At 35.7% G+C, this 1,040,000-nt stretch overlaps 9 protein-coding genes, 3 long non-coding RNA genes and 2 other non-coding genes across 41 annotated transcripts in view; 11 read left to right on the top strand and 3 right to left on the bottom strand.

The window, feature by feature from the left end:
• stac (C2 and C2B_Munc13-like domain-containing protein staccato) overlaps positions 1–39,802 on the top strand; it is a 194,607-nt gene extending 154,805 nt beyond the window's left edge. For 9 of the 11 annotated variants that reach the window (XM_069821789.1, XM_069821787.1, XM_069821791.1 and 6 more), the window contains 22 exons: positions 17,388–17,552; positions 18,254–18,320; positions 19,703–19,814; positions 20,189–20,233; positions 21,130–21,289; positions 21,729–21,908; positions 23,422–23,481; positions 26,440–26,661; positions 28,297–28,418; positions 28,808–28,963; positions 29,171–29,308; positions 30,642–30,693; positions 30,788–30,945; positions 31,173–31,389; positions 31,814–31,888; positions 32,938–33,045; positions 33,211–33,426; positions 34,779–34,988; positions 35,350–35,662; positions 35,944–36,067; positions 37,265–37,461; positions 38,302–39,802. In XM_069821789.1, the coding sequence (XP_069677890.1) occupies positions 17,388–17,552; positions 18,254–18,320; positions 19,703–19,814; positions 20,189–20,233; positions 21,130–21,289; positions 21,729–21,908; positions 23,422–23,481; positions 26,440–26,661; positions 28,297–28,418; positions 28,808–28,963; positions 29,171–29,308; positions 30,642–30,693; positions 30,788–30,945; positions 31,173–31,389; positions 31,814–31,888; positions 32,938–33,045; positions 33,211–33,426; positions 34,779–34,988; positions 35,350–35,662; positions 35,944–36,067; positions 37,265–37,461; positions 38,302–38,393 (3,189 nt within the window). In that variant the 3' untranslated portion in view covers positions 38,394–39,802. Of the gene's footprint in view, positions 1–6,997; positions 7,324–17,387; positions 17,553–18,253; positions 18,321–19,702; positions 19,815–20,188; positions 20,234–21,129; positions 21,290–21,728; positions 21,909–23,421; positions 23,482–26,439; positions 26,662–28,296; positions 28,419–28,807; positions 28,964–29,170; positions 29,309–30,641; positions 30,694–30,787; positions 30,946–31,172; positions 31,390–31,813; positions 31,889–32,937; positions 33,046–33,210; positions 33,427–34,778; positions 34,989–35,349; positions 35,663–35,943; positions 36,068–37,264; positions 37,462–38,301 lie in introns of those variants that run through there. The other 2 variants (XM_069821797.1, XM_069821786.1) reach the window with 2 other exon arrangements.
• Positions 39,803–65,334: 25,532 nt separating this feature from the next.
• LOC138696606 (protein unc-13 homolog 4B-like) lies at positions 65,335–122,769 on the top strand. The gene is made up of 22 exons (XM_069821766.1): positions 65,335–65,546; positions 83,030–83,194; positions 85,156–85,222; positions 89,617–89,728; positions 90,604–90,648; positions 91,628–91,775; positions 92,088–92,267; positions 93,578–93,799; positions 95,699–95,817; positions 99,153–99,245; positions 102,284–102,424; positions 103,688–103,739; positions 107,817–107,971; positions 108,069–108,285; positions 109,066–109,140; positions 110,730–110,837; positions 112,271–112,486; positions 112,586–112,783; positions 114,779–115,091; positions 118,686–118,809; positions 121,564–121,760; positions 122,541–122,769. The coding sequence occupies exons 2-22, from the start codon at positions 83,030–83,032 to the stop codon at positions 122,660–122,662; spliced, it is 3,069 nt and encodes a 1,022-aa protein (XP_069677867.1). The 5' UTR covers positions 65,335–65,546; the 3' UTR covers positions 122,663–122,769.
• A 5,029-nt stretch (positions 122,770–127,798) lies between these two features.
• On the top strand, positions 127,799–163,600 carry LOC138696608 (short/branched chain specific acyl-CoA dehydrogenase, mitochondrial-like). 2 transcript variants are annotated; one of them, XM_069821773.1, is made up of 9 exons: positions 127,799–127,985; positions 141,629–141,785; positions 151,789–151,889; positions 152,976–153,182; positions 156,271–156,441; positions 160,133–160,258; positions 160,532–160,714; positions 162,834–162,969; positions 163,083–163,600. In XM_069821773.1, exons 1-9 carry the CDS (start codon positions 127,953–127,955, stop codon positions 163,259–163,261), a joined length of 1,293 nt encoding a protein of 430 aa, XP_069677874.1. In that variant the 5' UTR covers positions 127,799–127,952; the 3' UTR covers positions 163,262–163,600. The 2 variants fall into 2 exon arrangements, with proteins under 2 accessions (XP_069677874.1, XP_069677875.1); XM_069821774.1 differs by lacking the exon at positions 141,629–141,785 and having other exon boundaries at positions 127,861–127,985.
• Positions 163,601–164,662: 1,062 nt separating this feature from the next.
• On the top strand, positions 164,663–198,879 carry LOC138696609 (short/branched chain specific acyl-CoA dehydrogenase, mitochondrial-like). Of its 5 annotated transcripts, none has more exons than XM_069821776.1 (9): positions 175,762–175,917; positions 181,220–181,373; positions 187,417–187,517; positions 188,422–188,628; positions 189,238–189,408; positions 190,695–190,820; positions 194,152–194,334; positions 198,243–198,378; positions 198,543–198,879. In XM_069821776.1, exons 1-9 carry the CDS (start codon positions 175,885–175,887, stop codon positions 198,719–198,721), a joined length of 1,290 nt encoding a protein of 429 aa, XP_069677877.1. In that variant the 5' UTR covers positions 175,762–175,884; the 3' UTR covers positions 198,722–198,879. The 5 variants fall into 5 exon arrangements, with proteins under 5 accessions (XP_069677879.1, XP_069677877.1, XP_069677881.1 ...); XM_069821777.1 differs by having other exon boundaries at positions 175,826–175,921; XM_069821778.1 differs by lacking the exons at positions 175,762–175,917; positions 181,220–181,373 and adding an exon at positions 164,663–164,946.
• An 8,687-nt stretch (positions 198,880–207,566) lies between these two features.
• Positions 207,567–215,075, bottom strand: LOC138696612 (uncharacterized). Its single transcript, XR_011331428.1, has 2 exons — positions 214,899–215,075; positions 207,567–210,473 (listed from the first exon to the last, which is right to left on the bottom strand). It is a non-coding gene; the product is annotated as an uncharacterized lncRNA (long non-coding RNA).
• Positions 215,076–215,112: 37 nt separating this feature from the next.
• LOC138696611 (uncharacterized) lies at positions 215,113–218,203 on the top strand. 2 transcript variants are annotated; one of them, XR_011331427.1, is made up of 3 exons: positions 215,113–215,467; positions 216,175–216,281; positions 217,798–218,203. It is a non-coding gene; the product is annotated as an uncharacterized lncRNA (long non-coding RNA). The 2 variants fall into 2 exon arrangements; XR_011331426.1 differs by having other exon boundaries at positions 215,127–215,376.
• Positions 218,030–223,567, bottom strand: LOC138696610 (SRR1-like protein). Of its 3 annotated transcripts, XM_069821782.1 has the most exons (4): positions 223,481–223,499; positions 223,202–223,326; positions 222,324–222,453; positions 218,030–222,012 (listed from the first exon to the last, which is right to left on the bottom strand). In XM_069821782.1, exons 3-4 carry the CDS (start codon positions 222,449–222,451, stop codon positions 221,319–221,321), a joined length of 822 nt encoding a protein of 273 aa, XP_069677883.1. In that variant the 5' UTR covers positions 222,452–222,453; positions 223,202–223,326; positions 223,481–223,499; the 3' UTR covers positions 218,030–221,318. The 3 variants fall into 3 exon arrangements, with proteins under 3 accessions (XP_069677883.1, XP_069677882.1, XP_069677884.1); XM_069821781.1 differs by lacking the exon at positions 223,202–223,326 and having other exon boundaries at positions 223,481–223,567; XM_069821783.1 differs by lacking the exon at positions 223,481–223,499 and having other exon boundaries at positions 223,179–223,326.
• Positions 222,436–409,060, top strand: Nt5b (5' nucleotidase B). Of its 6 annotated transcripts, none has more exons than XM_069821770.1 (14): positions 222,436–223,159; positions 224,185–224,337; positions 226,790–226,948; positions 362,251–362,324; positions 386,554–386,671; positions 387,213–387,308; positions 390,537–390,683; positions 393,090–393,183; positions 395,694–395,876; positions 399,624–399,798; positions 402,027–402,249; positions 402,419–402,656; positions 405,138–405,266; positions 408,003–409,060. In XM_069821770.1, exons 2-14 carry the CDS (start codon positions 224,210–224,212, stop codon positions 408,132–408,134), a joined length of 1,896 nt encoding a protein of 631 aa, XP_069677871.1. In that variant the 5' UTR covers positions 222,436–223,159; positions 224,185–224,209; the 3' UTR covers positions 408,135–409,060. The 6 variants fall into 6 exon arrangements, with proteins under 6 accessions (XP_069677871.1, XP_069677870.1, XP_069677869.1 ...); XM_069821769.1 differs by lacking the exon at positions 222,436–223,159 and adding an exon at positions 223,499–223,621; XM_069821768.1 differs by lacking the exon at positions 222,436–223,159 and adding an exon at positions 223,575–223,700.
• A 1,592-nt stretch (positions 409,061–410,652) lies between these two features.
• Positions 410,653–435,299, bottom strand: LOC138696604 (protein FRA10AC1 homolog). 2 transcript variants are annotated; one of them, XM_069821762.1, is made up of 5 exons: positions 435,037–435,173; positions 417,786–417,945; positions 417,501–417,666; positions 416,102–416,261; positions 410,653–413,487 (listed from the first exon to the last, which is right to left on the bottom strand). In XM_069821762.1, the coding sequence occupies exons 2-5, from the start codon at positions 417,938–417,940 to the stop codon at positions 413,174–413,176; spliced, it is 795 nt and encodes a 264-aa protein (XP_069677863.1). In that variant the 5' UTR covers positions 417,941–417,945; positions 435,037–435,173; the 3' UTR covers positions 410,653–413,173. The 2 variants fall into 2 exon arrangements, with proteins under 2 accessions (XP_069677863.1, XP_069677862.1); XM_069821761.1 differs by lacking the exons at positions 410,653–413,487; positions 416,102–416,261; positions 417,501–417,666; positions 417,786–417,945 and adding exons at positions 429,039–430,245; positions 430,399–430,772; positions 432,633–432,773 and having other exon boundaries at positions 435,037–435,299.
• On the top strand, positions 412,873–443,033 carry LOC138696605 (protein DPCD). 2 transcript variants are annotated; one of them, XM_069821764.1, is made up of 4 exons: positions 412,873–412,893; positions 437,188–437,390; positions 440,552–440,788; positions 440,997–443,033. In XM_069821764.1, exons 2-4 carry the CDS (start codon positions 437,229–437,231, stop codon positions 441,099–441,101), a joined length of 504 nt encoding a protein of 167 aa, XP_069677865.1. In that variant the 5' UTR covers positions 412,873–412,893; positions 437,188–437,228; the 3' UTR covers positions 441,102–443,033. The 2 variants fall into 2 exon arrangements, with proteins under 2 accessions (XP_069677865.1, XP_069677864.1); XM_069821763.1 differs by lacking the exon at positions 412,873–412,893 and adding an exon at positions 435,325–435,462.
• Positions 443,034–445,715: 2,682 nt separating this feature from the next.
• On the top strand, positions 445,716–810,180 carry LOC138696603 (RNA/RNP complex-1-interacting phosphatase). 3 transcript variants are annotated; one of them, XM_069821760.1, is made up of 10 exons: positions 445,716–445,861; positions 458,115–458,190; positions 569,998–570,029; positions 613,085–613,172; positions 642,948–643,027; positions 733,057–733,103; positions 762,202–762,262; positions 767,379–767,425; positions 796,401–796,499; positions 809,797–810,180. In XM_069821760.1, the coding sequence occupies exons 1-10, from the start codon at positions 445,830–445,832 to the stop codon at positions 809,925–809,927; spliced, it is 693 nt and encodes a 230-aa protein (XP_069677861.1). In that variant the 5' UTR covers positions 445,716–445,829; the 3' UTR covers positions 809,928–810,180. The 3 variants fall into 3 exon arrangements, with proteins under 3 accessions (XP_069677861.1, XP_069677859.1, XP_069677860.1); XM_069821758.1 differs by lacking the exon at positions 809,797–810,180 and having other exon boundaries at positions 796,401–806,258; XM_069821759.1 differs by lacking the exons at positions 569,998–570,029; positions 809,797–810,180 and having other exon boundaries at positions 796,401–806,258.
• LOC138696602 (uncharacterized) lies at positions 614,733–618,479 on the top strand. The gene is made up of 3 exons (XR_011331425.1): positions 614,733–615,130; positions 615,254–615,348; positions 616,423–618,479. It is a non-coding gene; the product is annotated as an uncharacterized lncRNA (long non-coding RNA).
• Positions 713,883–713,955, top strand: TRNAT-CGU (transfer RNA threonine (anticodon CGU)). Its single transcript has one exon. It is a non-coding gene; the product is annotated as a tRNA-Thr (tRNA).
• On the top strand, positions 739,179–739,251 carry TRNAY-AUA (transfer RNA tyrosine (anticodon AUA)). Its single transcript has one exon. It is a non-coding gene; the product is annotated as a tRNA-Tyr (tRNA).
• Positions 810,181–1,040,000: the final 229,820 nt, after the last annotated feature.

The following is a 1,040,000-nucleotide window of genomic DNA, read 5'->3' as shown; positions in this document are numbered from 1 at the left end:
GGGGTTGGGCGAAGGGCTAACAACCCATCACCGTAAAAAAACAGCTTGTTACGAAACCTCGGAATGGGACTGATTCTCTGGCACGACCACAGCAAAGGAATAAGGTTATGAGATTTTGAACGGGTTACATTAACTGCTTCTCTATGCGGATGACGAGAATATGTTAGGACAAAATCCACAAACGATTAGGGAAAATACGGGAATTTTACTTGAAACAAGTAAAGAGATAGATTTGGAAGTAAATCCCGAAAAGACAAAGTATATGATTATGTCTCGTGACCAGAATATTGTACGAAATGGACCATACAAATTGGAGATTTATCCTTCGAAGAGGTGGAAAAATTCAAATACCTGGGAGCAACAGTAACAGATATAAATGATATTCGGGAGAAATTAAACACAGAATAAATATGGGAAATGCCTGTTATTATTCGATTGAGAAGTTTTTATCATCCAGTCTGCTGTAAAAAATCTGAAAGTTAGAATTTATGAAACAGTTATATTACCGGTTGTTCTTTATGGTTGTGAAACTTGGACTCTCACTTTGAGAGACGAACATAGGTTAAGGGTGTTGGAGAATAAGGTGCTTAGGAAAATATTTGGGGCTAAGAGGGATGAAGTTACAGGAGAATGAGAAAGTTACACAACACAGAACTGCACGCATTGCATTCTTCACCTGACATAGGTAATTAGGAACATTAAATCCAGACGTTTGAGATGGGCAGGGCATGTAGCACGTATGGGCGAATCCAGAAATGCATATAGAGTGTTAGTTGGGAGGCCAGAGGGAAAAAGACCTTTAGGGAGGCCGAGACGTAGATGGGAAGATAATATTAAAATGGATTTGAGGGAGGTGGGATATGATGGTAGAGACTGGATTGATCTTGCTCAGGATAGGGACCTATGGCGGGCTTATGTGAGGGCGGCAATGAACCTCCGGGTTCCTTAAAAGCCAGTAAGTAAGTATTATTATAATACAGCCACTTACGGAGCATATTCCCGAAGATATTTTGAGCAAAAGATGTCATATAAATATGGGTCCTATTTTCATATTTTCAGAGTTACACTAATTTGAAGTTGTTAAAAAATACCATTTTTCTTTAGTTTTAAGGGTAAAAGAATATTACAATTAGCGAATGTACTATTCAGAAGTATAACTTCTTTAATTGGCTAGTGTTCTGTCAACTGTTATGAAATGATGCTCTCGGAGTGGGCGTTATAAAATGGTCTTCATCATGAACGCGAGCTGTGAAACACTTGCGTCAGAGGAGCGATTGCAATTCCAATTAGCGGCTATCGGCGGTGTGGCATAAAGCAGGCGCCGTGTTCTCCGTACTTTATCAGATTTGTGTTAAAAATACGTTGTTACAAGACTGGATGGACTCCAGCATCGCACGTGGCTGCGAAACTAACTTGCTCCTCAGCAGTAAATAATTACGGGCGAGATGAGTGATGCCCAAAGAATCGCTCACTTCTCGGATCGTAACTTTGTGGAAATATGCGGGGTCTGGGCTCACGTGTTTGGACTTAAAGTAAACGATCCCAGGCATGCCAGGCCAGGAAATGGACGCATTCTTAGGTACTTGGCTTGACCATAGTTTTTTTCTTTACTTGGAGCTCCAGTGTAAAAAGATTCATTCACAGTGTTCTGCCCAAGGGCACGTTTTTCACTGCAAACCCAGCATTCCCCAGTCTTTCCTATTTTCTGTCTTTCTTTTAGTCGCCGCATATGATCCATTTATCTTAATGTCGTCTATCATCTAACATCATCTTCTGCCCCGAATTCATCATTTCTTCCAGTGCATCCTTCAGAAGGCAGTTTCTTCTTAGCCAGTGACCCAGCCAATTCCTTTTCCTCTTCCTGATCAATTTCAACATCATTCTTTTTTCACCCACTCTTTCCAACACAGTTTCGTTTCTTATTCTGTCTGTCCATTTAACACGCTCCAGCCTTTTCCATATACGTATATCCACATTTCAAATGCTTCTATTCGCTTATCTTCACTTCTCGTAATGTCCAGGTTTCTGCCCCGTACAATGCCACACTTCACACAAAGTACTTCACTAGTCTCTTTCGTAGTTCTTTCTCCAGATGATGTTCCTCTTTCTACTAAAAGCTTCCTTTGCCATTGCTATCCTCCTTTCGACTTCTTGGCGGCAGCTCATGTTACTGCTTATAGTATACCCCAAGTATTTGATTATTATTAACATTAATAATTACTTACTTTATAGAAAGTTACTATTTATAACAGATTTGTGTGTGTCCTCATGACTACGGATGGACTGTTGGGGGGGGGGGTAGACGGATATGTTTATCGTCCCCTTTAAAATGATGCGTCTGAAGTTAAGGAGTGCAATTTGAAATTAAGAAGTGGGTGTGATTGAGGTGAAGCGTGGAACAGAAAATTCCATGAGTAATGGTTTTGATATCTCCATTCGGAAATTAAATCGACGTGTTTTTCCTCAAAGTCGTGTCTCCTGCACATCTAAAATTATTCAAGCTGGGAAGTTCTGAAATGAACACACTTAATCCCTCACGTTAGGAAAAAAATTTTTCGGTATTAACAACCAGGAACAAAATTCCATCGCTTCAGCGCAAACTTATGTTCTGGAAGAAATGTATAGAGAAAATACCATATAAATGCTTCATAGGACTCGGTGATGTTTTGATACATACAGAAACTTGCCTCTCAGAAGCTGATGTTAATAACATTAGTCAACATTTAAATGGTTTCCAAGAATATTTTCGGAAATATTTTGCATCCACCACCGAACAAGATCTTCTTCTCCCATCAAGGTTTAGGTGATTTCACTTGTTCCGGTCAACAAGGTCGAGCCATTCTCACTGTGGATTATATGAAAGTATTTGTTTCGGGATTTTTCCTTCAGGCATTATTTCTATATGACTTAACCATCTGTTTCTGTATTGTTCTATTTTGTCATTTAGTGATGTAATCTGTAGTTCATTCCTTATATCTTCATTTCTAATTCTGTCTTGTCGTGTACATCCTTTCACGTATCTAAGAAATGTCATTTCATTAGCTTGAATTCTACTCACATTCCTTTTTATTCGTACCCAATTTTCGGATCCATATAATGCAGTAGGAAGAGCCATAACCTTACAGAATTTCATACCGAACAAGATAATTGGATAATAAACTATTTTAGAATTATAGAAAAACCGGTTGACATGTCCGGAAAAAATAAGAGAGTTTGCTAGATTTGATCTCAGACTGTACGGAGCTTCAGGGAACTTCCTCTTAATGAATTGTGGTGTAGACTTCGATAAAGGAATATTCGGATGTCTAAATGGGTGAAAGAACGCCTCCCGTTTCCAACTACATATCTGTGCGAAGTAGAATTTTAACAAAGTGTAGCAACAAAATCCAACATCGCCTGAATGTCATACCAGATGATAATCCATCGTTCCTCGATCGCCCCCAATTTTAAGAAAATTGGCGAGACGACGAAACAGCTCCATCCTTCGCATTAATAATTATTAATTAGGTAAGATTTTATTATCCGTGTAATTATTGACACTACACAAGAATTTTATAAGTTCTACTATAGATACTACATATAAACCTATTTATGAATTTATGTCTATACATCGTAACGTATTGTTGATGCTAAAATATGGACTATCAAGTTCATAAAACCACACAAAAAATATCGACAATTCTACTTGATAGTGTATCCAATTTCAAAGTGTGCTATTTAAACAGTAGAATGTGACGCAAGTTGTCATGCAACCAGTCTTACAATACATGAGTCATTTGAGGCTCTGTTAATTTTTTTCGAAGTCGAAACGGATCCGGAGCAAGAAAGTTTGGAAACCACAGACATAGGCAATTCAATGCAACATCTCTTTAGTATCAGATGATGTCACCACGTGTTCAGCTGGCTCGGTTTTGTTACAAAGTATCATTATTGAGATGAATCACGTTGGATTTTGCTGCTCATTTCCTTGTCCTTAACCGAGATGTATTCGACCTGGTAACAGACGAACAAACAATGCAATTTCTGTCTGATGGGATGGGCTTGCTGGAGTATTTTCTTCTCAAATTGCGGGTTCACAGCATTACCATCGGAATGATGATATTGCAAATAAACAAAATGATTAATATGAAATACAAATAGAAATTCCGTGTGGGTGAATTACATTTACCTCAGAGTACATAGGTCTACATGTAAACGTATACACTATACATATACTATACCTACAGTATCGCTATTAGAATAAAATGCAGTACAGTAGTGGCAAAAAAACTGGACCGACGGAATAATCAAAGTCCCCGAAATGAGCCACTGTGCGTGCCACGCTCGCATTCACAAGATAGCGAGTGATCTATTGAAATTGCTGCAGCTTCGACTGCTGACGTAGCCTATTTCGAAAGCCATTATAAAATAAGCTGGTAAAATTCATGTTCTGGGAATAATAAGTTAATTAAGTAGTAGAATATCGCTGCAATATAAAAGTATTGGGAATAAATTTGAATAAGGAACAAAAAAAAGTTTCCTTCCCAGGCAGGATTCGAACCACGAAAGTCTTAGTTACCAGTCTATCGTGCTGTCACTGTGAACAAGGCTCTGAAATCAGCTACAAGGGTCGGTCCGGTTTTTTGCCACTTCTGTACAGTGTGGCCCGCCGAAGTGGTGTACAACTAGAAAAATGGGTCACAGACCTGCCACATATCCGCAATATGCGGAACCCGAATCATGTAAAGTGAAATGGGTAGGCATTGGATACATACATACATAACATACATACATACATACATACATACATACATACATACATACATACATACATACATACATACATACATACATACATACATACATACATACATACATACATACATACATACATACATACATACATACATAGTTTATACATGAGAAGAACACTCGCATAGTTTTCACACCACAAACATTACTTAATGAATTAACAAGTTCAAATGAACTGTGTAGCGTAAGTCGAAAGAATAGAAAAGGCAGTGGAAATTCCATAGTAGGAAGTTATGTAAATTCCTGTCCGTTATTGCAACGAAAACATTACGGTACAAACCAAGTTATAGTGAAAGCTCGAAGGCAACAAACCATTCTTTTAATAGAGAAATTCTGGTAAAGCCCCGTAGGTGAAGGTTAATAACCATAATTATACATTTTCAGACTATGACCTTGTGCAATACTTCAAGTTCGAGGCCGTAAATATACTCAGAGAAAGGATAGAGTAGGGACATTCCCTACTCATTGAGACCTAGAAGCATGGTGCTTTACGCCAGACCAAATTATATAGAATGATTCACGAGGATTTACCGTCCCTTACGGAGCTTGTTTCCGAAGACATTGTGAGCAAAAAATGTCATATAAACATTATTTTGTCCTAATCTCAAAATTTTCAGAGTTACACTAATTTGAAGATATTTGTAAAATACCATTATTCTTTAGTTTTAAGGATAAAAGAATGTTACAAATAGAGAGTGAACTATTCAGGAGTATAATTTCTTTAATTAGCTAGTATTCTGAAGCTAAAAATGTGTTGTAAACTCCATAGTTGCTTCGTACAGATTTTTTTTTTTAATTTTTATTCACAAAGTTACATTTTTCTTACGCATTTATCACACAATTGTTACAAATCACGCCACTCTTGTAGATTCTTCAAGACTGTACATTAGGATACATAATTAAACTGTAAAGACTCAAGTTCCTAAAGTCGTATGATTTGTAACAATTTTTGTGATAAGTGCGTAAGAATAATGTAATTTTTAGTTTAAAATTTAAACACAAAATTTGTACAAAGCAATTAACAACACATTTTTAGCTTCAGAATATTAGCCAATTAAAGAAATGATACTTCTGAATAGTTCATTCTCTATTTGTAATATCCTTTTATCCTTAAAACTAAAGAAAAAATATATTTTACAAACAACTTCAAATTAGTGTAACTTTGAAAATATTGAGATTAGGACAAATGTTTAGGACATTTATTTTTTTGCTCAGAATGTCTTCGGAAATAAGCTTCGTTAAATGACGGTAAATCCTCGTGAATCACCCTGTATAATTTCAGATATAGGATAACAAGGAAAATATTTGTATTCAGAGACTGCGATCACGCGTGGGTTCGAGCCCCACTTGGACTGAATAGACTTACCTGGTTGGGTTTCTACACAAGTTATACTCAACTGCGAATCACAATCCACATACTGAAAATACGAATTTCTTGAGCTTATGTACAGCTATTTGTTTGTTGGTGTTGTTTTCTGGTGTTAAGGTCATTGTCCGATTCTGTTACATAATTAATAACAATAAATGCAATAGTATATAAGCTTATTTAATAGTCTACAGGTTTAAATGTTGATTAATCAAATACTTAAATCGTTTTGGCTCACCTCGCCGTTCAAAGCCCTGATTATTGGCCTAGGTCTTTACCTTCGACAGACAGTGCTTATCTCGGTGTTGTGGACCTATGCCAAATTTCTTCTTTCGTTGTAAGTGTGTGTCAAAGGTATTTAAAGTACAATTTATATACCTGGATTTTAGGAAACGTGTAACATATTGGTGTAGGCTGTGCAATATGTTGTGATTGTTAACAAATATACATATAACACTTGAACATGAAAAATAAGAAACGTCAAGAGCCAAATGGGTGAAAATAAACTTTCGCACGCAACCAAGTCAGGAATAGAATTTGGCAGGGCACGTCCAAAAGCATCACAGCCTAGCCGTTATCATCTGTGCCAAAAACATAATCAATGAATTTTTGTAAATATTTTTTAAGAGTTTAGTGACTTTGATCTGAGCGATGGGTCAGATTTCTGTGTATGAAGAGAATGTCTGAGTGGTATTTTATAATTAGAATTTTGAGCAATGGTTCTTTAAATACAGCAGTTATGATGTTGTAACCATTTTGTATATAGGATAGCATTAGCGCATGCTCGCTCAGGTCTGAGAGTATGTGTTGTGAAGTGTTGTATATCGGCAGATAGTTTGTCTGCCGCAGCCCAAGGTGGGATTTGTGATTTTTATTTCTGGGGGGCAGAAGGATGTTTGTGAACTCTGGTAGTGTGCTGAGAGGAGGTGTGCGAGATGGACCTAGTGACAGGAAGAGGTGCGAGTGTGCAGGATGCAGACCTGTTCGGTCACTAATAGGACCTGGCTGCTCGTGACGAACAGTTGATCGTTTGCATATTGACGTGTGGATGAAAAATGATGGCAGGGGGCGTAGGGACGTTGACAAGACCGAATCGGAATACGTTCCGAGGCGTCAAGAAGGACATGCTGCAGAGGCAGACAACGCTGTATCTGCAGAGTATGACAGTAAGTGACCCAGTGCAAATGGTGCTCTGTTCGTTGTGCTGTGCATTACACATGCGACCGTAGGGTTTTCTATATTGCTGTACCTTATTGTTTCTTCATCCAACGAATTACTACATACTTCTTCAATGTTATACAAAAATCGTATTACTTTTCCTTCTAAGTTAGTGTCCTAATCACAACGTACATTTATAATATAATTAAGTGTATTACGTATAAGTCAAGACATAGTTAAATGCAACAATATCTATAAAAATAGTTATTTACGTAACTAGGACAAAAAGTGGTACTTTGCAGGACGAGGCGTTAGCCGAGTTCGGAGTTTCGAAACAAGTGCGCGAAAATAATTTTCGTACTAGTTACGTACAATATTTTTGACACAACTACATGGAAATTATATGTGAACTAATTAATTTATTAATTTATCACAGTTGTATTCTTCACCACCGAGCTGGCTAGCGGCGTGGTAGAGGGCTGGCCTTGCATTCGGGAGATCCGGGGTTCGATCCCAGGGGCCGGCAATTCTAACTGAGGTTTTTCATGGTTTCCTCAGTTATTTCCAGGCAAATGCCGGGATTGTATCTCTTGAAAGTCCGGTCATGGACGGCGATTATTCCCTTAATCCTTTCATATGTGTGAGTGAATGATGTGTAATGTCTTAAATGTTTGTGTTGTATCGGAGATGGCCCTGGCATTGAGCTGATCACTCATCCGGGAGTCTCTCCATGTCCTTGTGTGGTCAAAAAAGTATGTATGTGATCCATAGATTAATTCCTCTCCCGACAGGTCGCGGCCCTGTAAGGCCCGGGTGACGTGGGTCGTGTAATAAGAACCTAAATGGGAGAGGTTAAACTAAGGGAAAGAAGAAGAAAAAGAAGTATTCTTCACCTGATATAATTAGGAACATTAAATCCAGACGTTTGAGATGGGCAGGTCATGTAGCACTTATGGGCGAATCAAGAAATGCATATAAAGTGTTAGTTGTGAGGCCGGATGGAAAAAGACCAGCCACCGGCGTAGCTCAATCGGCTAAGACGTTTGCCTGCCGATTCGGAGTTGCGCTCGGGCGTGGGTTCGATTCCCGCATGAGCTGATTACCTGGTTGAGTTTTTTCCGAGGTTTTCCCCAACCGTAAGGCAAATGTCAGGTAATCTATGACGAATCCTCGGCCTCGTCTCGCCACATATCTCGCTATCATCAGTTCCATCGACTCTAAATAATCTCGTAGTTGATATAGCGTAGTTGGTTATTTACCAAGTAGAAGAAGACAAAAAAGACCTTTGGGGAGGCCGAGACGTAGATGGGAGGATAATATTAAAATGGATTTGAGGGAGGTGGGATATGATTGTAGAGACTGGATTAATCTTGCTCAGGATAGGGACCGATGGCGGGGTTATGTGAGGGCGGCAATGAACCCCCGGGTTCCTTAAAAGCCATAAGTAAGTATTAATTATTCACAGACTGTTGAGATTTCTGTACGCTAGGAGTCACGGCTTTCTAATACTACATTGTCTTTATAGTACGTCTAATTATAACTATAACTGTAGGAACATTATGTTATAATGGACTGGTCGTGTTGACAAGTCAGACATACTTCCTGATCACCCCCGTAAAGAGACTGTAGCTGCCATAAGGATTGCCACAGGACACGACTGCCTGGCGGAATATTTATATAAACTGGGTCTGTTACCATCACCTCAGTGTGTCATTTGTAATGAGGAAAATTCTATTATGAATTGGGAACATTTAAATGTTTGTAAAAAAACTTGTAAATTTTAAATCCTCTATGGGAACTTTGTACTGGTCTGCCAGAAACCAAATTATGTTGAATCAATCTGGTTGAGCATTACATACATACATACATACATACACACACACACACATACATACATACATACATACATACATACATACATACATACATACATACATACATACATACATACATACATACATATTATGTTACTATGACAACTTTGCGGTATTCTTACGGAAAAATGAATCTAACAATGTTTTTATTCTACGCGTACAGCAAAGAACAACTTTCTAACCAATAACGTGTTGTGAAAACCAACAGTTTCCATGTAGGTGTGCCAAAATTATATAAATAGCATAATAATCAGATTGCAGTTAGCAAATAATCAGTTTCTTAATGTGTGAACCTAAAAAAGTCAGATTTAAAAAAAGCCAAGTTGTGGACCTAGATCGAAAGTTGTAAGACTACGAAGATAAAAAATATGTATTATTAAAGAAATAGGTCTCGAGAAATGCGTGATCTACAATAGCAAAATATAATCTTCTGAAGCCGAGATGTGTGAGAAACTCAACTTAACCTACCGTCGTACGTTTTCTCGACGTAGGCGTCGTAGGCCAATATCTTCATTCTTTTTTTTTTTTAGTAGTTTTTACATTTTTTGTACAATTACTGTAATACCTTGACTGGTTCAGAGTTTCTTAATATGTCAAGCTAGAAAAAGTTTGGTTTCGAAAAAGCCTGAGTGTGGACCTAGGCCAAAAGCTGTAAGCGCCGCGGAAATGAAAATGCGGAATGTGTATCATCACACAAAGACGTCATGAAAAGTGTAAACCACAGCAAAAAAAATCTTCTGAAGCCGAGAGTTGAGAGAGAACTCAACATAATCTGCTGCAGTACGCCTTTTTAACGTAGGGCTAATATACAGGGTACACTATCTTTATTATTTCTTATTTTTAGTAGTTTATTACTTTTTGTGCAATTACTATAAAGTCTCGACTGATTTCAGAGGAACATTTTCCTAGTATATTTTATAGGTAACGGTACCGATTATATGTTTTATATTAATCTTCAGTTCTTTTGCGGATATTTCTCGCTTACAGTTATCACTTGAGTATATTTCTTTGTATTTTACTAATTTCAACAAAGATATAGTATGTCTCTTTTAATTTGGAAAGAGTTGAAAACATTAAAAATCACTCTTCTACAAATTGTAGGAATTCAGAGTAGCAACTGTAATATATAATTGAAGAGTCCACTGCGAGAATGATGGATGTCACTTTTTTGTCGAAAATGAACTAAGACTGTCAATGCATAGCTTAAGACATATAGAATGTACATAGAGAGTTACATGGAATTAACACTGATAGTCATTGTCCAGTAATGGTCGGAAAATCACAGTTAAGCTTTGAGCGCTAAGCATGTCAAACTTTCAATCGATTCTCCTGCAAAATGTATTCCAAATGACATCCATCATTCTTGCAGTGGACTCTTCAATTATAGCTGTTTCAAACCCTGACTGAACGTAATACTCTCCATGCTCTGGCGTACTATTTTAGCTTCTTGTGACATTACTTGCATTAGTTGGACCATTTCGATTACGCTTACTTGACCCTGGCTTATTTACGTTCGGTCACACAACGTCGTCCTTGAAAATGCGACAATTTTCTGTTACACCTGTGAGAGGCAGGAAGTCTTGGCATGCACTGCACCGCATAATCTTTTGTAATCTGATTTCATTTTCATGGAATTCTAATTTTAAAATGTATTCATACTAAATTTGTAACCAATGATTTCTCTCGATTCCTTGTGTCGTTCTCGGTGTTCTGGTGGTTACCATACCACCGTTGGATTTGAGATTTATGGGTTCCGATAAGACCGAGGGCGTTGGAATTTTAAGGGCGATAAAATCCTTAGCATGGCTTCATTCGGAAGGGAAGTAAAGTCGTTGGTTCGTTATAGATTTACAGCATACAAAGAAACCTTGTTCGTGATGGAGGACTCCAAACAAAATGTCGCCCACGTTGAGCTCGGACGCTAAATAACGTCTATAGTTGAAAATGACAATAAATACTACTACTACTACTACTACTACTGTTGAAGCTGGATCTGCCCGTCTACATATACTTGACCGTGAGCTATTTATATTTCGTCACACTGCAGCACCGTCCTTGAGAATGTGACAATTTCTCGACACGTGTAGAATCAGTGCATTGCATTGAATAACATTTGAGTTTCATTAAAATTTTAGTTATTGTATCGTAGATTGCTTACATTCATTCTAAACTGTTCATAAGATATTGTATTACTCTCTATTCCTTGTTTAATTATTTAGATCGCCTACATATACTTAACTATGAATTATTTATCATTCCTCCCACAACAATGTCTGCTTTTGGACTGCGACAACTTATTGTAGACCTGTATGAATCACGTAGTCTAAATCCTGGTATATATTGCACTGACCCGAATCACGCAAGTGAAGCGACTAGGCATTACACACACACACACATAAACGTTTGCCTGCTGATGTTAATTTCAACAAACTTATAATTTACAATTCATGTTTTTTGTTTCAGCTAAGTATAATAATGATATAATAAGGTTCATTTTCAATCTTATAAGTTATCTATTTCGATAACATTAACACGTAATATTTTACGTGTTAAGTATGAATATAATATTTGTATTAATGTTTTCGCCTGGTATGGCATCTTCGGATACAGTTTTGGCAATATCTATTTTGTCATAATAGTTATGTACATTTATATATAGTTATATACGAAATTATAATTATGGTCATGTCAAATATGTTAAAATACATAAATTACATTCATAAATATTTAAATTAATATACCTAACGTTATTTACACAATAATTTTCACGAGTTTTATTGATATGTTATCTACAAACATTTAATGCTATCATCTTGTCTAATTTGTGAACTTACATATGAGGCGTGTAGTTGTAAAATCAGATGCATCACTTTTTTTTTAAGAAAATGAGTTAATGTTATATTTCATATCTTCATATGATTCCACAACTGCTATAGCACTCTTATACTCCAATGCCAGATACATCACATGGATTTGTATGATGAAAGAATAGTATTGGTTGCAAATTCTTGGTTTCTTGCAAACTTTTTTCCTTCATACTGAAAAATTATGTTTTAGTAATGTATCTGATTTTGCAACTAAACGTCTCATATAAGAACTACAATTTCTTTATTAATATTGTTAAAATTAAAAAAAATAATAATAATATAAAATTTTGTCATACCAGACGGAAACGTTAATGCAAATATTATATCGATACTTAACATGTAAAATATTACTTGTTAACGTAATCGAAATAGATGTCATAAGATTGAAAATAAACTTTATATTATATATCTAAACTTATAATTATTTGTTTTGTAAATGTCTTAATACTAACCCGTAACCAATCGTAGATCTCAATTTCTTGTTGAGGTTGGACCATTTCGTCTACTACAGGCTACTTACTACTTGACCGTGGATTATTTATGTGCCGTCTTACTGTGCATCGTCCTTGAGAATGTGTTACTTCTTGTAGGTCTACACCTGCATGGATCAGGTAGTTAGTCTAAATCTAGAAACGCAGTGCGCTGATTTTATTTTTACTGGAGGTTTAATTTACAGTATTCGTAGATAACTTAAAATACATTCACACTAAACCTCGGCCAGTTATTACAGTAGAACCTCTATTATCCGTGGTAATGAAGGGGATGAACTGAACGGTTGATCGAAAAATCGGATAATCCGTACCATAAAAGATTATGTAATTTCCTCCATGGTCTTGTATTTAACTCGCTAGGTAGTGGATCAGAAATTCACTAATTTAAGTCTGGTTGTCAACGACGGAATTTTAAGGGGCAAGGAAGCTCTTCCTAATGACTGTCTCAGGAAAGACAGTAATAAAGGAAGTCTCATGTTGTAGATTTACATACTTTTTATACTTTATCCGTGTTTTTTTTTATTAAATCGCGCAGTTGTAACTCCAATCTCATATTCTGATTTGAGATCAGCCATAGTTTCTATTTCTCAAACCATTCAATTATTTCCATTTTTTCGATATTTAGCACAACACGTTTTCTGTTAACACCCGCGGAAGACATTTTATATAGAAGTTATATTACAGAACGGCAATTCGAACAGTAGACAATGCTGTGTAGCGATAAGGCTTGTAATGACGCTCTCTAGCAAAAACATATGTAGTACCTACTAATATGATGTACAAAACAGTACTTCATATAAGTTATTTATTTCTAAAGAAAAAAAAAAAAGAGCGAGAAATAGACAGTCGGATAATCCGCCAATCGGTTAATAAGGTGACGGATAATCGGGATTCTACTGTACTAGAAATTTAGCTTCCTGTTAAAGATCAGTGACCTTATTTTATGTTGAGATAATAAAAACAAACGTTAATTATGTAAGTATTAATGTAATGGTAATTTTTTATGTTAAATGTTTTACAACATTATTCAGTTCGTACTTTTCTTTAAGATATTTAAAATTAATTGCTTTCTTTTTAAATTTTCTTTTATAATATATTAATGGGGGAATCTCGGTTCCAAGTTTCTGTTGAATAAACGTTAGCTATGTAATATATTTTTTGCATGATAGTATGTTTTCTCGTCATTACAGCAAATGGCCGCCACGATTGAAAGTTGATTTTACTAAATTTAGAGTTTCCAACCTAGATAAATATGTTCAAATATTACAGACAACTGCTCTAGAATTGTAATGAAAACCATTGCTTTCTATGTATGCTACAATCCTACAATGTATGCCAAATTCGTTCGCAAAAGACAGTGTTAATTAATATATTAATAGAGTCAGAAAGTATCGGAACTTCCTGTGGCAACGCCGTGCTCTATAGGCAACTACTCTGCCTTGTCCGTGTGGTATGTGACCTACTCTCCAGGCGTATAGACTCAGTGCGGCTGCTCATGAGAATGGGGAAGACTAACGTAGCCGGAAACAAATCCAAATACAGTGCACCTCTTAGCTTCGTTTAGTGAAGACGAGTAATACAGTGCAGCTTTCCGCTTCGTTCAGTGAAGACGAGTAATACAGTGCAGCTTTCCGCTTCGTTCAGTGAAGACGAGTAATACAGTGCAGCTTTCCGCTTCGTTTAGTGAAGACGTGTAATACAGTGCAGCTTTCAGCTTCGTTTAGTGAAGACGAGTAATACAGTGCAGCTTTCCGCTTCGTTTAGTGAAGACGTGTAATACAGTGCAGCTTTCCGCTTCGTTTAGTGAAGACGTGTAATACAGTGCAGCTTTCAGCTTCGTTTAGTGAAGACGAGTAATACAGTGCAGCTTTCCGCTTCGTTTAGTGAAGACGTGTAATACAGTGCAGCTTTCCGCTTCGTTTAGTGAAGACGTGTAATACAGTGCAGCTTTCCGCTTCGTTTAGTGAAGACGTGTAATACAGTGCAGCTTTCAGCTTCGTTTAGTGAAGACGAGTAATACAGTGCAGCTTTCCGCTTCGTTTAGTGAAGACGTGTAATACAGTGCAGCTTTCCGCTTCGTTTAGTGAAGACGTGTAATACAGTGGAGCTTTCCGCTTCGTTTAGTGAAGACGAGTAATACAGTGCAGCTTTCCGCTTCGTTTAGTGAAGACGTGTAATACAGAATACAGTGCAGCTTTCCGCTTCGTTTAGTGAAGACGTGTAATACAGTGCAGCTTTCCTCTTCGTTTAGTGAAGACGTGTAATACAGTGCAGCTTTCCTCTTCGTTTAGTGAAAATGAGTAATACAGTGCAGCTTTCCGCTTCGTTTAGTGAAGACGTGTAATACAGTGGAGCTTTCCGCTTCGTTTAGTGAAGACTTGTAGGTATATGTGGTAAAATGAGCTTGAAAGAGCAGTGAGGTAACATTACATTTTGTGTTAAACTCGGTAAAACATTTACTGAGACTTTGGCACTCATGCGCCAAGCGTATGGAGAAGAAGCAATGTCTCGGACCCGAGTGTATGAGTGGCACAAGCGCTTCACAAATGGCCATCTTTTAACGGATGACGATCCACGTTCAGGAATACATAGATCGGCAAGAACGGAAGAAATGATAGCTCGAGTTGCACAAGAAATCAGACGAGACTGCAGACAGTCAATAGATGATGTGGCTACTTTGTTAGGCATTTCGCATGGTTCTGTGCAGTCCATTCTGCACAATGATTTGAAAATACAACGTGTGTGTGTGTGTGTGTGTGTGTGTGTGTGTGTGTGTGTGTGTGTGTGTGTGTGTGTGTGTGTGAGCACGTTGTTCCAAGAAGCCTAAGAGATGAGCAGCGGGAAGAGCGGCAACTGGTTAGTGGAGACCTGATTGACTAGGATCCAACTCTCTTGCACAGAGTGATCACAGGTGACAGACATGGTGTTTCCTTTACGACCCGCAGCCAAAGCGGCAGTCTTCAACGTGGAAATCTCCCGGCTCACCACGGCAAAGAGTTTCCGTGCCGACCGATCAAATGGGAAAGTAATGCTTGAAGTGTTCTTCGGTATCCAGGGTCTCGTATATTTCGAATTTATTCCTGAGGATCGAACTGACAGTAAGGAGGCGTATGTTGCAATTCTTCGGCGTCTTTGTGATGCATTTCGACGAAGAAGACCCAACTTGTGGCAAGGACAGAATTGGGTTATCCATCATGACAATGTCTCAACACATCGGTCCTATTCTCCAATTCCGTGTTAATAAATAGAAAGCGCATTTCAGACTCTTTCGAACCACAGTATTTAAACGAATAACGTCCAACACAAAGAAGAAGAATTTGCATATGTTTGTGACATGACGAAGTTGAATGGCGATATTGTTCGTTATAGTAGGTCACTGCCGCTGACGTAATGGAATTCTAACCAACGCTCTTTTGTAAAGCAATGCAAACATTTATCTTGCAATCTGCAGAAGCATTCAGTGTTCAGTTCGTCCGTTATTTTGGTACAGTAACAGACAAGAATTTCTCCTTCCTTCACTTTTAAAAGAGTCATACCAGTTTTTGTGTCAATTTATATTATAATTACGAAAGTATGCGAATAGTTTGAATTGCTGGCACAGCATAAGCAAGAAAATATTCTTCTTAGGACAATTTAGTCTCTTGTAATTTATATTGAGTTTTTCTGCCATATGGCTCTATTGAAAATTAATATTAATTACGGTAATTGAAATTATGGTTGAGATTCTCATATCGAATGAATTTTAAACCACACTATCAGCCACTAGATTCATAAATATCTCGTTTACTTACATATTTACGTATATTATTTAAATCGGATGTAGATATCACTAGTGAGAAAATTTCACACGAGTCCTTTTTTTTTTTTTTTTTTTTTTTCGAAATTAACTAAACGATTTCTTGATTCACATTATGTCGAAAATGTATAATGTCAACATATTGATAAACTTGTTACTTCATTTACATGTTTAAATCATAGGGACAACAACACGTACATTGTGGGTATAAATTGAGTAATAAGACAAATCTATACATATTCACTATGACACTTACCTGTTCACATCACCTTCCAATAAATATTGAAAACGTCCACCTTCTGCATAAATGCAGGCCTTACATAGTCTCGTGGCTCTGCGAAGACGACCCCAAATTCTTGGCGTGTTTCGTATTATCTCACAATCTGCCACAATTCGATTTCGAAGAGTTTCCACATCAGCAACCTGAGTCCAATACACCAACGATTTTAAATGGCCCCACAAGAATAAATCTAGTAGATTTAAGTCAGGTATGCGTGGAGGCCAGGCAGCTGCTGGTTCACCTCTACCTATCCACCGACCAGGAAACCTTCCATTCAAGTAATTGCGGACACAGTGACTAAAATGTGCTGGAACACCATCGTGCATAAAATGTAACTTACTTGACGATGAATGATCAGTGAAATCAGGCATGTTGTTTCCAGAATGTATCTGAACACTCGCCCCGTGAGTTTGTTTGGAAGTACATGGGTCTAAATATCGTATTACTAAAAAAGAAACCTCCCAGATGTTGATGCTGAACCGCTGTTGGTGATGTGATTGAAGAATTGCACGTGGATTTTCATCTGAACAGTTAAGTGTCATAGACGGACTTTCAAAACTCGGAAACCAAACACTTTCGGTCTTACATTGATATAAATTAGTTTTATTATCTACATATAAGGACCTCAGTCCTGAAGTTATGCCATATATTTTTGACACCCCGTAGAACAAATTTTACATCACAAATCACCAACATTACCACCACTACCAACACCAACAATAACACCATTACTTAATTATTATGTATTATCGTTTGTTCAACAGATAGAAGAGTTATATTCGGAGATCCTGTATGAAATCCTACACATTGTTGGCTGTGATGCTAGTGATGAGGAACACCGTAATCCTCTGTTCTCCTATTTACAAGAGGCCTTCAAGTTGGATGATGAGAAGCACAATGAATTGCTGGAAACTGCAAGAGCAAAGGAGGTAAGGAATTAATGATTTTTTAATTGGTTATTTTACGATGCTTTATCAACTGCTGTGGTTATCTAGTGTCTGAATGAAATGAAGGTGATAATGACTGTGAAATGAGTCCAGGGTCCAGTGCCGAAAGATATCTAGCATTTGCTTTTAATGGGTTGAGGGAAAACCCTGGGAAAAACCTCAACCAGGTAACTTGTCTCAACCAGGATTTGAACCCGGACCCGCTCGTTTTACGGTCAGACATGCTAACGTTACTCCACAGCAGTTGCCGGAATTAATGTTAAGGAATATGAAATGTAGAACAAAATCTGACAGAAAGTGTTACATCTATAATAAAGCTCTGAATTACAATGTTTATATTGGATTTTATGAATGTGACTAACACATAAAAGTGAAATAAATAAAAAAGTGTAGACAGTAAAATTAATTACTCCAATTAGTGCTTCAGCTCTTTTCAGTCCAGAACTCGTACAACAAATTGAATGCGCTCTTAAGAGGGAAATAAACGTTATTACAAGAAAGCAACTTTTAATTTAATTAGAGATTTGTCTTCAGTTCTGCGTAACTTTAGTTTATATATATATATATATATATATATATATATATATATATATATATATATATATATAAATTTGAGTTAGAATATTAGAGATCACAACTACATAAATATAATTTGGTATGACAAAAAATTTGTTTTCTTACAGGCCCCAAACATTCTCCTGAACGTTGAGGTTATCGAAGCCAAAGATTTGAGACCAAAGGATGCTAATGGTAAGTTAAATATCAGTTTGAATTTATGATTAATTTTACAGGAAACGTATTAATGTGGATTTAAAATCGATAATAAACAACTACGTGTGAAATACATTAAGTATAGACCTACAAAGTCAATTAAATATTCAATTTAAATTATAAAATAGATTACCACACAAAACAATAGCTAAATCAAGTAGGTACCAGTACCAGTATAAAGAATAGTTGTAAACGAATTACTAATGAAATTTCTTAATTATATCCTAAGGAAAAAGTAAATTGTGGGACGACCAAAGAAGATCTCAACGGACTTCAGTGTCCAATATATGATGATGGTCATGGTGATGATTATCAGATGATAAACATGATAAAAATTGTCTGTTTTACAGCTTATAAACAGTATTTCAATGGTGTTCTGGTAAAGGGAGTAAATTCATTTTTTGTGCAAATAGAGTTTTGTTCCCCAGGGAATACACAAGATAAATTCTACAATTGGGTGTGCAAAAAACAAAAGAATACTAGTATTTGATGTATTTTATCTGTGTAGAGAATTGTTTGCAATAAGGGTTCGATGTTTAATTTTCATGTATCTCAAAATCCATTTTTATGACTTATTTCCCTTTACCCAAAAACCATCGATTTAATTTTGTTTAAATTTAATTAAATTGATATTCATCAAATGAATATCATTTTTAGCAATTCTGTAATTGTTGTTGGTTATTATCGTCACTTGTCAGCCATCATTGACTCACCACCACTATCCGCCATCAACACTTACTTCACACTCCTCATTACAAGCACTACTCACTATCACCTACACTTGAAGTTTGAGACCACATCACCTATTAGAACCACTTAATATTTTCCATGATCACTACTCAACACCATAATTCACTTACCTCCACCATCATCTACCATAATCAGTACTCAAGATCATAACCCACTTCCACCACAACTACCCATCACAACCATCCACTCATCACTATCATCCACCTCCCACTACCATAACCACCACTCACCACCATTATCCACCTTCCACTACCCACCACAACCATTCAATATCCACTATACCGACTCACCACAATCATCCACTTACAGTGCAATCTACCACAACCACCACTCACTCATTATCATTATCATCATCATCATCATCATCATCATCCATCTCCTACCTCTTATCATCCACCATTTCCATCCTCCATTATCACCCACTATAAACATTCTCCACCACCATCCAATACTGTTACCATCCTCTGGAAGATAATGATTTTGAGGTTCTCCAAATTCTGTTTCACGAAAAGACTAATACCCTTAAATGTTAAGTTTCCATTAGTTTATCAGTAAATTAATACATACTGAGTTGAGTCATATTTAATAAAAAAAAATATTTTCTTGCACAGGTTTAAGTGATCCATTCTGCACTCTGTTCCTTACCTCATCAGTTTCTCACCGCTACAACACTTCTGTCAAACAAGAAACGTTGACTCCAGTTTGGGAGGAACATTTCTCTTTGTGAGTACAAGAATACGACTTTACATCGTTAATTTTCAAATTTTACACTATTAGTACATTTAACTCAGTGCATGATACAAATGTAATTCATTGCAATCTCTGTTATTCTCAATCTATGACTAGTATATTGTAATCTCTGTTGTTCCCAATTTTTCGTATAATTTCAGTCTAGCTGTACATCACTGCAATCTGTTATTTAAAATTCATTGTAATTGTTATTCTTAATTAGTTTATATAATTTTCATCTATTAACTTTAAGATTTTTATATAACTTGAAGATTTTGACAATGTCAGAAACTTGAACTGTACTGTCGACAGCTAATAAATATTAATATTGATACAATATTAATAATATTATTTTTTTCTTTAAACAGGCCAGTGGAGAATCCTTCAGACGATATCCTTTGTATTGAAGTTTGGTGAGTATTGATACTACACATTATTTTATCTACGGTATTTCACAAATTGCGTAACATTACACATGGTACCGAATACCTTTCTGTATACAACTTAATTACCGTACTCGCAAAATTCAAATTATCCCTAAGTTACTCTTGAAATTAAACATAGTCGGATTAATTCAAAATCGTGTTAATTTAAATATCATAGTGCTACTGTAACTTGAAATACCACACTTTACGTATTGCGTCCATTTGAAGTGACATTATTGTGTTCACAAACATTAGTCCCTTTTACAAAATAACGCTTAAACCACATCCGAAATTCAATGGCCATCGTACTAGCACTCTTAAATACGTAATGAATTTTAAAAATATTTGTGCATGACTATTGAAACTATCATACCAATAATTTTCATACAACTTTCAGAAATGTCCTGTGTTTTCCAATTTCAAATTTTAAAACAGATTCAGGCAATTTTATTTTACTGCGGAATATTAGATGTTACCGGTAATGAATTTTGTGTTCTATTGAAATACTCTGGCATGAACTTTAGAACTTTGAATAAGTATGGTACCGGTACATCTTATAAATATTTTAGATTTACGAAACCTATTAATGTTGAAGGGTTTCAATAAAATTCTTAAAACCGAATTATTAAATTTTGGTTAATTACCAATACTGCTCTAGTTTTGTGAAATTGAGACAACTGAAAGCACAAACATCATTGCAAAAAAAAAAAAAAAATTAGAGTTTCTTGAAATGTATATTTCGGTTTAAATTCAATTTTCTTTTTCATTTTTATGCTACTAATATACCATGAATAATGAAAGTTAATAAAGACACAGTTATTAAGTATCATTTCATTTGACACCATTATAAATCACTTCTAAATAATTATTATCTTTTATTACAGGGATTTTGACCCCGCAGAAACGGTTAGAGAGAAAATGATGAAAATTGGAGAAGTAAAAGGCGTGAGGGGTCTCAGGAAGTTGATGAAAGAAATCGCCATTACAGCCTCCACAGGAAAACATGACAACGAATTGGTTGGAAGTGCTCAACTACCTCTGAAGGTCGGTAATAATTTTACGTCATTAAATAACTTTATTATTTTTTAACAGTTTCTTATTTATGAATAGACTTTGATTTGATACAATTTAAGAAATAACTGTATAATAAATGTTCAGGATGGTCTTTCGAGAAAAGGGACTATGGTGTAAAGAAAAATATACACCCATCTCCGTATTTTATACCAGTATTGATTGAAGATCATTAGAGTAGACCTACATATATTTAAGAAATAATAATAAAAAAACTTATGTGATCAATTCTTTCTAAAAAGTTAATCTCTTAGACATCATTAGAATGGTTTCTGAAGCTATAGAGATAGATGCATATCTATATACTGTAGCGTGAAAATTTAAAAAAAGGAAAAAATGAACAATATGATAAGCAATAAAAAATTAATTCATTTACACAATGTATTAAATGAATGTGTTTGCGTGGTTACAGAATATTCCGGCATCTGGCCAATTGCTTTGGTGTACATTAGAGAAGAAAGGCAAAGCAAAGAAACAAGGAGATGTGAAGATTCGGCTGAATTTCAGCTCGGAGAAAAATTCACAAGTTGCAGCTCAAGAGCACAGACACCTGATTCGTCTTATGTTACTGCACGAGCTCGAGCATTCAAAGGTTTGTTTGTTAAAATCGTTACACTGAACAAATATCAGTTCACATTGAATACCTAATAATATCTTCTTTGTATTCCATAATGTGTATACATGTGCTTCGTATACTTTTCTCTTTCAGTTTACTGTTTATTATCACACTTATTTTGTATTAAATGTATTTATATATGTCTCTGTTACGAAACGTCAATGGAATTTTTTTTTAAGTTTAAAAAATACTATTAACGAATGTAAACATTTTACCAATACCTTCACCTTAAGGGGTCATGTACACCATTGAAGGTCAAATTTTTTATTTTTTATTTTTAGTTTGTTAAAATATAACTAGTCCTTGTTTTATACATTTTTTAATGCAAAATGAAAATTTTTAGTCCATCGAGAAAAAAGTCAGAAAAAAATATTTTTTATTCGTGTAGGTATTGAAATGATAGAGGCCAATTTTGTGAAGACATTAATTGTGAATAAAATGAAGTATAAAAATATTTTTAAAAATTTGAAAATTACTTGAAATATTTGGGAAACTGTTTTTCCTAACGCAGAATGTACTTGTCAATTTAATGGCCCTTAAACCGTTAAAGGTAAATGTATTTTTAATTCTACAATTTGTTTAATAATGTAGAAGAATTGTGTAAACATTACACTAAATTTCAGACTGAAAGGAGTTCGGATTTGGAAGTAATAATTTTTTTGGAATATAAAGTACATATATGCTTTCATGTGTTAATTAACTAGTCAACAAGATAACCTAGTTAATTAACACGTATTCCGAAGTGATATAGTGTTAAAAGTTGTGTAATCAAGATGTATAATAAATATTAGAAAATTACTAAATTTAGACAGATCAATGGTGTACATAACCCCTTAACTCACAATTTTGTTTGTAACTATTTTCCTGATAACCATTTTAGTTCTGCTTTAACTTACAACTATGCACCTCAGTTATCTTTTGTATATTTATTTTCCTTCTCTGTAATCTAACTTGAAAAAAATTATGTAACATAGCATCTGTAAAATTACATAGAAAGGAATAGGAGAAAGGAAATTATTTCTCATACAAATGATATTGAAAGCAATATTCATACAATGAAAGAAATTATAGTCAATAACTGCCATATAGATATTGAAAGAAATAATTACCGGTATGTATTCATGCAGAGAACAGTGTTACGAAGAGTAATTATGCTAGTAGAGTAGCAGTACTTTTATATATACCGGTATTTCCTTAAAGTAAACAAGTTAAAAATTACATTAAAAATTTGTTGAAGTAAATGCTGGTAAATAATTACATACCGGAACGTATTACATTTCGAGATAGAAATAAATTAAACCGTTTTTCTTAGTTGAATGAAAAAGATTATATGTAACATAATTTTTGGGACACAAAAATACAGACTTCCACATATTTATATTTCTCAGTATTTAAAGTACTGTTACGTAATCAACATATTAACACATCTTAGTAAACTACAACAGATTTAAATGAAGTTGTTTTCTATTTTGTTTTCTTCATCTTTCAGGAAGATGATTTTAGTTTTGAAGAAACTGATGGCAAGATGTTTTCAAAATTCAAATTGGGAGTATGTAAATGTTCAATATGGATGTAATTGTTGTGTTGTCCATTGGGATTATACTGCATTTGGGGTTATACTGCATTTAGATTAACGCGGAATTATTTTGTTGGGATTGGGTGTTATTATTATTTTAATGTACCGTAATTTTACTTTGTTCCACACATATACAATGATTGTAATAAAATATAACATTTAATTACATATCAAATAAACGTTCAGCCCATACAAGAAACAACCTTTTTTTAAAATACAGGTGTAGAAACAAACTATTTGCACAATAATACATTTGCTGTAGTGTTTCTAGTTCTCCCTAGAAATAATTATAACAAGGTTAGTTAGGTCTATTTCATATATGGATGATAATCAAATCTTTTTCATTCTTGTATGCAAGAGGGCTATAAAATCTCTTGTTTGTATACCTACACTCTTTTAACACTACAAAATAATTACTGATTAACTGTTAAGTTATTTAAATTAATAAATAACGACTTTACTGTATTGACATTTTAAATAATGATGTTATTGTTTGACTAGTTTCTATGTTTTTTCATCATCTGCCGAATTCTAGTCAAATTCAGCAGATGATGAAAAAAAAATCGAAACTAGTCAGGTACAATAACTTAATTATTCAAATGTTAACACAGTAAAATCGTTATTTATTAATTTAAATAACTTAATCGTTAATCAGTGATAATCAAATATTTTAAGTTGCATGCTAGTTCCTCCTCTTTCCAAGCTATGCAATTCTTTTAAACTTTATTGCCTGCTTGAAACTTAAGTAGCTTCTTTATTAATAAAAATAATATGGATGCATTAAATCAAGTACCTACTCTAATTGATAATGAATATGATGCATACTTGACACTTGCTTTCAGAATAACAGCAATAATATGGAAGAAATAAAATTTGAGTTTAAAATTATGTGACTTATTTTAAATATTGTTTTTATTTTAAAAAATTTTACAACGAAGTATATATCCAGTTTACATGAATCATATTAATGCATTAATTTAAAAAAGAGAACTTTCAATTGTAAAACTTTAAAGTTTTTTTTTAAGAGCAGGTCTTTCACTGCAAACTCAGCATTAAAATTATACATATGAGAGAGAGAGAGAGAGAGAGAGAGAGAGAGAGAGAGAGAGAGAGAGAGAGAGATAAGAGGTTAATGCTGTCTTAACACAAAACAAAATTTACCGCATATTATGATACTAGTCTAAAGTTAAATTTCAAAATTTGTATGTTTTTTTTTTCTTTCCATATCAGTAGCTCATCATTATTGTAACACTTAGTTTCTTTCTAGTAGTGTAAGAAAATGTATACGAATTTACCCACGAGAATCAGTTGGAGTCCTTTCAAAGAATCTTGGGAAACATTTTAGAAAACCTTTTGCGATATAGTCTGCAAGTTCGGGCCCATCAGCATTATGATCTTTACAGTGCTTCTTTCATAATACTTATTCTGCCCTCACGTTTTAGATAAACGATAAAATGCAACACTAACAAAATAAAAGATACGATTGTAGCATTATGGGCTAATATTCATCTTCCTGGCTTGCTGAACAGTAAATTATTGCTGCTAATTGCAAGTTTGGCGAAAACATTTCTTGAAGAGTCAATGAAATAACATTTAGCATTCTGCCTTGATGAGGGGTAAATTACTGCTGCTGATTGCAAGTGTGGGGAAAACTTATTTTTTGAAGTAGTCAATGAAATAATACTGGTACAGTATTTAGCTTTCTGGCTTCCTGGCTTGATGAAGGGTATATTATTGCTGATGGTTGCAAGTGTGGTGAAGTATTTCTTGAAATATAAAATGAAATAATTTAGTTTTCTGGCTTGATGAAGGGTAAATTATTGCTGCTGATTGCAAATGTAGCAAAAACTTATTTCTTGAAGTATACTAGTCAGTGAAATAAGTTTTGCTTTCTCACTTGATGAAGGGTAAATTATTGCTTTTGGTTGCAAGTGTGGCAGAGACATAAAAAATTAAATAATTTAGTTCTCTGACTTGATGAAGGGTAAATTACTGCTGCTGATTGCAAATATAGCAACAACTTATTTCTTGAAGTACTAGTCAGTGAATTAAATTTTGTTTTCTGGCTTGATGAAGGGTAAATTATTGCTTTTTGTTGCAAGTGTAGTGGAGACATAGAAAATTAAATAATTTAGTTCTCTGGCTTGATGAAGGGTAAATTACTGCTGCTGATTGCAAATATAGCAAAAACTTATTTCTTGAAGTACTAGTCAGTGAATTAAATTTTGCTTTCTGGCTTGATGAAGGGTAAATTATTGCTTTTGGTTGCAAGTGTAGTGGAGACATAGAAAATTAAATAATTTAGTTCTCTGGCTTGATGAAGGGTAAATTATTGCTGCTAGATGCAAATGTAGCGAAAACTTATTTCTTGAACTAATCAACGAAATGATATTTAGCTTTCTGACTTGGTGACGGTCAAATTATATACTGCTGTTTGCATGTGTAGCGAAAACGTATTTCTAGAAGTAGCCAATGAAATAAATGTTAGCTTCTGACTTGATGAAGGGTAAATTATTGCTGGTTGTGACTGTGACGGAAATTATTTCTTCGAATAGTCAAAGATTAATCGAACACCTAAATAAATTTCTAACAATGCTTTTGCCTTTATTATCTTTCCAAATTTCATTTTTATTTTCAAATCAAACTTTTGCATAGTAGCACAACAAAAGCACTGCTTGTATCTTAATGCCTGAAAAATATGTCAGAATATGTAAATATATTGTAAATTATAAGAAGTACATTCCAGTACTTCTTATTATTGCATAAGTACCTATTTCAAGATGACCTATTGATTGATGATATTATTTTCAAATGAAAACATGTTCAATTGATGCACATATATGGGGGTAGATGTTTATTGTTACTGAGGAAACGTTGAATGTTGGGTACACTTAGGAAACATTTTTCACATGTCATTTGCTTTATCTCTAGGTTGAACATTACCAATGGAGTGGAAAGTTTTCCCATTCAGCAGAAACCATCATAACACAGCATATGGTTCAGTGTGGAATGACAGCAACAGCTGTAACATTAGCACAGTGGGTCGAGTTCATCAACGTCCATGTTGACCATCCCCTCAGCTTCATTGTTTTCTCACTCCTCCTTCAGAAACTAGTCAGACCTGTTCAGAATGGACACATCAGTGAAGATGAGGTAAAAGAAAAAATTGCTAAAGATTTTATTTATAAATATGAACGACAAATCTAAAAATAAAATAATAAAGACAATCAAAATTAGAAAATACACAAACTCGAAGTTCGAAGCAAATAGTAATTTAATGAGAACTAATAATACTGTGGGGAGCTCACGAGATCGACCCTGGTAGGAATGTGCAGTAATGCCAGTCCTACATGCAGGCAACACCCAGCGTAACGCCACTCTTGCTCGCAGAAAACGACATATCGTAATGTCACGCTACTAACTAAATTACATTGAAGGATGTGGGACTAACTACTAAAGATATTGATGAGGTTATTTTGATAGGAGGATCGACTCGGATTCCTAAGGTGCAGGAAGGAGTTGAACATTTTTTCAAAAGAAACCATCTAAAGGGGTTAATCCTGATGAAGTAGTTGCTGTTGGGGCAGCTAACTAACCAACGTGAAACATTCGATCAACTTTTAAAATATAAACTAACAGTTTCAACTTATACAACACACTGACACAGAACTAGTCTCAAATTATCTGATATTTTCAGCCACAGTATAAATTAAACATCATGTGGTGACAGTGATGTAATCTGTTTAGTGTCATAAGGGTCATAACTCATAACAACATATATTATCTCTGGTCAGTTATAGGAAGAGCGGTGTTGTATTCATCAATACTTCCCTGCACTGCACCTAATTAAAATACATCTTGTAGAGATTTTCTCATCAGCTCCCTACAATACACTTTCTCTTCAATATTTTAATTTATCGCTATATTATTATTATTATTATTATTATTATTATTATTATTATTATTATTATTATTATTATTGTTATTGTTATTGTTATTGTTATTGTTATTGTTATTGTTATTGTTGTTATTGTTATTTAAAACTTTTAGCTTTTTCATTTTGGTATGTTTATATAACTTCAGCTTGTTGTTTAGTCAACTCCCCAAATACAGGTTATACATATTACATACAATACGTATTTGAAAAAGAAAAATGATAAAAAAATGCTGTGCCATTATGTTGTGTATGACTGACTGAAATTTTTAAGTTTCATTTGAAGTACCGGTATAGATTCTTTTTAAAATAATGCCAAACAGTTAACAGATTCAAGTCCTGACAAAGGCGAAATGAATAATGACAAATGACACAGATTTACCAGACACTTTGTAACCCCAAGTCTACTATTCGTCCTCACTGATTTAGTGGATATTATATTATTTTTCTGTAACTTAATATTTTCTAACCAAAAGGAGCTACTTTAGAAGATAAGAACATTTAAGTTCATGAAACATATTATATTACTTTGTATTATACATTTTAACATGGCCTATAAAATACTTTTTTTTTTTTTTTTCAGACGGTTTATCAAACTTATAGATGAAAAATGTATGTCAATTTATAACGTATATCTTTAAAATATTGCAGAAATTAAAAAAAAAAATACTTTTTTACAAATTAATCGTCTTGAAAATGCACGAAAGGTACCATACTATTCAAAGAGATGTAGAAATTTCACTTATTTAATCCTCGTAGTTTCTACCTCGAAATAAAATTGTAAAATTAAAATTTTTCAAGATATGACATATCTGAGACCCTTCATAGCAAGCACGTAATTTTTTGTATTATAGGAGAAGTTATTCTGGGAAGCTGCGAAGAAGCTCTTACCTTCTTGTTTTAATGGTATTAGAAAAATTCGGAAGCTGACACATAGTGATAAGAATACATTACACCAACTTTCTTCAATTCTCAAGTGAGTATTATAAAGGAATATGTGCATGAACTTACTGTAGAATAATGTAAACTAGTTGAAAACATAATTTTGATGAAATTACTTTTCTCCCACTAATACAAAGGAAGTTATATTATATGAAACACTTATGGATAAACTTGACTATATGTAAAGCATTCATATCTACAGATTCTTTAATTATATATATATATATATATATATATATATATATATATATATGTATGTATTTACTTTTCATATTTAGTTCGCGTTTTCCATTTTATTTAACAGGCATCAAGTAATAAAATCAAAAGTTTCATTGTCTCATAATGTCAGCGATATTATAAATTTTTAAGTAACATTTTAATCACCTTTTTTTAAATATTACATTGGAATTAATTTGTTTTCAGTATTTTGTCACAACTGGCAACACTGCAGCCTCCTGAAGGTACGGATCTGTTTCCTACTTCAATATATGGCTGGTTACCAGAAAGCAATGAGAATGAAACGAATTGTGATATTCGTGGGACTTTGGATATTGCTGTATCTCAGGGAGCCGAAGACTGGTAAGAGAAAGATATGTATTTCTTGCATTGTAAAATGTAATTAGAAGAGTTTAAAATACTCGTTTATTGTTGAGAACATAGCAATTATAAACTTATACATCTTGATTACACAATTTTTAATACTATATCACTTCGGAAAAATTTAACACAAGAAAGACAAATACAGTAATACGTTTTCCGAAATTATAAACTGTTTTCATCACACAGGTTCGCCCATATCATGGAAAATAATAACACCAATGATTCTTCTGAAGAAGTAAGATTAAACAACCTTATTAAAGTAACACAGCTGGTACGAACAGATCTGCAGAAAGCAATTGAGTTCCACGATAAAATATTCCATCAGTAAGTATTGTAATAAAATACATAATTATTTCTCTTATATCAGAGTTTGAAACCAAAGGGCACATGCCAACGCAGATACAAAATGGAACAAAACATTCCCTGATAGAAATGCAAAAAACATTGAACATCATAACTTAAAATTGTGAATGATTGATAAAATGGCAAACTTACTAGTGTTAATTATATAAGCCCGTGTGGCTTACAGCTGTTTCGGCGTATACTGCACACCTTCATCAAAGCCTATTAGATTCTGGCGTCATCTACATGTCGCTGCCTGTTGTAGGGATGTGTTTGCGTGTTGAAAAGTGGAGTCAAATAGTGAGTGTGTTCTGAAATTGATCTGTGTGTTGAGAATTTGATTAGGGTGTGTTTTAGTGTGTCTGTATATTTTGTATTGTTCTAGTGTGTTGAGTTTTTGATTTTTGGGTTGTATGTGTAGGATTTCCATATCTGCATTTATGTTATTGTATGTATGGTTAACATTAGTTATACATATATTCGGCATATGTAGATGTAGCAGAGACAAAGTTAAATTGCAGGTTTGAGAGATAAATTTAAGGTCAAATTAATTGAATTATTATTAGTAAGAAATTCACATTTCTTCTAGAAAACATATTTGCTGCTGTCATTACACACTGTCTCCTGGGAGGAAGTTTAAATATCGAGAGAGCTTGATGCTTAAATAATACACGAGATAATTCTTGATTAAATGACAATGCATCTCAGCAACAATTTTCATTTGAGTAAAACAAACACAGTTAGGATATGATGAGTTTATGGTACTGATACTCATTTATAAAATTGTTCACTGAAAATGTAAGAGAAACGTTTATTTACAGATAATAAAATTTACCTTTTCCTTAAAATAATGTACGAAGACATAAAATTTGTAACCTTATACAAAATAAGCTATATTGAATTTAATTTTATGGTGGCAATGACAGTGGCAACGACAATATCTGAAAATGTAAATATTCACAAATTCATGTTTAAATAAATGTATGTGTGAGTAGATATGGGAATGCTTTTGATAGTGAGGGGAAATTCCCCTTCGTACGCTACCTTTACAAATTAAAACAATATTTATAAGAACAACATACTTACTTATGTACCAGTAGCCTATATTATTTTTACTATATTTTTGCAAAAAATATAGTCTATAATATTCCTTACTTAATAATGACAACCAATGTATTATTGTATTCCCATTTCTTAATATTCGGTACTGTAACAAAATTATTGTTACATTGCCTTCATATAAGAACTGTATCCTTATAACTATTTATCTAGATATCTATATAGTTTTGTTAAAACATTTACTTTTATTTTTTAGGTCTTTCAACTATCCTTATTCAAGAACGCTGTATAAATTGTACGAAACAAAAGTAAGTAATGATGTTTATTCTGTTACATAGTAAAATATTTAATCCATTAATATAAATATTTTTTCTTAACAAATTTACTCTCTTTTGCTTCCAGGTTGCAGAGATAGTTGAACCAGTTGTAACAGAAGTTTGTAAATCTCTGAAACCACTGAAGATCAATGATAGGTCAGCAGATGGCATTTGTGACGGTGATCCATTGTCGATGGGAACAACCCTTTTTGAGCTTTATCTTGTAGTTCAGAGGTTTGCAGTGTAAGTGAATTTTATACAGTCGGGTGTAATCGACATTTAAGATATTAAAATTATGAATTTTAATTCTTATTGACATGCATGTAGAATGGAGTGTGTACAAAGATATATACTGATACCATATGTTATATGTCTTGTGTCGTAGTAGATAATTTATTGATATTTTTGTATTATGTTACGACTTACTTACAGTATTTCATTCTATATTGTATGATAATGTTTATTTATAGGCTTGGAACTGGAGTATGTCCAGGAGATTCGGAAACTTTCCTTATAAGCAATTTCCACCTCTGGTTCCATCCTGGTGTGGCTCAATGGCTTGATATTGCTCTGTACAAAGCCCTCCAAAGGATAAAGAAAGCTGTTGAACTAGATCAACTTGTACCAGTGGACAGTAGTGTCAAATACAGCTCTTCTGCTGTTGATACACTTGCCATTTTCTACCAGGTAATACTAATAACCTCAAACTTTTCAATTTTTTCATAGATATGGACTACTAGAATGAGTAATATAGAAAGAAATTAAATTTATAACTTTTTTATATTTGTAAACATATATTAAGAAAATAAAGCTTACATTAGTACTTATGTATTATTCGGAATCATCATAGGTATGAATCTCTCATAATTAAACATACATTACTGCTATTACTTATTTATTTATTTTTTTACTTATTTAGGTACTTACTTACCAGTACTTATTTATTTATTTATTTATTTATTTATTTATTTATTTATTTATTTATTTATTTATCTATCTGTCTATTTACTCACTCACTCACTCACTCACTCACTCACTCACTCACTCATCCATTCGTTTATTTGTTTGTTTACGTATTTATGTAATGCATCAAAGATAATTCTTATTACAGATAAAGATATTTTGGAAGCAGCTTGCCTGGCCAGATGTCGAAGGTTCCTATACATTTGTTGCCAAGATCATTGATGTAAGTATTAACGAAAATTTTGCTATTTCTCAGATTTCTAAGTTATGTTCTGGCAGTTCACTTCATATTATTTAAAAAATAGTTCTTAACATTAAGTGTGACTGAATTTAATTATTTGTAACAATACCTTACTATTCCATTAAAATGCAAACAACAATGACGTTTAATTTCATTCGGAAAATACCTAGCAACACTTGGTATACTGGTACCTAATCAGTGCATGTCAAAATACTCTAAGAAGTACGTAGATACTGATGTTCTAGGAAGATTTCATTGTATACGAAGTTTTATTAGTTGTCTATTTGAATATTAGGAGATGATGAGGTTAATTATGATTGACACAAAATATTAGTTACAGAATAATTACAATAGTATTTATTATCCCAGAATATTAGAACATTAGTAGAAACAACATAGAGTAAACGAATACTACTAGTAATACTAGAAATTGGACACTAAAATTGTACGTTGTTTACAAAACTGCAAACAAACAAAAACAATATTACAGTCAACGTAAAGGAAATACTGGTACTTGAATAAATAACAAAACGTAACAAAATAATTGAAGGAATGAAAAAGTAAGTTCATGGACACACTGAAATATTTATTTTCATTTCGGATTTTGGTTGGATTTCATTATATATCTTTATTATGAATAATATTTCATTAAGCTGTTTAATTGTTGAAGTTTCTATAATTGTAGTAACATAACCAAAAACTTCATAAACGTATTCTTCCGAACTGGAGCATAGTAGCTGTGGCTTCTTCTGGTTCACAAAGATTGTCTAAGCAAAGATGGACATCAGCTTTAATTCTCCATTTTCCATGATCCTAAGAAAAATAATATGTTAAAATGTTTCATACAAGTTCTCTTGATGCAGAAACTGAAGCTTAAATCCATCAAGTTGAATGCTCAATTGACCCGAAAATGTGTTACCAAAACCATTCATATTTCAGTCCTGCTTCTATTCATGAGCACATCTTGCATTTAATACCGTATTTACACTAAATTGTAGTAATTTATAATCGTATTTTTTTTGTATTTACAGGATATCTGTCGATGTTCAGTCTTTTATGCAGATCGAATGAGTGAGAAAGTGGAAGGAATGGGAGAGAGTGAAAATGTATATGAGAAGAAATTTGAAGTAACAAATGAGGTAAGGATGGTAGATGTACATTGTGTCTGTAATAATTAATCAAAGAAAATTATTGCATGGTTTTTATTATTAGCCTACTATTTTTTTTTTAATCTTGTAACTATTTTCATCATATTTATGAACATACATTTTAACTTACACATTGCATATGTTTTCTTATTACAGTGGTGTTTAGCTATAAACAACATTGATTATGTGCAGCAGTCAATTCAACCTTTCGTTGGAGAACTGGGAATGGATGAAATTGTCACAGCACTTGCTAACTTCAGAAGTCAGACAGCAGCTGATCATTGCAAACAGACGTTACAACTAGTCATTGACAATTCTATTGATACTGTGGGCAACAAAATTTTAGAACTGCTTGAAAAAGTAGCTGAAAAGGTAAAAATATGTAAATAAAATATTGGCAGTAATATTTGTAGAATAACTGAAACCAATTTGTGGGAGGTGCAGAGTTCTTCAAAGTACTTAGGCTACATAACATTATAATCTTCATTGAGTAATTAAATACGTTATATTATGTAAAAATCTTCATAATTGGTTACGGAATGTGCTTTATGCCAAACTTAAGAAGAAGTTTTACTAAAATGGAGAGAAGCGTGGGCAGTGACTTGGAAATTATAATTCACTGATGTTTAATTTCAAGTTTATTCTTTCCAAAAGAAACTAGGTACCATATAACAAAGTATTGTTTTAAAACGTGTTTATTTAAAACTTCAAAATTATTTTCCAAAATAAGAAGCTGTCTTTATACATCTTGATTACACGACTTTTAGTACTATATCACTTCGGAATTTATACTACATTCTTTCACGTGTTAAAATTAGATTACCTTGTTGACTAGTTTCAGCCTATTGTAGGCTATCCTCAGAACTCGGTATATAGTATATATTTCGAAGTTATCTTTGTCATTGGAATCTGTATATAAGACAAAATAGTATTACGATTATACAAGATTTTAGGCTTTCACAGTTGGTTTCCACCATGTGTTAAGATTTAATATTTATTTTCGAAACTACGTAAGCCTACAGATCCCATTATCAGGAAAATATTGTCCAAGACCTGAAAATGCACGTTAAGCTTGGTTTGCCCAAACAACAGCCCAACAAAATTTGCAACCCTTCGAATGCTGAGCAATTTAGTCTGACAAAGGAACCTTCAAGTAGTAACAAAACGCTGAAGATATTAAATTTCAAGTCGCCCTGAGTGGCGCAGTTGGTATAGCGCTAGCCTTCTTTGCCCGAGGTTGCTGGGTTGATCCCGGCCCAGGTCGATGGCATATAAGTGTGCTTAAATGCGACAGGCTCATGTCACTAGATTTCAGTGGTATGTAAAAGAACTCCAGCAGGACAAAATTCCGGCACACCGTTGATGCTGACATAACCTCTGCAGTTGCGAGTGTCAAATAAACCATAATTTTTTTTATTAAATCTCAAGATAGAGTTAAAGACTCAGAAATAATAATTCTTGTAGTATAATAAGTCATTATTATCAGTAAATGAAAGTTAATTATATATTTGGTCTTCGTATTATTATGTAGATTTTGAAGTACCATATCAAGGTATTTCCTAAACATAGGAAACAATTTTATGAATTATTTGTAATTCTTCATTCTTGGCTACACTTATTTTAACACGTATATAATCGCTGATCAACGTTATTGAACAAGTAACAACTACTTCACCGTGTTAACTGTATTTTCAATTTTTAATACTAACGTTATATATTTGTAGATGGCGCCAGCAATCAACAGATTCTTGTTGCAAGGAGCAGAACTACTTAACCAGGAAAGCAATTCTGTAGATAGACTGATGAAATACCTTGATGACAACTTACTGACATTGCATTCGCATCTTAACACTGATAACTTCACTCGCATCCTTTCCATAATCTGGGAAAATCTCTCGCATACAATGTATGACTTGGTTGCAAGTAATCTAGAGGTAAGTGTGATTTGTATATCGTATGTGTAATAATTTCAAACTTTCATTCATATGGTTGTCCGAGGGCTCTTGGCAAAATTTGTTGCCCATTTATCAGCTACGTTGAATTTCAACATTGAATAACCTTTGCAGTTGAAAGCGTCGTTAAATAAAATACTATTTTTATTTCTTTATTTATCTGCCTGGTTGTCAATTATATTGGCGTTAGAATTGTTACTCATTGGAGGAAGGAATGATTCAGAAAAGAAAAAAAATAATTTGGGAGAATCTACAAAATTAAATAATAGAGTATTAAGATCTTTAAAAAAATGCCGCAAAATATAGCAATAATGAGAATACAATTATTTTCTTTTAATTCCAGAAACGAAGACCACCAAATTTCTTTTTGAATCTTCATGAAACATTAAAAATTCTTGTGGGCTTTTTTAAGCAAGGTGAAGACAGTAATGAAACAAATAATCCAGCTATCCTCAAGCAAATTGAACACTTGCTTGTGCTACATGGTATGGAGTCATGGGAACTAATACATCAGTATCATCTGGAGCGACTGGAAGAACAGAAGATGATGGATGGTGGCAATCTTGGCTTGCTCACAGTCAAATTGCAGTTTGTGGAAAATCTTCTAAGGATAGAAATATTAAACGCCAGAAACCTCCAGCCTATGGATACCAGCGGTAAGTAACACACATTCTCTACTAATTTGTGAGGTTTCTAACAGAAGTATGATTAGGTATGATTTGATATTTTCGCTGTGTACAAGATGGTACGAGATTTTGTACTTTTTGCACTTCGTTACGGAACCAGAAACTTCCAACTAGCCATGTTTCTCGACATGAAAATCTGATATAGTGGGAACATAAAATAATCCGTTAGTAGTTAGGGGCATAATCAGGCACCTAGTTAGAATAGTGATATAACTTATAATGTTATTATGTGAACACTTTTAAATTTACAGGTTCCTCTGATCCATACGTGAAAGTTCATCTGCTACCCGAAGAGAAGTTTACAACAGTAACGAAACCAAGAACAAAAACACACAAGAAAACACAGTTTCCATTGTTCGATGAAAAGTTCACGATGTAAGTGATGATGGTATTACAGTGTATTTTAAAATTAAATTGTAATATGGACTTAATATACGAGTAAAACTTTTATCTAAATCTGAAAGCCTTAAGGTATACATCGACTCTTAGGATAAAAATCCACATATTTTCCTTAATGTCTTTCAAACTTTGGTGACATGATTCTTGAGAGTAAACTAAGCAATTTATATAATTCAAACTTGAAAATCGAATTTGGGGGTCCAAAGAAATAAAAAATATTAATAACATTTTGGACTGACCTAACTACATTAGAAATGGACCTAGGGTAAATCTTCTTTCGCCAAAATGTTCCTCAACGTATGGAGAATGTTACATACTAAAATTATTTATTTATCTTGAACCATTTAAGAAATATGCCACATTATATAAACACTTTACATAAAAATATATGTATATTTATATATTTTTGGAAAAAAATAATTATAATCGATTGAAAACAATAATTTTAGTTTACAACATAGCCACATGTTTAAGCTTTAATTTGGTACCTCAATGAAGTCTTTTTCCCAATTGGAAGCCTACTTTTTGTCTGTCAGAAGGATAACATATGTCGGAAAATGTAAAATATGAGAAAACAGACACTGAAGAAGGCATAAGGTATAGAGTAAAATATGAGAAAACAGACATTGAAGAAGACATAAGGTATAAAAGGTATAGTATAATAGTATAAATGCGCACGAACGTGCATAAAGTTTTGGTCTATCATTCCTTGCTGTATTCATTTAGAGTCTTTGTCCTATAGTGGGATAATGTTATAAATGCCCAAATAATTACGAAATTATTGAGATAATGGGTACAATTTGTATATTTTTGAAAAGCAGAATAAATGAGGCAAAAATATTATTTACCAAAATTTTTTAAGAAATCTAACATTTTTAGAGTTGATGTATACCTGAAGGCACTGGAAGGAAGAAAATCCTACAACTTTTACGTCATAAAATTAAAGGAAAAGATATTCGAATGCTTAAAAAATATATGTAATTTTTAAGGTATACCGGTACGTAATTTACTGCATTATTGTTAACCTTCTGTGATCTGAAATCAATAATTGTGGGAAGAGTATTACCTACTAAGAAGACTGTCCTGAAATATTCTACTGTAGGCCTACTATTCTGCTAACTTATAATGGAATTAAACCATTAATTTAATATGTTAATTAATTTATATTTACAGTCATTTGACTCCAGAACAGCGACAATTGAAGGATGGATTACTAATGTTTATAGTCAAAGATCAAGACTTCCTAGGAATGAACGAATTTCTTGGAGAAGTTTTTGTATCATTTTCTGATATTCCAAAGACTGAAATGACTACTGGACTTGAACAAATGGAACAGGTTCATCTGAAACTCAACAGGCCAACAAATCTAGGTTAGTATTTGTGTATATTTGTCTAATTTTTCATCCTTGATGTAATAGACACTTTACTCTACTTTGTATAGTACTGCTACCCTAAAGTAAAAATTATTGTTATGAGTAATTTTCAAATTTAAAGATTTTTAATGTTTCAAAGTGAAATTAAACTTCCATATTACGCGATACAATTTCACATTCTAGGTTATAAGATCATCTTATTTAAGCCCGGAAAAATATCATTACTTGAGAGGAAAAGCGTAATTATTCCATTCCCATTTACATTTAATGTACCTACGGGTAGTTATGTTGGGTGGCCGGGTAGCTCAGTTGGTAGAGCAGCTGGCTACGGACTGGAAGGTCCGGGGTTCGATCCCAGGTGGTGACAGGATATTTTCTCGTTGCCAAACTTTCAGAACGGCCCCGAGGTTCACTCAGCCTCCTATAAAATTGAGTACCGGGTCTTTCCCGGGGGTAGAAGGCGGTCAGAGCGTGGTGCCGACCACACCACCTCATTCTAGTGCCGAGGTCATGGAAAGCGTGGGGCTCTACTTCCATGCCCCCGAAGTGCCTTCATGGCATGTTACGGGGATACCTTTACCTTTTTTTACCTTACGGGTAGTTATGTTAACATTCGAAAGAATTTGGGAGAAGATATAATAAATTTTGTTTGAAAAATTTCTAGGAAAAAACTGTTTAGACCTATCATGTTCCTACAACTTAATGAATAAACGTGTTAGTTCTATTTTATATAACTGCAATTCAGGATCAAATTTATTGTATTTATTTTCAGTAATTATTAATGCAACTCTATCACATGTATTTTATACTCATTGTTTTGTTTTTCTCTCATTACAGATTCTGAAGCATACAGAGCTCTAGAGAATCGGCAAGACAAATTGGCAAGAGATTTTATAAAGAAACAAAAACAAAAATTTCCTTCAAGTTAAATCTACTACTGCCATTTTCAAATGATTTCTTAATAACATATTTGTCAATTTTCCCAGTATTTATTTATTTTATAATTGTAAATAAATCCCCTGACGTTTGTAAGGGCTATTTGCATAGCTTGATATAGAAATGTAAAACAGTCAATTGTTGTTGCAAATAATTTTTGCAGGGTAGTAGAACTTTTCATAAGCAATTACAGGATATCCTGTGATTTAAAGTGTAAGTTTCCATTCATTCAATCGCAGCTACATATATTTTCTTACTGACTGATGCTTAGACTGCAAGTTACAAGTGAACTATTGTTATGATAGACTGAAATATTTACCGATAGGCTTAATGTTTCGATTTTCTGTCACATTAATTCATTAGTAGTTTATGAAGGTTAGTTTTCCATGTATTCACAGTTCTACAGGACATGACGATTTTCACATCATTTCAGAAAAAAAGTAAATATATTACATTATGTTGGAGATACAAACTTAGTGCAATAACCAAAAATAGAACATATTAAAGTCACAAATATTTGATATTGAAAGTTGAGAACCACGAAAGTATAATTATATTTTCTTACATTTAAAACATTGGCGCTATTATGAAATAGGTACTGTAAAATAAATAACTGGAAAAAAAAAATGAATACATAAGAGACAACATGACTGGTGAATAATTATACATCATGCAATATGGTATTTAATGTGTAAATTTCTGATGAGTTCAGCAACAGAGTGCTTGTGTTATACACTATAGGTTCGAAGAATCTATTCTGTATTTAATAAATGCAGTATCCATAATGGTAGGCTAATAATATCAATTTAGCATTGTTCCTAAAGTAAATATTTTGCCAACAACTGATTCTTCCAGATATAATCATTAACTTCACTGTTTTACTCATATTTAATATTAACGTATCTTGTACTTAATGATTTAATTTATTATTTATTATGTCTTGCTTCAATATACTTCTCAACTTTCCTATATTTTGTAAAAGACATTTCAAATGTCTGGTCAGAGCAGTTGGGTAAAATATTTTCAGTATTTTTTTTTTCTTTCGCCAATCCGCAATTTGTGATAATTTTAGGTAAAATACTCATCCAACATTCTCAGGTATTTGATACTCCATGTTGGTTTACTATTCATATTTTCCGCAAGAATTGCGTGTAATTAAATGCCTAACAAGCGAGGGGGCTGTATATAGTTGAAGTCGGGAGAATGCTTGTAAATATGTATACTGTATTACATTTTTAAACATTGAAAATGAAGAATTTTTATAATGGGAAATGTCAGCTGTTATCCCATTATTTTCTTATTGTTGTACATAGTGTGGTATACTAATTTTGTAATATTCTTTTGAAATATTCACCTGTATGAATGGTAGAGTTGAATGTTAATAAAAGAATTACATATATAATGTTATGGTATTATGTTCTTCATAGTGAAAACTAAAATAACCTCAAAATAATAATTGGAAGTTGCTCATCATCAAACAGAAGGACCATATGATTATTCAAAGTGAAGTTTACTGAGAACATGGTTGTTTCCCCCCCCCCCCCCCCCAGTGAAGCTCCTTCATCTTGGCCTACTGCGTTGCGTACATCAGTGGTCACAAAACTTCACAAAATTAATGACATAGTGTGAATACTACCCTCTCGACAAAGAGTAAAGGTTAGAAGTGGAGTTCATTCATCAGTGAACGAGTATGTAGTGGTGAATTGTGAACTCCATTTCTATCTTTATTGCTCATAACAGAGAAATAGTAACTAGAAGGTGATGGAATGAAAATCTGTTATTTGTTTCATCTGTATTTGCTTAATTTGTCGTTTTTCATTCATCTGTCTTTTATTGTCATGCTGGAACATACATCTTACCTCACTAGGCTTTCAAAATTAGGGGTAACCTCATAAGTGGCCACTGTTAATTGTGCCTGAAACCCGACATCTGTGAAGCGGTTCTTCATGATTTTAGTAACTTATGTTCAGTTTTGAAAAAAAAATGTTCACAAATGTAAGTAGACCCGAACATAGATCCAATTCTGGCTGCCTGAGAAGTGGGTATTGAGAGGGTCAATATTTTTAAAACGAACCTCTAAACCAGCGCAATTCTTACACTTGCTTTTACGAAGGTGTCGTCTTGGATTTCAGAAACTTCAAATTGTAAGTCTGATCTTATTTTCACTAGGCCTATAGCTAAAATAAAGAGAGCGAATGTTTCTCCTCTAATATCCATTGTTATCATAACAAATAATTATATTCTGTAGGATCGAAATCTTTACGTAGATTCTTCGCCCAACAGTGCATAATACTGTGGAATCCCAGCCACCAAGTCACTCAATTGAATGCACTCCTTGTATAATGGCAGTTGACTTAATATATGTCGAACTTGGAGTCAGGCCACAACGGGATTGAATTTCGGCGTAACTCCGTGATTAGAGCACTTGGTATGTAGAACCAAGGATCTGGGTTCGATCCCCGGTGCCGGAGCGAATTTTTCTTCTCTAATAACTATTGTTACCATAACAGATATATTCTGTAGAACCAAAATTTAATCTTCACGTAGATTCTTCGCCCAACATTGCATAATACTGTGGAATCCCGGTCACCAAGTCACTCAATTGAGTGCGCTCCTTGTATAATGGCAGTTGATTTAATATATTATGTCAACATATATGTCAAACTTGGAGTCACGCCACAAAGGGAAAAACACTAGAGGAGAGGGATTCGACCCGATGCTATGGATTGAGCTTCGGCGTAGCTCAGTGGTTAGGGCACTTGCTACGTAGAACCAAGGACCCGGGCTCGATCCCCGGAGCTGGAGCGAATTTTTCTCCTCTAATAACCATGCGTTATTCTGCGTTTAATTTCCTCCCGAGAGTCATATTTGTTACTGTTGCTTCAAGATATTTGAATTTTTCCACCTCTTCAAAGAATGAATTTTCAAATTTTATATTTTCATTTCGTATAATATTCTGGTTACGAGACATAATCATATACTTTGTCTTTTCGGGATTTACTTCCAAACCCATCTCTTTACTTGCTTCAAGTAAAATTCCCGTGTTTTCCCTAATACCTAGTTTGTTTACGAAACCCCAAAATAAGCCTGGGACTGATTATCTGGCACGACCACAGCAAAGGAATAATAATAATAATAATTATTATTATTTATTATTATATCATTATCATCACCATCATTATTATTATTATTATTATTATTATTATTATTATTATTATTATTATTATTATTATTATTATTATTATTATTATTATTATTGGAAAACGTCTGTACCCGACGCAATATGGCCATCTCAAATATTGAAAGACATGCCGAAGATTGAAAACTGATTCATTTGCTGAAAACGGTCGGACCTTACAGTACGACGGATATCACCATATTTCAAAAGTGAGGTAGAAGACCCGAAATTAATTTTAATCAGAATTAAATAGAACTCTTTCTTTGTTTCTCAATCTGCTTAATCTTTTCTTTTGTACATCTAATACACAACTGCGGATTCATTTGATTGTACACTAGACATCTCATAAATGCGGGTCTCTCTGGTTGAGACCGCCATGACGCAGAACGACCATAGAGACATCACATGACAATCGTAAGACAGCAGAAACACCAAGCCCGTGGTCGTGAGATAATTTCTTTCTTCATTTTTTATGTACACTTTTAACACTTACATATCACTTATTAAATTTCCAACTTCTTTACTGTGTTAATATTTAGGAATTTGCCTTAGCTGACTAGATTCGAAGTCTTGTTCTTCATTGTCCAAAGACAAGTCAGCTAAGGTAAATCCTAAATATTAACACAGTAAAGTTGGAAATTTAATCAGTAAAATTTCTTTCATTGCTCATATCGGAAATCAATTCTTGGACCGTTTGTGCGGGTGCATACGCTAACTACATAGCCATTGAATAATTTCGAGGGAAAAATTGTTCCGGAGCCGGGCATCGAACCCGGGACCTTTGGTTAAATGTACCAACGCTCTACCAACTACCCGGGAACTCTACCAGACACTGATCCAATCTTTCCCTCTATATCCACAGTGGGCTGACAACCGTCAAGCAACCAACATTGAGTGCACACTAACTCTATGTTACTTAAATTGTGGTATTCTGTTAACGAATAGTGACGTGTATTATGCAAATCAAGCTTTCAAATATAACTTCCCGTAAAGTTGATATGAGGGAAAAATTGTTCCAGGGCCGGGCTTGCTACATAGCCATTAGTATAACTCGTTGAATACAGTATATTAACAGATCTTATACGTAAGTTATGTGAGTGTATTAATACAACTGTGCCAAATTCTCGAACACAGTACGCCCACTGCAAGAAAAACTCATAAATTATGGCGCATTTAACTTCCTTGGAATACTCGCGCTGTGTTTACACAGAGTCCGGTTTGAAAGACGTGTAGGATGTCCTTCGTCTGCATGACACTGCAATTCAAGCTCTTATTTGCGAACAAGAGATCCGCAAACTCGTCCGCCTTCCAATTCCAAACTTATCTCTCTCCTCTGGTTGGGATGGGAGGGAGATATAAGGAGATGTAAGGTGGAAAGGAATTTGCAGCTCATAGTGGCAGCTGTAGTAGTAGTGTAGGAACGAAATGGAATAGGATAGGATGTATTGGAGATCTGGATGAGATGGGAAGTATAGGAACGAAATAGGATGGATGAAAAGTATAAGAACGAAATATGTTGGAGTAGGATGTATTGACATTGGATGGCATGGGTCGGAATTGAGGTGAGACGAGACAAGATACAATCTACAGGAGTGAAATAGGATGGGATGAGATGTGATGTGTTTGAAATAAATGAAGGTAAATGGAATCAAATGGAACAGAGTAAGATAGAATGAGATAAAAAATACGTCAAGATGAGGTGGATTGGGATGGGGTAGGATGTGTTGGGATTGAATAAAGTTGAATGGAATGGATCGAGATGGAATCAGATAGGACGGGTAGAATGGTAGGTGATACGATGGGAAGGAAGGTATAGTAAAGAAATATGTTGGTATAGGATGTATTAGTATTGAATAAAGTGGAATGGGATGAGGTAGAATGGTATTTGGACGGAGTTTCGCAATAAGAGACTAAGCGACAAAAACCTGTTTCGAGATATAGGCCATTGGAATAAATCTGCCTTTTTTATAAAACATTTTATGCAAGGAGTATTATAACATTTATACTATTTAAAAAATAGCACAAATAATACCAAAAAAGGCTAACCGATTTTTAATAAGAGATCAGCAGTTGAATTAATATTTCAAAGCCAAATAAATAAATGCATTTTATACAAAAAACGAATTTTTGCTTATAAATAGCAGAAAAATTCAGATATCACATTCTTGATTTTTTCCGAGTTGAATTAGCCTGCCGTCAACAGATTTGTGCAAATATCTATTTTTTTTTTCAATCCATTTTGAATCTTGCGTACACCACTTTTAACACTTGAATATAATTAATTGATGAACTAGTGGACTTACTCGTGTTAAATATGTAATATTTGTCCGGCTTACATCTGTTTCAGTGCTTCACGCACCATCATCAGAGCCTAGGCGTGAAGCACTGAAACAGATGTAAGCCGGACAAATATTACATATTTAACACGAGTAAGTCCACTAGTTCATCAATTAATTTTTTTTTTTCAAATTGTCGGTTGGTCTATTATTGCGTAACTCTGTCTATTTGATACGATGGCATAGGATGGAATGGTACTTGATACGATGGGATAAGATGGAATAGGATGGGATGAAAGGTATAGGGACGAAATATGTTGGGATTGGATAAAATGTGTTGGTATTAAATAAAGAGGAATAGGATGAGTCGGAATGATTAAGATGGGATGCAAGCTACATAGGTGGGATAGAATGAGATAGGATGGGATGAAATGTTATGTTTTATTTAACGACGCTCGCAACTGCAGAGGTTATATCAGCCTCGCCGGATGTGCCGGAATTTTGTCCCGCAGGAGTTCTTTTACATGCCAGTAAATCTACTGACATGAGCCTGTCGCATTTAAGCACACTTAAATGCCATCGACCTGGCCTGGGATCGAACCCGCAAACTTGGGCATAGAAGGCCAGCGCTATACCAACTTGCCAACCAGGTCGACTGATGGGATGAATTTTAAACGAATAACGTGGAATAGGATTGAATGAATTGGAACAGAATAAAATAGAGTGAAATAAAATACGTAAAGATTAGATTTATTGAGGTAGGAAAAGATGTATTGTGGTGAAATAAAATACAATAATATTTAAATCACACATATGGGTCAATTAAACAGTGTTCATGGATTAGATAAGAAACGTATAAAATATATATCACAGTTGTATGAACACTATTAAAATAAAGTAATTATTAAAATTAATAAAATTCAGACATGTTTCGGAGACTGCCTCTCCATCCTCAGTGACTTTACCACGACGGCTGGTTCAGGTGATCGACCGCGTTGTAGCGTGGCAATCTCCTTTAAGCCACGCTACAACGCGGTCAATCAATCACCTGAACCAGCCGTCGTGGTAAAGTCACTGAGGATGGAGAGGCAGTCTCCGAAACATGTCTGAATTTTATTAATTTTAATAATTACTTTATTTTAATAGTGTTCATACAATTGTGATATATACTTTGTACGTTTCTTATACAATAATATGTTATGGAATGTTAAGAAATGGAACACGTGTTGGAATGACAAGAGATATAGGATTGAATGAGATAGAACGGGGGTGGAATGAATTGAGTTGTGTTGTCTTGTATTTAGTTGGCTAAGTTGAGTTGCATTTGGTTTGGGATAGAGTAAGATGAGGGCCTTTCTTGTTCCTGGCGCAACCGAAGTGGTAACCAAAAGAATGAACTCGGATCAAAGAGTTGTTTACGTAATAACATAGACGTAGATGAACTCTGAACTCATCCATTGTTGTCCGTAAGGAAATACAGTAGGCCTATAGGCACCGTGCATGGGTCTCAAAATCGTACTGGTGGCGCCGCGCAGTGTCTCAATTCCTAATTAACTACAGGCTCGCAATCATTCACTAGTCATGTGTGATATAGAAATTATATGCGGCTTTCTGCTGTAAAAAAGTTGTAATATTAGTAAGAATGGGTTCATTGATTCATAGTGTTCTGCCCAAGGGCAGGTCTTTCACTGCAAACCCAGCAATCTCCAGACTCAGTGGAAAGTTCAGTACTGCTAGAGGAGTGTAAAAATGCAACTACAAAGTTCCTGAAATATCAGTGAAGTTGTTTGGCATTTAAATCAGATTTCAGACCATTGAATGAGGGTGAACAATCATATTACGTAAACATTGATATACTTATATTTGATGTCATGACGTGTGTAATATTTGTGTGTGTGTAATGTCTCTATAAATTACGTACGTATTTTAATGTGATTTAATTCTAAAAGTAGTCTTAATTACACTTCCTGAATAATGGGCGACTGCAAATTCTCTAAAACACAACACATATGAACAATATCAACATACTACTACCTCTGATTGAGGTTCTGGCTGATATGTACATCTGTTATCAGGCTGTACATCTCACTTGACAATATGTGTCAGAGGAAGAACAATATTGTTTGTATGCATATGAAGTCTGACTAGTGTAATTTGTAGCTAGTCGGCGATATATGCAATGGAAGGGAAAAGGAACTGGCCACTCTACCCCATGATATTCTGGCCTAGTTGCCTCATAAGTGGTGCCTTGTTGGTATCACTTATGAGGTTCAGACTTCTCTTTGGACAGTTGAATAAACAACAAGATCAACATGCGGAAGCAGTTCAATTGATGATTTGTGTAAAATGTTAAACTGTATATTTTAATTCGCTGAATGCACCTTTCAATATGAATTCGAACACTGGCAACGCTGTGAGTAGTTTTGACTACTTCAGCTGTTAATTTACCATCATGCAGATACGGTGGAGTAACAACAATGGTCCCTTTATCTGAGAGGTTTGTTATTATTCCGGGAAAACCTGACTTCATCACCACCTTCTAATAAAGTCAATAATACGCAATCAGTTGTTATGAATGTGTCACTCGATCTGCCTCGGTAGCATTTAGATTTCAAGGCCACCATCTGATCCACGTTGGGTGCTGTTCCACTTCTGAACAATTGTCACTCTACATTTTTCAATATTGCAGGCATTGTTTCCTGAATACTTTCTCTGCTAGGCCGAAACCCAAAATTACAGTAACCATTGTGGATGTCAACAACATTAAAGTGGCGGTAAAATAGGTACATCATAATTTTAATTGTACGATTAACTCCGAACATCACCCTCATAGCAGAATACGACAATCCAGTTTTCATTTTAATTGGAAAATATGAGTAGAAGATTTTCTTTACTAATCTTACTTTTGGACAGAATTTTTCGAAAGCTTTCGATGTGAAATTCACTAATAAAAATGGCAAAAATAATATGTATGGTCTACATCTTGGGGCGTTTCGACTATCTATGGTAGCTATTTTTGGGTTAAATGATAGAATTGGAAATATTTCTTATGATTCTACGGGTATGATTTTGTTTCAATTGGCAGCAATTTTAACAATATATTCGAAACCACAAATGTCACTCCCATTAAGTCTGGTAGTTCTGTCCCATATTTTATTGTAGAATAATTTCGGAAACCTTGCATTTCATTAAACATATCATCTGTTCCTGAACGCTTGTCATAACATTTCTTATGTGACTTCAGTTCGGCATGTAATGTAATCTTTTTAAAATGTTATGGTTTATTTAACGACTCTCGCAACTGCAGAGGTTATATCAGCGTCGCCGGATGTGCCGGAATTTTGTCCCGCAGGAGTTCTTTTACATGCCAGTAAATCTATTGACATGAGTCTGTCGCATTTAAGCACACTTAAATGCCATCGACCTGGCCCGGGTTCGAACCCGCAACCTTGGGCATAGAAGGCCAGCGCTATACCAACTCGCCAACCAGGTCGACTTGTAATCTTTTATAAAAATACTGGGAACGGTACGCTAGTTTTAGGGGTGTTCTGATCTCGTTCCCAATAAAATGAATACCGCAAATTCGTGCTGCGGGTGTTGGTTTCCAAGGTGAACCATCAGCACTTGAAATCAAGAATTAAATATCGATATGAATACATTTAAAAATAAGTATATTATCATTATTTATTGTTGCTAATATTATACATAATGTATATGTAAAGAACTCAGTAATTATGTACTTTTTGAAATTTAAATGATAAATTCCTGTTGTTGTTAACTTAATGGTTATTTATAAACATAATACTATATACATTCTATTTTTTATATCAGGCCTAGTATATAATAATACTATGATTACAAACAGTGTAGCCTTATTTATTTTCGTCTGCGTACTGCATAGATCCACAATTAGCGCCATTGCGCTTCAGTTTTCTGTTTTGGGAATGAATAAAAACAATAGGTGTGTTCCTATAAGCATTACTACACTCAAGAACACAGCAATTTGCGTTACCTTTCCGCTTTTTAGGATCATCCATATTTCTAATCATTTAACCTGAGATGTTAAGTATATTCATACGCTTCAAGCACAATTCTATCGCTGCTGTCCCGCAGTTAGTAACAACAGTCGCCACCAGAGGAGTTTGCACGGTGCCTATATGAACTGAATGCCGGTTCTGGGGAGTTGTTAGTTTGAAAAGAACATAATGCTTGTAATTAATAACTCAAAATTTCATTTTAATAAAAAATAAAAAATTATGAGAAAAGTTTCGGAAATGCCACATGAAAACATTCCATTAAAAGTTTGGACTATCGGTAAGTAATTTCTTTTGATGTGATCACAGATATACTGTATGTGATCTCTGGCATATTCTAACAAGTTAAACAGTCCTGATTGAAAATATTATTTTCTATTTGGGAAAAGAGTACGTTCGATTTTAAAAAGAGTTGGTACACAATCATGAAAACTGTGTGGAAGGATTGACCAGAAGAATTACTGATTCCGTAAAAACGAAAGCAACTTAGGACATATCATACGAACCCATTGATTTTGCACGTTTTTAACTATCGCTATTTTAAACACAACGCATATTACGCAGGAGAAAGATCCGCTCAAATATTTCCAGAACATTAATAGAAACATGTTCTTTATAAACCTATAGTAAAGTGTAAAAACTGCAAAGAATACTTAAAACATTTTACTCTGCGTTGATAGCGATAAGATTATCTTATGAAAGTAATTTGGATGTGTTCTGAAAATGGCATAGTATATTTGTATGGTATATTGGAATGTTGTCAATTGTTTATGATCCGTGCACTACAAATTGTCAGTAATTATGTTCCATTAGTGTTCAGTTTACTTCACATATCCACAGTTATGGAGTTATACTACTTTTTACTGTAGTTTTAAACAATTTGGCTTTATTTGAGCATATGTAAACAATTTAATGTTGTGGAATAATGAATAATAATGGTAATCGAAACCGTGCCCGAGCGCAACTCCGGACCAGCAGGCAAGCGCTTTAGTCGACTGAGCTACGCCAGTGGCTCTGCATTTGCTGATAGGCTTGTATGATTACCAGTAAATATTGAAGTTTTGCATTCAACTTCGTGTGATTGGAAGATTTAAATTCTGTCATGTTAAAAACCGCTCACTAAACTGCACAACTTCGCTGCAAACGTCAGCACGTTATGAAAATGCCACTTTACTATGCCTATTGCTGTAATGTAGTTTTGAAAGTCATCCATCCGCAGTTGCGGATATACTATGAGTTGTTTATGTGAACAGAGTATATTATAGACAGCAGACAACTAGTGAGATGATCTATATGCGTGCTGTAGCCTATACAATCTGAAATCTATGTTTTGATACGAACTTCCTATCTATAGTTACTATAGTCAGCGATGTATACAATGGAGGGGGGAAGGGGAACTGTTTACCCACTTTATTATCTCCTGGCTTATTTGCCTTATGAATGATGCCTTATTGGTGTCACTTCTGGTTCAAACTTGTCTTTGGACAGTTGACTGAACAACAATCCTTAAACCAGATATAGTGCATCTTAAGTAAAGGAATACGCTACCTTTATTGTCTTTGATTTTTCAATTGTTGGTGGACTGCCATTGCCTTTAGATGAGTTAATGTCTAGATGAGGAAGCGAGACCTGGTCAGAGGCGGCTCCTCAGGGCAGGCAGGGTAGGCTAAGCCTACCTCAACACATTTAGAAAAACCTAAAAGTGGATATTTATTAACTACCCCAACACATTTGGAAAACCTTATATAATTATATACTCTTGTAGGTGCTTAGAAATTCTTCAATTAACTATGAATGGGATTTTTTGAGGGTTAGTTGGACGTTGCTTACTACTGGCAGTTCGATTTATGCGACAAGAATACACTGGACAGATCACGATGCGTCAGAAGCAAGAGGAGTACTCCTCTTGGTCAGAAGGTAGGCAGAAGCGAAGTTAGCCGACCTTCCACGTAACTTCAAAGCTGGCCCTGGAGTAAGCATTAAAAGAGATCGCTATTCTAAATGCTTTCTTAGCGCATGCGTTCTATGCTTAAGCCAGCGTGCTAAAATTCTGCCTGCCCTAACGAGAACCCACGAGCATTATCGAACACCTACGATTTGCGAAATTTCTGTTTGAAAGTTTCACGAGTTGGAACGTAGATTGTTACGAGTAGTATAACAGTTTTTAAACAGTGTGTTTTAAAATATGTTTTTTTTAACAGTGTATTTTAGAAAATGTGATTTTTGCAAGTACGTACTGTATATTAATGTTACGTATATTTGGTGATTTATAGTTAATGTAAGTGATAACAATAATATTATATTATGACTGATATAATAAGTAAACTGTTACGTTGTCCGTTTTCGCGTCGTAATGACATTGAAAAGAGAAGTATTTTGGACAATGGACGACCCACTCCTGCATTAAACTCTATTGTTCATAAAGTCAGTGCTAAAGGTACAAGAAAATTTAATCCTTCATGGTATGAAACACTATGAAATGGAAATATAAAAATTGGAGGTTTATCTTTCGAACAGGTGGAAAAATTCAAATATCTTGGAGCAACAGTAACAAATATAAATGATACTCGGGAGGAAATTAAACACAGAATAAATATGGGAAATGCCTGTTATTATTCGATTGAGAAGCTTTTGTCATCTAGTCTGCTGTCAAAAAATCTGAAAGTTAGAATTTATAAAACAGTTATATTACCGGTTGTTCTGTATGGTAGTGAAACTTGGACTCTCACTTTGAGAGAGGAATATAGGTTAAGGGTGTTTGAGAATAAGGTAAAAAAGGTAAAGGTATCCCCGTAACATGCCATGAAGGCACTTGGGGGGCATGGAAGTAGAGCCCCATGCTTTCCATGACCTCGGCACTAGACTGAGGTGGTGTGGTCGGCACCACGCTGAGAGTAAGGTGCTTAGGAAAATATTTGGGGCTAAGAAGGATGAAGTTACAGGAGAATGGAGAAAGTTACACAACACAGAACTGAATGCATTGTATTCTTCACCTGACATAATTAGGAACATTAAATCCAGACGTTTGAGATGGGTAGGGCATGTAGCACGTATGGGCGAATCCAGTAATGCATATAGTGTGTTAGTTGGGAGGCCGGAGGAAAAAAGACATTTGGGGAGGTCGAGACGTAGATGGGAGAATAATATTAAAATGGATTTGAGGGAGGTGGGATATGATGATAGAGACTGGATTAACCTTGCACAGTGTAGAGACCGATGGCGGGCTTATGTGAGGGCGGCAATGAACCTGCGGATTCTTTAAAAGCTATTTGTAAGTAAGTAAGTATGGTATGAAACACATAAATGGCTAACAGCAAGTGAAGTTAAAGCTAGGCTGTAGGTGGTCACGTATGTTATTGTAATCAGGTACTTGGAATCAGATCATATTTGTAACTCGGTAAGTCTAAAGAGACTTGATAAGAATTTGAATCCAATTTCGGAAATGTTGTCTGAACAACAAGGGTTGCAAGACAACAGTATAACAATAAACTAGAAAAAAACCGACAAATTATGAGACGGCTCATTGATGTAGCAGTATTGTTATGTAAGCAAGAGTTAAGTTTTCGGGGGGCATGATGAAAGCGAGCTGTCATTGAATCGCGGGAATTACATAAAAATGTTCTGTAAATTTTGCCTACCCTGAACATTTGACTACGAGCCGCCACTGGACCTGGTATGTGAGCTGCGCGAGTGGGGGAAGAACGAGCTGCCAGAAAGAGAGATTGTTTCATGATGGTTAATATTATACGAATCTACCGACACGGAAGTTCATCTCAGAATTAAACCTAATTTCCCTCTCCATTCTTATCGTAATAATTAACTGGACAAAATATTTTACGCAATATTCCAAAGTATTATCCAGTATACAATGGCATTTTTAGAGCACAAGTATTTGGCGTAATAACACGCAGCTAAATTTTCCACGAGTTCTTTAAAGCACTAGAATGCATCACATTTCTTTCTGTCAAGTGATGTAGACCAGAAATCAAGTTTCTTTATAAATCCTTTGATTTTATCCCTGGCTGTTATTATGTCAACATCTTGCAAATTCGTACTATTCAAAGTGTTCGAAAATATCAGCAAATATCGACAAATACTATCTCGCTATCGTCAACTCTATCGACGCTAAATAACTATACTTGGGAAGGTCTATGTTGGCAGAGCTACCTGATGCCTTGGGAAGGGTCAGGGAGGGTGAGTTGAACTAATCCTGGGACACAGACACTTGTATAACAGTATTTCCTCTTTCTTTCCTCCCTCTCCCTCACCAAACCAGTCCATCTGGAGACGTTGTCAGTGGTGGATGTTATTACAACTGTGTGTTAACATTTTTCAGTGTAGTTTGAGAAGGTGCCTATAATCATTTTATAATTAAAATGTTAGAAGTATTGTGCTTTATATTAGGCCTACTTGTCCTAGTGTTTGTGATTCTTGGTGTAGGAACAAGAGGAAAGCCACTGCAGTCTGACGCCAGGGAAATAGCACAGTCTTATACATACAGTCGCGCAACTTCAACACTTTTTTTGCCAACATTCGCGACACTAGCGCCCAAGCGGCAGGCAAGGCACTGGTCATAGGGTTGATACAGCCAGCACGTGCTTTAAAGGGATGCGAGATGTTATAATAACGTTTTAATCATGCGTTGGAATAAAGGCAATGTGTGCAATGACGAAAATTGCAGTAACAACAAGTTTAAATCTCCGAATTTGTCGTTCTTCAGATTCCCTAAAGACCAAGAGAAAATCATAACTCAGTCATAACCAATAATCCACGTTATAGATAGCCTACGTATTGTGTTCTATAAAACATTTATTAGTTATCGGTTACCTATTTGTATGTCAGGAAGAATAGTTTAAATAAAAACAAAGTAAATACCTGTTACAGTATATTATTTTTTTGCAGAGATCATATGTGTAAATGTGTAACCATTCCGATTTTGGATAATATATCTACAGTTTTTAATGCAAGTAATTCCATAATTTTTGTATTCGTGTTTTTTTCTTTATATTTTTAAAAAGTTGAATGTTATATAGCATCAAGTAGGTATCATGGTATTAATTTTGCAAGAATTCATGGAGTATAGTAATCCTTTTGCAAAATATTCACTTCTTGAATAAATCCAGAACTATGTCGATAAATTTCTGATGTGTTAGTGTAGATTCATGTGGCAGACGTATTAAGTTCTCAAGAAATAAAAGAGCCTTTTTAAATTTAATATAAAAAGCAATCTTTTTCTGTAATAATTTGCATGACTGTTATTGGTGTTGATTTTACATTCCCAGTGATTATTTGAGCCGTTCAGTGCAGAAGTGGTGTAAGTCAAAAGCAGGTAATGAGGTTGAAAGTAAGAATTCTGTAAAATACAGCGCAAAGTAGCAATTAATATATCCTTCGTTCTATTCACCGACTATTAATAGTTTAAATACATTCAATATTACCTGCCACTTTGCGCTGTATTTTACAGAATGTTTACTTTAACCCCTAATTACCCATTTTTGACTTACATCACTTCTGCTCTGAAAATAAAATTAGGCCTACATTTTCTGAGTTAATTGAAGTTACAATTTTTTTAACAAAATTGTGTGTTCATTTATTTGTTCTCACCTACGTCATATTAACAGTAAGTGCATGTAAATTACGTATTATATAGGTAGGGTAAGTTAAACTTAGGCATTATGTGTGAAAACTGGAAATGTAATGTAAAATGCGGTAAACTTGCCATAAAAATTTAAACCATAACATCAGCGCTATTTGTGACTCAAAATAATAAAGGAAATACAGGTTCTTAAGAAATGGAAAAATAATGAACTTCATATTAATGTTTAAATCCTCCCCTTATCTTTATTTTCAAGTTTACCCCAATTTGCGGTATGCAAAATCGTTAATTTCTCAGGAAATAGGGAGAGGAGTTCACCACGCGATGCACCCTACGAGATATGCCCTACAATTCTGAAGCTACTAATTTTTACTCTTCTCACAGGAAATACAAAGTTCCAATGATTCATAAATATATTTAGGAATGAATGAATTAACCGACCACGCACGAACAATTATATTATTTCAAACCATGATACGTGATCAGAGCCATGATTCAGTTGTAAGGAGCAGAAAGAATTACATTTATTCCCAGCTAATGAAACTTGTATATTAGCTGCGTGTGAAATTCTTCCAGGATTCTAAAGTAGAATTAATAAGAACCATATACACTTATTGTATAGCATAAAAATATAAAATAAACTACGCAAAACCTGTTTTCTGATGTGTTATCATAAGTCGTGTGCACACTTTTAACTTGCCTGCCGCTAGAGGGCTACTGTCGCGCCAGCTGTCAAATGTTGGCATATTTTATACGTATGAGTTGCGTGACTGTATCTATTAGACTGTGGAAATAGTGTGCAAAGTACATAAGTTTTTCGTAGAGGAGTACGATGCCTTGAAAGTCGGAAATCCTACAATAAGCGTAGTCGAAGTAGCAAAGCGAACTGCTGTTGCGTGTGGAGTATCTGAACGCACTGTTTACCGTATCCTAAATGAAAAGAGAGAAGCAGATGAATCAGGAAGAAGAGTTTCAACTCCGGGCAAAAAGCGGCCGCAAAGAACGCCCACGAAAACCAATATAGACTCATTCACTGCTGCCGCCATCAAAAGGCAGATTTATTCTTTGTATAAGGCTGATTTCATTCCGAGTGTGGAAGATATTCGTGATGCTCTCGATAAGTCTGGCTTATTTTCTGGCAGTAAATGGTCGGTCCGGGAATTATTAAAAAAACTTAATTTCCGTTACGCTAAGAATAACTTCGGACGGAAGCTTCTGCTAGAGAAACCCGACATAATTGCTAAGCGATTCCATTTCTTAAGGAGGATGCGCGACTTAAGAATAACCGGCCGCCCTATCGTTTACCTAGACGAAACATGGATAAACATCAATCACACGAAGAGCAAAATTTGGATTTGTGAAGATGGTGACATCCCTCTGAACGTGCCCCTAGGAAAAGGAGGACGATTTATTATTGTGCATGCTGGATCTTCTTCTGGATTTATACCAGGAGCCTATCACAGTTTTAAGTCCAAATCTACCAACGATCCTCATGAGGAAATGAACGCCGTTAATTTCAAACATTGGTTCGAAAACAAACTCCTTCCGAACATTCCACAAAACAGCCTCTTACCATTCTGTACAGTTAAATAAAGCTCCCACTTCTGCATCTTCTAAATCAGACATGCAGTCTTGGTTACGTCAGAACAACATAGAGTACGACCCAAAGGCGACAAAAATCGTACTGTACGACATAATAAAATTGAAAAAGGAAAAAATGGTAAGGTACGAACTGGATACATTAGCTCAAAGTGAACCACACCGGCATACCGTAGTACGACTGCCACCATACCACTGCAATTTTAGTGCCATTGAGTTCATCTGGGCTCAAGTGAAAAATGATGTCGCTAAACACAATGTATCTTTCAAATCCAGTGAAGTTATAAAATTATTTGAAGAAGCGTTGTCCAAGGTTACGCCAGAGAATTGGAAAAATGCGTGTGAACATATTAAAAAGGAAGAGGATTTTTATTGGGAAAGGGATGGAATGATTAACAAGGCGGTGGATCGTTTCGTAATAAGTTTGGACTCTGATAGTGACGACGATGACGGTGACGACAACATGGAAGTAGAAGTAGAAGAATCCGCCACTGCACATACAAACAGTTTCATGGAGGGTGTCTGTCTCTTGCCACCATCCCCCCCGCAGAGTTCCGGTCAGCCACTGAGTGAGTGAGAGGTAAGAAATATATCTTTCTATGTCTAAATTTCTCTGCCAACTAAAGAATTCTATACTAGTTGATACTGCGTCGTTAAATAATCAAGTAAAACATGTTTCATTTGCAAGTGACTGTACTGCTCAGCGATAATGACCGCCGTTAAGTCTTAAATCATAACATATTAAATTTACAATGCACTGACTTCACTATGTTTAGAACAATCATTTCGTTAGTGCTTTCTGTTACACAATTATTTAAACCAATAGAATGAACAGGTTAGCAACTAAAAAGAGCAGAGAAACCATCACAAAAGAAAGAAGGCTAAATGCATATACCGGTATAGTATAGAAGAAATATTACTTTTAAGGGGAGGCAGAGGTGAAAAAAAAAAAAAAAAAAAAAAAAAAAAAAAAAAAAAAAAAAAAAAAAAAATTCCATTTTTATTATCTTTATTTTGATATTCCGATGTTAGTTTTTGATTTTGTTCCCTTTAAAAGTATGAAATTAAAACCAAGATAACTGTATTACTATATTATTCCCATAATAAACTAATACTTACCATTATTTATATACCTTCTCTGAACATATAAATAAAAAGAAATATTGAAAATGTCTTACAATATGGTGCATGGAGCATTTTATATCAAACGATATAAAGTTTTATAAAATCATTAATATTTACAGAACTATTGTACTTAGAAAGTTGAAACTTGGTACGTCCATTACTAATAACATACTTAGTATCCATGATCAATTTCAAACAAATCGGATAAATTTTGTGGATTTTGAAATATTCACCTCTGCGTCCCCTTAAGCTACATAATTCGTGAAGAAAGTTTCATGTTGAAATTCACTTCGATTTTAAATTAAATTATCTTGACCTATTTAAATTATTTAAGATGAATAAAGCACACTAAAGTAACAATTACTTTTGTCTACACTTAGTACGTTCAGTACGTAAGATAGCGTCGTGGCTGCAGCCCGAAGTCTGCATAAAAGTCGGACGGGAAATTGTGGTTGATGTACAGTCCTGTCCAAAACAAAATCTAAAATAAATTTTGTATTACACTCTTGGAGGAAAAATTGCTCCCTCACTCAGGCGCAAAAACATGTCACAATTTGAATTAAATTTCGCAAACGCAATCTGCTTGGATGGGAATCGTGTGCATTGTGACGGCTGTCATGATGTATGTGTAGATTTTAATGAAATTAGATACCTTCAGCGAATGGGGGCGTTTCATAACTCACTTTCATCGCTAGTGATTCATATTCGATCATCCCAAGGCCAATGTCATTAGATCTGAATAAAATAGCACGCTTGTGAGAATTCATAATATAATAACCTGGTAGATTACAGTAAAATTCATCACTCTTTCTTACACGTATGGTTAGTGACGAGAAACTGTACCTCTTTTATATGAGCGACATGTCACAACTTCCCCTTAAATCCAGCCAGCCAGCGTTCGGGGAATGCTATGGAATGACGACGAAATGGAAAAATGTTGACTTAGTTACAGGTTCTACCAAACTTTTAAGGACACCCATTCAAAAATGATGTTTCACTCCTTACTTTATGCTTATGTGGAACTCACTGATCTTTATACAAGGAAAATTGAAGTTTTTAATTTAAAGCTAATCTCTCTATCTTCCAAACTGTGGATAATATAACAATTTTTCTGTTATGAAAACTTTTTGAAAAATTACATTTTTTCTAGGAAAAAAAATAATTACTCCAAAATGACTGTACTTAGATCAATGAAAATGATCTTCTCAGTTTCTCGCAATCCCAGTAAGTTTTTCCTTCTGTCCCATTTCCACTTTTATAATAAATGTAACCATTTGATAATAACTTGTGCCTCTTTTTCAGCAGGTTATAATTGAAGGGTTCAGAGCCATAGTGGGCCAAGCGCCATTTATTAAAAACGGAGAAAGCAAGGGTTAAAGTTAAGTGAATGCCTTAGTTTAATGAAGATTGACATATCATTTAGTTTTAATGTGTATACTTTATATTACATGCTATATGTTTCCATTGAATTATGGTAATAACTTCATTTTAACCCTTGTTTTCTGCGGTTGGCCCACTATGGTTCTGAACCCTTCAATTGGATAGAGTTACGCAATAAGAGACCAAGCGCCAAAAATCTGTTTCGAGATATTGGCCATTGAAATAAATCTGTTTTTTATAAAACATTTTATGCAAGAAGTATTATAACATTCATACTATTACAAAAAATAGCACAAATAATATCAAAAAAGGCTAACCGATTTTTAATAAGAGACCAGCAGTTGAATTAATATTTAAAAGTAAAATAAACAAATGAATTTTATGCAATAAACGAATCTTTGCTTATAAATAGCAGCAAAATTCGGATGTCGCATTCTTGATTTTTTTCCGAGTCAGTTATGCATCCTTCTATCTTATTGTATTAGTGTTTAATCGTTTTCACTTATAGTTTTACCAAAATGTGAAACTATGTCAAGGTGAACAAAAAATATCGTCTCTTGTTGAAGTGGACCTAATTGTTCAAAAATATATAATATTTCAAATTTTCTGTTTTATTATAGTACATAATACAAATATTACAAATGTTAAAAAAATATTCAAAATTAATAATTTTATAGTAAAACTGTGGTCTGTTCAGTATGTGAGGATAGGTGTGAAGAGAGTGATACGTAACATTTTCCAGGCTGCTACGTTAAAGTATTGTTCGAAAATATACAAGGATATTTAAATGTTTCTCTTTTACTATAGTACATACTATTTGCTGATAACGAATGTAAAAAAATCGTTCAAAATTAAAAAAATTGTTTAGTGGTCACAAAATACCCTCCTGTTGGTACTGCATGTTACGTAAAATATCGTACTTTGGTATTGCTAGGATTAAAGCAACTAAATTAACACTCTATATAAGTACCTATACCAAGAATAGAACTTAAACTCATTGTTTACGATGAAGAATCTGTGGAGCGGAGAAAAATTCCCGCCGGCACACAGTGGTCTAAAATCCATATTTAGGAGGACAAATGGAGAAAAATGACATGTAAAAAAATGAAATTAAACCCTTAAATTATTTTTCCTATATAACTGAGTAACACTGAATTGATAATCTTAATCAGCGGAGGTGGCTGCATAGCGAGATAAGAAGCCGGTAACATGCCACATTTCGCCACCCAGCATTCTTACTCAGCAAGCGCCGCGAGTCTGCCGTTTTCCTTGTGCTGTAACTCTGTTGTAAGTGGTCGATTCCATTCATATTTGGTATCAACATGTCAAGTAGTTCTTTAGGTATGTAACACTGTTTGTTTGTGTTACATTTAATGCTATTATAGCATGTCAAATTAGTATGAATGGACACGGGACAAAATATAAATATAACCATTGATTGCAGACTTTGCTAAGATAGAGAAAAAAAAACCCCTTTGGTTCGTCCAAAAATGATTTTTTTTCACTTCCTCGACTATTTACCTCTACTTTAAATCTAGTCTTAAGGTGCGCAGATTTGCGGAAGTAATAATTTATGACCACTATTCTTTCGAGGTGCAGTAATGCAATTTTTCTCGGTTGCAGTTATTTCAATATCTGTGAACCGAGTCTGCTTCCGCAGTATAATTCAGGGAATTCAAGATGACAGCTTGTTAATTATATACCAAATAAGCTTTCCGAGTGTCCAAAAGGTGCAAAAGTACCTAAAATGTTACATTCCCCCCCCCCCCATAAGTTAATGTGTTATGGTTTATTTAACGACGCTCGCAACTGCAGAGGTTATATCAGCGTCGCCGGATGTGCCGGAATTTTGTCCCGCAGGAGTTCTTTTACATACCAGTAAATATAATGACATGAGCCTGTCGCATTTAAGCACACTTAAATGCCATCGACCTGGCCCGGGATCGAACCCGCAACCTTGGGCATAGAAGGCCAGCGCTATACCAACTCGCCAACCAGGTCGACCCCCCCCCCATAAGATTTCGTCTAAATGCATACCCCTGTAAGGGGCACTTCTGCTCATACCAACATAAACAGAGTTTGTACACAAAACAAATGTACTAAGTGTAACTACTGTATAAAATTTCATAAAAATCTGTTAGATAGGACAAAAGTTACTAATTTTGTCTAGTTGCGCCCCCCCCCTATAAGGGGTAGTTACACTTAGACCAACGTAACGAGAGCTTGTATACAAAACATACATGCTACCTGTAACTACTTTGTAAAATTTCATAAAAATCTGTTAAATAGGAGAAAAGTTACTAATTTTGTCTAATTGTGCCCCCTAAAAGGGGTAGTTCCCCTTATACGAACGTAATCAGAGCTTGTATACAAAACATATATGCTACTTGTAACTGCTCTGTAAAATTTCATAAAAATCTGTTAAACAGGAGAAAAGTTACTAATTTTGTCTAATTGCGCCCCCACTATAAGGGATGGTTCCCCTTATATCAACGTAACGAGAGCTTGTATACAAAACATATATGCTGCCTGTAACTGCTGTGTAAAATTTCATAAAAATCTGTTAAATATGAGAAAAGTTATTAATTTTGTCTAATTGCGCCCCCTATAAGGGGTAGTTCTCCTTATACGAACGTAATCAGAGCTTGTATACAAAAACATATATGCTACTTGTAACTGCTTTGTAAAATTTCATAAAAATCTGTCAGATAGGAGAAAAGTTTCTAATTTTGTCTAAATGCGCTCCCCTATAAGGGGTAGTTCCCCTCATACCAACGTAATCAGAGCTTGTATACAAAACATATATGCTACTTGTAACTGCTTTGTAAAATTTCATAAAAATCTGTCAGATAGGAGAAAAGTTTCTAATTTTGTCTAAATGCGCTCCCCTATAAGGGGTAGTTCCCCTTATACCAATGTAATGAGAGCTTGCATACAAAAACATATATGCTGCCTGTAACTGCTGTGTAAAATTTCATAAAAATCTGTTAAATATGAGAAAAGTTATTAATTTTGTCTAATTGCGCCCCCTATAAGGGGTAGTTCTCCTTATACGAACGTAATCAGAGCTTGTATACAAAACATATATGCTACTTGTAACTGCTTTGTAAAATTTCATAAAAATCTGTCAGATAGGAGAAAAGTTTCTAATTTTGTCTAAATGCGCTCCCCTATAAGGGGTAGTTCCCCTCATACCAACGTAATCAGAGCTTGTATACAAAACATATATGCTACTTGTAACTGCTTTGTAAAATTTCATAAAAATCTGTCAGATAGGAGAAAAGTTTCTAATTTTGTCTAAATGCGCTCCCCTATAAGGGGTAGTTCCCCTTATACCAATGTAATGAGAGCTTGCATACAAAACATATATGCTACCTGTAACTACTGTGTAAAATTTCATAAAAATCTGTTAGGTAGCTGAAAAGTTATTAATACGAGTATGTCCCTCTAAATTTGCATTCTAGACCACTGTGCGGCACCGGGATTCGAACCCAGGTTTTCAGCTCTACGTGCTGACGCTCTATCTACTAAGCAACGCCGGGTTCCAATTCCGATGTCGGATTGAATCCTCTCATATGATAACGCAGAATTCCTGCACGGAAATATTATATGTACTTCGGTACATCACAATAATATGATATTCGTATATTAATCACTTAGTGATTTAAGACGGCGCTCATTCCGTCGGATCCCGGCCACTTAGTCACTCGTAATGAGTGCATCTCTTACATAGTGTGCCACTGTCACACAGTGCATGAGGGTTGGCCACTGAAGGGAAACTAAGAGTTGAAGCTTAAACTGAGAGGATTCAATCCGTCATTGCAATTGGAATCCGGTGTAGCTTAGTGGATAGAGCGTCAGCACGTAGAGCTGAAAACCGGGTTCGAATCCCAGTGCCGGAGAGAATTTTTCTTTGCTCCGCTCCACCGATCCTTCATCATATAACGCAGAATTCCTGCCCGAAAATATCATATATGTACTTCTGTACATCGCAATAATACTCATTGTTTACATTGTGTATATATGCCAACTGAAAAGACCGATGGCATTTAGATGACACGTATTTTTCCACTATGACTTTTACGAGTTAACTTTCTCACAATACATTTCACACTTGTTTACAACATTTAATTTCTTTATCGTGTTATAAATTATAATCATGTTTCAGTTTATTTTCTTGAACATTCATTTACAAGTTACGAGGGAATGACTAAAAAAAAAAAAAAAAAAAAAAAAAAGAAGGTAAAACTTTCATTTTGCTTGTTGAACACTAAAAATCATATTTATAATCCCAAAAGTAAAACATTGTCGCGTTTGTGATTCAAGTCTTAGTGCGCTGTTCTACCACCTTTAGTGACCCGGGTTCGACGTTGCACAGGATTTTTCTCGAGGTACTCCCATTTTCCTCTATCGTTCCACCAACACCCTCCACCTCCCCTCATTTCATCTATCATTTGCGGTAGCAAAAATAGGCTGTGGTGAAGTCTTGGAAATAGTGCGGATTTCCGATGCTGATATGAAAAGGGCTTCGTGCCTCCGGGCCTCTGGTTTTTACGAGGCTACTCGACTGCGAATGTAATTTGACTCTATTAGAGACTAAGGAAGGATGGCCCACCTGTCAGTGTCTTATTCACGAATACCACCCAGGCCACCTGTCGATCATGAATATATAGGAATCAAAGTATGCTTAAGTGTAAGGACCTGTCCCTAATCGAGCCCCAGAAAACCCCAAACCAAGTCAAAACGTTTGATTTCAATTACAAATTATATCTTTTATAAATACCTGTAATTAATTATGCACAAATTCCCATGATATTGTAAGTTCTTCGTGGGTTGTAACTACTTACAATACACAGGGTGTTTCAGATTGCAATATACAAACTGGAAGGGGTAGTTGGGGAAGTCAAGGCAAATATTTTTATTCCAACAACGTAGGATCGGCGACTCTTCGTTACCCCGCTATGCGAAGATCAAATCATGTCAGTACAAAAGCTGTTAAGGAAAATATTAGACTGTTATTGCTTATAAAATTTACAAAAACTGTTCAAACTATGCTCAATTTATCAGAGTGATAGCGGCACTCTGTAGTTTGTATCACTTTCTCCAGCATCTCTGGAGCATTAAGGATTGATTGTGTTGTTGTCATGATCCTGTAATGGAATTCCTCCTCGCCGTTGACTGTCGTGGCGTAAATCAAATTGCCCATGTGGCACTACAAAAATTATCTGGTGATCTTGGTGGCCAAATGACTGCTTCAACATGTCCAATCCATCGGATTGGAAAAGTGGCATTCAGAAAATTGCGAACATTAATCTACCAATGCGCTGGATAACCATCTTATACTGTAGATACTATACGCGTCGTCTCACCGTCAAATGCACATCCTTAAGCAAGGGAGGGAGAATTTCCTGCAGAGAGTGGAGGTGTCATCATTCAGACGCTGTGGTAGGAAGATAGGACCAAGTCTGAAAAAGACACAAGTTTACTAACTGCCTGATGATTGCCACAGTGCCCAGCGCAAGTATTGGTTGCTCACTTTCAGGCATTATAACTTGGTCATCGCGTAGTGGGCTAACGATGCATCGTCGTCCCTGTGTTGCCTGACAAAAACTGTTTGTCTTGATCTATCCAATTATCCCTCCAAGTTCGTGTATTGAATTCTGAAACACGATGTATATTTTATAACTTTAAATTTATCGCAATATTAAATGGCGTTACTAATTTATGTTGACTAGATGGCTCACTTAGTGAAACAAGGAAGTGAGCGCTATAGACGCTAGTGAGTGGTAGGTGAGAGCACAGTATCACGTGGTCATACATTTGATTGCAGTACGACAGCACTTTGACATTGAACATGACGAGATCCATTGTTCCAAACATTTGAAGCATATCCTCCTGAGTCCTGAGACATTTGTTCTCTTATTTTTAAAGTTCAATATAATTCTACACTTCAAAAAATGTCATTGACATGAGGGAAAATGCTGAAAAAATTCTGCAGGTTACAGTTAGGGCACAAATGCAGGTAGTAAATTGTACTATACTTTGGGTCTCTGCAAATACATCTTATACTCGTATCATAATCATGTATGAAGTATGTTATAGTCTACTACACTCTCTTTAAATGTAATTTGTAAAATCGTAAAAGAGAAGTGTAATGAAACTACGAGACAGGAATTATATCAAAATCTCAACGAATTAAGAACATTAAGTAACTATAAGGACATTAAAACGTCATGGGAACAAGAAGAATATATCAGAATAAATAATAGGAAAGTGAGGATGAGCTTAGCTTGGTGGAGACTAGGAATATGGAAATTGAAAAACAGGAGGGGTATCATAGAGAAGGATATCTGCCCCCTTTGCGTCATGGGAGAAGACGCGTTCCATATATTATTAGAATATCAAGAAACAGGTAATACAAGGAAAAAGTGGATAAATAATAATTTTTTTAATATGAATAGATATGTAGCATACTAAGATAAGAGAGTGAAATAAATTGGGCAAATTTTTAATGATAGTGAAGATGAAATGGGAAGAGAAAGTTAAAAGTAATGGTGTATTAAATTGATCTTGTAGTGTCTATGTGTGTGTGTTTATTTTTTGTTTTTTGTTTTTTTTTTTTTTAATTGTGAGACTTGGCATAGGTGATTAAAATAATTGTAAAGTAAGGCAGATCTGGGGTAATATAGAATATTGTAACAGGTCTGTCTTACAGATATATGATGGATGAATAAATATATCCATATCATATCGTATCATATCATATCATATCATATCATATCATATCATATCATATCATATCATATATCATATCATATAATATCATATCATATCATATCATATCATATCATATCATATCATATCATATCATATCATATCATATATCATATCATATCATATCATATCATATCATATAATATCATATCATATCATATCATATCATATCATATCATATCATATCATATCATATCATATATCATATCATATCATATAATATCATATCATATCATATCATATCATATCATATCATATCATATCATATCATATCATATCATATATCATATCATATCATATCATATAATATCATATCATATCATATCATATCATATCATATCATATCATATCATATCATATCATATCATATCATATATCATATCATATCATATCATATCATATCATATAATATCATATCATATCATATCATACTCTCAGGACTCAAGAATCTCTACCGAACAGCGCAATAGATTGTAATAGGTTGCAGTGCTGGGCCATAGTGCCCCCTTTCGTAAATTCCATGCCAGTCTATTAGAAGCCTATACCGAAAATTACTCTTTTGGTATGAGAGATTCTAAAGAGTGTGTGAAAGTCATTATTATTATTATTATTATTATTATTATTATTATTATTATTATTATTATTATTATTATTATTATTTGTTCTCGATATTCTTTACCGGAACAAGACTACCGTCGCGCGGGGTGACTTTGTGCCAGGAGGGTACTTTGTGCCATTCGCGCATTTCATAAAAAAACGTAAGGAAGTAGTCTTTAAAACCTTGTCACGGTCTTAAAGAATACGTCCATACGTTTTTCGCGAATGGCACAAAGTCACCCTCATGGCACAAAGTCACCCCTCGCGACGGTATGTACTTCAAGGAATTCCTCACAGAATCAGCATTTTCTTCTTCTCAAGCTCCATGACTAATTCCATGGCCGAAAGTCTCAGTGAGTCGTTCTATTATATTTACGGACAAATATCTTGCTTCCTTCCTTGCGATTGTCAATGGCATATTTAGAATAGTTAGATGCAACCTCCCACCCCACCCTGCGTCGCCTTGTCCTTGGCATAAGGAAGAGGCCAGTTTGCGTAGTTCTGCTCGCAGTGCTGCTCTCAAACGTCAAGGAGCTGGTCAAACACTAGATCTGTGTGCTGGCCTTGCCGCAGCTTTCAGGTATGCGGTGAGTACAACAATTTATTGATAGACAGAAGTTTTAGATTGTTACAATAATAATATTGTTATCGTTATGTTTTATTTTTTTTTTTTTTTTTCACATTTTAATTCTTTGCTAAGATTTAACAATTTGCTCAGGTTAAGTAATAATTAGAGACCGAATTCTTATGTAATTACATATTGCATTCCTTTACTCGTAGACTACTGAAAATGACAAATGTCGGCGATTTGTGGTTCTGATATGGTTATAGTTCAGTTTCATTTTACATATTTTTACATATTCTTAGTAATATTACATATTTTACATATTATGCAAAGAATGTAACATTTTTATACATATCTAGGCAATTATTGAGTTTTTAATCTATTTATTAAATTCTTTTTATTTTTCAGAGTAAATTATTGAATTTATTTTTCATATATACTTGGACATATTACTCCGATTGGAGGGCTGCTTTTTGTTTGTTGTTTTGTTTGTTTTTGTTGTATTTTTTCTCTGTTTATTTCTATTATTGTATTTGTATTCCTGGTGTTGTGAAAGAGAAGGCCTGATGGCCTTAACTACACCAGAATAAATAAATAAATAAATAAATAAATAAATAAATAAATAAATAAATAAATAAATAAATAAATAAATAAATAAATAAATAAATAAATAAATAAATAAATAAATAAATAAGTAAATAAGAAAATAAATAGATAGATAAATAGATAAATAGTACACGATGCTGGTAAAGAGAGAGGGCCCGGAAACTGACGTCGTTATGTTTTGTTCACAACTATAGAAAATACTTTAATTTCTAAAGCTGGTTTAAGACAATAGTTCTTTTATAAATAAAAAAACATAAAACTAGGGATTCCAACTCTTTGTCTAAAACATAGTAGCCTAGTTCGGAGTGCCTTAACTCTATGCATTTGCACTAATGCTTTCTCAGAATCTGGGATGGTCAGGTGCGCCGGTCAGTTAACTTCGTTACAAATTGAAAGTAGGCTATTAGCGAGGGGTTTGGGTCGGGTGTTAGGAAAATCAAAATACCATTTTGTGTGTCAAAGAAAAATATTTTTCTAGGAAATCTTAAGGCAATAGAAAAAAAAGCATAAATTGTGGCAGAGACAAGTTGTATTTGCAAACTATACAATGAGGTGGAAATGGTAAGTCACTTTCCAGGCTATATCCTCTCACTTCAACTGTCAAGTTAAATTGTGACATTTTTGTGAATTTAATGATTAATAAATAGTGACTTTAAATTACATATTTTATTAATACTACATATTTAATTACATATTTCCCCGATATTTACTACATTTTTATGTACATATTTCGCACTTTCATATTACGTAAAAATCCGGAGCCTAGTAATAAATTCACAAAATTGCTTGCTGCACAAGAAACATAATGGAAACTGACATAAATTACTCTTGTGTTATATTCTGAGCGAAACAGAATGACTACTGAATGACAATCTATGAACCATCAGTACCATACTTCAAGGAGAAATACGATCTGAACTTAAAGGTTTAATGATAGGTACGAAGGGAACAATACCTGCAGGAAATTTGACCTCTCAACAAAATTCATTAACTCTATAGCTATTTCAGTCCTGAAAGGTTCTCTAACCATCTTGAAAAATCACTTATATTCGAAGTAAATCATTGCTAACCTTACTTACTTACTTACAAATGGCTTTTAAGGAACCCGAAGGTTCATTGCCGCCCTCACATAAGCCCGCCAGCGGTCCCTATCCTGTGCAAGATTAATCCAGTCTCTATCATCATACCCCACCTCCCTCAAATCCATTTTAATATTATCCTCCCATCTACGTCTCGGCCTCCCTAAAGGTCTTTTTCCCTCCGGTCTCCCAACTAACACTCTATATGCATTTCTGGATTCGCCCATACGTGCTACATGCCCTGCCCATCTCAAACGTCTCGATTTTATGTTCCTAATTATGTCAGGTGAAGAATACAATGCGTGCAGTTCTGTGTTGTGTAACTTTCTCCATTCTCCTGTAACTTCATCCCGCTTAGCCCCAAATATTTTCCTAAGCACCTTATTCTCAAACACCCTGAACCTATGTTCCTCTCTCAGAGTGAGAGTCGAAGTTTCACAACCATAAAGAACAACCGGTAATATAACTGTTTTATAAATTGTAACTTTCAGATTTTTGGACAGCAGACTGGATGATAAGAGCTTCTCATCCGAATAATAACACGCATTTCCCATATTTATTCTGCGTTTAATTTCCTCCCGAGTGTCATTTATATTTGTTACTGTTGCTCCAAGATATTTGAATTTTTCCACCTCTTCGAAGGATAAATCTCCAATTTTTATATTTCCATTTCGTACAATATTCTGGTCACGAGACATAATCATATACTTTGTCTTCGGGATTTACTTCCAAACCGATCGCTCTACTTGCTTCAAGTAAAATTTCCGTGTTTTCCCTAATCGTTTGTGTATTTTCTCCTAACATATTCACGTCATCCGCATAGACAAGAAGCTGATGTAACCCGTTCAATTCCAAACCCTGCCTGTTATCCTGAACTTTCCTAATGGCATATTCTAGAGCGAAGTTAAAAAGTAAAGATGATAGTGCATCTCCCTGCTTTAGCCCGCAGTGAATTGGAAAAGCATCAGATAGAAACTGACCTATACGGACTCTGCTGTATGTTTCACTAAGACACATTTTAATTAATCGAACTAGTTTCTTGGGAATACCAAATTCAATAAGAATATCATATAATACTTCCCTCTTAACCGAGTCATAAGCCTTTTTGAAATCTATGAATAACTGATGTACTGTACCCTTATACTCCCATTTTTTCTCCATTATCTGTCGAATACAAAAAATCTGATCAATAGTCTATCTATTACGCCGAAAACCGCACTGATGATCCCCAATAATTTCATCTACGTACGGAGTTAATCATTGCTAACCTTAGTCTACTTAATTATTACTATTCACTTTCTTTGGTAATCCATGTTCTTACCTTCTGATTATATTTCTTATGCCTTGTTCATAGATTTCTCTGTCGTATTGTACACTTTGTCTTTTGGCAGCCACTAGTTAGTGGACGTCGAATAAAGAATATTCTTAATAAAATTATTTCCAAGTTTTAACAACTTGTACGAGTAGAAATCCCTACTTTATAAGAAACAGGACTACATATATTTTCTAAATAAATATGAATGTTCCAAATATTACGGTTTCCTGGCTTTGACACAAATCAAAATATACAAAAATACTAGAAAGTAAACACTGCCGAAAAAGCACAGTAAGTAAGAGGGGGGAGGGAGGTGGAGTTGCGTGTTGGGTCATAATCTGTAACTGAGTTGCGCGAGAACATAGGTATCACAACATGAATTGCGCGTAAATAGAATGAAAATGTGCTTACGAATTATTGCGCGAAGTGGTTATGGACAAGCGAGCACTGAAAATGCAAACTTATGCAATTTCTCCTTCACATTTACTCTAAGTAGTGATTTATGCTTAGAGGCTAACTTAGAACTTCTAGGCTTAGGACTGGAAGATTCATAAACAAAATAAAAATGTTCAAGAAACTGGCGGTTTAAAAATTGCAATAAGTTTTACATGCATGAATTTAAAAACAATGTAAGGTTATCGTATAAGAAGATACAGAAGATAAGTAAAAACTGTACATAAATTTTAAAATGGTTGATGTGATAGGCAGCTCTTTTTATGGATTACATTCTGGTTATATTTCCATGTTTATAATCATTTAATGCTTCTGTCGAAATGTTTATTTTATTTTATAATTATTTTTTATGGTTTTTCTTGGGCCGATCAGAGGATAGACATAAACACAATATAAAAACACATACAGGCCTACGCCTATTTGCTGAGGAGAGAGATAAGTCTCCGCTAATTGCAGCCAGAGCCGCCGATTTGATGCAACAAACTTACTTGCTTGCTTACTTGTGGCTTTTAAGGAACCCGGAGGTTCATTGTCGCCCTCACATAAGCCCGCCATTGGTCCCTATCGCAACAAACACTACGAAATAATAATAATAATAATAATAATAATAATAATAATAATAATAATAATAATAATAATAATAATAATAAAATCCTCTGAATCAATGCAATATGGTTGTGAATGTTAAATAAAACACAATGCATCACCGTATTCTCTAATGAAAAATAGTTAATTCGATTTCTTAGTAGCCTACCTACAATACCTATATTTTACCGAAAGTAATACTTAAACTATTCAAAACTGTGATCATAAAATTTCCAGCTGTAGGCTACGTAGGCTACTTCTTCGCTTCTCGTGCCGCTGTTCCTAGAGGAAATAACTCGCTTCCTTTCATTAAATACTGTAATCACTCGTTTGTGTGTATACTCTTACATATGGTGAATATGTGCCTTGAATGGACAATACCGTAAATAACGTAAGTAAAGCAATTTCTAGTTGAATTCACCTTGAAACGGCGTATTTTATAACTAGAATGAAAGAAGTAGGTATAAGTCAAGAGGCGAGACCTGGTATGTGGACTGTGCAGAAAGAGAGTTTGTTTTATAATGGTTAGTATTATACGAATTACACGGAAGTTCATCTCAGACTAAAACCTGTCTTCCCACTCCATACCCATTAGTGATATGACCACGGTACATGATAAGGTCACAGAATAGGTCTTGTCTCCTCTACTGTACTTCCCTTTGATAAGAAAGCAACACTTTTACGTTGCTATAGGCCTACCTATACATTGTGGAAGGTGTTCAATGAGTTCTTGCTAGGAAAGAGTACCTACTTTGCATATGATGAATTTTGTTCCTTTGCGATTAGATTTTCCAGTAGGCATAATAATTATTTTACACGATAAATTATCTTTTAAACACGTTTATAAATGCCGTGTGACACAAAAGTCATTTGACAAATGGGAAATATTACTCTAATTGGAAATGCAGTTGAATACAGTGTATTCACTACCACAAATGTTCAAAATGTGCTTCAGTTACTTGAAAATAGTGCATCACTCGATCCTGACATTCTTCTGTCAAGTTTAAAAGTGTTGCAGGTGGGATGTGCTGGATAACATGGGTGATCCTTTGTTTCAAGTCATATATAGATGTAGACTCTATCTGAAAAACGTGCTGTTTCAAAAATCCTCATAGAAACCAAGGGGTGTTGAAGTCTGGTGACCGTGGAGGCCATGACTGAGGTCCACCTCGTCCAACCCAGTGCACACCGAACATCTCATTTAGTTTCTGGCAAACTGTTAGAGTATACTGTGCCGTGGCCCTACCTTGTTGAAGCCACATTCTTATCCGTTTGTTCAGTGGCAAATCATACAGAAATTCCATTACAGTGCTGTCCAGCAATTCCCCATTTGTGTCTTGGTTTGTATTTCCATCAAAGAAATATGGTCCCACAACCATATCACCTAGTATTCCACACCACACCGTAACTTTTGGAGCACCAGGGTTGTTAGCTCCACGCATCCATCTTGGGTTTCTGGACCAGTATCGTACATTTTGTGTATGAGCGTGCCCATCCAGAAAGAATGAGCATTCGCCACTGAAGAGAACATGCTGAAGGAAGAATCGATCAGTACGCGAACGCTGTGTGATCCAGTTGCAGTATGTTCGCCTCTTGAGTGGAGCCTCTTCTTGCATTGTGTATAAACGCTGTCATTTTTAGTGGTGAAAACGTTCACATTTCAATATTCTGCGTTCAGATTCTCTACTGATACCGCCTTCTCGAGCCACATAGCGCACTGGCAGTCATCGCAGTCACGTCTATTGAATGCTATCAGTCAGTAGCAGATATGGGACGACCAATTCGTTTCTTATCGAGTTCACTGAAAGTTGTTTTAAATTTATGCAATAATTTGGCTATAGGTATTTTGGTATGATGGTTTTGGAATGTGAAGATGACGACGATGAAACTCGTCTGCAACTTCTCTTGTTGTCCTGTGATTGTCCCCACAAAGCAGTACTAGCTCCACATCGACCACATCCACTCGCTGTTCAGGAGTCAACATCTCTTCAATTTTCAATGAATATCATTATCACCACTGAAAACAATAAACAATAAGATTATCTCCTTCAACTCTTACTCTACTCAAACTAATAACTCAATAGCTTCAAACAGTAAATGTATTCAACAGAATACTAACTGAAGCATTGTTGTTTACCGCACCAAGGCCTACTTCAATTCATATATTGTATTCATTTTACGTATTCCACAGAAACTAACTCAGGAGAATTCTAGCGGTGCAGAAGGGGAATATGTACTGCCAACCTAGCAGTACAATGAAAAAGGTCACTCAAATTATGGTTATCTTGGAGGGAACACGTCATTATGTTACTTTGTACATAATTACTCCAGTTTTACAACTAGTAAAGTTTCCCAATTGTCAACCGACTTCTATGTCACACAGTACATAGTTTTTAAAAGTCTTTAAGAGTTCTCACTTCCAACAAGTGTTTCCCATAATGTTTGTCACGTTCACCAGTTTTAAGACTATTTTAATAATTCAATTGTTAATTTCACTTTAAGTAATGGATGTTTGACAACGCTATTGTCGAAATTTTGTCGCGTGCCTCACCCAAAGATCTGAATACCTCGGACCCGGGGCGTAGAGCGTTTTGCAGAGAGAGTTGGCAGCAGGCAGAGTTTGTTTACATCTTTTCTCCGTAATCTGCTGTTAGGGCAGTGACCTCTTTGTTTTTAGTTCCTTCGCCACGTACGAGTGTCTTTAATTTGACACCATTGATACTTTTAATTACAGATCCTTGAATAGTTAATGTGCAAACGTAAAATAAGTTGCTAAATACAACATAAAATTGTCGTGAGTCGTAATGGTTACTTACCAAGGGCAGTCTCCTCGTGAAACAGGTATAATGTTGACATTGATTACATAAATGTACTAACTCTGAGGAGAAGGGGTGTTTCCACGCGTTGATAAATGCTACTGAATTGATTGTGATACTGCAATTATTTCTAGAAATAAATTTTATTTCCCACTAACTACAAAATAACTCAAACTGTCTCCAACAACAAAATTATCCAATTCAGAAGGAGTTAAACTTTTATACTTTTCGTACTTAATATGTAGGTATCCTTGCTGAAAATATGTGCATGAAGAAATCTTATGCCTATTGTAGTGTCAATGATGAAAGAAGAGAACTGTAATTACAATGGTGAAATGAGTCCGAGGTCCAACTAACCGTCCGAGCCAACAGTCACTCTACAGTGGTGGACCGCGAGTGTAGTTGGGGAATGTGCCTAGCTTGAGGTTAGCGCAATAGATTTCCGGTCTCACTGATAAAAAATCTTATAAAGACGTTTAAGTATTTTATACTTATACAAAGAATAGCTCGTTTATAAATCGTGTGTAATTTCCTTACCAATAGTCGCTACATATGTCGTGTATAACAGTATAACTGTTGCACAGCTACGTAATAGTTTCGTCATTACTTCATTATGAAAGGTAATACAATAACTGAGGTTCTCTATTGCATCCGTTAGTGCGCGCTAGTGTGCCACGCTAAGTATCGATAGTACAACTGGGCCTGATCGATTACCACGCCATATTTCGGTCAACGAGTACAGCTACAGCAATATTATTCTAATTATTCTGTGTTATTTGGTTTGTTCTTCGTAGTTACAAGGCAACCATCATTATAAAATAACAATCGATATGAACAACTGTTAGAGGGTGGCCATTTTTTCTCTATATACAACGCTTAAACAAGGGGTTTCGTGTATATAACTACTGCAAAGCGATTCCCATGTATAGTTACAGGCTGTTTATACAGGCTTATGCATGGTTTATTAGTAACGTTTTCTGTCCCAACTTTGCAGAAGTCTCGTATAAAAACTATAGGTCTACGCGGTTTATTAGTAAGATCATTAAGTTACAGTACTGGATCGTAGTGCCTCCCCCCTTCTCGAAATGCAATTCAGAAAATACCGGTGCTCGCTTCGTGACTTTTGTACCTCGAATTTCGACAGGCACAAAGCTGATATTCTCTTTTGCAAAGGTAACTACCATAAATGAATGACTAGCTGTGTTATCGACTTACGTCATCAGAATTCATCAACCATTGAATTCAGCAATCTTTGTAATTAGACAAAGAGCATAGCCTGAACCAAAGCCAATTCTAGTAGCGGTGTTTAATCGGGTTTTAGGGAACTAAATCACTATTTATTCCTAAAATATTTAATGACGTTTATAAACCAGATAGAACACATTTCCATCATCAAAACGGTTGTGGGATAAGATGTATTCGAGTGCTTCATTGTCTTAATATTCTCCTTTCAATATTGGATCATTATCGCCCTTCGACTGACTTGTAGATTGACTTGATACGAGTTTCATGACGACCCAGTACTTAAACCACTGCTCTAGTTCATTGTACTGACCTCCAGCAAGGCTGTTTCTCACCCACATCTCTCGACTGTGCTAAGATATGGAGGCAGCCCCTCCCTGGACCAGCTTCCTCCGCATGTTGACGACCGGTGATCGGATACTTGCTGATGAATGTAATGGAATAGAGAAATGTTGAAGAATAATGTCGATGGTCATATTTGGAAAACTAGAGAAGCTCTAACATAGTCATGAGGGAAAATGCCGCATTGAGTTCCCTCCCCTCTGTCCGTGTTTTATCTCCTTCCATCCGTTACCACGACTTACCTTTACTAGAGAAGCACTAGTATGTCATTCATAACTAGACTTCGTTGAATTGCCACACGCAGCATGCAATCAGGTTGCCGATGTACGGTAGTATAGAGGAGATGAACGACCGCCCGGTCTCGTAGTATAAGCAGTTCATGTTAAGAGTTGTGATCGGTCCAAATAGATAGAGCAGCTACAGCTAATATATATCTATGTAAGCACTTGTTTTTGCATTACTGTGGTTGGAATAGTCAAAGCTTAACATTTGTTCAGTGCAGACAAGAATTCAATCAAACATGCTACAATGAGAGTATTGCTGTTCCAAATAATTGCCCCTGGAATGCCCTTACCCTCGCAGCTAGTCCTGACCCGTTGGGGAACGTGGTTGGATGCTGTTAATTATTATGCAGAACATTACGGCAAAATAATGGAGGTAGTTGATGCATTGGATAGCACAGACAGTTCCGCTGTTGCAACTGTAAAATCATTGGCTTCTGAACAGCTATTGGAAGATATTCTGTTCATTGATTCTAATTTTAAAATCGTGTCCAAAAGCATCATCCTGTTAGAATCGTCTAAACTACAACTCTCAGAAGCCCTTAATATAGTGTATGAAGTATCACAAACCGTTATCCAAAATAACAATTCACTCATTTCAGAAAAAGTGAAATGTAAGTTGAGACACGTTATTGCAAAAAAATAATGCCTATTCACAACTTCGTATTGTAAATTATGTACCATCAGGTCACGACAAGACATCTGAAGTTGGTGTACTAAAAAGTAGTGACTTTCCGCTCTTGAAATATGTATTACATCGTGTGGTGTTGAACGTACATTTTCCCAATATAAAAACTTTTTAAGTGACCATCGGAGCAGGTTACTTTGCAGTCGCTCAAAATGTACGTAACCCTTCACTACAATGCACATATTCAAGGATGATGCGAGTATCTTACATTAAATTTTAAGAGTTAATATATCTCGCTATAAATAGTTGTGTATTTACATGTTTAGACGTTACCTACTTCGATGATCATTCATTATATTTCTTGAATGCAGGTTACAGGTTTTATTGTAACCGCAGTATACTGCTCAGTGTTTACATCAGAGGCATACTCCATCCGTTGCACGCCCCCTTCTCATATAGTCTATACCGCGTGCGCAGTAAACCTTGCGATTCTCGTGGCAATTCCACGAAGTCTATTCATAACATTTGAATGCGCATCAATAGTGGAGTCATGTTTCGTGATAGAGCAAAGAAATATGTTTTCAAACTCGAATGGGAACTAAAGTACTTCTGTGTCGCTCATAATGATGAGGTATTTTGTTTGCTCTGCTCGAAAGAGCAGTATTATGTCCTGTTTAATGTGTGACGACATTTTAATACTGTTCACGCAAAGTATTACAGCGAACATTGTTTTTCAAATGTATTTCAATTGTTATTTCATTTCATTTTTCACATTGTGGTTATCATATAGATTATATTGGCTGTCTAATTATATAACTTGTGTACTTTTTTTTTTACAAAATGTTTGTGATTTTAAGATATAACGAATTACGCATATTTAAAAGTATACTTTTTATATCCGTTTTGCATACGCCCAGTCTCAGAAAGTTACAAGAGTTAAAGGAAACTAGACATGAGTTCGCTTCAGTTTGTTTAGGAACAAACGCAATTCGAGTCAGTTATCTTATCTCTAAGCACATAGCCGAAATTTTGAAATGTTTATCGGAAGGAGAATTTATTAGACAATGTTTGATGATTGTCTTCGAACATCTTTGTCCAGGAAAAAAACTGAAGTATTTAAAACAGAAGAGTAAGCAATTAAAGATTTTAAGTCAGTCTGACGTTACAGATTAAACTAACAATTATACCACCAACTAATGTAATAAAAATTCAAATATAATTAAATGCAGAAAAATTAATTAAAATTACAAATACACGTAATAAACCATACCCTCCCAACTTTAATAATACACCAGCTAAAATTATTGAACCTGAAACTGGAGCTTCTACATGAGCCTTCAATAAGTATCTCTCGGCGAACTATCAGACAGAACTACGGAAATGGCTAAGGACGTTGAAGATTAGTAAAAAGTAAAATTGAGAAAGTTGATATGGTACTCTTTAGCTATCGAAAGCACTGATACAAAACACTACGCAATTAGCCATTTTTCTACGGGGTGTGGATTCTGAAATTATCATATTTGAAGATTTTCTTGATTTTGTATCTTTGAGAGGCAATACAAGGGGAAATGATACTTTCGAAGCTGTCTTTGAAGTTGTGATAAAGTATGAATTATCCTGGGAAAAATTGATTTCTATGGCCACAGATAGCGTCCCAGCAATGATAGGGAAACGTAATGGCTTCGTAGCTGTATTACGACGATTTTTAAAACTCATTAATGAATCATCAGATGGATTAGTTGCAATTCATTGCATAATACATACAGAGGCATTATGTGCCAAAGCAAGATGTTTAGATTGTAATGCAAATAGTCGTAAAATCCGCAACAATGAGTACCTATTATGTTTATGTTATTAATAAAATAGTATTATTTTCATGTTCTCTAATAAAAGAGTATTATTTTGGTTACATTTAATGAAATATAATATATTTATGTGTAGTTTTGCAGTACCTTATTGATTTCAGTATAATAGATAGAAATAGTTATAATCCAATCGCGTTCCGCCACTGGTGCCGTCTTGTGTGCAAACAGAAGTTCAAAGAAGGAAGTAAACGTATCGCTGCTGTTGAACAGTGGTGTGGGTTAATAAAATAAAAAGCAACTTCCTCTCCTATTCCCCATGCCTGCTCTAACACTAACTTCAACTATGTCCTTGTCCCCCACAAAGGACATTGTGCATAATTCACTGAAAGATTCCAAGCCTGACTGGGATTCGAATTCGGATCTTCTGCTTGATAGGCTGATGGTGTAGACACCGCAGAAGAATATTATCACAATTTGCTCACCTTATCAACGAAGCAATTATCAGGAGGAAAAAAGGTACGGTATTTTTTTTTTCACTCGGAAGAACGCGCTAGGCGGAGTATGTATGTTAAAACTTTTAAGAAATTCGCTATAGAAATTGTGGCTCTTGTGCAGAAAAACAATTGAAGTGATAAAATATATAGTAGAATTCCGCTAATCCAAAGTTTCAGATAATCCGAACCTAAATTCCGAAATGAAAAAAGTCCTCAAATTCCTAAACTTATGAGAAGTAAGGACAAAAAAAAAACGATAGGATATGTATTTGACAACAAAAAGTGATTTTCAAGCCTTTATAAGCGAAAAATCACTACTACCTAGCGAGATGGCTCAGTAGTAACACACTGGACTCGCATTTGGTAGGTCCCGATTTCAGTCTCCGGTTTTGACCAATCTGGCCGAGTTTTTTATTTCCATCGTTTTCCGGGACTGAATATAACAAATGTTCAGCTAATTAAAGGCGAGTGCTGTATTGGATCCCAATTACCACGAAATGACGGACACAGCAGAACAGTAAGTGAGGAGCCTAGTATCAAAGACGGACAAGAGCCATTTTTATTATTTGTCAGTTGAGCCATATATTTGTTTCATTATGTTTCATTCTAATAAAAGGTATGACAATTTTTGTGTGTCATATTTGTAACTTTATTAACAAAATAATTCAGGTCTCCACTTAAAAATATTAGTTTAAAGCACTTCAGAACATGCTTGAAAATGACATCGTCTATTTTTAAAATTAAGATTGACTTTTGTCCGTTTTTTTAAGAAACGAAGATGCAAGTGTCCATTTTTTTAAATTCATAACCAAGAATCAGGATATTCCTATGGAAGTTATAATTTTATTCTAAAACCAATATTTAACTGGAAAACTTGGAAAATTAAATTTAGGATGTTATTTCTATTCAATTCCTAAGTTCTTATTTTACTGTAATTCTGCACAGGTAACTTGAGATTCTTTTAAAGGGTCTTCAAAACAATCACATTCATTATGAGTGTCTACATTTGTATCAGGACCCTGGATTACAGTACTATACCACTGAAGAAAGGAGTTTTCCTTCCATTCATTTCCAAAGTGTTTATTTAATAACTTCTGAACATCCGCAAATTTTCTCCGGGTTTACTTTGACCCCTATTTTAATTGGTGAAGGATTAATTTACAATCGTTTTTCTTTAGCACGTTTCCATTGCTCAGGATTAAATTTGAGTTTTTTCTAGTCAATGTATTGCGCCTCATATTGAGCTCAAGCTGGTCTAAAATTCTTATATTTTAATAAAATTTCGATAGAAAACAATAAAACATCCAAACTCGTCAGAATATAAATCTTAACTGGTCGCCATGACAGTTTTAAGCCATTTCCAGCAATCTGACTGGCTGAAATGGTCATGTCCGCATTTGAAACAAACTATGCATGAAAATGTCCGATTATGAAAGTAACAGCGTTATACACCGTATCCCGCTTAGAGTGATCGAGAAAAAACTGCTAATTTAAAGTATAAATAATAGTTTTATAACATAACTTTTTGCATAACTTGATGTAAAAACTCTCCGAGTTTCGGAGAATGGTCAGAGCAACTCGATGTGTGCGCCTCGAGCTACCCTGAAGACATCCAAAAAGTACTCAACCTTCTGTCAAGTGTTCCATAACATTTGTGGGGTGATTAGAGCAGCTGCATTTATAATGCGTTGTCTCAGTTTTTCCAAAGTGTCAACTGTATCACGTTGGTACACAACACTTTTCACAAAGCTCCAGAGGAAGTTCAATGGGCGTCAAGTCGGTTGACCTAGGTGGCCAGGCAAGGGTTCTCCTCTTTCGATCAACCTATTGGGAAAGTTTGCATTCAAGAAGCCACTCACTGCTCAATAGTAATGGGGTGGAGCCCCATGTTGCTGAAAAACCGATTCTGGGAGGAGTTGATCAACAAAAGAAGTTCTGCAACATGTCCAGACACACATTACTTGTGACTGTCGCCACGATAAAAAAATAATGGTCCAATGACGGAATGTTCTACTGAAGACGCCAGGCTTGCTTCCACGATAAATGTTAGTACGCATGCGTATGAACATGCAACTGTCTTTAAACCATTGGTGCATAAACTTGGATAGTTTCTGCATCTTGTCAGATATAAATCAAAACAATATCTTCATCTGATTTTAAATGGTGAGCATTTATTTCTCGATCCCTCTAAGCGGGACACGGTGTATTTTAACGTTCACAAAAGCATATAAATATCGGTTTCTGAAAGAAACGGGCCACAGATTTGAAAAGAGCGCGACAAATACTATAAGGACCGATCCTTGATTAAATTTCGATAAAAATGGCGTCTTTGATACCAGGTCCTCAAGTCTTCCAAACAGTACTAATCTACAGACAAGGTCGCGATATGACCTAAGAGTTCAAGTGAGTGTGAATAGAAAAAATACAGCATCGATACTATATTTAAGAAACGAAATTACAGTAATCATAAAAAAGGGTTTATTGATATTTTAGGTAAAGTATCAGCCATCTTTGATTAGCTAGACATTAGCCTAGTTCATTACAAATGAATTGGTCATTGCTAGAAGGCCCTTTGTCCAAAAATGTTAGTTCTGAATAAATCCATCATAAAGGTATATTTGTGCTTTCTGGAAGCATAATTTTTATTTTGTTGTCATATGTAGTTTGTATAATATTATTAATTAAAAATTCAAATTTAAGGGCCTTTTAGCAGTGAACTTAAAATAATTTCACATTTGGTTAAAAATGGAGTACTGTAATAAAATACAGGATTGTAAATTAAATAAACTACCATTATTTCAAGTTAAAAGTATATTTCTCTTCTTAAAATATATTTTAATTACGTATTACAAAGTTTTAGGCCCTTGTTTTAAATCTAACTTGACGATTTCATTCTGTATTTTCTCTATGTTCTGCTAGTGGAGAATTTACAACTTTCACATAATAAGGTAACTGTTCATGGGGAATGTAGCATAGAATTTTCTTGTTATCCTGCATTTTGTCTGGGTTGATTGCAATCAATTCATCATAAGTAGGACGTTGGGGAAGGACTATGTTTTCAATTCCAGGTAGACAAAGAGCAAAGGTATGCCTAATACAACCATCAATGAACTTGGATGTTGAAACAATATGAGGAAGAGTGGCATTGTACATATATTCATAATAACTCGCAGGGGCGAATGACAACTTCGAACACCGAGGTACCTTTCTACCATAAGATTCTACAGAAAGACCTCTTTTGTAAAACATGGGCCACCAGTTAATGAGTGACTTTATTTTTGTGCATGCATAAATATTTTATATAGCCTATAAAGATTTTTGTGGCCTAAGGAAATAACATTTTTATGCAATATTCATTTACATCAGTGATTCAGTGTAAATATTCTGAACTTACCTACAATCCTCACCAGTTCGTCTTTCAGCCACCAATTCTCCAGAGTAAGTCACATGTTCAGTGCCTTTAACTTTGGCTTTCTTTAATATATTTCGTTTCCAACTGCAAGTATCACTACATCTCTTTTTGCTTTTCAAACTCTGTCTCCATTTTAATTAGCCGAAATTGCGTATAATATAATAATTTGTATTAAAACACAAATAAAGATCAGAGCAGAATAAACAGACCGCTTCAAACAATGAAGATAGGTGATAGTATAGTAAGTATAAAGGCTTGTCATCAGATGGAAACACCGCTAAATGAGAAGTTCACAGCTAGAAGACCCTCTATCCTGGAGTAAGGGCATTTTAGCATGACACGAAAAATGAAATGCTCAACTGTGCGTGTGTATGAAGGCTTGAGGAAAGTCCTTTTAGCACAGATTGTGTATTTATGTGTAAGGATGTTGAATCTGTAGTTAACTCATTTTTGCAAAAATACGGAGAAAGGGCCTTTTAGCAATGACCAATTCAAATATGAACTCCTTGATTTTACAAAACCACTCATTCTCTGACATAGTGATGTGAATTTGTATGATAATACGACATTATACCAGCGTCTTACGAACGGATAATCCGAAAATATTTTAAACCTATCAGTTCACGGTCCCAATTATTTAGGATTAGCGGAAGTCTACTATAATCAGAATTTTAAAACTATGAGAACTTCTGTCATTCAATAGGCCTACATCCATACTAATTTCCTTATTTAAGTGCCAGCTTTTATTGCCACGGTGATGTATTGCTGGTGAATAAACTTTATTATTAAACTTCGCTCTGTAGATAGCTTATGCTCTTCCATCCCGGTCTTTATTTCGATTCCCGGCGTGAGCGGATATTTTCTCTATTCCACGGAACTGTGTTTTTGTTCCTTATCTTGTACTTGTCCTGTGACTTCTCTGCAGTGGCCCTGCACCGTGTTGACCACACGATCAGGGAGACCTGCAATATTAAATACCTAGTATTGGTTCAAGATAATCTATAGCCTCTCTACACTACTGATTTAAAATTCCATAGATAAAAAAGAGAGAATAAAATTAAAAAAAAAAGTGAACTCATATATATATTTTTAATCATGAAAATGAATTACCGTAGAAGCAGTGGTGAAATTTCTCTTTGCCTGGTACACAGAAAGGAAACCGATATGTAACTTCTCTTCGGAATTTTTCACTTTCTGTTCTTAGAAATCTCACCACAAAGGATTTCCTTCGGTTAATCCTTAATATTGTGTCAGTGCGCGACCGGAACTTCCGTTTGCCGATTTAATTTATTTTATGTCCATTCATTTCATAAGTTATTTCGCTGAAAAAAAATTAGAGAGCCTGGAGTACTTTTTAAATAACTGGCTCGCAACTGCCGAGGTTATATCATCGTCGCCGGTGTGCCGGAATTTTGTCCCGCAGGAGTTCTTTCACATGCCAGTAAAACTACTGACATGAGTCTGTTGCATTTAAGCACACTTAAATGCCATCGACCTGGGCCGGGATCGAACCCGCAACCTCGGGCACAGAAGGCCAGCGCTATACCAACTGCGCCACCCAGGCGGACAGTTCTTTTTATTTAAAACAAAAATGGATATCATAAACTTGAGGCCTTTCTCGTTGCAAGTTAAATCGTTTCCCGAAACTTAGCTCTCTATCATATTAACAATGATATTTATTTTGTGGTTTATTTTATTGAAACTACAATAAAAAAACCATGTAAATGAAATAAATATCTATGTAGTCCAACTTTCATATTGTATACTGCATACACAAAGAGTATTTTGATCTTTATAAACTACACGTTTTTAGAAAATATGTACATATGATTACATTTGAAAAAAATAATAATAATAATAATAATAATAATAATAATAATAATAATAATAATAATGCCGCCACGGTGGTATAGTGGCTAGAGGACCTGGGTTCGATCCCCGGCGTATCCTCGTTTTATGACGTGTTGACAAGCCCGTGATCCAGGTACCACAGGAGTTTTCTCCGAGAGCTCTTGTTCTGCTGCGTCCCAACAATCTCCATCATCTCATTTCATCGCGAGTGTAGCGTAGACCAGCCTCCTATGGCGCACCCCAGGCAACGAATCTGTTCGTTTCATGTGGGTGAATGACGAACAATCAAATATCCGCTATTAGTAAAAATATGACTATATTATTATTATTATTATTATTATTATTATTATTATTATTATTATTATTATTATTATTATTATTATTATTGCAGTATTGTTACTTTGATACTACATACAACTTTGTTTAATGCTTCTAATTGTTGAGGTATAGTGGAAATGTCTTAATTGGCAGTTCCAAGTAAATTTTTTTCGACAAGATAACTGACAATAGCAGCTCAATATTATGTTGATTGTCAGTATACACTGTCACTAACATTGTATGATAATAATCTAAACTTAATTTGAATTTATTGGCAGATGTACGAGCTGTACTCTGAAATATTGTACCGAATACTCAACTCTGTTGGTTCTGACGCCATTGCCAAAGATGAACATGAGGGTTTGCTATACTATTTACAGGAAGCTTTCAGAATAGAAAATGATAAGCATATCTTGCTCTTGGAAAAGGCTAGGAAAAGGAAGGTATGTAAGTTACTGTATAATTGCTGTTACATATTGAAAAAACACATAGTTTTATTCAGTTTAGTACAATACTGTATATAGAAACTGAAGTGAAACATTCCAAAGTTGAATACAATGTCATTAAAAATAGAATAATATACATAACACAAGAATAAACTCTCGAAGCTAAAATTGAGGGACTGGGTGCAAGAAGGGCATTTTAAAGGATGTACCCTTTTTGAGTAAAACGCTTTATTGTGTTCTCTGATCTGTTATGCATATGATCACCAAGATTTGGTTCAATACTATGATCATAGAGGTCAGGAATACCCAAAATGTAAAGGCGTCCATAGATAACATTATTATGGTTTGAATTCTCAACATCAATTTTCTCAGAACTTGCATTTGAGCGAAGTGCCTTTCTTGCATCCAACCCCTCAATTGTAAAAGTTATCACTGAAGATATATAAATATCTTTATATTACAGTCTGTATAATGTAGAAAGCTACAGGGAATTCACAGAATTTCAGTGACTGCGTGAATACATATTTGCTTTATTGTTTTATATTTTGTTCTTATTTTTTATCATGGAGGATGTCGTTTTTTATTGTTTAGTATTTTTATCATGTATGTAGTCTTATGCTGCTTTAATGTTTGTGTCCATGAAGAAACAATACTAATTAAATTAATAAGTTACATGTTAAGTCAACTTCATTCTCATCAATAATAAATTTCCTCCATTTTCAGTTGATTCCCTTCTATCCGTTCAGTCATCGAAAAGGAAGAAATCACGTGACAGTTACTTAACGGGTCCCTTTTCCTTAAGTTATTTTAAACAGTTATATAATATCGTCGGTTTACAAGCAAAACACATTGTCAAAAGGCGTTTGAAAGTTCTTGACAAAACTGAATCCTCAAAATATGATTTTTATTACGTTGTTCCTGTTTATTATGTAGCCTATTTCATTTTCCAATTCTAAGTTTATTTACATACATTATGTACATTATATACGCCTTTTTCTGAGAAATAATATTTTTTACTTAATGTGTTTTGCTTGTAAACAGACGATATTATGTAGAAATGCAATATCCCGAACAGAAAATGTTTTCAGGATATAGCTGAAACAATCCAGTCACAACGCTTTACAAAGAGGCCAGTAGAAGCAAGTGAGGGAAACCGAGATGCGACGTAACCACTCGGACGGATCGTAAACGTTCGTTGCTTATTCACTTGCAAATCATGCAACACTCGACAGATGGCAGCACGCTTTGGCATGTGTAGCAACTAGCGAGGACCTCTTGAATTTGTTGTTAAGTTAAAAATGTTACATTTTCTCATCAATTATTGTACTTCTAACAAAGATGTATTTACGTAAAAAAATTTGTCAAAAATAATTTATCAGGAGTATCTCATTATGTTACGTTTTAGTTATTTTTTGTAACTTACTTTAATTTGATGCACCTCTCAGGGTTGACAGCTTCATTATATGGAAACGTGATGTGGGAACAGGAGAATTTTCTTTTATTACTGTTTCTAATAGGCTATTCTTCACTGTATCGCAAACTGTCTGTCGTTTTATGTATTTTCCCTTCACTACAGAATCAACAGTTGTCTTGTCCGATGTCTTTGCTGAAAACTTTTAGGCTAGGCTATATAGAGAAAATATTTGTTTTCATATCAGTTATGGTATATATCTAGTAGATATCATGGTGAATGGGGAGAGGAAATATGGTGCCCAGTTTTTTTATTGTTAAAAAATAACTGTTCTCTCTCAAATGCAGAAACCATATCTTGCATTTCAGTTAGCTCTTTAACATAATGGAACTTTTTGGAAAAAAATTGATAAGCTCCTAGAATTTGTTTTGTTAAGGGGATACATACGCCTCTGCAATCTCTCTGAATACGCCCCTGTCCCAATTCCTCATAATTATATATAATTATATTACTCATAATTAAATTACCGTACTTTCTCTGATTCTAGGCACCAAGTGTCGTCCTGAACATTAATGTTTTTGAAGCTAAGAATCTCAAGCCTTCTGACCCAAATGGTATGTTATACATGCATAATTATGTCTTACGATCCCTTACTGTTAACATATTTTGAACTACAGTACCATTTTTAATCTATGCAACAGCCTGCCAGCAGGCCCCGTTCGGGAAAAATCCAACACACATTTCTGTAACAAGACATCTTTATTTCATAGAGTCATCCATATATGACGCTCCCTTACACTGCAAGATCAGCGGCATTTTCTGTTATATACCTTGCCACCATTTCTATGGTGGTAGTAACTTTAGTTTCTAAAACCTGTTTAGTGATTAAAATGTTTATAAATAACTTAAAAATGAATACAAGTGAATCTTACCTGTATCACAAAAGACGTTCAAAATGTTTTCCTTCTGCTCAATACATTTATGACATCTCTGAAGATTATTCTAAAATACTCGACTAATATCTTCTTACGAAATATTCAGAATGACTTATCAGAGATTTTCTTCCACTTTTTGCATGATATAAAAGCTCGCTGTAATACTCTATACACCATTCTTAAACAATTAAAAGAAGCATAATAGCTTGCACTACATTATGCACTAATGAGTAATCTCTTCAGTAGCTCACAACAGACTGAGATGAACTGAATGCATGCAACAAACGCCCTTGAATTTCGCCGCGTACGACAGACGCACTGTGGGAAGTAACGTATCTGTACGTAGCGTGATGTCATATACGGCTGACTGTGTACCTCTAAGGAATATCGGCATACTGAGTGTTAAGTCATGTGCTCTTTATTATCAGATGAACAATGTTGTGTGTTAACTTCGGTGAGAAGAACTAAGTTGGTAAGTGTCTTAACATCAGTTGTTGGGTATGATCATGCCAAGAGTACTATAAGCCCTAGAATTATTATTTATGTACGATGTTATGTGCAAACTTAGTTATTGGTGATAAGTAGGAAACTAAGTTTGGACACAAACACATTACCTAGAGGCGGCTACAGGTTTAACGAATACTGACTATAGAATGATGTTAGCTGTTTACTTTGCTATGTACGTTCAGGTTCGTATGCAAAAGGAAAAACGTCGCATGAAGGGCGTCCTGTTCATTCGAAGTTTAATAGGCGCGGGTTTTGTATTGTTTGTTGCATTCTAGTAGGTTTTTTCGACTCAACATGTCTATTCTGTTTCAGAAGTAAACCTTTTGTAAAGAGTTCAGGTATGATTATAATCTAGTGAAGGTAGTGTGAAGATGTTTTAAGTCCATACCTGTGCAGTAACGGGTCTGGCCGCGAAACCAGGTGGCCCGGGTTCGATTCCCGGTCGGGGAAAGTTACCTGGTTGAGGTTTTTTTTCCGGGGTTTTCCCTCAACCCAAGATGAGCAAATGCTGGGTAACTTTCGGTGCTGGACCCCGGACTCATTTCAATTTCACCGGCATTATCACCTTCATCTCATTCAGACGCTAAATAACTTAAGCTGTTGATAAAGCGTCGTAAAATAACCTACTAAAAAAAAGATGTTTCAAAATGCCGTCAATATACAGTAATCTGCAACTTTGCCTGTGCTTGTAACAGAGTTCGGAGACGACTATTTTTCAGTCAAGAACGAAAATATATCATGATGTAAAATGTGTAAGTGAGATGTAAAAGTTAAAAAGTGTCGTGATTTATAGAACCATTGTGACTTTAAAAGACACATCGAACATCTAAAACTGAGTGAGTCGATTTCGGACCAGTCCACTTTTTATTATGACTTGTGTCTGATGCTGATATGTGCGAATATATTCCTTTCTATAAACTCTAGAATATACATTTTAAACACTTCATTGAAAAGTATATGTCTAGAAAATTGCCGACTCCAACAACCATACGTACACAATACTTACCCTTGTGTTATGAAATAACTTTAAATTTTATACGACCAGCTGTTGGTAACAATAAAATGGTTGAACTAAAACTGAAGAGAGTTCTTGAAAAAAAAATCCCTGCATATTCGGGACCCTGTGAAGTGCAAAATGAACTGAATAGTGAACAGGCACAAGATTAAACTTGCGAATTCTAAATAGGCAGTAGAGCAAGTGGAAAGCTTCATATACTTGGGGTGTACTATAAGCAGTAACAAGAGCTGCTGCCAAGAAGTCAAAAGGAGGATAGTAATGGCAAAGGAAGCTAAAAAAAGAAAAAAAAAGGAGCATCTTCTGCGGACCTCTGGAAAAATAACTAAGGAAGAGACTAGTGAAGTTCTTTGTGTTGAGTGTAGCATTGTATTGGGGCAGAAACATGGATATTACGACGAAGTGAAGGGAAGCTACTAAAACTCTTGAAATGCGGATAAGGAGAAGAATGGAGTGTGTGAAATGGACAGACAGAATAAGAAACGAAGCTTCGTTGGAATGAGTGGATGAGGAAAGAATGATGCTGAAACTTATCAGAAAGAGAAAAAGGAATTGGCTGCTTCACTGACTGAGAAGAAACTTCATACTGAAGCATGCACTGGAAGGAATGGTGAACGGGAGAATAGTTCAGTGTAGAAGATGATATCAAATAATAGACGATGTTAAGATATAGGCCTATGGATCATATACGGAGACTAAGAGGAAGGCAGAAAATAGGAAAGACTGGAGAATGCAAGGTTTGCAGTGAAAGACCTATTCCTGGGTAGAAATCTATGAATGAATGAATAGTTGTACATTGCAACAAAAATTAGTGACATTTAAAGGTCACTATTTTCTTTAAAGAAGAGAATGAGAGAAGTCACTTTCGTAAATGTATCTTGTTTAATTTTCTTTCGGTAGTTTATTTTACGACGCTCTAACAACATCTTAGGTTAGACTATTTAGCGTCCGAGTGAGATGAAGGTGATAATGCCGTGAAATGAGTCCGGGGTCCAGCACCGAAAGTTACCAAGCATTTGCTCATATTGAGTTGAGGGAAAACCCCGGAAAAAACTTCAACCAGGTAACTTGCCCCGACCGGGAAACGAACCCGGGCCACCTGGTTTCGCGGCCAGACGCGTTAACCGTTACTCCATAGGTGTGGACTAAATATGTCTTGTACCATATTTGTTTTTGTCGCTTGATTATACAGGGACATCATTTTATTTTTACTAACATTTTTAATATTAACCTGTCCATACCTTTAGAGAACCGGAAACACCGCTTGCTCCCCCCTCCAAGACTGGAGTTCGATGATACTGGCGTAAAACACAAGTCACTCTACTAGGTATAGGAAGGAAGAAAAGTAGTTCATCCATTTACGTAAACTAGGAAATATCGCGATTTTGAGTTTGATTATTTTCATTAGGTTTTTCTTTAATCAAAGTACAGTACTGTATTAAGAATAAGTGTTTTTACTCACGAAGTGAGTTATCCATGCGAACGTATTCATTATGCGGTGTATATTATACTGTCTACAGCACATTAGCGTACAATATAGAGAAAGAAATTAAATTGAAAAATAATCATAATATGAATATTTAAACACAATTTTGAAAACGGTGGCCGTTCATTTCGATACAGGCTTCAGTTCTTTTGTGCATATTATCGCACTATAGACTATTGCATCTAATTCCAATTGCCAGTTTCGTCCTTCGTACTAGTAACTCATGTTGAAATAATTCTGTACCTACTTCATAAAAGAGTACCTTGCGTACTATAAATTCAATCTTCACTTCTGCCCGACCCGCACAGATAAAATTACTCAGACATGCTATCTACTGTCCGTCCAAGTGGTTATGCCGCAGGATTGTAGAAAGGGAGGAAATCACGTGACAGTTAATTACTTAACGAGGTCCTTTTATTTAAGTTAAATTAAACAGCTGTATAATATTACGTAAACGCTCAATTCCTAAGAGAAATTAATGTTTTCAGAAAAGAGCTAAGACAGCCCAGCTTTTACAGAGGGGCGAGCAGAAGCGGGTGGGGGAAATCGGGATGCGACGTAGGCAAACGGACAGTACCTGTGCGAAAATATGATTTAATATTGAAAGCTCTTTCGTCACTGGAAAACGCGAACATATTTCTGGAACGTACTATACTCAGTAACTCAGTACTGCTTACTATCTGCGGTCTTGTCTCTGTGTGGAGTTGGAACTTCATTAGTAGAAGGGGTGGGAGTGAAGTACATTAAAAAACTCAGGTACAATAAAAATTGAAGTAAAAATAAAATGATGTCCCTGTATATTATGGAGCAATGCTTCGATGCAAGCATAGCAATGCTTTGTCATGTCCCTGGACTACCTTGAGTTGATGTAAACAACACGACTTGTAGTTAACTTCATAGATTAGGTGTCCGAACTACATCCTAGTGATAAGAAGAAGAATATTTTGCAATAAAACCACAAACTACTCCTTCCAGTTTGTTTATTGAAATCTGAAACATCCTGTATATATATTTACCAACAAGTGTAGCATATAGTTATGGATTGTTGTTTTCTGTTTGTTATAGGGCTTAGCGATCCCTTCTGTACAGTATACTTGACCAGCGATTCTGCACAATTTCACACAACATGTATAAAAACAGAAACTTTGAATCCAGTTTGGGAAGAAGATTTTACACTGTGAGTTCATTATTTTATTTCTATATGAGAGCCCTATATTTATGTTACCAGCCTTGCTAGCTCAGTTGGCAGAACATTGACTTAGAAGATTATTGCGGAAGTTCTGTTTTCTTCCATCATTCCATCGTCACTTTCCATTTAAATGAGCAGCCATTATCATCATTTCATTAGTACAGTGCAGTGAGGCGTGTTGCATTGTGACTGACGTACAAGCGACCTCGAGGCGCTGTACGCTTTTGAAGACGGATACATTATTGGAACCCAACCACAACTTTAAGACGTGCAGGCTGAATCAACAGATGACACCACACATCTGGGTCACCATATTTACAAACGCGCAACTGTTCTGACTTCAAGAATCATTTTCAGTATAGGAGTGGTCAGATTTGAAGAACTTGTGTTAGATTTGTGAATAAATATTGTCTGTTCAATAAAGGTTTATTTGTATGACTTGAATTTGTATACAGATCATGTATTTTGTCAAGACATTCGCGATATGCAGTACGGGAACATTTCTGTGGAGGGGGTAAGAGTAGAAGGGAAGGTCGGGCGTGTGTCTATAGAGTTGAAGGCAAAAATTAACCCATTCCCCTCATCCGATCTCGTGCGCAGCTCTGTTATAAGAGTGGGGAAGTGTCTTGACAAAATGCATGAGCTGTACGAGTTGCCAAACGTAAATTGTCTCTCTGTATGGAAAGATGTCACAAAACATCTTTTTTTTTTTTTTTTTTTAAATATAGTGATGTTGCATTTTTGTTATTTTCTTATAATGTTGCATGGTTACAAATGTCTAGCATGGCCACATTTCATTGTAAAATCCATAAAACTTCCGTTTACAAGAAATGAAATAACAGATATCCTTAATTCTCTTACAGACCTGTAAAAGATCCAGATAAAGATGTTCTCTGCCTCGAAGTCTGGTATGTTTACTGACAATATGTATTTTTCTATTAATTCAAGAAAAGATACCTATATTATTTTAGTAAAATTTAATATTTTTGTCAATTGTAAACAAAACTGTAAAATATTTCGCTGTAAGAAAAGTAACATGAATTGATAAATGTACTAAAGCGGGGCATGCGCGCCGCGCTCTAGGCGTGGCACTGCAAGCCGGAAGGTCGCGGATTCGAGTTCCCAATGGTGTTCTGGATTTTCTCCATTGATAAATTATCTTTTCGACTCACTGTGACCATGGAGTTAAAAAATATAAGTACAAGGGATAAAGACGGAAAGCACGCAGGTCTGACATCTCTACTTCTACTAATGCCGATTGTATAGAAAAGATTGGAAACTTAGCTTTCTGTTACCTTGTGGGTCTCCATGGTCTGTAATAGCGATACCTTTAGGCCCTACCTTTCTTATTAATCACTAAAATAAATCATAAACTTTGGAATAAAGTGACATATCTAATAATGTTTAGAAACAACCAACTTAAATTGGGACTTGCATGCTTAAATGTCTTATTATTAGGGCTCGGAAGTTGAAGACCTATAAATTGCCTAAAAAGACCTAAAGATATCCTTAAAAGGACCTAAAGACTCGTGGTGAATTGTAAAATTGGCAGTAAAAATGTAGTCGAAAGGAGCTGAAGTTGCAAAAAAGAAAGCCATTAAGACCTAAAAAAAAAAGAGGCTAAAAAGGACCAATAAGCCGAAAAAGACAAAACAGGACAAATAAAATCCACCATTTTCTGGCCTACAATGACCCAAAATGAACATATATTGTGTTGGGTCTCGTCTTCGGACACTCGGGGGGGGGGGGGAATCCTCAACTTCCGAGCCCTACTGATTACATTCCCTAAAATCGCCAGTTATGCATACTGTACATTATACTGTACCTACTTAACATCAGGACAGTAAAATTGTACCGGTAACACTGCTCGTTATTTTTCTAATTTAGGGATTTTGATGATGAAGAGACTACTAGAGAGAAGCTGAAAAAAATCAAAGAAGTAAAAGGGGTGAAAGGAATAAAAATATTCATGAGAGAAGTGATGTCTAGTACAAATGATAATGACTTGATTGGTAGCAGTCTTATACCTTTGAAGGTTAGTAGTCTATCTCGTTGGTAAAATGTTAATAAATAAACTATAAACATACAGAAAGTAAATGATTATTACTAGGGCTAGTCCTGCTATGTAGATGTTGTCCAAAATTATGACAAAAATATTATCTGCCATCATCTTTAGACCTATCATTTAATCGTTTGTAAAATATTGTGCTCCACTGCTGTATCTTTATTCCTTGAATGCAATTTTCATAACCATATTTAAACTTGTGTGTTTAATTATTATTATTATTATTATTATTATTATTATTATTATTATTATTATTATTATTAATAGTTTATTTTCATTTAGGACATTCCAGCAGTTGGAAAAACTTTGTGGTGCACCTTAGAAAAGAATGGGAAAATGAAGTCGCAAGGGAGTTTGAAAGTTCAGCTCTTCTTCAGTTCAGAAAATGATTCAAAAACAGTTTGTCAGCAGCATAGACAACTTCTGTATAATGTATTACTGCATGAAATTCTGACATCTAAGGTACGATACATTCTCAGGTTTTTAATTCTTAAGGTAACAAATGTAACAGATCCTTTAAGTGGACTTAATATAATTCTAATAATCCCATATGCTTCTTTCAGCGATAACAGACACCTAGAAGGATGATCAACAAGCCAATAACGTTAACGATGAAAAGAAGTCTATTTACAACCCATATATTCCTCACTTCAATGAGAGATACAAAATGAATATTAATACATGGGAAGTGAAAGGACTTCTTTTTGGCGCTAGGGGAACTTCATTCAAGTTAACCAAAACCATTCTCCATTCTCTTAAATTTTCTAATGAGGACATTAACAAAATTTGTCTAATGGTATTGTATTGAGAGATTCATTATCCATTTTACACAATCACTTGTATAATACTACGTATTTTTTTTTTCACTTCATGTCATTACTCTTCAATGTATTTCCATCTCATGTTTCTCCGAAATCAAATTGTACTTTATTTTTAAATTTATCATTGTTCTGTATTCTCTCCGCAATCATATTGTATTTTTCATTTAACCTCTGCTTTTTATTCTGGATCCTAGTGGTCAGCCGTAGATTTCAGCCAGATGTCCCAAATTGTGGAATTTGTTGTCGTTTTATGATATATTTTATTCTAGGATGGATTAAAATTCACTTATGTCTCATTTTTATTTCAGACTTAGTATCAGTAAAGCTCAGAAAATAGAGTAGAAAAAGTAGAGGGTGAATGGAAAAGATGTATTACTCGACCGAGGCCAGTGGAGTCCTGCGGCCCGGAGCGCAACTTGTACTTTTCCTGCGTCCGTATAGCGTCATCGGGATAGTTCACATTACGCCTGCGTCTCACTCGTCTCGGTCGAGTTATACCATTTTATATTGTCCGCCATGGTGGAGAGCTTGGCTTATAAGCCAGGGGGGTACCCTAAATGTATAATTTATATTGGACAAGCCCGTGGTCCAGGCAAAACAATAGTTACTCCGGGTACTTCAGTTCCTCTGTAACACCCCAACAATTATCCATAAGCATAATCATTCATTACCAGCGTAATGTGGGCCCACCACCTGTGATGCACTCTGGATAGTCTCTGACGAACTAAGTGGTCCACGAATCTCAACAATAGCGACATTCTATTAGCTCGTTCGCATAGTCGGGACGAATAACTACAGGTTAAAGATCTACCATTGTATAAAAAAGAATAATTTTTCTATTAGCCTACCTGTAAAAAATCAGCATAGATGTGAAACATAGACAAATTATCATTTTGTATGAAGATCAATTAAATCTTATAAAATTTTGCTATACTTTCATTTTCGTTATAGGAAGAGTCGCTGAAGTGGAATGGAAAATGGTCGAATTCTGCAGAAAGGATAATAACTGAACATCATGTCCAGTGTGGACTTCCTGCTCTGTGTGTCACATTGGCTGAGTGGATTGAGTACATCAACGTACATGTCTTGCACCCTCTCAGCTACAGTATTTTCCCACCTTTGTTAAAGAAGTTAGTTCAAGCTATTCAAGATGGTACTATGACAGAAGAAGAGGTGAGCAAGTTAACACAGAGTCTATTTAAGATGTAAGATGTACACACAAAAAATTACCAGTCTCTTGTAGAGTGAATTTGTCTAAATCCACCTTCGAGCAGCACCTGGTTCACACGACTAACAAAAGGATGTATATTTTGCACCTAATTCATACCTTGAATATATTTTTTTGTAACACTTCATCTATAACCAGACAGAAAAATCAATAAACGAAATAAAGGAAAAACAGAGCGGAATCTAGCATAAGAAATTCGTTCACGTGTGAACCTAAGCTCTTACGAAATCAACCGAAGTCTTCCGAAGGGGGTTTTGTGTATAGCAGTCGGTCAATTTTTTTTTTCTAAGATTATGCATAATTGCAATTGACAGTATATTCTTACACCTCATCTTGTTATGAGTGATATTAAATACTGTTATTTGAAAAACTGAATGTCTCCGTATTAAATACGGACACAAATCTATCCTTTAACGTCCTATATTTAAGACACTTCCAAGAAGATATAATATAATTTTATTCTTTCTGTAACTCTTAAAAAGGGTTCAATTATAATTTGAAAATAATAAAATTGGGCCCTTGTACAATACTACTATTTTATAAATAAAATTCCTCTTAAATACTTATTTTTAATATAAATTGAACACAAATCAAATTCGAAGCCATTACACTAAATAAATTCAAATAGATGAGACCACAAAGGGACCAGGTTAGTTCCGGATACGAGATTTTTCCGGATAATTGATTAAATACCGGTATATACAAAAAATTTCGTATTTCATGGTGCCAAATGTTGAAACTGCATCCATGTGAAGCCTATTTCTCTGTCATGTGCTCATAACTGAATAAACATAAAAACTGTGTGGATTTTTCTTATTAAAACACATCACACAACACAAATAACACACTAATTCTAGGTTAGAATATTCACTGAAAATTAAAGTTCATGCGAATTTATAATGTCGCAATACTGACAGTCCGAATATAACTAAATAAACATAAAAACTGTGTGGATTTTTCTTATTAAAACACATCACACGATACAAATAATACACTAATTTTAGGTTCGAATATTCACTGAAAACGAAAAGTCTTGCGAATTTCCTAACGTGGCAAATCTGAAGGCCCAGACTGTGGCAATGTGGAAGATTTGAACAGTCAAAAGTGTCGTTGTTTTGATATTGCCGGTTATTTGGGTGCCGGTTACGAGGGATTTTACTGTACTAAGAAAGCTGGAACTCCAAACTATAAAATGTACTTTGTAAGCTTATATTGTGAACTCACCGAGTTATATTAATGAAATAACAAACTGTAAATGATAGGGCCATCTTCTACAAATTTAAATATGGTGTTACAATAAGGTCCCAAAAACAATAATTGGGCTCTTCTTCTATCAACCGAGATATTTATTAGGCCTACGCGTTTTCTGTTGGAATTATAATTATGACTGGACCCTTTTTCTACTGAGCAGATGCGCCTTCTAAAGAAGTAAATAAGATGGGGGGGGGGGAAAAGTGATTTTTTAATTGCTACTTGGGCCCTTTTTTGAATAGGCGCTTCATTCACACACAGTAATTTTTAAATGTAACCTATATTATCTATGATTATATTAGTGCAAAACTTGTAAAAATGCTAGCCCTTGATTTTTTAAAACAAGTATATTTTCTTTTTATTTATTCTTCCCGTATTTCATTGTTAACTCTACTCAGTTTCTTGATTTCATTTGTCATAAATAGAAAAATAATCAGCAATTAAAAGTACAAAATACTGTGTGTGTTAATTCAGTGCAACTGACTAACTAGAGTAAATACAAATCAAATGTGACAGCATGACTGCAATTACTTGACAATACAGATTTGTAATAGCAGCAAGCACATACTAAATATTAAAAAAAATGTTTTCAGGAAATAGATTTCTGGGATGCTGCAAGGAAATTATTAGCATCGTGCATGAGCAGCATTCAAAGGTTGCAAATAGAAGCTCTGGAAAACAAGAACATTGATCAAACTTCTGCCATTCTAAGGTAAAGCTATGATAATTCAAATTGTCAAACTATACAAACTTTCTTGGCACTTATAAAATATATTCATTTTAGTTAGACGCTAAATAACTATCGCAATTGATAAGGCGTCGTAAAATAAACCAATTAAAATAGAGAATGACTTCATTTGGACAGCTTATGAATATTTGAATCCGTTATTTGAGAAACCACAAAAGTCCATTTTTAGTCAAAATGAGTTTATTGTGTTTCTGACATTAATAGATGTATTTGTACGCCTGTAGGAGAAAGTAGATGTGTCCGCCATATTTTAAGTGTTGATGTCATGATAGTATTTCTCTGAAGAGGGTGAAATCAAAAGATTTGATAAAGATATGTTTTCCTGGCCTAATCGTAACAAGAGAAGACGCACCTGAGGAGCTGTAGTGTGGGACTTCAATAAGATATAAGTGTTTTCACTTCAAAAATTTTAGAATTTTTCTTTTCGTTTTGTAATATGAAGGACAAAACATTACGTACTAAATTTTTACTTGAACAGCTTTTGTTCACATTAGCTTACATACAAAATAAATGCAAACTATTATAATTTTTGGAACAAATATTTAATTTGTTTGAGAAGCACACATGTCCACGAAGTTTAGAGCATCTTGGCGTTCTCAAAATGTAATTAAAGTTTGATTTAAAATACTTACTTACTTACTTACTTACTTACTTACTTACTTACTTACTTACTTACTTACTTACTTACTTACTTACTTACTTACTTACTTACTTACTTACTTACTTACTTACTGGCTTTTAAGGAACCCGGAGGTTCATTGCCGCCCTCACATAAGCCCACCATTGGTCCCTATCCTGAGCAAGATGAATCCAGTCTCTACCATCGTATCCCACCTCCCTCAAATCCATTTTATATTATCTTCCCATCTACGTCTCGGCCTCCCCAAAGGTCTTTTCCCCTCTGGCCTCCCAACTAACACTCTATATGCATTTCTGGATTCGCCCATACGTGCTACATGCCCTGCCCATCTCAAAGTCTGGATTTAATGTTCCTAATTATGTCAGGTGAAGGATACAATGCGTGCAGCTCTGCGTTGTGTAACTTTCTCCATTCTCCTGTAACTTCATCCCTCTTAGCCCCAAATATGTTCCTAAGAACCTTATTCTCAAAAACCCTCAATCTCTGTTCCTCTCTCAAAGTGAGTCCACGTTTCACAGCCATACAGAACAGCCGGTAATATAACTGTTTTATAAATTCTAACTTTCAGATTTTTTGACAGCAGACTAGACGAGAAAAGCTTCTCAACCGAATAATAACAGGCATTTCTCATATTTATTCTGCGTTTAATTTTCTCCCGAGTGTCATTTATATTTGTTACTGTTGCTCCAAGATATTTGAATTTAGAAATGTTGCAATTCATATGAAAAAGTCGCCCCAAAAAGTAAGAACGTACATCTAATATTTATAATCTGCAGAAAGATTTTTTTGCAGTTTTTTTTTTCAAACTTATAGCTAAGGACATGTGTAGTTTCTCAAATAACCAATTCATTTGTTTGCTGATTGATTTTCTTTAAAATGTCAGGAATTCTTAGTAAGTACGAATGACACAACTGAAAAGGCAAAGTTATAGGCCTACTTCACTGTAGCTAGCCTTTTAATTGACTCCACTGATAATGCTAGCGAAATGAGTCCAGGGTCCAGCTTCGAAATTTACCCAGCAAAGCTTTTAAGGAATGTCAGCTTTTTTTATTTTTGGCTAAAAGTTCATGCGGAACATAGCCTACAGAACTCTCAGAACGAGCCTTGAAACATTTAATGACGTTTCCCACGACTGACTTGTATGAGCAGGCATTTTCTGCTCTTTCGTGTATCAAAACTGTTAAAAGAAACCGAGTAAATGCGCCGACAGACATGAGATTAAAGATAACTAACATTGACCCTAAATATAAAGACATTTTAAGCACAAAAAACAGTCTCATTTTTCTAACAAGTGAAACTTATAAAAATACACTAGATTTCTTTTCCAGTACAAGAATAGGCCAGTTATACAAAAAAGTATTGAAAATAGAGTATTGTTTTGCTCTACTATTTTTAATATCAACTCTGCTCTAACATATCAATGAAGGGCTACTTTTTTCAGAATAGTATTATATTATTTACGTTTTGTTTAATTCAAGTATGCAGTCAATATTGATTCGATATTGGAAAATATAACAAATGTCACTACTGATATTCACTTAATATTAACCCAAAATATAACCCGCATATAATTCCATTGACAACTTTGAATGGGTTCGTGAAAATATTGATCTATGGAAAGGGAGTCCGCAGTGCTAATAAGTTTGAGAATCACTGTTCTAACGGAGTTGGTGGAAAATTTTTTACTATAAACACGTCAAAGCGTATGGTTCCACTAAGATGGTACTACATTGAATTTTGGAGGAAATAAATACCTTAAAACTACGCTTTTCCAAGGAGGAGGATCGGGAGTGAATGATCTACAACTTAGCCTGTGCGTTCGCCTGTTTTAACAATGCCAGATTTCTTTCTGCGGAAGAAGAAACTTGTGCACCAGATTCTATTAAATAGAATTGAAGAGTTTATCACAAAAATTGATGTTGTTTGGATCACAATAGTTGGCAACATAATCATTTGGAAGAAAATATATTACACCGCTACAGTCTTTGTATTGAAAATTGAAACGCGGAAGATTCATTTTTCAAGACTCTGCTTTAAAGTTAAGTTATCGGTTTCGGATGATTGTAATAGTGATTAATTTAACTTCAGAATTTAACTTCTTTTATGTAACTTTAATGTACAATTGGTAATATTGTGATTAACTTTAGTAATGAAATGTCTTCTACGCATGTTTAGACCTATTACTATAAAAATAATATTGTGATCTTCGAAATAATTTTATCTTTCATGTTTAACATAACTTTATGATTTGCGGAAGTCCAAAATACGATATTTTGTCTTTTCTGTTTAATGCAGAATTGTGTGATGGTGTGAGTGTACGCAAATTGTCAGAACCTTTTTCAAGAGCTAGAATTGTGTGTTACCAGAACTATTGAAAAACAATGGTTAATTTTTTTCTCGAATGTTAAAAAAACAGCTGTTACAGGATTATACTTGTGAAATAATTTTCTCAACCTCTTCTTATGACCAACATAATATGCTTCAGCATTTGAAGAAATAATGCTTTAATAACATACAATCTGTTGTAATATGTTTCAATAGCAAAATATATAAATACCATAACTTCTGTGTCAACATGTGTCAAAGTTAAGATCAGTTATTTATCCCGAATATTGCACATGCAGAATACGCATTTTATATAGTTCATTTTATTTTTCAGTATCTTGTCTGTGATAGCAGCATTGGATAGTGCAACCAATCACAATATTCATACAACAGTAATTGAAACCATATACAGTGGGACAAACGATTGGTCAGTACCTATTTATGTCTTATGTATTTCCTTTATTTTAACTAAATATAGTACGACAAACACTTCAACTAAGTTTGAACTTACATCTGTCTAGACAATTTATTTTCGAAGTGTACTCAAGTTAAGAACACTTTTTTTTTATTTTTATTTTTTTTTAGTTCTTGATCAAAATATACCCTTCGCATAATAAATACAGTATTGTTACATAGTGAAATTTAAATGAAAAATTGGAAACTACAAACTCTTTTTTATTAACACTACCGATAATTCGTTAAAATATGTGCTATGAATTTATCATAGACATTTCACAGAATGTGTTTCCAACTTGAAGTACCGATGTACAATTGACTAGCGAAGAGGAAAAACGTTGCAAGCGACATTTTATTTCCTGTTGCAATGTTTTAATATAAACACGTTGCACATACTCTCTTTTGTTTATAGATGAAAGCAGAACCTTCAATTTAGGCTTTAGAACCTAGGAGATTGTTGGAAAATGTTACAATGCTAAGCATCAAGTATTTCTTTTTCTGTTCTTGTAAAATTTTAATTTGGCGCTTGCAACGTTTTTCTGCTGAGCTATTCAATTATAAAATTATGTTTCAATGTTTAATAAAGTAGAATTATTGTGATAAATCTGATCCTTTAATTTTTCATAAAAAGAAAATAATGCAGTAGTAGGCCCTACACTTCCCGCCTGGGATCTGTAAGGATGAGTGACGTCACGCGGTGGGTAAAAACAGTACCACAGTCTAGTATATACAGTCGCGAAGTTCAATACGTAGTAAATATGCAAACATTAGATAGTTGCTCACCACTAGGATCGCTAATATCGCCTCATTACAGGCAATGCAAAATATTACCGTCACAGTCTATTGTTTCTAGCACCCTCAAAACTCAAGCTTCGTGACTGTATATAGTAGACTGTGACAGTACTATCACAGTCTAATACTTACAGTCACGCAACTCATACATATAAAATATGCCAACATTTGACAGCTGGCGCGACAGTAGCCCTCTAGCGGCAGGCAAGTTAAAAGTGTGCACACGACATATGATAACACATCAGAAAACGGGTTTTGCGTAATCTGTTTTATATTTTTATGCTATACAGTAAGTGTATATAATTCTTATTAATTTTAATTTAGAATCCTAGAAGAATTTCACACGCAGTTAATCTACAAGTTTCAGAAGCTGAGAATAAACGTAATTCTTTCTGCTGCTTACAACTGAATCATGGAACTGTTCACGTATCATGGTTTGAAATAATATAATTGTTCGTACGTGGATGGTTAATTAAATTCATTCCTGAATATATTTATGAATCATTAGAACTCTATATTTCCTGTGAGAAGAGTCAAAATTAGTAGCTTCAAAATTGTAGGGTACATTGCGTGGTGAACTCCTCTCCCTATTTCCTGAGAAATTAACTATTTTCCATACCGTAAATTGGGGTAAACTCGGCCGCTGAGGTAAACTTGAAAATAAAAAAGGGGAAGATTTAAACCTTAATATGACAGACATTGATCTATGAAGTTCATTATTTTTCATTTCTTAAGAACCTTTATTTCCTTTATTATTTTGAGTGACAAATAGTGCTGATATTATGGTTTAAATGTTTATGGCAAGCTCACCGCATTTTACATTACATTTCCAGTTTTCACACATAAGCTTAATTTTAACTTATCCTACCTATATAATACGTAATTTACATGCCCTTACTGTTAATATGACGTAGGTGAGAACAAATAAATGAACACACAATTTTGTTGAAAAAATTGTGACTTCAATTAACTCCGAAAATGTAGGCCTAATTTTATTTTCAGAGCAGAAGTGGTGTAAGTCAAAATGGGTAATGAGGGTTAAAGTAAACATTCTTTAAAATACAGCGCAAAGTAGCAGTTAATATTGAATTTATTTAAACTATTAGTAGTCAGTGAATAGCACGAAGGATATATTAATTGCTAATTTGCGCTGTATTTTACAGAATATTTACTTTAAATCTCATTACCTAATTTTGACTTACACCACTTCTGCTCTGAACAGCTCAAATAATCACCGGGAATGTAAAATCAACACCAATAACAGTCATACAAATTATTACAGAAAAGATTGCTTTTTATATTAAATTTAAAAAGGCTCTTGGAACTTAATACGTCTGCCACATGAATCTACACCAACACATCAGAAATCTATCGACACAGTCTGGATTTATTCAAGAAGTGAATATTTTGCAAAAGGATTACAATACTCCATGAATTCTTGAAAAATTAACACCATGATCCCTACTTGAATGCAATATAACGTTCAACTTTTGAAAAATATATAGAAAAAAAAAAACACGAATACAAAAAGTATGGAATTACTTGCATTAAAAATTGTAGATACATTATCCAAAATCGGAATGGTTACACATTTACACATATGATTTCTACAAAAAAATAATATACTGTAACAGGTATTTACTTTGTTTTTATTTAAACTCTCCTTCCTGACATACAAATAGGTAACTGATAACTAATAGATGTTTTATAGAACACAATACGTAGGGTACCTACAACGTGGATTATTGGTTATTCCTGAGTTATGATTTTCTCTTGGCCTTTAGGGAATCTGAAGAACGACAAATTCGGAGATTTAAACTTGTTACTGCAATTTCCGTTATTGCACACATTGCGTTTATTCCGATGCATGATTAAAACGTTATTATAACATCTCGCATCCCTTTAAAGCACGTGCTGGCTGAACGAGACTATGGCCAGTGCCTTGCCTGCCGCTTGGGCGCTAGTGTCGCGAATGTTGGCAGAAAAAGTGTTGAAGTTTCGTGACTGTATGTCTTAGACTGTGGTACTATAGTATGTGCTCGCGCATGCGCACTGTTTTACAGACGAAGCTAACGGCCGTTATGCTTTCAGATTCCAGGCGACTAGTGTAGGCCTACACGTGTCTAATGTTGCTTTCCATGTTCTAATAAAATTAGAAATTATAGACATTGTATAACAATGGAATGCTTTTCATTGATATTTTTCATTCTTTATTAGGTTTGAACATGCCATCGAGAGAACCAAAGTAAATGAATGTACTGACGAAGAGGAGAAATTGAACAACTTAGTAAATCTTACAGATCTTGTCATTTCAAGTCTGAGGAAGGCAGTCAGTAGCCATGACAAGTTATTTCAAGAGTTAGTATTTTGAAAATGAAAATCTGCAATGTCCTGTTAATGTTCTTTCTGTTGTTTCTATCGTCTCCTTGTCTGTTCTTTCATTAAATTTTTCTATGTTAAACTTGCAATAATCTGTCTGTACCTACATAACTACAGAAAAAATTAAAATAAACCTACTACAGTAGAACTTTTGTTATCGTCGTTAATTCGTCGGACAGAACTGCAACAGCTGTTATCGAAATGACAATAATAATAATAATAATAATAATAATAATAATAATAATAATAATAATAATAGAAGAGTTTAATGTCACGTTACAGTGGAAAATCGTTCCGAAAGAAAACTAACCACAAACTAATTAATATCTTCATTTTAGTTTGTACTATAACTTCGAACAAAATTGTGTTAAATAAGAAATATAATCCTTTATTTTAACTTAATAAAAATATTGAATCCATTACATTTTTCTTATAGAACTTTAACAGAAAAACTTAACACATGTTGTTAAATTCAGTGGAGCAAATTGCGTGTTTCTATGGCACACTGTTTGTAAGCTGACTTTGACATTGAAATGAACACCTGACACGCTCTCAGATGCCTACATAACAAGGTCAGTATAGCTACAGCTATGAATTATTCGGGCACGTGTCTGTATGCTCACAGTTGTGTAAATGTTAGTCATTCAAGAAAACTTGGGCTACCGATAGGCTATATGATCCGATAAAACTGGCGATTAGCAGAATTTCGATTATAATTCAATTTAATGAATTGAAATGCCAAATGGTGGTTAGTAGGTCTATCTATACTGATAAGATGATAGTCGAAGCTCTACTACTGTAGGCCTACTAAAAATACCTAGATAAATAAGTTGTAGCCTACCAGATAAGTGAAGTTTCACTTAGCGTGAACTGTTTGGGTAAGCGACTATCTGTATATAGGCACTCGAACTACTGTCCCGGTATTGCATGGATACAGGTGCTTACCTAATGTGACGTCACCACACGCCACTGTAAAAAAACACTCTGATAAGATAAATGAGTTGTACCAGCTTTCCCGTGGTACTCTGTAAGGCTTATAAAAACCTAAGGAAGGATTCGTACTGGAGTTTGCTTCTATTGCAATTCAATTAATAGAATTTCTCTTCAATTGCAATGGCTCTTAAATTTTTCTCCTAATAACAATTAACTACAAGAATGTGCCATCACAAAAATGACTTTAACAAAATATGTATTTTCGGTTTTCCTGTAGTGTTGTATAAATATTTTCATATCTGTTTTCAGGCATTTTCATTTTCCGTATGCAAAGGAATTATACAAAGTATACGAGTGTCAGGTAAGATTTTAATTATTATAAATACGTTTTAAAGTATTCTTTTTCTTCTTGATATACATCCTGAAACCAACTCTTAGGATTAGGCCTATACCGGTAATAACTTCTCTCTTTTATTTCAATAATCGATAGTAAAAACAATGGCCTTCATTTCGGGCATGCAAGACCTGAATTAAAAAGGAAATACAATCTTCGGATTTGCCGAGACCTGTTCCCATGTATGGAAGCGAAGCTTGGACCTTATGTAAATGTGATGAACACCGAATCACTGCCAACGAAATTAAGTTTTTAAGAAGAACTGCTGGCTATACTAGATTAGACAAGAAGAAAAATTAGGATATTTTGAAAGAATTAAATATTGACCCAATTTTAGAGAAAATAAAAAATTATAGACAGAAATGGAAATCTTGTATAGTACTCAGGATGCTTAGAACAAGGATATCACGCCAAGCATTACATTACCGCCCTTTAGGAACAAGATCTTTGGGCCGTCTGCTGAAACGATGGAGTGAGACCGTAACAGGCCACCAGGCTTAATACGTGATAGGAAGAAGAAGAAGAAGAAGAAGAAGAAGAAGAAGAAGAAGAAGAAGAAGAAGAAGAAGAAGAAAATCTTCGGAATATTGCGAGTTTTTATAGGCTACCATTATACATTAACAAAGGAGAAAAGTTCACGCTAAACTTCTGATTAATCCATCACTGATTTCATAATATGCTTCAAAGTAGTGATGTAACAACGCTCTCGATAAAGTATAGACTAGATACAGATACAGAGAACTTCAAACAAGACTTGACCCTCGTAACATCTGGCTCACCGCCCTTCACCAGTCACTGTTCTCTGGTTGACTGCATATTGACATTAAGGATAAAACTTAACGCATTTTGAGTTCTCGTAAAACACTTCGTTGCAACATAATTCTTGCGCCAACCGTCTTGAAGATATCAATCTGGCTTGCATATCGTCAAAATTTTCTGTAAGGGCTCGGTTTGCATATTGCCCTCTTTTCTTGAGTAAAATGACGCCCGTTTCACCGGCACTTCTTAAATAAGTCAAGAGCATAATGCTTAGACCAGGGCTGGGCACCGTGAGCGAATCCAAACTCTAAACAGGGAAGCTTAATATTCATCAGAGCGGTATCAACGCTGCACGGTGTTCGGCGGGGAAGGAAGGGGTTGAAGAGAAGTCATATGGCTCACCATGAAAGAGTAGAATCCGTTAGTGCCTAGCCCTGGCTTAGACGGTCGGGTAGCTTCCGAAAAACGTAGCCGAAATTTGTGCAAACAATTCATGTATGACTTTTTTGCTAAGAGATCTCCACAACGAAGATTCGTTGCTCAGTAGTGTAATTAGCCATGGTTATTTTTACGACCACGGCCTTTTGTTGTGAGAACAGTAACGAAACTGACCACTATTTGGTAATCTGAATTTAGTTGTCTTTCCGCAGGCTTCTTGCTCATCAATTCCCGACGATGAGCGAGCTAGCGATCACGTTGCCAGAGTCAAGTCTTGTTTGCCGCGGTCTGTATAATCAAGTATTTTTATGGGACATTAATTAATAATTGTTGATGAAGAGCTCTGAAACATCGCTGGATTCAGTTAACATTGAATTTTTGTACGAAAAATAATATTACAATAACTGAAAATAAAACCAATTGAGTTATTAAGACTTGATTTGTCATACTCTTAAATACTGGTTTATCACGTGATGAGCCGGTATAAAAGTATATTTTACGTTACGTATTTAGCATAGCATACATGTTTTTAATGTGCCTTATTTTTATACAATTGAAATTTTCTTCCTCCATTCATTTCTATTTTCCCAGTCACCATCCTGTAATCCTCTCACTTCCATCATGCCAATAACACCCGTCAGCCATGTTTTCTTAGCTCTTTCTCGTCGTTTCTTTCAAGTTTGGATCCAGTATAAACTCCTCTTTGACAGCCTATTTGTATCTTCCATTTTCACGTGGCCAAACTATAGAGGGGCAGAGGCCTGACGACCTTATCTCTACCAGGTTAAACAAATAAATACTGATACTATTGTACGAGTAATTGTTCAGTTTCCACAAACTGTAAAATATGTACATATAAAATATTTCAAATTACTTGCAAAATCCTGGTGTCAAAGCTCAGGTCTAGCACGAACAAGTTCAATCATTTGCTCCTCCATTTATTTATGGGTGAAGTGAAAGTAACTGAGATGAAGTTTTCGAGGTCGGTACTATGCGCGCTTATCTAGTTTACACTGGGCGAGTAGATATGGGTACAGTCAATGTCAAGGTTCCTGTAGTGCTCAACTGCTCAAAATCAAAAGCTGAAAATATTCTCAGCAAAGATTGAGGTGGTCATGTAGAGTGCGAATGAGCCTGGCATTCACCGCATTGTAAACAGTAAACACTCTCATTTACTTTCATTGTTTGCATTAATGTGAAAGAACCATTTGTTCAGTAATTTGAAATAATTTTACGTTACTCATATACTGTATTTATAAATCATAACTACAATGGAAGCTTGTTTAAAGAAATCTTTCTACAGATTCGCATAATTTTCGTAGAATAGTTACCTCTATTTATCATTAAATAATTTTGTAAATGGATGAAATCTATAATCAATTAACACACTGACTAAGCTAATAGAAATTAACTTTGCCCGTAAGTCTATAAAGTACGCATTTTAAAAATTAAGACTTTAAAACTATACGTACGTGTGTATGTCCACAAGTGTTTTTTAAACAATTTATTAAGTTTGCTCTTATTTTACAAATGTGTCTTAGGTTAAAGAGTTTTACAATAGACTTGCTTCTTATGTATAGACCTACATCTTACATTGAAAGAGTTTATACGCATAACAGATGATTAGGTAATTAATGGTGCTTAGTAATTAACAAGTCACACATTTATTCATTAATAGTTTTCCGCCTAAGGGCCACTGCAAACCCAGCATTCTCCAGTCTTTCCCATTTTCCGTCTTTCTCTTAGTCTTCACAAACGATCCATAAATGCTAATGTTGTCTATCATCTGATGTTTTCTTCTGTCTCGAACTTTTCTCCCGTTCACCATTCCTTCCCGTGCATCCTTCAGTAGGCAGTTTCTTCTTAGCCAGTGACCCAGACAATTTCTTTTCCTCTTTCTGATCAGTTTCAGCATTATTCTTTCTTCACCCACTCTTTCTAGCACAGCTTCATTTATTATCAATTAACAATGACAATATGGTACATAGTTCGTCCGAGTGGTTATGTCGCATCCGGGTTTTCCCCACTCATTTCTGCTGCCCCCTCTGTAAGAGCTAGTGGCTGGACTGTTAGGCTCTTTCCTGCAAATATTTGCTGAATGGAATTAGAAGTCTACGTAATATTGTACAACTATTTAAAACAATTTAAAGAAAGGGGCTCTGTTAAGTAACTACCGGTATCACATGATTTCCCCCTTTTTGATGATCTTGCGACATAACCACTTCGATGGTCAGTAATTTCCAATAAGTATTATGATTTGATATTTAGAGTTTTTCAAAGTCGGCTGAATGAATACATTTTAGGCTATATTGTTTTCATCCGAGCACCCTTTACTACTTTTGGCAATCTCTTAACAATAGTTATTGAGAATATGTGTGACTTGATGATGTGCTTCATTTGTGTCCTTGTTTATAACTTTTTTGCGCGATCATTTTTTTTTTGTTGTATTTACAGCTATTATTGCTAGACCTTGAAAGTTAGAATTCCCACAGAGAAACTTGTGGCTAAGGAAACCATTTCTCATAACATAAAATACTGAAATAGACTCATTACAGTGCACTTATTGTTACTTAGTTACCATTACAGTAAAGTTTTGCGAAGGCTTTGGAATAATATTGCTCTAAATTTTCAATGCAAAATATATTGAATTTTTCAATTTTAAAAATATAATCGTGCAAAAAATAGTGTACAATACACGTTTGTGAAGTGAATTACAAAATCGAGGAAAAGTTTGAAAAACGAGCAGAGCGATTTTTTTCTAACTTTTCCACGATTTTGTAAAAAGCACTTCCCAACCTTATATCGTAATATATACCGTACTAAAAAGAGTGCCTTATATGTTTCTAGCTCATTAATTTAGCTGAACCAATAGTGAAAGCTGCATGTAAGAATGTGAAACCAGTTACTTTTTGTGATGTGGAGGAAGAAACTTGTGAGAATGAGATTTTGGAAACTGGTGCATCATTATTCCAGTTGTACCTAAGTTTGCACCAACTATCAGGGTAAATAGTACATCAGTGATGATAATGATGATGAATTGATAGCGCCATTAGGCGCCATTGTTATAGGGGCATATTTTAAAGTTTGTGATGTTCACAGGTTTGGTAAAAGTTTATGTTCAGAAGATTCAGAAATATATCTTCCACAGAACTTCTATCAATGGTTCTACCCCGCAGCTTTGCAATGGATATACATTTCTTGTTTTAAATCTCAGTACGCAATAAATAAGGCCATTTATCTGGATCAGTTTACTTCTGTGGATGATTGTATTCAATACAGTTCTTCTGCAATTGACACGCTTCATATATTTGATCAGGTAATGAAATCCAACTTCAATATTCTCCTTTGAATTGATAATTTTCTGTCAAGATTCATATCAAATAATTAATACGAAATAATAATAATAATAATAATAATAATAATAATAATAATAATAAATGATGGGATATAAACCTAAATTATCATGCATGTCTTGTCAAAAAAAAAAACTGAAGATATTTACTTTCGTACAATTAAACGCTTTTTTCTTTTATTATTATATTATTATATTATTATTATATTTATTATTATATTATTATTATATTTATTATTATATTATTATATTTATTATTATTATTATTATTATTATTATTATTATTATTATTATTATTATTATTATTATTATTATTATTATTGCATTTGTTGTAAGTATTGCATTGTAACTGTAACATCCTGTAACAATGTTATGCTTAAACCTGAATGCAATGTTTGTTGCCTATGGTAGTCTACTCTAGTGTACAGAGTTCCTCTCTTAAGTTACATCATAATAATATTATTCTCAGTTATAATCTCTCTATTATTGTAATCTTCAAGATTTAACAAAATGTTTTGTTTTTTTTTTATATTCTTTATCTGTAAGGCAATCTGTAGTGGCAGAAAAATAATAAAACACTGTGATTTTCCAACTGTATTATCACACAACATAGTTTCCATGAGTGATGTAATTAACTTCATAATTTTTATCTTATCAGTAAATTCCGACAATTCCAGCCATTTATTTCACAAGTTAATTATCTACCGTTATATCTTAGATATGTTAATATTTCTGTTGTTTCAGATAAGAATATTTTGGAAACGTCTTGCGTGGCCAGATCATGAAGCTGCCTTCACTTTTGCTACAAATATAATTGACGTAAGACAAATGTTTCATACAAATACAATTTAGTATGATTAAATTCCTTAGATGAATGACTGTACTACATTGGACACCTGAAGGGGATAAATGTTCCTCTGGCAGGGGCAAATTAATACCGGTACCTTTTCAGCAGGGGACACCAGATTCTCTAGGGGGGACGATCTTTGGCATCCCCCCCACCCTTGAATTCGCACCCTGACTCTAGCTATCTGAAAATTATCTATAGTAATGTCACAAGAGGTCTGAGATTTATCTGGAAAATCTCAGACCTTGAGTGACATTTATCAGGACTATTTAAATGTAAATGATATATCCCTAAAGTTCGCTCACAAATTGTTAATAATTGTATATTTATGAGTACTTAACATATTCAGACATTGTGAAGTTGAAATATATGAATATCGATTAGGCTACTGCAATAAATAAATTGGATGTTATTGAGTAATGCCAATTGAGAAAAGCACAATACAGGTTTAACAATAGGTATGTTCCAGCATAGTTCAGAATCGATTCTGAACTGCCTACTCATGCGCAGTAGCTCAATGTGCGTTCCAACAAGACTTGAACTGATTCTGAACCGATACTGAACTCCCAGTTTCCTGTTGCAACATGCTTTAGAACTCGTTTGGAGTGAGTGAAATTGGTTCTTGATTAAGAGCAAGAACTGGGAGTTATCGACTGTTGATGGATGCGCAGATGGTTTAATCTGAAGTTATGGTTAGAATAAAAAAATTACCTCATTATGAGTGATTTGGAAGGTGATAGTGATATGTTTTACGAAGAATTAAATTTGGAAGATGAATATAATTTTAATATGAAAAGGAACTCCGAAGGCCGTGAAAGAAGAGTTCAAGAAACGTTCCAACAACGTAAAATCTCGAACTAGTTCTGACACCATGCACAACTGGCACATGCATGGAAAGAAGTTCGGTATTAGTTTGGAACGCATTCTGAATTGTTTGCTGGAACAAACCTATTGAATCTGATAAATCTGGTTGCAAAAATTATTGCAATGTATGATTGGGATTGGTTGGAATTCAAAATTTCATTACACTTCATTGCATTGGTCGAAAATGGAATGACGTCACATAAACGAAAATTATGTACATATTTTTATGCAGTGCTATTTTCCGTACAAAAATTCATAAATGAGCACCATTTGAACAAGTTTCATGTTTGCATAGGTTTTTAAAAATATTTTAAAATACCGGTACCAATAGGCCTATTCACAAATTTAACATCCCAATACTTTGAATTCCGTAAGTTGAAATTATAACATAATATATTGAAAATGTATGTATATATTTTTTATGGCTTTGAATTTAAAATTTCGCCATAATAGAATATTTTTATCACACTTAGAATACTTTACCAAGAGTCCGAGAGTAGTTCAGTGGATTCTCATATTGATGTAATAAGTTTGTAAATTGTAGGATTATCACTTTGTTATGATTGTGATTCATTAATAGGCTACACATACAACATGAAACATGGAATTGAGAATACTGTCTCTATAATTCATACTGATGTAAGATTTAATTATTTAAAATCATTTCATCTGACTGATAATTGTTAATTTCTTTTAGGACATCTGCCAGTGTGCAGCCTTTTATGCTGATAAAGTTATAGGAAAAGTAGAACGAATTTGTGAAAGTGAAAGCTTGCATAAAAGAAGATTTGAAGTAACGAAGGAGGTAAACAAGCAATCTAGAAGTTTAGTTTTATTATTTCAGTATTAAATTAAATTATAAAAATTTTGATTTTATTGTATTACGGTACCCTACTTCAGAGTTACGGTACATCTGACAATTAGTGATAGCCGTATTAAAACAATGCTTATAAAAACTTACATCGTATCGAAAATATTTTGATAAGTAACTCTTATGGGCTGAAGAAATCTCCATAACCAAGCGAAGTGGCTCAGTGATAAAATACTGGACTTGTATTCGAAAGATTCTGGGTTCAAAACATGGGACTGGCCAATCTTATCGAGGTTTTTAGTGGTTTCCTCAACCATAAAATAACTAGATTTCTAGTTACCGGTATTTAAAATGTACCGGTAAATGGCAGATTGGTGATTTCCACTGCAAAGATAAGATAATATTTCACAAGGTCTCTACTGATTGTATAAGGTAGACTGGCGATAATGGCAGTAATCCAATATATTAACAACAATGTAGGCCTACAGTTCCTTATAACCGACAATCGTGAAATAATCTCGAAGTTAGCTGCTGTAAATAAAACCTAAGATTAAAGAAAAAGTCTACACATTTCTTTCACTCTTCCAGCCGATCAACCCAGTACTATACTGTAATATTCTAAAAATATATTTCTTAACTCTGTTAAATAGTATGGAAAAAAAATCCATCACAATTACAACCTTTGTCTTGAAATTTATTATAATATGAATATGCATACCGGTATAACAAGTATAATGTCTTGCATAATGAAAATGAAAAGTTATAACCTTTTAATGGTACGTGCTTGTGAACATTTTGTACTCAAGTCCACACCTGTGGAGTAATGGTCAGCGCGTCTGGCCGCGAAACCAGGTGGCCCGGGTTTGAATCCCAGTCAGGGCAAGTTACCTGGTTGAGGTTTTTCCCGGGGTTTTCCCTCAACCCAATACGAGCAAATGCTGGGTAACTTTCGGTGCTGGACCCCGGACTCATTTCACCGGCATTATCACCTTCATTTCATTCAGACGCTAAATAACCTAGATGCTGATACAGCGTCGTAAAATAACCCAATACAATAAAATAAAAAAAAAATTGTACTCAAACCGAGATCTTCTGGGTTGTTGCTCAATATTGATGATATAAGAATTTAATAAAAAAGTATCTGAAGCCTTATATCTTCATATATTATTATAGTAATTTCAACTAATATAAAAGTAATGTCTACTATTTATTAATTTAATTACCATATAAGTTAATTTATAAAATCAAAAAAAAAATCTTGGCAAATTCTGTTGGAAAATGCTTCACGAGGTAGGATACTGCTAGTATTATTTTATAACATGTTACATTGCTTGTCGAATATATACTTCTAAAAAATCATTAATATTTTTGTATACTTTCAGTAGGGTATATTGTTTAATTAATATTAATTTCTTTTATAATCTTAGTGGTGTATTGCAATAAAGGATATTAACTACGTTCAAGAATCCATCAAGACAACTGTTCTTGAATTTGGATTAGAGGAACTTATCTCTTCTCTCGTTAGTGCTGGAAAATGTTCTTCTTCAGAAATATGTAAGCAAACAATGCACTTGATGCTTGAAAGTGGAATTAATATTGTCAGTAAGAAAGTACGAGAAATGCTGCAAAGAGCGTCTGAAAAGGTCAGTACATAAACAGTAATGCTACTTCACTTACGGTATTTGTGATGTTTAAATTATATTTTATATTTACCATTCAGATCTCCTATTCTTATATTTCAGATGATACCCACTATCAATAAATTGCTATTAGAAGTTGACAGTGGCAGCAGCACTGTGGATCAATTAATGGAATATCTGGATACTTCTCTCTGTACATTGAATTCACAGTTGAGCTCCGAAAATTTTGAATATATTTTGGCTATAATCTGGAAGAACGTCTCAAACTTGCTGTGTGTGTACATGGAGAGAAATATGAGGGTAAGCCTATACCAAACAAGTATGTTGTAGCAACTTCACTGGGTATAACAGCCATATAACATCCCCTCACTCCTCCGCTGTTCCCTCACTGAAATCACTCACCTAGATTTTTAATTCTATTTTTAGCTATTTTACTTGGCACGTAATTAGCACATTGATATGAGCACATCGTAACCAAATTTTGGCATGCAGATTAACGCTAAAACATGCTCTCGATTTTTCGAGTGAAAGAGAATAAGATTCTTTTTTTAGGGGGTTCAGTGAACCAATGAACACAAAGTACGAGCAGCCCCTGTTTGTCACATAGTTCAAAATTGATTCAACATCTTAAGGTTCTCACCTGTATATTTAAAGTACTGATATGAGTATTACGGAAGTTTTGGATATACCGGTAATTTAATTGTTACAGCTGTAAAAACGAAGTGCTTACTAATACACAAAATGGCATATACAGTAACTCATACGATCTAAGATGATAAGTTTTGCTACAATATCTTTCACAACATGTTGTTAGTATAATGCTGGCAGACTATGTTTAGCTCAAGAAAACCCAGTGTTCTGTTCTTAAGCCAGGTTGACACTGTAAAAGTGTATCGTACTTGGATCACAACTTAGACCAAGTGCACTTGTACCTATATTTACGAACCAATTCAACTGGGAAGTACCACTCACACTAAAAAAAAATATGAAATTTATCTAAAAAAATATAGGATTGCAATCCCTACTTGGGATTACCTTCACTGACTTTTTAACTTTTATTTCTTACACAAGATAAAGTGGTAGGTAAATGAAATGATAGATATGACAATATGCTTTCAAACTCCACTGTTTCGAAAAAATAATTATTATATGCATAATTATGCCCTCAATCGAAAACTGATATGAAAATTTTAGGGCTTGAAGATAACTTTTCAAATTTAGTGTAATTCCTGTCATTACGGGACCACGTATTAGGCGGGTATACTAATTTTGACTTATATATGCAGTATCTATTAGCATTTTTCTTTATTGAAATACATGATTCATGAAAGGTAATATAGTATTACTCCATTATGTAATTACTGTACTGTACGTCAAAGACATTTACAATATGTATTGTACTTAATTCTGTCGGAAAAAAAAGCCGTTTATAGTTGTTTGCCATGTGTGTGTTTTCCAAGTCCTCATGTTTACCACACTTCAGTTTCTGCGATTACATCCTCCTGACGTCGCAGCTTTAGTGATTGAGTCGCGATTTTTTTATTATCGTTCTTAATGTCGATGATGGGATTCCTAATGAATCAGAGTTGTTTCTGAGTAAGAATAATGTTCTCATAGTACTTTCGTAAGATTTCCAATTTTTCCCACACAGAAAGGGCTTTTCGTTTAACACTCATTGTAATCATATTCACAGACACTTCAATACACTAAAGGACAACAAACTGCCCAGCAAAAATTTCCAGAATTTTATTACGGCCGAGTGAGGAATGTTGTTTGAGAGAGAGGGTTAGCAAGAGGGAGAGGTATTGTAACTGTATGTAGGCTTTAACTATGCAGATAAGGAGTCGAATAAGAGAGCGTAACAAGAGGGTGGAGTATACTAAGGTACGGTATGAAGTATGAAGGCTTAAATGCGCAGGTAAAGGGTCGAATACCAATACTTTTCAGGTTAATAGACCAGTGAGTTCAAAGACCAAGGTGTTTCATTGCTGTTACGGTACATTGCTGAAAATTACATCGAAAATATTCCACAAAACAGCGTATTATGCGGGACTTGAGCGCAACAAACGGGGTATTTTATAAAGGCGTTATGTATGAAATGTGCAGGGACCGGACAAAAAAAGCGTATTACACGGGATAGCAAAATAAGCGGGCGCATCTTATCGAGGTTTTACTGCAGCAAAATTCTGAAAACTATAACATTTCGTAAAGTTTGAGTTATAATTCTTTGTTGATGTTTTGATATGTGACTTGACAATAGGATAATACCTCTACTGCAAAGATTATTTTTTCTAGGTCCAGAGAGAACCGTCGTTTTACAAGAAACAGCAAGAAATTCTGAACATCATAGTAGATTTCTTTATGCAGGGTAATGAGAGCATTGTTGCCTCTAATTTATCCCTTCTTAAGAAAATGGATCATATGCTGCATTTGCATGGAATGGAGACACAAGAGCTCATTCACCAGTATTACCTGGAGAAGCAAGAAGAACAGAAAGCAATGGAGACTGCACTCTATGGACTTCTCACTGTTAGACTACAATTTGCTGAGAATATGCTAAGGATAGAGATAATGAATGCAAGGAATCTTCAGCCCTTACATAATAAAGGTGATGTGTTGCCATAAATAGGTAACTTATAAGATGAAGCAGTTTAATTCTACTTTTCTATTCTTAACCCTAGATGGACCAAGCTTTTTTTTAATAACACACTGGACCAAGGGAGGGCTAATTAATGTCCACCATTATATTTTAGCTTTATGGTTGTATTTACAATTTTTGCGTAAGTATTATTTCTGTATTGAATGAATTAAGTAAGAAATAATGTATATTGAGAAACAAATATTTTTTATATCTTGAAAATTGTCAAATTAAATTAATTATTGAAAGTTAATGCTTGAACAAATTCTTATGCATTATTCACATCTTCATTCAGATTTATCCACCTCATTCACACACTCACAGCGTGTGTTGTCTTTTGACTGTGTTTTCCACACACATACATGTTGCATTTTCCACAAACAATGGTTGTTTTTCCTAATTTATTTAGTTTTTCACTTTTGGTGCAAAACTATTTGCTACATGTATGGCATCTCCGTTTCCCTAATGGCTGCTGCCAATTCTGCGTTGTTTTTGTGATTTTCTTCTTGAGGATGGCTTCCATTGACATAATGATATTATTCTGCAGTCCAATTAAATTTGCAGCACCATGTTCCACATTTGGTTTGATTAGTTGTAACCTCAGTTCCTGTAGATACAAGCGCCGCCTGTTTGTTTTCATTAGATCTCGAACCTGCCTTGTGTTCTTATCATCAAATCTGATGATAGAAGATCACGAAATCTGTTCCGACTCATGCTGGCTATGTATACTGACCTTCCAAGCTCTTGGGACCATAAGTCATGGTAATCTATGTTGTTGTAGTTATTTGCGCCCATCAAAATAAGAGTACCTATGAATGCGAGGGTTTCAGTTGGACTTGTTTCTTAGACACTCCTTCTCTCTGCTTCCTCGTTTGTGTGTTGCACAATTTTAGACGCAACTTCATCAGTAAACCCATCATTATCACCATTATCATAATCACAGTCCAGGTCTTCAATTTTATGAACTTCATCTTCAGTTTCACTAAGATACTCATCAAAAATATCATAACTTTCTTCCTCGTAATGTTCTAAAACTGCTTCCGTTTCACTTTCCATATTATATAATTATCTTCTCATATTTCTGAATCAGACCCATGGTCAGAGACAGAATAACATTGTTTATAAAATTAGTTTTCAATCCATACAGCAATTCCAACAATGTACGAGGCGCGTCCATAAAGTAACTTTCCCACTCGTCCCACAGGTAGCAAACATTATGTTGCGCGAAGTGACTGCGTGTACGTGATGGAGTACTGTCCTGGCATGGCGCATGCTCTAGCGGAACTTCCCGAGTGCTCTCAGTAGCTTCGTTTCATTGGTTGAAGATGGACGCTCCTATTCCAGCTCCCGCCGCATGTGAAGTGCGATCAGTGATAAATATTTGAATGCACAGGGCATAGCGCCGATTGAAATTGATCGTCAGCTGTGCCAGGTCTATGGGCCCAAGATCATGAGCAAGCAGATGGTGCGTTGCTCCACAAGGTCGTCTGTGATGATGGTTGGCCTCCCACTGCGCTCCTCGTCCTGCACATTTTGGCGTCCTGCTGAAAATTGTCTACAGCAGTGATGCACCATCTGCTTGCTCATGACCTGGCACAGATGACGATAAATTTCAATCGGCGCTATACCCTATGCATTCAAAACCTTATCACTGATCGCATTTCACACGCAGCGGGAGCTGGAATAGGAGCTTCCATCTTCAACTAATGAAACGAAGCTAATGAGAGCACTCGGGAAGTTCCACCAGAGCATGCGCCATGCCAGGACATTACTCTATCGCGTACACGCAGTCGCTTCCCGCAACATATGGTTTGCTAGCTGTGGGACGAGTGGGAATGTTACTTTATGGATGCGCCTCGTAATATAATGTTGGTTTCCAAATAAGTCCATTGTTACAACATATGTTTGGAGTTACGAATAATAAGTTCATTGTCGTAACATAGTCCCGCTCCGTGGCGTCGTGGTCTAAGGCATCCTGCCTAGGACTCGCATTACAGAATGCGCGCTACTTCGAGTTCTCATGGAGGAAGAAATTTTCTCATCAAATTTCGGCCAGTGTATGGACCGGTGCCCACCCAGCATCGCGATGCACTTGGGGAGCTACGATAAATAGCGAAAATCCGGTTCCTCAAACCAGCTATAACGGCTGAGGGGATTATCGTGCTAACCACAAGATACCTCCGTTCTGGTTGGATGATCGTCCACCTCTGCTTCGGCATGTGGACGTGAGGCTAGCAGCCAGCTGGTCGGTCTTTGCTCTTCATGGGCTGTAGTGGCATGAATTTACTTTTTTTTGTTGTAACATATATTTATAATTTCGAATAAAAAAAATTGTTACAAGTTGGGCCAAGGGAGGGTTATTTTGTGACCACTTCGAAATTTGGTCCACATAATTAGGTTTTCAACCAAAAAAACTTGATTTTTTTTATTGAATCATTAACTTTATACTATTTCTGACACAAAATGAGAACACCATGGTCTGAACATGTTCTATACTATAATAGCAATAGTTCTATAAAAGTGTGGACATAAATTGACCCTCCCTTGGTCCATCTAGGGTTAAACTTTTACTCTTGATATTCACTCTATTATAGAATTCATCCCTAGGTTCGATCCTATATTGAACTGCTTACTCCTCACATACTTTATCAAAGAACTTTGACCTGTCATGTCACAGAGGATATTCAACAATCACATTTGCTCACCACTAGGTTATTGAGATAAATCGTGGTTGACAGTAGTAAAATTGGAAGCAATTTCAATGTCAGATTTTTTAAACAAAATATAGTGTTAAACTTGAGCTTTACTAAAGCACACAACACCATACTAGCTAGTTAAGTTTTGAGTATGCACTATAACCAGAAACCGCCACTGAAAGAACTGTATACATGACTAGAAGAACATGAAGTTATTATCATGCAATAAAATTAAAATACTAACAATGTTCATATATTGTAGGTCATTGTTAGAAATACATATTTATGAAACTAGTCCAGCTTCTGGCAAAATGATATTTCAGTTATTTCAAGCTACTACAATGGCAGATTACTACTTCGTTGGCACAATACTGATTAATTTCTTCAATGTTTCAAGTTGTTATAATTGCACATCTTGATTACACAACTTTTAACACTATAACACTTCGGAAAACGTATTATTTGTCTTTCTTGTGTTAAATTTTATATTACATTCTGATGATGGCCAATAGCAGGCTGTAACATGTTAACAAGGCAATATAAAATTTAACACAAGAAAGACAAATAATAAGTACTGTACGTTTTCCGATGTTATCATTGCTTGTGCTGGTTCACTTTCGTGTTAATGTAGGACTTAATCTTTCTTGAATTGCATTTAGAATGTTCACAAATACAGAAGTTATTGAAATGACAATGCTATTGAAACATTGGAAATAAGATCACTGTTGTTACCTTTTCATACTTAATATAATATGTCTTCTAAAATAATGCTTTAAGTTCAGCTTTTCAGAAACGTCATTGTGAGATAAAGCATAGCAATCAATCTTAAATAAGAATAACAGAAACACGTTCTATATTTTATTTTCAGATTCCTGTAATCCATACGTAACAGTGAGTCTGCTGCCAGAAGAGAGATTTACTGGAACCAAAACGTTTGTGAGCAAAACTCATAAGAAAGTTTTGTATGCTTTATTCGAGGAAACATTTGTTGTGTAAGATTCAACATTTAAACAATTAAATTTATCCATATGATGATATTATTAATTATTTGATTCTACAGAATTCTCTGTTATGGTTTAATTTTTCTGTTTAAAAAATTATTGTTGTGAAAATTACCAGCAGTTTAAGTACATCCAAATCTTCGTAATACTCATATCAGTTCTTTAAATATACAGGTGAGAACCTTAAGATGCTGAACAAACTTTGAACTATGTGACAAACTGGGGTAGGGTGACCAGACGTCCTCTTTTGTCCGGACATGTCCTCCTTTTTAGGCCTTTGTCTGGGGTCCAGGCGGACTTTTAAAAAATCAAGAAATGTCCTCCTTTTCGTAACATGTATGCCTGATATTTTGAAATTATCTGATTTGACGCCTTTTTCAAGTAATTTTCCTGTAGATTGCAGCAGCATCGACGGAATATACTCTTTGCTAAGATCATAAATCACTTTGCTTACAAAGTAATATTAAATTCACATTTTGTGCGGCATTTTTTATGTATTTTGATAATAATTATATTTCCCTTAGCTTTAATATGTAGTTAACTGCAAAATCGTTTCATATTTTTCACTTTTATCATATGTAATGCTGTAATAAAATAGATATTGACATAATTTTAAGTATAATATAGACCTAAGCCTAAATCTAAGTAGATATTTTCTGTCCTCTTTAATAATGTAGTTCCCCTGTAAAATCATTATTATTAAGTTTTATCATAATTATTTTCTAATATTAATATACTTTAAGTATGATATAAACCTAAATCTGTACTGTAAATATTTTGTAATAAAATAGATATTGATGTAATTTATAATATAATATAGGTCTAAGCCTAAATTTAAGTACATATTTTCTGTCCTCTTTTTTCGAAAAATGTCCTCCTTCTTGAAGCTCTGTGTCCTCTTTTTTTATCGATGTGAATCTGGTCACCCTAACCAGGGGCTGCTCATACTATGTGTTCAATGATTCATATCAGTACAAATATGTTGTAGCGACTACATTTGAGGAAAAATAATGCACTGTCTCTTCAAATTTTTCTCTTTCTGGAAGATATCTCAGCAATATACATTCCATAGAACTAGTGAATGACTAACTCAGGCGCTGAGAGACACTAAGAAAGTCTGTTATGGAATAAGAACTGTCTTCTTCTAAAGTTGCCAAAAATTGCTTAATTGATGATAGAATAAATTTCTCTTTTCTTTTAACTTTGATAACAATATGGAAGACTTGACTGCAGTTACGGTACATCCTCGCATTCATGAAAAAAGGGGCAAAATTCATTACAGCAATGTGCAAGAACCATTAAACCATATTAATACTTAACACTGAAAATCTGGGAACATCAGAGACAAATATATTAAAACCATGGACATTTCAGTGACGAATTTTGTCCAGGGACAAAAAGCAAAATTCGAGGATTGTCCTCGAAAACGGGGAAATCTGGTAACCTTATTCTCCAGAGAGAATCATTGAAGTGTGAAGTAAAGTGAGATATTAGTGCTATCGTCGAGCACTGTTAGTTACTGTGTGCGGGTATTAGAGTCTGGGTGTTATGCAACTATACATGAACAGTTTTCTTAACAATTTATGGAGTAAAAGCAATAAAAAGCTACTTTCTTGCCAATTTAATGAAAGAAGGTGCAGAAACTACCCTCCTTCATTATCTACACATTTTGGCAACTATTACAGAAATTATCCATACTCGTATTTCTAGTTTAGAAATGATGGAAATATCCTGACAGATATTAAGTTTCAGTTCTTCCAAGATGTGTGGGTTTGTCTTGTGTACGATATTTTTTAATTCCTCTCAGAGATAAAAAAGTTGTAGGTGCTAGGTTGGGGGAGTCAAGAGAACCACAAACTCATACTATTACTTCTGTCTTTATCAAACGAACACTATCTTAATTTCTATCATCGAATCATTGACTGTATCAGCTGTGGCAGAGTCCTGTTGAAAAAGGCAAAATCGTGCTGTCTATTGGTTAATTCTAGAAAAAGAGAGAGAGAGCGCGAAATAGTATGTGTTAGCATCAATTGTAGTCTCATAAATAATTGGTCCTATGATTTTTTCACATCTCATTGCGCATTATAAGCAAATCTTCTCATTATGAAGGGACATTCTATATGAAGGAAATAGGTTTCGCAGAGCATCAATAACAGTATGAATTCATATATACTTAGAGATTGAATCAAGCTTTATCCGAGAAAAATGTTAAATGTGGATAATTTCTGCATAGTTATGTAAGTACCTACAAGATCACCTAGTTAAAGTTCATGTGCCACAGTGATTTTATACGGATTTAATTTTAACAATTTTGTAGCTTTTTGCACAGAGTCCCATTTGTTACGAAAGGTGCTGAATGGATTTTTTTGAGAATTTTCCAAGTAATGACCAATGTTATATAACCTGGGACTTTTACTTCTGGGAATCTTTTTTCAAATCGACTTTGAACTTGACAAGCCAATTGTGTTAACACATATGTATTAATCATAAGTAAATACAAGTTGTTCAGTAGAAAACATGTATTGAGCCATAATATGTTCTGCAAATAAATACTTAACTCCTAATAAATGAACCGTTTCAGTAGGCAGTCACTGGTTTACTGACACAACCTTGATTAAATGCCTGCAGGCAAGAACCAGTTGTGTTCAGCAATGCTACGTACTGGTTCACACTTCAATGGCTCACGTTATAAGCTTACGTCTATGAAAATTTAGATTTTCAACATTGTTTTTTTTTTTATTATAGAGAATTGTCGCCAAATCAAAAGAATCTTACAAATGGTCTAGTTATGTTCACAATCAAAGACCACTGTCTGCTAGCAACAGATAAAGTTCTTGCTGAAACCTATGCCCCCTTCAGTGACATCACTAAAACCGATCTGTCTGTGAGTCTGCAGAGCATGGAACAACTTCACTTAAAGCTGAATCGATCTAATGATGAAGGTAATTTTTGACAATAAAAACATATTAGGTATTACATATAACTTAAGACTCTTATGTTGGTTTCGTTATTGTTGTAGTATCAGAAAGGCGATAATAACTTTAATATTAAATTCTGTTTTCAAATGGGTTAGGCCTACTTTGCAAAATATGTAGGGCCCATATTTTTAAAGAGAATTTAGTATGATCTGTAAATAAACTATTTGAAGTTAAACTGGAAGCTATAATTCAATATTAATATTGTATAAAAGGTGGAATATCTTTTACTGCTGTGTTACGGTGAAAATATAGTTAACGTGAATTATGAGTAATTAAAAAATGTCCAATAAACACAGATTTTGTAATTAATAGTGCTTGTAACTACCGAAAGTGATATAAATTTGAGAAAATTTACAAATGAGAGGTAATGCATAACAAAGATTTAATTTATACTTTCTTCAGTCAGACTGGTATTATTAAATAAAATGGAGCATCGTTTCAAATTGTATTAAGTCCAATATAGAATTTTTTACACGAATGACGAAAAACTGAATTACTCGTAAACTGGACAAGTTTTCAAAACTCTACACAAAACCATTTTTAAGTACTGTTTCACAGTTTACAAATATGACGACTTGGAACCATCAGACTTCATAGCATGAAAGATAAAGAAGTAGAAAGTAACAACTTTAATTTCGTCCACTGTTGGACTTAATATGTTTTGAAACGATGCTCCTCGTCTTCTTCTGATATTTTGTTGTAGATAAGCTGCATTTCTTTAATAAGTTTTTTTTTTTTCCCCAGGCTCTGAGACATTTGAAACTCTGCAGAAACGTGATGATAAAGATTCACGTGATTTCGTCAAGAACAGAAGACGCATGTTTCCTGCTAGTGATTACCAAATTCAGCAAAGAACAAAGACTTGATACATTATCAATACCTACCTGAATATCTTGTACACTCATGAAAATAATAAAAACTGGCCGGCTTATAAACGTCTTCATGACGGCCATACAGTACAGCTGTACCAAAATTTTGAATCATAGTTACTGTCTTGATGATTCCACTTAGGCCTACCATTTTCCCTCCCACACCTTTAGAACGAATCTAAACCTGTTCTGTCATTATCTGTTTCTAATTTAGATAGTGATATAACTCACGAAACTTCCAAATACTGGTACACGAATTTAACAACAAATAAAATTCCAGGTGTACCGTACTGGTACCCCATTTGTTCACCATGCATACATAGGAAAAGGACATTGGCAAAGGCTTATTGCCGAAGTATGTCGTAGCTTAATGGTATGTTTGATTATGTACGAACAAAAGTTACAGTACCATGTTTGATTCACGCTCGTTGCTTATTATTTTTTTTTTATTATTTCTTTTTAATTTGTATTTTTACATGATAGTAATTTCATTCCACTACCTGTACCGTGTCTTAATATTTTTCCCACATTGTGTCGTATTAGTGTGAAAATTTACTAACCTAGCCAAAACTCGACACAGGGTGTATTATGAAATTCTACTTAATATTTGTCTATTTTTATTCTACTGACAACAATCACAATAAAGTACATTGTGAAGATGCAAGACTGTCTTCAGACTTTGCTACTTTTCTTCAGTACCGGTACGTAATTTGTGAAATATATGTACTATAATTCTTCATAAAGTAGTTTTAAAATATAAACCATAAAAATAATAAAACATCTGACTGTTTTCGAGAGAGAAGAAAAAAAGAGACCTAAGAATAATAAATGCACGATGGTAATAGCAAGAAGATATTTGTAGTACGGTATGTAAGTTATGGCATCTGTACGAAGTGTATAATGTGTTAAGTTATGATTCTATTTGTTTGTTTTGTAGTAGTACTTTTAATTTAAATTTTATTTTCGAATTTTCTTCATGTGTTCATTATCTTCTTTAACATTACAAGTTCATTTTATTTTGCTTTTAATTTATGACATACGAAATGTTTAAATTATGTTCTATAGTAAGAGAAATAATTATTAATGAAGAGCATGGAATATATTTTCTCTTCATATGAAGAGACATTCTGAAATTAGTCTCAGCTCACAACAAATTTTTCACTATGGTTCAGTTAAAGTGTATCGTAAGTGACTATCATCACATTAATATTGAAGAATTCTCGATTATATATCAAACTAGTGGTTGCACAGATCTGTAACTTCTCTCGGTGCCGAGATATTACTAAGAGAGTTCGTATGGCACAGATAATTTTATACGCAACTGTGGTGCCCTCGTGTGCATAACGAGGAGAGGTGGCGTCATTTGGCATGGTCACACAAGTTACATTGTTTTGTTAATGTCCTAACTACTGTACAACACATAAGTACCTATGAATGTTATTAAAATAGCAATAGAGTACGCAGAGTGCACATGTTTATCCATTACTTATATCGCATTAAGTCAATCTTATTCACATATTATACAATGTAGCTACTGTCCTTTAATTTCTATATAAATGTGCAATTTATTTTGGAATTCTTGCGACAGTGTCATATTATTGCATGCCTCATATTTAGACGGCAGCAAAAGAGTGCGTAGTTCTCTTCTATATATGATTTCAAATATTGGTTTGAATTGTTAATTTACGTTAAGTTATTTGTACTTAAATTTAAAACATTTTTCCTAGACTATAAATTTCTTACTGAATAGTTATTTGGTGAATACCTATATATAAACGAAGAAAAATTGAGGAATTACTGGTAGGAACTTTAGAATTGCTTGTACGACATCCATACAGAAAATAGCCAGACATTTTGAATATCTCAAGGACTGGTTACGAAGTCTTGACGTAATTTGACATTTACTCACCTGTGGGGCTACTCAGTCGGCAGAAAAACGTCATTGACTAATCTTGTGTGCTGTTACCACCTAGTATTCATAATGACCCAAATGGGTAGTAGATCAACAAATCTGAATCAAATTTTACTTTAAACTCGGACATTGGCCTACAGAACCTACTAAGCAAACTCTCAAGTTGATAGACGCAAGTGTTGGCTGTTGGGAACATGCAGGAGAAAATGCAGATATTTTTGGAAATTTAGGTGGCCACAGTGGCAGATGTCTTGATATTGGCTATTTGATAATCCATTTAAGCATCAATGGAAATATTTGGTAATTTGAACGTGGAATGCATTATGTCAACTTTTATTTCGGCACACCATATGGATTGCAAATAATTAGTTGTACAATGCAATCTTTTTAATTTTAACTCTGGGAAATTCAAATTAACCAGCATTTTTTTTAATTCATATAAATAAAATAATTATACATTCTTATATGTAATGAGTAATGAATGTGCAGTGTGATTTACCTCACCTGCTGCCATGCTTTGTCCATAACCACACAAAAATTAGGCTATTGATAGAAGAAAACACTTCGACCTTCTTTGATAGTGTTATACTTGTGTATACTTCAAGCTTCGACATTGTGAATGAAAAAGAGCTAGTAACACACTAACTTCTGTACATACAACAATTAAAATTTTCATAGATTTGTTCCCTTTCAACTGGTGGAAAAGGAGAGAGGCACGCATACACCATAAACAATAACTAGACATTCCACTCAGTGCTCTTACCTGCGGTTAGTCACTGGATAATGGTACGAAATCTATTAACAGTAGCAATGAAATTTTTCTGATTCACTACCTATCGAAGTTAAAAAAGAGAATTTGAATTCTTTGGATATAATTAACAACCAAGGGAGGTTACTGCAAAACACTTTCAAACTTCATTTAGAATTCCAGATTGGACACTATTTTCGTTGAAGTCAATGAAGCCCTGGTTTCGAGCATTGGTTTAAAAGGAATTTCAAGAGGAATAAATATTTTTTCGAATTATACAGTGTTGAATTGGCCAATCTCTGCTTAGTTTAAAATATTGTTAATCACTATTTAACAGTACCCAGTTTCTATCAATTTGCAGTTAAATTTGGAAAATTGTTATTGCAAATTTTACTATTCTTTACGCTGCATATCGAGCATAGAGATTGGCCATAAATATGGTAAAAGTAATCATAGTGAAACCTCAGGGGAATTAGCCACCATAACAAGTGTGTGTGAGATGAATCGGCAAACAGTTGTATTTACAGTGCTTTTGGTTTAGTTCGAGAAATATATTTTTTCTTTCGTTCCATACTTTGATTATACTCATATTAATACAATACTATTTATCATCATTTACACGTACTGTACATTCGACAGCCCGAATATTTTCTTCTTCCCCGCCTCTGCACCCCTATTCCAGGATCACAATTACATACTCGGGGTGTTGACTGTCCCATTGATTCTCGTCTTCAGATATTTGAGAGGATTTTCTAGGATGATTACATGAGTGAAGGAGAGATAAAATTGTGGTACCATTGTTTTAAATATGGCCAAATAGCCTTTGAAAGCAATCTATGTTCTGGAAGGCCTTCAACGAATCGAATACGCCACTCGAAAATATTAAATGTATACAAGCAGCAGTCAATTAAAATCTGTGATTGTCACTGTGAGAATTAGAAGAAAATCTGGAGATACCAAGGACTAGGTATTGTTGGAGTGATTTTGACAGAGTATCTTGACAAAATTAATTTTGCAGCTCCTATCACAAGAGCAAAAGGAATTTTGTGCTGACTTTGCACAGAAGTTGCTTGAAACTGCCAACAATAACCCAAATTTTCTTGAAACAGTTGTAACTATCGATGAGTCATGGGTCATGGGTATAGGGCTGTGACTTGGATTTACTATTCATCCGGCAAAAGGAGGACATGTCCTCTTTTTTCATCGTTTTATCTGCCCGCCAGGAATTTTAAAATACTATAAAATGCCGAGCATTTTTCATTTATAAACGCTGACTGAAAGATAAATTTACATTACTCATATCATGAATTAAAACAGTTGCATTTGTTGTTGGCTTGTTGGTTATGGTGATGCTTTTGTAAATTTATGCATACCATAGCAGGGAAGTTACTTGTAGTCTATGTGAGCACTGTTTTCTCAAAATATGTTTTGGCCTCATTGGCCTCATTGTACAACATCTCCAAAGTTTTAAACTAGAAACTAAAAACGAACGAATTTTATTGTTAATGTGTTGGTTGTCAGGTTGTCATGGAGAGTGTGATTTAAAAATTAACAGTTGTGAGTTAAGATAGTATATTACAATACAAGGTTGGGAAGTTTTTTTTTAATTTTTTTATTTACAATGTTGAGGAAAAGTTTGAAAAACGAACTGAACGAGAATTTCAATTACAGAGATTTTGTAATGTACCTCACAAACGTGTATTGTACATATTTTGCATGATCATATTTTTAAAATTGCAAATACAATATATTTGGCATTGAAAAGTCAGAGCAATATTATTCCAAAGCCTTCGCAAAACTGCACTGTATTCAAGGACACTTGCAGGATTGAATCTCAGTGGTAGCAAGATGGTTAGAAAATTATAGGAAATGGATGGACGAGAAGAGAGAAAATTGAACATGAAAAATAGCCAGTTCTGAAATCTAAATTACCTTGCGCACGCATTCATAGTTTAAAGCACTCATTTTTGTTGAACTGTTTACCGAGAGTTTGAGAAAACCTGTATCGTGCACGTAGAGAAAATTAAAAAAACCGCGTAAAAAAAATAAAAATCTCAGTGGTAGCAATTCAGATTTATATTATGAAGAATGGTTTCCGTAGCAATAAGTTTCTGTGTGGGAATTCTAACTTTCAAGGCCTAACAACAATATCTGTAAATCAACAAAAAACACGATCGCGCAAAAACTTTTAATTCAATGCTGTGAATAAAGGCATTGTTTAGGTTCCTATGAACGGTAAAATAAAGCTCAGTTTAGATACCAAGTAAATTACTCAGTTGCGTTAAAAAGTAATTATTCAATTGCAATGTTTTCCACGGAATTATCTTTATTTGAGCGCACTTTTTAATTGTATAACACAAATAGAAATAGAATACCTATATAACCGTTATGTATGGAACTTAAATGTTCCGCCACCTGTCGGTGTTTATGAAGGTTATAATATCGATATCTCGAAGACTGAAAAGCCTTGAAAAACAGACACCAGATACAAACAAGTTACGTAATTTATAAAGATTGTTCTCAAGGCTCACTGTCATCTGGAGGCTGTGCATAACGCGTTCGTTGTCGCAGTAGGGTACGTGCGTGATCCACGAAAACATTTTGACAGTTTTTTTCAATTATAAAAAATGCTGAAATCAAGAACTAGTTTACTTAAATGGGTATGTAAGTACTGTAATATTTATAGCATTCGAGAAACGATAGAATCGTAACAAGAAATACATTTTAAATTAGTTCTAAAATTGACAAGTGCGCAAAATGAAATATTATTGAAATTAAAACATTAAAATTATTGTCCGTACAAGCCTGTATAAATCCGAAAAATTTCTATATTGAGAATAATTTGCATGAAGTGGAAAATAATTGTACATTAATATCTTCCTGATAAATATGAAGTTTATTATGGGACTGTGGACCACCTGTTGCCAGCGTAGCACATGTTTTCCCACAGCTTACAGTTTGTTTACTCACATAACTGTGGTACTGATGAAATTTCATATTTAAGTAGATTAGAATTATTTAAAAGGTGACCTCGTGTATGTGCATGAACATTCAAGGAAAAGCCCATTCAGGCATAGATTGTAATCCTTCCGGCTCCATATTGTTCAGACCATCTCTTCTTTGGTCGACCCAGACATCTTCTGTCTTTAAGTTGGTGTTTTGGTATTATGACCAGTGCTGTCATGGAGGCCATATGGGACCATACAACGTATGGGAAACTACAATTTTTTAATGAATTGTATGGGGGGAAAAGAAAATTTTGTCTTTACTGCGCCATAAGGCATATGGGTGCCTAAGTTTTGTACGCTGAGATCAGTAGAGATCTTAGATCATCTCTTGCTGTTCCTAATGTATTTTGTTTGATGTTCATGAACAAAAATTGTCTACCTTTGCAGCACTGGAATCCAGAATTATATAAAATAATGGTTGAAAAACAAGAAGTGGTGCAAATATACACTCCAAGATTCATTGAGACAAGTGTGCATCTGCGGTGGGGTTACATGGTGTATTATTTAAATTAAATTATGGTTTATTTAACGACGCTCGCAACTGCCAAGGTTATATCAGCATCACCAGTGTGCCAGAATTTTGTCACGCAGGAATTCTTTTACATGCCAGTAAATCTACTGACATAAATCTGTCACAGTTAAGCACACTTAAATGCCATCGACCTGGGCCGGAATCGAACCCGCAACCTCGAGCATAGAAAGTCAGCGCTAAACCCACTGCACCACCGAGGCCGACTGTATTCTTTAAATCAAACTTGTTTTACAATTAAAATGTAAAGCAACACAATTTCTTTACTTCTTCTTTAATATAAAAAAAAATCATTAAATGACAGTCAGAGGGATAGAGAGTGGAGAGTAAAATATATTTCAAGGGAGAAAACAAGGGATGGGGGGTATGACTAAGAGAAAAATTACCATGACAGCACTGATTATGGGTATATGTTAGGTATTGTCATCTGTTATTCTGTCTATGTCTTTTCACAAATTTTTCTGTAGGCTATGCGTTAATGGTTTCATTTGATTCATATATTTCAAATTCATACTTGTAGATGTATGTTTTGTAGCCATTGCCCATTTTCTTATGTACAGTGAAACCTCTCCTTGCGGATGCCTCCAAGATACGGACACTCCTCATATACGGACATATTTTTATGTCCCAACTGAAATAATATAGAAATAATAATAAATTTAACTCTCGTTTACGGACACTCTCAGACACGAACACAGACAGCTGTTTCACAGTCCTAAAGTTTGCTTTACCTCCTGACTGCGGACAGAACTTGGATTTCAGGACCTAATGTGTTACAAAAATGGAAAATTTAGAGTTTGAGAACTGTACAGAAACTCCTCAACATGAAAGAAGGCGATAAGGGTCTCGTAGACTACCACTAGCCCAGCCGGCTACCCCTTGTTAGCTGGAAGTGGGTGGATAAACAAAGTTATAAAATTTAACCTGTCTGATGGGTACAAGGTTTCCGCGATCGTGAAATTGTATTCAACACATGATTAGGGTTAGTAGGATTATTCTTTTCACTTCAATCAGTTGTACTGTTTCGAGAGACATGGCACCTGAACGTAAAGGTTAAGTTCAAACTGTAAATTACAGTACTGCATAACTGTAGACCTAGAATAAAATTGCATGGCACAGTACTGTATTTTCCTTTTCCGGTCTTATCTACGGTAGTTCTAAGTTGCTAGACTGTATTTAGAATTAAACTACAGTAATACATTTCATTTAAAGTGTGAAAGGATACATAATGCATATTATAAATTTACAGTTAGATTGGAGAGCCTCCCTCCCAATAAAGGACACCTCCCAGATGCGGACAGATTGTTACGTCCCTTCGATGTCCATAAATGAGAGGTTTCACTGTATATGTAATGATACATACTGCCGTAGATTTAGGCTATATACGGTACTGTAGTTCTGTTACTGGTATTAAGTCTTTCCAAGCTTTCTGTTTTAATGTGTTGCAACGTTTCTGTTACATAAATTTGTTTATTTTTCCGTTTATGTACAGGCCTGCTAGAATTAGATACGAGATAATGCTAACTTGTTCTATGACAATGTTACTGGTATCTATAATTATTTTAGATCTAATTAATGGGATATGTTCTTTTTAAAGCCATATTCCCCTCCTTCCCCTCAGATATTTCCATTTAATTCTTTGGCCTTATTATTTAAACAGTGAAGCATTCTTTGCAAATCATCTTCATTTGTGGGCAGTAAAATCACATTATCTGCAAACATCATTGTTTCCACTACATTGATACCTCCACTCACTCTACTTTGCCAAATTCTAGCAACTTCACCTATTTCAACAAATTAAAAAGAGTAGTTGCTAGAGTACAACCTTGTCTCATGCCACAATAACCATAATACTGATTTTCTTTGATTGATTTTTATTTCTGTTCTAGCATACCTTTAATATTTATTAAATGTCGTGGTATACTTATATTTTTTAAAAGATGTCTTCTAAATTATGTTCCCTACATTGCCAATGCAGCTTCTTCCTTTTCTGAATTCTGTTTGCTGTACTAAGAGTACATACTACCTCCATTATGTTGTTTTTTTGCCTTATCTTGTAGGCAGAAGAAAGTACTGATAAGCTGAGTCCTCTGTAATTTTTTGGTTTTCTTCTGATTATTGACACTATTTTCTTCAGCACAATGAATAAAATAAATTTGTGAATATGAACTGATTTTATTCCAGAATATTTTTATATATTGTCCTAGTTCATCACACAAAAATCAGCATGGAAGAAGGAAGAATCATAATAGTGCTCTATGGCATAACAATAGATTCCAGAGAGCATAGAATTATACAATACCGGTACCAATACATACCTACCCATGGCCAGGTCTTTCATTGCAAATCCAGCATTCTCCAATCTTTCCTATTTTCTGACTTCCTCTTAGTCTCTGCATATGATCCATATACCTAACGAGCAAATCCTGGGTAACTTTCGGTGCTGGACCCCGGACTCATTTCACCGGCATTATCACCTTCATTTCATTCAGACGCTAAATAACCTAGAGGTTGTTAAAGCATCGTAAAATAACCCAATAAAATAAAATAAATCCATATATCTTAATGTCGTCTATCATCTGATATCTTCTGCTCCGAACTCTTCTCCCGTTCACCATTCCTTCCGGTGCATCCTTCAGTAGGCAGTTTCTTCTCAGCCAGTAACTCAACCAATTCCTTTAAATTCTCTTTCTGACAGTACCAATATTCATTCATTCATTCATTTATTGTTCTGCCCAAGGGCAGGTCTTTCACTGTAAACCCTGCTTTCTCCAGTCTTTCCTATTTTCTGCCTTCCTCTTTGTTTCCTCATATGATCCATATATCTTAATGTCGTCTAGCATCTGATATTTTCTTCTACCTCGAACTCTTCTCTCATTCACCATTCCTTCCAGTGCATCCTTCAGTAGGCAGTATATATATATATATATATATATATATATATATATATATACCTACACACACACACACACACACACACACACTCTCTCTCTCTCTCTCTCTCTCTTTTGTGTTTCCCCCCCCCTCTATAGTTACAACACCCTCACTTAATCTAATGACAAAGTAGGCCCTATATGGTAGATATTTTGTATATCCAGATCTATCATTTTAACACACTTACGTACCCTAGAATTTTGATGAGCATATCTACTGGCATTTCTACTCCAGCCAAATATTCCACCTTTCCTATAGGCCTATACCCTTTTGAGATAGCTTTCCTATGTAGGATATTTCACTGCAATATATTTTGTCCGATTATGGGAAACAGGATTGTCAACTAGCTTTCCTGCTCCTTGATTATCACTGAAAACTGAAATTTGTCCTAGAACTTTGAGACTTTTCACAAACACAATAGCCTTACTAGCCTCACATATTGCAATGTAGTCAGCTTCAGTGGAATTGAGTGCTATTGTAGCATGTTTTCGCGGAATTCAATTAATGGATCCATTACATGGTCAAAATGTATTCAGAGTAAGAGCAGCCATCAGTGACAGTCTCTCTTCTTTTTTTTTCTCTTACTTTGTTATTTAACGATGCTGTATCAACTATTGGGTTATTTAGCGTCGATAGGATTGGTGATAACGATGGTATTTGGCGAGATGAGAAATCGCCATAGATTACCTGAAATTTGCCTTACAGTTAGAGAAAACATCGAAACAAACCCAACCAGATAATGTCCAAGCGGGATTCGAACCCACGCCCAAACGCAACTCTGGATCAGCAGGCAAACCTGCTATTGTCTGAGCTACCCCAGTTGGCTTACACAGTGTCTGTGGCTTGCATCGACATATACATTCACTTTACCAGTTTTTTTGATGTGACATACAGAATAATGTTGTTCCTTTTAAATATCTTAGACACGTTTTACAGCAGAAAATGTATTTTAGACTTGTTAAACTCGCTTAAGTTGGTGGCTGGTCTTGTACAAACTAAAAGATACATTAGAGCATCAATTATTCTTGGTACTGGTAGTTTGAGTTTTTTGCACAATTAAATCTTCTCTCTCAAGTTTTAAGTTTGTTTCCATGGGAGATCCTAATGGGTTTACAGCCTTCCATATCAAATTTTGTCATTATTTCCTCAATATAATTAGACTAAATTCAGTTTATCGTATCTGCTTCCCTGGCCTCCCCTAATATTTTATCAGAATACGATATGGCAGTGTTTATTTCTAACTTCATTAAAATCATAGACAAGTTATAGCAAATGACGGTAACTTTTCCTTCTTCTTCTTTGGCTTTTCCTCCTTAGGAGGTTTCCGTTTTTAGTTTCCACAGCCTTCGGTTATTTCAGTTTCCTATTTGCAGTCCCTTCTCATCCATTACTTGAATATATTTTTTCCCATATTAAGGGAGGTCTACCTTTTCCCCTCTTTCCAGCGGGACATCTATACTCTGGCATTCTTTGGATGTATCCATACCATTGTAGTGCTCTATTGTCTAAAGTTTGGTAATCTATGAAGTAACGTCATTCTGTTCCAGATTATTTCATTTCCTTATTTGTCTTCTCTTGTATCTTGTAGGCATCTACTCATATAAGCTAGTCAATTTCTACTGTTGGAATTGTATTTCTTATTTTAGTTGTATTTGTCCACATTTTTGCCCCATATAAAACAATGCTTTCTATTATACTGTGAAAAATTCTTGTCTTAATTTCTAAACTAACATTGTTATTCCATATCAACTCACGTAATGTTTTTGTTGCTTTCTTTCTCACAGCTATTCTAGTTTCTATATCTGTATTACATGTACCTCTTGAAGTTAAGATGGAGCCCAACTATTTAAAAGTATTACATGCTCTTGTAGTTTCTGTTTCCAATTCTGTGCTAAATATTTCTGTTCTAACACATACATACAGTAGACCTATTCTGTTTTATATTACAAATAAAAAGTGAACTATTCAGAAGTATAATTTCTTTAATTGGTTAGTATTCTGAAGCAAAAAATGTGTTGTTAATTCCTTAGTTGCTTTGTACAGAATTTTTTCCTTCAGGTTTTCACTAAAAATTGCATTATTCTTACGAATTTATCACAACAAATGTTACAAATCACACAACTTTCAGCGACTTGATTCTTTACAGTTAAATTTTACATCCTAATGTACAGTTTTAAAGAGTTTACAACAGGCTGGAATGATTTAAATCATGATTTTAATCAAATTTTTTTGTGATAATAAGTGAATTATTTTTTAAATTATGTTTATTATTAATTTTTGAAGTGATAATTTACAGATACATCCCATATGTTAACAAGGACATTCTAATGCGTAAATAATTAAAATCAGTTTGCTTTCTTATAGTTGTCTAATCTTGTAGTCCATTGTTGTTCAAATTCAAACAGCTGCTTTTTTCTTTCCAGTTCGTTTTATGTCATTTTTTGAGTTTAGCATCTAGTAGTAACTAGCTATGCTAGTAACTTGCTAATCTAAAAGAAGAGTCACTTATTGAGTTTTGAGTTCATTTTGGCAAAGTTCCAATAAGTCCAGTACTAAATCAAAAAGAAAAATGTTATTCAATCTTATGACATTTTTCTTTTTGACTTTATTGAGTATAATGAGTTGTTCTCCTTGTAAAAGTGTAGCAAGAACGTTGCTGTTAACTTAAAATGAGTAATCCAGGCCGAAAACTTGATTCAGTTTGGAGATTCCCCCCCCCCCCCATTTCAAGTGGAAAAGGCATGAAAACTAAATGTAAATCATATGATTTAGTAATGCAGGGATTAGTTGCTATAATGAAGTTACATATTCAAAAATGTAACAGCATTAAAGATAAATAAAGAAAAAAATTAGGATTAGTCCTACTCCATTGGCTGACAATGAAGATAAAAATTTAAAGACAGATCCAGTAGTTCACGGTTGCACCTTCAGTATCAAAACAAGAGAGATCAATAGTTACGGATCATCTATCCACTGAGAGACCATCTCTGAAAATTAAGCGAAGTCAGCTTATTCACTTTGTCGTCTGAACAAGTGAAAAACAGAAAGAGTAGTGTTGCAAAATTCTGTTATGCTACAAAAAGTTCCTTCTGTTGCATTCAGCTTTAAGACAGAAAGACTGGTTCAGAAATATGTTGTAATGTATCTTATCCCAATTCAAATTATTGTTAAAACACAGCATGTAGATTGATTCTTCATTTTTCATCAAATAAATCTGATTTAAATAAAAAAAATCATTGTTTTTTCATTTTTTAAATAAAAATCGCGATTTTTTTACATCCTGGTTTACAAGAGTGGTGTTATTTGGAACAATTTGTTGCTCTTAGTACGTAAGATAAGTAATTAAGAAAAATGTAATTTTTGTAGTTAAAAATCGAAAAAAAAAATTCTGTACGAAGCAACTATGGAATTCATAACACATTTTTAGCTTCAGAACACTAGCCACTTAAAGAAATGATACTTCTGAATAGTTAACTCTCTATTTGTAATATTCTTTTACCCTTAAAACTAAAACTAAATACACTAACAAAGTTATTTTATAAACAACTTCAAATTAGTGTAACTCTGAAAATATTGAGAATATGACCCATGTTTACATGACTTTTTAGCTCAAAGTATCTTCGAAAACAAGTTCCATAAGTGGCAGTAACTCCTCTTGAATAAAGAAAAAAGATTACAGCTTTTCATTAATTCCCAAAACTAATATTTTAAATAAACTACTTTCTGATATTAAAAATATGTTATTAAGAAGGTTGTTCCAATAATTACATGTAATCCGTGGAAACCTGTTGCAATAAAGAATGTAGAGCCATAAACAGAATCTGCAATGGTGAAAGGTGCTTCTATATATTCATAATCTTGCAGGATGGTAAAATAAATACCTAACACAACTGTGAAAAATAGGCCTTGTAGTGCTTGATTATAATTATTTTCCCTCTGTGTGTGTGTGTGTGTGTGTGTGTGTGTGTGTGTGTGTGTGTGTGTTTTCTTTTTAAATCATTCCGCATGCTCCATTACTGAGTAATACTACATGCTATTAATAACACTTACATAACTTAAATCTTTACAATTCAACTTTCTCAAGTAAAATACACATCTTACACCAGTAAACTTTTACAGATAACATATTGTTACTTATATTTTAACCTTATTATTCTGTCATTGGAATAAGTTTATATCTCTTTTTCCTTGTATTATATGTATGATATTTACGACTTAAATCTGCTTACATTTTATTTCGACCACAATTATCTATGCTAACAGTACCAGTATGGTACTTACAATTATTTACAAAATCTCAATTCACACCCACACACTCACACAACTAGTATTGGCATAAACTATTTAAGTATTTACAATGCATCAAAGTCTGTTGTTGCGACAAACTGTGCAAACAATTTTTCATATTTGTGAACTAGTTCTTTCTTGCTTGGGAGCCATAAGCCACCATTTTGTCTTAGATCAGTCTTTAGTTTATCTCTTTGCAGTTGTACCTTGTTTCTCTCATATATTAGCACCTATGTGATGTGTGGTTTGTTCTTCTGCTCTGCAAGGACACCAAGGATTATTTATCGATGATTTTGAATCTGTGATAATCCAAAGTATCTTTGTGGAGCAGAAGAACAAACCACACAACACATATGAGTGCAATACACACGCGAGAGGGGGAGTGCGTGCGTGCGTGCGTGCGTGCATACTGCCTGCCTGCCTGTGTGTGTGTGTGTAAACTAATCCTAGTAGCTTTTCTGTCCTTTTACACCTGATTTAAGAAATCTGGTAATAGTTTGTTGATGTTATAGACATAATTATAATAGGCCTAACACGGTTCTAAATGTCCTTTATCAAAAGATAGCCCTTTCACTAGACCTCCCTTAAGTAAATTTAAATCTTTACAGTTTAATTTAGAAAATATGTAGAGCCAACAAGTCATATAAATAAGTAAATTTAAACCTTTACAATTTAAAGTACCTAAATAGGCTATATGATCTGAAATATTTATAGTTAAATCCAGCACTTGCTCTACAGTCATATTGATCAATGATATAGAGACCATTTCTGAGAAATCGTAATAACTCAGGTACCGGTATAACATCTATAGTTATCAAGGTTTCATCATACACTTTACAGCTCCTTTTATCAAATATTACAATATAACCTTTCTCAATGTCCGCTGAGTTAGCTCTGTGATAGCATGTGAGCCTCTGGGGAGAAGTATCCATTGTCGTCACAGCAATTTCATGCCATCAACAGCAATTAACTAATTATTGCTTTTATTTCTCACATAATTTTTATATTTCTTGAGAATTAGGCCTATTTGTATTTTTATTAGAGAGAAATTTTTAAATTAGATAATAAATCGGGAAAAACAAGGAAAAATATTAATATATGCATTTAAATATGCAGAAAAATATATATGTGCATTTAAAAGGGAAAACTCTTGAAATATGCATTTATGCAAAATAAAGTTGGCTTCAATCGAACATAAAAACCATGATCGGCAAAAATCCACTTTTACTTTTTCAATATGCCAAATCAGTAAAAATAATATGCAATTGCATAAAGTTCTGAGGTCTAATTATTACCATTTATTTTAGCAGCAGACCATTCAAGTCTGTGTATCATTACTTCAGTGCCACTCATACTTCTAAAAACTGTGTATTTTGAACCTAGTAGTCTATTCTCCAATTCACAATATGGTTTTCGATCAGGATTATCCACCCTTGATACATTTAATTATTTAGTGGAGTCTGTTGTTACTAGTTTTGAGAGGCATGATAGTACTATATCTACACTTTGTGACCTGTCCGAGGCTTTTAACTGTGTATCTCATGAAATCATTTGTTCCAAACTTTACTTCTAGGGAGTCAGAGCCAAAAAATTGGACTTAATTAGATCTTATCTAAATAATCATACTCAAATTACATGTATTAATGGGGAGCTTTCTAATGCGGTAAATGTTAATATTGGAGTTCCTCAAGGATCTGTTGTGGGTCCTCTACTGTTCCTTATTATGATAAAAGATCTATCTTTTAATATAAATTGTGACACAGTCCTTTTTTGCTAATGACACTTCCTTTTTGTCTACTACATATGACAGACATCATCTGTCTTTATTAATGGATTCCTATTTATGTGATGCTGAAGCCAACGAGTTGAAACTTAATAGAACTAAAACTCAGCAAAAACTATTTTCGTTAAATCGTGTTCCTGATGAAATGATTTCAGAAGTTAAACTTCTTGGTGTTACATTAGACTCAAAGCTTACTTGGGCAGGTCACATTGCATTTGTGTGTAAAAGGTTATCCCATATACTTTATGTCTTGTGTAAATTAAAAGCTCTTGTGTCTATATAGTACTTGTTTGAAACAAGCCTATTATGCATTTTTCCATAGTGTATTTCATTATGGTATTCATTTGTGGGGTAACAGTGCTAATGTTAACAGTGTTCTAATATTGCATAAAAAAGCATTACGAATTATTACTAATTTAACCTTCAATGCTCATTGTCGAACTTTATTTCGTAAATGCTAAAATTCTTACTGTAATTACCGGTAATCAATATATTTATGATAGTTTAGTCCATACTAAGATTAATTTAAATAGTCATGCTTCTCAATCCCAGCTTCATAAGTATTTTACTAGGAATAATCATTATATTGTAACACCTACAGTCAGTACATCACATATTCATTATATATGAGGTCTTGCCTATCTTACTGAATATTACACGACTACTATGAAGTAGCCAATGTGTATTATCACCATTTAATTCGAGAAAAATTCATTCCGGCACCGGGAAGTGCAGGTAGTAAGGCCGTGAAACATTACGAGAGGAGTTCGGCTGGCACTGTGGATAGAGCACTCAGCGTGTATAGAGCTGAGAGGACCCAGAACGAATTTTTCTCAAATTAAATGGTGATAATACACATTGGCTACTTCATAGTAGTCGTGTAATATTCAGTGAGGTAGGCGAGACCTCATATATAATGAATATGTGATGTATTAACTGTTAGCAGTTTTCACAAACTGATGTTGAATATGGCCATAAAGTCATTTAAATATGTGTTCCTGCATGCATGACTTACATTGTCTAAAGTGCAGGTAGTAAGGCCGTAAAACATTACGAGAGGAGTTCGGCCAGCACCGTGAATCGTGTCCTGGCATAGCTCAGTTGGAAAGAGCACTCAGCGCATAGAGCTGAGAGGTCCCGGGTTCGATTCCCAGTGCCGGAACGAATTTTTCTCGAATTAAATGGTGATAACCTACAGTCAGGTTGACAAAGACCAAGAAATGGTTCAATGTTATTTCTTTATCTATGTTTAATATATTGGCTAAGAATGCTTATTTAGATTCAAAGTTGTTTTAAAAAATGACTTGTAGATAATCCTCTTTATAATATTAATGAATTTTTTGACAACCATATAGACTTTGAATTTTAACATTTTAATCTAATTCTGTTTCTACTGACTACTGTCTATAATTACGTAATTGTAATTCTGACAAATAAACATGATTGATTGATTGATTGATTGATTGATTGATTGATTGATTGTGCATAGAGAAAAGAAACTTTGATTCTGAATGACCTTGTGAAATTCACTACGATTTGCAGTTTTCGTATTATATTGTATCTGCAGAATTGCATTTACTGACCTCAGTGATAATCTGTTCGTTTCCTCTGTCACTGAGCATTCATCAAAGAAAATAATCTTTCAACATTGGCATTATGCCCAGATACAGGGAAATAAAATTCTACAACTTTCAACAATTCTCAGTACTGCTCTACAGAAACACAGCTGTGATAAAAAAAATCCAGATTTTGTGTAGAAGCATCTTTAGAACCTTCCTTTCTGTTGTCCGATAGAAGAGATTTCAGTTTGATCACCTGGTCAAAAGAAGGCTCTCTTCAGTTTGCAAGATGTATTATCTAGCATCTACTTGAGTGTCATTTCGACTCAAACCCACAAATTATTGCAATTTTCGATATTTCTGTCCAAATGCATTCAAAATCGCGGACTTTCGTATTTTCGGCTCGGACCTTCTTTGTATGCTATAAAATCACGGACTGTTCGTGAATTCTGCGTCATATGGCAACACTACAGACATTACTATTATTGTTAGCATTGCCAAAACTATTTTTATTACTAACTACTGGCTCTCATGAATGATTTAACTTCCTTTTTGGACAGTCGGGATATTTGTGCCCTACCTCATTGCAGTCATAACAAATCATTACATTATCAGTCTTCTTTCTCCATGACTGCTTCTTGTTCACTTCTGAGACAGCAAAACAAACGAATTATGCTCTTGACCTTGTAGCCTACATCAAGTACTTTATTCAAGTAGAACAGCCTTGACATGATCAGGAGATGGTGCACTCTTCTTGTATTGTGTCATAAGTGTCTCGTAGCTTTGATAACACTTTTCATCAGAGCAAATGAGTCTATATTTTCCCCTATATCCTTCAGTTTTCTATTAATGAGAAGAATATTATTGAAATCTTCCATATATTATGTAAATTGAAATTTACGACTGTTGAAAAAATATCTAGTTGAGTTAAATATATGTGTCATACTTGATCTTTCATACACTGTTTGTAAGTTATACCACACCTCTTTTGAATTGGTGCAATTTGAGTGCCCAATTGTCTTTATCCTCATTGGCGTTTGTCACAGCTCCACGCCATTCCCAGTACTCCATAAGCCTTTTAACATTAGACTCCTTTCCATTGCAAATTTTCACGTAACTTTCCTGACACTTAAGTTTATCAGAAGTGGAAATGTATGTTGAAGACGCCATCATATTACAGTGGTGTTGCGTGACATTTTGACATAGGGATGCGATTTTTTAAATGATTAAAATACAGTAGTCTGCTTTCGTTATATGTGGGAGTTGCGTTCCTGGAAATAGCCGCTTATTGATGAACGTTTGAATTGAAATTTAATTTTCTTTATAACTTCCTCGTAGCATAAGTTATAAGGATATTTACCGAGCTGAAGCCTGGCCGTGTTTACATAAAACATGAAAGACGAAAGTGCATAGAACGAGACTGACTACACTGTTGATAATACAGTAAATCAAAATAAGCTTCGTAGTTTTCTTTTAGATTTAACATTTCTTCAGGAAGCGAATTTGCAAAGGTGGTAAATTGTGTATGATCAAGCACACTCAAAAGTTTCAATTTGGGATTTTCAGAAAAGTTTTGGATAATATCAGTTCTGATCCGATTTGAAAAATTTGGCCCAACAACTGGCATTTTTGTGTTCACTACTTCTGACTTAAGTAATAATATTGTCGATCAAAAATCATACAGACACAGTAGACAACATGGACAAAAATTCTTTGCTAGACAATGATAGTGACATTTCATTTCCTCCGATAAGTACAATGTAGTAAAAGTACGTTAAATTAATTTATCAAAAATATTGTTATTTTAAAAACTTATTTTTATAGTCATTTAAAGCTTTTTAAAAACGTTTTTAAGTTAATGTTGTACGACTGTTAATTTTTCATCAATTCTCTCAAGAGCAGAGCCCCTCTGTTTGAAAACGAGTACACATGATTTATTACTGCTAAAATTTTCGTAGTAATACCCTGTTAACTGTTTGCATTGCAACTAATCTAGTAAAAACTGGGGCGACAAAATATAAACTGCCTTGGGCGGCAGATCCCAATTAAAAACTTGGAATTTTTATCAGTTCTAAAATACTTATCAAAAGGTATCTATGTGGAAATACGAAGAAGTCAATAAAGTGAAGGAAATCAATTAAAATATATAATATAAGCATGTTAATAAAGATTACCAGTAATTCAAATTTACATGAAATTTCAGATACAAACAGGAAATGGGTACCTTAAACAAGAGAACTCGCATGTGTCGAAATGGGTACCGGTAGTTTGTCACCAACGCAGTTTTTCATCAACTTCTCCAAGAGCAGCATCATCGTTGATGGCATTCACAGACGAGGAAAACATGATGAAAGAAACTGGTATAAAATAGACATAAGATAAACTAGGATGTCATTATATCATGAAATTTAATAAATAGTATATAAATATTCGTATTGTTAAGTCCAAAGGAAATTCTGCTGGGAATTGCAAATGAATGTATCTAATACAGTGTGGACAGCTTTAAAGTCCCTAAACATTGCTAAGCTGGCCTGTAACCTAAGTAAGATGAATTTAGTGACATTCCTCTGTATGAAATCGTGATGCTCTTTCCAGCTGCAGTTACTTGTGAGTGAGATTTTATTGGAACAATCGTAAGTGAGATTTCATAAGAGAGTATAATAGTGTTGTGTAATGGTGAGGTAGATTCATTGTCAAGACGTACAGTCTTAGAAAAAAGCTTTGTCGCACAGATACTTTACAAGTCCCAGAAAGGAGGCAGTGCGCATGATCAGACATACAATGAAACAAAACTAATTTTATTATCTCAACTTGTTCTTCTCTTGTGAATAGGGTTTCCATATCAGTAACACAAAAATTTAGAACTTTTGACGTGAAAAGTCTACATACAGTATGCCTTTTCATACTTCCCATTGAGTATACTACAATAATAACTGATAATATTTGGGAAACCGTATTAATAGCACAACAGAATAATACTAAACTGGATTTATTTCTATCTATCTTCGTAGTGTATCCAGCTATTTGCTGACAACACGTGTTCCACTATGAATTTCCTCTTCTTACAAATGATTGGTAAAAAGCACGATGCTGGTTATAACATTTTACATTGAGATCAGCCATCATTGTTAGTGAAAAAGAGTGGGGCTGTAGTAGATGTTTTTACAGCTTATGTAGGTACCAGAATGCTGCAGAACTGCGCTTAGAACCAGTTTATATTCGACCGGCTGCAGATCAACCGGCGAGGTTGGACATTCGTTCGAATATCCGGCCGTGAAGCGGTTGCACCTGGCTAGACAGAACCACAGATATAGAGGACAGAATACCAAGCGAATTTCATAATACAGGAACTCTGATGACATTAACAATTGAAGGAAATTTACTTTTCCTAATTAAAAAAAGTGTTAGCTTGAAATTCTTAGGAAAATATTTGGGGCTAAGAGGGATGAAGTTACAGAAGAATGGAGAAAGCTACACAACGCAGAACTGCACGCATTGTAGTCTTCACGTGACATAATTAGGAACATTAAATCCAGACGTTTGAGATGGGCAGGGCATGTAGCACGTATGGGCAAATCCAGAAATGCATATAGAGTGTTAGTTCGGAGGCCGGAGGGAGAAAACCTTTGAGGAGGCCGAGACGTAAATGGGAGGATAATATTAAAATGGATTTGAGGGAAGTGAGATATGATGATAGAGAGTGGATTAATCTTGCACAGGATAGGGATCTATGGCGGGCTTATGTGGGGTTGGCAATGAACCTGCGGGTTCCTTAAAAGCCATAAGTAAGTAAGTTACTTTGAAATAGGATTATAATTGATTGTACACTTTGATACATTTATCGTCATAACTAATATATAAATCAACTAATGGACACCGGTAACAACAAAGGAAATAAGCGTAATGCATAGATGAAATCTGACATGTAAACAAATACAAGAATAAAATAAATGACAGTTACTTACAAAAGAGAAGAGCAAATATGTACACACTTACTATTGTAATGTTCATACTTTAAACTCAAAATGCATAGGTTACCTGTAAAAGAGTAGTTGTTAATATAGCCTATGTATTTAAATTATTCTAAGTGGATGTATTATTATTTCTCTATTAAATCGTTTTTAGGGAGATAAAAGGTTATTAACATAAATAAAAGCATTCTCAAATCTAATGCTTGTAGTTTCATGATGCATGCTTCAATCAATGAAGAGAGAGGACGAAATATCAATTGAAAGGTACACGATGAAAATCGCGTCCTTGCAACGGTTCTTGGAACTCCTGGATGGCTCAATATTATCTGTCTTTCATGATTTAGAGCCGTCCAACCAAGTGAAACTCGCACATTGGTTAAGGGGATACTCAACTATATTTTGGAACTTTTTTCCTATTTGACCAATCTTTTTCAAATTTGGAGAAAAAGTTTAATATACACATGGAAAGTAACATGCAAAATCTCAGCTCATTAGATCCAATACTTTTCAAATAAAAATATTTCAATTTTTAATCAATCATTAATTGAAATATCACTTTTACTTATCATTTTTTATTTTTTGGCTTTGTGCATTTGACTGTGACTTCTCAATGAATAGGGGAAGAATTCTGCGTATTGATTTAGTTCTGTCACGTAAATTAGAGTATAAATTTAATTTTTCATTTCTATGACACTTTTTCTACAATTTTTAAGTTGAGTGTCCCCTTAAACCGAACATTGGACTACTCTGCAAGATGCAAGAGCTTCGCATACTGTCTATAGCGCCAGGCTTTCAATAGTAATATGTCTTTTCTTATCTTTCGTAACCGGTTATGCAGGACTCTAGTAGGTACCTCTTGATTATTTATTAACTCAATCTAAAGGATTGAAGCTACCTCACCATCACTACGTGAGTACCTACGAGGGTTTATTAAGTATTGATAGATATAGAGGAAATGATCTCCTAGGCCTCGAATGCTCTAATACCATCAGAGTCGAAAAAAACAAGAGTTAGCCAAGGGAGGCTGGATTGGAAAGAGTAAAAGGAAAGAAAAGGGAGATTGATACTAGAAAAGAGAAAGGATCAGTCTCGGTCATAAGCCCACTAAGCTGACCTGTTCTATTTGGTGGGTAGCCCATCCTGTCAGTTCATTTTGCATAAGCAAAATGGTAACAGCTGCACCACGAGAAGGTAGGGATTGGACACTAGGTTATTGTTCAGGCCAGTTCCATAAATTCCTCAATATGGGCAATTAATGGGTCTCCTTCCTGTGTTTGACAATAACCCTTTTGCAGCCATGGATTTATTTCGTGCAGTTACAAATTGGAACACATTACATTTTACATTAATGTTTTGTGTACCAGTCGTACTTATTACTGAAACTGGCTCAGTTTTATTTTTGTTTACCTGGACTTAATTCCTGTGTAGAAAAGATTTTTTCCGTAATGGATAGCAATTGCACTGATGAAAGGAATTAGAGTGTAAAAGGAATAGGCTTAAAGTGATGTCTATAAAATCAATTTTAAAGAACATGATATGTGTTGCATTTCACGATTACCTCATGAATAGAGATGTTATATTAAAAAACTTCCCAAACTGAGAAGTATAGGGTGGACATTGTTAAAAAATGAATTATCAGGACTTTCTAGGCATTGATCAAATCAAAAGACTACGTTATTAAAGATCCTGTAGCAAAGCTAGTCAGAAAACATTTCAGCTTGGAATGACATAGAACCAAGAGTGAAGTGTTTGCTGGAAAGGGGGTGTAAAGTGGATGAGCCTCTGGCATTCAGGCAGTCACTGTTATATAAACAAATTTGTCTCTCAAGAACTGGAGCAAAATGACAGCTTCAATAATTCTTCTCTGAATTTATTAAAACTTGTAACAATTCTGAGCAATTCAGGACATTTGCAAGAAATTAAAATTCAGACAGGACATCTTTCTTGAAGCTATAGTCGCGACACTGTTATTCCCAGCGTGACTCCTCCTCCTTGCTTACGTCTTAGGAAGTGAAGGCTCTATAAAGTCTAGGAGGTAGTATTGTTCGCCATTTTTGTTCTTTTGTTGCCGAGCTACCAGACGAGGAATCTATTTGCCGCACTGTTAAACATTATCATGTCGTAGTTCCTATGATAATAAATCAAACCCACTGTAATTGAGCAAATAATTGAGCAGCAAATAACATCCTCGTGTGCTTTCTATGAACGCTAACGAAAGAGCCAAAATGGCGGGCGATTATATTAAGTATTTATCGAGCCTTAGGAAATGCATAACATCATCATCAGCGAATCATAAGACGCCCACGTTTAAATGTAGCCAACCTGCAACGTGATTGGCTGCCGGAAATAAGAGCGACAGGACTATAAAATTCAGGGCAATCCTGTTTTTTCAGGACACATGGCATCCCTAGTTGTGAACCAGGCTGCTCGTCCTCTGATCATGCGTACTGCCTCCTTTCTGGGACTTATAAATTATCTGTGCAACAAAACTTTTCTCTAAGACTGTACATCAAGTGCAGAAAGTTGTGTGACAAAACAAGACGACTATTTACACTTAAATTTCGTGGCAGCCCAGTTCTAACACGAAAAGCAATATTGAAATTAGTGAATCATCATAATACTTTTCACGAATTTGAAACCAAATGGTGGATTCGTTCTGGTCTTAGTTGTCCAGTAGTCGTTTCAATGATCGTCCCTGACATCTTGTTCCCCAAGGTTGGTAATTTTTCATTATTCTTAGGAGACAATCTCGTGACACCTGTTGGATGTGTTCAAGCCAGTTGTTTTTGTATTTTATCTAGCACTGATGTAACTTTTAGTTCATTTAAAATTTATTCATTAGTCTTATGATCTAGTTAGTGCATAAGTTTAATAAAACAGGTTCTGCAACTGTCTCGAAAAAAAAAAAAGATGTCTAAGCTGCCAGGAAATTTACTTCAAAATGCTTGCCTTGTTCTGCCACAACTCTCTATACTTGATGCATATCTTCGAGATGAATATATCACTATGTAATGAATACCAATATCTCACTATTGCACAACACTACTGCCCACTCTAATGAAATCCCACTCATAACTGTACAACACAACTGTCCTACTCCAACGAAATCTCATTCATGACTGACTTCAGGTGAAAAGGGTTACGTGATTGCATGGGGCTTGGGCCACAAACCGACTTTTAAACTGCTCAGTCTGTAGAATAAATCTCGAAAGTAAGGAATTGCTGTGGATTTCATTATACAGTATATACAGGGTGTAAGGGGTATAAGTGCCGTCCTTTTCAGTGTATTCGGGGATGGTCTACAGGATCAAAAAATGTTCATACAACATAGGGTCAAAATTTGATAGTTTTCCCAGAAAAAAATATTTCTTTATTTTATTTGCGTTATAATGCTTATATCGTTAATAAAATTACGAAAACAATATTACATCAGTAGGTATATCTAGCAAAGAATTAATATTAGTTTAAATAAATGTTTTTGTCTTCTATTACGTTTTCGTGAAAGTAAATAATATTGGATACTTAAATTTGTTAATATTTTGGCGTGAGAGACGTGGCAATATGTTCAACAAGATTCATGCAGCTGACTACTGTAGAGACTGAGTTCAAGCTCCCTGTCCATAAGTCTCCTGCCGAGCAGATGGCAGTTCAGTACAGGTATTCGATAAACAACTTGCAATCTCATTCACAGTTCAGGAATATCATGATACTCATATGTTATTAATTTATGGAAAAAGTCTTTGTAATTCAAGTGCAGCAAGAAGGATGTACCGTACCGTCAATGTTTTCAGCAAAGAAGGTTAGTTAATCAATAATCAGCGAACTTTTGTAGCAGTTTCTTAACGATTATTAGAAACTGTGATCTCTTATCCCGTTTCGAAAATCACACAACCAGAAAATTTCTTTTAAAATGATACTGCTTTACGGGAGTGGGAGAGATTGAAATTTTTCATTAGAAAAAAAGTTTGTATGATTGTGTACAGTAAACCATTATTGTTTTCTTTTTAGACGTACTGTACAATTTAAAAAAATGAGGCAATATTGTTAAATAAAATGGAAATTGACCATAATGTTCTATTAATGAGATTGAAAGTTTGTATTTGCTGCTCGTTTTATGTAAACAGTAGTTGTCCTGGTCCGCTCCAGTATTCAAACAGAGTATCTGTTTTGTACCTTTGCATACCAGCTTCAGCTGTACTGTGTACTTGTAAACCCCTTCTTCCCCATCCAGCAATGTTGTCTAAACTTTAATAATTAGTTAAATATTGCAATTAGAAAAAAATTGTGAGGACATTTTTTGCTCCTTATTACATGAATAATCATCAGTTAAAATAATGACACATACTCCTTACACCCTGTATAATACAAAGTAATGGAGAAGTATCAGTCCATAATTTAAATGTACTGTCCTTTATATCATCTTAAATTAAAAGCAAATACATTCATTTTATAAATCAGTAGGCTACTGTCTGAGACTAGAATTTGCGGTCCTGGTAATATGAGAAAATGAGTTGAAACAGCTACTCGTGTGCATGTTCGTGCGCGCGAAGGTAATTTTATAGTCCATCGCTCAAATTAGTGTAGTACTGTACCTGCCAAAAACATTTGTCCAGCAGCTTAGTAATACTTCGTTATTGTATAATAAATATCATCACTGGTGACTAAAATGTTAGCGAAATTATAGAAACATTAATTTAATACCTGTAACAGTGGAGTGAGTTCACACTGCTACCATCAGAAATTTTTTGCTGGGAATCGGAGCAAGAAACATTAGCAATTTTATGTTAAAAGCAATTACATTCATTCTATAATATTACCAACCTCCCAGAACCTATAAAAACGCCTCTTGCTACTTTAATTGTGATATGTTAAGAATAGGAAAGGAAGCAAAATAAAAGTTGTCCTTGTTTTGCCCTTGTTTCATAATATGAAACTTACATAATTAATAGATTCATTATCAGCCTGTCCTCTTATCAGTAAGTATTACAGGGTCATTCTTCAGTCAGTACAGTTGTGTAAACCCTAAGCCTATAGGTATACTTAATGGATTTATTATCAGCTTGTGCTGTTATCAATTAGTTAATTACAGGGTCATTTGAAGTGAGTGCAGTTGTGTAGCAATATTTAATTATTGCAACTCATGTTGTCTTGAATTGAATAATTCATGTTGATTAACACTGTTCACTGAATGATGAAATTACGTTGAACACATTAATTAATCCATTTTGAATCTTTCGTACACACTACTTTTAACACTTTAATGTAAATAATTAACTGGCGAACTTACTCGTGTTAATTATATAAGCATGTGCGGCTTACAGCTGTTTCGGTGCTACTTGACACCATCATCAGAGCCTTCTGGGTCTTGGCGTCATTTCGACATCTCATGTCATCTGAGAGGTGTCGAAATGACGCAAAGACCCAGAAGGCTCTGATGATGGTGTCAAGTAGCACCGAAACAGCTGTAAGCCGCACATGCTTATATAATTAACACGAGTAAGTCCGCCAGTTAATCAATTATTTACATTAATTAAATTTAGAAATTGAAAATTTGTAGTAGAGTCTATAGCATAGTAAGGGTTGCCAGGTCTCCCGTATTTTACCCACATTTTTGCCGGTCTTTTGTCTCACATACTGTATCTGATAATATTTTCTCCAGTAATTTATTTATTTAGCCTATCTATTTATTTATTTAAATGTTAAATATAAATAATGCTATGATGAAATGAAAGTTATTCTAATTACATATTTTTAAGTGTAATCTACAATGACAAATTCTCATTAATTTTCAACCTGTTTTGTTAAGGGAAATTTCGATTGTAAAAGTTTGTAAATGAATGCAAAACAAGTGCTAAGTATTAATAGTGCTTTGAGATTCATTTTAAATTACCTTTGTAAATAGTTATACTGTATATAACATGCTCCTAAACGTAAAACATGTCGATAATTTCTTGAAGGAACGATTTTAACAATTATTTCCAAAATATCCCGTATTTTTTGTTTAAAAATCTGGCAACACTAAGCAAGGTTATTTATTTAATGGTCGTTTTAAATTACACAGACTTAATATCGCTAAAGTTGAATTATAATAAGTCAATTCAATAAATGATACATTTATTAATACACAGAACTTACACATCAATGGCCCAGAATCAGACTGTTCCAAGTCCATTTTACATTTTTTTTTTTTTTTCAGGAGAGCTATTTTTAAGCTCCTGACATTTAAAGCTTCATGAAACAATTTGGAATAGCTTCATAGCAACCTTATGGAGAGGAATATTTACAATTTTGTTCGATTCATATATGGAGAAAAGAACTGGAACACAATGACACACAGATTTCTTTCTTATAAAAAGTTGGACTTAGAAGAGTCTGGTTCTCACCCATCGACATGTTCAGAAAATTCCAAGATAATAATTGATAACAAATTATATAAGAAAAATTCATATGTAACTATAGTGTTCCCATGAGGTTACAAAGAAGTAGTAGTTTTTTTACTTGGTTATTTAACGACGCTATATCAACCACTGGGTTATTTAGTGTTAATGGAATTGTGATAGTGAGATGGTATTTGACGACTTGAGGCCAATGTTTCACCATAGATTAGCTGACATTCGCCTTACAGTTGGGGAAAACATAGGAAAATACCCAACCAGGTAATTGGCTCAAGCAGGAATCGAACCCTTGCTCGAGTGCAACTCTGGATCAGCAGGCAAACGCGCTACTACCTGAGCTACGCTGGTGGATCCAAGTGGTAGTTACCTTAATACAACAGTTAATAATAAAATATCAGAAATCCCTGAAAAATCGCACTCTAACTCAGAGTCACTTTGTCACAAATCCCACAACATCTGTCGAGGATTAGCCTCCAACCTCTTAGATAAAGAGATAGTAGTGGCGGCTCTTGGACTGCAGACTTTCCAGTAATTATCAAGGAAATTAAACTAAAAACTTTTTATCAAGAAATTACCTTATTTTCTTTTTCCACAAACGCAAGGAATGGGTTAATTCTCATCTCTCATTGTACTTAATACCTCCTACTGGGACAGTTGTTTTCAAGGACTATTCCCAAAAAAACAGGAATGTCTGGTAACCCTATTCTCTAATGAAATATGGATTAATATTCTGGTGGCAACTCATCTGAAGCTAAATATACTTTGGTTTACAAAAGAAAACCTAAGGATAATAACATGTGTGTATTAAAGGACATCAGTAAAGACATTTCTCAAAATTTAGAAATGCTGAACTTGTAAGTACATTCTTTCCTTAATGATGTTTAGAACTAATCAGGACATTTATAAATTTAATACAAGGCACAAATTAGATCTCCATCTACCTCTGTTAATCTCAGGTGTTATAAGAAGGTGGAAGAAGGAGTTTACTATTCATAGATTTATGATCTTCAATGCATTGCTGAATGATCTTAAAGCTTAGAAGGGGCGAGAGAAAAAGTAAAGAACAGAATTAACAAGATATCTCCATACTCATACCTTCTACCCCAGATCACATATAGATTGCTCATTCCTATGTTAAAATCAGTTGCACTTTGAAGAGGACAACCGCCAGGATCACCACCCGTCCACTGTAAACGAACACGAGATGGCAGTACAGTCGCTAATGCAATTCAAATGGGAGTTATGACGTGACTCCTTATGTAACAACTAGATGGCAGTATAGTAAACCTGACAAAAGTTGTTACCGTCAAAACCCGTAACGCTGAGCAATCTGGGTATATAATGATCTGGGCTTCTACTCAACTGAAGAATTGTTTATGCTTATAAATTGAATTGTCCACACCTGTGGAGTAAGGGTCAGCGCGTCTGGCCGCAAAACCAGGTGGCCTGGGTTCGATTCCCGGTCGGGACAAGTTACCTGGTTGAGGTTTTTTCCGGGGTTTTCCCTCAACCCAATATGAGCAAATGCTGGGTAACTTTCGGTGCTGGACCCCGGATTCATTTCACCGGCATTATCACCTTCATCTCATTCAGACACTAAATAACCGAAGATGTTGATAAAGCATCATAAAATAACCTACTAAAAAAATAAATTGAATTAATATGCTTGGTACCTGGTATGTGTTGTGTATTTTTATATAACATTTGACTTGTTCCATATTTCAAAGCTATAATGCTAATGTAGTTAGTGGAATTTAAGAAGGACATGTCAGCAACTAAGGCTATTTGTACTTTTATCTAAAATTGTTTATAAAACATAAAACACAAACAATACAATAATCAGAATGAATGAATGAATGAATGAATGAATGAGTGAATGCTGCTGTAATATCTATGGAATAGAATAAATGAAATTGACAAAAAAAATTTAAGAATGTAGATTAAATTGACTAACTTGAGTAAAAAATTGCACATTGTAATATTTGATATATTTTCAGTTGCAAGATTCGCGACAGAGAAAATTGCTCCACTTGTGAAGAAAATGGATGACGAATCAAAGTTTGAGCCCAGTATAATAGAAGGACTTTTCCAAAACGGGGTTAGTGCATACTGCTTTTTAGTATAGTTTTGTTCGAATTTTGCTAACTAGAATGAAGTTTACACAGAAAACATACGTTTTCAAGAATACTGATGACGTGTTTTGGCATTATAACCAAAACACTGTCATTATATAAGGTTAATAATCTGTTGATATATCAGTTGAATTTTCATTCCGGTAAGTTAACTAAGTGCCTGTCTTTAAAATGGTATACAATTAAAATAATTCCTTCATATACAATGAATAACAAAAACTTGTTAGATTAGAGTATCTGACTTCTCTAATCAACATGTTAAAATTTATCACATTGAATTTTGAAGCCCTTATCTCAGAGTTCTTATAACTAGTACTGGTAATATAAACTTAACAGCTATTATCGGAATGTTTAAAAGAGTCAAAATTTTAAATGTAATGTAGAAAATAATTTCAAAGTTATTACGTGATTTTTGAACAACTTCGTTGCAAATTCGAAATTATCTAAGATATGTCATTTTTAATGTGTAATGCATGCCATTCATATATGCTTCATTTTTTTCCACTTATTTCTTTATATATTTTGTCATCTTTTTTCAGCCTTTGTTTCTTCCGTATACAGTAAAACGGAGTGACTTGATACACCTGGGGGGACTTGATACGTTTTGTAAGTTCATGTTTTGGAACCGAAACATCAACCTACAAAATGTATAAAGTCCCCCCAGCATGTCTAATCTCCCCGTTTTATATGCTGAGAGACTTATGTTTTGTAGGTTGATGTTTCGAAACGAAACATCAACCTACAAAACGTATCAAGTCACCCCCAAGTGTATCAAGTCACCCTGTTTTACGGTACTTCTTGTTTTCTTTCTTATGCTATGAATGGTAATAGCAATTTAAACATAAGGAGTATAAAAACGAAGGTTTCTTTATGTTTCATTTTCAAGAATTATATTCACTTAGTGCATATCCTTCAAGAATAACATTATTTCCGTTTATAGGTAGTTTATTTTCTAAACTGTTGTTAAAAAAGCTTATAAAGAAGAATGGGAAATGCAAAAAATATTGTAATTAATTCCTCCTCTCTTTTTCTTTATTTCTTATTTTTTGCAGATAATGGGAATTGATATTGAAACGGAATATGGAGGTTCTGGTTTATCTTTATTTTCAACAATTCTGGCAGTTGAGGAGATATCCAAAGTGGATGCATCACTGTCGATATTTCTTCATGTTCATAATACGCTTGTGAATTCCTTAATAAAGAAATTAGGTACTCCAGAACAGAAGAAGAAGTATTTACCTTTATTGACTCAGAGTGTGGTAAGCATTATTATTGTGTTCATGTAAGAAATAATGTTGCATGTATTTACATTCTGGGGACTGTGGGCGAGTAGAGTAATTTCTATTCTATCAAATTCAAATTAACTACAGTATGTTTGTGTTTGATATATAAATTTTGACATTTCATGTGCCTGCTGCATAACAGATTGATTCCTAGATTTTGAATATCAGCAAAGTCGTCCAATATTCCAATAATTTAATGAAATAGTTAGTATGTGGACCAGTGGACGAACAGTATGACAGTCTGCATTATTAAATTGATGCATGCTTTGTCAGTGTACGATTTACATGTTGGCAACAATCCGTTTATTTTATAACATTCGGAATGATACTTGCGTTTATAGTTTATTTTCTAGAACTGTTGATAAAAAAACACGTAAAATTTCATTTTTTGAATTGGATATAAAAACATTATTATTCATAATCGCAAAAACTATTCAAGACATTTGATTTTATTCATTCATTGTATGGTTAAAGTAGATGTAGGTGTGTTTATAATTTTGCATTAGTTCACTTTAAATAGCTATTTCTACTGTAATACATTTCTAATACATATTTTTATATTTAAGAAAATAAGTATTTAAAAGCAAGATAAATCTTTAAAAATTATTCCTGGTTTATAATGAGATTCTAAAGCATATTCTTTCCTTTCAAATAATTAGCAGTATGATTAATCAGACTGTGAACGGTTACATTGTAAGATAAAGTGCTACTGTAGAATATATTGAAAATGGTCGCAGTTATAAGGTCATTTAACGCCCACCCTCATTAAAACTCAAACTTAAGTGCTACTGTGGAAAGATACCAAATACAGAATTATGGCCACTAATCCTTGAAGAAATAGCAATAGCAACTGTTGTCTGCGTACATTGTCTTCTTTACTGGGGGTAATCAAATCTTAAACTGAAATCATAACGAAAAGTATAAATATTTCTGTATATAACAGTTCATTTCTCTTAGAAATCACTTTTCATTTGATTCGGACTAGTATATACTATTAACTATTTCATTTGTCAGTTTATTCTACATAATACATAAAATCACGAAAAAAAATCAGACTAATTGATTTGTAGTGAGTCGCATTGTGTATTGTTATTGATTTCAGACATTATAGGCTACCTATTTCATGTGCATGCTTTATAGCAAAGTTGACTCGTAGGTATGAATGTGAACACAATCCATCAGTAATTTGGGAAAAAATCACTGTACATACAAGCAGCTATCTTGCTCAAAATACGTTTTCGTTGTCAGAGATGAAAATAAATGTGTATTCCGTGAAAATTTTGAAATATATAGGTACAGAATGTCCCATACTGTAGGCTATAATGGGGAATTAATATGATGTGTATATTTTTCTTGTAACCTTGTTCATTGAAGGAGACACGAGTGCTGACTTCATTTCTTTAAGTGGCAACATGTACATTTTATTCAGTGAATCATTTAACTTCGTCAAGGGCTGTTCAAAAATGTATCACAATGTACCATTCTAATAAACAAAACATTGAGGGATTGGGGGGGTGGGGGTGCAAAAGAAATGGAACTTAATGTACGTACTTACTGCAAGTCTGAAATAAAATGACATATTCTAGCACTTTTGTACTTCTCCTAAAACAAAATATTTACGCAATCCCTTCTCAAAGTGGTGACCGTTGGAATTAATGCATAATTTCAATCTTTGGATGAATGATGGTTTACATCATTCTAGTGTTGACTGCTGAATGGATGTACAAGTATCAATGATACCACCTCTAAAATAAGGTCCAATAATGGTATTACAATGCTACACAAAAGTGACATTTTATTTCGCCTTGTATCATGTATGTACGCTATAAGTTCCATATTATTTTGCTCCCTTCAATGGAATGGTGCATTGTGATAAATTTTTAATAGGCCTTGAAGAGGTTAAATGATTCACTGAATGAAATGTAGGCCTATATTGGTGCCATTTCAAGAAATAAAGTCTTCAATGAACAAGGTTACAAGGAAGATACAACTTACCATAATATTAATTTCCCCATGTGTGTGTGTGTGTGTGTGTGTGTGCGCGTGCGTGCGTGCGTGCGCGTATATGATGTGTGATATTTTTATATTTTTTTTACTTGTTACACATGGCATCGGTAAAGCTACAATGTTGATGTAAGATCCATGCAATACAGTTAATGAAATGAGAAAGAAAAATTAGAAGTTTCGCATAATTCATATGCTAAATGCAATATGTTGTATTTTTATATATATATTTTTTACTTATTGCACATCAGCAAAGCTACAATGCTGGTGTAAGATCCTTGCAATACAATTAATGAAATGGAAAAGAAAAAAAATTAGAAGTTTTACATACAATAAACTGGGGTTACTTTGAACACAGAGGGAACTTTGAACATTTTTTTAGAAAATCATATTTAGGTTTCTACATGTTGCACATGTTATAGATGGAGGTAAATTATCATAAAATCATTCTCATACCAAATTTACCTCCATCTATAACAAGTGCAGCATGTAGAAACCTAAATAGAATTTTCTGAAAAAATGTTCAAAGTGTCCTCTGTGTTCAAAGTAACCCCAGTTTACGGTACCGGTAATTCATATGCTAAATGCAATATGTTGTATGTTTATATTTTTTTACTTGTCGCACATCAGCAAAGCTACAATGTTGATGTAAGATCCCTGAAATACAAATAATGAAATGAAAAATAAAAATGATAAGTTTTGTATAATTCATATACTAAATGCAATATGTTGTATTTGATATATGTATACTTGTTGCTCATTAGCAGAGCTACAATCCTGATGTGGTGATGTAGCATTCCTGCAATGCAACTAATGAAATGAAAAATAAACTTAGAAGCTTTGCATAATCCTTATGCTAAATGCAATATGTTGTATTTTTATATATATATTTTTTTACTTGTTGCACATTAGCAAAGCTACAATGCTGATGTAAGAGCACTGCAATACAATTAATGAAATGAAAAAGATAATTAGAAGCTTTGCATAATTCATATATGCGTCATATTGATATGTACAAACAAGCAAATACAAAAATTACAAAAATTTTGTTTAATTACAGGTCGGAAGTTTCGGTTTGACGGAGCCTCTCTCTGGTTCAGATGCATTTGGTTTGAAGACAGTTGCGAAGAAAGAAGGAAATGATTACGTTATAAATGGTTCAAAAATGTGGATATCAAATTCTGATATTGCTGGTATATTTCTTATTTTCGCCAATGTAAATCCTTCTGCAGTAAGTTGATAATCTTTCTTTTCTTATAAGTAGAAAGTAAAGTCATAGAAATTCCTTGACATTTTGGTCTAAGTATTACATGGATTAATAATATCATTAGCCCACACCTGTACAGTAATGGTTAGCGCGTATTACCGTGAAACCAGGTGGCCTGGGTTCGAATCCTGGTTGGGACAAGTTACCTGGTTGAGGTTTTTATCCGGAGTTTTCCCTCAATCCAATATGAGCAAATGCTGGGTAACTATCGGTGCTGGATTTTTTTTATTTTATTGGGTTATTTTACGACGCTGTATCAACATCTAGGTTATTTAGCGTCTGAATGAAATGAAGGTGATAATGCCGGTGAAATGAGTCCGGGGTCCAGCACCGAAAGTTACCCAGCATTTGCTCGTATTGGGTTGAGGGAAAACCCCGGAAAAAACCTCAACCAGGTAACTTGCCCCGACCGGGATTCGAACCCGGGCCACCTGGTTTCGCAGCCAGACGTGCTGACCGTTACTCCACAGGTGTGGACTCGGTGCTGGACCCTGGACTCATTTCACTGGCATTATTACCTTCATTCCATTCAGACGCTAATTAACCTGAGATGTTAATGCAGCGTCGTAAAATAACCCACTAAAAGATAATAATAATAATAATAATAATAATAATAATAATAATAATAATAATAATAATAATAATAATAATAATAAGAAGAAGAAGAAGAAGAAGAAGAAGAAGAAGAAGAAGAAGAAGAAGAAGAAGACTGCTAGATGGGGCCGAAACAGGTCTACAGAGGCCTAATTCGTGAAGGATGATGATGATGATGATAATAATAATAATAGTATCATTAAGAGACTCCAGTATGTCGTATTTCTACAGTGTTAAATTTGGTAGTTTTTTAGGTACTCTCAGTGTAAATATTAAATTTTATACGTCTTGGCTGAGTACAGTTACTGCAGTTTTTTTGTTAAAATACATAGTTTTATATTTCAAAAATATCTTCAATCTAATATTAAATTCACATTCACGTTACATCCATATTTCAGACAATCTGTACAAAGACATAAGTATCATAGCTTAATTATACAGTCATGCAATATCACATGTATCTAAGATGCCAATGTTCGACACCTGACACTACACTGGTGCACCCAGTGTTCAGCAAGATATGGGTTTTGCTGACAAACAGGACATGTGCTTGGTGTTTCTGAACTATTTGCTGAAAGACTTAAATTAAAGTATTTACTGCATGGAATATTAATTGTTTAGTAATGTCCCCGAGTAAAAGGAATGCGTATAGTGCTGTAAATACAAGCAGGAACAATAAAATATAAAATATCCAATCTATTGTTCTTCATATTCCCCAGAGACAGAGAGAATGAAGTGTTCGGCATACTCATAACTTGTACGCTATGTAATGTTTTATGAAAATGGGTATTAGTAAAGTATAATTTAAGAATACTGTATAGCCTACTGGAGCATTGGAATTGATGGAAAGAGACCAAGAGAAAGACCAAGAAGCTGATGGCTAGACCAGATTAAGGATGATGTCGAAAGAAGAGAAAAGAATGACATGAAGTAGATGGAAATCAACTGTGGAAGGATAGGGGAAAAATGAAGACTATCAAAAACTCGACTTCTCGAAAGAGAACACGAACTGGAAAAAGAAAAGAGAAGATATAGCCTACGGGAATACACATACAATCACGTTAATATTATTTGCAATTAACAGAGGTTGTTTCCCAATATTTGTCTATCTTATCTGTATTTTGTTATTTCTCTCAGGAGTAGAAAATGACATAAATCTTAAAAGATTAAAGTGTTTATTGTTGTGTAATAATTTCAAACTTTGCTCTCTTCATTTTGAAGAGTACATGAGTATGAATGAACAGGGGGGGGGGGAAGCTGGTATGGAGTGCTGTATCTACGTTATTTGGAAACTCCAGTGTATCAATCTCAATTGTCTCTAAAATAAAGTCTTTAAAGTAGATTATATTATAACAAGGAACAAAATTTCAGAACATTTTGAAAATGAAAATAGATCCGCAGTTTCTTATGTAATGCTTCAACACAAACTGATATTTTTTCAATGATGTGATGAGTGTATTAGAAAAATGATACCAAAATAAATCTGCAGAAATTTCTAGACCTCTTAGAAAATGCAGTGAACTGAAAATTTGCGGGAATCTATGTGATGATAGGTAAAGTATTGCTATATTACCAGGAAGAAGATTCAGCAGATAGGCTTAAAATTTGCTTTAGAGTAATGGTCAGCATTTCTGACTGCGAAACTAATGACTGTATTCTTCAGACAATGATGGACACCACGTCGAAACTAGTCAGCCAGGTAATTTTTATAATATTAACACAGTAAAGAAGTTTTAACGTAAATCAGATGTTGTATTGTATTTAACTTATTTACATTCCATGGTATTCGTACATCACCTCACAGCTAGAATATGGAACATGTCAAAAAAATCTTAGTAGTACCGTACTACAAAGTCCTAATTCATAGTCACAGTCTAGTTGAGATACAGTATATACAGAAAGGTTTTACAATATACTAGTACAACACAAGGAGTTAGTATCGATACTTCATACAAGACAGAAATATACTAAATAAAATCTACTAAAGAAACAAGACTATATTCACTAGAACACCTGTGAGATAATGTTTACAGGTGCAGTACTGGAAATACCATTTTCTCAGAACAATGCTGTTGTGACACAACACTTCTAACGATGAAAATTTTTGTGAATATTAGGTTGTATTCCATTTTCAAACTTGCGTATTAATATTTGATTCGGAATAACAGGAAGAATTCTAGGCATTTAAAATTTTTCCATTTAGGGTGTTAGATTTTATTAGAGAGCTTCCATGTTATATGTACAATTTTATTGTTTTTGTGCATTAGTAACATAATTAGTTATCTCTTCGATTTTTCTAATATATAGTTGTATAACTTAATAATTGATATTATTATTATATGGTTCTTCACAGGCAATAACTCTAATGTTAAAATATTTTTCCAACTTATCTACCGTTACCTTGACAATGTTAATATTAAAAATTTTGGATTAATTTTATGTAAAATTGTTGTAAGGATTTTAAATGAAATCGACAGTTACATACTGTTTATTCAGCGAGCAAAATGATAATGAGTTATCACTATTTGTCATCTACAAACCTATAGCTTCGATACAGACCATAACAGATCACTAGGTCTAATATGTGGGATGATGATGATGATGATGATGATGATGATGATGATGATGATGATGATGATGATGGACCCTACAGCTTGCAAGCCACTTGGAGTTCTAGGATAGCATTAGTTGTCAAACATTTCGCGATTATATAGGTCCAGTATCCCCGCACACACACACACACACACACACACACACACACACACACACACACACACACGCACGCACACACACTATATAGGAAGTTTCTAAATTTATTTCCAGACACTGGAAGTACTCTATAAACTGCATATTAGATTAAAGCTAAAGCATTTTAATAACAATGCTACCCCGTACAATAAATTGGGGAAAAATACGATTTTGAAAACAGGATTGGCGTACTGGAGTCTTGTAAGGTTGCAATATAACATTTCCTTTGTTAGTTGTATAATTCCGTTAGTATAGCTATGTATTTATAACATTTCTATGTATTCTAGTGATGACTTAATCTCTGTGCTTTTAGGGTTACAAAGGAATTACCTGCTTCATTGTAGAGCGGGATACTCCAGGTTTATCTGTCGCAAAGCCAGAAGACAAACTTGGAATTAAAGCATCTGGAACATGCATGATTCATTTAGACAATGTCAAGGTAAGCTACCATTTTTGTCGAGTTGTTTATGATTCTTGCAATGGAAAATTTTATTTGAATGAATTTCAAGTCAGTTTATGGAGCATCTCATCCTTAAATTACGATATGAGTTGAACAGAGCGAACTGTTTTCATATGCCAAGCAACAGCCATGTTATTTGTGTAAGAATGTTACAAATTTTTATGATATTCTGATCATAATATTACTTCAATTAGGAAATAGAATTCACTGTGTTTTCTTATAATAAGAAAGCATGTATTGCTTCTTTTCAAGGTTCCTGAACAGAATGTTCTTGGAGAAGTTGGCAAGGGTTACAAGTACGCAGCAGGCTTTCTGAATGAGAGTCGTATTGGAATTGGTGCTCAGATGGTTGGCATTGCTCAGGGCTGTTTTGATGCCACTATTCCCTACACAATGGAGAGAAAACAATTTGGGAAAAAAATATTTTCATTTCAGGTTTGTAATTATTGTACCTAAAGACCAGTATGTTGAAATGAATCAACGTGATAGTTGCGTTAAAAATAACTTTTTTATGTGTGGTTTCCCTGTAGGTGTAGCTCATTGCAAATGCTATCTGAAATTTCTATTTGTTTTTGGTGTAATAATAATGAAGATCTGGAACACATTCTTTTATATAGGTACTTCACATTCATAAATCCTAAAAGAAGGAAATTGAAGAATATCAATATCAGTTTCACGAGACTTAGCTCTGCAACACATACTGGCCACACCTCTTACTCCTGGCAGCAGACTTCTATAATGAATAATGATCAAAGCATCTCTCATTTATTAGAAATCTTAACTGAAAGCTACAGTGGACTAAGTTGTCAGTTGTCAGCATCCTGCTAGATTAAGAAAATTGATTTAATTAATATTTTTCACCACAATTTATTTCGTGAATTAACAGTATCACTTGAAAACAATAACATTATTTACTCCATATCTACACGTTTTCATTCTGAATGCTGTGGGCTTGTACATCTAACAAGGAAACATCACTCAATGTTAAGAAACCTTCCAAATAATTTATACATCATTCGGAAGAGCATCCTGAAAAATGATGAAATCTCTAATATTACATCCTGCGATGCATATATTATAAACGAGCTAGAGAGAGTTAAAGAGGCGGGACAGGGATGGGATTCTCCACCATTCAGTAGAAGTCTATTACGTGTGATTTGTTGAGTGCAATGATTGAATACGTATGAAGCAGTGTAGGTAGCGAGCAACTCTATGTTAAGCAAAGGTCTAAACAATTTATACATCAATTTGGAAATATGATTCTGGGACGTATTACATAGCCACCTGCTGTTATATTGTGAGCGTGTAGGTGAGTAGTTGGAGGAAAGAGGGAGGATTTTAAACACTTTAGATGCAATGAATGCGTCTATAATTCTCTAAACATAAAATCAAACACGCACTCACCAATAATCTGACAGTTCTTGCTTATTTCCCTTCAACAAATTTATTGTATCAGAACAGGTTGCCATACGTCCCGGTTTTCTGGGATTGTCACCGCTTTTGTGTCCACTGTCCCCGTGTCCTGATTCTTCTTCTTCTTCCTCCCCCCTATTATACCAATATCGCGGTGTTAGGGGACTGTCTCGAACCCACAAAACCTTTGATAATTTACTATTTCATTAGTAGAATTTCATACCTCCAATCAGTAAAATAGTGTTGAAAATTATTTACGAAAGTAATACGTCATTTTCGACATATGACAGTATTTTACTTGGATTGTGATACTATGTTATATTACTAACACTCGATCTCACATTCCACACAAAACCTGTTTCATTAAACCTAGTCACAAAATTTAGTATTGTTTTTTTGCTTGGAACTGGACAGCCATGTAATTTACGTCTAAAGTTTTTCTTTGTTCTGTCACACGATTTTTTTTTCTGTATGTAAGTTTTTAAAATGTGTACACGTTTACATGCACTGAATATGTAACCACTGCAAAAAACAACAGAACAACCTAGTAAACTGCACTTATTTTTAGCTGACTTACTGCATACTGTCAAAGACAGACTGCCCTAGTTAATTTCAGGGGACAGAGATTCACCAACCATGCAGCTTTAACATAGTGATCTCTCTTTTCCTAATACTCTCTCTCTCTCTCTCTCTCTCTCTCTCTCTCTCTCTCTCTCTCTCTCTTGGCATGTACACAGTAAGAGTTGATGCGTAAAGAATAACATAAATACCAATTAGGAGTGATAAAATAAACTAAACATTAGGGGATTCACCAGTCATGCAGATAAGGGGAGACAAATTCATATGAATAATCGAATCAGTATATAATATGTATTGGTTAGTCATAAAACAAGGATGTCCAATTTTGAAAACTTACTACATTTATTATTATAACATAGTATGTAAGTATTAATCGACAAAATGCTGTGAGTTCATGGATACAAGTAGTGGTGGTATTGGGGATGAAGGACCTGCTGCTGGTCGGCTGAAAAACACTGGCAATGTTTGCTGAAACTCACTCTATCTCGCGGTGATAAGAACATTTTAGTAAACTAATAAGTCTTCAGTAAATTGCATTTTAGGAAGCCAATTTTCATTTCAGGCCATGCAACATCAAATTGCTCAGGTAGCAACACAGATTGAATGCGCTCGTCTTTTGGTATACAACGCAGCTCGTCTGTTTGAAGCAGGACAGCCATATGTTAAACAAGCATCAATGGCAAAGTATTATGCTTCCGGTAAGTTCACCCATAGATTGCATAATGCATTGTCAAAAGATAACAGAAACTTGCATAAAAATATGTATCGATGTTCATATTACATTGAAATCATTTCTTTTTCTCTTTCCCAGAGATTGCAGGTACCACAACGGCTAAGTGCATTGATTGGATGGGAGGTGTTGGTTTCTCAAAAAATTTCCCCCAAGAGAAATTCTATAGAGATTGCAAGGTTGGAACAATTTATGAAGGAACAAGCAATATCCAGCTGAGTACTATTGCAAAACATATTGAAAAAGAATATGAAGGTTGAACACCACAAGCGTGTGTGTTCAAACATTCCCAGGAATATTTCAATAATTGATAAGTACAAAGAATTTGCACAGGTATAAGGATTTTATTTTTGTATGCTTTTTATATTGCGTAACATAACGCAAGCATAAAAATATATTCTTACATGCAGGTGCTTACAATAACACAATAAATCATTCCCAATTGCAGTATTTTTATATGCCTTTATGTTATGTAACGTGACTAAAAAATTATATTCTTATATGCAAATGTTGACGATCTTGTAAATCATTCCAAATCACAGTATTTTTATATGCTTTTTATATTCTATAATGCGACAATAAAATTATATTCTAACATACACATAATCTTATAATGCACTCTCAATGCTCTCAATCGCTTTAAAGTATTTCTTCAGAAGCTATGAAGCAGTGGCTCACTTGTCAAAAAAAATGTTATGTTTTATTTAACGACGTTCGCAACTGCAGAGGTTATATCAGCATCGCCAGGAGTTCTTTTACATGCCAGTAAATCTACTGACATGAGCCTGTCGCATTTAAGCACACTTAAATACCATCGACCTGGCCCGGGATCGAACCAGCAACCTTGGGCATAGAAGGCCAGCGCTATACCAACTCGCCAACCAGGTTTACCACTTGTCAAGGTAGCCTATGTATCTTTACAACTCTTATGCAGGGAAAGTAAGTACTAACACACAAAATCACTATTTAGAAGAATAACAATAATTCTTGGCATGACAGCCCATGAAGGACCAAGGCCGGCTGCTGGCCTCACATCCGCATGCTTCAGGAGAGGTGAACGATCATCCAGGTAGAACGAAGGTATCATGTGGTTAGCACGACGATCTCCCTAGCCATTGTAACTGGTTTTCAAAACCGGATTTCACTACTTATTACAGCTCCCCGAATTCAAGATGATGCTGACAAATTTCATGAGAAAATTCCTTAGCCATGAGGACTCGAAGTAGCACTCATTCCATAACATAAGTCCTATTATATTATACAATGAAACAATTTTTCAAATATAATGTGATTGAAACATAACTTTGCAAGGCTCATGAAGAAATTAAGCTATAATCAGAAACTTATCCCAACATTACCTTCGCATCTAGAGAAAATATAATAAATAAAATCTTTGACTGAAAATGTATTGGCACCATCCAAATACAGTACCTAGTTATTTCTTCGTTGATTACGAGTCCCATTCTCTTTGCAGCCTCTTCTATTGGGTCATCGAATTATCTTCTGATCAGAGTTGGGTTGAGGCAGGAACTGCCTCAGCAGATAAGACAATGCCTACGGCTGGATGGGGAAGTGGGCAGGTGGGATTAATTGATTTTGACCTAACTGTCATGCGACACATAATAGGCTTAATTATTCTTCCACATTACAATTCATATGTCCGCACAGAATCCGTTCGTGCTGTTAAGAGATCATTTCAAGAGAAATTCCTAGGTGAATTCGAGTTCCAAATCGTGATATGATTCATAAATTAGTTAATAAATTTCGGGAAATGGGAAATGTTCACGATAAGAAGCGAAGAAGGCGATGTACAATGCTCACAGAAGAAACTCGTCATGACATTGAACAACGCCTGGAAAATTCCTCTAAGAAATCTCCTAAGCAGATGCCAGAAATGTGTGGAAAATGGAGGCAGGCAGTTCCAGCATTTGCTTGAGTGGCATAGGTGAGTACATAACTTTCAAAGTGTATTAGAATTTAGACAGTCATTCTAGCATAACAAGTAACTGCTGAATTACAGACTTGTGTATTGACAAGGCAGCGGGTAGCAATAGTGTATCGGATGGCATAATCCCTGCCACAGCTCTGGCATATGATAATTGAATGACCTAGTAGTTTAATAAAATGCTTCACTAACAGCCCTTTCAGGTCATCCTATTATATATTGTATAGGCCTACTACATCATGTGTATAAGCCAAAAGTTTGGAGGCTTGTTGAATATTGTAGGTTACCTTGTGTGTGTATATCAGAGACTCTGGTAACTTTATTTCATTAGCAATATTAAAAAAGGAGGCATGATAAGGCGTCACAAATTTATCTGGTGGTTTTTAATCTTTACTCTACATTTAACATTCTTAAAAGTTGTTTAGATAAAACTTATCAATCAACTTCCTTGGAAATTCAAACTCTTTCGTTGTTTCGAACACCTGTTCATGTTCAGTGCTATCATATACAGCTTTAAAGTCAATAAATGGATGGTATGTACCTCTATTGATTTTATATTCAGTAATATCTGTCTCAAAACATTAAATCCAGACGTTTGAGATGGGCAGGGCATGTAGCACGTATGGGCGAATCCAGAAATGCATATAGAGTGTTAGTTGGGAGACCGGAGGGAAAAAGACCTTTAGGGAGGCCGAGACATAGATTTGAGGATAATATTAAAATGGATTTGAGGGAGGTGGGGTATGATGATAGAGACTGGATTAATCTTGCACAGGATAGGGACCGATGGCAGGCTTATGTGAGGGCGGCAATGAACCTTCGGGTTCCTTAAAAGCCATTTGTAAATAAGTAATATCTGTCTCAATGTATATATTTGGTCAGTAGTTGATTTTCCATCTTTGAATCAACATTGGTAATTTATTGTCATTTGTTAATTTATAAAATATACTTTCGCCATATATGGCAGTATAAGAGAAATCAGCCAGTGGCGATTCCTCCATGAAGAATATGAGGATGATCCTACAGTTTAATTTCGTGCCTTTGAGGATAGAAAACATTTTAATTACAGATTTTGATTTTTAATGCATCTCGATGTAATAATTTTCTTCAAACTTCCACTTTCTGTCGTGAATTGTCGTCACTGGACAGCTCAGCCTTTAGGAATGCTTTCCGAAGAATCATCCAAATATCTTACAGCAAACAGTTTTTTCTAGTGGTGAAGTCAGGGGACAGGGGAGGGTGCAGTGGGCGGGATATGACTTGATTTTAACTGCATTTGAGGATGTGACCGTGTATCCTAATACTATGACTCTTCTTTCTGGGTGGTGGAAACCCTGTCAGAGACTACAATATGAATTTTCAAGTATGTACCCTTGTAGCCTTCTTAAATGCAGTTCATTGGTCGTTTTAAAATAATAGAATAAACGAAATAATAAATAATTTAAAATGATATAATATAAAAAATAAAATAAATAAAAAACAAAATTACATAAAGATAAATAAAATAAGCTATAATAAGACACACAAAAATTAACAACTTTCAGATGACAGAACAGCCAAAAGAATATCTGAAGTTGTATTTGATCATATAAGAATTTAATTGTAGCAAGAAATTAATTGCACAAATGTACGACAGAGCATCGTTAAATACCAGGCAGTACAATGGCTTAGGAGCCTAGGTTAAGGCTAAGTGCCCCGAGAATTTGTTTACAGTGTGTTATACAAATAAATTAAATTTAGTGTTGCAAGTTTGTGTCAAAGGTATTAGGACATGCAAAATCTTTTTCAATACAGTCTCTGGTTTTGCATAATTATTTTCTTAATCATCCAAAAGACCTCATGTACTTGATAAATAACATTTAATCTTGCCAAAGACAAAGAATATGGAACAGTAATGTTTAAGGTGACATTAAAAATGTCTTACAAGAAACTAAAATTTACAGTAGATAATATTTCACATAATGAAAATTTGCAGTAAAATAAAAAAAAATTGATGAAAAAAATAGAATGAGAAAATTCAACTGTAATTTGAATTGAAATAAAAGTGTCGCCGTAAAATCTGCAGAGAACCCTTCAAAGCTATCATAGAAATTTCCTTAATTGTTGTTGGGACTCCAAATTTATGACATAATGACACGAATTGTTTTGTTATGGTCCCTCTAGCACAGCCGTAGCGAAAATGTGACTCGCGAGCACATTCTGGCTCGGAATGATAGCTATACATTTCTTTTGTTTCCTACCTCCCCCAACCCCCACTCTCTAACTCACTGGAGTCAAACTCCGTTCCATTTGTATTTGTCGCTAACCTGCGAGTGGCGTATCGTCGCAATGTCTCTCGAAACCATGTACCTCCACAAAAATGAAAGTTTCAAGTAGGATGGGAGGACGCATTTTTTTGCTGCCAATATGATGAGAATATTAAATGTATTACGAGGAAAGCGGTTGTATACCGTAAAACGACATTATACTACATGTTACTTATGAAACATTAAAAGGTTTTATTATTATTATTAGTATTATTATCATCATCATCATCATCATCTCTGTACATCAATCCTTTTTCAGCAGATGTACGAATAATGCGGTTAGATCTTCAACTTGAACTCACAGATTTACATCGTGATGTTACAATGAAAGCTAAATGTAAGGACTTGACAAATGTTGAACTTTTCAAATCTTTGCCAAAAAATAAATATCCGAAGCTTCGTTCTTTCGCTTGCTCTGTTGAAGCCATGTTCGCTACAACTTAAGTTTGTGAAAATGAAAATAGTAAAAACCTAATTTAGATCACGTCTCACAGACATATACCTTCGTGATCAACTATGACTAGCAGTAAGTGACATAATTCCTGATTTTGAAACTCTGTCGCAGAGACATTCTGAAGACAGTTAATTTTAGGTTGTGCTAATGTGTCCAATATTGTCTTGTTCATTTCTTTCTTCGTTACACGTACTAAACATTAGTTTGTAACCTTGTATTGTATAAAATTATATTTAAGTGCTTGACGTAAGAAAAGTAAAAAATCCGTTAATAAGTCGGACAGTTGCTTCACTTTCTCTTCGGGTGTCCGCCTCCCTCCATAGATGCTATGCACGTTGCAGGATACAAGTGGCTTGGAGCACGATCACATTTTCGCCACGGCTGCTCTAGCGCCCACCATTAAGCCAATGACTTCTATATCCCTGAGTTTATGTGATGTTTTGTAATAAGGGATAGTTGGTTCATAAATTGCCCTTTTCTCTAGATTAACCTCTTCGGGTTGATTCTGATGCATCTCGAATCTAATGGTCGGATCCAGAATATAACCTTTTGTCTCTCCAGGTTTAAATGTTATAATATCAATACGCCGGTGACTTCCGGTATCAGCTATTCCATGGACTTCCTCATAGGTAGTGTAGCTATTGGACTTAAGGCATGCTGCGATTACAGACCTGATCTTGTTACAAAGAGTTTCGCCAAATTGGCATGAACCCAAGACATGAGCCGTTTTTCTTCTGTGGCTCCAACTAGATGGCTGTACAATAATCGGCTTGTTGAAATGATCTTCAATAACAAGAAAGAATTAATTGAACTGTTCGATTATATTACCGAGAATGTTACGGCAGCTGGATTTAAGAATAATCTTGTTCTTAATTTTGGTTTCAACTTTCTGATGCAAGTGTTTCACCTAGTATTGCTGAAAGGGCATATCCTTATGGAATTTGCTGACGATTTCGACATCTTGTGAAATCAAGGACTTGAAGTCTAATGAATGCAATAAAAAGAGGTGGTAAAAAGCAAATTGCGTTCCTGACGATAAAACTGCATATACCATCGATTATACATAGAAATAATTGATAATTTCTTGGCCCATATTCAGAGAGATTCTCTGATATTCATCACTTGTAATATTTTGGTCTTTTAGAGTTCAACAAATTTCCAGAGTTCTCCATTGTTTTCCCCAGTAATCTTCTTAACAATCTCATGGAATTTCCTATTTTAATTACTTTGATCATCAGGGCCTTAAATCTGAACTTTCGTATAGTATTTACAGTTCACCTTCGTTCAAACTAAAGTCCGTAACAAACCTATACTTATGGTCACATAGTTACTAATGACTTCAGTGATACATAGCCTGAGTTAACAAAACTCTTAAACTTGTATTGACAATTCCTGCTTTTATCGCCGCGGCCTCATGCTTAACATGTCGTCATCATACCAATAACGTGCGGTGTGCTTTTAAAACATAATTTTGCCGACCGATTGTTGTTCTGTAGGTTTCACTCTAAACGTCACGCTGTCACGCTTCGATAAGAATAAGCACTAGTTTGTTATATTGTTAAATGGCTATTGCTATTATTATTATTATTATTATTATTATTATTATTATTATTATTATTATTATTATTATTATTATTTCATATACGAGTACGTTGACATTCGTTATAACTCGTTAATAATAATTTTTAATCACATACCTTTATGTTCGTCCTCAGCACAAGACATTGAAGCTCAGTTTTAGTCCACGTGGATTAGACAAGTAGGTGTCATTTAATAATGGAAACAGCTTATTGGTTGCAATATTGAAATTGAGGCGAGTGATTGGAGCGGCGACATAAGAAATTGAAAACAATAATTCAATTAAATTTCAAAAACCTGCCGAATGTTATGCACGAGGCCGCTCAAAGACCTGCCGAATGTTAACCGTGAGAGTGCGGCGATAATACAAGCACCTCAGCCGAAAGGAGCTTTTGTGCATTACAGTGCGTTAAGAAATTCGATGGCTCAGGATCGACTCAATGGACTAGCCTTAATTTCTATCGAAAATACATTCTTCAATGAGCTCAGAAGAAACCCCAACTTCCATAATAAAGTGATCGACATCTTCGCAACTAAGAAGAGGAGGAGAATCGAACTTCACTACAAATAATTTTCCAGTTCCAGAATGTGAGTCCAAGACTAACATACGGTAGGCCTACTTGTATTGATTTTGCATGCTCTATCATTATTGTTTTATTATTAATATTAGGCCTATTATTATTATTATTATTATTATTATTATTATTATTATTATTATTATTATTACTATTAATATTAGTTTCTGTCTTGGTCATCAGTCGTCAATTTCTTATCCTACATACAAAAAATATCACGAGTCGCCACTGAAATCAGCTTGTGAGAGAAAGAACCTTACTGTTTTCTATTGGTTGTAGATTGTATAAAAGTATCGTTATCACCACAGTTGCCAAAGTATAGTGTTATGAATTTTTATTCATAGCCTTGAGTAGATTGCCCAATATGTTTATATCGTAGGCCTATTCTAAAAAAACAAGAGCGTTGTTGTTCCGAATCCGTGTACAGGCCAGACACGTGACACTAAGAAATCAATTACATATAATTGATCTTATTCACTGGTCTTAGTCTTCTCTGTTGCCCTTCTGCACTACAAGAAGTTCTTAGCTCTATAAACAGCATACTCGCGCCACATTCAAGTGACCAAATGGTCTATGATTTGATTGCTGGAGTGGAAAATGGAAGAGATCTATCTTCCATCATGTTCTATTTTTTTGTTTTTTCATCATCATCATCAGTGACCCTGTACTGTGCTGACCACAGACCAGAAAGGCCAGCAATGTGAGCTTGTCTTCCCCTACACCACATTGGATTATAAAGTTGTATTATAAAGAGATGAAAAAAGGAAAGATAGAGTAAAACCCCAATAATCTGGACTTCGCTTAATACGGATAGCAAAACAATTTAATATAGCACATACGTGATAATTATGATGATGTTCCCAATGGACCTGACTCTGCATCACTCGAAATGCTTGCTGCAGAAATTGGTTTAAAATGCTTTATATTTTGTTTGGAAATTTTGCAGTATTTCCTTCACTAATAATCCAATAATCAGTCTCGAATATCTCATCACTAGTATCATGGAAAGTTCTCAGTAAATTACACTGTTTTATTTATATTAAGCATTTGCCGTCCAAATGTGTAATAAACGTGGATTTTGAATGCAACAAAAATGCTGAAAAAATATTAGAGAATATGAATTTCGAAATTCACAAGTGAAAACTGCACATTATCATCATCATCATCCTTACCTCTGATTGAGGTTCTGGCTGATGTGTACTTCTATTATCAGGCAGTACATCTCACTTGACGGTATATCTTAGAGCAGGCCTACAGAACTCGTAAGTAGGGGAAATATGACGTCAGCCACACTCCACTTCTATTGGGGATGATCGACTTCCGCGTAGAGTTATTTACCTTCTCTTGTTGTCAAAGGTCCATCAGTGGCTGCATGTAATTTTCAAAAAGGATTGTAATAAATTCATTGTTTTTATAATGCGTTATCTCGTTTCAAGGTTTACAATTATGCTAGATTTCCTGTCTGTAGTTTCTTTGAGATTTCTTTGCACCTAACCTGTTTTAGATTTTCGAAAACTTTCCTCCTATCATCATCTACGGAAACATAAATTTATAGCATTTAAGTAATGAACCTTCAAAGTCACTATTAATTTCAATTCAAAATGAATACGAGTTACGTCCTTAATTTTACAGTAAGCTTATATAAATAAATAATCAATATACAGTTCGTAATAATGAACTTACCCGAAAGTTTGTGCATTCCATAATTCTTATTATGGACTTTGTTGAAATGTGGTTTAATATTGAAATGACGAGTGGAAATAAATTGGATGGGACACAGTAAAGAAGCAATTCTTTCGTCTTCAACAACAAAATAATCATATTTCCATTTCCTTTGAAAGTAGTATTCCTTCACGGGTTTGGATTTTGCCATGTTCCACTTCTCTTTAAACTGCAGTACGCGTATTATTTATTTGTTTACTTATTTACTTATTTTCTTATTTACTTACTTATTTAGGCCTACTTATTTACTTATTCAGGCCTACTTATTTACTTATTTATTTATTTACTTATTTATTTATGTCGGAAAAACATGTATGTAACCGCATATTTATTATGTATTCACTCTGACGATGCCATGAAATCATTGTATTTCCTAAGGCTAATAAATATCTATCTATCTATTTATTTATTTACTTACTTTCTTACTTATTTACTTATGTATTTATTTATTTACTTACTTTCTTACTTATTTACTTATTTATTTATTTACTTACTTTCTTACTTATTTACTTATTTATTTATTTATTTACTTTCTTTCTTACTTATTTACTTATGTATTTATTTATTTGGCTAGAGTGCGTTACAGTGTTGAATGACAGCGCTGATATCCGGTCATATAGCTGTCACTCACTTATCAACATACAATTTATTTATCGGCCTATTACTAGTAAAACCAGTTAAGAACAGTAATATAATTTTGTAAAAACAGGAATTAAAACTTTATTGATGCACGAAAAATCATAATAAATTCTTCAAATAAAGTAATTGGTTTGTTGCCTGAAGCAACATTTCGGACTTATTTCATTTTAGTAGAATACAGAGCACGGAAAGACATGTCTGGGACTGTACTTAACTTATTTTACACAAAAAGTGGATTTAATCGGCTTCACTAATAGCCTAATAGAACGATATATACATAGGTAGACCTTCTTACATTATAAGCACGCATACACTTTAAAATTTATTTTACATGTCTTTTAATTTATTTATTTCCCTCATTCATTTTTCTCTTACTTTCTAAAGATATGTTCCTAAGGATTTTATTATCTGTTCATTTGTAATTCTTGATAGCGTATTGTATACCTGTCGCCGCGAATGAATGTTAATGCAGCCAAGCGTAACTAGAACGTCATGACCGCACTGGTAGAAAAGGTGGGTGCGGTAAGAAAGGGGAGTCTAGCAGTCTCTCTCAGGAGCTACAGTTCTGCAGGCCTGTCTTAGAGGAAGAACAATAATTATTGTTTACATCTGAAATTTGATTAGAGTAATATGTAGCTAGTGGGCGATGTATGCAATGGAGGGGAAAGGAACTGGCTATCCTACCCCATTATCTCCTGGCTTAGTTGCCTCATGAGTGGTGCCTTGTTGGTATCACTTCCGAGGTTCAGACCTGTCTTTGGACAGTTTACTAAACAACAACAACCATCATCCTGTTACCCTAGAACTTTCCAGAGGAGAGCGCCATATTAAAATAGAAAGTTTATTCATAATAAAATACTGAAAAGCTAAAAAACGTATTTTTCATTTTCGACCAAAATTTCACCGATATATTTATTGCCTCAAGTTTTCTATTCAACATAATATTGCTTGATGTACCGTAGTTGCATGATTTTACTGTATATTGAAAGTCGCATGTTCTGAAGTTCATCTAAAATACAAATACAGTTTATGATTGTGGTTTTGAATTTTGTTATGGAAAAGTAATATTTCTTCATTTCTTGTGTACGCTTTTAATTAGATGTATTGTGTTAGATTTTGTATGTTTTATATCATGTGGACTTGTGGCAGCTATATCTGTGACATAAGTCAGTTTTCACAAACCTTTTTTGATAATTTGGCAACTTACGGAACATCTGCTCGCTTGGAAAAAAAAATACATAAGTATTTCTCCCATTACAATAAGTCATACAGAAAAAAATCAAATCGACATAAACCAATGTAAGTCGTCAATAAATTATCAAAAATGGTTTGTGGAAACTGACTTATGTCACTTTTCTCAAGCACTGCAGATATGTTGTGTGGAAGTTTTGTTGGAACAGTGTGTTCTTCGCTGTTAAATGAGCGTAACCTCCGAAAATGTTGCAAATTTGTATGTAGGCCTATTATATGCTGTAAATTTCATGAAATTTAAGAAAATTATGAATATATTACATAACTCCAATATGGCCACTGTACAGCTTACAAAATCGTTCCCAACGTCATCAATGACCTCACGGCCAACCATCGATTGCAGGAAAGTACCTAGAATTCCATTGGCCTTCACCTAATTTATCTGGTACGAGCCACCACTGAGATGTCTAATATGGGGAAATGGGAGAACCACCGCTGCGACTTTATCTGCCACAAGGAGTGTCGCCTAGCATTTTTCAATGAAAATCCCAGGCCTGATGGGCGATCTGAAGTAGATGGCGATTAACTTGCCAACGGCCTATTCATTTAAAAAATGAATGTTTTATTTATCGCGAGTTCACACAAAGTACGAACCATATAGCATCACAACGAATAAACAGAGCTAAAATCACTATATTTTATATTAAACACTACGTGTGTTTAGATTTCATAGTCTAACTTATATTAGGAAACACACAGCTTAGAACTTTGTACACGATTGATGACCATAAAAGCAGGCAAGGAACCATTTCCTATTTACAAAGGGGACTGTTTCTTACCCGTAAATTCTGCTTGTGTTACTCTTCAGAGGCTAATAAACACAGTAATAAAGACAGCAGTATAGCTTCGAAAGGGTATCGTGCTGAGCAACAAGAATGAATTATACGCTATTGTGTGACTATGAAAACATTCACACTATCTAAAATGCAAATGCTATGTCAGTCTACTTCCGGATCGCTGCTTTTCAGAAAATTATATTCTAAAAGTTTCATTGGTACCATGCATCTTAAAAAAGCGTAGTATTCGTTAGCGTCGTTAATAAAGTAGAAAGCAATATTAAAATACAGTTACCGGTACATTCAGCGGCGTCATTTTAGTTTTTTCTTGAAGGGCAGCGAGGAATACTTTTAGAGTAGAGCTTTATATCGCGTTCATATTTCTCTGAAATTTTTTCTAAGCCACAAACTGGGTAAACTTGACCATAAAAGAGCTAAACCATGATATCAGATGTACTAAACATATTTCTAAAGTTCACTATTTATTTCTTCTCCAATTCTTAAGCATTTTCTTTTTTATTATTTCAAGTCACAAGGCTGATATCATGGCTTAATTTTTTTCTTTTGTTTTATAGTCAAGTTGACTCCACTTTACAGTACATTTCCAGTTTCCACACATAGGCACAGTTTTTCACTTCTTATCCTACTTGTAGGGCAGGTAATTTACACGCACTTGCTGTTAATATAACGCAGTTGGGAACAAATGAACACATAAAATTTAAATTTAATTTTAATTTCGATTATCATAACATAAAAAGTTGTACTTTTATTTACAATAGGTATTTTTTTTTATTTTTATTTATTTTCGTAGGTTATTTTACGACACTTTATCAACATCTTAGGTTATTTATCGTCTGAATAAGATGAAGGTGATAATGCCGGTGAAATGAGTCCGTGGTCCAACATCGAAAGTTACCCAGCATTTGCTCATATTGGGTTGAGATCAAACCCCGGAAAAAACCTCAACCAAGTAACTTGCCCCGATCGGAAAGCGAACCCGGGCCACCTGGTTTCGCGGCTAGACGCGCTAACCGTTACTCCACAGGTGTGGACTAAAATAGGTAAAAACCACCAATGTAGCAAAGGGTAACGCCATGCATGAATATATTCATCCATGGTAATGCTATGATTTCATTTAAACAAAGTCACTAATTAACTCGGCTTTCATTTTTAAGTGTTTATAAAAGTGGAATATTTTAATATTAAACGTAAAGTTTTCACATTTTTTTTTCTTTAGAGTACTACTCAGTTAATACTTTTTTTTATCTTAAAACCCGGGGCGCAATTGCCCTTCCTCCAAATGACGCCTCTGGTTATATTAGAATATGAAACATCTGACGTGAAATGGAAGCTAACGCAAGATAGAAAGATTCATAACGAGAGATAGGTCTAACATTGCCTCTTATTTGAGACATGTCTTGCTATACAACAAAGACGTTATATAGTATACAACAACAGTCAGTTATTACATTCTATTCGGCTACTTGAACACATGCAATTGGACTGCCCCCTACACGACACACGTGACTGCAGGCGCAGCGTACATGGTTTACAAGTCGAACTATAAGAGTCACGACAGTAAGTTTAGACGCTTTAGACTTCAGTCGTTCTAGCGCGTCTTTGGCGAAAACACAATCATGCTGCAATCAAGAACTAGTTTACTTAAGTGGGTATGTAAGTACAAAAATTATAAAAGTTATGTGTGAAATCGTAATCAGAAATAGGCCTATATTTTTAACGAGTTGAATAACTGTCAAATATGCGAAATCAAATCAGTACTAAAAATAAAACCTCTAAGTTACTGTTTGTTTTATACAAAAATATTAAATACTATGATATATTGCTTGTTTCATACAAACCTGTATAAATCTTAAATATTGTTGATAAAGAGAATAATTTACATACGTACTTACTAACAGAATAATCATAATATCTTCCTTGCAAACATGAAATTGTACTGTGGTAGTTAACCACGGGCTATCTCTGCCCAGCATAGCACAGTGTTTGCTCATTGATTACGGTTTCAAACAAATGTCACCTCTTACAATTTTGTTGTAGTCATTTTCTTCCTGTCGTGCATATCAATAACTGTGGCGTTGATGAAATTCATATTTAATTCGATTAGAATAATTTAAAATATGACTGCTTGTACATACTGTATGTGTAAGTACATGAATACATATTTAAGGTACTGTCATACGTCGTTCCTTTCGCTGCGCAACTTTTCTACTACAACTGTAAAAGCTGCCCGTCGTATACACACACAAGCCAAAAATAGCGTGCAACATATTACGTACTTACCTAGCTGCGATAGAAGTTCCGAACCTGTTCTGTGTGTTGATTCTTCAATATATTCTGTGGTTACGTTCGCGATAAGTTTGGAGATTCTGAAATGCGAGCAACAACTTACTTATCAGCTGCTTTAATTATAATACAGAAAACAAAATGTCAAAGTATAAAAATAAGAAGTTGTTGGGTCAAAGATCAAATAAAAAAATAAGTGTGGAATTATAAACAATCTCTTTCGAGAATTACGACGAAGGGGATTAATAACTTCTTTGCCTCAGCGATTATTTTTAACGGCTCTTTCCTGTATAGAATCTGTAGAGGGTGTGTAATTCATTTTAACATCGTCTTCTAACATTTGCATTGCAGTAACAATTTGTATTTTTATTTTTTGTTGCGGCGATGAACATTTCAGAATTTCACAAACACTCTCCAAGTTCAAGAAGGTTAATTGTCTATTTTTCTATGTAATCAGTACTCAAGGCTTTTATTATAAGCCCATCAGAAAACGTCAATAGAATTACTTAAATAATAACCAATAACACTATTCTCGTAAACAGTGTTAGCAACGTTCCTGTTTGAATTATGCTACAGAAAGTCCACCGCTGTGGAGTAACGCTAGAACGTCTGACTGTGAAACGAAGCGCTGGCCTTCTGTGCTCGAGGTTGCGGGATCTATCCCGGCCCAGGTCGATGGCATTTAAGTGTGCTTAAATGCGACAAGCTCATGTCAGTAGATTTAATAGCATGTAAAAGAACTCCTGCGGGACAAAATTCCGGCACACCGGCGACGCTGATATAACCTCGGCAGTTGCGAGCGTCGTTAAATAAACCTTAATTTCATTTAATTTAAACCATGAAACGAGCGAGCTCGGGTTCGAATTCTGTTGGGACAAGTTGGGGTTTTTCCGAGGTTTTCCCTCAACCAATTGAAGCAAAATTGATGGGTAACTTTCGGCGTTGAATCTCGGACTCATTTAGCCAACATTAATTCACATATAGCTAATCATCCATACCATAGCCTGGGTTGAGTTCACGGTGCGGTGTGCTGTATTTGTACAAGAATGCGGCCGTTCTGTTTCCATTCATTCACAGAATAGGAGTGGTAAGCACAATAAGCCTCAGACTGCAGTGTAAGCCTTGGGGTCCTTCTTCTGTAAAAGAAAAAAATGCTACTGCAAGATAATAAAAGGTATCTTCATATTTAATCTACGTTGTACAGACCCAGTAACAAAATTTGACCCACATGAATTTTCCAAGTTCCAGTTATAACATACTACGCATGCTCAGTGCTTACTTTACTGACATAAATCATGAAGCAAGTCAGTGTCTCTATATAATATATTGCGATTTTCGTAGAGTGACGTCTGCCACCATCGTCTTTTGTTTTTTTAACTTTCTTTTTGTTGAAATGCCTATAATAATAGCTACACATGCTATAATTATAACTTCGTTTGCTGTTATTGCGGATAATCAGCGAACGCGAATGTTCTCTGACCATTTGCTTGATGATTTGTATGTTGCTCCGAAGAGCGAACGAACAACGAAGTTTTGCTTCATCATTCGTTCGTTGTTCGTTCGCTACGTGTGTACGCACCTTAAAGCGATCAACGATTGTGATGTAACTATTGATAATGGATAAATTCTTAATAAAGAAGACTGTCCAAAATAAAACTGCAATGAACGGAAACAAAGATAAATTGGGTTGTAGTGGAGACAGTGAAACTAATAGGCCTAGCTCATGTTCATCATCGCTGCAAGGATCAACAAATAGTGAACAAAGCAGTGAAAGGAAAAAGTACCGGTACCAGTATTGACGTATGACTGTACCTTTTGTGGGTCTTACAAATGTTCCAACTTGTATTCCTGTTTTTACACATGCTACACAGTGCGTCTGTTTTATTATTATTATTATTATTATTATTATTATTATTATTATTATTATTATTATTATTATTATTATTACTTTTTCAGAATGGACCCCAAATAGAAGAATTATCGGTGAAATGTTGCGAGATAATATCGAGAAATATTCTTATTGTCAATAATGACAGTGTCTGAGTTGTCATTCCCAGAGTTAGGAATTTGGTACCAAAACTCTTAAGTTGTATGAGCTTGGACTATATCTCTAGTGCATGAAAAGTAATAGCGCATCTGTCCATGTCAGTGAACCAGAACGGCAAACATGTACAACTGGGTGGTAACCAAACATGTGCCTCAATCGTACACAGCCTTAAAACAAGAAAATAATAAACGAATAATTTTAAAAGAAACAATAATTTATAATTATGAACTTCGTAACTTCCAAACTAAAGTTATTTACTCATACATATAAAAATAACATAAAAAATATACACTTATGATTCTAGCCTCGCTATAACAAATAACAATGAACATTCTCATTTATCTAAAGAAATACTCCTTTCATGTTAAAAAAAAAACAATATTTGTACTCCGAAAATATTTGTTCTACGTGTCAAGAAATCTGAAATATGATACAGTATTTATTACTATCATCAGGTGAACAACTACTTTGTGAATCTAATAGTGTATCTCGTATGTGGCACATAATATTAAACCCACAAATATATTTCAAGAAAATTTTTCATTTCTATTGTAATGACAGCGAGAAAGTTCGTATCATAATTCTGATGTTGAATGAGCTTGGACTGTACACAACCGAATGCATAACAGCACGAGAAGTCAACATTTAACGAAGAATAATCCGGGAAAAAAATAAAGTATTACATACTCCTGTTTGCATAATTATTAAATATTATTTACTATCAGATGAGTTTACTTTTTCGGAATCATGTACAGGGACATCATTTTATTTTTACTTCAATTTTTATTGTACCTGAGTTTTTGAATGTACTTCACTCCCACCCCTTCTACTAGTAAACTTCCAACCGTTCACGACACAGAGCCGAAGGCGCGTAAGCAGTACTGAGTTAGGAGTATAGTACGTTTCAGAAATATGTTCGCGTTTTCCAGTGACGAAAGAGCTTTCAATATTGAATCATATTTTCGCACAGGTACTGTCGTCCGTTTGCCTACGTCGCATCCCGGTTTCCCCCACCTGCTTCTGTTCCTCCTCTGTAAAGTATAGTAGCTGGGCTGTCTTAGCTCTTTTCTGAAAACATTAATTTCTGTTAGGAATTGGACGTCTATGTAATATTATAAAAGTGTTTAAAATAACTTAAATAAAAGGGCCTCGTTAAGTAATTAACTGTCACGTGATTCACCCCCCCCTCTACGACCGTGCGACAAAACAACTTGAACGGACAGTAGATAGCATTTCTGAGTAATTTTATCTTTTCGGATCGGGCAGAAGTGAAGATTGAATTTACAGTACGTAAGGTACTCTTTTATAGAGTAGGTACAGAATTACTTCAACATGAGTTACTCGTACGAAGGACGAAACTGGTAATTGGAATTAGGTACAATAGTCTATAGTGTGATAATATGCACAAAAGAACTGAAGCCTGTATCGAAATGAACGGCCACCATTTTCAAAAATGTGTTTAAATATCCATATAATGATTATTTTTCAATTTAACTTCATTCTCTATATTGTACGCTAATGTGCTGTAGACAGCATAATATACACTGCATAATTAATACGTCCGAATGGATAGCTCAGTTCGTGAGTAAAGTGTTAATACTTTACTGTATTTTTATTAAACAAAAACCTAATGAAAATTATCAAACTCAAAATTGTGATATTTCCTAGTTTACATAATTGAACTACTTTTCTTCCCTCCTATACCTAGTAAAGTGATTTGTTTGTATATTACGCCAGTATCATCGAACTCCAGTCGTGGAAGGGGTAGCAAACGGTGTTTCCTCTTTCAATCGTTAATAGAAAGGTATAGCCAGGTTAATATTAAAAATGTTAGTAAAAATAAAATGATGTCCCTGTATAATATTAACATTACGTAAATAATACAATAATAACAGAACAGCTCACTTTGTTCAGAACTAAAATATTAATATAAAGTAACAATATTCTTCAAACTATTCACGACTCTACATAGATCCACAGAATGCCACTATGTGTTGTTTATGTGAACGTACTGTGTGTATCATATGTAGCGAGCGGGAGCCTTGCGAGGCGCTGATGACATCTATACTCCTCGCTGCACTCAACTGAAATCTACTGTTTTGGTACGAACTTCCTATCTAAGGTCATAACCTCCTGAGTCCTGAGACATTTGTTGTTTTATTTTTAAAATTTAATATAATTCTACGTTTAAAATAAAAAGTCACTGACATGAGGGAAAATGCTCAAAAAAATCTGCAGGTTACAGTTAGGGCACAAATGCAGGTATATTATACAATACTTCGAGTCTCTGCACATAATATCTTATATAAAAATCATGTATGAAGTACGTATAGTATAGTATACCATACAACTATACTCTCGAGACTCAGGAGGATTTACAATATTCAAGAATAGATGCTAGAAAATCTTTTCTAACTTTATAGGTACCATTTTCGGAAAAATTACTTAATTTTCATCCAATTCTAAACTTAAATTTTCGTCACCATTAAAATAAACACATCTTTTGGTAGCAGTCTACGTGGAAATACTGACAAATAAGTAAGCCAGAAGAAAATTAATTTAAAACTTCCAAATAACTACGTTACTGAAAATTATTAATTTTAATCGACTTCAATTTTCAGATACAAAAAGGAAGTGGATGTCTTAAACAAGAGAACTCATTTTTGTCAAACTGGGTAGTAGTATGTCACAAACGCAGTTTGTCATCAACTTCTCCAAGAATGTCAACGCCATTGTTGACATTCACAGAAGAGGAAAAAATGATGAAAGAAACCGGTATAAATTAGACGTATAATGATACATTAGTGTACCAGTAACTGATTGCTTCATGAATTAAATAAATTAGCATGTAAATAATTTATGTCCGGAGATAGGAAGTCTGCTGGGGAGCTAAATGATTGTGATAGAATCAAGCTCTGAAGTGGGGAACTGCTGTGGATTCTCGTATACTGTTGAAAGCAATTTCAAACTCCTACTAGTCCATAATTTAAAGGCTCCGGTTTAAAAAAAAAACACCTATTTATTGTATTAATTATTAAGAAAGTTGACACTGAGAGAGGAACAATGAATGTGCATTTACTGGCAGTCCTCTTCCAAGTTTAGTGATGAGAGACTAGCGGTCGCAGAAGTAATTTTTGACAAGTTGTAGAAGTAGACGATGGCGACGTACAGATTTCGGATTATGTCTGCCATGTTTGCGGTAGGGAGGAGGAGGGAAAGAGAGAAGTTCGCAGTGATTTTTAATGCTCCGTCGCCCACGAGTAAGATAAGCTGTTTGAAATTTACTGGCCATTCACCGGCAAAGTTATAATCCGAGATCTGAACTTAAAGCCAGCTGATATCAAGTGAAATATCACTTGAATTTGGTTTGCAATAAATAATTGTCGCCGTTTCATTAGAGTTCTCATTTTCAATTTGAAAATTTCTATATATTTCACGTCCCATTTCCCACTGTGCACCGATTTCTCACAAATTAATATAAAGATGTATTTCTTCGTTGTTTGATTATTCTTCCTGATATTCACCTGGCTGAATGTCTTTTACGAAATTTTCGTGTTTACGCAACACTGAAAACTGCGTTTACACGGTTCAATTTTTCATGCGAGTATGCGTGCAATGTGGGGAAAATATTGAAAAAAGCAAGTTGAAAACGCAAGTTCAATTAAGGTGCATGCAGATTTTGTATCAACATGATGCGTCGTGTCGAATGCCGTCTTCATTACGTTATATTAATTACCTAATATATATTAAATACAGATCCAATACTTAGGCCTACTTGATTCTCAAAAATTGTGATTGAACGCTCCATAGGCATTCGTATTTGCGATAATCTTCAATAAAGGTAATCGTCCTTGCTGCCTACTTCAATTTAAGAGGGCTGCCATCACCAATCAAAACAATTTTCAGTTTATTCACAGCCACCTAAAACAATCAGCTGCTCGCTACATGTTACTGTTGAACGAAATATGCACAAGATAACCATAGGCGATGAATAGCTTTGAATTGCCGCATGCACTATCACTTTTAGTGGAAAAAAGCATGCGCAATTGAATATGTCCTGTTCACTAATGTTTGCATTGCTTGAACGCTTGAAATTGAAAGAAAAGTTGAACCGTGTAGATGCAACTTTACAGTTAAGTATAGATGCTTCCACACGATTCAATTTTCCATGCATTTATGCACCGCAATCTGGGCAGAATATTGAAAGAATCCAGTTCAAACCAACGTTCAATTAAGATGCATGCAGATTTTGTGTCTACACGGTGCACAATGTTGAACGTCATCTTCGCTACATAGGCATATATATATATATATATATATATATATATATATATATATATATATATATATAACTTACTGCTTTTAAGGAACTCTGAGGTTCATTGCCACCCTCACGTAAGCCCACCATCTGTCCCTAACCTGGGCAAGATTAATCCAGCCTCTACCATCATATCCCACCTCCCTCAAATCCATTTTAATATTATCCTCCCATCTACGTCTCGGCCTCCCCAAAGGTCTAATTCTCTCCGGCCTCCTAACGAATACTGTATATGCATTTCTGGATTCGCCCATATGTGCTACATGCCCTGCCCATCTCAAACATCTGGATTTAATGTTCCTAATTATGTCAGGTGAAGAATACAATTCACACAGTTCTGCATTATGTAACTTTCTCCATTCTCCTCTAACTTCATCCCTCTTAGCCCCAAATATTTTCCTAAGCACGTTATTCTTAAACACTCTTAACCTCTGTTCCTCTCTCAAAGCGAGACGCATTTTTATTAATCGAACTAGTTTCTTGGGAATACCAAATTCAAGAAGAATATCATATAAAACTTCTCTCTTAACCGAGTCATATATCTTTTTGAAATTTATTAATAACTTATGTACTGTACCCTTATACTCCCATTTTTTCTCCCATATTTGTCGAATACAAAAAATCTTATCAATAGTCGATCTATTACACCTAAAACCACACTGATGATCCCCAATAATTTCATCTACATATGGAGTTTATCTTCTCAATAGAATATTGGACAAAATTTTGTACGTCAACAAAAGTGATATTCCTCGAAAGTTATTACAGTTAGTCTTGTCCCTGTTTTTAAAGACAGGTACAATTAAGGACTCCTTCCATTGTTCTGGTACAATTTCCTTTTCCCAAATAGCAAGTACAAGCTTATAAATTTCGCTAGATAATGCGCTTCCACCCTCTTCTATTAATTCTGTTGGAATTTGATCGATACCTGGAGACTTATACTTTTCTATTGCAATTTCGACTTCAGAAAGTGTGAGTTCGGGTATAAATGGCTCAGCAGTTTGTATTCGAATTTCGTCCCGATCATTTCTATTTGGCCTATGTACAGTTGTCATAAGAAAATGTGGCAGCTCTCTAGAAACAAATTCCCTTCTGGTATCTTCGATATAATTCGGAGACGGGCGATGTTACATGTTGTTGGACCACGTTGCCTGATACCTACAGTTATAAATTAAAGTATTATGTGTGTTGCTTTATGGCATAATGGTAGCGTTCCGTCCTGGTATTCGTGAAGTTCTGCGTTCGAGTACGACATCGTGCGTTTTATGTCTTTTTGTTTTGTTTTTAAGAAAGAGAGAAAATATACAGAATTGCTCCTGTCTCCTTTATGATTATTTTAGTAATTAACATCAGGTTCATTAATGTATTATACCATGACTTTATCATTTATTTTGACATCATGGCTGCAAATGGAAAGAAAAAAAAGCTTTATTCTCAACAAAAATATATTTCGTAGCATAAACAAAACAAACTTACTTGCGTCTGTCTTAGAACATTCAAACAATTAAGCGTTCATAAAACAAAACAAAGAGGCACGATTCAATATTTAGCAACGAATTAGAAAGAGAAAGATCTTTCTAACTCGTTGATATTTAGTCTATCTTCCCCATATCTCGATCACATCTTGCAGTTGAGTGGGCATGGAATCGACTATTATAGTCTTTGCAAATAGCGACTGTTGTATGTATGTATGTATGTATGTATGTATGTATGTATGTATGTATGTATGTATGTATGTATGTATGTATGTATGTATGTATGTATGTATGTATGTATGTATGTATTTTATTAGCCGTCAGAATACAAGGATTCATGGCATCGTCAGATAACAATTACATGTTAATACAATAGTATAATAGTAATGTAAACAAATACAATAGTAATGACAACAATTATAATTACAACATAATAATAATCACTTTCTAACATTGTATATTTTATTATAATGACAATCTTGGCAGTTTGCCTTATGACAAGCGTGCTTCTACCAGGTACATGAAGAGGAACGTAAGGAGCAGTAAACAGGGAAAACAACAGCAATCAATAACAGCATATAAAATAGAGATTGTTACATTTCCTGTTCAAGATTTAAATTTAGGTACTCGTTTATGCTCAGTGGCATGTGCTTCAACAGTATATTTTTTACCTATTTCTTGAAAGTTTTTTGGGTACACTTCCTGATATGTAAGGAGAGCTTGTTGTATAATTTACAACCATTATGAGATATACTGTTAAGACTTCTGGTAAGCCTGTGGTATTTTAAATGCATATTACTGGAAGTTCTAGTGTTGTAGTCGTGGTAGTCATGGTTCTCAGACACGACATTCCAGGCATCCTGGACATGTGTTCTGCCCATGGGCAGGTCTTTCACTGCAAACCCAGCATTCTCCAATCTTTCCTATTTTCTATCTTCCTCTTAGTCTCCGCATGTGATCCACATATCTTAATATCGTTTATTATTCTTCTCAACCAGTGACCCAATCAATTCCTTTTTCTCTTACTAATCAGTTTTAGCATCATTCTTTCTTCACCCACTTTTTCCAACACTACTTCATTTCTTATTCTGTCTGTCCACTTCACACGCTCCATTCTTCTCCACATACACAATTCAAATCCTTCTATTCGTTTCTCTTCATTTCGTCGTAATGTCCATGTTTCTTCCCATACAATGCCACACTCCACACAAAGCACTTCACTACTCTCTTCCTTAGTTCTTTTTCCTGAGGTCCGCAAAAGATGCTCCTTTTTCTATTAAAAGCTTCTTTTGCTCATGTTTGCAGTTTTTCTTGGGAAGGACAAATGTGGTAACTTCCCATTGCTTTCCGCACACTACTGTCTCTTTCGCATCTTATTAGATCCCAGGGGGCCCAAACGTGGAGATGAGGAGAGTGAATTTGACTAATTGGGCCCTCCGGACTTCACCGAAATTCACCCCAATGGTTAAATATTAGTTCTATCAGGATTTTTGATCCTATCAGAGACCGGGGAATCTCAATTAGCCTTTGTCTCCCTCATCCTGGACTAGCTTCTACAAATTATCAGAAAATCTTGGAGGGGGATTGGGCCAATTTTTTCGCAAATGTTTCTATACTTGTGCTCTCGTAGCTCAGTCGGAAGAACGTCGGAATTTTGAGGTCAACGTCTCAGGTTCAACTCTTCCTTTTCATTTTATTGTGGTTCAAGATAGTATAATGTAATAATACAAAAAGAAAAACTAATAGCAGTATTATGAAACTGGATTTTTCCAAACCTAATATTAAATTTATGTTATTTATATCGCTAAAGAACGATAACTGAATATAAATTATAACTTGAAAATTTATATCGAACGATAACAACATAAATAACTTGAATATTATTTATACATTTATACAGTATCACTAAAGATCATGTAACATCGCCATGACCCGAAGTGGACTTAGAAAATATTCGCTGTTCATGAGTGCAGCCACTTTTTTTTTTTTTTTTTTTTTTTTTTTTTTGACAACTGTACATTTAATAGTTGCCCATAATAGTTTTTCCATCTTTTCAGATTGGAATGAGAGTCTACAAGCTAGTCACCATTCTCGTCCTTAATCACATTTACCTTTGCCTGATATCCGTTCTTAAATTCCTTTATGCCCTTATACAGTATAAATCTATAATGTTTTTATTCTTACTATTTGTTTCTACCTCATTCAGTTTTTCCTTCAAGTAAACTCTCTATCTTTCTTTTTATTCCAAATGTACGACTTGCTTCCCATCTTTCATTGAAATAATTATCTCTATTCACCTCAACTGAATCCTGTAAGAATTTCAATTTAGTCATTTCCTTCTTTCTACTATCATGGAACAATCTCCATCAAACCATGGTTCCTTTTTCTTAGTTTCATAATAATCTATGCTTTGCTCAGCTGCAATTTTGATATTATCTCGGATATTTTTCCACATGTAATAACATCTAACTCTTACTCAACTTTTGCTAAAGCGGAAAATCTACTTGAAATTTCGCCCTGATAATGTTGCTTAGTTTCCTCGTCTTTTAATTTCGGAATATTGAATCTTCTAATATTAACTTGTCACACAAACATTAATAATAATAATAATAATAATAATAATAATAATAATAATAATAATAATAATAATAATAATAAAGTGTCCAGATTAATTATACTATAACAAAAATCTGAAGTCTCTCGTAAGAAATTTTTAAGCTGATATGCGACAATAGAGTAGTTTTGCCAACTTTAATTGTTAAAAAGAAATAATAAATATTTTGATACAGAGTTCAGTCTATTGTTCAGTACTTAAATAAAAAAGAATTCGCAGTTTTCTTCTCTCTTGGCTCTGTGTTTATTAATGATAGACTATTTTACAATTATTGTTTTCTTCTTACCATGTTTTCTAGCATAGTTATATACCTTTTTAAACATTTCATTTTAAAATTTATGAACGCAGATTAAGTTCTCTAACTTAAATACAAAATTAAATATTCAAATTTTTTTTTTTATTTATTTTCAGTTGCGAGATTAGCAGCAGAGAAAGTTTCTCCACTTGTGAAGAAAATGGATGAGGAATCAAAGTTTGACCCCAGTATAGTAGAAGCACTTTTTCAAAATGGGGTTAGTACGCAGATTTATAAAAAAATTTGTGTGGATCTTGCTAATTTGCAGGAAGTTTAAACGGAAAACATATTTTTTGTGACAGTGTTTCGGTTATGTTATAAGAATAATGATCGTTTCATTGATAGTTGAAGTTAACTACATGAACATGACCGTTTTATATAGAGAGTATATAAGTGAAATAATACCTCCATATAGGTACAGTGAATAAAACTTACTGTCAAATAACAAACATCCCTAATATACATGTTGCCGTAATTTGTCACATTAAATGAAGTCTGTCTGCCAGTAGCCTACAGAGTTTTTATAACTTGCAAAATAACCACAAGTTCATTTGCATACATTAGCGGAATATTTGAAAGATTTTAATGCTTAAGTAAAGTGCAATGTATATTTTCGAAGTTACTGTGTCATTTGTTACATAATGTATTTCGATCGAAATTTTTTAAGATATGCATTTTTAATGAGACTTTTTGTGTGCTGTACATTTTAATCGTTTCCTTCATTATTTTGTTTTGTTATCTTCTCTTTGACACTAAATAGATTATATTTCATAGTGAGTTTTAAAAGATCTGATTAAGTTCAGCATCATTCTTTATCGTCTGATTTTTTCCTTTTCCCCCTCTTTTTCTAGCTGTCCATCTTTTTCTGTGCTTGATAGTTTAAATATAAAGAGTAGCCTACTATCTAAAGGAGAGGTTGTTAAAAATTAAGTTTTGTTCTTAAGAATTTTATTCCAATAGTGTCTTTCTGTCTTTAAATTGTAAAGAGTAGTAGTAATATTTCAGTTTGTTTATAATTTATTTTCTAAAAGTGTTACTGTAAAACATACATCATAAACATAGTGAATGTGGAATGTATTGCAGTTAACGCCTTTTGGCTTTTTATTTCTTATTTTTTGCAGTTAATGGGAATTGATGTTGAAACGGAATATGGAGGTTCAGGTTTATCTTTCTTTTCAACAATTCTGGCAGTGGAAGAGATATCCAAAGTTGATGCATCTCTGGCGATATTTATTCACATTCAGAATACACTTGTAAATGCGTTAATAAGGAAATTAGGTACACCAGAACAGAAGCAGAAGTACTTACCTTTATTGACTCAAAGTGTGGTAAGCATTGTCTATTTGTTTATGTAAAAAATAATGTTGCGTATGTTGACATTCTTAAAATTGTGGACGATTTGAATAATTTCTTGAGTATTGTATCAAATTCATATCAACTACGGTACCGGTATCTTTATCTTTGACATATAAATTGTAATAGTACTTCATGTTCCTAATTCATCATAAATTTTAACCTCGGCTAAATCTATCAAAGAATTTAAGGAAAGAATCCATATATATAAGAGTGAAAGGACAGATGGAAGAACTAACAGACAATACTGGTATGCGAACAATCGACGATATTTACACCTACTTTGCCAATATGTATGAGTTACATACACGTTTTGCAACAATTCGTTTACTTTTTAGTCTTCAGATTTATATTTCCGTTTATAGCTTACTTACCGGTACCGTAATTGTTACCAGGATTAAAATTTCATGTTTATGTCCTGGATTGCACACAAAAATAAGTCATTCATAATAAAAAAACTTATGAAGAAAATAAATTACTTATAATTTTCAATTTATAATCTTGGTATGAATTACCTGTACTTTTTTTTCTTAACATGTAGAAGCAAGCAAAGACAAAAATTACTAAAGTTTGTTTAATTGCAGTGTGGAAGTTTCTGTTTATCGGAACCTCTCTCTGGTTCAGATGCATTTGCTTTGAAAACAGTTGCGAAGAAAGATGGAAGTGACTACGTTTTAAATGGCTCAAAAATGTGGATATCACATTCAGATCTTGCTGGATTGTTTACTGTTTTTGCCAATGCAAATCCTTCTGCAGTAAGTTGATTCAGTGTTTTATTTTTCATAAATGGAAAGTGATCTACCATTAAACTTCTTTGACAATTTTTTCTTACTATTATTTAGAATAGTTAATGTCATTAAGGAGTTAAGTATGCCCTTTCTCTACAATGTTAAATTTGGTAATTTTTTAGGATTTACTTTGTTCTCAGAAACTTTCTGTACAAATATTAAATTTTAAAATGTTTATTCGAGTATTTTTACTGTTTTTCTGTACGAGGAGATGTAATATTTTAAACTTTATATTAACTTTACATACTGGTATAGATATGTTTCATTCATAGTTCAAAAACGTTAATGTAGGATATAGCCTTCTGGGATGGGAAAAAGTAGGTATCAGTATACAGTTATGTAGCCTACCTATTAGGCTATTATTTATTATTATTATTATTATTATTATTATTATTATTATTATTATTATTATTACCATCATCATTATTAAAGTAAATATACGAAGTGAATATTAAGAATAAGAACTGATGATATGTACAGAACAATTAATAATACTGGTACTGTACAACAATTAATTACATTTTCTTAAGTGTTCAATTTGAAGTCTTTCAGCGTTTACACATTCCTGTAATGTAGTTTCTACACTCAGGCATACTTTGGTATAGAGTTCTTTATTGTCTGCAATTTCTTGGTATGCTTCTTTTAATGAGTCAAATCATGTCATCAACAGTGAGTGGTTTTCTTGAGAACACTTTATCCTTGACAACATCCCAAAAGAAAAGGTCCATTGCGGTGATGTCTGGTGATCGTGGTGGCCATCAACTGATGGGGAAATACTTAACTCATAAGAAGTTCTCTTTAATTTTTTGGAACTTTGAGTAAATGTCAAAGCAATACACTTTTCATTTGCAGGAGTAGTAAATATCTCTGCCTCTATTGTTCGTTTCCATATCTTTCTGGGTCTTCCTCTCTTTCTTTCTCCTTGCGAATTGCAATCCTACATAGTCTTTTCATCAACTTCTGGCTTTCTTAAAGTGTGGTCTATCCATTTCCACTTTCTGTGCTTGATTTGTTGTCTTATTTGAAGTTACTTAGTTCTTCTCTCCAGTTTCTCATTCGACATCACTTATGGCTATCTTAATATGTTCAATATTCGCCTTAGTTATCTACTTATGAAAGAAATGAGTCATGCCTACCACTATTGTATAGCAAATTTTTTATTATTTCCGCACATTTTTAAGCATAAGTATATCAGATTAAACATAAAATCTTTTTCATATTGTATGCTTAGTGATGATTTCATTGTTGTCTAGGGTTACAAGGGAATCACGTGCTTCATTGTAGAACGGGATAGCCCGGGTTTAAGTATCGGGAAGAAAGAAGAAAAACTTGGATTGAAAGCATCTGGAACATGCATGGTTCATTTCGATAATGTCAGGGTAAGCTATCATTTTTGTCAAGTTTTCATGATTTTTGCAGTGAAAAGTTTTATTTGAATGAACATTGAGTCTCTTTATGGGATATCTCGTCCTTAAATTACAGTATGTGTCAAGTATGTGCCTTGTTGCCATATACAGTCCGCTCATTTTAGGAAACTAGTTTCACTGTTCAACCGTATACTTCATTTTCCAATCGATTACTTAATACACAAGCAACAATCACACACACATTCCAGTACAATTCTTGGAAACAACTAACTGCTGGGATGTTTTGTAGAACTGGTTCCCCACCCTGCAGTTGGGAGAGCAGGAAGTTGGTCAGCGGCAGAATGATGTGAAGTTTCCTCGTAAAATGAGAGCACTGTACCAAATAACATACAGTTGACATGCATCTCACGATTTTTCTCACCAATACTTGGTGTGCATGCATACGCATGCAAGTTCTTTCAAATTAATTGCTGACGTTCTGCATTGAATAATTTAGCTTAACTATCAACTTAATATTTATTTATAACGTTTCATTAGATATGAGAATACCAAAATAATATTTTCCTTGATACACCGATAGTCAACTCTAGCTTTTTCAGGCAACAGTTTATAATACTTTTCGCCAAAAGGTCAGTATCAGTACTTAGAATGAGTTGTTGACATTTGACTTTTATTTATGTGGGTAATTGAAGGGGAAAGTGTATGGGCAGAATCTCCATACTATTTATGAACTGAAGGACAACATCAGGAATAGCATTCACACTATCAACCATGAGCAATTGGCACGTGTCTATATGAACCTATTAAAATGTGCACAGAAGTGTCTAGATGTCGGTGGAGGGCACTTTCAACATCTATTATGAAGGTTAGTACGGGACACTCGGTTATTAATTTTATTCCATTTCTTTGAAAAGAATTGTTTCAAAGGAAATGAGATGAGACAGTCCGGTTTTTATCTGCCCAACTCTGTATAATAACAAAGTTATATGTATGATATTAGAAATTATGTTTTTCTTAAAAAGAACTCCATATCGGTATTTAAATATTTTATTATATATTGGTATTAGGTAGATATGCCTGTATGTGAACTCTGTAATACGAGGCGCATCCAGAAAGTAAGTTTCTCGATTTTTTCCCCTTGAAAGTAAACGTAATTAGCCGTGTCAATTGCGCATGTGTAACAGATCTATGACGTATCAATCATATGCCAGCCGGACAGGTCCCGCCTGGTGCTAGTAGCATGGCAGCAGTGGTCCGAAATGGAAGCTCTTATTCCTTCTCCCGCCGCCTGCGAGGTTCGGTCAGTGATAAAGTTCTTTAATGCACAAAGCATTGCGCCAATTGAAATTCATCGGCAGCTCTGTCAGGTCTATGGGCCGAACATCATGAGTAAGCAGATGGTGCGTCGCTGGTGTAGGCAGTTTTCCGAAGGTCGTCAAAGTGTCCATGATGAAGAGCGCAGTGGGCGACCATCCCTCATCAATGATGATCGTGTTGAACTGGTGCGGCAGTGCATCATGGAGAACCGTTGCTTCACGATTACGGAGCTGAGCAGCCATTTTCCGCAGATATCGCGTTCCTTGTTGCATGAGATTGTCACTAAGCACCTGCTGTTCAAAAAAGTGTGTGCCAGGTGGGTGCCGAAAAACCTGACACCCGAACACAAAATGCAATGTTTAGGAGCAGCACTGACATTTCTGCAACGGTATCACGATGACGGCGCGGCGACGAGTTTCTCGACAGGATCGTCATGGGCGATGAGACTTAGATTTCGCACTTCACCCGGAAACCAAGCAGCAGTCAATGCATTGGCGGCATAGTGGATCTCCAGTCAGGACGAAATTCAAACAGATGCTGTCGGTACGGAAAGTGATGTGCACGGTGTTCTGGGACAGGAAGGGCATTCTGCTCATTGACTTCCTTCCAAGAGGTGAAACAGTGAACGCTGACCGTTACTGTGAAACACTGCGAAAATTGCGACGTGCCATTCAAAACAAGAGGCGTGGAATGCTTACTGCAGGTGTTGTGCTCCTCCATGACAATGCTCGTCCACATACGGCTCGGCGCACAGCAGCTGTTTTGACGGAATTTGGCTGGGAGTTGTTTCATTATTCACCCTACAGTCCTGATCTTGCTCCCAGCGATTTTCACGTTTTCTTGCACCTCAAGAAATTCCTGTCCTGAAATTTGGCAATGACGAAGAGCTGAAGACGTCTGTCACACGCTGGTTCCATTCACAGGCGGCAGAGTTCTACGACAGAGGGATACAAAAGTTGATCCCACGATACAAGTGTCTCAAATTCTGATGGTGGCTGTGTTGAAAAATAGCTGAAACATTGCTGTACCTGTTGCCAATAAATGTTTTCCTGAAAGTGTGTGTTCTTTTTTTTTTTTTTAAATAGGGAAACTTACTTTCTGGATGCGCCTCTCGCGTGCGTGCGTGTGTTTTTTTTTTCTTTTTTTTCTCTCCCCCCCCCCCCCCACAAACGCACAAGACTCCAACTCTATAAGACTTGCTAGATCTATTTTAACATACAGTAGTTAGGCATGGATCATCAGGAAGATGAATGAGAAGCATTTGATGGTGGTGGAGATGAGGTTCATGAGGAGAACTGCAGGTTGTTCTCTTTTCGAACATCGAAGGAATGTTGACATCATGAAAGACCTCAACATGGACCCAGTTGTCAACAATACTGTGAAAATTTGAAATCGCACATAGAACGTATGTCTCTAAGTAGAATATCTAAACAGATCCTGGCCTATGCTTCACGAGGTTACAGGAATTTGGGACATCCTATGAAGCTTTGGCATGAAACTGTAACAGATCCACAAGGGTGCCTGCACACGCACACCCACACGCACGCACGCACACACACATCACACATGCACAAACACAAACATACAAAAAAGAAAAAAGATTACATAACTTCTATATTTAGGTACCTATATTTAGCAATGTAGTGGTAGATAGGGATAACACTTACCAGCAATGCAAGGATAGAAAGAAGATGACAGTTAATTTAATTTAATTTACTGTAATTTAAGAATGAGATGCTCCATAGATATTGATGTTAGCAAGTGGGCAGAATCATTCGTTGACAAAATAAAAATTTAATTATTAAAAAATTGGTAGCATTCTCATTCAGAAGTTTAGTCTTTATTTCATAATATGTTTTGTTTTGCTATATTTGTTCCTTATATTTTTTAAAGAAAATTACAGATTTGTATGGTATTATGATCACTGATCATAATGTTACTTCATACATTAAACAAATATGTGATCATATTATATGCTCTTATAATAACAAAAACAGAGAGATCGAATGTGTTGCTTCTTTTCAAGGTTCCTGAACAGAATGTTCTCGGTGAAGTTGGCAAGGGTTACAAGTACGCAGCAGGCTTTCTGAATGAGAGTCGCATTGGAATTGGTGCTCAGATGATTGGCATTGCTCAGGGTTGCTTTGATGCCACTATTCCTTACACAATGGAAAGAAAACAATTTGGGAAAAGAGTATTTTCATTTCAGGTTTGTAATATTATTGTCCTTAAAATTATTGACATGAATTCATTTGTGAGTTTAAAATAACTTTTTAAATGTGTAGTTTTCCTTCAGTATAATTTATTGTAAATAAATTACCTTTCTTTGTATTCATATTCATCTTTATCTATGAAGTTTTTTTAATGTTCTGCTGCTTCCAGACCATGCCTAGTTTATTGTCAATAATGCATTAGGTACTACAAGACTGTCACTCACTTCTGATAAGGACAGATACAAGCTATTAAAGGAACCTTGGCAGCAAGGAAGACTTACAATTTCATGTTGAATCTTTCGTACACTACACACAAGATCGCGTCCTCATTCAGGAAACAGAAATACAACATAGCATACAGAACAGAAAACACACTACAAAGACATCTCAGCAACAAACAACACAAATAAATAAATACAACCACACAGGCATATACAAACTCACATGCAATAATTGCGACAGTTTCTACATTGGACAGACAGGCAGATCATTCCAAACTCGATACAAAGAACACATTAAAGCACTAACCAGAGGACACAATACATCTACATATGCCGAACACAGAACTAATGCTAACCACACATACAATAACATAAATACAGACATGGAAATTCTACACATACAGGCCAAAAACCAAAAACTCAACACACTAGAACAATATGAAATATACAGACACACTAAAACACACCCTAATCAAATTCTCAACACACAGATCAATTTCAGAACACACACACTATTTGACACAACTCTTCATCACACGAACGCACCCACACAACAGGCAGCAAAGTTGAGATAGCGCCGAGATCTAGTAGGCTCTGAGGATGGTGTCAAGTAACACTGAAACAGCTGTAAGCCACACATGCTTACATAATTAATACGAGTAAGATCGCCATTTAATCAATTATTTACAATTTCAATTTCAAGAATGATAATAATGGAAAAAGAACGTTCAAGGGGCAATGGCTAAATGAATATCTGTTTTCGATTTATTCCTTAACAATGAAAGGACCATTATGTCACCATGCCTGCTATTTAAACTCAGCAGTTCAAAAAAATATACGGAGTGAATCTGTCACTTGCTCCTGCACAAAATACGATTTCATGCTAAAATTAAACAATATAAATATTATGCAGTCCCCGTGGTATTCTAAGATAGTAATTTTGCACCGTTACTCTTTGTGGGCTTGGTACAATATCACGGAGGCTACGAATGTATCATTTAGTTATTGTGAAAAGTATGGATTTACCCTCCCCCCCTTCCGAAGGAAAGTCCTGTGGGAGTGACATAGTAATGCAAGTTTGAAAATCGAAGAGAAGGATACCAGTAAAACTGTCATTGTATTTTTCACCATGTTCTTTGTCCTTAAACCTGAGAACAAAGCAGTACCCAAACTCTATGATCAAGACTGCACACTAAACTTACTGCCTCGTTAAAAGTAGCCTACACAATCTACTTTTCCCCAAAATTAGATTAGATTAGTTTAGATTAGATCTTTATTAGCCTATAGAATTACAAGCATTCATAGCATCGTCAGTACCTTACACAAGAAAAATGACATAAGCTTAACATACAATATAATACAAATAAACTTAATTCTAAATAAGCTTCATATGCAAAATTACAATTACACTTAAATATACATTGAAAGTGAAAAACAGTATAGATTATACAAGGTACGTACCAGTAATGTATATTACAGTACAACTTAATACTAAATGATATGACAAAAAATCATTCTTAAATGTATAGGCTAAGCTCGATCTTCAGTCTTCATTGTTCCATCCAGCCTCTTCTCTGTTCAATTTTTCCTGTCTTGTCTTCAACTCTGGGTTACCTGGAACATAAAATTATCAAGGCAGTATCAAGGAGAGAATGTTAACTACTAAAATTTTTAATTTAGATATTCATTTATGCAAAATGGTATATGTGTTAATAAAATGTTCTTTACCTCTTTTTTTTTTTTTTTTTTTTTTTTTAATTTTCTTATGTTAAGTTCTTTGATTTTTTGTGGAAGTTTATTATATAAATTGCTACCTCTATGTGATATGCTGTTAAGACTTCTGGTAAGCCTATGGTAATTCAAGTGTATGTTTTGGCATGTTCTGGTGTTATACTCGTGACAGGCTGAATTTGTTTTAAGGGAATCTATGGCTGTGTTCAGCCGGGACACTGCTGCTGTAGCGCTGAAATAGCGACAGCACTGAACGCCTTGCTGGCAGACAGCGTTGAAATAGCGGCCGCCATTTTTCGTAGCTAAATTTTTTTCGCTGCAAGCCTGCTGCTAGCCAGCGAAAGTGGAGGGGGTAGACATCAACCAATGGTGCCGGAGTAGACAGAACAATGGCGTGTTTCTTTGTAAACACAGCGGACATTTTGCAGTCTGGTCATTCAGCCACTAACAGCTGCTGTAACTCAGCAAAAATGAATCGCTACCCCAGTGCTGTCCCAGCTGAACGCAGCCTATATTTTCGGAATATGTATGATAATCTATGTTTTGATGAATAAAGCACACTATTTCTAAAAAATATACGCAGAGTACAGCTAAGATTTTTAGTTCTCTGAAAATGTTTATACTTTCAGTCCGAATAGGAACTTGTTTAATGATTTTAAGTATTCTTTTCTGCAATTTGAGGATTTGCGTTAATTTTGGTGAAGATCCCAAGTAATAATGCTATATGATATACTGAATGAACATATCCAAAATAGACTGATATTAAAAGTTCCATGGGTGATATCTTCGCAAGGACTCGAAAGGAATGACATAAACGACTCAGTTTCTCAGTTAGATGTTGTATAATTATGCTTTTCTCATGTCAGACTGGAATCTACCCATATACCGGTACCTAAAAATTTAGTGCATTCTACTTCCTTAATTATGGTATTATTAAGTACTATGTGAATCTGGTTAGATGGATATTGATTAAATGATATATAGAGTTTTATTTATGTTTAATTTAAGCTTATTATTTGCTAGCCACTGTTCTAATTTTGTTGATGTTGCATTAATTTTTATTTGCAAGTTCTCTTCCTTATTATCACTCAGTAACTTACCGGTATTTGTTTGTGTCAATTGCAAATAAGACAGTTTTCCCTTCATTTATATTTAACAGGAGATCATTTATGTATAGAAGAAATAAGATTGGACCAAAAATTGAACCTTGAGGGACACCATGGTGCATAGGAACGGATTTTGATTGTACTGAGTCAATTTGTACAATCTGCTCCCTATTACTTAAATACGATATGAACCAGTTTCCTACTAATCCCCTTATGCCAAATTGATGTAATTTCCAGATTAGAATTTCGTGAATAACCATGTTAAATGCTTTGCTAAGGTCCAGGAAAAGTCCAACGGTTTGTTCTTTATTGTTTTTAGCATTGAGGATTGATTCCATAAACGATATTATAGCATTATTGATTCCTTTACCTTTTCTGAAATCAAACTGAGAATTTGACAGTATATTATTATATTCTAGGAATGAGACTAATCTGTTGTACATAACCTTTCCAAGGACTTTCAAGAATCCAGATAATAGGCATATAGTCTGTAGTTCTCAAAAAATCGATTTCATGAATTGAAAGTGCCACTCAAAAACAATATAATTGGTTGCAGCATAGTACACGTATTCCATTCTGAATGCTGAACATTTTTAAGTATCTGTTTATCTATTTAAGTTTGCTTTGTTAATGTAGTCTTACGGCCATCAAATTTGAAAAATCAATAAAACATACCTACGTTGAGTTCATTCAACATTTTGTCAGTATTGAAACACTGTTGTCATTGAAGGAATCTAGGAGCAGCAGAACAGTACATAAAATATCTAGTGTGATATTAAAATAAATTTTGTAATCTAATAACAATCTTCATTAAATAGGATTTTAAGAAGCAAATTTTAATTTCAGGCCATGCAACATCAAATTGCTCAGGTGGCAACACAGATTGAATGCGCTCGTCTTTTGGTGTACAACGCAGCACGTCTGTTTGAAGCAGGGCAGCCATTTACTAAACAAGCCTCAATGGCAAAGTATTATGCTGCTGGTAAGTTCACTCATGTGGTGCATATGTATTTTCAAAAGGCTGACAGAAAATAAATTTGTATAAAATATTATCTTATTGCTGCTGTTGGGTATGAAATTTTCATGAACTATAAATCTAATTTTTATTTTCACATTAACATTCAATTTATTTTTTTCTCCTTCCAGAGGTGGCTGGTACCACAACGGGTAGGTGCATTGATTGGATGGGAGGTGTTGGTTTCACAAGAGATTTCCCACAGGAAAAATTCTATAGAGATTGCAAGGTTGGAACAATTTATGAAGGATCAAACAATATCCAGTTGAATACAATTGGAAAATTTATTGAACAGGAATATACAGGTTGAATAACGCAAAAATGTATGTTCAAACACTCCCAGGAATACTGGTACTTAATTAACAAGAAAAACAATGAACACAGGTATAAGAATTTTACATACTGATATTTTTTTTATGGTTTTTATATTATGCAAGGCAATAATAAAAATGTATTCTTACATGAAAATGTTTACAATAATACCACAAATCACTCTCAATTTCCTCATTCACTTTAATATATCGGTATTTCTTCGTAAGCTGTGACACAGTGAATCATTTGTTGGAGTACCAGTACGTATTTTTACAATTCATATGCAGAGAAAATAAAATGCAAAATTGCTGTATTTAGTATCTCTCAGCAAATACTCGCATGCAGATGCGACTTTCCCTATTCAGTTTTGTAATCATATCCTGGCATTTGACTATCATAAAAAGATTCAGGGAAGAAACGCAATAATATTGTTCTTTTGGAACAAATGCAAGGATAAATTGCCAGTAACCACATTTTGCAGTAATCTTTTATTTCAAGTTAAGTGACACAACAACGGGGGTGGGGGTTAAAATTTATCCACCAAACAAACTGCGACAATCACACGAAACTATTTTTTTTTTGTCATACTGTAACCAATTGGTTTTCTTACTTTCATAGTTCGTTTATTCGCTATACTGGGTGTTCATTTCAAAGTGTGTCATGACGTCACTGTTGTGAGTCAGCGATTTGAAGCGAGTTTCAGCTTTTATGTCAGAGAAGTTGCCTATTAATCAAGACTTCAATGTGAACTTGAGAACGTGTACTGTATAACGTGAACGTTGTAGCAACAGATGGCGGTCTGTACGGTCTGTGTGCTACCATAACCTCTTTCGAACTGTGTTTTGCGTGGGAAAGTCGTACACAGGGTATTTGTTATAATCGTTGCATACGGCAACATTTCACAACACAAATCAAATGCTCCGTGTCCATGTTGACAGTCGAAGTTAATTCAACGAATACGTAAGTAATCGTCTTAACCCTCTCCCCATATCCCGATAGTAAGAAAAAAATTCACCTCAGTGCGTGTTTCCAAACAGTTCACATTCCTGGCACTACCGATGTTATTGTACGTTATCGGTAAGTATTCTTCTGAATGAACGCTGTACTTGCTAGGCAACTTCTCTGGCACATAGGTAATACACCTCTGCGGAAGTGTAGGAAAATTGAATTCTCTAGGCTCATCGGCTAGTCACATGACGGTATGCAGCGAACCATGACACACTTTGAACTGAACACGCAGTAGAAGAGTTTGTTTGTGGCATATGCATACGGGTACTTCTTATTCTATCGGAATGATAGGTAATCTACTAACATTTCGTTCAGTTATCTTTCTTCAGAACTATTTATTTACTTCAAGACATCACTGTTTTTGCTGACCCAGCCCATAATATGTCTTAAATCTTCCAACAGACCATCAAATAATACTAAAAACAAATGATCTTCACAAATCTCATGCTGTTAGGTATTGAGAGCTGTTAGAAAAATTGAATTTTGAATTCATTACATTATTTGGTTCTGGAATTTTCTGGATTGCTAATGTGATGATATCACTACTTGAAATACAGTCTGTCTTTGGCTTTTCTATGAGAGTGCTACATAAAAGTGGTAATGCATTTCAACAATAAGAATAGACTTTAATCTTGAAATCAAAAACACAAGTGGTGGATGGTCATAGAATTTGTCAGTACCCCGTAATTGCGAAAATAAACTCTCAGGAACGATTTGATTTAATTTAGCAGTCATATGTCCATCTTTTTTCATCTCGACATATGGACAGACCTCTCAAGGTTTCTGTGGAGATAAGAAAAGCGATTTGGAATGGGAGCAATTTAATTTTATTCACATCTCTTAAAAGAAGAACACAATTTTGATGGTTCTTCCAATATATTGTCCTGTTGCTCAGTGCACATACCATAAGCACTACTTATTCATTACGTTTTATGAACAGGTACCGGTACTTATTCGGAAATTTAAAACATCAAAATCATTATTTTATAATATTTTATGGTCTGTTCTACACTTTTCTTTGTTGGGTAAATGTGAAGAAAGCCATTTGAAACATTACCAGATAGTAGCTGTGCAGCTTTTCTGACATTTTGTCATTCACTTCCTGTCGCTAGAAGATGGCTCATTGTTAATTCATGGCAATACTCTAAGTCTGTATTTTTGTTATCTGAAATTAATTTTTCTAATACTGCTGACCTAACACTTTCTCCTGTTTACAAAACAAATCCACTGTCTAGTAAATTTAGCGATTCCTCATTAGTTTCAGTGTGTGTGATATATCACAGAAACTGCAGACGTTAAAGGATTTGTAATGTATGTCTGACCTATATTAATTCATAAGTCTTTCTGATTTTGAGGGCCCATGTCACTGACAAAGGCAAGTACCAGTACTTTAAAACCAGAGGCTTGTACAGCTGTCAAAAAAAAAAAAAAAGTGGCCGCACTTGTGAACAGTGAATATTTTCAAAGTCCACTTCGGGTCGCGGCGATGTTACACGATGCATGTGCTTGTACAAGCAGTTCCGGAACTATGAAAGTGTTCCATATCTGCGCCTCGTAGACCAGCGGTAGAGTGCTTGTTTAATGATTCAAAGGTTGTGGGTGGGTTCGGGCCTTCTTCAAGTTTTCATTTTATTTTTTAATCGTTCTTTAGCGATGTAGATGCTATTCAAATTATTATTTATATTCATTTATCGTTCTTTATGGATATCACGTTATTTATATTTTGTTATCGTTCTTTAGAGATATGAATAAGATTCAAGTCATCATTTGTATTCTGTTATCATTTTATAACGATATGAATAATAATTATTATTATTGTATCTCCAATGGGGGTTACCCCTATTTTACATATGTATGTTAGGGCTATAGTTTCATACACAAAAATGATGAGCATAAAGAGGAATGGAAAAGAAAATGAAATTAGCTTACGCGATGTAAACAAAACATAAACAATCCGTAAATTAGGCATTGCGATTGCAAAACAAATATCGGGTATCAATTTGAAACATACAAAAACATTAACAACACACATACGTAACACTTCTATAACACAAATATGCAGCTTTCCGTACCATACATCATAAATTAATACACAATAGTCACACAGACACAATCAAACTATAATTACGACATTGCGACGACATCAAGCATCCCATAACTGACTCACATACATAACAAATCAAGCATCCGTTACAACACATACACTTCAACATAGTAACCACACTTTTAAAAGTTACAAATTTGGCTCCAAGAAGAATAAATAGGGCACTGTTACTAATTATTATTCTTCTATAATTTCTTAAATACATCTGTAATAAATCTGTGAAATTCCGATATGAATAATATTCACGTTTTTTATATTGTTATCATTCTTTAGCGATATAAATAATATTCAAGTTATCATTTATATTCTGTTTTCCTTCATTAGCATTATAAAATAATATTCAAGTTATTTATATTGTTATTGTTCTTTCGCAATATACAGGCGTGGACAAATTATTAGACTAAATTAATTATATGTGCAACAAAGCTGTATTTATCGGCAGAAATAATGAACAAAAATGTATTTTGCACAGAAATAATGAACAGAAAATTAAGTCTGGAGGTTAGTAATATTTTGTGAACATTCCCTTATTCTTTAATAACACGTTGATTTTGTCAGGGATGCTGGAAACCAAAGTTTGACACTTTCTTTGAATATCAGCATCATTTAGCCAGATATCAGACAGTGCTTAAATGAGTCCATGTTTTGTTGTAAGCCTCTTTTTGTTCACTTTCTTCTTCAGTATAGATCACAGATTTTCAATTCCATTCATGTCCGGTCTTCTTGCAGGCCATGGAAGAACAGACTATTGAATTTCTTCTTCAGTATATAATTAAAACACCAGTAAAACCAACACAGCCAGATAAAATATAATTAACCATTGGAAAAATATACCGGAAGATGTAAACAATCGTATTTACAACAGTAGAGACTTTGTGAATTATACTGATAGATGATATGACGAATTATATTATGTTTCCAAGAAAAACGTTTTAGTCTAATAATTTGTCCACGTCTGTAAATAATCTGTAATTATTATAACACAAATAAAATCTTTCTTTGTAAAGTAGGTTATTTTATTTAGATAATTAAATAAGTATTATATAATATCTTATATTAATTAAACAAACCGATATTTATCATTTATATTCTGTTATCATTCTTTAGTGATACTGTATAAATAATATTCAAGTTATTTATATTGTAATCGTTCTTTAGTGATATAAATAACATAAATTTAATATTATGTTTGGAAAAATCCAGTTGCATAATACTGCTATTAGTTTTTCTTTTTGTATTATTACATTATACTATCTTGAATCACAATAAAATGAAAAGGAGTAACGGGGAATTGAACCTGAGATGTTGACATCTAAATTCCGACGTTCGTCCGCTGAGCTACGAGGGCAAAAGTGTGGAAACATTTTCGGAAAAATTGGCCCAATCACACTCCAAGATTTTCTGATGATTCGTAGAAGCTAGTCCAGGATGCGGGGGGCAAAGGCTAATTAGGATTTCCCGGTCTCTGATCGGGTCAAACATCCTGATAGAATTAATATTTAACCCTTGCCGTGACTTTCGGTGAAGTCCAGAGGGCCCAATTAGTCAAATCCACTCTCCTCATCTCCACGCTTGGGCCCCCTGGAATTTAATAAGATGCGAAAGAGATAGTGGTGTGCGGAAAGCAACGGGATGTTACCGCATTTAGGCCTATCCTTCCCAAGAAAAACTGCAAACATGAACAAATGAAGCTTTTAATAGAAGAAGAAGGATCTTCTGCGGACCTCTGGAAAAAGAACTAAGGAAGAGACTAGTGACGTGCTTTGTGTGGAGTGTGGCATTGTATGGGGAAGGAACATGGACATTACGACGAAATAAAGAGAAACGAATTGAAGCATTTGAAATGTGGATGTGGAGAAGAACGGTGCGTGTGAAGAGGACAGACAGAATAAGAAATAAAATTGTGTTTGAAAAAGTGAGTGAAGAAAGAATGATGCTGAAACTGATTAGAAAGAGAAAAAGGAATTGGTTGGGTCTCTGGTTGAAAAGAATAATAGACGACATTAGGATATGTGGATCATATGCGGAGACTGAGAGGAAGATAGAAAATAGGAAAGATTGGAGATTGCTGGGTTTGCAATGAAAGACCTGCCCATGGACAGAACACTTATGTATGTATGTTCAGAATGCCTGGAATATCGTGTCTAAGAACAGTCGCTATTTGCAAAGACTAGCCAATTCCATGCCCACTCGACTGCAAGATGATCGAGATAAGAGGAAGATAGACTAAATATTGAATTGTGGCTTTTTGTTTTGTTTTTGAACGCTTAATTAATGTTTTAAGGTCGACGCCAGTAAATTTGTTTTGTTTATGCCACGAAAGATATTTTTATTGAGAATAAAATCTTTTTTTCTTTCCATTTGCAGCCACAATATGATAAAGTCATGGCATAATATATTAATGAACCTGATGTAAATTACTAAAATAATCGTAAAAGAGAAAGGAGCCATTATGTATAGTTTGTCTCTCTCAAAACCAGAACAAAAAAGAACATAAAAAGCACGTGGTTGTAGTCGAACGCAGGACCTCTCGAATAAGAGGCCTGAACGCTACCATTACGCTATCGAATAACACACAGAGTACTTCAATTATAATTGTAGATATCAGGCAACGTGGTCCAACAACATGTAACATCGCCTGTCTCCGAATTGTAGCAAAGATATCCGAAGGGAACTTTGTTTCAGGAGAGCGGCCACTTTTTCTTTTGACAACTGTACAGAGATTATTATTTCTTCTAATAATGAAGGTGTGCTAGTACAATTGAAGATATAATAAATTGGCCCATAGAAATGGTCGCTTGTTGGATCATAACAAATGTCACTGTCTATTTTCATTTCTTCATAACACAACACCATATTTTTTTCAATTTTATTTAAGTGCATGCTTGGTCATTATTGTCGAAGCGGATATTCAATTGTCGATAGACGTCTACATAATGTACGTAGACTGGGTAAGGGGTAATTTAGAATATTTCTTACATATTCTGAAGCTCTTTTCGAAATTGAACGAAGTATCACAGCTACTGCGATAAAAATATACATGAGCTACGAGTTATGGTTTTACATTGGCATTCTGAAAAGAGTTGTTCATATTTAACAAGGAATAATTTAAATTGTATCTCGAAATGGACATCTGCTGAACACGTTCACTGAAAACCATGGTAATGACAGGTGTTGTCTAATAAGGCCAGCCCCATTTGCTTTGCCTGTTTTCTTTGTATTTCCCATGTTCTTCTATTACCCCTCGTTCTTCTTGCTTTGCCTGATTTCCTTGTATTTTCCTGTTCTCCTTGTATGCCTCTGTTCTTCTTATATTCCTCATATTCTCCTTGGCTTCTGCTTGTTCTTTTATTACCCATATTCTCATTGGCTTGCCCTTGTTATTCTTGTATTCTCTTATTCTCCTTGTACTCCCTTCGTTTTCCTTGTATTCCCCTTGTTTTCTTGCCTTCCCCTTGTTCTCCTTATATTCCCCGTTCTTCTTCTGTTCCCCTAGTTCTACTTGCGTTGAATGTTTTCCTTGTATTCTTCTTGCTTTGCCTGTTTTCCTTGTTAGTTCTCTGTTCTCCTTTTATGTCATTGTTCTTCTTGTATTCCTCATATTTCCCTTGTTCTTTTATTCCCCATATTCTCATTGTCTTCCCCTTGTTATCCTAGTATTATCTTATTCTCCTTGCATCCCCTTATTATGCTTGTACTCCCCTTGTTCTTGTATTTCCCGTTTTCCTATTCCCCTCATTCTTCTTGCTTTGCCTGTTTTCCTTATATTCCCCTTGCTTTGCCTGTGTTTTTTTATATTTCCCTGTTCTCCTTGGCTTTCCTGTTTATCCTTATATCACATTTATTCACTTGTGTTCCTCTTATTCTCCTCCTTATATTTCCCCTTTTCGTCTTCCCCCCCCCCCCCATTGTTTTCCATTCATGTATTTCCTTTTTTCTCCTTGTCTTCCCATTCTTATTTTTCACTTGTTCTTCTTGTATTCCTAGCATTCTCCTTGTTTTTATCTTATTCTTTATTCCCCTTGTCGTCCCATTGTTCTTGTATTCACCTTGTTCCCTTTGTCTTTTTCTTGTATTCCCCTCATTCTCCTTTCCATCGCGTGGTTCTCCATGTATTCCCCTTGTTATCCATTATTCCTCTTGCCCTCCTTTGTTCTCATTGCAATCACCTTGTATTTCCCTTGCCTTGACAGTAGTGCATACAATGCTTGACGACTCGTGCATCAACATGATCTTTGTAAGAAATCTGGATGACTTGTAATGCAGGCACTAAATATCATACTTCTCATATCATCGCCCTATTCTTGTCGTATATGATTCCATTGAATCTGACATTGCTGTGATTTGTCGCCCAATAAATGATGATTGCATACACAATAGTGATGCCTTCAGGGTCGACATTTTACTAGAATCATCTCACAACCAATTGGCTAGTCTCCTAAACTCAGCCTGACTATGGTTTTCTCCATATTACGCCTTCAGGATCAAGAGGATGTCTCGTCTTGTTGGACAACACCCTGACAATAAAAATGGAGTTGACAGCATAACTTACCTGAAAGCCATCGGACACAATTTGGGTGGAAATTTTGAAACATAAATCACACAATACTTTATACACTGTACCCGTAAACATTTACTTCTCAAATAAATTTTTGTTGTTATAATGCGACTTAATTCTTCTTCCATTTCTGTCAATTTTCATAAGGTACGAAAATATCAAGGTCACGTGTTGCTGTGAAAAATCCAAGGATAATCGAAATTACTATTCCAAATTCTGTTAATGATGTTTCTTACATACTATAAGTTCCAATTAAAATTATGTTAGTTGGATTCTTCAGTGCAATGTGAAACTTTAAAATGCATTTATTTCAAAACTTTGCATTTTGAGTGGTTTCCCTCTTGAACTGGTCCACCAATATGTGAGTTTGAAGATTAATATTTGCATAGGCTTTTCCTTCTCACTTTTGTTTACTATTTGCTATATTTTGGTTTTGTTTTGGGTAGGTAAAACAGTAGCAAAACTGCAAGTAACAAATACACTATAATTGTCTCTTAAAGTATTAAGAAAATCTAGTACTCTAATAACAAACTTCAATAAGTAGAACTAGGCCTGTAGAATTCTTATTTCAGACTATGAAACACCAAATTACCCATGTGGCAACACGAATTGAATATGTTCGTCTTTTGGTGTACAATCCTGCACGTCTATTTGAAGCAAGGCAATCATTTGTTAAACAAGCCTCAATGGTAAACTTTTAACCTGCTGGTAAGTTAACCATGCTGTGTACAGAAAGTAATAAAAAAAATAAATAGAAAACCCATTGTCCGTAAATATGGAATTTTTGATGTTGTATATGAAATGTATATGGAAGTTTCACTGGTCCCAAATGTGGAACACCTGGCAATCCTAATTCAATATAAAATTCTCATGAACTATAAAATAAATGTCATTATTCTTCTCATATTAACATTGAATTCTATATGTTCTTCCCAGAGGTAGCAGGTATAATGATGACTAGGTGCATTGGTTGGATGGGATATGTTGATTTCACAAAAGATTTCACTAAGATAAATTCTTCAGGGATTGGAAGGTTGGAACAATTTATGAAGGAGCAAACAATATGCAGCTGACTACAATAACTGCGAAGCATATTGAACAAGGATATATAGATTGAACACGAGCATGTGTTTAGTCACAGGAATAGCGAAATAAATTGACAAGTACAAACTATTTACACAAGTATAAACATTTTATTTTTATAAACTTTTTATATTAGGTTTGTTCCGGCAAGCAATTCAGAATGTATTCCGAACTAATACCAAACTTCTTTCAACGCATGCACCAATTGTGTACAGTGTCAGAACTAATTCAGGATTTTACATTGTTGGAACGTTTCTTGAACTCTTCTTTCACAGCCTTCGGAGTTTCTTCTCATATTAAAATTATATTCATCTTTCGAACTTAATTCTTCGTAAAATATATCACTATCTATCACCTTCCAAATCATTCATGATGGACTAATTTTTTATTTTAACCTGCCTAGTCTCGAAGCATTTTAACCATAACTTCAGATTAAACCATCTGCGCATGCGTAAGCAGTTCAGAATTGCCAGTTCCTGCTCTTAATCAAGAACCAATTTCATTCGTTCCAAAACAGTTCTAAAGCACTTTGGAACAGGGAACTGGGAGTTCAGTATCGGTTCGGAATCAGTTCAAGTTTTGTTGGAACACATATTGAGGTACAGCACATGAGCAGGCAGTTCAGAATCGATTCTGAACCGTGCTGGAATAAACCTATTATTTCATGCAACAAAAAAACATATTCTTACATGAAAATGTGTACAATAGTCCTATAAATCACACTCCATTTCCTCGATCACTTTTATATATTCCTTAACAAGCTGTGATGCAGTGGGTCTCTTGTCAGGGTATATATGTTTACAGCTCTTATGCAGGGAAAATAAATGATAACGAGCAAAATCACTGTTTGGAGTATTCCCCAGGAAATATTCACATACAGATGCAGCTTTCCATATATCAGTCTTCTCATCATATCCTGGCATCTTCTTGTCATCAAAAGGTTCAGAAAAGGACCACAGCTGTTCTGGTGCAACAAATGTACCAGTAAGTTGCCGGTGGCCACATTTTGCAGTAATATTCTGTTTTAGGTTAACTTCTGGTAAAGCATCAACATCATTTATCACCAATGTTACATTATCAGTCACTAACAACTGACTCAGTAGTTTTACCAAGTCATTGGAATCACACATAACTCTTTTCCCAGCTGGACTGTTATGTAAATATTCTAATAATAAAGCATAATTCAAACAAAGCTTCAGTCTGAGTTTCAAATCGTTATATGGCAGAATGTTTGTAATATTTATAGCATTGCCATTCTTATGATATTCAGTGAAAATTACATTCTCATCCTCGCAGAAACCTACCAACTGAACTATGTATGGACTAGGATTGAGTACCTTCAACATATTTAAACCATGTTTAAAATCATCAATAAAACTAGGATTGTTAAGTCTCGAGTATGCTAATGGAAAACCATTCCACACTGTTCTATATACAGCTTTCACTGCACCCATACCAATAAGTTCTTTTATTACAATAGATTTCAAATCTAAGCAAGTCAGCCATGGGTGACAAGAGACCATATCTTGCAGACGAAAATAGCCTGATGGACATTGTAAGTTTTCAGTAACATTGATTTGTTTAACAATCAGAACTGATATAGCTACTAATGACACTATGATGCATGCTAATATTGTCCAGATGTTCATGACTGCAACTGTCATTTAGGATCATGTGGTAACGAATTTCTTCTTGCCTTCTCTGACTATGGAGGTAACATAAATAGAATTCTGACAAGAATTTAATTTCTTCACAGGTCTTGCAAAGTTGTTCAGTCTCTTTATATTTACGAAATTATTTTATTTATAAATTAAACAATAGAAAATCTATAAGATCTTTTGTAACGTATTTGTGGCAACAAATGGTAATGATTTCGTATAATTCTCTGCTCGGTAAAGTTTATTATCCTATTATATGGATAGGTGCCCTTTCTTATCTTTAGGAGAGTTAATTCCGTTTTCTTAAATTTCATTGAAAATAATATTTTTTTTTATTGTAAATTATATTCGAAGATTATATTAGTAGGCTGAATTTTCATGGTTACCCAATGAAGGGCAGCTATCCTTTTATGGGATTTTCTCTTTCTATGGAAAAATAAATTAATCATACTAACAAAGAACTAAATGATTTAATACACAATCAAAATATAATAAATTTCATCAGGGCTATGAGGTTAAGTTGGTTTGGCCATGTTAAAAGAATGGAAGACCAGAGGCTAATGAAAGCTTTATATAAATGGAAACCCCTGGAAACTAGAGCAGCGGGTAGACCGAAAAGCCGCTGGGAAGATGATATTGTGAATGATTTGAGGAAGCTAAGAATCAAGGATTGGATGATGGTCGTACAGAATAGAAGTTTCTGGAAAAAAAATTGTTGAGAAGGCCAAGACATTCAATTTTGAAGTTGTAGTGCCTTGAGAGAGAGAGAGAGAGAGAGAAATATATTAATCATAGTATCGTTGAATAGTGTATCTTTATATATGAAGGAACTGTCAATCCTATGCTATTTTGTGTAAGAAAAATACAAAGAATATATCCTGAAGTGTCAGTTAAAAATTGCTTTGGTTGAGATTCAATAATTTTGGGAAATGTTACTGAATAGATATGAGACAAACCTGACGTTCAGATCCCCAATTAGTCCACAAATAGTTTTTTTACTGTTTGGAGTAGTGTGACAAATATAATAAAGGGAAATATCAGACTGAAAATTGTTTCCTTCATTCACCATGATAACCTGATAGTACTAATTCTTTCAATGTATAAATTCCAGTGTTATTAAATACAAGGTCACATACTAAAACTCTAAGTCTAAAAAAGTTCCTTCAAAACCAAATTACAATATGGTATTGTACAGTCTGCAAAGCTACGAAGTCTGTAGTGTGTTCTTTAATATAAAAGTTTCATAGCTGACTGAATATCTTCACTTATTTCAACTAATAGGCCTATAGATGAATGGAAATCTGATGCAACAGTTTCTTCTTTGTCCAAGAGCATTCCCCTGTAAATAAATTGAGATGAATTTAAAAGAAATTGGCAGTGAATTACTTTGCTCTATGTATTACAAAAAATGCGGTACCAGTATCTCTGATGCACAGTGCATCTAGAAACTACAGTAAGTTTGATCACGTTCAGTACCCGTATTTATGGTAGGCCCAGGGTGCGAATTAAGGGGATGAATAGAATCCTAGATAGAGAATACCGGTACCATACATAAAATTATTATTACCCTTATTCGATACAGCTCAGCGCTTGGTCAAACTGAGTTGCTTGTCTTGCATCTTGATATCCATGAGCAGGCTTAAGATAAGATGCGTAATTACGAAGTTATTGATTGTTGTCAGCTTGCAGGTGATGATAATACATAAATATTATTTTCTTTGCTTACTTTATACTGTACTTTATAAAGTATACTACTCGTATTAAAACAATTAGGTACCATATTTTGTGAGGGGGGGATAGAAGTTATCCCTGGCAGGGATGTTAATATGAATTTAGGAGAGGAGAATAACTTTCCGACAGGGTGAGAAATCCCCCCGTTAATTCGCACCCTAGGCAGGCCTAACTTATGAATTAAAAGGGTTAATTTTCGATACTGCTACTCACCACACGCAGTTGGAAAAATCTACTTAAATCATTGAAAATATCCTCAAAATTGTAGCACACTAATCTAAAAATACGTGAGCACTACAAAAGCTATAAACACACTCAACCCGCCCCCCGCCCCCCAAATATCTTCGTTTGTTACGATGAATTTCTCAGATATCTTCTCATGAAATCATCATGTAATCCAATAATACCACTGTTTTGTTGCACTACGTGGGAAAACACTTTTTTTTTTCGGTCCACAGTAAATCTATTGATGTACCTATCCACCAAGAAAGGTACTTACAAAACATACCAAAAGCTTGAACAAACCAAACCTAACCAGTTACTGATCCTCCCTAACGTTTATTTTTTCAGATATAGTATGTACAAATATTTGTAAAGTTATACGGCCGCAGTTAGGCCTATACCATCTCTTAGTTTAATTTCATCATGAAATAACACAACACAAGTCAAACTCCTGTGTGGTGCATAGCGAAAAAGATTTAATATTAACGGTACTTACTTACTGGCTTTTATGGAACCCGGAGGTTCATTGCCGCCCTCACATAAGCCCACCATTGGTCCCTATCCTGAGCAAGATTAATCCAGTCTCTATCATCATATTCCACCTCCCTCAAATCCATTTTATTATCTTCCCATCTACGTCTCGGCCTCCCCAAACGTCTTTTTCCCTCCGGCCTCCCAACTAACACTCTATATGCATTTCTGGATTCGCCCATATGTGCTACATACCCTGCCCATCTCAAATGTCTGGATTTAATGTTCCTAATTATGTCAGGTGAAGAATACAATGCGTGCAGTTCTGTGTTGTGTAACTTTCTCCATTCTCCTATAACTTCATTCCTCTTAGCCCCAAATATTTTCCTATGCACCTTATCCTCAAACACCCTGAACCTATGTTCCTCTCTCAAAGTGAGAGTCCAAGTTTCACAACCATATAGAAAAACCAGTAATATAACTGTTTTATAAATTCTAACTTTCAGATTTTTTGACAGCAGACTGGATGATAAAAGCTTCTCAACCGAATAATAACAGGCATTTCCCATATTTAATCTGTGTTTAATTTCCTCCCGAGTATCATTTATATTTGTTACTGGTGCTCCCAGATATTTGAACTTTTCCACCTCTTCAAAAGATAAATTTCCAATTGTTATATTTCCATTTCGTACAATATTCTGATCACGAGACATAATCATATACTTTGTCTTTTCGGGATTTACTTCCAAACCTATCTCTTTACTTGATTCAAGTAAAATTCCCGTGTTTTCCCTAATCGTTCGTGGATTTTCTTCTAATATATTCACGTCATCTGCATAGACAAGCAGCTATGTAACCCATTCAATTCCAAACCCTCTCTTTACTCTGGACTTTCCTAATGGCATACTCTAGAGCAAAGTTAAAAAGTAAAGGTGATACTGTATCTCCTTGCTTTAGCCCACAGTGAATTGGAAACGCATCTGACAGAAACTGACCTAGACGGACTTTGCCGTACATTTCACTGAGACACATTTTAATTAATCGAACTAGTTTCTTGGAAATACCAAATTCAATAAGAATATCATATAAAACTTCTCTCTTAACTGAGTCATATGCCTTTCTGAAATCTATGAATAACTGATGCACTGTACCCTTATACTCCCATTTTTTCTCCATTATCTGTTGAATACAAAATGTCTGATCAATAGTTGATCTATTACGCCTAAAACCACACTCTTGATCCCCAATAATTTCATCTACATATGGAGTTAATATTCTCAAAAGAATATTGGATAAAATTTTGTATGACGTCAACAAAAGTGATATTCCTCGAAAGTTACTACAGTTAGTCTTGTCCCCCTTTCTTAAAGATAGGTACGATTATGGACTCCTTTCATTGTTCTGGTACAATTTTCTTTTCCCAAATAGCAAGTACAAGCTTATAAATTTCGTTAGATAATGTGCTTCCACCCTCTTGTATTAATTCTGCTGGAATTTGGTCGATACCTGGAGACTTATAATTTTGGAGATTTTCTATCGCAATTTCGACTTCAGAAAGTGTGGGTTCAGGTATAAATGGCTCAGCAGTTTGTATTTCAATTTCGTCCCAATCATTTCTATTTGGGCTATGTATATTTAGTAGTTGCCCAAAATAGTTTTTCCATCTGTTCAGGATTGAATGAGAGTCTGCAAGCAAGTCACCATTCTCATCCTTGATCACGTTTACCCTTGCCTGATATCCATTCTTGAATTCCTTTATGCCCTTATATAAATCTCTAATATTTTTATTTTTACTATTTGTTTCTATCTCATTCAGTTTTTCCTTCAAGTAATCTCTCTTTTTAATCTTAAGTGTACAATATGCTTCCTGTCTTTTATTGAAATAATTGTCTCTATTTGCCTCAACTGGATCCTGTAAGAATTTCAATTTTGCCTGTTTCCTTCTTTCTACTACCATGCAACAATCTTCTTCAAACCACGGTTTCTTTTTCTTAGTTTCATAATAACCTATGCTCTGTTCAGCTGCAATTTTGATATTATCTCGGATATTTTCCCACACGCTATTAACATCTAACTCTTCCTCAACTTCGTCGGAACTTGCTAATATGGCAAACCTATTAGAAATTTCGACCTGATAATATTGCTTAATTTCCTCGTCCTTTAATTTCGGAATATTGAATCTTCTAATATTAACTTGTTGCTCTACTCGCTTGGCTACTGATAGTCTTTATCTTAGTTCTCCAATAAATAAATAATGGTCAGAATTACAGTCTGCCCTCCTGAAGGTTCTAATGTCTACTATACTAGTATGTCTTCTTTTATCTATAAAGATGTGATCTATCTGGTTATGTGTCAATCCATCTGGAGAAGTCCAAGTATATTTATGTATGTCCTTATGGGGAAATGTTGTACTTTCGACAATTAAAGTTTTTGATGTGGCAAAGTTGACTAACCTAATTCCATTATCATTACTAGTTATGTGTAGGCTCTCTTTTCCAATAGTCGGTTTAGAAATATCCTCCCGTCCTACTTTAGTATTGAAATCTCCCAATAAAATTTTCATGTGATATCTAGGTACCGGTAACTGATGAAAAGTCTGTTCCAATTCCTTATAGAAGCTATCCTTTATATGGCCGTCTTTAACGGTGTGATCATTAATGGGTAATTTTAACATTCTCGAAAAGACTGTGCTATGTTTGAGGACCTTAACGATTTAAGTACCGGTACATAATTATTTACTTTAACAGCACCGTGAATTTGCCATAGCCTACATATGGCATACATTAGTGGCAGCGTCTGCTTGTGGGGAATTTTGTTGGGCGAAACTAGCGCACAGAAAGTTCAGGTGATTGTATTGCATTTTTGGTCCAGGCAAAATACTCTCCTTTTACTTAAATACTACCGTGGCTCAATAGAGTATTGGTATAGCACTTTAAATGTTAAAACTTCATCTTAAAAAAAAAAACGATTCCATGATTTTCACATCCAGATTTACTTGAACTTTCATGCGCTAGTTTGACCTTTCGTTACACCGTGTTTTATCCTTCGCCGACGTGAATTTCCGCAAATATTGCGAGTTAAAGGTTAGGTTAGGTATGGGATAGGCAAGTAACAAGTGACAGAGGAATTTGTCGATGTAATGAGTTTTATAGTTAAATCGACCATATACATAATGATCGATTCTTCTGTTTTGTTTATGTATCCAAGGTATTAAGTATTAACTAAGTATGTAGCTATATTTTTTTTATGTCGAATAAAGCTAACTTTGGTTCTGTAAATTGCAACTTCATTACACTGTATATATATTTCCATATCACTGCAACCTTCTTACGTTACGTACCCAGTTCCTGTCATAATCAATTTTGAAATAGAGAACGTATAATGAAATAAAACTTTAATTGAATCGCACCGGACAAAAATGTTTATGCAGCTAGAATAGTGGGTTGACTTGTTCTAAAACGTGGAACATGAAATGAATCGGGCAAATTTCACATTGTGCCATTTAGCAGCAATTTTATTGTTGCTGTAAGTAATGGAATAAGATTGTATACTATTTACATTCATATTTATATGACAAGTTCATATAATTTGTGATCTATAATCAACTTTTGCTTTACATTGTAGTAACACCAATGAACAGTTGGTGAACCTGAATTACTAAACGTTGGTAGCTCTGCACGCGCGTAGCTGTTTTTTTTTTTAAACTGCAAGATTATTTCGGGAGTAATCGTCTGCACAGTGTTTCGTACCAAATCAATGAAATTAATGATTTGAAAATGATTTTCGATGAAGCAAGCTTAAATGTCTCTATAGTTAAGGTATGGATTCAAAATAGAACATAACACGTCATACTTATTTGTCAAATTCAAGGCTGATGGTATTGTAACTAACATTCGACAATTTAGGATGGTGAGTGGGCAGTTCGTTTAATATTTGTTTATGATAATCTGAAAAATATTATGTATAACATGGCTACAACAGTGCATATTGATACAGCGTCATTAAATAACCAAGTAAAAATTGCATTGATATTATGTAGGTAGCCTTCTTTGGTGTAGCTTTTCTGGAGAATAACTGACAGAAAGACCTAAGGTTAGGTGAAGGAATAGGTGATTAAGTGACATGATGCTGTGGACTGTGACAAGGTAGAGTGGATTCTACAGTGGGATGGGTGACAGAAGATAATGCAAGATTTTGTGCATGAATTTCATGACACAGTTTGTACCGTACATAAAACTTATGGCCTCAGTAGCAATACCCAATCGACTCGACTTTTCTCTGTAATAAATTTCGTGAATTAACAATGGCACTCAAAAAATAATGTATACCTGCATTTCGCATTCTGGAATACTTTTAATTTTCAGTGCATGTCCGACTATTCATTTTACTTTTTAGTCTTAATTGTGAATGTAGCGCTTGTCGCAGAATTTGAACTTATATTCAAGAATCAGTGAACTTAAACATTCTGCCCAGCAGTGATGCATTATTCCTGATTGTAGAATCTAGCAGCAGTACATAAAAACTTTCTATTATATCTCTTACAGCATTATAAAGATTTAGAAATGTCATAACCATCTTAAATAAAACGGATTTTAGAGTGTAAATTTTAATTTCAGGCCATACAACACTAAATTGTCCATGTGGCAACATAGATTGAATGCACTAGTCTTTTGGTGTACACTGCATGCAGCACGACTGTTTGAAACAGGACAGCACACTGCTGGTAAGTCCACCCGATTCAGTACACCATACATTTTCAATGAGATAACAGAAAATAATGTAAAATATTTACTGCTGCTGTGCCATGTAACACATTCTTACTTACTTACAAATGGCTTTTAAGGAACCCACAGGTTTATTGCTGCTTTCACATAAGCCCGCTATCGGTCCCTATCCTGTGCAAGATTAATCCACTCTCTATCATTATATCCCACCTCCCTCAAATCCATTTTAATATTATCTTCCCATCTACGTCTCGGCCTCCCCAAAGGTCTTTTTCCCTCTGGTCTCCCAACTAACACTCTATATGCATTTCTGGATTCGCCCATACATGTTACATGCCCTGCACATCTCAAACATCTGGATTTAATGTTCCTAATTATGTCAGGTGAAGAATACAATGCATGCAGTTCTGCATTATCTCGTAACTTCATCCCTTTTATCCCCAAATATTTTCTTAAGAACCTTATTCTTAAACACCCATAATCTCTGTTCCTCTCTCAAAGTGAGAGTCCAAGTTTCACAACCATACAGAACAACTAGTAATATATCTGTTTTATAAATTCTAACTTTCAGATTTTTTGACAGCAGACTAGATGACAAAAGCTTCTCAACCGAATAATAACAGGCATTTCCCATATTTATTTTGCGTTTAACATCCTCCCGAGTGTCATTTATATTTGTTACTGTTGCTCCAAGATATTTGAATTTTTCCACCTCTTCGAAGGATAAATCTCCAGATTTTATGTTTCCATTTCGAACAATATTCTGGTCACGAGCCATAATCATATACTTTGTCTTTCTGGGATTTACTTCCAAACCTATCTCTTTACTTTCTTCAAGTAAAATTTCCGTGTTTTCCCTAATCGTTTGTGGATTTTCTCCTAACATATTCACGTCATCCGCATAGACAAGAAACTGATGTAACCCGTTCAATTTCAAACCCTGTTATCCTGAACTTTCCTAATGGCATATTGTAGAGCAAAGTTAAAAAGTAGTGCATCTCCTTGCTTTAGCCTGCAGTCAATTGGAAAAGCATCAGATAGAAACTACCTATACAGACTTTGGTATAAGTTTCACTGAGACACATTTTAATTAATCGAACTAGTTTCTTGGGAATATCAAATTCATGCAAATCTAGTCTTTCAGGTGAAGCTTCCTGTAAAGCAGATTTGAATAATTTCAAGGGAAAAATTGTTCCAGGGCCGGGTATCGATCCCGGGACCTCTGGTTGAATGTACCAGCACTCTCCCAACTGAGCTACCCGGGAACTCCATCCGACACCGTCTCAATTTTTCCCTTTATATCCACACAACTCGCGTGGGCTGACGAAACGCCAGAGACCCACATTGAGTGCACACAAATTCTGTGTGACTTGGAATTGTGGTTTTCTGTTAACGTACACAGTGACGTATATATTATGCAAATCTACCAAATTCAATAAGAATTGAGTAAAATTCTCATGAAATGTCATTGTTATTTTTAGTTCATCATTGAATTCATTTTTTTTCTCTTCCCAGAGGTGGCAGGTACCACAATGGCTAAGTGCATTGATTGGATGGGAGGTGTTGGTCTCACAAGAGATTTTCACGAGGAGAAATTCTTTAGAGATTGCAGGTTTGGATAATCTACATCTCATTACATTAAAATTGTAATGCATATTGAACAAGAATATACACGTTGAACACCACAGACGTGTATTCAAATAGTCCCAGCAATATTGTACAGTAATAATAAAAAAATACAAAAAAATTTGAACAGATATAAGAATTTTATTTTCATATGGCTTTTATATTGTATAAGTTGATAATAAAAGATATTCTTACATGCAGATGTTTACAATAATCCTATAAATCACACTCAGTTTCCTCAATCATTTAATATACTCGTATTCCTGTGACACAATGCATCTGTTGTCAGGGTATGCACATGTTCTTAAAACATGCAGGGAAGAGGAGTAATGACATACAAAATCGCTGTTTGGCGTATCTCCAAGGAAATACAGATGTGGATTTTCATATATCACTTGAGGCTGTAGTTGCAAAATCAGATACATCACTTTGTTTTCGAAAATGAATTAATGTTATATTTCATATCTTCATATGATTCTACAACTGCTATAGCACTGTTATGCTCCAAAGCCAGATACATCACATGGATTTGTATGATGAAAGAATAGTATTGGTTGCAAATCCTTGGTTCCTTGCAAAGGTTTTTCCTTCATACTGAAAAATTATGTTTTAATGATGTACATGATTTTACAACTAAACGTCTCACTTATCTCATCATACTCTGGCATCTTAATATCATTAAAAGGTTCAAGGAAAGTTTTAATGAAAGAAATGTACTACTGATGGCCATATTTTGCACAATATTTTGTTTCAGATTAATTTCTGGTACTTAAAGCATCAACATCATTTATCACCAATCATATAATTACAATCTGTAACTAACAATTGACGCAATAGTTTCACAAAATCATTGGAGTCACACATACTCTCTTGTAGGTTGAATTATGTAAATATTCTAATAGTAATGCATATTTCAAACTTCAGTCTCAGTGACTTTTAACCATCATGAAGAAATTTTTTAAGATTTATAGCACTGCCGTTGTAATGATATTCAATAAAATATTACATTTTTATTCTCACAGAAATGTACTCACTGACCTTAGTATGGACTAGGATTGAGTATCTTCAACATATTTCAATCATGTTTAAAGATGTTTAAAAATAAAGGCCTAACTTAAGTCTGGATTATCCTAAAAAAAATACTATTTCACACTGCTCTATATACAATCTTCACTGCACCACCAATATCAGTGAGTTTTTATTGCAGTAGTATTTCAAATATTCCATGTGCGACATGAGTAGACTGCGGATTTATATGCACTATAAAGTAGTATTCCTACTTTTTATATATTTAAGTATGTTCTCATATGTGTCTGATATCAGGTATTTACCCATGGTGTGGGAAGGAATGCTATTATGTCCAACCACAAAAGCCTTTAAAGAAGACAAAAGAAATTTTAAGTCCAGCATCTCTTCATAACCGCTGTAACAGCAACTTGCATGTGTAACAGTGGCGGCTCCTGCGTATTTCTTAAGAGGAGGAAAGAAAGTAACAGGACGAAATGATACCTTCTTGAATGAAACATGCTACAAATTAGCATACATGTAAGACCAGGTAGTGTTGGGGTTGGCCTTCCCTTCTGTACAGCAATAATCTGTTCTTGTAAACTGAGTTTCCTAAATTTTCCAAATTATATAATATTTTCACTTCCATTGATTGTTGAATAATTGCACAAATTAACAATTACAAGGAAATTCACCTCGCAGGATTTTTCGAGCACACTACAGCATCACACGTGTTGGAAGAGACTATAGCTACTAACACATAATCGGAACCGCAGATGGGAAATAATGTGAGGAAAGAGAGAACACTGCACCCACCCACGTGGTCTGTGTTGCCAAATGTATATTTTAAAAGTTCAGTATCACATCCTTTTGAAGAATATCAGTTCTTGTAAAGTCATACTACCATTTTTGTTCAAAGTTCCCGGTGGCCAATTAATTTTTTGTTAAAAATAATGAAGTTTGGAGTACTACTTTCAATTTCAAATATATTTGTACAAAACTGATAAATTTGCTATTGCCCTGTCTAGTACACAATGAATGGAAGTGAATTTTAGGGATCAAAAAGATCTGCGATACTAACGTAGAACTACTTCCTCTTTGTTTTATATAAACTCGACTTAACTTTCAAATATCCTTGAAAGTTTCAAACCCTAAATAGTAGCTTATATAAAGTGCAATGAATAATATATTTGATTTATAATTACAAAAAAAAGTTTATATGGTGTCTTCCATAGCGTTGCGTTAAAACTGTTTTTATTATGCCTCCTCCTAGATGTGTTATAGTCTGGTTGAATGCAAGATCGTTAGATGGCAGCGTTAGCGAGCTTGCTGCACGACCAGTCGGTTTCTATTTCCCGCCCATGCGCTGATTCAGAGGAGGATCTCCTCCCTCTCCGTTCATCTACTTGCTTTAAAACTCTGCTTCTTTGTCTGGCCGCTAGTGCGCTGTTGTCTATGTGTGCTAACTGCAATAAAGGAGGAATGGATTGGCTTTCCTCCACACAAACAATCTCGCATCTTTTTAACAGTTTTCTAGCAGCACATGAGCGCGCATTGTTTAAAACTCGATCAACCAAGGTTTTGTTATAGCAGTGAACTTAAAAATTATCGAATCTTCCTTGAATTTGAAGGCACGTATTTTATTTGGTATTTACTTTCAAAAGAAGAAAAATGTGAGGAGGACGTTCCTCCCTTCCCTCCCCCGAGGAACCGCCACTGATGTGTAATATACCCTACGCTTGGTGTGCAGTTCAATGGGTGACTACTTGCCTCCTTTAGTTATTATTAGATGAAGACTGAAAGATTTAAACTTTGTAACACTCTGTCAACCACACCATACCACACCTATTCATATATACCAGATGTCATTTTTAACTTATAATATATATAAATCCTCAGTCTACCCATAGACATGAGGTCTTACTCTGCTAACCAAAATATCCAGATAAGACATTCTGGGTTTTGAATAACAATATTTACGTAACAGAACTGATATAACTACCATGCCACTAAGACACAAGCTAATATTGTCCAATTTTTCAGGACTGCAACCGAGGTCATTTTGGATCATGCGGTAACTTGAAACCTACCATATCAGCAGTTTCTTTCACAGATCGTTCGCCTTTTGCATGGTACTGATTATGGATTTCTTCATACCTTCTTTGACTACGAAGGTAACATAAATAGGTTTCTGATAAGAATTTCATTTCTTCACGAGCCTTACAAAGCTGTTGATCAGTCTCCTTATATTTGCGAAATTGTTTCATCACATAATTAAACAATAAAGAGTCTCTGAGATGCTTTTCAGAGCTAATGTAACGTATTTCAGATAACAGATGGTAAAGATTTCGTATAATTCCCTGCTGGGTAGCCATTTCTGAAGTTGTAGGTTATTATTATTAGACTTAAACTTTCAATGTTGAAATTAATTTTTGGCCTATAAATTCAGTATCGTCCTCACAGTATTTTGGTTCTTCGCACAAATCCCAAAAATTCTGTGGAACAGAGTTTAACTTCTTCTGTGGAAAAATATGAATAGCAGTATCGTTGAATATATCGTTATATCTGAAGCAATTATCAATCTCAAGCTCCTCTGTATAAGGAAAAATATTAAGTATATATCCTGCACTCTCAGTTAAAAATCGCTTTGGCTGAGATTCAATAATTCTGGAGAAACTGTTGCTGAATATTATACAATTCTGAAGTTCAGGTCCCCAATTAGTCCACAAGAAGTTGTTTATTAATTGTTTGGGGCAATGTGGTAAATATAATAAAGTAAAATGATGAGACTGAATTTTGTGTTTCCCTTCTTCGTTTATCGTGATAACCTGACAACCTAATTCTTTCAGTACATCAATTTCTGTGTCATTAAATATAGGGTCATATATTAAAACACTGGTCGAAAAATGTTCCTTCAATGCCAATAGAAGTGCAAATTGGTACCGAGATGTCACACTGTCTGCAAAGCTACCAAGTCCGTAACATATTATTTCCTTAATGTCTAAGTTCGTGAGTTCATTCAGTCCCTCACTTAATTTCACCAATACAGAAGAACAGAAATCTGATGCAACAGTTTCTTCTTTGGCCAAGAGCGTTCTCCTGTAAAGAAATTGAATGGATTTAAAAGAAACTGACCCAGTATATAGCCTCTCTCTCTCTCTCTCTCTCTCTATATATATATATATATATATGCTTTATGCACTAATTATGTAACTTATAGTAATAAGTATATAATAAAATGACAGCAAAATAACATTACCTTATTATAGTCTCCTTACTGATGCTACACAAATTGTTCTGCGAGCATTCATCTATAAACGCCTTCTTTTTATTTGTATATAGGCTTTATGCACTAATTATGTAACTTATAGTAATAAGTATATAATAAAATGACAGCAAAATAACATTACCTTATTATAGTCTCCTTACTGATACTACACAAATTGTTCTGCGAGCATTCATCTACAAACGCCTTCTTTTTATTTGTATTTCTTCCACCTCTTTTTCTTGTTTTCACAAGTTTGAAATCATCTGGCATTACTGTAAATAAAAATTATGTGTTTACAAATATTCCTTTACTTTTAAAAAATTTGACTTACTTTTTGTCATTCTTTTCCTGTTGGCTCAGAGGATGCACAGTACGTCTACAAGACTGCAGCCAAATTTAATCTCTTTCAGTATCTATAATGGTCCTACATTTACAATTTGGCGTAATTATTTACTTTAACGGGACCATGGGTTTCCTGGTACCAGTAGGTATTAGTGGTTGGGTCTGATCGTGGGGATCATGTTGTACTATATTTTACTCTCTGCCGACATGATTTCCGTAAATATTGCGGGTTAATGTTTAGGTTAGTGAAGGAGTTAAGGAAGTCACAGGAAACCGAAAACTGCGACAAGGCTAGTGTGGCCATGTGAGTTAGATCAGGGAATAGGTGACATGCCGCGGAATGTGATAGAGTTGAACTGGTCTAAAGGAGGGGGAACAACTAAGTGATATGAGGCCGAAGAATGTGACGAAGTTAGATGAGGGGATAATTGACAGTGGATTGTGACAAGGTTAGAGTGATTAGATGAAGGGATAGATAAGTTTGTGTCGCTGAAGTAAACAAATACTCAATTTGGAAACTGTCATAATTAAAGACTAATTTTAACAGTGTTCTCGACAATGTTAGTAATATATTATAATAAAGAAACATCTGCAGTTTTGCATGTGAATTGAGAATGTCTATAAGTTCCACGAACGGTAAGCATTTCCAACTTACCTCAGTTTTATTATTATACCTACCTAGTTACTACTGTCATCAATTTTGAAATAGATCATGAAGTTTCGGAGGAAATTAAGTTATATTTTGCATATCGTGAACAATCCAAATATATACGCAGTGAAATATTCATTTGTTTTACAGAGTGCTGTGAAATGAAACAAGCAAATCTGAATTGACCGTCAATAGGAATTAGTACATTTCTGACATTAATATTTATTACGAGCGTTAAAGAAAGATAAAAGTGGAATATAATACATTTCTATAAATATGTAAAATAATGTAATATATTTTTGGCTTACATTGTATAAATACCAGTAGACTGTGAAACTGAATTATCAAACGTTGGTAGCTCTGCATGCGCGTAGCCTTTGCTTTTTTGAAACTTCACATATTTTATTTTAGTAGTGTCGTCTGCCTGTGTGAGGTAGATGGTGGTTGAGGTATGTTGTATTAAAAAATATCAGTGAGTTAATTTACATACTTTGTGTCAAATAAGCTTCAATGTGTTTCACAGTTAAGGTATGGATTAATATACTTTATGAACTAAATATAGAATGTGCGGTATACAACTCCCCTAACCCCAAATCTCATTTGTCAAATCATGGTCAAATTCAAGGAAATTTTAATAATAGTTGAGTTTTTAGTAGGATGGTGTATGAAGACTATTCGTTTAATGGTTGTTTGTGATAATCTGCGAATAAATAAAACGTATAATCTTATTCACTATTTGGGACCTCTCACTTATGACACAGTTTCACACAATTCACATCGTTATACCATTAACCTGTATAGGTGTGTTTTCGCTTAGAATTTTAAAATTTGTGACAAAATATTGTTATGGTACTGTTAAGATATTCTTAAAAGGTATAGAAATTTGGGCGAAATTTGGAGCGCTACTGAACTTTGTTAGGCCTATTGTTAATAATAGGTTAATGAACACATCAGGTGTTACAAGGCCTAGTGAAGATACCGACTTGCATATGAGAAGACTGTTTATTTTTAGGTAATCCTAAATTAATGCAACAGTAATGGAGAACGACATATTTGACTTTTCTGAACGTGATGGGGTAATGCCGTTGTCACCAGGTTTTACTCCTTATCCTTCAGGCGATCATCCAGGAAGTGGAAGAAAATGGTACAGGAAGGCAGCACACAGGTAAGTTAATTTACCAGTATTAATTTTTTTAGAAAAAAACTGTAGCAAAATAGACACGTGTCCATTGTTCATTCTTTTTCCCAGCTGTCATATTTCACATTGAAAATTTTAGCACGAGACTTTAATTTGTAGGGTATCTACTATTTCTTATAAATAAACACTAGGCTAATTGTGAAAAGAACCAGGTAGAGAGTTAGTACATTTATGAATTGTGCTATTCCTTTTCACTGTATCTTAGTGGGCTACGAAGGGCGGCTGGTTATGCCTTTTACATCAGATGTGAAGGACGTAATTAGAGAAATAACTTTCTTCTTATTTTAATTGTACATAATTTTAATGATCCACCATAAACTGTGAGAAGTTGGGAAATTATGTTAATGACGTCTGATTAGTTAATTCTATCAAATTTATTGTTTAAAATGTTGGTATGGTTACTACAAAGAAGCCGTATGTGTATCATAGATGCTCAAAATCGTTATCAAGCCAGAGATTAAATGTCGCCTTGTGATAATAACGCGTGTCTGAGTAAAGAGGTGATTTTCTGACGACATGGCCATGGCGTTGATGATGGAAAGCATTGCACCGTTATGCAGTTAAGCACTTCCGTTTTTTGTGGACACAAAATCTGCACTCACTTATCTTAATTTAAATTAGGGTCTTGAAATGCTTTTCCTGTGCTAAGATGCTTGCTTTATATCGTTTAAAAATGTTTGTAACAACATTGCAAAGTTGTTCTGTGAAGTTTGACAATTTTTGTTAAGAATATTGTCTCTCAATTTATTTAGCATATAGGCCTACCTATGTGGATTGTTAGCATACCAGTACATCTTCTCTGGGACTGATTTCTGCCCCTTTGTCTTCAGTAAAACATGTCTACGTTTAGTTTTCTTTCTGTTCAGCAGTGATCACTTGACACAAAGTTTTGTCACTAATTTGAAAATCATGAACCTACTAGGTATTGGAGAATTTAGAAATGTTCTATGTTATCATTATTGACGTCTCAAATTTTGACGTTTATTAAAAATATCGTAGGGTATTTCGCAATTCAACCGAATACGTGTTGTCACAACAGGGTTGATGATGTTACCACAATCTAATATAATACAGTCACGAAGCAACTGAGAGTTCTAGGAGCAATAGAGTGTGCCAGTACTATTTCGGATTGTCTGTGATGAGGCGATAATAGCGATCCTAGTGACTAGCAACTAAAGTTCAACTGTCATTGGATGCATGTTCCCTACTTATTGAGCTTCGTGACTGTATGTACTAGACTGTGATGTTACTGAGCTACTGTGCGTGCACAGCTTGGCTTGCAAGCAGGAATGAAAGCTTGTTTGTATACATGAGTCACATGGTAACTGCGCAGTATGTCATTTTCTCTTTGCTCATCTTCTCGTGTCAGACACTTATGCCTATATATTTTTTTATGCACACGTTTTAAGAATTCAGTTATTTCAAAACATTAGATAAAGAGAATGAAGCAATGAGAAATATTAGAAATACATGAGAAGGAATTTGAAAGTGTTTAAACACAAGAGATGTTGTTTAGTTTCGTAGTTTCATTGAGCACATTTATTTTCATTTAGTTACAGCATTACAATTTCATGTGCTTATGAATCTGTGTGGACTTAACTGTTCCAAAATTATAAATCCATTCACATAGATGACCCGTTCTCAGTCGATATCAAATATACTGATAAGTTATGCTGGTGATCTTTAACTTGAACCATGTTATAGAAACATGTGATTCACACACACATAGAATGTGTACTGTGAGATAAATGAACGCTATTGAATGTGATATGGGTATTGTGAATAATGAAATTAAAATATTTATAGGCAAATGTTTTTCCATAGGAAAAGGCTTCTTGATCATGAATTTTTTGTTTATAATGCATAATCTTCCAATTCGATAGACACAGTGGTCTTCCAATTATTTATTCAATTTCTTTGTTAGATGGTTTTTACTGGTAGTGGGTAATGCTAATGTTGGAGCTCATATATGAAGAAATATTGAGTAAGGAAATTTTAAATTCGTATAAATACATAAATGTAGAGGAGTAATATTTTGACAGGTGTGCATAAGCATTTTAAGAGGGCGTGGAATAGTGCACACACTCATTAGAAGATTTCCGCACCCCAATAATTTTTTTAATGGGGGGAAATCAAGTAGCCTACGATTAATTAACAGATTAATAGCAATTATTTTCATATGAGATTCAATTATGTTTTACTTGTGAATGGTAATAGTAAAGATTTACACGAAACATGGACTATAATAACAAAAAGAGACAAAGAAAGAATAGATGTAGCTGAAATGCAATTTTTTAGAAACACTGAAGATTGCACTTTAAAATATAAAGTTCAAATTGAAAACGTAAGACTAAAATGAAATATTAATCCAATTAATGATAAAATCATGAATGACACAGATAAATTTTTGATCATATAGAACAAACGGAAGACAAAAGAATAGTAAAACAAGCCCTGAAACAGAAACGAGAAATAAGATGTTCGAGGAAATGATGACTGGATTGATGACTGAACAGGCTGCAAGCCTAAACTCCGAAGACGAAGATGAAGAAGAAGGAAAAGGAAAAGCAATTTGCAAGTTAGTGATTTGTTGTGTAGTTAGTCATAGAGAATGTATCGGTAGGCTGAAAACATTCGTTCATTGAAATTCTTGTATTGTCAAAATGTTTTAAATGCGCTAGAGGAGATTCTAAATTTAGGCGACAACAGTCATTATTGTACCCATAACTTAGTTATACTTCGATAAGAGTGAATATTATAGTGTGCGTTTCTTCGTGCGAGAGGGACATATAGATGCCTTTCTTTGCGTAATACTGTGTATAGCTTAATGTGCGTAATAGGCAGTTCCTTTCTTAGTTAGGTATCCTTATTGGACCCCCTATTGAACAGCTTCCCCCCCCCCATGTATGGAGGAGGGACCCGAAGACTTGCACTGCAGCCGGAGGCTTATTGTGCTTACTACTCCTATTTTGTGAATGATTGGGTAGCCGAACGGCCGCACTCTTGTACAAGTACAGCACGCTGCACTGTGAACTTAACCTGGCGTATGATATGGATGATGATGGTATGTGAATTAATGATGGCGAAATGTGTCCGAGGTCCAACCCCGAAAGTTACCTAGCAGTTCTGCTTCGATTGGTTGAGGGAAAACCTCGGAAAAACTCCAATCAGGTAACTTGTCCCAACCAGGATTTGAACCCGCGTCCGCTTCTGTTAAATGTTATGTTTTATTTAACGACGCTCGCAACTGCAGAGGTTATATCAGCGTCGCCGGATGTGCCGGAATTTTGTCCCGCAGGAGTTCTTTTACATGCCAGTAAATCTACTGACATGAGCCTGTCGCATTTAAGCACACTTAAATGCCACCGACCTGGATCGGGATCGAACCCGCAGCGCTATACCAACTCGCCAACCAGGTTGACCCGCTTCTGTTGAACAGTTACAGCGACGTCACTGAGAACGTAGAACATTTATTTATATTTGTAACGTTTTCATGAAGAATTCACATCGATTTGAATACGTTTACTGTATTGAAACTTTCATGAAAACGGAGATTCAAATTATGGGTCTCAAGGTCGATACACAGAAAGTGGGATCGGATCGTATTCAATATGTATTACCACAGTCTAGTATATACAGTCACGAAGCTCATTACGTAATAAATATGCATCCGTATGCTAACCACTAGGATCACTAATATCGCCTCATTACAGACAATGCGAAATAGTACCGGCACAGTCTGTTCCTAGCACCCTTACAACTGAAGCTTCGTAACTATATATACTAGACTGTGGTATTACTACGTTTTCATGGAGTATTCAAATCGATTTGAATACGTTTACCATACTGAATACTGTTTCTCCCGATTCCTGTTTTCATGCAATTTTCCATATGTATTGAAAACGATTTGAATAGGAAACTGAAGTTTCGAAAGTAGTTATGTTGGTTTACATGTCATCGACATGTTAGCGTGTTGGTCACTTTGTAGACCTTAGATATAAACAATGTTGAGTTTTCTTAATGAGACGCATGAAAACTTAATATTCTGGCTGTTATTGCTGTATAGAAATATGGCTTTTCGCTTTCAGAAAAATAACAAAATATTATGTGTTACAATACGCCTTTTCAACATACATCATTGCGCTCGCTGCTGTGAAACAGGCATATCAAACAAATGACAATCGTTCACGCGCTTAGCGTACCGGTATTGAGATCGTTTTGAATACGATATGCGTTTTCATCCGAATACGATCCGATTCCACTTTTTAGGTGTATCGGCTCAGTTCGTTTTGAATACCCGCCTTCTATACGGCAAACGTATTCAAATCGATTTGAATACTCCATGAAAACGTAGTATATGATAATGCGTATCGTATTCAAAACGATCTTAATATGCTAAGAACGTGAACGATCGTCCTTTGTTTGATGTGTCAGCTGTTTTACCAACAGCGAGCGCAATTATGTATGTTAAAAAGGCGTATTGTAACACATGATATTTTCTATTTTCCTGAAAGCCATTATTAGCATTCTTCATTAACAGCCAGAATATTGAGTTTTCATGCGCCTCATTAAGAAAACTCAATTTTGTTTATATACATACAGCCATAGCCAAGACCTACAGAGTGACCAATATGTTAACATGTCGATGACATGTTAACCAACATCATTATTTACTTTCGAAACTGCAGCTTCCTTATTCGAATAGTTTTCAATACGTATCGAAAATTGCATGAAAACAAGGATCAGGGGATCGTATTCAGTATGGTAAATGTATGAGGGGCAGTCAAATGAAAACGGGTCAGATGCCAAAAAGTGTAATAGAACATTTCGCTAAACTGGAGAATTTGCTACGGTAGCTTTGAACCGTGCCGTTAACGGTTACGACCAAATTTAACTAAATGCATAATGTCGCCAACATAAGGACATGACGTTGGTCTGTGGCGTCGTTAGAAGGAGAATTTTTTTTCTCCCTACCTCCTTCGCTTTGAACATTACTGTGAGATAGCACCACTGTTAGCGACAAGATGTATTTGTGTAAATATTGCTAGTAGATTACGTGGCTTAGATGAGGGACTCGCGATAGGAACAATTTTGCTGTGGCGCATGCGCGGACCTCTCATGTGGTAGCAACGTGATTCTTACTTGAATTTATTTTCGTATGTACATTCCAGATCAAATAAATAAGATCCCTTCTTTCTTTCTCCGGTTACACATCTTGCATATTATACGAAGTCCAAGTCCACGCATGTGTAGACAGCCAAAATGATCCTGTCGGTCATGGCTCTTATGATAGCTTTTGTTTCGTATATTGGTAAACAATAATGTGATGAAAGGTGTGAATAATTTCAGGGCCGCTAAAAGTTTTCTTTGTAAAAGACGAGGTATTTTCTCTAGACCACAAATAAAACGGCAACGCATCATGATTACGTACTTAACGCTTTGGTGAACATTAATCAAAAATTTACTTTCCTTCATTTGAACGATATTCCCTGAAGCACACCTTTCCTCCCCCCCCCCCCTTTATTTTGTTGAGGTAACCTACTTTAAGATCTTACTACATTTGCATTTTCATTTGGTGCATTCAAAACACCGCCGTTGTACTGCATAAACCTTGCACTTGACTAATGGGGTGAATTATTTAAGAATATAGTCACGAATTTTTACTACCACCATTTCGATTGTCTTTTGTTTGACAAGGCTCGGCACGGCCCGGTGACTAATGGCAAGCGAGCAACGTCGACTACTGACGTTGGTCTACCGTGCGTATTATCCAGTTCCGAACATATATTACCTCAGAAGTAATCTCCAATGCCTTTCTACAACTGTTTATACATTTATCCCACTGCGAGACAAGACGATCAATTCCATTCTTGAAAAAGCTTGTGGACTGTCTATCGAACTAGTTCTTTACCCAATCACACACGTCTTCGTCCGATGCAAAACGAAGTCCACGAATGTCTTTTTCCATCTCTCCAAAAATATGAAAATCGCATGAGGAGAGATCTAGGCTGAAGGGGGTGTTGAAGCGTTTCCTAATCAAATCTCTGAATCGTATTCGTATTCCTCACGGAGTTGGCAGTAAGAGGATGGGCATTATCATGGTGGATACGCCGTTCGATAGCATTCCAGGGCGTTTTGACTTAATGGCGCGTTTCGGTTTCTGTAAAGTTTCGTCATAACGCTGTGCATTAATTGTGGTCCCATGCTCGAGAAACCCAACAAGCAGAGGACTCCTAGAATCGAAGAAGAATGTCAACATGACTTTACCGGAACTTGTATGTATTGCTGTGGATTTTTTTTTCCACGTGTTTCCATTGTTGGCTCTGCCGTTTGCTCTCCGGTTCAGAATGGTGACAACATGATTCATCTCCAGTGGGGACAGAAATGCATATTTTTTCTCGTGGTATCGTTGCAAGTGACCCATTGAAGCAGCCATTGTTTGTTTTTTGTTTCTACGTCAACTGATGTGTAACCCATTGCGCACAAAATTTTCGGTAATGCAAGTGGTTCGTCGCAATGACGTGTACGGAACCGTGACTTATTCCCACCAAACGACGAAGTTTTTCCACAGTGATACATAGATTTCTCCGTACAAGACCATTAACCTCAGCAATAACAGCAGGAGTGATGGCACGATGAGCCTGTCCTGGGCGAGCATCGTCTTGCAGTGACACGCTTCCCTCTCGGAATCTCTTGTGTCATCCTAGTACACGGGAACATGACTGCTGTGTTCGCCATAAACAGCAGACATGCGATGATGGATTTCACGTCCTCCTACTCCTTCAGCAGTCAAAAATTGCAATACACCACGTGTTCTTATTTATCTGCCTTCATGCTGGATGAACACACGTATTTCTAACCTCACTTCCAGCACAGTAAACGAACGACTAGTGCAGGGCTGGGCATCGGGAGCGGAACCAATTCTCTAAACGGGGATGCTTAATATTCATCCGGAACTGAATCAACGCTGCGCGGTGTTCGGCGGGGAAGAAAGGGGTCGAAGAGAAATCATATGGCTCCCCGTGAGAGAGTAGAATCCGCTCTTGCTGTCCAGCCCTGGACTAGTGTGTAAGCAGAGGTTGTAACTGTGCTTTCGCAAGTCGGGGAGATGTCAGTTCAGCAATCAAATTCCAGTGGTACCAACTTGCCCGCCGTAAGATATACACATGGTGACCCGTTTTCATTTGACTGGCCCTCATATTTGTATACTCCATGAAAACGTACTTTTTCCGTGCATGTTTGCATATTTCGGTCTTTATTGGGAGTAAATTCATGCATAATGTTTTGAAGATTTTAGATTTAATATCACATAATATGTAGACTTTTAAATCGCATATTATGTCCTTTTTTTCTGGCTTTAGTGCACGTATTAACTTGCATAGGCCTAATAATGCCTAGTTGCTTCGTAGAATTTGGTATTTCCACGTTATTTGTCTATTGAGAAAAAAAATGAATTTTTTTTTGAAGAGGAATTCCCTGGGTGTCTAGAGTCTGGAAATTTGTATAAATGTGTGATTGTGAGTGTGCAGGGTTAATATTAATTAACCAATCAATATAAAAATACATCAGGACTGTCGCTGGGCAGTAACCTGAACACACGTTTCAGCGTCACATTGTTGACAAGTAACTCCATCTGTTAGCACAACCATAAAGCATCTAATAGATGCTATAGAGTTACCAACAGCGAAAAAAAAAATAAAATAAAATAAAAGAAAGCTACTATGGTTCCATGGCATCCGACCTGACAATACTTCGCACAGTCCTCCCTTTGTTACACTGGAATTTCCAACCCCTTACAAGCCAGAGGTCAAAATATTGAAATAAAGAAAGTCAGAAGCATCGTGCTTTTAAACTACAAAAAGAGATCTTGTATATAATGGACTGAGGGAAAGAAATTTCTAAAGACGGACGATGATGTAGTTCATTGTGATTGTTGCAATTAAGACATTTTGAGGCGCGCGATAGCAGCATAACGCTGCAAAGTCCGTAGGACGTGGGTTCGATTCTCGATGGGATCATGGAAATGCGGAAATGCAAAAGATTTACAATTCGGCCTCACTTTATCCCAAATTTTGTTACTTAAATATGTATTTATTACTTTTTGTGGTTTAGAAGGATCATTTTCTGTGTTCAAGAACGTGCTGTCAGATAAATACATGTGCTTAAGTGAAGAAAATTTTGAGAAATTAGTTGTATGTTGTTTCAAAATAAACTAAAAATGTAACATAACGTAGAACTTTATTTTGATAGTGCATATTATTACTGTTTTCCAAAAAAAACTGGACCGACCCTTGTAGCTGATTTCAGAGTCTTGTTCACAGTGACAGCACGATAGACCGGTAACTAAGACTTTCATGGTTCGAATCCTGCCTGAGAAGGAAACTTTTTTTGTTCCTTATTCAAATTTATTCACAATACTTTTCGATTGCAGCGATGTTTTACTACTTAATTAACTTATTATTCCCAGAACATGAATTTAACCAGCTTATTTTCTAATGGCTTTCGAAATGGGCTACGTCAGCAGTCGAAACTACAACAATTTCAATAGATTACTCGCTATCTTGTGAATGCGGGCGTGACATGCGCAGTGGCTCATTTCGGGGACTTTGATTATTCCGTCGGTCCGGTTTTTTTGCCACTACTGTACATGTTTTAAGAATTGATATTGCATGGAAATCCGGGCTCTAGCGATGAACTTGCCAAATTTTAAAACCAGTTTATTTCTACTAAAGAAGGGACAACAACTCTGCTATTTCATGCAGTGGCAGCCACATTTAGAATTTTTTTCCGTCTGAAAGACCATCACCCTTGGTTTGGTACAGAAGCAAGTACGGTAGCCACTAGACCATCGAAGACGACTTATAAGAAAAATTTGATGGTGTTTGGGTAAAGAGAGATGTCATAAAATGAGTTTTGAGATAAATGAAAATTAAACTTCTAACCTTCATTGCAAATAATTCTCTATTTAAATAAAACACATCAAATGCTAGTATTATTTTGTTTTTTTTTTTACCCAGCCACTTGTAGAATTTAACTTGGGTATTCACCAAGGGAACAAAATTCCATTTGCACAAAATATAGCTTAAACAATCCCCTTTACACCATCGAATTAGGGGTTTATTTACGAATATGCTGAGAATTAGAAATCAAGTTTTCAATAATCCAGACCAGTTTGCATTTCAAAGAGACGAGTTAATTATGTACAGTAGAATCCCTCTTATCCGGCACCAAAGGGACCAGGCTAGTTCCGGATACGAGATTTGCCGATATATACAAAAAAAAAAGTTCGTATTTCATGGTACCAACTGCAGCCATGTGACGCTTATTTTTCTATCACTTGCTCATAACTGAATAAACATAAAAACTGTGTGGATTTTCCTTATTAGAACACATCACACAACACAAGTAATACACTAATTTTAGGTTCGAATATTCACTGAAATTAAAGTTCGTGTGAGCTTCCTAATGTGGCCACACTGACGGCCCGAACATAACTAAATAAACATAAAAACTGTGTGGATTTTCTTTATTAAAACACAACACAAATAATACGCTAATTTTAGATTTGAATATTCACTGAAAACGAAAGTTCATGTGAACTTCCTAATGTGGCAACACTGACGGCCCGAAAATAATTAATTAAATATAAAAACTGTGCGGATTTTCTTTATTTAAAACACAACACAAATAATACATTAATTTTAGGTTCGAATATTCACTGAAAATGCAAGTTCGTGCGAACTTCCTAATATGGCAAAACTGACGGCCCAGACTGTGGCAATGTGGAAGATTTAAACTTTTTTTTTTTGGCTCAGTCAAAAGTGCCGTTGTTTTGGTATTGCTGGTTATCTTGATGCCGGTTACGAGGGATTTTACTGTAGTAGCATTTTTCTTTGCATCCCTATATTCACTGCATTAAATATACGTTAATGAGCTTCGCAGTCGCATTAAAACCCCAATTTTCATTGTCTGCGAATCACTGGAAAATTTTGTGTTGTTTTCTACTTTCATCTCTTCGAAAATGAACGCTTAGCATGAAGTCATTCAACCTGATCATTGTGTACAAAGCAGTGTGGCTATTGCAAAAGAGTAATGTGACATATGAACTCATTATCATTGCTTGCATATGAAAAAAACAATAATGGGAAATATAAATGTTATGTATTTATTGCACTGTTCATAATCGCGCAAACAAATATTTCATCTCTTTGCCACTGTTAACGAAAGTGATGCAATATGAAATTTATTGTACATTGTAACGTAAAATATGGAACAAACCTTGCAGCATTGATTTCAAGATGTGACGACAGCTTTCAAAAATGTAGACGTACGTATCAACTACCGTTATTTTTGTACAACAAGAAATATAAATTTGTTTTTCTCTCATAATAAGGCTCTGATATTTTAATTATTTGAGCTACAAACATTTCACATTGCAAATATAACGATTGGTAGGTCTATCTAAGGTACAGAGTGAGTACAAAGTCCCGTTATCCTCTATAAATACCTAAAATATACACACTATTTATGTAATTTCAGTTATAATGCAGACATACATCCACTTTACATTAACTGTGTGTCCCAAGTGTCAGTATGTCTCCCATCATTCTCCTCATTCAAAATAATATGTCGCCAGGTTCGGTGTGACATTCGCCTCAGCATTGCTGGTGTAATCTGTTGGAAAATACGTCGCATAACGTCCTTCAAATCATCATTGTTGTACCGTTCCTGTGAACCAATGCTCGTGATGAAACCCCATAGCACATTGTCACAAGTTGTGAGGTCAGGATTACGAGGTGGTCAGTCGAGAGGAGCTGATAAGATGGGTGATCCACTACCAATCCAGCGTCGTCGAAACCTGTGACAATGCGCTGTGAAGTTTCATCATGAGCATTGTTGCACAGAAACTATACGACACCATTGATGATTTGAAGGACGCTGTGCGACGTACTTTCCAGCAGGTTACACCAACAATGCTGAAGCGAATATCACACCGAACCTGGCGATGCATTATTTTGAGTGAGGAGAATGATGGGGGACATACTGACTCTTTGGACACTTAGGACACACAGTTAGTGTAAAGTGGATGTATGTCTGTATTATGGCCGGAATTACATAAATAGCGTGTGTATTTGAGGTATTTATATAGTGTAACAGAACTTCGGTAAGTGTAACAATTTTCGTAGGAGTAATTTTTAAAAATCAACATTCCAATTTAACTCACTATAGTACACGATATAACTCTTCACAGATACACATCATGCATAACGTGGCCCGTCGAAGTGGTGTGCAATTTGAAAATCGATCACAGTCCTGCCATCTATCCGCAGTATACGAAACCCGAATCACGCAAAGTGAAGTGGGTAGATACGCGCGCACCCACACACGCACGCACGCACACACACCAATTTAGAATTATGTAAATATTTATCTTCCATATGCAAACAAAAATAAATTAATAGGCTTTTCACGAACTTAAGGAAATACATGTGAAATTTTTACGTAAGTACTTGTGAAATTTTAGGTATTAATTTCGTACTGTAGAATGTGCAATAGGGTGAGAGCGCAGAGACGAATAATACACATTACACTACTCGTTCATATGTACTGCACTGCAGAATGTTTTAGCTACCGAACTAAATGTGCAGTTACAGTAGTTCAAATGGGACGTGAAGGATCAGAAACAACTGAGGGAAAAGAATTTTATTATAATTCGTTTTCTTAATTGGCGTAGAAGTTTAATGCAATATCCGAAATTGTTTAAAAATGAAAGTTACAAAGAAATGACATCACATTTCGCTTTGGAGCTACAGAATTTATTATCTGAAAATTCTCCAAGTCTAAACAGTGAGAAAATAATTTCTATTGTCCGAAGACATACTTGCATCATTCATGAGGCAACTAGACCAGATAATGAGATAGGATGGCCAATTCCTTTCCCCCTCGCACAATCAGATTTCAGATGAATACAAAGAATTGTTGGTCCTCTGACACTGATAATAGATGTAGTATGCTACGTATCAGCCAGCTTAGTCAGAACTGATTATTATTATTATTATTATTATTATTATTATTATTATTATTATTGTTATTCCATGTATTGTGGGTCCCTATCACCACGGCATGGCGCGTCCTCAGGTTGCGGATATGGAGGGTAGCTGCGAATATATTGAATAAGCAGTCGTGGACAGCCGATAAGGGGTGGTCCTTCAGCTTGGGGGTTGGGCGAAGGGCTAACAACCCATCACCGTAAAAACAGCTTGTTACGAATCCATACAATAAGCCTAGAATCTTGGTTGGGAGATCGGAGGGAAAAAGACCTTTGGGGAAGCTGAGACGTAGATGGGAGGATAATATTAAAATGGATTTGAGGGAGGTGGGATATGATGATAGAGAATGGATTAATCTTGCACAGGATAGAGACCGATGGCGGGCTTATGTGAGGGCGGCAATGAACCTGCGGGTTCCTTAAAAGCCATTTGTAAGTAAGTATTATTATTATTATTATTATTATTATTATTATTATTATTATTATTATTATTATTGGGTTACTAAACGATTATGATTTCATTAAGACATTTCTTTTCAAAAATACAGGTAGAGCGTAGTCTTATTTCCAGCCTGTTGACCGCCCTTTACACGTACTTACTCTTCCCTTGATTCAGTGGAACGTTTTAAGAGCTTAACGTTCCAAAAGTCGGGCTCCGTTCTTTGGGAATCGAAGTTGTCGTAGGCTAAATAACTAATAAATCGAACCCATAATTTTATATGTAACTCAAAAATAATAAAAAAAAATTTGCCATATAAAAACAAGTGGATTGTGTCGCTCTTTGGCCTCAAAAGTCCGTATCTCCCACGTGATATTGTGTAAACTGACGTCGTGACGGCGACCCGTATGTGGTGCTATGACCTATGATGAAATCGGAGCGTTACGACACAAAATCATCGCTGCTGTGGATGCAGTCGGCAGTCGTCGTGTGTTCAGCGAGAATGCCGGAATTCAGAGCCTCTGACGCCGAAGCAAAGGGCGTGAAGAAACGAGGGCTCGTGCCGCTCGTGGTTGCCGGTGGTGTCGGCCTGGGCCGCACGACCCCCAGCCCCAGAAGTCCGAGGAGGTTGCGATTTACTCCCGAATCGCCCATCTCCTTCGGACTCGGCTTGACGTTTCCTGTCGTGCCCCTAACACGTAACGATCGATCGGAAAACGATCTGGACAGTTTTGCTGAAGGAGTGACTTCGGTGGAACATGGCTGGATTGATGGTCGAGAACTATCACACAGGTATGCGAAATTAGAGATATGAAAGTAGTGGAAGCTGTTATGTAAAATTGCATACCAACGTAAAACCTACAATGCTCGCACGCGATTGACTATAATCCTAACAGCCTCTGTAGATGGACTAGGCCTATATGATTGTGGACAAAATAAAGTGGACAAACTGACCTGGAATGTCTCTGTAGAATGGTCATATCGACCATAAACGTGTACGTTGATGAGTGTCATATTATGTTAAATAATTTAGAAGGCCTGTACTTATATCAATGTTCGAATCTCTGATGAACGCTTTTATGAAGGTAGAATTTCGGGTGTACTTTTATCGAGCTGAAAATACTTCTAAAAATACCTTATTATTCTTTCATTGTACGGACCATTATTCTAATTATGGTGGAAAGTAAGAAAAGTACTGGAAAGTAGAAGATACATGAAAGTTGTTACAGCGTCCACTTGTACAACCCTGCTAGGCCTGAAATGGCCGCTCGTTTCTGAAGTACGGCTCCTCCCGCTCCTTCCCTCCCTCCACATGAACTCGTCCACGTTTTCAAGTTTTATTCAAAGATTTATTGTACTTTTGGCTTTTCTATAGCACGCGACACTGAAACTTCCAACTTGAATTTTGTAAGTCCTACAGTGTGGCAGGTTAGGTTAGTTTAGGCTTTTGGTATGCCTTGCATATAGGCTACTAAGTGAAGTGAAATATACGTTTCGCGTTCATTTTGAAGTGTTCTACGTCTTTATTTCGCGTGTTAAATCATTTTTAGGCTACCTACACCGATCAATTCTTTCTCATTTTTACATATTTTATGTTTTCAAGTCAATTGACGTCCTGTATGAATTCTTCACATTCCAAACTACATTCCATCTGAAAATTAGAATATTTTTCCCGCCTTTTTTGTCGAAAAACCTTCAGTGTTCCGTGCTATAAAGAATCCGTACTTTTTTTTATTCAGGGGAAATTATTCGTTTGTAATGCGATAAAGGGCGAAAGATCGCCTTGAATATACTGTATTTGTTGAAAATGAATAATATTTTTTTTCTCACACATAGCGCAAATTTCGTAAGTATTTATAGTAAAATGGTAGATAATTTTGATGCTAGGATGGTGTACGTGGAGTGTCTACAAAATATGACTTCAAAATTCTTTACTGAAGAAGAATGTTGGATATTATTTACTGGATAATTACTAACCTACATCACAGAATCGTCTGTCAGAACCAGTATTCAAATTCTGAACAAATTTAAACAAAAACTATAATATATTAGCTGTAGAAATTGATCTCTGAATTAGTTCACAGCACATCCTATCGCCTTTATAAGATTTTAAGGAACAGATTCATTTTACGTTGTTTATTCTGACATTAGGTTACTTCATGCAAGTTCTTCGTTTTAATGCTTTTCTGTATGAATTCTTGTATTTAAATTATAAGTTTTTGACCTATTTTTCATTATCGAAACAATAATTCAATTCTTCAGCAAGGTAATTCTTAATTATTTAGTTTCTGAAATGTCTTAACATCGAAGAAAAGATATGTTTACGAAAATAGGTTAAAGGTTGATAATATTGTGATACTAATAATATTATGATAGTACTTTTGGGAATTTTTTACAATTTTACTGAGCGAGAGAAGGACCGGTTTTGTGCAGAAACTTGTCCATGAAAATTCCCTTAATACGTTGATGCAAAAAACCGATCTTCCTCTCGCTCAGTAAAATTGTAAAAAATTCTCAAAAAGAACTATCATAATATTATTAGTATCACAATATTACCAACCTTTATCCTATAAAAAAAGTTTGATATATTGGTAATCACACATTCAATTTTAAACCCTCTGTTGAGAATTTATAAAACTTATGCAAGACCATTTTTAGTATTTGGAAGTGAAGCTTTGACTATAAAGAAATCGGAGCAGCATTGGCTCACAGCAGAGATGTGATGTATGAGAAAAACAGCAGGGTATTCACTTTTATATTGCAAAAAGAACTTGGACATCTTGGAAAAATTACATATCCAGCCAATTTTTGGAATATGTATATTCAGAACTACTGACTGACTTTAATGAAGCACTTGGACAGGATAGAAAGGACAGATAATGACAGGTTGTATCCAAACAGCTTCTATAGTGCTTTTGCTTACATAATGTTGGTCGATCGGACGGCGTGCGACCTGCACGAAGGCCCTGCAGCACGTGACAAACCGCCTTCCGCACGCTTGGCAGTCCAGTGTTCAGCGTCTCTGTAGGAATGACTTGTTGACATTAGATTGCGAGTTATTCTTCTAATTGGGTGAAATGTTTAGATTTAGGAGTGGTTTTTTGTTGCTGTTGCTATGTGGAACGATAATATTTTCTTGCAAATCGTCTTGTTTCCGCAATCACTCTTTTTCAGATAGTCTCTACCGTGAAAATCCTTTGCTCTAATGTAAATTTCTGTGGTGGCATCTGAGCAAGCTAATATAAACACTTCACTAACACAATCAGAAGAATAACACAAATCTAATGTCAGCACAACCACTCCTACAGAGAGAATTTGACTGCTGAGCGTGCGGGAGACAGTTTGCCGCGTGTTGCATGACCCTTGTGCCGGTCGCGCGCCACCTGGTCGAAGTACATTATGTAAGCGAACGCTGTGAATTATACACAATCAATCTAAAAGGAAGAGAAATTTGGGACGATCGAACTATGACCGATTGAGACAGTGCCAGGCCACGAGGCCTAAAATGAGAAAGGATGATGACTGATGAGTTTATGTTTTCCAACTAATTTTATTAGTGCCTTTTCTTCGGGTTTTAAATTATATCGCGTTTTTACTTGACATTTTATATCATGTTTAATAATTTTGTTCCCATCAAAAAAATTAAATTATGGTTTATTTAACGACGCTCGTAACTGCAGAGGTTATATCAGCGTCGCCGGTGTGCCGGAATTTTGTCCCACAAGAGTTCTTTTACATGCCAGTAAATCTACTGACATGAGCCTTTCGCATTTAAACACATTTTAATGCCATCGACCTGGGCCGGGATCGATCCCGCAATTTCGAGCATATAAGGTCAGCGCTATACCAACTACGCTACCGAGGCCGACCCCACCAAAAATAAATTATTCAATTTCAACTGCGCAATCAGACATTTTTGTAACATAAGTACATGAAAATCTCCTTTTCTAAGAAGCTTGTATGACTTTTTAAAATATTTTATTGGAGCTGACTTATCAGTTATTTCTTAAGCTATGTTAAGTTGTTTCAACAAAAGTATGACCTCTATTTATAATGTTATATCTATGAGCGTTATTTAAAACCTGTTACAAAACTTTGACTGATTTAGAAATTCTTGCTTGCTTCCATCTCCACGGAGAATGCGTAGTCTATTCTTAGTGCCAGATTTTATCTTTAACCAGCAACGTCCTCTGCATTTTTTGCCACTCTGCCAAATAAAGTTTTGACTCTTCCACTTTTCGCTGAAAAATTATAGTGTGTTTCTTCAACATCCATATAAAAGTGCATGTGTTGTAGGTGTAGGTGTCGTTTACTGTGTCTATACCTGCCATGTTTCCATAAATACCAAACTGTATTTTCAAGTTTACAACATGCAACGGTAACTGCGAGGAAATTTTATTATGCTGGCTGCTACAGCGGAACTTTGCTTTGTAGCCGTATTTCGGAGAATTAAGATCATTATTAGCTTACGTTGGAGGAAGGCGCGTCATTTTCGCTGTGTTCTATTTCTAGTAAAAGTAACAATCTGAGTTAAATGACATTATGGCACGAAGACAGAGAGAGAAGTCATCTTATTTCGATTATGCGTGCAACGCCGAGTAGAATCAACGATGATCTCGAAATGCAGCAGTATTAAAATATCTAATTTCATATTTTAAAATATGATTCATAGTCCACCGTTTGTATTATCTGTGCTTTTGGAACTGGCGGCTCAAGGTCAAGCAATGGACTGAATTTGTCACGTGTGCTTACCCCAATCCTGGACCATTCCCTCAACTAAAGTCAGCTGGGACAGCCGGAATTACCGGTGCTTCAGTTCACAATTTTCAGTTCAGTGACTCGTGCGTGGTTTGTACGTGACCTTGATCCGCCAGTTCGAAATGCACAGATAATAGTATAGTCCCGTCGCTCTTATTTCCGGCAGCCAATCACGTTGCAGGTCGGCTACATTTAAACGTGTGCGTCTTGTTATTCGCTGCTGATGACGTAATGCACTTCCCAAGGCTTGATAAATGCTTAATATAATCTCACGCCATTTTTATTCTTTCTTTGGCGTTCGCAGAAAGCACACGAGGACATTATTTGCCGCTCAATTATTTGCTCAATTACAGTGCGTTTGATTTATTATCATAGGAGCTACGACATGATAATGTTTAACGGTGCGGCAAATAGATTCATCGTCTGGTAGCTCGGCAACGAAAGAACAAAAATGGCTACAATAGAGCCTTCACTTTCTAAGGCGTAAGCAAAGAGGAGGAGTCACGCCAGAAATAACAGCGATTATAGTGTTCAGCATGCCTTACTGTTAAACTCGGAAGCGCGGAATCGAAATGTATTTAGGACAATTCATCAGGTTTGAGGGTTTTCCGAGGTTTTTTCTCAATCATTGTTCGAGCAAATACTAGGTAACTTTTAGTGTTTGGTCATTGAGCCCATTTCGCCGGCATCATCACCACCACCAGGTATGAAAAGTAACGAAAAACTGCCATGTCTATCATCTATTTCCCTGATACAGATTGGTAATTGCCGGAACACCAATACGATCGTTGCGGTCAGGCGCAGATTGGTAGTTGAGAGATCGCCAACGATCGTTGTGGTCAGGCACTTAAAACAAGAAGAAATATGTACGATCATATGTATTTTCATTTCTTTCCTGAGAGACAGACATAGCGGTACTACAAATTTTGTAAGTATTTCCCAGGGCTGCTTAAGTTTTTGAGTGCCCGTGCCTGCATATATACCGTAAGTGAATGGATTGGATGGTTGGATGGAAGCGTGGACGCATGGTTGACTATGCGGCCCGTGTTGAAGCAGAAATCGTAGACCCATATTACTATCACTTGGGTGGGTGTGTCCTTTATCCTGCGATTGCCCTTTGCTATCTACGCTGTAGTCTGACTTCTGCGTGGTGCTGACCCACGCTCAGGAAGGCCTGCATTTTGTATGCTTAATGTTGTTTAGTCAACTGTCCGAAGACAGGTTTGAACCAGAGAGCTGCAAAATAGCGCTTACAACCGGTTTAGATTCGACCAGTCGGAGCTACAACCGGCTAGGTTGAACATCAGACCGAATATTCGATTGTCGGGCGATTACGGCTGATGTATTGCAGACTAGACAGAACACCAGGCGCACTTAATCATACATGAAATTTGACATTTTTCGAGTGCACAACCAGAGTGACAATTGAAGGAAATTTACTTTGTTTTATTTAAAAAAAGTGTTTGCAAGTACCGGTACTCCTACAGTTGATTCGACACTATAACACATCATATATTTTCTTTATTATTTTGAACTTGCAGTAACTTCATAAATATCGTTTATATTTTTAACTTTTAGAGTTTTACTATTAAAAGTTGCTTATAGATATGTTAAACAATGGTATTGTTTTACACACAAGACGTGCATAAGCCATGTATATTTTTCTTACCAATAAACCTATATAGCTGGTGTTTACTATACCAGTGTTAAACAGTATACGTCATAACTTCGTCATCATTTTATTAGTACGTCACATATCGACTGAATCTCGTTCGATTTGTATAACCCGATAATCGATGTTACATAAGTGTCTACTGTTTATGTAAGATCACGGATGGTTTTAGAGCACAAATCTCACACAGAAAGAAATGGGAAGGAGGAAGAAAGTACGATCTTCAAATTGGGACAATACGGAAAACTCAAGTACCATATACAGTACTTTAATACGTCATTGTGTATATTAATAAACGTGTTTCATATTAGGTAGGCATTATATTAATAAGCCATGAGAATACTCAGCTAATATTTTACAATACCATAAATGTATAGGCCTATTTTAATCATAAGTAGGACGAGATATATGCGGTACTTATTCTTATTCTTAAGGACAAAAAGGAGATATTGTAAATTATTGTTCAGTCAACTGTCCGAAGACAGGTCTGAATCTCACAAGTGATACCAAGAAGGCACCACTTATAAGGCAACTAAGTCAGGAAATAATGGTGTAGGATGGCCAGTTCCTTTTCCCCTCCATTGCATACATCGCCGACTAGCTACATATTACACTAGTAGATTTTTTAGTATGTTATTTTACGACGCTTTATCAACATCTTTGGTTATTTAGTGTCTGAATGAGGTGAAGATGATAATGCCGGTGAAATGAGTCCGGGGTCAAGCACCGAAAGTTACCCAGTATTTGCTCATATTGGGTTGTGGGAAAACCCCGGAAAAAACCTGAACCAGGTAACTTGTCCCGACCGGGAATCGAACCCGGGCCACCTGGTACACTACTCGAACTTCAGATATAAATGTCTAAATAATGGTTACTGAAAAGGATAAGTTTTCTCTCATTGATTTATTGCAAATAGAAAGTTTGCTCTCCTTTATACTGAAGAAAACACCATTTAACCACTTATAATATTCAACTCCCAAATTTACTGTTATAAGCACTTAGATTTCCACTCGCGCCATAGCACTGCTTTCTTATATTAATGAAAACTTTATACTATTTTTTGACTTCTTTGGTGTAGCTTTGCAGAGAATTATAAAAAATGTTGATTCAAATTATCTGTGATATTATGTTTAATTGTTCAATTTAGAGACAAGTGCATTTAGTAACGAAAGTCAAGCGTGATTTAAACCATTCTCTACCCCAACAGAACAGGGAAGGATATATTTTAAAAAGGGCATGGCCCATTCATTTTCCCAAATTCGGACACAGAATATATAATATAGTAACTGTATTCATAGATCTAGGTCTACTTAAAATTAAGTTAATACTTCATTTCTTCCCCATGCGCTAAGACTTCGACGTGATATTAAAATTTGCAATTCAGAACTTATAGATCCACCTGCTTCAAATCTTATTTTACAGTGCAACAGTTCTTATATGTTGCTTGGTGAATCTACATTTAAATTTAAATGGATAAAAACAAGTTTTGTACGGCTTTATTTTCCTATTGCCACAATTATTTATACAATCATTGTCTTGAATGTCCTTTGTACTTATTAAACAATCGTTTAAATCTCCCATTTCGGTTGTAGAACTTCCTTTACAGGAGTTATTTAGCTCAGGTTTCGAAAAAAGTTAGGAAACAAACGATCAGCTGTCTACGGAGTTGGCCATCTTGTCCTTCTGTGCAAGGCTTATACTAGAATGATAGATTGTGTAACGATTATCACGTGTAATTGTACAACTCTTATATATAGAATAGCTTATACACTCTTTATTAGTTTCGTTTTACGTTCCAACGATGTATAAGTCCTGTATAACCTTTATACTGTACATAGTTTATTAGTAAAATGAAAATGTATGTTGTTATTCATATGTAATGCTTTTTAACTACTCTAAGTACATATGCATTATTATTTCATTAAGAAGTCAATTCTAAGAAGATAGAATGTCAGTTTTAAGAAAGAATATAAATCCAGATGGATGTAGTTTTACGCTGTAAGTTATTGATCTTGAAGATAGGTAATTGTAATATCTGGATGGCTCAGTGACGTGATCTATCTTTTATATCCAAAAGCCGCAGCCGTCCTCCCACAAAGAGAGCGAAACAAATCGAGCCCGGTAGACCGAATAATAAGGCAGTCCGCGTAGTGGAAGAGCTTTGCATACTGCCTACACCGCTAGGCGCTCAGTATCGTTGTAAATTAAAATAATTATTGAGAACCGGTTTTGCAGGACTCTAGTTTGAACCTCATAAGTAACACCAATAAGGCATCACTCATTAGGCAACTAGGCCAGGAGATAATGAGGTAAGGTGGCCAGTTCCTTTCCTCTTCCAATGCATACATCGCCGATTAGCTACATATTCCGCTAATCAGACTTCAGATGCATGCAAACAATTGTTCTTCCTCTGACACATATCGTCAAGTGAGATGTACTGCTTGATAATAGATATAAATATCAGCCAGAACCTCAAACAGAGGTATGTTTAATGTTAGGTTACTAGAATTTCTTCGGGAATATGTAAGGTCCACACAAGAACCATAGAGTCATTAAAGAAATAGCATAAAACTTAGTACTTTATGCTTATTACAAATGAATTCTCAAATCCTCGAAATGTTCACATTGTAGACTGTGATTTATTCGAGAATCGATAAGCAATGTGCCTTTAAGTGTATCAGTCTATTTTTAAACGCAGAAGATTTTATTGCTCATAAAATTCCGATATTGTTATTTCTAGTGCCACGTGATATCTGAATGCTGAAGTCGCAACTTCTTTATGGACTGTTAATTTTTTATAATATTATGTTTAAACAGTCGCCATTCCAGTAGGCCTACTTCCTTTCAAGAGACCTTCAACTACTTTACCAATTTATTAAATAAGTAACATAATTAAAGTGGTATTGTGAACATTTTCACGGCGCTGCAAAATCATATAACGAGCAACTTGCCGAAAAAATATGATTAAAATTATTGTAAATATTTATTCTCTATCAACATTGTTGTTGACATAAAACTCAGAAGGTTAGAGTGGCTGGGACACGTGGCCAGGATGGAGAACAATCGCACACCCAAAGCTCTACTAGATGCATTGCCAGTAGGAAGAAGGAAAGACGGACGACCTAAATTGAGATGGCTGGATGACGTTCAGGCTGACCTAACAGAAGTTGGAATTAGAAGATGGAGAACACGAGCATTAGACAGGCGTGATTGGTCGGATGTTCTGAGGAAGGCTAAAGCTAAACTATAAGGGCCGTAATGCTAATGATGATGATGATGATTTATTCTCATAATAAAAAGGGCCGTGATGCTAATTTTTGTTTGGAGAAACTCTGGAAAACATATCTAGAAAGTCTGTTAATTTTTTGCGATGGTGATTTGTAATATTTTGAAATTAGAAATTTAGTATTTTGAATTACTAACTTTACATTGTTCAACATTGATCAGTTTCAGATTTATTTATAGAAGCCTAGGTTTCGTGTTGCGGAATGCGCGCTGGTTCGAGTCCTCATGGGGAAGAATAATTCTCATAAAATTTCTGCCAGTATAAGGGATCAGTGCCCACCCAGCATCGTGATGAATTTGGAGAGCTACGACAGATAGCGAAATCCGGTACGGAAACCAGTTATAACGGCTCCCTCCTGGTTTTTTCGCCACTGATTGCACTGAGAACAGTGATCTTTACATGCTACCTGGAAACATAGTTGCGTTTACCCGAGGGTAATGCAATGCAGTAATGTTCTGCTGTACAGTATTTACTGTAATTGTAAAACGTGATTACTAAGTGATTTGTTCCAAAGAAAATAATTTGTTTTGACTACATTTTGTCATTTCAAAATAATACTGTTTTCCGCGTTTGGTAAATGACTTTCGAGTCACAAGTTAGAATACTATTGATATATAGGATATTTAAGGATTCCCATTTATTTCTTCGCCATCGCTTCCTTTCTGTTATCTCGCTTCTGGATAATCTCAACCTACTGTAGATGTCTTGTTCTCTTATGTTTAAGACTCTGCAACTTCGGTGAAATAATGTTTCGCTTCTCAACCTTCCTTTGTGAGCTTTAGCATAATCTGTGACGGATGCACTAAATTGCATAATTTATATCTAGGCCAATATAGGTTTGTTATAGAATATTTCTGAGTACTGGAACATTTAGTAAAACTATCTTGGACCGAATCCATTTTCAGTATGAATTCTGAAATAAAAGTGAGTTGACTTTGCCTGATGTTTTGAGAGATCCTGGTTTTTCTTAATGACTTTTGAGCGACTTCGCCAATTTTCTTTAAACTGGGCATGAAGGTCATGACGTCGTAAATCAGACCATGGGTGTGTTGTTTTTTCTTATTTGTTCGTTTTTTAGTACGAGCACTCTTACTTAACATGGCTGACACGTGGAGTTCTGAGCAGTTGCCAAAGTATTAACGATTGAGCATTGCATTTATCACACTTATGTAATGAGAGTTTGGGATTTACTTCCGTTTTCTTATGTAAAAGTCGACCCCTTCTGTATAAAAATAAATCAGTAGTTTCGTTTCTGGTATAGTTAGTGCTGACGCTAGATATAATTTGTGTTAATAATTTATGTTAAATAATATTGCTAAGGATTCCCTCTTTAGCGATCCTTTCAAAAGAACTGGTTGTGTATTCCACTATCAGTATTTGATAAAAATAAATGTGTACACATTTTATCTGCATTTTAGTGAAATTAAAATGTGGTAAATACTGTAACTTTATATCTTCATGCCTACCTAATAAGAAAATATTTGTTTTCGTATAACCACAACAAATTGTGTTCTGTGACTTGTGAAGACTTCAGGTTACTTCTTTTTTTAATTTTTCATTTTTATTTTTTGTTTTTGTTTTTAGAATATTGAGGATCGTTTTTCCAAAACTCACTTTCTGCAGAAATGAGCAAAATGGAATGTTGTGTGTATATACTTAAGAAAACAATACATATTTTGCTTTTGATGTGTATATCTACCAAATACTATCTAAAAATGAAGTGTTTAACATAAAATTTGCAAATTATTTTTTCCATACAATTTTCCAATCAGTTATTTGCTTCTCCTGAAAAATTATAATTTAGCATAAAAGGTGTTTTGGAAATCGGCCCTCAATTAGTAGATATATCTCCGTCATGAAGAGCCAGAATTTTGTTAATTTTTTATAGAAGTAATGTAGTTTTAATAACTACTGTCACTACGATTAAACGGTCTATCGGATTTCGAACACATCCAACTTATGTTTTATGAAATTATGATACATAAAATTGGTACCGACAGAAAGAAAAAAAACTAAGTTTCAGTACCTTATCTGAGAGATATACAATATGAGCCCCTCTGGTAACTCGGCACACATTAAACCTGTAGTCAAATTCATCCTAGGCACGTTGTAACATAGCACGATCGATTGATGCGATGGCTCGTGTGATGCGCGCTATAAGCTATGAGAAAATGCATGGATTCATCTTTTCCACTGAGCAATCAATGGAATTCAGTACCTTTAGTTACTACAGTAATGGCTCCTGGCGCAGCTGGAACAGGACATTCTTGGTTTTATCCTCCAACAGGACGGCCCACCTTCACATTTTCACAACGAAGTCAGAAGTGAGCTCAGTAATTAGAAACCATACAATTTCGCATTAATTAAAAAAATTGTGATAAAATATTTCGCTTTTTATCGCTAATTAGTTGTACGATTATAATAAAAATTTCATATAAATTGGAAAGCGATTTTTACGTGACAAAATAACGCTATATTACGTATTAGACGTCAAAACAATGGTGAAAAAAAATTTCATTGATGCTTGTCTTTTAGGAGCTACACTTCTTTCTTTATGTCGCACATACTCGTCATTTTTGAAACAATGTTTAGAGTTTAAATACTATGCCTCGTTTCTCCCATTCTGCCCGCACATTACAAAATTTACACATTAAAATACTAGTCTCGGATACATAAAGGCCCTCACTGGCAAATTATTTAGCTCTGGAATGAAGTGTAATTGTCGACATTCGACCCATATTTGCAACTGAATATTGAAAAAAGTTCCTAAAATAACATCTTATTATAACACCATCAAATAAAAGCGATCTTTCAGATGGACAACACCTTTTTTCCCTCTGCCAAGTGTGAATGACCGGGTTTGGAATTAGGGGTTTATAATCTCCTTTGAAATTTAATGTGTTTTTTTTTTTTTAATTCTAGCGTTCAGCATGTAAGAAGAGTGGATGTTTTGTTCACAAGTTAAAGATGTTTAAACGACGGATAAAAAAAGTAATGAAATGCAAATTTTTAATAAATTTCGCTTTTTTCGCGGAAATCATTTAATTAATTAATTAATTTAACTAGTGGGTACAAATTAAAATTATAAAACAAAAATGTTCCTAGCCAAAACACATCTATCGCGAAAATTCGCGAGAAAAATGTAATTTTCGCTATTACAGAGATATTTGTAGTGAAAAACAAGTTTCTTTTCAATCAACGATTTGTCTTTTTATCGCTAATGCGAAAATCTGTGGTCTCTATAATAACCGACTACCAGCTGAATCGGCCGTGCTGGTCGTAATGATCATGAACATCTTTGTTGGCCTCCATGTTTCCGAAACTGACTACCCCTGATTTTTCCATGTGAGGGTATGTTAAAAATAGAAACAGACCATGCTTGATTTACATAATGTGATTTTTGCTGTTTTCCTCACAATTCAAGTAAATAATGGGACAATAGACCAGTACAATTTTCATCCAATTTGTTTGTGTTTTTTTTTCTAAATTACGATAGCACACGGCCGACAGCTGCAATTGGATGTATCGTTAAATAAAAAATGAAGGAATTACCACAGACGTAAAATGTTTGAATAAGATATTTACTGAAAACTTTCTGCTTTAAAGTGTGAAACAATTTTGTATCGCTTTCGTTAAAGTATTAGTTGTGTGGTGCTTGACTGCAGTGATTCTCTGTAATTCCGTGCCTGGAATAGATTTCGTGATTTTGAATACTTTATCTTATTAGTACCAATCTTACTTCGCGGTCATACAGTTGAGCTGAGGAAATTACTGTTCCTCGCGTGCATTTTCACAATAAGCCGGCATGACATTATGCGCCGGTACGAAAATAGCCAGCTTACACCTTACTACGAAATGCCTGATTGATCCTAAGCATGCGTCTGGAAATGTTATTTCTGAGTGTGTTGAATCAAAGTAAATAAATCATTCTCGAGTGCTCTGGTTTGGGAAATATCCATAATATTAAGCAGGTCATGGACCTTCCAAATATAAAGTCAATTACTCATTTAAGGCTGTTAGAGAACCGGAGGTTCATTGCCGCCCTCACATAAGCCCGCCGACATACAATACATACATACATACATACATACATACACACACACACACATACATACATACATACATACATACATACATACATACATACATACATACATACATACATACATACATACATACATACATACATACGCCTAAGTGTTCTGCCCTTGGGCAGGTCTTTCACTGCGAACCCTGCATTTTCCAATCTTACCTATTTCCTGCCTTCCTCTTAGTCCCCGCATAAGATCCATATAGGCCTATCTTAATGTCGTCTATCATCCATATCTTCTTCTGTCCAGAACTCTTCTCCCGTTCACCATTCCTTTCAGTGCATCCTTCAGTAGGCAGTTTCTTCTCAGTCAGTGACCCAACCAATTCCTTTTTATCTTTCTGATTAGTTTCAGTATCATTCTTTCTTTACCCACTCTTTCCAACAAAATTTCATTTCTTACTCTGTCTGTCCACTTCATATGCTTCATTCTTCTCCATACCCACATTTAAAATGATTCTATTCGTTTCTCGTAATGTTCATGTTTCTGCTCCATACAATGCCACACTTCACACAAAGCACATCACTACTTTCTTCCTTAATTATTTTTTCGAGGTCCGCAAAAAACGTTCCCTTTTCTATTAAAAGCTTCCTTTGCCATTGCTATCCTCCTTTCGACTTCCTGGCTGCAGCTCATGTTACTGTATATAGCACATCCCAAGCATTTGAAGCTGTTCACTTGCTCTACTGCCTCATTTAGAATTCGCAAGTTTATCTTTTGTATTTTTCTTCTTATGACCATGATCTTCATCTTGTTTGTATTTATCTTCATTCCATACTGCTCACAGTTGTCATTTAACTCCAGTAGCATATCCCTTAGTAACATCTCCTCTTCTGCTAACAACGCCATATCATCAGCAAATGTTATGCACTTTATTCTTCTTCCTCCTACTTTTACTCCTCCAATGTTCTGAAAACAGTTCTTCACCAAATCCTCCAAGTAGATGTTGAACAGGGTAGATGATAAATGGCATCCTTGTCGTACTCCTCTCTCAATTTCACTTCCTTCAGACATTTCTTCTCCTATCCTGACTTTAACTCGTTTCATATATAGGTTACTGACAGCCTCCTATCTTTCCAATCCACACTTATTTTCTTAAGAATGTCCATCAGTTTGTTCCAATCCACTCTGTCAAACGTCTTTTCTAGATCCACAAATACTATATACACTTCTTTATTCTTCTCTAGGTATTTTTCGCCGATTGTTCGTAGTGGTCCAATTGTATCCCTTGTGCCTTTTCCATTTCTGAAGCCAAACTGCTCTTTTTCCAATTGTTCTTCCATCCTAGAATATAAACATCGATTCAATATTCGCAGGAGAATCTATATCGGTCCTTATCGTGAGCAAGATTAATCCAGTCTTTACCATCATATCCCACCTCCCTCAAATCCGTTTTAATATTATCCTCCCCAAAGATCTTTTTCCCACCGGCCTCCCAACCAACACTCTATATGCATTTCTGGATTCGCTCATACTGCTACATGCCATACCCTACGTCTGGATTTAATATTCCTAATTATGTCAGATGAAGAATACAATACGTGCAGTTCTGCGTTATGTAACTTCCTCCATTCTCCTGTAACTTCATCACTCTTAGCCCCAAATATTTTTAAACACCTTATTTTTCAACACCCTTAACCTCTGTTCCTCTCTCAAAGTGAGAGTTCAAGTTCCACATCCATACAGAACAGCCGGTAATATAACTGTCTTATAAATTCTGTCTTTCAGCTTTTTGAGAACAGACTGGATGACAAAAGCTTCTCAACCGAATAATAACAGGCACTTTCCATATTTATTCTGAGTTTGTTCCTCCCGAGTGTCATTTATATTTGTTACTATTGCTCCTAGATATTTGAATTTTTCCACCTCTTCAAAGGATAAATTTCCAATTTTTATATTTACATTTCGTACTATATTCTGGCCACATATAACCATATACTTTGTCTTTTCGGGATTTACTTCCAAACCTATCTCTTTACTTGCTTCAAGTAAAATTCCCGTGTTTCCCCTAATAGGTTGTGGATTTTCTCCTAACATATTGACGTCATCCGCATAGACAGGCAGCTGATGTAACCCGTTCAATTCCAAACCCTCTCTGTTATCCTGGACTTTCCTAACATATTCTAGAGCAAAGTTAAAAAGTAAGGGTGATAGTGCTTGCTTTAGCCGGCAATTCCTTGAAAGTTACTACAGTTAGTCTTTTCCTCCTTCCTAAAGATAGGTACAATTATGAACTCCTTTCATTGTTCTGCTCCAAATGCCTTATGTGTATCTGCAAGTTCAATATTTGTATACCGATGCATTTTAATACCATGATAGTAATATACGTTACAAGAGCGGTATGATGACGTTTTCATGTTCGAGGAAAAGATTGAAAAAGCGAAACGTAGTTGAGCTTTTTTAATTTCCGAGAACATGAAAACAAACATACCGCTCGTGTATCGTACATTATTTTGTGCGGAGTTCGTTTATTACATACCTGAAAGACGAATTTCTAATTAGTTGCAATGAAATCTCCATCTTGGTTTCTGTTTAATGACGGCAACTTTAGAAAACAAAAATATCTATACTCCAGCAGGCCGTGATATACGTCTGTCTTTTTTTCCCCCCAGTCTATAGATGCGAACTTAAAACAAACGGTAAGGTTATGTAATGATTTATTTTTTCATTTTAATATTTTAACAATATTATTTATATAACATATTGCAGTAATAACATCGGCATCTGGAGTCTTGTTGATTTTTTCACGGCTTCCTTAATGTTACTTGTATCAGGAATGCAATAGCTTTCGTGGAGTAGTAGACTTTACTTAATTTTTTCAAATATTTAAAAACAATAATTAACAGTGCAATTTAGGTGAAATTGCAGTGGTAAGTTTCCAATTTATAATTATTACTATGTTAAACGTCTCTAAAAATAATATGTTAAAAGCCTAAAGCAGTAAAATGAATGTCGCGCTTAAGCGGTAAGAAGAGGGAAATTGTTATGTGTGTTACGTTGGGAATACTGAATGTGGTATTTCACACTTACCGCGTATTGGTTCTGTGCGGAAAACAAGCAAATACGCACGATCTCGCACAAAATTAAATAAACAGATACAGACGATATTTTGTGACATAGAACAAGAAACTAACTTCAATTATTATATCCATGGTAACAAGAACGGCTGAATCATAAATACAACCATAATGGGAGTGATGAGCTCTGTGTTTTATAGGAAGCATTTCCGGATACTACTTTATTGAGAAAAATGTTTATTTTCATGTTCTCTATCGCATCAGAAAATTAGGAGTAGTTATTCTGGTACACTCTCTATATGTATAAATCATAAAAATGGCCAAATGGATAGAGCGAGTTTTGTGAGCACACTCTTCAATTTTAGGATAAACATACTTGTTTGTTAAGTGGATTGTGCTGCACCACAGTCTGTTTTTTTTATCGATTGTGGTGTAAAATCAAATGAACGAAATTGTAAGCAGTTGAAAGTTAACATAGATTGAAAGAGAAATTTGGAGGAAGTTTTGTTTGGAGATTATTAAGATAATGGATTTGAGGTAAGTTAGTAGTGGTGATGAATAACACGTAGAAGAACATTACCGGTAAAGGTAATAAATAAAGACATTTTCCGTATTCCAAAAGAGATTGGTATTCTGATGGTTCAATTCTTTTTTCAGATAATGAAGATAATGTGCGAATACACTTTTTTACTTCATGTTTTGTCAGAGATGTCCATTGCGCATATAGTATTTACATTAATATTTCGAAATTAATTTTTCGCAGAATCGCTATACTTTCTCTTCATAGTTTGTATAATAACAATAACGAAGTGAAAATCGTGATACAGTTTAAATAAAGTGGGTTTGAGAACCACCGTTGTGACTGGATAGTGTGTTCCCTTTCCAATCAAGTGATCCGTGGTTTGATTCCTGGCGTGGGCAGTGGAAGAGATTTGTGTTTCGTCCATGGGACTGGGTGTTTGTCCCTTGTAATGTGTTGTCTCAACGGTAGTCCTATCCGTGCTGACCACATCGCCAGAGAGGTCCATATTATGTGCCTGTCGAGTGTTGAACCACAGTCTAGTATATAGTCACGAAGCTCAATACATAGTAAATATGCATCCATAAATAGTTGCTAACCACTAGGATCGCTACTATCGTCTCATTACAGACAATGCGAAATAGTACCTGCACAGTGTATTGTTCCTAGTACCCTCACAATTCAAGCTTCGTGACTGTATATACTAGACTATGGTTGAACCACAGTCACGTATATTATAATATACCCTCCCCTACACCCCATTCGATTTTAAATCGGTAGGAAAGGGGAAGGTTAAACACAAGAAGAAAGAAAAAAAAAGACAGTTTGAAAAACATAAAAGTAGAATCAAAACTTTCTCATATTTTAAGTAATTTAATTGTTAATGTACCGTAGTAGTTTACCCTTAAGCTGCAATATAGCAGCTTCTATTCATGCATTGAGAATGGTTAAATCGTCTGAAGTGCTGAAATTAGAGCGATGGTAGAGTTTTTATTGCAGACTGAAACAAGATTACGTAGGCCTATATCTACCTATTGGGTGTGTTAGGAAGTGTACGATGTTGAAAGCTCTAATTTCACTAATGGACAACGTTTTCTCTGTACTACGATTCGTCTCCTAGCTTTTATGATATTGGGGTCTTACGGGCTTTGCTAATCGATAGAGGAAGGTGGCAAACTTTGAGTGGAAGCTACTATACAGGCAGGTAGAAGTAGGCTATAATATGAGACTGCTACACGATGGCTTTCATTGCTCTAAACACACTCATATCGTCAGCGAGAAAATCGTGGTGAGTTTATCAGTTGAAGGTCATGACTGTTGAAAGAACGTAAGCATGAGTTTAAAGGTCCCCCCATATGTTTATACCTGAACATTACGTAATCAAAGAGCTGAATCTATATAACGGTGTTTTTCCATCGTAGAAATCATATTACGTGGACTTTTAATTCTTAATTAGGGCTAGGTATTAAATTGCATCTGTTAACACACTCTGGTGTAGAATACCTAGAACGACATGTATGTATATGGAATTGGTTAAGTTTCATTTAGGGACATGAGATTTTTTTTAATAGATCGGATTTTTCCATCGGTGAATGTTTGCGACGTCACAAATTCTTCCATTAATGCAGAGTAAAGCGCGATGTTCAGGCAAATTTACTTAAATTAGGCAGGCAAGAAAGGCAATTGAAAGCGTGGAAAATGCATTATAAATTTTAAAAAGGCACATAAGGCAGGCAAAAGAAAATACATTTAAGAACGTGAAAAGGTAATGCAGGTTAAGGGGAGTCATCAAGACCCCCTCCCAAAAAAAAAATACTTTTTTGACACTTTATGAAAGTATGGTTCATTCTGCTTAATTAGGTGTTTGGTTTATTAAAATATTTGAATATTTACTATTTTAAGTGTATTTTTAAACATATATTGTATTTATGTTTTGGACGAAAAAAGTACCACTTTTCACAAAAAATTATTATATCAGGAACTAATTGTCTTAGAAGGCTGTGGTTTGGCTTGTTTTGTAGTAAAATTAATGCTTTATAAAGGCTGTGTTTGAAGATCTTGCCTATTCTGATTTATTAAAAAAAATGTTTGAGAGGAATAACTCAGAATACTAATCTAAGGGTAACACAGAAGGATTCGTTCTCTGTAGCTGTGTTCGGGGTTTGGTTCGATTCCCATTTGGGCACATTGCTTGAGTGAATTTTTTTTCCGAAAGGAATACAGTATCATAAAAGAGAATTAGGATATGAATTGTAAATCACTTAATTATGTATCATGTTCAGTCAATATTTCATTATATGTAAGCTTGTTAATGTGCATGGAAATGATTTTTATATTTAAGTATGACTATTATTGTTACTATTTTTGTCATTGTTCCATTGTGTATTTCACTTCTGGTAGTGTGGAAGAGAAGGCCTCATGGCCTTAACTCTATCAGAATGCAAATCTAGTCTTTCAGGTGAAGCTCCCTGTAAAGCAGATTTGAATAATTTCAAGGGAAAAATTGTTCCGGGGCCGGGTATCGATCCCAGGACCTCTGGTTGAACGTACCAGTGCTCTACCACTGACCTCCCTTGAAATTATTCAAATCTGCTTTACAGGGAGCTTCACCTGAAAGACTAGATTTGCATAATATATACGTTACTGTGTACGTTAACAGAAAACCACTATTCCAAGTCACACAGAGATTGTGTGCACTCGTTGTGGGTCTCTGGCGTTTCGTCAGCCCACGCGAGTTGTGTGGATATAAAGGGAAAAGTTGAGACGGTGTCGGGTGGAGTTCCCGGGTAGCTCAGTGGTAGAGCACTGGTACGTTCAACCAGAGGTCCCGGGATCGATACCCGGCCCCGGAACAATTTTTCCCTTGAAATTATTCTATCAGAATGAATAAATAAACAATTGAAGGTTTTTTTGGAAAGACAACTGTTGTTCAAAAACATAAATTTTCAGGAGAAACGAAAAACTGTCTGGTATGGGTGTTGTTGACAGTTCAAGTATGGAATTCATCATGCAGTTTCTTAAGGTGTCGTAGAAACTTGGGGAAACTGAAGAGTCTGAAGTACTACATTTATAACTTAAACTAACTCATAGAAATACATGTGTAAATGTTGGTAACTGTGGACAGTGGTTGTTTTAAGAAAAAAAAAAAAAACTCTGTTGTGGCTGAAGTGTGCCTCTTCTTTAATTTTATTTTTCTTTGTTATATCCTGTTTTTTCTCCGTTCGTTGCTTACGTTTCTTCCATGGGATTACTTCTGCACCCAAAGGTGACTCCATAACTAATACAACATTTCACGTGCTAAAGTATTTTTCTCTGAGGTAGTTTTTGCTGCGTACTGCCAATCTATTACAGTTTAAAATTGTATGGATAAATGTTTCAAGATGATATGAATGAGATATTCGCAAACACTACCATCGTGCTGGACAATGGCTATTTTCACAAAAGAAAACCTTTTGGTAAAAAAGGTATCCCCATATCCATAGAGCCCCATGCTTTCCATGACCTCGGCACTGGAATGAGGTGGTGTGGTCGGCACCACGCTCTGACAGCCTTTTACCCCCGGGAAAGACCAGGTACTCAATTTTATAGGAGGCTGATTGAACCTCGGGGCCGTTCTGAAAGTTTGCCAACGAGAAAAAATCCTGTCACCACCTGGGATCGAACCCCGGACCTTCTAGTCCGTAGCCAGCTGCTCTACCGACTGAGCTACCCGGCCGCCGAAAAGCTTTTGGACTATGGTTTTTTATGAAAACCACTGAAAACTTCCACTCCTATAACGTAGGACTACGGTGTTTTTTCACTAACAATTACATAGTTCAGTAGATAGCTAATACCATACGCTCACTACATGCTCAATATCTCAAATTTGCATTTTTTTTTGGGCTATGGTTCTTTAAAAAAGAAACTTCAATTCCAAGGGTTTCAGCAGTCTGAAAATACTTAGAGTACCACATTCCAACAGACGTTATCATTCCATTGAAAGAGCAGTGAAAGGTTTTATAATAATAATAATAATAATAATAATAATAATAATAATAATAATAATAATAATAATAATAATAATAATAATCCGTGGCACTACAGCCCGTGAAGGGCCTAGACCGACCAGCCGGCTGCTGACCTCACGCCCACATGCCGAAGCAGAGGTGGACGATCATCCAACCAGAATGGAGGTGCTACCTATCGTAACTCCCTAAGTGCATCACGATGCTGGGTGGGCGCCGGTCCCATACACTGGCCGAAATTTCATGAGAAAAATTTTTCCCCCATGAAGACCCGAACCAGCGTGCATTCCATAACGCGAGTCCTAGGCGAAGGGTTTAATAACACTTTCAATAATTATGTTATGAAGAAGTCGTGTTTCACACAGTTAAAAGGAAATGGAAGGTGAAATAATATAAGGGAAAAAAACTGTGCTTGATACTTTCTCCATGTAATTCCATCGATACGCTTGAGGAATTTCTTAAAACACCATTAATGAATGATGTGAAGCTGAAGTGTGTGGTGCAATCAAACTTTGGATAGAGTGAAAGATTTGTATTGTTCAGCAACATGGCGTGGGTTTTCATTGGCGCAAAGAGTAAATTAAATAAAACAAAAATAATATAAGCTTAGTTTTCGCCTATCTTTTCATTGTTTTGCTTGTAATATGAAAATAAGTCCACCGCTGTGGAGTAACGGTTAGCATTCCTGACCGTGAAACGAGTGTGCCCGGGTTCAAATCCTGGTTGGGATAAGTTACCTGGTTGAGGTTTTTTCCGAGGTTTTCCATCAACCCTTAAGAGCAAATGCTGGGAAACTTTCGGCGTTGGACCCTGGACTCATTTCGCTGACATTATCACCATCTCACTCGGACGCTAGATAACCATAGGAGTTGATAAAGCGTCGTAAAATAACCAATTGAAAATAAAGTTACATCAACATGTTCACGGACTGTCTGGCAGCTTGTTATGTATTGATGGGAGAAGACTTTGTTTGTGGTAGTTTGCTGAAGGATAGAAAAAGCGATTTGCCTGTATAAATATTAACCTTGAAACCGCGTACAAATCAAATGTCTTGGCCTCGAATCTTGTCCGTCTAGTCCTGTCTTGTTTTACGACGGCTTCTCACCGAAAAGAACGGAATGCGATGCCCTGCACATGTGACATGTATTGGACGGAGAACCTATGTGGCAGGTTAGAAGTTTTTTATGTAGTGTTTTAAGTCATATTAGTTTGATATGTTACTATACTTGATCACACAGTATTTAAAAATTACATGAGACTCTGTAGTTAACATTTTAAGTGTAGAACATATTTTTTAGTTTTAAAAATATAATTAAAATTGTGGGAGGAACGGAATGGCTGTAAGGGCTGAAGGGAATGCTATTTTGAAAAATGGAAAACTGTTATTTCTTTTTTGACATCTTAAAAAAAAAACATTATTTAAGCTGAAAGCAGGCATATTTAATCCATAAACAAAAGCTTTGCCTCCAAATCCCCAATGGGAGTCCGTGCCTATACCCTCTGGGGAGGGCGTGGTGGTGAACCACGGGTACTTTTCAGATGTCTTTCATTTTTAACTTTTGAAGTTGGACACACAGCACTAAACTGTTTTCTCACCCAGTTTCGTCCTACACTCGTATTTATATACAAAAGGGAGTAACAATGTTCATTAGGACTGGTGATGATTATGTATGTCGTGTCTTCATTAGTGCTTATAATTTTGATAGTTTTTTCTTCAAAATAACTCTCTTTTGTTTCCAGTGCACTTATATAATTATGTCTTCGTGTCGTCATTAGTGCTTATAATTTCGGTAATGTTTTTCAAAATGATTCCCCTTTGTTCCACTGCACTTTACTTTTTTGACATGGTGAATTGAAAGTTATAAGGGCTGTAAGAAGGATAAACAGTATATTACTTTTACTGGGGCAATATATTCAATTGGTGCATCTATCACCACCGCATTCTGAAATGTAATATGAATGAGCATATTTTGTGTATTAATATTCAAATCAGAAAAAAATTTGGAAACGTATACATTTTCATATATTACTTGTGAGGTTCAGACCTGTCTTCGCACAGTTGACTAACAACAACCATCTCTGATTGAGGTTCTATCATCCGACAGCACATCTCACTTGACGACATGTGCCAGAGAAGAACAATATTAGTGTACATCTGGAGTCTGATTAGTGTAACATGTAGCTAATCGGCGATGTATGCAATGGAGGGGAAAAGGAATTGGCCTCCCTACCCCAATTATCTCCTGGCTTAGTTGCTTTATAACTGGTGCTTTATTGGTGGTTTAGAATTCTGACAGTTGACTAAACATCATACATTTCCATTGTTTTCTGGTACTTAAGGATCTTTTTTTCCAAATTATGTAAAATTTTAATTACTTAATTAATTAATTTATTTATTTAATCTGGCATAGGCAGAGGTAAGGCCAGTAGGCCTTCTCTTTCGCCCAGCCAGACTCTAATTCCAATTGAATACAATTGGCAATACATATGTAATATATATATATATATATATATTACATATGTATTGCCAATTATATATATATATATATATATATATATATATATATATATTTATAAAATTACAACTGAATGCACTTAATGATATTAATAGTTGTATTAAATAAAAAGTTGAGTAACGTAAATGTTTCCGAATTTTTTATTTTGCATGTCATAGTACACTGAGTTTAATTCTCTCTGGAAGAGTATGCTAAATACAAGATGATTATCAACTCATTTAACAGCCCTCGTAGAATCTTATTACTTACTGGACCAAACTCTACTTAATGGTATAATGGTTTATTAGGATTCGTCTTACCGCTGTTTTACCAGATTTTTTAAAAATCTAATGGCGGGTACTTAACTTTGCGTCATTCATCCTGATGTCCTCCTCTTAGGGGTTTTGCACCATAACTATTTTTGTGCGAGATCGTGCGTATTTGCTTGTTTTCCGCACAGAACCAATACGCGGTAAGTGTGAAATACCACATTCAGTATTCCCAACGTAACACACATAACAATTTCCCTCTTCTTACCGCTTAAGCGCCACATTCATTTTACTGTTTTAGGCTTTTAACATATTATTTTTAGAGACGTTTAACATAGTAATAATTATAAATTGGAAACTTACCACTGCAATTTCACCTAAATTGCAATGTTAATTATTGTTTTTAAATATTTGCAAAAATTAAGTAAAGTCTACTACTCCACGAAACTTATTGCATTCCTGATACAAGTAACATTAAGGAAGCCGTGAAAAAATCAACAAGATTCCAGATGCTGGTGTTATTACTGCAATATGTTATATAAATAATATTGTTAAAATATTAAAATGAAAAATAAATCATTACATAACCTTACCGTTTGTTTTAAGTTCGCATTTATAGACTGGGAGAAAAAAAAGACAGACGTATATCACGGCCTGCTGGAGTATAGTAAACACAGAAAACATTTTATAGCAACAATGTTGAAGAAAGATATTTTGGTTTTCCGAAGTTGCCGTCATTAAACAGAAACCAACATGGAGATTTCATTGCAACTAATTAGAAATTCGTCTTTCAGGTATGTAATAAACGATCTTCGCACAAAATAATGTACGATACACGAGCGGTATGTTTGTTTTCATGTTCTCGGAAATTAAAAAAGCTCAACTACGTTTCGCTTTTTCAGTCTTTTCCTCGACCATGAAAACGTCAACATACCGCTCTTGTAACGTATATTACTATTATACATATTTTTGCTGCCGTAGCGTTTCCCACGGGGAATCGATCTATATAGCGCCGCATGGTGTTAAACAGTTTGGATAGCAGACGCTCAAGCCATTCGGCCAGCTATCAGAAAAGTTAACTTCATAAAATATTGTTCAAAATTTTACGATGTTGCCATACAAACATTTTAGGTTCCGCTTTTGATAAATCTATTACTTCATCTCATATGTTAAATTTGAATGTTTAGAAAATATTGTACTGGTTACAAGATTGAAGACTCCGGAAGATGTAAATCCTTCATTAGCAGGTCTGTACTGAATTCCATGAATAATTTTACTACTGGGATACAAAAGCGTGATGTTTGTACAAGGTAACTTTTTATTCTTTTACAGAAGGAAAAGGAACTGAAGACAGCGTGAAATAAAGAAGGCCATTGATCATTTAAAATGCCTCGAATTCCGGGAAATGTGTCGATGTTTGCTTTTCTCTGTTCTACACAAACACGTGGAACGTTAAGAATCTGGGTAATGATATTTGTGAGCTGTTGCACACTGTTTATTCTTCATGGGATTTAAAAATTAAAATCACATAGAAAGCTATTATGTTTCGTCATGATTCCTTTCATGCTATGCAGTCACTTGATTACATGCTGTAATCTACCAACAACAAGAGTAGGCCTACTTTCTAAGAATTCACAAATAGGTGGTGCAAAAAAATACAGATAAACAAGTGTATTTAATGTTATCATTCAGATTGCATGCTACTATTTCCTCTCTCGTAATTAATATTTATCTATTCCAAGTTGTGTGATTAACCTCCCTTTCTTAGAAGCGAGCTTCTGCATGAGCAGAATCACGTAATTGTAATAGAACGTAGAAGTATGACGTAGACACAGTACGCTAACCTTTAACCCTATAGAAAGGGAGCAAGATACTCATGGATTGCTGTGCTAAAGTTATGTGAAGAATTTTTCATTTTGACTTGTTTTCTTTTTGTGATTTATTGGATACAATGAAGTTTTTACATATAATTACGTATAAATTTCACATGTTGAGCAATGCATTAAATTATATTTGCTACTGCAGCGAATACAGCGTCATTAAATAAGGTGCAGAAAGCAAATTACGTGGGGTGTAACTTTAATAGTGGCAACACTGCTATAAAATCGAAACGAGATGGAGTTATAATTATTGTCACTTTTACCACATGTTAGCCTATTTCTGCCCTCCTCCCCCCTAAAAGGGCTCTTCCTTCCGACTTACAGCGCATGCGCTGTGGAGATTTGAAGTTGGTCTCCTGTTAGTTACAGCTCTAAGCGGTTGTGTTTCGTCATGTTTACAAAGCAGGAACAGCGATCTTGGCTGAATGCTAATGCACAGTATTTCCGTCATTTTTTTAGCATAATTTGAGACCAGCGTTGCGAAGAAAGCGCCCACATGTTTTGCAGAACCCTCCCATCATTTTGCAGGATAACGCAAGGGCGCACACGGCACAGCCTGTAGCTGATTTGTACTGTCGCTGGGGGTGGGAAGTGCTTTTCCATCCACCACATTCACCGGACTTAAGCCCCTGTGATTATGACTTAATCCCAAAGGTGAAGGAACCACTTCGTGAGGTTCGATTCCGGACTGTCCCCGATATTCTGCAGGCAGTAGGGCGGTCCATCAGAAACATCAACAGAACAGGCGCTGCTACAGCGATACTACGACTTTCACGTCGCTGGCAACGAGTTGTAGACAATGCTGGTTACTACATTGAAGGACTGTAGAAGTTTCACAGATGTATCACTTGTATATCTGTAATAAATAAATATTGTCATTATTAAAGTTAGAACCTGTGTATGTGAATCAGGACATAAAAACATACGAAGCCTAATTTTGGGGTGGGATCCTAAAAACATATATCCGCTATTTTGAACCTCTGAATAATAACTGTACGTTTCAATGTTAATTCATAATTTTATTTATTTTTTTTTAGTATTAATTTGTATTGTGGGTCCCTATCACCACGGCATAGCGCGTCCTCAGGTTGCGGATCGAGGAGACGGCTTGCAGATATGGAGGGTAGCTGTGAATATAATAAATAAGCAGTCGCGGACAGCCGATGAGAGGTGGTCCTCCAGCTTGGGGGTTGGGCGAAGGGCTAACAACCCATCACCGTAAAAAATAGCTTGTTACGAATCCTTCAAATAAGAATGGAGAAAGTTACACAACACAGAACTGCACACATTGTAATCTTCACCTGATATAATTAGGAACATTAAATCCAGACGTTTGAGATGGACAGGGCATGTAGCACGTATGGGCGAATCCAGAAATGCATATAGAGTGTTAGTTGGGAGGCCGGAGGGAAAAAGGCCTTTAGGGAGGCCGAGACGTAGATGGGAAGATAATATCAAAATGGATTTGAGGGAGGTGGGATATGATGATAGAGAATGGATTAATCTTGCTCAGGATAGGGGCCAATGGCGGGCTTATGTGAGGGCGGCAATGAACCTCCGGGTTCCTTAAAAGCCAGTAAGTAAGTAAGTAAGTAAGTAAGTAAGTAAGTAAGTATTAATTTATTTATTGAAAACCATGTTTATCTATCGCAAGAATCTAGTAAAGATAATCATTTTATTAGACGTATTTCAACTGAAGAAAAAGGCTTTACCTATGAAAATTTTTGCAAGTATTTAGTTCTATTACACCATTAAAAATATGAAATAATTACTCTGGATGATTGGTTAATTCATGGCAGTGTGTTTCCAGTATCATTCAAAACACAGTAGATCGTGGCTGGTATAAATGTAATAATGCACTCAGCGTGTTTTCAAACCGTGCAAAAAGTGTGCTGTGATGAATTGAATGTTTTAATAAACATCAACGTTTCCCCCCTTCCCCATTTCCTAATTAGTGTGTGAAGTTATTGGTTTGCATGCCGTATGTGTTTCAGCAAAGCTATGCTTTAAATTTAACATTACGCTGCAAACTTCTCGTTATTTCTAAACCTATGTATAACCTTTCAATTTCGGGTTCATATCCATGTTGGGACAAGCTGTTTGGTAGAAACCATTTCCGAGGGTTTTCCTGAACTTACTGAAGGACGAATGCCGATAGCTAGGCGATTAGTTTCATTCGCCGTTATTACCACCTTCACTTTGATTTTCTTTCTTACCTTCTTCATCTTTTTCTCTCAGAGTGGCGCCATGACCCGCCTTGAGGGCTAAACGCACTGGAACCTCCATGTTGGGGCTCAACCTGATAGGAGTTAATAGTCATCAAGCATAAAATCGTAAAACAAAGCATATTGAAAATATAAAATATTAGCAAACCTTGGGGAGGGGGAGGACGAAAAATGTGGAACTTTATCGCTCATACCTCAATGTTTTGTTCAATCATGAAAGAAGCACGCACTGAGGTACGTTTTGTTAGAGAGATCGTCCATTCTGCCAGGTGCACTGTATATTTTTAACGAGAATATGCACGTTAGCGGTTCCAGAAGTGTAGGCTTGAGTCTATTTTTAGAACGCGAAATGAGTGGAGTATGTAATTGCAGTCGACGAGAAAGGTTAAAGCCCACGACACTAAACTGTGTGGGTGGGGAAGAAGTTTGGAAACATAATCCGCACGTGACTTTGTTTGTGTATGAAAAAAATTTGTCTCTTTCCTACAAGAAGCCACATTTCTTACCACCTTTTTGTTGGTTAGAGAGTAGTTGTCATCCTCACAATGAAATCCTAGGTACGCGGATTCAAATCCAACCGAAAATAAGAGACTTTAAGGACAACTTGGAACTTCTTTCGAAAGGTGAGTCGAATCGAATCAAGTCAGGAGGATTAAGGGAGAGACTTCATGTAAAAGGTACAGTCTTAGGAAAAAGTTTTTTTTCGCACAGATACTTAAAGTCCCAGAAACAAGGTAGTGCGCATGATCGGAGGACGAGCGACCTGGTTCACAAGAGGACTACTGCCCGTTACTCAGGAGAAGACGAGCGGAAAGAATGTGACCTTCTTGACTATCGCTGCTGATTATTATAAACATCGCTGAGATAAGCATCCCAGTAGCCAAGTTATTACTGGTGCAGGAAACATGAGTAACAATGCGTATGGAAATTAAAGCTAAGTTGAACAGAAGGAGGCCTAATGTTTACGCTTACTGCAGTACGAATATTTCACGTGTTGTACGTTATCTGTTCACATCCCTTCCTCCTCAGTCCGTTCTCGTCTTCTCCTGAGTCACCGACAGTAGTTGAATTATTAAAATTAGTTTTGTTTCGTTGTATGTCAGATAATGCGCACTGCCTCCTTTGGGACTTATAAAGTATCTGTGCGACAATTTTTTTTTCTAAGACTGTACTAGAGCGAGCGTTCATGGGGCTCTCTTCCATATTAAAATTCAGTTCTACTAGTCGCAATCCTTACAAGCGCGTGGCCTGGAAATGTGATTATACACAAAACATAGTGTTCTTAACATGGAACGCACTTGGCCAGCCGATCGTCAAAGTCCCCTATTTAACAGTTTCTTGTCTATTTCCTACAAAAATTCGCTCCGGCGCCGGGGATCGAACCCGGGTCCTTGGTTCTACGTACCAAGCGCTCTGACCACTGAGCTACGCCGAATCCAATCCACAGTACAGTGTTAATTGCCAATATTACAGATATTATTCTGTAGGACAAATTAATAAATGTATAATATTCTCATAGCTGCAGTGTATATATTTGTACAGGTTACTGTGCACGTAACTGCGGAATCCCGGCCAAACAAGTCACTCAGCTGAGTGCGCTCCTAGTATAATGGCAGTTGACTTGGACATATACGTCAACATATATGCCTAACTTAGAGTCAGGCCACAAAGGGAAACATTGAAGGAGAGGGGTTCGGTCCGGATTGGATTCGGCGTAGCTCAGTGGTCAGAGCGCTTGGTACGTAGAACCAAGGACCCGGGTTCGATCCCCGGCGCCGGAGCGAATTTTTCTCCTCAAATATTAATTGTCAATATTACAGATATTATTCTGTAGGACAAATTAATAAATCTATAATATAGAAGAAGAAGTTGAAAATTACCGCAGATATCGAGACAATTGATATGAACGTGTTAAAAGTATGGGAAGGAGGGGATCATAGACTGGAATTGACATTTTCGGATCAAGAATAGAGCTTGCATTGATTTATAGTATGTAAAACTGTATTTATTTCAAATTGTACTAGTAACAGCTCTATAGCTGTAATACTTGCCTTAATATAACAAATTAAAAGTGTTTCATTCATTCATAGTATTCTGCCCAAGGGCAATATTTCACTGCAAAACCCAGCTTTCTTCAATCTTTTCTATTTTCTGTCTTCCTCTTAGTCTCCGCATATGATCCATATAATTATCTTAATGTCGTTATCATCTGATATCTTCTTCTGCCCCGAACTCTTTTCCCGTTCACGATTCCTTCCAGTGCATCCTTCAGTAAGCAGTTTCTTCTCAGTCAGTGACCCATCTAATTTATTTTTCTCTTCCTGATCAGTTTCAGCATCATTCTTCACACACTCGTTCCATCTCAGCGTCGTTTCTTATTCTGTCTGTCCATTTCGCACGCTCCAGTCTTTTCCATGTCCACGTTTCAAATGTTTCTAGTCGCTTCTCTTCACTTCGTCGTAATGTCCAACACACAACATTCCACTAGTTTCTTCCTTAGTTCTTTTTGTTAAAGGTCCGCAGAAGATGCTCATTTTTCTATTAAAAGCTTCCTTTTGCCATTGCTATCCTCCTTTTGACTACTGGTAGCAGCTTAAAGGTGTTATCAATCATTTATTTAACTTATACTGTATATAACGCATCACATTACGAAAAGACTATCATCACAGTCTAGTATATACAGTCACGAAGCTTGAGTTGTGAGGGTGCTAGGAACAATAGACTGTGCCGGTACTATTTCGCATTGTTTGTAATGAGGCGATATTAGCGATCCTAGTGGTTAGCAACTATCTATGGATGCATATTTACTACATATTGACCTTCGTGACTGTATATACTAAACTGTGCTATCATCCATATTCCAGGCGACATTCGAGCTCACGGCCATGTTTTACACACTAAGTCAAAATTGCGTTCAATATATCAAGGATTCTGAAGCTCTTTGAGTTGTAGGATGTTAAAGGTGATGTTTTTATGAGGAATTAAAATATTCATAAAGCCAATGACGTATGAAGTTTACATTCCGAATTTTAAATTTGACATCGCTAGCTAGAGTATGGACTTATACTGTTTGTTTGTACTCGTAAAATCTGTGAAAGAATGTTGGATGGTTCTTACACCATATATTCGTTTTGGTGATTTTGAAATACATTTGCATTGGAATATCAATACCTACGTCTTGGTGTATCTGGTTAAAGGACAGTGAGGAATAGGTCAAGAGTGGGTAGAGTTTACGCAAGATTCTGTTACAGGTTCCGAGTGCTTGATCAGGCCAAAAATCTAGCACGTGTCTCACGCAATCGCATGACTACATTTTAATTATTAACTTTTCGTGTTTAGTTATTAGCTTCTACTGTGGAAAACTTCTCCATCGTTAGAAGCCGAATGTTTTGCTGGAAAAATTATTATCAAAATCAATATGATATAGAAATCTCTGCTGCAAGGCTACTTAAAATTCAGGCAATTTAGTAAATAAAACGAACTGATTTCTAATAGGCATATATTTATAGTTTCGATAAATGTTGCAAGGAGACGGGAATTTGATAATGCTGTAATACATTTATTCCAATAAATAAATGACACATGCAGAATATTTCGGGTTTAATGTTTAGGAATTGAAGGGCATGTTCCTGTCTCACCGTGTCTACATTGGAAGAAACCTTCGTTGTTTATTTTAAAATATGAAATGATATGCTGTTACACAAAGAAGAGAATGAGCGTATAGGCTCTACGCGCGGCAAAAAAGTGAATCAATCCCACCGATCACCCCGAGAACAGCTTCGATTCAACAAGCAAACGCGCCAACCGTCTGAGCTACGCTGGTGGCTCAAAAATTAGTTATACAAATTTAGAAAATCATATAGAACCGGGCTGTTCAAAAGCGACTGTGGCGTAAAATAATAATAATAATAATAATAATAATAATAATAATAATAATAATAATAAAGTGGCTGCGAAACCAGGTGGCCCGGGTTCGATTCCCGGTTGGGGCAAGTTACCTGGTTGAAGTTTTTTCCGGGGTTTTCCCTCAACCCAATATGAGCAAACACTGGGTAACTTTCGGTGTTGGACCCCGGACTCATTTCACCGGCATTATCATCTTCATCTCATTCAGACGCTAAATAACCTTAGATGTTGATAAAGCGTCGTAAAATAACCTACTAAAATAAAATAAAGTAAACTGAGTAACATTTTGTTTAAAAAAGAAATTTCAACAGCAGAATGTGCAAATAATAATTGAACATTTTGATCTCCTTGATCTCATGAGAGAGAATAATTTACAATTATATTCCATTTAAGGGTTAGGTACAGCTTACAGCAGTAAAATGTTTGGAAATATTCAACATTTTTTCTCTTCATTACTGTATCTTGTATAATAATGAAAATTGGTATGTGTAAAACACTGTCCTTCTGCTATATGAAAAAATATATATATATATATTTTTACCATTAAAATATATATATATATATATATATATATATACGTTTTTTTTTTTTTTTTTCAAAATTCTGAATTGTGGCAGTGCACTGTGCAGTGATGAAGCTTTTCCCTCATAAATCATAAACTTCTTAACTTTTTCACGTTCTCTCTCTTTTATTTTATTGCTGAAACTCATGTTTACAATATCATGCTCTTTCAACTACATTCCTTAATAAATAATATTTATTTATTTTGTATTAGAAGAAAATACTGCTATTTGACCATTTTTAAAAAATCTATCTAAGGTAGAGAAGTGATCTTGCATCACATTGCAGATATGACATGCATAAATACACGCAAAACATTTCATCACAGAATGTTGGATAGTTTTGAGTATGTGGGAAACGCTTCATAATTGCACAGTGAACTGAATTAAAAAAAAAAAAATGTAAATAATTTTTTTAAATCGAAAAAATATTTTTTCATATATCAGAATGACATCGTTTTACATATACTAATTTTCATTATTGAACAAGATACAGTAATGGAGAAAAAATGTTAAATATTTCCAAAATTGTACTACTGTGAGCTGTACCTAACCCCTTAATAGTTTATTTATAATACGATTGTAAATTACACGATTTCCCTTCTGCAATAACAGTTTCTGCATTGAGCTTTTCTGCATTCTGACTTGCTCATATATGCAACAATGGTGTGGTTTTGTGTTTTATATAATACACCCCTGTTGCCTGGACCACTGTCTTGCCCAACAAAAATGATAAATTCAGAGTTGATCGGGAGTTGAACCGCCACGGTCATGTTTAATATAAGTGCCTACAAGCACGTTTTATAATGAAATTACTTTAAGTTTCAAAATGCCATTCGGTCATCCATTGCAGTTTATCCTATGAAAATTGTCTGTATGCTAATATAATAAAATTATCCAATGAAATAAATGTCACCGTCATAGCTCAGGCGGTAGACGCTTTTGCGTACTAATTCGCAGCTTTTGTCGGACGTGGATTCGTTTTCGAGCTGATTGCTTGTTTTTTTTTTTTCCTTCGAGGTTTCTCCAACTGCAAGGAAAATATAAGGTAATCCCATGGCGTATCCTCGGCCTCATCTGGCCAATTTCAGTATCTCCAATTTCATCAGTAGTTGATACATCGTAGTGAAATGACTGACTAAAATTGCATTTAAGCTTTTAAATAATTCTGTCATTTCACAGTGAGACGCAGGTACAAGTCGTTTTAGTCCGATTGTTTGCTAGTAACAATAGTTTTCTTTAGGATTGTAAGTTTTCTGTGATCGATTCTTTTGTACGGATTTCGAATATTTTGTAATAAGTTCGAAAAAACGTTGACTCTAGAAATAAAAATAGAATGTAAAAACAGCTACTCCTCTACTGTTACGTTCTTTATATTGTAAGCCTGTAGAGCAGCGTTTCTCTAACTATGGTCCGCGGACCACCTGTGGTCCTCGAGTTCTGTCCTTATGGTCCTTCAAAATACAGAAAAAATAAAGTTCAAACGAATTGCGTATCACAATATAGCTGAAAATCGTAGACTTTGGAAATTACACATGGCAATCGCCTTTCACTTTTTCTACTAATATGTTATGAAATTTCTTACGCTACCCATCTACCAACTTCCCACTCTACTCTCAACAACATAAGAGGGATTTAAAGCACTATGAACGTGGCATTTCTCGCCATCTTTTCCCTGCATATCTGGTGCCGAGGCTGTAACCCAGCCAGGGACCACCTGAATTCGTAACAGAGGACCAAAGTACCGAACCTTTTCATGTATTTATGACTTTTTTAATAGTTTTGCCGACACCCATCAAATGGGCACGTACTGTACGTCGTACACCAATAATAGAACGTGCCAAATTGCATCTTTACTTGTTGAAATTCGGGCATGTTTCTGCATTAATTTTTTATTTGTTTTTCCAGATGACAATATAAAATATTTTGACTCCGCCTATTTTAAAATCCGACAGGTTTACTTTTTACACTTGCGTGTTTCGCCTCTAAGTGCCGTTTCAATTTCGCGGGTTTCATACACTCGTTTAAAGCACTTCGTAACAAACAACGCACCGAGGTTTTGGTTCACTCTCATTGCCACACCAAGTAAATCCAAGCTTCAAATAACTCTTGTCATATTTACGAAAGTATTTTTTCTTTGAATAGCTACTAGTAGGACTAGATATTTCTTTAATGGCACTATAAGTAATATAATTCTTCACACATAGCTTCTGAACTGTTAGCACTGCCTAAATGAAGCGTATCATCATGTTGCTTTCTTTTCAAAGTCAGTCCGGATCAAAGTCAGTTTTCCATTATTTATAATGGGCACTATTTAACAGACATGGACAACTACTAGCGTGTACCAAATAAGAAGGATTTCAAACAACTAACTGCTAACAGGCAAGCGATAAATCAACAATACACAGAATTTGTTATAAGTTACTTGTGATTGGCTACAAAAATATAATTACAAAAGTTTATAATTAATTAATTAATTCTATTTTGAAATATAAGTATACTGGTATTAAAATATGCTACAAAAATGATAAATTTGTTTTCGAAGGGAACAAAAGTAAGGTGGTCCGCGGAACTATTCTGACTTAAAAAAGTGGTTCCCACTTCAAAAAAGTTTGAGAAACGCTGCTGTAGAGTATAATAATAAAATTGTTCGTTACAAGTTTTCCAGGAAAATGATGTTCACTTGTTAGTAGGCGTAGACCTCCACCGGTTGGTAAACACATTAAGGCTTGGCCCTGAAATTCTTCGTAACTGAATACCAACATTTTAGAAAATTAAAAGTTTACCATCATAGTAGGTAATCAACTGATCATTCAGATCTAGTCTGTTATCCTGTTGGTAGCATCCGTAAAAGATCAGAAACAGTGGCGGCTCGTGATAAAATATTACGTGTGCATTAATGGAAACAAGGTGTTCACGTGCTCTTGTGCTCTTATTGACGCACCGCCACTGATCCGAAACGTTGGAAATACGAAGTTAAAGTGCACGATATGGAATTGAGCTCTTCTTATATATTTAGTCGCCGTCAAATTTAAAAGCTCAAAACACTTGTCTTATTTCAAATCAATTAACTGTCAAACACCTTCAGTCTATGCTCGTACTTTCAAATTCTCTTATAGGGTACACGTAGATCAGTAGAGAGCTTGGCTTTACGAGGACTGGAACCAATTCCGGTCCGTACATTCAGGCACGATTTTGCCCATTGTGGGCCGTATATAGTGCTTTGATTGTCCAAGTTCTATAGGTGGCCTAGATGGCATTCGTGAATCCGAATCTGACAGGTGGGTCATCCTGCCTAAGCCCCTGATACAGCCAGATCCCATTTTGCGGACGAGTAGCATGATAAGCCCAAGTGTCAAGCCCTTCCAGTCATTGTTGGTAGAATGGTGGACCATCCTGTCTCAGCCCTGATAGAGCCAGGTCCCATCCGTACACTAGTAGCCTGATAAGCCCCAGACCCGGAGTTCCAAGTCCTTCCTATATCAGCATCGAAAACCATACTACCCCAAATACAGTCAGCTCTGGATATAGTGAACTCGGTTATAGTGAACTCGGTTATAGTGAATCTAAGTCTTTAGTCCCGACCCACATACATTAAAAAGTACATTAATATTTCCGTTTATAGTGAAACCTCACTTCGGTTATAGTGAACTTAAAACTAAAACTTTCCCGAGAAAATGTAATTTTAAAATGGCCAAAATGGTAATTTTCTCCTATAAACTTCCCAGAATATGATGAAAGAGTAATGGAACGGAGAAAAATTCTCTCCGGCGCTGGGATTTGAACCCGGGTTTTCAGCTCTACGTGCTGATGCTTTATCCACTAAGCCACACCGGATACAACCCCGGCGCCGAATAGAATCGTCTCAGATTAAGCTCCAACTCTTGGGTTCCCTCTAGTGGCCGCCCTCTGCACTACATCATAGATGTCTATGAACGAAGTCCACACATGTGCTGAGGTGCACTCGTTATGAGTGACTAGTTGGCCGGGATCCGACGGAATAAGCGCCGTCTTAAATCACAAAGTGATTTTACGCATATCATATATTATATTATTTTAATGTACCGAAGTACATATGATATTTCCATGCAGATATTCTGCGTCATCATACGATGAAAGAGTAATGGAACGGAGAAAAATTCTCTCCGGCGCTGGGATTTGAACCCGGGTTTTCAGCTCTACGTGCTGATGCTTTATCCACTAAGAATATGTTCAGAACAAAATCTCACACCTTCTACTCCTTAAGTAGTCTACATTGAAAGACAAAGGATTCGTTCGGCTTCCTAGACAGTTTGAAACATGTTAAAGAGAATAGTGTACGCAGTGAAGGATAAAGGAGGGATTAGTTCTGACCCCTTTAAAAGAGGTTATTAGAAAAATAGGAAGATAAAGTGTTTCCTTTTGTAAAAGGAAGTAGAGTGATCAACAAAGGGTAAAATACAAGAAGGATTACAGTACAATGGTCCTCAACCCTTCCTCCCGCATCTTTGTAAAAGTGAAACCGGGAAATTCCAAGGCCGAATACATAGTAGCATACCTCTAGTGGGAAGAGGTGCGAAATCGGTCGTGCCTACTACCTATGTGGCCAGAGGAGATTCAAGTTTCGAACTGTGGACATCAGGATTCGAAGCGTAAAGTGTTTTAAGTTGGAAGATAAAGAGAACATTAGTACTGATTTGGTGTATCCCAAACGGGCATTAATACTGTTTGTATAGCAACGTCAGTAGTATGAAAACAGACACTTCGGTTTTAGTGAATCTCGGATATGATATATGATATGATATGATATGATATGATATGATATGATATGATATGATATGATATGATATGATATGATATGATATATGATATGATATTATATATATATTTCTCAAAATCTTCGGTCCTACTGGCCCTTCAAATTTCTGTATTCGGGCCAGCATTCCCTTACTTGCACTATTTACAATTTTAAACAAGACGTATGTTGACCCTTGAAGCCTGTTCTTGCTATGTCTTTCATGTCCCTTCACTTTCACATGACCATCCTTTTACTTTATCCATTATTATTATACTTCCCTTCTCTTATTCTCAGTTCCCTTAAAAATAATTCCTCCCTCCATAACTAACTTAATACTTTAAATAACAATGCACATAACTTATTTAATATAAAAGACCTAACCCTTGTACCAAAGAAAATTAAGTTATTCCTCCTTTTCTCTTCTTCTAAGTATTTCACCTTCTTTTTTAATATATATTTTTTTTCCTTTTGTAGATCTTCCAATTTTTTGTTGATACTATCGATGGTCGCCTTTAAACTTGTGGTATCCATTCTCCACAGATCTTTCACCTCTCTTGTTACAGACTATGAAGCGGCTTCCGTATACTACAACTGCACTTTGCTAAGTTAGCAGGCTCGCGGTCAATCACGTCTTACTCGGTTGCTTGCTCATTGACAACTGAATCTCGGATATAGTGAAAGAAATATGCTGGTCCGCAGAGGTTCACTATAACCGAAGTTGACTGTACTTCACCCCAGCCTATGTTTACTATGCTGATGATAGATGAAATAAGTGAAGGTGGAGAGTGTTGGTAGAATGATAGAGGGAAAAGGGGGTTTCCAGAAAAAATTCTCTGCGAAGTCTGCTTTGTCGACCTGGCCGGGGATCGAACCCGGGCCGCCTGTATGGAAGACCAGCGTGCTAGCACGCGAGGCACAGATAGGATTAGAGCTTACTTTTGTGCTCAATGTGAACTGAATTTAGTTACTTCTCTGTGCTACACACCTGAAGAATTTGACTACGTATTGAGCTGTGACCTTTTAAGACCCTAAGGTTCATTAAATGACGCCTCAAAGTTCTGTCATTGGCTTGACCTTCATTTCCAGGAAGACCTTATGTACAGCTTCTTTATGTTACCACCATGTCATAGCAGAGCAATAGTTGATGAATAGCAATGCAGTTGAATGAGTCAATTATCTGCAGCACAAACAGAAAATACAATTCAGATAAGTTATCCCATGCCATCGGACTCTACACCAATAACCTATGTACGTCGTGTACGACATGATTAACCAAGTTCAGTTCCTGTATATGGTGTCGAGCGAAGTTTAAACAATTCGTTTCCTTTCTCTTGTTTGGTGCAAGTGAACCACTTTAATTTGGTTCATGTTCCCAGATATCCGATTAGCAGGTGACGAAACATCAAGTGTTCGTGGAATACTCGGAATTAACGCGCACGATTTCCATGCTGATGCATCCATAAAAGTTGGAGGGTGAGCTAAATAACTGTGCCAAGCCACCCGTTGCGCACATCAGATAGGTACACAGTCGTCACACCTGCATGCACGTTTGCCAACCGCCCCTATGTTTGTTTCAGGAAGACTGCATAAAGTGATTCTGCAGAATGATAATATCCGTCCATTACATTTATCAAAGAGCTCAGTTGGAAGGTTGTTACACATCCACCCTGTTCTCCTGATATTGCTTCATCAGATTGTCATCTTTTTCGCTCTCTTTCAATCTCCAGGGTATCTCCTTAAAAAGGAAACTGATTTTCAAAATTGAAAACCTGACTTTCTAAAGGAGCTAAGCACCAAAAGCGAGTTTCTGAAATATTGATGAAAAACACACTTCCAAATGCATGTTGAGATATCTTCAGTATCAGCTTTCGGCGTACGAATGATTACAGTTGAACAACAGTCTAGTATATACAGTCACGAAGCTTGAGTTGTGAGGGTGCTAGGAACAATAGACTGTGCCGGTACTATTTCGCATTATCTGTAATGAGGCGATAGTAGCGATCCTAATGGTTAGCAACTATCTATGGTTGCATGTTTCCTACATATTGAGCTTCGTGACTGTATATACTAGACTGTGGTTGAACTACGACGAGACCAATTAGTATGATATGCTCATACGAATGCACCTCCCTTAAATGAATACCTAAGGCTGGTCCACAATAAACCGGGAACGGAAACAACGAGAACGGAAAAATGGTTAAAACAGATATATTTAAAGTCTAGTTTTCAGGTAAAGGTCGTTGAGACGGTATCGGGTGGAGTTCCTGGGTAGCTCAGTCGGTAAAGCGCTGGTGCGTTCAACCAGAGGTCCCGGGATCGATACCCAGCCCTTGAACAATTTTTCCCTTGAAATTAAATGTGAGTATTCACAATTAACAAGAAACTTGCCAGAGTCCGGGAACGGGAATGTGAGAATTGTCTAAGTTTTAACTTTGCCGTTTTCGTTTCCGATCACAGATTCATTGTCATCAAAAAGCTATTTGTAGCAAGGAGACCGTGACATAATTTCTTGCTCATTCATTGCTTGTAACAATTCAGAAATTCAGTAGAATCACTTTCAATATATATGCTACCAGATCACCACGTGAATTCTTAAATATTCCGTGCCTTTATTTTATTTTATTTTATTTTATTGGGTTATTTTACGACGCTGTATCAACATCTAGTTTAAACGTCTGCCGGTGAAATGAGTCCGGGGTTCAGCACCGAAAGTTACCCAGCATTTGCTCGTAGTGGTTTGAGGGAAAATCCCGAAAAAAACCTCAACCAGGTAACTTGCCTCGACCAGGATTCGAACCCGGGCCACCTGGTTTCGCGGCCAGACGCGCTGACCATTACTCCACAGGTGTGAACTTTCCGTGCCTTACATTTCGGAGTTGGTTAACCTGTGTTTATGTTGACTGGCTTTACTCATGAGAGAATGTCATTGGTCAAGTATACACAGATAAAATCATAATGCGTAATATCGACTTCACGTATCATTATTGACATACATATCGATATGCATAGCTGTTTCCGTTCTCATTTTATTGTGAATAAAAAATATTTACGTTCACGTTCTTCGCTTCCCGTTTTCGTTCTGGTTCTCATTCCCGGTTTATTGTGGACTAGCCTTTAACTTACAAATAGCTTTTAAGGAACCCGAAGATTCATTGCCGCCCTCACATAAGCCCGTCATCTGAGTCATAATAATGCAGGAAGATATATTATTGATTAGTTTATTAATTTTATTTAAAATAAATAATTTTGATTAAATAAAAACGCTACGATTTTATGCATCAACTTGGTACTTTTTAGTCGTAACTGCCGATGCCATCCTTATAGCCACGTCTGTGGTTCAATTGTTACTGCAGGGGATTTTACGGGATTCTCTCGTTTTCCTGTATCATTTCACCAACATTTTGCACCTCCCCTCATTTCATCTATCATCAGCAATAGTACAAACAAATTGGGGTGGTTTTATGAAGATAGTAGGTATAGGTTTCCGCTGCTGATATAGAAAGGGCTTGGGGCTCGTAAAGCCAGCCAGCCATCCTCATGTAGAGAGCTCTGCTTATGCTAGACTTCTCGCCAGGACAAGAAGCTGCTGTATGTTCCAGGCTAGGGATTCCTGTCACTAAATTTCTCATACATTCGTTCCAGTGTGAGAGCTGGTGCACTCCCCGTTACCATATTGATGAGCGTATTCACAATACACTCGTCCAGCTAACTTTAACCTAAGTCATTGACCTCTGCTTTTGTATGCGAACTGAGTACAATCTGTTTCGTAAGTGTATCCAGCGCTATTGTCTCTATCTTTAGGTTAATGATGAGCCATTAACAGGTAGATAAATTTTGTTACATCATATATACGCTCTTAGTTTACACGTTGTCTGTGTTTTTACTTCCTCGTTAGAGAAAATAGCATTGTGTGCTGGGAATGAGGAAAAATATTGCTCTGTGTTTAGAAATCCACTGAACTGACTATCAATATGGCAAGAATTAAGACAAAAAAATATTTAAAAAAATCATCATTTTTCGTGAATAATTTAGTTCATCCCAGTGTTCACCGTCAGTTTCAGTTTTATTTTGAGTGCATGTCTTTATATGAATTACCGTATTTTATTAAATAAGAAATTTTCATCTACAGCAGGATCTTTATCTCTCATCCATTTAACAGAGTTTTCAACTACTGACCAATTTGATGATTCTTTTAGCAATATTCATGAAAATGTGGAAAAATTAATTTATCACATCAAGAAGCTAATATTCAACTGCAGCATTGTAGAATTATTTATTAAGTTTACATTCATCATTGCAGTGCTATAGTAAAATTGCACTATCTACCAAAAAGTAATTGGGCACTGTTTTTGCTCCTTTAGAACCTCGTGGTACCACCTCTTGTTGCTTGCTATAACAGCAGCTACCCTGTCAGGTATGCTCTCCACTAGTTTGTGAAGGATATCCACTGGAATGCGTCGCCATTCCTCTTGCAACATGGCACTTAGTTGGACAATGGAAGTTGGCCTCATGTTTCGGCGGCTACTGTGCAGTGGTATGCAGACAATAATGTTCATAGGTTGGACTGGCCTGCACAGAGTCCTGATCTCAATCCCATTGAGCACCTTTGGGACGAATTGGACCGGCGATTGAGGTCTCGGGAGATGCAGCCAACTTCCATTGTTCAACTGATTGCCATGTTGTAAAAGGAATGGCGACGCATTCCAGTGGATATCCTACACAAACTAGTGGAGAGCATGCCTGACAGGGTGGCTGCTGTTATAGCAACAAGAGGTGGTACCACGAGGTTCTAAAGGGGCAAAAACAGTGTCCAGTTACTTTTTGGTAGATAGTGTATAATGGATTTTATATATTGTAATAAAAAAACAATTTTCTAAACAAAAAAAAATCGGAATTAATTTTTGTGCACTCAAAACACGACAATTCCGATTAATCGAGATGTATTATCACCCTAACCACGCGGAACTCGCAGCTTTATCGCTCTTACGAAAGAAACCGTACGAAGAATTTGTGTCGTCCTTAAAAACAAAAATATATCGCCTTTGACCGTGTTAGTGTTTGAACTCACGAACCTCTGATCCAGTGATATGTATTATAATCACTCTACTACCAAGGATGATTTTTATCGGAGTTTTGTTATCTATCTCTGTTCCATATTCTTGGTTCTCCGTTCCTTAAAATGGTTATTCTGTTCTGTCTAAGCGTAAAGTTTAATGTTCGTTTTTATGACATGAAGTTCTGCAGGGAGGAGAGGAGGCAGGAAGTTGGAGCAGCTATGCTGCCTTAAATCTCGACATGAAAAAGAAGTTAATGAGTGTGACGTTCCAGCCGGGAAAGAACCGCGGTGCTTGCTTGACCACAGAGCCAGTCTGAATATTGTGGCAAAGAGGAAAATCCTTGGTTACTGCACGCGATCAAGCAGCTGATCAGTTTATTGAACATGATTTAGTTAAAAACTGTTTTGTATTTTGAGTTAAATGGCCCGCGCCGTAGCGTCGTGGTCTAAGGCTTCATGCATAGATTCGCATTACGAAATGAGCGCTGGTTCGAGTCCTGATGAAAATTCTGTCATTGTATGGAACCTGTGCCCTCCCAGCATCGTGATGAAGTTAAGTTGGGGAGGTACGATAGATAGCGAAATCCAGTTTCGCAAACAGCTGGGAGGATCATGCTGACTATACGTTACCCCGTACTGGTTGAATGATCGTTGACGTCTACTGAGCATGTGGACGTGAAGGTGATTCGCAGCCTTTGGTTATTTTATGACGCTTTATCAACTGTTATAGTTCTCTAGCGTCTGAATGATACGAAGGTAACAATGTCAGTGAAATGAGTCCGGGTATAGCGCCGAAAGTTAAACCTTGCACGAAAGATCTGAAAGCTTCGAGACCGTTGAGATTTAAACGGTAGATGATGGTTTCTTGTCAGGCGTATATTCCACTTGCAAAACATTTCTCTCTTTGTCAGTCAGTCGCTTGCTCGCTAAAATATGCGCTTGTATTACATTATGGAAGTATTCAGTTGTAGCATTTTTAAGTGTGTGTAATATTGCATATAAAATCGTTTATATAGAGTTAAAGTGCGTATATATATATATATATATATATATATATATATATATAAAATAGTATTGGTATTGTATTAAATTGCGTATGTAGATTATATAGAGTTATTTAAATCGTGTGTATATAGAGTTACAGTGCGCGTGTATATATATAATATAATATAATATAATATAATATAATATAATATATATAACATTACCAACATTGAACGTAAAGCACTAATGTTAATTTTTCAATAAATTGAACTGATTATCGTGGACAGTATTTAAAAATTGTCGATGAACAGATTAAAAAAAAACACACACACACACACAAACATACAGAGAGGGAGAGAGAGAGAGAGTCTAATATTAAGTTATTAAATAGTACAATGGAAATTGTGAAATTTTATTAACATTACTGCTTCTACTACGCTACTGCTAACACTACGACTACAGTTACGCCTACTATTAATACCGTTACCATTATCACGACAGTTATTACAGTAAAAGCCCAGTATAACGAAATCCTAAGGACCTCTGAAACTACTTCGTTATAGTGAAATTTTGTTATTTTTCTTAAGAAGACATTCTTGTTCACATACCTCTACTTACGTCGTAAATTCCGCATATTTTGCATGTACTTTTTAGAAAATATCCGTAAATAAAATGAAGAACTGAACTTCATTGCATTTGAAAAGGGAAAGTAGGGAGGAAAGTGATCGATTCCTTGAGGTGAAACGACGTAACTCTGAATACAGATAGATACGGAATTCTGTAATACTATGACTTGCATGCTGTTTGCGCATTTGGCTCTTATGTAGGTGACTAAAGCAGTATGTGTTCGTGCGAGATGTCACGGCACAATTTTCTGTTTCGAAAGGAACGTAGCTAGGTACTGGGATATTAACAATAACATTGTTAGAAAGTCGCACAGTGACTCTTTCTTTGCGCTTGTGCAATTTAATCATGAGCAATCTTTGATAATCTCCGTTATTTTCGAAGATAATGAGCTTTTCTCTCCGTTCATTGCATGTAAGCTGTGCATGAAGAATGGATTATGGTTTTGCTCGCTTCAATTTGTACAGACATCGCGCCACCCCAATCGCTTTTCACTTTCGACCACCTAGTAGGTCATAAACAATTTATTGTACCTTGTGCCTTTCCATTTCACGTAACGAACTTTAATGTTTTTATTAACAGGCGTTATTTTCACAGTTATGCGCCGTAGCGTCATGGTCTAAAGGCGTCATTCCTAGTCTTGCGTTACGGAATGAACTCTGGTTCGAGTTCTCACTGAGAAGAAACTTTCTCGCGAAATTTCAGCCAGTCAGTGTATGAGCCCGTTACTCACCCAGCATCGTGATGAATTTGGGGAGCTACAATAAGGTACCGAAATACGGTTACAGAAACCAGCTAAAACGGTTGGTGGGGGTTGTGCTAACCATACGATACCACCATACTGGGTGAAAGATCGTTCACCTCTGCTGAGGCATTTGGACGTGCGACCTTAGCCAGCCTTCTGTAGGCTGTCGCGTCCAGGATATAATTTTCACAGCACATTTCTTTATATATTTGTATTTCTTTTTCATGTTTTATTTCTGCAGTATTTACAGTGAAACCGGCAGGAAAAGGGAAACATTCTGTGTTCGTTATTCAGCCTTATTAGGTGATATTTTGATATAATGGAGTTCACGTAAAATTAGTTCCTAAAAAGCTAATATGGCCGTCGTTCCAATGTTGCCAATAGTTAAGAGATATCACCAAAAGCAAAATCGCAATGCTATGTGCGTAAATAATAATAATAATAATAATAATAATAATAATAATAATAATAATAATAAACCATTATAAATAATGAAGGTTGTAAAACCCATTTTTGTCATTTTTAAGTGATTGTCGAAACAAGTTGCATCTGTAAAGCCCGATAGCTCACAAAAGTCCTATGTTAAAATTCGAAGTGGAAGTAAACCCTAGTTAATGTATGCGATTACAGTTGTTACCAGCAGTATAGTATATGATTTGGTTAGAGAAAAATGATCCCCTTGAAAATTTTTCTGTGAATTTACAACCTTGGTTGTTCACACTCTTCAGTTTATTATTATTATTATTATTATTATTATTATTATTATTATTATTATTATTATTATTAGTTGATCGATTGATTTAATATTAAAGTGTATGTTGTTTGGCAATACAAAATTAATTGTTTTGATTAAACAGTTTATGATTCGTGAGATCTAACCTCAGAATTTATTTTCTTTGACCACATGAAATGACTAGCACGAACTCTGAAACCGATTACCATTTTAAAATGTATACTGTTTATCTATTAATAAAATTATTATTGTTCTGCAGTGAAGGAATCTCTAAAAATTCTAAGAAATCATCTCTACGCCTAAATAGACTGACCTCTTTCCTATGGCGACCTACTCACTTACGTAGGTTGGGTCCTGCAACTAATGCTGAATAGATGACTGCGATCACCTGATAACAAATAGATACTAGGAAGATTTGATGTTTCTTCTGGAATTAATGATGATTTGTTTGATCATTTTCAATTATTTATAAATTATTGTGTTATTTCTTTTTCTTTTCCTTTTTCATTATAATTGTTTACGTGCAATTTATTTTAAAACATTACAATTTTATGGTAAGCTTTGTCTTGTAGACAGCTTCCACCTGGATAAAGCTGAATAAATAAAAGATTATTCAAAATAAAATATTATTATTATTATTATTATTATTATTATTATTATTATTATTATTATTATGAGTTATTAATGTCGCTACAATTTCAACTAACACTCGTTAGTGAATTTCGTTTCAATAATGTTGGCAGCTTTTACAAGGGCAAACGATGCTGCCAGTACCGAAATTCGAATCATAGTTGGCAAAAGAATATTCACCCTAACAGCTAGAAAATCACTGAAATCCACTAGCATATGTAGTAGGCCTAACAGAAGGAAAATGGTTAGGTTTCACTCCTACGGTATAAAGGTAGGAGACCCAGACTATAATATAGAACATCCGAGGGTTCAAAATGAGATTGCGTGATATTTGTCTTACAGTTGGACAAAATCTCGGAAAATGCAACCTTCATGGATCCAAGAGGGACTAGAATCCTCTCCCGAGTACGAGGTCCCGTTCGCTAACTCCTAGACCACGCCGTTGGTTTCGTCTAGTTTCAGAAATCATTATCAAGAAGGTTGGCGAACGGAAAACATTTAACGATTGTCGGTCTTATTTCATGTTATCAATCTAGTAGTAATCTTTTGAATTCGTAAATTGATGGTTAGATTGTGGTTTGGATCCATCAACTAACAAGGAAACATTCTCATGGGGGCAGATAAAAAATTTATTTTTCTTTCCTCCACTATGCTAATAATGTCAAAACAAGTCCTTACACAAATTTTGTCCAGTCGAGCGCAATTACCAGGACCGCAAAATGTTTCCCTGGGGCCGTTTACAGAAAGAAAACACAGTTTCATTGAAGGATTTATTGCAACAGATACAGCAATTGTTGAACTGTTTTTCAACGTATTCTCCACCGGAATTGAGACATTTGTCATACCGTGGAATCAACTTTTGTATCCCTGTATAGCGCGGTTCGATACAACGCGGTGAAGAGTGTCTCCCGAGAAAAAAAATCACTGTTAGTGAAATTATTAATTTTAGATATTAATATTAGTCTGCGTTACAATTTATCACTAACCCTATTTCGAGTTGAGAGTGAATTCCGTACCATAGTTCTATCCTCCTATTACTGGAATTCCACAAGACTGTTTTTTTGATTCTGAATAGTTTTATTATAGACTAGCCGTACCCGTGCGCTCCGCTGTACCTGTTAGAAATAAATATAATGTAATTACATAATTAAAATAGGACGTTTGATCCAGGGAACATTCGTGTTTGATAGAAGGATAAATCGTTTAATACGTTACTTAATTTAAATTGTATTTAAATAATTAAAATGGGATCATTTTCGTCCAGAGAGCACTCATTTGATGTAATGACAATTCCTTTATGGTTCTTATTTGTTATTACATGCAACCATAGTTTAATGAATGTACAAAATAGCCTATTAAGTTTTCTGTGCATAAGAAGTTATTTTAATCTTACCTGTCCTCGATTCACTCAGAAGTTACTGTAATAAAATTATAGCATTGTGTCCATCTAGAGAAACTACACTTTCCAATGGTGAATTAATAATTAATTATACAAATCGGTTAATTTAACATCCGTTATTACTTCATACAAAGACAGAAACATTATCTGTAGGCTATCTTTCATAGCTTTCGATTGTTGCTGTCCAAGGCCCCTTATAGACGAAGTCATTTGTTTTTTAATTCATTACACGGCCTTAGATGGCAGTTATTTTAATTTTAAAACTCATTTATCTCATTAAATATCAGTCCTATCAAAATTTTTCAAGGAATAAAACTTATCGGCAATTATTTTTAAAGAAACTTTTGTTATGTAACATTTTTCACAAAAATCAATAATAAGCGAGATATTTCGATTTATTTAATTCAGGCCCCCTTATAACCCCCTTTTAAATAATGTATTTTTGAATGCCATATAGCCTAAAATCTAAGTTACAACGAACTTAATTTATATTCCAATTTTCATCGATATCCGTTCAGCCATTATCGCGTGAAAGGTAACAAACATACATACAGACAGACAGACAGACATACAAACAAAAATGTCAAAAAAGCGATTTTCGGTTTCAGGGTGGTTAATTATATATGTTAGGACCAATTATTTTTGGAAAATCGAAAATTACCAGAAAAATTTCGGCTACAGATTTATTATTAGTATAGATATTAATTTGTCCTACAGAATAATATCTGATATTGACAATTAATATTTGAGGAGAAAAATTCGCTGTCAATTAATATTTGAGGAGAAAAATTCGCTAATATTCTCATAGCTGCAGTGCATATATTTGTACAGATTACTGTGCACGTAACTGCGGAATCCCGGCCAAACAAGTCACTCAGCTGAGTGCGCTCCTAGTATAATGGCAGTTGACATTGGACATATACGTCAACATCTATGCCTAACTTGGAGTCAGGCCACAAAGGGAAACAATGAAGGAGAGGGGTTCAGTCCGGTGCTGTGGATTGAATTCGGCGTAGCTCAGTGGTTAGAGCGCTTGGTACGTAGAACCAAGGACCCGGGTTCGATCCTTGGCGCCGGAGCGAATTTTTCTCCTCAAATATTAACTGAATAGTTTTGTAAAATGCACTGAATTCATAACGTATTTAAAACCAGTTAAAGAGTTCACTCTGCAGCAGCCAATTTTTGCTGTTTTCTTAGAAATCCCTTTGACATAGGATTCTATTTTTAGGCTTGCGTCTCTAATCACTAGCAAACAACCGAAGGCAACAACCTTCACTGTCTTGTCCACTAGTGCGTGGTCTTAGTCATACAGCACATTTGCGTAGTATTGAATTTGAGTTCAGCACACGTGTCGTGATATCTCAGAAAAAAAATATATATATATATTTAGCGAATGACAAACTCAAATAACTGATCAAGACAAAGACAAATTCATCAGAAAAGAAGCAATTAAAGGGTAGATGAAAAAAGATATACTTATTGTTCTCCAACCAGGAGATTAACTGTGAAAGGAATGTGTTTACTATTCCGTCATCTATTGGAGCGAAATAGATAGGTAATATTACCGTTATAAGTCAGTTTAAAAAGATGCGCTCTCCTGCATATGTTATTTCCTATATGGAGGGATTAAAAGACCAGGAGATTAACCGTGATCTAATTTTGTAACTAGGGTAGTATAAGTATGTGTGTATCAGTGTTATCGTTTGTGGTTTGAGAGTTAGCCAATGCAGATGCGTGTACCCACGTGTGTGACTTTATGACATCTTATGACAACATTCATTCACTGCATTGCCCCGCTGCGTCTCATTCCCCTGAGATTTTCTCCTGCTTGAAGTACAGTATAAGTATTGTCATTCTACAGGTCATCCTTCTATAGGCCTATACCGCGGTTTAGGCTAACTGTAACGTGGGGGTGGGTGACGCAAGTTCTTAAGAACAGTGTTGCATGGGCTTCTCTGTACGTGATTTTGTTTATGATTTCTTAGCTTTAAATGCCACATTAAATAATTATACTGTACATTCTTTGTTGTGTTGTAGTACATGAATGGAACATTATTTCATGATATATCGATATTCCTTCTTTTTTTTTCTTTATCATCACAGAGTAGGCTATCTTATGAACGAGACGTAACTGATAACTCTTATATCTTATCAATAGTAAATTGTGGTTATGGGCGTTTTCAAAGATACCAGAACCTATTGAGAATCAAGGTCTTGCGAGTTTTGATATATGATAGGTAATAGGTAAATGGAAGTCACCGACCGAGTCACTGACTCGCTGGTCTTGTCAGTAGTTTTCCAGACAACCTGTGTGCTTGCGTCAGGTTGAATCATAGTTGGTCTGAAGGACAGCCGATTTCAGTTTCATTTGATCACATCAACCACGCTTTGGTCGTCGTTATTTGTAGCGTTGTAGGTTAGGCCTGTAACTAGGATTACCATTTTCGTTATTTGAATACTGTCGTTGAGATACGATATTATTAAGTTCAAAGCATTGCCTTTGATTCCTAATAAGTCTAATTTTTCAATTAAGATATCATGTTTCAGTGTATCAAATGCTTTTCTTATGTCCAGGAAAATACAAATACATTTGTTACGTTGATCAAATTTGATAGCTACCTTAAGAATGTTGGCAACTGGTCGATCTTACGAATGCCTTACATTTACAACTGTTATCTCTTCACAGTCTCTCGGAGTTGTTATACCAGAAACCTATAGGATCAATGACGCTAGGGGTAGGCGAGCAAGGGCGGCCGCCCAACCAAAAATTTCCCTGCCCGCCATTTCGGCCACCCTAAAAGAACACATTTTAATGTAGTCAAATTTAATCAGTCTTGTGCAAAATTCTAAGAGTAGCCTACTGTTTATTATTTCGAAGTCATGTAGCCTATTTATTAAAGATTCAACATACTCTTGATCCTGCTTTAATACTGCATACAATTATTATTGGTAGAACTTATTCCAGACACATCTGGCTTTAATTTAAGGGGACACTCAACTATATTTTGGAACTTTTTTCCTATTTGACCAATATTTTTCAAATTTGGAGAAAAAGTTTAATATACATATGGATAGTAACATGCAAAATCTCAGCTCATTAGATCCAATACTTTTCAAAATAAAAAAATATTTCAATTTTTAATCAATCATTAACTGAAATATCACTTTTAATTATCATTTTTTTATTTTTTGGCTTTGTGCATTTGACTGTGACTTCTCAATGAATAGGGGAAGAATTCTGCGTATTGATTAGTTCTGTCACGTAAATTAGTGTAGAAATTTAATTTTTCATTTCTATGACACTTGTTCTCCAATTTTTAAGTTGAGTGTCCCCTTAACGTTGTATTCCGTATATCTCTGCACGGGCTCGGGTGAAGCCCGCGGGTCTACATATTCGCTTATGCTTATTGAGTTCGGGCCGGGCTTACGCCTTAAAGGAAACAAATATTTTTTTTCGCGAATTATGTCCTGGTTAAAATATGATGCGAAGATTTTAATGCGCACACGATTATATGTCCACCCGACACCCAACCAGGGCAGTAGACCACCCGTATCGTGAGTTATTTTTTTGGTTTGACTTCGCATTTCGTAACGGCATTTATCCGGCCATGCAAGCATATCTGATACGCGAGTTACCGGCTGGAAAACAAGCTGAACATTCTGTACTGCTGCTCATTATGAAACAAAAATCTTAATTGTGTGCATGATACTATTAATCAATGCTATACGAAAGAAATACGCAAGAAGTTACTGATCGATAATGACGCAGTCTGCGCCTGTCATGCAAGCGTTTCTGATGAGCGTATTCCCGGCTAGGGGCCAAGTCGAACGTTCTGCACTGCTACTTTTAGTTTCTCATTCCAGATAATCGGGTAGTTTAAACTTCACACAATTTTTGTGTTCATAGGTTTGTGGGGTAACCTTGTTCGTTACAGATTTAAGAGGTACGGAAAGTCGTTGCCAGCAAAAGTCGGGATTGTGAGTTTAATATAGGTCATGGCCTCTTCGTCCTACATTCCTTGTTATTGGTTATACATACGCCATTTTACTGATGGTGAACAGTTTCGTAACAAAAAGATGGTAGACTATGGTCTGAAATACCGTATCTGTATCGATTCAGCATACGTACCGTAAAGTAAGATTAATGGCTGGTGAGCAAAGAATCTCATCATTTTGAATCATATCACATTAGCTATTCTTTAGTGATAAGACGTATCTGATATGTACAGCGTCGGAAAAAGAAGTTCAGAAATTGTTATTTTCTAATACAAGTCTCATACATTATGTATTGCATCTTTCTAATAATTTAATCGCAATATTTTGTGAAGTAGAAAGGTTTGCTGAAATAAAACATCTGGGGCCATATTCATAGACATTCTTAGCGCGGGGTTCCGGTGAATAATCAGCGAACTAACGTTTTTCGTATTCATAAACCAGTGTTATATATGATATGATATATGATGTTGATCTAAATGAGGGGTTGGATATATGATATGATATGATATGATATGATATGATATGATATGATATGATATATGATATGATATGATATGATATGATATGATATGATATGATATGATATGATATGATATGATATGATATGATATGATATGATATGATATGATATGATATGAATCCTATACAAGTAACAGTCGATAGCCGGGATTAATTTAGCACGCTCGTAGCTTGGGCTAGCAAAATATCTAATGAATAGCACTCCTGTAGTTTTAACTGCTCATAAGTGATTTTTTAAATGTTCAAGTGCACAATAAGAAACTGCGCTTGTTTTATGAAGAAAAAGTTGTAGTTGAAAAATAGGTTAAAATACAACTATGAATTTCAATATCCATTGAGAAATTAATATGGATGTATGAATACAAAGCATATCGATGACTAAGAAGTGATACTTCGTTTCTGTAAATTTGCAGGTGAATAAAAAAATGTTCTAAAAATTATTTTTTCTTAGAATATACGAACTTTTTGTATATGTTTCTGCTTTGAAAGATCTTTTACTTGGGGACAAAATATTAGTTAACTGCACAATTTTGTGAACATAATAATAATAATAATAATAATAATAATAATAATAATAATAATAATAATGGTGTAGGTTAGCTAAAGAAATGTTGTTTAACTATTTTTGTAGATACGAGGTATCACTTTTTAACTATCGATATACAATTTTATAACAATGTCAACTTAAAATTTCTGGACGTTTTATGCTTCTAAAATTGACTAAATTTCTTAATTGTTGGATTTCATTTTTAGTGTCTTCTGAAATCTCCGCCTTCACTTTTGGTTGCCAAATTAAGTTTCTCTTATGTTGAAAGACCCCACGAAAGTTTTTTAGTGTAATTCAGTGTTTTTGTAAAGTAATAAAAACTGAAATATAAAAAATCAGGTTTTTTTGTTAGTAGTCTGAAGTATATTTCCAACACTGTCCTTCCAAGATATTTTACCATACAAAATTTTTCATGATTTTGAACTTCATATTGGATTGCTTAAAGATTTAATTACGAAATACACTGTTGCTGTAACCTCCGGATATACTTTGAAATTTACTCACAGTAAGAGGTTCAAAAATTAATTTCAGGCAGCACACGGAAATACTCTTTAACAAAAATTATCTTTCCACAATAGATCCCTATTTATTATATATATATATATATATATATATATATATATATATATATTATAAGTAGGGATCTATTATATATATACTAGCGGAAAATTAGTTCCACGCAGTTCTCATTTTGAAATGCCACCATGTATAAGACGCGTGACTCCAGACACGGAAATTTGGATGCTCAGCCTATAGGTGAAACTTCGTGGAAATCTGTCGACAGAATCATTGACGCTATAATTGCGTCACGACTCTTCTGGAATGAAGAAAATGCTGCTCAGTCAGACGTAGCAGGAAGAATTTTGAGACTATAATAACAATTACAGCCTGAGATCTCTTCCATGAAACAATTATACTCAATACTTAACAGTAAATTAGCTACAAGTTAATAAAAATCAGAATAATTGTGTTTCACTAAAGCTACTTGTACACTTTTATCACCTCGTATTTCTTAGTTACAAGTGACTTTTTTTTTCGTCGTTCTGCTTCTCTTAAGTATTAGCATTAGTATTGTTTATTACTTAGGGAGCGGAACACGCCAGTTGGCCTAAATTCCATGAAAGGAAGACGACGACAATGTTTTATGGAGTATAGGCCTATAGTGAAATTAATTAAATTTACCGTGTAGTTAAAGATATAAATGATTTAATGAAAAGCAAACCTGGGATGTACACTACGTGTACAGAAACAGTGCACTATCAACCAAACGTAATAATTTAAGTACGCTAACTACACTGCCACATCCTTATGTTTCGATAAGATATATTTTAATGTATCCAGGGGCATAGCGTGCATGGATGCGGGTAATGTGTCGCATCCTCTGAATTTTTCTGAACAAAAAATATATGTTATCGTTATTTACCGGTACTTTATTTTGTATATATCGTGTTATACTTGTTACACATAATAATAATAATTATTATTTGAAGATTACATTCAAATTTTAAATTTCGCTGCTACAACAATAGGAATACATTACACAATGTGATAAAGCCGCGCGCCAGAGCCAATTTATAAACTGCGAGTTCTTACTCCCAAGAAATGTGACTGTATATCGCATAGGTAGGGCTATGTGAAAGCGAGGCAACGTTCAACTGCTGAATGGAAGAACGCCACTTATACCAGTGTGCAGAGGATGCATTTTGATGTAATTATTCACTTGTATCGAGGAAATAATACAGATAAACTCGAGATAAATCTCGGAAGTACTGCTACCGGCGATTAATGTAAGGGAACCCCCGTAAAGCATGTTTGTAACCGACGCTTCCTGGGGTTTGAGTCTGCCTGAGCATCGTAGCATTACCCGTTCAATTTTCTTTTACAAATACTTAAATGTACAGTTTTCAGCTAAACATTAGGGGTCAAGATTGACGCGGAATTGAATTTATCTTCGTAATATTCACGATAATCATAGTAACTACACTCACCGTCTGAGTTCAGCTTTAGCGTGGCGTACTTTCCAATCTCGCTTGGGACGTGAATGTTTGTTTCATTTCAATGTAACAAACTGTATTGTCTTAGTTGGAGGACCAGCATCATCTTGCCGACTACTCTCGTTATGAAGTTTCAATGTGTTCATTAGCGCGTCAAGTCTGCATATAAAGTTGAGATAAGCACTTCAACTTACTCAAGACCAGTGACGGCGACATTTTTTTTTTAATTTGTGGGTGGGAGTCAGGTTGGCAGAAAGAGATTAGGAAAAATATTACTACAGTAAAACCTTGCTAAAAGGTACCCTCTATAAAAAGGAAACCTGCACAAACGAAAAATAAATTTGGGAACGGAATCATTTCCTATGTAAAATAATACTTTAAAACGGAAAACTGCCTAACGCGAAAATGGGATCATTTTTTGGGCACCATTTAGTTAAAAAACCTGACTAAAGCGAATAATTTTAAGCGTAACTGTTCCTAAATTCTATCAAACCATTTTTAATTTTGCGATAATACTGTACGAAGCATGGTATAATTTTTTGTGTGACTGTACATACAATGATCTGGAAGACTTTCGCTATTCTTTGTCAGGCGTTGGGGGTGAAGCTTCTCTAACCATGTCACTATTCTGTGCTTATTGTCAAGGATCCGGGCAGGTTACTGACCTCGTGTACCATTACTTCTTCCAACCCTCTTGCATTTTCGTTCATTTATTCTCAGTTTTGTGCTAACAAGCCAATACAGTGATGAAGGACAGTGCGAGTAGAATAAAACTGTAAATAATTGTAGTGTAGTGTCAATTTAGTTTCGCATTTCCCTTTATTTATTCTGAGTTTTGTGTTAATATGCCAATACAGTGTTCAAAAGCAGTGCGAATAAAGTAAAACTGTGCGATTTAATAAAAAAGCTTAGATGATCAGTTCTATCATGGAAGAGGGCTTCATTCTTTTAATGGAGCAATGAAACGCCAAGGTCGTAAGGTCATACCGGTTTTAGACGATGCTACCTGCCATCCAAGAATTGATTTGTCTAAATTGAAGTTAATCTATTTTCCACAAAACACAACTTCAGTTTCACAACCTAGCGCAATTTACATTCTGAATTGATGCAGGACGCGAAGGAAATCTTACAACGCTCCCTTCAAAAAAAGTCGCGGCAATGTACTTTAAAAGAAATGGGGGGCCAAGAAACTAGGCGCAGAGAGAGAGAGAGAGAGAGAGAGAGGCTGCAATTACGTAAGTTAATAATTATGAAAATAAAATTCACTTCGCATGTACTGTATTAACTTTTATTTCAAATTATTTCTTCATTGTGTTCTTCCTACAGTGAGCACATTGCAGTAGTCTATTCTTAGTTTTGCCAAAACTCAATCCTTTGTACAACGAAAACATGCGAAAACGGAAAAAAATTCTGGAACGATCGCGTTTCGTTTTAGGGAGGTTATACTGTATATTAGGCTATAGATTAGTATAGTAGTATTAAGAAAAAAGTGTAAATAGGCTAAAGGTATAGAAGTTCTCATCGGGCGGAACATGGATAAACCATGAGCACTTCGGCCTAGATAGGCTTCTTGTGCACCAGTGATGTAATGTGTTGCGTGATCTCTGGTGGTAGTCTTCCATGTCTTACAGATCTACATGAATCGGCATATCCTTCTCTGGCAACCAAGAAGCTGGGGAGGAGTGGGCCGGTGCTTCTTAAGCAGATTTATCAGTTGTCTATAATCTACCATCTACTATCTGCTATCTATCAATCTTTGGAAAAACCGCGAGGAACATCTACAAATGGTACCCTTTTTTTTTTTTCAAACAGAGAAGATAATGAAAAGTGCACTGTAGAGAGTATTAGTGGAGTGACAAGATAAAAACGGGAGAACCCGGAGAAAAATCCTCGTAACCTAGACTTTGTCAACAACAAATACAAGTTCTTCATTCCCAAAATTTGAACTCGGATCCGCGCTCGTCGAAAGCCAGCGCTCTGCTAACTGAGCTACCAAGGTGAAAAAATAAGTGTATTTTAAAAATTATTGATGAAGTCAGCACGAATCGAAAATTCTTTGCAGCCTCTTCCTTGCTCTTACGATTTTGCACCCTCAAGCATTTATCAGTAGGGTAAAGTTGTCTAATTCCGTGATACTCCTAATTCCGTGATACGTTTTTTTCACTGAATGTCACGGGATTGCGTGTCTTGCTACGAAGTTCACCGATGTTTTAAAAGTGGGCGAAAGATGTAATCTTTCAAGAAAGATGTCTGGCGCTATGGTCGAACGGCAAAGCTTTGACTAACATTCAATTAAGGACAGTATCACGGGATAAGGGTATCACGGAAATAGGCAACTTTACCCTATATCAAGATAGCACGCCCATTGTTTCTAACTAGTACAACATTTAAATACCTCCAAGATTAGGCTGCCCACAAAGTATTACTCGTTCATATTTTGTTGACTATACTGGGAGATAAATAAGGTTGTGATTGACACTATGTGATTGATTTTTTTATTGGGTAATTTTACGACGCTGTATCAACATCTAGGTTATTTAGCGTCTGAATGAAATGAAGGTGATGGTGCCGGTGAAATGAGTCCGGGGTCCAGCACCGAAAGTTACCCAGCATTTGCTCGTATTGGGTTGAGGGAAAACCCCGGAAAAAACCTCAACCAGGTAACTTGCCCCGACCGGGATTCGAACCCGGGCCACCTGGTTTCGCAGCCAGACGCGCTGACCGTTACTCCACAGGTGTGGACTGTGTGGTCGAACTCATATGCAGAGGCTCGGCGTTATCTTCCTCAATCGCAATTCACGACCCAGGAGTGACGTGAGGGCTCATGAATTGTTATTGGGCAAGAGAACGTCGTACATGTGAATTCGCCCACGCAGTGTCAATCACAACCTTATTTATCTCCCAGTATAGTAACCTACCAACTCAGCGGTAACGAAATTGGCTAGCGATCTTATTTTGACTACTCGAGTATGGGTGGACTGATTACCTGTTTGGTTTATTCCGATTTTTCCCCAACTGTAAGGCGAATTTAGGTAATCTCATGGCGAATTCTAAGCTTTTTTTTCTAGCCAAAAAGCCATTTCACAATCATCGTTAAATAGCTTCGTAATCGATAGTGTTGTTATTTAGTCGATTTAGAAGAGTTATTTTATCTGGAAGCATGACATACGAGTAGAATGCCGAAATGTGTAGTTTTTTTTTCATTGTCCTCTATTATTGAATCAGAATTGCACTTCTTCACTCAGTTCTCTTTATTACTAGTCAAAGCAAGTACTTATAATAAAGAACATAATTTTGCGCACCATCCAGACACGGAATAAAAATAAACAAAATGATGTATGACGAAAATTTAACACAATAAAACATGAACATTGTTGATTTGTGCACAGTGATAGAAGAAATTGCTAAAATCGTATAGCCTACTAAACTTTCATTATTTACAGAGTAATGAGTAAATTTGGTTGGAAGTGTTCCGAAACGATTTGTATTTGTACATATTCCATATTTGCATAGTGTATCTGTGGGTGATAGCAGAATGTTGACACATCTTTTGACTCTGATGTATACATGGTCTCTAGCTCCTACTAGCTTCCCTCGCTCGTGCCTTCCCTCGCTTACCTAGAGACCAGAGATTGGGAGAGAACTTGCCGTAAATAATAACAAGTGTTTGCTTTCGACGTAGTGGTTAGCGTTATTGAGGTATAGAACATATCAGAACATCAGTAGTGACATTGATAACCTCTGATGTCAGTTCAAGAGTTCTGTGCAACTATTTATGACTCAAAGTAACACAGACGTTGCTGTACAGTCTTAGAAAAACGTTATGGCGCACAGATACTTTTAAGTCCCTCAAAGGAGACAGTGCGCATGATTGGACGTAAAACGAAACAAAACTAATTTTATTACCTCACTAGTCCTTCTCTTGTGAACCAGGTCGCTCGTCCTCTGATCATGCGCACTGCCTGCTTTCTGGGACTTAAAAGAATCTGTGCGACAAAACTTTTTTGTAAGACTGTACTTTCTCTGTTTCATATAATTTTGTTTTGCATATTGTGGAGTAGTGTTTCCAAACTGGCGTCTCCATTTTGCAGATTTCGAAAGTCTGTTGCTTCTGTGCCCTCTCATAAATTACTAAATTGAACATAAAATTGTCATAAGGTTTATTTTATTATTACTATTATTATTATTATTATTATTATTATTATTATTATTATTATTATTATTATTATTATTATTATAGAAGCTGTTCCGCTTGTTTCTTTTTACAAACTTTGAGAAGTGACCCATATCCTGTGGCGTATGTGGTCAGAAGCGTTCGTTTTTACGTCTGAACATTAAAGAATAACTCACATGTTTGCATAGTGGGATGCGGTTGTTATTTTTTAATTTTTATTAAGACCTCAATTTTAGCTTTTTATTTGTATTTTAATATGTATTGCATGTTTCAATACGGCTATTATTCATAACATTATAAATTGTATGGTTTAGAAAAGGTTTTGAAAATGGCGTCCATTCGGCTCGAATATATTGCAACGTCGTGTCCTTAATGTCGCTCTCGTTAAAAGATGTTTGGTTTCGTTTCGATGTTATCACAAGTATCAAAGATTGTTGCTTAAAGTTTATGTCATTCACATATACAGTATTTTGTAGATTAGACTTTTCTCCAAGTCTTAGAGAAAAGAGTTCATGTCTGGTGAATGTGGTGGCCAAGCAATAGTTTGTTTATTTAGCCTACTTATTTATTTGTTTGTTTATTTATTTATTTACAGTGCGTTACAATTTGAATGATAGCATTGACCACTGTCATTTAACTATCCCAAGCATTAGTTCTTTTTTATCTACCTTTCAGAGTAATGTGAATTCAGATGTGAACTTTTGAGGTAATGTAGTTTTGTATTACTGAAGTTTCCTCTGATATGGGTTCAATAGTAAAATTGTTCCATTTCACACCTATCACTCCCCAGAATTTGTAACAAAGGTACTCGAACATTTTGTAAGTCGCATAATGTTACCGGTACGTGTAGCATTGCATTGTATTGAGAGGATTCAATCCGTCATCGGAATTGGAATCCGGTGTGGCTTAGTGGATAGAGCGTCAGCACGTAGAGCTGAAAACCCAGGTTCGAATCCTGGTGCCGGAGAGAATTTTTCTCTCCGCTCCACCGATCCTTCATCATATGATAACGCAGAATTCCTGCACGGAAATATCATACATACTTCGGTACAACGCAATAATATGATATGCGTATATAATCACTTAGTGATTTAAGACGGCGCTCATTCCGTTGGATCCCGGCCACTTAGTCACTCGTAATGAGTGCACCTCTGCACATTAGTGTGTTGGACATTGTGCCACTGTCACACATCTGTGACACAGTGCATGAGGGTTGGCTACAAAAGGGAGACTAAGAGGTGGAGCTTAAACTGAGAGGATTCAATCCGGCATCGGAATTGGAATCCGGTGTGGCTTAGTGGATAGAGCATCAGCACGTAGAGCTGAAAACCTAGGTTCGAATCCCGGTGCCGGAGAGAATTTTCACCGATTCTTCATCACATGATAACGCAGAATTCCTGCTCGGAAATGTCATATTATGTACTTCGGTACATCGCAATAAATAGCATTGTAGGCCTACATACAAATCCTGGACCTGGTAATCAATTAAGTATTGAAAAAATATTTTCTGAGTGTGTTCTAGACAATTCAAGCCAGTGAATTTAGAGAAAAATAAAAGTTTTCCCTTGTAGGAATGAGCCAGTGGAAGTGATTGATTCAAATTGTCATATGCAGCTGGTCTGCGTTTCTCAGTAGCGTGGGATTCTGCAGTTGTGATTTAATTTAGATAAGCGTAATATTTAAGCATATTCATTCCGCTTGAATATATTAAAAGCATTTTTTGCTACGACCACGAGCTTGCTCCGGGCTGTCGCAGGCCAATTTAAAGTAATTTAAAACTTGTCTGTTTTCAGTCTGCGGATATAGTCGCACTTCTGTCAGCTGCACCTTTCAGAGTTCTGGCACTTTACTCCTGTACTTTTCCCTTCCAAATGAAATTCTAGTATGACAGCAGATGTACATTGTTTCGATCTATTTCTTTGTTTATTCGCGAAGAAAATCAAGAATGGAAACTTCAGAACAGTTCTTGAGAAAGAATGTGTTTTAGATTAAACATATATTGAATGCAATTTTATGTGGTGATCTGACAGTAAGCTACTGAATCTTAATAACTTAATGACCAAGGAAGTGGTCAGAATTGATTTTAAGCACAACCTCCGCAAGTATAATTGAAAAGGGGTCCACGGAATCAAGATTTGTTTTCATATGGTATTTCAATTAAGCGTAACTTTATCATATTCTCTGATTTGCATTCGTTTTATTTATTTATTTATTTATTTATTTATTTTTTGTTTATCTCAGACTCTTGAGACAGTTTAACAAGAATGCGATCACTCTTGACTTGCATGTTTTGCCTGTACAGGGTGTCTCAGTAAAAGCATGTAAAAATTGAACAAGACATAGGGAATGCTCTGCTAAATATTTTGACTTAAGGAACCTAAGGTCTAAGCCAGCTTAAGGAGATATGGGCTTAAACTTGTCTATCACTATTAAGTACTGTTTTCCGGATTATTTACAGCTAATTTTTACATGCATTTACTTACATTTAGTTTTAAATTTATTTACAGTTATTACTGTACAGTACCTTATCATCGACAAACCTCAGTTAACGTACCATTTTGTACCTCACACCAGTTGCTCAAAATGACGGCCACCAACCTCAATGCAAGGGCATACGAGATTCTGCCTCACACTTTCAAATGTCCCTGTATCCTTGGCGTGTTTCGAATCACATCAACTACAATAAGTTAAGCCAGACTTCGACATAAAGGTATTTACAGTTGAACCAGATTTCACAAAATTGGTAGCTGCAAGGCAATATTAACTAACCCATAACAACCTTATGCTTGCTTACTTACTTACTTGCTTACTTACTTTTACTTACTTACAAATGGCTTTTTTATGTTTGTTCAGCACAGGTGTGCTGTATTCAGGAGGAGGTAATTAATTACAACATAAGGGTGACAATATATTGCGCTGCCTTCCCTTCCTTTTGCTCAGACAGGCAGTTCATGTACTCTCTGAACCACGCATAGTCATTGTCAGTCGCATAGCTCACTGAGTCACTCATTTAACAGATTAGTCGCATACTTCATGACTTATGTCACATTTCATAGCTCATTTATCCACATTTGGTGACTCATCTGTCAAACACTTGGCGGCTCATCAGTCATGCATTTGGTATCTCACCTGTAATGCATTTGGTGACTCATTCGTCACACATTTGGTGACTCACCTGTCACATTTGGTGACGCATCTGTCAAACACTTAGTGTCTCATCAGTCACACATTGGTTTGATGTCCCATCTATAATGCACTTGGTGACTCATTGGTCACATTTGGTAACTCATCTGTCACACATTTGATGAATCATCTGGCACATATTTGGTGACTCATCTTTCACACACTTGGTGACTCATCGATCATACACTTGGTGATTCACTCAGTCACGCACTTAATGATTCAGTTATAAACTTCTTCATTCGATCAGTCGCGAACTTGATGACCCAGTTAAGCATTTAATCTCTCGCTCACTGTGTGACTCGTTCAGATAGTCGCACACTTGGTCACTCATCGTCACTCGTTTGGTCGCTCGATCGCTTTCTCTCTCACACACACGCACGAAAGTTTGATTCATTTGTTTATGTTAAATAGTTTCTCTGTTATTAAAATGCTTCGTACTTAGGAGTTACCAGTCATTCTGTTTCATTTTCAGATCTACATTTTTAATTCCAGTTTATTATTATTATTGATACATTTCCGGTATAGGGATTAATAATAATTGTCGACAATGTTCATTCCTCGTTTTGACGAAGTTTTTGTAAAATATACACCGGACATGACTCGTTTGCATAGGCAGGAAAAACTAGGTCATTGTTGCAGTCTTAATGGCATCCGTTTAGAGCTTTGCAGTTTCCGCTACGCCTACTCCATCCCCATATCTACGTCATTTTATGCAATTTGGTTTATTGCCTCAAGGGAATGAATGACAAAAAAATTGAAGTGAAGACACACTGTACTATGTTCACAAGAGTTTAGAGTCCACCTCGCACACGCCCAGAACCATTGAGCTATGCGGAATCGTTTGTGCAACAAAGTGTCATAATCAGGACTATCTTTATCTGCCATCTGGCATATCTCATGACTCTGCTTATCTCAATCGCGTCGCTTCCGGAATGTCGTAGTCTATGTTACAGTGAAGAATGATGTGGTATTCATTACACCTTTTTCCGGTTAGGATTGTGTTCACTCTTGCGTAATTCATATGCGATGATTGTCCAAGTCCAACAGGTGGCCTGGGTGGCATTCATGAATACGATCCTGACGGGGGTTTCATCCTGCTTCAGCCCTGATAGAGCCAGGTCAAATCCTCAGACGATTAATACCCGGATGATGGGTTGCAGGAACGCATTTATTACTTTGTTAGCCGCTGACGGACCAATAAGTTCGAAAGACGCGTTTAAAGAAACATCTTTAGTGTTATTGGTCCGTTAAAGGATTCCCTCCCTATAATAATATTTATTCCTCCTTTAGACAGCCATCTTACGTACATTTTGTTTATTGGCGAGTAGTTTACAGATATTTTGGTTCATCATAATGTTACCTGTATGAGATATTTTGTGTAATAGGCCTATATACATGCTATTAAACAATATTACATATGAATGGCTAAGAAGTGATCTCGTATCTGTAAATTTGCAGATGAATTAAGAAAAAAAAACTGTTTTAGAAATTATTATTTTCTCAAAATAGACAAACTTTTTATATATTTTTTGCTTTGCAGGATCTTCTATTCGAGAACAGAATATTAGTACACTGGTCAATTTTTGTTAACGAAATAATAATGTAGTAAATCTAAATAATAATAATAATAATAATAATAATAATAATAATAATAATAATAATAGTAATAATAATAATAATAATAATAATAATAATAATGTAGTTCCAAGGGGGAAAGGTACTGGCCACCCTACCGCATTATCTTCTGGCCTAGTTGCCTCATAAGTGGTGTTTTCGTGGTATCACTTGTGCGGTTGACTAAACAACAACAATGTAGTTCAACTAAATGACCATTTTTGTAGAAAAGAGGTATATCTTCTCAGCCATCGATATACGGTAATTTGATTACTTATTTATTTATTTATTTATTTATTTATTTATTTATTTATTTATTTACTTATATACAATATATATTCATTCATTCATTCATTCATTCATTCATGGAATAGCGAAGTTATTAGGTAATTAGCCCAAGCGAGAATCGAAACCACACCCGACTGCAGCTCCGGGTAAGCAGGCAAGCTCGCCTGCTGCCTGAGCTGACTTGTTAAAGCAGCGGTCATCAGAACACTGCACCCTCGGGCTAGCATCTCTTACCCGCGACAAGACACAGCCCTAGCGTGCAATCGTCGTATGCTGTCTCTCTATCCCTTGTGCACGACGGAACATATTTCCTTACCCTCCATGCACTCTACCCATTTCAGCGAGTGCTGATGACCACTGTGTTAAAGATTAAAGTTCAACACAGACTGAACATTTTTGGCCGACCATAATGTAGACTACAATACGGAGATGTCTAGAAAACTCAGTGACATTGTGATGAACAGATCGAGCAAATGATTCTTATCGGAAAAGCATGGTTTATCGTAGAAGATAAATGATAAATGACAAGCTGCTGTATCACTTGGAAGATAAATTTCGCCACATGCCCAAGCTTTGTGATTCCCCTGAATTTAAATTAAAAGTGCAATGTCACTCTGATAATGCGCAGTTTTGGCGAGTAGGCATTGTTTTCTAGCTAAGAATTGCTTTATTTATAGCATCAGAGCCAAGATACCTAACATCATGATTAATCTATTAGTCAGTAATCACAAGCATATGCCCTGTCTTGTAAGGATTTAGAGGAGCCAGGTGATGCTTACGCTTTCCGTTAATTGTGTTTATATTTCTGGCCTTACAAATTCTCGAAGCCTACTGATATCTTTGCTACACAACACTGGGAGAGTTACATAGCAGCCAGGCTGAAATTAGTCCACGCGCCTGCCTTTGATCTCTACAGCTGCTGTTTAAGTTGTTTATCCTTCCTGTTTCGCACTATGCATGTTTATATTTTGAAACAAGATACCTACTTAATAAACAGTAATAGGATATCTTGTACATTACCCCATCCCCCAGTTGATACTACACTTGGAAATGAAACTTTTTTATTTCAGTACTATCCATTGCCGGGTTTGTGAAGTTGTCCAAGGTGACTATAGTAGTGAATAGTCGGACCTCATTCATTATAATAAGAACTGAAGAAAAGTATTGATATCAGGATAGTAAATAATTTCTATACACATTGCTTACAAAATGCGTCGCGTTACGGGGTGTCTATACTGTTCTCCAACCAGGAGATCAACCGTGAAAGGAATGTGCTTACTATTGCGTCATCTATTGGAGCGAAGTAGACAGATAATATTATCGTTATAACCTCACTCAGTTTAAAAACCATGCGCTCTCCTGCATATGTTATTTCCTGTATGGTGGGATTAAAAGACCATGGGTGCTATTCATAGACATTTCGCAGCACGCGCTACGAGCGTACTAAGCTAGCCCCGGCTATCCACTGGTTACTAGTACAGAATTCAAATCATATCCTATCGCTAACACTGGTTTATGAATACGAAAAACGCTGATCATCCACCGGAAACCCGCGCTAAAAATGTCTATGAATACGGCCCCAGAAGATTGACAGTGATCTAATTTTGTAACTAGGGTAGTATAAATATGTGTGTATCAATGTTATTGTTTGTGCTGTGAGAGCTAGCCAATAGAGATACGAATACCCACGTGTGATACCTTATGACATCTTATGACATGAACATTCATTCACAGCATTACCCCGCTTCGTCTCATTCCGCAGAGACTTTCTCGTGGTTGGAGTACAGCACTGTCTGAAGAAGCAGAGAGTGTGAACCAGTGTTGCCAACTGGACGAAAATTCCGTCAAAACTGACGGAATTTCAACGTAGCGGACGGAAAAAGAATGGTTTTGACGAGTGACAGATTATCTGGTGGAATTTACGATTTGCATCGTCTTTTGACTTTTTTATTTTTAGATGATGTAATTTTAATTGTTTAATTTTTAGGGGATTTTACTTTTTCTTTGAACAGCCCTGCCTGTGCCGTACCATGTTGAAGAATCTCCTGTTTCAGATTTCCTCGTAATCAAGTCAAAGGTTGACGAATTATTATTTTAATCAAAATTGGTAAGCGAGTTGTGTTAAAACTTGCTTTTTATTTGTATATGGATATATTGAGTGAATCTTTTTTTTTTTTTGACGGATTCTGATGGATATCAGGTGTTAGACTGACGGAGATATACCTTATTTTATTTCAAGGAGTGCAGTTCGGTGTTCAAATAAGCCACCGAACTGCACTCCTTGAAATAAAATAAGGTATACAACTTATGTGTTGGCGACACTGGTGTGAACATCCGATCCGACTCTCCTCAATAGTAGACCTGCTTGAGTGACGTGAGGTTGCTTCAGAATGCTGAAACAAAAATCCAACGAAGAACAGATAATAGGAGGACTGAATTCAGAACACGGGGAAATTGTGTTTGACTTAATTGATAATGATGTTTTTCGTAAATTTAATATTTGTTCCGAGTCAATTAATTTGAAAAACAAGTAATCCTGTAAATGTAAATTCTATTATGATTTAATTCATACGGAGCGGACTGTACAAGCAGCCGCTACAGTAACTAGTCGTGCGTGCACACAAGCATTTTGTAAACACAGAGGTCTACGTACGATGCAGCGTAACCTATAACCAATATTTTTTTCAGTCCTAGTTATAATGAAATATTTGCGAGTGTCTACAGCTATTAAATACACTTCAGCAGAATTGATGGAAGATTAGATCCTTATCCCCATCCATTCAGTTGATTCTCGAAGATTTGCCATTTTACAGTCAACTTATAATGAATCTCTGGGCTAGGGACTCGGATGTTTGGTTCATTCATTATAACTGGTCTACGACGTTCACTTTAACCGAAATGTCTTTTCTTAACCTGAATTGAGGCTAGTGGTAACATACAAAATAAAATATCTAAAATAGAATTGATTTTATTGTTGTATAATCTGTTAATAAAAATAGATATGAAAAGGGATCATTTTTAGACTTTTCCATTAGCACTGAAATAATCAATTCTATTATATACAGTTGCCCATGTTCAATGTCGTCGATAATATTGTCCTATCTTGCAAATAAAACACTTTACGCTTGACATAATGTTAGCGGTGTATGTATTTTAACTAACTGTTGTTCGCAGCAGAGGAATTTAAAATTGGATCCTCAGTCACTGTCTCCAGTGGGTTGAAAACTGTTGTCTAGAAAAGATACAGGCATTTCCTCTCCAGATGTGGGAACTTTACCCTCCCATTAACCCTTGACTGAACATGCTCCCAAATTCCTGGAAAAGTTTTTGTCTGACACGCTTTGCAGAATCCACGTTTGAGAGTTCCTTCATTATCCGCAGGAGTCGAATGCACAACGACTTTAAGTATCCTCATAGAAGGAAGTGGAATGAGTTAAAGTCTGGTGACCGTGGAGGCCAAGCATGTGATCTTTATGATACGATGAACTGCGGCCTATATTCAGGCAGGAGATAGGAATTTTGAGCAGTGATAAGGGAATGTAAACAGAATGCATCATAATTCCAGAAAAAACACGTACCGGAGTGCACACTATGACCATATTTACAAGCCCTACTCAGAAACCAAGCATTTCCGGATCAATGTTGATGTAACCATTTTTCTTCTTTACATGTACGTATTATGAGGAATCCATACCTATAGTTTTGTCCAATTTTTTCGTTACACCATGTATATTAATCTACCTATCATTATTTGCGGAATTAATAGAAGCATTAATTTAAACCAGAACATAATACCACAGTCTAGTATATACAGTCACGAAGCTTGAGTTGTTGAGGGTACTAGGAACAATAGACTGTGCCGGTACTATTTCGCATTGTCTGTAATGAGGCGATAGTAGCGATCCTAGTGGTCAGCAACTATCAATGGATGCATATTTAGTATGTATTGAGCTTCGTGACAGTATATACTAGACTGTGATAATACTGACTACTGAAGTACAGTAGAATGTTGAAATGTTTCATTTCGATTTCAAGAAGTTGGTAGTTGGGATTGAAAGGGAAGAGCTACAATTTCTCGTGCATCCTTCCATGTCTGTGTGTGTGTGTGTGTGTGTGTTTGTTCATGTTAACTCCTTCCGGTACACATTAATCCTTTCTGTCCTTTGACGGCCTTTTAAACCTAATTTAGTCTTACTTCATGTAGTCTCTCTTCCCCATGATTTACTTGATTATATCTCTTCTTTCTTCCTTTTGAATAATAATTCATTGTAGTCGTACTTATTGATAATTTGCTCTTTTGCGATTACTATACACATCAGTACCAACATAATTGTAGTATTTAATTATAATCAATAAAATTGTATTTTTACAATTTGATCTTCTCTCGCTTTGTACAGTTTATCGTGTCTGCACTTGACATTGGTTGACCTATATAAAAAAAAATTGTTTCATTTCTCACTAATTTAGAATTAGTTCATTGTCACACGTGCTACGCTTCAGAATTATTTTATTATAAATATTATTTTGTACTATTTAATTATGCCCGTGCATCAGGACTGAAATCCCAGTTCTTGAGAGAAATGAGAAGTTGTTAGAAAAATTAAGCGACTTTTTTTTATATAGAGCAGTTTATTTCTCCAGCCGTGTACTCATCAGTTCTGATCGTTGCAACCTAATATATCATGGCACCAAATCCAGCGATCTGCATCAATACCTATTCCATTGGTCATATGACGCATTAGATATATAGTGGTAGAGAATCATGCTTTCTCAATTGCGTCACGAGGTGGATTCGTGCGTGGCAGCACGTTACAGAACTATGTATGTAGGCTATCTCACTACGCATTCCAAACAGAATTATTTGTCATTCGTTCTTAGTTATATATTCTTTATTGCGTCTCCACAAGAACAGAGGAAAAATAAATTCAAGAACAGTATAAAACAGGGAAATTTAAGTAAATTGAAACGTTATTTGGAATTTAAAATAGAGGGACCCAGTGAGGTAAGGGGATAAGCCATAAATTGGAATGTTGGAATGTTCTGCTATCTGGCCTCATAATTCCCAAATTTTACAAATGTGAATTATATCATTAAGAGAAAAAGAAAATTGACTATAGCATTAATGCAAGAGCTGTGATACAATGTCGCGAAACTATGAGGATCTGAGTGCGCGCAAGAAATGGCATAAGAAGCATCGATTTTCGAATATTCATATTTCATAAATGAAGGAAAAGCGAAACGAACTATCACCACGTTTCTTAACGAACGAAAATTAGTTTAAATATTCATAATCATCATCATCATCATCATAATCAATAACAGTCTTGGATTAGGCCTCCTGGCCTGTTCCGCTTCCAGAAGAAAGTTGATCTTTCCATCTCTTCCTTGGTCTTCCAATGTCTCATTTTCCATGAGGTGTATAGTCCAATAGTCTCTTGGGTAACCTATTGTTGGGCATTCTTAATACATGTTCATACCAGTTGTTGCGGTAAGATTCTATATTATCCGTAATGGCGGTGATATTCAATTCTGTTCTGATGTCAGCGTTCCTTTTATGGTCGTAAAGAGTATATCCTGCAAGAGGTCTTAGCAATCGCATTTCAGCAGCTTCTATTCTTCGAAGTTGTCCTTTCGTTAATGACCATGTCTCTGATCCATATAGGCCTAATAATGCCGGGACTGCCATAACTTTATAGACTTTCAAAATTGTTTCTGATCGAACTTTCTTTAATAGAGTTGATTTGATTGTCCTTAACAGTTGCTGAAATTTGGCAAGTTTAATATCTACGTCCCTGGAGTTTATATAAAAAAGATTGCAGCCAAGATAGTTGAATGTATTGACTTGTTCTATACAATTATTATTGATTGCAATTTTGGATCTTACATGATTCTTTCCTTGGAAGGCCATGATTCTGGTTTTATTTATAGAGATTTCCAAATTATATTTTTTTTCTATCTTGTATAGTGTGTGTATTGCTCTTTGTAAGTTGTCTTCAGAATTTGCTAAGATTATCTGATCATCTGCGTAAAGTGTTTAAATATTCATTTTCATTAAATTAAAGCACCATGACCGGGATGGTTTCCTTGTGAGTTAAAACAGGTTACCGTACTAAGATAGTCTAAATTATCACATATAAATATATTAATTCATCTAACACTTCCCATTTAAGTAGGCCGTTGTTATTTTGATGCTTAATGCATAAAGTTATTCTTTAATGCATGTCACCGTTTCTAGGAACAAGGAGAGATATTTTTATTTTCGATATTTTAATTTGTCGTTGCCGATGCCTTAGCGCTGAGAGTGACTTTTGTAATCTTTTATCCGCCCTCATTCCTAGCAACAGTAGCGTGAGTATTAGAATATAATTTTATACATTGATGATAGACGACATTAAGATATATGGATCAGATGAGGAAACAAAGAGGAAAGCAGAAAACAGGAAAGACCGGAGAAAGCTGGGTTTGCAGTGAAAGACCTGCCCTTGGGCAGAACACTAAATAAATGAAGTGAATATTAAATATTTAATATTAAATTCATTTATTATCGTAACGATTTATTAAACGTCGTATTGGATAAAATATTGCAAGTTACACGAGAGTAATCAGAATTCATGCATTCGTGGAAATTATCACGCTTGGCTTGCGCTTCGGGCGCTAAATATTCCACTCAATAAAATTTTACTTGTAGTATAAATTACTATTATTTACTACCATACAAAATACAATTTTGAGTATGAAAAGTCAGTCTTTTCTGAAACAAAATTACTTGCGAAAAAGTAACTTTTTTCATGGCTACCCTTTTATATTAGCCCATATGTCTATCATGTCACCACTTATGAAACATGTATGCAGTTCCGAAACATTTGAAATTTTAAGTTCCAGCACACCGTGATAGTCTATAACACCTAAAATCTGCTATAGCCCTTATTTCATAAATATATAACTAAAAAATATGAATTCTCTGCGTTTGTCTGAACCAAAATGTAAAACCAATGCAGCTTTTTATCATAGCATCAGTCAAATTAAATAAATTTTATTGTAATATAATTTTAACAACGAATCCTCTCCAAGTTAATAAAAAAAATAAAAACCTTGTATTGGATTTATAGTTTGGTTTTAAACATATTAAACACTTTTTAATCTGTATTCACTCTCAATTTTAATTTTATTTTTTGTTCGTATTAGAATCCCCTCCTGAGCACGAGTCTTACTCATTCAGGAGTGGGCCAGTTTATCGTACATTGTATTAACTTATATTCATTTCAAACTTTACTAGCAATAATAAATAAAAGATCTGGGGAGTTTTCGTGATGTGTGTGTTTTTATTTAATTTCTGAAATAATTTAATATTGAGTTACGCCACATAATTACTATTCTTTTTTATTTGCAGCGTATGATTTACTGAATACCACCGTTCCTAAAGGAGTAGGCCTGTTAACCCTCACATTTACGCGTAGTTACTCGTAAACCAACATTTGCAAGTACCTGCACTCTATGATCATGTGAGCAGCATGACATAAGATCACCGTTTAATACAGTATAGAAGAGACGAAGGAAAGGATGCAGTCGGTCTCTGTATGAGTGAGTGAGTGAAACCTCTACTTCCTTGCCGGGAATCGAACCAGGATACTGTAGTGGTAAAAACACTGCCCTTTGATAAAACACACACACATATACATATACATCGTACACAGTACACACATTGTGCTTCAGTAGCCCATGTCACCTGAATCAATGCCGCCTTTATTTCTGACTTACCGAAAAGGTTTTTCAACAGAATTCACATTACATCAAAGAAGGTATTGTAATAAATGAGACTCATTTTGTGTATGGTTAAAAACTTCTAAGGTATCAAGATAACCTTCAGCTTTTTAACGACACACTATAGTTTACATAGTTAACATTAAAGAGAATGCTGAGGAAACTGGAAATGCGTAATGCATCGTGTTGAAAGCTATAAAAATGCAGACTTCAAAGAAGACTTTCTTTTGTTAGGACATACTTTTACAATAACTTACATATTTAGTACAAGCCAACTCATTAGAGACCCCTAGAATTAAGACTCCCGCCTTACGAGACAATCGGCACTGAGTTGCAGTAGGGATGTCAGTCCTACGTTCTGACAATCTTTATTACCAAGAAAATAATTATTTCTATAAAGAGGCCGAGTGAACACCAGGCCTCGTCGGGAATCGAATCGGCTATCTTCCAACTTGCAACACGCCTCTACCGCGCGCACCTATTTTAGTACATGAGATATCAATGAAGAATGTCTTCAATGTAGTGAAAACGAAATTACTGCATTTGCAGTAACAAACTTTTTGTGGTGTTCCAGGATGTTTAGAAGCTCATAAAACCGTTTTTAAACGTCTTATTGCATTATTAAAACCTTATTCAAATATTAGTGTTGGAAATATGTAAGCTGTAGACTATCGTTTTAAAATGAAACTGAAGGTGACCTTGATCTTTTTAAGTGCTTAACCGCACAGGAAATTTGTCTGGCTCATTACGCGTACACTTTGTTGTAAAACGTTTTTAGTAAGCAAATATAAAGATATTTCAGGTGGAAAAGTTTATTAGATCATTCACTATATTAGTGACTTTCATGTTTTTTTTTCTTTTCCTAATGTTGACATTTGTTGGAACCTGAACATCTCTAATCTTTTCTTAATTCTGGCTGCCTGCTGATAACGGTGTAAGCTGGGTTAGACCCATTTGTTATTCCCTGTATTATTTATGCATGCTGTATATTTTGTAATGTAAATTTCAATGCTGTTACTAGATACTGTTTGAGTTATGTTGGCGGGGCCCCACTGTTTTTCTTTTTTGTCAATAAAATATTGTTGTTAACCTTGTGTTTGTATGTGCTGTTTCTACAGTAATTATTGTAAGCTTGGACGCCTCTATAGTTCGCCTCTTTAAAAAGCCACCCTTTAAGAAAACACATCAGTCTCTTGCACAGTATTTTTGTGGCTTCTGCAACTCGTTAGCTATCCACATTCATATCCTGATTCACGGGGGGTTGGGTCCAAATATATCTGCTCTCTAGTTGAAGCATTCCGTTTATCGACTACAGTGGGCTCCATTGTATGGCATATTTTGGCCAGACTTCCGTCGTACTTGAATGTGTCATTTGTTGGCCGTGAGTTCCGTATTTGACCGTCTCTGACGTAAAAGACATGCCAGTGCAAATATCTCTTCTTTGAAACCCGTGACCAACTGGCTAGCGGCTTTCCCTTTCACCATGGAGACCTGGTTCTATCCCTGCCTGGATCAAGGTGGGATTTGTGATGGACAAATTGGATGCTGAGGGGTTTTTCTAGGGGTTCATCTGTTTCCCCCTCATCATTATACCAACACTTTATAATCATCCTTTACTTAGTGACGTTCAAAGTCAGTCCACCAGAACAAATAAATGGCTAGAAGTATTTTTAAATAGGTTATTTTACGACGCTTTATCAACATCTTAAGTTATTTAGCGTCTGAATGAGATGAAGGTGATAAAGCCGGTGAAATGAGTCCGGGGTCCAGCACCGAAAGTTACCCAGCACGTGCTCATATTGGGTTGAGGGAAACCCCCGGAAAAAACCTCAACTAGGTAACTTGCCCCGACCGGTAATCGAACCCGGACCACCTGGTTTCGCGGCCAGTTGCGCTAGCCGTTACTCCACAATGACAATGACTAGAAAGATGAACAAGTTGTACTTGTATTTAATCAGGTCTATTAAAAATAATATCCTCTCTTTGTGGATTAAAGGGGAAGTTGAACAGTAGTGTCTTTGTGGATTATAGAGGAAGTTGAACAGTAGCATCTTTGTGGATTATAGGGGAAGTTGAACAGTAGGCCTAGTGTCTTTGTGGATTATAGGGGAAGTTGAACAATAGCATCTTTGTGGATTATATAAGTTGAACAGTAGCGTCTTTGTACAATGTATTGAGGCTCCCGAAAATGTTACATACTACATTTATTACTTGAAGTAATTTTCAAAACGTCTCTTGTCCACCTAATAACAAAAATGAGCTTGCTGTGTCCATGCATTCTTAGCTGTCCATAGCTACAACTGTCACGATTTGTCTTCAAAACACACTCTAAACCACTAAAATCTTGCGTTAAAAGTGACTATTGGAATCAAACTGACTCTTGTCCACAAGAAAATTGCGACAGAATATTAGTTTCAGCTTTGAAATCAAAGGCTCTGGTGCTTCGATTTGATTCTAAATGCGCCCAACCTCTTTGGTTTCATAATGTCTCTTGCGTAGCTGGTAATAAATTTTAGACTTAAAAACGTTTTTCGTTATTTGCCACAAAGTTATGGGAATGAACAACATTCGTTTTGAAAATAAGTCCTCACTTCTAAAGTGTTCGGAATTTATAAAATGTAATATTTAATTGTTATATCTGTTTCGACCAACCTACCCCATAATCTCCTAGCCTAGATGCCTCATAAGTGGTGCCTTGTTGGTATCACGTCTTATGAGGTTCAGATCTATCTTCGGACGGTATACTAAACAACAACATATCAGTTCTCTATTTTATTGTAATCACACAATATAGTGCGGAAGGAATTATACCAATTATTGCCTTCTGCATTATGTGAATGAAGGACATCACAGAACACCCAATCCCGTCTACGGAAGATTAATTTCTTCCATTGCCCATGCCGGGAATCGAATCACGGACCGGTGGGAAGCGCACACGCTATCCACGTTAGTCACAATGCCGGACATCCTGAAGGAAAATACTCTGAACTATCACGGTGTTCATATGGTTCGGAATATTTCGATAAATCTGTGCTGTGGTGATTTTTATTCAAAACGAGTCATTGATATTAATTTAACAAAGCTGGTGATCTAAAATGTAATCTGATCAAGTTGAACCTTCGTTGAACGGTATTTTATATTCATTACAGGTGAATGTGTGTTCAGACCTTGAGGATACCAGAAATATGAGACATTGTGTTGCCAGTATCCTGTTCAGCATAATTATATTCCTGTCCTCCTCCCTCCCTTCCACCCTGATGCTGGTCTCTTTTATAAATATTTACCCTGATAAATGATAATTTAACTAAGTTTGGTCGTTATCTTTTATTGACGTCACTTTCGTAGCAAGCTCCTATTTTGCTGGATGGCAGACATAGTCCGATACTCCAGATTTCATCGAAAACCATTCTAGATCAAGATTACCCCCACTTGCAGTACACCACCACATTATCCATCAAGGATAGCCCACAAACCGTGACTTGTCATTTCCCTAAAACCTGTTATTTTAGGATATCTCCGTAATAAATTTGGCCCTCTGCCACTGAGTTCTTTTTGCAACTCTCATGGAAGATACAGTCAATTCCTAGATGCGCGTTTGTAAACAAAATTCCTAGCACAGTTGCAGTTGTTCCACATCAACATCACAGTTCTTCGTACTACAATCCCCTCCCCCCTCCACTAACCTGGTCTCACTCCTTCCGCTATTTAGTTTCACGGCATCGGCTGTTGATTATTGCGTAAGTGCGGTGTGTAGTCGGAGGCGACAGTCCCATAATACACAGCAAACGCACACGGCAAGGCCAGCGAGTTGACTTTTCGTCAGCTGTGTGTCAGTGAGTTCTGTTCAGTAGTGGACCTTCTGCCAGCGGGATAGCTAGCAGGCTTCTGGTTCAAGTGCATAGCGCGAGTGAGTGGCAAACAGACAACAATAGACAGCGATGTTGATCAAGGATCTCGCCGAGATGGTGGCGATGAATGGACAGAACGGTGATGTGTTACGAGCTAACGCAGTAAATGAGTAAGTTTTCATGTCGTTCGTCAGATTTATTCGACCGTGAGCTTATGTCAAAGCAGTGTTCGATGTTTGAAATTTCGCTTATGAGATCGTCGACATTTTTAAAGTCCGTACATGTGTATAGCAATGTTTGAAGTCATTGATGGATTAAATATAATTGGCATATTTTTCAACAGACTTTTAATCTACTGTAGTCCAAGAGAATCTGTTTGGATTACGTTTGAATGTTGAAAGTTACCGGAGTACCAAACTGTCAAAATGCTTCGAATACATATAGGCTATGAAATTCGCCCAAAAACATTTTTGTTGTGTATAATAACCATATACAGTAAGTAGGAAACAGTGCTGACTGACATTAGTTTCAACTGTCACAGATTATAGCCTACCGTACTGCATTTCTTCGAAATTATATTTTGTCGGTAACTACTTAATCTCTAATAATTTTGTAACCTATTGTACGCATGTCAGTTGTTAAATACAACTATATTTTTATTTTAGGCCTAGTTTAAACAATTGTGCTGTCACTTGAAAGAATATGATTTTAAATGCTTACTCGTTTGCTAAAAAAATTATTACCTACCGAAATTGAAGGCTCATATCATAGTTCTTTTCATTAATTTAATCAGAGTTTCCAATTTTCAGCGGTTTTAGAAATCTATGTGACTGTGATCCGCAACTGGATATTGTAAATACTGTTTGGAGTTCTGTGTATTATTTTATGTAGTTGCCTGTACGACTTGTGTTTATACAGCGTATTACGTTGCTGTGTATACAAACTCGACATTACTGGGTATTCTCTTTATGGAGCATTACAGTACCGTGTGTGAAGTAAAACAAAGGTAGAACGTATTTATGTATTTGGCGGGTTTTGTATAGCACACGACACTGAAGGTTTTTTTTTGACGAAAAAAATGGAAAACATTTTCAGAGGGAAGATAATTTGGAATGGGAAGAATTCGTCTAGAACGTCAGGTGACTTGAAAACTTATTAGAAAATAGGTAAAAATAGAAAAGAATTGAACTGGGTAGATAACCTAAACGTGAAGTCATACATACCGTAAACAAAAGACGAACTGAGCGGCGATGCCAATTTCTCACCGGAATAAGGGTGGAAAGTAGTTGTGAATATGGTGGCCGGCGTAGAGGCTGAACCAGGCTTTTTGGTAGGCATGAAAATAGGAAGCGAGTTTTCGTTTCTTGTATCAGTGACAGGTTAGGTTTGGTTAAGGTTTTTGGTCCGCCTGGCATATACACATTTTGATCTGTGAGTATGGATAGATCTCCTTTGGGTAACGCAGTTATACAGAAATATTTTTGTTCTATGAATGATACAATTTGGATTTAGTGCTGTATAGTTTTTAATATTTAGTTATTGAAATGTATTTCAATTTATTGGAAAAGTAATTTCATTGAAAATTTTCAAGTTGTACTCAGCAGTCTCTCGATTACTATGCTTGTCGTCAAAACCGATCACGGATGATGGATTTAACGGGCGATAAAATTCTTCGCATGGCTTCCTCCGAGAGGTAAGTAAAGTCAAGAAGTCCGGTTTGTAAATTACGACAGGTTGAAGAATCCTGTCCCTGATACAGGGCTTCAGGCAACATTTCGTGACCATTTCTTTCCTCACGAGTTGAAATCGTAGTTAATCTACTACAACTACTATTATCCTGCTATGAATATATTAAGGAAATAGTGTGTTTTTTTAGGCATTTTGTTATTGACCAATTAAATTCGCTATCTATAGCTGTTATTGATTGTTGACCAATTCAAATTCGTAATCTGGACACATTATTGAACCCTCCTCGGGATTCGAGAATGGATATTCTTTAAGTTCTGTCGGTATGTGCGTGTCCGTGTACGTGTAGTCTGCCGTTCTTGCAGGATATCAAACCGTCACCAAACTATTTCCTGACGTCCAGAAAATTTGCGATCTAATCTCAAACTAGAGTGACGCATGCGCAGTTCTGCTTTACTTTTATTCACTGGACTGGCTACACACGTACTTTTTGCATTTATATTTTGTGTTTCAATTATTATTATTATTATTATTATTATTATTATTATTATTATTATTATATTATTTATATTTTATGTTATGTTTCCATGCTTATCTATATTGGTTATTAAAACATACTGTAAAATTTAATATAATCATTATACGAGATTAGTAACTATTTTACAGTATAACTCGCTGCAGAAACAAATCTTATGTCTTCTTAGTAATACGACGTTGCCGCTTCTTATGAAAGACTCACGTCAGTTTTGTATGCGCTTTACAAAGAATGAAATAAAACAGAAAGAAGTGACTCCCTGGGAGCAAGATCACTTGCACGTGTCCGCCCTACTCCCGGTGTTAAGCAAACACAGATGATTTTATAATAAAGATAGCTGTTGTTTATTGTAAGGGAGAGTTTTTAAGCTTGGCACATGTTGTAGGGTAAAGTTGCCTAATTCCCTGATACGTTTCTTTCACTGAATGTCACGGGGTTGGGTATCTTGCTAGGAAGTTCACCGATGTCTCAAAAGTAGGCGAAAGATACTCTCTTTCGAGAAAGATGTCTGGCGCTATGGTCGAACGGAAAAGCTTTGACTGACATTCAATTTTAAAAAAGTATCACGGGATTAAGGATATCACGGAAATAGACATCTTTACCCTACTTAACCTATGCCTATTTTCCTTTCTTGCGACGTAAGGATGGCTTTGCTTGTAGGGGTACTGTAAGATATCCCTCTGAATTGCAACGAAGACTGGAAGTAATTTATTGCAGTCGATCGAAAGGGTGGGGTTCTTTTCCCTAAAGTTTTGAAACACAAATCGGGTTCCAAACCTCGCACGGCCCGCGGTGGATATAAATTCCTTGCACGAGTGTGGGCAGGATAGATGGAGTTTAAACTAAGAAATCGATTGATGGTCCAGTTTAAGCCAGCCAAGGACTCCAGCCCACTCCCATGCATTGCGAAACCGTTGTGCTTGGGATCCATGAACTTACAACTTCAGTTTAATGAATGCATTGGGAAAAAATGTTAACGAGTCTTGGGGTATCGCGTAGGTATTGTCACCGAACCTTTGAATGGTAATGCATACGAGTTCAATATTATGGGTGGCGGACAAAAGAATTTTTCATTGTTGAAGAATGACAGCCGGAAACAGCGCGTATTGTCAACCCTTCGGCGATGTCATCTTGCTGAAGGCGACAGATAAAAAGGAAGCTCCTTACAAACCAGACGTACCTACAGTATATGCACACCGGTAGCCTATATAATTATTATGAGTGAGCTCACTTTGCTTTGAGTGGCGTGACTGCCCAAATAAAACTGAAGAGGATGGTACTTCAGACAGACGCTGTCAACATATCAATCACTTTCGTACTTCGACCTTCTGAGCTGAAACTTATTATCTCTCGTATTATAATGCACAGTTTTTGTTCTACAATAGTTGTTTCGCACGTAAAAAATGTCTTATTCTTCATTGAGTCGGAGTGATCATTTGCTTTTCTTTATGCTATTCTCAGACACTTGTGACACTAAACAGGGCTGTGCTGTGTACATTTAGGTCATGTTTGACGTACGTGTTAGCAACACAGTCATCTCTAGGGGAATAAATTTTCTCACGTGGAAACTAGTACAATCTATGTTGCCGTGATTTAGGTTACTTCCCGTTGGAGTTGCATTGCGGGACAATAAAATTACTTTTAAAGTATAAAAAAGAGGCATGACAGCCCATGAATAATTAAAAGATTCGCAGGTTCCTCTCACTTAGTTATTTGACACTATATCTGGCATAATCAAAGATTCATTAAAGATTCTACATCATTTATATTTTTCCCAGCAAAAATGAAATGAGATAAAAATAATTATGAAAATTATTTGAAGATAAATATAACATCCATTATTTAATTATATTATGGACGTTTTTTTTTTACATTTTATTGGATTTCAGGACTCCTGAGGTCATAGATGGTAATTTCGCTTATGTGAAATTTTAATTAATAAAAATATGTACATTAATAGTTCAAAATATGTCCCTTTTCGTTATTCATATTTCCATTCAGACAGTCTAGTCACCCTAAATGTCAACGATACGCTACTAAAATGTGTTTGAACATCGATCAGAATATAGTTTTAAGTAAGTTTAATTTTATTGCTATCCGTTTTGAAACGACTCTTCTTCCGGCTCCCAAACGTCAACGTTGCCTTTGTGATGTCCTTGATAAGCTTTCGAGGGTCGGACCCAGAACAGATCATGCTCTGGGACTCATAGCATCCCGTTATGCGCTATATATATATATATATATATATATATATATATATATATATATATATATAATATATTTTTCATAGTTTTCTGCCCAAGGGCAAGTTTTTCATTGCAAACCCAGCATTCTCCAATCTTTCCTATTTTCAGCATTCCTCTTAGTATCCGCATTTGATCCGTGTATCTTAATGTCGTCTATCATCTGATATTTTTTCTGTCCCCAACTCTAATCCCGTTCACCATTCCTTCCAGTGTATCCTTCAATAGGTAGTTTTTTTTGTCAGCCAGTGACCCAACTAATTCCTTTTTTCTCTTCCTGATCAGTTTGAGCATCATTCTTTCTTCACCCACTCTCTCAAACACAGCTTCATTTTTTATTCTGTCTGTCCATTTCACACGCTCCACCCTTCTCCATATCCACATTTCAAATGAGTCTAGTCGCTTCACTTCGTCGTAATGTCCATGTTTCTGCACCATATAATGCCACACTACACACAAAGCACTTCACTATTCTCTTCCTTAGTTATTTGTCCAGAGGTTCGCAGAAGATACTCCCTTTTCTATTAAAAGCTTCCTTTGCCATTGCTATCCTCCTTTTGACTTCCTGGCAGCAGCTCATGTTATTGATTATAGTACACCACAAGTATTTGAAGCTGCCCACATGCTCTTTTGGCTCATTTAGAATTCTCACATTTACCTTCTTTATTTTTCTTCCGATAACCATGGTCTTCGTCTTGTCTGCATGTATCTTCATCCCATATACTGTTCACAGCTGTCATTTAATTGCAGTAGCATGCCCCTTAGTATCGTCTCATCTTCTGTTAACAACGCCATATCATCAGCAAATATTATGCATTTTATTCTTCTTCCTCCTACTATTATCCCTCCCATGTTCTGAAAACAGTTTTATATCCCAAAGAACAAGAACCATATATATAGTATATTCGTGAATCCGACGCTGACAGGCTGGCCATTCTACCTCAGTCGTGACTGAGGCAGGTTTCATCTCCGGATAGAACCAGATAAACTCTAGATACTAGAGCCCCAAGCACTGAGAACTTACACCATCATCGAAAACCCTGAAAATTTCATCCCACTTAACTATTACAGATAATAGACGAAGCGGCGGAAGAAGCGGAGATTTAGTGGAATGAAAGAGGGAAGTGGGATTACCTCGAGAAAATCCCTCTGCATCGTATGCATTATCCATCCTAAATTCCATTAAGAACAGGTCTGGGATAGTACTCAGGTCGCTTAAATGCAGGGCCAATCCTGAGTCTCATATCTTTCCCAATAAGCTGTAGTCCCATTGATTCCTGGATGTCAATTTTTTTCTAAGTTAGCCTATTCTGAATTCGATGCAATTCATTTTATGATCCCTTTTGGCAGTCTTTATTTATGCGTTAAACGTGCCAGTAAGAAAGTAGTTGGCTTTCTTTATATGTTCGGTATTTTATTTGTATGCGAAGGATCCTGAGTGTGGTGACAGATAAAGCTATGACATTATGACTGAATAAAATGCTGAAAATATCCTTAACTTAGTCTTAAGTCGGTATGTGATTGTCACCATGTACTGTGGATTTATTTTATGGATTGGGAATGTTTCAATTACAGGAGAAGATGGTAGTGGTTATTTAACGATCTCTCTAAATGCAGAGGCAGTTTTTAGAGCTATGATCTTATTTGTAGGAAATAGCTAAATGGTGGATGTGAATGGCAAAGACGTTCGGACTAATCTTGAGTAAACTTTCTGGTATAACCGACTTTATGCCGCCGCCGGAGGTTGAAGTCCGTGTGGCTGGATCTGAGGAAGAGAGCTTTATGACGTAGTATGTCATTATCAGTTTCCAGTGACAGTTTTAGCGGGCGAGCTAGATATAAACATTTTATTTCTTCCTTTAAAAATAGAGATTTCCTTGAAATGAGTAAGCGAAAACGGAAACCACGCCTCAGTGAATTCTTACAGGTCAATAATATAATTGCTATCGCAGCCGAAGTGATAGTGTCTGCGGGCAAATACGTAACAACGTGCAAGACTTTGTAATATAAATAATTTTATTGCATTCACATTTTTTAGTTACGTTGCATTATTTTATATAATATGTAATGGTGCTGTTAGAAAGTTGTGTTTTTTATTTGGTAATTTAACGAAGCTATGTCAACTACTAGATTATGTACCATCGATGAGGATGGTCGTAGTGAGATGATAATTAGCGAGATGAGGCCGTTAGTTCGCCAGAGATTACCTGGTATTCGCCTTACGGTTGGGGAAAATCTCGGACAAAACCAACCAGATAATTGGCCCAAGCGGGAATCGAACCCACACCCGAACGCAACTCCGGATCAGCAGGCAAGGGCCTCAAACGACTGAGCTACGCCGGTGACTGAAAGTTGTGTTAACGAAATAATTATTTACACTATCAATTAATGGGAGGATGTCATAGCAATCATCTGGAAATACCTACGTTGTTGAAAGCTGTTGTTAGTCACTATTGCCTAATGGTAGCCTATTACTGTAATTCCTATCATATTACAAAATTATTGGCGTAAAGGATAATTGGAGATTCAAAATACACTGTTACCCACCGGCATAGCTCAGTCGGCTAAGGTGCTTGCCTGCCGATCCGAAGTTGCACTGAGGCGCGAGTTCGATTCCCGCTTGAGTTGATTACTTGGTTGGAGTTTTCCCGAGGCTTTCCACAAGCATAAGGCGAATGTCAGGTAATCTTTGGCGAATCCTCGGTCTGATCTTGCCAAATACCATCTCATTATCACCAATCTCATTTACCCTAAATAACCTAGTAGGCCTAATTGATACAGCGTCGTTAAATAAGCAACAAAAATACACTGTTGCCACAGAAATGGAGAAAGAATGCACTTTGGCCACGCTGGACGTGAATAGCCCACGTTGTCTCTACGGCCTATGCTGTAAGCAAATCATATTTCTGGCCTGACTTTGAAAAGCTCAGCGCATCCTACAATAATTAATTATTATATTCTGCGAAATTTAATTGTAGGCCTATATAGTGTCCTAAAAAGTTGCAATACATTATAATTAACCTATAAAAAAATTTGTAACAAAATATCCAATTCACTAGCGTTGTACACCGCAGGGTATTTGACCGAGTTCATTTATTAGCATTTTTAAATGGCATGTGTTCGTCACCTCCACGTGGATAACTAACAGTGTTGCTAATTACTTTACTGCTCCAATCAAAAGAAAGTGGTACTTGTTCTCTGCCGATAATTTTTTAGCATTTTCAAATGATATGGATTTATCACCTCCACGTGAATAAATAACACTGCAAAAAAGACTTATCAAACATAAGGGAGCCTCTTGTCTGAACGCTGCGAATATTACCTCTCAAGTGAATGAAGCTGATTTAATTATGTATATACCACATTATGGACACAGTAGACATCCAATGTTAATTGTCAAATAATTACTTTTTTTAAACGATACAGCGTGATTTAAATACTGTAATTTATTTTATATTTTAATATATATGACCGCCGTTGTGGCTATGTGGATAGCGTGCGCGTTTCTTAAGCAATTGGTCCGAGATTCGATTTTCGGCGTGGGCAATGGGAGAAATTTATCCTACATCCACAGGACTGGGTGTTTGTCCATTGTCTTGTGATTGCTCTATGTCAGCGGTCATCAGCACAGAACACCCTGGGGCTAGCGTCTCTTACCCGCGGAGAACACACTGCCCTATGGTGCAATTCGTAGCTGCTAGCGTGTATGCTCTCTATCTCTTCCTGCTGCATGACGGGGCACACGGGACGGCTCCGCTTACCCTTTACCCATTTGAGCGAGTGCTGATGACCACTGCTCTATGTCGTCTGTGCGGTGGCCCTGCGTCATGCCGATCCCATGTCCGGGGAGGCCCGCATTTGTGAGATGTCTAGTGTGCGAACTAAAGACTCTCCCTCCCCTATCCGAAATGACGTGTAAGTCGGATAAAAGAGTTGATTAAACAGAGTAAGAAATTATATATAGAAAAATCTCTTCACTCAAGAATATTAATCAAACTCATTAAGGTGTGAAGGGCTTTTTCGTCTGTTTTTTTTTTATACTTAAATCCAGTTGAAGTAGAATATCATGCCCCCCCCCTTCCTTTATAGAATAGGTAATTGAAGATACAAGACTAAGTTTGAGCTGGGCGTACTGAGATATCTTTTCCTAGACCGCCACTGTCAGTGTTCTGTAAATGGACACATTATACAGTATGAAGTCTTTTATTGCCGAGAATCGACCCTATTTATAACAGGTGGAAAAAGAGGTTGTATGTGCCAGAAATTCTTTACGGGGATAGCGAGAGTGGGCGATATTTGCGAGAGGGAAAAGGCGTAGACGTTGCTTGACATTTGTAATTTGACTTTTGAAGAGAAACATTTTAGTGACATGCGAGCTAATCTCTCTGACGATCGAAGAGCAAGGACGCCCGAGCTTGCAGCCCACATTGCGTCTCATATTTTGAACAAAATTAGTAACGCACCGCCTGCTTGTTGAAGTTGAAATTTGACGCAAATATCAGCTGCGTTCATATTAATTATGAGACATGCGTATTAAAAGTGTGGAACTTGCAAACGTATTTACCGACCAGTGAAGTCGAGTTGGTTTAGTTGTTGAGCAATTGGCGAAGAAAGTGAAAGAGAGCAGCAGATTCATTTACGGGCAGCAGAAGGGATTTTTCTTTTCATTTGAACTTCCAGAAAGGCTGAGAAACCACTTAACCGGAACGTTACGTAGAATGCCACGGCGGTAAATATGGTGATGATGATTATTATAGTATTGTTATATTGTTATGAATATTCCTGTGTTCTGCACTAGAATTATTCAAACAGTGAATTACTTAAGGTCATTCATTGTTGAACTAAGTTATAGGTTATGTTATTTTTTAGCTATGCAACATATTGCAAGCTGATCGACTACCGGCAACTACTTTCGCTTCTACCGCGAGACCTAAGGCAGTGGTGACCAACTTAGCTGCTCTTTACAGTGCCAGCGCTCTGACCTTTCGTCCAGACGGCCCGGGTTCGATTCCCGGAAAGGTCGTGATGAAATTTGTGGTGTACAAAGCAGACGTAGAGAATTTTTCTCAGAGTACTCCCGTTTCCCTCTATCATTCCACCAACACTCACCACCTCCCCCTCTTATTTCATCTATCGTCTGCAATAGTAAATTAGGCTGGGGTGAAGTAAGGATAGTACGGGTGTCCGATGCTGATGTAGGAAGGGCTTGGGGCTCATCAGGCTATTCGCATGCGGATGGAACCTTCCTCTATCAGGGGATGAGGCAGGATGGTCCACCTGTCAGCGTCGGCTGATCAGAAAAGAGCTAGGGACTGCGGGCCCCTGGGGATTATCAGGCTACTCGTCCGCGAAGCGGGATCTGGCTATGAGGAGCTGAGGCAGGATGACCCGTCTGTCAGCGTCGGATTCACGAATTCAATCAAGGCCACCTGTCGGACTTGGATAATCATCACATTATAAGAACGCACAATGAGCCAAACTGTGTCTAAGTGTACGTAGCCCACGTAAAAGCCAAACTAAGCCAAGCCAGCTGCTCCTCTTACAAGCAAAGAAGTACGTCATTGGCATTGAAAGCAAGCCAGATGCAGGAATCCCAGCGTTGGAGTGATAATTTTATCATGTGGGAGATAAGAGATGAGGAACTTCGAGTGTTATCGTTCGTATCCATATAGGCCCTACCCAAAACATGTTAAGCACATAGGTCGAGTTTCGTCTTTGTTGCAGCAACATGCTGGGGAAGGAATGTACTTCGGGTAAATATGTATAGTCCGAGCGTCCAATTAATACCCGGCGGAAGGCTTTGTATTGGATATATAGCCTACATATTTTTTTGCACGCATCGGTACTGACTTATATGTATAGACCGAGCGTCCAATTAATACCCGGCCGAAGGCTTTGTATTGGATATAATATATAGCCTATCTATTTTTTTTTGCACGCATCAGTACTGACTAATATGTATAGACCGAGCGTCCAATTAATACCTGGCGGAAGGCTTTGTATTGGATATATAGCCTATATATTTTTTTTTGCACGCGTCAGTACTGACTAATATGTATAGACCGAGCGTCCAATTAATACCCGGCGGAAGGCTTTGTATTGGATATTTAGCCTATATATTTTTTTTGCACGCATCAATACTGACTAATATGTGTAGACCGAGCGTCCAATTAATACCCGGCGAAAGGCTTTGTATTGGATGTGTAGCTAACATATTTTTTTTTTTTTTGCACGCATCAATACTGACTAATATGTATAGACCGAGCGTCCAATTAATACCCGGCGGAAGGCTTTGTATTGGATATATAGCCTATATATTTTCTTGCACGCATCAATACTGACTAATATGTATAGACCGAGCGTCCAATTAATACCCGGCGGAAGGCTTTGTATTGGATGTGTAGCTAACATATTTTTTTTTTTTGCACGCATCAATACTGACTAATATGTATAGACCGAGCGTCCAATTAATACCCGGCGAAAGGCTTTGTATTGGATGTGTAGCTAACATATTTTTTTTTTTGCACGCATCAATACTGACTAATATGTGTAGACCGAGCGTCCAATTAATACCCGGCGAAAGGCTTTGTATTGGATGTGTAGCTAACATATTTTTTTTTTGCACGCATCAATACTGACTAATATGTATAGACCGAGCGTCCAATTAATACCCGGCGGAAGGCTTTGTATTGGATATATAGCCTATATATTTTCTTGCACGCATCAATACTGACTAATATGTATAGACCGAGCGTCCAATTAATACCCGGCGGAAGGCTTTGTATTGGATATATAGCCTATATATATTTTTTGCACGCATCAGTACTGACTAATATGTATAGACCATCGTCCAATTAATACCCGGCGGAAGGCTTTGTATTGGATATATAGCCTATATATTTTTTTGCACGCATCAATACTGACTAATATGTATAGACCGAGCGTCCAATTAATACCCGGCCGAAGGCTTTGTATTGGATATAATATATAGCCTATCTATTTTTTTGCACGCATCAGTACTGACTAATATGTATAGACCTTCGTCCAATTAATACCCGGCGGAAGGCTTTGTATTGGATATATAGCCTATATATTTTTTGCACGCATCAATACTGACTAATATGTATAGACCGAGCGTCCAATTAATACCCGGCGGAAGGCTTTGTATTGGATATATAGCCTATATATTTTTTTGCACGCATCAATACTGACTAATATGTATAGACCGAGCGTCCAATTAATACCCGGCCGAAGGCTTTGTATTGGATATAATATATAGCCTATCTATTTTTTTGCACGCATCAGTACTGACTAATATGTATAGACATTCGTCCAATTAATACCCGGCGGAAGGCTTTGTATTGGATATATAGCCTATATATTTTTTGCACGCATCAATACTGACTAATATGTATAGACCGAGCGTCCACTTAATACCCGGCGGAAGACTTTGTATTGGATATATAGCCTATATATTTTTTTGCACGCATCAGTACTGACTAATATGTATAGACGGAGCGTCCAATTAATACCCGGCGGAAGGCTTTGTATTGGATATATAGCCTATATATATTTTTTTTTTTGCAGGCATCAGTACTGACTAATATGTATAGACCGAGCGTCCAATTAATACCCGGCGGAAGACTTTGTATTGGATATTTAGCCTATATATTTTTTTTGCACGCATCAATGCTGACTAATATGTGTAGACCGAGCGTCCAATTAATACCCGGCGAAAGGCTTTGTATTGGATATATAGCCTACATATTTTCTTGCACGCATCAATACTGACTAATATGTATAGACCGAGCGTCCAATTAATACCCGGCGGAAGGCTTTGTGTTGGATATATAGCCTATATATTTTCTTGCACGCATCAATACTGACTAATATGTATAGACGGAGCGTCCAATTAATACCCGGCGGAAGGCTTTGTATTGGATATATAGCCTATATATTTTTTTTTTTTGCAGGCATCAGTACTGACTAATATGTATAGACCATCGTCCAATTAATACCCGGCGGAAGGCTTTGTATTGGATATTTAGCCTATAAATTTTTTTTGCACGCATCAATACTGACTAATATGTGTAGACCGAGCGTCCAATTAATACCCGGCGAAAGGCTTTGTATTGGATATATAGCCTACATATTTTTTTTTGCACGCATCAATACTGACTAATATGTATAGACCGAGCGTCCAATTAATACCCGGCGGAAGGCTTTGTATTGGATATATAGCCTACATATTTTTTTTGCACGCATCAATACTGACTAATATGTATAGACCGAGCGTCCAATTAATACCCGGCGGAAGGCTTTGTATTGGATATTTAGCCTATATATTTTTTTTTGCATGCATCAATACTGACTAATATGTGTAGACCGAGCGTCCAATTAATACCCGGCGAAAGGCTTTGTATTGGATACTTCTTTCTTTGCACGCGTTAATACTAGTAATGTCAAGCGGTATTGTCACATTTTCATTGATTCATGGCTTCTTTTACTTTTACACCAACATCAATACATTGACCACTACCACCACTATCCACATTGAATAAATTTTAAGCTGTAAGATTAGTTTTAATCAAAATTGAAATTAAAATTACAAACTTTTTTGTCATCAATCAACTCCACATACGACAGCATTGGTTTTTACTCCACGTGGTATTAATATGAGAACGTCAATTACAAATGTTAACGCATCATAGATAGACATACTCCATAGAGTTTACTCGATTCCACTTGCACTGCGAAAGGCCAAAGTCCCTTTCAATGTGCAGACTTACACCTTCCGCCATTCTTTTCTCCATAGTGTAGTCAGAATTCCTATGGGTCCAAGTGAAATTTGTGATTGATAAAAACTGCTTCTGGGGAATGCAACAGGAAAATTATCTAGAATTTCGCCGTTCCCTGGAAAATCACTGTGCCAGTAGAAATTCGCTACAGTCATCACAAATGTTCAGGTCACTGGATACGGTACTTGAAGAGAAATAATAAAATGCATTTAATGGAACACTAAGGATTAATTTATGAAATCATTATCCTTGTTTTCAAATATTTAATAATATATTTAGAATTTCTTCTGCTGTCTTACTGTGAAAAGAGCGGGCACGGAGTCAGTTTCTGGTAGGACATTTTACCTGGTGATTTTTTTTTTTTTCCTGAAGTGTTCCCTCAACAAAATGAAGCAGAATTGCTGGGTAACATTCGGACTCATTTCGCCATAATTTATTTACATGTCATTGTAATCATTATCGTAGCGCTGGTTAAGTTTACGGTGCAGCGCAAAGCATTACCATTCAGAAAAACAGGAGTTGTAAGCACAATGACTGGTGAAACGTAAACATCAAAAGAAAACCTAACACTATTACCACAGTCTGGTATATATATAGTCACGAAGCTTGAGTTGTGAGGGTGCTTGGAACAATAGACTGTGCCGGTACTATTTCGCATTGTGTGTAATGGGTGATATTAGCGGTACTAGTGGTTAGCAACTATCTATGGATGCATATTTACTACGTATTGAGCTTCGTGACTGTATATATTAGACTGCTATTGCCGTAAAGAGCCGGCGTAGCTCAGTCGGCTGAGACGCTTGTCTGCCGATCTGAAGTTGCGTTCGGGCGCGCTTTCGATTCCCGCTTGGGCTCATTATCTGCTCCCCCCCCCCCATCTCGAGGTTTTCCCCAACCGTTAAGGCGAATGTCTGATAAATAATCTGTGGCGATTCCTCGGCAACATCTCGCCAAATACCATCTCGCTATCACCAATTCCATCGAGGCTGAATAACCTCTTAGTTGATACAGCATCGGTAGATAACCAACTATGAAAGTTCACAGAAAACCCTGCAGAGCCAAACGGATTCCAATCTCTTTTCATTTGGATATGTTGCTTCGGTTAAAGACGAACTTGAAACTTTGTGTGTGGAATGCATTCTCTAAACTTATTTTCATAGGACAAAGGGTGGGTCTCAGTTGTTAGATATAATTTTATATTTGTGAACAAGTTAGGAAAAGCCGGTTCCGCCCTGTTTTTTTAACCTGTTCAGCTTCGGGTGTCTACTTCCGGGCAGAGTTCGTGTTGATGGCAGTCATTCAGTTCCTCGCCTGCTGCTAGCTGGCAGAGATTTAATTGTATGCTCGGAGGGGAAAGGAGTGGAGTGCATCAGGGACCTGCGTGACTGCCCATTCAGTGTCACGAACTTATCATTCACAAGACTGGTTGCAGATGAACACATCATAGGCTTCCATCCGTGTTTATTTAAAGATGACGCAATTACCCGAAGCTACTTTCAGTGTAAAGAATGTTAAAGGATTGAGGTTAGAAGTCAGTGTACTGGAAAAATCCATTCGAAGCTTACTGTTTTCACTTTCTCATCGATTTTTTAATTTTTATGGTAATTCACGTAATCCTGATGTCATTTGTCCGTGACTCTTTTTGTATGCAGCTACTATGTCTCTTAAGGCCGGTTTCACCAAGCTTCTTTAAATCAGCACAAACGACTTGTCAACAAATGGATCGTTTAATTTTAACGGTATCTTTAAAAGTTGACGGTTTCACCAAGCCTCGTATCTTTAAAATCAACAGGCGTTTACTAACGAGGGGATTTTGTACATGTATCTTGCATGTTTTGTTTTTCATATGACCATGGCTTCGAAATCGCGAATTTCATTGGTTACATATGATCATGGCTGACTTTGTTTGGCATGAGGAAACAATCATAGGCAAACGGGTAAGAGGCAGTAATTTTAAGAACGTCTTCCTAAATACAGTATGTTGTCATACCGCAATTAAAAACAAAAATACAGATGCTTCCAAATGTAAATAGTAGGAATGTAGAGCAGTTAAATTGTAACTTCTAAAGGAAATCTGAGAAAATTTAGCGGACTATAAGGCCGACAGCTTCAAACTGATGGCACAAGTAATTATATACAAAGCATTCTAAGCAGTTATATTAGGCCTAAATTTAGGACGGGAAATCGCTCTTCCATAAATTGCATACTACTTTTCCACTGTATTTCATGCAGATTTATGTAGTATCCTGTAACAATTTTGCCATGCTTGAGTGGCAGAATTCAGGAGAGGTGTCATTAAATTGGATTTTAAGGGGTATCCATTGTCTCCTAAAAGAAAATCTCTTTGCACCCTTTTCATTTAAAAAGCATTCTCCTTTGGAATGTTGTGCTATCCTTGTAGACCGTAACATTATCTTAAACCGAGAAGAATCTGTTGAAGAGGCGCTAAGTGGCTGATCCTATCTGTCGTATTCTAACCTATTACAACTAAACTAGCGCTGAGGTAGTTCTGCTGGTTTCAGAAGTGAAAATCGTTGAATTTATAAATGATCTTTTGTGGTAATGCAGTTGATCGTATATGCAAGGCATAACAATAACCTAAACTAATCAAACGTAACCTGTCACAGATTAGTATGTGCAAGGTGTATAAGCAAAGTACGAAGGGAACTACCTCAGCGCTAGTTTAGCCACAATTTTTCTATGCGGAGCTTTACATAGGCCTATGCAATTGTTTGAATATTGAATGAAAAACAGGATCTTCTATTGCAGAATCTTTTGGCTATATTACTGCCAGAATATACGATTGGGACATGTACACAATCTATGTTGTCTGTAACAACAGAAAATTTAGCTATAAGCTTATTAGGCCTATAGAAATAATGACTATTGTAATGTTGATGTACGTCTGATATTTTATTCACATATCTAGACAATACAGCTTTTGATACCCCGTTCATATCATCAATTATTATTTCAAAACTTCCCGCAACGTTATCTTAAAGCGAGAAGAATCTGTTGAAGAGGCGTTAAGTGGGTGATTCTAACTGTCGTATTCTAACCTATACAGTATACCGGTATTCAGTTTCTTCTAGAATCATTCTTACTACTTATTTCCTTAATGTGTAACTTTCGTGGAATTCTTTATCACTTAAATCTTCAAAATGATTATTCCGAGTGTTATTACAACATATAAGCTTAAGTTCGTCGTTATGTTTAAGTTCTAAATAAAGAACTTCATCACCGAATAATTACGTCCGCCATGTTGTTGACTTCTTAACGCATCGTCACTGCTTTAACGCGACGAATAGGTCCTAATAAATTAACGATGAATTTAAAGATGCGTTAGCAATAATGATACTTGGTGAAATACAAAAACTGACTAACGTGTCATTAAATTATTTAACGAGACGTTATAATGATAAAGAAGGTTGGTGAAACCGGCCATTCAACTAATTGATATTGTTCTTTTTCAGTAACTTTGAACAAATTGGTTGGGAATTACTATTAAAAAAATTGGCGTGGCGCCACTTTTCTTTCATGTTCTAACTGTATCAAACGACCCAATTTTTCGAGGGGGAGAGAAAACTAAAATTCCTCTAATATTAACGAAAGACAGAAATATTTCCCGATTAAGAAGTTATGTGAGTTTAAAAAATAAATCAGCATGACACAATTTTTTTTAATTGTCATCGTTCATGTTACAAAAAAATAAAGATATTTAATAAAATGGAAGGAATAGTGATCGGGAGAAGAGTTCGGGATAGAAGAAGATATCAGATGATAGACGACATTAAGATATATGGATCATATGAGGAAACAAAGAGGAAGGCAGAAAATAAGGAAACATTGGAGAAAGTTGGGTTTGCAGTGAAACACCTGCCCTTGGGCAGAACACTAAATGAATGAATTAATTAATAAAATTATAAACTAGGATTAATATTGGCCGATACCCGCATTTTATGCCTTTGGTACGTACTGTCGTCGCGCGAAGATGGGCATTTCTGCATTTCATTAGATGAATCCCAAAACTTTTTCGAAATTTCATTATGTACTAATCTGCGACTTGAGTATCTACTTTTTTTTTTTTTTTTTACGCTCGTTATTGCTTTCTTTTCGAGATAAAAATTGTATTATATGAAACATTTCATAGCGTGTTTTGAACAAGTCGTAGATTTAATTCCCAATATGTTCCGTCAGTTTTTTTTCTTCGTAAATTTACTAACTCTGTAATAAAATTTAAACACATACGTAGGCCTACTTATCCGACATGTTTTGTATTCAATTTGAGAGTTAATGTTTATTTCTGTTAGTTTTGTATAGATTAAGCTATGTTTTTACACATTATAAGTGTTCTCCATTCAGTTTGAGAATTAATATTTGCAAAAAATAATTCTGTAAAAAATAATTTATTAGTTGTGTAAAATGTAAACAAATTTTTACAATATTCCAATTGTCCTGCACTTAATTTGAGAGTTAACATGACGTGTATGCAAAAAATAATCTGTTTTCTTATTAGTCTACACTTTCTGCATTTCTGTTTCACATTTTCAATAAACCAATTCGTTTAGGAATATATACAGTATTATAGTACACTGCTGTCTCAAATTGACGGAACATATTGGGAATTAAATCTATGACTTTCCCAAAACACCCTATGAAATGTTTCATATAAAACAATTTTTATCTCGAAAAGAAAGCAATAACAAGCGAAGTTGTATTAAACTTCTTTGTTTAAAATATCTCGAAGGAAATCATGATTGTATTGAATATCCGGTGAATATAAATTTAACGACATTTATTAAATTAACCATATGCAGTAGTTATTATAAATAATAACCGGAATAACCGGCTGTTAGTATATAATGCTCGGATTATTCACACTTTTTGTAACACTCCGAATTCTAATTAGTGAAATATGTTACTACTAGTAGTGAGTAATGTATATAGTGGAGGTGGAAAGGAACTGGCTATACTCTACTTCAATTATCTCATAGCTTAGTTGCCTCATGAGTTTGAGTGATGTCTTACTGGTGTCACGAGATTCATACCTGTCTTCGGAAAGTTGACTAAACAATAAACAAATTGTAACATACATTAATCAAGGATCAAAAGAACCATGGTTTAATGTGAACTGGTAACTTGTACCAAACTCTCTTCAAACTTATTTGTCATTTTAATTGCAGTAGTCTGATAAAACGCTATCACCGCAGTTATGGCTTGTTATCTAAGCCATTTTGTATTGTAATATAGCTTTCATACTTATCATTACCTTATCGGTCGCATACTGTCATTCATATTTATGTATCTGTAGATTATTTTCATGCTACTCCGATATATTGTACACTTTGGTAGCAAAAACACTATCGGTTCCATATCTTGTATTTCATATGTAGAACTTTATTATAACACCTGATAGGAGTAAGTGACATGTTTGAATACTCGTATATCACATTGTTTCCATGAAAGTGGAGGTATCGGCTTGTCTCTCACGCTGCCTTGGTCTCGATGTCATACGAGTTGGCGAGATAACCATCACTTTCTCTTTTTCGTTGTTTTTCGCTGTAGAAGTCGTAACGGAATGAAGAGAGAAGGAACAAAAACATGTTTCTCGTGCCTAACAGAATGTGACGTCGTGTTGTGTCTGCCGTAGTGTGTATGCATAGTTGCATACTATACGAGTCACGCCAGTGTTGCTAAGGTAGAACAATGTTCGGAATTGTAAACGCGTTATGACCTACAAGGTCGGTTAATAGATCGATTTCGCGACGCTTGAACGAGCAATGAATTTTCCATACCCACAAACTGTCGTCTCTGGTTACGTTTGTACGAGTATGATTCTGGTCTGATGGGTTGCTTGCGAGAGCCCAAACAGTGGTAAATTGTGTGTCTGCATTGTTTACTTTCCCATTATACGCAGAATAGAAAAAAAGTGTTACTGGGTAATATATTTGATAAACTTTGGAAGTTTTAAAATTATTTTTTGTGAATTTTGACAACTAATAATTTTATGGTTATTGGCATATAACGACTAAATACTGATCCTGTGTGTTCTGTAATATTCCAGATTTTTTAATTAAAAAATTGATAAAATTATATGTATTGAATTTATAATTTCTGTAGTTGGCTAAACTGTGTTGTGCAACTCACCATTCTTTTGTTTTGAAAGTAGCCTTTTATTTTTGTTTAATATTTGAGGAAATTACCTGTTCATCCTAGGTTCTCCAGTTTTTATGTCACATATGTTAATGCATTTGCTTTAGCATAGTTAATAGGCGTTAATATCACAATCGTCACACAATACACAATGTTTTCATACATTTAGAATAAAATTAGTACTTATTGTATCACGTATACGCAATTTCCATCGTATTATATTAAAAAGTTCAATGCCACAATCGTCGCAAAGCGGTTACAACCGTCATATACATTAAAAAAAGTATTCAATACCCGGAGCTAAAGTAGCATATCTATATTTATGAGTCCTCATGTGTTGCTGTCTAATGTATCAGGAAAAAAAAAGTTAATATTACTTATCCCAAAACTTCACAGAAATCTTGTCTTAAAGAACTCTTGTGAGAATTTCATGAAATAATCACATCCATCACAAAAATATATGTTTCCTATATAATATAATACCATATAATCAACAAAGCGGTTATGAAAAGTTGAATGCTATATCTTGTTGCGTTGAGTACTACAAAATAATGTAACTTTATAATAATACGGGTTAAAATGTAAATGTTACGTGTATTATTTACGTCATGAAAGATGATCGAAATAATGCATTTACTCACTTTTTTACGCACTGATGTTTTAAAGGCTCACTGTACGCATGATAACAGTGGGTAGAATGCATCTTTACCCAATGTCGTAGAAAAAAAGCGATTTACGAAGCAGTATACCTAATACACGAATAAATCTATATATAACCCCTCAATCGCACCCCCGCGCAGTGGTGTTGAATTTATTGCCTGTGGAAGTCTACCTACTATAAAGAAAGAAAGTAGTTGCATTTACAGACCGATTGTTTAGTCCTGACAGCTCAGCGACGCGAAAGAAGGGAAGTAATAAGAATAGTGGGGAGAGCTCCTTAGTAGAGATAAGGGCGAGCGGTCAGTAAAGGAATGCAGTGCAGCTTAACTGTACTAGAAACATACAGCTCTACTGTACACATGACATCCGGTCGCTCCGAAGGCAAGCGAGTGACTAACCCAAACACCCCTTGGCGTAACTAAATGGATTCACCTGACCCAGGCGCACATTTCCGGCGACTGTCAGGACTAAATAATCAATCTGTACCTATAGTTACCTGACAACATGGAGAACTTCAACACCGCAGCTACATAACATAAGGTTCTCTGATTCGTCTTAATCTTGATGATTTTGAAGTAGTAGTACAGTCTTTGGAAATAATATAGCAAAATATAATTTTTATATCCTCTGTATGTCTGTATTATAACAATAAATTGCATGTCTATATTATAATAATAAATTTCCAAAGCATCGTTTTCACATGCGTCTTTCATTTCCTGAGAGCTTCCAACAATGTACCGTCCGTAGGAATGAAGGCAACAATAATTCTATTGTAAAAAATCGGCAGAAATAAACATTTTTAGTCTGTTATTTAACGACGATGTTTCCACTACTAGGTTATTTAGCATCGATGGATTCGATAGCGAAATATTTGACGAGATGAAGCCGACCGAGGGTTCATTATGAATTACATTCGAGATTTTTACAGATTTTATTCTAGCTTTCTGATACAATACAGACTGTAAACATATTGAAGTAAATAATTTAATTGGAAGTGTTCTGAAACAAATTTTTAGCTGCATTTTGCATGTTTATGTGGAGTCGGTAAGCATATAAGTGGATATTTGCTCGCCTCTGTTACGATCATGTGAATTGTATAGATCCAGACGGATTTTGCTCACTCTTGATTAAGTTTCAGAGAGTTGGGTTTTCGTCCAATCTATCAAAAACTACTTGTTATGTTGAAACTTGGTCAGCATACGCCTTGCGTGTTGGAAATTGGTAAAATAGATTAAACTAAATTTATAAGTTCTTCAGCATTCTCGTTATTGAAAAAATGTTGGTCCAGATTTTACCATCAGGGAAGTCCTTGCTGAGTGGTGTCAATACAATACTCTCTTTTTCCATACCAGGAAATGACCACATCGGTTACGCCTTCCGCTATATTGTAGAACAACGGTTTAAGATTTTTAAAACTTTGTTCTATTATTTTTTTACTGGAACGAATTTCTTCATATATTGAAGACATTATGGGCAAATTCGACAGAAAATTTCGGGTGAACCTTAAGTTACTGAATTCTGAATTAGCATTTGGAAAACTTACGGTTCGTGTCACTATTACTTTTTGTTTTGTATTGTAGATACCCGAGATCAAGTGCGGTATAAAGGTTTTTGGAAGAATGCAATCGTAGATAATGTTTGATAAACTGATATAAAAATAGTGGTCACATTGAATTTGTTCACAATGTTCATAATGAAAATGTGTCATTTAACAACATTGTTTATTTCTTGTGCTGTATTCAGTGACGGGTACTGGCGATAATTTTATGTGGGTACATACAGTAATTCGCCGCTGTGGTTAAGAATGCATGCCGTTACGCCTGCACGACAGGTGTCAAAGTCTCGTTGAACATCTTCCGGCTGCTTATAAATTAAGGACAATGTCATGTCTTCTTACGGTAATATAAACAGATTTGCAGAGCAATCATTTGGATGCATGTAGATGGCATATTGCTCTTAAAATCCTAGTAGTGTTGAAACATAGTTTACATCATCCTATAATTTCATGCAATACTTAATTCATACTAAGAACTGTCTTTGCACAGTTAGGTCTATAAACAATTTGTTGGTTGAGAACGAACACTAATGTGTATTTTGTAATTTATATAATGATACAAATGAAGTTTTCGAGTATTATAATTTCAATGATAGAAAGTTTTTGCACGATAGTGTGTTTTTTCGTCGTTACACCAAACGGCCGCCACTATTGGAAGTTGATTTTACGGAATTCAAAGTTGCCAACCTAGATAAGTATGTTGAAATATTACAAATAACTGCTCTAGGATTGTAATTAAAACTACTACTGCCATCTACCAACACCTATGACAAACTTCTTGGTAGGTAGGTACTGTACATTAATATGTCAAATGTGTACCAATTTTCTGTGATCGTCGCTGCGATTTACTTTCCTACTGGCAGACTTAGTGTTGGATATATATTTTTTGCACGCATCATTATTTATAATGTGAGGCAGTATTGTCACGTTTTCGTTGTAAAGATTATCCTTAGTTACAATTTTTTTTTATACCGACATCAATATACTGATTTCTCCCACCATCATTCACAATGCATAAATTTTAAGCTGTAAGATGACTTTAAAATTTAAATTAAAATTACTAACTTTTTTTTTTGTCAACTCGAGGTATAACAGCGTTTTTACTCCATGTGGAGTTGACATGGGTATTTCATTTGAAAATGCTATTGCGTCATTGGTAGACGTAAGTTACGGTACCGGTTTTTTTTTTTTTTTTGACTGAGCGCTGTCTGAGAAGGTCTGTCCTAATCAATAAACAAACTCTTATATGTTCAAAGGAAAGCGTCAGGTTCGATAGCGGCTAGGTATTAATTGAATGAGGATACTATATTAATCCTTCCTCATTAATAGTACAACTTAAAGGCGTTATACTCTATTGCCAATTCATTTCGTCTCTTCATCCTTTGTGATTAATATTATTATCATCATCATAATCATCATCATCATTATTATTATTATTATTATTATTATTATTATTATTATTATTATTATTATTATTATTATTATTATGAAGGTACAGGAGAATGGAGGAAGTTACACAACGCAGAACTGCACGCATTGTATTCTTCACCTGACATAATTAGGAACATTAAATCCAGACGTTTGAGATGGGCAGGGTATGTAGCAGGTATGGGCGAATCCAGAAATGCGTATAGAGTGTTAGTTGGGAGACCGGAGGGAAAAAGACCTTTAGGGAGGCCGAGACGTAGATGGGAGGATAATATTAAAATGGATTTGAGGGAGGTGGGATATGATGATAGAGACTGGATTAATCTTGCTCAGGATAGGGACCGATGGCGGGCTTATGTGAGGGCGGCAATGAACCTTCGGGTTCCTTAAAAGCCATTTGTAAGTAAGTATTATTATTATTATATAATTAATATTTTATTTCCCTTGTTAATTTATTAAACCTGTTCAAAAAGTAGATCTATTTGTTTAGGTAGCGAGCACAAGCGTTCGGGTATACTAGTATATACGTCAGTGCTTGGTACATGTGGCCTAGATTATTTAATTTATTCTGCAGCTATATACAGTAGTATATATGTTGACTGTTTGCTTGGAAAAATTCGATGCATGCCTGTTTAAAAAAAAATGAGGCTGGCATGCTAGGTCAGTTCATAGTATTAACTTGGCACAACATTAATGAAAGGTTGCTGACCTCATCCTGTTTTTGGTTTGTCGGTCCGTCCACCTATCTCAGCAGTTGAGGTAAGAAAATTATTTTTAGATCCACTTGAGCTGCAGAGTAAGTTCAAAGTCGCTGTGTTGATACTAATGTGATAATGGAGCATGAAAGGTAAACAATCCGAGTGTCCCACAGCCGCTTTATCAACAACAAATGTAAACCAGATTGAGCTCTGACCCACCGATATATACGTACATATATTTTTTTTATGGCGAAGTACAGTAATGTACAAATTAATAATTACAAAATGTAATAGTAAAGTAATGACTAGAGCCCGGATGTTTAGTCATTTATTTTGATTAAAATAGGCAGGCATATAGGCACTAAAAGTAGTAAAAATAGGCAGCGAAATAGACATTTATTATTCTTGGGAACAGACAAAAAATAGACAAATACTTAATAAACTATCCCATACGGTACTCACTTCCCTTGGTTATATGTCACAACAAGATGCTTTTTTTAATTTTTCGACTGTCATAGTGAGCCGCCTGTCAGAGAGAAAGTTTTTCATGGTGAAAAAAAACTCTTTCTACTTCTGCTGAAATGATTGGAGCAAACTTAAAACAACTTATTTCAGATGGACTGTCTCTTTCTTTCAGAGATCGGGAAAAACTGACTGTGTGTTGTCTCAAAAAGAGGGGTGTGAGAAGGAATTAGAGACTTCAAAGTACGCGTAACTTGTGTATCCAAGCGACAATGGTAACGGGACCTGGAGACTTGCTTTTAATACTTTCCTCATCCCCTTTCTTTCGCTGGTAAACCCCGAAGTGTCCTGAGCACTGAGGGTTATACTGTTCAAATATCTTTGTTAAGTGACAAGATGGAATTGGTAGGGGAGAAAAGTTTACGACTTCTTGGAAACATATGTATTGCTGGAGAATAAGATTCTCAAAAAATGTTTGTGTGAGTATGTTTTTAATTTGTACAACCGTTCTTTTTTGTTTTTTTTTATATAATTTATATGCGATTTATTTTAAATGCATTAAAAATATAGAAAATGTACAACAGCGACGTAAAAAGGCTAAAAAAAGGCATTTAACCTTAAAATAGGCAACTGGAGCTAAAATAGGCAAAAAAGCCAAAATAAAAATTGGGCCTATCTTTCCCAAATGTGTGGAAACGCGTTTATCTGTAATAGGTCTTTCATACATACACTCAATTTAAAAAAAGGCATTTTGCCTAACATCCGGGCTCTAGTAATGACATTCATGAACTCAAAATAAAAATATATGATTTTAATTAAAAACTCCCTAAGAACATTATAAATAGTCAAGATCTAAGAAAAGAAGACAGATACCAATTAAATATTATAAATACGGTATATTTGAATAAAATTAAATGCCAATTAATTTATTCTCGAATAATATTATAGTTAAGCAATAAATTAGTAAAGGAAATTTTGTTATGATACAAATTAATAATACGAAGTAATATTGAGTGTTAATTGTGTCTATAACATTCACGGAATATCATACATCTGTAAGACAGAGTTTAACATAGCAGATAATATAGGAAATACAACTACATGAACTTGTAATATTTTAAATTCTGAAATTGACAATTCCTGAGAGAGTCGTCGTAGTAAAATTATTTCGTTTTCATATCCAGATTTACGGTCACAAACAATGATAGGCCTACTTAGTGTGAAACTTAAGACAGCAAATTACGGTTGTCTCTATATTGACTTCAGCAGTTTTTTCTCACTTTTTATTTACGTAAATATGAACGAAATTCACAATAATTTCTAATTTAGAGGATTCATTTTTAACAGAACTGATGTGTACTAGATTATAAGCTATGAAGATGGATTATTGGACACGCTACTTTATATTAATATTACTTACTTACAAATGGCTTTTAAGGAACCCGTAGGTTCATTGCCGCCCTTACATAAGCCCGCCATCGGTCCCTATCCTGTGCAAGATTAATCCAGTCTCTATCATCATATCCCACCTCCCTCAAATCCATTTTAATATTATCCTCCCATCTACGTCTCGGCCTCCCCAAAGGTCTTTTCCCTGCGGCCTCCCAACTAACACTCTATATGCATTTCTGGATTCGCCCACACGTGCTACATTTCCTGCCCATCTCAAACGTCTGGATTTAATGTTTGTAATAATGTCAGGTGAAAAGTACAATGCATTCAGTTCTACGTTGCGTACCTTTCTCCATTCTCCTGCAACTTCATCCCTTTTAGCCCCAAATATTTTCTTAAGAACTTTATTCTCAAACACCCTTAATCTCTGTTCCTCTCTCAAAGTGAGAATTCAAGTTTCACAACCATACAGAACAACCGGTAATATAACTGTTTTATAAATTCTAACTTTCAGATTTTTTGACAGCAGACTAGATGACAAACGCTTCTGAACCGAATAATAACAGGCATTTCCCATATTTATTCTACGTTTAATTTCATCTGGAGTGTCATTTATATTTGTTACTGTTGCTCGAAGATATTTGAATTTTTCCATCTCTTCGAAAGATAAATCTCCAATTTTTATGTTTCCATTTCGTAGAATATTCTGGTCACGAGGCATAATCTTATATTATTATTATTATTATTATTATTATTATTATTATTATTATTATTATTATTATTATTATTATTATTATTATTATTATTATTTAACCTGGTAAAGTGAAGATCGTAGGGTGTTCTCTTTACACTCAATCGGGAGTAAAATTTTGATACAAAGAACATTACTGAAGATAAACACCAATAAGCAGGCATGTCAAACGCGGACATTTCTAGCCTTTAAACAAGTGTAACAGTGACTTAGAATCTCTTTTAAGTATGTGCCTGAATACGATTCTGTAAGCGGAAGGTCTCTAGACTCCTTGCCAGAGGGCACATTATACCCGCGCTTGACATCCATACAAATAAGGAATGAATTGATATACGACAGAGTTAATATTGGTACAATAGTGGATAAAGCATAGCGAGAGCATTCAGATAGTAAAGGCATGTGTATCGCATGACTGAAACGGGGTGGTTACAAAGAATAAAGGAATGGATACCGACAAAGAAGATAAAAAGAGCGACCGATGAAAAGGGGGACATTGGAGGAGAAATAAAAGGTACGCTATCGCATGTCCTTGGAAAGGAATTTGAGGCTGTGAGGAAGAACCTATGTGAGCTCCAAGCCTGTTGACCACTTGTCTCAGTCCGTTTTTCACCGTTAGTTTGAAGGAAAACTTACGAGAATGTGAAAAGATGAAAATGGACCTAACCTAGTGGCTACCATATGAGAGAGAGGACCGTGTTGAAAACCTCGAGGCACATTAACTAGAGAGTGGAACGAGACGGGCCACTCTTCAACGACGAGGCACGAAGTTCATCTTACTCTTGTTTCCATGGCATTAAGAGTGACGTCATTGTAAACCTCTCTTGTCAAAACGTTACAACTCTTCTGTCCTTGTTTCATATTAATTGTAATTGTATTCTTAATATTGTAGTTGTAATTCCCTGGTAGAAGGGAAGAGAAGGCCTGATGGTCTTATCTCTACCAGGTTAAATAAATAAATAAATAAATAAATAAATACATACATACATAAAATATGTTCCTGAAACTACAACAAGTGCACTTTGGTACGTACTAAATGCCATCCTGCATGCTGATGCACGCTTTTTAGAGGTTAACTTAGCCTTCCTCGTGAGCTATATCTGTATTTTCGACCATCATATCAATCCTCCGTTCCATCAAATTCCTGCAAAATAATCCTCTATACCCACTAATGAGAAGAGTGACTCGGACTTGATATTGTGGAACAAGGTATGAAGTTCGGACTGTCATTGGGTAGCTTCCCGCATACTGTTGTAAAACCTTTTTTTTTTTTTCCCCAAGTATCTTAGATTAGGCCTATATCAATTTATATAATAAAGTTACCGAGTAGAGAAGAAGAGAACTGAAGATTGGCCCGTTTCGTCCTCACTAGTGCCAAGATTGTAGATATTTGCAAGTAATAACTTCCTGGGCATGTTATCAGCATAATATAAACCCGCCCAGTAAGACGATGTAAAACTCGTACTAGATAATGGAGTTGCTCTTTCATTTCATGTATTATTTATAATTGTACAGTAATAAATACTACAAAGCCTTAAAACCACGATCTTCATTTTGAAACACGGTGTACTTGATTTCCAATCATTCATCGTCGAGTAATGCTGTTTTTATATCGAATTATTTTTAAATATTAAAAAATGTGCTTAGAATTGTTTCAGACCTGCATTTGATTCGCAACTTGTGCCATAAAATGAATGTTTTAATATAATGGCAATTATTCAATCCGTGAAACTTTGAAGTTATTTGTGGCCTTTCTTATTTTATAACAACAATTTTTGGTACTCAATTATGAGGTGTAATAATGATTTCCTGAAAAACTTGCTATTTTCTCATTAGCTTAGTTGAATGTTTCGGTACATAGATAATGTTTGGTTATTTATAAGTTCTTTTAACTACACTCAGTACTTCACATACGTAATACATAATAGCTTCCTCTTAATCTTGCTGCTTTCTCACTAGCTTAGTTGAATGACTTGTTAAATATATAATACGGTTTAGTCATTTACAAGCTTGTACGAGTACGTCACATGTTCAGGATATCTTCAGGAATAAAAATTCAGGCCGCTTGAACATGAGTGTAATATGGCTCTTTGTCTACTAAAGGTTAAAGACTACCAGTTTAATAGATCCTACAAAGAATGGACAAGGAATATGTGCAGTATCGTATATTGGTGTCATTGAGTTGTTAAGATCACAATTCTTCCCAACATAACGAGCTCTTAACTGATAGTGAAGTCATCTAATTATTCCCCTTACGGTTAGTACGGATCAATGGTTCTTAACCTCTTCAGCCCACATCCACCTTTATGTGACCTGTTAAACATTGATATGTATGTATACTGAAACAGTAAAGCCAGTAACGCAAATTTATTTTATACTAGCCACCATACCCATGTGCTTCTCTGCACGTTTTTGCCAAGATTATTTATTTTAATTCTCGATGGGTTTTTTTTTTATGGTTTCAAACTTTTTCTTCTTTCTCCCTGAAACTTATGAGATACATTAGTGTTCTTATTTATTATGCTTCTTTATTCTTGTCATGTTTTATGTTTTTCACAGACTGTAGCCTTATTATTGTTATATTATGTTATACAATATATTATGTATCTGTTCTTGTATAGCCCCGGAATATGAGTTTTACTGGTTTTACTCGTTCGGGCAAACTCAATCATCATCTTCATGGTATAGGCCTCATGGCCTGTTCCGACTCAATACTCCATCCCTTTCTTGGTCTGCCAGGGTCCGTCTTCCTCGCGGTTTATAATTTCCATGCCAACTTCGGAAACCTTCCATAATCCATTCTCTATAAATGGTCGATTCATCTTTTCTTATAATCATAGACTTGCTGAATTATAGATTTAATTTCTAATTCCTCCCTTATGCTTTCATTTCTTATATGCTCTAGTCTTGTACAGCCCTTGACTGTTCTTAGAAATTTCATTTCTGATGACTGTATATTATTAATTTCTTTCTGTCTTAAGACCCAATTCTCACTACCATATAAGAGGGATGGAACTGCTATAGCCTAATAGAATTTTAATTGGGCAAACTCAATAAATTAAAAAAAAGTTGAATGAATATCTTCTGCTTGTTATACAAGGTCACCTTAAATAATCGCAGTCATTTGTAGTTTTCCTCCTGGTTGAGTGTTAGAGAAGGCCCTATGACCTTAACTCTGCCAGGTTAAATAAAACCATTATTATTATTATTATTATTATTATTATTATTAGTTTTCATTTTATTGTATCATTCTAATTGAGCCGGCACGGATAAAAAGGCACTGTTATTTTAAAACTCATCTTGTTAAATATCGGTCCTATAAAAATTTTGATTAGAATAAAACTTGTCGCGAACATCTGTTATGTAATATAAGCGAGATACTTCGATATATTTACTGCAGTCTTCCTTATAACTTCCATTTCAAAAAAAGTATTTTGAATGCCATATAGCCTAAAATCTAAATGAGATCCAACTTCTTTTAGATTCTAATCTTCGTAGAAATCGGTTCAGTCATTATCGCGTGGAAAGGTAACAAACATACATAGCTACTTACAAACATTTCAAAAGTGCGATTTTCGGTCTCAGAACAGTTCATTATACCTATACATGTTAACACGAATTACTTTTGTAAAAGCGAAAATTATCAGAAAAATGTAGATTACAGTTTTATTAGTAGTATAGATCCTTCTATAATACGAGTACATAAACTGCTGAATGACTCTGTAAAGAGATATGGTTTAGTAGTTAATTAAAAGTTTTTTTCTAACAATAGGCTTATGAAGAAATGGAACCAAGTAGGCTACGGTGAAGGTTGTAAAAAACTACAGCATATTTCCTTCTCATAAAACCGTAGCCTATTACGTCCAATAATAGCCACATGCACATGGACGAGAACTTGATCCGGAAATTCAATAATCTCGTTGCACATGTTTTTAACTTCCAAGGGATGGGAAAAACTGCACTGAGAAAACGTTCGTTCATCCTACATGCAATGTCTTAGTCACCCAAACCTTCAAGCAGTTTGGTATGTAGGCGCAGGATGAGTGGAACACTGGCAGCTTCCTCCGTTTCTTGCTGCAAGGCACTTTCCCACGTCTCGGCTCGTATTCTGTCCACGACTATTTCAACATAACTCAAGTGCAAGTGTCAGTACTTGTGCCGGCTGCTACTTATGCAATAATTATCAGCACCACATACTAACTTAATAGTCATTTAATACTAATATTGTAACTGCCGATATAATTTTATACCAATATGGTAAATTGCATTTCTTGCAGTAGAATCACCATTTTGCGCACTGTAACAATTCTTCAAAACCATTTTTTTTAAATTGAATTCAATTCTGTGCGGGAGGACACTAACTTTAAATTTGTATTTATTACTTTGTCATGCACATTCTTAGAAAAAAGTTTTGTCGCACACATACAAGTCTCAGAAGTGAGGCAGTGCGCATGATCAGACATACAACGAAACAAAACTAATTTTATTACCTCAACTAGTTTTTCTCTTGTGAACCAGGTTGCACGTCGTCTGATCATGCGCACTGCCTCTTTCTGTGCGACTGTACAGTAGTAAATAAAGCTCTATACACTCGAGTGCATTGATGGTCGGAACATGTAAACAACATTCTCTTTCTTTAAAAATCGAAAAAGAGAGGAAAATTGGGAGGACAAATTTAAAAGGTACGCAAAACTCGTCCTTGCAAGGGGTTGGGGGCTGTAAGAAACTAAATATGTGAGCTCCAAGCCTGTTGGCCACTAGTCTCACTCCGGGTTACGCTGCTCCACTGAAGGAGCTCTAGAAAATGTTGAAGGGGAAAATCGAAAATAGACGTAACCTCTTAGGTACCACATACGCGATTTTCTTAAGAAAATTATGATTTATTTAACGACGCTCGCAACTGCCGAGGTTATATCAGCGTCACCGGTGTGCCGGAATTTTGTCCGCAGGAGTTCTTTTACATGTCAGTAAATCTACTGACATGAGCCTATCGCATTTTAAGCACACTTAAATGCCATCGATCTGGGCCGGGATCGAACCCGCAACCTCGAACACAGAAGGCCAGCGATATACCGACTACGCTACTGAGGCCTTCTTCCCCGAGCACAAAAACAACCAATAAGATGTTTGGTAACGAGCTTTGTATTCAGTGTGGAAAGAAGGGAAGTCAGTGGTGAAATTCAACACATACTGGCTGAATGATTTCGGATAATTAATGGATATTTTATGAGGAGTAACAAAAAATTGAACAAAAATTATGTATATTTTAATACTAAGTGACTCTTAAAATAGAAACATAATACATAATATAACGTAATAAAGTTCACTACTGCACTGGGTTGAACTCAACAATCTTAACGTCTTGCTTGCAACTGCAAATCGTAGTTTTGGGAGGGGATGGGAGTAGGTAGAATTTGTTTATACCATCCAGCCATCGATGTCCTCAAGTTCACAACTCTGATGCCTTTCGTATGGATAGTTTCGGACTTCTTACTTCAGTTATTGCATTCATTATACTCGTACATTCGCTTTTGTGTTTGCAACTTCCTTGTGGTTTGGCAGCGTTTGGTACTATCGGCCCACATTGATATTTATGTATATTCAAATCTAAAGAGAGTAACACAAATTTATTTTTCTATTCCGTTTACGAAAGTTTCTACAATACAAGTACTTAAACTGTTGAATGACTCAGTAAACAGAAAAGGTTTAGTAGTTATTTACAAGTTTTTTTTTTCCTAACAATACGTCACACATGTTCAGGATATCATCTTCAAGAATTAATGCAGGCGCTTGAACATAACTGATCTAATATGAATCTTTGTATAAATGACTAGAAATAAATGATTATGTTATTAAGTGCCAATGCTGAAAATAAAATAATTTTATCGTAGCCAAAAAAACATGTTCTTTTAAATATAGATATAGACCTATTAAATGGGAGCTCAAAGCAGGTTCTGAAAAACGAGTGGTAGTACCCATAAAATGGATCATATGATAACTTATTCAAGGGTGATGAATGTGGCGAGAGTGATGAGTTCTGTAGTGAATTAGAACATTGGTTTTCATTAGAAATCATACCAAAATTTTATATCTCAGTAAATGTTTACCTTTTCACGGGGAATTTTATAAATGAAAGAAATACGGATTAATGAACATTTTATACAGTCCGACATGTTTAGTCGGCATCCACTGATGTTTATTTTCCACTCAAATTCTCAGTTAAGTTACAAGTGGCAATCAAAAATTTTCCGGACTGCCCTGAATGTAGGCAACACACAGGACATTACAAACGGAGAAGTTATTTAGAATCATGGAAACGCCTGGAATCTATACTAAATGCATAACTTTGAATGCAAAGAAGAAGACTAGCCATAAGGTGTATATGGAAAGATTCCAGAAAAAACCGCAGTAGGTCCTTGATATGTTTGCACAAAATCAAGTGTAGAAGCTCAGTTCTTAAAGGCAATCTGACGCTGGTTAATAGACTGGCTCAACAGGCATGGAAGCAATGACCTTAAGTGATACGCGCATGTATCTTTAACGATACAATAAAAGTGCAGTTAGGAAATATATTGATTGCACTTTGTACATCATTATTTCAAGTTAAAAATAGTTCATTATATTTTAGTGAATCTTATTTATTGCGCTCATACGATAGCAAATTGTTAAATAAGTTGAAAGTAACGTTCATTTCTTACTGTTATTGATGTTTTATTGGTTTTAGTTGATGTTTTGTCTTTTATTTGCACAATTTTTAATATAGCCTATCGCAGTTACGATAATAAGTACAAATATTTTTTATTATGAAATAAAATATAAAAAACTTGTGTGTATACTATATCTTCCTAAACGGGAGGCTACTTACTACTGATTAGGGGCAATTGGATATTGATAAGCATAAAACCTATTGCTGTCTTTGTAAAAGAAAATTTACCATAGCATTCATTCATTTCATTCATTCATTTATTTTATTACATAGATCTTACATGAGCAATGAAGCTTTAAGATGTGGAACAAGTCAGAATTTTACAATATTACAATTACAATTTTTAGAAATTTGTGTAGTTTTACAATTTACTAATTTTCTACAATTTTGTACAATTTTTTACAACTGGAGTCAATCTCGTAATCATTTTTAAATTTCTCGTATTTTCATTTTCAAAACCTGGCAATTCTAAGTCCGACTTACCTCTAGATCTATTCTATGAATCAAATAAATCCGCGCAAAACGAAAACTTGGGAAGCTTTTTAAAAATTAATGGACGCAGTGAGCAGATATATAGGCCTACTAGAATTCATGGAGTGGAATCCGGTATCGGACAACTGGTATCGTTTAACTTCACAGATGCGTGAGGTCAGTCGTACAAAGCCTCCAACTTCCTCGCTTTCAACTATTCTCATTCATGAATGAAAAGGTCGCCTTTCATCACTGCCCATAAAGTGATAACATGATCTTCCGGTTAGTAATGCAGCAGTTACGTCTTGCGCTTCGCTTTGGACTGTTCAGGTAGGGCGACAACCACGTCACATACTCTTACACGATTTCCTTCATGTCAATCACATCTTCCGCTCCGCGACGTGAGATGACATCATGATAGATAAAATAATACAAGCGACCAACAAGTCCTGCTACCTTCGGTTTTCCATTAAACTTTGTGAACTTGTTTGTGGAATAATGCTGATTTTTCATATTGGTACTAATGTGTATACTATTGAGAAACAAATTCTCGTCGTATTTGTCTCAAAATAAAAGAAATGGTACTTCCCGTATCATGCAGTAGAATTGGACAAGAACGCGAACATTTTTTGCTGTTGAACCTTGCTGTTTCAATAGAACTGATAATAGAAAGATGGTATTTTAGCGAGATCAGCCCGAGTATTCACCATGCATGATAGTCTCCATAGTTCCTAAAAACACCCAATAAGGTAATCGAACCAAAGTAAAAACCCACATCCGAGCAAAACCTCAAATCTGGAGTTCAACTCGGCACTCTAGACGTAGACCATCCCAATGTTAGTAAGATGAAAAAGCATAAGATATTTAAATTACAAACTAAAATCTCTGAAAGCAAAATTTGTATTGAAAATACCTTTTAAAACCTGTTTTACTTAATTAAATAAGCGGCTTCAGGAAATTTCATACGTTTTGATTACTGTTACACAAATTCAGAGCGAGTCAACCCTAAGGGACCGGCATTCCTGCCGTCTCTCGACACTACAATCTAGCAAGCAGAGTGCCCGGTTCCGCAGATAACGTTCTTACCGTCTCATGGCACTATAGTCTGGCAAGTGATGTTTATATACGAAGTTCTGGGACACTCGATTGCTGGTAAATGCATGTTCTGGGAATAATAAGTTAATTAAGTAGTAAAATATCGCTGCAATCGAAAAGTATTGGGAATAAATTTGAATAAGGAACAAAAAAAGTTTCCTTCCCAGGCAGGATTCGAACCACGAAAGTCTTAGTTACCAGTCTATCGTGCTCTGGAGTGAACAAGGCTCTGAAATCAGCTACAAGGGTCGGTGCGGGTTTTTGCCACTACTGTACATAATGTTTGTTTAATACATTTTTTTAGACGTACTGCTTATATAATGTTTGCGTTTCTTGTAATTTTAAGTTTTTTTTGTAGTGGCCACTTTATTATTAAGATAATGTTCAAGCAATAATTTAAAAAAATTGTTAAATAACCCATTTCTTCAAATGTCTTAATAAAGAGTTAATGATAACGTATTTTTAGTAAATATAGACTAATACTGCTGTTCTTGAAAAGGTTCAGAAGGATAGACAACGTGTGAGGTCCCCTTAAAAAGCTATAGGATAGCAGCGCGATATAAAAGCAATCTACACGTGCACTGGTACTATCATTCCGCGTACGTTTTCTTCACTCTGAATGCTAATGAGATTAGAATGAGATTATTAGCACAGCACCCAAGATTGGAGAGAAAGTCGGGAATGATAAGTACGACTTGGTGGGAAGGTGAACTGCTATGATGCCATCACTTACGTCGTCTGTTCATTAACACTTTAATCGGATTTCCGCCGCGCATTTCCTCGGATCCATTGAGCGTTCTTTGCGATTCATAACTCTTCTCGCTGGCCTATTTCCAAGTAGTGGGTGGTCGTCTATTGTAGGGAAATTGCCTTCACGGACTTGCTGGATTGCGTTTATTTGCCTCTACTCCGCAAATATCCTTAAAGGAATATTCTGATTCACATGAAATTCTTAAAGCATTGAAGTTTATATTTAATTTTCTTACGCATTTTATCCTTATTACTGATAAGAGACTGCTTTGAGTGAGTCAAAATAAATTCCATATCACCTGCCATTAGTTCTGTATTAACTAACCACTACAGTCAAACTATGCAGTTTAATTATTTACCGTTTTTATGTGATTTTTTTTTTACATTTATTGAGTATAACTCATATGTAAGGGCTATACAAGAACACATACATATGTTATACAATATAATTGAAAAGTCATGAAACTACAGTCTGTGAAAAACAAACAATAACACAAGAATTTATGAAAGAAAGAAAGCAAAATAAGAACAAATAGTAAGATAACACAAAGTTTTGGGCAAAAAGAAGAAAAAGTTTGAAACCATGAAAGAAATAAATCAACTGAGAATTAAAATAAATAATCTTCCCAAAAACGTATTTTTAAACAATTCTTGAAACACCGGAAATTTGGTGAAAGTTTATATTCTAAAGGAAGTTGGTTAAAAGTTGTTGTTAAAAAATGGTTAAGTCCTTTCGTTCCATAAGTTAATGAGCTGTGCTGAGAAAAATAAATATTGTCTTTTTGTCTTGCTAAATAAGTATGTATATCTTTATTAAACTGAAATGTAATATTACTATGTATTAAATTGTTAATAACTGTGTACATGAAAATAGCAGCACCTAATTTGATAATTGATTCAACTGGTAGAACGAAAGAAAATTGATATAGATATTTAACTGGAGTCAAATAATGAAAACCCATAAATTGTTACATCTTGATTATTATATACAGGGTGTCTCACCTAATCTGCGACCTCAAGTATTTTCGAAATGAAACAAGGTATGAAAAATGTACTTGCGCAGACATGCACCCATGTCAGGGGCTCACACAATGAGAGGGTATGCACAATCCAAAAACTTAAAACAATATCACTTGCAACTCAAAATTACCTTTTATTTTAATGAAATGTGTATGTTTTTTTTATCGTTCCTCTCCTCCAAGGTCTCCGTTCTTTGTCCCGAATATTTCCTTATGTAATTTTTTGTAACTTTGTTAATTCCTTTTGTGAATTTAGAGCTAGTCAGCAGAGGTTCAATTCTTTGAGTCATAGTGTTAAGTTCACACTAAAAAAATTCAGAATGCGAAGTAAAGGATGAGTGGGCCTTCACATACATGAATGCCTAATACAAGGCTGGACGAGGTGTGTCTTATTCTTCTGATTTACAATCAACGATTCATAGCAATGTTTATGTTTGCGAGTATGCTAGCTTAGCAGTTTGTGTTTTTGAAACTGGTAGCAACAATAAATTGTGTCCTGTTCAAAGCATGATCGATGTCAAATTTCTCAGAATCCTGCAAGTGCGGCTCTTGTGAAATGCGATCAATGCAAACTTTCGCAGAATCACAGACGAGAGAAGTTAGGAAATGTGGAAGAGCGATCAGTGAGAATTTCGCAGAATCCAGAGTTGTGATGTTCTGTCAGAGTGATATCAGGAAGCATAAAATGCTTTTATGTTTGCCGTGAGCTCTTACACCCCAGAGTACCTACTACGGTTCTAGTTTGCGGAGGAAGGGGCTTAAAATAAATATTTGGTACTTTACTGTCTCTGTTTCTTAAAGGGTATAGGGTAGGTTAGTCAACTTCCTGTATCTGGTATAAATAATATAGATTGGCTTATATTACCATTAAGTATGAGAAAAATTCGTACCGGCACCGGGAATCGAACCCAGGACCTCTCAGCTGTGCGCGCTGAGTGCTCTTAACCAACTGAGCCATGCCGGGACACGATCCACGACGCCGGTCGAATTCCTCTCGTAGTATTATGTTACGGCCTTACTACCTGCATTTAAGACGATACACGTCATATATATATATATATATATATATATATATATATATATATATATATATATATATATATATATATACAGGAGCGCATATTAAATGACTTTATGGCCATATTCAACAACAGTTTCTGAAAACTGTTAACATTATATATGTATCAAATATGAATGAGGTCTCGCCCACCTCATTGCATATTACATGACGAGACCTCATTCATATTTGATACATAGATTGGCTTATAGTTTTACATTGTCGTGTTTGTGCCATGAGGTTCATTGTATTCTACAATATCAGAGTTTGTCTGTGCCATGAATGTCCGTTGTGTGTTTTGGTTTTCCTGTTTTTCCGCATGCAGAATATACAGAGTATGTCGGTTCATAACCAAAAATGTATTTAAAAATAGACTTAAGGACTTCACTAATAGACGGTAGTATATTATACACACTATTTAAAGGGTGTAATTGATATTTGTTACTGAAGTGTTGTATCAGTGAAGAAGTTTGTTGTGTCAGTGAAGTGTATTGTGTAAGTGAAGTGTGTTTCTGTCAGTGAAGCTTTACAGTTTATAGTGGCAGTGCAAAGTATTTGAACAGTGAAATGTTTTTGAAGTGTTAGTGAAATCAGGATAGAATCAGTGAAATGTGTCGTAGTTCCAGTGCAGTGAGTGAGTTGTCAGCGAAATGAATGTAGTGCTGAAAGGTACTTGTGCAGGTATGAACATATCATACTCGTGGGTTTTAGTTCGAACTTAGGGTTAAGATACAAATTAGATTTACTTTAAATGTTATTTTAAGTGATCGTGCTTCATTTAATTTAGGATGTTTCTTCTTCTTCTTCTTCTTCTTATTATTATTATTATTATTATTAATTATTATTAATTATTAGTATTATTATTATTATTAATTTATTATTAATTGTATTTTTTATTAATTGTGTTTATTATTGTCATTATTGAGTGCAATTAGTTACTACTGCCACCGGGTATATAGGCACCGTGCTATCTCCTCTGGTGGCGACTATTGTTACTAACTGCAGGACAGCAGCGATAGAGTTGTGCTTGAAGCATATGAATATACTTAACGTCTCAGATTAAACGATTAGAAATATGGATGATCCTAAAAAACGGAGTGTTCTTGCTGTGTTCTTGAGTGTAGTAATGCATATAGGAACACACCAACCGATATTGTTTTTATTCACTCCCAAAACAGAAAACTGAAGCGGAACGGCGCTAATTGTGGATCCAAGCAGTACGCAGACGAAAGTAAATAGGGCTACACTGTTTGTAATCATAGTTTTATTATATACTAATTTAAAAAATATAATGTATATATTATGTTTATAAATAACTATTAAGTTAACGACGGGAATTTATAATTTAAATTTCAAAAAGTACATAATTACTGAGTTCTTTACGTATATATTATGTATAATATTAACAACAATAAATAATATATTTATTTTTAAATGTATTCCTATCAATATTTAATTCTTGATTTAAAGTGCTGATGGTTCACCTTGGGAACCAACATCCGCAATAAGAACTTACAGTAGGCCCTATCCATTTTATTGGGAACGAGATCAGGACACCCCCAAAACTAGTATACCGTTCCCAGTATTTTTCTAAAGGATTACAAGAAAAAGGCTGCCTCATCTCAACTAGCTCCGGAAAGGTACGAAAGAGACACAAAAAGAAGAAGAAAAGATTAAAATGTAAGTATTATGGAAGGCAAATGCTTAACAAGTGTTATTTCGAAAAATGAAGTAACCATACAGGCAGAAGTAAACGAAACCATTCTTAGTGGTTTTGTTTTTCTTTCACAATTGAATTGTGTGAATTGTCTACTCAAGTGTCTATTCCATTACATACCGAACTGAAGTCACATAAGAAATGTAATGACAAGATTGTGGTTTTGAATATTTCGTTAAAATTGCTGCCAATTGAAACACAATTATACAGTAAGATTAGTAAAGAAAATCGTCTACTCATATTTTCAAATTAAAATGAAAGCTGAATTGTCGTATTCTGCTATGAGGGGTGATGTTCGGAGTTCATCGTACAACTATAATTATGATGTATTTTTACCACCACTGTAATATTGTTGACATCCACAGTGGTTACTGTAATTTTGGGTTTTGGCCTAGCAGAGAAAGTATTAGGAAACAATGCCCGCAATATCAAAAAGAAAGTAGACTACCCAAAATGCAGAGTGACAATTAATTGTACTGAAGTTAAAGTGGAACAGCCACCCATCGTGGATCAGATGGTGGCCTCCAAATCTAAATGCTATGGTGGAAGATCGAGTGATACAATCATAACAACTTTATTAGAAGGTGGTGATGAAGTCAAGTTTTCCCGGAATAAAGACAAACCTCTCCGATAAAGGGATCATTGTTGTTACTCCACCGTATCTGCATGATGGCAAATTAACAGCTGAAGAAGTCGAAACTACTTACAGCGTTGCCAGTGTTCGAATTAATGTTGAAAGGTGCATGCAGCGAATTAAAATATATAACATTTTACACAAACTATCAATTGAACTGCTTCCGTATGTTGATTTTGTTGTTGTTTAGTCAACTGTCCGAAAACAAGTCTGAACCTCACAAGTAATACCAAGAAGATCCACTTATGAGGCAACTAGGCCAGAAGATCATGGGGTAGGGTGGCCAGTTCCTTTTCCCCTCCACTGCATACATCTCCGACTAGCTACATATTACACTAATCAGACTTATATACATACAAACAATATTGTTCTTCCTCTGACACATCGTCAAATGAGATGTACTGCCTGATAACAGATGTATATATCAGCCAGAACGTCAATCATACGTAGTGTGTTGATGATATTGTTCATATGTGTTGTATTTTAGCGAATTTGCAGTGGCCCATTATTCAGGAAGTGTAATTAAGACTACTTTTAGAATTGAATCACATTAAAATGTGAAATATGTAGATACAGTATACACATATAAATATTACACACGTCATCACATCAAAATATAGTCTAAGTAGATCAATTTTTCCGTAATATGACTGTTCCCCCTCATTCAATGGTCTGAAATCTGATTTAAATGCCAAACAATTACACTGATATTTCAGGAACTCTGTAGTTACATTTTTGCACTCCTCTAGCAGTACTGAACTTTCCACTGCGTCTATTAAATAATTAAAGACTGGAGAATGCTGGGTTTGCAGTGAAAGACCTGCCCTTGGGCAGAACATTATGAATGAATGAACTCAATGAACCCATTCTTACTAATATTACAACTTTTTATCGGCAGAAAGCCGCATGTAATTTCTGTATCACACAGTCATGACCAGTGAATGACTACGGGCCTATAATTAATTAGAAATTGAGACACTGCGCGGCGCCACCAGTACGATTTTCAGACCCATGCACGGTGCCTATAGGCTACTCATTTGTAGTGTGAATAAATACATATCTAGTATGAATAGCCTGTTTGTGCCACAGATTACTGCAGATAGCTGTCCTGTTTGTGCCATAAATAATATGTTGTGTACAGTAGGATATTGAAAATATCCATTTTCACACACATTGCGTTGATGCAAAAGTTGGTAGCGTTTCTTAGCTGCGACAGAATTTTTTATTTGAGATGAATAGAATATAGAAATTGATGAGTAATATATTCTCCTACATCATCTATGACTTTACCAACGCTGGGGTCGTTTTTGATTACGCCTCTGAAAAAATCTGCTGGTTTGAAGTTAGGCTAAAGAAGTCAGAAGCCATGTTTGTAAAGTATCTTCGTTATCGAAGGAGTTCCCTTGAAGATTATTGGACAGAGAAGGGGAAAAGGTGGAAATCTGAGGGCGCAAGATCGAGAGAATTTGGGGGACGTGAAATCACCTCCAACGAAGCTCCTGGATAGCTGTTTCATCATGTTAGCGGAGTGCGGCCGTGCATTATCGTGTTGCAGCAGCACTTGATGTAGTTTTCCCAGTCGTTTTTCTTCAACTGTGGCCGCAAGGCACTTCGGCCTCGTCCCGCTCGCTTATTTGTTTTCAGGTGCAGTAATTTTCTCCCTTGTTAGGCTAAGAACTTTAAACATGAGGAAAAAATAACTAGAGAATCAGCCAAAGTTTATATTCGAACCCACGACTGAGATTAGCATCGGGGCACAAATCTCAACTCTAACTCTAGATCACGTCATATATATATATATATATATATATATATATATATATATATATTGTTTTTATTAAACACAATATGTACAACTTTGTTATTTTTATTAGTTCTGGAAGCCTGACTTTGTGATCCCGCGGAGCTATGTGACTGTGAAGGATCGATGGAATGATAATTGTAAGGGGAAACGGGAGAACACCCAGAGAAAAACCCCTCACGCTCGCTTTGTCCAACACAAATTCCTTCCAAACGGAGATCGAACCCGGATCGCCACGGTGGAGGACAGAGAAGCTAACCACTCGGCCACGAGAGTGGGCAGTGTATGCCTTTCAATGTACAATTCGAACAAGTGCGAAGAAGAACGCATACAGAGCTAACATGTAGGTGCCCAAAGATATAATGGGTGCTAATCAGTCGTAGACTACGTGTTTAGTAATACCACAGTCTAGTATATACAGTCACGAAGCTCAATACGTAGGAAATATGCATCCATACATAGTTGCTAACCACTAGGATCGCTACTATCGCCTCATCACCGACAATGCGAAATAGTACTTGCACAATCTATTGTTCCTAGTACCCTCACAACTCAAGCTTCGTGACTGTGGTAATACTATCTGAAAGCTCTTATGTCACCACTGTAATTACAAAAATTGGTTTGTTTGAATTAAGCTTTTGTGCATTTTGTGTGAAATGCGTTTTTTTTTTTCCCAAACAGATGACACTACGAAATGATGAGTTGGTTCAATGAAACAGACAACCGGATGGAAATTTTATTTTGGATAGATATGAAGCTTTGTTCATTTTCACATTACTGCAGACGCGCTCGTGTTTAAATAGGCCTACACGTTCTTCACGTAATATAATATTAAATAATCGAATTATCGCAGAATCTCTATTGTTTCAGCCACTGCCTGCTGGATCGCATCTTATGGCTGCTTACATAAGATGCGATCCAGCAGGCAGTGGTTTTAGCAAACTGGTATCTGTCCAATGTGCAGAGGTTGGCAATTTCGTTCCTTATACACGATTGTTTACTATGCAGAATCGACTTATTGCGAAATCGTCATTGTTTAAATGCACAATTTAGATTTCCCATGCATAGATTAGCAATAGTGGGGACCCGTTTGTTTAGTGACTATGAGTGCTACTGATATTGTTACATTTCCATATTCTTCACATGAACCGTCATCCATATATCGGAAAGTAGCATGGCATCGGTATGTTCTCTCGTTAATTAAATATTGTCATTTCGTTTAGTATAATATCGACCTATTTCTCGAGTCATTTATCTGTAGGCCTACTTATATATACTTTTTTTCTTCACTTTCTGAATTATTCTTTAGTCCTGTTTGTTCACTTTTTAATATAATCCAGTTTTTTCTAATATCTGTTCGCAATTATAATTTAAACATTTTTTCTGTACTTTAGTGAATATACTATACACTATACAATATAATTAATAGTGTCTTCAAGACTGCACTGCCCTCCCACGCCAAAAGGGCGTATCTCAAAACTTGAATATTTTTCAGTATTGAGAATTTAGTGAATGATCAAAGCGCACCTACTTTTAAAGTTAATTTACTGGAATTTTTGGCATATTCATTATTAAAATATATTCAAAATATATAGAATACCATTTTTAGATTAATTAGCTTACATTTTATGTACAATTTGAGATACGCCTAATTTGCTAAGTATTAATATTAATTGTTGAAGATAAATGATATGCTTAGCAAATTAGGCGTATTTCATATTTTACATAAAAACCAGTAAGTGAAATTAATTTTGGTTTATTTTATTTATTATTTTTATTATTTTATTAAATTACAACACATACTGCATAGCAGTATTGCAAAAAATACTGCAATCTAAGACAAATATCTGGAAAATTAGTGAAGGGACAGGAATTTATTTACGAATCATTCTGTTAATAGCCTATATTAATGATACAAATATACAACATTGAAGTTGAAAATAAATGTTTGGTTATATTTATTAGGGTACACAGTTCACAAAACCCTTCTACGTAAAATACTGAGGTAAATAAATTAACTAAAAAAATAATAAAACACTGAAAAGTTAGTTAATACCAAATAATTGATACTTGAACACAATAAAATTTTAGTCATCATTTACTGGAAGATTCTCCCAAAATGTCAGTCTGTTTTTCATTATTCCACCCAAATTGCGAATTATGACACAATTTTTTTTAAGCAGGGAATCCAAGAGGTTTTCGTTGCTGCTCAGGACGTGGTAACTGTTCTTTCGTTTTGTCTATTTTTCCAATTAGGAAATTTATGTTGAATGATGTACCATTAAAGTCATTTTTGTACTGCATACTGTATGATCCTCTGGAAACCGATATTTAAACCACATCATGCAGACAGGTTCTTGGATGAATCAGGTTCAATTTAAATTGCGATGAGTAGTCAGTCCAAATGAAAAAATACTGAAGCTCCATTGGCAGTACCTTAGTCTGGTAAGATGCTGCTTTTACTGCATCTACAAAGTCTGCAAAATCATATACTTTATATCCACGTCTTTTCACTGACTGTTCTATTTTGTGATGAAAGGATCAGCAGCCATAAACGTACGGCCTGGTTCAAAATTTCATTAGTACTTACTTCATTTGAATTAAAAATGTAAATCAAAAATGAAAAGAATGTCCAGTTTTTGTTCTGGGCCGTGCAGTTGTCCAACCAAGAGTAATTTTTGAACAATCTCTCTTGTACTTGAAAAAATTGTAGAAAGTGCTTACGATTTCTTCTTTGCTCCTTTCAAAGAGAGCCTCGTGCCAGACAGCTGCGAACGGCTTGCACATTTTTTTTCCCCCAACAGGTCAAACACTTGTGAATATAGCTACCTTAAATGTTTCCAGTCTTGGCAACAATATAACTTTTTGAAGATCTGGACAATAAATTATTTTGTTAACCTCTTCAATTTTTTCAGCATCTTCTCTCTATTTGGCCCGAGATTTTGTTACTCTCTCAATATGTTTTCCACGTTTTACAAGTTTAAAAATTAGTGTCCAAATTTTCCTTTGTGTGGCTATTATTATGCACATTGAAGATTTCAGAATTTTCACATTCCTCATGCCCCAGTTTAGCAAAAGATATGTTCATTTCACTGGCTACCATTCGGTACTTTTCATATGAATATTTTTAATTAACATTGAGTAATAAAATCATGATGCATGGCAGTCAGAGTTATATCACTTGGTAAATAAAGACGATTAGGTGCATGCTCCCTCCGGTAATGTATAATGTGATATGGTAGGATTAAATGAATTTATGTGTCTACGAATAATTTCATTGTCCATTTTGTCGTCCCTAAAATATTTGTGCATACGAACTACCAGTCCAATAGTGATAAAAATAAATGTTACTTTACTTACAGTACGTGGTGATTATAATGGAGTTTCTAAAATAAGGCTGAGTAGAATCAATATTCTGCGTCTTGACTACATAACTAACAAGCAAATGAAAATTGTGACATGTTTTCAGTAATAAGCTAGAAAAATTAATCGGAACACACCTTTTATATTAATTTTCATGATCAACAATGAATTAATTATAAGAACTATGTTTGAACTATGGGGAATGAGCGTTCGGGTAGTGGCGATTACATTGCTGAGAACGGATTAAAACACGAAGGATTTGTTACTAATGCAGTTACGTATAATTTGACTAGAATGGCAAATAGGAAATACTAAGCGAAAGGAACGTATGTCTGAGAAGCGGCCTTTTTGCTTAGAAAAATGAACTTCCGCCAAATTCGCTTAGGAATTTATATTAATTTTGAGATACGACTTTCATTAAATTACATTTTAAAGGCACAATTCATTGAGAAACGGTCATTTCCTTTAGGAAATAAATACATTAGCATCTGAACTCTCCAATTATTTCAAAAACTGATTTTCAGAAAATCCTTGAGATACGCCCTTTTGGCTTGGGAGGGCAATGCAGTTGTTCAGAAATGTATCCGTTTACGCCTGTATAATATTCTCGCAATACCAGTTTCCTCTTAAGGAAGTGAGGCATGGACCTTAAGAAGTTAAGAGCTCATATTAGGAGAATCATAGCATGTGAGATGAGATTCATGAGGAGGGCTGCGGGATACACTAAATTCGACCACAAGCGCGTTAAGGATGTCATGGAGGAACTCAAGGCTGAACCAGTAACGGAATAGTACATTTGGCGATATCAAGAAAACTGGAAAAATCACGTCAACAGAATGAGCAATAACAGATTTTAAATTATCGACCGAGGGAAAAAAGATCCGTTGGCAGACCTCAAAAGAGATGGACAGAAAACAAGAACGTAACAGGCCACTCGGCCTAATAATTGTCAGGATGATGGTGACTATAACATACTGTAGTTTTATGTGTATGCATTTCAATATTATCTTCAGTTTATTAATCAACGATGGTGTTATGAAGCGAAATCCAAACTGCGAGACAGTCCTTCTGGATTGTATTATTTGTACTTGACCTGTTCACTATTTTTTTTTTGGTATAACAATACAGTAAACGGTTTGTAATTTAATTGTAATGTTAAGTGTTTAATTTATGAACTTTTTATATGACGTGTGTTAATCATTTTTACAATATTATCTGACTGCAGGATCTAATTGAATACGGAAGTTAATTGTTACGTTATTTTCACATATTAAATTGTTATTTTAAGACTTCATCTTTAAATCTACCACTTCCACAGGAATCAAGGTCTGATACGCAAATGAAAGAAATATAAGGCATAGAAGTGATTTATCTATTTATCTGTACCTGTCAAAGAACTCCGTCTCCAGTGACTTGAATTTTGCGAAAAGAGTGTTGCAGAAATGACAATTTTGTGAGATTGTGTCTAACGTTATGAGTGAACGTTGGTTTAAGTTAAGCAGTGGTGCAGTTTAAAGTAGAGCAAATCAGTGACCATGATGAAGAGGGCAGCGGATGAACATATGTGTTGACACGTTTTAGTGGACGTCTCACTTCTTTATCATAGGTATAAGATAGCTGCCATTCCACAATCCACAAAATGCGTAGATGTCAGTGGCAACTGTGTGGGTAAAGTAAAGCATGTATGTAGATATTTTAAGCTGTAATTATTCTTGATTCTTTTTTTATTTGCTGGCCGGACCTAAATTTCCGAACGCGCCTCATACCTGCTGTCTGCCACGTTGGTCTTCCATCCAGGCGACCCGGGTTCCATTCCTAACCAGGCCATAATGAAATTTTTGGTGAACAAAGATGTTTTCTCGGGATACTCCCGTTTTCCCCTTTAATTCCACCAACACACTCCGCCTTTCTTATTTCATCTGTTATCTACAGTAATATCACAGTCTACGAGTAGTATATACAGTCACGAAGCTTGAGTTGTTGGGAGTACTAGGAACAATAGACTGTGCCGGTACTATTTCACATTCTCTGTGATGAGGCGATAGTAGCGATCCTAGTGGTTAGCAACTGTCTATGGATGCATATTCCTTACGTATTGAGCTTCGTGACTGTACATTCTAGGCTGTGGTAATATTAGGAACAGGCTGGTTGAAGGTCTGCGATGCTGTTATAGGATGAGGCCTGGCTCTGTCAGAGCTGATAGGATGACCCATCTGTCAGCGTCTGATCCACGAATTCCATCTTGACCACTTGAATCATCCCATATTAGGGCCCACAGTGTGCTAATGTAAGGCTAAGTGCATGAATACATCTCAGGTCCGCCCTCGAAAAGCCTGCCCATACCAGCTGTCCTCTGAATATCAGTCTTCCAATGAATTTTTCCTTTCAAACTGGCCGTATTTTACGTTTCAATCTCGAACACCGAATAATCATTATTAGAGATGTTAACTATAGCCATCGAGTTCTTCTATTTTGGGAATAGGAATGTATGAAAACATTACGTCATAGTACTATTTTTTATTGTTACTTATTTCTTTGTTATGTGTTCGTGATTTTCCAATGCCAGATCAATCCAGATTAATTATAATACAATTATTATCTGAAGAAATCTAAGGTGTTTATTATGGATTATAGATAAGCTTGTTATCTTACGAGATTTATCTCTTAAAGCTCAGATAAAGATATATTTTAGTCTACATTTATTCATCTCCATCGCTTATTATCACAATTCACTTAGCAACTGTTATAGTGGCACAGTTCATACAGAGAAGTGAAACAATTTTGTTATCCTTTTATGATAGGAGACTTTGTTTGTAACCTGATATCTGTTGAGTACAATGAGTATCAAGTTTTCTATCTGCTGCCACAAATTTTCTGAAGTCACTGCTGTATCGAGCGATTCCCGTATTCATTTCTCCGCACTGCCATCGCATTGCTAAGCGCTTGACAATGCGTTGGTTTCGAACGTAGTAGAGACCCGTTCTGTCTTCTGTCCCAAGATAATTCTTAAGGGGAAAAATAATGTACGAATTGAATGAAGTTCCTCATACGTGTGACGCATTTTCATAACTATTCAGCGCCTTTATGATGTGAATGATGTTATATTTTTCTAGCGACATTTTTCAATGATAACATTTTACAGGATGAGTCGCTAGCTCTGACCTTGCGAGTTAAATTGGAAAACATGTAAAGGAATTCTCCAAAGCCGTGGAAGTGTGGATCTGATACAGAATGTTAAAAATCTGTTGAGATAAAGTTTCGTATATTGAAACTTTTTAAAGAGAATAAATGAAAGTAGAACATTAATGCCAATCCGGCATCGGAACTGGAATCCGGTGTGGCTTAGTGGATAAAGCATCAGCACCTAGAGCTGAAAACACGGGTTCGAGTCCCGGTGCCGGAGAGAATTTTTCTCTGTTCTAGCCATCCTTCATCATATGGTAACGCAGAATTCCTGCACGGAAATATCATATGTACTTCGGTACATCATAATAATATGACATGCGTACGTAATCACTTAGTGATTCAAGACGACGCTCATCCCGTCGGATTCCGGCCACTTAAGTCACTCGTAATGAGTGCACCTCTGTACATAGTACGTTGGACATTGTGCCACTGTCACGTATTCTGTGACACAGTATATGAAGGTAAGTTACCAAAGGGAGAACTGAGAAGTAGAACTTAAACTGAGGGGATTCGATCCGGCATCGGAACTGGAATCCGGTGTGGCTTAATGGATAAAGCATCAGCACGTAGAGCTTGAAAACCTAGGTTCGAGTCCCGGTGCCGGAGAGAATTTTTCTCTGTTCTATCCATTCATCATTAATGAAGAAATTAGAGGACAGAAAAACAAAATTCATTGCTCGTACAATCAGACATAACACATTTTTAGTTAATATATTGGAAGGAAAAATGCTAGGCAAGGAAGGAAGAGGAAGATGAAGAAGAGAGTATATCAAAGTTATTCCCAATAAATGAACTGCAACAAATATGAAGAATTTAAAAGAACAACAGAGGAAAGAGGATCATGGGCGAAGCTTTACAATGTATTATTAATATTGTTATTATTATTATTATTATTATTATTATTATCATCATCATCATCATCAGATGAAACGACAAGGCGAAATTTTAGAATGTATTACTGTTATTGTTGTTGTTGTTATTATTATTATTATTATTATTATTATTATTATTATTATTATTATTATTATTAATTCAGAAACAGGAAGAGGCATGTTGAGGAAACATTTTTCTCAGCTGTAAAGGTTACAGATTCTTCTGGGATTGGAATATTCTCGTGACGGTGCCGCCGTTTTAATGCAGTTATCTTCACATCATTAAGGTCCCATATGTAGTCATTCCGCAGTGTATTTTTTTTTGCATGATTGCCGTAACAGGACTAAACATAGTTGATGCCATCTCCTTTAATCGTATTTGGCATCAGTTTCTCCCGTTGTGAGTGAATCTGGTTACTTGCGACGCCTGCAGTTCAACTTCGACATTTTGATGGAATTCTCGACGGAAGATTCCGAAGCTCGTCTCACTGTTGATGGCTTAGGATAGTCGGATATCGGAGAACGTGAAGAATGTAGATCTGAGCTGGAAGCGCGCCTAAAATACGATGCCCGATAACTTGGGTTTGGCGCAGTACGTAGTACTCCGGAAAATATTGCCTAGAGCCTGCTTCGTTTCATTGGATCTTCAAAAGATGTAGCAGATTATTTAGGTGTAAATCGACATCGACATCCAAATAGTGTTTTAATAGTAATTTCCAGACACCTGTACATAAGGCGAATATAATTGTAGCTGTATTATAACTGGTGCTGCACAGGTTATTAATGTTTGGTCTTTGTTTATTTACAGAATTTTCGTCAACCGAAGTTTGCACCTAGAAAACATAAAGTTTTATGGCTTCGATATGGACTATACGTTGGCGGGTGAGTACATAGAGTATTATGTGACACTCATTTGGGAAGCTCAGCAGTCATCAGTAGTAAACATTTTGTTGTACGCCGATTTCCGCTGCATCATCGAGATGGAGAGAGGAGAAGAAAAGTTATGACGAGGGCCACGAAGTTCATGCTCTAAAAACCTACTAAATATGCATGCAAATATGATTTTAAAAACCTTAAAATATGTCAATAAATATGCACTAATAAAATTCTGTATTTCTTGATATCACTAATAAATAAGTAAATAATAATAATAATAATAATAATAATAATAATAATAATAATAATACTCATTTACACAACTGCTTTTAAGGAACCCGCAGGTTCATTGCCGTTCTCACATAAGCGAGCAATCTGTCCCTATCCTGTGCAAGATTAATCCAGTCTCTATCATCATATCCCACCTCCCTCAAATCTATTTTAATATTATCCTCCCAAAGGTCTTTTTCCCTCCGCCGCCCCAACTAACACTCTATATGCATTTCTAGATTTGCCCATACGTGCTACATGCTCTGCCCATCTCAAACGTCTGGATTTAATGTTCCTATTTATGTCAGGTGAAGAATACAATGCGTGCAGTTCTGCGTTGTGTAACTTTCTCCATTCTCCTGTAACTTCATCCCTCTTAGCCTCAAATATTTTCCTAAGAACCTTATTCTCAAAGACCCTTAATCTTTATTCTTCTCTCAAAGTGACAGTCCAAGTTTCACAACCATACAGAACAACCGGTAATATAACTGTTTTATAAATTCTAACTTTAATAAGATTTTTTGACAGCAGATTAGATGACAAAAGCTTCTCAACCGAATAATTACAGGAATTTCCCATATTTATTCTGCGTTTAATTTCCTCTCGAGTGTCATTTATATTTGTTACTGTTGCTCCAAGATATTTGAATTTTCCACCTCTTCGAGGAATAAATCTCCAATTTTTATATTTCCATTTCGTACAATATTCTGGTCACAAGACGTAATCATATACTTAGTCTTTTCGGGATTTACTTCCAAGCCTATCGCTTTAATTGCTTCAAGTAAAATTTCCGTGTTTTTCCTAATCGTTTGTGGATTTTCTCCTAATATATTCACGTCATCAGCATAGACAAGAAGCTGATGTAACCCGTTCAGTTTCAAACCCTCTCTGTTATCCTGAATTTTCCTAATGGCATATTCTAGAGCGAAGTTAAAAAATAAATTTCCTTGCTTTATCCTACAGTGAATTGGAAAAGCATCAGACAGAAGGTGGCATATACGGACTCTGTTGTAAGTTTCACTGAGACACATTTTAATTAATCGAATAATAATAATAATAATAATAATAATAATAATAAGCAATAAATGTAATAACATTAGAGATCAAACTAGATGGTATTAAACTTACATTAATTATTATTCTTGAGAACTAATAAAAAATTAGCAATATTAGTAATCTTACCCAAAAAAATGCCAGATGAAAATCACAAACAGTTAATTGAAGACCTCCCTCGAATAAGGGTGTAACTATCAAATCTATAATACATGTTTCAGAAGAAAATAAAATAATTTCAGGAGCATATTTTTTTAGGCCTGTATTTACATTCGATTAATCAAGGATACAAGTTTATTCAGCTATTGGATGCATTCATTTATTGTTGTAAATAAATGCTTCAGAATTCACATATTTCATTAATTTGATGTTACACTTTTTTTCGAGGGAGGTCTGCAATTATTATTATTATTATTATGCTTAATTGCTTCTAAAGTGACTAAAGATCAAACAGTGGTCCAATTCAACTTTACTTGAAAGTTTGTTCTATTTAGGGCACATTCTCAGAACTATGGAGTTTTTATGCTACAATGTCCGAAATTTCTTATATTAGTTTTACTGGCATTGAAATATATTTGTTCAAGTAGCTCTTCGTTGTTTAACATGTCATTAATATTCATTCATTCATAGTGTTCTGCCCAAGGGGGTCTTTAACTGCAAACCCAGCATTTTACAGTCGTTTCTATTTTCTGCCTTCCTCTTAGTCTACGCATGTGACTCATATATCTTAATGTCTATCATCTGATATCTTCTTCTGCCCAGAACTCTTCTCCCGTTCACCATTTCTTCCAGTGCATCCTTCAGAAAGCAGTTTCTTCTCAGCCAGTGACACAGCCAATTCTTTTTCCTCTTCCTGATCAGTTTCAGCTTCATTCTTTCTTCACCCATTCTTTTCAACACAGCTTCGTTTCTTATTCTGTCCACTTCACACGCTCCATCCTTATCCATATCCACATTTCAAATCCTTCTAATCGCTTCTCTTCACTTCACTTCGTCCATGTTTCTCTCCCATACAATGCCACACTCCACACAAAGCACTTACTTCACTTTCTATTAAAAGCTTCCTTTGCCATTGCTGTTCTCCTTTTGATATCTTGGCAGCAGCTCATGTTACTGATTACAGTACATCCCAAGTATTTGAAGCTGTCCACTTGTTCTACTGTCTCATTTTGAAATCGCAAGTTTACCTTCTTTACTTTTCTTCCTATGATCGTGGCGTTCGTCTTGTTGGCATTTATCTTCATTCCATACTTCTCACAGCTATCATTCAACTCCAGTAACATATCCTTTATTATTTCTTCTGCTAACAACGCCATATCATCAGCAAATCTTGTGCACTTTATTCTTTTTCTTCCTACTGTCACTCCTCCCATGTTCTGAGAACAGTTCTTCACTAAATTCTCCAAGTATAGATGTTGAACAGGGTAGGTGATAAACTGGCATCCTTGACGTACTCCTTGCCCTATTTCGATTCTTTCTGATATTTCCTCTCCTATCCTGACTTTGACTCACTGTTTCATATAAAGGTTACTAAACAGCCTCATCTCTTTCCAATCCACGCCAATATTCTTTAATATCTCCATCAGTTTATTCCGATCCACTCTGTCAAACGTCATTAATAAATTCATTCTATAAAATTTTGCTCAGCAATAAGAATATACATAAATATACTTGGACTTCTCCAGATGGATTGACACACAACCAAATAGATCACATCTTGATAGATAAACGGAGACATACTAGTATAGTAGATATTCGAACTTTCAGGGGTGCAGACTGTAATTCTGACCATTATTTGGTGATTGGAGAATTAAGAGAAAGATTATCAGTAGCCAAGCGAGTAGAGCAACAAGTTAATATTACTAAATTCAATATTTTGAAATTAAAGGACGAGGAAGCTAAGCAAAATTATCAGGTCGAAATTTCGAATAGGTTTGCCACTTTAGAAAGTTCCGACGAAGTTGAGAAAGAATTAGATGTTAATAGCGTGTGGGAAAATATCAGAGATAGTATCAAAATTGCAGCTGAGCAGAGCATAGGTTATTATGAAACTAAGAAAAAGAAACCGTGGTTTGATGAAGATTGTTGCATGGTAGTAGAAAGAAGGAAACAGGCAAAATTGAAATTCTTACAGGATCCAGTTGAGGAGAAGAGAGATAATTATTTCAATGAAAGACGGGAAGCAAGTCGTACACTTAGGAATAAAAAGAGAGGTTACTTGAAGGAAAAACTGAATGAGGTAGAAACAAATAGTAAGAATAAAAACATTCGAGATTTATATAAGGGTATAAAGGAATTTAAGAACGGATATCAGCCAAGGGTAAACGTGATCAAGGATGAGAATGGTGACTTGCTTGCAGACTCTCCATCAATCCTAAACAGATGGAAAAACTATTTTGCGCAACTACTAAATGTACATAGGCCAAATAGAAATGATCGGGACGAAATTGAAATACAAACTGCTGAGCCATTTATACCCGAACCCACGCTTTCAGAAGTCGAAATTGCGATAGAAAATCTGAAAAAGTACAAGTCTCCAGGTATCGATCAAATTCCAGTAGAATTAATACAAGAGGGTGGGAGTGCATTATATAGCGAAATTTATAAACTTGTACTTGCTATTTGGGAAAAGGAAATTGTACCAGAACAATGGAAGGAGTCCATAATTGTACCTATTTTTAAAAAGGGGGACAAAACCAACTGTGGTAACTTTCGAGGAATATCACTTTTGTTGACGTCGTACAAAATTTTGTCCAATATTCTTTTGAGAAGATTAACTCCGTACGTAGATGAAATTATTGGGGATCATCAGTGCGGTTTTCGGCGTAATAGATCGACTATTGATCAGATTTTTTGTATTCGACAGATAATGGAGAAAAAATGGGAGTATAAGGGTACAGTACATCAGTTATTCATAGATTTCAAAAAGGCTTATGACTCGGTTAAGAGGGAAGTATTATATGATATTCTTATTGAATTTGGTATTCCCAAGAAACTAGTTCGATTAATTAAAATGTGTCTCAGTGAAACATACAGCAGAGTCCGTATAGGTCAGTTTCTATCTGATGCTTTTCCAATTCACTGCGGGCTAAAGCAGGGAGATGCACTATCACCTTTACTTTTTAACTTCGCGCTAGAATATGCCATTAGGAAAGTTCAGGATAACAGGCAGGGTTTGGAATTGAACGGGTTACATCAGCTTCTTGTCTATGCAGATGACGTGAATATGTTAGGAGAAAATACACAAACGATTAGGGAAAACACGGAAATTTTACTTGAAGCAAGTAGAGCAATCGGTTTGGAAGTAAATCCCGAAAAGACAAAGTATATGATTATGTCTCGTGACCAGAATATTGTACGAAATGGAAATATAAAAATTGGAGATTTATCCTTCGAAGAGGTGGAAAAATTCAAATATCTTGGAGCAACAGTAACAAATATAAATGACACTCGGGAGGAAATTAAACTCAGAATAAATATGGGAAATGCGTGTTATTATTCGGCTGAGAAGCTCTTATCATCCAGTCTGCTGTCGAAAAATCTGAAAGTTAGAATTTATAAAACAGTTATATTACCGGTTCTTCTGTATGGTTGTGAAACTTGGACTCTCACTCAGAGAGGAACATAGGTTCAGGGTGTTTGAGAATAAGGTGCTAAGGAAAATATTTGGGGCTAAGCGGGATGAAGTTACAGGAGAATGGAGAAAGTTACACAACACAGAACTGCACGCATTGTATTCTTCACCTGACATAATTAGGAACATTAAATTCAGACGTTTGAGATGGGCAGGGCATGTAGCACGTATGGGCGAATCCAGAAATGCATATAGAGTGTTAGTTGGGAGACCGGAGGGAAAAGACCTTTAGGGAGGCCGAGACGTAGATGGGAGGATAATATTAAAATTGATTTGAGGGAGGTGGGATATGATGATAGAGACTGGATTAATCTTGCACAGGATAGGGACCGCTGGCGGGCTTATGTGAGGGCGGCAATGAACCTTCGGGTTCCTTAAAAGCCATTTGTAAGTAAGTAAGTATTATTCTGCTATTAGAATAGTATAGGAAGTGAGGGGAAATGGGAGTGCCTAGGAAGAAAAATTCTTGCCCTATTGATGGATTGTAAAGGGTAGGAAAGCTGAGAGATGGGAATCTTATTGGAGGGGGGGGGGGTTATATTTATCGGAGCTGTGCAAATAATACCCTCCGTGCAAGAAAACAACCATCGACTATCGAAGCTCTGTTTCCATTTACATTCGTAGAAGAGAGTGTAACTTCGAGCTTGTAAGACTTGAGGTCAGTTAACTTTCTTCTCAAGAAATTTATTCTACTGCGCATATCTTAAGAGATTCAAGGCAGTATATTTCCGGAGATGGGACTATAAACGTAGTTTGTCCCAGCTTAAACATGCTTTCAAGTGCATGTAGCCACCAAGGTGTGCAGTCAACGCGGCGCCAAGAACTGGATGTTTTGACGGTCATAGTGCTGCAGACTTAATAGGTGACAGGAGTGAAACTAACAACTTTCATGGCCAATATTGACAAAGTGCGCGTTGGCGAGTTAAGAAATTCTGAAATTGTGTTCCCCAACATTGATAGTGAACAAGCTCTTATTTAGCCTATTTTTGAGGAAAGATGTAGCACGCATGCACGCGACAAGAGATGTTGACCTATACACAGCCAACATGCGGCAGGCGAGCCGTCTGCTGGCGCCTTGCCATGCTCCAGATGCAGATCAATGGTCCATAATACAATGCTCTAGAGCCGCATTCGTACTGCATTTTCACCACGGCTAGGTACTAGGCTACCGGAAACTTGCAGGCATCCCAAACTTCCACCGCCCGCTCGTCAAGACTACTTTCGTTTATTTCAAAGTCAATACCGGTACATGATAAAGGCTGGTTCACAATAAACCGGAAAGGAGAATCGGAACGAAAACGAAAACGGTAAAATTGTTAAAAAGTGTACATTTAAATGCGAGCATTCACAATTGACGAAAAGCTTGCCGGAGCCCGGGAACGGAGAGTTGGCCAAGTTTCAACTTTGGCGTTCACGTTTCCGATCACAGCCCACTAGATTCATTCTATTGCCATCTAAAAGCTATTTTGTCGTCGTATATTTTGTAGCAAGAAGACCGTGACATAACTATGCATTATTTTGTTCTGTGCTGTGCATCATGGAGCAAGTTTTATTTGATGACATTCTAATATTGATGTTTAGGAAAATCCTCACGTTTACGATAAGCGGCGCGCCTCGTATAAAGATGAGAAAATGAAGGAGAATACGTGGCTTTCAATAGCTGCATCTTTGAACACCGATCGTAAGCGAATTATATTTTATTACTGTATTGGTTGTATTATACACTACATATTCATGCTTCAATTCAATAACTACAGTTGTGTTCATTTTTATTCTATTACAAATGTTTCTTCTATAATTATTTTACCTTATGGTAGACTTAAATTAGGTTGTGATAATAAATATGCATGGGCATATTTATAGTACCGTACCTAATGAAATGTTTCAGTTGAAATTTCGAAGTTGGTTAACCTGTGTTTATGTTGGCTGCCTTGTACTCATGAGAGAACGCCATTGGTCAATTATACACAAATAACATCAGAATGCGTAATATCGACTTTACATATCTTATTGATATGCATAGTCGTCTACGTTCTCGGTTTATTGTGAATAAAAAATTTTCATATTCACGTCCTCTGCTTCTCGTTTTCATTCTGGTTCTCGTTCCCGGTTTATTGTGAACCAGCCTTAAGTAGAGTCCCGATGTTTAGGCATTTACAGTAGAACTTGGTTATAACGACATCCAAGGGACCTTAAACATTATGTTATAAACGAGTGTCGTCGTAACTGAGATTCACATTATCAATCTAGTGAGGTGGAAAATGAAAAATAACAAACTTAATTAGACTTATTTTAGATTTATGTATTGACTTTTAAGCCTACAATGAACATAATAAAATACACGTAGGCCTACAATTATAAATACAATATTCTGTATTAAAATAGTTTGTTCAGTACTCACCAAACTACTTTACTTAGAAGTGAAGTAATCAGTCATTTTACTCTGTTGTCTTCTACTTGCCCAATACACACTTTCTAGGACTAAATTACGTTCTATATTTATAATTTCAGTTGCAATTTCACTGCTCCCTTCCCTAGCTTCATAGAACATGTTCATAATTCTAATGACTTCTAAAGCGTTACTCACTTCTTTTAGTGGCCATACTGCATTAAAATGCGTGCACTTAGTGAAAACTTCCTGTCGAAACTGATCTAACACCGCATGAATTCGGTCAGGTTACAATGGGGTGGGGAATCCGCCTGTATTCCAGAGGTCTATGACAGAAGGAGACTGTAAAGAATTTGTCAGGGTCAGATTTCAACAAAATATTTCTTAAAATACTTTGGTTCTTAGAAAATCTTATTCCAAACTGAGATTGAAAATGACGTTATATGCGAGGTAGATGCATATTAGTTGGGACCACAGAATATTTGACGTTATAGGCGAGGTGTTGCACAAAACGAGGTCGCTATAACCAAGTTCTACTGTATTTTGGTTAAAATAGGCAGGCAAATAGGCACTAAAATAGTAAAAATAGGCGTGAAATAGGCATTTATTATTTATGGAAACAGACAAAAAAATAGACAAATACTTAATAAACTATCCCATATGGTACTCACCTTCCTTGGTTACATGTCACAACAAGATGCTTTTTTTTAAGTTGTCAACTGTCATAGTGAGTTCCCTGTCAGAGAGAACGTTTTTAATGGTGGAAAAAGATCTTTCTACTTTACTCAAGTGATTGGAGCAAACTTAAAACAACTTATTTTAGAAGAACTGTCTCTACTTTTTTTCAGAGATCGGGAAAAACCGACTGTCTATTGTCTCAAAAAGTGGGGTGTAAGAAGGGATTAGAGACTTCAAAGTACGAAAATTGATAATTCGTATAGATAATGTGTAAGCCTATAGTCATACCCTCCAGGGAAAGTGTATGCAAATGAACCGGGCCTTATACTGACTTTCAGTAACCAGAAAGATTTTTAGAAGGTTTGATTCAGAAAGATTTTTAGAAAGTTTGATTCTAAACAACATTGTTACAAAAGATAGTGATTGAATTTTAATAAATTTAATGTTTGTATTTATATGCTAAAGTGTTTCTCACAATGAATTGTTCATTGACATCAAGGAAGAAACTAAATGTAATATACATAATTATCATGAAAGCGTCGCTTCAATAATTTTTTTAGTTTGATTATTCTGTTTTATTTTCTTTATAGAACTTATATTATATTTATCTTTATTTTATTTATGATAAAGTAAACTTTTATTTATCATCTACATAAAGATTATTTTTTGTCCTACACTATTATCTGTTGTTGTTACCATTGGTTATTTATCGTATTGAGAAACGTAATTATTAGTAAAATACAGAATGCCTCATTATTTCAGGCCATAGGAATACATTGCAAGATGGTTTCTGGACATAATAAGTTTGTATTTCCCATTGAGAAATTATAGTATTCAGATTGTCACACATTTTGGAGCCACGCGGTGGTCGTACAGATCCATTTGATACCCAACTTTGTGACGATGTTCCAAGGTGACCTTTGAAATCAAACCATCTGCCAGCACTGTGTCACGGGAAAAATGCTTAAGTATATTGGTCTGCACGCTCACCAGACTTGAACTTCTCGTTCTTGGTTTTCATATAAACTACGAGTATAAAGAGAAAATATTGTCATGCTGCGATAATTCGGTGAAGGTTTTCGCATAAATACACGTTTTCAGCATTTCTTATAACCGGAAAATTGATTTTCGGCATTACGTCTGTCTCTATATATAGCGATTTCTTCTAAACTGTAGTCTGTTTTTGTCACTTTATTTGGGGATGATTACATGAATCTTAGTTAAAAGTAATAATCTAAAATCGAAAAAAAAAAAAAAAAACAAAAACAAAACAAAAAAAGAGGATTAACAAAAAGAAAACACAATTTTTATTGCATAGAATAAACAGAGTTATTGGTGTCAAACAACAAACGAATTATTCTGCCCTATATGCGTAATTATTTTTATTTTTTATTGCACATTCAAAGTTTTTACTCCTTTTTGCCAGATGACTGCATATGAAATAAAGATTGTAAATAATTCTGTGGCCGGGAGGAAAAAGGTCTTAAGTCAATTTTTGTGAAAATGACATTATTAGCCTATATACTATTCTGAAAGCGGAAACAATTCTCTACAATCTGGTAAAACGGTTAAAGTCAAATAAGACTCCTGACTGGAGTTATAGAGCGTTAACAAATGTCCTAAGTACTTTTTGAATCGAGCACACACAGAAGAAAGGACTTAAGAATATTTAATACTTTATTCCTTACAAACATTACATGTTTACTTTCCATGCTTCCCTATTAAAAAGGTGTAACTTGTATTTTAGCTATTTAATCACATACTGATGCCCTTTCCTTTTAAAACTTTAAGCACCAGGTAAACAGTCCTATATTGTTTAAGACGTAATTTGCATTCCTAATAATTTACATTTCCCATTTATTTTGATATGAAAAAGGTATAGCCTATGTTTAAATAGTCCCTTCTTCTCAGTTTGGGTTGTAGTCTTAAAAGGGCTTAAGTGCGGCTATTTTTGGAAATAATCAACAAAACTGTTAAATGAGCAACATTACCTATTTTAGAAGAAATATAAACAAATAATATCCAGGAAAAACCTCTTAATTAAAAGAACTCAATAATTGACACCAATTTCATCTTTCTACTGCTCTCCTGAAAAGTATAAAATTTTTACTTAAGACCTTTTTCCTCCCGGCCACAGTGACGACTAATTTTAAAACTCCCTGGTAAAGTGCGTTCAAATTTCTACAGCAACACGTTTCAAATGTCATGTTCTTACGTTTGGAAACAAAGAGCAGAGTCTGTGCCAATGCCATTTAATGAAATGGGAGCTTTGCCACGTGTAGCCTACTTCTTGCAGACAAGAACGAGGAGGTTAGCATTGTTTATGTTCTTCTTACGATACAGCAGTCCTGAAAGTGTGCTCATGGCAATTGAGTTATTTCTTTAATTGGTTTATTTTACAACGCTTTGTCAACTGTGATGGTTATCTAGCGTCTGAGTGAAATGAAGGTGATAATGCCAACGAAATGAGTCCGGGATCCAGCGCCGAAAGTTAATAGTTGCAGGAAAACCCCGGAAAAATCATCAACTAGATAACTTATCCCAACCAGGATTTGAATCTGAGGCCGTTCGTTTCACGGTCAGACATGCTAACCCATACTTTACAACGGTAGACTGTTATGACCTTTCGTCTTAATTCAGCTATCCACTTTTCAGCTGTTGCTTCTAATTCCTCTCCGCCATAAGGATCTATCATTCCATTGTCCATCTTCTAAGTCGAATTTAATCATAACTTTTTTCACACTACCACACCAACTTCAACGAGTCCTTCCTCTTTTCCTTCTTCCTGTGGGGGACCTATGAATTATCCGTCTAGGCCATCTATCCTCCTCCATTCTTTGTACCACTGCAGTATCCGTTCCTCAGTCCTGTTTACTACAGTTTCTTCTGCTTCCATCTCTGCTCTAATAAAATCATTTCTTACATGCTGCAACCGAAATACTATCATACTTCGACGTAACCCATCCATCTCAGTGCTCTCCAACTTTTTCCTCCATCTATCATTCAAAGTCCAACACTCTAACCCATACAAAAGGACACACTCTACCATTGTTTTCAAGATACGTTTTTAAGTTGCTTTTGTCATTTCTCTGTTCCAAAGGATACCATTCAAAGATCTAGTTATTTTTCTCGCTTGGCTGATTCTATTTATCCATGTCCTTTTCACAAGTACCACAACTATCTATAATTGATCCTAAATATTTAAACTGGCTGACATTCTTAATTGTTACACCATTTACAACCAAGTCCTCTCCCTTCCCTCCAACAACCATAAAATTCACTTTCAATCCGTGTAGACTATACTCACTCACAAGCTTGCGGAACATATACTCAATATCTTCCTGATCTTGTCCTACTATTACCTGGTCATCGGCGAATAGCAAGGTATGCAGCATATGGTCATTAATATTTATGCCCATACCTCTGCATGAGTCATTCCATTTCTTCAAGGCATTCTCTAGGAAGATTTTAAATAAAGTTGGTGACATTCCACACCCTTGCCTCAAACCTTTTGTAGCACAAAATTCTGCTGATAGATTTTCCCCTATTTTGACACATGCTGTACACTTCTACATGAGAGGTCTATGAGAGGATTTTGGGCTCCAGTTTTTTGTAGGGCAGTCCAAAGTCGATTAACTGGTACTGTGCCATATGCCTTTTCTAGATCAGTGAAGATAAAATGTATCTCTTTTCCTTTGGTTAACTCGGTTTATAGAATATAGTATTCATATGAAATAGTTATTTATGCATTAAATTGCACAGAAACTATAATATATGTGTAATGATGAAACTTTTAGCACGAATGGCTTATTACTTGTAAGCGAAGAGTTTACTGAGCACATGTTGCATGTCCTGTTTTATGTTGTATCTGTGCGAGGCCCACGATGACCAGGTTTCGGTTCTTCGAGACGTGACTGAAATGTTGACAACATATTAATTGCATTCATATATTCATTCTACATCGTTATACTTTCTCATGCATGTATTAGAAAGTGGACAGCATCATTATCATGCGGCAAAACAAATCAGAAACTACATTTTAATTATTCAATATAGTAAATAAAAATATTTCTCAACAAAAAGCTACGTTAATAATTTATTATGATATGTGATTATGGAAATGAGACAATAACGTTACATGGTATTTGTGTGTGTGTATGGTTTGTATCAATTCAGTGTGTGGGTGTTCCATTATGCTGAAGGTAGGTTTTTACAGCAGTTAGATTGTGTAGTGGGATATTTAGCACCTGTCAATGAATGATAAGATGCTAATGGAACAGTAGTGGGCAGAGATAAGCGTGAGAAACAGAAGTACAGTTTTCTGCTAAAATTTGTTCCATATCTGCTCTTGCCATAACGTAAGCGGCTCTAACAGTTAATATGAGAATTTCTTGCTGACGAGTGAGATGCGGACGACTGGTAAAATAAATCTGTAAAGCCGCAATTAACACATTTTGTACGTAGTCGTGTGGATTAATTGTAATGTACGTAGGAGGTTCAATAAGTAATTCACATCATTTTTTTTTTCTCGGCTGCCTTTCATTGGAAAATAATGATATTTTATACACATAATCTTTAAAGCTTCTTGCATTTCGTCATAGTGTCGCCGTTTTGTGTTAGATGGCTGTGATATAGTTCAGTTTTAAAATGGCGACTGCACGTGAAACACGTACAAAGCAGAGAGCTGTGATTTAACTTCTCTTTGTGGAGCAGAAAACCATTGAAAACATTCACAGGCGCTTGCAACATGTCTATGGGGATCAAGCAGTGGATAGGAGTACTATCAGTCGTTGGGTTAGCAGAGTGTCAACGACAGAACGAGGGAAAGCGAGACTGTCGGATCTTCCACGCTCGGGACGACCACATACTGCTGTAACACCGGAGACAGTTGAACGCACCGATAGGTTTACTTACATCAAGGTGCGAAGATTTCTGATGGGGGGGGGGGAGATAGAATCCTAGATAGAGAATACCATACATAAAATTGTTATTATCCACATTTGATACGGCTCAACGCTTGGTCGCACTGAGTTGCTTGTCTTGCATCTTGATTATAATAATAATTATATCCATGAGCAGGCTTAAAATAAGATGTGTAATTCCTAAGTTATTGATTGTTGTCAGCTTGCCAGTGATGATAATGCAGCAATATTATTTTCTTTATACTGTACTTCAGTGGTTGCCAAACACCACGAAATTGTGACGTAATAGACATGCAACCCGCACACCACTATCGCAGGGAGAGGGGTGAAGTGGGTATCTCCTCAGGTAATATAGTGAATGGCAATGCAGAGACGGACTGTGACCAAAAAGCAGAAACAATATAATATTCTTCTACTTATTAACTACACACACTTTTTCCGTGTTAACTTTTATCCTCCTGTTAATTAATGTTGTATTATTAATAAAATAAGATATATTTTCTTATTTACCATAAAATGAACGTGTACTTTACATCAGCAGATATTTGAAAAAGCCGATACTTTTTATTGTTTGTTTATTAAAGAAATGTTCAATTTACAGGTAAGGGCGTGGTACTCTTTGTAACATTGTTCTTTTATACTTCATTTAAAATTTTACAACACATTAAGTATCTCATGTTTTTACCATCTGCACAAAAGAAATACTGTTCCTCCCATGCTCCTTAAAATTAAGTTTTTGCATATTATCTGTTTTGGAAAAGACATCGAAACATATTATCCTACACATGTCATATTAAATGTGTACGTCCGCTGCTGATAAATGTTTTTACTTATATCGAAGTGAAGGCTACAAAAACGAAGGGTGGGGTATGATGCCATGGTTATGCTTTAGTGGAGACAGGGGCATGTGTTGCGACACAGCTTTTGGCGATCACTGCTGTACTTTATAAAGTATACTCGTATTAAAAGAATTATATTTTGTGAGGAGGAATAGACTTTATCCCTGGCAGGGATGTTCGTGTGAATTTATGAGACGGAGATAATTTTCCAACAGGGAAAATCCCCCCCCCCCCATCCTCCCTGTTAATTCGCACCATGACTTACATCAATACTTTGAAGAAGTTGAAGAGACGATTTAGGCGTGTTTGTTTCCATAAAGATGTCAACAAAATTCTCCTTCTCCATGACAATGCGAGGCCACACGCAAGCATTCGCACTCGTCAAGAAATCACAAAATTTGGGTGGACCGTCCTTCCTCACCCGCCCTACAGTCCGGATCTCGCACCATCTTACTTCCATTTGTTTGGTCCCCTGAAGGATGCGATCCGTGGAAAGTGATAAGGCGATGATGAGCAGGTCATAGGAGACGTCAGGACGTGGCTGAGAGGAATACCAGCTGAATGGTACCGAGATAGCATACAGTCTCTAACATCTACGTGGCGTAGGGTCATAGATTTGAATGGAGACTACATGGGAAAAAAATGTATTTTTAGCTAATTAATTTGAGAATAAGGTGGTACATTTGGATTTGTAATAAAACAAACGTTGAAAAAAAAAAATGATGTGCATTATTTATCCAAGGTGGGTAAAAACTTTTTCTCCATACGAAACTAGTATGATCGATGTACACCTAACTTGTATTCAAAGTAACAAAACGCAGGACTCTATTTATAAATAGTGAGGGCACTGCTTCCTATATATGATCGCCGCGGTGTTTTAGTTCACTATTGACAAGCTTTGTGTTGGATATACTTTTTTGTACGCATCAATACTTTTTATGTCAAGCAGTGTTGTCACGTTTTCGTTGTAAAGATTATCTGCGAAGATGACGTCATTTGAAAACAAACCTTCATTGGTAGACATAAGTTACCGTTCCTTGTGAGTGGAGCCGGTATCTGAGAAGGCCTAATGAATAAAAACTTATCTCTTCGAAGGGAAGCGTCCGCTTTGACAGCGGCTGCATATTAATTGAATGAGGATACAAAATGTAACCAATAATATCATGGACTGAATATAGTATCCCGAAGTGTTTGTAAACAACGTTTTGAATGTATATAGGGAAAAGAGACGTGATGTGTAAAATGTGTGAATATTGCACAACATTAACAAATTGTATTTATTACAACTCCATTGGCATACACTAGGGTCAATACTCTTCTGCAAATCAATAACTGAGAAGTATCTTCGTTGCTCTGAACCCGGGACTTCCAGACCTGGAAACCAGCATGCTGACCACCAAGCCACGGAGGCAGTCATAGAACGTAATGAATAGAGATTTTTTTTCCTACAAAATGCTGTAATAACTTTTTCTTATATAGTAAATATGTGAGTGTCCTATGGTTTGTGTTTCAGTTCACCACTCTGTACAGTATATGCGACGGTGTAAATTTCTGTTCCTTTCTTGTTTAAGAAAAGTGATGCGCCATGTAAAACAGTTACATGGCTCTTTAACCACGTAAGGGGCCAGGACGAAGCTATCTAGTAGTCAACTGCGTAACTCCCAGACGGAATAGGAACGCTACATGATCAATACTGCGAGGTCCATAGGAATTGATAGCTTTCCTTTGGCCGGAGTTCGCTAGTTATTGTGGCTATCCAATTGTCCGATAACGAGGCAGGGTGTACCCCGTTTCGAACCCAACATCCTTGAAAATTTTCTTGAGCGTAGTCGGGAGTCGAACTCGGGGCCTCTTTGTTCATAGCAAGCAAACCATTGCATAAGAAAGAACCTAAATTTAGCGTGTTAAATTTAAAATTTTATAGTGTATTACAATATGTTGTGTGTGCGTGTGCGCGAATCTATCTTTATTTAAATTCCTGTTAAATTGGGTGGTGGAGTCTTGTTAGATTAATTTGTGATAGTTAACCGATTTCAAGGATTTAATTACCTTTTATGCTGCGTTGTTTATATAAAATAATAGGAGCTATACGGATAATTAAAGCATTCGATTCCAGTGTTGCCAACTTTGTTGTTTTCCGGCTAAATTTGTTTTTTTTTTATGGTAGTTTAGTTGTAGTAATAGGCATTTAGTTGCTAATGGGAAAGATAGGCATTTTAAAATGTTGTCTAGTTGAAATCTGTTTGTGTGTGTGTGTGTGTGCGTGCGTGCGTGCGTGTGTGCGTGCGTGCGTGCGTGTGTGTGTGTGTGTGTGTTGCCTTTAAATAACAATTCTGTTAGTTTTTGGTGTGAGGTATTTTATTATCATGGATGCCAGTGGCACAAATCCAGTTTTTTACTTGGTTAATTATTTAAAGACGCTGTATCAACTACGAGGTTTTATAGCGTCGATGGGATTGGTGACAGCGAGATGATATTTGGCGAGATGAAGCCGAGGATTCGCCATAGATTACCTGGCATTCGCCTTATGGTTGGGGAAAACCTCGGAAAAAACCCAACCAGGTAATCAGCCCAAGCAGGAAACGAATCCACGCCCGAACGCAACTCCGGATCGGCAGGCAAGCGCCTCAGCCGACTGAGCTACGCCGGTGGCTACAAATCCAGTTAAAGAAGCATAATTTGTAATGCTGAGGTTGGTTCTTTCTTGGTCTAATTCGGAAGTCGAAAGAATTTTTAGTCAGTTGAATCATGCTGAAACAAAAGCTAGACTCAAAATGAGTACAAACGTGGCGAATGGAGTTTTGGGAATCCGTGCTGGTGTACATAGAAAAAAAAAATCAGTGTTGCCATAATTGTGAACTCCCTGCATCGATAAAGAAACAGAAACAATATACTGAGACATACAAATTACAACCAATTGCAAATTCCACTGCAGTTTGAGCTGCTACAGCTCTGTTACCTCAATCTGTGGAAGTCACTGATGAATGTGATGACTTAGGCCTACTTGCTAACTATTGGTTTTTAGGAGAACTAACTAAATATATTTAATTATTTATTAGATTTAATGTTATTTGGATGATAATTACGGAAGAAATTAATTCTAGTTGTTCAACGCATGATTATTATTAATTATTTTTGACTGAGTTTTTAGTTGGAAATTTTTGTATTACTGGCAACACTGATTCTAGACACTACTTATTATTACGAATAAGTAGATTTAGAAGTATGATAGCGAAGTTGTTGATGTTCTAGTTTCCTTTATTCCATCACGAGGTCTTAAAGGAAAGGTACCTACTGCGGACCAAGACTGTTGTTACGTGTAGTGGATGAGCATGCTACATTAACCTCGACAGTTGTTTACACCGACGCACTGCTGTGAAAAATGTTTTTTCAAGTAAACACACGACTTGGCTATTTTTGACTATCGCGACCCGCGCAATTAAGCGAACACTCGTGAGAGTAGTGCGCCGTCTTCCACCTTGAAAACAAACACATGAACTTGAGATCTCAACCAATGGAATGATTTTCCTCTTCGTTGATCCTACTTCTACAGGGTGATTCAGGAGGAATAATAAATATTTTAGGGGATGCTAATATGGACTGCTCTGAGTAAAATGTTCATATATAAACATGTGTCCAATTTTCAATGAGTGTGAAGATACAGGTGTTTGAATGTTACGCATAAGAAGCGTTACAAGTGGCAGGAAAGAAAGAGAAATGACTTAATTATTACATTTATTGCGTATTTATATGGTATAAATGCATTTCAACAATTCAGTGCATTTTTCCGCTCTGTTGACAACAGGAAGTGTTGATCTTCTGAGGTCTTCTTTTATGACGACAGCACTGTTCATAATTCCCACAGACAGAGATCGACAGGAGTAAAGTCTGGGGAACTTGGTGACCAATGTATGTGACCACCACGGCCGATTCATCATTCGGGGAATGTGAGGTTTAGATGACGTGTCACCTGTCGGTTAAAATGTACAAGGGCTTCGTCATGCTGGAAGGACATGGCCATTCTTGTAGCCAAGGAAACTAGAAACAGCTGTTTCTCTATACCCATAATTAACTGTGCTTCCCTCAGAAGAGCGACAGGGACTATTCCTTTGTACGTAGTTAAATAATACGTAGCCATTTGTCGTTACTTCATTCCATTTCTAAGACTTTTTACGAGTAACACTCGTGCAGCTGTCTACACCTGTCGAAAATTCAACACATATTCTATATGAACTTTTTTTTTACTCACCCCTAAAAATATTTACTGTTTCTCTTGAATCACCTTGGTGTTGAGTTCATGTAAGCAGAATTCATGGTGAATACAATTGCTGCTATTGGATTGGCTGAAGATAACCCGTTTTCTCCAGTATATTTTTTAGGACGCTGATTTCTGACTAGATATCTGAAACTAGCTCTTTCCAGTATGACAATCCTCGTTATGCCTTTACCGAAGACTATCTGGACTTCCTCTGGACATAGTGATATGAGGTCGATACGACGCTGGGCATATAGCGATATGAGGTCGATACGACGCTGGGCATCAACATCATTTCCGATAGCGATCTCAGTTTAACCACAGTCTAGTATATACAGTCACGAAGCTTGAGTTGTGAGGGTGCTAGAAACAATAGACTGTGCAGGTACTATTTCGCATTGTCTGTAATGAGGCGATAGTAGCGATCCTAGTGGTTAGCAACTATCTATGGATGCATATTTACTACGTATTGAGCTTCATGACTAGACTGTGGTTTAACCCTGATGAATATAGTACTCGTACATGCGAAAAATGTCGTGCCATTTTTTGTTGAAAGTGCATGTAATGTTATAAAGAAATTTTTACAAGTCTCTAATTGTATTTGAAAATACAACTGGGGGGAAAAATTAGGTGAAGTCCATAGATACTTTCTAATTCAAAATCACTTCTTAAAGCTTTTTGGTTCGCTGAGACGCACAAAATTTTAATTTCACAGTAAAAGAAGAAAATACGTACAATCTAGAATGACCGGCTGGCATCGAATGTTTAAGTAGCTATGTGTGGGTTACTGTATACAGAAAGTATTTAATTGATTACAGTACTTGAAACAATCAAATAAAAAAAATAAGAATTTTCGGATGTATCGTAATATGTACGATACAGCGTCAAAAAACAGTCAATAATACTATTAATGATTCGTCGTTTTCTTAATGAAGAGATAAGTTTACCCAATCATTTGTTTATTGTCTCCAGTTTCACCTCCGAGAAACTTATAACAGTATTATTTAATTAACTTCTGGTTATGTTTTCAATTTAATATCTTGCATTTCATGTGCAGTAGAAGGCTTCGAAAAAGAGTTTACTTATTTATTAATACAACCTGTTTAAAACATACTTTTAAAAAACTTATCCATACCACTTGCACCGTCACAGCTATGATTGCAGTGTGAAGACATTGTGAACGGAGTATAGTTACACAAATTTTTTAAGCCTAAAGAATTGTCTACATTAATAAAAACAATTTTCCAATTCAGGCGTTTTTGGAATAACAACTTAACATACTTTAGGCCGTTTTTTTCGTTTCGAGCGTATATTGAATTCTTAATAACGCATGAAATGCTTATTATTATTATTATTATTATTATTATTATTATTATTATTATTATTATTATTATTATTATTATTATTATTATTTATCTCCAAGAACCACAGTGCTCTATAGAAATATGTGAATGTCGTTCTGCGCAATGCTGTTATACCGGATGTAAAATTAATACTTTATGCAATGTATATAAACTTAAAGATTTTTTTAGTTAAGTTCTTGTTCTAGAGAGCGCTTTAATTGCAATGAACAGTATAAATGTTTAAGCGGGTGCGTTAAAATTTTCCTCTGGGAAACACAAAAATAACGATAATAAGATTGATATTTTTAAAATAAATTCCATCTATAAACGTTTAGTGAAATATTTATAGATTATGTAATAGTGTTAAAAGCAACTAAGCTTTTTTATAAAAGTGTTATATCAAAGTTATATTTTAACTTAACATATTTTTTTTTCCCCGTTTAAACGTAAAATGTATGACTACTATTTTTGTCATTGTTTCATTATGTATTTCATTTCTGGTAGTGTGGAAGAGAAGGCCTTATGGCCTTCATTCTACCAGAATAAATAAATAAATAAATAAATAAATAAAAACGTATTTACTTCTAAACTTATGTCTGCATTTAATTCAGCTTCGTGAAAGTATTGCCATCGTGGAACACGTCATAAAATGGAATGGAATGGAATTTCGGAAGGAGGACAGTGCTTTAGTACTGTACCGTACTGATTTTATTACAAATGTGCATTTTCCTGTGTAACATGCACTGAGACTCACATCCATGATTCCTTGATAAAAATCTGAAATGTCGTTCATCACTGAACCTCGTTTTCATTATTTTCACCTCTCTTGAAATCGTCGCTATTTTACTGACCTACACGTTAGTAAGCACAATCTACCACGTGTACCGCACCTGCTATCTAAGATATTAGGTGGCTTTGAAAACAGGTTATCAGAATGTTACTGTTGGCCTTTAAGTGTCGTTTTCTCTGGCTCGTATCAAGTATTAAGACTGCAATAAGCACTGCGGTGGCTGCGTGGTCTAGATTGTAGAGCAGTTCTCAATCTTTCAGAGACCACGGCACCGTAAATTCGTTTTCTAGAAGACGAGTGCCCGGTCCCAACAAATTTACTCGTAAATACTTTTCCAATTTTTTTAAACTTCATAAACGTTTAACTAAAATAAGTATTAATAATTAAGTATGGTGTACATACTCTTAAGACTTCAAAGAGTATCAGTTGTTTAAACTTGGGGAAATAGTTTTCTTTTAAGTGTATAGGTATATTTTACGGATAAATCGAAATGTTTTGTGTTGAAATCTCGAGAAAGTCGCGTTGGCTTCATAGCTTCATTTCTCAGAACAGTAGCACAAATCGCTGGTGTATGAGTAAAGGGAGATAAAGTCATAACAATGAGTTTTGAGATAAATGGAAAATTAAACTTAGGGCACTTAATTGCAAATAACCTTCTACACAAAACACATCCAATACTAGTATTATAGTCGCGACGCTGTTATTCCCGGCGTGACTCCTCCTCTTTGCTTACGTCTTAGGAAGTGAAGGCTCTATAAAGTCTAGGTAGGTAGTATCATTCGCCACTTTTGTTCTTTCGTTGCCGAGCTACCATACGAGGAATCTATTTGCCACACCGTTAAACATTATCATGTCGTAGCTTCTATGATAATAAATCAAACTCACTGTAATTCAGCAAATAATTGAGCGGCAAATAACGTCTTCGTGTGATTTCTGCGAACGCCAACGAAAGAGCCAAAATGGCGGGCGATTATATTAAGTATCCTTAAGAAATGAATAACGTCTTCATAAGCGAATCACAAGACGCACACGTTTAAATGTAGCCGACCTGCAACGCGATTGGCTGCCGGAAATTAGAGCGACGGGACTATAGCTTGTTTCTTTGCACACCCACTTGTAGAATTTAACTTGTGTATTCACCTTGGGAACAAAACTCCATTTGAACAAAAAATGACTTAACCTCCTTTATCCGAACACCATCGAAATAACATATTGAGGTAATGGCAGTTGGTCAGTGTCAGGGCATTGTATGAAACCATTTTTTTAATGGTACTTACGAGTGAATGCAGACTTTTTCTATTATGTGTTGGTAGTTTTCACCACTTTTGCTTATCCTGGAGATCTCGAGAATAAGGTGCTCAGGAAAATATTTGGGGCTAAGAGGGATAAAGTTACAGGAAAATGGGAAAGTTACACAATGCAGAACTGCATGCATTGTATTCTTTACCTGACATAATGAGGAATATTAAATTGAGACGTTTGAGATGGGCAGGACATATAGCACGTATGGACGAATCCAGAAAAGCATATAAAGTGTTAGTTGGGAGACCGGGGGGAAAAATACATTTGGAGAGGCCGAAACGTAGATGAGAGTATAGGCCTAATATAAAAATGGATATGATGGTAGAGACTGGATTAATCTTGCTCAGGATAGGGATGGCGGGCTTATGTGAGGGCGGCAATGAACCCCCGGGTTCCTTAAAAGCCATTTGTAAGTAAATAAGTATAGAAATTCGATTACCGTTAAATTTATGTATTTTCATGACAACTTTCCAATTACTCTGTGATAACGCGTGTACATTTCGTTCTTTTTAATAATAAGACTTCACACACGAACAGGCATAATCGATGTTGCGGTATACTTAAATGTTTGATGTCGTGTGACGTCATGTTTTTTTCGTGAAATGCGTCATGTAATTGTAGGCAGTGAATAAGCATGAGCAAATCTGTCAGTTACCTGCTTTGCCGTTGTGAGGGTATTTGCAGCCCTCTAACTTGCGTAACATGAAGCGTCACTCACTGTGTGTGATGTAAGACAGGGAGATGACTTGATAAATGTATTTCTTTCCATATTATGATGTAGCATTTAAATTCTTATTCGTCTGGAAGAGGCGGAGGAGACTATGAGGACAAAGCTTCACTCTTATATAATCTAGCATAAGATAAAGGTGGTAGGTTATCGTGAAAGTTCAGCGACTTAAGACAACAGTAAATAAACCACAGAGGCAATCTCTGTTTATAGAAAGTATTTTATAAAATAAATGATGAACTTAACGAATGCAAAGATAAAAAGAAATCGACAGCTCAATAACGGAAATTAATTTTTAAATTGTGAACTGCTGATAGCCTACCTACCACATGAGTGATTGATTAATACAGTGATGTCAAAGCAAGCGCATTTTTTTCTGACCTTGACTTCGTGCGAGGGCATCAAGCGCTAGGTATGGAAGGAGGAAGGATTATGTGTATGAATAAGCAGCCTTTTGGATTAAGAAAACAGTGGTGTACAAACTTCAAACGGAACGTGAAATTTTATGTCGTTATTTTTATATGGCTTCTTTCTGTATGAGATTATATTATATTATCTGTAAAACAAAAGTACTGACACCAATCTTTTAATATTGCAGTTGTGTTTTAAACGTTAATAACAAAATAAAGAGTTAAGAAGGAATATTCACATAAATTTCATAGTAGTACAACTATTCTTTACTAAGAGAATGAAACACATCATTTATAAAGAAAGTGATATCCCAAAGAAAGAGATTGAGTTTGACATAATAAATTGTTGATATTGATGGTATCTTTAGCCTTATAAAAGTAGTCAATAAACTAATCAAAACAATATTATAGTACAAATCAAAGTTACCTAGGTATATGTTTTAACTGTAACTAATATTACATAACAAAACTCTTATGCTATATTGGTGCGCAACTTCCTATCATCAGAATATTAAATTATTTTCTCGAATTCTGCTAAAGCTATGACCTACCAACACATGGGGACATATCTTCTGTTTATGATGTAACAGTAGTTGCTTTGTTAATTCATTTCCTTACAAACATTTTCCATGCGAATATTTTCAAAATTTTCAATGCACTATCTTCAATAATACGCTTTTACGATAATTAGATTTACGAAAACATTGTTTCAGTACCTGTAAGGCTACTAAATAAACATATCTGAAAATTTCACTTGTCTGTAAAAATTTTTAGGAAATATTCCTTTTGAATAACTTATGAAAAATGAGCATTAAAATTAAAACTTTCATTCTTATAATGCACTTATACTTCTCAGACAAATCTAAAAATTAACATGGATACAGTTTTAATAAGTTCTCTTCCCTTTATCCATTGAATCAGTGCTGGTCATCCCTGTATATAGCTCGACCAAGCGGCATATATTACCTCACTCGTCTGTCTCTTTCTTTTCCGCTGTAAAGCGCTCAGGCTCTAAAGCGCGCGCTTGCGCCTATGGGCATCAGTTGACATGACTGGATTAATACATGCCATGTAAAGTTACCCGATGTGTAATCATCCTGAATGTTTATTTGCATTTTCTTTTTAGTGTGATTCTGAAAAGATATTGCTATATAATCTCGCCAGTGCATCCATATTTAACAGATTAATTTTATATTAAAATTAGAAAAATGTTTAATATATGTCATGTAAAGTTGCCCAATATATAATTATCTTGAATGTTTATTTGCTTTTTTTATTTTTCTTCTGAGTAGTTAACGCATTAATGTTATATGGGAGCTAGAAAAAAAGTTGATCTGCCACCAAAGCTTCATAGATGCTTTTCGTACAAATAAATGTCATAGTGATGGACATTATTGCTTGATTCTTTCTAGTGTTGAATTTTCGAATCATGAAATAATACTAATATTTACGAGTAACATAATGAAAGTTTTTCCCACATACCTAGTTGACCTGTTTATTATTTGAAATATTGTCTTGCACATAAAATGCAAATAAGTTAGAATTTATAAAACTGATTACTAGTAACAATGTTTAAATAGCTGTTACACCCCCCTCATGTACGATCTTATTTTCCTTTTTCAGAATACAAGTCACCACAATATGAGAGACTAGGTTTCAACTTGGTGAAAGAGAGGCTCGTTTCTTTGGGTTACCCACAAGAAATAATGGAATTTGAGTATGACCCATCATTTCCTGTCAGGTTAGTTGGAGATTTAACATGCATTGCATTTGCCTGTAATTTTGAATTTGAACAGTAATATCAACCAACTTATTTTCGTCTGTTTCAGATTCTTGTAATATGGTTGGACTCATGCAGAATATTGTAATTATTGTATAATTTTGTTGTAATAGTATATAATGCTCCTAATAGGTATAAATCTAAATTATTTAATTTTTGTTTACACTACCATTCTAAATTGTTCGAAATTTGAGTTATGCAATTCTGTGTTGAGAAATGTACGATATTAACTCGTTCTCTTGACACGATACCCGTTCAGTAATTACAGTAATACATAGGCCTAGTGATAAGACTTAGAAAGTAACTCGATAAGGAAAGTCATGGACTTCAGCTGCACAAAAGGGGGAGAAAAGCTGTTTCCTCAACAAAAGCAAACCTTTTCAAGGTCGTAGCTTGTGTTTCGCCTTGTAGTGACTCATTTGAAAAATGAAACTGTTAAAAAAAGATAGTAAAGAATAATAGTTTGCCACTTGCTAAGTATGACGTATTTAATTTTTTTCAGAGGCCTTTGGTTCGATACCTTATATGGGAATTTGCTCAAAGTAGATGCATACGGCAACATCCTAGTTTGTGTTCATGGATTTGAGTTCTTAAAACAGTAAGTTATTTTGTGTTAAATTCTTTATTTTGTTATAGAAAGATGAATACTGGTACTGCCAGTTTAATAAACTGTGCATGCTTAATATAAAAAACTAAATGCGCTGAGAGTTCTTATAATTGTTGCATGATAACTAACACTAAAGTGATTTTTCTCTGCAGTTGTATTGGGTGTGGTTGAACTGGAAACATATTTCTGTAAAGTTTTATTCCTTTTGTTGTTGTATGAAAGCTTTCATAAACTCGTTTAATGAATAAAGTGAGGTAGAAATTGGTAGACTGTTTTAATGTAATCTAGGTAGATAACTTTATTCATCCAGTAGATCATGTAAAATGATATAGGACATGTCAAAACAAAATATATGTTATATATTTTATAAGAATTCATCTATAGAATATAGGGTTACCATGAGAAGAAATTCTATAGGAGGACATGGAATCTAAGATAAGAGGACATTGCTGAAAAAGGAGGACTTTTTAAAAATTGGTATGAACAAAATTAAAGATAAAAACAATGGCCTACCTTAGTCAGTTTTCTCATTAGTTGCTGGATCAGTATTACATCTGTACCCTACTTATCGGTGGAGCCCATTTTGTGCACAAGAGCCTGAAGGTACTAACTTATATCTTGTAACAAATAACTATGGAACTGTTCACAGAACATGTCGTTGAAATTATATTTCACCATGATGATACCTCTGACTGTCTCCATTAGCATGCGATTTCGTTCTTTTGTCCATTGAGCAGATATTAGGGAAAAATACTCTCTCAGCACTTCCATTGTGATTTGGGATAAATAAATAGAATTTACATATTTTTAAGAGTTCTGAGAAAGTTTCAGTGCTCGTAGAACTATTGGAATTGAAGAATTTGCACCGTTGTTTATCTAAACTTAAATCTTTGTCCAAATTAACTTGATTGGCATATCTTTGTACATTGAAGAATAAAATTGATAAAATAGCTTAGAATCATGGATAGTGACATTTTTAATGTGTAAGAATTCAGTGCATGTCGATAGGTCATCACATTTTATGTTTTTTTTTTTTTAATGTGCTCCAGCTTCAACTATTGAAAGCAGTTAAATTCTTTCATAGGTTTTCACCATTTGTTTGGATATTCTATGCATAATATCGCACATTATTCAATATTCATATTAATTCTAGTTGAAATGCCAAATGCCGAACATTTCAAATTTTTTTTTAAATGTCTGCAGGACAGGATAAAATGATTAAAAAAGTGGACATGTCCTCCTATTGCTGGACGGATGTTAACCCTAATAGAATAAAAAAATATACAGTATAATGTTTCAATAGAAAGGATCTTAGTTTCTTCTTGAAGCTGTGTTTGCTTTTTGTTCCTTGATGCTTGTCGGTAATTTAGACTGAGACATGGGAAGATCTTGATAACTTCACAAAGTATAAATCTCACAAAATATAAGAACTTGAGCACCCCTAGAAGTAAGAACATCATTTCACATGTTTGGAGCTGTAGCACCTAGACATGCTGAGAGAAACACTTTTTTTTTTTTTAAACATGTTGGAGGAATTACATTGCTGCATACTTTAAACCAATAGCCAATAAAAATATATTTATAATAATTTTTATTATTTAATGCTAATAGTTTGATAAATATGTATATAGACAGTAAGCATTTTGTATTGTATTTTGTAACCTTTACTGTTTACCACCAAGAAATACAGGGTCTGGCAGAGGAACAGGCGATTTTAAGGAACGTATATCTCTCATATCACAATTGAGGGGCGATAAACTGCGTGCACATTCTGTTGCCAATATACATACAGTATCATTTAGTCAGCCTGGAAATGTGGAGAGGTGCACAACGTGCAGTTAAAAGCTTTACAAGAACAACAACACTTTTGAGGCTACTAGGCGTGAATTTCGTAATTTTAATTTATGACGCCATGATCCCGTCCCATCTGCTCATTCGACTTATATTTTCATACATATACAAAATTCATTACATATTCATCCATACAGAATTCAAGTGGTACATCGATTAAAACGTAGCAATATTCTCAACTGAAAAGTGTTTTGTGAGGAAATTTTAAATCTCATGATTGAAAGTGAAGACTGAAGACTTTTATTGACATTTTTTGGATGTCTGACGAAGCACATTTCCATCTCATTGATACACTAGTCAACAAATTGAAGCTTTTTAAACCTTTTACCTGTATCTGGTTTGTAAATGGGTCGTTTTACCTAATTTTGTGGTGCTGAAATCAATGGAAAAATCCGTTTCTTTGTATCACTTCACATTTTGTAGATACACACCACTAACATAAAGATAGTAATACAATATTCGCGAACATTTACCATTTTAAATATAAACATAACATAACACTCAGGACCCACGAAAGTTTTCGTGGTTACATTAAAAAATTCATATAAACCAACAAAAGCACTAGAATAATTCACACTAATCCATGATCTTATTATTTACAATGTATAATGACAATTTCCTTCAGCAAAATGGGATGACACTGCTTTTCTTTTGTACACTGTCTCATCCAGCCCTCTCCCTAAAAAGAAACAAACAGTAATCACTAATCACTCATCATTGAAGAGTTCCAGTGACCGTGGTAATGGCACTCCATGTAAGAATGTCTTGGTTAAAACATTTACCCTGTTCATCGCTACAGGCACCACAGTTCGTTGGAAAAAGTCAGGGTGCAAGTGTAAAAAATGAATTTTCACCGACATTTTACATACCATATTCTTGTAGTTATCCAGTAGACCAGTCACTATGGAAACATATTCTTTAGGAAACTTATTCCACTGTATATCACATCCACATACAGTGTAACCCAGCATAGCTATTAATTTATTATACAATTTCCCCGAAAAAATGAGAACACAAAAAACATAAAAATATAAAAAAATCCTATATAAAATCTAAAATATCACAAAAACCTTATGTGATACAGCAATTTCGAAGGCATATTCAGATTATACAACTAAAGATCGATATGAATTGACGTATCATACACCAGATATAAAATGGCTGTCAACCATGTAATTAATCATTTAAAGGAAATAAATTACAGACTATATATTTTATGATCTCACCAATGTCATGTTGAAAAAATAAATTCTTGAGTCAATAACCAAATATTTATAATTACCTGTTCCTCTGCCAGACCCTGTATAATGCATTTACTCTTGTCTTTTAATGTTCAATTCTCTTATATGTAATTGTATTGTTTTACAGTTCACAAGTGTATGAATTGTACCCAAACAAATTCCAGCAGTTGGATGAGTGCCGCGTATATGTACTCAACACGTTGTTCAACCTACCAGAAACTTACCTCTTGGCTTGTCTCATAGACTTTTTTACAAATTCGCCGCAATATACAAGGTTAGTATTAATAATTAAATTTTTAAATATGTTTTATTTAATTTGTAGTTTATTCAAATAACTGATCAGATGTGGTGTTCGTGTTATGTACCAGGGGGCTTGTAAAACTGGGCATAATTAATAGAGAGCGTGATTTTTACTTTGGAAAAGTAACAGCTGCTTTTGGGTAATTTTTATGTGTAGAGTCTAGATGTGAAGTTTAAAATTGTCAAGTCTAGATGTTTATAATACAGCATTATATTTCGATTACCAGTTGCAGCTTACATTGGTTTTTATTATAATGGGAAAATTTTGTTAATGTAATTTGCAATGTTTATTAAATGTAATGCAGTATTATCCAAGTTTAAGACATTTGCACTTCTGTATACACGAGTTTTGATTTGTTGGTCTTCATAATGCATGTTCGAGCCACATGAGCTAAAATTTATTCTTCTGCTTGGAATAAATTATTGTGCTCCATGGCAGTACAGCCACGGGCCTGGGCCCAGCTGAGCACCTGCCATCTAGTAGTCAACTGCGTAACTACCAGACGGAATTGGGGCGCTGCATAATCAGTGCTGCAAATCCCTACTGGTGTTATTCATTGGCTTTTATTTGACCGGAGTTCGCCATCTATTATGGGTCCCCAATTTTTCGATCACAAGACTGGATGGACCTTGTTCCAGATCCTATACCCTTGAAACTGTCACGGGTATAGACGGGAATCGAACCCGGGACCTCTTGGTTCATATCCAGGTAAGCTAAACTCTACACCAAGGAGGTGATCATTTGAAAGTAGAGTGATAAATTATAAAATTTTCTATTCACCAATAATTGATGTTTTCATAACAGTAGGAACCAAGGCTGTGCACAAAGGAAGGATTTTAGTGATTACTCTTTCACTTTTCACAAAATTTGTTGCAAGGAATAAAACAAGATAAATCAGCATCCGCAAAAAGATGTAGCATCATACCACATTAGCTGGAAAATAAAATAAGTTATAGGAGTTAATGATACTACCCGAATACTGAAAGCTTTGCAATTGTTTCTGTTATGTGACTATGAAAAAGAAATTCACTGTAAATTACTCACTGCCAGATGTTTCATGTCCATAAATTCATTCTTTTCTCATTGAACACTGTTGAAGAAGGAAGAATGTCAATCATTTATGTGTTTTGCCAGACAGTCATGTCTAATAGGAAGACGGAAAGTTGCTGTAGCAAGCAAAATTATTTTATTATTCTGAAAGGCAGAATACTAAAAAAAATTATTCCCACTGTACTCAGGCCTGGTAGGAACTAATATTAGAATTTTATGTATTTGTTATATTGAGAATTTTTGAGTGGAAGTTCTGGAATGTCTTTCATTGATTCCTTCATTCTATAAACTCGGGATTTTTTTTTTTTAATTTTTTAATTATTGTTAGGTATATATTATACAGTCTATCATTTGGTTTACTTTTTAATGGCTAAAATTTTTGGGATCCTTTGTAAGACCATTGTCTTACCTACATTATGGAGTTCTCTGAACTTACTACAACAATGAATGTAGCGCTTATCTTTGGGCGACTTAAAATCTGTATTAGGTTGATGGGAAGAATATTACATTGTTTCGATTTCTCAGTAAAAATTTGAAGTTTATTATGCTCTCCCAACTACTTTATTGAATCTAGAGATGTTGCAAGGGACCCTAGCTCCAATATCATAATTGCCTTGTAACAAGTTCTGGGAAGGATATTTATAATTTGTAGTTTCTAAACTCATTAGCGGTCTGACTGGTTTCTCATATTCTGTTACTAGTACTGTATTGAAAAAGAATCGTTAAATTCACAAAACAGTATTGGTGAAGAACCATTGGCCTTGGAATTCTGCGAAACACTCCACTTCATAGATAAGTTTTATAAGTATGTCCTTGTGTATGAAACAAATTAAAGTACGTACCGTGTTCAAGTGAATGTTGTTACCATTAATATAATAATGCAGGTAAGTTGTAATATCCATCAGAATGTGTTTGTTTGTTTTTATCTTATTAACATTAGATGAAATGGAGAATTGTCACTTTGGAATAAACTATTTATAATTTCGCGTGAAAGGCATAACAAATATTTTTATCACTTGTGTTATTATATCGTTCGAGGTTCCTTCCATGGTAGATCAGTGTAAAAATGTTCCTTCAGAATTCTCTCGTTACGTAATCCATTTTCCACTATGTTTTACTGTCAGATTATCTGCGGTTTTGTGATAGTAAAGGAAGATCTTTGAAATATGCACTGCACTACCTTGTTTCAAAGTTAGGTATATATTGTGTGATCAATACAGTGCAAAAAATTTGCCTTGTATTTACAATTTATGAAAATTGAATGAATGTGTGTCAAGTGTATATACACTGATACGAGATTGATTAAATTTGGTTTTTCCCATATTTCAGAGAGAAAACTGGAGTGAAGGGTGGAGATCTGTTCATGTCCTTTAAGTCAATCTTTCAAGATGTCCGTAATGCAGTCGATTGGGTACACATTCAGGTATTATAATTTATAGCCTATTGATTTAGAAGCTATTCTACCATATTTAATGAATTTTGATTGCCATTAATCCATTACGCATGTCAGTTCCTCACTACTTCACGAAATAACCATCAATCTCTCCTTCCTATTCCTCATCACAGAACTTTCCTATACTTATCCTCCTACACTGTATCATTGTCTCGCCTCTGAAATTCGTTACCTAGGTCAGGGATTGCCGGACACTGTCACAGTTTAAAAGTAAACTAGAAAAATATGTTTTACCTCATGAAATCCGTTTCTGAGAAGTTGCTAGATTTATGCTGAAACTTTTTCTTTAGTATTTTGGCAATAATTTCCTTCTGTTAGATTAACCTTTCCTCTTGTCTTTGTGCCACGATACTAGAACTCCTTATTGTCCCTTGGTTAATAACAATGATGCTGAGTGTCACAGTTATTTTGTGTCTGTGTTTGTTGTATATATTTACTTAATTTTTTTTTTTAATTATTTACTATGTTAGACTAATTTTTATTATTTTCAATTTCTACTTGTATGTTCAGTTGGTTTTTTTATGTTATATTCATTCTGTCACACGTTATTACATTATATTAATTGCATCATGATGTATAATTTTTCTTGTAGTTGTATTGCATTTCTGGTGTTATGGAAGAGAAGGCCTGATGATAAAATAAAAAATAAAAATCGATGTAGCCTACATGGGAGTCCATAAAGTCTTGATCCATTTTGATGAAGTAAAGTGAACGTGTTGGAAAAAGTTACATTTTATTAACAAACATGAAGTGTACAGTGTAATTTAAAGCGAGCTGGTCACACACAGTCTTTACAAATCCCTCTGTATCCACCTGCGGGGAAAGACTTCATTCAGGTAGTCACGAACAGAGATTGCAAAATGGGGAGGAAGTGCTGCATCCTGCCGAAATTCCATCGTAAATTAACTGTGGCTTCAGAAAGTGCTGTAACATGTCAAGATAAATATTGTCAGTAATCGTATTTTCTGCAAAAGAAAAGAGTCATATGATTATCGGAAGAAAAATAAAGAAGGTAAACGTGCGAATTTGAAATGAGGAAATAGAACAAGTGGAGCTTCAAATACTTGTGGTGTACTATAAGTAGTAACGTGAGCTGCAGCCAGGAAGTCAAGAGGAGGATGGCAATGGCAAATAGAAAATGCAGCATCTTCTACAGACCTCTGGAGAAAGAACTAAGAAAGAGACTAGTGACATGCTTTGTGCGGAGTGTGACTATTTATGGGTCAGAAATATGGACATTACGACGAAATGAAGATAAATGCCAAGAAATTTGGATATGGAGAAGAATGGAGTGTGTGAAATAGACGGACAGAATAAGAAATGAAGCTGTGTTAGAAAAAGTGGGTGAAGAAAGAATAATCCTGAAACTGATTAGGAAGGGAGAAAGAAATTGGATGGGTCACTGGCTGAGAAGAAACTGTCTACTGAAAGATACGGGAAGAAATGTTGAATGGGAGGAAAGTTCGGAGCAGAAGACGATACCAGATGATAGACAACATTAAAATATATGGACTATATGCGGAGACAGTTCCATCTGTTAACTATGCCACAGATATGAAACATAGCCTCTTTGCTGAATAAAATGTTATTCATTAAATTGTTGTGGTTTGCAGCCTTAAGAAGATCATAACACGCAGCTTGCCTTGCTGTACAATCTTTGTCTTCAAGTTTGTGTACCACTTAAATGTGATGAGCATGTTTTTTCAAAGTAAGACTTAAAACGTTTTACATTTTGCTACGTAATACACCAACATATCTACTGATATATATGTTAACAGAAAATGTTCAAGTCTTTGACTATATTTTAGGCCAGTTCTTCTATCCTCCAGAATCATGTCATGCTTGGCATTAATATTTTCTGGAATGGTCACAGAAATAGGCTTTTCAACACGGTGTTCATCTTTGAATTCCAATCTTTCTCTCTTAAATTTCGCAAACCGTTTTTATGGTGGCATATGAAAGACAATGTAACCACACAATATCTGCATAAATTTCTTTGCTGAACAAACCTTTCAAAAGTAAGTATTTTATTACTGCTCGATATTCAATTTTGTGAAAATTGAATTTTTTTATCTGACATAATTGCTTTAAAAAGTCAGTATTATAGAATCAGCTAAACTTTTTATCACCAAACATAGAGTAACTTTTTAATCAAACAACATACACTTTTCCATGGTAACCGCGTTAGCTTTTGTTTATAATGAAGGCTCAGGGCTAACTACAAATGTATATTCGTATTTATTAACATAGACTATGCCCCATAACTACTCAAATCATATGAAACTGTTATCATGCTTGATGTTGCTTCAGTGCTATATTTTATGTTCCCATCCATGTTTGAGGTTAGTATTAGTAAATGAGCAATTCATACCAGTACAGGTTTCTTGCTTTAAGAACATATTGTTTAATAAATTAACATAAATTAATGTCACTTGTGTTGCACGTTTTCATTTATTAATTTTTTTTTTTTTTTTTCGCAGGGTGACTTAAAGTCTCAAACAATAAAAAATTTGGATGAATATGTGAAGAAAGATGAAAGGTTGCCTATGTTCCTGACTAGGATCAGAGAGAGTGGAGCTAAGGTATTCCTATTAACAAACAGCGACTACCGCTTCACTGACAAGATTATGACATATTTGTTTGACTTCCCTCATGGTGCCCGAGTAAGTATGTATTGCAGTATGTTTTGTTTAATTGATTATTTAATTATAAACCTTAACCAACACTAAAAGAGAGAGATAGCATGTTACTTTACAATCCTAATGTATGTAGATATATTATATGTAGAAGAGATATCCACCTTTGCTTTTTTTGTGATATTTGAAACATTTATGTTCATGTCATTCTGACAAAGAGTAAATAAGTGTTTAATTGGTGGATGATAATCTTAGATAGTTTTATTTTGCTTTTATCAAAATTTGTAACATCAATTAACAGTTGAAGCAAAAGAGTTACAATGTTTTGCCAACTTTTACTTTTTTATAGTTTCAAATGTAAATATATGTTGCTTAGATGCAAGTATTGTCAGTATTAATATTTTATTAGTTTAGAGAAGTAGCTGATTATTAGTTAGGGTTTGCTGTCCCATCTTGTATGGTTGAGATCCTTGGTATTTTCAGCATTCATTGGGACGACAAGTTACTGTATTGCTAGAGGCGGGCTCGAGACCCGTGAATTCTCCATCAACAGCCTTGTAATTGAGAGGTAATAGTTTGTGACATAATGTGTGACAGATGGCTTTTTACACACACAATCTTCATTAATCACTTTCAGAGTGAAACCCTCAGTTCATCAGTGTAAGATCTTTAACTGCAGGTGTCTGTGACACACACACTCATACTTTCCCCCTCTTACAAATACAGATTGTCTAATGCAACAGTCTTATTGATAGCTTATTTTCTTCTAATGATTCAGCTATTATCTTTCTCTATTAGTTTTGCAATGAAATCTGAAAATAACGAGGGTGTAATGTTAGTTCAGTACTATACGAATACATTACAGAAATGAGAAAGATCAAAATTTTTTTAATCCAGTCACATTGACTGTTCATAAATTTTTTTATATAGCTTTCATGCTCATTTTCAAATTCCCGTTTTATATAATTATGCATTTTGTGTTTGAATAAAAGCTGATGCTTTAAGTCTTAAATACTGTACATTCTTTATAAATGTGTAAGGACACACACTAACAAAACAATGTACCTACACATATTTTTAAATTTCGTTACTTTCTCATATACGGTAGCATAAGAGAAGTCTTATCACGCTATTATTAGCTTTGTCCTGACATTTTACTGTATCAGAAATCACTACATCATTATGAAATTATTTCTGGAATTCAATTTAATGATTTTGAAATTGTATATTGCATTCATTTGAACTTCCTCGTACCACCTTCAAGTACTCAAGTATTCTTGATCATTGCACGAATTCTAGGAATGTTATAGGTGTTGTCCCTAACATTCGATCACTTCTTGCATAGAAATATTGAATATTGAATCATTTTTTTTTTTTTTTTGTAATTTCGTGTAACTGTACTAAATATTTATTTATCTCAAAAGAAGTAATGTTCTTATGCTTATTTTTTTTAACCCCACTATGAATCCTCAGACTCATCTCGCCATGTACCATCTTGCTGTCACTAATTCCACTGCGCAGTTGATACAATGTCATTAAAAGCCTTAACCTTCTTTATTGCCAATTCATTTTCTTTCCATAAGCTTCTTGCCTCCATCTTCTGGTCTTCATTTGCTTACAGTCGTCTTCTGTGTCTTCTATCTGTTACGTAATCTTTTCTTACTGGTTTCTTTTCAGGTACTCTATTCACATGTCTCGTTCAATTCATTCTTACCAATAATCCCCCTATTCCAATCGTCTGCTCTATGTCACTAAATCAGTCGCTTCTGATAAAGAATTCCTCATTTGTAGCCGGCCCACAGTAATCTTTTACTGTTGACATAACATGGTGATTCTATTCATAGCTTCTTCTTAATAAAATCTCGGATTAAACTGGAGAATTGAAGGGGAGCTGTTGAATCATGCCAGTGACAATCAAGTACACAATGTCGCCAACATTGCGGAACATTATCTGTGGTTCTTATTCATTGGAATCCCTTGTATCTGGCACCCAAATAACCTGCAATTCCAAAACTACGGCACTTTTAAATATGAAAAAGTAAACTGAAAAATACGAGGACGAGTCAATAAGTCACAAATGGAAGTAATGGCCTACATTTTTAATGAGGCGCCTGAAGCTATTGCCACTAGATAGCAGTATTATCGATCTGTGCACAACTGCCATTTTTAAAGCTGACAAGAATCTGTGTTCTTTCTATATATTTGTGGTACCTGTTATACAGATATGCAGTATACGTACTGAATGTGACATCACAAAACGTCTGCTTCTGTGTAGGCCTACACAAACCACTATCATGTAATACATACTTTATTGCCTGCTCGACAAATGCAGAACAGCTAATTCACGGTCTCAGTCCCTAAAGCTTCCAAGATACCCATTTAACGTTATAGGTAGTTTAGAAAGAGCAGTTACAAGATGGTGGTAATTCTGCACAAATGTACCAATGTGTTTTTAAATAACCTATAAGAGCATTTTTCAATTAACTGACACTGACTTTGACCCTTAATTGCCAGATACGAGGGATTTTACTTTAATGTGGTTTATGTCTGCTGCCAGTATTTTCGTAAAAGACTAGTTATTTCCCCTGGACCAAAAATACCCACTGCGAGTATTTTCATAAAATACGAGTTATTTTCCCTGGACCAAAAATGCAATGTCAAAGTGATCATAAATTATTCACCAATTTGGCGAAGATTGCCTTCAAATTCACCTTTGTCGATTTCAACGATATTTCCAAAATCTCATATTCCTTCTTCATTTCGCTCTGACAACATAATATCTTTCAAAACTATTTTCTTCTTGTGTTATTATACTCTAAATCTTTCACTTGACTACTACAGTCAATTCTTAGAGAATATAGTCACGAATTTTACTAGCAAAATATCACTTCTCTTTCATTTTAAATGGTCCATCATTAGTACCGAGCATAGTTGGCACTGCTCTACCACATGCATTCTCCAGTTATTCCAGATCTTGAATTTGCGCTTTTCGTGACACTGGATGTCCAAGAAGTTTCCTTTAAAACTAAACACTTTTGAGTCATTGTAGACAAATATAACAAAGCAACTGACTGAGATTGATAGGCTGGTTACAAGTAAGGGCTTCTGTACTGTATAATTGTTCAGTTTGCCATTTTCTTGTATTTTTTATACATGTGGTTTCTTTACTTTATCTTTCTAAGAATTTTCCTAATCCATATACTTTGCATACGTTTATCTTTCACTTACTTGGCCCAGACGTCATGTCCACACTTCAAATTGGTTTTAAATACTTCCATGTGATTAATATACTCTGCAGTTATGTTTTGCCATTATACTCGTTGGAGAAACAGATTTCACTTCGAGAGGCAGAAACTTGAGAATATTTATAAAATCTTGGTGCACTTCTTACGAAAACATATCGTACAGGCACAGTATAGAGGATGTGAGGTATGTAGTTCATTTTATTACGTATACATATTCAAAGCTTCATTTTAGAAAATTCTCGAAGTAGTCATTATGTTCATTTCAAAATCCAAATCGTATATGAGAAAGTATGCACCATTCACTGAAAATTGTAGTGGATAGTTGACTTGATAATACTGCATAGTTATAATTTAAATAATAGCAGTAATAAAGTTAATACACTGATATTCATATTACGGATCAATTAATTTTTTTACCCAAGAATGCATTAATAAGCTAAGGGTGTGGGGTTAGATACTACCTAGATTGTATTTGTGTGAATTTCTTGTGTAAAATGGAATAATTTTCAAAGAAATTCTCTACTTGCAGTCTGACGAGCCTCACCGTGATTGGAAAACATACTTTGACACAATCGTTGTGGATGCTCGAAAGCCACTGTTCTTTGGTGAGGGCACTATTCTCCGTCAAGTGGATACAAGCACTGGAGCTCTCAAAATCGGAACCCATATGGGTCCACTGCAGAAGGGACAGGTTTATTCTGGAGGTTAGTGGACTGATTTCAATTACACAATTCACTTTGCATATAATTGCAGATTCCTTTAGCCTAAAACTTATCAAATAAATTACGTAATTGCACTAGTGTAAATATTTTAATCGTAGATTTCTGCGTAAGTTAATGTTATTAGTAAATAAAGAGTTTAAATTAAAGTACAGTAGATCATTTCTTCATGCACACTAATGTAGCTTGTGGAGGAATTCAGTAAGCGGTTATGAAGAAAGAATGCTACTTAAATTATGTTCCAAATTTTAAATCTACATTTGACATGTAGGGCTACTGTCTAATGAATAATTTACTGTGGGGGAGAGGGAATATCGGACGTTTAGTTGGTTTCCAATGGCTCGAACACTTGGGTGAATTCAATCCATTTGATTATTATTATTATTTTTTTTTTTTTTACATTGCAACAGTGGTGGTGGTCGTCCATTCTTGATCCTTGTTGTTTACATTAAACACACTATTCTCTTCTTATTCTTAAATTACAATTCTGTGCAAGTGTGCTGCAAGGCAGTCCAATTGTTCTACTGCCTCATTTCGAATTTGTTCTACTGCCACCTTTACCTTTATTACTTTTCTTTCTTATAAGTATGGTCTATAAACCTGTGGATCAATAATTGGCCCTCTTCTGACAAAGGAAAAATTTTACAGCCTGTACAAAAAAAACCAAATGACAAGGAAATTTACAAAAACTTTCCCAGACATGTTCAAACATTTTTAACAAGAGCCAGAACAGGTCACATTGTTACACAATTGTACCTACATCGATTTCACATTTCTGATAATCCTACTTGTCTGTGGTTCAGTAATCATGATGAAGATCTGGAACACATTATTCTATACTGTCCATCCACAAAACCACAAAAGAAGTAAATTAAAATCATCAGTACCAGATGCAAAAGACACAGCCTTGCAGTATATATTGACTACACCCCAACTCTGGCTACTAGCAACAGGCATCTATAATGAACACCGATCAAAATACCCCTCATTTCTCGTGAAAAGCAACAACTGAATAGACTACAGTGGACTATAGTGAACTTTATGTTGTCATCAAACAGCTAGATACATTAAGAAGATTGATTGATTCGTCTAGTTTGCTTTAAAGACTATATTAACTAAATAAATTGGAAAATTATTGTGATAACTAAAAGTATACATAGTAATGTATTAATACCTTTAAAAAATGCATTGGAAGTGATTATTGTTATTAATTTTATTATTGTCCCATTATATGGTAAGCAATGTATGAACAGAGACGGGGATGTTCTCTGCAGTGAGAGAGTAATTCCCCTCATTCCCTTCCCATAATTACATCCTGTTGTTCTTACAGTACCGATACTTATCCACCCTTGGGAGGAAAATTTGCAGGTTTTATCCTAATTTTAAAACTTTTTCCCCCTGATTTCTTCACATATAATTAAGGATTTTCACACAAAATAAACCCTCAAATATTTCTGGGAGGGCAAGAGGACAATTTTTTTAAAGCAAAAACTGAAATTTGTTTTAGTCCTTGGCCCATAGTTTTTATGTTATAGCAAAATTGCTTTCACTGTCTTACTCCTAAAAGAACACAGAATAAGCTGTGAAAACAGTTTTCCCCTATCTTATCCCATTAAGGAAAAATGCCGTTTTATTTTTTGAAAATTTCAAACATAAAAATAAAAACTTTAAATCTTGGAGTTTTAAATTAACTTTCTTAAGCAGTAGGACACTGTTTGTAGTTTGGCACTTAGCTATGTTAATCAGCTTCATTTTTGTGCAATCTCAAGCCTAAGTGCATTTTGTGCTAACATTAGTGCTATAAAATGCTGTAAAACTGAACATGTAGAAAAATCATTACATCCTGAGGGTATGAAAAATTGTAAACCAAACACACAGCTTCCTGACTGTATGAAGAATAATACAGTCAAACTCTACCACCAAATTCGAATTGTTATTACACAAAAATATAGCTATACTTGACACTTGCAGAACTGCACTTCTGGTTTAAAGAAAGGGTGCTTTCGGTCAATAAAAACTCAGCTAATTAATTAACAAACATCATGGAACTGACATATTTTTGAAAACTAGAAGTTGAAGATTTCAGATGAGATAAATATAAAAGAATAAAATTTTTAAGGAAAATTAAAAATTTGGGGTAGATGAGTACCTTAATCAAATTTACATATGTGGATGAAATTAATAACTAAACATTAATTTTAATTTTATTACAGGTTCATGTGACGTTTTCACTGAGCTGATTGGTGCAAAAGGGAAAGACGTATTGTATATTGGTGACCATATCTTCGGCGACATACTAAAGTCGAAGAAGATAAGGGGATGGCGCACATTTTTGATAGTACCAGAACTTGTACAAGAACTTCATGTGTGGACTGACAAATGTCAACTGTTTGCTGAACTGCAGAGTCTTGACATCATGTTGGGAGAGATGTACAAGTGAGTGTCTTTGTGATTAATCTTTAAATTTGAATTATTGTAGTAGATTACCTTGTCGTGACTGGTGTATAGGAATAACATTCTTTCTGAGAAGTCAGTTTGGATAGGTGTGTTATTGAAAGTAAAGTTTTTTTTGTTTGTAATAAGGTGTGTATTATGTTTCTTACAGAAATTTAGATAGCAGCACAAAGGAGAAACCCGACATCTCTAAACTGAGAACTGCAATAAGAGACGTGACACACAAAATGGATCTTTCATATGGAATGATGGGAAGTTTGTTCCGAAGTGGATCTCGCCAGACGTTCTTCTCATCCCAAGTTGTGCGATATGCTGATTTGTATGCAGCAACTTTCCTTAATCTCATCTACTATCCATTCAGTTACATGTTCCGAGCTCCTGCCATGCTGGTAAGTTGTCTCCTTTATGCATTAAAATCACTGTTACAGTCCAATTCATTCATTCATGGTGTTCTGTCCAAGGACAAGTCTTTCACTGCAAACCCAGCATTCTCCAGTCTTTCCTATTTTCTGCCTTCCTTTTAGTCTCCTCATATGATCCATGTCGTCTATCATCTGATATCTTCTTCTGCCCTGAACTCTTAAACATCTAGACTCAGTCTAACGTGTTCTGCCTGAGCTGAAGCTTCTATATGCATAGTAATGGAATGCTTAGTCCTTGTAATATTTTATGTACCGTACTCACTCAGTTTAACTAAGGACATGCTGAAACTGCCCGCTATTCTTTTCTGTACATTTTTTATGCTTGCTTTATATGTTTTTCATTACCTGCTTAAGTTCCTGTGGAGAAATACAGGCAGTCATCTGATGGATATTATGCTTGAGATCTAAGATGTAGAGATGATTAAAAAGAGCTGGAACAGTTTATTTGAAACTGTTTCACAATTGAAACTGTTTCGTTATGAAACAGTTTCGTGATATAACCTGTTCCAAAGAGTGTTACACTGCTCCAGTGATAACTTCAATGTTCCACATGGTTCCAACAGATAAACAATTCAATTTCTATAAACAGTTTTCCTCTTCTTTGTTGTCTGCAAAGGCCACATGTAGTGCTATCATTGACCTCCAATCGAAAGTAGATATAATATCCATGTTCCATACGGCCTTCGTGCAACAGTAGCCTATGTGGGATCGCGCAATTTAATTATTCGAATGAAATTCCCTAATAAATCTCCTAATTATTAGCTGTCCATTGATGGAGAATATGTTCATGGTGCCCTGACATAGTGTTAATTGTTAATATATCGCGAAAAATATCATCGGCTAATGTCATCGTTATTAAACTCTCCTAGGGTTATATGCATTATTTTTCACTAAAATCGATTCATTTTGAATTGTAGTTATTTACTGTACCTACGACAACTATCTTTCGTTGTCATAATACACTGAACAGGTGATTTAAAGACGATTCAAGGGCCTTGAAACATGTTCCCGAAGCAGATGACAGGTTGAAACAGTTGGAACACTTGGAACAGTTGGCACTGATGTTGTAAACATATTCTTATGAAACTGTTTCTTTGAAACTGTTATTTTGGAACAGTTTCGTTCATGAAACTGTTACAGTCGAAACTGTTTCTTAAAAAGAACAGTTTATCCCATCTCTACTAAGATGCTTGAGTTTATCCTGTACACTTTTTACCTTTCTGTGAACCCCAAAGACATAAAACGTAAGGATTCAGGTCAGGAAACCATAGATTAACACTTGATTAATTAGTTTGATGGAAACATTCTCTGTATGAGCGGTGGTAGAATCCTGCTGAAAGGATGCGTAATTTCGTTCCATCTCAGCAAACTCTTTAAAAAAAGATGCGTAAAATCAAATTCACATATCTATCAGCATTAATTGAATACCCCCCTCCCCTTTCCAGAATAAGGATATCAGTCAATCTTCTTCATGTATCCAGCTGTTTGATGACAACATAAAGTCCACTATAATCCACTGTAGTCTATTCAGTTGTTGTTTTTCACGAGAAATGAGGGGTATTTTGATCGTGTTCATTATAGATGCCTGTTGCTAGTAGCCAGAGTTGGGGTGTAGTCAATATATACTGCAGAGATGTGTCTTCTGCAACTGGTACTGATGATTTTAATTTACTTCTTTTGTGGTTTATGGATGGACAGTATAGAAGAATGTGTTCCAGATCTTCATCGTGATTATTACACCACAGACAAGTAGGATTATCAGAAATGTGAAATCGGTGTAGGTACAATTGTGTGACAATGTGACCTGTTCTGGCTCTTGTTAAAAATGTTTGAACATGTCTGGGCAAGTTTTTGTACATTTCCAGGTCATTTGGTTTCTTTTGTACAGACTGTCAAATTTTTCCTTTGTCAGAAGAGAGCCAATTGTTGATCCATAGGGTTATAAAATGAGACTTTACTGAAGCAAAAGCATTGGATAGAGATATCACTTGAAGAGCTTGAAGAGGTGTTGGTTGCAAATATGTTGCCTGTTTTGCAATATTATCGACTTTCTCGTTTCCAGGTATACCACAATGACTAGGTATCCATTGAAATGTTATTTCCTTTTGGAGTTTTTTTAGTTTACTTAGTTTCTGAATTTGTCTGGCAATAAATACTTTCCCTGATCATGACACATCGTACACTAACTTTCTCGTCATGTAGGGAACCTTTGTGAATAATGTCTTATTTTTTCAGTAGAACCATAGCAGTAATTTTATGAATGTGCGTAGTCATGAAAATGATTTTTAATTAAGGCTTGAAAACTTAATTTTTGGTCTATTTTTTGCGTTATATTAACAATTTAGGTTGTATCCATGAACTTACTTTTAATAGATTTAGCAGTTCCATTTTTACATGCTTTAGATAACATATTATATATATTAAAGTTTATTTATTTCAAATTTACAGATGCCTCATGAATCAACAGTGGCTCATGAGCAGAGATTTGTTATGGAAAGTCCTATGATTTCACGTTCAAGAACATTCTCAGTAATTGATGATGAAGATTCATCCGAAAATAATGCTAATAATCACAAGGTAAGTGAAAATATTGTTACTCCTGTGATATTGCTATGTTAGTTGCCACGAATGACAGACAGTTGATTCATTGAGTATGAAGGACAAAGCTGGAAATAGACTTGGCGACATTGTTAGATTGTATCTGACTTGGTTGTATCTGACTTGGCAACATTGTTAGATTGTAACAGTTCAGATTTATCTCAATGCAAGCTTGAGCAGTGCATTCCTGAGTTTTTGTAACATCACACGGAGGTCGGCTGGTTTTTGCTTCCTGCTTGAAATAGCTGTGTACGTAATCAACTCCCTTTGCCTGTTTATGGAACATTATATCAAGTCCCTTACATAAATTAAGTCCTTGCTCGTTTTTGTTCCAACATAGATCAAGTTCGTGCTTGTTCATGGAAGTTACAAATAAAATCCTTAGCTCTTTATGAAACACTTGTCTTTGGTGTCCGTGTTCTGCCAGCAACACTAAAACTAATATAAGACACGTTATGGTACGTAACACATAGTCCAAAACACATTAAAACCGCTAAATTAGTTGGCATTTGCCACATAAGATGAAGACTCAAAGAGAACTTTATTTATATTGACTAGATTATTTCAGCTTTAAATGTTGAGTAATGAAAACCTCCTACTTAGAAAGGGTATTTGTCGAATACAGGGGGGAGAGTCATTAATCTTCCCATTGAAGGCTTTAAGGAACCAACCTGGACAAATACCCAATGTCCCATCCCTACCTTCCCGTGGTGCAACTGTTAGTAAACATAATTTACAAGCTGAACTAAAGAGTGGGGCTACTCATCAATTAGCACTGGTCAGCTTGATGAGTTAATGACTGAATTATGTATAATTTTTCTCTATTTAATACCTAATCCCCTCTTTACCCTTTCCTATCCAGTCCTTTGACTGAACTCTTACTTTTTTCGACTCCGATGGTATTAGAGCATTCGAGGCCTAGGGGTTCATTTCACTTTTCTTCCTTCCCTTTCTACTTTTCTGCTCCTAGTGCTGACCTGCTATGGCACTAAATCGTCCTCCAGTGCTTAAGGAGGGAAAGCTGGTGATGAACAAGATCACCCAACTAGGTCTAGTAGACAGTAGGGGTGGTCCTCCAGACATTCTGGGGGTTGTGTGTGAATGAAGTAGCCACCAAAACGTTAAAATATGGTGTTCACTTAAATCTGCTACAACTTGCCCATTTTAAACAAAATTTGATAACACAATCTCAAGGGAAAAAATGGAATTCTCTGCACCAAAATTCACAGCTAATTCCCGATTTACCACGCAAATCGTCTGTAGCTGCATTTAGATTGGCAACAGGCCATGACTGTTTGGCCAAGCACCTGCATAGAATTGGAATATATCAGTCCTCTAACTGCCATTGTGCAATTCAAATCAAGAAATGGATTTGGAACACCTCAAAATCTGTGCTTCAGTGGCAGACCATGACAATATCTTTGAAAAATTTTGGAGTACAAGAGGTCAAATGACTTTATTGTCAAACACCTGACATTAGAAGACAACAACGACATTTTTGGGAAATTATAAGCGTACATATTCCATAAATGAATTTTCAGTCAACAATGCTTTCCATCAATGCCTCGTCAAGTTTGGTCATCTTGTTTGTGTTCCCATTTCACCTCTGTATACCTGTACTGCAGACATACCCATAGTAGAGTCACGACAATCTGTATCCATTGAGATAGTATGTCAATTTATGCTTGTTTAATTTTCAGGGGACTATGACGTGAATATGTTAGGAGAAAATCCACAAACGATTAGGGAAAACACGGGAATTTTACTGGAAGCAAGTAAAGAGATAGGTTTGGAAGTAAATCCCGAAAAGACTAAGTATATGATTATGTCTCGTGACGAGAATATTGTACGAAATGGAAATATAAAAATTGGAAATTTATCTTTTCAAGAGTGGAGAAGTTCAAATATCTGGGAGCAACAGTAACAAATATAAATGATACTCGGGAGGAAATTAAACACAGAATAAATATGGGAAATGCCTGTTATTATTCGGTTGAGAAACTTTTATCATCCAGTCTGCTGTCGAAAAATCTGAAAGTTAGAATTTATAAAACAGTTATATTACCGGTTGTTCTGTATGGTTGTGAAACTTGGACTCTCACTTTGAGAGAGGAACAGAGATTAAGGGTGTTTGAGAATAAGGTTCTTAGGAAAATATTTGGGGCTAAGTGGGATGAAGTTACAGGAGAATGGAGAGAAAGTTACACAACACAGAACTGCACGCATTGTATTCTTCACCTGATATAATTAGGAACATTAAATCCAGACGTTTGAGATGGGCAGGGCATTTAGCACGTATGGGCGAATCCAGAAACGCATATAGAGTGTTAGTTGGGAGGCTGGAGGGAAAAAGACCTTTAGGGAGGCCGAGACGTAGATGGGAAGATAATATTAAAGTGGATTGAGGGAGGTGGTATATGATGATAGAGACTGGATTAATCTTGCTCAGGATAGGGACCAATGGCGGGCTTATGTGAGGGCGGGTTCCTTAAAAGCCAGTAAGTAAGTAAGTAAGTTAATTTTCAGGGACTCTTTCCCCCCCTTCCCCCCTCATATTACTATGATGTATTTTACGTGTCTTTTAGCACTGTACTGGGAAGCAAGAGGACTGAAGATGTGAATCAGAGTCCAACCAACCCTGAAACACTTGTAGTTCAGTGTAAAATTGAATATGGAATAACATTGTTGAATTGCAAATTTCATTTTGGTTTTCAGCTGTTGGAAAGATCTCATAGCCAAATACCACACACTCGGCCTGAAACTCCCAGGTGTGTCACTCATAACCACGATGAGGATTACTCTGATGAAGAGAGTGACAGCAAATCTTCAGAGGAGAAGGCTGGATGAATACGTACGACGCGGGGTAGGAGGTAACAGATTCATTTGAGAAGCACTGGGCTTCATGTTGGATAGAATCTGACCTTTCCATTCATTACATAATTGCTATAAGCACAGAATGAGGCAGAAATCGAGTGATAGGTACGGTAGTGTTGTGGATGACTGGCTCTGAAAATAATGGTGCTATTTATCCTTCTAACTGTCCATAGTTTCATGTGATGACAAAGCTTGTGGGCTTACTCTTACTCTAGTTCTCATATAAATTTAATGTTATCTGATTATAATAGTCTTAGCTCATAATACTTTTTAACAAACTTGAGTAATATAATCTTCACACAAGTTTATTTAATGCGACCAAAGCATCAATTCCAATATATGCAATATCTCGTATATTGCATAGTGTAGTCTGAGCTCAATTGAACGTTTGTCGGAAGTTGTTGGGCACAAGTTGGAAGAAAGCACAAAATGTAACCATTTGTATTACTAAACTGTGTTCTGGTCATAGTTAACTAATAATTAGAACTAATGAATGTAGGATTTTCGTACTAAAATGTGTTTAAAAGGCCAGTTATGTATATATCTTGTGTACAATGTTGATTGTATAGTTGTAAAGGCATGTTATAGTAGTGTTTTATTACAATATGTGTTTTTTACTTGTTCTAAGAACACTGTGTTAAGCATTTCGTATTTATGCGGGTAACATTTTATCACAGTTTTGTAGATATTTCCCTGTTTGTTACCTATAAAAATTAGTAGTGTGCCAGTATTTAATATACTCCTTATCGACATAGTCTTTATCGATATTCATTACCTTGTATCATAGAACAGAATAACCGATATTGTGAACTCGAAGAAAACAGTAATCTTGCAATCTTAAATTACGCTAATATGGAGCATATATTTGAAGAGAATAAAGAATTGTGGATATACCGAAATCATGTATTTTATTCTACCCATCCTTATATCGAAGCAAATTTAAAATTACTTCAACTATTATAAGAATTTCTTCGTTACTGAAACTATATAATAAAACTATGATGATGTTACGGATGGAATTTCGAAGACTTCTCAATATACAATGGAGCTAAGATTATCGTCATTCATTAAATCCAGAAACTGCAACAACTCGTTCTGAAAATAATATTTAGCCACACATTATAAAGCTATATGAAATTTTGAACAAGATTACGAATTACAAGAAATATATCGTAATATAATCGGTGATCAGCTAATCACATTGTGATAATTTTATTACAGATTATTAATTTTCTTACATTTCTAATAGGACGTTATCAGAAAAGCATTTTGCATTGAATTTCGGGAGGGGGTACTACAACCCAGCTTATGACCTAGATCTATTGCGAACAGGAAAGCTTAATAAATGCAGTAAAATTCAATATACCAGAGTGCGTGTTTCAATGGATCCTGCATTTGTTTTCTCTTTGGCATTGAAACTAATAGCCAACATGCTTTGGATGTCTGTAGTGGACCTACAGAACAAAATGCTCGGGCACATGACTGGATGCTCGAGATTGTGCGAATGTTAGTTATTGAGGAGACGTGTACTTGTAATGATCCAGAAAAAAATTAAGATTAGTAGAATTCAGATAATCGAATTTAATGGTACTAAATAAACAACGATTAGTTGAAAATTACGATAGTTGAAGGTCCATTGTATGCCTAAATCCTTTGCCTGTACTATTCAGTATTCGTAAAAGTTTATAAGGTATGTTACTCTTGAAGTATCACTTCATTTATAGTACACATGAACATAAGTGTTGTCTGAAGTTCACATCCATGAGACTTATCATTCCGGTGTTTGCAGATCTTTCAAGATTTCCCCATTTGTCTCATACAGCCCTTGTATGTCCCATCCTTTTGGGGTCCATTAGTAGGGCCTAAATATTGGGGTATATAGTTTCACGTATGGTATCGGCAGTAGCAAATGAGAATGTTTGGTGAGTTTGAGTATTGTAACATTGTCAAGTATGTAGTTTAAAAATTTGTAATTAATAGTCATAGCTGAAACATTTGTCATAGACTTGGTTTTATATATAAAATAGGTTCAAACTAAAACCTGTAACCAAAGATAATTCTGTGTTCTGTAAAATATTTTGGAGGTATCTACTTTATACGACTGCAAGATTAAAAAGTTGTTGCTCGTTATTTTTGGTAAAGGATCCTTTATTCATAGCCCACCTATCCTCTATAATTTTCCTCTAAATAGGTGGAATCAGTCATCCCTTGTGCAATAGGAGAATGTCTGAAGTAATGCAGGTAAGTGTCGTATCTTTGTTTCAGGATATTACCACAGTCTAGTATATACAGTCACGAAGCTCAATACATAGGGAATATGCATCCATAGACAGTTGCTAACCACTAGGATCGCTACTATCGCCTCATAACAGACAATGAGAAATAGTACCAGCACAGTCTATTGTTCGTAGTACCCTCAACAATTCAAGCTTCGTGGCTGTATATACTAGACTGTGATATTACCCTATCTGTTTAATGATTTACCCAGATATGATAGAAATATGTTTTATTAACATCAGTATTACATATATTTCATATGGAGAAAAAATAAAACAAGTCTTTTAACAGAGAATTACAATAGTTTTGAAGAAAGGAATAATTTACTCTATTCTTGTTGTTTAGTCAACTGTCCGAAGACAGGTCTGAACCTCTCAAGTGATACCAGGAAGGCACCACTTATGAGGCAACTAGGCCAGGAGATAATGAAGTAGGGTGGACAGTTCCTTCCCCGCTCCACTGTACACATTGCCCACTAGCTACATATTACATTAGTCAGACTTCAGATGCATACAAACTTATTGTTCTTCTTCTGACACATATCGTCAAGTGAGATGTACTGCCTGATAACAGCTATACATATCAGCAGAACCTCAATCAGAGGATGTATTACAGTATTTTTCCTTAACCCTCTACACCTTTTCCAGTTATATTTCAGAAAATATCAATTGTATTTCAGATTTGTCATTTGTATTTCAGATTAGTCAACTGAATTTCAGATAGTATCAATTGTATTTCAGATTTGTAAATTCAATTTCAGATAGTATCAATTGTATTTCAGATTTGTCAATTGTATTTTAGAAACTATCATTTGTATTTCAGAAGTTACGGTTGGCACATTATTCTCCAATGTTAAATCCAATCGACATCATTTGGTGTAAAGTGAAGACGTACGTAAAAACCCATCTTGGAATTCCTGACGTCATAGCTCCTGGTGTTGTAGGATAATTTACCTACTGTAGAGAGTAAAATTGATGAAGCAACACATAATATTGTTGGTGGTGATTGTGCTCGTGCAGTACAACACAGTACAATTCATCAAGCTGCAGCTTTAGCTATGGTGAATATGCCTGTCAGATGCTAAAATGCAATAGAGTTGAGGATTTTTTAATCTATTTTCCATTTTTTTAAATGTTAAAATCTCAAGAGGCCTACATTTGTTATTTTGTGAAATAAAAGTGACTATGTAATCTTAAATGCATTGCTTATTTTCTGAAATACATTTGATACCTTCTGAAATACAATTGACAAATCTGAAATACATTTGATACCATCTGAAATACAACTGATACTATCTGAAATTGAATTGACAAATCTGAAATACAATTGATAATTTCTGAAATTAAATTGACTAATATGAAATACATTTGATAATTTCTGAAATACAATTGATATTTTCTGAAATACTACTGGAAAAGGTGTAGTTACTCATTGTAGTTCTACAATAGTATTTAATATACCGTATTTTGTCGAATACCCCACATACTTTTCTTTTCTCCGAAATATACAAATAAAAAATACAGGTGAGTGGCTTATTCAAAATGAGATTGACAACATTGCCTGACTGTCCTGCGCATACCATTATCTTCTTCCACACAAGTTAACATTCTGAAATGGTGTTTGAATTAGCAGTACATGTGTCAAAATCAAGTTCAAATGTGATAAGTATATAGTGAGTACGGTACCATTAAGAGTGTGATCCTTGCAGTAAAGAAACTTAAAATTATCAAAGATGCGGAGGAACATGAAAATCATTATGCATGCTATTAATATTGCAGGATTTTATATAAACAGCCAATTAAGCAACCAGTGCGTGTACACAGAATGGGTTTGAAATGCGTTCTGTTCCAGGATAAAATTGATTTATTTATTTATTATTAACTGAACTGTATTATTTTGTGTTTAATTATTTTCGCTTTGTTGTTAATACATTTGTTGAAACTTTTATTTTTGTAATTTGAGTTTCTATTATTTATTAATTTTTTTGGCTTTCAAAGGTGGGGTGTGCAGCTTATTCGAGGGCACATTGTATTCGAGAAAATACGATAATTGTTTTTAAAAAAGATAGGCTTACTTGAAGCTCCTCAGTTTTGATTTTATAAGAAACAGTTTTTGGTGTGAATGATTACGAGATTAATGTTCACAATGTACGTGCTCGTTAAAGAGCTTTATGAAACTAAGATTAGGTTTTTGGCAACGTTTTTACATTTTATACTGAGCATACCACAGTAAAATACTTGCTGAATGTAAAGAACGTGAATGTTATTTTGGAACAAGTAGGCCTATTCTCTCACGTCTTCAAATGGTACAGTGTAAAAAAAAAAAAGTGTGAATACCGACTTGGTTTTTCAAAACTACACTTCTGAATGTTTTATGACGTTAAGTGAGTATATATTAGTGCATCATAGACGAAGTTCTTATGTTCATCACACAACTTGAACATGTTGAAAAAATTGTAAGTACATGATTCTTTTCAAAAATTGAAAACTTCCAGTACCTATGTGTTGTGAAAGTGAATATAAGAATAAAAAATGTCTTTAATAACTAGAAAGTATATAGAAATTAAATAATATTCCATAATAATTGCATTATATTAATTCAGTGGCGAATGAAGTGAATATTTCATAGGATTTAGTAGCCTCTGGATGTCTATAAACATACAATTCATATGCAAACCACCATTTAACGACTAACGAAGAAAACTATTTGTTCATAAAAGATCTTCAAGTATTTGTTCACAGAAGTAGATCTTCAAGAAATTCTTCAAATTCATCCTCTCTTGATTTTTCTTCAGCAGCGTGTTTTCCTCTCCAAAGCATTCCTTCATCATCTACTGGTACATCAGTATCATCACTTTCTGATGTCGTTCCTTTATCAGCTGCATCTTCCTGTTCTTCATGTGATGACTTCGAACTATCTTCTGTATCGCCTTTCTTTCTTTTGCTCGAACTAGGATCTGTAAGATTTTGTTTTTTCTTTGTTTTATTTCGTATGATTTCTCGTTTCTTGTGATGATAGTTCAGTTTATGTGAACAATCTGGACACAACCCTGAAACACATTCGAATAAAAAATTAATTTTAGTAGAAATATAATTTTGTTAGATGTCAATGTTCTCTTATTGATATCAGAATATGAAGTATTGAGTATTCACATTTAAATTTATCTTTTAATCGATTTCATAATGATAGTTTATGAACTGCACATGATATATGTATGAGTTTATGAACTGCACATGATATATGTATGGTTAGTTTCTAATATCTACAAATATGGTCGACGTGATATCCAGTATCTACTCATGTGGTAGTGAACATTTTCGGTTTTCGAGTAAAGGCAATTGTATGGCTTTGGGTTTAATACTACTGGGTGTTCAGTTCAAAGTGTGTTATGGCTCGCTGTATGCCGTCATATGGCTAGTCGATGAGCCTAGAGAATTCAATCTTCCTACACTTCTGCAGAGGTGTATTACTTATCTGCCAGAGAAGTTGCCTGGCAAGTACGGCATTCATTCAGAAGAGTACTTACCGATACGTACGGTAATGCCAGTAGTGGCAGGAATGTGAACTGTTTCGAAACATGTACTGAGGTGAGTTCTTTCTTACTGTCGGGATATGGGGAGAGGGTTAAGACGATTACTTACGTATTTGTTGACATTAACTTCGACGGTCAACATGGACACAGAGCATTTGATTTGTATTGTGGAATGTTGCCATACGCAACCGATGATAACAAATACCGTGCATACGACTTGGCCGCGCAAAACACAGTTCGAAAGAGGTTATGGTAGCACACAGACCATACAGACTGCCATCTGTTGCTACGATGTTCAAGTTATACCGTACACATTCTCAAGTTCAGATTGAACGCCTTGATTAATAGGCAACTTCTCTGACACAAAAGCTGAAACTCGCTTCAAATCGCTGACTCATCAACAGTGACATCATGATGACACTTTGAAATGAACACCCAGTATAACCTCAATGATAGGATGACTCCAGGGTGCGTCTCATTCCTCATGTAAAAAAGTAATTTATGATCGTTTTGCTTTTGTACATTCATCAAGTTTAATTTCATTACAAGAGTTACAATGATTTGCAGTTCTAAAATTCCTAAATTATCATGTGACATTTTGATTTTACTAAGAGTTCAAGAAGTCAGGGCTACTGACACTTGTGGTATTTCATTTGGTTTAGCTTAGGTGATCTGAATATGAACTGCATCACTGCAAAATTCGTCCTCTATCTGTTTGACGATCAAAAGAATCTTCGCGTCAACATCTGTGAAGATCTCCGTCAACAGGGCAATGATGACTCAACGTTCATATTAAGGATCATCACAGGGAACGAGACTTGGATTTGTGGCTACAACCCAGAGACCAAACAAGTAATCCCAATGGAAGAGCCCACAATCTCTGAGACTTAAGAATGAGAGACAAGTCAGGAGCACAACCAAAAAGCATGATGTTAGTTTTATTCGACATCAAGGGAGTTGTGCACCCGGAATTTCTTCTTCCTAATCAGACAATTAACACCGACTTTCACTGCAACATTTTGAACATTAAATTCTTCAACAAAACAGTTATCCTGAGTGATTCAAAAGCAATAATTCAATCTATCACATCACACAACCATCTAACCAGAAGAGCAATAAAAATCCACCATTCAATGAAGCTACACCAAGGTCTACAGAAAGAGACAGTTTTGCAATGGATACCATCTCACTGCAGACTAGAAGGAAATGAGCACGTAGATTGCCTAGCAAAGAAGGATTCAGAAAATTAAACAACTCGTTAACTCAGCCATCAATTTCTGTTCATCAAATTGCTTGACGTGGGCTGGACCCATGACGGGTCCTTACACTTAGGCATGCTTTGGTCTGGGTGGCATTCATGAATCCGATGCTGACAACTGGGCCATCCTGCCTCAGACTTGATAGAGCCAGTTCCCGTTTGCATACAAGTAGCCTGATAATCCCCAATCCCTTCCTGATCAGCCAATGCTGACAGGTGGACCATCCTGTCTCAGCTCCTGAAAGAGCCAGGTTCCTTCCGCATATGAGTAGCCTCATAAGCCCTAGGGGCCTGGGGTCCCAAGCCCTTCCTGATCAGCTGATGCTGACAGGTGGACCATCCTGTTTCAGCCCCTGAAAGAGCCAGTTCCGTCCGCATATGAATAGTTTCATAAGCCCCAGGGACCCAAGCCCTTCCTGATCAGCTGATGCTGATTGATGGACCATACTATCTCAGTCCCTGATAGAGCCAGGTCCCGTCCGATAGGAATAGCTTGATAAGCCACAAGGGCCCAGGGCTCCAATCCCTTCCTGATCAACTGATGCTGACAGGTGGGCCATCCTGTTTCAGCCCCTGATAGAGCCAGATTCTACCCGCATACGAGTAGCCTGATAAGACCCAGGGGTCTGGAGCCTCAAGCATTTCTTTTATCAGCATCAGAAACTCTTACTACCCCCAGATTTCACCCCAGCCTATTTCTATTATTGCAAATGATAGATGAAACGAGAGGGAGGTAGAGAGAGTGGTGGAATAATAGTGTTAAAATTTTCATAGGCCTGGTCTGGTTTCTTTTTGATAACACCTCATATAAGTTTCATTACCACCCCTATTATATTTAAGGGTGCTTAACCTTATATGCTGAGTAGTACTTACGTAACTTAACAAGTGCATTTTTCTTCTCGTCTTGTTCCTTATAAGCAAAGTTCACTTCCCATGTTCGTAAACTCTCTGTTTCTTCACACCGTTTGTCTCCACAGCTGAACTGGCCCTTTCCAATCACTACCTCTTGCTCTGTACGCCATCGCATGGCAATCTGTAATATAGCCAAACTGGAGTAAATACGTTTTTTTTAACCCTATAGTTACATTATCAGATCATAATCAGAAAACGTCATCATACATGCTAATGTAACAAATACAAATTAAGTATATCTGCTACCATAAAATGTGTTCTACATTTTTATTAAATTTACTTTGGTAATATACGTTAGGGTGACCAGATTTTAAAAATAAAAAACGGGGACACTTATTAAAGTTGACATGAATCAACATTTTATCTAAACATTCATTATTACTTGTGTTTATATAATGTCGGTGAGCAATAAGGTCCAGTTTTATTTATTTTAAATTAATAAATACTACACTGTTTACAATAACTAGGCTATAATAATTATGCAAGTAGGGATATAATAGAGTAGTATGGATACTTGGCTTAAATCATTGTTGACAATTTTTTATATTGCAACTACTGTAGTCTGGACTAAATAGGTTAACTTATCTGTTTAAAAATACTCCAGGTTAATTAAACCTTATATCATATTCATGTCACCATACATATTGTGAACTTGTTTCATAACAAAATGTTTTGCCTCGTATTACCTTTTAACTATTTTAATATTCTCCATGAAAATCAACTATACAATCTGCATCATATTTCTTTGATGAGTGAATTTTTTGTAGAAGTGTTTCTTTCAGGAAACTATAGAAGTCCACGCAATTCACATTTTTGAAATTACATTTTGTGATTAATATGGCCTTTATGGTTTTAACTGAAAACTGATTCCTTTCGTCAGACCAGATAGAATTCAACAATGAAAAAACTCTTTCTGATGATGCATTGGTGTCAGGTATTCCTAACACAAAACTTAAAATCTGAATTATGCTTGTAAAACTAATGTATTTATCTTTTGGGACAATCCCGTCAGGGACTTTTTTTTAATTGGTTATTTAACGACGCTGTATCAACTATGAGGCTATTTAGTGTTGATGGAATTGGTGATAGCGAGATGAGACCAAGGATTCGCCATAGATTACCTGACATTTGCCTTACGGTTGGGGAAAACCTCGGAAAAAACCCAACCAGGTAATCAGCCCAAGCAGGAATTGAATCCATGCCCGAGCGCAACTCCGGATCGGCAGGCAAGCATCTTAGCCAACTGAGCTAAGCCGGTGGCCCATTAGGGACATCTGGTCACCCTAATATAAGTACACAACTGATAGAAAATATTTCAAAGCCGTGTTTGTTCCACATGTTACTGTTGGTGAGCCCTTACTTTATTTTCCTTGTATCTGCTGAGGTCGCAAATACAATATTCCTTAAATAGTTTGTCATAATACTTCTTCGCTAATCTTGCTTCCCAAGAGTCAGGTGTATCACCTTCATCCCAGAGGAACTTGTGGTTTTCTCTGATTACATCAATATCTCGCTTATCTCGTGATCTGTAATGTAAAAATTTTAAAACATTTGTCACATAGTATCTCTGCTAAGCAGAGTTATAGTTCCTTGCTAATACAAAAAATAATTTATTTAGTGAACAATAAAATAACTGTTTACTCACGTATCTCTGCCAAGCAATGTTGTAGCTCCTTGCCGACACAGTATGTAATCATTCACTAGTCTTTTATGGAGGTCATAGACCGAGAGAGAGGAGAGAACAGCTCTGATTCTCTGGGGCGGAGAAGGATCTCTCTGCTGCAAAATTCTCTTTAACATGGTGCCTGTTGAGTAATCATATCAAATAGTAAATAATTCAGTTTTCGCATTTATTTTCTACTTTGATTCTAATATTTGGGAGTCTCAAAGGAATGTCTGTCTGAACAGATGACTTGCCTGATTTGCATTTCTCTCTTGGATGCTTCGTGTTATATCTTACACGGTATGGAACTAAATTTAGGTTACCGGGGTGACAGTTATGCAGATTTCTGCTAGCTGGCTGTTGTTTTCTCGAAAGTATGTTTCCAGTTTACTTATAAATGGCTTTTAGAGAACTTGGAGGTTCATTGCCACCCTCACATAAGCTCACCATCAGTTCCTATCCTGAGTAAGATTAATCCAGTCCCTAACATCATATCCCACCTCCCTCAAATCCATTTTAATATTATCCTCACATCTACGTCTCGACTTCCCCAAAGATATTTTCCCTTAAGTCTTCCAACTAATACTCTATATGCATTTTTGGGTGCACCCATACATACTACATACCCTATCCATTTTAAAGTCTGGATTTAATGTTCCTAATTACGTCAGGTGAAGAATACAGTTCATGTAGTTCTGCATTGTTTTCAGTTTACTAAAGTTAAATATTCAGAATACTATCAAAATTGCCAAGGAGATACCGAAATCTTCCTCTTCGTTTTAAAAATATTTTTAGGACTTCTGCACATTACCGTGCAGAAATACAAGAGCATGTAGAATACTACATCACCCAGTCTCAAGAAGGAAACTACAGTTGTGTTGGTTTGGATGTCTTATTTTTGTTTTGGTTTAAAAATGAATATGGGTCTTTGAAAATGTTATGTTTTATTTAGCGACGCTAGCAACTGCAGAGGTTATATCAGCGTCGCCGGATGTGCCGGAATTTTGTCCCGCAGTTCTTTTACATGCCAGTAAATCTACTGACATGAGCCTGTCGCATTTAAGCACACTTAAATACCATCGACCTGGCCCGGGATCGAACCCGCAACCTTGGGCATAGAAGGCCAGCTCTATACCAACTTGCCAACCAGGTCGACTGGGTCTTTGATGATGGTAAGTGGAGTAATTAATAAAGGGCACACAATTTATTTTTCTCTTCATATAAACATGAAGCAAAATTCCAAAATTAGTCCCAGCTCAAATTTTTCACTGTGGTTCACTCAAAGTGTATTGTACGTGTCTATTATCATTTAATATTCATAACTCGCGATTACAAATCAAATGAGTGGTTGCACACAAGTCTGTAGCTGCTTTCAGTGCCCAGATATTACTAAGAGTGTATGGCACAGCTAATTTGATATAAAAGTTCAATGCCCTTCTGACCATAGCAAGGGAAGGTGGCGTCATTGGGCATAAGTTATATTAGTTCGTGGTATAACTACTAATAACATTAGTATTCGGCTGTGGCTCAATAGTTTTGTTACAAGCAGCAGCAATTGCCCAGGCACTTGGAAGTTCTCCATTCGCCTTCTAGCTTCCCAGTATAATTTAGAGTCCGAATCCAAAAGATTTGATGTCAAAGCTGGACATTTTCGTAAATGTTCTTGATTCATCAGAGTATTCTAGGTTACAAAGGATGCATTTTGGTGAACCAAAAATTCCAATTTTAAACAGGTGTTCTGCTAAACAATCATGACCAGATAGCATCCGAAATTTTGCTACTGCATCATGTCGAGGGGAATCAGGTATATGTTCTTTTTCAGTAAGCAATACTCACCAAGATTTATTATTATTGTTTTCTTGAAATTTCTTTAGAATTCTGATTTCAAATTTTGTTTGTATGAACAATTTGGCACTATGATAAGATATCTTTTTCAAGGGTAGGCCTACTTGTAACATTTTAGTTCCTTTCTTTGCCAAACAATCAGCAATCTCATTGTCCATAATACCACAATGGGCAGGGATCCATTGAAGATACAAGTTTTTATTTTGTTTTGTCAGTATGTGTATGGATGATTGAATTTCTGCGATTTTGGAATTTGTACAAATATTGATTGAAGCTATGGCTTGGATTGCAGAAATTGAGTCGCAAAATATAACTGCATTTTTGAACATATTAATTTGATAAATAAGTTGTGTTAATGCCCTGTTGATTGCTGAAATTTCTCCATCGAAGTGAGTAGAAGGACTCCCTATAGACAAATAACTGAATAATTTGGAATATATTCCAGCCCCCAGCTGGTTCATCATTTTTCATTCAGTCTGTATAAATGTGTAACCAATCTGTGTTGGGGTAGAATGTATTTATAGTTTCAAGAGCAATCTGTTTTACTTCAAGTGTAGACGATTCTTCTTTTATCAAATCCTTAATTAAATTTGTATTATAATTTATAATTTATATTGTCATATTGTAATGGTGATTTAGGTAATAGGAACTTTTCTGGTTTTAAATTAAAATTAAATAAATACTTTGTTACAATAAGTATTTGAAACTCTACCATTTTCTGTTTCACCGTGGAGTCTGGAACAGGTACGGGGAATGACGTATTCTGTGTCAAAACAGAACGAGATTAGAATCAATAGAATTTCTCTGTCATGCTCTATTGACAAAATAGGATCCTATATACAGAATCTCTGGCTTGTAGTTCCTGCACTGCAGTAATTCTTTACGATTTTGACTTTAATAATTTAATAGCTGTGCATACAGAGTTATACGAAATTCAGTTTAGTGAAATTCTCTAGGCAATAAGCACTATAATCTAACATTCTTTGATAGAACTTTATATTGACTTCTAGGATTTTTGTCTTGAACACTCTCTGTCTCATGAAATTTATGAACAGCTGTGCAACTTGGAATATTGTCACCAGAGAATATTTCTCAAAATTGTGTTTGAACTTTTCTACATACTGTATTGCATATGTAAACCATATAAAACTGATGCTATGACCTTTCTGGCCAACCGTATTGCCTTTGCTTTCTTTGGTGGTGGAGAATCAACATGTTTCCACTGCTTTGACTGTTGTTTTGTCTCTGGGGTATAGTAGCGGACCCATGTCTCATCTGTGGTCACAAACCGGCGCAAAAAATCTTGTTGGTTTTTCTGAAAATGGGCCAAACATTGTTCAGAGATTTGCACTCTGATGCGTTTTTGATCCTGTGTTAACACTCGCAGCACCCATCTAGCAGATAATTTTTTCGTACCCAATTCCTCAGTTAAAATGTGGTATGTCCGTTCAGATGACATCCCTACAGCTTCAGCAATTTCTCGAACTTTCAGTCAGCGATCCTCTAAGACCATTCCGTGTACTTTTGCAATAATTTCTGGGGTAGTGATACAGCTTGTTCGACCACTACACGGATCATCTTCTAAGCTCTCCCGACCAAAGTTAAACTCATTGATCCACTTGACAACAGTTGAATATGAAGGAGCAGAGTCCCCCAGTGTGTTTACTCATGAAGGATGACTAATCATTACACGTTAGTGGTTGTGTTAGTGGTCACCTCTGTTGGTGATTCCGAGAACTTCTCCAACAACCCTTGTAAACTACTGAGATAAGCACAAGTTTGAGTCTTTCATTGTGCCAGTGCATTGTAAGGATAGCTTATTGTTGTTGAGGACCAAGTATTTGCTTCCAGAAAGCAGAATATAAAATAGTGGACTAAAAAAATGAGGGGCAGGTCCTGTTTTTGCCGATTCTAAAATGTATTCTAGATTAGATAAATTAAATAGTATTCTGGTGTGGCTAACACAGGACAAAGAACAAGCTCAGCATTTCCAAGGTAATCCTGTCTTGTCTGGAATAGGTGGCAATCCTAATCTACACAGTTTCTGGAGTACACTAATCTGGCAATATTGACTGAGGGGAAGGTATCTGAAAGGCAGAATCCCACATAACAGGATTATACGCGAAAATGACTAACAAAGTTAAATTTTTATATGGACGAGAAATAGCCAGTAAATTTCACCTGAAATCCTATCACTTAGTGATATGATTCCTTTACGTGATTTTTGCTAACAAAACATTACTTAACTCAGAAGAGGTGTAGCTATAGTCCATCCAATGTAAAACCCACTCTTTACATACTACTGTCCACAGCTGTGCAGTAATGGTTAGCATGTCTGGCCGTAAAATGAGCAGGTTCAGATTCAAATCCTGGTTGAAACGTTACCTGGTTCAGGTTTTCTCCAGAGGTTACCTTCAACCCATCAAGAGCAAATGCTGGGTAGTTTTCGGTGCTGGACTTTGGACACATTTCACTAGAATTATCACCTCCATCTCATTCAGATGCTAGATAACCATAGCAGTTGATAAAGTGTCGTAAAATAATCAATTAAAAAGACATACTACTCTGTGCATGTGTTCAACAAACACTATTCCAATCTGTTATGTTGCAGCTTATTAATCTGAAATCGTTGCTATTCCAAAACCTGTTCACTCCACAAAATATTTTTCAATAAGAACAAACATATTAATAGAGCATAAGCAGGTGCTTTCACAAAATATAACTACCAAACCTCGCATTGACCATTTACCAGCTTTTGTGTTAACAGAACTCGTATATCCAAACATTAACTAAAGTACAATGTTTTGTATTGACAGGTACACTGTCATTCCAATGTACATGGTTTTGTATTTTGTCATTTGCGAAAAATGTACTGTTCAGTCTTCTGTAAGTGTTCAGAAACCATTGAGGATCGATATTTTGCAACTACTGTTAAGCCCAAAACCTCGATTTCAGCAGTCAGTGGATTTATGAGGTGAGATTTTGGAATAACAGTGACGAAATTTATTTTTCGCATTTATATGCCTTCGTTCGCAATATGGAATACTACATGCAAATAAAAACCTACTGTTTCTTTTGCCAGTGGTTATGATAGATGATGTCGGTAATCTTCTCAAAAAGCCAAAATTTTGTTATTTCCTTAGCCACTTCTGTCTTCATGAGCTAGGAAAGGGACCATTTCTTGGCACTAGTCTGGTAAGCAGATTGCTAACTCCCAGGAATAGTCTGGCAAGTGATCTTTTGCATAACTACTCTGGTAAGCAGTTTGCCAACTCCCAGGACTACAGTCTGGCAAGTGATCTTTTACATAACTACTCTGGTAAGCAGATTGCCAACTCCCAGGACTACAGTCTGGCAAGTGATCTTTTGCATAACTACTCTGGTAAGCAGATTGCCAACTCCCAGGACTACAGTCTGGCAAGTGATCTTTTGCATAACTAGTAGTGTTGTGAGATGGCAAGAACATGCGTTAATGGTGATCCCATAAGTTTGCCTCTGTAGATCAGTGGTATGATTGTACTAGATGTATCAATCTAATGTGGACAATGGCAGGGTTTTATTGTACTGGTTCTGGTTAGTTTCTTAGCATGTGAAAGTTAAACTATTCAAAATACCCCTCATTTCTCGTGAAAAACAAATTAACAGACTACAGTGGACTTTATGTTGACAGCAAACTGCTGGATACATTAAGAAGATTGATTCAAAGTTAAACTACAGATTCTGTGGAATGAGTGTGATGCAATGTTTAAATGATTTTACTTTTATATTTATACAACAGCGTCCCTCAGCGGCACATGAGGAAAAGGTCAGTGGATCTAAATAACATCTATTTAGTCCTCCCGGCTAGGTCCGAAGGACCCGTTGACCAACGACAGGTGTGGTCCCCCTTGCATAATGGGGGTTTAAGTCGGGTGATATAACTGCCATGTTGTAAAAACTGGTGCCCGTTAAGAAAACAGTTACATGAAAGCCATGTTCAAAAGTATTGAAAAGCACGACTGCTAATGGCTTCATTGCCAGATGCAAGGCACTAGACAACAACAACAACTTTTATATTATATATATAGGGTGATTCACGAGGAAAGGTAAAAAATTTAGAATATGATATCTTAGGCCATTTTGAGTGAAAAAGTTCATATGAACATAGGTCCGTTTAATGATGGCGGAGCTAGATGCATTTTTTTGGTAAAACGACTCGCCCCAATGTGAATCAGATGTTACCGTACGCTGCTGACTTGAGAACTTGAGACAAGTTCACTGACCGCAATGAATGATGTAACATTGGAATCTGCATTGTGAGTGATGTAGATAAGAGAAAGAAACCAGGTCGTGGGGCATTACAAATATCCAATCGTCTGCCCTTGTCTGATGTAATGACACAGAACCCACAGATAACACAAATAGCCTACACTATCACTTATCAATTCACAGCAGTTCAGTCAGCTACCTACTGTACAGTAGTTATACAGGTACAGTTATCAGAAGTGTTAAGTTGTGTTTTTCAAGATGCCTTATAAATTTTTGATTACAGAATACGCCAATATTGTGTATGTTTATGGTTTGTGCGATGGAAGTTCCTTGCATGCTGTCACTGAATATGAACGACGCTTTCCGAACAGAAGGATACCATATCGAAGAGTACTTACTGTCTATGGGGTTGGATGAAAGACTTGGTATAGCAAAGGAATGGGGAAACGAGAGAGGTGCTAATCGACTGTATTTTGGATGTGGCATAAAGACAGCCATGTGCAACTCTCCTGAGCGATGAGCACGATTCACGCCCGAGCGCAACAGTGCATTGGAGCAGAAGGAGGTACCTTTAAAAATGTGCGAAAACATCGATCCCCGACTTCTACATTATTAGATATGTATGCATGCGTGAATATAAACTTTAAATTTTCCGTTATCTGTCTCTAAATGTGAGTTAGTACAGTGAAGTCTCAGAAGTTTTTGTGAAATCAAAGAGCCATATTTCTGTAACCGTTCGAAAACGGACCCATATTCATATGAACTTTTTGACTCGGAATAACTTCAGAATTCACATCCTAAATTTTTTACCTTTCCTCGTGAATCACCCTGTATGTAATATATATATATATATATATATATATATATATATATATATATATATATATATAATGTGGAAGTGAAATAACCCTGCAAATTTGCAGAGCGAATTGGTCATATTGAGTATAACAAAAAAGTTTAATATCATACTGGGGGCAGTTTATAGCTTTTTAAAAAAAAATGTGTTTTTTTTTCCCCCCCGAAAACTTTATCATCATCATGGATAATTACTATGCATAGGATCTTGATTTCTGTCAATACTAATAGAGAGTGTAATAAAGAATATTTTTTTCCTTTGTCGTATTTTGATAGAATGAGCGATTTTCACGTAAATTAAATAAAAAGTATTACAAATGTGTTGCCTGACTAACAGGACTAGATGCAGGAACACTGATCAGTGGTTCTCGACTTTCTTTCGATAGGAGTAGGGGATAACTGGTAGTCAAGGTCGTCTTGTCCCAGTATTACGTGATTATCCAGTGGAAGTTGGTGTTTGAGTCTTCTGATCTTAAGTGAAGTTTATATTATCATTCAACTTAGTGTATTGGAATGTCTGGACATGATTTTAATTTATGGAGAAACGAAATCCAACTCGCATGCCATTCAACACTTGTATGCAGAAAGGTTTCCAGTAGGACATTACCCAGTACAGAGACATTCATCACTGTCTGCTAGCTGGTCTGTGACACAAGCAGCGTAATTCCAACATTTTGTAACTGGAGTCGAGAACGACATGATGAAATTGCTGACAGGGAAGAGGAGATTTTAAATTTTGTCGAGAAAAACCCGGTCCAAAGCAGCCACTTGATTGTGCAATACGTAACATTTTGTGTACATCTCACGTCGGAGGAGTTCAATGCCTCCGTGTGGAATCTTGGGCACTGTGATGTTGCCAGCGAGTTTAAACTTTCGATGCAATTATTTAATTAACTTAATTATGCACTTAATCTCAAAACGTATTATAGATTTTTTTGTTTATATTCATGTAATATCTGTCCCTCCTTTCAATGTGCAGGGTTATATCTTTTCCACCCTCTATGTACCTAGGTATATACAGAATGAACTGTAAGTAATGTCATTAATTTCAGGGTGTTATTCTTTGGGATATCTCAAACAAAATTTTAATACAATTTTGCTCGTTTTTTCTTTCTTTTCGAGATAAAAATTGTTTTGTAGATCTAGATTCATTTTCCGGGCTGAGAGGCCGTGGTCTATTGGTTGGTTTTATACCAGACGTTTCATCTGCAACTGCGGCACACATCTTCAGTGGAGTGGTATCCGAGGTCGCAAAACTCTTCTCAGCGTACCTGAGGCAACTGATCCTTTGGCGGTTGTGCGGGCGTATTTATAGTGCAACTAGCGGGCCGAGGCCTGTTGTCGCTGCAGTCCGAGTTCGCTGCTCCTGTTCTGGGTTCCATCCTTTTGTTGTAGTGGCTTCTTATCTGTTCTGTTTAGGACCGGGTACCAACACTTGTTTAGCTTTACGCCTTCTTCCTTGCGATTAAAGTTGTCATGTTTATAGATTTCGATCGCTTCCCCCGTCTACATAGAGAAGTGATCGAAATCTATGAACATGACAACAACTTTAATTGCAAGGAAGAAGGCGTAAAGCTAAACAAGTGTTGGTACCTGGTCCTAAACAGAACAGATAAGAAGCCACTACAACAAAAGGATGGAACCCAGAACAGGAGCAGCGAACTCGGACTGCAGCGACAACAGGCCTCGGCCCGCTAGTTGCACTATAAATACGCCTGCACAACTAGCCACAGGATCAGTTGCCTCAGGTATGCCGAGAAGAGTTTTCCGATCTCGGACACCACTCCACTGAAGATGTCTGCTGCAGTTGCAGACGAAACGTCTGGTATAAAACCAACCAATAGACCATGGCCTCTCAGCCCGGAAAATGAATCTAAATCTACAGACTCCGGGCGTGAAAGCCTACACTACAAAAATTGTTTTATATGAAACATTTCATAGCATGTTTAGGAATGCCATTGATTTAATTCACAATGGATACCATCCCATTGTGGAATCCTGGGAAACGAGAATGCGGATGCTTTAGCAAAGAAGGGCAGCACTGCTACTTACAGACCTGTTACTAAATCTACGTATTACTCTGTGAAAAGATTTATTAAATCTACATACTTAGACTTCAACAAACAAAATTTGATAACACAATCTCATGGGAAAAAATGGAACTCTCTGCATCATAATCCACATTTAATTCCCGATTTACCACGAAAATCGTCTGTAGCTGCATTTAGATTGGCAACAGGCCATGATTGTTTGGCCAAACACCTGCATAGAATTGGAATATATCAGTTCCCTAACTGCCCATTGTGCAACTCAAACCAAGAAATGGATTCGGAACACCTCAAAATCTGTGCTTCAGTGGCTGACCATGATAATATCTTCGAAAAATATTGGATTGCAAGAAGTCAAATGACTTTATTGTCAAACGCCTGGGATTAGAAAACAACAACAATATGCTTGGTCGGTTTAATAGAGCAGTGTATTGTGATAATAGATTATTGAAAGAATTTTAGTCATGTCCTTTAAATGTGCAGAAATTTGATCTGAACAAATGTAACATTTCGAAATTCCTTTTCAGAACAAAAAGTTACATTTGTTCGGATCAAATTTCTGCACATTTAGAGGATAAAACTAAAATTCTTTCAATCATTTATTATCATAATACACTGCTCTCTTAAACTGACTGTGCATATTGGGACTTAAATCAATGGCTTTTCCAGAACACACTATGTAATGTTTCATATAAAACAATTTTTATCTCGAAAAGGAAAACGAACAAAATTGTATTAAACTTTTTTCTTTGAAATAACTCAAAGAATAATCCCCTAAAATTAATGACATTACTTACAGTTCATTCTGTATATACAGTATAATACTATCTTAAGTGTATAACTCATAATGCAAAGTAACAAGAATTTGAGTAAATGGTTCATGATTTGCAAGACTTCATCCTTTCTGATCACTGAACATACCATGAGGTGAGAACAAAGAGGTATTTTGAAGAGTTGGCCATTGTGGCTCGATTATAGATATTCGCATATGAAACCAGACTAATATTTAAAGTTATTTTCACTAAAGTAATGTCCACACCTGTGGAGTAACAGTCAGCACGTCTGACCGCGAAACCAGGTGGCCCGGGTTCGAATCCCGGTCGGGGCAAGTTACCTGGTTGAGGTTTTTTCCGGGGTTTTCCCTCAACCCAATACGAGCAAATGCTGGGTAACTTTCGGTGCTGGACCCCGGACTCATTTCACCGGCATTATCACCTTCATTTCATTCAGACGCAAATAACCTAGATGTTGATACAGCGTCGTAAAATAACCCAATAAAATAAAAAAATAAAACTAAAGTAATCCAGAATTCCGCATGGCCGTGAGTTCCATTTCCACTTGGCTGATTACCTTGTTGGGTTGGTTCCCAACTATAAAGTCAGGTAATCCCATGATCTTAACTCATTATCACCAATTTTATCGATGCTACGTCACTTAGTAGGTGATACAGCATTGTTGAATACCGTTAGAGAGAGAAAGAGGGGAAGAGAAGGAGAGGAGGGGGATGGATGGAGGGAGAGAGAGAAGTAGTCTGTAACTAAATGGAGCCTGGAATACAAACCTGTACTGTAACTAGAAATCGGGAATAATATATATTTTGAGATCAATTTTAAAGGAGATAAGAGGCTAAAGCAGAAAGTTCTTGTTATAAAGTGCTAGTTCCATAAATAGTCTGAGCTATTTCTTAATGTCTATTGCAGTGATGCACTTGATTAAGCTCTAGATATGCCTAGGTCAAGACAGTAATTTACGACAAATTTTAAACACAAGTGACTCAATAGACATTAGATATTAATATTATGTATGAATTCGATTTAAGGAGAAACAAGATTAAAATTCAGACATTTTTCGAAAAGTTTATAATATATACAACATTCTTACAATAGTAGTGATCGTTTTTCTGTGAAAACAAACCCAAAATCTTTACATTCTGAAAAATATGAGATGTGCCATACGAATTGCATAATACATGTTTGATTCTCGCAGGAACAATATAATTAATATATAGAATATATAGGAGATGGTTCAGTCTTGTGGTCCATAAATATTATTAAATACATTTCTCATATTTAATTGCCACTTCACATCAGATATGTTCAACCATTTCCATATAAAAAAAATAACTAGCTTAGATTATTTATGGGATAGTTTAATAGGTCTATATATTTCAGTTCATGGCCAACAAACACACTGAAAACATACTAAAGAGCAGCTTATTTGTGAGTAGATATATATTACATTTCTATTTTTTTTAATTATTCACTTTTTAATCTACAACAATTGTCCAATTTTCTGACAGTATGTGCTTTGAGGTTTTATGGTTCCAATACTCAAATTGTAAGTTAAAAGTTTTCCCACAGATTTCACACAAATAGCATGAATGAAACACTTCCACGTGGCTTTCTGCGTGATTCTTGAAATTCTTCCTGTAGCGAAATGACTTATCACATTCTTTACATTGGTACAATTTTTTGCCTGTGTGAAAAATATAATGTTCATTCAACAATCTTTTCTTTGCATACCTGCGTTTGCAAATATCACATTCATATGGTTTTATGCCTAGGTGGTTACGAATATGATTCTCACATTTAATCAGTTTCTTGTATGACTTTTTACATATTTTACACTTGTAACCTGACGTACACTTTTCCCAGTGTTGAGCTATCGAACCCTTATTAGCCTTCACAACCTCGAGAACAAGAATGTCTTCTTCTTCTGGAGTGTCCAAAGTGGGTGCTGCACTAGTGTTCTTCTTGCTGGTGGTATTTTGAGAAGTCTGTAGAAAAGTAGGGGAGCATGAAGATGCTGGAGCTGGGGAATGCCAATTGGCAGTGTTGTTCAGGTTTTGCGATTCAAATGAATTGGATGGATTACTCAAAGAAGATGGTGAATGCCAGTTGTTCACGTTTGAACTACTAGAAGCATTTGAAGACTCTTGAACAGAAAAAACATCAACAATTTTCAAAGCATTGTTACATCTCGAACTCAAGTCTTCTGAGTGGTCTGATGTCATTACTGAAGGGATGATATTTTCACCGACAGAAATGGGTTGCAGAGGTGCTTCATAAATATCAGGACCAATATAAACATCAGCCCTTTCAACAGGTTCTTGAACTTCATGCATACGAACACATTCATCTAAGTTTTGAACACAACTGTTGGTATGAGACCCTGAAATTTCTGAAACAGCTCCCTGAACACTTTCAATAGTAATAGGAGGTGGCGAATCTATTCCTTGCTGATTTTCTGCAACGTTTGAGACATGCTGTGGCATTCCATGTCCCATATCACTTATTGTAAATGACTGGAAAGCACTATTGGCATCTCGTTTCTTTTTACATATTCTTTTTGCAGAACCATTATTTCTTGGACCTCTTTTCTTAGGCTCTCCTCTTTTACGTTGTTTGCTACCAACAGCATTCGCAATTTCATCTATGACACCATTTCTATAATTAAAAGAATAAATATAAGTTAGTATAAAACATTATCGATAATAATTACTGTATATGTTAGATTACTGAAATATCAATTGCAGTAAAGTGAAATAATTTACGATTACATAATTTTCAGAGACAGAATGTTATTCTTTAACATATCACCTTAAAAATGTATTGAACTCAAATGCATCTCCAAAAACTGTCATAGGAACATTTGAATGTGACGGTTCCACTACAGTTGTATTGTTCTGCCCATCTTGTACATTTCCAACTGGCTGCAAGTTGGATTCTGAAGAAATGCAGTTCTGCTGAACTTCCAAACTGCTGGGTACATGGTTTGGTACGTCAATAACATGTTCTTCTTTAACAAATATGTCACTAGTTTCTTTTGGACTGCATGGTGTATCATTGCTTTCTGGGTACAGAACATTGTCTGGTTGTTGCTGATTTGTTTCTGGAAGAGCCGTTTCAATTACCAATTCCTGTTCAGGTGGGCGTGATATCTCTTCTTGAGTTCCAGATGTCGCCACACTGGGCTAAAAATAACAAGTAGTTTACTTAATAACAGAAAATACATGAAAAGTGAAGTGTTTATTTACAGATTAGAGATAGGCCTAGAGAAATCCAAAGTATAAGAAACTGTCATTCTAAGTCTTTATATAGAAATGAACTGTCCTAGATATTAATACCAAATGCTTCGAAAAGCCTATGTCCTTCATTATAGCTACCTAATACATATAGTTCAAATGCCAATGCATCAGAAGATAATTTATTGTAAGTTGACTTCTTCTTGTTTGCAGTTTCGTAATGTGTTTTTATTATTAAATAATATTCATAAATGGAAGTCTCAAAACGTTTGTAGTAATCCAAAGTTGAAGTGAATTTTAATAACTAAAATAGATTACAAAGCAATGCTCTATTTGTAGAAGGATTTGCAGTTCCTTCAGTAGATTGATTTATGATTGTGTATTAATAATATGTGGTTTACATATTATAAGTATTTTACTGCTCATAACAGAGATCGAAATGCTAGCAAGGAAAAAAACCTAGGCCTATATGTAATATCTACATAAGTATTGTAGCAAATTACACCTCTAGTCTCCAATTGAATATGCATTATCTAATTTGGTAGCCTATTTCCTTTTATTAAGAAACAACTTTCGTGACATAGAGTACTCATATTTTTGCAAAATCATATAACTGCAAAATCTTTAAAATGTTCAATACCGGGATCTTTTTAGCACAAACCAATACCAATTTAGTGTGTATCTTAATTTTTGTGTTTACATAAAAATGGATAACGTCACTGTGCCTCCAAAATCCGCTATGTGCATTTAAACAGATTTTTCAGAATGAAAAAAACATTATCACTTTTAATTCCCTTGTTTTTCGAAGATACTTTCACTATAATTTCGTCATTTTTCAAGTAATGATTGAAATTAAATCGAAAGTAGCTTTAGAAATCAAGGGAATTAAAAGTGATGATGCTTTTTTCTTTCTACTGACAGATCTGTTTAAATGCACATAGCAGATTTTGCAGAAGCAGAGATGATATACAGGGTGATTCAGTGGCTCTGTTACAAACTCTTAGGGATGATAGAGGATACAATTATGAACAACTTTCATATAGGAACCTATGTTCAGAAACATCTGTTTGGTACTTGAGTGTAACCAGCTAGAATCGAACTTAAGGCCATCCTTTATAAATTTTGTTGCAGACGACTGTTCCTGCAAACCTTGATGATTTCTTATAAACTTGGTATAAGCTAGTTGGCATCGTAAGTGATATTCTGACTGATTAAATCTTGCAACTTTCATCATAACTTGCTGATATGCATTTCATTTATGGAAGAGCAAAAGGCAATGGAAGGAAAGTTGCAAGATTTAATCAGTCCAAATATAATTTACGATGCCAACTAGCTTATACCGTGATTAAATACTTAAAAGGTCAAAATACAACAATACAATAGCTTATACCATGTTTATGAGAAATCACCAAGATTTGCAGGAACAGGTCGTCTGCAACCAAACTTCAAAAGGTTGGTCTTCAGTTATTAACATATCTAGGTTTGTAACTACCAAACGAAAGTTGTTCATAATTGTCTCCCCTATCATCCTTAAGAGTTTGTAACATAGTCAGTGAATCACCCTGTATATTTCCTTTCAGTATAGCAGTAGGTAGGCTTAATGTGGGCAAAACTCGATAAAAACTTTTCAACTTAAATCATTGTTACAAGTTTCATTTAAGCTATACCACTGATTATATGACACGATTATTCGAAGTTTTAGCAAACAATAATATTGTCAACATTATTTTAAAATAGTACAGTATAGTTACAACTATCCTGAACAGGGAACAGGTAGGTGTAACTATTAATTAATATGCCAATACTTACAGACCAATTTTTTGATCTCAGGAAACGTTCTCGTAACAGAATCTGAGTTCTCCTACAGCTCTCTTGGAATGAATAAGTATAAAATAGTTTTCCAAGGCAAGCTTTGCAAATATATTTTGGAAGTGGATCATATTCATACACCTAAAACAAACAGGTATGAAGATAAATCTTCACACAGAATTCTTATACCGATATAATAATGATCATAATAAAAAACCTCTGAAAGCTACACAGTGACATATATGTGGTATGAATAAAGAAAGATTTAGTCATTAATGGGCTTCAAGTTAGCTTTTAGTTTAAAAAATTCAGACCATTTACATTTTTCGGATAAACTTCAGAACATGGTTAGCTTTCTTTTCCTCTTTCCCCAAAACTCCAACCTACTGCACAGAAAATAAATTATTAGCACTTAAAAGTGTCCTTTCGTAAGCATGATTGATGCACATTCGACAAATACAGACAAATCTGCTCTTCTTAGTATTTTAAGATAATTGCTGGCAGTGTGGTAACCGTATACTGAAGTTTTTCCCCTAAAGCATAAAACTAGAACCTGAGACAGATACAATTAAATGATTAATGAATTGATGGAATCGTTTGGTCTTTTGACATAACTTATTCATTAAAGATAAATGCACACAAGAGAAGTGTGGATAGAGGACATCATTTAATAGTAAATAATAATAAATGTTGAATTAATGCTTATATTAAGCAGAAAGTACACAAACATTAATTTGTAAGATCGAACAAAGCAAAACCCTTGAAAATGCTTTCTGTGGTAATACTCACTACTATATGATCATGAAGGAATGACACAATACTATTAAAATAGAACTAGCAACACTGATTGTATCTAGTGAGGCATGTGGCCATATCTGAAATGTATAAATGCAACTATCACACGCAAGTTTCAAATCCATTCTTTTTTACCTTCTTTGTTCTCAACTATGCATGTTCAGTGTTCAAGACAAAAAATCATTTGCAAAGAGTTCGGTAATTTAAAATTACAAAAAACATGTTTTACTTATTGCAACATTAATGGAATGTATTCAATAAGGTGAACAATTACTACAATAAAGTTAAAAGAATGACTATAGACTCAGTTTAGCATGCATCTTACATAGCTCAACTGTAGCTTAAGTTGGCTGAAGGCTTAAATTAATAGGCTACTTAGTATTACCAGACAAGAGTTACTTATTTAAATTTAGGTCTACTACACTAATAGATTTAAATAATTTGAGAGCACTAAGCGCCCATTTATCTGTAAGCTACAGAAAAAAGAACCTGACCCAATGCAACCCTGTCAAGCAAGGTATCTAACGTAGTAAGTAAATTTCCCTCCCCCCATCCACAAAAAAAAGCCACAACTATAACACAAATTTTATCAACACAACACATACAGACTCATTACCGTGGTAGTCTAGAAGCTAGTGCAATATAGTTTTACTATAACGATATACCTGTGTGTTCTTGTAGGTATAAATCTACAGGAGCAACTGCATGGATGAACTTCGGTAACTTAATTGAAACCAATCTTCCTGGCCTATAAAACACGGATTTCGATTTTATATAATTATTCATTTTCTGATCTTCATGATGCCCCATTATTGGCCATGTTTTGCATTTAAAGTACAAGTGCGTGGTACCAACGGAAAGTAGGCTGTATTTATGTATCTGACTTCTAGTAGAGCTATAGCTACCTGTCGTAAACAAAATACAGACTGAACGGCGATGCCAATTTCATACCGGAATAAAGCTGGAAGTTGCTGTGCAAGTAGTGGCCGGTGAAGAGGCGGGATCGCATGCCTTGCATGCAAGATCGAGTACCAGTGACAGCTTGGGTTTGGTTAATTCAGGCTTTTCGTATGCCTTGCATATACGCATTTTGGGGGTATGGATAAACAGCGGTTTTCCTTTGGTAATGCAATTGTAAAGAATTAACCGCTTTTAATTTTTGATGATCTACATCTGTCCTTATCGCGACTGGCTTCACTCGAAGAGACTCTGAGAGACTGATTAATTATACTTATTTAAATAATAATATATCACGAAATGTTTGCTGATGCAATCCAACATGGTCACATCACCAAATGTGATTTTAAACAAATAGGCCTATATGATCAAAGATGACGAATGTGTCCTTTTAAGTGTCACGGACCTTCCCTGTAAATATAAAGGCATGTCATACCTTGTAACTCGTTGTCTTAATTTATTGCTATAACTCTTCTAAAAAAAATATAATACACACGAGTTTACATAGGCTGTATGTAGGCTTACCTTGTAATGAACTCTTCCTTACTTGTTTTTATTTCGTGTCTGTCATTACCCAATAAACAATCTGTATTAAATGTGAAGTGTAGTACGAATTAATGAACAAACTATTAAAAGGGAAAATGCCACTTACCGATATATCAAGTGACAACTTTACTTTATATGCCAGTGCCTCCTTAACTCCTTCTTCTCCAAATATTGCTAAACCTGAAGATTCATTTTCGCATTTTCCACACAAACGGCAAATAAACACCATTTTTAGAACAAGGCTTAATATATGCTACATTACTTCATACTTAAACCATTAAACGTGAACGTTCAAGTACCTAACCCCAACAGATAATATAGCTCGCCGCCATATTGGAATGTACAATAATAACCAACTGTACATTTCAAATTTCTCTGTTATCTCCACAGTATAAACTGTGTTATCTCTAAAAAGAATGTTGTCACTCGTTGCTATGGAAATAAACATAGTGGCATTGTTTATACAATATGGCTGCTGAACAGTGGTTAGAAATGCTTAAAAAGGCCGAAAAAAGTTGTGTAATTGAAGATGGTAAAGTATCAGTGTTAAAAATTGAAAATTATTAATGATAAAATCTGCTGCTAGATCAGGTTAAAGGAAATTGGGAAGTATATTTTCATTCACTTTATTTTTATGAACGTATACAAGATACTGCATTTAAATATTGGAGTTTTGAGAAATTAAATTAAAACAGTTTACCTCGAAAACTCCCCTCCCCCCCCCCAAAAAAATAGTCCAACTACTACTAGTTGTCAGGGGAGATGACCACAATAGTGAATTCTAGTTAGGTTAGGTTAGGTTATATTAGGTTAGTTTCTTTCAGTTAATTTGATTTTAAAGTAGCCATAGTGCTTTTTAATGTTAACATATCACACCTCTAGATATATAGTAAGTAGGGCCTATCACTGACGTAGAAGTTACGTAATACTAAGCGAGCTTCTGTTCAGACTTTTCATAATACTCATTAGTGTCATTAAGCAAAGGCCTATAGGCTACAATAGAATGCACTTTCGCAATTATTTACTTCAGCGATACCATTCGTATCCACTATTTCTCTGCTTCTTCCTGTGTATTTCCATCCAGCTATGTTTTAGAGTTTAGACTACCCCTCACTCTCCGGAAGTTAGGTTAGGTTTAGTTTCGGTTATGTTCGCCCTGGAACCTTCCAACCACACTTTCTCGACTTGCTTTTTTGGCGGTGTATAATATTTGTTGCAGTTAAAAACAAAACTGTTTCTATTTACGTTCACTGACCTTTCACAAAGTCCACATAGGCTACCCCATTATTTATTATGTCGTTCACCACTTGTTCAATTATTTCCATAAACAAGGACAAGTACGGTGTTGCTAATTGAATTTTCGATCTCTCTACGTACTTTTTCTTAACCTGAGCCAAGTGTGACTTCATTTTATATTCATCCCCAAACTGGAAGTGAGAGTCCAAGTTTCACAACCATACAGAACAACCGGTACTGTTCTCCAACCAGGAGATCAACCGTGAAAGGAATGTGCTTACTATTGCGTCATCTATTGGAGCGAAGTAGATAGATAATATTATCGTTATAACGTCAGTTTAAAAACCATGCACTCTCCTGCATATCTATGGAGAGATTAAAAGACCAGGAGATTAACAGTGATCTAATTTTGTAACTAAGGTAGTATAAACATGTGTGTGTCAATGTTATTGTCTGTGCTGTGAGAGCTAGCCAATAGAGAAACGAGTACCCACGTGTGTGACCTTATGACATGTTATGACATCAACATTCATTCACAGCATCACCCCTCTGCATTTCATTCCGGAAAGACTTTCTCGTGGTTGGAGCACAGTAATATAACTGTTTTATAAATTCTAACTTTCAGATTTCGTGACAGCAGACTAGATGACAAAAGCTTCTCAACCGAATAATAACAGGCATTTCACACATTTCCCATACTGCACAAAAATTATGCAACATCCTGAAGCAGAAGTAACTTAAAGACTTCTTCAAAATTAACTTCAATATTGGTGCTTTTCTAGCTAAAACATCAATCTGAGTCATAACTGTAAAAAATTACAATAAAATACCCTCAGCTTTAGTTGTTTGGTTTTATTTCAGGTCTTACAATTTTTCCTATGATGCTCTGTATAGTGCAATTTATTTCAAATCTGAGGTACCCTTGGATTATCGAGATTCTGCTGTACCTATTAAAAAGAAATGTGTACAGTATTTTGTTAATACACATAAATTTCTATTAATAATCTATTACATATTTCAGGAAAACGAAAAGTTCATTACCGATTTTCTCCCGGAGAGGAGATGATTGAAGAATACAATATGGATACAGATGTCTTAACAAAACGTGCCTGGCGTAAAAAGACAAGCCTTGGTGGAGATGGGCAGTGGGAAGTAGAAATAGGAGACCCTGAAGCACAGATATTGAACATTGATCAAGTGGGCATCAAAGAATCTAGCAGTGCGGTGAGACCTTATTTCTTGTGAGCAGTTAATTACAATATCAGGTGGAGTACTGGAGACTTTTCTTGGAACCGAACTTATAGTGCCAATAACCATTATAAGACTTGATTTTTATTAGAGTACTCCTGTATCCCCGTCGTGGTCTAAGGCATCTCACCTGGGACTCGCGTAATGGAATGCGCGCTGGTTCGAGTCCTCATGGGGGAAGAAATTTTCTCATGAAATTTCGACCAGTGTATGGGACTGGTGTCCACCGAGCATCGTGATGCACTTGGGGAGCTATGATAGGTAGCGAAAATCCAGTTTCGCAAACCAGTTATAACCATATGATACCTCCATTCTGGTTGGATGATCGTCCACCTCTGCTTCGGCATGTGGACGTGAGGCCAGCAGCTGGCTGGTCGGCCTTAGCCCTTCATGGGCTGTAGTGCCATGGATTTACTTTTCTTTTTACTCCTGTATCCCGTCACAATGGTAAAAAGACTCCATCGTTACCTCACTTTCTTACAATACTAATAAAAATAAATAAATCCGTGACGAGGGCCAAGGCTGACCTGCCAACTACTAACCTCAACGTCCACATGTCCTCTGCAGAGCTGAATGATCATTTAACCAATACAGGAGTAAAATGTGGTTAGCACGATAATCCCTCAAGCTGGTGTATTGTTACTCACTGTAGCTTTCCAAATTTATCAAGATACTAGGTGGGCACTGGTCCTATACACTGGCCCAAATATAATGAGAAAATGTATTCCTTCATGACACTCAAACCAGCAGTCATTCCGTATTGCTAATCTAAGGCATGATGCTTCAGACCACATAGCTACAGTGTTGGACACCACAAAAGTTGTTGTTGTTGTTTTCTAATGCCAGGCGTTTGACAATAAAGTCATTTGACCTCTTGCACTCCAACATTTTTCAAAGATATTATCAGCCACTGAAGCACAGATTTTGAGGTGTTCCGAATCCATTTCTTGGTTTGAGTTGCACAATGGGCAGTTAGGGGACTGATGTATTCCAATTCTATGCAGGTGTTTAGCCAAACAATCGTGGCCTGTTGCCAATCTAAATGCAGCTACAGACGATTTTCGTGGTAAATCGGGAATTAACTATGGATTATGAACACCACAAAAATTAATATATGTTTATATAAAGAATAAGCACTTTTATAAAACTGTTCAAAGTTTTGTAAATTATACATATTTTTAAAAAGTTTGTTTAAAGTTAAAACATCAGAATAATTTTAATTCTTAGAAGAGATTTTGATATACACTGTGAACAGGCGAAATGGACCAGAGTGGATTAGAACGAATTTCAGGAACCTTTCTGTTCCGTCTCGTAAGAAATGGGTAATGTTTGCTCAGGTTTGTTTTAATTTGGTATTAATTAGATACGATATTTCAATATATTTTTCAATTAAGTTTCAGTTAAATTGTTAAAAATAATGACAATGGCAGTGATTTATTGCATTATATAATTCGTATAAGCTCTTGCAATTAATTTATAACACTCGTGTAGCATGTGTTTGATATGTTTGATTCTGCACTGAGTATCATTGAGATTCTGGACAATAGTATGGGTGTTAATGAAATTAAAAGAACGAGAACTCAGCAGCACTTTATCACTCCAGATCGATCTGTTGATGTGATAGGCCACTGCTAGGCAGTGAGTCAAATTTCTAATTGTTTAAACTGCAACCTGAGTATCCATTTCAAAGATTTTGTGAAGCAAAAGTTCCAATCATAAGTGTAGTGTTGAAAATCATTCTCTTTGACTAGAAATAATATACACATCAAAGTATTATTATTAAAAATGTGTCCATTTTATTTAATATATGTATTTCGACTGAATGAAGTAACTGCCATTCTAGATCATATATACCTCAGATAGGTCGGCCTTATAGGCTTTGACGTTAACAACTTTTGTCAGGTTTACTATGCTGCCATCTAGTTGTTACGTAAGGAGTCACGTCATAATTCCCACTTGAATTGGATTAGCGACTGTACTGCCATCTCGTGTTCGTTTACGGTGGACGGGTGGCGATCCTGGCTATTGTTCTCTTCAAAGTGCGTACGATTTTAACATAGTGATGACCTATCTGTTACATATATGATCTAGGCTACCATTCATAGTTTCCATCTGTGTAAATATGATAAAGGGATGAAAATTTCCGAAGACTTGTGTGAGAAATTTTTATATACAAGGGTTATTCCATAGTTCATGGCAACTGTGTTATATCTTCCGAATAAAGGAAAATATGGTTAGTTCAGTATATATGTTTGAAAACCTGTTGTACACTGTACGGAATGCCACTGCCAGATTGCATCTGTGTGCATTGGTGACTAGTTAACAGCACACATAAAATGTAATATGCTAGAGACTGTGTTCCAAGATGGATGTAAGTAAAGTTGAACAGCGGTCATATATGAAAATAATCTTCCACGATAACGCAACACCCCATACTGCAGCTCCTGTCAGAAACCTTTTGCAATGCTGGGGGTGGAAGATCTTGGAACATCCTCCCTACTCGCCTGATCTCAGTCCATGCAACTTTGATCTCATTCCGCAATTGAAGAAGCCGCTGTGTGGGAAGCGGTTTGCAAACAGGGAGGACATCTTAACACTGTTTTGATGAGAGATGGTACACATAGACGAATAAATTGCATAGCCGATGGTTTTCAGTGCCTGCATCATCATTAGCAAAGATGTGTGGAAGCCTTGGTGGATTATTTTGAAGGTTGTTAGTTATGAGTAATGTACTTTGTTTACTTTTGTGCATAATAAAATTATAATTTCTATTTACACATCTTTAAATTTTCCTCCTGTATCCGGACCCAATTTGGTATTAGCATTGCGAAGCACATTCCAGTGACCTTCAATCACATATAGTGAATTTCTATTTCTGCAGCTTTATTGGCTGATATAATATAGTTGCCATGATTTATGAAATGACCCATATATTTAGCATAGTAATACTCAGCGTCATTTCACTGGTCATTAATTCTGTCGTCGTCTCAACACCACTGTGTCCATGAAAATAACAGAGCGTTCTGGTTCATGAAAATGTCCATTTCGAGTTCTGACTGTAAATATTAAATGATAAACATATTCAGTGCCAGGAAAAAGGATTTGTAATTTTAAAACACATTTCTGTATATTTTCAGCCATTTATGTGCAGAAGAATAACAAAAACTAACTTGGAATGGAGAATAAGGAATCTGCCCTATCCACTATCTGTGTATTCAGTGACAGCAGAGCCAGAAAACAAATGCATAACAGTTCGAACATCAAATAAGAAGTATTTCAAAAAATTGGCAGTACCTGATTTGGAGCGGGTTGGTTTACTGCCAGAACAAGATAAACTACAGTTTACACATAAACACAATACTTTGATTATAACAGTGAGTATGCATTAAACTTAACATTGCTTAGCAATGCTTTATTTTGAAAACAGTGTTAAGTCTTCTGAAAAATTTAAAATTTGCAAGCTCGGTTTTCTGTTTGAGATTTACATACACAGGTATTAATTGTTTTAGAAAATCTTTTATGAATGAAACTATTATTAATTAAAACTTATATAACGTATAAATGAATACTTTTATGTTTCAGTATCAAAAGCCATTCGAAGTATATGCATTAGAGCAGAAGATTCTTGAGGAGCTAAAGAAAATGAAAACATTTAAAGAAGGAGACGTGCAATGCAATCCTAGCTGAAGAAATACGTGGACATATAAGATTCCTTCTCAGTCCATTTCTTTTAAGTCATATAAAGACACAAATCTTAATCTATACTGTCTATAGGAAGAAAACTGTCTTATCTATTATCTCCTGTTATTGGCATTGAATTTTAATCCATAAAATTTTAGATATTTTTTTATCAAAATCTAATTCTCTGTTACTTTCTTAAAATGATGCATTTGTCTTTCTCTCTGCCTTCATGGTAGAATTTTTGCTTTCATATTCCCGTCATCCTCATTGATGGCCAAAGCTGTGATGAATGCAATACAATGATCCTCATTTCTCTGTATGTTTATATCTGACAACCCTAAATATATTTCTCATCAGTTTCAAAAGTATTCATTCTGTGAGAAAATAAGCTGTGTGCATGATAAATCTATAAATATTTTAATTGAATGCATTCTAAGTCTACCACATAATTGTTCCTTTACCTTCCGTATGAGGTCAAAACCACATGAAGAAAGTTCTGCTCCAGTTCTTTCCATCCCCAGTGCCACAGTAGCCACCCTACACACTCTCCGTTATGTGTCACATCGGTCCACACACTCACTGGTCATCCTGCCCATTGCTGATCGCTGGTTGCTTTGTGTACTCGCTGAAATGCTGCTACCCATGTCTCGAATGTCCGTTATGGAAGGGCATTATTCCCAACAGCTTCTACCAACTCTCTGTAGCATTCTCTGGCATTCCTCCCACAGAGAACAGCTATTTTGATATACGAGCATTGTTCAACATGTGTTACATCCATCCTCCACTGTGCTACTCTGACAACTGATTTAACATTGCTCTCTGTTCTATTACAGACAAGCACAGAGCCATCTTGTGTTGCGGACACACACTATGATTGCACGGCTTCCGTGCGACATATGACATTTTGTCATACCAACCCTTACTTTTGAAAAAAAATGGTTGCCATGACTTATGCCCCAACCCTTATAGTGTTAAAAGTTGTGTAATCAAGGTGTATAAAATAAATAAAAAGTCTATTATGTGTTTTGTGATCAAGTACATGGTTAACTAGAAAGTGTCCACACCTATGGAGTAATGGTCAGCACGTCTGGCCGCGAAGCCAGGTGGCCCGGGTTCAATTCCCGGTTGGGGCAAGTTACCTGGTTGAGGTTTTTTCCGGGGTTTTCCCTCAACCCAATATGAGCAAATGCTGGGTAACTTTCGGTGCTGGACCCCAGACTCATTTCACCGGCATTATCACCTTCATCTCATTCAGACGCTAAATAACCTGAGATGTTGATAAAGCATCGTAATACAACCTACTAAAAAAAAATAGAAAGTTAGGTTGAAAATCAGTGTAGTTTGGTGACTGCATCGCCAACTCACATAAGAAAACACACACACTCGGTCTGAATGCAATGTTCTGTCCCTTAGTCATGACAGTAGGGTTGGCAGACTTCCTAATGCCAGAAAATAACTATATGTGTTAATCTCTTTATTTAGTTTTCAAGAAAACTGTCCACTTTAATTTAAAAACTGTAAAGTGATAAATTATCAGTATGATAAAAGTAAAAATCAGAATTGTACAAATAGTACTTATCGAGTGTAATAGTGTTAACATTAATTTTTTTTTTTTTTTTTTGTGAAAAGTATTCATTTGGAACTAATATGGTATTAGAATCTTTTGTTGTATTCTATCCAAGGAATTATTATTTAGTCAACTATCCGAACATAGGTTTGAATCTCACAAGTGACACCAATAAGGCGTTCATGAGGCAACTAAGCCAGGAGATAATGGGGTTGGGTGACCAGTTGCTTTACCCTTCCATTGCATACATTGCTAACTAAGCTGTTAAAATCTGCAAAGTTATATTACTCCCATCTTACGAAAAGTAAGCTATTCAATAAGATGTAATATAATCATATTTGAAAATATACGTATTCACAATCCCCCCCCCCCCCCAAAAAATGCGGAAAGGAGAAAGATTATCAGCTTTGGTTGAGATAACCAGTTTGTGAGCAAAAGTGGATGCATTGGTAATGGAGAGGAAATTCCCCTCATCCCTCCTATACCCTGCATTACAGTATCTGGAGCAGATTTTTTAGGGAAAATTCTTCTTTTAATAGCCTCTTGTAATGGCAGGGCTTATAATAAGTTGTAGTCATAAAGCATTCCAGTTTCTGATTAGTACTATAATAATAATAACAATAATAATAATGTGTTAAATCTGAAGCTAAAGTCTTTCATTAAAGTAAAGTAACCCTAGTCAGTGAATTAATACAATTAAAATACATAATTGTTGTCACATGCTTATTTTGTGTAATTGTGAGATTTAGAAGACCACTGTGCCTATTTGTATAATAAAGACGGTACCATATATTATGAAAATATTTCTTAATTGCCCGAGTCCTCATCCAGGCTGATTTCAGAATATTTTCATTAGGAAAGAAAAATTAAACATAGCTGTCGTCTTCCTCTTCCCCCTCCTCCTTGTCTTTATCATCATCGTGGTCCGCACCACCATTCCATTATACCCATATTGTGCCTTTTGGGTACACCAGACTTTAACAATAATAGAACACTTCATTAGTTTTCAAGTTAAACTAAATGATGATATACAGTAGATAGCAAGTATAGCTTATGTAAATACTGTACGCAGTTTTTATAGTAGTGAGCTGCCTCTCTGTGAGAGAGACAGTACAGTAGAACCTCTATTATCCGTGGTAATGAAGGGGGTGAGCTGAACGGTTAACCGAAAAAATCGGATAATCCATACTTTAGAAGACATTCATAAATAAAGTGTTGCATAATGCAGTTTCGTAATTTCCTCCGTGGTCATGTGTTTTAACACATTAGGTGGTGGATCAGAAGTTTTAAGTATAATAGTTCTGTTGGAAAGAGTGGGTGAAGAAAGAATAATGCTGAAACTGATCAGGAAGAAAAAAAGGAATTGGCTGGGTCACTGACTGAGAAGAAACTGCCTACTAAAGGATTCACTGGAAGGAATGATGAACGGGAGAAGATTTCGGGACAGAAGTTGTCAAATAATAGGCCTCATTAAGATATGTGGATCATAAGAGGAATGCAGAAAATAGGAAAGACTGGTGAATGCTGGGTTTGCAGTGACAGAATACTATGAATGAATGTCAATGACGGGTTTCTAAGGGTCAAGGAAATGTCTTATGATGGATTTCTGTGGAAAGATAGGAAAACTATAAGTCTCATGTTATAGATTTAAATAATTTATACACTTCATCCTTTTTTTATTAAATCTCGCACAGTTGTAACTATTCCGATGTGAGATGAACCACAGTTCCTCTTTTCCAAAACCACTCAATTATATGCACTTCTCTTCGATACTTAGCACAACATACTGTATTCTTTTGGCACTTCTGGATTACGTTTTGCAGAGAAATTAAACAGGTCACTCGAACAGTAGATCACAACGTATAAGGACAAAGGTTTATAATATCTCTCTATAAAAAAAAAAAAAAAAAAGGTACTAATGTATTTACAGTACTCAATATTTTTCTGCAACAAAAAAGGAGAGAATGACACGGATAATCCAACAATCGGTTAATAGGGTGACGGATAATCGGAGTTCTACTGTATTATTTAGATTGATTTATGTATGACTTAAATAAAAGATTCATTAACTTTTTAATTCAGTTTCTCGGGATTAAAAAAAATCACAAATAAGCCAGAATAGTTTAAAATTTTATGAAGTTTCTGATGGGAAAGTTTTGTGTTCTGGGAAGAAATTTCCTTCCATTCCTACGACATCCTCTGAATTCATGGCAGACATCCATCTGTGTGTACTGTGGGCAGAGTGCGAATTGAATATTTTCTCTAGGAGGGATCATTGAAATTTTAATTGTTGATAAAAATACTGTATATAATAATTAGCAGTGTTTGCCAACTTGTGTTGTTGTGCATAACTTACAGTTCATTCATTCATTTATTCGTTCATTCATAGTGTTCTGCCCAAGGGCAGGTCTTTCACTGCAAACCCAGCATTCTCCAGTCTTTCCTATTTTTTGCTTTTCTCTTTGTCTCTTTATATGATCCATATATCTTAATGTCATCTATCATCTGATATCTTCTTAGGCCCCTAACTCTTCTCCCGTTCACCATTCCTTCCAGTGCATCAGCTAGTGACCCAGCCAATTCCTTTTCCTCTTTCTGATCAGTTTCAGCATCAATCTTTCTTCACCCACTCTTTCCAACACAGCTTCGTTTCTTATTCTATCTGTCCATTTCACACACTCCATCCTTCTCCATATCCACATTTCAAATGCTTCTCTTCGCTTCTCTTATATTCTGTAGTCGTTTATATTTAGTCGGCCTGGTTTGCGCAATTGGTATAGCGCTGACCTTCTTTGCCCGAGGTTGCAGGTTCGATCCCGGGCCAGATCGACATTTAAGTGTGCTTAATTGCGACAGGCTTATGTCAGTAGATTTACTGGCATGTAAAAGAATTCCTGCGGGACAAAATTCCGGCACACCGGCGACGCTGATATAACCTCGGCAGTTGCAAGCGTCGTTAAATAAAACATAACATTTCGTTTATACATATTTATACAGATGTGAGACTTTCCTTACGAGCATAACAAACTGTATTCATGCAAGAACATCATTCTGTACTCTCTGCTCTCTAAATGAAAGAATCTTTGCTCGCCAACGGTATTTACTTACTTTTCAGAACGTACACACTATGGTGCTGTGAAATTGTGTAATTGCAGCTTGTATTTTAAATGAAATTTAAAATGCCGAAGATTCCTGATAGGTAAGGCATTATAAGTATTTTTTACTAATATATTAGTTTATCACCATTTTATTTAGTAGCGTAATTTAAATTTAGAATATACTGACTGTAGAAAGTTATGTCAAGTTTTATAGCTGCACAGTTATTTTGTATTTAAAATTCATGTGGCCACGTTGTTTTATTTGAGCAACTAACACTAAATAAGTATGTATACTGCGACTGTAGGTTGAAAGTGTAGATTGATTAAAATATCATTATTCAAGTATGTAAATTTGAAGGTAAAGTTTGAGGTTATGTATTGGGTACAATGGTGCGTATTTATATGTTCGTACTAGGAACAACGTATTGAATCGTTAAAGAATAGGAATCGTTGATGACACTCAGGTGTTATTGAAAGGATGTAATAGGGTATGCCAAATTTGTAACTTAGACTTCGTAACTTATTGTATCAACGTCTTTTTAGTGTATTAGGCCTACATGGTAGCTTAGACTGCACGTGTGATCATACTGTCATTTAGGGGTTAATTTATTTATTTCTTCCGGAATTTTGATAGTGAGGAGTATGATTTTTATAGATTTAAACAACTTTAGTATAGAGTACATACAACAGTTTTTCTGTGTATAAACTTAATGAGGAATTGCACTAATTGAAACTGGTGATTATTATTTACTTTAGCTATACGGTGGTTGTTGACGTGCCCAATGTGGCCACAACAGAAACTAACGACATATCGGAGGAGGGAAAAGCAATTTTTATTGTGATATTGCGATGTTTAACATGCAAATAACTAACCCAACCCAACCTGATCTAACATAACCTAACTTTAGGAGAGTGAGAGGTAATCTAAAGCATAGTTGGATGGAAACCACACAGAAAGAAGTAGAGAAATAGTGGATACGAACGGTATTGCTAAAGTAAACAATTACGTTGAAACAAAAAATTCAGATAGAGGCCTATATGCAAACAAATTCCTTCCATGTGCTAAAATTGGACAATAGGTGTAGAAGTTTTCTGCCGCGCCGTTACGATGACAGCAAAGTGCACAATGTCAACATACCGTATATAATGGGTGTTCGACGTTTATCTGTGCCGATCTTACCAGGAGAAATTTGGTTTCTCTCTCTCTCGCTCTCGCTCTCTCTCTCTCGTCCTCCTCAACCTTACTGAGACGTACCGGTAGCGCTACTATTAGTGTCAAGGTTAGGTAGGATTTAATGAGATAGCCTATATTAGTGACAAATAGCCCCACTGCTAGTGGTAAGGTAAGGTAGGATTTGATGAGAAGACGGATTAATGAGAAGGGGCCCCTCGTCAGTGATAAGATTAGGTGGGGTTTGATGAGATAGATTAGTGATAAAATTAGATTGGGTTTAATGAGGGGGATAGATTAGTGAGCAGTAGCTCCATTGCCAATGATAAGTTTAGGTAGGGTTTGATGACAGAATAGATTAGTGATAAAATTAGATTGGATTTAATGAGGGGGTAGCTGTATTAAATACAGCTATTCTGTTAGGATCAGGAGTTACTGTAAAGATTTTAAAGGTCGAACAGACCTAAACAAATTGAAATTCTACACCCAAATTAAATCTTAATCCAACATCGAGTGAGAAGTAGGCCCACTGTCAGTGATAAGGTTAGGTGCGGTTTGAAGAGGAAATAGATTAGTGTTAAGTTTAGATTGTGTTTAATGAGAGGGTAGATTAGTGAGCAGTAGCTCCATTGCCAATGATAAGTTTAGGTAGGGTTTGATGACAGAATAGATTAGTGATAAAATTAGATTGGATTTAATGAGGGGGTAGATTAGTGAGAAGTAGGCCCACTGTCAGTGATAAGGTTAGGTGCGGTTTGATGAGGAAATAGATTGGTGTTAAGTTTAGATTGTGTGTGATGAGGGGATAGATTAGTGAGAAGTAGCTCCACTGTCAGTGATAAGAGTAGGGAGATTTTGAGGACAAGATATTGAGAAGTAGCCCATTGTTGAATTGAATTTAATTTTGGGAGGAGGGCACTACAGCCCAACACTGCGACTTTTCAAGATGTATTGCGGTTATTCTCAAGCTAGGCACATTCCCAAACCCATACCAGCTGACTACTGGTACACTAAGATTTGCTGTGTACCGAGATTTCAAGCAAGCAACCCCACTCGTCCAGCCCCTCTGTACATTACAAACCAGTATTCGGAGAATGCTGTGGAATGACGACGGAATGGAGAAATGTTGACAGAATGATGTAGATGTCTAATATAGAGAAACCGAAGAACTCCAAGAAAAAGCTCTCAACTGCAACCTTGTCCACCACAAGTGTCACTAGGTCTATAGATTTTCCAATGAAAAATCTGAAAACTTAACAGGACCGCACCCAGACCGTTTGCATAACTCAGCCACCGCAGGATAGCCCATTGTTAGTGACAGGGTTAGATTAGGTTTGATGAGGGAATAGATTAGTGATAAGTAGTCCTACTGTTAGTGATAAGAGATAGGGTTTGATTAGGAATGGAAGGTTATTCGAAAATAACTGGTTATTTTAAAATTAATTTAACCTGAAGGAGATTAACACATCAAAAATAACCAGAAGAAACTTTTTAATGTCTGCAAATTCAAAGAAAAATTTATGGTCAACTGTAACCAACCAGAAGATAGTGTTAAAAGGCTTTTCAATGTCTGCAAATTCAAAGAAAAATTTATGGTCAACTGTAACCAACCAGAAGATAGTGTTAAAAGGACGCCATTAGATGCTGAAGATCATCAAATACATCCCTAAACAAAATACAGCCAATAATAAAGAGGTTACGTTGTAACTTAGTAAATAGGATTTATTTATTTCGCCCTGAAGTTCAAGTATATTTGTTATAGGACATATAAATAGTAAAGCATAACAGGTCTATATTATGCATGAATTGTAAATTATTTAAAATCCTGTATAAAATATAATGTAACTTAATTACTTACTTACAAATGGCTTTTAAGGAACCCGAAGGTTCATTGCCTCCCTCACATAAGCCCGCCAGCAGTCCCTATCCTGTGCAAGATTAATCCAGTCTCTATCATCATACCCCACCTCCCTCAAATACATTTTAATATTATCCTCCCATCTACGTCTCGGCCTCCCTAAAGGTCTTTTTCCCTCCGGTCTCCCAACTAACACTCTATATGCATTTCTGGATTCGCCCATACGTGCTACATGCCCTGCCCATCTCAAACGTCTGGATTTAATGTTCCTAATTATGCCAGGTGAAGAATACAATGTGTGCAGTTCTGTGTTGTGTAACTTTCTCCATTCTCCTGTAACTTCATCCCGCTTAGCCCCAAATATTTTCCTAAGCACCTTATTCTCAAACACCCTTAACCTATGTTCCTCTCTCAGAGTGAGAGTCCAAGTTTCACAACTATACAGAAGAACCGGTAATATAACTGTTTTATAAATTCTAACTTCCAGATTTTTGGACAGCATATATATAATAAATAATAATAAAATATAATTACATTATATATTAGTCCCCTATTATAGTACTGATATGGAATTACATTATTATATACAAGGCTCTTATCCTATTTCTCAAAACATAGTGCGATAACCAATCATATAAACAGGGAAATGAATATAATACATAATCTAATTAACTTAAGCAAGAAAAAAGTAATTTAACCTAGTCTATTTATTTTTCCAAAAATTCTTCTCTTGAGTAATAACATTTACTGGTTAGGTATTCTCTTAATTTGCGTTTAAATGCGTTTTGAGAATTTATATTCTTTATATTTTCTGGTAGTTTGTTAAAATGTTGACATTTTGCTATTAACGGTTTTGTTGTAAAATGTTTCAAATTGTGCATTGTTACATGATAGGCCTAATTATATTTTTTTCTAGTATTGTAGGCGTGAATTTGATTGACACTGGTATATTATTTTTCTTACTTTTTATATAGGCTACATTATTGTTTCAAATATATCGTCGTCGTTCCTGCAATAACTCCTATGTGACATATTTATCGATTTTCAGATTTTTGCTCTAATATATACATTTGTATTAACAAAAGCCACCCTAAATAAGGGTTCAATAGATCGGTCTACTAATCAATTCATAAAGAACAATGATTAAAAACAAATATGTGATAATTTGAAAGAAAAAAAGAAACATTAAGATAAATGATAAGAAAACATTGGAAATCATTTACAATAAAAGTTTCTTGGGTACAAATGATTACTAATTATAGCTAAGGATGATTTTAACACATGAAATCCTATGGCATCAATCGTTGCATCAGAAATTTTAAATTGTTTAAGCTGATTTAAAGTTTCTTGTGGGATCGTGCCACGGGCACCGAACATGAGTCCAAAAACTGTCCAATGTGTGATGTGGTATTGTGCTCCGAGATGCTGACAGCAAGGCTTATATATGACTTGTTTTTCACGACACACCTCTTGTGGCTGTTGCTCATGCATCTCGAAACGGATTGTGGGATCAAGAATGACACCCTTATCCTTCTGCCAATCAATTATGATGATATCAGTATGTCTAGTAGAGACATCAGAAGAGACGCAACCAGCCTCCTCATAAACATCATAGGAAGCATTCTGACGGATTGAAGCTGCGATGAGAGATAGTGATACTTACTTACTGGCTTTTAAGGAACCCGGAGGTTCATTGCTGCCCTCACATAAGCCCGCCATTGGTCCCTATCCTGAGCAAGATTAATCCAGTCTCTACCATCATATCCCACCTCCCTCAAATCCATTTTAATATTATCTTCCCACCTACGTCTCGGCCTCCCTAAAGATCTTTTTCCCTCAGGCCTCCCAACTAACACTCTATATGCATTTCTTGATTCGCCCATATATGCTACATGTCCTGCCCATCTCAAAACTCTGGATTTAATGTTCCTAATTATGTCAGGTGAAGTATACAATGCGTGCAGCTCTGCATTGTGTAACTTTCTCCATTCTCCTGTAACTTCATCCCTCTTAGCCCCAAATATTTTCCTAAGAACCTTATTCTCAAACACCCTTAATCTCTGTTCCTCTCTCAAAGTGAGAGTCCAAGTTTCACAACCATACAGAACAACTGGTAATATAACTTTCAGATTTTTTGACGGAAGACTAGATGAAAAAGCTTCTCAACCGAATAATAACAGGCATTTCCCATATTTATTCTGCGTTTAATTTCCTCCCGAGTGTCATTTATATTTGTTACTGTTGCTCCAAGATATTTGAATTTTTCCACCTGATCCATGTACCAAATCTTAAAACCTTTTTCCTTTGCTGTGGTCGTGCCAGAGAATCAGTCCCATTCCGAGGCTTACTGTTAGGTTTCGTAACAAGCTGTTTTTTAAGGTGATGGGTTGTTAGCCCTTCGCCCAAACCCCAAGCTGGAGGACCACCCCTTATTGGCTGTCCACAACTGCTTATTCAATATATTCGCAACTACCCTCCATATCTGGAGGCTGTCTCCTCTATCCGCAACCTGAGGACCTGCCATGCCGTGGTGATAGGGACCCACAATACATGGGAGAGATAGTGATACAGCAAATAATGAAATCTCCTATTTGTAATTATATTTCTTTAAAAAATATAAGAATTCACATCACTGCCATAGAATTTCCTACTGAAAAATTTTATATTTTGCACATAAGAGTTATTGCAGGAACAATGACGATATACAAGAAATACAGAGTGAGGATCTTTAGACACTTAAAGGCTGCTCTACATGAATCAGTTTGTCTCAGTCCCACTACGTATAATCTTATCGCTCTCTTCTTCAACATGAAAACTCTTTTACTGTAAGTGTTTGCACAGTTTCTTCAAACTGTAATTCCATAGTAGCCTATATGTGGGGATGTATTACTCCATAGTACAGCCATTTTCAACCTGTGAAAATAGTATAGCATATCGTAGCAAAAAACGGAAAAATAAAAGTGAAAAGAGTAGTAAACAAATGAGTCCTTAAGAGTCAACAGTAGAAAACGGAGCACAAGTCAACATTCAATAAACACATACCTCCTAAAAACCCTAAAAATTTCCTCTGGTTCGGAACCACTGTTCTAGATTATATGAGTGTGCCGTGGGATTTTAAATTACTCCTTTACTGTGCCACACGTTGAAAAAAGTTCAGAAACACTGCCATAGTAGATGGTTCAGTCAATCTAGAGCATTCACCAGCTACTGAACGAATATTGCACACTTTTGTCACTGCCAATGTGGTGCTATAAACCAATTTTCAATACTTTTTATCACAATCACAACACATTTAAATCTTATTGTACCATATATAGAGAATTATTATTACATTAAGACATTTAGTATATCACGAAACATGTAAAATGTAATTATTATGAAAGTCGCCATTGCTTCTTCAAATTAGTAGTACAGCATTAGTACGATCCACTTCCAATAGATGCAAACCGACACGATTGGCAGAGCCAGCAATACATGAAAGCGAAATGATACTAAATGTGAGGAATGTTACTACAGGTGTGTAGTATTGTGTGACAGGTTAGGTTAGGTTAAGTTTGGTGTGTCGTATTATGAGAAAGGTTAGGTTAGGTTTGATTAGGTGTGTAAGTTATATTATTACTATGTTGGCAATACTGAAACCCACTGTTACATTAAAGAAATATGGTGGTACCAGTATTCTTCGTTCACGCACGACGATTTTCGTATATAAATAAGGTACGTATTTAGGGCGGGCTGGGTGGGCTTTCAGTTCTCCCAGTGATCACATCAATTATCTACTACTCAATACTTTAAATCCAAGGCATTTTCAAGGTATTTTTTATTTTAGTGGCTGGGACATAAGAAATATTCACCGATGGTTCTAAGTAAATTTGTGTCTTTTATATCTTGCATTCTTTTCATTAAATACAGAACAGATGGTATCTTTTTGAAATTTTGTCTGTTATGCTTCTCCAATGTAAGGTGACTATCAATTTCTACTCCCAGAAAGTTTGTGCTGCTCACTTCTTTTATTGTTTCTGTTAATTATTTCTGTTAATTATTGTTTCTGTAAGATAAATGAAAAATACGATAGGCCAATAATTACATAATTTTTACAATAGTAATCTTCATGGGAACACATCCTGACAGACAATAATATATAATTATATATTTAATAATAATCCTAAACTGCCCCCCATTGAGGGTAGCCCTTACGGACTCAGTATATCCTCAAAAAAATTATTATACTTAGGCGTAATTATATAAACATAGGTATTAAACTTAAAAAAAAACCCTGATAAAACTAATAAATACTGAAGTCAAAATTTATCGCCATTTGAAATGCTCCAATACCTCACATATTTATATAATCTAATCAGAGAAAGTCGGCGATTGAGATAGACACAGATTATTGACAGTCTAAGTGTAGGCTATATAGTATATGTGAATCTAGAAAAACCGTTTGACAGAGTGGACTGGAACAAACTGATGGGAAACCTAAACAAAATAGGTGTGGATTGGAAAGAGAGAAGGCTGTTCACTAATCTTTATATGAAACGAGTCGAAGTCAGGATAGGAGAAGAAATGACTGAAGGAAGTGAAATGGGGAGAGGAGTACGACAAAGATGCCCTTTCGGGAAATTTTGTTGTCTCGACGAAGCATTATTGACATGGGACAATTTCTTTAAATGTGGCCATTCCCGAAAGATGGAGATGGTTGACAGCCTATGTCGCTTATTGTGTTTGTGATTTTCATCAGTTTGATTGTTGAGTTGACATCACTTACATTGTGTTGTGGTTATCGGTACTTACGGATTGATCCACCGGAGCGTGGCTGTTGATGTAATTCTACACTTGGCCGTAAGATGTCATGACAAGACTTCGATCACGGATTGTTTCGTGTCCATCACTGGTGCAGACTATAGAATCACCAATAAACAACTACAAGACATGCTTGAAATAGAATTATTATACGACATTATACAGAAATTTACAGAAAACTTTCATAAGGACTTGCTGTATCACCCCAATCCTCTGATAAGAGCTCTGGCAACAAGAGTATAAAATAACTACCGTCAAGTTCGGTCACCTCAATTAAAAATATAAATGTTCCTGCTTGTTAACCATCTCTGTTAAAGTAATAGCCTTTTCAGGCTAACATTTATATACCATACATGTTCCTGTTAATAAAAAAAAAATGTTTCGTGAAGAGGGATGAAAACGAAACAATTATTAAAACTAAGGGAAAAAAATATGCAATTGCTTGAAAATCCGGTCCCTAGTGATCAATATTAGAGCTATTGTTATTTCTCATATATACTAACTATATTAATTATTTACAAGATTTGATACATTTTTGCTTGATTTTTTTTACTTGTAGTTCTTAATAAGAATCTTCAAACTAGACTATTATAATACTGTTCCTGTGATTAGTTATGTGGAAAAAATATTCAATTATCAAAAATCACTCTAATTAAAATTAAAAGTTTCTGTAAAATACTTAAAATTCTTATACCAGTATCATGATAATAATCTACTTTTAACATTCTGAAAGTCTACACAAAATTTCAGTTTTCAAACATAATTTGTTTTTGAGACGTGTGCACTATATGCATGTATAAAAACATTTTTTTACATAATATGTAATCTATACTAATAATAAATCTGTAGCCGAAATTTTTCTGGTAATTTTCGATTTTCCAAAAATAATTGGTCCTAACATATATAATTAACCACCCTGAAACCGAAAATCGCTTTTTTGACATTTTTGTTTGTATGTATGTATGTCTGTCTGTCTATATGTTTGTTACCTTTTCACGCGATAATGGGTGAACGTATTTCGATGAAAATTGGAACATAAATTAAGTTCGTTGTAACTTAGATTTTAGGCTACATGACATTCAAAATACTTTATTTAAAAGGGGGGTTACAAGGGGGCCTGAATTAAATAAACCGAAATATCTCACTTATTATTGATTTTTGTGAAAAATGTTACATAACAAAAGTTTCTTTAAAAATGATTTCCGATAAGTTTTGTCCCAGGCAAAATTTTGATAGGACTGATATTTGAGTCTGTCTGTCTGTCTGGATGTTTGTTACCTTTTCACGCGATAATGGGTGAACGGATTTCGATGAAAATTGGAATATAAATTAAGTTCTTTGTAACTTATATTTTAGGCTATATAGCATTCAAAATACTTTATTTAAAAGGGGGGGTTATAAGGGGGCCTGAATTAAATAAACCGAAATATCTCGCTTATTATTGATTTTTGTGAAAAATGTTACATAACAAAAGTTTCTTTAAAAATGATTTCCGATAAGTTTTATTCCAGGCAAAATTTTGATAGGACTGATATTTAAGGATATACAAGAGTTTTAAAATAACAATACAGTACATTTCCACCGCAGATTATAGTGTCGTTGTTCCGTAACGTCTATGTGCAAAATATTAAATTTTTTAGTAGGAAGAAAAACAAATTCATTCATTCTATGGCAGTAGTGCATAGGAGATCGTGAATTCTTACATTTTCGAAAGAAATTAAGTTATATATAGTAGATTGTATTATTTACTGCATCACTATTTAAGTTATTTAATAGAGCAATAATCTGAAAATCGATATGTGACATAGGAGTTATTACAGGAACGACGACGATGGCTACAATGAAATCAAAACAAATGACTTCGTCTATTTAAGACGGCCTTGACGTTTATCAATATTAATATACAGAGAATAATTTGTGTGTTTGTATGAAGTAATCTCAGAAGCTAATTAACCTTCACTATTCGAAATTTGTTGTTTCTCTAGATGGGTGTAATGCTACAAATGAGGACTGAGGTAAGATGAAAAGAAATCTGTACTCACAGAAAACTTGATATTCTGTCGAAATATTGTATGACTTGATTGTTGCAACTTTATTTGGTCCACATAAAATACTCTAATTTTGTACACTCATTTTACCATAGAGATCACTGGAGCTGAGGTATTTTAAAAAGTGTCATGAAATTGCGTTCTTGCGCTCATAATTTACCCATATCCGTTTCATGTATTTCTTAAACTAATATTTATGTAGGCTACCTCATTTTTTTATTTGCATAAACAGTGATATACAACCTAGCGAGTTGGCTCAGGCGGTAGCATTTGAGACACGCATTCGGTGGTCCCGGGTTCAAACCCCGTGGCCGACCAATCTGACTGAGGTTTTTCATGATAGGCAAATGCCGGATTGGAAAGATACATGCCATTATTCATCACCGCCTCAATTACCAATACCAAAAACATTAATCAAAGTCTATAATCAGTTACATGAACACAAGCCATCTACAACACACAATAGAAACAGGAACTCAACAAGAGTAAAAACGGCCTACTGATGTAACCACACAATCTAAACATGCAACATGATCACAGATGTTAAGGCGTGAATAAAATAAACTTAACAAAAAAAAAAAAAAAAGATGCACAGTAAGGTTAACATAAAAATTATCTTCGTACACAATCAACTCTATTAATTTGGAGTGATTTATTAAAGGATGCATTCAAGACTAATTTAGAAAAATGTTAAAGGAATTATATTTGCACCAAATGAGTGGTCTCTGGAACAAAATTATAACATTTTAATTATTTAAATGCAATTTAAATTAAGTAGCATATTAAACGATTTATTCTTCTATCAAACACGAATGTTCCCTGGACCCAATGTCCTATTTTAATTATGTAATTACTTTATATTTATTTCTAATAAGTGCAGCAGAGCGCACGGGTACAGCTAGTAATGAATAAAGAAGCAAATGTTCACCTAAAAGGTATATCTCACATCGTAAAATGAATCCCTCAAAAGGCAATTAGTGTAAGTCACTAAGTATCCAATTCTGAGATATTGGGCTTGAAGGATTCTTTATGACACATTTCTTCAGGAGCATATTCATTTAAGTCAGTAGCATGATTTTTAACGGAAGAAAGCAGCACATATTAGTGCTTCTGAAAAAATCACTGAGTTTCGTGGTCATTCAAAGTAAGTCAAGAAACTTTTGTATTCTGATGCTGAAACTCATGTATTTGATTCAGATGTTTCTGCAGTCATCGTAACCTGGAACTTCAGCCGACTTTCAAGTGAAACTGACATATAATCAGATTAGTTTGAGAGTATTTTTGCATTTATTTTATTTATTTACTTAGTTCACCAAACTTTTAAAATGACAGAGCAAACTAAGGTCTTACATATTATACATGTATATTAATATCAAATACAGAGAAAATATAGACTGAATTAACAAAACGAAACTAAGAATATCAAGAGGTACAATAAACTGACAAATAGAAAAAACTGAAATAGAAAATGGAATATTATAACATTAAGTTTAATTGTTTTAAATATAGATAATTCTGTAAATGATCATGATCATTCAAAAGTCGATAGCACTAACAGTACTTCTTCAGAGATGCAACAGATGTGATCACAGTGATGATATCGATGACTATTATGATTAGAAGACCTGGAATTAGACTTGGTAGAAAGATGTTTGAAAACGTTCAGTAAAAAAAAGAAGTCGGTAATTTTTTATGTTTTCCCCTCTAATAGTTAAAATTTATTACTTGATACTTACGTAAGTACGCATTAAGTTACTTCAGTTATTGTCATACATGAATAACTGATTAGTTAATTTTTAAATCTTAGTAGTAGGATTTTGGAATAAAAATCTCATAAAATCCTCATTTTCTTTCGTCCATTATTTGATGACTTACACTGATTGGCTTCTAAACAGTCCAAATATTTCTAAATGATTCATCATAACGCTGCAACAATTACTTAGGGTCTACATAAAATTTATAATTGCACTCTTTTGCGCATATTTTTAGATTAAAATGTTAGCAAATTTATAATTTTTCATGTTTTCACGTAAAAGTCCCCTAATATCTTACATTATATTTAAAAGACTTCGCAATATGGTAGTCATAGGCGTGGTCTAGGGATACGAACGCTACCCTCGCGCGTGGATTCGAATCCCACTTGGGATGGTAATTAATAACTTAGTTTGAGATTTTGAAAAAGGGACTGGCGCCTGAAAATTTTGGAGTTTTGACTGTCTGTGGCCTTGTGTAACAGATTCTTATTACAATAACGAGTGGTCAGCAATGTTACGATCGTACATGGCTAAATGTAGGTGGTACATTAAAACCAAATGTATGTTCGTAAAATAGAAAATAGAGTGGCTACTCTTGAAAGCGAGGAACTGGAGATACATTTAAACTTTTCGTTCACTTGAACTCTTGTTTGTTGGAAAGCTGTTATGAATTTAATTGCAAACTGAATTAAATTGGATCGCCCTGTTTGTGGTGTATTTCAGATGGTTGTCGTACAGGCCCATGGGAGAGCCTATTCCTGGGACCAGATTCATTTGCTTTAAAGTGCCACTGAAACAGGTAAGTCAGCTGATCATTTCTCATGGTTCGTATGCTGTGTTGATATACGTGGGCCGTTCTTATGTGTGTGATCATATTTATATTGCTACGTGGCATAATGGATGTTTGAACGATTTTTCATTCCAAGAACACGTTTGAGGATAAAAATGTGTATGCATTGTTCGTAAACTACATACTTCAGTTTAATATGTTTTATTATAGTCTAATTATCTTGCGAAGTCTATGATTGCTATTAAATCGTGGTTAAACGTTTTTAGATCTGGCGGAAATATGTGCTGTATTTATTCGGAGCGTTCAGTTCAGTTTACTAGATTATTGTAGATGGTAGATTTTAGCAACTTAAAATAAAAAATTTAGGAATCAGATTTATCAGTTCATAGCACTTTTAATGTTGGGATCTAACATTTTGTAGCATTTTTGGATGAAACATTTTTTATGAAGAGTTCGGTGGTAGAAATTCAATGTCATCAATGTGTTAACGTCCCGCGCCATTGCGTCGTGGTCTGAGGCATCCTGGCTAGAACTCGCGTTACGGAATGAGCGCTGGTTCGAGTCGTTATGAGGGAAGAAATTTTCTCATGAAATTTCAGCCAGTGCATGGGACCGGTGTCCGCCCATCATCGTTGCACTTGAGGAGCTACGATAGGTAGCGAAATCCGGTTACGGAAACTAGCTATAACGGCTGAGGGATCATCGTGTTAACCACATGATACCTCCCATTCTGGTTGGATGATCGTCCACCTCTGCTTCGGCATGTGGACGTGAGGCCAGCAGCCGGATGATCAGTCATGATCCTTCATGGGCTGTCGTGCCTCGGATTATTATTATTATTATTATTATTATTATTATTATTATTATTATTATTATATTATTATTATTATTATTATTATTATTATTATTATTATTATTATTATTATTATTATTATTATATCAATCACCCGCTACCACATGCAACGTGTTTGTGAGTGAATATTGTACCTAAGCTTTGAACCTTACGACCAAAATAAATCATTTGAAATTTACCGGTCACTCACTGGCAGGGTTACAATAAAAGAACTGTATCTTATAGCAGCCGTTGCAGTGCACGTTGCAATGAGTAAACGGTTTTAATGAATAACTACAGTAACATTTCAGCCCCCTTTTCTCCGTATACCATCTTGTAGAGACATGGAATTGGGACGCGAACAGAATACTTGCCTACCTTTCGGTGCACCTTCAGCATTTCCTCCCCCTGTTCTTACTGCATTCTTACCTTTTTCTTCTCGTCTTCGTTTTTATTCTGTTTTTTTTAATAGATAATCTATTTCCAACAGAATGCTCTGTGTCGCAACAGATCGCTGCTATTGTTGTTAAACACACTGCAAAGCTCGAGAGCTCCCAACCAATTGGGTCGGTACTGTCGGGTTCGTCCCAGCAGTAACTTGAATGAAACATGAATGAAAACGTCTGAATTTGCAAATGTGACCTAATTGTGTGTATATATACAGGATGTTCGCATGGTTATATTACAAACCTCTTGTGATCGTAGAGCATACCAGAAGGAACTATTTCTCATGAGGAACCTGTGTCCGGAAGTGTGCCGTTAATCGTGATAAGTAGGTATTCAAAGTGATTAATAAATGTGTCCGTCTTATCCTGCATCAGGACATATCAGTTGGTTGAGTTGCTTGCCGTTAAGGCGCTTTTGATTAGTAGGCTGACATCACGTACGTTTACGATACCCGAACAACAACTTTCATTCAGAAGGTAGCCTTTGCCATCGAGGTCTTCACATCAGTTTAAATTTGTTGATATATGTTTCAGTACCGGTATCAAAACTTGCTCATAGGCACTTTGCATGTGAGCCACGTGATAAAAATATTGCGCGTACACGTCTAAGAGGCTATCATCTCTTAACTGCTTTTTATGTAGCAATAGCATTCATCCTAATATACTTAGACAGACTTGTCCTGACCAAACAGTGTAGGCGATCTAGAGCTTGTAAATGATTATTTATAATGAGTAGGGCTAGGATTTTGATGATCTATAAATCATGAAAAAATGTCCTAAAACAATGCATTTATGAACTAAAAATCTTTCAAAAATGCTCTAAAAATTGACCTTACGTAATTGGCTTAGTAGGAATATTAATATTTAGATTAGTAATTAAATTAAATTCTAGTACCAACATTCAGGTTTATTTAATTTTACATAATTTTTCTAAGTAGTACACTTTAATTATTTTACCTGATGTAGTTTCATGTAGTCCACCACAAGGCCACTCTTATCCGGAAATAGCAGGTAAAGAGGAGTCTATATGAAAGGGGTGGTTGGACTGATGCATTACGTGGGGGTGTACTACGTTAGAATACAATATTTGTGTAGAAAAACGATTAAAATAATATACAAAATAATGGATATTAATTGAAAAAATATGTAGAGAAAATATCAAAGAAAATAAATAATATTTTACATTTATAATGGGGATCTATGGCCAAACTTAAATGAAAATACCCCAAAAATGACCGAATGAAACAAAAAAGTTCTTATGAGTTGTAAGAGGTAAAAAATGCACAAAAATGCTCTAAAAATATGTTTTAAAACACTCAATTTATCACATAACATATAAATATTAAAGCAGCATTGTTTCTGGCGTACTAGAAAAAAGATGCAATTTCATCAAAACCCTAGCCCTAATAATGAGTACTAAGCCATAGTGACCATACGTATTTGACTTGATTTGACATGTTTAATGTAATGATATACCGCATTAGTTTTGTACATCCCTAAGCGGAAGGGAAGCCAAGTTCATGCGATATAAACACATCCGAAATATTGTGGAAGGAGTGAACTGGATTACATTTACCTCTCTTTCTTTATGCCCATGTCTGCACTAAACACTAAAATCATTTAAGTAACTGTAAGCTTATTCACTCAGTGTAGAACTGATTGAATATTGCTGAACAGGGAAGGTACTCGAATAACCGCAGCTTTACTTTACCGGTTGGCGACACGTTCACACCTGATAACAGAGAGAAAACTGACTCACGAACGAATAATCTCTCTGTAGTAACACAGTCTAGTACATACAGTCCCGAAGCTTGAGGCGTTTTTTTTTTATTTCTCGCAAGACAATGCTCCAAGTGGTTAGCAACTGAGAGTACTAGGAACAATAGACTATGCCGGTACTATTTCGCATTGTCTGTGATGAGACGATAGTAGCGATCCTAGTGGCTAGCAACTAAAGTTCAACTGTCATTTGATGCATATTCCCTACGTATTGAGCTTCGTGACTGTATATACTAGACTGTGGTAGTAATCTTTATTGTATCCCTTTCATTATTACTCATGTCTTAATTCCTCGTTCTCCTTTTCATTTTCGCGTTTCTGTTTCTTTTCGTTTTCCTCCAACTTTCTCTTCTCGTCTTCAATTCGTTCTTCTTTACTTCAGTGTTTTAAATATCTGCTTGTTCTATCTCTTGAGATTCTCCGCCTTACGTGATCTTTCTTGGCTCTTTATTTAGTGGTTCACTTGACGACTGGATAAGAAGCCAAAAGGCAGTGAACCTACTACTTATCTCGCTCTGCAGTAACGACATTGTCATAATTGTATAATGAGGCGTACAATTAAATATGAATCGTGTCTCTGACGGAAAGCAGTACGAGAACTCTGCGGTCAGCTCATCACTTATGATGATGAATGAATCCATTTAGCAATTCATCCCCTCTGTCTCTTTGGTCTCCTCACCTAGTAAATTGTGGCCTGCGTTCAACCCCCAGCGGCGATGGAAGATTTGTTTTCTAAGAAAACAGTGGAGACTCCTCCCGTCCAACCTGGGAACAATTTAGTGACTTGGTTTCGCCTCCTTTCTCTTCTTATTGAAGTCTCCGAACTCGCCGAAAAACTTGACTTTCGTAATTTATTGGCGCGGAGTTTATATTTCTAAAAGAACTCCACTGGCTCGGAGCGTGGAATTTTTATTCGTAGCTTGATTCATTTACCGATTTTATGGTGGAATTTGATGCGAGAACTGCTAATGAGACCTCCCTTAAAATGCGTACGCAAATCCCCACAGGAGTTAAATATAAAAAAATGTAGCTGTTCATACTGACTGGAAGGGTGTGAAAAACTTGAAATGTCACATTAAGAAACAACAGCGAGTACTTGGGTAGATTATAGTCCGGATCACCTTACTTAATACCCTAAGGGTGAAACCTCAGATCACATATAACAGATTGATCAGCCTTATGGGCTCTGAAGGCAACAAATTTTATCAGTTTCACTATGCTGCCATCTAGCGACTGCAGAAGAATTCACGTTATAACTCTTATTTGAATTGCATGAAGAAACCGTACTTCCATGTAGCAGTCGTTACAAATCGACAGTAGCGATCCTAGTGGGTGTTCTCTTCCACATGTTACCGTTTTTAACATGGGGATGGCCAATCTGTTACATATGTGATCGGTGTGAAACCTAACCATTTTTCTCGTATTATTACATATGCTAGTGTATTATAGTGATTTTATATATGTCAGGTTGAATTTTCTTTCACCAACTTTGTTTCAAATTTCGAGTACCGACAAATATGACAACTGGCAGTTATTTTCTAACTGTTATGTTGACAGCAGGAATTTTGATTTGTAGTAAAGGAAACTGATGAAATGGAAGTATAACTAGGCTTGTGAAATTTGAACGTAATTAATAATTAATTAGCAATACCAGTATTAACCATACCTACGCATACGCAGACAACCCTAAGCCTAAAAAATGGTAAGGAAAATGTTGCCAGGGTCAGGACATACACACAAATTGCGTGGGTCGCAATGTACGTATTACAATTCAGGTGGTGGACCGCAATGTACGTACCACTGTCCAGATGGTGGGCCGCAATTTATGGGAAAAACAGGTTAGGGGCCGCAATTTACCGACACAGATCGAATGCACGCCCTAATGCGGTTCCTAATGAGCAGGTACAGGCGCCTACCGCCGGATTAGGGGAATTTACTACTATCAGTATGAATGTTTCAAAGTAGTTAGTGGAATTTACTATCTTTTAGGGGAATTTACATCTGCCCGAGCTGCGTTCGGCTCTTAGGGAAATGCACATAGGCTTACACATTTACAGCATATACAGAGTGTTTCTGGGCTGGTGTTATAAACTTTCAGGGATGATGGGGAAGGGCACATGTATCAATTTGAGATAAGGAACTCTGGTCCGGAAATTATTGAGTGGAAAGTTATAAGCAAAAATAGTTGTGTGGAAATGGAATTGTAATTTCGCACCACGTGTCCTCCTTCCCTTAACCTTTGGAACAGTCGTGGAAAGATGGTATGGGCCGGATGTCTCCTACGTGGGCACTTGGACCGATATAATCTGTGAGCTTGTCTACTTTTCCCATTGACTCATCCGTATTCGAAAATCAGGTCTGCATATTCCATTCTCGTGTACTCCTCCATTTCATAGGACTGATCGACTGGACACTGCAACTTGTACACATACACTGCTGTCTACAAACGTGTATATCAGGACCGACCATGTCCGTTACACATTACGCTATCTGCATTGCTTCAGTGTAGTTTCCTGTCCCCACCCCCCAGACAGCGCACTGAATGGAATACTGTAAGTAGACAACGTAAACGTTAGATTAATAGAGTATGTATAAGATGTACAGATAAATACACATGAATAAAGTGTACAGAGGAGTAAAATTATTTCGTTTCCACACAACTATTTTTGCTTATAACTTTCGACTCAGGCATTTCCGGACCAGGGTTCCTTATCTCAAATTTATACATGTGCCCTTCCCCATCATCACTGAAAGTTAGTAACAATATCCCGGAAACACTTTTTATAGTGCCGTCGTCTGAATTCGAACCTAGCTCTCCAATGAATGAATCAGTGATATGCGCAATCCCTTTGTCACACGAAGCTATCTAGTAATTTCAACCTCAGTGTGTTCCTTTTAAAAACTGTTGCTGAAACAACAGAATTACTTTAAATTCTTTATTTTATAATGGAGCTCTGAAACTAATGGACTTGGAAACAATTAAGACTTCTGGAGATAGCTGAATAATTATTGATTTTACTGTGATCAGCACATTGATTTCTACTCTCTGTATGCTTCTCTATTCACTTTCAACAAGTTATTGGCAATAGTACAATATATTTACGATGCCAATGTATTGAGGTCTATTTTGTATGCCAACATCACGTATTCAGTATTACTTCATAGCTATGCAAACTTACGTCGTTTTAATTTGTTTTTAATATTTGACATGATCTTTTTAATGTTGTTTTGGATGATTAATATTGTCACTATGCCATATTTTTACTCTAGTTATGTAAAGCAAAGTTTTTGTAATTGATTTTAGATGTTATCTGTTATATCTCGTACCGGAAGATGCCCTACAAAGGGCGAAAACGTTAGTATTAAGACTAAATAAGATTTAACACATCAGTGTTTTCTTCTTTTATATGTAATCAGTGCTTAAGTCATAAGACGGAATAAATAATTAATTATATTTTGATAGGCCTATATGTTATTAATTCTTATCAGTATATTTAGCCTACACTGCACAGTTCTGCTTTCATAAGCAATTAACATATCTTGACGAATTACATTTTTTACACGTCAGTAGATTTGAAAGCGTTAATATTGTTTATCGAAATGACAGAAGCGAATACAGCCGATTTCAAGGAGAGATTCCTTACTGTGGTGTTTACAGAAACACGGCATTAATGTTAAGGGTTCTCATTTTTCATATTTTTCAAGAACCATTAAGAGAATGTTCCGAGATGATACATAATTTTTATATTGCCTGTGCTTAGTCTGTTTGATGTGGGTTGGAAGGTTTTTGTAGATGCAGTAGGCTTAATGTCAGATATTTAACCAAAACATTTTTCCCGTAAGTTTTTATGAGGTATCTTGAAGAATGTTCTACACATAAGTTTACAAATGACATTTTAACGAAATAATATTGTAATTTAATTCCACCTACTTTTTGTGTTTTCCGAATCGCATAAAACATTTTTGTTGGTATTTTGTAATGAAATTCCTGTACTCTGTGGGATATTCTTTATTGCCAGTCAAGCCTCCGACCTTTATCCTTTCTCAAACGGTGTGGCATATGCGTTCTAACGAAGTAAAATATCTTTTACGTTGAACCAAATGAGAATTTTGTATAACTTTTGATTGCAATGAATTGTCGGAATAGATTAATTTTAAAATATTTGAATTTACTCACAACAGTTTTCGGATATTGGGCCCCGTTGTTAGTAGATATAATATCGGTATGGGTCAGCATGGAACAGAATAATATCTGCTGAAGATTTATACATAACACGGTCAGCAAAGGTGACCGTTTTATATGTGGATCTTCAGCAGATATCGTTGTGTTCCATGCTAACCTATTCTGAAGTTTACTACTAACAAAAGTATGCTAGGTACAGTTTTTGTAATTCATTGTGGAAAAAATTCTGCCAGAATGGATATCTGGTATGAATTAATTTCTAGATCAGATTTCGATATTTTTTTAGTTAAATTACTGACAACTGTAAACCATTACCTCTCGGAGTTTTCTTTAAAACTATCACATGAGGTCTCAGCATTCCTGTGGGGCATAATAGAAGGCGTTTTCTCTTACATGTCAGCACATATAGGTTGTATACACACAATTTATCGCATTATTTACATGAGTCTGAGCGTGTCATGCCGAATCCCGAATGAAACTTCTTGGGGAAAAACGTCTTCATACAACTTTTTTTGTGACTGTAAGTAGTTCTAGAGATCTAGACCATTGTAATAAAAAACTCAAACATTTTGATTAATGTCGATCAGGATGTAAGTATTCTTTTTTCTGTGTGTGTGTATTCAACTATAGAAAATTATTAATATTAGCTCTAATTTTATGTTTATTTCTCCCTTTATTCTCTTGATCTATTCATACCTTTGCATCTCATGACAATTGACTTTAAATCTCTTTTATGAAACAACATTTTCCAAAATCTGTAAGCCTATCCAAATAAATAAATAAACAAACAAATAAATAAATAAATAAATAAATAAATAAATAAATAAATAAATAAATAAATAAATAAATAAATAAATAAATAAATAAATAAATAAATAAATAAATAAATAATCGGAAGTAAGTCAATCAATCATAGGTAAATAAATAAATCAATAAATAGTAGACATAATAGCCTAAATAAAATGCACGAAGAATTAGTCACTGTTCATTGTAAAATAATGCAACATGACCAAAGAAATAGACCCTTATCCCACTCACTTATTGCAGACCGCTTTTTTTACATCCTTTTGTGATCCTCTTGTAGAAGTGTATCCTTTTTCACGATTTATTTTAAACTTCCTCACATTATCCTTCGAGTGTTTCGTGTCTGTTCTTTTTCTCAGCTTTGTAAAATTCATGTTGCTATATCCATAGATCCTTATTCCAAAGTAAGCATTCTAATGTTAATATTTTTCAACTGCCATATAATGTGAGATAACATATTATTCTATAGCTAAAGACCCCTAAACCATTCCTAACTGAACATGTGACCTTAGATTCTTATTTCGAAAGAGTTATTCAATTATAGTGAGGGGAGATGGGAATCTCTCCCCCCCCCCCCCCAAATGCTACAGTATTGCCTTGTCCACTATAAATTTCACTTGTACTCGTCGGAATGTGAACTCAGAACTATCATGACAGTCGACGCTCTAACGAAGTGCTCAATGACAGTTTTAAATAGTATAATTGACCAGAATTGGGACTGGAGTTTTCCTTGTTTTTCATTCCACTGTTGTTCCATTATAATATTATCACAGTCTAGTATATATAGTCACGAAGCTCAATACGTAGTAAATATGCATCCATAGATAGTTGCTAACCACTAGGATCGCTAATATCGCCTCATTACAGACAATGCGAAATAGTTCCGGCACAGTCTATTGTTTCTAGCACCCTCACAACTCAAGCTTCGTGATTGTATACGAGTATACTAGACTGTGATATTATCATGTTGTCTCTGAGTAGCCTTTGTAGTGAAATGAAGAAGTATCAACTATGTAAATTATTGTAAATGGAAAAAATTGTGGTATGTGTTGCTGACATACAGATTCGATATTATGCAATCACTGAGAAGAACATGTTTACGTATTTGGACAGACAACACTTGGCAGTTGCAGCTCATGATGAGATGGTGAGAGAAGTTGTTGAGCGTGCGTCTGCGTATCTTTTCATGAGGACGAGACGAGTTCATTGGCGGTGCGTAAAGAAAGGAAGACGGATGGGCACCTCTGCGGGTGTCCCCGACTTGAGAGAGGGGCTGATTGTTTCTTCTACTTTCAGTTTCCACCCCGTTGTGCCAAGGAAGGGTTGAGAACATCGCGAGTTTTGTGGGACAATGCCGAATTAATGCTGACTGTCGCTTGCTTTTATCACGCTTATTGACTGCTTAACCCTTTGCGACAAGGAAGCCGACATTAAGATCTTAAACAGTTTAAACCTCGGATGTGGGGTAATTATTTAACATCCCTTTTAAGATACAGATGGTAATGGCTGGTGGTTACTTGACCTTTGCTTTAGGAACTCGGAACTCCGAAGAGTCACGGGTCTGAATACTGACACCGGCATTGGCCGCATGCACATGGAATAATCCTCCAACCCCTAATTGTTTTGCCTGACTTGGCGGTCATTTTTCAGATCTGACTCTGCCAGCTTCAACCCCTCCACCTCATGTCCACAGATCGTGGATCGTGGATGTTATGTGCCTCATATGTTTATGTTGTAACCCAGAAACTGCTTCTTTATCAGGAAAATCTGTTCTTGAAGCAAGAAATATATGAGAAATTTATTGCTGTATATAGCATTTAACTTACCATGTGATTTGTTTTTAGGGCACATCTGTGTAAATGACCAGTTGTTGACATAATACATGTTATTTTGCACTATTGCACTAATATACTATTAAAAGTACAGTACGATTATTTAGTCCTGACAGTCGCCGGCGATGTGCGCCTGGGTCAGGCGAGTCCATTTAGTTACGCCAAGGGGTGTTTGGGTTAGTCACTCGCTTGTCTTCGGAGCGATCGGATGTCATGCGTGCGGTAGAGCGGTATGTTTCTAGTACATTAAGCTGTATTGCATTCCTTTACCGACCGCTCGCCCTTATCTCTACTCCAGAGCTCTCACTACTCCTATTACTTCCCCTCTTTCGCGTCGCCGAGCTGTCACTACTAAATAATCGGTCTGTACTTGTATAAAATCAATGATCAGTTCAAAAAGAGAAATGTTACAATGTGCAAAAGGCAAAGAAAATGTTGAGTCTTCAGTCTCCAGAATTACTGTTGGTAAGGATGAGGAATTTTGGAACAGGGTGATTTGGTCAGATGAGACAGAGATAAATCTTTATGGTTCCGATGACATTCATAGGATATGGAGAAAGCCTAACACAGATAACGACAGAAACAACACATTACCTACAGCGAAACACGGAGGTGGATGCATATTGTGGGGATGTATGTCTGCAAAGGGTGTGAGGAATATTGAGTTCAAAGATGGGATTATGGATAATAATGTGTACAATAACATTTTAAGGTCAAATGTTAGGCAGAGTGCTCAAAAATGGGGATGCCGCTTGTGTATATGTATGTTCCAACAAGACAATGACAGTAAACATACTGCTCAAATCACTAAGGATTGGCTCATATGAAACATAACCCAACAACTGCGAACACCTCCCCAGTCACGAGACTTAAACCCTATAGAACATTAAATTTGTTGGAAATTTTGAAAAGGAGTGTGAGAAAGCAGAAGTGTACAGCCATGAGGATATCAAACGTGTAGTGAGAGAAAAATGGGCTAAAATCAAACAAGAACAGTGAAAAAACTTGGTAAAATGAATGAGAAGGAGATGCCAAGTAGTAATAAAGTCGAAAGGTTATGCTACAAGATATTTGTTTTTAAAAAGTGTAAATAATCAAAGTGTACAAACAAGACTGTTACATAGAAATTGGACAAGTTTTTGTTTATTTTGTTTTGTTTAATGTATTCAGACGTTTATATTTTATTTTTTGACTTCAATATATTCCAAAGATCCATGTGTAATAGTTCCCTCATTTGAAAAGAAATTAAAGTATGCAGGGTGATTCATGTCACTGTACAAACTTCGTGGTGTAATGTAGAGGTAAATAAGAGGAAAATGTTATATAGCATTTTTCTGAAATTGGTTCATTTCAGAGTTATGCAACAGAGTAGGGATTACAAGTGCAATAAAAACAAAACAAAATCAATTCCTCCCAGAGTTTAACTAAAGGAAGAGATCACAAATACAACACAAACAACGTAAGTACATTTACCCCAAAACATGTTCAAAGTGACGTCCATTAAGGTGAAGACAGTGACGAGATCGTCGTGGTACTGCTCTTGGAATGTTGCAGACCCCGTTCATCTCATTCCGCATAGTTTCAAAGCCATTTTCAATTCGCTGCTGTAGTTATACTACGTTGGAATTTCAGTACCATAAACGAGCGCCTTGAAACGGCTCCGAAGGTAGAAGTCCAGGGGGTTAAGGTCTGGTGACCTGGCTGGCCAAGCAACAGGTTATGCACGACTTATCCACTTATCGAGATATGCAACATTGAGATACACCCTTGCATCACGACTAAAATAAGCAGGGGCAACATCGTGCATAAACCATAAGGTAGTTCGTGTATCGAGTGGGACATCTTCATGAAGCAGATCATCCAATTCATGTTCCAAAGACTGTCGGTACGCTCGACCAGTCAGACGCGGTGGTAGAAGATGCGGTCCCATTAACCGATTGTCCATACTTATTGGCTCATGTTTTAATACATTATTCGCCATTATTCTGAAATAAAGCAAGTTCAGAAAAAGTGCTGTATAACATTTTACTCTTGTTTTTACCTCTACATTACACTCACGAAATTTGTGCAGTAACTTATGAATCACTCTTTATATTTTAATACGATAAATTAGCGTTTTATTTGGAAAGTAGAACTGTACAAACAACACTGTTATATACTGTATATGTATCTCAAATTTATAAACTCTGGTGTGTGCGTCTGTTTGCACGAGTATCCAATGGCTTACTTGAATTCTTGTATATTATTAAATCTGCACCATGAAATTAGGCCTACGTCTGTAAGTTTGTAATATAACGTTGGTATGAAGGTTTATTTACAAGATAGATAAGTTACATTAATGTTTTTCTTTGTCTAATATGGGAGAGATGAACTGGTACTGTGTATTATTTATACAATAAATATCACTATTTTAAAAATTTGTCAGGGATATTAGGTGTTTACAAGTCAGCTAACACAAAACACCGAAATCGCGCACCGTTTACTTCAGGGTGGTCAAAAGCTCCCCTCATCTCGTTTATTTAAACTTTTGTACATCTTTTAAAAAATAATTTCACGTTTCTCTGTTGCATCGGATGACAGGACCCCCTGCTGGCAGAGGGGCAGCAGAAGCAGATGTTTGACTGGGACCAGATATAAGTTAACTTACTTCATTAAAAATCCTCAAAGAGACCATCACAGTCGTTGCGTAGACACAGACGTGGCTATAGATAACCGTAACATCGGCCTTTCTTTTGCAACATTTCACTGCGGTAGGTCACGTCGGCTAAAAGCCAAAAATTATAAGAGTGAATTATACAGAACAACCAAAATGTGTGTGTCTTCCAGAAAGGAATTCATATACCACACACCGTGGGAAAGTTTAAATGGACGAAAAGTTTGTGTACCGGTATATCAGTGTTGCGTGACGAAAGTGTTAACATTGCAGTTTCCACAGGGAGTCGAAACTATACTTGTACGAGAATGAAGCATTTAGATCATGATTAGACTATTTTCCCTATAGAAGATAACAAATGTCGATTATTTAACGACGCTGTATCAGCTAATAGGTTATTTAATGTCGATGAAATTTGTGGTAGAAAGGTGATATTTGACGAGATAAGGCGGAGGATTCGCCATGTGGTTATCTGATGTTTGCCTTACATTTGAGGAAAACTTTTGAAGAAAACCAATCAGTGCAGTGGGAGTCAAAATCACGCCCAAGCGTGATCAGTAGGAAAACGCACTACCGTCTGAGCTACACCGATGACTTCTGCCTTCGAGATGTAGTATTATGCAGGTCACCAACTAATCTAATAGAAATTCAAATATAATTAAATACAGAAAAATTAATTAAAATTATAAATACACGGTTTTTGCGGATCGTGTGTTTTAATAATTGCTCATGGTTTATGTTCTTCTGGTTTATTTTGTTAAATTAAAGCTAATAAGAAATTGTTTGAGGAACAGCATGTAATCCTCCTAATGCATAATTAGAATTAGATGACCAACCAAAATTATTACAGTATAAACACCTAAACTAGTACAACAAAGAAAAAATAATAAACCAATTCAAAAGAAATGATACTTTGATACAACAATCTGTAGCGGCTTCAACTTAATGTTTCTGATTATGTTCTTTCCGTTATTTGGTACTTTCGACGAACTATCAAACTTTTTAAAAATCAAATGTTATCAGACGTCTAATAAAACAGCCCGTTGCTGTATTAATATTTCGGGCAAATCGCAATATAGCGAACGTAGAAGCTCCGCCCACGACCCCTTCCACTTTTCCCCTACGAGCTCATCAGACACTCTACGTGATAGGCGAGTGTTGTGTGGAATGCACATTTCATGTGGGTGGGGATAACTTCCCCTACTGGCGTTCGCTATATTGCGATTTATCCAATATTTCAATAATATTTAAAGTTTTCCTTTATGTTCATGTTGCTAGGATCGAGTGGATTAAAAGTGTAAAAAATTCACTCGTCGCTTGGCAGCGAGTGATTAATAAACAAAAATTGGAAACGTATAGAGAGTTCCTGAAATGACTAAGTCATTGATGAAACCATAGCAACTTAACGGAGCATTGTTAGGAGTCTTTGTTTAGTCAACTCTCCGAAGACAGGTGTATCACTCATTAGGCAACTAAGCCAGGAGATAATGAGGTTCGGTTGTAGTTCCTTTCCCCTGTCATTGCTACATTACTGACTAGTAAGATATTACATTAATTAGACTTCAGGCAGAACCTCATTTAGAGGAAAGGAGTCTGTATAATATTTAATATTAAAATTATTATAATGGGTCACTGTATTTATTTATTATGATGACTTATTATGAAGTGTTAAATACAATTTTGCATTGTTATTGTACGTAAATGAATTTAATGCACTCGTGGGTGAAATCTACTTTTATTCACTTTGTAATAAATCATGATTTCACCGTTCTTTATAATCTTTCATAATATAGAAATACCTGAACAGGACCGTCCCATTCTAAATACATAGGCTTACATCTCCTCCAGTAGTAAAATATTGAAACTAATTGAGAGCTTTCTGTTCAGAATTTTTTCATGTAATTTACTTTATATCCAGTAGCCGCTCGGGCCCTATGGGATAAAGATGTGAAAGAGAGTGGCGTGCGGAAAGCTATGGGAGCTACAAATGAGTTCCAATTACAATACTAATGCAGTAGCGTGCTATCATGTGATTAGTCTGCAAGTGTAGATTCTATAACGCTAAATTATGAAAACTCTGTTGATAAGTTATCGTTCAGATTTCTTTTGATCACTACTAGAAGTGAAGTCATTCCTATGCAAACTGTAACCCAGTTTCGCTTTACTATAGATTTATGAGTACCAAGTTTTAAATATTTTAATGCCTTTTGCCATTAATATTTTATGTTGGTGACCATGGGTTCCCTGTCTAAAACTACCCATCCAAGACTTTTCTATTGTCAGTGAAAACATTGCGTTGTTGTTCATAGAAACACCAAGTAGTGTACCCATAGTATAGGCACTAGAGATGAACAACGATCGAGTAAACGAGACTCAGCACCCGCAAAGCCGAAAACCCGCACGACAATGTTGTATTACGTCGCGTCCTTGACGTAAAGACTGGTTTGAGTCTTCCGAGACTCGATATTGATAATCTCCCGAAGTCCCGAAGTCTATAGTTGTTTATACCTGACTGAACTTTTATCTACTTTGGCAACTGTTATATATGTATAAGCAATCAAGTAGCCTATTTGAAACATCATCTCTACCTTTCAATGTATAATAATCCGTTCCCCAGTCTTTATTTAATTACTAGGTCCTTATTAAAAGGCTAGGAATTTTCTTTTCATATATTTAAGATCAAGTGTGCAATCTCAAGTAAAAAGATATTAATGTCATGTTTTATGTTTCTTAGAAATGCAAATTTATTTGAGAATTTGTTTTTTTTTTTTTTCTATTTATATAACCATAGGTAATATATACTAGAACCAGAACATTTTGATGACTAAGATACTGTTCTGTTTTGTCTTTTTGTTTGAGGGTCATTCCACAGTAAGTGGTCCTGTGACTAACATTGTATTTTATTATTGTTTACTCAGTAAATAATAATATTGCATTGAGCTAATATGAAATTATTAGCAGATTTTGAGCTGGATAAAACTAAAAAAACAGGACATGAATATATTTATTAGTTTTAGATACATAACATTCTGAATGTCCCTTGACTAACGACACTTACTGTGGAATGACCCTTCATTTAAACATTTACGTTATTTATTTCAATGATATATGTTATTCAAAGTTACTAAATCTTTCCACGCCGACCAAATGCTATTTCGAGAACGACGAGCGAGACCCGAAGCGCAGCGAGAATGACGAGCCGAGACTCGAAAGACAAATGCAGCGAACACAGCGAGCGAGAGCGGCAGTTAGTTTTGTTCATCTCTAATAGACACTATAGGCTATAATGCCTCCCATACATCGCATTGCGTTATAAGTCGTAGGAAAGGAGGAGGTAAAAAACATGAAGAAAGGAAAGAATTATTGCTGTCATTATTATACTTTTTTATTAATTACAGTACATATAAAGGAAAGATACATTTTTATCAGCTACTGTTATCGCTTACAGAGGAAATGTTTTACTATTATAGATATGAAATAGGTACATGGATTTAGAGTAGCAACTCTTTCAGTTAAAAAAAATATATATATACCATATAAATATTGGACAACTTGTCGAAACAAGACGTTGAAGCTAGATGATTACTATTACTATTATACTGCTGCTGTTTCTACTAATGCTACTGCTACGAGGCTGGTTTAACTTTTTATGATGCAAGGTGTATCCCCTTAGTTGGTCGCTTTGTTTTGACGAGTGTACTGTCCACATCTGTGGAGTAACGGTCAGCGCGTCTGGCCGCGAAACCAGGTGGCCCGGGTTCGAATCCTGGTCGGGGCAAGTTACCTGGTTGAGGTTTTTTCCGGGGTTTTCCCTCAACCCAATACGAACAAATGCTGGGTAACTTTCGGTGCTGGACCCCAGACTCATTTCACCGGCATTATCACCTTCATTTCATTCAGACGCTAAATAACCTAGATGTTGATACAGCGTCGTAAAATAACCCACTAAAATAAAAAATCGAGTGTACTGTGTTCCGATGGCAATAAACTGGTTATAAATGTTGCCAATATAACAATTTTAAATATATATTATGAATACTTATTAATTACAGCATTATCAGTATAACATTGATCATATTACTGAACTACAATATTGTCTTTTTGTATAGCCGATTTACAATTTCAGTCCGAGACAAAGTAGCCATGTTAGCCACAATTGTTCAGTTGTGCAAAGGAAGCTTTTAATAGAAAAAGGAGCATCTTCTCTGGAAAAAGAACTGAAGAAGAGACTAGTAAAGTGCTTTGTGTGAAGTGTGGCATTGTATGGGGCAGAAACATGACATTACGACGAAGTGAAGAGAAACGAATAGGAACATTTGAAATGTGGATATGGAAAAGAATGGAACGTGTGAAGTAGACAGAATAAGAAACGAATTTGTGTTGGAAAGAGTAGATGAAGAAAGAATGATGCTGAAACTGATCAGGAAAAGAAAAAGGAATTGGCTGGGTCACTGGCTGAGAAGAAACTTCCTACTGAAGGATGCACTGGAAGGAATGGTGAACGGGAGAAGAGTTCGGGGCAGAAGACGATATCAGATGATAGACGACATTAAGATATGTGGGTCATATGCGGAGACGAAGAGGAAGGCCGAAAATAGGGAAGATTGGAGAATGCTGGGTTTGTAGTGAAAGATCTGCCCATGGGCCGAAAACATCTATGTATGTAATGTATGTATGTATGTATGCATGCATACATGCATGCATGCATGTATGTATGTATGTATGTTCAGTTGTTTAATAATGATAGACGTTGCCAATCCTATTACGTTTGAATATGAAAGACACAGGCTGTGTGTGATGTGACACGGCCGTGGTTGTGAACAGATCAGGTAGCAGAGGGAATTTGTTGTCAATGGTTTTCAGTTTAATGTTCAACCATTATATTTATATGTATATATGTTAAACCAAAAAGCAGATGTGGTATGCATTTTGTGCTTAAACATTTAATTTAAACTAATAAACATTTAATTTAAACTAATAAATCATTACGTGCCACGCTTCTGTGGGGAGTAATATGGAAAAAAGAAGTATTGTTCGTGTAATAGATATCTGTAATACCGATTGGGCTGTATAACAATAAGTTGTAGTTCCGATTATTTTCCACCATTGGCTGCAAAATTCGCTTATATACAGGATGGAAGGGGACCGATGCACCAAAATTTAAGAGGTGATTCTACATGTTAAATGTAACAACTTTTATTACACTTTTCTTTCGATGAAGTGCCGTTAAGCAGGAAAGAAAATAGTCTTTGCCCAATGTTTGCAGCGTTCTATTGGAGTAATGGCCCGAGAGAAATGGTTGATTGCTGTACAAGCATGTCTGTAAAAATAATCTGAACAGTTAATGCCTTGAATTTTTTTTTTTGCATATCAACAATTTAGCCATGAATTTAAATTGAATAATTGCGGAAATCGTTAAAATAAATCTTGCAAGGTAGCGCATTGTCGCCCGTCACCGATTGAGTACAGCAGAGGAGAAGAAGGTAAGGAATGCAGGCCGAGCTTGGTAGAGTTATTGCAGTAGCCGTGATGTCAAATGCTTCATAGAAACATAATGGTTTCCTCTGAAACTGTCAATGTTAGAGAAATCTTATTCAGTTTTTCAAATCCTCCTCATGATCTATTACCAGTTTCATTTTGGTGTAGAGATTACTATCCACTCTGTGTAAATTTAAATAGTCTCTTGAAAGTAGACCTGTATGTACAGTATATTGAGTTGGAGGCCTTTCTATGTTATTTGTTTATACTGATGTTATTCTACTGCTGCTGCTGCTGCTGCAGTTTTCGTTAATTATTTAATGACTAAATTTTAAAGCTTACACGTCAGAAAATTAATAATGTGTGGGTCATTTAATTTAATTAACTAGAAAATGTGCAATTAATTCGGTATAGTGGAGAATGTGAAATGTTCCGCCACTGTCATGTTTAATGGTAACAAAACTCTTCCGCATATTTACAGCTGACCGACAATGTCACCGTGAGTAATGTGGAATGTGCAATTATTTATTTTCAATTCAGTTTCACAACCATTTGGTAGCTTATAACTCACCCATCCTGTCGCGTGTAATTAATGTTCTTTTCTTGCCAATGATTTGATGACGGACAAATTTGTTCCTACCTATCTCATTTCCCATTTTCAAGGTGCGAAATTTCAAACTTGTTTCATTTTACTCTCGTGACATTCTTTTTATCGTATCATATAGTGTTCAAAAAATTCTGTAAAGAAAATATTACTGACTTTGTTCCCTTCACATCTCTTTCTTAATCTGCTTTCTTAAGAAAATAATGCAGTCCTATAAAAATGTTACCATAAGTCTGTGAAATAATTACTACAGCCCATGGAGGGCCAAGACCGACCAGCCGATTGCTGGTCTCATGTCCAGATGCCTCAGCGGAAGTGAGCGATCATCCAAACAGTAAGAAGGTAACGTATGGTCAGCACGATGATTCAGCCGTCATAGCTGGTGGGCACCGGTCCCGTGCATTGGACAAAATTTCATAAGGATTCGAACCAGCGCTCATTCCGTAACGTCAGTTCAGGAATGATGCCTTAGAACCTTAGATCACGACTGTACAAGTCGGAACAAAAAGCCTATACAAATAGGCCTGTTATGTGTATGTGTGTATAAGTATGTATATGAATATAAGGCCAGAATGTTATCTAGTACTACACCAAGCTCGAAGTAAAAAAATTTTTCTACCTCCCTGCGAATTTAGTCGAAGGAAATCCTCTCTGGGCAGACGAATGCACAGACAATAAAGACATCGATCCATAAAGGGTCCTTAGCCATTTCTTCTGATGTCTCATGTATATCTTACCAAAAGATTACCTGATCGCTGGGTTGTAAATCTCCCTTCTCCCCTCACGTAACAAATCTTACAGAAGTTGAAATGAAAAAGCGTATACTTAAATCTCATTATACAGGTTGAAGCTTAATTAGTAATGTCATTAATTTCAGGATTTCAAACAAAAGGTTTAATACAATTTTGCTCATTTTTGCTTCGCTTTCGAGATAAAAATTGTTTTATATGAAAAAATTTCATAGCGTGTTTTGGAAAAACCATTGAATTAATTCCCAATGTGCTTAGTCAGTTTAAGAGCGCAGTGTATTATGATAAAAATGATTTAAAGAATTTTAGTAGTTTTGTCCTTTAAATGTGCAGAAATTTGATCCAAATGTAACTTCTCATTCTGCAAAGGAATTTTACAATGTTACTTTTGTTCGTATCAAATTTCTGCACATTTAAAGGACAAAACTAAAATTCTTTCGATCATTCATTATCATAATACACTGCTCTCTTAAATTGGCTGAACATATTGGGAATTAAATCAATGGTTTTCCCAAAGCATGCTATGAAATCTTTTATATAAAACAATTTTTATCTCGAAAACGAAACGAAAACGAGCAAAATTGTATTAAACTTTTTGTTTGAAATATCTCAAAGAATAACCCTCTGAAATTAATTATATTATTTACGGTTCAGCCTGTATATCAGTATGTAAGCCGTTGAGAGCAAAAGTGGTGTAAGTCAAAAATGGGTAAGTAAACATTCTGTAAAATACAGCGCAAATTAGCAATTAATATTAAATTTATTTAAACTATTAGTAGTTAGTGGATAGCACGAAGGCCATATTAATGACTACTTTGCGCTGTATTTTACAGAATTTTTACTTTAAACTTCATTACCCAATTTTGACTTACACCACTTCTACTCTGAACGGCTCATATATTGTAACGTTCACATCACTTTTAGCCACTTATTTTTGTAAATAGAAAATTTATTAGAAATCATTAAAATATATTAATGACTATTTAATGTGAATTTGTGTAAAATTAATAACATTTCTCCTTTAAACTGTACAGTTTATAAATGTAAATTCAATGTTATTGGGATTATATAGGATCCTTTTTGTGCGCGATTTTGAAAACGAAAAATTACGTTAATTGTGTGATTAGTAACGAAAACATTCGTAACATAAAAGAACTAACTTGTGACTTGGGTTGAAGTGTTGCGTCATGAATGATAACGTGTGTGTTATCTTCGCAACATTATTTATGTTATTTATAATTCCATGAGAATGAAAGTCAAAGTTTTCGAGAAAACCACCACATAAATTCCATACAATAGACCCTACATAGTTGTTTTCTCTTTGAATTAAAGCGACGGACATATGACTGCACTCAGATTATTTTATATCTTTGTGTTTAGTTTCGAAATTTGCTAGCTACCCAAGAAAGGGGCCGAACATAAAATTTGATATACGACGATAACCTAGAGAACGAAAAAATTTTATAGTTGATGGAGTGAAATACGAGTATTATGCTTTAGCGCAGATTTTAAGTTACTGGGAGTAATGATACGTGTAGGCGTGTCACATCTCCCATTTGGGAATAGGTCGCCTGCCTGTAAAGGTATGGCCCCGGGCTATTTCACTTGCTGTGTGAATGTGAGAAAAGAAACTGGCGGCGAAGCTCGTTGCTTGGAAGATAATGCTGGCAGCGCTAATCTGTCTACATCAAACCATCAGCCCACACACCCACCGCGGCGCCACATCTCTGCATTCGTTGCAGCTAATAACGTACCAACTAGTACGGTGCCTAATCACGGATTAATTAAATATAAACAAGTCGGGATCCTCTGACAAAAAAGAAGGTAAATTAGTTCTTCTGTTTAACGATTCTTTTATAGTACAGAGAATATTCAACTCCGGTGAGTAATGGGATAATGGTAATAAAATAATGACTACGGCCAAAATTTGTATGCAAATGCATATTTTTACTGGCCAGTTGAAAGTCATGCCAAACTTTTTTTTTAATGTTTGAACGTTTTGTGATTTTCAGGATGTTGCTATGTAACCCTCTGGATTGTTTGGTTATCAGCACACAGTATTTTTTGATTGACTGTACTCGTTGGCTGGAAATACCTTGCATACTGTACTCCAACCAGGAGAAAGTCTCAGGGAAATGAGACGCAGAAGGGAAATGCTGTGAATGAATGTTGATGTCATAAGATGTCATAAGGTCACACACGTGGGTACACGCATCTCCATTGGCTAATTCTCAAAGCACAAACGATAACACTGATACACACATACTTATACTACCCTAGTTACAAAATTAGATAACGGTTAATATCCTGGTCTTTTAATGTCTCCATACAGGAAATAACATATGCAGGAGAGCGCATGTTTATTTTAAACTGACGTTATAACGGTAATATTATCTATCTACTTCCCTCCAATAGATGACGCAATAGTAAGCACATTCCTTTCACGGTTAATCTCCTGGTTGGAGAACAGTATGAAGAGTAGCTGTAAAAATAAACTAAAATAATCACTACCTGCCCTTGTTTCTGTGAACTACTGCTCAAAAGGAAGCATTCATAAACATCCTTACGTACATGATTCTTAACATCCTCTACCCGCCTTTTCTCTGTTTCACTGTCTTATTCTCAGTTTGGCGAGCTCGAGTGTCAAGTGCGCGATTTTATTGTATTTTGCATACGGTCTGGGTGGGACAGGGTGCTATCGTTCCTGATGCCTCTGCAAAATTATTAAAAAGTAGAATCCCTATCATAACACATTTCCCATGCACAAGAGTCTCTGGTGAGACTGTCAAGATAAAACTAGACATGGTACTATCTAAAAAGCCTAGTTACACTACTGTGCTGAAAGTAACGGTCTTGTGCCAAGAAAGTGTTGGTTGCTCGAACATGGATCTTACAAACTCACAATTTTTACACTAAATTTTGTCCATTAACCTCATGTGATGTTGAGCGATCATTTTTTGCTTTCAAATATATTCTTGTAGATACTCGTAACAAGGTATAACAGAAAACCGTAACAATTTGGGTTTTTCTATAGCACGCGATACTGAAGGTTTTTTTGTTGTTGCAAAAAAAAAGTAGGAAAATGGTCTAATTTTCAGAGGGAAAGTAGTTTGGAATGTGAAAAATTCGTATAAGACGTCACTCGACTTGAAAGTATATTAGAGAATAGCTAGGTAAAAATTGGAAAGAACTGATCGGATAACCTAAAAGTGATTATTTAACACGTGAAATAAAGAGGTAGAACACTTAAAAATACAACGCGAAACGCAAATTTCACTTCACTTAGTATGTGCAAGGCATACAAAGAGTCTAAACTAACGTAACCTAACCTGCCACAGATTCGTATATGCAAGGAATACCAAAAACCTAACCTAACCTAACCTAAGCTAACCTAACCTAACCTAACTTAACCTAACCTGTCACAGATTCATATATACAAGGCATACGAAAAGCCTAAACTAAACCAATCTAACCTAAGCTGTCACAGATTCCCGCACCGGAGAACTTAGAAAAATTCAAGTTGGAAATTTTAGTGTCGCGTGCTATAGAAAAGTCAAAATTTGTTAGTTATGTTATGAAACCAGGAAAAGTAAGGTAAACAAAGAAATAAAGTGTACATATGAATCTTATTGTCAAATAAAAAAAGGAACGAAAAAGGAAATAATAAATAATAAAGAAAGAAGCAAACGAACAAGAGAGGAAGAAATGAAAGTAGCAATGTGAGATATTGAACGAAAAATGAAAGAAAGAAAGAAAGAAAGAAAGAAATAAGGTAATAATAAATAAGACAAAGAAACAGAAAATTCTTTGCTTAAATTCTCTTGTATTTGAGTTGAATGCAATAACAGCGTCAATGTAAAAAAATCGCTTTTGAGAAATATTAGATAGAATTTTAATATTTTAATAAAATCTTTAAAATTAGTATATTCTGATGTTAAAGGGTTTATATTAATAAAATTCAGTATTTTATAATGTATAATGTTTAAGAATAGCTGTCTACGCAAGAACAGCATTAACCCCAGTTCCTCAATTATTTTAGTAGGCCTAGATGACGTTAAGACAATGGTGCAGTGGGAAAAGAATAGTAGTGGAGTAAAACTGCAGAGGAGATCGAAGTATTTGAAGAAACTGTGTTCGGATCAAATCCCGTTTCCCTTCCGTTCGAGACTGTCACGTAACTGCTTGATCTGTGGCGCTTTTCGGTCGTACAGGGACATCATTTTATTTTTACTAACATTTCTGATATTAACCTGGCTATACCTTTGAATCAACGATTTGTAGTAAACAACTCCACGACTGGAGTTCGATGGCGTAATATGCAAACAAATCACTTTACTAGGTATAGGAGGGAACAAAAGTAATTCATCCATTTACGTAAACTACGAAATATCACGCTTTTGAGTTTGATAATTTTCATTAGGTTTTTGTTTAATCAGAATACAGTACAGTATTAACAATGAGTGTTTTTACTCACGAACTGAGCTGTCCATACGGACGTATTCATTATGCAGTGTATATTATAGTGTCTATAGCACATTGGCGTACACTATAGAGAATGAAGATAAATTGAAAAATAATTATAATATGGATATTTAAACACATTTTTCAAAATGGTGGCGGTTCATTTCGATACAGGCTTCAATTCTAATGTATGTAATTCCAATTACCAGTTTCGTCCTTCGTACTAGTAACTCATGTTGAAATAATTCTGTACCTACTCTGTAAAAGAGTACCTTACGTACTGTAAATCCAATCTTCACTTCTGCCCGATCCGAAAAGATAAAATTACTCAGACATGCTATCTACTGTCCGTCCAAGTGGTTATGTCGCAGGATCGTAGAAAGGAGGGAAATCACGTGACAGTTAATTACTTAACGAGGCTCTTTTATTTAAGTTATTTTAAACAGTTGTATGGATATAATATTACGTAGATGTCCAATTCCTAACAGAAATTAATGTTCTCAGAAAAGAGCTAAGACAGCCCAGCCACTAGCCTTTACAGAGAGGGAAAACCGGAATGCGACGTAGGCAAATGGACGACAGTACCTGTGCGAAAATGATGTAATATTGAAAGCTCTTTCGTCATTGGAAAACGCGAACATATTTTTGGAACGTACTGTGACGGTAAGGCTAATATGACTGTATATGCGGTCTTGGATCTGTGTGGAAGACGGTTGAACTTCATCAGTAGAAGGGGTGGGAGTGAAGTATATTCAAAAACTCAGGTACAATAAAAATTGAAGTAAAAATAAGATGATGTCCCTGTAGATCTACCATATGTCTAGTTTAACCTTCAACGCAGATGTGCGACAGACCCTGGTGACCCGCTTTGAGACAGAGCTGTTTGTTTTTTTTGTTTGTGGACACCCTTGTTTCTGTTGTGGTCAGTGATCCGCGTTCTCACGCCACCCCAGGTCAAGTGGTGGTGACTCCACCTTCGCTGCAGTCACGACGCACTCTGGTCCACTCGCACGACACGGTACGACTGCGCATCGCTGGGGGGATGGACTGTGGAAATTAATTTCTGAGAAGCATTCCCGTAAAATCGGCGTTGGAAGCAAGCACATACTCCTTAATGCTACATGATTTTTAGCACTTTTCCACCCACGTACTTCGCCTACATTTCTAACTACCGTCTGTTGATTGCAAAACTTGTATAGTCTAAAAGATAGGATATAAAGGATACAGAAAAGATTTTTGTGCGAGATCGTGCGTATTTGCTTGTTTTCCGCACAGAACCAATACGCGATAAGTGTGAAATACCACATTCAGTATTCCCAACGTAACACACATAACAATTTCCCTCTTCTTACCGCTTAAGCGCAACATTCATTTTACTGCTTTAGGCTTTTAACGTATTATTTTTAGAGACGTTTAACATAGTAATAATTATAAATTGGAAACTTACCACTGCAATTTCACCTAAATTGCAATGTTAATTATTGTTTTTAAATATTTGCAAAAATTAAGTAAAGTCTACTACTCCACGAAACTTATTGCATTCCTGATACAAGTAACGTTAAGGTACAAGTAACGTTAAGGAAGCCGTGAAAAAATCAACAAGATTCCAGATGCTGCTGTTATTACTGCAATATGTTATATAAATAATATTGTTAAAATATTAAAATGAAAAATAAATCATTACATAACCTTACCGTTTGTTTTAAGTTCGCATTTATAGACTGGGGGAAAAAAAGACAGACGTATATCACGGCCTGCTGGAGTATAGTAAACACAGAAAACACTTTACAGCAACAATGTTGAAGAAAGATATTTTGGTGTTCCGAAGTTGGCGTCATTAAACAGAAACAAACATGGAGATTTCATTGCAACTAATTAGAAATTCGTCTTTGAGGTATGTAATAAACGATCTTCGCACAAAATAATGTACGATACACGAGCGGTATGTTTGTTTTCATGTTCTCGGAAATTAAAAAAGCTCAACTACGTTTCGCTTTTTCAATCTTTTCCTCGACCATGAAAACGTCAACATATCGCTCTTGTAACGTATATTACTATTGTGCGAGATCGTGCGTATTTGCTTGGTTTCCGCACAAAACCAAACCGCGGTAAGTCTAAAATTCCACATTCAGTATTCCCAACTGAACACACAACAATTTTCCTCTTCTTACCGCTTAAATGACATATTCATTTTACTGCTTTAGGCTTTTAACATATTATTTTTTAGAGACGTTCAATATAGTAATAATTATAAATTGGAAACTTACCACTGCAATTTCACCTAAATTGCACTGTTAATGACTGTTTTTAAATCCGTAAAATGGGGTGAATAGGATCAGTGGGGGTGAATAGGATAAAAACTTCAGTCTTGGTTATAAAGTTTGTTATAAACTGCAATTGAGCGGGAAGACAGTCATTGCTTACTAGAACAATGATAGTAACCAATGACTGTGATCCCGCTCAAGTACAGTTTATAACAAACTTTATAACCAAGAATAAAGTTTTGATCCTATTCACCCCCACTGATCCTATTCACCCCATTTTACGGTATTTGCAAAAATTAAGTAAACTCTACAACTCCACTAAAGTTACTGCATTTCGTGATGCATGTAACATTAAGGAAGCCGTTTGTTTTAAGTTAGCATTTATAGACTGACGGAAAAAAAAGACAGACGTATATCACGGCCTGCTGAAGTATAGTAAGCACAGAAAACATTTTAAAGCAACAGTGTTGAAGATAGATATTTTTGTTTTCCAAAATTGCCGTCATTGAACACAAACCAAGATGGAGATTTCATTGCAACTAATTAGAAATTCCTCTTTCAGGTATGTAATAAACGATCTTCGCACAAAATAATGTACGATACACGAGCGGTATGTTTTCTTTCAATTCTCGGAAATTAAAAAAGCTCAACTACGTTTTGCTTTTTCAAACTTTTCCTCGAACATGAAAACTTCAACATACCGCTCTTGTAACGCATATTACTATTATGTTATTTATATTTTAAAAAACATCACGTGTCGTCTTATGACAAGCAAATTTCATATAATCAGTTACTTTTTGAATTTAATTATAAAACTTTAGAATCTCGACGATTAATAAATAGCCAAATTTTACTCTATAAGACTGTTAACGGTATATTGAATAACTGTGATTTTCTTAAATTCCTTCAGTTCAATGTAAAAAGAACAGAAATATGTCATAGGCAACCTTTTATTATTCCTATTCCTAGAACTGTTTTCTTCAAGAATTCTCCGTTGTTTGTTATGTCTAATACAACTCTCTGTCTTTAAACTGTGATTCTCAATTGGATTTCAGTTTCACAATTGAAACATTTCATACAATATTAAAAAGAATTGTATTTCCTTAGTTATTTAAATTATGAAGAAGTGTATTATAATGTTTTTACACTAGTTTTTAAATAATTTTGCATCATTATATTGACATTTGGCACTATATTAACTGTAATATTATATTCTAGCATCTATTACCATTATGTATTTTCTTTCTTTCGTTTGTGTTGTTTGTTTTGTTGTTTTTTCTCTTATTATGTATTTTGTGTATATATCTATGTAAGCCACCTGTAATTGGAAGCCTGCTTCTGTTGGTGGTGGATTTAAAATAAAAAGAAAAAAGATAAACCGTTTTCAAGCTGGATTTGACGCCTTATCTATTAGTGTGCAAGTTACTTTCTTCTTCCTAGATCCCTTGGCTTAAGACTATATCTGGACTTTTCATAAACCGAACATTTCTTTTGAGTTAGAGGGATACATATTTTGAACGTCTCTGCACTATGCAGAGTTTCTACCTAAAAAAATATGCCTTAAGACACTTCAGCAAAAAATACTAGGGCATTCGATAAGTAATGGCAACAATGCTGTAAATCAGCGCTCCTAGCGGTGGTCATTGAAATCTTGTATTACATAATAGAGCAGTGATTGTTTCATAAATTTGTAATATTGAAAGTCTTGAAGTAGGCATATTTTGCAAATAGAGTGGCTGCTTCTGATTTGTAGTAAACAATACAGCCCTCAAGGTACGAACGAAGGTGCTTCATAAAAATCCAAGTTGCGAGAGAAAAACATTCAACTCAATGCTTTGGGGCATTACAAAAAGCCTGTGGGAGAGAAGTCCTACCATACTGAACTATTGCAAGTTGGTGAAAGCGAGGCATTCGCTTTCAATCAAGAGTTGACATCCGAAGAGCTTTAGATTGATCAGTGGGAGTGACATCCAGAAATGCTGCTGCAGATGGAGTCTGCCATCTTCCAAGAATTTGGCAATGTATTGTTGACATGGCAGGAGACTAGGCCCTATATTTGAAGTATGTAATGTCAAATGTAACCTAAATAAATGTAGTGTGAAATAGTAAGCCTATGTTGCCATTACTTTTCGAATGCCCTGGTATATGTAAAAATGTTTCCTAACGGTTATTGCAAGGCATAAATTACTAATATTAACACATTTTCATTAGGCCTACATTAATTAATCCAAAATATGTATTTTTTTTTCTCAAGCATTTTAGTATTAAATTGCTATTTCTATCTTCTGTCTAAACAATAAACTTTTATGTGGACCTTAAAAAAGAGTATTCGGGATTCACAGGCCTACATTTTTAGGTTTATTATTTTACATTATTGCAGTTCCATCTACGTATGTGAACGTATTATAAATGGTCGCATTTGATTCCTAGCTGTAAAATGAACGTTATATATAGGCTACATTTAAGTGTGCGTTGTGAAAAAGGTGAATGACTGGATGAACGTACAGTCATTACGATGCGAATCTTCTAACAAAGATGATACGAAACATGACAATGAAAACGTACTCCCGTTTCCTGGACGGGCTCGATCCCCGATTAGGTCTGGGTGGAATTTGTGGTGGACAACACACGTTGCAGAAGGTTTTTCTCGGGTACTCCCGTTTCCTCTTTACTACACCAACACACTCCACGTTCCCCTCATTTGATCTATTATCTGTAATAGTAAAAATAGACTGGGGTGATGTCTGGGGGTAGTACGGGTATTCTATGTTGATTTAAGTTCTTAGGACTCCGGGCATTCTGGTCTTGGGCTCGTCAGTGGATGATAGAGCCTTACCTGCAGAACACAGAAAAGATGGCCCGCCTGTCATCGTCGGGTTCGCGAATGCCATCCGTCGGGCTTAGGCAGTCATCGTATACAGAGTGTTTCCGAGGTGGTGTTACAAACTTTCAGGGATGATGGCGAAGGGCACATGTATCAATTTGAGATAAGGAACCATGGTCCGGAAATGACTGAGTCGAAAGTTATAAGCAAAAATAGTTGTGTGGAAGTGGAATTGTAATTTAGCACCACGTGCCCTCCTTCCCTTAACTTTTGGAACAGTCGTGGAAAAATGGTATGGGCCGGATGTCTCCTACGTGGGTACTTGTCCCGATACAATCTGTGAGCTTGTCTACTGTTCCCATTGGCTCATTTGTATTCGAAAATCAGGTCTGCATATTCCGCTCTCGTGTACTCGTCCATTTCACTAGGACTGATCGACTGGACACTGCAACATTGCAACTGTATATGGCCTAGATGCAAGGATTCATCTCTCATCAAATCAATCAACCATTCAAGAAACAACCAACCGACAAGCAAACAAACGAACGAACGACCGAGTGAGTGAGTGAGCGCGCAGATATACAGACGAATAAAGTCAGTCAGTCGGTCGGTCAGTCAGTCAGTCATCATTGAATGAATCAGTGTCTGGAGGAGTTGGAATCCACACAAGGCTTCCACGCATTATTAAATCTGATTGCTGCATCACATTCTGCTGATAGCGGCTAGCGAAATTGATTCTTCAGCGAGTTACGTCTTTGGATCACTGTCTCGAAGGTGGGGGTTTTCTGGTCTTCATATAAGGTACGAGAAGTTCAACATCGGAGTGTGACATACCTTGCATCTTAATCATTAGTTCACCCGGTCACGACATCCCTGGCGTGTACGACGTGGGATTGCAGTGATTATGTAAACGGTCGGGCACCTGTTCTTAATGCAGTCATGATCTACAGAATTACTTGTATGCTGTGTTTCAGTTAAATGGCACAAGGATTTTTACATAATCATATTCCAAAGTCCGGCTCCACATCCTGAACAATAAATTAACTTCCGGCAATAAAATTAAATTACGTCATGTGCTAATAGCTACATCATTTTAACTATTATTTATAGACACCATTTTCATGCTGTAATACTTCGTATTACAACGGATTTACGAGCACTTCCTCGCCCTTAAGCAATGTACATCATTTGACTACACAAGGCAAGTAGCTTTCTGATAGTATTATTGCTATTGATGATGATGGTAATAGTAGTAGTAGAAGTAGTAGTAGTAGTAGTAGTAGTAGTAGTAGTAGTAGTAGTAGTAGTAGTAGTAGTAGTAGTAGTAGTAGTAACAATTTATAATAGACAATGTTTTATATCTTCCGAATAATAGGTAGAAGAGAACATTTTTGGATCTGCTCTTGAGAAAGCTGGTTATAGCTTAGAGTAGATCCTCGATACAAATTGTACTTTTAATTTGTCTTCGCGATATGATATATAATATTATATAATATAGGCTAATATAATATAATATAATATAATATAATATAATATAATATAATATAATATAATATAATATAATATAATATAATATAATATAATATAATATAATATAATATAATATAATATAGTATAGTATAGTATAATATAATATAATATAATATAATATAATATAATATAATATAATATTTTACCCGAAAGTACATTAGGGCTGTAATTAAATCATACATATTATAGCCATATACAAAAAGGTACTTACATAAAATGTATACTTAAGGCGCATTCACAATGAAAATTAAACATAACCGTAACATAAACACGGAAGTTTGCGCCCAGGCTACCAAATGGGATCATTCACAATGATTCACATAAGCATTGACATAAACATTACCGTAAGACGTTAACATGAAAGTTTGCAAACTCCAAACTTTCATGCTTATGCTTACGTGATTTGCAAACAGCACACAATCGTGGAGCGCTGAAGCATACGACAGAATATGAGGAAATGGCGTAGTTGTCATGTTTCTATGGTTACCAAGTATGTTTGCTGTTATGTTTATGTTCCCATCGTGGATGACGGTATGACTTCTTGATTTTACCTTAACGTTTATATTCTTAAGTTAACGCTTACGCTAGGTTTAATTTTCATTTTGAATGAGCCTTTACTTACGTACTTACAAATGGCTTTTAAGGAACCTGCAGGTTCATTGCCACCCTCACATAAGCCCGCTTTATTGTATGGATTCGTAACAAGCTGTTTTTTTACGGTGATGGGTTGTTAGTCTTTCGCCCAACCCCCAAGCTGGAGGACCACTCCTTATCGGCTGTCCACGACTGCTTATTCGATATATATTCGCAGCTACCCTCCATATCTGGAGGCCGTCTCCTCTATCCGCAACCTGAGGACGCGCCATGTATACATATGTCATAGTATACATAAAATGTGTACATATGACATAAAACACATATTACATTTAAATGTGTATGACATAATAAAAGTCATAGTTATATTAGGACTATATACAAATAAGTAGATATGAGATAAAGTAGACATAATACATAGCGATAGATACACAATATATGAAACATAGACATATTACACAAAATACTTTCCCAGGACATAACACACACAGACTTGTTACATAAAAGAAACGTAAGCATTTCATAGAAACATAACGTATATGACATAAAACACATTATGTATGGTACAAATGACACTCTATATGCATTTCTGGATTCGCTCATACGTGCTACATGCCCTGCCCATCTCAAACGTCTGGATTTAATGTTCCTAATTATGTCAGGTGAAGAATACAATGTGCAGTTCTGCGTTGTGTTACTTTCTCCATTCTACTGTAACTTCATCCCTTTTAGCCCCAAATATTTTCCTAAGAACCTTATTCTCAAACACCCTTAATCTATGTTCCTCTCTCAAAGTGAGAGTACAAGTTTCACAAGACAAAAAACAGAGAAATTTTGCATAAAACATATATATGATGTGAAACAGTGATGTTGTAGCTATTATTATGATTATTATTAATAGTAGTAGTTTTATTTCAGGCTTTGCCCCGTGGCATGTTAATAATGATGATGATGATAATAATAATAGAAACCTGAATATATATAAAATTGACATATTCATATACCCTTACTAATTGCATTAAATACAACTTCTGTTACTATGGCAGAAACACATAAAGTAGCTATTTACAGTGAATTGTGAATATGTGATATGAATTTCTGAAATTCTCTTAAACCTAATTTATTTTTAAACATAAAACACAGGGGTTTCTCAAATTGCCCAGAACATGAGGTAACATGTGACAGTAAAAGCAGTCGAGCTCTCCCGAGAATTGGACAATCAAATAGCAGGTGTTGAACAGTCTGGTCACTCTCCTCGCGTTTACACATTAATTCATTTACATTATTGATTTTGAACCGTTTAAGATATGTTTTAAATTTTCCATGGCCTGCGTCTATTTATTATAGCATTCTTTTTTTTTTTTTTTTTTTTTTTTTTTTTTTTTTTTTTTTTTTGCAGGATACAGGTTTTATTGTAACCGCAGTAGGCCTATACTGCTCAGTGTTTACATCAGAGGCTTTTTTTTTTTTTTTTTTTTTTTATTGTGTCGCAATGGACATTCAAACTTTTTTTTTTTTACACACTATGTTACATCATATACATAGGTATTTACATACAAATTAATACTATGATACAAGTTTGTTGGTACTTTTCTTTCCCCCCCCCCTCTATATACAGCAAAGATAGTGTATAATTCTTGCATTGTTCCTGCTCACTTGTATTTGACTCTTTTTATATTTCATGTACAATTCATAGCCATCACAATCACATATTTCATTTTGTAAAATATAATGCACCGTGTTTCCAAGAATCCAAATACAAGCGTCCTGTTTAAACTTAGAGACTACTTTAAAATCTGGCCTCGTTAGTATATAAGGACTAAACCACGGGTATCGATCAATTTTCAATCCCTGTAAATAGTATTCCATACGTTGCCAAATAGCATGTGTTCTGGTGCATCGTCCAAAAATGTGAGTCAACGTTTCAAGTTCACCACAAAACTCACAATTTGGATCATTTAACAATTTTATCCTATAACGCCTGTATCTGGTGGCTATTAAATCGTGAATAACTAAGTATACTTGGCTCGGAAACATTACGGCCTCTCTTCTTGGAATTGGTAATCCCTCATAAACCCCCATCCTCTACTCAACTCCTAGCCGCGTGGCAGAAATACAATAGATCCCAGCATTGCCAAATCTAGTAGTCATTGCCTCTACCTGTTGGCTTTCACCCATTCTCAGTGTCTTTTTCGACGTGTTGTTTTATACCGTTGTGCGCTTCAATATGTCTAATTTATTCCGGCCATAATTAATGAGTGTAGGAGCAGATGATCCGCAGCCAGGCCTCCTGATACACCTGAAGATCCAGGACCATCACGACAAGAACAACAAATAACACCGTCGAGAAAACAGAATATCTTATTTGCAGAGGAGCGTAGCTAAGAAAACAAAGTGTTAAAATTGTGTCTAACGTTAGAAATTCTATCTATCGAAAGTTCAGGCAGTTTAATAAGTATAAATCTTAATCACTTAACATCGGACGCAACCGGCGGAGTTGGATATATGGGCATAGACATTAAGAATTACGGTTCACCAACTAAAGAGAAAATAAACAAATTAAAACATAATTCGGTAAGATAGACGATTTTATACGTGATTTACTTCGCCGAACAATATGTGAACAGTACGCGAAAGAGAGATCGCCAACAGCAACACCGTCCTTAGCAACCTAAATAATGACATTATTCACAGCAGTGCTTAAAAGTTTTCTAACTTACAGCAGTGAATGAAATGTTTTTAAATCACTCTACATGACAACCAACATATTAGCAATAGTAAAATGAATATATATGAACTTCTTCGCCAACAACACAGTACAAAGAAAAGCCCTGCAATTTAAAATTAAATTTACATACCAGTAATGAATAAAATATTGTATAGCACACTAGAGTAAACAGACTTTATGCGTTCGTGGAAATTATCACCCAAGGCGAAGCTGATAAGTCTAACTTTACTCTTTTGTACTATAAATTATATAACTATTCAATGATCACAGTTTCAGAAAATTTTACCAGCGCAACATTCTTAATTAAGTATAAAATTCTGGAACTTCAATAACATGAGAATTTAACACTTATTATATAGAAGTCTGCATTTTTTGTTTATTTAGGCAAAACAAGTTAGTGAAAATATAAATATAAAGTGTTTTTAAAATATGTTTGTTCATTTTTATACCAATTTTGTTTTAGTAATTATAAATTAAGGTATGTTTACAAAGATAATATAGTCTTTCTGAAAATCGCGGTTTCACGGAACACAGTTTGAAAAACGTTCGCAAATCACAATGACTTCAAGAATTGGCAACTCGGCTAAGGGTTTATCCCTTGCGCGTGCCTGCAGTTAACTGGTGAAGGGGATGAGGGAAGGTCGTCATGTTTTCGTGCGAAGTATACCACGATGATTTGACCGGCGCATCTAGTATTTTATTCGTGATATTTTCCCACAATTGCACTAGATTAACTCCTACAGGAAGGATGTTGACTACCCGCATTGTTACCAACTCCCCATATTGCTGTAGGTGTCCATAGATTTCCTTTTTTGTAGGACAAGTATTTCCCACATCCAACGTATTTATGTAACTCCCTTCCTGCATGTATAATCTTAAATATTTTAACATGGAAGGTATGTTTCGTAAATCGGGTGGATTCCTAAGGTCGACCTTTTGTCTCCATTGTTGAAACCACACCGCTGATATTGTATCTGTATTATTTTGAAGAATATGATTTCGATAAAGAAATAACGTTGTACATTTTTTAGTTACATTCCATAACCCTAACCCACCTTCGTCAGTAGCACGATACAAGGTGGATAGTGGTACTTTAAATATACATCCTTTCCATAAATACCATAACATGACACTTGTGATTTGTCTGCTATGACTCACCATAATTGGAAATACTTGTGCCAAATACCATAAGGCAGATAAAATAAAAGTATGAATAAACCATACTCTTTCATAAAGACAGAAATCCCTCCATTTATATATCTGTGTAAGTCTTTTTATTTTTTGGACAACCTTACTCCAATTTATACTCTGCATAGTATTGGGAAGGCGATGAAAATATATACCAAGTATTTTTTGTTGATCAACAATTTTTATATTTTCAAAACTTGGTTCCTCTGTCCACACCCCTATGGGCAAGGCAGTCGATTTCCTTTTATTGATTTCTAACCCTGATACTGCTGCAAAGGGTTTCAATACTTTCTCCAATTGAGCTTTATCCTCTTCATTATTAATAATTACACTTACATCATCAGCATACGCTGTCGCTACTAGCCTAGAATTTCCGATCCTATATCCTGAAAGTTTTTCATGTAATAAATATAGGAGCGGATTTAGTGCAAGAGCAAATAGAATCATAGAAGCCGGGCATCCTTGTCGAATAGATCTTGTAATAGGTAAAGCAGCAGTAAGAAACCCATTAATTTGTATAACAGCACTGATATCAGTATATAGACATTTCAAATAGCCAATAAATGTTGGATTGAGCCCATGCCAAGCTAAGACTTCAAATAGATACTTGTGACTAACACAGTCAAAGGCACGTTGGAAATCTAAAGAAACGAGATATCCTTGGGATTTACCATGTAGGCTAGCTGCTACAACGTCTCTTAATTGACATACTACGTTAAATATTGATCTCCCAGATACTGCACAATTTTGAGAGGGGTGTATTATATCCGTAAGCAGAGGTTTAATTATATTTGTTAAAACCCTTGCAAGTAGTTTGTAATCATAATTTAACAAGGATATCGGTCTATAATTATTAATTTCCGTTTTATCCCCTCCTTTGTGAATAAGTACTATAATTCCACGTCTTTGAGAAGGACCTAGTTTTTTTTTACATAACATTTGATTGAATATTTTTGTCAGGGTGGGTCCTATACACTCCCAAAAAACCGCATAAAACTCATGGGGTATCCCATCCTCTCCTGGTGTTTTACATCTTTTCCCTTGCTGTAAAGCTATAAAAATTTCCTTTTGTGTTACAGAACTTTCTAATTTTTTATTCTCAGTTTCTGAAATCTGTTTTTGTGCCGGTACCTTCAAGTTAGAAATAGACCCATTTAACTGTTTATGTTCTACAAAAATGTCATTATAATGTTCTCTCACTGCTTTACATATTTCAGATTTATTTGTAACAATCCGGCCTGCTCTATTTGCTATCGCAAGAATCGTGTTTTGTTGACGTCGTTTGACTACTTTGGACAGAAAATATAAGTTACTTCTTTCATTGTTAGTGCAATTCATTTCCCTACTCCTAACCATAAGGCCCTGCATACGTTTTCGATAAATAGACAATATCTTAGCTTGACATCTGGATATCATTTTCTTACTCTCAGGAGTAGGTATATAATTACTTTGAACTTCTAATATGCAACGATAATAAAAATTAATCAGTCTTTCCTCATCCTGATGCTTAAGGTAGGTATATTGTTTGAAAAATGTACGAATCTTTGGTTTAACATAAAATTCCCACCAATCCACTAAGTCATCATATTTAGTTTGCCTTGTCAGCCATTGATGCCATTGTTCTATAAAGTTTTGTTGTAGTGATTTATCACTAAGGCAGGAAACATTTAGCTTCCAATATGACCTTCCAAATACAGGACAAGGAACATCTAAACTAATACGTAATAACACAGCAGAGTGGTCGGAAATAGGAACCGGAACCGTTTCTATGGAACTAATGTGCGATGTTAATAACGGTGTTACATACATTCTGTCTAATCTAGAGGCCGAATTCCCAGTGAAAAAAGTATATTGAACCGTATTGTTTTTTAATATCCAAGCGTCTGAAAGTTTAAAGTCGGTAACTAATGTCTGTAAACTATTACTGGGAAGAAAATGCCCTGTCGTATCTACTGGTCTTAAAACACAATTATAGTCTCCACCCATGATTAGAAATTTTGGTAGGGACCGAAGAAGGTATGGCACATCTTGGGCAAAGAACAAGTTACGAGCCTTCCTTTTATTAGACCCCGAAGGTGCATATAAATTTAAAAACATATAGTCTTTATACATACCACTGATACCTTTCCCTGATGGAAGTTTTTCAACAGAGTGAAGATCAATCCCGTTCCTCGTTAAAATAGCAGTGCCTAAAGATTCTGACCCAACATTGACATAAGCTGTATAACCATAGATCTCTGAGAAATCATTTGTTTTAACTTCCTGGAGGAAGAGCACATCAACATCATTTGTTCGTAAGAAAATATTCAGCAATTTCATTTTAACAGGCGAAGAATTTCCGTGAAAATTTAGTGTTCCGACTATAGCTACAAGTGACATTTGTAAAGTAATAATAGCAAGTAACATATTCTTATATAAAAAAATATATACAATATTATAACAATAATCTATAATATCTCTACTCTTTTGTACTTAATATACAAAACTTAATTTGACATCTATTGTACATAGATTGAATCTATTAAATTCTTAAATACAGTAAATACAACATCGGGCAAAATCTTAACATGATATATTAACAGTTAAATTACTCATTGTGTTTTAACAAGGGGAACCCCAATTTACTACCTTCCCCCTTATAAGGATGTGTACGGTGTCTAGTAACAGTAATTGTTTTCTTTACATTTTGCTGACCTTTGTCTTCAAACTGTGTGTTAGTCGTGTCATCCTGCTCCATTTGTTGATACCAATCCTCCGTATGCTGCAGGTTCTTCGAGATGGATGTTGGTATCGAACCAGATTGTAGGCTACTGATGTTTTGAATATTGTCAGGAGAATTGCTCAAATCACCGGACTCTTTCATTGTGTTAGCTGTTGAAGCACTGTTGTCTTGTTTCTTCTTAGGCATCTTTCCTATGGCAGAGTTATTCAACTTGGTTCCCATTTGCTTTTCTGTTCCTCTCGTGTCCTCTGTCTTCTGCTTTTCATGCATATCAGCTGAAGGAAGTTCTTCAGCTGAATCAGTGTCCGAATCAGGTATTGGTTGAGTTACAGTCCCATTATCTTTCTGCGTTTTATCCACGTCATATGTTGTGATGACTCTATTTGTACCCTCTTTGCCTACTGGTTTGTCTGTAACTGCATGCAATTCATTTTCGATGTTTGTTTTCACTGGTTTATTTTGATTATCAGCGTTCACTAATCTTGTAGACATGTTAGATGGCCCAGGTACATCACATATTTCAGGTGGGATGCCATCTTCACTCACATCAGTAGTTACATTAGCATGTGTCTGGAGTATGTCACTAAATGTCAGTCGCGTACGAGGTACAGTGTTTATCGGCATTTTGACACTTCTGTTAGGGCAAGTATGCCGCAAATGACTAGAACTACCACACAAGAAACAAGTTTGTTCTTGCCCAGGGTAAGTGATATACGCTTCATAATTGGCAATTGTTAGATTCGTGGGAATAGATTGTTTGATCACCATTTGCACTACTCGTATGCCAGTATCTATTTTGTAACGATATCTATGAGACCATTTTTCATTTTCTATTTGAAGCACTTTCCCAAAATTTTGTAAAGTATTACGGATCCTATCATTGGGAACTTCTGGTGGAATATTTAAAACCCGGACGGAAACATAATCATCTTCAGCTGGTGTAATTGTCACTGTCGTCGTAGCACCATTAAGTAATTCCACTACTGATGTACCGGTATGTCTCTGTACGTAGCGTTCGTAATTTGCAGAGGATGTAAATTTTAAATATGCTGCATTTTGCTTACCAACAAGCTGAATGGTTTGTAGTTCTTCATCCTTTATCTTCAATACTTCGTCTATCCAACGGTGCACATCTAAAGCTGTAGGTCGTTGTTGTTCTTTGTCAAATGTTGCTCTCAATGTATGTTGACGCACTATTTTAGTTGCCATTATATTGCTATTACCTATCGAACTATAACTTATCACAACAACCGCTCCGCTTCCTAGTCACTCGGAACGATGTACACTGCACGACTGCTGCCGGCGAACTGATCTGACATATAGCGTAACGTTAAGCGTTAACTTGAGAATGCAAACGTTACTGCCAATTAAAAATATTGTAATACCATTCACGATGGGAACATAAACATAACCGCAAAGATACTTGGTAACCCTGGAAAAATAACGACGTTTTCGTCGTATTCTTTTCTGTATAATTCAGCGCTATGATCGTGTGTTGTTTTTAAATCACGTAGCATGAACATGAAAGTTTGGAGTTTTCAAACTTTCATGTTATTGTCTAACGGTAATGTTAACACTTATGAACTATTAATTCATTTAAATAACTTCACTGTGTTAATATTTAAATTATGATGTTGTTATATCTGATTGACTAGTTTCGATGTAATTTCCATCAATTCTGAATACCAGTGAGTTTCCATGCTATCTTCTGGCTTCCTGTTACGGTGGAGTGTGTTCATGACTGGCCAGTCGCGTTGCAGATCGGCTACATTTAAACGTGTGCGTCTTGTGATTCGCTGAAGAAGACGTTATTCATTTCTTAAGGCTCGATAACTACTTAATATAATTGCCCGCCATTTTGTCTCTTTCGTTGGCGTTCGCAGAAAGCACACGAAGACGTTATTTGCCTCTCAATTATTTGCTGAATTACAGTGCGTTTGATTTATTATCATAGGAGCTACGACATGATAATGTTTAACGGTGTAGCAAATAGATTCCTCGTATGGTAGCTCGGCAACGAAAGAACAAAAATGGCGAACGATACTACCTACCTAGACTTTATAGAGCCTTGACTTCCTAAGACATAAGCAAAGAGGAGGAGTCACGCCGGGAATAACAGCGTCGAGACTATAGTTTTTTTAGTTGGTTATTTAACGACGCTGTACTAACTACGAGGTTATGACTGGTAGTGTTGTATCGGTGATGATGATGATGATGATGATGATGATGTTGATGGTTATAGTCATAGTTTCGTTTGAAGGTTTTTTTTGCACGATCGGTTTTTTTTGTTGTATTTACAGCTATTGTTGTTAGACTTTGAAAGTTAGAATTCTACATTGAAACTTGTTACTAGGGAAACCATTCTTCATAACCTAAAACTATACTGAAATAGACCCATTACAGTGCAGTTTTTTGAAGGCCTTTAAGTAATATTGCTCTGAATTTTCAGTACAAAATATATTGTATTTGAAATTTTAAAAATATGATTATTCAAAAAATGTACAGTAGTGGCAAAAAAACCGGACCGACGAATAATCAAAGTCCCCGAAATGAGCCACTGTGCATGCCACGCCCGCATTCACAAGATAGAGAGTAATATATTGAAATTGTAGTTTCGACTGTTGACGTAGCCCATTTCGAAAGCCATTAGAAAATAAGCTGGTAAAATTCATGTTCTGGGAATAATAAGTTAATTCAGTAGTAAAATATCGCTGCAATCGAAAAGTATTGGGAGTAAATTTGAATAAGGAAAAAAAAAAAAAAAGTTTCCTTCCCAGGCAGTATTCGAACCACGAAAGTCTTAGTTACCAGTCTATCGTGCTCAGGAGTCAACAAGGCTCTGAAATCAATTACAAGGGCCGGTCCGGTTTTTTTTTTGCCACTACTGTACAATACACGTTTGTGAAGTGCATTATAAGATCTTGGAAATTGAAAAACTCACTCTACTCATTTTTCAAACTTTTCCTCGATTTTGTAGAAAGCACTTCCCAACCTTGTATTGTAATATACTGTTAAATGCGAGAGGTAATGAGGAGTGAGTTGTACAAAGCAGACTTGCCTTGTTTGTACTGTCTGCATGTGTAGACTTGGCGTGCGAGACAGGTGTGGATGAGACACGGTTACGTGGCGCTATGCAAAGGCGCCAGTAGGCCTACTTAGCAGGAAATTTGCAGGCAAGTTATTTCCGTTACAAATTCTTAAAAGGTTTAGGTGTTGTTTCGCTAGAAGAAAGCTGATTCACAAATATGGGCTGGGTTGCACTTTTCTGGGACGCCGCCCACCCTGCCTTGCAGATTATGTGTCATCCTAAGTGGCACCTTCAGCTGTCCACAGATATTTGCGTTGTAAGAAAAGTTGTCTAATTATGACCCCGCGATCCCACACTTTTGCAGTCTCGGATAACTTGTTCGCGCTTTGAATTACGCACTCTTTAGCTCCTGGGGTATAGTCGTGTCTGCAATTTTGTGGTTTTGTCAGTCGTGTGTACTTAGAGATGGGCGATAAATAGAGATGGTAGATTTTCGTAATCACGATAAATGCACATTGTGTCCAAATGCTGTCAAATCAAGATTTAGGGTGCTATTCATAGACATTTCGCTAGCCCGCGCTACAAGCGTGCTAAACTAGCCCCGGCTATCGACTGGTTACTTGGACAGGATTCATATCATATCATATCATATCATATCATATCATATCATATCATATCATATCATATCATATCATATCATATCATATCATATCATATCATATATCATATCATATCATATCATATCATATCATATCATATCATATCATATCATATCATATCATATCATATCGCTAATACTGGTTTATGAATACGAAAAACGTTAGTTCGCTGCTCGTCCACCGGAAGCCCGCTCTAAGAATGTCTATGAATACGGCCCTTTATGTTTAAAAATATGTTAAGATAATATTGTAGTTTTTAAATCCTCGATGAAGTGCGAAATTGAGTATAAAATGCGGAATTTATGTGTTTCTGCGAAGTAATGGTGAAATTACATTTTATGAGACATTTTGTGTTTTTGTCAAAAAAAAAAATCGGGCACAGGTTCTTACAGTTTTTCAAATAGTTTGGTTACCCCTCCATATCAGCTTTTACAATATGAATAGCAAAGAAATGTGACCTACCTGATGCCCTCTTTGTTATCAGTATCTTTATCTCGAGTTTTCAATTAATCTATCTGGTGATGGTGGTAGAATATTGGCTGCCTTTACGATCTCTCTAGGTCCATGTTCACTTAGAAACAGGTTTATGTGGTGGCGGTTGATTGTGATTGAGTAACAAGATCGATCTGGGATAAAATCACACCATATTTTTTGGCGTGTTTTTTGATGTTCACAATTTCACTGTAATTTTATGTTCCATTATTTATTTACTATTTTCAAGAAGTTAATTGGAAAATCTGGATAATACACTCGTTAACATAGCGATGATATTGAATTGCGGTCGTAGGCTGGAATCCCATCTAGATATTTATGTTTATCCGATGTCAAAGTGGGAGCCCGGTATCGTGAGTATAAAATAAACCCGGATACGTATGTGAAAATCTTCGGAGAAAACTGCGTGTGAAGTTCACAGTTTGTAAATGACAATTTCACTTTTAGGCAGGAATTTACATATCAGATGAATTTTGATGAATTTTCTTAATGTATCAAGTGGGATTGAAGCCTTGGATATATGTTGAGGATGGTGCATATTTAGTTCTATCATTTGTATGAAATCACTTAGGGTTACGACGCTTCTAGAATTCTGAGCATTCCTTTCTGTGACATTATTCTCTCAAGTTAAAAGGCACTGGGCTAAGTGGGTGATCTCTGCAAAGGGGTGGCCTATAAAACAGACGAAGGTATTTCGTAGTCAATTGTGTCTTCAAGGGATGCTTTCAGATCTTTGCGTCCTTAAGAACATCGATTGTGGAAAGAGGAAGCGTTTCGAGGTGCAGTATAGGGTGTTTCGTATGCATCAGACCGCTGCTTGCTCTCAGTGTGTTGAAGACATTTTAAAGGCTGGTTCACAATAAACCGGAACGGAAACGATAACAGAACGGAAATAATGTTAAAATAAATGTATTTAAATGTGAGCATTCAAAATTAATTTATTTTAACATTATTTCCGTTTTCGTTTTTGTTGTCGTTTCCGTTCCCGGTTTATTGTGAACCAGCCTTAATTCAGACTACAGTTACTGCGAACTGCTTAGACATTTTAAACATCACCACTTTTTTAAGAACTTTAAGATACATTGCATCTTTCACCATAACATCATTATCATTACTGTTCGCAAGGGAAATTATTGGAAGTTTTAATGTGCTGTTAATGTTTCGTATTTAAATACTGATTTTACACGGTGCTCTGCCGCTGCCAGAGTTCACCCGGCCGGCGGGCAGAAGTACGTGTACCGGTAGTTGATCTTGAGTAGGTAGGCCTACATTAGGGCCTATGTTTATATTTGTTTGCTGTTTGAAGTAGATGTTTTATAGCTTCTTTTATATGAGGGGGAGGGGGTCATGACGAGCCAATATAAGTAACTACAGTGCGTTCGTAGCTCGGCCGGATTGTTACAACATAACCTACATAATATAAATAAGTGTCAGAAAAGTTTTAATTAGGGATGATGAAATAAACAAGAAAACTTTTAATTAAGGATGAAGAAATAAAAAACAAATATGAATAATTTTAAAAGGAACAATTATTGAAAGTACAATTTTCAAATTTGAATGTTTTACTGGTCCTTCCGAGCTACGAGCGGACTGTATATAAAGTTTCATAAACTACAAGTAACAATGGCAATATGCCACATAGGCAATAACAATGACTATAATTTTTGTTAACACCATTTGTTGTTATAAAACAATTATGGGTAAAATTCGTAAAATTTAATGGTGTTGTGTTTTCGAAATGGATTTTAACAGTATAAAAAGTTTATATGATTTATTTGGTAGATCTGTTATTGGTATGGGAGACGGAAATCGTGAAATTCTTGAACTAGCCTACTCCAGGGAGGGGGGGAGAGAGAGAGAGAGGGATGGCGGAGAGAGAGGGAGGGAGGGCGGATAGAGATGGAGGGGGAGGGAGGGAGTGAGGGGAGAGAGAGAGAGACACTCTCTCTCTGTTCTGTTTCCAGATAAAAATTTTAAAAGTGGTTTTTTGTTGTTTTCTGTAAGATGCAGGAGAAAGAGACTTTTGACGGAGATTCCGAAGAATTTTATAATATATAATATAATATATAAACATTAACATTAAACATTAATAATTATAATAGTAGCAACGACCTTTTTTCTGTTCCACTGCTTGTCGATCACTATAAAAGTTTAAAAATATATTTTAAATTTTTGGATGAATTAATAACTAAGATTACGGTACCATGAAAATCTTTTGATCTTTCTCTAGAATTACAGGTGGGGACGCTATTCGTCGAAACCAGCGAAGGCCTTGCTTCGAATTGTCCGGATGTAAGCTTGTAAAATACGTGTTAAATGTAAATTTTTAACATTGGTTCAAATAGGAATTTTAATAGGAATAAGCATGTATTCGAATTACCCAATAATTCGAATTATTCAATAGCGAATCTTTAAATTGAGTTTATTGGATGTGCTCTGCTTAAGACATTATTGGAGCTTAACAGAACTGAGAATTCACGAAAAATAAACTTTCAGACGTCCGGATCAAATTCTTTACGTAATATATTTCAGAATTGCGATTTGGCAATGTTGTAATGTCGGTGTGCCTCTTTTATTATATTCTGCATTATATTTACTTGTAGTTTAATTTTTCGAGGCTTAAATGCTCACTTTTAAGTCACCAGATTTTAATGACATCAATATAGCTGACATAATTTGAGGTTAGAGCATTCAAATCAAAACCGGTCTATCATTTGGACCTCGTTAAGAAAGGGAGTCCGTCGTGATTACATGTTTTATCTTGTAATGGATTCATAGTTTAATTTGCACAGTTGTAGCTGAATGAGAGGTACGCTCAGATGCAATAGAAAATTGGGAGTTCCTAAATAATTGCGTAATTAAGGGAAATATGTTGCTTTGAAATTGAACTTGTTTATCTGTAACATTTTCTTCCACTTTAGGCCACAGCGTATATTGGTGGTAGAGAGCGTTACTCGTGCTCGAAGTTACGCTGGGCTGGGTTCGAAACTCTGTTGGGTTCATTACATTTGAATTCTTCCCCTCAACTATTTTTACCAGTTGTAAGGCAAATATCAGGCAATTACATGACAAGTTTTTGGACTCATCCCATCAAAATCCATTTTGTGTTCATTAGTTACATTGACACTGAATAACCGTGCAGTTGATATAGCATCTTTAAATAACCGATTAATAGAATTACTAGGAATAGGCTTAGTTGTATATTATGATTAGGGGTTTGATTTTTGGTATTAACGATATAAGCAAAATGTGTTAAGTTAAATTTAATTGTATGCATGTAAAATGCAAATCTCTTAATGAAAGTCCAAAAGTAAGTGAAATTGATTGAAATCCATGAAATTTCTCCACATTCACAATATTTTCAACAAAAAAAGTTTTTATCGAGAATTCGCACGAAAAATGACTATTCCAAATAAAACGTGAACTTTTTTTTATAAGATATACATGGACATTTCTACATAATTTGATCGTTCAGCATTAAGCTACATGCATGTGGCATCTGATAACGATGGACGCATAGTTTGAGGGACTATTTCCAGGGAGCAGCGGAAGCAGACAGCACAACTGCCTTCGTTAGATCAAGAAGACAGTGCCGTCAACCCCTCACAGTCGAATGACATTGAATTACGAATTTATTTAATGATGCAAATAATTTTCGGTTATTTTCAAAGGGACTATTTCAATAATATTAAAAAAAATGTTGTTTTGCTGTTTTTAAGTTTCTTTAGAGTGCGAAATATGCGCAAAATTGCTTTTTTACGAAATATTCACCGAAATTAAACCACTTTAATCACCGAAATCATGGTAAGTTAGTCACTATAAAATCACAGCCCTAGTTATATATCTGTGGCCGGGAGGAAAAAGGTATTAAGTCAATTTTTTTTGTGAAAATGAGATTTTTTATATATTCTGAAAGCGGAAACAGTTCTCTACAATTTGGTAAAACTGTTAAAGTCAAATAAGACTCCTGACTGGATTTATAGAGCTTTACCAAATGTCCTAAGTACTTTTTGAATCGAGCACACACAGAATAAAGGACTTAAGAATGTTTAATACTTTATTCCTTACAAACATCGCTTGTTTACTTTCCATGATTCCCTATTAAAAAGGTATAACTTGTATTTTAGCTATTTTATCACATACTGATGCCCTTTCCTTTTAGAACTTAAGCACCAGGTAAACAGTCCTATATTGTAAGACCTATTTTGCTATTCCTTATAATTTACATTTCTCATTTATTTTGACATGAAAAAGGTCTTATGTTTAAATAGTCCCTTCTTGTCAGTTTGGGTTTTCTTGAAAAGGCTTAAGTGCGGATATTTTTAGAAATAATAAAGAAAATTGTTAAATGAGCAACATTACCTATTTTAGAAGAAATATAAACAAATAATTACCAGGAAAAACCTCTTAATTAAAAGAACTTTATAATTGGCACCAATTTCAATCTTTCTGCTGCTCTCCTGAAAAGTATAACATTTTTACTTAAGATCTTTTTCCTCCCGGCCACAGATATTATCATAATAATTAATGTAATAGATATATTCCTAAATACAAGGTATATGAAAAAAAGTACGTCGTTACCCTCGACAGTGACATGGAGTGTTTTGTTTTTAACATCATACAAAAAGATTGTTTAATAGTCCAGTGTTTACTTTAAAGATGACAGTATCTCAGGTCGCGTGTGTTTGTACCTTACAAGATTCTATTCAGGGTGATTCAGGCGAAAAGGGTTATACGTTGGGGGTGGTAGTATGGGCATTTCCACTGCCGACTCCGCTTTCTCTACAGATTGCGCCATTTTACTTTATGATTGCCCCTCGTAATAATTAATTTGTTTTAATCAACAAAATGTAACTAAGCATGCAAAATGTAACAAAATGTAAACCCCCATTGTTTGCCCAATTTTTTTACCTCAACTATTATAATATTTTTTATGCTTTAAATTTTAAACTGATTTTTGAATAACTCTTTATTTTTAAAATCAAAGGACAGTTTATTAAGTTCCATATTTCGAATAAAAAGTACAGAAAAAAAAAAAGGAACAATAGTATGACCGTCTTATAAGTATGTGATTTTGGAGTCTACTTTCGAGAAGCAACTTGCACGAATCATGAATTCCAATGTATAGAAACGCAGAGAAGAGGTTATATTCCATTGGATGAATTATTCAAGCCGTACTTACATGCAGCGAACTTAGCTGATTGATGGAAAACCGTCTAGACATGAATGCTGCCTGGCTTCACCGTAATGTGAATTAATAAGAAACAGAGTATAGGACAGTTCGAAATGTCTTGGGGTACGATGTTCGGGTATACATGATTTGGACATTTTACAGTGATATAATGAGTTTTTGGATAATGATTGTGGTGAAAATAAGATGTGCTTCAAGTGATACGTGTTCATCACAAATTCAGCAAATTGGGCTCGATTCCTGTTTCTATGTAAGCCTATGTGACTCTTCTCTTATATTCGTCCTTTATGAATTTCTATGCTTTTAGAAGGTTTATACTTTACTATTATTATCAGATTTTTTTGTGTCATTGTTATTCGCATTGTTGTTTATTTCATCTCTACCGTCTGATAAAAGGCGTCAGTGAACTTGGGATTTTGTTGTACAAAGATATGTTTATGTTTCAGTTTATTACAGTGTTTTACTGAACTCCAGTTTATAGATTACTAATTAGTAATTGCATAAAAACTCAGTATACCTTAGTGCTTGTTTTGGCGCATACTATTTATGTATGTATTTAGCTTTAGTTTTCTTAGGACGCTAAGACAAATGTCGAGTTGAGACCTAAAAGAAATGGGCCGCGGACATAAACCCTTCGCTCCAAATTCTCCTTTGCCCTTCTTTTTATGGCTTTTTTTTATTTTTATTTTTATTTATTTTTTGTAAATTGTTGATGTCAACGTCATTGGTTGGAGTTGTTTTTTTCGGGAATTCACCATCGATATTGATGTCTGCCGAGCGGTCCATCTTCTCCGGGCTCTTGCATATGCTCACAGTGTGAAATCATATGTTTTGTAAATTGTAAAATCTGCTTTCATGCATTTTGAATGTGGACTGTTCTGCATGTGCTTAACATGATAAATGCCATAAGTTAAAAAAAAGTCTCCTCTTTAGTCATTCATTCATAGTGTTCTGCCCAAGAGCAGATCTTTCACTGCAAACCCATCATTCTCCATCCTATTTTTCGCCTTCCTCTTAATCTTCACATATGTATCTTAATGTTGTCTATCATTTGATATCTTATTCTGCCTCGAACTTTTCTTCCGTTCACCATTCCTTTCAGTGTATCCTTCAGTTGACAGTTTCTTCTTAACCAGTGGTCGAGCCAATTTCTTTTTATCCTCCTGACCAGTTTCAACATTATTCTTTCTTCACTTCTTTCTAACACAGTTTAATTTCTAATTCTGTGTGTTCATTTCACACGTTCCATTCTTCTCCATATCCATATTTCAAATACTTCTAGTTTCTCTTCACTTCGTCGTAATGTCCATATATTTGCTACAACAATGCCACACTCCACACAAAACACTTTTTGTAGTAAGTATAACGTAATTTTTTAACAGGGGAAATAACTAAAACTGCTAGTTCATAGTGCTAACGGCTTCAGCTGCTGTGCACCTAGTCCTGAGTGCACTGTATGTATAATTAACATGGAGGCATGATATAATTAGCCTACTCTACTGCCATTATAATTTGCTCTAGATCCACTCGATATTTTATTGATTGATTGTATTGGTCTTAAACAATATTTTCAGTACGAATGTTTCCACCATTATTTCATGTGACGCAATCGAATTCCGTAATAAGCAGGCACAAGCGACATAAACAAAATGCTCTTATTAGGATCATTTTAACTGCTGCTAAACTAAGTCTGTCAAGTAAGTCATATTTGAATATGTGTCTGTTGTGTAACTGTAGTTGGTAATCATTCCACAGGTCCCTGCTCCCTATGGTATCTGTATGTAGGATTTAAACACAACACTAACGCCACTGCGATCAGAAGAAATCAAGGGATGGAGACTTATACACATATATTTCTCATCAATAGTCTGTACTAGGAAATCACGACTACCCGCACATTAGTAATTTTTTGCTTGTATTCACTGAGCTGTTCATCTTTAGTTTTAGGCAAGGAGTGGATAGGGTAGTCGACAACGAAGCAGACTATTGCTTCATCATTCTGAGCATTGTCAGAATTTAAGCTTGAATTCTTGCCGAATATTGTGAAATATATATATTACACATTTTACTTAGAGAGTTAAGCATATTTTCGAGAAGTGATACTATCTTTCACTTTACCTAATGTCAACTTTTGTCTGATGCAGTCCATTAAACCTGCAATATGTATCGTGTTTCTTAAACCGAGACTTTACGAGTGAGGAAGGTATAAAACTGCATCACATTCGAAGCAGTTCCCCGCCTGCTGACTCTACCCCTCAAATAAATCACTTGTTCCATTAATGATAGTAAATAGAACGCTTTTATTGTCTGTTCCAGTAATAAATTCACCGAATAGTAAGACTCTCCCTATAGCTACAATGTAAGCGATAGTTGGACATGGAATATCCACGGACACATGAAGTGAAGTTTATGCCCTGTTGAAATATGTGGGACTACGTATTAAACCAGTGTTTGACAACTAGCGGTGTTCTATATTTCGTAATTAGATTTTCCAAGTAGGCAGGGCTGAACAAATCTCGTCACTGGTTGCCACATATTTTTGACATTTAAAAATTGTAAAACTTTGCTCTTTTCAGTAATTTTTTGGGGTACAGCTTAGTCTGGAATTTTCTCCAGGGACAATCGGTTAGATTTTGATGCTGACCACACTTTTTCTGGCTCCGATTTTGTGAAAAAAGAAAATGTACTTTCTTTTATCCTTTGATGCTATTATCAGATTTATACATGTCAATCACTGACTTAGAAGAAACTCCCTGCTGAAGGATGCACTGGAAGGAATGGTGAACGGGAGAAGAGTTCGGGGCAGAAGATATCAAATAATAGACGACATTAAGATATATGGATCATATGCGGAGACTAAGAGGAAGGCAGAAAATAGGAAAGACTGGAGAATGCTGCGTTTGCAGTGAAAGACCTGCTCTTGGTCAGAACGCCATGAATGAATGACTCAATCAACCAATATCCATGAAAGTTATCGTATTCAGTTACTGGTCCTGTTACTTTGGACAGGGGTCAATGTGATTCAGCACTGCGACCTTATAGATCTTTTCTGCTGGTCCCAGACCTAGGTGCATTCTCAGACCACACCAGGTGACAAAGCTAAGGTTCACTGTGTCCAGGTTTCGAAGCAGAAAACTCTGCTTGTCTCTAGATCAGCCCTCCGCGTGTCTCTAGCCGGCGTTTGAAATGGAGCTCGGACGGAATGATGTTGTCTAACACAGGCCTGGGCACTAATAACTCTATTGCGACACTGCAGATTTCCCCTTCTCACTCCACCTTCCCCGGTTGAGATGAGTACACAGGAAGGTAAGCATTGTTCAGTGACGGATTGTATAAGGCTTTTTACGAACTTTCGACTTCCGCTGGTCGTCTGAAATTCATCACTGATGCACAGTGCCTATTGTGTATTTGTTTATAAGGCAGTGTAAGCGAAAAGGACATGAGCGGGAGTTTCTGAGTTTCGTTTCACCTCCCGTTGTGCCCAGGGCTGATCTAACATGAGCAAACGACCTCCGAGAAAATCGCAACAGCGACATTGTCTTCCACAAGTGTCATTATAGAATTCTAGATGAAAAATCTCAGACATTATTGGGACTCGAACCCGTCCGGCCTGCGCAATCTTTGGTGGGCCATGGCGGAGTGGTCTCCTGATCCGAAGCTGCTTTCGGGCGTGGTTTCGAATCCCGCTTGAGTTGATAGTCATTTTGGCTTTTCCGAGGTTTTCCCCAACCATAGCGAATCTCTGGTAATCATTAGCGAATACTCGTTCTCATCTCGCTATCACCGACTCCACCGGCGCTGTATAAGCTATCAGGTATTTAGTATCGATGGAAATGGTGATAATAAGATTTTATTTGGTAATGTGTGTCGAGGATTCGCTTTACGGTTGGGAAAAACCTCTCTGAGGGGGGGGGGAAGCGAACCAGCCAAAGCGGGAATCGAAAACACATCCGAACACAGTTCCCGGTCAGCAGGCAAACGCGCTACAACCTAGGTTGTCAGTGGCATACGAACCTCGTACCCAATGGCCGATATAAGCCGCGAGATAATCGTAGGCGATTCGTCAAAACATGAACATGTTTGGTCCAAAATACACGTACGATCGTCCACACCTGTGGAGTAACGGTCAGCGCGTCTGGCCGCGAAACCAGGTGGCCCGGGTTCGAATCCCGGTCGGGGCAAGTTACCTGGTTGAGGTTTTTTCCGGGGTTTTCTCTCAACCCAATACGAACAAATGCTGGGTAACTTTCGGTGCTGGACCCCGGACTCATTTCACCGGCATTATCACCTTCATTTCATTCAGACGCTAAATAACCTAGATGTTGATACAGCGTCGTAAAATAACCCAATAAAAATAAAATACACGTACGATACGTAAACATACATTTTTTTACTTGGGTTATTTAACGACGCTGTATCAAATACGAAGTTATTTAGCGTTGATGAAATTGGTACAGCAAGATGGTACTTATTTGGCGAGTTGAGGCCGTGGATTCGCCATAGACTACCTGATATTTTCCTTATAAAACCCAACCAGGCAATCAGCCCGAGCGAGAATGGAACCCGAGCCCTAGCGCAACTCCGGATTGGTAGGCAAGCGCCTTAGTCGATTGAGCTACGCCGGTGGCTTAAGCATAATTTAGATGGATACAAAAATCCATTGTTTCTTTCGCTTGCCGTGAAGAGTTCGAACATTTTGAGCGGCATGGTTGGAAGCTTTGGCAAGATGCGTGGCAACGGACTGTACTCTTTTCTTCTACGTCAGATATGTGTGTGTTGCCTCCCACAGCGTCCATCCGATCCAGTGACCCGCATCTTTCTGTCTTCCTTAATATCTCTTGATCCAAATGGCTCAATGTCATGAAATATTGTAATCACTTGCAAATACGATTTCAACAATTCGGCTGTTATAAGCTATCATTATTAATGATTTTGATAGTAACTTCTGATGATACAAGAATAGATCATGTGGAAAACCATAGAAACGTAGAACAAATTAATGAGTGAATAGATTACTCGAAGAGGAAGTGAGTGGGATACTCATGTAACAGTATTAGCTGGATAAAGTCATTAAACAAATGTTGAGAAGCCCAGAGATAATGCCGTAGATATACGGATTGTTCTGAGATGTACAGGCTAATTGTTGAAATTTAAATTTATTTCCATTATTTAATATATTTCTGCCTTCAATTTTGAAATTGAGTAAGAAGAATGTTGAAATGATGACGAGAACAGAATACCTGAGAAGAACTGCTCCAATATATATATATATATATATATTTTTTTTTTTTTGTCGAGCTTGTCTCTTGTCTTAATGGGATCAGTTACAAAAGCTGTTCTCCAGAATTGGAGTCCAATAGTTAAATTCCCCCTACTTTACCCTACCTGATGACGGAGCTTTTAAGCAACTTCGAAACCAGTGTGACACGGTGCAAAAACCCAAGAATTCCGCACCACGTTGAACAGCTTGAAAGTTTTAAATCATACACTTTGAGTTTTTTCGTTGGGCGGAGAAGAGGCTAAAACGTTAACACCTTAACTTCGAATGAATTTACTGTGCCTTAATAGGCCTACTCCTTTAAATTGGTTACCAATGTTTAAGTTCGAACGGCCGCTTTATTTCTAAATATCGAGACTAAGTTATGTGGTGTCGTCTGTAGATTCAGCCATGTAGGGTTAAAGATTCATTGGAGACCCAATAGCGCCCTTGCACTCTACCGAAAGCGTACTACGCTTTCTCAGACTGATGCTACCATATACACCGACATTTTTGTTAATGTTATCGTAATGATAATAATGAATATTAAATGGAGAATGACGGTGGAATTATGGTGGTAAACAGGTGGACTCCAAGAAAAACCCTCAGGAACCTTGACTTTGTCCAGCACAGATACTTCGCTATCACTGGGACTCGAACTCGGGTTCGCAGTCATTGTAATCCAGCGATCTGTCATCTGAGATATTATCGCGTCGCTATCATCGGCGACAGGCGGTGAGCTTTAAGTTTAGCGCAAAAAAGACAGGCAGGTCTTTTTTAGTTCTCCAGCGCCAATCATATTGTTTTTCAAGGATACTATATAAGCCTTTAAGTTCTCAGTGCCAATCATATTGTTTTTCAAGGATACTGTATAAGCCTTTAAGTTCTCAGCGCCAATCATATTGTTTTTCAAGGATACTGTATAAGCCTTTAAGTTCTCAGTGCCAATCATATTGTTTTTCAAGGATACTGTATAAGCCTTTAAGTTCTCAGTGCCAATCATATTGTTTTTCAAGGATACTATATAAGCCTTTAAGTTCTCAGCGCCAATCATATTGTTTTTCAAGGATACTGTATAAGCCTTTAAGTTCTCCAGCGCCAATCATATTGTTTTTCAAGGATACTGTATAAGACTTTAAGTTCTCCAGCGCCAATCACATTTTTCAAGGATCACGTTTAAATACTATATGTTAGCGCAAGGATGACCAACGCCAATCATATTGTTTTTCAAAGATCACAGTTTAAATACTTTATATTACAGTAGCGCAAGGATGACCGACAGGCCTTTAAGTTCTCCAACGCCAATCATATTGTTTTTCAAAGATCACAGTTTAAATACTGTATATTAGCGCAAGGATGACAGACAGGTCTTTGAGGTCTCCCGCGCCAATTATATTGTTTTTCAACAGTCAAAGTTTAATTAATTACAATATTTTGCCAGCAATTTCTTTTCATCAATCAACTATCGCCCATGATACAGATCCAGTAATACAGTTAGCGGCTGCTCTTATTCCATGGCAGCCCTCTTAAATAAAAACGTTGCGGACCTCTTAACTGGAGTAACAAATATGGTATATTTCTATTTATCCTTATTCACTCCATGTATTTCATCACGGAGATGCCTTGAAGGTCATTGGCGTGCTTCTACTCTTCTGATGAGTATGAAACTTATAAGCGGTTTTCTACACAAGTAGAATTATTTATCTGTGTACACCAAGTAGATTGACGCATGTTGGTCTTTTTGCAAACCTGAAAAAGAAGGAAGTCCATTTTACCTCTTTGTTTACATCAGAAACGCTCTTACATGGACTAATATAAAGTAACAAGTTAGCCGTTCTGAAAATTTAGTCGATTCTTCTAATTTTATTTTGGAGTTAAGAATTTGACGTGGGAGTTGTGTAACAACGCTGGTTCTTGTATATTAACTGCGGCTAGTAAACTGCTTCGGACATGGGCAGTAGATGTAAGCTGACACTTTATTTAATGGCGAAGGTGAAGAGTCGCCGTTTTAATAACGGCGGGATATCCCAGAGTTTTACTCTTACTGCCTGTCAACGACATGTACGACGCATGTTGTCGCACTATGGACACCGTTTTGACATGGATCGCATTTCTTATATAGCCTACGTTTATTTAACAAGGAGTTACGCCCAAAATATTCTCAGCAGGTTGGACCCAGCGTGGAAGCAGTGACAAACTAAAAATCAAGTGTGTCCATTTTTATGTCTTTCTGTCAAGGATGCGAAGTGAACTTGTAAAGAATGACTGAAAATTAGTTGGAGGAAGTTACAGTCTTGACTTGAAAATAAAAAATGTGCCCAACCTTACCTATAAAAGCTGAGCTCTTGGAACTGTGAATTTTTTCTCGAATAACGTGTGTTTATTTCAGATTATTGCTGTTAGGGGCTACTGGATCACAGCGGTGGCGGAGTTATGATTTGATAGTTTTGCTTTGCAGTTTTTACATTCGCGTTTATTGGACTAATTCTGTGATGTTTATTTTGCTAGAAGAAAATCTACGTAATGAAAGATCCCAGAGGATGAGGACATTGCATGTGTTGAGAATAAGAATTGTGGATATGCAGCCATGTTTCGCGATTTAATATTTCGAAACAATTTGTAGGTTCCATCATAAGGATGATAGTAAATTTTGTCCAAAAGACAGAAGATCGCATTCATTTTGGTCCATTATGTGTGGCTGGTCCAAGCAGAGTCCATCGAGATACCTTAGTTTGAATGATGTAGATACTGGGCGATGGGCTCTCTGTACCATACTGGCCGTTGAATTGGAGATTCACAGATTCAGGTTCTGCCGGGGACGATGGATTTTTGAGGGCAATTGAAGGGCTCCCTGCAAAAAGGGGGCTGGCTCCACTTTTTGGTGAAATTAATGTTTTGCTTGTTTCTTAAGTTAAAAAATATACCCAATTGTTTAGTACAAGAACGATGTGATTCAGAGCATTTGGTAGTAAGTTAAAGTAAAATTGGAGCTGAACTTCCAATCGTACCGTTGCAAAAAGGAAGTAGCTCTTGGAGCTATATATAGAGTGAACCGAAAGTAGTGTTATTAATTTCAGGGAGTTATTTATTCTTTGAGATATTTCAAACCAAAATGTTTAAATAGTTTTGCTCATTTTTGCTTCATTTGTGAGATAAATATTGTTTTATATGAAAAATATCACAGCGTATTTTGGGAAAACCATTGATATGCTCAGTAATTTTAAGAGAGCGGTGTATTATGATAATAAATAATTGAAAGAATTTTAGTTCTGTCCTATGTGCAGAAATTTGATCCGAACAAATGTAACTTTTCGTTCTACAAAGGCATATTACAATATCTTTTGTTGTAGTTTATATTGACTCCGTAATTGTGTGTTCAGTGCAGATTATATCCAATTTTATTGCATAACGGGGGTAGCTCCATTTTTTGTTTATTTTTAACCTCCCCTAAACTGCTGATTTTAATAAATGAGTGAGTGATAAAATGAAACTTCTAGGTACCTAGGACATACTCTAAAAAAGAAAAGAAGCTCACTTAAAATTTTAAAATGTTTTTTGTAGTTTTCCACAGCTTTGTAAAAGTGTAGCTACCGGTACCTCGTTTTTTGCAGGAAGCTCTTCAATTGTTTATAAATTTTTTTGTAGTATAAGGTTAGGTCTTTATCCTGAGATACGGATTCTAATAATATCTGCTTCGTTCATTTATATCCATAGTCCACAGAGGTTGAACTTATGATACAGCCTGATACCTATGTTTTTTCAGTGTGGAATATTTTTGTACGTACCACTTGATAAAGGTTGTAACAAACATTACAACATTGCCTCTAAGCGGATTGCGTCAATGCCACTCGGGATGCATTCGTCTGTTAAGGAGCTTCATTTATTCATTCATGGCCCAGATTATAAGCTTACTTCTGTTACAACTTTTTATCAAGTGGAATGCACAATTTATGCTAATTTTTAGTTGGTTATTTAACGACGCTATATCAACTACTCTGCTATTTAGCGTCGATTGGATTGATGATAGCGAGATGGTATTTGGCGAGATGAAGCCAAGGATTCGACATAGATTACCTGCCTTACGTGAAAACCTCAGAAAAAAAACCAACTAGGTAATCAGCCAAAGCGGGAAACGAACCCACGCCCGAACGCAACTCCGGCGCTTGTCTGAGCCGATTGAGCTACGCCGGTGGCTAACTTATGCTTATTGTGTTAGCAAATCCATCTGTCCTCGTTTGTTTGCTATATTTTAAGGTTTTATGGGCATCGAAGCATTTCCTGAAAGAAAAAAACACCCAGCAATCCGTGATGTCATCTCTGTATAATCAATTTCAACAATATCGATAACGTATTAATAAATAAATAAATGAATTATGTATTTTGATGCTTCTTTAGTTGAGTGATTTATACCTTATTCAGTACTGGTATGTAAACTATTCTCTATTTCCTCGTCCTTGGCAACTTAATGACTTTATCCTTAGTTTTTAATTCACTGCTAACATTTAAAATCACTCTCTCCTTGACAACTAACGCATTACCAACAAGAAAATTAAAGTACATTCATTTATTGCTTCTTCACAACCAACACATTACCAAGAATAGGCGTAAACACAAACAAATTGCTTCTGTACTCTGTTTTAGATACTAGCAATGTAATAACATATTGTATATCACACGAGAGTAAACAGATTTTATTCGCTCGTGGATATTGTCATCCTCGGCGATAAACTTTCCACTTGCGGATGAAATCTAATTTTACTAGCTTGTATTATGTTGCACAAAAGAGGCCGAGTAAAAACATTTGCTGCAAATCTGCGATTTCGGTATCGAAAGGTCTTGGAAAAGATTCACGTGAAACATTATTTAATGTGTAAAATATTAACGAAATATTTAACTTAATTTTAATTTAATAAAAAAATATTATTCATAGACAAATTGGGGTGATTAATAAATGTGGGAGTATAAGTACAGAAACAGTTAATTTAAGTAGTTTAATCTAAAGTATTTAACTGTGATATTTATCTACAAATGAATACATTTTCTGTATTTATAATGACATTATTACTCATTATAATTTCAAAATACTTACTGGCGTCATAATGATGGGTGAATCGTTTCGACTATCAATTGCATTGTTCTCTCGAGGCTAGGCTCATGAATGAGGAAGCTATTGTAAAGCAGCTAACGAGAAGGTTCCGCCTTGTTAAATTTAAGTGTGGTGATTATGAAGAAGCTTTTATTTCAAAAACAAAATATCCTTACAATTCCAACCGTGCTCACAATAACAATCACAAACATCATAAACATTTCACGCAATTACAGGGATTCGACGTCACATTTTTTATACATAAGACTGGGAATATTTATCGAATTTTTTTGGTTTCGATTATTCAGTATCGAAAGAACGAATTTGTATACACACGGTTCACTACTTGAAGAACTTTAAAACTAACCTTACCTTCATTGTTTGAGAGCAGATACAGCTTCCGGAGATGGCCCGAAAGGTGGAAATTGATCGCCAGAGCTCGAAATTTCCTCTGGGGATTTCAGGATCACGTTTGTTTTGTTTTGTTTTCTTTTTTTTGCCAAAATTTAGATTAAAGATTAATTTTATTTTCTCTTTCTCTCTTCTTTCAAACTGGTGGCAACAGTTTCCCCAGAAGAAGGAAATTTCCCGCAACTTGTAGTCACAAATTGATACGCCAAATATGACAGTTGATTTGTATATTCGACATGCATTAAAGTTTGTTGTGTACGTTCCAATATATCTTCATTTTTTCTTGCATTTACACTTCAAAGAAATGCGAGGAAGCCATTATTTCTGGTGCAGGTATTTTATCAGCCAACACTGATAAAATCAGTTGATACTTACCTAGGTGGTTAGATGGATGGGTAAGATTTAAGCATTGTTCGTTGTATTCTCGCGGGTGGTAGAATCAGGTAACGTCTTCATTCTTAGCTCACCAGGAAATGGGAAAATAGTCGGAAGCTGGTGAGATAACGACATTCCTGACGCCTTCTGAGGCTTTTTTTCTAGCGACATATGCTTTATGTGCCATTAAATTTGTATGACAAAGTATCATGTTTCGCATTCTTTTAAGCGACTTTGGACTGGGAATGCTGCGAGTGACATGTCGAACGATAGAGCTTACTAGTAATTTCCCACCTAACGGAGGCTTAAAAAACTGTTACTCATTGTCAGCCAACGCTTTATAATATCTTGTTTACCTCGCCATGATATCATAAATTTATTTTCATTCCTTGTCGTTCCGAGTCTAGCTGTGCCATCTGGTATATCACCGTAATTTGTAGTGCATCATTGTTCTGCTTATAGATCATTGATTAATCTCAACTTGGTAGGCCTACCGCTAGTAAAAGATCAAGCAGTGTTGTTTTCAACCCAGAATTCCCTGTAAATTAGGTTGCTTTGTGAAGTAGAGGTAACATTCTTGACTGCTGCGCTGGAAACACGAGTTCATTTTCTGGCGTCGGCGCTATGCACATTTATGTATGGAGCTTAGATAGCTTTATGCATTTCAGTGAAAGAAAAACGAACTTGTAAAGAATTACAGCGGTCAGTCATTTCATTGTGAATTTTAATTAGGTAGGTGTATTATATATTCATGAGTTTACTATTATAGCTTGCAGTTATTTTTGACACAAACAATTTTATTTTTTAAACAAATAACAAAAATGTAATTAATTAAAATTACAGGAATTAATAATAGAGCATAACTTTACATATATAAGTTGCATTTAATATTATCCTCATATAAAGTTTTGCAGGAAAGAGTAAAATGTAATGTAATGTAATATTAGGTTATGTTATGTAATGTATGTATGTAGTTTTTTTAAGTTGGTTATTTAACGACGCTCTATCAACTACTAGATTATTTAGTGTCGATGAGATTGTGATAGCGAGACGGTATTTGGCGAGATGAGGCCGAGGATGCGCCATAGATTATCTGGCGTCTACCTTACGGTTGGGGAAAACCTCGGAAAAAAACCCAACCAGATAATCAGCCCAAGCGGGGATCGAACCCGCGCCTGAGCGCAACTTCAGACCGGCAGGCAAGCGCCTTAACCCTTAAATTCGCGAAGTATCCTATAGGATACCGTAGGTTAATAGGCTATATGCTATAATTTTAATAGTACAACAGAAAAAAATTGGTAGGAAAATTAAAATTTCACAATACCATAATATTTCACGACATATAAAATAGGGACATTGCGATAGTTGTTTTCTTTACAGTCCGACACGGTTTAATAAACTAGTGTGAGAAATGAAGTTTTGCCAATTTAAGGGTTAACCGACTGAGCCACGCCGGTGACTATGTATGTAGTATGTATGTATGTATGTATGTATGTATGTATGTATGTATGTATGTATGTATGTATGTATGTATGTATGTATGTACGTACGTATGTATGTATGTATGTATGTACGTACGTACGTATGTATGTATGTATGTATGTATGTATGTATGTATGTATGTATGCGACTGACCGATATGTTTATTTTGTATTTTTTAAACCATTCCTTTGTAGGACTATGTTATGTGGTCATCATTTGTAATTGTGATTCTTGCGCTGGATACGAAATTCTCTGCGTAAAGTAATCAAAATCATTAGTGTAATTTCCTTCAGAAAAGATCTGAAGCTGGGGAACCCATGTCTTAGATTTGAGGGGTTCACAACCAGAGTGGACCAAGTCCTTCTGGAATAGTTCTGAGATATTGAGTCTTAAAGTTCCTGGCTCACGCTTAGCAACCTTCACCTTCCATAGGAAATGCTGCCCTCTGTGGCAGTTTTCTTTAACAAAACCTATTTACATTTCAATTTATAAAATCATATTTTTGTAAAAGGCAAGGGTCCAAGAGACCTGATACTTTTAATAAAAACATCTTAAAAAAAAAAAAAAAAGGCAATGAAATCTAAGTTTTCTTCATCCGAGATTCTATTAATCCACAAACTGATCACTAGTGGACTTGGTCCACTCTGGTTGTGAGCCCCTCATTTAAGGCATATGGAAGAGCCCTCTCCCAGAATAAGGAAGTTCTATCAAAATTTATTTCCCATTCCATTTCACATTATTTTCATTCTCTTTTCCTGTTATTAGGGAAACATGAATTCCTATGCTGCCGGTATTTCCACTTGAAAAGTTAATTTCTTAACAGTGTTAGATTGTCAATAGTTCGGAAGGGTTTTAGATTGTGCCAGTGAAATTAAATTGTTTTACATGTGTGTCTAAATTCTATATCATTTTTTAAGATTCCTTAGTTCCGTTCCAGTTGACATATCAAACAAAACTTCTCTAGTTCAAAATAAGAGACTTTCGGGTATTCCATCGTGTGCTGAGACTACGTACAGGTTCCATTACGACAGTAAAATAACTGAAAATACAGTAAGAGAAGCTGCCTATATATCACTCACATAACGAAACGTACTCATGTACACTGGTGGCCATAATTCTGGAAACTTTTTGTGTTTGTACTGAATTGTCATAGCATCTGTTTTTATTCACACATTAATACAATTTGAAGTGTTACTCGTGACTGAAAACATCAAACAGACATTGTCTATTCTATTTTTATAGAAAATTCATGACTTTATGTCGTAACGTGTACGGGAAAACATATATTTACACATTAACAGTTAGAAACATTTTCGTGTTTTTTTCATTCATTCTGTAAACAGTTAGTACTTTGAGGATAACCTTTATTTTTAATGACAGCATCAATTCTGCGGGGCATTGAGTCTACTAGACGTTGCAGTTCTTCCTTGCTAATGATCCGAAACCAGCTGTGGATAATGTCATCAATGAATTGAGTTTTAATGCTGGATTTTTTTTAGACACCAGACTTTTTAACCTTGACCACAAGTTTTCAATTGGATTAAGGTCAGGACTATTCCCAGGCCACTTTAACACCTTGATGTTTTTTCTGTTGAAACCATTTCATAACACTCTTGCCCGTATGGCATGGAGCACCATCCTGTTGAAAGACAAAGTCATCACAATTGTGGTGTAATTCGGCAAGGGATGGTATCAGTTTCACTTCCAGAATATCTTTTTTCTATTTTTCCGCCTTCAAGTTCCCTTCAAAAATCTGAAGTCTTCCTACTCCATTCCTGGACATGCATCCCAGATCTTGACAGCAACAGGATGTTTCATGGTTGCAATGGGGCACTCAGGATTCAAAACTTCTCCATTTCGTCGACGAACGTACTTGATTCCGTCACTTCCAAATATAGAAAACCTTGTTTCATCCCTCCATATCACTTTCGCACAGTCATCACTGGTCCATGGTTGATGATTTTTGCATCAATTTACACGATTTTCTCGTTGTATTTTGTTGAGAACGACTTTTATCTGAGTGCTCTTGCTTTCAGTTCATTGACAAATAACTTCTTCGAAGAGTTCTCGCAGAAATATTACGTCCACTGCTGTGTAGAATTTCCTGTATCTGTTTAGAAGGTTTCCTTCGATCTTTCAATGCTAATCGACAAATCTGTCTCAAATCTCATGGACTTAATTTAGGTTTTCTACCAGTCCTAGGTGCTGTTTTACAAGATTTTGTGGATTTGTACTTCTGCCATACCCTCTGGACGCCAAACACTGTAGCATCATTACCAAGCTTCCTTGCAATTCCCTTGAATATGTAGCCTTCTTCTTAAAGTGTGACTGCCCTACGTCGTTGAGAAGGTGTCCAGTCCTTTCGTGGAGCCATTATGATAAAATTATTATCAATAAAATTTGAGGTAAAGCAATCAAGTGTTAACCGAACGAAATCTTGTCAGACTAATGATAGAAACACATTATTAATGTCCATATTTTATGCTAACAGTGCTCAACAATGCTCCTAATGATAAAAAATAGTCTTAAAATCAACAGTGGACGAATTTTTTATTAATGGGAAATTATAATGAAATCAGAAATTAATATTTAGACCTTAAACGACAAGAACTTAATTCCCCACATAAGGACTATTTATTGTTAAAAAAAATAAGAATTTGATATAATACCTTTATTATAACTCCACAATTGACGAAACAGTCATGAGTAATATTTTTAATTATATGAATCTGTGAATAAATATAGATGTCATAACATTTCAGTACAAAAACAAAAAGTTTCCAGAATTATGGCCACCAGTGTAGTATTTACAAAGGCGCTGGCGATTATGTCCGTTTCCATGGTAACCGAAAATAATGCACTGCTGATTTTGGTTCTAAGAATAAGCTGCTTTACTTTTCATTAGTTGCTATTGATTCTGAAGCAGGGTGCACCGAGAGAGGGTGAAATAGGAAGCACGTATTAAGAGGATTGTCAGAAATTTTCTCTTACCGCGCTAACTGTAGGTATGAAAGGTAACCTACTGAATTGTTCCCGTTGTGCCTGACATCTAGGTAGCTGTTGGGAGTATCCAGGCACAAATTAGATAGTCTTTCAGGTCTACTATACAGTATTGCCCTAATGATGAAGTCTATAGTAGCTCTGAAATATTGGAGATGTAAAACGCCAGCGTACAGTGGAATATCGTAAAAGTGTGCTTCTGATGCTAAAATGAAATGCTAAAATCTCGATTTTTGTAATTTCTGTACACAATTTATTAATTGTATCCATCGTAACAAGTGACGAATGTGTGCTACTAATAGGACATTAAGTTTTATTTTGTATTGCATGAAAAAATGTAATCAGGGCGATCCACCACCAAATTTTCATATTTTTACTGTTACTCGTATTATTTGTATGAGCATCTCTTTTTGGGCACAGGTTTTATTTCAGCCTTGTTGTGGAGAGAAGAGACGTCATTCTGTAACAAAGACTAGTAAATTAGATTGAATACTGTGGTAGGGACTGCGAATTAGCTTTGTGGACGCCTGCTAGTATCAAATAAATACAAGCTAATGTGAATACATTTGCTTTGTGCAAGCTGCTGGGATCTCATGAAGACATTAAGTACTGCAGAAGTTATTGCAGACAGTCGTAAAAATGCCGACACGCATTGTCTACTTGCTTGACTGACCTATTCATTATGTAAAGTAGGTAGCGATGGGAAGATTGCGGTTTGATAAGGCTCTGCTTTTTGCCGTCCTAATTATACAAGCGTAACCAACAATCCAAGCAGTCCACTTGGATGTAATGCGACGGCGTAGCGGGTTGCAAAAGAAACACGTGCATCTGTTTTGTACATATAGTGCGAGCATTAAGGAGCGACCATAAAAATCAGTGAATAAATGTCATAAAATTTCTGACAGCTCTGTTATTCGAGACGGTGTAATGTAAAGCTATTCCTTGAAATTATTCTTCTAAGAATAAAGAACATGTTTTAATAGCAATTAGATTAAAAATGAATGACGTTTGATGTTATTATTTAGAGAGCTGCATAATAGGGCTTACAACCGGTTTTCATTTCATCGGTCAGAGAGCATCTGTCAAGGTAGAGCATCCGACCGAATGTTCGAATTTCAACCGGTTGCCCCTGATGTTTTGCAGGCTAGACAGAACACTGACATTTTCTGAGTACACAAACGGTGTAACAATTGAAAGCGGAACCCGGGGCAGACCTTCTCGGGGGAGGACTATCGCCTCGGACCGTTAAGGGAGCCTTGGGAGGGTTGCTGAAGCAGGAGTGGTGTAGGAACCGGTCATTAAGGGGGGTCAGGTGGTTAGGTCGGTGCGCGTAGAGGATCGCTGGGCACGCAACTCATCTCATAGACCTCAAGGTCGTAGTGCGTGGGATGTTCCTTCCCTCCCTCCTAAAAAAAAACAATTGAAAGAAATTTACCATGTGTAATTTAAAAAAAAGGTAATTGCTTAATATAGGCCTACAATTGATTGCATACTTTATTACACATATCTTCATAATATAACATATATAAATGAAGTATAGACACCGGTAACAACAAAGGAAATAAGTGTAATACATAATATGTAATCTGGTGTGTAAAGAAATGCAAGAATAGAATAAATTACAATTAGATACTTACTCTCATTTTTGTCAAGTCCTTAGACCCACATTAGACATTCACAAATTGCGTTACTCTCTGATCATCGTGCGCATGACCACCGCTCGAGACAATGCAGACCGAACATACAACATACGCAAATTACTATTGGAGTGAAATAAGTCTCTATTTTGTTTTATCCACAGTACATTTGTATTCGTAAACCCTGCAACTTGAGTCATGGCGGAGGTCATCAATTAAATTGGTATGAAAAGTTATTGAAGATTAATTTCATCGTGTGGCAAATGTTTTCTTTTTAACTAATGACGGGTAGTATAGTTTCGGCTTCACTGTTAGTCATCTTCAGAACTAGTGAGGATCTTGCTTGTTCCCGGTTTCTTCTGAAGTTGCTGTGATGATGGGTGCGATTATGTTCGGTAGTGTGATAGGATGTGTTTTGAAATTTAATTGTGTATTGAGAATATGTTGTGGGTGTGTTTTTGTGTGTCTATGTATTTCGTACTGTTCTAGTTTATTTAATTTCTGGTTTATAGGCCGAATACATAGGATTTACGTCTGTTTCTATATTGCTGTAGTTGTGATTAGTGCTTATGATGTGTTCTGCGTATATGACGGTACTGTGTTGTTTGTTTGTTATTGTGATGCGTTCTGTGTGTATGTTTGAAATGATTTTATTGCTTTATTTCTTTTCTCTGGATTTGTTTATGTGTATTTGTATTTCTGGTGGTGTGGCGTGAGAACGCCTGGTGGCCTTATCTCCGACAAATTAAATATAAAACAAAAAATAATAATGCAATTGCATTAATCTTACAGTTTTTAGAAGCTATTGCATTATTCTGAACGTGGACTGCGTTCGGGCATGGGTTCGATTCCTTCTCGGGTGGTTACTTGATTGGGTTTCATTTGAGGTTTTTCTCAACTATAAGGAGAATGTCAGGTAATCTCCATGGCGAATTCTCGGTCTCATATCGTGAAATACCACCTTGATATCACCAATTCCTTCGACGCTAAATAACCTAGTAGGTAACTGATATAGCACCATTAAATAACCGACTAAAAATCCTGAATTTTCTGTAGGGCTGTGCCAGCTACAATAAAATTAGTTCTTAGTTGATTCAGTTAATCTACTCTTCGTAATTTATTTAGCAGCATTTAGGTCTTAGTTGTGACGTTCAGTTTCAGTGTCCTACAGTGCATAAAATCGGACCGTGTGCTTTGTTTTCTAGGGAGGCACACACAGTCTGGTGAATACGCAGAATGTGATTATAACGATTTTTAATTCCCAGGTTTAGAAGAAATAAGAAACCGCGTTTCTCTGTCATCCCTTACCTGTTGTAAGTGTAGATTTACGACTGTTGTTATTTCGAGGGGGATGGGACAGGTGCGGGTGCGGAATCCCAGGTTGGGCCGCGGTGATGTCAGACTCTTGAAGAAGTTATTGCACCCCTCTACTTCTATTTTCTATGGCAGTAAAAATCTTAGAGCGGAACGTTTGCTCTACTGAACTGCCTAGTTGTAGGCAGATTAGATATGCATAATAAGGAACAATAATTTGACAACGATTTTGAGTTATGTCCAACGTAATGAGATCTACTAATAGTAAATTGAAAAATCATTAATTACTTTATATTCAGATGTCGAAGCGAAGAGTAGACTATAGGTCTCACGGGAGCAATTTTGTACAGAACTACTCTACTAAACAAAAGGGAGGACGGGGAGTTGACTGCATTCCAGTTAGTTCAGAGATAATTGCATTAAAAAGCTTAGTATAACATGTATGCAAATGCAGATATTCCTAGTTGTACATCATTCTTAAAGTATTTAGAGCCTCGATACGACCACAAAATTCTAGTATTAAGCGTAAAATGCTATACAGAATTGAAGACCTCGGTGTAGAAACCGGTCAAGTCCAGAAATGAAAATTTTGCAGAAGTTAAAAAAAAAAAAAAAAAAAAAAAAAACAAAAAAAAACAAAAAAACTTTCCACTAAAATTGAATATGCATTAATTTCAAACAGATTTTTTACACGATAATTTAGGAAATTAGTGTGTTTTTTTTATGTGGTTACCAATATTTTTGTTAATTCACTTTCGTTCATAGATTTTTTAAATGGTGGATTTAAATGGTTTTTGTCCCGAAAATATAATAGATTTCTTTGTCATGTTTAAACTTAATTTATTTCTTGTTTGAAAACAAATCTACGAAACTGTGTACGTCAATCTCAGGTGAGTTCCCGTTGAGTAGTTAATGAATATGTGTATATATATAGAGCGACCCATATTTATGTCCAACTTTTTATTCGTTTATCACAATATATTTTTTCTTGAATGTAGTAATACTTTAATTCTTATATTGTTGTAGGATGTTTAGCAAACACAAATATTTTACAGTAAGCTCAAAAGAAAATGCAAAGCACTTAAATCAGTCGACATGGTGGGTCATAATTCTGCGCCTGTTGAAGTAATTCTGTGCCTACTCTATAACAGAGTACCTTACGTACTGGAAATTCAATCTCCACTTCTGCCCGATCAGCACAGACAAATTTACCCAGACAGTCTATCTACTGTCCATCCAAGTGGTTTGTCGCAGGGTCGTAGAAAAGGGAGTGGAGAAGTCAAGTGGAAGTTACTTACTTAACGAGGAAATTTATTTAAATTATTTTAAAGACTTTATAATATTACGTAAACGTCCAATTCCTAAAGCAAATGTTTTCAGGAAAGAGCTAAGACAGTCCAGTACTAGCCTTTACAGAGGAGCCAGTGTAAACGGGTAGGGGAAACGGATGCGACGTAACCAAACGGACACAGTACCAATGCGAAAATATGATTAAATAATGAATGCACTTTATTTACTGGAAAATACGATCATATTTCTGGAACGTACTATACTCAGTACTGTATACTGTGACCGAAGACGACTTTGACTGCATACGCAGTCTTGGGTCTGTGTGCAGGACGGGTGCAATTTACTAGTGGGAGGGAAGTATGTTAAAAACAACTCGGGTACAATAAAAATTGAAGTATAAATAGAATGATGTCCCTGTATCTGTAAGACAGATCTGTTACAATTCTATATTACCCAGATCTGCCTTACTTTACAATTTTAATCACCTATGCCAAGTCCCCAACTAAAAACAATAAACAAAAACAAAACAAAAAAAAACACACACACACACATAGACACTACAAGATCAATTTAATACACAATTACTTCTAACTTTCTCTTCCCATTTCATCTTCACTATCATTAAAAATTTGCCCAATTTATTTAACTCTCTTATATTAATTATAATACATATTTTCTTATATGCTATATATCTATTCATATAAAAAAATATTATTTATCCACTTTTTCCTTGTATTGGTAGTTACTTGACATTCTAATAATATATGGAACTCGTCTTCTCCCATGCCGCAAAGAGGGCAGATATCCTTCTCTGTTTTTCAATTTCCATATTCCTAGTCTCCAACAAGCTAAGCCCATCCTCACTTTCCTATTATTTATTCTGACATATTCCTCTTGTTCCCATGACGTTTTAATGTCCTTATAGTTACTTAATGTTCTTAATTCGTTGAGATTTTGATATAATTCCTGTCTCGTAGTTTCATTACACCTCTCTTTTACGGTTTTACAAATTACATTTAAATTCATTACTCCAATTTCCTCCCATAACAATCTTAGACCTAATCTGCTCACCTTGTTCTTTAAATCTTCTAGTCAATTGGATTTCAAATTCGTGTCCCGAAGAAACTGCAAACACTTCTTTTCAATGGCACTATCCTCCTTCTCCAAAATATGACCAAAGAATTTTATTTTCCGTACTAGTATCATTCTCATAATACTATCTACCCCAATTTCGAATCTAGTAGCTAGGTTAGAGGCGTTCCACGGGATTCCTAGAAATTTCTTACAAAATTTAGATCTAAATCTATCAATAAGCTGGCTAAACTTATCTTACTTAATAATAATAATAATAATAATAATAATAATAATAATAATAACAATCATCATAATCATCATCATTAACAACAACAACAACAATAATTCGTTACTTTAAGAAATGACTTCAGCACGAGGTTCGATTCCTTGAATCTCCTTTGCTTTTGGTAGTGGACGGTATTGCAGTGGAGGTTTGCTCCAACTCTGTAGATATCTTCCGCCACTCTCATTGTACCATTACTCCATTACTGCCATATAATCTTCTGTGAATAGCTTGTATAGTTTTAAAGACTCATTAAATAAATAACAAGCTACACCGACGTTAAATAAGCGCAGTCGTTAAACTAAACAAAAAATAATTGCCTTGGCAGGCTGACGTGTGGTGGCTCCAGTAATTAGGCAGTGCAGGTGCGCGTGCTGTGGGGTGCGGGGGGTGGCGTGATTCCCCGCTGCGGGCGGGAGGCTCAACAAATTTCAGCGGATGAGAGTCGCGCTTATTTCTGATCCTGCTGTGACTGGAATTTTTTTTTCGTCTCGTCTCGTCCGTCTGTCTTGTCTTATTCTTTTCCTGTCTTGTGTATTCTCTTTTGCCGCTCATCTACTCTATTATCTTTAACACCGCTAACTCCCCTTACCGACATCACGTTCACTATTTTTATTAAACCGAGGCGGTACGAAATACTGTATATGAGTCATATGTTGACGCAAAAGCCTTTGCTTGCTGAGCTCTTTGTATTTGGTTTGCCGTCTCTCAGAAACTAAACTGCTCATTAGAAATTGTGCTTTCTTTCTCATAAACTACTCACATTAAGGGAGGTAATGAGTGAAATTTATATTTTTACTAAATATATAAGATAAGGCCGCACGGAAATTTTACTTGAAGCAAGTAAAGAGATAGGTTTAGAAGTAAATCCCAAAAAGACAAAGTATATGATTATGTCTCGTGACCAGAATATTGTACGAAATGGAAATATAAAAATTGGAGATTTATCCTTCGAAGAGGTGAAAAAATTCAAATATCTTGGAGCAACAGTAACAAATATAGGCCTAAATGACACTCGGAGGAAATTAAACGCAGAGTAAGTATGGGAAATGCCTGTTATTATTCGTTTGAGAAGCTTTTGTCTTCTAGTCTGCTGTCAAAAAGTCGAAAGTTAGAATTTATAAAACAGTTATATTACCGGTTGTCCTGTATGGTTGTGAAACTTGGACTCTCACTTTGAGAGAGGAACAGAGATTAAGGGTGTTTGAGAATAAGGTTCTTAGGGAAAATTTTGGGGCTAAGAGGAATGAAGTTACAGGAGAATGGAGAAAGTTACATAATGCAGAACTGCACGCATTGTATTCTTCACCTGACATAATTAGGAACATTAAATCCAGATGTTTGAGATGAGCAGGGCTTGTAGTACGTATGGGCGAATCCAGAAATGTATATAGAGTGTTAGTTGGGAGACCGGAGGTAAAAAGACCTTTGGGGAGGCCGAGACGTAGATGGGAAGATAATATTAAAATGGATTTAAGGGAGGTGGGATATGATGATAGAGAGTGGATTAATCTTGCACAGGATAGGGACTGATGGTTGGCTTATGTGAGAGCGGCAATGAATCTACGGGTTCCTTATAACCCATTTGTAAGTAAGTAAGTAAGTAAGGTAGACATAAGGCCATCGGCCTTCTCTGCCCCTGTACCAGGGGATTACAACTATGATATGAAGAATAAAATTACAATTAATATTAAATTTACAATTATAATTACAATAAAAATCAGTTATGTATGTATAAGCTAACGGCTTGATTTTTTGTATACGTACCTACTCCTATTGGTATCGGTAATGATGTGTTTAAGTTTCATGTTTATAGGTTATTTATTATTATTATTATTATTATTATTATTATTATTATTATTATTATTATTATTATTATTATTATTATTATTATTATAACATTTAAATAAAAATAATTTGTATATTTTCAAAATTTTCATCTCCCTCAAATTTTAAACATCAGGTCTGATATTTTTTTACAATAATTCCTTTGATCTCTTTAGTTGGATTATATGTATGTTCTCACATTTTAGAGTTTTACTTCTAAAAATAAAAACAATGACCGTGGTAATGGAATCTTTGAACTTGAATTTTATTCAAAATTTTGGTGATGTCCATGGATAAGCCTCTTACATATAAATCAATAAATTAATCGTGATCTCTCTTTGTTATGGAAGTATTTCATAAGGTAGAAAGTGCTTTCTTTTTCGTCTTATTTTCTTTCGCATAGGTAGGTCGTCCCGAACGTAGCTGCACATTTGTGAAAGAAATACTCCGTAGTATTTGGAACCTTTTTGTATCTTCTGCTTCCCAAAAGTTATGAATTTCATTTTTCCTTTTAAAACAAATATTTCAGCACTAAGGAGAACTGTAGATCTACGAATTGAAGTTCCTTATGAGCAGCTATATTATTATCTTGAATAATCTTGATTTTTCTAGTGAAGTCCTCACAGAATTAAAAGGAATTAAACAGTATGAAGTACGAGAAAGCGTGTTAGGTTACTAAAGTATTATAATGGGTGGATAGGAACACTAATTGTTCCGGCTGTACAACAAAGTTTGCATTGAAAAAGGACCTCAGAAGCGTCCGTGCTCGCGAGCACATTTTTACTCTCATGACAAGAGCACCAAATATCATTAAAAGAGCACAGTGGTGCTCGCGAGCACCAGGTTGAGAACGCCTGGCCTAGAGCCTAGATTCACCGTAATAATCCCTCACTGCCAGCAACGAACATAATTTTCTCCAGCGTTGGAAATACTCCTGAATGTCAGTGGGTATCATCTTTTGAGTGCCTCCATCTGGCATTGGAGTCTTTCACAGAGAATCTGATCATCTCTGGCATCATTCACTATTCGTACACCTTACCTGAAAGCATATTTTTTGATGGCGCGGAATGAAGTAAAAAATAAAGAATTAGAAAGTATTGGTGGAATGAAACTAGAGGACCCAGTAAAAAAAAAACTGCATCTTCCGAGCTTCTCCAGCACTGTTATCATTCCAATCAGCACTGAGGATCGAACTCGAGCTCGCGGAAGTTGAGCTGTCGCTATAGCACAACAACAATAATGATAATAATACTAATGATACTAGTTGTTTTCTTTACAGTCCGACACGGTTTAATAAACTAGTGTGAGAAATGGTTTTGCCAATTTAAGGGTTAAAATAATGTGGAGAAACTGCACGTAGTGTCCCGCAAGAAATTTTTCAAAGTCCAATGATGTGACACTGCGCAATACACAGATAAGTAAAGGAGCTACCAAATACCTTACTATAATAATACCGGACAGCTAGCAGTTCTGCGCGCGAACGATTCTGGTGCTGCTGCCTAGGCGGCCGGTGTGGAGATACTGCGAAACAAGCTGTAATCAACTGCAATGTATATTGTCTAGTGCACTAACAGTAACAAGTACTTAAACCGTTTTAGCAAGTACATTTCACAATAACTCAACATAAATGGCGGCAGTTATATTGCATCGTTTAGAGTTTCATCTATGGAATCGTTGACGACACAGCTTCCCGAGTTCGAGAATGGAAGAATTATAATTAAGTGAAGTCAGTGAGGACAGTATTTCCTGAGTTCGACCCCAGTATTACTCTTCTCAAGAACGATGAGTTTTTTGCAATTTTTTATACCTATAATGATGGATTATATATTTTCGGAGCTCTAACTCGGCGTTAATTGGTTCCTATGTCGGCGATTCCATAGATGAACCGTCCCTACTACAAACACAATCTTTGTAATAAGACAGCAGTCTTTTATACTCTTCGCGCGTCTTGTACCCTTTGAGCTCGAGCTGAACTGGATTTTTATCGAGAGGAAGATTGGCATAAGTAACAATTTTCATCACAGTGGAGGAAAATGAGTTAAGGGTTGGCAGCGCAAAAAGCGCAAGAAATATGTTGGCACTCCTTCAGATGTTAGAGCATAGCGGGACAAATACTGCAGTTGAGCCGATAAAATATTACTACTGTTACTGCTGCTAAAAAACTGCCTTGCATTTTTGTGCAGTGACTAAATTGACATTTGATTTTATGGAAGCTGTTTTTTCTGCATCATGAGGCTATTGAGATGACCTGCTACCGCAGTTGGTCCATCTTTTTCATACCTGATGCCTTCTATTTATGCATTTATGATTCGATGCAACGTTTCTCTTGAAACCTTTCCTTGCTGTCAGCCCAGCCAGTCCCATTCTCTCATACAATGGCTAGATGGCATAATGATATCTCTGTGAGGTTTTGTAACAAATCTCGGACGCTTATTTAGAGTCACAATGCTAATATTTGTACCGTTCCCAGTGGTAGGGCGCCTTAATAGAAGTGCAAAACACACCTGGGATGCGGTGTCTACCGGCCATAAAATAAAATAAATTGTGAGTGAAACTGTCCCATAAAAGTAAAGGCGTATTGTTTGTGAACAATGCCGCGCGCTACGTTCTTCACCTTCCACTTTGACTCGGTCACAGGTCCTTATCCTTAAATTAGACAAATGACACTCGCGATCTGTGACAGATGAAATGTGTCTTACCGTTTCTCGCAAGATACTACCCCTATCGTAAACATAGAACTCCACTTGCCTTTACTGAATTGGTACTAATAATTTTTCGGTTTTTACTTTCGCTTTGTCCATAAAACGAAAAAGAAAAGTAATGAGATAGCAACTGAATAGATTCGAACTTAAGAATCCGGGGCTTGTAACGTAATTACGCAACTAATATTTTGATGTTATTGGTGAGTACTACAAGTTACCTTTGTTTTATAAACAGAAGAGATAATTTAGGGAAATTTTGGCTAAATATTTTTAATGTTTTGAGAAATATTTGTTTTTACGACATACTAAAAGTAAGTAATTTACATGTTTAGCACATAACTTTCTCATTACCGTGATATACACGAGGTGTTAATACTGTACCTGAACCATTACTAGGCTATACTTAGCTGATAAATCGTTAGTCCATATAGGCCAATGGTGACCAAAACTCGAGCTGCAGTGATTACATGCGACAGACAGCCTTTGAAGTAAGGAGACGGAGGAAAGGTACTTGGCATGAAAACTACAACCAGTGGTGGTTCCTGTACTAACATCTTGATCAATCCCGCGGATAAAAATCTCAAGCTTTGCTCTATCAGTAATGTCACTGCCGTCATCAAGAGCCAGTGAATAATATATGATTTTTCTTGCTTCTTTTTTAACCTTCCTCTTGAATATAATCAGCAATTTTCTAAATTCTTCTCTCTATACTTGGTAGAGAAATTCGTAGTTTTCCATATTAAAAACTTCTTACGGACAAGTTATTTAAGCTATTTTAATCATTACTCTTTTGAGAAATTCTGTTCTATCAAAAGACTTTAGAGCATGAGATATTTCAAACCCCATTAGGCAGCTGACTTCCTTACATTTATTTATGTATTCTTTCTTTTCCTGGCTATGATTTAACCCTTACTGCATGGGACAGTTTTGCACACACTGGTTTAATATTCAAATAACTTAAGCAGTTCTCTTTTTTCTAAATTGATGTCACATATGGTCAAATCCAGTTGTTCTTGACAGTGTGCCATATCTGTCCCAGTATGCAGTTTGAAATATTATATGCTTATAGTATGTTATATGAATATAAAACCGGTATGTGCCATATCCGTCCCAGTATGCGGAAAGAGGTTAAGACATGTCAATTCTTGACGTTTAACAGTTCGTTGGCACATAATATTGAATCAGTTTTTCTACAATATTATTAGTAAATGAATAACGAATAAATAGTTACTCTCATCTAAAGATTAAGAAGATTAAAATTGAGGTAAAACCTAATAATTTTATCCTTCTGGGGGGGAAGTTCTAAAAATATCAATATTCATGCACGTACAGAAGAATTATAGAAACATATACTTAGTGATCAGTAATAATAATAATAATAGTAATAATAATAATAATAATAATAATAGTAATAATAATACATTATTCAGCATGTTTCTATACACTCCTAATGAACCGTTAAGCAAAGTAAACATATTACATTTTGTCCGACAGAACACCAGAAATTTCTCCTTCTCATTCTTTACGAAACCACCTCTTACTGCTTGTAGAGACAGAGTTTGTAGAGCGACATGATACCGCCACTGCTTGCCTTCAGTACGTGAATGAAACACACAGAAATGTACAGGAAACTCCTCGTACCCGTTTGAATGTCTGTGATTACACGATGTAAATGTGAATCATATAGTTTGTTCTTGGCATAAAGTATGTTTTTGAAATAGTGTGTATAACGTATTCATGATTCGAATGTTAGGAAATTATTTCTGCACCCGAGGTTTCTTATTGTTGATATTGTTATAAAATCTTAACAGCCCAATTTATCTTGAAGTGTGTGACTTTTCTTCTACAGCAATATATTTCAGAAGTATTTCGCTTACTGTTAGTTTTGTCACATCTAAGTGATGGGGGTGTGTAACTTGTGAACGAAACGAAAGATGGGACTCATCGATAAGGACCACCCCTTCTGCTTGTGAATGACCACTCTCGCCTTCTAGTGGAGTAGTTCTCAGATCTCCGCGTGGTTAGAGGAGACTCTTCCTAAAAAAATAAAAAAATTGCAATATATAATTTTTTGCTGTCCAAAGCAGAATATTTTATCTGAAAGAATATATAGTAGTGTATAATTCTATCTGCTTCATGTTAAAAAATCAGATATTCACTACGGGATCATAGACGTGCTTTTTTTTTTAGGAGTTTACTAAAAACAACATAGGAGGAAAACATTTACTGATAAATCTGTCTAGATCCTCTACTTGATGTGTGTATATGAATGTGGCGACCACTTTTTTTCTTCAGCAGATGTTAAAAGTAAATGCGAAATAAATAAGAAGGAAGACTCAATATTAGAAATACTGTATTGTCCGATTGCTTCTCACCAAATAAATTGAGCTTTGATCTCAGGGGATCCTGTTACATTTGAAGACATTATTACAAAAACAGCCCCAGTCATTTTTAATGAAATTGAGTTAAGGACACATTTGCTACTATTTTAAATGTTTATAGATTCCAAAAAGGGCCCATGCCAAATGCAATGGACAGAAGGATAAAACACCAGTTGAACGGAAATAGCTGACGTGTTATTATTTTATTTTTTTATTGTTTTCCTGAAAAATAGCAATTTTGACAAGGATTGTTTTTGTAATAATGTCTTCATTTATGATGAATAGAATGGCTATAGGGCGGGCTTTCTTTGAATGCATAGATTTATTCTTTAATTTTTGTTTCATAGCACCTCTTACTACCATTTAAAAATTGACTGATTAGCCTTACAGTGTAGAAGTACCTTTGAATGAATATCTGTTACTTACTCCTTCCTGTTTATATATTAGGCCTAATTGTCTGTTACAATCTCTAGTTTCTAGAGGACGGCCGAAAGATTTTTTTGCTCGTGGATGAACTTAGCATTTGTTGACAAGGTTTTCTTTCGGAAGTAGCTAATTGAGGATCGTTTTTGCAAAACTTTCTAATTGAAAAAACTAAATTTTACAGGAGGCACAAAAAACTGAATGGCGACAAGTAGGGTATAGATACAACCATCACACTTTGACACACTACAATGAAGATAAATAATTCAATTTTACTAAGGCAACTTTAACATCGTGTAGAGGCCTGCTTTATGTTAACGAATCCACCAAAATCTCAATTTTGCAAATTTTGCAGTTAGCAAGTTTTGCAAAAACGGTCCTCAATTCTAAGGACATGAGATCTCCATTTGGTTCTATAATTTTGATTGTTTTCTGAACTTGGATCGATTTTCAGTTCTTTCAAAATTTTCTTCTTTTCTAGTTTAGTGTAGCCTGTAGTTTTTAAAAACTTCATTTTCATTGGCATTGATTCAGTGTTCATAATATATTACATATGTCGAGGCTTCATTACTTATCTACTTACGAGGTGCGTTTGAAAACTTCGTGCCCTGACACATAGGTGGCATTGAAAACGTGTCAACAATGCCGCCATTGTTAGCTGCCATTTTACATTAGTTCAAGCACGAAAAATCATAATTTTCTGTTGACTACATTTTGTGTAGTTTCATTTTGAAGTTTAGCTCAGACATACATATATCAGAAACTGAGAATTTCCTTACGTGTCTTTCGCATGATAGGTACGGTATATCATGTTTAGATATAGCCTACAGTAAGAATATTTTCTGCCAAATGTATCTTTAAATGCCTGAACACTGATCAGAAGCGATTCAGAGTGCGATTCTTTGTTGCAGTTTTGAAGAGAATAACTGCATAATGCTAAAGACTTACAGTTGTCAGTTTTGAGAAATCGTTTTTTCTTAATTTATAATTTATTTTTAAACGATGTTTCATTACAGGAAATAGAAGCTACTTTTATCATGAATGTCGGCAAGTATAATCCATGATAGGCCTAATATAAATGATGCTGGTGATGAGAAAGATAGAAGCCATCTAGTAATTATTATGAATAATATACCAATGCATAGTCAGAAAAGAAACTGAAGGGTTAGGGATGTCAAGTACTTTGATTTTTTTTCTTCGTGCTTGGAAAGATCGCACAGCGAGAAAATAAACACAAAGCTGAAGGATTACCAACGAGGAAATCGTGGCTGAAAGAAGGGCGGGCTCCTAAAGTCGCCGTATTATTACGTTTGCCGTGATTGGCACTTGATAGAAACATAATGTTTGCGTTTGCATGAGTGCTTGTCAGAACACCACCAACTTGATTGGCGTGCAGCATTTTCTCAATCCATTAATCAACCCACGCTGGATGCTATGCCGTGTAATAGTTATGTCGTTATTCTAAATGATGATATGCTCGAAACTTCGCGGGGCATCGCGAATGATGCATCGTGAACAGTTGCAGTCAGCGACATAAAGAAGAACGTGTTGCTGGTCCGAAGTCCTCTTCTTCGTCTGTCATAATTACCTTTGCACACAGCTTCTGCTATTTTATGTAATTTTCTAAAAGCAAATAGCGTATACTTCTTCATAACACATTTTACACGTTAATAAAAAACTATTTTATGTAGGTATTACTCGACCGAGGCGACTGGAACCGCGAGCGTAATGTGAACTATCGCGGTGCGGTATTACGAACGCATGAGCAGTAGCCCCACGGCTCCGGGCTGCAGGACTCCACTGGCCTTGGTCGAGTAATACCTATATTTCTATTAAATTATTTATATACCCTGAAGTCTGATTAGTGTAATATGTAACTATTATCTGTGCATTTCGAACTGGCGGGCTCGGGGTCAAGGAATGGACTGCATTTGATGCGAAAATTAATTTGTAAGCTCTCGCCTAACCTGAGCAACTTACAACCCTTTTATGCTAGGATGCACCTTTGCAGACGAACTATTATATGAACATGGGACCAGAAATGTCTGATTGCTGCGACATAGGGGTTACAAAGAGGATCATTGTGCACTACAAAACTTATGTATTACTTGATTAATGTTTCAGTCTGTGTACAATTTCCACCTCCTGCCTGAATACAGGCTGCATTTCGTCGCATTAATGTCCGGACCTGCTCCCAAATTCCTGGTGTAGCACGTATTATCCGACAGTGTTGCTCAATTCGCACACATTTCAGTCTGAATGTACGTAGACATCTTAATGCAACATTTCCTGGCCGATGGATAGGGCAAGGTGGAACAACTTCTTGGCCTCCACGCTCACCAGATCTCAACCTACTGGACTCCTACTTGTGGGAGCACTTGAAGTCGCTTGTGTATTCGACTCCTGTGAACGATGTGAAAACTCTCCGCCTGCGAAGAGGAATCCATATCTGAAGTTTTAACCACTATTTTCGTTACAGCCTGTATATTGAAATATTTTCCGGAAAATTTTCTATTTCGAAGATCTTATTTGGATGATTTTCCTTTTCATATCACTAAGAAAAAGTTGAACGCCCACCTAAAAGATGGAAGGAATAATTTTAACAGAAGGAATTATTGTAGATCTATATTGAACTTACGATTTCATAATTAGGTTTTAGTTTTACTTATTTGTAATTGTAATTTTTGCATATTGTATTAAATATTAATGCAAACTTTATGCACAACGAATAATTGCTTGTAACCGGTAATTATTGGTCAACAGCCTTAATCCATGATGTGTGGACAATGATAATGAAGAAGAAGTTCTTGTCTCTTACAGCAGAGTACGCTGTTGTTTATGTTAAGAAGACACGTATGATTTTAAAAACTTCATTTCATCCAAAATTTGTGAAATTTGAACTACATAACAGGCCTGCAATATTATCAACTGTACAAAATTTGATGCCATTAAGACTAATAGTTTTGAAATTGTATTTTTAAAATATATTCTGTATTGACGTAGCTAAAAAGGCGCCTTGCGTCAAAGTTTTTAGTTCATATTTACTGGAAAGCCTCAGCCTCCTATAAAATTGAGTACCGGGTCTTTCCCGGGGGTAAAAGGCGGTCAGAGCGTGGTGCCGACCACACCACCTCATTCTAGTGCCGAGGTCATGGAAAGCATGGGGCTCTACCTCCATGCCCCCCAAGTGCCTTCATGGCATGTTACGGGGATACCTTTACCTTTACCTTTTTATTTGCTGGAAAGCTTGAAAATAGTCATGAGAATAAAAATTAATTAGCTTTTTGAGCTTAGTCTAAATAGAGAGTCACAATCTTTTTTTTTTTTTTTTTTTTTTAATTTCGCGAATTTACCATTACAGCATATTTTATTCTAACAGTAGGGGAGAGTCGGGTAGTATCGGACATCGAGTAATATCGGACAGTGAGTTTCTTTCATCTACCACATGATGATAGTACCTGATTGACATGGTTACGTTTCTGTGATGTCGCATAGAGAAACGTAACCATGTCATTCAGGTACTACCATATGGTGGTAGATGAAAGAAACGCGCTGTCCGATACTACCCGATGTCCGATACTACCCGACTCTCCCCTAAGTGCGTCCATACCTGTGGAGTAACGGTTAACGTGTCTGGCTGCGAAATCAGGTGGCCCGGATTCGAATCCCGGTCGGGGCAAGTTACCTGGTTGAGATTCTTCCGGGGTTTTCCCTCAACCCAGTACGAGCAAATGCTAGGTAACTATCTGTGTTGGACTCCGGACTCATTTCACCGGCATTATAACCTTCAACTCATTCAGACGCTAAATAACCTGAGATGTTGATACAACGTCGTAAAATAACCTACTAAAAACAGTAAGTGCAATATGAATATGCCCCGTAGAAACTTAATATTAATATTTCATACAAATGCTAATTACATTTTATTTATCAACATTTAATTGACCTCTGTGAGAAGTTTCAGATCAATCTGACAATAACTGTTGTGCAAGGATCTTTTTATTCAATAAATTGCTCAAAATTTTAGTCGAGAAAACGGCATAAAAAAGAAAACATTTATCTCAACTCACTCACTCACTCACTCACTCACTCACTCACTCACTCACTCACTCACTCACTCAGTCACCCACCGTATTTTGGCCACATTTGACTATATTGTTTATTGTTTATTGTTAGTAAAATGACATGTACAAAAATACAATCTTAGTTCTTCCCTGAAGGTGTAAAAACTCGTGCTCAGGGAGATATCTAAACACAAAGATAAACACCAACAAAGATGATTATTTGACACAAACTGGGTCAAGAAAAAAAATTACAGGAATAAATTAAATTTAAAAATGCAATTTCAATTGTAACAATTTAAGTCATACAAATACATATACATATTAAATCAATATATATTCTTTAAAAATTAAATTCCTAACGCTATTTTTTAAATTTATGATACTAAAATTTTCCAAATTTGGGTATTTATAAATTATTTTATTGTATAATCTTGGACCAAAGTAGGTACCATGGCTCAGAGCTGTGCTTGTGAAACACTTTGGTTCTTCTAGTCGTATAAAATCGGATCTTTTAGTTCCATATTTATGATGATACAATTTGAATTTATTACGATTTTTATGTATGAAGATTAATAAGGCAATATAATAAATCTGTTTAATTTTCAAAACATTAAAATCAGTAAACAAAAGCTCAGATGAGTAATCAATTGGTTTATTAAGGCATATTTTAATTATTCTTTCCTGAATAAGTATTAGTGGAGTGAGATTAGAAATACATGAATAGACCATTTTAAAAAGTCTGAAATATAATTACGATCATAAAAACTAAAAAGGTGGATTTTCTTAATTTTTAATCATTATTTCTTGTAGGGTGGTGGTGTAGCGTTTATTCAATCACCCTAATTTATTGAGCAAATGACAACTCTTGTTTGGATCATTAAAAAGAAGCCGAAAAGGGAAAATAAAAACAAATATAGGAATGCGTTTTCAACCCCCCTTATTAGCTTGGCATGGGGTTCAGAATTTACATTCTACGCACAGTCGGGTGTCTCTTCTCTCTACAAAACGCCAATAAATGGAAATACTTTGTTTGTTTGGGCTTTTGTTTCCGTTCCGCAAAACTAAGCAACTGTGCATAGGGGCGGGGTTCCAATTGCCAACGTGTCAATAGCCGCGCCAGAAATACCACCTTCGTGGTAATTTATTACCTCTAGCAGATATTCGTGCTTTATATTTACATTGTTATTTGCTTTTAGTTCATCTTGGCGTTTCTTATCATCTCCTTGCCAAGTTTCCTGATGATTTGTAAACATAACCTTCGTGACTTCGCCATTTGTTAATTCGTTTCAGTTATTTCTCGCCTCTAGACAGGTGATATTTCTTCTTCGGTTCACCGAGAGAATGCAGTACGATAATAATCTAGAACCAGAAAGTAATGTCAGAAGGATCGACGAATTTGGGTTAACTAGTATTTGAGTTGTCGATTTGCTGTGTACCGTCTTTTTAAGAGCCATTCCCTTACTATTTCGTGTTTCATATTTTCTAATTTCGCAAGTAGATCAGATGTGAATCATTGATAAATTTCCGTATTTTATTCAATGACTTGAGTCCACACATGTGGAGTAACGGCTAGGACGTCTGGCCGCGAAACCATGTGGCCCGGGTTCGATTCCCGGTCGGGGCAAGTTACCTGGTTGAGGTTTTTTCCGGGGTTTTCCCTCAACCCAATATGAGCAAATGCTGGGTAACTTTCGGTGCTAGACCCCGGACTCATTTCACCATCATTATCACCTTCATCTCATTCAGACGCTAAATAACCTAAGCTGTTGATAAAGCGTCGTAAAATAACCTAGTAAAATAAAAAAAAATCACTGACTTGAACGGTTGTGCAGTATTTCTATTCTGTTTGGTAGTTAGCTTGGAAGATCGCCGGTTCTGCTGGCTGGCTTTACGATCTTTGTTGAAGTAGTGAAGAACTTCAGATATCGGTTGCAGATGGTTGGATGCCAATGGAACACACATCGAAAATTTTCAACATGATTACGATTTTCCCAAATTTACTGATCACATACATATAGGCCTAAATAGGGTAAAGAGTACGACAAGACGTCATTTATCACCTACGCTGTTCAACATCTGCTTGGAGGGTTTAGTGAGGAACTGTTTTCAGAACATGAGAGGGATGTTAGTAGAAGGAAGAAGAATGATTTGCTGATGATTTAGCGTTATTAGCAAAACAGATGATACTAAGGATATGTTACTGGAGCTAAATGACAGCTGTGAGCTGTATGGGATGAAGATAAATGCAAACAGTGATTATCGGAAGAAAAATAAAGGAGGTAAACTTGCGAATTCGAATTCATGTCGTGGAACAAATGGAGAGTTTCAAGTACTTGAGGTGTACTACAAGTAGTAACGAGCTGCTGCCAGGAAGTCAAAAGAAGGAATGCAATAGCAAAGGAAGCTTTTAATAGGAAGCAACTTTTGCTGACCTCAGGAAAGAGAACTAAGGAAGAGGCTAGTGAAGTGCTTTGTGTGGAGTATGGCATTGTATGTGACAGAGACATGGACATTACGACGAAGTGAAGAGAAACGACTAGAAACATTGAAATGTGGTATGGAGAAGAATGGAGTGTGTGTAATGGACAGGCAAAACAGGAAATGAAGAGTGGGTGTAGAAAGAATAATATTGAAACTGATCAGGAAGAGAAAAAGAAATTAGCTGAGTCACTGGATAAGGAAAAACTGCTTAATGAAGGATGCACTGAAAGGAATGGTAAACGGGAGAAAAGTTCTTGGCAGAAGATAACGGATGATAGACATTAAGATAGCCTACATGGATCGTATGCGGGGAATAAGAGGAAGGCGGTAGATAGGGAAGATTGGAGAATGCTGGGTTTTCAGTGAAAGAGAAGTAGAGCATCGTTTTGAAACATTTTGTATAATAGTATACTATTCACATCGTACTGTTGCTCCAATAGCGAAAGTTGGAAAGTGACTATTGCGTATACGAACGAGTATAAAGGGTGGAAGGTAACCTTTTACAATCCTTCACACACATAACAGATCATATCATTTGGGAACGTTTTGTCAAATAATATTTTTTCATAAGACCAATAGTTTTTGTAATATTTCCAGAAAACGAATGTTGCAACGTTGTAGACAGTAGCAGTGTTTACTCCGCGAGATCATTGCACCCCAGCATAGCCTACTGAATGCCGCTTCAATCATCTACTTGACAGGGAGTTTGAGAGGATGTGTACACATACAGTTTTGTAAACAAAAATATCTGTTGAGAATGCAGTCAAATCAAAATTTATGTAATCGTAACATGTTAATTACATGAACTATGTTATTCTTTATCTATGATGAAACGTTCGTTATTGTATCGTTTCAGCACTAAATTTAGTACGAATAAACACGTAGTTTCCGTTACATTTTAAGGCAGTTTCATCAATAATACAGTAGAATTAATGTCCAGATACGATTAGAAAACTGTGGCGTCTCGTGTTTCAACTGCTTCGAACTGCATGTAGCCTGCAACTAATGACGAAGTGAATGTAAGCGTACCGTTCTCTCCGTACACCTAGCTCGGCCACATGGTTTGCGTACGTTAGAAACAGTGTTGCCAGCGTGTCACTGCCCTGTTCCCATGCAATGTGTACACCAGGCATGTCAATTGATGCCCACAGGAGCAAGCGCTCGCTTTAGAGCCCAGGAGAGCCTGACCGTTTTACAGCGGAAAGGAAAGAGACAGACGAAAGAGGTGGTATATGCCGCTTGGTCGAGCTGTATTCAGGGATGGCCAGCACTGATTCAATAGATAAAGGGAAGAGAACTTATTAAAACTGTATCCATCTTAATATTTTCTCAAATTTTCGTATAGAAAAGTGAAATTTTCAGGTATAGGCCTATTTATTTAGTAACCTTACAGAATGTTTTCGTAAATCTAATATACCGTATATACGTATTGAAAATTTTGAAAATATTCGCATGGAAATTGTTTGTAAGGAAATGAATTAACAAAACAACTACTGTTACATCATAAGCAAAAGATACGTGCCCATGTGTTGTAAAAATGTCAGCTCTATAGCTTCAGCAGATTTCGAGAAAATAATTTAATATTCTGATGATAGGAAGTTGCTCACAAATATCACCTTAAAAGCATAATGCGATAAGAGTTTTGTTATGTAATATTAGTTACACTTAAAACAGATACAGTACCTAGGTAACTTTGCTTTGTACTATAATATTGTTTTAATTAGTTCATTGATTACTTTTGTAAGGCTAAAGATGCCATCAATATAAATTCCAACTTATCATGTCATACTCAGTCTCTTTCTTTGGAATATCACTTTCTTTATGAATGATGTATTTCATCCACTTAATACAGTATAATATTATACTACTATGGAATTTAAGTGAATATTCCTTCTTAACTCTCTATTATGTTATTAAGATTTAAAACACAAGTGCAATATTAAGAAATCAGTATTAGTACTTTTGTTTTACAGACAATATAGATAATATTAAACAGAAAGAAGCCATATAAAATAACGACATAAAATTTCACGTTCCGTTTGAAGTTTGTGCACCACTGTTTTCTTAATCCAACAGGTTGCTTATTCATATACACAACCCTTCCTCTTTCCATACTTAGAGCTTGCTGCCCGCGCACGACGTCAAGGTCAGAAAAATGCGCTTGCTTTGACATCACTGGTGTACACGATTATTCACGCGATTTATTCGAAATCTGTGTTATTTTCAATGCAAATACTACTGTAACATGGCCATACATGGCTTACCCTGTCATCCTACATAAGATAAAATCCAATTTTGAGCAGTTTCATGAAAAACTTAATCACCATTTCAAGTTACAAAAGATCATTTTTTTTTCGAAAACCGCCCTTCTGAGAACAATATGCTATTAGATTTTGTTTGTCGTAATAATTCGAGATGTCATATCCCAGAAGGATTGTAAAAGGTTACCTTCCACCCTGTATAATTCTTAAACGAATCTTGCATTCCGACGCGATAACACGCACAGTGCTGTATGCACAGGATAGCTCGCGAAATAACAGCTTGCAGTTACTTTTTAATGTGTGCAGTTGTGTACTTGGCAGTATCGCCCGTCCGTTTAGATATGGTCCAGCCCGTCCTCCCAAATATGGATTAGTCGAGATGAGCGGGTCCACGGCATCGTAATTGCGACGACCATTGTAGCGCCACTCTCGGGCGTGTCTGGAGGACAGAATAAATACACTTTTATTAACAGTCACGACCGCTTTTTTATTTGTGGTTCCAACAACGCCTCTCGGCCCTCTGAGGGTCATCTTCGGGCGCCGGACCAAACAATTAAAACGTCCCATGTACCAAGAGCGTCAAGAAATAAGCTAAGCGAATGGAGAGGGAAGAGTGAAGTGGAAGTGAAACAGAGCGAGATGAAAGAAATTTCAAGTAACTTTAGAGCTTTAGTAGCTAAGGAAAAAATAAATATGAGAAGATGGAAAGAAAGATAGAAAGACAGACAGAAAGGGTAATATAGAAATATAAAGAAAATGAAAGGTAAATAAAAGAGAGAAAGAAAGGAATATAAACTATGTACTTATGTAAGAAATTGAAATATAATAAAACCGCCTAATAATAATAATAATAATAATAATAATAATAATAATTATTATTTATTTATTTATTAATAATATTTATGTGCTGAACAACAGCCAGAGGCCAATTATAGTTCAGCACAATACACAAACAGAAGATACAAAGGTGCAAAAATAAATAAATAATATCTTAAATCAAGAAAAACATACATAAATAAAACTGGGAACAAGGACAGTAAATACTGATAAAAGAAACTGTACTTTAAAAGGATCTAAATTGTTCCCATGCAAATTGGCATATTTTATGCATCTACAGACTGGAGAAAGAGATTTTCAATTTCTGTTGTAATTTTTTTTTTAAATCTTAAACCCTTTGTAGGAATATGAAGGCTGATATTGTTTATGATAGACTCACAGTCAATATCACCCTTGATAACTTTGCAAAAAAATTTATAATCAAGATTTTGACGTCTAGAATAAAGGCTACAACAGTTAAAATATTTACAGGTAATCTCATAATTAAAGTCAGAGGAATTGGGTATAAATCGAAGAGCACATAAGGAAATAAATTTCCTTTGAATATTTTCCAATTTCACCGAATCAATTGAAGTAATGGAATTCCAGGCTACAGATGCATATTCAAGTCTAGATCGAACCAAAGTAAAGTATAGAATTAATAATAATAATAATAATAATAATAATAATAATAATAATAATAATAATAATAATGAGACCGGCAAAATATGAAATTTCATATTCCAAAGCATGCCTGCTAGCTGTGGGGACGAGGATTTTCACGATTCACAATATACAGTATGTCAAAAAAAGTTCGTTTACAACGTTTCAGGGATGATAGAGAAGGTAAAAACAAACATTTTTTATGTGACAAAAACCTCTCTGACTTGTCATTTCGGCGCTACGAGTTGATAGGTGGTGTGAAGAGATTGTGTTCAACTCTGTTACCTGAATGCAGTGATGTGAAAAAATGTTGTTCAGAGATGTGGTTCAAACTGCCTTCCGTTGAACCTAATGCACAATTGATTTCTACGCACTGCGGACTGCCTGAAAGGCTACGCTCAAAAATGTCGGGAGTCTGTCGAATAATTGCTGCAGCTTCAACAACGCGAGCAACCAGCTCTTCTGTCCTATTTATCGGGGTCTCGTAAACCAGACATTTCATATCGCCCACACAAATAAATCCATAGGAGTTAGGTCGGGTGATGGAGGTGGCCGTGATACTGCTAGAAAAATGTAAACTTATTTTTCTTAGCAATTCACTCACTGCGTTTGTAGCACGATTCACCTTACAACTTGTTGCAGGCAAAACAGTCAAAACGGAACTGACTGGTAACTGGTCCGACGGAAACCAAGAGACCTACCCTTTTAGGACACCTATAGGCAAAATGATTCATCAGCCAGATTTTTGTCACATAACAAAGATGTTTGTTTTTACCTCCTATCATTCCTGAAACATTGTAAACAAACTTTTTCGACATTCTGTATATAATGCAATTCAAAACGGAAACCAAGCGATCTACCCTTTTAGGACATCTATAAGCAAAATGGTTCATCGGCCAGATTTTTGTCACGTAACAAAAATGTTTGTTTTCACCTCCTATCATCCCAGAAACGTTGTAAACGAACTTCTTCGGCACCCTGTATAGAATGCAATTAATGCAAAACGGAAACCAAGCGCCTACCGTTTTAGAACACCTATAGGCAAAATGGTTCATCAGGCAGATTTTTGTCACATAACAAAGATGTTTGTTTTTACCTCCTATCATCCCTGAAACGTCGTAAACGAATTTTCTCGACACCCTGTATAGAATGCAATGAATGCAAAAGCTTTTTTCAGATTTAAAAATGTTTTGGTAAAATTTCCAGGTGGGAGGCACTATGACCGAGCACTGCGACCTTTCACGATCTATTGCGCTAACCCTCAAGCTAGGCGTATTCCCAAACCCACACCGACTGACTACACTAAGGTTCACTGCTTACTCCACTCTCTTCGTGCGTCGCCAGCCGGCGTTCGTGGAATGCTATGCAATGATGAACTGGAGAAATGTTAACGGAATGATGTACCAGGTAGATGTCTAATAAGGAGGAACGGGAGAATCCCGAGAAAAATCTTAATTGCGACCTTGTCCGCCACAAGTGTCACCTGACCGGGACTCGAATCCAGAGCGCCTACGTGACAGGCTGGAGGTCTGACCACTCAGCCATCGTAGGAGAATGAGAGGACGTTGCTTTTAATTATTTTGATTCGGTTAGTGTTGATTAAACAGACAAAGACCGTACATTATAATTAAAACAATGAATAGAATATGCTGTGATTCACTCATTGTTCCTCCATATCCGATTAAGGAAGTAGCTGCATCCTAAACGAGGATTCTGGTCTGTTTGTCAATTTGTGCTATGAATATAAACAATGAAAGCGGCTAGACTTGTGTACAAAGCTTTTCGATTCCATAACCTAACACCTAATCAATATTCAACAACAAGCAAGTGTATTCGAGACTAACACACACTCATGATTGAAGCTGTAATGAACCCTGCCTATAAGCTTTTTTGCATACTTGTATACATTTATATTTTTTATTTTTTTCTGTAAAAATCCACGTCGTCAATCTAACTCTAATCTTCTATTAGAGGTGAAATAACCTGTTTTCTGTAGGGAGATCCCTCTCCCTTCAGGTTGTTGATAGGAAATACATTTCTCATTAGCCAGAAATTAATTTTAAAAGTATTTCAATTAAACATTTTGTCTCGTAGAGTAATGTTTCGGAAGCAGCATTTACGTATTTTATAGGCGGTTACTTGATTTTTATCTTAACGGTTAGTTGATTTTTATCTTCATCGCTGTTTCGTGTCCATCGGACGAGATCCTAATCTATACAGAGGGTGTATGTCCAAATATGTTACGTTCATTAATTGGTGCGCTAATATCTGTTCTGTTCAGATATTTACGACATTGAATAAGATAGACGAACATAGAAACAGGTAGTGAACTTATTAAGTTTCCAAGTTTTTTCTTAACCTCCACGACGATTATTGTTACGTTACGAGACCACCCAGCAAGCCAGTAGACAGATTACACGGTAGCGTGGGATATTGAGAAACACGTTTCACACCCACCCTATGCCTGTTCGTCACTCATTCACTCTACAACTGAGAAACTGGATTAAGTACCTGTTGGTATTGTAGCCGAGTCGACTGATGGAGTGTCACAATACCACAAAACAAATAAACGTAAATAATCAACCCGTAAGCTACAGAAAAGGGTACAAGAACATTCGTCTCTCGATTGGGGGTGCATACTGTACTTCATTTCTTGGATGAATGAAACTGAACGGCGTTTAGTATATCACATTTACAATTTTACACACTCTTCATACTCTCTTCCACTTGCTAAGATCATAATATTGGATGATTAAAATGGGCGTTGAACGATTTTGATGTATGTAATTTTCTTACAAAAGGAGGTTACTAGTATTTAAACACTTTCATTTATGTACAGTATTCAGAATTCATTCAGAAATGTGAAGGTACTTCATTTGAACTTCATTATACGATACATTTTACAACAGATTTATGTTATTTCAACTTCGGAAAACGTATTATGTTTCTTTCACGTGTTAAATTTTACATTACCTCGTTAACATGTTTCAGCCTGCTATTGGCCATCTTCAGAACTGGTTGTTGCTGGTCTTGGCGCCTTTTGCTTGTGTTTCCTGGAGAGGTGTGTTTGTGTAGTGTAATGTGGAGTCAAAGAGTGTGTGTGTTCTGAAATTGAGTTGTGTGTTGAGAATTTCATTTGGATGTATTTTTGTGTGTCTGTATATTTCGTATGTTCTAGTGTGTTTAGTTTCTGGCTTTTTGGTTGGATGTGTAGAATTTCCATGTCTGTGTTGATGTCTCTGTAGGTGTGGTTAGCATTTGTGATGTGTTCTGCATATATGGAAGTGTTTTGTAATTTTGTTATGGCTGTGATGTGTTCTTTGTAACGTGTTTGAAATGATCTGCCTGTCTGTCCTATGTAGAAGTAGAGAAATATAAACACTGCTCTGACCTCAAATAGATCATGACGCTCCATGCACGAGGGTCTGAGTAATTCTGTGATCGGTCAGGCTGTCAATATTGCTTTTTAAGACATTGCGATGGAGACTAGATATATTCGTACTAACCCAGTGGTATTCAATTTTTTTTTGCTAGCGTACCCCATTATATTTGTAACCCCAATCTGCATTGCAGTTATATAAGAATTAACAAGGGACTATGATTGATGTTGTACTAAATATAAATTATTATTATTATTATTATTATTATTATTATTATTATTATTATTACTTACTTACAAATGGCTTTTAAGGAACCCGAAGGTTCATTGCCGCCCTCACATAAGCCCGCCATCGGTCCCTATCCTGTGCAAGATTAATCCAGTCTCTATCATCATATCCCACCTCCCTCAAATCCATTTTAATATTATCCTCCCAGCTACGTCTCGGCCTCCCTAAAGGTCTTTTTCCCTCCGGTCTCCCAACTAACACTCTATATGCATTTCTGGATTCGCCCATACGTGCTACATGCCCTGCCCATCTCAAACGTCTGGATTTAATGTTCCTAATTATGTCAGGTGAAGAATACAATGCGTGCAGTTCTGCGTTGTGTAACTTTCTCCATTCTCCTGTAACTTCATCCCGTTTAGCCCCAAATATTTTCCTAAGCACCTTATTCTCAAACACCCTTAACCTATGTTCCTCTCTCAGAGTGAGAGTCCAAGTTTCACAACCATACAGAACAACCGGTAATATAACTGTTTTATAAATTCTAACTTTCAGATTTTTGGACAGAAGACTAGATGATAAAAGCTTCTCAACCGAATAATAACACGTTTTCCCATATTTATTCTGCGTTTAATTTCCTCCCGAATGTCATTTATATTTGTTACTGTTGCTCCAAGATATTTGAATTTTTCCACCTCTTCGAAGGATAAATCTCCAATTTTTATATTTCCATTTCGTACAATATTCTGATCACGAGACATAATCATATACTTTGTCTTTTCGGGATTTACTTCCAAACCGATCGCTTTACTTGCTTCCAGTAAAATTCCCGTGTTTTCCCTAATCGTTTGTGGGTTTTCTCCTAACATATTCACGTCATCCGTATAGACAAGAAGCTGATGTTACTCGTTCCATTCCAAACCCTGCCTGTTATCCTGAACTTTCCTAATGGCATATTCTAAAGCGAAGTTAAAAAGTAAAGGTGATAGTGCATCTCCCTGCTTTAGCCCGCAGCGAATTGGAAAAGCATCAGATAGAAACTGACCTATACGCACTCTGCTGTATGTTTCACTGAGACACATTTTAATTAATTAAGATTAGCTCCGTACGTAGATGAAATTATTGGGGATCATCAGTGCGGTTTTATGCGTAATAGATCGACTATTGATCAGATTTTTTGTATTCGACAGATAATGGAGAAAAAATGGGAGTATAAGGGTACAGTACATCAGTTATTCATAGATTTCAAAAAGGCATATGACTCGGTTAATAGGGAAGTATTATATGATATTCTTATTGAATTTGGTATTCCCAAGAAACTAGTTCGGTTATTACTATTATTATTATTATTATTATTATTATTATTATTATTATTATTATTATTATTATTATTATTATTATTATTCAAGGGACTATGATTGATGTACTAAGAATAAATTATTATTATTATTATTATTATTATTATACAGTGGTTATTGATGCAATAACAATAGTAATGATTCGCGTAAATGGTATTCAAGCAAGAAAAACAAGAGTTGATATTGCAAAAGAAATTATAATGTAATGCAACAATTATCAACAAGTATAATAAAATAAATATGCCAGCATTTTTACATACGAAATCAGTGGGATGCATATCCCTTGAGACAACTCCGCGTTTCCCAGGGGTACGCTTATAATAGATTGAATACCAATGTAAGTCTACCTTTCATACTTCCATAAAAGCAAAAGATGAAAAGGACATGTATGTAAACCGAGATCTATATTACTAATAGACAGACAGATTGATAACATTTTTCACTAGTGTGTACTTTTGGATAGGGTTGCGACAATAGTGAGAGTTGGGTGAAAATACGCATGCGCAGCCAGACATTTTCCTGCCTGGCTACATCTATACTGTACTTCCTCTGAACACCCCATGAACTTTGTCTAGAAATCAAACAATGGAAACCAAGTCTCTGACTGCCTGCTTATTTGTGTTTACGTGATGTGAAAGGAATCATGATCGCTAATGTAACATAAAGATACATATTTATTATTTACGCTGTATAGACTTGTGTTTCTCAGCGCTTTCTGTAAACGTACTTCCTTAAACTTACAATATATATATTTTTAAGTATTTCCGTAGTGAATATCATAAATAAGAAGCTAATTTTAAGGTGTAAAAATCATTGTTAAAGTTACTATTTATAATATACATTCCTTGATTTTTTTTGTATTTTTTTAGTTGGTTTTTTAACGACGCTGTGCCAACTACTAGGTTATTCAGCGTCGATGGGATTGGTAATAGCGAGATGGTATTTGGCGATATGAGGCCGAGGATTCGCCATAGACTACCGGATATTCGCATTACGGTTGGGAAAAACCTCGGAAAAAACCCAGCCAGGTTATCAGTCTAAGCGGGAATCGAACCCACGCCCGAGCGCAGGCAAGTGCTAAGCCGGTGGCTGAAAAGTAATTTTAAATCATCTTAGAAATGAAATTGGTTTGTTCTTGAGTTGGCAGTACTAAGTCAAAATACGTCACAAACAGTTATCGTTATGTGTGACATAATTTTTGCCACTCATTTTCTGATGACCACGTTTCGTGTACCATAATATCACGAGCAAAAAATAAAGAAAAAAGTGAGCCGTGTGCAATAACCATAACTTTCTGATGTATAGCCTAGTTTGAATGAATTAACCATGACCACGTCTTTAAACAGCCACTTTAGATGTTTACCGAAAGCCAGCAAGAACTGACTGGCTGCTCTTCGGAACCAATTTCGACTTTCATTAGACACATTGGCGCTGTGGTGTTAGCGTGGCATCCCACAATCATTACGAGCAAATGAGGCTCATACATTTTCACCAGCGACTTCATAATCGGTGCATTAAGTCTACCTGTGAGTAATGGACATGGAAACAAATATTAATGGAAGTCTGGTCACGTTCGAATTACGTTTCAGCAACAAGTTATTCCCTCCGCAGTCTGCGATGTCATTATAACCGTTTAATTGTCATTGCTGACGGTTTAGGGTAATTCTGGGAAAGATGCCCACATTTTTAATAGCTCTAGTTAAGTAAAAAGACTTGCGTTAAAGGTAAGTAGTGTAGTTGTTTTTTAAATTGGTTATTTTACGACGCTTTATCAACTGGTATAGTTATCTAACGTCCGAGTGAAATGAAGGTGATAATGCCAGCGAAATGAGTCCAGGGTCCAGAGTCGGAAGTTATTCCAGCATTTGCTCTTAATAGTTGAGAGAAAACCCCGGAAATACCTCAACCAGGTAACGTGTCCCAACGGGGATTTGAACCCAGGCCCGCTCGTCTCACGTTCAGACGTGCTAACCTTTACTCCACAGCGGTGGACAAGTACTGTTGTTTCTGACTACATATTTAACCGATTATTGTTCGTGTCATGGTAAGAAAATAGATATTTGTCCTCGTTCCAAATTATTTTTTTACTATATTTTATTTATTTATTTATTTATTTCATACTTTACACCTTAGCTACATTAGGCATTGCAGCCCGAAAGAGCAGAAGCTCGTGCTCAGGCGCAGTTCAGATCAGTTATACAAAATATATCACAAAATTAAGAGTTCATTGAGCACAATAACATTAATAAATGGTAAAATACATACAGCATGTAATAATAGGGTCTGTATACAATTAATAGAAATACAAAAGTACATGAATATTAGAGTATCAATTTTTAACTCAATCAGCTTAGACATTTAAATAATTAATCTGATTTGTTTCTTAAATCTATGTGTGTTAAGTGTACTTAGCTCAGGGTAAGCTCTAATTAATGCATTATATATTTTGGGTCCAAAATTCATGCTGTGTTTTAATCCAGCAGTTGTGTGGCATTTGGGAGTATTTAGAAAGAAACTGTAGTTTTGTCTCGTATAGTATTCATGAGGGTCAAATTAAAATTTATTGTGATTTTTCTGGAAGTAAATCAGCAATGTTTGTTTATAAATTTGTTCTAGATTTGATACACCAGATTCCCGAAAAATTAATTTTGTTGGGTAATCAAAAGGTTTATATAGACAAATTTTGATAATTCTTTTTTGGAGCAAATTTAAAGGATGGAGAGTCGATTTTGCCATTCCTCCCCAACCTAATATACCATACTGAATTATTGATTGAAACAGAGCTAAGTACACAGTACGCAGAACATAAACAGGTAAATAAGAGTGTAGAATGGAAAATTTGTGGATTGTTTTACGCAATCTGTTACACAGGAAGGAGATATGCTTGTCCCATTTTAAATGTTGGTCAATAATAATGCCTAAATATTTAACTTGTGAGGATATACTCACAGCGTTACATGAGCAAGTAGGTAGGTTACAATCATGTATTGTTATACTTTTATTATTATTTATTTTTAGTTGTTCAGGCCATGTGATGTTAATGAAAATGGTATTAATTTTGTTTTAGAAACGTTCAAAGAAAGTAAGTGAGCATCCAGCCATTCTTTAATAATGTTAATACCACTGTTAGAATTGTGATAAGTTTCATTCCAACTCGAAAATTGAGAGCATGTTCTTTATTTTGTGTTCGTCTTATGTTGGATTAAGAGGAGAGGATGGTTTTTAATGTGGTGGAAAAAACCAGTGAATTAAAAAAGAAAGAAATCGCTTTAAAATGCGCTTTGATATGTGAAACATATATCACATAAAATTTAATACGCATTTATGCCCTTAGCTGTTGCGACGCTGTTATTAAAGCTCTGGTGCAAAGGGTTTTCAAGGGGGAAAGAATTGTTAAATATTGTGGTGGAAATATGGTGGATTGTTAAATATGGTGGAAAACCAGTACCGGTACATTATATATAAAAAAGAAGTTTTAAAATAATCTTTTGTATGGGAAATAGTAATATACATTACAAGAGCGGTATGTTGACGTTTTCAGGGTCGAGGAAAAGATTGAAAAAGCGAAACGTAGTTGAGCTTTTTTAATTTCCGAGAACATGAAAACAAACATACCGCTCGTGTATCGTACATTATTTTGTGCGAAGATCGTTTATTACATACCTGAAAGACGAATTTCTAATTAGTTGCAATGAAATCTCCATGTTGGTTTCTGTTTAATGACGGCAACTTCGGAAAACCAAAATATCTTTCTTCAACATTGTTGCTATAAAATGTTTTCTGTGTTTACTCTATACTCCAGCAGGCCGTGATATACGTCTGTCTTTTTTTTCCCCCAGTCTATAAATGCGAACTTAAAACAGGGTTATGTAATGATTTATTTTTCACTTTAATATTTTAACAATATTATTTATATAACATATTGCAGTAATAACATCGGCATCTGGAATCTTGTTGATTTTTTCACGGCTTCCTTAATGTTACTTGTATCAGGAATGCAATAAGTTTCGTGGAGTAGTAGACTTTACTTAATTTTTGCAAATATTTAAAAACAATAATTAACATTGCAATTTAGGTGAAATTGCAGTGGTAAGTTTCCAATTTATAATTATTACTATGTTAAACGTCTCTAAAAATAATATGTTAAAAGCCTAAAGCAGTAAAATGAATGTCGCGCTTAAGCGGTAAGAAGAGGGAAATTGTTATGTGTGTTACGTTGGGAATACTGAATGTGGTATTTCACACTTACCGCGTATTGGTTCTGTGCGGAAAACAAGCAAATACGCACGATCTCGCACAAAATATATTGCATAACATTTAATGCGTATTTATGACCTTGTTTTAAGTTCTTGTGATGCCATTTTTGAAGTTCTGGTGCACAGGGTTTTTTAAAAACACTGAACTTTGACTGCAATTTCCCGTAACTTTTTTTTTTAACTAAAAGATTGATATCTTCGGAACTGTTAATATTAAATGCATGATATTCGAAACACATTCTTTAGACTATTGGAAAACTTTTCTGAGGAATAGAAATTTATTTTGTTGCATTTAAAAAATATCCCTGCATATTTTTATAAAAATATCTGTAAAATTCATTCTTAAAATGAACTCTATCTTGAAAATTTTAAAGCCAATATCAAAATTATGCTTAATATATTTTAAAGAATATGCTTTTGGAAGTAAAATGTGAAAGTTATTTTTAATTTAAATGACATATATATATATATATGGACTATATATTCATTTTAGTGTATTACTGTATTCTGGTACTTTCTTCCGCCCATTTTTTTTTTCAGAAACTAATCTCTGTATTCTTCACCTGACATAATTAGGAACATTAAATCCAGACGTTTGAGATGGGCAGGGCGTGTAGCACTTATGGGCGAATCCAGAAATGCGTATAGAGTGTTAGTTGGGAGTTTGGAGGGAAAAAGACCTTTGGGGAGGCCGAGACGTAGATGGAAGGATAATATTAAAATGGATTTGATAGAGGTGGGATTTGTTGATAGAAACTGGATGCTGAGGATAGGGACCAATGGCAGGCTTATGTGAGGGCGGGTTCCTTAAAAGCCGTAAGTAAGTAAACTTCATGCTTCTGTGTTTATCGAAAGCACGTCTCGTGTGACGTCATACCAACCAAACTGTCAACGAAACAATGTCAGAACTTCACGATGGCCGCGAAATGGCAGTTCAGCTAAATAAACTACAAAATTTGTATCATGATAAAGAAATGAATTTTTAAGCAACATGTAAAACGTATAATTATTAGGCAGTGCTTGTCATCTTGGAAACACGGATTTTTTTAATACATTGAGCTGTAGATGTAAATATTTAAATATACAGTATTGGCTATAGACATGTAGATGCCCACTAAAATGGAGCAGCAAGGGTCCATTATCTGGAGGTGTATAGTTGGATGGAAATTTCCTCTTAATTGGGGAAGGCAATTGTGTGTTATGTTAAGAAGAGATTACATTCCCCGTGGGTTACTTGCCTTGCAGCGCACGTTCTTCTCTGTGTATGGAGTTTGGAGGATTTCCCTTTCAACTTGCTAGTTCGTGCCTAAATGTGAGATGTTATGATGATAAAGACATTAGTAGTTTTTGTTAAATTGCGTTAAAGAAAGGATGAATGCGTTAAAATTGCTAATGTTAGTAATCTAAACTAAACTACACATTAGTCGGGTTAGTCCAGGTAAGAGTGCGATGTCTTCATTTCCTGGGAGGGAGGATGCAGTCTCTGTCTCTGTCTGCAAGCTTGATGATGGGCTCCAGACTCGGTTATAAATTTTGGTTTACGTGTAGAATATCTGTGTGGTAAAATGTGCAACAGTACACTCAGTTCGGTTAGTTCGCCTTAAAACACAGCTAGCAGAACTCATGAAGTGTCCGCGGTTCTTTTTATAGTGAATTGTCTATCTAGGACTGCATGCGTGTCATTATGGCATACTGGAGGTATTTTATAAAGACGTGGAGCTTCCAAGCTTTCTGGACTACTGATGGACGACAGTCGATAGAACTGTCAATATTATCGATGATATGACTTAAACTATTGATATCGATAGTCAGATTGTTTCCAATACAATCGATAGTTCAAGCGATTATTGATAGTTTCGAATAAAGAGAAGAGTATAATATTATAAGAGTATAATATTCAAATTGGTGTTGGACAACACGATTCTTTTTCATGAGTCGAAAAATGTGTGCATAGAAATGGAGACTGTTGAAAAGTGACAGAAAAGTCTGTAGATTAAGATGATGTACCTGAGTTGTCTAAAAAATAAAAATTAAGATTTGTGACCATGGGTTGCTCACGACTTTCAGTATGACTCGTACTTGTAATACTCTACAAGAAAAGAACAAGAAACATATATGTAAGAAATAATCAATTTCTATTGGTTCTCCAGTAATACTGTTGTTGGAATCATTAATGGAGAGGAATAGATTGTTACCGAGTCAATAACATTTTTTTTTTTAAATTCTGTTTGGCATTACTTCTGATACTGTAAGCAGATTTGGTCGAGCAGCTTAGTTCCTTGTACTTTTAATGCCGGAAAATGACTCTGTTGTTGATCATCTCTCACTATGCCTGTTCTATCTTGTGATTGAATGGATTTTTCAGGCTGTTTGAGTCTTCCTGCATCGCGCCGTTCTCGTAGTCCATAATCTAGAACGATTACTATACGTCAAATTTGGTGCATTCGTTCTAAATGTTGCGTTTTATTTGTCAATTACATATTAATTTGTTCGTAATTTTATCGGATTTGTTCTAATTATAGTGTATAACTCTTTTTACATGTGTTAATATTTCTGGCAGTTCTGATTCCTATACATTATTTCTCATTAAGTTACGTCTATGCTTACACCAAACTTTTGCTTCTGTATAATAAAATTCACATCCTGCAATGTACCAACTATATATAGATAAAAACCAAGTGAAATAACTTGAAAACTGTTCCTTGCTCGGGATGATTTAAAGGGAGTTAATGCCACCAACATGTATGAATCGAGGGTTTTCTAATTCTTTTGGGGTTTTATCTTAATCTATTTTGTTAACTTTCTCGATCTGAAATAACATGGGGTAAAATCGTAATACAGCGAACGCTAAGCTCCGCCCACGACCCCTTTCCACTTTTCCCCTACTAGCTCACCAGACACTCTACGTGATAGGCGTATGTTGTGTCGAATGCACATTTCATGTGGGTGGGGATAACTTCCCCTACTGGCGTTCGCTATATTGCGATTTATCCGAGACAATGATGAAATTAATAAGATAGATGGAATTGGAACTCAAGACCGTCGTTTCAAAGCTTGCGCTTTTACATTTGCGTACACCGTAAGTTAATTTTCGTACATGTCTCTGGATTGACTATATATAACTCTATTGATAGAGCATTGTTTTGTGAATTTAGTACCATTGCACTTTACTTAAAAAGAGTAGCACTAGTGAAAGTGGGGCTAGAAGTAGAAATCCTACGAGAACATTGGAAAGCATCGTGAATTATCTCCATTTCAAGAGGACTTTACTGTTAAAAAGAATAGCATACAATGCACGTATTTTATAGGCCTTTAGTGCTAACTAAAAACCTTCAGTCCCAAACTCCATTTGAGAAGATGTATGCACGAGCAAGTATTGTGAATAAATATTTAAATAAAAAAAGTCTCAGCCAATACGAACTGTAAGATAAAAAATCTAAAAAAAAAAAAAACAATAAAATCTGAATTTTGGCAGCCTTTTTTATCAAACTGTTAAAGTACAGTAGAGTCTCGTTAATTCGAACTACGCTAATCCGAAAATCTGGTTAATCCGAACAAAATTATATATATAAAAAAAACAAATTTATTGTAATAGTACAAAGTAGCGAAAAGAAAAAAAATGTATAAATTCACTCAATTTCTTTAACTTAAAAAAAATTATGAAAAATGGTACATTCAAGGGTACTTACAACAATTAGTGTTTTGTGTACATAATTTACACATCTGTCATGCTCATAAAATCAGTAATTTTCTGTTGTCGTAATGAAGTGAACCTGTTGATTGTTCTAAAAATAGCAACAGGTACTCCCACCACAGTCTCTCAGCGCTCGTGAAAAGCATGCATTGCATTACAGGAAATAATTCGGTTAATCCGAAAATCTTGTAATCCGAATAGATCTTGGTCCCAATTAGTTCAGATTAACGAGACTCTACTGTACATGTGTTAAATATTATTATGCGCGAGTCGATCTGCCAATACTGCAGTGTAAGGTGTGACGCATCTGGTTTGTCTTCGTTAACAAGTAGAAAAGTTATTAAAGTATTGGAAGAATGGAACATGTTATGTTATATTCCAAATCTTAATTGCTTTGGTCTCCATAACCAAGAAGAAGAATTCTATAAGCACGTAATGTTTTATATTACGTTGATGTTTTTTTTTAAATAAATAAAAAAAAAAACTTTCATATACGACTTGCAATGTTTGACGTTTTTATATCTGAATCACTGTTCCTTTTTATTGTAACATACTGAAAGAGAATAAGAAATGCTAAAGAACAGAAACAGTTGAAAGAAAAATATTTCTCGTTTAACTACGTCGAAACCACTTAAGCAAAAGTTATAGACTTAAATAACATAAGTTGGTAATTAAATGGTCGAAGCGAGTAACATACATGTGATTTCAATTAATTCCAGTGTGAGACTGAACTAGGAACATTCTTTTCTGGAGAAATCTTTCAGAATACTGGGAGCAAAAGGATAAATTGAGAAAAGCGACCCATTCCAACTTCACAAGACGTCAAGCATAAAGAAAACAAAACTGCATTAAGAGAGAAATGTAGAGAGAGATGCCAGTCTGCTGGTCTCGTTGTTTTCATAAGATCGTGGCACTGAACTCGTCAGGAATTCAATTAACCCAAACAAAATATTGAAGTTGATATAAGAACAACATAAAAGAACTAAAATTTAATTGATCCGTTTTGTATCCCCATTCCCAGACACATAAAGGATAACAAATAACGGAACCCAGTGAAAGCTATCAATTACTTCATATTGTGTTAAAACCGAACACAACTTACAGTTGGCTTTTGACAGATTGTCTGCTCTACTACCATTTGTGTATAACTGCAAACGATATATAAACCAAGATAAACATTATGACTCTATGGCAGCTTTCAACTTGCTCTAAAAAGTAGTGCTGTTGATCAAAATATTTAATCGATTAACTATTTGAATTTAATCGATAGATTAATCGAGTTTTGATCGATTTGAAAAAAATGTTTTAATATACTGTAATACACAATTATTGTTAAATTTAACTTGTGTTCGGTGATAAGCATAAGTATTAAATGCTGTATATCTGTATATATTGTATCGTTACATTAGTCGACCTGGTTGGCGAGTTGGTATAGCACTGGCCTTCTATGCCCAAGATTGCGGGTTCGATCCCAGGCTAGGTCGATGGCATTTAAGTGTGCTTAAATGCGACAGGCTCATGTCAGTAGATTTACTGGCATGTAAAAGAACTCCAGCGGGACAAAATTCCGGCACATCCGGCGACGCTGATATAACCTCTGCAGTTGCGAGCGTCGTTAAATAAAACATGACTTAATGACTCGTTATATTACAAAACAACTATTTTAATTACTGACTAACATATTTATTATGAGGCTTATAATTTATTGTGTCAATTTCTCCGGAAATTTTTTAGAAAAACATAAAAATAACAAAAAGTATGAAGACTCACCTAGTTAATATTGCTTCGACCCTATTGTAATCGAATTAACAGATATTAGAAAGAGAAGAAGATAGTTACGCTCTCACTTGCACACAGTGTAGACATGGCTATTTTATAAGGGATGAGGGGGACGAATCCCAGAAAAGCATGTATTTCATATGTTAGGAAGATGAGTTGTTAACAAGGTGGAAGTTTTCTTGGAAAACCACAAAATTTAAGGGTATAAGTAAGTGAACGATCACAAATATTATCAGAAATTGCAGGCTCTAAATGTCTAAAATTTTATAAGAAAATGAACTCACAATTGGACAAAAATTACAAGGTACCGCAACAAGACTTACTAGAACTTAAATATCTGATAAAAATATAAAAAAGGTTACTAATATTTTTCAAACCAGTTCTATCATAGTATGAAAAAAAAATCTGCAGTTACATTATTTGGTAACCATACCTTTGTTATTCTCTCTCTGACATCTTTAATATTTTTCCTGCATGTAATGAACGCTTATTTCTGAAAAGTAGACTACTCTCAGACATGTAGAGTTGTTTATTTTAATACAATTAATTCTTTATTTGTCCTATATAATATATATTAAAAATTACATAATGTTTCGTGACCTAATTTTTCTATATTCAATGAAAGGGGCATTATTGTAGTCTACCTTTTGCATAAATGAATGTTAAATCTGTATACAACATTTCAGAATTCTATCTCTAATGGTTGTGGAGTTATGAAATAATGTGTGAAAATTGTCAAATTTTGAAACATTTAGTTTAAAGTAAAAAGTGAATTCTAAAAAAATATTATTGGTAATCTTTTTAAACTTTTATCAGATATTTAAGTTCTAATAAGTCTTGTTGTGGTATCTTGTAATTTTTGTTCAATTGTGATTTCACTTTCTTATAAAATTTTAGAAATTTAGAACCTGCATTTTCTGATAATATTTGTGGTCGTTCACGTACACATACCCTTAATAAAGGTTTCGCATTGTGTTTCAACTTTCAATAGAGGTAGACTAGGTCACTGTCCTCATATCTCCATCTATTTTTGAAGTGTTTGTGCAAAAATTTTCCCTACGCTACCTACTTTGCAGTTAGAAAATAACAGTACTATTGTGCTTTTAAGTAAGCATTTTCCGAGAGAGGAATATTGTCTGAATTTTTAGTATGAGTTTGTATTAACAAAATAATAATTAATATCAACTCCAACCGATTAATTTTAATCGACTCTATTATGCGATTAAATATTTTTGATCGATTAATCTTACAACAGAAATTGATCGATTAATCGATTAAATTCCACATCACTACTAAAAAGTGAATAGCATGCAGCTAGCCACCGGCGTAGCTCAGGCGGTAGATACGTCTTTCTACTGATTCAGAGCTGCGCTCGAGAGTCGGTTTGATTCCCACTTGGATTGATTACCTGGTTGATTTTTGTCCGAGGTTTTCCCCACTATAAAGCTAGTGTCAAGTAATCTAATGGAGAAACTTCTACTTTATTTAGTTAAATATCATCTCGATATCACCAATTCCATTGACGCTAAGTAATCTAGTAAGTGATAAAACATTGTTGAATAACCGTCAAAAAACATGCAGTGTATATCTAGACCCACATGCTGCTACATGAATTGTGATTGACTGAAATAAATATAGTCCTACTAGGTATTTTATTATTATTGCTTTTTTGGGTGTGTCCCAGTCATAATTTATTTTAATACAATAATTATTGTATATGTATATTGTATTACTGTATTTTATTATTATTATTATTATAGTACTATTATTATAGTATTATTATTATTATTATTATTATTATTATTATTATTATTATTATTATTATTATTAGCCCTACTGCATTGTGCTTTTGTGTTATCTTTTATTATACTACTAGGTTCAAAAAGTTCCCGGAATTTTACTACCATTTTTCGTATTAATATATAACAAGGGATATTATACATTTGTTTTGTTGGTAACATTCATGATGTCATTTCCTTAAAGTTTGCTGATAATGGCAATTATTGGTTTTGAGTTGTAGGCAATTGTTTATCATAGTGTTTTGTTTGTTCGTCGCATTTTGTAATTATGTCCACAGAGCAAAGTACAAACATCAAGTTCTGTGTTTTGCTGGGGACATGATCAGTATGGCTGATGAAGATGGTGATTTCTTAAACAAAATGAAACTGGTGCTACTTGTACGACCCAGTCCCTAAACGACAGTCATCTGAGTGGAAATCGAAAACATCTCCTCGGAAGCAAAAATTTCCTAGGGACACTTCCAAAGGCAAAGTTATTTTAAATGTTATGTTTTATTTAACAACGCTCGCAACTGCAGAGGTTATATCAGCATCGCCGGATGTGCCGGAATTTTGTCCCGCAGGAGTTCTTTTACATGCCAGTAAATCTACTGACATGAGCCTGTCGCATTTAAGCACACTTAAAGCAAAGTTATGTTGGAAGTTTTCTTCGACTCTCAGGGTCTCATGCACCATGAGTTCATTCCAGAAGGTCGTACTGTAACGAAAGAATTGTACGTAGAAACCCTCCGTCGCCTCTGGGACGCAGTGAGAAGGAAACGTCCAGAAAAGTGGGTAGAAAACAACTGGTTCCTTATGCATGACAATGCACCTGCTCATCGCGCAATTATTGTAAAGAATTTTCTTGCCAGGCACAACATAACTGCTTTGGATCACCCACCATACTCTCCTGATCTCTCACCACCTGATTACTTTCTGTTTCCCCGTCTGAAAAGTCATCTGAAAGGACGGAGATTCAATGCTGAAGAGGTTATCGCAAACGCGACGAGAGCACTAAGACGGGTTTCACAAAATGACTTCCAGGCCTGCTTCCATGAACTCTACACGCGTTGGCAAAAGTGTGTTGTTGCGGAAGGCAACTATTTTGAAGGGAATGCTGTAGAATAGTGTTTAAGGTACGTTGTTTCTATGATGGTAGCAAATTCCGGGAACTTTTTGAACCTAGTGTGTATATGTGTATTTATTTCAATTGTAAATAAGTCTATTCTAACTATAATGAGGTATAGATAAAGATTAATTGATCGGTCTGTTATATACAAGGTGGGTAAAAAGAATTCAACAGTGCTCGCAGCTTTTCTATTTTTAATTTCTCAAGAAACTCTATATACGAAAGTTATAGAGAGTAAAAAAAGAATGTTTTGAGAACCAAGTTCTTCATTTATAAAGAGTGTCAAGATATATTCCTTTTTTTAATGGTGTCATGTACATATTTTACCCATTTTTGGATTCTTCAGGTACTATCAGAATGCACAAAATCATATTTTTTAGCATTTATAAAATATAATTTCGTGAACATTTTCACAAATTTAACGATCCAGGTGAACATAACAAAGAGAAATGCTTCAGTGTATCAATTTATCACTATGGAATAAGAAGGATGAATTGAATGGTCCCCAAAATCTCCTGATTTCAAATCACAATCATACGATTTATTTTTTGTGGGGCTATTTGAAGTAGAGTCTACCAGGATCGACCATGAGACCTGGAGAAGCTAAAGAAAACTATTCAAAAAAGGTTTCCATGTGATGTAAAAGGTTATCTTGTAAGACCGCTTTGGTCCCTCTAACCAAAAAGATTCAGTAAAAGCCTGAGAGATTGTTCTCAAATTGTAATACGAGATATTCATGTCATGATGACACAATACATCAGTTATTCATAGATTTCAAAAAGACATACGACTCGGTTAGGAGATAAGTATTATATGATATTCTTATTTAATTTGATATTCCCAAAAAGCTATTCGATTAATTAAAATGTGTCTCAGTGAAACATACAGCAGAATCCGTATAGGCTAGTTTCTATCTGATGCTTTTCCAATTCACTGCGGACTAAAGCAAGGAGATGCACTATCACCTTTACTTTTTAACTTTGCTCTAGAATATAAGGTTGGGAACTGAAAGGGTTACATCAGCTCTTTGTTTATGCGGATAACGTGAATACGTTAGAAGAAAATTCACAAATTATTAGGGAAAACACGGGAATTTTACTTGAAGCAAGTAAAGAGATAGATTTGGAAGTAAATTCCGAAAAGACAAAGTATATGATTATATCTCGTGACCAGAACATAGTACGAAATGGAAGTATAGAAATTGAAAATGTATTCTTTGAAGAAGAGGAAAAATTCAAATATATTGGAGCAACAGTAACAAATATAAATTACACTTGAGAATAAATTAAACGCAGAATAAATATGGAAAATACCTGTTATTTGGTTGAGAACCTTTTGTCATCCAGTCTGCTCTCAAAAAAACTAAAAGTTAGAATTTATGAAACAGTTATATTACCGACTGTTCTGTATGGTTGTGAAACTTGAACTCTCACTTGAAAAGGGAACTAAAGTTAAGGATGTTCGAGAATAAGGTGCTTGGAAAAAATATTTGGGGCAAAGAGGGATGAAGTTACAAGAGAATGGAGAATTTTACACAACGCAGAACTACACCCATTTTATTCTTCACCTAACATTATTAGGAACATTAAATCCAGACGTTTGAGATGAGCAGGACATTTAGCACGTATGGGTGAATCCAGAAATGCATATAGAGTGTTAGTTGAGAGATCTGAGGGGGGAAAGACCTTTGGGGAGGCCGAGACATAGATGGGAAGATAGTGTAATATTAAAAGGGATTTGAGGGAGTTGAGGTATAATGGTAGAGACTGGATTAGTCTTGCTCAGAATAGAGACCGATGGCGGGCTTATGTTAGGGCGGCAATAAACCTCCGGGTTTTCTAAAAACTATTTAAAAATAAGTAATAATAATCGTCACTTATGAAGGATCAGCGGTTGACATGATCTCACGAATCAGTCAGTTTCAGTCGATTACTGGCACTGAATTAGACCCATCAGTTAGATTGTTCTTGGTGAGTGTGCTATTTTGAATTGGTATTAGTTAGATTTATGTAATATAATCATTTTTTTTTTCGAAATCTGATGTACGAAATACTGCTAAATTCATAGACAAACCACGGAAATATAATGTCTTTCATTCAGATTACAATTGTAGTTTCTTCAGTACCTAGCAATTGATAAATTAGAGTTACTCGAGAACTTACGTGATTACACGTGAACAAAACCATTCAGAATCGGAAGAAGAAGAATTAGACTATTAAAATGGACTTGAGGGAGTTGGGATATAATGGCAGGGACTGAATTAAGGGGTTAGGTACAGCTTACAACAGTAAAATTTTTGGAAATATTCAACATTTTTTTCCTCCATTACTGTATGAAAATTGGTGTGTGTAAAATACTGTCCTTTTATATGAAAAAAAAAATACTTTTACGATTTAAAAAATATATATATATATATATATTTTTTTTTTTTTCAAAATTCAAAATGTTAGCAGTTCACTGTGCAGTGATGAAGCGATTCCTTCATAGCTCATAAACTTGGTAAATTTTTCATGTTTTCTCTCTTTTATTTTATTGCTGTAACTCATGTTTACAATATCATGCTCTTTCAACTACATTCCTTAATAAATAATATTTTTTTTATATTATGTTAGAAGAAAATATTGATATTTGATAATTTTTTATCATACAATCTATCAAAGGTAGAGAAGTGATCTTGCATCATATTGTAGATATGACACGCATAAATACATACAAACAATTTCACCACATAATGTTGGATAGTTTTTGAGTTATGTGGGAAACGCTTCGCCACTGCACTGTAAGCTGAATTTTGAAAAAAAAAAAAAAAAAAAAAAAAAAAAAAGTAAATAATTTTTTTTTTTATTGTGAAAATATTTTTTCATAACAAAAGGACAGTGTTTTACACATACTAATTTTTATTATTGTACAAGATATAGTAATGGAGGAAAGAAATGTTGAATATTTCCAGAATTTTATTGCTTTAAGCTGTACCTAACCCCTTAATCTTGCTCGGGATAGGAACCGACTGCGGTCTTATGTGAGGGCGGCAATGAACTTCTGGGTTCTGTAAAAGCCATTTGTGAGTAATTCCTACTTGTAGTTGATAATGTCGGAGAGTGAGGGACTCCCCATTTACCTCAACTTCACAAAAATCGTTAAACTAATATTATTGATTTCACTTACCTCTCTTTATTTCATACAATTTTATTTCTTACAATTATGGCACAGAATGGCCTGAAAACTTTAGTGATACTATTTGGAGCTGGTGAACCAGATTAAAGCTCTCTTTCTGTGTAATGATCATGCCTATGAATCTGTGCTAGTCGGAATGTGCAGTTGGCGAGACCCGCTTTCGGGCTTGGAATTATCTTTAGATTGTACAGGATATCACGTTGACAAAGGTCAACTGCAGAATTGTGGGAGATATTTGAATCCACGAAAGTGATTTCCACGCAACAACCAGTATACAATTGAAAAAATATTTTTGTGTTATATAACCATTACAAATTCTAGAGGAATTAATTTCCAACTGTTTTGAAACTGCAGTCACTGTAGTGCCAGAATGGAGTCATGTTTGAACACTTGAGATGATATAAGTGAGCTCTGTTGCAATGAATGGATGTTTAATGCGGGTATGAATCGATAGGTGACGAAGTGTGAAGTAATATTCAATATTAGAAAGCATTCAGGATTCATGGAGTGTAAATAATGGCCGTTTGCCTACTTTATAACGTCAGGCGAAATATCGTCATGAATAATGCAGCGAAGCTCCACGTATGTGAAAGAAGTTACATAAGTGCATTAAAGTTTTGGAAATTATCATAGATATGAAAGATTTTAAACGCGCTTGCGTGAGTTGTCGTAATAAATCATTGTATTGAATAACGTTTTTGATGACACGTTCTTCAAATACTAATATAAAATTATACTTTAGAATTAATAATGTCGAAGAATAGTTTCACTTCATATATATCAAATGTAAGTAAATATGTGGAGGCTATACATGGTGGAAGTGAAATAACCCTGCATATTTTGAGAGCGAATAGTTCATGTTGTGTGTAACAAAAAAGTGTAATACCATATTGGTGGAAGGTCCATAGATTTCTCAGAAAAAAAAGTTTTTTTTTTTTTTTTCGCCAACTGTTCAACACCCTCTTATTCGGTAACTATTGCGATTAGGATCGGGATTTTTGTCCATATCGATAGAAAATCTAATAAAGAATCGTTCATGCCTTTGACGCATTTCAGTAGTGTGGACGGTTTTCGTGTAAATTTAATTAAAAAACCACTAATTTGAAGCCACTGACCGATGCTTGCAACATTGTAGCCAGAAACAGAGAGTAGAGTCTTTCAAAACATTATACCGGTAGAAACCCCGATCAGATTGTCCCGAGATTTGTATCCGGCACTTCATTATTTAGTATTTGACACGCAAAATTGAATGCGTTACTCTTCCATTTGTTATGCGTCATTAGCAGGTTTAGGATCCGAGACAACTTAAGAATGAAGTGAAGTTACAGTGCAACGGAGTACGGATGGAGTGAGGTGGCGCGTGGAGTTTTGTTTACCTGTGCGTCATTGTACAATCCGGTTCGTGATCAGAGGTACAGTATTCTTTCGTCTCTTCCTACGAAATGAACTCAAGCCTTCACAATGCATTTTCAATTCATAGTGAATAGTTTTTTCGAACTAGTTGCAAGTATGTACATGGTTGTTCATTGTAACGCTAACGCCTTTAACGTCGCCGAGGGACATGAAAACTTATGTATCTTAATTCATTTTTCACTGTCAGTAGATTGTACTATTAACAGCAGAATATAAAGTGTCCACAGAAACATTCCGTGATTACAAACTGCTATAATTTTGAAACTATGCGTATTAAGAAAGTAATACCTGTGTCTTTAGAAAGAACAGCTCAAAAAATTTCAGGGGATGTATAATTGTAATTGTTGGTGGAAAACAATAGATGTCATCATAAGGAAAAAAAAAAAAACTGTTCCCACGCTTTCGCTTGTCATTATGGCATTGTTGGATTGAAGCAAATTGTGTTAAATGGTGTAAATGTTTAAGCCTATATTTCAACTCAGTGTGAGTTCTACAGCATTTAGAGAATTATGGCGAACCCACAGGGACGTATTGGAATACCATAACACACGGAGTGTAGTGAGAGTTCAGCGTGCCTTCAGACGGGAGTTCCAGCACGCAGCACCTACTGACAAGAACATTCTGAGGTGATACAATACACACCAACTATATTTGTGTGGGTTTGCCATAACTCTCTAAATGCTGCATTATTTATACTGAGTTGAAATGTAAACATTCACATCATTTAACATAATTTGCTTCTATCCAGAAATGTCACAATGACAATCGAAAGAGCGGGAACAGCGTCTTTTTTTCTTATTTATTTATTTATTTATTTACTTATTTACTTATTTATTTATTTATTTACTTATTTATTTATTTATTTATTTATTTATTTATTTATTTATTTATTTATTTATTTATTTATTTATTTATTTATTTATTTAACAGGGCGAAGCCCCAATTACAATAGACAGTACACCTATTGTTTTCCGCCAACAGTTACAATTATCCATCCCCTGAAATTCTTTGAGCTGATCTTTCTAATGACACCGGTTAGAATTTCGTACTACGCATAGCTACAAAATTATAGCAGTTTATAATCACGGAGTGTTTCTGTGGACACAGTGTATAACGCAGCACATTGACATCATTGTTTACATTCACAATATGTCTGTCTACTATGTTTAAGGACCTCTATAGTCAAGTTGTGCGTACATTGGTTGCTAAAGTGTCCCGAAGCCTAAGCCTGGTCATTAGTAATGACTTTTTATAGTACAAAACATTCTTCAGCGACAGACGTTGAATGTTCACCGATGGAGATTCATAGGTCTAATAACTGTAATTCCATATCGAAACAGCAGATATCTATGTCTAGTCTGTTATAGTTGTGTGAATATTAATGGCATATTTATAATGCACGCATTAGTAAGTTTATGTCTATATTTGCGTGCTTATTCCGTTATTTATATTTGAATAGCCTACATGTCCTGACACTGATTAGTGATTATGACGACTTCACGCTGCAGAATCACGAACCTCCGGCATACGCATATTTATAGTGCAGAGTATGATTTACTGCAAACAGGGGTTTTGTTTCCCCGCTGAAGATACTTGGTGTGTACGTGTAAGTGGAAGGGACTGTAGCGCTTGTCATGCTGTGATTGATTACATCTGTACAAGCAGGACTCAGCTCTTAGTAGTGTTGAGTGACGGAGCTCATATTGCCACACTCCTCCGACATTAACTCGCGGTCTCATTACCTTTGTGAAGATCTCACTTAATTGCCCGCTTCCATTTGGAGAGCATTCAACCCTTCTACACTGCGCTATTACCCGCCGAAGTGGCGGTGGTGGTGGTGGCTGCCTGATATAGGACACCGTCGTTAGAAATCGAAAGACAAAGATAGGTACGCAGAATAACCGTTGATCAGTCCTTAACGATATTTATCTTCGAAGCTATGCTGTGTGTCAAATAATTTGTAATAACTATTCTGTTGAGTTCGTGGTATCAAAATGAATAGTTCCGAAATAAAACCCGTTACTTTATCTTCCGGTCATAACTGAGTATGAAAAAGATTCATACATTTCGGAAGAAATTGGACTACGAGCTCCCTTTCATGGGAAATAATTGAGTTAGAAGCGAATGGAATTTTTATCCTGAGAAATAGCTCTTTCGAAAGTATGAATCCGTTTCAGACTCTGTTGCTATTGAAGGTGAACTTATGGTCTTGTTTCAGAACTCATTAGAAGATCTTAGGGTCCCGGTCCACTCGTCCGGGGATGGGACGTGACTCTGTCACGACTGAGGATTCACGAATGCCACTCAGGCCACCTGTTGGACTTGGACAATCATAGTATATGGGTCAAAGCAAACCTAAGTGCAAGGACTCGTTCCTGGTCTAGCCCTCGAAAAGCCAAGCCAAGCCAAGCCAAGGCAAGCCAAGAGCTGCCAACACGTTGTTACAATATGAAGGAGTTCTGATATGTTATGCAACGTTTTGATTTTAACATCTTTTAGTTTTGACGACTATGGATAAGCCGCTACTGTAGCTCAGTCGGCTAAGCCGCTTGTCTGTCGATCCGGAGTTGCGTTCGGGCGTGAGTTCGATTTCCACTTGGGCTGAGTACTTGGTTGGGTTTTTTCTGAGGTTTTCCCCAATCATAAGACAAAATAATGTCAGGTAATCTATGGCGAATCCTCGGCCTTATCTCTCCAAATATCATCTCGATATCACAAATCCTATCGACGCTAAATGAATGGGTTATTTATGAAAGGGCCTAAGTCTTGAATACTAAATTGTTAGCAATTAAAGAAAGACTGCTTATAAGACGGAATTTTGAAATTAAGGCTGAAATAAAAATTGTATCATAAATTCTACAAAGCATTTAGAGTGTGAAACTTAGTCCTCTTCATATCTAAATCGATGAAGAGCAGTTATTACATTACAAACTCATTTTCACAAAATAATGACTTAGGCCCTTTCATAAATAACCCATTCGAATAATCTCGTAGCTGATACAGCGTCGTTAAATAAAAAAGTAAAAAAAATACATTTTCTTCAACATTTTATAATATGTTGCACAACTTGGCCATGTAGCGTGTTACATTATACACTATAGGCCTAGTGTTATCCAGCTTTAGCCGTTATGTGTACCATATTCGGTGTAAATAACACACCGTTATAAATTAGAATGGATATCTTTTAATATTAATATTCAGTGTTTCGTTTGTCGTCAATGTAGATCATCTTTCAGCCCATTTAGTAATTTTTGGCATATTGTTTGAGGCGACGGATGCCAGCATAAAAATCTCCCTGTTTAAATATTCATATTTATTGCTGTCCACATCGTATAAAGGCCACCCACGGTTACTCTGGCAGTAGTACACAACCATTCTGTAAGCTCCTACAAGCCACTCTTTAAAAGTATGCAATTTGACAGACGTGTTTTGTAGTAGTACGCGTGTTCAAAACTGAACACTTTTATTTATGACCCCAGTGTTTCATTTTGAGTACCCGAACATGTAATCTTCGTTCCACTGGCCAAACATAGCCAGAGTTTCGTAGCATTAATTTGTATTTTACCGTGTCCACGACTTTTACTCACGGTCTCTGTTTTCGTTGTAATTTTATGGCTCGGGTCCGAGGAGAAATTAACTTGTTATGATGCGCATCATCATGCGGCTTAAGAATCTGAATATTTATAGCCTCATTAGGCAAGAGAATTATTTAAATTTTAGTCAGTTTTCAATAACTATGACGCATGTGTTCTTTGATTTCAGACCCTGTGCGATAATCTGGAAGATAATGAGCGGTAAGTACTTTCTGTTGCCACATAGTTATCACATTATTAATTATTTCCACCAATTTTTCGTCAATGTAATGTTGACACCTTTCTTGACATTGGGCGGAATTGTATTGAATATATTCTTTATGCTCAAGTGTACAGTACAGAACACTACTTTTTGTTTTGTATTACATGCCTCATGGAAATTACTTATACTAGTAATTTATTTTATTGATCAACATGGGGACCAAATGCGTTTAGCCAATGACATGTGATGCATATACAGTACTATGATACACATTCGGACATTGAAGTATTTTCTGTATTTATAATGTCCTTAACAAAGGAATTATTATTATTATTGTTATTATTATTATTATTATTATTATTATTATTATTATTATTATTATTATTATTATCATTATTATGAATAACTTATGAAATTCCACTACAATGGCTCAAAAGACAAAGTGTAAAAAAAAAGACACATACAGGGAACATGAATAATTTGAAAAGTATATAAATAGTAGCGTTAAAGGTATACGACAAGCTATGCATATGAAACAAATTTTGAAGGTACTTTAGACAGTAAAGAATAATATGTAAGAACATGAATTACTAAAACATGTTAGAGAAAAATGAATTAGGACGAAATAGCCTACAGTAATAGTGCAGTAAAGTTTAATAGAGCACACCAAGAAAAGAAGAATTTAGGATTAATTAGATATTGTATAAACGATTTTTAAGAATAGTCAATGAACCTTTAAGAGCAGACATGGCTATTAAACTAATAAACTCATTTGTCATTCCGAATTTTCTGCACAGTATTACGAAGATTCTGGGTATTGTTTCCTTGCTCCAATAATTAGACTTCTGTGGACGATGGATGGTATTTGTCTAAGAGGTATTGAATGGTAGGTTCGTAGATTACTCATTTTTCATTATGCACGTCATTTGGCTGGTTTTCGAGTGCCTCGGTTCTTATTGTGGAGTCAGTTATGTAACCTACAGATGTGTGTGGTGAAGCAATCACGTCTATCCTCCTTCATGATCCGTCGTAAGAGGTATCGCGCATCTCCTCATATTACAACATAACGTTTTGCTCTTAGAGCGTTGGCAGTTAACGTTAGGCCTATGTGTTGGTGAGAATATTCCTCAATGCTTAGCGAAAGAGCAAAAACCCAGGACGTGTGCAATAGTTTCAGTCTCACTCTGGCAGCTCCGACAGTGGTTGTCGTCTTGAGATCTCCTTGGTAAAGCACGTACAGGATATGAGTTGTTTATTTTAGACCATCCTTCCATTCGCTGCTTGTAACATGCGTAGGAATATTTATCCATTTATTGACAGGTGTAAATCCTTTGAGCCAGTACTGCTCTCCTCGACTGTGATTAGTCTGTTGGTCTGTGCTGTTGTGGTTGTCAGTTGTCATGTAATTGTGGTCCATGCCACGATCTGAACAAAATATATTTTCTCCAAAGCGATTTCATTCAAAACATGTTCCCTCCTGGAATTTCAACTAAAGGGCGGTTTTTCCAAACTTAAATTTTAAATTTCTTTAACATCATCTCTGGATTTGAGTAGCTTATGAGTATTTGCTTCTCATATATTGGGTGCATTAGTGGCCGGACAAATGTCTGGAAGTTCTCCCGCGAAGATCAGGAATTACACCAGCTGACCTAGAAGGGAATTTAGTACCAATAACCATGTTAATAACAGGAGTTGGGGTATACTGTCCGACAGAGACCTGCAAGGGAGCGATGCTTAACGATATCTGAGATCGGTTTTACCGAATGCTCTTCGTGTGTAATCGCTCGAGCTCGGGTTTGGCCTCCGCTCGCTCGAGATCGCCCGGGGGATCGCTCCCCTGTCAGAACGAGCGCTCGCTTCAACCACTACGCGAAGCAGTATGCTACAATACTACGTAGTGCAGTATTGGTAGAAATCGAATGAATTCATTCGAATTATTTGATTATCAAAACCATTTGAAATAATAGAAATATTCACAATATCACTCGATTATTCATTAACTTTGCTTACCACCACAATAAGCCGTATGAAGTTATACAAAATATGTACTCGCATAACAGAATATGTTCCATTTTATGATAATGATAAGAGCTTCGAGTTCGGAATCATATGACGCAACAATAGAATGATAAGCTTTGAATGTTCTGTGTGGGTGTTGCGTACTGACTCTTCTAACAGCCCCAGAATCTGACCCTGATCTTCATTAAATTAAACACCTGACCTACATGGCGATAAGAAAAAAGAGCGTTGCTCTCAGACTATAGACCTACGTATAGAATGAGTAATCAACATACTGCAATGTTATTGAACAATTCATCCATGCATTCGAATGATTTCATCCTACAATGAAATAATCATTATAGATATAATACGATTGTTCTCAACAATTATATATATTTAGTGGAAATTTAATTAATTACACATTTTTCTTTGTTTAGATTGAAATAGCCTAAAATGATTTTCTGTATAAATATATTTCATTCCTACTTAGTTTAACAATTAATCGTGATAATTACTGTAAATGCAAATGATGTGTTTGGTTATATTACTATGAAACTTATATAAAACAGACAAATTACAATTTAATACGTGATAACTAAAAATGTCTATCGATGTATGAAATGCAAATAATAAATTAGTAGCGATATATTTTGTTTCATCTCGGACGTAGTATGAACTTTACTCATACTAACTTGGGAATATTTTTATTTTTTATTTTAGTAGGTTATTTTACGACGCTTAGGTTATTTAGCGTCTGAATGAAATGAAGGTGATAATGCCGGTGAAATGAGTCCGGGGTCCAGCATTTGCTCGTATTGGGTTGAGGGAAAACCCCGGAAAAAACGTCAACCAGGTAACTTGCTCCGACCAGGACTCGAACTCGGGCCACCTGGTGTGGACAATCCTATGTACTTTAAGGTATTCTTATCCCTTACTTCTCTGAATTTAGTCCAAGCAGAGCTAGTAACTGCTTTCCCTTTTTTCCAATACTTTGACTCTGCTGATTTAATTTTATTTTCGGTATATACTTTCGACATCGTGTCTTGTAATCTTTTACCATCAAAAGAGACGGTGTCCTAGCATCTGCTTGAGATCGACGTCGATACTATTGAATCATCTTCAACATTCGTTTTGATGAAACGTACTGATTAGACAAGCCTACAGTTCACCTACTGCTTACTGCTACCGGAAGAGCACTCATGAACACCGAGCGCTCGTCCTCAGACCCGATCGCTCGGTGTGTTTCTTTACTTCGTGATTTATCGGAAATATTCGTAGATGATCGCTATTCATTCCGTCAATGCCTTCCTGGACTGATAACGATATCCCGCGCTCGCTCTGATGTAGGTCTCTGCTGTCCGAGCGCCAGCTCTGAAACCGCGATAGAAATGCGGCATGGACCGATAAGGGGATGATGACGTAAGATTGTACTATACTAGGCTAAAAATATACATACACCACGGCAGGAATACGGCGTGGAAGCGATAAGCGGGTAAGACTCAAAGAGCTCATGTTTGTACTACGGAGGGAACGCCACATATACTCCCTAGCTGACCGTGCTGAGTCACGTCCCCCCGCTCACCACTTTCTTATACCGCTCGGTTTCAGAGCTGGCACCCCAGATCATATATAGATTGCTCATTCCTATGTTAAAATCGGTTGCACTTTGAAGAGAACAACCGCCAGGATCGCCACCCGTCCGCCGTAAACGAACACGAGATGGCAATACAGTCGCTAATGCAATTCTGATGGGAGTTATGACGTGACTCCTTATGTAACAACTAGATGGCAGCATAATAAACCTGACAAAAGTTGTTACCGTCAAAGCCTATAACGCAGAGCAATCTGGGTATCTATGATCTAGGCTGGCACTCAGACAATAACTGCAAGCCAATAGATATTAAGAAGTACTTTGAATCATGTTGAAAATGATAGCCTTTAGTGTGAAATGTTCTTTCTGCATCATATCTAGACGGTGCAACATCCACCAGTGTTTCGGCTCCATTTTTAGGGATGGCAAGGAATCTGTTACCTTGAACTTTGTATAGGTCTGGGCTGATAGTTCCTGAATTTGGCGTCAGTGCAGTGGTGTCTGTATCCAACGGGACACGGTACATGACTAAATAAGGGTGGAGTGTTCTACGCGACGGGACGAAAAAGTAATTTCTTGGAAGCACGTCTATTAATTTAATGAGTTTATTCATGTTCGTTCACAAGGAATTCAATTTGGAGAAAAGTGTCGGATGCATGTGCGAGCATTCCATTGCCCCAGATCGATCAAAACTTGAACTTAATGGCCAGATTATTCATGACGGAGAACGCTGCGTAATATTCCTCCGCTCACAGCCTCTGAGAGAGTGACCAATCCAATTTTATCGATCTTATTCTTGTAGACTTTGTGATTGCGTTCCAATTACACTTGATTTCATGCACTGCATTATAGAGTACATAATTAAATGTTATTAATGGTCGTTGGTGGCATGATGTCTCTACAAAGATTTATGTTCCTGCTCTAGTTAAACTATTTAGCCGACAGTTTCTTACTAAAGAGGACCGGAATTCGATCTCGGACTTATCCTTCGAAAAGTTGTGACGGATCAGGTTTTCTCAGAGTGCTTTGGTAACCCCGCAGTCTAGTATATACAGTCACGAAGCTCAATACGTAGTAAATATGCATCCATAGGTAGTTGCTAACCACTAGGATAGCTACGATTGCCTCATTACAGACAATGCAAAATAGTAGCGGCATAGTCTATTGTTCCTAGCACCCTCACAACTCAAGCTTCGTGACTGTATAGCCTATACTAGACTGTGGTAACCCTGTCATTTCCATTCCACAATTCTTCTTGTAATAATAACTTACCATTGTTTAATATTTTGTTATAAGGGGACGTTAAATAAAAACATTTACCAAGTTTCACATGGGACTTACCGTATGTTCAAACGATACTGCTAGGGAACAGAACAATGTGATTCAATTCCGGAAGGAACGGCTAGTGATAATGTTATAATATGTATAATAACAGTGATAATGGTGGTTAATGGTGGTAGTGATGATGATGATGATGATGATGATGATGATGGTGACGACGACGACGACGGCGGCGGTTGTGATAGTGCATAGGTCTACATGATTTTATTTAAGAAGTATTGTGAGGCTGAGTGTATTTTAATGCCATCTTGCAAGTAATAACGAGCGAAAAAATTCCGTCTCCACCCGATATAACGTGATATAACCAACTATTGCTTACCAGTTCTTGCTTTGCGAATAACAACAGCAATAATAATAATAATAATAATAATAATAATAATAATAATAATATAATAAACCTTGCTTATGCTGTCCGCAACGGTTAAAGTTATACTTCGACATTACAGAGTGAAAATGAAATAGCCTTGCAGATTTCCAGAGTGAATAGCTCATGTTGTATGTAACAAAAAATTATAATATCATAGGCATATTGGTGGAAAGTTCATAGTTCCCCCCCCCCCAAATATTTAACAATCTCTTATTCGGTACCTATTGCCAGTAGGGTCGTGATTTTCGTCCATATCGATAGGAAATCTAATAAAGAATAATTTATCCCTCTGGCGTATTCCAATAGCATGCACAGTTTTCGTGTAAATTTAATTTAAAAAACCTCTAAATTCAAGCCATTGCATGATGCGAGCAAGTGGCAACGTCTTGGTTAGAGAGCAGCTCACCTACCGAGACACACCGAATTCGTTGAACTCTTGCATCTGTATCACGAGTAGAACGTGTTAGCGGCGATATTGCCGGACTGCTGAAACTTCAAATTTAATTGTCTAATTAACCGTGCATTTAATCACAAAACGTAATATAGGTTTTGTATTAATTTACGTGTACCCTATTGTCCTTTTCAATCTGCAAAGTTATTTCATTTCCACCCTTTATATGGATGCTACGGTCGTGGCTTCATTGTTGGCCTGTGGCATACACTCTGTCCGAGTGGTTATGGTTTTTTAGTAGGTTATTTAGGACGCTTTATCAACATCTGAGGTTATTTAGCGTCTGAATGAGATGAAGGTGATAATGCCTGTGAAATGAGTTCGGGATCCAACAACGAAAGTTATCCAGCATTTGCTCATATTGGATTGAGGGAAAACCTCGGGAAAAACCTCAACCAGGTAACTTGCCCCGACCGGGAATCGGACTCAGGCCACCTGATTTCGCGGTCAGACGCGCTAACCGTTACTCCACAGGTATGGACTGTAGTTATGTTGCATATCGATTTCCTCCACCCCTTTTCTGCTGGCCCCTCTGTAAAGCTAAGTGGCTGGGCTATTAGGTTCTTTCCTAAACATATTTTCTGTACGGTTTTGGAAGTTTATGTAATATTATACAACTGTTTAAAATAATTTAAGGAAAAGGGCCGCGTTAAGTGTCACGTGATTTCTCCCTTTTCAGCGACCTTGCGACATAACTACTGTGACGGACAGGAGATGGTATTCATTGTCAACTTGAAGTCTTATGTTGTGTTGGGTGAAACCTTATCGTTATGCCTACTCCATGTCATCGTGGGAGTTCTGTCTTGTATGGAAAATTGATCAACATGTTAAAGCTAATGTCGGAAAATACAGAGAATAAGGTTAAAATACAGTCACATCTGTCAAGAGCATTTTAACATATAATGGAGTTCGTCAAGGGGATGCACTGGCATGTCTTCTTTTTAATATTGCTTTAGAAAATGTGATTCGGAAGTTTGAAGTATAAGTCAGAAGTAATATTTTTTATAAATCAACCAGGTAATGGCATTTGCGGGCGACATAGTCATCATTGGTAGATCCTTAAAATATGTGGAAGAAGCATTTCTTGCTCTTGAAAAATGAGATAATGAAATCGGAATGGTTATCAACGAGGGAAAGACCAAGTATATGGTGGTAAAGCAGACAGTATAGAGATAGAAAATTATAAATTCGAAAGGGTCGACAAATTTAAATACCTCGGATCCTTGGTTACAAATGACAATAACATATCTAAGGAAATCTCAAACAGGTTGATATGTGGGAATAGAGCTTATTTCGGACTAAATAAATATTTCAAATCGCATGCCCTTACACAGAAAACAAAAACCACCTTATACAAAACACTTGTGAGATCAGTCCTCATATATGTTTCAGAAACATGGACTATTTCTAAGAATGACGGGAGAAAACTTGACATTTTTGAAAGGAAGATTCTTCGAAGAATACATGGTCTAGTTTTTGAAAATGGATTATGGAGAAAAATATATATTGGGGAATTATATAACATGTTTAAAGAGCCCAATATAATAAATATAATTAAAACCAACAGACTGAGGTGGGTGGGACATGTAATGAGAATGGATGCATCAGAACTTGTAAAAGAATTGAAGCGTGCGTCGGCTGGAACAACGTTATAAGTTACATTTGGTAAAATTTACAGGAGGTGCAAAAATGTGTACACGTACAAAGTTGTTCTTATAGGGTAGCAAACTTTTGAGTGGACAAATTTCACGTACTGCATTGATGGACAGTTGCAAGCCAAAGAGTATAACAAGGTAACATGGCATACAACATTATTAGGGGAGAGTCGGGTAGTATCGGACATCGGGTAATATCGGACAGTGAGTTTCTTTCATCTACCACACAATGATAGTACCTGATTGTCATGGTTACGTTTCTGTGATGTCGCATAGAGGTACTACCATATGGTGGTAGATGAAAGAAACACACTGTCCGATACTACCCGATGTCCGATACTACTCGACTCTCCCCTACACGGAAACACGCCAAATGAAAATTTTGTAACTTACAACGTTGTTCCAGCCGACGCTTCAATTATTCTCACAAACCCCGGAGGTTAAAGTAGATGAAGACGACTACATCTGCGATGGATTGATGGAGTGGAGGAGGATCTTGTAAGATTGGAATACAGGAATTGGAGGATTGTTGCACAGGACAGAGACAGATGGCAACCCCTACTGAGCGAGGTCAGGGCTCATCACGGGCTATAATGCCGATGATGATGATGAAGAAAATTGAAATTGCCCGAAAGTGTGAAATGCCTAAAAATATTCTTAGTTTGTAAGTGATGATAAGGGTAGAATGATGTCGTTCGTTGATAGGTGAAATTCTGGGCTGATTTGCTAGCTGAACACTGAATATGTCCCGAAATTGCCTCTTGACTTAATAATTGGTATCAGATCAAAGCGAGTGAAATAAAAGGAGCAGGCTGGGGCACGCAGCTGATTTAAACGTCTTCATTACACATGCATCTCATTTCTGCAGAAGATAGATAAGAGTGATAGGGATGTAAAAGAGTCCGGGCGATGCAAATGACAGGGAGGGCGTAGCGATCCCATTCCCACGCTCGTGTGCTCTCAATGCGAACGGATGCAATGCTTAAACGTTTCCATTAAGATTTAATCAAAACGAAACCACCTACTTATATGATAATCCGAGTGCTCCACGTGGCTGTAATTAGCACGTGGCCTTCATTGTTAACTTTGATCTTGTTCCCAAATGGTATACACCCATTAAAGTCCCGTGTTAACTTTCTCTTGCATGACAAACGGAAAAGTGAATCCATCCAAACATGTGAAGTGTCGACAGGTACAAGAGTGTTTCTCAACGCGTGGACCACCTCGTCAATCCGTCCTAATGGACAGTTCATATTTAACTAGGGGCGCTGGGTGTAGTCTGTCCGCTGTGCGAGGTTCAATGCATAGCAGATGCACCGTGCCCTCATGTGAGCTGGGGAAGTTTATAAGAATGTTCAGTTTTGTAATGCACACGCTGACCTTTTTGTTGCAGCGGTGTTACATTTTAATAATGTGAAAAGTAACATACAGTAAACTTTTCTTACTTCGAACTCTAATTGGAATTTGAACAATTTAAAATATCTATATTTCGAATTAACCAGCAATTTCCTTTAAGTTTTTATTTATTTGTTTGTTTATAGTCGCTTTAACAGTTGTGGTCATATCGCGATTTTATTATGGATGGTGCTTTATCTGAAGTTCGGCGTTCTCTCTGATTCGAAGACATCTGACGCTCTCTCACCATCACATCCATGGCGCCGGCTGAACACAGTCTAATATATACAGTCACGAAGCTTGAGTTGTGAGGGTGCTAGGAACAATAGACTGTGCCGGTACTATTTCGCATTGTCTGTAATGAGGCGATATTAGCGATCCTAGTGGTTAGCAACCATCTATGGATGCATATTTACTACGTATTGAGCTTCGTGACTTTATATATACTAGACTGTGCTTAAACCCCAACCGGACTATCTCTCTCTCAATCACCCACCCCTCCCCAACCATCCCCTCCCCTCCCCACCCCCTCCCCTCCCCACCCCCTCCTCCCTCAGTTATTGGATAACGACACGAAATCTAACAGTAGCAACGACCTTTTTGTGATCCACTATCTGTCGATCACTATGAAGTTTAAGAATAGGATTTAATTTTTTGGAATCATTAATAACTGAGGTTTGCACGAAAACGTTTTCGGACTTTCTCTGGAATTCCAGATTGGACACTTATCGTTGAAATCATTATTAAATCCTGTCTTGGAATTATGCAAGTGTAAGCTTCCAAAATTCCAATTAAATGTGAATATTTAACGTTAGTTAGTTTAATTCGAATTTCAAGTTGAAGAAATAATTATTTGAATTATCCAATAATCCGAGTTAGCCATTGTCGAATTAACCAGTTTCTAGTGTAATTATGAAATACAGGTAGACATTTTCGAAGATATTGAAGTATTTTAATCAGTAATATTAGCAGAAGGAATGGAAAATCATGAGAAATCTACATAAAATTCGAAATTAAATGTTACAAGACCGAGAGCAGCATTAATATTTTAAAAGGGAGAGTATACGATCGAAGGAAGAGGAAATCCATGTAGACGTAGACTTACAGTTGACAAGACTAAACTGGGACATGCGGTTGCACCTCAGATTCAACGGCTAATGTAGCTTCTAGACCATAGATGTCCAATTGTAACTCCTACGAGGTAACCCCTGGCGTATGCAATCCGCAGCTCATATTCTTTAAGGTCGTTTTTCCTATTTTACATGGAAGTTATTGACCTTAGCAGAGCATGCTTGACGTGCAATATCTCCTGGTTCTATAGGCGTTTGGACACCCATGTTCTAGATCACCGACTGTGATAGTAAGGGAGGAACTACAATAGAAAGAAGAAGCAGAAGAAGATAAGACTTTAGGAATCAGAACAAAGCGGTATCTACTGGCGCAGACTGGGTATTATGAGCAGAACTCGTGCTTCGAGATGCTGCGCTCGGAGTTCGAAATCAATTTGGTTTGATTACCTGATTTAGTTTTTCCGAGGTGTTTTACAACTATAAGTCGAAGATCATGTTATTTTATGGCGAATCGTCGGTCTTATCTCGACAAAATACCATCTCGCTATTACCAATTGCCCTATGCTATATACAGTGTGATCTGTTTAAGTATGGATAAAATAAAAACTCCGTAAAACATTTACTACTGAACTTTATTTGTTGAATATTTGTGCATACAACACTGAAAGATGGCAGAGTCCTGAGAGCTCAACATGACCCCCATTGCGCACCGTGCACAACTCATAACGGTGATGCAATTCAGCCCATGTCCGTTGTAACATAAGAGGGGTGATTTGTTGAAAAGCTTGAGCATTTCTTTCTCTCAGATCATCAATGTTCCTTGGTTTCTATGAATAGACAATGTCCTTAACAAAACCCCAGACGAAAAAGTCAGGTCTGGGGTTAGATCTGGGAAGTTTGGGGGCCAAGCCAAGAGATAGCTGCTTCTCGTACTGGGTTTCGCTTGCGACCTCCAGCATGGTTTTTAACGCAGAACCTGTTTCTACAAATGTTCGATATCACGAATTATGGAGTCGTATTTAGGTACATTACGCACACCATACTCACGATGAAATTCCCTTTGAATTCTTTTAACACTCTCAAATGTAGCATACCAAAGAACACATTGTGCCCGCTGTTGATTTGTAGTAGCTATTTTAATCATCTACGATTTTTATTTGTCCTTTCAGATTATGCATTGTGATTGTCATATGAGTCATTCCACGTCAAATCGCACAGCAATAAAACACGACCTTCTCGGAAATGGTCGAATTTTTTTTTCATGAATTCCAGACATCAAATAAGGAGACCCGTATTTTTTTATTTTCACAGTTATTAATTATTTGTGTAGTTATGAATATTTGAAGTTACGCAAATTATGCGCGCACTGTTACATAAACTCGCTTGGAACTTTGTGTCTACATATAATTGAGGTTTACGGTTTGGCGCATTTGAAAGACGAAATACAACACTTTTTATTACTTTAGGCCTATCACAAATAAATTTAAAATTTGGCCTATTTTTTTAATCATTTCTTTTTCAAAGCAAAATTACTATATTAAATAGCCAAGTTAAAAATCTGAAAAAAATATAGACTTGTTCGCTGATGTATTATCTGTAAACTACTGCATTTATAAATATGGGATCGGCACCCATACATTTGTAACAATTTATTTTCCGGAGGCATGCACGCGCTCGCGATGCCCAGCTAATGAACTGCTTGCAGCCATAGGCTAGAAGGCTGCCCGTGGAAATTTCCCGTTGCATCAGATGTCAACATACTAATCATCAAATGATTAATACCTTAAGGAACAGTAAATATCTTACCTTATTGTCAGCTCAGGGGGAAGCCTTCACAGTTTATACTGTAATATTGCCAAGTGTTTGATGATAGCAAGACTGGATAAGGCAGTAAACTTTATGGCAGTAAACAGATGGCATGAGAGAAAAATAATCAGTTTGGATTTGAATTTCGCGCAGTGACGTGACTTCTATACAACATGAGTGATGGTAAAGATCGCGTAATATATAACAAGTGTTTAAATCCATTTACCTTCCTAATCACGCTTTTAAAAAGAAAAGTACACTAAGGCGCGTAAGTCGCGACTTATTGATAAAGCTCAATTTAAAGGAGTCTTTGAGTGTGCAAATATGTGATTTGTTCCGTAAAAATCAATCAATTTCCGCATAGGTCAGGTGAAATTATATGTGAAGCCGGTAGTTCTTGTGATATTAATAAACATGAATCAAATGAAAGTGCAGACAGAGAAAGTGATTATCCCAGTATTTCTTCTAGCAATTCTATGGATACAGTGCTAGAAATCAGTAATATTGAGGAATTAATCAAGAGTTTGATGTCAATAGAATCCCTGCATCATCATCCATTCAAAAGTCAGCCATATTTTATTTTTGACGGAATGCAAAGAAAGGTACAACCTGAAAATTACATAGTTATTGCAGACTTTTCTGAAAATTATTCATTTGTAATACAAGATTCAATACAAGGTGTGCATTGGAACATATGCCAAGCCGCAATACAGTACAATTTTAATTTTACTTCTTACTTTATTTTATTTTATATTCTCTTATAGGCCTATTAATATTATATCTGAACTGTGACCGAACACGAGCGCTGCTCATTCGGCCTCAAATTTTGTTAATACTACTGCATCTCCTTTTTTTATATTGATTGCATTATTTTATTTCTGTTTCTCTTATTTGTAATTATATTCTTTATTCTATATATTTAAATAAATAAATAAATCCTTTCGTAGTATATTTCAAAGGAGATGCATAAATTCGTTACAAAAGTAATGCCATCTAAGAAACCATGAAACATGACACCGATCCCTTTCACTTTTTTTCAATCCGAAGCAATCAATTTCTTAAAGCAAAAATTCAACGATATGAAAAAAAATCATCTACTTTTCCAATTGATCAAGTTCACAATAAAAAAAAAATTGAAAAATAATTGCTTACATGAAGACGATTATGGAATTAGTGCTAAATGACACTTCTTTGCAATGTCGCATGGTAAAGGTCCATGTGTTGGCATTGGAGATACTGTTAAAAGACTTGCCACGAGAGTTAGCCTATACAAGATCCTATAATAACACAAAAAAACTGTTTGATTAGTCACAAAAAACATTTCTAACGTGTCATTTATATTTTGTCCATTCAATAAACACAAAAACCACACTGAAAATTTGCAGGCCAGATACCATAATCTAAAACCAATAACTGGTACATTAAAATTATATTCTTTCATTCCGTTGTCAAAAACTGAAGATTTAATAAAACAATTTTCCTTCAAGAAAGAAGGTAGGCGAATGAAAATTTAAAATGTGAATGAAAAGAAACATTTGAAAAGCATAATGTACAATTATTTGAAGATATCATAATAAGTAAATTAGCAGTGTTTCCTCGAGTAACTTGATCCGTACTGGGTGTAATGTTGCAATGTTCAGTCAATTATCCAGCGCCGATAAACCTCTTTGCGCGCTTTAACGCTTCCCGTCCACTGCTGCTGCGCCGACCGCTACACATTCTGTCATAAGTAATTAAATTTCCATTAAACTATTGGAGATCCCATTCTGATTTTTTCTGGAATTATTAAGAATACTTCAGTGCACCTAGTAGGCATTTTTTTAGATTTTTAATAGGGCTATTTCACATTGATGTATATGTTTTAAAAATTGAATTATAAAAAAATATTTGAAATAATTATATTAAAATTAGTTAATAAATATTTAATAAAAGACAGTACTTTAAGCTTTTAAATGCATTTAAAAAAAAAAATACATCAATATCGTCAGAAATATGACGCTTTAAATGTTGCATTGTGCGACATTTTTAACGAATTTTAACATGTAATATTTTAAAAACATGTGGACTTAGGAGAAAATAAAAATACACTTGTTGGTTCATGAGACCCATAGAGTTGGTAAAAAAAATATAAATGCAATCAGAAATATGAAGGTCAAAATTTGTATAATTTTGTGCGATTTGACGTGGAATGACTCATATATGGAAACTCCTATCTTTTAATTATAATATAAGCAGCAAGAAATTTTTCTTACTATCATAATCGCTTTATAATAATAAATTAATATTATCCATACCCAAACTTATCAGAATATTATAACCGTATAGTTGAGATAGCATCGTTAAATAATTAATTAAAAGGAGGATAAGAAGAACAAGAAGAAACAGGAGTATTAAAAGAAGTAGGAAGACAAGGAGGGACGAAATCTTTGAAGTAGGAACAGGTCAGTTTTATTTCATTTACGAATGGGGTAGACGGAAGTCCTGCACAGCGAACAATCCATCTAGTATCTTTGGTATCCTGACCAGTAGGGTGGTGCGAATGAAACCCGAATATTAGATTTTCAGCAAGGATATATCTGAGAAATTACTCATGTCACCCTTAACGGTCACCAGATTTAACTTATCAAGAGTAATAGCGAGTTTCTCTAACTGGATGTTCCCGACCGGTATTGCGTAATGATTCCTCTCGTTTTCTGCACCTTTCCACTATAGAGCAGTTACTGAGTACCATAGGAAACAAATAAATACAGCTGTCTTAAGTTACCTTAAGACACAGCTGACATGATCAATCACTTAAGATAATAAGTATAATATAGTATATTGCGATACCAGAATCGATGAAAAGTTTAAGAAGACGAGACGAAGTCTTAGAAAAAGAAGAAGAAGAAGAAGAAGAAGAAGAAGAAGATTACTTTTGAGACGAGAACAGAGCGGTAGCGCCTAAATTCTAAAAGAAGAAAGAAATGTGGCTTGTCGAATGGTTAGTTACGTTGGAGTTTTATTTTGTCTTATCCAATAATGAATTCTAAACATGAGACAGCAGTGAATAAGTACGGTAACATGTCTATTGGTAGGTCAGAGCCTCTATTTGCAATATCTATTTAAATATTTTCATAAAAGATGTACGTTATTTTCTGTTCGATATAATTTTTCCCGTATTGAACTACTGAAGAATTATGCAATAATCTTCCTTGCCGTTGGCTTCATAAATACATAGTGCTCTTTCAGAACAAGATAAACCAAAGAGTTATGGCTTAATAAACTGATTTTCGTGACAGCTTTATTCATTTTTGATTGTCAAATCCTGTGGGTAGATTTTTTAGAAGGTGCCTGATAGCATTGTAAACCCGCAAAGCAGTAGCATAGGCTTGGCTGCATACCTATACGGCGCTCCGTATTTAATAAAGGTTCATTCACACGGGATGAAGCATTTTCTCCTACATACCTACATATTTCCCATGTTACATGGAGTTTGTGTATACATTTTATGTTACAGATACGTTGTCATCTAAAATTTATTTTATTTTAATGCTTTCGCAGTATAGTGAGACTAAAAGTACTTATTTTGTTAGCCATAGTTGCAGTATCCGTAACCAGAAAGCTCTGTTATGTATTAAGCATTTTTTTGCTTTTCTTTAAATTTAGTGTACTGTTGTTCGTTTAGAGAATTTATAAGCAAATTTATGTAGGAAATAAATAAACGTAGTGTATTGCAATATTAAGAGTTGTTCATATGATGTAATTAGGGGTGAAAGCAATAGGTCTACTGCATGGTTATTACTCCACATATATTTCCATTCATCAGATAAATCGTAGAGCGTATTATGTACAGTATTTACATAAAATTGCTAATTTGGTGTAGTGCTTTTGCTCGTTATACAAAGTGAGAAATTATTTCACGATCAGACATGCTAACCGTTACTCCACAGCGGTGGACTAAAGAGACTACATCATGAATGTTTGGTCTTCGCTTTGTTTGTTTCTCCAGTTTGGTTGCCGTCGACATATTGATAATTTGTCTAAAAGGAAAACATTCTAAAGTAGAGCAGTGGAAAGAGACATTTTATAGTGTAGTAATCAATCACATCGTGAATTACAGTATAATTAGGCCTTCTTATGTGTAAACATCATTTAGTACTGAATAAGACCAATTTTTGCTTGAAAACCATCTAATTTTGGTGTAGTTCCATGTATACCGGATTAATTTTCTTTCTTCTTCCGACGTAATTGTAGACTCCTGGATGTTATGTTATATATACATAAATGCAAACGAGACGAAGACCATTTTTATCGGAAGAAAAATGAAGAAGGTAAACGTGCGAATTCGAAATGAGACTTTAGAATAAGTTGGGAGCTGCAAATACTTGGGGTGTACTACATATAGGTCTAAGTAATAACATGAGCTGCTACCAGGAAGTGGAAAGGAGGATAGCAATGGTAAATTAAGCTTTTAATAGAAAAAGGAGGATCTTCTGCGGACCTCTGGAAAAGGAACTAAGGAAGAGAGTAATGAAGTGCTTTGTGTCCAGTGTGGCATTGTATGGGACAGAAACATGGACGTTATGACCAAGTGAAGAGAAACGACTAAAAGCATTTAAAATGTGGATAGGGAGAATGAAGAGTGTGAAATGGACAAACAGAATAAGAAATAAAATTCTGTTAGAAAGAATGGGTGAAGAAAGAGTAATGCTGAAACTGACCAAGAAGAGAAAAATAGAATGGCTTTGTCACTGGTTGAGAAGAAATTGCCTACTGAAGGATGCACTGGAAGAAATGATGAACGGGAGACAAGTTCGTAGCAGAAGAATATATCATAGGCCTATGATTCAGATGATGGACAACATTTATGTAAGTCGTAGTGGGCAAAGTATAAACGTCAAGCTATAGAAAACTTCTGTTTAAGTATGGACAGTCAGAATCATTTGAAGAGAGAATGTATGACGTGTTTTTTCTGACTCCCATTTTGACTGGAAAATAAGTTAATGTCTACTGGACTGACGACGGAATTCTTGGCCACGTGATTAACACAATACAAGGCAGCCGTTTTAAAAAGATCAGACTTACGATGAGAACACACCCTCACTTCTAAAGGATGGTATTGAATTTCAACTTTCCTGGAGATAGGATTTGCCGATTTGTAGTGGGAAACGCCACGATGTGAACCACAACAAAGAGCAAGCGAAATCATATAGTTATGTTTGGTTCTTTCCTATGTACATCTGAAGCAAAGCATAAAGGAAATACAGTATATTGCACAAAAAAAAAAAAAAAAAAAACTGTTCTAAGACCTATACGGAAATACATGTTTTCGGCATAGCGTCTATGTGTACAGCGATTTCTAAACGATTGAACTAATTGAAGAGTGTGATCCCAAAACACATTAAGTCCAATTTTATGAAACGACTGGACTAGTTTTTTTATCGACCAGTCAACGGACTGAGCAAATTTTCGAGTGACATGCACAATAACACAAACTTTTAGACAAAGATTGGCGTTGCTTTGGAAGAAAACAAGCTCAAAATATAATTATAGAGGTCTTAAACATTATCATATATTATAAATCATTAAAATGGCCAAATGGACTGAGCGACTTTTGGGATTACAATCATCAGTTTCATTCAATGTGATCGTGACAATTCGTGGCGGCGAGGGGAGGGGGTGTTTGTTTCCAAATGAACTGTGCAGCACCGGGAAGGGTTCTTTCTCGTGAGGATGAACATCATTTCAAAAAATTATCCAAAATAGTTCATTTCTCGATAGACTCGTTACTTCTTATGAAAGACCTTGTATAAACACCTAGATCTTTATGGAAAAAGACTTTTTCCATTCGTTATATTGCTGGTCACGAAAAGTTTTTGCAAGTTTTCTCGCATTGAGTGTATTATCTATGGAGAGACCAAGATTTTGTAAGCATATGCCTCTGACTTCGTGCTATGTGAATATGAAGACCTCATTTTGAAAAGGAATTCTCACATAATTGGCATAAAATGAAGTGTATATTACCAATTGAGGTAGATGACATTACGGAGTAAGTGGTTGAAGTATCAATATGTGTAGTAGAAGTTTATATTACTGATTAATGTTTCCTTGTAGTAAATCCACTTAACACATGGTTTTGTTCACAAAAGAATTGGGTTTATTCTTGTATAAACCCATTTTAAAACACTCATCGCAGCATTCACGTCGTTTTTTACGGACATTGGTCAACCATAACGTTTTTTATGTTCCACAGAACCAGTCTCTTTTTCAAAATGACGATAAATTGTAGGGCCCATACCTCAGTGCTTTTAGAGTTTTGAATTTTCTGAGTGCGATGGAACAATCTCTGTTACATTATTAGTGAATCCAATTCGCGTATGTAGGGCCAAACAATTTTATTATTTTATGGTATGAATTTTAAGGAAAAAAGAAGGGGAGGGAATAAACATTAACTTACTGAAGAATAGCTTGAATTGCTGTGAAGAATAGCTTGAATTGCTGTTAATTTATTTCATTTGCCATAATAGCAGTAATGAAACAATTGAAACAGAAATTTATGTGAAAGTGAACCTGGTTCCTTTATGAGCAAAGCTGCATTACATTTATATAAACTTACTCCTAGCAAAATTGTGGGACTTCAAAATCTTTCGTGATCTTGGAATAATCTTATATTTTTGACATGGATGTTGGATTTAAATGCAGGTTTTTAGAAATATGAAAATAATGCTAGAAATGACTACAATATGCGTACAGCTGTTTTATCTAAATTTGTGAAAAATTAATTACATGTAATTACTTAAACCAGGATTTCCAAGCTTTTTAGCCTAGTGACCACTTTATATTATAATCGTAGTGACACTCATATTTTGGTATTAAAATTGCTTTTTTTTTGTATAATTCAGGAAACGAAATTTATCTTTTTATTTAATAATGATTATTAAAGGAGAAAAATTCGCTCCGGCGCCGGGGATCGAACCCGGGTCCTTGGTTCTACGTACCAAGTGCTCTAACCACTGAGCTACGCCAAAGTTCAATCCACAGCACCTGAACGAATCCCCCTCCTCTAGTGTTTTTCCCTTTGTCGGCGTAGCTCAATGGTTAGAACATTTGGTACGTAGAACCAAGGACCCGGGTTCGATCCCCGGTGCCGGAGCGAATTTTTCTCTTCTAATAATCATTATTACCATAACAGATATATTCTGTAGGACCAAAATTTAATCTTTACTTAGATTTTTATTTAGTGCATGGCAAATTATTTAATTTTGATATAGGTATTGGAATATCAAGAAAATTAAATTACGGTTATATCATTTGCAACATAATAAATATACCGAATTAGTAGTAAACACGTAGAACGCATTAAAAAGTGTTAGTCTTGATTTTGCCTTTCTTCTGTTTAAGGCTAGAATGTCTCGCACGCACTATTGAAATGAGTCGTAATACTTCGTCAGATGATGAATGTCATACGCTCTGTTGGACATCCCTGCGTGTCGGTATTGTACTTCATAACTTAACTAAAAGAAGCGAAAACAATTATGACTCGAGTTCCCACCCCATGCCAACATAATAATTTGTCATGTTGTACGATTCTTTATTTGCACGCAACTGCACAAATATGGGTGTTGCGTCTCCAAAATTGAATACACGAGTCTTCACAGCGAGCGGTGGACTTGATATCTTATTATAATGAGAGGAATAATAATGGTTGTCTTGCATGAAAGAAACCAATAATAAATGCCGTTTCTTTAAAGGCGGGGACCGCATTCACGTCGGTAATGTATTAGCGGTTTGACACTCGTACGTTCTGTAAAATGTCTGGCGACTTTAAAAGTTTTAAACGTGTGTTTATGAATAAAGCTGATATGTTGTTCGTAAAAGACTTGGTGTGTTTATCACTCTCTGTTCATTCCGTCCATTATTGTAAGAACTTTAAAACCTTGATTTTACCTTTTTTGTATGGATGTCTCGTTTTGCGAAAATACTATTACGCCAAAAGATATTAAATTCTCATTACCCACTGGCGTAGCTCAGGGTTAGGGACGTTTGCCTTCCTGCTCTTGGGCTGATTACCTGGTTGTTTTTTTTTTTTCGAGTTTTTTCCCAACCATAAATCGAATGTCGGGTAATTCTATGTGGAATCATCGGCCTCATCTTGCCACCACCAATTATATCGACGCTAAATAACCTAGTGCAGTAGTTGATACAGCATCGTTAAGTAACCCACGAAAAAACTTCCATTCGTCAGTTATTTAACGATGCTGTATCAAATCTCCTGCATGACTTCCAAAAATGTTAACTTGTTAATCTACTCTGTATTTTTTTTTATTATTGTTATGGTTATTTACATGCCTACCCTTTAAGCTTTGCCTGTACTTGTTATAAGTATTTATCCAGTGTGAATTCTGTACAATGCCAGTACATTTATTTTTAATCTTGACTACGTTACGAGAAATGCGCAGGGCTAAACCTGCTGTTACCTTTTGATTAAGTTTCTGGCTGATGTGTATAGTCTTAGAAAAAAGTTTTGTCGCATAGTTCCAGAAAGGAGGCAGTGGGCATGATCAAAGGACGAGCGACCTGATTCACAAGAGAACGACTAGTAGAGGTAATGAAATTAGTTTTGTTTCGTTGTATGTCTGGTCATGCCCGATGCCTCCTTTCTGGGACTTATAAAGTATCGTACGACAAAACTCTTTTCTAAGACAGTACTAACAATGTGTGTCAGATGAAGAACAATTTGTATGCATCTGAAGTCTGACTAGTGTAATATGTAGCTAGTCGGCGATGTATGTAATGGAGGGGGAAAGGAATTGGCCACCATAATCCATTATCTCCTGGTCTAGTTGCCTCATAAGTGGCGCTTTCTTGATTATCACTTACGAGGTTCAGACCTAACCATGTTCAGATATTTTTAAAAAGAGCCAGAACAGGTCACATTGTCACACAATTGTACCTACACCGATTTCACCTTTCTGACACTCCTACTTGTCTGTGATGTAATCGTGATGAAGATCTGGAAAACATTCTTCTATACTGTCCATCCATAAACCACAAAAGAAGTAAATTAAAATCATCAGTATCAGTTGCAAAAGACACACAGCTCTGCAGTATAGAGGGTGTTTCTGGGCTAGTGTTACAGACTTTCAGGGATGATGGAGAAGGGTACATGTATCAATCTGAGATAAGGAACCCTGGTCGGGAAACGACTGAGTCGAAAGTTATAAGCAAAAATAGTTGTGTGGAAATGGAATTGTAATTTGGCACCACGTGCCCTCCTTCCCTTAACCTTTGGAACAGTCGTGGATAGATGGTATGGGCCGGATGTCTCCTACGTGGGTTCTTGGCCGGATACAATCTGTGATCTTGTTTACTATTCTCATTGGCTCATCCGTATTCGAAAATCGTGTCTGCATATTCCGCTCTCGTGTACTCCAAAATTTCACTAGGATTGATCGACTGGACACTGCAACTTGTATACATACACTGCTGTCTACAGACGTGCATATCAGGATCGACCATGTCCGTTACACATTACGCCATCTGCATTGCTTTAGTGTAGTTTTCTGTCCCCATCCCTCAGACAGCGCACTGAATAGAATACTGTAAGTAGACAACGTAAAAGACGTCAGATGAATACAGTATGTGTAATATGTACAGATAAATGCACATAAGTAAGGTGTACAAAGGAATAAAATTATTTCATTTCCACACAACTATTTTTGCTTTTAGCTTTTGACTCGGTCATTTCCGGAACAGAGTTCCTTATCTGATTCCGGAAAGTTTGTAACACTAGCCCGGAAATACCCTGTATATTGACTACACCCCAACTCTGGCTACTAGCAACAGGCATCTATAATGAACACCGATCAAAATACCCCTCATTTCGCATGAAAATCAAGAACTGAAATGACTCCAGTGGACTATAGTGGACTTTATGAAGTCAGCAAACAGCTGGATACATTAAGAAGATTGATTCGTATAGTTGATTAAACAATAACAAAACCTACAAACTACTTTATTTATGGGACAAGCACTGAACAGAATAAGGTCAGAATTATGAAAAAATAATTATCTCAAGATTTTTGTTGATTGACTTGTGCGCGTTTGCATGTGATCATTCCTATAACGCTTCTTCCAAACAAACTGCAATTTAATTCGCGAAATTCTTTGGTTGTGTCCTTGCAGCTTATGTGCAATGCAATTCGTCTGCACCGTTTACCTTTCTCGTATTTAAGAGCACGGTGCTGCTATACCTCTCTTGCCTTAACGCCGTAAATATGGTGACTATGATTCCATGTGACGTGAGAATTTTTACTAGCGCGAACTTTGAACTCGGACGTTACTTTTCTGCCTCCACTCCTCATTAACCTTCTTGACTGCGGAGGACACCTTTACGTAAGGCTGCTAGTGACCGCCCGATCGGTGTGGGAGTTGCGACCCGGAACTGCGACAGCCTGTGCGTCTGCTGGTCACTCCGCCGCGTCGCATACGTCATCGCATGTTCTCAGCTCTTTCTTGCCTTTAATGTTTATAGCTGCACTATTGATTCCTGCAACATGAGATGGGCTAAATACCATTTAGGCGAATGTTGGCCCAGTATACGCAGGACCTTAAAGTTATGTGGAAGCCACGGGCCACGGTCATGGCTCAAAATGTACCCAGTAAAGACTGGTTCATAATAAACCGGAAACGGAAACAACGAGAACGAAAATAATGTTAAAATAAATGTATTTAAATGTGAGCATTCACAATAGTTAATTGTGAATACTCACATTTAAATACATTTATTTTAACAATATTTCCGTTCTCGTTCTCGTTGTCGTTTCCGTTACCGGTTTATTGTGAACCAGCCTTAAATGGACGGATGTCCGTTCTCGATGTGATATCCTGTGGTGAGGTCTATGTTGTGCCAACCCAGCGCTGCTTACTGCAAGTGGAAGCGCGGTCCCTCCAGTAGCTCACTACTAGAATGCGGATTCATTATTCCGCGAACTCGGATTGAATTCCCAGCACTGACTTGACTCAGTGGTCCCCCGACCTTTTGAGTATCATGAACCCCTTGAAGCTCATATTTCATTTTGGCATACTCCCAAAATCTGAATTGACAAACATCTCAAGTCCAAAATTTACCGAATTTGACATTTTTACTTGGCATATGTTGTGTTTTGCATAGGCTACCATCTTGTAAAAGAAGAATATTACAAGTCTGATTCTAAGTCTTTGTTTTTTTAATCAAACATTTTTATTAAAATACTCTTATTTTGCAAGCCTATGAATCATATTGGCCCGAAAATAAGCCGCCCCCGGATATAAGCCGCACTCTTAATATTCGAGGGGCAAAAAGAAAAAAAAAGGTTTATGCACGAATATAAGCCGCACCCGGATTAAGGGAAGAAACATTTATTTTCTTGTATTTTCATGTAAACGTTTTTTCCTAACGTATGGTACAGCACACTGGCACCTAACACATTATTGTCTTGTTCACTATCATCACTGCCAGTATTCACTTCATCACTCTCACTCTTACTGTTTTCTTCAGTTGAATTATATCTCGTGAGATAGGCATCTCATCTTTCCTCTTATTTTGCACGTAGGAAAGAATTGTAGCTTCAGGTTCCGGATATTGGCCACATTTCGGTCACCTGAACGATTTTCTCGTTGGAACTGTTCTTCTCGCCCCCATTTTTCTTCTGAAGCAACCCAAAACCGCACATTAGATTCGTTCAATCTATACTTTCTTTCGGTCTCTCTATTGGTTGGGGTTTTGAAATAACGCACAACTGCAAGTTTGAAGCGTGTATCGTAACTAAGCCAATTCCTTGGCTTAATGATGATTTTCACTCTAAATAATCATTCATATCGGAGTGAAACAGGTTTTCTTACCAGTATCAAACTTCTTACTGAAACCCTAGATCATAATATATACCCAGATTGCTTTGACGGTAACAACTTTTGTCAGGTTTACTATACTGCCATCTAGTTGTTACATAAGGAGTCACGTCATAACTCCCATTTGAATTGCATTAGCGACTGTACTGCCATCTCGTGTTCGTTTACGGCGGACAGGTGGCAATCCTGGCGGTTGTTCTCTTCAAAGTGCAACCTATTTTAACATAGGAATGAGCAATCTATATCTGATCTGGGCTGAAACTGAGCTGAAATATACAAGCTTACGAAACAATAATTAAACATAATTTTAACGCCAGGTAAAAGTTCTCATTGTTGCGCTATGAAATGCCGCCAGTTTCGCTTACAGACGCAAGCTGTGTTATTACAAATGAGCATACCGTAATTTTTAAACAGCACATAGTATGTAAAAGCGTAGGTATCGAATATAAGCCGCGCCCTGATTTTTTGCAGATGAAAATTGGGGTTTTCCGAGGTTTTCCAAACCGTAAGGCGAATGCCAGGTAATCTGTGGCGAATCCTCGGCCTCATTTCGCTATCACTAATCCCATCGATGCTAAATAACCAAGTAGTTCATACAGCGTCGTTAGATAACCAACTAAAAGAAGTATGACTTGAATTCTCGGGCTCAAAGAGCTCTATGAGTGAAATTCTCGGACTCGAAGAGCTCTTCAATAATATAATTATTATGACCGGGATCCTCGGTTCCAAAGAGCTTTTTAGTAATTATGGCTTCGATTCTCAGGTTCAAGGAGCCTCCAATATTAATAACTGCAGTTATTCAGTTCAGAGAGCTCTACAATAGTGATTCAGTGCAGATGCTCTCGAACAATAATTAACTACGATGCTCTGGATCAGAGTGCTCTTCATTACTGATGAACTATGAGAGTCTCTTGTTGAAGGACCTCTGCATACAATAACGATGAACCGCTATTCCCGGATTCATTTATCTTTTGAAGAGGTGGAGAAGTTCAAATATCTTGGAGCAACAGTAACAAATATAAATGATACTCGGGAGGAAATTAAACACAGAATAAATATGGGAAATGCCTGTTATTATTCGGTTGAGAAGCTTTTATCATTCAGTCTGCTGTCAAAAAATTTGGGTTAGAATTTATAAAACAGCTATATTACCGGTTGTTCTATATGGTTGTGAAACTTGGACTCTCACTTTGAGAGAGGAACATAGGTTAAGGGTGTTTGAGAATAAGGTGCTTAGGAAAATATTTGGAGCTAAGAGGGATGAAGTTACAGGAGATTGGAGAAAGTTACACAACACAGAACTGCACGTATTGTATTCTTCACCTGACATAATTAGGAACATTAAATCCAGACGTTTGAGGTGGGCAGAGCATGTAGCACGTATGGGCGAATCCAGAAATGCATATAGAGTGTTAGTTGGGGGCCGGAGGGAAAAAGACCTTTAGGGAGGCCGAGACATAGATGGGAAGATATTAAAATGGATTTGAGGGAGGTGGGACATGATGATAGAGAATGGATTAATCTTGCTCAGGTTAGGGACCAATGGCGGGCTTATGTGAGGGCGGCAATGAACCTCCGGGTTCCTTAAAAGCCAGTAAGTAAGTATTGCTTGGATTGATCTGGCTGTGTGACATCGTGTGAAGCAGGACCAACCTGTCCCCTCGCACTGTAAACATGCGGAACTGTGACAGTGACGTTTACTGGCACTGCTTTACGATTCTTGATTGCCCGCGCTAGATATCCCTTCCCCTTAATAGCGCCATCAAACCCGGCACCTGGCATTGAAGCACTCACGTCATTTCGTTATTTCCATTCGAGGAACATGATTTCTATTAGCTGATTACAGATTCTAGACTTTTGAAAGCTTTTATACTTGTATCTTATAGTCGATGGCTCATAAAACCTTTATTACTCTCAAGTATAGAAACATTTAGTGTTAGCACAAATAACTCTTAAAAAAGAAGCAAAACAATGAAAGCATCATCAAATGTTGGAACTAAAAATACAGTTTTTGTTGAGAGGTGCTGTATTTTGTGACCTCAAAGGTTATGGGACCTGGTGTGAACTGTAAGGTCGTAGGAACATTTATAAATTAGAGAGGATTTGTGAGTTCCGTGCAACGAAGGCGAATTTACCACGTGTTTCCCTCCCGCACACCGGAGTGTGAGAATACATCACTTCGCAATTACGGCGCTGGATAAGTATCATTAAAGTTTCTTCAAGACAGCTGCAGTCTGATCTCGTTGTGATGGGGATATTTAAGGCCTTTTAGTGACTTATGCTCACGAGTTGAGCTGAAAATTACTGTTTTTAAAGCCGTTGCAGAAGTTGGTGATTGGATTCATTGAATTCAAATCGACGGTACGTGGCCATTTATTCTTCGTGCTGATCGCATACAACGTTCCGGTTAAAATACAAAGACGAAACGAATAAATAAATTAAAATAATCGAGATTAAGGGGACACTATTGTGAAATAATGCTGAAAAATTGAGAAAACCCACTTTTTTTTTTGTGTTTTTATGAAGTGATCTAGCCATATAGGAATCAAATGAGGCGTTCAGAGCTAAAGTGTATTAAGTCACAAATTTTCATACCTTGAGTTTAATTCATTTTCTGATTGTCTGAAGTTGGATCTTTTCCGAGGAGTAATAGATCAAGTCTTAATTTCCAAGCATTCGCCGGTAGGTGACACCAGTCACTTTTGGCTGAGATTATTTGTTCACGATGTTCTGAGCCATAGTGGATCAAGTCACCAAAGCGTTGCATCAATTAACATTACAGTTGTTTATATTTTATAAATCTAGAATTTGAGAATGGAGCAATAAAATGTTTGCTAGTGAAATTAGATAATCCACTAGAGCAGATTAACTTTAAGTGCTATTATCTCAAAACTACGGCGCATGGACTTGATCCACTTTAGCTCTGAACGCCTCAAATGTGACCTGACATACGGTGCGTGTATGAGTTGAGGCAGATGGTTTTTTAATACTGTTTTCTCGACTTTAAAAGTTAAACAGTTTATTGAATAAAAAAAGCTCCTTGCACAACAACTATTGTCAGATTGGCCTGAAACTTCTCACAGAGGTCAATAAATAAAATTTAATTAGCATCTGTATGAAATATTAATATTAAGTTCTTTCGGGGCATATTCATATTGTACTATGATTAAAATTAGCTGTAATAGCAAATTCATGAAATTTTAAAATTTATTGTGACTCTTTAGTGAGACTGAGCTCAAAAAGCTATTTAATTTTTATTCCCATGACTATTTTGAAGCTTTTGAGCAAATATGAACTAAAGATTTTGAAAACTTTGACTCAAGGAGCCTTTTTAGTGACGTCAATATAAAATATAAAAAAAAATAAAATTTCAAAACTATTAGCTCTAATGGCACCAAATTTCGTACGGATGATAGTGTTGTAGGCCTGTTTATGTAGTTTAAATTTCACAAATTTTGGATGAAAATTGTAGAAGTTTTAAAAGTCATATGTCCCCTTAACAAATAAGTTGAAATTATTTAAATCACTTACTACAATTGTTGTCTTGGAATACACTTAAAGAAAAAAGATTTTTCAACTCCCTCTTATTACTATTTAAAATCATCCACACCTCTTACCTAGCATCTCGTTTTGTTTACCTTTCACTAGCTCGAACTCGGAACATGTACCTTCTCTCTAATCCTCTGCACAGAACATCCTTCTACTCATCATCTTTCAGCATATCGATTTCACATCTCTGGAATTCTCTCCCTGACCATGTCAGAGACTGTCGGACAATATCAAAATTCAAATTTAAATTAAAGAATCACATTCTAGTTCATGGAATTGCGCATAAACATTTCACGTTAAAATGTACACTTTTGAACTATTGTTAGGGAGGCACGCTGTAGAACAGTCATGGCTTCCGGTCTGCACTGTGCTGAATATAAATATAATATAGGTATTCATACACATAGGCTATAAATTTATTTAATCAAATTGAAGATATTAACACGTTTCTAATTTTCTTGTTATATGTTAGTGGGTTACATGTTAGAAGTTCTGGGTGTAATTTAGTTAAAGCATTGTACAACCGAGGGCCAAAATTTATGCTATGCTTTAGACCAGCAGATGTGAGACATTTTAATTTTAAAATATATGATTAAGAAACTAAAATAATAACCTGTATAGGGAAAGAACATTACAGACCAAAGACCATTATTCATTCATTCATAGTGTTCTGCCCAAGGGCAGGTCTTTCACTGCAAATGCAGCGTTCTCCAGTCTTTCCTATTTTTTGCCCTCCTCTTAGTCTCCGCATATGATTCATATATCTTAATGTCGTCTATTATTTGATATCTTCTTCTGGCCCGAACTCTTCTCCCGTTCACCATTCCTTCCAGTGCGTCCTTGAGTAGGCAGTTTCTTCTCAGAGATCATTATTAATGGCAGAATAATTGAATAGGTTTCAGATATACGTATTTTAGTTGTAATATTTTTTTTAATATAGAAAAGACATAGATGAAAAATTAAACAAGTTCCAATGGATATGTGAAACAATACGAAGAACACTAAGGAATAAGTTAAAACCACTAGAGAAACCCAAATTGAATTTTACAAAACAATGGCAGTGCAGTCTTAACGTATGGAGCAGAACATTAGATCTTAAATAGAAAAGATTAACGAAAGATTGAATCAGCAGAAATGAAATTCTGACGACCATTATCTGGTTATTGCCTCAGACCAAGTGAGAAATGAAGACATTAGAGAACAGCTAAATATTTTTAACTTCACTGAGAGAAAACAAATTGGTTTGAACACACAAAACGAATGAAAATACACCGTCTACCGAAACAAGCTCTCAAGTATCAACCTAAAATACTACAGAGACCTGGGAAGACCACGTAGTAGATGGCAAGACTGTTCTCTCTGAAACCAGAATAGGCCAGGAGGACTAATTCTTGTAGTGCAAGAAGAAGAAGAAGAAGAAGAAGAAGAAGAAGAAGAAGAAGAAGAAGAAGAAGAGCCTTCAAATGCTTGTGAGCAAAACTTCAAGTCTGATGTATTAACTAGCACTCAGTAATAATATTTTTCTTGTACGAGGGTTATTTCTTCTTAAAATTGTAGAAGCTATCTTTTCTGTAATATAGGCTCAACTTCATACCAGTCCCACGCTGCGGAAATTCCGCTGTAAACTTGTATCCAGTCGGATTGATAAATTCAGGTAAAAGAAGGCGGGTAAATCCCAACAGACGTTAAGAAAACCCATTAACATACGAAGTTGATTTTCATGAACATTATTTGTTTTTGTGTTTACCTTTCTCGAATGCAGGATATTGTTCAGTGATCGAAAGGGGATTTCCTGAACGTTTACATCTTCGGCAGACGTCGATTGTACCTCACTCCAGATAGCGAGAAGTTAAAGTTCAACTGCCGGCCAGAAGACTATCATTCATTATGACCGGACACAATTTTATTATCCATATATTAAGTCCCCCATTTCTTTGTCTGTCCTAAGAGTCGTGTTACTATGGAAACCTCTTTGGTCATAAATATTAGGAACCTATAACATTCAGTGCAGTACACGTAGGCTGTATAAATGTAAAGATCAACTTCACAAATGTTATGCTAGCAGTGATGGCATAATACTTCATAGATTTCTTCTGTGAAAAATTCAATAACCATGACATCAACTTTTTCTCTAGAAAATATGAATGAGAGTGAGCTGAGTATTTTGTATATAATGCTATTTCATCATCATCATCATCATCATCACCATCCCTTCTTCTTCTTCTTCTTCTTCTTCTTCTTATGTTATTTAAAATTTGTATCTCGGGGTGGGCTTTCGTATTATCAGCCGTAGACACAAGTTTCCATTCGAAAATGTTACCCGCATCGCATGTTCCAATTGATGCGTAAAGAAGGAGGAAGGGTAGTCTTCGTCATTTTACTTTTTAATTGTACGGAGGATAAAAACGAAATATAGTGATACGGTACTGCAAAAAATCTATTTCTAGGTTTTGATAGAAATACATGGTTTCAGCATCCTTGTTACCGCAGAAATGGTTTTGAGCATGCAGTCTTGTCTTTCTATGTTTCTGTGTACATTGTACAGCGAGTTCTCCCGAACTATTGCACTGATTTTTTCAGTCCATTTATTGGGCAATGATGCACTTGAAATATATAGTGGAGTACACGATTTTTCTGTAATATCCCAGCAGTGTCTTCACCACCACCACCACCACCACCACCACCACCACCACCACCACCACCACCATCACCACCACCATCACCACCGCCACCGCCACTGCCACCACCACCACCACCACCATCATCATCATCATTATCTTCAATCAGTAATTAATCCACCCACCCACCCACCCACCAACCAACCCAACAAGAGTGTAATGTAGATCCACTCTGGAAGATCTCTGACGAACTGAGTACAGTAGTCTAAATATAACATAAGTTATGTTGCGGAAATATAAATACGAGGGAGAGTAAAAAAAGTAATCTTAATAATTGTTTTATTAATTGAATATGTACAATAAGACTATAAACACTTCATCAGGAACACTTGCATTGAACGTAGTTGGAACTAAGTTGAAAAGTGATAGGCCTAAAGTGTTTGTAGTCTTATTGTACATATTCAATCAATAAAACATTATTAAGGTTACTTTTTTACTCTCCCTCGTATTATTCATTTATATAATGAGTTGTATGTAAAGTTGCTGTTTTCATCATATCACTTTTTTTAAACCATGCACATTTATTTAGTAACATTAGTGCTTTAGATTCAAGGTTGGTAGAAATAAAATGCTAGCCATCTTTGATCTTTGGTATATACCTCACTAATATTTTGAGTACATAGGTTTCCTCTAACACTAAGGCGAATATTCGGACTCTTCTTGCTATCGACGCTTGATTAGCATGCAGTTGATACTATATTATTAAATGGCCGTTTAAACAAACACAGTAATCCCCTCTTATTCGAGGGGTACGTTCCGATACCTACCGCGAATACGCGAAACCGCGGATAGTAGCGAACCCTACAAAAAAGTCCTTACCTATGATGTAGTTTAATTCACAATTTACAAACAGTAAGACGTTATGAGAAGGAAAAAAATGAATACGTTATACATTTTTAATAGGGATGATTTTATGGTGATTATTTTATCCAGATTTCGGTGATTGAAATAGTGTGTTTTCGGTGAATATTTCGTAAAAACGAGGAATTTCGTGCATATTTCGCACCTTAAAGTAACTAAAAAGTAATAAAATTGGCCTAGCAATTTTTTTAATTATTATTGGAACAATCTCTTTAAAACTAACAGAAAATTGTTTGCATCGTTAATTATATTCATAATTACATTTTATTCTACTGTGAGAGGGTGACGCCACTGCCTTCTGATTGCACGAAGACAGTTGTTGTGGGAAAGACAAATTAACCTTGCCTGCTTGCACTGCTCCCTGGAAGTATAGAGCCACTGTATTGTATTGTATTGTATTGCATTATATTTATTTACATTTCATGACATTCATAAATCTCTTCACAGCTAGAATATGGAACATGTCAAAAGAAATCTTAATAGTACTATAAAGTCTTAGTCCCAGTCTGCGTAGTTGAAAAAAAAAATATATATATATATATATATAGAAAAGTTTTACAATGTAGTCTACCGGTATAACACAAAGGTTTAGTATCAACACTTAATACAAGATAGAAATATTCATGGAATGTTGTTGAATGTCATAAATCCATCTACAGAATAGAAGGCGTGAGAAATGAGATACTTCTTTAATTTGGTCCTAAATAATCTTATGTTTTGTGTTTGATTTTGACACTACTCTGGATAATGCTGGGTGAAAGACCTGCCCTTGGGCAGAAGACTATGAACGAATGAATGAATGAGTGAATGAATGAATGAATGAATGAATGAATGAATGAATGAATGAATGAATGAATGAATGAATGAATGAATGAATGAATGAATGAATTGACGCTATTAAAAATTTTTTACTGCTATATAACGCATTCCTTTTTGGTAGCACGATAGACTTTCCGATGGAGTATGAAAGTCATTTTTGACGCTTGTTTATGCTGTGAACTGTTGAATTAGTGTACCTGGATGTAATCGCTGAAATGCGTACGTCGTTGCAAAATGCCACATGCATGTAATGCTGTACGATCAGATATGTAGCAATGTTCATGTATATTTTACAGCGAAGAAAATTTTCACTTTTTATTTGAAGGAAGGAGCCATTTTTCGTGGATTTATATTAATTTCGCGGATATATTTCACTTAATTTTGGACTTTCATTAAGGGACTTGTATATTCCTAATTATTATACTTGTGAACACGCGCGCTTGCCGTCTAGATTTTCTATAAAACTTTTCAGCTTACGACGCTAGGCGCTAAATTACGTGAAAGAAATGTTGCCGAGGTTAACCGCGGATAAGGGAGATTACTGTAGTCGTTGGACACAACTGACACTGGAGAAAATGAATTTGGTTCCGATTGGATTCTATGAAATCTGTGGGAAGATGTTCTGTTGTAGGCCTACTTTATTTTCCCCGTACCATTTTCATTCCACCATAGCTCACAGTGATTCATTTTCTGTAACTAACATCGAAATTAAAAGCGACGATAAGAAGAAATGTCATTGAGTAGTATTCTTGTGAGCGAATTGTATCCCCATCTTTGTGAAGCCGTGACCTGCCGTATTTGCCACGATAATTTTCTCTGAGAGTGCTAAGCACGAGTTTGAAGGTCATATTTCTTGCGTGAGTTGATGGCTGTTGACGGAAAATGTTATCTAGTGGCGAAATGAAATACCAAGTTCCTGGATATGAAGGCAAGACTTTAATATTTCATGTCATGTTTATTGCGAAAGATTTACAAGAGCCGAACGTCGTGAAGTTCTATATCGTTACATAAACATGTGGATATCTGAATAAAAATTTTATTTATGCATGTAAAACTTTCAACTCCTTCCTTTTTCTTCTTCGCCATCGATTTTGTAGACCGTGACAGTAATGAGACGTTGTTAATCTTATAACAATCTCACATCCACCCAATTTCATTCCATTTACTGACTATTAATATATTTTATAAGGAGTCATAAATATTCCGTTGGAATAGCAATTATCTAACAAATTACCGGCTCATTTTCAGTCCGAGGCGGGAACCCTTGAGCAGAGAGCTTCATTTGCAAATAGTGCCGATATTATCCTTGTGGTATGTAATCAAGTTTTTATCGGCGTAGATTTTGTAGTCCCAATATCGGCGTCTGCCCCTCAGAACGTAAATTCCGAGAACGTGGACTATTTGTGGCGCGGAAGAGCCAGTTAGTTCGCCAGTTTTTGAAACCAAGCGCCTGAAACACATAATTGAATATAACGTGGTAGGTGAAAGTAGCTCGAACACTTCAGTCACTTTAGTAGCTGTGGCTAACAGTTTTATTACACATTCTACCTATAGACAAATAAATAAAGTTACGATTTCTTATTTAAATATTTTACAAGAAGTTGATAATTAATGTAATGTTTTTTTTTTTTTTTCAGTAAGCGGTATGTATTTATTTGTATATTAAAAATAAGCAGAAATTAAAAAAAAAAAAAATCATAGAACGATGCACGTAGGGTTCACAGAAACTCCGTCACTAAAACAAAAAATAAAAAAATAAAGGAGAGTGAACTGAGTGAGTACAGAAAATCTTTTCACAGAGGTAACTTATAGTGGAGAGAAACTCTCCGTTTAAATAAGTTTTTTTTTTTTTCATTGCAAGTTCATTCGCTATGAGAATGTGTTGTCAATGGTTCTATCTTTTAGATTATACTAATTTCGTTATCCGGCATCATCTTGTAGGCTATTTATCCTGTTGCGGGAGGGATCTACAGAAACCCGATCATTAACTCAAACATAAGAGAAGGAATGAAGAGATAATGTACCAAATAACCTGTTATCAACAATTAGAAGCCTGTACAATAACACTAGAACACTAGAACACTGGAAGAAATACGGAGGAAATGTTTTTTAAGTCTTAGTGAAATCAGGATAGAATCAGTGAAATGTTTCGTAGTTCCAGTGCAGTGAGGGAGTTGACAGAGAAATGACTGTAGTGCTGAAAGGTACTTGTGCAGATATGGACATATGAGCCGTTCAGAGCAGAAGTGGTGTAAGTCAAAAATGGATAATGAGTGTCAAAGTAAACATTCTGTAAAATACAGCGCAAAGTAGCAATTAATATTCAATTTATTTAAACTATTAGTAGTCAGTGGATAGCAAGAAGGACATATTAATTGCTGTATTTTACAGAATTTTTACTTTAAACCTCATTACCTAATTTTGACTTACACCACTTTTGCTCTGAACGGCTCATATCATACTCGTGGGTTTTAGTTCGAACTTAGGGTTAAGATACAATTGGATTTACTTTAAATGTTATTATATTATTATTATTATTTTTATTTTTATTATTAATTATTAGTATTATTATTAATTTATTATTAATTGTGTTTATTATTGTCATTATTGAGTGTAATTAGTTACCACTGCCACCGGGTATATACCCATTTGCAATGTGAATACATACATACATACATACATACATACATACATACATACATACATACATACCAGAGCCGATAAATTCAATCAAAGGAGTAAAATAGAGCTGAGGTTTATCCCCAATTCTTCTTAACAAAAATATTAATGGACTCTCAAAAGATATATCTATATTAATAGTGAAGTGATAAGGAATTCTAATATATTTGTTTGGAATATATTGGAAACTTTTATATATTAAATAGTCTTGTTGACGATATACAGTAATTATATTGGAAAGGCAACTGAGAGTTGTGATTACTATTCATAGCGATAAATAGCTTTCCTTTTAATCTCACCGCGACCGCGACAATGCGATAACAAAACAATATCCGACTTTCACAAGGTGTTCAAGAACAAACTTCAGAAAAGATTTACCAACAAGTGTTTTGAAAACAAATTTCACTATAAAAAAAAAAGAGAAAGAGAGAAAAAATGTCGCCCCCCTCCCTGAAAAATACCGCCCTAGGCAACTTCCTATTGATTTTAAAACGGCGCGATACCAGTAGTTATTGAGAAACGTATTGAAGTCCATCTTGGGAGCTGACTCAATGGAAAGTGCGTAATTGGGTGGCGCTTAGGAGTGGGCGAGCGTCGAAACAGCCGAACTGTGTGAACACTGCGTTCAGTTTTGGGTGAAATTATCGATAGGACAACCGTATGAAAACAGCATCATATGAACTATAGCTGCGTCGATGTTATTTCCGGCAGCCAATCATATTGCAGTTCGGTTACATTTAAAGATGCGCGCCTTGTCATTGGCCGCTGATGACGTAACGTACTTCCACTGCTGCCGTATTTTGTAAACAGCTGTTAATTAATATAGGCTACTGTCCTGCTCGGCGTCAAGTAGGTATATAGAATGTGCAACAATGTGGTCATCTTAAGACTTAAACAGAGAGGCGAAGCCATGCCGGAAATAACAGCGATGCGGCTATATGTCTAAATTTGTTAAGGGCATACTCCACTAAAAATGATAACTTTTTTCCTAATCACTTTTTTCGATCAAATTTTAAGAGTATGTTTACTATGTGAAGGACTGATAAAATCCAAATTTTGAACTCCCAAGTGTTTTTAGCTTTTGGTTTTTATTTTATTTTTTTTTAGAAATATTTTCAAACCCAAGTTTTTAGTAGAAGATCTCAATTTTTAAACTTATTTTTTTTGTCACATTCGTAAGACACAGAAAAACATTTCTATGCATTTAATTTATGAAATATCTCATTTATTCACTTTCAAAATTTTTTTAAAGTTTGAATGTTTTTTATAATCATTTAAAATATAACTTAATTAATAAAATAAACTAGCTGTATCCCTTACAAAATAAATGCATAGAAACATGCAGCTACCTCATAAATACTTGCATTAAAAATTTCACTGAGATTGGTTAATATCTGGCATAAAAAAAGTTGGTGTTGAATCAAGAAAAATAAACTTACGGGAAATTGGATTTGAAAGTAAAATGAATATTTATGTAATACATACCTATTGAAATTATCCTTCTCTACATTCATCTAATAACTTTAGGAAGCCGACTTTAGAACAAAAAGTTACTAGATTTGTAATCGGAAATTCGTAAAAAAATATATATTATTTTATGAAAACATAATTTTAACAGTTACTTAAAAGCAACGCCCCTTACTGCTTTAATTTAAAAACATTTTTAAACATATTTTTAATCAGAATTGAGTAAATCAATTTGGAATATGAAAATAAACATTCTAAAGACGTGAAATAGCCAATAATTTTTTTTTAAAGAAAATGTTCATGATTTTCAGTGCATTCTCTCCTTTAACCGCAGAGGTAAACTATGTTAAAGGAAAAGTTGACATTAACGGAAGGAGCGCATAAGAATTGGAATTGACAAAATATGTCGTAAATATGTTAAAGGAAAATTTGACATTAACGAAAGGAGTGCGTAAGAATTGAAATTGACAAAATATATAGTTTCTTTTTAACATTAGAAGTTTGTCTTTGTGAATTGGAAGCGCTGTTTACACAGCATATATGAGCGTCTCTACCCTGAATTGTAACATGTGTATGAATCTTGGTTCTAGCCATATTTTTTTTTATGAAGATATATAAATTATAAATACGTACCGAAGAGATATGCAGCCATAATCGACTTCCACTGCATTAATATCTATTCATGTTGTCCTGGAATCCAGAAGCCGGCGCGGCGTGGCCAGTGGTAGGGTTATGTTTTCGGAGTGATGATATCACTTAATTGGAACCTTAAATCAAGTATCGGGTGTAATGGATATCGAAGAGACGAGCGCCGTCTTCTCAAAAGAATACGAGTCTCGCACGATCACGTTATAGAGGTCAGATGGACAGCTCAAGTACGTGTCCGCAGCATTCCTGTGGGGTGGAGGAGATTCAGACATCGCCCCGGGCCCTCACCTCGGCTAGTAAAACACTTTTTTTACATTACCGTTTACAAGGGATGCTACATTGCGGTCAAGTCAAGAAAAATGAGATGACGGAGGCCCTTTCATCTGTACTCACCGTACATGTAATTACAAAACCAGGGGCTTCAAGTATGAAATTTATGTTATGAACCCTCTCCCCCATCCCAGGTTCCCTCGAAAGCTCATTTGAGTTTCGGTATAGATTTTAATTGCCAGTTTTCTCTCCTATATTCATCATAAACACATTGTTCTCTCTTTATGAAAAAAACACGCGCATGCTAAGGAACTCTATATCATGAGAGGGTTCAGCAAAAACTGATGCATTTACAGCCGTTTCCAATACAAATTAGGACCTTGTTGTTGTCAAAAAATAGTTTCTGTATAATTTTAATTCAATTTCCTTTTCGTATTCGTAAGAAGTATTACCTCAGTAAGTGATTTGTTACCTTACAGAAAGAACGGGTGATATTTTAATAAGTTGGTAGTAAAATTTGGGTCACATCTTTAGAGAGATGTAGAGATTACGTTGGTGTTACAGTCACGTGCCGTAACTATTGTTTACAAATGCAGGAAAACCTTTATGTTCTGTCGATTAGATTTTTAAAATTCGTTCTTTAAGTAAAGAGTAAATTGTTGAATTGTTTTGTGACATACATAAAAACCTATATTTTCTATCAACGTAAGTGCTAATTATTACAAATTATTTTGATTTATACGCAGTAGTATGTTGAGAGATAAACGGACTGTACCAGTGGTCCTTTTCGTCTTGTGGAATAGCAATTGACGTTCCTCGGCGCAAAATGAATTTCCGGGGCTATAAGACGAGACATTGCCTATTTTGTTCCCCATTTGTATTCATGAAAACAGGTGGACTGCAGGAGAAGGGGCTAAATGATGGGGTTGGAAGGTGATAACGAATAGGTCTAGCCGCCAACTGCGGAATGCCATTGGAGGAAACTGGTTCAATTTTTGATCTCTACTACGGCTCTTAAAAACATTGGATACTGTGACCCCAATAGAAAAGAAGAAAAAGAGCAACAGACATGCTTTATGTTTCCCCAGTCATAAAACTGTTATTCTTGCAGATTTTATCGTTTAATTTCACTGCAATATCAGTCACTTTTAGATTTCTTATTACAGAGAAAGACTTGTAAAATGTCTATCAAGATGCTTTTGTGTAATGTCGAAATCAATATTAATGACAAAGTATCCTGAAGATAAAATTCTCTTCCTACATTTTTTTTTTCGAATTCTCGTTGTTTTAATGGTTAACATTCTTGCTGCCTCTGGACTTGGTATCACGGTGTAATGAATTTTATCGGATGAGAACTTACGAAGTACATGTTTATGGCATATGAAAGTATCTTACTTACGAAATGAGAACCAATGTAGGAACAAAATTCTCATCTACCACATAACAGTTCGTACTTATTGCTGCAGACGAAAGTTCCTCCCTTAATCGATATATTTGACTTATCGTCGGATACTTCTACTCAGAAAAAATTGAAAAACCAACCAACCAACCGACACCTAACGACCTCGACCAACACCAGACCAGATCAGACCAGACCAAACGAAACTAGACACAAACCGTACAAATAAAAAACACAGGCAGATCAGACCAGATTAGGCCAGGCCAGACCAGACCAGACCAGACCAGATCAGACCCTGCCAATAAAAAACAATCACAACCCATGAGCTAACAAACTCTAAACCAAAACCAATCAACTTCAACGTACTAAAACCTACCAACCGAACCATCGATCGGTCGCTCTTTAATAATTAATTTAAGTTAGAGAAATCAAATTTTAATCTCAAATGCATGAATCATCCATCCTCACAATCGAACCAACCAACTCACCTTTCTTTTGTCTCTAATCATTTTTATTTCACAGCCCATAAAATATATTTAGATAAAATTTGGATGGAATACTTCATGGTTGTATACGTTAAGAATAATATTGACATTGATTACGTTTATATTTTATTATTATTTTTCAGATAGAACTAGAATAGGAGAAATCGTTGTGTAAACATTTTCGCATTGTGAAAATTAGTGTAGGCTTATTTTAGACATATCGTCTATACATGATACCGATTCTTAATTTTTATTTTCCGGCTATACCATACATATTACAACGATTTCTAGAAAATTAGCGTTGTAAAAGAGCTATAATTTGTATATTTGGGCCCTCCAGTAATATGGCATTGCTGTCTTGCTGCACCTAATCAGAATAATAATTGGGCGGATTTAGAGCAACTGTTGCATTTGCATTCCAAATACCCTCATATCCGTTGTCTTATGAGGATTTAAAGCTGTCGTTCTGCCAGAAGTCTTAAGTCAAAGTGTTTGACAGAAAATTATACACACGTACAGCTGGAGAGATTAATCACGTACAGTATTTCTTTTTATTTGAAAGACAGCCCACTGAAACTCTACAAAATAAAATAGGTCTTTGCGTTTTACGCCTTCAGATATGAAGACTAGTGTTTATTTTCTTAATGCACACGAAACAGGATCTGAAAATTGATATGATATAAATAAACATTAATGTGAGATGCTATCCTTCTTTGTATTATAATCTCTTCACTTGTTTCTTTAATGGTTTCAGGATTCTGTAACAGATTAACTCTAATGTTACCGATGTATTTTCTTTTACGGACCTTGAAGTGAATACGATGAACTTCACAGCATGATTTGGTAGAAGAATAGGAGAAGTTTATACTGTATACCAAAAATATACAGTAAACCTATACCCGTTATATCTCCGTGACTATGTTATTGAGATGCTGTCGAGACGTCTTAGCAAACAAAGCACAATGATGGCATCGTTCAATAATTTGAAGTCTACAGGATGTAACGAAATAGAAGTTTCAAACATGATAAAGCCGTGACGAGTACTAGGGTAAGGAAATGCGAGCAGGGATCCATAGTCGGCAAATGTCTCGTGATAATAATAATAATAATAATAATAATAATAATAATATTAATAATAATAATAATGGTAATAATAATAATAATAATAATAATAATAATAATAATGGTAATAATAATGGTTTATTTAACCCGAGGGCAGACTTAGGACCAGGATTATAGAATCATATATGAAAAATATAACACAGCAAGATCACCGGCGTGTTGTAGGTGTAGTGGACTGGACTCGGGGTCCGAGACTGCACTCCGGTTTCCGTTCTAATCCCATTTGAACTGATTTTATTTATTTTATTTAGTAGGTTATTTTACGACGCTTTATCAACATCTTAGGTTATTTAGCGTCTGAATGAGATGAAGGTGATAATGCCGGTGAAATGAGTTCGGGGCCCAGCACAGAAAGTTACTCAGCATTTGCTCATATTAGGTTGAGGGAAAAACCCAGAAAAAACCTCAAACAGGTAACAGATCACAGGATGGGTCTTGTCTCCTGTTCTATACTTCAATTTGTAACTTACTCGCCTGCATATCAATTTAACATGTTCTATACTTCAATTTGTAACTTACTCGCCTGCGTATCAATTTAACATGTTCTATACTTCAATTTGTAACTTACTCGCCTGCTTATCAATTTAACATGTTCTATACTTCAATTTGGAACTTACTCGCCTGCGTATCAATTTAACATATTCTATACTCCAATTTGTAACTTACTCGCCTGCGTACCAATTTAACATGTTCTGTACTTCAATTTGTAACTTACTCGCCTGCGTATCAATTTAACATGTTCTATACTTCAATTTGTAACTTACTCGCCTGCGTATCAATTTAACATGTTCTATACTTCAATTTGTAACTTACTCGCCTGCGTATCAATTTAACATGTTCTATACTTCAATTTGTAACTTACTCGCCTGCGTATCAATTTAACATGTTCTATACTTCAATTTGTAACTTACTCGCCTGCGTATCAATTTAACATGTTCTATACTTCAATTTGTAACTTACTCGCCTGCGTATCAATTTAACATGTTCTATACTTCAATTTGTAACTTACTCGCCTGCGTATCAATTTAACATGTTCTATACTTCAATTTGTAACTTACTCGCCTGCTTATCAATTTAACATGTTCTATACTTCAATTTGGAACTTACTCGCCTGCGTATCAATTTAACATATTCTATACTCCAATTTGGAACTTACTCGCCTGCGTATCAATTTAACATATTCTATACTCCAATTTGTAACTTACTCGCCTGCGTACCAATTTAACATGTTCTATACTTCAATTTGTAACTTACTCGCCTGCGTATCAATTTAACATGTTCTATACTTCAATTTGTAACTTACTCGCCTGCGTATCAATTTAACATGTTCTATACTTCAATTTGTAACTTACTCGCCTGCGTATCAATTTAACATGTTCTATACTTCAATTTGTAACTTACTCGCCTGCGTATCAATTTAACATGTTCTATACTTCAATTTGTAACTTACTCGCCTGCGTATCAATTTAACATGTTCTATACTTCAATTTGTAACTTACTCGCCTGCGTATCAATTTAACATGTTCTATACTTCAATTTGTAACTTCCTCGCCTGCTTATCAATTTAACATGTTCTATACTTCAATTTGGAACTTACTCGCCTGCGTATCAATTTAACATATTCTATACTCCAATTTGTAACTTACTCGCCTGCGTATCAATTTAACATATTCTATACTCCAATTTGTAACTTACTCGCCTGCGTACCAATTTAACATGTTCTATACTCCAATTTGTAACTTACTCGCCTGCGTATCAATTTAACATGTTCTATACTTCAATTTTTAACTTACTCGCCTGCGTATCAATTTAACATGTTCTATACTTCAATTTGTAACTTACTCGCCTGCGTATCAATTTAACATGTTCTATACTTCAGTTTGTAACTTACTCGCCTGCGTTTCAATTTAACATGTTCTATACTTCAGTTTGTAACTTACTCGCCTGCGTTTCAATTTAACATGTTCTATACTTCAATTTGTAACTTACTCGCCTCCGTATCAATTTAACATGTTCTATACTTCAATTTGTAACTTACTCGCCTGCGTATCAATTTAACATGTTCTATGCTTCAATTTGTAACTTACTCGCCTGCGTATCAATTACCATGTTCTATACTTCAATTTGTAACTTGTCTGCGTATCAATTTAACATGTTCTATAGGCCTACTTGAATTTGTAACTTACTCGTCTGCGTATCAATTTAACATGTTCTATACTTCAATTTGTAACTTACTCGCCTGCGTATCAATTTAACATGTTCTATACTTCAATTTGTAACTTACTCGTCTGCTATCAATTTAACATGTTCTATACTTCAATTTGTAACTTACTCGTCTGCTATCAATTTAACATGTTCTATACTTCAATTTGTAACTTACTCGTCTGCTATCAATTTAACATGTTCTATACTTCAATTTGTAACTTACTCGTCTGCTATCAATTTAACATGTTCTATACTTCAATTTGTAACTTACTCGCCTGCGTATCAATTTAACATGTTCTATACTTCAATTTGTAACTTACTCTCCTGCGTATCAATTTAACATGTTCTATACTTCAATTTTTAACTTACTCGCCTGCGTATCAATTTAACATGTTCTATACTTCAATTTGTAACTTACTCGCCTGCGTATCAATTTAACATGTTCTATACTTCAGTTTGTAACTTACTCGCCTGCGTTTCAATTTAACATGTTCTATACTTCAGTTTGTAACTTACTCGCCTGCGTTTCAATTTAACATGTTCTATGCTTCAATTTGTAACTTACTCGCCTCCGTATCAATTTAACATGTTCTATACTTCAATTTGTAACTTACTCGCCTGCGTAGCAATTTAATATGTTCTATGCTTCAATTTGTAACTTACTCGCCTGCGTATCAATTACCATGTTCTATACTTCAATTTGTAACTTGTCTGCGTATCAATTTAACATGTTCTATAGGCCTACTTGAATTTGTAACTTACTCGCCTGCGTATCAATTTAACATGTTCTATACTTCAATTTGTAACTTACTCGCCTGCGTATCAATTTAACATGTTCTATACTTCAATTTGTAACTTACTCGCCTGCGTATCAATTTAACATGTTCTATACTTCAATTTGTAACTCACTCGTCTGCTATCAATTTAACATGTTCTATACTTCAATTTGTAACTTACCCGTCTGCTATCAATTTAACATGTTCTATACTTCAATTTGTAACCTACTCGCCTGCGTATCAATTTAACATAAGTTAATCATGGTAACAATTTGTTTTTACTACATACTTCTGAACATACGCTCAAATACCTGACAGAATTAATGGTGTATAACATATGTGAAATTCTCCGGAAAGTAAAAACGAATAGAAGAATTTAATGATTAATGAGTGTCTAATTGCGTGTTTCCATGCCTATTTTTTCTAATATTATATCCGGGTATTTAATACATTCTGAGTTGTATATTATAAATGTCTTATTCCATAAATTAGGCACTGCCTTGCCAGTGAGATAGAAGCTTATGCATGATATATTTTTACTTTCTTTGCAGGTTTACACCTGAGATGTTGATGGAGCAGTGTCCAAAACTGGGTCTTGTGGTCGATCTCACGAACACAAATCGTTATTATAACGGTCAGGTAAGGATTTCAATTTGTATTCCATATAATATATATTGTGATTGGTGATGTTCCGTCGAAAGGTACACAGAATATGAAACTGACATTGGCCAAATATGCATAATGTTAGCCGAGAAAGTGGTTGATATTGATCGCCTTTTAAAATACGTTCACTTCTTACAAAAATACATAAAATATCCAAAGTTCTATACTGTACACCTAGTCTTTTTTATGTTTTTGTTTGTTTGTTTGTTTTTTTTTAAGAGAGAGGGAGAAAGCATAATTGCTTCTGTCTCTTTTATGACTGTTTTAGTAATTAACATCAGCTTCATGAATTTATGATGCCATGACTTTATCATTATATTTTATGACATTATAGCTGCAATGGAAAGAAAGAAAGATTATGTTCTTAACAGAAATATCTTTCGTGGCATAAACAAAACAAACTTATTGACGTTTGCCTTAGAAAATTCAAACAATTAAAAGTTCAAAAAACAAAACAAAAATCACGATTCAATATTTAGTCCATATTTCTCCCATCTCGATCACATCTTGCAGTTGAGTGGCCATGGAATCGACTAGTCTTTTTTTAGTTCTCATCCACGACATACCCGGCATCCTGGACGAACTTCCACAAATCATCAGGACGTCTTGGAGGGGAATTGGGAATATTTTTTCGCATATATTATGTTTTTTTATTTGTGTCCCCGTAGCTTAGTCGGAAGTCCGTCGGAATTTAGATGTCAACGTCTCAGGTTCAAATCCTCGTCACTGCTTTCCACTTTATTGTGTTACAGGATGGTATGTGTAATATAAGAAGAAAAAACTAACACTAGTATTATGCAACTGTATTGTTTCAAATCTAACATTAAATTTATATTACTTATATCACTAAAGAACGATAACAATATAAATGATAACTTGAATATTATTTATATCGCTGAAGAAAAAATAACAATACAAACGATAACTTGAATGTTATTTATATTGCTAAAAACTATAACAAAATGCAAGTGATAACTTGAATATTATTTATATCGCTAACGAACAATAACAAAATGAATTGATAACTTAAATATTATTTAGGGCCTATATCACTAAATAATAATAACAGAAAATAAATGATAACTTGAATATTAACTTATTTATAACAATAACATAGTATAAATGATGCTTGAATATTATTCATATCACTAAAGAACGAATATAAATGATAACTTGAATATTATTTATATCGCTACAGAACGATAACAAAATTAAATGATAACTTGAACAACGCTCGAACTCACGACTTTCGAATCATTAAGCGAACTCACTACCGCTGCTCTACGAGACGCAGATGTGAATGACTCCTGCTTAAACATATTAATTCCGAAACTGCTTCTATAAGCGCATGCATCATGTAACATCACCATTATCCGAAGTGGACTTACTGTACTCCAACCACGAGAAAGTCTCTGCGGAATGAGACGAAGCGGGGTAATGCTGTGAATGAATGTTGATGTCATAAGATCACACACGTGGGTACTCGTATCTCTATTGGCTAGCTCTCACAGCCAAACAATAATATTGATACACAGATTTATACTACCGTAGTTACAAAATTAGATCACTGTTAATCTCCTGGGGCCCTATTCATAGACATCGCGCTAACCCATGCTACGAGCGTTCTAAACTAGCCCCGGTTATAGCCAGGTTACTTTTACAGGATTCAGAGACGCCGATTAATCAGTGGCTACGTTAGTCGGCATATTAGCTTTGGAAACTGTTACACGATGCTGAAAATGCTACTGCGCATGTGCAGACTGGCAATTGTCATGCTCAGACGCAAGCGATTCCGGATCGTTTGTTTATTTGTGAGGTTATTGGCGATATTAAACTACAATAAACTATTTGTTTTTTCTTCTGTGGTAAAAAAAGCAAGAAATACACTTGGCAGCGTGCGGGAATTCGACTATACAAGAAGAAATGTCGAAAATGTAAGTAGAAATGTTATAATATTATACGTAATATTTTTAGGTTAGGCCTAAACGTAACTATTATGAAATATTGGACTTCAAAGAGTGAATTATTCTAATTCAGTATATATTTATTTACTTTAGTTGAAGAAATAACTAAAAACAACTGGTGGAGAATGCCCTGCTCCCGAAATTGATGACGTAGGCCTACGAAACGATATGGAATGTTAACATATGAGGTATGTGTTTTTGGTTCTTAGGACATGTGTTTGTAAGTGAGATAGGCTTATTACTTCATGGTAAATGTTTAATGTGGCTCTGGTATGATTATGTCACCTAAGGCTACTCTGAATAGGTACTTGGTAGCCTAATTAATATAACGTAAGTAATATATCTTGTAGGAATATAGCTGATAATGCTAGTAAAATGTAGGCCTAATTCACAGCAATCGTGAAAATGCAAGCTACGCCTATACTCAACTACCATAAATGCAGTTTGGATAATATGGTTTTGTAAATACCCATAGGGGATTGGGCCACAAACATCTGATGTCAACCCACACAATTATCAATCATACCTTAACGTAGGCCTAATATCTTGTGTACAAGAATTATCGAAACTGAGACCTTATTTTAAAGGGCAGTAGGAACGCCTAGAGATTTCTGAGATATCCTTTTCTCTACTACGTCAAAAGAAATAGCATTATTTGAGGTTAGAATTACCTACATAAGCATAATAAATTTGTAGAATCCAAATTGATGGTCAGCTATAAAATTTCATTATCTTGTGTGTTTGTAGAACGCTAGTAAGTGATTTATAAAATATAATATCAAACTCATATTTATTACAGCACTGAAAAGACAAAAACCTCACACGCATATGTAATCTGTAGTTGCAGTGGCGTATACTGGTTAAAGGGTTTGGGCTACCGCTGATCCTATTATTACACAAAATATATCTAACAATTACTTTAATTTTAATTACTATGGTAAAACTAATAATACAAAATTATTACATTATGTTATATTATAAACTTTTTCTTTTGTAATTTCCTTGTGCTACTGCCGGTAGCCCGCAAAATACGCCCCTGTGTAGTTGTGGTGATGTAAACATAGATTACCTCTTATTGTGTTACAATAGAAAGCCCTAAGAATAATGACAGGAGTGCATGTTTGGATCAAATGGATAATTTCAAACAATGTGATAAATTTTCAAATTTAGACAATTAAAAAAATTCACAGTTTTGATAAGAAGTAGTGTCTTTTGTGTGCAGTAGTATGCAAATGATTAACATTTTTTTCACCTTTCCATAGGACTCTGCTGCAAGATCATCGAGAATGACAGAGTATGAAGAAGAAGTGTTCCTCCTAAGCATGAAGCCCAAAAATTAAACGTGATGAGAAGTTCTATGAATTGCAGAAAACAAAATTGTTATTAGAAATAAAATATTATTAAAGGCAAAGTTAAAAATTATCTGGGACAAATGAAAGAACTAGAAATGTAACTTAGTAGTAGTGGTAATGGTGGTGGTGATGGTAATAGTAGCACTAGTAGTGAAATTTTCTTGAGTTCTTGTCTACTTCATTTCCTTGCGAGCTTCCCAGCAGTATATAGGAACTTGAAATTCTTCTGTCCCAATCATTTTCTGGAGTTTGGTGTAGAGTAGTAAGTATTCCTCGTTCATTATTATACTGTATTTGTGTTGTTGCATGCTACACAGTGTTATGAGTGTAACAAGTTTATTTGATGGAGATATGCTGCTGGACAGTTGTGGCCAGTTTCTAAGCTGAATGGGGCAACTGCATCAGATTGAGGACTACTAGTATTACTGTATATTGGGCTCTAGTAGTGTTTTCAACTTTTTATTTTCACATTGTTGTTTAGTGAATTCTATACATATGTGTGTGTTCCTTTTTCTTATTTTAATGTCAGTTAAGAGTTTTGCTGATTTATAAGACAGGTTACTTATTTATTTATTATTTTTTTTTTGTTTTTGCTGGATTCATCAAACCTGTAATTCCTCAGTTGGAACATATTCCCTGATGGAGGTTTAAGTACCTACCTAAAGCAATTTAGTTACACTTATGTCTATAACTATGCAATTAAGGTATTATTAGTAGAGAAATTTAATTCAGAGTCTTTAATTTAGGCTTGGAAGTCTCTAATGAATTGATCCATGAATTGAAAAAAGCAAAATTATTATTAGAAATGGAAATATTAAGAAAACACAATTAGAAAGAAAAGAATAGGGGGAGGGCCTAATGAAAAGCTGGAAATGTTGTTGTTTTCTAATGCCAGGCATTTGACAATAAAGTCATTTGACCTCTTGCACTCCAATATTTTTCAAAGATATTGTCATGGTCAGCCACTGAGGCACAGATTTGAGGTGTTCCGAATCTGTGTCTTGGTTTGAGTTGCACAATGGACAAAAACTGGAAATGTAGTACTTTAGTGTAATGTTCTCTCTTTTATACATTGCTGAAACTCATGTTTACAGTATCATGCTCTTTCAACTACATTCCTTAATAAATAATATTTTGTTTTATTTTGTGTTAGAAGAAAATACTTATATTTCACCACTTCTTTAAATGAATTTATTTTTTATCAGACAGTCTATCAAAGGTAGAGATGTGATTTTGCATCATATTGTAGGTATGACATGCATAAATACACAACAAATTTCATCACAAAATGTTGGATAGTTTTTTAGTTATGAGGGAAATGCTTCATCACTGCACAGTGAACTGTCAACATTTTGAATTTAGAAAAAAATATATATATAAATATTTTTTCCAATCGTAAAAATATTTTTTTCATATAGTAGAAGGACAGTGTTTTACACGTACTAATTTTCATAATTGTACAAGATACAGTAATGGTGGAAAAAATGTTGAATATTTGCAAAATTTTACTGCTGTAAGCTGTACCTAACCCCTTCAGGTAAATTGAATATGTAGCTTGTATGTTAGAGTAAATATCTGTTCGCAGGATTCTTTCCAATGCAGGGCTAAATCTGCAATGCTTCACTCATTTCTTGTGATCATTTTACTGCTGACTCGTCTGTATTTTTGCATGAAACTCATTCAGAAGTTACTAATTTGCATCACTTACAACCTGAAATGAATATGGAACTTAGGAATGAGGAGAAAAATAAAGGTCTATATTTATTTTCTTAATACTCTCACTCTATGCTAAACGATTTTGTTTTTCTTTTTTTTGTAATGGCGTTTGCTTACTCTTGTATTATGTTGATATGCTTTGTTTGGCTTTTCCCCCTTTGTCCTTAGAATGTACAATAGTTTGTAACTTAGAAATAAGTGAATATGCAAAATATGAATAAAATTATTGTATGAAGCGAAGTTTAAACCTACATACGAGTTTTAATTTAATTTACAGAACCCCTGAGTTCCCATTATACTACCCCTTTCTTTGATATTATAGACTTATTAATTTGTCCTACAGAATAATATCTGTAATATTGACAATTAATATGTCTATAATATTCTCATAGCTGCAGTGCATATGTCTCTACAGATTACTGTGCACTTAACTGCGGATTCCCGGCCAAACAAGTCACTCAGCTGAGTGTGCTCCTAGTATAATGACAGTTGACATTGGACATATACGTCAACATATATACCTAACATGGAGTCAGGCCAAAAAGAGAAACATTGAAGGAGGAGAGTTCCATCTGGTGCTGTGGATTGAACTCGGCATAGCTCAGTAGTCAGAGTGCTTGGTATGTAGAATCAAGGACCCGGGTTCGATCCCTTGTGCCGGAGCAAATTTTTCTCCTCAAATATTAATCTTTCTTTGATGTTTATTTGTGAAAGTTCTCCAAGACATAAGAATGTGCTATCTATGGTGCCAGTACCTAAAATCAAATATTTTTATATTGAACTTATTGTACGTAATGGAAAGGTATATTATCATAAAATCCTATTAAAAAATAATCGCATTCTGCCATCTGTTTCAGTGACGTGTGGGCATTAGCACTGGATGCACTATTTCTACTTGGAGTAATTTATGTGAGAGTTTTTTTTATTGGACAGTAACTCTATAATTAAATCAGTCATTTCTAAAAGGACTTTATCCAATCTTTTTGCTAAAATCAATTTAGAATGCTATCATATTCTCACTTGAATACGCCTTTTTCATGATGGGCATTATTCCATGTATTTTATTCAGATCCATGCAGGCTTCACAATATTCACAGCACTTCTCAGAGGGCCCTAATCCTGTAGTAAGGCGATTTTTATGCAGATGAGATTTTGACATAAAGCCCTTTCAGAAATTACTGATTCAAATATAAGTTTATTAGCAACATTCCACGTTATACATACTTCAACTTTTTGTTTTACTTCGAATTGACGAAGATGTTAATATATGGACTATAATGGTTTTCAGTGACTTCTATAAATAAGGAAGCATAGAAAGTAATTTGTCACACGGTACAGTATGTATATTAACTTTCTGTATACCAACCTCTAAATGAAGGCCTACACCAATCTGGTTACATGTATACCCCAGAATATGCTTGCAAATGAGTACAGGTTTACAAAATGCCCTATGAAAAATTGGTACTATTTCTCTTTTATCGAGGAAACGTTTATATTATAAAGAAATTATCATTAACAGTTCTCTTTTTTCTTTCTAAATAATTTCTTTACAATTTATGCACACCTTTACTGTGTAGTGTCTGAATGGTCATTGCACTCACATGGCATTCTGTACTACACTTCCCATCCCTATTTCTCGGACATATCTTGCATCTCCCAACTTGTGCAGATGGCTAAGGCTGAAGAGAATTCTCTTTGTAAATTATAATTCTGTGGAGTCCATTTTTTTAACATTTCAAAAATGAACTGCACAAACTAAGCTGGGGATACTCGCTCAGTGATACAAACAGGTACTGGACTGCTGCAATAATAATAATAATAATAATAATAATAATAATAATAATAATAATAATAATAATAATAATAATAATAATAATAATAATTAGAATATTAAAAATTGAGGTGCATATTGCAGGTATAGCAACCCAAGAAACGAATGTATAAGTGATTCATAAGAAATAAAATTGACATGAAATACAAAGTAAGTGCACACCAGTGATTTGTGCAGTCAGTTCATATAACTTAGATTATCTTATATTTTCTTAGATGTTACAATGAAATAATTTCCAACAAAATGATAATCTTTCAAACTTGTACACAGTTACATTACGTGGTATACAAAAGTTTAACATTCTCCCTTACTTTTCATTGGATTCTGTCCATGATCATTTAGAATAATAACACAGTACCGGTATTTCATTTTTTTTAATTTAATTTATTGTGTTCCATAGAAGCTTTAAGATGTGGAACAAGTCAAGAATTACACAAATTCTTGGCAAGATGAGGTGAGGCCGAGGATTCGCCACATATTACGTAACATTTGCCTTAATGTTGGGGAAAACCTCTGAAAAATCCATTCAGGTAATCAGTCCAAGCAGGAATCTAACCCAAGCCCGAGAGCAGCTGCAAACAAGTATAAAAACAATTAAAATGGTATAAAAAAGTATAAAAAGATAGCAAGCAGATCAATTAAATTTTCATGCATAGGCAATTGAATTAAGACAATACCTAGCAAGCAGATTAATTCAATTTAAAGGCATAAACAATTAGTTGAACTACACAATAATTTAGGTATATAGCAAGCAGATTAATTCAATTTAAAAGTTTAGACATTTTATCAAACAAATTTAATGAATTATAGCATATAGAATTCATCAGTTAAGCTTATACAAAAATACATAATACATTGCAAGTAGAGTAATTCACTTTACAAGCATTAACAAATTTTGTGTACACCATAACCACTATCCCCAACAAAATGAAGCGTCCAACTTCATGCTGTTCAAATCGCTTCTTAATTCTAATCTCATTGAAAATGCGAGAGTCATGGGCACTTCCTCTTCAACGTGCCACTATATCTAGAATTTGGAAACTTGCATCACTTATAACATGAAATGAATAAGGTAATATATGTGTTAACTAGCAATTTCATAAAGGACATTTCTATAAAAAATTAAAACTGGTAAAAAAAACTGTCATGTGGGTACACAAATGAAAGTTACGAATGTGATTTGTCACTCATATACGTGAAATGTATCCCTTTTTTGTGCAATTTGGTAAAAAATTTGAAGTTTTTTAACTAAGCAATAGTTTTCATTCTTTGAGTTTTTTTCATTCTGATATTTAGAGCTGCTAACAGCCTACAGCAGTTGTGTAAGCATGCCACTCTGAAGTTAAGACATCACAATATAAATTGCAACACTTTTATATAATGTGTGTCTCACCCGTAACGCAAAAATTAACATTCCAGTAATTAATTTAAATTCTACGCCTATACTTTGGATTTTCTTTATGCTTTGCAAACGTAACCTAAAACATGTAGCTAGTTAACCTATAAACTTGAAACATATTTCTATGAATCCATTCATTATGATCCCATAATATTTTTCATAGTTTCATCTTCAGCATCACTAAACCGAGAAAGGGTGAGGAAATTTCGAGAGAAATTAAAAGCAGATTCTGAGTCTTATCCTGCATATGTTACCTAAAAGAGAGAATGTGATAAGCAAAGAAAAAATGTTACATTCAAGTATGCAAGCAGTACCATATAGTGTTAAAAAAGAAGAGACTGTCTAAAATGGAGTGTAAAAGGAAATACAACAACAAAATGAAACAACAAATTCTTAAAACACCTGAAAGAAATGAAAACATACCATCTCTAGAGAAATGAAACTTATAGTTGAAATAGGTCATTTGGCAAGGCTGTAAGTAAAAACCACTGACTCCATCACAAAGAAGAGCTGTGATAAGAACAGTAACATAAAATGAATTATCAGGTTTCACAAAATATTTGTCCTTTCATAAGTAAGGCCTTCAGTAACATATGAAGAAATAGAAAAGATGCTGTTTTTTTTTTATCAAAGAGATGATATTAGTTAAATTTATCTTAGGTTTGCTCATCTATGTATTATGTTGATGTATTGCTTGACCTTCTCGTAATTCTCCAGAAAAGCTACATTGAAGGAGGAACAATAGATCTTTGCTTCACTGACTTCCGTGACATATATAGTAGGCCAAATAAACATGTGGTTTTAGTCAGCAGCCACAAATACTTTCAACATAAAAATCGTTTAATAGTTACTTGGCTACTGTTATTATATACTGTAATGCACTGTTGTAGCTCCCGCACTCCCACTTATTACCAGTATAACACCATTTCTCAAATAATTCTCCCTGGACTTCTCGCATGTTATATTAGTAATTAGTTAGGAGGGGGGGGGGCAACAACATTGAGGCGATTTTTTATTGTCTTCTTCAGTGTAGCTTTTCTGGAGAATTACAAATTACAAATCTTTTTCTTGTACCATTTAACTGAAATAATGTAATATAATGCATTACTATATAAAATGTAAATAAAGTTATTAAAAGCTAAACTAGCACTGAGGTGGTTCTCTTCGTACTCTGCTTATACACCTTGCATATACGAATCTGTGATAGATTAGGTTATATTATTTTTGGCTTTTATAATGCCTTGCATATATATGACCAACTGCATCGCTACAAAAATATCTCACAAATTCAACGATTTTCAGTATCGAAATCATCGGAACTACCTCAGCGTTAGTTTCACCAAAATTTCAGCCTAGGTCTACATAACCTCTTACGGGTTGTAATTTCATTTACAGAACGTACCTGAACGTTTAATAGAGAATACCATCCCTTTCGGTTGATATATATTTGTGACAGTTCTCCTCCTACGTTTGTTATGGGTATGTGCGTGCCATCTATGGCTCCAATAACCTAAAAATGATGAAATATCACAATAGGCCTACTGTACCAATATGGTACCGGTACAGTACAAATTTCTCTATGGAAAGCATTCACATACAATATTCAAATCATGAAATATAATTACCTGAGGAAATCTTGCGATGTCGTCAAACTTTCTCGCAGTGTTATTCGTTTTTCTTCCCTAGGAAAACGTACGTAACGATGCGCAAGTCCAGCGATTGCTACTGACACATTCGTTATTATACGGCTTACAGAAGCCTGACTAATGTTGTGTACTTCATATTTTCTAAATATGTCCAATCTCGGTAGGTACGTCTTCCTCCTACGTCTCACATCACGAATTCGACGTACATAACCCACATTCACTGCATCATAATCAGCCATCTTGCTAAGCTAGTCGGCCTCTAAACTACCCTACCGGCGGGGGCTAAAATTTAGCCAGCTAAACCCCTCTTAGTACACGTATTATCGCTAACATTGGTTTATGAATACGAAAAACGTTAGTTCGCTGATCATCCACCGGAAGTAGCTATTTAACCCGCTCTAAGAATGTCTATGAATAGGGCCCCTGGTCTTTTAATCCGTCCATACAGGAAATAACATATGCAGGAGAGCGCATGGTTTTTAAACTGACGTTATAACGATAATATTATTTATCTACTTCGCTCCAATAGATGACGCAATAGTAAGCACATTCCTTTCATGGTTGATCTCCTGGTTGGAGAACAGTAGAAATATTCGCTGTTCACGAAACTACCTACTGAAGAATGCACTGGAAGGAATGGTGAAAGGGAGAAGAGTTCGAGGCAGAAAAAGATATCGGATGATAGACGACATTAAGATAAATGAATCATTAAGATAAATGAATCATATGCGGAGACTAAGAGGAAGGCAGAAAATAGAAGAGATTGAAGAATGTTGGGCAGAACACCACGAATGAATGAATTATTAGAAGTCTTACGCAGTAGAAACGTTTCAGATACACTTCGGAGGTAATAAGCAAAACATGTTAAAAAGAACTAAATAAGTAAGTAAATCCATGCGCAATTAGGCCACGTGCGACGTATTTGATATTTGCACGTGTCTGCTGCAGCGGCCGGTGCGGCGCGGCGCGGTGGGCGTGTCTGCTTTCTGCGTGGTGTTGGACTCGTCTTGTCTGATCGTATCACATCGGCAGGCAGGACGCGCGCCGCGAGTCAAGGAGGTGCTGACACATTGTCTATGAGGCGCGGAAACCAAAGATGATATCTAATATCATAATAGCTGCTGGCTTCGTAACCATAAAGATCGTAAACCTGTAATTGTGGAACGGTAGTGGAACCTGAGGGAATACGGAAGCTCGCCATTGTTTCTGTGTGCGTCCAGAATCAGTAGTGAGATTAGAATGTTTATTTTCACTGGAGGCTAAGGTCCCTAGTAATATATTTCGCAGTTATCCTCTTTATCAGAAGCATTCGTCCTGTGGCTGATGTACCATTAGCGGTATGGCAGTCAATGGCAACAATGCGATGGCGCAGATCTGGTTGTGTTTGTTAATCTTCCCGGAAGTGTGGAATGTAGCCTCGTCCGAGAAACAAACCATATCGAGGAATGCCTCATTTTCATCAGTTTTTGCCAGAATTGAGGGTTTTATTTTCATCTGGTATCATTATTACTTCTCTACCTCTATTCGGCAAAGATAACTGCGTATTTTTACATTAAATAGCAGTACATACCTCTGGCTTCACTATCCATATTGAAATTATAACAGTTTGACACAATATACAGCACAGGATTCTTTTGTATCAACTACAAGGGTCGGTCCGGTTTTTTTTTTTTTTTTTTGCCACTATTGTACACTCCCGCCATGCAAACACAAGAAACATTTTGAGTTACCCTACTCGTAGAAGCAAACCGAGTGTAAATATCAACAATACTTTTCAAGTAATAAAATAATGAATAATGTTATACGTTTAAGCGGACACAGTGTATTTATTTTTAAGAATAACTGTAAGAATATATTTTTAGCGATCGGGCAGTTTATGCGACCCCTTTCACAGGTTGGACATAAAGCCTAAAAAAACCTATTTCATCTATTCCAAAAACCTGAAATGGTATTTTTAAGAACCTAAAAATCCGGTCCCTACTGATTACTATTACTGGTACTATTTGCTGCTGTCGTTACTGGTGATACTACCATTGGTGCTGCGACTGCTACTATTTCCATTAGTACACTACAATTACGACTATAACTACTGCTATTGACTCATTACTATCATTGGTACTGCTACTACCTTTTCTGTTATTGCTATTTAACCTGCTACCATTACTACTACCACTGCTGTCATTACCCATCACTGCCGTTGGTGGTACTTTTTTATTTTAGTAGGTTATTTTACGACGCTTTATCAACATCTTAGGTTATTTAGCGTCTGAATGAGATGAATGTGGTAATGCCGGTGAAATGAGTCGGGGGTCCAGCACCTAAAGTTACCCAGCATTTGCTCATATTGGGTTGAGGAAAACCCGGAAAAAACATCAACCAGGTAACTTGGCTCGACTGGGAATCGAACCCGGGCCACCTGGTTTCGCGGCCATATACGCTAACCGTTACTCCACAGGTGTGGACTTGGTGGTATTGTTACTAAGCTAATGTTAGTGATTTTTTACACGAGAATTTTCTTTTCCAGTTTAACGATGCAATTGATAAAATCGGTATCAGCTCATCCGATAAATTCAGTGAAGTGCGTTGCAACAGATTGAAAAGCCTTCAGGTTTGGTTTTGTGGCGCCCGACTACCTATTCTCATGCCCCTCTGTACGTCAATCAGTCAGCCCGACCAACACCGAAGTAACACGGGCCTCTGCGAGTTAACCCACAGGTCGCGACCCCGAAAGGGCGTTACTCCGACTCAAAGACTCCCTTTAATACAGAATAAAAAAGTACCTGCCGACCTTTACCTGAAGTGTTTTTGGTATAGTGAGCCGTACTCTTCAAGCTATTTGCCCATTTGTCACGGACACCATAAGTGAAAGACAAGATAATTCTTCAGTCGGAGTTGTAAACAGTCGTACATTACCTTTATGCTGTTATCATGGCACACTTTGACATCCCAGCACTTTAAATGCAATACGTTTTACTTACACCTTTGTGAGAGATATTAAAGCAAGCGGATTTATCTCGGATGATTTATTTTATGTGTGCTCTGCGTCAGAGGTTGCCAACTTAATGGCACTGGCTTGAGTACACTCTTCGTGTGAATGTGTGTTAAGTACATCGGGATTTTTTTTTCTGAATATGTCAGACTCGTAATTTTAGTTCTTATTATCGGGTGAGGTGGAAAATTTGTTAAGCAACATGAGCATTTGAAGGAATTTCCGGTAAACCTTATTTGGAATAGTCTCTGCTAGACGGCGGGTGTAACGCGAATTGAACAACTTCAAGGAGGTGTTGCCATGGTTACTGTTGCTTCGTACAGAAGTGATATAAATCTCACATTTATATTCCATTTCAAGAAGAAGAACTTCGTTGAATAGATGTTTGTCCATCGCTTTGAGTAGGCCTAGTAGTCACCGCGCTTGACTGTGGACGTCTGGTTGTGGTTTTCTCAGACCTCCAAGTAAATGCTACGTAACTTTCGGACTTATTTCGCTGGCATTTTATCATCATCATAATCATAATCATCACCAACACCCGACCACGAGAAAATGGGAGGGATGATAATGGGAGGGAGAAGAATAAAACGCATTAAGATTTCCTGATATGATATTGTTGGCAGAAGAGACAACGCTAAGAGATATGCTACTGGAGTTACATAACAGCTATGAGCAGTATGGGATGAAGATAAATGTAAGCAAGACGAAGGTGATGGTTATCAGAAGAAAACTAAAGAAGGTAAACGTGCGAATTCGAAATGAGACAGTGCAACAAGTGGCCACCTTCAAATATTTGGGATGTGATATATAAGTAGTAACATGAGCTGCTGCCCGGAAGTCGAATGGATGATAGCAATGGCAAAGGAAGCTTTTAATAGAAAAAAGGAGCATCTTCTGCGAACCTCTGGAAAAATAACTAATGAAGAGACTAATGAAGTGGATCGTGTGGAGTATGGCATTGTATGGGTCAGAAATTGGACATTACGACGAAGTGAAGAGAAATGGCTAGAATCATTTGAAATGTGGATATGGAAAAGAATGCAGCGTGTGAAATGGACATGCGGAATAAGAAAAATGAAGTTGTGCTAGAAATTTCGGGACAGAAGTAATATAATATAATACAGGTTTCCACTGCTCAGACAATAACTTTTTGTATTAATATAACTTCAAGATGGCTAAAAATTCTGGAGCTACTTCTTCCTTCCCTTTGTTCTCCGTAATACTACAACTCGATATCGGATCTTAGTCTGTCTCCATATCTATACTCTTTATCGACGGATAACTCTTAGACAGGGGTTGGCTGTTCAAACCTGGTAGGGATCGATGGATTTTACAGGACTCAGAAATCCGTAGCGCAAGTCGTCCGGAAGGGACTTACGCCATTGTTTCCGTGTCAGAGTTTCCCGGCATGTTGAAGACTTCCAACCTAAATTAGTGCCTCTAGACTAAATTTCTCTTCTCCCGCGTCCTTGTAGTACCTTACAGTAGTTGCATATTAGGTGGCTTTAAGGCGATGAGCTTACCACTTGTTCCGCTGCCCCCTGACAGCAAATAAGTGTAACTAAATTTCTATTAGGTATTGAAACCTCCGCTAGGGGGGTGTCTATGTCCGACTCCGGAACTGCGGATTCAGGGAATGAGAGTGATTGAACATTACTTCGTAGCATGTTATCAGCAAGGCGTCCAATCCCCACCCACAGGACACGAATTCGGATTGACAACGGGTAAACATTCATGCTGTAGGCGGGTTACTGTAACTCTGCTACGCACACGATTATATATCATCGGCTTACTTCTGAAACCTCGTAAGTCTAATTTTTCCTGAATGTTGGATTGTGGGTGAAAACCTTGTAGGCCTATATCTATGGTCAATGCGCGTCTGCTGATGAACCTCGTAATCCTACAAATGTCATATCTTATAAATAATGAATGCGTAACAGTTGTTAGGTGAAGTATAAAAAATAAGGAAGTTATTTTGCTCTCATGCACAATTTCCTTAAACGGAGTCATGAGGTTTTAGAAGTAAGCCCAGATCACATATAGATTGCTCATTCCTATGTTAAAATCGGTTGCACTTTGAAGAGAATAACCGCCAGGATCGCCACCCGTCCGCCGTAAACGAACACGAGATGGCAGTACAATCGCTAATGCAATTCAAATGGGAGTTATGACGTGACTCCTTATGTAACAACTAGATGGCAGCATAGTAAACCTGACAAAAGTTGTTACCATCAAAGCCTATAACGCCGAGCAATCTGGGTATGATCTAGGAAGTAAGCAAACGGTATCTTAAATATTATGAGACCAATAGAATATTGAATGACCCTATACGTGTATTAAATTTATATTTATGTTTTGTATTCCTCACATTATAAGAGTGTCTCGTCGTATTATTGTATTTCTTTAATTCCTTCATACTCGCTGACACTGTAAGTAGCTGAGAAATTAAAGAACTGCGTTTGAATAATACACTGTATTTGAATTCGTTTAAAATTGTTGTAGAGAACAGACAATGCAGATGAAAACTGATTAGTTATTAGCTGTTGATGTGACTAGAACGACACAAAAGTCAAACTATCCTCTTCCTCCGCTTTAGCACTACAACGCGATATTTAATCTTGGTTTAAGTCCGCAACTGGACCTTTGAAGTGCACCGGTAACGTCTATATTCAACGTACACTAAATAGGAACAAGAATTAAATAATTTTGTGGAATAGAAATTCGACTTACGTTGCCTTAAAATGTTTACGTCATATTCGATGAACTAGACAATGTGAACGAGTTCATTCCTACATATGGGGAGTCCGCACAGTATATTTACATAAACTGTTTGGAAGACTTTATTTATAATCCATGGTGAACTATATTTAAAACACGTTATTTAGTAAGTTGTTCTTTGACGTGGATGCGAATAAGACTTGTACACAGTAGGCCTACATGCTAGGAAGTTAGGCCTATAGTAATTTGTCATTGCTCACATACACATATTATAACATAATCAACATTTATAGTAGTCTATATTCTCATGTGTTTATACTCGTATACAGTATACAAGTTTATTGTTAATTGTTTGTGATTTAAAAACAGTTCTTTACTTGTGCTTTGCATAGTAAATTCTGTTTGAATGCATTATTATTGAAGGATTGACTAGCTATTATTCATATTTTTATTTCATTGCTTGCATTAGACACAGCAAACTGTATTCTTTTATCCAAATTTCTTTATCCTAATCCATTTATAGACGTTAAAACGCATTCATAGGGTTTTCCTTAAGTCCGACATTGTCATAAGTTGTGAAGTCAGGGCTGCGAGGTGGCCAGTCGAGAGGATCTGGTAAGCTGGGTAACCCACGGCCAATCCAGCGTTGTGGAAACCTGTGGCAATGCGCTTTGGGGTTTCTTCAAGAACATTGTTGCACAGGAACGGTACGACACCATTGATGAATTGAAGGACGCCGTACGACGCTCTTGCGTCTGGCCGCGAAACCAGGTGGCCCAGGTTCGAATCCCGGTCGAGGCAAGTTACCTGGTTGAGGTTTTTTACGGGGTTTTCCCTCAACCCAATACGAGCAATGCTGGGTAACTTTCGGTGCTGGACCCCGGACTCATTTCACCGGCATTATCATCTTCATTCAGACGCTAAATAACCTAGATGTTGATACAGCGTCGTAAAATAACCCAATAAAATAAAAATAAATAAAAACGACGCTCTTTCCAACAGATTACACCAGCAATGCTGAGGCGAATGTCACACCGATCCTGGCGACGCATTGTTTTGTGTGAGGAGAATGATGGGAAATATACTGACTCTTTGGATACTTAGGACACACAGTTATTGCAAAGTGAATGTATGTCTGTATTATGACGAAAATGACAAATAGTGTATATATTTGAGGTATTTATGGGGGTGCGGGACTTTGTGCCCACTCTGCACATCGACAACAAGCGAACATTCGCACACAGCGCTGAATTTGCACACGCAATTTTATACTCGTACTTCAGAGATCCTTGGACCAAACAAATTTCTACTGATCCTGTACCTGTATTAAATATTTTATGCCCGTTTATCTTAATTTTTCCCTTCCCTCGAATTCCATGCGATGTGAAATTGATCCTTTCTACTTACGAAAGCGCATCGTACAGCGTATAATGAAGTCTTGCTTTAGACTCGAACTGTGTGAGAAAATATGTAACGTTCACGGTGCATATTAATGGTAATGTCTGGGTGGAGTTCGGATACAAAAAGTCAGTAATGCAGTCATCAAACCAAGGGACGAGTTAATGGCTCCGCCTTTCACGATTTAAACATTTTTGTGAAGCTGAGAGTTAATAAGGTTGTGTAGGGACGTCATGGTCCGGCTTTTGGATTAATAGAACGCAAAACTTCTAATAGATTCACATTCCATGCTTTTGAAAGTACTATATAAGTTTAGTTTGATTATAAACTCATGACAGAGGAGGAGCGATGCAGGTTTCTTTAGAGAAATCCTCATAAACCTTGCATGTACCCACGGACAAGTATTAAAATCCCTCTAAGAAAGTGGATGTCCATTCGTTTTCTGTTTGGTTTCCCGTGATATTGTGGGAATACCAACATTTGTAAGGTTATTAACTAGAGAAAGAAGAACACATTCAAACTTGAGAGTCTTCAAGGGCTCTGAGGACCATAGAGAATGTGTTGACTGTTGTAGCAATAGATGGTATCATTGGTGGTAATGTTGATAGAGGCAGTGGTGTTAGTAGCAGAAATAGGATTGTAAATGATGGACGTAATGTGACTAGGATAATTAAAAACGAAATTGCCAGTAGAAGAAATATAAGGAATAGGGGTAGAACTAGTGAGCGTAATAAAACTGGAACGAGTAAAGACAAAATTGACAATAAGAATAATACAATGAATATGAATCGGATTTTATTGGTGACCGCAATAGGAGTAGGATAAATAGGTACAGAATTGGCAGTAGGAGCAATATAATAAATAGGAATGGAAATGGTGGGCGTAATGTGACTAAGATGAGTAGAGACGGAATTGGCAGTAGGAAAAATATAATGAACAGGGATAGAACTGGTGAGCGTGATAGAACTGGAATAAGTAAGGACAAAATTGACAGTAGGAATAATACAATGAATAGGAATCGAATTTTATTGGTGGGCGCAATGGGAGTAGGATTAGTATGGATAAAATTGGCAGTAGGAATGATATAATGAATGGGAAAAAAATTGGTGGGCGTAATGAGAGTACGTAGAGTGGGGACAAAATTGGCAGTAAGAGTTAGCGTCGTGCATTACAGGTGTTATGTTCGGTTGAAGTTTGTCGAGTATGGTGAAGTTCAATATTCGCCGCCCATGTTCGCTGTGCAGAAGAAGGCCTGTCGTTTTGTTCCACCTTGTTATAAAAAATATTCGCTGTCTTCCATTCTCATTCCTTCAAGTTTTAACCGCTTAAGAATTTTAACACATATTTTGCGATTAGTTTTTCATGTGAAATGAGATGAAGTCTGTAATATCTTGGTTGCCTCACTCATGTTAGAACATTGCAGGCCACTAGTAGGAGTAATAAAAGGAACAGAAATAGAATCAGTGGACGTAATGGGAGTAGAATGAGTACGAACGAAAGTGACAGTTGGAGTAATATGATGAATAGAAGTAGAATTGGAAGGCGTAGGGAGAATAGGATGAGTAGGGACAGAATTTACAGAAGGAATTATACAATAAAAAGGCATAGAATTGGTGGTCGTAATGGCAGTCGATTCCCACTTGGGTTGATTACCTGGTTGGTTTTTTTCCGAGGTTTTCCTTAACCGTAGGGCAAATGTCAGGTAATCTATGGCGAATCCTCGGCCTCACCTCGCTAAATACCATCTCGCGATCAGCAATCCCACCGACTCTAAATAACCTCGTAGTTAATACAGCGTCGTTAAATAACCAAGTAAAAAAACAAACGTGATAGGAAGAAGAAGAAGAAGAAGAAGAAGAAGAAGACAATTTGTTTTAAAATCTTGCCACCGTTTCCTACACATAACACCTGATCTGCAGATCTATAATTATGTCAGGCACTTAATTACATTTGACTTATCTGTATTAAGTGACAATTTACTTATTAGCTTAAAACTATTTACAGTACAGTATGTAGCCAAATAGGGCGTACTGTGTTTAGTTTAGTTTCAAAGCTATTACTAATTTTGCTTGTTGGAATAACGCTCTTATTTTATTCCTGTTTTGAAACATTGCACTATTCAAAACATATCGAATCTGCATAAATCTATTGGTGCTTTGTCATAAGAGAATCACCCATCTCTTTTTCCAAAAGAAACTTAAGATTTTGGGATTTTGTACCAGCAGAAATTGTGTCCTCTCTTTTCTGTTCTGCGGTGATTCCCCGCTGTTTCCTGGAGACGACAGTACTTTGTGCGAACCCTGTACTATGTGACTAACTTAGACACACACTACCATTCATAAAACTTTTTCCCGTTTCTATATTGTCCCGTCTATTCTGTTCTGTCCCCTAAGTTGACGAAGATTCGAGTCTCCGACCGCGTCAGCAGTTTGGTCGGTTCAGCTTCTCTGTATTCTTTTTGTCCTATTCCTCCCACACCGGTCCTAGATACGAGGCCCCTCGCTATACTGGAGGAGGCCCACTGCCGTATTCTGCAATTGCGCCACGTTGCAGTCGGGTTCGAGTTGTTCCCGTTTTCTCACGGAATCTACCCTCTTGTAAACTAACCACTTGACTCTAAATTCAGTTCACAGCCTCTCAGCCTAGGTCCGTTTGCCTTCCCTAAAGACTGCCCCAGCTCAATTAACTTAAAATTTCATTGCAATGGAACCTGCGTTCGGTCCTCAGAAGATTATGAAACTTCTGTTATGAGTAATTTTCTCTTGCCATTTTTTATTAAACTTCTCTTTATGAAGGAAATCCAGGGTTGGCCGCGTAAATTACATGATGCATGGTTTACATAAATTACATGACACTTATTTTACATAAATTACACGTAATTCATAACTGGTAGAAAAGCTAATATTTTACACGATTTTCTACGCGGTTTAATAAATTATTATCATTGAAGTGCATTAATTGTAACAAATATAAATGACGCTCAGGAAGAAATTAAACGCAGAATAAATATGGAAAATGCGTGTTATTATTCGGTTGAGAAGCTTTTGTCATCTAGTCTGCTGTCAAAAAATCTGAAAGTTAGAATTTATAAAACAGTTTATTACCGGTTGTTCTGTATGGTTGTGAAACTTGGACTCTTACTTTGAGAGGGGAACAGAGATTAAGGGTATTTGAGAATAAGGTTCTTAGGAAAATATTTGGGGCTAAGAGGGATGAAGTTACAGGAGAATGGAGAAAGTTACACAACGCAGAACTGCACGCATTGTATTCTTCACCTGACATAATTAGGAATTTTAAATCCAGACGTTTGAGATGGGCAGAGCATGTAGCACGTATGGGCGAATCCAGAAATGCATATAGAGTGTTAGTTGGGAGGCCGGAGGGAAAAAGACCTTTGGGGAGGCCAAGACGTGGATGGGATGACAATATTAAAATGGATTTGAGGGAGATGGGATATGATGATAGAGAGTGGATTAATTTTGCACAGGATAGGGACCGATGGCGGGCTTGTGTGAGGGCGGCAGTGAACCTTCGGGTTCCTTAAAAGCCATAGTAAGTAAGAAGTGAGTTAATTAATAAATTATATATTTTATGTGCTTTAAGACGCTATGTTGAGTTTTTATTATCGAACCCAAAATGTATAAAGGGCTACATTCTTCGCAGTTTTGTAAAGTTCTGTGGGAATCAGAGAAGTTCGTCATACTTGCTATGAAAATATTTTTCTGTGTAGGCTACGACATGCCGTCTTCAACTTTTATTTTTAATGAATTATTATTATTATTATTATTATTATTATTATTATTATTATTATTATTATTATTATTATTTATATTGGCAGAGTTAAGGCCATAGGGCCTTCTCTTACACTCTACCAGGTCACAAAGTAGGATCTTACTATAAAATCACTGATTATAAACTCTTACAGTACGCTTCGGAAATATGTTGTGAACTGAAGTCGATTATGTCATTCCATTCTTTTAAATTTTCTAGGCTATTAGATCACAATGTGATCACGAACAATCTAGAAGTGTGTACTAAAAGTCAAAGGTGCTACCTCTGCAAAGTATTTACAGAGAGTTCTCAAAAGGACAACACATTTGGAGTTTTCTCTTGTAATATTGGCCTCTTTGCACAAGACTTCTTCGATCACTGGATAAAGAAAATAAATAAAGTGCCGCGGTTGGGAACCGTGAGAAACACAATGACAAAATGAGGAAAACCGTCAACAGCCTTTGATTACTAGTAAACTCTGGGATTCGTATTTTCGCGACGAATAGCTAAACAAACGCGGAAACAGTGTGTGGTGTCGGCGAATCGTTTGAAAGGATAGAAGAAATGAAGACTTCATATGAAGAGATCGAATGAACTACCTCAAGTAAATGCATGTTGATAGCTTAGGAACTCGGTAACAATTATTATTAAACACTTTGTTTATTTAATGTGTTACAGAAACTTTTGAATTTATTACATTTTTTACATTTATTACATATATTATGCATCTGTGCGCGTATTTTACGCGTCGTGTAGAAATTAATTTTTTACACGTTACTTCCCAACCCTGGGCACATCACTTGCAAATTATGTATATGTATGTATGTATGTATATGTAACTTATGTAAATTATGTTTTTACGTGGTGTTGTAAGAAAAAGGTAACTGAGCAAAATGAAAAGCTTTGTCTGGCCATCCTTACACAATGCATGCTCCACATGGCGTCCGTCATTGTTCACTACGTAGACCTAATCCATGCGGGCAATGCTCCATGCAACCATGACAGCACAATTGTCTTGATTTCGAGTAGCAAATCTTTCAGCAGGACCCTCTCCATGTATCGGCTACGGTAATCTGGTGTGTTCCTCGAGGAAATCTTTCCGAATAGAGTCGTGTCCAGGGAATGTGCCTTTCCCTATCCTGTCATACACAGACCTCACGGTGTGTGACGCTTTTGTGTGGGGTGTGCTAAAGGAAGAATATTTCAACAAGCGACGAACTGAACATATTCAATTTAAACAATAAAATAAAAGAATACCATGAAAAATACTATGAACATGTACAAAAAATGACAGAATATCGTATCCCTAAAATGATTCTAGAGTACAAACCTAAAGGCAAGAGAGACAGAGGAAGACCTACAAAGAGATGGCGAGATCAATTTCTTTGAGAGGACGGAACAGGTCGAAAGGTCTAATCCCTGTGGATGATGATGATGATGATGATGATGATGTTTCAATCCGGTACCGTGTGCCTTTCATGACCTACCTGTAAATATTGAGTCTGTGCTGCTAATACTCTATATCAGTGGTCGTCAGCATGCGCTTAAATGGGTAAAGGGTAAGGAGTGTCTCGGAATATGCACAAGGAAGAGAAAGAAAGCATACCCGGCAGCAGCCACGGATGCACGATAGTGCAATGTCTTATCCACTAGTCCGAGGGTGCACGATAGTGCAATGTCTTATCCGTTAACCCGAGGGTGCACTGTGCTGATGACCGTTGCTCTATATCATTTAACTGCAATGGTTCCACGGATGATTGACCACACGAGTACGTAGTGAACTTTGCCGTACACATGTGGAGCATTTAGTTGTTTAATGATGACCAGGCAAAGCTTTTGGTTTTGCACTGATTACTTTCAATTCCTTCCAGTCCTCTCCAACATCCCTATGTATAGTGCGCTAACAGACTAAACATAACGCTTCTGTTCTTCCTCGCGCATTAAGCCTTTCTTGCACATCCACTAACTGATAACGAGAGGTGCTGAAAAATAAGATACTTTTATGAGGATACATATTATATCATAAGAGTTAAAACCCGCCTTACCATACACTGGCCGAGGTTTAATGAGCAAGTTCCTTCCCCTTAAGAACTCTAATAAGCGTTTATTCCGTAACACGAGTTCAGGTATGATGCTACGGGGCAGGACTCCCCATATAGACTGTCACGAAATTCTGTGGCTAATCCTCGGATTTATGTTGCTAAAATAGATCTCGCTGTCGCTGTATTGGTACCGGAGCCAGACAACTTTATAGTTGATGCAGCATCTTTAAATAGCCTCTAAAAAGAGTTTCATTAGCCAGGTTCCGTAGTGTTCGTTATTTCTGGCTAACCCAAAGAGTGAAACTTACAGCAGAGTCCGTATAGGCCAGCTTCTATCTGATGCTTTTCCATTTCACTGCGGGCTAAAGCAAGAAGATGCACTATCACTTTTACTTTTTAACTTTGCTCTAAAATATGCCATTGGAAAAGTCCAGGATAATAGGGTTTGGAATTGGACGGGTTACATCAGCTGCTTGTCTATGCGGATGACGTGAATATGTTAGGAGAAAATCCACAAACTATTAGGGAAAACACGGGAACTTTACTTGAAGTAAGTAAAGCGATAGGTTTGGAAGTAAATCCCGAAAAGACAAAGTATATGATTAGGTCTCGTGACCAGAACATAGTACGAAATGGAAATATCAAAATTGGAGATTTTTCTTTTGAAGAGGTGGAAAAGTTCAAATATTTTGGAGCAACAGTAACAAATATAAATGACACTCGGGAGGAAATTAAACGCAGAATAAATATGGGAAATGACTGTTAGGCTATTATTCGGTTGAGAAGCTTTTATCATCCAGTCTAGTCTAAAAAATCTGAAAGTTAGGATTTGTATTACCGGTTGTTCTGTATGGTTGTGAAATCTGGACTCTGACTTTGAGAGAGGAACAGAAGCTAAGGGTGTTCAAGAATAAGGTGCTTAGGAAAATATTTGGGGCTAAGAGGGATGAAGTTACAGGAGAATGGTGAAAGTTACACAACACAGAACTGCATGCATTGTATTCTTCACCTGACCTAATTAGGAATATTAAATCTAGACGTTTGAGATGGGCAGGGCATGTGGCACGTATGGGCGAATCCAGAAATGCATATAGAGTGTTAGTTGGGAGACCGGAGGGAAAAAAGACCTTTGGGGGGGCCGAGACGTTGATGTGAGGATAATATTAAAATCGATTTGAAGAAGGTAGGATATGATGGTAGGGACGGATTAATCTTGCTCAGGATGAGGACAGATAGCGGGATTATGTTAGGGCGGCAGTGAACCTCGGGTTCCTTAAAAGCCATTTGTAAGTAAGTAAGTAAGTAACGCAAAGAACGTGTACTGAATCTCTGATCGAATATCAAACACAGTAAACATGTGATCACCCGGTAGACGCCGTGCAGTCTACTCGATGGTGCAGGGCGAGCAATTTCTGTAGCATCTTATTCTTCAGTACGAGTTGCTACGTGGACAAAAAGCGCAGTTGAAGAGCTGATTGTGATAGAGTGGTCTGGCTGTTGACAGCGCCGTTGTGCGTCTTGATGATTCCGTGTTTGACCATCCATCTCTATATATGAGCAAGTGCATCAGGCGGTGTCTGTGGTATCTCCCTCCCGGTTGACAGTTGAGATGATGGACGAAGGACAAATAGTGACATGTCTGCTTTATTATCATGTGTGTCATATGTAGGCAGACGGGTAAACAGGTAAGGAGGACAGAGGAGGGAGTGGTACTTGGATCTGCATCCATCTTCTCATCACTTAGTTTGGTGTCAGCTCGTCGACATCGTCATTATTATTATTTTTATTACTACTGTCCACCATGATATTATTGCCACGAAATATATTGACCCAAAGCATAGTAATAGTAATTTCAGCTTAGAAAAAAATGAGTTTATTTTAAAGGACAAATCTAGACCTATTAAATGTCCGGCAGAGACAATATTCTGGTTATAATGGTATTGCTTTATTTTCTCCTTTTCTCTCGAACCCTAACCTCCTTTGAAGTATATGTAGACAAATTGAACAGCTGCTTTCTAGCCGACATATCCCTCGTAATCAATTTATAGTATGTTCTCTCACTCCTCAAGAGATGTCTCCGCATGTAACGTACTATTTTATGCATTAACACTGAGCTGTATTAAGGTACGGTCACACGTCGCTACTTTTGCTGCGCAACTTTTGTACTGCAGCTGCTTCCATCTCCGTATTGACTTCAGTGTACATTTTGTGGTTATGTTCTCATTAGACTCTCGGATTATGAAACTCATGCGATAGCTTACTTATCTATTATTTGCTTTTCTGTCCTAACTAGTATTAAAAAATTCGTATTATTTTTACTATAAAGCTATTGAAAACGCCTATAGCCTTATACTTAAATGATAACCAACAGCATATTCACTCTAGCAATGTTGGCAACCCTCCTGTTTGAAACTATGCTACGGAAAATTAAAAAAATGAATTATATCGTCAGCAAATATACTCTGACTGTGTTGTACATTTAGTAACTGTTACAAATCATTATTTTCATCACATCCAACATTAAAATATATCCAAACAATAAAAGTATCATTTGGCACATTTGGGTGGCAACACTGGTTGCAACCGCTGCAAAAGTTTAAAGAAAACCGATATCAAAGATGCTACAGCCGCAACCCTGAGAACTTTGTTCACGCGTCGCTACTTTTAAGCTGCGCGCAGCATGAAAAAGTAGCGGGCAGCGGGTTCGGCAGCCGCTACTTTTCGGGTTGCACCGTTGTTCACAAGTCGAAGTACGAGAGTTGCGCAGGTTTTTTGTACTGCAGAAGTAGCAACGTGTGACCGTACCTTTAAGTAGGAGTATCGTAAATAGTAATCCATTTGGATGTTATAATTTATTAGAAGTACAATGAACCCGTTTTATTTTCTTATCGCCAAGCGGCACTTTCACTCTCCGCATCTCCGCTACCGGCTTCCATCATGCGACTATGAAATTAGTAGCAAACACTCTGTATAGTGATCACCAGGGAACGGATTTATATGGACTAAAAATATATGAAATATGTAAATATATATGTAGTTATTTTTACCAAAATATGGAATTAAATATGGATTTTTACCAAAATATGGAATTAAATATGGACTTAAAATTATAAAAAAATGACTATGTACGTTAAATATTGGTACATTTTAATCAAACTAAACAAAAAATATAATGGACGTACCTTATCTTCCAATGTAGTTTCAACAAAACACAATTTTTATTGTCTGTTACCATAACAATAGGTTACAAACATTTCTTTCAAGTGCTGAAAAGTGAATCTTCTTCTATTGTCTCTGAGGATAGATTTATACTGACTAAAAGAGCGTTCGACGTCACAAGAAGTAACTGGTACATAATTCAATTTCACAATGTCTGCTGGGGATAAGTCCAAGTTAATCTTCACTGTTGATTCACCACTCATCACAGCAACAACCTTTTGTAGTTCTTCATATCCAGGGTTTTTTGAAAGTACAGTGTCCACCTTAGCTCTTACTGCATCTGCAACTTTACCTCTACCACGATTCAGTTGTTCCACAGTACTATTTATAATTTCAAAACTTTCAGATAGTGAAAGGTGCCTATTTTGGAGACTTTTGAGCGTTTTTATGATGCATGAAAATGTATGCTGAATGTGAGCTAAGTCATTCTTCACACTTATGTCACAGGTAACTGTTTTCGCAGTATCAATTGAGACTGCATCTTCAGAGTCCAATGCAAGGAGAACATTGTTAATAGAGTCTATATGTTCGGCATAATATTCAACTGCTTCTAGCCATGTACCCCATCTAGTTAAAATTGGCTTTGGTGGCAATGGAATTTCAGGGTACATTTCTTTCAACACGTTAACTCTACTGGGAGCTTTGAGAAATACTTTTTTCACTGATGAAATCAACAAATCTACTTTAGGGAAATTGTCTCTGACCACTTCTGCCACACGATGAAATGCATGCGCCACACAAGTAAAATGAGTCAATTTAGGATATACAACAGATAATGCTTGTCCAGCTTTGACCATATAAGGGGCAGCATCGCTAATAAAGAATAACACATTATCGTACATAATACCCTTTGGCCACAGGATACCCATAGCTTCGTTGAACAGTTTAACTATAGTTTTGTTATTGCACTTTTCTAGAACATCACAATGTAAAAGAATTCGTTCAGAATATTGTTCACTTAACAAACCGATAACTACATTACCAACAAGTCTACCTTCTTTGTCGGGAGTCTCATCAATGGAAACCCAAATTGAACTATCTTTAATTTCATCTCTTATCTTCTGTATTGTCTCATCGTAGATGGATGGAGCATACGTCTTCCTAAGTGTTGACTCATCCGGGATTGTATGTTGAGTATATTTTTCAAGGAATTCCCTGAAGACCTTATTCTTTAGTTTGTAGAGAGGAATATCAGCAGAGATGAGAGAACGGCACAGGTCGATGTTAAACTCAGATCTTACATTCGATGTTGTTGGTTGTGTTAAAAACAATTGTCTCTGCTTGGAATTTAGTTGTTTGTTGGCCTGATGTTTACTAGTTGTAATGTGTTGTTGCACCAGGAACTTTTGTGTAGATGATACTGCACACTGACACAAATTACAAAATAATATTTTATTGTCAGTTGATAAACCATCTTCTTTAAATTCTGAAATGTAACTTGTTAGTTTTGATTTTAAATTGACTGAATGACGTACTTTTGGCATATTTACCGTCTTTATAGTATGATTTACAAAACTGAACCTATGTGTACTCTGACTGGCATTTAACTGTTGAGCTGCACAACTGAAGTCTGTTAAAAATTTTAAATTAAATTAATACAGTTTTGTAACTTACTTTCCCATTGTTGATAGGACTGCTAATTTTCAAATAACTCTGATGTTAAAGGGATTACTGAACATGTGTTTAAATCTCTATTGTTGAAATGTATTTTTAAAAGTTAATGGAATTTTGTTTTGTTTTATTGTTAAACCTAATATAATATGGACTGTTTTATATGAAATATGGAAAATATATGGAAATTAACGAAAATATGTACTAAACTCTAAAATATGGAAAAATATGGAAAATAAAAGTAGGATTTTTCAACCCTACACATTGTGAAACATAAAGATAATGCAAAATATAAATTATATTAGCTTTATAAGTAAATATGTATTTACATATAAATCCTTTCCCTGGTGATCACTCACCATTACCACCGATTGTGTTTCATGAAGTATGTAACTTTATTAGAAACGTTCTAGACTAAGTGTAGGATTTAAACATGTTGCCTCTTTCTGCACTTTTTTTTTACACTTCATACTCTCTAAGCCTATTTTGCACTTGTAAGAAAGAATTAGTGAGTACATGATGACATAAATAAACATCCTATTGTATAGTAAACCAAGAAACATCCATTCCAATTACACTATCACGAGAAAAATGTCTCGGTCATACTGACGATTGTCAGACCCAGCATGAAATTTAACACTTTGTAGAAAATAGGTAAGTAAAATTTTTGTACTTATCTCAGATCTTGGTCTTAACCATTGACAAGCGTACACACGTGAGGTACATAAGAGAAATTCATAAGTGCCGCTTAACGGTAAGGAAGTAAAACGGTCGCATTGACATGTTGGTTATTGTATTGTATTGGTGGACCATTTTTATTTTGTTATATGGAATAGAAATAGAGAAAAAGAATTATTATGTACTAACTATGGCGGCCAGGTAGCTCAGTTGATAGAACAGCTGGCTACGGACTGGAAGTTCCGGGGTTCGACCTCAGGTGGTGACGGGATTTTCTCGTTGTCAAACTTCTTATCAAATTGAGTACAGGGTATTTCCTTGGGGAAAAAGGCTGTCGGAGGGTGGTGTCGACCACACCACTTCATTCTAGTGCAGAGGTCACGGAAAGTTCTACCTCTGTGCCCCGAACTGCCTTATGGCATTTGAAGGGGATACGTTTTATCTTTTTATGTACCAATTATGGAATTATGGTGAAAATACACAATTCCAACATACCTAAAATCGGAAGGGGTGTGAGATAAGTGATGTTTATGTCATCTACCTGTGTCTCTTCGTCTAATGTGATTATCTACTGTCATTGTATCCTATGTATTATATTACATTATTTGTTATGTTATTATGTATATTTTCACCTGGCGGCATGACTTGGAACTAATTATTTTTTTGCATAATTCGCGAGCGTATTGCTTAATTAGCATATCTGCGAGATTTCACACTCCTAAGATCATTACAGTCCACGCTGAACACCGTCAGTTTAATAAAATTATAACCACCTGACACCTACCTAGTTAGCAACAGATATTTCGTCTGAGAGCATAACGCAGGCTTATGCACGTAAGTTGTTTTCGAATATGCATTTTTCTCAAGTCATGCACTTTTCACTCTTAATTGAGGATTGTAGAATATATTATTAAAAATAATGCACTTTACTTTAAATGGATTCTATGGACGCAGTTTATATAAGCTGTAGGTAGTTCATTTCCTCATTGCGTTTGCATTCACGGGGAACCAATTTTCTGGACATTGCTAGTAGCGTACACTGCCACGAGGTCTTGTAGCGGTCTTGACTTGTGTCCAATTAAAATGGAAAGCGCCATTAACGTAGTGGTGCATCGAAACAAGACAGCGGAAGGCTTTTAAAGTTCACGCCTTTACACAGCTCTTCTAACTGTGTAGTTTCAGCAATTTTTTTGGTTCATGATCATTACTTTCTCTTTGGCAGTTGAAGGCCAACAGAAATGTAATTTATCGAACGGTTTGAGAACGTGCGAAAGTTTTCTCCAGTTCCCTGTCATTGTATGCTTTGAAATTTTACATCTGTAATCTGATTAAACTCTTCGAATGTCTGGAATAAATTTTCTGATTTAAATACATCTTCTGGAGTTCGTTAATGAAATTTTTTCCTTATTTGTTTCAGGTTTTTATGTCTAAAGGAATTAAGTACAAGAAAATCAATTGTCCTGGACATGTGGTCCCCGCGGGAAGAATAGTAAAAGAGTGAGTATGAGATATTATAATAAGTTATTTTAAAAGTCCTTTATCTGCAGAAAGTAAAATCTTTAGAGAGAAAACATTGATTGTTTTTGCGGCTTTCAATTAATTATTATTAAATATCAATAGACTATGTATCTCTCGTGAACTGAATTTACATCCTTTGAGCGTATTCGACTCTATTAATATTAGAGAGATCGAGAAATAAATGTTAATTTAAAGATGAATAATGGTTTTATGACATAACTTTTTGTACAACTGATGTAAAAACTCTCCGAGTCTCGGAGAATGGTCAGTGCAACTCGATGTGTGCGCCTCGAGCTACCCTGAAGACATCCAAAAGGTACTCAACCTTCTGCCAAGTGGTCCTTAACTTTGTGGAGTGATTAGCGCAGCTGCATTTATAATGCGTTGTCTCAGTTTTTTCAAAGTGTCAACTGTACTATGCTGGTACACAATATTCGTCATAAATCTCCAGAAAGAGATCAATGGGCGTCAAGTCGGATGACCTAGGTGGGCAGGCAACGGTTCTCCTTGTTGCTGAAAAACCGATTCTGGGGGAGTTGATCAACAACAAAAGTTCTGCACATGTCCAGATACACATTCCTTTGATTGTCGCCTCGATGAAGGAGAATGGTCCAATGACGGAATGTTCTACTGAATGGCGCCAGGCTTGTTTTCACGATAAACGTTAGTGCGCATGCGCATGAACATGCAACTGTTTTTAAACCAATGGTGCATAAACTTGGACAGTTTCTGCATCTTGTCAGATGTAAATCAAAACAATATCTTCATCTGATTTTAAATGGTGAACATTTATTTCTCGATCCCCCTAAGCGGGACACGGTGTATTTATTATTTTACTATTTTGCATATCCGTCGATAAAAAATGAGGAAATTCAATGTTTGGTACTCATTGAAGTTTCGACATACTTCAGGGAGATTTGTTTTCAGACATGTCATTTCTGTATATGTATGTATTTCTTTATGCATGTTGGCGAGGGAGAGAGAGAAAGTACAGTATTTCAGACTTCTTTATTTTATAGCTATTCATTAAGAGTAGCTTTTCCAAGATAACGCCATTTGTAACCTGTAGTATATCATGTAGAGTCGAATCTTATATCGCACTAATAAAAGAGAGCGCGGATGCGCAATGTAATGTTTACAGCACGTTTTGATGTTATGCAACACCCACGTCTGTAAACTTACATAATATATACGCTCTTGTTATCCCTCTGCGTCCCCGTTCCTACCTACAGTATATCCGCAAGGATGCTGGATGCCACCCACGTAATGCGGGTGCTGCGGCAAGATGAGGGGACTACGTTTCTGGAGGCGATATAAGAAACACTGCCCAAATCAGTAGTCCGTGACGAGGAACAATAAACCACTACATAATGGCAGTCAGTACCACGGTGTAAGACTTTTCTATACAGAGTGACTTCTTTGAAATAAAAATTACTTTGTAATTTAGCTTAAAAAATGAAATAACGTTAGAAATTGGAGACTTTTCAAAGTATAGTTAGAATTCTATCTTTTTAGTGTTTTAATCTGTGTTGAAATAGTTTCCAATGTTATGGAGCTGCTGTTTGTTTCCATGTAGGTAATAGAAACCGTCATATTTACGTATTTCAGCATTCGGTAGTCATTTTAAGAGTTTAGCCTTCTATGATAACTCTGTAATGGCAAGATAACTCTTGTTCCAATTGGTCCTGTATAACCTGGGAAGAACCACGTCAATTATATAAGAATACAAGGCTGGCATTTGGCTTCCCGTATGAGCGTTTTCGCTGTTCTTCAGTTAGTTACCAAACAAAATATCAATAACGTGAGTAAGTTCCCCATGTTCAAATATCAACAACGTGAGTAGGTTCCCCATATTCACATATCAACAACGTTAAAATATCAACAACGTGCATAGGTTCCCTATGTTCAAATATTTACAACATGCATAGGTTCCCCATATTCAAATATCAACAACGTGCATAGGTTCCCCATGTTCAAATATCAACAACGTGAATAGGTTCCCCATGTTCAAATGTCAACAACGTGCATAGGTTCCCCATGTTCAAATATCAACAACGTGCATAGGTTCCCCATGTTCAAATATCAACAACGTGCATAGGTTCCCCATGTTCAAATATCAACGACGTGCATAGGTTCCCCATGTTCAAATATCAACAACGTGCATAGGTTCCCCATGTTCAAATATCAACAACGTGCATAGGTTCCCCATGTTCAAATATCAACAACGTGCATAGGTTCCCCATGTTCAAATATCAACAACGTGCATAGGTTCCCCATGTTCAAATATCAACAATGTGCATAGATTCCCCATGTTCAAATAACAACGTGCATAGGTTCCCCATGTTCAAATATCAACGACGTGCATAGGTTCCCAATGTTCAAATATCAACAACGTGCATAGGTTCCCCATGTTCAAATATCAACAACGTGCATAGGTTCCCCATGTTCAAATATCAACAACGTGCATAGGTTCCCCATGTTCAAATATCAACAACGTGCATAGGTTCCCCATGTTCAAATATCAACAACGTGCGTAGATTCCCCATGTTCAAATATCAACAACGTGCATAGGTTCCCCATGTTCAAATATCAACAACGTGCATAGGTTCCCCATGTTCAAATATCAACAACGTGCATAGGTTCCCCATGTTCAAATATCAACAACGTGCATAGGTTCCCCATGTTCAAATATCAACAACGTGCGTAGGTTCCCCATGTTCAAATATCAAGAACGTCACATTCTTAGTCATAACATTGCGAACATCGAACAAGTTTTTATGTAAATACACGTTTAACATGAGTTTAATATAGCAATTCCCTTGTTTTTCATAACTTTGAACATGTATTTATATAAACCGAAAGTCAAAATGATCATGACTAGACCATGATAATCACGTGACTCCGATTCGTGCCGAAGCCTGTGTCTCGTTAGCCACATATTTCAGTCGTTGCTAGTTAATCTAGAAAAGTAGCCTACTCTGTTTGAGTCCGTTATACCAAAGTAACCCTGACGATTGGATCTATGTAACATAGGCCAATTGCATCACATATTTCAGTTGTCGCTAGTTACCTGGGAAGAGCAGCCTATTCTGTTGTCAGGGTTATTTTGGTCTCAACATGGGCGCATGTAATATTTAACTTACCGTAACTAACAACGTCTGAGTCAACATTACAATTGCTTGCGTGAATGGCTGGAGTTGGTCTGCAGGGCTAAAAAGCGACGATCTTCATTAACTAAGTCACATATAGTAACTATATGCGTATGAAAATTAAAGGGTACTGATTATTTTAATACTTAAAGTAACTATTAACAATTGCTTAATCTAGTACGAATTAGTCTAGTATATACAGTCACGAAGCTCAATACGTAGTAAATATGCATCCATAGATAGTTGCTAACTACTAGGATCGCTACTATCGCCTCATTACAGCCAATTCGAAATAGTACCTGCACAGTCTATTGTTCCTAATATCCTCACAACTCAAGCTTCGTGCCTGTATATACTAAACTGTGGTATGAATTATAATTAATAGCTTAACTTCTCATTTCCTAAGCAGAAGAACAATCACCAATAACTGATCAAATTTTTATACTTTTTAATGAATAGTATCGCTACTGCTTCAAATAATGTAAGCAGTCATATCACCAATATACTTCCCTCTACCACTTCATCTCCCGCTCTTCATCTCGTAATAGATAACAGTATTGATATACTTTACAGTTTTCTCCAAGTCACTTGTTATGCCAAAATAGGCGTGAAAATTGGAAAAAAGTGTAATTTCGTTGCGAATATCATGGAGTCAGACTACATTACACTAGGCCTACCATCTATCTGTGCGTGGCTGCAATGCATACATCGCATTTCGATTATTTATCCTTGAAGACGAGTCGAATAACTTGTTGATAGACGTAAATTTTATACGTCGATGTACATTTGAAACACCCAAAACTGTAGGCTGTTACAAATATAATATTACATTATATAATACTGAAACAAATCGGTTGTTAATACGACTAATAGCGTGTTTTCTTTCCTTCAGCTTAGAACATCGAAATGATAAAATCATAAAGGTATTCCTATTGATCTAATATTGATTGTCACCGATAAATCTTCTGCAAAGGAATAAGAAATCAGAGGAGGACTTGTACGATAATGACTGATATTATTCAACTTCGTAACTGCACTGAATTTAACCTGTATAGACAGGGCTTCAGAAATACATCTTAAATCTACTGCCCATGGGAGGGAAACAAAGAACTCTTTCTCATAGAATCGGCCTGATTTATATAAATACATTTATAGGCGATAACTTGACAGTGAATAAGGTGTTGTTTTCAAATGAAGAAATACATATAAATTATGCCAGGAAAATAGGGCAGTATATTTTGGTTCCATTTAGAATTAGACTTTAAATTCGCTCTTCCTTTATCTCTGCTCTTACATCGCTCTTTCGAATGCAGTATGTCTGTACACATAAATAAAATAGTATTATGCTGTTTCAGCTGGCCTCCGTGTGTTTATTTTTAATCTGCAAAATATGTAATGCTAATGTTTGTATTTAATGTCTTTAATAATTGCACTTTTCATGTAATTTGAACTGAATTTTTAATTTAAGATATCTGACAGTATAAAAATTTAAGACTGATGACGTGAGTGATTAAAAAAGTTAAAAGTTTCACAGATTTCTTCTTTTACAGATGTAGGCTTATCAATTGAGTATTAATATCTCATGGTGTTATTCTTGCGTTTTGGAAAAAAAATAGCACTTTTAAAGTTGTCTGCGTTGTATTGATTTCTATCAGTATTACTACGTTGAATACTACTATAATACGTATAATATGTGAAATTTAAGCATTTACCATATTAGATTGTTTAAAATACGAAATTATGAATATGGCATCTAGTCGTTATTTAACGGCGTGATATTTCTACCAATTTTATAAGAATTTATTTATTGAGCACCGGTTCAGAAGTTGTTTGAGGGAAACCTATCCTAAATAATTTAAATAAATCTATGATTTACTTCATAGAAGGTTTGATAATAACAACCAATATTAAACAGACATTTCAATCATAATGTTGCAGACTTCTAGGACTGACAGATGGACTTATGAGAGGTAATTTTACATAAAAATTCAAATCCGAAATCGCTCTTGTTGCTACTTTCAATCCAGCATAGTTTTCACTTTGAAGAAGCCAGATTACTCCTCTTTCAGTCATGTATGTTGACGTAAATTTTACTAGCAAAACAATCGTAGTTTTTTTAAATACTCGTAAGGTTACCCTGGTGACAGAATCATGTCTGTCACTGTGATATCAGTGTTCGTACATTCTGTGCTCAGTCACAGTTCTTTCAATATCCGCAAGGTTACTCTGATGACAGAATCATGTATGTCACTGTGATATCAGTGTTCGTACATTCTGTGCTCAGTCACAGTTCTTTCAATATCCGCAAGGTTACTCTGATGACAGAATCATGTCTGTCACTGTGATATCAGTGTTCGTACATTCTGTGCTCAGTCACAGTTCTTTCAATATCCGCAAGGTTACTCTGATGACAGAATCATGTCTGTCACTGTGATATCAGTGTTCGTACATTCTGTGCTCAGTCACAGTTCTTTCAATATCCGCAAGGTTACTTTGATGACAGAATCATGTATATCACTGTGATATCAGTGTTCGTACATTCTGTGCTCAGTCACAGTTCTTTCAATATCCGCAAGGTTACTTTGATGACAGAATCATGTATGTCACTGTGATATCAGTGTTCGTACATTCTGTGCTCAGTCACAGTTCTTTCAATATCCGCAAGGTTACTCTGATGACAGAATCATGTATGTCACTGTGATATCAGTGTTCGTACATTCTGTGCTCAGTCACAGTTCTTTCAATATCCGCAAGGTTACTCTGATGACAGAATCATGTATGTCACTGTGATATCAGTGTTCGTACATTCTGTGCTCAGTCACAGTTCTTTCAATATCCGCAAGGTTACTCTGATGACAGAATCATGTATGTCACTGTGATATCAGTGTTCGTACATTCTGTGCTCAGTCACAGTTCTTTCATTGTCCGCAAGCGCTAAGAATGACTGTTTTGTTTTTGAAAGACGTGGTAATTGACTTCAAGGAAGTAGATTGGTGAGATTTTGGTCGTTTTCCGAAGAAAAAACAACATTAGTACAGTCATTAAATACAAACAATATCACAACTGCAAAAACAACTGAATTAAGAAACTGGTCAAAACGCTAAGATACGGCAACGTGTTGCCACTGTCTGTAAAATTAGGATACAATAGAACGTTCCACCAGAGCCACCATGTATGCCAATATTCCATACTTCAGTTCCAAGTAAATAGCGCCCTAAGCTGTGAAGTGAAAAATACATTAGGCCTCTATTGTCTACTTTGACTGTGCCTTAAATCATCACATTGATAACAGATAAGCAACCATGCTCTGTGTGGTGTCCGAATCCAAAATCTTCGTTTCCGCGCATTTTAAAGCTAAATTACTAAATTAGGAGGAACTTAATTTTCAGAATCGTTAAACAGATCACTCTGTATTTGTTAGTCGTTACTTTAGTTTCTCTTTGCTTTAAAAACATATTTGAATATCTTAAGACCGTAAGTGGCCTGAGATTCTCTAGTAGAATAATAAATATTACAGGAATGTCACAAAAGATTTGAACACTTAAAATGCTGTAAGTAAAGCAAACAAGATACAAGCTGTTGTACTACTTCTTCAATGACGTCCTTTGAATAATCAACACTACAAACTAGACGCTGGAAGCGGGCGTATTATAATACCTGGTTAGTAATACGCGTTTATATAAACAACTTTAATATGTTTATAAGACATTCACTATTTTATAAGTACGTTGCATAATGGATTAATAAGAATTTATTAACGACAGTCTTTCTTTGTTTACAAATATACATAGACCCTACTAATTATTATTGGTGTTGCTTCTTGTCCTTGTCGATCTAATTACATGAACTGCATTAAATTTGATTATTCTTGTTGACAATTTTCTGTGGTTAACCAGCAGATACACATAGGAAAGTATCAAATGTTTGAAAATGTTTTGTAGACTGCTTTTTTCTGGAATGTAATTGGGACCTGTGGGGAAGGTTTTCCTACTGTTAATGAGTTTCATAGATTTTAAGTGGTCATTTGTAAAAAATATAGATAGCTATTCTTTTTTAATTTTATTATTAGGCGAAGTAATGTTCCCTCAGAAGAGATGGCTCTTCTACTTAAATGAATAACTATTATGTTCTCTTTTCTGCATTGATGTTCTGCATTGATAGTCTGTATATACACCGTGTCCCGTTTGGAGGGATCAAGAAATAAATGCTCACCATTTAAAATCAGATGAAGATATTGTTTTGATTTACATCTGACAAGATGCAGAAACTGACCAAGTTTATGCACCAATGGTTTAAAAACAGTTGCATGTTCATGCGCATGCGCACTAACGTTTATCGTGGAAACTAGCCTGGCGCCATTCAGTAGAACATTCCGTCATTGGACCATTCTCCTTCATCGAGGCGACTATCAAAGGGAATGTGTATCTGGAGATGTGCAGAACTTTTGTTGTTGATCAACTCCTCCCAGGATCGGTTTTTCTGCAACATGGCGCTCCACCCCATTACTTTGGAGAAGTGAAATTCTTGGTTCCAAGGCAAAAGGTTATGTGAGTTTTTTGCGAAAATGATATTTTGCAATATGCTGTACATCCTGACGGCATTTTTATTGTTATGAAAGATGATATGCGTATTTCTGTTGCCTTTTTTTTCTAACCTGTTGTAGGTCCACAGCTGTGGAGTAACGGTTAGCATGTCTGACCGTGGAACGAACGTGCCCGGGATCAAATCCTGGTTGGGACAAGTTACCTGGTTAAGGTTTTTTCCGGGGTTTTCAACCCATTAAGAGCAAATACTGGATAACTTTCGTCGCCGAACCTTGGACTCATATCGATCACCTTCATTTCACTCAGACGCTAGAGAACTATCGCAGTTGATATAGCGTCGTAAAATAAACCTGTGTAGCTCAATCAACTAAGGCGTCTTGCATGCCTATCAGGAGTTGCGTTCGATTCCCACCTGGGCTGATTACCTGGTTGGTTTTTTTCGAGGCTTTTCCCAACCGTAAGGTAAATGTCAGGCAATGTATGGCGAATCCTCGGCCTCATATCGCCAAATATATCGCTATCACCAATTCCATCGATGCTAAATAACCTCGTAGTTGATTCAACTTCGCTAAATAACGAAGTAAAAAAAGGATTGAGAATAACGACATGTTCTGTGCTTAGGTATAAGAATAATATTTTCTTGTTGAGACCGAGTGACAAAGCTGTGAAGAGATGAGAGATTCTGAAATCGACATGACAGGTAAGATGGACAAGAAGTGTGCACGATTTGATATACTGTAGCAGCGAGAGTGAGTGTAGTTTTCTGCGTTCCTCAAATCGGAGCCACGAGAACTGTTCGAAGTATGATGAAATTGTATTTTATTTTTCCCGAATGTTGCATATATTATGGACGCGTTGCAGCTTTATGGCTAATTTTGAAGTTAAATCAGTTAATATACTGTAATATAGCAATAATCAAATAAATACATTATCAAAGTATGAATAAGGTTTTTTTTCTCCCCCCCCCCCAGAGAAAAGGATAGGAGATGTTTTATGTGGGTTAGAAAGTGAAAAGCTGAAAACATTTTTTTATATATATATTTTGTAACCTATTTGTTTCAATGTAAGTTTTCGTCAAAGTAGACGCCTATATTTTTTAACAATAGAGCTATAGGGTACAGAAATATTGTTTATGACAACTGATGGTGCATGTCGTATTTCGAAAGAAGATAATAGTAATAATAATATGTAACTACATAAAAATCCGGACTCTGATAATCACCGTTGACTCAAGTTGCAATTTTGTCATTTTAGGCAGTTGGATGACCTAATTCTCTCCTCTGATTATTCGCAGTACAGGTCATAAACCTGACATATTGATCCAGGTCGACTCAGCCAGCGCCCATTCAGAAAATGCTTCTAGTACGATCGAGCCAACTTTTCACGTAGTGCACATCCACCTACTGAGAAATGTTATCACTTCGTTTCCTCCCGCCCTCACCCCTGTGTTGATGTCATAAATCACATAACTGAACACTTACTCCCTGAACAGGAACTAGTGGAGTGGAATATAAGTCTGCTAAAGTTTTGAGACTCCACAATAATGATTTTGCTGCTGGGTGAGTGGGTGGCTGCGCTGCTCTAAAACTCCAAACTTTCTTAGATTCTTAATACCAGCGGCCTCCTTTCTATTTCTGACGGTTTATTATTATTGTTATTGATTTTTCTAAAGTCGTGGTCAACTTGATTGGCACAAAATGATGCACCAAGCTCCTAGTTTCTGCATCTTTGTTGGTTTGCCAACGAAATCTCATCAAGGGAACCAGAATGAGTTCTTTGCCAGACCGTATAATGTCTGCTATAGACAAAACGGATGATACAGTGTTCAGATTTTCTCATATTTTGTTTGTTCTATCACATAAATCTGTCCCATAATCGATAATATTCGCTTTGGATGTTATTGTGAACATGCTTTGGGTTTACGAAGTTTAATTTTTATTATCACTTGTTTTACAGGCGGTATTGAGATCTAGCATGTTCCTTGTAAATAAAAGTGAAAGCGATTATCATGGAAGAGTAGGCTATGTTGTTTGATAAACAGTTTCTTCATGAACTGCTGTTATCATGGAAGAGTAGCATATGTTCTTTGATAAACAGTTCTTTAATGAATTGCTGTTATTATGGAAGAGTAGGCTATGTTCTTTGATAAACAGTTCCTTAATGAACTACTGTTATCATGAAAGAGTAGGCTATGGTCTTTGATAAAGAGTTCCTTAATAAACTGCTGTTATCATGTAAGAGCAGGCTATGTTCTCTGATAAACAGTTCCTTAATGAACTGCTGTTATCATGAAAGTGTAGGCTATGTTCTTTGATAAACAGTTCTTTAATGAATTGCTGTTATTATGGAAGAGTAGGCTATGTTCTTTGATAAATAGTTCCTTAATGAACTGGTGCTGTCATGGAAGAGTAGGCTATGTCCTTTGATAAACAGTTCCTTCATGAACTGCTGTTTTCATGAAAGCGTAGGCTAAGTTCTTTGGTAAACAGTTTCTTAATAAACTGCTGTTATCATGGAAGAGTAGGCTATGTTCTTTGATAAACAGTTCCTTAATGAACTGCTGTTATCATGAAAGAGTATGCTATGGTCTTTGATAAACTGTTTCTTCATGAACTGCTGTTATCATGGAAGAGTAGGATATGTTCTTTGATAAACAGCTCCTTAATGAAGTGCTGTTATCATGGAAGAGTAGGCTATGTTCTTTGATAAACAGTTCCTTAATAAACTGCTGTTATCATAGAAGAGTAGGCTATGTTCTTTGATAAACAGTTCCTTAATGAACTGCTGTTATCATGAAAGAGTAGGCTATGGTCTTTGATAAAGAGTTTCTTCATGAACTGCTGTTATTATGGAAGAGTAGGCTATGTTCTTTGATAAACAGTTCCTTAATGAACTGCTGTTATCATGGAAGAGTAGGCTATGTTCTTTGATAAACAGTTCCTTAATAAACTGCTGTTATCATGGAAGAGTAGGCAATGTTCTTTGATAAACAGTTCCTTAATGAACTGCTGTTATCATGAAAGAGTAGGTTATGGTCTTTGATAAACAGTTCCTTAATAAACTGCTGTTATCATGGAAGAGCAGGCTATGTTCTCTGATAAACAGTTCCTTCACGAACTGCTGTTATAATGGAAGAGTAGGCTATGTTCTTTGATAAACAGTTCCTTAATAAACTGCTGTTATCATGGAAGAGTAGGCTATGTTCTTTGATAAACAATTCCTTAATGAACTGCTGTTATAATGGAAGAGTAGGCTATGGTCTTTGATAAACAATTCCTTAATGAACTGCTGTTATAATGGAAGAGTGGGCTATGTTCTTTGATAAACAATTCCTTAATAAACTGCTGTTACCATGGAAGAGTAGGCTATGTTCTCTGATAAACAGTTCCTTAATGAACTGCTGTTATCATGAAAGAGTAGGCTATCTTCTTTGATAAACAGTTGTTTAATGAATTGCTGTTATTATGGAAGAGTAGGCTATGTTCTTTGATAAATAGTTCCTTAATGAACTGGTGCTGTCATGGAAGAGTAGGCTATGTCCTTTGATAAACAGTTCCTTCATGAACTGCTGTTTTCATGAAAGCGTAGGCTAAGTTCTTTGGTAAACAGTTTCTTAATAAACTGCTGTTATCATGGAAGAGTAGGCTATGTTCTTTGATAAACAGTTCCTTAATAAACTGCTGTTATCATAGAAGAGTAGGCTATGGTCTTTGATAAAGAATTTCTTCATGAACTGCTGTTATTATGGACGAGTAGGCTATGTTCTTTGATAAACAGTTCCTTAATAAACTGCTGTTATCATGGAAGAGTAGGCTATGTTCTTTGATAAACAGTTCCTTAATGAACTGCTGTTATAATGGAAGAGTAGGCTATGGTCTTTGATAAACAATTCCTTAATGAACTGCTGTTATAATGGAAGATTAGGCTATGTTCTTTGATAAACAATTCCTTAATAAACTGCTGTTATCATGGAAGAGTAGGCTATGTTCTCTGATAAACAGTTCCTTAATGAACTGCTGTTATCATGAAAGAGTAGGCTATGGTCTTTGATAAACAGTTCCTTCACGAACTGCTGTTATAATGGAAGAGTAGGCTATGGTCTTTGATAAACAGTTACTTAATAAACTGCTGTTATTATGGAAGAGCAGGCTGTGTTCTCTGATAAACAGTTCCTTAATGAACTGCTGTTATCATGAAAGAGTAGGCTATGTTCTTTGATAAAGAGTTTCTTTCATGAAGTGCTGTTATTATGGAAGAGTAGTGTATTTTAACTTTATAGATAAATGTCGGAAAAAGGAATAATTTCTTTGCATAAAAATCAGTAATTGAAGTTTTTATTTCGTCCTCAAGTTTGCAATACATAGTCCTACAACAAACGTGGCGCTTGTGCAATGATAAGGAAAATAACGCAGTTGAAAGATTTATGGATTTTTTTATATTTTTTGTCACTTACATTGCCTATTGTGGATTTCCGGCATAAGAAGTAAACTTTGTATTGGCTCATGGTGCGCTACGCCTTTCTTAAAATACCGTAAAATACTGTGAAGTAGTTACTAAGTAAACAGGGTTAAGGAAGCGTTCAGATTATTTTACTCCTGGTCATTAAACACAAATAAAGTGACGTAAGAAAAAATAACACTACTGCCGTGGCCTTGGTTGTAACAGCACCTTCTTTACGAGAACGTCAGTCGACAGCAGTGATGCCGTGGGTAGTATAGCGAAGCTTTCTTTTCCTACTCCGTCCGTATATGCATTTACATTCCATTGTTTCTGAAATGTTTACAAGATAGGCGACCTGAGTTTCGTACTTTTTAAGAGTTGTACGTTACAATACAAACTGTTGGATTTTATTTTGTTATCCGAGAACTACGAAGTTTTGCGGGCCAAGAGCGAGACAGGGAAAGAAATGAAGAAAGAATTACGACGCAGTGATTTATAATTCGCTCTTTTTTCGTATTTGATATTAACATTGTACAGGTTTCGTTTCTCTGCCCCTTGCTTCAAGGTTCACCGTAGCGAGACATTGTAGGGTCGGTGGTATTGGTGCCAGAAACCAGCATGCACTGCCACCGAAGACGACGTTTTTGTCTGTCGGGGCAGGACACTGTTCCCGTATAGTAGTAGCGCTAGATAAGATGTTTGTTTCGAACTTTTAAGTTTCCTAGCAGTAGGCCTACTTATATTTAAAGTACAGGGACATCATTTTATTTTTACTAACATTTTTAATATTAACCTGGCTATACCGTTGATTCAACGCCGTTTGTTATCCCTTTCCACGACTGTAGTTCGATGATACTGGCGTAATATACAAACAAATCAATTTACTAGGTATAGGAAGGAAGAAAAATAGTTCATCCATTTAGGTAAACTAGGAAATATTGCGCTTTTGAGTTTGATCATTTTCATTAGGTTTTTGTTTAATCAAAATACAGTACAGTATTAACAATGAGTGTTTTTACTCACGAACTGAGCTGTCCATGTGGACGTATTCATTATGCAGTGTATATTATACTGTCTACAGCACATTAGCGTACAATATAGAGAATGAAGTTAAATTGAAAAATAATCATAATATGGATATTTAAACACATTTTTGAAAATAGTGGCCGTTCATTTCGATACAGACTTCAGTTCTAATGTGCATATTAACGCACTATAGACTACTGTACCTAATCCCAATTACCAGTTTCGTCCTTCGTACTAGTAACTCATGTTGAAATAATTCTGTACCTATTCTATAAAAGAGTACCTTACGTACTGTAAATTCAGTCTTCACTTCTGTCCGATCCGAAAAGATAAAATTACTCAGACATACTACCTACTGTCCGTCCAAGTGGTTATGTCGTAGGGTCGTAGAAAGGGAGGAAATCACGTGACAGTTAATTACTTAACGAGGCCCTTTTATTTAACTTATACTAAACAGTTGTATAATATTACGCAGACGTCCAATTCCTAACAGAAATTAATGTTCTCAGAAAAGAGTTAAGACAGCCCAGCCACTAGCTGGCGAATAAAAGCTGGTGGGGGAAACCGGGATACGACGTAGGCAAATGGACGACAGTAGTCTACCTGTGCGAAAATGATTCAATATTGAAAGCTCTTTCGTCACTGGAAAACGCGAACATATTTTTGGAACGTACTGTTGATTATGACCAAGGCTACTGTGACTGTATATGCGGTCTTGGATCTGTGTGGAGGACGGTTGAACTTCATTAGTAGAACGGGTGGGAGTGAAGTACATTCAAAAACTCAGGTACAATAAAAATTGAAGTAAAAATAAAATGATGTCCCTGTACAAATGGAGGCAAACACAGCATGTATATATATATATATATATATATATATATATATATATATATACCAATCAACAGAAATCTGAAACTGGATTCAGTATTCTTTGCAGATGCTTTAGTAACTGGCACTCTCAGAAGATGACCTTCCAAAATCCATGTATAATTTACAACAAATACAAAGTAAATACAGTAGAACCTCTACTATCCGTGGTAATGGAGAGGGTGGAACGAATGGCTAATCGAAAACATCGGATAATCCATATCATAAAATATTTTAATAAATTAATTGAATAATACTTTAACTTTCGTAATTTTCTCTGTGGTCTTGTTCTTAACACGCTAGGTAGTGGATCAGAAGTTCACTAATTTAAGTTCAGTTGTTAACGATGTGTTTTTAAGGGGCAAGGAAACTCCTTGTAATGGCTGTCAGCGGAAAAGTAGGAATAGTGGAGATCTCATGTTGTAGATTTACATATTGTATACACTTTATCCTTGATTTTTATTAAATCGCGCACAGTTGTAACATTGTGTAAGTGTAAAGACTTGTAATAACATTCTCTAGAAAAAATACGCCTACTAATATAACGTACAGTAGTTCTTCATATGTTTCTGTAGAAAAAAAAAAGAAGCGAGAAAAAGACAGTCAGATAATCTGCCGATCGGTTAATAGGGGGACGGATAATCGGGGGTCCTACTGTATGTGTTAATGTCAATACACAAAACAAAACTCGTGGTATTTTCTGGAAAAGAATTAGTACAAAGTAAAATTTGTGTTTATAACAAGATGCACTAAAACACCATATAGGCTATACGTAATTTATTTGAAAAACAGATCGTGTGTCCAGGCATCCTGAGTTGCCAAAAACACAGAAAACATATGTATACAAGAATAATAATACATTGTTTACAGTAAGTAACGAAATCCTTGGGACGTCTGAAGTTACTTACGAGAAGTTACAGTGAAATTTCGTTAATCGAAATGCGTTATTTTTTTAAAAGAAGAAGAAGAAGAAGAAAAGAAATATGCTTGTACATTTATCTCTTCTTACGCCGCTGATCCCGAATATTTTGCATGTAGGTCTGGAAAATATTCATTGCATTTGAAAAGAAAACGTTTAAAGAAAGGCATAGAAAAAGTCCAAAATTGCAGTTTTATTAATCACTATGGAGGACAAGGAGTGCCAAATTGTTTGGGAAGTCATGTTGTCAGGTTAGTGAGTTGTGATTGAAGGAGCCAAGTTGCTTCTTCAGAGACATCTGCATCATAGTAGATGTTATAATACGTCGGATAAATATTTAATGATAACGCGATCGCTGTGAAGTTGCAGCATTATAATAATAGAAAATATTATGCCCTTTCTTGCCAAGAAATTGTAATCTAAATTTAGAATATTTTTCGTTATTTGTGATATTTTGTGTTAGTTTTTTTCATGTAGTTGTTCTCTTGTTTTCCGAATTTAGTTTCCTTCTTCCAAAAATAGTTCACTAATCTCGCAACTCCTGTTGTTTTCCCATTCTTTATTTTCTTAACGAAAAGTTCAACTTCTTCCCTAAGAATATAAAATCATTTTTCGTCTTTTGATACGGCTGCTTCGTCTTCTATAGCTACGTTACCTGGACTGTTATCTGTTTCATAAACTACATATATCGTCAATCTGTTCAGTTTAATGCCTGATTTATTTTACAGCATTTAACGAAGAACGTGTTCGTCTGCTGATTATGTGATATTTTGATTGAATATACGACTGTGGTACTCTTTTTCTCTGAATTCCTCAGTTTTCTTTGCGTCAAGATTTTTATAATAATAATGATAATAATAATAATAATAATAATTATTATTATTATTATTATTATTATTATTATTATTTCCTCTGCAGTTCAAATGAATATTTATAAAGAAGTGCGATACGTAAGATTTCTTGTTTTTAACAGTAGTAATTTATTGTACCTTATTATTCAGTCATATTTATACACCCAGTAATATATTTTATATGTGACTGACAGCTGCTTCACGTCATACGCATTTTATAGTACTATAAATGTGTGACATTTAATTTATTTCTTACCATCAACTTTGCGGAGTCATAAATTAATTCGAAGAGACGCAACGTCAACTTGCCACAATGTTTCCAATCCTTCTAAGTATTCTGTAATTATTATTATTATTATTATTATTATTATTATTATTATTATTATTATTATTATTATCATCATCATCAATAGTAGTGGTGATAGTTATAGTGGTAATAACTCAACCATTGATTGAAAGTACCGGTACTTTGTACTATAAATCTGGAAGAAGGTGATGTTTAGATGGTCACTTAAAAAAGTTACTTTTCGGTATAGGGCTGTCTATGTAGTAGATTATTATTATTTTTATTATGACTGTTATTATATTAAATTCAGAAGATAATATACAGATTGAAATTCGCAAACTAAACAACATTTTAAAAGATAGGGTTTAACACTTTTAGCAGCAAAATAAAGCAAAAGAGTTTCGAGGGTGAAAGCCAAAAAGACGTAAAATATTAATTGCGACAACTACAAAATTATGGAGCAAGTAAATATATACAACTATCTAGAAAGTTTAATTGTATATAAAACTGAAAAAAAAAGATATTGAAGTAAAAATTTCGAAGTTTTAAAAAATATCAGGAATTATTAATAATATTTGTAAATCCAACACAGTTGAAGAAGAAATTATACAGCACTCTAGCCCTTTCTGTGGGAGTGAAAGTTAGTCTATTAAATTCAAATGTAAACCGGATTAAAATCTGCCGAGATGAAGTTTATGCGATGCATTTGATATGTAGGATATGTTTGGTCATACTTCAAATTAATTGACGAAATTGTACAGGAACTAAAATTAACCCCATTTGAAAAAAAAATAGCTACATACAGAATGAATTGGATTGAACATGTAAACCGAATGTCCAGATAAAGATCGTCAAAATTAATAATGAAATACACTCCAAATGGAAGAAGAGAGCAGGCTCGACCAATGAAGAAACTGACGGATGATTTCTGAGGCGTAAATGGTAGCTTGTATCTTTGAAAGCTTGATGATGACGATTATTATTATTATTATTATTATTATTATTATTATTATTATTAGTGATAGTGGTAGTGATCTTGTATTAGATCTCTGCCTCTGTGCAACATCACAGTTTAGGGAGAGGGGTAGAGAGATAGCAAAGGTTGTACTAATCTATGAGAAATCTGTATAAACGCTTAGCTTTTATACTCGGACAGGCAGTGACCAGAACACTGGAAAAAAATTATTATTATTATTATTATTATTATTATTATTATTATTATTATTATTATTATTATTATTATTATTATCATTATTAAATTAAATTAAAAACCGAAGAAGAAAATTAATTATTTCACATGAAAGATATGAAAACTTTTATACTATCATCGTCATCGTCATCATCATCATCATCATCATCATCATCATCATCATCGTCAACACCTCCACTGTTACTATTCCATTCATCTACTGTTCTATTGTTATTTATTTTTTTGTGAGCAGTTTACTTTTTTAGGAATGAATACTGACTTTCTCTCGTATCTCTTTTATTGTGTTTGGTATTTTACAGCTCTGCGAAAACCAGTACTTATTTTCGTCGTTTTGTTGTGGTGATATTGTTTGGTATGCGGAAGGTGAAGGCCACATTTCACTTTGCCCATGAATAGATTATGAACATGCGTGTCTGGTCATTTTTCATAATGATGATGACTCCATCTCTTGATAGCAACGTGTGGCAGCAGGATTTATGGCGCATCTTCCTTTTAAATGTTTCGTGAATTGCGATGGACCGGCGCCATGCAACAGTATTCATACATCAGCATAATGATTTAAATTCTCTGCGAGAAGGGCATACTTCTCTCGCACCGGCCGCTGTGCTCTGCACGTGTGTTCATTAACTTTCGAGAAACGCCATTTGCTTTCCAAACAGTCTTTGGAATTTTCAAGACGTGGTGGTCTGCTTGGTATACAAAGCTTTGTGGGGATTACGAGTCTTGAGCAGATTGTTGCTATCATTTACACTCATAAGGAAACTGTTAATAAGCTCATTTCGAAACCTATCCTCAAACTTCCCAGATATTGTGATGTCCGCATCAGATAGAGAAATGGAAAAAGTGACAGGGGATTCAAGGACATACCTAAGATAGCGAGTAACGTCTTTACAGGAATGAGGGTAGTGGAATTAGGATAAATAAATACAGTTTGCTGTACGATTTAAGTGTAACTAATGAACGGGATAAATAAGCTAGAAATAAAGTCAGTCCTCACATAATAATAATGCATTAAAACAGAACGCACTATTAAGAGGACAAGTAAATGACTTTTGAGCCACATATAATTTACAATTAGCTGGTATAATTATACTCTATGTAAGTGCATGAGAATATCCCGTAAAGAAATTGCTATTCATCCATCTGTGTGCGAATAATGTCAAGCTAATTGTAACTTTCTACAGTTACAGTTACGAATGTATTATTCACGCATCTGTTTCACATCCATGCCAGAGCACATCTGAATATATATTTTTAATATATTGCAACCTACTCTGGTTTATAATAAACTCTTCCAAGTAAGTTATGTATAGGAATAGACTTGTTCATATTGATGATTTTATCGGATATGATGTAAGCTTTATCATGGCAATCAAAGTCGAATAACGTCAGTGTAATTTCCGTTCCATAGAATCCTTTGATTTTTGTACTAATGTAAGTCGAATATAGACGTACTTACTTATTTACTTACTGGCTTTTAAGGAACCCGAAGGTTCATTGCCGCCCTCACATAAGCCCGCCATTGGTCCCTATCCTGAGCAAGATTAATCCATTCTCTATCATCATACCCACCTCCCTCAAATCCATTTTAATATTATCCTCCCACCTACGTCTCGGTCTCCCTAAAGGTCTTTTCCTCTCCGGCCTCCCAACTAGCACTTTATATGCATTTCTGGATTCGCCCATACGTGCTACATGCCTTGCCCATCTCAAACGTCTGGATTTAATGTTCCTAATTATGTCAGGTGAAGAATACAATGCGTGCAGTTCTGTGTTGTGTAACTTTCTCCATTCTCCTGTAACTTCATCCCTCTTAGCCCCAAATATTTTCCTAAGCACCTTATTCTCAAACACCCTTAACCTATGTTCCTCTCTCAAAGTGAGAGTCCAAGTTTCACAACCATAGAGAACAACCGGTAATATAACTGTTTTATAAATTCTAACTTTCAAATTTTTTGACAGCAGACTGGATGATAAAAGTTTCTCAACCGAATAATAACAGGCATTTCCCATATTTATTCTGTGTTTAAATTCCTTCCGAGTATCATTTATATTTGTTACTGTTGCTCCCAGGTATTTGTTCTTCTCCACCTCTTCAAAAGATAAATTTCCAATTGTTATATTTCCATTTCGTGCAATATTCTCGTCACGAGACATAATCATATACTTTGTCTTCTCGGGATTTACTTTCAGACCTATCCTTTACTTGCTTCCAGTCAAATTCCCGTGTTTTCCCTAATCGTTTGTGGTTTTTCTCCTAAAATATTCACGTCATCCGCATAGACAAGCAGCTGATGTAACCCGTTCAATTCCAAACCCTCTCTGTTATCCTGGACTTTCCTAATGGTATACTCGAATATATAGACGTTATACTTAAAAAAAAATCTGTGTATTGAAGAAGTCACGTATTTATATTTTGCGTTGTATCGCATCATCTCAGTTATTTTAGTCTATTTTGTTGTCGATATTGCATTTTTCTTGGTTTGCGCCCTTGAACTGTTGTCAAAACACAAAAGAAATAGGCTATTTTATGATCTTTCAAATAATCTAAATTAAAAATGATGCTCTATGTGACTGCCATTTGCCCGCACAACGATTTGTAGGCGTCTTCTCCAGTGTCCAATAGCACTGGATATCTGTCTTTGATCAAGCCGGTCCCAACATTCAAGAAGGCGTTGTCTTAAATGTTCAATATTACGAATTCTTGTGTTGTAGTGAACTGCTTTTCGTAGTTCACTCCATACAAATTAGTCCATATGATTAAGGTTTCGTTTGAAACTCCAGCGGAAACCATCAGAGAATCTGAGAAATGCGATCTTTCACGCAGTAATCTCTCAGGAGGGATATCATGTCCGTATCTTGCTAATCGGTCGTTGTACACTTGAAACAGACCATTCTCGCTGAGCGTAGTTCCTTACAATTTGACAGGCAGATAAATTATCATATTGGTGCAAAGATGTAATAAAAATCTTGTCTTCGTTCGTTAAGCGACCCATTATTCACAAAATGAGAACTCAAAACGAAAGAAAACAATTGATGATAGCACAACAAACGGCTGAACTCGTAAGAACATAATGCTTAATTCGGCACAAACGATAGATTTTGCGCTGCCTTACAAAAAATAAAAAATAATGTTTAATAAATTGAAAAAAAAAAATATATATATATATAATATATTACAGTGCTTTCCCGGTCTACAAGGACTGTGAAATTTCCCTGTGAAATAAACTTTCAAGTGACATCATTAGCTACTGAAATATAACCATTAAAATTTTGTGCCTTTTTTTTGGCCCACTGTATACCCTATATATATGTATAATTATATTTTTGAATTCTATGAATTAAGTAGATGTCAGACGACATAAAGTGGCTGTTTATATACAGAAACACATTTCTAATACTTAATGTGAAGTGCGACCAAATACTCTGCAAAATACTGAACTAAATGTCTGACGTCATTCTTGACAATCTTAGAGCGCATGTAACATCTGACCCGCCAACCTATGAGAGTTGAAAAGCTGGAGATGAGAATTTAGTAGTGATATTCTTTTAATAATAGTAATAATAATAATAATAATAATAATAATAATAATAATAATAATACGAAAACATAACATTAAACGTAAAAGTTACGCGATCATCTCTAAATCCCAGAGATTATCGTGTCAATGCGGGAGAGCGGAAGTCGTGAGGTAATTGCTAGTGACTCGCGCATTATGCGTGAATGTTGGTAGGTCTGTAATTTAACTACAAACTGATGACAACAAACCTAGAGCAGCGATCTGCTTCCGATACGGCTCGTCCTTGATCTCACAGTGCTTTCCTTCGAACATTTCCCGTGATTTCGAGGATCAGTATTGTCTTGCGATTACGATACGAGTCATGGATGTCCTACTCATATACTTTACTCCATTGTTTCAGAGCGAAATGATTTATTTTGAAAACAAATGATTTAATCTTGGTAATGTATGTAGGTTTTAGATAGAAGTGTGTTCCTGCATGGGCTGGGGCATCTCTATATTGCTTAAACTCTTTGGCCTCGTTTGTCACGCCGCTGTTAAGGCAAAGAGAAACCAACTTTTCTCGTGCTTATGTTGAGTAATTATTTTGAATGCAAATTGATTGGACTTGGAGGTAGACTTTAATGAATAAGATACTTTTCTACCTACGCAGGCTGGCGGAGATGATTTTTGATTGCTCGGAAATATTCAGATCGTGAGTGGAAGGCTGGAGTTCCTCACGCTTGTTTCGGAAACGACTGTACCCGAGTTTTGGGATGGTGTAATGTAATAGACACGATAAATCTGTGTGCCAATATAATCATTCCTAAACGTGTAATAGGAAACACCTTATGCACTATATAATGGCCTAAATAGGCTGTATGTATTCTATGCCATATCCGCTGTGCTGTAATAAATAATAACGTTAACTATCCACTAAATGTTTTTATTGTGTCGTCGTTATGTAAACTGACACACTCGCTTCGCATATTGAAATCTCCGAGCGGGAACAACAATTTAGTATCTCATTAGCTCGGCCATATATATAAACCAGCATTTGCAAATTGAAGATGTCTTCCTATTTCAAACAATCGTAAATCATATACTGAACCTATGGCCCCCTTTCACCTCGATTTCATTTGTTTCTTCCCACATCTTACATTGCCGGCGTGTCAGAGAGTTTGGACATCAAAAAGCTTATATTCGCCCTGCATCATCATCTACTCGACGTCTCTTCGACGAACCGATTAGAAACGCCGTTAAAGATCGTTGGGGCTCTAAATCAAATTTTATTTCACATTCTCAGCCACGTGCATTGCATGTAATTTGCGTTTGCATTCCCTTTCCCATTATTACGAAAACTTTTAAATTATTTTTTTTTGTCCCGGGAACATTGGGAAGTACTACAGCTTCGTTCTCAGTGCTGGTAACATGTGGCCAATTGAAGTAATTAATAATTTTACTTTTCTTAACCGTTTTTGATGCCAGCTGTCTTGATTGATTCGATTGCTTATTAGAGAGGATAATTATGGGGACAACACTAATTCAGAACACAATTGAAATACAGTAAAATCTGTCTGAAAGACCACCCCTATTGAGAGACCACTCCTAAAGACCGATTTTTTTAAAGAACCGAATTAAAAATCCATAAAACCAATGTAAATCACACCCCTTTTAAGAGACCACCTATCTCCTCGACCATCGACCAGTGATTGAATAGCCATTTCCTTAATTTTACACCTTTTAAAAGACCACACTGTATTTTAAAATTTTACAATTTAGTATTTTATTACATTACTGTAGCCTAAATAAATTCCAAGAAATTCGTAGGGGAGACTGTTGTACCTTTAAACACTTTTCACATTTTATTTTTTTAATTTTGGGAAATGAAATTTTTTTAATGAAAAAATGCTTAAAACAATAATATTGAAGATTCCTTTACAACTTCCTGTATGTATTTTCCTATTTTACAGATCTATTAAGGATGGAAAAAATAAAATGAAGGGATATGTAATGTGTTCAAAGGTACAACAGGATCATGTACCTTGGAACATACCCTCTTGTAAGTTGGAACACATGGAATATAGATGGAAATATAGCTGTAAAAACTGACAATCATATTTAAAATGTATTTTCAATCATAAACCAGAACAGGCTTCTCTGATTGAGATTTTATTTCCTGGAGAAGCAATAACTGCTTCAACAGCTTTCTTCAAGACATCCGAATCAATTGGGGACCTCTTTAATTCCAGACTTACTTCGTGATATGACCTTAAAATAAAATAAAAACAAAAACCGATAGTATTGTGTAATTTGGAACATGTTCCATGGTACAAGATGTTTTGTGTTCAAAGGTACAAGAGGGTGGACGTTTAAACAAATGTGGAAATTAAAATATGTTATTACTCACTAGATGATAGGGAACACACAGTACTTGAAAGATATTAACAAATGCAATCTGGTTTTGTGTTAGAAAAGATACATCAATGAACGAAATATTTACTTTTGGTACTAAACAAATTTATTTTGTCCACGGAACTCACACTTTGCAATAAATCAAACTGAAACTACGACCAGAGCTACTTAGCGGCTTTCTCTACAATCTGCTTCATTTTGAATCCTCTAGGTAGCAGCAAAAATTAAAAAACAAAAAATGTTCAAAGGTACACTATGCTAAAGGTACAACAGTCTCCCCTACAGTATTTTATTTTTTTTATTTTATTGGGTTATTTTACGACGCTATATCAACATCTAGGTTATTTAGCGTCTGAATGATATGAAGGTGATAATGCCGGTGAAATGAGTCCGGGGTCCAGCACCGAAAGTTACCCAGCATTTGCTCGTATTGGGTTGAGGGAAAACCCCGGAAAAAACCTCAACCAGGTAACTTGCCCTGACCAGGATTCGAACCCGGGCCACATGGTTTCGCGGCCAGACGCGCTGACCGTTACTCCACAGGTGTGGACTCGTACAGTACTATACTTATTTTTTTTTTTTAAAGATGGGACATGACAGGAGCGTTGCGATCGGAAAAACAACTGAATGTCACATAGCGTGGTAGGCCTGTTGCTACGGTAACAACGGTTGAGTTGCCAAACTTACCATTCCCACATGGCGAGTGCTTAATATATCTCTTGGCGACGTTTATTGTGCACACAATGTTAGCATTGGTACGTTTCGCGTTTGATTCTCTGTTGATTTTTGTATTGTTTTCTTACCTTCGCGTCAATTGTCAATTAATGTTTCAACGTCAGCCATCTTAACGTCAATTGCTAGCTTCCAGCAGCTGGCAGCATGGTAGTCCATATTGACAACATAGCACTGTAGTTCCAAGCTCGGCCGCTTGACTGTCATGTCCCATCTTTCAAAAAAACAAGTATAGAAGTTAAAATGATGTTTGGCAACGTTGTTAAGTGATACCGTATTCACGTTGAATGCCCATCTCTGTCCTTAATCCCTTAAGGAATGTTACGGATTGCTATGAAAAAAGTACAATGACCGCTTGCAAACGGCCTCCCAGGTATGACAAAGGGTTATTTGCACCGGTATTTAACAGTTTCTTGAAAGGTAAGATTTCTCATGCCGTATAACGGTTTTACTTTTCGTTTTGTACATTAAAAATCAAATCGTTACTTGTTAATTACAGTACAATAATTTTTTTTTTTCCTCCTACCTATTAGAAAAATCCGGCGATCAACCCACCGATGACGAGGATGAAGTCAAGAGGGAATTTCAATCCGAAAAAATATGACTAGAACAAGCCTTATGTAATATTGACTTAATTCAACAATTGGCACCACTGAAAGACAGTATGAATCGAGAACATATTTAATGAACTTCTTAACTTGTTAAAGAATAGTCTTTAAAATGAGATTGTAAAGAGGAAATGTAAAAAAGTTAAGCAGAGTTCAGTTTATGATTTTGTGAAGGGGAATCAAAGGAGAAAATTGGAAAAATAACGTAAAATAAGAAATAAAGTTCTGATTTCAAGCTTTTATTATTAGCAATATTTTCCACGTTTTTTATTTGATTAACATAGAAACGTTTTAACCCGTTATTTGTGTAAAATAACTCCCCCTATTGAGAGACCACCCCTCTGAAAGACCAGTTTTTCATGGAACCAGCAATGGTCATTTAATACAGGTTTTACTGTAGTAAAACAGCATCATAGAACGTGGAAGGAATACAGGGTAGGAGTCATGTAACTGTGCTGATTAGAGGACACTAAAATTAATTAATTAATTAATTAATTAATTAATTAATTCATTCATTCATTCATTCAGTGTTCTCCCCAAAGACAGATTTTTCACTGCAAACTCAGCTTTCTCCAATCTTTCCTGTTTTCTGCCTTCCTCTTAGTCTCCGCATATGATCCGTATGTCTTATTGTCGTTAAAATCAATAAAATCCCATTATGCGTTTTGTAATTAAGTTCATGGTAAATTAGAAAATAAGGCTGAAAGTCTGCGTAAATTTGGCAACAGCGCGTCTTCGGCTCACGTAAGAAATCATACACGCACTCGGTCTGAATAGCAGAGTTCCGTGCCTTAGTCATCCAGTAGGTTGCCAGGCTTCCTAATGACAGGAAATAACAGTACGTGGTAATCTTTTCAATTAATTTTCAAGAAAATCGTCCATTTTATTTAAAAGCCTAAAAAAAGAGATTAATAATTTTTTATCAGTTTCTCTAATGATGAGAGTAAAAATCAGACTTGTACGCTTAAAATTTATCGAGTAAATTTCTATTATCATATTAGCCCCAAATGAATACTTTTCTCAGAAAAAAATTATTTTGCGCTGAGACAAATAAAAAAACCTATTCTAACTATAAGATTACGAAATTGAAGCTTGAATAAAATGTTATCGAAGAAATTGAGTAGCCCTTGGCCTAGAGTAGGTAGTGTTTACTCAAGCTGGCTTAGTATTTTGAGTACATCGATCCTATCTCGCACGGCACGTGACGGAATATCGATTCACGGAGAATGGGAACGCAATTAACTACTGTACAGTATTCTAAGTACTCGGCGTTGTTTCTTAATACAAAATTCTTAGTAACTTTTCACACTCTTAACAGTTAGCACGGGCAGTTATTTTTTAATATTTGTCTATCTACTTTGGAAATGTAACAATGTGTGTAGTTTGAGGATAGGTTTCACATAAGCTCATTGATAAATCTCGTATTAGTCTCTCTTATTCAGACTTTATGAAAATGTACAAAATCTCAGCATAATTCTAACTACAGTTTATAAATTAGTAGGTTATAAATTTGTATCCGAATTGTGATAACATTAACACTTCACATAATTTAAATACACGTACGAGAGCTAACGAACCACCGTTCTTGATACCTGGTTTCTTAAAATGCGAGTGTAATAGAATTAGTTAAGAAGAGGAGACAATTTTTTGTTTATCCTTGTAGGCCATGTTAACGAATTCGCATAAAAGAATACCTGAAATGTTCACCGATTGGAAATGTATAGGGGCCCTGTTATCGTATTTATAATTTACCACCTTTCAGAAACTATGTGGGTCGGGTCGTCAATACTACAAACAAGTATTCAGGTTTGATTTGTGGACCATGGCTTTAAATGGAATGATAATTAGATTTGATGGCTGTATAACTCATATTTAACGACACCAGACTCCTTGTTAGTCAGAAATACGGATAGCCCTGTTCTGGTCACTTTAAATTCTTGTAAATTACAACCATTATCCATCTGTCGTAGACAATATTCGGCGCATTAGTGTTAATACCAAAATTTGAAGAAACTTTATGTTCCTTAGTGTCGACTTGTAACCTTTACGTGGGTCTGTGATGTTCAATATGCAGAGCGATTTTTGTGGTATTTCTTTTTATGGATATATAAATATGTGATATTAGAATGGAACGCTTAGTAGTGATTATTTATGCTACAAAATGTGTGATTTATAGGTTAAGAATAAATAGGCAAGTGTTTGAAACCTGACAGACACCAAAGAAACCTTCCTAGAGAATGTCAAGAATTATGCGAAGTTCTTGATTGTCCCTTGCCTCTACCAGACGAATAATGAGTATGTAATACTGCTTGTACCTTTTCAGATTTTAGTTTTATGAAGAAATTCTATATACAAAAGTTATAGGGGGTGAAAATGGAATATTTTGAACGTGTTTTAAAGTACAAATTTATGAACTGTGTACTAAGTAGTCTTCGAAGAGGTGGAAAAATTCAAATATCTTGGTACAACAGTAACAAATATAAATGATACTCGGGAGGATTTTAAACGCAGTATAAATATGGGAAATGCGTGTTATTATTCGGTTGGGAAAATTTTGTCATCTAGTCTGCTGTCAAAAAATCTGGAAGTTAGAATTTATAAAACAGTTATATTACCGGTTGTTCCGTATGGTTGTGAAACTTGGACTCTCACTTTGAGAGAGGAACAGAGATTAAGGGTGTTTGAGAATAAGGTTCTTAGGAAAATATTTGGGATGAAGTCACAGGAGAATGGAGAAAGTTACATAACGCAGAACTGCACGCATTGTATTCTTCACCTGACATAATTAGGACCATTGAATCCAGACGTTTGAGGTGGGCAGGGCATGTAGCAGGTATGGGCGAATCCAGAAATGTATATAGAGTGTTAGTTGGGAGGCCGGAGGGAAAAAGACCTTTGGGGAGGCCGAGACGTAGATGGAAGTATAATATAATATTAAAATGGATTTGAGGGAGGGGGGATATGATGATAGGGAGTGGATTAATCTTGCACAGGGTAGGGACCGATGGCGGGCTTATGTGAGGGCGGCAATGAATCTGCGGGTTCCTTAAAAGCCATTTGTAAGTAAATACTAAGGAGTCTGTCTTTTTTTAATGACACTGTGTACGTATTTGTCAATTTTTGGACTCTTCAGGATTGATAACTCACAAAATCGATCAGTCGACCCACCCTGAATTTGTGACTTGTGTCCAGGCAATACAAGAGTTTTCTTCTGGCACTCCGGTTCCCCTGTCGTATCCCAATAATTCATCATCATCATCATCATCATCCATCATTCACTTATTCATTACATGTGTAATGTAGACCCATCCCTTGTGGTACAACCTCGATAATTTCTGACGAACTAATCGATCTATATACCTATTAATTTGAGAAAAATTCGTTCCGGCACCGAACATCGAACCCGGGACCTCTCAGCTCTATGAATTTTTCTCAAATTAATAGGTATATACATGTTGACTACTAACATAAAATAATTGTCTTGATTATTCAATGAGGATGGCGAGACCTCATATATGAATATATGTATATGTCGATCTATGTTTCTTGACACTTGTGATATCTATGAACCACATTCGTAGATAGTCTACGGCCGCCATTATGTTTCTTTAACACACTTCCACTAACTAAAGACGTGTCATACCATTTCTTAATGCGTTTAGCATTCGATGCATCCCGGTTAACACTCGTCTAAGCCTTCTTTGCACACTAACGGTGGATTTTAACTCGGCATACCAGATCACAATGTGGGCTTTGTTCTATGGCCTCGCGATGTCTTGAACGGCAATGCTCTCGATTCGTCACTGCTCGACTTCTGCCCCTTTCTATATTTTTATAGGCAGTTGAATTCAGGAATATCGTGTATATTTTGAAGTAAAATGTATTTATCTACCTATGTGGAAATAGGTGTGCATTTGAAAACAGTATCATATTATAGAATTATACTTTTATTTTTACTCATCACGTTAGCAAGTTAGTCGCAGGAGTCATTCTATCAATGACATGGAGTTTAGGTATATATGCGTGTATTTGTGGAAATCAGAGAAAAAATCAGTGAACAGGCTGCAACTCCATGCTCTGGATATGTAAAACGGTGGAAAATTAAAAGAAAATAGTTCATAACATATCGGAAGGACTCTATAGGTGACAAATACAGGCTGGAAATAATATACCTCTGCAGATTTTTACAGCTTATTCCTTGGATAGAGTACTATAAAAATTCTAGTAACATATTAGTCACAAATGAGTACTTTTCTTAGAAAAAAAAATAATTCTTCCCCTAAATGTTAAGCGCCGTATTCATAGACATTCTTATTGCGGGCTTCCGGTGGATAATCAGCGAACTAACGTTTTTCGTATTCATAAACCAGTGTTAGCGATATGATATGATATGATGTGATATATGATATGATATGATATGATATGATAAGATAATATGATAAGATATATGATATGATATGATATGATATGATATGATATGATATGATATGATATGATATGATATGATATGATATGATATGATATGATATGATATGATATGATATGATATGAATCCTGTACAAGTAACCAGTCGATAGACGGGGCTAGTTTAGCACGCTCGTAGCGCAGGCTAGCGAAATGTCTATGAATAGCACCCTAACTGTTTTATTCGATATAAATTCTCAGTGCCTGGGAAAAGTGACATAAGTCAGTTTCCACAAACCTTTTTGATAATTTATTGACAAATTGCGGAACATCTGCTCACTTGGTAAAAGAGATATAAGTATTTCTTCCATTACAATAATTCATACAGAAGAAATCAAATCGATATAAACCAGTATAAGTTGTCAATAAATTATCAAAAAAGTTTTGTGGAAACTGACTTACGTCACTTTTCCCAGGCACTGCAGAATTATCCGTACGGATCTGATTCTTTCTCTTGTTATTAGGAAAAGACTGAATAATATATCCCTTTGCATGTTTTAAATAAAATGGACGGTTTTCTTGCAAATTAAATAAAAAGGTTAACACGTATCATTATTTTCTGCCTGGAAAGCCTGGAACAAAGTCCGACGAAATCTCAACTTACAGATTTTCCGGGCCAGTTTTATTTTGCCCACCCTGTATCTTTTTTAATAATTACTCCAACAACTTTTCTGTTATGCCTTCTGTGCTGTTGGAGTTTGTGTAGTGTTACTGAACATTTTACCCAGAAGACTAATCTACTAGTTTTTACTGAATATTGTAGCCAATCATGCCATCACTTGGTCACCGAGAACAATTTTTGGAATAAGAAATTTATTCTAAACATCTATTTAGATGTGAAGCACGTACCGTTATATACAAACGTGTGTACGAATGAAATATACTCTATTAATAAATAAGAGAGAGGAAAAAATGAAAAGACATTGTGGTAACAGTAGAAGTCCGGCGAGCATTCAAACATTCATTCCGATGGTCCGAAACCTGAGCCTGATCCAGCGTAAGCATAGCCATCAGCCCTTTGTTATTATAAAGAGAAGAAATAACTGCTCCCGTCTTTGAATAATCCCTGAGCACAAGTGTTTTTATTTTTCATACGACCAATGCGATATCTAAGGCACAACTTTTATGACAAGCTCGCGTGTGCAGGACAAACAAATAGGCACGGCAGTGGTTCCATCAAACAAAAACACATTGATATGACATGTGTACATGCATCGTCATCGTGGCCGGTGGCACATGAATGGGGCGGGCAGGCGGGCGCAGTCACTCCGTAATACACTGTTTATTTACTCATGTGTCCACTTGTTACAAGGACGACCTGCCTTGCTTCTCGGCTGCCGGATATTATAATGAATGGACTTAAATGCGACCTCATGCTCTCCACTGTGCACCATTAAGAATCTCAGACACTTTATAAACAATGCGAGGTCACAAAAATATTTGCGTCCTGCAGAAACAAGTAGGAACACGCACGCTAAATTATTCTGCAAATAGAATTTAAAGCGTAAATTATCCTACTACTCATCCATTGTTTTCGTACAACAGCCATTATAAGCTTGACTTACAAATGAAGTCGATTTCTGGACTTACAAGTACCGACTTTTACATATGTAATCGGTCGTCCTCGGTGCTCGAGTGGCCGCCGAGCTCATTAGATCAGAGGTACGCGGATGGGTTTCTCAGGTCGATAGAAATCCTCAAAGTGGCAATACAGGGTCCAAAGTAATTTTGCCTCTAGCTTATTGCATCAAAATGTAACTCTCAAGGAAATCAGATCCTTTTGACAGTCTGCACGTGTGTAAGAGCAATTATAAACGAAAAGGAACTAGAACGTGCAGTTTCAAATGCACATTGTACGTCATAGGTGACCAAAACGTGAATCGTGCTATAACTCGACCGAGGCGAGTGGAGACGCGGGTGTAATGTGAACTATCGCGATGTCGCTATACGAACGCAGGAGAAGTAGCCTACAAGTGGCGCTCCTGGCTGCAGGACTCAACTGGCCTTGGTCGAGTATTACATATGCCCGTGTGCACCATTCTTGATTAAAATTTGACGATGGTTAAGTCGGCACTTGACCATCTTCAACACCAATTTGCGGAGTATCAATCTCGATCAAAGTTAAACAAGCGAGTTGATGATGATCAAATTTGATCACGGGTGTGGGACCGATTATCTTGAATTGAACATGGTGAAGTCGAGAAAACCAAAATGGCGGCACGATTTGAAGTACTTGATGGAATTGAAGATGAAATGATGTATCTTGAACACGCAAATCACTGCGGAAATAACAGAATTGGTGTTATTGTAGAAAGAGTAAGTTTGTAGATGAATAATAAAAATGTTTTTTTTTTCTCAAAATAGACTAATGTTTTATATATGTTTCTGCTTCGGAAGATCGGGACTTTACTTGAGAACAAAATATTATTTAGGCCTAACTGTCCAATGTTGTTAACATAGTAATAAAGTAGTTATTCTATGCCGGTAATAATATAATGAAACTAAATGACCATTTTGTAGAATGCGAGATTATCACTTATTAGCTATAGCCTAGATTTGCCGTTTGAAACTATTAGGACCTACATGAGTACATGACGTTTTGGACAATTAGGCTATTTACGCTTGAATTAAGAGAAATTATACGGATACCTTCATTTCCCTCTTACTCCAAAAGTCCAACCTTGTGAACACAAAATAAATGGATGAAATTCAGAACAAGGATACTTTCCTTTCCCTCTTACTCCAAAATTCCAACCTTGTGCACACAAAATAAATTGGCACTAAAAACTTCCTTTTCGTATGCATGACGATGCGTATTCGACATACACAGACGAATTGCTTTTTTTTTTATTTTAAAATAATTGTTAGCGAGGGATCCGTATACTGAAATTTTCCCAAATAAATTATTGGCACTGAAATGTGTCTTTTCGTAAGGAAGATAATGAGCATTCTACAAACACATATAAATCTGCTCTTTTTAGTAGCCTATTTCAAGATAATTGTCAGTGAGGCATCCGTATACTGAAATTTTCCCAATTATTATCTGTAATATGAAATAACTACTGTATAAATTACATTACAAATTATGTGGAATTATGTAAACATGTATAACTCATGTTGAATTGTGAGGTTAAATCCAACCAGGTAGCCTGCTTTTCTCTTAGTCCCTATTTACACTTGCTATTTGTCGTTCGACTTACAGCGCGGGCGCATGCACTGTACGGATTTCGTTCTTTTCTTTTCGACATCTGCTGAGTAGAAGCTGTTTCTATTTCTGTGCGACATTTCCTAGGTGGGCCAGCCGAATTGACGCGACAGGACCCGAACATGGTTCGGAAAAGCAGTAGCAGACAACTTTTAATGAGCTGTTTCTCTCTTTCCGCGCGCTTTGTAGCATCATGTCAGAGTGGAACAAAAACCAAGTAATGAAATTAATCAAGCTTTACGAGGAATTTCCATACTTTTATGACATCAGAAATAAGGACTATCACAATAGGATTCGGAAGGAAAACACACTGGAGTTTATTTGTAAAAATTTGGAGTCTGTTCGTCCCAATACTATTCCCTCCGACATCAAAAATAAAGAACATCAGGAGTCAATATGCAAGAAAAAGAATTAAACTATCAATTCATTTTAATATAATAAATATCTATTGGACAATTTTGTTCCAGTTTGAAATCTTTACTGAGAACATGGAATAACCCTTTCTTCTGCCATTTGGACCTCCATCTCCTTTCCCAGTCTCTCTCTCTCGCTCTCTCTTTTTTTTTTTTTTTTTTTGCTTCTCATTAGTGCAAGCTAACAAAACACTTGAAGCTGCAGAAGCTAAAACAGCTACTTTTTATTGTTAAAATCCATTCTGTTCATTTAAAAGGCTCACCACATCATTCACACGTTGCTCGAGCTCAACAACAACTAGCTTCGAGTAGTAGACGAGAAATCTGCCAAGAGTGAACGGTGATACTACATTTAGCCGACAGAAAGAGCAACAACTTGCGTCGACTTGTGGACGAAAAATCTGCCAAGTGTAAACGGTGATGCTACATATAGCCGACAGAAAGCGCTTGATGTTGCGCGACAAATAGCAAGTGTAAATAGGGACTTAAAGAACTTCCGTCAGTACTTTTATTCTCTAATATGGATGCAGAATTGCTGACGAGTTCTAAAAGAATTCCCACTTCGAACTGTGAGAAGTTGGGTGCTCTTTTCTTTTTTTCTTCCATGATTATTGAAACTTGTTATTTGAAATCTGCGAGGATGTTTGAAACAGTCCGATAAACAAAAACGAAGCGATAATTGACAGAGTGCGTTCGTTCGCTGTTTTATACGCGGTAACCTAGCGCTCAGATGATTCTTCTCAAGTGAACGTACCGTCAGCTGACGGTACTGGGTTGATCGAAGGAAAATGTCGGTGCACCGCATCTGTAACTTGAACATTATCAAAAAATTAACCATGTTTCCGTGATTGTTGATAAACGGGCTAGATGATCGAGAATGGTGCACACGGCCAATAGTGAATATGTTACAACTCATTTCTGACGTCGACTCAACCCCCTACCACCGCTGGGTTTGCATTGTCTCTTTACCTGTTCTTAGCTGGTCTACATGGCGGATTACAATGCCGCTTTCAAAACTATCTACCCCTAAAAAGCGGAAATTTCATGAAGAATGGGAGCAAGAGTTTATGTTTTTGCCATATTCAGAACAAAAAAAAAAAGGGGCCTAGTTGCTCAAAAGTGTCACTTGCAACATTACGGCGCAACATAAAACGCCATTACAATTTGTCAAGTATGAGAAATTACAAGGTGTTGTTACAGTTAGGCCTATTATTATTATTATTATTATTATTATTATTATTATTATTATTATTATTATTATTATTATTATTATTATTTACTTACTTACAAATGGCTTTTAAGGAACCCGAAGGTTCATCGCCGCCATCACATAAGCCCGCCATCGGTCCCTATCCTGTGCAAGATTAATCCAGTCTCTATCATCATATCCCACCTCCCTCAAATCCATTTTAATATTATCCTCCCATCTACGTCTCGGCCTCCCCAAACGTCTTTTTCCCTCCGGTCTCCCAACTAACACTCTATATGCATTTCTGGATTCGCCCATACGCGCTACATGCCCTGCCCATCTCAAACGTCTGGATTTAATGTTCCTAATTATGTCAGGTGAAGAATACAATGCGTGCAGTTCTGCGTTGTGTAACTTTCTCCATTCTCCTGTAACTTCATCCCGCTTAGCCCCAAATATTTTCCTATGCACCTTATTCTCAAACACCCTTAACTTATGTTCCTCTCTTAGAGTGAGAGTCCAAGTTTCACAACCATACAGAACAACCGGTAATATAACTGTTTTATAAATTCTAACTTTCAGATTTTTTGACAGCAGACTAGATGATAAAAGCTTCTCAACCGAATAATAACACGCATTTCCCATATTTATTCTGCGTTTAATTTCCTCCCGAGTGTCATTTATATTTGTTACTGTTGCTCCAAGATATTTGAATTTTTCCACCCCTTCGAAGGATAAATCTCCAATTTTTATATTTCCATTTCGTACAATATTCTGGTCACGAGACATAATCATATACTTTGTCTTTTCGGGATTTACTTCCAAACCGATCGCTTTACTTGCTTCCAGTAAATTTCCCGTGTTTTCCCTAATCGTTTGTGGATTTTCTCCTAACATATTCACGTCATCCGCATAGACAAGAAGCTGATGTAACCCGTTCAATTCCAAACCCTGCCTGTTATCCTGAACTTTCCTAATGACATATTCTAAAGCGAAGTTAAAAAGTAAAGGTGATAGTGCATCTCCCTGCTTTAGCCCGCAGTGAATTGGAAAAGCATCAGATAGAAACTGACCTATACGGACTCTGCTGTATGTTTCACTGAGACACATTTTTATTAATCGAACTAGTTTCTTGGGAATACCAAATTCAATAAGAATATCATATAATACTTCCCTCTTAACCGAGTCATATGCCTTTTTGAAATCTATGAATAACTGATGTACTGTACTCTTATACTCCCATTTTTCTCCATTATCTGTCGAATACAAAAAATCTGATCAATAGTCGATCTATTACGCCTAAAACCGCATTGATGATCCCCTATAATTTCATCTACGTACGGAGCTAATCTTCTCAAAAGAATATTGGACAAAATTTTGTACGACGTCAACAAAAGTGATATTCCTCGAAAGTTACCACAGTTGGTTTTGTCCCCCTTCTTAAAAATAGGTACAATTATGGACTCCTTCCATTGTTCTGGTACAATTTCCCTTTCCCAAATAGCAAGTACAAGTTTATAAATTTCGCTATATAATGCACTTCCACCCTCTTGTATTAATTCTGCTGGAATTTGATCGATACCTGGAGACTTGTACCTTTTCAGATTTTCTATCGCAATTTCGACTTCTGAAAGCGTGGGTTCGGGTATAAATGGCTCAGCAGTTTGTATTTCAATTTCGTCCCGATCATTTCTATGTGGCCTATGTACATTTAGTAGTTGCGCAAAATGATTTTTCCATCTGTTTAGGACTGATGGAGAGTCTGCAAGCAAGTCACCATTCTCATCCTTGATCACGTTTACCCTTGGCTGATATCCGTTCTTAAATTCCTTTATACCCTTATATAAATCTCGAATGTTTTTATTCTTACTATTTGTTTCTATCTCATTCAGTTTTTCCTTCAAGTAACCTCTCTTTTTATTCCTAAGTGTACGACTTGCTTTCCGTCTTTCATTGAAATAATTATCTCTCTTCTCCTCAACTGGATCCTGTAAGAATTTCAATTTTGCCTGTTTCCTTCTTTCTACTGCAATGCAACAATCTTCATCAAACCACGGTTTCTTTTTCTTAGTTTCATAATAACCTATGCTCTGCTCAGCTGCAATTTTGATACTATCTCTGATATTTTCCCACACTCTGTTAACATCTAATTCTTTCTCAACTTCGTCGGAACTTTCTAAAGTGGCAAATCTATTCGAAATTTCGACCTGATAATTTTGCTTAGTTTCCTCTTTCTTTAATTTCAAAATATTGAATTTAGTAATATTAACTTGTTGCTCTACTCGCTTGGCTACTGAGAGTCTTTATCTTAATTCTCCAATTACCAAATAATGGTCAATTACAGTCTGCACCCCTGAAAGTTCGAATGTCTACTATACTAGTATGTCTCCGTTTATCTATCAAGATGTGATCTATTTGGTTGTGTGTCAATCCATCTGGAGAAGTCCAAGTATATTTATGTATATCCTTATAGGGGAATGTTGTACTTTTGACAATAAAATTTTTCGATGTGGCAAAGTTGACTAATCTAACTCCATTGTCACTACTAATTACGTGTAGGCTCTCTTTTCCAATAGTTGGTCTAAAAATATCCTCCTGTCCTACTTTAGCGTTGAAATCCCCCAATAAAATTTTCATGTGATATCTAGGTAACTGATCAAAAGTATGTTCCAATTCCTCATAGAAGCTATCCTTTATATGGTCGTCTTTCTCTTCTGTAGGGGCGTGAGCATTTATAACTATGATGTCGCACCATCTACCCTTAAGTACTAAATATGATAACCTGTCACTGATAAATTCGACCTTTTTTACTGCTGATTTTATTCTTTTATGAACAAAGAATCCTGTTCCTAATTGGTGATTATTGTTTCCTTCCCCATAATACAACAAGTAATCTCCTATTTGTGATATGCCATTCCCATCTAACCTAACCTCTTGTACTCCCACGAAGTCTATTCTATATCTAGCGAGTTCTTTAGCTACTAATGTTACCCCTCCTGTTCTCTTATTCCTTTGCTGTGGTCGTGCCAGAGAATCAGTCCTATTCCGAGGCTTATTGTAGGGATTCGTAACAGGCTGTTTTTTTACGGTGATGGGTTGTTAGCCCTTCGCCCAACCCCCAAGCTGGAGGACCACCCCTTATCGGCTGTCCACGACTGCTTATTCAATATATTCGCAGCTACCCTCCATATCTGGAGGCCGTCTCCTCTATCCGCAACCTGAGGACGCGCCATGCCGTGGTGATAGGGACCCACAATACATCATTATTATTATTATTATTATTATTATTATTATTATTATTATTCACGAGAAATTATTTCTCTTTTGTATGGGGAGGCCTATATTATCAGTTTTCTATGTGATTTTTTTTTAAAGCATTTAAACCAGTTAAATGTTAGGCCAGCAAAATATTGTCGAAATGTATGGTATAATTCAGGAATTCATAAACTAATTTATACTCTTGTTGGCGTACTTAAAATATGCAATTACACTAATTTTTCATGCTTAAATTCCCTTTCTAATACACCTTCTAATAAGATGAATAATTGTGTTGATGTCCTTGTAATTCTAAAGTTCAATTTTATGAGGAGAGATTTCCTGATTTAAGACTTTTGGAGTACGAAATTTTGTTTGTATGTTACAATTTCTCGATAGACGTAAAAAAAGACTAGAATTGTTCTTCAAAGATAAATTACTGATTTACAATATGGTATCATTAAAACTAGATGTAAGGAATTAACAGGTGCTCAAGTTTTCAATAATTTTTATAAAAGGAAATATCAAAAGCTTCGTTCCTTTGCCTATTCCATTGAAGCTATGTTCACTACAGCGTATGTTTGTGAGCAACAATGAAAACTTGTGAAATCCAGATGGAGATTCCGACTGACATGTATCTTTTTGACCAACTACGGCTGGCAATAACTGATATAACTCCCGATTTTCAGTCACCGATTCTGAGAGATTAAAATATAGTATTAATGTTTTGTCGTATATATGGTGCACATATAATAATATAAGATGAAAGCATATTAATATTATCGTAATCTGAGAAATACTAATAAAATAGGGCCTACATAAAACAAATTTATTTAAAGTCATTAGTTGAATTGATTTAGAGAATAGCTGTGAACAGTTTCCAGACGCTGGATAATTTGTAACATGTTGTACATACCAGAATAATTAATTGTGTATTAGGCTATATTTACGGAAAATAAAAAAATCCGCCACTGAGAGAGAACATTCCTTCTTATAGCTTTGTATCTCCTTCCTTCTTTAGCGATCCCACTCTGCTGCTTTACGGGTTGCGTTGTAGTGAATTGGAGATCTGCTTTGTTTTGGCTATCAATGCTGTACGTCAAAAAATACCAGGTGGACGAGACGAAACGTCAACGCTCAACCGATGGCCTGTGATCGTAATTTGCGGCAAGATAAACACTAATAAAAAAGCTTACCATATTGTTCTAAATGCTGGAAATGGTGACCCGCATTCAAGTATGCTTCACATCTCTTCAGCAGGATACTTTCTGTAGTTCATTTTGATTTATGTTCTGTGTTTCTTCTCGGATGTTTTCTTTCAGTTCTTTCAAGGTGTAAGGATTGTTTGCGTAACCTTTCATTTCAGTCTACTTTAAATAGAAGGCGGGATTTCCATGAAGTAGGATCAGTAGGGTCTACTACGAGTTACCATCATACGACATTTTTATTAGTAAAATATTCATGTCCTACGAAGATTTAGATTGTATGTATGTATGTATGTATGTATGTATGTATGTATGTATGTATGTATGTATGTATGTATGTATGTATGAGAGAAAGAGATAGTGAATGCGCGTAATTTTGCCAAAATATGAAATTTATTTTGGGAAAATATGAAAATATGAAACAAATATTTCATTGCTAAAATATTTTCGTTCCTAAACCTTCTGGAGCAGATTTAGGCCTAAATCATTATTTACAGAATATGCCTTTAGAGATCAATATATTTAGCAATACTGTACTGTATTTATTATGTTACCAAATAAAATAAATCTGCAACACTGAAAAGACTTTCACTGGATTCGAAAGAATGAGCAAAGGTGGAATAGAAACCACTTATTTTGTTTTGTGCTCCTCAAATTTATTGATGCTACTAGCGCTGCGATTCTGAATGGGAATTTGGAGATTTCACTTGCCGTTGGGAATTTTGGAATGTTGGTAGAATTGGTGGCTTGGATTTTTCAAGTGTTTCCTGGAAAACATATCTATTGTCTCGTCTGATTATCTGGAAAGCCCGATTTAGTGGTAGTTATAGAAATATTAACGGAGACAGAAAATTTATTTTTATTTATCATTCATTCATTCATTTATTCATTCTGGCAAAGTTAAGGCCACTAGGTCTTCTTTTCCACACTACCAGAAAAATCGTGCTAAATATGAAGAAACAAAATTACCAAACCGTTATGAAATATGAGGATTTTTTGGAATTGCATGTTATAGGCCTACATCGTGAATCGTGAAAGTTCTTGTTCCCCTACCGCTAGCAAGAATGATTTAGAATATGAAATTTTATATTTTGTCTGTCACTACTGATCACATATCAGAGAAAAATGAGCATGGACTTTAACTTGGGAATTAATTACTTCATACGAGAACTTGTTAATTTGAGAGGGTATGTACAGTAGTGGCAAAAAAACCGTACCGACCCTTGTAGCTGATTTCAGAGCCTTGTTCACTCAGGCTGGTATTCATAGTCGACACTTTATATCACCACTTTGCAAAGTGACACTTTTGACGAAAGTGGCTCTTTCATATTAGTGGTTTCATAGACTATTGAAGAAGTGCACTTCACAAAGTGTCACTTTACGCCAGCAAAGTGTAGAGTTACAATTTGGTTGGTAATAGAAGTCCCACAATGCCTTTCAAAACAAGTGAACAAACAATAACAAATTAATGACGTATAACCTACAAATTACAATGCTTGTGATTTGAATTGGGAGCCTATTGATTGCGCGAGGAAGAAAATATATATTTAAAGTTGTTTTATTTCAGTTTCTAGTTTTTGTTGCCGATAGTTTAGATTATTTCAGTCTGTTCAGATATATAACATTTTATTAAATAGTTAGTGATACTGCTGGTGAAATTAGGTTAGATTTTGTACAGTACATAACTGATTCATTAATTTATATAGTTAGATTAGGTTCTGTACATATCTTTTTCATTGATTTATGTCGCTAAGTTAGATTTTGTATGTATCCGTTCCACTGATTTATACAGTTCGGTTAGATTTTGTAGCCTACATATCTTCTATTAGTCTATATAGTTAGGTTAAGTTGGACTGAGTAGGTTAAGTTTTGTGTGTATATATATATATATATATATATATATATATAATCATTAAATTTATATCGTTAGGTTAGGTTTTATAAGTATCTGCTTCATTGATATATCGTGTTATTTCCGTTATTTTCATTTTTGTCTTTTTCGTGAATAGTGAATAGAAGTAGAAAAAGAATGAGATAAACACATTACTACTGCAATTATTATTATTATTATTATTATTATTATTATTATTATTATTATTATTACTACTACTACTACTACTACTACTACTACTACTACTACTACTACTACTACTACTACTACTACTACTACTACTACTACTACTATTTTCGCTCTCTCGTTTCCATTATTGCCTGCTCTTCAGGAATATTTTGAATGCCAAATGTTTCTACAATGCAAAACAAAATAGGCCTAATAGTATGAGATCTCTTTTCATGGTGAGGTTATAACTGCACATTAACTAGATACAGTAGATGTATTGCTTACCGGCGTGAAAATATATATTACCGTTATCAAAACAGTAATGATTATATCAACATCAAGATAAATCTTATCTCAAAATACAGGTAGTCAACAAAAATCAAAATCATTTTAAACCCAATATAATTATGGAATCTGCTTAGAAGGCAGGCACGTGAGGTCTCTCAATGCTAATTTAAAATAATTATGCCTACATTAGATTGAAGTTAGTTTAACATTATTAAGTTAAAAAATTCGTTTCAGTAGTAAAAAATAGGTTATATAGGCATATCTACCTACATATCACTTCATCGAATTGAGGTTATAAATATACGAATGTTACTACAGAAATACCTGAACTATAATATTATATATATATATATATATATATATATATATATATATATATATATATATATATATTAATGTATGGTACATATCTGTAGCATAGAATTTTAATGCAGTCAATAACTGTATTATTGGAGGCACTGGCAAACGTCTATTATTCGTTTTTGTCAACCAGTCATCGAAAATATAAGCAATCTCAATAAGTTTTTTTATCAAATCGGAACCGTTTTTTTTAAATTCTATATCATTATAAAATTCCACGGGATTGTCTTTAGGCCCATCTCTAATTTTTACATTGTCCACTAATTGTGCCATCTCTTCCGCACGTTCTAATAATTCGACAACTTCCAAGACGTCCGCCATTTTTAAACAAAGTGCCACTTTCGGCTCAAAGTGTGGTCGGAACTACACTTTCATCCAAAGTGTTCTTTTGCACCAAAGTGTCGACTGTGCAACGGAAAAGTGATACTTCGCGTCTTCCAAAGGACACTTTAATCGAAAGTGTCGACTATGAATACCAGCCTCAGAGCACGATAGACTGGTAACCAAGACTTTCGTTGTTCGAATCCTGCCTGGGAAGGAATCTTTTCCTTATTAAAATTTATTCCCAATACTTTTCGATTGCAGCGATATTTTATTGCTTAATTAACTTTTTATTCCCAGAACATGAATTTTACCAGCAATCGAAAAGTATTGGGAAGAATAAGGAACAAAAAAAAAGTTTCCTTCCCACGCAGGATTCGAACCACGAAAGTCTTGGTTACCAGTCTATCGTGCTCTGAGTGAACAAGGCTCTGAAAACAGCTACAAGGGTCGGTCCGGGGTTTTTTTTTTTTTTTTTTTTGCCTCTACTGTACACCTTTCGCTAATATAAATTTAGTGAAATTCAAAATTTAATTTCTACATATCCCAGATTAATTTTGTCCTCGAATTTGCTCAAGCCATTAGACAATACTTGAAGATCAATAAACAATTTTTAGAATCCAGAAAACGTTTATTTTTAAGGCTAATTATATTCAAAATGTTGGGGGTGCAATTTGTGCAGGGAAAATTGGTCCCTTTAATACCTTTTGAATGTTCTTTAATGCTTTCTTCTCTATTTTATTCGTGATAAGTGTGTTAACAAATCCTGCCCTTATTAGTTGAACATCTAAGTAAATATTTTTGTGATTTTTTGCCATAAATTATTGTAAAATTTATTTTTATGTAAAGAATTGTTGATGAAAAAGACTTCAAATGATGAAGCAGTGTTAAAGGCAGGGTTTGTTAACATACACTCATTATGAATAAAATAGAGACGAAAGCATTAGAAATATTGAAAACTGTAAAAGAGATATCTTTTCCGTTTATAAATTGCATCCCAACATTAAAAATAAACGTCGTTTGGATTATGAAAGTTATTTATTAATTTATAAGTACTGTCTGATCACTATGCCAAATCCGAGCACAAAATTAATTCGGGATAGGTAGAAATTAAATTTTGAATTTCACTAAATTTATAGTAGCGAAAGGTGACATACCGTCTTTACAGTCTTTATATGCGTACATTCAGCCTATTCTTATCTTCTCTCATAGTATTTATGATAGAAGTGGGTGGGTAGGACATAGCCTACGTGACTCAGTACTAACCATTCATAGTAACGAGAGTCCAGCACTTAAGTAAATGCATGGGAACTTCTTCGTGTGTGTGCGCGCGCGGCAAGGGAGGTGGAGATTTATCTGCCTCACAGAAGGACTGCTTGTTAGTCCCATGTCTTGCGCATGACCTGTATTATCTCAAGCAGTGGTACAGGGCAGTCCTGTACTTGTGAACGTGCTGTGGTAGTAGACATAAATTTTTACTACTGCTGTTGCCACATCAATATCATAACCACAACTTCTATCACTAATACCTTCTTCTTTTTCGGCTTTTCCCCTCGAGTTCTTAATTTTCAGCTTCGGCATATCTCGGTTATCCATCACCAGATATAACCTGAGTCCTGAGAAATTTGTTGTTTTATTTTTAAAGTTAAATATATTTCTACACTTAAAAATGTCACTGACATGAGGAAAAATGCTGAAAAAATTCTGCAGGTTACAGTTAGGGCACAAATGTAGGATATTATACTATACTTCGGGTCTCTCTACATACATCTTATGTCATAATCATGTATGAAATATGGTATAGTATACTGAGATTTTAGGTGCCTAAAATGGGCTCAATTAAACTATGAAATAGGCTCTAAAAATAATATCAAAATCACCTTCCCGCACACCTTACTCAGAATTAATAAATATTTTTTATACATACTATTATTTATTAGCTGAATATTAAGCGTCTTTTAAAAATCATGTCCTTTAGAAATTGCCTTAAGTAGTAGTGTATTACTAAAATGGAATGGAATTACGCGATGATGAAAAACTGAAGCATTACTTTATTTCCTGAATGTACATTAAGATTCCTTCATTTTAGCCATATATACTTTCAATAATTGCTTTCGTAACTTTTCCGAATTTTCGAGAGACAAATTACACGTTTTGTTTATCAGTACAATTTTGGAGGCAGAAAAAAAACATCTACTGATGTCGTAAGAGTAGGCTATACTTTAATTTTGGAATTGTTTGTACTGGAAAGTAACATTTTCCATTTTGTTACACTTCCCCGATAAAACAATCGCTGCTGCTTGGTAAGTTTTGAATTTTTTCGAAGAACATTTCTAGCTTCTCACGTCTTTTTCTCCAACTTGTTCGGGTGCTGAGCTAAGTTTCTCCCTATCATGAGCTAGAAGGCGAAGTTGCTCATAAATTGGTTTCTTTGCGCTTTCCAAAGAAGCAATCACAGCAACCAAGAGTATAAAATGTAACGTGATGTAAGCCAACTGTACAGACCGATTATTTAGTCCTGACAGCTCAGCGACGCGAAAGAGGGGAAGTAATAGGAGTAGTGGGAAGAGTTCCGGAGTAGAGATAAGGGCGAGCGGTCGGTAAAGGAATGCAGTACAGCTTAGTTGTACTGGAAACACAACGCTATACCGCATGCGTGACATACGGTCGCTCTGACTGCAGGCGACAGACTAACCTGAACATCCCTTGGCGTAACTTAATGGACTCGCCTGACCCAGGCGCAAATCACCGGCGACTGTCAGGACTAAATAATCGTACTGTAAATGGAGTCATCTTTAAGAAGAATATTCTTAGCACAGAAAATGAAAGTTGCCTCATCTTTCAAAGAGAAAATAATGCTGGGCACTTCATGAAGATAAAGCGAGTTGATTTTCGTCGTTACAGAGAAAGAAAACAGAACACAATAATAGTGTTATTAATATTTTACAATAAAATAAGCTAAAATGGATTCTAATGTGAAATTAGGCATTTTTAGGCTCTATAAAATTAGCACTGTTATAACAATTCTTAAAAGTGTTAGTACAACCCCTGATCGCATATAACAAATTGATCAGCCTAATGGACTTTTAAGGCAACCACTTTTATCAGTTTCACTATGCTGCCATCTAGCGACTGCAGACAAGTCACACTATAACCCTTATGAAATTGCATGGAGCAACTGTACTTACATCTAGCGGTCGTTACCAAAAAATGCCTTTTGGACGGGTGAAGGCTCTGGTAGTTGTTCTCTTTTTTATGTTGCCATTTCATAACATGGGAATGACCAATCTGATAGAGCCTACTGTATATAATCAGGAGTACAACTTAACATGTGTGTAACACTAACTCTTCGGGAACAAAATAGGTTTTTATCTATATAATCTGATGTCTACTAATCACGTATGACATTCACAGAACCAACTGGAAAAATCTTTGTTCACTCTCCAGGCGCAGTTTACAAGCCTTGCATTTCCCAGTTTCGAGGGTTAGTGAGTTGAGCCCCGGTCAGTACACGGATATGAAGCCTGGATCATGGGAAAGGAAGACTGGGATAGAATAAAAGTTATTTTATGTAGACAAATAAAGCGCTTTTAATCCGGGTTTACAAAAGCATCCTGGACATGTGGAAAGGGGCAAGGGAAGGGCAATTACGCGAGTAAATATAGTAAGTGCATGCTTGGAGAAGCCAACAGAAGCCTCTCCTCGTGGAGAGTCGGCACGTGTGTAGCCTGCAGCTCCGTCATGTCGCGAAGTCCCACAGCGCTCGTAAAGTGCGCGTTGGAATGCGTTCACTGGATCCTGTGGGTCCCGTAATTTGAAAGTACTGCTCTCCAGCCGGCTAGATAAGATGCGATGTCACGACGGAAACACGAGCTCTGTGTTTGGACCCTTGTTGTCTCTGCTTTCAACATGTTCTAGCGCATCCTTTCAAAGGGGAAGGGAAAGTATCTCTCGACAGTTGTCAAGACATAAACTGTTTTATACTGAAAATCGAAATGTTTTATATACCCTAGTCACAGTCTAATATATACAGTGACGAAGCTTGAGTTTTGAGGGTACTAGGAACAATAGACTGTGCAGATACTATTTCCCATTGTCTTTAATGAGGCGATAGTAGCAATCCTAGTGGTTAGCAACTACCTATTAATGCATATTTACTACGTATTGAGCTTCTAGACTGTACACTAGTCGTGTGAAAAATATAAGACAGTTATTACTATCGATATTTAGCTGTATTTGTAACAAATACTTCTTCATCGGGATTATTATTACATTCGCTAAACTGGTAAATTCTTTATAGGAGCGTTCGTTATAAAGTCATTCTTTTTACGTTAAAAGTAGGCCTATAGGGAAATGGCTTGGACCTATATAAAAATTTGCAGAACTGAACAGTTCGTTATTCTGGCGTTCGTTATAACGACATTTTACTGTATTGTGCCAAAAGAAAAGCGTACAATAAGTATTTTAATGGAGTAGATTGGTGGAGATGAAGGTTTCACGATATACGAGAGGATAATTTTCTGCCAGTACTTCGAAAGGTTGTACTACAATAACTACATTTTAGCTTTCATATTTCTAACTATTTTTATGAATTATGAAATAACAAAACCACCGGTTCATGAACGCATAAATCATATGGAGGCAACGGATTTTATTAATGCAGTTTTTTTCCCCTCGATATTTTAAAATTGAAAAGTTTTATTAATTTCTCGTTTTTTACATAATATTAAGCTCAGAAATTGAGCTGTATTTTTTTATCTTCAGAAATGATTTTATATGATACGATGTGATGTGATAAATGATATGATATGATATGATATGATATGATATGATATGATATGATATGATATGATATGATATGATATATGATATATGATATATGATATGATATGATATGATATGATGTGATGTGATGTGATATGATATGATATGATATGATATGATATGATATGATATGATATATGAAAATTTCGCGGGAAAAAGATGAATGTCACAGTTTTCTTAAGGTTGATGTCATTATCTAATTAAATGGATCACTGCGAAATTTAATGTTGTTCTTATGAAAAATGGTAAAAAGGAGAATTATTACCACGAATACAGTAATCCTTTCCTTTATTTTCTATAGAAACAGCACTACATCTTGCAGTTATAGACTCAATTAGATCATTATCTAATCCTTAACAGAAATGTGACATTCATCGTTTTTCCCGCGAACTCTTCATATGATATGATATATGGAATATATTTCACTCAACATATTTGCATTTCTGTATTCGGGCCAGCAGTCCCTTTCTTACTATTTACAAACATAATATATTGACATTATAGTGACCGAGCGCATGTTCTGTATTAGTCATTTCTTGTCCCTTCATTTTCACTTATTACGTATTTTGTAGAATTCATATCACATACTATCGTACTTTTTCTATATTATTCTAATTCTCAACTTACTTACTTACTTACAAATGGCTTTTAAGGAACCCGAAGGTTCATTGCCGCCCTCACATAAGCCCGCCATCGGTCCCTATCCTGTGCAAGATTAAGCCAGTCTCTATCATCATACCCCACCTCCCTCAAATCCATTTTAATATTATCCTCCCATCTACGTCTCGGCCTCCCTAAAGGTCTTTTTCCCTCCGGTCTCCCAACTAACACTCTATATGCATTTCTGGATTCGCCCATACGTGCTACATTCCCTGCCCATTTCAAACGTCTGGATTTCAAGTTCCTAATTATGTCAGGTGAAGAATACAATGCGTGCAGTTCTGTGTTGTGTAACTTTCTCCATTCTCCTGTAACTTCATCCCGCTTAGCCCCAAATATTTTCCTAAGCACCTTATTCTCAAACACACTTAACCTATGTTCCTCTCTCAGAGTGAGAGTCCAAGTTTCACAGCCATATAGAAGAACCGGTAATATAACTGTTTTATAAATTCTAACTTTCAGATTTTTGGACAGCAGACTGGATGATAAGAGCTTCTCAACCGAATAATAACAGGCATTTCCCATATTTATTCTGCGTTTAATTTCCTCCCGAGTGTCATTTATATTTGTTACTGTTGCTCCAAGATATTTGAATTTTTCCACCTCTTCGAAGGATAAATCTCCAATATTTATATTTCCATTTCGTACAATATTCCCGTCACGAGACATAATCATATACTTTGTCTTTTCGGGATTTACTTCCAAACCGATCGCTTTACTTGCTTCAAGTAAAATTTCCGTGTTTTCCCTAACCGTTTGTGTATTTTCTCCTAACATATTCACGTCATCTGCATAGACAAGAAGCTGATGTAGCCCGTTCAATTCCAAACCCTGCCTGTTATCCTGAACTTTCCTAATGGCATATTCTAAAGCGAAGTTAAAAAGTAAAGGTGATAGTGCATCTCCCTGCTTTAGCCCGCAGTGAATTGGAAAAGGATCAGATAGAAACTGACCTATACGGACTCTGCTGTATGTTTCACTGAGACACATTTTTATTAATCGAACTAGTTTCTTGGGAATACCAAATTCAATAAGAATATCATATAATACTTCCCTCTTAACCGAGTCATATGCCTTTTTGAAATCTATGAATAACTGATGTACTGTACCCTTATACTCCCATTTTTTCTACATTATCTGCCGAATACAAAAAATCTGATCAATAGTCGATCTATTACGCCGAAAACCGCACTGATGATCCCCAATAATTTCATATACGTACGGAGTTAATCTCCTCAAAAGAATATTGGACAAAATTTTGTACGACGTCAACAAAAGTGATATTCCTCGAAAGTTACCACAGTTGGTTTTGTCCCCCTTTTTAAAAATAGGTACAATTATGGACTCCTTCCATTGTTCTGGTACAATTTCCTTTTCCCAAATAGCAAGTACAAGTTTATAAATTTCGCAATACAATGCACTTCCACCCTCTTGTATTAATTCTGCTGGAATTTGATCGATACCTGGAGACTTATACTTTTTCAGATTTTCTATCGCAATTTCGACTTCTGAAAGCGTGGGTTCGGGTATAAATGGCTCAGCAGTTTGTATTTCAATATCGTCCCGATCATTTCTATTTGGCCTATGTACATTTAGTAGTTGCGCAAAATAGTTTTTCCATCTGTTTAGGATTGATGGAGAGTCTGCAAGCAAGTCACCATTCTCATCCTTGATCACGTTTACCCTTGGCTGATATCCGTTCTTAAATTCCTTTATACCCTTATATAAATCTCGAATGTTTTTATTCTTACTATTTGTTTCTACCTCATTCAGTTTTTCCTTCAACTAATTCTCAACTACTACTAACAACTATGATTACTATTAGATTAAGTTCTTACTTGTCTCCTCCATTTCACTTAAATTAACTGTAAATAGGTAACTTGTCCCGATTTGGAATCGAACCCGGGCCCACCTGGTTTCCTGGCCAGACGCGCTAACCGTTACTCCACAGGTGTGGACTGGGTGTCCTTACAATTCCTAGAAGTTTGTTGGTTGAATATAGTGTAGATTCATCCTGTATATCGATTATATGCATTTTTATTATAAGTTCGCATTTTAATGTCTATTTCGGATGTTTCAGTGTTTTTTTTTTTGTCTGCCTATTTTTAACGTTTTAAGTGAATACATGTCCGAACACTAATAATAAGTAGGGCTCTGATTTTTAGGTGCTAAAAATCGGAAAAATATTTATATTTTATGTGCTAAAATTCGGGAAAATTTGTGACAATAAAGGAAATATATTTAATTATGTTTCAGTTAATTTATGTGAATACAAACAATATGCAGTACTCGCCAGTATAAATTATGCTGTCTCGCCAACTGTTGAAAAATTACAGTACACAGTGAGATTCATCCTCAAGTTGTCTATCACAAATGACTGACTATTATCGCGGAACACTGCCTTGTACCGTGAAAAGGAGCGCGCCTTGGCCATTGAGAAACAGCATGCGCTTCCTAGAGACATGTTTATTATTGGAAACGAAAAAAATAGACAGCTGATATTTATGAAATTATAATTGCTTTCTGAATCAGCGTTATGATAACTTACAAGGCACTCCTAAATGACACATCAGTGTTTATGTGTGTTAGTTGCAGTACAATTTTTAGTGGTAACAGCTCATCGCTTGTGGTGAGAGAGCAGACTGCAATTCCATAGGTCCAGAAATAGGCAATTCTGAGAAACGGTTGCTAGCTGTCACGTATAAGCAACTACACTACAAGTTCGGGTTATTATTAATCTGACATGGGGCTTTTGTCGAAAATTATTTGATGAAAACTTAATTTCTATGTTAATATTAGAGGAGAAAAATTCGCTCCGGTGCCGGGGATCGAACCCACGTCCTTGGTTCTACGTACCAAGCGCTCCAACCATTGAGCTACGCCGAAGTTCAATCCACAGCACCGGATCGAATCAGTCTCTTCCAGTGGTTTTCCCTTTATGGCCTGACTGCAAGTTCGACATGTATGTTGACATTTTTTATATTAAGTCAACTGCCATTTTACAAGGAGCGCACTCAGTTGAGTGACTTGGTGTCCTGGATTCCACAGTAATATCCACTGTTGCTCGAAGAATCTACGTAAAGATTAATTTTTTGGTCCTACAGAATATGTCTGTTACGGGAACAATTAATATTAGAGGAGAAAAATTCGCTCCGGCGCCGGGAATCGAACCCGGGTCCTTGGTTCTACGTACCAAGCGCTCTAACCATTGAGCTACGCCGAAGTTTTTCTCCCCTAATATTTGTTACCGTAACAGACGTATTCTGTAGGACCAAAAATTAATCTTTACGTTGATTAATTTCTATGGGCCGTATTCATAGACATTCTTAGCGTGGGCTTTCGGTGGATGATCAGCGAACTAACGTTTTTCGTATTCATAAACCAGTGTCAGCGATATGATATGAATCCTGTTTAGCACGTTCGTAGCCCGGGCTAACGAAATGTCTATGAATAGCACCCAATGTGTTTTTATGTGAATGGACTATTTGAAAATATGAATTTACATTAAAAAAAATCAAAATATGTATTTGTATGTGAAATATAATTAAAAATATATGCTCAGGTGACCTTGTCTGAAACTTGAAATAGAATTACGAATTTCAATTACAGTGAAAATAAAATGAAGAGTCCACTGCAAGAATGATGGATGTCACTTTCTTGTCGAAAATGAACTACGACTGTCAATGCATAGCTTAAGACATATAGAATGTACATACAGAGTTATATGGCATTAACACTGATAGTCATTGTCCAGTAATGATCGGAAAGTCACAGTTAAGCTTTGAGCGCTAAGAATTTCAAACTTTCAATTGCTTCTCCTGCAAAATGTATTCCAAATGACATCCATCATTCTTGCAGTGGACTCTTCAAATATTTATTTAATAATCCTAGCTCTAGTAATAAGTCTCTACTGAGAATCCAACCAGAATTCGCTGGATTTGTTGCCAAAAATTCCAATTCTATGAAATGGAAAAAGAAACTTTTTATTCGAGCGAAATCTGACAACACTGTAATATTGTTGGGAAGTGTCGTTGCATATCGTAGGAAGCAAACCCGCGGCTGTGGCCCTCCCAACAGCTGCCAATCAGTAAGTAATCGTAAAGCGGTGTGGAGGGACACTTAAATTACTGAACCAGAGCGCACAGCTTGGGGTCGGGGAGGAGTGATCCACTCGGTACACGATCGCGCGGTGACGGAGGAGAATGCGCCGCATCATTGTTTGAGCTCTCCTCCGCGGGGGTTCGTAGCATGCACCAGACCACACACTTGTCCGGGTAATTGTTTTAACGCATTCAGCTCTTATCCAGCATCTCGGTGTCAGATGATTTCCTCACCTGTTGTCCTACTCCTCAGTTCGTTTTCAGTAGACTCGATTTTGTCGCATCCATATCCACTTGCCCTTTCCAAGTCACGGGAACCAATTTCAGACGGCGGCAGAATAAAAATGACAAGGAAATACGAAATTTTAAAAGATAGTCTTTACCACGGTCACTGTATCCAGTACAAATTTCACAAGAAGCGAAATCCATCCCTCAGCGGCGGATTTTCAGGGGAGGCAAGGGAGGCCATGCCTCCCCTAATATTTTACCAGAATACAATATGACAGTAATAATTCCAGCTGAATTAACATCACAAACAAGTTACAGCAAATGACGAACATTTTTCCTTTTATATTAATTTTACTATTCACTTACGACTAAGATGTAAATTACGTAAAGTCGACCACATCCAGTTGGTGATGCCCGCTCGCTATACTGTAGATAGAACAAATAATTCTACTGAAAAATAACAGATAGCGCTGCAACCTGTATAGTCGACATCTAGCAGCCTGCAGTGTCTATGCGAGAGCGGGAGAGAGGAGTCGGGTACATCACTCTACTCCCCGGTAACCATGACAACAGCAGTTCAACCAATAAGATAGCTGGTTAATGGAATGTTTAAAGTTGACTAGAACGCGCGAGGGGAGCCGAATTTGGAGACGTCCTACCCACCGCTGACAACTGTTTCGGCTGTATTGGGGAGCTCTCTCTCTTTCTCTCTTCTTGGTTTTAGAAATTCAAGTCACGTGTTGTTAGTTTTCTCTCCCTGCGTAAAAGTTTTCTTTTATGTTGTTAGATTTTTCTCTTGTTTGCGGGTGTTCCTGATATTTTTTCTTTTGTGTTACAAGATATATTTATTTAAAGAGTATTTTAAATATATCGAGAGTTTAGAAACAAATGCAGATTCGTCTCTAGCTTCTTCTAGTAGCAGTTGTTCAATATGTTGTGACCTATTTGATCGATTTGAGAAGAAAGAGGATCGTCGAGTTAATTTGCTGTAAAATTAGACTATGTAACAGTAATGAGCAAGCCCCGGATTCTTAGAGTTCGAATCAGTTTTGTTGCTATCTCGTTACTCTCGAAATATTGCTTTTCTTATTCGTTTTATGTAGCAAAGAGTAACATTCTTAAATTTAATATTACCTAGAAAGACCTAATTCGTAGGTTTGGATTTAAAATATCCTAAAGAGAGGCAATCTTTACCAAGCCGTTGTAATACATTAACAGTAGGCCTATGTTGTTCATTTTTATTTTTTTCCCGTAAAATCATATAAATTCCTAAACATAAGATGTAAAATCCTAAAACATAAATTGGAAAACCTAATTTTAGTTTCTTAAAACCTATAAATTCTGCGCTTGGTAATGAGGTACGTCAGAGGCCTTATATTTTTATATTCTCATCAGTCACGTCTTGGCCTCCTCAACTTTCAAACCCACCGTCCGCTACTGCCATCCCTTTGGTGAAAAGTTTTTTTTTTTTTTTTTAAACTAAGCTTCAACAGGATGTAAATGAGGATTTTGCAACCTAAGTTGTAACCTAATTCATTGCAGACGGCTGAAGGCAACTAGTCGTTTCCCAGGATGCCAGTACTTTACAAAATCATATCGAAACCTTCCTTTGAATAATTGTAGTCCCTACATAAGTGGACGCAATAAAGGAGAAGTTAAATACTGTGAATAAGATAGGGGAATAAGTAGTGAAGTGTTAATGAGAAGATGAATAGAATAAAACTATGAGAAGAAAAGCAATAAAGGTAGTGAGGCTAATAAGAGTTGGAAATAGTAAGTAAATAATATTTAGGATTGCATGTAATTGAGAGAGGACGAATATGGGAAGTGAGGAGGTAGAAAGTGAGTGCAAGTAGAGAGAGTGAATCGTAAAAGTTATCCAATAAAGTGAAAAAGTGATAAGTGAATTAAACAAGTAATAGCAAGGATGTATTATAAATATTAGAACACTGGAACAATAAATGAGACAAATAGTATAATACGATAATGTAGATGAGAACGTAGAAAAATTAGTGAATACTAGGCAGAGATAAAAAGGTTTTAAGATAAACAGAAAATTAGGGATAACAGTAATGAAAGATGACAATGATAGTAGTAGAGATGGATGAGTAGATGTAGACGAGAATGTTTGTATATAAGAGAAAGGTAGACAGTATTGCATAGTATTCGGAAATGGGATTGAAGGGGGATAAAGAAGGTAAAGAGTTGAAAATACTGTACAGTAGTGGCAAAAAAAACCGGACCGACCCTTGTAGCTGATTTCAGACCCTTGTTCACTCCAGAGCACGATAGACTGGTAACTAAGACTTTCGTGGTTCGAATCCTGCCTGGGAAGGAAACTTTTTCTTGTTCCTTAGTCAAATTTATTCCCAATACTTGTCGATTGCTGCTAAAATTCATGTTCTGGGAATAATAAGTTAATTAAGTAGTAAAATATCGCTGCAATCGAAAAATTTGGGAATAAATTTCAATAAGGAACAAAAAAAGTTTCCTTCGCAGGCAGGATTCGAACAACGAAAGTCTTAGTTACCAGTCTATCGTGCTCTGGAGTGAACAAGGCTCTGAAATCAGCTACAAGGGTCGTGCGGTTTTTTTTTTTTTTGCCACTACTGTACATGAGAAAGGATGGAGGAAGAAATAGACAGAAATAGGGTTTAACTTTAGGTAATAGGAAGATATGAGGAGATATAGATGATAGGAGAAATATATTACGATATGTGATTGAATATAATCGAGGGTAGTGGTGGACCGTATGCAGAAATATGAGGGAAACCGCCATCTGAAAGCCGTATGATGATAATAAATATGAATATGAATAAATGAGAAGTTAAGTACAAATAGATTAATTGTCAATACGAACTGGAAGCGAAAAAAAATCTTCTAAATGTATGGAATAGCTAATGCTTCTCGGGTTCTCAGCCAGGAAAGTTGGATAGTTGCTTCCAAGCTTCCGATGACTAGCTCTGTCATCTTCTTCAGGGATTCACTTCACAAGAATCGAAATCCACTCTGATGAGAAGTTTTTAATTAAGCTTCAATAGAATGTAAATGAAGAAGATTTTGCAACCAAAGTTGTATCCTAATTCATTCCGGGCGGCCGAAGGCAACTAGTCGTTTCCCAGGATGCCAGTACCTTACAAAATCATATCGAAACCTTCCTTTGGACAATCTTAGTTCCTACATAAGTGGGTTCAATAAAGGAGAAGTTGAGTACAAATAGGTTAGTTGTCAATACGAACTGGAAGCGAAAAAAATCTTCTAAATGTATGGAATAATTCTTGTCGGGTTCTCAGCCAGGTGCTTTGGATAGCTGCTTCCAAGCTTTCGATGACTAGCTCTGCCATCTTCTTCAAGGATTCACTTCACAAGAATCGAAATCCACTGCCTTTGACGAGAAGTTTTTAACTAAGCTTCAGTAGAATGTAAATGAAGCCAAGTTGTAGCCTAATTAATTCCAGATGGCCGAAGGCAACTAGTCGTTTCCCAGAATGCCGGAACCTTACAAAATCATGTCGAAACTTACCTTTGAACAATCGTAGACCATAAATAAATGGGCACAATAAAGAAGAAGTTAAGTACAAAAAAGTTAGCTGTCAGTACGAATTGGAAGCGAAAAAAAAAATCTTCTAAATGTATGGAATAATTCTTCTCGGGTTCTCAGCCAGATGCGTTGGATAGTTGCTTCCAAGCTTTCGATGACTAGATCTGCCATCTTCTTCAGGATTGAAATTAATCCCTGAAGATGTCAGAGCTAGGCATCGAAAGCTAGGAAGCAAGTAGGCCTATCTAACTCATCTGGCTGAGAACCCGAGAAGAATTATTCCATATCCAACGCCGGGGGTCTCAAGTTCTTCTAAATGTAGTTTAAAATCTGCATTTAAGTAGCCTCCAGCAGACTGTTAAAGCACGTGCTCGACGTGGCTTTCCACGATACTTATCCTTTTCTCACTACTAGATTTGTAGAGTGGAAGAAAACATATTACATTAATTCACATGATACGTAGATCAGATTGTTACGAGCAAGTTTCGTCAAATACTGGTATTCTATTGACAATTTTGTATGTTTGTTTGTTTGTTTGTTTTTTTTTTTCTAGAAATTAAATGTAACATGTAGCAACGCTGTGTAGTAGGTATAAATACCAGTTGGTACGTACTCCTTCACTTTACTGTCTCCCAGTCGGTTAGGTGTAATTCTATCTGGCGTAGGCTGGCTGCAACGTTGAAGACTTCCGACAGCCACTTAATAGAGTTGACTTATGTTAAGTGTTGGTTTCCAATGCTGATATGACTGAGGCTTCGCGCCTGGGGCTTGTCAGGTACTCTTTCGGGGAGATAGCATCTAGATATGTCAAGGTTAAGGAAGGATGGCCCACCTGTCGGGATCGGATTCACAAATATTACCTGCGCCACCTGTCGGACTGTAGGAATCCCAATAAGTCAATGTAAAACTAAGTGCACGAATCTATTCCAGGCCTCGACCCTCGAAAACAAGTTAGTTAGCCAGATAGTAATAATTATTTTATAGTTTCAGTCTACAACTTATCAATTAATACAGAAACAATTTTCTGTTATTTCACATTACAAGATTATAATTCCACTAATATTTTCGATTTTTTAAAAATCATCTTAAGGTGGAGAGACATAGATTGACAAACTGAGCATAGGTGAAATACAAGAAGAAACATATGTACAGTAGAGGCAAAAATAAAAAACCGGACCGACCCTTGTAGCTGATTTCAGAGCCTTGTTCACTCCAGAGCATGATAGACTGGTAACTAAGACTTTCGTGGTTCGAATCCTGCCTGGGAAGGAAACTTTTTTTTGTTCCTTATTCAGATTTATTCCCAGTATTTTTCGATTGCTGCTAAAATTCATGTTCTGGGAATAATAAGTTAATTAAGTAGTAAAATATCGCTGCAATCGAAAAGTATTGGGAATAAATTTCAATATGGAACAAAAAAAAAAGTTTCCTTCGCAGGCAGGATTCGAACCACGAAAGTCTTAGTTATCAGTCTATCGTGCTCTGGAGTGAACAAGGCTCTAAAATCAGCTACAAGGGTCGGTCCGGTTTTTTTTGCCACTACTGTACTTATGTTTCTTCTTGTATTTCACCTATGCTCAATTTGTCAATCTATGTCTCTCCACCTGAAGATGATTTTAAAAAATCGAAAATATTAGTGGAATTATCATCTTGTAATGTGAAATAACAGAAAATTGTTTCTGTATTAATTGATAAGTTGTAGACTGAAACTATAAAATAAGTATTCCTATATAAACTTCAACTTATCTGAAATTTTAATCTCAATATGACTTTCAAATTTAGTTAGCCAGAATTTAGGAGAATAAGTAAATATGATAAATAGTTTTCCAGAAATAAATATTTTAGTGTAATGTTGCAGATCTGAGTAGTCCAGGTAGGTTCAAACTTATTCCTCATTTCCTGGGGTATTGATTTTACAATACATTTCTTTTTTCTTTAGTCAACTATCCGAAGACAGGTCTGAACCTCACAAGTGATACCAACAAGGCACCACTTATGAGGCAAGTAGACCAGGAGATAATGGGATAGGGAAGCTAGTTCCCCCTGCAATACATTAATAAATTTAAACATAGCTCTAAAACTATTTAACATGTTGACTTAATTATTATTTTCTTTTAAACTTTATTTATTAGACTAGAGCTTGAACTTCTCATAAAATAATCTTACTTTCTATAAAATTAATAAGCGATTATTAATTATAAAATGCGCAACTTTTTTAACAATAAGTATAAGAATTTTAACTCTTTACACTTGAAACACTATCATATCAGATATTTTACTACAGGCCTGCAGTAACTGAAGTCCAACAATTTAAAGAAAAAATCATGTATCTATCGTGGTTGTTATTTCTGGAAAACTATTTATCATATTTACATTAAACAAACACCATCATAAACCTAAACAATTAGAGTACAAAATGTCATCAAATTTTTTAAATGACAAAATTGACCATATTGGTCATTGCAAAGTGTCGAGTCATACCTTAATTGAGCAACCCTGTTTATAAAATAACACACATATTTTCTTGTCCACTTTTACTCAGTTTTTCAGTCTTCCTGCTAAATATTGGAGTGCAAGACACCAAATCACATCATTGTCAACTGTTTAACATCAGATACCAACCAACCAATCATATTTTCATATCTTTTGATTATCGTATTAGCCTTTGGATCTGCGGATTCAAACCTGGTAGAGAGTGATAGATTTTTCTGGAAAGAAAATCAATAATGTGACTTCCTTCAGGAGGAGAGTAATGAGCTGTAGGTTCCACTTTGCTTAATTTGCAGCATGTGAAACATTCTAACATATTGGTCAAATGTGTTAACAAAAAGGCAATGGCGTTGTTTCAGTTGCCCATGTACTATTCGTAACATTTGAATTTAGATGTCTCTGGCAGCTGACCTATGTCACTGGCAGTAAATATAGGAATGAAGTGGAAATTCGCGTGATACTAATTATGTACAGGCCATGTTTTCATGGCTCTTTATGCTTGGTTTTTTTGGAGTTAGCTTACTAGAAAAATGTATCAAGAAGTGTCCTTCTAGGTGGTTTATTTGACTAGGAGAATAAGTACGAAACGAGCCATGAGCCTAATTCCTGAAGTAGATGATTTATTTTCCCTTTACATCCACATTCTTCTGTTTTAAACTTTAAAGTTTCTAGTCCCGCCTTCAGCAGTGCTGCTTTTCGTCCTCCTCATCTGTCTAGTCTGTCCACATATCGCTGGATACAAGGACGAATTTTTTGCTGTTCGCAAATTTAGTTGTACTTAATAAGTATGAATTATGAATGAGAATGGTACTGATCCCTCAAGTCAAATCCTTATGACTGTAATCACGCCCACACTTGTCATATCTTGACGTTTTGCACATGCGCAACCTGCCAGTCGCGTCCAAAATATTTCTTCCGGCAGCAAACGTATCATTTGAATAAAAGATCTTGATAAGAGGCACGGGAAGGAGTCGAACCGCAGTGGCTTGCACCAACAGGTGTACCGCTTCAATTAGACCTCGAACCACGTTTGTTTTATTGAGTGAAGATCGCTGTAGTCAGTAATTTGTTTGGTTGAAAATGGGTGGAGACAGACTAGTATAAAATGAGATTAGGGGCACCCCCGGCCCTCTGGAATGATCTGCTTAATAAATTACAGGACGTTGAAACAGTAGAAATCAAATCGCGTTATGTTTAGAGCCCGTGATTGGAGCTACAGAATAAAGTTAGCATTGTTAGTGTTGTAAAATTATTATCATTTGAAAGCTCCTTCGTGACTGTACGATTGCTGCATATAAAAGTGTTGTGTGGAGGCGTTGCAACATGGATAGCGACTTCCAAGTGTCTCTGCCCCTAATATAGAGACAGACAGAAAAGTTGGCTGCCTCACAGCCCCCCCCCCCTTTTCCATGTCTAAAGACAGACCACACACATACAAAAGGTCAACTCTTTTTTTGTTGTTTTTAATATTATTCAAATGTTATTGTTTCTATTTACACAGCGGCTATTAGGTCCTTTAGGTGCATTTATTTAAAAAGAACGAGATGATAATGCAAACGCCCTATAATACATTAAGGCGGATTTTACTTTGTTTGACATCTGAATTATGTTACTGTTAATTTTGGTATCGTTTGGTGATGGTGTTTTGTATCTCTTTACACTTGCATTTCATTTAAGAAAGAAATCTTTGGTATTCAGATCGATAAATACATTAGCATAGCCGGCCTGTAAGTGGAATTTAAGTACTACCGCCTGCAAGAAACAAATTGAAAGAGGCTTATAACAGAAACGTGTATGTATATAGGACCATCGAAATAACAACTCAGCCATTTTACAACTTTGTCCCTAAGTATAAGACTTTCAGATATTGTAGTCAGCTCAGTAATGCTGTACTAGAAGAACGAATTCAATTGTAATTCTTGTTCTTCTTCGGGAATTTTCCTTGCGTATATCTCCCTTGTTCAGAGAATATACATACGTATAATTAGTCCTAGCGGGTGTTCTGTAGGGATTTGATTTGGCGGGAATGATGGGAATGGGAAAATGCAAATGTTTAATCCGTTTCAGCGGGATTGGGAAAAGAGTGAATGATTTCCCGGTATTAAAACAAGAAAGAAATAACAGGAGTTAGGTTAGTAAGGTGACGTCACAGCGTAACTAACCTCTAAAAGTCTCCATTCTACTTAACTTCATAGCAGGTAAAAAAACACACACACACACACACACACACACACACACACACACACACACACACACACACACACACACACACAAAGGAAATTAAGTTAGTTCTGAAAACGTAATATTCTAGAGTAATAATATTCATTTTGAAATGATCAGAGGCTATATTGTATGAATATTCAAACATACATTTAGCCTAGGTATAAGCCGAGATCACATATAGATTGCTCATTCCTAAGTTAAAATCGGTTGCACTTTGAAGAGAACAACCGCCAGGATAGCACCCGTCCGCCGTAAACGAACACGAGATGGCAGTACAGTCGCTAATGCAGTTCAAATGGGAGTTATGACGTGACTCCTTGTGTAACTACTAGACGGGAGCATAGTAAACCTGACAAAATTTGTTACTGTCAAAACATATAACGCCGAGCAGTCTGGGTATATATGACGTAGGATATAAGGATAAATATTTTCATTGACTATATTTGACATACCGGTATGTTAGTAAGGCTTTCTTAATTGCATCTTTTTAATAACAATGAAACATCACAAAGGGATACAATTAGATCATTCACTACTTTATAGTGTTGCCTAAAAGGAACACTCCAGTTTTTCTTTTTTCTGTCTAATAGTCATATCGTTCATTTGATACATTTGCATAATGATTGTCGATTTTATATGGTACTGAGGTCATTAAAATTGTTTAAAATATCTTTTTAAGTGTCATTGTAATAATTTTTTTCCTAGAAGAAAGGAGCAAAATGCTTCTACTTCAGTCAAACGAAACCCCTCAGCTTCATTGAATGCCATAAATAGATTGTTTTACATGGATCGCCTCATTCTTTACCATAGGTGTCAATTGACTCCAATAACCGTATTTTGAGCAAGCGATCTTAGGCTAGTTATGTTGGCCACTCAGAACTACTTCACTGCAGGTTGTGATATGGATGGAAAGAACCACACACAACTTAGAAAATATTCATCTAGTTTTTTTCATAAAGTAAATATATTTTGTTTCATACTATATCGAATTTTACTTCTTTCCGTACTCCAAACCAGTACGGAAAATTGAACTTTTACGTTATACGTAGTTACTTTCCGGACTCCAGGTCTACCAACATACGTATACACAATGATAAACCTAGAAGACTTAATTATTAGCCTTTTCCTTGTTTTGTGGCATTATTTCCTGTTTCTATATTCATTTTACATTATGTGCATATGATATAATTTTTATTTTGCGCATTGTCATAAATCAAACGACGTCCCTCAAAATAATTAATAAATTCTAACTTTGGTATACTTTTTTGGATGGGTCTGTGTTATTGGATGTTATTCCTATAACCACAACTATGACTTCAACATTTAATATTTAAATTAATAAAGTAACATAGCACAAAACATATACTTCAAATCATTTTTATGAAAACACAGACATAGAAAAGTTTCAGTTCAGAGACATAGGGCCTACTACCCATAATATCAAGCAAATATTCATTATTGATCGGAGTGCCCTATATGTGCATTTGTACAAGCTTAAATGTTCCTAATTGAAGTCAATAAATTAAAGATACGTGTGGTATTTCTGTCAGTTCGCATTAACTTCCTTAACTAAACTAAATTAATATAAATTAATTATTTCCAGCTCGATTCAACGTTATTGGCCCCTGTCCTTGGTTGTTTGGCTAGTGAGCGAGCTGTGTGTTGCGTCATGAGAAAGAAATTTAACCACAAATGTGCACGGGAGGAAAAGAGGGAAGAGGAAGAATGAAAATAATATCTATGCTCGTAGCTGAGGGACACTCATGGCAAGAAAATATAAATTATCATAACATTGTTTAGTCACCAGACGTAGTGGTTAGTAACGGGACGTGTGGAAGAATAATGTGTTTTTAAGGCGGAGTGTACCGTTGTACATAAATATTTATTTCAACTTCGTTGCACTGTTTATTAAATATCTTGTATAATTTTCATTGTTACAATTACATTTACTGCATTTGATACTTCTTTCGAAGTCTCACATCCCTCTCTTAAACTTGCCGCCATGATTATTAGCAACAATTCTCTTCTGCTCGTCAACTGTTCAGTGACCGGAACTGTAGGCCCTGTAATGAGCGTATTGTCTGCCTACGTTCGGTGCATCTCCAACATAAAACAATTAACAAATATTAAATATTTTTATATAGTATGAAACAGAATATTGTACGAACTCCTTAAGAAAGCGTTTTAACGTACACGTCACGATATTCCGGACGAGCCATCCATCTCACTCCTACCGTAAAGACTCGCTTTCTTAAGGAGTTACGTAAATAACTATATTGTAACATTATTGAAAATGTCTCTGTTATAATAGTTGTGTTTAAATTTGTCTCAAAATATATCTCCAAAGATATTCTAAAATAACTTTTCCCCTTTAACTTTAAAGCTTTAGTAACAATGCTAATGAAGAAACAAGTTCTTGTCGCTTTGGTTAGGCTTATTATACACCGTTCAGTTCGACAAGAGCATTAGATGTATTGTGTGCAAGAGATCCTTGTAACAAACATTCCATTGCTCATAAATAGGGCCGTGACATCGGTATATTTGTATTAGTCTGAGGTCGATTGAAGGTGAACACACGACGCCGGACGTGTTTCAAGTACAGGCAACGGAAGCGAATCTGACACACGCCTAAGCAAGCACTTTCCGTGTTTTGTATACGATTATTGCGTATTATTAAATCAAGACAATACAATCATTGTATGTAAGGGTGAAAAAGATTCATACGATGTTTGACGAAAACGATGCAGTTTCTATAAGTAATGCCCAAACTCTTCTTGGTGACCCAATATTAAAAAAAAAAAAAAAAACAGTGTGGATATACTTAATCTAATTTTGGATTTATCCCCTCTACAACCGAATGTCTCGAAAAGACTGGTGTGAAATTGGTGTAGCAAATTTCGATAGTAAATAATCTCATCTCAAAGTGAATGATCTGCAAGATATATAGGCCTAAGAAAAAAGATATGTGCGAAAATGAACACAGTAATACAAAAAAGCCGCGGTTTTAATTAATTATGCAAAATTGCAAGAGTTTTGTCAGATGACAAGTTCGATTGTTATCAACTCGATGTAGAAATGGATGATGTGAAATATTTTACAATGTTTTATGTTTTGAAACTTTGAAAATGAAGTTGTTGTTTATTGCAGCAGGAACCGAAACCAGTCAAACAACATGCAAGAAAAGTAAGGTACGGAATAGATATGATAAATAAATTAATGTAACAGTTAAATATAGGGAAAGCAAAATTGTACGCCATACATGTTTTCGGCATTCTAAAACTTTAATGCAAAACACTAAATATAAAAAAAAATAAAAATAAATAAATAAAAATCTTTTCAGACTTAAGTTTTACTACATTTGTGACAATTTAAGTAGCCTATGATTTCCAACAATTATTCTCAACTTCACCAGCATTTTAAACCTTTACGATATTAATCCTTACATATAGTGATTGTATTATCTTGATTTTATAATACACAATAATCATATGCAAAACACGGAACATGCTTGCTAAGACGTGTGTCAAGTTCGCTTCCGCTGCCTGTACTTGAAACACATTCTGTCCGGCGCAGCGTCGTGTGTTCACCTTCAGTCGAACTCAAACTAATACAAATATACCGATGTCACGGCCCAACTTATAAACTGCGAAAATCTCTTAGGGAAAAACCGACGCAGATGAATTCCCAGTGCCCAACCCTAATGTTCGGTTGAAAACTGGATTTGCTTTCATCGGATGTGAATCATTAATGATATCAGCAAGCGAATAGTCAAGTTTCAGTGTCATGGAACAGCTCTAGTTGTCAGACATGTAATGTAAATAGACATAGGATCTGCTGTGCTTGTCTTCTTGTCAAGGTAGTCTCACACCTCTTGAATAATTCCTGAGACACGCGCCGCAGCTTCTCACGTGTAGTCTCTATTTCTTTCTAGAATTCCGTTTTAGAGATCCTGCTGTGTGCGAAATTTTGTTTCATAGACCTTGTCGGAAAAAATCACACGGGTTAGAACCCGAGGATATCTGTGGCCATAAATCACGCTTTATTATTCGGCCATGAAACACACTCATGGAATAACCGATTGTATTTGCTGTCGAATTGTCTTGTGAAATATACCCAATGATTTTCTTTTATGTCATTTAATTATAAAATGGCCTAAAGCCCTAAAATACAGTATACGTATGTTGTTCTGTTGTGTAATGAAATCATTTTATCCTTAAACCTGCAACAAGATCAGTAAGTCCGAGCCGGTATGGCATAGTTGCGCCCCGCGGTCAATTAGGAGGCCTAGGCATGGCAGAGTTGCGCCCCGAAGAAATCAGGTAGCAGAATGGATATGGCATAGTTGCGCCCCGATGAGCATAGTACACACGAAAGTGATTGTCATAAAATAAATAAATTACTTAAAAATATTCTAGTGGTAGCTGCACTGAAATCAGGTAGCATATGATCAATTTTGCTGTTTAAAATAACACTTTTTATCGATCACACACAATAAATGAACTGCATTTTTGTTTGTACACCACCGATATCTTAACCCTACGGTACAGGGTTTCGAAAATCGAAACTTAGAACCATTGTGAATTATTAACTCTTTACCCTTTTCACTAAACTTAACATTCATTTTAAATTATCCTCACTATACGCCACAGACGGTATGAAAATCACTAATAAAATGTCAAGATTGCTAAGGCCCCATATCCCAACGACTCACTCATTTGAATATGTCAGCTAATAAAGTACTGCCAACTTCATGGTATTCATTTTAACGGTAGGCTATCGATATCACTGCATAAACAGTAGAAAAACAGTTAATAAAGTACTGCCAACTTCATGGTGTTCATTTTAACGGTATCGATAATGAATATTAAATCGAATAAGAAATCAATAAGATTGGTTGATTACGAGCCTCGAGTTCCCGTAATGTCTTTCTCTCTGCCTATTGAATCGGGGCGCAACTATGCCATGCCCCTTTTCTCTACCTGATGGGAACGGGGCGCAACTATGCCCACAAAACAGGGACCCTTTTTTATCTGCTGCATCTTACTTGACTGTGGGGCGCAACCATGCCCTGCCCGTCCGAGCAAGGTGGCATATGCTAATGAAGACGTTTCTTTCTTTAATTTTAATTATACTAGCGTACTTTTATATTTTCACCATGTTTCATTCAACTTATTTCTTGATTTTCTTCACTATTTACTTTGTAAGCAACTTTAATAATTTTCTTCTTAAATGCTAGAGACCGAATGATTGGAATCGACTCCGAGCTTTTCATGGTTCTCACGAACCACAGTGCATAGTTTGACTTATATGATATCATATCAAGCATTTGGAACGAGCCCAGAAATTCTGACCCTTGTGTTCGGAAGTGGGTTTTAAAAGACACATAAGAAATGATCTTTAAAAAATGAAAATGATATATTCTTGTCGGCATGGGGGCTTTTTGCTGGCTCTAACACCGGCCATAACCTCTGCGACACGCTCGCTGCCTGCCCCTGCAGATAACAGGTTTAGGACGCGTCTAAATGTGCGTTCCACTTGTTTTATGACCAAACTTGGCAATTTCATGAAACCTTATATCGTTATAATATAATAAAACTACGAGGTTTATCACTACATGAAAACGAACGTTGACATTCAGTGGATAAACAGGTCTGCATCACATTTGGGTGGCCCTTGATAGGAGACTGATTTTCATGAGACACTCTTACTATACGAATTGTTAACACTGTTTTAACCTGAAAGGGGCTGGGGAGAAATTGTCATGATTTGCCCTTCATTTTAGCGAGAGTTTATTTCTAAAATGAATTCTTTGCTGCTTTTTGCCGAATATTAACAATTTTGCTTTCATAATTTTAAGTTAGCTCAGCCGGAATACCAGGTGATCGAAAGGTTGTGCTCATAGAATGATCGAAATATAATATTTGAATAGGAACTATAGTCTCCAAGATAATCCTCAGTCAGAATAAGCTCGTAATTTTAAGACTTACATTGCGGTTACACTGCGGATGTAACCATACTTTGCACCTTACTTTCTGCCACCATGTTTTGAACGAGAGATTTGCAACTTCTTGCAACAAGGTGTTTCAGAAATGTTAAAATATGTGCCACCTATCGTGCTTAGTGGAGGAATCAGATATTAAGAATAAAGCTCTCCTCCGGTGATCTCCGGTACTACCGTAGGTCGCAGAGAGAGCATACGGAGGGATTCGGAACTCGGAGCAAGCGACAATCGAAAGACGGAATTCTCAGGAACGACCGGCAGGTCGACCGAAAGACAAGACACGGTAGTTTTTTTTACTTGGTTATTTAACTATGCTGTATCAACTACGAGGTTATTCAGCGTCGATGGATTTGGTGATAGCGAGATGAGGCCGAAGATTCGCCGTAGATTGCATAACATTTGCCTTACGGTTGTGGAAAACCTCGGGAAAAACCCAACCAGGTAATCAGCCCAAACGAGAATCGAACCCGCGCCCGAGAGCGAGAGGGGGATATCTGACACATGGAAATTCTTTCATTCAGTGTAAAGTAGTAGAAGTTTGTCAAGGGGGTTATTATTAGAATTGTTTACAATTTACATTATCGGTATTTTAAATTTTGTGTGTAATAATAATAATAATAATAATAATATTATTATTATTATTATTATTATTATTATTATTATTATTACTACTACTACTACTACTACTACTACTGCTACTACTACTAGTAGTACTGTTAATATTATGATGATGATGATTATTATTATTATTATTATTATTACTTACTTTCAAATGGCTCTTAGAGGACCCAGAGGTTCATTGCCGCCCTCACATAAGCCACCAGCGGTCCCGATCCTGAGCAAGATTAATCCAGTCTCTGTCATAATATCCCACATCCTTCAAATCCATTTTAATATTATCTTTCCATCTACGTCTCGGCCTCCCCAAAAGTCTTTTTCCCTCCGGTCTCCCAAACTAACACTCTGTATGCATTTCTGGGTTCCCCCATACGTGCTGCATGCCCTGCCCATCTGAAACGTCTGGATTTAATGTTCCTAATTATGTCGGACTTCATAATCCTGTAACTTCATCCCTTTTAGTCCTTAATTATTTTCCTATTCACCTTATTCTCAAACACACTTAATCTCGCTTCCTCTCTCAAAGTGAGAGTACAATTTACACAACCTTACAGAACAACCGGTAATGTAACTGTTTTATGAATTCTAACTTGCAGTTTTTTTTATAGTAGTCTGGACGACAATAGCTTCTCAACCGACTAATAACAGGCATTTCCCACATTTATTTTGTGATCAATTTCCTCCCGAGTATCATTTATATTTTTGTTACTGTTGCTCCAAGATATTTGCATTTTTCCACCTTTTCAAAGGGCATATTTCTAGTTTTTATATTTCCATTTCGTACTGTGTTCTGGTCACGAGACATAATCTTATACATAGTCTTTTCGGGATTTACTTCCAAATCTATCTCTTTACTTGCTTCAAGTAAAATTTTCGTGTTTTCCCTAATAGTTTATGGCTGAAATAGGTGTCCAAGAGATCCGCGCAATGATGAAACCCTATTCACAATATAAAATATATTTAATTTTGAAAACTTTTTTTTATCGAAACTATTTACTACCACTGTAAACTATAACTTCACTTACTCAATACGTTTCATTGACACAATACTTCAAATAAAACAAAAAAATACACCCTCATTATTCCGTAGAATTATACTTATAAATTATATTAAGCTAAAATTACTAGTCTAAAATCCTCTTACAAGTTATTTTAAACTAATTTACAATTCAAACCAGGTTAAATAAATACAAGTCACCTTAAGTAATATAACGCACCTTTTGTAACATTTACACTTTATGCATTGAAAGTGTCTTATGCAATTGCCCATTTCAAAGTAAGAAATTACTTTTAAGGGGTTAGGTACAGCCTTCAGCAGTAATATTTTTGGAAATACTGAACATTTTTCCTCCATTACTGTATCTTGTACAATAACGAAAATTGATACGTGTAAAACACTGTCCTTCTGCTATATGAAAAAAAATATCTTATGATTAAAAAAAGTATATTTGTTTTTTGTTTTTTTTTTTCCCCAAAATTCAAAATGGTGGCAGTTCACTGTGTAGTGATGATGCGTTTCCCTCATAACTAATAAACTTCCTAACTTTTTCATGTTCTCTCTCTTTTATTTTATTGTTGAAACTCATGTTTACAATATCATGCTCTTTCAACTACAGTAGAACCCCGATTATCCGTCACCCTATTAACCGATTGGCGGATTATCCGACTGTCTATTTCTGGCTCTTTATTTTTTTCAGAAATAAATAACTTATATGAAGTACTGTAGGTACTACATATTAGTAGGTACTACATATGTTTTTGCTAGATAGCGTCATTACAAGCCTTATCGCTATACAGCATTGTCTACTGTGCGAATTGCCGTTCTATAATATAACTTGTATAATTATAAAATGTCTTCCACGGGTGTTAACAGAAAACGTGTTGTGCTAAGTATCGAAAAAAAATTGAAGTAATTGAAGGGTCATCTCGCATCAGAATACGAGATTGGAGTTACAACTGCGCGATTTAAAAGAATAAAGTGTAAAAAAGTATGTAAATCTACAAAGTGAGACCTCCTTTATTCCTATCTTTCCTGAGACAGTCAATACAAAGGGCTTTCTTGTTCCCTAAAAACCCGTAGTTGACAACCGGACTTAAATTAGTGAACTTCTGATCCACTAAATAGCGAGTTAAATACAAGACTATGGAGGAAATTACAAAATCTTTCATTGTACGGATTATCCGATTTTTTCAATCAACCGTTCAATCCAGCCCCTTCATTACAACGGATAATAGAGGTTCTACTGTACATTCCTTAATAAATAATATATATATATATATATATATATATATATATATATATATATATATATATATATTTTAATTTTGTGTTAGAAGAAAGTACTGTTATTTGGCCATTTTTAAAAACGAATTTATTTTTTATCGGACATTCTATTAGGCCTAAAGGTAGAGAAGTGATCTTGCATCATGTTGTAGATATGACATGTATGAATACACACAAAAAATGTCATCACAGAATGTAGGATAGTTTTTGAGTTATGTGGGAAACGCTTCATCATTTACCAGCGAACTGAATTTTGGAAAAAAAAAAAAAAAAAAAAAATGTAGGTAAATAATTTTTTAATCGTAAAAATATTTTTCTTCATATAGCAGAAGGACAGTGTTTTACACATAGTAATTTTCATTATTGTACAAGATACAGTAATGGAGAAAAAAAAAGTTATATATTTCCAAAATTTTATTGCTGTAAGCTGTACCTAACCCCTTAAAATGGCCAAATATGTAACATATTAATGGTAATTGCTTGTGCTGGATGCTTAATATAAGTGTAATAGATCTAAAAAGCGAGTTCTTTGTCATTTTATAGAGAAAATTTAGTGACCTCTAACGAGCTGATCGACTGTATTTTGAAAAGTGTCGGTCGGATGTGATAGAAGCTTCAAATGTAAACGGTAGAATGAACTTAAGAGCTTAATCTTCTTCATGATTTAGTTGTATATGTTCCTGTGCCTTCTCATATCTGAATATGACCACCGTTTGCCTACATAAAGTCACCAGTCATCCCTAATTTCGACCCCGCCCAGAAACCTTCTGTTGCTAATTTATCACAGCGCGCCAGGCAGGGCTGGGAAGATTGGGACTCGTCCATGAATGAGTGATGACAAAAAACTGGAGAAATGACGATTTAGCGGGACGCTATAGGTGACGGGTGGCGAGCGTCCCATGCAGCGAACCCGCCCGCCCGCCGGGCCCGGGATTGCCTTGCCATTCGGTCCCCCTGCCCTGTTACGCACCACCGCTCCCCTATTGTTCACAATCTCGTTTGTCATAAACTGTCCAAAAGATATTATTCCATATTTCTAAATAAATCGAAACCTATTGTTCATTGTCTCGTTTGTCAGGAACGTTGAAAGGTCTCTGAGGAGAACAGGGTGTGACTCTTCTTGCTTAATCTCTAACAAACTGTCCCAAAAAATGCGAACACCAAATATCTTTATAGCGCCAGACACATTGCCTCTATTACGATTATTTTGAGATAGATATCATAAGTCTATAATACGAATATCACTTCATAATGATTATACCAGTGCTGCCACACGAGATTGAGTGACTGGGCGTTTTTCTTTCATTAACATTTTAATTCTTAGAAAAAGAAACCGAAACATAATTTAGACATTTTATAATAATTTCTCTTTTATTGATGTTACCGGTGACATTGAATAAAAATTCAAGAACTTGTCTCAAATTAACGAGTTTCTGCATTTTAAATGTTTAGCTCTTAGCCTACCAGCTATTCCCAAACTTTCTTCTGAGCACACTTTAAGATTCTTTCGCGGCACACTTGATTTATGTTGTAAAACCAAAACGAATTATTTTAGATTGGTCAACAATTTCTGTGTAGCAGTTTGTCTATTATATTCGACTGAGTAACTTCACAGACATAAAATTAACATTCTTCGTTAACGTTGCACTTTTGGGCGAATATACAGGGTGTTTCCGGGCTAATGTTATAAACTTTCAGGAATGGTGGGGAAGGGCACATGTATCAATTTGAGATAAGGAACCCTGGTCCGGATATGACAGAGTCGAAAGTTAGCAAAAATAGTTGTGTGGAAATGGAATTGTAATTTGGCACCACGTGCCCTCCTTCCCTTAACTTTTGGAACAGTCGTGGAAAGATGGTATGGGTCGGATGTCTCCTACGTGGGTACTTGTCCCGATACAATCTGTGAGCTTGTCTACTGTTCCCATTGGCTCATCCGTATTCGAAAATCATGTCTGCATATTCCGCTCTCGTGTACTCCTCCATTTCACTAGGACTGATCGACTGGACACTGCAACTTGTACACATACACTGATGTCTACAGACGTGCATATGAGGACCGACTATGTCCGTTACACATTACGCCATTTGCATTGCTTTATTGTGGTTTCCTGTCCCTACCCCTCAGACAGCGCACTGAATGGAATACTATAAGTAGACAACGTAAACAATGTCAGATGAATACAGTATGTGTAAGATGTACAGATAAATACACATAAATAAGGTGTACATAGAAATAAAATTATTTCATTTCCACACAACTATATTTGCTTGTAACTTTCGACTCGGTCATTTCCGGACCAGGCTTCCTTATCTCAAATTGATACATGTGCCCTTCCCCATCATCCCTGAAAGTTTGTAACACTAGCCCGGAAACACCCTGTATTACTGCATATTACTGTGGAATTCGGGCCACCAAGTCACTCTGTTTAGTGTGCTCCTTGTATAATGGCAGTTGATTTAATAGATATATGTCAACATGTATGTCGAACTTGGAGTCAGATCACAAAGAGAAAAACACTAGAGGAGAGGGATTCTATCCGGTGCTGTAGGTTGAACTTCGGCGTAGCTCAGTGGTTAGAGCACTTGGTACGTAGAACCAAGTACCCGGGTTCGATCCCCGGCGCCGGAGCGAGTTTTTCTACTCTAATAATCATTGTTACCATAACAGACATATTCTGTAGGGCCACAAATTAATCTTTACGAAGATGGAGATAAGACAAACTCATGCTGCAGTTCAGGTTATTGCAGTTTTGCCAGAAAACGTCTAAGGAAGCCCTATGCAGGTATGATATCGCTGCTTGGATACTAACCATTTCTCTTCTTCGTAATTAATAACAATCATACTCGTGTCATTCTTCAGAGTCCGAATAGCCCGCTATTAATCCAGAAAGTTTAATAAAATTCTCACTATAGATATGCATTGTTATTAGGCCTATTGAATTTAATAGCTATGCTTATAATAACTTAAACATATCACTAGTTAGTTTGCCTTATTCTATACATTTCCACTGTTTTAAAGGAAGTAATTGAGGTTATCGAGATGTCGACTGAGAAATCTCTATGTATGTTGCTGTAGAATGTTTTTCAGAACAAGTTTAGTGTTCTACGACAGAAGAAGTTACCTTGACCCACTGATGACAGAAACGAAGGCAATATAGTGACCAAGTAATCCTAGTGGCCAGTGTATTTTATATACACAAAGAAATTTACATGGAATTGCCAAGCATGTAGGCCTTTCGTTATTTATGTGCTGCAGAATATATGTCACGTACCTATATTTTACATATAAATGTAGGATCTAATGATGATGATAAAAATCCATGACGCTACAGCCCTTTGAAGGACCAAGACCGACCAGCCGGCTGCTGGCCTCACGTTCACATGCCGAAGTAGAGGTGGACGATCTTCCAACCAGAATGGAGGTATCGTGTGGTTAGCACGATGATCTCCCCAGCCGTTATAACTAGTTTCCGAAACCGGATTTTCGCTACCTATCGTAGCTCCCCAAGTGCATCACGATGCTGGGTGAGCACCGGTCCCATACACTGGTCGAAATTTAATGAGAAAATATCTTCCCCCAGGAAGACTCGAACCAACGCACATTCCGTAACGCGAGTCCTAGGTACATGCCTTAGATCACGACGCCACGGCGCGGGACAATGATGATAGTAGTAGTAGTAATAATAATAATAATAATAATAATAATAATAATAATAATAATAATAATAATAGCAATTAATAGCACTAGAAATAATGACTGTAAAGTAGCATCATCCGTTCTCTTTACACATATTTAATACACGTATTGAATTGTCCGTGGAGGAGCGTTCTGTCTTCGTATTCTAAAGATCGAAAGTGCGATCCTGAATGCAAACTCTTCAGAATTTATCTTAGTAGTCTATGTATATTCCGGGATAATTTAAATCAAACCCAAATAACCTTTTAATTAATAGCTTATTATTCACCTAATTATCATATCATAGTGTCAGCTTCGATTATCCGTTGTATTTGGGCGTCACTAAATAGGACAGAAAATAAATGCGAATAAAGATGATAGGTCTATGTGAGGCATACCGTAAATATTTTGAACATAATATACAGTTTTTTATGGGGTCTCCGGCCACAGTTTTGAAACCACTTCTTGAAAATATTTACAAAGGCTAATAATAGTCGATTTAACGCTTCTGTGTGATCTAACAAACACATTGAGGACCGATGGCTGACTCTTTGTGCGAAATTCACACGGTGTCGGGGGGGCATAACTCTTTCTGTAGCGACTCTAATCGCTTTATATACGGTCGGTAATGATGTGGGTGACTCGGTGGAAATGGGCCCGCACTCGTGCCTGCCTGACTTCTTGGCTCGATTATGTGTTTAAGACCCCCGCGTCAGTGTCGAACCTCTCCGTGCAATAGTGAGCTTTGGGCGTGGGATCTGTCACCTCGTCTTCTCGGTCAAAGAGGTGGTAGTTCCTGGTTTGAGGAGTCTATTAATCGTTGGTAAAATGATATCACAGTAATAATAGCTTAGTTTTGGAGTTTTGGGATGCATTTTCTCTACAACATCTCCATCTTACGTCTAAGAGGAAGCCACGATTTCATTGATGTGGAACTATCGTCTAAATTGCTGGCTAGCTGCATTGCTGGCTCATTGATTGGCTGATTGATTCCCCGACTGAATATCTGGTTGGTTGGATGACTGTCTAGCTTACTGACAGTCTAAGGGCCGATTTCTCTCTTAGTTGATATTTTATTAAAGTTAAGTCCTTTGTTAAACAAGTTCCATTTCACCACGTCAATTTAAGGGGTTAGGTAGGCCTACAGCTTACAGCGGTAAAAGTTTTGGAAATGTTCAACTTTTTTTTTTCTCCATTACTATATCTTGTACAATAATGAAAAATATTTTTTTCATAAAGCAGAAGGACAGTGTTTTACACATACTAATTTTCATTATTGTACAAGATACAGGAATGGAGGAAACAAATGTTGAATATTTCCAAAATTTTACTGCAGCAAGCTGTATCTAACCCCTTAAGGGAATATTAACTAAGCAAAACTTACTACTATAGTTGTATCAACAAAACACATTCTGGTATACTTGATACTTTTAAATATATGCTGAATATGTAATGTTGATTTTCAAGAGACCTGAACAAATGGAAATAATAATTAAAAAAAAAAAGCGAGAAGTTGTTCGTAAATTTTAACAGGCATAGATACCCTATAATCTTGCGTTATTATAACTAATTTATTCTAGTTTTGCAATAATTTATAACGTGGCGATGATTCATTGTTATAATTGTGTAATAATTTTATAACCTGAGATCATGATTCATTTTTGGAAATATTTTGCTAATTATATTCAATAAAATATGTTCGTTATTACATAAATCTAAAATAAAATACTTTCACACTCTGAACATTTCCCATTAATAATTTAATAAATTTTGCTGGAAAGCAGTGTAGTCTACATAATTATTGTTAGACCTAATACACTGAAAAATAGAACTGTTTTAGATTTGAGGTTTTAGGCTTTCACGGTGACTATATTCAGAATTAGGCCTTTGTATATCTCACCGTGTCCTGGAACTTGACATTTCCAATGTTTCGTCTACTTTGTTGGGCTCGTTACGCGAGGCTAATCCAGACGACTGAGCTAAAGCTAACTGTACAACGATTGGTGAAATAATACGCGACGGATAAAGAACAAAAATGCCAAAAATTATATATAATGTTGGAAATCCTCAGACGGCGAATAAATTCCTTAAATGAACGGTTGTGAATTTGAATGATTTCCCACTAGATCCACACGCAACGTCAGCCTTAGCTCCCACTGCATTACTATCAAAAGACATTCTCAGTGATGTGGAGAAAGTCACTGAAGATGTCCCAGAGGAAACAGCGGGAGACATCAGACAAGAAACGGTTAGGATTTTGAAAACTTCTAAACAATGAAAAACCAAAAGCTCAATCGTCTGGGTTAGCCTGGCGTAACGAGCCCAACAGAGTAGGCGACCTCTCTGGTCTTAGCTATCTGCCCTGATGATGGAACCTGTAGTATGTAGTTACGAAACGTTGGAAATGTCAACTTCCAGAACATGTGGGATACTTAAAAGCTTAATTCTGAACTATTGAAGAACTTGTATTCAATATTTACCAAGAATACAATATACCGGTGTTCAATAACATTGCAAACATAGCCTGCTCAGTGCTATCCGTCTCGAATTCCAGATTTACTTCTATTTGCTGTAAAATTCCCAGGGTTGATTCTATGTCCAGGCGGAAAGGTAATAGGACAAAATCTTTATCGTCCAGTTAGGAAAAGAAGCCATTTCGTTCCTGGATACGTTTTGGTTTCTTTCTCCTGGGACAGTCATCGTAATCCTCTCTTTCACCACCTATAATACATCGCATTGGAATTCTTTCTACTCGCCATTTTAGCTAGACATAAATTACTGACGGGTTAAAATCGGGTCCTTAATTTTAAGTGTCCATTAGCGCACGGTAAAATGCGAGATAAGCGAAGTGTTACTTTAATCAAGATTTAATGGATACTTAAATTTAAGTACGGTAGATGAAATCGACCCAGAGTTGCTTGCCGACTGACTGCCTGGATGGCTGGTTGACTCGCTTATTGGATATTTGGCTGACTGGTTTATATGTTGATTGGTAGGTTATTTATTGATTTGCTGACTCACTGGTTAGTAGTTTGACTGTCTTCTCTATTTTCAGACAGTTTGATTCAGAAAGTGACTGATTACTTGATTGAATGATTTTACAGACTCATTGTATATATATCAGCCTTACCTTGACTCTCGTTTAAAACATAACAGTAAACGATTTTTGCAGCATTCCCTTCCGTAAAAAATTACAATTGAAATATTAGCCCTCTTAACTCATAGCTCGCCGCGTCTGCAGCTCAGCGCTAGCGCACTAGTCTTCTACCTGGGCAGTCAGGCTTTCTTCCCCAGCCTGAGCGTAATGGAAATTATGGAGGGCAAAGCAGGCGTTGGAGATAGTTTTTCTCGGAGTACTACCGTTTCTCTTCTTTCCATTAACACTCCTCACCTTTTCATTTTTTTAAATCTACTATCAGGAATAGTTATAAATATACTGGGATAAAGTCTTCGAGGATAAGTACGGGTCTTCGATGCTGATATAGGATTTAAGGGCCTTGGGGCTTATCAGGTACTCGTTTGGGGATGGACCCTGACTCTGTCAGGGCTGAGACAGAATGACCCGTCTGTCAACATCGGATTCACGAGTTTCACTCGGACCCCTATGGGACCGGAACAATCTTGGCATATTGAGCTCACAGTGGGTAATTGTAAGCCTAAGTATAAGGGTGCATCTCGAATCCTGTCCTCGAGAAGCTAGCTAGCCAACTCATAGTCTCTCTGTTGCTTACTTCGACGGCCGAAATCCATGCTTATTGCTCGTAATCATTTACTTATTCTTGTTATTTTATACTCCCATTAATTAATTACTCTCACTCACTCACTCACTCACTCACTCACTCACTCACTCACTCACTCACTCACTCACTCACTCACTCACTCACTCACTCACTCACTCACTCACTCTCACTCACTCACTCACTCACTCTCTCACTCACTCACCCACCCACCCACCCACCCACTCACTCACCGTATTTACCAATAACTTAGTGCCTCTCTTCTACACCAATCTCATATACCCATCCTCGACTCTACTGTCAGATTTAAACATCACGAAGGACAGTCTGAGGAAGTGAACAACGAGAAGTGGATTTATGAACCTACGTTGGGTTACTGTGTTGCGAAATACAAGCTAACCGAGGTACAGGTGTTCGGAATGATGGTGGGAGCACGCGGCATTATACCACGCTATTTTGTGGAAATTTGGAAAAACTCGGATTATACATTAACAAAATTAAAAGCGTTGTTATCATTGTAATTAGGTGGTTCTTGCATATTTTAAATAATCAGTTATATAATAATTTTAGAGGTAACATTTAATATTATTTTGATCTCTAATTTCATATTAATTTAGTTTTTTTTCAACAATTAAATTGTAAGTTATTGTTCCCATTATTATTGTATTTTTGTTTACCTTGTCTTTTTCGGCAACCTGTAAATTCAATAAGTTGTTTCATAATAAACTATAAGTTGATGAAAATTGTGGGGTATTTAACAAAAACGTCAGTTGTCCAAAATCTGGTAATTTTAGTTAAAGCGGTCATCTGATGCTCCTCTGGGACATGCATGAACACATGTATTCAGTTCTTTAAAAACGTCAGTAGTCCACAATATTTCTTGTAAGAATGTCAGTTGTCCAGGTTTCATTGATGTACACAATGTTGGCAGCACCATCGCACCAGAGTAACAGCTGCATTCGCTAGTGCGTTTTGTTGCATTTTGCATTCTGCATGGTGAATTTGGAACTTTTCAAGTAAAAATGTCATTTTCCCAAAGGATTTTTTGCTCCCATTATCAAAATATCATGCGTTATGTGTAAACAACATACTGCAGATTATCCAGGAACTAAGAAATATGTTCATACAAATTACCAACGCCAAATGCCGTTTATTGTTGATGCTGTGAAATTTTTTCAAATTCCAACAAAGATATGATTTTGGACAACTGACTTTTTGCTAAGCACCCTCAGTTGTGTTGAAAGAAAATGGAAATTTTCCAGAAAGAACTTAACAGACAATCAATGGTTACGAACTGTCTCTGTATTAAACCGTTCCTTGCCACTGTTGAGAGTGCATTAAACATTTTAGGGTTAAAAATGAGAAGTATTCTGATATAGGTCACTCTTGTGCTTATTGCGTAATCTCGCGTCTCATTGTCCCAAATGCGTGCCTCGACAAGTGCGTGTTGGCGTGTGCGTTGTGGGGCTTTGGGGAAACTTTGTAAACTCTTATGAACAGCGTTTTCTCTCTCACTGCAGGGATTATAATACCTCCTCCATTAGCGATGTTAAATTGCGTAGAGACAACTTTTTTGTCACTTTCATCCCGTTACCACAGTATATCTATTTCCTACACGTGTGTCGTGAGGATAAAGCGGTGGCGTTACGTGTGATCACAAAATAAATTAGATGAAACATTATTTGGGGTATAATTTAGGCTTTAAATACATCGTCGCCTTCATCTGTCCCTGCCCTTCATATGGAATGCAGGAGCAATAAACGAGTTCGAAATAGCGGAACACTTCAAGAGAGGCGTAAGAGACGGTGATGTGTTCTACAAGACGGGCCTATGAGACCGCTTCCTAATTGAGATTTAAGGCTGCCAACTTAACTGTATACGAAACAGTGAAATCCATGTGTACCTTTGATCATAAAAGTTATATTTATTAGGTAAGTTACAACCACCACCACCACCACCACCACCACCACCACCACCACCACCACCATTACTACTACTACAGTCTAGTATATACAGTCACGAAGCTTGAGTTGTGAGGGTGCTAGGAACAATAGACTGTGCTGGTATTATTTCGAATTGTCTGTAATGATGCGATATTAGCGATCCTAGTGGTTAGCAACTATCTATGGATGCATATTTACTACGTATTGAGCTTCGTGACTATATACTAGACTGTGTTTATACCGTAAGGGCGAAACCTAAGCAGTTCCCCCCCCCCAAATACTTTTTATTTAGTTCATTTTACGATGCTTTATCAACTGCTGTGGTTATCTAGCATCTGAGTGAAATGAAGCTGATAATGAGTCCAGAGTCCAGCGCCGAAAGCTATCCAGCAATTGCTTTTAATGGGTTGAGGGAAAATCTCAGAAAAAATCTCAAGATTTTAGCCTGGGCCCACTCGTTTCACGGTCAGACGTGCTAACCCTTACTCCACAGCAGTGGACTCCTTATTACTTCCAATGCTATTATATGATAGGTAGTAATTTTCTAGTTATCAGATTGAATTTTCTTTTGCTGCCAACTTTGTTTCGAATTCCGGTACTGACAACTGACATTTACTGACAGCATCGTTTGCCTTTGAAAATGCTGCCAATAATCATGAAACGTAAATTACCAGCAAGTGTTAGGGCTAGTTGAAATTTGAACGTAATGAGTAATAATAGTAAATAATAATACAGGAACATTTTATTCATAAATAAGCAGTGTAGACTACATTTTAAAGTGGTGTTCGGTTTTCGGAGTTCCTACTAATAATTTCTTCTTCTTCAAGTCCCGTATGCATTTTAAGCGTCAGAGTAGCCTTGTTCTATCCGTTTATCTCATTCTGATCTATCTGTACACAATCTCTTCATATCCACCATTGTTTTCCCAGGCTTCTGTCCAATTCCTTTAATCCTAAATCATTTCATGTGGTAAAAAAATACATTTTTAGGTTAGGTCTGTTGAATCATAAATTGTTTAGTCAAATCAATGAATTTCATGTCGCCGCACAAAAAAATTCTGCAGGTCTGCACTATGCAAGTGACAACATTTTGCTGTACAGGGTATTAAAAAAAGTGTCCAATATTTTAGGAGATGATAGTACGCATCAAAACAATAAAAAAAATGTCTAATAAACATGGGTCCTACAACACATACTTTCTGAGATCTGAACACTTGTTCATAGGAGGTGCTCAATGTGACGTCCATTCATGGCAGTGCATTTCTCTGCCCTACACTATAGCAGCTACCAAATAATCATACCGTAGTTGACACCCCTGGTATGGAGTACTAATACGTCGCAAGGAAAACTGAAAAGTGGTGTTGTGAATTTTCGTAATCAGCATGTGTGGGCTGATGAAAATTCCCATGCACTTGAACAAACAAGGCATCAGCACCGATTCTCAATCAACGTAGATGGGCAGGCGTTCTTGGCGATAGATTAAGGGCCTTACGTGTTACCACAGAGATTAACTGGGGCTCGTTATCAGGATTTTCTAATTAATGTATTGCCTACCTTGCTGGAGCTTGTGCCATGTCAGCAAAGTCTACAGCTGTGGTTCATGCATGATGACACACCAGCACATTTTTCCGCAATGAGCGTGAACACCTGATGCTGACATTTCAGGACCGCTGGATTGATTGGGGAGGCCCCACATCTTGGCCTGCTCGTTCCTCAAATCTAAATCCCCTAGACTTTTGGTCATCAAGAACAACCAGGTCAATTTCAAATAGTGCCTGATTCCTTACGCCGAAGGGCAGAGGAATGCATTGCCATGAATGGACGTCACATTGAGCATCTCCAATGAACAAGTGTTCAGATCTCAGAAAGTATGTGTTGTAGGACCCATGTTTATTAGACATTTTTTTCTTGTTTTGATGCATGCTAGCACCTCCTAAAATATTGGATACTTTTTTCTTAACATCCTGTATATCTCTACGCGCTACATGCTGGTTCGGTCATAACTCAGTAAAGCTTCATTCCGCGCACATAATGGACTTGGTTGTAAAAGAACATGCTTGCGTCAGGCCATAGCAACTATGCCGAATGGCGGTATAGCGAAGCTTTATTCGATCTATATTTATTTAGCCCTAAGAATTTATTTCGTTTATGGACATCTGTGCGTCTTTAAGTGTTTATTGCCTTCGACTTATTGTCGTAAGAGGTAACCTGACATATTTAATTCAAATACATACATCGTAAATAACTATTCGATATAATTAATAGCCTAACATCTCATGCAGTATAAACTAATAAAACTTTATTAGCTTTATTTTTGTCCTTATGCATCACATGATTCCTCTTTCAATTAAATTCTATTTTAGTTACACAGTCACTTGATTTCTTGCTGTTACTCAAGCCAGCCGCTCTCGCATATCGATTACTGCACCAACACAGTAATTCAAAGGAGTGTTATTACATCATAAATTGGAATTGTACTATCATGTTTTAAACTTTATGATCTTCCCTACAATTTTATTGAAGGTGCTTTGAATAATTGAAAATGATAATCACTGTCAGATTTTGTGATTCTGGTAATGGTTTGCATGGAACATGATATTCTTTCTCACATATTCACTTTACTGAAGACTATGAAGAGTCATTCAGTTTGAAATTCAAATTCTGTTTTCTCTGTATGTCTAGAATGTGCCTGAGAAAAAAGTAATCCCAGCAAATTATACTTTGCAGCTCTTTAATTAAGCATTGTTATGGTTAGTTTTTTTTTTTTATTTTTAGTGTTTAGTTTCTCTAGGTCACGGTTTTTAGAATCAATAACACGAAATTTCACAGTTTCTTTGATTTCTAGGCATCCCAACGCAATTGAATTCTAATTAAATTAGGACTACTATTTAAAAATAACATTGATTTATTATAGTACCATCACTACGCCTACGACTCATACGAGTATTTAATGTGATGAAGTACACTAAATAGTCTGTAGCATTTGGTACCATCTATTACGTATGTTTAAAACTTTCGCTGTGGTCGTCGTGATGCGCAATTTTCGGGCTTATGCACTGTGTTACAGGTACAGAGACATCACTGTTTCGGATTTACGTATCGATTCCATTATAAGGAAAGGCAAGAAATCGATTGCTTTATGTAGCTATTGGATCCGTTACAAAGAGCTATTCTCTTGTGCCCTTCTCTTATCTACTTACAGATCGCCTATACCAAGCCTGCACAAACGGCTCTCATCGAGCGCAGCCGCTCCTTCGGAGCGGGAGAGTCGTGTAACGTCGGAATGACGTAGGCCTGCTATAGGTAGAAGATAGTCCACACAGCTATCTGGTGTAGTGTGTATAATCAGTAGTTATTTCACTTTGTCCATCTACTGCTACTTAGCGGAGGAATCTAAAAGCAAATTATTTCAATATGGCATGGGAAAATACTTTTTCACAGGAGCTGGAGTCAGTACTCAGTGCCTTATCGGCCACGAAAGTTTGAAAGAAAGAGGAAAACATAATATAATGCGTCATTACTAGTCCACACATAGAGACACGATGGTTTTGTTGGTGAAGGTCGCAGTAAAAAAGGTTCAGGAGTTGAAAGTTGCATTATTACATGAGGTAGGGTACGTTAGAATTTATTAATCTTCAACAATTTAAATATCTCTCTTCAGGGGAAAGGCCAGCTCATTGTTGATATGTTGATTTCAGTCGTAAACTTACACTTTTCGTAAATCAGTTTCGGGAAGGTAATATGGCTCACTTTCCAACGATAGAAACTGCTCGTGATGAAGCCATATTAAACGGTTATGTGCGAATATTAATTGAAATTCAGAATAAATTTAATTCTAGTTTCCAAGATCTTGTCTTAATTGGAAAAAAGTTTAAAGTTATAATAAATTCCTTCTAACACCAGTTGAAACAGTGTCATACGATTTACAGCTTGAGCTTATTGATCTTCAGTGTGACCTAAGGGCTAAAGACCGTTTGGATAATACTACTAGCCTGGTTGAGTTTTAAAAGACTAAATATCAGCAATAATATCCATGACTACACAGGCTGGCTGTGAAAACGATTGCTATGTTTGGCTCAACATTTATATTTGTGAACAACTGTTTTCTATAATCAACTTTAATAAAGGCATGCGTCGGACCTCTGTAACTGATGTTTCATTACGATAAGTACTGTTTCTTTCAGCTGCGAACAGCATAAAATTCCGTTTTTATGTACTGATAAATAAAAATATAATAAAATGATATTGTATATTTAAGTAGCTTTAGAGTTTCTGTTATTTCTGTAAAATAAATACTTCTTTATTAATTAATAATAGTCCAGGATAGTTTTGTAAACACTGAACGGGAATCCATTTCATAAACACTCGTACTAGTACTTTCTTTTGTGTACATTTTGTATGAGATCACCCCTTCTTCCAATTCATCCTTATACATAGCGTAACCAATATCTGCATTCCGCTCGCGGGCTGTGAGCCGACTCGGAGAGCGCAAACCTTGTGCAGGCCTGGCCTATACGATTCAGTTTTATTGTGGGACACGGTTTTCTTATAAATAATTGTATGATATGGTGTCATTATTGGAGTCCGAATTTTTATGTAGGCCCTAATTATATATTTTTTCCTGTGTGTGTATATATGTCTGAAAACTTAAAAAGTTCGCGAATTAGGGTACTAAGATCATTATAATTAATTTTAATACTGCAGTACATATTATCTTGCATGTTAATACATATCACAAAGTAATTACATAATTTTATATAAAATTAACGTCCATGCCAAATTGAACGTTTTGTAAAGGAAATTATCAGCCTTAGGCCTACAGCGTAAACTAAAACGAAATTATGAAAATATTTATACAATTTTAAACCCAGTGTTGTCAGTGCGTAAGGGAGTACATATTTTAGCATTCAGCATAGGCAGTCACTCAGGTATAACCAGATATTTCCCTGCTAATCCTACCGTGTTGCAGTTTGTTCTAAAAAAACCCTACATGATTGACAGGTCTCGCTACTTAAGGACTTCATGCCACTTTACCGCCTAGCCAGATCCTCAGCGGAGAAACGCGGAAAACTTTGCTGTCGGCCACATTCATTTGTTTTATAATGCACCAAGAACGTCATGCGATCGTTACGATGTATAATAACATACTGTCCGATTTTCGATGGAACTTAACTCCTGAAAATATGGAGAAATATCTTGTGGCACATTGTGTTTCATGCCTTGATTAACTTTCAAATCCCACCATAACTATATCGTGACATATACGAGGGTTGTAAATAAAGTAGTGGCAACATAGACAGTACAAACATATTATTGAACTTATGTGGAAAATGCATTTACATCCTTCAATATAATCATCAGGGTGTTCCTATATTTTTTGCCAAATCCGTGGTAACCGTTGAATGCCGTTAGCGAGATAGTTTCTATTGATCTCTCTGATGGACTGCCCTACTGCATGAAACACTGATGCAGTATCTGGAAACCTCTTGTCTCTAAGTGGTTCTTTCAACCGTGGAAATAAGTCATAGTCACAAAGACTCATGTCAGAAGAATACGGAGGATGTTCCAATACTTCCCAATCTGATATCTGTAGCAATTCAGCCACTGCTCCTGCGACATGACAACGAGCATTATCATGCAAGATGAAAGGTGGATTGTCTCTCAGAAATGTGGACGTTTGTGCCGCATAGCTGGAAAATGTTGGTAGTACGCTGCATTGACATTTTGGTCTTGAGCTACTGTATGGATAATGATAACACCTTCACTATCGTATGCCACAATCAGCATGACTTTCACCCTAGATGGTTCTTATCGCACTTTTTTTGGACGTGGTGATCCTTTGTGGTGCCATTCATTAGACTAACGCTTTAGTCCAGGCTCGTATGCCCGTGCCCACGTTTCGTCAATGGCAACAGTACGTTGCAGGAATACGTCCCTTTGTTGTGGTATCTCTGTAGGTGGAGTTGAGCTGTTACGTATCGGTGCTACTTACGTGCTTCTGTCAGTTTATGAGGAACTCAGAGTGCTGCAGTTTTTCTCATGTGGAGGTTTTTCTTCAGGATGTGCCACACAGTTTGATGACTGAAACCAACCTCGATGGATAATTCTCATACAGTCCAGCGACGTTCAACAGCAAGGGAACCTCGCACTAACTCCATTAGTTCGTCACAAATGGACAGGCACCTGTGCGAGCCACATGTGCCGTCTCATTCCGATCCGTACGATATGCAGAGATCCATCTTGCAACCGTCCGATACGATAATGCATCGTTGCAACAAGCTTCAAGTAACCCTTGATGATATTGGCGTGCATTTCTACCACGGGATACCTCGATTTTTATCCATGATCGCTGCTCAAGTTTAACATGCTTTAGAGCAGTTAAAATAGTGCTCTACATTTAACCACGCACAATAACATCTGTTGTCATAGCAACCGATTTTACCATTTAATACATTGACAGTATCTCCATCTACGGTCACCAATTGTCTCGTATCGCATGCGAATGCGCTTTACCCATTTCCGGCAGTGTTGCCAGTACCGTCATTTCCCATAACTATGGTCCTGGAACAACTATGGCCCACGATACAACTATTCAAAGAACATTGTAGAAGTAACATAGACCGTTCGTAGATAGCTGGAGTGATTTGACTTCAAACTGCAGTACAACAAAAATGCAGGTAAACGAGGTACTACGTTATGGAGTACAAAATTTGAAAGGTTGTATCGTGGACTATAGTTGTGTTTCAGGACCATAGTTACGGGAAATGACGGTACTTTATTTACAAGTCATGTATAATGTGAAATTAATATTCTTATCTATATTTGGAATACGATTATTTTTTAAAATAACAGTTTTGATATTGCATATTGAGTACATAATTATTTTGAGGTTTTTAATTATGGTAGGTCTACATATTTGTGTACATACCCAGAAACAAAATTCAGGTGGCCCAAATTCTGTTTCTGAGTCTGTAAATGATTTTGGAATCAATATTACATAAAAATCCGGTCTCTAGTTATAAATATAAAATGTCTGTTCTACTCTCTGCTAATTCATTCATAGTTTTCTGCTCAAGGGCAGGTCTTTCACTGCTAATGCAGCATTCTCCCATATTTCCTATTTTCCGCCTTCCTCTTACATTAGTCCCCACATACGATCCATATATCTTAATGTTGTCTGTCATGTGATATTTGTTTGGCCTCGAACTTTTCTTCCGTTCATTATTCCTCCCATTGCATCATCCTTCAGTAGGTAGCTTCCTCTTTCTCACCTTCTGATCAATTTCAGTATTATACTTTCTTCAGAATAGTTATTTTATTGGTATTGTGTGTAAATTCTTCTTCTCCATGTTTTCTTCAGTAGTTTATTTCATAAATAATTGAACTTATTTATATATGCGCTTCAAGTAGTTAATGATGGCATTTTGAAAACCTCAATTGTTTTATATGACGTTAATGACAGTCACGCTTGATTTTAAATTTATTAGATGGCCGGTTAACTGCAGCCTGTGTTATACCAGAATTTGGTGGTGACGGCTAGGTAGTGGTTGCCAATATTGGTGGAACCAATCGGTAATAACAGCTGCGTAGCTGTTTACAACAGGCGGGGCTCCTTCCCTAACGCCTGTGTGGAGGTTGAGGACTAAAGATTTTAATTAACGTCTCAGCTACTGATGGCTGTTTGAGGGTTTTCGTATTCTTTTTAAACAACATGGCTGACAGTGTAGGGAGAGTGAACATTGCTACATCCTTGTAGCTCGCTTTTTGATAAACTTGATTTATAAGGGCGTTCAACTACCAAGTACATGGAAATAGTGGGCGATTCAATAGACTGAAGGATGTTCGAAAAGTCATAACCTGTTTTATGAAGTGTATTCAGTTATGTAGGATATATGTCTTGTTAAGTCTACAATATTCTGTACAGTGACAAATAGAGTGGAGATTTACACGAGTGTATCGGTTAAAGGAGAGTGCTACGTGTGTGAGAGGAACTTCATCCCTACAAAACCAAGCTTCCTAGCTTGAGCTCGAAAAGGATCAACAAATATAGTTTATCGCACTTGTATATCTGTATTGTAACAATACGTACATCATTTTAAACAGTGGTCTGATGTAATGGGTGTGTCGCAACCTTGGAGGCATTTGGAAGCAGTGGTCGTGAGTTTCAGTCCCGCCTAGGGCATAGGTGTTTGTCGTTTACATCACCCTGCATTGTGCTAGATGGAGGCCCGGAACTGCTTATTTTGACACTGTTTGTTTATTTAAAGCAGTGGTTGCCAAACACCATGAAATTATGACGTAATAGAAATGCAACCCGCACACCACTATCGCTGGGAGAGGGGTGGAGTGGGTATCTCCTCAGGTAATGCAGTGAATAACAGTGCAGAGACGGACTGTGACCAAAAAACGAAAGCAATATAATATTCTTCTACTTATTAACCATACACATGTTTTCCATGTTAATTTTTTATCCTCCTAGTAATCATTTTTGTATTAATAAAATAAAATAAATTTATTTTCTTATTTTCCATAGAAAGAGCGTGTACTTTACATCAGCAGATATTTGAAATTAGAAAAACATACCAGGCTGGTCACGAAGTTTTAAATTACACTACATACTTAAAAAAAAACGTTGAAGTATTTTACTCCGATTAAGACATAGAAACCGATATTTTTATTGTTTATTTATTAATGAAATATTCAAATTACACTCATACGTAGAAAAAAAACGTGGAAGTATTTTACCCTGATTAAGACATATAGACTAAGCCGTTACTTTTTATTGTTCGTTTATTATTCAAGTTACAGGTAAGGGCGTGGTAGTCTTCATAACAAGAAAAATAATGACAACGTACATTGTTCTTTTATACTTCATTTAAAGTTTCAGAACATATTAATTATCTCATATTTTTGCCATCTGCACAAAATAAATACTTTTCCTTCCATGCTCCTTAAAATTAAGTTTTTACTTACTATCTGTTTTCGAAAAGACATCGAAACATATTATTATTATTATTATTATTATTATTATTATTATTATTATTATTATTATTATTATCATCATTATCAATAATTGTCTTACTTTTTTATACTTTGTATGTCTCATTTATTTTAACCTGCTGTTCATATTTTATTATGCTTTTTCCTTTCTTTCTGTATGTTATATATTATGTCTGATTTCTACTTACTCGTTGTTTACATTTTATTATTATTATCTTATTCAGTTTTGTGTGTAAAATTGTAGTGTACTTTGTAAATTTGTAGTGTTTGTGTGACGCAGATTTACTCCTGGTTGAGTGTTAGAGAAGGCCGTATGGCCTTAATTCTGCCAGGTTAAATAAATTATTATTATTATTATTATTATTATTATTATTATTATTATTATTATTACTATTGCTATTATTATTATTATTATTATTATTATTATTATTATTATTATTATTATTATCCTACACATTTGTAACATTACATGTGTACGTCCGCTGCTGATAAATGTCTTTACTTATATCGAAGTGATGGCTGTAAACAGAGGGTGGGGATATGATGTCATGGTTACGCTTGAGTGGAGACAGGGGCATGTGTCGCGACACAGCTTTTGGCGATCACTGATTTAAAGGATGATTCAGGAGCAAAGGGTCATACGTTGGGGAATGGTAGTATGGACTATTCTAAACGAAAAATATTATATAAATATGTCTTATTCGTAGCCTTTTTTGAGAAAACTAATCGAAACCACGAAGAACGGGAACAGTGCATGTGATAATAAATTAAGGGTACGTGCAAGACGGAGCCTGGTTGGTAGTTGGTAGCCTGATCTATTACCTAGTCGGAAGGAATGCCCGAAAGTTAAGCAGTGGAGACGTGCAAGACGAGGTCTGGTCGTTAGCCCGTTGGTAGCTCGTAGAATGAATCCCCTCATTTTTCCAGCTACAAACCACCTAAATGTCTTTACTGCGCATGCGTCCGTAGAACTTTCGGTTTTGTTTGTGAGTATATGATCTGAAATATGTGTGATTTTTATATATAAAATTTAATAATGCATTGATATAAATTTGATGTATTTTCAAGACTTTAAATTCTAAAAAACAATTTATCAGTAGGATAATCAATGTTTACAAATTTTGAAATCAGGCGCAACCCGACTACCAAAGCCCATATCTTATTGTGAAATTGTGAGATGAAGTAGGAGTTGAAATGGATACTAATAAAGGTAAAGGTAGCTCCTTCACATGCCATAAAGGCACTTCGGGGGCATGGAGATAGAGCCCCAAGCTTTCTTGATCTCGTCACTAGAATGAGGTGGTGTAAAGTGGATACCAGTAATAAGTAACTTTGTAAATTAATAATTGATATTTTACGATTTTAGAAACAATATAATTACCGGTACTGACCTTTTGGCAGTTAACACATATTATTTTATGAATGCTATATGTGTATCAGAATGAACTATATGGGATTTAATGAAAGGGTTTATTGTGACGCTTTCCAGAAAAGTGGAATTATTTACGTGGTTGAATAATTGCGTACTTACGTGGTTATTTCCGTACTAAAAATACTCAGATATCTAAGGTACGTTTAAGAGAACCTGAAGACCAATACAATCCATCCTGGCACTTTTATAAATTGTTACTGTTTTTTAAAGACAATTTTGAAAAAGCAGAGTAAGTGAAAACATTGCAATAAGTTAGTTTAATAAGGCCATTGAAATGTTTTATTTTTTAAAACGTTTGTATTTCGGCCAAATTGGATCAGAAATTGGGAAAAGTAATTAAGTCACATTTTTTTTTTTTTTTTTTTTTGGCGAAAACGAATTGACGCCATAATGCTCTCGAAGGCAAGACGCTTCTTTCTGTAGAAGAATGGGTCAGATCTGACGCACGTATACATAAAATCCATGGCGTCTAAGTTTTATTTCATTTGAAAAAGGTTAGCTACAAGTCTTTCACTGAGTACGGACCTGGTACCTTTTTTGCATGAATGAAATCTTATAGACAGTAATGTAAAACATTGGATTATGGTATAAAACTGGATTATGCTAAACAACTGATTAAATGTTGTTATTTAACGTAATATGGAATACAGTGACTATAAACTGTAAATACAAATTCATTGGAAAAACGTGCTAAGTCGACAAAACTGATTGCAGAGAAAATGATACTTGTGTGTGTGCATGGATAAATATATAATAGGATGCGAAACTGCGGTCAGCACCATCTGGATTTGGGGGTTTGAAATAAGGTGATCAGCGCCCAACGTCGTAGGTAGTGAATATTAGAACTACGTGTTGGGTACATTACCGAGAGTTCTCTATTTATCCGTTCGAGATATTGCTGTACGGGAGAGTCGAAGATGAAGATGGCGGACTGAAACTTGCTAATAAGTGAACATAAAGTGATACGTGTGTGTATAAGCAGTGTATGTTAAACAGTGATGTTTATGGACGTTGTAAAAATAGTGTTGTTGAATGTATTGTAAAGTAATAGTAATATAATAAATTGAACTATCTAAGTAGTTCTTGCAGACTTTTCCATACCCAAAGAATACAATCCCAATTATCTAACCTTTTGCTTTATTTTTTGTCTCTGTCTGGTTATATTTTAATCGGGTAGTGTAAAACACATCGTCTCTTTTATCTTCTTGTTGGCTCCGGTAAGAATTTTCAGTAGAATATGCTGTGAGGAATAAAACCGTAAATGTTTTATTTTAAATTGAGTTAGTTTTGAATATCGATGAGGGTGGGAGGGAATACTTTCTGCACAGTTTAACATTTTCGTCACCAAGTGCGCTGCTAAATGCATGGAGTAATTACTCTTTTCGCTACTTGGTGCGCTGCTAGATGTAATAACGCCCCTCCCAGAAATAGATGGCAGCAAGATCAATTTCTACAATAGCGCCTCTAGTATGTGTTACCGGAAACTCATTAAGTTTCGCATCTTATTATATATTTATTCATGGTGTGTGTGTGTTTAACGTTGGACAGTTATTTTAATAGAGCTCTATCTATTGCATACAATTTCACCAAAAAAATATCGATAAATGTCAGTACAAATAGTTTTTTTTTTTGTGATTATCTGAGAAGTAGCTCCAATGGACTTGGCATATTTTTCAAATTTCTGATTCCATTATGTGTCGAAGAGTACACTTTGTACCAGAGTTTAAGACGAGACTTGCATATCACAGCAACTGTCTTCCTCAGAGGAACATGCTCTGTGAAGGCCATAAGATGAAGTGTAGTGAGACCGTTAAAACAAATGTTTTCTCTTATATAACTTGAGTTTAGCTATCGGCCGGTGTGAATATGAAGGTGCTTCATGTTTTATTTTCAATTTATAAGCTACCGACGGGTGTTGATTATACTTATGGCCCTTGTTACAGGTTCTTCAACACAGTGGATGCCTTCCTAAATGAGTCGGATGAACAAGGTATGTTGTACTGCATAATGCTGTTATGGATATAAATAAGAGGGAGAGATTCGATATGGGCACCCTGGTGTTTAGTATGCGTGGCTCGGGGCAATCTCCCCGACTCTAGTCAACACCCTCTCTCGCACTTCCATGACTTCGCAATCGGTGTAGAGTAATAGCCTATTACTCGTTATAGCCTAATAATCGATTTCAGTGTCATGACGCCAACGCATCTTGCTTTAAAAGCGTATAGAATGGCGTGGAACGAGATTACAAAGTTGATGTTGTTAGAGTACTTGTACTGAAGTATTTTATAATGCAGGAGGTTTTTCTTATGAAATCATATTATCTAACTTTTAGTTGCTACATTAGACGAACATCTAGTTCATCGGCCTTATCGTGTCGGGTACTTGGAATCAAACCCCGGCGGTTTGGAATAAAATTCGTGAAGGACAAGTGCAGTGTTGGAGTAAATTCTTTCTCTGGGTATTTCAATTTCTCTTACCATTTTAATTGGTTATTTAACGACGCTGTAACAACCAGCGTCGATAGAATTGGTGACAGCGACATGGTATTTGGAGAAGATTCGCCATAGATTACCTCACATTCGCCTTATAGTTGGCGAAAACCTTATAAAAAACCCAACCAGGAAATCAGCCCAAGCGGGAATTCAAGCCACGCCGGACCGTAACTCCGGATCGGCAGTCAAATGCGCTACCGCCTGAGCTATGCCGGTGTCTCTCCCTATCATAATGCATCCTTTTTTCACCCACTGTCGTCGTAAAATTAGTGGACAATGTCGTCCAATGAACTGCAGGTGCATCAGTTACGCATCTGTTAGCTGTATGCCTAGATGTGGTGTACTGAATTAGGGATAGGGCATATTTGACATCCATAGTTGTTGCATCATCCATTCTTAATATAATGTGTAGTAGTTGCATTGGGTTCTGTATGATTCTAAATCCTGTTTTAGTTTTTACCTGGTAATATATACAGATTCATCTCTTACGGTCTTGCTAATAAACCGTGTATAGTTTTTATATGAGAGTTATGCAGAGTTGAGACAGAAAAAGTTACTAATAAACCATGCATAAGCGATGGATGTATAAACAGTCTGTAACTATACAATGGGAATTGCTTTGCAGTAGTTATATACACGAAACCCCTTGTTTAAGCGTTGTATAGAGAGAAAAAATGGCCGCCCCTCTAACAGCTGTTTGTATCAACTGTCACTTTATGATGATGGTAGCCTTGTAACCACAGAAGAACAAATCAAAGCACAGAATAATTAGAATAATATTGCTGTAGCTTGTACCCTTTGACCAAAATATAGTGTGGTAGTCGATCAGAGCCAGTTGTACTATCGATACTTAACACGGCACACTAGAGCGCTCTACCGGATACAATAGAGAACCTCAGATATTCTAATATCTTTCGTAATGAAGTAATGACGAAATTATGACGTAGCTGTGTAACAGTTATACTGTTAGACACGACGTATATAGTGATTATTAGTAAGGAATTTACATACGACTTGTAAACGAGCTACTCATTGTATAAATATAAGATAGTTAAGCGTCTGTATATAGAGTTTTTATTAGTAAGACCGTTAGTGTATTAATGATTAATGATATGTAAATTTACATTGTTAAGCTTCAGTATTCTCCTCCCTCCCTTTTTAGAACCTAAGTTTCAAAACCGAGAGATAAATCTGCTTTGCATATAGGCTTAATTCTTAGTAATCCCATTCTAAAATGTATGTTTTCCCCAACTTGTAAGGTTGCCATATGACAAAGAATAATGGAAATAATTACAGTCGAATAAAACATAAGAAATCAGGAATTTTATGATATGGTGATCAATGTAAGGCAATATTGCGCAATGGTGCTAATATACGTGGTATAAATTTTAACTACAATATGCTGAATTACAATTACACTTTTAGTTACACACTTTTTATTCGTATGTGAATTGGACGTGTTCTCATCTCTTTAAAAGTTTATCATTAATAATTTCACTAAATTGTTTGTGGAGTTTTGTGTTATTTGTCTTATTAAATATGAAAAATGCACACTTCATGGTTTAAAATTAATTCTTAAAAAGTTTATATTTTTTATCTTAAAATTTTGAAAGTTAATATCAAAATTGTGCTCCAAACGTTTCATGGAATGCGCGTGTAGGAATAAAATGTAGACTACTGTATATATCCATTTCAGTGAATTACTGTATCTGGTATTTTATTTTGTCATAATTTGGGCCCAAAATTTGTTTAACTGTTCTCGAATTTAAGTTGTTGCAACAATGGTATTTCTACATACAAAACATGAAAATTGTGCATCAATTACAAAAAAAAAAAAAGTATCTCCTCCCCTTAACCAGGTTTGTTTATTATGCTAAAATGGCTAAGTAATAAGATTAAAAGAATATATTTTAATTGTTTTGCTCCAAATGTAATATATCATTTCTAATCGCCATTGTAACATCAAAGAAGCTAGCAAACAATCGTTTTGCAATATTGCATAGCTGCATTTTGCTATAAATATTGGTACGCACGTGGGGATATTCAACAGACTTCAGAGTTATTGATGGCGCTGTTTCTCTATTACAACGTGTTGTAGGCACCGTTAGCCTCCTGCTGTGCCAGTGAGGTATTTCGCACTTCAGTATGATTATACAGATACCAGCCATTCAGTTAATACAGGATTCCCCATTCCGCAATGAGTAGCACATTGCACCATAAAACAGTCATTATTAGGAATATCAATTCAGGCATTCGCTTTCGCTCTTGCAATTTCGGATTTAATGCTTTGACGCTTCAGCACATTCAGGTAAAAGTGAGTTTGATGTAGCATGGTGACTTCTAACCTTTTCCCTCATAAACCGTCTATGAAACAGCTCCTGCTATGAAAACTAAATTATTATACGCCCTACAGAAATGTATGTGTTCTATGTATTCCAATTATCATCATTCATTTACGCCACATATCAAGACAAAGTTTTCTAGTTCTTCATCTGGATTCAAGGCGACAGTCGTACAATTTCAGAATCCTGTCCTGTCTTCTTTCTTCCTCATTATACGAACTAGGGAAGATAGTATTGCACCTCTGAAACTAATAAATTTCGAGATTTTCATGGAAATACACACTTTAAGCATCCTCGGTATCGTCTGTGGTTTGAGATTTTCACAGTGATCAGCGTGATGCAAGGTTTTTTAATATTTTCATCGTATCGTAGTTGTAGAGACATCCAACGGTTCATAGTAAGACACCAGCTTCATCATCTGGGAAGGAAAGACAGGAGGAACTCTATCTGTTAGATCTGTTGGTAATAGATCCAGTAGTTTTCCCTTTCCTATCTTTGCTGATTATAGAGCCCGTATGTAGCTCCGAAACGTAGGATGTATCTACTGGGTGTTTAGTTCAAAGTGTGTCATGGCTCGCTGTATGCCGTCATGTGACTAGCCGATGAGCCTAGAGAATTCAATCTTCCTACACTTCCGCAGAGGCGTATTATCTATGTGCCAGAGAAGTTGCCTGGCAAGTACGGCGTTCATTCTGAAGATTACTTACCGATACTTACGGTAACGCCTGTAGTGGCAGGAATGTGAACTGTTTGGAAACACGTACTGAGGTGAGTTCTTTCTTACTGTCGGGAAATGGGGAGAGGGTCAAAACTATTACTTACGTATTTGTTGACATTAACGTCGACGGTCAACATGGACACGGAGCATTTGATTTGTGTTGTGGAATGTTGCCGTACGCAACCGATGATAACAATGATAACAAATACCCTGCGTAAGACTTGCCCGCGCAAAACACAGTTCGAAAGAGGTTATGGTAGCACACACACCGTACAGACCACCATCTGTTGCTACGACGTTCAAGTTATACCGTATACGTTCTCAAGTTCAGATTGAACGCCTTGATTAATAGTGTAACTTTTTATTTACTAACAACAATGTAACTTTATTATCTCAACAATAGGATTTGCTCTCCACACAGTAACACAGTATTCGTTAGTGCACTCCACCGACGACAATGACAATTTACTTGGACTATTACGAACAACAATGAACTGTTAATCTTAACTAATATTTACAAAGCACTATTTACAAATCAGAACTGTCAGTTCTCAGTTCACAGTTCTTCTAGCTCAGTCACTCGAGTTCACAGTATCTCGAACCACAGACCTTCAGAGACAGTCCACTGTACTCGAACTCAGGTCCCTCCAACTGCGGTTCACTGCACTCGAACTCAGGCCTTCGGATGCTGACACAGTTGCGGACGCACACTCGAGTCGAACTCCGGTACACAAGACTGGCTTGCTTGCTCTGGCTTACTCACTGAATGGCTGAATAAACTGAAAACTGCTCAGGTTCGCTCGCATTTCTTCTTTTATAGCAAAATCATAGTTACGAGAAATTTCTACGGGTGTCCTCTTGAATTATCTGGATATCTCCACTTCGGACGGACTTCTCTGGAAGATTCGGGAGGGTCCGTCCCCCCTTCACTCCGCACGCAGCAGTTGCGCGCGCACCCTCCCCTCGTCGCGTTGACGTAATACACCCCCTCTGCCCTTCAGCATGCAGATGCTCCCCGTACCAGCGTTTCGTCTGCCGCGCGCCCTGCCCCCCAGCGCTCCGCGGAGCCCGCGTCGACCCACACGCGAGCCTCCCTCTTGCGGGACGCTGGTCGTGAGTTCGAATCTCACGTCGCTGTCACAATAGGTAACTTCTCTGACATAAAAGCTGAAACTCGCTTCAAATCGCATGACTCACAACAGTGACGTCATGACACACTTTAAATGAACACCCAGTACTTATGACACGATGCACATATTTAAAAAAACCTCACATCATCCCTGATATTCATAAATTGGTTTTGTACATGCCGTCCGTCCGTCCGGTTGGCTGACTGTCTATCTGTCTGTGTACAGCGATTCTTTCTATACTTACGCTACTAAAAGGGAATTTTGTAGATATTCAATGTCTATGGGTTTATTTATCCAGAAATTATGCACAAGAAATGTAATGATCTTTAGTAAAAGTTAATACTTTACATTCATTTTAAATAGTGGTTTAGTGGCTAGAGCGCTAAACTTATAATTATGTGGACTCGGATTCGATCCCCGGCGTATTCCGATTTATAACTTGTGTCGAGCAAGAGCATGTTCCAGGTAACACAGGGGTTTTCCCCGGTAGCTCCGGTTCCCCTGTGGCATCCCAACTAATCTCCATCATCATCATTTTTAGTAGGTTATTTTACGACCCTTTATCAACATCTTAGGTTATTTAGCGTTGTCATAACAATCGTCCACTTGTCAATAACACAAATCACTTTTGTGGACAATTTCGCATTATAGGTCTGTGAGGCATTGAAAGGGGGGAATAAGGATACGCCACATTTTTTCTGTAAATTATGAAATAACAATTCGTATACTCAAGAAAAATAGAAAGTAAAGAACCCTTTTCCTTTCCGTTCTGAGTACCTTAACTCAGTGTTTTATGTACATCAAGAGCAGTACTTATTTTATTATGGATTTATTAATTTGTCGTACAGAATAATCACTGTAATGTTGGCAATTAATATTTGAAGAGAAAAATTCGCTCCGGCGCCGGGGATCGAACCCGGGTCCTTGGTTCTACGTACCAAGCGCTCTGACCACTGAGTTACGCCGAATTCAATCCACAGCACTGGATCGAATCTTCCTCCTTCAGTGTTTCCCTTTGAGGAAGATTCGATCCGGTGCTGTGGATTGAATTCGGCGTAGCTCAGTGGTCAGAGCGCTTGGTACGTAGAACCAAGGACCCGAGTTCGATCCCCGGCGCCGGAGCGAATTTTTCTCCTCAAATATTAATTGCCAACATTACAGAGATTATTCTGTAGGACAAATTACTAAATCCATAATATTCTCATAGCTAGCAGTGCAACATAACTATGGAATCCCGGTCAAATAAGTTGCTCAGCTGAGTGCGCTTCTAGTATAATGGCAGTTGACACTTGAATTATACGTCAACATATATGCCTAACTTGGAGTCAGGCCACGAAGGGAAACACTGAAGGAGGAAGATTCGATCCGGTGCTGTGGATTGAATTCGGCGTAGCTCAGTGGTCAGAGCGCTTGGTACATAGAACCAAGGACCCGGGTTCGATCCCCGGCGCCGGAGCGAATTTTTCTCCTCAAATATTAAGTACTTATTCTGGCTAGATAGTAACACCATTATCATCACCAACGCATAGTCACCAAATATCATGAACACCTCTTTATATTTACCATTGCCCTTATCACCACCATCATAATCACCGCCACCGTCATTATTATGAACAACGTCATTTTTATCATCACCCCTTCATTATTATCACAGCTACCGTCATATCTCCGTCATCACGGGCATTGCCACCATTATTACCACCATAATAATTACACTAGTCGACAAATTGAAACTTTTTTCGTGTATCTGGTATGTAATTGGATGGATTTACCTAATTTTGGGATGCTGAATTTAGTGGAAAAATCAGTTTATATCACGTCGCATTTTATAGATACACAGCACTAACACAAAGACAGTAATACGATATTGGTAAAATGGACCATTTTAAATTCTTGCATATCATAACACGTAGAATCCCACTAAAGTTTTCTTGGTAACATAAAAAAACTTATAAACCAACAAAATCACGTTTCAGCACGCACTAGGCTACAGGGCTGACGTCGCTAGCTGAGTCGCCTCTACCAGCCAATGCCAGTAGCCTACGCTTTTCGCACAACTAATACCTCTGCCATATAGTGACTCTTTTGAAAACTTCTTCCACCATATAATGATTCAAATACAGAGATTAACCATCATAATTCTGATTTATTATACACTATCCCTGAAAAATTGAGAACATTAGCAGTCTAAAAATATTATAAAATCCGTATAAAACCTGAAATATCTCAAGATCCTTACAACAATTCTGAAGGCCGTGTCGGATTCTACAATAAAAAATTGATATATCACATACCAGATGCAAAATGATTGTTAACTAGTGTTATTATACTACCACCACCGTCGTTATTTTTTTAGTCGGCTATTTAACGGTGTTGTTTCAAGTACCAGGTTATTTAGCGTCCATGGTGATAGCGAGATGTAGCCGAGAATTTATCATACATTAACTGATACTTATAGCAGGGTTTAAGCCACAGTCGCATTTGTCACATTATGCTACTCGACTTTTAAAAATGCAACATACTTTGAATGTAAATGTGCAGAAATGCGACAACCACATTGCACTTCAGAAACGAAGATGGTAATGGAGAAAATGAAATCAGAGATGTGTTTAACTAACCTGAATTTAAATGAAATGCTAATGGTATGGACACGTTAAAAAAGTTTTGAGGAATAGATGTTCGGGAATTGATTTCAAAGAGTTGATGCAATTCATGTAAGTTAAGTGAACAGTTTCTTCTAATTGATTTATGTAATTCCATCGCATACTGCAAATTGTGAGCGAGGATTTAGTTGCTTGTATCGTGTAAAAACTGGAATTAGAAACCGTATTTCAGTAAAAAAGATTTAGCACTTTGCTAACAATAAATCTTGAAGAGCCTACTAGTAAAGAATTTGACTGTTTAGTGTGCCCATAAAATAACGTATTTTAATGTGATGTAAATTCAGCAGTATATTTATTCTAAACATACCTACGTCTAATGATTTACTTGACATAAGTATATCAATAGTGTGATAAGATGAATTGAAAGTAATAAAACTCCAAGAAACAAATTACATACTATAACGTTTTGTGTAGGTTTTTTAATTTGTTTATTTAACGACGCTGTATCAACTACGAGGTTATTTAGCGTCGATGAGATTGGTGATAGCGAGATGATATATGGCGAGATGAGGCCGAGGATTCGCCATAGATTATCTGGCATTCACCTTACGATTAGGGAAAACCTCGGAAAAAATCCCACCATGTAATCACCCCAAACGGGGATCGAATCCGCGCAACTTTAGATCGGCAGGCAAGCCTTAACCGACTGAGCCACGCGGGTGGCCAACTTTTTGTTTCTGCATACTTTATTAATTTTATATTTCTGAGCAATTATTTGTAATATTGCACAATCATTTCGCAATTTGCGCAAATATAATTTTTCATTTGTGCTTTTTTGCGACAATTATTTATTTTATAGCTTAAACCCTGCCTTACAGTTGAGGAAAACCTCGGAAAAAACCCAACCAGGTAATCAACCCAAGTTGAAATGGAACCCAGGCTCGAGCGCAGCCCCGGATCTCCAGATCTCTACGTTAGATGTGGAAGGAAAGTAGGTCGTATGAGATGCCCTTAGGAACACATTACTGTAGCGAACTTGTCACCTAACCAATAAAAAGAGTTTCTTCAGTATAGGAGTCCGTATGAGTGCATAGGAAGGTCCTTTCTTGTGATTTGTAGGTTTCCTGGCGCCAGAGTACAGTGGTAGCTACATCGAGACCGTGATCGAGAAGTGACTGGGCGGCTTGTAGTAGTGAAGTGCCCCTTCTGAATTTGGTCATCGCAGCCAGTCACGTTGAAATGTGACACCGAGCCGTGCCTTGTCGCTGCGTGGATTCTTGATTGGACGCAGTGTTGACAACCATTCCGACTTCTGCATCCATCAATATTATTTTGGAATTCATTACCGCGTCATATATACTGGAATTACGAAGGTTGCGGATGCACACGCTCCCCTCTTGTTCAAGGCAAGGGAATTCAGATAAGATGAAATGTGTGGAGGCTAAGATCTTTCGTTAGCGCCCACTTGTGGTGGTCCTTCTTGCTTGTCTACATTAGACGAATATAAATGTAAAGAAAAGAGTGTTCTCGAACAAGGTTCTTCAGATGAAAATGAGAAAGGTGGAAAACATTATTTTGGACAAAGAATAGAACGTCGAGTATTGGCTGTAGTTTGCACAAAATTAAAAACATAATTTTGGCGCTCCTGGAAGGCTGAGGTTTTAATTTGAAACTCATCTTCAGAAATGGATATTTTTGCACCTCTAATGTACTGTCCGTAATTGGAATATGGTTTCCTGCCAGTTGGACAAAGTTGAGAGCAGAAGCAGTCAATATTATTAGGTGTGAATATTGGCAGTGCCATTTTTATGGTCCAGCACTAAGAGTTATGTAATCCTGCCAAAACCATTAGTTTAGCACTTCAGTGTTTCTTCGTTATTCTATTTCGTTGCATCATTTGTGAGTGTTTTTATTATTAATGATAGGTTAGAAGATTCTTTTTATCCATTACAACTATGACGGAGTGATCGAATTAGTTCACAATATTACTATCCCAAAATCTTTGAAAGGTTCAGATACCAGTTACATGTAATAGATTGATGGATGGGTGAGCGGGTGGTTGGGAGGATGGATGAATGTCCATTTGCGTCATAGATGTCTAGAGGTGCTTAACGGACGGGACATTGATCATCGCTAAGCACTTAGCCCAGAGAAGCTTTTTGTGCACCCGTTTTGAAATGAACTGCGTACCAACTGTGTTGTCTGGCTAAGCTGGCCTCAATATCCATCACATTGCGTATTCCTCTCCAGCCTTAAAATCCTTATACTATACCTTGCGTGTGTGTGTGTGTGTGTGTGTGTGTGTGTGTGTGTGTGTGTGTGTGTGTGTGTGTGTGTGTGTGAATGATTCAGGTCAAATAGTTAATATTTTAGGAGTGATAGTATGGACTATCCTGAGTAAGAAAGTTGCTGTAAACACGTGTCCAATTTTCAATGGATGGAGATACAGCGTTTGAATGCTACGTATAACAAGCTTTACAAGGATGGGAATGATCATGTTCTTCCAGCATGACGGAGCCTTTATAAATTTTATCTGTCAGGTAACATCATGTAAATTTAATATTTTCCGAGCGATGGATCGGCCGTGGTGTCAGGTATATTCGCCGCAACAACAAGGTTTCCAATATAGTTTTGAGTTAAGATAAAAATGGTTTGCGTTGCTTTCCGGTTAACCCTCTTTTATAATAGTTATTGCACAGTTAAACAATATTTTATAATATAAACTGATACCAGTGTAAAGAGATTTCCAAAGGCCTAGGCTATAGGCCTAGAGATTTTCAAAGGTAAGAGGTACCGTACCTTTAATTGCTGATATTTTCTTAATTTTCTAACAATCTTAAAAATTCTGGCACTGGCTTCTTATACAAGAAATAGGATTTTTTGCATCACTATGACGAGTTTGTTTGTTTTTTATTGTTCTGGTGGCCGTGTTATCACTTGATACTGTCTACAAGATCGCCAGATATTAACCCAGCAGATAATTGACTGTGGGGCTATCTGAAGAAAAGAGTATTCTGGAGCAACCCTACAACAATTTGATGAGTTGAACTCCAGCGCACATCGATATTCCAGAACACAAACTCACAGCTGCTGTATCTATAGGCTACAAGAGAGATTGTTACTTGTACAGTTGTCAAAAAAAAGTGGCCGCACTCGTGAACAGCGAATATTTTCTAAGTTCACTTCGGGTCAACGGCGATGTTACACGATGCATGTGCTTTTAGAAGCAGTTCCGGAACTATGGAATCATTCCATATCTGCGCCTCGTAGATCAGCGATAGAGAACTCTCTTAATGATTTGATGGTTGTGAGTTCGGGCCTTGTTTAATTCTTCATTTTATTTTTTAATCGTTCTTTAGCGATATAAATACTGCATTATTCAAATTATCATTTATATTCTGTTATCGTTATTTATCGATATGAATAATATTCAAGTTATTTATATTTTATTGTTCCTTTAGCGATATATATATATATATATATATATATATATATATATATATATATATTCAAGTTATAATTTGTTATATTCTGTTATCGTTCTTTAGCGACGTGAATAATATTCAAATTATCGTTTGTATTCTGTTTTCATTCATTAGCGATATAAATAATATTCAAATTATCATTTGTATTCTGTTATCGTTCGTTAGCGATATAAATAATATAAATTTAATGTTAGGTTTAGAACAATACAGCTGCCTAATACGATGGTAAGTTTTTTCTTCTTATACTGTTATATTATTACATTATACTATCTTGTAACATAGTAAATTGGAAAGGTGACACGAGGATTTGAGCCTGATACGTTGACATTTCAATTCCGAATTTCGCGACGTCCGACGTTTCTACGTTCTTCCGACTGAGCTATGTCATTTACCTGGTATTAACGTAATTCAGCGCATTGTCAGAAACACTACAACTGAACATTCATTTCAATTATATTCTGAATATTTAATAATGATATAAAAAGGTTACGTTTATGACAATAATATTTGTAGTTGTAATACCAACTGCAACAGCAGCAGTGTTAACAGCAGCAATGATTAAGGACGTATTGCGTGGATACAGTTCAATACAGATTTTTCGAAAACAAATTACGACACTGAGGTCGAGATTATAAAATAATTATATTCTTCTTAACTCTGTGGACTTTATGTTTGAAAATGATATAGTTATTAATGACTCTAACAAGTATTTATATTATTATTTCCTAATTGAAGAATATATATTTTTAGTATAATTAATGTTTTTCTGTTATTTTAAGATCTAGGTATAGGCTAATTCTCTGAGGAAACCACGACGCCATTTCTGCCTGCGACTTTGACTGACATGGCTCCACAAAGAAGTGCAGGAAAGAATGAAAGTATAATACGGGCTATGGTTCATCTTAGTTTTTCGGCATCCGAGGCAGGTAGGCGTTTCAACGTTTCAGAAATGACAGCCCGGAGATGGGTGCAAAATTATCAACGCTCGGCAATTTTGGGCCGAAATTTGGGAGTGGTAGAAGGAAAATTTCAACACCACAACAGGACGCCAGGTTAGTGGCAGAGGTTTCATACCGCTGCTACTTTGAAGGCAGTTGTTAATTTCCCTGGCCACGACCAGACCGTGAGAAATTGTTTAAGGGCCGCCAATTTGAGATCTCGACGTGCCATTCCTAGGGAAGTTCATAAGGAAGAGCATATAGAGGAGCTTTTAGTCTCTGCAGTGGGAAATGGTGATCGGGATTGGAAAAGAGTAACCTTTTCTGATGAAGTCACCTTTTCTATTACAAAGGAAGGACCCACTCTTGTATATCGTCCTCCTGGTACCCGATTCGACCACAGATACGTTGCCATGCGTGCCCGCAGTGGTAGAGTATCTGTGTCGTGTTGGAATTCTTCAATTTCAGCAGGATAATCATCCAGTCCACACATCTCAATTGATTCGGGACTGGTTTGCGAGGAGAAAGGATATTGAATTGATAGACTGGCCTCGTCGCTCTCCGGACTTGAACCCTTTAGAGAATATGTGGGCACAAGTAAAGAAGCGTATGCGGAAAAATTGGCCCAATCCCCTTCCAAGACGCCCTGATGATTTGTGGAAGCTCGTCCTTGGTCCCTGGGATGCCGTGACTGAGAACAGTCGGTATTTGAAAACACTAGTCGATTCCATGCCCACTCTACTGCAAGATGTGATCGAGATGGGAGGAAGATGGACTAAATATTAAATCGTGGCTTTTTTTTTTTTTGAACTTTTAATTGTTTTAATTTTTTAAGGCACACGCCTGTAAGTTTGTTTTGTTTATGCCACGAAAGATATTTTTGTTGAGAATATAATCTTTCTTTCCATTTGCAGCCATAATGTCATAATAAATAATGACACAGTCATGGCATAATACATTCATGAACCTGATGTTAATTACTAAAACAGTCATAAAAGAAATAGAAACAATTATATTTTCTCTCTCTCCTAAAAAAACATAAAAAGCATTAGGTTGTGTTCGAACGCACGACCTTATGAACACTTGCCCGAAACGCTACCATTACGCTACAGATTAACACGCAAAAACTTTCATTCTGCCTGTAGATATCAGGCCACGTGGTCCAACAACATGTAACATCACCTGTCTCCGAATTGTAGCGGAGATACCCGAAGGGAACTTTGTGTCTAGAGAGCGGCCACTTTTTCTTTTGACAACTGTACAAGAACGAAATGCAAGATCTGCGATAAAGTTATGGCAATGGATGGTGATACGAAAAAAATCCCATTTCTTGTGTAATATGCCAGTGCCAGAATTTTTAATATTGTGTAGAAAATGAAGAAAATGTGGGCAATTAAAGTTACCCCATACTTTTGAAAAACCCTATATTTTCCCTATAATTATAATTATGTAGTAAGTCCCGTGTCATAGCATCGTGTTCTAAGGCATCATACTTAGGACTCGCGTTACTGAATGAACATTGGTTCGAGTCCTCATGGGAAAGGCATTTTCTCCTGAAATTTCGTCCGGTCAGTGTATGAGACCGGTGTCCATTCATCATTGTGTTGAATTTAAGGAGCTGCGATAGGGAACGAAATGTAGTATTAAAAACTATTGTAACTATAACGGCTGACCTCACGATACCCCCGCTCTAGTTGGATGATCGTTCATCTCTGCTAAGACATGTGGACGTGAGACTAGCAGCCGGTTTGTCGGCCTTGGTCCTTCATGGGCTGTCGCTTAATTACGTAATAAAATTGCGACTAGATAGATAATCTCTGCATGTTTCATTGAATTCCTTACAACTGTCACCTTCTGCGTACCTCTGGAGAAAGAACTAAGGAAGAGACTAGTGAAGTGCTTTGCGTGAAGTGTAGAATTATATGGGGCAGAAACATGGACATTACGACGAAGTGAAGAGAAGAGAATAGAAGCATTTGAAATGTGGATATGAAGGAGGATGGAGCGTGTGAAATGGACAGACAGAGTAAGAAACGAAGCTGTGTTGGAAAGAGTGGATGAAGAAAGAATGATGCTGAAACTGATCAGGAAGAGGAAAAGGAATTGGCTGGGTCACTGGTTGAGAAGAAACTGCCTATTGAAGGATGCACTGGAAGGAATGGTGAATGGGAGTAGAGTTCGTGGCAGAAGAAGATATCAGATGATAGACGACATTAAGATATATGGATCATAATATGAGAGGACAAAGAGGAAGTCAGAATATAGGAAAGACTGGAGAAAGCTGGGTTTGCAGTAAAAGACCTGCTCTTGAGCAGAACACTGTGATTGAATGAATGTTCTGTATGCTGTGAACTGTTGGTTATACAACACACCTTTATACTATACTCAAATTTCCTTCCATATTCTGCACAGCATGTCACCATCTATTTCAGGCCTGCAGAACTGTAGCTCTTGAGAGCGACTGCTTTCCTCTCCTTTCTTACCCCCACCCACCTTTTCTACCTGTGCGGTCACGGCGTTCTAGTTACGCTCGGCTGCATCAACATTCATTCTCGGGGCGGAAGTCGATCATCCCCAATAGAAGTGGAGTGAGGCTGACGTCATAGTTCCCCTACTTCGCGAGTTCTGCAGGCCTGATCTATCTAGTCGTCTCAGCTCGTGCAGGTTGTTGGCCAAGGGGAGCGTGAACATTGTTTTTTAAGTAGCCCCAGAGGAAAAAGTCACAGTTAAAAGCGTCGTTAAATAATGTGCTACTCCTCAGCAGGGAAGGCTAAATGTTTACTTAGCTGTGAAATCCTCTGGGTGTCTTCCGAGGACGTAGATATGAGAGGCAAGCTTATACATTGTATCAATTTGGAAGAGAGCCCGTATGACGTGTGCGAGGGCATCCGGCTCCCTGAAAGTACGAGAATTACTGACATAGATGAACGGGTACCAGAAATATACGAGGAACAAGAGGGCTAATTGTAACCAATGACCCTAGCGGACGTAGCGGCTTCTTGTTTGGACTGGGCGGGGTTGCTAGCCTCTGACAGCAGCAGCATGCACCGGGGCACGATGCCGCCCGCCCGTCCGCCTTGGGGGTCATTGGTATTGAATCTCGCCTCAAGAGCACTTGTCTAATACAACATCATTACGTATGGGTATAGGATGGCTACCAACTATAGGTATAGGCCAACAAGGCTTGTAAGTGATGCTGGGCATTACTTGACCAACGCTTACTGTGTAGCTAATTTACGCACCAAGTGGCATACTTCGCACGTGACTACAAAATGTTTAGTTTTGGAAGTAGTCCTGACAGACTTTCATAGTATAGTAGAACCCCGTTTATCCGCCACCGTATTAACCGATTGGTGAATTATCCGACTGTCTTCATGTCGCTTTTTTTTTTTTCTATATACGAAGTACTGTACATTATATTACCACGTTATTTTTTCTAGAGAGGGTTATTACGAGACTTTACCCTTACACAGTACGGTCTACTGTTGGAGTTGTCGTGCTGTATAAATTCTATGTAAAATGACTACTTTGCTTTTAAAAAAATCATGTTGTGCTAAGTATTAAAAAAGTACAAATAACTGACTGGTTTGGAGAACGATAAACTGTGGCTCAACTCAGAATACGAGATTGGAGTCTCAAGTGTGTTCAATTTAATAAAAATCAGGATAAAGTGTATAAAGTATGTAAATCTACGACACGAGACCGCCACTATTCCTATTTTTCCACTGACAGCCATTGCAAGGAGTTTCTTTGACCCTTAAAAACCCATTGTTAATAACCAGATTTAAATCAGTGAACTTCTGATCCTCTACCTAGCGTGTTCAATACAAGATCTTGGAGGAAATTACGAAAGTGTAAGCATTATTCACTAAATGTACGAAAATATTTTATAGTACGGATTATCCGATTTTTTCGATTAACCGATCAGTTTACCTCCTTCATTACCACGGATAATAGATGTTCTACTGTACTTGATGAATTATCTATAGTAATGTCACAAGAGGCGGTTTGAGGTTTATCTGGGAAATCTCAGACCTCGAGTGACATTTATTAGGACTATTTCGTGAATAAAATAAAAATGTTAATAATATTTCCCTAAAATTCCCTCACAAAATGTTAGTAATTATATATTTATGAATACTTAACCTATTCAGACATAGTGAAGTCGAAATAAACGAATCACGATTACTGCAATAAAGAAATTGAATGTTATTCATAATGCCAATTGAGAAAAGCGAAATACTGTACAGATTTAAAAATGTTAATTACATGTACCGCGTTTTTCTCTTATTATTATAACAGAAATACGTTTTCATTATCTTCCGAAATCATTAATTTAAACATCTTGTAGTATAATTACAAATAACTTGATTAATACATTAATTAAATGAACAATTGTTATGAAGGAATGTCACTTTCTTTAGATACGAGTACAGTGGACATGGAATTTGAAGATGAAGATGTGGAAGTAGTATTTCGCACTTTATTTGCACAATGGATTCATGCTCATCGATTTACGTGGAAACAGTTGGCGACACTGACTAAACAAAAGAACGACATGCGATAAATTGATAGTGATAAATCGAGCTGCAGAAATTATCGCGATGTATGACTGTGATTGGTTGAAATTCAAAATTTCATTACACTTCATTGGCCGAAAATTGAACCGCGTCGTATAAACGAAATAGTCACTAAAATTTAATATATTTAATATATATTATATTATATGATATTATATTATATTATATTATATTATATTATATTATATTATATTATATTATATTATATTATATTATATTAGTATATTTAAGTTCGAACCCCAGGAGATCCTCTCCTCTCCTCTCCTCTCCTCTCCTCTCCTCTCCTCTCCTCTCCTCTCCTCTCCTCTCCTCTCCTCTCCTCTCCTCTCCTCTCCTCTCCTCTCCTCTCCTCTCCTCTCCTCTCCTCTCCTCTCCTCTCCTCTCCTCAATGGCGAGCTTATGTGAGGGCGGCAATGAACCTTCGGGTTCCTTAAAAGCCATTTTTTAGTAAGTTAATGTTTAGATGTTTTATATTTCACTTTCCACCATTGAAATGGGTAGTTCATCTGCCTTCCAAATGTTGCCAAAGGAAAGTGCTACTGTCGGAGGGTGATCTCTTTGCCTTACCATTGTACTTTCCTATTTCATGATAATGGTGGTTATTTAACATTACTTTCAACTACAGAGTTTATTCAGAGACGACAGAATGATATCATAGCAATGAAATGAAGCAGTGGAATCAAAAAGATATGGGAAACCGAAGCACTCGGACAAAATCTAGTTCGCAGTTGCTTTGCCTATTATCTTCCCAGTATCTTCCTTTAAGTCTGTTATTTAACTATGCTAAATCAACTGCAAGGTTATCTGAGGTGTGGAATTGGTGATAGCGAGATAGTTTATGGCGAGATTCGCCATGAGATTACCTAACATTCATCTTACAGTTGGGAATATCCTCGGAAAATCCCAATCAAATAATCGGCCTAGGCGGGATTCGAACCGTCTCCTGCGCGTTGCCTCGTATTACAAGTCCAGCTTGCTACCACCTGAGCAACGCCGATGGCTACACATAAGTGGACGTCAGGCCTCCCCTCCCCAAGCTCTATAATATTTACTTTTAGATTGATTTATTTATGTGAAGTATTATATTATGTATGTTTGAATTTCTTGTAAATTACTGTAACATTCAGTTATCATTCTATTATTTTTTCCTTTCTTCTTCTTTTACGGAGGAGGGGCGTGAATGCGTGCACTGTGGCCTGAGGTTTATTGTGCTTATCACTCCTGTTCTGTGAATGATTTTGTCGCCGAACGACCGCACTCTTGTGAATATACAGCGTGCTGGACCGTGAGCTTAAACTGGACTGTGGTATGGATGATGATGATGATGATGATATATATGAATTAATGAGTCCGAGGTCCAACGCCGAAAGTTACAGATCAATTTTGCTTCAATTGGTTGAGGATAAACCTCGGAAAAACCTCCATGGGTCTACATATCAGTTATTTTTGTATAGAAGAGATTAAAAAAAATTAGCCTTGAAGAGATAAAAAAAATTAGACTTGGAAAAGAGAGCTTTAGACAAATTTTTGAAAGCAAGAGAAATCTACAACAATTTTTTTTTTTTTATATATAAATACTCGTATTAGAGTTTCTATTTTAATGCTTCCAATACAGTCTGAAATTCTGACAGTTTTTTTTTACTCTTGGTGTACATAGTTGTCATTTTTTAAATTTACATTTTTTACAAAGGCATTATTTTTAGTTATACCAACAAAAATATATTTATTTCCTTTATGTTCACCTATCACAATTTTACATTTTGTTAAGTATTTTTCAGCCTCTTTTTTTTAATTGTGCTTGAAACTCTTAAATAATGGAACATAATAATTGAAGGGTTCAGAGCCATAGCGGGCCAAGCGCCATTTATTACAAACGGAGAAAGCGAGGGTTAAAGTTAAGTGAATATCATAGTTTAATGAATATTGACATATCATTTAATTTTAATGTGCGTACTTTATCTTACTTGCTACATGTTTCGTTACACTATGGTAACCACTTAATTTTAACTCTTGTTTTCTCCATTTTTAATAAATGGCGCTTGGCCCACTATGGTTCTGAACCCTTCAATTATGTTCAGATGCTGTACAATTCCTTTCACAAGGTCAAATTACTGAACATTTTTTTTCCGGGGAGGACTTACACCACTCTGGTAGCTGAGATCTTCATGAGCCCCCCTCCCCCCTGAAAACACATGGGCACTTAACAGTATCCACCTGGCATTGAATCCCTGTATCCCTGGTGAGAATTTTTTAGTTAATTTTGCTATAATTCTGCTAATTTTCAATTTTCATCTCCTTGACAGCTTACGCAACCTTACAGGCAGCACAGGATATTATCGGGCCCGCAGTGGGTACATCATAAATGACCAACTGCTTGAAATGAGTACAAGAAGAGTAAATGTTTATGTAATTATCTGTACAATCAATAAAGAGCTTGTTGACGTGTGGTATGTTCGGTATGGGCATCAATTTAAAGAGTTCCCCCCCCCCCGTAGGACACGGCATAGAATTAAATATGCTGATCCCGAAACACCCTATACAAAACAACAACAGTATGAATAATTATAGTTTTTGGAACATACACTTCATCCCGATATGGTGCCAGCTTTCTCTGAGCCATCGCTGAGCAATCTCTTCTCTTCTCTCTCCTCTGTTTCTCCATCTCTCCTCGCTCATTCGCTCGGCACTGCGGTATTTTTGACACACCCAACTTATTTTAAAAGTGAACATCGGTAACAATTATTGGTTACCGATATGTGATGTATAGTCTTGGTCAATAATTTGTACCAAGCTTAAAACGAACTACGCCTCTTCCGAGACTCGGCAGAGGCACTGTAACCTGAGCTGGGGATTTACTACAATTCGGACATGATTTAATATTCAACAGGTGAATCTTCATGTTTTCTGATTTTAACCAGTGTGTTAGCTTAGTTGGTAGAGTGACTAGTCACTAACCAATCGGTCGGGTATTCCTTTCTGGCTAGGACGGAGCAATATATTTCTTGGCTTCTGATTTAGGAACAAACCTGACGTCCAACCTCTTATATGTGTGGTTAAAGTAGTACTCATATTTTCCAAACCTTCTCACCCATTTTCTTGCTGGTGTTTCACAATTTTCCACAGTTTCCTATTCGATGCCCGTATTTTTAGTTAATCTGACATTTTGGAAATGTGAATACCTCGTTTTTTGCTACATAGCCTTCGACTAAGGCCCAGATACTTTCAATGGGATTCAGTTGACCATTGTATGAGGAACGTTAGTGCGTATTTATACTCACTTTCTAAATATTTTATTTGACGCAATGACAAACTAATAAGGGCAAGTCGTCAGCGGAAAGTGCGATATTTGAATGAAACGTATAGTCTGTTACCACCGCCGCCATCACCACAATCACCACTGCCACCACCACCACCACCACCACCACCACCACCACCGCCTTTATCTTTGGCGTAGCGGTCCTTATAGTTAGCCTTTTCCTCCATAACGACAACCTTCTAATCATTTCGATCTAAAGCTTTCAATTTTCCCACATTGTATCAATCCCCTTTTGTGAAGTTTTTCGTAATAATTTTGCCAGATCGTATCCTTTGATATGTTCGGCTGTAATCATTGCCATTGACATTATAATTACATACTTTTTTCTTCTTAGTAGGAGGGAGGGAACATCCCACGCACTACTACCTGAGGTCTATTGTACACCCCCGCCCCGCCCCTGATATGGGATGAGTTGCGTGCCCACCGATCCTGTACGTTCTACGGTCACCGACCTAACCACTTGACCCCTTTAACGGCCGGTCCATATAGTCAACAGAGTCCATGTACCACTCCTGCTTCGGCATCCCTCCCAAGGCTCCCTTAACGGTCCGAGACGGAAGTCCTCCCTCTAGAAGGTCTGCCCTGGGTTCCGTTGCAGGAGCTATCCATCATCACATGAATATAATCCACGGAGGCCGGTCGAGAGAGCCAGAAACTTCGGAGGGCCGCCTGTAGAGTGATCTGAAAACCAGAAGTAACGGGATGATGAATGAAAGGATGATAGGGGAGGAAAGGAAGTGGCGAAGATGAGTTGGGTTCAATCGCCTGATAAAGTTACCTGATATTCATTCATAGGAGTGAGGGGAAAACTCCGAAAAAACCTCACCCAGGCAACTCGTCGCGATTGGGAATCGAACCCGGGCCCGCTGGATTCGGAGTTAGACTCGCTAACTCCTCAGCCACAACGGTGGGCAATTACGTACGTTACTCCGGATTGTAAACTCCAAGACCCAACCCCCAACCAGGCGGACCAATGGCTCTTGTGACTTGAGGGTGCTGGGTTTGTTATGGAGGACTTACCTTATGGCAGAAAACTATGGATGAAATGAATTATGAAATAATATATCAAAACAAAGAAAACAGCTAAAATGAAGTTCGAATGTAATTCAAGGAATGTAATTTAATCACATTTCGGACAATGTTTCAGAATTAATAATTTTGATCCCGCCATGTTTCCCGATTCATCGAAAAACGATAGGCTATAAAGATTGATTGGGATTTCTATTGAATGCCTGTGTACATACTTAATGTATGGGAGTATTACATTCTTAGACGATTATAAATAAAGTCTGAGTTTGGTTACCTAAAGCCTCCGAGCAATGACAACAGTGTAGGTATGTATGGAGTATAGCGCAGCGTACACACTTCAGGTCTGATGTTCAGTGAACCATGTCAAAACAAAACAAAGTTAGACGGTTGGAAATGAGTGCTCCAATAGAAGAATTTGATAGCGAGCTCTTCGTTAGGAAAGAAGAAAACGTATTTTATCAGAAAAAAAAGAGAATTTTTCTTTAAAGTCACTCGTTGTAATGTGTAGAGACTCGTGAAGCAAGTAGTTAGTGTACATAATTATGTTATTACTGTAATATATTGTGATTTCGACCAATTATTTATTTATGTATTTATTCATTTATGCATTTATTTATGTACATATATTTAGAGATGGTTTTTTTATTTATACATAGGCTCTGTCCAGTTACAACATTAGCGTGTCGAACAAGGAGGCCTATTCATAATAAAATTTCTGTAATGTGACATTATATACGGTAATACGTGGAGACGAAAACAACCTACAAACATTTCTAAATGAAAAAAAGTTGAAACATCAGGGCCGAAATGTATATTTTATATACTTCAATGTTAACTTATTTTTAATTGTGAATATTCAAATTTCAGTAATTTCAATAAATTATCATATTTTCTTCCAAACTCATTTTTACATTGATAGAATATATATATTTATTTTAAAAAGTACAATTTAAATATTCGAAACTCTATAAATACGAGAAAAATAATGAACATTGGTTTCTAATTTTTGGGTGACAAATAAATTGTGAAACAAAAAAATTAGCCTGTCTAGAATCTAATACATAAGATGGCTTAAAATAAATATTGTGTTTGTTATTAAATACACGTGGCAGTATATTTTGTACTTGAGTAGCATTCTCATTGTTCAGTGTCTCTACTGCCCTATACGAATAAACAGATTGATTAACACACGAAACGTAGTATGATTCATGTGCATCTAACTTGTACTCAAAGTAACCAAACTCAGGACTCTGTTTATAAAAATTTGATTAACGCTTTAATAGTTGTGTGATATAAAACAGGGCACTTGCTTAGAATTTATTATTTTTAAAAATCTATTTGTTTATAGTCGCTTTGACATTTGGGCCATATCGTGACCAGTTAACATTAAATTACATTCGTTATTAATTAGTTGCTTATGCAGTTACAAAACAATAATGTAATTGTAAATTTATTTTTGTGAGGAAAAAAATACCATGAAAATGGAGACCGATCTATTGTGAAATAGAACAAGTTCTGAAACAATTTTAAAAATAATTTAAATGTAACTTATTAAAAGAATTTCTAGATATGAATATACAGTGTGGAAGTGAAATGACCGTGCAGATTGAAAGAGACGATAGGGCACACTTAAATGGATAGAAAACCCATGTTACGTTTTGTGATTAAATGCACGGTTAATTAGAAAATTAAGTTTGAAGTTCGAACAGTTTGACAACATCGTCACTAATACACTTTTCTTGTAGTACAGATATAAGAGGTCAACGAACTTGGTCTGTCTCGTTAGGTTAGCTACTCTCTGGCTACAACGTTGGAATCTGCTCACATCGTGCAGTGACTTAAAATTTGTGGTTTTTAAATTGAATTTACACGAAAACTGCCCATGTTATTGAAATACGCCAGAGGGATAAATGATTCTTTATTAGATTTTCTATCGATGTGGACAAAAATCACGATCCTACTCGCAATAGTTATCGAATAAGAGGGTGTTGAACATTTGGGAAAATAACGTTATTTTCTGAGAAAACTGTGATCTTTCCACCAATATGATATTATAGTTTTTTTTTTTTTTTTACATACAACATGAACTATTCGCTCTGAAAATCTTAAAGGTTATTTTACTTCCACTCTGTATATGCATACTGGTGATATACATGTATCTCACAAATATAATTGGCTAAATAAATATTTTTCTGGTTCGGAAATTCTGCATGTTCATTAGAAACAATTATTTTACAGTATAAACCGAAATAAATATTAAACTTAAACGTTATGATGCTGTTTTATTTTGATTTTAGAGCCTGTTTTACCGCTAATAAGTTTCACTTAAAGTGCCTGTTTTATTAATCTACAATTTATATTTGGGACCTAAAAGTCCGAAGCCAGTACTTATCACATAAAATGTATACAGTTAGAAGAAGTATTGAACGACCGAACAAAGATGGTCGGACTAATTCATGTAGCCGGAACAGGACGAAGTCATACAATGGAGAAGAAGAATAAGAAGAAAAGATATTGAAGCTCCTTGTCCCTATATTGTTACGACACACTTATAGAAAATGGGAGTATAAAAAGACTCGGTATTGAAGAGAAGTTTGTTCTCCATCTCCTTCAGATCTCGTGAACAAGAGAAATATATCAGGAAAGATTCCCCACCCCAACTCCTCAGAGCCCTATCGGAGGATCTCGTATCTGAACCTATCAATAAGCTGTATTACACAGCGATGAACCTGCTTGCATCACTCATACGTACTACTATCACTGGCTGACAGGTCAGGATTCTTGTCGGCATGTTCTAACGGCAGTATTACCAAGACCAACTGGGTCTAAAAGCGGGTAGCATAATTCAAATTACACACCATGTACAAAACCTCTCGAGTTTTTATCATTAGCATTATTAATGTCATTTTCAGCTACAAAGTTTTTTTCAGGCATGTGTCGACAATGTAGAAATTATGGCTATCTTAGGGAACTAAGCTACTATAGTCGCGACGCTGTTATTCCCGGCGTGACTCCTCCTCTTTGCTTACGTCTTAGGAAGTGAAGGCTCTATAAAGTCTATGTAAGTAGTATCGTTCGCCATTTTTGTTCTTTCGTTGCGAGCTACCAGACGAGGAATCTGTTTGCCGTACCGTTAAACATTATCGTTGTTCCTATGATAATAAATCAAACGCACTGTAATTGAGCAAAAATTTGTGCGGCAAATAACGTCCTCGTATGCTTTCTGCGAACGCCAACGAAAGAGCCAAAATGGCGGGCGATTATATTAAGTATTTATCGAGCCTTAGGAAATGCATAATGTCTTCATCAGCGAATCACAAGACGCACACGTTTAAATGTAGCCAACCTGCAACGTGATTGGCTGCCGGAAATTAGAGCGACGGGACTATAGTAGAGATCCTAGCCCATTGCTTGCAAAAATCACATGGAATCTTGTCCTTTTGTGCCGTGACTAGACTTCGAAGTTAAGGTCCCAGTCGGAGCGATACAGGTTAACTGATACCGGAGTATTGGGGAACAAGCCAGGGTTTGTTTACTTTTTCCATCTTCTATTCACTGTGCTGTATGTCTAGATATGGTTGACATTGAAGGTTTCGTACGTACTAGCACTGAAGCTAGGACATTTTGAACAACGTGAAGTCATTGCAATTTCGAAAACGAAATGAAATTTGGAAGAAATTTTTAAATATACATTATTAACTTTTGCTCCACAATGAATTGAAATGAAATAAAAGGAAATAAAACCTTACAAGAAGAGGCAAAATGCGACACAACTGCTGTAAAAAATATGGGGCAGAATCGTGGACATTACGACGAAGTGAAGACAAGCGAATAGAAGCATTTGAAATGTGGATGTGGAGAAGAATGGAGCATGTTAAATGGATAGACAGAGTAAGAAACGAAGCTGTGTGGAAAGAGTGGATGAAGAAAGAATGGTGTGAAACTGCTTAGAAAGAGGAAGAGGAATTGGCTAGATCACTGGTTCAGAAGAAACTGCCTACTGAAGGATGTACTGCAAGGAATGGTGAACGGGAGAAGAATTCAGGGCAGAAGAAGATATCAGATGATAAACGACATTAAGATATATGGATCATATGAGGAGACAAAGAGGAAGGCAGAAAATAGAAAATACTGAAGAATGCTGGATTTGCAGTGAAGGACCTGCCCTTGGAAAGAACACTATGAATGAATGAATGAATGGCTTTTAAGAAACCCGGATGTCCATTGCCGCCCTCACATAAGCCCGCCATCGGTCCCTGTTCTGAGCAAGATTAATTCAGTCCCTACCATCATATCCCATCTCCCTCAAATCCATTGTAATATTATGCTCCCATGTACGTCTCGGCCTCCCCAAAAGTCTTTTTCCCTCCAATCTCCCAACTAACACTATATTCATTTCTGGAGTCGTCCATACGTGCTACAAGCCCATCTCAAACGTCTGGATTTAATATTTCTAATTACGTCAGGTGAAGAATACAATGCGTGCAGTTCTACATTGTGTAACTTTCTCCATTCTCCTGTAACTTCATCCCTCTTAGCCCCAAATAATTTCCTAAGCACCTTATTCTCGAACACTCATAACCTCTGTTCCTCTTTCAAAGTAAGAATCCAAGTTTCAGAACCATACAGAACAACCGGTAATAAAACTGTTTAGCCACCGGTGTGGCTCAGTCGATTAAGGCGCTTGCCTGCCAGTCTGATGTTGCGCTCGGGCGCGGGTTCGATCCCCGCTTGGGTTGATTACGTGGTTGGTTTTTTCCGAGGTTTTCCCCAACCGTAAGGTGAATGCCAGGTAATCCGTGGCAAATCCTCGGCCTCATCTCGCCAAATACCATCTCGCTATCACCAATCTCATCGACGCTAAATAACCTTGTAGTTGATACAGCGTCGTTAAATAACCAACTAAAATATATAAGTGTTTTATAAAATAATAATAATAATAATAATAATAATAATAATAATAAAAAATTGCGGATATAGGAGACGGCCTCCAGATATGGAGGGTAGCTGTGAATATATTGAATAAGCAGTCGTGGACAGCTATGGTCCCCCAACTTGGGGGGTTGGGCGAAGGGTTAACAACCCATCACCATAAAAACAGCTTGTTGCAAAAAATATTAAAATGGATTTGAGGGAGGTGGGATATGATTATAGAGTCTGGATTAATCTTGCACAGGATAGGGAACGATGGCTGGCTTATGTGAGGGTGGAAATGAACCTGCGGGTTCCCTAAAGCCATAAGTATTGATAATAATAATAGTAATAAATCAGATGTGGTATTATACACTCCGCTCCACAACTGAAATAGTGCATTGAAGGTTTTAAAAATGATATCGTGCTTCATAGATGGATGCTGTGTTTTGATATACCGTAGCCTATTTTTTTTTTTTTTTTTTTTACTGAAATTGAAGCTAATTAATCTCTTTAGAATTTTTGTGGCACAATGAGCCAGTAATTGAGAGCCGGCCGGCCGGCGTCCTTCCAATCAGCAGCCATGTAGTTTGGTTATCAATTCCGCGGCGCGCAACGTATATGGATTAATTCTTGATGGAATATTAACTGGCTCAATAGCTGCATAATAGTTGTGCAAGTCATCAGACGGTGTCCCGTTCAATTTACTGCTGCTGTTAACGAAATCAGGGCATGAGTTTTGATGACAGGCAGCTTCTACATAATGAAAGCAATTAATTCTGTTCGTTTTCGAGTAATGAGCCTATTACTGTAAAATGAACATAGCCTTTAGGCTTCTGTTTGAAAGCAACAGTCTTATAGAGTCTTCGATTCAGGACACGTGCATTGAGTGACCACTCCATCGGAACATCTCGTCTGGGGTTTGAAAAGTGGTGGCGGTCGTGACAGTAGTAGTGATGAATTAATGCTGATGTTTGTGATAGTTTTGTTAGTGGTGTCGATGGTGTAGGTAGTGATAGTGGTAATGTGATGGTGATATAGATAATTATGGTTTTAATGTTACCAGTGACGGTGATTATGTTACTAGTCAGCGATGTATGCAATGGAGGGGGAAAGGAACTGACCACCCTAACCCTTTATTTCCTGGCTTAGTTGCCTCATGAGTGAGGTTCCTTCCTGTCTTAAGACAGTTGACTAAACAGCAAGTGACGGTAATGGTGATGCTAAGAGTGACTATTTGATTCGTACACTCATTCACCCAATAGTAGCCTATGTAAAAATCCTTTGATTTTCTGCCAGTCAGAGCTATAATTTGTATTTATATGTGCTATCTGATAGGATGGAAGAGAGAGCCTTATGGCCTTAATTCTGTCAGATTAAATAAATAAATGTGAATATAATTGAATCGACTTTTGCAAAAAGGGCATACGTTACATTTTTGTCAAAATTGGTTTTTTCATGGAAACTAACTTAATGGATGACCAATGAAATAATAATATGAGTAAGTTATAAATGTATCAGTTTGTAGCTAACTTCATGTAACAAGAATATAAAGTTTCAATTTTAAGTTTCCTACCTGCTATTATGTTTTTTTTTTAATATCTCAAAACATTAAATTTGTAACGTGTCCTTTTTGCAAAAGTCGATTCAGTTATAAGACAACGCAATATTATCATACACATTTTATCGCATAGAAATTATCACACCTAACCGACAATTTTTTTTGTATGGAATACGTAATAACCTGCAACCATATTAATGTAATATGGCATAAAATTACAGTGACTTACAAAAAAAAAAGATATGACATACATATCTAGAGAAGCTACAGAAGATATAAAGTGTGGAAGTGAAATAGCCTTGCAGATTTCCAGAGCGAATAGTTCATGTTGTATGTAACAAAAAACTGTAATATCATATTGGTGGAAAGTTCATAGTTTTTTTTTTTCGGAAAAAAATGTCCCCCCCCCTCAATGTTTAACAATATCTTACTCGGTAACTATTGCGACTAGGATCGTGATTAGGAAATCTAATAAAGAATAATTTATCCCTCTGGCGTATTTCAATAGGCTGCACGGTTTTCGTGTAAATTTTATTTTAAAAACCTCTAAATTCAAGCCATTGCACAATGCAAGCAAGTGGCAACGTCTTGACAGAAAGCAGCTTACCTACCTAGACACACCGAGTTCGTTGACCTCTTACATCTGTATCACGAGTAGAATGTGTTAGCAGCGATGTTGCCGGACTGCTGAAACTTTAAACTTAATTTTCTAATTAACCGTGCATTTAATCACAAAACGTAATATAGGTTTTCTATTCATTTACGTGTGCCCTATCGTCTCGTTCAATCTGCAGGGTTATTTCTCTTCTACTTTGTATATACAAGCGGAAAGTCTTGTGAGTTCAAATGATTTGCTGGTTAATTATGGATAGTTTTAAATAATTTGTTGTTTATATATTAATTGTCTTCCTGCAGTTATTTTTCAATAACTTCTTTATATTAAGTTCATAATTTGAACGTATTGTTACGTAATACAAATGTAATACTGATTTTATAATTCTGCAGCGTAATTTACTAACGGCGGGTATTAGACTGTTCATTAACCCATATTTAGTCTACTTATTCATTTGTTATTGTCGAAGTAACAAAGATACAAGGACATTGTGTAGTCCAGTTTACAGTCATTGCGCCATAGGAGGCTTGTCTACGCTACACCCGCGATGAGATGTGATGATGGAGATTTGTTGGGATCTCACAGGTGAACCGTAGTTTCGGGAGAAAGTCCCTCTGTTATCTGGCCTTGCCCAACACAAGTTATAAATCGGAGGTTCAGTCGGGGATCGAACTCTGGTCTACAGGACCATAAGTCCAGCGCTCTAGTCATTAGACCACTCGGGGATCACGCATAAAATGTATCAGAACGTACTTGTAGTCTTTTAGGCACTAATTGTTTTATTGTTGTCTAAGCAGAGTCACTATATGTGAGAAGTTCATCTTTTTCATTAGTTGCCTGGGCAGAACTTACATTAGTTACTTGAGTAAGAGAAGTTTCAGTCAGTAATGCCATGATATTGGTAAGAGTGCAGTAATTTTTCCCTGCGTAGATGTTTGTTTCTGGTGCCTTGTGTTGTTTAATGATTCTCAAAGTATTGAATCTAACTCTGCATATTATATTAATGTATTCTATTGCATCCTATTTATATTCACAGTGTCCTTGTATTTTTGTTACTTCGACAATAACAAATAAATAAGAAAATAAATAAATAAATTCATAAGTAAATAAATAAATAAATACATAAATAAATTAATTAATAAAATGTAAATCCAAGAAAGAAAGAAAAAAGAAAGTCTGACGTACCGTCCCGATTATACATAATATATTTACTTTGATTGTTGAAGTGCCGATTGTGACATAGTGGTTAAATAATATTGCGAGTAATGCCGTTCATCATAGTGTACGACACGTCTTTTAAATGATCCGAATAACCATACTTATTGCAACGCAATCTAAATACTAATATATGTATGGAATTTTTGTTGCAGATAAACTAGTTGGAGTTCACTGTACTCATGGTTTGAATCGGACGGGATACTTCATATGCAGGTAAGAGTCTCATATAATAGAGATCATGTTCGTTCACTGAGGTTTTAGCCATTGGGAAGGGGTATATCTGTACAGGTTGCAGCCAGTGAAGCGTATAGATACGCGACAGTTACAAGAAACCAAGCGTTGTTGCAACACTTTATTTGAAGAAGAGACTTTTCAGTATTATATTATTCGCACTACGTTTTGTGCTAGGATTAGTTGAAGTGTAAGGTAGTTGTTATCATGTGACGTCCTTGGAAGTCTTTGTCTCAAAATATCGATAGTGATGATGAAAATGAATGTTGTATGTTACCGAATGGACGCGGTAAGGCCACACATACACATTCGGCTAAAATCATTCAACATGTGTATAATATTTTGTGCGAGATCGTGCGTATTTGCTTGGTTTCCGCACAAACCAACCCGCGGTAAGTCTAAAATTCCACATTCAGTATTCCCAACCGAACACACATAACAATTTCCCTCTGCTTACCGCTTAAGTGACATATTGATTTTACTGCTTTAGGCTTTTAACATATTATTTTTAGAGACGTTCAATATAGTAATAATTATAAATTGGAAACTTACCACTGCAATTTCACCTAAATTGCACTGTTAATTATTGTTTTTTAAATATTTGCAAAAATTAAGTAAACTCTACAACTCCACTAACGTTACTGGATTTCGTGATGCATGTAACATTAAGGAAGCCGTTTTAAGTTCGCATTTATAGACTGGGGAAAAAAAGACAGACGTATATCACGGCCTGCTGGAGTATAGTAAACACAGAAAACATTTTAAAGCAACAGTGTTGAAGATAGATATTTTTGTTTTCCAAAATTGCCGTCGTTGAACAGAAACCAAGATGGAGATTTCATTGCAACTAATTAGAAATTCCTCTTTCAGGTATGTAATAAACGATCTTCGCACAAAATAATGTACGATACACGAGCGGTATGTTTTCTTTCAATTCTCGGAAATTAAAAAAGCTCAACTACGTTTCGTTTTTTCAAACTTTTCCTCGAACATGAAAACTTAACACACCGCTCTTGTAACGCATATTACTATTAATAAATGAGGAGGACAAATAACCGACTTGCAAAAACCATAGCTGCGGTAGGAGTAATGTTGAAGAAAATATTTATGGTAAATATAGCGAATATTCCAAGTGAAAAAGTGTGCCTAGAATAAAAGAACAGACCTACGTAGAATCAATTAATTTAGTCGAGTTCTAATTCGAAGGAAAGTGTATGAAATCTTCCCGACTGTAGATAAAATGTTTGCCGCTGTTCGCAGCAAAACAATAAAGTAATGTACTTACGAGTTCACATACTATAGTCACTGAACTACGTTGATCCTGTGGCAGATATGGTTTTTGCAAGTAGATCATGCATTATCCTTATTCCTCCTTAAAATATTTTTATATACATTTTTAACGATTTTAGCTGACTGTGATGTATGGGTTTACCATGTCTAATTTGGTAACACAGACGTTCATTTTCATCATCACAATACTTCACGACACAGGCGTAACTGTCAGCGCGTCTGGCCGCGAAACCAGGTGGTCCGAGTTCGAATCCCGGTTGGGGCAACTTACCTGGTTGAGGTTTTTACGGGGTTTTCCCTCAACCCAATACGAGCAAATGCTGGGTAACTTTCGGTGCTGGACCCCGGACTCATTTCACCGGCATTATCACTTTCATTTCATTCAGACGCTATATAACCTGAGATGTTGATACAGCGGCGTAAAATAACCCAATATAACAACAACAGACTCTCAAGGACGCCACATGATAACAACTGATTTTTTTCACAATTTTCGGAGCTGATATCGGTATTTATGAGGAAACTACTTTTAATATTTCTGTTAGTTTGTCGTTCACACCTTAAAGAATTAAAATGCTCATTCTATTTACACACAAGCATTACTTCCAGAATACACGAGATATTTCAATCAACTTCTGGAGTTGTGCATAGAAAATCATTTTCTCGGAGAACATTTTAAATAATTCATTCCATTTTGAGCAAAGATCAGCATTTTCTTCATTCCACTTTGCTGTTTTCTCTGAATTCATCATTTCTTCAAGCAAGAAATTTTATAAAATAAATTATTTCATTCAGGTCAAGTCCATCTACATTGGAAGAATAATAATGGACTGTCGCTTCAAAGTTTTCTTTTTCTGGAAGACATCTTAACATCCACAGATAGCTTCTCTTGTGAATGAATACCCCAGGCACTGAGATATTCAACAGCACATTCATAAAATTATAATAATTAACACTTAACATCCGGACATATCTGGGGACAGTTATTAAATTCGGGGACATTCCGGAGATGAATTTTATTCGAGGACAAACAGAAAATTCGGGGACTGTCCGTGGGAAACGGAGATGTCTGATTATCTTACTTTAATCCCAAAACAAATCTTAGTTTCAACTCGTAAGTAAAGAACTAACTAGCTTGTTCTTCAAATAACGTTTTGCAACAGCGTTTGGCTTCTTGTTAAGTATCGTGTGGCGATACGCTTCGCCGACTGCAGCCTGCACAGATACTACCACTTCCCACTGGCTGAAACATCCTAGAGCCCATCGTTTGGTCACATTTGAACTACAAGTTTAGTGAACACATATGCTTTCCGCTGTTTTGTGCAACGAACGATGCAGCAAACACCCAACTACTGATACTGAGCATGTATAAACTTGTACAGTCAGTTTACGAAAGAAATTAGTGCATTCGTCTGCAAAATACTATTTTAGGAAATGATGGTTGTTTATATTACAAGAAAAACATAGAATATTATTCATTACTTGAAAATAATTAAGCATACATAGTAAATTGTAATTGTTATTAACAAAACATTGCAAGACTTCCACAACAATAAAAAAACTATAATCTCTTTTCAAACATAAGCAAATTTTATGACTGTGATATTCAGCAGCCCTCTTTTATGCCTATAATGAATAACTATGTAGGCTATATTTTAAAAATTTCTAACGAAAATGTTACCTTTCTTTCGGATAAGTCACGGATGTCAAAGCGCCTGCACTGCGTGCTCTCAAGAATCCACACTACATTTCCTTAACAGCGATTATTGTACTTTATCTTGCTAAAAAGTGAACCTTGTTGGATTTGTATTGCTTGTAGTATGAGCACGTAATACAGGCGCTTTGACTTGCCTGGATTAAGCAAAGTTTGTATTTCGGGAAACGTATTTAAATTTCACAAGCAGTTACTGGTGCATACATAAAATGTGATACATCGATGTTTGTATTGACATGACCTTCGTCCACCGAAACATACAAACATTTACTAATTGTAATCGAGTCAGGTGAGTGGAGTGGGTTGTGTGTTTATGATGCGATTTTATGATTCAATTTCACATACAGGCCGGCAAAAACAGTTTGTCAGATTAATAATAATCGACACCTACCCATATTACCATCGATACTCTTTTTTTTTTTTTTTTTTTTTTTTTTTTAATCTTCTGCGCTAACGTTTCGTGTGCATATGCTATTATCTATCACGTAGCACAACTAACCTGTTTTCATCACTCGGTGACCAAACGCTGGCCTTTAGTCATAATTAAAAACGTAGATTAATGAACGCGGCTTTACTGTTTTCAGCAAGAGCCCAATAGGATTGCTAGCGGCTTAACCTCTCTCTGTCACGGATATTAGTAACTCTCTATTGATCTTTATCATCGCTCACTAATGCGCATATGGAGATTCTAAAACAGCCATTTTCACTTTACAGCTCATCTGAATTAAGTGAATGAAGCAAAATTATAATCATTTATTGAAAATAAAATCAACTTAAGTTATTTAAACGGAACAAACATGATTTAGGTAATATTTAAATTATTTTTTTCAGTGATATTTTTGTTTTATTTTTTTTTATTTTTAACTAATGTTATCACTGAAAATAATGGAATAATTTGCTTATCTAACAAATAAGGAGATAAATCATTTTATTCGTTGCAAAAAAAAAAAAACTTTTTATGCAATCAAAAAAATATATATTTCATTTGTAAAATATGATTTAAGTGTGTACAGCGCATGTAATTAATATTGTAAAAATTCACATAAAATAACTTAGCAGTGTATTGTAATTGCTTATAATAATATATTTCGTATTTGTTGAATCGTGTTTAAAACTGATGGATTAATAAACAGAATTAGTGGCTTATATAATTAGTATCTTGGGTACAGACCGATTATTTAGTCCTGACAGCTTAGCGACGCGAAAGAGGGGAAGTAATTGGAGGAGTGGGGAGAGTTCCGGAGTAGAGATAAGGGCGAGGAGTCGGTAAAAGCAAGTGAGTGAATAAACCAAACACCCCTTGGCGTAACTAAATGGACTCGCCTGTCCCACGCGCACATCTTCGGCGACTGTCAGGACTAAATAATCCTACTGTACATTTTTTGCTTGGCAAGTAACCAAAAGTACTGTAAAAGTTCTCCGCTAAAAAGGAAATTATGTAACAATATATATTGTGGACATTCGTCTGGACATACAGAGGGGACTTATAGAAATAGTGGCGGCATGTGAAAAGAAGCCAATCCTTCAAAAAGCGCGACCACGGATATCTTAATGGTCCTGCCTGATTCAAATTAGGTCCTTGCTCAAATCGCCAACTTGGAAACAATATCTGTTCTGAAAACTTTATCTTACGAGCTATATTTCGTGAAATGCACGCGAAACAGCTTTGAAATCTCGCAAAATGTATGTGATTCTTTAATTGCCACCGAAGTAGCTCAGTTAGCTAAGATGCTTGCCTGCCGATCCGGAGTTGCGCTCGGCCGCGGGTTCGATCCCCGCTAAATAACCCAGTAGTTGATACTTCTTCGTTAAATAACAAAGTAAAAAAAGAGTATGTTCTTACGTTTGCTTTCCACTATTCAGAAAACAGCGCATGTAGCAATGACCTGTGATCCTAGCGTGGTCGTAACATGATGTCTTATTTGCAGCCAGGAACAATAAACCTCAGCGACTTTCTTTTCTATCATTATTAGCATCTTTCTATCTCACATACGAGTACATACGTATTGTGTGTATACATACACTCATCCGTAGAAATATTGAATGTGGTTATTCATTGTGCATTTTAAAGCAAATATTTCATTTTTATTTCAGGTATCTCAACCTTCGTATGGGATTTGCACCACAGGACGCAATTACGGGTAAGGACAGTGGTTATTATTTTACATTTAGTCTTTAATTTTTTTTTAACTCTTCGGCTGTGAAAAACTGACCTCTGGCTATGGAAAACATTCATGCTGGGTTGCAAGAAAGCATTTATAGGTTCGTTAAACGCTATTGGTCCTATAACTGTTAATTTAGCGTCAGTAAGCGTTGCAAGAACGACCTTTAAAGCTATTGGTTCGTTAAAGCACTCTGTAAACTATAGGTCGAAAATCGGAGCTGTAAACTGTTAACGAATCGTTAGCCGCCATATTGTACGTATATTGCTTGTTATTGTATCTGACAGTATTAAGTAATTTCGTGGATATGTTATCAGAAACAGGTATCGGTGAGTAAAATGTAATATACATATTACAATGAACTCGAGATTCATGTGTGTATAGGAAACGTTTTGTGAATAAAACAATTTTATTACTATTATAGAATCGTCTGACGTAGAGGTTATGTTTGATATGGTACGACATCTACCAAGACCAAGAATACTGAAAGACAGATCGAATTCTCTAGAAGAATACGATAATATTGATTTTAAGGTTACATTTAGATTATCGAAAGAGACATTCATGGCTCTCTTGCATGAAATAGGACATCATATTGGAAAACAAATCGCACGCAGTAAGACAGTATCAGCAAGTAACAGCTGTTGACTGTCTTGCGCTATTACGTAATAGCGTTTCAGAATGTGATAGTGGATCATATTCACGTTTATAAATCTACAGTTTGTAGAATAATAAGACGTGTGACTGCATTGCAAGAATGAGAGAACAATACATTACTATGCCTTAAGGAAATTCTGTACAAACAGTAAAACAAGATTTCTTCTCAATTTGCAATTTTCCCAACATTATTGGTGCATAGACTGTAGCCATATGAAAATTCAAAGCCCTAGTGGACACTTGAATGAGATGTATCACCGAAACAGGAAGGGTTACTTCTCTATCAATTTGTACCAAGAATCGTTATATGTTGACCTAGGTCGGTATTTGATGCCTGTCTTCTACATGCAAAGTTTGAAAACAATGACTATCCAAAAACACAATATTACCATAGCGACACTCACGTATAGTAAGGAAATTATTTGCGCCGGCTACGATGGCTCTGTCGTTTTGAATCTTTTCCGTTTAAAGATGGAATAGCTAACAGATCGTTAAATATCACATTGCAACGACCTATACTTTAAAGACTGGAATAGTTTAAAGGTCCGTTACTTAACGAGAGAATAACAATTTATAGAACAGATTTCTTGCAACCCAGCATCAGTTTGAAATGTAGACATCTAGAAACTCAATTTAATTGACCTCGTGATGTTACAATGACCAACAGAGTTAAAATTTGACATTCTCGAAATATGATTACAAATTTTGCCTTAAGGGGAGATTAACTGGCCTATCATGTAATGCGTCATTTTTCAATTTGCTTATTTAATAACAGTACTATTACCTTTACTTTGTAACTTCGCTCTAGAATATGCCATTAGGAATGTTCTGGATAACAGACAGGGTTTGGAATTGAACGGGTTACATCAGCTTCTTGTCTTTGCGGATGACGTGAATATGTTAGGAGAAAATCCACAAACTATTAGGGAACACACGGATATTTTACTTGAAGCAAGTAAAGCGATTGGTTTGGAAGTAAATCCCGAAAATAGAAAGTATATGATTATGTCTCATGACCAGAATATTGTATGAAATGGAAACATAAAAATTGGAGATTTATCCTTTGAAGAGGTGGAAAATTTCAAATATCTTGGAGGAACAGTAACAAATATCAATGACACTCGGGAGGAAATTAAACGCAATATAAATATGGGAAATGCCTGTTATTATTCTGTCGAGAAGCTTTTGTCATCCAGTCTGCTGTCTAAAAATCTGAAAGTTAGAATTTATAAAACAGTTATATTACCGGTTGCTTTGTATGGTTGTGAAACTTGGACTCTCACTTTGAGAGAGGAACAGAGATTAAGAGTTTTTAAGAATAAGGTTCTTAGGAAAATATTTGGGGCTAAAAGGGATGAAGTTACAGGAGAATGGAGAAAGTTACAGACCGCAGAACTGCACGCATTGTATTCTTCACCTGTCATAATTAGGAACATTAAATCCAGACGTTTGAGATGGGCAGGGCATGTTGCACGTATGAGTGAATCCAGAAATGCATATAGAGTGTTAGTTATGAGACCAGAGGGAAAAAGACCTTTAGGGAGGCCGAGACGTAGATGGGAGGATAATATTAAAATGGATTTGAGGGAGGTGGGATATGATGATAGAGAGTGGATTAATCTTGCACAGGATAGGGATCGATGGAGGGCTTATGTGAGGGCGGCAATGAATCTCCGGGTTCCTTAAGAGCCATTTGTGAGTAAGTAAATAACCTAGACTATTATCTAAGATTCTATTGCAGTATCATAGTACAATTTTTACGGTATGAAGATACATGGCATCTAAGCAAACTGATACAGATTTTGTTGGTGAATGTAAGTTCTAAAAATTGTTTTAATTTTTTAAAATATTATTAATATTTTGTTATTTTTATGCAATACCTCATCTTCTCAGGAAACTAGGTATAAATTGAATAGCCGCCCAGAACAAGGTTGTAATCTTCATTTCTCATAAGTTGACTTTTTCGTGAATAATGATTGTTAATGATGCACTATGTGCTTGTACTCGTATTAAAATCAGCAGACATGTCCAGGAGTGTCAAATTGCTTCTTAACTTTTAAGTACACGACATAGCCTATATACATGAAGGTCGGTGAATCCTAAGTGAGCTTGCAGAAGACACATGTGAAGGCTTTGGCAAATGTTAACGCCTAACCGTATATAGCGTATGAGATAACACTAGTAATTAATAACGTACGCACATTTATAAATTATTATAGAACACCAAAGGCTTGAAAATTGGCCTCATGTGATTGGCAAACTAGTTGTAATTGATAGAAGTAACGGAAATGCAGGGGGATCAAACGCGACGTGTTCAAAGGGATTCACACTCTACCGAGTGTTGGTCGGCTTTTATATCGATGACCAAAACCGAACGGAGGGAGTCCCCCGCGTTGCCGGCTGCCGGCTACGGCGGGGGTTTCAGATTGTTCACACGCGTGGATACACATTTTTCACGCTTACAGACCCCGAGGCGGAAGTTGGCACTCACGCGCGGCGCGTAAAATTGTGTAGCGAATTGTATTTGGACAGCATGACTAACTTTGTGTATCGTGTATCGGTTTATTGTAATTTCTTATGTGTAGTTAATCATTGTTGTATTGTTACGGAATCTCCCATCGAGGTACAGGTGTCGAGTTCCAGGTACTTCAACGTAATAACAGAGAAGAAATGTGAAATATTACCATTCCGAAGTAAGAAAATCGTCATGCTTTTATAACGCCTTAGTTCTGCGAAATGAAGTATTGCACAGGAGAATAGATTACTGGCTGAAGTTTTTGTAGAAAAATCGGTGTGACAGAAGTGACACATACTTTCTTATTATATATTTTACGCTTTTTACAACTATTCTATCAGATTGCGAATTATATATACCCGTTTATAATTGTCAAGAATTGTTGTTTTTAGTCAACTATCCGAAGACAGGTTTGAACCTCTTAAGTAATACTAATAAGCAGGGAAAGGATTTATATGTAAATACATATTTACTTATAAAGCTAATATAATTTATATTTTGCATTATCTTTATGTTTCACAATGTGTAGGGTTGAAAAATCCTACTTTTATTTTCCATATTTTTCCATATTTTAGAGTTTAGTACATATTTTCGTTAATTTCCATATATTTTCCATATTTCATATAAAACAGTCCATATTATATTAGGTTTAACAATAAAACAAAACAAAATTCCATTAACTTTTAAAAATACATTTCAACAATAGAGATTTAAACACATGTTCAGTAATCCCTTTAACATCAGAGTTATTTGAAAATTAGCAGTCCTATCAACAATGGGAAAGTAAGTTACAAAACTGTATTAATTTAATTTAAAATTTTTAACAGACTTCAGTTGTGCAGCTCAACAGTTAAATGCCAGTCAGAGTACACATAGGTTCAGTTTTGTAAATCATACTATAAAGACGGTAAATATGCCAAAAGTACGTCATTCAGTCAATTTAAAATCAAAACTAACAAGTTACATTTCAGAATTTAAAGAAGATGGTTTATCAACTGACAATAAAATATTATTTTGTAATTTGTGTCAGTGTGCAGTATCATCTACACAAAAGTTCCTGGTGCAACAACACATTACAACTAGTAAACATCAGGCCAACAAACAACTAAATTCCAAGCAGAGACAATTGTTTTTAACACAACCAACAACATCGAATGTAAGATCTGAGTTTAACATCGACCTGTGCCGTTCTCTCATCTCTGCTGATATTCCTCTCTACAAACTAAAGAATAAGGTCTTCAGGGAATTCCTTGAAAAATATACTCAACATACAATCCCGGATGAGTCAACACTTAGGAAGACGTATGCTCCATCCATCTACGATGAGACAATACAGAAGATAAGAGATGAAATTAAAGATAGTTCAATTTGGATTTCCATTGATGAGACTCCCGACAAAGAAGGTAGACTTGTTGGTAATGTAGTTATCGGTTTGTTAAGTGAACAATATTCTGAACGAATTCTTTTACATTGTGATGTTCTAGAAAAGTGCAATAACAAAACTATAGTTAAACTGTTCAACGAAGCTATGGGTATCCTGTGGCCAAAGGGTATTATGTACGATAATGTGTTATTCTTTATTAGCGATGCTGCCCCTTATATGGTCAAAGCTGGACAAGCATTATCTGTTGTATATCCTAAATTGACTCATTTTACTTGTGTGGCGCATGCATTTCATCGTGTGGCAGAAGTGGTCAGAGACAATTTCCCTAAAGTAGATTTGTTGATTTCATCAGTGAAAAAAGTATTTCTCAAAGCTCCCAGTAGAGTTAACGTGTTGAAAGAAATGTACCCTGAAATTCCATTGCCACCAAAGCCAATTTTAACTAGATGGGGTACATGGCTAGAAGCAGTTGAATATTATGCCGAACATATAGACTCTATTAACAATGTTCTCCTTGCATTGGACTCTGAAGATGCAGTCTCAATTGATACTGCGAAAACAGTTACCTGTGACATAAGTGTGAAGAATGACTTAGCTCACATTCAGCATACATTTTCATGCATCATAAAAACGCTCAAAAGTCTCCAAAATAGGCACCTTTCACTATCTGAAAGTTTTGAAATTATAAATAGTACTGTGGAACAACTGAATCGTGGTAGAGGTAAAGTTGCAGATGCAGTAAGAGCTAAGGTGGACACTGTACTTTCAAAAAACCATGGATATGAAGAACTACAAAAGGTTGTTGCTGTGATGAGTGGTGAATCAACAGTGAAGATTAACTTGGACTTATCCCCAGCAGACATTGTGAAATTGAATTATGTACCAGTTACTTCTTGTGACGTCGAACGCTCTTTTAGTCAGTATAAATCTATCCTCAGAGACAATAGAAGAAGATTCACTTTTCAGCACTTGAAAGAAATGTTTGTAACCTATTGTTATGGTAACAGACAATAAAAATTGTGTTTTGTTGAAACTACATTGGAAGATAAGGTACGTCCATTATATTTTTTGTTTAGTTTGATTAAAATGTACCAATATTTAACGTACATAGTCATTTTTTTATAATTTTAAGTCCATATTTAATTCCATATTTTGGTAAAAATCCATATTTAATTCCATATTTTGGTAAAAATAACTACATATATATTTACATATTTCATATATTTTTAGTCCATATAAATCCGTTCCCTGCTAATAAGGCATCACTCATGAGGCAACTAAGCCAAAAGATAATGGGGTAGGGTGGGCAGTTCCTTTCCTCCTCCAATGCATACATCGCCGATTAGCTACATATTCCACTGAACAGACTTCAGATGCATACAAACAATTCGCCCCATGCAGAAAGGGCTTCAGTCACAAATTTTGAAAAAACGAAATATCGATGGAAATCATATCTTTATGGGTGGCTCCGTCGGCCTGTGTAGAAAGGTATTCAGTCCAATGCTTGGAAAGATAGAAACTGAAGCGTCAGGCTCAGAGTTTTATGAAGAAAGGAATATGGAGTAGAGAATGTTTTTTTTTTTTTTTTTAGTATTCTTAAAACTAGGTCACGCTGACGACTTACAACTTTACATTCATTCCCGAACTTGTACAATCAATGACTCTGTGATCAGAATTAATGAAGATCTAGCATCTGTAGCTCAATGGGCGCAAAAATTTGGACTCAGACTAAATCCAGACAGATCACAAGCTATATAATGGGCCACCAACGAGCATTAAACAAAATAGATCTAGCCCCTGTATCAAATACAAAAATAAATATACCACAATTACATATAGTAAGACAGTAAACAATTTAGGGGTATATTTAGATTCAAATTTAAATTTTCAAAGTCAAGTGACCTACATATGTAAGAAAACTTTTTCCATAATTCATTCCGTGAGACACTTAACCAAAGTGTTACCTCTCAGTCTTAAAAAGAACCTGATCCAAAGTTTAGTGATGTACTTCAATTATTGCGATTCTCTATTCACGAATCTAAATACTGATTTTGCCCATAGACTACAGCATGTTCACAATATCTGCGTTCGTTTCGTTTGTAACATTAGAAAATTCAATCATGTAACACCGTCACTGGAATTGTTGTATTGGAGTCCACTTAAAGAAAGAAGATTCTTCAACTCGCTCTTATTACTATTTAAAATCACCCACACCTCCACACCCTCTTACCTAGCATCTTGTTTTGTTTACCTTTCACTACCTCGAACCCGGAACATGTACCTTCTCTCTATTCCTATGCACAGAACATCCTTCTACTCATCATCTTTCAGCATATCTATTCCACGCCTCTGGAACTCTCTCCCTGACCATGTCAGAGACTATCGGACAATATCAAAATTCAAATTTAAATTAAAAAATCACATTCTAGTTCATGGAATTGCTTTTTGAACACTTGTCAGGTGGCGCAAGTTCGGCTTAACCCATGACATATAGTAAATATTGTAACTATGCTGTTGTAAAATTGACAATCTGTAATGAATGTATTTATTATTATTATTATTATTATTGTCAGTTATCAGTTATCACTATCATCATTGCTATCTCTGTTTTTCTTTCTTTTTTTTTCCTTGTATTAGCTCGATGAGAGCTCTATAGTGTTCTTTTGACCCTGTTGACTCTCTATACGGCTTTAATTTAATTTGTATTATTTTCATCAGCGTCTGTATTTCTTTTTTGTATTTATATGTGCTATCTGGTGGGATGGAAGAGAAGGCCTTATGGCCTTAATCCTGTCAGATTAAATAAATAAATAAATAATGGACTGAAGCCCTTTCTGCATGGAGCGATTCTTTATTGTTCTTCCTCTGACACATATCGTCAAGTGAGATGTACTACCTGATAATAAGCTTAGATGTACATATCAGCCAGAACCTCAATCAGAGGTATGTCATGAATTGCGGTCCGAAATACATAATGTAGGGTTTTTCAGAAGTAACTTATAATTGCATTAAAATTGAATGAGGGGATTTTAGACAGAAAGCTCAGACGCGCCAGACCTGCTATTTAAAACACGGAATATTTTTACGGAAACAAATACTTCTGTTGCTATTGTGTTGTGCGAGTTGTGACGTCGTCGAAAACATTTTTAAATAACGTCTTACAGTTTTTCTTTAGTATCATATTTTTTACATCGCAATGCAGTGCCTATACTTAATTTATTTTTTAGTACGTGCTCTGTAAAATAGGTGCTTTGCTGAATGTTATCAGTCCGAAAAATTGAACTTTAGCGGCCTAGGCCGCTAAAGTCGTCATGGCAACCTTAAGCGGCGTTTTAAACAAAATCAACGCAACACCGTCTGGATCCGTATTCGTACATTGCCTATACGAGATTCGGATCCAGATGACAGTGACAGTCGGCATACCAACTGTTGATATGCCAACATTGTTTCATTGGGTTTATCAGACGGCGCGGCGGTGAGAATATGACAATTGGCTGACTATGCTTTTTATACTTATATTTACTTTTTACTTTATTTCATTTCTTATAATTTAGAGAGCTTTTAGTAAAAACTATTGTATGCACCAGGTACGCAAAACCTTTAGCGGACTCATCCTGTATTTTGGACTCGGCTTACGCCTCGTCCAAAAAACTGAATTCGTCCGCTGAAGAGTATTTTGCGTACTTAGTACATACAGTAAATAGCTATTATACAGAAGCTTTATGGTTATGGTTACTATGGTAACAATTTAATCGATACACTTTTTAGTCATTGTGTTATGGAATCAGTTTTATTGATGCAATTAACATGAAACGAGATGTTATTAACAGAAAATGAGAGAATTGAGATATCTTCTACACGGAGTTGAGTGAGAAATGGGTGGCCGATTTGGATGAGTTTCGTTGTGCAAACTTCTTGTTGTTTACATACCAACTCAACATACACATAGCACGGCTATGAAATTTGATTTAAAAAAGGCATATGACTCGGTTAAGAGATAAGTTTTATGTAATATTCTTATTGAATTTGGTATTCCCAAGGAACTAGTTCGATTAATTAAAATGTGTCTCAGTGAAACGTACAGCAGGGTCCGTATAGGTCAGTTTCTGTCAAATGCGTTTCCAATTCACTATGGGCTAAAGCAAGGATATGCACTATCACCTTTACTTTTTAACTTTGCTCTAGAATATGCCATTAGGAATGTCCAGGATAATACTCTTGTTTTACTATTCTAATATGGCAGATAAGGGCAATGAATTTAAGCTCCATGTATAAAGTATTCCTGAAAACTTTTATTAGAAATAATGACAACATGAGCCAATATAAATTGTAAAAATTTTTGGATTTTTAATTTTTTTTTCTACGGGTTTAACCATTTGTTATTCTTTTCGTTTGTTCTGCACCAGAGAGGGTTTGGAATTGAACGGGTTACATCAACTGCTTGTCTATGCGGATGACGTGAATATGTTAGGAGAAAATCCACAAACGATTAGGGAAAATACGGGAATTTTACTTTAAGCAAGTAAAGAGATAGGTTTAGAAGTAAATCCCGAAAAGGCAAAGTGTATGATTATGTCTCGTAACGAGAATATTGTACGAAATGGAAATATAAAAATTGGAAATTTATTCTTTGAAGAGGTGGAAAAATTCAAATACCTGGGAGCAATAGTAACAAATATAAATGATACTCAGGAGGAAATTAAACACAGAATAAATATAGGAAATGCCTGTTATTATTCGGTTGAGAAGTTTTTATCATCCAGTCTGCTGTCAGAAAATCTGAAAGTTAGAATTTATAAAACATTTATATTAGCGGTTGTTCTTTATGGTTGTGAAACTTGGACTCTCACTTTGAGATAGGAAATAGGTTAAGGGTGTTTGAGAATAAGGTGCTTAGGAAAATATTTGGGGCTAAGTGGGATGAAGTTACAGGAAAATGGAGAAAGCTACACAACACAGAACTGCACACATTGTATTCTTCACCTGACATAATTAGGAACATTAAATCCAGACATTTGAGATGGGCAGGGCATGTAGCATGACTGGGCGAATCGAGAAATGCATATAGAGTGTTAGTTGGGAGGCCGGAGGGAAAAAGACCTTTCGGGAGGCCGAGACGTAGATGAGAGGATAATATTAAAATGGATTTGAGGGAGGTGGGATATGATGATAAGAGACTGGATTAATCTTGCTCAGGATAGGGATCAATAGCGGGCTTATGTGATGGCGGCAATGAACCTCCGGGTTCCTTAAAAGCCAGTAAGTAAGTAAGGCCTATACATTTTATTTTCCTGAGTAGTATGAGGTTCATTTGGTTGTAATTTAAATTTTCTTCATACAGCTAATACTCTTGCTAGAGTATTTTTTCTTTTCCCTCTCTCTATTTGTACGGAAGAGGGACCCGAAAGCTTGCACAGCAGCTTGGGGCTTATTGTGCCTACCAGTCCTATTCTGTGAATGATTGGGTACCCAAACGGCCGCGCTCTTGTACAAGTACAGCACGTCTCACCGTTAACTTAACCCGGGCTATGGTATGATGATGATGATGATGATGATGATGATGATGATATATGTAAATTCTTGATGGCGGAATGAATCCGAGGTTCAGTGCCAAAAGTTACCCAGCAATTCGGCTTCAGTTGGTTGAGAGAAAACCCCGGACATGAAACCCCAACCAGGTAACTTGTCCCAACCAGGATTTGAACTCGGGCCCGCTCGTTTCACGGTCCAGAACGGTGGACTTTGCTAGAGGAGTATTTAATCACTTCTTTGTATGCTGTGTAGAGAGACTTTCTCTTCAAAGATTTATTAAAACCGTGACTAGAATATAAAAATTAATAGATATGTATTTGTTATCTTGGTTACAGCTCCTTAAAATCCATAGAACTTTTTATTTACACTCTGTGTTACACCAGCTGAAGTGTATTGAAAATAACCCGTAGACACCATTGTGTAACAAACATGGGTATTTAAAGAGTAAATCACACAGATGCTACTTCACTTATTCATCTGTTAGTATGTGGAACAGGAATTCTGTTCGTCTTATGGCGATTTGCATCACTTCCGTTAAAAACGTAGTAGCCATGGGTTACGAAGTAACAGTAGTTAAAATGTAAATTCGGTGCACCCCATTTATAATCACCGGTTACTTGCACATCGTTAGCTGATAGCCTAATTTAACCTAAGTCTGGTGATGGTATACTGTTTCTAAAAAGTGACAGAAAAAGAGCACGAATACTTCTGCAAAGATGATAGTCAATATCTAAAAACGACTGCGCTTACTCCGTTCTACACCGTTAGGGACGTATTCTGTGTTTTTTGTTACATTTACTTCTTTACTTTTTGGCGCTGTTATGTTTCCGGGTTGTATTTTTTGTTTTTCGGTGCTCCGTTCAAACGATTTGGTGAAGTTAGGAGTGAAATAAAATTTTAGTCAATTAATATTTTATTGTAGTAGAGTACTTTATGTCTTGTAATCTTTATATACTTTCTTGTAATCGTCCACACATGTGGAGTAACGGTTAGCGCGTCTAGCCACGAAGCCAGGTCGGGGCAAGTTACCTGGTTGAGTTTTTTTCCGGGGTTTTCCCTCAACGCAAAATGAGCAAATACTGGGTAACTTTCGGTGCTGGACACCGGACTCATTTCACCGGCATTATGACCTTCATCTCATTCAGACGCTAAATAACTTTAGATGTTGATTAAGCGTCGTAAAATAACCTACTAAATTAAAAAAAAAAAAATTCTTGTAATCGTGTAATAGTCAATTAAATCTCACTCGACTTTTGATTTTTTCTAGATAAATCAAAACCTCTAGTGAGATTATTGTTGATAAATCATTACGCGCTACTTTGGGGGGTACCGGTAATATACATTGTCGATAGTCTCACAAAAGTATACATAAAGTTGGAGGTCTTTCTGTGTTATTTATTTATGGCCATTAATGCATATATCACAGTCTAGTACATACAGTCACGAAGCTCAATACGTAGTAAATATGCATCCATAGATAGTTGCTAACCACTAGGATCGCTAATATCGCCTCATTACAGATAATGCGGAATAGTACCGGCACAGTCTATTGTTTCTAGCACCCTCACAACTCAAGCTTCGTGACTGTATATACTAGACTGTGCAGCTATCACACCCTGTCATTCTACTGTTTGCAACTTCTCGTGCTGCGAGGTCTAGCCTTTATTTTTATAAATACATTGTTATATCATTCCATCTTGTTACGAGCTTGGGAAGTACAGCAGTGTGTTCACTCCACATCCTCCGAGGTTGTCCGGTTTCTTCGCACCCACATCCTTGCCGTGCCCGTGAAGCATGGACCGCGCTAATTTATAGGTCTACGGTATAATAGTTCTGGGGAGAGTGATTTAACGTGGCCCGGCTGACTTTCATACGAGTTATTAATGTCTCACACTACAAGCCCGATATAGAATGTGTAAGTGCACTTACCTGTCCGTCTGGGAACAAGAGTACACTCCGTGTTCAAAGTCATAGAGCGACAAGCCTTTCTAATGAGATCATCTTCACTCGGATTTCAGTTAGTTGACTTCTTACTTACGTGTGTTAGCATTTAGTTCAGGAGTGACCAAACTTTTTGTAAGGCGGGCCAATGAATTTCAATATTGTTAGTCGAGGAAGATATTAACGTTTTTGTACTCCTATTTCGGCGTTTTTACATTCTTCTCCTTTTGTTTCTTACGGATTCGTTTTACAAGGAGATGAAACGCTTTTATGATCGCCGAATGAGACTATACTATTTTGGATGGAAGTTTACTGATATAAATTGTGTACAGTAAAATGAATTATACGCCGCTGATTGGTTTCCAAGTTATAAGCAGCTAAATTTGCATTCTGCCATCTTCTTGGCTATAATGTGTCTAGTGGCTGGAGCTCAGTGTATAGATGTGATACTGATGATTGAAATGTTCCGAGTTCGGGATATATTTAGTCTGTTCTTTCTCTTTTGACACTTTTTTTGTAGTTATTGTTGTAATTCACTTATAAACGTGCTTCTTATATTTTTATAATAATAGGGAAGGAGAGGTATTTCATGTTCTGTAATTTTGTGCTTTACTATGACCGATACTATCTCAACATTATCATTGTCCTGTGTTTACGTTCATAGAGGGAAGGAACAAAAATCGACCGTTTCATAGCGTATCTTTACGCAACTACGCGTGGGTCCGAAAGTGTCGGTCTTCTATCACAATCAACGAATCTTCATTAACGATAGACCTTGTACACCTTTGAGGTTATCCTGGTCTTCCCCTTGTCCATTTATTCCTCATGTCCTCTTTGAATTCTCCTTGTTCTCTTAGTCTTCCACTTGTTAGCCACTTATTATGCTTCTTCTTGTATTCCCACTATTCTACTTGCATTCCCATTGTTCTTGTACTTTCCTTGTTCTCCTTGCATTCCTCTTGTTCTCCTTGTATTCGCCTTCTCGTTGTAGTCTCAGTATTCCTCTTGTTGTCCTTCCTCTTGTTGTTCTTGTATTCCCTTTTTCTTATCTTCTTCCTGTTCTCCTTGTATTCTTTTATCTTCCCCTTGTAATTCACTTGTTCTCCTTGTATTCCCCTTCTCGTTGTAGTCTCAGTATTCTTCTTGTATTCCCATTATCCTTTTTGTATTCCTCTTCTCTTTGTATTCCATTTGTTCTCCTTGTCTTCGCCTTGTTCTCCTTTTATCTTCCCCTTGTAATTCACTTGTTGTTCTTGTATTCCTCTTCTCGTTGAAGTCTCAGTATTCTTCTTGTATTCTCATATCCTTTTTGTATTCCTCTTGTTCTCCTTGTTCCCCTTTTTATCCTCGTATTCCCTTTCTTTTTTTTACCTTCCACTTGTTCTCCTTGTATTCTTTTATCTTCCCCTTGTTCTCCTTGAAATTCACTTGTTCTCCTTGTATTCTACTTATTCTCCATGCCGTCCCCTTGCACTAGTATTCGTTTTATTTTTCTTGTTTTTTCTCTTTGTATTGCACTTGTTCTCCTTGTATTCCACTTGTTCTCGTATTCTTCCTGTTCTCCTTGTATTCCTCTTATTCTCCTTGTATTCCCGATCTCGTATTCTCCTTGTAGTGGGGAGAGGGGATTGCATTTTTTCGTTACTGTCAATTCCCAAGTTACATCTCAATACTTAATGAAGAGAAAGACCTAGATCTACGGCATAAATGGAATCTTCAACCACTCTACCATCACCAGTTTCATCTCCTCGTACGAGTATATGTGTTATTAGTTAGCGGCTACTTTCTGTTTTTTCCCCCCCCCCCCAGAAAAACTAAGTTGAATGTGCCATCATCTTCACATAGTCGGTGGTCTTGCAATTACCATGATTCGAGGGTCTCGGCTTCAAACCCAACTGAGGGCGGTTGATTTTAAAGAACGATAAAAACCATTAGCGTTGCTTTCTTCAACAGGCTAATAAAGCTAGGACCATTTTGTAGATTTACGTCACTTAATAGAACCCTGTTCCTAGTAGAGGGCTTTAGGGAAAATTTGTGGTCCCGTCGTCACCATTGTTTAATTTTGACGCTTAGTAATTGCTGCAGTTGAAAGCATCGTTAAATAAAACAACTACCCAACTATAGTGGGCGGCCGGGTAGCTCAGTTGGTAGAGCAGCTGGCTACGGACTGAAAGGTTCGATCCCAGGTGGTGACAGGATTTTTTCTCGTTGCCAAACTTTCAGAACGGCCCCGAGGTTCACTCAGCCTCCTATAAATTTGAGTACCGGGTCTTTCCTGGGGGTAAAAGGCGGTCAGAGCGTGGTGCCGACCACACCACCTCATTCTAGTGCCGAGGTCATGGAAAGCATGGGGCTCTACCTCCATGCCCCCCAAGTGCCTTCATGGCATGTTACGGGGATACCTTTACCTTTACCTTACCCAACTATAGTAGAATTGTCGCTGAAAGTAATTTGCTTTCCAGCAGCGAACGAGGTTTAATAGATACAATAAGATACTGAATTAAGGTAACAAGCAATACCTGTCCTATCTTCCTCTGTTGTTTTAAGCATTCGAGAAACTTTCACAGAAGTGAAGATAGAACAGCATATCAAAAAGGAAGTAGGGGAAATGTAACTAAAATTAGTCTCGAACTAGTGTCCTCATTGCCAATGTAACGCAATGGAAGACGGAAGTCAGAGAAAAAGAGACATTAACTAAGAAGGCGGTAGAATTCTACTTTCGCTGCCAATAATTCAGTAATGCTTTATCGTTGTACATTATGCCTTTCCTGGACCACATTTTACATCATTAACTTTTATTCGAAGTCAAAATCGATTGTCCCCAAAGCGTATTATCTCCTTACTTGATTTTCCTTTAGGATTAATTGTCATGTCCGGCACAACTATATTTACGGCTAGGATTGTATGTTGAAGAAGCAAGGCTTTGTATGGTAATCATAGATAAAATTGAAAAGCGCTGACCTTCTGTGCTCGAGGTTGCAGGCTCGATACCGGCTCAGGTCGATGGCTTGTGCTTAAATGCTACAGGCTCATGTCAGCAGATTTACTGACATGTAAAAAGAACTCTAGCGGGACAAAGTTCCGGCACACCGGCGACGCTGATATAACCTCGGCAGTTGCGAGTTTCGTCAAATCATATTTTTTTTATAATTGATAATAGTACGGTACATTAAGTTTTATAGTATCTCCACGGACTCGAACTCGGTGCTTTTACATAAGAAATTTTTTAACCTAAACAATTGAAAGAACTTACCTGATGTAGGATTTGAGCAATCAGAATAATTTTGACTCTTATTGTATCTATTTCTTTGAAGGCTAGACTTTTTGTTTTCGTTATTTTAAGATCATACTGTTTACTTTAGTGAATTATTATTATTATTATTATTATTATTATTATTATTATTATTATTATTATTATTATTATTATTATTATTATTACTCGGGAGGAAATTAAACGCAGAATAAATGTGGAAAATGCGTGTTATTATTCGGTTGAGAAGCTTTCATCACCCAGTTTGCTCTCAAAAAATCTGAAAGTTAGAATTTATAAAATAATTATATTACCGGTTCTTCTGTATGATTGTGAAACTTGGACTCTCACTTTGAGAGAGGAACAGAGATTAAGGATGTTTGAGAATAAGGTGCTTAGGAAAATGTTTGGGGATAAAAGGGTTTAAGTTACAGGAGAATGGATAATATTACACAACGCAGAACTGCATGCATTTTATTCTTCACCTGACATAATTAGGAACATTAAATCCAGACGTTTGAAATGGGCAGAACATGTAGAACGTATGGGCGAATCCAGAAATAGAGTGTAAGTTAGGAGGCCGGAGGGAATAAGACCTTTGGGGAGGCCGAGACGTAAGTGGGAGGATAATATAAAAATGGATTTGAGGGAGGTGGGATATGATGGTAGGAACTGGATTAATCTTGCTTAGGATAGAGACCGATGGCGGGCTTATGTGAGGGAGGCAATGAACCCCCTGGTTCCTTAAAAGCCATAAGTATATAATATATTATTATTGTTATTATTATTATTATTATTATTATTATTATTATTATTATTATCATTATCATTATTTCACCAAACATATACTGCCTTGCTAATAAAACTTTTATACAGATTTTTAACTGGCTTATACGATTACAGTGTCTAGCTCGTTTATAAGTCGTGATTAAATTCCTGACTAACAATCACTATATAGCCTACGTCGTGAATAACAATACAACTATTACAGAACTACGTCATAGTTTCGTCATTATTTTATTGATTACGAAAGGGAACAGAATAACTGAGATGATTTATTGCATCCTATAGTGTGCGCTAGTGTGCTGCGTTAAGTATCGATAGTACAACTGGAGCTGATCGATCACCACGTTATATTATTTGATCAAAGAGTACAAGCTACAGCCGACTACAGTATTATTATTCGAATTATTCTGTGCTCTTTTATTTGTTTTTCTGCTGTTACAAGGCATCGATACGAGTAGCTATTGCAGAGGCGGCCATTTTCTCTCTGTATACAAACAGTGGATTTCGCATGTTTAACTACAGCAAAGCAATTCCCATATATAGTTACACACTGCCTATACATCCATCGCTTATGCATAGTCTATTAGTAACGTTTTCTGTTCGAACTCTGCATAAGTCTTGTACAAAAATTATGCACAGTTTATTTGTAACACTGATATTCTGTAACTCTGAAGAATTATATTTTTTGTCTCTTACGTACTTAAAATATCATAAGCTAAATTTCGTAGGACCTCATTTGCATCTGATTTTCCTGTGTAAAGAGTACGTACGTGAAGGTGCGCTTTTATATCTCAGCGTCACAGATCTGAGTGAGACAGACACTGGCAAGATCTCATAGTTGTTTCAATTTGCGCATCTTAATAATGACAGCTATGACATTTATTTGTGACATCCAGACGATTGTCTGATACTGACTCCAACTATTTGTAGACTTTTACAATTCTTTTCCAAGAATAAACCATAAAGATTTTTCTTGAATTGACAATCGATCGCGGCAAAACACTGGAACAATTGAAAGTGACATAAATGATGAACACTGCGTAATAAACGTCCAATGCAACATCAAGTGTTTAAGTTTATATGTACTTGCTCCGTGTATTTGGGCATGGCGTACGACAGGAAATAAAAGTCACCGCAGACAATTGCATATATCAACTGACTTCTAGGAAACCTCAACCAAGGCCAAACAAGAGACACAATCTTGGAATATGTTACGACGCTTTTCAAAAAAGTGCTTCTGTATTTATTCATTTGTTGAATTTATTGACGTCAGAGTAGCTTCTTACATTTATCAGGAAGAATGTACAGTACCTAGCTTTCCTGATACAATGTTGCTTTATTATTTTTTACTGTAACCAGGGAATGAATAATTTTCGTCTGTGCATTCTATAGGTTATTCATCTCCGGCACTATCTATTTTGAGATAGTTCTGTAGATAGTTCTAAGTGCCGCCGTATTCCCATTATTTCCTCCGTACAGTTTTGTTGCATGAAATACATGTTATAGAGTTAGGTGTTACTTCAGTAAATACAGTGTGGACCATGGGTACCTGACGATTTTAACATACAAAATTAACAATATAAAATACAAATTAAAATTTTATTGCTGTTATATAACAATAGATTATTGAATGTCCTTTGGGAACGTGACCTCATTTTCTAAATAGCACACTTCTTAAATGGCCCCAACCTCTTAAGATACATTGCTGCAGTCTCTCACGCAGATTCTGTATGGCTGATTGCACCATCTTGTTTGATATGGCTGTGATTTTCTCCTGTGTAGCCTCGTTGAGTTCATTAATATCTCTTGGTTTCCTAATATATACTTTAGGCTTGATGTAACCCCAAATGAAGTAGTCACATACTGATAGATCGGGAGGACGTGCGGGCCACGGAAATCACACGGTTTAGAAACATATCTTTAACCATTGTAATGGACGCGTTGGCAGTGTAAACTATAGCTCCATCTTCTTGAAACTATATGAGGTTGAGATAATGTAGCTCTGGAGTAAGGAAGTCTCCAACATCTCTATGTATCGATCAGACTTCACTGTGACAGATATGTCATTCTCTTCAAAGAAATAAGGACCTATGATTCCAAAACTGGCAACGCCACACCAGACTGTTACATGTGGACTATGAAGAGGACGCACATGAAGCTGCTGTGGATTTTTATCAGACCAATAACGAAAATGTTGTATTCTGAGTCAGAATTTTTTTTTTAATGTTTCCTCCACAAAAACACGATATTCAGCATTCCATAGCGCCATTTTTATGACAATGGCATACATTGCGCGTGCGCATAATAACTAACCTACTCACTTATATGTCATTGTTAGAGACAGTCAAAATTCGTGACTCGCGAAATCGCGAAAAACCTAAAAACCAAATAAACATAGTTTAAAACATGGTTCGCATAAAAAAATATCATATAATTACACTTTCAACTCGCGAATTTAGGATATTTTCTATCGTTATTCGCGAAAAGACGCAATTTTTCAGCAATACATTATCTAAATTTGGAAATTTTAGAATTTCTGGTTGAAAAATGCACAAGGTTTGGAATGCTGGCGCTAGATGGTGTGAGGTGAAATGATTGGTAAACGGTTTGATGCAGCTGAAAGCAGTTTGAAACCTCTCTTTGATCAGGTGGCAATCTTAAAGAATCTATCACCTAATGTAGAAGTACATGCATACTGTGAACTGAAGGACATAGTTAAAAATAGTCCTGGATTTTCAGTGGAAGAAGGTTTGCTGTCGTTACGTGAAGATCACAGTGATTTTATGAACGGAGCACTCCAAGCTAGGGTAAACTAGGTACTTATTGACCAGTATACGGTGATTGACCGGTTCCTTTTTTCAAGTATATTGTGAATAAACTACGATCGTGATTTCACTTTTTGCTGCATATACCCCTAGTAACAACCGTTATTTGTGGTTAGTTGTCGCTGTTCATCCCACTGAGTTAGTGTCTGTTGTCTGAGAGGACTGAAATCGATTGGAGATGCAACTGAACGTAAGCAAGTGTAAGTAACTAGAGAATTGCTAAGAATAATGCACGCAATAATTTATTTATTCTGCAAAGAATACATAAATTCTGGTGCTCGTTTTTACACTCACAGTGTGAGAAAAGGTATAAGGTTTCCGTCCACAGAATATTATTTTGTTAAAGTTTTTATATGACATAAAAATGCCCCGTGGTCAATCACTATAAAGTGTATGTCCGCAAACTACAGTGATTGGTCGTTCATAAATTATTTGTTAGAATAATGACCAATTTGCTCCAATTCTATATATGTTATCGGTTAAATGATGGGGATTTTTACAGGACTGATACTATATTATAATGCCTAAGCCAGGTAAAGCGCATTATACAGGGGAAGCTTTACGAAACGCTACAGAACCTGTCCGCAGTGGATTTGATTTAAATGAAGCTGCCAAGAAGTTTGGTGTCCTAAAAGCAAACTTAGCGTCCAAAAACAAATATCCCGTTGAAGGAAAAGTGTTCTTTGGTCCTCGTCCAGTGCTGAGTGAAGCCATTTGTAATAACATCAGAGAAATGACACACACTTGCTTCTGATAAGGCACAAAAGAGAAAAATGGAAGAATAGGCAAGAGAAGAAAGGAAGCGAATAAGAAATGAAAGAAAAGGCAGCAAGAAGAATTCTTTTCTTATTTTTTTTTAACTTGGTTATTTAACGACACTTTATCAACTACGAGGTTATTTAGCGTCGATGGGATTGATGATAGCGAGATGGTATTTGGAGAGATGAGGCCGAGGATTCGTCATAGATTACCTGACATTTGCCTTACGGTTGGGCAAAACCTCGAAAAAACCGAACCAGGTAATCAGCCCAAGCGGGAATTGAACCCGCGCCCGAACGAAACTCCGGATCGGCAGGCAAACACCTTTGCCGATAGAGCTACGCCGGTGGCGAATAGTTTTTAATGAGAAAGATCAGAAGAAGAGAAACGAAACAGACAAGAAAAAAGTGAAAATTGTGAAAATGTGTTGTTCAATCACTAATAAATGAGTATTCAATAACCGTGCAGTAGACGGTCAATCACTAATAAGTGTGTGGTCAATAACTGTGCAGTAGACGGTCAATCACTAACAAGTGTGTGGTCAATAACTGTGCAGTAGACGGTCAATCACTAACAAGTGTATGGTCAATAACCGTGCAGTAGACGGTCAATAACTGTAAAAGTGGACTTGTTGTGTTTATTTAATTTATCTTTGCATTAAAATTTTATTTTTTCTTTTGTTTATTGATTTTGATTTGTTTCTGAATCTTCACTTGACCCAATGCCTTTAAAATTCTCTCAATAAGTTACCACTGTTTTCCGCTATTTCATTGTTTTATTATTCATTAGCTTAAGTGGTCAATCACTATACAGTTTACCCTATATGGATTCCAGTTCCTAATGTTGACTGTGAACTTTTTTTTTTTTTTCACGGTTCTCGTGTGTGTTAACAAATAGAATAAGAAACCTTACAATGACAAACTTAGAACTGTTGTCCGCGTACAACTTTGAATGTTAAATATCTTAGAATTGTTGTCAACGTAAAACTTTGAATAGGTTATATAATTATAATTGTCAATTATCTTAAGCAACATAATCATTTATCTAATAAAATAGGGTGAAATTTTCAGGTTTACTCAAGAAATTTTCGTTTTCACTCAAGAATTTTTATCCTTTTTAACCAAGAATTTTAGCCCCTTTTATTCAAGAATTTTGACTGTCTCTAGTCATTGTTACGAACTTATTGTATGTTAAAAATCGTCGAATTCCCATGGCTCACTCTATATGAATGTCTCACAGGAAGATGTCCGTCTGTACTTAGATTTACACTGTTCCTGGTATGATATAGGCCTAATCCACAGAATATGCATACAAATTCTGCAAGTGCTACTGCACTTTGTGATCACCTTATTAACTTAAGTGTATTGCGCATTATACTGTGTGTGGCAGACAGTCTCCTGGTAAGATTTATTATGAAACACTGGGGCCTGTTTTATAAACACACTAATAGTGTTACCTAATATTACTAAACTTATAAAAATAATTTTATTATATGACTGAATTCTGTTTCATAAACACCTTACACAATTTATAAAATACGCATACTAATATTATAGTTAATTTGTCAGCTGATTGTGTATGGAGTTCAGTCGCGGTTGCTCATGCATTGTGTAGTTTGTTTGGGAGTATAACATTGGTAGCCAGCATTAAGAAGCTATTTGAAATTAAGTCTGAAGTAGGCGGTATTGGTCCTCTATAGATTTTTTTAATGATATTCTCTCTGTTATCGAAGAACAAAGATGTTTCTTAATGACTATTCTCCACTAGCATCGGCTATTTCAACAGAAATAATAAGGTACACGTACCAAATAACGCCACCTTAACACTTTAAGTCACTGTTGCTCTGGAAATAAGTTATGTACAAAGACAAAAAATATGACAAAGACATTTTAATCTTATCTTTAGAAAATAGCACAATGAAAATGGTGATATTATATACTGGAGAAGAATTACAACTCAAATAGTAAATCTTTGTATACTGGCATTATTAGGAACAGCTTGTCCAATTAACGCCACCTATTTTCTAGTAACCTATATACTCGTACTTACAGTTATTAACGGATTATTTTTCCTAAGCAACACAAATGGAACTAAGCAACTAAATTTGAGTTTCTGTTAATAAATGATACAAAATAACTCAATACTAATGAAATATTTTTGATCTGAATCTGAAACACCAGATGGATTAGAAAAATGTTTTCCGGTAACTCCTTGCTTTCAAAAAGATATAATGAAACACAGTAGAAAGTTATAAACACAAAAGCATTAACCTTAGTTAAATATGAATGTTTTCCACAAGTAAAACAGAAAAATTAAGAGTTTGATAAGCAATTGAACCAATATTATCACTGTGCACATTCTGGACATTTGTAAGTTGAAAGGTTAGTGTTTTTCCTTATGTTCCACACTTACCATGTAAATACCTCATACAATATGAATATAAAAGCAATAAAAGTACTATTAAAAAACTGAGGACTGTCGTTAAACAAATGAGTACCGTACTAACATAACTTAAAATTTGTTCTGTAGATCTTTAATGCCGCGTGGCGTTAAAGCGCTACTGAATACTTGATAACATTGCACGCCTGTTTCTCTAACATTTTCAAATGTTATAGCCTAGATAGCAAATATTTTCTCTGCATAGAAGAATGTTTAAGGATCATGAAAATATATAGTTTAGTATAGTTATTATTTGCTCAACACACAAAATAAAATATTGCCTTTTATCTTGATACAAGAACAGCCTTTCACTATCAACACACAACAGCAAAATGGTGGAATATCATGTAACTCGTAAATGTCAGCAGGCAACTAGTAATTCATTTCATCACTACATATTAATAGGCTGGCGTTAAAGATATACATGGCGTTATTTGTCTCAGGGACCTCATAATGAAACAGTAGCGATCATCTTCTTTTCTTTCCTAGCAGTAATACCAATCGTATTCCACTACAGTTTAACTTTACCGGAACTTTGTAATACAGCACATTGAGTTAAATTCTCGCTTAACTTCAGCTTAACTTAATTTTTAGATTAACCCTGTTTATAATACCGGGCCTAAGACTAAATACTTTTGGTTATGGTAAGTTAAATATTACATGCTCCCAGGCAAAATATTACAGCCTTGAATAAGATGAGACGTATGAACTAAGTCGCGTGAAAAGCATTATAATTACCATCGTGATTATGAACAGTAATCTCACTACAGGTTTTGATTTAACTAGAGAAAATCAAAACTCGAGTGGGATTTAATTGACTATTACACGATTAGAAGAAATAAAGTACTCTAATAAAATATTAACTTACTTACTAAAATTCTATTTCGCTAATGTTAACTTCACCAAAACGTTTGAACGGAGCCACCATTTTCATTTTACTACCTATGCTGTAAACAAAGAACGATCGCAAAGTATGTTTTATAGTAGGCCTACCGTAAAGAATTTGCAGTTTGAAATGTTGGCAAACAAAGAAACAAATGGTAGGAAAGTGATAAAAACAGAAGAAAGTATATAACGATTAGAAGAAATAAAGTACTATAATACAATCAAATAGATATTAATTGACTTAACTAAAATTCTATTTGACTAATGTTAGCTTCACCAAAATGTTGCCCACACCTGTGGAGTAACGGTCAGCGCGTCTGGCTGCGAAACCAGGTGGCCCGGGTTCGAATCCCGTTCGGGGCAAGTTATCTGGTTGAGATTTTTTCCGGGGTTTTCCCTCAACCCAATACGAGCAAATGCTGGGTAACTTTCGGTGCTGGACCCCGGACTCATTTCATTCAGACGCTAAATAACCTAGATGTTGATACAGCGGCGTAAAATAACTCAATAAAAAACCAAAATGTTTGAACGGAACCGCCATTTTCAGTCGACTATCTATGCGGGAAACAAATGACGATCGCAAAGCATGTTTTATAGTACCGTAAAGAATTTCCAGTTTGAAATGTTGACTAACAAAGAAAGAAATGCTAGGGAAGTGATAAAAACAAACAAATGCTAGGGAAGTGATAAAATTGTAGCGATAAGCAGCCATGATTGGTTGAAAGACGTCCTTTCGTTCCGTTTTATTGGTCAAAGGTAGTATGATGTAGTAAAAGTGTAATAGTTAATGTAAATTAAAAATACGTGTCTTGTGTTCCTCAAAGGGCTGGAATGCGAAAAGTAACTCGATTTTCTCGCCAATTTGATGCAGATGTGTATAAATGCATATTATATTCATACATGGACTGTGCTTTCATAGCATGAGATTAGGAGCAATCTTTAATCGCGTTACTTACAGGGGCAGAACCTTCGGAGATTAGAAGGAAGTGGAGTGGGCATCAGAACCGTTCTGAAAATTATCTCGCACCTCAGTCCGGGATCGAACCGAAATAACTTTCACTTCATTATGCATATACTAATTTTAATAGAAATATGATAATTTGAGTCCAGGTGCTGACTCGCTGATGTTGGCTAAGCTGTAAATGAACGCACTTTGTACACAATCGCATCAACATATATGAAAAACCGGATCATGAAGTTATCTACCAGATTTATGATGATAAATTCGTGTTAATCATTATTAAACCCGCCTAACAAAAACTCGAACACCTTCCAGTATCATCCGTCGTTGTCATCCGAATTTAATGCCGAAATTAATGGAGAGCAAAGTTGTTTGCTTTCTTAACCAAATTACCGGGAACGAGCGACGTTGTAGCAATATCTTATAACTTGCTATTGATGTATCGTACCATATCACTAAATACAACCAAGACTGCATGCCATTAGCAGGTGACAGGAATACGCGTGTAAAATAGAAACCTCATTTATCATACAGGTATCAAATATCAGCCGAACTGTATTCATGAAAGAAATACCAATCTCCTAATAGACAATGTATAACAAAGCCTGAACACGACCAATTTTTCAATGTCACACGCTATTTAAAACACGTAATACAGGGCGTACTCTTTAACAGATAACTATCGACAGTGCAAAGGTGCGTATGTACGTGAGCCAGGTGACAGCGACAGCTTGTGGTAATCATAGAATGCTAATCAGTGGTGTTAACGTAGTGGAGCATATTAATTATGTGACTACCGTGATTTATATCCCGCCGCATGTGTGGGTGTTGCTGTTAATTAATCCTTCACACATTTCACCTCCGCCTCTCTGGTGCAATCATTATCCCTCAATTAATTTTTCAAGTTCTTCCAACTCGAGTACGAAGTAATTCTTTACAACTTTAGAAGCTGTTCAGAGACGGTGAGATTGTTATTATTATTATTATTATTATTATTATTATTATTATTATTATTATTATTATTATTATTATTATTATTATTATTATTATATGTGAGTAATTTGCAGAATTTGTATAACAAATGATGTCCATAAATTCTTACCCTTCCCATTATTGCATTTATAACGATAGAGTTATAAATTCTTAACATTGAGTAGTTTTAATACGAATGTAGTAAACGTCACAAGAATTATTTCCTTCATTTGAAATATTTCACGAGAATAAAATAAAAATCTCATAGTGACAGCTAAAATGCCGTGTCCACACTAGTTAAGTTTTTAAAATGGAGCATGATTATGTCCAGATAAAGGTTTATTTAATAATGTAATTGAGAAAAAAATTAAAGAAACATTTGATATTATCAAAACTTCTTCATTTATGTCTGAGTTTATATTTCCTTAAATATGATTGCATAATTACTCTAGTCCAGTAAATCAGTCAGGTCTGTTACACCATTCTGTTCCTATGAATACACAGTTGAAAAAGAAATCCCACAGATGTCAGCACAAGCCAAGATGGTGCACAAAAAGCCATTTTGATTGTACTGCTATGTTTACCCATTTTGATTTGGCGAGTTTGTGTGTCATACTCTTGCTTTATGTTTTAGTCTAAGCGTGCATTTTTACTCTGTCAGATCTGTTTGTGTTGTGTTTTCCACAAATAACAACATATAAAATCAAGAGGACATAATAGTACACGAGTCCAGTAGTTAACTTGCTATTTTGAAGATTTTTAAGCAAAAAAATTTTATGCAAATCAAGATTTCAGGTATAACTCCCTGTAAAGTTTGATTTGAATAATTTCGAGGGAAAAATTGTTCCGGAGCCGGGTCTCGAACCCGGGACCTTTGGTTTAACGTACCAACGCTCTACCACTGAGCTACTCGGGAACTCTAACCGACACCGATCCAATTTTTCCCTCTATATCCACAGACCTCAAAGTGGGCTGACAACCGTCAAGCAACCAACTTCGAGTGCACACTAACTCCGTGTGACTTAAATTGTGGTTTTCTGTTAACGAACAGTGACGTGTATTATGCAAATCAAGATTTCAGGTATAACTCCCTGTAAAGTTTGATTTGAATAATTGAATTGGATCGGTGTCGGTTAGAGTTCCCGAGTAGCTCAGTGGTAGAGCGTTGGTACGTTAAACCAAAGGTCCCGGGTTCGAGACCCGGCTCCGGAACAATTTTTCCCTCGAAATTATTCAAATCAAACTTTACAGGGAGTTATACCTGAAATCTTGATTTGCATAATACACGTCACTGTTCGTTAACAGAAAACCACAATTTAAGTCACACGGAGTTAGTGTGCACTCGAAGTTGGTTGCTTGACGGTTGTCAGCCCACTTTGAGGTCTGTGGATATAGAGGGAAAAATTGGATCGGTGTCGGTTAGAGTTCCCGAGTAGCTCAGTGGTAGAGCGTTGGTACGTTAAACCAAAGGTCCCGGGTTCGAGACCCGGCTCCGGAACAATTTTTCCCTCGAAATTATTCAAAAAAAAAAAATTTTAGTTAGCACATGCTTGTTTGCTTTGTCATGTCTGTTACCTGTCAGATCTGCTACTTCGTGTCATGTCTGTTACATCATTCAAAACAGTGCTGTAAAGCAAGGTGAGTGTACAGTGGCTGATTACTATAGCAGAGACATTACACTATATTAATACATGCAGAATATGCACTAAATAATACTTTAATTTTGACGTTCTCAATCGTCCATATGTTATACAAATTTTGCAAATGACCCATGTATTTATTCACACTGCAAATGGGTATATACCCGGTGGCATTGGTAACTAATTACACTCAATAATGACAATTAATAATAAACACAACTAATAAAAACAATAATAATTAATAATAATGATAAATAATAATAATAGTAATAATAATTATAATAATAATAATAATAATAATAATAATCCGTGGCGCTACAGCCCGTGAAGTGCCTAGACCAACCAGCCGGCTGCTGGCCTCATGCCCACATGCCGAAGCAGAGGTGGACGATCATCCAACCAGAATGGAGGTATCGTGTGGTTAGCACGATGATCCCCCAGCAATAATAATAATAATAATAATAATAATAATAATAATAATAACAATAATAATAATAATAAAGCACGATCACTTAAAATAACATTTAAAGTAAATCTAATTTGTATCTTAACCCTAATTTCATACCTGCACAAGTACCTTTGGCACTACACTTATTTCGCTATTAACTCCCTCACTCCACTGATTCTATCCTGATTTCACTAACACTTCAAAACCATTTCACTGTTCAAATACTTTGCACAGCCACTATGAACTATAGAACTTCACTGACACAAACACATTTTACATACACAATAGACTTCACTGACACTACACACTTTACACTTCACTGACACAACACACTTCCTCACTGATACAACACTTCAAATAATAAAATATCAATTACACCCTTTAAATAATGTGTATAATATACTACCATCTATTAGTAAAGTCTTTAAGCCTATTTTTAAATACATTTTTGGTTATTGGTAAAGCCTTTAGTAAGTCTGCAGGTAAAGCATTCCAGATCCTGATAGTAAGATTGAGAAAAGAAAAGTTTCCAGTGTCCGTCCTCTGTCTTCTTTCCCTCATTTATATGGGTGGTCGTTCCTTGAAGAGTAATTTGGCGGCTGCAACCTATTTTTTATTTCTCTCCAGGTAGGCTCACCTCTGTATGTTTTGAACATTTGCGCATAATCGAATTCGCGTTATCATGTTCGTGAGTGTGTCCCATTTTAATGGTGAATTATTACAACACTTGAGAGCCCGTTTTTGAATCTTTATTATTATTATTATTATTATTATTATTATTATTATTATTATTATTATTATTATTATTATTATTATTATTCACTTCTAATACTTCATATTCTTCAAGTGGGATCGACACTGGAATACAGATCTCTATATCTTTTTGCCCACCATGATATACATATTTGGTCTTTGGTTAAGGATTGTATGTCCGGAATCAAGGCTGATTCACAATAAACCGGGAACGAGAGCCAGAATGAAAACGAGAAGCAGAGGACGTGAATATAAAAATTTTTTATTCACAATAAACCGAGAACATAGACGACTATGCATATCGATATACACGTCAATAACGATATGTAAAGTCGATATTACGCATTCTGATGTTATTTGTGTATAATTGACCAATGGCGTTCTCTCATGAGTACAAGGGAGCCAACATAAACACAGGTTAACCAACTTCGAAATCTCAACTGAAACATTTCATTGGGTACGGTACTATAAATATGCCCATGCATCTATATTATCACAACCTATAAGTCTACCATAACGTAAAATAATTAGAGAAGAAACATTTGTAATGGAATAAAAATGAATACAACATCAGTTATTGAATTGAAGCATGAATATGTAGTGTGTAATACAACCAATACAGTAATAAAATATGATTCACTTACGATCGGTGTTGAAAGATGCAGCTATTGAAAGCCACGTATTCTCCTTCATTATGTCATCTTTATGCGAGGCGCGCCGCTTATCGTAAACGTGAGGATTTTCCTCAACACTCAATATTAGAATCTCATCAAATAAAACTTGCTCCATGATGCACATCACAGAACAAAATAATGCATAGGTTATGTCACGGTCTTCTTGCTACAAAATATATGACGACAAAATAGCTTTTAGATGGCAATAGAATGAATCTAGTGGGCTGTGATCGGAAACGTGAACGCCAAAGTTGAAACTTGGCCAACTCTTCGTTCCCAATCCCGGGCTCCGGCAAGCTTTTCGTTAATTGTGAATGCTCTCATTTAAATGTACACATTTTAACAATTTTACCGTTTTAGTTTTCGTTCCGATTCTCGTTTCCGGTTTATTGTGAACCAGCCTTCAGTCGTGTTATATTATTCGGAAACTTTCATCTCAATTCTAACTAGATATGTAATATATGTAGAGTTAAAAATAGGCCTACTAGTGTTGTTACTGTAGTAATATATGCGTTCTTAATTTGTGTTCACAGCATTTGAGAATGCCAGGGGCTACAAAATTGAACGTGAGCCTTATATCCAGGACATTGTTTCCGGAAGGGAGGTGGACGACGGATCCTTCGGACCACAGGGTGAGAGCTGGAAGATATGTAACGGACCAATCTCTGACCGAGATGATCCATTCCGAAGATACCAACATTCCTCATCGCGGGACAATCAACATCGCCAGTTTCACCACGGTCCAGCACGACAAAATGATTTCTACCCTCCTCAACCACCCGTCTCACGGCGTAACAGCCTAGTTTTTGAATCTCCGCTATCAAATTCCTATGATGACTACGTAGCACCCAGTCGTTACTCCAGAGGTTATGGAAATACGGCCAACGGTCCGCATATCGGAAAAATAGGTCACCAAAGTCGTCTCAAGAATAGAGACCATCCATTCGAACATCCCAATCGCCAGACCCGGGTCCCTCAGAACTCTAATAATGAATACAGTAGACGTGTAAATAGCGACGCTGTTGCCTCTAGGGGCCGTGGTTTTGTTCAGAAATACAATACACACCAAGCTACGTACATTTCCACAAAAAATAATAACGTCAGTAGGCCACAAGGAGCTTTGACTAACACTAATCAAGGAAGTGGACGCAAGGATGGTTATTCATATAGATAATCTCTGATTTTGTATTGGGCAGATTCTGATGTACTAAGAAATGATACGAAATTTTAGTATTTATAGTCATTATTTTGATAAGTTCTTGGGTTTTTTTAACTGTGCTTGAAAATTTATTTTTCTTTTAATTAATTACTTTTTTGGTATTTCAAAACTATACTATACTGGCAACTGGCTGGAAAAGCATAAAGGTAGAAAGGTCACATTGTCTTTCGCATAATTATTCTCACTTTATGGCGGCGTAAAAATGATCAAGTACTGTAATGTAAAATACTTTCACTATACAGAATGATTCAGGACTTAAGGTCAACCGGTGAGGAGATGATTCAGGGCGACATTTAGAGCAGGACGAAGTCCTTTGTCAGTTTTATTTATTTGCAACCGTTTTGGAATTACAACAGGTCAAACATTTACTTACAACTAAGACGACGTACTTACATTAATTACTAATTTACAGTACTTTATTGGAGCAGCTGCTCAAAATATCTTCCGTTTGCATGCAAACATGCCTGGGCGCGTTCCCTTACTGCCCTGTGCACAAGATCTAACAGCCCGTTTTGTAGTCTGATATCTGTTGCAACTGCATTAATTCGCTGTAGCAGATGATCTCTGTCTGCAATCTTCGTAGAGCACACCTTTTCTTTCATAAAAGCCCCTACAAAGAAGTCCAGAGGCGTTAAGTCAGGGGACCGTGCTGGTCAAGCAACAGGACCTCCCCTTCCAATCCCATAAACATAATGCATGTTTCGATATTCCGCATTACTAAACATTTTGATGCATTCTCTGTAGCTTCTCTGTTGGTACTGAACTACAGGCCCTATTATAAAACGTGAGGGGTGGTAACTTTGCCTCTCCTGTCTTCCGTTACGTAATCATAACATTTCACGGCGTGTGTTCCATTGTCATTCCATCAATGGTGGAAATCATGCTTTGTAAACAAACCTAGATGAAAACAATTGACGGTAAATTAGTATTTATTGAAAGTATCATGAGATGTGAATTAACTGTGTTACCTGTTGTAACTTTAAAACGGTTGCAAACAAATAAAACTGACAAAGGACTTTCCTGCTCTAAACGTCGCCCTGAATTATCTTCTCACCGGTTGACCTTACTTTTTTAATCATCCTGTATAAACCGAATAGTAAAATTACTAATTTTTCAGTATATTTATGATGATATTGCTTAAACTTTAAATTTGTATTGAAATGAAAGCATATCTAGTAATTGTGAAACAGTATTACAGTTAGTAGGTATTGTTGTTGTTTTCTAATGCCAGGCATTTGATTCACGGAGTATTACGTACATTTAGTAACAGGTATGTAAATAGCAGTGCTGCCCTTCTTTGTTAAAGCATCCGCATTCTCGTTTCCCAGGATTCCACAATGGAATGGTATTCATTGGAATTCAATTCTTTTATTGAGTGTTATTAATTGAGAGAGCATGTTAGTTATTTCTGCTGTTTGAGATGAAGGTGTGTGTCTCGAGACTATTAATGGAAGAGCTTCTTTGGACTTTGACAATATAACTGCATTCTTAAATTTATTAAATTATAGGGTTACAGCCATTTGTTTAGCAAGAGACAGTGAACAAAATTTTGTTATGTACAAAGCTTTATTTATAAACCTTGTCCGCTCACGCGGTGTTTTACGTCTCGGCTACTACGTGTGCCTCAGCCGATGTCTACCATACTTTAATTCCGCTGCCTAAAACTTGTATAAAAACTAACTTTATAGAAGATACTGGAAATGTCCTCCCTCGACTAAATAGGAGTTGTATCGGGAAAACACTTTCTGATTGACACGATTAACTTCAGTTACTGTAATGTTTCTGATTTAATTTCTTATGTTTTCCTTTAGTTCTTCCAATGTGTGAGGATTTACTTTATAAAATTTGTTATTTTGTTCGCGTACGTTCAAGATTTGCGTCAAGTTCATATAGTATTTACTCTGTTAAAACTAACTTTTCGCACGTGTTTTTGTTTTTCACTCTACCAGTAAGTTAGTTTCAAATTTTTGCACGATATCGTGAATTACAGTTCTGGAAGGAGACAATTGATCAGGAAATGTCTGAATAAATTCCACACGCTCGCGATGAGCTTATTCGTATTTAAAATAACGTTTACATAGAAAAATGCGTTACTCTAGAGTCAGCTGTCTATAACAATTTTTGCGAATGAATGTATAATGCCTTGAAACCGTCAGGAAACAGGTTGAGACATGAAATACGGAATTAAAGTATGAGCGCTGCCGGCTGTAGCACGCTTAGTAGCCGAGACCTAAAACACCGAGTAAACGGACAAGATTTATAAATAAAGGTCTGTAGACTGTACATAGAGGAGCTCTGAAACACCCCGTTAAGTCCACATCCAGTCTTAACAGTATTTGGAAAGGATGCAGACTCTCGGAAGGGTCCTACATAGGGCTACAACCGCAATTCGAAAATAAATTATTGAGGTAGAAGGGAATGGAATTTTTATTCTGGTAAAACCCTTTCGAAAGTACAAATTCGTTTCAGACTCTGTTACGATTGGAGGTGGACTTAAATGGTTTTGTTTCAGAGCACCTCCGACACACAGAAATGAATATAATGTACATATATTCAAATGCATTTTCCTCACTTTATGATCTAATGACACTATTGATTTGAACTTACATGAACATCACCAAAACAGAATTATTGATGTTCACAAACAGCTGAGCTGATAATTAGCGACGTTGAGACCAGCTTTTTCATTTCCCGTGTACGAAAATACTTCCTGTTTGTTGCCGATCGTACTTTGGACAGACTTAAAGACCCAGAAACAAAATTTGGGCCACTAGAATTCTGAGTATGCTGTAACTGGAACTTGGAAAATTCAGGTTGCCCAAATTTGTTTCTGGATTTGTACATAAAAATATAAGAAACAGTGTTGCCAACCACTTGGCATTGAAAATGCTTAGATATGATACCCATTAAAAATTCCGTAGATCGGATATAGAAATTAGAATTTTCATGAGAAATACCGTGAAAAATCTTTGTGACATGGAATTCATGTGACATTTTGGATGGAGAAAACGATACAGTTAACAGTTGCTCATGTGCATATAATCGGACAGGATGTTTTCTTGATTGATTTAGTTGAATTTGTTGTGCCGTTCACAATCAGTCCTAGGTTAAATAATAATTCTAAAGATTATTTTCAGAGCAAATATTAAAGTCATCACTCCAGTTACTTTTGAATTTTTTTAGCATAATGCTTTATTTGCACAAAATTTTAGTTCATAGTTACGTCTTATTGGTATTTTAAATTATGTAAGAAGATGGCAATTCTGAAACCCTGTGCCATCAATTAATATTTTGTATAATAATTTTGCAGTATTTTTCTCTTTCATATGGCATATAGCGGCCTTCAAAGTCTGGTCGTTGTTATCAGGTCTTTATTTTTATCAGTATTCAGTTCGGATTTTTTTAAAAATATGATGGGAACAGAGCTGTATTCAGATGCTCACACTTCAGCAGCAGAACTGTAGTTTAAAAACAATCCTGAAACCTCTACAAAATCAGTAGAATCAAAGGACTGGAGAATTACTAATCTTGTTGCATAACTATAAACAAGCACCGACGACATATTTTGGGAACATCAATAAAGAAACTATAAATAAAGTTGACAAAAATATCCGTACACATGGAAACATTGGTAGGTGAGTTTTCCCGTTTTTAGTTCACTTTAAAAGATATCGGTATCTGTTTGCCTTCATCAATCAATCATGAATGAAAAATTTTATTTGAAACTGAATTGGTAAATTCAGATAAAAAGATACTTTCTTTAAATGCGTTGGACGCGGAGAAGTAGAGATATATTTCGTCGTGTAGTTATAGTTCCTAAACTCAAGATAGTATGACTCGAAATCCAAAGATTTCTTCTATTCTGTTGGATCTGTTATACTGGGACTAGTACAGCATAATGGATCTAACAGAATAGGCAAAGCTTACAAGTCTTGAGCAACTCTACCTTCAGTTTAAAAACTGTAATCAGTTCCGAAATGCTGAGGAAATTAAAATTGCATACACGGTTGTAAAACCCAAAAACTTCAGCACAACGTGTTTCAAATTCTACGAATCTTGACTGATAACCAGTTAGAAAAGTGCTGAGGTATTAATGGGGGTTGCTAAAGAACGACAGTAGTTAGATATCTCTCGTCTGAGTAGAAATGACTGGTGTTGCTATGTCTGTCATAGATTTTTGAGTTTATAAAATGTGTAATGTAGAGAATATTATGTAAATGGTAATGTTTGAAGTTTTCCTACAACTGTGTTTCGGTGAACGGATGTAATCGTCGCCGTTTAGGCATGTTTCCAGACTGGTGAAGTTAGCGACAGATTGTGACTTTACAGAAATCAAGGCTTACTGACAATTCACTGCTACTGACGAGTGGCTTCTGTACCAGTTTGGTGGCTATAGCCTCATTCTCTCGAACAGGTGGTCTTCCTTGGCGAAGTTTATCTTAAGGCTTAGATTTCCATCATTGAATCGCTTAAGGGGTTAGGTACAGCTTACAACAGTAAAATTTTTGGAAATATTCAACTTTTTTTTGCTCCATTACTGTATCTTGTACAATAATGAAAATTGGTATGTGTAAAACACTGTCCTTCTGCTATATGAAAAAAATATTTTTACGATTTAAAAAAAAAATGTTCATATATATATATTTTTTTTTCAAAATTCAAAACGATGGCAGTTTACTGTGCAGTGATTAAGCATTTCCCTCATAACTCATAAACTAGTTAACTTTCTGTGTTCTCTTTCTTTTATTTTATTGCTGAAACTCATGTTTACAATATCATGCTCTTTCAATTACATTCCTTAATAAATAATTTTTTTTTTATTTTGTGTTAGAAGAAAATACTGATATTTGACCATTTTTAAAATGAATTTATTTTTTATCAGACAATCTAAGAAAGGTAGAGAAATTATCTTGCATCATATTGTAGTTATGACATGCATAAATATAAATACACACAAAACGTTACATCATAGACTGTTGGATATTTTTTTTAGTTATGTGGGAAACGCTTCATCACTGCACAGTGAACTGAAAAAAAAAAAAAAAAAAAAAAAAAAAAAAAAAAAAAAAGTAAATGATTTTTTTTAATCGTAAAAGTATTATTTTTTCATATAGCAGAAGGACAGTGTTTTACACATACTAATTTTCATTATTGTACAAGATACAGTAATGGGGAAAAAAATGTTGAGTATTTCCAAAATTTTACTGCTGTAAGCTGTACCTAACCCCTCAAACCAGTTTGAGGCCGTCCTACTACTGTTCATCCCTTCACACTCAACTTTACATATTTCTTTAGCTGCCGATTTTGCACTTATGCCTTTTTTCCCCACAAAGAAACAAAGGAGCACCCAAATTGCTATTTGTGTCATTTCACATTTCAATGAAACTGGTAGCCGCGCTTGACGGGCGGTGTTCTCGGGAATATGGCTTTATTTTCTTGCCGTGCGGGACATTAAGAAAATAATCTCGCTGTATTATACTTAGTATATTTACAGTACGCTTAGACATCGTTTAAGATTTAAGCTTCCATTGCAATGGTCGAAAAAGAACCGAAGATGTCGGATGCAAAATTCAGTTATTGATCTTATTTCTCACTTAAGGCGTGCTGAAATTCAAAACTCTATATCGTTCATAACAGGAGGTATGAAAACGTATAAAGTCCAAAAAGATGTTGTTTCTACGTTTAGATTCTTTAGCCATGCTGGAACCTACATTATTTTTAAATGTAATAATCTGAAATGTTCTGTTTTATGATATATGTATTGTGTTGAAAAATATTATTTTTGTCATTATCTGCTTAACAGGTTTTCATTAAAGAATTGATTTTAAATGATCATAATTAATAAACAATTTAAGCAGTTTGAAGCTTACAACATAAACTTGTTTAATCAGAACTGAAGTTAGTAAAACCATTAATAAATAAAAAAATATTAACTTGTTGGAACTTACAGTGAACAAATAAGAAATACATGTAAATTTTCACATAAGCCGTTTTGGAATGTTGGTATCTTTATTGTGGAATATGCACTCTGAAAGTTTCTTGACTTGGTTCATCCCATTAAATATTAATTTATTTTCCAATAAGTAACTGTGCATTAATCGTTACACCATCAAGACGTATCTTTTTAATGTATACAGAGTGTTTCAAAAGTGATGGTCAGAAATTTAGGAATGAGAAATAAAAACGAATAGAAGCAAAAAAGTTCCAGTAAACATGGGTCTGCAAATTAACCGTTTACGAGATAATGCCATTTTGTGCTGATTGGAGCTCGCTGAATACCACCTACTAATTACAACAAAAGCAATTAAGATTTTATTTTATTTATCAATCACGAGACAGTAAAATTCATAATTTTGGCTTCATCACAACAGAAATGTGATTGAATATAGCCTACTTAAAAGAAACTTTTTTTTTGTTTGAACAACAGTAAAGTTTGTGGATAAACAAGGAACAGTAAAGTCTGAACATGTTAACTGAAGAATTGTTCAAAATGCTGACCATGCACTTGAATGCATGTCTAGTCTTCTCCTCAAAGACCCGCGAATGCTGGAAGGCATCTACAATCCGATGCTGCAGTACTTCAGATGTGGTGATGTCTGTTATGTTAACTAGGCCTTTCGCATAACCCCATACAGAAAAATCCAAAGGATTTAAATCTAGTGATCTAGGTACAGGTCCTCCTCTACCTATCCACCGTTCACCATATCGTCTGTTTAGATACCGTCTCACACTTAGAAGGAAGTGGAATGGGGAAAGTGAGGCATACGTACCAAGCATAAATGTTGCCGTTTACCGTATCCAGTGCTCAGTTCACAGGCGGCCCAAGTGGCAAAAAAAATGATATTATGTCGTAAACTGTTAATTTGTGTACCTATGTTTACTGGAACTTCTCTTCGATTTTACTTCTCATCCGTAAATTTTTTACCATCACTTATATAATTATACTAGTGACTTCATCTATTACTTCTGTCAATTAATATATAATAGGTTCCCTTCCACCGTGTATATTAGACATCTTCAAATCGGCGTCAGACGGTAATACATTTTTTACTTGTTTTATCCAAAGTGTAAACGACTTTAAATAAATTCCCTTTAAGATTAAGGTTCTCGTAAAGCACTCATTGACCCTCAAAATCGCAACATATCATTAGCGAACTGTATAATCATGAACGAATTGGTGAATGTAAAACCCGCCACTGTTAAACATTGAACATAAGGGGAAAATGTAAGTCCCGTATGTTGTGCGTAGCGAGATCGAAGGTTATATTTCTCATGTATTCCTATAAGCAGAAAACCAATAGTCTGATGTCCGGTGACCGTGAAGGCCAGGGCAGATTCAGCTTAGCATTACAGATGCATGCTTACTTAATAAAGTATGCTTTCGGTGCTACCTATCAGCCTAAAATGTTTGTCCAGACAGTTTCTAGGAATTCTGTATTCATTTCTTTGTAAGTTATTTATAGACTACTCTATTTTTTTAATATAAGCATTGAACGTCTGTACATAATCTGATGGCCAACTCAGAGGGTATGGATATCAGCAATAAATGATAGTTCATTGTATGTTATTATTAAGAAACACCATCTTGTTATATTTAAGATGGATTTATTATTTAAAAGCCCTTAAATTTAATCTTCTGATTAGTTAAATGAGTTTGAAATTTGTTAGATCTTGCATAAATACAATATAATCTCAAGTTTAGTTTCCTATGAAGTTGCTGTTAAAATTTTGGGGATTTAAGCCAAAAGAAATTACACACGGATGTAGGCTATAAGTGGTGAAGATTCTACATGCAGATTTGTAAAGCGCAGAAGCACACATTACAGGCTTGATACAATAAAGTGAATGTGAACAATTGAAGTGAATATATATTGAAAATGTAGCTTGAAGTTGAACTTTGCTCACCCTGTAGCGTATTTCAATTGAAAATCTTCCGTTTATTTTCAAAATTTAATTGAAGTGTTAAATATGGAATGTTTGTAGGCTAAACAGTTTTAAATCTCGTGTAATTCTGGCATATATGGAAACATTTCATTAGACATTGTGAATATACTTCGTGTAGAATAGTAGATATGAGTATTATTTTTATGTAGTGAAGGGAGAAGAAAATCCAAACACAAAACCACGAGCTTTTGAATAAAAATACTACTTGATGTAATTTATTTCAGTGTCTGATTTTACAAATGTATTGTAAAAGCTTGACATTGTCATTGTTGAAAGCCATAATGTCTGATAAATAGCACAAAAGAATAAGGATATAAATGTTAAAGACTAAATGCTTTCTGGGTTCCCAGTATTGCCCATGAGGCGAAGGATTCTGAGCATTTATGTTAGTATTATTAAATTATAGAAAACTCTATCGAAATGTTATATTATATTATTTGTCTTTTCAAAATGATTGACAAATAAAGTAAGATGCATATGATGAAATCTTTTCTAAAACCGAGGACTATCAGTTAAAAACATGGAACTGATCATTAGTCGTTCATATCATTATAACAGCTTGCAGCGTAACCTTGTCGTATTTTTATTAATTCTATTGACACGGTTACGCTTTGAACGAATTTTTCGCACCGCTTTTGTCTCAATATAGCGTGTGAATATTGAAGAGAAATTGTGTAATCTTCCATATGTTATGCATTCTGCGTTCTGTGTTACCAACCATATATAAAAAGCAGTAAATTTACATGTTGCTGTAATGAATTACTACGGGGAGCTGACGAGTGCTTTTGATTTGTTTTAAGCCTACATTCCGGCTGCTTTTAATTTGTCTCATATTTTATTGGCACCATATAAAGCGGCTCTCATAAAAGCTTATTGCTTTAAGTCATATCCTCACTGGTTTTTCGTGTAACATTTACATATTTATATATTCAAGATATGCTCCCCTGTTTACAGTATAAAGCCATTCCAAAAATGGTTAAAAAGAAAACTGGCTTCTACTTCATAGAGTGTAATCTTCATGTGAATTATATACACGTAACAGTGTACAGTGTTACGGCCATGTGGTGAAGTGTGTGCTTAGGTTATGAAATAATCATGCTGAACTGCGTGCCTATGCCCTTAGGGCTGTCTATTCTTTCGGACGAAACCATTCCGAAGAATTAATCACTTTATATTGTAACTGTAACTTTATTATATTTCAGAGAATAAATAAATATATTTGATGTAATTCGCCGTCTGGTAACATTTAATTTTGAAACCGGTGGGACATTTCCTTGATATAACACAAGAGCAGAGACTAGCCAAACGATAAAATATTGAGGTATCGGGGCGGAGTCCCACATTCCAGCCGTAATTACTTTTTAGTCTTTGATGAACCGTGTGAACTGTGAACATAAGGGAGATAACAGACAGGCATGTGCTATCTTGTTAACTTTAAAACATTATATAAAAGATGTTTCTAACTACAGTTATAGCGTATTGGACTTGCTTGTTACAGAATGTCTGCGTCATAAATAAGTGTAGAATTGGTCGCTTTGTGTTACTCGATACACTTTTCGGTGGAATACAAGACAAACTAAATGGGAATGACTTCATTTTTAATACTGCTTGAATAGTATTCCCTTTTACAGTTCCTTTCGGATGTTCTTATGGAGTGGGGATGGAGAAACATGCGCACATAAAATTAAATTGATAGTCTCATGTCTCAGTAACAAAGATGTTTACCGACCTACTCGATTCAATATAAATGCAGTGTAGGGAAATCCTGTATGTTCTGAACTTTATGTACAGTGCAATTTTTAAGCTACGTAACATTTTCGAGCTGGCCGCGTATCGGGAACGACCATTACTCCTCCCGCGAAACGCGGTGGGATTACGTTCCGATAGAATCGCAGGCGATATATTAATTTTTGTAAGTCATTAACATCAATGCAGGGTTTATCACGTACGACGCAATCGCTTACCCACATCTCCCACGATATGTCTACCGCAAACGTCTAGCACAGTTGCCGCGTCACGACCCGGCTTGTCTCCCCTGAGTTATGCGTAAACTAAGAAGTAATGTGATTAGATTAAGCTCACCGCTCACCTTTATTTACAGAAGACGCTCAAAATGACGTCCCTCTGCTGCTAGAGAAGCCTGGCACCTTTTGAACACGTTATTACACACTTGATGAATTTTGGCTGCCGAAATTGTTGAAATCACAATCACTGAAATGCTGAACGAGGCAACGATTTTCTCGGACCTCTTTCTAAGGCCGCTTCTGTCTTGTCTAACTTTTCCTCGGTTAGAACGTTTGGTTTTCTACAGTGCGACAGAGAAGGCTCTCCGCACGGAGTGTATGCGCTAGCAACTGCAGTTATGTTGGCAGTAGCTGGAACTTACGCTAGGAACAAAACGTGAACTATGTACTCACCACAATCATAACAGATGCTGGAAGTGTTTTCCTCGTTCTTGAAGGCACAATTCGATTCTTTTACACTAATTTGCAAACACTTTCACTAATTTTTCTTGCGTAATCGATGCACATAATTACATTCGGCTTAAGTTCATTAATTGTTTTAGCATTATTACCATATACCGAAGATTTTTCCGCACCCAATGGCTAATTTTTTTCGTAATCACTTTCTTTTAATTAATGAACCACTGTAATTTTATAGGGGTACAATTGAAATTCGCTTCTTACGGTCTTATGTGCTGTTCACTTATAGATTCCGACATCTTATGCTAATTTGCTCTTTGATTTTGTAGGACTCTACAACATTATATCCGAGATTTCATCAAGTTTTCCTGTCGTTAAAATTGTAGGCCTGCCACTTCCTGGTGCATCGAGAACTGACCCAGTTCCACGGAATTTATTGATCAAATCACGTAGAGTATCGTTATTTGGAATTAGGAAAACGCATATGAAATTTCTGTTTCACATTTTCCGTAAACTTATCACCTTCGCGAAAAACGTATTCCACCAAAAATGCTTTCTTCAATGGAAAGCATTGTCACCAGTAGTCTTTAGCCACCACTGACTCACAGTTAGACTGCAGTACACCCTGTCTGTCCTCAACTGATACCATTAGCTAAGCAACCTCCACTCAAGTATGTGACAATTGCAGTTGGGACTGCATACACTCCACTGTCTCAAATGCGGGGAACTTCCCTGGCGCACTATAGTTTCCTTTATGTTTAACATGGATCCGTCTCTTTAAATTTTTCTAGTAATTTGCATATCATCGATTTATCGGAAACATGTACGCCGGGAAATTTCTGTATAAAAGCAAGCTGACATTCCACATGGGTTTAATAGGATTTATACCTAGAATGACTATATGGTGGTTTTTATTAAGATCTTGTAATATAGCTGCTCCGCCTTCATTAAATTTATTAGGTGAAATTAGATTATTAAATAGTTTGGTTGGCTGGTCGTGATTAACTATATACACTTTAATATTTTTATCTTTTTTTAGTGCTGCCTATACTTTGTGTTCTTGCATAGTTTAACACAATAAATTCTCGTTTCTCTGTAGTGTATAACATAGTGAACGAAACTACACACAATAAGAATGAACTAACGTGTACTCAGTCACACAGCAAACGAAGCTGACGAGGCTGAGTAATACGCAGTGTTTACAGCTAAATCGCCTGCAAGACTAATCTTGTTACGAGAAACGGGGAAGGCCTCCAGCTGCGCAACCGGTGAGTGCTGCCTTCCTGCCAAGCTAATGCTTTCCGAGCAACGCCGGAGACCTCGAGTTGCGTCGTACGTGAGAAACCTATTACTAACCCATTTCATATCAGTTGCTGGGTATGTTGTCTGTATGTAGGCGTAATTGACACGTCCTTAAAAAGTTCGAATTTACTTGAAAGCGTTCTTGGAGACTATGAAGTATCTCTCCTGATTTTGTCTTATGGTAGGGACACTCAATTTTCGCTAATGATTTTTTCAGTAATTTCTGCTAATAAAATTGAGTTGAGAGTTAAAATTGTTATAGGTATGAGACTCGTGTAGCAGAACAATCTTATGCATGAATAATCTTATTTATTTATTTGTTATTGAACATAACAGGCAAAGCCCAATTACAATGTTCAAGACTAACAAACTAATTTATAAAACATAAACAAGAAAAAAAGAAACATACTCATATTAAAAACTGAAACAAAATAGAAAAAAAAAAAAGAAAGAGAGAAATTCAAATAAGATGTGAAAGTAGCTTCAAATTAACTAAGAACAATATTCTGTGAAATATGATAACAAGTAATTCTGTATTTAGAGACATTCATATTGAAAATATCTACATTCGGATGAAGATGTAATTTATTGTATTTGTAACATTTGGAAAATCGGGGAACTTTTGTGGGCTTCAGTATTTGCCCTTGGTATGAAAAATAAATTTCGAAATTTAGTATTAAGCTTAGGTGCATGTAATGTTATATAATCAAATAAACCAATACAGTCCAACTTATTGTTAATAATTTTATAAAGAAAGTTTAAAGATTGACAATTTCGTCTAATTTGCAAACTAGTAAAATGTAAATGTTGTAGCATTATAGCATAACTCTCGTAAGTAGGATAGTTATTATAAAGTCTATAATATAACAATTTTAGAAATTTATTTTGAATTTTTTCTAGAAACAGAATATATTTGTTAGTAACTGGGTTCCAGATAACTGCAGCATACTCTAATTTAGATCGAACAATGGAATTATACAAAATTATTATAGTTTTGACTTAAAATTTACAAGAATTTCTCTTTCATGATTTCTTTTCTAGGTAAAAAGAAGAGAAAGAGGAAGAAGAAACGGAAAAGACAAGGTGCGAGAAAAAAGTTGGAACCCGAACAAATAACACCAAAGAACCTACATGACTGTGGATCTCAATCAAATAAAACATGCAGTAAATAAACTTTTATATGGAACTCAATCAGTGTATCTTATTTATTTTACGTAACGCTCGTGTTTATAGAAATGTCGCTGAACTTGTGCTTTTACTTTCTGTTCAAAATAATACCCATATTACAATATGAATTGGATCTGTTTTATACATGTAACAAAAAAAATCCTCCTGATTGCTACTCAGGAGTAACATAGAGTAGAATCGACGATCGCACTTCGAACTACGCCTACGGTGTAAATGTTTGTAAATTTTCAATGTTTAGTTTCCTGTGTTGCTTTTTGTGGAAGCCTAATATCATATTAATGTTATTCCTCTCGTCCATAAAAGCTGCAAACCTGCTGTGCTTCTAATTCTAAGAACGAATAAGCATTTATGCTACACACAGTTTTAATTAATGAAATAATGGGCCTATATTCTTTCAATTTAAACTTTGCGCAGTTCTCTATTGCCTAGAACAGTGGTTGCCACAGATTGTCATAAAATGCAGCCTGCAATACACAGCAAAGGAGAAGATAGGCGGGGACGATACCCAGACTACTTCACGTTGAATGAACAAGTGATGACTAAGGGAAGGGTAATAATGCCTTACCCCTCCGCCCTGTTTGTGTATTAAGGGGTTGACTCGCGAGTCAAGAAATGCCGACCGCTGGCCTAGAAGAAAGCGAGAGAAGGGATCGGAGTCGTTCAGTGATGCGAGCTAACTCTTTGGTTCCTGCGCCTTTAGAGGAGTCGTTCACCGAGAGTCGTTCCTAGTGCCCTTCCTCTTCACATCCATCTTGCACCTCAAGCACACTACCTTACCGCCAACCTGGGTGGCGAGTTGGTAAAGCGCTGTCCTTCAGTGCTCGAGGTTGCGGGTTAGATCCCGGTCCAGGTCGATGGCATTTAAGTGTGCTGTTATAACCTCGGCAGTTGCGAGCGTCTTTTCTTCACTTCAATTAATGTAATACTTTTTATGTAGGCCTATTATATTTTAGATTTTCTCCTTCACGTTGTAGATACAACATTCAGGACTAGACGGCCTGGGTAGCGCAGTCGGTATAGCTCTGGCCTTCTGTGCTCGACGTTGCGGGTTCGATCCCAGCCCAGGTCGAGGGTATTTAAGTGTGCTGATATAACCTCGACAGTCGCGAGAGTCGTTAAGTAAAAGATAATTAAAAAAAAATCTGTTTAAAATGATTTAAAGAAAAGGTCCCCCCCCCCCGGTTAAGTAACTGTCACGTGATTTCCCCTGTTTCGACGACCCTGCGACATAACCACTCTAACGAACAACTTCTCCTCTCGGAGGTACCATAATTATAATTTATTTTTCTGTTTTCTTTGATTGTAAAAAGAGAGTAAAAGTGAAAGAAGCTTTAGTAGAAATAGTTTCCTATCCAAAGATATTTTTACGACCTAGGTTCTCAACCAAAGTGAACTCTGGACACCTCTACTTCCAGTTTGTCGCGAAAAATGGAAGTACAACCAATAGATTCTTTATGTAGGTTTTGTTAACAATTTTTTTTTCGCGAACACTCAGTGTTCTATAGTTTTCGAGAAAAAGGAATGTTACGGGTGCTTTGAAGCATCCTGTATATACACACTCACTCACTGATACTTTTATTACGGTTAAGGGTTCTTGCCTATAAAAGTGCAATATCCAAAACTTATAACCCCAAACATGATTCGGCTTGACTTTAAGGTTTTCACGATTAAGTACCGTATCTTGGACGTGTTAGGAGACTGTTACATCTTTAATTACTCTCCATGGGTCACCGCTAACTATATAATTACGGGCCATAAAATTTCTGGCAGTAAATTGTTTTTCCCTGCCCAGTCCAGGCCTCCCTATTTGGCAACTTTGTGAAGTGTCATTATTGTCCTGCAAGAATACAAAAACTTGGAGGAAGACTTTACAAGAACTGTATTCCAACAGGCATCGGAAACCGTACACCATAATTTGCTATCTGAATTTCGGTCATATAGGAACTGCACACCAACATTTTCTACATTGATTACAGTCATATGGAAACTGCACACCAAAATGTTTTCTACCTGCTTTGCCGATACTATAACATCATAGTTTTAATTTACCAAACAATTTTAATTTTGTTCGACATGGAGCGTTTGTTTACATGTTAGTTCGTAAACCAGTCACCTGGTAGCACTGCACTGTCCACGACATGGCGTGATTCAGACCTACTTCCGACATAATAACCTTGGTTGTGCAATAGTTTTTCATTGTTTATATGTTAGTTCGTAAACCAGTCACCTGGTAGTCTACAGCTACACAACAGAATACACAGTACACTAAAGAAGAAAATAGTGTTTTGTGTTAGTCAACAAAGTAGTAGTGCTCAGAAATCCTTGGTAGTAGCATCACAGTCTAATATATACAGTCGCGAAGCTCAATACTTACTAAATATGCAAACATAGATAGTTGCTCACCACCAGGATCGCTACTATCGCCTCATCACAGAGACTTTCCCTAGCAGACGATAAAATGTTTTGTACTTTCGATATCGTGTTCTTTTGAAAAAATTGACACCTTCCTTCCACTATTGAAATATGAAATACATAAGGTTTATACAGCGACATCATTTTATTTTTACTTCAATTTTTATTGTACCTGAGTTTTTGAATGTACTTCACTCCCACCCCTTCTACTAAGGAAGTTCCAACTCCACACAGAACCAAGACCGCAGATAGTAAGCAGTACTGAGTTACTGAGTATAGTACGTTCCAGAAATATGTTCGCGTTTTCCAGTGACGAAAGAGCTTTCAATATTGAATCATATTTTCGCACAGGTACTGTCCGTTTGCCTACGTCGCATCCCGATTTCCCCCACCTGCTTCTGCTCGCCCCTCTGTAATAGCTGGGCTGTCTTAGCTCTTTTCTGAAAACATTAATTTCTCTTAGGAATTGGAAGTTTACGTAATATTATACAGCTGTTTAATTTAACTTAAATAAAAGGGCCTCGTTAAGTAATTAACTATCACGTGATTTCCTCCTTTTCTACAATCCTGCGGCATAACTACTTGGACGGACAGTAGATAGCATGTCTGAGTAATTTTATATTTTCGGGTCGGGCAGAAGTGAAGATTGAATTTACAGTACGTAGAGTAGGTACATAATTATTTCAACATGAGTTACTAATACGAAGGACGAAACTGGCAATTGGAATTAGATGCAATAGTCTATAGTGTGATAATATGCACAAAAGAACTGAAGCCTGTATTGAAATGAACGGCCACCATTTTCAAAATTGTGTTTAAATATTCATATTATGATTATTTTTCAATTTAACTTCTTTCTCTATATTGTACGCTAATGTGCTGTAGGCAGTATAATATACACTGCATAATGAATACGTTCGCATGGATAACTCACTTCGTGAGTAAAAACACTTACTCTTAATACAGTACTGTACTTTGATTAAAGAAAAACCTAATGAAAATTATCAAACTCAAAATCGCGATATTTCCTAGTTTACGTAAATGGATGAACTACTTTTCTTCCTTCCTATACCTAGTAGAGTGATTTGTGTTTTACGCCAGTATCATCGAACTCCAGTCTTGGAGGGGGGAGCAAGCGGTGTTTCCGGTTCTCTAAAGGTATAGACAGGTTAATATTAAAAATGTTAGTAAAGATAAAATGATGTCCCTGTATATTATTTTCATAAAATATATATTATATTGTATAAACTCACCTTCCTGGATCTTTCGGAAGAAGGATAACTCTGACCTCTTTTTCTTACAATTTATAGTGCTACAAACGTCTCCTTGTCGCATAGTATTATTGACATTATTATTGTATTTTAGCTATTTACAGTTATTACAACCGATAACGAACATTTCACAGTTTACACAGTTTTCACAACAAAGCGAAATACGGCACAGTCAATGCCTTTTCAGTCCAAACCGTAATGTACCATATGTTCGAGTTTTCTATTTCAGCGTATGGAACTCAGTGAAATATTATAACTTTATTGCGTATCATTGCTAAGATTTATTTAGTGTAATGTGTCCATAAGTTCCGTTTACTTCTTGTTGCATAATATGTTGCAAAAATAATGACAAAACTATGTTATTTTAATGTGAAGAGAATTTTACATGTTAACATAATTTGTTCGCGTCAACATTTTAAGTTTAGAATGGAAGCTATTTTGAGGTTTAATAAAAAAGAATTTATATTGTGATTTCAATTTAGTACATCTACCTTGCTTAATTTTAGACAAACAATTTACCATACCATTCCTATGAAATTAGTGTACGTACGATTGTGTTACTTCGTCTCCTAAATAGTAGATAAATACAATAATTCAGTACTCAATTGTAGTATTAAAATACAGAGAAACTTAATGTGCGGGGTATCATACATGACATTATGCTTAATTACAATATATAACTGCGAATTTAGGAATATAAGTTAAATATATTAAACATAACCTATAATTTCCATATGAATGGCAAGGTATTGGAGATCACTAAATTTAGACAGAAAGGGGCAACTGGTACAGTAAACATAACCTATAATTTCAACATATCTAAATATCCGTGCGGTGCAACTGAAAATTATTGAATCGTGCATAAATGAATGTACAAGAATTTCCATGCATTCCAGCTAATTTATATGGTTGAAACGCCGCCCTTCCTGATCGGGTTAAGCGAGTTACATGGTCTGCCTTAAGATCTGTATTAGATCACGATGACTGTGGCACAGTCTATTGTTCCTAGTACTCACAGCGCTCCAAGCGGCTAGCAACTACCGCGAGAATTGCAAAAAATCATCCCAAGATTCGTGACTTATGGTAGCATGCTGCCGATCAACTCCGGACATGTCTACAGAATCACTGTAAAGCATTGCCTTAGTACATGTAATATAATTTTAACTTAACTAATGTACGCTAGATCCTATATTTTATAAGTTGTGCAGTTTCCGGGTAGGATTAGTAAGACCCTCGTGAATCAGTGTGCAGTTTCCGCCTACCCTATTCCAACACGTGTTGTTGCTGTTTTACACTTGGTTTTCCTGAGAGATTGATTCCTATTTTTCTGAGTTTGAAAATTCCGCATTATACAGAACAGATTATTTTCACAGATTAAGTCTTTTTAAAAGACAGAAAAGATTGTGATAATGAAAGAAAAAAAATATTTTCGTATATTCAGTATTGCGATACTAGGTTGGTAAGTACTCTCTATAACAGAAGCGAGAAAAAGTTTGAGAAAACGAGGCGCTTGCGCTGAGTTTTTTTAACTCCCGAGATTTTGTTATGCACTTCACGCCCTGTATTGCATATTATTTTTGCACAATCATAATTTATATCTTTATTTATTATGTATTGCAAATAGAATCACTGCTGGGTATACTAAGTGGGACCATAAAAGAAATAACATCTTAAAGGAACTTGAAATGAACTATATACTAGCAGATATATATCACTATGGAGATAACTGGCGTCAGCATGTGAGGCATATGTCTAGGACTAGAATCCTTTGTGCAGTCCTGCATTACCAACCTAGAGACAGGAAATCAACTGGACGTCTAATGAAGAGATGGGCTGAAAACTTTTGTGGACCATAACAGTCCTTCTGGGATTATAACCTGTATGGCTGATGATGATGCTGATGATAATGATGGTGATGATGATGAGTTATGTATTAATTTTGAACTGAACGTTTGTCATTTAGTTAATAGCAATGTGTAATTTTCTAGGTGACCATGTTTTTATATTATTTTGTTTTATTTGGTCCATACGACTGTCTTTTATGTGTATGCATTGTTCAAATAAAAAAAAACCGATTGCAATGTACGAAATTGAATGACAGTCTTTATCCCATAACATTTAATAATAAGTTCAAATTTCACGTTGAATATTAATATTAATAAATAAAATTACAGCTTGATCTTTGAAACTTCTTGTTCTTTTTTAATTTACAAGTGACTTTATTTCAAGTTTTTAAAGAATTTACAACACCTATGTTGCAAGTGATTTATTATTTCGCTAAACTGGAGAATTTGCTATGGTAGCTTTGAACCGTGCCGTTACGGTTACGACCAAATTGAGCTAAATACACAATGTCTCTCGCGACAGGAACAATTTTGCTTTGGCACGTACGCGGACCTCTCATGCAGTAGCACCTGATCCTTACTTGCATTTATTTTCGTGTATACATACCAGATCAAATCAAGAAGATCCCTTCTTGCTCCGATTACACATCTTGCATATTATACGAAGGTTAGGTTTGGTTAATTTAGGTTTTTATTGACCAAGTCCGCGCATGCGCAGATAGCCAATATGAACCTGTCGGTCATGGCCCTGTTGACAGTTTTTGTTTCGTAATATTGTTAATAATAGGCCCATGATGAAAGCGGTGAATAATTTCATGTTCGCTAAAAGTTTTCTTCGTAAAAGTCGAGATATATTCTCTAAACCACAAAACGGCAACGCGGTCATAATTACGTAGTTAACGCTTTGGTGAATATTAACCGGAAATTTACTTTCCTTCATTTGAATGATATTCCCTGATGAACAACTTTTCCCCACTTTATTTCGTTGTGATAACTTACTTTTAGATCTTACTACAGCTGCATTTTCGTTTGGTGTATTCAAAACACCGTCGTTGTACTGCATAAACCTTGCACTTGACTAATGGAGTAAATTATTTAAGAATATAGCCGCGAATTTTACTATCGTCATTTCGATTGTCTTTTGTTTGACATGGCTCGGTACGGCCCGGTGACTAGTGGCCAGCGAGCAACGTCGACTACCGATTTTGGCCTACCGAGCGTATTAACCAGTTGTTCCATTTTTATTTACTGCTCTGTTATTTCCAGCGTTTCCGTAGTAACCATTGAACGTGTTGTATCTTCAAGTTACATGGCATGCAACAATGTTGGTAAGTATTCAAAAAGAGCATGATTGTAAAAAAAAAAAAAAAAAAAAAAAAAAACATTATTTCCGTAATGCCGTCAGTGTACAAGGTGGGTCATAAGTCGCTTTCCCCAATATTCGTTCTTAGGTTTCATACTTGTACACATATATAGATGTCATAAACTGAATAAACGAATAGCTGGTGTAGTAAGTGGTGGGTGGACAATAGAGATGAACAAAACTAACTGCCGCTCTCGCTCGCTGTGTTCGTTGCATTTGTCTTTCGAGTCTCGTCTCTAACTCTCGTGCGCTTCGAGTCTCGCTCATCATTCTCGAAATAGCATTTGGTCGACGTGAAAACTTTTTCGTAACTTTGAATAACATACATAATTGAAATAAATAGCATTAGAGACGTTTGATACAAAAACAGACAAAAGAAAACAGTATCACAGTTATCAAAATGAAGGGTACACGTGAATAACGATCAAGGTCCATTTTAGAAAGTTTCGAGAAAAACGAATTTTAAAGTTTAAGCACTTAATACTTTGTTATGTGTGTATGTAATAGAAATTGACGTAGTGGAATGCCAAGAACGATTATTTCTTACTACTAGCTAGACCACATGATAGTACTTCATTTCGACTATAAGATAGCATTATTAAGTCAATTTCGATTTTTGATGGACCTTGATCGTTTTTCCCGTGTAACCTTCAAATGTTCTGGTTCTACTATCAGATATTACCTATGGTTATACAGTATAAAAAAAATCTAAAATAAATTTGAATTTCTAAGAAACAAAACAGCGTTAAATAAAACTTGTTGTATTCTTGAACTCAAACATCCTCAACGGTTTGGTGTTTTTTTTTTAATTTGTTATATTTTTCGACGCTTTGTAAATTGCTATGGCTATCTAGTGTCTAAGTGAGATAGAGGTGATAATACCATCGGAAGAGTCTATGATCTAGCATCGAAAATTACCCAGCATTTGCTCTTAATGGGTTGAGAGAAAACCCCGAAAAAAAACATCAACCAAGAAACTTGTCCCAACCAGCACTCGAACCCGGACCCGCTCGTTTCACTGTCAAACATGCTAACCATTACTCCACAGCGGTGATTTAGTGGTTACTGTGATTTAAATATTTCTTTGATCAAGTCTACTTGCATTCTGCTTTATTATTTTCTATTTAATAAAATATATGGACTTTAGAGACACTCAGTATTTTATGAATCGAATCTGACTCCGTACTGCCTGCGTAGGAAGTCCTGCTGTGCAAGTAAGTTTGTGGGAAAATGAAATATTTTTGTTCCTTGATCACCTGAAGAAATTCCTTCATTGCAAGAAGTTGAGAAAGTTGCTAAAAAAGTGCTGCAATTGGAAAAACAAATGTAGCTCCGCGGTAGAAGCCGTAATCATTTCCATTCAGCGTGTTTTCGTTTTCCGAAGACTGTAACACAGTAGAAAAGTTCAGTTAGTGTTGGTAATACTCCCCAATTTAGTAACTCATCTCTCCTGCGGCCTTATCCCCGACTCTGGACGAGGGGGATGAGAGGGGAGAACGACTTCAGTGCTGAACTTTCTGTTGGTTCCAACTTGTAAGATAAAGAAGACGTCACGCTTGGCTAGTAATTTGAGGCACTGCTTTCTTTTGCTTGCTATTGGCTACGGACTCTAGTTTGAATCTCGGGCTACGTCATACGTTGTCTTTAATGTACCTTCGGAACATGCATTGACGCCACAGTCTCGTCATTTCATCGAATCCGGAATCTCCAAGGACGTCTGCTTAATGAAAACAAATCAGACACACAAGTAAGTCACAGCTGAATGCAGGATATTAAATAACTTAAGATGACTTTATGAGATACTAGAAAATGTATAGCCTACGTACTGTACGTTGGTATAATTATTGTTTGTCTCGATATTAAAGTATAGGAATCCAAACTACTAGGCGGCAGTGGTGTACCAAGATCAAAGTTTAATTATCGAGTAATAGCCTATATGCATGTAAATTATGTAAGTTACGCATGTAAACGGGGGTATATATATATATATATATATATATATATATATATATATATATATATATATATATGTCCACACCTGTGAAGTAACGGTCAGCGCGTCTGGCTGCAAAACCAGGTGGCCCGGGTTCGAATCCCGGTCGGGGCAAGTTACCTGGTTGATGTTTTTTCCGGGGTTTTCCCTCAACCCAATACGAGCAAATGCTGGGTAACTTTCGGTGCTGGACCCCGGACTCATTTCACCGGCATTATCACCTTCATATCATTCAGACGCTAAATAACCTAGATGTTGATATAGCGTCGTAAAATAACCCACTAAAATAAAATATATAGATAGATATACAGACACAGATGAATGAATGGATTGATGAATGAGTTGGATGGATAGACAGACAGACAGATAGGCTGGCGGGCAGGTAGACGGACAGGTAGGTAGGTAGGTAGGTAGGTAGATAGATAGATAGATAGATAGATAGATAGATAGATAGATAGATAGATAGATAGATAGATAGATAGATAGATAGATAGATAGATAGATAGATAGATAGATAGATAGATAGATAGATAGATAGATAGATAGATAGATAGATAGATAGATAGATAGATAGATAGATAGATAGATAGATAGATAGATAGATAGATAGATAGATAGATAGTATTGTATTTATATTCCATGGTATTTGTACATTGCTTCACAGCTAGAATATGGAAAATGTCACGCGAAAAAAAAATCTTAATATTACTATAAAGTCTTAATTATAGTCACAGTGTAGTTGAAATATGCAGAAGAGTTTTACAATATAGTCTAGTAGTATAACATAAAATTTTAATATCAATACTTAATACAACACACAAATATTCATGAAGCGTTGTTAATAGATGGATGGATGGATGTGTTAATGGATTGATGGATAGATAAATGGATGGATTAATGGATGCATAGATTGGTGGATGCGTTGATGGATAGATGGTTAGGTTGATGGGTGGATGGATTTGATGAATGGGTGGGTTGATGGCTGTATTTATAGATGGATAGATTGATTGATTGGTAGGTTGATGGATAGGTCGATGGATGAATAAGTAAATGGATGAGTTGATGGATGGGCTGATGGATGTATAGATCGGTTGATAGAGGTATGGATGGTTGGGCGGATCATTTGATAGATGGAGGTTTGTATGTGTTGCAAGATGGATGAATGGATGGATTGTTGGATAGATGAATGGATAATAAATTAATGGTTGAGTTGTTTGGACTTTTTCCATTGCTAATTTTCAAAAATTGTAGTACAACGGTTCGAAATGAGATCCACTCTTCGTTGTACTATAATTTTTTTAAATTAGCAATGGAAAAAGTCCAAACAACTCAACCATTAAACTATTCACCGTTACTCTCCCCTCCTTCATTCAGGATAATGAATTAATGGATGGGTTGATGGATTTACAGATAGATGGATGTGTGGGTGAGATGGATATGGATGGATGGATGAGTGAAGTGTGTGCGTATGTTATTAGATAGATAAAATGTTATTTTTATTTAACGACGCTCGCAACTGCAAAGGTTACATCAGCGTCGCCGGTATGCCGGAATTTTGTGCCGCAGGAGTTCTTTTACATGCCACTAAATCTACTGACATGAGCCTGTCGCATTTAAGCACACTTTAATGCCATTGAACTGGCCCGGGATGGAACCCGCAACCTCGGGCTTAGAAAGCGAGCGCTATACCAACTGCGCCAACCAGGTCGACTATTAGATAGATATGAATTAGAATGATGGGTAGGTGGATAGAAGAATGAATAGGTTCGTATTAGTTAGGAAGATGGAGAGGTAAACAGATGGATAAGATATTGCATTTGGATACATTATAGTCCTAGCAGGAGTATTAACCGAAATTATGTGTATGTACTTTATATACACACTTAGGCATATACATGAGTGTCTGTACATAGTGTATTATCCATTCATAACTATTCTTCCTAATATTTCTAAAAATCGCCCTGAGTGGCGCAGTTGGTATAGTGCTGGCCTTCTGTGCCCGAGGTTGCAGGTTCAATCCCGACTGCTGGGTAACTTTCGGTGCTGAACCCCGGACTCATTTCACCGGCATTATCACTTTCATCTCATTCAGAAGCTAAATAACCTGAGATGTTGATAAAGCGTCGTAAAATAACTTACCAAAAAAAATCAATCCCGACTCAGCTCGATGACATTTAAGTGTGCTTAAATGCGACAGGCTCATGTCACTAGATTTACTGGCATGTAAAAGAACTCCTGGGACAAAATTCCGGCATACCGGCGACACTGATATAACCTCGGCAGTTGCGAGCGTCGTTAAATAAACCATAATCTAATTTTTAATATTTCTAAAAATATATAAAAAGTCAGCGGTTTACATGAAATGAGAAGTATGGACTATAAATAACTGGAATTACATTTTGGCGAGGTTGAGGATCGTGGGAATCGGGCAATCGAATCTGTGTTGAACCAGCATGTACACCGTAAGCGTACTGTACATGCATGGAGTCTATCTCTGCAGGCGCTCGGTCATCCTCACCACCCTGGCCAGCGGCGCTCCTTCGTACAACACAAACACCGTGTTCACAGACGCTCGCTTTATTTATAGCTATGTCGTTGTAACTTGGAGCAAAGAAATATGCACAGATGTTACAGCGCATTAATATTTTGATAGCAATCAATTGAAGCTTATGACCGTTTTTCTCCTCTCATGTTGGAGCTATGCACCAACATTTGGTATTCAAAAGTAGTCATGTTGTCGGCACGACGCAAGTTTCATGCCTGTTAGAGGAACCTTCTGCAATCTTATCTGTAGAAACCTTTCAAAGTTTGTATACTGATGAATAATGTACAGAAAGTGAACTACAAAATCTTAATTGTACTTACTTACTTACTGACTTTTAAGGAACCCGGAGGTTCATTGCCGCCCTCACATAAGCCCGTCATTGGTCCCTATCCTGAGTAAGATTAATCCAATCTCTATCTTCATATTCCACCTCCCTCAAATCCATTTTAATATTATCTTCCCATCTACGTCTCGGCCTCCCCAAAGGTCTTTTTCCCTCCAGCCTCCCAACTAACACTCTATATGCAGTTCTGGATTCGCCCATACGTGCTACATACCCTGCCCATATCAAAGGTCTGGATTTAATGTTCCTAATTATGTCAGGTGAAGAATATAATGCGTGCAGTTCTGTGTTGTGTAACTTTCTCCATTCTCCTGTAACTTCATCCTTCTTAGCCCCAAATATTTTCCTAAGCACCTTATTCTCAAACACCCTTAATCTATGTTCCTCCCTCAAAGTGAGAGTCCAAGTTTCACAACCATAAAGAACAACCGATAAAATAATTGTTTTATAAATTCTAATTTTCAGATTTTTTGACAGCAGACTGGATGATAAAAATCTCAATTTTAAGAGACAAAAATCGTGCTTGAATAATAACTTAATATATTCTGCTTTACTAGTTTGTTTTGCAGAGATAAGCCGAATTTTTTTACGTTACAGGCAGATTGATGTAACTTGTTAGCCACAATTTAGAACAGTAGGCTGTCTTCTACTATGAACTGTATGTTGAACTCTCGTTAAAACATATGAGGAATTCTCCATCTATCTGCCAGCAGTCCAGTTTATATTTGGTCTAGAGCAGCCGTGTTAATTTGGAGAGCATATTGATGACGTAATGTATAAGAAATCTGCGCGTTTAGCTAGGATGGACACTTTGGCTAATCAAAATAACAGATTTTCTTGTGCCAGTATCTTGATTTATGATTTGAAGAATTAGGGACAAACATAATAATTACAAAAACAAGTCATTTTAAGCTATCATTTTTACGCGTATGAAATAAACAAAGCTTAGGCTATAAAACATACACCGATTTAACAATAATTGCGTTGCGATAACAGTAACGAATATTGTGTGTCTATTCATTGAGGGATTTTTTTTTTTCGGCAAGTCTGCATGAAATTTGAAGTGGACTTTTCGTTTACCGTCCCCGAAGCTAGATGTGTGCAGAAATTACGTCACAGCACCCAATCTGTATAGCGCTATCCTACTTTTGACTCGCTGTGTTTACATATCCACTGACAGCAGCTGCTGCTGACGTTTCGTGTACTGTAATGCCTAGTCGTGCACAGGACTTGTGCGATGTGCACGGTTCTGATACTGCATTAGTACATTATGCAACGAGCCTATAATGAAGGTAATTAAGAAGTGAGTATGGATATTAATGAATCGAGCGCAAGCGAGTTTCATAATTTTCATACGAGCTTCTTAATTACCATTATAGGCGAATTTCATACGACTTTTTATACTCGACCATATTTCTAACTTGATATTATTAATTTTATTGTATCTGACCTGGAGCAATGTCCCGTATGTTGTGAGATGTGCGCAGACGCGAAAGTATTGATTTTTTCCGAGGAACAGATGTCCACAGTGACCTTGCTAGGCCATAAGAACCTACAGAGATAACATTGAAATAAAATTAGACATTGAAAAACGAGATGACAAATTGAATTTATTTGAATATTATTTACAATTAACGCTAATTATTATAGTAACAGAACATAACCTTCTGCGACAGTATTGGATTTCCAGCCTCCGTGACTTTTCGCTAATTCTCTTTCGATTGCATATCCGAGAATAATCGATACTTGCGGTTTTATAACGGTAGAAAGCTGACCTGTCATTGGCTGAACAGTTGTAACCTGAGTCGTCATTGGCTGAAAGACCTGACCTTTAATGAGTAGGTGTACTTTAATGACATGCATTAAATGTCTGCTACCAGGTGTATAATTACTACATTTCGGCATGGTTGAGCATAAAATATGATATAGTATTACGGCTGGTCTAGAGAATGAGAATAAAGAAAGGTAACGATTATGGAGAGCCATTTCAAATGCATATGTTCCACCAGTCTCACAACAGCGCAAATATAGATTTTAAGCTATTTTTGAAAGCAGTATTGTATGCCTAGCAGTTCTTTGTATTTCATCTTCGCTTCAAAATTTCAAATTTCAAATGCATCGGAAAATGCTATAACATGGTCAAGTACAAATTTATATAATAATACAGAACATAACATATAATAAAGAATAATACATCAAACTACAGAATATAATTACAGCAATAGAAATAGAAATAAAATAATACAATCAATATAAAAAGAGCATACAATAATATTAACAAAATTTGAGGTCCCAATGAGCAGCGCTCGTGTTCGGTCGCAGTTCAGATATATTATTAATATAAGAGGAATATAGAAAATAAAATAGAAACTAAAATTAAAATTACATGTACAATGAAATTATATAATAAAACATATTATTAATATAAGAGGAATATAGAAAATAAAATAATATAGGAACTAAAATTAAAATTACAGCTACAATGAAATTATATAATATATTAACATAGAGAAAAATAATATCGTACGTGAATGAAGTAGGACAGTTTATGAAAAATATATATTCCGAAATTATAGAATACAAATATAATGTAGGCTGATTAATTCGTACACATAGGCTATAAATTTATTTAATCAAATTGAAGACATTAACACGTTTCTCATTTTCTTGTTATATGTTAGTGGAATACATGTTAGAAGTTCTGGGTTTAATTTAGCTAAAGAATTATACAACCGAGGGCCAAAATTAATGCTACGCTTTAGACCAGCAGATGTGAAACATTTAGGTTCTACTAATGTTGAATTATTATTTCGTCTTGTGTCATGATTATGTGCCTGTAATATAAACTTGTTACGATTTTTATGATACAATTTTCACAGAGTATATTTAGAAATTTGTTCAATATTAAATATATTAAAATACATTAAAATGACTGTCAGTCATGGCGATGGCCTTCCATCCAGACGGCCGGGTTCGGTCCCCGGTCTGGGTGAAATTTTGTGGCGGAAAAAAAAGACGTTACACAGGGCTTTTCTAGGTGTACTCCCGTTGCCCTCTTTCAATAACTAAATAAATGAGTACATGAATGAATGAATAAATAAGTAAATAAATAGATAAGTAAAAAATGGACAAATAAATAAATAGGTAAGTAGATAGACAAATTTCTTCAATTTTTTTTTTCGTTGTTGGTAATTCTATAGCATCTATTAGATGCTTTATGGTTGTGCTAACAGATGGAGTTACTTGTCAACAATATGACGCTGAAACGTGTGTTCAGGTTACTGAACAGCGACAGTCCTGATGTATTTTTATATTTGTGATGATTGGTTAATTAATATTAACCCGGCACACTCACAATCACACTCACATTCATACAAATTTTCAGGCTGTAGACACCCAGGGAATTCTTCTTTTTCAAGAAAAATTCACCGGGAGCAGAGCCCGGGAATCGAACCCGGGACCCCCTGAAGCCAGCATGCTGACCAACAGACCACGGAGGCAGTCAAATAGACAAATAACACCAATCTTTTTTTCCTTACTGTGGTTATCGGACCGATTTAAACGGGGAGAGCGCCCATTTCGGCCGGAACAGCGCTCCCCCCTTAGTCGCTGCGCAACCTTAGTGACTCACTATAGATAGCCTATCGTGACTCAGCTGTGTGGTGCCATCTGTGAGTTCAGTTATGTTGGATAAGGATCCGATGAAGTTCCACTAGAGTGCCCTTTCACCTCTTCCCTCGAAAGCGTAAAACGTCACACACGATTGAAGTCATCTGTACGCCAATCACATTATTATATGCAGCAACGTTTTAGGTGAATACTATTGAAACGATGAATTTCATGATGGTGAATATTAAGCTGCGAATGCACGAAACAAGGCTGCCTCACGATGCTTGCTTCGCTCAGTGGATATCTTGCCTCGGAGTAGTAGAGCTGAGACGAGATGTTATGGCACGAACATGCGCGAAGTTTTAAATTGCCGGCCAGCAGGGTAGATGAGTGGGGGTTGTTTGGGTTACGGTTCGCAAGCTCAGAGCGGCAGTCATATCCTTTTCATCTCTTTCCAAAAACATTCGTCTTACCTTAGTATCACCACTTTCCTACTCAAGAGTCCGAAGGTACCTAATGGAATTACGCCCGCTATTCCATCTTTATATTCTTATTCTCCATCCGAATCAGACGACTGATCTGTGCTGGAATCAGATGTCCCTAAGTCTATGGAAATGTTCTCCAAAATACTGTCCATCACGTGCTCAATTTCAAAGTAATTGTTCTCTACTTTCTTCACATAATCATACACTGATATCCATTTTTGGAAGAAGCGATTGCAGAGTCGGCCTCTGCTTATGCGTAGCGTAGAAATTATAGATGAGTCTTTTTAGGACTTCCTCATCAAAACTGTCTACAGCTGCAACAATCTTCTTCTTCGGCTGTGATTTTTCCGGACTGGAGAAAGAATCTGCTGTTCCTACCTCAATATTTTTCCCTTCTTTCCTGATTCTTGCCAAGGTTCGCTTTGAAATACCAGTGGCAGCCAGTACTCTTGCACACACGCTTTTCAATGGAATTGGTATTCCGTTTACAGTCTCTTCTGACATGAATTTCCATACATTGTATGCTATTTCATGTCCTTGACTATGAACTACTCTATGATTTCACACCTTAGACAATGCCATAATGAGGGCGGTCAGAAGGACAATGTTTTCAGTACTACCAGTAGCGGTAGTAGCAGAACGATCTGAACACTCGGAATGCTAGTAACCAACTAACCCAACATCCCTCCAGTTTAATGTGAGGGCGAGTCCAAGTAAACGAACTAAAATGCGTCTCTCGCGCCGGTGCCATAACTTCTCGTCCGGGCTCTAATTGGCGGTTGCGCGGTTGCCTCACCCATGAGTCAATTTCAGCCAGTTTTTGGATGCGATCAAAAGTGGGTTCTTTGCAGTGATTAACTTGCTACGTATGGACTGTTCGCTGGTAAAGATGCCATCACTTAACCAGATTTACTACCGCAATTGCCGCGCACTAACTGCTTTGCGTTCTTGCTTCGCTACCAAAAGAACAAAGCTGCGAGGCAAACAACACGCGTGGCTGCCGCGAGAGGCGGCCGCGCGTGGCAGTCTCGCTTCGTGGATACACAGCTTTAAAGCTACGGTTTGTTTACGGCGATCATCGCCGGACGCACATCGCCGGCGATTATAAACGCTGGCGATGATCGTCAGGAAGTGGTTTCTTTATCGCTATCATTTCTTATTTGTTTCGCTGACATAACTCGATTCAATATTTCTACATGGCCTTCTCTAAATAATGATTTTTGAACTGTATGCGGCGATGTGCATCCTGAATTTGCTTCAGAAGCAACCTCCAGCGATCTGCGTCGCGTTCAACAATCTACGTTGGCGATCATCACTGTAAAGCAGCTGTGGCGAAAATGTAATCGTGCGCCGAGCCACTGTGTAACCTGCAACGTGCATAGCACCTATGGAGGGAGGCGGACACCCAGAGGGGAAGTGAAGCAACTGTCTGACTTATTAACGGATTTTCATTTTCCTTACGTCAAGCACTTAAATATAATTTTATACAGTACAAAGTTACAAACTAATGTGTAGTACGTGTAACGAAGAAAGAAATTAACAATAAAACATAGGACACATTATCACAACCTAAAATTAACTGTCTTCAGAATGTCTCTGCGACAGAGTTCCAGAATCAGGAATTATGTCACTTACTGCCAGTCGTAGTTGATCACGAAGGTGTTTGTCTGTTAGTCGTGATCTAAATTTGATTTTTACTATTTTCTTCGTTGAAAATAATTTTTCACAAACGTAAGTTGTAGCGAATATAGCTTCAACAGAGCAAGTGAAAGAACGAAGGTCCGGATATTTTTTCTTTGGCAAAGATTTGAAAAGTTCAGCATTTGTCAAGTCCTTACATCTCGCTTTCATTTAACATCACGTTGTAAATCTGTGAGTTTAAATTGAAGATCTAACCGCATTATTCGTACATCTGCAAAAAAGGATCGACGTACAGAGATAATAATAATAATAATAATAATAATACTTAACCTTTTAATTTTTTCTTGAGTGACATGTAATATAATGCCGTTTTATGTAATACAACCGTTTTCGTCGTAATACTTGTGAACAAATCATGCATTTAATGTTCTCATCATATTGGCAGCAAAAAAATGCGTCCTCCCATCCTACTTAAAACTTTCGTTTTTGTAGAGGTTTCGAGAGAGACATTGCGACGATACGCCACTCGCAGGTCTGAGACTAATACAAATGGAACGGAGTTTGACTCCAGTTAGTGAGAGGGTGGGCAGGTAGGAAGCAAGAGAAATGCATAGGCCTAGCTATCATTGCGAGCCATAATGTGCTCGCGAGTTACATATTCGCCACGGCTGCTGTAAAGAAACCGTACGCATTCATTTTAACTGCTAGCAACTCCAGGCGACAATCGCCAGCGATGTGCGCCCGGCGATGATCGCCGTAAACAAACCGCAGCTTAAAATTGAAAGAGACGATGGAATGATGATAGTAAACAGAAGCACGCCGAGTAAAAACCTCGGGAACCTTGGCTTTGTTCATCACAAATACACTTCAATCATCATCGAGTTTTTAACGTGATCCGCAGTCATCGTAAGCTAATGTTGTGCCAACTGAGTGGTTCCATGTTTAAGATTTGGCTATCTTTATATATTATTCCTTAGTTCAGGCATGTCAAGTGATGCCCACAGGAGCAAGCGCACGCTTTACAGCGGAAAGGAAAAACACAGACGAAAGAGGTGGTATATGCCGCTTGGTCGAGCTATATTCAGGGATGGCCAGCACTGATTCAATAGATAAAGGGAAGCGAACAAACTGTATCCATGTTAATTTTTAGATTTGCCTGAGAAGTATAAGTGCATTATAAGAATGTAAGTTTTAATTTTAATGCTCATTTTTCTCAAGTTTGATTTTTTTATTCAAAAGAAATATTTTCTCAACTTTTGGTATACAAAAATAAAATTTTCAGGTATAGGCCTATTTATTTAGTTGCCTTACAGAATGTTTTCGTAAATCTAATATACCGTATACATATTACTGAAGATAGTATATTGAAAATTTTGAAAATATTCGCATGGAAATTGTTTGTAAGGAAATGAATTAACAAAGCAACCACTGTTACATCATAAGCAAAAGATACGTGCCCATGTGTTGTAAAAATGTCAGCTCTATAGCTTCAGCAGATTTCGAAAAAATCATTTAATATTCTGATGATAGGAAGTTGCTCACAAATATCACCTTAAAAGCATAATGCGATAAGAGTTTTGTTATGTAATATTAGTTACACTTAAAACAGATACAGTTCCTAGGTAACTTTGCTTTGTACTGTAATATTGTTTTGATTAGTTTATTGATTACTTTTGTAAGGCTAAAGATACCATCAATATAAATTCCAACTTATCATGTCATACTCAATCTCTTTCTTTGGAATATCACTTTCTTTTTGAATGATGTGTTTCATCCATTTAATACAGTATAATATTATACTACTATGGAATTTAAGTGAATATTCCTTCTTAACTCTCTATTATGTTATTAAGATTTAAAACACAAGTGCAATATTAAGAAATCAGTGTTAGTACTTTTGTTTTACAAACAATATAGATAATATTAAACAGAAAGAAGCCATATAAAAATAACGCCATAAAATTTCACGTTCCGTTTGAAGTTTGTGCACCGTTGTTTTCTTAATCCAACAGGTTGCTTATTCATATACACAGCCCTTCCTCTTTCCATACTTAGCGCTTGCTGCCCACGCACGACGTCAAGGTCAGAAAAATGCGCTTACTTTGTCATCACTGCCTTAGTTTGTATGTAACTTGGAAACACCCTGTTGTTTGGGCATGAGACGTCCTTCAGAATAGTGAAGACTTCCCAGGTTTTGGAATGAAAGCTATCAACTTTAATACCATTACTGGCGCCATTTTCGCTCAGAGAGGAATAGAAACTACATTGGAACATAAATTATCGGAATGCCAATAAAGATGCACACAAACGAAGTAGTTTCTTAACTATAAACTTGGAATACAAGATATCTCCGACGTTGCCTAACTTTCAGGTATTAAAACAGGGGTCGACATTTCCAATAATAATATTGATTACGTACGTATATCACGAATAGGGACTTTATGTAACAATTGCTTGTGTTTGACGGGAGCTACCGTGCTAATGGGATGCGCACGTGCTTCTTGAAAATCCAGCCATTAAGAAGCTCTTAATAGGCTATGAACGTAAACATGAGATTTGGTTTGATTTACAGGGCGGCAGTTAGAAACCTTAACGGCCTTGGATGGCTTGCACACGATGACCATAAAGCAAGCAGAATGGCACCCATCTCCTTCCAGCACGCGGCGCTGCTTGTGAGAAAGTTCATCGAAATTAATTGATTGCATATTTGAAACTATAGCTAATAGAAAATGAATAATTGAACACAAGTCTAGGTAACCGGAAATTTAGATTTTTTACTACGCAGACTAAAAGGAACCAGCTGCCGACATAGCTCAGGCGGTAGGCACCTTTGCTCATTCGGAGTTGCGCTAGAGCGGGGTTCGAATCCGGCTTGGCTTCATTGCCTGGTTGGGTTTAGACGTGCGAGTAGGATACGTCTTTCTCCATATCGAGTAGCCTATAGACATCCGTTCCGGGATCCATGGTGAAAAAAAATGGCAGAATTTCAAGTGCTTACTATAACACTACGAGCTACAACCGACTGATAATGTTATTAGTAGTTAAGTCATGAACCAATGTAGCCACCGGCGCACAGTGTGCAAAAACGCAAATCTAGCTGGACAAAATTAATAACTTCTCTGCATTCCAATGGATTGTTATGAAACTTTGTACAGACCTTATAGATAGCACATATTTTTTGTGCACAAACTCTGACTACATTTGTATAAGAGAAACTACCCTTTTATAGGAGTGGTTTTACACCAAAATAATAACTTCCCTCCTATCTAACAGATTTTTATGAAACTGTGTACGGAAGTTACAGGTATAGGTTTCGCAAGTACGGATTACCTACGGAAGGAATGCGAATCAAACACTGCGATAAGGAAGAGAGGGCGAGAGGAAAGGTCACGAGATAACTTGAATGATATTTAAGAGTACAGTCGGAAGAGAAATGACATCGATAGAATCAGTCTTGCGTTGTGATAGTTACGACTTTAGTTTGCTCCAATGCATGTGAATACGTGTCTTGTATCGCACGGTATTATTATTTCATTCGTAAACATATGTTGCGCGTTTAATTAGCTTCGAATTTTTCTCCTGCTACGTTCTTTATTTTCACAGCGATGTCCTCATTTGTTCATCTTCTTGGAAGAGACAGTACTTCCATCGACTCGCACCTCTACTCCCTCGGCGTCCCTACATACATTCGTCAAAACAGACAGCAACGCCATCATTTCTTTTCAGTAATCGTTTCTTGCGCGAGCTATAGAATATATTTTTGTGTGCAAACTATATTTATGGTTCCATAAGAGGAACTACCCCTTTACTGGGAGCACATTTACGCAAGATTAACTTCTCTCCTACATAACAGATTTTTATGAAACTTTATACAGGAGTTACAGATAGCAATATATTTTTATGTACAAATTCTGATTACATCTGTATATCTGTATGCTACCTGTAGCCCTAATTTTTGTACAAAGTTTCTTAATATATATTATACAGGAGAGAAGTTACTAATTTTGTATGCTGTAAATGCACCACTATAAAGGGGCAGTTCCTCTTATGAAGCATAATCAGACTTTGTAGACAAAAAATAAAATACTCCACCTGTAACTTCTGCATAAAGTTTAATAAAAATCTGTTAGATAGAGAAGTTATTAATTTTGTTAAAATCACCCGCTATAAAGGGGTATTTTTTCTTGTTCAATCGTAATCAGAGTGTGCCACCTGTAAGGCATATAGCCTATAAAGTTTCATAACAATCCGTTGGAATGCAGAGAAGTTATTAATTTTGTCCAGCTAGATTTGCGTTCTGATTCACTGTGCGCTTGTTCAAGTTATATAAAAATGTATCCAATGTATTTTTGATGTTCGATGTGATGTGAATAATTTTTCAGGCTAAAACACTCAAAAATGATTAAAAACTTTCTTATTCCATGATTCTTTTCTGGTGTTAAGCCAAATATGGAATAGTTATCTATGTCCAACCACTGAAAAAAATTAATTACTGACAAATGCGCAAGAACGCGCAAACTTTAAAACAGGGATACAACACTCTAAATGATGTTGTATTAAATGGTAAATGAATTGTTGTAACCGGACGTGACCAACTATACTAAAAAAACACATTATATTTGAAAAATTTTAAAATATTTTTTTTTTTAATTGTAATGTTTAAACCTTCTGTAAGAAGAATAATACTATACAAACTTGTAATTGAAGTTACATTAGTAAGAACGTGCCTATCTGAACAGATTCTATGTCTCGCAACACAATACATCACCAACAATGGGCTCTTTTTCACCTACATAATAAGCCTCTCTGTCTACGACTGAACAGGAGCGAGAAGTGTTAGGAAGAACTCGTTGTTCATACCCTTCTAAATATAGCTTGCTGCTGATGTAACAGTAAAGGCTATTTCTCACAACATTCTCCAAATGTTAAAGAATATGAATTCATATTCACCTATGCCTAACTAAACAAGTCGAAATTTGATTTTTGCCCACCTAGATTGGGAAAATTGCACACTGTGCGGCGTAGCTCAGTCGGCTAAGGCGCTTGCCTGCCGATTCGGAGTTGCGCTCGGACGCCGGTTCGACTCCCGCTTGGGCTGATTACCTGGTTGGGTTTTCTCCGAGGTTTTCCCAACCGAAAGGTGAATGTTAGGTAATCTATGGCTAATCTCTGTCTCATATCGCCAAATACCATCTCGCTATCACCAATCCAATCGACGCAAAATAACCTAGTAGTTGATACAGCGTCGTTAAATAAACCAACTAAAAAAAACAATGTAACTTGTGTGGCCACACCCAATGACGCCATCTCCCCTTGCTACCGGTATGAGTGCACCGAAGTTGCATATAAAATTATCTGTATTACGCAACTTGTCTCTGTAATATCTCGGCATCGATAGCAGCTATAGACCTCTGCGGACACTGTAAAGAATTAAGTTCCTAAAGTCTTATGATTTGTAACAATTTTTGTGATAAGTACGTAAGAATGATGTCATTTTTAGTTAAAAATTGAAAAACAAATCTGTACAAAGCAACTGACAAAACATCTTAAGCTTCAGAATTGAAGAAATGATACTTCTGAATAGTTAATTCTCTATTTGTAATATTCCTTTACTCTTAAAACTGAAGAAAAAAGGTATTTTACAAGTAACTTCAAATTACTGTAACTCTGAAAATATTGATATTAGGACACATGTTTATATGACATTTTTTGCTCAGAATGTCTTCGGAAATAAGCTCCGTAAGTGACGATAAATCCTCGTGAATCACCCTGTATATTGCATTATTTTATCTGTTAATTTTAAAAGTTCTTCTCAGATGCCTTACAGTTCTTCCCAGAAAGAAAACTGAATTATTTCTAGTGCTTAAGACTTTATTGTTTCAGATTTTATCGCCCAGTCATAAATTTTTAATTTCGTTTAAAAAAAAAAATCAAATATTTCTCCCTGTATTTTCGTTTGAGTAGGAAATAAGTTACATAGAGTATGATCTGCAATTTCATATTGTGGAGCCCTGCACCGCTTCCACACTGCGTTCAGATCTGATAGCATTTAAGAGTCCGTATTTACATGATTGCCTTTGGCAAGAATGGGAGTCGTTCTAATTATGTGATAACTATACGGTGTGATTATGCAAATGCCAGCTCGGTCCGTGTATTTACATGACGGGAATGTGGAGGAAGAAATTATATTATCATACATTAGCCCCGAATTAAGGATGTAAAAGACGATACACTGTTATTACCACTCACTGCCTGCTGTATGACGTATCGATATCTGGGTAATAGATTACAGCACTGAAGTGTTGGGATCGGGCAGATTGAATGTCGGGCTGAAAGAGGACTCCTCAGGACCTTCCAGGAACATTGTTAATCGAAAACCTCGAGCCCACCCTCCTATCCCTTTCGGAGTAATGAATTTAAATGATAATTAAGCCATCAGCATCTACATGCCTTAATTATTTTTCGCAGGACTGTCTGCTATCAAAAAATATTCTTACACAGCGTAATAGAAAACCTAGTTTTACTACTATATTCTTGTAGCGCACTGATTTGTCTCTCGTGACTTTTCTGTGGAATTCTTTGTTGTGCAAATTCCGTGAAAAATCTCACGAAATAAGCACCTGTGGTGCAGGTCTGCGTTGAGAATGCTTTTATCGGTTATTTAATAACGACGAAGAATCAACTGCGCGGTTGTCTAGCGTCGGTGTAATTGGTGAAGCCGAAATGGTATTAGCTATGACGAAATGAGTCCGAGGATTTTCCATGGGATTACTGGCAATCGTAAACACAATTCGATCCCACGACCAAGTTTCGAAATAGGCCTACTTACTTACAAATACCTTTTAAGGAACCCGAAGGTTCATTGCCGCCCTCACATAAGCCCGCCATCGGTCCCTATCCTGTGCAAGATTAATCCAGTCTCTATCATCATATCCCACCTCACTCAAATCCCTCCGATCTTCCAACAACACTCTACATGCATTTCTGGATTCGCCCATACGTGCTAAATGCCCTGCCCATCTCAAACGTCTGGATTTAATGTTCCTAATTATGTCAGGTGAAGAATACAATGCGTGTAGTTCTGCGTTGTGTAAGTTTCTCCATTCTCCTGTAACTTCATCCCTCTTAGCTCCAAATATTTTCCTAAGAACTATATTCTCAAACACCGTTAACCTCTGTTCCTCTCTCAAAGTGAGAGTCTAACTTTCACAACCATACAGAACAACCGGTAATATAACTGTTTTATAAATTCTAACTTTCAGATTTTTTGACAGCAGACGGTATGACAAAAGCTTCTCAACCGAATAATAGACATTTCCCATATTTATTCTGCGTTTAATTTCCTCCCGAGTGTCATTTATATTTGTTACTGTTACTCCAAGATATTTGAATTTTTCCTCCTCTTCGAAAGATAAATTTCCAATTTTTATGTTTCCATTTCGTACAATATTCTGGTCACGAGACATAATCATATACTTTGTCTTTTCGGAATTTACTTCCAAACCTATCGCTTTACTTACTTCAAGTAAAATTTCCGTGTTTTCCCTAATCGTTTGTGGATTTTCTCCTAACATATTCACGTCATCCGCATGTAACTCGTTAAATTCCAAACCCTGTCTGTTATCCTGAACTTTCCTAATGGCATATTCTAGAGCAAAGTTAAAAAGTAAAATTGATAGTGAATCTCCTTGCTTTAGCACACAGTGAATGGAATAGGCCTACTAGTTTTGTGAATAGTTTCACTACTCTTACTACTACTGCTACAACTGTTGCTACTACTTCTATTAACATTAACGCTACCGGTACTAATACTACTATTACGACTAATACTACTACTATTACCACGGTGCGTGGCATATAAGTTACAATTTACCCGCATTATAAGGGCCGTAGCTCTGGTGTTTTGTGGACGAAAATGAATCAGTGGTGAATGATAGTGATTTAGACCTATAATCCCGATCCCTTACAAATAATCCTCCGGTAAGGGTGATTATTAGAGGAGAAAAATTCGCTCCAGCGCCGGAGATCGAACCCGGATTCTTGGTTCTACGTACCAAGTGCTCTGACCACTGAGCTACGCCGAAGTTCAATCCACGCACCGGATCGAATGGCAGTTGACTTAATAATATGTCAACATATACTGTATGTCGAACTTGGAGTCAGGCCACAAAGGGAAAAACACTGGAGGGGAGGGATTCGATCCGGTGCTGTGGATTGAACTTCAGCGTAGCTCAGTGGTTAGAGCACTTGATATTTAGAACCAAGCACCGGGGTTCGATCCCGGCGCCGAAGCGAATTTTTCTCCACTAATAAGTTACCATAACAGATATATTCTGTAGGACCAAAAATTAATCTTTACGTAGATTTTTCGCCCAACAGTGCATATTACTGTGGAATCCCAGTCACCAAGTCACTCAGTTGAGTGCGTTTGGTAAGATTATATCTGCTCCAAATTTTAAAACCAAGTCTATCGAAACCAATGAAACTATTGTCCTGGTGAAATCACGTACATATTAACAAAAGAACAAATAAAAATTAAGCAATCCCATGGACCTTTGATTTCGTTCTACATTCTTCAGCCATTTTCTTTGGGTGACTTTAAAGAAATAGATCGAAATTTTTTGTCTTGTTACTGGAAAATGGTAACAAAAAAATATACTCCTTTGACTTTAAATTGAAGCCAAAATCTTGATTTCGAGGATCACTAAGAAGTTCCACGGCATGTACACTTGAGTGCATTGTAGGTGGGAGGTATAAAGAATGCCACCTACCACACCTCTTCCCCAATGTACGAGTCGTAGCTCACTGCCAAACCTTTTACTGGTTGTTCTTGTGCTCGGGGAAGAAAAAAAATTTGTTGTTTACATCTTACGACCGTCAATGCACATGAGACATACAAATTGCAACTGCCAGTCGTATAATGGGGAGGAGATATGATAGGTAGCATTTGAAGAGTCCACTGCAAGAATGATGAATGTCATTTGGAATACATTTTGCAGGAGAAGCAAATGAAAGTTTGAAATGCTTAGCGCTCAAAGCTTAACTGTGATTTTCCGATCATTACTGGACAATGACTATCAGTGTTAATTCCATGTAACTCTGTATGTACATTCTATATGTCTTAAGCTATGCATTGACAGTCTTGGTTCATTTTCGACAAGAAAGTGACATCCATCATTCTTGCAGTGGACTCTTCATTTGTTAATACCGTCCGACTAACAATACACTCGAGTGTACACTTACTGTAGGTCGAAGAAAAACTCATGCAGTGAACTAAAGGTTAACCACGTTAGGTTCGATCCCCGGCATCGACTGGAGTAATGCTTGTGTGGACAAAAATTGGTTCTTCCGTTTCTTTCAACATTACAAATTCAATGCATGTAATACTCTTCAAGTCACTTTACTCTTCCATTCATTTCATGTCATTGAAAATATATTGTTTTAGGATAAAGTGTGGAGAACACACTATCGTGCAGCGGTGCCTGACGGAAATGCTTAAGGTGTGATACCCGTTGGCATCCTGGAGTATTCCGGGACCAGCGAAATGGATTCCTTGCGGCGAGGCTCGCTAATATCCGAGAGATAGTCATAGTAGTATTTAGTAGTAATATTTATTTATTTAACCTGGTAGAGATAAGGCCGTCAGGCTTCCTCTGCCTCTCTACCAGGGTATTACAACTATAACATGGAGAATAAAATTACAATTAATATTAAATTTACAATTACAATTATAATAAAAATCAAAGTACGAAAAGATTACCTGACTAATGAAAGCTAGACAATTTATCATAGAAGTTAAGAACAAAGAATATTTTGTATTTACTGAATTAAAAATTAAAATAGAATAACAAAATTGTATAGTGATGAAATTACCAGATATTGAAATATTTTGTGATAGATTAAGAGAACTATTTACAAGAAACCATGTCTGAATGAGTCTCAATTACTGACCAAGTGCCTAGTAAGTTTGTGTTTGAATTCAAGTTTATTTCGACAGTTCCTGATGCTAGCAGGTAGAAAATTCCAGAGTCGTGGCATAGTGATTGTGGAAGGACGTATATGTATTCTTAGACGTCTGCGATATCTGGAAACCGTTATGAACCTACTGAGTCATCTGTGTAGTATCTCCGAGACTTGAAAGTCCTGTGTAGAGTTTCCCGTACCTCCAGGAGACTGTATGGTGTACACGCAATAGGATTTTCACCTACCTTTTCCCGCTCACACACAACATTAGAGCATGTTAAAGCCATTCATAGATAAATTGTTATTTCATTATAATAACAAATCTCACGTAAGTCTTTTAGAGTTTGGATTGAGGTCAGAACCAGTCAGTGAGGCTGCATCTCGTCTAAAACAAATGTGGCACTTTCTATTGCCTCCGTTGGATTTATATACACAGTCTTCTTCATTTCTCGCAGTGAATTATGCGCTTTTGTACGAGATGCTGGAGGGCAGGTGGCAGGGTTCTGCAGTACCGATCGAAGGGCCCATAAAAACAACCTCTCCCCTCATTAGCTTTCAGCGGTCGAAGACGGAGGTAAGCTTTATTTTAATTGGATGTGAAGAATATGATAATTTTGGGTAGCTGACCTATTCATACAAGATAACTGGATCCGTTTGTTTCTCTACTTTTATGAGGGCTACAAAATGATTAAGTTCCTCTGCTGTAATCTAAAGTAAAACGCCATTAACGTTCTGTTGCATTATTCTCTTTATGCTTTCCGCTAAGAAATTGGCACCCCGGCGCGTTGTTTGTTCAATATTCTATTACTTTTAAATCAATTCAATTATATCAGTGCGTAAGCGTTTTATACTGGTTACAGTTTACGGAGGATATTTGAGCATTTCTCATTAAGTAATGCCATGATTTATGGTTTTCTTTATATACTTACAATCGTATTGACCAACTTGATTGACAGTGTTATTTACCAGGGAACGTGATTAACTGTTAACATTTAACAATTATTTCAAAGGCATGTTGGGTCCGATAAGTATAATTAGCCTAATACAATTTTAAATATGTATGGATTTATTACCGTCAGAATTACTTATCAATAATCAACTATTCAAATTATTAGATTATGACCAGGCTTCGAGACTTTGGACCCAATAGAGCAGTTCAGTGGGAAATCCGCATAACGGCGTACTGAGTATAGTGGTAAAGCGTACAGTGGGAGGGGGTACTGTAGTATTAATGCCAATAAATACGCAAAGAAAAACGCTCGGATTTGAAGGTTCTGACGAATAATTTGGTTTTCATACAAACTGTGTCTGAAACTACTACACGGTTAGAGAAGTCAGAGCAAGAGATGCCGGAAGCCCTCAAATTAATTTAGAAAATGATGCAGAGAATTAATGAGACACCAAATACACCGGTTACTGAACGTGTAAAACAGAAGTGGAAATCAATTTTATGTAAAAATAACGGATATGGAACATTGTGTAATATAAACAGCAAATTAGTGGAAATAGAGTCACCCGAGAATAAAGGACTGTCTCTCAGAGACTGCAATGATGTTAGGTTTCATCCTTTTGCTCCTATCACGTCATGCGACGTAGAGCGCAGCTTTTTACATTACAAACTTTAGCAGATAACCGAAAAAGATTTACGTTTGAGACACTGAGAATGTATCTTATAGTAGGTACATTGCAATTCGGTACTGTAACTGCACTTCCTAAAGACGACCAATAGGATAAATGAAAAAATTAAAATTGTTAGATGAAAGAGTAATGGAACGGAGAAAAAAATTTCTCTCCGGCACCGGGATTTGAACCCGGGTTTTCAGCTCTACGTGCTGATGCTTTTCCACTAAGCCACACCGGACACCCAACCCGGTGTCGGACAGAATCTTCTCAGTTTAAGTTCCAACTCTTGGGTTCCCTCTAGTGGCCGCCCTTTGCACTAAGTCATAGATGTCTATGAACGTAGGACCGAAGTCCACACATGTGCTGAGGTGCACTCGTTATGAGTGACTAGTTGGCCGGGATCCGACGGAATAAGCGCCGTTCCATTACTCTTTCATCGTATGATGACGCAGAATATCTGCACGGAAATATCATATGTACTTCGGTACATTAAAATAATATATAATATTGTTAGGCCTACATGCTTATTTCCACCATTAGCACTGTGTTTATTAAACACAAATGCTTATAAAAGACAGGAGAATAAATGCTTTTCACATTCTTTTGGCATTATCATTGTGTAATGTATATTTACTTTCAGAATGTACATATGTGAGTTTCCCCATACTACCGTACTCTATTCTAAATAGCATCGTTGTTACCTCAACACATCTCTATCTACCTGCAACGAGTCAACAACCTATAGTGCATGAACAGTAAACTTATTGTATCGGGTCCAAAGTCACGAAGCCTGATTATGACATAAGATGGTACATAATAACTGACGAACATTTTCGCCATGAGTATGGCATCCTCAGGTCTCATAGTAGCGAAGACACATAAGGAACACTTATATTTCTGGTTTAAATACAATAATTAAAATATGTTTAGACAAACAAGGTTAAAATGATGGGCAGTATAAACATAGGTGATTATGAACATATTTAAGTGACATCAAAATCTACAACCAAGTACACAACATTAAAAATGATAAACAATGTGTTGGTGGTTAAAATGTACAGCTGTCAAAAGAAAAAGTGGCCGCTCTCCTGAAACAAAGTTCCCTTCGGGTATCTTCGCTACAATTCGGAGACAGGCGATGTTACATGTTGTTGGACCACGTTGCCTGATATCTACAGTTTTAATTGAAGTATACTGTGTGTTATTCGATAGCATAATGGTAGCGTTCAGGCCTCTTATTCATGAGGGCCTGCGTTCGACTACAACCACGTCCTTTTTATGTTCTTTTTTGTTCTGTTTTTGAGAGGGACAAACTATACATAATGGCTCCTTTCTCTTTTACGATTATTTTAGTAATTAACATCAGGTTCATTAATATATTATGCCATGACTTTATCATTATGATATTGTGGCTGCAAATGGAAAGAAAAAAGATTTTATTCTCAATAAAAATATCTTTCGTGGCATAAACAAAACAAATTTACTGGCGTCGGCCTTAAAACATTCAAACAATTAAGCGTTCAAAAAACTAAACAAAAAGCCACAATTCAATATTTAGTCTATCTTCCTCTTATCTCGATCATCTTGCAGTCGAGTGGGCATGGAATTGACAAGTCTTTGCAAATAGCGACTGTTTTTAGACACGATATTTCAGGCATTCTGAACATACATACATAAGTGTTCTGTCCATGGGCAGGTCTTTCATTGCAAACCCAGCAATCTCCAATCTTTCCTATTTTCTGCCTTCCTCTTAGTCTCCGCATATGATCCACATATCCTAATGTCGTCTATTATTCTTTTCAACCAGAGACCCAACCAATTACTTTATACCTTTCTAATCAGTTTCAGCATCATTCTTTCTTCACTCACTTTTTCAAACACAATTTTATTTCTTATTCTATCTGTCCACTTCACACGCACCGTTCTTCTCCACATCCACATTTCAAATGCTTCAATTCGTTTCTCTTCATTTCGTCGTAATGTCCATGTTCCTTCCCCATACAATGCCACACTCCACACAAAGCACTTCAGTAGTCTCTTCCTTAGTTCTTTTTCCAGAGGTCCGCAGAAGATCCTTCTTCTTCTATTAAAAGCTTCCTTTGTTCATGTTTGCAGTTTTTCTTGGGAAGGATAGGCCTAAATGCGGTAACATCGCGTTGTTTTCCGCACACCACTATGTCTTTCGCATCTTATTAAATTCCAGGGGGCCCAAGCGTGGAGATGAGGAGAGTGAATTTGACTAATTGGGCCCTCCGGACTTCACCGAAAGTCACGGCAAGGGTTAAATATTAATTCTATCAGGATGTTTGACCCTATCAGAGATCGGGAAATCTCAATTAGCCTTTGCCTCCCGCATCCTGGACTAGCTTCTACGAATCATCAGAAAATCTTAGAGTGTGATTGGGCCAATTTTTCCGAAAATGTTTCCATACTTTTGCCCTCGTAGCTCAGCGGACGAACGTCGGAATTTAGATGTCGACGTCTCAGGTTCAATTCCTCGTTACTCCTTTTCATTTTATTGTGTTTCAAGATAGTATAATGTAATAATACAAAAAGAAAAAGTAATAGCAGTATTATGCAACTGGATTTTTCCAAACCTAATATTAAATTTATGTTATTTATATCGCTAAAGAACGATTACAATATAAATAACTTGAATATTATTTATACAGTATCACTAAAGAACGATAACACAATATAAGTGATAAATATCTGTTTGTTTAATTAATATAAGATATTATATAATACGTATTTAATTATCTAAATAAAATAACCTATTTTACAAAGAAAGATGTTTATTTGTGTTATAATAATTACTTACATAAAATACAGATTATTTATATTGCGAAAGAACAATAACAATATAAATAACTTGAATATCATTTTATAATGCTAATGAAGGAAAACAGAATATAAATGATAACTTGAATATTATTTATATCGCTAAAGAACGATAACAATATAAAAAACGTGAATATTATTCATATCGGAATTTCACAGATTTATTACAGATGTATTTAAGATATTGTAGAAGAATAGTAATTAGTAACAGTGTCCTATTTATTCTTCTTGGAGTCAAATTTGTAACTTTTAAAAGTGTGGTTACTATGTTGAAGTGTATGTGTTGCAACGGATGCTTGATTTGTTATGTATGTGAGTCAGTTATGGGATGCTTGATGTCGTCGCAATGTCGTAATTATAGTTTGAATGTGTCTGTGTGACTATTGTGTATTAATTTATGATGTATGGTACGGAAAGCTGCATATTTGTGTTATAGAAGTGTTACGTATGTGTGTTGTTAATGTTGTTGTATGTTTCAAATTGATAACTGATATTTGTTTTGCAATCGCAATGCCTAATTTACGGATTGTTTATGTTTTGTTTACATCGCGTAAGCTAATTTAATTTGCTTTTCCATTTCTCTTTATGCTCATCTTTTTTGTATATAAAACTATAGCCCTAACATACATATGTAAAATAGGGCTAACCCCCATTGGAGATACTGTAGCTACAATAGTAATAATTATTATTCATATCGTTATAAAACGATAACATAATACAAATGATGACTTGAATTTTATTCATATCTCTAAAGAACGATAACAAAATATAAATAACGTGATATCCATAAAGAACGATAACTGGATATAAATGATAATTTGAATATCATTTACATCGCTAAAGAACGATTAAAAAATAAAATGAAAACTTGAAGGAGGCCCGAACCCAGAACCTTTGAATCATTAAACAAGCACTCTACCGCTGGTCTGCGAGGAGCAGATAAAGAATACTTTCATAGTTCCGGAACTGCTTGTACAAGCACATGCATCGTGTAACATCGCCGCGACCCGAAGTGGACTTCGAAAATATTCGCTGTTCACGAGTGCGGCCACTTTTTTTTTTGACAGCTGTACAACGAGCAAGATTTCATACCCCGCTTATTACACAGCAACACGTGCGAGCTATATACCGCAGTATGTTCTACTACTTTGTAATCTATGACCACCTGCAATATTGAAGTCTGTCAAACTGTTTTATCTCATATCTTTTTGCAAGATACACGATGGAAGATAGTTGAACTTAACCCATCCCCTTCAAGTCGCTGACCGCATGGAGTGTGGGGTAGTACTTATACGGCGTTGAGACATCTTGCAATTGAGGGCTTTGCCGGAAGAAAGGCGGATAGACCAATACGCCCTTCTTCGGGAAAACGGTTTGAAATGTAGTGATTAATTATAGTAGCGAAATTTTGTTTTGATTGTACTGTAAATACCTGCAGGACAGGACTGCGTGCGCGTATAACGTTTTATTCAGGTGGGTTTTAAAATCTTAGAATGCATGTATCTCAATTCGCCATATTGACGTATACGCCCTTTTTCCGGCAAACCCCTCAATTGTTGTCAGCGCTTTCGAAACACTTGTAATTATCTCACTATCCGTAAGTGCTACAATTTGTTTTATTTGACAAAACTTACTCTAAATAATGAGATCTATGGAGCCTGTCAATTAATGTACTGCCTTACCTTCCACCCTGTATACAGTAAACCTTCGTTAATACGAATTAAGTTAAAAGCACCTTAATACGAATAATTTTCCCGGTCCCCACGCAAATGCAACGATTTTAATGGATTTTTATTCGATTAATAAGATTTTTTGTTTATAGGAACTTCGAACAAATCTTCGGTCCCAAGATTTTTGTCCTCTCTTTTAATACGAACAAAAGACAACTTTTATACAGAACAATATACACCCTTTACAGTTTATCAGTTTATTGCATGGGTATTTTCTTCGCTCGCTGTCATAGTAAAGGCTTCAAATGACCTTGAAGATATCGATTAGAACACACATATGTATTGCTGTGTTTCCCACGGGAACCAGAGTAGTAGTTTGTCTTCTCTGTGTCCTATTTCGAGAGGTGCCATTGAGTGCACAGTGATTTAACTGTTAGTTTCTCACGGTCAGTGTTCGGGTCAACACCTCAATTAGAGCAACAACATGAGTGAAATAAAGAAAAAATCTGTAAATATCAAAACTAAAGTTAAAATTTTTAATCAAGTGTCTCACGGTACTGTGACAAAAACTCAAATTGCAAAACATTTTCAAATTCCAAAATCTACTCCTTCCACCGCAATAAGAAACAAAGATAGAATTGCCGCCGCTGTAGCTTCCAGTTCTTCATCAGGAAACATTAAGCGAATTAGTGAAGCAAAATATGAACAAGTGGAATCTGAGGTTCTCGAATGTTCTAACAATACAGTATGAGGGCAATATAAGTGAGTTTGAAGTGATTTAAATTAAATTCATTGTGGTAATAAAAGTGATATTTATAAACTGGATAACCACTATATTTGGAAGAGGAACTTGGACCAACCAAGGAAAAGATGGAAAGAGGCCAGAGATGGCGACTTCTCTAAATCGTAAGTATTGATGATACATTTTTCTAATACAGTACTCAGAAAGGTTCACAGGCACGTAATTCGAAATTCATTATTACTAACTACAAACCATGAGAAAGTATTTTGAACTGAAAGAGTGATAGTGCATTCACTGTAATAAAAATCGAACAGAAGTATGATAAAGCGAACTTCGTTAATACGAACAGGCGATTTTTCGGCCCATTGAGATTCGTCTTAACGAGGGTTTACTATATATTATATGTCATACAGCTCTTATTTATCTTATACCTATTGTAGTCTTATATATAAGCCTATATAGTCACTTATATCATCATTAATTATGAATGATTCATGAATCAATCGTATCAATTTCTTTCTTTCTTAATTGTTCATTTTACGACGCTTTATCAACTGCTGTGGTTACCTAGCGTCGGAATGAAAATGAAGGTGATAATGGCAGCGAAATGAGTTCGGGGTTCAACGCCAAAAGTTACCCAGCATTTGCTTTTAATGGGTTGAGGGAATACCTGGAAAAAGCCTCAACCAGGTAACTTGTCCCAAGCAGGATTTGAACCCGGGCCTGCTCGTTTCACGTCAAGCAGGCTCACCGTTACTCCACAGAGGTGGACATCAAATTAATCATATATCATATACGTCGTAAGTGGAATGGGTTTTAGCTGGTAGGATATAAAGGTGACGACCAAAGACTGTATGGAAGGATGAAATATTCAGAAACTTGTGGGAAGGAAGGGCTAGAGAATGGGCATTGGTATGACAGGAAACGTTGAAGAAAAGCGACAGAACGTTAATTGAATGCAAAAAAGTGTTTTAACATTCTAAAACCTGCTACATAATAAATAATATTACATTATCTTATATAATGTCATGTCGGGTTTTATATCACGTATCATATCATGTTATGTCATATATCATATATCACATCAAATTATGGCCAATCTAGAGCATCCACCAGCAACTGAACGAATATTGCACACTTTTATCACTGCCAATGTGGCGCTATAAACCAATTTTCAATACTTTTATTACAACCACAACACATTTCAATTCTTATTGTAATATATATATATATATAGAATTATTACTACATTAACACATTCAGTATATCACAAAACATACATTGGACGAACTAAATGTAATTATTACGAAAGTCGCCGTATTTCCTTTCTCGAATTACGATCCACTTCCACTAGGTGGCTACCGACACGAGAAGCAGGGTCGGCAATACATTCAAAAGAAATTATGCTAAATGCCAGGAATGTTACTTCAGGTGTGTAGTATTATGTGACAAGTTAGGTTAGGTTAGATTACGTGTGTATTGTGTGACAGGTTGGGTTAGGTTTGATTAGGTGTGTAGTATTATGATAGAGATTAGGTTAGGTTTGATTAGGTGTGTAGTCTTATTATTACTATGTTGGCGAAACTGAAACCCACTGTTTCATTAAAGAAATATGGCATTATTCTTCATTCACTGGCGACAATTTTCGTATATGAGCAATGTATGTATTTAGAACCGATTGGGTGGGCTTACGGCTCTCCCAGTAATCACATCAATTTATACTAATCAATACTATAAATCTGAGGCATTTTCAAGGTATTTTTATCAAGTTCCTATAATGGCTGGGACATAAGTAATATTTACCGAAAGTAATTATCTTTTTTAGTTTGTTTGTAGCGTGCCAGTATTTCTTTCTTTCCTCCAATGCTTCGTGACGCAATATAATTCAAGTTTTCTCTTAGAAGAATATAGATCTACTATATTATTTAACATGAAGTACTGTTAATTCATTCCACCTCTGCTTCGGCATGTGGGCGTGAGGCCAGCAGCCGGCTGGTCGGTCTAGGCCCTTCACGGGCTGTAGCGCCACGGATTATTATTATTACTGTTAATTCATAAATAAATAGCCTAACATCGTAATTATATTTCATAAATAGACCCTACTTCAATTTTCAATAATGATTGTGCCTTATTCCTTTGCCTTTTGTAGAAGTTGTTATATAAATTCATTACAACTTAATAAGTTGAACTTATTTACTGCTGATGATTCTTATTGTAGCCTACATCACGTATCTCAGGCACTTATAATTTGTCTCATTTGTATGATTGTGATTTTCCCTATAACTACAATCCCTACTTACTGTAACACTTCCTACAACCCTGCCTGAAAGCTGAATAGTCGTATAGTTATATGCCTTGTTTTGCATATCAAATAAGTTGAAAATTATAAGATTGCGTGCTGATTTCATGTATCATGTCATATCAGGCTGTCACTTCATATGTTATATGATATATCATAGCCTATAACCAAAGCTCGGAACTTGGGGACTTGTGTGTCGTGTGCATGAGTAAGGTTACAGGTACAACGAACACAAAGCTCACGCTGTAAGTGCTCAGGGACAGTCGTATGTATTAAGAAAGTGGTCACATCAAATAACAGGAAGACGGATGGGGAAACTGTGTCATTTCGAAGCCAATGACATTCAGAGAATTACAGGTAAACGGCTGTTTGAAGAATTAGAAAATACGTGTTATTCGAAAAGTGTATTATAGAATTTTAAAAATAGAAAGAGGTAAAAAGGAAGCTTTTGGAAATCTAAGAACAATTTTTGCTATATTAGCAAGTTTCGACCTGATATTTAGATAAATATTATCCTTATTTTTAACTGAAACCAAAAAGAGGTATATTACTGTCAATAATAAAATTGAATTAAATGTTCCAGTTAAGGAAATGTGCAGAACAAGTAAAAGCTGCTAACTTATTACTTTTTTAAACTTTAGGTACAGAATTTCGTCGAGGAATTCGGAGGAGATACATTATTTTTTTCGAATGAAGTGTTTATATTTTGTAAGTTGTGCCACACACAAACTAGATGCATTCATTGAAAGACATTGTAGTCCCTTAAATTGGTGGAAAATTTGTTCCTAGCCATGGATCGAGTCGTAGAGGGACCTGCCCTAGTAGTGACACACAAATTGAAGACTATTTTCGAGAAAAATTGAGGATACACTTATTTTTCTCAGACACGAGATTAGCTAGCAACTGCTGAAAATCGAACGGAAAACAGTGACAGTGAAAATATTCAGTATTGTAAGTTTGCTCCCATCAATTCATGTAACATGGAAATAAATTTTTCTCGTTTCAAATCAGGTTTAACAGGCGAAGAAGTTATGGGTTCGAAAATCTTGGAATGTATGTAGTCATACACTGTAATAAAATTTACAGAGGAGAACAGTAAAGTTGATATATTTCTCATGTTTATTTTTATTATATATTATATGCTATAAAATAACGTGTTTCAACCTACCGTAATACTATCAATATGTTGTTCCATCAGACCTGACAGTACCTCCGTGCTGGAAGCCGGAGTTTGTTGATATTGGAGTCCGGTCGCTTAACCACGTGTAAAGACACAAGTCCCCAAGTTCCGAGCTTTGCCTATAACACATCCATACCCATACTTAATAAAAATGCCTCAGACATTTAATTTGTTTGAAAACTGCTACAGTTGAGACAAAATAAGCAACTTGAAGACTCTTTCTTTTTCAATTGCTGACACCTTAAGATAAACTACATTACTCGAGTCAGAGAGAGTGAGAGAATATATATTGATTATTTATTTTTTCGGGAATGTACTTGGAGTCACGTTCACAAGTTTGAGAAACACTGCCCAACACAGAAATGAGATCCTTTGAAATCACTGGTATTAAAAACAAGATGTTACCGAAGTAGTTTTATTACTGACTTTGTAGCAATAAAAATCCAGTCGGAGATGCCTGCATGTAACACTCATTTGGACGGTAACACAACATCTTTATGAGAACGACCGTGACACACAGTTATTATCATGACTAACTACTAAACACAACAAGATGGCGTGTATCAGAAGTTACAAATAATGTAAACACAGCTTCCCCATTTACTAACAAGATTGCTTTGCGAATCTGTAGAAATATAGATTATTAGTAATCATTTTAGAGCAATTTAGACAGATATTTGATAATATGTATCTATAGTGTCTCCCATGAACAACTGACCACCACGCACTTGTGCTTCATTTATTTAAAGAACCTTGACGATAGAAAGGTCTAAGTCACATATTATGAGAATCTTGAATAAAATTGTGGAATCTGTGACTAAAATGTGGTAACTAATTTCGTCTTTGGCAGTTGTTTAAGAGCCCCACGCTACGTGGTCTAAAGCATCGTGCCTTAGACCAGGGCTGGGCAACTGAACGCTCCGTGGATTGCCAGCTCTCCAATGCAAAACAGCTACGCAAAAGCGAATTACAAATTACATTTGTGCGAGATCGTGAGTATTTGCTTGTTTTCCGCACAGAACCAATACGCGGTAAGTGTGAAATGCCACATTCAGTATTCCCAACGTAACACACATAACAATTTCCCTCTTCTTACCGCTTAAGCGCGACATCCATTTTACTGCTTTAGGTTTTTAACATATTATTTTTAGAGACGTTTAACATAGTAATAATTATAAATTGGAAACTTACCACTGCAATTTCACCTAAATTGCAATGTTAATTATTGTTTTTGAATATTTGCAAAAATTAAGTAAAGTCTACTACTCCACGAAACTTATTGCATTCCTGATACAAGTAACATTAAGGAAGCAGTGAAAAAATCAACGAGATTCCAGATGCCGCTGTTATTACTGCAATATGTTATATAAATAATATTGTTAAAATATTAAAATGAAAAATAAATCATTACATAACCTTACCGTTTGTTTTAAGTTCGCATTTATAGACTGGGGGGAAAAAAAGACAGGCGTATATCACGGCCTGCTGGAGAACATTTTACAGCAACAATGTTGAAGAAAGATATTTTGGTGTTCCGAAGTTGGCGTCATTAAACAGAAACCAACATGGAGATTTCATTGCAACTAATTAGAAATTCGTCTTTCAGGTATGTAATAAACGATCTTCGCACAAAATAATGTACGATACACGAACGGTATGTTTATTTTAATGTTCTCGGAAATTAAAAAAGCTCAACTACGTTTCGCTTTTTCAATCTTTTCCTCGACCATGAAAACGTCAACATACCGCTCTTGTAACGTATATTACTAATACCTATCGCTCTTGGATGTAATAGGAATTATATTCATTCTCTCAATAATTAATATATTGTAACTTCTATTCAACAATGATGTGACTTTTATTTCTAACTTTAATCACACACCCGTCAACAATGGGTATTCCACTCAACACAGCAGCACAGTAGTCATTTATTCGCAGCTACCCTCCACATTTGGAGGCTGTTTCCCCTATCCGCAACCTGAGGACGCGCCATGCCGTGGTGATTGGGACCCACAATACATTATTATACTATTATTATTATTATTATTATTATTATTATTACTCCTAACGAGAACTGTAATAAAATATACTATGTTTGCACCATTTAACATTATTTTATGTGATTTTGACAAAAATCGTTAGAAATGTAGCAGCTAGGATACATAATTATTTTGGAGCAGAAGTTTTATGGCTCCAAGCAATCAATGGGATGTTACAGTGTGGCGTATACTTGAATCAATAATAATTTCTTAGAATCGTTTTAGATTACATTCAATTATCGTTTTCGGAGTCTTGACATGCGGTCTTAACACATCGCTTAACTGTTGATTACAAGAGGAGCAACTGTAAATACAGCCCTGCTTGTCAGTTAGGCTGTCAGCCTGTCACGAGTTCATCAGAATCTCATAAATACTATTAAAACGGGTTATTAGTAAACATAATACGGAGAAAGTGGGAGAGTCCTACTTTTTGAGCTACCACATGAGAGTAAACAATTTTTATAACTCCTAAAAGTATTCGGGTATATCAAATGCAAAATGATATTACAGTTTACAGGGGTGTTGTAAGGCTAATTATGTCATCATCATCATCATCATCATCATCATCATCATCATCATCATCATCATCATCATCCTCATCGAGGCTACAATCAAAGAAGAGCAGTATCGCTGTGGTCAACCAGTATACTATATTTCCTCCCTCCATTTAGTTTTTATAATAGTCGGGTAACTAGGAAGATAGAGAATTTCGCAAGAAGCGAATTTATTTATTTTTATATGTTTTTTTTAACTAGCTAGCTAGTGAGTACAAATTAAAATTATAAAACAAGAATGTTTCTAGCCACTACCGTAAGAGCCAGGCTCGTGTACAGTGTGGTCTTAGCCAATAATATAACATAAAATTTACAAGGTACAGTAAGTAACTTAATTCAAGGCAATAAATAATACACAAGAGCAAAAAAAAAAAAAAAGGAGAAAGCGAAAGTAGAGAAAAAACACATTTAATAAAAATTGAAAATTACTCAGAAGCCAGTGATATTCAATAAAAACATGAATATAGTCGATAGAAATAAAAGGTAAAAAAATTAATTTGTTAATATTAGCCTATATATCATGAATAATTTTATAAATTTCTTTTTTAAAAGCTTCACTTTTAAAATATTTCAAATTTGGAAAATGGTTCGTAATTTTATTATAAAGTCTTGGGCCGAAACTAGCACCATGTTTAAGAGCTGCACTTGTATGACATTTAGGCTCAATTAATGGGAAAGTAGACTTTTGTCTACGAGTACGATATTCATGTCGATTAGAATTATGTTTTATTTTATTTCTGTGGCAGTAAGTTAGTAAACTATATGATAATATTCTTACAAATATTCATTAATTTTAATATTTGATTTTTTTCTGACAGAGGGCCCGAAATCTTACATCGCAATCCGAGGCTTATTGTGTCGACCTCTTATTAAGGGATGATTTTTGAAGTTCTTAGGATCGCATTTCAGTGAGTACGTTTTTCAATACTTGGTGCCATCTTATCGATTCAGCTACGGGATCCAGGTCTGACGGAGTAAGCGTAAACCGGAACGTCCCTCCGTCTCCCTGTCGATATTCTGCAGCCTCCTCAGAACGATACCATCTATTTTCAAGTCACGTACTACGTCCTGCTGCATATTATATTGACCTGAAGATCGCATTACTGTAGGTATCGTGATTAGCACGTTGTCGTCTGTCGATTCTACTACACAGCTCCTAGGTCGGTCGTAGTCCGCTGTGAAAGTCTCTCCATCTCCTGGGATCTATGCAGCCCCCTAAGACATCTGTATGTATATCACGGTATCTCACTCACTGCACTGGCACTATAGGGTAGATGAAGGTAATTGTAAACAGGGGGTAATTGTAAACAAATACTGTGAGAAATACGAAACTGTCAATATAACAATTTTAATTCGGGGGAATATTTAAATTAATATGTTGGCTAACCTACAAAGCAGTTTCGTGCCAAATAGGAGTAACTGCTTAGTTGTGAATTAATTTTTTGTAAGAGTCTACAAAAAACGTTGAGAAAGAATTTTGCTTCACCATTTTTGGCATTGTAAGTAAACGTACAGTGCTATTTTTTAAGAATATGTTGTTTTTATGAATAATGTATAGTAGTTAACATTTATTACAATGGTTTTGAGGTCTCCCATAATCTCAGTTCTTTAAATTATGACATGTTTACATTTGCCCCATAGTTTTAATTGCTTGGGGGTAATTGTAAACATGTTTTACTATGGTTACATTTCGTATTTTTCAGTAATCAAAGAGACCCACACCTAACTACACTGTAGAGGATTTAGAGAGGGTTGTCACAGATGTGAAAAATAGTAACTACAGTTATCGTGAAGCTCATTAGAGGTACTGAGTTTCTATATCGTCCTATATCATAGGTTAAAGGGACGAAATGTACCAGTGATCAAACTTGGAGTTGGAAGGAGTGCAGCTCTTTCTGCTGAAACAGAACAAAAAAATGTTCAGTGTCTGATAGCCCGTGCGAAAATTGGTGTTTACAATTACCCCCCTCTCAAAGGGGTAAATGTAAACAGGTAGGGTAAATGTAAACTTGCAATTAAAAGATGAAAAAAGCCAACCTTATTATTTTAAACCTATTTTCAGGGAAAATAAAAATCTAAAAATAACACAATGTTTCTTTGTCTTGCTTACCGTTACTGAGGGTTGTGTAATGTTGAAATATATTTGAAATCGTTGAAAAGTGTTTACAATTATCCTGGTCTACCCTAAAACATTTCACCGACCTTTCGAACACAGTTCAATGACACTATAGAACACATTTCACTGATACTATAAATTGTCATCCATCGAAACTATTCACTGTCATTGTAAACTACTGCTGGATTTCAAAACATTTGTCCAAAAGGGTGAGATGAAATGCACTAGCAGTTTCTCTTTTGGTGTATCATCTATAAATAAACGAAACGGATAATTATTGATCTTAAAATCTTCAAACCCGGAATCTACAGGAGGTTGAATCCTTTTCTTTTTTCTTTTGTTCAGACTAAAGAGTTAGCCGTTGTTACGATGAAGAAAATAGAGCGGACGCTGAAGAAGGAAATGACGAAGTCCCGGAAGATGCGAAGGATGTATTACAATACGGAAAGGAGCTGAGATAGAAACAGAGAGAGAGGGAGAGAAAAGAAAGGAAGAGCGGAGGAGGAGTGACCTAAGAATTAGGGCAGGAAACTGTAACAGAATGTGCGAATAAATTCCATGGAAACAGTCTGAAGACGTTAAGCGTGTAGGAGGGGAGAGGGACGTACATTTATATGTTTACCGTTCTATTGGTAAGCCTGGGGAATTGTTTACACGCGTTCGAGAGTTGGTGGGCATTTTAGCTAATAGTCCAGCACGTCAGGAGTTGCTGTTGGAAGCCAAGTTTTATTCGGCGAGGGAACATCTAGTGAGAGGTGAAATATTCGGTAGTCTCCTCGAATTGCGTGGGAGGACGGGGGCCGCCAGCTTACATCGATTTACAAACTTGGTGCAACTCCACTTTGCGAACTGGAATCACCTGAACAGAATAAATGTTGCAAATATATTGCACATACGTTCTCATGTACGTCTTCCAGGAGCAAGTGAAATATGTTTATGTGAGACTGAGAGTAACTCAGCGTAAAGTGCTTATGCGGTATCCTTGGTTTTTATGTGGGAATTTCAGTTGTTCGATTCCCGAGACAGACGACCCTGAGATTTTCCCTTCTACTGCTGTAACTAAATTACAATATGCAATAGAAACCCTGGCCTACTTTTACCGAAGAACTGGACTTTCGGTATTTCATTCCCAAGACCCGGATTCAGATCCCGGCGAAATATAAATGTCGCATTTTTGGACAAAAAATGTTTATCTTTTTTCTCTATTTTGTTTCCCAATAGTCTACTCTGCATTTTTGAAAAGTTTCAAGGGCGTAAATAAGCCTTGCAAAGAAAGGGGAAGGAAAAAGGAAAGAAGATAGCCCCGGCCATGTTCTTTTCGCTTACATCGCTTTAGAAACAAACACACAGTAAGCACTGTGCATCAGTGGTGGATTTTAGGCGACCAGCGAGAGCCGAAAGCTATCATGCCTGCCTTATACAGGGACATCATTTTATTTTTACTAACATTTCTAATATTAACTTGGCTATACCTTTGGATCAACGATTAAAAACCGGAAACATCGTTTGCTACCCCCTTCCACGAATGGAGTTCAATGATACTGTCGTAATATACAAACAAATCACTTTACTAGGTATAGGAGGGAAGAAAAGTAGTTGATCCATTTACGTAAACTAGGAAATACCGCGATTTTGAGTTTGATAATTTTCATTAGGTTTTTGTTTAATCAAAATACAGTACAGTATTAACAATAAGTGTTTTTACTCACGAACTGAGCTTTCCATGCGGAAGTTTTCATTATGTAGTGTATATTACGCTGTCTACAGCACATTAGCGTACACTATAGAGAATGAAGTTAAATTGAAAAATAATCATAATATGGATATTTAAACACATTTTGAAAATGGTGGCCGTTTATTTCGATACAGGCTTCAGTTCTGATGAGCATATTATCGCACTATAGACTATTGTACGTAATTCCAATTACCAGGTTCGTACTTCGTATCAGTAACTCATGTTGAAATAATTCAGTACCTACTCTATAAAGGAGACCTTACGTACTGTAAATTCAATCTTCACTTCTGCCCGATCCGAAAAAATAAAATTACTTAGACATAGGCCTACTATCTACTGTCCGTCCAAGTGGTTACGTCGCAGTGTCGTAGAAAGGGAGGAAATCACGTGACAGTTAATTACTTAACGAGGCCCTTTTATTCAAGTTATTTTAAACAGTTGTGTGGGTACAATATTACGTAGACGTCCAATTCCTAATAGAAATTAATGTTCTCAGAAAAGAGCTAAGACAGCCCAGCCACTAGCTTTTACAGAGAGGCGAATGGAAGCAGGTGGGAGAAACCGGGATGCGACGTAGGCAAAAGGAAAATGATGCAATATTGAAAGTTCTTTCGTCAATGGAAAACGCGAAAATATTTTTGGAATGTACTGTTTACTGTGACAGTAAGGCTACCATGACTGTATATGCGGTCTTGGATCTGTGTGGAGGACGGTTGAAGTTCATTAGTAGAAGGGGTGGGAGTGAAGTACATCCAAAAACTCAGGTACAATAAAAACTGAAGTAAAAATAAAATGATGTCCCTGTACAATCCGACACTCAGCAATGCTTGCCGTCTAACGCTGTGGAGTAGCGGTTAGTACGTCTGACCGTGAAACGGGCGGGTCCGGGTTCAAATCCTGGTTGGGACAAATTACCTGGTCGAGTTTTTTCCGGGGTTTTCCCTTAACCCAGTGGTCATCAGCACTCTCTGAAATGGGTAAAGTGCATGGAGGGTAAGGAATTCTGCTCCGTCGTACACAAGAGATAGAGAGACAGCATACCCGCAAGCAGCGACGATTGCACGCTAGGGCACTGTCTTGTCCGTGGGTAAGAAACGCTAGCCCGTGCGTGTAGTGTTTTGATGACCGCTGCCTTAACTCATTAAGAGCATGTGCTGGGACCCTGGACTCATCTCGCTAGCATTATCACTTTAATCTCAATCACACGCTAGATAACCATAGAAGTTGATGATGCGTCGTAAAATAATCATTTAAAGAAGCAATGCTTGCCTTTCTGTCTACTCGTATCGGTTCGAAACATACCTGTCACTGCCGGGGAAGGTGGGGGTGGGAGTTAAGAGTCTGCAATGACTCGAATAAGTTAAACGCCCAGGCCTGACATAAACCCTCCTAATGACGTCATAATTATTTAAAGGTCCGCGTTCTTGAAGTGTCAACTTCAAATGCATTTTTCTCCGCTGCAATATTTTGTACATTTTTCTTCATCTAAATTACTAAGGTTTCTATAATTTTGTAGCTAAGATGCTGAATTTTTTCTGAATGTTGTGTATTCATTATTCGTTATCATTCATTTTCTTACACAGTATGGCCATGAACACTGCAACATTGCGACGCGCGAAACTGTCGTCTGCTAGCGTATCCAATAAGAAATGAGCACTCCAGTGTTGGCAATATTCACCGTAGATATTTCCTTTCGTACAGTCTACAGCAACGAGCTAGAGTCTCAACCTCGTTAATATACCGTAAATAAAGATGAGTATCTTCCCTGGACCTAGAGACGAATAAGGTATTTTCCCTGAACCAAAAGCCCAGAAGGCGATGATTGTGACAAGGTTAGAGGGGTTTAAATGAGGGGATAGTTAAGTAACAGGAAGCGAGGTTTTCCTCTATTAACAATGATACAATTTTTAAAACGTTGTTAACATTACTTCTACGACTTCCGCTAGCGACCACTTTAATAGGCACTTTTAATGGATACTCTTTCTACTTGATAATGGTACCACGTTAACGAAGTCTCGAATCGCAACATTCAACGTACAAAATCAAGTTAAAATTTTTCGAGTTCAAGCAGATTTCGTGTTTCATAATAATAATAATAATAATAATAATAATAATAATAATAATAATAATAATAATAATAATAATAATAATAATGTATACATCTTGATTACACAACTTTTAACACTATATCACTTCGGAATATAAAGTAATATATATATATATATATATATATATATATATATATATATATATATATATATATATATCCTATATATATGCTTTCACGTGTTAATTAACTAGATTATCTTGTTGGCTGCTCGAGAGGAAATTAAACACAGAATAAATATGAGAAATGCCTGTCATTATTCGATGACAAGATTTTGCCATCTAATCTGCTCTCAAAAAATCTTAAAGTTAGAATTTATAAAACAGTTATATTACCGATTTTTCTGTATGGTTGTGAAACTTGGACTCTCACTTTGAGAGAACAGAGATTAAAGTTGAACAATTTCGAAGGAAAAATTGTTCCGGGGCCAGGCATCGAACCCGGGACCTTTGGTTTAACGTACCAACGCTCTACCAACTGAGCTACCCGGGAACTCTACCAGACACCGATCCAATTTTTCCCTCTATATCCACAAACCTTTACAGGGAGTTATACCTGAAAGGTTGATTTGCAGAGATTAAAGTTATTTGAGAATATGGTTCTTAGGAAAATATTTGGGGCTACAGTTACAGGAGAATGGAGAAAGTTACACAACGCAGAACTGCACGCGTTGTATTCTTCACCTGACATAATTAGGAACATTAAATCCAGATGTTTGAGATGGTTAGGGCATGTAGCACGTATGGGCTAATCCAGAAATGCATATAGAGTGTTAGTTGGGAGACCGGAGGGAATAAGACCTTTGGGGAGGCCGAGACGTAGATGGGAGGATAATATTAAAATGGATTTGAGAGAGGTGGGATATGATGATAGAGACTAAATTAATCTTGCACAGGATAGGGACCGATGGCGGGCTTATGTGAGGGCGGCAGTGAACCTCCGGGTTCCTTAAAAGCCATTTGTAAGTAAGTAATACTGGGTGACAAAAGCTTCTCAACCGAATCATATAGTACCGGTAGGTATTTCCCATATTTATTCTGCATTTAATTTCCTCCTGAGTGTCATTAATATTTGTTACTGTTGCTCAAAGATATTTTAATTTTTCGCCTCTTCTAATGATAAATAATAATAATAATAATAATAATAATAATAATAATAATAATAATAATAATAATATATTAATATTGATATTGATAATAATAATATATTAATATATTGTTATTATTATTATTATTATTATTATTATTATTATTATTATTATTATTATTCATACATGAGTGACATCATTGACACGTGGCCAACAGGGCAACAGTTCGGAGACTCCTTATAAGATCGCGTTACTTTTCCAATTTTGATTTTCACGAGTCTTTGAATCACCTGAGCCACCAAACTCAGCTGATACCAGAAGGAATTATTATTATCATCATTATCACCACAAGCAGCGGGGGTTCGCTAGCCCGGGGTGCCGGCGGGGCGGTGACACGGTCTCCCTCGCGCGGCCGGCCGGCCGGTCTGTGGGTGGAGTTCCTACAACGTTACACCCGTCAATCCTCCCACACACTGGCCGCCAGGTCGGCGCCACATATGCTCACATTTAACATACTAACCTATCTTGTTTCAGCAGAGTTTTGTCAGCTGACATTATTCGAAACAAATTTCATGGCTCTTGTAATATTCCGACTTGGCGTGCTCGACCTCAACAAGTACGTGTAAATATTGAATCGCATTCCGTATATCCTGCGCTTTAGATCAGAGTCTTGTCCTATTGTGAATGCCCCGATGAAGTCTCGTAACACCTCTAGCCTTATAGTGAAAAAGTTGGCACCGATACCTTTTATTGGAAATTCATTGACCTCTGTCCAATCTAGTATTCACAAGGCCTATCTCTCTTCCAACGAACACTACACAGGTGTCTTCGGACAAGAAATGTAAATATAGCCTACACTAGACCTACACTTATCGATAACGTAACTGTATGGTGTTGATATGTTATCGATTGTTATATGAGACAGATAAACATCAATATAACATTTATTTATTTTTAATTTTAATTAATTAATTAATTAATTAATCTATTTATTTATTTATTTATTTATTTATTTATTTATTTATTTATGTCTATAACAGGACAAAGCCCCAATCACAATAGACAGTACAAATATTTGCTTAGAACATAAAAATAGAGATAACATGAAAAAAAGAGATACAACAGATACAAATGCAAGATATAAGTGTAAATACAAAAGGAAAATGAAGAAAAAAAAAACAGACAAATAGATACTACCTAAATAAAAGACACAAATAGAAATATAAATGAAAAATACAAAATAAAAATTAATGAAAAATAGATAAGTATAGATATCATAACCAAAAGATGTAAAATGTAGCTATAAATGGCAAATTACAGAGTAACAAATAGATAGCAATATTATTTAAAATCAACTACCTTCAGTATATTAATAAGAAAATGTTTATATTTCATGTAAGAAATGTTGAAATCTAGATCCCATGTTTTACATATTTCATTGAATTTTGAACACATTTTTAAAATTGGTGAATTTTTATGTACTGAAGTGTTTGGTTTTTTATAATATAACAGTAATTGACGATTTCTTAAATGTGATGTTCTAGCGTTAAGCTGGATTTGTGATAATATTTCTCTATTATCCAGTAGACCGTTGACTATTTTATATAATAAAAGTTGCTTAGCAAGTACAGTAGTGGCAAAAAAACCGCACAAACCCTTGTAGCTAATTCCAGAGCCTTGTTCACTCCAGAGCACGATAGACTGGTAACTAAGACTTTCGTGGTTCGAATCCTGCCTGGGAAGGAAATTTTTTTTTTGTTCCTTATTCAAATTTATTCCCAATACTTTTCGATTGCAGCGATATTTTACTACTTAATTAACTTATTATTCCCAGAGCATGAATTTTACAAGCAATCGAAAAGTATTGGGAATAAATGTGAATAAGGAACAAAAAAAAAAAAAAAATTCCTTCCCACGCAGGATTCGAACCACGAAAGTCTTAGCTACCAGTCTATCGTGCTCTGGAGTGAACAAGGCTCTGAAATCAGTAGGGTCCGGTTTTTTTGCCACTACTGTACATACTGTAATTATATCAATAATATACACTTGGAGCACAACAATAAGTAGTCTATTTATAGCTTTATGAGACACATTGAGAAAATTTTATCAAAACGTTAGAATGGTGTGAAAATTGGAGAATAGTAATGAAGTTCTTAAAAAAAAATTGCTATATTCACAACTAAAAGAAAAAGAAGAAAAGAAAAATGTAATCGATTATCTCATAACAAGCAAACAAGACGAAGACCGTGGATATCGGATGAAAAATAAAGAAGGTAGACGTGCAAATTCTAAATGAGGCATTAGAGCAAGTGGACAGCTTCAGATACTTGGGGTGTACTGTAAAGAGTAACATGACCTGCTGCCGGAAAGTCAAAAGGAGGATAGCAATGGCAAAGGAACCTTTTAATAGAAAAAGAAGCGACCCTCTGGAAAAAGAACCAAAGAAGAGACTAATGAAACGCTTGATGAGGAGTGTTGCATTGTATGGGGCAGAAACATTCTCCATAGATTTTATATATGTAATGATTTGATTTAATTTAATTTCATTTATTATATTCCATAGATCTTAGATTAGCATTGAAGCTTTAAGATGTGGAACAAGTCAGAATTTTAAAACATTAAAATTTTTTGGCGAGATGAAGTGAGGTGAGACCGAGAACTCGCTATAGACCACCTGGAATTCGCCCCATGGTTGGAAAAAAACCTCGGAGAAAACTGAACTAGGTAATCAGTCGAAACGGGGATTCAATCCAAGCCCAAGCACATCTTCAGATCAATAGCGAGTCTGTCGACTAAGCTACAAAAATAGTGCATAGCAATGAGATTATTAAATTTACAAATCTGAACAGTTATTCATCAGTTGAGCTATAAAATATAATAGAGAGCAACTAAGTTAATTCAATTTAAAAGCATAAACAATTCAATCAATACAAAAATAGATAATACATATCATGCAAATTACTTGAAATTACAAGCATAAACAACTTTTGTCAGGTTTACTATGCTGCCATCTAGTTGTTACATAAGGATTCACGTCATAACTTCCATTTGAATTGCATTAGCGACTGTACTGCCATCTCGTGTTCGTTTACGGCGGACGGGTGGAGATCCTGGCGGTTGTTCTCTTCAAAGTGCTACCGATTTTGACATAGGTATGAACAATCTGTTACATATGTGATCTGGGGGCATTACTTTATGAGGGCTAATGATTGCAAAGAATAGTCTATTAAAAGCTTATTGACCTTTTAATTGTGTTGTATTTATTAAACATAAGCTCTGTTAATTTTTTAGTAGGTTATTTTACGACGCTTTATCAACATTTCATGTTATTTAGCTTCTGAATGAATGAGATGAAGGTGATAATGCCGGTGAAATGAGTCCGGGGTCCAGCACCGAAAGTTATCCAGCATTTGCTCATACTGGGTTGAGGGAAAACCCCGGAAAAAAACTCAATCAGTTAACTTGCCCCTACCGAGAATCGAACCCGGGCCACCTGGTTTCACAGCCAGACGCACTAAGCTCTGTTAATAAAGGTGACTATTCAGTCTTTAGCTAAAATTATATTTTGAAATTAGGGATTTTTTTATTGTAGTCTAGGGAAAAAAAAATTGGAGGTATTTTAGGAATTTTTGGTCTCAACACGTTGGCCGCACTGTTAGGAAAGGATTCATGAAAACTACGCTCGTGGATATGTTCACAGACTGTTTCTTAAAATAGTGGTTATTTATACAGGCACTTAATAAGCTTTTTTATGAAAATTTGAGCCATTTTATGACTTATAAGTTCACTACTCTTAGCCTGCATTGTAACAAGGCTAGTTTCTCTGTACAGAAATAAAAATCATCTTATTTATATTAGGGCAACATATTATTGAAATAGATCTTTATGTTCACAGAGTCGTAAAATGAGTAAGAAAATAATTGAATTAAAATTTTACACAACAGATTTGAATACATCGTGGAGGTTCGTTAACGTTTCGGAAAGGGTAACAACCTTTTGTTCACCTGGTTGTGTAGGTTTAAACATTAAAAGTTAATAAAACAAAACATAAGATTGCGTAGAAAAATATTCCAAGAAAAAAAAAACGCCCGAACTTCTCTATATATATTCGAGTGAGCACAATTATTAAGTTATAAAACGCAGGCAAGAAGGGACGTGAAATTCCGTTGTCACCATTAAGCGTGTGTAGCTCCGCTCTTATATAGGTGCGTGGCTTTTAAGGTCGTGATGTCTGTCGGTCAGAGATTAATAACGGATTTCATAAGCCTTGGAGAAGGTCGTTATTAAACATAAATTAGACGGAACACGACTCACTTGTTAGGAGAAACTAGACTTTCCTTATACAGAGTATTTGCATAGAAGAATAAATTTAGTATATTTAGATAGCTTGTCAGTGATCTCTTCTGGGCTCGCGCAGTGGTGTCCAACAGAGCGTTTCTACTCCTTTAGAGGTGAATTGTTTTTGTAACAACTGCGGGTTGTATTGCACTGCCAGATGGCGCCTCTGTTTAAGAGATAGCATAATAACTGTCAGAAATTAGACGAGATTTTTTGCGCGATAGTTGGCTACTATTGTAAGTGTGTATGTATGTATGTATGTATGTATGTATGTATGTATGTATGTATGTATGTATGTATGTATGTATGTATGTATGTATGTGTATGTATGTATGTATGTATGTATGTATGTATGTATGTATGTATGTATGTATGTATCTATTTATTCACACTGCAAATGGGTATACACTTGGTGACAGTGGTAACTAATTACAATAATGACAATTAATAATAAACACAATTAATAAAAATATAATTAATAATAATCATAATAATAATAATAATAATAATAATAATAAATCCCCCAAAAAGACAAAGTATATGATTATGTCTCGTGACGAGAATATTGTACGAAATGGAAATATAAAAATTGGAAATTTATCCTTTGAAGAGGTGGAAAAATTCAAATACCTGGGAGCAACAGTAACAAATATAAATGATACTCGGGAGGAAATTAAACACAGAATGAATATGGGAAATGCCTGTTATTATTTTTTGGTTGAGAAGTCTGTTGTCACAGATTCTGAAAGTTAGAATTTATAAAACAGTTATATTACCGGTTGTTCTTTATGGTTGTGAAACTTGGACTCTCACTTTGAGAGAGGAACGTAGGTTAAGGGTTGTTTGAGAATAAGGTGCTTAGGAAAATAATTGGGGCTAAGAGGGATGAAGTTACAGGAGAATGGAGAAAGTTACACAACAAGAACTGCACGCATTGTATTCTTCACCTGACATAATTAGGAACATTAAATCCAGACGTTTGAGATGGGCAGGACATGTAGCACGTATGGGCGAATCTAGAAATGCATGTAGAGTGTTAGTTGGGAAGCCGAGACGTAGATGGGGAGATAATATTAATGGATTAATCTTGCTCAGGATAGGGACCAAAGGCGGGCTTATGTGAGGGCGGCAATGAACCTCCGGGTTCCTTAAAAGCCAATAATAATAATAATAATAATAATAATAATAATAATAATAATAATAATAATAATAATAATAATAATAATAATAATAACAATAATAATAATAACAATAATAATAATAACAGGGAACATCCTAAATTAAATGAAGCATGATCACTTAAAATAACGCTTAAAGTAAATCTAATTTGTATCTTAACCCTAAGTTCGAACTAAAACCCACGAGTATGATATGTTCATACCTGCACAAGTACCTTTTAGCACTACAGTCATTACGCTGACAACTCCCTCACTGCTTTGGAACTACGACACATTTCACTGATTCTTTCCTGATTTCACTAACACTTCAAAAACATTCCACTGTTCAAATTACTTTGCACTGACACTATAAACTATAAAGCTTCACTGACAGAAACACACTTCACTTACACAACATACTTCACTGACACAACACACTTCTTCACTGAATCACTGAAACAACACTTCAATAACAAAATATCAATTACATCCTTTAAATAGTGTGTATAATATACTATCGTATATTATTATTATTATTATTATTATTATTATTATTATTATTATTATTATTATTAAAATTCAAATTTCAAATTTCAATTTATTTACAATTTACATTTGAATTGAATACATATGAATAGATACCCGAAATGAGCATAATGCTCGTGCTTATTATTATTATTATTATTATTATTATTATTATTATTATTATTATTATTATTATTATTATTATTATTATTATTATACAACTTTGATTGGAATTGTATATAGCCTATCTTACTACCGATGTCAATGTTGCTACTAATTCTCTGTCTAAAATTGTAAATGAAGCTATATCTAAAGCTGTTCCTTTCACCTTTGTGAAAAAGTAGCACTATTCTAAATGGTTTTCAAACAGCCTACGTCAACTTATTAAGAAAAAGAACAACGCACATAGAAATTTAAAAAAATATAAATCTCATCACCACTATCAAATTTTCTCTAACTATAGAAAACAAGTTCAGGCTTTGGTTATGTCTGATAAATTTAAATGGTTAAAATCCATTGATGATTATTTAAGAAAGGAGCCAAATAAATTTTTGAAATATGTAGAATCTTTTCAGAAATGTATAATATTTCTACTGAATTTATTATTAATGGGGTTCACATCGCTGATGAAAGAGTAATTGCAAAGGCACTTTATGTCAGTTCAGATCGACCCTAAGTCTTATTTTCTCAGTTGTTATTCTAACATTAATGACTTTTCACCCCTATCTGTAATCTCTTGTTAGGGTGTTACGGAGGTCATAAAAAATGTCAAGCCGAATAAGTCTTTGGGTACGGATGGCATCCCTAATTTCATAATTATGGGATGCTCTGAAATTCTTACATCTGTTTTAACATTTATTTTTAATTTGAGTTTGAAAACAGGGATTTATCCTTCTCTTTGGAAAGAAACATCTATTATTCCCATATTTAAGAGTGGTAATAAAGATATTATAAGTAATTATATACCCATTTCCATACTTAAGAACTTCTAAAAAATTTTTGAAAAAATTATTCATAAACATATTTCTTTTTACTCGAAAAACAAAATCAATTCGACCTAACATGGATTTACAAAAGAGAAATCTACGACTACAAATTTAGTATCATATCTCAATCTTGGTATGCCTATAGTTGAAACTCAGGGTCAAATAGATTCTATTTATTTTGACTTCAGCAAAGCATTTGAAGTTGTTTCTCATAATATTTTATTGCATCAGTTGAAGACCCATTCGTTCAAAGTTGCGAAATCAGCACCATATGATGGATTATAAAAGAAGTGTAAGAGTCGTCCTGGATAGCGCAGTCGGTATAGCGCTGGCCTTCTGTGCTCGAGGTTGTGGGTTCGATCCCGGCCCAGGTCGATGAGTGTGCTTAAGTGCGACAGGCTCATGTCAGTAGATATACTGGCATGTAAAAGAACTCCTGCGGGACAAAATTCCGGCACACCGGCGACGTTGATATAACCTCAGCATTTGTGAGCGTCATTAAATAAACCATAATGTAATAAAAAGTGCAAGAATGATCTAATTATAAATTCAAAAATAGAAACAATAAGCAGATACGTGCATTGATATGGTGTTTGCTGGAGGAATGGACTTATTTTCTTGGATGAATATTAGGTTTCATATCTATCATAGCCTACGTTTCGCCACGGTGGTTCAGTGATAGCGTTCTGGGCTCATAAGTCAAGGGGCCCTGGTTCAAATCCCGTTTAACCCTGAATTTATAACTTCTTTGACAAGTCCACGGTCCAAGCTGTTTTCTTGAGGTACTCCAATTCCCCTGTGACATACCAACAATAATTCTTCATCGTCATTATCATCATAATCATCATCATCATTCATTACAAGTGTGATATATAGGGTGTTTCAAAAATACGGGGCATAATTTCAGGTATGTATTTCCCACATGTAGACAATCAAAATAGTTCATTACAACATGTGTCCGGAAATGCTTTATTCCCGAGTTATGGCCTTCACAACATTGAAATTCACCAGAACCATACCTCATGTTTTAGAAGAAACTCCACTGATCAATCGTCAACACATTCACTTCTTGCATGATGGCGCTCCTGCACACTTCAGTCGTACGGCTCGCCGGTACTTGGATCGAAGGTTTCCTGCTCGATGGATAGGTAGAGGTGGCCTAATTGCTTGGCCTCCACGCTCACCTGATCTGAACCCTCTCGATTTCTACTTGTGGGGCCATTTAAAATCATTGGTTTATTCGTCTCCGGTGCCTGATTTGGAATCCCTTCGGAATCGAATTGTGGCATGTTCTGAGGACATACGCAATACTCCTGGAGTTTGGGATCGTGTTCGCAGGTCAATGAGACATCGATGTGAGGTCTGCATTCAAGCAGGAGGTGGACATTTTGAACATCTTCTGTAATGACAACGACCTGCTGAAAGAAAAACGTTCCGGTGAATTTCAATGTTGTGAAGGCCATAACTCGGAAATGAAGCATTTCCGGACACATGTTGTAATGAACTATTTTGATTGTCTACATGTGGGGAATATATACCTGAAATTATGCCCCGTATTTTTTAAACACCCTGTATATCTACCGCCTCTGGTACACTCTGGATAATCTCTGACGAAGTATGTGATCTAAGCTTTTCGACATTAGCGACATCTATGAGTCCGCTCGTAGAATCGGGGCGAATAACGGCAAGTTAAGGGCTTGTAATTGAACAAAGAATTATCTTATCATAGATCCATATTAACGGCTCTCCAACAAACTAATTTGTATGAAACATAGTAATTTCATTGTAAACACTTGTGCAGATATATTATGGTTTACATTCATTGAAAAAACAAAGGAAAAACAATAATTAATAATAGACCGCATAAGTTGCATTAAATTTATTTCACTATCACTCAATTCTCTTATCCTGTACAGCCCTCAGAGCAGAAGGAAGCAACATATGCAAATATTGGAAAGCTAGATCGCTAATGGCTTCAGTGCTGGAAGCGACTCGACATTAGAAACAAACCAACTCTCATTCACACGATTATTCATATCCACAATCCTTATAAATAAGAGTCAATTGAGGAGTCCAGTAACAAAGATGGAAAAGAGCCATTTTTATTATTTGTCAGTAGAGCCATATTTTTGTTTCATTATGTTAACTTCTAGTGTAAGATATGAACATTTTTTATGTCGTATTGGTAACTTTATTTACAAAATAATTCAGATCTTCACTTAAAATTAGCCTGTTAGTTTAAAGCACTTAAAAATATATTTAAAAATGACATTGTCCACTTTTGGAACTAAGATTGACTTTTGTCCGTTTTTTTTAAATAAACAAAGATGCGAGTGTCTATTTTTTGAAACACAACCCAGAATAAGGATAATGATGAGAAATTCTTATGTAAGTTATAATTTTATTCAATAACTAATACTTAACTGTAATATTTAGAAAAATTAAATTTACAATGTTAATTTCTATTCAATTCTGATAATAATATCACTTTCACTTCTTAGACTTTATTTTATTGCAATTCTGCACAGAATTTAAGGATCTTAAAAACAGTCACATTTATTATGAATGTCTACATTTTTATCAGAACTCTGGATTACAGTACTATACCACTAAAGACAGGGGTTTTCCTTCGACTCATTTCTGAAGTGTTTACTTAGTAACTTCTGAATATTCGCAAGTTTCTCCGAGTTTACTTTGATCTCTATTTTAATTGGTGAATGATTCAATTCTAGTCGCTTTTCTTTAGCACGTTTCCATTTTATACGATTTAATTAGCTTTTTATAGTCAGTATTCTCCAACTTACTGCGCCCCAAAATCCTTATATTTCAATAAACTTTCGAAATAAAAATTGAATGTAATCATTAAAATACACAGATTCCTCAGAAATGTCAAAATGTTAACATTAAGTGATTATCATGACAGTTTTAAGCCATTTCCAACAATCTGATTGGTTGAAATGGCCATGTCCGCATTTAAAGCAAACTATGTATGGAGGTGTCCGATTATGAAAGTAACAAAAAACTAACGTTCACAAAATGTAAATGACAGCTTCTGAAATAAACGGACCATTGGTTTGGAAAGAGCGTGAAAATTCTACAGTATAGGCTACCTATCCTTAACTGAATTTCCATAAAAATGGTGTATGTCCGTCTTTGATACCAGACCCCCTAATTCTTTAAAAACGTAAATATCACAACCCAACCGAGACCGTAAACCAGCCATGTCAATTGATACCCTTAAGGCTGGTTCACAATAAACCCGAAACGAGAATCGGAACGAAAACGAAAACGGTAAAATTGTTAAAATGTGTACATTTAAATGTGAGCATTCACAATTAACGAAAAGCTTGCCGGAGCCCGGGATCGGGAACGGAGAGTTGGCCAAGTTTCAACTTTGGCGTTCACGTTTCCGATCACAGCCCACTAGATTCATTCTATTGCCATCTAAAAGCTATTTTGTCGTCGTATATTTTGTAGAAAGAAGATCGTGACATAACCTATGCATTATTTTGTTCTGTCCTGTGCATCATGGAGCAAGTTTTATTTGATGAGATTCTAATTTTGAGTGTTGAGGAAAATCCTCACGTTTACGATAAGCGGCGCGCCTCATGTAAAGATGAGAAAATGAAGGAGAATACGTGGTTCTCAATAGCTGCATCTTTGAACACCGATCGTAAGTGAATCCTATTTTATTACCGTATTGGTTGTATTACACACTACATATTCAACAACTATTGTTGTGTTCATTTTTGTTCTATTACAAATGTTTCTTCTCTAATTATTTTACGTTGTGATAGATTTAAAATAAGTTGTGATAATAAAGATGCATGGACATATTTATAGTACCGTACATAATGAAATGTTTCAGTTGAAATTTCGAAGTTGGTTAACCTGTGTTTATGTTGGCTGCCTTGTACTCATGAGAGAATGCCATTGGTCAATTATACACAAATAACATCAGAATGCGTAATATCGACTTTACATATCGTTATTGACATGCATATCGATATGCATAGTCGTCTATGTTCTAGGTTTATTGTGAATCAAAAATTTTCATATTCACGTCCTCTGCTTCTCGTTTTCATTCTAGTTCTCGTTACCGGTTTATTGTGAACCAGCCTTTAGCTGCAAGCGCGCGCTTTAGAGCTCAGTGTGCCCGCAGCTCTCGTCGGGAGATTAGACAAGAATATAGGTACTAAACGAACGGACCAGTCTACTGATAGGGGTTAGTGAAAGCCGTAGACCAGGGTAATGTAACGCGTACATAGGTTACATGCAAGAGAACATAGAGTAAATTTAACCGAGAATGGAGACATTTTTGAGTAAAGAAAAGTGATGGGGACACACAGTGCATAATATGCAAAAAAAGCAAACAAACAAACAAACAAACAAAATCATCACCAAAAAATTTAACTTGGAAAGACATTACGAAAAATATAACGAAGAAAATTATGAAAATATTGAAGGTAACCACAAACTGTAACTTAACAAAAAATTTACTTCTGATGGAAGTATATTAAATTAATTACGAATTGTATAAATGCATATAGAGTGTTAGTTAGGAGACCGGAGGGAAAAAGACCTTTAGGGAGGCCGAGACGTAGAGGGGAGGATAATATTAAAATGGATTTGAGGGAGGTGGGATATGATGATAGAGACTGGATTAATCTTGCACAGGATAGGAACCGATGGCGGGCTTATGTGAGGGCGGCAATGAACCTTCGGGTTCCTTAAAAACCATTTGTAAGTAAGTAAATTTTCATTTCTAATTTTTAAATATCAATCATCCCATAACAGTTTATTATGTATTGTCTTCTTTTGAAGACTGCAATATCTGATGAAATATGTATCACATCATCAATTAGCTAAGATATGTACCGTCATTTCCCATGACTATGATCCTGGAACACAACTATGGTCCATTCAAATTTTGTACTCCATAACGTAGTACCTCGTTTATCCATACTTTTGCTGTACTGTAGTTTGAAGTCATGTCACTGCAGCTATCTACGAACGGTCTACGTTACTTCTACAATGTTCATTGAATAGTTGTATCGTGGACCATAATTGTGTTCCCGGACCATAGTTGTGGGAAATGACGGTATCTAAAAATTGCAAAGACGTGTCATTCTTTCTCTGATAGACCTTTTATTAAGAGTTGTATTCTAGACACTGTAGCCAAAATATCTCCCAATGATATAAGAAAGTGCGAAGAAATATACTTTTTATCCAGAAAAACTTTAGCCAAGAGAATACAAGAATTATTAGGAGATACTGAAAAAAAAAAAGGAAGTACTTATGTAAGGAATCTATTATTTAGTTTCTCATTATTTCTTGATGAAAGCACAGACGTGTCTAGCATATCGCACCTTGTAGCTTTTTTTTCGCGGTATAAATTAAAATCTCATGCTTACAGAAGAACTATTACTGTGTTTCGAAATCGGTGGCAAAACATAATTTAGATTTTAATAGTACAAATATATAACAGAATGTTGGACACAGTGCTACTTTAAAGTGCCTGCTATGTTATAATGTGGCAATATACTTTTTGAGAGATAGTTCATTTTTGTTACTAATTTCAATCGTGTCATATTCAACTATTACATTTTTACAAAAGCAATGTAAAAAAGAACTATGAATATCTACGTATTTAGAAATGCTTTTGTTCATATCACATTTCGTCTACACGCACGACGCGACGCCCGCTTACTGTTTGTACACCACTGATTTCCTATTCCTCTACAATCAGCAGGTTTCTACAAGATTCACTTGTCAATCTCCTGGCCGTGTCCTAGCGCCTGGCGCCCGCAAATGATTTCAAGGTCATAAAATGCGCTTGCTTTTGACATCGCTGCCGTAAACGTTTCATGCAATTAAGGCTGGGCCACAATAAACCGAGAGCGGAAACGAGAACGAGAACGGAAATATTGTTAAAATAAATGTATTTGAATGTGAGCATTCACAATTAACCAGCGGTCTCAAACATAAGCTAATCGGACAGACCTCGCTCCTTCCGGAATAACGCTGCCCTCACGATAAGCGTTCGGGTATGTTCGTGACAGTAACATCAAACACCGCGTAATATGAACAGATCGACTTGGTCACTAGTTACAGTTACACATTGCTTTCCGTTAGCGTCCGCAGAGAAATGGCTCTGTCTAAAGTGACTAGGAAATCTGTAAACTGTGCTTTACGAGAAAGTTTGGAAAAAGATTATTAGTTTTCAGAGTGTGGAACTAATAAAGTTGAGATAAAGGAATTTTTAGACAGTCTTCAAGCACCCAGTACCAGAGCTTATTGATGAGGAATGGATACAAGATTTAGCCTTCTTTAGTCATATCACTGCGTCTTAGTCAAAAGCCTACAACGGAAAGGTAGCTTAAGAACTGACATGTATGATAAAATCAAATCTTTTAGCATGAGGCTCACGTTATTGGAAGCCCAGCTGAAACTCGGGAACATTAAAGGGTTATCTGGTTTAACAGAACAGCAACAATAGATACAGTGAAATTTTGAAAGATTCAAGGAGTTTCATCTTTTTAAAAAGGGTTTTGAATTGTTTACAACTCCATTTTCGGTTATGTATAATATGTATAGGTTATATATACACGGTCTTACTAATAAAAACTCTATATACAGACGTTTAGCTGTCTTTTACTTTTACAATGAGTAGCTCGTTTATACGTCGTGTGTAAATTCCTTACTAATAATCACTACATACGTCGTGTATAACAGTATGTTACACAGCTACGTCATAGTTTCGTCATTACTTCATTCCGAAAGGTAATAGAATACCTGAGGTTCTCTATTGCATCCGGTAGAGCGCTCTAGTGTGCCGTGTTAAGTATCGATAGAACAACTAGCTCTGATCGATTACCACACTACATTTTGGCCAAAGAGTACAAGCTACAGCAATATTATTCTAATTATTCTGCGCCCTTTGGTTTGTTCTTCTGTGGTTACAAGGCAACCATCATCATAAAATGACAGTCGATACGAACAGCTGTTAGAGGAGCGGCCATTTTTTCTCTATATACAACGCTTAAACAAGGGGTTTCGTGTATATAACTACTGCAAAGCAATTCCCATTGTATAGTTACAGCCTGTTTATACATCCATCGCTTATGCATGGTTTATTAGTAACGTTTTCTGTCTCAACTCTGCATAAGTCTCGTATAAAATCTATACATGGTTTATTAGTAAGACCGACAGTATATATATATATATATATATATATATATATATATATATATATATATATATATTCTTCACCTGACATAATTAGGAACATTAAATCCAGACATTTGAGATGGGCAGGGCATGTAGCACGAATCCAGAAATGCATATAGAGTGTTAGTTGGGAGGCCGGAGGGAAAAAGACCTTTAGGGATGCCGAGACGTAGATGGGAAGATAATTTTAAAATTGATTTGAGGGAGGTGGGATATGATGATAGAGATTGCATTAATCTTGCTCAGGATAGGGACCAATGGCGGGCTTATGTGAGGGCGGCAATGAACCTCCGGGTTCCTTAAAAGCAAGTAAGTAAGTATATATATATATATATATATATATATATATATATATATATATATATATAGAGAGAGAGAGAGAGAGAGAGAGAGAGAGAGAGTGTTCATTTATACAATTTTTATAGTTGATTTTCTTTCGTCATTTTTAATACGTTACACTTTTAATTTTAATTTTGTGGCTCTTTAATATGAATGTTACAATGTACAAGTAGCCTAAGTTATTTATCCGGCCCCGGGACAATTTTTCCCTTGAAATTATTCAAATATGCTTTACAGGGAGCTTTACCTGAAAGACTAGATTTGCATAATATATACATCACTGTGTACGTTAACAGAAAACCACAATTCCAAGTCACACAGAGATTGTGTGCACTCGATGTGGGTCTCTGGCGTTTCGTCAGCCTACGCGAGTTGTGTGGATATAAAGGGAAAAGTTGAGACGGTGTCGGGTGGAGTTCCCGGGTAGCTCAGTAAGTAAGCTGGTAAGCTGGTAAGCTGGTACGTTCAACCAGAGGTCCCGGAATCGATACCCAGCCCCGGAACTATTTTTCCCTTGAAATTATTCAAGTTATTTATCATTCCCAAATATGAATGAATACATATAAATAGGCCTAGAATATATCCATTCAGAAAACTTACTTTCATTTTCCTTACGCAGAGACCACTAAGTGTCACACGCAATGTACGGATTATGTACAGTTGTCAAAAAAAAAAAAAAAAGTGGCCGCACTCGTGAACAGCGAATATTTTCAAAGTCCACTTCGGGTCGCGGTGATGTTACACGATGCATGTGCTTGTACAAGCAGTTCCGGAACTATGAAAGTGTTCCATATCTGCGCCTCGTAGACCAGCGGTAGAGTGCTTGTTTAATGATTCAGAGGTTGTGGGTTCGGGCCTTCTTCAATTTTTCATTTTACTTTTTAATCGTTCTTTAGCGATGTAAATGATATTCAAATTATCATTTATATCCAGTTATCGTTCTTTATGGATATCACGTTATTTATATTTTGTTATCGTTCTTTAGAGATTTGAATAAAATTCAAGTCATCATTTGTATTATGTTATCGTTTTATAACGGTATGAATAATAATTATTATTATTGTATCTCCAATGGGAGTTAGCCCTATTTTATATATGTATGTTAGGGCTATAGTTTTATACACAAAAAAGATGAGCATAAAGAGAAATGGAAAAGAAAATTAAATTAGCTTACACGATGTAAAGAAAACATAATCAATCCGTAAATTAGGCATTGCGATTGCAAAACAAAGATCAGTTATCAATTTGAAACATACAAAAACATTAACAATACACATACGTAACACTTCTATAACACAAATATGCAGTTTCCGTACCATGTATCATAAATTAATACACAATAGTCACACAAACACAATCAAACTATAATTACGACATTGCGACGACATCAAGCATCCCATAACTGACTCACATACATAACAAATCAAGCATCCGTTGCAACACATATACTTCAACATAGTAACCACACTTTTAAAAGTTACAAATTTGGCTCCAAGAAGAATAAATAGGACACTGTTACTAATTACTATTCTTCTACAATTTCTTAAATACATCTGTAATAAATCTGTGAAATTCCGATATGAATAATATTCACGTTTTTTATATTGTTATCGTTCTTTAGCGATATAAATAATATTCAAGTTATCATTTATATTCTGTTTTCCTTCATTAGCATTATACAATAATATTCAAGTTATTTGTATTGTTATTGTTCTTTCGCAATATAAATAATATGTATTTGATGTAAGTAATTATTATAACACAAATAACCATCTTTCTTTGTAAAATAGGTTATTTTATTTAGATAATTAAATACGTATTATATAATATCTTATATTAATTTAACAAACCGATATTTATCATTTATATTCTGTTATCGTTCTTTAGTGATAGGCCTACTGTATAAATAATGTTCAAGTTATATATATATATATATATATATATATATATATATATATATATATTGTAATCATTCTTTAGCGATATAAATACCATAAATTTAATATTAGGTTTGGAAAAATCCAGTTGCATAATACTGCTATTAGTTTTTCTTTTTGTATTATTACATTATACTATCTTGAATCACAATAAAATGAAAAGGAGTAACGAGGAATTGAACCTGAGACGTTGACATCTAAATTCCGACGTTCGTCCGCTGAGCTACGAGGGCAGAAGTGTGGAAACAGTTTCGGAAAAATTGGCCCAATCACACTCTAAGATTTTCTGATGATTCGTAGAAGCTAGTCCAGGATGCGGGAGGCAAAGGCTAATTGAGATTTCCCTGTCTTTGATCGGGTCAAACATCCTGATAGAATTAATATTTAACCCTTGCCGTGACTTTCGGTGAAGTCCGGAGGGCCCAATTAGTCAAATCCACTCTCCTCATCTCTACGCTTGGGCCCCCTGGAATTTAATAAGATGCGAAAGAGATAGTGGTGTGCGGAAAGCAACGGGATGTTACCGCATTTAGGCCTATCCTTCCCAAGAAAAACTGCAAACATGAACAAAGGAAGCTTTTAATAGAAGAAGAAGAAGGATCTTCTGTGGACCTCTGGAAAAAGAACTAAGGAAGAGACTAGTAAAGTGCTTTGTGTGGAGTGTGGCATTATATGGGGAAGGAACATGGACATTACGACGAAATGAAGAGAAACGAATTGAAGCATTTGAAATGTGGATGTGGAGAAGAACGGTGCGTGTGAAGTGGACAGACAGAATAAGAAATAAAATTGTGTTTGAAAAAGTGAGTGAAGAAAGAATGATGCTGAAACTGATTAGAAAGAGAAAAAGGAATTGGTTGGGTCTCTGATTGAAAAGAATAATAGACGACATTAGGATATGTGGATCATATGCGGAGACTAAGAGTAAGGCAGAAAATAGGAAAGATTGGAGATTGCTGGGTTTGCAATGAAAGACCTGCCCATGGACAGACCACTTATGTATGTATGTTCAGAATGCCTGAAATATCGTGTCTAAGAACAGTCGCTATTTGCAAAGACTAGTCAATTCCATGCCCACTCGACTGCAAGATGATCGAGATAAGAGGAAGATAGACTAAATATTGAATTGTGGCTTTTTGTTTTGTTTTTTGAACGCTTAATTGTTTGAATGTTTTAAGGCCGACGCCAGTAAATTTGTTTTGTTTATGCCACGAAAGATATTTTATTGAGAATAAAATCTTTTTTCTTTCCATTTGCAGCCACAATATCATAACGATAATGATAAAGTCATGGCATAATATATTAATGAACCTGATGTTAATTACTAAAATAATCGTAAAAGAGAAAGGAGCCATTATGTATAGTTTGTCTCTCTCAAAAACAGAACAAAAAAGAACATGAAAAGCACGAGGTTGTATTCGAACGCAGGACCTCATGAATAAGAGGCCTGAACGCTATCATTACGCTATCGAATAACACACAGAATACTTCAATTATAACTGTAGATGTCAGGCAACGTGGTCCAACAACATGTAACATCGCCTGTCTCCGAATTGTAGCGAAGATACCCGAAGGGAACTTTGTTTCAGGAGAGCGGCCACTTTTTCTTTTGACAGCTGTACATGCCTAACGTGAAATATAATATGTTAATAAAATGTTATGAATCGAAGGTGATGTGGGTGTACGTCTAATCACAGAAGCGTTACAATCAGCGCTCTCACGGTTACATCATTCTACGATCGGGTTCCTTCGGTTTCGCAATGACTGACGATGCTTTGCCCAGTGCAGTTTTAACCTTGAGACCGCTGCTTTACACGGAGCCTATGAATAGCCTATTTTGTCACTTTCTTTGACACTTTTTCCAAATATAAGACGAATGCCAGCAGTGAATCAGATTCATCTCTCTAAAATACTATCTCGGCATTACCAATTCCATTGATATTAGGTAACTGCGTATTTACTGATGACATGGGAAAGAAAAATTCTAAGGAAAATCTATGGTCCTAAATATGAGAATGGGCACTGGAGAATTAGATATAATATAGAACTGAAAACTGAATATAAATCTCCAGATATTGTTGCTGAAATCAAAGCCCGTAGGTTGGAATGGTTAGGACATGTAATCAGGATGAATGATCAGAGAATACCAAAAAAGGTTCTAAACACAAAACCAGAAGGCAGGCGCAATATTGGCAGACAGAAACTAAGATGGTTGGATGGAGTGGAGAAGGATTTAAGGACTCTAGGCGTGAGAAGATGGAGGCAGAAGGCTCTGGTTGGACAGGAATGGACCAAGATCCTAAGGGAGGCCAAGGCTAGGCTACAAGGGCCGTAGTGCCAAAGAAGAAGAAGAAGAACTGCGTATTTGATAAAGCACTGGCTTGAAACATGCAGTGAATGAGAGGAAAAGAAAGGAAAGAATCAAAATGAAGAAAAAATAAAGTGTAGCGTATCTTATTGTGGCCACCACATTATAGTTGGCCAAAATGCCGCATGTGGCGTGCTGATCTGGTGTTGGTCACCACTTGTACACCGTATTTACAAGTGGGTAATTACATTTCGGAGGTATTTACAAAGTTGCGATGTACGCATTGCCGGGCAGTAGTCAACTGCTCCACAGTTGCCGACTCGGCTTCTAATAGCGCGGAGCAATGCCATAATTTAGGGAGCGGGGCCGTGAGAAAAAGAAGAATCGTAACCTGTAACGGAGGTTTCATAATTTGTGTGCGCGCTATGTAAACTACAGCAGAGGACATCATCTCATCTTCTCGTGTAAAGGCGTAAACCGTCACAACTTGTGACAGCCAACAACATTTTACGGTGCGCACTCACGTATAAACGTTACGCCCACTTCTTTATCTCGAGACCGCTACGGCAGCGGTGGTGGTGGCGGTTTGGGTTATGACCTCCGGGGTCGTATAACCTCTTAACCTCATCTGCGGTACGACCGAGAGACCAACTGCGAGATACCTACAAAACATCCCGGCCAGAATTGGTGTCTTGTCTCATTATAGGATTGGATTCTGTACTTCTCATTTTAAGATCCTCTCTCTCTCTCTCTCTCTCTCTCTCTCTCTCTCTCTCTCTCTTTTATAGTTATTTGCTTATAACAGATCTCCGCGGTCACTCCCCTGGGAATTCGAGTTTTAATGGGTTCCAGGAGAGTAGAGAACTCTTTATTTCAAAGATGAGCCGGTCTTTCGGGGAAACAAGTTTACAACTTACCAATACAGACGCACTTGCATTGGGCACTCGTATGACTTTATTTTTCCTAATGAGTGCAGATGAAAACATTTGACTGCACAAACATGAATTTATTTAGCGGATTGACGCAACCAAAATATAATCGGTACTATGCAACAAATTTATTAAAAATTATTTAGTAGAATGACTTCAAAATGCGAATAGAATCAGTGCAACAAGTTTAATAGAATTACTGCAACAAATTGTACAAAATTGATCAAATAAGTTAAATAAATTACAGCAAAAAGTGAGATAGAATTGTTACAGTTTTGATATACAAAGCGATTTATATAGACCTAACACATTTCTTTCTTTCTTTATTTTAAAACGAATGATGCTAGCCACAATTTGTTATACCTCAAATGTAAAGTATTTTTGGGAGATAACTAACCTCTACAGCAAATGTTGAAAATTCTGTATTTATTCGGCTGGAAATTCACTTCAGGGGTTAGGTACAGCTTACAGCAGTAAAATTTGGGAAGTATTCAACTTTTTTTCCTCCATTACTGTATCTTTACAATAATGAAAATTAGTGTGTATAAAACACTGTACTTCTGCTATATGAAAAAAATATATTTTTACGATTTAAAAAATTATTTACATTTTTTTTTTCAAAATTCTGTTCATTCTGCAGTAATGAAGTGTTTCCCACATAACTCAAAAACTATCCAACATTCTGTGTCATATCTAAAATAAGATGCAAGATCACTTCTCTGCCTTTGATAGATTGTCTGAAAAAAATAAATTTATGTAAAAAATGGTAAAATATCAGTATTTTCTTCTAATACAAAATAAAAAAGAATGTTATTTATTAAGGAATGTAGTTGAAAGAGCATGATGTTGTAAACATGATTTTCAGAAATAAAATAAAAGAGAGAGAACATAAAAAAGTTAACAAGTTTATGAGTTATGAGAGAAACGCTTTATCACTGCACAGTAAACCGCCACTATTTTGAATTTTGAAAAAAAAAATATATATATATATATAATTTTTTTAATGGTAGAAATATTGTTTTCATATACCATAAGGACAGTGTTTTACACATACCAATTTTCATTATTGTACAAGACACAGTAATGGAGGAAAAAATGTTGAATATTTCCAAATATTTTACTGCTGTAAGCTGTACCTAACCCCTTAATGACCAATTTTTAAAGTCAAATTAAGGAGTTTTGATTCCCTCTCGCGAGGTGCACAGATGTTTATTCTTTATTCCTTATTGTTGGCAGCTGTTTTCGACATTTTTAGTCACTGAAAATGCAGTACACATTAATTCAACGGCCCTTCCTTGTGAAACAAACTGGATTACGAATTCAATTACAGTTACTCAAAGGGCATACCAGAGAGAATTTGGTGTTCGTAATGCCATCAAAGAAACAATACTGGGACTGGTAAACAAATTGGAAACAACTGGATCTCTAAAAGAATAATACTTTTGATGGCAATAAATGTAGAATAAAGAATAAACTCGCTCTGCTCTTTTTTAAATTTCCGAGATTTTGTAATGTATTTCACAAATGTGTATTGTACAACATGTTTTGCATTGAATATATATAATATAGTTTGCATTGAAAATTTAGAGCAATATTATTCCAAAGCCTGTAATGGTAACTAAGTAACAATAAGCGCACTGTAATGGGACTATTTCAGTATAGTTTTATGTTATGAAGAATGGTTTCCCTAGCAACAAATTTCTGTGTGAGAATTTTAACTTTTAAGGCCTAACAACAATAGCTGTAAATAAGCAAAAAACACGATCGTGCAAAAAAATTAGTTTGCATATTGCAGTTTCTCGTCTTGCAGGTATCGACACATCAGAAGTTGGGTGGTATCTATTGGTTTGGAGTAAAATAAAATTAACGCTGTTCACGATCTTACAGGCATCTGTATTTTTCGAATGCAGTTAATTACTGGTATGGTAATGAGGGGGGGTAGCAAACGTCTCGTCCAAAAGTGGGTCGCACCTTCAAAAAGTTTGGGAACTACTGGTCTATGTTACGTTTCGCGCATATTGAGAAAAAACGGTGTCATAGTTGAGTGCTGTCGGCAGAGTGAATACACTCATATGAGTTTCAATTTAATTTTCATTTTTGTTTTGTTACCGATAAGCTGCTGTAATTTAATGTGTAACACTTTTATTAAACCGCCAATGCTTATCTAGTACAGTAATCATTTAGATGAGTAAGATTTCTACATGAACGTTTTCGATACTATTTTGTGTATCATCTTCAGATGCATTATAATTATAAATTAGCAATTAAATTTGTAAATGATTGAAAACCTAGCCATTGGAGTGTGTGTTCTGTGAACTTCCATTTCGTGGTTAAGTGTGTGATACATTTATGGATGTCGCTGGTACGTGTGTGTACTAGTAATTAGTGCTAATAGTTATACTAAGCTAACTTAATATCAATCAATTTCTAAAATGCAATATAAAACTTATAATATAACAACAATATAAAAAAACAATATAAAAACTCTTATAAAAGAACACTTGTTTGGTCTCTTTTGTTGTTTTGTCATTTGAGTTCTTTAGTGTCTTGCTGTTGAATGGGGCGATTATAACGTTTTCTCTTTGTTTGTATTTAAAACTGGAATGATGACTCATATGAGGCTACAATAGACTTTTGTTTGTTTACAGAAAATATTATACTGAAAAAGAAAACTGAAAAAAAGCATTCGAAGTTTGCATATATGGCGATTTGTTCAACAAAATTCTGAAATTATGCTACAATATAATATATGCAAAATAGACTTATATTCGGAAACACCCAAAATATGCAAAAATATTTAATATGAAGTCTGCATATTCGTAATCACAGATGTTCAAAACGTATATAAAACTGTTTTTGCATGACTTTCAAAGAGCCTGTAAATATATGCATTTGCATTATGAATCCTGGCCCTAGTTATAACATATCCATTTTTCCATGATTCAGTAGAACGAAAGTGAAGAATAGGTATCTAGGCAGATGTGTATGTTTTCCTGTTATAAATGTTAAATAGCTTTCTTCGAACAAAGGTGAACATAAATTTTATATTTCGAAACAAAATCGGACATTTCCAAAATGTTTTTGTTTATGTAATATTAACAGAAAATGGCTAAAATCATGATTATTGGCACCATTAGAACAACGGACGTGTCCAAACCTGTGGAGTAACGGTCAGCGCGTCTGGCCGCGAAACCAGGTGGCCCGGGTTCGAATCCCGGTCGGGGCAAGTTACCTGGTTGAGGTTTTTTCCGGGGTTTTCCCTCAACCCAATACGAGGAAATGCTGGGTAACTTTCGGTGCTGGATCCCGGACTCATTTCACCGGCATTATCACCTTCATTTCATTCAGACGCTAAATGACCTAGATGTTGATACAGCGTCGTAAAATAACCCATAAAATTAAAAAAAAAATAAACAACGGACGTTACATACACGACACATAAATTTATTCTCGTTCACTTTGGGATGAAGTGAAGACTCGATACAATTTTTTCTACTTCCTGAAAAAAAAAATACTATGTCGGAAATGACCGATTTTGTTTGCAACCTCCACAAAATTATCGTTTGGGACAACTGACCAAGCCAAGTACTAATAGTTTTCAAATTTAATGCAAACTTTAGTCTATGAATAAGATGTGTTAATGACGAGATTCCCTAATTAATGTCATGCATCATTAGTTCCATCTACTCGAATCTAGTAGAACTACGTCCTCATTCGCTAAATTCTTTACAGTTAACAATTCATTATTAAACTCACAAAACTTTCGAGAAACCGAGCAGTGAACTTACGGAAGTAATAACTTTAAGAATTGGAAACTAACGAGTTATTATTTCGTCTTTCTAGAAACCGACCATAAATAACCCAATTTAGAATACTAAAATATCTATTTCTGCACAGGTCTGGTTGATACTACTATTTTCTATTATTTTTCTGGAAATCCATAAGCCGAAACGTCGTGATTGTGGACCACCTGTGTGAGTCGTCCAGCAAAGAACCGAACCCAGTGTGACGATGACTGCACGTCCTTGGCCGTGAAGATAACGAGGTGGGCCAGATCTCCCGCCGATATCACGGCCTTCGTGAACGAAATAGGTTCTTGACATGAAGAAGAAGAGATCGCTTCTCTGTCTCACATTTGGGTTTTAAATTTCTCTTTTAGGTTCTCTTGTTATTTGTTTTAATAATTATGTAGATTTGGGTGTAACCATCAACAAACAAACATGTTTTCGTGATGGAATTTACATCATTCCACTCATATTGCTGTCTAGCCTCATTACCGGATTCAATTTAAAATTTATAATTTTTTTAGCTCTTTCTCTGTTTCTCCTCTATTATAATTCAGGCGAGTTCCTTTTGGGCATGAAGACAAGCTCACCTGTCTCGGAGTCATTGCTGTCTCATTATGTCACTGAGTTTTAAATTCCAAGTCGCAGCCAACTCCTGCTGCTGGTCACATCCTCTGCTTGGAATTCAAAATCAGGAGTGAGCTTGGCGATTCAAATGCCTCTCAGAGGAATCAAGGACTTTTAACATCAGACTCATACAAGCGCTCGGCAGATACTATTAGAATTTATGGACTAAAGGTCTGCAGAGCAAGTCCTATCGTTCTAAATGAAGAAAAAAGTAGATTATCCAGAAAATGTTATGATGGATTTCTCAATAATTGCTGATAATGAAATTAATATATTAGAAATTTTCACATTTTGATGATTGGATGTTAGATCTATCTTCATCCCCAAATAAAAAGAAATGAGTGTGTAGTTTTTATGTCCGCAAAAACGTATGATAACTAGACCGCGGAACTCCATGTTTTTATTGATTTCCTATTTAAAAAGTACAAGTGGATCTTTGTCGATCATGACTTTTACGTTCGAATGAAGACAAATTTATTTGGCATAAATACATATTTTGAGGGTTTTCGCTTTTTTATTTTGCATATTTAAATGCATATATGTGTTAACATCTTTCCTTGTTTTCCCCGATTTATTATCTAATTTCAAAATTTCTTTCTGGTAAAGAATTATTTCCAAGTAATTTAAAAAATATGATATATGATATGATATGATATGATATGATATGATATGATATGATATGATATGATATGATATGATATATGGTATATGATATGATATGATATGATATGATATGATATGATATGATGATATGATATGATATGATACGATATGATATGATATTATATGATATGATATGATATGATATGATATGATATGATATGATATGATATGATACAGGGACTCTTTACATACCATTTAATATCATCTCTATTTTCAAGAGAGGTAATTTTGTCAATATGACATTTTGGCATCAAGCGCATCCCAAATTTAAAATTTAGTATTTTTTAATTTGTCGACTTAAAAAAAACATAACTGTTCTGTATTCTGGATCCTTGTGGTTACCCTCACTGGAGGGCTGATTATTTAATCAAATTCTTCTCTCTATGATATATATATATATGATATGATATATGATGTGATATGATATGATATGATATGATATGATATGATATGATATGATATGATATGATATGATATGATATGATATATGATGTATGATATGATGTATGATATGATATATATATGATATGATATGATATGATATGATATGATATGATATGATATGGTATGATATGATATATGATATGATATGATATGATATGATATGATATGATATGATATGATATGATATAGGGACTCTTTACATATCATTCAATATCATCTATATTTCAAGAAAGGTAATTTTGTCAATATGACATTTTGGCATCAAGCGCATCCCAAATTTAAAATTTAGTATTTTTTTAATTTGTCGACTTAAAAAACATAACTGTTCTGTATTCTGGATCCTTTGGTTACCCTCACTGGAGGGCTGATGATTTAATCAAATTCTTCTCTCTATGATATATGATATGATATGATATGATATGATATGATATGATATGATATGATATGATATGATATGATATGATATGATATATTATATGATATGATATATTTATTCCACCACCTTACATCGGTCGTGATGGCCCTTCACATTTCTGTATACAGTGCCATCACTCCCTTGGATACATAATCTGCTTACGCTTTTCTTAAACATCCGGCTATTACACATTAATGACCCTGATCACTTTTCTATCACGTCACTCACCTCTGTTTCCCTCCCTTCATTTTCTATTTACCCTTCCCTTTCCTAGTTATCTATCTTATTCTTACTAATCTCATTAACTAAACAATCACTTCTCTCAACCTCTTATTACTTGTTCCCAACATTGTTTACATTAGTTGAACTCTTCCATAGTTGTCATCTTATTTATTCACTTGAATCACTAACGTTCACTGACCGCTTATTTCCACTAATCTAATCTGTACATTTTCAGACGAAGTAGTTTCTACACTTTCATTACATATCCATTCTCACTTTCTTTATTATATTTGTATCACTACTTATTATCACTCCCTGGTTATTACTTGTATCTTCTAAAAAATATGTGAGAAATAAAATCAATAATTACTTAATTACTGTTTACGAATGAAATTGCTGCGACCACAATGGATGCTTCTCCCTTATTTATGAACATTTCCTCGCTAAATAGATTTTAGAAACTAAAGTTACTACCGTAGAAGCGATGCGACTGTGATTTCGCGGTAACTGTGCGAAGCATAGCGTATAGCCTAACAGAAAATACTTCGCGACACGAACACATGGTGGATCTGTCACTACATGGAGTCAGTAGACCCTACGTTATGGAGTCCACATCTAAGATCATACAGGACACAAAATGGCAACGGACGAGTACTTACGATGAACGAGATCAGAAATCACAACCTTGGTTTCCAAGCAATGTGAAATCTGCATTTTAGTCATTTCGTACTCCAAAGCTGGCAATTCTATACGTACTACAATGTAAGAGAGTCTGATATAAATAAAGAAGTACTTTTGGAGAGACAGACGCCCGAGCACTCTGTCTTCGGACCTTCCGAATACTAAGCATGGAGACTCCATTTCTGGACAGACGAATGAACTCTGTGATATTGCAGCATATACAGAGAAAGAGCGGTCGTTATGACCTCAATTCCACGATATGTATCTCCATACTACTTCCAAGTGTCGTTATGCACAAAGCATACGTTTCCAATAAGATAGAGCAATATCTCATCCCGGACTATTTTGTATATCGGAATCAGTTCGGAACCAATATCTGGCAGATATCGGCGATAAAGAATTTCCGTACCAATACAAGAACCTGAGTTTCATTTCGTGCCAGCTTCAAAGATCGAGCATTCACCAAACCTTTGTTGGAAGATTTTTACTTTCGTAGCTTGTTTCTTTTAATGATTTATTTTGTGTAATACGTCAGATTAAATTAGAATAAGAAAACGTCATGTCTTATTTCATCAGGAATTCCTGAAGTCCATTATGCCGTAGAAATTTTTCTCCTACTAGATATAGGAAAAGGGGTAAATTGGGAAATGACCATCACAAAAAATGCAACCCCCTTTCGCCCTTTCTCTACTTGTATTATCCTTGTTCTCCATGTTGTACCCTTGTCCTCCTTGTATTGCTCTTGTTTTCCTTGTCTTCTCCTTGTTTTCCTCGTCTTACTTTCATTCTTCTTGTATTTTCCCTCCTCCTCCTCCTTCTTCGTCTTCTTCTTCTTCTTCCTCTTGTCTTCCTCTTGTTTTCCTTGTATTCCCCTTATTCTCCATGTATTCCTCTTATTATTCTGGTATTACTTGTATTTATGTTGTATTCCCCTTTCGACCTTATTCTTCATGTATTCCCATTGTTTTCCTTGTCCTTGTCTTCTTCTCCACGTATTCTCCGTGTTCTCATTGTCTTTGTTTGTCCTTGTGTTACCGTTATTACCTTTTTTCCTCTTGTTTTCCTTGTTTTATCTTGTTTTCTTTGTCTTCTCCTTGTATTTCTTTTGTTCTCATATTCTCCTTATATTTGTCTTGTTCTTTTTTATTCCCCTTGTTGTTCTTATATTCGCCTTATTTATTTTGCATTCCCCTTTTCTCCCTTGTTCTTCTTGTATTCCCCTTGTTTTCCATTCCTCTTCTTGTGTTCTCCGTGTTCCCATTGTATTTTTATTGTTACTCTTATATTTTCCTTGTTAGTTATCTCTTCCCCTTGTTCTCCTTGTCTTCCCTTTCTTGTCTTTCTTTTCCCTTTGTTTTCTTTGTCATTCATTTGTCTTCTTTTTCCTTTGTTCTCCTTGTCTTCTCCTCATTCTGCTTATATTCACTTTATTTTCCATGCATTTCCCTTGTTCTCCTCTCTTCTTATTCTCCTTCTATTCCACATGTTCTCCTCGTATCCTTGTGAGGTGCTATGTGGCGAGATGTTACCGAGGATTCGCTATAGATTATCTTACATCCATCTTACGATTGGGGAAAAGCCTCGGAAAAAACCTAACCAGGTAATCAGCCCAAGCGGGAATCGAACCCACGCCCGAGCGCAACTTCAGATCAGCAAGCAAACGCGCTATCGCCAAAGCTAGACTTTTAGGGCCGTATTCATAGACATTCTTAGCGCGGGCTTTCGGTGGATGATCAGCGAACTAACCTTTTTCGTACTCACAAACCAGTGTCAGCGATATGATATGATATGATATGATATGATATGATATGATATGATATGATATGATATGAATCCTGTTTAGTACGCTCTTAGCGCGGGCTAGCGAAATGTCTATGAATAGCACCCATATTATTCATTGTAGTCGCTCTTTATTCGAAGTATTCTATTTAGTTTCACTTATGCTACTCGATGAATACTGTAGTTTCACTTATGCTACTCGATGAATACTGTAGTTTCACTTACGCTACTCGATAAATACTGTAGTTTCACTTAGAGCGTATTCCGAATCTCACCGGTGAGCAATCCGATGGCATCACGGTGTTCCGAATTCCACCGATGACGTCATTGATGCTCCACCTGTGTCGCACCGGTGCCATCAACTTGCAGAGGTGGTGGCAGTCTCCATCAGCCGCCATCAAGGAATCTGATTGGTTCTTGTATAGGGCGGGAATTAGCAGACGAATAACATCGTGCACTGTTGTGTCATGGCGGTGTGTTCTGGTTTAGTTCTGCTGTATTGTTTGTAATGAGCACAACGTAAAAACAATATGTTAATGGCTTATGAGCGAACATGTCAACGGGCCCGTTATTACTACCGGTTCAAGAAATAAATTGTTTATGCTATCTTTTCTTTGAACGAGATGGCAGTACGAAAATTTCGAAAAATTTTGCTAGCGTAGTACAGACAACAACTTGTACAGTCGCCATGACAGCCATCGATCCTTCCAGCAGTTTTGTTTCTTATTTCGCTGCAACGTGACGTCATTGATGCCACCGGACCGGTGAGATTCGGAATACGCTGTTATGCTACTCGATGAATACTGTAGTTTCACTTATGCTACTCGATGAATACTGTAGTTTCACTTATTAATTGCACATAAGTATAACACTATATTGCAATGATCTCTGACTGGAATGCTAGGAAATGATGAAAGAAATGTGTCTTCCAGGCCTCGGCGTTTAAGAGAAACTGTAATGGAGAGCATCATCATTATAAATTTATATGGATTCAAGTTCTCAATAGCGACGAGTACTTAGAAGTGCATGCTAGTCTGAGTTGTTCTAGCAGACTGAAGTCTGCTCTCGTTCAGCGTTCTTTTGCCACGTATCTGGAACACTCGTACACAGAATTTGTTTCACAAATTTTGGCGTCGGGTCCGCCCAATTAATTCATTAGGCACGGCCTTGTTTTTTGGCTCGGGAAAGTCACAAACACAGAATGGGCTAATATTCAGGCTGGATTTATTAGCCGTGAAGAATCTAACAGCTCTTCAGGTCGGCATGTGATTCTCAAGGCAAGAGTGGTGCAAGGTGTTTGCTTCTGAAAGCCACACAAGAGATAAATTACGTTATTTCCTCTCGAACCTAATCAGTATTAATAAATCATCGTACGATTTATACATTAAAATATGTTGTATTTATAACGGTTTCAATTAAGACGTTCAGATGTTAAAAATTATAAAAAAAATCATACATTAATATACACATTAAATAGTGGATACTGAAGCCATTCATATGTAGATTCCTTAACATTTAAAAAATTTTAAGATCCTTTTTGGCATGTAATTGAACTTAACCCAACGTACTGAAATATGACTGTAAGTAGCTATGTTTTGAAACTTTAACAATATTTTATGTATTGTATGAATTTTTTTGTTTTTGCACTTGCTTTAGGTGTAGATCTTTGGAGCCATTTAACGTCTCCATCATTAGGGAATATAAACAAAATGAGACCCGTATTTTCAATCTGTTATCTAGAGTAAAGGTATTCAATCTTTTTTGCTAGCGTAACCCCAAAGGAACCTTTTTTAGCTTGGTATCTCCAAACTGTATTGCAATATTATAAAAGAAATAACAGAAGACTATGATTGTTGTTGTATGACAAATAAATTATTACTATTACTATTATTATTATTATTATTATTATTATTATTATTATTATTATACCTCGGATTTTTAGGCACTTAAAAACTAACTTTTAGGCAACTAAATAAGCCCTGAATTTATCAACATAGGCATTAAAAACATAGATTTAGGTACCTAAAATATAATTTCAAGCAGTTAAAAATAGTATTTTATGCAGTTAAAATGTAATTTCTATCCACACAAACTACATAACTATAAAAATGCAATTAATTAGTGAGTATACTACAAACGGGAGATTGGAACAACCGGCAATTTTGGAAACAAAATACGAACTCCTAAAGGGGAAACATCTAAGAAGAAGAAGAGAAGAAGAATGAGAATATTACCTTATAACTTAGAGATAATATATCAGGCACCACTCCATTTCATACTGCTAGCTTACATTAGTAACCACTAGGGGAGTTGAATACTAACTAACAGTGTTGACACTAATTTTCGAATGATCTATCTATGCTCGATTCAACGACCTTGGCCCTTGTTCTTGCTTGTTTGGCTAGTGAGCGAGCTGTTTTTTGCGACATAAGAAAGAAATTTAACCACAAACGTGCATAGGAGGGGAAGAGGGAAGAGAAAGAATGGAAATAATATCTATGCTCGTAGCTGAGGGACACTCCATGTCAAGAAAACAGAAGTCATCATGACATTGTTTAGTCAACGAACAGACGTAGTGGTTAGTAACGGGAGATGTGGAAGAATATTGTGTTTTAAGACGGAGTGTACCGCGACATGATAAGAAAAAGTGTTCGGTGACTGTGCGACCCAGCCCGCTAGTAGTGATGAGTAGACAGTGGATGCGGGATGACTTAAGGAAAAGTGAAGTTGTTTCGTATCAGAGTATATGGCACGTGCCGCGCCGTCCGTCTTTTGTGTATTAGTATTAGTATTTATTTATTTAACCTGGTAGAGATAAGGCCGTCAATAAAAATTAAAGTACGACAAGATTACCTGATTAATGAAAGCTAGACATTTTATCATAGAAGTTAAGAACAAAGAATATTTTTGTATTTACTGAATTACAAATTAAACTTACAATAACAAAAATCTATAGTGATGAAATTACCGGATATTGAAATATTTTGTGATAGATTAAGAGAACTATTTACAAGAAACTATATCTGAACGAGTCTCAATTACTGACCAACTGCTTAGTAAGTTTGCGTTTGAATTCAATTTTATTTCGACAATCCCTGATGCTAGCAGGTAACGAATTCCAGAGTCTTGGCAGGGCTATTGTGAAAGAGGATGAGTATGAGGAGGTGCGATGGGATGGTATTGTTAGTATTGTTTCATGGCGAGAGCGTGTGTTCAGATTATCTGGCGAGTACAGCAGCGTACAAAACGAATGAACCGCGATCTGTTCATAGTAACATTGCAACGGAATGTGTGCAGTTGTGTTATCCTGCTCAAGTATTTAGCACGCGTTGAATATGTTGTGCTGATCCATTCATAATGGCAAAACGTTAAATTTGCCCAGAGATACGAAATGCAATTAAGAAGTATGAAGGTGACATTATATGTATTAACGAAGACAATATCGTGTGTAATGTATGTAAAATTGAAATAAAAACCAGAATAACTCAGGCTATAGAGAAACACTGCAACAGTACATCGCACAGGAAATGCGTTGAAATGAAATCTGAGGAACCATCATCATTATCACCATCACCATCACCATCATCATCATCATCATCGTTTAGTTGTGCGGGTCTAACGACACGTGCAACATGATGCTCAGTACAAATATTCCTCTAAAGAAATTGAGTGATCCCCATTTTAGAGGTTTTCTTCAGAAATTCTCTCGATACAAAAACTGTTTAAGCGATAGGCGAAGACGATTCAGCTTCGACAACTTACGAGAATATATCGTCGTTTACTGCAACGCTGGTAATTGCATCAATGATGACGAGGACTGAACCTTGCAAGGTATGTACTACAGTACGTTATTTTTATTTTCCTTCTAACTGTACGGAGATACAGCAACATGTTGACGTCGTCTGTTTACGTTTAAAACCTGTTGAGCCAATGGTCTGAATGAAAAAAACGTAACATATAGTAAATGTGCACTTACATTCAACGATAAGTCATCCCGCATCCACTGTCTACTGATGAGTAACTCGCTCTTAGTCTATCTACTGTACTTACTTTTACTAGGACCAAAATCTCTGATTCAAGCTGTAGGTATAAACTGGCGCTTTCAATACATTAAATCTGGCGCTTCTGGTACGCCAAAAGGGTGCAGTTAGCGCTTTCGAAGAACATCATCTTAGGATAATAATAGGAGCAAACAGTTTGGTATGTATGAATTACGTCCTTCACGCTTATATAGGCAACGAGTCCTTGAATTTAATTCGATCTTCCGTATGCGGTGTAAAAGATTGCGTAGCATTTTCGACTGTAATTTCCATCTTCTGGGTCTTCAGGTATCTTTAAGCTACCCACCGGGTTTACAGTGGAAGACTTTTCATGTTTGTTTTAATACATCCTGTTATCAACTTGAGCAAAAATGCAACTTTTTAGCCTAGTAGCCATTCAAAAACGTTACCTAAAAATTAAAAGAGAGAGAAAATAAATTTCTGCACTAAGAAAGGATGAGTAAGAATAGAAAACTGTCTGTATAAAATAAGTCCATAATACTGGTTTGCTTTCCAGAAACGCTGCGATCTGGGAACCCTGCCAATAGGTTCGTGCTCTATACCCAATAAGCAAGTCATGTTTATTCCATGTAAATGGACAGATATTCCCGACTACATGTACACACCTTCAATACATAGTGTGTAATTTATACCTGGAAAAAGGTATTATTATAGCGTTAGTAAAGGACGTATGGACTCTGAGAATAAATAAACATATCAATTGCGCTATAAAATCAGTTGGTAGTCTGTAATAATGCTATATTTCCACACATGTGCATCCATTGCATATGCTTGTAGGACGTATGAAGAAAGCATGTTTATTGTTCTGGCAGTAGGTACAGTTCAGGAATTGTACTATGAGACTGAACTTCACATCAGTGTGTTCTGCTCTCTGTGTGGAAAAGATTATTAAGTTATACAGAATGGAAAGGGGTTAAGTAGAGTTCATTTGAGAGATGAATCAGGACAGTGAGTTAAGCATAAAAATCCAATATCATTATGATTTTTTTAAAGGGTTTTGAGGAAAGTATCACTTTGAGCTGAATTTCAGAATATGGAGGACGTGGAGAGGTGACATAAGTTGATTTTGTAGAGAAAATAACAACAAATGTATACTTCGTTGGTTTGTTACGTAACATTTGACGGTTTGGTCGTAATTTCATTGAAGATCGATAACAAAATATGTGACATGAAGACGTTGCATTCAGTGACGGTAGAAGCAAGTCGGACGAAAGACTAGAGCGGGAAGGAGGAAATACACAGCAGCCAAAGTCCCTCTGTGACGCGTTGGGTTACTGAACCTTTCGTGTTGTTTTTTATTTTTTATTTTATTGGGTTATTTTACGACGCTGTATCAACATCTAGGTTATTTAGCGTCTGAATGAAATGAAGGTGATAATGCCGGTGAAATGAATCCGGGGTCCAGCATCGAAAGTTACCCAGCATTTGCTCGAAGTGGGTTGAGGGAAAACCCCGGAAAAAACCTCAACCAGTAAACTTGCCCCGATCGGGATTCGAACCCGGGCCACCTGGTTTCGCGGCCAGACGCGCTGACCGTTACTCCACAGGTGTGGACTTCGTGCTGTTACGTACATAATTATGATGTATTGTTTTGCTACTCAGACGCTACTATTACGTGAACACGTGTTGCAATGTTGCCATCTGTTCGCTTTCATTTGTTTGAGTATCTCACAAACTGTTCACAAACGACCACAATGATATTATATTTTTATGTTTAAGTCCCCTCCCTGATTCACCTCTTAAAAGGGCCCTATTTAGTCCCCTTTCACCCGGTATAATTACTACGGCATAAGAAGACTGGTAGTTATTATCATTCTCCAGCCGCATTATTGGCAGAAAAAGAAATCCTGCTTATAACTCTGTATAGAAGAGGATTTTCTAAAACTGTTTTGGAGGCTGTGACAAAATTAAGAATTTCTTCTCTCTATAAAAATTAAAATACGCTGCCCTTTACTTAAAATTGCTTTCTTTACCCTCCTACTACCAGAATTGAGTCATAGTGGGCCAAGCGCAATATATTAAAAACGCAGAAAACAACTGTTAAAATTAAGTGAATACCATAATTCAATGAAACATATAGCAAGTAATATAAGTTATGCACATTAAAGCTAAATGATATGTCAATCTTCATTAAACTTTGGTATTTACTTAAATTTAACCATTGCTTTCTCCGTGTTAATGAATGGCGCTTGGCCCACTATGGCTCTGAACCCTTCAGTTATTGTGCTACATTGGATACTACTGGGATCATTGGTGACTGCAAGTAAATTAAGTAATTTGTTTTAAGAACTGAATTTATTTATATGATTAACTTATACTGATGTACTGGTACATTTATCTACAGCATTATATTGACAAAACTGAGTATTCGTACAGTATTTAATAATATTAGGGGTTACTGGAACTTTATTCCGTCGACTTCTGTTTTACCATTTTAGAGATGTTCCCAACTCCAGGAGAAAATCTCTTCTTTTGTAATTACTGTTGTGTTTGCGTTCAGAATTTATGTGCAACAAAATTATGAAAGCATTGAGTGCGCTGATATCCAATATACTGTATTGTAGAAAATAACCATAGGCTATCGACTTGTCATCCATTTTGTGGTGTAATTTCTGACAAATTTGTCCATAGTGGATAAAAGAATCATGGCATGTTTTACTGCTTCACTACTTTCTGTCTCTTCTTTGAAGTGAGAGGTATTTAGCAGTGTTACTACCTTATCCCATTATTATTATTATTATTATTATTATTATTATTATTATTATTATTATTATTATTATTATTTCGGTACAGGGCATTGTGACTTTACCTTCTTTGGTGATATCTGGTATCAGTTGGCAACACTGAAGAGGCGGAAAAATTAGTTTTGGCCGTATTCAGAGACATTCTTAGCGCGTGCTTCCGGTGAATGATCAGCGAACTAACGTTTTTCGTATTCATAAACCAGTGTTACCGATGTGATATGATATGAATCCTGTACAAGTAATCAGTCGATAGCCGGGGCTAGTTTAGCACGCTCGTAGAGCAGGCTAGCGAAATGTCTATGAATAGCACCTTTAGGAACTACTCTTACGTGATATCAGTAGAGATGAACTATCATCCAATCAGCACGGAGCTAACATGTTTTGATACCCCAGTCGTTATAACTGGCTTATAAAGCCAAATTTCTCTACTCGCTGTAGTTATGCTGAGAATTGTTTCCTCCCTCAAAATACGTAACTCCAATAGGGTTAGAACACCCGAACCTAGGACGATTTCCACGTCTGTAAGTCGATTTTTAGAATACGTTACCAGCCGAGTTCCTTACTCGGTTCCCATAAATTCACACATCTCTTGGTCGTACATTTTAAAAATTTATGGCACTAATATAGTTATATTATTAATTGAAAAATCTGTAGCCTATAATAAATATTGAGGTAGAAAGTTAATAAATTAGAGCCCGAAGAACTTCTAACAAGGTACGACGTGAATAGGTAATTCTATAATCAAAATTCCGTGGATGCTACTTGCATCACTTTTGCTATGGACAGTATCTTATTTGAGACTACACCCAGACTAGTTTGGTACATCAAATCGCCACAATGTTTCATTCGCCTTCCAAATCCACATTCTTTGAATTGAATCTGGTCATTTCTTGTAAACTCTTCCTTAACAATGTGCATGGGATTGAAAGAGTGCATACGTTAGCTGATATACAGGATGTTCCATTTATCTTGTTCACTCAAAATAAATTTCTCTTAAGTACCAAATAAAAAATTGTTTCAAACAAAAGTTGTTTAAGTACAATGGGGAATTAATACTATGGACATATCTTTCTTGTAAACCTGTTCATAAAGGAGATACGATTAATGACTTCGTTTCTTTAAATGGCAATTCAAGGAATTATTAAACCTTTTGAAGGCCTGCTCAAAACTGTATCACAGTGTACCATTCTAATACACAAAACATTGAGGGGCGCAAAAGAATATGGAATTCATAGTGAACGTACTTACTGTAAGTTCGAAGTAAAATAGCACTTGGTAGCATTTAGGTACACCTACTAGTAAAACAGAACATTTACATGTCCTTCTATAAGTGGTGACTATTGGAATTAAAGCATAAATACAATCTATGAATGAATGACTCCATAGATCGTTCTAGTGTTGCCTGCTAATGCACAAACATAAGTAATACGTTGCTGCATATCCTCTGGTATTGCTGAAACATTTCGATAGACAGCGTCGTTTACGGCTTCCCAAAGAAAAAAAGTCCAGTAACTTAAGGTCAGAAGAACGAGCAGGCCAACCAACTGGTCTACCACGTCCAATCCACCTACCAGGATATTTTCGGTGTTATGTGCTGGATATCCATCATGCCAGTACCATATATCCATTCTGTTCCTCAAAATAAATGTATTGCCTCCAAAAGATTAAAAAAAATCATTCTTACAAATCTGGCATATCGTCTGCCATTTAGACACCACTAATAAACTGAAATCCAATAACAGTAGGCCTATTGAAATGCTACAAAGTGTCATTTTATTTCGGACTTGCAATGCGTACGTACACTATGAGTTCCATATTCTTTTGCATCTCTCAATATTTTGTTTATTAGAATGGTGCATTCTGATGTATTTTTGAACAGGAATTGAAGAGGTTAAATGATTCATTGAATAAAATGTACTTAGTGCCATTTAAGGAAATGAAGTCATTATTTGTTTCTCTTTAATGAACGAAATTATAAGAAAGATATGCCCATGGTATTAATTCTTCATTGCCTTTAAACAACTTTTATTTGAAACAATGTTTCATTTGTCACATGAGAAAAATGTACTTTGAATGAGGAAGATAAATGGAAGACTATGTGTGCAAGGTGTAAATTAATATTAGATACACAAAATCACAATCAAATAAAGGTGTTGAAACAATGTAAATTACTTGTACGTAACATATGGCTAAAATTAGACTTGAAATGATGGATTTTTAGTAGGTTATTTTACGACGCTTTATCAACATCTTATGAAGGTGATAATGAAGGTGAAATGACTCCGGGGTCCAGCAATGAAAGTTACCCAGCATTTGCTCATATTGGGTTGAGGGAAAACCCCGGAAATAACCTCAACTAGGTAACTTGCCCCGACCGGGAATCGAACCCGGGCCACCTGGTTTCGCGGCCAGACCCTCTAACCGTTACTCCACAGGTGTGGACGAAATGATGGAAAAACACAAATTTATATATATATATATATATATATATATATATATAATATGGCTTTCATTTCAAAACTTCCCAGTCTAAATAACTAATTTTCTTTAATTAAATTCAATTTAAACAAAAAAAGACGTCAATTTAGATATTCAGGGGGAAGTCTGAAACCAGGCTTAATTGCATTTTAGATTTCACCCCCACCCCCAGCCATCCCCACTTTGAAATTTCAAATGGTATCCCTATATTTTTATGCTTAAATATGAAAGAGGATTCAATTGTTTATAAACATCATTCATTTTTGTTTCGGATCTTTTGTTTTCTATCGTCTATCGTTTTATATGTATATAGCTCAGTAGGCTGAGACGTTTGCTTATCGATCTGGAGTTGCGGTCGGACGCGGGTTCGATTCCCCCTTGGACTGATTACTTGGTTGGGGTTTTTCCGAGGTTTTCTCAATCGTAAGGCAAATGTCAGGTAATCTATGGCGAATCCTTAGCCTCAGCTCGCCAAATATCATCTCGCTATCACCAATCTCATCGACACTAAATAACCTCGTAGTTTATACAGCGTCGTCAAAATCCAATTAAAATATATGCTGTATATTCAATATACTCGTATTTATCCTGGTACTTAGCTTAAATGTTGTCTTCTTCTTCTCGCTTTCCTTGCCCCGAATTGGAATTGATTTAAAGTTCTCTTTTATTGTGTTAGTTATCCGTCTCTCGGCAGGGAAGGCGGAATTGAGAGTGAGAGTGAGAATGAGAGTGAGAGTGAGAGTGAGAGTGAGAGTGAGTGAGAGTGTGTATGTGAGAGTGTGTGTGTGAGAGTGTGTGTGTGAGAGAGTGTGTGTGTGAGAGAGAGTGTGTGAGTGTGTGTGTGAGAGAGAGTGTGAGTGAGTGAGTGAGAGTGTGAGTGTGAGTGAGAGCTTGTTTTGGGAGGGTTAGGCCATGTGTGTTTCTTTTCTCCTATTGTTGTTACTTGAGGAGCTTATTTTCTAAACGACCTTTGTCCATTCCTATAACTTTGTTGGAAATCACGAAAAACGTTTTTAGGCCTAGAATTTCTTACCAGCTAGGCAAGAGACGTTATAAAACCAAAGAGGTTGGGTACACTTAGAATCAAAAGGGAGCGTGAGACTCTTTGATTTCAAAACTTGAACTAATATTTTGTTGCAATTTTTGCAGTTTACAAGAGTCATTTTGATTCCAATAGTCACTTTTAACGCAAAATTTTAGTTCTGAAACCAAATCATGACAATTGTATATAAAGTTATATTTTAAGAATTCATGGACAGAGAATGCTCATTTTGGTCATCAGGTGGACAAGAGATGTTTTGAAAATAAGCTCCTCACTTTATTAAATCCAACGTATTTATATTATAGTTGGATTTCCATTGTACGTTGCTCTTATTTATGTTATTTTCTTTCTCACAAGGCATCCCTATAGGTTCATACTAGAGTTTCCTCTTCCTCAAGACAGTCGATTCTCGGACGGATACGGGGATTTATCCAGACGTGTTTCAGGGTTAATTTCTACCGTGCTTGTAAGGATATGGGTAGGCAGCCCGCGTCACAAGGGGAACATAAAAAGAACAAAGGCAACATGAAAACAGGGTGGTGATGAGGAGAACAAGAGGAAGACAAGGAGAATAAAAAGTGAACGACAAGGAGAAGAAGGGATGAGGGATTGCATTTTTATGTGACTGTCAATCCCCAAGTTACTCCAATAGGCCTACATGGTGAGGAGAAAGACGTGATTCTACGTAAAAATGTAGGTTTTAAAATAATATTTTGTACAAACATATTTCGAAGACACACTGTCTCTGCTATTCGATCTGCGACTCTGCGCTATCCTTTAATTTATGCCATCAAATTTACAGTCTCTGCTTATAAATATATAGTCACTTAATAATATGTCATAAGTTATTAAACTTAGTTTTTGTCAATAATTTTTCTCTGTTACTGGTTCATTGCCTCGAGTTGTCGGCGCAAGGTGTGGTGGAGAAGATGGCCGCGCCGCGTCGTGTGAAATTGGCTGTAGCTAATTATTGCTGCATTAATTATTATGCACAACTTCTCCTGTGACATCAAATGCTACAAATCAAAGTCTCATTACTTCTAGCGTGCCTCATTATAAATAGAAGTATTTAAATATGTCAGTACATGATTACTTGGCTGTCTTGAGGTGTATATTTTCCGTAACATTAGCTCTATACCTGTACTATTAGCGGCTTGCTTTGTTTTCTTTCAAGCTTGTGTGTGAGCGTGAAATTGTGCATGTTTCTCGTTTTTCATTTTTGATTACGGTTAATTTTACACGTAAAAGTTGTCTGTGGGCTTGTCTCTTCGTTTGATTGGTACTGGTGTTCAGACAGACATTAATGGATCGTGATGAAGGAAGCAAGATATATTTCTATGCCCGCACTATCTCTTCCTATTACTAGGTGGATTCAAAACGTTTTATACCTAATCATTACATTCATTTAACGGAAAGATAGAAAACAACAAACGGATGATTGAATCAGAAGATGAAAAAGGTGACATGTGACAAAAAAACTTTCTAATTCCTGCAAATCATGTTCTGTACATATATAAAAAAAATACGTTATAGGCTATGTGTCAGTCTATATAATTTTATTTTATAAAGTATGAAATCTGTAAGTTCTTGGACTTACTTACTGGCTTTTAAGGAACCCGGAGGTTCATTGCCGCCCTCACATAAGCCCGCCATTGGTCTCTATCCTGAGCAAGATTAATCCAGTCTCTACCATCATATCCCACCTCCCTCAAATCCATTTTAATATTATTTTCCCATCTATGTCTCGGCCTCCCCAAAGGTCTTTTTCCCTCCGGCCTCCCAACTAACACTCTATATGCATTTCTGGATTCGCCCATACGTGCTACATGTCCTGCCCATCTCAAACGTCTGGATTTTATGTTCCTAATTATGTCAGGTGAAGAATACAATGCTTGAAGCTCTCCGTTGTGTAACTTTCTTCATTCTCCTGTAACTTCATCCCTCTTAGCCCCAAATATTTTCCTAAGAACCTTATTCTCAAACACCCTTAATCTCTGTTCCTCTCTCAAAGTGAGAGTCCAAGTTTCACAACCATACAGAACAACCTGTAATATAACTGTTTTATAAATTCTAACTTTCAGATTTTTTGACAGTTCTTGGACTAGGGAATAAAAAATAAATGATTATGGTTCACGTCACCTTTTTGCAAATTATGGACGTCCTGGTTCACACCTGTAGAGTAATGGTTAGTGCGTCTGGCCGCGAAACCAGGTGTCCCGGGTTCGATTCCCGGTCGGGGCAAGTTACCTGGTTGAGGATTTTTATGTATGTATGTATGCATGTATGTATGTATGTATGTATGTATGTATGTATGTATGTATGTATGTATGTATGTATGTATGTATGTATGTTCTCTATACAAATATAACGCTTTGACCGATATGTGCCAAAATGTGCATATTTAACCTTCGTAATCAGGAGAAAAACATAAGCTATATTAAAATTGTGCAAATGAACATTAAATTAACTAAATAAATAAAAAATAAACCACCTCTGTGGTGTAGGGGTCAGCATGCTCGTTTCTTACGCAGAGGGCCCGAGTTCGATTCCCGGTCGGGTTGAGTTTCCTGGTTGAGGCTTTTCAGGGTTTTCCCTCCTGTAAGGCAAATGCCAGGAAATTCGGGCCACAACATCCCTGAATATCACCGGCATCATTCATCACCGAAATCATATTCATAACAAATCAGTAATACATAAACAGTCGCCATCTAGTTCACAACAATAGAACCAGTCTCAACAATAGTACATAGGCCTTCGGATTTCACACAGGAAGATTAACTCGCGATATGACCAAAGATGTTAAAGGGAGTATAAAAAGAGCGAGAGAAAAAAATAAATTCATTTGTAATACAAAAATGCAATCTTCTATAGTCAATTGTTTTTTTATCTACCATTGTCACCAGGTTGTCATTTAACATTTCTGGTCTCTCCTGGCAATGGCTTATTTGTAACCCACTTCTAAGGCTGGGGCGCCTGGAAGACGGAGTTACGAAGATCTTTTCTGCAACATAAAAATCATGCTAGCACTGCACGAATGGCCCCAGCATATGTGTACACCGTACAATAAATCTTCTTCTTCTTCCCTTCAAGTATTAGGCCAAATGGCCTGTTACGATCTCACAGTTGAATTTTCAATCCAGCGCTTCTTTGGACGACCGAGAGATCTCTTCCCGTTTGGACGATAGTGGAAAATGACTTTTGGGATTCTATCTCTATGAATGCGATGCAGATGATTTATCCAGTTGTTCTGATAATGTTTTACGTGATTAATTACAGGTTCTAGTTGTAATTCTTCCATTACATCTTCATTGCGTTTGTGATCCCATTTCGTATATCCCGCTGTTTATCTCATAAATTTCATTTCATTAGCCGTTATTCTGCTTTCGTCTTTCTTCCTCAATGTCCATGCCTCACTGCCGTAACAAAGTATAGGTCTCGCCAAAGTCTTGTAAAGGCGAATTCGAGTATGGCTTTGTACTATAGAAGGTTTCATAATGTGTTAATTATTCCCATTGTTTTGGTGTGTTTAGAAATTTTCTGTGAAATGTCTACTTCATCGAAAAAAAAGATAATGTATATCCGAGATATGTAAAATGATTTATCCTTTCTAATATTTTTCAATCTAAACATATTTTGCTAGGCACAGGGTATTTTCCGCAGAAGGCCATAATTTTAGTTTTTTCTTTGTTGATTTTCATATCATATTTAATTCCAATTTTGTTAAAATTAAAAATTGAACGTTGTAATTCATCTTCTGAGGATGCCACCAGAGCTAAATCGTCTGCAAAGAGTAATGAATCTAGTTGTAAATGTCTATTGAGTTGTACATGGACATCATTTTATTTTTACTTCAATTTTTATTGTACCTGAGTTTTTGAATGTACTTCACTCCCACCCCTTCTACTAATGAAGTTCAACCGTACTACACACAGATCCAAGACCGCATATACAGTCATAGTAGCCTTACGGTCATAGTAAACAGTACGTTCCAAAAATATGTTCGCGTTTTCCAGTGACGAAAGAGCTTTCATTATTGAATCATTTTCGCACAGGTACTATCGTCCATTTGCCTACGTCGTATCCCGGTTTCCCCCACCAGTTTTTATTCGCCAGCTAGTGGCTGGGCTGTCTTGGCTCTTTTCTGAGAGCATTAATTTCTGTTAGGAATTGGACGTCTACGTAATATTATACAACTGTTTAAAATAACTTAAATAAAAGAGCCTCGTTAAGTAATTAACTGTCACGTGATTTTCTCCCTTTCTACGACCCTACGACATAACCAGTTGGACGGACAGTAGATAATATGTCTGAGTAATTTTATCTTTTCGGGTCGGACAGAAGTGAAGATTGAATTTACAGTACGTAAGGTACTCTTTTATAGAGTAGGTACAGAATTATTTCAACATGAGTCACATACTAGTACGAAGGACGAAACTGGTAATTGGAATTAGGTACAATAGTCTATAGTGCGATAATATGCGCATTAGAACTGAAGACTATATCGAAATGAACGGCCACCATTTTCAAAAATGTGTTTAAATATCCATATTATGATTATTTTTCAATTTAACTTCATTCTCTATATTGTACGCTAATGTGCTATAGACAGTATAATATACACTGCATAATGAATACATCCACATGGACAGCTCAGTTCGTGAGTAAAAACATTCATTGTTAATACTGTACTGTATTTTCATTAAACAAAAACCTAATGAAAATGATCAAACTCAAAATCTCGATATTTCCTAGTTTACGTAAATGGATGAACTACTTTTCCTCCCTCCTATACCTAATAAAGTGATTTGTTTGCATATTACGCCAGTATCATCGAACTCCAGTCGTGGAAGGAGGTAGCAAACGGGGTTGATTCAAAGGTATAGCCAGGTTAATATTAAAAATGTTAGTAAAAATAAAATGATGTCCCTGTATATATCCATGAGGCAATTCTTTCCATTCTCAAATTATTTGATTTATATATATATATATATATATATATATATATATATATATATATATATATATATAATAAATAGCAACGGTGAAAGGCCGCAACCTTGTCTTACTCCTGTATGAATTTCTGTCCAATGCGATAATTTATTGTCACACCTTACTGCAATTAGATTTGTTTTATGAAGACAATGAAAAAGACCAAAATATAGCCTACATTCATAATAACTTGTTGACTTACACAATTCACAAGTCTCCGAAGAACGTACAAAACTCGAGACAACTTATTACAGACAAAAGATACATGTTCATTCCAGAGTAGTTTTTGATATAAATTGAATCCATACTGTCATAGATGAGAAAGTATTTTGGACTGTTCTAAGACTAAACGTTATTTCTTGAGTTTCATTCTTGTTTAAAACAAATTCATTACTGGCAAATCAATATTCAGTTACTTCCATAATGTTGCGTACAATGTGAATTTAACGCCTCAAGATTTCGATTTACATTTATGAAATACGTATCATCTGCATACAAAACTGGAAAAGTAGACGGTACCTTATAAACAATGTGTACATAATAAACGATGTATAAACAAGAAGAGACGAAAAAAACAAACTGAAGATTAATTCTAAATTAAATACGGGTACTACAATGTATTATATTTCAACCACAGTTATTACGCATGCTTCTCTTTCAATTAAGATTGGTTATATCTATATGTAATTAACTTTTTGTCAGGATAGAATTACCCCTGAAGGTATTGAACTTCGTCGTTGTAATTCTGTAATTCTGGCGCCTCTTCTTGAGATATTGAGAGGTTCTTGTCTGCCAGTTCGTCCGTCCTTCACCGAGCCTTGACCCCGAAACCTCATCTCGTATGCAGGATAACGGAATCGCAAGTTTTATAAAGCTACTTGAGAGCAAGTATACACAGTTTGTGCCTCTCTGATTGGCATTCCACCAAACTTTATGTATTCAAATGAGACACTAAGGTTCGTACTTGCCACATAACATTCTTGTTCTTTCGCTTTTTCCGTTAAACTTATTGTTGTGTAGCTTAGCATTTCTCATGCAGGTTAGATCAGCTGTCTTACAGTTGCAAAGTCTTTATTTAAATTATACAGGAAAATGAAAGAGACTTAGAGATGTCATTGTAATATTGGACCAATTCGGAGTCATGGCGGCGTATTCGAACTCTGAGAATGCCTCCCAAAATCCGCCTTAAACATCACAAATTTAATAGTTTCCTGTAAATCAAACCTTCAAATGTGTCGCAGCTGAGATATATTTTCACTTTTTTCAGCCAAAGTGAATGCAAAGAAATTTATTTACATATTCATACAGGGTATTCACGAGGATTTGCCGTCCCTACTGGAGCTTATTTCCGAAAACATTCTGAACAAAAAATGTCATATAGGCCCCTAAACATTTGTCCTAATCTCAATATTTTCAGAATTACATCAATTTGAAGTTGTTTGTAAAATACCATTATTCATGAGTTTTAAGGGTAAAAGAATATTACAGATAAAGAATGAACTATTCAGAAATATCATTTCTTTTAATTCGCTAGTATTCTGAAGCTAAAAATGTGTTGTGAATTCCATAGTTGCTTCATACAGATTTTTTTCGATTTTTAACTACAAAATTACATTTTCTTACGCATATATAACAACGATTATTACACTCTGTAAATTCTTTAAGACTGTACATTATGATGCATAATTAATCTGTAAAGAATCAAGTTCTTGAAGACTTATGATTTGTAACAATTTTTGTGATAAGTACGTAAGAATGATGTCATTTTTAGTTAAAAATTGAAAAATAAAATCTGTACAAAGCAATTAACAACACATTTTTAGCTTCAGAACACTAGCCAATTAAAGAGATGACACTTCTGAATAGTTCATTCTCTATTTGTAATAGTTTTTACCCTTAAAACTAAAGGAAAAAAAAAAGTATTTTACTAACAACTTCAAATCAATGTAACTTTGAAAATATTGAGATTAGGACACATGTTTATATGACATTTTTTGCTCAGAATGTCTTCGGAAATAAGATCCGTAAGGGACGGTAAATCCTCGTGAATCACTCTGTATATTTATCTGCATATTTTGCTAATTTTGACTACATATTTTTTGTACATAATTGTAAATAAAATGAAATTTATTATAATTTCAAATGGTAATGGAAATTACAACGAAACCGTAAAATCATTAGGCATGTATTATATTACTAAGAAAGGTTTAATTAAAAAATTTGGGGAAAAATAATATTTTTCAATGAAACTATTTTTCTACATAATTTTCCTATTTCCCGAAAACCACCTGTTGTAAGTTTTGAGAACTAATTGCTCTTCAGAATGGTTTTTTAGAAGACAAAACACATTCTAATAAGCATTATCATGAAGGCTACGACCTGCATTATAGCCAACATATGTGCAGCTCAGATTCTCTGACATAATTTTAGGAGCCTTGAATCAAAAAGAGCAGAATAAATGCTCTTTGAAACGGATTCCCCCTATTTCTGTAGCAATAAATCGACCTGTGAAATCCGTTTCTTTCAGAAAGCGATCCCTTACAGTTTGAAGATATTTATATCAATGCCTTAAAAACAATATAGGCTACTTTGCATACTTTCATTCCATAATGAGTTTTGGAATAATATTCTAGGGAAATTCTACAGGTAGGAACAGTATATTCCTACTACAAAAAAGAGTAATTACAATAATAATGGTATGTGCCAAATCCAGAAAGTCGTGTAGTACCATTTTCAAAAAACTACTTATAATGCCCATGGCTTGTCGGTATATTTTTTCATTAATAAACTTCTTCCTACGTAATCGTGTAAACTTTGCAATTAATTCAACAGTTCATAGCATAAATAAATGTAAAAAAGACTTTCATTGAAATAATTAATTTATATATTATATAATATCCTATATTAAAAAAAAATCGAATTACTGATAAACAAGCATAAATATATTAGAACATTAAATTCTCAAACTTATATGGATAAAAATTTCTTAAAACAATAAAAATAAAATGCCTAAATAAAGGATTATCGTACTCCATCGGCACGTCTATCGGGCTGTAAAAAAAAGTGGGTTATATGGTAGTACAATTTTTAATAGCCTCCCTATGGATATAAAAACTCAAACTCAAAACATGATTATTTAGGGTCAAATTAAAGTACTAATTTCTCACGCATTCTATTCTATAGATGAATTTATGACATTCAACAACACTGCATGAATATTTCTGTCTTGTATTAAGTATCAATACTAACTTCTTGTATTATACAGGGTGATTCACGAGGATTTACCGTCAATTACGGAGCTTATTTCCGAAGATATTGAGCAAAAATTGTCATCTAAACATTTGTCGTAATCTCAATGGGCCATATTAATAGACATTCTTAGCGCGGGCTTCCGGTGGATGATCAGCGAACTAACGATTTTCGTATTCATAAACCAGTGTTAGCGATATGATATGAATCCTGTACAAGTAATCAGTCGATAGCCGGGACTAGTTTAGCACGCTCTTAGCGCGGGCTCGCGAAATGTCTATGCAAAGCACCCAATATGTTCAAAGTTACATTAATTTGAAGTTGTTAGTAAAATACTTTTTTCTTTAGTTTTAAGGGTAAAAATTATTACAAATAGAGAATGAACTATTCAGAAGTGTCATTTCTTTAATTGGCTAATGTTCTGAATTTCAAAGGCATGTTGGGTCCGATAAGTATAATTAATACAATTTTAAATACATTGAAATAAATTGAAGACCGTCAAACTATTTTGTTTCATTGTACATTTTAACCTCCAGCACATTGTTTGTCATTTTTAATACTGTGTACTTGGTTTTAGATTTGTTCATAACCACATATGTTTATACTGCCCATCATTTTAACCTTATTTGTCCAAACATATTTTAATGATTAGGCCTATATTTAAACCAGAAATATAAATGTTCCTTATTGTCTTCGCTACTATGAGACCTGAGGATGCCAAACTCATGGCGAAAACGTTACTCGGTCATTATGCCATAATCTAATGATTTGAATAGTTTATTATTGATAAGTAATTCTGACGGTAATAAATTCATACATATTTAAAATAGTGTTCTGAAGCTAAAAATATGTTATTAATTGCTTTATATAGTTTTTATTTTTCAATTTTTAACTAAAAATGACATCATTCTTACGTACTTACCAGAAAAAGTTTTACAAATCGTACGACTTTAGGAACTTGATTTTTTACAGTTTAATTATGTATGTTAATGTACAGTCTTGAAGAATTTAGAAGAGTGGCGTGATTTGTAACAATTTTTGTGATAAATGCGTAAGAAAATGTAATTTTGTAGTTGAAAATCGAAGAAACATTCTGTACGAAGCAACTATGGAATTCACAACACATTTTTGTCTTCAGAATACTAGCTAATTAAAGAAATGATACTCCAGAATAGTTAATTCTTTATCTGTAATATTCTTTTACCATCAAAATCCAAGAATAATGGTATGTTATAAGCAACTTCAAATCAGTCTAATTCTGAAAATATTGACATTTGGACAATTGCTTATATAATATTTTGTGCTCAGAATGTCTTCGGAAATAAGCTGCGTAAGGGACGGTAAATCCTCGTGAATCACCTTGTACTGTAAAATATTTCTGTATATATTTAAACTAGACTGTGATTACGAATTAAGACTTTATAGTAGCCTACTATTAAGATTTTTTAACATGTTCCATATTCTAGCTATGAAGTGATGTACGAATACTATGGAATGTAAATAAGTACAATACAGTACAAAAATGCTAGTGATAATAGTGGTTATATCAATAGTGGTGATAGTTGCGTTGATAGTAGTGATAATGGTCGTTGTGGTTATTTTGTTCCTGGTGTTATATTTGACATCATATAGATATTGTTAATAGTAGCTACAATGTATAATTTTTCTCATACTATGAGCATTTCTTGTTGCCGGTTTATCCTGGAGAAAGAATTTTATCTGACTTATTTCAAACTAGCTGTACCCGTGCGCTCCGCTGCACCTGCTAGAAATAAATATAAAGTAATTACATAATTAAAATAGGACGTTTGATCCAGGGAACATTCGTGTTTGATAGAAGGATAAATCGTTTAATATGTTACTTAATTTAAATTGTATTTAAATAATTAAAATGCGGTCATTTTGGTCCATAGAGCAATCATTTGGTGCAATGACAATTCCTTTAACATGTTTCTTAATTGTTATTACATGCAACCATAGTTTAATGAAGATTGACATATCATTTAGTTTTAATGTGTATACTTTATATTACTTGCTATATGTTTCAGAAGTTACTGTAATAACATTGTAGAATTATGTCCATCTATAAAAACTACACTTTCCAATGGTGAAATAATAATTAAACAATTAATTAGCTTCCGATATTACTTCATGCAAACACAGAAACATTCCCTTAGGCTATGTTTAATAGCTTTCGATTGTTGTTGTCCAAGGCCCCTTATAGACGAAGTCATTTGTTTTTATTTCAGTACAGCGGCTTAGATGGCGTTGTTATTGTAATTTTAAAACTCATTTATCTCATTAAATATCAGTCCTATCAAACTTTTGTATAGAATAAAACTTATCGGAAATTATTTTTGAAGAAACGTTTGTTATGTAATATTTTTCATGATAATCAATAATAAGCGAGATATTTCGATTTATTTAATTCAGTCCCCCTTATAACCCCCCTTTTAAATAAAGTATTTTGAATGCCATATAGCCTAAAATCTAAGTTACAACGAACTTAATTTATATTCCAATTTTCATATAAATCGGTTCAGCCATTATCACGTGAAAAGGTAACAAACATCCAGACAGACAAACAAAAATTTCAAAAAAGCTATTTTCGATTTCAGGATGGTTAATTATACATGTTAACACTAATTATTTTTGGAAAATCGAAAATTACCAGAAAAATTTTTGCTACAGATTTATTATTAGTATAGATGATGGCTTACTGAGCCCTAATTATTTCATTGGATTCTGAGAGGAATAGTTAACAACAGTACTTGAAAAACATTGGTAGACAATGTTTCTTTGTTGAAGGTAACTATGGAAATACAATTCGAATGAACCGTAGGAATCGAAGAGAAAATGTATATGCTATAAGCGTATGCGTTATTATAATAGCCTCTGCAGGCGTTTACATTTATCAAAGAATGAAAGAAGGAAGAAGATTGGCCGAGCAAGAAGCGTCTGTTCTTCCGGAAGATGTCAAGACTATTAAGGGAATAATTGCCAAACATTTCCAAGACATGAAAGCAAACGGAGCTTTCTGTGAGCATATGGGCCAAGGCTGCAAGCGACTGTCCTCTTCCGCTTTTAGATGGTCTCCTATCTTTGCTTACGAGGCAGCTGAAGTGAACGCAGCTAGGACGATGGAGAAGAAGCACAATTCGGGTCACTCAGTACCCCTTACGAAGCCACCTAGTGGTAGAACCACATAAGTCATCAGGGGAAGAGAGTTTTCCATAAATCAAATTGGATTAATGTTATAGAAATAGACAAGTGTATGAAAACCAAGACTGAATTAATAAATGATTAGATTGATATAGATTGTTGAAGAGTGGTATAATGTAACATATCGCACTCCCAGTAAAATAGTTTCGTAACTTGAAAATTGTGATTGGTAAAGATAGCCTATGTTATTTTCTAATAAAATACTGATGTAAAAATATTTTAATCAATATGTTGATAATTTTCTATTTCATTATTAAAATTTCATACCTCCAACCAGTAAAACAGTATTGCTAAAAAATTACGAAAGTAATATATGATTTTAGAAGGAACCCGGAGGTTCATTGCCGCCCTCACATAAGCCCGCCATCGGTTCCTATCCTGAGCAAGATTAATCCATTCTCTATCATCATATCCCACCTTCCTCGAATCCATTTTAATATTATCCTCCCATCTACGTCTCGGTCTCCCTAAAGGTCTTTTTCCCTCCGGCCTCGCAACTAACATTCTATATGCATTTCTGGATTCGCCCATACGTGCTACATGCCTTGCCCATCTCAAACGTCTGGATTTAATGTTCCTAATTATATGTCAGGTGAAGAATACAATGCGTGCAGTTCTGTGTTGTGTAACTTTCTCCATTCTCCTGCAACTTCATCCCTCTTAGCCCCAAATATTTTCCTAAGCACCTTATTCTCAAACACCCTTAACCTCTGTTAATACGACAATATTTTACTGGGGGTGCGTTATGGTTCCATAAATTGATATGACGTCAATCTGGAGAATTGAAATTACGGTTTGAAAAATATCATGTTTATTTTCTTTCTTACGCTCAGTTAGATCAAGAATATTACAATTATTCTATTTTACAACCTGGAAAATACCCGCCGAAAATTATCAGGTAAGATAGATGTTATAACTCCGTTCAATGTGCTTAACAGAAAGTATATATATTTTTTTCCTTATTTAAATTTGTTGTGCAGTAATCTCAAACTAGTTTCAGTTATATTCATTCACAGATTTCTACCTAAGGGCAGGTCTTTTTCGCTGCAAACCCAGCAATATCCAATCTTCTCCATTTTCCATCTTTCTCTTAGTCTTCGCATACAATTCATAGCCTATATTTTAATCAGGGGCGCCTCGTCCTTTGGGGCTTTCGGGGCTCAGCCCCGCATGAAAATTTGTGTAATATATTATTTCAGATATTTACGAACAACTCTCAAATATAGAGGAAGTCTCGTTCTCTTTATAGTCAAAGTGTGGACTTCATCTGCGCGGAGGAGATGCTATAGTCTTCTGTTGTAGAAGCGACAGATAAATTCTAGCCCGGAGATGCTAGATCCCCAGTACAGACCTTACGAGGAGAGTATGGTTCGGCGTAGTGCTCAGTGCACGGATTTGCTAGATCCTATAACACAGATGTTGCGAATGAAGGCGCTAAGGAGAGGGACGACTGTTGGGGCTCATTCAGTTCTGTCGCGGCCCCGTTCGTATCGCGGTAAAATAGTGTAATACAAGTAATGGCAATGTAATTTTATGAGCAATAATGAAATGACTTTTTAGTTTTAGCACCACGCATGACAAACTATAATCAAATAGCCCCGGGCAAATTCTAGGCCACGAGACGCCACTGATCTTAATGTTGTCTATCATGAGGAGCACTGTTGTCGGTGAATCATTGTGGACAATTCCGCTGCAATCAGTCAGGCACTCCATAATTAAATGCTTTGCTGACTGTGGAAATGTAGAATATTGGGACGTTTTGATGGATGAAAGTGGGAATTCAAAGAAGACACAAGTAAAGCAGGAAACCGTCTTATCGTCTACTTCGCACTTGCATAAGATTTTGACAGTTGTCACGAGAATGTTGCAATAAGATCGGCGCGAAAGTTAGAAGATTTAGTGTTGATAAACTTCTTTACGCTCGCTAAATTCGAATTTCAGCACCTGTGAACAATAACATAAACAATTCAATTTTCTGTTTTCTACTTGAAGACTTGCAAAATAATAATAATAATAATAATAATAATAATAATAATAATAATAATAATAATAATAATAATAATAGTTTATTTAACCTGGCAAAGTTAAGGCCATATGGCCTTCTCTAACACTCTCTATTTCATTCTATTATGGTGAAGTCGGAAAAACTTCAACAGTGTGTAGAATGTATTGTATTTTAGAACAGCTTAGCCGCAAAAAATTATTAAATTTGAATTAGTTTTATAAACTATACCTACCGAAATATGTTGATGGTATCTCAATATTCTTATATATAATAGAAAACCGTAAATAATAGTAAATTGCTTAAAATATATATATTTTTTTCAATTTTAACGTTCATATTTTGTTATTTTTAGTATATATGAATCCGCCCCCCTAATTATTAGCAACATTATAGATCTTACATTATCATCTAAATTCAAGTCTTTCTCCTCAAATTAGACACGTACCACACTACGAGAAGTTTAGAGTGTCTTTTATTATTCAGTAAAAAACAAGGCAATTTCAATATGTTCACAAATTTCATAAATCTTATGAATGTGTTGTCTTATCCGAAACATACCATTGTTCTCCCTTGTTCTGTCTGAATGGGAAAATCAGTAAATATTGTTGTGCAATATGCACTAGAGCAGACCTGGGCTTAAATAACTCGATTGAGTCACTGCAAACCACCCTTTAACTCCCCACTCCACCTTCCCCGACTGAGATAGTAAAATGAAGTTCAGTGACGGATTGTATCAGCTAGCATTATAGCTTTTACGAACTTTCGGCTCTAGCTGGTCTCTTAAAATCCACCACTGATGCACAGACCATTTGTTTGAAAGCAGGTAGTGACTATTTTACAAGTTGGGAAAAACACCTTCACGTAGTTCTTATTGCCGGCAATAGTACTACGTAAGGGTAAAGGCTTGTAATAATACATTCTAGAAAAAATAAGTATTAATATAAGGTATAGTACTATTTTTTTTCCGTAGCAAAGAAAGAAAAGAGCGAGAGAAAAAGTCGGGTAATCCGCCGATCGGTTAATGGGATGACGAATAATCGGGATTCTACTGTATTTGGAATGAGCAAGTATAATATACTTCTTTCTTAGGGTTCTCCCTTGCATTTTTTTTTAGATTATTTGAGTGATTACATTGCGATTTTCTAAGTAGTATACAAATTCAAATTCAAATTTATTCACAATTTACAATTGAAATGGTACATAGATACCCGAAATGAGCATATGCTCGTGCTCGGGTACAGTCCAGTAGAGTCTACATAAATTTTGCAGATATTAATAACAATGTTGATGATAGAAATAACAGTAACAACAATAATAATAATAATAATAATAATAATAATAATAATAATAATAATAACAACCGTGACAGAGATAATACAAAGATAGTGATACAAATTAATTAATTAATTAATTAATTAATAATAATAAAACAAAATATTAACAATAATAAAATAAATACTAAAACTGATAAAATAAAATATAAAACCACTTAGCGAGAGTTAACACAACTTAAATAAGCATATAATAACCAGAAAAAAAATAACGAAACTCGAAAATCAACAAAAAAGTTCGTTGTATCGCAGACGACAGCAACCGCCGTATTGACATTGTGTTATGCATTATTGGTAGGAGGGGGAGCCGAAGGTCTACATCCTGACGTTCTCTTCGAATCTTTTCATACAATCATGGGAAGTTAATGCTGAAAAACAAAATGTCTACGAGTCAAACTATTCATTATTCCCATAATAAATACAAATAATACTGAAATATATTAATCAAGTTTCAGTTATAGATCTCCCCTTTTGTGCAAGAGGTATCATATCAAAATATTTTATGAATGGCGGGGAAAATATAAATTTCAAGAACTGTCTAGTGACAGAGATAGTGATAAGTACAATCAAGTGTATCTATGGCGATGCTAAGAAATCATTTATTGGAAATATACACTGTTATTAATTAAGAAAATGATCTATTTATATTTATTACAATGTTTTATCTTATAGGTTACATGCTTCAGATAAATACAACAAATATTAGTAACATATAATGCTAGTAACACTTAAAATAATAATAAAATGTAACAAATATCATACAAACATTTTCACTTTATTTCTAAACTCAAGAATGTGTAAATTGCTTAGGTCTGGATTATTTTTCAATACTGAATTGTATAGTCTTGTTCCATAATAATTATTATTCCTACTGTGTCTTAATCCAGCTGTAGCGTGTAAACGATATAAATTTCCAAAATTATATAGATAGTACATATCGGTCTACTGAACAAAATTTATAATGAAATTTAATTGTGCCTTATAATGTTATTTTTAATTTGCAAAATGCCATGTTTTTAAGTTTGGTAGTAATCTAATTTTTTGTACATTTCGACTGAAAGTAAATGCCATTAGCAATGACCTTGCACCCAACAACCAACACATACCAATACACAACAGAGCAACAAACGACTACTTCAGCGTGCATAGGTATCGGGCAAAGTAAATAATGACTGTGTATTATCAGTTTCAAAAAAGTTAGACTCACAAAACATTTTTTTCTGAGAAAGCCTTGGCAGTTACAGAAAAACATTATGGACTTTTTCCTTTAGTTATTTATGCTCTACCATCAGAATTTGTTTTGGAAGTTTATAATTTATATTCAAATACCTCTATTCAAATTTCGCCAATACTAAAGCTTTGCACATGTAACATAATGCGCACATTTTATTCGATTATTTTAACAGTTTTTGGTATTTTAAACTATTCAGAGAAGCCTATAAATTAACATCTTTTAGTAAGTACACATTACATCGAGTATGGCTGTCCTCGATTTATAAACATGTTGTCTTGGATACATATGAATATATGATCTAAACCTTGAGCTGATACACAAATGTTGGCCACCCTGCGATGTGAAACTATACACAAGAGATCTTTATGTTTTTTCGACCTATGTATTAATTTCATACAGTAAAACGATACTTCATTCTTTTTGTTCTTGTAGTCCCAAGTTCCCTGCGTTACTCCCATGTTTGAAGTGCCGAACGAAAGGTGAAGGCTCATATTTTCAAGACAAGCCGTTGCACTCGAAATTCCGGTTTCGTTATAGAATATCCTATGAAATATGTTCGTCTTCAGGGTTACAGTTGAACGCTAATCGATTTCATTTCCTAAAAATAATTACTTTTCATGTCATTCATAGAAGAAGTAATACTTTAAGAAGTATAACCAATTGTCTGTTTTATTAAAATTATCAAGCTTTGGAGTAATTTTTAATATTATTGTGCCCTATAAGGTTGACAGTATAGTGTAGCATTACGAGAATTACGTGAAGTTCTCGACACAATTTTTCTAGATTGTAGATACTCGCCTTATATTTTATTTGCCTTCTGTACATAAGGCCCATAGTGCATTATTACTTTATCGTCGTTGTTCCTGCAATAACTCCTATGTGCAAAATATAAAATTTTTCAGTAAGAAGAAAAAAATACATTTATTCAGGCTATGGCAGCCGTACATAGGAGACTGTGAATTCTTACATTTTCGAAACGAAATATAATTACATAATATAGGATATTTTATTATTTGCTGTATCACTATTTAAGTTATTTAATAGAGCAAAAATCTGAAAATCGATAAATATGTCACATAGGAGTTATTGCAGGAACAACGACAATAATTGTGATACTTTATTCGTTTATGTTAGCAAAACGACGTGGAAAATCTTATCTGAAGAAAATGTGACGACAGAAAAATGCTCTCACTCACTCACTCACTCACTCACTCACTCACTCACTCACTCACTCACTCACTCACTCACTCACTCACTCACTCACTCACTCACTCACTCACTCACTCACTCACTCACTCACCATACAAAATTAAGCTAACTGAGCTATTAAATGATACCGAAAACAGAAAATAATACTTTATTTATTCTGGCAGAGTTAAGGGCGCAAGGCTTTCTCTTCCACTCAACCGAAAGATGAAAGAGAAATACATAATATAATCTTAACAGAAAATAAAATTATATACCGAAGATAAAATCGAAGCAGGAAAATATGTATAAACTATAGTCGCTCTTATTTCCGGCAGTCAATCACGTTGCAGGTCGGCTACATTTAAACGTGTGCATCTTGTGATTCGCTGATGATGACGTTATGCATTTCCTAAGGCTCGATAAATACTTAATATAATCGCCCGCCATTTTGGCTCTTTCGTTGGGGTTCGCAGAAAGCACACGATGACGCTCAATTATTTGCTGAATTATAGTGCTATGACATGATAATGTTTAACGGTGTGGCAAATATATTCCTCGTCTGCTAGCTCGGCAACGAAAGAACAAAAATGGCGAACGATATTACCTACCTAAACCTAGAGCTTTCACTTCCTAAGACGTAAGCAAAAGGGAGGAGTCACACCGGGAGTAATAGCGTCGCGACTTTTAGAAGACTATCGAACTTAAATATCTACTTGAATTAGGCGACAAATTAAACGATATGACTAGGCCTACTTGATAAATACTTACAATAAAATTGCCGATAAATAATTTTGATGATTGCTGATAATCGATAATTTTGGACTTTCCAGGTTTTCCCCTGGACTCTTCAATTTCGTTTTTGACGAACTTCTCTCGTGTTATATGGGCTTGTTCAATTCACGATGTCACTGCCTCCCGTTACATGGGCTCGATAACAATACTACTGCGGATGCGTTATATTATCGCCGCATGACGTCACTGCTTTCTGTTACACACAAAATGTGACATTTTCCCCGTTTGTACTTCTAATAAAGACATTGGCACATCACAATAATTGTCGTAAAATTGAACAACAGAAAACTGATTGTTAGTGCACATAACTCACATGATCTAACAAGATAAGATCTGTCACAATGTCTCCGAGGTTAGGTTACCAAATTTTTGTTTAAAGACAATACTGGCTAGTATTCTGAAGCTAAAAATGTGTTGTGAATTCCACAGTTACTTCGTAAAGAATTTTTCTTCGATTTTTAACTACAAAATTACATTTTCTTACGCACTAGCCACAACAATTGTTACAAATCACGCCACTCTTGTAAATTCTTTAAGACTGTACATTAGGATGCATAATTGAACTGTAAAGAATCAAGTTCCTGAAGTCGTATGATTTATAACAATTTTTGTGATAAGTGTGTAAGTAGGCCTATGATGTAGGCCTAATTTTTTAGTTAAAAATTGAAAAACAGAATCTGTACTAAATAATTAACAAAGAAAGAATATTCTATCGAGGGTTAGCGGAATAGATCTCAATAGGTCGCAGTGCTGGGCCATCCGTGCCCCCTTCAGTTAAATTCTATTCCATTTCATTCCTGAATAATTCATTCTTTATCCGTAATATTATTTTACCCTTAAAACTAAATAATAACAAATTCAAATTGGTGTAATTCTGAAAATATTGAGATTAGGATACATGTTTAGATGACATTTTGTGCTCAGAATGTCTTCGGAAATAAGCTCCCTAGTGGCGGTAAATCCTCTTGAATCACTCTGCATAATGAAATAGACCAAAATGGAACATAAGACAGCTACGATTCCGGCTGCTTTAGGAAAGTTTTATTCTCAGCTTGTCTCGTGCCTGTAGATAAAGACACGAAGCAAAGGTAAGCTCTACTAATAAGCATATTAAAAAAGGAGACATATATTACATGTCTGCTTTTGAAACAACTGTGTTTCTTCAGAGATATCAACGCTGGTTTACCATTGAAACCTAAAAAATATTTTTCTAAATACTTTGAGTTAAGAGTCCAACTATAATATTCTTACTTTAAACAATGGGTTATTTCTTATTTATTCATCATATTCCGATTTTGTAATAATTCCTGTTGTCCAATTTCCCATTGCTAGTCTTCTGTAACCAACTACTGCCAATTTTCAAGATATGAGTACTGGTGAACGACTCCTGATAAGAATGAATACCGCATAGACAACATAAAGCTCATCTCCGCTCCCTATCTATACATACGGCAATCGTATAATTGTTATAAACAAACACATATAAAACTTATTCTGGCTCCTATTCTACATACACGACAATTCCATCATCATCATCATCATCATCATCATCATCATCATCCATCATCATCATCATCCTTCACGAATTAGGCCTCTCTAGACCTGTTTCGGCCCCATCTAGCAGTCTTCTTAAAGGTCTTCCTGGTCGACGATGTCCCCTAGGTTTATATTGCATCATAAGTTTTGGGATTCTTGAATTTTCCATTCTTCTTACATGATCTAGCCAATTGAATTTGTATCTGCTGATTTTTTCTTCTACTGACTCTACTTCTAATTGTTCTAAAATTTCTTCATTCCTTTTTCGGTCTAAAATAGTATAATTATCCTGCTGTCCTCCTGAAAAATTTCATTTCCGCTGCTTTGATTCTGTTCACGTCTTTTTTCTTTAATGTCCAAATCTCGCTTCCGTATAAAAGGGAGGGTAATGCTAGTGTATTATATATTTTTATTCTTGTAGATTTTTACACTAATTTAGCTTTTAATGTATTGTTTATTATTCCTAGAATTTGTCTAAATTTGGTAATTTTCTTGTTCACATCTTTTTCATTTTGATAAGATATTTCACAACCCAGATAATTGAAATTTTGCACTTGTTCGAGGCATTGGTTATTGTGTATTATCTTACTTCTGACTGAGTCTTGTCCTAAAAATGCCATTACTTTTGATTTTTGTGCTGAAATTTCCATCCCAAAATCTTTTAATATTTTGTTTAATGTATACAATCCTCTTTGTAAATTATCCTCTGAATTGGAAATTATGACTTGATCATCGGCATAGAATAAGGTATTTAATGTCAGAGCACTGGTTATTTTGATTGCTGATGTGTAGATTTGGTTCCATTTTAAAATAATTTCATTTATATAAATATTAAATAAAGTTAGTGATTACATTACTTTCAAGCCTCAAACAAGCAGTATAAGGACAGATAATTTGATGACAACCCAGAGTAAGTCAACGGTTAAACGAAATTGGAAAAACAATTCCATCATACAATTATCAAAAATAAACACACGTCCATAATTCAATAGTTAACCAACTGTCAACACAACTATGTAGATCATACAAGAATATATAATGTTCCACAACCTAACAACACACAAGTGAGCGACAATAAAACTTTTCACATCAATTAATATGCACATAAATAATTGAATACCGGTATCAAATATTTTTATATAAGTGAACACAATTCACAACTTGACTTTTAATAACACATATTATATCATTATAAATATTAAATCATGAATAACAAATAACATAATTTGACATGATCAAAAAGTATTGTTAGATCTAATGATATAAAACGTGTAAATATTCTCTGTAAACGAGTTTTCACTTACACACATCTAATCATTCCAAAAAAATAATGTAAAGAATAATAACACACAAGTACGAGTATAATCATGATTTATAAAGCAATTCTATATTTAAGATTTATATTAAATTGATGTTTACACTTTAAATAAATGAAAACTCGTAGATAGATTTTAGTTTAAAAATTCTAAAGTCTTAATATTAATTTTAGCTTAAATATATTTTATATGATTACACCGTAGATTTAGTTTGTCACATGTACACAAATGAGGTTATGTTATTGAAAACAAAAGTATTTGATGATACCATAAGGTTTGGCGAAAACTTTTATACAAATATGCACATTATATAACATACTAGTGGCTTGTGCAGCAAATGCTGCTGCAAACTAAGTTCATTAGACGTTCAAATAAAAATTTTTCAGATTTATTTTCAATGAAGAATACTTGTCTTTTTGATAGTTATTTGCTTCCATAATAATGAAACATACTCCCTCTGAATGGATTTTTTTAGGCCAAATACTTTTTATTGAACCTATCCAACTTCAGTTTTTGAGTTTCAACGCGAAAACGCAAGTATCAATGTCAGGACGATAGCAGTAGCTATTTCAGGTCATTGTGGATTGTAGGCAAAAGTTAAAAAAGTCAGGTTTGCTAAGCTTTCGAACAATAGCATTTTCGTATAGCTGCTGCATGTAGAACTTGAAATGTAGAGCGTAAAATCATTTTATCCTACTAAGAGATCTTGCTGAAATGATCTGAAGAATACAAAATTTTCTAGGCCTCTTATTTTATCAGTAAGTAATACCTTTTTATCTTTCCTTAGGAACTCTCTCTCTCGAGCCAATACTGAAGACAATGACACATATCAATAACTACACTACACCGCCATTAAGTATATGAAAAAGACTCAACCCCACTGGGTTAATAAGTATAAAAATATTTGATCTTTAATAACAATATTATTATCTTACTTAAGTTTTTTAGTTATATATAGCAGCCACTCAGTAAATTATAGAAATGAAGATCTAAATTAAGATATTGTCTACATTTACTTACATAACCTCAAAACGTTTCACTTTCATGTTATCAATATAGCATCAATATTATGTACAATTAATGAAAAATAGACGCATCATGATATTAACTATAATAATATTTAATTTCTAATGGTAATAATGTCATCAAACCACCTCAAGTTTCGTAGATTTCAATATCCAATACACAGCTGTACTCAGAAAATTATATACTGTTTTTAATAACAAATTGAATTGAGCTCTAAATATGTCGGCAATCCTGCAGGTCATGGCCATCGTGTAATAGCCTATTGTTTATTGCAGTGTGTGTTTTGTTCTGAAATTCAATCAAGTCGGCCGTGATTCAATAAAATTAGTTTTCAAAACTGATGAAAGATGGATTTTGGAAAAAAGGAAAATGAAGTAGGAAAATTGACATTTCACTGAAAACTACTATTTTTCCGAAAATCTTTGGATGCCAGGCATGAAAATGAGGGGTCACTCATTAAAATCCGTTCAGCCGTTTTCCCGTAATTTCCATTACCAGTTCAAATTATATATATAGATTATAAAGAGTTTTGTTCTTAAAATGTTATAATTTGATAAGTAATTGACGGAATTAAAACACACCTTTATATGGATCTCAATCATAATAGCCTCATACAATACCAGATTAAACAATAAAGTAATTACATAAATTAAAATAGAACATTTAATCCAGGGAATATCCGTGTTTGGTAGAGGGATAAATCTTTAGCATATTACTTAATTGAAATTGTATTTAAATAATTAAACTACTATCATTTTGGCCTAGAGAGCACTCATTTAGTGCAAGGATAATTCCTTTAACATGTTCCTTAATTGTTATTATATGCAAATAATTAAAATAGGATCATTTGGTTCAGGGAACATCCTTTTTTGTGCAAAGATAATTCGTTTAACATTTTTACTCGTATAAATTAGTCTTGAATGCATCCCTTAATAAATCACTCCAAATTAATGCCAATATGGGGTGAATTGTGTACGAAAATAATTTTTTATGTTGGCCTCACTATGTATCTTTCTTTCTTTGTTAAGTTTATTTATACACGCTTTAACATCTATGGTCATGTCGCATGTTTAGAATGTGTGAGTATATCAGTAGGCCGTTTTTACGCTTGTTGAGTTTCTATTTCTATTGTGTGTTGTAGATGGCTTGTGTTCATGTAAATGATTATAGATTTTGATTAATGTTTATCGTATTGGTGATTGACGCGGTGATGAATCATGGCATGTAAATTTCCCATCCGGCATTTGCCTCTCTGACTAAGGGAAACCCAGTCAGATTGATCGGCCACGGGGTTTGAACCCGGGACCTCCCGAATGCGAGTCTCAAACGCTACCGTCTGAGCCGGCTCGCTCGGTTGTGCATAATTGTTTATGTAAATAAAAAAAATGAAAATGAATGTGGTACATAAACATTATTTAAAAAAAAAACACAGGAAACGAATATGGGTTAATTATGAGCGCAGGTACGCCATTTCGTGACACTTCGTAAAACGACTCAGCTTTAGTGAGCTCAATGGTAAAATACTAATTTTTACTCCATATATATGCTATATTTTTTGGTCCAGGGAAAATACTCATCTTTGCGACAAAATTCGTAAAAATAGTGTTATGTTCTGTGGACAAAAATAAATTGAACTGTATAAAATTAGAGTATTTTATGTTGACCAAATAAAGTTTAAGTAATCACGCAATACAATATTGCGACAGAATATAAGTTTTCTTGCATAAGGATCTATTTTAATCCTACCTCAGTCCTCGTGACGTAACATTAATTCCTTCTAGAGAAACTACACTTTCAAATGGTGAAAGAATTATCCAAATCGGTTAAATAGCTTTTGAGATAGTAAATTGTTAAAGATGTGAGCATTTTATTCAATATCGTTCGTGGTGTCCGTCTGTGAAAATATGCTAAAAGGGTTGAACATTTCCTAAGACTTGTGCACAAAATTTGTATACAAATTAATGTGTGTGTGTGTGTGTGTGTGTGTGTCATATATATCATGGTAATACTCGACGTCATTTCACTGGTGATTAAATTCACCGTTATCATCAACAGCACCTGACCGTGAAAATAACAGAGCGTTCCGGTTCGTGAAAACATTCATTTAAAGCCCTGATCACAACTAGATCGGGATCGAACCCGGCTACAAAACAACATGTTACAGTGCAGAATAAGACAGATTAAGACATAATAGAAGACACAGGTTAAGGCAGAAACGACCTACAGGACATGATAGCACAAGAGAGAACAGGGTAGGCTAGAAGTGGACTAAAGGTTATAGAAGACATAAAATATTTCTGAGCACAAGTAGGGCTATAGTGTGACGTCGCAGACAAAAAAAATGACAGATAATCTATTGAATTAGTACATGGGCCTACCGTCAGCACACTAGAGGAGAAAGTGAGAATATGAGAGAAGGTTTAATATGGGAATTGCTATAACTTTTGGCATTCCAATACTCCCGCCGAACTGCTTCTAAAGGTGCACCCTCGTCTCCCGACCGAACAGCAACTCATTGTGGTGAGTGATGCGAAGGCAAAAGGGTAGAATCGTTTTCGCGGGAGTCAAGTTTTTGTAAAGTAAGACTTGAGTTCATTTTTCTTTACTACGTAAATGAGATATTTAATAATAACTAGTAATTTATGCACTACTTAAATAGTGCTTTAAAATGATAAACTACTTATTTCTCCTAATATCACATTGTCAGGTTAACATATTTTTGGTGCTGCACAAACTTGGCAACTGGTGGGAATAAGGAAATCACGAAATTTCATAGAACCAATTCCAGGGCCTATCAGAGAACCAACTGCATTCTTCGCAAAGACAGGACTGCAGAAAAAGAGGAGTATTCAGGCTAGAAAGAAACTAGTTTTGTCTTTGAAGATCAATCGGATGAAGATGAAGACAATGTATCAGTTTCTACAGAAGAAACAACATTATTAATTTAGTTTTCGTAATTTAATTTTTCATATGTGTTAAAATAGTTAATGTATAATATTTTCATTAAAATTGTACTTTTTCTATAGAATTTAATGCTATTCCTATATTAACACCTGGTTTACTCAGACATAAAATTTTCAGTAGGCCTAATTCATATATTTTTTTGCTATAATTATCTTTTGACTTTTTTTTTTTAGTTTGGTACTTTATGAACACTATGGCAACATATTACATTAAAGAACTGTGCTATTACCCAATATACAGAGTGATCCGTTTGGGTATGGATAAAATAAAAACACCGTAAAATATTTTACCACTCAATTTTATTTGTTGAAACTTTGTGCATACAACACTGAAAGATGGGATATTCCTCAGAGCTCAACATGATCCCCATTGCGCATCCTGCACAACTCATAACGGTGATGCAATTCAGCCAATGTCCTTTTTACCATAAACGGGGTGATTTGTTGAAATGCTTGAGTAATTTTTACTCTCAGATCATCAGTGTTCCTGGGTTTCTGTGAATAGACGTCTTTAACAAAACCCCACACGAATAAGTCAGGAGGGGTTAGATCTGGGGAGTTTGGAACCAAGCCAAGCTGCTTCTCTACTGGGTTTCGTCTGCGACCTCCTGCGTGTTTTTTTTTTTAACACAGTACCTGTTTTTACAAATGTTCGATACCACAATATTGTTGAATCGTATTTAGGTACATTACGTACACCATATTCACGTCGAAATTCCCTTTGAACTGTTTTAACACTCAAATTTAGCATACCAAAGAACACATTGTGCCCGCTGTTGATTTGTAGTACCCATTTTAATCGTCTACGATTTTCATTTGTCTTTTCAGATTACGCATTGTTGATTGCCATATATGGAAACTCCCATCTTTTAATCGTAATATAACCAGCAAGAAATTTTTCCTACTATCGTAATAGCTTTATAATAATAAATTAATACAAGGTGCGGCAGAGGAATCGGACGATTTTCAAATGTAAATAACTCAGTAGTTATGTCTGTTAGAACAAATATATTACTGCCAAAAAAACTGGCTATGTATGCCATTTTGTTGACATACATTTAGATTGTCTTGAAAATTTTGTCCTTCAAATGGTGTCCATCTTTCTCTATGCACTCTTCAAGTCTTTCCCTGAAGTTGCGTGTCGCTCTTTCCAACATTTCGCCATCAATGTTTGGCGATTTCCTGGGCAATGGCAATCTTCAGGTCATCATCAGTTGTTTGGGGTCAGTTTACGTACACTTTGGACTTAAGGTAACCCCACAGAAAGTAGTCGCAGACGGTAAGGTCAGGCGAGCGGAAAGTCTAGGGAATGTCGCAACGCCGAGAAATGATGTGCCCTGGAAACATGTGGTGCAGAACTGTTATTGAATTTTCAATGTTATCTGGCGTTTGTACACTTCGAACGTGTACTGGTGGTTTCTTCTTGCAAGCTGATGTTGATAATCGAAAGTTTTGTACCCATCTCAATATGGTATTGCGAGCAGGAACGGCTCCGTTACAACCAACATTAAATTGCAGACGAAAGGCACGCTGGGTTTTCACAACTGAATCATCATTCTTGAAAAATATCTCGATCACGAAATTACAGTATGATGCTCCGAGCTACATACTTCCATGAATACACAAAATGGCATCAAAAATGCTAACAAACGACGGTCGATCGATACCCATAATCCCTCATGTTGCTCAGTAAACGGCCTTCTAAAACCGTCCAATTACTTTGCCTGACCTTGTATTATCCATACCCAAACGGATCAGACTTATTTCAACATTATATTTCATTTACAGCGTAATAATAAATGCCTTTCCATATTACCACCTTTTCCTCTAATATTTTGAAATAACTAGGTAAACTGTTTCGTAGAACAGGTAACTAAGTATAATACCAGGAAATTTCGCCAACGCCTGAAATCAGACAATGGAAACAATAATGAGAAAAGATGGCATTGAGTTTCCCTTTCCGAGGCCTACGCGCACAATTACTGAGTTATAAAATGGCGGCTTTATGACATTTTGTGAGATGATTCCTCACACGTATGCAGCTTGTTAGCGTGGATTGAGAAAACAATGGCTGGGATAGGATTCGCTGTTAAGAACCGTCTTGTTCTCCGTGTTCATTTTTTTATCTGTACTTGCGTCTTGAGAGAGGACCGTCAAGAATTTATCACCTCATAAAGAAGAGAGAGACCCCCGGCAGCAGTCACCGGCCCACAGACGCCAGACTGACGACTTCTCCGCTGAGGGAATGCAAATCGACTCTCGGCAAATAAACAAGAAGCGAGACCGATTGAGTGATCATATTTCTCGGACGTGGAATAATTTATTTGCTGACGAAGCAGGAAACTCCAGAAACAGATTTTCAATCGAATGGCAGTGGGCGATAATATTCGTTACTGCAGCACTCTCAGAATTAGACGGGCTCCGTATTCCATACAAAGAGAGACGTCATCAGGCATAGGTTAGGGTAGCCGCTAGCCGTCGGCATCTCTCATCCTCTAAAAATTTCTCCACCCACACAAACGCCCCCGCCCTGGAATTTTAACATTTGTATGTTACGCGCTACTGCGGTAGCTTATGAACCACCTCTGCTGCAGGCACCTCACGCATCCGGAGAATCCTTCGTGCATGCGCTGCTTTCCGTGTTGAATATATCACGGAGGAGGATACGTTTGCAAATCTAATTCCTGAACATTGAAATCTTTCAAATCCAAGTTAGAAAATTATCCTATGACGAGTTGCCAAACTAACTTACTATTATGACAAGTGTTGTATTGCATATTTCCACGTATTCACTTTTTTTTTAATGTTCTAGTTATATTTAACTTATTTTATATTTTTGTTTTCATATTTTCCGATAATGGTATATATATATATATATATATATATATATATATATATATATATACATATATATTGTGATAAGTTGAGCTATATATAATCATAATTTTCCTTACTGTGTGTACTTAAAATATTGTATTCATTGAATGCTTTGTACTGCACTATTTTATTACTACTATTAGTATCATTATTATTATTATTATTATTATTATTATTACTATTCTTATTTTTATTATTATTATTATTATTATTATCAATAATTATCTTATTTTTTATACTTTGTATGTCTCATTTATTTTGACCTGCTGTTCACATTTTATTATTCTTTTTTCTTTCTTTCTGTATGTTATATATTATGTCTGATTTCTACTTACTTGTTGTTTACATTTTATTATTATTATCTTATTCAGTTTTGTGTGTAAAATTGTAGTGTACTTTGTAAATTTGTAGTGTTTTTTGTAACGCAGTTTTACTCTTGGTTGAGTGTTAGAGAAGGCCGTATGGCCTTAACTCTGCCAGGTTAAATAAATTATTATTATTATTATTATTATTATTATTATTATTATTATTATTATTATTATTATTATTATGTGATGTTATTAAGTTGTACATGAATATGTAACTTTTTAAAATTAAATCGTAAGTTACTCACTTCACATTAAAATACATAAAATAATCAATAATATACTTGCCTGAATTGCTTATGACTAACTCTCAGTTTTGTGGTTTGGAGTTGAAGAAATCGTCATCCCAATTTTGAAGAGCAGCTTCGTCATTAATTACCGGTTTCTCGAACAACAGTATTTAAGTACGGTAGAGTCTCGATTATCGGAGTTTAGATTAACCGAGGTTCCGTGTTATCCGAGCCGAATAAAAAAAAATACTGTAAATAACAGTAGTGTTTCCATAAGCGGAAACGCGAGCAGCGTAATCAGACAATAGTAATATGAGTTACAAGAGCGGTATGTTGATGTTTTCATGTTCGAGGAAAAGATTGAAAAAGCGAAACGTAGTTGAGTTTTTTTAATTTCCGAGAACATGAAAACAAACATACCGCTCGTGTATCGTACATTATTTTGTGCGAAAATCGTTTATTACATACCTGAAAGAGGAATTTTTAATTAGTTGCAATGAAATCTCCATCTTGGTTTCTGTTCAATGACGATAATTTTGGAAAACAAAAATATCTCTCTTCAACATTGTTGCTATAAAATGTTTTCTGTGTTTACTATATTGCAGCAGGCCTTGATATATGTCTGTCTTCCCCCCCCCCCCCCAGTCTATAAATGCGAACTTAAAACAAACGGTAAGGTTATGTAATGATTTATTTTTCATTTTAATATTTTAACGATATTATTTATATAACGTATTGCAGTAATAACATCGGCATCTGGAATGTTGTTGATTTTTTTCACGGCTTCCTTAATGTTACTTGCATCACGAATGCAATAACTTTAGTGGAGTAGTAGAGTTTACTGAATTTTTGCAAATATTTAAAAACAATAATTAACAGTGCAATTTAGGTGAAATTGCAGTGGTAAGTTTCCAATTTATAATTATTACTATGTTGAACGTCTTTAAAAATAATATGTTAAAAGCCTAAAGCAGTAAAATGAATATGACGCTTAAGCGGTAGGGGAGAGTCGGGTAGTATCGGACATCGGGTAGTATCGGACAGTGCGTGTTTTTCATCTACCACCATATGGTAGTACCTGAATGACATGGTTACGTTTCTCTATGCGACATCACAAAAACTTAACCATGTCAATCAGGTACTATCATCGTGTGGTAGATGAAAGAAACTCACTGTCCGATATTACCCGATGTCCGATACTACCCGACTCTCCCCTAAGAATAGGGAAATTGTTATGTGTGTTACGTTGGGAATACTGAATGTGGTATTTCACACTTACCGCGTATTGGTTTTGTGCGGTAAGCAAGCAAATACGCACGATCTCGCACAAAAGACTGTTAAAAACTTGTTTCCGAAATTAGAAGCTTTCACTGTACTGTATAGTATTGTACGTTAGTTGTTTTTTTATGTAGGACATACTGTATTTTTAAACGCGTAGAATTCATATTAACCTGATTTGTTCATTCTATTCAGTGTATTGAGTAAAAAGTTTGTCCAATTTCTAATCAAAACTCAGTTTTTAAGTAACCATCCGTTTTATCCGAGTTTTTGATTATCCGAGATAGTCTTGGTCCACATTAATTCGGATAATCGAGACTCTATTGTATTCATTAGAAGTATTGAGTCTATAAGTATTATAAATTAGCAGGCCTAATGATTCCTAACTTAACTAACTTAACCTCTCGATGCTGGGTGATACGAAGTCCGTAACTCTTCTTTTTTGCTCAGAACTATCGCAAGAATGCATTAACCTTCAGTTTTCAGCTGTTTTCACTGAAATAACAATGTCTACTAGATATATTGGAAAAATTTACATTATAAATAAATACTATAAACAATCGCAAAAAATTTTGGAAAATCATCAATAGGACACTGATGTTGAAATAAGAGCATATCAGTTCGACAAATCGTAAAAGAAGACGGTACAACAATTACTTGAAATAAAGACATTCAAAATGAATTCAATTCATTACTTACTCACAAATGGCTTTTAAGGAAGCCGGAGATTCATTGCCACCCTCACATAACCTGAGCAAGATTAAACCAGTCCCTACCACTATAGGCCTATCCCACCTTCCTCAAATCTATTTTAATATTATCCTCCCATCTACACCTTGATCTCCTCAAAGGTATTTCCCCTCAGGTCTTCCAACTAACACTCTATATGAACACTGATAGCAGCTTCGGTTTCAGGAACACGCTTACAGCCACCAGTATGTGGCATATTAACAGTCCCAGTTCCTTCAAACGTGCGAAACCAAAACATCTATCGACTTGCAACTCGGAACCCTCTGGACACCATACTCTCTTGAAACCGCCGTTGAAAAGACATTACACTTTCAAATTTAGCAAACCACAAGACATATTTCGCTCGTTGTTGTACAGTAAACGGCATTTTGTTTATCCGGTCGTTGCTGAGTAACTTCTTTTGTTTCTTATGCTGTAACAACACAGTCTAGTATATACAGCCACGAAGCTTGAGTTGTTGAGGGTGCTAGGAACAATAGACTGTGCCGGTACTATTTCGCATTGTCTGTGATGAGGCGATAGTAGCGATCCTAGTGGTTAGCAACTATCTGTGGATGCATATTCCCTGCGTAATGAGCTTCGTGACTGTATATATTAGACTGTGGTAACAATGATAATACAAAACCACGTGTTTCAATATCATAGTGGAACTGAAATAAATTCTACAGCACCCCTATTATAAATTTTATAGTCATTTTATTTTATGTTTTTCCAAACGGATCAGACTGTATTATTGCATTAAAATTAAAATGACAAAACCTAAACAAATTTCTTGCAAAGACTGTATTGCCAAGGAAAACAAAAACGGTACGAATTTATGCAGCAAGCTGCTATATCAGCGTTCCAGTATAATTCTAATACGATCATCATCTGCATTTTAATCTTCAATGGCTAGGCCGTATTGCTCATCCCCGCCTCACAATCTAGTACATTCTCTCCCAAGTCGTTAACATTTCGTCGACATGTCGGTTTGTAGTAGAAAGTAATCTTAAACAGTCTTCCTTCTCCCAGTCTTGTTAGGTGGTCCATTCAATTTGTCCTGTATTATTTAATCATTTATTGCTTCAGTATTTAAAGCCTACTTAATGTCTTCATGTATAATCCTATCATGTCTCGTGCATGTTTTACATCCTTAAGAATGTTAATTTAAGTCGTCTTAATTTTATTTGCTTTCGTGTGGGGATCCAGGTTTCTCTGCCATACAATAACGTGGACACCAGCCTTGCTGGGTAACATTTCATTACTGTCTTTTACTAATTTTACTTTTAAATGTTGTCTTGTTCAACTTTCCAGTAATTATTATTTTCACTCTTTTTCTAATGACGATACTTGGTGACGTAGTCACGGCAGGATAATAGTGCCATCATGAGCGGAGGAAATGCTGCATTTAAAGAGACCCAAATACTTTAGGGGTTAGGTACAGCTTACAGCAGTAAAATGTTTGGAAATATTCAACATTTTTTTCTTCCATTACTGTATCTTGTAGAATAATGAAAATTGGTATGTGTAAAGCACTGTCCTTCTGCTATACGAAAAAAAATATTTTTACGATTTAAAAAAATATATTTATATATTTTTTTCAAAATTCAAAATGATGGCAGTTCACTGTGCAGTGACTAAGCTTTTCCCTCATAAGTCATAAACCTCTTAAATTTTTCATGTTCTCTCTCTGTCATTTTATTGTTGAAACTCATGTTTACAATATCATGCTCTTTCAACTACATTCCTTAATAAATAATATATATTTTTTGTTTTGTATTAGAAGAAAATACTGATATTTTACCATTTTAAATGAGTTTATTTTTTGTCAGACAATCTATCAAAGGTAGACAAGTGATCTAGCAACATACAGTAGATATGTCATGCATAAATACACACAAAAAATTTCATCACAGAATGTTAAATAGTTTATGAATTAAGTGGGAAACGCTTCATCACTGCACAGTGAACTAAATTTTGGAAAAAAAAAAAAAAAAAAAAAATGCAAATAATTTTTTTAACCTTAAAAATATTTTTTCATATAGCAGAAGGACAGTGTTTTACATATACAAATTTTCACTATTGTACAAGTACAGTACTGGGGGAAAAAAAAAAGTTGAATATTTCCAAAATTTTACTGCTGTAAGTTGTGCCTAACTCCTTAAAGGAAGCAGCCATACTTTCAATCTCACTTTCTGTTGGCCAGCAACCAACTGGGAGGACACTGATTTGCGTGCGAGTGTTGACAAAGAACAGTCAGATGGATTATAATCACGATAATTCCAAGCGAGCGCCATACAGCCAATTAACAGCTCATTACACTCGATTGAACTATGAAAATCTGATTATGCTGATACAGTAGTAGATAACCGATAATTTTGTTCTCTTACGTTCATTTGTTTATCATAATTTCTGCTTCGATAATAAGCCTGTACTACAAGAAAATATCAGCAATCAAACGCTAACATCTAACTCTCAGCATGGAAAAGTTATTAATTATAACAATTGTACCATTAAAATTATTACAAATAAAAATTTATGGAAAAAGAGTTAATAAAATTATTACTCCTATAAACTTAAGTTTAATGTTAAGAACCTATACTCATGCATATGTGTACTGTATAACCTCAAACGTTTAGTTTTCTTCTATAATTAATTTGTTTTATTCCTACCATCTCTGGTTCATTCAATTGCGGTAGAGAAAACATGCACTTTCCTCTCATAATGGAACCGATATTAAATTTATAGCTCCGAAATGTTAGATATTTATACGTACAGCCCGATTATTTAGTCCTGACAGCTCAGCGACGCGAAAGAGGGGAAGTAATAGGAGTAGTAGAGAGAGTTCCGGAGTAAAGATAAGGGCGAGCGGTCGGTAAAGGAATTCAGTACAGCTTAACTGTACTGGAAACACAACGCTATACCGCATGCGTGACATCCGATGGCTGTGACTGCAGGCAACAGACTAACCCAGGGCTGGGCACATTACGTGATTCTGAGAAATGAGCGCTGTGTGCTTTAAAGAGCTTGTCTCGCGAGCGGTGTGACGTATGCATACTGTACGTCATTCAGTATCGGTGCAGTGGTGACTCTGCAATATGAAGGCGCACTTTGAAGACGGAGCTTCCGCTCATAGACTAAAGTGGACCGCTACTCCCAATGCTTTTAATGTATCATGGGAGGAGTAGTTATTTTTCGTAGAGAGCAGTGGATTAGCAAAGTGTTTAATTTGTCATAAATCATTCCAAGTGATTAAGAGGTTCAATATCCAACGACATTATTCTTTACAACGTGCTACTGAATATGACAAATAATGTTGGTAATGAACGCCATAAATTATTACAACTTAAAGAAAATGTTTCTCAGGTACATTATATTAGAGTATCTATTTCATATTTGCATTGCATTATAAGTTATTATACACTTAGTAATATATAATTTTAAATTATACAAGTATTATGATATATAAAATATTATGTTATATATCATGAACTGTAATATACTATACTATGATATATCATAATATTTGTATAATTTAAAATTATATATTACTAAATGTACTATAATAACTTATAATGCAATATAAATATCGAATAGATACTCTAATATAATGTACCTGAGAAACATTTTCTTTAAGTTGTATTAATTTATGGTCATATATCATATCATACTGTATCATATCATATCATATCATATCATATCATATCATATCATATCATATCATATCATATCATATCATATCATATCATATCATATCATATCATATCATATCATATCATATCATATATCGCATCGCATCAAATTATTTTATATTATATTATATTATATCATATCATATCATATATCGCATCACATTATTTTATATTATATTATATCATATCGTATCATATATCATATCATATCATATCATATCATATCGTATCGTATCGTATCTCATCATATATCAACAGGATGACAATAATGCACTTAGTTAATCGGCCATGAGAATTAGCTACAAAATTTGCCACGAAATTGCAAAGGAATTGAAAACATTCAACGAAGGTGAATTCATCAAGCGATGTTTAATTATATTGGCAGATGAACTCTGTCCACAGCAAGTAGGGGAAGTGGAAGCCATACGCCTGTCTCGTAGAACCGTGGTGAGAAGGTTGCAGTATGTGCGTATGGGTTATGTAAATAAGCGTAATGATTTGTGTGTGTGCATAGAGCGAAGTTTATTTCATTAAATTAATAAGAGTGTTATAAATTCTGTAATGCACAATGGATTGATGTAATATCCTTATAAACTATTATGTACTGACAGACTGAATGAATAGAACAACCGTGGCTCTTGTTACATTAATGCAGGGAAGGTAGCTGTAATTCGAGTCCGCCACTGCGTGAGCGTTCTGCTCTGGCTTGGAATTGAAGTGCGTTTCGGAGCGAGAGCAGCTCTGGCCGACTAGACTGAGCCGCTCTCATGCCCGGCCCTGGACTAACCTGAACATCCCTTGGCGTAACTTAATGGACTTGCCTGATCCAGGCGCAGATTTCCGGCGACTGTCAGGACTAAATAATCGTACTGTAAGTTATATGACACCGTGCAAAACGATACTGAAGTAAGTTATCTAGTGATAATTGCGTTTGCTATGTCAGTCCACAATTTCCCTGATCACTGCTCTCTATAAAATAAAATAACAAAATAAAACCGCTACTTTGATATGTTACTTCTGTCTTGTATAAATCACAGCACTTGCCAATGTCCCCGTTGCTAACTTTCACAAAATGTCTCCATTCATACAGAATAATATTTGGTTAGATATGCTACGCTTGTTTTATTGATATGTGTACTTGGTTGAATGAAACTGATGTAAGAAAACTTTTTAGAATATTAAGGATGTGGGATTTATGGGAAATAGTGGAGAAGTAGCCATCAATGGGCTGGTGTAAATACAAAGTCTCATGGAAATCTTTCACTTTGTGTCAGAGTTATTACTTTTATGGAAACCAGTCTAAAATGCCAATGAGGAAGCTCAGAGAGATCAGGAGCGAGGCTCGTTTTATCTGTGTGGATTTTACTGTGAAAGTTGGTGTGCTGGTCGTTAACGAACACTCGACGTGACGCGCCGGTCTGATCGTAAAAGAGTCGCGATATTCTTTTTGTTGTCTGTAAAATAAGGACTAGTTATGTACCTTGGGGGTTACACAATTATACGAGTCTTTACCTCAAATCAGATATAAAAATGCTTCATATTTGTTTAAACATTTGATTTTATAGCTTTTATATGCTCAACAACTGAGGTGGAACTTTAAACCTGCTTGAAGGCAACTGTCATAGATTTAAAAAGGATATTCCTATTTAGTTAATTTACAATTTTAATGATAACTCTTTCTTAGCGAATTGGTATCGTATTATTATAATTTCAACAACAATTTGTCTTATGGCAATTGGTTTTCTTATTTCCATGAAAACTCGTCCTATCGAAACAGATATTTTTTATAAAATTTCGTTACCGGTGATATTTCTTCCTTGGGAGTTAGTATGTTTATAATTTCAGTGATAAATTCTCTTATAGGAATTGGTATTTTTATAATTCCAATGTTAATTCGCGCTGTGGGAATTTATATTTTTATAATTTCAATGATGACTCATCATGAGAAAATTGGTATTTTTATAATTTCCATGGTAACTCGTCCTATGGAAATCTTTTGACGATTGGTATTTTTATAATGTCAACGATAACTCGTCCTATGATAACTGGTATCTTTATATTTTCAGTTATAACTCGTCTTATGGCAATTGGTATTTTTGTAATTTCAATGATAACCCGTTCTATGGGAATTGGAATGTTTATATAGATAACTCGTCTTATGGGAACTGGTATGTTTATATTTTCCGTTATAACTCGTCTTATGGCAATTGGTATTTTTATAATTTCAATGATAACCCGTTCTATGGGAATTGGAATGTTTATATTGGTAACTCGTCTTATGGGAACTGGTATGTTTATATTTTCAGTTATAACTCGTCTTATTGCAATTGGTATTTTTATAATTTCAATGATAACCCGTTCTATGGGAATTGGAATGTTTATATTGATAACTCGTCTTATGGGAACTGGTATGTTTATGTTTTCAGTTATAACTCGTCTTATGGCAATTGGTATTTTTGTAATTTCAATGATAACCCGTTCTATGGGAACTGGAATGTTTATATTGATAACTCGTCTTATGGGAACTGGTATGTTTATATTTTCAGTTATAACTCGTCTTATGGCAATTGGTATTTTTGTAATTTCAATGATAACCCGTTCTATGGGAATTGGAATGTTTATATTGATAACTCGTCTTATGGGAACTGGTATGTTTATATTTTCCGTGATAACTCGTGTTATGACAATTGGTATTTTTATAATTTCCATAGCAACTCGTCCTATGATAATTTGTGTTTTTATATTTTAATAATAACTCTTCCTATGAGAGTTGGTATTTTTTTATTTCAGTGACATCTTTCCTATGGAAATTGATATTTTTACAATTTCAGTATTAATTCACACTATAGCAATTTATATTTTTTATAATTTCAATGATAACTCGTCTTATGGGAACTGGTATTTTTGCAATTTCAGTGGTAACTCGTCCTATGGGAACTGGTATGTTTATATTTTCCGTGATAACTAGTGTTATGGCAATTGGTATTTTTATAATTTCCATAACAACTCGTCCTATGAGAATTTGTATTTTTATACTTCAATAATAGCTAACTCTTCCTATGAGAGTTGGTATTTTTTTTAAATTTCAGTGACATCTTTCCTATGGGAATTGGTATTTTTACAATTTCATTACTAATTCACGCTATAGCAATTTATACTTTTTATAATTTCAATGTTAACTCGTCTTAGGGAAATTGGTATTTTTATGTCAATGATAACTCGACTAATATAATTAGAATAATATTGCTGTAGCTTATACTCTTTGACCAAAATATAGTGTGGTAATCGATCAGAGCCAGTTGTACTATCGATACATAACACGGCACACTAGAGCGCTCTACCGGATGCAATAGAGAACCTCACATATTCTATTATCTTTCGTAATGAAGTAATAACGAAACTATGACGTAGCTGTGTAACAGTTATACTGTTATACACGACGTATGTAGTGATTATTAGTAAGGAATTTACACACGACTTATAAACGAGCTACTCATTGTATAAGACAGTTAAACGTCTGTATATAGGGTTTTTATTAGTAAGACCGATAAGCTGTAGCTTAGCTAGCTATAAGCTATTGCCTAACTTATAGTCAGGCTATAAGCTATTACCCAGCTATAAGCTATAGTCTAGTTAAAAGCTATAGCCTAGCTATAAGCTATATTCTGGTCATAAGCTGTAATCTGGCTATAAGCTATATTCTGGCTGCTGTAGCCTGGAAGCTATAGCCTGGATATAAACTATAACCTCGCTATAAGCTATAGCCTAGATAGGCTGTAAGGTATAGCCTGGCTATGATATATAGCCTATCTACAGTATAAGCTATAGCCTAGCCATAAGCTATAACCTACCGCGAATATTTGACTATGTTTGCCATGATTTTTTACCTCTAGTTTTTTTTTTGCTAGAATATATCAACTCTCATTTCACGTACGAAAAATAATAGCCTAGCTATAAGCTGTAGCCTGGTTATAAGTAATAGCCTAGAAATAAACTATAGTCTGGCTAAAAGCTGTTGCCCAACTATAAGCTATAGCCAGACTATAAGCCAGGGCTTGCCAAACTTTTCATAGCGAGGGCCACATTAACCATGCGAGAAAGAATCGTGGGCCAAGTCACGTAAGTTTAAACTAAGTCTAATAAACAAAGCTCATAAATAACATTAGTATTCAAACTTTGTGTTTTATTGATCTAAAACCTACACTTTCAAACTGTTAACTTTTTTCATTCAACTGGCAATATCTTCCACTCTGCGACCAACTGTATGTAGACTGCTGAAAGGCTAATTTTCTTAAATAAATCTACTTTCTCAGGACAAATCTCCTTTGCCGCCATTATCATGCACGATTTAATAAATTCACCATCACTAAAAGATTTTGCTCTTTTCGCCAGTTCATGCGAAACTAGCCACTGTTGCCGCTTCATTGTCTGATCTCTGTTTGTTGAAAATATTCTGTTGAGATGATAGTCCACGCTTCATTGCTTCAAATTTATCATCCCGTAACTTCCCCGTAATTTGTGAAACATTTGAAAAATGTTTGATTTCATAATGCCTGCGAATATTACATTCTTTAAAGACAGCAACTGATTCGTTACAAATGAGGCATAATTACTTTATTTACAGTTTTAATCATAAAATAGCCCCAACTCCATTGTTGTTTAAACACAGAACATTCACTATCCATTTTCTCTTTTTTTCTTTCCCTGCCATAATTAAAGTTACGCTGTAAGAACTACTAGTAAATGCTTGTGGATTAACTCAGAGTGCTAATACTATTCTTAACTGGATAATAATGACCACTTCACATTTTCACTGCTCTAAATGTGTATGCGTGTACCGAAAGAAGTCGCTGTTGTCAGCCTAGAGCAATCTCTGGTTGCTCTGTTGCCACACTTCGCGCTTGGGCTGGACAACTTACGGTTGCCTGGCGGCTGAATGCTTGCAACCAGTAGCCTGTGTTGTAGCAATATTTGTTACCGCAATATACGAGCAATTTGTTTAACAATCTGGACCTCTGATTTGATTTCATCGATCGAAGTTCGTCAATAAATTAATCTTCTTTTTATTCTTTTATTGACTTTTAATTTTTTTTTCAAGTTAGTAAATGGGCCGAACAAAAGTAGCTCGCGGGCCTGATTCGGCCCGCGGGCCGTAGTTTGGCAAGCCCTGCTATAAGCTATATGTGATTAAGTGGTGTCTGCAATTCATGTTCTCCAAATTGCTTACAAAGTTCATGTCGATACATGAAGTGTCGAGTGTCATTGCGCTGTTGTCGAGGCGAGGGGAATATGATACAGAGACAACGAGGGGAATATAAGTTGGAAAAGGGCAATATAGAGCAAGAGAAATACAAATGGAATACAAGGGAAACAAAAGGAATATAAAGAGAACAGGGTGATGACACGGAGAACTATGTGAAGGTGAAATAGGGGAATACAACGAGAATAAGGAAAAGAGAAGAAGAACGAGCGAAGACAAGGAGGAGGAGAATATAAGGAGTACGAGGAGAATACAAAGAGAGGAATGTGAAACAAGGAGAACGGGAAAAAGAAGAATATACTGTGAAGAAGGAGAATATAAGCACAGTCTAGTATATACAGTCACGAAGCTCAATATGTAGTAAATATGCATCCATAGATAGTTGCTAACCACTAGGATCGCTAATATCGCCTCATTACAGACAATGCGAAATAGTACCAGCACAGTCTATTGTTCCTAGCACCCTCACAACTCAAGCTTCGTGACTGCATGTACTAGACTGTGGTACAAATAGAAAAGGGGAAAGAGATGGAGAACAGGGCGAATACAAAGAGTACGAGGGGACTGCAAAAACAGTGGGAAGACAAGGAGAAGACGGGGAATACAACGAGAACAAGGGGATTAAAAGTAGATCAATGGGAATGCAATGAAAACAAAAAAAAATACAAGTTGAAGAGGGAAATACGAGTACAAAGAAAACGAACAAGGGGAAGGCAAGGAGAAAAAGGGAAAATAGTGGAACACAAGGAGAAGAAGAGAATGCAAGGGGAACAAGGGGGGGTTGCGTTTTTATGTGATGGTCAGTTCTGTAGTTACTCCTCCCCCCCGTACACTTAGAGAGGAGAAAGACGTGGTTCTATGCCAAAATAGAAGTTCAGATATTCATTTATAACTCATTAGATGAAAAAGAGAAGGTCTCTCTATGCAAAAAAGAACAGCAATGAAATAGAGATTCTTTCAATTTAAGCTACAGGAAGGGAAGTGAACAATAATATTGATTTGTAGGAGTATGCTCTATCGAACTTAACCACTCAAATTACGACGCAGTGAAAGATGAAGTTGGACGCGCTCTCTACATTGAAAGCCTCTTCTGTGAGTGAAAATGACTCAAAAGCGCCCAATTCATTAGAGGCTCTTCAGAAGTAGTAAAAGCAACGTTATCGGAAAGCGATGAAAGCAAACTCCTCGAATCTGCTGCCCCGGCTAACTGACGAAGCCGCATCAAAGGACCGCAACATGGCTCAGTAATGGAGCGCATCGGACCAGAGCGGCAGCAAATGACGGCGTTTCGCACGTTAATTCGATTGCGGGGTCGTAAGTCAGATCCGTTGTGCGGCAGGGTTTGCTGGAGTTTGTTCAATCACACCTGTCGGTGAACTTTCCTTCCACTGCACTGAATTATGAGCCGAACGAACAGAGCGTTTGGCGTTGTTTGGTCAACTATCCGAGGACAGGTTTGAACCTCATAAGTTGCACCAATAAAGAATCACTCATAAGGCAACTAAGTCAGGGGATAATGGAGTAGGATGGCCAGTTCCTTTTCCCCTCCAATACATAGTAACATAACACTAATCAGTAGACACCGCATTCTGTCCCAGGGCGTACAGAGATAAGGTTAGTTGTTCATAGACTATATTGGGGTGACGTCATGTTTCGGTCGCGACGCAGGTACAATGTGTCCGCAAACTCACTCCGCAGCGAGAAGAGACGCTCGATCTCCTAGCGGGAAGTTTTAAGTTGGCAGCAAAATCATTCATACGTGTTCAGTGTTGACCATCGAGTGGAGTGAACAATGACGTTATAGTTACTTGGAGTGAATCCCACCTCCCAACATAACTGCAGCTGCTAGCGGTGAATCCCACCTACCAACATAACTGCAGCCGCTAGCGGTGAATCCCACCTACCAACATAACTGCAGCCGCTAGCAGTGAATCCCACCTCCCAACATAACTTAGCCTCTAGCAGTGAATCCCACCTACCAACATAACTGCAGCCGCTAGCAGTGAATCCCACCTACCAACATAACTGCAGCCTCTAGCGGTGAATCCCACCTACCAACATAACTGCAGCCTCTAACAGTGAATACCACCCCCAACATAACTGTAGCTTCTAGCCGTGAATCCCACCTCCCAACATAACTGCAGCCGCTAGCAGTGAATCCCACCTCCCAACATAACTGCAGCCTCTAGCGGTGAATCCCACCTCCCAACATAACTGCAGCCGCTAGCGGTGAATCCCATCTACCAACATAACTGCAGCCTCTAGCAGTGAATCCCACCTCCCAACATAACTGCAGCCTCTAGCGGTGAATCCCACCTCCCAACATAACTGCAGCCGCTAGCAGTGAATCCCACCTACCAACATAACTGCAGCCGCTAGCGGTGAATCCCACCTCCCAACATAACTGCAGCCGCTAGCAGTGAATTCCACCTACCAACATAACTGCAGCCGCTAGCGGTGAATCCCACCTCCCAACATAACTGCAGCCGCTAGCAGTGAATTCCACCTACCAACATAACTGCAGCCGCTAGCCGTGAATCCCACCTCCCAACATAACTGCAGCCTCTAGCAGTGAATCCCACCCCCAACATAACTGTAGCTTCTAGCCGTGAATCCCACCTACCAACATAACTGCAGCCTCTAGTAGTGAATCTCACCTCCCAACATAACTGCAGCCTCTAGCAGTGAATCCCACCTACCAACATAACTGCAGCCTCTAGCAGTGAATCCCACCTCCCAACATAACTGCAGCCTCTAGCAGTGAATCCCACTCCCAACATAACTGTAGCTTCTAGCCGTAAATCCCACCCCCCAACATAACTGCAGCCTCTAGCAGTGAATCCCACCTACCAACATAACTGCAGCCTCTAACAGTGAATACCACCCCCAACATAACTGTAGCTTCTAGCCGTGAATCCCACCTACCAACATAACTGCAGCCTCTAACAGTGAATACCACCCCCAACATAACTGTAGCTTCTAGCAGTGAATCCCACCTCCCAACATAACTGCAACCTCTAGCAGTGAATCCCACCTTCCAACATAACTGCAGCCTCTAGCAGTGAATCTCACCCCCCAACATAACTGCAGCCTCTAGCAGTGAATCCCACCTCCCAACATAACTGCAGTCTCTAGCAGTGAATCCCACCTCCCAACATAACTGCAGCCTCTAGCAGTGAATCCCACCCCCCAACATAACTGCAGCCTCTAGCAGTGAATCCCACCTCCCAACATAACTGCAGCCTCTAGCAGTGAATCCCACCTCCCAACATAACTACAGCCTCTAGCAGTGAATCTCACCCCCCAACATAACTGTAGCTTCTAGCCGTGAATCCCACCTCCCAACATAACTGCAGCCTCTAGCAGTGAATCCCACCTACCAACAGCCCCTAGCGTATACATCGCCGTCTCCTCGCTGCGGAGTGAGTTTGCGGACGCACTGTAGGCTAGTATCAAGGCTGGTTCACAAAAACACCGGGAACGGAAATGCCAACGAGAACGTAAATAATGTTAAAATAAATGTATTTAAATGTGAGATTTCACAATATTTAATTAAATACATTTATTTTAACAATATTTCCGTTCTCGCTCCCGTTTCCGTTCCCGGTTTATTGTGAACCAACCTTTAGGGAACATTTGTATCCTCTTTATGTGTAGTTCACGTTCTAGTCATGATTCGAACTAGACTAAATTGTAAGCGTAACAGTGATTTGCAGTACAAATGAATGTGTTAACAAGCGGTAAGTTTCAAACTGAGTAAAAATTGACAACAGTACATATGAATTGAATAATTTCAAGGGAAAAATTGTTCAAGGACCGGGTATCAAACCCGGGACCTTTGGCTGACCGCGCTAACGCACTACCGACTGAGCTACCCAGGAACTATACCAGGCCCCGGCTTAATAAATTCCCCTTATATCCACATATCTCAAGTGGGTAGACAAAACGTCAGAGCTCAGGATTGAGTGCACATTTTCTGTGTGACTTAATTTTATGATTTTCTGTTAACCAACAGTAGCCTACCGTGTACTATACAAATCTGGCTTTCAAGTATAATACATTGTACTGTTCGTTAACAGGAAACCACAAAATTAAGTCACACAGTAAGTGTGCACTCAGCGCTTTGCTCTGACGTGTCAACCCACTTGAGGTATGTGGATATAAGGGGAATAATTGAGCCGGGGTATAGTTCCTGGTTAGCTCAATCGGTAGAGCCAGCCAGAGGTACCGGATTCAATACCCAACCCTGGAACAATTTTCCCCTTGAAATTATTCAAGTCAGCTTTAAATGGAGCTATATCTGAAAGCCAGATTTGTATAGTACATATCGTCGTTGTTCCTGCAATAACTCCTATGTGCAAAATATAAAATCTTTCAGTAGGAAGAAAAAACATATTTATTCATCCTATGGCAGCCGTACATAGGAGACTGTGAATTCTTACATTTTCGAAACAAAGAAATATAATTACGTATAGAAGATTTTATTATTTGCTGTATCACTATTTAAGTTATTTAACAGAGCAAAAATCTGAAAATCGATAAATATGTCACATAGGAGTTATTGCAGGAACAACGACGATATGAATGTTTAAAATGTTGTATATAACAAGTCACAAACTGATTCAATTTAACAATAAGAGTATAAATAAATTAAGTAAATATCACATCACAAACTAACTAAAATTAACAACAAAATACAAATGGATTTGTGAAATAAACAGCAAATCACAAGCTAACTATATTTAACAACTACAGTACAAATGAATATCTAAGATACTCGTAAATGGCAAGTGGTAAGCTAACTAAATTTAACAAAAATTGAGATAAAATTGTATTGAGACGTCACAGAACTAGCAACAAACGAAAATCGCTAGTCACAAAGTAATTAAAATGTTAGAGCAGATCTAAATGGGCATATGGCAGAGTGGGGAGAACAGAGATAAAAAGATGTGATAGGAATCTATGTGAAAACAGTGTATGCTGACTTTAGAGTACCTACATTAGTTGTCCGTTTGTACAGATACGGAAATAAAATTTGGAGCTCCATTATTGTATTAAGTTTCGCTTACAACATACTGTACGTGTGAAGTAAACGAGAGCCCCTGTATATATGTTACTTGTGAACAGACGAACTTTCGATAATATGACTATTTGAAGATACGAATCAGTATTATAACAATCAGTGGCTATGGACGAAAACAATAACAACATTCCTCATTAAATTAACAAGCTTTAGAATTTCATACCGAGTTATTGCAACATTTCCTTATTAATTTGGAATCATGTAAAATGATGATGATGATGATGATGATAATAATAATAATAATAATAATAATAATAATAATAATAATAATAATAATAATAATAATCTTGCAGTGTAGGCTTTCACGGCCGGAGTCTATAGATGTAGATTCATTTTCCGGGCTGAGAGGCCGTGGTCTATTAGTTGGTTTTATACCAGACGTTTCGTCTGCAACTGCGGCAGACATCTTCGTTGCCTCAGGTACGCCGAGAAGAGTCTTGCGACCTCGGATACCACTCCACTGAAGATGTCTGCCGCAGTTGCAGACGAAACGTCTGGTATAAAACCAACTAATAGACCACGGCCTCTCAGCCCGGAAAATGAATCTACAATAATAATAATAATAATAATAATAATAATAATAATAATAATAATAATAATAATAATAATAATAATGGCTTTATTTAACCTGGCAGAGTTAAGGCCGTAAGGCCTTCTCTTACACTCAACCAGGATTAAAACTTGCTTACATAAAAATTTACCTAATAAAATAAAAATAAACATAGTGTGAAATACATATTAATGTTGTTGGAATCAAATACGAATCACATAAAAACAGAAGCCGATAATTCAATAAAAAAATGTACACAGTAAAAATAAAAATAAACACATTAGTATACATATTAGTATTCGATTACAATTAAGTAGGATTTACATAATTAAACCAGAAAGCGACAATTGAATAAAATGTACACAAAAACAGATTATTAATAAAAAAACAACACAGTGGGATACATATTGGCGTTAAGTGTGATAAATAAACACAATTTACATGATTATACAATAAAAATAAGAAACAAAAAAGAAAATAAAAAATAAAAATAAATACAGTTGAACACATTCTATTAAATATTTGCAACGCGTTAGGTCTGGCAACTCAACATAAGATATTTTTCTAATTTACATTTAAAGGAAATTAAAGTTCGGCAGATCTTGACTTCAGGCGGCAAAGAATTCCAGTGACGAGAAGTAGGAACAGTGAAAGATGAAGAATAAAGAGATGATGTGTGGAGTGGTATTTCTAGCGTGTTATCATATTGTGACCGAGTATTTAAGTTATGAAACCGAGAAAGACTGTGGAATCGGACAGATAAGTAAGAGGGAGTAGAGGTGCCCAAAATTCGGTATAGCCTAAGAGAGAAAGGGATATAACAGTTAAATGGGCAGACATTCGTAGGTTGTTTTCTAAAATTTAGAGTTAAATAACCAAAGTAAATTGTAAGGCAAAAACTACCCATCGAGTGTCTTAGCGATTCACCCGCTAATCGACTCGCTAGTCACTACCGCGCGTGCGCCAGAGATCGACAAAAGATCGATAAGAGTGGAAACATTGGAAGGTGAAATTTCCCATTCTATCAGATTATAGATAAAATAACAAGCACCATGCATATCATTACAAAACTTGATCACAATTAAATTCTGTCGTAGAAATTGAAAGAAACAGGCGACGAATAAATTTGAAGTTTAATTATTAATTGTTGCAAACATTAAGAAAAATTCAAGTTACACAAAATCTTAAAGTTTACTATCTACAAAATGAAATAAAGAAATACTAACAAAAGGGACAATAATAGATTTTCAAAGGTAATGTTATTGCATGGGAATATATAAAAATAACGGTTAAATATGGAAAGTAAAGAGTAAGATGGTCAGAGCAAAATTTAAGGCCGGATGAGCTCATCTTGGCGGACAATCATGACCGTACCGTAACTTCTCATGTGATCACCTGCACTGGGGCATACTAACAAGTGAGTGGATTTCGTTTTTTTCGGTCATACGTTGCGCTTGGGAATTAGACTTGCTTTGGCCCATTATGTACCCAAATTATGTGATTTGTCAAGTCCAAGGAACAGAATCTCAAAATGCTGGAAGTAGTCTGTGACAGACCACCATGTCCTATATGCACAAGTATGACGGTGATGAATTTCAAATGACTCGGCATAGGCCTGCCATTCTCTTATTGAATTATAATTGGCCGAACCTGGTTTCTGTTCTATGTCAAGGTGACTTGTCTTAAAATGAGTTTAAGTTAAATCTCAGTGATTTCACAGTGAATTTAGTAATGCTAAAAAGGTTAACGACTTCATTAAGAGGTCAATATGAGCTGGGTGGGTCCTGGAATTGTTTGAGACAGGTTTGTCTACAAGAAACAAATTAACTTAATACGTTGAACCTTTCGCAATTGTGGTTTTGTTTTTCAAACACGTCATCCGCCCAACATATGCGAAACTGCATGTGCAGTGAAATTGCATCTTTCACCTTTTTTATCTTATTATTGTATATAATTGGCTTGATGTAGTAAAAGCGTCACAAGAAGCTACTAAAATGTATTTGTCTTCTTATAGTTATATAGTGCACGTATCTCAATTACATAATTCGTTTAGAATGTCATTGTAACAAAGCTGACAATAGTTTCCATTTCAAGCTGTGTGAAATATGCAGATACTGTCTTCAGTGTGAACCAGGCCTCAATAGTCGCGATGGAGGCTTTCACGTCGTGAGGTGGTAAATCCATTCTTGCAGTGCCTGGTTGGAAGACATGCGAGATGAGATGTTATCTGCCTCCAGAACATGGATATCCCTCATCTCTCAACATGTCTGTCTCTCATATACGTGATTCTGTTGTGTTTTGTTTATATATCATAGGTGTAACTGCTATTGCAGACCAGCAGTTTCTTTGTTCTTCCAACACTATCCCGTCTGGCGTTCAACTCCCCAGAGTAACACATCTGGTACAAAACAACCTCATTAAATTGCAAGTACTTCACCAAAAGTGCTGAATGTGTATCATACTCAGTTGGCAATATGACAGTGTTGAAGCAAGAGTAAAATAGTGGCGGAACCAGAACTGATAATGAGATAAAAACACTGAAGAAAGATCTTTCATAACTTTTTAATATTAAATTACAGAAGATTCATTACAGGACAGAAAGAGTGAAGAAGGCTGAGGAGATGGAAAAATGGAAGAAAGCAGGGTAGCAGACAACAAGGAGGAGAATTGAGGGCAGTAGAAAATAAAAACCGAAGAGACTTAGAAGATGAGTAAAGCCTAGGAAAAGTGAGAGAAGAATAATTTATTACAAGGACAAAAAAGAGAAAAATTTAAGATGGAAAGTGGGAAGAGGAAATATTATAATTAATAGTAGTACATATAAGTAGCAATAATAACATAAGTGGTAGTAGGTTAGTAATTAGTAAAAGATGTCTAAGAAATGTAGTAGTGTGAATAGAAGTTCTAATGTTAACAGTAGTAGAAGTAGTACTTATTGTTAGTAGTAGTAGTGGTTAGTGGTTAGTAAGACTTGTAATGGCTGTAGTGTTAGGAGAAGTTTTAGTATAAGTAGCAGTAATAGTGTTAATAAAATTGTAGTGGTAATAGTAGTGTCAGTAGACGTAATATAAGTAGTAATATAAACACGAGTAGTGATAGTATAAATAATATAATTAGTAATAGTAACGTTGCACCATGAAATAATCTTAACTGATACTCAACTTTATGATTAAATAAAACGTGAAGTAAAATTACAAAGTACGTAATAATCCATAACTGGGATAGATCGTAAAATTGCATATGCAAATAGGAAATATCATTCAGGTTGAATATGAACTGGGGTAACTGTAGAAATTGTAGTATAAATAGTGTTAGTGAAATTTGTAATATAAATAGTAACAGTATCAGTAGAACTTGTGATATAAATAGTATTAGTGAAATTTGTAGTATAAATAGTAACAGTATCAGTAGAACTTGTAGTATAAATAGTGTTAGTGAAATTTGTAATATAAATAGTAACAGTATCAGTAGAACTTGTGGTATAAATAGTATTAGTGAAATTTGTAATATAAATAGTAACAGTATCAGTAGAACTTGTAGTATAAATAGTGTTAGTGAAATTTGTAATATAAATAGTAACAGTATCAGTAGAACTTGTAGTATAAATAGTATTAGTGAAATTTGTAATATAAATAGTAACAGTATCAGTAGAACTTGTAGTATAAATAGTATTAGTGAAATTTGTAATATAAATAGTAACAGTATCAGTAGAACTTGTAGTATAAATAGTATTAGTGAAATTTGTAATATAAATAGTAACAGTATCAGTAGAACTTGTAGTATAAATAGTGTTAGTGAAATTTGTAATATAAATAGTAACAGTATCAGTAGAACTTGTGGTATAAATAGTATTAGTGAAATTTGTAATATAAATAGTAACAGTATCAGTAGAACTTGTAGTATAAATAGTGTTAGTGAAATTTGTAATATAAATAGTAACAGTATCAGTAGAACTTGTGGTATAAATAGTATTAGTGAAATTTGTAGTATAAATAGTAACAGTATCAGTAGAACTTGTAGTATAAATAGTGTTAGTGAAATTTGTAATATAAATAGTAACAGTATCAGTAGAACTTGTGGTATAAATAGTATTAGTGAAATTTGTAATATAAATAGTAACAGTATCAGTAGAACTTGTAGTATAAATAGTGTTAGTGAAATTTGTAATATAAATAGTAACAGTATCAGTAGAACTTGTAGTATAAATAGTATTAGTGAAATTTGTAATATAAATAGTAACAGTATCAGTAGAACTTGTAGTATAAATAGTATTAGTGAAATTTGTAATATAAATAGTAACAGTATCAGTAGAACTTGTAGTATAAATAGTATTAGTGAAATTTGTAATATAAATAGTAACAGTATCAGTAGAACTTGTAGTATAAATAGTGTTAGTGAAATTTGTAATATAAATAGTAACAGTATCAGTAGAACTTGTGGTATAAATAGTATTAGTGAAATTTGTAATATAAATAGTAACAGTATCAGTAGAACTTGTAGTATAAATAGTGTTAGTGAAATTTGTAATATAAATAGTAACAGTATCAGTAGAACTTGTGGTATAAATAGTATTAGTGAAATTTGTAGTATAAATAGTAACAGTATCAGTAGAACTTGTAGTATAAATAGTGTTAGTGAAATTTGTAATATAAATAGTAACAGTATCAGTAGAACTTGTAATATAAATAGTGTTAGTGAAATTTGTAATATAAATAGTAACAGTATCAGTAGAACTTGTGGTATAAATAGTATTAGTGAAATTTGTAGTATAAATAGTAACAGTATCAGTAGAACTTGTAGTATAAATAGTGTTAGTGAAATTTGTAATATAAATAGTAACGGTATCAGTAGAACTTGTAATATAAATAGTGTTAGTGAAATTTGTAATATAAATAGTAACAATATCAGTAGAAGTTGTAGTATAAATATTATTAGTTTTACTAAAAGTGAAAAACATGCATAATAACATTAGTAATTTGTACAACAGGAATGGATGCAAGAATTTATCAATAAAGAATGCTGCTGACTTCCATTAGTAATTTGTACAACAGCAGTACTCGGACTTACAAAGAAGCGTCGCTGACGAAATATGCAGAGTTTAATTAGTTACTTTGTATAACAGAAGTAGTTGCAAAGAAGCATCAATGAAGTAAATGCAGTTTCATTAATAATCTGAGTTGTTGCAAAGAAGCACTAATGAAGAAATAACCAGAGTTTCAAAAGCAATGTGCTATAGGAATGGTTGCAAGAAGCACCAATGAAGAAGTATAATTCCATTAGTGATTTGTACAACAGGAGTTGTTGACAAGAAGCATCAGTGAAGAAATATGCCGACTTTAATTACTAATTTGTGCAAAAAAGGGTTGCAGAGAAGCATAATAATTAATATTCCTATTCAACATTTAGGTAAATCATACCAGAAACACAGACGTCAATAGTACAATAGTATAGTTTTGTCATATAATGAATGTACTACTCCGTCGATATAGGAGAAAGCCAATGTTTACTTACTTTGATATAACACACGGAGCAAGTCCCCTGCAATCGGCCAACATCTTGTTTAGGTAGAGCATAAAAGTCAAGGAATAATATGGACAGTAAAAAGTCGATCATACAGGAATGAGTATTTAAGAGTTCTTACTTCATTATAAAAAGTGAATATCATACAACGTTAACACAAATTAATTTTATTTCCTAGAAAATATCTACCTGTAAAATGAAATAAGTAAATAAATAAATAAATAAATAAATAAATAAATAAATAAATAAATAAATAAATAAATCTAAATAAATAAATCTAAATAAATAAATAAATCCAAATAAATAAATGAATAAATCTAAATAAATAAATAAATAAATAAATAAATAAATAGGTGAACAAGTAAACAAATAAGTAAGAAAGTAACTAAGTGAGTGAATGAATGAATCAATCAATTAATCAATCAATCAATGAGGAAATTTAGATATGAAGGATGAAGAAGAAATAATAATAATAATAATAATAATAATAATAATAATAATAATAATAATAATAATAATAATAATAATAATAATGATAATAATAATAATAATAATAATAATAATAATAATAATAATAATAATTTATTTATTTAATCTGGCAGAGTTAAGGCCAGTAGGCCTTCTCTTCCGCCCAGCCAGACTATAATTTTAATTGAATACAATTTCTTACATTGTTATTACATTAATGAACTGGAGATATGAAGAATTGAAGGAGCAAAGATACGGAGATACGGTGATATGAAGATATGAAAAAATGTAGACATAAATGTAGAAATGAAGAAATGTACAAATAAAATGAAACTTTAAAGAAATAAAGAAATCAGTAAAAAAATACGTATTACGGGTACCTTAAACTCTCCAGCAATATCATTAATATTTTGTGCCGTTTTAAAGAGGTTGAATAATATTTACTTGTGAGAATACTCAGACATGAACGTGTTTGTGACATTATGCCTTACCGTTATACGTGGGCTTGGATTCTCGTCACAACAGACCACGTTGTACTGTTTTGCTGCTTTCTTTAGACTCAAATGCATTCTACTAAATCGGCGGAACAGTGTGATATGTGTACTGACATCAATATTAGTAAAACAATAATACTTTATGAGGATTTTCCATATTCTTTGGAGTAATTTTTTCCTACAGCAAGCCTCTTGTGACGTGTAACAACTTTCTATTTGTGTGTTGCATTGTTGTCGCAGGTCTGCACTTGATTTTGTCTGGTATTTTTTGTCTTTTCTCGACGGTCATCGCTTCCCATTGATTCCACGCCCAGCGCTCGGCTATTGTTTTCGTCGGAAGCGAAGAGATATAAGCGTGACATTAAAATGCACTTGAGTTAATTTTATTATAGTGTCTCAAGTCTGCGGACGGGGGAATATTTATACACCCGTATTTCTTAAACTGTCTGAGCTCCTATGGTGATATTACGTCATAAATAATAAGTACTGCATCGCGAGGAGGGCGTGGGAGGAACCCTGGCCTCGTGGCTCACTGTTGCTCCGAGTACGACTGTTTGTTCCGCTTGGCGTTATCATGTTTACTTTATCGTCAGGGTTGCAAAACTTTATACTAAGAAACGTCGTACCTGGATCTTAAAATCATGGGCTTTTCCCAAAATCATCATCATCATCATCATCATCATCATCATCATCATCATCTTCACTACACGGAGTGGGCAATATTGCCTGTTCCGGCTTCACAGTTTATCCCTCCATCGTCCCTTAGGTCGTCCTACGTCTCTTGTTCCAGTCGCTTTGTAATTTAATAAGAATTTTGGTAGTCTGGTGTCCTCCATTCTATTTATATGTTGGAACCATCTATCTCTATGTTCCTTTATTCTTTCATTCATGCTAAAGATGTGTAGTTCCTCTCTGATATCTTCATTTCGAAGGCGATCAGATCTTGTACATCCTTTTGTTCTCCTTAAAAATGTCATTTCAGCACTTTGTATTTTATTTTGAATTCTTTTTGTGTTTACCCAAGTTTCTGATCCATAAAGAAGAAGAGGAGTAGCCATTGTTTTATAAAATTTAATTCTGGTATCTTTCCTTGTTTTATTCTTTAATGTCCGATGGATAATGCCGCACATCATTTGAAATTTTGATATTTTTTTGTTAACATCATCTTCAGATCTATTTCTTGTATTTATGTCACAACCCAGATAGCTAAAATTTTCAACTTGTTCTAACGATCTTCCTTCTAAAATAATCTTAGAACGTATTTGTGATTTCCCCCAAAATGCTAAAATATTAGTTTTCTCTGTAGAAATTATAAAATCATATTCTTGAGAGATAATATTTAAATAATACAAAGATCTCTGTAGATCATCTTCATTATTTTGAATAATGACCACGTCGTCAGCATATAATAAAATATTCACATTTGTATTAAAATTTACTTTTATTCCTGGATTTACTAAGATTTTCCATTTCTGTATTAGATCATTAATATAAATATTAAACAAAGTAGGTTACAATGTACACCCTTGTCTGACACCTCTATTTATAAAAAATTCTTGAGTTTTATTTCTACCGGTGTTTATTATGATTTTTGAGTTGCAATATAGACTCTTTATTGTATTTATAAGATGTTGTGGATAACCGCCATCTTTCATAATAGTCCACGAAAGTCTCCTATTTACTCGGTCGAATGCTTTAACAAAATCGACAAAGGCCACATGGGTTTGAAGGTTGAACTCTCTTCGTTTTTCAAACAACTGTTGTAATATAAATACATTGTCACTTGTGGAACGTCCAATTCTAAAGCCACATTGCTCTTCATTTAGAACATTTTCTCATATAACTTTAAGTCTTTTATTTATACTACTTAATATTATTAACTTACAAAAATCTTGTGAACAACAAAAGTAGCGGGTAACTAAACCTTAGGGCAGCTGTGTGGTCTAGAAATCAGCCTGTCACGCAGGTGGTCCGGGTTCGAGTCCCCTTAGACCAGTGATGTCAACGTGAACGCAAGCGTGCCTCACCGCCCGTATGCGCTGTGCAGAGCACGTACGGCACGCAGATGCAAGTCACTGGTGAACTCAAGGGTTGTACATTACACATTGAGGAAGAAGGCTTTCAGTAAGTGTTAGGCTGACTGGACTCCTGACTTCTTATGAGTGAAAGAGGCGAAAATGTTCTTTGTCTGATATAATAATAATAATAATAATAATAATAATAATAATAATAATAATAATAATAATAATAATAATAATAATAATGATGATGATGATGATGATGATGGCTTTATTTAACCTGGCAGAGTTAAGGCCATAAGGCCTTCTCTTACACTCAACCAGGATTAAAACTTGCTTACACAGTTGAACATAAAACTGGATCAGAATGAAGTAATTACATACTGACACATAATGAGATCAAAAGAGATAGTTACATAAAATTTACCTCATAAAATAAAAATAAACATAGTGAAATACATATTAATTTGTTAGAATCAAATACGAATCACATAAAAACAGAAGCCGATAATTCAATAAAAAAAAATAAAAATGTACATAGTAAAAATAAAAATAAATACATTAGTATACATATTAGTATTAGATTACAATTAAGTAGGATTTACATAATTAAACCAGAAAGCGACAATTGAATAAAATGCACACAAAAATAGAGTAATAATAAAAAAAACAACAACACAGTGGGATACATATTGGCATTAAGTGATAAATAAACACGATTTCGATAATAAAAATAAGAAACAAAAAAAATAAATAAATAAATACAGTGGAACACATTTGCAACAAGTTAGGTCTGCCAACTCATCATAAGATATTTTTCTAATTTACATTTAAAGGAAATTAAAGTTCGGCAGCTCTTGACTTCAGGCGGCAGAGAATTCCAGTGACGAGAAGTAGCAACAGTGAAAGACGAAGAATAAAGAGATGATGTGTGCAGTGGCATTTCTAGCGTGTTATCATATTGTGGCCGAGTATTTAAGTTATGAAACCGAGAAAGACTGTGGAATCGGATAGATAAGTAAGAGGGAGTAGAGGTGTGCAAAATTCGGTATAAGAGAGAAAGGGAATGTAACTTTCTCCTCTCATTGGAGAGCATTTAGTTACGAAGAGGAGCAATGTGAAACGCTTGAAATTATTATTTGATGTACATAATTATGTATTGAAATTTTGTTGTTTTATTGACATTAAATAGTAATAAATATATGTTTAGATATACTGTAGAGGTTCTTCCGCATTGCATTGCATTTAAGTTTACAGAATAAAGTACAAAAAGAGTATGATACTAATAGCGTAGACTCGTTATGAATTCTGTCTAAAAATTGTGAAGATATGTCGTCCATAGATTTTCAGTTTGAGAACGGTTAAGTTGGAAGTTCGCTTTGCCTGGTAATATATCCAGGGTACGAATAGGCCTATTTGCGGCGCAAATTATTTCTATATTTGGCAGTAAGCACGTATGTGAGCGATTTTCCTCACTTATGAACCTCACAAAACCAAGGCTAATACCAAGATTATCAGAAGATAATAAGCGTGCTATGCTACGTCATGCTGCAGGAAACATAATTTCGCCATATATAAGAAGGTTGGTGTCGGCAAAAACAGGAAAAAACACTTCTGCATTAGGCGAGAAGTCAGGAATTTAAATTTGTTTCTAGGAATGTGCTGTTCATATAATAAGTACATTATTAAGTATGCAACAGTTACATAGCAATTAATTAGGTAGGCCTCATTATCTAAAACCTCTAAGATAAAAAATATATTGTTTATTATTTCTTGTAGGCCTATTATTAATTTTTCCTTATGCACATTGTCCTGTAATTTCTTTCACTTTTGTATTGATAAGTTTAAAACAGGAAAACAGTGTTTTTATACTAGTTGGATTATTAGATAATTACATAAAAATAATTATATTCTAGCTATTATCTGAAACTATTTACGTTAAAGAGAAGTTATGTTTATTATTTATTGTAGCCTACTGTTTTATAATTCATTGTATTTATTAGAGAGGTACACTCTACAAATCATGTTCTGATTTCTTGCTGTTTTGTATGAATATAACATGTTATCTATTATTTAAAAACAGTTTAATTCATCTCGCAATGACAGGCCAATAGAGTTTACTTTGCTCACCCCTTCTTATTCTCTGCTGCTACCTGCAGAATAGATTCGTTGCAAGCAGTGAGCACTTGATCGCACGCGATCGCACGCAGTACCGTCTACGTCAGGCATGTCAAAAATCAGACACTGAAAGTGCAGTGTATGTGCGCGGAACGCCGATCTGTGCAGATTGCGTCATTCACGTGTTGCTCATACCAGTTCTTAGCGGGAGGGATGTACAAGAATCTATTCTGCGCTTCTAGTGTTCAATTAAATTGACATTTGGACATTATAAACATACTTAGCATAAGGAAAAAACACAATTATTGTCAGTGTCTATATTTGACAATAATTGTAACACAAGAAACAACAGACTTACTCAGTTACAATTCACAATGCAGTCGCTTGTAAAGAATAATTTATTTACATGATTTATATACAGTATTTGAAGAAAATAATAAATATTGCAGTAATTTCGAAACAACAAAAAACGAACACAATATTTCATTTTATGTAGTAGGTACTGATTATTTCAAAGTAATACTCTTTCATTGTTCCTCAAGCATTATTGGGACCATTGGTGCACAAATGCTAAGAAAGAAAATATTTTACTCCCAATTACATGCAATAGGACATTGTGAGGCTTTTACACTGGGAATCATTTCCTTGCTGTATATTAATATAAATTCACATTATTATTAATAAATTGGATAAATTAAGCTTGAATTTAAATTTATATATATAGTTCATTTGGAAAACGTTGAGAGCAAGTATTAGCAAGTTGGGAGCGTTACTGAATTGAGTTAAAAGAGTACTTCACAAGCTGTGAAGCGAGGACATTTTCTTTATGTCAGGTTTAAAGATTTATTAACGTAAGTGTATTAGATAATATAGTAACGTGAGGTGGAAAATTCGCCATTACATATTATTTTTCCAGAAAATTTTTCCGCCTTACAAATAGTTGCTTTCTTCCTTCCCTTACAATCTCAAGAGCCTCACATGTATTACTCACTATATTCTCATCACTTATCAGCTTATCAAATAAAAGTTGTAAGTCGTCTAACCATTGATGGCTGTGTTAGTACAGACTCCAAAACAACATCATTGTCATGTTTGTCTTGCCGTGAGTCTTGAGTACTAATTAAGAAATAAGAGCAGGCGAATATAATATTTTGAGAACTTTAGTAATATGATTTAAATTCTCATATCACTATTAGGTCCACATGATATGATGAAAGCCTTTCATTTTAAAATAATTACTATTGGCTGAGGAAAACATGACAGTTATGTTATATGATTCGTGATTTCTCTTCTTCGTAATATCTGTGGACTTCTCACTTTATTTTTCATAACCAGACATCGGATTCTAGGGCAAATGCCTATTTTGTTTCTTTAGGAGAAAAGTAAAAATAATTATTAATATTTGTGTTTCATGGAAATTGAAAGGTATTCAAAGAGTTTTATAGTGCCCTAAAATGCCCTAAAACGGTTATTAGAGCCTAATTTGTTAATATTCGCCTAAAAATGCCTAACTCACTGTAAAGTTTCGCATTTTACTCTTACTTTTTATAATTTATACATGCATTCACTGCGAAATTTAAGGCATTTAAAAAGTGGAAAGTTTGCTTCACACCGGCCATGGAACCATTGATAAAGGAAACAAAATGTTTTGAATCTCACGACACTCGCAATAGATTTCACCGAATTTAACATGTTTGGAGGCATAAATGCCGACAAAGAACCAACCTTCGTTTTGAAGCAGGCAACAATCACAACATGTACTGCTACCGATTCAGAGATATACTATACTATAAAAATGACTGTTTTCGGTCTGAAACCGATTAGCTGTACTGCCCTTCAGAGTGTCATAAAATCACAATTTTTGGAGAAAGAGTGTTTTTGAAATATTTATGAAAAGTCGTAAAACTGCGAATTAGTAGGGTAAACCGTTACAAAATATTTAAAAGAATGGCCCTCCTAGTGTTAACACTACCAGGAAATGCAACAATAAGTGGAACTTTGTATTCTTGTCCAATTGAATCTCAATAACAACGGTTCATTTGAATGCTCGTTAACAGTTGCTCTTTCCCTCACCTTATTTGTGTTGAGAAGTTTTGAGCGGTAGAACGTTTTCCTGTGAAGTTTAACGCGATAATGCCGAAAAATATAAGTGCAAAATCTACATTGATCCGGCAATGACTAACAGAATATTCAGAATTCACTTATGATGGAAAAATAATATTCTGCAAGATTTGTAGCAAACAGGTATGTAACAATAGTTGAAATATATAAATTCTATTGATTTTAATGAGTAGGCCTATAATATTTATACATTGACTGAGCTATCCTGAGGTATAATTCTTTTTAAGACCACTACACTTTAACCTTTTAAATTCCGATAGTTAAAGTATTTGCAGGTCATTAAAATTTTGATTGTTCGAACCCACTAACTTTGTGATAGAAATACGGCAATACAACAATTAGGATTTTATTTTAATTCAGTTTACTTTACATTTTTAGATTTCGCAAGAAAAGAAGTGCCACCTAAAGCAGCATGTGCAAGGAGCGGCTCATAAGGCTAAAGCTCAGCAGAAAAATCAACTGCAACAAACTTTACTAACACAGCTTACTTCATCCAATCTCAGCAGCAATTTCTATGCTGATTTAACCAGAGCGTTTGTTGCTGCTAACATTCCCTGGAATGCAATTGAAAATCCGGTTTTAAGACAGTTTTTACAAAAATACTGGAAACAAAATATCCCATCTGAGTCGACCCTAAGAAAAAATTACTTAGACAGAATATACAATGAAACTTTAGCTTCCATTCGGGAGGATATAGGTGATTCTTACATATGGGTCTCTGTGGATGAAACCTCAGATCCTATGAATAGGTATATAGTAAATATGGTAGTAGAAAAACTTAGTCCTGATGGACCTTCGATTCCACACCTCGTATGTGTTAAGGAACTTTCGAAGGTGAATAGCCAAGCCATTGCTTATTTTGTAAATAAAGGCCTACAGTCTTTATTCTCAGGTAATATAGACGATTCTAAAGTTCTGTTGTTTTGTACTGATGCTGCCTCATACATGGTTGCTGCAGCTCCACTTCTTAAAACATTTTATCCTAACCTCACGCATGTAACCTGTCTAGCACATGGCCTTCACAGGGTTTCTGAAACAATCCGGAATGAATTTCCTCTTGTCAATTCGTTTATTTCTAACACAAAAAATGTTTTTGTAAAGCCCCATCCAGGATTTCAATATTCAGAGAGAACTTTCCAGATATCCCACTCCCACCTCAGCCGGTTGTTACACGATGGGGAACCTGGATTCAGTGTATTATTCTAAGTATTTTAAAGAAGTGGTCACAGTTATTGATAAATTACCTGAAAGTGATAGTGCAGCGTGTGTGAAAGCAGTGAAAGATTGTCTGAATGACTCACGAGTGAAAAACGATATTGCCTACATAACATCAAACTTTTCTTTCATACCTGCAAGCATTGAACAATTAGAACGTGAAAAACAATCTCTTTGTAGCCAAATAGCAATAGTAAAGGAAGCTCAAGTGAACATACATTCTGCTTTGGGCGAAACTGGGAAAAAAGTTAAAAATAAGTGGGACAACGTATTAAATAAGAATGTAGGATTTTCATTGTTGGAAAAAGTATCAAGAGTGATATCGGGGGAAAGTGTAAATGTTCCAGTAAGTATTGATGTTTCTATTGTACCTAATTTAAAATTTGCGCCTCTCACATCAGTTTCGGTTGAAAGAAGTTTTTCTGCTTTCAAAATGATTCTCAGTGACAAAAAGCAAAGGTTAACTGTGGAGAATTTAGAAAAAATTCTGGTGGTGTACTGTGCAGATAATTATAATAAAGTCTGAGCATGGAACTGAATTTCAATAACTTAAAATGAATAATCTTGATATCAATAATCATTATTTCATTAGTTTCAATATATTAAATTTGTGCAGCTCTGTTTATAAATATAATATAGTATTCTTTTTTCATGTTTAAACATACTTTTTTGTGCGTATTTTAGTGTATAACTAAAAATTTCAGTGAAAGAAATAAGTATGATACCTTGATGTGCCTAAAATGCCTATTTTCATTAAAATAGAGCCTAATTTTACACATTTTGAGTTTATTTTAGGCGCCTAAAACTGCAATTTTAGTGCCTAAAATCCGATGTCTATTCATAACGCATTCACAATCACAGCTCAATGGACACCCGTACTGATCTGTGTTACTGAAACAAAAGCTGATCTACTACCTATAGGTACTGTACAGCCCTGTCGCGTTCCCCTCCAAGCCGATTCACTCCCTCCAGGTAGGGGAATAGGAACTGCACATTGCACGCAGACCAGTGCAGAATGTGCGCGACTGCACAATGTGCAGGGTTTTGACATGCCTGATCTACGTGCTCTTGACCTTGACATCGCTGCCTTAGATCTAGGATTTTTCATTGAGAAACCCATATTGACAATTTTATTATGGCGGACAAGGTCACAGTTGGATTTTTTCTTGGGGTTCTCCCTTTTCTCCACGGCATTATCATTCCGTCCGACCTCCATCCATTATCGTCCCATAGCATTCCCCGATTACCGGCTGGTGATGCGCGGATGGAACTGTTTTAAGGTAGAGGGGATTGTCTGCCGGATGCTCAGCGACCTTAGCGTAGTCGGCTAGCGTAGCCGCTTCAGTGCTCAAGCGCTACACTGCACTACAATTAAATTTTCAGTCTAGTGTTCTCAACCTTTCCTTAAATGTTTTGGTTTTGAGAGGACCACCCTGAAAGATTGCCGCAGGTAAGCTGTTCCAGTCTACTATTGTGCGGTTAAGAAAGGAAAATTTTGCCACTTTCGTTCTTTGTTTCCTGCATTTAAACTTTCTAATAGATCAGCCCTGCCTAAGTATGATGGTGTCACTAATCTAGCATTGATGTCGGTCAAGGCTTTGTGTCCCGTTTGTGCCTTAAACATTGCGCTCAGTCTGGTTTTTCCTCACCTTGATTTGAGAAATTCCCATCCTAAATCTTTTACTATCTTTTCGCCATGTCTCTTTCCCATTTTGACATATTTTGATTCCCTGTGATGGACCTTTTCTATTGAATCGATTTGGTTTTATCTGTACGGATCCCAACCTACTGCTACATATCCCATAATTGGGCGAACAAGGGTTTTATACGCTAATTGTTTTGACCTTCTGTTAGATTTCTTAAGAATACTCATAGAGAAATGTAGTGCTTTTCAGGCTTTTCTTGTAGTATTAGTGACTTGTTCCTCCCAACCCAATTTGTTACTTAAATATATAGTTAGGTACTTAAAAGTGTTCACTTGTGGCACCGGTGTACCATTCAGCCGATATTTGAGACAGATTTCTTTATTCGTTCTGCAGAAAGATACTGACTTTTACTCGCATTTATTTTCATTTTATTTTCTGACGTCCAGGTAATACTTATTATCACTATCGTTACGTTGAAAACTAACATTTTATTCCTTCTATTCAGAGATGATATGATTAATATAGGCTAGAAGGGTAAATCAGTGGTAAAGGAAATAATAATAATAATAATAATAATAATAATAATAATTTATTTATTTAATCTGGCAGAGCTAAGGCCAGTAGGCCTTCTCTTCCGCCCAGCCAGACTCTAATTCTAATTAAATGCAATTGCTTGCATAGTTATTACATTAATATCTAGACCATAAAACAACATGAAAGTAAATAATGAAAGTTGGATAAGTAATGTTACTGTGACAATAATAAACATTGGTAAGAAATAGTAATAATAATAATAATAATGAGATAATTTAGATATTTATCTGTAATATATATAACCATTAAACATTGAGAAACCTGAAACAGCTATTATTATTAACAAGAATTGTTAGAAAAATATTTCGTTAGCCTATTCTTAAATTGGTTTGATGTCTGACAGTCCCTGACATTACTCGGTAGGGAATTCCAAAGCCGAGGAACAGCCACAGTGAAAGAAGATGAATATGAAGATGTTCGGTGGGAGGGAATGGATAATATTGAGGAGTGTTGTGATCGTGTGTCTAGGTTATGATGGGTGGGTAAATTTTGAAAACGAGACGCAAGATAGACAGGAGTGGAGAAATGCAATATGTGAAAGAGAAGAGAAAGACAGTGGATTTTCCTAAGATCTTCTAGACGGAGCCAGGACAACATTTCGAGGGATGGTGTTACGTGATCAGCCCGGCGAATATTGCAGACGAAACGGACGCACATATTGTGAACACGTTATAGTCTCTGCGCCGAAGTAACGCTTAGGTCAGTAAGCAGAATATCACAGTAATCGAAGTGGGGCATCACAAGTGTTTGCACTAATATTTTTTTCATTGAAAAAAAAAATGGAATTACTCAGAAGAAATATAACCCATAGCAACTCTGGTAACCACAGTTCTTCTCACAGAACCTATCTGAGATCGGATCCCGGTCTCCTTTGACGAGAAGTTATCAGTTAAGTGAATGAGCTTCGAAACAATGGAGACAGGCCCTTCCTTGGCACAGTCGAGATGCCCAAGACACTGGCACCATCATTTGTTACATCACCTCCAGTGATACTACATTGCCACCTGTAAAGCAGTCATGTGATCACACGTCTTGACATATGGGGGGCAAGAGACCAGCTCTCCATCAAACCAGTCGCTTTCCTTTTTCATTTTTAAAATGAACTGCTAGTTGGAAAAAAAAAGTAAAAGGTACCCTCAACTTTTCTTTTCTCAATGTTCTGTTGCTGAAGCATCGAGCCACGTTCTCCAGAATGACAAAATAGCACATTAGCTCTTCTATTCTCCTTTAGTCCTCCATCAGTTCGTTTAGTGATTCACTGAGATAGACTCACAGCAAGAACGGCGTAAGTTACAACAAGTTGGCCTCTTCCGAACTGCCAGAAAATTCTTAGTGTAAAACAAGTTATGCTTATTTTCTTACTTTTGATCATGTTTAACTATTCTTTCTATTGTATTATTTAATTATAACCTCTGTAATTGAAGCGTGTGATCTCAAAACTCACTCAGTCCATTTCGCCATTTTTACTATTTATACATTTAGGGTGCTATTCATAGACTTTTCGCTAGCCAACGCTACGAGCGTGCTAAACTAGCCCCGGCTATCGACTGGTTAAGGCTGATTCACAATAAACCGGGAACGGAAACGACAACGAGAACGAGAACGGAAATAATGTTAAAATAAATGTATTTAAATGTGTGCATTCACAATTAACTATTGTGAATGCTCACATTTAAATACATTTATTTTAACATTACTTCCGTTCTCGTTGTCGTTGTCGTTTCCGTTTCCGGTTTATTGTGAACCAGCCTTTACTTGTACAGAATTCATATCATATCATATCATATCATATCATATCATATCATATCATATCATATCATATCATATCATATCATATCATATATCATATCATATCATATCATATCGCTAACACTAGTTTATGAATACGAAAAACGTTAGTTCGCTGATCATCCACCGGAAGCCCGCGCTAAGAATGTCTATGAATACGGCCCATACAGACTGAACAGTAAGTCATGCCATTAATTTCAGGGAGTTATTCTTTGAGCTATTTCAAACAAAAAAGTTTAATACAATAATTTTGCTCATTTTTGCTTCCTTTTCCAGATAAAAATTGTTTTATTTGAAACATTTCATAGTGTATTTTGGGAAAGTCATAGATTTAATTCCCAATGTGCTCAGTAAGTTTAAGAGAGTAGTGTAGTCCACCGTTGTGGAGTAATGATCGGCACGTCTGGCTATGAAGCGAGCGGGCCCGGGTTCAAATCCTGGTTGAGACAAGTTACGTGGTTGGCTTTTTTCCAGGATTTTCCTTCAACCAACTAAAGCAGAATTCCTGGGTAACTTTCGGCGTTGGACCTCGGACTTATTTCGCCATCATTAATTCACATATCATCATCATCATCATCCATACAATAGTCCGGGTTAAGTTCACGGTGCAGCGTGCTGTATTTGTACAAGATCCCGGCTGTTAGGCTACCCAATCATTGACAGAATAGAAGTGGTAAGCACAATAAGCCTCAGGCTGCAGCGTAAGCAAGAGAGAAAAGAAGAGAGCAGTGTATTATGGTAATAAATTATTGAAAGAATTTCAGTTTTGTCCTTGAAATGTGCAGAAATTTGATCCGAATAAATGTAACTTTTCGTTCTGCATATGAATTTTAAAATGTTACATTTGTTCTCATCAAATTTCTGCACCTTTAAAGGACGAAACTGAAATTCTTTCATTAATTTATTATAATAATACACTGCTTTCTTAAACTAACTGAGCATATTTGGTAATTAAATCAATGGCTTTCCCAAAAGACGCTATGAAATGCTTCACATAAAATATTTTTTTCTTCATCTGGAAAAGGAAGCAAAAAATGAGCAAACATTGTATTAAACTTTTTTATTTCAAATATCTCAAAGAATATCCCCTTAAAATTAATGACACTACTTACGGTTTACTCTGTACATGGCCGATAAAACACAGTGGACACAACATATCAAAAATACACTGACGGTGGCATCTCTTGTACAGTATTAACGACGTTAATGTTCCCAACATACTCCGATAATCGAAATTGTTCCCTGAGATTCCTATAACATTTTTACGCAATTAACTTTTTGGTCTTTCCCTTGGAAACTCGTGGATCTTTGGTATCAGACATAACAGCTGACCAAGAACTATGAATAATTGAGTTGCGTGTAACGTAGTTGCACCACATAAATGGAGTGTTGTGTATAGACGCTAAAATTACAGTACATCTTTTCTGTAGTGTGCCAATTTTTTTTAAGTTGCACAACTCGAATTCTGTACAAATTATTGACTTGCGTGTAAACGCGATTTACAACTTTTGTAGTGCTTTTGCCTGTTGATCGCAAGCTACGTTCGGTCGTGGGTTCGATACCCGAGTGGGCTGATTACATGGTTGGGTTTTTCCGAGACCTTTCTCTCTAACATTGAATTTCTATACTAAATAAACCTCTGCATATTAAAGCGTGGTAAATAAATCAATACTACTACTACTCCTGCTGCTACTGCTACTGCTACTGCTACTGCTACTGCTACTACTGCTGCTACTACTACTACTACTACTACCCCCCATTGTTATTGCTACTATTTCTACTGCTGATATTACTACTACTACTGCTGTTACTACTAAAACTGCTGTTACTAGTAATTAATATTAATACTACTATTAGTACTACCGGAAAATGTCCATGAAAAAGCTGACGGTGTTGAATAAGAAGAAGAGGAAGTTGACAATGGAAATGAAGAGGAATTAAGTGATGAACAGAATAATATGATGAAGAAGAAGTTCAAGATGAGAATACGATGATGACTTGAAGAGAAAAGAAGCAGAACAGGATGGTAACATACGGTAGAAAAAGAAGACCATTATGAAAATAGTGAGAAGAAAGATGATAATATGAAGATAAAATGTGATAAGGAGAGGGTGATTAAACCCATATTAGCAGGGCCAGGTATTTATGGAAAGTCACGACATAATAGATATACAATAGATTTTTGCTAATCTTTACGAATTAAGTGATTCTGATTAATAATATGCGGATAAAACAATCGCGAAAAATCGGGAAATAGAGTTCTAGTAGAGAAATATGAACTCATTCTCGAATTATTACTATTGCATCGTTTTATAGCGAATTTCATATTCTGAGTTCTTTTCGGATTTTTTTTCACTTGAATTTGTTATACTGTATATCCAAGTAGGCTACATTACATGGTATTCCAGGTGTTCTGATTACATTTGTGAACTCAAAGGACGGAGAATTCAACATTTCACTAATAATTTGAGTGTTAATTTGAGAGCTGCAAGTTTTTTTAATGAATGTATGTTAAATATAGTCTCAATCCAAGAAATATTGTCTATTGGCCATACCGCACTTTTACTAGAATCCAACGAACTTTAATGTTAATTATTTAGAAAGTAATATTGATACTGAATTAATACTCCAATTCCAAAATAATTGTATTTTCCAAAATTTTCATTAATCTTCACCAAGAGTATAAATCAATCTCCAATAATCTCCGCCGAAACCAATATTAAAAAACACAAATGATAAAATTAATCTCCATAAATACTTGCCTCTGCATATTAGTCTATAGTCCATGAAGGTGCAAAGGATAGCGGGAGGTTTAAGCTCCCATCGACATTAGGGACTAGTATTGTGTAGAATTTAGTGCTTGTCGTCTGTACCCCCAATAAGGAAATACTCCTGGTACTCACTTCTGTTAGAGGCTGAGTAAACCGGAGGATCATAGTGCGGAAGGATTAAATAGATCAGTGGAGAAAATTCATTACCTCACCGGAGATCGAACTCGTGACCTTAGTGAAGTGTCGATGAAGGAATAAACAGATGAAGAAGGGAAGATGGTGATAAAGAAGAGAAAACGGAGTACGATGATGAGAAAAAAGAGATAAGACGAAAAGGAGCAATAAGAAAAGATGGCGATGTAAATGAAAAATAAGGGGAAGAAGATGAAGATGAAGATGTTGATGATAATGATTATGATTATGATGATCCTTTGACAGTGGTTAAACAATATTTAATAAAGGAGAGTAAAGGCCCGCTCCCACTTAGCGGAATCGAATCGACAAAATTTCTCTTCACAATGTATTTAAATGGAGGAAAGCAGGAAGCGACGCGTCGAATCGAATCGAATCGAACCGAACAGAATATAATTCATGAGCTAGAATATTTATTCCACTCCCGGAATAGAATTTCTTGTTTCGGGTATGATCGTAAGTTCTCGTGAAGCCTTCATGAAAAAACAAATGAACCACATCCATTCTTGACGGCTTAATTTGTTTACTATTGAAAGTTAATGCTGAAATAGTACGTGTACAAAAATCACAACGTAATATGAACGAAGAAAACTTAATAAATCTTGTGTAGAATTATTCTCTTTTGTATGTCAAAACACAAAACACAAAACACAAAAGTACTGTTCGGTTCGATTCCACTAGATGTGAGCGGCAGCAGACTTTTCGTTTCGTTTCGATTCGATTCGGTTCGATTCCGCTAAGTGGGAGTGGGCCTTAACGTTGAAAAAATAAGAGTATTTATTTATTTATTTATTTATTTATTTATTCTGGTGTAGTTAAGGCCGTCAGACCTTCTCTTCCACACCACCAGAAATACAAATACAATAACAGAAATAAAAAGGAAAAAAAAAACACTATAAACAAAGTAAAGTCACACAAATATATACACAGATTGCAGTCACACAAACTTTAAATGAGTGGTTAAGTATAATTAATTGTATCCTAACTAATTAACTAATATAAACAAGAAACTTGCGATTTTAATCTAGAGTAAAAAACACAAATCAACACTTCTAGCAATACTTAAAAAGCATTAACTAAGACAAAATTTTCCAATTTAATTTTGAATTGTGATAAAGTCCGGCAGTCCCTGACGTCATTAGGTAACGAATTCCAGAGACGAGGTATTTCTACAGTGTAAGAGGATAAGTATAGAGACGTTCTATGATGAGGGATAGAAAGAAGTGCTTGATGTCGGATTAGAAGAGTTGTAAGAAATTGAAAGCGCGGTAAGAGAATTCGGAGTAGAAGTATGCATGATTCTAAACAGAAGAGACAGTGAATGTATTGTTCTTCGTTCCTTCAGACGCACCCATGAAAGTAACTGGAGGGAAGGTGTTATATGGTCAAATTTACGAGTATTGCAGATGAATCGTATGCACACATTATGAACATGTTGTAGTCTCTCAGCTAAGAGTGAACTTACATTAGTTAGTAAGGAATCGCAATAATCAAAATGGGGCATTACAAGCGTCTGAATAAGATTCTTTTTTTAGACTAAGTGGTACAAATTCTTTTATATGAAACAAGGAGTGAAGTTGAGAAAATATAGACTATGAAGAATAAGAAAATAAACTTCGAAATAATTACGAATATAATTAATACAATTAAGAGAGTAATGGGTGGTAGGACATTCTGTAGCCATCTCCCAAGTAGCCTACGCTAATTCAAGAGGTGCACGATGTGCCACTTTTGGCCTGAAGACAGCGTGCAGTGCAGACAGCTGAACGGTGAGCAATGAAAACAACCTGTCACAGAGGGTGCCTTTTGTTTTCTGTAATCCTTGATCATCTCGCCGGCTCAAAGGCCAATTCATTTCACTGACTCCAGGGTTAATGACTGACGATCACTATCAACAACGAAGAAGCCCGCCGCACCTGAGGCCTGCTGGCGGCGGCCCTGATATCCATCTGAGACATTCACAACTCCCTGGAATGTGCTCTGGTATTACGAGCTTGGTCTGTCACTTCTGACCAGACAGTAGAGACGTTCTTCCAAACATTTTCAAAATTCCAGTCGTTGTAGTGCATTCTTCAGTTTAGTACCCAATTTTGGAAGATATATTCGAAATGAACGCTTTCAATGTCGCTTAATGAAAGCTAAAAGTCTGATAACGTTCCAGGATGCCTCAATTATGTAATTAATTTCAGATGTAGACCTTCTGAGCGATGTTTTCCACAATTTTTATACGGAAGATCGTAGGAGAGAAGCAATTTCTCAACATGGTAGTGAAATCCCTGAAAGGTTCATTATTTAAAGTTACATACAATCGTTTAGTAAAAAATGTACGTTCTTAATGAAAACCACTTTCTAATTCAGTCTTTAACTTAGAATATCATTACTTCCCTATAGTAAGAACAATAACGATAACTACACTACAACAAAACTGTTACTACCTTTAATATTACAGTATTACTACTACTGCTGATTGCAGCTACTATTACTACTATCACTGTTACTACTACTACTACTACTACTACTACCACCACCACCACCACCACCACCACCACCACCACCACCACGAGCACCACCGTCACCACCACCACTACTGCTGCTATTGTTAATACTACTGGTAATATTAACTATACATAATTTATAGACTTTTTAAATTAATTTAATATATTATGTATGCGTGAGTTATTAAAGAACTATCCTCTCGGGGAGGCCTTTCGCTTTAATGGGACATAACAAGCTATTCGTATGTATGTATGTATGTATTTATGTATGTATGTATGTATGTTCTATTTCAGTAGGTTATTTTACGACGCTTTATCAACATCTTAGGCTATTTAGCGTCTGAATGAGATGGTGATAATGCCGGTGAAATGAGTCCGGGGTCCAGCACCGATAGTTACCCAGCATTTGCTCATATTGGGTTGAGGGAAAACCCCGGAAAAAACCTCAACCAGATAACTTGCCCCAACCGGGAATCGAATGAAATGAAGCTTTGTTTATTATTATTATTATTATTATTATTATTATTATTATTATTATTATTATTGATTATACTGTAATAATATTTATGCTGTATTCTTCATAACGTCAGTGTCATGCTCAGTCAGTGTTATATGCATCAACTAAGAGTTCGTAGACATGTCAGTGGTGTGACAAAATTTGGAACATTTAATTATACGACATGCTTGTTTTGCATTGTATTCTGAAACTAAAGAATTATAGTAAACTACATTAATATGGAATGAAAAAATGTTTCTTCTTCTACCCTACAAAATAATTATTTTTTGAAAATACACAAGAATTCGAAGAGATTTACCTACCGAAAGTGTCAGTGCTGTGACGTCTGTGGTGTTACTTTCCTGTTTTTTCTTTCTTCACGTTATGGTTACAAACGTTACAAACAAATTGAAAATTCATGAAAATTCATTTTCAGTTAATGAATGCACACCACCACAAATATTAGTCTATACCTATCCTCGGGGGGCAAACGCTAATCGGGATTTCCCGGTCTCTGATCGGGTCAAAAACATTGACAGAACTGATATTTAACCCTTGCGGTGAATTTCGGTGAAGCCCGGAGGGCCTAATTAGTCAAATCCACTCTCCTCACCTCCACGTTGGGGCCCTCTGGGATCTTTTAAGATGCGAAAGAGAAAGTGGTGTGCGGAAAGCAACGGAAGCTACCGCATTTACTTTTCCCAAGAAAAATTGCAAACATAAGGAGCATCTTCTGCGGACCTCTGGAAAAAAAATAACGAAAAGACTAGTGAAGTGTTTTGTATGGAGTGTGGCATTGTATGGTGCAGAAACATGGACATTACGACGAAGTGAAGAGAAGCGACTAAAATCATTTGAAATCTGGATCTGGAGAAGGATGGAGTGTGTGAAGTGGACAGACAGAATAAGAAACGAAGCTGTGTTGGAAAGAGTGGATGAAACTGATCAGAAAGAGGAAAAGGAATTGTCTGGGTCACTGGTTGAGAAGATACTGAACGGGAGAAGAGTTCGGGACAGAAGAAGGTATCATTCTATAGACGACATTAAGATATATGGATCATATGAGGAAGGCAGAAAATAGGAAAGACTGGAGAATGCTGGGTTTGCAATGAAAGATCTGCCCTTGGGCAGAACACTATGAATGGATAACCTATCCTTCAAGTTAAATTAAGTTTGATTGGAGAAACATTCTTAAATTATGTGTAAATATTTCAGACACTTTCCCATGGACAAGCCCATAAGGAAAATAAAAACATAAGCATTTTTATTCTGAAGTCTGTAAATAATAATTGTTTCTGAATGTCTTCAGATTTTCACACCTTTGTTAAACGTTCATTGGACAAATTTAGATAAATCCGTTAATTAACAAAGCCAGCTGTTTGGTTGTATTAAGGTGCATTCGTGGAGTTACAATTAGTCTGATATGCGGAAAATCTCGCTACGGTGCAGCGCAGTTCATGAAGCCGCTGAGGTGGAATTCCAAGCATTCTTCCACTTTGGCACTGGAAGTGCGTATTAATCTTCCCCTTCCGTAACAATGGAGAAGCTCGTTCTCTGCTAGACAAATAGGGGGCTTAATGGGCCTCCTGGCCTCGCTACCGCGGTGATAAATTGAAATATTTTCACTGTCCTCACTTAGTTGAATTGTCGGCCATTCCGCAGAAGATTTCTACGATTCTCAAAAGCTTTGGTATCTGTTCGAGCGTCTGATTTCCACTGAAATACGAAGAAAACCTCTTCATTGCCTCGATTTCGGCTTTTAGACGAATTCATTGAATTCCTGAGAGACATTGTTAGCGTACCTTTATACGATTAGTTCCCATTTCCTGTCATTCTGATTCTGTGACATCTGGTGGCCATAACAATTTAATTATTTGGCTGAAGATAACATCTACAACATAGTGGCTTTCGGCAGATATTAAAAGTTATTCTTTTATTGTCACTTTGTTGAAATCAGAGAATAATTTAATTCCTCAAGTGTCTTATTCTTTTGTTGAAATCAGAGAATAATTTAATTCCTCAAGTGTCTTATCCTTATATTGAAATCAGAAAATAATTTAATTCCGCAAGTGTCTTATCCTTTTGTTGAAATCAGAGAATAATTTAATTACACAAGTGTCTTATCCTTTTGTTGAAATTAAAGAATAATTTAATTTCGCAAATGTCTTAACCTTTTGTTGAAATCAAAGAATAATTTAATTCCGCAAGTGTCTTATCCTTTTGTTGAAATTATAGAATAATTTAATTCCGTAAATGTCTTATCCTTTTGTTGAAATCAGAGAGTAATTTAATTCCGCAAGTTTTTTTTATCCTTTTGTTGAAATCAGAGAATAATTAAATTCCGAAAATGTCTTATCCTTTTGTTGAAATTAGTGAATAACTTAATTCCGCAAGTGTCTTATCCTTTTGTTGAAATTATAGAATAATTTAATTCCGTAAATGTCTTATCCTTTTGTTGAAATCAGAGAGTAATTTAATTCCGCAAGTTTTTTATCCTTTTGTTGAAATCAGAGAATAATTAAATTCCGAAAATGTCTTATCCTTTTGTTGAAATCAGTGAATAACTTAATTCCGCAAGTGTCTTATCCTTTTCTTGAAATCAGAGAATAATTTAATTCCGCAAGTGTCTTATCCTTTACGTACGAGCCAGGAATTTACGTAAAAGTGATGTAAATACTTTAAGATTTAGGTTATTAACTTCAGAAGAATAGTCGATGATAATTTCTCCTAAACCAGAATTGTATCGCTCAAGGTCTGGAAGGATCATCTACTCTCTTGCATCCACTGACTGATAGTGAAAGCTGTAATATTGTAACTAGAGAACGGACTTGTAGGTGCTAAAACGAGAAATTTAGGGCTTAAAAGTCCAAATTTAGGACATTTAGAAGTTTATCTAAAATTAACAGTAATTAATACTTTTAATTTTAGTAAATACTCTATTTTAGGTGGAAATGATATATTTATGAATTATGAATTGATGCTGATAATGAGTGCTACTGAACTGAAGATTCAAATTCTTCCAGTGAAATAGATTGATTATTGATTGGCTTGCTTCATTTCTCATAACGGAGGTGCATTTACGCGAAAATTAATTTGTAAGCTCTCGCCTAGCCTGAACAACCTACTACCCTTTTTGTGTGCTAGGATGAATTTTTCAAACGAACTTCGGTTCCAGAAAATTCCTTTCCCTTCTATGGAACAAACTTGCCAGACCAGTGGTTGTCTGTAAGAGGACTTTTTTACAATTTAAATAACATTTTTGTAATTTTTTGGCATTTTTGCAATTTTAGTACCGGCATTTTTATTTTAAATTTACGCAAAATACTAAAAAGTCGCTTCGCAGACACAAATATAATTTTTAGGCATTTAAAGGAGTTGATGATTCATTTAGGGGTTTTAGGTCATATAGAATTTTAACAGAGGGATCCTGTGTAAATGAAATTACATAGGAAGAAAGACGCTCTTTCAGCTTTCCCAGTAACAGGACTGCCTCATTGGACAAAGCATAACACACAGAGTGAAAACAAAAACAGACCACAAAAGAGAAATGTGGGGAACGAACAAGAAAGGGAAATTAAGTACAGGAAGGATAAGAGCATGCATATAACAGGCCTAAACATAATAAACAAACGGATTAGACGTTCAAACAAAAGTTCTTCCTCTTTAGGAAACAAAGTACAGGTGGTATTTTAAAATGGCAAGTGATCCTCTGATAGCAGTAAGGGAAACATCACGAATGAAGTCGTTGTTCAGCTGGAACTTCTTGCAGAAACTGACAAAGAGGCGAGGTATTGTGCCCCTAGCGCCAACCATTAGTTCAACTACTTCACTGGAGGTGATGTGATATTTCTCCAAATAGAATGGAACTGTGGGCTTATAAATCCTGCATTTTTCTGCGTGGACTTCAGCGGGCTGTTGTTCCTGTGCCTCGAACCTGATAGTCTGGTCGATAATGTAGGCGGATGTAGAGTCTGATGGAATGGCAAGCATGTCAATTCGCCGACAGGATCCCTGTTGCGGGTTGCTTGGAGAACCAAACGCAGGACTCTATGTTCGAGTTACGATCAGGCGTTGGATTTTTTTTAGTTTGAATTTAAAAATCCAAGGCCTTAACTCAAACCCTGGACCACCTTCATGACGGTCTGAAGATTTAGAATTTTCTTCCGCTCTGGAAAGAAGTCCTACTCTGTTGTTTAAATGGAAGTGTTTCTGGCTGGAAATCTTGCGCATTCGGTTCAATTCTCGGCACAGAAATTGGAAATTAATATACACTACATACCGATTGGATAGGTACAGTATTCCTTGTGATTGGCGATATTCTCCTGTTGCTTCAGTAAATTTCTGAACCACTCTGCAATGCCTGCGTGGTCTAGACTCTAGGGGCCGTATTCATAGACATTCTTAGCGCGGGCTTCGGGTGGATGATCAGCGAACTAACGTTTTTCGTATTCATAAACCAGTGTTTAAAGCCTGTGTGATGATTCTTGTCTCACTGCGAAAAGAGAGAGAAAGGAGATATGTCTTACTTCGTCTGTATTGTTATGGCGATGGGGGGGAGTGGAGCGATGGCGTCCATCCATCCAGTGGCGGAAGGGACTAGTTGATACATTCTGTAGCACAAAATAAGATAACAAATTATCTCTCTTCGTACTATGTAGTTCCGTCACTGAGTTTGTCTTTCAAGAAACTGAGTTCCGGTGCAATAACAAGGTTTTGAAAGGAATTCTGAAAATTTGCAACCCTCCTATAATCTCCACCCTCATTTGAAGGGACTTGCTACTGAGACAAGATAAATCAAATCAAATATAGCACTATGATATGATATGAATCCTGTACAAGTAATCAGTCGATAGCCGGGGCTAGTTTAGCACGCTCGTAGCGCGGGCTAGCGAAATGTCTATGCATAGCACCCCTAGAGTCTAGAGACAAGACTATCTTTAATCATAAGCAGGGCTAGGATTTTGATGACCTATAAATCATGAAAAATGTTCTAAAACAATGCATTTATGACCTAAAAATCTTTCAAAAATGCCCTTAAAATGCCTTAAAAATTGATCTTACATAATTGGCTTAGTAGGAAAAGAGGTTTTGTACTCCTTAATATTTAGACTAATTATTAAAATTAAATTCTAGTACTAACACTTAAGTTTATTTAATTTTACAAATGTTTTTCTGAGTAGTACACTTTAATTATTTTACCTGATGTAGTTTCCATGTATTCTACCACAAGGCCACTCTTATCCGGAACGAGCAGGCATAGAGGAGTCTATATTTGAAGGGGTGGTTGGACTGATCCATTACATGGGGTATGCTACGTTAAAATGGCAATATTTGTGCACAAAAACGATTAAAATATTATACAAAATAAGGGGTATTAATATACAAAATATATAGAGAAAATATCAAAGGAAATAAACATTATTTTACATTAATAATGGGGATTTATGGCCAAAATTAAATGAAAATGCCTCAAAAATGACCGAATAAAACAAAAAATGCTCTTATGAGTTGAAACAGGCAAAAAATGCATAAAAATGCCCTAACAAATATGTCTTAAAACACCTAATTTATCACATAGGCCCTAACATATAAATACTAAAGCAGGTATGTTTCTGGCTTAATAGAAAAAAGATGCAATTTCATCAAAATCCTAGCCTTAATCATAAGCAATACCCATCCAATCAGTATTTCCAATTTCTGTGCTGGGAATTGAACCCGAAACCGCAGAATTTTCCCTAAAAACACTTCCATCTAAGCCACATGGCAGGACGTTCCTTGGAGAGAAGAAAATTTCTTTCGATGGCGATCGATCGAACGCGCGATTGGGTTGTAATCGGAAGCCCTATCGAAAGAGCTAGCAAGGCCGCTCGCAAGGGTGTTATAACGGAATTACACTCCGAAGACACGCGCCTGGCGGGGGGGGGGGGATATCCGCGGCTGTCGGCCAGGCATGAGCAGATAAACCCACAAAAACGCGTCCGTCTCCGTTGATCGATTTAATAGGAGGAAGTGGTGCTACTTTTCTAGAGTAGAATTTCTTTTTGCAACGAAAAGTTTCAACTGTGTGTACGAAGGAGAAGGAGATAAAAGTTTTGGAGGGAAAGGATTCTTCTGTTGGGCCGACGTCGAGGGAGTTTAGGCAGTAACGACGCAAGGAAAATTTTAAAATAATATACAAGGTGAACCGTAAGTAATGTCATTAATTTCAGAGGGTTATTGTTTGCGATATTTCAAACAAAAGAGTTTAATATAATTTTGCTCGAGAAAAAAATTATATGAAAAATTTCGTAGCGTATTTTGGGGAAGCTACTGAATTAATTCCCAATATGCTCAGTCAATTTAAAAGAGCAGTGTATTATGACAAATGATTGAAAGAATTTTACTTTTGTCCTTGAAATGTGCAGAAATTTGATCAAAATTTAAAAAATTCTTTCAATAATTTATTATCATAATACACAGCTTTCTTAAATTGACTGACGATATTGAGAAATAATTCAATAGTTTTCTCAAACCATGCTATGAAAAGTTTCATATAAAATAATTTTTATCTCGAAAAGCTAGCAAAAACAAGCAAAATTGTATTAAACATTACTGTTCACTCTGTATATACGTAAAAATGTTTAGTAATCTCATAAAAGTAAGTATAAAAATGACAGGAACATTTTATAGTACTATACGACATATGTTACCTCTTTTACTTGAACCAAAATAACTTACAATACAAAATCAAGAAAAATTAGTTCTTCATATTATGGACGAAGATTACATAATAATTTTATTAAAATAAATCCAGAATTGAGTAACCTTAATAATATTTTCAGTACGAGAATTAAATATTATCTATATATTTAATTTGAAATCTGGAGGAAAATTTTATGAAAACTATGCATCCTGTGAGGTTGTGTGATGTCTCAATCAAAAGCTAATAATATTAACATTGCGGGAAAATCTAAATGGTTCGTAGCGAAGTTCATAAAATGCTTTAAATTAAAAAAAAAAAAAGAAAATATGCGCGTCCGTCGCAGCAAAGCGTATACCGTAGGACAGTAGTAGTCAACTCGATGCCCTGTGACGTCATCTCAGTCTGCTCTGAAGCCCGCTGTTCTCGTGTTTCGCTGCCGTGGGCACAGCGAAGGCTTGCGATGGTGGTTCCTTTTTCGTGATAATAATTGTTTCTCATATTGATCAAATTAAATTTAAAGTAATGTGAATGCCTAATACTAGTCTTTCCATCAATTGGTTGATAAGTTAGGGATGAATTAGAAGCTGAATAAAACTAAATACTGTACTGCATTTTAGATTTCTACTTTTTCTTGAAAAAATTAATTGTAAAGAAACTGTTTGGAGTTGTGTAACGGATAAATAATAATTAGGATTAAATTATAATAGCTATCCTTTTAAAATGAACTGAAGAATACTTTTATTAAAGTAAATCTAATCATGTATATACCGTATTAGAGTACATGATATTATTCACAGCAATATTAAAACAAATATTTCTTTGCAAAATTAAAATGAACATTGCTTTCCTGTTTCAAGAAAGTGTGACCATTAAACATTAATAAATTTACACCAGATGAACTTTACTACGATGATTTTCTGGATTTTTTAAATTCTCATTATTGTCTTTGAAGGCAAGCTTACACTTTCAAATTCTTCTACAAGATTTGAACATTTTTCTCTGCAGCCATCACAATAACAGCTTTAGCAAAATCTCCATCAGTAAATGACCTTAGATTTTTTGCTATACATAGAGTATCGTAATTTTGAAGCTCAAGCGAACAGAATATTCGATAATTTGATGATCAGCAGCCTCCTTTAACTGTTTTATCATCTCATCACGTTCATTTCCCTGATATTTGCCATATTCACTTGCGAGGCACGAAAAATAGTGCCATTGTAGATTAAACTTTAACTCAGTGTATTTCCTTGCCTCTTCACCACACGGCACAAAAAGGAAATGCTCTCCCATACTGACAAGAAACTAGGCACCGATTGATTAGAAGCCATCACAAAGATATGTTTATTTTCGAAGCTTACAACAACTGAACACTCGCAAAGCCTTTAAACTGAATCCCCCACACCGTATTGCAACCAGCTACACGTGCACTCAGAAGACGTCACTATACGAGCCTCGCACTCGCTGCACATACGTTACAACTAGATTGAGTTTCTAGGCCTGGTATAGAACCTATCAGAATGTAGAGTGCAGCATCTATCTGAATATACAGATACAGGGCGCATCAGGCTGTAGAGTGTCGGGCAGTGGTCGTCAGCACTCGTTGAAATGGGTAACGGGTAAGGAGTGTATCGGAATATGCACGTTGTGCAGAAGGGAGAGGAAGAAAGCATACCGGCCAGGAGACACGGATGCATTTTATCCGCGGGTAAGAGACGCTATCCCGTAGATGCACTGTGATGATGACCGCTGGTGTAGGGTGTAACAGACTGTGAACTGTTGTTCACAAATGAGATTGAAGAATTCTACAGTGTATAAGAAATCCATAAAAGGAGCATGCTGTAAGTTTAGTAAAAAGGACGCACGTTGGTGACTATTTCTCATCAGAATATGAATCCAATCCTTTCAAAATTACGAGAAACTGAGAATATGATGAAATAAAATTCGGTTTGCCGAATTTCCAATCTTCCCTCTTTTCCGTCTTCCTATTTAGTTTCCGCATACGATCCATATATCTTAATAATAATAATAATAATAATAATAATAATAATAATAATATGTATTTATTTATTCTGGCGAAGTTATGGCCATCAGGTCTTCTCTTCCACTTAGCCAGAAACAAAAGAAGCTGATACGATTTTACAGACTAATATTTAAAAAAACACTAATAAAAATGTATATAGTCATACAAGCACAAGTTGAGTAAAATAATGCAAACATACTGAATAATCATTACAAAGTAATATAAGGCTAGAAGTTACACTCAATGAATATGCAAGTGGTAAGTGAACAAATATTACAAATTACAAGAACAACAAATTGAAATGTAAATTATAACTATACAACACTGAGGAAAATTACATATATACACACATAAAGGAGAATTAAACATGAATACTGGTCACGTGTTTAAACAATTTACTTTTAAATTGCAATATCGTTCGACAATTCCTGAGGGAGCTGGGTAGGAAGTTCCAGAAACGAATTGCTGATACTGTGAAAGAGGAAGAATAGTGAGGTGTTTTGTGGCAAGGCATAGATAATAATGTCTATCATCTGATATCTTCTTCTGTGCCGAAAATTTTTCCCGTTCATTATTCCTTCCAATGTATCCTTCAGTAGGCATTTCCTTAGCCAATGAACCAGCTAATTTCTTTTTATCTTCCTGATCAGTTTCAGCATTATTCTCTCTTTACCCACTCTACATTTCAAATGCTTATAGTTACTTATCTTCATTTCATCGTAATGTTCATGTTTCTGGCCTATATAATCCCATACTCCACTCAAAGTACTTCACTAGTCTCTTCCTTAGTTCTTTTTCACAAAGGTCCACAGAAAATGCTGCTTTTTCTATTACAAGCTTTTTTGCCATTGCTATCCTCCTTTTGACTTCCTGGCAGCAGGCCATGTTACTATTTTTAGTACACTCCAAGTATCTGAAGCTGCCTACTTGTTCTACTGTCTCATTTCGAAATTCGTACGTTTATCTTCTTTATTTGTCTACCGATGGCCACGATGTTCGCCTTGTTTGCGTTTGTCTTCATCCCATACTGCTCACATCTGTCATTTAGTTCCAGTAGCATATCCCCTTAGTATCATCTCTTCTGCTAATAATGCCATAACATCTGTAAATCTGATGCACTTTATTACTTATCCTCCTACTATCAGCCCTACCATGTTCTGAAAACAGGTCCTCGCTGAATTCTCTAAGTAGATGTTGAACAGTGTAGGTGATATACGTAGGGCATCCTTGTCGTACTGGTCTCCCTATTTCATTTCCCTCTGACATTTCTCCTCCTATCCTGACTATGACTCATTTCATATGAAGATTACTTAATAGCTTCTTCCTTGTCCCATTTTCTCCCGAGATTACTTGATCATGTACAGGGTTGTTTCCGATGTCTGATAACGAATTTGAATGACATGTGCGTCAGGAGTCACACGACAGATGAACTGTGGCGCAAGGTGACAGACCAGTAGTGCGTGATCTTGTAGTCAAGAGTGCACGGCGACTCACAGCAGAAATTCCCAAGAAAATAGAGCCTTTTCGAAAGGGTTACATTACGACCCTTTCCAATGCCAAGTACAGTTACGTGAAAATAAAATAAGCCTGTAATAAACGAAGTTTCGTTATTTCCAAGAAAGGCATCTTCTGTGTACTTAATAATATTGGTAAAGCTCGAATGGAATTAATTTGTATCATCTGGTGGGGTGCGGCGACTTGTGACGGGGGTGGATTTGCTTGCTTTTTCCACTCTGGAATTAATTCCATCTGAGCTTTGGCAGTCTTATTAGGTACATACAAGATGCCTTCCTTGGAAATAACGAAACCACGTTTTTTGGAGGCTGCTATGATTATCACATTGTTATGTATCCCTCCCAAAAAGGCTCGATTTTCTTGGGAATTGCTACTGTGATACACCGTGCACTCTGATTATGAAGTCACTCACTACTGGTCTGTCACCTCTCTCCGCAATTCAGCTGTCGTGATTACTGACGCACATGTCATTCAAATTCGTTATCAGAGATCGGAAACAACCCTGTAGATATCATAGTAAGAGACCTCTGCTTGAGATGACGGTGAAAACACAAAATAGTAAGTGCACATTCAGCTGCTATGCAAGAGGGATGAATTCCGCTTCCCTTCCAGAATTTGCAATGTTGTAATCACTGTATTTGTTGCAAGAAGCAAGACGCTTTTGATGGCATGACGACAATGTGATGATGATGATGATGATGATGATGATGACGACGACATATTGTATTTATTATTTGTTTGGGATGTAGGCCTCAAGTTTAGGTTTTGTTATTACAAGAATGCTCTTTTAAAATCCCAGGCGCCGAGACGACCTGACGCGTAAGTACGAAGACAATGCCCATAAAAAACAATGTTTTGAAATTCCCATGTAGGTTTATATAAACAAGTGGACTTAGGCCGCTCCTGCACGCCTCCACCTAGGCTCGCCAGTTCGGCCTGGCTTCTCTACCGGTAGATTTATTGACATATTATTTTCTTTTCTTTCCTTCTCTGTTATCTTTTCAGACTAAATTTGTCTGACAGAACTCCCTTTTAGACTTTTTCTTATTCTGTTGCCCCCCCCCCTTTAGTTTTTCCTCCTCTCTTTCATTTGTTTTGCTGGGAGCTTCGCGTTTGAGGCGCACGTGAGTCGATACGTTCCCGTGTCGCCCGGCCCGGCCGGGTGCGCATACAAACAGTCCAGAATGTGTGCTTATTACTCCAACTCCCAAGGCCCCCTGCATCCTTTAAAAGCTGACACAAAAAACATGATGGTGGGTGCGTGCATTGCGTCACGACCTCGGTTCTGATTATTGAGGTTACATCAAAGTAAAAATCTTGATATCTCAACAGAATTTTTGTTTACATTCTCGGTTTATCGTTGCTTCATAGGCTACTGCTTCAACTTCTCACTAACTGAATAATATCTGTATGCTGAAAGTTTAACAAAAAATAAAAAGAACTTTCTATCTACCTATATAATATTAATATCTTATCTATTTAACAGCCACCGACGTAGCTCAGGCGGTAGCGCATTTGCCTGTTGATCTGGAGTTGACACTCGGGAATGGGTTCGATTCCCGCTTGGGCTGATAGCCTGGTTGGGTTTTTCCCAGGTTTTCTCCAACTGTATGGTGAATGTCAGGTAATCTATAGCGATTCCTCGGCCTCATCTCACCAAATACCATCAACGATAAATAACCAAGTAGATGTTACAGCGTTGTTAAATAACCAAGTAAAAACCCTATTTAACAACTTATAGATTGATTCGAGAGGAAAGAGTCCTACTTTGAGGGGTGATATCATGCAGAGTACGATTCAAAATTTTCTCCAGGAGGGATATGAAGGCCCGATGCATACTATACTGTTTTCGCTGTAAGAAAAATCCTAATGTAAACATAAGCACGTTGCTGTCATACCCGTGATTGGCCCCCAGTCGAAACACTCACATGACGCAGGAAAATATAGTTCGTATTTGGAAACCATAATCTTGTGTTATTTGAAAATAACAAAATTGAATTCTAGTTGTTAAATACGATGAAACATATAACTTCACTCATATGTAAAATGCTATGTAAAAGAAAAGCTACTTTTATATCTTGTTATGTACTATGAACGCGGAAGAAGTATTATCGCCGCGCTCTCATGGTTAACATTCGGCAGGTCTTTGAGCGGCCTCATGCATAACATTAGGCAGGTCTTTGAAATTTAATTGCATTATTGTTTTCAATTTCTTATGTCGCCGCTCCAATCACTCGACTCAATTTCAATATTGCAACCAATAAGCTGCTTCCATTATTAAATGACACCTACTTGTCTAATCCACGTGGACTAAAACCGAGGTTGCAATGTCTTGTGCTGAGAACGAACATTAAGGTATGTGATTAAAAATTGTTATTAAAGAGTTATTATTAAGAGTTAAGAATGTCAACGTACTCGTATATGAAATAATAATAATAATAATAATAATAATAATAATAATAATAATAATAATAATAATAGCCATTTAACAATATAACAAACTAGTGCTTATTCTTATCGAGGAAGTAGACGTGACAACGTGACGCTTAGAGTGAAACCTACAGAGCAACAATCGGTCGGCAAAATTATGTTTTAAAAGCACACCACACGTTATTGTATGATGCCAGCATGTTAAGTATGAGGCCGCGGCGATAATACAGGGACATCATTTTATTTTTACTTCAACTTTTATTGTACCTGAGTTTTTGAATGTACTTCACTCCCACTCCTTCTACTAACGAAGTTCCAACTGTCCTCCACAGAGAACCAAGGCCGCAGTACTGAGTTAGTGAGTATAGTACGTTTCAGAAATATGTTCGCGTTTTCCAGTGACGAAAACTTCCAATATTGAATCATATTTTCGCACAGGTACTGTCGTCCGTTTGCCTACGTCTCATCCCGATTTCCCCCACCTGCTTCTGCTCGCTCCACTGCAAAGACTAGTGGCTGGGCTTTCTTAGCTCTTTTCTGAAAACATTAATTTCTGTTAGGAATTAATTGGACGTCTACGTAATATTATGTAACTGTTTAAAATAACTTAAGTAATTAACTACCACATGATTCCCCTCCTTTCTACGATCCTGCGACATAACCACTTGGACGGACAGTAGATAGCATGTCTGAGTAATTTTATCTGTGCGGGTCGGGCAGAAATGAAGACTGAATAAACATTACGTAAGGTACTCTTTTATAGATTAGGTACAGAATTATTTCAACATAAATTACTAAGTATGAAGGACGAAACTGGTAATTGGAATTAGATGCAATAGTCTATAGTGCGATAATAGGCACAAAAGATCTGAAGCCTGTATCGAGATGAACGGCCACCGTTTTAAAAAATGTGTTTAAATAACCATATTATGATCATTTTTCAATTTAACTTCATTCTCTATATTGTACTCTAATGTGTTGTAGACAGTATAATATACACTGCATAATGAATACGTCCGCATGGATAACTCAGTTCGTGAGTAAAAACACTTATTGTTAACAATGTATTGCATTTTGATTAAACAAAACCTAATGAAAATTATCAAATTCAAAATCGCGACATTTCCTACTTTACGTAAATGGATGAACTACTTTTCTTCCCTCCTATACCTAGTAAAGTGATTTGTTTGTATTTTACGCCAGTACCATCGAACTCCAGTCGTGGAAGAAGGTAGCAAACTGTGTTTCCGGGTCTCATTCATTAATCCAAAGGTACAGTATAGCCAGGTTAATATTAAAAATGTTAGTAAAAATAAAATTATGTCCCTGTACATTGTTGTAAGTGGCCGATACACACGTGGTTCCCAGGACGCAGGGTCAGGTAAAGACAGACGGCTGTGACGCGGCGTTAATTATATAGTTGCGTGTTCTGCCAGGACGCGGCGTCACTGCTGGCTGCTGCGTTCTGGCACTTCATTGTTGACTGTTTTTCAGTACACACTGGACGAGCGTCTTTATGACGCTAGTCTGCATCGGGCCGTATGGACAGCGAAATCGACGTAGAATAATGCGTCATTATGACGCTACGTGTGGACGGGTGGACACAGGGACGCAGCGTTAACCAAATAATTGGACGCGCGTCTTTATGACGCTAGTCTGCATCGGGCCATGTTAAATATCAATAAAAGAATACTTTCCATAATAATTGGCAATGTTGGCAGACTCATTGTTGTCGCGATCATTTGTATTAAAAGAATCTTGCCTGGCAGAGTTAAGGCCATGAGGCCTTCTCTTCCACTCAACCAGGTTTCAATAATATACATGAAATAAAAAAATTAGATTACAAAACAACACAAAAGAAAATACCTTAGAAATTACGTAAAATATAGTAGAAAATTGCAATAGTCAAGATCAGTTACATAATATACGGGTAAAATTACAAATAGTCAAGATCGGTTACATAATATATAAAATAAAGTAGAAAATTACACATAATCAAAATCAGTTACATAACATAAGGGGAATATACACACTCACACACACACACACACACACACACACACAAACACACAATTTATGACCTAAAATGCTCGAGATAAATTCGACGATTAATTCAGTTAATATACTAATAGGAGAATACATGTGGGTTACAAGACATAAAATGTTGATTAGCAAAGTCGTACTAAATGGCATACAAATACAAATGATTAAGTAATATATCAAGATAATAAAAAAAAGAAGAAGAGAGAGGAGAAAAAAATAACAACTTGGTCATTTAAGACTATTTAGAAACTTCCGCAAGAGTCTAGTTCTGTTCATTAAAAACATTTCTAAGTAGAGTGTACTTAAAAGATTTTAGACTCCGACTGCTCCTGTGACAAGGAATTCCAGGAACGAGCTGTGTGTATTGTGAAGGAAGCAGGGTAGAGAGATGTTTGATGGAATGGAATTGATAGAATAAGGTCCTAGTCCTAGTCATGCATTAATAACATGTAAGTACAGGAATTATAAGTTAGGCATCTAAAGTGGATAAATGTTGTCCTTGGCAGGGAGAAATTAATAGCCTTTAAGCAGGGGACGTCCAATTGTAAGTTTAGTCGTACTTGCAGAATGGGTGTGTTAAAAGGATTTGCAAATAAAGAGAAATCATTTTCCATTTATTTAAAATCACAAAACCTTCAATCTCTAAATTCTGAAAGTAATGTTTCCAGGATGTTGCAGTATTTATCTATTCTTGAATCAGAAACATTTGAAAGTGACTTGAGACAAGAAAAATGATGAAACTCATTTTCTTTCAATTGCACTTTCCAAACATTTATCATCATGGAAAAAGATTTCACCGCGTCATACATGTCAACCATGTTCTGATGACGTCCTTGAAGTCGGCAGTTTAGTTTGTTCAGTTGTCCAGAAATGTCTGTTATGAACGCCAAATCTTTATTCAGATAGCATTGGATAACAGAATGAGCCACTGCTGACAGTGCAGACAACTCTAAAGGAAGAGATTCAGCGCGGAGAGGGTGTTGTCACGTGGAACTTACGTCAGAGTTCAGGCGCTGTTTCACGAAACACAGTTTTGTCACAGTCACGAAGCTTGAGTTGTGAGGGTGCTAGGAACAATAGACAGTACCGGTACTATTTCGCATTGTCTATAATGAGGCGATATTAGCGATCCTAGTGGTTAGCAACTATCCATGGATGCATATTTATTACGTATTGAGCTTCGTGACGGTATATACTAGACTGTGGTTTTGTGATGCCTGCTCTACAGCATCTACGTTTGCGACATTATGAGAACAACTCATTTATTACGAGAAAATATTTGCATGTGTCTTAATACGCTTTTTAAATTACCAATAATTTTCACATAATCCGATAAACGGAAATTATAACTTCTTGTCGCTAAGCTGAACTTCGAAAAAGAAAAATGTTTACAGCGAAGAAACGAAGTTGGCAGCGCTAGATGTTCAACAGTTCAAGCCAGGGTTTGAGAGGGATCATGAATGGAAGATTTACCGTTCGTCCTCTGATGACTCACACGGTTAAAATTCGCACAGTGTATAACAAGGAAGCAAATTAATGCCAGTATAAATAAGGTTGAAAATAAAAACCACTTAGTTACAATATAAAAAGTAGAAAGCAGTTAATCAATTAACATCACAATCAATTAGGGCTTCCCTTCCGTCTCGTTAGTTACGGAATCCTGGACACGTACAAGCAAATGTTATTACCATCACATCAATTAATTGGCAAGTAAATGAAAGACAATTAAGAACATAAGCAAAACCTCCCTGCTGCTAATAAAAGAAGAAGCCGAGCTATCTGAGGCAATAGAACTCTTTTTTATCTAATGACGACATAAACCGTAATTAATACTAACATAGTAATATAAAATGCCTTGAGGTGTGCTGCAAATATACCATCTGCCCTCACATTGTTATGGAAAAGTAAACAAATAATGAGAACATTGAGCCGGCCGCGTTGTTAGCGTACAAGACGATTAGTGCTGTAGGTAGAAATACAGATGCGTTGGTTGTTGTGTCCAAGCCTCCTTATTGTCCATTGTTAGATTAGTGTCTTGTTGTTGATTTAGGTGAAGACCCTTCTAGTCATCTAGTGCAGTGGTTCCCAAACTCTTTTGAAGACGCAACCTACTTTTCGGCGAGACTTCTGGTTGCGGACCCCGCCCCCCATTCACTGAACAACAAATTTTTTATTTTTTGTCCGAAATAAAAATAGGTGAATATTACTGATATGTGTGTCCTAAATCTGAATTAAAAATCCAAATTTCCCCATCACGTGCCATTTTCTGGAGAAAAATGAATTGAATTTTTTATTACAAACTTATTTGTTTTTAATTTTTCACTGCTACTGATAAAATTACAACACACTAGGGATTCAGAATTCCTCAAAATACTTGAAAAATGTGTACTGGATACAAAAATTTTAACTACGAACCTCTCCAAATTAATAAAAAAAAATTTGTATTGGATTTATAGTTTGGGTTTAATAGTACATTATGCAACGAGCCTACTGTATAATGGTAGTAATTAAGACGCGAGTATGTTTATGAAGCGAGCGCAAGCGAGTTTCATAATTTTCATACGAGCGTCTTAATTACCATTATAGGCAAGTTTCATACGACTTTTATGCTCGACCATATTTCTAACTTGAAATTATTCATAAGTATTCATGTTATTCTTATCTGACTGGGGAGCGGAACTGACCTTGTGCAATATCTCGTAAATTGTGAGATGTGCGCAGACGCGAAAGTATTGATTTTTTCCTAGCAACAAATGTCATTGACCTTGATATAATCTAGAGAATAAAATAAAGATTAATCTTGATATAACCTTGAAATTGATTTAGACATTGAAAAACGAGATGGCAAATTGAATTTATTTGAATATTATTTACAATTAACGCTAAGTATTATAGTAACAGAACATAACCTTCTGTGACAGTATTGGATTTCCAGCCTCCGTGACGTTTCGCTAGTTGTCTTTCGATTGCATATCATATTGCTACAGTGGTGTTTTCTGATTGGTGGAACACCTGAACTTTAATGAATAGGTGTACTTTAATGAGGTCCATTAAAGGGCTGCTACCAGATGTATAATTACTACATTTCGGCATGGTCGAGCATAAACATATTAAACACTTTTTAATCTGTATTAATTCTCAACTTTAATTTTATTTTTATCTGTATTGGAATCTCCTCCTGAGCACGAATCTTACTCATTCAGGAGTGGGCTAGTTTATCTTACATTGTATTAACTTGTATTCATTTCAAACTTACTAGCAATAAAATAAATAAACTGTGTGTATCTATAGCTGCCTATAGCTGCATAGTATAGCGTTCGGTCTGCACCGTCTTCTACGCAACTCTGTGTGGCCAGTCCAATATTGTGAATAGAGCTATATTTTAATGAACATAGCGAACATAGCGTACTTAGCGTACATGGAACTCTGTGTGGCCTCGGCATTAAAGCAGCTATCCATTCGTAATTTTGTACTGTTCTCTTGTCAGTTGTGTTTACGCATACTCTAAGGATATTGTGAACATGTCATGAAAGAATTTGTTTCTAACGTCGGCTAGTAAATAATCACTAAATTTTACCTGGAATTATTTAATTAAGGGACTAAATTCTTTTAGCGATAGCTGTTTGACAAGATTTGTTTGTTATCGAAGGCAGATTGACCGATCGCCATCTTCCTACTTAACGGATAGTAAAAGACTATATAAAACTAGTGGCTTGTGCAGCAAATGCTGCTGAAAACTAAGTTCGTTAGACGTTCAAATAAAAATTTTTCAGACTTATTTTCAATGAAGAATACTTGTCTCTTTGATAGTTATTTGCTTCCATAATAATGAAACATACTCCCTCTGAATGGATTTCTTTAGGCCAAATACTTTTTCTTGAACCTACCCAACTTCAATTTTTGAGTTTCAACGCGAAAACGGAAGTATCAATGTCAGGACGATAGCAGTAGCTATTTCAGTCATTGTGGATTGTAGGCAAAAGTTAAAAAAATGTCAGGTTTGCTAAGCTTTCGAACAATAGCATTTTCGTATAGCTGCTGCATGTAGAACTTGAAATGTAGAGCGTAAAATCATTTTATCCTGCTAAGAGATCTTGCTGAAATGATCTGGAGACTACAAAATTTTGTAGGCCTCTTATTTTATCACTAAGTAATACCTTTTGATCTTTCCTTAGGAACTGTAATTTTTGCGCTCTCTCGAGCCAATACTGACGACAATGACACCTTTCAATATGTACACTACACCGCCATTAAGTATATGAAAAAGACCCAACCCCACTGGGTTAATAAGTATAAAAATATTTGATTTTTAATAACAATATTATTATCTTAAGTTTTGTAGTTATATATAGCAGTCACACAGTAAATTATAGAAATGAAGATCTAAATTAAGATATTCTCTACATTTACTTACATAACCTCAAAACGTTTCACTTTCATGTCATCAATATAGCATCAATATTATGTACAATTAATGAAAAATAGATGCATCATGATATTAACTATAATAATATTTAATTTCTAATGGTAATAATGTCATCAAACCACCTCAAGTTTCGTAGATTTGAATATCCAATACACAGCTGTACTCAGAAAAATTATATACTGTTTTTAATAACAAATTGAATTGAGCTCTAAATATGTCGGCAACCCTGCAGGTCATGGCCTTCGTGTAATAGCCTATTGTTTATTGTAGTGTGTGTTTTGTTCTGAAATTCAATCAAGTCGGCCGTGATTCAATAAAATTAGTTCTCAAAACTGACAACAGATGGATTTTGGAAAATAGGAAAATTATGTAGGAAAATTGACATTTCACTGAAAACTACTATTTTTCCGAAAAACGTTGGATGCCAGGCATGAAAATGAGGGGTCACTCATTAAAATCCGTTCAGCCGTTTTCCCGTAATTTCCATTACCAGTTCAAATTATATATATAGATGTACCTATTAGGAGAGATTAGGCATTTGGGCAAGCATTCTCTCATAATGTAAAATGTTTATGGGAAGGTGCGTCTTGTGAAATGCTAATGTTAACAGTGTTTGAGACGTGCATTCAGGTTACAACTGGCTCCAATCCGCATCCCACAGTTTCCAGTCACTACAGTTAGATCCGGGCCCACGAATGGTTTGAAGAACAAGCAATTTGAAACACAATAGCCGTGAAACATGGGCGAAAGTCCTCAGAGAAGTTCGCATAGTACATCTTCCACTCCTTATTTGGATGTTGTTGTTTGTTTACATCACTTTACATTAGAATATGAAGTAAATAACACGCGATTAAAGTCACGTTCGAGTGTTTTTGTCTTCTTAAGTCTTAATATCCGTTATACGTGCGGATGGAGAACTATACGCACTAAATTATATGCTTATCTACTATTTATATATAGAATGGAACATTTTGACCACCCTAAAAAAGAACAGCTTTTTATATCCATAATATTTATGTATGTTATTTAAAAAGAAATTCTTATTCAGTTATAGTTAGATTAATAATACGGGATTTTAAAAATGTTACGGTGATTACATAGTGAATAATATAATTTGGGATTATCACCGTGTCTTCATATTTACTGTCTCTGAAGTTTCGGTATTATTCGTGGATTCCATCGTTACGATAGCGTTGCCCAATAGTATGCCTAATTCACATGAGCAGAATTTGTCACATTAAACACAAATATCTGTATAGACGGTTAATTTTTGTTCAATTTTCTTGTCAGTACTGATTTCTGTAGTATCTGCCACATCAGTAGTGTTGCCGATTTTGAAAAAGAAAGTCGCTAAATCTAGGGTATTTGAGAAACATAATATCGACTAAAATTCGAATTCGATTATGTTGATGTTTATTGACTTTACTGCTTTGAGCCAGAGGCCGTTTTAGGGTCTTATACGCGCACGATGCCCTCTCCAGCCATTGTACATAAATAACAATAAATATATATTTACATACTGTGTATGACACTATTTCTGGCATAAGTGCCAGTAGGTGTGTGAGTGCAGTGATTGGCTTTTTATTTATTTTATTTTTTACTTTTTTTGTTTTAATTATTTTGGTGTAGGCCTAATTTGTTAATTTGGGATGCTTAAGGAATGGTGAACGGGACAAGAGTTCGGGGTAAAAGATATCAGTTGATAGACAGCATTAAAGTATTATATGGGGAGATTAAGAGGAAAACAAGAAAGGGAAATGCTGGGTTTGCAGTTAAAGACCTGCTCTTGGGCAGAACACTGTGCATACATACATACATTTTTTTTTAAGTTTCCCCTTCCGGTGGCAGAAGCGTCTGAATCATTATGGAGACTTTCTTGGTGTGGTGTTATTTACAGAGGTGAGCCTGCCTTGAGAGAAATAAAAAATAGGTTGCAGCCGCCAAATTACTCTTCAAGGAACGCGATGACTCATATAAATTGAGGGAAAGAAGATAGAGCACGGACACTGGAAAGTTTTCTTTTCTCAATCGTGCTATCAGGGACTGGAATGCTTTGCCTGCAGACTTACTAAAGGCTTTACCAATAACCAAAAATGTATTTAAAAATAGGCTTAAGGACTTTACTAATAGACGGTAGTATATTATACATACTATTTAAAGGATGTAACTGATAATTTGTTATTTGAAGTGTTGTATCAGTGAAGAAGTGTGTTGTGTCAGTGAAGTGTGTTGTGTAAATGAAGTGGGTTTGTGTCAGTGAAGTTTTATAGATTATAGTGACAGTGCAAAGTATTTGAACAGTGAAATGTTTTTGAAGGGTTAGCGAAATCAGGATAGAATCAGTGAAATGTGTCGTAGTTCCAGTGCAGTGAGGGAGTTGACAGCGAAATGAGTGTAGTACTGAAAGGTATTTGTGCAGGTATGAGCATATAATACTCATGGGTTTTAGTTCGAAGTTAGGGTTAAGTTACAAATTAGATTTACTTCAAATGTTATTTTAAGTGATCGTGCTTCATTTAATTTAGGATGTTCATTATTGTTATTATTATTATTATTATTATTATTATTATTATTATTATTATTATTATTATTATTAATTTTATACTTTGCTTTAATTCTATACTTTGGTTTAATTCTATACTTTACTTTGGTTCGATCTAAACTTAAATATGCATCTGTAGCCTGGAATTCCATTACTTCAATTGATTCGGTTAAATTGGAAAATATTCAAAGAAAATTTATTTCCTTATGTGCTTTTCGATTTATACCCAATTCCTCTGATTTTAACTATGAGATTACCTGTAAATATTTTAACTGTTGTAGCCTTTATTCTAGACGTCAAAATCTTGATTAACAATTTTTTTGCAAAGTGATTAAGGGTGATATTGATTCTGACTCTATCATAAACAATATCAGCCTTCGTATTCCTACAAAAGGTTTAAGATTTCATAAAATTTTTTGTAACAGAAATTCAGAATCACTTTTTCCAGTCTGTAGATGCATAAAATATGCCAATTTGCATGGGCACAGTTTAGATCCTTTTAAGGTATAGTTTCATTTTGATTAGTAGTATTTACTGTTCTTGTTCTCAGTTTTATTTATGTATATTTTTCTTTATTTAAGATATTATTTATTTGTTTTTGCACCTTTGTATGTTCTGTTTGTGTATTGTGCTGAACTAGAATTGGCCTCTGGCTGTTGTTCAGCACACAAATATTAATAATAAATAATAAATAAATAAATAATTATTTATTATTATTAGTATTATTATTAATTATATTTTTATTAATTGTGTTTATTATTAATTGTCATTATTGAGTGTAATTAGTTACCACTGCCACCAGGTATATACCCATTTGCAGTGTTAATAAATACATACATGCATGTTTGGGATTAGCGACCTTTTTTGGGGTCAGGTCGGATATTTAAGGAGAAATCTGCAGATTTTTCAAATGCCAAACTGAAATGCAATCATTCGTAAATATTAATGTCGTACATTCAGAATTCGTTCATCTACTACGATGGACATGCAACGGAGAACTCCATGTGAGCGAATTCGTATGCGCAAAATGCGATTTTTGAGCTGGTAGATTGCTTGTTAAGATCCTACAGATATGAACTCTTTCAGGAAGTATGGTGTCTTGAAATTAAAGTTTTATTTCTTTCCCACTGTGCAGAAATGAAGAGGGTTTTCAATCAAATGACCATTGTGAAATCAGAACTGCATACCAGGATGAAAAATGATGCACTGGTCTCTGAACGCTATTCTTTACGATAAGGTTCTTAGGAAAATATTTGGGGCTAAGAGGGCTGAAGTTATAGGGGAATGGCTTCACAATGAGAAAAGGCAGAGAAACGGACTGGAAAACTAAGCTGTTCTATAGGACTGTACAGATCGCATCCAACAACAAGATTCCTCGTTCCCTTTTCTCCATCTTTCCTGACGATGAAGCTGACATGTATCCATGAAACGCTGGATAAGATAACCATTTGTTCGAAATTCAAAATAAGACATTTAATATAAAAAATAAGTGTAGCAGTAAAACAACATGGTTTTAACGAAAAAACAGCAGAAGTACTCACTCCATAATCTTCATTCCTAATTTTATTTCTTATATGTTATATTTTTTAAACGTGGATTGATTTTAATAATACTTCGTTTTTCTGGATTTTCTTATAAAATTCCATAGAAGATTGGTTAAAATTATATTTAGTAATTATCATATACTTCAAAGTTTCAACATATAATTGAGTTTTATCACTGGATCACATATTATTCATAAAAGAAATACACTTTCGGCCGGTGCATTGGTTCCTGCTAGACAAAGACAATAGTCTACCAATTTGCCAATATTTTTGTAGGAAACAACCCTTTCACTGAAGGCTTTGAATATTTCAGTTCATCTGTTCGATACTGGTATAGAATTTTGTCTCCAATGAGTAACTTTTTCGACTGTTGTGTGGTCTAGTGCAGGGCAAAGTAGGTTTCATGAAAAATTCCATCTTCTACTAATCAGATTTCAGTAAAATGCTGAAGAATGTAAACACTACAAACTTGAATTTTATCATGGATGGCTTTAATGTTTAACAAACACCAATTGAATTTTTCAATAAGCTTATTAGATCCTTTCCATTCCTCTAGATCAGTGATGTCAAAACAAACGCATTTTTCTGACTTTGACGTCGTGCGCGGGCAGCAAGCGCTAAGTATGGAAAGAGGAAGGGTTGTGTATATGAATAACCAACCTGTTGGATTAAGAAAACAGTGGTGCACAAACTTCAAACGGAACGTGAAATTTTATGTCGTTATTTTTATATGGCTTCTTTGTGTTTAATATTATCTAGATTGTCTGTAAAACAAAAGTACTAACACTGATTTCTTAATATTGCACTTGTGTTTTAAATCTTAATAACATAATAGAGAGTTAAGAAGGAATATCCACTTAAATTCCATAGTAGTATAATATTATACTGTATTAAGTGGATGAAACACATCGTTCATAAAGAAAGTGATATTCCAAAGAAATAGATTGAGTATGACATGATAAGTTGGAATTTATATTGATGGTATCTTTAGCCTTACAAAAGTAATCAATAAACTAATCAAAACAATATTACAGTACAAAGCAAAGTTACCTAGGTACTGTATCTGTTTTAAGTGTAACAAATATTACATAACAAAACTCTTATTGCATTATGCTTTTAAGGTGATATTTGTGAGCAACTTCCTATCATCAGAATATTAAATTATTTTCTCGAAATGTGCTGAAGTTATAGAGCTGACATTTTTACAACACATGGGCACGTATCTTTTGCTTATGATGTAACAGTAGTTGCTTTGTTAATTCATTTCCTTACAAACAATTTCCATGCGAATATTTTCAAAATTTTCAATACACTATCTTTTCAATACACTATCAATACACGTATATACGGTATATTATATTTACGAAAACATTCTGTAAGGCTACTAAATAAATAGGCCTATACCTGAAAATTTCACTTTTCTATACGAAAAGTTGAGAAAATATTTCTTTTGAATAAAAAATCAATCTTGTGAAAAATGAGCATTAAAATTAAAACGTACATTCTTATAATGCACTTATACTTCTCAGGCAAATCTAAAAATTAACATGGATACAGTTTTAATAAGTTCTCTTCCCTTTATCTATTGAATCAGTGGTGGCCATCCCTGAATATAGCTCGACCAAGCGCCATATACCACCTCTTTCGTCTGTCTCTTTCCTTTCCGCTGTAAAGCGCTCAGGCTCTCCTGGGCTCTAAAGCGGCGCTTGGTCCTGTGGGCATCAATTGACATGCCTGCTCTAGATATTGAATACATGTGTCATAAAATTTGACCACTTATTCTTTGAAAACTAAACAGTACTGTACTGGTAAGAATCAATACGTATAGTCATCTTAACGTTGGATATCTCTATCCCTAGGACACGGTGCAATAAAACCTTGCAATAACAAAATATTTCCTATAAAAATTATATATCTAAAGTTTGTGATCTTCTCTATAGTTTCTTGCTTCTTTCAAAACTGATTAAGAATCCTTTCTGCATCCTCGTCACTCAGAAGGAAAGATAGTCTAGAAATTCCCACGAAACACGTGCCCAACGCCTTACTTGATGCACAAAGGAGAGCCCCGTTCCTCCATATCCATCAAGAGGCTTTGTTCCAGCCCACAATTCCGTCCTATCACATGCTTCTCTCTTGTTATGGCTATGGAAGGAAAACCTATATATGTACACTCCATCAAATCGAAGGAAAAGGATAATGTCTGAAAAATAGCTGACATATACTATCACTAACGTTCAACTGGAGTAGAGCTCCAAAATAAATCATTGTTAAGGGGCCATGTCAGGTTGTTTTAAGCAGATAAGAATGTGTTATGTATGTGTATCGGCCCAACACAGAGGTCATCACACCAACCAGAGGCACGGAACCAAGATCAAGGGTGTCTTGCAGTACTGCCTAAGCACGTTCAAGTTGGAGAATAAACATCACGATGTATTGTTTGCGACTCACGAGATGAAGAGCGCGGAATAAAACGGCAGGGGGAAGTACGTTAGTGTATTATGTGACGCAGTTGTTAATACCAGTTGTTAAAAATACGCAGACTGAATCGATTGCCGGTCACAGTTTTTGTGTTTAGAAAGTCAAAAGTGAACCCCTCTATACACATAATTTGTTTGGAAGAATTACACGTTGTAAAGGTTTTTTTATATTCCATTTCACATGGAATGTCGCATCCATGTTTGTTATGCATTGTCGGTTTTTGACGGTTTAGGTTTAGGCGTAATACAAAAGGATTATGGCGAAGGTATAATGATGGGGTTGCGGAGAGCTTAAGCCCTCCACAGAATCATATACCAAATGGATATTCATTTGTACTAATGAATTGTCAGTGTGAAGTTTTTTGAAGTAATAAAACACTAATAACCTATATGGATATCGTTCGTAAAATTTAAATTTAAATTATATCCGTATTACATTAATCGATACATTTTATCGACTGTTGAAATACATTAACGAAGGTATGTCTTGTAAAGAATTTTAACGAGGAGTTTTCAACGATGTTGTGATCTAATGATTACGATGATAGACTGCTAAGCAGAAAGTTGTTGCATCGATTCCCCTTGATTCCAATATGGTAAGTGAAATTAAAGTAAATATAATATGTTAATACAAAAGTGCAGTGAAAGTTGTAGAAAGTGAGAAATGAAGGAGGGAAAAGAGAAGAAAAGTGTAGCGAGAGAGGTAGGGGAAGAGTTTTATTTCTCATCTCTTTAGTTCCACAATCGCGTAAGACAGTTGAGTTAATGCATGAGTGGCATATGTGAAAACCTGGTGGCTCCGGTATTGTGAACTTGTTCCATTAGTTTTACCTGACATTGCGCAATGTTCAAATTAACATGGAACATACTATTTGAGAGTCACGTAAATAGTTCCTGTATTCACTGGTTTGAGTAAAAAAAAAAGTAGAATGCGACGAATAATAGTGAACCAGAAGAAATTTGTTTGTATAAGCCTGTGTTAGATATATTTATAGATACATGATTTAATAACTAACAATATTTTTAAAAATAATTTATGACTTTTTTAATTACGTGATATAGACTGCAGAGTCATAAGCATGCCATTGAGACGTGCTTCGATGTTTGTCTTTATACAAGTGTACACTGGTGTTCAAAGTAACTGACCTACGATTTTCTGATCGTGTAAGCGAACTTTCTAACTACGGAGTAAGTCAGAATCAAAGACAAAAAAATGATAAACTTTCAAATAGTTCCGCTAGTTCTCAATAGGTGGCACCATTATTGGCGTGGTTAAAAAGTGTCGGGAAAAATGAAGATGTCAGACTAAGTATAAATAATTCTCATAATTGACAATATCAGCGGTTTACAGGCAAACTCAGTGTTGCTTTACAATCAGCAGAGCGTAATGAAATATTGAATTTTATAATGCAGGTTTATTGATGTAGCATTGGCTACCCTGACAATTACCTTCGCCATCTATTCATAGAAGTAATAACTAAAGAAGCAACACTTACATGAACAAATTTTCGATCACTATCGATTGGTAGGAGTTACGTACCTTTGAACGCTAGTGTACACTGGCGTTCAAAGATATGCGACCTACGATTTTGTGATCGTGTAAGCGAAATTTTTAACCACGGGATAAGTCAGAACCAAAGATATAACAAATTGACAAACTTTGAAATAGTTCCGCTAGTTTTCAATAGGTGGCACCATTATCGGGACCGTTTAAAAAGTATCAGGGAAAATGATTATGTAGATTTCTCATAATTGACAATGTCAGCATTTTTGAGCTAAACGAAGTGTTGTTTTACAATCAGTAGAGTGGAATGAAAAATTGAATTCTATAATGCTGGTATATTTATCTACTATTGGCAACAGTGGCTATTATCTTCGCCATCTATTCATAGAAATAGTATTTTTTTTATGTTTAATATTGGTTGACCAGCAAACTTGCTATACAGACCACAGTTGAATTATGGAATATCACATGCAGACTATCATGCTGAGGTTGGCTCTAAAGGCCCCTCTAATTAATTTAAATTAATTAATTAAACATTTATGTGAATAAAAATATGATGATTTTCTGTGTTAAATTTATGAAGAGTCGTCAGTATCACTAAGAAGGATGTCTTGAGGGAGTTTCCTTTTAAGTCGAGATGGCTGACAAGATCTTGCTCCAATGTTGTATGTCACAGCTCCAGGAACACCAGAAAGTTTGTTGAAGAAAGATTTTGACATTGAATGGATGTACTGTTCTAGTGGAAGAATTCCCAATTCTTGATGCATTTGTTGATTTCTTACAAACCAGGGGGCATTTGTTGCAGTACGCAGGAACTTGTTCTGGAGAACTTGTAGGCGATGCATGTGTGTCTTAACATAGAAATAGTAAGTAACGAATCCACGCTTTCACCAACAAATTATCGATTACTATCGATTAGTAGGTTCAGATATAGTTGAACGTCAATGTACAATAAATATATAACAGATACAATATTTATATTATACGTAAGCCAGAGCCACCTACCAAGCTGAAACAAATTTATTTTCAATCGGATGCATTCGTGTCGACTGAACTTTACTACTACCAGATACCAAAGACAATAATACACGACATAATCGAAGAGTAAGGGATAACAATCAACCGAAATTCTATCCAACCTGTGTAGACTACGTAGCTATTGCACGGGACTTAAAATACAATGAACAGCTTTAAATTTAATTGATGTCTGTAAGAACGGTTTTAATCAGCACTGTTGGATTTCCCATTGAATTTAAAGACGACTTGATGAAAATGAGATGACATATGAATTCATAGATGAATTAATGAACGTGCCCTTTGCTTCTAACCTGTCCTTTTAAAGTGAATTCCTTGTCTAGATATGCGTTAAAACACTCGATTAAAATTATTTGGTTTCGAAATATGACATATAGTCAACATGACAGATGTATGTGAAACTTTTATGGTTAGCTATGAGTGCGTGTGAGTTTTTTTAATTACAAAAAGCGTGTAAAGTGTTAGTGTAAAAAAAACTATAAATGGATTTTTTTTTTTGGAGAGCGGTACAAAGAATACAGCCTTCTACCCGACTTGATGTTTAGGTGAAAAGTTTCCGTCTCTACAGAACTGTAAGTTTTATAACTATACGATAAATTCAGATTAGTATTTGAAAACAAAAACTTTGAAGTGGCGTGGTTAAACATTTAGGCTATAGTCTGTCTTACAACGAAGCAAATTAAACTAACCAACACAATCATAGTACACAAAAGGGTAGTAGGATTCCATCTCATATATCTATGAGATTTGTTGGGGAAAGTATAGAATCTGAATAACGACTCCTGCCGTTTCTTGCACTCATCTTCCGTGCGAATACAGTCTTTATTCCAGAGCGCTCCCATCTCATAGATCTAATATTCAGTAAAGGTATACTACCGTAATTACTTATACTTACTTTAGCGATACCGTTCGTATACACTATTTTTCTATTTCTTCCTATGTGATTTCCACCCAGATATGCTTTAGACTACCCCTCACTCTCCAGAAGTTTGGTTAGGTTAGGTTAGGTTAGGTTAGGTTAGGTTCGGTTCGGTTCGGTTCGGTTCGGTTCGCCCTTGAGCCTTCCAACCACACTTTCTGGACTTGTTGGACACTGAAATTTCCAACTTGAATTTCTCCGGTGCAGGAATCTGTGACAGGTTAAGTTAGGTCATGTTGGGTTAGTTTAGGCTTTTTGTATGTCTTGTATAATCGAATCTGTGAAATTAGTTTAGGTTTTTGCTATGTCTTGCATATACGAATCTGTGACAGGTTAGGTTAGGTTAGTCTTTTTGTATGCCTTGCATATACTAAGTGAAGTGAAATGTGCGTTTCGCGTTATATTTTGAAGTGTTTTATTTATTTATTTATTTACTTATTTATTTATTTATTTATTTATTTATTTATTTATTTATTTATTTATTTGACGTGTTAAATAATCACTTCTAAATTATCTACTCCGATCAATGCTTTCCAATTTTTACCTATTTTTCCATTTTCAAGTCAAATGACGTCCTATTCTTCACATTCCAAACTATCTTCCCTGTGAAAAGGAAAGCATTTTTTTTTCACTTTTTTCTTTAAAAAACCCTTCAGTGTCGCGTGCTTTAGACAATCCTACATCTGTTTATATTTACTTTGACTTACTGTTCACGACGTCCAGATATCACGTTATTTATTATGCCGTTCACAACTTGTTAAATTATTTCCATAAGAGACAAGTACAGTACGGTATGACTAAGGTTAGGTTAGGTTAGGTTAAGTTAGGTTAGGTTGGCTACGGGCGGGTTAAGATGACCCTTTGCACGTCGGCCATACTTAGGCCTATTGTGCACCCCGAAGTGTATGGAATCGAAACCAGGCCGCCTGGATGGAAGGTCAGCACGCTAGCACAGTAGCCATAGCAGCAGCATGTGTACTATAAACTGTATTGTATTATTGTAAAACACGATAGTTCCCTACTCTACCAATAGCAATCCGGTATGATAAAGAAAATCGAATTATAGCCGATGAGAAGGAAAGGATCACGGAACTCTAACAAGCCTCTGTTGCAAGACACTGACCAGGAGGCTGCTCAAATGCATATTCATATCAGCAGTTCTCAACCTGTGGCACGCTGGGTGGTAGGCCTACTTAAAGTGTAAAATAAATATATAAATCATTATAAAATATAAACGTATATGGATGTTTTCTGTATGTTTTATGGAAAACACTGTAAAATAAATTCAATAGCAACTTTTTTTAAATTAAACACGCCCAAATAAAGCAATCATTTAATAATTTTGAAGCATAGAAACTTTTATTATGAACCTGACAGCGACGCATGACTATTTGCTATTATAAATTTGGTTAGTCGTACAGCTGATATTCTGAATTAAAAATAGTGATACGTAATTCAAAATAGGTAGAGAATCTCTGTTCTACGTACTATACAGTGGCGACTCGTGATATTTTTTGTATGTAAGATATGAGATTGATGACTGATGACCAAGACAAAAAATAATAATAGTAATAATAATAATAATAATAATAATAATAATAGGCCTAATAATAATAATAATAATAATAATAATAATAATAATAATAATAATAATATAATAACAATAGAGCATACGGAATTAATTTCTTGTTACAGTTAAATTCTTCTAAATGATCAAATACAACTTCAAATATTCTTTCGGCAGTCCTGTCATCTGAAAGTCCTGTTAATTCTTGTGTTTTAGTATAGCTTATTTGATTTATTTTCATGTAATTTTGGTTTTTATTCATTTTATTTTTTATATTATATCATTTAAAATTATTTATTATTTCGTTTATTCTCTTCTTTCAAAATGACCAATGAACTGCATTTAACGAGTATGAAAATTCGTATTGTAGTCTCTGACGAGGTCTCCACCATCCAGAAAGAAGGGTCATAGTATTAGGATACACAGTCACATCCTCAAACGCTGTTAAAGTTAAGCCATACCCCGCCCTCCGCACCCTCCCCTGTCCTTAACTTCACTGCTAGAAAAAAAACCGTTTGCTGTAAGATATTTGGAAGGTTCCTCGTAAAGTATTTCTAATGTCTGAGATGTGCAGTGGCGACAACTCACGACAGAAAGTGGAAGTTTGAAGAAAATTATTACGTCGGGACGCATTAAAAATCAAAATCTGTAATTAAAATGTTTTCTATCCTCAGAGACACGAAATTAAGCTGTAGGACCATCTTCATATCCTTCATGGAGGAATCGCCACTGGTACTATAGCCTATGTGTGTTAGATTCATGTTTACAGTTAAGTTTTTAATTTACAGCGCCAACCTATGTATGACTTTTAATTTAGGAGGAGATTTCGACCTGATAATTTGAATAATTCTCTCGAGGAGTCAGTTGATGGGTGAGTTTGAATAGTTGAGCTAAATTTCATAATAATACCACAGTCTAGTATATACAGTCACGAAGCTTGAGTTGTGAGGGTGCTAGAAACAATAGACTATGCAGGTACTATTTCGCATTGACTGTAATGAGGCGATAGTAGCGATACTAGTGGTTAGCAACTATCTATGGATGCATATTTATTACGTATTGACCTTCGTGACTGTATATACTAGACTCTGATAATACTAAACAGTTTAGAGTTGTGCGAGGGCCATAGAATAGCGTTGCCGAGAGGTGTGGAATAATGCAAGACGAAGACTACGTAGATCTGTTGTAGCTACACCTGGCGAGATAAGCGTCCGAGAGATGGAAATGGACCACCTCTGCCTTCTCCTGTACCATATCGCACACATAACTCTGGCAGATAACTCGCTATCAGCTGTGACAGGAGCAATGAATCGCATTGTAAAGGGACCGACAATCACGGAGGAGTTGCTTGTATCCCCGATAATCACGTCTCTACATCCATGTTACTGTCTACTCTTATTCATGAAGCAGATAAATAACGGGGATTGCCAGCAATTTCAAGTGTTAGGATTTTGTAATGAAATGCACCGGTATTTCCAACTTCGCAATGTACTATTGTAAATCTTGAACTAACGTAGCTCACTGAAGTCTTAGATTTATACACCTAACTTGTTCTCAAGTTGAATTTAAAATTAGGAGAAAAGTAAAACCAAGCTGTAACAAAGCTAGCAGTGAAATAAAATTAATACAAAAATAAATCGTTATAAAGTTATTATCAATTTGGAATATAATGCAACATAAATTAATATTGAAATAAAATATACTTATTTTAAATTGATTCTTTACCTTTATTCAACTAATAATAAACTAGAACTAATGTAATGTTGAATTATAATTAAACTAGTAGGATCATAAAATATACTTATTCTAAATTGATTCTTTACCTTTATTCAACTAATAATAAACTATAACTAATGTAATGTTGAATTATAATTAAACTAGTAGGATCATAAAATATACTTATTCTAAATTTATTCTTTACCTTTATTCAACTAATAATAAACTATAACTAATGTAATGTTGAATTGTAATTAAACTAGTAGGATCATAAAATATACTTATTCTAAATTTATTCTTTACCTTTATTCAACTAATAATAAACTAGAACTAATGTAATGTTGAATTGTAATTAAACTAGTAGGATCATAAAATATACTTATTCTAAATTGATTCTTTACCTTTATTCAACTAATAATAAACTATAACTAATGTAATGTTGAATTATAATTAAACTAGTAGGATCATAAAATATACTTATTCTAAATTTATTCTTTACCTTTATTCAACTAATAATAAACTATAACTAATGTAATGTTGAATTATAATTAAACTAGTAGGATCATAAAATATACTTAATCTAAATTGATTCTTTACCTTTATTCAACTAATAATAAACTAGAACTAATGTAATGTTGAATTATAATTAAACTAGTAGGATCATAAAATATACTTAGGCTATTCTAAATTGATTCTTTACTTTTATTCACCTAATAATAAACTATAACTAATGTAATGTTGAATTATAATTAAACTAGTAGGATCACAAATATACTTAGGCTATTCTAAATTGATTCTTTACATTTATTCAACTAATAATAAAATAGAACTAATGTAATATTGAATTATAATTAAACTAGTAGGATCATAAAATATACTTATTCTAAATTGATTCTTTACTTTTACTCAACTAATAATAAACTAGAACTAATGTAACGTTGAATTATAATTAAACTAGTAGGATCATAAAATATACTTAGACTATTGTAAATTTATTCTTTATTTTTATTCAACTAATAATAAATTAGAACTAATGTAACGTTGAATTATAATTAAACTAGTAGGATCATAAAATATACTTAGGCTATTCTAAATTTATTCTTTACTTTTATTCAACTAATAATAAATTAGAACTAATGTAACGTTGAATTATAATTAAACTAGTAGGATCATAAAATATACTTAGGCTATTCTAAATTTATTCTTTACTTTTATTCAACTAATAATAAATTAGAACTAATGTAACGTTGAATTATAATTAAACTAGTAGGATCATAAAATATACTTAGGCTATTCTAAATTTATTCTTTACTTTTATTCAACTAATAATAAATTAGAACTAATGTAATGTTGAATTATAACTCTGCAGCGCTTGGGAAAACTGGCATAAGTCAGTTTCCACAAACATTTTTAATAGTTTATTGACAAATTACGGAACATCTGCTCGCTTGGGAAAAGAGACATAAGTATTTCTCCCATTAAAATAATTTATACAGAAGAAAATCAAAACGACATAAACCAGTGTGAAGATAGTTTTTTCCTTCTAATGTAAAATTAACATTTTTGACTTGTGCCACTTTTCCCGAGCACTACAGAATTAAACTAATAGGATGTTAAAATATAGTTAATATTGAAGTAAAACCAAACTGTACTATTATTATTCCTTACTAATATTAACTATTTCGAAACTAGTATTAAACTGAATTAAAATAGTACTGTAATAAAACTTAACTAGTGTAATAAGAGCGAATGAATACTAATATAGTAGCAACTTTAAAGTAAAATTATACTAAAATAAATGTAACCTAATGCTGAAATAATACTAAACCGAAACTTAAAGTAATTGTAGTAATATTGAATTATTACTCTACTAAAACTAAACTAGTGATAAACTAAATTAAATTTAGGCAGATGTTAGGCCAGTATGGTAAATAAAATTAACATTGCCAAGAAACATAGAAATAACAGTAAATTTCTGCTAAATGAATAATTGAGATAATAGTAGTACTAGAACAAAAGTACTGCTAAATCATAAATAAAGTAGTGCTTATTAACTAATCTTACAAATATTATGAAATCAATAAAAACATTTATAAATTAGTATTACTAAAGTGGTGCTAACCTAACAATACATTATTTCTAAAGTAGCACTCTCCTGATGCTCAACCTATAATGAACTAGAAACAAACATCAATATATTAATAAACTGGTGCTAAATGAACTCCTATAATGAACTATGCAAAACAAACATCAATGTATGTGCTGATGCTAAACAAGTACAGTACTTCATTACTTCTAAATTAGTGCTATCCTTGCTATCAAATTATAAAAAACAGTACTAAACATGTAACAATGTATTAGGAAACTGATGGTAAACAAACTAAAATTACTTCTACATTAGTACTATTCTAATGTTAAACTTGTAATGATCTCGTACTAACCCAGTATTAAAAAAATACAAATCGACCAATGTACAAGTAAAAATATAATATTATAAAGATACAAAACTAGCACTAAATTAATTTAAAATCAATGCTATACTATTATTCAACTTGCAGTGAACTAGTATTAGACAATGCAAATCCAGCGCTCTGCAAGCATTAATCTAATATTAAAATGTTTTAACACTATCATTAATAAATTTTAATCAAACTATTTTAACAAATTTCCAACTTACAATGGACTTGGAATTAAAACAATACAAATGATGCAAAACCAAGCACTAAATTAGTTTTAAAGTAGTACTATTTTGATATTCAACTTGAAATGCAAATTGTATTTGGGCTTCTGTTAAACCAATCCAAATGGTGCAGAACTAGCTTTAAACTACTTCTAAATCAGCATAATCCAAATCTGCAAATTGTAATTAAGTAAACCCCAAACCTATATAAGTATTAACCTAATATTAAAAATTATTCAAAACTAGCATTATATGACTTCTAAGTCATTACTGTCCTTACGATAAACTTGTAATAAAAGTGTTCTGAATTGGTATTAAACCAATACAGATGATACAAAACTAGCATCTATTTATTTATACTACCCTAATATTGAAGTAGTTTTGCACTGTATAAGTATTAATCTAATATTAAAATGATGTGAAACTAGTTCTAAATTACTTACATATCAATAATACGTTAAGTTCAACTTCTAATGATGTAATCCTGAATTAATATGAAACAAATACAAAGTAAACACTGTGCAATTATTAATCTAATATTAAAATGATGAGAAACTAGCTCTAAATTACTTACACATCAATAATACCTTAAATTTCAACTTGTAATGAAATGGTTCTCAACTAGTATTAAACAAATAACAAAAATCCAACACTATGCAAATAATAATACAATATTAAAATTATGTGTGACGCAATCGGTAGAGTACTGGTCTTCTGTGCCGAAGGTTGAGGGTTCGATCCCGGCTCAGGTCGATGGCATTTAAGTGTCCTTAAATGCGACAGGTTCATGTCAGTAGATCTTCTGTCATGTGAAAGAACTCCTGCGGGACAAAATTCCGGCACACCGGAGATGCTGATATAACCTCGGCAGTTGCGAGCGTCGTTAATTGGTTCAGTACAGTTCAATGTAAATATGTCTCCTATTAAAATTAATTTTTATTTATGACAATCCTCCGAAATAGACGCATTTATATTTTAAAATTCCCAAATATGGCGTCTGATATAATACTGATATACTCATAGAATCAATTGACCTATATATACGATCGATATACTCTTAGAACCAATTTACCTATATACCGACGAAACAACCGACTAAGTGACGGACCAAACAACTAAGCGACGGACCAACTGACTAAGCGACGGACCAACCGACTAAGCGACGGACCAACCGACTGAGCGATGGACCAACTGACCAATTAACAGACTAATCAACCGACCGATATACCCTTAGAACCAATTGACCTATATACCGACGAAAAAACAGACTAAGCGACGGACCAACCGACTGACCGACGGACCAACCGACTGAGCGATGGACCAACTGACCAATTAACAGACTAACCAACCGACCGATATACCCTTAGAACCAATTGATCTATATACCGACGAAACAACCGACGGACTGACAAACCGACCGACCACGAACCAGCCAACCAACCAACCAACGGAGCCACCAACCGACCGACCGATCAACAGACAAGTCATCCGACCGACGCGATGAATCAACCAACCGATCGACCTATGGACGAAAAGATAGACCCATCGACCGACAGGCCAATGAACCAACCGATCGATATACCGACGAACTGACCGATCGACCGACGGACCAACCAACCAACTGACCAACGAACCAACCAGTCTGTCGATCGGTCGGTCGGTCGGTCGGTCGGTCGGTCGGCCGGCCAGTTGACCAACAATCCAACCATCCAACGAACGACTTGACCGACAGACAAACGTTACTATTTCATTGAAATTGGGCAATTAATTACGGTACGGAAGTTGACCATGTATTTAATTAATTTACCTTATTGATTTATTGCTATAATAATATTAATAAAATCCGCCGAGTACGCTCTGTGTAGCGCGTCTGTCTTCAGACTAGCCGGCCCGGGTTCGATTCCCGGCGGGGTCAGAAATTGTCGTGTAAAATTTCTACTTCGAGACTAGGAGAGGTGGCGGTTCGCAACTTCTAATAATTAGATTCTGCACCAATATGCCTGGGTGAAATCCCAAATTTCTCCGCATTGCATATGAAGAGAAAGCATATGTCACTATTGATAAAGATTCGTTCGTCGGACGGGGACGTTAAGCCTGGCGGCTTCCTTGGTGCTATTCAACAGGAGAGTAGGCTACGTGCCGGCACCGAGTTTCCCCTTCTCTCTTCCTCATCTTCATCATCCTCAACCCATACCCTACACTACATTTACACATGAACTCACCCTAGTACACGACATGACTCTCTATAGATACACGTCGTGCATAGCGTGGTCCGCCTAAATGGTGTGCAACTTTAAAATGAGTCACCGTCCAGCCATCTATCCGCAATATGCGGAACCTGAATCACATAAGTGAAGTGGGTAGGCTTTGGATATATACATAATATTAATAAATTATTATTATTATTATTATTATTATTATTATTATTATTATTATTATTATTATTGTGGTCCACTATATTAGACGGACAACTTAGGCCGAGCACGTGCTAGTTCCTTACATCGACTTCTCCACCCATTTGTTTACATCAGGAACAACCTTATATGAGCTGGCGTGAAATGTGTTCGGACAGCCTCTTGTTCCAGACGATGTAATCCCCCGTAATTAGTGCGTCTGATTGCCGTATTCAGAGAGGACAGTCCCGGCAACAATGGAGCGACCGGACTTGTTACACCTAGCCATCCGTCAGCCGCCGCCGCCGCCGCCACAAACGAGCCCAATTGTGTGCCCTGACGACTCTGAGTTTGTTTTCATTTGCCCCTGCCCGCAATAGTGGCTCCTGATTTATGTGCAAGCTTCGTGAGAATTTACTATTATTCTTGCGTGCTCTATGATATCGTGTTATGTGGGCTATTCGGAACAATCTATCGTCCTCGGTGATCTCGGGGCTAATATGCTCGGCATTAACTGAAAGACATGCGCGTAGACTTAGCAATTTAGATTATTTTACTTTTGGTGTGGATAAAATGTGAGGCTGGCTTTCTGCGAAAAGATAGATTATTCCAAGATCAAACTGCCTTTTCATTTCCCCTGCTTTTGATGCAGATGAAGGTAAAAAACGAAACAACGAGCAGTTTGGCTTCAGAAAAGGAAACGGTACAAGGGATGCAATTGAGGACCGTTTTTGCAAAACTTGCTAACTGAAAAAACTAAATTTTACAGGAGAGACAAAACACTATGGTAAGCAAGTTTTGCTGTATGTCTCACTTATAGCAGAAAGCAAGTTTTGAAAAAACGATCACACTTTGACACACTACAATGAAGAGAAATAACCCAATTTTACTAAGACGCTTTCAACACCATGTAGAGGCCTGCCTTATGGTAACGAATCCATCAAAATATCAATTTTGCAAATTTTGCAGTTAACAAGTTTTGCAAAAAACGGTCCTCAATTGAACTACTACGAATAATCGGCTAGAGATACCTAGAAACGAATAAAAAGTTTATGTAGTATTTGTGGACCTGGAAAAGGCGTTTGACAGAGTGGATTAGAACAAACTAGTGGACATCCTAAGAAAATACATTGCAAAGACAGGAGGCTGTTCAGCAACTTATAATGAAACAACGAGTCAAAGTCAGGATAGGAGAAGAAATGTCAGAAGGAAGTGAAATAGGGAGAGGAGTACGACAAGGCTGCCTTTTATCTTCTACTTGGAGGATTTGGTCAAGAAATGTTTTCAGAACATGGAAGGGGTGAAAGTAGGAGGAAGAAGAATAAAGTGCATAAGATTTGCTGATGATATGGCGTTGTTAGCAGAAGAGGAGACGATACTAAAGGATATGCTACTGGAGCTAAATGACAGCTGTGAGCAGTATGGAATGAAGATAAATGCAAGCAAGACGAAGATCATGGTTGTCGCAAGAAAAATAAAGAAAGTAAACTTGCGAATTCTAAATGAGACCATAGTGAAATGTGTCGTAGTTCCAGTGCAGTGAGTGAGTTGACAGCGAAATGAGTGTAGTGTTGAAAGGTACTTGTGCAGATATGAACATATCATATGGGTTTTAGTTCGAACATAGGTTTAAGATACAAATTAGATTTACTTTAAATGTTATTTTAACCGATCGTGCTTCATTTAATTTAGGATGTTCCCTGTTGTTATTATTATTATTATTATTATTATTATTATTACTATTATTATTATTAATATTATTGTTGTTTTTATTATTAATTATTGTTAGTATTAATTATTAGTATTATTATTAATTGTATTTTTTATTAATTGTGTTTATTACTGTCTTTATTGAGTGTAATTAGTTACCACTGCCACCGGGTATATACCCATTGCAGTGTGAATAAATACATACATACATAGAGCAAGTGAACAGCTTCAAATACTTGGAATGTACTACTGTATAAGCAATAACATGAGCTGCAGCCAGGAAGTCGAAAGGAGGATAGCAATGACAAAGGAAGCTTTTTATAGAAAAAGGAGCATCTTTGCGGACCTCTGGAAAAAGAACTAAGGAAGAGACTAGTGAAGTGCTTTGTGTGGAGTGTGGTATTGTATGGGGAAGAAACTTGGACATTACGACGAAATGAAGAGAAACGAATAGAAGCATTTGAATTGTGGGTATGGAGAAGAATGAAGCGTGTGAAGTGGACAGACAGAATAAGAAATGAAGCTGTGTTGGAAAGAGTGGGCAAAGAAAGGATGATGCTGAAACTGATCAGAAAGAGAAAATGGAATCGGTTGGGTCACTGGATGAGAAGAAACTATCTACTGAAGGATGCACTGGAAGAAATAGTGAACGGGAGAAGTAGATGTCAGGTAATAGACGACATTAAGATATGTGGATCATGTGCAGAGACTAAGAGGAAAGCAGAAAATAGGAAAGACTGGAGAAAGCTGGGTTTGCAGTGCAAGACCTGCCCATGAGCAGAACACTTATGTATGTATACAAACGAAGCAGCAGGTGTTTTCCAAGTAACGACGTAATTGAATGGTAAGAAAATTGTTACTTAGCAATCGGGAAGTTGCCAAACAATAGGATCGTATCCTAGCTACGTCTGTATATCAAATAACAATTGACTCCACAATCTGTTGAGTGTGGGCTAGTAAAGAGACGGTCTACAACATATTCATCACAGCTCTAAGTTTACATAACCCGATATTTCCCCTTGTTTCAGCATTCAATTGTTTTGGTGTGTCTTTGTGAGCATGTGGGTCGCTGAGTGAGTTAGGTCGTAGGCCTGGGTGATTACAGGTGGAAAAAGAAATTAGCGACCAAGAGAGGGAACAAAGAGGATTGAGCCATCTTTGAAGAACAAGGTGAGCGTGACCTGCCAGGGTCAAGGGACGTGGGCCGCTGTCATCGGCCATTACGATGACTTCACACCTCTCAGCTTGTTAACTCGTCCCATCTCCTCACGACTTCACGTCACGGTTGGGGTTTTGACGAATACACGTGGCAGCGGGGCCCTCTGCAGACACTAGGAGATTTGTATGTGATAACTGGGGACGCTCTGGGAATTATACCACCAGATATAGTGGTAGTTAATATAGAGTTTAATTTTTTTCTTTATATATATATATATATATATATATATATATATATATATATATATATATATATACTGCATATGAAGGGGTGAGAATGAGATAAACCAAAGCCACACTTTTACTAAAGATCGCTTTTTTCTGCGAGCTCACTTCTTACACATGTGGGAAAGCAACTAGTAAAATATTATAAATAGACAGTGGATGCGGGATGACTTAAGGAAAAGTGCAGTTGTTTCGTATCAGAGTATATGGCACGTGCCGCGCCGTCCGTTTTGTGTATCTGGCGAGTACAGCAGAGTACAAAACGAAGGAACCCCGATCCGTGCAGTTGTGTTATCCTGCTCAAGTATTTAGTACGCGTTGAATATGTTGTGCTCATCCATTCATAATGGCAAAACGTTAAATTCGCTCAGAGATACGAAATGCAATTATTAAGAAGCATGAGAGTGACATTTTATGTATTAACGAAGACAATATCGTGTGTAATGTATGTGAAATTGAAATAAAAACCAGAATAACTCAGCTATAGAGAAACATTGCAACAGTACATCGCACAGGAAATGCGTTGAAATGAAATCTGAGGAACCATCTACATCATCATCATCATCATCATCATCATCATCATCATCATCATCATCATCATCATCATCATTTAGTTGTGCGGGTCTAACGACACGTGCAACATGATGCTCAGCACAAATATTCCTCTAAAGAAATTGAGTGATCCCCATTTTAGAGGTTTTCTTCAGAAATTCTCTCGATACAAAAACTGTTTAAGCGATGGGCGAAGACGATTCAGCTTCGACAACTTACGAGAATATATCGTCGTTTACTGCAACGCTGGTAATTGCATAAATGATGACGAGGACTGAACCTTGCAAGGTATGTACTACAGTACGTTATTTTTCTTTTCCTTCTGACTATACGGAGATACATGTTGACGTCGTCTGTTTACGTTTAAAACCTGTTCAGCTAATGGTCTGAATGAAAAAAATGTAACATACAGTAAATGTGCACTTACATTCAACGATAAGACATCCCGCATCCACTGTCTAATTATAAAATTTACTCAACAAGTAACAGAAGTACGCGCTGAAGAAATTATGGTACCGCATCTAATAGCATTGGACTCTCAACTTTCAATACGCTGTACTATAAAGTTTTGTCTTTTTCAAAATTTAAATTGGTGGCAGTTCACTGTGCAAAGATGAAGCGTTTCCCTCATAACTCAAAAACTATCCAACATTATGTGATAAAATTATTTGTGTGTATTTATGCATGTCATATCTACAATATGATACAAAATCACTTCTATATCTTTGATAGATTGTATGATAAAAAATAAATTCATTTTATAAAATGGTCAAATATCAGTATTTTCTTCTAACACAAAATAAAAAAAAATATTATTTATTAAGGAATATAGTTGAAAGAGCATGATATTGTAAACGTGAGTTTCGGCAATAAAATAAAAGAGAGAGAACATAAAAAAGTTAACAAGTTTATGAGTTATGAGGGAAACTCTTCATCACTGCACAGTGAACTGCCAACGAATTGAATTTTGAAAAAAAAAAAAAAAAAGAAGAATTTAAATCGTAATCGTGATTCATGAGGAAAGGTAAAAAATTTAGGATGTGAATTCTGAAGTCATTCTGAGTCAAAACGTTCATATGAATATGGGTTCGTTTTCGAATGGTTACGGAAATATGGCTCTTTGATTTCACAAAAACTTATGAGATTTCACTCTACTAACTCGCATTTAGAGACAGATAACGGACAAATTTAAAGTTTATATTCACGTATGAATACATACCTAATACTATATTCTAGACGACGGGGTCGATGTTTTCGCACATTTTCAAAGGTACCTCCTTCTGCTGCAATGCACTGTTGTGCTCGGACGTGAATCGCGCTCATCACTCGGGAGAGTTGCACGTGGCTGTTCTTTATGCCACATCCAAAATACGGTCGATTAGCGCCTCTCTCATTTCCCCGTTCCTTTGCTATACCAAGTCCTTCATCCAACCCCATAAACAGTAAGTACTCTTCGATATTGTAGTTCACACCTGTGGAGTAACGGTCAGCGCGTCTGGCTGCGAAACCAGGTGGCCTGGGTTCGAATCCCGGTCGGGGCAAGTTACGTGGTTGAGGTTTTTTCCGGGGTTTTCCCTCAACCCAATACGAGCAAATGCTGGGTAACTTTCGGTGGTGGACCCCGGACTCATTTCACCGTCATTATCACCTTCATATCATTCAGACGCTAAATAACCTAGATGTTGATACAGCGTCGTAAAATAACCAAATAAAATAAAAAAAATCGATATTGTATCCTTCTGTTTGGAAAGCGTCGTTCATATTCAGCGACGGCACGCAAGGAATTTCCATCGCACAAACCATAAACATACACAATATCGGTGTATTCTGTAGTCGAAAATTTATAAGTCATCTTGAAAAACACAACTTAACACTTCTAATAACTGTACCTGTATAACTACTGTACTGTAGGTAGCTGACTGAACTGCTGTGAATTGATAAGTGATAGTGGAATTTGTGTTATCTGCGGGTTCTGTATCATTACATCAGACAAGGGCAGGCGATTGGACAGTTTTAATGCCCCACCACCCGGTTTCTTTCTCTTATCTACATCGCTCACAATGCAGATTCCAGTGTTACGTCATTTATTGCGGTCGGTGACCTTGTCTCAAGTTCTCAAGTCAGCAGCGTATGGTAACGTCTGATTCACATTGGGGCGAGACGTTTTACAAAAAAAAAAAATGCATTTAGCTCCGCCATCGTTCGAAAACGGACCTATGTTCATATGAACTTTTTCACTCAAAATGGCCTAAGATATCATATCCTAATTTTTTTACCTTTCCTCTTGAATCACCCTGTATATATATATATATATATATATATATATATATATATATATATATTGTTTTTCATATAGGAGAAGGACAGTGTTTTATAAATACCAATTTTGATTATTGTACAAGATACAGTAATAGAGGGAAAACATGTTGAATATTTCCAAAAATGTGGACAAGATGAAAAATGTACAAATAATTTCCATTGATACAGCATTTGAAATACGAGAGGAAATTAAATTGAGCAAAGAATATAGCAAACAGAATGACAAGTCAGATCTTTCATTAACCTACAGAAGATAGCACAGTAAAGAGTACTGCAAGTTATGCGCAATTGCGAGTAAAAATTTAAACGATTCCCGGTTCTTGTCACCCGAGCGTAGTTCGCATGTTAGCATGGTTTAGAGTGCTCGTCGCTCGAAGGAGCCGCCCTCGAGTGCGAGACCTTCGAACGAATACGAGAGAGCGAAAAATTTCCATTGCAGTACACTAAATTTCACATACACCCTACAGCCCGGATCTGTTTGGCCGTCTGAAAGATACAATCCACAGGAAGCGATACGCCAATGACGAGGAAGTCGTAGCCGATGTGAAGACGTGGCTGAGAGGAGAACCAGCAGAGTGGTAGGTAGCGTAAGGTCATAGATTTTAAAGGATAGTAGGTACTTGCATGTGGAAAAATAGAAAAAATCTGTAGTAAATGAATTGGAAAATAACGTGGTATACTTGCAATTGCAATAAAACAAATCTTGACAGAGAAAAAACGTGTGGTGCTTTACTTATTCAACGATGCATGTAATAACACACATTGATATTGTTCGAGCTTTGGAGAATATGTTGGAAATCAGACTAATGTCTTTTGTGGAGATAAGTCATCTGTCTACAGTGGTTCTGTAGTCCGGCATCACAAATTCTAAACTGACTGTTGGAATCGAACCTGTTCCTCTGTTGAGCAGCCGTCATCTGTACTACGGTTGTGCTATTGCTATGAGGTCAGTAAGCGAGGCACTTTCTCCTATTTTAGAATTTGTACGCAAAATGTTGAAAATTAGAACATGAGACTACGTACGGGCTATTCCATTATGAAATCGATCAGTAAAAAACCTCGCATTTTTTATACTCTAATTTTTTCCCTATTTATACAAGATGCTGAGGAGAGTGCATTTTCAAAAATATACTATCGAAATATACGGTTTTCGTATTATTGAGCGACAAATTTAGCGTATTTTATAAAAACAAGCCTCTTTCAGCGCTCAGAACTCTGGAACCATTTACTGCAGAACATTGAACGAGAGCTTATTTTGAAGCTGACGTTTGGTAGGTTATGTTAAGAAGTAATCCTTATTTTTATTGTACACAGAGAGACAGATAATATGATTTTACTTACTTTTAGGCTTTTTGCCAATTTGTAAAAATGTAAAAGAATATTGAGAAAAAACCTTGCATTATTAAGAGGGATTCGGCATTGTTTGCTTAGTGTCATGGCAATAAGTTTCGAGGGTATTAAATAAATTATTTTCATACGCCTGGACTTGAACGGCGCAGAACCGCACGCACTGGCCGAGAGCTGAAGATAAGCGAGCTTTGGGCGTCATTTTACTCCTGTGTTTATGAAAACCTGTGATAAAGCTAGCACAGCCATGCGTTACTAGACGACACATCACGTGTTTATATCTCCTGGCCTTGCTTGCCTAGGCTAACTCCCGCCTCACAGTCATCTGGTTAGTTCACGCGCGTACTATTTATTTTCTTTATTTGATATTTTTAATACTTTCTTATCAACGTGCCATCAGTAAAAAATATGTGTTTATTTGTACTTTCAATGTGGAATGTAACTATATATTTTAAAAATATTTTTCCCTTGGCAAAGGTATCAAAATGAGGAAAAATCTAAATTTCTAAATCTAAAAAGTAAGAAAATCTGTTTATATGTCAATATAAACTTTAATTTCTCAGCATCAAAATAAACCATGATTTTGATCATTGGGTGAAAGGGTTTCGGAGCTACAACAGTTTAAAGTTGCTAATTTTATGAAAATACGATAAATTTAAATATTTTAAATTTAAACACTATGAAGTTCTGATGCCTGAACTTTGCACAAAGCATTGTATCACAGTTCTCTACGTACAAAAAAAGTTTTATTGTATTTAGAAATTGTAAGGTCAATTTTCTCTATATTTCGGTCGATTTGAGATGGAGTAGCTCGTACGTACAACACCGGCACCGCTAAGTAAAGAGTTGAAGTATTTATGAACAGTCTCGCTCCCTTTTTGTGTCTTATCGTACAGAACTGTTTTCCATTCAAATTAGGTTTCAGACGCGGCTTTGTTTTATGCAAGTGTAGTAAAACTGCTGAGCACTACAGACCCCGAGATCACGACTTTCTTAAACTTTCCATCCGCAGACAAAACAAGCCAGCCATTAGCAGACAAGACCTTGCAAGCTTCTCTTACATTCGATCGTAAAAGTGTCCACGCTATTTTATATGAATGGATGGAGAAAAATCGGTAGAATTTCGAAGGATTTCTTAGTTTTTACGGCGTATAACTTCTGTTAGATATACTGCTTATTTTTCTTATTTACTTCTGAACATTATTGCTTTTCTATGGCTTCTAAGGTACTAATTCTACGAAAGTGGCGTTGCCGATTAAAAATAAAACATTCATGCACGTATAGTATATTATGAGAAATGAAAATATAACAATCATGAAAAAATGATTTTCTTTCCTTATTAATCTCCTTCACTTCATGAATAATGAATTCTGCTTGTTTGGACTTCACTTTTCAGGTACATCTTCTCGGATTTTTCTTATAATCCATAGACCCATTGGACGCCTATATTAATAATAATAATAATAATAATAATAATAATAATAATAATAATAATAATAATAATAATAATAAGAGGCCTAATTTTAACAACACACCTTGTAAATCTCATACTTACTTACTTACTCGCTTTTAAGGAACCCGGAGGTTCATTGCAGCCCTCACATAAGCCCGCCATTGGTCCCTATCCTGATCAAGATTAATCCATTCTCTATCATCATATCCCACCTCCCTCTAATCCATTTTAATATTATCTTCCCATCTACGTCTCGGCCTCCCTAAAGATCTTTTTCCCTCCGAACTCCCAACTAACACTCTATATGCATTTCTGGATTCGCCCATCTCAAACGTCTGGATTTAATGTTCCTAATTATGTCAGGTGAAGAATACAATGCGTGCAGTCCTGCGTTATGTAACTTTCTCCATTCTCCTGTAACTTCATCCCTCTTAGCCCCAAATATTTTCCTAAGAACCTTATTCTCAAACATCCTTAACCTATGTTCCTCTCTCAAAGTGAGAGTCCAAGTTTTACACCCATAAAGAACAATCGGTAATATAACTGTTTTATAAATTCTAACTTTCAGATTTTTTGACAGCAGACTGGATGATAAAAGCTTCTCAACTGAATAATAACAGGCATTTCCCATATTTATTCTGTGTTTAATTTCCTCCCGAGTATCATTTATATCTGTTACTGTTGCTCCAAGATATTTGAACTTCTCCACCTCTTCAAAAGATAAATTTCCAGTTTTTAAATCTCATACTTGTCATAAATTGTTATGACGTTTCATATTGCGTCATAATATTCGAAGTAACACTTATGAGTAAATTAGACATTTTAAGTTTTCGCCATAACAAAAAAAATAAAGCGCCCACTCTTCATGAATTTTTTTTTTTTTAGCGGTAGATAGTTTGGAAAGCGACATTGTAATCCGCCATGTATACCAGCTAATAATCAACTCGAACAAGTACAGACACACTGCAAGCCCAACGGTGATAAGGGGTTGACTCGACGTCAGAAATGCGTTGCTAACAGTTCATTATTTCACCATCGCTGCCGTAAACGAATTTTCTGGTCTTCTATAGGACCTATTAAATCTTGCGTGGTGACAGAAACTGGTACAGGACTCTGGGGAGAAGTGTACGGACCTTCCAATGTTGTGTACTTAAATTTATTCAAGACGGTTATCATAGTCTATTATATCAGCATATGGATACATCAGCATTAATGTATTCTGGCGCTCGCTTCCAAATAAAGAATTCACCACCTACGCTGATATTCCAATATTTCAAATCAGCTTTTCGTAGAAAAGAGTGCCCGGTCCCTTGTTTGCTAAGCACCGGCCAATTAAAAGTGGCATTAATTCCGGACATCCATCATTCTGGCCTCCCACGCTGGATACGATCCGAGAACAACACACAATTTCACTACGTAATAACTATATCGTCTAAGGTAGCTTTACCTCATTTGATACGGATGTGGGGCTACTGAAGATGAGGAAGGAAGACATGATTTCTACAGGGTGTGCACTTGACATAGTACACTGTGGCTACGGACTTTTGTTTTCTCCCATCAACAATATGCCACTTGAATCTATCCTGACTCTATTTTAATTATCGCTAAGTTGTGTTTTAATTTGTTGTGTATAAATTCCTGAATAAAACTCTTAGTTGGATACTGTACCCTTTTCCCTTGTTGTGTAACAAGTTAAAGACCTCTGCGATGGCTGAACGGTGAAACTTCCAGCCCGTCATACAGGCGGTCCGGGATTGAATTCTGGTTAGGACCGGAATTTTTCGTTGAAAAATTAATAGTGACACTTGTGGCAGACAAGGTTACAATTGGGGTTTTTCTCGGGGTTCTTCCGTTTACCCATAATAGGCATCTACATTATTCCGCCAACATTTCTCCATTTCGTCATCATTCCGTAGCATTGCCCGAACGCCGGCTGGCGACACACGGAGGGGGCTGGCCTAGGGACGAGTGGGTTTACTTGGTTGAAACCTGGGTACAGTACGATTATTTAGTCCTGACAGTCGCCGGAGATGTGGGTGTGGGACAGGCGAGTTCATTTATTTACGCTAAGGAGTGTTTGGGTTATTCGCTCGCTTGCCTTTACCGACCTCTCGCCCTATCTCTACTCCCGAACTCTCCCCATTCCTCCTATTACTACCCCTCTTTCTGCGTCGCTGAGCTGTCGGAACTAAATAATCGGTCTGTACGCAGCGAACCTGAAGGCTCATTCACAATGAAAATTAAACATAACGTAAGCGTTAACTTAAGAATGTAAACGTTACGGTAAAATCAAGAAATCATACCATCATTCACGATGGGAACATAAACATAACAGCAAACATACTTGGTAACCATGGAAACATAACAACGACGCCATTTCCTCATATTCTGCCGTATACTTCAGCGCTCCACGATTATGTTCTGTTTACAAATTACGTAAGCATGAGCATGAAAGTTTGGAGTTTGCAAACTGTCATGTCAACGTCTTACGGTAATGTTTATGTCAATGCTTATGTGAATCATTGTGAATGATCCCATGTGGTAGCCTGGGCGCAAACTTCTGTGTTTATGTTACGGTTATGTTTAATTTTCATTGTGAATGAGCCTTTAGTGTGTCAGTCGGGGTGGATTTGGGAATGCACCTAGCTTGAGGGTTAGCGCAATAGATCTTGGAAGATCGCAGTGCTGAGTCATAGTGACCGGCCTCCCGAAATACAACTCATGCATTTTGTCAAGACATTCAAGATGTGCAGTACGGGAAAAACGTTTCTGCAAAGGGGGTAGAAATAGAAGGGAAGGTCGGGCGTGTGTCTACCGAGTTCAAGGCAAAGACAAACCCATTCCCCTATAATTCGTAAGTAGACTCATCCGATCTCGTGCACAGAGCTCTGTAGAAAGAGTGGGGGAGTGTCTGGACATAATGCATGCGCTGTACTTGTCCGAAGATAGGTCTCATATATAGTTAAAGGTCATTTAAGGTCCTGTTTTCTTCAGAACTCTGTAAATGGTCATTGTAATCTCTTTGGTATCCTAAAAATTTGCATTGCACACAAATAAGTAGAGTGTCTGTCAAAAGTTTAAGAATCCCAGCCCACCCCGTTAACAATTTGTAATTAATTTTTTGTACGTAAACTTGGCATACAACGGCTCGCAATTTTTGAGAGAGAATAATTATGTCCGCTTGAAAGTCACGGCAGGTATAAAAAATAAAAATGGAAAAGTAGCAGGAAATTTATGAAAAACTTTGGATTGCATGAAAACTACTTATTCTTGAAATATAATTTTTAGGTTAGATGGGGATGGATTTAAGGATTAAACAAATACTGCCATAGAGAGGTTGATTACATCCTATCCAATAATTACGTAACGAATGACACAATAAATCGAGGGGAAATGGGATGAGAAATAATTAAAATGTACGCGATCGCGTTTCCTTGCAAGGGAATTTGTGCTGTGAGTAAAAATGTATGTGAACTCCAAACTTGTTGGCTAATTGTCCCACTCCGTCTTTCACCGGATGTTTGTAGAAGTCAAAACTTAGCATATTGTCATTTTTATAGTTTAAAACAAAGCCTCTTTCACGCCATTTCTTATTGCTTAGACGCTCGGGTAGCTTCCGGAAAGCGTAGCCGAAATTTTCGCAGACATTTCACGTAATCTACCGGTGTGACTTTTTCGCTAAGAGATCTGCATAATGGAAATTTGTTGCTCAGAGTGTAACTAACCATCATTTTTTTTCTACGGCATCTTGTTAGGAGAACACAAACGAAACTGATCAGTATTTGATAATCTGAATCCAGTTTTTTCTATCGTAATACTTTTTGTTTATTAATTCTCGAGGGTGAGCTAGCGAGCTAGCGAGCACGTTACCAGTGTCAAGTTTTGTTTGCCGCACTCTGTATTAATGCTGCTACTACTACTGCTACCACTATTAACACTACTACTACTACTATCACTACCCCTACCACTACTACCACCACTCCTGCTACTACTACAGGGACATCATTTTATTTTTACTTCAATTTTTATTGTACTTCAGTTTTTGAATGTACTTCACTCCCACCTCCTCTACTAGTGAACTTCCAACCGTCCACACCGAACTAAAACCACATGTGCAGTCAAAGTCGCCTTACGGTCATAGTAAACAGTATTGAGTTAGTGAGTATAGTATGTTCCAGAAATATGTTCGCGTTTTCCAGTGACGAAAGAGCTTTCTATATTGAATCATATTTTCGCACAGGTACTGTCGTCCGTTTGCCTACGTTGCATCCCGGTTTCCCACACCCGCTTCTGCTTGCCCCTCTGTAAAGGCTAGTGGCTGAGCTGTCTTAGCTCTTTTCTGAAAACTTTAATTTCTGTTAGGAATTGGACGTCTACTTAAAATTATACAACTGTTTAAAATAACTTAAATAAAAGGGACTCGGTAAGTAATTAACTGTCACGTGATTTCTCTCCTTTCTACGACCCTGCGACAAAACCATTTGGACGGACAGTAGATAGCACGTCTGAGTAATTTTATCTTTTCGGATCGGACAGAAGTGAAGACTGAATTTACAGTACATAAGGTACTCTTTTATAGAGTAGGTACAGAATTATTTCAACATGAGTTGCTAATACAAAGGACGAAACTGGTAATTAGAATTGGGTACAATAGTCTATAGTGTAATAATATGCACAAAAGAACTGAAACCTGTATCGAAATGAACGGCCATCATTTTCAAAAATGTGTTTAAATATCCATATTATGATTATTTTTCAATTTAACTTCTTTCTCTATATTGTACGCTAACGTGCTGTAGACAGTATAATATACACTGCATAATGAATACGTCCGAATGGACAGCTCAGTTCGTGAGTAAAAACATTTATTGTTAATACAGTACTGCATTTTGATTGAACAAAAACCTAATAAAAATTATCAAAATCAAAATCTCGATATTTCCTAGTTTACGTAATTGGATGAACTACTTTTCCTTCCTCCTATACCTAGTAAAGAGATTTGTTTGTATTTTACGCAGTATCATCGAACTCCAGTCGTGGAAGGGGGTAGCAAACGGTGTTTTCGGTTCTCAACCGTTAATTCAAAGGTATAGCCAAGTTAATATTAGAAATGTTAGTAAAAATAAAATGATGTTCCTGTACTACTACTACTACTACTACTACTATTACTACTACTACTACTAGTACTACTACTACTACTAACACAACTACCACTACCTCTACCTTTACTTTTACCATTGCTACTACTACTACCCCTGCCACTACTAATACCAACACTATCACTACTACCAACACTCCTGCTGCTACTATTACTCTAATATGTACTAATACTACTACCACTACTGCTACCACTACTACTACTACTACTACTACTACTACTACTACTACTACTACTACTACTACTACTACTAATCTTGGGTTTCGGGTCGGGTTCGGATCTAGTTTAGATCAGGTCGGACCGAATCTAAGAATTTTGGCCCGTGCAGTCCACTAACTTCTACTATTGCAATGCTGGTGATAAAGGCATGATGATTGTGCTAGGGCGCTCATGATGTTGATCTTATTAATACTAGGCCTAATAGTAATTGTGGTGCTACTGCTGTTTTTATAGTGACACGATGTTTATGTTGATGATACTGATGATGATGTTGATGACGATGATGTTGATGATGATACTGGTAACGACAATGTTATTGGTCCTGTCTGTCGGAAAACTTTGCCCTTATTTTATTGTTCCAACCTAACACAATACTGAGAACTCTATTATAGGGCTAATCGATGCTACATATTCCTCCCCTTATTTCTAATGGGGTTTGTCAAGGTCAAGCGTTTTATTAAACGTCCTCTATAATTATGAATGAATAAATATGATGAATGGTACTGCGAAGAATTTGCTTCAGTCTTTGAAAGGAATGGAGGGTAACGAATTGTGAGACAGATACCGGCCCTCATTACAATATTTTAAATCGAATAAGCCATCTTTTCTAATTAAGAAAATCATTTCGATGGAATGCTATTTGCATTTTTTAATACAATGGAATTTTGTAAATGTGACGTGCTTTAAATTTCCAGTGATTCATCTCTCGTTTATATCTGATTTATCGACAGAAATAGTGCTTGAGGAATAGCCTATTACAAAGTAAAAGTCCCATATGGTAATGAAGAATTGTCACTTTGTAATAGTAGTATTGGTAATAATAATAATTAAAATAATAATAATAATAATAATAATAATAATAATAATAATAATAATAATAGAATTATTATCACCAAATTTGATTTAATCTTTTTCCGGTTATGTTTAGTATTTTAATCCACTTGATTCATTGTAAGGTTGTGTGCATTTCCGTTTTGAAGTAATATACAATCGTAATATAGTAGTAGTAATAATAATACTGAAATTATTATTACTGTTATTGTTATCCATTGAGGGAATGAATTCTTATTTCTATCTAAGTTTTAGTATCTGCTTTCTGTTTTTATTTTTATTATTCATGATAGTCACGGCCATCTATGTCATAATTAATTTTGAGGATTGGAAACTTTGAAAAAAAAATAATTTACCCGGATCCTATAAAAAAAGGGCAAAATTTCCAATTTCATTGCCAGAATCGAACTAGAGGGTGCATTGAATTTCTAGGCTCCTAGGCCTATAGAACGGTATTACGTAACGAAACATGAAAGGACTATAATAATAATAATAATAATAATAATAATAATAATAATAATCTTTTTCCACACGTGAAAACTAAAAGCTTATAACAGTTCCCAAAACATTAAAGTTCAGTCTGGTATAAACAACTGTGACGATTCAAGGCTGCTTGACGTTCGAGAGTTGACCACTCCCGATGTCTCGATCGATTGTGACAAGCAGTCAACGATGTAGACAATATTGTCGTGCTGGTTTTAGGCCTTGCGGGCGCTGTTAGTCTTGATTTCTCGATCGTTGTTCAACTCTAATACTTATGTTATTAATTTGTTTTTTTTTTTTTTCAATTATGCTGTTTATGCATCCATATACTTTGTTTGCATTATTTGCATTATGGATAACAATAGTATGTCTTCCTCTGGAAGGAAAGTAAAACTGAGATGCACATGTCTTAGATTTACTACACTTAGCGGAACGCTAGCCCTAATAGGAGATTCTAGAAACAAATATCGGGCATCTCTCTTCCACGATTCAGTTTACGCTGAATAACCTCTGAAGTTGAAAGTATCGGTAAATAAATAGTACTACTTCACAACATTTCAACACCACAGACTCGAAGTTTCATTGCTATGGCCGAGAGGAAAAAGGTCTTAAGTCAATTTTTTGTGAAAATGAGATTTTTATATATTCTGAAAGCAGAACCAATTCTCTACAATCTGGTAAAACGGTTAAAGTCAAATAAGACTCCTGATATATAATAAAATAATTGAAAAATACCCAAATTTGGAAAATTTTAGTATCAAAAATTTCAAAAATAGCGTTAGGAATTTAATTTTTAAATGTTATGTATTTGTATGATTTAAATTGTTAAAATTGAAATTGTATTTTTAAAGTTAATTTATTCCTATAATTTTTTTTTCTTGACCCACTTTGCGTCAAATAATTATTTTTGTTTGTGTTAAGTAAGTGTTTAAATAACTCCACTGAGTACGGGTTTTTACGCCTTCAGGAAAGAATTAAGACTGTATTTTGCACATGTTATTTTACTAACAATAAACTATAATAATAATTACTAGCAATAAACAATAATAATAATTACTGGATTTATAGAGCGTTACCCAATGTCCTAAGTACTTTTTGAATCGAGTACACAAAGAATAAAGGACTTAAGAATATTTAATGCTTTATTCCTTACGAACATCACATGTTTACTTTCCATGCTTCCCTATTAAAAAGGTCTAACTTGTATGTTAGCTATTTTACCATATACTGATGCCATTTCCTTTTAAAACTTTAAGCACAAGGGTAAACAGTCCTATAATTGTTTAAGATCCAATTTGCATTCCTAATAATTTACATTTCTCATTTATTTTGATATTAAAAAGGTCTTATGTTTAAATAGTCCTTTCTACTCAGTTTGGGTTCTAGTCTTAAAAGGGCTCAAGTGCAACTATTTTTGGAAATAATCAAGAAAATTGTTAATTGAGCAACATTACCTATTTTATAAGAAATATAAACAAATAATATGCAGGAAAAACCTCTTAATTAAAAAACTCTATAATAGACACCAATTTCAATCTTTCTACTGTGTGTATATGTGTATTTATTCACACTGCAATGGGTATATACCCGATGGCAGTGGTAACTAATTACACTCAATAATGACAATAATAAACTTATTAATTAAAAATGCAGTTAATAATAATACTAATAATTAATACTAACAATAATTTATAATAGTAATAATAATAATAATAATAATAATAATAATAATAATAATAATAATAATAATATGGAATATCCTAAATTAAATGAAGCACGATCACTTAAAGTAACATTTAAAATAAAATCTAAGTTGTATGTTAAACCGAAGTTCGAAATAAAACCCACGAGTATGATAGGTTCATATCTGCACAAGTACCTTTCAGCACTACACTCATTTCGCTGTCAACTCACTCACCGCACTGGAACTACGACACATTTCACTGATTCTATCCTGATTTCACTAACACTTCAAAAACATTTCACTGTTCAAATACTTTGCACTGCCACTATAAACTATAAAGCTTCACTGACAGGAACACGTTTCACTTACACAACACACTTCACTGACACAACATAATTCTTCACTTATACAACACTTCAATAACAAAATATCATTTACACCCTTTAAATACTGTGTATAATTACCGTCTATTAGCAAAGTCCTTAAGCCTATTTTTAAATACATTTTTGGTTGTTGGTAAAGCCTTTAGTAAGTCTGCAGGTAAGGCATTCCAGTCCCTGATAGTACGATTGAGAAAAGAAAACTTTCTAGTGTCTGTCCTCTGTCTTCTTTCCCTCAATTTATATGAGTGGTCGTTCCTTGAAGAGTAATTTGGCGGCTGCAACCTATTTTTTATTTCTCTCCTGAAAAGTATAAAATTTTTACTTAAGACCTTTTTCCTCCCGGCCACTGTGAAAAGGAATGTCGATAACAGAGCATTTGGTAGTCAGAACTTTATAATAACAACACCATCCAAATTCAGACAATTTGTTCTCGTGATTTCAAGTAGCATGCTAGGGAGACCCACCCTGTATATGTTATGCGGAGATAAACGGATGAAGTAATTAAGTGCACTTACTTGCAGTCCGGCAATATATAACACAACGCCGGCTCAATTACAAGCAGTGGAAGATTTATCCCGTCTGCTGGCTGGGATGGGACCTACCACGATGTCAGCGTACAACGAAATGGACGCCCGACTGGACTATATTTATTGGGCGGAATGGAATGGAAATATTCAGGTGCACATACCGACGGTGAAATGGTAATCCATTTGTCTCTATCCAATGCTACTACTATTGCTGCTATATTTTACACGCCTTGTAATGCTGCCGGGAATTCACGTAATGAAATGCAAGGATTACGACTTGGTCTGCGCGTGCCTTGCCCCCACTAATTGTCGAGCATAATGTAATTGAAATGTGACGTCAACTACTTTTATATTTCCGTAGATTTCGTTAGTTGCAAAAGTGGCAGTAATATTGTGAATTTGTTCTTAAGGAGGGGTGACGAGTGAAATTTACATTTTCTATATTTTTCGAGCTACGTCCTTGATTTTTTTGTGCACATAATCACTGTATGATAGATAATGATGTGGTGAAGTTTCATTTCTGTGAGTTAATTCGTTTCTGGATTATTAATAAAAATATTCTGAAAAATTAGCATAGGGTAAAGGTTGATAATATTGTGATATGAGTAATATTGTGATAGTTCTTTTTGAGAATTCATTACAATTTTACTGAGCGAGAGAAGGACCGGTTTTGTGCAGAAACTTGTCCACGAACATTCTCTTAATACGCTGACGCAAAATGTAATAAATTCTCAAAAAGAACTACCACAATATTAGTCATATCACAATATTACCTACCTTTACCCTATTTAAAAATGAAATGTGTCGCTCAATTCTTTTTAGTTAAATTCTTGAAATTTTTTTTGCAAAACCATTGGCATATTGGAACACTTGATTTCAGCTTATCTAAGGCAGCATTGGGATGATTCAAATTGGTTACATAACTGTCAGCATGGATTTCGGGGGGGCTATTCATGTGATAGTCAATTAGTAACGGTATGTCAGGATTTAGAAGACGGAATAGATTCCAATAGCCAAGTAGATGCAGTGATTATTGACTTTTCACGCGCATTCGATGTAGTCCCACACGATATATTGTTGGTTAAACTGCAATCAACGGGGATTGACTTCAGAGTGCTCCAGTGGATCAAGGAATTTTTAACTTGTCGCACTCAGAGAGTACAGGTAGGGGAGGAATTATCGAACCCAATTGAAATTACTTCCGGGGTCCCGCAGGGGAGTGTCTTGGGGCCTCTTCTATTCTTGGCTTTTGTAAATGATCTGCCAGTTAATATCTTGTCTAGGGTTCGCTTATTCGCGGATGATTGTATGTTATACAGGGAATAAAAAGTCATGAAGATACTACTCTTCTCCAGAATGACCTCAATAGAATAAATGATTGGGCAATAGCCAACAAAATGAAAATAAATTCTCTAAAGAGCAAATCCATCAGCTTTACAAGGAAAAGAAATAAAATAGTCGCATCGTATACGTTAGGGGGTGAAACCATTCCGGAAGTTAACAAATGTAAATACCTCGGAATAACATTTAGCAGCGATCTCGGCTGGGGGGAACACGTTACAGACACAGCGGGAAAAGCATGGAGAGCGTTACACTTTGTGATGAGGGTACTAAGAAAAGGTTCTGATAAATCCAAAGAGATTGCATATAAATCACTAATACGTCCAGTAATGGAATATGGTGCTGCATGTTGGGATCCTTACAGATTAGAACATATTAAGACACTGGAAAAGATTCAAAAACGGGCTCTTAAGTGTTGTCGGAAAAATTCACCATTAAAATGGGACACACTCACGGACAGGAGAACGCGAATTCGATTATGCGCACTGTTCAAAACATACAGAGGTGAGCCTGCCTGGAAAGAAATAAAAAATAGGTTGCAGCCGCCAAATTACTCTTCAAGGAACGACCACTCATATAAATTGAGGGAAAGAAGGCAGAGGACGGACACTGGAAAGTTTTCTTTTCTCAATCTACTATCAGGGACTGGAATGCTTTACCTGCAGAATTACTAAAGGCTTTACCAACAACCAAAAATGTATTTAAAAATAGGCTTAAGGACCTTACTAATAGACGGTAATTATACACAGTACTTAAAGGGTGTAAATGATATGTTGTTATTGAAGTGTTGTATCAGTGATGAATTATGTTGTGTCAGTGAAGTGTGTTGTATCAGTGAAGAAGTATGTCGTGTCAGTGAAGTGTGCTGTGTAAGTGAAACGTGTTCCTGTCAGTGAAGCTGTATAGGTTATAGTGGCAGTGCAAAGTATTTGAACAGTGAAATGTTTTTGAAGTGTTAGTGAAATCAGGATAGAATCAGTGAAATGTGTCGTAGTTCCAGTGCAGTGAGTGAGTTGATAGCGAAATGAGTGTAATGTTGAAAGGTACTTGTGCAGATATGAACATATACTCGTGGGTTTTAGTTCGATCTTAGTTTTAAGATACAAATTAGAATATTTCAAATGTTATTTTAAGTGATCGTTTCATTTAATTTAGTATATTCCCTGTTGTTATTATTATTATTATTATTATTAATTATTAGTATTATCATTAATTGTATTTTTAATTAATAAGTTTATTATTGTCATTATTGAGTGTAATTAGTTACCACAGCCACCGGGTATATACCCATTGCAGTGTGAATAAATACACACATAGCTTATATATTTATAAAAACTTCACGCATCAGTTTTCCTATATCTTTGCTACAAAAGGAGGAGATTTTTATAACCACTGCATACCGAAAAAAAATTCCATTTCCACTATAAACATTAATTTTTTTATTTCAAAAAGTATTCAGTTAATCATAAGACCCATGCGCTATATTGTTAACCATTGTGTATAGAACATGCAGTAAAAATATTATGTTCCTAGCATCAAAATTGTAAGAGAATTTACACTTCGAACCTGATGAAATGCGCTGAAAAAAAAAAGTACGAGAAAAAAACTTGTAAAATCTGCATGAAATTGAAGATCAAGGGTGCAGCCATTTATATATTGCGTAATGTTTATGCTTTCGAGCGCCGCAGTTCATTCAAATTTGCTCAATATGTAAATAAGGGATTGCTGGTTTGTTTGTTTTTTTTTTTTACAAGAAAACGAAAATGCGATTTTTGACTGAAAATGACCAAAATTTCACCCGCCGCTCCTCCTTAAGAAACGTTGAATTTTTCATTTTTGTGATTTTTAACAACATATACGGACAGACTGACGGGCACAGAGGCTCGGATGGGTAGACGGTTAGATTAATGAATAGTGAATAGGTGGATTGATTAGACGAAGTGATGGGTAGAGGATGGATGAATAAATCGTTTGATGGTCAGATGGATGGTTGTGAGAGTGGGTGTTATGGCTAGGTGACTAGACGGCAATTCGGAAGGCGGGCGGCTACTAGATGCGCCGTAGCCTGTATGGCATGTGACGTCACAAGCTTGAACAGGAGAACCAATCAGAATCAGTCAGTAACAAGTGCTTCTCGAGTTACTTTGTTCACGTGTGAATGTTTTAAAACATCGAATAAGTAAAACTAACATATGCTGTGTATGTGTAAGATTAAATGGAAGGAGATACTGTAAAAAGACAAGTACTGCACAGGCAGGCGCGGGAAATAGTGCTTAAGGTTTATAATTATTTTAAAAACATTAACGAGCAGAACTGTGCCGGGCATCATGGTGCTGGCCGCAACGTTGCCAACGCGCAGGAGACGACTGCGGAAGCATGTGGTGTGGGCTTGCGAACCGTGCAAAGAATTGTTAGTGAAGGAAACAAATCTCTTAATGTGAGCGGAACTGTCACGTTTCGTTCTTCTGGAAAATATCCTCGTCGTGAAAAAACAGTCTCTGAATTAGACGATTTTAATAAAAGTGTGCTGCGACGTACAGTATTAGATATGTACCTTCGAGAATCCGACTCTGAAGAATCTGACGGGACTGATGAGAGAATCAGCGACTTTGATTAAAACCAGGTACTGAATATTTATTAAATCCTAATTTATATTAAATGTGACCGAAATGTGGCAATATAATATGGTATTCGTAGTTATTGTTTTAGGGTATTTAACTAGCTAAAATAATTTGCGCCTAGAAATAGACCTAAATACAATTTCTACTTAAATAGTGTATCATTTTTTCTAGTAATACACCGTATACATTTCGTATTAAAACTGTGCGATAACATAATAATAATAATAATAATAATAATAATAATAATAATAATAATAATAATATAATAATACCGCACATAAAAATCTTAAAACTTGGTATAAGCATTATTAATAGAACGTAAGATTTGAAAATGTTCTGATAAAAGGTGTGTCAAGTTTGCAGTAATCAACGACTAAGGTCATTATTGTCTTTTTAAAATTGAGATTCTCTCCTCAGCTACTTGTATTGCGCGCGCGCGCGCGTGAAGTACGATGTGGCAATGCTGTACATTGCCCTTCTCTCACTATCTGTCTCTCTCGACGCAAACGCTAGCAGCCGACCGCCTTCCGAACTGGCGTCTAGTCTAGATGATATGGAAGTGACTAGATGTTTGGACAATAGAATGTCTAGAGGAGTGGTACTCATTACGCAGCCTGCGGGCCGCATGCGGCTCTCAAAAATATTTATTGCGGCCCCTGAACTAATAGGTCTATTACTAAGCTTATTTTTTATGAGAATCATTTTTTAATAATTAAATAATATGCAACTAGACAAAACTTTGGTTACCCTGCATCATTACTGCCAATGAAGATTTCCAACTCACGTAGCTATTTATTTCCCTTAAGAAGGGTAGAATCATGTCTCATGTGCTTATTATGTCTTGATATATTAATGGATTATAAACGTGTTTATCTTAATGGATATTACAATTGCGAGCATTCAGATTTTGATAAGAAGTGTGCAGAGTTCTATTTATTGTCCCACATATTAATTGAAATTTATTTAATTTATTTTCAATGTTTCTGTCTCTATCATAACTTACATTACATCTCAGATATTCAAAATAAGATAGGCTACTTCTTCCTCCAATATTTGTTTTCTATTATTATTTTTGAGCACAATGTTTACCTCAATGAATCATAACTTTTGTTTTCCTTATGGATATTTTAAAATTATATTCTTTTCCAGTGTGATTCAGCTTATATACGGAACGTTGTAAATTCTCTTCACTGTTTTGTATTATTGCTGTATCATCTGCGTATAACAATGTTTCTAATAATAGGTATTATGCCTGGAGTTACTTCAGTCTTCCATTTATTAATTATATCATCAATATAAATACAAAATAGTGCAGGTGATAGACTGCAACCCTGTCTTACTCCCTAGTTTATTTTTATGGGTTCTGATTTTAATGTGCCCACATTTATTATTCTTGTATTTCTATATAGAAATTTAACATTTTCAACAAGATGTTTAGGATAGCCATTTTTATACATTATTTCCCACGATTTGTTCCTATCTACAGAGTCGAAGGCTTTTTCGAAGTCAATGAATACAATATGTGTTTCCAGATAGACTTCACGTTTTTCTCTAAAATCCTCTTAATACTAAAAACATTGTCATTCCAAGAGCGTCCTTTCCTGAAACCAGATTGTTCTTCTTTAAGCAGCACTTTCAGATATATATAAATTTATTTGTGGTAAAAATGCTGACATGTAACTTTTGAAATCTAAAAATGTACGTACATTAAAAATACTTTTCTTTTTTTTAAATTCTAACCTTATTTTGCACGAAAACCTTAGTAACAGGAAATTAACCAAGACAGCCCTATATTTTCTTAACTTTGGTGGCTCTTGAACTTGATGGATATATGGTTGAAAAGATGAGTTGGTAGATGGATAAAAGAAAAAAAAATATATATATATATATACATATAAACTTTTGCTGACTCTTTAAACGTGGATGGAAGTGTGGTTAAGATGAGCAGATAAACGGATAAAAGAGACTTTTTCTTAAGTTCTGACGACTTCTGAACGTAGATTACCTGAGCAGAGATTTGCATCACACTCTAGCCTTCGTTACTCGCCTCTCGTTCGGGGAGAGAGAAACTCCTACGGGCTGACAAAATACAATGATAATTATCTCAGGTGCCACCACGCCCAGCATCCACAGGGCAGAGCGGACAGTACGCGCTTCAACACGAGAACAACTGTCAAACGCCGCGCTCCGTGTGAAATAAATCAACACGAGACTAATGTAACAGTTACGTGTTTATTGTGAGCATAATGGATTTGCATGATGTCTTTATTACTGGCCAGACATGATATCATATCAATTATAAACTACGTACATGCGTACGAACCTCTTTTTCTTTACTTCAAGACTATATATTCATAGCATGGTAATTAAATGAAATTCAGGAATGTGCTTTAAATGGTTCCCTTCCAGTGATTCATATCAACTCTAGACAATACAAATTATTATGTATGTAGCTTACACGGGCCGCTGTCCGAATTTTGAATGAACCGTTATTAAGATTTCGTCGACTTTCCTTTGCTCTCTCATTATACGAACCATGAGACAGATGCTGCAAAACAATTGATTTTAAGATTTTCGTGGAAATGCGCTCTTTCTGCATTCCTGATAGAGAAGAAGTGATTTTGGACACGTTAATTATCTATAAACAGCAATTTTTTCTAAACTATTCACGGAATTTTGTTCATAGTGCTGACGAGTCAATTTGTATGTACAGAGTGTTAAAAAGAGTATCCAATATTTTAGGAGGTGCTAGTATACATCAAAACAAGAAAATAATGCCTAATAATCATGGATCCTACGACACATAGTCTACTTTCTGAGATCTGAACACTTGTTCACAGGAGCTGCCCAATGTGACGTCCATTCATGGCAATACCTTCCTCTGCCCTTCGGCGTAATGAATCATGCACTCTTTGAAGTTTGTATTAATGCGTTAATAAGAAAGTCCTGATAACGATCCCCAGTTAATCTCTGTGGTAGCACGTATGGCCCTATTAATCTATCACCAAGAACGCCTGTCCGTAAGTTGATTGAGAATCGATACTGATGCCTTGTTTGCTCAACCACATGAGGATTTTCATCAGCCTACACATGCTGATTACGAAAATTCACAACACCATCTCTGCTGAACCCCGCTCATATCCGCAACCAGACTTTTATTTTCAGTATTCCTTGTGACGTATCAGTATTCCATGCAAGGGGTATCAACTACGGTATGATTATCTGGTAGTCTGCTGTATTGTAGGGCAGAGAAATGCATTGCCATGAAAGGATGTCACATTGAGCATCTCCTATGAACAAGTGTTCAGATCTCAGAAAGTATGTGTTGTAGCACACATGTTTATTAGACATTATTTTCTTGTTTTGATGCATACTATCACCTCCTAAAATATTGGATACTTTTTTAACACTCTGTATATATGATATGTCAATAATTACTTATTACATGACCATGAAATTAGAAATAGTGAACAAATTAATATTCCATACTGTAGATTACATCTAGACTGGGATGGCAGAACATGATATGTCACTTTTTGGCCATTTTCTGTTTTTCAGCTCAGTTGGTAGGTTTCATGAAGATCTATATACTGGCAAAGCATGATATACCTAGGGTGAATAATAACAACAACCATTGTTACTATAAAGTCCACAATGTGGAGTAACCTTAGCGCGTGTGGCCGCGAAACCAGGTGGCCCGGGTTCGATTCCCGGTTGGGGCAAGTTACCTGGTTGAGATTTTTCCGGGGTTTTTCCTCAACCCAATATGAGCAGATACTGGGTAACTATCGCTGCTGGACCCCGGATTCATTTCACCGACATTAACACCTTTATCTCATTCAGATGCTAAATAACCTAAGATGTTGATAAAATAACCTACTAAAAAAATTACCATAACAGATAAATTCTATAGGACCAAAAATTAACCTTTACGTAGATGTGTGAAATTGTTCTTTATTAAATACATTTAATTACATATGGTTACAATTAATACGTTAAGGGGTTACGTACAGCTTACAGTAATAAAATTTTTGGAAAGATTCAACATTTTTTCCCTCATTACTGCGTCTTTTACGATAATGAAAATTGGTATGTGTAAAACATTGTCCTTCTGCTATATTAAAAAAAAATATTTTTACTATTTAAGAAAAAGTATTTATACATTTTTTTCCAAATTCAAACATGGTGGCAGTTCATTGTGCAGTGACGAAGCGTTTTCCTCATAGCTAACTAATAAACTTGTTAATGTTTTCATCTTCTCTCTCTTTTATTTTATTGGTGAAATTCATGCTCTTTCAACTACATTGCTTAATAAATATATTTTTTTATTTTGTATTAGAAGAAAATACTGATATTTGACCATTTTTTAAGATGAATTTATTTTTTATCAGACAATTTATCAATGGTAGAGAAGTGATTTTGCATCATATTGTAGATATAACATACATAAATACACACAAAAAAATGTAATCACAGAATGTTGGATAGTTTTTGAGTTATGAGAAAAACGCTTCATCTCTGCACAGTGAACTGCCATTTTTTTAATTTTGAAAAAATTTATATATAAATCTTTTTTTAATCGTAAAAATATTTCCTTCATATAGCAGAAGGACAGTGTTTTACATATATCAATTTTCATTATTGTACAAGATACAGTAATGAAGGAAAAGAAAGTTGAATATTTACAAAAATTTTACTGCTGTAAGCTGTACCTAATCCATTAAGGATGAAGTGTTTTCATTAATTTAATAGTTTGAAATTATTTCATATTTTTATTGTTTTATTTAAATTTCACTGTTTAAATTATACGATATTTTTGTATCTGTTTTATAGAAGTTTCATGAAACCATGAAGATGATAGGCCTATATATCTTTTCCCGAAATTCTCAGCTTTAATGTGGGTAAAGGATAGAAAATGTTTAACTGTGTTTTATTGTAGAGCACAATGTTTTAGGCACTTTTAAACAAATTATGCATTAAACATATCTGGCTTTCAGGTATAGCTCCCTGTAAAGCTGACTGAATAATTTCTGACCCCGAATTTTTCCCTTGAAATGATTCAAGTCAGCTTTACGGGGAACTATACCTGAAAGCGATATTTGTATAATTACACGTTACTGTTCGCTAACAGAAAACCATAAATTTAAATCACACAGAAAGTGTGCACTCAATGTTGGATCTCTGAGTTCTTGTCAACCCACTTGAGGTATGTGGATAAAAAGGGGATAATTGGGCCGGGGTCTGGTACAGTTCCTGGGTAGCTCAGTCGGTAGAGCGTTGGTGCGCTCAGCCAAAGGTTCCGGGTTCAATACCCGAGCCCGGAACAATTTTTTAAAATTTAATCAAATTGTGAGTCCACACCTGTGGAGTAACGGTTAGCACGTCTGACCGCGAAACTAGGTGGCCCGGATTCCATTCATGGTCGGGGCAAGTTACCTGATTGAGATTTTTCTCCGGGGTTTTCCCTCAACTCAATATGAGCAAATTTATTTATTTATTTATTATTTTGCTAATAATTGTAACATAAAATATAAAATATACAGAAAAACTTTAGCTCGCCACTGAAAGAGTAGAACTCGTGCTCAGGGGAGGATTCCTGAATTGAAATTAATAATTATACGATACAATTTGTCTTATGTCTACTGTGCAATTATAGTATATATATTTAAATTTACAATTTTTCAATTTTTATAAAATCCATTGTAACTTTTTAAATTTAATACTAGAACTATTAGAGTTGACAAGATTAGGATATTTAAATATAAATTTGTTATATGCGAGTATTCTTGGGCCTAAATTACTGCTGTGATTAAATACTGTAACAGTGTTGCATTTTGGTTCAAACAATCTTAAAGAATTCATACCTTTTGTTCGATAACTATGAGAATTAAATGCTGTGTAACTTTCGGTGCTGGACCCCGAATTCATTTCACCAGCATTATCATCTTCAGCTCATTCAGACGCTAAATAACCTGAGATGTTGATAAAGCGTCGAAAAATAACCTACTAAAATAAAAAAGTTAAAAAATCAAATTATGTATTCATTGAAGTTTTAAAAATGCCACCTTTTTCTCCATTTAAAATCATTTACAAGGTGTTATTTTTTCTAAAGTTATATTGCATATTATAGTGCATATTTTAACTTTTATAGAACTTATTTCCATGGGTACTTCAAGCTTTATAAATGCATATAAATCCGGGCTCTGTTGATAAAACACAGTGATGACAATATTACTTATCCATTTCACATCCTCTGTAAGTAGATTCTTAATAGTTATTTCATCTGTGATGGCACTATTACATTACAATTACATGGCTTTCTCATAGTAATAATGGAAGCACGATAGTTCTAAAGCCCACACGGCTTCTCCCTTGCCTGCCACGATGTAACCACATCTAAAAGCTTTGATAGGTCTAGCAAGCCACGAAATGAATTCCGTTCCGGAACACAGAGCCACAGAAGCGCGGTCGGCGTGTTGAGAAGTATGCCTGCAGGCCTTGATTAGCGAATTAGGTAAGGTATGCCACGCAATTAATATCGAGTCAGTTGTGCCCATTAATCTTGGAGCTCGCCGGGTCATTTGAGGAATGGATACCCCCGCGTTCATCACGCCCTTGTCGCGACTCAGGCGTGGATCACACGTTTATCTGATTGGCCGTAAGACCTAATGTCTTCTCTTGAACAGGTTCATTACTGTAATGGATACTATGTGTAGTGTTTTCAGCGACTGGTTCGATTCCCGGTATAAAAGATGCAGAGATTTATCCATGTGGTTTTAGGTATATGTCACTTTTAATGTGTTTATTATGTCTTTTCTTGAAGGGAGACGTATGCGAAGATGGTGGTAAATTACAATTTTTTTTTATAACTCAAGTTATTTTCAAGACATTTAAACCAAATTTTGCACACACACAAGAGTAAATGTTTAAGGCATGTGTACTATAAAGTTGAAATAAATTGATTAATAATTTTGCAAACTTATTTCTTTTTGTGAAACCTTTGAAGCCATGAGGAACATTAAAAAAAATACTGTTGCTATGAACTTATATTTTTACAAAGATTATTAGGAAGACATTAATTAATAAATCCCGTGGAACACAATTTTTCTAGACAGCTTAAATTTTAAGAAATATTCTTTTTATACTTACGAAATAAAAAAATATGCATATTTTTTACATATTCTCTGACGATTTATTGGATATGGTATGTTTCTGTGTATATTAGTAGAAAATCCACAAACTATTAGAGAAAACACGGGAATTTTATTTGAAGCAAGTGAGGAGATAGGTTTGGAAGTAAATCCCGAAAAAAAAAAAAAAAAAAAAACAAAGTATATCATTATTCTCGTAGCCAGAACTTAGTACGAAATAGAAATATAAAATTTGAAAATTTATCCCTTGAAGAGATGAAAAAAATAAAATATCTTGGTGCAACAGTAACAAATATAAATTTCACTCGAGAGAAAATTAAACGTAGAATCAATATGGAAAATGCCAACTATTATTCAGTTGAGAAGCTTTTGTCATCCAGTCTACTTTAAAAATACTGAAAGTTAGAATTCATAAAACAGTTATATTATCTATTCCATATTGTTATGAAACTTGGACTCTCAATTTAAGAGAGGAACAGAAGTTAAGGGTATTCGAGAATAAGGTCATTAGGAAAATACTTGGGGCTAAGAGGGATGAATCGCGATTCAAAATTTGATAGCCAACGTCAGAAAATAATATACCGGGTAAAAGCGTGTAGACGTTAAACAGGAATTAAGATATGCTTCACCAAACATTTTGAGATAGGGAACTTTGGGGTATATGAAGCCAGATTAAGGAAATACCGCTTCACTGCACTGTCATTAACTCTTCGAATGTTATTAAAGTGTCTGTCATGTTTTGTCATGTGATGTGATAATGAAAATACGAGGCAGAAAACCACCTTATGGACGATAGGTCAACAACAAAATATGATGGATTTTCTGCATGTAAATAGTAAATGTAAATGCCAAATGTCAGTAGGCCTACTAAATATATATTGAATTAATATTTCTTTTTAGTCCATCGTGATCTTATCATTCTATTTGTATTTATTTTCCCCCTCTTTTTGCATTTTTGCATTTGTGCTTTTTGTATTTGAAGAGTCCACTGCAAGAATGATGGATGTCATTTGGAATACATTTTGTAGGAGAAGCAATTGAAAGTTTGAAATGCTTAGCGCTCAAAGCTTAACTGAGATTTTCCGATCATTACTGGACAATGAATATCAGTGTTAATGCCGTCTAACTCTGTATGTACATTCTATATTATGTCTTAAGCTATGCATTGACAGTCTTGCTTCATTTTCGACAAGAAAGTGACATCCATCATTCTTGCAGTGGACTCTTCATTTGTATTTGTAATTTTATTTATATTTCTTATTTACTTCTTCTCTCTGCGTTTGTTTTTTGTATACACGGTGAATGGTAACCTCTGCACAAAATTTAAGAGGTGATTCTACATGTTGAATATAACAAAACTTTTATTACACTTTTTCTTCGATGAAGCACCGATAAGCAAAAAGAAAAGTAGTCTTTGCCCAGTGTTTGCAGCGCTCTATCGCGGTAACGGCCCGAGAGAAATGGCTGATAGCTATACAAGCAGATAGGTAAAAATAATCTGAACTCTTAATGTCTTGAATCTATTTTTTTTTACAAATTAAACCGTTTAGCCATGAATTTAAATTGAATAATAGCGAAAATCGTTGAAATAAAACTTGCAACGCTGCGCATGTCGATTGTTACCGACTGAGTACAGCAGAGGGGGAGGGGAAGGTAAGGAGTGCAGACCTCGTTTGCTTTCAGTAATTGCAGCAGCTGTGATGTTGCCAAATGCTTCATAGAAATATAACGATTTCCTCTAAAACGGTGAATGTTAGAGAAAAAACATATTTAGATTTTTCAAATTTCTCCTCATGATCTATTACCAGTTTCATTTTGGTGCAGAGGTTACCATCCATCCCGTATACCTACTTGTATTCTGTTGGTGTGGTAGAGTAGGCCTTACTTACTTACAAATGGCTTTTAAGGAACCCGCAGGTTCATTGCCGTCCTCACATAAGCCCGCCATCGGTCCCTATCCTGCGCAAGATTAATCCACTATCTGTCATCATATCCCACCTCCCTCAAATCCATTTTAATATTATCCTCCCATCTACGTCTCGGCCTCCCCAAAGGTCTTTTACCCTCCGGTCTCCCAACTAACACTCTATATGCATTTCTGGATTCGCCCATACGTGCTACATGCCCTGCCTATCACAAAAGTCTGGATTTAATATTCCTACAAATAAATAAATAAATAAATAAATAAATAAATAAATAAATAAATAAATAAATAAATAAATAAATAAGTAAATAAATAAATAAATAAGTAAATAAATAAATAAATATGTAAGTAAGTAAATAAGTAAGTAATAAGTAAATAAATAAATAAATAAATAAATAAGTAAATAAATAAATAAACAAACAAATAAATAACTAAATAAATAAGTAAATAAGTAAGTAATAAGTAAGTAAATAAATAAATAATAAAATAAATAAATCAATAAGTAAGTAAGTAAGTAAATAAGTAATAAATAAAATGGAGAACAGTAAGCGATAGCAATAGACATGTTTAAGTCTTCATAGCCTTAATCTTACTGCGCAGACCTCAAGTTTCCTAACTCAAAATGTTCAGTAGAACATAACCTATTCCTTGTTTAAATTTTTGACGTAAATAGAACTATATCGAAAGTTCACTATGTCTAATTTTAATAAGAGACATATTTACGTCAAATTCTTCAGAATCATGGTTCAACTGTCGTTTTTTTCCCTCATGGCTCAAACCTGATTCTGCATCACTGACCCAAGAGTTTCTATCTAAGAGTGAAGCGCCGAAGTTGTTGTTCTTTTTTGCCGCCACTTTTGGCGTTGAACTCGGTATACCGCGAGACACGAACAACATAGCACAGCATTATTAATGGAATAATGATGGAATGCTGGTAGAGAAAACAGGAAAATCTGAGAAAACCTATCCCAAAGCAATATATTTGTCAATCATAAATCGTACTGGAATTCACCGGGATTCAAACTCGGGATACCAGCATAGAAAGACGACGCTCTAGTTGTGTTGCTAATGATGTACCATAATGAAAAAAGTTTACTGTTGCTTTCTGCCTCATTTACAGCGATATATTTTCATGTATAATTGATCTGTTAAAAGTGGGGACGTGATGTGGCACTGTATCCTACATCCATTTCGTGATTAGTAAATCAACAGCCAGCACGAGGTGTAGGTTTGAGAACTAAAGAGTCGAAAATGTTTCTGTAATCATAACCTGTTACTTGTTCGTAACCCACATGGAAGTGAATAAAATAGGAGGTGACGTATTGGGCACTAATATGCGATACAGGTGATTTTATATCAGCAGCAGCAGGTCGGTATAAATCACAGGCAATAAGGACACAGGAATTAATTGAACCGTCTCTTGCGAATTAGAAGTGGTGATTTAGTGGCCACCCACAAAAAAAGTGTCAGGACAATTTAATAGAGACGTGGCGGCGGCCAACCTGTACTTATGGCATTAATATTGATGATTACATTGCAAGTATCTCGCTTAAAATTCTCCGCAACAGCTTGTCTCCTGCGCGAGAGAGAGACGCAGCATCTATAAACAAGGCTAGAGTTGTGTGGCCTAAATTTAGGATCAGTACTTCTCATTTTACTAAACACAGACTAAGTAGGCCTACCATAAGATAATCACAGAAATTTGTCAAGAGGGATTCAGGTTAATTTCATTAATATAATCATCTTTATTAATTGTTGAAATCCTTGCAGTCCGTTTCCTCCCTATCTGTCGAAGATGTCCATCCAAAAATATATCGTCGCTATGCGTCCAAAGTCCGCTATGTGTTTTAAAAAGATTTTGCAGGAGAAAGAAAAAGCATTGTCAATTTTAATTCCGTTGATTTTCAAAATTACTACGAAAGGTTTACCTCCACGTATGAATAATTATCACATAGTACTAAATAATATTTCATGTAATGAATTAACAAATAATTATTGTAATTACCCACATCTTACACTTTCCACACAAGTTAAATATTTAGGAATTATTATAGATCAACATTTACGTTGGGATAAACAAATTGATTTCATGTGTACAAGTATAAGAAAGACAATTTATAAATTAATAATACTTCGAAATTTTATCACTAAGGAGGCATTGAGAATAATATTTTTAGCTTTAGTACAATCATTAACACAATAATAATCCGTGGCGCTACAGCCCGCGAAGGGCCAAGACCGACCAGCCGGCTGCTGGCCTCACGGTCACATGCCGAAGCAGAGGTGGGCGATCATCCAATCAGAATGGAAGTATCGTATGGTTAGCACGATGAACCCCCAGCCGTTATAGCTGGTTTGCGTAACCGGATTTCGCTACTTATCGTAGCTCCCAAAGTGCATCACGATGCTGGGTGGGCACCGGTCCCATACACTGGTAGAAATTTCATGAGAAAATTTCTTCTCCCATGAGCGCGCACTCCGTAACGCGAGTCCTAGACAGGATGACTTAGACCGCCACGCCACGGCGCGGGACTTCATTAATATAATCATCTTTATTAATTGTTGATCTCCTCGCAGTCCGTTTTCTCCCCATTTGTAGAAGATGTCCATCCAAAAATATATCATCGCTGCGCGTCCAAAGTCCGCTATGTGTTTTTAAAAAGATTTTGCAGGAGAAAGAAAATAATTTTAATTCCGTTGATTTTCAAAGCTAATACGAAAGGTTTATCTCAACGTATGAATAATTAGCACTTAGTAATACATAATATTTCATGTAATGAATTAAATAATTATTGTGATTACCCACATCTAACACCTTCCACACAAGTCAAATATTTAGGAATTATTTTAGATCAGCATTTACGTTGGGATAAACAAATTGACTTTATGTGTACAAGTATAAGAAAGACAATTTATAAATTCATAATACTTCGAAATTTTATCTCTAAGGAGGCATTGAGAATAATATTTTTAGCGTTAGTACAGTCATTAATATACAAAATGGTATAATAAATTGGGGTTGAGTAGCATATCTGTACTTAATCCATTCGTTTTATTACACAGAAGAGTAATAAAAATTTGCCTAACCAAAAATATGAATTACCCAATAAATTTAATATATACAGATTTTAAAGTATTAATTATTGAAGAAATTTATAAATATAGTTTATTAACTTACTACTATAGAAATCAAATAAAACATAAATCTAATCGACATGAATCTCGTACTCGAAGACAAAAGTCTACTTTTCCATTAATTGAGCCTAAAAGTCATACAAGTGCAGCACTTAAACATGGTGCTAGTTTGGGGCCAAGACTTTACAATAAAATTATAACCATTTTCCAAATTTGAAATATTTTATAATTGAACCTTTTAAAAAAGAAATTTATAAAATTATTTATGATGATATATAATACTAACAAATGTGTGTATTTTTTTACCTTTTATTTCTGTCGACTATATTCATGTTTTTATTGAATGTCACTGGCTTCTGTCTGATTGTCAATTTATATTAAATGTGTATTTTCCACCCCCTTTTTCTCTTTCTTCTTTATTCTTGCTCTTGTGTGTTATTTATTGGTTTGAATTAAGTTACTTACTGTATTTAGTAAACTGTCCTTATAAATCTTATGTTATATTATTGACTAAGACCACACCGTACACGAGCCTGGCTCTTACGGTAGTGGCTAGAAACATTTTTTTTTTTATAAATTTAATTTGTACTCACTTTGCTAGCTAAATAAATAAAAAATAAAAATTTCGGTTTAATTTCAATAGTAAATTATAAGAAAGAATCGTGTAAAATCACTAGATTGTTCGCCAATATATATGAGTTAATCCCAAATCTTTCCGCAGTGCACACAAACGATCTCGAGGATCACTCAGCCCCTACAAATTGATTACCGGGTATTAACTGAGAGTAAAGGCGGTCGGAGCATGGTTTTTATTTTTATTTTATTGGGTTATTTAGGTTATTTAGCGTCTGAATGATATGAAGGTGATAATGCCGGTGAAATGGGTCCGGGGTCCAGCACCGAAAGTTACCCAGCATTTGCTCGTATTGGGTTGAGGGAAAACCCCGGAAAAAACCTCAACCAGGTAACTTGCCCCGACCGGGATTCGAACCCGGGCCACCTGGTTTTGCAGCCAGACGCGCTGACCGTTACTCCACAGGTGCGGACTCGGAGCACGGTACCAACCACACCACCTCATTCTAGTACCAAAGCTGAAAGAAAGCATGGAGCTCTACCTCCATGTCCTCCAACCATATACAGAATGTTTCAAAAAGATTTTTAAAAACTTCGTGTGATTGTAGGGCGGGACATTTGAAAGAGGAAATGCATGTCACCGAAGCCTCGTTTCGTAAAAGTGCTAACCGCTGCAGGTAGAAATTAAAGGTCCTTTTGGTGTCTGCTAACTCTGTCCATGCAGGAAACAACAAGAAAGGATACTTTAGGCGAGAATTAGGTAGGCCTACATTTGGATTGTTGTAGTAGGCAATAACGCACTCCGCACATTACCAGGTAGGCGTATACCTCCTCGTCGTCTCTTACTTTGAGTTCTAGTCTGTGTTGACAGTGCTTATTGAACGCAACGGCATTATTCGTTCCCCCCTTTAGGCCAGTGAATGGTGGAGTGACGACGAGAGTTGTTTGCAATAATTTTGAAACAGCCTTTATATGGGATACCTTTACATTTAAAATTCCTGTACATAGATAGACAGACAGACAGACAGACAATAAATGCTTTGATTGATTGATTCACGAGGGTTGGACCCGGGATGGATCCTGACACTTAGGCCATTTAGGCCTATTTTATGTCCTATATGCAATGATTGACTAAGTCTAACGGATGATGCGGGTGGCATTAGTGAATCTGATGCTAACAGGCGGACCAAATTTTACCGCATAATTTGAAAAGCTGTATTCTATAGAAATGTGAATTATTGTTATGTAACTTGAAAAATACAGCCAATATAATTTTTATGCATGGTCATAAGAAATAAATTAAAATATTCTTCAACAATAATTTTTTTTTATTTCAGAACACAAATGATAACAAAAAATACAAAGGCACAATTCTACTACTCAATTATTGAACTGCATTTTAAGGTATGAAACTAGAAAAATCTTTATTCGTTCATGTGTAAACCGATTTAATGGTAAGATATGCATTTTTATTTTTTATTTTATGGACCAAATTTACAATTGAAAAAAATCTGAAAATTTCAACATCACCTAACCTTACTGAAAGAAATAAGCGATTAAAATTTCATTAAATTCACATAAAAAGTGTTGAAATTTAAAACTTAATAGCGCATACCGTTAACAATACTAAATTTAAAGCACTATGGGTGTTAGAAACGTACTTTTCCATGAAAGTTCAGTCTCTGTTTCTGTAATATTACAGTACAGTACAGTTATACTATACAGTTCTGTTACATATTGAACCTTACTAACCGATCGCACTTACGAAACGCATGTGTCTGTAGTTCCTTTCCCACGCAGCGTAAATTTGCGTAGGTAGAACCTAAAACTCGGACTGAGTTTCATAATTGAAATTATCTGCGGGGGGCATTCAATTGTGAGCCAGTATTTGTATGTACTGCAGCCACGCGGTCGAAGACATTAACACCAGCCAGCCTTCTCCTTGCACACGCATATAGGCTGCATATACCTCTCCGCTGAATAGACGCACTCGAGAGATGGTTCCGATAATTGAATGAAACACACTGTCTGATGTTACATGCATTAACAGACAGCTAACTGAACCGAGTTAATACAGTCCGAATGCTCCAGATTATGATTATGGTTATTATTAAGATTAAATTATTATGATGATGATTATTATTATTAGTCTATTATTATTATTATTATTATTATTACATAAGTCTCCTGCTTATGGACAGGTCTTTCACTGCAAACCCAGCGTTCTCCAATCTTTCCTATTTTCTACCTTCCTCTTTATTATTATTATTATTATTATTATTATTATTATTAGTCTATTATTATTAGTCTATTATTATTATTATTATTATTATTATTATTATTACATAAGTCTCCTGCCTATGGACAGGTCTTTTACTGCAAACCCAGCGTTCTCCAATCTTTCCTATTTTCTACCTTCCTCTTCATTATTATTATTATTATTATTATTATTATTATTATTATTATTATTATTATTATTATTATTATTAAAAATTTAATTTTGCTAACCTAGATATTGGAGAAAAAGCGGGAGTATAAGGGCAAAGTACATCAGTTATTCATAGATTAAGAAAAACATATGACTCGGTTAAAAGAAAAGTTTTATATAATACAGGGTGATTCTCTAGGATTTACCGTTCTTTACGGAGCTTATTTCTGAAGACATTTTGAGCAAAAAATGTCATATAAACATAATTCCTATTCTGGA

Source organism: Periplaneta americana, chromosome 3, assembly GCF_040183065.1.
Source record: "Periplaneta americana isolate PAMFEO1 chromosome 3, P.americana_PAMFEO1_priV1, whole genome shotgun sequence".
Classification (NCBI taxonomy): Eukaryota; Metazoa; Arthropoda; class Insecta; order Blattodea; family Blattidae; genus Periplaneta; species Periplaneta americana.
Note: the sequence above shows the minus strand (reverse complement) of the source record. Positions and strands in the feature narration are given on the sequence as shown.

What these genes read in the sequence shown, in the direction of transcription:
- LOC138696608 (XM_069821773.1), top strand. Translation starts at nt 127,953, where the DNA reads ATGCTGAAATCAAGAACTAGTTTACTTAAATGG. An exon ending in CTTTATTGACTCAGAGTGTG is followed by an intron (nt 153,183 to 156,270) that starts GTAAGCATTATT and finishes GTTTAATTACAG; the next exon opens with GTCGGAAGTTTCGGTTTGAC. An exon ending in GGCAAAGTATTATGCTTCCG is followed by an intron (nt 162,970 to 163,082) that starts GTAAGTTCACCC and finishes TCTCTTTCCCAG; the next exon opens with AGATTGCAGGTACCACAACG.
- LOC138696610 (XM_069821781.1), bottom strand. Translation starts at nt 223,538, where the DNA reads ATGCAGAGCTACCAACGTTTGATAATTCAGTTTCACAGTCTACTGGTA. An exon ending in TCTACTGGTATTTATACAAT is followed by an intron (nt 222,454 to 223,480) that starts GTAAGCCAAAAA and finishes TTTTATTTACAG; the next exon opens with TAATGCCAGATGATTTCAAA. An exon ending in AGTAAGGAGACTATAATAAG is followed by an intron (nt 222,013 to 222,323) that starts GTAATGTTATTT and finishes ATTTCTTTACAG; the next exon opens with GAGAACGCTCTTGGCCAAAG.
- LOC138696603 (XM_069821758.1), top strand. Translation starts at nt 445,830, where the DNA reads ATGAAATTTAAAATGCCGAAGATTCCTGATAG. An exon ending in GCGGGAAGAATAGTAAAAGA is followed by an intron (nt 643,028 to 733,056) that starts GTGAGTATGAGA and finishes CCCTTGTTACAG; the next exon opens with GTTCTTCAACACAGTGGATG. An exon ending in ACGGGATACTTCATATGCAG is followed by an intron (nt 762,263 to 767,378) that starts GTAAGAGTCTCA and finishes TTTTTATTTCAG; the next exon opens with GTATCTCAACCTTCGTATGG.
- LOC138696605 (XM_069821763.1), top strand. Translation starts at nt 435,399, where the DNA reads ATGGCTGCTGAACAGTGGTTAGAAATGCTTAAAAAGGCCGAAAAAAGT. An exon ending in TCAAAGAATCTAGCAGTGCG is followed by an intron (nt 437,391 to 440,551) that starts GTGAGACCTTAT and finishes GTATATTTTCAG; the next exon opens with CCATTTATGTGCAGAAGAAT. An exon ending in ACAATACTTTGATTATAACA is followed by an intron (nt 440,789 to 440,996) that starts GTGAGTATGCAT and finishes TTTATGTTTCAG; the next exon opens with TATCAAAAGCCATTCGAAGT.
- LOC138696604 (XM_069821761.1), bottom strand. Translation starts at nt 435,159, where the DNA reads ATGGTGTTTATTTGCCGTTTGTGTGGAAAATGCGAAAATGAATCTTCA. An exon ending in TGAGATCAAAAAATTGGTCT is followed by an intron (nt 430,773 to 432,632) that starts GTAAGTATTGGC and finishes TGTTATTTTTAG; the next exon opens with CCCAGTGTGGCGACATCTGG. An exon ending in GAGTTCAATACATTTTTAAG is followed by an intron (nt 430,246 to 430,398) that starts GTGATATGTTAA and finishes TTTTAATTATAG; the next exon opens with AAATGGTGTCATAGATGAAA.
- Nt5b (XM_069821767.1), top strand. Translation starts at nt 237,283, where the DNA reads ATGATGAAATCGGAGCGTTACGACACAAAATCATCGCTGCTGTGGATG. An exon ending in GGTCGAGAACTATCACACAG is followed by an intron (nt 237,651 to 362,250) that starts GTATGCGAAATT and finishes GTTTATTTACAG; the next exon opens with AATTTTCGTCAACCGAAGTT. An exon ending in ATGTTGGGAGAGATGTACAA is followed by an intron (nt 402,250 to 402,418) that starts GTGAGTGTCTTT and finishes TGTTTCTTACAG; the next exon opens with AAATTTAGATAGCAGCACAA.
- LOC138696606 (XM_069821766.1), top strand. Translation starts at nt 83,030, where the DNA reads ATGTACGAGCTGTACTCTGAAATATTGTACCGAATACTCAACTCTGTT. An exon ending in TTGCTACAAATATAATTGAC is followed by an intron (nt 109,141 to 110,729) that starts GTAAGACAAATG and finishes AATTTCTTTTAG; the next exon opens with GACATCTGCCAGTGTGCAGC. An exon ending in TGCAAAGAGCGTCTGAAAAG is followed by an intron (nt 112,487 to 112,585) that starts GTCAGTACATAA and finishes CTTATATTTCAG; the next exon opens with ATGATACCCACTATCAATAA.
- LOC138696609 (XM_069821776.1), top strand. Translation starts at nt 175,885, where the DNA reads ATGCTGCAATCAAGAACTAGTTTACTTAAGTGG. An exon ending in AAGCACTTTTTCAAAATGGG is followed by an intron (nt 187,518 to 188,421) that starts GTTAGTACGCAG and finishes TATTTTTTGCAG; the next exon opens with TTAATGGGAATTGATGTTGA. An exon ending in CTTTATTGACTCAAAGTGTG is followed by an intron (nt 188,629 to 189,237) that starts GTAAGCATTGTC and finishes GTTTAATTGCAG; the next exon opens with TGTGGAAGTTTCTGTTTATC.